This window comes from Balaenoptera ricei, chromosome 9, assembly GCF_028023285.1.
Source record: "Balaenoptera ricei isolate mBalRic1 chromosome 9, mBalRic1.hap2, whole genome shotgun sequence".
Lineage (NCBI taxonomy): Eukaryota > Metazoa > Chordata > Mammalia > Artiodactyla > Balaenopteridae > Balaenoptera > Balaenoptera ricei.
This window is the reverse complement of record NC_082647.1, coordinates 28,243,332-29,396,764: the sequence shown is the minus strand read 5'-3', so window position 1 is coordinate 29,396,764 and position 1,153,433 is coordinate 28,243,332. Positions and strand designations below refer to the sequence as shown.

At 37.9% G+C, this 1,153,433-nt stretch overlaps 8 protein-coding genes, 2 non-coding genes and 1 pseudogene across 25 annotated transcripts; 5 read left to right on the top strand and 6 right to left on the bottom strand.

Moving 5' to 3' along the window:
* Nucleotides 1-37,504: 37,504 nt before the first annotated feature.
* LOC132371272 (glutathione peroxidase 7-like) lies at nucleotides 37,505-50,937 on the top strand (annotated as a pseudogene).
* Nucleotides 50,938-66,477: 15,540 nt separating this feature from the next.
* Nucleotides 66,478-66,549, top strand: TRNAK-UUU (transfer RNA lysine (anticodon UUU)). Its single transcript has one exon. It is a non-coding gene; the product is annotated as a tRNA-Lys (tRNA).
* A 36,854-nt stretch (nucleotides 66,550-103,403) lies between these two features.
* Nucleotides 103,404-267,289, top strand: PTPRZ1 (protein tyrosine phosphatase receptor type Z1). The gene is made up of 30 exons (XM_059932670.1): nucleotides 103,404-103,767; nucleotides 156,432-156,497; nucleotides 191,146-191,325; nucleotides 193,470-193,621; nucleotides 196,904-196,999; nucleotides 197,477-197,543; nucleotides 204,364-204,521; nucleotides 204,689-204,839; nucleotides 213,928-214,112; nucleotides 215,333-215,459; nucleotides 221,740-221,786; nucleotides 225,969-226,968; nucleotides 234,445-234,589; nucleotides 240,960-241,051; nucleotides 244,055-244,140; nucleotides 246,643-246,663; nucleotides 246,832-246,928; nucleotides 249,423-249,505; nucleotides 250,838-250,972; nucleotides 251,527-251,661; nucleotides 252,486-252,649; nucleotides 254,263-254,398; nucleotides 255,819-255,965; nucleotides 258,959-259,052; nucleotides 259,376-259,449; nucleotides 261,541-261,669; nucleotides 262,119-262,265; nucleotides 263,874-264,016; nucleotides 264,816-264,951; nucleotides 266,542-267,289. The coding sequence occupies exons 1-30, from the start codon at nucleotides 103,710-103,712 to the stop codon at nucleotides 266,680-266,682; spliced, it is 4,392 nt and encodes a 1,463-aa protein (XP_059788653.1). The 5' UTR covers nucleotides 103,404-103,709; the 3' UTR covers nucleotides 266,683-267,289.
* A 6,584-nt stretch (nucleotides 267,290-273,873) lies between these two features.
* Nucleotides 273,874-341,270, bottom strand: AASS (aminoadipate-semialdehyde synthase). Of its 5 annotated transcripts, none has more exons than XM_059933513.1 (24): nucleotides 341,188-341,270; nucleotides 331,502-331,716; nucleotides 328,219-328,395; nucleotides 325,386-325,470; nucleotides 322,588-322,655; nucleotides 322,331-322,477; nucleotides 321,335-321,413; nucleotides 321,077-321,204; nucleotides 319,516-319,664; nucleotides 316,802-316,924; nucleotides 316,302-316,413; nucleotides 304,051-304,110; nucleotides 303,798-303,865; nucleotides 301,228-301,349; nucleotides 300,914-301,040; nucleotides 297,106-297,216; nucleotides 296,903-297,011; nucleotides 294,628-294,768; nucleotides 288,630-288,797; nucleotides 281,040-281,135; nucleotides 279,319-279,434; nucleotides 278,567-278,655; nucleotides 277,880-278,056; nucleotides 273,874-276,407 (listed from the first exon to the last, which is right to left on the bottom strand). In XM_059933513.1, exons 2-24 carry the CDS (start codon nucleotides 331,706-331,708, stop codon nucleotides 276,289-276,291), a joined length of 2,778 nt encoding a protein of 925 aa, XP_059789496.1. In that variant the 5' UTR covers nucleotides 331,709-331,716; nucleotides 341,188-341,270; the 3' UTR covers nucleotides 273,874-276,288. The 5 variants fall into 5 exon arrangements, with proteins under 5 accessions (XP_059789496.1, XP_059789494.1, XP_059789493.1 ...); XM_059933511.1 differs by having other exon boundaries at nucleotides 331,502-331,723; nucleotides 341,188-341,269; XM_059933510.1 differs by lacking the exon at nucleotides 341,188-341,270 and adding an exon at nucleotides 340,392-340,413 and having other exon boundaries at nucleotides 331,502-331,723.
* A 93,498-nt stretch (nucleotides 341,271-434,768) lies between these two features.
* Nucleotides 434,769-437,205, bottom strand: FEZF1 (FEZ family zinc finger 1). The gene is made up of 4 exons (XM_059932668.1): nucleotides 436,405-437,205; nucleotides 435,939-436,073; nucleotides 435,555-435,687; nucleotides 434,769-435,115 (listed from the first exon to the last, which is right to left on the bottom strand). The coding sequence occupies exons 1-4, from the start codon at nucleotides 437,203-437,205 to the stop codon at nucleotides 434,769-434,771; spliced, it is 1,416 nt and encodes a 471-aa protein (XP_059788651.1).
* A 15,030-nt stretch (nucleotides 437,206-452,235) lies between these two features.
* CADPS2 (calcium dependent secretion activator 2) lies at nucleotides 452,236-1,008,131 on the bottom strand. Of its 12 annotated transcripts, XM_059933509.1 has the most exons (30): nucleotides 1,007,667-1,008,131; nucleotides 867,994-868,107; nucleotides 809,923-810,255; nucleotides 785,082-785,162; nucleotides 778,959-779,195; nucleotides 773,972-774,093; nucleotides 720,640-720,751; nucleotides 695,821-695,960; nucleotides 654,423-654,489; nucleotides 627,755-627,863; nucleotides 626,470-626,670; nucleotides 614,568-614,704; nucleotides 612,080-612,267; nucleotides 590,575-590,676; nucleotides 582,390-582,453; nucleotides 579,082-579,205; nucleotides 576,990-577,010; nucleotides 554,791-554,894; nucleotides 540,530-540,686; nucleotides 525,885-526,026; nucleotides 525,640-525,759; nucleotides 521,055-521,210; nucleotides 519,525-519,672; nucleotides 518,390-518,404; nucleotides 511,409-511,483; nucleotides 494,271-494,354; nucleotides 494,132-494,164; nucleotides 477,873-477,980; nucleotides 458,738-458,842; nucleotides 452,236-453,202 (listed from the first exon to the last, which is right to left on the bottom strand). In XM_059933509.1, exons 1-30 carry the CDS (start codon nucleotides 1,008,009-1,008,011, stop codon nucleotides 453,029-453,031), a joined length of 3,918 nt encoding a protein of 1,305 aa, XP_059789492.1. In that variant the 5' UTR covers nucleotides 1,008,012-1,008,131; the 3' UTR covers nucleotides 452,236-453,028. The 12 variants fall into 12 exon arrangements, with proteins under 12 accessions (XP_059789492.1, XP_059789481.1, XP_059789480.1 ...); XM_059933498.1 differs by lacking the exon at nucleotides 525,640-525,759 and having other exon boundaries at nucleotides 511,409-511,480; nucleotides 1,007,667-1,008,129; XM_059933497.1 differs by lacking the exon at nucleotides 525,640-525,759 and having other exon boundaries at nucleotides 1,007,667-1,008,128.
* Nucleotides 831,541-832,674, bottom strand: RNF133 (ring finger protein 133). Its single transcript, XM_059932667.1, has one exon. The coding sequence runs from the start codon at nucleotides 832,672-832,674 to the stop codon at nucleotides 831,541-831,543; it is 1,134 nt and encodes a 377-aa protein (XP_059788650.1).
* RNF148 (ring finger protein 148) lies at nucleotides 835,846-836,760 on the bottom strand. The gene has a single exon (XM_059932666.1). It carries the CDS (start codon nucleotides 836,755-836,757, stop codon nucleotides 835,846-835,848), a length of 912 nt encoding a protein of 303 aa, XP_059788649.1. The 5' UTR covers nucleotides 836,758-836,760.
* LOC132371420 (large ribosomal subunit protein eL39) lies at nucleotides 988,960-989,325 on the top strand. The gene has a single exon (XM_059932665.1). It carries the CDS (start codon nucleotides 989,015-989,017, stop codon nucleotides 989,168-989,170), a length of 156 nt encoding a protein of 51 aa, XP_059788648.1. The 5' UTR covers nucleotides 988,960-989,014; the 3' UTR covers nucleotides 989,171-989,325.
* A 44,202-nt stretch (nucleotides 1,008,132-1,052,333) lies between the features above and the next one.
* Nucleotides 1,052,334-1,052,440, top strand: LOC132372284 (U6 spliceosomal RNA). The gene has a single exon (XR_009505152.1). It is a non-coding gene; the product is annotated as a U6 spliceosomal RNA (small nuclear RNA).
* A 15,940-nt stretch (nucleotides 1,052,441-1,068,380) lies between these two features.
* TAS2R16 (taste 2 receptor member 16) lies at nucleotides 1,068,381-1,096,103 on the bottom strand. The gene is given in 3 exon segments (XM_059932512.1): nucleotides 1,068,381-1,068,506; nucleotides 1,095,233-1,095,464; nucleotides 1,095,466-1,096,103. Coding segments are annotated over 3 exon segments (996 nt in total).
* Nucleotides 1,096,104-1,153,433: the final 57,330 nt, after the last annotated feature.

Sequence of the window (1,153,433 nt, the reverse complement as noted above, 5' to 3'; positions counted from 1 at the left end):
AGAACAAAGAAATTTAGTTAGCGTGACAGAATGAAGGGAGAGGGATGAGAGACAGAAGGAGACAAATAAAAAGTTAAAAATCATGGACTACAAATAAAACACACAGAAGAAAATAAGAACTCATGAATCATTAAGCAGAAACTGAAATAATAATATGACTTACTTTAAGAATTAAACCAATTTTCAAAATTAGTTTATCTACAGCATAGGTTGCTGGAATTATTGATGGACTTTAATTCATTTTTTCTTAAATCATCACTATCATTACTATGTTGATTACCCCCAAATCACTGAAGACTGAACACTCTCCTGAACACCACACCCAGGTTTTCTACTCTCAGATGTCTTCACCAAAAAATCCCATGAGTATTTTTTAAGCTTAACATGGCTAAAGCTGACATGGTATCACCAGATACGCCAAACCTCCTTTGTCCCTTTCTTAGTAACGGCATCGTTATTTCAGGCATATAAGGCTAGAAAACCAGGGTGATCTTTATCTCCTTCTCTTTTATCTTCACATCCAATTAGTTATGAAGCCCTACTACTTCTCCCTCTACAAAGTTCCCCTTACCTGCCCCCGCCTCTACATTCCCACTGCTGCCATGAGCATATTATTCCTGCCCTCATCCTTTCACATCTGGACTTGACCGACCAGTCTCGAGATATGTCCCAATCTTTGGAAGTTTATCACATTCCTACCTCATGATTCAGGGTCAAATGCGTAATGTTTATTTCCTGCAGGTGCTATGCAGATTTATGTGTCAATGACTTTGCTTTCATCTTTTCCTCTGCCTGAAATGTTCTTCCTGAACCAAAATTCTACTAATATCTGACGTTTTTACATATTCTAACAGTATAATCTATATCTCATTTATTTTCTTGAACATTTTGATCTATGTTTCTCTTAAAGCATTTTCCCCACTCTGCTTTATACTAAAATTGCTTGTTAATATACCTATCTCTGCCAATAAATTCTAAGTGGTTTAAGGGAAGTGATGGTGTTTTTTATGTTTAAATCTCCCAAAAAGACTTAGAAAGTACGTGATTCATAGAAGGCATTCAAAATACATTGATTACTTCTACTTTTAACACCAAGTGATTTACAACTAAAGACAATAGGAAATATAGTTTCAAATTGAAAAGTATATCATATTTGGCAAAAGTAAAACATTCTAATAATGATTATAAAAATAGAATTATTTGCACTGACATTTATGATGTCTTAAAAACACAGAATTATCCTATCCAAGACATGAGATTTTATGTAAAAGTTACTTGTCTTCAATAATCATAATGGCTGACATTTATGAAATATTTACTATGTACAGTAAATTATTTGATCTTCAAAACCACCTCATTCAACAGATAAGGAAACTAAGATGTGGAGAAATTAATAATTTTCTTAATGTCCTAAAGATAGTAAGAGTCAATGCAAGGGTCTGAGTAAAAGAAGGAATAACATATAATGTAGAAAAATCATGTCATATTTTATTGATTTTTTTCCACTGAATTTATTAAAGTAACTAAGAAACCTACTGTGATGAGAAACCTACCATCGATTTCCATTGCCAATGTGTTCAATGGATTCTTGCTCTTTTAAAAATAAAAACTTCTAAATCATAAGCTGCACTGAATGTGTATTTAAGGAATACTGCTGCATAGTCCATTTCAAAGTAAAAGTAAGTTTAAAATTTTTTAAAACATTATAATAATATAGCTGCTTAAGGAAATGTTTGATTCTGAATATAATTTCCTACTATTGCATGAATTTCCTAGAGGTCAAAACATTACATTTTGGGGCCATTTATTTGCATTTCTACCACTGCTCCTTCAGAGTCAAGTGTTATTGCTGGGATAAAATAATCCCAAGCATTAAAGTAAAATGAGAATTATATTAAGTGATTCCTTATCTCGTAAAAGCAATGCTCACCACTAGCCCACATGTAATTCTACATAAGTTCTATGTTTGACTCAAGGCAAACATTTGTCGAACATTAGCCACAGCATTTTTCAGAGAAGACCCAGGGAGCTTCAACTCTTCCATCAGGCAATAATGGAAGCATGAATTGTGTCCCAGATTTTTCAGCAAGGAAACAGGAATGAAGAAATAGTGGCTTAATCCAGTCCTGAAGTACAGTAGTAGTTTCAGCAAAATTTAATATTTAAGCCCTGGGAGAGAAGTGGGAGGGGAAAATTACATACACTTGCATGAGACTGTGATCCCTGACATAATGATTCCCATCAAGTGTGAACCCCAGGCAGCCTATCACCTTCCAGGGACAGGACTCAGTTAAAGAGGCAACGGAACAGAATCATAGTATCACCATGTCCACATCCTCATTCTCAGCTTTCCCCTTTTTTAACAAATTCCATTCTTTTTCTCATTGCTCATGACTCCACCAACAAAAATAGTTCCTTGTTTGAAAGGAGAAATTTTTTCTAGAATGGAAATGGCTAAAATCTGCTAAAATATAATAACCAGAAATTTTTATACAGGCTTCACTTTAAGTTTTTATTGCACATCCTAGTAATAGAATAATGGATCCATAGACATTGTTTTTTTGTGTGTGTAGAACTGCCTCTTTGAGCAGAAGGAATCGAAGGACATCTAGGAACCAGCCCACCAGAATACTCCTTGTATTTGTACAGTGTTTTCTCATTTATCAAATTCTTTCATGCATATTTAACTTTAGCTTCCTAACAACCCTGTGAGTAAGAAGACAACAGTACCATCACTTTATGCTAAATAGGTGCAGAAATTGAGGCTTAAGACATTGTTTCCTTCGGTCTCATAGTTGTACATCTATGAGGCAAGATTCAAGGATTGTTATACAAGTCACACAAAAAAGCATGAACTCTAGAGAGAGCAGGATGTGTAATCAACAAAGCAGGTTCAGGCCAGGGAAACATTAAGAAATGTAGAGCTCAGGACTAGATTCAGTAGATTCTGCTGACCTCTGTTGTTGAGTAAAGAGGGACTGAAATCCAAATCCTTGTCCCAGGAGACTGCAGGACCATGACAAGGGTATCTGTAGTAAAGGATTGAAATGGAGAATAGGCAAATCATAATGAGCAGGACTGAGAAGAGGTATTCAGAAAGGATTCCAGAGGCCATCAGATGCAACAGGAGCACGTTTGAGACATACATGAATAGACAAGGAGCAATTAATGTCATAAACCTGCCTGGTTAACAAACCTAAACTCCCTCAGTTTTTAATAAGGATTAGTTGCACACTTGAAGAAACTATGAGTGTACTGTTTAGTGGATACTGTGTTACAGGAAGAGGTGTGATAAGAGGAACACCAGCAGCAAAGGCATTGATAACAAGAGGTAGTCTCCCATGGGTTTTGCCCCAAGGTTCTTTACAACCCTGCTATGGTGGCTAAGGCCTTGGAAATTGAGCTGGGGATACATTTTCCTGACAACAGCCTTGAGAAGGCCTAATTCCTCCCAAGGAATCATGATTTTTGTACATTCTTGGGTAGGGCTTATCCCAGGGAGAATGAAGTAGGTATGTTTTGTCAATCCCACCTGCACATCCACATCTCCACATTCTGAGGCTCCTTCTCTCTGTGTCCTTATACTTAGTGCCTCATGTCCTCCCCAGAATGGGCTTTCTAGAACCTGCAAAGAGGGCAAGAGGAAAGGGGCATTTTGAATTCCTGAAGGACGTTGTTCATGTTATTACTTGTAATACATCTCACTGATAGAGAGATGCTGACATTAATAAAACCTTGTCATTCCTTTGCAATTGGCAGCAATTGATAGTCACAAGTGTCATGATTTGCATGTATGGGCTGAACAATAAACAGCCACATTTTGACTGTGGTAGTAATTATGCTTCTTCATTAATTCATCAACCGTATGGATCTTTGAAGTGTTCCAGTTTAGTGATGCCATCTCATGTCATTTTCAATGGGGAAGAAAATCCTGATTGATTTGTTTTACTTTCTCACAGTTAACCAGCAGAATCAACTTTAATGTAAGCTACTAAACTTCAGACAATAAAGTATGGTAGAAAGGAAAACTGGAGCAAAAAGGATAAGTTTTTACAGACTATTGTTGTTATTTTGATGACATCTTTTTCCTCCCATGGGTTGCTGTATCAAGGGGCTCTATCAGGGTTCTCAAAGCAATGTCTCACCTTATAGATTCCTCTTAAATTTACCTATCTTTTTTTAAATTTTTTTTAATTTACCTATCTTAATCCCATTCCTGTAAGGCCAAGTGAGTTTATATGTATAGTGGGTGGATTATATAATTATATATGTAGATGAACATATTAATATGTATATTATATATACCACATGTGACAGGAGAATTATTTAAAACTTTTTAATACTTCCAGATCTCCCAAAGGGAGTGGAATCCAAGAACAAACCTTTGTCAAATTTGGTAATGAGCATGAAAATAAAACTTATAGAAGCCAAAAGAAAGCCAAATTTCACTTCATAAGTAAAGTCACATGCCAAGAGAGGAGATGTGGAGGAGAGGCTTGCAAAAGAAAAACGACGGAGCTTGTATGGCTAGAGAAATTAACAGAAGAGGGTAAAAGTGATTGATATTGGGATAGAATTCTGGGGAAAGACAAGAGGTTTCTCAGAAACATGCCTGAAAGATCTCATGCCATCACCCCAAGCTGCTTATCAAAATATTTCTTCCAATATACAGAACTCTTAAGAGTTCTGACAAATAAGCCTTTAAGACAGATATTTAAGAAAAACTGACACAGACATAAATGCACTTTCATTACAAGGAAAATGGGAATATGAATTTGTGACTGTTAATTTTATGTGTTTACTTGAATGGGCTAACGGATGCCGAGATAGTAAACATTATTTCTGGGTGCATCCATGAGGGTGTTTCCAAAAAAGATTAGAATTTGAATTGGTAGACTGAGTAAAGATCATTCTCACCAATGCCAGTGGGCATCATCCAATCTGTTGTGGGCCTGAATAGAACAAAAAGGTACAGGAAGGGTGAATTTGCTCTCTGCTTGAGCTGGACATCCATTTTCTCCTGCCTTTGGACATCAATGCTCATGGACTTAGACTAAATTACACTACTGGCTTTCCTGTTTCTCCAGCCTTAAACAGCAGATTGTGGGACTTCTCAGCCTCTATCATAGCATGACCCAGTTCCTACAATAAATCTCTCTCCCTCTTTCTTCTCTCTCCATACACACTCACACATATCTATATATTTCATAGATATGTATCTATCTGTATCTATATCTGTATCTATACCTCTGTAGGTTCATACTGGTTCTCTGGAGAACCCTGATAAAACAGATGTGATAAAAATTATTGATATTAGAAATAATTCACTGAACATTTACTATTTACCAGACACTCTGCTAGATAGTAAACATCTTTTTGAGCTCGATAATACAAGCTCTATTTTACAGATAAGTAACTGAGGCTTAGAAATGTTAACTAACATGCACAGTATTATGTAGATAGTAAGAGTAGGAGTTAAAATTGAACCCAGGTCTGATTCCAGAACTAATGTTCTTAAACATTATCTCTGGTAAACTGCGTTGTGTGCGGTCTCGTCTCCTATACTTGAGTCTGTCTGACTCTATTCACCTGAATTATATAAAATTCTGGCAAAATAAAAGCTATTAGCCATTTGGACTTTGAGTAAATTTCCTTACTGGGGATGAAAGGAAATCTAACTTCATAGACATTTATCAAATTGCTGAGCTTTCTTTTTTTTTTTTTTTTCAGATTTGGAAACATAATTTATTTAGTGCCTATTCCTTAGAGCCTCTGTTCATACTACCATCCCCCAACCCACTCAAAAGTATATTTCGTCTTTAGCTAGGTATATGCAGGAATATATAGGTATATCTAAATTGAGTGCAGTTAAGGATTTGATCATTCAAATGTCTAGCCCTTTATGCTTGAAATAACAACAAAATAACCTTTTGAAATCATGACTTCAGAAGTATGTAAGGTAAAGCATCACCAGTATTTGTGAATGTCAAAATTAATTCCATTCAGGGGTTCTGTTTCTCAAATCACAGAACCAAGCTCTAATGCTCTGTGAATATGACAGCAAAATAATAGATTCTCTATCCACAATTGACTCATCCTGCCATATCAGTGGATTAAAGAGAAGGAAATCTATCTGGCATTTATTATAACTGTCAATCATTGAGATTATTGCTACCTTTCCTGTATTAAACCATCTCCACTTCCCTTCTATTTCAATGGTCTCTAACTTGAATGCTAAAATATTAACCTGCAGATTCCCAGGCACACTCTCCAAATATTCTGATTACAGGTCTGGCATAGTGCCTGATAACCTTTTTAAAATAGAAAACTATGATGATTCTTGTACAGATTATCTCTGCCTCACACTTGGAAAAATAGTGCCTTGTTTTAATTATTAGAATATTTTTCCCTTATTTTGATGGATGAAAAATAAGTTTTTTACTTATAAAAATTAAATATTTAGTGAGAATTTGACAATATAGAAGAAGAAAGGAAAAAGAAACAATATTTATTACCTATTGATAATCTATTAACTCCTTGGTAAATATCCTCCTGGAGTTTTCTTTTACTAATATATGATATGACTATTTGTATATTCTACATTTTTAGTATATTCTGTGTTCTATTTGCATATTCTTTGGGATTATTTCCAGTTTTATGTGCCAGCTGTTTTTTTTTAACTTTGTTTTTTAAATTGAATAATATCTATTGATCTCTTTCAAGTTCATTAACCCTTTCTTCCATTTTTACCACTAGTGCTTATATAGCATTGCTGAATACAATGTTCTATATCCATCCCTTAGTTTATTTGCTAATTCTATTGCTCAAATCAGAAGATTTAAGCACAAGAATTCTTTACTGATTTTTTCTTTACTTGTCTTTAATCACTGAGAAATTCATTCTAAACTACCTTATTGTGATTGTGGATTTGTCGATTTCTTTTTGTATTGTTGTTCATTATTTGTTTTCTGTAGTTTGAGGCTACTGTATTTAGATGCTTACAAATTACAAATTGTGATATCTTACTGAAATGCAACTTTGATCATTATTAATTGATCGTCTTTATCTCTGCTAATGCTTTCTGTTTTTCATTCTATTTTGTCTGATATTAACATAGATAAATCAACTTTATTTTGGTTAGTGTTTGCACAGGTATTTTTTCCATTTCTTTAGCTTCAATGTTTCTCTATCCTAATGTTTTATATTTGTCTCTTCCAAATAACATTATTAGCTTGAATCATATGAAATTACAATGCCTGTGGTCAAAAACTATTCATTATTGGCAATTTAATATGATTTAACTTAATATTTGTATTTTTTTAAATATACAGTCAGACAGCATTAATCTTTTAACTGGAGCATTCAGTCTTCTTCCATTTAATGTGGTGTATATTGTGTGACTTGAAGTCTACTCACTTATTTTGTGTTTTCCATTTATCGCAGTTTTTTCAATTTGTTTTTCTCATGTTTACATATTCTTTTAAAATAAATTTTTAATATTTAAATGTATTCTCTTTTTGGAATTTATATATGCAATTCCTGTTCTTTTAGTTAACAGTCTAAAAATTCATATATGCATTCCTAACTTATAAAATAGCTTAACATTAATCAATACTTTTACAAATTCCTTGGACAAATTCCTTACAGCAATTCCCTTTTATTCCCCTCTCAACTTACTATTTTTAAATTTATTTTAGTTCTATTTTAAGAACCTTCAGATCATCATTATTTTTACATACAGTTAATCTTCAGTTATATATGTAATGTATTTACCATTACTGTTGTTTTCTTTCCTTCTTAGACTTCTGACTTCCATCTGGGATAAGTTTTCCTCTGCCCAAAGTAGATTTTTAGAACTTCTCTTGAAATTGTCTTTTTCATGCCTCCATTTTGGAGGATATTTTTTCTCAGTATGGAACTCAAACTTGGAAATTACCTAATGTCAGCACATTGAGTTTTTTATTCTTTCTTTATTGGAACTATATTGAAAATTGGTTCTATAAATCCTTACCATCTTGTTAATGTTTTCATACTTTTAAGCTCTTTAAAAAAATTTTTTGTCAGCTTCATAGATGCCTCTAGTGGGAGGGTTGGCCATAACTATCTAGAACACAATTACTGGAAATAGCAATCTAGACCTTTAAATTTTGACTCTATTTATATGCCATTTAAACACTTACATGGAAATTATTCATGTGTTAATTACATACATTAAAAAATACCAAAATTACCTATAATATACTTTTTAATGGCTGAATTCTATTGTGTATATATATATATATATATATATATATATATATACTTATATACACATATTTTTGATACATTTATTAATCTGTTACTTGTTTCTTACCATAATTTTTTCTTATAAGTAATAAATACAGAACATCTTGTAGGAGAATCTCTAAGTTCATGCTTAATTATTTCCTTAAGATAAATTTCTAGAATTTGATTGTTATGCAAAAGATTTGCACCATTTTAAAGCTTTTGTTATACATCGTTCAAATCCTCTAATTTATATTCCCAACAGTGTGCAAATTTCCCCACATTTTCTGCAACATTGAATTTTATAAATGTCCTATACCTGTGTAGTTTTTATAATTTAAATAGTTTAGGTCTTTCACAGGAAGGGAAAATATATTCTAAAGAAAATTAATAATTATGTTTTTTTTTTAAAGAGTGGAAATGTATATGAGTTTGCTTTAGACCAAATTGTAATTTAGCAAATTCCATGAGTTTGCCCAAATTATCTTATTGTGCTGGAATATCATTGTACAGAATGCTACTTGAAATAATAGGAAATCAAGCAGATCAGAAAATACAAAAAGTTTGTTTTTTGGCTTAAGTAGTGTTTGTTATAAAGGAAATGAAATAATCTTTTTTCAGAGATACTTTTTACAGGTACCCTGCAGCTTGTATGTTTGTCTCCTTGAAGAGAATTCTTGATAGTAATTGCTAACATTTATAGAGTGACTACTGTGTACCATGCACTTTGAATAACTTTTTCCCCCTTATTATAAAGGAATATGTCTTACATAGATAACAGTTGTCACCATGACCCACGTGATTTAGTACAACGTAGCCCAAACACAAACTCCAATCATTACTTGCATATTTTAAAAACATTTATGCCATGCAGCATGGAGTTTGTGGCAATGCTAATTAGAATCCTCTTTTTTTTAACACCTTGAAACGCCTAGATTTCTCTCACACCCTTAGCACAAAAGAATCCACTCTTTTCTATGATCTATTTCCCTAGATCATTTCTCTCCTCTTCACCCTGAGCCTCTCGCATGCTATGCTCCCAGCACATCACATTTCCCTCTACCTGCTCATCCCTCTGGAGGAATGCAATTAGCCATTCTCTACAACAGCTTTACTCAAGAGAATGCACTTGCACTCTCTTTTTAGAGGGCAGGAGAGGGAGACAAGATGAGCTGGCAATACCCATATGTTCTTTCCCAGATGGAAGAAGGGAAGGCTGTTAACTACTGCCCCTCCAAAACACACACACACACACACACACATGCGTGCACATACACACACCCCACTACCACTTTTGCCCAGGCATATATGTCAAAGGAGAAACTCCTTATCAGAGCTTTTTAACACCCTTAAATTTAATGATCATGCAAGCGTTCCCTTGTTTTAAGCAAAAAGCAATGTATAAAATATGCACTTATTCAAAATTAAATTATATATTATTATTCACTTTACACAAGGGTACTTCACATATTTCTTTCAAGTAGGCAGCTTTCCTGGTACAATTATAATTTAATTCCAGATACAGAATAAATATATCTGTGATTTTAGAAACACTGGTAATAACAAAACTGAGCTGCAACTCCAAGAGATTAATTTATAAATATACGTATCATACAGTCACATCATACTCTTGACCCATATAAATGGAGCTTTAAAGAATTCCTACAGTTAAAGGATCACCTTCTCTTCTGGAATTAAAACATTTCCAAACACTGAAATTTCATCACATATTTGAATGTATAAGAATACAGATGGTTATAGGTCACGTATTTGAATATAGAACCCCTGATATCAGTGGTTATAATGTATGCTTAGAGTCTTATTGCAGTGGCACAGTAATATTTGAGGATTTTTAAAAGTTTATTATTAGTAGTAGTATTATTATCATTTCAGATCTTGGCATATCACCAAACTTATCAGGTGACTATGTAGAAACTGTATTTTCCCCTGTATTTGTGCAGAGCTAGGATCCTTTATGAAATGTTGAATAGGAAAAACAGAAGCCTCCACTTTGGTGTTGACTCTAAAGCACTATTTTAGTTAGTTAATGGCCTTGTCAGGCATTAGGCCAAAATCTATTAAAAGAAAAACAAATATTCATTTTTACTAGATATCAAAATTTTTCAGTAATTTTGAAATTTAATACTTTCTTTTCATCCCCACAAAAACGATGCAAATAGTTTTGAGGAACTGTTTTTCAATGCAAGATTTCTTTTTAAGACAATTTTCAGCTAAAATTACTGATTTATAAAAGCTGTCTACTCTGCAGTGTCATTTCCTCCCTCAAATAGGAAAAAAAGGCTCCTTCTGGCATTTTCATTAAATACTTTATTAATCTCAGTTACAGAATTTATTTAGTTCTTATTGGCATTGACATTTTACTCCCTCTTAACTCACCGAGGTCAGGACTATATCTTCTTTATTCTGTTATCTCCCCACAGGGGTACTTAGCATAGTGCTTTTCCCATCATCGGAGTCTTAACACACTTTTCTTAACTGTATTGAATTAGTGATTTGGGGAATATTAAATATATTATTTATAAATTTATATGTCAAAAATATTTTAATTGAACCATAGAACTAGAAGTAACACCTCAAAGAGTTAAAGAGTTAAATTATTGTCCAAGGTCAATAGCCAGTCAATGGCAGATCCAAATCCCAAACTTCCTAATGCTCGGTACAATATTCTTCTTTAATCAAAGTTTTTTGAAATAAAATACATTCAAATATTAATGACAAATTTACTATTTGAAATTTACTTTAAAATTTTTATATTAAGCGGACTCAATACAATTGTTGTATGTTCACTTATTAATAGTGGCATTTTAAGAGTATTCTACACTGGATTGTTTTGATACTTTTTTCCTCACTTTTGTTGCTCTCATATATAAAATAATTCCCAGGCAATTTCAATTTTTTAAAACATATTGCTTTGCTAAATTTCATTACTAGAGGGTGAAAACTGGATATCTGTGATGACACTGATATTACAGTAAGAGAATCAAATGAAGGACACTAGAAAGAGCCAGTTATACTTTCTCCAGTCTGGTCTTCCTCATTCCACACAAAGAAGGATGTTTTCATGGCTTCAAGATTTTCTCCTATATCAGATTAAGAATTACATTAACTTGTATTTATAAAACATTTTACAGTATAGAAAGAACTTAGGGCCTGACATCAAGTAGATATGGAATATTTATTTATTTATTTTTTTAAAGTCTTCATTGAATTTGTTACAATATTGCTTCTGTTTTATGTTTTGGTTTTTTGGTCGCGAGGCATGTGGGTTCTTAGCTCCCTGACCAAGGATCGAACCTGCACCCACTGCATTGGAAGGCGAAGTCTTAACCACTGGACCACCAGGGAAGTCCCTGAATGAATATTTATTGAATACGACCTACACGGGTGGGTGATTCCTTTATCTCATTGAATTTTCACCTTTATGAATCTTCACAACACTTCATGAAGTAGGTATGTATATATTTACTTTACAAATGAGTTTATGTATGTCAGAGCTGAGATTTTAATTCAAATTAGCATATTCCAAAGTTCTCTGTCTCTCTCTCTAGTTGTATTTGGATATTAATAGCTCATAAGATAATATGTGTAACTCACATTTTCACCTTAAAATATTTATGGTATGCAGTTGTAGAGATTGTGTTTATCATTCATTTCAGTCAGAATCATGACAGGACACACAAGGCGTATTCTAATCGGTTATTTTATTTTTATATATAAATTTATTTACTTTTGGCTGTGTTGGGTCTTCGTTGCTGCGCCTGGGCTTTCTCTAGTTGTGGCGAGCGGGGGCTACTCTTTGTTGTGGTGCGCGGGCTTCTCATTGCAGTGACTTCTCTTGTGGAGCACGGGCTCACGGCACACGGGCTACAGTAGTTGTGGCTCGCAGGTTCCAGAGCACAGGCTCAGTAGTTGTAGTGCATGGGCTTAGTTGCTCTGTGGCATGTGGGCTCTTCCCAGACCAGGGCTCGAACCCGTGTCCCCTGCATTGGCAGGCGGATTCTTAACCACTGTGCCACCAGGGAAGCCCTCTAATAGGTTACTGAAGAGAGATTAATAAAAGAACATTGTACAAGGATGTGGACAGTTAATAAAGAGAAGCCAACAGGTGATGATTAAGGATCTAGGGAGCTAGCTACAGTGGGTGGGGAGCTATTGCCATCAATTGCCTGAAAGGCAAAAGGGAAAAGATGATTCCATCCCTTCAGCCACCACAAGCCAAGTGAAGAGAATCCTTTTGAATTAGGGGTTATCTGCAAAAAGGAGAAACTGCATATAATTTCCCTTGGGCAACAGGATTGGGGATATGCCTTCTGTGTCTATTTGGTTAAAACAATTGAATTGGTGAAAGACAGTAGTAAAGAAGCTCTATTGGAGCAGTCTGCACTCCCACTATTTATCCAGATAGAAACTGCAGGCAGGATATCCAGGCTTGAGTTGCGTTACTAATATCATGGACAGCAAGACTATACCAACAAGAGAATATGGGAGGTATCCTAGAGTAGGAATCTGAGTAGAACTCTTTTAATAATTCATGCTCTCATCCCAGGTAAGAAAGCCAGCTTTGGAACGCAGGTGTAAACATTTGGCCTATCTCATATTTCTCTTCCCATGCTCCTCTGTAAGAGGAGAAAGGTAAACCCAGAAAAGGAGGGGACAGAATTAGAAAGGGAGAAGAAATGAAAGAACAGGACCCACACACATAACTCCACAGTGCAATCTCCTTAGACCTTTAAACAAGCACAAGACACAGAGAGGAAGTGTGCTAATCTAGCATGTAGCTGAACTTATGTCATTCTAGAATGGAATCAATTTTTTAATGTCTTGGAATGGATGAAAGGTTATGGAAACAATCTAAGATAATTTTAAGAGTACTGGAAACAGTGATTTAACAGAGCATGGTTGAAAGTAGCAATTGGAAAAAAATAAAATTATTTCATAATTAATACCCAACCAGGATGAACCTGCCTAATAAACCAGTTACCTATATAAGCATTGAGCACCATCGCATACATATTTGACAATAGTACTGCAAAGAATTAACTGCAAATAACTTTCAGCCTTGTTAGCCTTACATTATCAATAAGCTTGGGTAGGAAAACTGACCACATATAGTCAGTTTAATAGGAACTCATGTTTTACCATGTATCACAAAAATGTACTTAAATATAATTTACTGTTTGTTATCAAATACATATAGACCTTTATCTTTTAAAACAGAAGTCCATTTTTGTTTTACTTCCTTTGTAAATATCACAGTCACAGAGCCAGGAGTGCAAGTCTCAATTTCCTTCTAACTTCAACTTTTGACTTGTTTTCACATTTCTCACATATTTTGAGTGAGCTTAGGAATAAGCATTTTTTTAATGTTTTCCACAAGGTTAAATTCTTTACTACTTTCTATTTCCAGTGCTTTGAAAACTAAGCAAGAGAACAGAAACATATCCACGAGCCTCTGTATCAAGTCACTAAGAACAGTCCAGCAAAGAACTCTTAAAAAATGACTCATTCACCCTAAAGTTAAAAGTATATCTAGGGACTTCCCAGGTGGCGCAGTGGTTAAGAATCCGCCTGCTAATGCTGGGGACACAGGTTCAAGCCCTGGTCCAGGAAGATCCCACATGCTGCGGAGCAACTAAGCCCGTGTGCCATAACTACTGAGCCTGCGCCCTAGAGCCCGTGAGGCACAACTACTGAAGCCTGCTAATCTAGAGCCTGTGCTCCACAAGAGAAGCCACTGCAATGAGAAGCCTGTGCACCGCAACGAAGAGTAGACCCCACTCGCTGCAACTAGAGAAAGCCCTCACGCAGCAACAAAAGACCCAACACGGCCAAAAATAAATAAATAAAATAAATAAGTTTAAAAAATAAAATAAAAGCAATCTCTCTTTTAAAAAAAAAGTATATCTAATTCTTCCATTTAGGAGTTGGTTTTAACTGCTTATCTTCAGCAGTGAGGATTAAAAATCATCTAGTTTTTTCACTTCATAGCTTTCAGCAGCAATATTTTTTTATCAGTTTTTTTTTTAAATTCTTTAGAAACTTCTGTTTTACTATCTAGTAAGGAAAGCTTCCAATTACTCTCTTTTTTTATTATTTTTTAAATAAATTTATTTATTTATTTATTTATATTTTTGGCTGCATTGGGTCTTCGTTGCTGCACACAGGCTTTCTCTTCTTGCAGTGAGTAGGGGCTACTCTTCGTTGCGGTGCGTGGGCTTCTCATTGTCGTGGCTTCTCTTGTTGCAGAGTACTGGCTCTAGGTGCACAGGTTTCAGTAGTTGTGGCACGTGGGCTCAGTAGTTGTGGCTCTCGGGCTCTAGAGCGCAGGCTCAGTAGTTGCGGCGCACAGGGTTAGTTGCTCCGCAGCATGTGGGATCTTTCCGGACCAGGGATTGAACCCATATCCCTGGCATTGACAGGCGGATTCTTAACCACTGTGTGACCAGGGAAGTCCTCAGCAGCAATACTGAATCAAGTCTGTACATCACTGTATAACCCTTTATATTAAAATTTGTATTAATCTTTTTGAAAACATTGGTAATACAACGTCCATCCTCATATTTTTCAGGGTAATTATGAAAAAGTTCTTTTTAAAAGAAGGAAAATAATTTCTTTCTCCCTCCTCTGCCCTCAGATGAATTAATTTCCTCCCTAAGCTTTCACATCTCCAAATGTGTTTTCAGTCTACTTGACTACAGTTGGTCCAACTGGTCACTGTTTCCTTGAAATCTTCCTTCTTCTCTTAAGACATGATATTCCTATTTCCTTGGCTACAGTTTCCCTCTTGCCCATCTCCTTCCCTATTCTTGACTCACACTGCTTACTTTGATATTTTGTTCTCTTCTTTCTGTATATTTTCTATGTTTATCCATTCTTGCAGTTTCATCCACCATATTTAGGTTGGTAATTCCTAAAGTTTACAACTTATATCTCAGTGTTTCATCCTTTTTCCATCATCTATGCAGAGGGCATGTCTCATGAAGTCTACAACATCTGAAATGTAAATAAGTCTTAAACCCAGACAAATGACCCTACTATTTAACTGGCACCCTGAGTCAATCAAACACTAGTCTCCCCCTAGTCAACCAAACACTGTCCCTGCCCCACTTTGTGCATCTGTATTTTCCTCTTCCTTTCTCTGGAAACCTCCCAAGAGCAGAACTTTATCTTCTTACCGGGATTACTGTGAAGCCCCCAGTTATCTGCTAGATCTCTAGCCTCCAAGCCTATCATTCTATCCTGCACACTGCTGCCAGAATTATCTTCCTCAAACACTACCTTTATGATGCCAGTCTCTTAGAATCACTTTCTCTTGCCTTTGACCTCTCATCGAAATTCCTGAGGCTGGCATCTAAGGCCCTTCATCAATGGGGCCCACAATCCCCATATTTTCTAAACAAACATCTCATTACTCTTCAACATACCATTGTTTTAGCTTCATCAAGTAAACCATAACTTCCCACATATATCTTAATTATCCCCTTTATGTGTTTTTTTCACAACCTCACATTTCTTCCTTTGTCCTTTTTACTGGCCCATGATTATTACTGGCCCTCCTTACTATCTTTGGCCATATAATTACTGCAGGGTTGCCAGTCTAAGACTACAAAATTTTCCTACTTCTCATCTAACCTATTTTTGGATTATCCTTGAGGGTCTCATGCATAGTAGTCATCAGCGATAGCTTCCATATATTGCTGACAATCCCATATCATTTTTCAAATAAATTGTCAACCTAAATGTATACAAACTACGTATAATTTCAGATGAATGAACTAACCCTAAATATGTCCAGTTCATTCATGAATTCAACAAACATTTATTGAGCATCTACCACATGTCAGCAACTATGCCAGTAGCTAGCAATGAAAAGATATATATTTTAAAATAAAAATACACTCAGTAATTTGAAAAGCTCCTCAAAAACTATTTTCCCATCCATAAACAAGCACTTTTTGAAGTTTGATGATCACTGGGTCATTTAAATATATACCCTTTATATCTAGGAGTCATTATCTGAGAGTTGAAAGAATTCCTTCATTCAACAAATGTGAGTACCTACTAGGTGCTGAAAGCTTGAATAAATGAACTCCGCAAGTAGGGGAATTTTTTGTTATCCTATTGTATGTATCCTCTGTTAGAGAAAATACATTTTATATTATTAAAAATGTTGCCAAACAAAAGGACATGAACTTCTTGCTTTCAGAAGCATTAAAAATTACTCTCCATATTTAATAATAATGTACTACATGTGTCAATGACCCAAATGGCTCCAGCTGCTGCCTGTTACGTGGTGTCTCATTTTTCATACATAATATATATGATGACCAGGTTTTTTCATCTCTTAATGGCTATGTATTAGAAGAAGACTAAATAACAGCATTTGTGCAACCAAAACTGTTAGAAGGCAGTCTCATGTTAGAGATCCTCTCCTCGGTTCGTGACCTTGTCTCTGAGATGGGTCTTTTTAAGGAGATCACTCAGACGAGTAGCAAACACTACAGATGTTTCATAAATCATCTGTTCACAGGATACATGTTTCTAAAGTGTCAAGAAAGAGTCCAGCTGCCTGTTTGAAGTTGTATACAAACTACAAAATCAAGGGCTGATCCAGATTTTGTTGGACCTGAAGCTTATACAATATTGGGAGGCACTTCATAAAGAAACACAGAAGCAAAGACAGCATGAGGTACAAAAGTGATGATTTATTTAGAATAAGAAAATCAACCACCAAAATTACTGCAGATTGAAGGTCCTTTTCTCCAGAGATTTCTTGAGCCATTTACCAGAGATACCAACAGAGAAATGCTTCCTGATAGCAACCTGGATTCTCCCCTCCATTTAAAACTCACAGTAACTCCCAGAAATCTCGCACTCACCAGGGGAGGTACCCTGAAGCTTTAATTCATAAGCTGCATGGGAAATTTACTTCTGTAGAGTTAAAACAAACAAATGAACAAAAAAAACCTTTAATACTCTTTTACATGGTTTCTTCTATCCTAGTCTTGGCCTTCTCTAATTAAGCTTCTGGCCTTTTCTGGGTTTCCTATGATGTGATCATCATCTTTATTAAACAAGACAATATTTAGGATGCAGAACATGGTGCCCAGGGACTATTGGATACATATCTCTACAAAGCTATCACCATTCTCTCTTATCCCCCATCATGCAGAGATCAGCATGACAACTATGCAGCCCTCATTTTTGTTCTCCCAGTTTCAGTCTGTATCATCCAGACTAACATCCAAGGGTTTCAACCTTTTGTCTGCCTTCTTTGTTTTCTTGAGTTTCTCCATGTTCAACATCAGCATGACATTCAGAGCCACATCCTCTCCAGAGTGCTAAGTTCTTGGACAGACCCTCAGGCTCTGGGGGCACCTGTGGTACAGCGGACAAGCCAAGCCAACAACTGAAGCCAAAAGAAAAACCTTTCCAAAAGATATTTCAGATAGTAAAGCAAAACAAAACGTTTTCCTACATCCTCTATCTAGAAAACCATAGAGCAGCTTATAAAATACCTCAGTCTCACAAAAAAAACTACATTGCCTTTGCATCTACAAATTTACAAAATGTTTTAGAACATAAGTTTATTTTCTGGTCATAAATAGAACTTTTAAACACACTATTAACTGGGAGATCTTGAATTCTCAGTGAACTACAAATAGCAATTCTGGCTACTATTGGGGATTATCTCCTAAGGATAATGAAAATAAATTTTGCTTTGATATTTTATATCAGGTTTTTTTGTTTGTTTTTTAAAATATTTATTTATTTATTTATTTATTTATTTATTTATTTATTTATTTATTTATTTATTTTTGGCTGTGTTGGGTCTTTGTTTCTGTGCGAGGGCTTTCTCCAGTTGCGGCAAGTGGGGGCCACTCTTCATCGCGGTGCGCAGGCCTCTCACTATCGTGGCCTCTCTTGTTGCGGAGCACAGGCTCCAGATGCGCAGGCTCAGTAGTTGTGGCTCATGGGCCTAGTTGCTCTGCGGCATGTGGGATCTTCCCAGACCAGGGCTCGAATCCGTGTCCCCTGCATTGGCAGGCAGATTCTCAACCACTGCGCCACCAGGGAAGCCCTATATCAGGTTTAAGAACACTAACTGGTGCAGAGACTCAGACTGGGAGTTTGGCCTCTATGGGTTTATTGCTAGTTCCTGCAAGTATCTTTGACAGTTCACTTCAGACAACTTTATTGAAGCTCATTAAGAAACTACTGGGTACTTTTGTTATAGTTTATTCTAATACGTTTTCTTTTAAGCAAAAATTTAGTTTGGCTCAATTTTAATAATTCTAAAGAAAATTTAAAACAATACCCCACTGTCTTTGTTAGAGGTCAAGCTGTAGAACTTGCAGCACTGTTAAGGAAATTGTTTAATGAGGTAAAAAATTTCTCTTATGCAAATATATTGCTAATCATTTAGCAACTAAACATGCTAGAAAAACTAGCCTCCCAAGAGAATAATGCACACTTTAGCAGGTACATTGTGGTTTGTTTCTGAATGAATCAACCCCTTACTATCTGTTAGATAGTAGGAACCTATACATAATAACTGATAATACACTTATTATTATTTTCTTTGTACCACTTTTGGAATAAACCCCCTAAATATATAAAAGCATGTCATTCTTTGTAGTACATATAGGATACAAATAGCTAACACCTTCTAAACATATATTGTTATTAGACAACTTAGGACATTTTTTTCCAAGGTAAGCATTTTGGGATTCTACTTTATTAATATATAGATATGGAAATCATATCAATAAATCTGCTCTTTGAGAAAATATCCCAGTGGTTTTCCTTTTGGGAACCAATGCTTGGATCAGTGATATTCAAAGTGTGATCCAAGGACTACTATGAAGGTCTTCCTCACTATACAGAAACCTATTAAGTGAGCTATAAAAGGTCATTAATAGTTGCTGTTTATAAACCAAAGTGACTGTTAGAAGAATTTTCTAAGGGCTTTAATGTAGCATTCTGTTATGAAGTCTGGCTGCCATGCTATGCTTCACAATGTTGTAAAGCCCTACTGGGCACATCCCTTCAGATAGTTGAAATTCCTGAAATTTTCTAGTAGAATTGTACACTATTATTAGTGTACTTCAGTGTAACTTTTAGTAAATTACAGGATTCATTTGCTGCTATTCTTTCTTTGTCTTTAATTCTATATTACTGTTGATTTTAATCATCATTATAACTATTTGTTATAAATTGTTAGGGCTTTCTCTTATAATTTGCATTGATACATGTTTTCATAAGTACATGAAAAGGGTCTCAATATCAATAGTTGTCAGAAAAGTGCAAATTAAAATCAAAGTGAGATAACATAAAGCCCACTAATACAGCTAAAAAAAAAAGAATGTATAGATGTAAACATAAATATAGATCTCCTGTGGATACCATAAAGTTTGAATGTATTCTTACCATAGTAGAGGAGAACACAGGGACTCACTGGTTGTCCAGTGGCTGAGACTCTGCGCTCCGAATACAGGGTGCCCGGGTTCGATCCCTGGTCAGGGAACTAGATCCCACATGCGCAGCTAAGACCCGGCGCAGCCAAATAAATAAATAAAATAAAAAAAAAAAAAGAGAGAATACAAGCTTGAGGGAGTTTTAATAGCATCTCAGAAAGAAATGACAAAATCAAGGTATTTGTGAAGATTGGGAGTCTGGTTTAAGGTGTATATTCAATGCAGGGCTTGATTGAGATTGGTATAGATCATTATAATTTAGGACTGATGGACACAGCAAGGTGAGGATTTAGAAGCATGAGTTTCAAAGAGTTTAGGGAACTAAACAGTTGTTTGATGCTCTCTACTGAACGGTTGAACAGTTTGGTGTTTACTTAAATGGGTTTTTAAGAAAGTCCATGGAACAAACAAAATTATTTTCATCTTCTCTTTTTCTAGACAAGAGTTTCCTAGAATGTTAAATTCATATGGATGAAGAGCAATAAAGTGATATTAATGAAGACGGCCAAATAATAAAAGTCATGCTTATACAGACCATAAGCAGAACGCACGTAGAGGGTTTCAGTTCTCACTGTCCTGCCATGTGGTAATTCTTCAGCCTGGGCTGTGAGAGGTCCATTAACATCTGGTGATGTGATCAATCCAAATTGTCATCACATGAGTTGTCATGATAGTGTATCATGTATCCAGAAATGGTTGTTTTAACCTCCGCAAGTGTCAGGTTTTCCTATTCCTTTTGTTGGATAGTCATTTGTTGGATCATTCAGTGCCCCAGTGGCTACTTAGCAATGTTCAAAAATCTGGAGATCACATATCTGAACACTGCAACCAGACAAATACTGAGGGAAGAATTATGATTAGAGTTTGCAATTCACTTGTCAGCCAGGAATCAAGGTGTCCAAATTAGTCAGAATAGATCTCATCCTCAAACCAAAGAGCCAACATACCAAACAGAGGTTTATTAGCCAAACTGATCATCTTATGGCTTGTTCCCTCCCAAATCTTTTTGGTAATATTAAAGATACAAAAGAAGTCTGCAAGAATGTACACACAATTCTTCCCCTGAAACAGCACATACTCCTTTTAAGCAGCCAATATTATATCTAAAGAGGCTCTGTTCTGAACCAGCACCTGTCCAATTTCATGAATTTCTCAAATGTCACTTCTCTAGCAGGCACTTTCTAGCTCTTTTGTTAGTTTGTGAACCGTGGCATGTAGGTTTCTTCCTACTCCCCAGGCCTATTCTAATGCACATGGTGAACTTTTTCTAAAAGGAAAAACGGATGGGCCAAAATGGTCCCTGGGTGATGCAGACTATCTTGAAGATAGGAATCAGATTACCAATATAACAAGTCCCCGTCCAGTTGGCATGTAGAAGTCAGTGGTCCTTTGTACACAAATCCAATACCAGTCATTGGAAGCCAGTCAGTAATCTGTTTTTGGACAATCTACCCTAATGGACTGTCAAATAGTGTTGTAAAGTTTGGCACCACTGGTCAAGAAAGGTTCAGTACCAGGCAATGAAGTTTGCAGTATCAAGATCCTTAAGCAGATCTAAGTCAGAAGAAAAACTGTTTCTTTCTTAGATCTTTGAAAGTTAGTTGGCCTTCAAATATATACCATTTGTACAATGATCTTCTTCTCAGTTCTATTTTTGTGTAAGCTCAGTTTCAGAAGTGAGGCCCAACAAAAGATCACTGAATGTTGTTTCAGTGGAGACAGGAACCTCCTTTTCTAAGTACAATATGATATGGGGTTTCAGATTTCCCATTGCCTGGTCTGTTGTGGGGTTCTCTATATACAATGTTAGTTAACAGTCAAATACAATTACCCAGGAAACCAATGGATTTAGTATAAGGAATTGGTACCAAGGGAAGCTGGGGGGCTCCCAAAGGAACATGTACTTTCTGTTACGTTAGTTGCATGCTTTAGTTTGCTAGTAAATTGAAGTCATTCATGAGACCCATACAATGGAGTGACTAAGGAAGCAAACATTAAAATTAGGAATAGGGTTCTTAAAAAACATAGTTAAAGACAGTCCAGCAAAAGAATAAATAAAATGTCTAGAAAAATAAAGAACAAAATAATGAGATTAAAGCATTACAATCCACAGTCTTATTCTGTGGATGTTTGGTGGAAGCTGTCTATAGATACAGAGATAGATGTAGATACATCAATTAGTCATCTGCTCAGTCCAAAGATCTTGAGATGAAACAATCTCCTTCAGAATACTGTCTGCTTCTGGAGAGATCCAGAGAATTCTCATCTTGAGATCTCGGCTAAGGACCATCTTCCAGTGATTCAAGAATATTTTGTACCTCTTTATTTGAAAGATATGAATCCAAGTATCAACCCCTTGGAATTTTACAGCTGTTCTAGTTGTGAACGATGCCTGAAGGATTCTTTCTAGAAGACCTGGTCTCAGATTTTAGGTCATTCAAGGGTTGTTTAGAAAGAATATGAGAACAGGCTGAACAAACTTCTTGATATAATATATTATTCCCCTAATTACCTGCAATATTTGACCATATCTGCTTAGAGTCCAGAGTCTAAGCAGTCTGCTAAGAGTCTGGACTCTTAGATGTAGTCCAGAATTGCATGTGATATTTAGAAATATATATATGGGTCACCCTGTTATTAAAGATAGGGGGAGAATCATTGAATCCCAGGAGTTGATTTCAATCGTAGTACCTTAAGCCTTAGAAGTTTGAGAGTCTCTTAAAGTTTTGCTAATTTGAATTCTAGTGTCCTTAACATGCTTCAAATTTCTCTGAACTTCTTTCTGTGTTATATCTCTTCTGCTTCCATCCAGAGAAAGTTCTGTTTCTCAAATTTTCTGTAATTATATCAAGCCCACCCAGATAATCCAGAATAACTTCCACATCTCAAAGTCCTTACCCCATAATCTCCAAAATCCTTATTTGCCATGTAACATAAAATGACAGAGGACCAAAGTATGAACATCTTGGTGGGAATATTACTCCAGCTACCATAAGCCTATATCAATCAAAAAATTTTAAGACTGTTCTTCAATATGTAAAGAAATTTCTCCTTGTAAAAGTAAAGGAAATTAAGTGCATGATTGCTCCTCAGAGTACCTTCATTGATCACTTGATTCATTTTTGCCTTTAATTTCTTAGCTATAACCAGAAAATTCTTTTTACAACATCTTTTCTGTTTGCTGTATCTATCTGTTTAAATATCTTTATCACAAGACTCTCTCCTCCGGTGTTTATGACTGAGGTAGGAGCCTCTGACTATTTATCTGTAAGGTCATCAATTTATTTTAATTCTTATTCTGCTTTTGTTCAAAGCCTTTTTCAAAATGTCCAGCAAAGTGCTGGAGAGCTGACAATGGGGTTATTTCCCACTCTATTTTTTGCTTATATGCTAAATCCTTTATTTCTGGCTTAAGGGCACTTCTAAAAATTGAAGAGAGGACCAAGGTTACTCCTGTTTCAGGAGCTAATCTTGAATGCTGTCTAAGGGTGTGTAAGAGCCTTTCCCTAAAGTCTCTGAACTCACCAGGACTTCCCTGGTGGCACAGTGGTTAAGAATCCACCTGCCAATGCAGGGGACACGGGTTTGATCCCTGGTCCAGGAAGATCCCACATGCCGCGGAGCAACTAAGCTTGTGCGCCACAACTACTGAGCCTGCGTGTCACAGCTACTGAATCCCACACCTAGAGCCTGTGCTCCGCAACAAGAGAAGCCACCACAATGAGAAGCCCATGCACCACAATGAAAAGTAACCCCCGCTGCTGCAACTAGAGAGAGCCCATGTGCAGCAACAAAGACCCAACGCAGCCAGAAATAGATTAATTAATTTTTTTTAAAGTTATATTTTAAAAAAAAAAGGTGATTGAGAAAAAAAAATAGTCTCTGAACTCATCCTTCCTTTGCTTACAGGTCTGGAATAGAATCCATTCATTTTCACAGAAAAGATTTTTGGGGAACCTTCAAAAGACCTTGTCTAACATCTATAGCTTTTCTAAATCTCTCTGATTTCTTATGAAATTTGGGCCCTTTTAAGTCACTGTCAGACTCTTTCCATTTTGCCTCTTCCATCTAATGTTCCCACTAGTATATGAACTAATTGGTATAGATCTGGAGCCCCTGAATTATAAATTCCTAAAACAATTCTAAATGTCTCTATAAGGTGTTTTTTGTTTTATTTTGTTTTGTTTTTGTCCTATATGGGCTTTGGAAAGTCTTTGGCAATGGCTCTCAACTCAGAGGAAGACTGGAGCTTAAAACCAACCTCAAGGAATTCTTCTATTCTGAGGGCGGTTTAACTGTAAGAAGTAATTGAGTTTGGGAAGGTTTCTGGCTGAACAGAAGGGAAGGAGAACAGACTAGAGGAACAAATAGGGTGAGAGGGAGATTGAGGAGAATAGGATGGAGGAAGAGGAATAGTAGGATAAAGACCTTGAGGTGTGTGTTTTGATTTAAAGGGAAATAAATGAGAGATAGTTTTAAGTTTTTCCCAGTCCTCTTTTGCTTTGACCAATTAATCTCTTAAGGAAGCAATTTTGGAAACTTAATTTCTTTTGGGTGAATTTGTATATCAATAAAAAATGCAGACAATTTGATACTTGGAATTTTGTTCCCTTTTCATTCTAAGATGTTTCTCAAATGAACAGTTTTATCACATCGAAATTTCCTTTTACATATATCTGTCGATCCTTTGTATGTCTTCTTTAGAGGAATCTCTATTCAAGTCTTTTGGTCATTTTTAAATTGAATTCTTTGTTTTTTTGCTATTGCGTTGTAGGAGTTTCTTATATATTTTGGATATCAACTCCTTATCAGATATATGGGTTGCAAATATTTTCTCCATTCTGTAATTGCCTTTTCACATTGTTGATTATTTCTTTTGCTGTGAAGAAGCTTTGTATTTGGATATAATCCCACTTGTCAATTTTTGCTTTTTTTGCCTTTGCTTTTAGTGTTCTATCCAAGAAATTATTGCCAAAACGAATGTCAAAAGGCTTTTTCCATAAGTTTTCTTCTAGGAGTTTTACAGCTTCAGGTCTTATGTCTACGTCTTTGATCTATTTTGAGTTATTTTTGTGTATGGTGCAAGGTAAGAATCCAGTTTAATTCTTCTGCATATAGATATCCAGTTTTTCCAACATTATTTTTTTATTATAAGGATATTACAAAGGATATTAAAGGATATAAATCACAACCAGATGAAGAGATACATAAGGTGAGGTACCAAACAAAGGAGCTTCTGTCCTCATAGAGTTTGGGGTCCAGTACTGTGGCACTTGGAAGCATTCCGGCTCCCCAGCTTGGAAGCTCTCCAAACCCCTTCATTTGGGGTTTTTATGAAGACTTCATTACATAGACATGACTGATTATATCACTAGCCATTGGTGATTGATTCAACTTCTAACCCCCTCTCCCCTCACTGGAAATCAGGAGGGTGTGCGACTTAAATTTCCAACCCCCTATTCTTGATTGGTTCCCCTGGGTCAGTCCCCACACTTAGGTGCTTTTCAAAAGTCACCTCATTAACATAAACCCAGTTATGGTGGAAAGGCACTTGTTATGAATGACAAGACACTTATTTCACCTTTATGGCTCTGAGGTGTTTTCAGGAACTGAGGACAAGAGAACAGATATTATAACAGATGCTCCCATTGCTCATAGCTCAGAAAATTCCAAGGGTTTGGGGAGCTGTGAGCCAGAAACTGTGGATAAAGACCAAATATATATATAAGAAATACATCTGAATTTTAAATCAACTATACTCTAATATAAAATAAAAATTAAATTAAGACAAGCAATATATCTGAATAACCAAATATATATTTCTTATATATCACAATATATCACAATATCACAGTAATAAGGCAGATTTCCAGCAAGAACAGGAGGTTTACAAATCTAATTAGATAACCAAAGATTTCCTTTAAAAGGCTTATTATTCCTAGAAGACAAATAAAGTCAGTATTTGGGGAGCCACAGGAAAAGAAAAAGAAATAGGAGGTTGGACCCAAAGCAATACCCCTGAGTTGAAAGCTCAAGGACTTTCAGAGAAGTGCTCTATTTCCAGATGGGTGGTCTTGGGCTGCAGAAGTGTGAGATCTTGATCAGATCTCAACGGGCCTCCAAGATGCTTTGTAACTGGGAAGAGCTAAATCGGACTGCACAGTCGGATCTGTTTCTTTGACTTTAACCTTTGCTTTTCGTTGCTTTTGTTATTATAATCATACATAATGGCCTGCCTCGGGGAACCCTGCCCCTCTGCTGTTCAGCTCACAGAGGGACAATCTGACCCTACCTTCCTGTGGATGGCTGCAAGAAAGACGAAACTGACACATGTCCTCACTGAGGCTGCTCATTCCAGGAGATGTTTTGCAAGACCGATGGCCCTTTTACTTTACTTCCTCACCGCCTCTCCCTCTCTATTCTGCCTTTTTACTTTACTTGCTCACTGCCTCTCTCCCTCTGATTCTATAAAAGAAACTGGCGTCCCGACCCTGATTAGATGGTTTTTCAGAGTCACTAGTCGCCATCTTCTCGGTCTGCCAGCTTTCCAAATAAAGTCGTCTTCCTTGCCTCAACACCTCGTCTCCGAGCGAGCTTGGACTCGGTAACAGCTTCACTACAAATATCACCAAATTAAACTATTGATGAGGCAAAGCTGAATTTATTCCTCATGAGATAAAGGAGAATACTACTTTGGCAGCCTTTCTAAGGAGGGAGATTTATGAGATTCTGAGACTTGTTTAAGACAGTCTTCCAATGCAGAGAACTTTATTGAGATTGTGTGAGGATCGTGATATGATAGATTAGAATTGATGAACATGGCAAGGTGAGGTTTTCTAGAGGAAGGTTTCAGTCTTAAAGAGTAAGAAAGTTAACAGTCTGATGTGCATTCTACTTTTTTTTCTGGTAGCTCCTGGAGCAAATAATAAACTTATTTGCAATTTCTATCTTTCTGGGCAAGAGTTTCCTGAAATAATAAAGTCATGTTGATAAAAATAGTGTAATAGTAAAATTGTGTTAGAGAAAACAGCTGAATAATAAAGACACGCTAATGTAGATGGTAAACTGTGTGGGTATAGAAGCTTTCAGTTCTCTCTTCTGCTCTCCTCCCAAAGAAGAATGTTTTCTAGAATCTCCAAGGGCTTTCAACAGTGTGAGCGTATTTTGTTTATCAGTAACTAATGTTTATCAGTAACTAATCAGGAACCCATAGCAATGACCATTTCTTGTCTAAAACTCTACAACAGCCTCTTAACTGGGCTCCCAGCTTTCATTCTTATTCTACTCCAGGCTACTCTCCACACAGCAAGCAGAGTGAGACTTTGAAAATGCAAATTGAAACACTTCAGTGTCTTCCCAGCTTTGTTACATTAAGAGCCAAATCCTTACCAAGACCTACAAAGCCAGCTGGTACCCTTCTTAGAACCCAGGCTGGAGCAAATACTTTTCAGGGCCCAGTTTTCACCTCTCCCCAGCTGCACCACCAGCTGCCCCCACTCACCTGCCACCAGATGAGGCGTCTGCAAGTCACTGAAATATGCACAACTGGAGTATACAGCCCACTTATAGAACATGCCCTGGTTCTCCAGAGGCCCAGAATTTCCTGCCCAGAGGTCTGCAAGCCTGCTTCCAGGGCTGCAATCTATTCTTCCATATGAAGAATCTCTCTAAGGACAGGCTTTGCTGCAGCTGTGCACACCCTAGACCCAAGAGGTAACCAAGAGGCAGGTGTTGGCAGGGGTGAATGCGGAGCTTGGACAAAATGGTTTGGGATGTCCATATATATGTATAATCTCTAACAATATAGAATGGAGCTGAAGGTGGAAAGCAAAGGGGGCAGACCAGGGACCAGAGGCCCTGATTATTCACCAACCTGGAATCATGAGTCCGAGAATTTCACATTTAAACCTGGCCTCCTGGATGTTATAAAGGTTAAAGAATGGAGAGAGAACATTTTTTATTTAAGAGTATGTTAGCTTGATTTGTAACTTTTAAATATTCAGACATTGAATCATAGTGGGCCTCCGTTTGCTTTTGCACCTTGTCCCATGCTAGGTGCGAGCTGCCTCCTAGTTTAGTTAATGCATCTCCTACCACTCCCTCCCTCCTCTACTTGCTCCTGTGGGCTGCCTTTCTGTTACTCAACCACAACTGGCATGCTTCTGCCTTATAGGTCCTTCTTTCTGGAATGCTCTTCCCCAGATAGCTAAAAGTCTTGGCCCCAGACTTTACTGAAGTATTTTCTCGTGTGGCCTCATCAGAGAGGCCATCCTCCTTCACCACATCTAACGCTTCCGGTCTATTGTCCTCTGTGCCCTTACACTCCTTCAGTTTTCTTCATAGCACTTTTCTAAAATAGCACTACCTAGCCTTTTATCAAATAGCTTTCCCACTGTTAGAATTAAGCTCCACAAAGGCAGGCACCTTTATCTGTTTTATTTACTGCTGTACACCCAGGTTCTAGACACTTCTTGACAAGTACTAGATACTCTCTCTTCCTCTCTCACACACAAACATATCACACAGATAACATAGAAGTGAATGAACGAATGAATCTGCAACTTGCTCAAGATGTCAATTTAGGTAAGCAGAATGAGTAAATTGCCTCAAGCTTTAACATTTTAAAAGTGTTTCCTCTTTCAGTAATTAAAAGGTGTACTACTTAGTTGATTTCAAAGAGTATTTGTTGGCAATGATAGAAAGAATCTCACATTTTTATAGTGATGTTTATTTTTGGTCCACTTAAAATCCTTCAAACAACTGACAGGGCAGCTTCTGCAGAAATGTAATGAGAGTGGTGAGTGAGGGAGGAAAAGCCATTTGCGTGCCTTAAGTACTTGCTATCACTTAATATATAGTATGTGGGTGGAATAAAGGCATACAAGTTAAAGAGGAGAAACAGTCTCTACCTGATATAATACATCATACAAAATGTATATCATTATATATATATATATATATATATATATATATATATATATATATATATATATAATGGTTTTATGTAGTTATATATGGAAACAATGGTTTTTCAAGTAACATCATACAAAAGCATCCTTTTCTTTTTTAACATTTAATCCTTAGTGCTTAGTCAATAGTAGGCAGTTAAATATTTATTGAATAAATAGCTAAAGTTAAATTGACTAGACTGATCTGGATACAAAAAAAGAGACATACAGAAAAAGAGCAAAGAGAAAAATTGCAGTAGAAATTATACAAATGACTGGTTTATTTACTAAAACAGTAGAAAAAGATGAAGAAAGTACATATACTCAGGAGCTAGAATCCAAGATTATATACATTCTAAGTCATGTTTCCTTGACTTAAAATTTACACTACTCAATTAGGTAATATGTTTCCCTATGAGGTGGCTATGTTTAATTCATGTAGATTATGACTTTTGCAAGTCTTATAACTTAGAACCATTTTATCACACCTTCTCTATCACTGTCTTGTTCCATAGTTCAGCCATTATCTTTCCTTCTTTCATAAGAAAAACACCCTTTAACCAAGTCCCAACTTGCTTCAAGAGTGCAGACAAATCCTTTATGTGTTGTAGTATATCAAGTACTGAGATATGTGCCTTGAGGATTTATTTTCCAACCTGAGATAAGTTTAGACTTGTATCAGGGATTCCAAGGTAGAATTCACCTCCGTTTTTTTACAGTTGACACTCTGATTCTATCTCCTCTGAACTGTGACTCATCAGTCACTGAAAAACAGAAACAGTTGCTCAGGAGTGCTGGGCAAGTAATTCGGAAGACACATCCTTATCCATCATGAATTTCTGCCCAAAATACAGTCATGCTAAATGCAAGGTTGTTTGCAACAACAAGGTATAGGTCTGATGCCTTATGAGGATGAGCCCTCCGAGTCAGGCAAATTTCAGGATGAATCCAACATTATTTCAGCATTATTCTTTCAAAATATCAGTAAGTTTTGCCCTACCCACACAGTTCTAAATGCACAGAAATCCTTTCTGAAAAATGAACAAATCATCACATGACTAGAAATTATAAAGCATGGTGTTTCTCCTTTCTCTTTTCTAGCTAGTATGTTCCAGGAGAGCAAGGATCACGTCTGCCTAATTTACAATGTACCTGGTACAAAGTAAGCACTCCATAAATATTTCTTGTTTGAAACAATTAAAAAGAAGAATGAAAAAAGTCTTTGGTAGCAGTTCTTATATAACGACAAAAAACATATCACGCTTAAATATGGCAATAATATGTTTTCTGGAATCTTTTATTGGTAGCCATGAATTGTGAAGGAATGACATGGTACCTGCTAGGTTTCCATGTACTTACGCAGCACCAGCTTCTCTTTTGAATTTCATTATGGCTCTTTTTCTATGCCATAAAGCCTGGGAAGTGAGAGTCATACAACCAATAGACATCTCCTAAGGCTCTACCTGTAAAAAGACAGCATTTGGAGGGAAAAAAGGTATAGTGCTCTTTCATTTCACACTGTAATCGATTTCTGAATAGCTAGTTTTAGATAACATCTGACTATAAATATTTGATATACTCATATTAAAACAAATGTCTGGGACTTCCCTAGTGGCGCAGTGGTTAAGACTCCGCCTGCCAATGCAGGGGACACGGGTTCGGGCCCTGGTCCAGGAAGATCCCACATGCCGCAGAGCAACCAAGCCCGTGTGCCACAACTACTGAGCCTGCTCTCTACAGCCCGCAAGCCACAACTACTGAGCCCACATGCCACAACTACTGAAGCCCTCGCGCCTAGAGCCCATGCTCCTCAACAAGAGAAGCCACCACAATGAGAAGCCCGTGCACCACAATGAAGAGTAGCCCCCGCTCGCCACAACTAGAGAAAGCCCTCGTGCAGCAACGAAGATCCAACGCAGCCAAAAATGAAAATTAATTAATTAATTAAAATAATAAAAAAATAAAAATAAAAAAATAAAACAAAGTCGGAAGTGCCTCTTGCAAACTTCATCCAGGATAGCCTAAGCTTTGGAAGGCTTTGGTTGTTAATCATCCCATTGGATTTGGTCAGCATTTCCCCCAAAGTGAGATCTTTAAAGTACTAGTTTAAGCAGATGTTCCTGTGTGGACTAGGGTCCGGGGGAAGGCATTTTTCTTAGAAAATGACGACGTGCATTAGCATATTTAAGATTCTAAGTCTTACAGTTAAAAGAAGTTTCATTTTGTTAAGACCAGAATTCTCCACTAAAATTTTTTTAATCTGGAAATTTTCTTTTAAATCCAAATATGTATAGGACTATCCTAGAACACTTTTAAGGAAGCAGCACTAGCATAGATTGCTCTACACAGCTGCATGTCTGCAAACTCTATCTGTTAAACCTCATGACAAGTAGGGTTATGCTGATGTTTTTGAAAAACCTTGCTTCAGGAGTCTAAGACTATTTTGTTTATTCTGAATGTTTGCCATATGTCCTAGAAGTCTTAAGCCATCTCCCTGTGGGCCAACGGGAGATCTTAACAGTGCTCTAGCTATAGGGGTAGACAAAAGTTCAGTACCTGGAAACACACTGTGAGATTATAATTTAATGTGATCCCAAACACATGAAAACACCATCAAATGAAGGATAAGAATTCCTGGGAATTTCCTGGGAAACCCAAGGAAATGCAAATGAGCTTCACTTCCTCCTCAAAACAAATGACGTGAATATCCAATCAAAGTGTGTCTGGAGATAAAGGAAAATGTGGAGGAGGCCTTGGGCTGTATATGTGAATGCAACCAATGAGCTGCCTTTATTTCATGTCTCCCAGTGAATGAATCTATGTTTCAGGCTCCTTAGGAAAACCACTCTATAAACCAGTTTATGATTTTCTTTCTCCGATCATTGCAGCTGGTCATTACGGAAAACGATGATCTCAGAGTCGGCTGTTCCTGCCAGAGAGCTTGCACACAGAGAGATGCCTTTGTGAAGCCAGCCATAGAAACCTGCAGAAAATTGGCCTTCTTTCCTTAATAGAACCATGCGAACAAAGATGAGTTTGTTGCTGACTCAGAGCTGAAAGCTTTGTTTTGTAAAGCTCTCTGAATATACTGCACTCTGCCAAAGGAGAAGGGCTCCTTCTTAAAAAAAAAAAAAAAAAATGAGGAAGAACAGTCAGCGGAAACCAGACAACAAATCAAAGTGCACACCCTTGGGGTGGATATTTGTGACCAAAGTGGACTGAAACTTTTTTTTTTTTGGGTGAATACTGGTCACATTTCACAAGCTGAATAAAAATGAAAGGAAGAGGAACTTTAATTGATGGGATGCCTTTTGATTTGCAGAGCAAAACTGCCAGAGCAGATGTACCAGCAAAGAGGATTAGATTATCCCTGCTATGATGCAGTGCAATTTTCTTTTTTCCCCTGTAGTAACCCCATTGAAGAGAGGCTGTCTTTAGTGTCTAAGATTCAGCACTGCAAAGAAACTGTTGTCTTTGGGCACAATGGGCCACTCTCGCAAAGCCAGACAGAATATGTGAGGAGAGAACTAATATCCCTTTAAATCTTGGCAAGACAGTTTCAGTTTTACTATTTTTAAAAGGCAAAAATAAAAGAGAAATTTGTGGATGCATTCAAAGCTGATAAAATATTCATTCGAGTGAACCTTAAAACATTCATGACTACTGTTCATCATTTTGAAAACTCAGATTGAAACAAGAAGGACTCACTGCTCGTTTTCTTTTTTAATTTAATCAGTCCAGGGTGTTTGGAGGGTTTGTGTGTTTGTTTGTTTTGATTTGTTTTTTGGTTATTGTTGAGATTCTCATCTAAAAAGATAGCGCTGTCATTAGAAAGGAATAATTACCAGAATGTTAATTTTAATTGCCATCCAAGAAACCAAAGCGATCTGTAAATCATGCTGATGGTAAATGGTGTGCTTCAGTGAGTCTCAAGTGAGGGGAGAAGTAATGCGTCGTTATTGTTATTATCCTTAATACGCTTGTGAGAGAAAAACAAGAATTGGAGAAGTGTATTTGTTTTTAATGTCTAGTGCCAGATCGTTTTGTATTTTTCACTTCTGGGAAAAAAGTAAAAGGGCAAAATGCTACTCAGCTGGGGTCTGATTCTACTGAAAATAGCTGTGGTTCTCTGTACAACTCGGGTTGTGGAAAAGCATGAATGCTGGCACCACCACAGACTCACTTATTCAAGGGAAAAGTGAGGTCAACCTACTGAGGAAGTGAAAGAAATAATCCTCTCTCCCTCTCCTCATCCTCCGCACTACAGCTCCTTAGTGATGAGCTGCAGATCTAACCCAGGGAAGGGAAAAGTATTTATGCAAATGATTTCCTTCTGCACTGGCTAGCTCTGGGGTCAGTCTGTCTCTTTTGCAGCTATGAGACTTTGTCTTCTGACAACAACAAATAAATATGCAGTTCACGCACACACACAAACATGCAACCACACAAATAAGCCTGGATCCCCCTCTGTTTTAACAGCAGTTATCACTTCTTAAGACAGAATTAATACTCATGTGAAAAATAACTTTCCCATTATGGTCTAAGTGATTTTTCCAGGAATGTCTAGTTCTATGGGTACCAGTGCAGGCTGACTGAACAGCTAAGGAAGAGTGACCACATCTGCTTCCCCACTCTCCTTCTCATTCTGATAGGAAGAGAAAGTTCTCAGGGTTCTTTCATCACATCCTGGATAATTGTGTGATACTCCATTGGATTTCTCTTTTCCTCATCTAAATCAGCGCCAACATAAAGTATCATCAGGACAGAGTACCTCCACCCCGGGGCCCAGCCTCCTCATGGCCATATTAGACACATTTACACATAGAGCACATATCCTTGAGAGACTGGTGGGACCCTGCACATAAAACAGGCCAGGTAATGGCACTCAGAGAGAGCCTTGAAGGGCGATATCAACACGCACTAGTGTTTAAAGGAATTTCAGGCACATGGACAATGTCCCAGACATTGACCAGTCTGTATGTTCACATACAAGCCTAATAAAATCCTAAGAGTAGATTAGGCCAGTAGAGTCTCATTGCTTACTTTGTTTCTACAGTTACACAAAAACATTGTGGACAAAGAAAAGACCCTGATGTTAAGTAATATGTGAAAGAAAATCAGACAAACTATATATTGTGTTCCTCTTGGTTTTATCCTCAGCAGAGCCAGAAGACAGCAGCTGGGAATCTTCCTTTGCTTAGCTATTAATGTACATGATTAAAGCCTCTTATTACTCCCTTAAATTTTCTCCCTGCCATGCTAACCCATCCCAGTTCCTCTGACCTTTTCTCAAAGATCCTATTTTCCAGACCTCTAATCTCCTTGTACATGAACACTAGACCTCTCCCAAATTCTTTATTCTTCCCAACTCTTGCCATCATTTCTAGGAGCATGTTTCATAAATGCAACTGTACTTCTCTTCCAGGCTATCAAGACCTCTTATTCGTATCTTCATTTCTTCAGTTGAGCAAATAAGTACTTACTGTGAAACTACTGACTACACTGTGGAAGGTGCTGTTGGGGGAAATAGAGTCTTGAAAGAACAAATCCAGTGTCCAGGAAGTTCACAATTCCTTACCAGATACAGATATGCATCCAACATCCCTTGGCTTAAGGCAGGATGAAATAAGTGCTCTTACAGAGGTTTAAGAGATATGCATGGGCGAGCAAAGGGATGAGTAATGTTATCAGACTAAGGGGCAGTGGGATAGAGTTCAGGAAACACTGTCCATGGATAGGTGACATTTTAGCCCATATTGGAAAAGGAGTAAGGTTTAAGTTAGGTAATGAGTGATCCCTAAAGGAAGGCTTGGTGGGTAAAGGTCAACCTTCTAACTTTACAAGGTGTTATGCAACACCTTTTTTGTGATCATAATTTCTCAGCAGGTTGACCGGTGGAAGCTTGCACTTTCCCTGGGTACAAACGCCCCACTGATCTTCTCAGTCTACTAGTGATGAAGCCTCCCTGGGTCCTACAGGCTAGGAAGGTGCCCATATTGATGTTCATCTTGACCTCCCTCCTTTCTCATCAACGTCAGGAGGTTTAGTGGATGAACCTATTCAGAAATTTTAGCAAGGTGACGTGAAAACGAGCTGAATGTTCGGAGAGCTTAGATGTTCCGGGGTGAATAGTGTAGACTCATTGAAAAATTGAACATAGCGATTAAAATCATGCTATCTGTTCACTTCATTTCAGGCACCCTATTCTTTGTCCACATTTCCCAAGTGGGCATTAGGAAAGTATGGCTGAAATGTATTTCCATGGTTCTTCCCTCTCTGGTTTCCATATACTGTTTCCTCACTGTGAAAGCCCTCTTGCCTTTTGCCAACTCCTCAACTGAGCTTTTTCTTTAACCTGTTGAACTCGTTTAAGATCTGGAGGCAAATGACATGTTCTCTAGGGTGTCTATCTCAGACCAAATCCAAGCAGAAATATTCAGTAGCTCCACTCTGCTCTCCAAGCACTTTGTACATAGGGTAAAGGTCTTCTAGCCAATCTTTACTGAACAAATGCAGCAGCATGCTGAATTCACCATCACCCTTCCCACTCCCCATGAAAGCACATGGACCGTTGTCCATGCCTGCTCAAAGCTCCTGACAGGTAATATCTCTCCAGTGCGCTGTGCCCGTCTCCCCCTGCCAGTGAGCTCTATGTTTACCAAGGAGCAGTTGATTTGTTCCACCTTCTATGTCATTTGTATTTAATACTTTCATTATTTATTTAATATGTAAGCCAACACAATATGAATGAAATGAAAACCAAGTTACCTTGTGGGCACGCCTCTAAGCAAAATGTCTATTGAGTGAGATATGGGTTAGACAATAATAAAAGATTAAGGGGAAAAAATCGTAAAAAAATAACAGATTCTATAAATGTCTTATAAGTTTGTTTTCCAAGTGACTTTTTTAAAAAATTTATTTAATTTATTCATTTATTTTTGGCTGGGTTGGGTCTTTGTTACTGTGCACGGGCTTTCTCTAGTTGTGGCGAGCAGGGGCTACTCTTCCTTGCGGTGCACAGGCTTCTCATTGCAGTGGCTTCTCTTGTTGTGGAGCATGGGCTCTAGGTGCACAGGCTTCAGTAGTTGTGGCTTGCAGGCTCTAGAGCACAGGCTCAGTAGTTATGGCGCACGGGCTTAGTTGCTCCATGGCATGTGGGATCTTCCCGAACCAGGGCTTGAACCCGTGTCCCCTGCATTGGCAGGTGGATTCTTAACCACTGCACCATTAGGGAAGTCCCCAAGTGACTTTAAGCTCTCATTCTGCTTTAAGAAAACTGTAATTACTGGGTATTATACAGACTGTCATATAGGTATGGTTTATGGAAGAAAGTGAAGTCACAATTTCAATCAGTAGACCCCTACTCAAAGGAATTATGTGGAATATTAAAAGATTTATCAATATATGTATATTTATATGGGTATATTAAAGTTATATGTGTATCACTCATATGATATTCTACTTAAATTCACTTTTTTGATAACCAATCCTCTATCAGTTCGAACCTAATGGGTAAATGGGTTTCTGTTGTATCTTCATATAGTACTTATTATGATGAGCAGCCATTATTTATTTGTCTGACTCCTGGCTGAGGGAGGGGACTATACTTTATTCATTGTTGTACTCTCAGTGCTCAGTAGATTATCTGACACACCTTGTTCCATAAAAGGTCATATATTATCTTAGTTGATTTTCATAACAATTGGTAAAGTAGCTAATGTAAATATCACATTCATTTTACAGCTGAGGAAACCAAGTCTCAGAGGTTGAGTGATTGCCCAGGGGCAAGAGCTTGAGATGAAAAGAACCTAGCCTCCTAGCTCCTGGCTGGAACTCTAAAGAGCGTGTGGCACCAGTAGGATTTTTTTGGTTTTTTGTTTTGTTTTGTTTTGTTTTGTTTTAATGGGGTTTTCCAATTTTTAAAAAAAAATTTTATTTTATTTTATTTTTATTTACTTATTTTTGGTTGCATTGGGTCTTCATTGCTGCACGTGGGCTTTCTCTAGTTGTGGCGAGCAGGGGCTACTCTTTGTTGTGGTGTGTGGGTTTCTCATTGCGGTGGCTTCTCTTGTCATGGAGCATGGGCTCTAGGTGCGTGAGCTTCAGTGGTTGTGGCACGCGGGCTCAGTAGTTGTGGCTCGCAGGCTCTAGAGCGCAGGCTCAGTAGTTGTGGCGCATGGGCTTAGTTGCTCTGCGGCATGTGGGATCTTCCCAGACCAGGGCTCGAACCCGTGTCCCCTGCACTGGCAGGTGGATTCTTAACTACTGTGCCACCAGGGAAGTCCCGAACCAGTAGGTTTGATGAAGGAGGTCTGCTTTGGTGATTTTCCAGAGGAAATTGGATCTTGTCTGTCATAGGAAATGAGACTGTTTTTCCTTCTCTAATCAGAGTGTTATGAATGGCATATGTTTGTTAACACTTTTGGTCACAAAGTCTACATAAGGGGAGCCCATTGGGCATCAACGTCATAGTTACAGAAAGGTTAGAGCCCATGGATAAATGTTGTTGCCCCAAGTCTGCAAAAGCCTAAAGGAAAATCAAATCCCCTATTGATATCTCACAAATCATAGGAGAGATTGTTCAAGCATTTGCTTTCCTTATTCTACAGTGTCTTCACTTGAGAAAATAAGTAGCACGGAGAGAAATGGTAATAGCGATGAGGAAATTGAAGTGTCTCCTGACATTAGAAGTAAATTGGAGTCTTCATTTGGCAAGCATCTGAGGAAATGTTAGCATTCAGGAAATCTAGAGTTTACTGAGTCAGTGGACAGGGCCCTCAGTGACTGAAGAACATGAGGCTAAGTCAAAAGGAAAGGGAAATAAAGTCTGTCAGACTGACGCAAGAAGAAATCAGCATTGCTTTTATTGCTGCACACCTGTCTCCTGTAAGTTACCTGGCATTTTGGTGTTCTCTTCTCCGTATTGAAGACTGATTTGATATTAATCATTTACATTTTGGTGTGAATAGTTCAGAATTAGAAATGATAAAGAGAAAACCACCTGGGCTTCTTTTTAAAAGATCTTGGGTCTGCAAGAGCACACGTGGCAGCAATGTTTCTGGTTCTCATAACAATTACATAGAATTTGAGGAACAACATCATAAAGAGGTTATTATTAGGTTTATAATAATCATTTATTCAATCTGTTTTTTTCTCTGTAATGAAAGCTGCTATTTTTTCAGCACCTTCTAAGTGCTGAGTGTTCTACATACAATATTTTATTTAATTCTCATAATCAACTGCCACTCTTCATTCTCATGTCCGATACCTGAGCTCTCCTGATTAAAGAAACGTAATGAAATATTGATCGGGTGACTAACCCCTGTAATGTGTCAGGTAGGTAATTTGTAACTCTAGTGTTTAGAGAAAAAAAAAATCTTTATTTATTTAGGAGATGTGTGTCTCTAGAAGATGACTATGGTAGGAATTTTAAATCAAGTAAATATGAATAAAATTTGTATTCAGGCTAGCCTTTTGAGGGCCCTCACATTAAACAAAATAGCTGCCTTGTCTGTTTCTTTACAGAACCAGCCCTGTTGAAAATGTGCTCGGAGAGCAGACAGCTTCAGTAACCTTGGTAATGACATGGGAGTCCATAGACTCTCCGTGACTCATCAGGAAGTGCCATTTGGACAATTTTAGTTGAAGAAAGCAACCAGCTCCCAGCCCAACACTTGTACACCCTTTTCTCTGTCAATAGCTCTAGAACCGGATTTAGAAGACACGTGCCTCTAAATATTATGTAACTGGATATAGCAGCTCTTTATAAATGGTGGTAGAAACCTTAAACCCTTAAACACTAGGAGCAGCTATGGAGCTTGACATAGAAACTCACGCAGTCTCCCTTCCAAGCCTCCTCTGACCCCATTTATAGCAAGGCATCTGCTACAAGGAGGTAGTAAGAGGAATAATTATAGAGATATATCTGAGGAAGAGGCACAGTTCATAGAAGAAACACATTTGAAGAAGAAACATAGTTCACAAAAGATTTGAAAGCGCTGGATCTTGAAGCCATAAATCTTTGTTTTGGAGAACTGGTACTTTCTAGGAGCTGACTTGAGCTGTATAGACAGACCAGAAATAACACAGGGTACTGACAAAATTTTAAGAAGAAATAGAAAGTTGGAAGAGGATTTAGAGCAAGTAAGGAGGTGGGGGGCATCATATTTAAAGAGGGTGGCCGGGGAAGTCCTCGAAGATGTGACACGTAGGCAGAGTCTGGAATAAAACGAGAGAGCGAGTCTTCCCGAGAGCACACTCTCTCAAAGTGATGCCTTTTTAACAGCACTAGTTAAGACCACAGTGAAAATTATTAGAGTGAGCAGTGTAAAATACACAATTGAAGGAACGGTGGTCACATGGTAAGACAAAATAAAAAGGTAGTGAGATAGACATGGTGATACGTGATGACACCCTCTCCAGTCTATAGCAGTCTGCCCCTCTCCCAGCATTAGGACATGGCTAGGGCTTGGATCCAGGTGAGGCTTCTGTGTCATTCTGATGTTGCTGACACCCTGGTTTTCAAGTACTTTCTCCAAGAGCTGATCTATCTGAGCACTAGTCCTTCTTCACCAGACCTAGTCTTAGGACTACCTGAATGGTGGGAAGAGGGCACCATTTTTCTCTTTGTGGGTGTAGGAGTGGCAGTCAGGACCTCAGTGCACCTGTTGTATCTGCCTAAGGCTGGTTCCAATTAGACTCCTCCCAATGGAAACAAGCAAAAGTTAGTTAATATTGTTGGTATTTTCCTTTTTAGTGGTTCAGCAATTATTCATCTCATGCTAGGCCATTGAATAAGAGTCCTCCGAGAGATACCAGGCATGGCTCTGATGTCATGGGATTTATGTTTAAGGATACTTTTTCCATGGTATAACCTCTTGACTTGCATGACATTATATACTCTTTGTCTCTTTCAGTGAGTCCTGTTTTACTAGCATCTAAAGTAACAGTCTCTTCCAATACAGAAGAAATTGTTATTATGAATAAATAGACTATTTTCCTGAAATTGCAACCTTTAGAAAAGCATCCAGGAATGGATTTAGATGAGTGACCTGTAAGTGATTCTTACCAGGTGACTCCTGCATGGTCAAGCAGAAAATTTCAAAGGAAGAACCTATATTTGTTTCCGGAAATCTTCAGGATTCACTGAGTCTGAAACACATTGGTTTGCTTCTCTGCCATCTTCAGCTTACCAAACCTAGGTACAGAATTTTATCACCTTTAATAAATGTATATCCTTACATGACATAAACTTTGAAGTTTGGTGTGATCCTTTTCCCCACAGCATACATTTTCTTCCTATTCATTTAATAATACTTAAGAATATCTATGGTTTATTTTAGTGCTTGGTCAAGTACTATAGAAAATAGTTTGGTACAAAGAATTACAAGAGCGAACATGTATTTAGTGTGTTATATGCTGAGTGCTCTACATGAATATTTTATTTCATCCTTACTCTATTAGGTAGGTATGATTATCATTGCTCCTGTTATATAGTTAATAAAACTGAAGCTTAGTGAGGTTATATTAATCTGAATTTTCACAGCTGGGAAATGTGGTCACTGGTTTTCTAGCCCAAGCAGTATAGCACCACACTCCCACACATAACTATCATGCCATGCAGTCCCCCTTTACCTAGTCCCCTAATTAAATTCTGAATCTCTAAAACTTTAACATAAATACAGTGTGTGATGTCCGGCACTTTAACCTCTTCATTTTGTCACACTCTCTCCTATGCCAGCAGGTGCTTGACAACTAGGTGGGCTCTGACGCATACCAGGCATGTTCATCCAATTATATATCACCTCTACCATTGTAACCTGATTTTTTTCCTAGAGCTTCTACCCTCATAGCATTTATGGAGAAGAAACTCTTCCCTCTTCAATACTGCTGATAAGGTCATTGTTGAAGTCTTAATATCCAGATCCGTGGATAACTCGTGTCAGAGATAGTTTCTAAAGGATTTTTTACATAAGTACTATTCAAAATGCAGTCTGTAGACCAGCTTCCTGAATGTGAACTGTTCTGTCACCAGTATGTAATGCAACAAGGAGCTTGTGTCAGAATGTAAACCATCAATGTCACTGTCTTAATCCACTTGGGGACGAAGGGGAGCAAAATTCTCCCACCCCAAAATGTCTCTTTGGCATGCAAATTATTTTGTGCTGAAAACAATCAAGGCCCCAAAGACTCAGGAATCAACGTGGATCTTCCTCCTAATTGCCTGAAGAGTGCAGACAGAGGGCCTGTTCCAGGACAGGAGCTGTCCTGTGTGGACAGGAAGAAGCCTAGCAAAATCTGTTCAAATTCCTCTGTGTCCCTGTCTCTGCATAGCCTAGCAAACATCTGTTTCCCAAACATTTGCTTTTCCTTCTCTAGGTCAGTTGACTTCCTCCCCTTTGAGATCCCAAACTACTACCCTCCACATCTTTTGTCTATAGCTGAAGATGGTATGTTAAGGCAAAGGTTTCAGCCATTTTGGTGAGTTACTCAGCTTTCCTGGGTCTCTCCCATGTATATGTATTATTAAACATTTGTTTGATTTTTCTCCTGTGAAGCTGTTTCATGCCAATTTAATTTTTAGGCCAGCCAGAAGAACCTAGAAGGGTACAAGAAAATTTCTTCCTCCCTGACAGCTGCTATAGCAAAATACCATAGACTGGGTAGCTCATAAACAATAGAAATTTATTTCTCACAATTCTAGAGGTTGAAAGTTGAAGATCAAGATGTGGGAGATTCAGTGCCTGGTGAGAGCCCACTTCTAGACAGTTGTCTTCTTGCTGTAACCTCACATGACTAAAGAGGCAAAGGAGTTTTCTTGGGTCTCTTTTATAAGAGCACCAATTCTACTCATGAGGGCTCTTCCCTCATGACGTCACCCCAAAGGCCCCACCTCCTAATACCATCACCTTGGGAGTTAGGATTTCAACATATGAATTTTGGGAGAACATAAGCATTCAGTCTGTTGCCATTGCTAAGCACACTATCTAGTTCCTCTGACGTTTTTTTTCCACATTAAGACTTTCTCAGTAAAGGATCTAGTGAGTTGATTTGCATTCCCATGCAAGCTTTCTACTTCATCATGGACTGGCACTTTACAGAGTGTGGCCCTACGCTATGGCCTGTGATTGGGTAACACTATGTTTTGCGCCTATCCCATTTAAACAGACTTCAGGTGAGATTATATCAGGCATATGATGTCTTCTCTGGATTTAGTCTCCTTCTTTTTGTCATCAGTATATTCCCAAACACAATCAGATGTTTTGAGCAGGCCAAGAATCTTCAGGCTGTTCATATAGCGTTTTATATGAGCAACTAGAAAGTGACCAACTGGTGACCCAGAAACATTTTGACATACACATTTAAACTGGTAAAAGCCAGCAGGAAATAAGGGTGATCTTATCCTTGTCTACCTCACACACTGGTAAAGTTCAATCCTGAGACTCAAAAATTCTGTACCCGGTATTCAAGAATTATCTTAAATTCACAGAATAATGGAGCAATTTCCTTTAACTTTTCAATTCAAAATACAGTTACTTATCTACATTCTAATGATTTCTTGTCTTCTTTTGTGTCAGCCACTACTGGGTGATACAAAAGGGCTTCACGGTTCATAATAATTCTATTAATTAGGAATTAACTCAAGCGCTTATTCTGATGCTCTAATTCTGAAAGAACAATTCTCAGATTTATTCCAGGAAAGGTCAAAACTTCTTTTGAAATGAAAGCTTTCACAGAATCCCCATATATAAAACATATAAAGGTATAGCCTCCTAATTAGAGTAAAATCAGCGGGACTGAAACCCTTTCTACCCCCAACCATCACAACCAGGAAGCACCTCAGATGCCTTCTCAGAGCCCTAAGGTTCTCTGCAACACAGTTTGACAATCACTGTTACAGTCACCAATTTCTGGAGTATCATTTACAGACTATAGTTATCTGCAGTCATTTTCGTCCTTCTTTTGAACTATAGTTAGCAATGTGCCATGAAATTGCTCATCTTTCTCCATGATTCCAACTTTAGGGTCCAGTTGCCAGAAGTTCTCACACATGGTGATAAAAGGCTTATCAATGTTTAAAACATAAAACTACATGACTCAAGCTCCCCAAGCATTCCCAACAAGCATTGCCACTTCTCAATTCTGCAATATTCTCCAGCCAGAGTTCAAGAGTTTTTTCTCCTAATGTGATAACAAACAACCTCTAAAAACAAAACATAGCTTTTAGCAGTGCCTTAAGTCAAGCAATACCACTTACTCATCCTAAATATGTTCCAGAGTTTGGGCCCAAAAATATATTCTGGGGACTTCCCTGGCAGTCCAGTGGTTAAGACTCCACGCTTCCACTGCAGGGGGCACAGGTTTGATCCCTAGTCGGGGAACTAAGATCCCACATGCTGCATAGCAAGGCCAAAAAAAAAAATATTCCAAGCTTGTAGCCTACCTTAGCAATTTTGTCACAGATTTCTCTTTTTTCTACAGAAAGAAGTTTTTTCTTAAAAGTTACAATATTGAAGTTAGGTGTTGTTTTTCTATGTACTTTGTCCAAGATATTTCTCTCCCTGGGTCTCAAAGGTCATGGAAGATGCACAGGTCAACATTTGAACTGACTTTCTCTCCTAAACATCTTACCCACTGCATAATAGCCTCTATATCAGTCTGCAGAAACCTTTGATATTTGCCAGCTATCATCATGGTTCATTGATATTCCCGATAGTCCAAAGTTTTTCCTCTCAAAACACATAAAAATTACAATAGCTTCGACTTTCTCTACTACGCATGCTATTCACTGTCTAAATGAAACTGTTGCAAAAGTGTTTGTTTGATGTTTGCTTGCATGTTGTTTTTGTTTTGCAGAAAGCATCCAAGAAGTGTGTGTGTGTGTGTGTGTGTGTGTGTGTGTTGTTTGTAGTAAGGCTGAAAAGAAGACATAAATCTTATCTGACACTTTTTCTAGAGTCCTGATCAAGAATTTGTACTGAAATCTGAATTTTCAAAAATGTTGGTAAGTTAGACATGTCTCATCTCATCAAATAGACTATAAACTCCTTGCGTTTCTTTGGAGTTGCTGACGGTACTCAGAATAGTGCCCCTTGAGAGTACTTTTGGAATCAAATAAAATCAACCTAGAGGGTTAAATTAAGCCATAGAGCAGTTCCTACACTGTTCTTAAATCTTGTAAGTGTCCTTCTGTAATTCATTAAGTTTAGACTTGACATATAACTTACTATATGGTGTTATAATTGAATGACAAAAATGGCACTGAATGACAAAAGCCATCACTGCCTACGCAGTTTTTCCACTTCTTTGGTGGACTACTGACATAAGAATTTAAAAAGCGTGACTATTGGGTATAAGGTAGGCTCAAGGATGTATTTATACTACACGGGAATATAGCCAATATTTTATAATAACTGTAAATGGAAAGTAACCTTTAAAATTGTATAAAAAACATTTAAAATTTTTTAAAAATAAAAAGCATTTAAGGAAAATGTGGCTAGCAGTGACATATCCTCAAACAGCTGAATGGGTTAGACTTAACATTGTTCACAAGGGCAGAAATTGCAGAACTTAAAAATGAAATTGTACAGTACACAATTAGGTTTGAGATGATTAGGTGGTATCTGCGGTATTAAGTAAAATCACAAGTGTCAATAGTAGGCAACTATTTTTGCATAAACACTAATCTACAAAAGAAATTAAAATGTTAAGATGATTAATTTCTTTTCATTTATCCAAAATGCATATACCCTTACAGCACTCCACAAGGAGACAATATGCATTTTTTACAATTTAGATTACTTACTTCCAAAAGAATGAAAGATCATCAGTGAGAACGTTGTCATCGTGTTTAGTGATGAATGTTAATCGATGAGCATATTTGCAAAGTAGCAACACGGAGACAGTAGCCTAAATATTCACCTTGAAATTCAATCAATGGCTGTCTCTTTGCACAGGGCGGCTATGGATTGCTCATCACTGACTTATGTAGAAGGCCACATAAACACTTGTCTTATATTTTAAACGGTAAATTTGGTTGTTTTAGATATTTATGTTACCAATTTCTCTGCATCTCTCCTTGACTTACTTATGTTGTTGCTACAAGCTGCTTTTATTAAAGAGGAAACACTTTATCTTACTTTCAAAAGCTAAAATACAGGCAAAAACTAATGTCCATCAGGATTCTATGTATCTATAGCTATTCAGTCATTGTTGCTTAGCAACATAATGACTCTTCCTATAGAGAGGTGCAAAATATACATATATATACACACATATATAAGCATGTATAGACTCTTGTAAAAATGAATACCATTTAATAAACTACCTTATAGTTTCCAAACACAAAATATCTCTTTACATACTGATATTAACATTGTAGCATAGTATTTATTAATATTTTAGAAAAACATTTAGAAAGAAGTAGTACATTAAAAATATACTCTAGCAAAAAAGTCTAAGAAAGAAAAAAGGCAAGAAACTGGAAATCTAAAACCCAATACTATGATCTTTACTTTCACCATCAATGCTAATAAAAACCACTCAGGAGAGGCAGAGAGTGAAGAGAAAATAAACTTGTTAGAAAACAGTATAAAATGATTAAGACCTTTAGGACAATCAGTCCTGGACTTTATCCTAAATAGCTGAAAAATGATACAAGTATTATCTTTACGTGAGAGTTACCATATACATAAGAGCTATTTATTAGAATGCAAGATAATTTGGAACTGTAAAACTCTGCCAAAATAGTCTAACATGTTTTTGATGTCTCAAAAGATATTTCAGGGCTTCCCTGGTGGTGCAGTGGTTGAGAGTCCGCCTGCCAATGAAGAGGACACAGGTTCGCGCCCTGGTCCACGAAGATCCCACATGCCACAGAGCAACTAAGCCCGTGCACCACAACTACTGAGCCTGCGCTCTAGAGCCCGTGAGCCACAACTACTGAAGCCCACGTGCCACAACTACTGAAGCCCATGCACCTAGAGCCCTTGCTCCGCAACAAGAGAAGCCACTGCAATAAGAAGCCCGCGCACCACAACAAAGAGTAGCCCCTGCTCGCCACAACTAGAGAAAAGCCCGTCCATGGCAACAAAGACCTGACGCAGCCAAAAACAAGTAAATAAATAAATTAAATAAACATGTATTTAAAAAAAAGATATTTCGGCTTATTTTAGGTATCTTAGGGTCTCATTATAAACAATTCTTATTGCACAATACAGTGAAAGTTATCTTAGTTTTCTTATTTTTTCTAATTCTGAATGAAAGAGATGATTATACAGCCAATACCTGACTTAAAAACAGTTGATGCTTCAAAATTGATCCCTAGTCAGTTGTTTGAAATTGTTAATATATTTTCCCTTTTTAAAAAGTTATAGACTTCTGCTTCCACCCAAGATGGAGAAACAGGGACAAGATCTATCCTCCTACCTGAAACAACAAAAAACTGAAAATATACGAGACAATGACTTGCAAGCCACTGACATCAGGCAACAAAGGACAGTGATCACTAAGAGATGGGAAACAAAGAGACAAGCCCTATGACTGTCATGAGAGAGTTTGCAGAGCGTAGTGCAGGAAGGAAGAAACCAGGTGGAGATTGGAGACTCCCTGAGCTGAGAAGATGGAACTGACACTCCAAAAAGACAAAAGCATCTGGAGTTCTCAGGAAAGAGTAGCAAAAGGAGAAATTGCACACAGAGAGAATATCATAATACTTGAAGATCTGTAAGTCACCCCTGTAAGTATTCACCTGTGTACTGAACCATGCATGCACTGAGGAAACTACATGAGGCTTGGGAAAGAACCACCCAAAATAATTAAGGGTAACAATGCCCAATGCTCACACAAGGCAGGAAATAGTGCCTGTTGCCAGCACCCAAACTGAATAACTCTCAAAAACTGAGGGACAGTAGTAGAATACACACAAGTTTTTTTTACCTCAGTAATGGAAAATGATTAGCTTAAAAATAAGCACTGCTCTGGTACCTAACAAATCTTCAAAGTAACACCTGAAATAATCAATTTCTTAAGAAATGTAACTACATCACAGAACAAAGCTCAATAATATTTATAAAAATAGACATAAACTGTACCCAACAGAGTAAAATTCACAATGCCTGGTGAAATTCACAATGTCATTCAAAAATTATCAGACATGCAAAGAAGCAAGAAAATATGACTCGTAAAGAAGAAGTAATTCAATTGAGTAGGACCAACCCAGAACCAATACATATGTTAGAATTATCAAACAGGAACACTAAAACAATTAAACTGTAGTCCATGTATTCAAAAACGTATGTAGAGATATGGAAGGTATTTTAAAAGTTTAAAGACCTTAATAAAAATTCTAGAGACTAAAATAAAAACACTAGATGGAATAAATGGCAAAAAGAAAAATTAATATACTGAAAACATGGCAACAGAATCTGTCAGAAATGAAATACATAGAGCAAAGGGAATCAAAAAAGAAGTGGAAAAGCATCAGTGAGCTGTGGGGCAGTTTTAAGCAGCCTAATACACATGTAATTGGAGTCACAGAAGGAGAGGAGTTGGAGGATGGGACTGAATAATTTTTGAAGACATAATGCTTAAAAACATCCAAATTTGATGAAAATTATAATTGCATATCATACCTCAATAAATCTGAGGTATGATATGCATGAAGAAAACTACCTCAAGTCACATTGTAATTAAATGGCTCAAAACCTGTGAGAAACAAACAAACAAAAAAACTTAAAAGCAGTCAAAGAAAAAATGGCACACTATGTAAGAGGAACAAAGATAAGGACTACATCAAATTTGTCACCAGAAACAATGCAAGAGAAAAGATAGTAGAGCAATATCTTTATTACACTGAAAGAAAAAACTTAGAACGTATCTTTCAAGAACAAAGGCAAAATAAAGACTTTCAGATATACAGAGGTTGAAAGAATTCATCACACACCTGCACTCCAAGACATGTTAAAGAAAGACCTTCAGGCTGAACAAAATGATGCCAGAAGGAAATCTGATCCACACAAGGAATGAAGACCACCAGAAAATATGTAACTACATGGGTAAAACATGAAGGAGCTTTGTGCTATTATGTAAAGCTCTTTAAAAGATACTAATCGTTGGGGGCTTCCCTGGTGGCACAGTGGTTGAGAATCTGCCTGCCAATGCAGGGGACATGGGTTCGAGCCCTGGTTTGGGAAGATCCCACATGCCGTGGAGCAACTGGGCCCGTGAGCAACAACTACTGAGCCTGTGCGTCTGGAGCCTGTGCCCTGCAACAAGAGAGGCCGCGACAGTGAGAGGCCCGCGCACTGCGATGAAGAGTGGCCCCCGCTCGCCACAACTAGAGAAAGCCCTCGCACAGAAACGAAGACCCAACACAGCCCAAAATAAATAAATAAATAAATAAATAAATAAATAAATAAAAGATACTAATTGTTTAGGGAGAAAATATTTGCAAATGAATCAATGGACAAAGGATTAATCTCCAAAATATACAAACAGTTCATGCAGCTCAATATTAAAAAAACAAGCAACCCAATCAAAAAATGGGCAGAAGACCTAAATAGACATTTCTCCAAAGAAGACATACAGGTGGCCGAGAAGCACATGAAAAGCTGCTCAACGTCACTAATTATTAGAGAAATGCAAATCAAAACTACAGTGAGGTATCCCCTCACACCAGTTAGAATGGGCATCATCAGAAAATCTACAAACAAAAAATGCTGGAGAGGGTGTGGAGAAAAGGGAACACTCCTGCACTGTTGGTGGGAATGTAAATTGATACAGCCACTATGGAGAACAGTATGGAGGTTCCTTAAAAAACTAAAAATAGAATTACCATATGACCCAGCAATCCCACTACTGGGCGTATACCCAGAGAAAACCATAATTCAAAAAGACACATGCACCCCCATGTTCATTGCAGCACTATTTACAATAGCCAGGTCATGGAAGCAACCTAAATGCCCATCAACAGACGAATGGATAAAGAAGATGTGGTACATATATACAATGGAATATTACTCAGCCATAAAAAGGAACAAAATTGGGTCATTTGTAGAGACGTGGATGGATCTAGAGACTGTCATACAGAGTGAAGTAAGTCAGAAAGAGAAAAACAAATATCATATATTAACACATATATGTGGAACCTAGAAAAATGGTACAGATGAACCAATTTGCAAGGCAGAAATAGAGACACAGATGTAGAGAACAAATGTATGGAAACCAAGGGGGGAAAGTGGCGGGGGTGGTGGTGTTGGGATGAATTGGGAGATTTGGATTGATATATATACACTAATATGTATAAAATAGATAACTAATAAGAGACTGCTGTATAAAAAAAAATAAAATAAAATTCAAAAATTCAAAAAAAAAAAAGATACTAATTGTTTAAACAAAAGTAGAAACCATGTATCATGGGGTTTATAATAAATGTAAAAGTAAAATGTATGTCCATGTTAGTTCAAAGGCTGGCACAGAAGAAATGGAAGCACACTATAAAGTTAGTATACTATTGATTAAATGGTATAACATCATTTGAAGGGAGAGTGTAATGAGCTAAAGATGTATACTATAATCTTTAAAGCATCCACTAAAATAGCAGAACAAAGATTTACAGCCATTCAGCCAACAAATGAATTAAAATTAAATCACTAAAAGTGTTCAGTTAATCCCAAAGAAGCCAAAAAATTTTGGAAAAGGGAGTAAAGAACTGGTGGGAGAAATAGAAATTAAGCAGCAAAATGATAGATTTAAACCAAACCATAGGAACAAACACAAAATATGTAAATGGTCTAAACACCCCAATTAATAGGCAGAGGTTTTCCAGCTGGATAAATAAACAAGACACAACAATATGCTGCCCATAAGAAATTCACTTCAAATATAAAGACACAAATAGGTTACAGGTATGAGGATGGTAAAAGATACACCATGTTAACAGCAATCAAAAGAGAGCTGAAATCTTTATATCAATTATCAGAAAAAGTAGATTTCAGAACAAAGAATACTATCAGATATAAAGAAGGTCATTTCCTAATGATAAATAGGGCAATTCATCAAGAGGACATAATAATCCTAGACATTTATACACATAATAAGAGAACTCAAACTACATGAAATGAAAACTGACAAAACTACAATGAGAAATAGACAAAGCCACAACAGTAGAAGAGTTCAATATCTTTCAATATTTGATAGAACAAGTAGAGAAAAGATCAATAAGGATATAGAAAATTTGAACATCATTATTAACCAACTGGCATAATTCACATTTATAGAACATTATACCCAGCAACAGAATACAAAATTCTTATCTTCATGCACACATTACACTTCCAAGGTAGACCATATTCCAAGTCATACTAAATATTTCAATAAATTCAAGAAATTCAAATCATACAAGTATGTTTTCTGACCACAGTAGCAGGAAGTAAGTATTCCATAACAGAAATATTTGGGAAAAAATCTCCAAATATTTGGAAAGTAAATAACACACCTCGATATAACCTATGGGTCACAGGAAATCAAAAGAGAAATTAGAAATTTTGATCTGATTAAAACAAAAATACAACATACAAAAATCTGCGAGCCGCGCCCTGCCTTTGCCCTTGCCACGCTGCCTGCTCGGGAGCGAGTCAGGTGGCGGCACTGGCTGCGGCGTGGCTGCTCCGGGCGGCTGCCGCCTGCGCGCAGCGGGACCAGGACTTCTACGACTTCAAGGCGGTCAGCATCCGGCGCAAGACGGTGTCGCTGGAGAAGCACCGCGGCTCTGTGTCCCTGGTGGTGAACATGGCTAGCGAGTGAGGCTTTACAGACCAGCGCCACCGGGCCCTGCAGCAGCTACAGCGGGACCTGCGGTCCCATCACTTCAACGTGCTTGCGTTCCTCTGCAACCAGTTTGGCCAATGTGGCCAACAGGCGCCTGACAGCAAAAGGAGACGGAGAGCTTTGCCCGCCGCACCTACAGTGTCTCTTTCCCCATGTTTAGCAAGATCGCAGTCACCGGCACTGGTGCCCACCCTGCCTTCAAGTACCTGACCCAGACTTCTGGGAAGGAGCCCACCGGGAACTTCTGTAAGTACCTAGTGGCCCCAGTTGGAAAGGTGGTAGGGTGCTTGGGACCCAACCCTGTCGGTGGAGGAGATCGGGTCCCAGATTACAGCGCTTGTGAGGAAGCTCATCCTGAAGAAGCGAGAAGACTTATAATCACTTTCCCTCCTCTCCCACTGTCCCCTCCCCCCGCTGTGCACACGTGACCAAAGGAAACTCAAATGGTGCTACAAAGGGAGAGACTACTGACTCTAATTCCTCCACTCTTATCCCACCGACCCCATCACTCCTGTCGCAGGAAAATTCTAGTAGTTTGATTCTTTGAATCTTAGAGCAACCTATAGGAACCCCTGACCAGTGAGAGCTCTTGACCAAATGACTCAATAAGAACCTCTAGTCCATGAAAACATGTGGCAAATGGAAGTATCTGAAGCAATAATCTCCTACCTGTTATGAACTCTGTAAAATGGGGCCAATTCCGACCTCACAGGGCTGTTGTGAGGATGAGGATGAAAGGCCTATGAAAGTGTCTAGGGCAGTGACAGCTAACTAGGAGGCATTCAAAAGTTATTTTCTGCAGATGAACGAAAAAATAAGTTGTGATCAATAAAAACTTGAAGGCCCCCCCAAAAAAATAATTTGTGGGCTTCCTCTAAAGCAGAACTTAGAAGAAAATGTATAGTACTAACTGTCTATATCAGAAAAGTGAAAAGGTCTTAAAGACCTCAGCTTCCAATTTAAAAAACTAGAACAGAGGAGCAAGTTAAACAGAGTGAGCCAAAGGAAGGAAATAATAAATGTCAGTGTATATGTTAATAAAATCGGGAAAAAAGTAATAGAGAATATCAGTGATATCAAGAGCTGGTTTTTTGAGAACTTTAATAAACTTGATAAACTTCTAGCCAGACTTATAAGGGAAAAACGTGAGATAACATGAATTATCAACATTGGGAAGGAGCGAAACGACATCACTGCAGATTCTAAAGATATTAAAAGGATAGTAAGGATAGACAAGTTTATACCAATAAGTTAAACAACTTGGATAAAGTGGAGAGATAACTTGAAAGACACAAACTAACAAAGATCACTCGAAAATAAGCTTGGATATTCTGAGTAGCCTCTCTACGGCTATCAAAGAAATTGAGTTTGTTGTTACAAACCTTCCCACAAAGAAAACTCCGGCACAGATGGCTTCACTGGTGAATTTTCCCAAACATTGAAGGAAGAATTACCATTCTACATAAACTCTTCCAGAAAATTGATAATGAGTGAATGCTTCCCAACACTTCTAAATGAGGCCAGCATTACTCTGATACCAAAACCAGACAAAAACATAACAGAAGAGAAATCACAGAAGGTATCCCTCATGAACATAGCTGAAAAAATCCTCAGCAAAGTAATAAAAAATCAGATAAAACAAAAACTAAGGATAATACGTGATGACCAAGTGGAGTTTATTCCAGAAATGCAAGGTTGATTTAACGTTCAAAAATTCATCAACATTATTCCCCATATCAACAACCAAAAGAGAAAGTAATATGATCATCTCGATAGGACTCAGAAAAAGCATTCGAAAAAAGGCACTATCCATTCCTGATTTTTAAAGAAATCTCTTAACAAAGCAGGAATAGAAGAAAATTTCTACATGTTATACATGGTGGTTAAGTTTACAGGGTAACCCACAAATCTATTTAGTTCTTATATAAATTGTTATATCTATGCAATTGTCAAGAATTGGAGGCAACACTCTTGAAATCTATAGCCTGGGATTTCAGTTACTCATATTCCTTCAGCACCAGGATCCCTTGGGAGTAAGCTGGCTGCTGGCTCAGCAAACCTGGGCTTATCTATAGAACTTGGTCACACTAAAGTGTATATAATCAGTCTCAACTCTGTTAAAGGGCTGAAGACAGAAGACCACAGAGCATCTAGAGGAGATGGAAGAGGCTGTGGAATTTCTTACCTTTTTTAATCCTATAGGACTCTTATTGTCCATCTCTGTCCCAGAATAAAGACACGATTTTAATAGATGTTAATAAACCCATGGGAGAAGAGAACATAGAGGAGGAGGACTTTTCCAGGCTACACCAAACTTAAATGGGCTAAGATCTATAGACATCATGGATCTGAAAGAGGGGAGAGGGTTCTACCACAGGATTTTCAGCCCATTAACCAAACCAATTCGTGTACTCACTGTAGCCTGAAGCCAAAGCTGATTTCTCAAGGCCTGTGCTTTCCTGCAGAATCAATCTCGTTGTCTCGTAGTTCAGAAACCTAAAGGGAAGGAATCATACTATTTAGCTCTCAATAAAGGCTACCACAGTCCTTCAGACTCCACAGATTTAGCCCAAAATGATAGAGGAAAAAACTATGAACGTACATTTCCTGTTCATTTCTCTCAGGGAAGTACCTGTATGGGAGTATGTGATCTACACCCTTACCCCACGCACACATGCAAGACTATTTCTCCTTCAGCTCTGGAATCCCACTCTGTCTAACCGTATCACTCCTCCCCCGGAATCCCCTCTCCACCCCTCCTCGCTCCTCTGCTGGCCTGGGTGATGAGAAATTGGTGCATCATTTATATACATCAGGCAGGTAGATTTCTGGATCCTGCAGAGGAGATGAGAGGAAGGAAGGATGAGGTGCAGGACAATAGATCCCATGTAAAAGAGCAAGAAATTCATCTGCTTCATATCCTGACTGAGGGCCAGTTCTACTGACAGCCCTCAACTGCAAACAGATCATTAAACACTGTCCACAGAGGTACTTAAGAAATTTCATTGCTAGAGAAGCAATTAGCTCTCAGGGGATGGAGGCTACTTGCCATCCCACACTTCCCTTCTTTCCTTCCTTCCATAATTACTGAGTATCTTTTCTATGTCAAGTACTGTGCTAGGTTCTAGGGATACAATGACAAGTGTAGCATACCTTGAAGAACTTGAAGTCTAAACAGAGGCAAATGGATATGCTGGCATGTACAGGCAATAAACACTTAGTAATATAATAACTGAATATACTATAAGAAATAATTAGGCCAAGAGGCCAGACCAAAAAAAAAAATGGAGTTTATACTGAAATGATTCTCCAGATATATATAATTCTTAAAAGTGTAAATTAATCTTTAACAACAGAAAGTAGATCAGTGATTGCTTGGGGATGGGGCCAAATGGAGGAGGTAGAGCAATAGGGAGAGATCACAAAAGGGCACAAGGAAATTTTAGGTGTGATGAATATACTCATTATCCTGATTCTGGTGTTGATTTCATGGGTACACATATATATCAAAACTTATTAAAATGGGCACTTTAAATATGTGCAGTTTATTGTATGTCAATTAAACTTCAGTAAAGCTGTTAAAAATATATTACAGGGTACAGTGTGGGCACAAAGGAAAGAATGTTGTTTTTTTTTTTTTTTTCCTGCAGAGGATGAGACACTCTGCAGAAGCCTCTTAAACAGATATTGCTACAAGCAACCACATTCTTTGTATTAGACAGGGTCCTCACAAGGAACAGGGCACAATCAAACTGTGTAACATGGGAAGAGATCAATAAAAGAACTGGAGACAAAGGTGTGAGAAAGATGTGGAAAAATCTGAGGGATAGTGCAGCACCCCAGGGCTAGTAGCTCAGGACACAGGCACTCCTTCTAGACTGGAAGTAGAGAGGAAGAGAGTGTTTCCTGGAACCTGCAAAGAGAGATGTTTGAAAAGGACCCGAAACCTTAGAGTCAACATCCTACCTACATGGACCTTTTAGGGAGGGAGCAGATGAAGAAAGACCCTAACTGGACTTTCCTCCTTCCCTTTCATTCCCTACTGGTGCTCCCAGTTGACCAACCCCAACCAAAACCAGAGAATAAGGAGGAATCCATTCAGACCAGCCTCCTCGGTCTCAGAGCAGTATGGAAAATAAATCTGGAAAAACAAATAGATGATAGGCAACATAATCCCCATTATAGTCCGCTTTTTCCTGTTTTGGTCCAAGATCGAAAGATGCAAAATTATATAGAAACTAACGGAGAATTATGTTTTTCCTCTGAAAAACAGTGATTATTTCAAACTTTTACTTCATACTGGTAGAAACACTAGTTTTTACTCTGATTGGATAATCTCAGTTCCTACATCTGGAAGGATGCTGGAGAGCATGAATTTGATAGCCAGAGCCCTAGGCAGGAGCTGACAAGCCAAACTATGGCTCGTGGGCCAAATCTGGCCCACCATCTGTTTTTGTACAGCCCGCAAGGTGGAGATGGTTTCTACATTTTTAAATGGTTGAAAAAAATATCAAAAGAAGAAAAATATTTTGTTATAAATGCAAATTACATGAAATTCAAATTTCAGTGTCCACAAATGAAGCTTTTCTGGAACCAGGTATGCCTACAATTTACATTTATTATCTGTGGCTGCTTTTGCACTCAGTGGCAGAGCTGAGTAGCTGTCCACAAAACTTTAAATCTTTACTCCCTGGCCTTTTACAGAAAAAATTTGATAACCCTTACCCTATGCTAAAGAAGCTGGAGATTTGGAGACAGATTCACCTGAGACCACACCCTGATTCTACCAGTACCTGGATGTGTCATCCTGACACGTTACTCAATTTCTATGAGCCTTAGTTTTTTCAAGAAAAAAAGAGAGATAATCATGTCTACTATATAGAGTGACTGTTGAAGATTAAGTCACAGAACAAAAGTAAAGTACCCAGCACATAGACTAATATACAGAGAAAATTATTCCTCTCCTTAAACGAATAATAGAAGTGAAAAACCATGCAACATTAAGTAACACAGTTTTTTTGCCTTTCTTTTTATATACCGTTTTTACTTTACCATATACTAAACATATTTCTATCTTCACATCATTCCAGCTAGTGTCAGAGGAGATTTACCTCTTATCTAAAGCTGATCTCTTGCCAGTAAACACTAAATTCCATCCCTTTTCCATGTGCTTAGATAATAGTTCTTAATCTTTAGCGTGCTTAGAAATCACCAGGTATTAAGATACAGATCCCTGAGCTTACTGAAGAATCTGAATTTTAAAATTACTTTAAGAAACACTGATATAAGATTCTCCCCTTTCTCTCTCTCTCTCTCTCTCTCTCTCTCTCTCTCTCCAAACACACACAGAAATACTTCCTTTCTAACATTTTCAGTCTCTTTCATGGACTCTTTCTTTCAATATCCTTTATCTTAAAAAAATGATTAGGGACTTCCCTGGCGGTCCAGTAGTTAAGTCTTCACCTTCCAATGCAGGGGATGCAGGTTCAATCCCTGGTCAGGGAGCTAAGATCCCACATGCCTTGCGGCCAAAAAACCAAAACATAAAACAGAAGCAATATTGTAACAAATTCAATAAAGACTTTAAAAATGGTCCACATCAAAAAAAAAAATCTTAAAAAAAAAAAAGATTACAGCGTTTATCGTCCTAATAGCCTTTCTGCCTACCTTTTGATCTCTCTTATTTTTACCATCAAAATCACCACATGCACAATATATAACACATCTGAAGCTATTTGGGGAACTTGTGTGATTTCTATATCTGTAAATTCCTGTATCATCTCTCACTTTCCATCTATATCTTCTTTTTCTATTTCTTTTGCTAGCTTCTTTTCCTCTACTCTCCATCAAACAGAACTTTCCTCATTTTACTGCCACACGGTCCCTCAGAGCTATCTTTAAGGAACTTCGTAGTGGGAGGCTAACATGGCAGGCATTGGAGTTGTATTCAATGTTTCCAGACATGGTTCCCAGGATTTGGGTTTGGTGGAACTCAAGCATTAACATCCATTTTTCCCTGCCTGAACTAACAGAGAGAAGAGCTAGACAGACAACACAAATAGAAAGGGAAAAATATATAGACACACCATCTTTATTACCAATAAATCAGATTGTGGAGAATGTGTGTTATGTCAGCAGCCGGGGGGATTTGCAATACTGAACTGCGGACTTAGACAGACTTACACACCCCATCACAGGCATTGCTGGGAAACACTGGACATGGAAAAGAATCCTCCAGACAACTGTAGTCCACTCAGAGGAAGAAAGACTCTCTACCTAATCTTAATCATCACTGAAGGAAAAATTGACAATGTGGAAATGGCAACAATTTGGGTAGAAGCTACAGTGCTACACAAGACTTGGTAACAGCAATTACTACAAAGTAACAGTAAGGTGTGGGAATGGAAGGTTCTACTTAAGCTTTAGAAAAGATATTTTAAAAGCTTAGGGCAAAAACATGCCGTTTTAAAGGGATGGGCTTTGTGATAATAGGGGCAAGCTGGAATTGTCTGGAGGGAAAGAATCTTAACTAAGTAATCATTGAAAATGCTCTAAAATTGTAAGGAAGGAGGCAACTAAAGACACCTTCTAAAAGGGACTAGGACAAGCTGTGGAATGTGGGGACATGACCAAGACTAAGCCAGAAGATTAACGTGAACTTGTATGAGTAGTATCAGGAAGACTAAAGCCCTTACTGAACAAGATGAGGCTCAAAAATTCTATACACAATATAAAGAACTTTAAAGATGTGTTCCAAATAAAAAGAAAGAGAAATAGTCTCAGGCTGTATGATGTAATGTTCACAGATGACAAAGAAAAGGCAACTGACTCAACATTACTCTTTGGCAAGTCATTTTATTTCTCCATGACACAGTTTCCTGCCTCCTCAAGTGAAAAGGTGTTGGGCACCAAGATCCCAACCAATTAATTTTCTTTCCAATGTTCACAAGGGAAAATGATCTTCAAGCTACGAAGGGGAGTATATATACTTTCCTTAGCACAGTGAGAAAATATAGGTTGAATTAATAAATGGAACACTAAAAAACAAGGCATGTCACACTGACTTCATTTCTGCTAATGGGTTAAGAGGAAAATGTCACTGATATAATTTTCTTGATTTCAGTGATGTGTGTAATGAATCCTCCAATGATATAATTTTGGATAAAACAATTGGCAAGTAGGGAGGAAAAAGAGAGTGGAATTAAATATGAACAACAATAACAGTATGTATCTTTATCATTCTACCTGTGTGACCTTGTAAACATTAGTAAATTTCTTTGGGTCTGTTTCCTAACTGGTTAAAAAAAAATAAGCACTTGAGCTATTTTATTCTGGGCTGATTTCTTACTCTAAATTCAAAGATTCTAAAGTTCTAGTAATTTGATGTCGACATGTAAGGAGACTTTAGTAGACTGCAACAAGACCTTGGCTTTGCACAGTTCAGACTTTTTACCAGAGACTTGGATGAAGATATTGAAGGCCTACTTATGTAATTTACAGATAACACAAACCTGGATTGGACATAGTGCAGAAACAGGATTTGAAATAAAGTCTTAAGAAATTGAGGCTTATAGATTGCTTTTGTACTCAAATGAGAATACTTAATTTAGCAGCAGTTTATATGTGTGAAAAAGCAATAGTGATCTCAAATTTAGTATGAACTAACAGTGTAATATGAATATGTGTGTGCGTGCATGTATGTGTGTGTATGAGAGAGAGAGAGAGAGACAGAGAGAGAATAACACCACATTATCAATATGTAACAAGAGCCTTAAAAAATTGTATACCCTAGTCACAAATTTCCACTTCTAGTAGTTCATTTTGAGGAGGCAATAAAGAATATGTTCCTAAGTATCAGCTACACAAATATTTATTGCTGAGCTATTTATAATTACTTAAAATTAGAAGAAAACAACTGTTCAACAATAAGGAAAGGGTACAGTTGAATAAATGGTGACAATCTTTTCAACAGATTCTTATAAAACCAAAAAAGTGTTTATATATAATTATATATATATATATATATACATATGAAAAGATGGTCATGATATACCCCTTAAATAAAACAATAAAAACCGTTTTACAAGACAGTACCTAGTATGAGCTCATCATTGATAAATAAAAATGCATCTATTACAGGTTGTCTCAGGATTCCAGGTGTATATACATGGGGCACCTTTCCAGGTATAGACTGACAATATCCCACTCCATGGTATTTTCACCAGTATGCCACGGAACAATGGCAGGTAGAAGTTGTGGTAGATATGTGTTTGATTTGAGCAATTAAGCATCCATTTCTCATTTTTTTTGGCAAAAGTGACCTAGTTTCTTCTGGGGCCACCCCTATCCCCAGCTCTAGGAGTTGGCATGTGACCCAGCCTACATTTATCAGTAACTTTCATTCCCCTACAATAATGATCAATTCAGGAATTGTCAAAGGAGTGATTTGAGCCTAATATTAACTTTCTGATGGAAGCTAGGAGGGCTTCTTTTTCCTTGAATTTGAGGCTGGGAGGGTGTTGGTTCAACCTATACAGTAGCCATGTTTCCACTGGTATGAGAGAGTGTCTGAAGGTGGAAACGATAGGAAACAGAGCTCAGATGTTCGGAGAGAATCCAGGTCCTGAAGCTATCATTTGAGTCCTTGTACACAGCTCTACCTGGGATCAGTTTCTCTGGCTTTCCAGAATGTTCAGCTTTTTTACCTGATAATTCCTATCTGAATGGGGTTTTCAGGTTCTTATGTCTCTGAGTATTGTGATGATATGGTGGAGTGAACTGACAATAAATCTAGAGTTTACTATAGTTCTGAGCTCACTATCAAGGATGCTGATGTGCCCTGTGACTGGCCCCACCCACCAGTAAGGGAGAGAGAGTCACCTGGACCTCCAATGAGGTGGACATTCTCCAATAAGGGAGACAGAAATATCAAGGTGGTCATCAGAGCCCACGCCTCTAGCAGCTTTCCTGGGAGTGCAGGCAAAGTGTAATCGGAAGACCCTGAGGCAAGAAAGTGATCAGAGGAAAAACCCAAGGTCAGTGTCTCCCAGAAGGTGATTTAGGTTTCAGTTGGCATTAATTAGAAATGACAAATGGAGTCATGTATCAGGCACCGAGGTTTCCTGTGTAATGGCAATGAGTACAGCCAGTTTCCATTAAGAACATTTTCTCATGGCTTGGGCATCACCATATGACCCTGAGAGCCATGTGGGTAGCATGTGATGTATACAAGAAATCCACTGAAATTCTAGAGAAGAGTGGCAGCAGTGCCAAACTCTGATGAAGACAGAGCAACTGCCATGGGACCCTAGGAAAGGGTTGTAGGCAGTTTCTTCAATGCAGGGAAATGACCCTGCAACATCAGTGAGCTCTAAGCAGTAGGTCAGTGCCCACAGGGCAGCAGCCTAGATCTGAGAGGAGGGGTCAGATCTAAGACCTGGGGCAAAGTGAAAAGAAAGGCACAGTCGCAGCTCATGGACTAAGAAGGCACAGTAGGAGGAGCCACCCAGGAATCTCAGAAAGGAGTGGAAACAGTCCTGCAGTCATGTAGCTGCTGGACATAGAAGTTAACAAATAACTGAGTTAAATGGAGAAGTGACCATTCCATGTGGAAAAACTGGAATTTGGGAGTGTGGAATTCCTTTTTATCTTTTCCTTCTTTTCTTCCACTTATCTCTAATTCCTAATTTTTCTACAATGAATATAAATTGCTTATATAATAAAATGTTATATTATTTTCATAAAATGGCAAAAAAAAAAGAGCAGTCTTTGCTTTTGCATTAATAGAAAGATAACACCCTGATCCAGGGAATTCTACCATTGTGAAATAATGGCCACACTCCAACTTTTGCAGATCAGCTTACCTCTGTGCACAGTTCTTCTGATAGCACACTTTAAGGGCAATGTTGATAAATTAAAGGGAGAATAGGAGCAGGAAAAAGGGTTTGCCAGCATGTTTTTAAAAGTAGTAGAAAGAACTGAAATATCTAGCCTGGACGAGAGACTTCTGAGTGGAGAGAAGAGTAGCTATACCTAGTACAACATAGGGGCTTACTTCACACTTGTGAATAATTAGTAATTAAATAAATGACATCTTGCTGGCTAAGTTATAAACCTCTTATGAAAGGAAGTTATGAATTATACTTCTTTCTATCCCTTCAGAGCCTATGACCATGCTTGGCACATAGTGAAGGCTCAGTTAAGTATTTAGTGGTATTATATTTCATTCGTAGTCCCCATCATAGTTCTAGATAAACAGCTAGAAGCAGATCCCAGGAGCTGGGAAACAAGTAATTCTCTTGTATCTGTCTTCTCTTCTGGCTCATCCTTTACCCCCAGACTACCTGCCACTAAAGAACCTCACCTTTTTACCTCCGATGACCCAATGACCTTCACCTCCAATCCGCTTAATCCATCCACTGCTCCTCATGTTGGTATTCTCCATTATCCTGCACTGCTCTACCACTAAGATTTTAAACTCTGAAGTTCCAGTTGCATTGTCAAACTTTCTAAACATGGCCAATCAGTGCCTCTAACCTAACATGATTAGGACTAAATTCATCTTGTCATCCAAACTTTTTCATCGTTTGTTTTTTCATATTTTTGGTAACAGTGCCATGACTGGCTTGTTAACTGATGTTGATAACCTCCAAGTTATCACTCTCCCAAGTTCAAGTGCTCCTCCTTCACCACTTTGTAGACAATAATGATAGCATTCTAATGCGACTCCTTAGTTCCTTCTTCACACTGCAAACAAATCATTCCTATTGCTCTCAGATTAGTCTTCCATGTGGGGCAGGAACCTTCCACTCTGGTCATGGTACTCGCTGAAAAGCCTCGCTGACACCCTTTCTGACTAAATGGAAACTAAATCCTCCAGTTTGTTACACAAACTGATCCTAATCTGTCTTTTCCAGCATGATTTCCAACAACTCCCATAAATCAGCCCTCTGCTTCAGTCTGTTCTACCCAAATATCTTTGATGCTTCTCAGCCCCTCAAACTTTCCATTGCTCTTCTGTTTTCAAGTCCTACTTCAAACACCATCCTTGCCTTGTAACCTGCTCTAATCTCTCCTGAGTCAAAAAAGTAACTGCCCCCCCCAAACTTCTATATCACATCCTATCTTGTTACTCTTACCTCTTCCTTGTATTTTCATAGGAATGTATACATTTGGCTGATTTTTCATAACAAAGTACATAATATAGTGAGACCCTACATTATACATCTTTATATTAGTTATTCATCCAATGATTTAAAATGTTTATTGAACACCTCATATGTGTAGGTGATGGGTATAAGTAATGACCAAGATGGATTTGTCCCTATTCTCCTGAGGCTTAGTTTAGCATGTAAGACTGTCAATAAACAAATGACTAATAAGTAGCTGATCAATTAGAATTATGATAAATACTAAAAAGTACATAATGCAGTACCAATATATAGAAAGTAAACATGTAAGATGATACTGTTTTTATAATCCAAAACACCCTTTCAAAATGGAGCCATATTCAGTCTAGCTTAAAAGTATTTGCTAGTTTAGAAGACACTATTTTTCTTTATTTACAGCATGATCTGGTCATTATGAGTAAAGACTATAATAGCTGAGGGACAAAATAGGAAATTAAATTCCCATTCTTGGGCAAGCATAACTGACTAGCTTAGCTGCAAACCTCAGGCAGAATTATAGTACGGCCTTTTTCTTCCTGTTGTTTTACTCTAGAGCAGCTATTTTCTGCTTTTATCAGTTGCGTGGAGCCATCAATCATGGCCAGTAATCTCCAACAAAATAAGAAGAGCATAAATATCAAGAGGCAAGTGATTCATCACGAAGCCTGACGCCAGCTATAAGGGAAAAAGCCCTTTCTGGCCTGGAGCTAGCAGGCACAATAGCACATTATTCCCGAAGGAGCTATGACTTGAAATTTCTGAATGGGCTTACCACCAGTCTCAGCCTACTGTGCATGCACAGGCATGTAAACTCTTCAAATATACCTTTTTTTACAGTATGGAGACAGTTCCTGGTATTTCTATATTCATCAAAAGACAAGGTTAGATATTCTTTTTTGTTTTCTCCCACTGAATTCATGCTTCTAACTGTGAGAGTATAAAATTCCCTCCAACTCTCTTAAGCAAGGGCTTTCTTTTTCTCAAACACAAGGTACCCTATACTTTGGCACCTCTGATTGTCAGTACATGAGTACTAAGAATAACAAATTACAGGCAACTAATAGTCACATAAATGGAAGCAAGAGGGCCACCATCACAGCCACTTTTATAACGTGGTCTGTGGGTGAAAGAAGGGGACACTAGGACAGAAGGCAACATTCTAGGTAGAGACTGCCCCACTGGGAATGAGATGGACTAAAAGAAGTACCCATACAAAAGGTTACTAGTGAGGACTAGCTATTGTATGGCCCTGAATTAAAAGGAAAATGCAGTGAACTAATAAAAGCCACTGTTGTTGTGTCCTCTAATTAACTGTCCTTTACATGTCCTTAAGGACGATGAAGAACACACAGGGCATATAGGAAATTTTCCACAATGAACCATGAATGTTGTTGCCTCTGCAACAAAGGGTAAATGGGGAATGAAAAAATCCAATATGCTTTTCCATGCCTTGCCCCCTTTCTCTTAGGGGAAAAAAAATTCGTGGCAAGCATATTGGAGATATTGTAGAAGAACAGTTCCTCTTCCCATAAAGGTTATCTCTGTAAAGCTGCCAAGGTCAGTGCCCCAGTGGCTCATCTGCCAAGTAAGTGCCAGTTGTGGAATCTATACTGTGGCAGGCCTGGCTCTCCCACCCTCCTTATGAATCACTGTTCTTTGCTCCTTTGTGCCAGACTTGCCACTTTTCCCACTCCCTGCCCTCCCTTCTCATTGGAGATGTCTCTTTCCCCACATATAAGCTGAATGTTCTGTTGTTTGCCAGGAAGCCAGGCTTACTGAATGATGACTTCATGGAAGTCACACAAGAGAGGCAAACAGTAATCTTCCGAGTAATCTGCATGAAAAGTGACCTTACAAGACATGAAGTGCCCAGCTTGGCTGGTGATGCATCATTTATGCCACTTTAAAGGAGAGGAGGTATTATGTATTATATATATGTATATATAATACATGCATAGATTTTTCCTTTAATATATACACATATACATATATGGCTTTGTTTCCATTTTTAGTTGAGTGTTTTAAATGGCTTTGTATTTTTTATCCAATGACTTATGTTTTCTCTTTTGTAAAGAACCGCAAGAAAAGTGCAACTTTAAACTAGTTGTTCCATTTTTTAAATCACTAGTATATTCTAGAGTGTGTGTGTGTGTGTACGTGTGTATATATATATGTGTGTATGTATATATATGCCACTTAATATCCAATTTCTGGGGTCTGATATGGTAGAAAGGTATATTTCATTTCTTTTATTTTGACATATAAGATGAAAGGGACTATTCAAAAGAAGCATATAAGTGCTCAATGAAAGATATTCTCCTAATATAAAAGACATCTCCATAGTCATTACTTTTTGCAGTCCTCAAAAGTAAAAATTTTTAGTATATGTCATCTCAAACTACGCACCTCTGGCATTTATTCAAGCTACTTTTATGCTGCGACTTTATAGGAAGTAAAAGGAGATTAGGTAATCACTTGTAGTAAACTGTATATTTTTTACTCTAAACAGCTTTATAAAGTGCACTGTCACTCCTTTAGGTCAACTATCATTAGGTATATGTGGCTTGATAAACTCACAGGGCAAACACTGCTTGACAGTAATGATTTGGTTTTTATAAAGCAGAGCAGAGGATATCATGGTTATATTTTGAATAATACATGGTCATAGATACAATTCTTCAAAACTCTGGAAAACACAGAGATTGCTTATAATAAAAACTATCCCCTAGTATATCTTAATAGCAATTAATTGTCTCTATTGTGCTGACACACAAACTGTTCAATTTTTCTCTCTCTGATATCACACATCTTCATATTGATGAAGAAATAAAACTACCATATGTTATATGTTTCCATATTTATGTTGATGTTGAAGACAATTACAAAAAAAAAAAAAAAAAGAAGTAGAGTAAGCTAATTTCACAAAAGAGAGACATGTATTTATTGAACAATTCAATACCCAGCTGACAGGGTGTTGCAAATTGTGCCCAGGACAGCTATTAAGGAATGAAATATCCATGTTAGTAATGTGATTCCACTGTAGACTTTTTTCATATGTTATTATTCATTTTTCCCACTGTTTTCACTAATAAAACCAATAGAAGCCATCAAAATTAAATCTGATAGGAAGTCAGATCACTCAGAATCAGTAATGGGAAATAAAGATTCAGTGTAAGCCTGCTTGCTCAGCTCAGCCCCGATCTGCAAGCAACTAAGGGCTGTTTGGCACTCTGTTAGCAATCTTGGCAGAAATTCGAAAGACTGAATGGAGATGAATTCTTAATGACTTCCTAACATTTAGGTGGGGGGCTCTTTCTAGAAGGAGGCTGAGACACAAGACTTATAATTGCAGAATGAGGGAATTGGGTACATTGAAGCTTCTCCTCAGGATGGAAATATAGGAAGCCAGTTCTCAGCAGAAATGAGATTCTGCCGTCAGATTCAAATGACAACAGAGGAGTTCTCAATATACATTTAAAATATTAGTTTCCTTTGAACAAAGAGCATTTATTCATGTCGGTTGTCTTCTGAGACTCCTTCAGATATTGAAAGACAGCTATGCGCCTTTCTTGAGTCTTCTCAGGTCTAGGATATGAATTTTCCTTTTTGATCAATTTCAATTGGAAATTACATTGATATTTGACCTTTGGTCCTAATGCTATGGATCTCTAGGTTGTCATATTTTGAATCTTAAAGAGGTGAAATATTGTGTGCTAGATTACTCATTCCTTATTGTGTGCTAGATTACATATTCCTTAAATAACTGAATCGCTTTGCTGTACACATGAAACACTGTAAATCAACTATACCTCAATGAAAAATAAAATAAAAATTTAATCATGAATTCTAGAATGAGAATATCTTTCCCTGTGTAACCACATTTTTCCTTAAGTCAGATTAATCACATGCCCTTCTACTGTCCAATATGGTAGGCACAAGCCACAAGAGACCAATCAGCAGCTGAACTGTGGCTGTTCTGAGCTGACTTGCAATATGAATATAAAATACACACCTGAGTTTGAAGATGTCATATGAAAAAAGAATTAATATATCTCACTAAGGTATTTATATATGTTACATGTTGAAATGATATTTTAGATATGTTGTATTAAATAAAATACACTATTAAAATGAATTTTACTTGTTTATTTTTACTTTTAAAATATGTGGCTACTAGAAAATTTGAAATTCTATATGTGCCTCACATTGTGTATCTATTAGATAGTGCTGGTCTATATAGCTATAGCTAATAGTCAATATAGCTGCAAATTCTGAGCAAATCACTTTTCTTTCTTTTGCCTGGCCCAGTTTGTATGTTTTATGGGGCCTACGAGACATTTCTGCTGGGAGAATATATAAGGATCATATTAGGCAGAGTCATTGGTCACCCAAAATATGACCCTCAACATAGGCAGTACTGCTATAATCCTCAGGAAAGAAGGGTCCTTAATAACTGAGGTGATGGACATGATCATCGACTTTCCCAGACCCCCAAATCTGGGATTTGGGGGCCTGGGATCACAAGTACATCTCAAAACAGGAATAGAATTCATTGTATGGAAACATTCCCTTTAACCCCATGGTTAGTATAAAGACAATTTAAGCTGAAGAAATACTTGAGATTCAACAGATGCAGGAAACAAGCCTTCTTGGAGTGCCCCTTGTCTGAATAAAAGCAGAAACTTTTGAGAAACAACCACGGCTGTCAACTCCCTCTTCAGGGTGGCTTCTATTCCAGGAGAGAGACCAAGAGTAACCCTACCAGGGAATTCCCTGGCAGTCCAGTGGTTAGGACTCAGCGCTTTTACTGTTGTGGCCCAGGTTCAATCCCTGGTCAGGGAACCCTGCAAAGCCCTGCAGCATGGCCAAAAAAAAAAAAAAAAGTAACACACAAAACTATAAAATTATCTGAACGTTGGACTCATGCTTTCTTAATCTCATTAGAGAGCTTTCTGGATTCTATTTCTGGATTCTACAGTTTAAATGGAGTCGGAGTGGCAACAGTGGCAGATGAGGGCTGGCAGGATCTCTATGAGTTCCAGGAGCCTGCCCAGAGCCTCCAGAACCAGGAGAACTGTCCTGAGGCTGGGGCAGGGCCTAAAATTTTAGATAGATAGATAGATAGATAGGCAGACAAAATGGATGATTGCATGGCCTTTGTATTGATTTGGTGTCCACATCATCAAATATTTGGTATATTAAGTAAATTTTTCAAAGTATTTTTCTTTCTTGGTTGAAACATCTCTATATTTCCTCAGGCCTTTTATTGTCTCCAAAATCAAACTGACATCCCCCTTCTTTGTGTCCCACAACACTTGCTCCTCTAATCATCACTGTATGAGCTGCTACCAGTTCATAAAAGATATTAGACTAGGGAAAAAATTCTCTTTTCGAAAGGACGGATTTTGTTTAATGATTACATTTTCTTCATACATAGGTAAAAATTTAGCCAATTACTCGTGACTGTTCAATTCTAAAAGATGTATGTAGTGTTTTTAAGCCAACAACTTTCTATACTTATGTCATTTTATCTATATCACAGCTCCGTAGGTATGGTTGTCTTCACTTTATAGATGAGGAAACTGAAAACCAGAGATGGTAAATAATTAGTCCATAATCACACAGCCTAGGACAAAAGAAGGTCTCTCTGGATTCAAATTGGTTCCTTTCAGTCATGTAACTACACTGCCTTTCACTGTGTGAATTATGTACACCAAAGCCAGATGGTGCATATGTTCTAAATTTGCAAAACATTTCATCCAACTAGCGAAAAGTGTGAACAAGAGAAGAAGGACGTAATTAGTCATCCTTTAATACAAAAGTGTTAGGTTGCACTAGGGGGGCCTTTTTCCTCAAACATAGAACAAGAACCTTGAGAAAAATATGCAGCTCAACAAATATGTTTTTTTTTAACAGAATATCAAACCTAAGAACAAAGAGAATATGATGCAGTTAAAAAGCATGGAACTATAGATAAGTTATAAATTTAAAAATTGTCTTTCCCTACTATTATCAAGTGTTTTGTAAAGTATTTACAGGTATTCCCCATTTTTCAAAAGTTCACTTTATTCCATTTCGTTTTTATGAAAGACCTACATTAGTGCTTGTTTTAGCTAACAAAAAGAAATCCAAGGAGGATTTTCATTTTTATGAAAAATGGAGAAAAATGAAAATAGCATTAGTATTTGTTTTGCAATCAAGCTCTTATAGAGGCAGCGCACCCCAAGCAGTGAGAGTGGCCTCGCCAAGCTCCTTCCCCAGGACCTACACTCGGCAGCATCTCAGCGCCAAGGAGCCATAAGCTTTGAACTCTGCCTGTGAGCATCTGTGATTTATTTTGTGCATCTGTTAGCAAGGTGTGTCCTGAGGTAATTGCTTCTTCACTTTATACCTTTTCAGCTTATGAAAGTTTTCATAGGAACGTACTACTTAGGTGTAGCGAGGGAAACCTGTATTTCTATCTACATACTTTAAAAATATTTATGTCTGGCCTCCAGAGAATAATGTATAAATTGCATATGATCTTGCCTTCAAATACTCCTTTTTATGCCTTTTTTTTCTTTGAGAATTTCTACTAAACTTTCCTTTAGAATGCATGAATTTTTCCTTTCAGCCATGGAGTCCATCTGTTGTCCTATGCAAAGCCAGGGGCAATTAACAGAAAGCACTAGGATGGAATTTTATTGGAAGGAATAGGGAATATTTCTGATCATTTTTAAGATAATTTGTTCTTTTTATATAAATATACCTGGTTTAATATAAATTAACAGTTGGTCAGAGTATGACACAATAAAATAATAAGTTCCACCTACAAACTAAGAGATTGCATTTTAGGTACTGGAAAAAGGAAGTCAAATTTACTAATTAATTTTTTTAATCTAAGAAAAAAATTTTAGCGTATTCTGTAAAGACTGTATTAAATGTGTTTTTAAAGTAAATAAATTAAAAATGATGTATAAATTCTAATGCATGTGCATTTTAATCTAAATGGAAGAGTAAGTTCCTTCTGGATTCTAAATTGTTGTCAATAGTTTCATGTTTGTTGTCTCCATTCTCTAACTATCCCGTCCTCTGCCATTAATTTATATGTTCCTTTAATATACAAGGCATACCTTCTTTTATTTATTTTTTAACTATATTTGATGTAATAAGAAATATATATTTGGTCTTTGCCTCTTGTTCCTGGCACAGAGCTCCTAAAACCCTTGGACTTTCCTGAGTGATAAGGGTGAGAGAGGCATCTTTTGTTATTTATAATAAGCCCCTCTAGATCCACCCCTATTTATGCTAATGAGGTGACTCCTGGAGCTGGGAGACTAGCTGCCAGAGGAACCAACAACGTGATTAAAGAGCTGGAACTTCCAGCCCCAACTCCTTACCTCTAGGGAAAGGAAAGGGCCTGGAGATTGACTTAATCACCAGTGGGCAATGATTTGATCAAATCATTCCTTTGTAATGGAAACTCCATAAAAATCCTAAATGAAGGGGTTCAATGAGCTTCTGGGTTGGTGAACACATGGGACAGTGGCTCGCTGGGGAGGGGACACAGAGCTCCTGCCCCCTCCCCATACCTTGCTCTGTGCACCCCTTCCGTGTGCTTGCTCCTGAGTTGCATCCCTTAATAAATGGGTAATAGTAAGTAAAGTACTTTTCAGAGTTCTGTGAACTGTTCTAGCAAATTATCAAACCCAAAGGGGGCATTGTGGAAACCCTTGATTTATAGCCAGAAGAAAGTCAGAAATACTGGAGGCCTGGACTTTTGATTGTCACCCGAAGTTGGGGCCAATTTGTGAGACTGAGCCCTTAACCTGTGGGGTCTGCACTAACTCAAAGTGGTTAGGGTTGTAAGTGTTGTGAGGAGAGAAATAGTTGTTTTTTCTCTTACTATCCCTACTCCATGAGAGTAAAAATACTCTCTGCAAATGTCTGAATAAATGTGTACACAGAAAAATGACTAAAACAGACAACATAAATAATAAGGAAAACCAGTGTAAACCCAACAAATGAAAAAAAAATTAAAACTATGCTAAACATTTTTGCATAAAAATCAAAGAATACAATATATAAAATTAAACATTATAATCATTTTCTTTAATTTTTTCCTTCAGTCCTTTGACAGTAAAGTCTATTGATTTCTAAGTCCTCACACAAATATAATTTTTATAATCTAGCATATAAAATAATGTCAAGCTATATTAATGTACCTATTTACCTACTTTTTAAAATTCTATATCTTAGTATTTTTACTTGTTTTTAGAAACCTGACCCAACCTCAGTAAAAGAGTGTCATAAAATGCCCTAGCTGTCCTACTCTATGAGGTGGAGGTAAACAATCAAACTTGTTATCCAATGTTGATCGTTATTTAGTCTTCTATGCTTTACTTTTTTTTTCAGATAATAGTGGCTTCATTAAAGGTCTGTATTTTTAAATATTGGATCTTTGACTATATTTTATCCTTGGGGTTTAGGGGTGGGGGCAAAGAGAGTGTATATGTGACCAGTAGCTACAATGGGCAGATCTGGAGGTTCCATTTACCATGAGTGAACAGAGACCTTTTGGTATTTTTTATTAGTATCTTATTATTTAAGTTATCTATTTACTCAGGGAAAATGAGCATCTCTATGAATTGTATCTTTATAGTCTAGAACATAGTAGAACATTTCCATTTGTTCAAATATTCTAGACATTCTGGATATGTAAGTCTCTGAAGAGTTTTTATAATTCTTCAGATAAATTGTGCACATTTTAAATATATTCCCACCTCCATTAACTTTTGTCTGTTATTGAAAAATCTTTATTTTCATTTTGTTTGTAGTTGCCTAGTTTTTCTTTACGCATCCTTTCAATTTTAATTTCTTAAATCACTTTATATATTTATACATATATATGTGTATATATATGTACATATATGTATAAAATAGAGTTGGGGCTTTCTATGTGATCAAAAGAGCAATTATTTTTATTTTAATAGGTGAATTAAAACAATTTACATTTATCAATATGACAGATATGAATAGTCTTAGTCTTATTAAATTATTTGATATCTTCTGTTTGTATATCTTAAAAAATTATTCACTTTGTTTTCTTTGTTTTTGATGTATGTTTCTTCTGAAAATTGAGAAGGGTTATATTCTGTACTACTGGTTACCTTTATAATTATAACTTATATATTAAATTTATCTTTTTTATTTTTGGTCAATACATTTCTAAATTTCCTTCTAAAAATACTAATCCATTTTATCTGAACTCATTTCTTTCTCTACCTGATTTTAGTTACCTCTAATATCTAATATCTTTCTTATTTCCATTTGTGCTGAAAAATATAGTTATACCTATACTAATTGATTTTACAGTCTTATATTTTTATCTTCAGCTAGTAAAAATAAGGAAATTGCTGCATTTACACCATCTCCCATTTTCTCTCTCCTTTGCCTCCTAATTTTTTTGTTATATCATCTCCTTCCCTGCCTTCTAAGTTTTCATTTGGTTGTGTGTGGTTATAAATACTGGCTGCCCATTCAATGATCTGTGAAGATTTTAAAACATACCATTGAGCAGGCTCCAGCCCAGAACAATTAAAGAAAAATCTATGGGCACAGGTTTGGGGCACTGGTATGACTTAAGAGTTCCACAGGTGGTTCTAATATATGTCCACGCTTGAGAACCACTGATTCACATGGTGTCTTATTTTACTGTTTTCATGCATTCTGCCAATTCAGTTCTCATCATCTGATGTCTCATTTCTTTCAGTACTCTTCTGCAAAGAGGCAAATGCTTCAGTAAGTTCTCTCTCTTTTTTTTTTAATGTTTTCTATTTTTCATGGTGAAAGTTTGACAATTTCCCAGTGTTTCATGGCAACGTTTTCTGGTGTTTTGCTTTTGTGAATTTGTTTTCCTCTTCCCTTCTATTTTCTTGTAGTATCTCCAATTAAACCCTCTTCTGATTCTTCCTTATTTCATATTTTAAGGAGGCAAGTTTTTTCTGGGAAAGAGAATTCCATTGAAACAGGCTTCGTGGACACACACCCTGTGCACTTGTACAGGTCCTTTGCAGAGGGCTCCTTGCTTAATTTAATGCTCTGCTGTCACCATCTTAAAATTTTTAATAATTTCTAAACAAAAGACCTCACATTTTTGAGGGAAGGGAAGGGAAGTGTTTCAGGTTAGCAAGAATTTTCTTTATGACCCCCAATGGACATGGACAACAATGTAGGATTTTTATAATACTGGCTTTCCCACTGCAGCTAGAGAGGCCACTCTGCTTCCTAGAGAAGAGGCTTCTTCATTATGTGGTTCCTGATTTAGCCTTGACTCCACCATCTTGGAAGAAAATCAAATCAAAGAAAGGTCATAAAATAGTTCGTGTAGCACATTTCAATTGCTGCAGACAAGGGATTTAGAACAGGATGTGTTCTTTACCACTTTCTGAGCTTGGCAGATGTGAGGTCCTGCTTTCTACTCTTCTGGCTACTGTTTGGCCAGTACTCTCACCACTCTGGGGGTTTAAGATTTTCGTTACTGCCAAATTTTACAAAAAATACTCTGGCATTTGTATTTTTAGCTTTTATTCTCTTTATTGCTTTTGAATGGTTTGTAGGAGAAAAAAAAGGAAAATATCTGAATTTACATGGTCATCTTGAAAAGTATATTCAACTTTCTGTCTTTATGCTTTATATGTATCTTCTGTAGGCAACCTACGACCCAGCAGTCTCTATCTTTCAGCTCTGTGTGTAGGAGTGAAGCGAAGGTTAATCCATTTACATGTATTTGTACTGATATATTCAACCTTCATTTCTTTCCTGTTTCTTTGCCTTCTAGTGGCATTTTTTAATTGCATTTTTTGCCTACATTACTAACTTGAATGTTACATACTCTATTTTTACTCTGAATTGGTATTCTAAAAAAAAAATGCACGTTTAATTTACAAAGTCAAAAATAATCAGTGCCTACCTTCTTCTTAACATACACTTAACATATAGAGCTTCAATGACTATACACAATTCCTTTCTAGTGTAACACTTTGTCCAGAAACATGTTTTATCTAGTTGTTTATTAACCCCACAAATTAGACATTATTGTGGTCGATAACTTGTGGATAACCCACGTGTTTTTAAATTTCTAATCTTTTTATTCCTATTTGTATCTCTGACTTAGTTTGAGATAGATTTTTTAAATCTTTTTTCTGTAACATTTCATCTTAAGTGTGTGTAGTTGTAATAAATCTGTTTTTGTTTGAAGAATTCTTTCTCATCTTGAGAGATAATTTGCCAAGTATATAATTCTAAGTTGATAGTTCTTTTCTCCAAGCCTTATTAAGATAGTACTTTATTATCTTCTGGTTTTAATTGTTGCTTCTGAGACACCTGCAGTGAATCTAACTGACATTGCATTATAGGTAAGTTACCTTTCCTCTCTAGGTTTTTTTTTTTTTTTTAATCTCTTATCTTTGGAGTTTCAAAGTCAGCTAATACATCTTGAATTGGAATTTTTAATTGGATTTATTTTTATTTATTGTTCTGGGATCTGAAATGCTTTCTGAACCTTAGAATTCATGTTTTTCCTCAATTTTGGGAATTCTCAACTGCTATCTCTTCAAATATTACTTCTTCCCATTCTTGCATTTTTATCCTTTCAGAACTCTGATTAGGTGTATGCTACTCTTTCTCATTCTAGCCTTCCTATATCCTAACTTGTCTTTTCTTTTTTCCTTCTCTTTGTGTCTCTTTGCTGAATTCTTATAATCTCTTTAGATCTATCTTTCAGTTTCAGTGAATTTTTTTGAATTTCTGATTTACTTTGTTCTTCAGATTTACTTTGGTATTTTAAATCTTATTGTTTGCTTATTTTGGTGGCTTTATATTTTAATTTCCTTAAACTTTTATTCATAAGTTATTTTATAATCCATTTCTGATTGTTACTATATCTAGGTCCCTGAGGGTCTAGATTTGCTGTTTGTTTTTTCTACTGATTCTTGTTCATAGTAGCTTATTCCCTCTTCTGTTTTTTTCCAGTTTTATTGAGATATAATTGACATACATCACTGTATGAGTTTCAGGGGTACAGCATAAAGGTTTGACTCATCGTGAAATGATTGACACAATAAATTTAGTTAACTCCTCCTTGTTTGAAAATGTTGATTCATTTCATTTTTTTCTTCTGAACTGCAGCTTAAAAATTGTATAGTGGTGAATTCTATCAAACTGTGCTTAAAAATCTTCCAACAAACACAAGCCCAGGACCAGATGGCTTCACAGGGGAATTCTATCAAACATTTAGAGAAGACCTAACACCTATCCTTCTCAAACTCTTCCAAAATATAGCAGAGGGAGGAACACTCCCAAACTCATTCTACGAGGCCACCATCACCCTGATACCAAAACCAGACAAAGATGTCACAAAGAAAGAAAACTACAGGCCAATATCACTGATGAACATAGATGCAAAATCCTCAACAAAATACTAGCAAACAGAATCCAACAGCACATTGAAAGGATCATACACCATGATCAAGTGGGATTTATCCCAGGAATGCAAGGATTCTTCAATATACACAAATCAATCAATGTGATAAACCATATTAACAAATTGAAGGAGAAAAACCATATGATCATCTCACTAGATGCAGAAAAAGCTTTTGACAAAATTCAGCACCCATTTATGATAAAAACTCTCCAGAAAGTAAGCATAGAGGGAACCTACCTCAACATAATAAAGGCCGTATATGACAAATCCACAGCCAACATTGTTCTCAGTGGTGAAAAACAGAAACCATTTCCTCTAAGATCAGGAACAAGACAAAGTTGTCCACTCTCACCACTATTATTCAACATAGTTTTGGAAGTTTTAGCCACAGCAATCAGAGAAGAAAAAGAAATAAAAGGAATCCAAATCAGAAAAGAAGAACTAAAGCTGTCACTGTTTGCAGATGACATGATACTATACATAGAGAATCCTAAAGATGCTACCAGAAAACTACTAGAGCTAATCAATGAATTTGGTAAAGCAGCAGGATACAAAATTAATGCACAGAAATCTCTTGCATTCCTATACACTAATGATGAAAAATCTGAAAGAGAAATTAAGGAAACACTCCCATTTACCATTGCAACAAAAAGAATAAAATACCTAGGAATAAACCTACCTAAGGAGACAAAAGACCTGTATGCAGAAAACTATAAGACACTGATGAAAGAAATAAAATATGATACAAACAGATGAAGAGATATACCATGTTCTTGGATTGGAAGAATCAACATTGTGAAAATGACTATACTACCCAAAGCAATCTACAGATTCAATGCAATCTCTATCAAATTACCAATGGCATTTTTCACAGAACTAGAACAAAAAATTGCATAATTTGTATGGAACCACAAAAGACCCTGAATAGCCAAAGCAACCCTGAGAAAGAAAAACGGAGCTGGAGGAATCAGGCTCCCTGACTTCAGACTATACTACAAAGCTACAGTCATCAAGACAGTATGGTACTGACACAAAAACAGAAATATAGATCAATGGAACAGGATAGAAAGCCCAGAGATAAACCCACGCACATACGGTCACCTTATCTTTGATAAAGGAGGCAAGAATATACAGTGGAGAAAAGACAGCCTCTTCAATAAGTGGTGCTGGGAAAACTGGACAGCTACATGCAAAAGAATGAAATTAGAACACTTCCTAACACCATACACAAAAATAAACTCAAGATGGATTAGAGACCTAAATGTAAGGCCAGACACTATCAAACCTTTAGAGGAAAACATAGGCAGAACACTCTGTGACATAAATCACAGCAAGATCCTTTTTGACCCACCTCCTAGAGAAATGGAAATAAAACAAAAATAAACAAATGGGACCTAATGAAACTTAAAAGCTTTTGCACAGCAAAGGAAAACATAAACAAAACAAAAATACAACCCTCAGAATGGGAGGAAATATTTGCAAATCAAGCAACTGATAAAAGATTAATCTCCAAAATTTACAAGCAGCTCATGAAGCTCAATATCAAAAAAACAAACAACCCAATCCAAAAATGGGCAGAAGACCTAAATAGACATTTCTCCAAAGAAGATATACAGACTGCCAACAAACACATAAAAGAATGCTCAACGTCACTAATCATTAGAGAAATGCAAATCAAAATTGCAATGAGGTATCACCTCACACCAGTCAGAATGGCCATCATCAAAAAATCTACAAACAATAAATGCTGGAGAGGGTGTGGAGAAAAGGGAACCCTCTTGCACTGTTAGTGGGAATGTAAATTGATACAGCCACTATGGAGAACAGTATGGAGGTTCCTTTAAAAACTAAAAATAGAACTACCATACGACCCAGCAATCCCACTACTGGGCATATACCCTGAGAAAACCATAATTCAAAAAGAGTCATGTACCACAGTGTTCATTGCACCTCTATTAACAATAGCCAGGACATGGAAGCAACCTAAGGGTCTATCGACAGATGAATCGATAAAGAAGATGTGGCACATATATACAATGGAATATTACTCAGCCATAAAAAGAAACGAAATTGAGTTATTTGAGGTGGATGGACCTAGAGTCTGTCATACAGAGTGAAGTAAGTCAGAAAGAGAAAAACAAATACTGTATGCTAACACATATATATGGAATCTAAAAAAGAAAAAAAAAGGTTCTGAAGAACCTAGGGGCAGGACAGGAATAAAGACGCGGACATAGAGAATGGACTTGAGGACACAGGGACGGGGAAGGGTAAGCTGGTACGAAGTGAAAGAGTGGCATGGACTTATATATACTACCAAATGTAAAATAGATAGCTAGTGGGAAGCAGCCGCATAGTACAGGGAGATCAGCTTGGTGCTTTGTGACCACCTAGAGGGGTGGGATAGGGAGGGTGGGAGGCAGACAGAAGAGGGAGGAGATATGGGGATATATGTATATGTATAGCTGATTCACTTTGTTATAAAGCAGAAACTAATACACCATTGTAAAGCAATTATACTCCAATAAAAATGTTAAAAAAACTTGTACTCTAGATGAGCATGCATCATTTCCAAGAAAATCTGTAACCTATCTTCATCTTAGCCTATCTTTCATATTTTTTCATCCTTTTAGTTCTGTGTTAATTTCTCAGAAATTTCCTCAGATATATTTTCCAGTAGAAATTCATTGCTATATTTCAAATATTTCTGTTCTATTTTCATACTGCCTAGGTCCTTCATTTCGTTTCTATTATTGTTTTTCCCTCTATTTCACTTTTAATAAAATATTAGTATATATTTATTTTATATATAAATTCATACACTAGAACATACTCCTGAAATGTTGCTGTCTTTGTTGGTGTGGTGAATTCTACCCTATAATTATTTAAGAAATTATGGGGAAGAAGAATTAAATAATAACTAAGGAAATGCCTCTTATATGCCTATACTTTTATCATTTAGGGTTTTGACAGGACTTACAGCAGAAAACCGAATTACTTTATAATAATGCTTCATTCTTTCACCAGCCAGACAACATCCAAATTTTTTCACCTGGATTTCTTGGCCAATTTCTAATTGTAGGACAATGATATACTTAAACTATGATTGGCCAGGCTGGATAGTGTGAAGTAATACAACAATCATGCATGGATACAGCTTTATCATTACTCTGGTGTTTTCGATGTCAGTTACTGTGTTAATGTAAATTCCTTCAGATAATTGCAGCCCCTAATTATCTTTAAAGATATTAGGAATGAAGTCTCTCACTTCATGCAAATAAAGAAAATGTCTCTTCACTAGACTGATGAATAGTTACTCCCTTTTTTACCTGAGGTTTTAAAAATTATATATTTTTTCCTGTCCAAGGAAGTCACATCATCCTTGATAATAGAATCTGTACAGTTTCTCCAAGAGGTCTGTTTTATTTTCTAGATGCTCAAGGCTTTGAATTGTTTGTTCATTACCTGCTATATCTTCTTTACTATTGAGGCTTGTTGAATAGCTTCCATTAAAATTTTACTGGTGTCCCTGGAAATTTAATGTTGGGATGCATTACAGCTATTCCATTATTGAAATCAACTAATTGAAGATTAAAATCACCATTTTAATCTTCAATTCCCATTAATTCTATCAACAGTTTACCCTTCTTACCATTGTTTTGTGATTAATTAATCACATTGCCACACCTGCAAGAGCAGATGAAGTTGGAACCCCTGCATTCACTAATTCTTTATGTCCAGTATAGGTCAATGCTGTGGACTTGCACTGTCCTATAATGTAGTCATTAGTCACATGTGGCCATTTAAATTCAGATTTAAACATAAATAAATTAAATTAAAACATCAGTTTCTCGGATATGCTAGCCACATTTCAAGAGCTCAGGAGCCACATATGGCTGGTAGTTACCATACTGGACAAAACAGATATAGAATATTTTAGTCATCACAGAGAGTTCTACTGGAGAGCACTTCTATAGATGATAACCCATTTGATTCAAGGAACTCAAGTGTGATTCTTCATTGAAAACAAAATCTTTGTGAATAATTGTATATAAAGTTTTATCTGTCAGAGCACCATGTCCAAGTTGTCCTCTATTTATATGAATGACTTAGTCATTTTCATTAGTTGTGTAAGTAGGAACCCCATAGCGCAACATAAAACTTGTACCTCTTATCACCATTTATAGCTATTGTAATAAAATCAGACTTCACAGAGAATTCTAATGAATAAAATGTGACCATTCAAGTGCCAGCAACCGTTGTCTTTAAAATAGTACTGATCCATGAACAGTTTTAAACATATCAATCTTACAATTTATATACCTAAGTGCAGTCATATCTCAGCCACCATACCTTTAGTAGTTGTTCAAAATAATACACTGAAAACCTCTTGTAAAATGGTATTGAAGGATTCTGTTCATGTGTAATGACATATAGAAATTTTTCTTTTAGTTGTCTTCAGTATCTAATATTATCTTGCTGATAGCTTTATCTCTGGAAATTTTTAAATGTTCAAAATTGAAATGAAATTATCTTTCCAAGGTGATTGTATGACTGTATTTCACAATCAGAAAGCAGTAAATAATGTCTGGCTTATCTGACAATATTTCCTTTACTCATTGCTATATGGCCTGGACTATTTTGTTGGGTGAACTTCATTACCACTTTACTGTTACGGGAGGAATCCTGATGTACTACATTGTTTGCAGACACTTCCAACTTTAACAATCCAACTTTTTGGTGCTTCAGCATCCAGCAAATGTAAAGTATGAGAAGACATTTTTGGGGTGTATATATTATGTTAATGCATTCTCCATCAATTACTTCTAATGATATGACTTCAACAATACTCATCCCAAGAAATATCATGTAACAAGAGAACTACAAAAGCTCCACTGTTTGCTACAACACCAGGTTGCTACAACATCCTCTACTGCAAAATATTACAAAGCAAATGTGTTTCATAAAACTAGTCAGCTGGAAAGAAATGTTTAATTGACCAATCTATTATTCACTTGTAACCATTTCTTTTTTTCCTATAGTACAATATTTTTGTCCATATCGTTATACTGATCCTTATGGCTTATTTGCTACTTGCTACAAGTTCGTGCCCTTAAACACCTTCACTCTTGTCCCCCACCTCCTTCCTCTAGTAACCACCACTTTACTCTGTTTTTTATAGCTTTCACTTTTGTAGGTTCCACATGTAAGTGATATCATACAGTACTTGTCTTTTTCTACCTGACTTATCTCACTTACCATAATGTGCTCAAGGTCCATCCATGTTGTCACAAATGGAAAGATGTCTTCTTTTCTCATGGCTAAATAATATTACACTGTGTATATGTACCACACTTCTTATCCATTCATCCATTGATGGGCATTTGTATAGTTTACATATCTTGTCCATTATGAATAATGCTTCAATAAACATAATTGTGTATATATCTCATTGACATCCTGTTTTTATTTCCTTTGGGTATATACCCAGAAGTGGAAATTCTAGGTCATATGGTAGATCTATTTCTAATGTTTTGAGGAACCTCCATATCATGTTCTGTAGTGGTTGGACTAATTTACATTCCCACCAACAGTGTATAAATATTCCCTTTTTACTATGTCCTCACCAGCACCTATTTTCTCTTGTCTTCTTGATGGTAGCCATTCTAACAAATGTGTGGGGATATATCCTGGTTTTGATTTTAATTACCCTGATGATTAGTTTGTAACCATTTCTTTTTCAGAGGAACCAACATCTCTTCTAAGAGTATGTGAGAATTCCACGTGCTGCAGTAGCTGTTTGTCTATTGTCAACCACCAAAGGCATGAAGAGAGAGTGTGAAGATTTTGTTTCACTGATCATTGTGACCATCACTGCAGTGTCATATGACTGTAGCACAATAGAACTATCCAAAAGTCTAGCCAGTTTTCCAGAGAATACTCCCATTTTGCTCTGGCCTATGTTTATAGATATATCTCTAGACCGTGCCCCCCTCGCCCCTCCCCCCCCCCATCCTTAAGCCTCCATCAGTGGTTATGGTATATATAGGATCCTACTCTGCTGGGCAGACAGAGGGTTTTCTTACTGAGTGGAGTCACAGAAACCTCCCTATAATGCATAGTACTATAATCTATAGTAGTTTGTTTTCTTCTGTTGTGTGTAGTTTTTAACTGTAAGAATAAAAAGTGTGTGTGTGTGTGTGTGTGTGTGAGAGAGAGAGAGAGAGACAGAGAGACAGAGAGAGGGAGAGGGAGAGAGAGAGAGAATCTCAAAGAACCTGAGTTATGGAAATGTCCATATACCAGGGTTTTCTTAAGTCGTGTTTTCAATATTAATTTCCTTCTGATTTCTAATCTTCTACTGGGGTCACTCCTGCTGTACCTTAAGTTGCTAAATATATAACATCGCTATCTTCACCTTTGACTTTAATCATTAATTATGTTCAAGCTTGTGCCACACAGGAATTAAGTTTGGGTTATAATCCTCAACCAGGGATATGTACTATTCTGAAAAAGAAGGAAAGAATGAAAAAATGGAAGGCAGGATGGATGGATGGAAGGAAGGAAGGAAGGAAGGGAAGGAGGAAGGGTGGGAGGGAGGAAGAGAAGGAAGAAGGAAGAAAGCACTTCATCATTTTTTTCATGGGGTAAATATGGCCTTACATTGAGATCTACCCTTGCTGTGAAGACCATATAATTGAACTACTTTCCTCTCCTCTGGAAAGAAAATATTTATTTAATATTTGTCACTGCTTTATCTTACATAATACAATGAATAATCACTCTAATAGGTACTAGGTTCCTCCTGGATACAGGGTTGAGATAGTAGGGGCTGTGTTCAGAGACTGTGGGCTTTAGAGAATAATTAATTCTCACTCCCTGCTCACCTTCTTCCCAGCCCTCTTTTCCCCACGTGATCATTAAAACTCTAGCCTTTTGCATTCTAAATCCCACAAGCCATGTTGCTATCAGCACCTGTTTATTGCTTTGCTTTGATTTCTCTCCCTTTTTGGCTGAGGATGGGGGCGGGAGCCTGAAATTTACCTGTCTTTCCTGAGTTCAACTCTGTACTTTTTTAGTTTTCAAAATTTTACTCATACTGTTTCTAAAATGGTTCATTACTTACCATATGATGATTTTTGTGTGTGTGAAAATCTAGCACTGATTATGGATTTATTGACAGAGAACAAAGTTTTTAAGTTTCAAAATGTTAATATTAGGGAAAAGGTAAAATCAGTTAACAAAAAATAAAATCAAGCACTGAAAACATTATTATTTATAATTCAATTAAATCTTGTTTGTTTACAATAGGGCATTTTTCTTCAATGGGTAATAAAAGTATGCACCATATCAAACATTTTAGAACTTGACGCATCCAAGGTTTCATTGGATCTGATCTGGATTGCAGTTACTTTCAAATAACCCTCACTGATTACACTGCGATTCTGTCTTATTTTAAGTGCATTTCCAGGATTTCCACTTTTTTTCATTATTTCTCATGTTTCTTTATCATGTTGCCTTTTTTAACGGATCTTGTCAGCCTTTTATGACTACAATTCAATTTTAAGTGGGCCTAATAGTTCTTATTGTGCTTTTGCTAACTCTATATTTTAACGCTGATCAACTGTCTTACACCAGAAATTCAGAAAGTAAAGGGCTGGTTTGAGAAATGTGGTAGCAAGAAGTAATCAAACCTGTCCTCTGGATGCATACACACACCCACGTGTGCACACACGTGCACCCACTAACAAACAGCAGAATGAAAAAGAGGCTTGCTCAGCTCAACTCTGGTTCCCCATCCATTTCACTCCAAGACAAGAAAAAAAAATAATAAAAGCAATAAAAAGTTAAAACAAATCCACTACCACAGATAACTATAAGTCATCAAATATCCACCTCTCATGTGTCTCCTGAGCCTATTTTTCCATCAGAAAAATCAATAATACAACTGAAGAATAAATGGGATCCATAAGACTTCTTTAAACTGACTCCGGAGTTATGAAATCACATGTGGAAAGTTGTAGCAATTATCTTTATAAGACTTCTGCTAAAGAAGAGGAGGAACCCTCTCACAGGGATAGAGGGGGATGGTTTTAATAATCTGGAAAATATTTCCTGAGGGACCAAACATTTGACTTCACTAACTTTCTGAAATTGAAGACTGATTTCCTTGTTTTCTCACTTATTTCTCCCTTATTTCATTGTTGGTTATTGGGGGGAGGAGTAGTGACGGGGTTGTCTTTTAGAATTTTTTTTTAATCTTACATAGTTTCTATTTTCCCAAACGGCATCATTTTGGTTGACTCCTCCCAGAGCCTTTAAAACTTCATTTACTTATAAAACCTGGCCTCCTAAGCTGGGCAAATGCTAAGGGCTTGAGCCATATTGAAGATTCTCATCCATTTCTCAAATATTCAGGCCTTCCCCTGGATAGGGGATGCAGGGGGCTGGGGAGACAGGCTTGGAAACAGTCACAGGGATAAAGGGGAAAGAGGGGAACTCATGGGGAGGGGGTGCTGTGGGAACACAGCAGGAGCACTTATTTAGTTGTATCTCTTTAGGTTAAAGCATGGATTTGCTAATCTCTAAATTATAATGGGAGCTTTAAAGTTATAGCATCTTCATCTTTATCTAAAACTCAAAGGTTTTTCTATTCCTCTCCTCCAGATTCTTGTTTTATTAATTATCCATTCTTTTCAGAAATTTCTCCAGTGACTCCTTCTGTTCAATCTGCAAAAATGCTTAATTATTCCTGTCCTAAAAAAATTAAAAACCCCAAACCTTCTAGTAACCATGCCTCCCTCTTGTCTCCCGCTCTTTCCTTCCTTCCTGATGTTTCTGAAACTGTTGACAGTCATCCACACCCCTGCCACCGCCTCTGTAACTCTGCTACACTCATCAGCACACTGGAATCCTGCTCTACTCCCCAGCGCTCCATCCAAACTTTTTTTTTTATAAATTTATTTTATTTATTTTTATTTTTGGCTGTGTTGGGTCTTCGTTGCTGCACGTGGGCTTTCTCTAGTTGCAGCGAGGGAGGCTACCCTTCATTGTGGTGCAGGGGCTTATCATTGTCATGGCTTCTCTTGTTGCAGAGCCTGGGCTCTAGGCGCACAGGCTTCAATAGACGTGGCGTGCGGGCTCAGTAGTTGTGGCTCGCGGGCTTAGCTGCTCTGCGGCATGTTGGATCTTCCTGAACCAGGGCTCAAACCCGTGTCCCCTGCATTGGCAGGCGGATTCTTAACCACTGCGCCACCAGGGAAGCCCATCCAAACTTTTGGGTCAAAGGTCAACAGTGACATCCTAAATGAATGCCCAGTGGCCTCGCCTCAACCCTCACTATGCTTGATCTAGGGCAGAATTTGATTCCATCCAAACGATTTTTCCCTTGGCTTCTGGCCCACAACTCCGGTCCACTGGGCCACTTGGGCTTTAGAGCTTGGACTAAACCTGTTTACATCCTTTGCCCAATATTCTATTGAGTTCTTAGTTTTTTCTTATTGATTTAAATAAGGTCTGTATATATTTTAAAAATAACTCTTAGAATGTTACATGAGTTGTGAATATTTCTCCCATCTTGTTTTTCTGATACTTATTAACCATAACAATTAACTAACAATATTAATATGAAATGTACTTAGCCTCACTGGGTAGATTCTAGGTTTTTGGATCGTGATTTTCAAAATCACAAAATAATTATATTATCATTTCATCTAATACTTCTATGCTGTAACTTTTTTGCTTGTAAACAATAGTCAACCAAGAATTACATTTCTTTTTCGTTTGTTTGTAGGTTGGTTTTAAAGAAATTATTTTCTGTCAACCTTATTTCCATTTTGTGTTTAGAGTCTGTGAGAGAACAGCTTAAGACCACTCAGTTGTTGTTCCTACCCGTTCCGAGGCCAGAGCGATGGGGTCTCCAGCTGTGTCCATGGCGGCCGGGCTGAAGCTCCGTCTTCAGGAGGGAACGGCTGGGTGGGCACAGAGGGCACGTGCACCTTCAGACGTGACCCCGGGGGTGGAGTAGCAGGAGGTCTGGGAGCTGGAGCACCCTGAAATTCCTCCTTGGTCACAGCCTTTCCAGCAGCGCCCTGCTCTTCCTTTTCTGACTCGTCAGCGTCTCAGCGGAAGTAGAGATCCGGCTGACGGTCTCGGGAGACGGTGCCGGGCATGCGCCGAACTTCCCCGGGCAGCGTCTGCCACGGCGGACCCGCGAGTGAGCTCCCTTGTTGTTGTTCCGGGATGATGGCGATGTCCGCATGACGCAGAGAGGCTGTGTCACACGACAAGCTGCCAGAAGCCTCTCCTCCGTTCTCTTGAGATTTATGAGGTAGATGCCATCGCTTTTCCTTTTGTAGATGATTGTTCCATGTGGAAATCAAAGTTGGTGCCACCTAAGTGGGTTCCTGCTGCGAGAAATTTGAGGACATCCTGCTCCTTTATTTGCAGGGCATCAAGGGCTCAGGGCTTTGTGAAAGTTCCCCTTTAAGTTATTACGGGAATCCAGAACAATGCCTTTTGTTCTCCTTTCTGGGTAACGTGGAAAGGTTTGGTGGCATTTATCTTGAGAGGCTTGCTTGTGGCAGTTATTTTGTTCTTCAGTATTCACTTTTCTTCTACTTCTGGAGCAGAAGAGGATTGTATTTATATAGCCTCTTAGTGTTAGATGTGACCTGCTGGTCTTGGAGAGTCTCCTGGAGAGGCGGGCGAGGGGTGGGGGCGACTGAGGCTTACCCTGGGGACATGGACACTGGCAGCAGCCATCCCTGGGGGCTGCCCCCGCCACTTGGACATTGGTGCTAGTGGTTGCCACTGCCAAGAATTTAACTTCTTATACTGGATAACTAACCACTGATTAGAAATGCCATTTTTATTATGTGTTGAATTCCCATATGTATTTAGTCTATTTCTGAATTTCTAATTCCATTCCATTGATCTATCTATTCTTATGTCAGTACCAAAATTATTGAATTAATGTAGCTTTATAGTACATTTAATTGTAAACTGGTAAGGTTAACTGGTAAGGTTAATTCATTTTCATTCTTCTTCTTTTTCAGATTTTTTTTTTTTTTGGTTATTCCTAAACAACTTTTTTTTTCATATGAATGTTAGAATTTGGCTTGTCTAGTTTCCAAACACAGTTCTTTTTTTTTGTCTCATAACAATTTATGATATTCTGGGGAAATAAGACATCTTTACAATATTGTTTTCAATCTATCCCAAAAGAGTGTTTGCCTTTTCACATATTCCAGTCCCTTTCAGACACCTCAAACTCAAATCTCCAAAACGGACATGGTTACTTCTTTGCCACCATCATCTACCCTGTTCACATAATTTTACAGTTGGGGAAAATAAAATGGTAAGAAACATGCCAGAAGTGTTGAACTTAAAATTGGCTGTGTACATTGTAAAGCATAAGTCCCACTTCTTTTGTTCTGTGACATTGACAAACTGTAATATTTTCTGTTAGAGAAAATATTTTGAAGAGAGAAAACCTGTAACCTCTTTCTTGGTACTCCCTGATGATGACTTATCAGTGCCAACATGCAATTTCTACTTAATGACTTTCTATCATTTTCATCTTAAATATTTAGTTCATGTGACCAAATTAAGAAAGATCACTCTTTGTGCCAAAATTTATTGTCCTTCATTTATTTGATATTCCAGTCACAATTAATTTTCTCTTAATTATTATTATTATTTAAAAATTATGAAACATAGTGAGAGCCTATTTTTTTCCTTCTTAACATTTCCTCCATGTCTAAGCTGCTCCCACAGCCTTTGTGCTTTCTTCCCTCTTTCTTCCATATCCCCTTTGTCCTGTCTCTCTCTCTTCCTTTGTCTCATTCATGATTCCTGGGAGAAGTTGTCTGGAGTCACTAGCACCCAAAGAGTAAGAGAAGCAACTAGGGCACAGTATGAAATAATAAACTCCATAATATTGTTTCTGAGACCTTAAATTCTGTAGCCATTGCCAGTCTCCCTAGTGTCAGTATGGATCACCTTCCCATCACTCCCCATGTTCTAGACATGCTGTCCTTTCTGTTCTTAAATTCACCTGAGTCCTCTTTGCCTCCAAGCCTTTGCATGTGCTGGAATGTCCAGTTCTCCTCCTACCTCTTCAACTTGCTAACTCTAACTCAGTATTTAAATTTCAGCTTAAATCATGTCCCAGGAAAGCCTTTCTAGTCCCCTCAAATGAGGTTAGGCAGCCTTGTTATATACTCACATTACACATTGCACTTTCCATTAGTGAGATTTGTTTCTTACTTCACTAGAGTGAGTTTAGAGCAGCATTTATTTGGGGGATAGGTTAACATTACTAGTAAAATATGACTTTTGGAGTCTCTACTGAATACTACAAATATTCAAGGTATCTCAGCTCTGTATCATTGAACTTGAATGTCTCCCAGCCATGGGGAAGCTCTGGAAGTTTTCAGCTTATAGCTCTCTCATTCTTTTTGCCCAGGCTCATTGGTTCTAACCCACAGATTCGAGTAAACTCTTATTCAGATTTCTAGAGCTCTTTCTCTTAAGTGCTCCCCTCTCTCCTATAATTTTCCCCCAAGATTCTGGCCACTCAGCCTCGTAAAACTGTGATCTCCAACTCAACAGGATCACCATGCTCCTCTCCTACACTGTGGTCCAGGATATGTTTCTAGACACAAAACCAGGATTACGGTAGGCCTAACCTGGTTTGTTGTCCTTATGTCAGGGGTCACAGTATTGTGTTATGTATTGTTCAATATCTAAAAACAATTGCTTCCTATATTTTGACTAGTATGCATTTATGGCAAGAGAGTAAGTCTGGTTCCAGTTTTTCTATCATAATTGAAAGTAGAAGGCTTCCACAATCTTATTTAAATCTTAGTTTTCAGAGAATCATTTAAGGAGGAAAATAATGAATGTGGAAAGCAAGTAAAAAGCTATTGTAGCAGTCAGTGAGAAATTACTTAGCATGGTATTAATAGAGACGGTTAGAATACATTTAACATATATTGGGGGTAGGTTAATGGGAGTTAGGGGCTAAGGAGGAGAGAAGTCTCAAAAAAGACTCTCGGTCTTTTGGAATGAGCAACTAGGTAGATGGTAGATCCATATACTTAAATGAGGAATAACGGAGGAGGAGAGGGTATAGGGAATAAGATCAGAAGCTCAGTGTGACGTATCTATGGGACACCCAGACGGGTAGTTAAAACAGGCTTTTGGAAGGCAGAGATGTCAGGATAGAGATACAAATTTATAATTTGTCATTCAAAACATGTCAGAAAGAGCATCTGGTGGAAGAAACAAAAAAGCTAGATGAGAAATGATGTGTGTGATCATTGATGTGTGTGTGACCCTTGACTGAGGATGTGATCCATGTGCACGTAGCAGCATTAGTCTTTGATGGAAACAGGGCAGTGCATTTCCTTCACTAAGTGAAGAGAGATGGAAGCCAGAATGGGTGTAACTAGAATTATGTTTGGAAATGTAGTGGAGGGAAGTTGAGGCAGCTCCAGATGGTGGCATCTATTTCCTCTTTGGAACTTTTCTGCTGAGAGTTGAAGGTGTTAAGGTGGAGATGGACCAGATACTTAAGGAAAGTGGAAGAGAAATGAATCATTGTGGTATATAGTGGAAAAACAAGCTGACTTGGAAAATGAGATCAGGTTTCTGACATACGTGGGATACATTTGAGTTTGATGATTAAAATTTATAGTGAAACCCGTTTACCCTGCTTTGAATTTTCTTGCAGTGCTCTAGCTGTCACCTAAAGGCATAAAGAAATCAGATAATAAGATAACTTCCTAGCTGGAAGTTTTGCAAAGCAAGGGGAAGTGAATCTGGGATATTGGCAACAGGAAACTTAAAATGATGGATTGTAGAGACTAAGAGGATGGGGAGGGGAGACAAGACAGGAGAAGTCTGACAGATGTGAATAAAGTATGGGGATAAGTGGACTAAAAGTCTTAATAGCGTTGAAACACAATCCTAATACAATTAGTTAAATAAGGAAGTTGGGACTATCAATTGTGATTAAATAATGGATTATTTGGGACTTCCCTGGTGGTCCAGTGGTTGGGACTTCGCCTTCCAGTGCCGGGGGTATGGGTTCAATCCTTGGTTGGGGAGCTAAGATCCCATATGCCTCATGGCCAGAAAACCAAAACATAAAAACAGAAGCAATATTGTAATAAATTCAATAAAGACTTTAAAAATGGTCCACATGAAAAAAATAATAAAAATAAAATAAAATATTATTTAAATTAGTTCTTTTGGAAGGGAGGAGGCTTTAGATAAAGAAAAATTCCATGGTCTGCATGGAGTGGGTAGTAAGGTGGAATGTAAATGAAGATTATCAGAGAAGAGGAAGTATATTATTAGTTAGTGTGGTAATGTTCCCTACACACATGAAGTCAAACAAGCACCAGAACCATGTTGGGGAAATACGAGGTACTGTGGGAGCCTGTGATGCAGCCTATGGCCTTCCTTAACATAGCTTTAATCACTCTAAATATCTGGTACTTCTTTGTCTCTGTGAGTAGGAACTATGTCTATTTTGGTTGCTGTATCTTCAGGATCTAACAGTTTCTGGCACATAACAGGGGCTTAATGAATGTTTACAAATGAATGAATGTGTAAACAAATTACTGAACAAAGGATGGTGTGGTAGCCACTTTCCAAGATGACTCCCAATGAGTTTTAGCTCCTAGTATTCACATGCATGTGTAGTCACATCCCACATTACACCAGAGCTGGTCTGTGTGACCAGTAGACTACAGTGGAAGTGAAGGTGTGCCCCTCTGAGGGTAGTTTATAAAACCCTGCAGCCTCCATCCTGGATCACTTGCACTGGATGTCATGAGCAGCGCATGGTGAAAAACTGAAGCTTCCTGCCAACCGCTGTGTGAATGAGCTTGGAAACAGATCCCCTAGACTCACTCAAGTCTTCAGAGACTGGAGCGCCAGCCAACAGCTTGACTGTGATCTCATGTGTGACCCTGAGCCAGAAACACCCAGTAAAGCTGCACCTGGATTCTTAATCCTAAGAAATTGTGTGAGATAATTATGTTACTTGCCTTAAGCTGTTAAGCTTTGGGTTAAATTGTTATGCAGCAATAGATAGCTAATACAGACAGTAAGCTATTTTTACAGAACATTTCAGAACTTGATCTCTTCTTTCACAAAACATTTCAGAAATTTTTCTCCACTTTAACTCCATTCAAAAGGAGAGTTCCCCAAATTTCCACCACCTCTCCTGCCCCTAATTTCAATTGTTGTCACTCAATGAAGAGGAATTTTCAGCCTGTAGGTCTATGAAGAAATCATGACAAAACAATTGCTCCTAGTCTCAGGGGATAATTTACATTTCCTTTGGTCTGTGTATAAAATCATAAACAATGTCTCTTCTCTTCACTCTATATTATAATAATTTTAAGAGTCTGTTATTTTTACTTTAGTAATAAAACTATCACGTAAGTACAAATTTTGTTTTTAAAGGCATGAAATACCACTAAATTATGGCATAATGACTTATTTTCTCATTTTGTGAGATACTGTGTAGGCTGATACAGAAGGTGTAAAAACTTTTGAAAATGCAGTGATTGCCCACAATAAATCTGCACTTATTTATTGCCATCTTTGGCATGTTCTTCAGTTTTTCTCAAAAGCGAAAGTAAGCCAGTATAATAAATCATAATTGACACAAGCCACAAAATGCACATTCAGCATAGGATAATTCCACTAAAGCTTAGTTTTGTTCATTTCATTCTAATTCTAAGTAATTAAAGCCTCAATAATAACAAATACAAAAATAAATTGGAAACTTTACTTTAGGGATAATTAATTTTGGATGCAATGCAATTTCTGCTCAAGTCAAGTATTGTTTTTAATTCATATCATTGCTTAAAAAATGAATCATTACATGATAAACCTATTATATTAAGGATAGCTTAAAAGCACTTTATATTTGTCGGAAAAAACAGTACAATGAATTAAAGGAATACTATTATTTACCAGATGGGCCTATTTTCAGTGGACAGTTTAGACAATTCTAAAATTAAAAATTTTAATAAATAGCAGATTGGCACAGTTAATTGATAATTTCCCATATAAATTTTTGTTAAACAAAATAACAGTTGTTTTATAAAAATAATCTTACCATATGAGATTTCTCGCTTTATCTGTATTAAATATACTGACATGCATAAAAACCAAATTTTAAACAATATCATTGTTTCCTCCACATATATGATGAAAGTGCATAACATTTATTTTATATCTCACGTAAGGAAAATATATTTTAAAAACATGGACCTATCTTCACTTATAAGATTAAATGAATATTTAATTCATTTGATATTACAAGATTATTACATATTTTGCCAAATTTCCCATATTTATGAAAGATAATGATATGATAATCATTTATGTTTTATATAACATAGTCTAACTTATATATTTGTGTTATATAACATAGTCTAACTTATCCAAAAGATGTGTATACTTATTTTATGCAATATTGCCCTATGTCATAGTACTATATTGTGATCTAGTTTACATTTGTTTTATATAATAACTGGATGACATTCAATTTTTTTGGTTAGATTTGACTCACAAGAGAGATTGCTTTGAAGTACAGTATTGCCCTATGTCATAGTACTATATTGTGATCTAGTTTACATTTGTTTTATATAATAACTGGATGACATTCAATTTTTTTGGTTAGATTTGACTCACAAGAGAGGTTGCTTTGAAGTACAGTATTGCCCTATGTCATAGTACTATATTGTGATCTAGTTTACATTTGTTTTATATAATAACTGGATGACATTCAATTTTTTTGGTTAGATTTGACTCACAAGAGAGATTGCTTTGAAGTACAATTAACATTGTGAAATTTGCCCCAAAATCATTTCAACACACATTTAAGTTTGTTCTTGTTCACCCACAATGAGTTGCCTCATTGTACTTTTCAACTCACCCATCCTGAATGACAGCTTGAAAAATCAACACATCAGACAGGATAGTAGAGGGCCCATGACTCTTTTTTCTTTTTTCTTTTTTTGTAATAAATTTATTTATTTTATTTATTTTATTTTTGACTGCACTGTGTCTTTGTAGCTGCGCGGTCTTTCTCTAGTTGCGGCGAGCGGGGGCTACTCTTCGTTGCGGTGGGCGGTCTTCTCATTGCAGTGGCTTCTCTTGTTGCAGAGCATGTGCTCTAGGCATGTGGGCTTCACTAGTTGTGGCATGTGGGCTCAGTAGTTGTGGCTCGCTGGCTCCAGAGCTCAGGCTCAGTAGTTGTGGCACACAGGCTTAGTTGCTCCGTGGCATGTGGGATCTTCCCGGACCAGGGCTCGGACCCCTGTCCCCTGCATTGGCAGGAGAATTCTTAACCACTGTGCCACCAGGGAAGCCCAGGGCCCATAATCCTTCATCAAAAATCATTTCCATAATAAAGAGTACATTCTTGGGTATATCCAACAGTCACTTCTAAAAAATATATTACACAAGAGCATTATAAGAATTATAGCTTAAGAGGAGACTCGGTTGCTTGTATGTGTGCATGTTTGCACTAAAGACTTCATTTTTCTACTATATTTACAGAGAACAAAATGTAACGTGTATACATATATATGTTTCACCTAATGTCCGACTATCTAGTATCAACCAGTATTCATTAAATTGAATCCTGACAGTTTCTCAAGATCAGGGACAGACATTTCTCATGCTTCTTGGTACCTACGAACACCCCGCATCCCCATGGTGTCAATGTACAAAGCAGGTGGTTAATAAGTACTTTTAACTGAGTTGACAGTGCCTATGGAAACATTTCTTTCTCAATCTGATAGGTTTTTATCCACTGCTAGGCCTTCTTGTGTTAACTGGGTTAGAGATATATATTATGATTGTGTTTACTTATGTTCCCAATGCTAAATATTATTTTAGACATTTTTGTTCTGCCAAGAACAAAATGAAGACAGACATAAAATAACTCAACCATTCAGTTAAGAACACTGGTGTGAACAAAGAAAGAAAATATTGTTAACTGATTTTAAGTCCTATTGGGTATACCACTTAGACACCATCGTGGTCTTTGGCTGTTCATATAAGAGAGCTTTCCATCTCCAGACACATCTTGACCGCGGCATTAGAACCCAGGCTCACACATAAGAAGGGCCCAGCCAGCTCACCTCACTAAGCAGCCCACAATAAGTTGTGCTCCTCCCACGGGGTTCTGATGAATAACATAGTCACTTGCTTCCTTCCTCTCTTGTGCTCCCAATCATAAATGCATCCTTACTAATTATTTTACTGAAAATTACTAAGGAAAATTGATAAAGTTGAACAATTTAAAACAAGGGGAAATTTCTCATTTTTATAGTTCTATAAAGGTTATCCAGTAACTATGTTTGTATATCCTAATTTCCCTTCTTGGGGGCTGCATAGAAGCCAGGCTGAAGTTCTATTCTTCACTTTTACTCCATCCAAAGAGAGGGTTCCCCAAACTTCTGCTATCCTTCCTGCACCTACTTTTGATTGGCATGATTCCATAAAGAGGAATCTTCTCAGCCTGTAGGTCTGCAGAGGAAATCAGGACAAAACGATTGCTCCCTGGACTCAGAGGATGACTTAACAATTCTCCCAGTTTGTTCATACATCCATTTTTCTGCCCTCTGTCCAGAAAAGGCCCTTTTCCAGGCATATCTTCATAATAAGATCGTATGAAAGTGAGTATGACTTTCAACTCATAATCTCATTTCTATTTATCCTTAGGAGAAAAAAAATTTAAAGGACACAACTTTATGCATTCGGACTTCCACTGCAATATTATTTATAATAGTAAAACTTGGAAGCCATCAATAAAAAATCCGTAATAGGAAAAACGTTCAATAAGGTTATGATTTGGATATTAAATGGAATAGCATGCAAATACTACATGATAATTATGACAATTAGATTGTAAAGTACAAAAATATGCTGTCTCTGATTCAATAAGCAATCTGTAGAATGAGGAACTTCCAAAACAGCTGCCAGCCCCAGAATTAGGCCACCTCTACTGCTATTTGCACCAGTGGAAAAAGGGGGTTCCCCATGCCTAACTGCACTTACTTCCAAATAGGTCTCCCCTACGTCATCTGATGGGTGGAATTCTAGCTTCAAATGAGTCTGAGAAATGTAGTTTTTTTAGCTTTCCAGTCTCTGCATGCTAAAAGGGATTGGAATACATGTTGAGGGAGATAATCCATAGGATCTGTTACTACTGTTAGGAAATCAACAGTTGATCTTATCTAGCATAATTTTAACAATTAGATAGGTGGAGAGGAGACAAGGAGGCACAAGGTATAAGATCAGTGGATATTTTAAGGAAGCATAATTTCTAGAAATAACGTGTTCTGGAGAAAATATTTATTATTATTTTAATAATAGAATGTTTGCCAATGACCACTATATTCTAAAGTCCTATCAAACAAAGAAATCGTAAATAATAGAATTAGCTGCCTGGTGTTGTAGAAAGAGGACTAAGTATCAATATATTTGAGTTTTAGTTCTGGTTTTCTTACTAACTAGATAGATTACTTAGTAATTTAGTCATTTAAGTAAATAAATGCTTATATTGGATCTCTGAGTAATCTCAGTTTTAGTGAAATATAAAAGAATTTCTAAATTTCTTTCCTATTCTGAAAAAGTGTTAAACGTCACCATTATTATTATCATGATCACCTAAGCTGTTGATTTCTCATGTAAATTTTAGCTTATTTAGTCTTATTTTTGGGGAAAGGAGAAACTACTTGTGCCGTATATCCCATAGAGCATAGTTGCTATGAGATCTCTCTACAATGAGAATCCTTAGAAAATTAGATTATATGGACTTTAGAATATTCCATGTCATTATCTCTCCCCCCCCGCCCCAATGTTAATGTTGTACTGAAATCTCTATGGTGTTGTTCATTACTGATTGGACATTTATTTTTCTTCCTTGGGTAGAGAAAGGAACTTTTAGTCTCTGAAGAGTGTAAAATAGATGGTAAAATGCAGCATTCATGGAATAAGAACAAGATACTGCTCTTAAAGTACATTTAGTGACCAAAAAGAGCTCTTGAAAATTAAAAATATGGTAAGAGAAACAATAAACTCAATAGATGTGTTGGAAGAGTTGCGAAAAGTCTTCCAGGAAGCAAAGACAAAAAGGTAGGAGAGAAAATAAAAATTAGAAGGTTCTGTAGTCTGTTCAAATGGCCATAACAGAAATACCATAGAGTGGGTGGCTTATGAACAACCGAAATTTACTTCCTCTGGAGGCTGATAGGCAACCTTAATTTTCTCTGCAACTTTAATTCCCCTTTGCCATGTAACATGACACAGTCCAGGACTGGATCATGCACATCAGAAAACTCTGTAGTGGAGAAGCTCCAAACCATCCATATATTTGCCCAAAGATCAAGAGTTAGTCTTTGAATACCCTCCGAAAGGCACTGACAGCCAATCAATGATAGTCAGAGAAGTGGTAAGAAAAATAAGAAGAGGATTGTGTCATCATACTGATAAGTGAGGGGATATTTGCCACTTTTCTCTGATAGCTCTATCCCAAGCCCTGAGGAGTCAGAGCTCTTAGAGGATTTAGGAGTGAAAATCCTGTAAGAAGAATGCACCACCACCAAGCTGCTTGAGTCTATCTATCCCTGGAGAAGAAGAAGAGCTTTGAATCCATACAATATTGATGTTGTAGACTTGAGTGTTGAGTTTGTGGGGTTTTTTAGAATTTTTATTTATTTTATTTATTTATTTTTGGCTGCGTTGGGTCTTCATTGCTGCGCGCGGGCTGTTTTGTAGTTGCAGAGAGTGAGGGCTACTCTTTGTTGCGGTGCGCAGGCTTCTCATTGCGGTGGCTTCTTTTGTTGCGGAGCACAGGCTCTAGGCGTGCGGGCTTCAGTAGTTGTGGCACTTGGGCTCAGTAATTGTGGCTCACTGGCTGTAGAGCGCAGGCTCAGTAGTTGTGGTGCACAGGCTTAGCTGCTCCGCGGTATGCGGGATCTTCCCAGACCAGGGCACGAACCTATGTCCCCTGCATTAGCAGGCAGATTCTTAACTACTGCACCACCAGGGAAGCCCCGAGTATAGAGTTTTAATAGACAAAAGTGCCTGAAAAATGAATAGACTCTAACCAAGATGCAATAAGAGATGGGAAAAGCAGTTTACAGCATAGTAATTATTAAGGACAGTTAGTGAAAAAAAAATGTAAACTCATATTTTTACCTCTAGAGTCTATATTATTCAATAACCTGTTACAGGTATGTGAAAATCTGGAAAGCCCATTCGATTTGTATGTAACAGATTACATTAGCTCTGAGGGGTATAACAGACAGGAACACGATGTCCCTCAGTTGAGCTGAAGGACCATGTTCTTTCCTCCAGCCTTTTACTTATTTCCAGCAATAGTTCTTTTAAAAACTATATTCTTACTGTAAAATGAAGGAAATATGGCTCAAGTTAAAAGTGGTAAAATCATTTTTCATTTTCTAAGCAGTGCTGGAATGACTAGTGCTATTATAAACACAAGAAATGAGTTCATGCCTTCATGATCTTAAAGTATATAAATGTAATCAACATTTTTCCTTTCAAAGGTAAAAAAAAAAAAAGGTAGGAAAGATTCAGAGAAGTGATTTTCTTTTGTAATACAAGCTATTTGCCTTGCTGTCATAGTCAGCCACTTCATTCTTATCCATCCACCGTCTTCAACCTTCTACAGAAGCTTTCTGGGTTGGGGCAACACCCCAAAGATTGATGGAGGGTGTGGGTTAACAATTCTGTGAGCTGCTCCAACTCTGACAGTGGAGATTTACGTAGGTATTTTTCTCTGAAAGACTTTAGAATAATTTTTAACATTCAGAACCTAAGAAAGATAGCAAAACAATTATCAGACCATTATGCAGTCATGAAACAGTGTGCCCTATTGATTTTGAGTTTCTTTATATCCTTTTATTTTATACTCTCCTTCTCTCTCTCTCTCTCGTTTTCACTCTGTGCAGAAGACATATCTATTATTTACCCATATTCATTTCTCTATTCATCTATTTATCTCCTTCTCTCTCTCTTTCGTTTTCACTCTGTGTAGAAGACATATCTATTATTTACCCATATTCACTTCTCTATTCATCTATTTATCTCCTTCTCTCTCTCTCTCTCTCGTTTTCACTCTGTATAGAAGACATATCTATTATTTACCAATATTCATTTCTCTATTTCATCTATTATTTACCCAATTCATTACTTCTAGGCGCTTTGGAAAACCAGTGGGTTGGAAGAGAAGTGATATATGTCATATCTGTGGAAATATTTCCGTTGACAGTGCAAGACCCCCAAGCACTCTCTTTCCTTGAAATTGTGAAAACGCATGTTGAGAAGGAGGTGCCAAAAGCTCAAAGCAGCCTGGATTCCTGAACAACCATATTCAAGGCAGCTAAACTGGCTTCCAGTGATCAAGAAATAAACTTTTTGTCTGGCCAAGTCCCAGATATTTTAATTTTCTTTGTTAACTGCAGTATACCCTAGCCCATCCTGATATACTCACTTTTCATTGTGTATTTCCCCATTTTGGTTTTTGTTATTTTAATTTACCCATATCATTAGGCATTTCTTCATGTTACTAAACATGCTTCATTGGCCTTCAAATTTTAATTTGTCAAGTGTACATATACAAAGATAGACAGGCATAAATGCTATGAAGAACCAGTTTCATTGGAATATAAAGCAAGCAGGAATCTTGTCAATTCAGTTTGAACTGTGGTGCTCACTAGGGGATATGGTAAGTACCAAGCTACTGCTGCTTGAGAAGGATGCCTTCCTCTGGCTGACTAAATTCAAGGTATGTTTATGGGAAGAGCATACACACTGAAATCAGAGAAACTTGGTTTTTAATTCCAATTCTACCGACACAAGTTCTTTGACCCTGAGTAATGCTATTTCAGCCTTGGGAAACATCTGCGAAATGGAGAAATGATATATCTAATTTGGAGTTTGGGAGTGATTAAAGAAAACAGATGCAAAAATATTTGGCATAGAGTTGATAGTCAAGTCAAGAAAGGATAAATATTACTACTGTCATATGCTGTTTTCTGGATAAGATTTTTGGAAATTCACCAGGTGCTGGAGGATTCAGGGAAGAAAACAAGGGTCTTAATGGCATCCCTCTGTTCTCCATCTTGATGTCAACTTCTGCTCAACTATACTGATTTCCCAAAACCTGCCAGGGGTTTGTTTGTTCCAAAATATATCTACTTAGGTAACTGAAGAGAAACACAAGCCAGTATTATTCTCAGGATAATAATAATCTTATTTGGGTAGGCAGCACATTTGAATTCCTGGGTTGGTATTTATTTCTCACTTCACACACTGTTCATGCTACTGACATTTGACATGGGATAAGTTTGTAAAGTGTACTATGCATCAGGAAAGCAAAGTAGGAACACATTTCCAACTATGCAAGGCACCTGGACTGAGTTTGGTTAGGGATTAATTGGTATACAATCTCTTAAGTGTCTTCAGGGAGAGGCAGTGTACATTATAATTAGATATATGGGTTCACACCCAAAGTCTGTCATTTACAATCTGTGTGACTGGGCAAATCATTTTGCCTCAGTTTTCCCATGAGACTGAGAAGATGGTAAAGCTATGCACATCATAGATTTGCTGGAGGATTAGACAATTATATACTACATCTTTAGAACAATGCTTGGTACCTAATAGTTGCCATGTACATGTGTCTACAATCACTATTATGATGAGAGATACAGTAAAGCGATGATCATTAATTAGTTTTCTAGAACTTTGATTTATATCAGCTTCTCAATTATATTATCTGTATGAGTCATATTATTTCTCATGAAATTAATGAGAGAATCCTCCAAGGCTTTGGGCCTCCTCAGCTTTTATTCCTACTTTAGGGAACAGGAGAAGCTGTCTAGATATAATGTAAGTAAAAGAAGAGACTTAGAGAGAATGGCCAATGGCAAATGTCAAGGTTTTGTAACAGCCCAGAAATACAGATGTTTCTTAACTCTCAAAATTTTAAATTAACTAATGGCCAAATACTGCCGCTGGAAACAATAGGGAAAGTTTGAAGTTCTCAGGCCCAGCCTGTTCTCTGCTTGAATGGAATCAGTGGAGGAGTGGTTAATTGTGCAGGAAGGGGAGAGAAGATCATAGCAGGCTGGGAATTCACGGGAGGGGTTCTAGACCTGCTAGCCGTGCTGTCAGCTGAAGAACAAAAACCACCAAGTAAGTTCTACGTTAAGGCAAATATGTCAGGAGCTGTCTACGTCTGTAATCAAAAAAGCCAGCCAGTAAGTCAAGAGAGATGGGATACCTCCTGAGTCTGAGGATCTAAATTAGTATCTAGGAACTGACAGGGAAACATCACAGAGCTCTCTGGAACCTTGTTATAAGCAGGCAAGAGAAGTAGCTGGTAGTACTGGTCTGACAGCAGCCCTTTTTCGATAAATTAGTTCATATATTTAAACATTAATTAAGTACAGAATATATGCCAGGCCCATTGATTATGTAAAGAAATCATGGTAGAGACAGGATGGAATTTAAGAGGAAGCTGTAGGACTTGGTGACTGATTAGATGGGGGTGGTGAAGAAGGAGAGGTCAAGGAAACTTCTAAAGTTTTGTGGACTCTAGAAAGTGCTAGCTTAGGAAGAATGATGAGTTTTTAGTTTCGGGTACTATGCACTTGCAAGACCATTAGAATGTGATTTTTACACCGTTTAAAGACCTCTATAAATGGAATAAGGAAGGCAGAAACCTAGTGTTAGTGGTTTGAGAGAAATGGGAGGTAAGGAAGTGGAGATAATGATTATAGTCTATTCTTACAAGAAGATTATGAAGGAAGACACACCCGGTACTATAATTATAATGAGACATGTGGTCAAGAAAAGATTTTTTTAATGGAAAAATATTTTAATAGCCTAGTGAGAAGAATAAATCAGGAGGGAGAGATTCAAAGAAATGATGGACCATTGGCTCCAGAAGAGTCAGGGGGTTCAAATCAAGCTTGGAAGAATGAGCATTTAGCCAGAAAAGGGAAACCTCATTATCTGGGATTAGAGAAAAGCAGTTCTTTCTACAAGGGATGAGATTTGTTCTGGTCCTAAAATCAAATGGATGGCAGTTATAGAGAGAGAATATTTTGGCTAAAAATAAAGGTGAACATAATGATTTTTAATATTGTCAAAAGTATAATGGATCATCTAGAGTGGCTGTATGTTATTTTTGACTGGAGATAGGCAAGAAACAGCCAAGTGACCATTTATCAGGAATGTTTATGCATTTGAGATAGAATAGCTCATTCCAATGACCCAGTCCAATGCTGATTCTCTGGTTTGTAGAATTTGTTTTACACACTTGCTTTCTAGTCTAACACTATCCTGGACATTTTTCAAAGTCCTAGAGAGCAGGTAAATATTGATTTTAAATTAAGCTTGTAGGAACACTTTAAATCCCATGCTTGTCTCTGAAAGAACAGGGAGAAATGCGTTTTCACCTTTAAATGGCGAGGAAATGAAAGTAGCAATAAACCTAAATTTGGCCATGTGGATCTCTTTAATGCCATACAAATTTGAGGATACATTCCTTTGGAACTTTTTGAATAATGGAGTTCAGATCACGGTTGTCAGGGGAAGAGAAAAATATGATTATTCTATTATGTTTTATAATAGAGATGGTCTTGGGGTGGGGAAAAGGGATCGGCATGTGTAGCTGTTGAAATATCAGTCATTAGCTTATAACCAGCACAATGTAGAAGAAGAATCGCCTCTTCCATTCTAGAGAACACATTTGTCTTAGTACAACTAACAATTATCGTAATACTACTGACAACTAATAAGTATTTTACTTCTAAAAAAATAACAGTTTTTCAAAGTGTAAATATTTAATTGATCCAACCTAATGATTTCTGCTCAAATACATTTGTCAGTGACAATGGATAAAAATAAGCAATAATGTATGTGAGCCAAACGGGAACAACGTATTACTGTGATAGTATAAGAAGTACAGATATTTTACTTCCCCTTTAATTCCATGTTTTATTCAGTGACTCTACAATATTCTGTAGTTTCCTAGCCCTTCCACTGAATTTACGAGTCAAACAGATTCTGCAGATAAAACACCCCCCTTCCACCATCTGCCTCTATCTTTATTCATGTTAGGAACACTTTGGAAATAATTTGCCGAGTAAGGACACATGGGAAACCATGGACATTTCACAACCACAAATGACTAGCCCTGACATCAGACAATTCCCAGACACACAAAAGGGAGATGGTCAGATTTAGCAAATAAAAATACAGGACATCCAGTTAAATTTGAGTTTCAGGTAAACAATGAACTTTTAAAAATAGAAGTAAGTCCCAAACATTGCATGGGAGTACATTAAAAGTTACTTTGTACTAAAAAAAATTATTTACTATATTAAAAATTATTCATTAATTAATTCATTTTAATTCATTAAATTTAGTATTATAATGCACTAACATTATTTTGTACTAAAAATTATTCACCGTTTAATCTAAAATTCAAATTTAACTTGGGCATCCTGTATTTTATATGGCAATCCTCTACAATGGCATTTTGTAGTGGTTATGTCTTCCTCTCCTATCTGATACTGAATTCCTTTATGGTAGGAATAGAGTAATTCATACTTGGATGGTCATCACCTAAAGCAATGCATGATACATAATGGATACGCAATAGAAATGTGTTGAATGAATGAGTGAATGTCAAGGATGAATTTTAAAGAACCAATAGAAATAGAGATAGATGAACCTCCTAAGCCTCCTATTCCATTGCCCTCCTCAGGACTATTAGATCCACTGATTTGGTCTTGCAAATCAGTTTTCCTTTGCTATCACTCAGTCATGTAGAATTGGTTTCCATCCTGCTCCCCATACAAACCTCAGCAGCAACTTGACTACTCTGTCAAGGTGGCTTTTGTACCTTCCCAGGTAAATGACAGTACTTTTAACTGTGAGAATGGGATTAGCAGAAACCACAAGATCTACCTGCCCTTTTTATCAGAGTAACTTTTATTTCAACAGTGCCATTGTTTCAGGATCTAACTCAAAAAAGTGACTAGTGGTGTGTGACTTTGGGGCCAAGTAAGAGGGGAGTTAGGGTAAATTTTGTTACTGTTGGGTTATTCTGGCAGTCTAGTGAGGTAGATTTGATAATCGAGACCTCCTAGAACACCATACATGCCCCTGAGCAAATCTACCTAGCTTCTAAACAGATAAAGTTCTTGGAAGCGTCTTTTGTGGTTACCTCTTGCTTAGTATTTCAGGTATAAGCTCCTCCACTAGGAAATCAAAGTTCCCAGGGTCTGACCCCACTCAATCTGCTCAAATTTAATTCATGTAGTTTTTTTTTTTTAAGTTTATTTACTTATTTATCTATTTTTGGCTGTGTTGGGTCTTCGTTTCTGTGCGAGGGCCCCCTCCAGTTGCGGCGAGCGGGGGCCACTCCTCATCGCGGCGCGTGGGCCTCTCACTATCGCGGCCTCTCTTGTTGCGGAGCACAGGCTCCAGACGCACAGGCTCAGTAGTTGTGGCTCATGGGCCCAGTCGCTCCGCGGCATGTGGGATCCTCCCAGACCAGGGCTCGAACCCGCGTCCCCCGCACTGGCAGGCGGACTCTCAACCACTGCACCACCAGGGAAGCCCTCATGTAGTTTTTATAGCACGAAACATCTGCTTCTTTCATTCTTGTCTCCACCCCCTGACATCAATTGTTTTCCAGCCAGTCCTTCTGGATTAACTACACATCTCTAGGAAAACTTCTCTGCCTACTCTAGTCCGTATTAAACACTTTCTCTGACCTTTCAGTGCATTTCTAGTTTATATATACACTTCTTGCTATGCAAGCAAAATTTTTCTTCTGAAGTGGAAACTCACATGAGCAATCATCAATCTTATAAAGATCATAATTCTTATAAAAATTGCAGCATTTCTGTTTTTATTCACAGGAAGAATAAGATCCAGGGTCACTTTCTTAATATTTATATGTATTCCTGAATAAACATTCTATATAGATTTGAAATTTATTACACGACTGTAATCAATTTCTGAAGCAACAGCAAGCAAATTGCATCATTAGCTCTGCATATTTAACTTAGTGTTCAGAGGCTGTGGATATTAGGGAGAACTGGTAGTAACACTCAAAATACATTCAGAACCCAATTTTGTATGTGATAAGCTTTCTTTAAAAATTTAAAGCTAAAATACTATTTTTGAGACAAGTACAGGACACAGGAGTACACACTGTACAGATAACCTACATCAAATGATTGCTGAGAATACAGGGATAATTCCAGAACTTGACTTTCTGTGCCTTAGAGTGGACTCCTGAAAGGCGACAAACGGGGTCTTATATAAGTATACAAATAGAAAGCACATAGAAACAAGCACGTACAACGTGACATTTCCAGCTCTGAGGCAGCACAAGGCATGTGTTATATCTCTTTTGTATATCCTGCAATCGAGCGATTAAAAAACCTTCCCTTGCGACTCTGTGCAAGGAGGCACTTGGGTAGGTTCGGTGCGTCCGGAAGGACCACGGCAGAGTTGAAAGTTCTTCCCGGCAGCTGTGCACAGCAGGACTATTTGATTGGAGTCTGGGGCAGGGGCAGGGTCTGACGGGTCACAATCAGGGCCAGAGATTATTGGCAGTCAACTGCCCTGAAGGAAATGTGGTCTGGAACTACTCTGGTGCTTTGGAAAATGGAAAGAAAGTGGAAAGGGGAACCCAGGTTACCCAGGCGACTCCACCACTTCCTGATTGTACCCACTTAGCATATGCGGGCAGGGAAACAATCAAATGAAAAACATTTCCAGGGGTGAACCCCAAAGGTCAGTCTCTGGCTGTGCGGAACAATGGGGGTCGGGCCTCCTCTTCCAAAGGGATGAAGGAGTCTTAATGAAGAGACGTTTTCTCCACGAAGATTCTAAACCCCAGCGGGTTCCACAAACTCTGGGGCAGCGAAGCTACTAGCAGGGGCCAGGGGGGAGGGGGTGTCGCTCTGTGAATCGCTACCCCGGGACCCGGCCCCCGAACGGCAGCCGCGCCCCTCCACCCCCCGCGCGCGGCGCCGGCGCCGCCCGGCGCCCCCGCCCGCGCCCCCGCCGCACCGCGGCGCGCACGGCCCGGCCCGAGCGCGCACCCGGCACACAGGCGCCGTGGCGCTCCGAGAGCTCAGACTGCGACCGCCGCCGGTCTGGGAAACCGAGTCCCGCCCGCCCGACATGCGCCTCGGCTAGCGGCTCCCGGGCCCGCGAGCACCACGCGTCCTCCCCTAGGTTATTTCTGTCCTTCTCTCTCTCTCTCTCTCACACACACACACACACACGCTCGCGCGCGCTCGCGCGCACACGCACACACACACACACACACACACGGCCTCGCACCAGTCTATACACTGGAGGAGAGAACATTTCCTTCGCGTCCCCTCCCTCTCCATCCAGACACGCCGCGCGGTGGGAGCCCCCGGACCGTCTGGAAATGCGAATCCTAAAGCGCTTTCTCGCCTGTATTCAGCTCCTCTGTGTTTGCCGCCTGGGTGAGTGTTAAGACCTCGGCGGGGTTTCCCCTGTGGGATCGTTTGGGACACGGGAGGGGGGATTTCAGAGCTTTCGGTACTTGCTGCCGCGCCGCCATCTAGCAAGGAGGCAAGAGGGACGGCGGACTGGGGAGCCCACCGTGTCGCGGCGGCACGACGAGAACGCGCCCCCTCCCCACCTCGCACCTCCGCCACAGTTCACCTGCCCGGGGGGACGCTGCTCCCGCGGCCAGGAGAGGGGGGCTTGCCCGTCACGCCTCTTGTCCTCGCAGCTCTTCTCCTCCTCTTTGCAAAGTGTGGAAAAGAGCCTTTTAGATACCCATAAAAAGATAAATACACCCTTGGTGCGGGGCTACGTATTGTATCGCATTCTTGCTGTTTAGTTCATGCTACGGATATTTATGGGCTTGAATGAGGAACACACGTGTCTGATGCGAATTAAACACACACACACACACACACACACACGCACACACACGCCCGAAAGGTAGTAACAGGAACAGGCACCAACCTGACTTTTCAGTGTTTTCAGTACTTTTAATTTAGTCACATTCAAGTCTGGGCAGTTACTTAAAAAAAAAAGTTTCAATCAAAATTTCTGTCAACATTCTGCCCCTGCTGCCAAAGTCAGAGGAGAGCTGCAGCTTGATATAGGTATTCAAGGATTCATCTTTTACCCACCACCTTCCAGGTTACACATTTAATACTGAAACTGTCTTCTGAAAGAGCCAGTTAGAATCTTTACCTGGGATGCAGATTCAAGTGTTCCGGGCATTTCCTGGAAGGATTGTAAGACTGGATTTTTGTATTCCATTAAAGAAATGTCTTTTTTTCCTTCATGAAAATGTTCTATTACGATGGCATACAATAGGTTTGGAGCCATTAACCCGAAAGTTAGAAAATGTACCTCCGTTTGTGAGCACACATATTTTATACTCTTTACAGTTAGAGGATCCTAATAGATTGTTCATAATAAAGTAGATATTAACTTATATTTTTATCCAGTAGATGGTGCTGCTTTTGGCACAGTAACCTTTACAAAAAGAAATCATTTCTGTGTTGTAACTAATGGGCATTGCATTGCTATATGGTGATAATTGCCAGTAGCCTGCCAGATATATGCACATAACTTAAATTCTAAAAGCTTTATGAAAGTGCTCAGGGGTGGTGTGATGCACACGGTTGACATTTACGACTTGCGAGGAATCTGGTCCTGGTTTTCTCTAAAACCATACAATTGATTCTGGAGAGGGGAAGACATTTTTTAAAAGTACTGTGGTCATCAAATACATACCTGTTGAATTTATGTTTCTGTTATAGATCTGTTTTAATAACAAAGCCAGGTCCTCTTGGTACTTAGATTATTATTTAAAGAAAATCTCACTGTAGTATAAAAATAAACCAGAGGATACTGATTTGCATGCCACCTAAACCACATTCCCTGAGTATATTGTGAAGTTTTAAAATTAAGATATAATTTGCATGGCATACAATTCATCTTTTTAAATTGTTCAGTTCGGTGAGTTTTAGTATAGTCACAAAGTTGTGCAACCATCACCACTATCTAATGATAGGACATTTTAATCACCCCCAAAAGAAACTCCATGAACAGTCATTCCTCATTCTCTCTGACCCTAGCCCTGGCAATCACTAGTCTACTTTCTTTTTCTATAGATGTGTCTATTCTGAGCATTTATATAAATAGAATTGTATGATACGTAGCCTCTGGTGTCTGGCTTCATTCACGTAGCATAATGTTTTCAAGATTCATCCATGTTGTAGCATGTATCAGTACTTCATTCCTTTTGGGCGGAATGCTATTCCATTTCAATACACCACGTTTTGCAAAGGCTTTTCTCAATAAAGCATTGTTAGTAGCCTGTTGCTTGGGGTTTATAGATTTCAGTTTATTGGACATTTTCTTTAATGTTTTGATGATGTAACATTTAACTGGAAAGGATTAAATGAATTGTTTGAGAGTATCGCAAGTTTATGTGATGATATTGAATGTGAGCTTGTATTAGAACTCAGAATGTGGGTTTTTTGAGACTGGCAGGTGAATACTTTTGTATCCCTTCCCATTTTAACACAGTTGGCCTTTTACTTTGTTGCCTACAGACTGACCTAGGGGCCTTGACTATCTCAGATGGAATGAATACCTGATCTCAGATAGGACATTTTGAAAAACTGAGGCACATTATCTACCAATGAAAAATTCAGTCTCCACTTCAATTATTTTACTCTCAACATCTACTGTTGTATTTGTGAATGTGTTTACTACTCATTCTCAGTGTCTTTGGAGCCAGTGAGTTGAGCTGGCACATATAATGGATGCTCAGGAAAGGTCCGCCCACTGAGACTTAGTGTGCAGGGTGACAGCTCTGATACAATTTGAATGTTAGGCTGCCATCCTTACCATTATCCAGAAACAAGGTGTAGAATTCACTAAGGTGTTCATCGTTAGCAATGTCATAATGACCTTATCACTTTTTGTGTCCAAAATGTCCTGATGATTTTGAACTGGACATAGGGACCAATTGCTTCTTTCAAGTAACTCTCCAAACACAAAAATCCTCATTCGATTATTTGGAGTGAAACAAATTCTTCCTTTCCACATTACTGCTAGGGATCACTAGAAACTAAAGAGGAACATTATGGGTTTTTTGGGGGAGGGGGTTAAATCTACCTGTGAGTTCATCCATTTGGATCATCATATCAAGATTAGCCTGAGGCCTCAAATGTTTTTGCCAGAATTAGCTAGATCACAGTTCTTAAACTTTAGGATACATCAGAGGCACCAGGAAGGCTTGTTAAAGCACAGATTGTGGGGTCCACCCTGAAGAGTTTTGATTCAGTAGTTCTGGGGTGGGGCTGAGGATCTCAGTGTCTAACAAATTCCCAGGATATGCAGATGATGCTGGTCTAGGCCCACATTTTGACAACTGCTGAGCTAGTTTGGCATTTAAATGTCAATAAAGTTTCTGGATTATTAACAAGTTTTTACCATGGACTTGATTTCTGATACCTGACTTAATATTAATTTTAAAAATCACATGAGGAACACAACATTTAATGTTATTCAGCTGAAGGAGATTCTTAATCAGAGAGGCAGAAAATAAAGATGACTCCAGGAGAATTTGAACCTTCTCTAAAATAATTGAGAGGTTTTCTACCAGGTGGAGAACTAATGTAATGACTGTATAACTCTAGTTATTATTTAATTGTGACCCACTGAACAGGTAATGGGAAAATCTGCAGTGGCTTCCTGTAAGGAGGCTGAACTATGAGTCATAGAGGAGAGGTAGGTGTTTTAAGAGCTTTTAAGGAGGAATAGTTTCTTTCAACTAATGAGAATTCAAGATCTTTTTTTTTTTTTTTGAATTTTTGAATTTTATTTTATTTACTTTTTTATAAGCAGGTTCTTATTAGTTATCCATTTTATACATATTAGTGTATATGTCAATTTCACAATCTTTGAATTGAGTTACAGTCATGCAAGGTACGCTGAACTAATATGTTTAAATATTACTGTTAAATTTGTAATGAATCAAATTCTGAACTTTTAAGTCATGTATTATTGCTTTAAAGGACACATTAACTACAAATTATACCCAATTCCTCTGCAAGAATTAATTGCTTAATTTATCTTGAGTACGGAATCAGTAGAATCCAGTATGTTGTGACTCTCAGCTTGGTCTGTTTACCTTCCAAAGACAAATTGTAACCAGGAATAGAAAATATTCATGCCTTTTTCCCCCAAATAATAACTAGTCTCCATTCAGAAAATTAATTACTTTTGATTTGCAGAATAGGAATTTTCTTTATTTCATCTCTCTCTCCTTTTTATGTAGACTATAGCTGCTCCCACTCAGGGAAGTTTGCCAGGATAAATCATTTCATTGATGAATTCATTTATGCTGTCATGTCTGCATGAGACATTTGGGAACTTGCTGAAATTTTCTTGTGGGAATTTTGCTTCTGGCAAAAATTCAGGTTTTTCTGGAAGCATGCTCTGCATTTCCTCATTCCCCTGACTCCAAGGAGATTTGAGTTTTGTCTAACCCGGTAGTGTTGCTTGACCACTCACTTGCCAACTGTTTAGACTGTAGTATGGAAATGGAACCCCCTCATTCAGGACCAGAGGACCTCAGAGGAAGGCCTTGATTAAGAAGATTAGCTTGTGTTTTGTTTCCATTTACCATCTACTCAGTGCTTGCCAGGTGCAGACCCACTGCTGGACATTTTATGTACATTTTCTCATTTCATTCTCCCCAAAACTGTTTCAGATAGGTGTTCCATTTTACACATGTTTCAGCGAGGGAACTGAGGCACAGAGAAGTTAGATGACTTACCTAACATCGCACAGCCTGTTTCAGTCTATATGTTCCTTCTGACTCTCAAGCCTGAGCCTTTTCCTCCTTTCATTCCTGGGAGATGAATTTGCTGTTTGGAATATACTAGCTCGTTTCACATGAGATGTGATGCTGCATTTCACGTTCCCATTTGCTTTCTTGCAGATATCCATTCATGATTTTTCCCATGTGCTCCCATATTACTTTTTTCCCCCTTTTCTTTTTTAAAAAAATTAAGGCATAATTTATCTTTTCTAGTGTACCATCTGGAAAGTTTTGACAAATACATATAGTCAGGTAACAACCACCAAGATCCAGATACAGAATGTTCCCATCCGTACTATTTTAACTACTCTTCCATTACAGGTTTCCTAAGTGCCCAGCATCTGCTAGGCACTAATAATTAAGCAGTGCATCAACATACAGAGTCCTAATACTCATGATACCTACATTCCAGCTGATCTGAATCAATCCCCACATTGAAACCTCCTTTAAATCTCACTTTGAAGATGTTTTCCTCTTTTAGAACTAGTTGAAAATAACAGTCTTTCCCAAATATCTCTTAATGTGTTAAATATCTTAACTTTTAAATATTTTTAAATGTTTCCCACTTCATCAAGAAGGCCATTGGTAAAAGTCAGAACCAATTTAAACATGACATATGTACGTTTTGATTGTGCTTTAACTTTTAGTGTCTTGTTGGGAGTAATTCCTGGCAGCAACCACAGGTTACAGAAGGAAACCAGTTTTTATCTGTGTTTTTAATTCTTCAGAGGCATGTATAACATATGTATAGGAATTAAGAGAAAAATTATTTGATCATATGGCACAGTCTTAAAACACTTATATTTTAGAACTGTGCTGTGCAGTGCCACGGCCACTAGGCATATGTGGCTAGTTAATTTCAGATTTATTTAATACATTGATTCAGTTCCTCATTCACACCAGCCATATTTCAAGTGCTCAGTCGGCACATGTGACTAGTGGCTGCTGCATGGGGCAATGCACACATAAAACATTTATATCACTGCAGAAAGTCTATTAAAAAGTGCTGTTTTAGAATCAAAAGCTGATAAAGTATTGATCGATAGTATTGATGAGAAGTCAACTCAACTGAAAAGACTCCTAGAGTCATTAAAATTATTTGAAGTATCGATGTATGTTGGTTATTTTTGGCCTGTGTTGTGTCAGCCATGCAGAGATCACAGAGACGTCCTGGTGGCCTGAGGTAGAGCAGCAATAGATGAAGAAAGTTAAATGGCCACTTCGTGGCCTTTAGAGACTGGGGTTGAATGGATGAGATTAGCTGCTGGTCCAGGAGTGAGAGCTCCCACAACTCATTTTCTGTACCTGTTCTAGCATTCACTATGTCGCTTTGCAATGTCTCTGTCTCTCTCCCCAGTTAGACGAGCTCCTTGAGGGCAAAGACTGTATGTATTTCATTCAACCTTGGACTTAGCATTCTTGGACTTAGCACCTATAGTAGGTGATTAATAAATCTTTAATACAGTACTGTGAAACTTCTTAGATAGCAGTAGGTTTTTGCTGTTGCGATCAGCCAGTTTATTCTGGCCTTTCCTTCTTTTGATTCTAATCTCAATTCGAGAGTTAGGTCACCATTGACCTCTAGCCATCCATCTTTAATGCCACTTCTGGCACCAGACCTTTGCTTTCTTTGATTCTCCCAGAAATGCACCTAAGCATCACCTAGATCCTATCTGTGCATGAAAATTATAGTCCCCATGATAGCTACTACATGTGTAGTGGCAGGAGCAGTTTTGAGTGAACATTTCATTCTAGATAAGTTGGCAGCCATGAAGCTTGGATATGTCCCGGGGACAGGGCATTAAGCCAGTGTGTATGTGTGTATATAAGTGCACGTGCACATGCAAGCATGCTTCCCTGTTAGGGAGAAGAGGGCAGTGGGCATGGGGGATGGTCAGTAATGATAAATGAAGTATCTTGATACCACAAAGGCAGTATTTTTAGTCAATCAAAAGCCATCATGTTGGATTAAGTGCTCTGTAGTCAAGCTGGCCATAAGAGGTAGTGGCCCAAGTCAGTTCTGGAAAGCAGATAAATGACAGGAAGTGCAGTTACATTATGTGGATATTCATGCTTTTGGAATTTGCCTGAAGTTTTATCATTAATCTCAGAGATGAGGTACTGCATGTGGCTCAGCCCTGCACATAGCGGATGTTCGGCAAATATTTGAATTTAGTTAAATTCAGATGGAACAGGGCAGGGGATGAGTTAGAAATTTTCACAGGAGTTAAAAACAGAAACAAGATTTGCTCTTCGATTAGGATCTTTGCTTTATTTTCTTCTCACTCACCCTCCTTTCTTTTATTGGTTTCTATTTCCTTTTCACCTCACTTCCTTTAATCACGAGTTTAAGATTTAAAAAAAATTCAAAATTGCTCAGCATTGTGATGAAGATTATGATAGGAAGAAGATTGTGATGAAGATTATGATAGGAAGAAGATTGACACTATTTGATACCATTATTTTAAAATATTTTTGATGTGTTAATATAATTTGGGGAGCTTTGTAGTTAACATAATTTTAAAAGTATGTGTTAACATATCTTTCTGCCTAAAAATTCTAATGTGTTAAAATGGGCAGATTATCTTTTTTTTTGCTTCTGATACTTATGCAGATATTAGAGTAAATGTGATTATTCAGAGTCCTGGTTAATGTGAACTTCCTGGTTTCATTCAATAAGCATGCATTAATTTATGTACACATTGACAAAAGATAAATTTTTTACAGATTCCTTGGAAATACAGTCTTCATACATTTGGAAAGAATAATTTATTAATTAGTAAGAAAGAAGGATTTTCTGTTAAAATATTCATAACAATGTCCACAGGTACCTTTCTATTCTTGGAGCATCATTCTATCCTTCTTTTTCTCTGCCTTCCCCATCTACTCCATAATTTTTCTGTTCTTTCACTGTCACTGACTAACTGCTTATTTCTTGATGTCTAGAGCTCTAACATATTTACTTAAAGATGGGTCTTGATACTAGACCTTTCCTCTGAACTGGTTAACTCAGTACCTTGCGTAGGAATAAAAGAAAATGTTGCTGTTTAAAATGACCTCTTTTTGCAGAGATCCTGGTCACCACCAGAGTCCTGCTTGTGTGCTTGGAATAACAAAATGCTGGCCAGATATAAGGAACTTTCTGGATTTTCTCAAAGTTTTCAGTCACCTGGTCATCAGATTAAAAATATTTCTATAATGACGTTTTTGCCCTTGCATTCTGACACATTTTCTTGAATAGGGTAATAAGGATGGCATCTCACCTGGCACACAGAATTGTGCAGAATCTTGGTCTGCCCACTGGTGTGTTTTGCACACGTGATACCCTTGTCATGTTTGTTTCAGTGTGAAATTAGGTTGATAACCATTGATCTCGGTCAGTGGTTCTCAATCCTGGCTGCACTTTGAAATTATCTAGTGTTGTAGGTTGAATGTATCCCCCCAACATTCCTATGTTGAAGTCCTAACCCCCAATGTGATGGTACTTAGAGGTGGGACCTTGGGGAGGTAATTAGTTTTAGATGAAATCATGAAAGTGGAATCCCCTTGATGGGATTAATGTCCTTAGAAGAAGAGAAAGAGAGACCAGAACTCTATTTCTTTCTTTTCTGATGTGAAAACACAGAGAGAAGGCAGATGTCTGTAAACCAGGAAGAGCGCTTTCTCCAGGAACCAAATCTGCTAGCCCCTGGATCTTGGACTTCTCAGTCTCTAAAACTGTGAGAATAAATGTTTAAGCCAACCAGTCTATGGTATTGCTTTTATAGCAGCCTGAGCTGACTATATAACAGGGGAACTTTTAAAACATACCGATGTCTGGGCCCTACCCTGGATCAAGTACATGTGTGGGTGTGGGCCCCAGACGTGAACATTTTCTTAAAACTCCCCAGGTGATTACAGAGTACAGCCAGCATTTAAAACGACAGATCTAGGTCAACCTTGTGATACTACTAATCTTAGTTCATTTTTCTTAAGGTAGATATATTGGCAAGTTTCATGCCATTCTAAAACAAAGCTAGTACCACAGGACAAAGGCCCTGGAAAATGTCCCATCCCTCTCTCCTCTTCTTAAGGCAGTTTCAGTTTCAGAGTAACCCTAGAAGGAGGAGTATGGACTATAATGGTTGACCTCATAGTCTTTGAAAGCCAGAGGAACTTCAGGAGGCCAGACAGTCTTGGAGTTGGTCCAAAGATTCAGGTCTATCAGCAGATGGGAGGATTACTGAACCACTCTGAGATGGGAGACACAAGTGCATTTATCAGGACATGGGCACATAATATCTTTTGTTTTGTCAACGATACATATTCTTACTGTTCCCTTGTCTTGTTTATTTTCTTTCTCCATGCATAATTTGTTCTAGTCATAGTTATTATTTTCTGTTATGTAGTAGATACAAGATTTAGCTGTATTTTTTCATTTCAGCAATTTATTTTGTGTGTGTGTTTTTAAAATTACATTTTCATTATTGACCAGGTGTCAGCTATTTGTTTTTACTGTATTTGAAAAGCACTAATAGCTCCGCTTAAAAGTTAACAAAGAACTTTTTTAGATGGCCCAAACAACTATTTTAATATTCTTAATCATTAAATGGTGAGAACACAAGCACACAAGTCACTGACTCTTTATTTTTTTTTTTTTTTTTTTTTTTTTTTTTCTACCACGGGCTTTATTTTTTTTTTTTTTTTTTCACACACACACACACACTGTATTTTATTTTTACAAGAGATAAATCGACTGACACCAAGCATTGTACATGGATGACCACAACAAAAGCAACAATGATTGCAATTACCAAACATGAAACACACTCATACTATGTCATAGTATTGACATTCAGTCCAGTAATCCTCCACTGTAACAGCTCCTTTACTTTGCAGTGAAAATTGATTTGTATATTCTTTGCCTCTGAGTCCTTGTGGAATTTTTTTTTTTTTTTTTTTAAATTCAGACAGAAAGTCACAAAAATTATACTCATCCTCATCAGTTCACTCAGTCCCATGTAATTAATTTTTTTTTTTTTTTTTTCATCTTGATCTTTTGTTAGCACTTTTATGAGTTCATCAGTTTTTCATTAGAGTTCTGAAAATGCTTATTCATTCAGTTCACTGACTCTTTATTGAGCACCTTGTTTGTGATAAATATTCTCCTAGAGAGAATATTCCTCTAGTGGTCTGCTAAGGCTTTGCAAGAGAGAAAGAACCATATATAAGTAGCTCTCATACATGGCAGAGTTTGCAGAATATGAAAGCATGAGTTGTGAGTAGGCTAAATTCATCTCTGGGAACATTTCTAAGAGGAGATGGGTTGGATGGAGACCCTGGATGGAGGAGGGCAGGTCTTCAAGGGCCACTGTTGAGGGGAAGGATATTAGGGGCAAAAAAGATGGCATACACAGAAGCAAGGAATAAGATTGAAAATGTGGTGTTTAGAGGGAGGAAAAAAATTAGGAGGGGGTTTGTATTAGTGGAAAAGTTTCAAATAGTAGGTAGGATTTCCAATGGCTAATTGAAGGGTTTGGAGTTTGGAATTTATCCAGTATATTATGGGGAGCTAGTGGAGGGTTTTGAGCGGTGGAATGACTCTAGTAGATCTCTTTACTTTAAGAAGGTAACTCCAGTATATCAGAGTGTAGGATGGATTGGAGAAGAGTGAGACTGGGAATCAGGAAGCTCAGTTAAAAGGCTATTACACTGTGTCAAAGTGGAAATTTGATAGATCATTTGGAGGTATAATAATACCATCCTCTTTAAATAGTACTTTAATATTTAAAAGTATTTTCAAATACATTGCCTCATATGATATAAGTGTAATTGGTATAATTGCTAGGACTTGGTGCCATTCTCTGGAGAGTGAGTCATTGGTGGTCCTCAAGGGAACGTCCTCCCTCAGAAGGTGAAGATGTAGCAAGGACCGTATAGAGTCAGAGAAATATCCAGGAAGGAAAAGTGGAGGCAGCAAATACATACAGAATTTGATAATTAGAAGGGAAGAAAAGAAGAGAGAGAAATAGAGGAAGGTAGCATGAAGACTGCTTATGTATTGAATGGTAGAACTCCAAATTTGTTACCTCAAGACATAGGAATTGACAGTAAACATTTCCTCTGAACTGATTAACTCAGTGCCTTGAGAAGTAATAAGAAGAAATGGTGCTGCTTAAAATGATCTATCTTTATCGATTTTAGTAGAGATCATAGTCACAACTCTTAAAAAAAGCTTTTTTGTTTTCTTAAGGATAGGAAGGATTTGAGTATATTCACAGTGTCAGGTTAATTTTATCAAGTCTTATCAAAACTCTTTACTTCATTCACCTTGAAAACCCTTATATTTGTCCTTTTTAAAATGAGCACAGGTATATTGGACATTTCAGTCAGCTGTCTGCCAATAAGTAGGCTTTCTTAATATCCATGATTTCAGATTGCTTGAAGGCTATCATATTCCTACCACATAAGCTAATATCTTTGTATATTGCTTGCAGCTTGTGTTTTACATAAAAACAGTGCAATGGAAGATGATCCAAAGAATAGGCTTCCCAGAATTTGTTTTAAAATTGATTTTAGCAAGCTTTTTCTTTTAATTCATGAAAAATACAATAGGATTTTATCTGTTTGTCTCTTACGATATATTAAGGATGCACAAAGTTGTAAATTAATGAATCATTAAGTTTCAGAAAGGGATAAAGTGGCAGCTGTCAAGGGTAGAAATGTAAGCATATTTTCTTGTGTAATGAAGAAACATAGCTATATTATGCTATATGAGTTGGATGCAAGACTTTCGTATTTAAGAAGTATGACTGAATGAATTCTTCATGAGTAATACTTGGTTATGGTCAAGTTTCCTTCGATGGTTTTCAGAGTGGGAAAATAACATGTAATATGCATATATAGAAAATATATTTATATAAGTACTTTATATATAAATATATGTAATATGCATATATTATATATTGTATAGATATGCATATATATACACAATAAATAAATAAGTATACATATATATATATATTCATGTATTCCTGCTTCTCAAAACTGATATTGCCTTATTTTGAGCATTAAAAGATTACATCCTATGGGAAAATCATTAAGTTTAATTATGGGAATTGTCCTGGATATTTTCAGCCTGACTTTTCCTGCCTCCAGCATAAAGAAAGGAGAGGAAGAAGGTCTGCCTTTTCCTGTGACCTGAATACAGTGCTGTTCTTCGCCAAAGGGGTTGAGTCCGGTTGAGATCAATGGAACTCATTTCACCAGGTCCTCATTGAACAGCCACTGTGTGCTTATCACTGTGCTTGACTTTAATAGTTTTTCTCTTTGAGGAGTTAATCTCGTTACAGATATAAAATGAGCCCTGGTGGGAGCATACCAGAATAGAGAATAATGAAATACATGTTAGGGGCTTCCCTGGTGGCGCAGTGGTTGAGAGTCTGCCTGCTAATGCAGGGGACACGGGTTCGAGCCCTGGTCTGGGAAGATCCCACATGCCGCGGAGCAACTGGGCCCGTGAGCCACAATTGCTGAGCCTGCGCGTCTGGAGCCTGTGCTCCGCAACGAGAGGCCGCGACAGTGAGAGGCCCGCGCACCGCGATGAAGAGTGGCCCCCGCTCGCCGCAACTAGAGAAAGCCCTCGCACAGAAACGAAGACCCAACACAGCCAAAAATAAATAAATAAATAAATAAAGTAGCTATTAATTTAAAAAAAAAAAAAAAAAAAAAGAAATACATGTTAGATTGTATAAATCAGATTTTAAGTCTGTGGAAAGTCATAAAAAAAGAGACAAAATAAAGATGTGAATTCATTTAAAAAATGTCTCTGTGAGCATATGAGCAGCAGTTCTTCTTTTTGAACATGGAGTGTTCACTGTTTCATTCAGTAATTTAAGCATCGTTTGTGTCCCCTTCAATATTCTACCCTACCACATTCAAAATGATAGTGTAAGTAGCAAAATATATGGACAAAATGTGCAGGTTAAAACACTCTTCTTGTATGTTCTGTTTAACACGTACTTACTGCTGAGAAAATGTCACATAATTTCCATAGTTAAGTCTGTCCCAATTTGAGGCTAAATTTTTGGTGGTGGCAGCTGCTATTTTGTGACAAAGGTAAACTCTTGGTGCTAAAATTTCAAAGAATGAGTTGATATGCATATGATTCTTGGCTAAAAGTCTATCAGAATGGGGCAAGAATTTTGGACATAGATAGCAATGCTATCTGCAAAACGGATTCCTGGAAAGAAGCACAAAGAATGAAGTCATTTTTAATTAGCCAGTATGGCTAGTACATATTGCCCTTAAATCCTTTACAGTACAGCACAATCTGGGCATCATCCGTCTCACAAGAGAATATCCCATAATGCTTCTCTCTTGCCTGTGATTGCAACTTATTTTCTTCCTAACTTTTCATTATATTTTAGCTATTTAGTATTCTTGGCAGAAGTCAAGAACACACAAGACGCTTCTTTGTTCCTCAATAATGTATTCAGAATTTTACACCAACCCCTCCACCCGCTTCCAAAACAGTTAAACATCCGTATGAAAGTATTCCCGTTCTCTACTGGTGGGAGCTTTTCAAGGTGGCTGGTTTCTCCTCTCCCCCCTCTCCTCGCACCCCACATCTCCACATTTTAAAATTAGAATTTTACAGTGTCTATTTGAAAAAATAAAACAACTGTTAGTTTTTACAAACATGATGAGAGATTAAGTTATATTAGACACAATGGCATTCAGGCAAGTGAAGATAAGAAAACATTCAGCCAAATAATCTCTCTGCTAATGATAACGGCATATAAACCCTTTCACTGTGAGATGGGTTGGGTCTTCTCTGAATACTGGCAGAGAACATGTACTTCCACGTAGTGAGTTTTCCCTTTTAAATACATGGGGAGTGCTGACTTTTTTCAATGTGAGGCTTTGACACTGTAGTACACAGTCTGCTGGAGATTTGTTTGGGTGATTGCATTACTGGAGAAAACTCACTGAAAGTAGGTCATCAAGAAAAGATTGATATAGACTTTTCTGTGTGGAAGTAATTATGCTTGTTTATTGCATTCTGCTACATTCTGCTACATATGCCAGACTATGCAAGTGCCAATGAGAAAATATGTTCACATAATCTCACTTAGGACTTGTAGCCTGGAGTTTAAGTTGCCACTGATTAAACTTCTCAAGATTCTTATATGGTATTCAATAATAAAGAATGAAAAGTTTTTTGCATATTGCATATGTTCTTGCTCCATCACTTATGAATCCCAAACACATATTAGTTGATCAAAACACATCTGGAAAGTTCCACTATATTAAATCTCTCTCTCTCAGGCACGCGCACACACACACACACACGAGCCATGAAAATAGCAACAAATGCATCTCCTATTAATTTAGGAGATCCTCACCAACCTGCTCTCTTGCCAAAATGTATACAGTTCAATAAGCACACTATAGTCATTACTTACTTGACATAAATCATTGCTTTGTTGAAGGCCAATGTTAAAAAGGCCTTTTGCAAGTTTGTAGAATGGATACTGGCATGCTTGTAGGGACTTGCATCTTAGGAGAAAGATTTTCCTTTGAATAGACTGTGTTTCTGTAATTCTCAGAAAGAAATTCTCCTGAATCTGACTTCAGTGATGAAACACAATACAAGAATGAGGGTCTCCATCACTGGAAACCATTGAGGAAATAATAGATCAAATTTTGAGTCGCTCCTACTCCTTTTTGGGAAGGACGCATAGGTTCATGTAACTCCTGATGTCATGTGATGTCCTTACCAGGGCATGCAAGGTGCTTCAAAACCTGAACTCAGGCTCCCTGTCCAGCTTGTCCTGAACTTCCTCACCTGTTCTCCTTCATTTTGGCTCATGTTTTTCCTTTTTCTTTGGTGACTTGTGCCCCCTTGCATTCCTAGTTATCTTTCATCTCCGCTGTGAAGCCTTCTCTGACACATTACTGTTCTCAGCCAGACAGGGGGACACATCACTCATACTGTATTACAGTTGTTTCCATAGCTCCCTCCCTTGAAGGAGTCTGGTCTCAAGACTCTAAAGACCCCTGGCCCGTATAGTAGGTGCTCAGTAAATACTTGCGGCATAAGTCATTGAGTGAAATTCCTTCCAAAGCAGTCACTCTAAAAACAGAAAATACAACAGAATCTGTCTAGTCAAATGGAAATATTGCCACCACCTCAACTCATTCAGTGCACTCCTCGGCAGGGTAAGAAACTTGGGATCACATTCCCAGCATTCAGAATTAGAATTCAATTCACTCTCAAATTCACTCAATCCCTCTTATTTAAAAAAAAAAAAACTAAACTAAAAGTAGGTCAATCAAATCACATTCTCGTTTTAACAGGTCCAAGAGTCTATATAGATTTTGAACTGAATTGGCAAACGATCATGGACAACTTCCTAAGGGCTTTTTACTCTTGGCATTCAGACTTTTAAGAAAGAAAATTAGGTGATTGGAATAGAGTACAATAGTGAATGCAGAAAAAGGGAAGAAAGATGACTGTGGCCAGAAACAGGACAGAAAGAGAACTATAAGTTTCTTTATTCTAAGTAGCGGTGGGAGAATATACTTGTTGGCCTGCACAGCGGATGCACCATTTCTATGGCTAAGTTTTCCCTGTATTTCCTGTCAAGCTAGGGTTTTCATGAAACAAAAAGATACCGGATCCCTCTTGCTAACACCTTCTCATCCCTCCAACACCCCAGGCAGTTTCAGCCAAAAGCATTTCCCTCAGTTCTTTTTATCTCTTTTTTTTTAAACCAAGAACAAGATCTGAGATATGTGAGATCCTGTTTGATTCAAGCATGGAGAAAACACTGTATATTTTACAGCCACTGGTTACCTGTTGCTGTCAATAGCTGTATTGTCAACATTTTATCATGGCTCCAGTGCTTTAAAATTTTTGAGCAGCCTAAGTTTTAGATTTGTAGAGTTAAAGCTATTTTTCTTGGAAAAGAAAAACCAGTATTCTTGATACCTGAAAGTCTTTAAAAATGTGAGAATAGCAGAATTATGCCTGGCCCTGCTCGAGGGGCTATGAGGGACATTCTAAAACTACATTTTGTGACAAGAATCAGAGTATCTTTTCTTTGGGCTGCTGACCTTGTTTACGACATAGCTGGAGAGTCCGCAAGAAGACATGGAAACACAAAGAGATTATGAAAAAAAACAGATTGCTAAAAACAAAAGTCTGTCGAGATGGGGCAAATGTTTAGTGAAATACTATAGAAGTTAGTGTTCTGCTCAATAAAAATAGTTTAAATATGTATGAGGCTAACAGGCACATAGAAATTATTTGCAGAGTTCTTTAACTTCCCCATTGCAAACAGCAATGATAAGAAAATCTAATTCAGGAAAACTTATCCTGGTTAGAGTAGGACAAAGGACCCACTAAGATACATAATCACTTATACTGAAAAACAGTTAGTTTTAACTTAGGGTGAATTGTACTAACATTGAATAATAGATGATTTAAGAGATTATTTCAAAATGTATGTTTTACTGTGTCCAGGATAAAATGTAATCATTAAAATTTAAGAAATACAAAATTAAGAGAAAACAATGTCTGAGGAAAATAATTACAATATTCAGATGTTTAATTAAAAGACACTGAAAAAAAACAGAGGACTTGTTTAAATAAATAGTGATGCTTGATAGAATATTAACTAGGTTATTAGAAGTTTAAAAAACTATTATTATATAATAGCTGGAAGCAGCAGTATTTGATCTGATGAAGAACTGACAAATAGCTGTAAGCAATGATTAAGGCTCCTGTGAGACTTACTTTGGAAAAATCAGGTTTTAAAACACAATTATATAAGTAGTGAATTAATTTGTTGAATTTTTAAAATTCTGAGCACAGAGAAGAATTGTGTGGATTTAACATTAATTTTTAAGGGATGCACTATTTCCATCCTGTTGTTTAAAGAGGCTTTAATTATTTTAGTTATTTAAAATGAGACCTGAGTTAAACGTTCGGTATGAGAATCCTCGCACAAAATTCAGCCATTTTGGTTATGGTTCTTTGGAGGCAATATTAGTCATAAAGAGTAGTCTGTGTTTTTGGAAAAGCTTACTGTGACTTCAGAAGCTTTTGATAAGAAGTTATCTTCTGTGCAAAAGCAGAAGGGGCAATATGATATTAGAAAATGTAGATAAGAGTTCTCTGAGTGATTTGGAAGAACTTCCATCCTGAAGCAAGGCTCTGTGCAAATGCTTACAGCTAAAGGTCACATTTTTAGCAGCAGAATTTTGTTTCTGGCATTCTATCCATTCATAATTAAATCATTGGTGTTTTCTTTCAAATTGTTAGCTTCACATATGATAATACAAATTAATCAGTAAATGTGGTTCAAATGATGGGTGTTTCTTAGCATGCTGTTAGCTCTGCCATTAAAAAAATGTCTCTTGGCTTCTGTCCCACTTCTTCCTTCCAGCTAAACCTTTGTAAAGTGTTTCCATCTCCATTTGCTCTCCTCCCGTTTACTCCTGAATCCACTCTAAACAGGATTCCGTTTCCACCACTCAAAACAAAACTGTCCTCATCAATTATACTAGCACCCTCAACATTGCTACCTCTAATAGTCAGTGGTCTTGGCCCTCATTTTGTTGGCCTCCAAGCAGCTTTTGACAGTTACCACTTCGTCTTTCTGGCGAAGCTTTGTTCACTTGACTTCTGTAACACCACGCTTGGATATCTCATTGACCACCTACTTCACTGGTGATCTCAATCACATTTGATGGTTCGTTTACATCTCCAACCTCTAAAAACTGGAGTCTTCAAGACTCATTCCTTGGGATGCTTCTTTTTTCTGGCTACGCTACTTGCCTATCTCATCCCTATATTCTCTACCCGGGTGACTCCCAAATTTATAGGTCTAAACCAGAACTCTTACCTGAACTCCAGAGTTGTATACCCAACTGCCCACTTATATATTTAATACATCTCTCCAACTTGATGTATCCCACTCTTGCTCCCACTTCAGTTCCTAACTTGCACTTTCTTCATCTCAGTAAATGACAACTTCACCCCTCCAGTTGCTCAGGCCAAAAATCTTGAAGTCATCTTTGATTCTTCCTTCTCTCTCACAACCTGCATTCGACTTCTCAGCAAACTTCTCCTGGATTATCTTCTCTTATCATCTCCAACCACTGCCACCATCCATTCAAGCCTTCATCATCTCTTACTTGGATTATTGCACCAGCTTCCCAACTCATTTGTGCAAATACAAGTCAGGTCATGTCATTCCCCCAATTTCCTGTTTCTCGCAGAATGAAAAGCAAAATCACTACAGTTATCCTCAAGCCCTGAATGATCTGGCCTCCTATTACTTCTCTAATTGCCTCCTGTGGCCCTCACTTCCCCTGTTCCTTCTGTTCTAGCCTCACTGACCTCGGTGCGCTGCTGTTCCTCGCACATTCTCCTCCACGCTGTGTTCTTGCCATTCCCTCTGTTTGAAATGCCCTTCTTTTATAACTCTTTATGACCCACCACCTTACCTCCTTTGGTTTTGCTTAGTGTTACCTTTTTATTGAGGACTTTCCTGGACACACCATTGTGAAATTGTAACCACCTCCCACCCCCAAATGCCCTTCATCTCCCAATTTTCTCATTATGCTTATCACTTACATGTGCTTTTAAATTATGTGATTTCTGACTCTCCCCATTAGAAATAAGCCCTATGTGGGTTTGTGTGCATGTTCACCCTCTAGCCTAGTCCCCAGCACACTGATTGACACATAGTTGGTGCTCAGTAAATATTTCTTGAATGAATGAATAAATAAAACAACCCCTTTTTTGCATTTTTAGTTTGATTTTCTTTGAATTCTAGTTTATGTCTTTCCTTAGTTTGCACTGCCGTGACTATCTTAAGCTGTCCTTTTAATTTTGACGTTTCATGTAACTCTTCATTAAATGATCCTTGAAACATTGTATAGTCAATTTTTGCCATCTGAAATCAGCGTATTTTTTCAACATCTTTCCTTCATCTTGTTTTATGATTTCATAAATATGCATCCTAGTTGTTTTACATACTCTCTGGTTTTTGCTTTATGCACTGTCTAGTCTTTGCATTTATTTATTTTTTGGCCATGTTTCTGATTTTTCTTATCATTAACTAATAGAATGTGTTTTTTTTTAAATTTTTTTTTTTATAGGTTTACTTATTTATTTATTTATTTATTTATTTATTTACTTTTGGCTGTGTTGGGTCTTCGTTTCTGTGCGAGGGCTTTCTCTATTTGCGGCAAGTGGGGGCCATTCTTCATCACGGTGCGCGGGCCTCTCATTATCGCAGCCTCTCTTGTTGAGGAGCACAGGCTCCAGACGCGCAGGCTCAGTAATTGTGGCTCACGGGCCCAGTTGCTCCGCGGCATGTGGGATCTTCCCAGACCAAGGATCGAACCCGTGTCCCCTGCATTGGCAGGCAGATTCTTAACCACTGCACCACCAGGGAAGCCCTAGAATGTTTTAAAGCTTTCTTTTCTCTCTAATTGTTGAGAAGGAAGCTGTGTCTTTGAGTCCTTCACTACAGCAGACATGAAATGCATTACCGTCCACCAACCAGCTTCCTCCAGCTTCTCCAGTTACTTGGTATTGCAAATACAGATTGGTTATTTTTTTTTTTCTTCCAGTTGTATTGAGAGATAATTGAGATGCAGCACTGCATAAGTTTAAGGTGTACAGCACAGTGATTTGACTCACATACATCATGAAATTATGACCACAGTAAGTTTACTGAGCATCCGTCATCTCATATAAGATGTAGAATTAAAGAAACAGATAAACATATTTTTCCCTTGTGATGAGAACTCTCAGGATTTACCCTCTTAACAACTTTCATAAATACAGTACAGCAGCGTAAATTCAATTTATCATGTTGTACATTACATCCCTAGTGCTTATTTGTCTTATAACTGGAAGTTTGTACCTTTTGACTGCCTTCCTCCAATTCCCTGTCCCTCCAACTACCCCCTTCCGGTAACCACAAATCTGACCTCTTTTTCTGTGAGTTCATTTGTTTGGTTGTTTATGAAATATAATTGACAGTATGTTAATTTCTGGTATATAACACAGTGATTCGATACTTCTCTATCAAAATGATCATCATAATAAATCTAGTTACTATCTGTCACTATACAAAGATATTACATAATTATTGAAAATATTCCCCATGCTGTACATTTCATGCCTCTGACTCATTTATTTTGTAATTGGAAGTTTGTACCGCTTAATCTTCCTCACCTATTTCCCTCCTCCCCTCGCGCCAAGATTTGTTATTTTAAATAGAGAACATTGTTATTGTTATTATTTTTTACATTTTTCTTTGGAGATTCATAATTAGTTCAGCAACCAGCTGTTTAAGATATATATGGATAACTTTTTATGCTTTAGAGTTTATAGTATGTTGTGTTATACCAGAATTTTATCATTCTTGGCTGGGTTACTCCTTGAAGTAATTGCTTAAAGCATACTTAAGTGACCCATTTTCTGTATCAAGACAAATTAAAAGTCTTTTTCTTCTTCACATGGGAAAGACAACCTGGATGGACATAAAATTATTTGGTCACAACGTTTTTTCTTACAAAATACATGGGCTCTGCTTTTTAATATTACGGCATTGAGTGTTACTGAGAAAAGAGTGGAACATTTCACCCAAGGCAACTTTTTTCGGCCAGAATTGACATATTTAATGGCTAGAAAAAAAAAAGGCAGGGGTGCTGGGAGTGGAGCAACATCTTGGTTTCTTCAAAATGCAGCGCCTGCCTGGTAAAAGAAAAGGACACAGACTTCTCATTGGTTGAGACATTAGACCTACAGAATGTATCAGTTTTCTCTCCATAGTCAAAATAATTAAATACATTAAAACCATGTATTTGTAACCGTAGTACTTAACATGATTCTTTCACAAGTTTTAAATTTGGCTTTTCTATTTCACCATTTAAAGGGCAACTCATTCTGCCTGATATATTTCAGAATTCTCCAAGCATTTCTCATGTGTATGTGTGTCTATATCTATAAATACAAATAGATATAGATATAAATTTCGTGCAGTGACTTTTAAGAAAACAATCCAATCTTTCTGATAAGGCATTTGGGATTTGTCCCAAAATAAAGATGGTAATAATTCAAGGTCCAGGATCACCTTTCTCTTTGCAAATTTAGCCTGTGGCAAACTTTTCCCTAATCCTTAATCCCTTCCCCTTGCCCTTGAGCACATTCTCACTATGAGCCTCCTGAGTGGTTTACAATCTGATTTTATCAGCCTCTATTTGGTTTCTTAAACTACTATACTCCTTCATTACTTAAAGGACATGACAATTTTGGTTTCATTTTTTCCCTTTAGGAGCCATCTGCTAGCTTGGTTTTCTGAACAATAACATGGGGAGGAAGATGGCATTATCCTCAAACTTTTTTTTTTTTTTAACATCTTTATTGGAGTATAATTGCTTTACAATGGTGTGTTAGTTTCTGCTTTATAACAAAGTAAATCAGCTGTAGTATACATATATCCCCATAACTCCTCCCTCTTGCATCTCCCTCCCTCCCACCCTCCCTATCCCACCCCTCTAGGTGGTCATAGGGCACCAAGCTGATGTCCCTGTGCTATGTGGCTACTTCCCACTAGCTATCTATTTTACATTTGGTAGTGTATATATGTCCATGCCACTCTCTCACTTCGTCCCAGCTTACCCTTCCCCCTCCCCGTGTCCTCAAGTCCATTCTCTATGTCTGTGTCTTTATTCCTGTACTGCCCTTAGGTTCTTCAGAACCATTTCTTTTTGTTTTTTAGATTCCAAATATATATGTTAGCATACAGTATTTGTTTTTCTCTTTCTGACTTACTTCACTCTGTATGACAGTCTCTAGGTCCATCCACCTCCCTACAAATAACTCAATTTCATTTCTTTTTATGGCTGAGTAATATTCCATTGTATATATGTGCCACATCTTCTTTATCCCATTCATCTATTGATGGACACTTAGGTTGCTTCCATGTCCTGGCTATTGTAAATAGAGCTGCAGTGAGCATTGTGGTACATGACTCTTTTTGAATTATGGTTTCCTCAGGGTATATGCCCAGTAGTGGGATTGCTGGGTCATATGGTAGTTCCATTTTTAGTTTTTTAAGGAACCTCCATACTGTTCTCCATAGTGGCTGTATCAATTTACATTCCCATCAACAGTGCAAGAGGGTTCCCTTTCACCAGCTGGAAAGTCTTCTTCACTTTCCCCACTAAGAAGGAGACCTGAGCCATGGTCTTCCTGTGCACAGCAACTTTCTGTGCGTCTCTCCCAAAGCAGCATGCAGTGGATACATTTACTCTCCGTAGGCAAAGAGAGCAGGTGATCAAGAAACACTAAGTGATTGTGGTAGCCAGAAATACCAAGGAGCATGATGGTATATAATGCAGTTATCTGTTTCCTGTATTCATTCTCATTCAGTCGTTTAACTAGGGTTTTTGAGCACTCATTATTTTCTCTAAAAACTGATGATGTCATAGTGGTCTATTGGCTGACCTAATTTAAGTAAAGAAGATGGCAAAGAGGAGGAGGAAGTGGTGGAGGAGGAAAGAGAAGAAGAAGAGGAATTTTTCCCAGTAAAGTAGGGTAGTCACATCCATTGGTGGTATAGTTCAAGCTGTCGTAGCAGAAAGTGATAACCTGAAAATGTATAGTGAGAGGTATGACCCCTTCTGGTGCTGAAACAATAAACCATATAAGCCTTTGAAGATATCCAAGAATATGTGCAGCCTTCGTAAATCTCACCACACTCACTGAATTCTCTTCCGGGAAGATCTCTTCTAACCATGGAAGAATTGGATGGTCAGGGCTTCCCTGGTGGCGCAGTGGTTAAGAATCCACCTGCCAGTGCAGGGCACATGGGTTCGAGCCCTGGTCTGGGAAGATCCCACATGCCAGGGAGCAACTAAACCCATGAGCCACAACTCCTGAGCCTGTGCTCTAGAGCCCACGAGTCACAACTACTGAGCCCGTGTGCCACAACTACTGAAGCCCACGTGCCTAGAGCCCGTGCTCCACAACAAGAGAAGTCACCGCAATGAGAAGGCTGTGCACCACAACGAAGAGTAGCCCCCGCTCGCTGCAACTAGAGAAAGCCCATGCAACAAAGAACCAACGCAGCCAAAAATAAATAAATGGAAAAAAAAAAATTGGATGGTCTTTCTCATGTTCTATGTATGGTGGCAGTATAAAAGAATCCAAAAGAAGTAGGACATAGATATTTCCCCAGTCCAAAAACAGTGTTGTAGCATGCAATTCAGAAGGTGTCTCTGCTATTAAAAGAATTTCTTGGAAGTCTTTCATCTGCTGTTTTGGGTAACTATAGTATAAACATAATAGGTATCATCTGTTATATTCAAATAGTACTTCTAGAGCATGAGAAGCTGAAGTTGGCTGTCAACCCCTACTGATTTACAAAAAAACAAACAGTGCTGTTGTTTCCTGCAAGGATAGTGGAAAATTCATTTATATTACTACACTTTGAATAGATGAAGGAATAATCTTGAATGTGAGTAAACTGAGAATTCTGCCCAAGAAGTGCTGCTGAATGCTTTGCTGATTTAGACACCAGAACAAGGTGGATGCCACCCTAACAATAAGTACATCTTGCTACAAAGAGAAGTTTTTCCTATACTTGTTAGCTACCAAAGAGTGCAGGGGAGCTCTTAGTAAGCAGTTCAGGTTGATTAACTTAAGGGGAAAACTAACACAGAGTGTGTTTGTGAGAAGTAAAAGAAGGCATAAAACGGAATAGTTAATGATGGGAGTGCATGAGGAATTGATATGAGGTGACACTACACAGAGAACCCAGGAAATTCTATCTAATGCTTCTGTTTATTTATTATCATGAAGACTCAGATTATTGCTATATTTAAAACTCTCCTAAATTAAAAACCTACCATCGTTTTCTTCTCTCTCTCTCTCTCTGTCTCAGCTTGTCTTAGCATTAAAGTCCCAGGATATTAAAAATTTCTTAGCTCCAAAAGTACTAACAGCTCATACTGGACGGAAACAAAAGTTACGGGAGCCTGTCTCTATTTACTTCCTCTTCTTTGCCAATCCCACTAGGCATTGCCGTTCACGTCCCAATTCAAATCGATTAATTTATTTTCAGCCATGACTCAAAATGTCTCTAACTTCTAATCCTTGGAGATGTATTCATATATGATTTCCAGATCTCTCAAATACATTTTCTGCATCTTTCTCCCTTCATTATATTCTTAATATTTTTTCATGTAACACTCTGAATATATGAAAGATAAATTCTGCCATCTGTACAAGTTCATATCTTGTTTTTTTATGTTATCAGAAGTTTTTTTTTTTTTTTTTTATCTTTAAAGTTACTGAAAGCTCAGATTTCATTTAACAGAATGATCATTTAGGAATTTTACCTAGTTTCTTTCAGACTCTCTCCCTCCTGAGAAAGCGTGGATCCTGGACCTCTTGAAAGTTAGAGCTGAGGCTCGGACAGGGTGGGTGGCTGTGGACAGGAGACCAGACCTCAGGCCTGCGCCAGGACCAGATCTGATTGGAAGGCTCTACAGCCTGTGCAGGCCAGGCTGGGACTTTGGGGCAGCTTTCAGCTGGAGCTTGCTAGGTCCCCTGAGGCAGGATTGCATGGAGTGTACAGACTGAGGGTGCCTTTATAGATTGTTGAAGACCAAGCTTGGGGTCTCGGATAGCAGAGAGTTTTTAAAGTACAGGCAAATTCTGGAATTATCATTTGTAACTCAGGATCTAGTTGGGTAGCAGAAGCGATAACTGTGTTCTCAGTGGGCAAGTGTTGGGGCCTTCGTTGCTCTTGGAAGAGACCCAGATCCATTTCCTGAAGAATATTCTGACCCAGTCAGTAGATACTCTCATGACCAAAGTCTGAGCAGAGTTGAGTCAGCCGTTGACTGAGGCAGAACAGGACACAGAGCAGGTATTGAAACCTGAGATACAGGTGTCAAGAATCATTTTTGGTTTTCAGGATGGAGAGGTCAAGTTTGGGAGCTGGAAAGAAGTAAGAAACATGACCACAGAGGGGCTAAATAGAAAGGGTGAACTGAAACTAGATGCCAAGGACATAGTTATAACTATGAGCCAAGGTCAAAGCCCTGGCAACTTAGGACTCCCGTCAACCCAGGAGAGGCCTCTCACCCTTCAGGACAGAATACAAGCATCACCTTATCTCTGATGCCTTTCTTACTGCTCCAGAGGGCCACTCTCTCTTCCATGAAACCAGATTGTTCTGGTGTCTCTGTCATTGCCTGCATCCATTGTATGGTAATTGTTTATACATTTCTTCTCCCATTCTAGTCTGTGACCTCTTTGATGCCAAAGACTAGCTTACCATAGATCATATAAGTGTTGTTGAATTGGCAAAAAGATCTTGAGGGCCTGTATCTCTTTGTAGAAAAAAAACAACCAAATAACCTTGCTGTATTGGTTCATTCTGGGATATAAATTAGAGTAAGTCACATTGCCCCAATTCACTCAAATACCTCTCTCTGTCTGCTTTAAATCTTTACATTTGTCGAAGACGTAGGATGTACCTGGAGCCAGAAGTTGTTTGTGTAAGTTTTGATAGGCACTGTGATCGGTGTTTGGGTACAAAATGAAGATGGTGAAATCCCTACCTGTAAAGTCTGTATGGGGCATGATGACCACTGTTTCTTGTACATGACCTGTGTCCTAAGCACTGATAAGTGTTGTCTCTTTTTCATGTAATTTAGCTCTAACAACAACCCCATAAGGTTTGTTAATCCACTTTACAAATGAAATGGAGTATGGAGAGGTCAAAAAATTTGCCCAATGTCATATACTTGGTAAGTAGAATAACTTGCATTAAAGTGTCTGAGCCCAAAGAAAAGGGAGGATCTCAGTAGTATTTGCCCCTATGTGTGTACCCAAGTCTCTGTTTCTGGTATTTACCACCGTGAATGCCCTTAGATTCTGATTAATGGTGTCTCTTTCTTGAGAATGAAAGTAGTAGCAGAGAGCAATATTTTAAGAAGTCCCTTCCATAATTCAGGCAAAGACATGTGTGCCAGTAATCTCATTTTCATATTCACAACCTACTCAAAGTGAGAAAATAAAACTAAAAATAGGACTCAGGCAATGTAATATAAAGTTCCTGAGTAATGTAATAAAAGTTAAATTTAGGTAAATATTATTGCAAAAAAGATGTGTTTTGTTAAAATGGTTAGTTGGGGAAACAGAACAATGAGGCCTTAAAATTTTTTCTGTATATTTATTCCAGGATATAAGAAAAAACATAGATCACTTTAAAAAAAAGATTCAGTGAATATTATGGAATTATATAGTTACCAAAAAATGATTTTATAGGTTAGTATATTCTAAAATTTGATGAAGGGAATATTTCACAAGTCAAACCAGAATTTAATTATTATTAGCCTTTGACATTTTATTGCAGGAGAATGTTCTTAGAAAATTTTGATTATTTAGCCTTTGACTCTATTTACTGAAGTGATTTTAGGAGTTATTCCATAAATGCATACCAGAGCACAAAAGATTCTTTAGTTCCAGTATTTGTTATCCAGAATTTTCTTTTACCTATTATAATCCAGTATCATAAAAAGGTTATTATTAATTTCTTTATCTCGTTCACTTCTGAAGGTTTATTTGTAATATTCTTCTTTTATGCCCACATGAAGCAAAAACCTTAGAATATTGTTTTCTGTATTTCCTCAGGATTCTGTAGCTATGTAGAAAAATGTAGAAAATCAGCAAACTTCCTTATTAACGTAGGAGAAAGAAAAACCAGAGGTGACAGCTGCCTACCACAAATTCCATATCTTGAATGCTCTAACATTCACTCAATACAGAGCACTTATTTTGTGCCAGGTGCTGGCTGAGTTGTGGCAACACAGAGGAGAACAAGCCTGTCCCGTCCCTTGCCCCCATAGGATACTGCTGTTGTACAGGCTTGGTGCTAATGCAGTGCTAATTACTATAGCATCCCGTAGTTAACATCAGGCAACTGCTCTTTGTGGCTAAGTATCATATACTGTATTGTATGTTGATTGCAAAAATTAATTTATTTAATTTGATAAAAATGCATATTTTTCCTGCTAGGTATGAATTCACTGGGAATTCTCTAGTTGCAACTTATCAATAACAATATAATTTATTTATTTAAAAAGCTACTGTCATGTTCATTTCTTAACAATGATAAATGGTAGAGTCTAATTTTATTATAGACTTCTGTTGTTAAAGCACTTGATTTCTCTGCTTCTCATAGTTAAAGATTACTAGATTTTAAGGCAAGTGAAAGAAAAACAAGGGTCCTGTTGTTCATTTTTGAGTAAAATTACAACTATTGAGGAGCACTGACTCAGTCAGTGTCCAATCAGGTGATGTCAAATTCCACTTTTTCATCATGGAATGGCATCCTTGGCAGATTCTGCAACTTTTTGGTCGCTCTTGGTTTTTAAAAGTCCAGTTCTGTTTAAAAAATCAATCTCAGACAATTTAGACCTCATCTTTTACCCATCCATTAGCTCAGGCCTTAGGAGCTTGCAGTGTAGAAACTTAGTCTGCCATTTGGCTCCTTCCCTCCTCCCTCTTAAACACTCCTCTCATTTGAGAGTCATGCAGGAAAGTAAAAGAAGAGCTTACTCTGGTCATTGCTCACCCTCTGATAATACCCTCCGTGGGAGGGTCCAAAAGCTCAGTCTCTTTGGGGGCACATGGTTGTTCTCTTTGCGTGAGCCCCAGACACATTCCCCAAGGCACAGATCCCTGACGAGGGAGACCTGGCTCCAGACTGTCGTCTTCTGCCCATCTCAGACCTCGCCACCACCAGAGATCCACCCCACAATCTCTTCCTTCTGGGTGGGGTGTCTTCAACAGGCTATCAGCCTCTTGAGTGGGATACCTGAAAAACAGCTTACCCTCCCTTGGCCCTCCAATCCCCTTGTCCCCTACTCCGGAAGGAAGTGGAAGATCAGCACACATTCTTGCTAAACACCTGCCCAACCACAATGGGAAAGTATTTGGAGATCTGTCAGTGAAAGCTCCAAGGCATACTTATTTAGCAGAATAATACAGAAAAAAGTATTTTATATTCAAAGGAGGTCTTTCCCTTGAATTTCATTTTTTTTTTCTTTTTTCAAACTCTTAAGGTGCAAACACCTACTGTTTTTTTGTGATTTAGACACAGTCCTATATATATTCAGATTAACTTTTAGCAAATCCTTGGATTTAATTTCTTCTGCTTATTTCATTTATCATATATTCATTCATTTTTTTAACTGATATTTAGAGAACATCAGCTGTGTATCGTATTTTTCTTCATGTGCTGATTTCATGTTCTTAGATGACCATAATTGATATAATAATTATTTTGAGTTTTAACATTTTGATTATTCCATTTTGACACAATAAATAGTCTTAGCTCTGTGTCACCATTCCCATGAAGCAGGAAATGTATTTTAATTCTTTATTAATAAAATTTGAATGGGCCTATAATCAGCAGACACTCAGATAATTTTGTACAATAAGTTTGAAAGGATAGTTTCCAGAGTTTCTAGAATTTGAAAGAATAACTTCTGTAGTTTCCAGAATTTATGGTTTGGTTTCTAAAAATAATGAGAATTTGACTCTGGATAGAAATATAACTTTTATGTCAGTGATACTTTAATAAATGCAAGCGCAATTTTGCTCAATTACCTGGAAAAGTAACTACATACATAATCTATCATAGTTCAGTTTTTATATGGACCTAATAATTATAGGTGATTTCTTACTTTGACTTTGACAGATTCAAAAAATGTTCATTTTTGCTATTTACTAAAGTTATTCAGTGTATTTAAAGATTTTTAATGAACTATATTTATGTAGATCTATCTCTACCTTTAAAACTCTTAATGTTCTTTTACTGATTTGAACCTCAGGATATGCTTTACGTGTTAATTTAACCAAAGAAATTATAGATAATTTAATTCTGCAATATGATGATGAGGAGGACTTTTCCTTTTGCCTTGGAATTGCTGATATTTGTCTTGGGATGAAAACCAAAGTACCTAAGAGTTCCATGTTCTATGGAAAACCTCCGACAATTGGAGGCAGCACCCTCCCCAGGACTTACGAAGAGAACAAATTCTACCACAGTCAGCCATCACCCCGGCATCCCTCACAGTACTTCCTAGCCTTTGTGAGGAGAGTCCTGGATGAGAGAGACGAGACGTAGGGTGACTTATCAAGGACATCTGCCCCATACAGTGCCCTATGGTAAGGGTGCTTCTCCCCACTCCCTGACTTAAGCCTACAACAAAGTCATGTAAATATGGGATTAAGCCATAATAATCATTCAGGAAGGTCTGGGCTTTCTGCAAGAAGTGGAAATTGGATTTCCCTGGTGGTGCAGTGGTTAAGAATCTGCCTGCCAATGCAGGGGACACGGGTTTGAGCCCTGGTTCAGGAAGATCCCACATGCCGTGGAGCAACTAAGCCCGTGCGCCACAACTACTGAGCCTGCGCTCTAGAGCCGGAGAGCCACAACTACTGAGCCTGTGTGCCACAACTACGGAAGCCCGCACGCCTAGAGCCCGTGATCTGCAACAATAGAAGCCACTGCAATGAGAAGCCCGCACACCGCAACAAAGAGTAGCCCCCGCTCGCTGCAACTAGGGAAAGCCTGCAAGCAGCAACAAAGACCCAATGCAGCCAAAAATAAATAAAATTTTAAAAAAAAGAAGTGAAAATTGACAGCCATAAGATTTAAATCTAAGGTTTTGCTGAGAGTTGCAAATAAATATATTCAATGTATGCGGCGATTTCTTTGTTCTAGTCTTTATACACACACACACACACACACAAAGTGTGAAGAAAAACAAGGATCTGTGATATGAATTCACATTAAGACCTGTTTTGAAAATACATTAGCTTTTCTATGTGGTCCTACCACAAGTAAATCTGCATTATTTTTCTGGTAGTTCTCCTAATTATTTTATCACTACCTCTCCCTTTTATTCTTTTTCCATCACCCTGTTGTATCCCTCTCCTAGATTTTTAGCCAGATTTACAAGAGGTGCTGATCATAGTGTAAGTGGTTTCCTTCCTATTTCAATTGCCTCTGCTACACAAAGGGCACAAGGACCTTGGCTACATAAGACACCACAAAAAAAAGTTATGGTTATCTGTCTATATGATAATACTCTTATCCTCACTGTAATGTTTCAGTGGTACACTTTTTTAGTAAACATCTATTGATGAATCTCTGGTCTTAGAAGTTAGCCTGGTAATAGCAGTTTAAACAAGGCTCTTCCTCTATTTAAAGGAAGCAGTTATTCTAAAAGCACAGGGTCTGTGATTGACTAAGTACTATATCAGAGCTTGAAAGATTACATCTGGAATGTTTTCTGTCTTGTGAACCTTTGGATTCAAAACATAAATTTCAGATTTAAGGCAGCATGTGGATGAGTATTAATCATTCCCTGATGATGTACAACATGGTTATTTTTATACTTAATAGCAGTTTACTTATAAAATTAAGTGGATTGTCTTCTTACTAATGCACTGGAGGGTAAATAAAAGGAATTTTATTTTTTTATTAAACTGTTGTCCATTTTGTTCAATCCAGTCTCTATCTCAGCAGTCTGAAATTTAGTTCAATATTTTAGGTACAGTGTCATGAGGTGGGCTTCCATAGTTCAAATTAAGCTTCTTGGCTTACAAAGAATTATAATTCAGTTGAACATTGTTATTGTTTGTTGGATGCCTGACTTAGTATCGAGTTTTCAAAAAATGAGTTTGCTTTGAAGCTGTTTTAGGTGGTTGGCTTTTTCCCTCCGTTTCAAGGGGAGGTGTTGGGTGGGGCATGGGAAGTAGCAGAGGGTTTTGACTGCACTTGTCAAAGCACATCAAAGACATTCACTGGCTGGACATCATTGAGAGAGTAGCTTGCATTTTCTTCATTTCCTGATATCAATAAAAGTAGTGAATTTGCAGGTTTTACTCACTATTAAAAAATGAAGTATATAATCCATACTTTTGGAAGTTAAACTTGAGTTATATGTAGTATGCATAGAGAATATTGTTTCCACATTTTTAGGATGACAATTTGATGTAATGGCATACTTCTGTATTATGTTTGCAGAGAGATTTTCCCCAAAATGATTTCCCAGTTTTATTTTATTTGTCTTTTAAAATTAATTTTTATTGGAGTATAGTTGATTTACAATGTTGCGTTAGTTTCTGCTGCACAGCAAAGTGAACCAGTTATACATATACATATATCCACTCTTTTTTAGATTCTTTTCCCCTATAGGTCATTACAGAGTATTGAGTAGAGTTCCCTGTGCTATACAGTAGGTTCTTATTAGTTATCTATTTTATATATAGTAGTGTTATATGTCAATCCCAATCTTCCAATTTATCCCTCCCCCCTTCCCCCTTGGTAACCATAAGTTTGTTTTCTACATCTGTGACTCTATTTCTATTAATGATTTCCCAATTTTAATGCTGTAGTGCAGATATTAGAATTTAAAACTTAAATAAGTCTCTTATTTGTGAATATTTTATCTAAATATTACCTAAATAAACACTATTCACAGGGGTTCAATTTCACTGATAATTAATAATGTGACTATTCAATAAAAGGATGAAAGTAAGAATAAAACAGGTTATACAATTTTATTTACAAATATCACATCAATAAAAACTGGAATGATACTGTTTTGCCATTATTAAATGTACAGTGACAGGTCTAAAAATAATTTTTAAACAGAGTGGCATGTTTCTTAAAAATCTTGTACTAAAGAACTTCACGTCATAAGAAACAGCTTACATGTATTCAAAATGAATTAAATGTGGAAAATAACTCCAAGGCATTTATTTTCCATTATTATATCTGGCTGGACAACTAAGAACAGATACTTTATGAATGAAAACTTGAAGTCTCCCATAATTTTATTAGGAGGCATGTAGATGCTGAATGTTTTTACATTTTGTTGGTGATGGCCCAGGACCATACATTAAAGAGGGATCTCAATATCTGTCTAACTTTTCACGTGCTTTTTTTTTTTTTTAATCATAGGTTTAAGAGAGTATTTAAGTGATTAGAATATAGCCTCAATTCTCTCATGATTTTGAATGTTTATACATTAAAATCTGTGGAAAGGCCTGAGGTCAAGCTGTTTTAAAAATATATCAATTAGCACATTGTCACAATCTAATTTATCTCAAATATATTAACTTTTCAACCTATAAACTTCACAAGATTAAAGGTAATTAAATGTCATGTACTTTTCTTTTTCAAATATGTAATGAAATAAAACTGAGTCATCATTTGAAGATTATATGTTCTTAGTTTAAATGGATTCATCTACTCATGTGTCTGCCCAATCACAAAATGATAACCAAATTTGGATATTCAATCTTCAAGTACAGAACAGGGAGACATTAATAGCTGATGTGAGAATTGAACCAATGACTTTGCTCTTGGTCACGTCAAGCTCTAACCAAATGTGTCAACTGTTGTCAAGTAAGTGTAGAGGAAGAGGACAGACACCACGTTTTAAATTAGGAATGGTTAATCATTTGCCTATAAAACAATTATGAGTAATTTCTCTTCAGCGTTTTGGTAAAATGTATTGTTGGTTAGCTAGTTATTATCTGACAATGTAATCACAACCTTATATGTTTAGCCCCCTGATATTCAACTGCATGTCTATCTAGTTCAACTACTTCAACAGCTGAATTTGTGCATCAGAAATAGCAAATTTTATCAAATGTGTGCTTCAGTTGTGTTAGAAAAGAATATCAACTGCACAACATCTGTATTTCTTAGTTAGTGTTCTGTTTTTTATCTTCCTTTTAAGAATGCTGATGCATCCATCATTTATGTTTCTTTTTGTCTGTGTTGTATTTTAGTTTCTGCATCATATTTATTTTTTACCCAGCCTTCCTGTGGGGCTTCAGATGTTGGTACTCTCCAGTCTTACAGCTCCTGTGCTCTGGAATGGATCTTATACCTCTGTAATGATTTTCTCTGTATCCCTACTCTCCTTTACTTACAAGTAACCACACTTTAGGTATCCTCCTCTTAAAAATTAGAAACTTGAATGAATTGTGGTTTTAAAATAGGTCACCAAATAACCATTTAGAACCTAAAAATGTTCCCAGTAAGCAGTTTTCAGGCTAGAATAACATCATGTATGACACTGCAGTGGTAGCGCTACTAATCTTTTTGAAATAAATGTCAGATATCTTGGATAAGAATTGGCAAACTGCAAATACAGAGAGAATTATTTTTGTACATGGAAAAAAAAATCTATAGTGTTAAATTTTTCATAGAATATTCATTGGTGCCTGAGGATTTCATGGAAACTTATTTAGGATTTGCTGGGTATCTGCAGACATGTTTAGGCTTTAGTATTGTTGTGACGTATCTGATTGTTCTATGTATATATTGTGTATGTGTGCTAAGGTTATTTTTGAATCAATTTGCTTGCTCTTCTATTTTCAAATTAAACTTTCATCTTGTCCTTTACATCTTGCCTTAGAGACCCAGGCATAGCAGAGATAAGGATGAATCGTGGGGGTAAAAATAGAGGAATTAACAGACAGTCTGAGTGTCAGATGTGAGGCCTTCAGGTGCATTCCTGTGTCCTGGTCCCAGAATGCCAAAAGCATGTAGAAAACAGATCTGAGTATTTGGAACTCTACAATGAAAAATTTATCTTATTATCACCCTATAGTGAAACACATCATTTGACACACTCCACTCACTAAATACATCTGCTCTGTATTTTTGTGTGTTACTCATAAATAAGAAGGGTCAGTTGAGGATGACCAGATATTAAAGCAAAGTCTCCAGCATGACAGTGATCAAAACAAATAAATAAGCATAAAAAAGAAACTTGGAAGAAACTGAGAGAAAGCAGAAAGTTGAGTGAAATTTTATTAAATATGTAATTAATATATTTAGAGAGATAATAGAAGATTTTACATTCATAGTATGAAAACAAGATTCTTTTAAAATGGCATTTCTCTCCACTTACCTTGTCTCCACCCAGACTCAAACCATCACTGTCTTGTCCATGAAATATTCTAATTTAAGAATTAAGAATTTAATTTAAATTCATTAAAGTTCTATTCAGGAGTTGTTCATAAAAGTCGAGTTGTTATGAAAAAGGAAACATCAGCTTCCATGTTGTATTCAAAATAGAAAATTATGATGAAATATTTTCCAGTAGTATGAAAACTCAGATTCTTTTACCCATAAAGGGCTAATGTATAATTAAAAATCTAGTAATTGATAGAAGTATTAGATTTTTTAAAAAGCCATTCAGGAGAGAGTTTGAAATATATTTCATATATTTATTTTGAGCTGTATCCATCTTATATGAAAATAATGACAAGGCAAAGTTTGCATTTCATTATCAATATTGTTTCCATATCCACTGTTGTTTTAGAGCAGTCAAGTATGGAAAACCAAAACAAGAGATTTTTATAAAGTTGATAATGTGTTTAGCACTGTCTTGTATCACCCTGTATTTATTGACCCTTTTTATTCATTTTTGTGTTAAATATGTATTGAGCACTTATTCTGTGCCTTGTACTAGAGAGGATCTAAGGATTTACTGGTTTCTGCTCTTAAAATGAACCCTGGGACAGCTACATGTAAAAGAATGAAATTAGAATACTCCCTAACACCATACACAAAAATAAACTCAAAATAGATTAAAGACCTAAATGTAAGGCCAGACACTATAAAGCTCTTAGAAGAAAACATAGGCAGAACACTCTATGACATAAATCACAGCAAGATCCTTTTTGACCCACCTCCTAGAGAAATGGAAATAAAAACAAAAATAGACAAATGGGACCTAATGAAACTTAAAAGCTTTTGCACAGCAAAGGAAACCATAAATGAGACGAAAAGACAACCCTCAGAATGGGAGAAAATATTTGCAAATGAAGCAACTGACAAAGGATTAATCTCCAAAATTTACAAGCAACTCATGCAGCTCAATATCAAAAAAACAAACAACCCAATCCAAAAATGGGCAGAAGACCTAAATAGACATTTCTCCAAAGAAGATATACAGATTGCCAACAAACACATGAAAGAATGCTCAACATCACTAATCATTAGAGAAATGCAAATCAAAACTACAATGAGGTATCACCTCACACCAGTCAGAATGGCCATCATCAAAAAGTCTACAAACAATAAATGCTGGAGAGGGTGTGGAGAAAAGGGAACCCTCTTGCACTGTTGGTGGGAATGTAAATTGATACAGCCACTATGGAGAACAGTATGGAGGTTCCTTAAAAAACTAAAAATAGAACTACCATACGACCCAGCAATCCCACTACTGGGCATATGCCCTGAGAAAACCATAATTCAAAAAGAGTCATGTACCACAGTGTTCATTGCAGCTCTGTTTACAATAGCCAGGACATGGAAGCAACCTAAGTGTCCATCAACAGATGAATGGGTAAAGAAGATGTGGCACATATATACAATGGCATATTACTCAGCCATAAAAAGAAATGAAATAGAGTTATTTGTAGTGAGGTGGATGGACCTAGAGACTGTCATACAGAGTGAAGTAAGTCAGAAAGAGAAAAACAAATACTATATGCTAACACATATATATGGAATCTAAAAAAAAAAAAAAAAATGGTTCTGAAGAACCTTGGGGCAGGGCAGGATCAAAGATGCAGACATAGAGAATGGACTTGAGGACACGGGGAGGGGGAAGGGTAAGCTGGTACGAAGTGAGAGAGTGGCATTGACATATATACACTACCAAATGTAAAATAGATAGCTAGTGGGAAGCAGCCACATAGCACAGGGAGAGCAGCTTGGTGCTTTGTGACCACCTAGAGGGGCGGGATAGGGAGACGCAAGAGGGAGGAGATATGGAGATATATGTATATGTATAGCTGATTCACTTTGTTATAAAGCAGAAACTAACACACCACTGTAAAGGAATTACACTCCAATAAAGATGTTAAAAAAGAATAAAAAATAAAAATGAAGATAAAATGAACCCCGGACAGAAGGGAGTCAGACAAGCCTATATTCACTGAAGGAGAATGACAGCTGCCATACGTAGAAGAATGTATGGATGCAGAAATGCTTAGTGCATTTGGTAAAGATGGGTCAAAGAAAGGGGAAGTTTTAGATTAGCAGGCTTGAGTGAGTTACAAGAGCCTAAGAACACAATCCAGTGTAGAGAGAGAAATTGAACCCCAAGAAATCCTGGAGGAGGTCAGAGGAGCGGAACATGTGGAAACACTTTCTGTATGAGACACAAGGGTTGAAAGAGGTCTATGAGTGAAGATAAAAGGTGATTAAAAGGTGGAGCGGAGGGGACTTGCAAATCTTCCTGTGCAGTGGCTTCTGTTTTCTCGGCAGTGGCAGAATGTTGAGTCAGCTCCTAACAATAAATGCAGAGATTTAGCACAATCACCGGTCTGGAAAATGTTGATTACCAGAGAAGGATAAATAAATTGAACGTGGCAGGGAAGAGTCCTCTGAGATTTTAAATCCTAAATTTGTAGTTTATTCACTCAGTGAATATTCATTGAATACCTACTGTGTGCCTAGGTTAGTGCTGAGCACACAGCAGAACAAGATAGACACATTTCCAATTCTCAAGGAGTTCGGAGCCTCGCGTAGTAAACAAATATCAAAAAATTATTACACAACTTAATACTCAGTTATACTTGTGAGAAAGAATATGTAAGAGTCATAATGGAAAGGACTTCTTTGAAGAAGTGGTGTTAGGATATCACATGAAGGATGAGAAGGACTGAGCGTGGTAAGGAGGCAGAGAAGGGAATGAAGAGAGATATCCAGGCAGGGAAATGCTGAGCAAAGGCTCTAGGGAGGGAGTTGCTGGAGGGTGGCAGGGCGGGGCTTCCCACCCTTCGTGCTGTGGTGCCTCTAGTGGGTGACAGGTGTGTCCGATATTCATCTGCTCAGCTCTTATGTGGTACCCCAAATTTGGCATATCTCTAGATGTTTTTACATTTCACGTTTACAATCTTTGAATTAATTCGTTTATTTAGCAAGTATGTATTTGATAAAATGATGCTACATTTAACCTGTGCTAATTTTATAAATATCATCAACCAACCAACCGATAGTGTGTAAAATGAAAGTTTACCTTGGGGTTGCTTACAAAGAGATTGGGACGATTCTCTTATCTTAGACGACTGATATGGGAGAAGGTTTTCTCTCATTTCTTTTTAATTGAGTACTGTCAGTACAATAGAATAAGATTGAGAGGAATTTCAAATTATTTAATATTCAACCAAAAGAATTCCTAATGTACTTACACAGACAGATTAAATAAACAATTCAGGAAATCATTCATAAAGTTCAGGCAAAAATAATCCAACTTAGTTTCTGGGGAAAACTGGAACTGTTGCCTGGAATTATCCAACTCCACTGACTATATTTTTTAAATTGCATACTTATCCTCTTTACCTCTATATACGGCACCTATTTACAGAGAAGCAAAAACCTGGCATTGCTTTTCTTAGCTGTGGTTTGTTACACCTCTGTGAAAGCATATGTGTTTACCACTGTCTTAAATCATCGGTTTGTGGTTGCTTGATGTTATCTGAATTTTTAAAGCATGACTTTTTTTATTTGTGTAGAAAATTTTTTAGCATACTATAAATTTCTGGTAGTGATTTGTATCATCACTTACATAAGAAGTGCATATTGTTTCAGGTCCTAAGTAAGCTTCATGCATAGAAAATATCCCACTGCTCGCTCTTCTTGTACCCAAATGTAAACTCCTGGCGACTAGAGAGTGTGAAAGGCATCAAATGTGTGTCCATGGCAATCTGCTGGCTGTGTGCAGGAAGTTACAGTGGCATTAAGCCATGAAAAGGATCAATTGTTTTTGTGAAAAATCCTCAAGATGTGCCTTGAATGCGAAGAATCAAGTTCATTAAAATTGTAAATCATCTATTAATCTTTTTTTTCTGAAATGTCCTTAGTGGTCACTGGTATTTTAAAGAACAAAATGAAAAATACGATTAAAATCAGAACATAAAAGACTGTTGAAGACCATGGAATAAAATCCTCAGTGCTTTTTCTTCTTGAAGAGTTTTTAGTGGATACTTGCTATACCTCTCCTGAGTATGGAGCGGAACACAGTATGAGGTTTATATCTTTCATTCATTTATTCACTCATGTGCCAGGCTGGTTTTACAGATGAAAACGTTCCAGGGTTTTCTGGTTATATCCAAAAGCACTGCTAGGTTTCCCATAAATAATGTGGTGGACTGGGAATTAAGGATGGCATTGTACAAGAGGCTGATTAAACTACATTAATTCTTGTTGGACGTGCCAGGGAAATGGGGGTGGGCTTTCTCCCTCTGAGGAGCGATAGATAAGCAAGGCTCACTAGGGCATCTCAATATACTGCACGCATGCTCTTGCTGACTGACAGGGGCTCTGTGTGAGATGGGAAAGCCATGGCAGGGCATGGCATTACCACCTACTCCCCGGGCGTGGAACACCACCCCAAATCAGCAGGCTGTCCCTGCTCAGGGGGGAACAGTGCGTCCCCCAGCTACTGTACTGCCTAGGGGTGTTCAGGTAGAAAGTGAGTGCAGAGCCTTAAGGTTCTAGCTGGGATCTTCTTGGGAAAAGTCTAGCAATGCTCCTCACTCTGACACCAGAGAGGATTCTGGGAATTCTACCCTCACAAGAAACATTTCTTTCATTTAAAGATTACATGAAGCAAAACATCTCAGTTAGTTGGAGGTACATAGATATCAGTTAAAATTAAAAGGGTTGTCAGTTTCTGTAAGATATTTTTCCTGGGGTTAAAAAAAAGGTAGTTTAAAATAATGTGTATTTCAGTAGTTAGTATGTTCTTAGCTTGCCAGTGACCTTGAATGACATGTTAAAGCACTTGAGGCATTATGCTTCTAGTTTGTGACCTCCTTGAAGAGGCCCTGTTTTACATTGTGCATCCCTAGTGCATGGAGTTTAATGTGAAGCCACTGACTGTTAAATGAATTCTACTCGAACATTCCATTTGGCACCATTGTGATGCAAGGGCATTCCGCAGAACTGAATTCTTTAAGTAACTAAAATACATCCTTTGAAGCACAAATTATTTATTTTAAAATCTCCCCAGTATTTTGATGAAATCTAAAAAATATAAATGGGTTTTTCTACCTTACTGAAAATATCTTTCATATAATTTAGCTTTTTAAATGTTATATCAGTATTCTTATCAGAAATAATTTTTTAAAACACTATTGAAGAATGAGAGCCATTTTTCACATCATTAATAGTTCATTACTATTTTTGAGGTTGTCTTTCTGATTTTTAACGGTGGTTTGGTCAACTTCCTCAACTATCTACTGAAACTTTTTGATGGTATTTGAATTTCTTGCCTCAGATTTTCTTCTTTACATTAGACCCAGTTGTCTATATTAGGTCCATTACTGTGACATAGTTTTTGTGACTTACTTTCATCTGGATTCATGATAGTTTCATGTATGTTGAAGATGCCAAAATCTGAACTTTGGATATTGCTAATGTAATATAAGGGAATTCTATGTACTCATTGGCTTTGAAGCTATTTCTGTAGCTATTCAGCTTTTTAAATGAATCAATTTCAGTTAAATTAAATTAAAATTTGTATATTATTGATAGCCTAGTTCTCCTCTGGATCTTTTCAATTAGATTAAGTATGTTATTGAGTAAAACTGACTATAAAATATAGGTAGAAAATGTGTACTTCTCCTTGTATTGAAATGCAGTGGATGTATTTCTGAAAATACCTTCATGTAAAATGACTTGCCACTCCCCATTTGTTGGCAAATTAAGTTGTTTTGCAAAGAAGATAAAGAATCAGTGAAATTGCTGAAGTTTGAAAAAAAACAATAGCAGGATGAAACTCTAAATGTGATATATATATTTATAGACTAATAGCTATGTGTGCTTTATCCTAAGCATGTGTTGATAGTCATTGTTATACCCACTCTGTAGATATGGGAATTGAAACTTAGAAAGAAACATTGACTCGCCCAGAGAGCTAGTAAGCAATCCAACAGGCATTTTAAGCAATGTTAATTGGGTAATGTCTCACATGGAACATAACAGAATGGATAGAGAAAGTTCCTGTCCTACACAATGCATTAAATAACCACTGTTCATTCTATAAAAGAATGTGTAAATCAGCTTCAGTTTTCTTCCCAGATGAAAGCATAATTGCTTGTGTTTATAAACACATTCAAATGAATTAATTCATTGGACCCCAAATCCCCTCACCAGTATAGGAGGGACTTATTTTTCAAATAGAGGAACTGAGGCTCTGAGGGGGCAAAGGAGTCTCCTAAAGGTCTACAACTGGAAGTTTAAAAGCCAGGATTTACATTCCTAGCTCTTCTGTCTCCGTCATCTCCGTCTCTAGTTCCAGTCTCTTCCCATTATGATACACAGCCTTTCAAAGTATCACAAATCAAAATTAGCTTTCCTTTTTTTGTGAGCAGCACCCTTGACTGGAGAAGTTGAGCCACTGTAGGAGGCAAGTAGCTGTGAACCATATAACATGAATATGAACTCTTTTAGTGAAATCTTAGTGCTAAATATAAAGACATAACATCTCTAAGCATCTAGCCCTTGCCTTTTCGTCCTATAATCTCTGTTCAGTCAGTATGACCATTTAAAGAATAAATATGGGAAAAGAGAAGAGCATCATTTTTAATCTAAAGTTCACTATTTTTATATTTAATAGTATACTTGGAGGGCTGATTTTAGCATTTCTTTTAATCATAGATCTGTTCAGTCACTCCTTTGTTCTTTTACTGTAGAACTCAAAACATCAATAAAATAGCATTTATTTGAGCACCAAATGGGTATTATGAGATTGTATTTCCAAGGTTAAATCAACATGGTTTTGGCTAGACGTATGATAGATTATCAGTTAAACATTTTCCACCAAAAATATTTGCCATTAATGAAATCAGTGGGAAAAGCATAAACTTCAGAAAAGTGTGAAGTCACTTAGACGTTTAAAAAGATATTAAAGAAAACATAAGTTCTATCTCAATATCTTATGTCTTCATGATATATTATATATAAAGCGCAAGGCCTAAATCCTTTCATAAAAAAACACCTTTTCTTTTCCCTTGAGTTTCAAAGATGCTACCCTTGGTCTGCTGTAAGGTGCTCTTTTTCATTTAACCATCACCACTGTCATATTAGACACTGCAGGAATATGTTAATTACCTTGAGGTGTCCCAGTGGCCCAGTAACTCAAGGGGAAAATGCCAGCAGAATCCTGGTTGCAATCCAGGTTGAAAACACTGCATTAACTTGTTCAGTCTCTTGACATCCTCGCAAACAGAACGATAAACCTGGAGAGAAAACATATTTGTTCCAACTGAGTTAACTATTCCAAAATAAATATATCCAACCCCTGGCCAACCGTTTGTGATTGTGTGTAAAAAGTAACTAATGAGCACTATTCTCTAAGGCTATTAATTATGTACTGAACAGGAATGCTTTTTAGGTACTCTTCCTCTGAGTGCAATAAACCTGGCTTATTTAGGCAACCTAATGAGCATCTTTGAGCATCTGCCACTGCAGAGAGCTTTCAAGTTTCAGGCAGAAGTTAGGAAAAACTTTTGCAACAGTGGGCCAGTAAGACCCACTGCTGTCTTTGGTCAGGATCAGACACCAATGCAAGACTGGAAGATAAGTGTGTTGTGATTGATGATCGAACTGACGTGGGTTCACAGAATGAGCATTATGGAGCCACCAAGTTCCATGGAGAATGTTATGCATCTACAGTAGAAAGATAAGAGAGTACAACTGGGGTGCTTTGCAAAGAGTAGAGGCATTGTGGGGGGAATAGAGCTGGGGAGACGGGATGCATAAAGGTATCAGGCAGAAGAAATCAAATAAAATGATTCTGCTAGCCAGATGGAGCATCTCTGGACTGTTCCAATCAATTGAGCCAATAAGGTTTGAGCAGTTTCCACTTACTTCAAATACATTTTATAACAGAGCAAGATAAGATGATGAATGATAATTATCTCTTGGTAGCCCCGGTGGCAATGAAACATCTGTACCAATAAAGCAATATATGTCATCATTTTTATACAATTAAGAGCAAAATCAGTGACTAATATTGGTTGGTGCTTGTTAACAATTGAAAGCCAACTAATTAAGGATGTCATCAAAGCATTTAATTCTTTAAAATTGCTAGTGGGGAAAGTGGCTCTAAAATGAGGAACTTCTTTAAAATGTAAACAATGGGAACTTTTAAATAAATAATGATCTTAAACCCCCTTAAGTCCTTCTGAAACAAAGAAAGCATGAATGTTCTAAAAATCCTGCTTTTTAAAATATATTCATTTCGGAATATAGCTAGGAAATTAGATAAGGATAGCCCCTTTAAGTTTAATTAAAATTAAATATTATGTTTTTCAGTGTTCACATTGTTCTTGTGGGACTCAGTTCAACATGTGAATACAGGGTTTTGTATTTTCCATCTGCACTGTGTCCATACTTATCTTTAAGACTAAAGAATACTTTAGGCTAAAAATCAAACAGCAACAGTAAACAAATGAATAATTTTATGACTGAACAAGCACATGCTATCATGCTGTGCTCATGATATATCACTTTTTTTTTTTTTTTTTTGCTTCACTATTGAAAGGAAAAACTAAATACTTGAAAAATAAATTCAGGAAATGATGTGAGTTGAAAACACATTTTTTACAAAGAACTCAAAATGGTTTAATATATGCCGTATCTTTTGTTGTAGCATCCTTGTTAATAAACAGGAGATACCTTTTTCTATTTTACAATTGTAGAAATACAAGCAAAGACATGTGACTCTTCCAAGGTCAGGACTCAAAGGGAAAGCCTATATTTCTAACCCTAAGAATTAGTGAAAAGAGGCACAAAATATTGATATATGTTTATAGTTTAAATTAGGTAGGTCTACAGTGTGCTCACTGTGGTTTCTTTTTGAAATATTGCCCAAGCCTAAGCAGACTTAATGTGACTTACTAAGTTTATAAAATATATTGACAAAAATATTTTAAATCATTATAATATCAAAAATATTTTAAATATCAAAAATATTTTCAATCATTAAAAATCCATTGAAAATATTTGTCTTTTATTATAATGAATATGCTTCTCATGAATAAAAGCTTTCCATTTTTCTAGGAAAAAGTAAAAAATGAAAAACATGACAAAAATGACTTTTTAGTCAATATTCTGGAAAGAAGTCAAGAAAATCTTTCTGCCTTGCCCAGACATAACTACATGGTGAATCAGTCAACACACTGGCAGCAGTTTTAACATATGATCCACACCTATTTCTGAAGAGGTTGCCATCTCCAAGTTGCCAGATTTTCCCACTTAATGGATAGATTCTTATGTTTGGACATAATTTTATCTAAGCGAAAGGTATTATTAGAAGTAAGACACAAATTAAAATAAGGCTGTTTCAAGGTCTACCCAAAAATAAATGATCCAGTCAACGTGATCATTATGGCCAATAAGATGATCTGTGAGTTACTGCATTGCTATTTTGCTATGGCTCTTGGTTTTAGTTTTCTTGGTAGCTGAAGTGCTCAGATTGCTTGCCATGTGTAGACTTGGCTATGATTTCCTAAACTTAACTTAAACATGCGGTTAACGCTAGCTAATGCATGCAGGCTCTTGTGAGTAAGGAGAAGATTTTATTGTAAAATCCAAAATAAGCAGTGAAAAATGGGTTTCAAGCTTTTTTTTACCCAGTCTTCAAAGCATAGTTATATATTTGTCTCTAACCTATTTGGCTGTAGAATCAGAGATACTGTTTCAGAAGTGCATATACGCTTTAAATTTTTAAAATAGTCACTCATACAAACTCATAAAATACATTGAAAGCATAAGAACATATAAAAAAGTAAAAATCACTCCCAATGGCAACACATGAGGAAATTTACATTTCTCAATATTATGTGATATTCTCAAAATTGCATCATAACTTGATAATGTTTTATACCATGTACATTTCTTCACATCAATAAATTTTTTTGAAACTTAATTTTAATGGATTCACATCATTTCACATTATGAACATTTAAATTTCCCCCACTTTTTGAACATTAACATATTTTCCAATTGTTCACTGTTAGTTTCAGTGCTGTAAACATCTTGGTACATGGCACTTTGTTCTCATCTCTGTTAATCTTTGAAAATATATTCCTTGGAATGGAATTACTGTCTCAAAGAATATGAAGTATTTTAAGAATCTTGTTAACTCTTGCCAGCTTACTTTCCATGAAGTTTATACTAGTTCATACTTCCACCTGTACATAAAAGAATATCTTAAGATATTTTGGGCATCATTGAATATTTAAAAAATTAAAATAATATACCTTTGACAATTTTATAGCTGGAAAAATGATATCTCGGTGTTATTTTAATTTCTGTTTCTTTTATACCTACTGAAGTCTAATAGTTCTTTATAGCTTTATTATTTTTGCATTTTAAAAACTTCTCTGTTCATATATTTGCCTTTATTGATTTGTAAGAATTCTATATGTTTGAAATATATCATTATATTTGTTCAATGTGTTTTAGCAGTTACCAATAGCTTAATATTTGTAATTTGCATTTCACTAAACATTTTTCTGTGCAAGTTTTGAATGTTATATAATCAAAGCTGTGACTATTTCTTTATGATTTATTTTTTCCTGCGTAGAAAGGCCTTCCCCATCTTATAATAAACTAAATATTCACTTACTTTTTTTTATAGTTTTTATATAACCTTTTTAAATCATTCTTTAATCCACTTGAAATGTATTTTGGTCTATGTGTGAAGTGTGATTCAACTTCTTTTTCCAAAAAGCCAGTGTTCCCAATATGGGTTGAACTTTCATACTTTTCTTATCTGATGTTTCTTTATCATGAATTAAACTTGTATCTATACTGAGTCCAATTTTAGTGCCATATGCTTTGTTCTATTGATCAGCCTGTCAATTTATCTTTTAGTAACTGGTTAACCAAGCCCCCATTATTTCTCCCTTTTTCTTATCAATTATTATTTTCCCTTTATATTTCTAAATGAACTTTAGAATAATTTGTCAGTTAAAAATACCCCATTGAGACCTGAACTGTTTATAAATATGGAAACAGCTGATAATTTACCCAAATTCAATGTTCCCATTTAACAACGTAGTAGGTCTCTTAATTTATTCACATTTTTTATATTAATAATAGTTCATCTCTTTATGCAATTTTTGGTGTTTTATGCTTTCCATGGTAGATGTGAATGGAATCCCATTGTATTCTCTACTTGGCTATTTTAAGATGTCAATTGTCCAGAATTTCCCGACCAATCCTAATCCTAAGGCAACATAGCAGGCGTTCTTGCTCTACACCTGATTTCAGTAAGAGCGCACGGGCATAAGACTTCACAACAGAACCATTATTTAGATTGTTGAATAATAACACATTATTATTGTACAGATAATAATATGAAAGTATATAATGGCATAATAATAATACATAACACAAGTATAATAAACACATTATATTTTGTAATTTGATGAATTCCATGCTTTCTTCCCACTTTCATATGCTTTTCTTATACAGATTTGGTTCTTTTCCCACTTTTAATATTATTTTTAGCTTCTTCTATTAGTTATTTTTACACATGTTATTTCTATCTCTGCTCCCATTATCACTGTTCCATCAACAATTGAGTTTTTCTCTTAAGGCAGAATAAATTCACTGTTATGGAAACAAGGTAGCTATAATGTTTGTAGCACTGTACACTAACAATGAGTTTCTTCCATTTTAGTGTTTTCTTGGTGTTGTAGAAGAAGATTGACAGGGGAAAAAAAGTGGCAGTTAATTTCCTACAGATTTTATTTTATACAGATAGTTCAAAGTAGCTTAATTTCATCACTCATGTCATTTAAGCCCAAGGAATAAATTTTCCAAAGCTAAAACAACTTTTTATTTTAATATCCATAAAGTAGAAGAATGCTTCAGGTGAACTATTACGGTGCTATAAAACCATATTTATTACTTGGGAAGTGATTTATTATTATGTAGAAAAAGCAAGTCACCAAATAATGAAATAGTGTAATTCAATTAATGTAAAGTATAAAATTATTATATTGCATAGTATAATGCCTAGAAAAACATACATGCACGGAATTGTAAATACTAGTTTCTGTAGGAGATGGGATTATAGGTGATTTTTTAAATTATTTTTGCTTATCTTTATTTTTTTAAGCTATCTGAAACAGGTATTATTACTTATGTGGTAAAGATAAAATTATGAACATGTTTTCAACAGTAAATACCTCAACTTTATAAATGTAGATAAATCACATTAGATTAAACGCGTTTATCTAAGTGTAAGAAAATACTCTGGTGACTTTCCAAGACAAGCCTGTGAATATTTTGAGCTTTCATTGAATAGATTTGGTAGACATATTGCCAAGGTACAAACTCTCTCTGGGAAAGCATACACAGTCCTCAGTGTCTAAGGAACAATAAGATCTAATTGCTCACCTCCAAACTCTTCCTTAAGTCCTATGAGAAATATGTATTTCATTGGATGTTTGACCTCCAAAACAAGCATATGAAAGAAATGGCTCCCTCTGTTCTTTACCTTTTCCATTATGTTCAATCTTTCCATCTCCTTTTACAGTTTTACCATTCGATTTTTTTTAGTATAGTGCCTCAAGGATCTACTTTTTCATCTCTCTAACCTTATCATTAAATAAAGCGGTCACCTGTACTCTAATAACTCATTTTTCCAGAATTCCTATCTTTAACTGTACGAATTCACGTGCCCTCCTATTTGGTGATAAGTTGCAATTTAAGTTTTGAAATTGTAAAAAGTACTTGCATTTTTAAACCTCTGCAGAGAGGAGAAAACTAATGGTATTCTTTTTTTCTAACCCTGGAAAGCAGTTGAAATTGGAAGACAAATGGTTTGGGGGAAAATAATATATGTGTGTTTTTTAAAGTTACATCTGAAGTGATTAACAGTAAGTACAGTGTTTGAACTATAAATATATCCTAAACAAGCCTATTATCTGAATTACCATAATTAACTAAATTATGTTTCACAAATGTCTTTGCATATATACTGGATACAAGTTTATATTCCAGATAGGTAAAGATAGGGTATGTGCTAACACAATTTGACAGCAAACACTGAATGACAGGAAAATGCACAGATAAAACCTGCCATGTATGATACTATGATATGATAGACTCTATACTATACTCATAGGCAGATTTCATTTTACTTGGAAAGTTTGCCTCAGTTGGCTAATCAAGGTTTTGGTTTAGATCACTTGGGTCATAAACTCAGCTTTCTTATCAAACAAAGATATTTACAATAGAGTATCTGAAGAAATAAAGGACTTCTGTAGCCAGATGATGTGTTCACAGGTGTTCATTAATCAAAAGCTGATTCTCTCCTTAAAGGAACTCATTTCTGATTTTATTTTTTTCTTCTCTGAGAGGGGACTGCTATTATTTTGTTTTCAGTAATTGATAGTTATGACTACTGTAACCATCAACCTTTTTTATCACTGCCACTTCAGCCTTATGCATGTCTGACTGTCAAATGATTTAGGGGATGGTAATAATCACTCTGATAATACTAGTCTGTTTCCAGGGTTTTCCAGGTTCTTCTCTAAGTGGTCACCAGCCACTTACCTTTCTTCTCTCACTCCCCGCCACCTCTTTCACTTCAATTAGAAATATTTGTTTGTTTGTGGGTTTATTTATTTACTATTTTTCTTTAAAATATGCTCAGTATACAAAATGTATTCAACAATTTTTCAGTCAGCTCAGCAGATTATCTCTTTTCCGCTTTTAAAAGAAATCTAGATAAGAGGAGAGAATAGGATGAAAACAAAAAGTGAAAATTGATGTGACCCTTGTATCATGGAGAGCCATAACCAAGTCCCTAGTAAATCCCTAGTGACCTACACAGACCCTATAGGAGAGCCCAACTGGCTTCCCAATTCTTTGGTTCCATGATTTGCCCAATGCCCTTCCTCTACCTGAGACATTTTAGACCTTCTCCCCAAGTCTTCCCTCAATCAAAGTCTATACTCAAAGACTTTAAAGATTCATCTATAATTCTATTCCTTCTTCTCTGCCTTTCCAGATTTCTTCCATCAACTGACTTCCTTTTCCCCTCCTCTGAATTTCCTTAGTGATATTTTTAAAGGATGTGAAATATGCAAGTATCATTTATCTTGGAAAAGTCTACTTTGAGAAATCTAGTTTTAGGATCCCAGTCTTCTAATTTTTAACTGTGGCTATTTTCTACCTGAAGTTTCTTTTTCTGAGGACCACTCTATTTCTTCTCTGTCATATATTTGGCCTCTTAATAGCATTAAAATATGTGTGTGTGTGTGTGTGTGTGTGTGTGTGTGTGTATTTTGTCAGAGCACTGCTGCTAGATTATATGGTAGAATACAGGTGATGAATTGTTGATCAACATAAAGCAGAGACTTTCTTTAGGCATTTAGGGCAAAATCAGAGGCATTTGTATAATTCAAAATATTTATAATGATATTTTTAGTGGAAAATGAGCAACATGATTTTTTTTTTTTTGGTTTAAAAAGCATGAGCAAAAAATGCTAAATTTATCTACATCATCCATGTGGTGGTTATCAAAACTTTGGTTTCCATTTGAGTGTAAAGAAAAATAAAGGAATATGTGGCATATACATGTTTGCAAATAAGTAGGTGCTCAAGGTAAGTACAGGATGGAATAGATTGAAACAGAGACATTTAAGGTTACCTAAAATAGTATAAACCAAATTTCTCTCAACTTTGGTAGCCACTTCATGAAGAATAATTTTTCAGGACAAATTTTAGAGTTACCTTTTAAAAAGGTATACTGATGTATATGTTCTTATTGTGTATCATGTGTACAATTCATTCCTGAAATTTATTTCTTAGTTTTATCCCTACAAAACACTCACACCAAAGCAGACCTGGAAGATACTTTTGAACAGAGAGAAACAAAATATAAAAACTAAAGAAACTAAAATACACAGAAACAAAAAAATTCTATATTTCATTATTTTAATTGATTTTAAAATGTGTAAGCACTTTGATAGATTCTACTTTATATAGGATTTACTGGTTTTCAAAGTATATAATGCAACAAAAAAAGCGAACCTAGATTCTTTTTTTCTTGTTCATTGGAGCTATCACATCTCATCTATCAGATCTCTAAGTAGAATTTTAAAAGTGGGGTACTCTCTCACGCCCAAGGACTATGAAATTAGCATATGAATGTGTAACGGATTATTTGAAGTAATAATTAAGGGAACAATACAAAAAGGAACTGAAGAGAGCTACCAACACCTGGGAATCTTGTATTGAAAAAAGCTTTCTTAACGTAAGTAATTAAAAACCAAGCACAAATGCTGATTGTGTAACAATAAAGCCCTACAAGGAGAGCTAAATCTGCTGATATTTTGCTGTCATCCTTTAGCCTGAATCATTAAAACAAGAGCTTACTGTTTTATCTGTTTCAACAGAATACTTGTTCAATGTAAGTTTTGTGTGGTATTTGATCTTCTGAAATCATCAAAATGCACTTATGTGACAAAAATGTCTTTACATTTTAAAAATATTTATATTCAAAACATAAAAGATGACAAAAAATCTTTTCCCTGTGGTCAGTGCAAAGTTTCAGAGGAAAATTCCAACTGATGTTCAGGTCAGATTAGGTATACAGTCAATTCTCTATAATTTTTTTTTTTTTTTGATGTGGACCATTTTTAAAATCTGTGTTGAATTTGTTACACTATTCCTTCCGTTTTTCTTATGTTTTGGTTTTTTGGCCCCATGGCATGTGGGATATTAGCTCTCCGACCAGAGATCGAACCCTCACCCCCTGCATTGGAAAGTGAAATCTTAATCACTAGACCCCAGGGAAGTCCCAATTCTCTATAATTTATTTGTCTAAGTAATTCCTGCTGGTAAAGTTCAACCCCAGTGTATTGTTTTGTTTTATTTTGTTTCTCTTGAAGAGGTTCCTACTCAGGCAGAGCACTTAAGAGAGTAACCAATAGCTCAGGATTGTTAGGAATCCTTGATATTGTGGAAGACTTAGTGAGTACGAGGCAGAAACCATGGATTATTGATTCCGTTTTTGTCACTTTCTGCCTGTACAAACCACTTACATTTCCTTGGGAAAAATTACCTTATCTCTAAAACAAGAATTGTTTTTTTGTAGTCTGTTAAAGTCTGGATCAAATGACCTTTGAGGCCCTAATTGTATATATTCCTTGATCATGAAAAAACACTTGTCCCCAGAATTTAACCTTAAATGACTACCATTTTATGGTACAACTCTATTTAAAAAATAAATTATGAATGACTACCATTTTATGGTACAACTCTATTTAAAAAATAAATTATGAATGACTACCATTTTATGGTACAACTCTATTTAAAAAATAAATTATGAATGACTACCATTTTATGGTACAACTCTATTTAAAAAATAAATTATGAACCTAATGATTATTTTTTAAGTAGAAAAGCAAATATATGCATGAATATTCAAAGCAGCATTATTCATGATAGCCCCAAAGAGGATACAACCCAACTATCCCTCAGTTGATGAATGGTTAAAAGAAATGTGGCATAGCCAGCGTCAAAACAAAAATTACAGCATACAAAATTAAACAGGCAAGGAAAACTTTCTTCATGGCTATTGCAGTAGGGGAGAGAAGGCAGAATCAAGTCTGAGCTCAACTCTGATGAGGCAGAGGGGGTAAGGTTTTTTACGAGCTAGGTTGAACCCCAGTGTAAAAGTAATGCAGGACATGAGAGGAAGTCATAGGCCATCTGCATTTGCTAATTGTCTCTATTCAAAGGAAAAATAAGCTCATATCATTATGACAGGAGGTAGTTTTTGCAACTTGGAGCAAGACGCCTCTCTGGAAGTTAGGCTCCTACCCTCCCACAGAAAATGGGAGATAAGGGTGCTTATTTCCTTCAATGGTTACATTTCAGAGAGACAATTCCCATATTCTTGAGAAGTACAGTCCTAGTTGTAAAATTGGCATGTGGCTAATAAAAAAGATTTACATCTTAAAGGAATAGAGAGAAAATTTATAAGTTTTCTAAACTGAATGCTGGAAGAAAAGGGAGGTCAAGAGCCTAGAGCTAGGAAGTAGTCTGTCTAAAGTTTAGTCAAGCTGAGGGGAACTTTAAGGCCATCTTGGTCACCGTACAATAGAGTACTATTAGACAATAAAAAGGAATGAAGTACTGATATATCCTACAACATGGAAACGTTAATTATGCAAAGTTAAAGAAGCCAGTCACAAAAGGCCATGTATTGTGTGATCCTGTTTTTAAAAATATCTAGAATATCCAAATCTATAAAGTAGTTTAGTGAAGGTAGTGATGAGGTAGGGGGTGGCAGCTAAAGGGTATGGGGTTTCTTTTTGGGATAATGAAGATGTTCTAAAATTGTTTGTAGTGATGATTGCACAACTCTGTGACTATACTAAATGCCATTAAATTTCATGGGTGAATTGTAAGATGTGTAAATCACATTTCAGTAAAGCTATTATAAAAACAAATATTTGTTGAAATGTGCTCCACGGCCAGTAGAATATTTACCTATATTTATGGGTAATGAAATTTTTAAAACAATTTTTTTTGTTTTCTCCAAGCTAGGTTTTGGTTTTGAATAATCTGTGGATTCAGAATGTGTATTTCTGGAAGCTGGCCTGCTTTTAAGTTTTTATAAAATATTTTAGTATGTATTACCATGTTCTACTAATCAGATTGTATATAACATGGGAGAGAAAAATAATTTCTGAAATGTCCTTGAGGTATTTGCCTCCTTGAAATTGGGAGCTGTCAATAAAGAAAAACACACCTGTGTAGAGGGAATAAGAGGAAATAGAGTCTGTCTTCCCAGCTGATGAGAAAGATCTATCTATCTATCTATCTATCTATCTATCTATCTATCTATCTATATAATATGTATATATGTATATGGTATAGTATGGTATAAATACATCCTCACATTCAAATGAGAGCTATATTGACAGAACCCCAATTTATGAATAAGTAATGTTCTACACGCTCATTTGTAAACTAGCTATTTGTAGCCTTTTCTTCTCTTTCTTTTTTCTTTTTTTTTTTGGCCACGTCATGCAGCTTGCAGGATCTCAGTTCCCAAGCAGGCACTGAACTCGGGCCACAGCAGTGAAAGCCGGGATTTCTAACCACTAGGAAACCAGGGAACTCCTGTAGCCTTTTCTACAGAAATAGTTTTGTCAACACTGATCAGGTTCCAAACCTAGTTCACAAAGATTTATTTTGCCCACAGTGTAGCTGAAATGGGGTACGAGGGTTAACACAGGCTGGGATAAAGGGGACAATAGCACGATGGCACGGGAAGGAGGAGGACGAATCATAACATACCTGCTTCTTGGGTACAGGAATGACCCCAGCCAAAATTTTGAATTGTGTGGAGTGAGACTTTGCCTTCCATCCATTTTCTTTTCTGTACCCCTTGTCCCATGTTCAAGATGTAGAGCCTCTATCTCTAGGTCATGAGGCATCCACTGCTTTTATGGTACTCCAAGCTTCCCACTGTATTACCTCATCAGGCATCTCTGTTCCTCCAAGACACAAATTCACCTACACCGTCTAACACAACCTTTCTCCCAGCCAACATACACACACACATTTAAATTTCCATTTCTTCAAGGCAGCTAATTTTGTTTTGCATTGTAGGGAAGTAAATTTTGAAAACGTGGTAACCTCTGGATCTCCTAGAAGCATTTACAGATAAAACTTGGGTTGTAACCTTAAAAGATCTCTAATCTATAGGATTTCAAGTATTCAACTTAGGGAATGGTAAGAAAAGTTCGAAGATAGGACAAGCTGTCCTTTCTGACCCCAGTCTCACTTTGGAATGAAAACCTCTGGGTTGCTCCTGCTTTTCACAGAATATTTTCTTCGTCTCTGTCTGAACTTTAGCAGTTTTTAAATGTGCCCTGCTAAAACTCACACTAATTACCAGAGCATGGACAGTGGAGTCTATAATGGTGGCAGTTGGAATTGGGAGGAGACACTGGGAAGGTGACATAGAAGAGAGTAATCAAGGACCATTTATGGTATGAATGATGCTTTGGGCATCTTATATTTTTTTAAGTTTGCACACATATATTTTTCTATGCATTGATCAATTGGTTTTTCTTGGTTGTAGATTGGGTTTATGGATACTACAGACAACAGAGAAAACTTGTTGAAGAGATTGGCTGGTCCTATACAGGTAAATATATTAGAATATAATGAAATTCAGTGGAAAATTTTATTGTTTTTGTATCTGTTTTTATATGTAAAAGAAAACTTTGTAGCTCCACACATCATTTTAACTAAGCTACATGGGTATGCAATTAATCACTAAAAATATATCATATGCAAAGTGATTTCTAGTGATTTTCCATTAGCAAGTTGGTAGTGTAGAGTATATTGATCTCAGACAGAGCTAGATTTGAATCTCAGATCCACACTAGCTATGTCTCCTAGGGAAAAATGCATAACCTAATTGAGGTTCAGTTTTTTCATCTGAGAAATGGAGGGTTTTTCTGAGCATTAAATGAGATAAATGGAGTTGGCACAGAGACTCCTTGTAAATAGAAAATTCTCAATAAATGTTATGATCACAGTTGTTGTTATGATCAATATTAACAAATATTGACGGGAATCTTGCTTTCAAAAGTGGTTTCCTTTTGAATTACTGTGCTGAGTTAATTGGAATCAGGGTCTAACGTGATTTTGTATGATTACCAGACGTGGCTTTGAGCATCATGTGTAGCTGAAGTTGGCTTAAAATAGTTACATCCAGAAATCCTGATCAGAAACGTTAGGAAAGAAGAGAAGCTCTAGGCCTGATCAGATGAGCCTGGATGGAACCTAGAGGGAACATGACATGCCTCATGACCATCTGAGATAAAGCTGAGTAGTAGAGTTGGGTACTCATTAGAAATAAGATTGGGTTGATAAGTCGGGATCAAATTAAAAGGGCTTCAACAAGAGCCTAGCCAATTTGGACTTTATTTTATAGATGAAGGGCAGAAGCATGATGAATTTTGTAGCAAGGCATGCATTTTCTTTCTTTCTTTTTTTTTTTTTTTTTTAAATTATTATTTATTTATTTATTTATGGCTGTGTTGGGTCTTCGTTTCTGTGCAAGGGCTTTCCTTAGTTGCGGCAAGCGGGGGCCACTCCTCATCGCGGTGCATGGGCCTCTCACTATCGCAGCCTCTCTTGTTGCAGAGCACAGGCTCCAGACGCGCAGGCTCAGTTGTTGTGGCTCACGGGCCCAGTCGCTCCGCGGCATGTGGGATCCTCCCAGACCAGGGCTCGAACCCGTGTCCCCTGCATTGGCAGGCAGACCCTCAACCAGTGCGCCACCAAGGAGGCCCTTTCTTTCTTTTTTTATCCTTACTTTAGAAGTAGAAACTTAAAAAAAAAAAAATTCAAACACAAAGAAGAACATAAAAATCACTTTTTACTCCCACCAGTTACATCCACTAGAAAATTTGGTATATTCTTTTCAGGCCAGTTTTTATTATATTATGTTTATATATTTTTTACATAGAGTTTTGCATCCAGTTTATTCTGGAAATTAGTTTTGAGCAGTGACAATTCCTGTTGATCCTGGTACTTAATAGTCCATTGAATAAATGTTTCATTTTTAATCATCCAATTCAAGCTATTCACTGTTTAAAGAAATGGTGGCAAATAGATGAATAGATATGTCTATATTTTTATCATTTTTTATTAGAGAATCCTTGATATACCATTATTGAGTAGAAGAAAATAAATGCTTTCAAAATTATTGATACACATGACCTAATTGCTTTCTAGAGAACATATATATGCTTACATATAGTATAAGTAAGTGACTACCCCGCTGAATAAACCAGGATTTAATGACTGTCATTTTGAAAATCTTCACCAATTTGACATGTTTAAAAAATGACATTTTGTTTTAATTTGTTCTGTTTGATTACTGTTGAAGTCAGGATTTTAATTTTTATTAGTCATTTGTATCACCTTTTCTATGAAATAAGTTAAATTAGAACATGGAAAATCATCAAGATATCCATCAAAGCAGGAAAAATTGAACAAATTAAGGCATATCTAGCCTGTGGATTACTGTGCAGATGGACATGTGGTTGTTCTGTATGATATTGTATAGAAAGACTTGCTCTTAATTTACCCATTTATAATTATGACCTATATATCTAACGAATTCTGCCTTATTATTTTTAATTTTTTTAATCTTGAGAAATATATAAAAACAAAGATTCTCCATAACTCTAGTCCATTTTTAATTATTTAAAGTAATTATTCTTTTTTAAAAATTTTGTTTATGTTTTGCTCTTATGTACTTAATGTAATGAACATCCTCAAATTCTATTTACTTGAGCAATTTTTTTTCAGAAAAAAATGGACTTTAACAAAAAGAGAGTTGTTGGATCAAAGTGCCTACTGTTTTTAATATTAATATATATGGTCAAATAAATATGGTCAAATTTTAGAAAATTGTGTTAATTTATCCATTTCCCCACATTTTTACTCACACTAATTTTAAAAATCTGATCAACTTGTTTGACAAAAAGTAAAATTCCATTTTTAATTTGCTTTTATCTAATTACTTAATTTCTTAAATTACCCCAAATAACAGGGTTTAGGTTAGGATTTTGGGAGGACGTATGGTAAATAAGTACTACCTGAAGTAATGGTTAAGTGAATAAGAATGGTACACCTGAGTAAGGACTATAAAAAAATGAACAATCCATTTATTTACCCTAAACAATTTCACTTTTGTTTTCAGTAAAAGTGTGTGTTACATTCTACTTGAATAAATTTGTGTCTTAGTTTCTCTGGATTTAATTCCAGGTGCTGGACCAATTTTTCTCTATTATATACATAACTCATACAACGTAAGGATTTTAAACTAAGTTATTTTGAGTAAAAGGTATCTTTTAAGTATTTTTATATTATATTTAAGGTATTTTTTAAGTATTTAAGGATGTAAACATAAGAGAAAAAATACTTTCCTTTAGTCTGACCTTATTAAAATAATACTAGAGCTATAAATATTAACAATAAAACAATCCTTAAACAAGAACAAAGAAATAATATATAACTGTTGTAGAAAACTTAATACATAAAGATGTTCATAGAATAAAAATCACCTGGTTTAGTTTTGTTAACATCTACCTTCCTAGTTTGAGGCGGAACTAAAAGCAGGTTATTTTACTTTAAACTGATGAACTTTTAAACAGAGAACTCATATATTTACAAATGAAAAACAAGCTTTAATTCATCCTCCATTCTCCCTAAACCTAGAATCAGAAAATGGAGGACCTGTAGCCTAGGGAGAGAGAGGGTTACATTTCTCATCACCCCAAGCAAGGGCAGGTGTATGAGGGGTAATGCTGCCTGTTTCCAGCAGCCTGAGGTCCTTGAGGTTCCTGAAGGTGCCTCCTCAGGGCAGGAGAAGACAAGAAGATGGCAGTTTTACCAGTAGCTTCTGGCAAATACCACCATGCATATATTGTTATCTTAGGAGGCAGCCACAGAGCTCTTCCTTTTAATGGGCTAATTGCATGTAGACTTGGCACCTGAAGAGTGGCCAGGCTTTCATGAATGGATCTATGCATAAACAATGCACAGTTCTTTGTTTTATAATCCAGTTGCATCATCCTGGTCATAACTTAAGGCCTATTGGCTTTAGCTCCTTTAAGAGACAGTCTGGTGATCAAAGGGATAGATTCATTAAAAAGTGTCATTTGCTATGGGAGGAGGGGTGGTAGGTCTCAAAAGGGAATGTTCCAGAGTTGAGGTTGAGGGTGGAAGCTTACCAGAGGATCCTAGGAAGAGATTAGAAAGAGTTTCAGCTGAGGACATTTTATAGCTGCTTAGCTCAAGCTGAGTGTGGATTGATTATTTTGTCTGAATTCCTAGAGCGTCAAAAAGAAAACAAACTAAAGCCTTTATCTAAATAAACATATCTCTCCCAAGCAAATCACACCAAAGCCAAGCATTTTAAATGTGGATTATTCACTATTAAGTATATTACCTCAAATGTAGATAAAGGTTGGTAGTCTTTTCAATTTCTATGATTATTATTCCACCTGGAAAATGAAAAACTATATGTGCTAACTGTGTAAAATTTCAGGATAAATTAATTTTAAGATTCTTAAATTTAAGTAATTGATGAATGGCTGAAGTAAATTGGTTTTGACCACACATAGTCCTAGTTTTGTTCACAGCAGCTTATCTTGTTGAGCTACTTGTCAGATTAGCTGCAATCTCAGAAGAAAAGACCTACCCTTGAATGTTTGTATATATAGAATTCTATTCATAAAAATTACTAAGAACATCATAACATCTGTCTGTAAGAGAGCTCATTGCTTCACCATAAGCCATTTAAAAATATCATATGGCACATCAAACATGATTTAAATGGAATCATTTAAGCTAAGGTTGTTTAAGAAAGATTACACAATTGTAATATGTGAAGAAACAATAAAAATCCCTGTTGGCTACCAAATGGATGGAGAAATAGAGGGTGGAAGGGGAGGAGAAGGTATTACTCTTTCAGCTGTGTTTTTTTTTAACATAGGTCATAAACAACTTTTCTATTCAGGATATATTCTATAATTATGTTGAGAAATGGCAGGGTTGGTAAATATAGTCACCAGTCCCATTTTTAAAGTTATTACAAGAAGGTGAGCAAAGTTCGTTTGTCACTCTGCAATGAAAGAATGAATTGTAAATCTGGGAATGTCAGCACTAAAATCCAGTTCTTTCCTTAGTAACTTCATTTCATGTAAGGGTTTCATAAAGGTTTCTTCTGAAGGTTTCACATGTTTCTTTCTGCTAACCTTAAATTTTTTATAACAATGCCTGAACAAAGAAAATTCAATGAAAAAAAAAAAAAACTAAGTCATTTGGTCTTTTTTTTTTTTTTTTAATATCATGAACACATAGCCCATAATGATCACATGAGATTAAGATCTTCCTTCTGTTTGAGTTGTTAGACCTTTTCACCTTCAAGCAATGATGAGATCATCAGAAATGAATGGACTTTCACTGCTCCGTTCCTAGAAGTAGTCACTATTGAAATGTAGTCTTTATTTCCTGGAAATTAAAAAAAAATATTCTGTTGGTTCTTTTTCACCATACCTTAAGACAACTTGAAATTGAAAATTTTGTATTGATATATTCTCAAGTGTTCTTAAACCCAGACACCTTTAAAATTTTAGTTAAAGGGTTGCATTGGGTACAAGTTAGGCCACACGGGAGTCACAATTAGACACTTGACTGAATACCTCGGAAGGAGGAAGTCTCTGAATGCTGAATTGATTTCTGCTTCCTTAAATAGAGTATCCTTCCTGTCTAAACAGTATTTCCAACACATATATAGACTAGAAGATGCTACTTATGGAAAACAAAAGAACCATAATATAAGGTTGTGTATTGTCTGGTTTGATGTTTGGCATTTATTTTTGGACCATAGTTAGGTTTAGTAATTTTACTTCTCTTAACCTAGGAGAAAGTAGGCCAAAGGTAACTCAGAAAGAAAATTTAAATCTACCTTGAATAATGACTGATTTCTGGCTCATCCAGCCCTCTCTTTACATCTAGAATCTGAAAACATTTTTAACATATTATGTTTTCCTCTGAATCATCACTCCTTATCTTAAACAGACTGTTCATTTCTCATTTCCAACTTGAGTGAAAAGGCAAGTTCTAGAACTCCATGTATAGAATTACCTCATTTTTGTAAAATATTATATGTTTATATGGGCATAGAAGAGAGGCCTGGAAAGATACACACCACCCTGTTGTCAGTGGTTACCCCTGAAGAACGGGACTATGGAGGGCCATAGGAGGCAGGAGACTATCACGTCTTATTGTATGCTATTCGTATTTCGCTAGTTTTTTAAACACCTATATTGAAACAAAAGGTTTTCAACTTGCTTCTCTTAGTTTTAGCTAAGAAGGACAAGGTAGTTGGAAAAGGACCACAGCTTTGCATTTTCACCAGTCAGAATGTAGGGTCCCTGCTAAGCTGCAGTGAGAGGATGCCACAGACATCTAATCAGAGCACGAGGGCATGTAGAGTCAGGCTGTCTGGTCATCACTAACATTCAGACTGACCAGGCTGTTTAACTGCTCTGTATTTCAGTTTTCTTTCAGTAAATAGTTTTTAACAATGCCCTACCTGATTGTGCATGAATCAAATCAGTGTTCCACATTGTTGTAGGAAATCTCTTTGAGCAGTTATGCTACAAATCCAAGTGATTATTATGACAGTGTCTTAACTTGAGCCCAAACAGATTAAACAAGTCGGGGTGTATCTGATAATCTCACAAGAGGATTAGAAGGGTTTGTTTAAATGCATATTATAGACAGGTATTTCCTGTCATTGTACATTTTTAAAAGTTTAGCTAAAATGTATGACTGAGCAGACTTTCCCTATGTTAAATGTGATGAGTAGAGCATGCCTCATTGTAAAGGCTGAATAGGTTCAGTTAAATAATCTAAAACTTAGAATTTATTTTTCTGCAACTATCACTTTAGTATAGAACTGAAAAAATAAAGGTGTGGCTACAGATTAGCATTACAATTAAATAATCATTGCTGAATGTATCTAAGAGTAAAACAATATGCCTGTAGTATTCCCCTGTGAGTAAAGTTAAAATTGCACAGATTCTCTAGGCCAGCCTCATAACCACCCCTGCTGACTATACTTGGTAGTCTTGAATGGATTGGACAAGTCCCTTAGCAGCTCAAGATGAGAACATCTGGCTGTTTCTCCTTCTGTTTGTGCTCAAATGTCTGGGCTTAGTGGCTGGGTGTACTGTTCTCCCTCCCTTTTCTGGACCTCCTTTATCTCACTTTCTGTGTTTACTCTGAAGTGCCCTGGTTCATAAAATTCATCTTTCAGCAAAAAAAAAAAAAAAAAAAAAAAAAAAAGCACCGAGAGAGAATATTACATGATTAATTAAAAAAAAAAAATCTAAGATCAGACTACAGTTTGTGTAATCACACAGAATTCATGTAAATATTTTCAACATTTAGGCAAAATACCATTGCAATTATTTTAAGTTGACCTATGTCACCTTCTTATTTTATGAATCAGTAAAGGCTGAGTGCAAGGCTTATTTACCTAGTTTCCTGTTTTCTGTGTGGTAACTCTGACTCTTTAAACCGAGGATTTTCAAAGAGCAAAAAGATGAAGAATATGTAAATGACTCATTTCTTCTATTCAGAAAGATTTCTTATTAACTGAAGCAGAGAATTATTGATACAAAAAATTATTTTGAAATAAATTCAGATATGTTTAGGACTGATTTTCTTCCCCTTTATCCATTGAATGTATATTGAATGTATATGGCTATCTCTCTATCCTGCTACCTATGAGTACAGGTCTCTGTTATAACCATGTAGTATGTTTTGTTCAGGTAAGAGATGCTTTGGGCCAGAGCTAGGACTTTTCTTGGCTGGAATGCAGAGGATCTTAGAGGTTCTTTGTGGCTTCTGGCAAACCAGCCTCCAAAATGTTATAGACTGTGCAGGGACCATCTTAACTATCGCAGAATATTCTGGGACACTTAACAGCTGCCCAGATTCATTCCTCAAACTGTATATGCCTAGGGTTCCATGGGGAGGGAAGCGAACTTCAACCCTATTTAGAGGTAGATTCAGAGTAGTATCTAATAACCTAGGGAGGTGGGCTTGAAGAAAGCCAGGACTGAGAGAGGCAGTCGGGAGCCCCTGAGAAATAATTAGCGTGACTGAGGAAGAAACCTGGCAGCAGAGGTTGAGTGCAGAGTGGAGCCTGGCGTCAGTGGGACCAGCTTCCAGGTTCCCTGTGATGCTCCCGCCTGTTGGCGGGGCTGCTCCCCACCCAGAGGCCCCCTCACTCTTAAATGCCTGTATGCCCTGTCCTGGAAACAAAGAGCTCAAGCAACTCCACTGTGGGCTCCTTCTCAAAGAGCCCGAAATGAGAAGACCACCCTGGGGGTTCCCAGGCAGAGTCACAGGCAAGCCAGCCCAAGTGCAGGCGTCCAGTCCCATCCAGCAGCTGCCCATAGCCAGGGAGGTGATTGACAGTCTCTAGGAAGGAGCGGCAACCTTGAACTTAAAATCAGATTCTTGTCTACCTAGGCTAAACTTTAGTCCCTTAGAAGACGCTCTCCAGCTCTAATTTAACAGATTAATTTTATTTTTTTTATTTTTTTTAATTTTTGGCTGTGTTGGGTCTCCGTTTCTGTGCGAGGGCTTTCTCTAGTTGCGCCGAGCGGGGGCCACTCTTCATCGCGGTGCGCGGGCCTCTCACCATCGCGGCCTCTCTTGTTGCGGAGCACAGGCTCCAGACGCGCAGGCTCAGTAGTTGTGGCTCATGGGCCTAGTTGCTCTGCGGCATGTGGGATCCTCCCAGACCAGGGATGGAACCCGTGTCCCCTGCATTGGCAGGCAGATTCTCAACCACTGCGCCACGAGGGAAGCCCCAGATTAATTTTTGATGACAACTTTTTGAGAAAGAGGAGACCGTACCCGGGCTGAGGAGACCATGTGATAAGACTGTAGATGCCTTTCTGATCATTTCTCTGCTCCTGTCATTTCTCCCAGTGACAAAGTCAGTGAGCCATTATCTTGATGAGTATCAAGAGTAACGATCTTGATACTTGGTATATGTTTTCCCCCAAAATGAAAATCACTTATTTCTCATTATAAAAATAACACACGTTCATTTAAGAAAACTCATATATATATGATTTATATGTAAGTGCAGATTTATTTATGTATAAATATATAAATGTATTGATGTTTATGAATATAAGTATGTATAAGCACAATATAAATATAATATAAATGTATTGTATTTATAAATATTTACCTATAAATATATTTACATAAATATCTTAAATATATATGTAAAATTTAAATAAATTTATATAGAAATGTATATGATAGCTGGAATTCATAGAAAATAGCTATAAATCTTAAAGAATTGCAGAACAAGAAAAGCTGTATTTTATAGCCCTTTGCCACCTGGAAATTGAAACAATAGCAGAGCCACCCAGAATCAGCGTCAAAGCACATTCAAAAGTTGGCACATGCCGAACTGGATTATCTCTAAGCTACTAACGGCTAATCTAGCTTTTTTACATGTGTGTTTCCTTTCATAATTCATGAGTATCTCTATGAAGTAAGAGCTGCTTGCAGCACTTTTTTCATAAATAACATAGAGTTTTCTTTTCTAAAACCCCCAAAGTTGCACCCATGCCTATAGCGCCCCATATATCCTTGAGGAGATTCTGAGGTTCAGTTAATCTGTGTTAGAATGTGAAGGAGTTGACTTCTTATCACTTCTTGACTTGCCTTCTACCTGGATGTTATTATATACTCCTCGACAAAGTGAAATTTAAAGTTTTGAGATCATTAGTTTAATGAACCAGTACTTACTGGATGTATAACATGAGCCAGACACTTTCCCAGGTTCCGGGGATGCAGAAGCAATCACATGCCAACGACAGATTACAAAATGTGACAAATGCCCCAGTAGTAGACTGTGGTGACACAGGTCTGTGGCCCCTACGTAGCTTAAGGGGTTCAGGGGAGGCTCCCGAGAGCGAGAGAAAGGGACTTTAAATGGAGATAAAGCATAAGTAGGAGCTAACTAAGCCAACATGGGTGAAAGATTGTTCCAGGCAAAGAGAGTGGCCATGCTAAGCTGTGGGTGAAAGAGAAATCGAAATTGCTATGCCCCAGCCTCTCTAGTACTCTTCCTCTCTGGACAGAAAACTAGGAATGTGATGAGAACATTCTTAGGGCCCCATGAATTAATTCTGGTTTAACTGCTATCCTATCCAAAATTCTAGATAATAAAATTTATAGCATACTTGATTGATTGGCAATAACTTAAATTTTTAGTTATTGACCTATTTGTACTAAGGGATGTTAGGCATGATTTTTCATCACTGTTTTAGTTAGTAAACTAAGGGAACTGGAACTAGTGAAAGACACCAAAAGAGGGGGATGTTAGGAAGGCAGGGGGAGGGAGAGGGTTTTACAGAATCCAAACGAGAGAGGGTGTCAAGGAGACGGGACTAACCATGTCGCATGACTTCACAGGGAGTGCAAGCTGAGATAAAGATGATGAACTTCATCATAGTCTAAGGAAGCAGGTTTTAGTGGGGTTTCCTTTGCTATTTTGTCTGATAAGTAACAGGGTCTGGGGTCAGACTATCTAACTGCCTAGCTTCAGCGTGGGCTTCATAGGCTCTGCCTCTTTTATTTCCTCATCTGTCAAAAGAGCTAATAATGGTACCTACCTCAAAGGGCGCAGCAATGATTAAATGAGTCAGTATATTCATAGCACTTAGAACAGTGCCCAGTACATATAAAGTGCTCAATAAAGGTATTAAAGTCAGATCCATTTTCCGTAATACTCAGGACTTGTTTTGTACCAGGTTAATATCCATCACACTGTTCTCTTTCCAAAGTACAGATGTGATTATATTATTCTCCTGTTTGAATCCCTTCAGTTGCTCCCCATCACTTACAAAATGAAAAATGGACTCTTTAGTGTGGCATAGAGTGACTTTCGTGATTCGTTTCAGCCCACCTATCCTGTTCCGCCCCCCATAATTATCTTTCCCCCTGCCTTCTGCTGTGCCAGCATTTTCAAAAGCAGGTCTCTCTGATCCTAATCATTCTTCACTGTTTTGCCAGAATTCCAAACCTCTGCGCCTCCTTTAAGAAGTGAGGCCTTCCTGATTCCTGCTGCCCCCAGGCCAGTGCAGATCCCTCACATTCCTCCCGTGTCCCTGTGCCCTCCTCTTTGTTGCACATAACACAAGGACGTGGCAGGTCCCGTGTTTTATTCATCTTTCCTTTCGCATAGTGTGGCACATGGTATGTACCCTGCAAGTATTTATGCCATGAATGAATAAAGCTGAGACATGATAGTGTTTTCATTTTACAAATGGAGAAAGAGAGATGAAGTCACTTGCCCAGAGTCACAAGCTGAGCAGCAGACTGGAAACTTGAACCTGGGTCTTGACTCCCAGGGCTCTTCCTGAGACTCCTTATGGCCACATCTCAGTCATTTGTTTCAGTGATGTGGGTTACAACACAAAGCTGTTAGATTTTTTAATTATCGTGTAGATATAAAAAATGCTGGTTCCAAAGCCATCGTGTTTGGTATGGTCTTTTTGCTTTATGCATGTGTCTTTTTATTGAAAAGTGGAATTGTGGGTGCCTTTTATTTTCATCTCTGCTTGTCCATATCTTCTAGCTTGTCTACACTAGATATATATTTGTTTTATAACCAAACGGGGCTTAAACATCTATTTAATATAATATAAATTTATTTAAATTAATTTTTATTCTATGTGTGATTAACGAGTTGTTTTGCGTCACAGAAAGTCTTCTGCTTCTGCGTATTTCCTCACTTCATATAATCTAATGGTTTATATATCTGAGGGCCTTGTATCTGGGTCTCTTCCTACTTGGCTGTAGCAGGTGAACTTCTTTACTGATCAATAAAGTTGAAAATACTATAGTAGTCATCTATATCCTTAAAGAGTAGGTACTAAATTGTAATTAGTGTGGAAATGGATATTGTTCTCTTAGAAAGATGGCCATAACATGATACACTTGCATTTCACCCAGACTCGATCTAGCCAGGATTCCATTGAGCGCACTTAAAGTCTCACACAACTTGATTTTGTTCTCTCTTGTAGTGCAGTATGTTCCCTCTGCATTCGTTTCACAATCGGGATCGTTATCCTAGCTCAGTGAGAATCAATTTCCCATAGTTGACTGTCTGAATCACTGCCAGCTCAGTCACATTTTCTACATCATTTACCAGAAAGTATAGTTTTTTAAAAAGTCAGAACAATTATGCAGGGAACCTGTAGCCTTGATATGCTCTCAGAATGTGCTTCAGAGAAGTCACCCTACTGGAGCTCACATTCTTTTGCACATTGATCGACAGTGTTGCTGACCTGTAGATCAAAGGATCCCCCATTCCAATTCCCCATTTTCTAAGTGAGCCTCTATTGACATGAAAGAGTTCATTCTCTTTTGAAAGGAGAACAGTTCATCTTCAGAGTGCAGCGTCTATGGTTTCCTTTTAGCAGAATAGTTACATCTTTAATTTCTGTGGAGATAGTGAGGAAAGCCAGTTCGGGATATGTTTATGTGGCTTCAGAGTAGATTTGGGGAGATTCTGTGACTTTTAATTATGATCCTTTACCCCCCAAAGTACACGTTTTGGTAAATTATAATAACTGTTCTATGCCTTTCATTTATGGTGATTGAGATTACTTTTTTATGCTTCTTCAGCACAAGGAAGAAAGTTTGATTTAAAGTCCAAGTCTTATTGACTTTTTTAATCCCATCAACATTTTTAAAAGTAAATTGAGTAGAAAATTAAGTTCGGGCTTATGTTGCAAATTCCTCTAATGTGTCTGACCTTTGTTTAATCATTTATGGGTTATCACTGCAAGATGTTTATATAGATTAGATACCACAGAGATCTAAGGAACTATATTTATCTGATGCTAATTAATATTTGGCATTAAATAGTCTCGTCACCTTCCAATTTCCTAATGTTAAGCAATTCAACAGCAAGCAGCTATTGGTGAGATAACTATTAAACTTTGTCAATTATATATATATAATGTGTGTGTGTGTGTATATATACACACACACACACACACACACACAAACACAAGTTTTTCACCATATTTGGACTATGTTAGAATAGATTACAAGACGTTGAAATTCACACATCTTGGGAGGGTTGTATGTTATAGGTTATCACTGAAAAGTTATTATATGTTTAATAATGTTAAGGTTCATGCTGAATTATCACAGTTGATTAGTGTATTTTTGGTCACAGTATGTGATGATCCATCAACTAAAAATAACTTTTGTGACTGTATGAAATTCCTTCGCATTTAAATAACATTAAAAAGTAATAAAATACTGGATTAGTATGGAATTCCATTTTCTTTTTTTTTTTTTTACTTTTATTTATTTATTTTATTTATTTATGGCTGTGTTGGGTCTTCGTTTCTGTGCGAGGGCTTTCTCTAGTTGTGGCAAGCGGGGGCCACTCCTCATCGCGGTGCGCGGGCCTCTCACTATCGCGGCCTCTCATGTTACGGAGCGCAGGCTCAGTAATTGTGGCTCACGGGCCTAGTTGCTCCGCGGCATGTGGGATCTTCCCAGACCAGGGCTCGAACCCATGTCCCCTGCATTGGCAGGCAGATTCTCAACCACTGCGCCACCAGGGAAGCCCAAGAATTCCATTTTCTTAATTGGATTTTTCCTAAGCTTTTATATTTTGCTCCTTATTTGAAAATGAATTTGCCAAAGGAGCAAGTATAATGATAAAGCTTAACAAGAGCATTAAATAGAGAGCTTATAATCTAAATCAGTGTTTCCTAAACTTTAGCGTGCATCAGAATTACCTAAATATTACTAAATAAATCTTACTAAAGTAGGATTGCTGGGTCTGACTTCCAGAATTTCTGATTCAGTAAATCTGAGGTGGAGGCCGTAAATTTAATACCTAACACTTTTCAGGTGATTCTGCTGCTGTTAGTCTGGGGAACCTCATCTTGCAGTGTCCAGAATCTAGATCAGTCTCTACTTACATTGCCTTAATTTGGGGAATGAATGAATGATAGAGTAAAAAAGAGAAAGCATATGTGTGAATACATTTACCCACATGGAAGTGCTTTAGTTCTCTGGATGTAGTATATTGACATGAAAAAATATTATTATTGCTTCTATTTAACATATAATAACATTGTAAATGTTATTTTCAAAACCTGCTATCTGCATCAGTAAAGAGAGAAGGTAAACTTTTGAACAGTTTTTAACACAACTTCCATTAATTTGTTGATTTAAGTATTAGGTAGGGCATCATTACATACATCAGGAAGTTCTTGGCCTGGGTGAGTCCAGTGGGAATCCCTCACTAGTGAGTCTGGCTGCAAGCTATCTTTACCTTGAATTACTGTAGACACGTTTATCTCTAGCAATTGCCAAGGAAAGTTCTTTTTCATAACCTTTCAAGAATCATTTTTTATTGACCTGGTTCCAAAAGAGCCTGTGTTCTAATGCTATCCAAATGGTATTATTAGTTCCTTGATTCTTTTTTCTTTTCTTTTTAGTTTCCAAATTCCAGTCTTGCAGTTCTCCTAAACTATTACTGTTAATAACAATTTCCTCCTAAATTTTTTGGCTGTTGGTAATGTAATTTAGTGCTACCTTCACAAGTTGAAAAATAGGATTGAAATTTTTCCGGATTTTTTTTTTTAAGTAAACATTGTTATTCATTCCTTTCTTCAGTAGCTGTTTGGAGTTAAGTAACTCATGTATTTGTCACTTTTCAAGTCACTAATGTCAACTCCACAGGATAAATTATTTTACTACTACACATACAAATCATATTTTCCATCACTGGGCTGCATTTTGCTTGGAATTTAGTCTCTCACCCTGGGAGATATTTTTGAAAGTTTTAATAGCTGTATGTAGAAACTGAGAAAAAAAGCATCTGTCAGATCTCATTATTCTAGTAGAAAACTTATTTGAAAATCTTACAGTGGATGATAGAGCCTGAACTTGTTGGATAATCACTTCATTCACTTATTCATTCATTCAACACCTTTTAAATGAGCACTTCTTATCTGGCAGCAGAAAACAAACATCTGTAGGTAAAGGAAATGACTCCTAGTGACCTGTTAAGTTATGCTGCATAAGTATGGTCATGAACACTGAGTACAGTCATTTTAGTTTATTATCCTCTGGAGACTTTCCAAAATTATAGGGATTATATTTATTCAAGTAAATAAATAACTACAAAATTTGTAAGGCCAAGACATTGTCTTATTTTAAGTAAATATTAATTTTTGATAAATTTTTTAAATTGAAAGTTTGGGGAAACATTTTTTTAAATTTCCTTTTGACTCAGTTTTGCCCTTTGGCTTGGGAGGATTCACAGTATACCTCCAGGTGATATGAAAAGTCCCAATTAAGCCCTGCCTAGTAACGACATGGTCAATGTTGGGAACTCCTAAAAAACTACTGAACACAACCTAGTTCTTACTGATATCTGCAACCAGCCATATCTACTCCTCCTTTGCGTTCTGGACCTCCCTTCATCCACACCCTGGTGGCAGTGTGTCAAGCATAACATCTCAATCCATGTCCATTGCAGGGAGAAGAAATTCTCTCTCCCTTGTTAGCCATGGAATATCCCTCCGAGGTTAAAGACACCTTCTTCTCCAGAACCCTGAGAAGAATGTTAGACTTAGTGACAGGGTCATTTTCTCAAAAGTTTGGATGAAGCAGCTTGTCATTTTGGTCAAATTCTTATCATTAAGCCTAGTCAAGTACCTTCAGAATAGAATTCAGTAGGGACCATGCCCTGATTATGACATCTCCTTCACTCATTAAAAGTTCTGCATCCCACCCACCGTGCATGTACTATTAGATGTTGATCAGGAATCTAGGTCATTAGTGACAGAGAAGCCTGAGGAACACTCGGACTGCAGTCTGATTATGAGTGGGCAGTGCTTGTTGAAGGTCCTGAATTTGCAATAAGACTTTTCATCCCAGTCACAGAAATGGGGAAAGGACCTAGTGTCTACCTACAAAAACCCAAGGAACTATTCAACAGTAAAGAGCCACTGTTCAGCAATGTGAGGATGTTTTCAATCCCCAACCCCCATATTCCTGTGTGTAGTGATGGCCCCTGTCATAGTAGTTCTAATGGAACTTCTTCTGGATTCTAAGGCCTATAGCCCAAAGGACATGATGAGAGAGAATATGGGTCTGACAGGGAATTCAAAGCCTCCCTCCTGGGAGCCTGTGGAATGTAGGCGCTGTTTCTACACTAATTAGTGTTCTACACTAATCCTAAAATCAGCTGCCATGGCTCGCAATCATTTCTTGGAAAAGAGACTGAACATAACAAGGTACAGAAAAGTTCCACAGAGTCTCCTTTAGAAATGGTGCTGTCCCCAAGTTTTAAGGGTATTCTCTTAGTAGAGTTGGGATATAGTAAAATGGTTACACACTGAAAGACCACCTTAACCCAGCAGAGTAAAATGGGGATTAACCCTGAGTGGTAGTCTGTAGGACTCAGGTTCTTCAAGACAAAAGAGTCCCCAGGTCCTAGTAGATAACTCAGTATTTCCCATCTAGAACTCCTAGGACCTCTGAGAAATGGGAGAATCAGGTTTATCTTTACAAGCCAAATCAACTTTGGGGGATAAGGGGCCACTGAAAGACTAAAGGGACCTAGTGAGACAGATGGCATTATTCTTGAAGGGTTCCCAGACCTTCAGCCTGCAGTCTCAGCCCTCAGCATCAGCACAGCCAGGCCCATCTTGCATACCTCACTTACCACTTACCAGCGCTCTGGATACATATACTGGCTTGGCCTTCTACTCCTTTAAGAGGCTGTTGCCAGCCTGCCAAGGAAATATGATCCCCTTACTTTGATTGTGAAGAGCCTAGTCTAACCTGCTTAAACCTCATTCCGTTTTTTAGATGTTCATCATTGCTAACCCTAGTCTCCTTGTATGTCTGCCTCAATCCCTATAATCTGACACACAGGTCAGCTTCTTGCCTCTTACCTGCCTGTGTCTTGCTAACTTTGTTACTTACTGATTCTCACCCCACCCCTCATTAGCTGATGGAATTTAGAGTAAAACGATGCTTTTATTTTTGCCCTACAACTGTGATAGCCTGGTTGCCTTGGTTAAGTCATTCTTAAAGGGTGTTGGATTTTATAAGAGCACATAATGATTAATATTTTTCTGTACAATTTTTCTTGTAAAAAGAAGAGATAAAATTGAAGTAAAATTATTTTTCAAGCATGGAGATGTCTCTACTTTTAAACATATTTAGAGTTACTTAACAGAATTGCCTTGCCAAGGGCATAATTTCATCTAATTAAAAATCGTATTACTTTCAGATCTCAACAGAATGATATCACAGCACTCATTAAATATTACTTAACACAACTGCTTATATATCATATATATATATATGATGTATGACATCTGCTTGTATATTATATAATGTATATGATATGATGTATGACATATTCTTATATATTATATTGGGATTAACACCCTAATGTTTCTAAAATGACTTATGACTGCACTGCACTAACAAAACTGATAATGTGAAGTTTTCATTCAAGTAACATTACTGAAGAATACCAGATTATAATTATATTTTATCCATGGTTAGTCAACTATATTTATTCTCTTTGATTTCATAATTTCTTATTTTTATATAACAAAGCTGTTAAAATAGAAGAATGATCATTTAAAAAATAAACCAGTTATGGTTAACCAATGAAAGCAAAGTGCAACTTTTGTATATGTATAACTGATTCGCTTTGCTGTGCAGCAGAAACTAACACAACATTATAGAGCAACTATACTCCAATAAAATTTTTTTTAAATGTATTTCTCATTCTCAAATAAATAAATAAAATTTCAAACTTGTGATTTTTCTCCATTCCCTAAGAGACTATGGAGCAGGTGTGCTTTGACTCAAAGTGGGTCTCTGAAACTGCTCCTTGGGCATGATTTCTCCCAAGCAGCCCTGGTTCTCAGCCATCGCCCACGTAACTCCAACCACTACCCTGAGCGCCATCTTTTTTTTTCTCAACAGGACCTGCCTTTCAGGTAGCGCCCCATTCTTAGGAATTTTCCAGTCATTTTCTCTTCTATTTATCAACCTTTCATCTGAAGTCTAACGTGTAGCTGTCTGTCCTTGACAACTTCATCTCTAAGTACTTGTTCTCAAATATTGTTTTCCTGATCTAATGAACTGCACTGCGAGACAGTAATAGGAATAAATGAGTTCACAGGAGCCCTCTCAGGGACCATGTTTACCTATCACACTGCCTTTATAGGTTGTATCCTCAAAAGAATAATTTCATGAGAACTGCAGGCACTGTGTCAGTTTGTAAGGGAGATAATTTTGGTCAGCAAGCCTTTTTATGTCCTTCAAATCACAGCAGATAAAAGAATAGTTTCATTTTCATTAGAAAAGAACATTTTGCTTGTTATTTCATGCTTTAACAGCTTTCTAGAAGCCATAAATCAAAGAAGTTATGACTGCATTATAGTTTCTTTAAAATTTGTCACTCTGTTTTAATAGGATGAGATTTCTATAGTGAGATTAAGAACATAGGTGTACAAATATGTTAATTGAAGCTTTGGTTGTAATAAAGAAAATTGGAATCAACCTTATTGTCCAGGAATAGGAGAGTGAATAGCTATACGTGTGTGTGTGTGCATGCAAGTATGTGTGTGTGTAAATAAGTTATAGTACATCCATGCTGTGGAATATCATCCAGCCACTTTTTAAAATGTGGCAGAATTAGATACATTGATATTGAATGACCTCCAAGACATTATTGTTTAGAGACAACAAGAAAGTCATACCCACATGTGTAACATGATTCTCATTTATGTAGAAAGATAAGAAGAAAAATGATTCCAGATATATGCACATACGTACAAATGCAAATGCATAGACAAAGAACTGGAGCACTTCCTCTCTTCTTCCTCTTCCCTTCATTTCCCTTTCATTTCATTTCTTCCTGAATGTTTCAGTCTTAAAGCCATTAGGAGAGGCCAAGCAAAATAAATGTTTGTGCCAGTGGAATGGTCAACCAAAGGCGGACTTACCAAGGCAGAGTGTCAGGTGTTAATTGAGATGAAGAAGGCATCCACTCAGATGATGGCCTGGCACAGGGAATCAGAGACCTATCGATACAAGGAGAATGTCACATATGAATGTTGGATTCAACCAACCATAGATTGAAAATATTCAGAAAACAAATTCCAGAAAGTTCCAAAAAGCAAAACTTGGATTTGCCCAGGTGCTGGCAACTATTTACATAGCATTTACATTGTACTAACAACTGTTTACATGACATTTACATTGTATTCAGTATCATGAGTAATCTAGATACGATTTTAAATGTATGGGAAGATGTGCATTGGTTATATGCAAATATTGCATCATTTTATGTAAGGGACTTAAGTATCCATCAGTTTCAGTATTCCAGGAGGTCCTGGAATCAATCCCCCATGGATACTGGGGGATAACTGTATACACCAACTAGTTAACAAGACTTAACTTTTTCAAAGAGGAATAAAAGGTGAAGAAGCTTAATATGGAGTCTTTTACTATTTTACTCTATAGCTGTATGTGTTGCTCTTTACATTGAGAATACATGGAAATTTTAATTGTTTAATAGAAAAAAAGGGAAAGATAATATCACAGAGCCCACACATATACGCCTACCAGAGCAGAAATGTGATTACACTAGTTTCAACTACTGAATTACCTCTAGTTTTAACTGAAAATTCAATTGGTAATTCTACATCGAGTTTAACGATTTTTGTATAGAAATAATTTGGGTTAGAAAATAATACAGGGCCCTCAGAAATACATCATTTCATGTGAGCGTCCCTTTGTTCAAGTCTGCCAGGAATTCTAACTGAAATAAATGAAAGTAGGATGTTGCAGTGAAAATTTGTTTTGTAACTCTTTAAGATTCTGTTACTTAGCCTCTATTAGAATTTTGTTTGCGAGGCGAAATCCAGACTAAACTAAATAGATCTGTCATGGTAACATTACCATTCTGGGTCCTAAATAAGTGTTTCCTTTTAATACACATATTGAAATTTCCTAATATGACAAACTGGGGCACATGAAATGGAGTTTCATGCTCCACTGAACTGAATTCTCTGCAGCTGCTTAGAAATGTTTGGAGAGTTTTAGTGGATTTATTAATTTTAGTGGCCCTGTTTCCCCTTACATTTGTGAAATACATATTGCTATACATTTTAGTTATTCCAGAAATGTGAATTCATTGATCTACCTGCTTCAGAGAGCACTCATGAGAACCAAGAGAAATGATAAATGCTAATAAATACAATAACAAGAATAATTGTATGTGATACTCATTAATTTATTTATTCACTACTAGTCTCTGTAAATATAACAGTTGACAGACCAGATAAGGTACTTGCTCTGATTAAGCTTCCATTCTATTAGGGAAAGAAAAACAAATAACTAAACAAGATAATGGCAGAGTGTGAGAAGTATTGTCAAAAGAATAAACAGAGTGATGTGATAGGCAATAGTTTAGCAGAAGTGGGAGGGCCTTTCTAAGAGGGGGACATTTCAGCTGAGATATGAAGGAAGAGAAGACAGCCAGTGAAGAGGAGGCGGGTCAGCTTTTCAAGCAAGGGCACAGTAAGTGCAAAGGCACTGAGACAAAAAAAAGAGTAGTGTGATTGAGAGAAAGAGTGAAGTGTAGTAATAAAATGAAGAGAGTACGTAACCCGTTATTTTGTGTTAAACACTGTGCTGATGGTTTTCCCTGTACTAGCTCATTTACTCCTCATAGTACTTAATTCTGTGAGGCTCATCCTAATATGAACCATATTTTCAAGTGGTAATAGTGAGGAACAGAGAGGTGAAGAGTCCTACCTGTAAAATTAGTCATCTGATAGTGGTGAGGACACGATTTTCACCCAGGAAGTCTGACTTCAGAACCCATGCTTCCAACATTATTCTCATGCTATTTCCCAAAGAAAGCACCATACAAATGTAAATTACTGTTGTTATTATCATGATAAAGTTTTAGTTATCTTTTACAGCTTAGAAAACTCATCTATATTTCCATATTTCATTGCTTAAAGAATGTTGTGCCCTGCTATAGATGCCAGGCTTTACAAAGAATGTAGACAAAGTAGAGACTCTGGAAGAAGACCCTCTGGTTGGTAAAGAGTCTTGATATATGTGAAGCAAGTGTGACCCTATCATGAAAAAGGTAAGGCTCAGGAGACTACAGTATCAGTGTTAATATATTTAGAGGGACATCCTGAGGAAAAATAACTACACATTTCATATGACCCCAAGTAGATAAAATTTGGAGAGAAATTACTTTTGGAGAGGAACTTATTTTGAAAGAGGAAATGACTTTCTAACATTGAAAACAATCCAAAATTGGAATAAGCTATGCTTATAGGTGAAAAAGCAAAGTAAGATCCCAGACAGCAGGGTTGCAATTAAATACCAAAACCCCATTTTCTTCTCTAGTTTCAAGGGAACTAGTAATCTGGCTTAGGCTAGAAAGCAGGAGTAATCCTGTCTTAGTGAACAGGTACTCAGCTTTCTACATTTCAAAACCAATCATATCACCCCAGGGAATTGACCATGTAAACATGTCTTTATTAAATTACCTTTAATTCTCATTGCACTGATTTGTTTATCCATATGTCTTCTCCTTCTGGACCCTAGACTCACTGAAGAAAAACTTATACTTGTGTTTTCAGATCTAGAAGTGTTGCCAAAAAAAAAAATATATAGTAACGGAGACAACCAGTAGTAGACCCCTACAAGTCCAGAGAATAGATCAGAAAGTCGAAGTTGGATTTAGAAACATAACATGTTTGTGGCCAGCGTTCACTTTCCAGTTACCCATCCAGGTCATTGACATGTGCTCTTTGAACATGAAATCAGAAGACTAATTCATAAAATATATTTGTGACTTAGAAGATTATAAAATCCAAGCGATTATGGTGAAAACCATAATGAGTTATGATGGAATTACATCTTAGATTTGGAACATTTTCTCCATTTGTTGTTCTAGAGATCTACCAAACAGAATCACAGTGAATGCGTTGAAAATAAATATTTTGTGCTAAGCCAATATGTCGATCTTTACAGAGATATGGTCTAGGGTCAGCTTCTTTGAAACTCCCAACATTTGGGATAGATTTCTTAAACAAAAGATAACACTGACTTCTTGGAGTTGAGATGATTACAACCTCAGCTATCTACCAATGAAGAAAAAAAATACTTTGTTTGCAATACCTTTTGGTATTATTAGCATAATTTTTTAAAGTTTGTTCAGGGGCAGTGAAAATGAGTGACTTATTTGAAGCGTTTTCCTAATTTGACTGTCTTGAACACCTTTTAGAAATGTGGTGTTTATTATTTGTTAATGGTGTATGCAAAGGCATGGATACCACATTAACTAAACCAGAGCAAACAGAGGAATTTGCTCTTCTGCACATGCATTGTTGACTTTTACCTTGTTCTTAATTTTGGCATTCTTCAGTATTAATTAGTTGAAGATGCCTAAAACAGATGTCAGCTGGGGCCTCCCAACTTTTCAAAGATCCAGCTATGTTGGCTTAAAAGCCAGCCTTGCTGCTTCATCCCCTCAAGTTCTGCCACCTGTGGAAGCCCTAAGCTCTCTCCAAGCTTTCTGTAACTACTCAAGGGGTCTCCCTTCTCTGCCTGCTTCGCTTCCTTTGCCCCAGCTTCCTGTCACACCATCTTTGTTTAATCATGCAGGGGCAGGGAACCTGCTCGTCCAAAAAGAGAACTTACTTATATCTATAGTTACTGAAAAGACTGTTACAGAAACTTTCACTGATCTGGACACAAGGTAGACACAAGTTAAGATACCTTTGAATCCATGCAAATGTATCCTTATTTTGCATACATGATAAAGCCTTGAAGAATTGATTTATTAAAGATCAAATATAATTGACTTGCATGACAATTTTAATATTTTTTCTTTATTTGGGATTGATAGTCCTTTGGCAGAGGCTTGTAACATTTGAGTTTAAAGCCTCTAGCCATTTTAGCTTAAAGCCTTTAGCCTTTTATGTATATTCATAAAGAGTAGAGGCACTTGCTAGTTTAATGGACTATTGCACTAAATCTCTTTGTAGTGTAAATTGATTACCACTTCATTTTATCTGATTTATAAATTGTCACATACTGGAATTACTCATGTTCAAAAACTCTTACATTTAAACATCACTAAAAAATAAACTAGAAAAAAAATGAAAGAACCAGTGTTCAGACTTGTCTGTTTTCAAGAGTTTCCTGACTTGAGACTAATTAAAAAATAAGTGGAGATTCAGAAAGCAGAAAGCCTAGAGACACAGCAATAGACTATGTGGTTCTCACAAGCTGTTTATTGCAACATTAAAACAATTTATTATAATTCATGAGTCAACTTTAAGATTTTTTAAACCAAGCATTAAATTTACTATCTTTTAGTAGAAATTTGGTTTCATTATCACTTAAACACTTTTTATTTTCTCATTTTAGGCTTTAAATTTGGGTAATAATATTTCATCATCTATTTCTTTTATATTTCATAGGTTCTGTTAGCTTTCATTGGACAGTTTATTTCAAACTGTTCGTGAAAAAATAAATTTTCGTTATCATTATTTCCCTCAAGTAATAACCATATGAGTGTCTGTCTATAGAACATTTACCTTGTTTGGAAGGACCGTGATATAACAGCAAGACTGAGCAAAGGTAGATTTATGCAAAAGGCAAACAGACCTTCAATTCTTTGGGGGATTTTTTTTTTCAATTCTAACCCTTTCTATTATTTTAAGAAACATTTCTGGTTGTATTTTGTTATAAAGAGCAATCAGAATGATCACTGATGTCACATAATGTTTATTATTATTCAGCAATATACATGTTTAAAGAATCTGCTACCATTAAATTATTCTTTATGTTGCTCTTGGTGAGACCAATGTTTTATTGGCACTTTGCAAACAAAGGGAGTAAGGTGAAGATAAATTTCTCATGTATGGAATCATCAGTCTAAAATTTTTTTTTTTTTTGGCTGAGTTGGGTCTTCGTTGCTTTGCACGGGCTTTCTCTAGTTGCGGCGAGCGGGGGCTACTCTTCGTTGCGGTGCACGGGCTTCTCATTGCGGTGGCTTCTCTTGTTGTAGAGCACCAGCTCTAGGCGTGCGGGCTCAGCAGTTGTGGCATGTGGGCTCAGTAGTTGTGGCTCACGGGCCTAGGTGCTCCGCGGCATGTGGGATCTTCCCGGACCAGGGCTCGAACCCATGTCCCCTGCATTGGCAGGTGGATTCCCAACCACTGCGCCACCAGGGAAGCCCAGTCTAAAATTTTTATGTGATTTTAGTTCCCTGAAACCAGCCACCATGCTCTGTGTGGGCCTGGAATCAATGGTGTCACTTTAGTGACATCCATGGCAGAGCTCTGACCCACAGAAGAGTTCAGTTAGGCCATCTTCATGCTATTCCCCGGGATTATCAAGTCTGTAGTGTAGACCATAGAAAACTGTGGCTCTCCCTCCCCTGAAACTAATGCCCGGTTGCACAGTGGCCATGGCGGATGCCATGGGAGAGAATGACTTGGCAAGCAGTCCCCCAGGGGAATAGAAACTCTTGCCTCTTGACTGCTAGCACTGCCATCCTCAGCCACCCAAGCCAGAGTCATTAAAGCAACCGTTCACTACCCCTTCTTGCTAACTCCTACTGCTAATCAACTCCCTGGCCCTGAGTTTTTTCCTTTTTCTCAAATCCCTCTCTCCCTCTTTCTCCCTGCTTCTCTCTCCCCTAGTTTCGATCCTTACTATTCTTCAGCTAAACTGTTGCTCAAACTTTTAACTGACCTAAAATCAGTTTTGTCCTCCTCAACTCAGTAACCGTAGTTACCTGCATGAAACTTAAATATGACTCTGCCACCTGCAACTTAAATCCCTTCAATAGCCTCCCAGAAAAGTTCAAACCCTTTGTCGTGGCATTCAGAGCCTCAGCGTCCGCTCACCCCTACCCATTCCTCTCTCCTCTCTGCCTTGCCTTTTACGTATCAGCACGTAAAACTTCCGGCTGTTCTTCTCAGATAACCATTCTTTCTCTCTTCTGTGCTCATGCCTTTCTCTCTTCTTGGGTACTTTCAGCCCTAGATATCTTCCCCACCTTTAATTTGGTAATACTTGCCCATCATTGCAGACCTATCTCAGGCATCTTGTCATTCAGGAAGCCTTCTTTATCTCTTGTCCCATCTGGGTTAGATACAACTCTTTTATGTCCCTGAAATATTCCATGCATATCTCTGCTTTTATCCTTAGTAGACTGTATTATAATTAACAGTTGCTATGTCTTGGGGTCCTCACTAGAGCCTGCGTTCCTTGATGAGGGATGCTGTTTTATTTGTCTTTGAATCGTTTTTTTTTTTAACATCTTTATTGGAGTATAATTGCTTTACAATGGTGTGTTAGTTTCTGCTTTATAACAAAGTGAATCAGTTGTACATATACATATGTCCCCATATCTCTTCCCTCTTGCATCTCCCTCCCTCCCACCCTCCCTATCCCACCCCTCTAGGTGGTCACAGAGCCCCGAGCTGATCTCCCTGTGCTATGTGGCTGCTTCCCACTAGCTATCTATTTTACATTTGGTAGTGTATATATGTCCATGCCACTCTCTCACTTTGTCCCAGCTTACACTTCCCCCTCCCCGTGTCCTCAAGTCCATTCTCTATGTCTGCGTCTTTGATCCTGCCCTACCCCAAGGTTCTTCAGAACCATTTTTTTTTTTTTTAGATTCCATATATATGTGTTAGCATACGGTATTTGTTTTTCTCTTTCTGACTTACTTCACTCTGTGTGACCGTCTCTAGGTCCTTTTGTACTAGACTTTTATTTTGATTCACACTAGGCACTCCATAAATATTTGATGAAGGAATGAATAAATGAACAGGTAAAAGCTGTATTTAATGGAATTAAGTTTTGATGGGATCTGAAGATAATATAAAACTTAGTATTCTTAGCTGCAGCAATGGATTTGTGATACTCACTCACAGCTTCCTTGTTAGTCCTTGCATGTGGCCAGTAGAATGCATCTAGGTGATCTGATTTTACAATATTTTGTGATAAGCGTATCAAGAAAGGAGGAACTGATAGTTCTATTTAGGAATTAAACCAGAAACTTTGGTCTTATAGGCAGCGTGTTCTTTAACCGAAACAATAAACAACACTGTAGGAAAATTATCAGAAGTCCTATTACCAATAGAAAGATCTCAGTTATATCTGTGTCTCAGTCTTCAACTCTGAATCCCTGGTCCTCCCAGCAAAGGTAGGAAACAGAGCCTCTGTTATGCCTCATACTGATAATAAGTATGTGGGCTATAAGCTTTGGGTGCAGATATAATGGTGGTGTCACTATCACCACCACTGTCACTGTTCTCTGTTGCACTGCAAATTGAACCTCCATGGAAATCTCAGTCTGTAGGTTCAAAGCCAGATGCAAAGTCTTTCTTTCTATCCATTCTCTCTATCAACGTAACAGTTACCATGATACTCCCAGGTATACTCCAGTCAGGATCTTGGGAGTCATCCTTTGCCTATATCCCTTTCTCACTTTCAAATAAAAATCATTTGAACAGTCCTAAATCCTTTGAAATGACGTTCTACTTTTAGTCTTCAATTCTATTGTGTTAGTTTGTACCCCCAAAATTCCCTGCCTTGATTCAATTCTTCTATACTTCTCTATAGGATTCATTTCATTTTCTGATTAAAGCACTGGTTAATTGTGAACCATTAGGAGTACCAGTCTACTTGTTCTGCTCATTGATTTCATTTGTACCCACCGCATATTATCAGGTTGTAATTACTTATCTTCAGAGTAATAGTTTTTTACTATGTCGGTGTCCTTAGATCTTCATCTTGTGTTTTTATTTTTGTTTTCCCCGTGGTCTGTAAAAACTTAAGTTGTTTATTGCATTATAGAGCAGTAATTTTTATTGTTATTGTTTTTCTAAGGTTTTTATTTGTTTACCTTGGATTTTTCCAACTTGAAAAAGTCATAAATTTTTTTTTAACTTTTTTTAAAAAATTTATTTAATTAATTTATTTTTTTTTGGCTGCGTTGGGTCTTCGCCGCTGCACACAGGCCCTCTCCAGCTGCAGCAAGTGGGGGGCCTCTCCCTGCTGTGGTGCGTGGACCTCTCACCGCGGCGGCCCCCCTTGCTGTGGAGCACAGGCTCCAGGCGAGCTGGCTTCAGCAGTTGTGGCTCGCGGGCTCTAGAGCGCAGGCTCAGTAGTTGTGGCGCACGGGCCCAGTTGCTCTGCGGCGTGAGGGATCTTCCCGGACCAGGGCTCGAACCCACGTCCCCTGCACTGGCAGGCGGACTCCCAACTACTGCGCCACCAGGGAAGCCCCAAGTCATAAAATTTTAAACAGGAACTTTGAAGTAAGTGTCTGATCGCTCTCTCTATATATTAATACTGAACTTCAATTAATAATATTCTTCAATATCATAGTGCTTGAGGAAGTTCTGTGCTAGTATTTTCCTGAATCAATTGATAACTACCTTCCCTGACATTTGTAACCCTCTGTCAATTGGATATATCTACCAGGCTTGCAAAGATTTTCTGCTGCCCTGATGTGAGTGTCCCATTAGGACAGATAATAAAGGAAAATGCAGTCTTGACTAAACAGCTTCTCGTGCTGGAATTGTTTGCATTTGATCTACTTTCAGCGCAGTTTTAATAGCAGCCATTATCTATATTCGCCAACTGCTTTGCTCTCTCTAGCTCCTAAAACCTCTGTTCAACCAAAACCATAAGCAGGCACACTGATTTGTGCGTGTAAAAATACATCCTCATTCTTGTTCTCAACCTAGAAAGTTACGTCAGACATCTGTCTTCCTTTGCTTTCAGATTATGTGATGACACTTACTGGTGTGACATAAAATCACTCAATGACTGTTATTCAGTACTTCAGGGGTTTATTTTCTAATCTTTGAGGAAGCTCCCTTTCTCAAGCAGCTGATTGCCTTATCTGAAAAGTGTATACTTAAGTATATATATACAGTTTGCTGGAGTACTAAGTTATATGCTATACTTTTATTGAAAATAACACTGATTTGTTTCATTTTTGTATTTGAATAAACTGAAATTTGAATCCAAGACATTTCACTGCTGATAGCTTTATGCTATTTCAGTGACTTATAAATTTTGGCTTTTGGTATATTTGTTAGCACATATAAAGCAAGTCCAGAGTAATTTATAAAGCTTTGATTTATGGTATATGGAATCTTGAGCGGAGTTTATTCAAAGCAATTACTTGCAATTAATGCCACAATCATTACTACAGTCTACATTCCAGTATTACATTTATTTTTGCCTCTTAATAATAATAATATTTTTATATGTAAATGTGTAGAGACACAAACATTTTCTTACATCAAAACCTGGACTAGACAAGAAATTCATTAAGATTAAAAGCAGTATGTATTTTTCTTAACGATATCTTGGTCTTTAAAGAATCAGTTCTAAGTCTACTGTTATTCAAAGCTTGTTAGATATCAGTAACTTATGATAACCTTGAAAAGAAATAAATATTGGGATTTTAAAATCATATTTAAATGAATTTTCAGTGGATGTCTGCTGAATACCTTATACTGTATTATAATTATTTTATCCATTTTTCTGATATTGGAAGGTAAGACTCAACAGGAATCATGCAAAGAAGAGAGAGGAAGAATGATTTTTTTCTTTGACTTTCATTTTCATCATTTTCTCAATTTTTTCTTCAAATATTAAAAATCTTCATTGGTATTTTTTTTTTTACGCATTCCTTCTTTATTTTAAACTTTAGTTTTCCTCAGTTGATATCTTTATGTTAGAGACTGGTGGAGTAATAAATACTTCCCTACACAGAATGTTTTTTAGAATGTGTTCCTATTTAGAAGGTGTGTAGTACAAAGATATTGAAGTGTAGGTAACTGTAGATATTTTATTGAAGTATTTATTCATTCAGGAAATGTTTATTTAATCCTTAAGTGCCAGGTTCTAAGAAAGGTTCTGGAATTACGATACAAATAAGAAACAGACATATTGGAGTTCAAATAAATACAAGGTACCTTAGCCATTCAGGCTGCTATAACAAAATACCATAGACTAGTGGCTTATAAACAACGGAAGTTTATTTCTCACAGTTCTGAAGACTGGAAGTCCAAGATCAAGGCACCAGCAGATTTTGTATCTAGTGAGGGCTGCTTCCTAGACCATTATTTTTTCACTGTAACCTCACATTTCAGAAGGGGCGAGGGATCTCTCTGGCATCTCTTTCATAAAGGCATTAATCCTTTGTGTTAGTCAGAGCCCTTATGACCTAATCACCTCCTAAAGGCCCCACCACCAAATGGCATCACATTGGGGATTAGGATTCTAACATACGAATTTTGGAGGGACATAAACATTCAGTCCATTGCACAGGGATTATGTACAAATCAGATGAAGACGAATAGAAGATGCCAAGGGAAATGTCCACTAATTATGCAACCTCCCTCTCCCTGCTCATCCTGCATTCCTGCCAGCTCAACCTCTCTGATAAGGCAGCAGTAAACTCCTTAGCCTTCCAAAGCCTCAGTGCCTCCCACTGGCCTCCCCACGTATGTCTGATCACGGTCTGCCTTTCCATCTCCCTCTGTAGAAGTCCGCTCACAGGGCCGAGCTGGACTGCTCGCTTCTCTCTGAGCATTGCCCGCACTTTTCTGCCGCCATGAGTTTGCTCAGGCTCATCGCTCAACCAGACATGCTCTCAGTTCCCCTCTGCCTGTCAAGATTCTACCCATCCCTCAAGGCCTGCATTGTGTGCTTTCATATCCACGTTTACCTTCTTTCATCCCGTGTACTCCTTTAGGCATTTGTCTACTTTTTCTTGAACGTGCCCCCAACCTTCTGGGATGCAAGAATAAACAAGCAAGCAAACAAACTTGAACTCATGCACATCTCCTACAGAGCCTACAATCACTTTCCATTCTGCTTGGAATCGAGAGTGCACAGGATGTAAATATTGAATACATTCACTTGGTGTTCAAAGCCTATTTTCCAAAGATTTAATTTGTTTCTACTATGTGCCAGACTCAGAGTTTGGCAGTAAGATACAGATGCGATAACTAAGTTGACAAACAGCATACAGTCTGTGAAGTGCTCCAATACAGGTGAGCACAGGAAAATTTATAGGAGTGGTACTAGTTCAGGTGAGTCAATAAATGGATGAAAGAATGAATGAATACGTGAATGAATAATTTATTTTAATTCTCTAGAGCTGACGTTTAGTACTCTGCAGTCCTCCTGATGAGTAAATCACCCTGATAATCTTCTGCTGCAACTACAATGCATATCCTAATTTCTTCCTTCACAACATTTGTTAATAACACTCAAGTGATACAATATAGTTCTAATGAATTCTGTACACCTGCTTTCTTGGGTATGTCATCCTGGTTTTTATTACGACATGGACTGAGGTCTCCAACTGCAAAATTAAAAACATTAACTTGGGAATTTTAAAAATAATGTTTAAGCGTAAGGTTAACCTAATGGTTCATTATTAAAAACAGCTAAAGTATATTTAATGCTTCTTTGATTTATGTTTCATCCTTGTGTGCAATCTTAACACTTTATTAATTTACTTTCCCTGGGTCTCTACTTATGATGATTTGAAACATCCTGTTTTCAGAGTTCACTACAAAAAGAACATTGGTCTTATTTTTTTGGACTTCTTCTGTTTTACAGCCTTTTCACTAAACAATTTCCTTTTGCCTATTCTGGTTCTTCTATTTTGTCTGTTAATCACAGAAATTAAGGAGGCTTCCTGAACCTATACCATACTTGACATCATGATCTAGTAGGTATTTTAAACTGAGTCTACACTCATACACTTCAGAGATCCAGTGACTCAGGATCATTGTGTTGTACAAGGTCAGACAACATACAATTTGGACACGAGATCTTTCTTTATATCCTTCAGCAGAAGTTTAGTGGGGACTACTCAACAAAATTGCCATATAACAAACAGTCAGATGTCATCTGCAGTTGAGTTTAGAAATGTTTCTTTAGTCGGTCAGTTTTCCTTCTTTCTTTTTTCTTGTTTTCATCCTGTTAGACCCCTGTGAGCTCAGACTCATAAAATGAAAGACATCATCGTTTTTTGTCTGTTTCAGTCATTCAACAAATGTTTATTGAATACCTACTATGTGCCAGGCTTTTTTTCTAGACACTGGAGTGTGGAAACAATAAACAAATAAACATAAGTAGTATCTTAGGAGGAGAAAAATAAAGTAAGGAGAGGTGATTGAGAATGACTGAGGGAGGGACGTGTATTTTATACAGATTGTTCAGAGAAAGCCTCTCTCCAATGAGATGCATTTGAGCAGAGACCTGATTGGAGCAAACCTTGCAGACAATTGGGGCAGAAGATTCCAGAAAGAGTAGCAGCAAGTGGAAGTGGTAAGCTTCAAGGCTTTGCATGCTTAAGGAACAGAAAAGAAGCCAGTGTGGCTAGAATAGAGTGATCACCACAGAGTGGTAGGAAGTGAGATCAGAGTGGATGTGAGTGGTGACATCATATAGGATCTGTCAGCCCTGGGAAATAGTCTATATTTTATTCTAAGATGAAACGGTATTGGAAGGACCTGAGCCAAGGGGTTGCATGCAATCTGATAGGTGCTTTAAAAGATGACTTTAACTACAGATTGCATCCGTTTTCTTATGGCACACAACAAATTTCTACAGATTTAGTGGCTTAAAACAACCCATGTTTCTTATCTCACATTAGACATGGGTTATGAGTCAGAGAGGAGGGCCTACTTAGCCAGGCTCTCTGCTCAGGGTCTCACACATCTAACATCAAGGTGCCAGCTGGGCTGTGTTCTCATTTGCAGCCCAGGGTCCCGTTCCAAGCTTGTGCAGGTTGTTGGCAGAATTCACTTCCTTGTGGTTCCAAGATTGAGGTCCAGGTCCCCAGTTTTTTGTTTGTTTGTTTGTTTTTAGCACCTTAACCATTTTTTCTATTGTGATAAAAAAAAAAAACTCATCACATAAAATTTTTCATCTTAACTCTTTTTACGTGTACAGTTCAGTAGGGTTAAGTATACTCACATCGTTGTGAAACAGATCTCCAGAAATTTCTCATCTTGCAAATCAGAAATCCTATACCCATGGACCAACTCCCCTTTCCCTCCTCCCCTCATCTCCCGGCAACCACCATTCTGCTATCTCTCTCCCTATGCATTTGACTACTTCAGCTAACTCATCTAAATGGAATCATACAGTATTTGCCTCTTTGTGATTGGTTTATTCTTTGATTTTGCTGGCCATCAGCCTGCCGGGGTGGGGCTGGGGAAGCCCTCTCAGATGCTAGGGGCCGCTCTCAGTTCCTAGCCGTGCACCCCTCGCACAGCCTGGCAGCTTACTTCTTCAAAGGCAGCAGGAGAATCTCTCACACTTTGAATCTCTCTCTCTCTTCTTCCAATTTGCCGAGACAGAGCCTTCTATAACATGACATAATCACCCCCATCACCTTTGTTGTCCAGTGTCACCTAATCAACGAAATGACTATCCCATCATATTCAGAGGTCCTGCCCACCCTCAAGTGGAGGAGATTGTACAGGGTGTGTACAACTGGGTGTGGGAATTTGGGGGGTCATCTCAGAATCCTGCCTACCAGGTAAGTGGGGAACAAAATTGTGAAAGGGGCAAGAGAAGAAGCTGGAGACTAATTAGAAGGCGCTGGAGATGTCTAAGCCGTTGCTTCTCAAAATTTAACATGTGTGTGAATCTCCTGGGGATTGGGTTAAATTGTAGATTCTGACTTGGTAAGGCTACAGTGGAGGCCTGACTCTCCTGACAATCTCCTAGGTGATGGTGTTGCTGCATGTGGAACAGCAAGACTTACAGGCCAGCGATGACGGTGGCTTGGGCTAAGGGTGCTAACAGTGGAGATGAGAAATGATCTGATTAAGGACATATTTTGAAGGTAGACGCAAAAGGACTTGCTGAGGAGGAAACAGAGGCACCAAGATGACTTCTGTGTTTAGGGGATGGCAGTGATCATAGGAGGCACTTGTAGGGCTGAAATCCAGTGTTCAGTTGTGGATACGCTAAGTTAGAATCCAAGTAGAGATGAGCACTAAATGCTGTGGACAAAACAGGTTATAAATCATATTCAGTGCTCTAGAGACTTAAAACTTTGTGTTTCTATGCACCACAACTATGAGACTCTTCCTAAGTGTGCTCAGAATTTATTGTACTGTTTGAAAAAATGTAAGCAATAAAAAGAGCTTTATTGATTCGTACTGCAATTTCTTTCTCTGCTTCTCTTGCACTGACACTAGTAAAACAAGCAGTGTTTTCTTGTCCCCACACCAGTGTTCTTTACAGTGAAATTAATGTATTATTACTCAAATTGTTAAAGCTGTTCCCAGAAGCAAAAATGTGCATCACTCTGCATATTTCAAGCATATTGCATTCAAGTGCTCTCTAAAAAGAGAGCTAGATTTTAAAATAAAATAAGTTTTCAGCACCTATTATTGATTCTGGTGGATGCCTCACTAGGAGATGAATTACCAAATTTTCCCTGGCTATATAGGCAGTTTCATGGTGCGACTAATTATTATTTCTTTCCTGGGTTCAATTATGCAAAATTAGCTCTATCACATCATGAGAGCTTGCATGTAAGTCGATCCTCACTGATTCCCTTATCACAAAAAGAAGATGGCATAGACTAGAGTTGTACGGAGTGTATGTTTTCTTATAATTTCTCTGAACATCAACCATGTGAAATCTTGGCCTTACCCATACTCATGTTCTGAAAGAAAAGCATTTGAAAGGATAGAAGCTGAAAATGGTGCGGCTACCTGCTCTTTCATGGAATGGCGGCAGAAATGCTAGAGTTTAGCCAGAGAAAAGGTTGAGACTTGGACCCACAACATTGCATATATTTTAATAGATGAACATTAAATAAAACATACCCATTGTTAGCACTGCTTGGGTGCTTAGCTAAGTTAATGTCCAGTGAAATAAGTTATGAGAGATGGTTTGTGGTTTCAGGTAGTGGTGAAATAAAGGCAACATAGGGCAATTTGTGTTTAGAGGACTATTCATTCTGTGGAACAGATGAAAATTCACTTCACTGTAAGCAAAAATCTTTAGAGAAAGCCCTGTTTTATTTTTTCTATTGTTAAACCATAAAATCAGTTAGGTTTTATAACCAGGAAAAAAAAGGGGGAGAGGGGAAGGAAGGAGATATTTCAAGGAGAGCCTGGTGATTACATTTTTATAAATAAGCCCTGAGCAGATGGAAATTAAACCAAATCGTTCAACGCAGGGATAAGAGAAAGTCTAAAGGGGCCTCCCCCCACCCCATCCCCGTGGAGAGTACTAAGGAAGTCAGAACTTAACTCCTCTCATCTGGACATGCTTCAATCTGGAACCCTGAGCTAAGACTAACCATCTGATAGGACAAGTAGGTTTTCTGTTGATTTGGAAGCGCGTGATGGCTAAACAAGGCCATTGTTGAACCCTGCACTTGTTCTATAAGCATCTTCTTATAATGTATCATATTAAAACCCAGAATCTAAATCTAGGCATACAGTTGTTTCTCAGTATTGGAGAAGGATTGGTTCCAGGATTCCCTCGGATACCAAAATCTGTGATGCTCAAGTCCTTTATATAAAATGGTGTAGTATTTGCATATAACCTACAAACATCCTCCCATATTCTTCAAATTATCTCTAGATTATTTATAATACCTAATACAATGTAAATGCTATGTAAATAGTTGTATATACAATGTAAATGCTATGTAGATAGTTGTATATGCAATGTAAATTCTATGTAAATAGTTGTATATACAACGTAAATGCTACGTAAATAGTTGCCAGCGCTTGGCAAATTCAAGTTTCCTTTATGGAACATTCTGGAATTATTTTTCCCAAATGCTTTTGCTCTGAGATTGGTTGAATCTGCAGAAGTGAAGCCTGTGAATACAGAGGGCCAACTGTAATTATTTTAAGAATTGGTTTTAAAAAAAAAAAAAAAAAAGAATTGGTTTAAAGATGTCCCAATTTTCCCTACTATTGTGTCTATTTTTATGTAACATATTAACTACTTTATAAATATAAAATTTAGCTTTTGCATAGTAATTTAAAAACTAACTTCTTACATTTTTTTCCCCCTAGGAGCATTGAATCAAAAAAATTGGGGCAAGAAATATCCAACATGTAATAGCCCCAAACAATCTCCTATCAATATTGATGAAGATCTTACACAAGTAAATGTGAATCTTAAGAAACTTAAATTTCAGGGTTGGGATAAAACATCTTTGGAAAACACATTCATTCATAACACTGGGAAAACAGGTAAAATATTTGCATTTTGTTTCTGACGTTAATATGTTTATCAGACCTAGAGTATGTTTAGGTTATTTTCCTTTTATTTTCCTTTCAATGATGTATTCTGAACTGGATAGAAACTATAAGTAGAAGAAGTCAAATAGAAAATTGGAAGTTTAGACCTTCTGAAAATGTGTACAAAAAGTTAAATGACCAAAGTCATAATATCATGTTCTCCAGTAATATAACAATAAAGATGCCTCCACTGGAAGAGCTGATAAAGATAACATAATATATAGCTATTGTAATTTAATAACTCTGTCACTGGTTAATCACTTAGTCAATCAGGATTTCTTTTTCTTGGGCATTTTATTTGATCTTGTCTGCTCAGCCTTGTGCTATATTCAATATTTGGATGTGAAAAAAGCAATGTACTCTAACTGAATTTTAAGAAATTACTAGCCCTTCTATTAGAAAGTTTAAAATTATGTACCATCCTTAGGAAGCACTCTCTAAGTTTTTTTTCTTAGTATGCAAAATATAATACCATAAAAAATTCCAGTAAACAACAGATAGACAAAATAGTTTATAAAAGTGAACAGTATTGTTATTCTGATCTTATATGTTAAATGAAATCGTATGTATATCAGGAAGTTATGTAAAAACAAATATAGGAAAAAGATTAGAAAAAATATTCACTATAATAGTAGCTATGTTGGGGTGGTTTTATCATTTGTGGTATTTTTCTCTATTTTCCATATTTTGGTAATACAATTATTTGAATGTGGTAATTTAAGTCCCGTGAGGGTAGGAATTTTCAACATCAGTGCCTGATAAATAATAAGCACTCAGTAAGTATTTGCTGAATGAATAATTTGAAAAATTATTACATGTTATAATATATTATTAATTTAATACATAATAGTATATTGTCCCAAATCTTGACATTTTAATTACCAGTTTTAAAGGATGTTACAAAGCAGTGAAGCATGTAATCTCTGCTTTATTCTTCTTAGGAGAATGTGGTAAAGCACTTGATCTTTAGAGCCACACTTTTTAGGTTCACTACTGGCCATTTAAAGCACAGTGTGGAACCTTGAGCAAGTTACTTCACCTCTCTGTGACTCAATTTCCTTATCTGTTAAATAGGGATTGTAATGGTATCTTCTTCCTAGGGTTGTTTGAGGATCAGATATTTAATACATGTAAAGTAGTGTAATGCATGGCATGTCGTAAGTGATAAATGTTGACCATTATTGTTATTGTGTTTGTTGCTATTGTTATTATTCATGAAAGTTTATATCTCTAGCTGGCTGGTGTCCACTGAAAAAAAAAGCACAGCCTAAAAGTTAAGAATTATGTTTTATTTGGCAGACTTTATACTGGCCAATGTGTTGGATTCTGTTCCTAATGCCAACAGTGGTTTCTGCATGATAGAACAAAGACTATTTAAATCTGATTGAGAGACATTGAAATCTTGCATTAGGGTCTCTAGAGAATCATTAATCTCCAGCTGACTCCTAAAATACAGTCAGATAGTATCTGCTACGGAACTGAAATAGGAGAGTTTAAGATTCTGAGACTTGCAACCGAGGGTTCAAACATGAGATGGCTTAAACCCCTTCAATAGGAATGGGTCTCCCGCCTTCCTTGCCACAGTCTAGGACAGAAATTCTGAAGCTTGATGAAGCCTGGAGTGATGCCTGGAGGCATAAGGAGATGGGACAAAAGCAGCAGCCTGTTAAAGAGTAGAAACAGGCTGACCTTGAGAAGGTTGGGGGTACCCCCAGGAAAAGACTTCCTCTTTCCATACCTCTGTTCCTTCTCCCTTTAACTGTCCCCTCACTACCATCTGATGCATTAGGGGAGCAGGGCTTTGGACACCAAACAAACAAATCTTGGAACACCAAACGGACAGGGCAGATGGACTGCCTGTCTCCTGCTTTTAGTGCTGTATAGCAGTTAAGGTCTTAGGTTTATTTTACGTTTGTGGCAATAGGATACATTAAGTATACTATGCAGAGTTACAAAGTTCAGCTGCCAAAATGGTAACTTTTAAAAAATTTATCAAATAAATGATTTTATTAATGCACTTTAATAGATGAAAATTTAGTTAAATTTGCAATTTTGATTCTCAGAAACTTAGATGCAATTTTATTGTTTTTTTCAAGTGGAAATTAATCTCACTAATGACTACCATCTCAGTGGAGGAGTTTCAGAAACGGTGTTCAAAGCAAGCAAGATAACTTTTCACTGGGGAAAATGCAATATGTCATCTGATGGATCAGAACATAGTTTAGAAGGACAAAAATTTCCACTGGAGGTAAGTCAATAGTTCCACTAGTTACTATTTCATTTTCTAAATCATTGGGATTTTATTTAGCATATAATTTGATTCATTTGTAATCAACTTTATAATTTATACAGCTATATTTTGTTTACTTGGTTAATATCTGCCTTCCTCACTAGCCTAAGCTCAATAAGACCCATATTTGATTTTCCACGTCCTGGTAATGCAGAGTGTCACATTATAGATGATCAATAAATACTGATGAGTGAATGAATGAAATTCTTTCCATAGCCCAGTAGGAATAAAAAGGGAAAATTTTATCAACATACTGGAGAATCAAAAAGCTTCAAATTAAAATGAGAAAATGTTCAGATTTAAAATTGGTAAAATAAATATAATTATAATAAATAGTGTGTGTGCAGTGAAATATGTAAACACTTTCATACATGTCTGGAGAAAGTATAAATTGGTAGACTTTCTGGGAAGCAGTTCACTTTTTTTTATCAAGAACTTTAAATGTTTTATTCTCAACATTCACATTTCAATTTGTAGCAATTTAGCCTGAAGAATAATTAAGGACATACTCAAAAATTTATGTGCAAAAACTTATTTACAATAATAAAAATTGAAACAAAAGGAAATGATTAAATACATTATGATAGATTATTATAGATCTTGTAAAAATCATGTTTTTCAACGATTTATTTACACAAAAAAAGTTCATCATAAGTGCTTTTAAAGAGTGGAATGTAAAATAGTATACACAGTATTTTTTTTTAATTAATTAATCATTTATTTATTTTTGGCTGGGTTGGGTCTTGCTTGCTGCGCGCGGGCCTTCTCTAGTTGCGGTGAGCGGGGGCTACTCTTCATTGCGGTGCACGGGCTTCTCATTGTGGTGGCTTCTCTTATTGTGGAGCACAGGCTCTAGGCGCGAGGGCTTCAGTAGTTGTGGCTCGCGGGCTCTAGAGCGCAGGCTCAGTAATTGTGGCGCATGGGCTTAGTAGTTCCGCGGCATGTGGGATCTTCCCAGACCAGGACTTGAACCCATATACACAGTATTATTATTCCAAATTTTGTAAAACATGAAACTAATTAGTGGCTGAGAGTACAGTCTGAGTCAAATGGACAAGGCTTGAATACTGGCTTCACCATCTAGTTAGTAGCTATATGACATGACATTGTAAAAATTATTTAATTTCCCTAAGCTTCTGTTTCTGGTCCGTGAAATTGACATAATAGTAGTAGCACATCTCTGTAAAGTTATTATGAGGATTAAATGAAAGATTGAATTATTGCTATTGTAAAAATAATTGAAGGAAACCAAGAAAATATTAATAGTGATTTTCTCTGGGTGATGGGATTATAGGTGCCTTTTCTTTTCTCCTTTAAAGTTGCCATATTTTCAATATTACCTGTAATAAATCTGTATTACTTTTATAATCCAAAATAGTTATTGAGAATAAAAATAAGATAAATTAGTTATTTCATAAAGGATTAAAAATATTTTAATGTGGATAAGCACATTCAAGTTTATGACATAATTTTTTAAATATCCTTAAAGAAAAGCATATTTATCAAATTTGGTTTGTTAAAAACACGAAAGTCAACTCATTAAACACATAACATTCTCACTTCTGAGAGTTTAGCTCTCTCACAGTACTACTTAGAACAAAGGTGAAAATCAAGAAAAACTCTAACAATAACAAAAGCTGTGATTCAGCAAAATAAATTATATAGAATCTGTGTACTAAACCTCATGTATTTTTCTTATTTAAAAGCCCCTCAAGTTGTCTCTCAGAGATGTCATTTGTTTGTTGTTTGCTTTTTATTTTTATTTTTTTAAACATTCGTGGTTTTTATTTTATTTATTTATTTTATTTATTTTTATTTTTTTGGCCGCGCCACGTGGCTTAGCGGGATCTTGGTTCCCTGACCAGGGATTGAACCTGGGCCCACGGCAGTGAAAGCCCGGAATCCTAACCATTGGACCACCAGGGAATTCCATCTTGTTTGTTTTTCAAAACACTCTTCACGTAATTGTGCAAGCAGGGAAACTGGGGGGTATGCTTGACCTGCTCTTTCTTTCTGGCCTCTCACATCCTATAATCGGCTCCTTAGTTCTGCCCCTAAATGATGTGGGAGGTCAGAAAAAGGTTCAAACCACCTTTGTCTCTTGAGTATCTAAGTCCCTGCAGCTAGTTTCTCTCCAGTCTTAATCCCTTCTCTCTCCCCCCTTCTCCCCAGCCCTGCCCCCTTCCCATCAAGGACTTCTATTGCCCTCCAGCCCAAACTGCTGGGACTGCCTGTGTGTCCCCTGCCCACTTCTCCAGCCTCATATCTCTCTTCTCCTCTCACGTGTGCTCAACTGAACTTCTAACAAACTACTTTCCATTTCCCACACTTCTCATACTTTCTTGCCCGTAGGCCTTTTCCTAGCCGGTCCCTCTGACCTGAACACACATTCATCTCTTCTGCTTTTTCATCTGTCAGCTTTAAAGCCACACATGCTTCCGGGGTCAACTTGGAAATCCTCTCTCTGAAAAGGTTTTGGTGACGACCCAAGGCAGGAGCTACTGCCTTCCTCTGCTTCACACCTGCTATTTCTCTGATCCATAGCCCTAACCACACATTAATCTTTTCAGACTTTCTGCTCTTCCCTTAATCATATGTCTAAACTACCTGAGTTACCAAATTTCCAAGCCCACGACACTAGGAGCACCAGCTTATAAGTGAGAGTGGAGGCTGTTATAGATAGATGTGTGGACTGAAGTAGAAAAGAACAAGGGATAGCCTCGCACCAGGGGGGAGAGACTTAAAATACGGAATTTATGACTCCTTTGGTATTTTTAAGGTAGAAGCAGAGAGTTCTTGAGAGTTTCACTATTAGTAGAGCACAATACAATAATGTCCAAAACTGGTAGCTCAGACCATCAAGAGAGGCATGTCCATTCAGGAAAGAATGAAACCATATTTGAAAGAATTCCATCAAAATAGTGAAAATAACATTTGATAATTTATTACATTTGATAATTGCTCTAGTAAATTATTCAGTGTCCCCTGGTAATCACAAAGTGGTAATTTCAGAGCTAGATCTGTCCAACTTTGTATTTCTTTCTTCATTGAAGGATAAGTGATAGTTGTGTATACATGTAATTGACAAAATATTTTGAAAATTCACAAAATATAGAATTACATAGTTTATAGAATTTTTCAAATAGAATTTAATGAACTGATAAATTATTTTATAGTCCTTTTGCTGACTTTTTTGTGAAGTCTTTGTATGTAATAAAGCCATCTTTGTTACATTTATAGATGCAAATCTACTGCTTTGATGCGGACCGATTTTCAAGTTTTGAGGAAGCCGTTAAAGGAAAAGGGAAGTTAAGAGCTTTATCCATTTTATTTGAGGTAATCATTATACAGAGATTTAGCACTAACTTTTCAATCATGGGGAATATCAAAACACACTTTTTAACAAATAGAAGGGCTCATAAGTGGAATGATAACTGGTGCTCATTTTCAAAGAGAACAACCTCTTGGCTGGTATGTTTAAAAGGGGACTCTTGTATTTGTCAATTGGATATGTCACTTCCAGCTGGAGCAAATCTGTGCACTCATACACTACAAGATTTGCTTATTTGCAAAGCATCAGCATGATACAGCAGTAACTGTGAATTGTAACATTTTAAAATGTCCTTTTCTTAATGGAAAATTTGAAAATTATCTGGTTTTTGTTTGGTTTATTCTTAACTTTCTGTGAAAAAAAAAGTGCATTTAGGACATCACTTTTGAATACTTAAAATAGAATTTACTAATCTTTACATTTTATTGAATAATTAGTCAAATATTTTATGCAATTTTTAGAGCATCATTCTTCTTTCACAGGTTGGAATAGAAGAAAATTTGGATTACAAAGCAATTATTGATGGAGTTGAGAGTGTTAGTCGTTTCGGTAAGCTATTTGGAGAAATGTCTTTCTTCCAGATTTACTTTGGATGCATATGAATTTTTACAATGTTATAAAAATCACTTGTTCTAAGGAAGAAGGGCAGACATTTGTAAAGAGGAGCAATCTCTCACATCTTACACTTGACAATTTATACGTTTCTCACTAAAGAACAATTTATCAGAAATTTTTGTCGCATAAAATCATAAAACGTTAATGTAAGTAGGAAGTTGGAAGTTTTCTAATTCTTTTATTGAAAATAATCTAATCACATTATGCATTTAAACGTATTTTTAGTCTGTCTCTGCATTGTACATCTGTAAAAGACTCTATAATCTGAAACCAGTTAATTTTATAAAAATTTTATTTTAAAGTGAAAAGGGAATTGTTACTCAAGTTCAAATGTACTCCCTGGTGGTTTCCTTGATAAGTCCTTTGCTTTACCAATATGATGAGATAAGATTTTTGGAAGGTGAATGCTTACATAGAACAAGGTTCACTATACTTTTATATTGTTCTGCCTGCTATCTCACGGATCTTGTAATTTGTCACAGCAAATGCTTTTGACAACATTGGCAAGAGACAGCAAACCTGTTGTTATTATTGTTTTATTTTTATTAAGCAGAGTATTAATGTTGTCCTGAGTTATCAATAAAGGAGGATTATTCCTCTCCGGGAAGCTGCAAAATTTGAAATCAGAAACACAACTCACATAGATCCTTTTCTTGAAAGCAGAAATCTGGCCTAGGGTTGATTCATCTTTGTCAGTTATCTGTGAGAACTTGAATTGACCAAACTTTTCAGAAGTCAGGCATATGTGAGCTCCTGCAGTGCAGCTTTCTTTTTTTTTTTTTTTTGAAAGGTGCAATCAAACGGCATAAAGCTGTTAGTTATCTCCCTCCATCCACCTAGATTGCAGAATTCAACATTGAATGCCACAAGCCACACTTAATTTTTCCCTCATTTAGTCAGAAAGTGGAGTCTATGCAGACTGCAAGAAGGCAGCTAGTTTGAATTCCTAAACTTAAAATGATGTAAAATATGAACCTGAATGTTCCCAGGCCTTGCACCAGCCTGTGGCGACCACAAAAGTGATACTAACACTGGTTGTTAGTCCTGATTTGTGCAACTGTGGCACTTTGGCCAATCTCTTGAGGCCTCTTCAGTTGTTTCTGGGGGTCTCTAGGAAGGTGTAGTATGATCTTAAGAACCAATTTGCTTATGTTCTTGGACTAAAGTTTCTTTTTAATATCTACTGTCTATAAGCCATTGAGCGGGATGCTTCATCAGAGCCTGCTGTCACCTAGTACCCTCCCTGGGGATATGGGTTCCCTAACAGCATTCTGCCTCTGTCCTGACTCTTAGTTCAGAAGCAGAACAAATGGTCTCCTGGGCTGGCTGGAAACACATACTAGTCTGCCCTCTATCTATCTTCTCTCTCTCTCTACCCATGCACCAACTTCTTCTCTCCTCTTTTACCAAAAAAAAAAAAATCCTCCATGCCTATCAGCCCATCTACTAGATACTTAATATTTCCATGTACTCAGCAAGGACACCTAAGCCCATACAGTTGGTAAGTGGTAGAGCCAAGATTTAGAACGTGTCTGTCCAAAAAGTTTGTTCTAATATATTGTAGAGATTTATATTAGTTACATGTTTCAGAGCACATATGAAACACCTATCAATTTGATTTGAATGGTTGTGAGATGTGATCTGTCCAAACTAAATAAGTTAAGTCCTTCCAAAGTTAAATGTTTGAGAGTTCTTGGATTAAATTTAGTCCTATTTCAGAGTCTAGAAAAATCCCCTGGTGCCCCATAAATGATAGGCTTCCCAACATTGGCTGCCAGCCATTGCTGCTGGGAACTTGAAGGCAGTGCTCGTCTTTAGACAGTGACTCAGGAACTGCAGCTAAACTCACATTATATGGAGAACATGCAGCTAAAATCCTGCCACATATTCTCCATATAATGTGAGTGACACAAAAAATCAACACTGTTCAACCATCATTCAGATTATAAAGTCTGCCTTGTTACAGTGTGGGCTGGTCGCTCATTTCCTATATTTCTCTCTAAGAGACAAACCCATTTCTCTTTCCTTCCCTCTTTCTTACCTTTTTTTCTTTTCCTTCCTTCCATCACACCTACTCTATGTTAGACCTTGCTCTCACGTGGAGTGGTGAGAGAGGGGGTGCGGTTGCAGCAATCAGAGATAATGCATTAATATTCCCCAGGCAGAGCCCACAAAAGGAAAAACTGTTAGTCGAAATCCTTCAAGTTGCAAGAAGGAGACACACCCCAGGTAAATCATCAGTGATTCTCAAATGGGAGTTCTCATCACAATGATTTGTGGTGCTTTCCTAATCACAAATGCAGGCCAGGAATTTGTATATTGAAAAATCCTTTTTTTTTTTTTTACTGTGAAGCTCTTTTTTTTTTTTTAACATCTTTATTGGAGTATAATTGCTTTACAATGGTGTGTTAGTTTCTGCTTTATAACAAAGTGAATCAGTTATACATATACATATGTTCCCATATCTCTTCCCTCTTGCATCTCCCTCCCTCCCACCCTCCCCATCCCACCCCTCCAGGTGGTCACAAAGCACCGAGCTGATCTCCCTGTGCTATGCGGTTGCTTCCCACTAGCTATCTATTTTACGTTTGGTAGTGTATATATGTCCATGCCACTCTCTAACTTTGTCCCAGCTTACCCTTCCCCCTCCCCATATCCTCAAGTCCATTCTCTAGTAGGTCTGTGTCTTTATTCCCGTCTTGCCACTAGGTTCTTCATGACCTTTTTTTTTTTTTTTTTCCTTAGATTCCATATATATGTGTTAGCATACAGTATTTGTTTTTCTCTTTCTGACTTACTTCACTCTGTATGACAGACTCTAACTCCATCCACCTCATTACAAATAACTCAATTTCATTTCTTTTTATGGCTGAGTAATATTCCATTGTATATATGGCAGTGTTGATGTGGCCCCATCCTAAGTCTCATTGTCCTAAGTGATAGGAGTTGGTTTTAAGTATTTAATGGTTCTTTCCTTGCACTGGGCCTGACCATGGTCTTTGTCTTTATCTCCTTGTCTCTCACCCTCCTCATCTTTCCACCTCCTACTATCAGCCTCCCACAAAGGAGGATCTGATTGGTTTGTTAACCATTAATTCATGTTCAAAGGAAGAGGATCACTGAGTGAATGACTGATCACAAATAGAGCAGTGTTGGCTCAGGTGTGATTCTCTCTTATGTTAGCAATAGTGAGGTTATTCAGATGAGGTGCATGTTTCTGCAAGCCACAAAAAACCCACTGTAGTCCATTTTCTCATAAGATGATGGTGCAATCGGAAAATACTACTGTAATTGTAAAGTCTTGTGATAGCAGAAAGAAACTTAGGACATGTACGCAAGTAACAAAAAATATAAGGTACAAAATAGTTAACGTGTCCATAACAGAGACTAGATAAGTGGTATTGTAGTGCAGAGGAAGGAAGAATGGATTCTATACTGGGATGAGGGAAGGAGGAATTGAAAACTTTCTTCTGATTCTTTCCCTTGCTCTTAATTATTTCCCCTTTAATTCCTTCTCCAATTTCACGAAAATTATCTATTTCACCATCCCTATTCAAATCTTCTGTTTTTCCTTTTCTGGCTTCTAGGTCTCCTGGTGTTGTTTAATTTCCCACCTAATTTAGCAGTGAGTCAATTTCTGGCTCCTTACTTAATCAGTATTCTCTAGGTCCACATTTCCACGGAACATTTGTAAGATAAGTTTTTTCATCAGAAAAAGGAAGAATTGTAGTCCATTGGTGATTAAAAAAGAGGTTATTTAATCACAGATTTTCTAGATATCAAAAACATAAATCTGAAAATGGAAAAATATTCACGTATTCAAAATAGTTTCCTTAGTTTCTGAGAACTTGAATCTGAGTCTGAATTCTAAATAATCTTGTCTTGACATTGGAGGAGAGGAAGACATACTTTTAGAAGTTACCAATTAACCCATTAAACCTAATGTAACTTGAATTTTCTAATGGATTAAAACGATTTAGCTTGTATCTACATGACACTATCAATTCTGTCAATAGGTTTTTACTTCTAAGATATAGTCTTAAATGCAGACAGGAAGCAGTTATCTATAACTTTATTAGCAGGCTTCTTTCTTCCTGAAGAAGTTTCTGTATTGCAGAAAAAAGTAACATTCAATAACTAACTTTTAAATGGAAATAATTTTTTTCCTTGAGGTTTTCTGGATATGTCCAATCTTCATTTCATTTAGAGCTGTAATACACTATTAAGATCATCTGGTCCAAAATGTAAAATAGATAGCTAGTGGGAAGCAGCCGCATAGCACAGGGAGATCAGCTCCGTGCTTTGTGACCACCTAGAGGGGTGGGATAGGGAGGGTGGGAGGGAGACGCAAGAGGGAGGGGATATGGGGATATATGTATATGTATAGCTGATGCACTTTGTTATACAGCAGAAACTAACACAACATTGTAAAGCAATTATTCTCCAGTAAAGATGTTAAAAAAAAAAATCATCCGGTCCAGTTATTTCATTTTGTAATGAGGAATATGGGGTTCAAGAAGACTAAAATCTTGCAAAGGCTTTACTCTACTTAAGGTTTTCAACTCTGGCTGCATGTTTGAATCACCTGGGGACGGTTTTTTTTAAAAATGTAGACGCACCTAAAATTATAGCCTAAAAATAAATATAGATGCTCAGGTCCCACTACTAGAGATTTAAATTAAAACAGCTTAGGGTGGGGTCTGGGACATTGATTTTTTTTTTTTAGTGCTCCCCAGATAATTCGTATACTGCTACTCTGTACTGTACCATCTCACTTAGGCTAGATTAAATTGGCGTCAGGGACTATTTCTTAATGACCTAAATCTACAAGACAGAGCAGAGGACATGTACTGGACTGGGTAGTTAAATACAGATAAGTTAAAATAAGTTAAACACAGATCTCACTGGTAAGCAGATTGCTGCCCATATGAGTGAGGACTGGTACACAAAGAACAAAATGGCCAAGGCAGTGCCATTGGTAAGTGCTGTTGGAAAGATGCAAGATCAAAAATGGGACTCTTCAAGGAGACAGATTTAGCTGGGTTGTTTCAAGGTTCTAAGGCTAGATGGAACACTTAGGAAAGGTCTACCAATTTTTTGTAGGAATTCTGTATTCTCGATACAAGTTATATATCTTTGTACATATAGCAGGAATAAATCAATATTTTTATTATATATATAAAATCTGAAATATATTTTCTACTCTTTGTCCTGCCTTTTTACTCTCTTAATGGTGACTATTGATAAATAGATCTTGAGTATCATGTACATCATTTTTCCCTTTGTGAATAGCGCTTTTTGCATGCTATTTAAGCAATCTCAACCTACCCTAACGTTATGGAGATAATTTTCTATGTTTTCCTCTAAAAGCCTTATTAGTCTGTTCACATCTAGATCCACACTCTATTTAGAACTGATTCGTGCTCATGGTGTGAAGTAGGGAATAAAGATTCATGTTTTTCCATAAGGATATCCAATTGACACAGCAGTGCGTATTGAAAAGGTTAATCATTCATTACATAGTAATTTTTCTGTCATAAATCAAGTAACCATATATGTGTGTGTCTGGACTCTTTATTTTCTTCCATAGTTCTCCATCTTTGCATAAATATCTCTCTATCATGATTCCTATGGCCTTATATAGTAGGTCTTCCTACTTGGTATCCCTACCTTTGTTATTGCTCAAGATTGTCTTAACTTTTTTTTGCGGTTCCATTTAAATTTTAAAAATAGAATGTCAATTAATACACACACAAACACACACACACACACCCCAACACCAACCCATCTGGAATTTTGATTAAGATGTCATTGACTCCATAAAACAACTTGGGGAAAATTAACATCTTCACAATACTGAATCTTCCCATTAACGTGATATTTCCCACCATTTTAAGGTTTTATCTAATTCTCTCAAAGTTTTTAAATTTTCAGTGTAGATGTTCTACACATCACTTGTTAGATTTACTTGTATTTGATATTTGTTGCTATCATGTTATATTGTTTGAAATTTCATTTTCTATTGTTTGTTACCAGTAAATAGAAGTACAATTAAGTTTTATATATTGGTGTTGCATGCAGTGACTTTGCTAAACACACTTATTAGTTCTAATAGTTTGTAAATTATTTTCAATATCTCACATGCTCAATTAGGTTATTTGAAAATTATGATGACATCATTTTTTCCTGCCCAATCTTCATGACTCTTTTTTTCTTTTTCTTACATTATTGTAAATAAATGAAGTAAATAAATGGTCCCAGTCCTCCAGTTCAATGTTAGATAAAAATGGTGGTATTGTAGAAGGATTCCTTGTCTCATTCTTTATCACTAAGGGAAAAACTTTCAATAAGTCATTTTTAAATATGATGTTTATTATAGATTTTTGAAGATAATCTTCATCAGAATAAGGTTTTGTTTTTCTTTTCCACAAATTGGTATTAAATCCTATCAAATGGTTTTACTGTATCTATTCAGATGGCCATATGATTTCTGAATATCTTTCATATGTAAAAATAATCTCTCCAGCATCTTGCCCATGTAATGATAAAGCACCTAGGACTATGTAGGGATATATGCAAGAAAATTCAGAGTATGCCAGTTTTATCACCATTTTTGAAATAAATCTAAAATGTTCTTAAAATTTCAGTTCTGATTAAATACATACCAAAACATATGTCTTTGTTTCATAGGGACTTTGAGCAGCTAAGTTCCACTGTTGGGATTTCAGCTGAGATGTGTGTGATTCCTTTGTAGGGAAACAGGCTGCGTTGGATCCGTTCACATTGCTGAACCTTCTGCCAAACTCAACTGACAAGTATTACACTTACAATGGCTCCCTGACATCTCCTCCCTGCACAGACACCGTTGATTGGGTTGTTTTTAAAGATACAGTTAGCATCTCTGAAAGCCAGGTAATCTTGGAAATTCAAACAAATGAAGTAATTTGAAGCAATTTTGAAAGAATTATTTTCTAAGCTTTACTAGAGAATATCTGTTTTAAAGCATTTGCCGATATGCCTTTGAAGCAGATACACAGTTAAATTATGTGTTATTATATGTTAAATTATCTTCTTTCCAGCTGGCTGTTTTTTGTGAAGTTCTTACAATGCAGCAGTCTGGTTATGTCATGCTGATGGACTACTTACAAAATAATTTTCGAGAACAACAGTACAAGTTCTCCAGGCAGGTGTTTTCCTCATATACTGGAAAGGAAGAGATTCATGAAGCAGGTGTGTATTGAAATATAATTTTGTAGGAGGTAATTGTGGTATAGTGGAAAATATACAAGGCTTTGATTTTTGGAAATGTTTTGCTTATAGCCTTGTAGCTTTAGGTAAGCACTTTAACTTCTCTGAATCTCAGTTGCCATTTTTATAAAATGGCAATTAAAAATATCTGTTCTTTCCAACCTGAATAACCCCATTTTGCAGACAAGAGACACTGAGATTCAGTAAGGAAAGTAATTTTTCTAAAATACATAGTAATAGGTGGCAAAGTCACATACACACCTCCACATTCTTTGTATCATTTGCCTGAGCTAACAGCTGTAAGAGAGGGATGAATAAGGCGTGAGGTGTTCAGAGCTTGGGGAGATCACTTCTGGTTGCGATGACTAGGGAATCTCCGTGGGAGAACCGCATTTGACCTGAGTCTTGATGTGTGATTTGGGTTTTAAATAAGTACTCATCCTTGTGTTGGCAGCTCCCAGAGAAGCCTAGTACCTAGTAAGGATTGAAACCAAAGGCACTGAATTATTAATGAATAAAAAGGGAGTCTTTCCCCCAGTTTCTTTCTTTGAACGAAAAGAAGTTTGTCCTTGTCAAGCCCAGGCGATGGAGAGGAGGGAAGGTCTCTGGAGTCTTTTGAAGCTGACACAGCAGTCAGAAGCCTTTGAAAGTGTCCAGAGGACACAATCAGTTGCATCTACGGACTTGTTCTTTTCAGTTCACGCTGAGGGTGCACTGGTTCATGAAAGAAAGAATTGAAGTGGCCTTTGCTTTGGGGACTGAAAACCTTTCCAAGTACATGGTCTTCTTTGATCCCCGTCCTGCAATGAATTTTTGGCCGTGTATAATATTAATTCAATAATCGTCTGCTTTTGAAGGTTGGGCGTTAAAACAGCATGCTTTTATTGTTTCAATGTGGTATTTGTGGGAATTGTTTATCCTTTAACAACAACAATAACAACAGAGCACAAGACAACAGTGATGAATAGCTGCATTTAATGTGACATTGTTTCAAATTAAATTGCCCCAAAGTGAGGAAATTTAATTATGTTTCTACCAAAAATAGTAAATACTAAAACTTCCTGTCTGGTAAATAATACACAGTTGATTAGAAAAAAGAAACAGATTTACCCATCTCCTTTACCGAAATGCAAATGACCAAATCACAAAGTAAATAAATACGATTTTTTGGTCATGTACTTTTATTAATTATATTTTATTAAAACCCTTCAGTGGCTCCCATTGCTTTTAGAATAAAATCCAAACAGTTTGTCATTACATGGTAGGTCCTATTCAGCACTTACTGGCCTTAGTGCTTACCCCTCCCTGGCCAGCTTCCTTCCCTCATCCTGACCTGTGTGAGGTCCCTGAAGAGGGCAGACCACACTCTCCCAGGTTGCATGCTCTTCCCTGCTGGTCTCCTCCTTGTTCTTCAAGACTCAGGTAGACCCTTGCCTCCACTGGGGAGCCAACTCTGACTCTACCTCCACCCCTACCAAGCCTGGCTCTGGCCCGGGGGCACAGGACTGTGCCCTCGTGAAGGTGCCGTGCCCATAGGGTACAAGATGAATGATGCTCGTCTGAAGGTGTGCAGTGTGCCCAGGAGCTCCTATGTGCTGGGCGACCACACTTCCTAGCAGTTGCCATTTATGATATTGTCTGTTTACTTATCTGTCCCCCACCACCATCTGAGCTCCAAGAAGGAAGTAACTAAGTCTTTTATCACTTTACCTCCTTTGCTGGGCTAAAGTAAAGCTCTCATTCATCAAATAGTCACCAAATGACTGAAAAAATCCATTTGCATATATAATAAAAATATGGCAGGTTGTGCTCAGTGGGTGCCTCTTGCATCGTTTAACGTGTAAACCCTTAGGTAGTTCCGTTTTAATGTAGATCATTGTTGTTTTTCACAGTTAAGTGATGAAGGCTAAAAATAATAATAACAAAAACAGTAATAGACCAGTGTATTCAACCAAGCATTGGCCGTATTTTCCTCATTTTATAGTTTGGGAAGCTGATATTAAGTGGCTCACCCAAGTTCATGGAACTGTAAAAGGCTGGAGTCAGTATTTGAACCCAGGTCTTCCTAATTCTAAAGACTTTCGAAGCTCTCTCCACTATGCTTTATAAGGAACATAATTTATGCTTACATAATTTTATAATAAAAGCTGATGACTTTAATGACATGAAACTTTTTTAAAAATAGTATTGGCTCTTTTCAAAAACTAGAACAATTGAATTCTTGCATTTTCCATTATGAGTATTTGCATTCACCAAGCACGTATTTTCCATGTGCATATTCCTGTGATTTTTTTTTCCCTTAATGGATACACTATCGCCCTTCTACTTTCTCGAACTGAATTTGAAAATAAGAATTGAGGATTGCATTTATTTTCAGGATTTAATCTTTATTAAATTTAATCTGAAAATGTTTTTATTACATGAGCATTGTAAAAAAGGAGAAAATATAGATAAGCACACAGAAGAAAATAAAAAAGCCTTATACTGTCATTACCCAGAGATAACTGCTATGAGGATTTTGAGGAATATCCTTCTAGGTCTATCTCTTAAATTAAAACTATATTATTATATCTCACAAAAATCAGGCTGTACCACACTTATCTGTTTATTGATTTTGCTTTACTTAATGGTGTAAATATATCATTAATCACATTCTTAGTTTTATGTACTCTTCCATTGTATAGTCATAGCAACTTATTAAATCAGTTTCTCAGTTTGGGACATTCAGATTATATTTATATATTTTGCTATTATAAATATCGAACATCCTCATTTTGACCAAGAGAAAAGTAAGAGGTGGCATGAAAAGTGTTAGAATTCTGCTCTTGGTAAATGCATTGTAGGAAAACATATTTTGCAAAATATCAATACATTACAAGTAATTGCAAAAACCATGAGACGTCTGCATATCCATGCAAACTTCTTGAGGGTAGAAATCAAGCCTTATTCATTTTTGCATTCATAGGAAAACGCACTCAATGTTTGTGAGTGAATCCATATTTTACCAGAACTTCAGTCCTCTGTTTTTGCATTTTTACGTAGCGTTGCCATTTATTAAAAGGCATTTATTTTTGGCTTCATGGAATGGGCGGTGGCTCTTCTAAGAATCACAGAATTTAATGGAACCATCTGATCTTGAAGGAGTTAGTAAAAGCTGTCTCTTAGTTAATGAGAAATATGTGTCGGTAACCGTACAAGCATCACGTGCGTGCAGAGGAGGTGAAGTCCAGCTTTGTCCCCTGCCTTGCAGGCAACAGATACCTCCCTGCTGCCCTCTTATCCCACTAGCAAGGCTCTCCACCTAGAAGCAGGGCCCTCCTGAAGCACAGTAGGAAAGAGCTGGGGCTTTCAAAGCCCAGTCGACCTCTGGTTTCAAACCGCAGTGCAAATACTTATTCGTTATATAAAAATTGTCAAGTTATTTAATTTCTCTGAGCTCAGTTTCTTCACCTATAAAATGTGAGTTCAAAATGGCCACCTTGTAGGGTTGTTGTGAGGTCTCAATAAACTAAAGTTTGCAAAGCAGTCCATTCCCTTGAACATAATATGCTCCAGACCCATAGCTCCTATTACTATAGTGTATGTGTTTGTGTGTATGTATACACTCATGTATATATGTGTGTGTATGCATTTATATATTTGTATATATAGAAGGGGGCAAGCTCTCACAAGTACGGCGTGCTATTCCAGTTTTCCATGTTTAAGGCTTTTGTTTGTTAAGTAGAATTATAAATGCACTTTAAATCTCATTTGCTAGCATTGTAATATTATTTAATGCAAACTTTTTTAAAAAAAACCATAAAATATAAAATGCTTTTCAAGGCAGGGTAGCATGAAAAGAGTGCCTTCATAGCTTAATGTTGTATTTGAGCTATGAGAAGTTTTCTGTAATTTCCTGAAAAATGTCATGATGCATTATGCATCAGTAGACCTACCTTCTTGAAGGTCAGTAGTTGTAAATAGCATTCATTAAGGTCACATGTACATTAACTCTGTGCTCTAACTATCTGCAGAAAAGTGACATGGAGATTATTTACTTCTTGGAAGATTATATGTTACAAATTGAACTGTTGACGAAGTTGCTGTGTGTTCCTAGAGAAGATTGACTGAATTAGGTAGAATTCGAAAAATTTCTTTTGGTTATTTATCTAAAGGGAATGGCATATAATCATTGAGAAGTGCAAAGCAGTGATAGATCATTTCTAGTTATTTTTCACATTTGTGGCGATCTTTACATTCGTTTTATTAAGATCTGCTACTCCGTGAGGGGAAATCACAACCTTAATATTGATTGTCTTCTGAGTCTGTCAGTCTTCAAGTTCCTCACGTGGTAGTCATCAAACTACCTGTCTCAATACTTTTTAAAATGAGGCTCATAAGCCTCAAGCAAGGATGTGGTGGATTTATCAGTGTGCATTCACAGAAGTACTTTTGCCATGGGCTGTGTTAAACTGTACCAAACCTCAATAATGGGAAATACTGGGTAAAAACCTAGTGACATTTTCTCTGCCACTCCCCAAGAATCACCACGCTGTCTTTTCACTTCCATCTACATTTTTACTCATAATCCGTGGAGGTGAGACTGGGCCTTCTCCCTTAGGGCATGTGTCCCTTCACCCAGTGTGGGCATATAGAACAGCAAAGGCAGAAGGAAACTCGTATCTCCTCCCCTCAACCATCGGCACTGACTTTCGTGATCATGTTCTCCTCCTTTGTGCTTTTCCTTCCTTTATTTCCTTTTCTTTTCCCACTTTTTTTCCTTTTTCCTCATGACACTCAGCGCTTTGCCTATTAATCTTTTGCAACTTGCTCTGCAAGGCGTCCGCGTTCCTATGTAGGAGGTATTCACTCTCCATAGCCATTCATTTAAGTGATGAGAAGGTAAAGGACTTCGTGTGAGCTAAATTCGTGAAGCTTTTACAACTTTTAGTGATAAAAACGTGTACTTTTGAAAAGCACAACCTAATTTGGTCTAAATGGCAGAATTTTTAAGTTTATTTTGCATTCCTCTGTAAATGGAGTCTAGGATTTGGAAACTAAAAGCACCCATTACATTTAATACCTTACTAAATTTAAGGGTTAGAGGAATGAGTTTCCTATAGGCAGGGATGGCACCGTTTTTATTTGTATGTCCAAGAGTACCTGGAACCAAGTAGATGAGAAGTGAATGTTAAAAATAAGTTTTTGGGGCTTCCCTGGTGGAGCAGTGGTTGAGAATCTGCCTGCCAATGCAGGGGACACGGGTTCGAGCCCTGCTCTGGGAAGATCCCACATGCCGCGGAGCAACTAGGCCCGTGAGCCACAATTACTGAGCCTGCGCGTCTGGAGCCTGTGCTCCGCAACAAGAGAGGCCACGATAGTGAGAGGCCCGCGCACCGCGATGAAGAGTGGCCCCCACTTGCCACAACTAGAGAAAGCCCTCGCACAGAAACGAAGACCCAACACAGCCATAAGTAAATAAATAAATAAATAAATAAATAAATAAATAAATAAATAAAATATAAAAATAAATAAAATAAAATTTAAAAAAAATAAGTTTTAAAAAAAAAAAATAAGTTTTTAAGTAAGAGCACTTACCAATCCCTTAAAATGGAGACCACATTCTCATTCTTTATATGTGAGGATCCCCTGCATGTGAACTGAAGCGCTTACTTGTATTCTGTGTGACTCGACGTGGACTCCAGATTTGTCACAGCCTGGCTCACAGCCACAAGCTTGCAGAAACCCGATTCTCCTTCTTGGCCAGTGTTCCTTAAAGGATCAGTCACTGTGATCCAGATCACATGGAGCTTGTAGAAAGGAACCAGGGCATGCGATTCATTCCTAAGGAAGGAAATGGGACCTCAACATATTGTAGTTCTGAACTCCCCATAATCAAGGAAATTATATTTTTGTTACTATTTTTTTACATTTATTGGTAGCTTGTATTTGGTGTCTGAATATATGTTGATCTGGAAGACACTTCTTGATTTTCAATCCAGATAATGCGCTTTATGGAGTGTATGTCCTTCTAATAAGATAAACTATTTTCAATACGAAATATAATGAAAACTTAGAAAATTTAGTGCCAATTAATCACTTATTCCATAGTCATTACACAGCTTTATGTCTGAACACCAAGTAGTGTATATAAAATTAACTAGATTGTTATTTAAAAGATCCCGTCCTACCTTATAGAAGGGCAACCCTTTGGCAAGGTCATAGACTATATACAGAAGTACTGGTCCTTCTCTTGAATACATTCTAAAGTATATATCTTTTTTTCCATAAAATTCTGTATTTCAGCATCTAAAGATAAGATTCAGTGGCAGCTTTATAACATATTACTAAGCTATGATTATTGATAAGCAAAAGGAGTGTTTTAAAAATAAATTTCTAATTACAATGTAAATTTAAACAAACAAATGACTAATAAGCTTTTACAGAAATATAAAGAAGAAAGCAAAGGAATAAAAGCCTGGTGGCAAGGAAATGTGAATTTCTTTTCAGAGTCCTACTTTATATTAATGCTGATGAAGTACCCACTGATTTCTACTATTAAGGCAAAATAAACATAGACGTCTGACCAAAATTGCTTGCACTATTTAGGAAGTAGTCCTTTGGGTATTTTGCAGCTAATAATTTTATGTTTTTCTCAGTTTCTCAGAGTTTTATGTTTTGTGTACATGCATAAAACTGATGCATTTTAAGATAGTTTCATCTTTGAGGAAGAGATAGTTCACTTTAAACCATTCTCACTCTATGCAAAGTGGGAGTGATTTTTGAACAAAATCTGCAAATGATATTGTCCAGAATCACTTTCCGTCTTTTAAAAACAGACTTGGGATTCATCAGAATCTAGGCTGAGGCAATCCTGTTCCTCCACCTGTATAGGTTATGTTAGCAGCTCACTTCTGAGATGATTTGGTGGTCTTCTGCCATCTGGCGGACACTAATAGAATTGTCACTAGATAGAGTAACAATGATGGAGTCTAGACCTGAATTAGAATACATTTTCTTATTCTGAATTCGTGTTTTTTGATAACGGAGGAATTGTCCTCTTATTCCCAAAGGAACACCCCACCCTACATCCTCGATAAACAAAAAATAGTATATAGTTTTAACAGTGAAAACTTCTGTCTCTAACTCATATAAAGTTATTCATATATTGATTTAAAGAGTATATGTGTATATATATTTATGTTTATGTTTATATATATTTATGTTTCTCTGAATCATTCATATACCATTGCTAGCATAGCATACATATGCCAAAATATCTATTATTAAGTACTGTAATAAAATTTGTTTCAATTTATAAGGTCAGTTTTTAGTTTTGGGTGCCCTCCCGTGTTCACGAGAAAAACTACAGACGGATAGAGACAAAAAGGCTTTTTGGTCATATTCTGATGCTGCTGCTTGCATGTTTTCTTTGGGTCCTGGAAATAGTTTTGGTAGCAGTGATGCTTGGTTGACTTAAGTAAACCGCGTGGTCTCGTCTAGTAGTGTGTAACTTCTGGTATCCCTTTAAAGCAAAGCCTGGATTCTGTGAGCATAATATGTGAGCATAATATGCTCTGCGAGCATAATCTTTGGCCTTAGAGACCTTTCTCTCCCTCTCTTTTGCAAATCTCTCTGGCCTATGAAGAGATTATATTCATTACTTTGCTTTATCAGCACAGTATCATGAATTTTGTAATTTTTATCCTCACAGTTAGTCCAAATTATCACATTATGAATGTATTTCAGAAAGTATCAGAGTATTCTTTCTGATGGGACTACATTTTTGGCATGATTCCCAGCATGGGCTTCAATTCATTTTAAGAAGTCCCTGAATGAGTTTCAATATATTTTTTCAGCTGAGACAAACAAATCTTCTAATTCCCTGAAATTAATTGCTTAATCTATTTATGATGCCAAAGTGGGATTTTTGTCAGCAGGTCTGAAAGATATTGAAATAATAGTTTTAGTTGTCCTTCTATGGTTTTCTGTGATAGGGAATTTTTAATTATTTTAAGGATTTTCAAACAATAAAATGTCTGATAATAAAACATCTTTTATCATTGAAATTCTCCTCATCCAGAGCTAAGCATATTTGTCAGGTACTCAACAAGTGTAATAAAGACACCATAAACTTGAAGATATCCTTTGTTCTTTTATTTTTGAAAATGAATCAGTATGCCAGATATATTCAAGACAGTGTTCTGGGCAATACAGAAATATGAAGCTCTGATTCTTATGTTTATAATCTACTAAAGGAGTTAAGACCCATTTGGAAAAAATATATATAATAGAAGAGGCAATTATGCAATGAAATAATAGTGGTAAAACAAAACAGACAATTGAAAATGACAAAGATCACTTCAACAGAGATCAAAGCGTGCATAACAGAGAAGGTTGCGCTTGATCAAGACATTTCCTGAGTGGGAAGATCAGACGTCAACAGATAGAGATAGGAGGTGTCGACTGAAAAAAAAATGCACAACCTAAAAGTTGAGCATTATGTTTTATTCGGCAGACATTCTGAGCACTTCAAGCCCAGGAGACAGGTCTCTCAGATCACTCTGAGGGACTGCTCTGAAGAGGCAAAGGGGGAGCCAGGATATATAGGAGTTTTTGCAACAAGGACCAGGTAGTCAGAACATCAAAAGATTACCTACCGTTAATTAAAGACAACCAGCTATCTCAAGTTAAGGAATTTAACATTTTTCTATGTATCGGAAGATGCACGAGTCTGGGCTCACTGAAATCATTCCTTTGATATGCACCTCAGCTATCTGGGGTCAGTTTCCTGTACATCGTCATCCTGAGTTTCCTCAGGGTGCACTGTTGGGGCAGCTGTAATGTGATGGCTTGATGGCTGCAACATCATTTGTTTACTGATACAGCAGGCAATATTTTTCATTCACAGAAGGAAGGAAGAAGTATCTCAGATACAGGAAATGGCATGAACAAAAGTGCCACAGTAGGAAAGTGTAACTTTTTACCCTTTATTAAAATACAACAAAAATGTTCATAGAATATGTTTCACTTGTTGAAATCCTAGAGGGTGACAGTTGTATCAATAACTGTACTTTTTTTTTCTCTGAAGTTTGTAGTTCAGAACCAGAAAATGTTCAAGCTGACCCAGAGAATTATACCAGCCTTCTTGTTACGTGGGAGAGACCTCGAGTAGTTTATGATACCATGATTGAGAAGTTCGCAGTTCTGTACCAGCAGTTAGAGGGAGAAGACCAAACCAAGCATGAGTTTTTGACAGATGGCTATCAAGACTTGGTAACTATAAAATCAGTTGTTTCGTGTATTGTAGTTTAATTTTTAGGGTAAGAACTTAAAATGATTGTATATTGTTGCCTTTTGTGACTTTAGACTTTGTATGAAGCTCTCTAGTGGGGTGAAGGGGGCACAGAAGTTATTTTAACTATGTCACAACTTACAGTGGTTGACACTAGGTTCTTACTAATGTTTTGAATTACATGGTGACCACAACTTTGCCAACAGCAACATTGTAGAGTAGACACTTATGGAAGACTTAGAACTGGAGATCATCTAGTGCAGCCTCTCCTTACAAAGAAAAGGGCTCAAAGAACAGTTAAATACTTTATGCTCTCACCGTTGGGGAAAGAATTGGGCCTGGAATGTCAGTGCTCCGATACCGTCATATGTTGTTTCCCCATTATACTGAAGCAGCACAAGGGAAATAGAGTAGGGAATAGAGTAGGCGTCTTGAAAGTCCTTTTCTTTGCATCAAATTTCCAAGTAACAGATGTGAAGTCAATTGAGATAGAACTTCTGGGACATGAGGCAGGTAATCCTTAGGAAAGGATCCACGTCCTCTTGCTCCCCACCCATGCACAAGAATTAAAGAAAATAAAGTACAGATTCCTTCTGTGACCTGAACATCTCAGTATTAAACTTTGCTCTGGTAGGGAGGCATTGGGGTATAGCTGAGAAAACCCCTCAAGAAAGCCCCCAGTATAGGTCCAAGACATTGAACTCTGAATACAGACACTCACTGGGGTGTCACTCAAGCCCTAGGAACCTGCATTTAAACAAAAGCTGGTGTTGAATATCATATAAACAAAATAATGAGATTTGTAACAACTTTTTAATTCAGATGTTTAGAACAAAGACACTATGAATTGAGAAAGTTGTGGAATTTATGAGAATATACTATTTTTCACTTCATAATGATGTGAAGAAGATAATAATTCTATTTACATAGAAATTTTAAATAAATATTTAAAATATGAAATTTTCTAATACTAGATCTGATTTGTAAAAAGAAAAAAAAAGTGTAGTTTTCCAGTATCTCCCTAATTCACAAATATCACAAGTTCAACTTAACAGCATTGCGTAGAATTTTTTCTCAGGTTAATAAAATATAAATTTTTCTATTGACAAATGAGAAAATCTTTTCTAAGGACCGATGTCTAGTATGTTAGTACTCCTATGAGAATAATACATTTGTATAATTACTGCCACCTTTCTTCTAGGGTGCTATTCTTAATAATTTACTACCCAATATGAGTTATGTTCTTCAAATAGTAGCCATATGCACTAATGGCTTATATGGAAAATACAGCGACCAGCTGATTGTGGACATGCCTTCCGATGACCCTGGTAAGTGACCCCCTGATATGCCTTATCTAAATAAACGAGGCTCGTTTAATTTCTGAATGCATTGGTGCTTTCTCTCTGACTTTATATTCTTTTGGCCAAAAGGCAAAATGATTTCCTTTTTAGTCTGGATCATCAGGTAATTTTGTAAAGCATGGAACCCATTTTTCATTCAGCAGATATGGTGCAGCACAATAAGTAAATTTATTCTTAATACTGAAGTTTTCTATTTGTAAAATAAGAACAGCAAAACCTATGGTAATGTCTGTACTGGCCACCAAATGAAAATAGCTAAGTAAATATAAAGACTTTGATTTTGGAAAATAAAGAGTTTGTTTCATTTGTGTTTATTTCCTCTTTCAGCCCCCAAAGCATTTTGTAGTAAGTATATACGTGATTCAAGGATCATGTGAGGTACTTTGAAATATCTATACAAAGCATCTCAAAAGTTTATCTTAGATATTTTAATCCACTTTTTATAATTCGGTGGGGGAGGGGGAGCTTTCCTCTTAGATTTGCCAGTATTATTCCATAAAAGCAAACAAAAAAGTTGTTTCTAATTGTATTTCATTTGCATGCATCTTCTCTAAGTATTACAGGAAAATCTTTGATCTCAAGGCATATGCAATAATTGAATGAAGTGCTGACCATCATAATTTGACAATTTACAAATTTACATAACTAAATTAAAGCCTTCCTTTTGTTAGTATAAGCATTTTTAAAGTGATAGAATCGAATTATATATGACATATATGTGTATGCATATATATATACACATACACATCATGCACATGCATGTTCATAAATATATGCAAACATACATACATACATAAATGTAAATATTCTTTGGTCATCCCTATCATGAGGCTACTCACTGAAATTTTCACAAGTTTTTAATGGTGATGGTTACAAGTGATATTAATTGTAGCATATTTCACTTTTACGTATGGAAGGAAAACTGATGTCTGTTGATTTGCGTTTGTGGTCTATATGCCATAGCAGGGCTTTAATCTATTACAAGCTCATTCATTGATTACCTCATCATAGTTGTTCTCATTAGTTGAACTTTTAAGTTAAAGAATATATGTCAGAGCATTCGATGTTAGATTATGGATCCTTCCAAACCACAGGCTACAAAACTTGCCAAGATATTTCCCAAGTTAGAGCATTGATGGCTAATGAATATTACTACTTTCATGATGGCAAAATCATTATTTAATAATATTTCTGATGATCTGCCTCATGTCCTGGGTATAACCGTCTTTCCTATTGCTTTTATTTAGCATTATTTTTCAAAATCGGGTTTTTTTTTAATGGAATGTGAGCTCTAAGTCTTATTGAAAGGTGAGTATGAAATTAACTGACCGTGGTTTCACTGTACCATATCATGCCCCTCCATTGAATGTCATCCTTCACCAAAGTTCCCCATATTGATCCATGCCCAAAATGACATCTGTAGCAGTGCACCATTGACCATGTTGGCCAACATCATATGTGAATTGTTTAAATGTGGTATATAAAAATCTCCTCTAATACTATTGTGTATTTTAGGATATGAATTATATTGAATACATTCACTTAACTTTACTATCTTGGTTTGATTATACCACTCTAATTTCTGAACATAAAACAATTTCCCAGGAGTTTACAAAAAATAATTTTAGCTATTTATGTTGTACACTTTCTTACTCTAGCCACTATGCTAAAAGTTTAGACTTTCTGAATTTTTTTGTTTTTTATTTTTGAGAGAGAAGCTTATTGCATATGGAAAAACAGATCAAATGTCTATTTTCTACAGAAGTGATTTCTGAGTGATCCTTTTAGACTGAGTCTATACTGGCACAAAGTATAACGTACTTGTATCATTTGTAGCACTTACACCATTTGTACAAAATAATACATATTATAACTTAATTTCTATTTGTTCAAAGGATCGGGACACCATTGAACTAATGAGGTGCTAGCTTGGACACATCATTTAATCTCCATGGATATCCCAGTCCCTTAGAGCATTTTGTACATGTTTTGTTAAAGATGGTATTTGATTTGATATTTTACTATGATATTACTCTTAAAAGCCAAGGGTTAAAAACTTAGTTTATTCTTTAGTTATTTCTACCAAAAAGTCCTTTGTCAAAAACCAATTTACCCAAAGTTTGGGCTCTTTCTATTTTTATAAAGAAAATATTAGTACTTTCTTAGAACTCATTCTTTCTGATTGTGAAGACTACAATGGCATTTCAGCCCATATATTTTCAGTTCATTATTGAAATTACATTACCTTAAAGATTGTTTCTATGGTAAATATATCACAGTAAAAGTCTTGACAGCAGTACTATCCTGTGGTTTAGTGTGATAGTACCTACAAGATTTGTAAATTTTATGTTTTATGCGGCTAATATAGATGTAAGTGGCTTTTGAGTTTGCTGCTTATTTCATGGTTTTTATTAGTACCATTTCATCCTGTTAATCATGTTGTTTCATTACCTTAGTAACATTGTAATGTACGCTATTGAATTATTCTATTATTTTGGATAAGCTGTTTCCTAAATACTGTACTGTTTGTTGCTTTTGTTTAAAAGGAATGAAGGAGATCACTTATAATTGCCCTCATTCCTTCAGTCACAGATTTTAAATATTCTAATCAATATCTGTGAAGGAAAACTCAATCTTCCAAATTGTGCATTTAACTTTGGCTAATTTGATTAATTTATCACTTGTGCATTTTAATTACATTTGTTGTTATGTACAACAGTATCACCATAAATTAGTGTCCATTAAATTTATTACAAATCGCTATTTTAAGATAAATGCGTAAACTCATGTTCAGAAACAATTTAAATTGTCGAGGAAAGCTTTTTAAGGTTAAACAAAATGGATATTCTTTTTAAAAACTTTTTTAGAAATTTTTCTTTTTTTTTTGGTTGTAACTAAAATAATTATGCTCGTTTCTATAATGTAGATCTAATTATGATATAGTTATAGAGGACATTATTTAAGTACATGTTTTAGGGCCTTGATAATTATATGTGTTAAATTTAAGTGCATGGTGAATTAGATCAACACATTTTCCTGTTTTGTGTGCTTTTCATTTGTATAACAATTGTCTTTGTTAAATCACTATATATTGTCCTTATTCAGCCTGTACCATACTACACTACAGGAGTTATTATATAATGATATTTTAAAATCACACTTTAAAGAGATTGCAGTTTACATTGCTTTTGCCTTTTTGCACTGTGAAACTTGGCTTACAACCTTCAAACAATTAAATAAGCCTTGCTTGCCAACCTACATCAGTGTTGCTTTTTTGTGTTATGGCATGTTAATGTGTGACTAACATGCTCTTTTAGAAGATCTAACATTGCATGTGCCTCAAAACAAAACCAGAACGAACCAATAGGTTTTGTTCTATTATCACATAAATGTGAATTTTAAGTGTTCAGTCAAAAAAATATATTGACAATCTTCACTACTGGACTTTTTGTATCCTTCATGGAGTCTCTTTTGATGAAGTGAAAAGATTCTGTAAACCAATATAATTTTTGAACTGTTTAATATATGTGCCTGAGTCAGTGCCTGAGTCAGACCAGTGGCCACTAAAACATTAGTGATTATTTGCAAGAAAACAGCAGGCCAAAGTGTACCCATTCTGAGACCTTGTGCCAATCAGCAGCACTAGACCTTGAGTGCTATGAGCTCTCAGACCTAGGAGTATAGCTCGGATTCTCCAGGGAGATAGAAACAACCTTTCAAAATTATTTTATTTCAAAATTGTTCTGAAGAGGCTCAGCAAAAGACTTCTAGATTATTTTGGGCAGGGCTATTAACGTGTTCCTGGGCAACCCCAGAATTTCGGTCAATTCAAATGATCTGAGTCTAGTAGGAAACCAAAATGAAAATCCTTCAAAGTGGGTTTTTACGTACCAACACGAAGGCACCCATACTTGGGTATTCACCCATGAGTGTGCCATGAAATAAAGAAGGATCAAAGGGCTGCTTGGACCCATAGGTTCTGCCCCTAGGGCCTGAAGGGGCCCAAAGGAAACTTCTTACTTCTTATTGCGGTAAACAGCAAAGCCAGTTAGAGTAGAACTCACTGATCCTGATACTCGTTAGAGGGTATGATTGAGTAGAATTATGTATTTTAACTTAATAGGAAACATAATCTATACAGTTAAGTTATGCTCTGGTCAAACGATAAAAATTAATCAAATGCAATACACACAGAGAGTACTGAAAGAAAAGAAAATCAGTCCTCAATGTAATAATTATATACACCCCACCCCAACCCTGACAATAAATAAGAGAATTACCTTTGCTCATTAAAAGTATAAAGTTAGGTGAAGTTAGACCAGTTTTTAAAAACACTTCTGTAAGAACGTTGAAGAGAATGGACTCTCGCTGAAATGTTTTTCGGTAGCCTCTTAACAGAGAAAAATCTACTGTATAATGTACATATCACTTAACAAGCATTTGATTATGATTTGCCCTTATTAATGTTAAAGTATTTTAAAAGTACATGAAAGGAGTGACTCCATATAAAAATATTTTCAATAAAATTATGTATTGTTCACATGCTGAAATGGGAGATTTTTACATGCATGAACTTCTCTAATTGTAGTTTTTAGAAAATCATATTAAAGGTTGTTTTTATTTCTCTCTCACAGTTTAGTTGCAACCGATTTTAAAATTCACATATCTTGGTTTCCTTGGAGGTTATAGAGACACAGTTTCAGACTATTGAAATCACTTTAATTTAAAAATATAAAGAATAAAGAGCATGAAAAACAGGGTGGGAAAGGGTTTCACAGAGACAAAAATAGAAAAAGGAGAACACTCACGATCCAAATGAAAGTTTTCAAATTCCTTCTTTTAACAAGAAAAAAATAATAATTGAGAGTTAAGATTTAAGACTATGATTGTTTCCCATGAATATTTTCATTTTTATAGCATCGAAAATTATTCAGGGTAAGTAACTTTAAAATAAATAGTCAAGAGTATTTATTTTATCTAAATCTTCATGGGGCCTGGGCTTGCTTACTTCTATGTTTTACCTGAGTTCTCGTCTAAATAGAATTCAGGCACATAACTATATTTTATAGTTTTACATTTCTTAATACCTAGAAATTTTATCATAAAAATAAACTCAAGAAAGTCTATATTGTAAAACAGACCTGGATTTGATAAATATTTAATGTTAGTTCAGTTATGCCTTTGAAAATTCTGTAGACTATGCATTTCCTTTGAGGATCTATAGAGGCATAAAAAATAGAATATAAGCAGCTTTAGGATAGTGAAGAGCATAAACTTTGGAGATGGAATGAGATTCTCTAAAATAATAGGCATAAGAAGGGCATCTTTGTAATAATGCTCAAGCCCTCCCAGTTACCCTGTCTCCCATCTTCCTGATGCAGCTTGGATGAAGAGTGAGGAAAAGTGGTCCTCGAGCTCCTCAGTAATTTGGCAGTGGGGCTACATTCCTTGTTGGAGAGAGGGAACCAGCTCCTTATCTTTCCTAACATTTACTGATGGGTCTTGTTTTAGGATTGAGATAGCCAAGGACTAGAAATACGCTGATTCTAGCCAGTTGGGAAAATCAGACTTAAATGATCCTGGTCATTATATTCCTCGCATAGATGGCATTAGTTGAGTATGCCTGGGAAGAAGGTGTGGGGCTAACCCCGGTCAGTCCTTCCTGCTGCCAATCCAGGCTGGACCTGCTGGAAAACATTCTTCCTTTTACCTGGTGCAGTACCCTGTGTACAAATACGTATGAGCCCAAATCTGAAGAATAAAAAAGACCTACTTGATCTTCAGTCAGAAGTGGACCTTGAGGAATAAGTAGTTGAATAAGAAAATAAATCCGTCAATTCTCCCCTGGCATTTTCCCAACTATGCTTTTATCAGCTATGCTAAGAATGAAAGTCTACACTGATGAAAAATTACTTGGGTTTCTTTACACCCAGTAATATCAGCCTCACTGTCCCCTTCTCCCTTCTTAGCTTCAATCACAGTTAGGGTGAGAATAGGGAAGGGAGTTGGAGTTGGAGGATAGAGATGAAGGTTTTGAGTGCAGTTTCCTGTACGTTTATGTAGTGTTGTGTTATGTAACATTCAGTAGTCTTGAAAACTGAAATTCAAAATTTTTATTTTGGGCAATTCTGTATTTTCCAAACTAACAGTCTTTTTTTCCCCTTTTCCCTCTTTCCATCCAACGGTTGACCCATAAGGCTGAAATAGTTGAATAAAAATGTTAATAATTTTGTTTTTAATTTTGTAGAACTTGACCTCTTTCCTGAATTAATTGGAACTGAAGAAATAATTAAGGTATCATAGCTACTTTTTATTCAAGTGCTTTAAAATTAAAAAGTCTGGTTTGAATTACCGGTTAGGTTTCAGACGTTGCATTAATAAAAAGTTCATGTTGCATTATTCATTGTTTGTGGGATTAGTTGCTGAGCTTTGTAGATAGACATGTAATTAATATACATGATTTTTTTATGAAGAAGTTGGAAGACACTTTAATTGGTATAATTTTTAAAAGGAGATAGAAAAGGTTTGTTGATAATTAGAAAAACAGTGAACTTTAAAAATAATGATAGCTGTGAACTATAGCCACAAATTGGAATTTTTTCATGTTCAAATGTTTCTAAAAGACTAAAATAATATTTAAGCAATCCTTAATATTGGTACAGCTTATTTTTAACTAACTTAACCAATGATTGACAGATTGATAATAAATATGAGTCAAAGTATAAATTGTATATATTCTTTTGCCCATTTAATTTGATTATTTTTGTTTGGACTACTTATATTATAAATGTCTGTTGTTAACACAACGTTCTTTAAGTAAATGGGCATCTAAGGATATTTATAAACTTTAACATTGTCTTAATTTTTGAAATAGAGAGAAAATGACTGTTTGTGCTTATATTCAATATTTCATCCTAAGCCCAAATGTGCTATTCATTATAACTGAGACTAGATGTTAAAGCCAGGTTCTATTGTTAATGATAGTATGAATTTGTCCATAAGTGCATATGTATGTATGAGCTGGTAACTTGTGAAAACTAATTCTACTGTCTCGTAATAAATAGCAATTAAGTTGTGTTTTCACAGATATAATTACCTCAATAATTTATTTATCTTATGGCAGTTCTCTCTTACAAAGGACTATTTTACCAAAATGACCAGTCCGCATTTCATCAAGAGTTCACAGAACTCAGCTAAGGATACCTCTGTGTGTCTGTGTGTGTTTGCATGTGCACATGCATGTGGATATAAATATACCTAGAAATGATTACCAGAATCAAGTCAAAGGCAAGAAAAAGAAATTATCTTTACAATCATTGGTTTGTGTCTTAGTCAGTTTGGGCTGCTATAACAAAATACCATGAACTAAGTGGCTTATAAACAGCAAACATTTATTTCTCACAGTTCTGGAACCTGGGAGTCTGAGATCAGGGCACCAGCACTGCCGGGTTCTGATGAGAGCCCCTTCTGGATTGTTGACTACAGACTTCTTGTTGTGTCTTCACATGGTGGAGAGCAGAGCAGAAGAAGCAATCCTTCATGACTCTTAATATAAGGGCACTAATCCCATTCATGAGGGTTCCACCTTATGACCTCATCTAATACTAATGACCTCCCAAAGGCCCCACCTCCTAAGACCATCACTTTTGGGGTGTAGGGTTTCAACATGTGAATTTAGGGGGGACACAAACACAGTTCATAACACTATTCACTTTCATCGATTCATGCAGGAATGAATGATAGAGGTTGGCAAACATCTGGAATGTATCGATGATGGTTCTAAGCTTGAATATGGAATTGAATAGTTTGGGAGATGTTCCTCAAATTCTCTTCCAATAGGAATGCATGACTTTGAAAGACAAAGTATCTCCAGCACAATCAAGTCTTTACAATAAAAAAATTTTAATAGAAGTTGTGAAGGATAACAGGTGTGATCCAGATCAAAACCATAGTGAAAGAGAGATTCACAATAACTCCATAAGAAGTTATAGGAAACAGTGTCCATTAAAATATTTGTGGTTTCAGATATGTATAAAGTAATCATAGAACATGAATCATATATTCTTCTTGAAATGTTGACATGAGATAATATGACCTCATAGAGATGTACAAGACTTAGTTGGGTGGGATTAATGAAAGGTCCATTACTTTCATCAGATTCTAAGAGGTATCTGAACCTCACAGTCTAAAATCTGCTAGAAAAGAAAGCAATGAAAGGAATATGCGTGTTTAATGTGTGTATAGTTTTTTTTCCAAAAGATCGAATAGAAGAAAAGGTGAGTGGCATTATGTTTTAAGAACAGTTTTATAGACATCTACATAGCTTGTGATAGGAGGATGATAAAGGAGGTTTGTGTGGGAATCTAAGAAAAGAGGAAGAGAAGCAATGTTATTGTGAGATTTGATAGAAATTGTCAGATCATATAGAGAAGATAGATGACATGTGTTTTGGGAACTTTACTGTGAAGAGAAGGGGAGAGGTAAAATGAATACTAGACGTTGAATTAGAGATTTTTCTTTATGTTCCTTTTAAATAGAGATCTGAGTTTAAGCTGATGAGAATGATCCATTCAAGAAAGCAAAAAATTTAAAATACAAAATAGAGGGAAATAGTTGTATTCAGTTCCCGAGAAGATGATAGAGAATGGATTAGAACACAAATGTAGGAAATAGAAAGGAAGGGGAACATCTCTTCAGTTACAACAGGATGAGAGGGGCAGGGATGGATTTCGTTGGTCCCGATTTTTGATGTTTTAACATTAGGAAGAGGTATGTTTTTGTCTAGTGGCTTCTACTTTCTCTATAACCAGGAAAGCCATCTGCTGAGAATGAGGAGAGAAGGAAATGGAGATTGGAATAGAGCAGAAAAAAAGTTTGAATGTCTTGATAAAGGGTAAGAGTGTGGAGTGATACCAGAAAACTAGGCAAATATCCAGATTTGCAAAAATGAGGAAGAGTTCAGAAACTCCATATTGCTAAGTTTAACACTGATCCTCAGAGAAACTCTGGATCAGATTATAAAACAAATGTTTGTGAGAACTTCTAAGGAAAGAAGAGTATCTTTCACCAAGAGCGAGTCAAGGCAAACTATTCTTATTTCCTTTTACATGAAGTTTTTGGGCTTGAAGATTAGGGGAATATTTATTCAGGAAATTATTTGGTAAAATCTCCTGGTTGTCCTTGTGAACAAGGCATCAAACAGAATGCAAAATTTTATCAGGAAATACCACTAGTGAGGAAATGTATCTGGGGAATCTAAGAGAATATCCATTTTTAATGACTCACTTCTCAGGGTTGTCACATGTGCCTTAAAATTTAAAAAAATACTTAAAACCAACTAAATAATTAAGCTCTGGATAATGATGCAGACATTAAGCTTGAAAGCTTGTGTTTCATACAGTGCCTCTTTCTGTGTGTATGAGACAAAAGCTCATGAGCACACGTGGTTAAAGGTTCAGATTCTTTCTACTGATATTGGTCACGTTCTCAGTGACTAATTTGTACTCGGTAGCTTTTTTCTTTTTTTAAGGCACATGGTCTTAAGAGGTCTAATAGATGGCAGTGCTAACAAACTTACAAAATCATGTCCCATGTGGACAAAAAATATCATATCTTGATACGTTTGGCAATTTAGTTTTCTAAACATATGATTAGATGTTTTATAAAATGCAAAGTTTAAAAAAGAAAAGAAAGCACGGGTTTTGGTTGACCTCTAGCCAGATAACTCCTGGGCCATTATAGTGATTAAGTTTTCATGAAAGACTGGGTCACCTGAATAGTGTTTCTAAAGGAAACACGAAATTTAATGAGCAGTACTAGAACCATATTTTGACAAGTTGTCTTTAAAATGTCTGCCTCCGTCTAAGATGAAATTCTCAGGGAAAAGTATTTAAAACAAAATAATAAACAAAACAAAAAATCTCTTCCAGTCCCAAACCTTCCTCTTATGATGGCTTAAAAATTGTGATTTATCCTAAATATATACAATGAAATATTCTGAATATACAGCTACTTTTGTCTTTGAAGTAAGTTGTTTCATTGCCATTTCACAATACAAGAAGCTAATTGCTATTTAGCTTGTTGCCAGATGAACTGAACAGAGAAATATAAACACAAGAAAATAAATACTGTGTTAAATAACACTCTCAGTAAGTAAATACCACTACAATGTGTCTTCTTTTCAAAGCTGTGGTATTTATTAATTTATTTCCTTTCATCAAATAAAATAAAATAAAATAAAAATAAAATAAAGTAGCCATAAATAAGATGTTTTCATTAAGTTTAGTTACTCTCCCTCAAGGGTGGATAATAATGGTTATAGGATAGAGTCATGGCTTCTACGGGGTGGTGCTTTATGAGAAGTTCCCAAAATCCCACAAGTGAAGATTCACAACATAATGCAGTATAAGATATTATTAAGATTTCATTTTTCTCTTATTTCCTTATATCCCATTAAATCTTATTTGTTTTTCAAAGGAGGAAGAAGAGGGAAAGAACACTGAAGAAGACACTGTTGTGAATCCTGGTAGAGACGGTACCACAAACCAAATCAGGAGAAAGGAACCCCAGATTCCTACCACAACAAACTACAACCAAGTAGCGACGAAATACAATGAGGCCAAGACTAACCAGTCCCCAGCAAGAGGAAGCGAATTCTCTGGAAAGGGTGATATTCCCAACACACCCTTAGATTCCACTTCCCAACCAGTCACTGAATTAGACCCAGAAAAAGATGTTCCTTTGACTTCACAGACTGTGACCCAGCTACCATCTCTCACTCTGGCAGGCACTTCAGCCTCTTTAAGTGATGGCTCTAAAACTGTTCTCAGATTTCCACAGATGAACTTGTCTGGGACTGTGGAATATTCAAATACAATTTCTGTAACGGAATCTCAAGAGGTATCTACTGATATCAGTGGGGAAGAGAGTTTATTGACCAATTTCAAGCTCAGTACGGAAGCCGATGATTCTTCAGGCTCCAGTCCTGCAACTTCCGCTGTGCCATTCGTTTCTGAGAGCATATCCCATGGCTATGTGTTTTCTTCAGAAATCCCAGAGGCAGTCACATACGATGTCTTTATACCAGAATCTACGAGAAATGCTTCAGAAGATTCAGCCTCCTCAGGTTCGGAAGAATCTCTAAAGGATCCTTCCGTTGATGGAAATGTGTGGTTTCCTAGTACTACAGATGTGACAACACTGCCCGATGCTGGATCAGGTAGAGGGAGCTTTCTCCAGACTAATTACACCGAGATGGATATTGACGAATCTGAGAAGACAACTGAGTCCTCTCCTCCAGGCCCACTGGTGTCACAGGGTCCCTTGGTCACAGATGTGGAAATGCCACATCATTCTACCTTTGCTTACTTCCCAACTGAGGTAACACCTCATGCTTTTACTCCATCCTCTGGACAACATGATTCGGTCCCCACCGTCAACCTGGTACACCCGCAGACAACTCAACCAGTATACAATGGTGAGACACCTCTCCAACCTTCCTACAGTAGTGAAGTCTTTCCTCTAGTCACCCCTTTGTTGCTTGACAATCAGATCCTCAACACTACCCCTGCTGCTTCAAGTAGTGATTCGGCCTTGCATGCTACGCCTGTATTTCCCAGTGTCGGTGTGTCATTTGAATCCATCCTGTCTTCCTATGATGATGCGCCTTTGCTTCCATTTTCCTCTGCTTCCTTCGGTAGTGAATTGTTTCACCATGCTTCTCAAATCCTTCCACAAGTTACTTCAGCTCTTGAGAGTGATAAGGTGTCCCTGCATGCTTCTCTGCCAGTGGCTGGGGGTGATTTGCTATTAGAGCCCAGCCTTGCTCCATATTCTGATGTGGTGTCACATCAGACCACTACTCATGCTGCCTCAGAGACCTTGGAATTCGGTGGTAGTGAACCTGGTGTGCTTTATAAAACGCTTATGTTTTCTCAAGCTGAACCGTCCAGCAGTGATGTCATGATGCATGCACGTTCTTCAGGGCCTGAACCTTCTTATGCCTTAACTAATGATGAGGGCTCCCAATACCTCTTCAGTGTTTCTTACAGTTCTGCAGTACCTGTGCATGAGTCTGTTCAGGGTTCCTTACTTGGCAGCCCTAACCACGTACCGATGCCTGAGTCTCCCTTAGTAACCCCAAGTGCACCGTTGCTGCAGCCTACTCATGGCCTCTCTGGTGATGGGGAGTGGTCTGGAGCCTCCTCTGATAGTGAATTTCTTTTATCTGACACAGATGGTCTGACAGCCCTTAACGTGTCTTCACCTGTTTCTGTAGCTGAATTTACATCTATGTTTGGGGATAATAACAAGCTGCTTTCTAAAAGTGACATAATAAATGGAAATGAGACGGAACCACACATTTCTTCTTTCAGTGAGCTGATTTACCCTTCTGAAAGCACAGTCATGCCCGACCTGTATGATAATGTAAATAAATTGAATGCGTCTTTACAAGAATCCCCTGTTTGCACTTCTAGCACAAAGGGCATCCTCCCAGGGCTTCTTGCTTTTACTGCTACTAAGGTTTTTGCTCATGAGATTAGTCAAGTTCCAGAAAATAACTTTCCAGTTCAGTCTTCACTCGCTGTATCTCAAGCATTTGGTGATACTTCGCTTAAACCTGTGCTTAGTGCAAACTCAGAGCCAGCATCCTCTGACCCTGCTTCTAGTGAAATGTTATCTCCTTCAACTCAGCTCTTATTTCATGAGCACTCAGCTTCTTTTAATACTGAAGTATTGCTGCAACCTTCCTTTCAGGCTTCTGATGTTGACACGTTGCTTAAAACTGCTCTCCCAGCTGTGCCTAGTGATCCAATATTGGTTGAAACCCCCAAGGTTGATCACATTAGTTCTACAATATTGCATCTCATGGCATCAAATTCCACTTCAAGGGAAAACACGCTGCACGCTACATCTGTACCAGTCTCTGATGTATCGCCTACTTCTAATATGCACGCTGCTTCACTTCAAGGTTTAACCATTTCTTACGCAAGTGAGAAATATTTTGAACCAGTTTTGCTTAAAAGCGAAAGTTCCCAGCAAGCGGTACCTTCATTGTACAGTAATGATGAGTCATTCCAAACTGCCAACTTGGAGCTTAACCAGGCCGCCCCCCCAGAAGGAAGGCATGCATTTGCTACTCCTGTTTTATCAGTTGATGCACCACCAGATACGCTTATAAATAAGCTTGTTTACTCTGATGAAGTCTTCACCTCTGCCAAGGGTTCTATGTCTGATGAGGTATTGGCTGGTATCCCAACAGTTGTTTCTGATACAGTTGTAACTGCTGATCATTCTGTCCCTTTAGGAAACGCGTATGTTTCCATTTCAGTTATTTCTCCCAACAAAGATCGCTCTGTAACCACAACCAAGTTGCTGTTTCCTTCTAGAACAACTTCTGAGCTGACTCAAAGTGCCAGATCTGATGCTGATTTAGTGGGTGGTGGTGATGGTGGTGATACTGATGATTACGATGGTGATGATTATGATGGCAGAGATAGAGATGGCTTAGCCATAAATAAGTGTATGTCGTGCTCCTCCTATAGAGAATCACAGGAAAAGGTAATGAATGATTCAGACACCCAGGAAAACAGTCTTGTGGATCAGAATAACCCAGTCTCATACTCACTGTCTGAGAATTCTGAAGAAGGAAATAAAGTCACAGGTGTAATATCAGACAGTCAGACTGATATGGACAGAAGTCCTGATAAATCACCACCAACACATGTGCCACCCCACAAGCGCAATGATGGAAAACAGGAAAATGACATTCAGACTGGTAATGCCCTGCTTCCTTTCAGCCCAGAATCTAAAGCTTGGGCAGTTCCAACAAGTGATGAAGAGAGTGGATCAGGGCAAGGTACCTCAGATAGCCTTAATGATAACGAGACTTCCACAGATTTCAGTTTTCCAGATATTAATGAAAAAGATGGCGATGGGGTCCTGGAAGCAGGTGACTCAGAAATAACTCCTGGATCCCCACAGTCCTCGACACCGCCTGTTACTAGCAGGCACTCAGAAGTATTCAACATTTCAGAGGCAGGTTAGTTATGGATCCAAGGGATAGATTGAGGTGTGGTGGCCTTCTGCCTCAAAAAATAGGAAAATCATGGGAAGAGAAATTTGGTAAAATGGCCATCATTTTTTAAAATCAAGATATTCACAAATCAATTTACAGTTTTTAAAGTATGATTTTATTCATTATTTCAAATGCATACTCAACGTGTTTTGATCCTTAAGTTAACACTCTCCAAAATAGATAAGGTGATTTTATTTATTGTCAATTTTTCGTATTCTGCAAGATACCTATTACATGTGAGACCAATTATTGTGTGCATAATACATTTTCAGTACACTGCTTTTTAAATGATAGATTGGAGTGTGTTTTAGATGATTTTAATTTTAATGTTTACTCATATTCTAAAATAAGTTGTCAACCAATTCTGTTGAATTATAAAACGAATTATAAACTCATAATAATACGATATATGTACCACCTCTCTCTGACCCACCCAGTGGAAAGGAATTAGATAATTGCACATCCACATCGGCTTGGGGGCTCTAAAAAATGTTCTATTGCTAAGTTTTGAGAGTTAATGGTAAGATTTTTTTTTAAGATTTTAATTTCTAAAAATTGTCTTTGTTTCATTACCTTAATGTTGCCTAAAGAGGGCAGTGTGAACTAACAAAATACATTCTACTTTATACTTGCTGTTATACACCTTTCTAAGAAGTTAAATAATGGCCATTAATATGCATAGTATGTATAGGTATTGTATGACAAGATGTACAACACTAGAACATTTTCTGTAGAAATGCATTTCATTTGTTAATGTATTTTATGCAAATTAATTTATCAGCCAGATGTTTCTTCTAGCAGATTACTTGCAGCATATAAAATACAGGTGTTTGCTTTAGATGCCTCTGGGGGAGAAAAGGGGAAATTCAAAACCATTAAGAATATGAAATACTAGATAATTTCATTGCATTGATCATAAGTGTTTTATAATTTGCTTTTATTACATTTTAAGGCATTTTTAAAATCAACAATGAAAATATTTAAATCTCAACAGTAGGTCAAAAGATAGGCTAAAGTAAATCTTGCACTCTTATTGCATAAAAGTAGATATTTAAAATCCAGAACATAGACAGCAATCTCATTAGTATAGTTTTCCTCTTTGTTATTTCCGTCCCTTGAATTAGTTATCTGCTTTTCCTTCAGTGCAGCAGTAATTAAAAGTTTGTACACTTTGATAGAGAAGTTTTTCTACATTCTGACTTGATACCTGTTTAACACTTTGTTCCAGTTTAAACACTTACATTCTGTTATGTGAAAATGAGTAAGGAATTCATGAATCACCATATTTCATTAGTGTTGCCATGTATATGAATTGTTATCTGGCTTCAAATATAGTTCTTGTGTTTTTTTAATTTGTATTAGATTTATTTAGAAAAAAAATCAGGAATCCATCCATTTTTCTTTCTTTTTAGGTAGTGACATCATCTGTATGTTCTTGCTAGATTATGCTGTTATGGAAAGACTATATGTACTGTAAAATGCCAAACCTTAAATTATTGACTAAAACTTAGCAATTTCTCTTCAATGCACTAACTAGATTTATTTAATTTGAGTATGTTCTCCCACTGATGAGGAGAAAATACAAATATAACATCTAACAGCAGCAAGTAACATAATTAATGAAGTAAATAAGATCATACAGGATTAGGGGAAAATTCTTGCCTATTTTTAAAACATATCTGTAAAAAAATCATATGTAGTCTGTCTTATCCAATAATTGAATATGCCTCTTTATCAAATGCATATAGACTAATTCTGAAACTTATCATTTTATTACCTACTTCTAGAATGTAGAATAATTTACAAGACATGCTTATCAAAGTAATATAGATAAGGCAGATATTAGTATCTGCAATTTATGATTGCATAAACTGAGTCCCAAAGATACTAGATTGCTTGATCTAGGTCACATAGGGAGTTAATAAAAAACTGAGACTGGAAACATGTGTCATTGGTGTCTGTCTCTTAGGGACTACGTTTTCATGATTGAGAACAATAAGATATATATAATGCTTAATTTGTAATACCAAAATTCTACTGTTTTATTCTCAAAGTGAATTTTAAAATATTAATCTTAGTTCTTTTTTTCTAATTGTCTATTAGCGCATTTTTGTCATATCATTTAGGTAACTCATATACACTGCGGAGCCATATCCAAAAAGATATTTAGTGTCAACTAATGAATATAAAAATCAGTATAACTAGTTGTTCCTCATTATAGTATATACAAAGCAGCCAGTGGATTGTCTGCTTTCATGTGGTATCTGATCTTATATAAAATATCTAAGTTTCATTGTATGTAATTACCATGGATTTATCATTCTAACTCCCTAATTAAAAGGTTTGTTTTAAAATCAGACATCCCAGAGAACTTATGAGAAAAGTCTATATACAGGACTCTGTGTGTGTGCATGTGTGTGTATAATGCATGTATATAGAGTGTATGATATATATGTGGTAATTTGTTATATATTTTATGTGTTATATATCTTACATATGTATCACATATTTGATCAGACATATCTCATATATATGTATGCACATACATCAATATAAATGAGATGTGGATGTATCTAGATACATATATATATACACATACACCTATATACATACTGCAGTGAATATTTGTGGTCATTGAAGACCAGTATAATTATATAACCTCACTTTGTATGTAAGTTAATGTACATCATTGGTTCTCAAACTTTAATGTGGATCAGAATCACCCAGAGGACTTGTTAAAACACAGATTGCTGGGTCTTACCCACAGAGTTTCTGATTCAGTAGATTTGGGATGGTTGGAGAGGGGCCGAAAACGTGCATTTCTAACAAGTTCCAGGTGATGCCGATGCCACTATTCTGGGGGACACACTTCAAGTATGACTGAAATAGACAATAATACTAACCTCCATTTGTAATTTCTAGGTACCAGGGACTTTGCTAAGTGGCTTATTTCCTTTGTTAACCACAAACTTTCTACTTAGGTAACAATAATTACAATAGAAACAATGTAAAGACAGTTGTGTATAAAGCAAGATGCTTTCCTAAATTTCTTTTAAAAATACCGGTACATTCACCGTCAGGTTATTTAGGCTTCTAGATGAGTCTCCCTACAATATGTAATGACCAGAGCATATGATTAACATAATAAAAGGTAAAGTTCAGCCTTCTCTCACAAGAACGTTAACCACAGCTCAGGGATCAGTTGACTTACAATATTCCCACTTTTTATACAGCTTTATTATTTCTAGTCACAACTTTGAATTCTGCTTTTTTCTAGCAAATCCTTCCATAGTTATAAAAACAAACATCTTGGGACATTTGGTTGTCACTTATAGATGCATTTCCTATATGAGTGGATTAAATTCTTGACCCTTTCTGCATCATCTCTCCTTACAGAAGGAAGCTGTCATTTTAACTCTTAAGTTCTCTCCAGTTAGATATATTTCAATGCTATATTTATGAATTTGTGACTCTCAAATTTATTCTCAAATATTTTCAACTAAATTGATAATATTTTCAATTAAATAGATTGTTGTTGTCTCATATCACTAAGAGTAAGATACTTGATATAAAAGCACCAAACATACCAAATGTGTAGGAGGCGATGTAGACTCTGATGAGGAGCTTAAACTTAGTTATTCCAGAAGTTCTACAGGTAGACAGGATAAGGGCTGTTACTTTGTAGCAGTGTCAGCCTATCATCCTGGTAGAATGGTTCTAATGTTCAATCATCTTGGTTTCACACTGCACACACCTCAAAGTAAAAGGGAAGAATTGTGACTGGCCACTGACACCCTGCAGTTCTGAAGATTTTTTTTAACAACTTAGAATGATAGCTTCAGTTGCAGTGATTTTGAAAATGCTAGAATAATAATGTACCTGACTGGTCACAAAAATAGTTATTTGCCATCTTTTAAAATTAACCAAAGGACAGAATTTAGACTTTTTCATAACTTACACTTGCATATTTAAAAAGAATTTCTTAGAACTGTGCATTCCTTCAATTTACATGCAATAGTATTTTTATTTTTGATAAAGAAAAACAGTTGGTAAGAAGGGCATTCAAAATAACATCTTAAAAGCAACCTACGTTTAAATGTTAAATAGTTTGCTGGATTGAAGGGTTATCCTAATGTAAGGAGGGCTATCCTAAGAGTCTCTCTTCATGAAATTATTAGTTGCTCCTAATTATTTACCTAACTGTGGGATTAAAAATATTTCCATTACAATTAATTTTGGGAAATCAAGATTATATGTGGTGATTCAGTAAGTAGCACTGTTTTTCTTGATCATTTTATTTAAAAACTGAATAGTTTTCTTATTTTAATATTTTCATTTCCCTTTTAATAAGCTTTTCAAGGCAATATTGTACTTCTTGCCATGGCACCTCTTCCAGGGTGCCAGTCTTTGTTGGGATATTATAGTTCTTCAGCTCTAATAGGCTGACTTACTTTATTTTTCTCTTTTTTTGTGAGTTTATTAGTTTGTTTTTGAAGTATAATTGATCTATAACACTATGTTAGTCCCTGTTACACAACATAGTGATTTGATATTTCTGTACATTTCAAATTGATCACCACAATAAGTCTACTTACGATCTGTCACCATACAAAGATATTACATAGTTATTGACTGAATTCCCCACACTGTATATTTCATTCCCATGACTCACTTATTTTGCAACTGGATAGCCTGCCTTACTTTTTAAGCTTTGTGTTACTTAAATTAGCTTATGATCATAGACATTGGTTGTCTCATAGAGTCGAAATTTTAAAGGTAAGCAAACAGCAATGAAGATTGCAGTTATTCGGTTGAAAAATGTTGTGCTTTTCCTTAAGCTTAAATATCAACTTTCTCAATTTTCTCCGACTACAGAGGCCAGTAATAGTAGCCATGAGTCTCGTATTGGTCTAGCTGAGGGGTTGGAATCCGAGAAGAAGGCAGTTATACCCCTTGTGATCGTGTCAGCCCTGACTTTTATCTGTCTAGTGGTTCTTGTGGGTATTCTCATCTACTGGAGGTAAGTTGAGCGTTTATTTTGGATATGCATTTCATAAAGCTCAGATTTTGCCTGTGTTTTACCTGAATGCTTTTCAAAGCATATGCAAAATTCCCTTTACTTGAGAGCTACCATTAATTTATCCAGGTAACTATGAGTAAGGTGAATTTGTGAATCCAAAGACATAAAAATAAAAGATTTGACTGTTCTTCATACTTCTGTCAAACAATTAAAGGCGAAATGGAGGAACTTTGGCTTCAGTTAATATTTAATACAGTATTTTGACAGTTGCACTTTCGTATTAATCTAATTAGCATTCAAACATTATCATAGCATTTAATATAAATCTAAGCTTCTCAGTTAAATGCTCCAGCTGTTATAACTTTAAAAGTTATTATTTTAGAAAACATAGTTTTTGATATAGTGAAATATACTTTTATAGCAGCAGATTTTGTACAAGATACATATCAATTGCATACTAATACAAAAAATGGTAACCCATACACAAAAATAAAAATTAAGCATTAAAATCTAAATATAATTTGAAAATAAAGTAAATGACTATATTAAGATGGATGGGATTTTTAAATTCATTATAATTTGCCTTGAGGATGAGATATAGCTTCATTCTTATCAATAATCTGTTGAAACCTTTAAAGGACAAGGAAAATTGTACCCACTGTAAGCTTCCCATCCTACAGCAAGCAGAACACACTACAAAGTAATAAGTTTACTAGGGACACAATGTAAATCAGTATAACTGTTATAACTGTGTCTGTTGGAAAACAAGGACTTTATGATGATATAAGGAATCATATCTGTAAACTAAGAAAGGCTATAGCTTAGTACTTTATACTTTTGTTTTAAAAGAGAATTTTGTTCAGAAGATTTATAATCAATTTCTTTTTTTTTTTAGCAACCTCTGTCTGTAAGTTCATATCACCACTCTTTGCGTTATTCCAAAATATATTCTCTCAGTTTATTCAAAAATATTTAGTATGTTTATTGACTGTTTCCCATGTGCCTAGTACTCTGTGAACTACTATGGGAAAGTATAAGAGAAGGAATGAATGAATGAATGAGAATCACCACTGTCAAGAAATTTATGCTTATTGAGGAGAAAGAATTTTCCATGCAAAATTTATAAAAAATTACACAAAAGTGTATGCATGGCAGCTGAAATCTCTGATGCTAAGAGAGGTCAGAGAAAAAGGGATCTTGATAAGCCAGAATGGGCGGGGTAAATGTAAAGTGTCAGGCTTGAGCTGAACAGGATTCAGAAAGAGGAGCTGAAGGAGAAGGGCATTCCAGGCAGGGTTTTATGTAACTTGAGTACAGAGTGTTAGTTTAAAATATGAGCACTCTTAGGGTTTTATGTATATATTTTATATCTAACTATCAAATGTCCTGATAAGATTTGTTACTCTTACCTACCCATTTACAAATTTCACATATCTGTCCAACTCACAACCATTTGAAGTTGATTCACTTCCAAATACAACTGTTTAGATCAGTAACATGAATACACCAGGGGTATTATTTGCTGAATTATAAAATGACAATGTTAGTGCATTCTTCAAGGTTTGCGTGAATTATTCAAATTCCAGTGTAGCTGCATTTGTGAGCAGTATGATTTCACTATCCAACATGGAAACATTTTCGACCTTTGTGGAAACTACAGCCTGTAGAAAGGTTTAAAAATCTAATGGCGTACCAACAAGAGTCCGAATAGGTGTATGGTCCTTATATGTTTTTCCAGTTTATATATTAAAACACTTTTCTGACCTAATTCTTTACGAGAAAAAATAATCGCAAAGTGGTATAATAAATCCTCTCTTTTGTCTAATTTATCTAACTCGGTCTCTCATGTTTTGTGTAAACCTTGAGACGAAGCATGTCGTAGCAGAAAGAAAGAAAAAATCAGAGGTGATAAATCTGGATCCCTTTCCCAGTTCTTCCTGACATTTGCTATATGGCCTTGGGCAAGTCACTTACCCATCTAGGAATGAAACTTTCCTCTTTTTACCATTTGGGGGGAAAGATCATCTTTAAGATTGCAGTCAGACTTTCTTTAGGGTCTCTGTGATGAATACAGCATGATGAATGCTGTTTCATATTTGTATAAGGATCCAAAAAAAATGGAATCATAATTACACATTTCTAGCTTTTAATTCTAAATACTGTGATGAAAAGGTGTAAACTAAATAATCAGATTATTTATTGATTGATAGGACCTATGTCCATAAGTTTAAAACAGTCATCACTTTTTTCCTCATGGCTGAGTGATAATTAGCAGGAGACATAGTTATCAACACTTAGCACATAGATGTGAAGACATTCACTGCTGATACAGAACAGATGGACCATAGATATTGAGTCTTGTCATACATTAAATAATATGCCTTGAAATTATTTTCCAGATGTTTTAAGGTATAATTTATGTGAGCCAAATCATAAGTTTTAAAATGCAAAATTACTTCCATAAGGAATATTTTCAAAAAGTTCTTTTTAAAGACAACAAAGGGTAAATTTTGGAGAGCTTTTTTAATAGTTAGAATCTGAAAAATACCAAGGCTATATTCAACAAAACAGCACTCCATCAAAAGCTATATAGAACAGAACTCTCCACAGACACACTTGTTCTGGCTGGGGAGAGTGGGAAGAGAAGCAATATGAATTCTCTCTTGATCTTAAATTTAAATTTGTGGGTCACTAGTAGCTACCAACCCAGAACGGAGGCCTCCCAGTACCATGCTGCCTTTTAAGTGGAATGTCACTTCCTAGGTAAGACTGTACTATACAGTGTACCTAAGCCATGTACGGATGATCTTCATCCAGAATGTATCCTGTACTATTTTAATTTTAATTTTTCCCACTTTTAAGATTGTTGGTATGATTTATAAGATTCTTTTGTTACTTATTAATGCAAGTAACATTACAAGACCACTTATTTTCTAAAACCAACAAATGTTTGATTACATAGCTCAAAAGTATAGAGCTGGTATATACCCAGATACTACGATGAATATTAGCAACATGTTAAACCACTATACTAATATGTTTTAATTTACCTTTTCCTATTCTAAGAGATGTTACCTTCTTCCCATTCTCTCAGACACATCCTCTATCCATCCATCCATCCGTCTATCCATTCATTTTTCTCTAGCTATGTATTCCACCTCTCCCTCCCAAATGTTTTGAAATTTTAGGTTAATCTCATTTGAGGCTCAGGTAGGCAAGAGAGTCTAGGGTGCAGCCGAATACTTTATGGTTGGTGGAATTTACTTACTACTGGAAATCCATCTAATCATTCAACACTTAATACCTATTGTACTCCTGACATTGTATTAAAAATTGAGTCTACATACATCAAAAGATATGGCCCCATCTTTAAAAAAAAAACATAATGAGGATAAAAGCACAAAACAAATATACTGCAAAATACTATAACCACCAATTAATTAAAATATTTAAAATAAAATAATGGAGAATAATGTCCAGGAAGTGAAGGTCATCCTTGGATTAATTAAGCATAGTTTTCAAAGCAGTCCTAAGGTGAGTGTGAATGGAGATTTGCGTTGGGTACAGTAGAAACAGAAACTGGAGTGCAAGAGTCTGCTTAGGAAATGAGAGGCTGTTTCACAAAGAAGAAACCACTGAGTTGTCTTTAAAAAGGAAGTGTTTGCATGGCACATTAGTGACTGAGGCATTTTGGTCAGAAGGAGAACCATGTTTAAAGCAGGGAGGAGAAATACTGAGTTAGAGCAGGAAAAGACATGTTCAATGATCTACAACATGTTTGTGTTATTGGATATAAACTTCAAGGAGAAAAGTCAAAAAAGGTTTGGACCACAGATAGGTAGGGTTTAGGTATTAAAAGATTTGGGGTACTATAATCTAAAATTCTGTAAGGCACAGAACGAGAGCCAATACGTCAAAGTAACAGGGAGATAGATTTGGGGCTCGATACAAAAAAAATATCAGCAGTAGGAGGCATAACATTGGAACAGCAGGGTCTCCTCTTTGGGTACCATTTGGAGATACTTACAAGGGAATGAGTTTTGAGTTAGTACAAGAAATGTCTAGTAACTAAAGATGGTTCATAAAGAAGTAAGCTCCTTGTCACTGAAGGTATTCAAACTGGGTCTTTTTAATATGTCAGAGATGCTAGGGAAGGGACTCTTGTGTCAGCTGTGATATTGCACTAGGTCCCTTAAGGTGTTTTACAACTTTAAGATTCATTGAAAAATAAATAGAAACCCTTTCAACCGGCTTGTGTAACCATATTTTAGAGGAATCAAGGAGGTTTTCATTCAGTGATCTTAAAAGCAGGTGTATCAAATCCAGTGTTTTCATATCAGTGTGTCAGAAAATACTGCATCTGTGGTTACACAGGTAAGCCACGCTTTCCCTGTAGTTCCTGCTCCAGTCTGGTGTCAATTCTGCTCAAATGTGGACTTTCAGTAGGACAGTTTCTTTATCATGAGACCTGTGACCTCATCTTTCCCATTTCTCATTAGTCTGCCATGCTCTTTCCACTTTCCAGGATATGAACCTCGCTCAGGGTCCCTTTGACCCCACATTGCAGTTGATTCTACATCCACTCGTCTTCCTCCTACATCACCTCTTCTCTGTTGAAGACATTCCTGTGTTCTGTCAGTTATCTATGGTCTCACAAGCTTGATTATTAAAGGTTATACCATCACAGCAGAGGGCTAGTTTTTTGCTATGAATATCGTCACCTTTGAATTTTTTTTTTTTTTTTGGTTTGTGACATTATATAATTTTGTACTATTCATAATTATAGCAGTGAATTCACTGAGCAAATATTTCAGGGCACCTACAGCATGCCAGACATTATTCTTAGCACTGAGGACTAACAATGCCTTAAGACAAAGTACCTTGCCCTTTGGGGGCTTACATTCTGGTGAGGGAGGACCAACTAAAATTATGAAACATGAATAAACAAATATATAAATAAAGTATTTCAGATAGTGATAAGTGCCATAAAGCAAACAAAAGGGGGAAGAATAGTGACTTGGCTGGCAGGGCTGGTACTTTTAGCTCAGGTGGTCAGAGAAGGACTCTCAGAGGATGTGGCATTTTAGCCAATGCATAAATGATGGGAAAGAGGCAAGTGGCCAGAGGGGACATCCAGAACCAGGGCCCTGAGATGATCCTGGTAGGGTTTCTTAGAGGGAGAAAGAAAGGACCGGTGGGCTAGAGCCTAGTGGGTGCAGGAAGGAGTTGTAGGAGGTGAAACTGCTGGGGTGCGAGGGGACCAGGTGGCAGAGGGTCTTATAGCCCTTGCTGAAATAATGGAATATCATTCTAATTCCAGTGGGAAGCCACTGAAGAATTCTATGCAGGAAAATGATTATTGAAAAAAAATCACAAGTTGAAGTGTGTCATGTAAGAACAAATGTTATGTTAAAGCTCATTAGGATAAATATCCTGTTGCTTGGATCTTTTAAATGGAAAATGAGATGGCATTTTCACTCAAACAGATCTTTCCATTTAAACTTAACCACTCATGAGTAATGCTTCAAATAAATTAAATGACCCACATCAAAGAGTGTCATTAGCAGTATTAATTTTAAAAAAATTTAAATTAAGGATAGTTTGCATTAGTTTACAGCAGCAGTTGGTTCTTTGCTCTTCTCAATTGTTTGTAGTGAGAGATGTTACTCTTATTATCTGAATGAAAATAGATTCAGGTGACATTTTAGGTCATGGTTGTCATTGATTCCAAATATATTCATTCTCAAAACTCTCATCAAGGCTAGCATCTGTTGGCGAGAAAATCACCCCTGTTTTTGGTTATATGCTCACTATTTCCTCACTTCGTTTTGTTATTACTTCATTATCATACTTATAATATAAAGCTGCCTTCTTTTTTCATCAAAATGTTACCACAGTAGAATTTCATTTCTACATGGTCACAGCTTGCTGCCTTTTGCTAGCAGCTGAATATCCTCAGAACGGCATGGTCCCTTAAATACTGAGTGAAAATAGCTTTGGACAGGCTTTCTTTTCCACTCTGGTCCTGTCCAAGATGGCAGGACATCCTGGTATACGGCAACAGTGGAAGAGTAACTAGGGCATGGAGGTGTCCTACTCCTTGGCACCAACTGCCAAGTTCAAGTGTCATCTCTGCTTATACCATGTCTGATATCTGCTCACTCTTCTTCATCTGGTACAGGTACAGCTGAGATAAATTTGGAGGCTATAAAATTCTCTAATAACTGTGTTTTGTAAAAGTAGGTGATAAGTAGATGATTTCCACTTATGTTTTAATTCTGGAGATCTCTGTCATAATCTTTAAGCATCTCGGAAGTTGTCTTGCTGACCATGCCAGCTAGTAGTATAAATTGCTTTCTTTTCTTTTCAGGAAATGTTTCCAGACTGCACACTTTTACTTAGAGGACAGTACATCCCCTCGAGTAATATCCACACCTCCAACACCTATCTTTCCAATTTCAGGTAATAGCTTAAAGTGTGACCCTGAGTAGCTGGTAGATGTTAAATGAAAAGCGTGATGTTGGAAGGTTTTTCCTTATTGGAGTACTTTGCAAATGCCTATAATGTAGATTAGTAAATGTTTGTGTTGCCCAAAATATTATGTATCAGGCATCAGGTTTATAAGTTGTTCTTGTTAATTTTGAACATTCTTGGGACTTCCCTGGTGGCGCAATGGTTAAGAATCCGCCTGCCAATGCAGGGGACACGGGTTCGAGCCCTGGTCCAGGAAGATCCCACATGCCTCGGAGCAACTAAGCCCGTGCACCACAATTGCTGAGCCTGCGCTCTAGAGCCCGTGAGCCACAACTACTGAGCCCACGTGCCACAACTACTGAAGCCTGCGTGCCTAGAACCCATGCTGCACAAGAGAAGCCACCGCAATGAGAAGCCCACGCACCTCAATGAAGAGTAGCCCCAGCTCACCACAACTAGAGAAAGCCCGTGCACAGCAACGAAGACCCAACGCAGCCAATAAATAAATTAGTTAATTAATTTTTTTAAAGTAATTAATTAATAAAAAGAATGTTTTGAACAGTCTTAACCATACAGGTGATGTGGCAAAATAATTTATAGTTGTTCAGATGTTATATGTTAAAGAACATAAATATTTATAGCAATAAAATATCAGTAAGGAATAATGCTGACTTTCAGTCATTTGCATTCCTTCAATGGAAACCTAAACAACAAAAGTCAGACTAAATCATTGCAGTAAGGATGGACAGGACAAAAACCACAGAAATAAGGATAAAGTTTAGTTCCCTTCTGATTATCTGAGTGTATGTGTGAAAAGGTTTCTTAACTACATTACGGGAAAAAAAAGAAATTTTAAAGTGGTGAGGGTACAAGAAAAACATGAGCACAAAGAATGTGTGGTTGCCGGAAATACTTTAAGTAAAAATGTCAGTTGTATCCCTGGGAAAACATCAACTGTTTTAGCAGAACTTACCTAGTTAACAATATTCAAGAATTAACCAGGGTCATTTTAAGACCCTTACTGACCCTAGAGTTCACACTGTAACTAAGGTCACAGACACTTACTGAATTAACATCTTATAACATTTCAAAATGAAAAGTGGTAACAATAAAAAAAAAAAAGTTTTCTAGAAATGTGCGAATTAAGGAAGCAGAACTGGAGGACAGAGGACGAGACAAGGACATGGAGAGTCACCAAACCAGGGAAAGCAAATGGAAACATTCCACTCTACATCTTTGTACAGAAGCCTCTTTTTAAATTGTCTGAGATGCCATATGTTATTGCTTGAGGCTCAAATTCTACATGAAGTTATCTTCTGAAGTCTCATGATTTAAAAAACAAAAAGAAGGGAAGCATTTTCCTTGTAATTTGCAACAGGCATAGGAATAAGAAGTGTTTTGCTCTTTTACCTCTTTTATCAACTCTATCAGTTCTGTGTCTTTAACCACCACTGTTTTGTTTTTCTAGTTTATATTAAAATTCTTTCTTTTAGCACAGCACAATTTCTCATTAACATATTTCGAATTTTGAGACCAATTGATCTTGGTTATCTGTTGTGTTTAGTTCCCTTCACTTTCAAACATACCTCTTCTACATATCCTGTCAGTGTGGGTATGCAAATTAACTATACCATTATCCAAAGTCCAACACAGTTTATTATTAACAATAAATAAAATAATCCAAAATCAGGTTGTCCAGGAAATCCAGAATTCCCTGTTTTACTTCTTAGAAGAATGGTGATCAAGAGCATCTCCTCCTTTTACTTGCAGACCAATTCGTAAAAGAATTACCAAAAGACATGATGGCAAATGAGAAGTAGTCAGTTTGCTTGTGGAAAGAGGTTAGCTGTGCAGGATAATATCCGTGGTTTTGACGAAGCTTTACTAGGAGAACTAACGATTTAAATGTGACAAATTATTTCTGTTTTCTTGTCTAATTATAAAAGCTACTTCTAGGCAAGATCCTTCTGTAGGTGTGAAGGTGGAATTACACCTTTGTCTAGTGTTTCTTAAGGTTAACTCGCTAATTCAATTTTAGTATTCAGGTATACTCATCTAAAAGAGAACAGATGGATTCTAATTTTTTTTAAATCAACAAATTCTTGGTAACTGAAGCTTAAAAATATTAAATGGCCTAGATGCTGAACATCTGTTGATGTAAATAACTGGTTCTAGTGAAATGTGTTTGATGTTTCCTTGTCAGAGGAAGGAAATTGTGAAATTGCACGCTGTGAACTAGTAATATGTTTAATCTAAGAAAGTCTTTCCAGGAAAAAAAAAGAAAAAAACAGAACCAGGTAAAATAATTTGGCCCCTTCACAATTAGTTAACAGATCCAATGACTTTGTTTACATAGCATATTTTCAAGTTAGAATTCTTGAAATTTTACAGATTAAAAGTCCCAAAGGTTTTTGACATTATCCTTAATGAATAGTCTGCATATAAATGTTTTGTGTTATTTATAGAAAGAAGGAAAAAATGTTTTCAAATGTAAACATCTGACTCTTTAACGGAGAGGCATTAAACTGTACAATTTTATAAAACTGAAATTGCACTATATATTATGTTTAGTCCAGGGTAAAATTGAAAATATATTATTTCTGCATTTTTTCCCCAGAATTTGCAGGCAACTCCCACTCATGTTAAAGAAAGTTATCCATAAAGAGATGCATTCCGTTGATAAGAAGTGAGGCTGTGGTATTATTTATAACTTAACATTGAAAATTAAGTTTCTCTTTAGAGTATGAAAGGAAAAGAGATTCCTGATCAAATCAGAATTCTAAAATGCAGGTTATGATTGAAAGTAAATATAGAGAAAATTGGTAATTGTTGCTGAATATTTCTTTGAACATAGATTCAGTCGGGATTATAGGAATAAGTGAACTTTGAAGTTGTTTTAGAAGAAGCCTCTTTATAAATCTCTATAAATGAGAGGCACATTTATTTCTGTTGAATTATCCTTTCCAACCTGATTTTTTTTTATTCACTTAGATGATGTTGGAGCAATTCCAGTAAAGCACTTTCCAAAGCATGTTGCAGACTTACATGCAAGTAGTGGGTTTACTGAAGAATTTGAGGTATGATTTTAATATGTCTATTTTAAATAATATGGAAAATAGTAAATTTTTAAAATTCAGCAATAGGCTATTTCTTGACATTGAAACCATTTTCACTTCTAGCAAGATTATTAGTTCCATAATCAATTATGTGTTTAGGATATGTGTTATGGTTATCATACAATTTAGAAAATTGGTTTTCCATTTTAAAATTCAAGTTGTAATAGTGGAAAAAACAAAAACATTGTTAATTCTCTCCCATAAAATCAGAGCTCTAGTATTCTTTTTTTAATCTGAATTAGTAACACTGATTCCTTTTAATTTCCTAAATTATAGTAAACTAGTAAATTTCATAATTTTCAGCCAAAGTACATACAAGCTCTTAATTGTAAGGATTACAACAGTGTAAATGCAGAAGCACTTATTGTACAAGACATAATAAATATTATACAAGGTAAAACCCCATCTTCTGAAGAAAATATGCATTTCTAAAAAACATTTGAACTTCACAATCAGTGAAAATTTTTCTAGTATTATTCTGTAAAACACTCTTAGATGGTAGGGGCAGAGAAATTTACTGCAAATTTATCATGGCCCACTGAACTGTCAGTTAAGGAGCTTTTTCAAAATAGGGTGCCAGAAACCAACAGTTAACAATAATAACCACAAAACACAAAGTTACTCTTATTGAGCACTCCCTAATATGCCGATCATTGTACTAGATGCTTCTACATTCAACCTTCACCCAACTCTGGAAGTTATTTGTTTTTATTTCTATTCATATTGCTGATGAAATCAACTTCCACAGAAGTTAATTAGCAACTAATAAATAGCAGGGTTGCGATTCAAACCTAACACTCATGTCCTTTCCATTCTAGAAATCGAGGGATCCCCACCCCTTCCCCAGCCTCTCCCCTTCAGGAAGCATCACATTGCTTTTGCCTCCTCACCTCAGCCCCAAGTGCTCAGTTGACCTCCCTCTTTGAAGCCCTTTGAGGTCTGATCCTGATCAGAGGATATACCACCGTCCCTAATATACGCAGAAACTGCTCCCCACGAATCAGATCAACAAGAACGTATTTACGGAAGCAAAATGCCAGAGATCAGAAAGCTTTAAGAAACCAAAGGAAAGAGAAATGAAATATACGTTTTCACTAAATTAAAAACAGTAGGAATCAGCTAATTTAATCTTAAAAGAAGTCTAAGTCATAGCTACATTGAATAAGAAAGCAGTGTGAAGTGACTACTAAGTAAAGTGGAATAATATGAAGAATTATATTTTTAAAACATCAAATTATTTTTTCCTACCATAATAGAGGTTACTGGGTGGTGCAGTATTAACTTGTAGAAACTATCAGGCATCCATCAAACAAAATCATAGTTGCAAAAGGGAGAAAATGCTAAGGGTGTGTCTAATCTTCCAGATGTTAAAAGCCATAAGGAAAAATAGACACTTTATTGTAAAAGTTGCTGATAAGCATATATACAAAGGCAGATTCACAGTTTTCACAGCTATAAAGTCATTTTGAATATTATTAAGCAGTTCATAATGATTAAATTAATAAAATAACCTCACATTTTTACTCAAAAAGTATTTTCTTAATTCCATTGCTTTTAACTCACAGTCTGATTGAAGAAAACTTTTCATTAACTTAGTAGTTAGCTTAATAACTAATAATGCTACACCTTTTCAGTGGTTCATATATTAAATTGTTTTTAAATCTAGAGTCAGAATGACTTGCTCCAGAAGAGGCCTTAAAAGCTTGTTTAGTGAAAGGCTGAGCCATTTTGCTGATGAATCAGATTTATATTTAAGTTATATACTTTCTCAAAAATTATAAAGCTTTCATGTTATTATCTTAATATGTACTAAATAATTGTAAATTCCAAACTAATATATTTAGATAGAAGACATCCCTGGGAAGGATTTTAATTCATTTTAAAAGAGAAATGGAGAGGTCTACTAATTAAATATGTAGAAAGTAGTACTATCTAAATTTTGTTTCAAAAGACATAGTATATATGATAAAAAAAAATTTCAGGAGATTTCTAATGTTTTGACAGCTCTACAGACCACCTAATAGGAAACTGTTTACTCTTTAAAATTACTCAAAATAAACAAACAAAAAAAATGTACTACTAATTCAGTTTTAAATAGTTCTATCATGATCAAATACAATTATATTTGAATATTAGTAAATCTGACTAGTATGTTAAAATGTGTCATCAAGTATGTGGTTTTTCTCATCAGCATTTTTAAAATTCATCATATTATTATACCACTGTCCCCTTTTAAAAGTGTTATTTTTTTCCTTTTACATAATGTTAAGGTTCCAAACTGTTAGAAGTTTTGATTTGCATGCAACTGTTTGAAACATTCTGTTTTGTTAGTATTTGACAAATGTATTTATTGCATGATCATGGTTTTCCATTGTAAACCTAATATGAACACTTTCTTTTCTCATTTGTCGTGTGCTGTGGAATTTGATTTCTTTACTTTTTTGGCATTCATTCCCTCATTAGACACTGAAAGAGTTTTACCAGGTAAGGCATTATTTCACTGCATTTTCTTTTAGCCAAGAAATAGTTGTAACATATAAAAAATAATTTTTGGATAGATTGTTTTGTTTGTTTTGTCTTCTGTAGTATATTTTAAGGCACTTTGTTTGAAAGGATGTGTGTTAAAACGTTATGCGTACAATTTCTTTACAGGAGGTGCAGAGCTGTACTGTTGATTTAGGTATCACAGCAGACAGCTCCAATCACCCTGACAATAAGCACAAGAACCGATACATAAATATTGTTGCCTGTAAGTATATCCTTCACTCAACTCTGACTTGTTGTCATTGTCGTTGCGGTGCTTTTAGTTCAATGTCCTGAAGTCCTCTGACAGCCGACATCGGTGTAGCTGTTTCAGGACCTTTGCATCAGGGGATGAGACTTGCGTTAGATAATACGGAGTGTTTTACCACTCCAGTTTAAATACATTCTGCAATTAATGACATCTGTTTCTTTTTTTTTTTTTTTTAATTTATTTTATTTATTTATTTATTTATTGGCTGTGTTGGGTCTTCGTTTCTGTGCGAGGGCTTTCTCTAGTTGCGGCAAGCGGGGGCCACTCTTCATCGCGGTGCGCGGGCCTCTCACTGTCGCGGCCTCTCTTGTTGCGGAGCACAGGCTCCAGACGCGCAGGCTCAGTAATTGTGGCTCACGGGCCTAGTTGCTCCGTGGCATGTGGGATCTTCCCAGACCAGGGCTCGAACCCGTGTCCGCTGCATTAGCAGGCAGATTCTCAACCACTGCGCCACCAGGGAAGCCCTAAACTCATATTTTAATCCAGTCCTTTCTTCAGACCCCATGGCCTGTAAATCTGTTCTTATGGTTTTCTGTCATTATTTATATTCCATAGTCCTATTTTCACTTGAGATCCCCCTACTTGATGTGAATTTACCAATGAAATGGGATTTTCTTTAGACTCTATTTTTTCCTTCTACCCTTTTCCCTCCTCTCTTGCCATTCTCCCCTGGGGTCTGATAAAGGGTTAATTGGATTCATTCTTTTTATTTCTTCTCTCCCTTTACTACCTTAGCTGACCTCTCTTTTTCTCCTCCATGAGCAGCTTTCTGGCTTTTTTCTTTAGGACAAGTTTACCTATTTTTTTGTATGAAATTAGCATGTTTCTTCCGTCTTATTGCAGCACCTCTTATTTACATCTGTTCCCTTTTATTTTCCTTTATAGCCCCCTCCATTTCTTGAAGTTCATCTTCATTCTTCCCCAAAACTTCAACTTATATCCTTTCTTATATATTCAGTGGGCCTTCCTAGATTCACGTGAACATGGTATTACCAGCTTGGTTATTTAAATTCTGGTTCCATTCTAGTTTCTGGAATGGGAATTTTTACGATCACAGTTCTAAGTAGTTTGCATGGATGCTGTCTTTTTTTCCCACAAGGTCTACACCAGTCTTTCCATTTTGATAGAAAGTTCTGCTTCATGTTTGTCTTTCTCAACAGAAGCAGCTATCCTGCTGCACATAAAAACTCAGTTGCTTCTTGGACAGGGTGAAGTGGTTGTTAGACCATTCTCTCTACAAGCTAAATAGAAAATACCCACCAGCTAATTAAGAAGCAGATAGAGGTTGACATTTGTTGAACACCTACTATGTGCCTGGCACTGTGAATTCGTCATTTCATTCCATCCCTGAAATAACCTGGCAAGACAGAGGTAATAACAGTCCTACTTTGAGATGAAGAAAAGCAACCCGGAAAACTTACCCAGTAATACCCTTCTGAAAATCCGAAAACCAAAATGCAAAAGTAGCCTGGCATCCAAGCCCATCTTTCCATGGCCACACATCTATTTCTGCCTACATTTCCTGCATCTTTGCGAGCTGCTGATGTCACCAAAGTATTATTATCCCAGAACGTCTCTTTAACTTGTCATAGTTTGGTCTGTGTTCATTTCTTCATCCTTGAAAAAACAATAGTCTGCCCAGTGAAATCACCAAGTGTCCTTCTAGTGACACTTTCCTTATTATGCAGTTCCTCCAAATATAGTTTCTCTGTAGAACTGAATTTAATCCCAAATGCCTCATTTCAACACTTTTAATTATGACCGTGCACCATGTATAAGTTACCACGGTTTTCATCCCCTCTTCACCGACAGTACAGGATCCGTGTCCTCCGTTCTGGGGCAGTCGTTGCCCTGCCTCCCTTTGCAATAGTTCCTCTTTGAGGTCTTCCCTTGAAAGAGCTGTTTGCTCTAACCATTCACGGAAACTTTCTAGACCCCTTCTGCTTCCTTCTCTACTTCTTCTTCTGCCATCAGCCTCCTGTTCAGAACATGCATGCTGCCATCCTTCCTGAGCTTTCCGACACCCCCGTCACTCTTCTCTCCCCTTCACTGGCTCTGCAGTGTTCACAGCCCCAGTATCCGCCTTTAGAAACCCATCTAAGATGCCAACTTCAGGATTCAACCTCTATGAAAAGGTTTATTTTCATCCCAAACCAATACAGTTTCTGTCTTCGTGTCCCTCTAGGACTCTGCACCTCTCTCTTGACACCGGAACATTCCTCTCTGTGTATATGTCCATTCTCACCTTCCACATTGGAAACCTTGAAAGAGGATTTTGTTGTGTTTATCTTTATTTTTGTCATCTCTGTATCCTCCAAAAGCTGACTAAAGTAAATGATGTTTGCACTGATTTTAATTGTATTTGATAAATTATTATGTAAATATAAATGAACTTTATGCTGAAAAGCAGTTCATGCTATAGTGAAATATTTTCTTTTTTTTATTACAGATGATCATAGTAGGGTTAAGCTTGCACAACTTGCTGAAAAGGATGGCAAACTGACTGATTACATCAATGCCAATTATGTTGATGTAAGCATGTTTCAACTGAAATTTTATGAAAATTATGTTAAACTATGAATTTATTACACCATGGTATTGTACATAGAATAGTAATAAGTATTGCATGAAAGATAATAAAAAATACAAATTAGTAGTAAGAGATCCCGTAGCTAAAGGTTTTCAGATTGAAGGGCATTCAAGCTATTGTACTTGGTTTATCTCCTGGGTGAGAGAGGGAATTCAGGCTGAGGAATTACATTCAAGGTAGGATGTATATATTCTGATAGTTTTATAGCTCCTTAAATAAGAGGGATAGGATCAGCGCTTATTTGGAATGTCCCATAGCTCCTAGCACATTACTATGTAGATAGCAGCTGATAGATAAATTTTGACTGAAAAATTCTCAGGGTAGTACTGGCTAAAAGGCAAACACATGATTTCTAAACCAGTTACCAGCCTTTATAATCTTGGGCCCTTCTCAGGATACCCAGCTTTGTGAAACTTACTGGAGATCTCCAGGGACTGTAGACCACTGACTAACTTACTGGGTTTTTTCCTGTGGTCAGTTGAATGCCAATGGAACTCAGTTATTTTCCTGACACTGACCTTGCAGTCTAGCTGCCTTCAGGTTTATGCTGTTTGGAACAGTTAATTCAAAGAAGTGAGTACCAAATATAAGTATACAGTAGGTTTGTTGTAGGCAACCACTTCAGGCTTCCATAGCAGGAAGTGTGTATGTCAGATTGAATATGAGCTTTGGAGTTAGAACTGGTTTTGAATCCCAGCTCTGCCATTGGCTAACTGTGAAAGCTTGGAAAGCCACTTAACTCCTCTGAACTTCAGTTTCCTATCTCCAAATCAGGGATGATGCTTCCATTTTGCATATAAATTAAGGGTTAAGGTTAATGTTTGTAAACTATCTTGGCCAACGGTGGGTAATAAGTGAAGGATAGCTATTAATGATTAGCATTGCTCAGTGCCACCAAGGAGAGGGTAAGGAGAAAACGCCAAAGGTTTCCTGACTATTATAGACAACTGAGCCCTAATGCCTCAAACATATTTCAAAGCAGCACAATTAAGCACCAGATGTTAAGCATAGTAAACAGACTTGGATTAAATGCACTTAGACTAGAGGTGCAGAGAATAGTGGTTGTGTCAGTGCAAAAAGAACTCTTTTTTTGACAAAAATTATAACTAAAGAAGAGTTGCTGTCTTTGCTAGTACTAGTAAGTTTCTCTAGCTTTGGAAGTTTTTTTTTTATGGTTTTCTTTTATAGCAAAAATCTCCTGATCTTAGGAACTGAACAGCTAAAAATGGCATACAAATTTGTTAGTAAGAAACATTTGTCATTTGTTTCTGCAGGGCTACAACAGACCAAAAGCTTACATTGCTGCCCAAGGCCCACTGAAATCTACAGCTGAAGATTTCTGGAGAATGATATGGGAGCATAATGTGGAAGTTATTGTCATGATAACAAACCTTGTGGAGAAAGGAAGGGTATGAAGGTCATCTATTATGCCATCCCCGAGATAGTGATTAGAAATGCTTTAAGTTGCTTTTGATAGAGTCAGCATTAGGAAGCAGCAGAAGTCAGGGAAGCTAATCAGGATTCCTTTCAAGTAAGTATGACAGCTAAAGGGAAACTATTAAAGGTCAAAAAGTTTCACTGTAACTCAAGCTACCTGCTATTTAAATGCATTCTTCAATCCGTAAGAAAAAGCAAATGAGGTTCATTGAAAAGCGATGCAGAGTGAAGTAGATTTTAACTCATGGGAGCTGGATTCTAGTCCTGGCTTTATAGCAACTCAGTACATCTGGCCTCACTTCCCTCATCTGAAAGGGGCGAGTTTGAATCTGATCGTCTCAAGTCTCTTTCAGCCCTGTAATTCTCTCTCTGCTCTCCTCTACAACAAATCTGCAATCACTTAGAATGGAAAGAACATGTTTAGAAGAATGAGGGAGTCACGGTATCAAATCTTTACTGATTTCAGGGATGACTTACACTAAGCATCTGAAATATGAAAAGAGCATCTTGACTTTCTCTTTTGCAGAGAAAATGTGACCAATACTGGCCTGCTGATGGGAATGAAGAGTATGGGAACTTTCTGGTCACTCAAAAGAGCGTTCAAATGCTTGCATATTACACTGTGAGGACTTTTACTCTAAGAAACACAAAGATCAAAAAGGTGAGTCCACAAATGATGGCTATCATCAATTGAGCAATACATCTCGATCCTTTTTTAAGAAAACAGGTGGTATAACCAAAAAAGGGTAAAAATACAAATAATTAAAGGCATTAAGAGTTCTTATCACAGCTACACCTCAATCCCAAAAGTTTCTTCCAAGTCTCTTAATGCCAGATGTGGCTTTAGCACCACATTGGTCATGGTGCCAATGGTGGCAGTGACACAGGAACAAAAGTCCCTGCCCCATGTGATAACTGCACATCCAACTGAAAATAGTGGAGACTGAAAAAGGGGAGGAAAAGAAAAAGAGCAAGTTATAAGTCAGGGTTCCTTAGAAAAACATATATCTGTATGTAGATATATATGTATGTGTGTGTATATATATATATATATATATATATTTAAAGAGAGAGAGAGGGTGTTTTAAGAACTGACTCCAGGCTGGAAATTCAGGCAAGATTTCTACGTTGCAGTCTTTAGGAGAATACCTTCTTCTTCAGGAAACCTCAGTCTTTGCTCTTAAGGCCTTCAACTGACATTATGGAGCATAATCCAGCTTACTGGAAGTCTTACTGATTTAAATGTCAATCACATCTAAAAAATACCTTGACAGTAACATCTGGTGTGACAGGTGTTTGACCAAACTACTGGCCACCCTAGCCTAGCCAAGTTGACACATAAAATTAACCATCACAAATGACAGTGTACTTTTTTAGCTTCGTTATGAACCACCAACATCAAGCTATGAATCCAGAGATGATGTTTAAGGACCCCGTGGGTGCGTGTTCCTATACTTAGCTGATTAGCTGTCTGGTCTCTTCCAGGGTTCCCAGAAAGGAAGACCCAGTGGGCGCGTGGTCACCCAGTACCACTACACTCAGTGGCCTGACATGGGAGTGCCAGAGTACTCGCTGCCCGTACTGACCTTTGTGAGAAAGGCATCCCGTGCCAAGCGCCACGCAGTAGGGCCTGTTGTTGTCCATTGCAGGTGAGTCTCAGCGCCGGGTTTCCACACCCATAGTACTGCTTACGCTAACAAAAAAGGAATCAGTGGAACAAAGGCTTTGCCAAAGTGGGAATGATTTCACAAGCTGAGGGGCATGAAACGTTGGTTACTGGGAAGTGAGTATGCCAGACTCAGAATTGGATTGCTGAATATTTCAAAGCACCAGGTATTTCTATGATGTATAATATTCTATTTGATTGGTTAACTGGATTTCAGCTTATTAACTGCGTGAAGCAGGCAGAACAACGTTTTGTCATTAAACAAGCATTTATTACAACATAATGTCGTGGGACAAAAATGCTTAAGACACAACCCCTGTTCCTAGGAGTTAATAGTCTATTGTAGACTTAATACGCCAGGTTTACATTAGAAAAACCAAAGTGCACAACGTATGGGGAATTTTGCAAAATATTTTAAGTTGTTTTTAAACAGTTTGGGGTCAAAACCCCGTTCTCATTTTCCTGAGTTCTGTCTAATATATCCTATTGAACGTGTAATCAATTCATCGTTGCCCAGGTACGTTAATTTCCAAGAAATTGGGTGAGTGAATAGAAATAATGATATTTCAGAGAAAGAGAAAAATGTGTTAGAGGCTTTAATTTAATATTTTTCAGTTAAAACAAAAATAGCAGTTACTGTTTACTGCGTGCTGACTTCTGTGCCAAGCTGTATGACCACAAAAGTCAAATTCATTTCCACGTGGAGTATTTTTGTCAAAGCAGCGTCTGTGTTTTTACAGAAACAACTGTTTTCTTTTGATATGCAGAGTATCTCACACATTCTAATTACCTATCTCAGGAGTTATCCTCAAAGTTTGAGAAACCTATCTTGAGTTTTTTATCTGTGAGCCTGACGATAAGCTGAGGGAAACAGGAAGATGCAGGAAAAATAGCTGTGAAGGTCAGGGATTGTTTCCTAGCGAATGGAAAAGGCCCAGAGCCTTGTGCAGAGCGGGTGCTAATTCTTCACTGTAGTACTTCCTACTCGTCAGAGCATTTGAAAAGAATCCCTGTCTCTGAATTCTGTCCCTCCAGTAGAGGCTTTGAAGAAGTCGTTAGATAATGGCCCTTTAGAAATGACTGAAGTTATTCTTTATTCCTCACCATCTCACTGAAATGATATTTTCAGCTGAAAGCCTTCGCAAACTCTTTTTTTCCATTAACGCGGAAACCTTTACAAACATGTTTACCTGACAATACAGACCCAGAGACCTTGTCTTTTCAGAGTCTGGTGAGGCCGATGCTTTCATTCTTCTCAAATTAAATGTCTATTTGCTATACTCTGATACATAATATTTCCACTGTATAATGTATAACGAATGATAACTGTAATTGAAAATAAAAAATCTCCAGCAGGAATAATCAGATTGCTTTGGAGTTTGACCTGTAAGCAAGAAAGAAAAAAGAAAACTTTGTTTGTTATTTGAAGCATTACGCTTAACTCCTAAGCTGCTTACTGTCTTGGACTGCTGAATTACTTACTAAGTGGCTCATTTGCTTGGAGAAGGATATTAGTTTACAAGACAGCCGGGAGTGACCAATCGTCAAATGTATTTTATGTTGACATTGAAGTCTCTTTCTCTGTGTGCTCTTCAGTGCTGGCGTTGGAAGAACAGGCACATATATCGTGCTCGACAGTATGCTGCAGCAAATTCAACATGAAGGAACCGTCAACATATTCGGCTTTTTAAAACACATTCGTTCACAAAGAAATTACTTGGTGCAAACCGAGGTATGATAAAAAGGATAATTTCCTTTATCTAAGGGTTGGAAATGTCCCTAAAATGCTGGATACACCAGAGTTTGTATTACCAGGTGCGTTAGTCCCATGGGGCTCCCTGTAATAAAGTGCTACAAACCGGGTGGCTTAAAACAACAGAAACGTGTTGTCCCCTACTTCTGGAGGATAGAAGTGCAAAATCAAGGGGTAGGCAGGGCCATGCTCCCTCCGAATCCTCTAGGGAAGGATCCTTCCCTGTCTCTTCAAGCTTCTGATAGCCTCATATTTCCCTGGATTTGGCAGCCTAACTGCCTCCTTCTTCACATGGCTGTCTTCCCTCTGTGTCCGTGTCTGTGTCCAAATTTCCCTCTTCTTATAAGGACACCAGTCCCTACCTCATCTTAACTAACTACATCTGCATCGACTCTGTTTACAAATAAGGTCACATTCTGAGGTACTGGAAGGTTAGGGTTTCAGCATATCTTCTGCGGGGGCGGGAGGCGTGCACAATTCAAACTATAACACCAGGTACTTGCACATAAGTCGTGGATGGACCAGCTAAATTTTGCCTATTTTATGACCAAATGGGGAATATCTTTAAAATGACACTGGTCACAGGCAAGATTCAGAAAAAGAGTAAGTGGATCAGTCAACCCTTATCTCCTCTTGCAGAATCCTCAAGCTTTTCCTGCATGTAATGAATGAATGGATTCATTCTCATATTTAAATAGTATGAATTATGCTCAAATTATTCCCTTTTTTAAGCCCAGATCATTTACCCATATATGACACAGGACAAACTCTGCATACCTGTATTTTATTTTCACTATTTCTAAATAAAGATGGATTTAAATTGAAAACTATGTATGGCAGCTTGAAAGCAATAAGAAACATATGACTGAGTGGGCTTCCACACCAAACCAACCAAACTTCATTCCATCAAGGAAATGACATTCTAGTCAGATAAGACGAGGGAAGAGTCCCATACATGAAATAGAAGATAACTATTAAAAACTGTATAGATAATTGTGCTAAATTATATATGACCGGCTAAAAGGAGAATTGGAATGGGCAGAAGGGGAAGACCCATCAGAAGTAGAGAAGTCAGTGCAAAATGTGGAAGAGGGTCTCAGGTTTGAAGGATGAGCAGAGAGGGCATTGCTTTGCCTCCCCAAATCTTCCAGCGATCTCCTTCCCTAAATGCCAATGCACAAGAAATAAAGAGGTGAGAGATGGAAAGAGTTGTATTGTTTCTGGATGACCACCTTTTCCTCCATCTAACTTCCTGCCAGGGCTGGTAAGCAATCTCTGTGGGTCCTCCCTTCCATTTTGTAAAACGCTTTTTGTCCATCAGTGGAAGATACTACTTTTGTACCTCAATACATATAAGGAAAACCTGAGGTGATATCCCTGTTTGTCATTGCTTTGCCAGGAACAGTATGTCTTCATTCATGACGCGCTGGTCGAGGCGATACTTAGTAAAGAAACTGAGGTCCCGGACAGCCACACCCACGCCTATGTTAACGGTCTCCTCATTCCTGGACCAACAGGCAAAACAAAGCTAGACAAACAATTCAAGGTAAGTTCTCTCGGAAGCCCCTCTCTTGGGTGTCACCACAGGTTGGAATGTTCCTGCATCTCCTCATTTGAGTGGACAAAGCCGTGTGGACAGGCTGAGTGCCCTGTTGGCCCAGTGGCTTTGTTGTGTCCTTTACAACAGGCAACAAAGCCACTTGGCAAAGTTCAAGAACCTTAATTTTGAGTAGCGAGAGGGAAAGTTCTCAGAAACCCTAGAAATGCAGACGTGGTCCAGGAAAGGAGGGCACAGAACAGAACAGGAGGAACAGGCAGAACTTCTAACACAGACGGTGTAAGTGCTCTTCTCGCTTTGAGAAAACCAGACCACTTAACCACGAGTGCCGTGGCTCAGGCTGTTTGTGCTGCTTTTTGGAAGAGTCGGTCTCACTTGAAGCCCCCAGACTAGAATAGGCCACCCCACAAGAATAGCTTCTTCAACCCCAGTTTCCCCCACCGACCCTGTCACGAGGCAGTCAGCTAGACAGGGGAGCATGCTTTGTTCAGTGTTCTACCTCTCACAGCTTAGCTCTCTGACTTCCAGAAACCACTCAGCAAAGAATTCAGAAAGCAGTTGTTACCAGACCTGCCTGCGGAGATAGGGGGATTTGCAGAGCTGTCATCTTCCAGAGGAATGGAGGCTATGTTATTTTGTTCCCCATTATTTCTATACTAACCTCTTACTTCTCAGGGTTGCTAGAGAAACAGGGCCAATTTCTGAAGAAGGAATGTCTAGGAAGAATTCAGAAGGCCCTGGAAAAACCCAGGAGAGTTAACAAACCTCCAGATTGAAGTTTTTTCTCTTTCTTTTCTGCAGCTTACAACATAGAAGATGTAGTCATGAGTTCCCTCTGACTTTTTACCTTCTCGTTCAGCACCTTTTGTGCTTTGGGAGGAGTAAGAGACAGATGAGGGGTGGAAGCTGAACTTAGAACTTGCAGACAGGAAAGCATAAATGTTTTATTCAGCCAAGCTTACGTGAGTCATAAAGGAACACTTTAAGGAAGAAAAAGTGCACAGTACAGCTTCCAGAAACAGATAATAAATGTAAAGCATTAACATGATGTTGCTAGGATGGCTTTTTTCTAAGTTAAAAATATACATCTATTACCCATTTTCTTATTTAAATATGATTTACCCCCTACACAATTAAATTAATAAAAGAATTGATATTGCTTATACTGGATAATTCAGGATCAAAATGGAAATATCAGTTATGAGATCAGAATCTAATTAAAAACAGAGACATTTGACTCTGTTTCCTGTTAACATCCTAACTAGGGAAATTTGGAAGGGGGGTGTATATACTGTCCTATAAGAAAAGGTATTTATTCAAGTTTACCCATAGAAAAATGTCCTTGAAATGAATTGCATGTCTATTTATTCAACAAATATTTATCAGAAACCCACCTCAACATTGAAAAGTAAAGAATCAGGACTTTCCTGGTGGCGCAGTGGTTAAGAATCCACCTGCCAATGCAGGGGACACAGGTTTGAGCCCTGGTCCGGGAAGATCCCACATGCCGCGGAGCAACTAAGCCTGTGGGCCACAACTACTGAGCCTGCGCTCTACAGCCCGCGAGCCACAACTACTGAGCCCGAGTGCCACAACTACTGAAGCCCATGCGCCTAGAGCCCATGCTCTGCAACAAGAGAAGCCACTGCAATGAGAAGCCCGTGCACCGGAACGAAGACCCAATGCAGCCAAAAATAAATAAATAAAAATTTATTTTAAAAAAAAAGTAAAGAATTGAAAACACTAAAACAATACTGAAAAATAAAGAATAGAAATTTGTTGTACTGTATATGAAAGACTTTTTATGCAAATATAATTAATATTGAAAAACAGACAAATGAACCAGAGGAACCATGTGCGTATGGAAATTGTTATATGACAGATATGACATTAAAAATTGGTGAGGAAAGATGGATTAATCAATGAATGATATTAGGACAATCTCCATGTAGAAACAAGTACTGTTAGGTCCCTACCACACCTCAAACACTGAAATTATTCAAGATGGATTAAATATCTAAAGATGAAAACAAATTTTTATAACTATTATAGGAAAATATTGGAAAATATATCTTGAGAACTTCAGGGTAGAGAAGGACTTCTTAAATTAAAATGTTAAATTACAGAAATCTTAAGGAAAAACTGAATTGGCTGTAAATGTCTGTGTGATTAAAGAGAACAGAGACATTTGCAACTTTCTTAGCAGACTGTAGATTTACATTTAATAGTCAAAACCCCCTACAAATTAGTAAATGGCAATGAAGTAGAAATATGAAAAGGCAATCATCAAAGAAGAAGTAACTAAAATCAACAATTTCACAATAAGTAAGGAAATGCAAATCAAAACCGGGATATACTTTTTTCATCTGTTAGCCTGTCAAAAATTAAACACCAGTGACGCCTAATTCTTTATAGAAACCCTCACCTGTGCACATTAAGAAATATACAAAGGATATTCATTGCTACAAAGTTTGACATAGCAAAACGTTGGAAATAACCCAAACATTCACTAACTGGGGAATAGATAAATAGCAAGTAGATAATTCGTGTGACTGAGTACTAAAATAATGCATAAAATCCAACTATATGCATATATATGTACACACACACATACATACACAATCACATGCAATTTATCTCCCAGCTGCAGTGTGAGATTTAAGTAGAGAAAATGGAGGGCCCACACCATAGAGGAAGCCTCCTAATGCTGAAAGTCAAACTAGACATCAAGTGTTCTCTGCTTATTCCAACCCTCCTGGTATAGAATATAGAACATAGATGTACCAGGGAGTCCCCCAGAACAAGTTTAATTCAAGGAATTCTTGGAAAATAAGTCAGATATATTTATATTCAGTATCTTTGTTGAGTCTTCTGTGTATCTGAGTGTGTGTGTGTGTGTGTGTGTGTGTGTGTGTGTGTGTGTGTTTATTTGAGGGGCTTAAATGAAATAATCTGTATTTTTCCTTGACACCCTTTCTCAGCTCCTGAGTCAATCAAATATACAACAGAGTGACTATTCTACAGCCCTAAAGCAATGCAACAGAGAAAAGAACAGAACGTCTTCCATCATCCCTGGTAAGCTATGTTGAATTTTGGAAGAAAAAAACCCCCAACTTTTTAAATAATAGAAGCCTTGTAGATAATTTGACAATATTTGTACATCTTGGAACAAAAACAATACACTCATATTTTTCTAATCATGCCAGATAATATAACTTAACAAAGACTCTTAAACCTTGAAGTCTTCGTCTAGAAGTGCAAAATACATAGAAAACCTAGCTTAAAAGTCAAACACACTCAACTTGCAAAATGCAGCTATGTTTTGGCATTTGCAGGGGCGGGGAGGAGATACAGTGCTAAGAGCTTACTTGTTTTTGATGAATGTTCTGTATTCCCAGTGGAAAGATCCAGGGTTCGCATTTCATCCCTGAGTGGGGAAGGCACAGACTACATCAATGCCTCCTACATCATGGTAAGTCAGAGAGCCCCTGGGGAGACTGCTGCAGCTTGTGTTATCAGAATCAAAACCAGAGTGGGCTGCCCAAAGCAGTGACTGGCAGATACGGGAGGCACCACAGGTGGGCGTGAGTCGTATCTGATGACTGCAGGCTCACAGCCCACAGCAGCAATAGAATCACAGCATTCCTTGATGTTTTTATGTGTGCTGGGACTGGAGAACCCTTAATCAAGACAACGAGTAGATGTGGGAACCAAACTCACCACGAGTAGATACAAAACATCCACTCGCCCATCTAAGCAGCTCCATTTCATTCACCAAAGCAGATTCCCTGCAGACCCGGGATACACCAGCTTTAGCGAAGTCCAGTCTCGTTCACATTACCACTCCAGGTTTGCAGCGTGGTTCTCACCCTGCAAACCGGGCTCACGTGGGGACTTGGATTTCTAAAGGTACAATACTTTCTTTCTGCATTTAGATCTACTATCAGAGGGATGAGTGCTTTAGTAGCTGTTGTGTGACCTTCATTTCCATTTTAGGTCAATCAATCACAGAGTTTGCCTTCAGATGAAAGGGTCCTAATCCCTGTGCCAAAATCACTGTTCTGTTTATCTAGAAAATACTAAGGTATATCCATGCAAGAAACAGGGAGATGTGTGGAGGTGGCATCTAAAAGCATGCCACACTTAAAATAGGGGCATCTTAATACCCCTATTTTAAAATATCAATTTTACTCCTATCCCAGGAAGCCAATGGCTGAGAGACGCCTCGCTGGTTAGCACCTGAAAATTCAGGTTCTAAAACACTGACTCATTCACACAAAGTGTTCTTAGTGTAGAATGCAACAGCAGATGCTTGTGATCGTGCACACATTTTCCGCCTTCAACAGGAGCTCCCAGAGAAGCGGAAAAAAACCCCAAAAACTATTCTGTGTTAATCCTGTCCATGAGAAGCAGATAATCCACCCTGGCTGAGCAGAGAGGGCATTTTATCCAATAGATCTTTCCAAGTTTCAGGAAGCAGATATTTTTACTCAAAAATCGAGAATGGGTTAAGAGAACAAATATAAATATTGCATTGTGTGCTGGTTAGATAGAAGACAGACTATTCTTGTCAAGAAAATAATTAAATGCTGGAAAATATTACCTACAAAGCTTGCCACATTACGTCTGAAGATTTACAAAATAGGATGAATTTTTATCTACCTGGAATGACTTTAGTGGGATATTGACTGAAGTTGCAGGATAAACTAGAGGCCCTTTCAAGGTCTCTTCCCATCCAAAGAATCTACAATTAACCAGAAAAACATTTAATTATGTACAACCTGTTCATTCAAATCCGAATATATGAACTTAAAAGTTTTCTGCTTCTCAAACAAGATTATAACCAAAACAAAGTCAATTGAGTAGAATTCTACTTGATGAATAAATGAAGATAAAGCTTAAAAAATAAAAAATGAAAATATTCCATACTTCAAATGAGCCCGTGGGAGATAAGAATGCGATCTGAGAGATTCCATTGCAGAAGGGGCTAACTGAGCCATGATTTTGGTAAGCAGTAACATGGAAATCATGATTAATTCAATGGCACCAGCTTTCAGGTTTCTGCAGCAACATTTGCAAGGTGCCCCCCGGCTCCTCTCCTGTAGTGGCAGCCAGGGTGTAAAGGTATCCGGTTGCCAGTAGGTGTGAAATTTAGCGCTCTGCCATTGGGACTTGTGAAAAGTAAGAAATATAAAATCTCTAGATTTCTGTTCTATCTAGTGTAAGAGACATAGTCCAGAAGCCATTTTTGTTGTCTCCTCCTAGAGGTGATAGCTGGGTAAGCTTGGGCACAGCACTTAATTTCTTAAGCTTCAGTTTGATCGCCTATAAAATGAAGATCACATTCCCTTTCTCATAGTACTACTGTGAGGAATAAAGGAAGAAAATGTTTAGTGCTCTGCCTGGCATATAGGAGGTGTCTGTAACATTGGCTATAATAATCACATTATTATTTATAGACACAATCTACAAATAAAAAGACAGTACCATTAACCTATAAATGTTTTTTGAATGTTTAAAGTCATATGCTAAGGCTCTTTTTATCTTCTCTTTGGTTTTGTAGGGTTATTATCAGAGCAATGAATTCATCATCACCCAGCATCCCCTTCTCCATACCATCAAGGATTTCTGGAGGATGATATGGGACCATAACGCCCAGCTGGTCGTTATGCTTCCAGATGGTCAAAACATGGTAAGTCCCTCAGGTCATTCTTGGCATGTTCTTTACAGGGTAGGTATCAAGACACAACCACCAGAAGTCCAGCATACAAAGAATGTATTTTTTTCAACCAATAAACTAATATTGAAGTTGCACCTTGTCTGTTATTGGACCTTGTTTGGATGCAATATCCAGGTCTGAAATTGTTGAATGACAGTTTTAAATAAAAGTAGGTTGAAATTAACTTAAGTATTTATTACGCTGCTTAAGGAAATTAGAATTGTAATCGTGAAGGAAGTCAGTCCACATGTTTCTATTTACATTTTTTTAACAAAACTTGTTAGGATATCATAAGAGTAAATTTTGAGATTCAAAGAAAAATTTGAGTTGAATTGTCTATGGCAACCAGTTAATTTCGTTTCACAGTCTGACTTAAACATTTTATTAAAATCTAGAATCTTCTTTGGTTTTTAATCCTCCAGGCAGAAGATGAATTTGTTTACTGGCCAAATAAGGATGAGCCTATAAATTGTGAGAGTTTTAAGGTCACTCTTATGGCTGAAGAACACAAATGTCTGTCTAACGAAGAAAAACTTATAATGCAAGATTTTATCTTAGAAGCTACCCAGGTATGGACTTAGTTTAAATGACAAGCTTTTCATCTTAAGCACATGTTAAATATATGCCAATTTAAGAATCTCTCCTAGAAATAAAAAGAAGGAATCTGATTTCTTACAAATTGAGACAGATTACCCAAATAATAAATTTTACCTCACTTGTCATTTTCATTTTCAAAATCTTATAGAATCATTAAACAATTAGCCATCACTAAACTCTACCATCCCTGACTTCTACACACACAGGAAGTCAAAGATTTCTCTTTTACTCCAAAGCAGTTACTGATGGAAGTTAAGTTGAAAATAAAGAGAGTAAAAAATAATTTCATTAATCCTAATTCTCATGTTTTAAGGCAAGTCCTTACCTTGTATTCTCCTAAGTAAAGTGGGAAAAATATTACCTACCAAAAAAAGCTTACTGCTCTCTACTGATGTACAGAGGGTTGTTAAGTGAAGAACTGCTTTGAAAACATGCAGTGCAATGAACTAGGGTTGTTTTACTAGACTCCTGATTATCTACAAGGCACCAATTTGAATTCTTTGTCAATAACTATTTCTGTGATTACAGCACAGTTCATAAATTATTGCACAGCTCCTGTGAAAGACTGAAAGATGCTAATAATGATGAGTAAAGCATGCGAAATTCAGAGGACTTTCTCAATCAGAAAAAAAATAAATCATGTTTTAGATGGTTTAAATGTTTCACTTTACCCTAATTCTGAAACTGGTAAAACATATAGGGTACATAAGAAGATTGAGTATTCGCTAGAATATTTGACCAAAACTTATAAAATTGATAATGCAAATACATTGTTTTCTAAATGTTTTATACTTCTACCTGAAACTGATGTTTTATATTTTGTGAGTCAAGGGTCCAATTTTATTATTTTTGTGCGAATAACCATTGTTCCAGCATCATTTATAGATCAACAATACCAGTTCAGTCATAAATCAAATTTCTATATATGTATAAGCCACTTTGGGAAACTGGGGATCAGAGGTTTAAGAGATTTAAAGTCACATGACCTGGTTTGGTCACTTAATAAGCAAAGATCAGAACTGGGACTGCAGTGGAAACCATGTCTTCATCCTCCGTATTTCCCACACCGTGTCAAGCAATCTTATTCTTCCCTTAGTTAAACCCGAGTAATGCTGGTATTTGAAGAAGTCTATGCTATTTTTTTCTTTTTTCTTTTTTTTAAATTTAAGTATAGTTGATGTACAATATTATATAAGTTACAGGTGTACGATATAGTGATTCACAATTTTTAAAGGAAGAAGTCTATGCTATTTTTAAAACGAATTTTAAAACTGAAGATTTCTTTTTGTAAGTTTAAATTTATCGGCACAGATACATCTTTGTTCATGATTTGATTGGCAAGATAAGCCCACCGACAAGGTTTATTTCTGAATAAAAAAGAGATCACCTCTGTACATGGCAAATGTGGTGTCGCGGCAGTTTCTCCCTTCCATGATGGAGGACAGGCTGCAACTACTGCTGCTCACTCAGCGTGTTTTTTGGTTTTATTGCCTTCCTATAATTCCTGATTTTCCTCAATTCCTCTACACACCAACCAGTATGACACTTTCTAAAACAGTAATTTTTATCTCTTCTTATAGGATGATTATGTACTTGAAGTGCGGCATTTTCAGTGTCCCAAATGGCCAAATCCAGACAGCCCCATTAGTAAAACTTTTGAACTTATAAGTATTATCAAAGAAGAAGCTGCCACCAGGGATGGGCCCATGATTGTTCATGATGAGTAAGTTCCACACTTTAAATCAATTCACACCTGACATTCTCTGTGTGTATGTATATTTCTGCTGTCTTTGTACTAACCTAATGCTTAGCACCAATCGTGAATTGTTCAGCCAGGGTGGATTATCTGCTTCTCATGGACAGGGTTAACACAGAATAGTTTTGGGGTTTTTTTCCGCTTCTCTGGGAGCTCCTGTTGAAGGCGGAAAATGTGTGCACGATCACAAGCATCTGCTGTTGCATTCTACACTAAGAACACTTTGTGTGAATGAGTCAGTGTTTTAGAACCTGAATTTTCAGGTGCTAACCAGCGAGGCGTCTCTCAGCCATTGGCTTCCTGGGATAGGAGTAAAATTGATATATTTTTTATTTACCAGAAACAGGAATTTTTATCCAATAGATCTTTCCAAGTTTCAGTTGTGAACAAATAAAAAATGCATATGCTGGAATCATGTTATATATCAATACATATTATATATGATGCATATGATAATATTACATAATATATATTATAACCTCAGTCAGATCATTTTGATTTACTGCCAACCCCTTCCATAGTATAAAAATAAGAAATGTATCACCAAATATTGAACTTCTATAAAGTGTCTCATTACTAATATCATGAACACTCCCCAGTGATTAGAAGTAAACCACAGTTCCATGCACTATAAAGTAATGAGACAATTTATTAAAAATTTCAGTGTTCTTACTGCAGAATTATCAAGGCCATGTGCTCTGTGAGTTCCACATGTGAACATTTGATGCATCTGAATGGAGTCTTTGTCCCTTCCATTTGTTTCCAGGCATGGAGGAGTGACAGCAGGAACTTTCTGTGCTCTGACAACCCTCATGCACCAACTAGAAAAAGAAAATTCAGTGGATGTTTACCAGGTAGCCAAGATGATCAATTTGATGAGGCCAGGAGTCTTTGCTGACATTGTAAGTAATAAAGCAGCGAACCAAACTTTTCTCATTAGAGCACAAGTTACTTTCTAGAGGCTACCAAAATTGTTTTGTCCTGTATCAAAAAAGATCACATTGATAGTATTAGCATGTAGTTTTCAAGCTGAATTATGTTCAGTTTGCAATCCATAGAACTGGAACAATAAACATTTAAAGTTTATTTTCCAGAAAATTGTTGGATCAAAAATTTTAAATATCATTGTGTGCCTTTTTGGAAGGCTTATTGTAATTCTGAAAAATATCCTCAGTAGAAGCACCAACTAATCTGATTTATCCAACAAAATAAATAGTTATTTTCCCGGGGTTAGGGGTCTACATAGCCTCAAAGAAGAGTCAGAAGATAGACTTCAGCTGTTCACCTTTTTCTCAAGCCAAATTCATTTTCTGAACTTAAGAAGTAGCTAATTCTGGGGGTAGTTTTAAAAAGAGAGAGAGACACTCGTACAATCAAGAAAGAGCATAGCACATCTGGAAAGGTAAGTCTCAACTCTGAGAATAATTTGGAAGTTTTTTTATTATAGAAACAAGGGCTAGAAAGACAATAGGGAACTTTGTGCAAATGCCCCAGTGGGAGAAGCTTAGGTGGATGCAGAAGTCATAGGCTCACCTCCAGCTTCCTGGTCTGGATATGTGTAAGGGCCTTATAAAGAGTCCATCTTCAAAGCTCTAGCCCAGACCAGCTGGCCAGAGAGTAAGGTAACCCTTGTGCACATGCACTTCAGAAGAGCCCTTATTGAAAGTCTCATTCAGGAGAGTTGAGTTGTATCAAGCTTGTCTTGTATGAAATTGCTTTCGGCGGACTAAACTTATACCCAAGTTTCACAAATGCATTTAATGAGGCGTGTGGGCCTAATGATTTTCTACTACGGAACCAGCCACTTGCTCGTGTTCTTTGCAACTACCTTCCCCCACCTCACCATCCCCAAGTTGGCATCTGTAAGAGAACAACTACTTTATTCTTCTGTGTGTCTCTACCGTGAGACCACAGCAGGGTACACAGGCACACACTGTCCTTCTCACCAGGCAGGACATAAGACCCGTCGGGCTGGTAGAGTGTGAAGCATACTTGGTAAACAGTGGGTCTTGTGAAAGGCCTGCATTCCTCATGAGCTCCTGGGCTGACAATGCAGTCCTGAGACCTCTTCATAAGTAGACAAACCCAACAGATTTTGTAACAAAAGGAGAAAGGAAAATGAGTAACGTAGTGGGTTACAGGAGCCTAGTGCCAAAGGGTTTACACACAAGTTGATAAATCAGTATCAGAACCTTATCACATCACCTTCTGATTCCATGAAGTAAATGAATAAGCATGGAGTGTTTACCATTGGCAAATGTAGTGGGCCAGTGTTCTAGGTCAATGAATGTTGGCTAATTATAGAGCCACTTTAAATTTAATCAGAAGGAGACATTAATATGGATGGTGTACCTCTGCTGATTATAACAGAGCCCTTAACACAATGCCTTTCTATGACAGTGGCAAAGGGTGACAAAAAACCTTGCTTCTTTTTACAAACGTATGTCCTCAGTGAGCTTCCTGTTTCTGACCTCCCATTCTCTGTTCTGCAGGAGCAGTATCAATTTCTCTACAAAGCAGTCCTCAGCCTTGTGAGCACGAGACAGGAAGAGAATCCGTCCACCTCTCTGGACAGTAATGGCGCAGCGTTGCCTGATGGAAATATAGCCGAGAGCTTAGAGTCTTTAGTTTAACATGGAAAAGGGTGAGAAGAGTCCACATCTGGGCATTGCTTTCCTCTTTCTAAAATTAGACAGGAAAATTAGTCCAGTTCTTCTGTTATCTGTTTACTTCACATCACCTGACAGTAACTATCATGACATAGGATTCTGCTGCCAAGTTTACATCATTAACAATGTGTGCCTTTTTGCAAAACTTCTTGTGATTCACTTACTGTGTTTAAACTAAAATGATTGAAATTTACCGTATTTCTAAGAATGGAATTGTGGTATCTTTTTTTCATATTGATTTTAACAGAGAATTTCAATTTATAGATATTAGGAATTCCCAACTACAGAAAACATGTTTGTTTTTAGTGTCAAATTTTTAGCTGTATTTGTAGCAATCATCAGGTTTGCTAGAAATATAACTTTTAATATAGTATACTGTAAATAAAACACTCTGTTCCCTATGATATTCAACATTTTACAACCACAGTATTCACCTAAAGTAGAAATAATCTGATACTTACTGTAAATACTGCTCTAGCATCTCCATGGACCAAATTTATATTTATAATTGTAGATTTTTATATTTTACTACTGAGTCAGTTTTCTGGTTCTGTGTAATTGTTTAGTTTAATGTTGCAACTCATCATCTGGTCTTACTCTGTGAGTCTTCTGATATTGTTTTGTGTTGTGATTAACTCTGTTTTAGCATGTAATTTTAACTTTTATGGAAAATAAAAATACATTTGTTTTGAAAGAAGATGTTTTTATGAGAATAACACCTTACCCGACATTGTTTAAATGGTTTTTATCCAAGACATTGCAAAAATAAATATAAATATTGCCATCAATTTGTGTTTGCTTGTGGAGTGCTGAGGCATGTGTAGCAGAAAATTGTGGACATGTTCCCTCTGAGATTATGGACGTGAAAGAAGGTTGATGGGATGGGACAGTGTATAGAGCTGATTCCCAAACTGTGCCTTAAGGCACACAGGAAACTCACAAAATTGAACATTTTTGAGGACAACACAGCAATGTGCACTGACACTACACAATTACTACTATTAAATTATTTGGCTCTAACTACTTAATAAACAGAACCATTATGTATTTCCTTTGGTTTAGGGGAGCTATGAAAATGTTACTCAGAAGCTGAGGGCATGATGTACCAAGAAATGTTGGGAAACTGGTTTAGAACCAAGCTGGGAGTTAGAAACGGGCAGATTTGCCAGCCAGGGAGAAGCTAAGCTGGTTTGGGAGCCAAGTGGGTGAATGGACAAGGACCAGGAGGTCCTAACTCCCAGAGTGGAAGAAGGTAAGATGTCCTAGGTGACAACCCTATTGTCAGTATTTAAGAGCTATGTGGAGGTGAAGGGCAGGAAAACAGGGAATCATGGGTAACAAGCCTGCTCTGATACTGGAAGCAGTCCCCTGCCTCAGCCAGGAGTGTTTTAGAACACTGCCCGGAAAGGAGGCACCAGTCCCCAAGAACGCCCAGGTCAGTGCCTAAAGCGAGAGGCCAGGAAAAGTTTTGTTGAAACCAGTGGTTCTCAGAGTATGGTTCCCAGACCAGCAGCATCAGAAAAACCCAGGAACTTGTCAGAAATGCAAATCCTGGATTTCCATCCCAGATCTAAAATATCAGAAACTCTGAGGCTGGAACTCAGCAATCTAATGCAAGTTAAAATTTGAGAACCACTGGTCCTTAGCAACAACAATTCAGAGAGCCTCTAGTTTCCTCAAGCAATATCAGGAAAATTTCACCAAATCCTTAAAATAGAATCAAAATTTATGTTTCTACTTCTTTAGCTTTGCTTTTAAAGCAATAGTCATGAAGAGTTACGAAATAGAAAAAGATTCCAACAAATAGTGTCACAAATCACAAAATATTGGGGCTTCCCTGGTGGCACAGTGCTTGAGAATCTGCCTGCCGATGCAGGGGACACGGGTTCGAGCCCTGGTCTGGGAAGATCCCACATGCCGCGGAGCAACTGGGCCCGTGAGCCACAATTACTGAGCCTGCGCGTCTGGAGCCTGTGCTCCGCAACAAGAGAGGCCGCGATAGTGAGAGGCCCGCGCACCGCGATGAAGAGTGGCCCCCGCTCGCCACAACCGGAGAAAGCCTTCGCACAGAAACGCAGACCCAACACAGCCATAAATAAAATAAATAAAATTAGAAAAAAGAAAAATGCTCCCTATTTTAAAAAAAAAAAATCACAAAATATTGATAAGTACTGACCTACAGGGTATAAAAAAATTAACATGCTTCTTTCTCACCCTCCCAGGGAGGAAGGCCAGAAGGTTAATTTTGATTCCTTGGTTGCTTTTCTAGCCTTGTCTCCTAGTCCTCTTGTTTTACAGTTTTGTTTCCCCATAACTCACAAAGTCTAATCTGAACAAGGAGTCCATGTCACAATTATTTTTTCTATTTTTCCATTTGCCTTTGTCCCAGGAACAAATGGCCTTTGAAGGGATAGAAAATTTTTTTTCCTTCATGGTTTTTTTATTAGTGAGGTATCTTGTAGAGTCTCTTCCAAGAGACAGTAATGTTGCAAGTGCAGGTATGATAATCAAGTATTTTATAGACAAATTCTAATAAAAATACCCTGAAACCAATAAAAAAGACAATCCTGTCGGATATAGCAATCTTTCCTCATCTTATGAAGCTTAACTCTGAGACAATAATCAATTATGAGAAGTGAAAATAAATGAAGCCTCGTAAGTCTTACCCAATTATTTACATCCTTTACCAAAATTTCATATAGTTTTACTGCATTCACAGCTTTTATCCACACATTGTTTTATTACATAATTGTGGCCTTGTTATGAATATATTTTTATGCTGCCTTTCATGTTGTTACATAGGCATTTTTATTACACATAATTTATAAACCTATCATTGTTACTGTATAATATTCTATCTTGTATAGTGGTTTTCAAACAGGGATAGTATTGCGCCCCAGGGGACATTTGGCAGTGTCTGGAGACATTTTTGGTTTTCGCATCTGAAGGGGATGTGCTGCTGGCACTTACTGGGCAGAAGCTAGAAATGCTGCTAAACGTTCCGAAATGCACAGGACAGCCCTCGCAACGAAGAATCATACAGCACAGCATGTCGGTGGTACCAGGGTGGAGGAACCTGCCCTCATGATGTACCGGGGCTCTTGTGATCATTTTCGTGATGTCAGCTGTTTAGGCTCTTTTCAGATTCTTCCTAAACTACAAAACTATGGTAAACATTTCTTTATGTAAAAGCCTTTTACCATATTTAGGATGTTTCCTTAGTACCAATTCCTGTAAGTGCCAGTTGGCGAGAAGATTGTATGAATATTTTTATGTGTCTTAATACCCTTTGGCTTTCCAAGAATTGTACACCTCCCGTCTCCTTACCCTGCTTTTTCTCTGGAGCGCATTTTGCTTCCTGACATATTTTTATTTGTTGTCTGTTCCCCCCCACCCCCCCATTAATATCTAAGCTCCATGAGGAGAGGAACTTTGGCTCTTGTAAACCTCTGTATTTCCACACCTAGAACAGGACTGGGCACATTAAAAACACTCACTACATTTTAGATAAATGAATGAATAAGGAGTGAATTAATGAATGAATTGGGGCTGTTTTGTTTTGTTTTACCTAGGACAAAAATGCTCTTTAATGATCCTGGGAAACCTGACACTCTGTAGGTAGTGTTCCTCAACATACAATAAACGTATCAATTTTGACCCACTTTCTTTTTCTGTAGCACCTTTGTAAATTAGCCCAATTGAAAAATGGTGTTCTATACAGACTTTATCGCCAATGTTAAATCACGTAGAGCGGTTCTGCAATCTGCAGAGAGGTATTAAAGACGAGCATGATCCATCTATTTAGCTAAATGCACCGGAACTATATATAATCCATCGTGGTTCTCAGTCTGATACTACCTGAGAATTTATGGCAGCTGCTTCTTCATATCAAATTAATACAAATATTTAATATGTGCACGTTCTACTCAATATTACACCATAGGACTCTTACTTAATTTTCACATTTCTCATCTGAAAGCCCCTAATTTGTTAGCGTCTAAAATGACTTTAATAGACAAAACTTAGAAAATAAGAAACCTTTATAAGCAGATACATTTTAGTTTCTTAGAATTGAATTCCATTCATAAATAGCACATAGAATCAGAAATACTAAGTATTTATTGAATTAAAATGAACTTTTTAGGGAAAGTGGGAAAAATATACACATTTGTCAAGATAAACAAAAACACTTTTATTATTATAAATCATGATTAATTATCATCCACTCACTGGCTAACTGCAAAATATTCTTGTATGTTAGAGGGTTCCTCCTCATTAGTACAATATTGGTGTGTTAGAGTAGGTGGTATTAAATGTTAAGGCATATAAATGAAACACACTACACTGGTTTTAAAAATCCAAACATCCGGGACTTCCCTAGTGGCGCAGTGGTTAAGAATCCGCCTGCCAACACAGGGGACACGGGTTCGAGCCCTGGTCCGGGAAGATCCCACATGCCGCGAAGCAACTAAGCCTGTGGACCACAACTACTGAGCCCACGTGCTACAACTACTGAGCCCGCGCACCTAGAGCCTGTGCTCTGCAACAAGAGAAGCCCCCACAATGAGAAGCCCAGGCACTGCAAGGAAGAGTGGCCCCTGCTCGCCGCAACTAGAGAAAGCCCGCGTGCAGCAACGAAGACCCAACGCAGCCAAAAATTTAAAAAATAAATAAATAAATTTATATATATATAAAAAATCTGGCATTAAAGTTAACAAGTTTTTTAAGGTAATCATTTTTAAAAAGAAAAAATAAGATTTAGAAGTGGGAGTAAGAAAAACTGTGTGTGAGATTGAAACTTCTTGTTATGTACACAATAACAAACTCCTAATCAGCCTGTCACCTGGGACGCATTCTAAGCAGCTCAAGACACACAGCCTGACCTTTGAAAAACTTCCCGAATATGCTAATTTGTAATCCTTTCCTCTGAAGCTTTGGACATGACTTTCTCAGATTCCTATTATCTTGCTTCAATCCTAGCGGAGTTGCTTTAGTTCTGAATTATCCACATGGAGAAATGAACCGATGCAAGTAATTTTTTCCTTGCTGCTAACTTGTTTAATGAAGGTGTGTATTGAAAACTATAGCATTAAGGTTCCTAATGAAAACTATTAGAGAAGTCTCTTATAGCACCTTTACTTCAGGTAAGTGTTTTAAAGGACTCGGGAAGTTAAAAGCACATTTCTTGGGCTTTTTAGAGAGTAAATGAAAAACATTCCACATTTTGTTTATACAGTATGTCTAGTTCTAATCTCACAGGATACATAAAAATGTTCAAAGAACCACCTGGAGAAAAAAAATGAAATAGTTAGAAAATAACTAAGGCCAATGAGGAAAAATTGATAACTGGGGTCATTTACTGTATATTCACAGAATCCACCTACATGCCACTCTCCTTCTGGGGTGCCTTCCTGTGGCAGATTGTATTTTCCAAAAATAGCTCAACAACAGCTTTCAGCCCACATGTGACTCGTTGAAACTCATCCCAGTGAGAGGTGGATCTATGGTCCCTTGCCTTGAATCTGGATGGACTTGTGACTACAATGAGTGATGCTACGTGATTTCTGAGGTTAAGTCATAAAAGGCAACACAGCATCTGCCTGATTCCCTTGGATGTTCACTCTTAGAAGAGCACCACTATCCTTTGACAAACCCACGCATGGAAGATACATGTGGAAAGAAACCAAGGTCCTGGTCCACTGCCCCACCTGAGCTAGAACCAACTTGCAAGCATGGGAACAAGCTGTGTTTAAGTGGATCCCCCATCTCCCAGCCAAGTGAGACTGTGGGGGACACAGACAAGCTGTTCTCACTGAGCCATGCCCAAATTGCAGCTTGGCAAATAGATAACTGTTGTTTTAAGCCATTACATTTTGAGGTAGCTGGTTCCACCGTGAGAGTAACCAGAACACTTCTTATTCACTTCATTTAACTTTGTGAGGCATATTTTCTCTTCTGTAAAGTCAGAAGCCTGGCCAGATGATAATTTTGGCCCTTTCTTCCCTACAATCACTTTACAATTCTCCTTATGGAGCAGATATCTCAATGGCTTCTTTGAGAAACATGGATCCTGAGGAGTCTTCCAAGTGTATCCAAAAGATTGAAAAAACCTCAAAGGTAAAATTGCATTATCTTTAACATAAACTTCAAACAAAAATGTTATTGCGAAAGAGTTATTGCAGAAAAAAAACCTAGTGTTTTTGAACATGTACTAGGTATCAGGCTTTTCTCTTACATTCTCTCAGAAACTTTATAACCATGCTGTGAATTACTGTTGTCCTCAGTTTATGGAAAAGGAAACAGCTAATATGTTGTAGAACCAATCACACTGCTTCTCAGAGAAACTTCTAAGTGTCTCATGAGTCTAGGATGAGGAAAGCTGGAAATATAAATATCAGTATTATCTGGAGGAAGCCAAAAAAAGGCAGAAAGACCTGGAAGATGTGTGAATTAAGTCTACCAAAATGGTTAGACCAGGGATTCACAAACTGTGGCTCAGGGGCCACATGCTTCTAAGTACAGTATAATCTACCCATCCATACCCAGATCCTACCACCACCACCACCTTTCCTATTGAAATTTCTGGTAGAAAACTTGTTACTGAGAGCCAATGCAGTGTTTCACTCTCTATATCTTTACTCAAGCTTACTGACATTTCCTTTTCTAGCACTAACGTTAGACACCCCCCCTTCAATCATACCCCCTTTATCACTCAGTTAAAGCCCAAACTAGTTATTATCTCAGTGGGTTCCTCCTCCCACCCAAGGTGCTAGTTCCCTAGTTCCCATGCCATCTGGGTGCTCATCCAGACCGGGGGTGGAATCAATGCGACACAAGTGTTATTTCCTAATTGATTATGTTAAAATCAATGTTGTAGTTAAAAACAAAAAACAAAAAACTGCCATAACAGTTATGTCTTTACTTGTTAATAGATTATTGATCTCCATTATTGATATTTTTGGCAGGCGGGACCAGGTCGTAATCAACTTTGATCCTTTTCCAATAGCATAGATGCTTTCTCAACTGCCATATGTCCCACATATAATACCTGCTTATTTCGATGGCAGAATTAGTTTCCTATGCCAGAATATGAGCACAGCCCCTCAGAAATTTTAAGTTATATCCCTAAACAGAAACATTTCTTTCCTCCAAGGAGAAAAAAAGTTTTATTTGTACATCTTGATACATAATTCACACAGCATGCAATTCACACAAAGTGCACAATTCAGTGATTTTTAGTATATTCACAGAGTTGCACCTCCTACCACAATCAACTCTACAACATTTTCACCTCCCCCCAAAAACCCCCAAACTCATTAGCAGTCACTCCCACTTGCCCCCAAACCCCCCAGCCCTAGGCAACCACTAATCTACTTTCTCCATATAGAGATTTGACTATTCTGGACATTTCAAACAAATGAAATCATACAATATGTGGCTTTTCATGCCTGGCTTCTTTCACTTAATGTTTATCCATGTTGTAGCATGTATCTGTACTTAATCTCTTTTTAATTGCCAAATAATATTCCATTGTATGGATATGCCACATTTTGTTTATTCATTTATTATTTGATGGGCAGAAATAGAGATAGTTTTACATCTTGTTTTGATTTCTGGCTGTTATGAATAATGCTGCTATGAACATCTGTTTACAAGTTGTTGTGTGGACATATTTTCATTTCTCTAATACCAAAGAGTGGAATTACTGGAGATCATATGGTAACTCTATGTTTAACCATTTGAGGAACTGCCAAACTGTTTTTCCAAGCAGTTGTACCATTTTATATTTCCACCTGCAGTTTATGAGGGTTCCAATTTCTCCACATCTTCACCAGCACTTGTTATTATTTTTTCACAGTAGCTATCCTGGTGACTTTGAAGTGGTATCTCATTGTAGGTTTGATTTGTATTTCCCTGATAGCTAATGTATGTTAAGCATCTTTTCATGTGCTTATTGGCCTTTTGTATATCTTCTTTGGAGAACTGTTAATTCCCATCCTTTGTCCGTTTTTTTTTAACTGGGCTCTTTGACTTTTTCTTGAATATAGTAGTTCTTTACCTATTCTAAGTACAAGTTCTTCTCTCACTTGGTATATGATTTGCAAACATTTTCTCTCATTCTGTGGGTTGTCTTTTGCCTTCTTGAGGTATTCTTGGAAGCACAGAAGTTTTTAATCATGATGATACCCAATTTATCTATTTTTTTTCTTTCACTGCTTGTGCTTTTGTTGTCATTTATTTAAGAAAGCACTGCCTAATCCAAGGTCATAAAGATTTACACCTATGATTTCATCTAAAAGTTTTATAGTGTTTGCGCTCATATTTAGGTATTTGGTCCATTTTGAGATAATTTTTATATGTGCTGTGAGGTAGGGAGTCCAACTTTATTCTTTTGTATGTGGATATCCAGTTGTTTCAGCACAATTTGATGAAAAGATTATTTTCCTCAATTGAATTGTCCTAGCACCTTTTTCAAAAGTCAATTGACTGTAAATATGAGAGTTATTTCTGGACTCTCAATCTATTCCTATTTTACACTTTTTCTTAGAATTGTTTTCTTAATATTACTTTTGCTTCATTCATTGATATTGTATACAAATACAATCAATTGTTGAATATTAATCCTGTATCATGCAACTTCACTGAACTCATGTATTAGTTCTAATGTTTTCTTAGAGTATTCTTTTGAATTTTCTTTGTATAACATTAGAGATAGTTTTACATCTTCCTTTCTAATCTGGATGTCTTTTATTTCATTTTCTTGCCTAATTGCCCCAGCTATACCCTCCAGTACAAGGTGAATAGAAATGGCAAGAGTATACATCCTTGTCTTGTTTCTGATTTTAGGGGGGAATCCTTCAGTCTTTCATCATTAACTATGATACTAGCTATGGGTTTTTCATAGATGCCCTTTATCAGGTTGAAGAATTCCCTTCTATTCCTAGTTTGTTGAGTGTTTTTATCATAAAAGCGTGTTGGATTTGTTGAATGCTTTTCCTGTGCCTAATGAGGTGATCATGTGGATTTTGATTTAGTCTTACCTATTTCCTTTTCCAAACATTAAAAGAAAGCTATAAGAAATGTCACTTTCTAAATGAATCATAATTTTACAAAAAGGCATAAAATAGTATTATTGCAAAGCTTTGGTAATCTAAAAGCATCCAACTGAATCAGTTTGAAAAATAAAAGCAAAAGAAAAATAAAGCTGCATGAAGAAATTTTTTTCTTACTAAAAAGATAAAACTTCATCTGCTAATTATCAGAAAATATATTCTTGTAAGAAAAAAGCTGCATAATAAATTAACAAGTAGTACAATCATTATCACTTTTACATACACATGAAAAAATACATGATAGAATTATTAAAGTTCCCTGGTAATTACCGGCATCTCTTGTTCCAAATGTTTTCATATTAAAATAGAGATTTATATTTCAAAAACACCATTGTATTGACTTAATCAAAACATATCATGCTTTATGTTTTAAAATATCACATTAGCAAGCATGTTTGTTGCATAAAAGTTCAGAGCTGTGTTGGCTGGGAAGATAAAAACAAAATATAATTCTCAATTATGGTGTGATTGTGCTCTGTGTAGTATACATAATGCCTTCTGCTTTAATTCGCTCCAATATTGGTCCATAGATCTCCTTTGAAAAGGGCCCCATCAGGCCTTTAGCTTGAATTTCACCTAGAAGAAAATAAATTTGTAGTTACCATTTTAAAGGTGGTATGAAAGGTTAACTTCTACAGCAAGAGTCTCCATACAGCAGTAAACTTTGAGTCAACAAATTGTTGGAGACCTATGGATTTTTCAAAATAGCAGCTTAAATGTCCCCTACTAAATTATTACTTTGGGACTTCCCTGGTGGTCCAGTGGGTAAGACTCCGCGTTCTCCATTCAGGGGACCTGGGTTCGATCCCTGGTCAGGGAGCTAGATCCCACATGCATGCTGCAACTAGTAGTTCGCATGCTGCAACTAAGAAGTCCACATGCCACAACTAAGAGCCCACATGCTGCAGTGAAGATCCCATGTGCCGCAACTAAGACCTGGCGCAGCCAAAATAAATACATAAATAAATATTTTTTAAAAATTATTACTTAATCAACACTGTAAGAAAAAGCGGTTAATTGAAAGCACAGCTGGACTTAGGGACAGAGTCTGAATTTATACACTTAACTTCATTAACTACCAAATCAGAGAATAAAGTCTAGTAAGAAAGTAAAGTCAACCTAACTGGTCTGCTTTATTTGCTGATGTCATTTTTTAAAAAGCATAACACCAACAGAATGAAATTAAAACCAGTCTGGTTATTTGGGCACTGGCATCTGTTAGGGTGGCTGAAAGAGTAAGTCTGGGCACTTTCCTTAAAGACTATGATGCCCTCATCCCTCATCACTTCTTCACTCTGGTTCCTCAATAACTAAGTAGTTGGTTTAATTTGATATTAGCTAATATGATACTGTAGATTTTTTCCCCATTATTTCCCATTTATATGTTTTGGTGTTTTTTACTCCCCTCACACCTTCACAGGGGCCAAATGGGGTGTTACATTCAGAGATAATGCTTATTGAATGCAAACATCATCTTAAGGGGAGAGTGGAGGGTTGAAATTTGAATTCATTTAGTTCAAAATATATATTGACTATTGATAATATGTTGAGACATGAGGATTAATAAAACGTGGCCTATATTTTTGAAGATCTGGAAATGAATACCCTCTGCTATTTCAGTGTTACCCCCAAAATACAAAAAATAAGGAAAGAAAAGAAGGCAGTTAACATTCCCTGGGGACCCTTCTATGTGGTAGGAGCTTTATGTATTATTTCACTTTAGTGTCACAACAACCCTATGAATTAGTCATGACAATCCCCACTTTAAAGGTGAAGGAACTCTGACTCAGAGATGCTAAGTAACTTGCACCCCATCACTCAGTCATCTTGCGACTGAGCTGGGACAGAAATCAGGTCTTACTCCAAAGCCAAGGTTTTTTTACTCATCACAAGGTGATCTCCCAGTCAGCCAGTCCTTAGATCTTCTGAACTGGCTCACTTTTAGTGAAAGCCAATGTCATACTCAAGACTAATTATTTGATATCCAGGCCCTGAATGACTTGGAGATAATATGGAGACCGACTTGGTCCCCCAATGAAAGAACTTACCATCAAGTAACATCTTGGCTGCCATAGCAGTGGGTAACCCCACAGTTTTAGCCATAGCTGAAAAACCATTGACATCCCCGTAAACCACAAGATCAATAGTTTTATTTTCTAAATGTCCAGAAGGATGTCTGATTCCAAAGTTGTCTCTCATCACAATCATATCTTTCTCTCCAGGGCCTTAAAATAAATAAACATACAGTTTAAAATGTCGCTATCATTACAACTCCAGTATCGTATTTCATTCCCCTGCTCCTGCCCTTCTGTGCTCATTTCCCTTCCCATTATGTATATCCTTAAACAATTATGTATACTGCTTTTTAGCACAAAGACCAAATTAAAAATTCAAGGAAATGATAACTCTAACCAGGTTCATCTGTCCAGGTGGGAATCACTATAACCCGGTTACAGACACGAGGGTACTGCCGTAGAGGCCATCCCTGCTTCTCCCCAAAACGCTCCTTCAGCATTTCCTGAATGTGTCAAAAACTAAAAGTAAAACTAATGATTTTTTCCTTTGCCATATTACCCAAGTTCACTCTTACTTAATAGTTCTCTTATTCTCCCCTCTGGAAAAAGAGTCCAAGTGTTCTTTCCCCATTCCCACTGTGTGGCTCCTGCCCTTCAGTCTAATTCACTGGTTCTTATGATTCCTCTGCTGGGATGTTTAGCCAATAGCCCACGGCCTACCATAGGAAAGCTTCATGGCCAAATGCTTGGAGAGTGCATCCACGAGAGACTCTGCCCGAGGGACTTGTTCATCCCCAAGTAAGCCCAACCTGAGAAGCACGAGAGACGGCTGCATTAGTTCAAGTCCTATACATATGCTCAGTTGGGAAGCAGAAGGGAACGCTCACTGGATTTTGTCTTGAAAGGGCAGAATCACAAGATGACAGTTCAAGTTATTGGACTCTCAAGTTATTGTAAAACAGTAATAATGAGAGTAATGTTTTAACCTTTAGAATCATCTCCAGACTCTCCCAGGAGTGTTGCCTGGAGCTAGACCTGATGCATTGTAAGTACACACTGTTGCAAAGCTTTTCATGAGATTAATTTACAGGTTAGTTCTCCCACATGAAGGATACCAGCAGAATGGGCCACAGCCACATGAATAAGTGTTTTAAAGTAGTTAAAGGAAGACTGGGAGAATGTCCTACAGGAGAGAAAAAATATCCCACCTTTCTCAGGAACTGAATAGTGAAGCTGCTCAAAAATAAGTATTTCCCAAGTTATAATTGCCATTGAATTTCTCACTTTATCTACTTTTTATCCCCACATGAACATGGTATGTGGTAATCTCTCTACAACAGGCCAACATTAGAGCAGCAAATTATCAAAGACAATGTAAAATGTTTGCTTCTATCTTGACTTTTCTTTGACTGGAAAGCACTAAGTAATCATTGATCCAGTATTTTGCTCTAGGTTGACTGGTGGGTACCTACCATTCAACAGCCTCCAGCTGGGTATTGTCTCCTTCTAGTTTCTTAAAGACAGCTTCCTTAAGCACATCACACTTGGAGGAGGATGAAATTCCCACTAGATCACAGAGGAGCTCTTTCTGGTTAGAAAAACAAAGATACAAATTCTAGGTTCCAAATAAAATAAAAAATGAGCTGAGATATTATCCTATTAAGACATTGGACCTCAAAAGAACCTCAAATTTTAAATTAGAAATAATTAGAAATAGTAGATTGTGGCACACACATGTGCATACACACATCTGCACACCCACACATCAATAAATGCATGGTATTTCAGAATGATATTTCAGCAATAAAAGAGTCATAACACCAAATCAATACCAAAAAGGTGATACCATATTTACCATCACATTACCTACCTTTGCAGGTCCTCTCCATCACCTTATCCCTCATTATCCCTCACCGTCCAGAAGTCAATTTTGGACAGTATAGAGTGGAAGGGGCTTATTGCTGTGGTTGCTAGTAGCAACCAGAGTTCTTTTGTAGGTTCAAGAAATGAGGAAGATTGTGCAGATAATAAAATCTCAAAGGAAGAGCACTTAAACCGTGGTCATAGGTTTTTCTAATTTCTAAACAAGACTTTTTCCAGGCTCCCAAGGAAAAAGTTATGTTCTAGATTAAGGATCAACAAACTAGTTCGCAGGCCAAATTGAGCTCACCACCTGGTTTTGTAAATAAAAAGTTTTATTGGAACATAGCCATGCTCATTTGTTTATGAGCTGTCTGAACTGAGTAGCCTGACAGAGACCACATGACCCATAAAAGCCTAAAAAATTTACAATCTGGTCTTTTACCAAAAAAAAGTTTGCCAGTCCCTGTTCTAGACTGTAGCTACCAAGACAAGGGGACCAGCCCCAAGAATGCCTGCACCAACCTTCCCAATCAAACTGCCTCAATATCAGATTCACTATGGATATTTATTCACTCCTGTCCAACAAGTAAATTTATGAAATCTGAAACTTAGATTGAAAAGACTCTCAGATACACAAAAGAACTGAATTTAAAAGCAACTGGCTAACCAGAATACCCAAGTTTCTTTGGGACACTTAATGGGATTAGCAGTATTGATTCTTTTCTCTTTGTGATAAATTTCTAGCATTTCTAGCATTGGAATATGGGCACATTAATTTAAGTTGAATGACCAGCTGGTAACAAGTTAATTCCTGGCAGTTAGTGGAAGCTCTAGATTTTAATACAACACAGACATGGGCATAAACTCAGTAATTAAAAACTCAGATTACTCATGGTTACAAATGGTCAAATAAAAGAACTAATGGGATTCGGGCGCTGGGAATCTAGTTCTGCGATACCACCGGGAGCTCTCCTGCTTTCTCAGTTTCAGGAGCCCCAAGCTTAACTCCTGTCATGGGTCCACCACTTAGACAAGCGGCAGAGCCCAGAGCACAGTGCAGAGAGCGAGCCTGTCTCTGCTCAGGGCTGAGGGAGAGATCAAGTGGTAGAAGTTGCTGCAGGAAACAGGCCCCGAGAGTCAGCGTCTGTGTCCTCTCCATCCTCCCCAAACAATGAAGTTTGGAAAGGGGGGCTTTGGGGCTAGGACTTAACTTCCTGCACATAAGCCACAGAATGGGTTCTTTGCTGGTCCAAACCCACGTTCAAACCTGACCATTTCAGAAGGCATTTCTGAAGGGCAGCAGACAATGTATAATTCCGGAGTCACTCACCCAGCTGAGCGGATTGGCATCAGGTCGAAGGGCAGGAAATGCATCTCTGTTTATAAGACCCAATTTTACAAATCCATTCAAGGCTTTGGCATATCCCTGTAACAAGAGTTATTAAGCAATATATAAACATTTGCCTTCAAAGAAAAAAATTTTTTTAAATTTTTTGAAAATAAGGATCAATTTTTGTAATTCATTTAGAAAAGAGGCTGAAAATAGCCATTTGTATTGCTAGTATTGATGCAGCCACCCTCGGGTTCAAACTGAAATCAGTAGTATCACAACAGTTCCACTGGTTTACACAAGAGCCCTTGCAAAACTTGGGTCTTTACTTTTGTTTCTGGGTAATGTGCGAGTGGTATTTTCTGACAGCATGAGGGAAAATTGCATCTTGTGTTACATGCTCAGGTCAGCAGAATTGTATTTAATAGAATAGTTGTTCTCTCTCTTATAATGGAAGGAGTTTGTAAGAATATCTCCCAACGAAGATAATCCATTCTACTGATTAAGAGCCATTATCCTAACATATATAAGGAGCAAGGGAAAAAGGTAGGCGTTAGAGAGGTATTTCTAAAATGCCATCACTCTGATAAAAATTCCTCACATGTCCTTCATTCTCTACAGGACAGGCCGAGGTTCTGGGCACGTTATGTAGAACCCATCACAATATACCCCTCCAGCCTGACTCACTAATCATCTTCTCCACCACTCACTATCCTCCAAACAAGCTGCTGTGCTCTTCCAGAGCCCTGGGGCTTGGTGCACGCTGCTCCCATGCTTGGAACATGGTAACCCCTCTTTCTCATCTATGAAATGTTTACTTTTCTCTTAAGACCCAGCTCAGCACACATACTGAGCCCCCTAGGTGAGTGGGCACTCTCTTCTTCTCTGTATTCCTGTAGCATTTTGTACATACCTCTACGATGGCACTTAACACAAACTGTAATTAATTGTCTATTCAGCTGCTGAACTGCAGGCATAGAAAGTATGTGTATGTGTGTCCTTCATCCCCATGTCCTCACCCCATTATCCATCATTCCAATATGCTGAAAGAGAACAAATGACTGGATGAATAGATTCTGAATGAAGATGAAGTGAAGGAAGATCATAATGTCTGTTCTCCTGTGAGCAAATCCCGTTGGGGGCAGGGAGGGAGGGGGGAATGGGAAAGCCCAAATAAGGAGCTTTATAGCCACTGCAATTGAGAGACAGCAGGTGGGGGGAGGAGGAAGAAGAAGAAGAAGAAGAGAAGAAGAAGGGCAGGAAATTATTTCAGGAAGCAGTAAAATTATTAAGATATAAAATAGTTCCTGTTGCCACTGGATATTTCACAGTTTAATGTGTGAATTCTCACATGTCTGAACGGCTGTATTATTCAAACTGTTCAAAGTTACTAATTAAAGTTCAAAGTTACTAATTAAAGTTACTAATTAAATTTGCTCTAACCCAATGTAAATATACTTCAAAGAGGAGAAGCAAAAAAGCAATACCCCGAGCCTGCTTCTAGGATCTGATGAATGCTGGGGATCCCTTCTTCCAACATCTCAAATACTGAGACATTTCTCAGCTATTTCTTCATCTCAGAAATAATTTTATGGTGACCTCTAGAAATGAATTTATTATGTGTACTCATTTATCAGTAAGTACTTAGCAAACTGCTGCCATGTGTGAGACTTGTGCTAGGGGCTGAGCCCATGGAGACGAAAAATGCAGTCCCTACCCATGAAGAAACTACAGTCCAGGAGAAGGGTCAGATAAGTCCAACAAATAAGGCCTGGCACATAGTGAGCAAAACCACGACCACTGAGGACCACGATACACTGGGCTATCATAGGTGCTACGACAGAGGTAAACGCCGAGCTATGGGAGCACGAGGAGGGGAACTCACGTAGATGTCGGGGAGGGGAGTCAAGGAGAGGAAATAAGAAAGATCCTGTAAGGTGATACAAGCTGGGTCTGGAAGGACTCAGGTGACAGGGAGGTGCAGGAGAGAAGTCAAGGTCTCCCTGTCATACTTGGGTGACAGGGTCTCATCTCTAACGCTGGAAAGAATATTCAGGTTACTGAAGGGTTGCTGACACTGCTCAGGACATGAACTCTGTGACATCTTCCATCCTCTGGGGTTCTGTGGGGATGGCTCTCGTCCGTGCACATCCTTGAGAGCTTTAGTTAATTCTTAAATCTCTTAAAATCCTCTATTTCTGGGTCTATATGTTTGGCAGGAGCCTAAATCTATTGGAAAATCCTAACTCCTAAAACCCCTGGGGGAAAAAAAAAACCAGAATCAAGAATCTGCCAGATCTGGGGACAGTATGGCTGCAATTCACACGAGAATTTCTGCTGGGCTTGAAGGCTTGTGAAGCATCCATGGTTCCTCGATCTCCTTAGGACGTTATCACTGACAATTCATTTAATTCCTAGACAATGAGGACATCACATTTATGAGAGCACAGGTACCACGGAATCTCACAGGGCATCGAGATCTGAAATCAGGTCTCTAGTTTTTAGAGATCTATGTATTTTAGGTACACTGGTTGTAGTGGGTTGAGTAGTGTATCCCTCATAACTCATGGCCACTCAGAACCTCAGAGTATGACCTTATGTGGATCTTTGCAAATACAATTAGTTAAGGATCTCAGTATGAAGCGACCTATATTTAGGGTCCTAAATCCAGTGACTGGTGTCCTGATAAGAAGAGGAGAGGACACAGTGATATAAAGAGATGGTGGTATGAGGATGGAGACAAAGAGATGGGACCAGTATGTCTACAAGTTAAAGAACATCAACAATTGCCAGCAACCACCAGAAGTGAGGCGAGAGTGGCAAGGGACAGTTTCTCCCTCGACGCCTCCAGAAGGCTTGCCCTGCCCACACTTTGATTTCAGACTGTGACCTCCTGGATGGTGAGAGGATAAATTTCTGTTGTTTTCAGTTTGTAGTAATTTATTATAACCACCCTAGGAAACAATTACACTGATTGCCTTAATCTGGTCACACTTGTAACTACTCTTTTGTGATTACAAAACGTGTGCTGGAATCTCTGCAACAGCGGCGCTTCCTGGGTCCCGGGGCGGCTTCCCTGGTGAGTCAGGCGTGGCTGGCCGCTGGGCAAAAATCAGAGCCGCCTCCGCCCCATCACCCACGATGGAAACCCTCCAAGAAAAAGTGGTCCCAGACGCGTGTGCCTGAGGATTCCGCACAAAAGAGGTGCCCAACATGAAGACCCTGGCGCGCCCGGGGGGCTGGCAGTGTGTTTTGCGCTCACCAGCACGTGCACCAGCTTGTCGCTCGTGTACAGCAGCCTCGGCGGCCAGAAGGAGCGGCCCCCGCAGCGGCAGCGGGCAGCGGCGACCGGCAGCGCGCGGCGGTCCGCGGGGAGCAGCCCCCTGCCGCGCCCCGAGGCCCCCCGCGCGACCGCGGCCACTGCACGGATACCTTGGCGTGGCGGACCACAAGGAAGATCTCCAACACTTGCCTCAGCACTGGCTGGTTCCCAAGGACGATTGCCCTGGAGCTCTGCGACAGGACCAACGTTTATGGCATGGGGACCCAAGACTCACTGCAGGGATCCCAATCACCCTTGAGTACCTTATCACTATTACGAACCTTCTGGACCGGATGAGTGTGCAATGTACCTCTCCCGTGAGCGAGGACGGAAGGGGAGTCATCACCGCTTTATCACAGGGAAACGAGCCTTTAAGAACTGGGCACAGACATTCCATTTTCACTTTTTTCAACCAGACCGGAAACCAGAATCGCTTGCTAGAAGTCATCCTGAGAATAAACCTGTGTTCTGAGGAAGGTGTGTGGCCAGACTGAAATCCCAAGTACCCTCTGTATCAGACATCGGGGCCCTGAACTTCCTGAACCACCAGACACGGAAGAGGAACAGAACTGGTCGCAGGGAGAGCGTCACTCCTCAAGCAGTGCCATGTACAGATGCCCCGGAGGCCTGACTACAAAGCAGTGCAGTTGGTTTACAAGGGGAAAATTCCAGAACTAATACACCCTAATGAGTGTTGTCCCTTTCAAGAGGGGTTACCTTAGGACCTGAACACTCATTGCAATGACGCTGCCATGGCTAAAAACATCTTGGATCTCTTTAAGTATTGCCTTTGAAACTGAGACATGAGCAACTCCACATTAGTGGTATTCCTTTGTAGAAATATCACGTTAAGAGTCATTTTTCTATCAAATTGTATCCTGACCTGAACCTTTGTCATCTGTTGGACTCTGTGTGGTTTGTAAAAAGCAGCCTTGAAAGTATGGACATGATTTCTGAAGAGTACATCTTTACTAAAACTAAAAATAGAATTACCATACGACCCAGCAATCCCACTCCTGGGCATATACCCAGAGAAAAGACATATGCACCCCAATGTTTATTGCAGCACTATTTACGATAGCCAGGTCATGGAAGCAACCTAAATGCCCACTGACAGACGAATGGATAAAGAAGATGTGGTACATATATACAATGGAATATTACTCAGCCATAAAAAGGACTGAAATTGGGTCATTTGTAGAGATGTGGATGGACCTAGAGACTGTCATACAGAGTGAAGTAAGTCAGAAAGGGAAAAACAAATATCGTGTATTAACGCATATATGTGGAATCTAGAAAAATTGTACAGGTGAACCGGTTTGCAAGGCAGAAATTGAGACACAGATGTAGAGAACAAACGTATGGACACCAAGGGGGGAAAGTGGGGGGTTAGGGGGGATGAACTGAGAGATTGAGATTGACATATATACACTAATATGTATAAAATAGATAACTAATAGGAACCTGCTGTATAAAAATAAATAAATAAATAAAAAATTTTTTAAAAAGTACATCTTTACTGACTTTCATAAGCAACTGCCCAATATTTATTTATTGAGAGTTTTTTAGTGTGCTCTAGGCCAGTATTTTTATAGATTATAATTATGTGGTAATTTATCCTTCCTAGTTCTTTAATCCTGAATGATGGTTGGAAAAGGCCCGGAACAGGGAGGTGAGTTGCCATGTTCACAGTGCTCATTGTTAGTATGTGATGGTATTTGGCTTGGAAATGTTGCGTTGCATTTTTTGAACCCTCAGGCTTCAAGGACAGCTATGACATTTTCCAAAGTGCAGAAATGCTCCAAATGACAGAATTGAAAACCAAAAACTTTGTCGTTCAAACAAAAAAGATACCAACAAGAGAAACTTAAAAGACAATTTGCTTTAGTAATAATTGATGTAAGTCACTTCACTTAAGCCCTAGTTTCCTCTTCTGCAGAATGATATCACTGTACCAGAGGACCTCTTAAGTTTCATTCCAGATCTGAAATTCTCTCAACAAGCTTCTCGTTGACTCATGTAAAGACTTTGCACTTGGAATGATGGAGCTCCCACAGTAGCAAGAGCCCTATTTTAGGGGGTCTTTTATATCTCCCTGCTACCTATCCCCCTCTTGTGCTTAAAAGCATACTTCCTCCCCAGACCCCATCAGCAGAAATCCATCCCCTGCTTCTCTGGTGCTTCTTGCACCAAAAAGAGTTGGCGGGGGAGAGAATTTTCATGCTTTTCCTTGGCGACAAGAACAAGGAACTGCACTTCTATGCGTTTTTGAGGAGAAGAGAATATAAGGAGATTCCCCATTATACTACTCATTTATCCTATGAACTATTCAGATTCACTCACTGCAAATCTTACATTATGTTCACTGCCGTTCCCTGGTGTTCAGGAGTATAAAGGACTTATTTTATTTAGAACCAAGATCAACTAGTATGAAAGATTTTCATTTACACAAGTAATATTGTTCAAAAATAGGCTTTAAAAAATATACCCATGTTTTCTTTACACATGGCTTAGGAGGCGTTAATTTCTCTAATGCCAAATTTGAAGGCACCAGCAAATATTATGTATGGGGACTGACATTGTTTTACAAAACATGACCTGGTTTGTGGTTAAAGAAGGTTTCTCACATTAAAAAGTAAAAAATAAAAAAATTTTTAAAAATGTGTACTGGAGGGCTTCCCTGGTGGCGCAGTGGTTGAGAATCTGCCAACTAATGCAGGGGACACGGGTTCGAGCCCTGGTCTGGGAAGATCCCACATGCCGCGGAGCAACTAGGCCCGTGCACCGCGATGAAGAGAGGCCCCCGCTTGCCGCAGCTAGAGGAAGCCCTTGCACAGAAATGAAGACCCAACACAGCCAAATAAATAAATAAATAATTAATTAATTAAAAAAAAAAAAATGTGTACTGGACATTCGTATTTATGGTCCTAGTAGCGACACCCCATTTTGTGGTAAAAACATTTCAGATTCACTTTGGGGAAAGTGACACTGACTACATCGTCAGCACTGGCGACATAAAACAGGGGCCAAAGCCGATTGCCACCTTTTATTGCACTGACCTCAGGGGCTAATGAGACAAAAACTCTACTTCTGGCTGTGAAGAAGTACTTTTTCTTTCTCACTGGATTTGAACCTAAGAGGATGCCACCATCTTGCCATCCCTGTGAAACAGGGGACGCAGCCAATGCTTGAAGGAAGAGCTGAGAGGTGAAGAGAAACTACTATGTGCCAGTGAGGTCACAACCCTCAAACCTCAGTACACCTGAAGCTGACCCTTCACCTGCCCCCCCTTCTCATGAGTCAAAAATTCCCTTTTTGCCCCAGCCACTTTGAGTTGTCTCCTGAAACAGTCAATCAAAAGAGCCCTAAGGGGAGAGCAGCTCGGGGCTCTGTGACCACCTAGAGCAGTGGGATAGCGAGGGTGGGAGGGAGACGCAAGAGGGAGGGGATATGGGGATGTATGTATATGTATAGCTGATTCACTTTGTTATACAGCAGAAACTAACACGCCATTGTAAAGCAATTATACTCCAATAAAGATGTTAAAAAAAAACTCCCAATTTTTAAGTAAAATATTTACATATAGAGTAAAAAAAAAGAAAGAAAGAAAAGAGCCCTGAGAAAACAGATGCCAATCTGGTTTGGTTTTTTTTGTTTTTTATACATTACAAAATGATCACCATGATAAGTCAATTACCATCTGTCACCATACAACGATACTACATTATTATTGACTACGTTTCATACCTGTGACTCATTCATTTTGTAACTGGAAATTTGTACCTCTTAATAGCCCTCACCTATTTCCCCTTCCCTCTGGAAGCTACCTGGTTATTCTGTGTATCTGTGACTTTTTTTTTTTTTTTTAACATTTGTTCATTTATTTTGTTTTTAAATTCCACATATAAGTGAAATCATATGGTATTTGTCTTTCTCTGACTTATTTCATTTAGCGTAACACCCTCCAGGTCCATCCATGTTGTTGCAAATGACAAGAGTTCATTCTTTTTTACAACTGAGTGATATTCCACTGCGCGTGTGTGTGTGTGTGTGTGTGTGTGTGTGTGTGTGTACACCACATCTTCTTTATCCATTCGTCTATTGATGGGCACTTAGCTTGCTTCCTTATCTTGGTTATTGTAAATAGTAAGCATAGGGGTGCCAGTCTGGTTTATCATCTTAATTATTTCAATTATGAAGAAAAATTAAGTGTTCACATCACTTATATCAAAACAGGCAACATGATCATCTCAAATAGAGCCACTTACCTTGTACCTCAGCGTCCCCCGTAATAAAGTGTGAGCAGACGGAATGCCATAAATCTCAGCATATTTGGTACTGTCTCTGTTAGGATAACTTTCCAAATTTAATCCAGGGAAATAATCCATAGGAGTAACCGAATCCAGAAAGGAGACACCCCCTACCACATTCACAACCTGAGGAACATTGAAAAGGCACACATGGGGTTAAGACAGTGTGTATTCCTCTTTGGATTTACCTGCATTATTTTCATAAGAAAGAAATCCAGGTTTTACAAGAAAGCAATAGGGGATTTGAAAAAAAAAAATTAATGAAACTACGCTAATCAACATCCCATATTCAAGCTGTTCTACTAATATCATAATTCACAAGGCCATTGTTCTCCCAAGCTTTAAAATCTGACTTAAAGCATTTCGTTTTTTACTCAGATCTTGTTTCTGATTTTTCCTTGCCCCTGGATGAGATGGCACTGGATTATGTCTCACTAGAGTTTTGCTTTGTTTTTAAATAAACAATACGCTATAAGCAACAGATACTCAAAGTGGCTTCTGTGCTCAAACAGCAATGGCCATATTCTCACTCTGTTCTTTCTCTTCACTCCCATCCCCCTTCTTGAATGCTAGCTACATCAGGCACCAGTCTTGCACATCCATTCACACAGCTAGCATTTACGGACCACCTGCTATGTGTGTGCCAGGATCACACCTGGGAATAAGGACAGTGATGAATAAGATTCAACTCCTGCCTCCGTGCAATCCTTTGTTCACTGAACAAGCCTTTACTTAATGTCTACCAAGACCCAGGAGCTGCAGTAGAGCAACAACAAAGCGCTCACAGCCTGGACTAGTCAACCGACGTGTGCATGTTGGGAAATGGAGTGGGGGAGATGCCCTCTCACAAGAAGGGCAATGCAATGAACATACAGTGAAACTCAAAAAACAAATGCTACCTCCTGATCTTACTGCCTCTGAGAAGGTATGTCACCGATTCCCAAGCTCTTCTGATTTCTCAGTAATCCTCGTTCCTACATCTCTACCCCCATCACACACAATCAAAATGCAGTGAAGCATTTTTTTCCGTTAATTTTGATTAAAGGGCTAAATTTTTCTTTCAGTTTGTGAGGTTGATGATCATCCTTGAGATCATGGAAAACATTCTGGAGTAATGAAATCAGGGCTGAGAACCCTGGTGGAACTAGACTTTGTCCTGCTTGCACCACTGGAAACAATCTCTGACCACATCTAAAAGCTGCACGAAACAACACTGCACAAGGGAGCTGGTGACGTACCTTCTGGTGGAGTCGTGAGTAATTTGCTCAAAGGAGTCTTCGGCTAAACTTAATGATTCACAGGGTTTATTTGTAGGGAAGTTCTGCGTATGTCATGGTATGAAAGGGAAAATGGAAAGGTATGTGTGTGTATAGCTGAAGCCCCAGAAGGAAACGGCCAGTGCTGACCACAGAGTCACGCCTGGAGGGGCCTCCGCAGTCAAAGGCTCACTTTGAAGAGCACCAAGGACCATCAAAAATCCCAAGAGTGAGAATCAGAAGGAAGTGAGGAATGCTTTTCACTTAAGTTTCTTGTCAAACTCTTCTGAACTTCACAATAAACATTTCCTGAAGAGCCATTTCTGTACTTTTTCTTTAAAACAAATTTCTTCCATCAGGATTTAAAATTTTTTTTAAAAGTCTAATAAAAAGGCAAATGTTTACTTTTAGGGTCTTCCCATCTATCTCTCTTCTACAACCTATGGCAATTCTAAAGTTTGCTTTACTTGTTTGCAGGTTAGGGATTTTTAAAGAAAAATTCAATAAAGACCACTATATTCCAGCACTGTACTAATCAGAAATAAACCAGCTGGTTCCTAAGTCTATCATGAGATCCTTGTAAAGAAAACAGGGAAGTATAAGCTGAACGGTAATGATCCATTTAGAGACTGACGGCTGCTGAAGCAACTTGACCCCCAAATTACTGGGTCATTTGATATCAATTCAGAGTTGTATTTCTAGTGTCCTATCACAGGATTCATTAATAAGCCCTGTCCTATATGACTTAGATAAGAAAGAGAGACATATTTATCCATTTGGCAGAGAATATGCATTTTTTTCTGACTCAACAATGATTATATCCAAGACCCACTCCCAGCAGAAACAGTAGCTCATTACTCGCTGCTGGTGCAGACTGCTCTAAGTGTGACTCTTCCCCACACGTGCGCCCACACCCACACGTCCCCCGACCACTGAGAACCACTGACAATAAGCTGGATTACTAAACCAACAAGACATTTAACACAGGCAATATACAGACAAGCATTTATGCGGGCCCACTGTGTGCCAGGTGCCTTCTATACATTACCTTTAATCCACGCAATGACCCACTTTTCAGAGGTGAAAACTGAGGCTGAGAGAGTCACCCAGGGGCAGATTTAAACCCAGGTCTATTTGACTCCAATGTCCGTGTTCTTTCTACTATACCATACCGTCCCCTTAACTGTGCTCATCTGTGGATCAGTAGTTTGAAAAGGATATTAATTGACTGGGTACAGCATTCCTGATCATGCCACCAGTGATGCACCTGAAAACTGAGTTAAGAATGGCTGCAGGCGGGCTTCCCTGGTGGTGCAGTGGTTAAGAATCCGCCTGCCAATGCAGGGGACACTGGTTCGAGCCCTGGTCCAGGAAGATCCCACATGCCGCGGAGCAACTAAGCCTGTGTGCCACAACTACTGAGCCTGTGCTCTATAGCCCACGAGCCACAACTACTGAAGCCCGTGAGCCACAACTACTGAGCCCGTGAGCCACAACTACTGAAGCCCGCGCACCTAGAGCCCATGCTCCGCAACAAGAGAAGCCACTGCAATGAGAAGCCCGTGCACTGCAACAAAGAGTAGCCCCCGCTTGCCACAACTAGAGAAAGCCCGCGTGCAGCAACGAAGACCCAACACAGCCAAAAATAATAAATAAAATAAATTAATTAAAAAAAAAAAAAAAGAATGGCTGCAGGCAATAGAGAGCAGCAGCTACAAAGGGAAGGCTGGGTGCTGCAGTCAAGGGAGGGGCAGGCAATAGGAAGGGAGCCAGAAAACCTATCTCAAAGCTGTGTTTGCAGAGCAAGCACGATCCTTACTTAGTGTATTTGTTTAGCTTGGGAGTGGCTTGGGATAGGAGGCTGAAGGCGATGATGGCGAAGGTCTGCCACGTCACCCCCAGGTGTCACCAATGTCCCACCACCCATGGAGGGAACAGAACTCAGAGAAGACACAGTCACTGGCTCCAAACATGTGGAAGGAAATCAGATGCATTAGAAACAGGATTAGAAGTTAGAAGTTAGCAATAGTACCAGAGGTAGATCTCATTGTCCTACATCCTTGCAGTTATTTCCAATGAGATACATCCTAATTCCTAGGCCACTGCCTGAGTTGCTGGAAAAGTTTAAGATTTCAACTTAAAGCAGAAGCCAGAGAAGTCACCTGGCTCCCCCGTGATGCTTCTGTGTATTACATAAGGCCTGCTCCATGGTGGAGGGTGATGGTGACAGAGGCGATGGAGGGACAAGAGAGGTTTTGAGATGTTTAACAATCTGGGTTAGGAGACAGACTGACACACTTGAATTACTGAGTGAATAATACAGCATCCGGAAAAAATGTTAGACACAGACAACCGAAGTGTGGGAGTTCAGACAAAAGAATAGTGAACAGGGGCTGGAGTGGTCAGGAAGAGCTGCAACCACAAGAGGAGACCTTGAAAAAAGTATGATTTTAGCAAAGAAAAGAAAAGCATCGTGTTTTCTCTTGGTGTCCTCCACAGTGTCAGGGAGATGCAAAAAGCACTCCTCTTTTACAAAAGGAGTTCAGGATAAAAGCGAAAAACTTCAAATTCAACAAATACAACTTTTGCTGCCTGAAAATAACCTCTTGCTTTTCCTGAGCTCCTACCACCATTAATTTCTTTATGCAGCTAATAGTTGCTAGGGACTTAGGACATGCCTGATGATCTGCTGTTTAGCAGATTGTAATCTATATGACCTCACTGAGCCCTACTGCAAGAACCCTGCAAGGCTGGTGTGATTATGCTTATCTTCAGGCAAGGAGCCCAAAGCTCAGAGAGATGAAATGATTGTTCTAGTGCCACCCAGCCAGCAATGGCAGAGCTAGAGGACCAAGCCAGACACACTGGTACCAGGTTCCGTGCTCTTTCTGTTGCACACATTGCACTCCACTGACCTTCTCCTTGTTATCTTCTTTATCTTTTATACGGCCTCCTGAGAATAAGCATTTTGCCCAACTGAAGCAAGAATTCTTCCTGCATTCACATGTGAGTTTATACCAAACATAGGCCAGTCTCTGTTCCATGACTGCAGAAGGTAGGAGGGGCAGTTGAAGAGGAGATCGGCAGTGCCATAGAAAAGGATGTGTGCCTGGTAGAACCTGAGACTGAGACCCAAACCTTCATGATTCTTAGAATTGGAGAACTAGATTGCCTGGCCTTTGGTGACACTGAGGGATGTCAGCACTTGGACCGGAACTCAAGGGTCCTGTTTCACATCCTGAAACGTGTGAATGTGCCTTTCCAGAATCAAGGTCAAGTGTCTTGCTTGTCCAGTAGTGTTTTCAGTGCAGCTGTGGTCCTCTGGTCACTAAATCAGTCTATCTCAAATTCAGCTGCACATTAGAACCATTTGGGAAGTTTTTAAAGATCCCCAAGCCCAAGCAAATCAGAATCTCTGGGGATGAGGCCCAGACATCAGGATTTTTTTAAGTGCCTTGGTGATTCCAGTGTTCAGCCAAGGCTGTGAGCCGCGCTTACAGGTACAGAAGTCAATGGCTGACAATGACATTCACCTTAAGAAATTCTTTCAATTGGCTCCTGTTTCTACACGAAATACATTTAGATCACAGATACACTGAGAACTTATAATACTGCTGCCAGAATTATCTTTTTAAGACCCACATCTGATCAAGTAATTCATCACTCCCTGCAGAGCTGGGACTATGGTGAGGTGAGTAAGGTGCTTAGGGCACAAAATATAAAGAGGAACCCTTGGTCTAGTTATGTTTGTTCCTAAATGTGAGTCTTCCCTTACAGTCAAGAGCATAAACTGTGAAAGCAGACAGATGTGATTTGGACACTGCCCAGCACAGTCATGAGCGGCAGTGACTCTGCCAGGCTGGCACCTTCTTATCCCTCGAGGCTGAGCACATCTTCTCTTCCCTGTTCATTTTCCTCTCCCTGACCTCCTCACCAAGGTCAAGTCAAAAGTCAATTGACCTCTCTTCTGCATCACTGTGGCACTTTAGCATACTTTGGAACTTCTCTCATTGAATTATACCTATTTATTCTACTGTCTGCCTTTCCTGCCATGAAGCGATCTGGTAAAAGGGGAAAAAAAGGCTTTAGAGTTAGTTAGATCTGGGTTTGAATCCCAGCTGCATGACTGTGAACATTCTCTTTGCGCCACAGTTTCCTTAGAGTAAAATGATGAAAATAGTACTAAACTCAGAGCGCTCTTACGTTCTGCCACACAGCAGCTGGGAAGAAATCTGAGTTTCCTTCCTTGACCCATCACACCCTCCATTCCGAGAGCCACCCCCATTCTAGTTGTGAGTACTCTGAGATCAGAAACTTCATTCAGCATGACAACCTTTAGTGCCTTGGCCCAAGTCTAGCACATAGTAGGGACTCAGTAAATGTTTGTCAGGCTGAAATAAATTGCAAGATGACCAGTAGTTACGCATGCAGAGAAGTTAAGAAGTGAGTGTTTCAACGGCAGAAACAACTTGCGAGAGGGCGAAGAGGAAAGAATGAGGCTGGGCTTTGCTGGGAACCGTGAGGAGACCACACGGAATGGAACAGAAAACACACACTGGGAAACAGTGCAGGAGGAGAGAACGGAGGGCAAGCGGCACAGCCAGCATTAAAGGGCCTTGGTATCGGGGAGAAAGTGTGTGGACTTTCTTAGGCAGTTATTGCAGGTTTGTATCTCTAAAGCTTTGATGATGGGCCTTCACCTTTCCATTGAGCAGGTAGGTGGCGGGCTGCATTATGTTCATCAAAACTCCCACTGGACTCCAGCTAAATTTGTATCTCAAAGGATTGTCTGAATGTTCAGGGGCTGGAAGGCCACCGCAGTAGGAAACATAAGATTCAATCTGTAAAATAAAGTATCAATAAATTAGGGAAATTAACAATTAGTTACGGAGAATAATCTATCCTAATCTATCCGAGTAATTAATTGAGTACAATGACACAAATAAGGTAAACCTGTTACAGTTTCTCCTTTCTTAAAGTTACAGAGGCTTTCAAAAATACATCCTTAAAGCCAAACACCATTTGATTAAGTCAGTTATACTTTTATATATATATATGTGTGTTTATATATGTATATATATTTTTTAATCATCTAGAGATTGTGGCTAACATTTTGCTCTGTTAAAAATCCAACTATTAGTTCAATTCTGCTTGGTCAGTGCCTCCTGACTTTTAATTCAAATTATATACTTCATTATAATTTGATTATATATGTATAATTATTAGTATTAATTAATATGTGATTAATATAAAATATTATTACTTGATATGATATATAATTTAATTAATTTGATTCTATATTTGATTATATATATTACATATGTGTATATATATATATATATATATAAAACCTGTTTTAGGTTATATATATATTATGTTAGGTTAGGTTTAATCTGAGTCATCACATTTTCATGTACAATAGTTCTTTCTTATGTGTAAAAGATACTTTATATACCAACAGGTTGATAATATTACAAAGAATTTTTCCCACTTTTAAAAGTCAAACCTTATTATAGAATCTCCAAAGCAGTCTAAAATCTTTTATCAAACCAAAATACATATTATAGCAGCATCTATTTCTCTAAAAATCTATTGTTAAGGCTTGGACTTTTTTTTTACCATACAAATATTTCTGCAGTTTCAAAATTTTACTTGAAATTTCTAGTCAAAGTATGAGTTAGAATATAGCAGTTTCTTCTCAAAATAGACAAAAGACCCTAACTGTAACACCAGAAACCATGAAACTCCTAAAGGAAAACATAGGCAGAACACTCTTTGACACAAATTGCAGCAATGTTTTTTTGGATCTGTCTCCCAAAGCAAAGGAAATAAAAGCAAAAATAAATAAATGGGACCTAATTAAACTTAAAAGCTTTTGCACAGCAAAGGAAACCATCCACAAAGCAAAAAGACAATCTACTGAATGGGAGAAAATATTTGCAAATGATATGACTGATAAGGGGTTAATATTCAAAATATAAAAATAGCTCATATAACTTAACATCAAAAAAACAAACAACCTGATTAAAGAATGGGCAGAAGACCTGAATAGACATTTTTCCAGAGAAGAAATGCAGATGGCCAACAGGCACATGAAAAGATGCTCAACATTGTTAATCATTAGGGAAATGCAAATCAAAACCACAGTGAGATATCACCTCACACATGTCAGAGTGGCTGTCATCGATAAGAACACAAATAACAAATGTTGGTGAGGATGTGGAGAAAAGGGAACCTTCATACACTATTGGTGGGAATGTAAATTGGTGCATTCACTTTGAAAAACAGCACGGAGGTTTCTCAAAAAACTAAAAATAGAACTACCACATGACCCAGCAATCCCACTCCCGGGTATATATCTGAAAAAAACAAAAACACTAATTTGAAAAGATACATGCACCCCAATGTTCATAGCAGCATTATTTACAATTGCCAAGATATGGAAGCAACCTAAATGCCCATTAACAGATGAATGGATAAAGAAGATGTGGTACATATATACAATGGAATACTATTCAGCCATGAAAAAGAATGAAATTTTTCCATTTGCAACAACATGGATGGACTTGTAGGGTACTATGCTAAGTGAAATAAGCAGACAGAGAAAGGCAAATACTGTATGATATCACTTATATGTGGAATCTAAAAAATACAACAAACTAGTAAATACAACAAAAAAGAAGCAGACTCACAGATATAGAGAACAAACTGGTGGTTACCAGTGGGGAGAGGGAAGGGAGGAGGGGTAGAGGATTAAGAGGTACAAACTATTATGCATAAAATAAGCTACAAGGAATATATCCAACACAGGGAATATAGCCAACATTTTAAAATAATTTTAAATGGAGTATAACCTTTAAAAAAAGAATACAGTAGTTTCTTTAACCAGAATTATAGAAAGATTATTTCTGTACACAAAAATCTGGACCTCTTAATATTTTCCTAAATGGACCTTTGGGTGTCAGTTGGGCTCACCGTGGCTCCCACTTCTTTGGCCTTATCTATCGTTTCCATTGCCAACATATGATCAAGACCAGGGTCCAATCCCAATTCTCCAATGATTGTGATGCCAGCATCTTCCACACTGAAAGAGGTGGAAAGAGAAGGAAGGAAAATTTGGATAGAAAAATAAAAACAATTCCATGGAGCTACTTTGTTGAAAACCTACTGAAACTTACCTCTTTTCTAATTCTTTTAGCACCGGGGTGATGTAGCTTGCAGTGATCATGTTGACCTTGCTTGCAATGCATGCCTTGGCCACAAGAGGATGCAATACATAAGGCAACAAGCTTAAAAACAGGAGAAACTAGTCAGAAACTTTCTTTTCCAACCGTCCCTCCAATGTACCTTGAACTGCACTAAAGTGAAGACATCACACTGATTATTCTCTCAGAGATGATCAATGACTCCTTGAAGACTACAGAATAAATTCATCCTGTTATCATATTTAAAACTCTCCACAATATGACCTTCACTTAACCTTTCTATTTTTCCTCCTTGCATCTCCTTCATAAACCATATATGGGGACCACAGAAGCTATTGTAATTCTCTACTCACAGTCTTTACTCTTCCATTTGTGAACCTTTACTCTCACCGTGTCTTCCACTTGAAATAGTCCCTCACCCACCCACCCCCATCCAGATCATACCTTCCTTAAAGAAATGTCTGAAAAGGTAACTCCTCCAAGAAGCTTTCCCAGATTCCCCCAAATCCAGATCTTCCTCTATATGCACTCAGCTATCCCTCTGTAACATTTAGTGGACTTTATTCTACTCATCTTTATATTTCTATGATTTTCTGTCTTGGGTCCCCTAGTAAAAGGTAAGGTTGCTATTCTTTTTACGTCCACATCTCCCAAATGGCTATCGTTAAACTAAGTCAAAGTGACCCATATGTTACATTAAAGAGTAGAGTCTAGGAAAGGCCAGGGGAAGAAATAAGTTTCAATGGTATTGTTAGGTGTAAAAGCTATCGAAACAGCTAAATGTCTATATGGTGAGCAAAAACTGAAACTGTACTCAAAACTCAACTTTGGGTCTTCTAAGAATCTGGCTCTGGTGTTTTACTTTGGTGCTAGGACTACACGATCACAAAAAAATGAATTTCCATAAATTTACATATAAATGAGTATATTCAGATTCTATCCAAGAAATAACAAGCATCCTGTCAATCACACAGTAATATTTAAGTTCTACTAGCTTATTGCCTATTTGGCAAAGCAATCTACACAGTACCAATGAAAATATAAATACAAACTTATAAACATTATTACAGTATATCACTGTACTTGTTAAATTCCTCCTGTTTATTTCATATTTTCTCTATTTCACATAAAACTAAACAATAAAACCACTTCTCAGGCACTTATTCCTCCTCAGGTTAATAGAACAGAGTATTGTTAGTTAGATTTATTATCATGCAGAATAAAATTGGGTACATATTTTGCCAGTAAAAATATGAAAGCCCTTGATCTCTGTTTTTTGGCTTTTTAATCAAAAATAATTATTACTAAATATGGTAGCTCTTTAAAAGCCAATGAACGAAATACTTGCAAAACTCTTAGTTGGAAAAGTATTAATAGAAAATGTTCAGTGGCATCATCTTAAAGGTTAGTAGGGATTTTTTGTCACATTCTCCACTTTGAAAACCTGCCTGATAAAAATTTTATCCGGATCTAATAATATTTTTAAATTTGGGCATTATCAGCACTAACCTAATAATATGCTGAGAACTAGAATAATAGAACTTTGATTGATGGTGCCTATTTTGGACAAAGGGATTAGAGTTCATAATTCATTGTGTATGTAATATAGCAACTACTCAAGAGGATGTAATTAATCCAAATAGTTGGAAATGCCACTTGTGAAAACATACACAAAATACACAACTAATTTTCAAAGTAACTTATCAAACTCAATTCCTACTTTGCATTAAATCATTAAAAACCAGAACTGCAAATTAAAACCATGAGAATTTGACATATTATAAAATTTTTGTGAAACATATTCTTCACTCATTTTACTTTGATAGTCCCTAACATTGTGTTTACATCAAAACATTCTTTCTCCAACTTAAAAAATGAAAAGCTATTTAAGAAACACTACAGGAATGTTTAACAGCATTTCCACTATTCACCACAGAAACTCAACCAACTGAGAAAAGTGAAATATAAAACAGATTTTGCTCATGCTAAATCTTATTGAAGGTCACCAAGTCACGGAATTCTAAATTTTACACCTGTTAATAGATTATTATCGTGTCCATTATCTTGTCATATTTTGCTTCTGATTTTGTTCAAAATGTGTTTTGTTATGTTCTTTTCTTTTTTTAATCAAAAAACAATGTTATGTTTAGGTACCTATGTGTGGCAAAACAAATTCTCTTTGTTTTATTCAGTAGGCTAGAATTTTCAGTTTTGAATAAGGACTTACTTTCATAATTATAACCTGACAGACAAGATCTATTGGTTATTGATAAATTTTTGCTGAAAAATAATTAATGCACATTAAATTTTTATAAATTGAATAATGTTTTTAAGTGCCCAAAGTGAGTCTATATTAAGAGATAATGCAAAAGTTCCCACTTAGAATTACCTTTCTTTGTGTCTGTTTTCCAACCCCCCCTTTTTTTTTTTTAAAGATTGATTGACTGATTGATTGATTGATTGCTATGTTGGGTCTTCGTTTCTGTGCTAGGGCTCTCTCTAGTTGCGGCGAGCAGGGGCCACTCTTCATCGCGGTGCGCGGGCCTCTCACAAGGCCTCTCTTGTTGCGGGGCACAGGCTCCAGACACGCAGGCTCAGTAGTTGTGACTCACGCGCCTAGTTGCTCCGCAGCATGTGGGATCTTCCCAGACCAGGGTTCGAACCCATGTCCCCTGCATTAGCAGGCAGATTCTTAACCACTGCGCCACCAGAGAAACCCCCCCCCCCTTTTTTACGGAGGAAATCACAGAACTTCCTCCAGAGATATCATTTGAATCTGATCTAACTATGAAAGTCATCTAATTATGAAAGCTGGTTAACTTTCTTCCTTCCATCTTGGAAAAATTATATTCTAAGAATAAATGGCTTATTCTTATCACTTTGGTATTTTCAAAAGGAAGTATCTAGCCTTCATTTTGTAGCCCTGTATCTAGAAGTTAGATCTGCATTTGTATTAGATAGTAATGAATGATATATTTCAAGATATGTTCCTCTGCTAAGGCTAAAAATGGTCATAGGGCTAGAGAATCTACTCACTTTCATTTAAGCTTTATAAGTCTAAAGGAAAAAATAGCCACCAAAATATAAGTCATTAGTGCCTCATGACCCAGCAATTCCACTTCTAGGTAAATACCCAACAGAAATGTGTGTATATGGTAACCAAAAGACAAATACTAAATTGTTCATGGCAGCACTATTCATAATAGCCAAATTCTGGAAACAACCTAGACATTCATCAGCAGTCAAATGGATAATAATAGTATATTCGCATAATGGAGTATTACACAGTAAAGAGCATAAACTACAATTACAGACAACAACACAAATGACTCTCACAATCACAATGCTGAAGAAAGAAGGCAGCCACAAATGAGGACATACTGAAAGATTCCGACTGTACAAATTGAAAACTAGCAGAAACTAATCTCTGTGTTAGAAGCCAGGACAGTGTTTACCCTTGAAGGATGGGACTGGTAGTAAAAAGGGGCACAAGCAGCACTTCTTGGATACTATTATATTCTGTTTCTGATGTGGATGATGGTTACACCATGTGTTCACTTTGTGAAAATTCTTTGAACTACAAACTTACGATTTGTGCACTTTCCTGGATGCACACGTGAGTTTAAAAGTTTACTGAGAGAAGAGAAGAGGAGAGAAGGGGGAAGGGAGGACAGGGGAGAGGAGGGGAGAAGAGAAGAGTGGAGAGGAGAAAAAATAAGGAAAGAGAAGTAACAGCAACAACAACAAAATGTATGGCAATCATTTCTTACTATTTACTAACCTGATGACAAGATCCTGCGTTGCCACCAAGGAGCTCAACTTCACTTCTTGTTTACCAACGTACAGGCTAACAGGATTAATATTATATTTCTTGCCTAACTGTTCGATTTGATTCTTCATGTCAGAACCTATTCAAGAATTAAAAAGTCCAATCTTTAGATTTCCTTTCACTAGTTAGAGAGTAAAACACATTTTAACATCTCCAAAAATAATTTTTCAAAGTTTAGAAACAAGATAGTCATCTAAAATTCACAGAGTAGCCATGTTTTGAAATCAATTTTACTTCCTCTTCTTTAAAAATTGGGGCTTATTTACCTACTGTTATTTCTATATTGTCATCCCTCAACAGGTATTCCAACACCGGCTCAGATACGTAACCAGATCCAAGAACCAAGACCTTTTTCTTGGTGCCCACTGAAAGTGACTGAACACGTTCCCTATAAATAAAAGGGGGGGGGGGGGATTTTAACCAAAAAAACGTTTCAAATAACAAAATGTTGCTGTCCCCAAACCAAACTAAAACTTAGACTGTGAAGCGATATTTTTTTCCCACACTTCTTACAGTAAGAACCTCAACAGGAGTTCCCAATACCAACATTTTTCATTATTTTAGATCTTGTATGATGAACAACAGACCCTGAGATCTTTGAGGTGTATGAGTTCCCTATACCACTAGTGAGATGCAGATGCTGGACCAGCGCCTGGCTACCCATAACTGAGTAACTTGGTGTCACACTTTATCCTTCTGGGGGACATGATTCAAAATCATGCTGGGGGCCTTACATCAGAACCTTATTTACTCCTCACAACAATCCAAGAAGACAACGATCTGAGGAGGAGATTATTATCATATCAGACACTGTCTTGTGACTTATCTTCAGGGTCACTTGAAAACAGTTAAAACCATAATTCTGAAATCACAAATGCCATGGGTTAAATGTAGAAACCTACATAAGATGAGTCACTAGGCAGAACTTTAATTCTTGAATTTTTCTGTTGTTGGAATTTGTGCCTTCCTGACAGCTAACTCTTTGTCTTTCCTGCAAACTCTGACCTCCAAGACAGTGACTGAGTCTTAGCTGTCTTTATAAACCCACTATTGCTCACTGCGTTTTGCCTTAAAGATGGAAGATCCTCATTAAAAGTCTTTTGAATCAGATTCCCAGATAACATTATAAAACCATGGAAATGGCTTGGTGACAGGGACTTAAGCAGAAAGCTCTGTTGCTGGAATCTTTTAGGCCAGGATGTCTCTCAAACTTTAACCTTTATTTAACTTCACTTCATTTCATTAATTATAAGTGAATAAAAATAAATTTAAATATAGAATGTTCCTGCCCCCTCTTCACCCCCAGCACTCATATTACTGATGAAGGGAGGACTCCTTTAACTTCCACCCCCATCCCATTTCACCTCCCAGAAAGAAACACTATTACAGATCCTCTCTAACAGCACTTTCTGTACTTTGTGTAATTGAAACACATTATTTTGATGTCCAAAAAATAAACTGTTCAAAATACATTTTTAAGAACTCGCTCCTAGATTTTAATACCGTCCACGCCATCAGCAACCCCAAAGCGCTCCAGGTTAATAATCATTGTGCTAAGGAACGAAGAGAACAAAAGAACAAGGCAGGGATTCAAGATAACTCCAATTTCCTTCCAAAATGCAGTCTTCATTTTCAGTCTCTTGGCACAAGGTTCTACCTGGGAAGGAGGGCAGGAAGTCCTAGCGGTTGGGGCCAGCAGACCTGCCGCTACGTGAAATATGGTGTGTAAAGAGCGACTGGTCATGGTAGACACATCATTGGGATTAGTAATGTAAGAAAGGGATCATCTGATGATGAAAAATCAAAGATACACAGAACTATGAAAAACAAATATATGCAGTTTCCCCTACAAGACACTCTCCTATGGAGTTATAGAACTAGTTGCTTTTTTAAAAAACAAATTATACACTCTTGTATCATGCCAGAATATTTCACTGACACACAAAAAATTACTGTAAGCTAACAAACACATTTGGAGAAGGCATAACAGTAGTACTTGATCTGGTCATATCTCTTATTTACTTCTTATAGGTGGAAAAACTGAGAAAGAAGATCAGGCAGTTTGTTTGTTTGTTTTTAATTTTCCCACTCTGGCTTCTCCTGAGAATTCAGTGCATGGGTTATTTTTTTTAATGTGAATAGACCAGTGGAGCAGATATAAACACGGATCAAGTGCAATCAGTTGGAGACCAGAACATTCCAAAGAAATGTCAATGTTTCCAAACTTTGAGTAGTAAAACCAATTATAGAAACCAGGGCCTTAGCTAAGTATCTTCCTAAGAGAACTGTTCTCTCCAGTAGATTTGCCACATTACTTCCTGACACTTTCCTCCTAGTAAGAATCCCCAGGGAAAACTGACCTCTCACGATTTTCTTTCTTCACTACTTTTCTTAATTTCTAACCAAAAGCCCACTTTGCCAAGTATTATCCTAAACAAAAGAGAGTCCAAATCCTCAACTACAAATCAGCCTGAAAGCACCACAGAAAGGGTTAGCAAGCTCATTTTCCCTTGAGAGAATAGCTGAGACATTACAATATGCAAAATGCTCGAGAAAGAACAAAGACAGAGCTTTTGGAGTTTTGCTTACTTACACCCAAGTCTACATGGATAACAGAAAGCCAGAAAGATGCTACAATACTGTTCAAGGGAAAATAATTCACACTGGTTCCAGGCAGTCGCTTTGTTTGAATTTCCTATTATTTACAGACATTTTTTAAAATTACATACTGCATAATCCTAGCATCACGAACTCACATAGAAGCATTAAAAAAAGTACTCATGAGATCCAAGATAAGAATAAATGTATTAAACAAGAGGATGTGAATGATGCTTACCTGCTCTCCCGGAGTTTCTGGATATATTTATACTTATTAGACAATGTGCCGTTGGATGTAATCACTGCCTGAATATATACGATACAAGACATTTCTTTAGTCACCACATTTAGTCCCACAAACATGGGCTCATGACTAATAGAGAAAAGAGAGAGTAACAGAGAAAGGCAGGAAGAGAAAAAGGAAAGGGGCAAGGAGCAAGGATAGTGGAGGAAAAAGACATTCATGAAAAGAAATTCTTTTCATAACTTACATCTCGCACCACAGGAGAAAAATTCTGACTTTCAAGAGGCTGTGTCGCGTCTGATAATATCTGAAAAGGAAATGAGATTGGAAAAAGAGAAATGATATTGCAAAGAAGGCTTCTTGCTATTTTATCCATATTAAAATATTAGTCAAAGGAAAAAAAATTAGTTTAGAAAACAGTTTTTTGGAAAATCACTGAATTGTATAAATAATTGGTAAAAGAAGTTTTCTATAAGCAATGAATTCTGCCCCCCCTAAAACATGTTATTTCAGTACAATTTCCAACTCTAAAACCAACATTTAATCATGTTTGCTTACTGGAAGCACAAAAAACTTATGCTTCCCCACCAGTTAAATGTGTCATGTTGAGCATGCTGGTAAATATCATCACACGCTTTATAACCATAGTCCTCACTCTGAGGAACTCTACCCCTTGCCAAAGGTTCAGGCTGTTTTATTAGAAGTAGAGAACGGGTCTTCCAGACAAAAGAGCCACCAACCCTACAACAGAGAGTCTACCTCAGGTCAGTATTAGTTCTATGTATAGGCATATCAGCATTTCAAATGTGTCAAGGAAAATGACTTGACCTAGTAGACTCAAAAAGTCATTCACACTCTTCCCATTATCTGGCAAGAATGAGTCAGATGGCCAACAACAAAAGCCACATCTCTCATGTTAATATCCCAGCATCCCAGTCCTCCTCTTTTCTTCCAAGGTATAGAGTCCTTGAATAGACTGCCAAAGGGTAAAGGTCATATAAGTCAGTATGATTGCTTCTGATGGCCAATGAGACAATCATTCCTTCTTTATCCATAGGTTAAGGTCCAGAGCACTCATCCAACTAAGAAAGTGTAAAATGTACCTACCAGATGCTGGCAGGACAGTATTTGTTTACTGTATTAAAATACATGTAAAACTACTTCCATGTATCTAAAACATAAGACACCTAGGCTCTCTATTGCTGGGATAATGGCAAAGCCAGGGCATTCTTTGGGAAACTGATGAAATGGACACACCTGGGGTCTCCCCACTGCTTGTTTCTCCCAGGCACCTTTGGAATATTTCCTTCTCAAGCTGACTTCTCCACCTACCAACCCTGTCTACAAGCCAGGAGCCATTAGTAAGTAGACAATGAAATGAGTTCGCACCTCACTCGGTATATGGTTAAACGGCTGAACTCTTGTGTATCTTTTCACTCTCTCTCTGCTCTTTATCTCTAATTCCACAGCATTATTTAGGCCTTACTGGGACCATGGGAACTACTTCCCACCTCTCTTTCCTCCATTTATCTCCAATCTACAGCACAAATCTGATTATTTCTCCTGTGCCTATTTAAAATAATCCAGTAGCTTTCCGTTGCCTTCAAGTTAGTCTCAGGCTCCTCTACAGTCTGGCTCTGCCTCTCTTGTCTCAACCCTCCCATTGGCCTCACACCCAGCACTTCAGTCCTGATAACAGCGTGGGGCTGCGTATCTGCATCACGCCCTCACCTGCCTCTGTGCCACACCATGTCGATGCCTCACATGCTATTCCTCTACCTGGAACTCCTCCTCTTTGGCCTCCAAGAGGCAGCTGAAGAATTGCCTCCTCTGTAAAGCCTTTACCAAAAGCTGCCCCCAAGCAGACCTGGAAAGTAGGAACTGCATTTGGCATCTTGCTGTATGCCTACTACATTATAAAATGGTAAATATTCAATAAATACCTTAGTGGATACATGCAATAATTACTTAAAGTTCAATGGATTTTTTTCTCCCAAGGAAACTAATAATCGTCCTGAACTGCAGTCCTCAGAGATGTCAATCCTCATTTCGTTTTGTTTTTTTTTTTTTGGCCATGCTACATGGCATGCGGGATCTTAGTTCCCCAACCAGGGATAGAACCTGTGCCCCCTGTAGTGGAAGTGCAGAACTTAACCACTGGACCACCAGGGAAGTCCCTAATAATTGTCTTGAGTCCACCTAAAGAAAGGCAAACATAAAAGACAACAAAAGGCTGTTTGATTACTGCATTTAACTGTCTCCCTTGCTAGAATTCAACCACTACAAAACTGCAAGCACAAGCCTCCTGGAACATGTGGTATGTCTTGTCACTTTCACATATAACATCTTTGAGGCTCATCGCTCTTTTTTTTTTTTTAAATAAATTTATTTTATTTACTTATTTATTTTTGGCTGTGTTGGGTCTTCGTTGCTGCCCTCGGGCTTTCTCTAGTTGCAGCGAGCGGGGGCTACGTGGGTTTCTCATTGCGGTGGCTTCTCTTGCTGCGGAGCACGGGCTCTAGGTGTGCAGGCTTCAGTAGTTGTGGTAGGCGGGCTCAGTAGTTGTGGCTCACAGGCTCTAGAGCGCAGGCTCAGTAGTTGTGGCCCACAGGATTAGTTGCTCCGTGGCATGTGGGATCTTCCCGGACGGGGGCTGGAACTTGTGTCCCCTTCACTGGCAGGCGGATTCCTAACCACTACGCCACCAGGGAAGTCCCTCATCAGTCTTTTCTAAATTAACTTCAAGCTATTTATCCTGGTGTTAAGACCCTTTTAACATGGAACCAACATATTTACCTTAAGTCCACCAGACCAGACAACGCACAGAAAGCTTATGTTAAATTACTTCCACCTTTGCTCCCGTCTCCATCACACAGGATGCCTCCCACACCTACGCAAATGAACAGATCCTATACATCTACCAAGAGCCAGCTCAAGTGTCACCTTCCCTGGCTTTCCCAACAGGGCAGATCGTCTCCCTCCACAACATCATTAGCATCTCTCTGATGGCTGCCACATTCCATCTTACGGCAGAGCTGCACACTCCTCTTATCCCCTTCCTGGACCTCACGCTCCTACAGGTCAGAAACTGTGTTTTAATTCTCTTCACTTATATGTGTGCCTTGTTCCAACAGACAAGAAATATCTATTGAATTCAACTGAAACAAAACTTCCATATTGGTTCAAAATGATATCCTGTGCCCTGCAATGCTACAGGGTCCATAGGGACCTCAAGTCAAAAAGGAAAATCTGTGGGAAATAGGACAGTGCATATACAGGCATACCTTGTTCTATTGTGTTCAGTTTACTGTGGTTTACAGATACTGATTTTTCTTTTTTAATTTTATTTTTTGCAAATTGAAGGTTTGTGGCAACCCTGTGTCGGGCAAGTCTATCAGTACCATTATTCCAAAAGCATTTGCTCACTTCATGTCTCTGTGTCACATTTTGGTAACTCTCCCAATATTTCAAAATTTTTCATTATTATTCTTTTTGTTAAGCTGATCTGTGATCAGTGATCTTTAATATTACTATTGCAAAAAGATAATGACACACTGAAGGCTCAGATGATGGTTAACATATTTTAGCAATAAAATATTTTTTTAATTGAAGTAGAGTTGATATACAATATTGTATTTCTTAATTAAGGTATGTACATTTTCCTTAGACTTAATGCTATTGCACACTTAATAGACTACAGCATAGTTTAAACATAACTTGTATATGCACTGGGAAATCAAAAAAGTTGTGTGACTCACTTTATTGTGATATTCACTTTATTGCAGTGGTCCGAAACTAAATCCACGATATCTCCGAGGTACTTTAAGTATAGCTCCCATACCGTTATCAGAAAAGAATACAGAAAATATACTTAATTTTTTAGTGGTAAGCAGATACACATATGATTAAAACTACATAGAGACACTCATCAGTTTTCAAAAATGTCCAGTGCTCAAAGATACGCTGAGAGAGATGTCTCCAAGACAATCCCACCACACTGTTTGGAAGACCTTAGTGACATATAAAAGGAAGAAGCTGTGACAATTTAGGGAAGTTGGCTTTGTCAACAGACATCTAAGCACATTTCTTAGATGTAGTCACCAATGTGGAAGCAATGGCTGGGATGTTAAGCAGAGAGAAACTGAGAAGAGCTTTTGGCTGACCTTAAACAATAGGGTGACAAAAACTGGAGTTTAAGTTCTGTTGAAAGGGATCCAAATAAAGGCCAGATTTTCATTTGGGATCCTGAAAGACTATATTCTAAATAAATGGTAAATTGAAAAACATCGGTTTTCCAAAGGACCGAAGCCCACCTTTGAATCATGAATTGAGGTGATTTTTTTCCTAGCCTATCCCCCTGCCAGAAACAAAGGAAATCTTCTCTGAAAAAAATACATAACGTCCAGAGCCTCAAATCATCTCTAAAATTTTATATACACAATATCCAACATTCAATCAAAACTAAACAGGCATATTAAGTGATAAGAATTGACTGAAAACCAAGAAAAAGTAAAACGAAGAACATAAACAGACCCAAAAGTTCATTGTAATTATCAGAAGTGAGTTTAAACTCTGATTAATATGTTCAAAAAATAAAATTTTCCCCCAAAAGGCAAAACTAATCCATAGTTTTTAGTCAAGGTAGTAGGTACCTTTCAGAAGGAGAGTGGGAACGGTGCTGGGAGAGGCACAAGGGGGTTTCTGGGATGTTAACCTTGTTCTCTTTTTTACCTATGTAGTGTTCACATGGGTGTCTTTGTGATAATTTATCATGCTGTATACTTACATATCACTTATCTGTGATACTTTAATATTTTATACTATTATATAATGTAAAAATATTATATTTTCTTCTTTAAGAAAAATTTTATTTAAATTTTACTTATCCCTCATCAGTTACATGGGCTAACCCTCAAACACACTTTACTAAGGATTTCATTGAATTGGCTTGCTTTTCTCCTAACATCTGTATGCGATCAACTGTACTGAATGAATGGCAATTTTGATTAAGGACAAATTGGAATGAAAAACTGTGTTCTAAAGTCTAAAAGAAATAAACTTGTAGGGCTTCCCTGGTGGCACAGTGGTTAAGAATCCGCCTGCCAATGCAGGGGACACAGGTTCAAGCCCTGGTCCAGGAAGATCCCACATGCTGTGGAGTAACTAAGCCCATGGGCCGCAACTACTGAGCCTGCACTCTAGAGCCCGTGAGCCACAACTACTGAGCCCACGTGCCACAACTACTGAAGCCCACACGTCTAGACCCCGCGCTCCACAACAAGAGAAGCCACCGCAATGAGAAGCCCGTGCACCACAACGAAGAGTAGCCCCCACTAACCGCAACTAGAGAAAGCCCGTGCGCAGCAACAAAAGACCCAACTAAGCCAAAAATAAATAAATAGATTAATTAATTAATTAAAAGAAAGAAACTTGTTATTGAAATTTTGAAACATAATAATTTGTGACTTGAAAATGGCTAGTAACAGCTTCTTAGAATGGTAAATGATTTTAGAGCAACCAAACAAAAAGACATTTCAAGAAATAACAGTCAAATCCATTCACAAAGGCAAACTAGCATGCAACATTTTCCATATTTTGGCCTAATAAGGTAAGAGTTGCACAGAAATGCATACTTGTAAGATTCAAAAGATGAATTAAAGCCAGAGGCTCACCGATAGCTCTTCTAGCTATTCCAAAGCTCTGCTGGAGTCAAGCTGATTTAATTAATGTATTATGACTGGGGAGTTCTCTTTTAGGTAGGGACTAAGTTCTAACAGACCATCCCTCCTACACATAACAACTATAAACTCTGGACAAAATACAAACAAAAGTAACTATGTGAGGGCTTCAGAGAATGAAGAATAGCAGGCGGTTTGGGAAGAGAGTCAAAACTCCGAAGAAATAACCAGTGCCATAGCTGAGCTTGCTGTTCTTTTGGCATTGCCCTGAGGAGGGGCCACGTGGTGTGAGGAGCTAAAAACCTGCAGCAAGCTCACTGACTTTCTGATCTGAGGAAACAGGGTTGAAACCCACAGCACCACAGCCTCTGGAGTGTGAGTGGAAAATGCCAGAAAGGACAGATTCAGATAAAGTGAAGCCCAACTTCCATGTAAGCTCTGGTCCAAGTCTGGAAGGACTGAGCATGTGCAGGTCAAATTACAAGCAATCCAGATAAAGATGAAAGAGCTGAACAATTTTACTTGAGCTACCTGTCTCAGGTGAGACAGAGTTTTCAGTTTAAGTCTAGCCAAGTTAATTGCCTGCTAAAAAAAGCCAAATAAACCAAACAAAAGCAACACTTTTCAGAGAAATGTAACAATCCAGAATCTCCACAGCATGACTCTTCACCTCATCCAGGATGTTCTCCAAAATTATTCAGCTTAAGAAAACGAGAAAGCTATGACATGATCCATTCTCAAGGGAAAAGACAATCAATATATTTCAAGCCCAAGTTTACCCAGAATTTTGGAAATATGAGGTAGACTGTAAAGTGGCTTTTACAACTGTGCTCCATGTGATAAAGGAAACTACACTCATAATAAATAAAAAGATAGAAATTCTCAGGACAGAAAGAGAAAAAAAAAAAAAACCAAATGGAAATTTTAGAACTGAAAAGAGAATATCCGAAATAAAAATTCAAGTAAAGGGCTAAAGGAAGTTATTGATTCTTCAGGGAAATGATACCAGAGGGAAATGAATGAACATCACTGAAGATAGTAAACATCTAGGTAAATTTATTATTACTTTTTTAATATACACATGCTTTTCACCACTTAAACATTTACAATTACAGAACGTTAGAACTAGAGGGACCATTAAGATTATATATTAAAACCACCTTACTTTACAGGTGAAACATCTGAGGCTCAGAAAGGAAGTGAGTGCCCGGCTCAAGGCCATAAAGCAAGTGATGTCTCCAGTAAAACCTGGCATTTATACTCTCTTTCTCAGGCTACTTTAATCCCTCAGCACCAATTCCAGACACACTGCAGATCCAGTACTGCATCAGCAAGCTTTCTCAGCCTTAACTTATTTGTGTCTCAGTTTTCTAATCAGTACAATGGGTTGATAATGGTACCTACCTGAAAGGGTGGTCGCAAGTATTTAAAAATTAAAATATCTAAAGTAATTTGAACACTGTCTGGAACATACTAAGTGCTATATAATATTGTTTCCAACCATGATAATGCCTGCCACCAGCATTTTCTAAAGCCTGTTACATCTCGCTGCTAACATATTCCAGGAGGAAAAACAAAGGGTCAAAATAGAATAGTTTGTGAAAGAAAAGAAGAAAATGGGCTGGAAGTTGCACTTATTCATACCACACTACCTATTGCCCCATTTTAGTACGAGAGCTCCTGAGTGAAACCATGGATGAAAAGGACAAGAGCCACTCTTCATACCTTTGGAACCACTGCCTGAGGCAGACAGCCATTAGCAGTAGAAATAAAGCAGGATGGGTATGAATGCTTAGGATAAATAATGAAGTAAGAAAGCTTTTCTCTGACAAAGAAAATAGAATTTAGATAACACAGTATTTCAGCAGTCAATCGCTGATCACAGTAAATAATACATGACCAGGGGACCTTCAAGATAAGAGGAGTAAGACGTGGAGATCACCTTCCTCCCCACAAATACATAAAAAATACATCTACATGTGGAACAACTCCTACAGAACACCTACTGAATGCTGGCAGAAGACCTCAGACTTCCCAAAAGGCAAGAAACTTCCCATGTACCTGGGTAGGGCAAAAGAAAAAAGGAAAAACAGAGACAAAAGAATAGGGACGGGACCTGAACCTCGGGGAGGAAGCTGTGAAGGAGGAAAAGTTTCCACACACTAGGAAGCCCCTTCACTGGTGGAGACAAGGGGGTGGGCAGGGGAGAAGCTTCAGAGCCACGGAGGAGAGCGCAGCAACAGGGCTGCAGAGGGCAAAGCGGAGAGATTCCCACACAGAGGATCCGTGCCGACCAGCACTCACCAGCCCGAGAGGCTTGTCTGCTCACACGCCAGGGCAGGCGGGGACTGGGAGCTGAGGCTCGGGCTTTGGAGGTCAGATCCCAGGGAGAGGACTGGGGTTGGCAGCGTGAACACAGCCTGAAGGGGGCTAGTGCGCCACAGCTAATCAGGAGGGAGTCCGGGAAAAAGTCTGGAACTGCCTAAGAGGCAAAAGACCATTGTTTTGGGATGCACAAGGAGAGGGGATTCAGAGCAAAGCCTAAACGAGCTGCAGAGATGGATGCAAGCCATGGCTATCAGCGCAGACACCAGAGACGGGCATGAAAGGCTAAGGCTGCCGCTGCAACCACCAAGAAGCCTGTGTGCAAGCACAGGTCACTACTCACACCGCCCCTCCTGGGAGCGTGTGCAGCCCACCACTGCCAGGGTCCCGTGATCCAGGGACAACTTGCCCAGGAGAACAGACGGCATGCCTCAGGCTGTTGCAACGTCACGCTGGCCTCTGCCACCACAGGCTCACCCCTCATTCCATACCCCTCCCTCCCCAAGCCTTGGTAAATTTAAGAAAATTGAAGTCGTATCAAGTATGTTTTCTGACCACAATGCTATGAGACTAGATATCAATTACAGGAAAAAACCTGTAAGAAATACAAACACACGGAGGTTAAACAACACACTACTTAATAACCAAGAGATCACTGAAGAAATCAAAGAGGAAATGGACAAATACCTAGAAACAAATGACAATGAAAACACAATGACCCAAAACCTATGGGATGCAGCAAAAGCAGTTCTAAGAGGGAAGTTTATAGCAATACCATCCTACCTCAAGAAACAAGAAACATCTCAAATAAACAACCTAACCTTATACCTAAAGCAATTAGAAAAAGAAGAACAAAAAAACCCCAAAGTTAGCAGAAGGAAACTCATAAAGATCAGATTAGAAATAAATGAAAAAGAAATGAAGGAAACGATAGCAAAGATCAATAAAACTAAAAGTTGGTTCTTTGAGAAGATAAACAAAATTGATAAACCATTAGCCAGACTCATCAACAAAACAAGGGAGAAGACTCAAATCAACAGAATTAGAAATGAAAAAGGAGAAGTAACACCTGACACTGCAGAAATACAAAGGATCATGAGAGATTACTACAAACAACTATATGCCAATAAAATGGACAACCTGGAAGAAATGGACAAATTCTTAGAAAAGCACAACCTTCCAAGACTGAACCAGGAAGAAATAGAAAATATAAACAGACCAATCACAAGTACTGAAATTAAGACTGTGATTAAAAATCTTCCAACAAACAAAAGCCCAGGACCAGATGGCTTCACAGGCCAACTCTATCAAACAGTTTGAGAAGAGCTAACACCTCTCCTTCTCAAACTCTTCCAAAATATAGCAGAGGGAGGGACACTCCCAGACTCATTCTACGAGGCCACCATCACCCTGATACCAAAACCAAAGATGTCACAAAGAAAGAAAACTACAGGCCAATATCACTGATGAACGTAGATGCAAAAATCCTCAACAAAATACTAGCAAACAGAATCCACCAGCACATTAAAAGGATCATACACCATGATCAAGTGGGATTTATCCCAGAAATGGAAGGATTCTTCAATATAAGCAAATCAATCAATGTGATACACCATATTAACAAATTGAAGAAGAAAAACCATATGATCAGTACATGCAGAAAAAGCTTTTGACAAAATTCAGCACCCATTTATGATAAAAACTCTCCAGAAAGTAGGCATAGAGGGAACTTACCTCAACATAATAAAGGCTATATATGACAAACCCACAGCCAACATGGTTCTCAATGGTGAAAAACTGAAACCATTTCCTCTAAGATCAGGAGCAAGAAAAGGTTGTCCACTCTCACCACTATTATTCAACATAGTTTTGGAAGTATTAGCCACAGCAATCAGAGAAGAAAAAGAAATAAAAGGAATCCAAATTGGAAAAGAAAAGTAAAACTGTCAGTGTTTGCAGATGACATGATACTATACATAGAGAATCCTAAAGATGCCACCAGAAAACTACTAGAGCTAATCAATGAATTTGGTAAAGTAGCACGATACAAAATTAATGCACAGAAATCTCTTGCATTCCTATACACTAATGATGAAAAATCAGAAAGAGAAATTAAGGAAACACTCCCATTTACCATTGCAACAAAAAGAATAAAATACCTAGGAATAAACCTATGTAAGGAGACAAAAGACCTGTATGCAGAAAACCATAAGACACTGATGAAAGAAATTAAAGATGATACAAACAGATGGAGAGATATACCATGCTCTTGGATTGGAAGAATCAAACATTGTGAAAATGACTCTACTACCCAAAGCAATCTACAGATTCAATGCAATCCCTATCAAACTACCACTGGCATTGTTCACAGAACTAGAACAAAAAATATCACAATTTATATGGAAACACAAAAGACCCCGAATAGCCAAAGCAATCTTGAGAAAGAAAAACGGAGCTGGAGGAATCAGGCTCCCCGACTTCAGACTATACTACAAAGCTACAGTAATCAAGACAGTATGATACTGGCACAAAAACAGAAACATAGATCAATGGAACAGGATAGAAAGCCCAGAAATAAACCCATGCACATATGGTCACCTTATCTTTGATAAAGTAGGCAAGAATATACAATGGAGAAAAGACAACTTCTTCAATAAATGATGCTGGGAAAACTGGACAGCTACATGTAAAAGACTGAAATTAGAACACTCCCTAACACCACACACAAAAATAAACTCAAAATGGATTAAAGACCTAAATGTAAGGCCAGACACTATAAAACTCTTAGAGGAAAACATAGGTAGAACACTCAATGACATAAATCACTGCAAGATCCTTTTTGACCCACCTCCTAGAGAAATAAAACAAAAATAAACAAATGGGATCTAATGAAACTTAAAAGTTTTTGCACAGCAACAGAAACCATAAACAAGGCGAAAAGACAACCCTCGGAATGGGAGAAAATATTTGCAAATAAAGCAACTGACAAAGGATTAATCTCCAGAATTTACAAGCAGCTCATGCAGCTCAATATGAAAAAAACAAACAACCCAATCCAAAAATGGGCAGAAGACCTAAATAGACATTTCTTCAAAGAAGATATACAGATTGCCAACAAACACATGAAAGGATGCTCAACATCACTAATCATCAGAGAAATGCAAATCAAAACTACAATGAGGTATCACCTCACACCAGTCAGAATGGCCATCATCAAAAAATCTACAAACAATAAATGCTGGAGAGGGTGTGGAGAAAAGGGAACCCTCCTTCTTGCACTGTTGGTGGGAGTGTAAATTGATACAGCCACTATAGAGAACAGTATGTGGAGGTTCCCTAAAAAACTAAAAATAGAACTACCATACAATCCAGCAATCCCGCTACTGGGTATATACCCTGAGAAAACCATAATTCAAAAAGAGCCATGTACCACAATGTTCACTGCAGCTCTATTTACAATAGCCAGGACATGGAAGCAACCTAAGTGTCCATCGACAGAGGAATGGATAAAGAAGATGTGGCACATATATACAATGGAATGTTACTCAGCCATAAAAAGAAACGAAATTGAGTTATTTGTAGTGAGGTGGATGGACATAGAGTGTGTCATACAGAGCGAAGTAAGTCAGAAAGAGAAAAGCAAATATCGTATGCTAACACATATGTGTGGAATCTAAAAAAAAAAAAAAAAATGTTTCTGAAGAACCTAGGGCCAGGATGGGAATAAAGACGCAGACGTAGGGAATGGACTTGAGCACACGCGGAGGGGGAAAGGTAAGCTGGGACGAAGTGAGAGAGTGGCATGGACATATATACACTACCAAAAGTAAAATAGATAGCTAGTGGGAAGCAGCCACATAGCACAGGGAGATCAGCTCGGTACTTTGTGTCCACCTAGAGGGGTGGGATAGGGAGGGTGGAAGGGAGACCCAAGACGGAGGAGATATGGGGATATATGTATATGTATAACTGATTCACTTTGTTAGACAGCAGAAACTAACAACCATTGTAAAGCAATTATACTCCAATAAAGATATTAAAAAATAATAATAATAATAATAATAATACATGACCAGAACATAGGCTGTCATTTAACCAAGCATGAGTGCCTAAAATCCAACAAAATTTTCTGTATTTCTGATTTTTCCAATCTATTAATCACAGTATACTAAGAATGCCCCAAAATATGAATTGACCTAGAAAGCAGAAAAAAAGTAAAAATAAAGTAAATCTTATCTCACATGTCATGAACATTCTTAATAAAGTATGCATAATGAGAGGCAAATGCAATTGTAATGAAGCATGAAGGCAGTTACATATTTCCCATGAAACAATTATGCAGAATATGTAAGATAAGAGTGTCAGGAAGTACTTCGGGGAAGCGCTGGCATTTCATTTTACAACAGATTTCTTAGATACAGGAGACCAGAACATTCATCAGATCACTCCAAAGTCCTATTTAAAGCCACAGAGGTGTTGCTACCAGTCTGCTTACCATTTCTTCTACATAAGGGTAAAGCATGTCTCCAAAGTATTCGGTAGATTCAATTGGAAGCTGTGCCGGCAAATTGTCAATGGAGCACATCAGAATCCCAGAGCCTTCAACACTAGGAGAAGCAACATGCTTTATTCGAATGGACAAAATTTATGTGTAAGCTCTAACTTTCCCAGATGTCTACTCCGTTATTTACACTTCATAATCATTTGTAATCTTCTACCACCGTATATAGAAAAATAAACAAGACTTTTCAAATAAAACTTTTCCCTTCTTCACAACCCATTGAAATGTAGTATGTGTGTGTGTGTGTATTTAAGTGCTCAAATCTGAATGTGGTTTTTCTACCAAATTTTTTAATATGCTTGAGCATATCTCTGGAAATTTGCATAGCCTTCATAAAGCTGTGAAATATTGAGTATTTTAGAGTAGTATATCAAAGGAAGTAAATGATGCATTATTATGTATCTCTCCCCATCTAACAGCTTTAGCAAACTCACCTGTCATGAATAATATGCTGATCTGCATCATACATGCAGAAGGGATGCTCTATTGTCGTACACTCAGTCATAAACTCAATAGATCCTCCGGTGTCGGCTGAAATGTCACATATTGCCACAAGTCTGTAAATAACATCAATACCTAGATGTGAACATGGATCTCTGAAGTCTCCAACAGAATTAAAAATGAGTAAAAATGAAAGGTGCTTGGACAATTTTCAATGTAGATGCCAAATATTTCCTAGGCTCCTTAGCTCTTTTTCTTACAGCTCACCTGTTCAGGAAACTGTTCTTTTGGGATACAGAGAATCTTCCTAATAGGAGTTTTAGTCTCCACAAGCAAAAAGAAAAAGAGGAAGAGGAAGAGGAGGATGAGGATGAGGGAAGACAAGAAAGGAAAAGAGATAAAAGTAAAAAAAAAAAACCCTCCTTATACATACTACTATATATAAAATAGATAACTAATAAGGTCTATTGTATAGCAGAGGGGACTCTACTCAATACTCTGTAATGGCCTCTATGGGAAAAGAATCTAAAAAAGAGTGGATAGGGAAGTCCCTGGTGGCTCAGTGGGTAAGACTCCACACTCCCAATGCAGGGGGCCCAGCATCGATCCCTGGTCGGGGAACTAGATCCGCATGCATGCCACAACTAAGAAGTCCACATGCCGCAACTAAGACCCAGTGCAGCCTAAATAAATAAATATTAAAAATAAAAAAGAGTGGATATATATATATGTATAACTGGTTCACTTTGCTGTACAGCAGAAACAACACAACATTGTAAATCAACTATACTCCAATAAAAAAGAAAAAAAAAATCCTTCCCTAGAGAAATCATTGACAACAGCCTAAAGTTAAGCTAGTTAGCCAACTTTAAATAACTTAGGAAGTTTGACTACACTACCTCCACCCTGCTTAGTAATACATAATTTTATGTGTTATTACATAGAAATCTCTGGAATTATGAACAAAAGTCTCAGCCCAGGATTCGAAATCCTTTTGAGGTTGACCACAATTTTCCTGCCCAATCTGTAATTTCCACTTGCTCATATAAACCCTATACTAGGGCTGCACTGTCCCACTCACTGTCTTAAACTGTGCTTCGGTGGCTCCATATTTATCAAGCACCAGTCCTATCACTTGAAATCCTTGTTCTCCTCGCTCCTCCCTAGAGACTTTGCCGAGCCCATGCTCCCACTTTCTTCTAAACTCTTGCGATATTGATTGCTCCTAGCATTCCTTTGGAATTTAATTGATGCCAGCTACATGCCTGAGGGTAGCAACCACATTTTTTCTTTATCTCTCAGCTTAGCAGAGTGCCAGGCAGACCAGGTGTTCCATAAATATTTATTTATTAACGAATTCATTCAACATTTAGTAATTATTTGAATGAACATTATATGTCAAACAACGTACTGGGTATCTGTGGCCAAAACAAATAGGGCCCCTATCCTTAAGGAGATTAAGTTCTAGTAAGTTCTAGTAAGGCAGGAAAAATCATAAACGCAGGAAAATAAAAATCATAAACACATGAATTTCAGGGAAAAATATAGTAACAGACTGAAGAGTGATGGGAATGGGGAAACAAGAGAAGACCTCTCTAAGGAGCTTACTTTTTAGCTATGTGGGGAGTCACATAAGAGAAGAGAATTTCAAGAAGGAGGGAAGGAAATAGACTCACAAACACAGAAAACAAACATATGGTTACCAAAGCACAAAGGGGGGGAGGGAGGGATAAATGAGGAGCTTGAGATTGACAGATATACACTACTATATATAAAATAGATAAAAAATGAGGACCTAATGTATAGCACAGGGAACTATATTCAATATCTTATAATAACCTATAATGGAAAAGAATCTGAAAAAGGAAAATATGTATGTATATATATATATATATATATATATATATATATATATATATAACTAAATCACTGTGCTGTACACCTGAAACTAACACGACATTGTAAATCAACTATACTTCAATAAAAAAAATAAACTTGCTCCCTAGAGCAAACAAAAAAAAAAAAAAAGAAAAAGAAACCTTGCAATCTCAGCTATCCCGAACATGTTATCACCGAGTCCAGCTGATCACTTAACACAGTTAAGCCCAGAACACTTTTTCTAACTTTCGGGATGTCACCTTATGCATATATATATATAACTGAATCACTTTGCTGTACACCTGAAACTAACAACATTGTAAATCAACTATACTTTGATTAAAAGAAAAAAAAAGGAGGGAAGGTTAACTGTCAAATATTTCCAAGTGGGCTTCCCTGGTGGCGCAGTGGTTGAGAATCTGCCTGCCAATGCAGGGCACACGGGTTCGAGCCCTGGTCTGGGAGGATCCCACATGCCGCGGAGCAACTAGGCCCGTGAGCCACAATTGCTGAGCCTGCACGTCTGGAGCCTGTGCTCCGCAACAAGAGAGGCCGCGATAGTGAGAGGCCCGCGCACCGCGATGAAGAGTGGCCCCCGCTCGCCACAACTAGAGAAAGCCCTCGCGCAGAAACGAAGACCCAACACAGCCAAAAATAAATAAATAAATAAATAAAATTAAAAAAAAAAAAAATTTCCAAGAGATTAAATAAGATAAGGCAGACAACCGGTTATTAATAGTCAAGTCCTGTGCTATGTGGGTCCCCTATGTGTGATACCCTCACAGTGGGCCTTGCTGCTGAAAACTGCCATCATTGCTGACGTCCTTACTTGTGCGGCAGTGCTGGGCAGCCTTCAACACCAGCAGCTGAGGGCTGGCCTGGGGCCAGGAGACTCTGAGCATCTTGGCGGGTTAGTAGGCGGGGGGTGTTTTGTTCCCAGTAGATTCCATTAATTAAACAAGTTGTATAGGGTGCAATCTGTAAAGCAAATTCCAAGGTGAGCGAGATAGGAAATAGCCTTTTTCAAAGCAGTGTGCTGAAAGAGAGCTATCAGTAAAGTTCATGAGAAATAATTTAACGTTATTTCTAATTGACTTTGTTATTTGCCAAGCCAGTGGTCACCTTTCGAAGCAAAGACAATAAATACCCACCCAGATTTCAGTGGAGAATTACCTCATTATAGAAAAATATATGAATATAAATACATGAATATTTGTGTTCTATAATGCCTTGCATAGCCAAGAAAAAGGAAATAACAGAAGTTCAAGTGACCAAGTGCTCTATTTCCAGCTCAGCCTCTAGTAGCATGTGATCTAAAGCACGCTACCTTAACTTCTCTGGGCTCTGTTTTCCTTACCTGCCAGATGGGGATAATGCATACCCCATTCCTCAAAGGAATGCTGTGAAGATTAAATCAGATAACATCTGTAAGCTCCACGGGCAAATGTGCTACATGCATGCATACATGGTAACTAGGTCATTATAAGTTTTGGGATGCATCCAATCACCAATATTTCTGTGATTGGGGAAGAGAAGGGATGGAAACGTACTAGATTCAAAATTTTTCAATTTGAAACTAATTTTATGATTCCTGTTTCTCAAGCATCTCAAGCATTCTCAAGCCACAGGTAAAGAGTTCTTCTTCTATAATACGCTCTACATGCTATAACACTAAATTTCATACCAGAATCTTAAAATGTTATATTGTTCAAATACATTTAAAATTATTGAAAACATTCCTTTTCACAATTAGATGCATGCATTTTTTTGTTGGTTTATTTTGAGGTGGACTGTTGCATGACCAATGACTACAAAACACACAAATATATTATCCTTCTTATAAGATGAGATCAGTGTGTCCCCAGCAGAAGGATTTGAATTGGAAGTAACTTTTGTACAGTGGAGATGGGTCTTCTCTAGCCATACTGTTTCACTCTTGTCCCCTGTAATCAATGGCATGTATTCCAAGATGGCTGGCTGAGGTTGATTGCAATTTGTGGCCATAGAAGGGATAGAACTATGTTGAGATCAACTCTCATAGACACTGTGGTTTCTCAACAGTACTAACTAATTCAGGGTAAATACAGAAAACAGTAACCCACAGGAAATGGTTTAGAGCAATTGGGCACATGCAGACCTGAAGGAGAAACAGAGTCAGTGAAGCAATGGGCATACCCATAGAAACCACCAAAGCCACGAAGCAAAGACCACTCCAAACACCAAGAAAAGCCAACAACACCTAAGGACAACTCATAATACCCAAAGGACTCACAGCAAGTCAATACGGAGAACTGAAAACCAATGTACACAATCACAATCTCTCTCCTTAAAAACAGCCTAACTATAGTGTATCATGAGCAACCAACTCAAAAGCTAGGTATGATACTCACATCAGTATTAAAGCGGCTTATGTAGCGCTCAGGATATTTGTCATACTCTACAGGATCATATATACCATCTGTTTTCCTGACGAGATGATGATGGCGACTTAACACTGTCCCGTACACTTTTCTCAGGTCTTGCAGAGGAGAAAGAAATTAGTAAAGTGGGTCACAAATGATAAAGGTTTATGGTGATAAAATATTATAACACTGAAACTGTTAAAAACAGTAAGAGATACATACACTCGCCCTCCCCGCCCTCCCTACCTCCATTTTGGGAAACTTCTTTTAATTCATGCGGCTCCACATATTCACAAGGTAATTCATTGAAGATTTCTTGGGCTCCCTATAAATAATGCATGAGTGAAAATCTAAAAATCAATCAGAAAAGAACCAATACGTTTTCCTGCAAAGGTTCCAACTCATTTTCCCCACAATTTTATAGCTCAACTTGCCCTGCCCTGCAACTGGGACCACAACACGGAAGCACAGATGAGCCTCTTGTATGCAGCCTGCAAACCAACTTTTATTCCCATTTAAACACCACTCATTGGATGGGGCTTTAATTTTTTTACTTAAAGTTATTCAGCATAGAAGCAAGGAGGTTTAGAACTGACAGTATGATAAAAATATTTCTATTTAATTTTTGCTCGATTGCAGAAATTATTTCAAGTGGGGAAACTATATTTCCTACTTATATCAGATGGCTATCTCACAGTATAATATAAATAGTGATATCTTGTTTGTAAAATATTTTCGCTGAAGAAAGATCTATTTTGCAATTACAAGTTTCTCTAGGGGATCAAAAACACATTCTCGAAACTACCGCAGAAGGAAGAAAGTAACAATAGTAGTCTTGAATTAAGCTTCTTAACCTCTTTTGGCAAAACTCCAAATCTTGTAAAATTTACATCCTGGGGTCACTTCCAAATTTGGGGATATCTCAGTGATGGAGGTAAAACAGAGCACCCTAAGAATAGACCTTTACGCAACAAGGAGTTATCCCTCTAAAAAGAAAAAAAGAAAAGAAGAAAAACCATTCAAAGCCTCTGACAGCTTGGAATCAACTCAAAGCAAAGACACTAAGTTTGGACCAGTACTGCACTTTACTATGGGAAAAGTACATAGGTAAGAAAAGTACCAAGAACAGAATGCCCAGTCATGGAAAAGAAGGGCTCTGAAATGCACACAAAATGCCCACATCCTTTGGGTTAGTGTCAGAGTTTCAGACTGCTTTACAGAAAGAAGACAGTTGGAACTTACCTTAGATACATTACCAGTCCCCGTGAACACAAATGTTAAGGGCCCTATCGACTTCGGCATCAAACCCAGAGATATTTCGTAGCCAGCGTCTCGGACAGCTTGCACAGCCTGACTGCTGTTCCTGTAGTTGTGAGCCATGCCAATGTGCTGCAAGCAAGCACACATGGGCCACATTAGTCGACCACCTGAGACGTGTTTCTATTCTTAAAATGTGACACGTGTTTACAAAAAAAAAATAGACACAAAAAACATCTCACCATAAAAGGTGTGTGATGTCCCAAAGCAAGGAGCCTTAAACCCATTCCGTGTAAAATGTTGATCATCCCTGTTGCAGAATCAGACCAACAGAAAGACCATTAGTTGGAAGGAGTTGAAGCTGTTCTCTCTACCTGTTCTCCAACCTGCTCCGTGCTCTGAGGAAGCACCGACCACAGCATCTCAGATTTGGAAGGGGCCCCAGTAGTCATCTTCTCCACCCCCTCAACTTTCTGCCATTGAAAGTGTTAAGCCAGCTGCACCCCGAACTGCCCCCTCCACATCCAATCCTGCTGAAACGGAAAGAGCGCCCCTCTTTTTCTCTAAGGTTCATCTCTCCACCTTTGCTCCAGATCCCATCCCTTCCTGTCTCTCTCAGGAATTTACTCTTGAATTATGTCCTCTCTCTATCCCTCTCTATTGGTTCATCCTTATCAATGTTTAAACACGCCTCCATTTCTCTCATACCAAAAACAAATGAATAAGCAAAAACGAAGTCACCATTGACCCTATGACCCCTCCCCCCCATCATTTCAGTGACCTACACAGCTAAACTCGGTGGACGCTTTTCAGATCTTGACTTACTTGTCAGAGGTATCTGGCAATGTAGAGCCTCTCTTTGTTGGGACTCTCTTCCCTCAGCTTGCCTGGCTTGAACATTTTCACCCTACATTTCTGTAGGCTCCTCTTCCCATGCCCATTCCTTTTATATTAGTGCCCCTTGCCCTTTGCTTAATATTGGTCACCCTCAGGATTCTGTCCCAGGCTCTATTCTCTTCAATCTCTACATTTTTCCCTTAGCTAATCTCATACATTCCTAAATTTCAAGTACTCTCTGTATGATGATGACTCCAAGTCTGTATCTCTGAGGCAGGTATTTTATTTCAAGACCCAACCAACCACCTTACGGATTTCTCAATCTGGATGTCCTTCACAGAGCAGAAACTTAGCATGCCTGGAACGAAGACCTCAGCATCCATTCTCCCCTTCTTTTCCGGAAGGGAACTTTCCCTCTCCATATCCCTGACCAATTTTCTTTGACCTTTTTTCTGATGTCAACTTTTAAAGGAATAATTTATATACAACAAATCACACCAAGTTAAAGTCTATAGTTTGATAACTGTTAGCAAATGCACACACCCATATTACCACCAACATAATCAAAATACAGAATATTCCCATCACTCCAGTCAATCCTCCCCAAACTTTGGCCCCAAACAACTACTGATTTTATTTCTGTCTGTATAGATTAGGTTCTTCTACAGTTGCATACAAATAAAATTTTAAGTATTTACTCTTCTTTGTGTGTCTGCTTTTACTCAGGAAAATGTTTTTGAGATTCATGCATACTTTGTGTGTATAAGTAGTTTGCTTCTTTTTATTGCTGAGGAGTGTTCCATTCTATGGATGTACCACAGTTTATTTATCCATTCCTCTGCTGATTGTCTGGGCTATTATGAATGAAGCCACTATAAATAATTCTTTACAAAAAATAATTTGTTTCTCTTGATAAATGCCTATGAGTGGAATTTATTTTGTACATTGATATGCAAGTGTTTTATTTCTTCTTGAGATGCGTCTTTCAAGGATTTGCCTATTTTATCAACGTTGTCAAATTTATTGGCTTATTCATAATATTCCCTTATCATTTTTAATATCTGTGACATATATAGTGACGATTCCTCTTGTATTCCTAATATTGGTAAAAGTGGCTTTTCTCTTTTTTTAAAAATCAATCTAACTGGAGGTTTATCCATTGTATTGATTATTTTTTTTAAAAAAGAACTGGCTTTTGATTTTTATTTTATTATTTTTTTAAAAAAAGAACTGGCTCTATTATTTTCCTGTTTTAATTTAATTGATGCTCCCTCTTATCAATATTATTTCCTTCCTTCTATTTGCTTTGGGTTAATTTATTCTTCATTTTCTAGCTTCTTCTGATGGAAGTTTAGATTACTAATTTAAGAACTTTCTTCTTTTCTAATAAAAGCATTAAATGCTATAAATTTCCTTCTAAGCACCACTTTACCTGCATTCCACAGATTTTGGTGTGCTGTGTTTTAAATTTTCATTCCATTCAAAATATTTTCTAATTTTTCCCGTGGTGTCTTCTGGACTCATGGGTTATTCAAAAATACATTGTTTATCTTCCAAATATTTGGAAATTTTTTATATATCTTTGTATTATAATTCCAAAATCAATTTTATTATAGTCAGAGCGCATACTCTATGATTTCAGACCTTTTAAATTTATTACAAATCATTTTGTGACCTAGCATATGGACCACCTGGATGAACGTTCCACATGAAAGGAATGTGTATTCTATTCTGCAAGTTGCTGGGTGGAGTGCTGGGTGCTCAAGAACTTTCACTGATGTCAGCGTGGTTGATTGTGTTTTGCGTCCTCTATCCCTACAAATTTTGTCTACTTATTCTGACAATTACACACCTTCAAGTAGTCTAATCTGATATAGAGTTATAACGTGTGGTGTTTCTCAACTAAAGATGGTTCAAAGTACTAACTGGGACAAAAATCAAGTGCTGTTTTTTCCCAGACTCCAGCTTGTACCCTTGCTAGACTGTCCTTCTCCCTGCTCTCTTTTTCTTAATTTTTGTAATAAGTATAGTTTAATGATTTCATTTTATTCCCCTGATATCCATCACCCTTAGTCACACCCCCATGTTTATTTTTATTGGTGGAAATGAACACTCCCAACCCCTTGCCACAGAAAAGAGAAAACACAGTTACTCCCCAGGCAAGTTTAGAAAATGGGTGATGTAACAGCCCTGGCACACCTACCTGCCACACCTGCCCACTGTCCAAACGCCACTACCCGTATTCCTCTATGATCCACCATTTTCTCATAATCAATAAGTCGGATTTCCTGAAGAAACGATAAAAAATTTCTCAACCAGACCCATCCAGCTTAATTTGAATGAGTACAACACATATACGAGCAAGTGATTATTTCCCAGTATTCCCTCATAAAATATATCTTGACTTGCTAGGTGCACCATGAAATATTTAGAAAATGCTGGGTCACAAACCAAGGGTAGGTTTGTGATGAGAGATGAAAGAATGGTCCTAGCAGGGTGCTAACACCCCTTGATGGTAGGCAATAAAATAACAAAGGCATGATTTCTTTTCACTTTTAGCCCAGCACCATTGACAAATATATCCACATACTGCCCCCACTCATCCTCACATCCTTCCCTCTAGTCTCAAAAAAAACAAGTCTTTCCTGAGACTAATCCCTGTGAGCTAGTTGCCAGCTTTATTCTATGTCCTCCAAGACCTCTCAAACTTTTTCTTTCTTTTCTTTCTTCCTTCTTTAGTGTTCCTTCCCCTCAGCCATTCTAAATACACCCAGGTCTCTCTTCTACTGTAAAAATAACAACTATACTCCCTCTCAAGTCCATACACACAAATCTATCTCATTCTCTCTCTCTCTCTCTCTTTCTCTCTCTCCTTCTGTCTCTCTTAGTACCTCTCTGTTTCTCTGTCTCTCCTTTTTCTCTCTCCAGCCTTTCACAAGCAAACTTTATTTTAAAAGTAGCACAAGCTGCCTGTTCTTCACTTCCTCACCTTCACTAAAATCTTGTCCTTCCTCTTTCCTTGGGACTCTTCCCTCTCTCTTGGAAATGTCCTATTAATTCATGCTTCAAAACTGCTGACACATTGGAATTACAGAATGTTTTAAATAGTCTATTTCCTCAAAGATGATATAATTTTTGCCATGTGCTTGGATTTAAGAATATTTAATATTAATCCAACTCCAAGTAATTTGTTACAAAATGTTGCCCCAAAGCAGCCCTGCTGGGTCTGTTTTCATTAATTTTCTCGAAATGAACGAAACTTCATATAACCAAAAAGAAAAATGTTTCTAAAGTACTTTTTGAGGAGTTCTATCTGCTTAAAGTGAAACATTCTTCTTATGATATTATTTCCTTGAATTACTTTTTGAATTGGTTCTTATGAAACACTGTAAATTAACTACAGTGTCTGTTGAGTGAATCTGAAATTAGTAAGAATGGATTCTATACGCTTATGTAAAATACATTTTCCTCCATTACTTTTACTGTTTGTGAAACTCTCCTGTCCTCTACCTATGGTCAGATTCAAGTCTAGTTTCTAATGCTCTAACATCCTTACCCCAGGACTTAGACCTTGGACTTCTCCATCTACACTCACTCCTTACCCTCATCCAGTCTCACGGCTTTAGATACCATCTAGTCTCTGACAACTGAAAAATGTGTATTTGGAGAAGCTGCCCTCCTGAGCTACAGACTCACATCCAATGGCCCACTCAGCATCTCCCCTTACACGTCTAATGGGCAAATTAAACTCGACAGGCCCTAAGCTCAAATCTTGATCCTCCCATCCAAGCCTTCTCCTCGTGCAGTAGCATTATGTCAATCTAAGGCAACTCCTTTAAGTTACTCAAACCAAAATCTTGGAGTCATCTCTGACTCCTCTCTTTCCCTCATAGTCCACATTCATTTCATCCATGGATCCTGTAGGATCAGACCTCTAAAATACATCCAAGATCTGTCCACGTGTCACGACCTCCACTCCCGCCGCCCTCAACATCATTTGTAGCCTAGCATCTGGACTAGTCTAGACTAACGATCTTTTTATCAGTTTTGCTCTCCTTCTCCCACCTCCAACTTTTATTTACAGAGCAGGCAGAATAAGCATTTTAGAATATGATTAACTCGAGTCCTCCATTCAAAAAGACTGTCTGTCTGTCAGGCTTTTGCACTACTATTCTCTCAGGTTGGAAGGCTTTTCCCAGATGGATATGGCTTGATCCTTTGCCTCTTTCAAATTTTTGCTCAATGCCAATATTGCAATGAGGCACTCCCTGATCATCCTATTTCAAGTAGCGTTATCACCTCCTCCAGCGCCCAGCACTCCTTTTTTTCTTCTGTATTACATTTATCTCCATTACACATATCGCCAAGCGACATATGAGGTGTTGTTTATTTATTCTAGTGTCTCCTTGCACTGGAATGTAAGCTATGTTCATTGCAGTGATCAGTGTCAGACACATTGTAGGCACTTGGTAAATATTTGTTGAGTGAATACTCTGTATTTTAAATAGACGATAGTTTTTCCACAGTATTTATATCTCAAAAAAAGTTTCTTTTCCTAATGAATGTTAATAAATATAAAAATAGTTTCCAGTACAGTTCTGGTACTACAGAGCTGTGCAGCCTCAGTCAAGTCACTTCACCTCTCTGGGCTCCATTTGAAAAATTAGGGTGGTAAGTTATATGATCCCTGAGGTTCCTTTTAGCTCTAAACTTCTACTTGCTAATATTTGAACTATTAACCTTATAACTTAATAATCATTTGGAGCAAATGCTTCTATCATTCTTCCCATTTCAGAATACAAAGGAATGAAATGTGTTTTGTTCCTCTTATCACAAACTCCAAACTTGCCCAGCAGAGCAGCCCGAAGAGCAGGAGAACTATTCAAGCACTAACAGCAGATCACCTCTCCTACTGAGGTGAATACGTGATGTATTTTCCAGATGCTGAAAGAAAACTGAAACTCCACTTGACAGTTAAAAGTTAAAAAAACTACATGCTTCTATGTTAACATTTATGAATATTGGCCACTAATTACCTGTTTTAGGATCTCATCCAACAAACCCATATTGGCCTCCTGAGCCTTTATGGTGTGGGAGAAGAATGCATAGGTCTTCTTAGGCATTAATCTTTCCTCTGGGGGTCTTTTAACTCCCAAAATTAAACAAGCTTCAGAAATATCCTCCTGAAGAATGCCACCAGCTTTGACATATTCCTGGGAATGTAATATTGATTAAAAGTTATTCTCCTGATTTGTTGTATTCATATTTTCTTTAATAAATAAATGTAGCAGTTAAAGTCACAACCTTTTGAAGGAAAAAAATATAAGGAACAAATAATAGAAAAACTACTTCTAATATTCTTACTTGTTGGCTAAAGATCAATCTAACATGTTTGACTTTTGTACCAAAAACAAAAAATTAGAAAATTCAGCACATACTTTAATCTAAGAACAGTTAATAGTTTGACCATAACCACTAGCACATGTGATTTAAATATACATGTGAAATGTATATTTTGTACCAACAATGCCCTGAAACATTAAATGCTAAATAGTAATTTATTACTCAGGTATACTTTTAAAGGAAAGACGTATCTGCAATATTTTCTTTTCTTTTTTTTTTTTTGTTGTTCAGTTAGTATTTATTACTTCCCTACTCTGTTCCATGGACTGTGCTAGAGATGGGATAGGACACAAAGAAACAGAGACAAGATCTCTCCTGTAAAGGAGCTCACAAAATATTGCAAAAAGAAGTCAGAGGCACAGTGCATGAGGCTGAATTCAAAAGAACATTATGAGTAGCATGTTCTAAGTGATATATTAATTTAATGGATATTGAGATAACTCCCAGGTGAGATGGTCAAGGAAATGTGGAAATTTAAATTAATCTAAAAGGCTGGGTAGGATTTGGAGGGATGGAGATGGGAAATACAAGGTGGTAATATCAGTAAGAGGTATTGAAGGAATATATACAAATATGGAGAAGGGAAAATAAGGAAATGTTTAGGGCATAATAAGTGAATCAATTTAGAAAAATAGACTGAATATTATCATGGTGAATATGAGCTTTATTGGATAAAAATAAAAATAATCATTGATATTTATTAATAAATTACTATGTGCTTTGCTAAGCTCTTTGGGTGAATTATCTCATTTAATTCTCAAAACTCCCATGAGGTAGGTACTATTATTATCCCTATTTTATCAATGGGAAACCTGAGTCTTACACATTAAACTGAGATTTCAGAGCTAGTACATGGAGGCAATAGACAATCACTTCAGATTTTTAAATAAAGGGGTAGCATGATCCAGGCAGAATTTTTAAAGCATCTTAGGTGGCAGTTGAATAAAATGAAGATAGGGCTTCCCTGGTGTTGCGGTGGTTAAGAATCCGCCTGCCAATGCAGTGGGCACAGGTTTGAGCCCTGGTCCAGGAAGATGCCACATGCCGCAGAGCAACGAAGCCCATGAGCCACAACTACTGAGCCTGCGCTCTAGAGCCCGTGAGCCACAGCTGCTGAGCCCACATGCCACAACTACTAAGCCTACGGTCTAGAGCTCACACTCCACAACAAGAGAAGCCATGGCAATGAGAAGCCCACGCACCGCAACAAAGAGTAGCCCCCACTCGCTGCAACTAGAGAAAGCCAGCACGCAGCAACGAAGACCCAATGCAGCCAAAAATAAATAAATTTAAGAAAAAAAAAATGAAGATAAATCTAGTTAGGAATCTACTTCAAAGGAAAGTACAAATGAATAGGAAAGAAAGTAAAAGAATGAACATATGGTTCATACCTGGTTTCTCTGAACAATCTATTTGCCCAGTTATAGTAGACTGGTTAAATAAATCGTGATAAATAATGGAGTAATTATAGCAGCCATTAAATAGAATGAAACTGATCTCTATGAACTGACATGAAGTGATTTCCAGGATATACCGTAGAACAAAGCAAGGTGCAAAAGAGTATATACAGTATACAACGTTCTGTATAAGATTGAAGGGAAAATAAGAAAACAGATACATACACACACATACACATATGCTTATTTTTGCAAGAAGTAGCATAGGAATGATAGATCAGAAATAATAATGAAAACAGTAACCTATAGGGTGGGTGGGAATGGGATGTAAGGGATTAAGATGAGAGCAAGACTTCTCTGTGTTGCATCTTTTTATACAGTTTTAATCTTTGAAGCTTGTAAATGTTTAACTTATTTGAAAAATAAAATTAAATCAAAAAGGATTTAAAGCAAATATTAAAATGTAATAGAAACAAAAATAAATCCAACTGGATATCACATTGCCATGTAACCACAGAGAAAAACTAATTCAGATATCTTTGAACACAGCACTCTGAATATTCTTTGTGGGATGTATTCCAAAGGCCAAAAAAAAAATTCTTCTAAGAAATATTAAATTCCATTCAATATTCTCTTATTGAGGTATAATTAACATTATATTAGTTTCAGGTGTACACCTAAATGATTCGACACTTGTACATAGTGCAAAATGATCACCACAATAAGCCTAGTTAACAACAAGCCCCGTACTGTTCTAGATTAAAAGAACTAAAGATACATAATAATGAATACAATGAACCTTAATTAAGCCTTGATTAAAATAAAAACCATAAAAGACATTTGAGACAATGGGGAATTTGAAATGTGAGATGTGAGATGATATTGTGGAATTATTAATTTCTTAGGTGTGAAAATGATACAGTGGTTACGTAGGAAGATGATTTATTCCTAGGAAATGTATACTGAAGCATTTAGAAATAAAGTGGCATTGTCTGCAGCATATTTTCAAATGGCTCAGGAAAGAAAAAACACGTGCATGTATCTAAAATAAAAATAAAAGTCAAACCTGTGTCATGAGATTATTGTGAAGAATGAACAGAATGATGAATAGGAGGGGCTTCACCTGGCGGCTGGCAAGGTAAACACTCATGAACAAACTCTACTCAGTGAAGCATTTCCTGCAGACATTTGTCTTCCCAGTCCTAGAACCAGGGTCACACATGAAGGAGAGAATGACTGAAGGATGTCATCTCCTAAAAGCAATCCTTTTATCCCTCAGCTGGAAGAAGGCATGGGATGGGGCGAAAATAACACTTATTGGCTAAATTCTGGGCTCAAGAAAGGATTCTAACTAGAAATCTCATAACTATATAATCTCATTATAACCGAAGTCAAGAAATGTTGTCACGTGGTCTTTAAGCGACACTAGCGGACATTTTATTTTCACTCAGATGCTCCCTATTTTTCATACGCAGGGTCATTTCAGTCCCACCTATTTTTAAACATTGGAACTCTTTACCTTATCGTGAATGGCCCGCCGATTGGAAGGCTGTATTAAGACCTTGTACCCCAGATTGGTGATCCCTTTGATGTGTCGGGGAGCCAGGGGAGCCCGTCTCTCCCAGGCGTTCACATCCTCCCGCCTCAACGCCATCACCGCCTTGTAGTGAAGCCTGGAGAGGTTGACGCCCAGCCTGCCCAGCTTAGTCCTAGGTACTCGCAGCATCTTGAAACCTGGTGACTGGAAAGAAATTGTTAGAGCAGGACAACGAAAGGCAAGAAGGCTCACAGGTCAGTTCTGGTCTCCTGAGAAATCTGCTGTAAAATCCAACCAACTCAGGTGATAACAGAGTCAAGATGAAGAAGGGAGAGGGAAAACCTGGATGATACGATGATAATTTGCTGGTCCTTTGGATGCTGTTCCTTTACCCAAACAAACCCAAACTTCTACAAACGAAGTTACTTCCAAAAAAAAAAAAAAAAAAAAAAAATGTCCCAAGCAACTTATGGGACACTAATCAATATCTGCTAAGCTGAAATCATTTTTTTTTAATGTATGTTTTATCAAACACACATTCAGCACAAAAGTCTTAAGCAAGTTAATCTACAATGCAAATACAGGAAGATAATTTATGCCAATTTTGATGATATAAAGTTTAGAATCCTTTCATAATGTACAAGATCCTTGACAATCTAGCTCCAACCTCTTTCGAGTTTCATCTCTGACCATTCCCTAAACTAGTTCTACTCAAAGTGTGTTTTACAGCCTGTTGTCAGTCAGTGAACTGCTTTGTACTGGTCCACAATGAGATATGTACAGAAATAGAAAGTAAGCACTTAGAAACCTTTATATGACAGGATCATTTTTCTAGTAACTCATTGGTATCGAATTTTATAAAAGCATTGGTCCTGGCAGATTGGAAATTTAAGAAAACAAAACAAACAAACAAACATGTTTTTCACCACAGGTGTTAGAAGCTGAAGAAGCACCTGACAACCCCAGCCTCGCTTCACTGACCCTGTTGTTGCTCTAAACATTCTCTTTCCAGGCTTCCCTGGTGGCGCAGTGGTTAAGAATCCGCCTGCCAATGCAGGGGACACGGGTTCGTGCCCTGGTCCAGGAAGATCCCACATGTCGCGGAGCAACTAGGCCCATGCGCCACAACTACTGAGCCTGCACTCTAGAGCCCGTGAGCCACAACTACTGAGCCCGCGTACTACAACTACTGAAGCCCACGCGTCTAGAGCCCGTGCTCCGCAACAAGAGAAGCCACCTCAATGAGAAGCCCGTGCACCGCAACAGAGTAGCCCCTGCTCACAGCAACTAGAGGAAGCCCGCGCACAGCAACGAAGACCCAACGCAGCCAAAAAAAAAAAAAAAAAAACCATGCTCTTCCCCTTTCCAGAGTTTCCTCTACCAGACCACCTCCCCCTGCTATTATATTAAACCCAGACCTGTCTCAGTTTTCTAACTGCTATTCCAGATTGTGTAACTCTATTCATTAATTCAATTAAGAAATATTTACAAGAGGCTTACTATGTGTCAGCACAGAATAAATTTTACAGAAAATTTTAAAGCATAAGTATCAAACAGTATTCTGTGCCTCTTCAAATGGTTACATAAATTTAGTAGTCAGAAGTCATTTCAGACGATAATTTGCTGGTCATTTGGATGCTGAACCTTAGTTTTCTATGTTTAAGGTTGGCATCAAAATATAGAGACTAAATGATTTTACATCTTCTAGAAATTCCCTAGCATATAGCACAATTCTTATGGAACACATTTCTGTTACATCAGACTACAATCTCTAAATCAGACCCACCTTATAGACAGGGAAGTTTTGTCCAACAATGGAATGTACAAGTACTATTTCCTGGGGGCAAACTACTTATCACCCTAGATAGAAAACTTGTAGGATAACTCACAACACAGACTAAAAGAATAAAGCAAACAGCAAAGAGTCCGGCTAAGAAGGCTTTAGGAAGAAAAGGGGCAGGGAGAGAAAACACTGCACACAGCAAATGAACATGCCGATCATGAGTTCAGGCTAACTCTTACTCAGGCCAAAATACGGATGATCGACATTTCAGTAAAAGTCTGTTATATACTTCATCTAACTTTTTGGTTTACTTATAGAGTTTCATTTTTAAAAGAGACTATGCTAAGTCCAAATCCAAGCCCAAGCCCATAACATTTATTCTCCTCCAAGCCAAAGGAAAATCTGCAACGTCCCATAGAACTTGAATCCCTATGTTTGTAAATGAAATCAATTCCAAAGACAAATGAGTCTTCTAAACACACTGAGAAGCCCAGAAATGGTCCCATCTTCCCAGCAGGGGCTGCATCTCACATACCATAGTTGACCAAGTGACCCTAATCCTCTATACTTAGTAGCAGTTCTTGGCACAAAGATTAGGAAACATGTCCAAATAATTCAGTCTCCCTCCTCAGCCCAAGCTTGATTTATAACCACAGCTTCCCCTTTCTCAGCAACACTCCCTCCTCCTCCTCTTCCTCCTTCTCCTCCTCCACACCTCCTTTGCCTGGAGTCGGGGGTACAGCGTGGGAGGAGAGACATAAACACACACACTCATGTAATACACACATACACGTTTGCAGAGGCAGACCTTCCTCAGGACCTAGGAAAGGAAAGTAGCAGAGGCTGGCCTTCTGCGTTTTATTTGGGAAGCTACTTTCACTTTCACTTTTTGTAGGGAATTCTTGAATCACAATTCCTGACACTTTGTTTTTAAAGAAATAGAACAATAGTTACCATTGATTTAACATTATATGCCAAACACTATGCTGAGCGCTTTACAGACATTATTTCATTTCCTCCTTGAGAAAATCTTATTAAGTAGATACTATTATTAGCCCCATTTTACAGATGAAGAAACTGAAGTGAAATCCAACTAGAGCTGTTGCTTTTAAGCAGAAGCAGAATCCCTAGGTTAATATTCAACACTCAGGATTTTCTCTTCTTTGCCGAAGACTGCAGATCCACACCTCCGACATCTGACACATGTTAGTCCTGCCAGCTCAATTCAGAAATAAATCAGATCCATATGGCATATGATTAGTTCTCCCACAGCATGGGGTGCCTCCATCAACCCCTTTCTATGTGTCACCAAAAATCCTTCCTGAGTCCCTGCCAAGGTAAATTCTAAGTTTCTGGATGCTTAGAAAAAAGATGATTATAGCAGGTCTGATTATGTTAGTAATTGCTTGAACCTTGAAACTTGGTCTCAGCATAGAACTTTCTGGGACCACCATTCATTTCATTCTCAGGTAATCAAGAAATATGTAACAGTGAGAATTTCTGAATTACTCTGAGGTATGGCACTGCAGGTGTCTGACATTTCATGGAAATGCCCAGGTGGCTTATTCTGGACTTCCCTGTCCTGTATTTTATGGGCTTTTCCAAGAATATCGGGACGTAAATGTCATGTATATTTCTGGCAATGCCTTCAAGTGGAAGCAAGGCAGTAAGACTCCGGACTTATTCACTGGCTCAAGTGAGGTTACTTAACAGGGCTGTGTGCTGTTAACAGCCTCTGGCATGAGCAAAGAGAATGTGGAAAAGCAAGAGAAGGAAAGGAGAAGGAAAGGAAAGAGGAAAAATAAGGAGGAGGAAGAGGAGGTGAGAAATAAGGGGAGAAAGAGAAGTGTCACACAGTCAGGGTTGGAGAACAAGACCCTTTCCCTGACAATTTCTAAGCAGTCTTCCCTTCAACACATGAAGGGCCAATGTTTCAAATGGCATTAAAATAAAATTTTAAAAGATTCTTCTCTATGTTTTTGTAAAACAAGAATAGCACTATGGTATACCTTTTCACATACCTAGGATTGATTAGGAATTTGAAATGTCCCTAAAAGTCATAGGAATATTGCAGTGAATTGCACAGATGCACTGAGATAGGCGGACAATTAGTGGATGGAGTCCAACAATAGGAGAACATACTATATGATATCACCTTACCTCTTTCCCATTTTTTAATGGGGGGAAGACTTAAGAATTTATTTTAATTTACCTATTGTGCAGATTACCTACCTTTTAATGCACACATGAGAATTGGGGTGGGAGGAGGAATATGCTTAATTGTTCTTGGTATTTTCTAACGTTTTCAAGAGAAATGAGGGAAAAAAATGGTCACTAGAGAAAAAGATAGAAGATAGATAGATAGATAGATAGATAGACAGAGAGACAGACAGAGCTTGGCACTCCCTACATAACCCACTGTTTTCTTTCAGTGACCATGAAATAAACCACGGTCACTGTGTACATCATCACCCTAAATAACATGAAGGAACAAAAGATTTTGTGAGGTGAATTTATGAAAGATTATATTTGAGGAAAAGCCACCTTCAATGGTAGAGGACCTCTTATGTAGTTAGGAAGGTCCTTTTAAATGACAAACAGACTGGTTTTTCTGTACAATTACATAGATTAATATAGTAGTAGCTAGTCATTTGTTTCTAGAATGAATATTTTTCTAATATTTTAATAAAAATATAATAAAAGCCAGACATTTCCTTGATGAGCTATAATTTGCCCATTGATTATGGGAGAAGTGTTTTGATTTTCTTTCTTTAATTAAAAATAAATTTGGGGTTACTTAAGGTATGCATAGCATGATGTTAGGTTCTTGTGAAGAAGCAGCAAGCCAGTCCCCCGTTCATTTTCATGAGATCCAACAGGAGCAGGATGAAACAATTTTATCTGATTAAATGACCTCAATCAGTATCTGTTGGTGACTTATCCATCACTAATTATAGCTGAATATTAGAGTCAGAATGGATGGGACAAAAGATAATCTAAAACCAGATAATACAAATGAAGGTAGCGTGCCCCATATAAATATGGGATTTCCCATGTTTCATAAACAGCATTTTCCAAGCATCTATGGATGAATCATAATAAAACAGTCTGCTCTTTGGTTGGTATAACTTTTCAATGTAACTGGATTAGGTTACATTTATCTGTTATTGTTCAGGTAGTACTTATGCCAGAAAACAGTGTACTTGATTTGTGCTGGTTTTCACGGGTTAGTGTGGTAGGTGGATGAAGAAAGTTGAGATGTACAGAGAGCTTTTTATCCTTCCATCAAATGTTCAAAAATCCTTTAAGTCTCTTCAATCCTTTCCATACTATCAACCTAAACAGAAAACTTTTTAAACCTACAAACCACCTACCAAAGCCAGAACAATGTGCAAGCAAATACAAGAGCTTAAGTACGAAAAAGAGTTAGGCTTGGCCCCTTCTCATTTCTGTTGCTTCCACTGAGACATGTAAAAAGGATTACGAATTCATTATTAAAGAAATTTTAAGGCCAAATCATCTATCTTCAGCCCCCAAAGTCAGAGATGTGCTCTTCGTCCTTATATTTTAGATCTTTGAAATAAATCCACTAGAACATAATTCAGTGACTCACACTAAAACCATCCAATCACCTGGGGAGATTTCTCAATGCCAAGTTATTTGCAAATAATCAGGCATACATCTTGGTTAAATATTGAGACACTAAGGATGGAGCAGCCTTGAGTTGACTAAAATAAATAATGAGTGAGAAATGCAAATGATTTATATCCACACTTCCAGTTTATTCAAAAAATGCAAGTGTATTTAAAAAGCCATGGTTTCCCAGGAAGTCCTGGTACTATAATTAAGGGTAGGCAGCTGCACGGCCATGAGTCTTGGCCTACACTACATATTTGGCATCCAGACCGTAATAATCCTGGAGAGGTCCAAAACAGTTCCAGATTAATAGAACAGCCAGTGATGGCCTGGAACTAATCCAAATACCTCCCAGCTCCAAGGTTTGCTAAAACTGGGCTTGGGCATGCCGCAACACTGTCGTCCATACTTTTATTTCCTGTTGCACAGCTATATTCTTTTAATATTAAACTCCTTACAAAATAGTTAGCTAGAAGTAAAAACAAGTAGACTTGGGGAGTGTTTATTAGTGCTAAGTAATCTGGTCTAAGAATATTCATATGTTCTCAAGCCTGTAAGCTACTCAGTCATCCAAAGACATAAGACCTCTGAGTCTCCTGGTCTCTAGCCCACAAATGTAGCTTCACTGAGATGGAATGCAAAGTTAGTTCTGAATTGGAGTCTGATCCAAAATGTTTATCTGCTTATTTGTCTGTCTCTTTGTTAAACTCTAAATTCTTGGAAGAAATGAATCGTGTTTTCCTCATCTCTGTATTCCCAGTGACTGCCCCACAGGAGAACTCAAATGTTTTGCGAAAGAATGAAGAAATAAATGAGCAAATTTAAATGAATGTCATAAAGACCAATGTAGCAGAGAAAACAAAATAGACTGATGAATAAGAACAGGGACTCATATCTCCCATCCCCCCAACAATGCCCCACAAAAGATCTAATCTCTTGCTGAGATCTCATAGACCAATGAATATTTTGAAATGCAAATAAAAATGGTAGCAAAATCCAGACCTGGTTGCTGAGACATATAACTAGATATGGGGCTCCTTACCTGACTTCAGTTTCCTAACCCAGACTGGAATATAATACTGAAGTCCTTTTCAGCTCTAATATACTGATTCTATTAAGGATAGTAGCGACCAGGCACTGTGGATTACAAAAGCATTAGAATTTTAGAACATAAATAGGCACTCTGACTCATGAAGATACAGCTAAAGTACAGTAAGCAGGGAAACAAAAATACTAAAAACACTATGGAGGAAGACAGGATATTCACTTAAGTTACCTGGATTAACTGCAGTGACCAGGAGCCCAGAGTTTAAAACAGGAGGGTGTACCTCAAAGGAATTCTGACTCCTCTCCTCCTGGGTTCCTCAGCTTCCCACTTACTCTATGACCTCAGTGAGTAACTTAACCTGTCTGTGCCTCATCGGCAAAATGGGAATCATACTAATATCTACCTTTTAGGGCTATTGTGAAGTTTATTTGCGCTAATAGGCATAAAGTGCTGAGCACTGCCTTGCATGCCATAAACACTCAGTAAATGTTAAGAAAAAGGTTACAAGCCTGCCCACTCCTCAAAGGTGAGCACAGGGGCTTCCCTAGTGGCGCAGTGGTTGAGAATCCGCCTGCCAGTGCAGGAGATACAGGTTCAAGCCCTGGTCCGGGAAGGTCCCACATACCGTGGAGCAACTAAGCCCGTGCACCACAACTACTGAGCCTGCGTGCCACAACTACTGAAGTCCAAGTGCCTTAGAGCCCATGCTCTGCAACAAGAGAAGCCACCACAATGAGAAGCCTGTACATCACAACAAAGAGTAGCCCCTGCTCGCCGCAACTAGAGAAAGCCCGCGTGCAGCAACGAAGACCCAATGCAGCCAAAAATAAAGTAATAAATAAATTTATTTTAAAAAAAGGTGAGGGACTTCCCTGGTGGCGTAGTGGTTAAGAAGCCATCTGCCAGTGCAGGTGACACAGGTTTGAGCCCTGGTCCGGGAAGATCCCACATGCCACGGAGCAACTAAGCCCATGTGCCACAACTATTGAGGCTGCGCTCTAGAGCCCGTGAGCCACAACTACTGAAGCCCATGTGCCACAACTACAGAAGCTCAAGTGCCTAGAGCCCGTGCTCCACAACAAGAGAAGCCACCGCCATGAGAAGCCCGTGCACCGCAACAAAGAGTAGCCTTTGCTCGCCACAACTAGAGAAAGCCTGCACACAGCAACGAAGACCCAACACGGCCAAAGATAAATAAATAAATACATTAAAAAAAAAAAAAAAAAAAGGTGAGCACAACCATCACCACTGACAGAAGACACCACTTTCACATACTCTGGGTCACACTGTGGGAAGGCCTTCACAATGGCTCCATATTAATCCCTCCCCCTTCTTATTTTTTTAGAAGCCCAGTAAGCCTTCTCTTTACCTTCACCCTTTAGGCATGAGTGTTCAAGAAAAATAAGTTATCATTTTAATACTGTATTTCATCACATTTAAAACATGTTTTTTCACATTTTAGCATCCCCGAAATGGGGATGCATCTTATAATTGGTTGCATCTTAATTCTATGAACACGGTAATAATGTTGTTGGTTATTTCCCATTCCAAATGTACAGCATTTCTGTGATTCCATGAATTCCATAGAATTTTTTTGTGGCCTCATCAAAGAAAATTGCCACTGTTTGTAATGTTATCTCTATGAGAAAATTAGAAAAAGAATATTTGGAAAAATGAAAACTTTTTTGTTAAATTGGTGTTGGTTACACACCAACGATCATTTCCAAAATCCTGAACCAAAGTCTGCTGATGATTAAATAGAGGATTAGTTAGTAAAGGGGGAAATTTTTCAATTACAAATAAATCAAAATTCTGATGACGCTGTCACCACTAACAAGTGAGACTGATAACAAATATGATTTTCTGGAGAGTGGGAAAGTCACTTGGGGACATCGGCTTAACCTTTGTCGTCCTAGCTCATTTTGCAGAACGGCCACTAGGTTACATGGCTAGAAGGTAGTGTGGCCCTAGGTTCACTCATCTTTATAGCAAAAAAAAAAAAAAAGGGGGGGGGGAGCTCAAGTTACAAAACACACACACACAGAAACATCCACACCAAGTGCCATGGGTTTCTTGGTTTTTTTTTTTCTTCCAATATAAAGTATATGAAAGCCACGTGTCAAAGTCAGTGATGGCTCGGTCCTGTGCACAGCTAGGTCGACGTAATCACAGCTACGTCTTTTCCGCATTCCGATAGCTGACGACCCACAATATCAAAAAATGTTCATCTTTGTTCGAGTGACTAAACACACTCTCTCCCTCTCACCACACCCACTCCCGCTCTCCTAAAATCAGTGCCTAAAAAGCATATTTCTTCCAGAAGTAGTCGGGCCATTTAGCCCCACTGAATTAAACAGGGTAGGTAACTGCTTCTAACCGCGCCCCCTCCCCGCGCAAACGCTCACATTGGCCCGCACAGCCCCTGCGGGGTCTCCGCAGTTCAGATGACGCTGACATCCAAGGCATCCAACTTCCTCACTTCTCCCGCCTCTGTTGGAGGACGGACTGGGAGCCGCAGCTTCCGGGGGCGGAGGGGGGGGGTCTCCATCTCAGAGAGAACGGCCTGCCCCACACGGGCAGGGTGGGGAAGTTTGTGATCCGAATTTGGTGAAGCAGGCCAGGGCTGAAAAGGTCAACCAGTAACTGCGCCGAAAGAAATCGGGGAGGGGGGACGGGGGGGACGGGGGGGACCGGGGGGGGGGGGGTCCCGGTGGGCCCCCCCTCCGTCAACCACCTCCCACAGCTGCCTATCTAAATAAGCACACAGTCCAAGAATTAACAGAGGGTTTGCTCTACAGCTTCAATACCAACGCTTTACTCCCCAGCAACCGCTCCCCAGCTCAGCCCTCGCCAAAAAAGAAATCCGAATTGCCATCCCATCCCTTCTCCCTCCTATACAGAAGCTCCGGAGCCGCGCCCGCTGCGCCCCACCTCCCAGTCCTCGAGTGCAGAGAAACGCTAGGCGGGGAGGCCTGGCGAGGAGGCCCAAACGCTCGCCACCCTCTTCCGTACGCTCGTCCCGGCAAAGGCCGGAGTCCGCAGAGCTCCCGGGTCCCCAGCGGCGCGGGGAGGAGGAGGCAGAGCTCGCCCGCACCGCCCGGCGGACTGGCAGAGCCCCGCCGGCGATCTGCAAATTCTTCTCACAGGCGGAGCCCACCGCCCATCTGCTCAGCCCCCTCCGGGCACCCTCCCCCCGCTCACCTCGTCCGGTCCCCGCCGCCTCTGCGCTCCCGGGTCCGGGCAGAGAAGGATCCGAATTCCCAGCAGAAATTGGGATGGGGCCCTTGAGGAGGAGGTGTTTGCTCAACTTCTTCGGAAGTCATGCCTCTTTCTCCGCAGCCAATCAGCGCCCGCCCTGAGGGAACAACCTTCTCCTCCACCAATCGGCGGCGCTGCCAGGTGCTAGGTCATGCCCTGCCCCTGCTCCTCCCCGAAAATCCTTCTGCCTTTTAGATCTCTGACCTACGTCCTTAGCTGGGGGCGTCACGTCCTTCCAGGACTGTTATTGACCAAGTTTGTAACTGTCCATAGCGGGAGACAGGCGGAGACGGAGAAGGACGAAAATAGTCCGGACATTACACGCTCAACAGATGCGTGTACCTCCTGGGAAAAAAGTTTCCGTTTCATGTATATCACGCTTGCTTAGCGATATACACTTCTCAAAGCATTTTCACAGCCTCATAACAAGACTGTGAAGCCAGATGACAGTTCTTAAGGCCATTTGAGAGTCCAGCAAACTGAGACTGAGAAATTAAGTGTGGTGTATCCACATCCAATGAATATTAATTTTCATTAATGAATTTACTAATTTGAATAATGAATTTTCATTTTTATGAATAGTGTGTAGCCCCAGAGGCTTTTTGCTCAAGTCAATGAGATGATCAGAGTCGTGCGCTTAAGGGAATATGGTCTAGATAGTGTATAGAAGCGGGCTGAGTAAAAGTGATAGTAAAGGGATTTAAAAGGACAGAGTCAACACCACCGGTAAGGCTAACAGGCTAGAGGAAGAACTGAAACAAATTTGGTGTTTCAGGCTTGGCTAAGTGGTGATTAGGAAGTTGGTGATATCAAGAACAGTGCAGTAAAACATAGCAAGGAGGGAAGGCTTTAGAGGAGTGATTAGGAATATGATTTGGGATGTGTAAAGCTAAAGATACAGAGGAAAACCCCAGCTTCCAGAGAAGCTTCTAATTTTCTCTGTAATTGGAGATATGAGTGGAGTTTATAAAAATGTTCTAGGTTCAAGATCGTTGACATGAGCATTTAATAGTTAAACATATCTGTGGCAGTATGAGAAAAGTATGTGTTGGAGAAAGTTACAAAAACAGAAGAGAATATTACCCTCTGGCCATTGATTCCCTAGGAAGACCACAGATGGACTTCAAGCGTTTTTTCAGCTTCTAGTGCTGAGGCTAGTCTTCACAAAATGCATTTCCCCCTGACCCTCTAGGGCCATTTAGCCAGGACTTTTAAAGAACATTGGACTTTGTCACATATGCATGGATTCTTAATAGTCATTGGATGTGGATACAGTACATTTACATCTCAGTCTCAGTTTGCTGGACTCTAAAACTGTTCTAAGAACTGTTATCTGGCTTCACAGGCTTGTTATGAGGCTCTGAAAACACTTTGAAAAGTGCATATCGCTAAACAAGTGTGATGGTCGTGAACTCAAAACTTTTTTCCAGGAGATACACATATCTGTTTAGCGTGTCATGCCTAGACTATTTAGCCCAAAGTCTTTCACACAATGTGTGAGTTCCTTCAAGATATGGCCAAAATCAGCCATCTCAGCTTTATTTCAACAGCAGCACCAGCCTGAAAAGAACAGTGAACCACAGTCTGTGCTTTGTTATCTCCTAAGGATTAAGAGCCTGGATCAGAATCCTTACTTTTCCCCCTCAAGGTAGAAATCGTGGACAAGTTACTCAGTTTTCAAAAAGGTCTTGGTTTCCTTACCTGCTAATAGGAAAATAATAGGAACTACTTCATGGGGTCATTATGAGGATAAAGCAAGATGATGGCCAAAGTGCTCTGCCAAGTGTTTAGCTAAAGAAACAGGCAATTATTCTTCATTTTCCCAAAATCTCATGCTGTTTACTTATCTGTGGTTCTCTGTAATTCCAACGGGGTAAATTACGAGACATTAAGAGAGTGGGTACAGGGATAAAGGAGGGCAACAAAAGATGGTGACGCACCCCAGGATTAGCAATAGTGAGAATACCTGTAGGCCTTGATAGGGCCAGGGGAAGAGTCAGTTACCAGAACTCAGGAAGAGCTCTAGCTCTGGTGTAGCTGAAGCCATAGGAGAGCCACTTGACAGTGGTGGCTTTTGACAGGCATGGAGTTGCCTAAGGAATCAATAACCCTGCCCAGAGAGGGAGTTACCTAAGGCAGAGGTCAATAAACTTTATTCTGTAAAGGACAGAAAATTAATATTTTAGACTTTGCAGACCATTACGTCTGTGTCACAGTTACTCAACTCTGACATTTGGAGAGTAAAAGCAGCCATAGACAATACTTAAATGGATGGGCATGGCTGTGTGCCAATAACACTTTATTTATAGAAATAAATGGCAGGCTAGATTTGGATCGAGGGTCACAGTTTGCAGACGCCCCGCCTATGGAATGAATAACCCTACTTCCCTCTCTTGCCCTCCCCTCTCCTGCTAGTGCCTTCTACAAATTGAACCCAAGGAAAGCCTGAGGGTTGGGACAGTCCATATAGGTCAGTCCCTCAAGGACAGAGCAAGTACAGAAAGGGGCAGAAATTCTACAAGGTTCAAAGGAACGTATTCAGCACAAAAGGTATTCAGCAAATGCTTGTTTAAATGAATGATTGGTCACTGTGAATTACTCTGCAAATGGTTGAACACTCATAGGAAAACTATCAAAATTACATCCTTTAATGGGCAAAGCCAGGAAAGGGTCCTGGATTATGGTGACTCCACCAAGAGACTGTGATGCTCTGTTAGCTTCTCTCTTGCTTTATTTTGAAATCCCATGCACTTCTGACCTGCCAATGAAACATTAACCTGGCAAAAAGAATCCTTCCTTTGAATTCCAAACTACCGCTCAAATGCTTATGGTGTTCAAGAATTTTGCAAAATATGCACAAGAGAAAACCTGTTCCTTAAAATGGGGAATTCAAATGTTATTCATCGTAGTGACAGTTGTTGTAATAAGCGTGACAGTTCTCAGAAATGTCTTCACAATGAAAAGAGACAACAGATGCAAGAAAAACAAGTCTTGGATACACCCCAAGTGCTTCCACAGTCAACTTTGGCAGTCAACCCCTCAGACTCCTTCAATATAGGAGAATTCTTCTTCCACCTCTGTGGGGTGCTGAGTCAATACTCCTGAAATTGGAAAGTTGATTCTAGGTCACTCAAGCTGCCTCTCTTTCTCCCACATTCTCTGGCTTTCTCTCTTCCCTCGTTTTCCTTACTTTGGTTTTGTTCTTCCTGAGAGGCCATGAGGGTAGTAGTCAGGCATGTGAGCATTGGAGTGAGCCAGACCTAGACTTAATCCCTCCTTTGCCAACTCCCTAGTAAGTCATTTTCCCCCACCAGCACATTGGCAAACATCATAATGTTCTCAAGAAGATTAAGTGACGAACATTCTCAGTATACGTGAGCTATTATTGGGGTTTACTGTTCTACTCTGTCTCCTCCTCCCCTCCCCTTTCTTTGTATGCAGAACCCATTTTTAATCTTAAGTGAACTTTGCCATAAAGAGAAAAGAGGTGGACATTTGTTCTATTTTTTAAACTAAATAATTAATTAATTAATTATTTTAATTTTTGGCTGCGTTGGGTCTTCGTTGCTGTGTGCAGGCTTTCTCTAGTTGCGGCGAGCGGGGGCTACTCTTTGTTGTGGTGCTCTGGCTTCTCATTGCGGTGGCTTCTCTTGCTGCGGAGCACGGGCTCTAGGCGCACGGGCTTCAGTAGTGGCAGCACGTGGGCTCAATAGTTGTGGCTCGTGGGATCTAGAGCGCAGGCTCAGGAGTTGTGGCTCATGGGCTTACTTGCTCCGCAGCATGTGGGATCTTCCTGGACCAGGGATCGAACCTGTGTCCCCTGTGTTGGCAGGCGGATTCTTAACCACTGCACCACCAGGGAAGTCCCAAGAGGTGGACATTTGTTCTCTTGATCTCTCAAGACTTTATATCTCTCACATGAACAGCAAATTTCACAATATCACCTATATCAGCCCACCCTAATAAAATATTTGATTATTATAAATAGAACTTTCTTACAGACAGGAAGTACAAAGTCATATGTTGTATAACATAAGAAGTAGTTTAGGAAAGAAAAGTTTCTAAATGACAATTACTATTGTTGCCTAACTCCTAAATTATCTTGGGAATGAAACATACCTTCTTTACCATCAAGGAATTTAAAAATCTGATTAGGTAAGATAAGAGCAGGAACCACCCACAGAAAAATCACAATTCCTGCAAACAGTTTCTGGGTGGAGACAGTGATGTCCTGGGGGATTGTATTTTTCCCCCCATCCTTAGAAGAAAGAAGCAGAGAAAACTAATTTTTAGTTCACCTCCTCTACCATTACCAGTCCTTAGGGAGCCTTCCTGAAAAAAATTTTAAGAAAATCCCAAGCCCCCTGGCATTTCCAGGGTCAACATTTGTTGGTTTCACAAAGTCCCCAAGCGTCCATGGCCTCCCTCGAGAGTTACTTATGCAAGCATAACTCACTGGACAGGTTTGCTGTCCATCATCACCTGCTTAGTAACTGTTATTGTAAGTCTACCAGGACTTCTAAATTTTCAGTTACCCATCTCTGCATTTTATAGATTGAGTGACAATTATATGCCATGATAATACAAGCAAATCTGGGGGGTGCAAATTGTGGAATATATCTCCCTGACCAATAATGGATCTAATATATTCAGATCGAGGAAGAAAATCCAGCGTTCCTCCTCTCAGCCTCATTTGAATGAAAATCTCAAAAGAGAAGATGTCTTAAAGGACTGAGAAAAGATTGGAGAAAGGAGGGAGGAAGTATTTAAAGCAAAAATAAAGTACAAGTGTAGTTTTTCTGGAGTAATTGCAAGTGTAATTGAGCTGGAGACAGCCAGCAGGCCAGGATGAGGAGGTAGGAGAGTCAGGACTTTCTCACTTTAGTTCTAGTCTGGGTTAGGGACTGAATGAAACCAATCTTTTACTGTTGTCATCTCACTATAGAGATAGGAAGGAGAAAAGAATATAAAAATTGTTTTTTGCAGTGTAAGAAGTAGCAGCTAGGAAAAATAATCTCAGCATAGACAAGGTCACATCAGGAAGCAGGAAGTCAAGTAGAGAAAGTATCCCTGACATTCAACTGACTCTCATGATCACTGCCATCTGTATAGCTCCTCGGAAACAAACGTAATAAAATTGGAAAGGAAGAGAGAAAGAACATCAAAGGAAGATGTTCTCATTGAATGGTGTAATAATATGGACATTGCCCATGACAGGCACAGGCTTGTCTGGCATTATTATTTATCACTATTGAACGACACCCAACCCCCTAAAACAAAACAAAGGCAAAAGCCTGAAAGACAAGAATTTACTCAGTAAAGAGAGTACTGCCTGGGCCTATATACACAGGTTAACTCCAAATATTTGTTAGCTATTTTATAAACACAGTTTAAATCAACACTTTCCCTACCCTAAGAAGCTAAATGCCTACAATGCCAAAGATGTGTTGAGACAAACACCACAGCAATGAATAAACTCTTAGGAGTCCAAGACTTGTGCTCTGTCTTTGGAATCTCAGGTGTCCCCTGCCCGCCCTACGCCCACTAGGCCCTGAGGGATCTGTGCAATTTTGTGAAAGTAATAGATTTAGACCATGGATGAAACAGGCAACTGAAAGAAAGAATAAAATGAAGAAGAGTGGAGGAAACAAGGATAAAGAATGAAGTGAGTGGAAGGTGAGAGGCCAGCAGGAGAAGGATTACAGCAAAGTTTACTCAGTGCACGCAAGTCTCATGAGAAGGAGACAGGAGGATGAGTGCCACAGAGGACACAAAAGGGTTTCAGAAAGGACAAATATGTCAAAGGTTTGGGGAATAACACCCACATCTTAGAACACCTCTGTTGAATTTTAAGAAGGAATTAAGTTCAAGAAATCTTTTCCTGCTAGAAACCACTTCTGCTTCTTCCCCTCTCTTTCTTGGGCACAGGCTGCCTTGTCTGCTTACATCCTCGGCTTCTTCTCAGCGTCCTGGTTGCCATGGCTGGAGGAAGCCTGGCCGTGCCATCTGCTGAGCCCACAACAGCGAAATACCATCTCCCTTGTCAGGAAAGGAACTGTGTTCCTACCACCTAATGGAATTCAGTGGCCTTTGTAATGGGTTGAATGATGTCCCCCCAGAATTCATGTCCACCCAGAACCTTGAAATGTGACCTTATTTGGAGGTAGAGTCTTTGCAGATATAACGAAGGAAAGAATCAAGTTGAGATCATATTTGTTTCAGGTGGGATTAAACTCATTGTTAAGTGTCTTTAAAAGAAAAGGACACGTGAAAGGAAGAAGCCCAAGACAGAAGCAAAGATGGAGTTATGCTGCCACAAGCCAAGGAATCCCAGAAGCCACCAGGAACTTGAAGAAGCAAGGAAGGATTCTCCCCGTAACACCTACGGAGGGACCATGGCCCTGCCAACACATTGATATCGGACTTCTGGCCTCCAGAACTATGAAACAATACATTTCTGTTGTTCTAAGCCCCCCAGTCATTGGCACTTTGTTATGGAAGCCCTTAGGAACAGCCTTAATTCACCAAAGAGCTAGATTGTCCCCCAATGTTGTGGTGATTGCTCATGTATCACTGTCTTAGGACACAAAACAAAATAAAATCACTCAATGAATAAAGAAGGTAGAAATATGCCATAACTGCATAGGCAGGAATTTAAAGTCAAGATCACTTCTTTAGATTGATCTCCCAAAGACTGTTTGTTCTAAAGGTCTAGAGAAAATGAAGCTGAGCTACAGCTTCACTGTGAGCTCTAAAATCAATTTGAAATACAGGTACAACTGAAGCTGGTTGATTCTACTTTTAAAAGACCTATGCCTATGGATTTTGGAGAAACACCCTTATACCTGCAGTTTCTTCAGACTCATTTAGCAAGAGTATTTCATTTACAAAAATGCCTATATGAAAAGAGAATGGTGGAAACAAACATTTTTAATCACTTCATCTCTGACAAGTCTTCTGTAACCCATGCTTCTTCATTAGGTAGACTGATAAAAAGCATATCAGAGAATTGGTGAATACTATCTTGCAAATGGTATTATTGTTATTATTATACATGGTACACTGGGCACACTAATCTGACAATGTGAGAAAAAAGTCAGAAAAGTATCACCCTCAGGTGAAACAGATGACCAGCACCAAAATGGAGAGAAGAGAGGCCAGCTTTAGAAATTGTTTTTAAATGAATCGCTGACGGTACTAAGGAATTTTCCAGGTCTCTTTCAGGAGATCCTGTTGTCCTCTCAAGATCTCTATGGGATACAATAATGTAGACAAACTGTAACTTAATTGCTTGTTTTCTGCCTGAAGCAATGATATGGTAACCCCAGAGCTGTGAGATGCATGGAATCTAAAAAAAAGGTGAAAAGAGTCTTACCCATGAAGGAGAATCCTCTGCTCAGGCCAGCGGTGTCCATATCCCTGTGTTAGAGACACAGGAGAAGATCCAGATTTGGGGGAGCCCGAGATATCATCTGTTGGACTTCCTTCAATAAAAAAGACAAAATTATAAATTCAAAATTAAGTACAAGAATAAATTCTTATTTATACTAAGAAAAGAATTCATGATGGATTATTAGAGGCTTGAAAATTCAGGTCCCATTCTTCTGAGATCTCTTCAGGCAATTTACTAAAAATGTTTACATAGAAATACTTCTTGGTTGCAATTCTGGCTTCCCCTCTCTACCTAGAATACTCTACAGTTCCCAGTCACACCCAGCACTCACAGGACTCAGGTAAGGGAGGGGTCGAAGCTGAAAACTGTTTATGCTACATCCAATTCTGCAGAGAGGGTTGTGTCCAGCTGTAACAGAGATTTCCCTGCCCAGGACAGAATGTACTGTCAAGCAGTGACATGAATTTCTTATCAAATATTAATAATAAATTGACATTTTGGCTTTTGAGTTCAACCTGCATGAATCAGTCTCTAAGAACCCAAAGTGCTGATAACAGTGAGGGAGCTTGAATGTGGAGACTCTAGCAAATAACGTCCTCCTGAGAATCATTGGCTGAACAACTAGTCACACTGTGTCTTTGACATCTCCAACAAGGACCACCAGCTCCATAAATACACTTAGCAAGAAATACTGGACTCTTCCCCTTCCTGGACACACACAAACACACACACACACACCCCACGAGATACAGCTCACTCCGTTCTTTAAGGATCAATTTTGATGTCAGTTTAAGATGAATTTGTATCTACTGCAGCAGTGCTCAACCTTGGCTGTTCATCAGATTTACAAGTAAGAAAATGCTCTAGTAAGAATGTATACAGGGCTTCCCTTCCCTGGTGGTGCAGTGCAGGGGACACAGGTTCGAGCCCTGGGCCAGGAAGATCCCACATGCTGCAGAGGAGCTAAGCCCATGCGCCACAACTACTGAGCCTGCGCTCTAGAGCCCGCAAGCCACAACTACTGAGCCTGCATGCCACAACTACTGAAGCCCTCGTGCCACAACTACTGAAGCTCACGCACCTAGAGCCCGTGCTCCACAACAAGAGAAGCCACTGCAATGAGAAGCCTGCACACCACAAAGAGGAGTAGCCCCTGCTTGCTGCAACTAGAGAAAACTCGCGCACAGCAATGAAGACCCAATGCAGCCAAAATAAATTAAATAAATAAATAAATTTATAAAAAGAAAAAAAGTATGTATACAAAACAAATTAAAAAAAAAAGAATGATCAACTCTAATGGATCAAGGGATAAATGAATGCCTTAATTAAAAAGAGCCACATCATGTTTCCCTGAGACAAGGTGGTAGCAATGCTGGTCGTGAAATGCGGAGTGGAGGAGTGTTGTGCTTTTTAGAAGATAATGAGTAAAGTTTCATGCATATTTGGTGTGAGGCACCTGCAGCATATACCGAGGTAAAGATGTTTAGTAACCATGTACTACAATTACGTTCACACATGTCTTCAGCTCCTAGTAAGTTGTGATCCCCATGAAGTCAGATAATAGATCTTATTCACATTTATATCCTTGGTATCCAACTCAGGACCTACAGTATAAAAGGACTTCAATACACATTTGGTGAGTGGATGAACAAACAAACTACTATATGAAGTAAATGAACCAGTGTTTGATAATCTGTTCAGGAACTGAGTCATCGAGACTGAAGCTTTTCTGTACACTTGCCAAGTCCCAAAGAGATGAAAATTCTGGTGTCTGAAACCCTGACACCTGCAAATCCTGATTCCCTTATTTTGTCCACTTGGCTAGCAGGTTCTCCCAAAGACTACCTTCTCTTGGATTCTTGGCTCCCTTACCCTTCATTCCTATCAATTCACACCACTACTCCTTGCTATGACTCTGTAATGCTGATTGCTCATCTAGAATACCGTTATCTGTGCCCATATTCTCTGTACTCCCTGCTCTGCCTTCTTAGCTGCATTTTCTCCACTACTTGTAGCTGCATCCCACTGCCAACGGCTGTCCTTACCTAGTCCCTCTCAATGTGTCCTTCCTTCCATGGTGTATCAATGTACTAGCAGGAAAGAAATGGCAAACACAAAAGCTGTAACTGAGAGAGTTCCATGAAAGCGGCATGGGCAAGTCTTGGTGAAACACTCAGAGATCAGCAAGAGTGGGAAATCATTGCTACCTCACAACTGAAGGCACAAGAATGGGAAATAGTGTTTCCAGAGCCTAGAAGAAGTTTGGAGCCATAGAAGAGGAACTGAAGGACAGAAGCTCTAACTATAGAACACAGCCACTGCCAAAACCGTGGCCAAGCAAATGTAAGGGTGCAGAGGGAATAAATAACCCAACATGCTTCTGCTTCCATCTGCCAATACTCTGCCGCTGTCTCCCTTTGGCCAAACCCAGCTGGAAGCCAAAGGGCAAGGGCAGTCTGGTAATGTAATCCATAGAGGTCAGTGTCTGACGCACAGAAGGTAAAGGGCATGGTATGGATCAAGGTATGAGGTGAGGGTATGCAAACAGAGAATAACCTATACAGTCCATTCCTTTTACTACTCAGCTTTTACTCTTGACCTTTGCCTAGATGAGGAACTTGTGACCCCCATACAGGAGAAACACAAAATATCATCAGTCATAGTGCCATTGTTGAGTGATGTCAGTTCTGTCATACTTCCCACCACTGGAATCTAAACTGTGATGTTAGCCACCATTAGCACTCTTCATAAAATGTAAGAAGGAAAGGGGGGAAACAATTAATTTAAAACTGCTGCAAAGCTTTCTTTCGTTGGTTACAAGATCTAAACGGATAACAGTAGCTTCCATGTTTTAGCACTCATTCCCTTACTCTCTACCAGCATCTTGGCTGAACGGAATTCTTTATCTAGTGGGGTTACCTAAACATTCTTGCCTGCAAAATCTGAGTCCTTGGTGTTTCCGATTTATTGAGCTATTGGAGTTTTCCATTGACTAGTGTGTTGAACTGGAAATTCTAGGCTTTAGGTTTATCTTTTATGTACACTCTCCAGAGTAGACAGAGTGTCCAGTCCATTCCTCAATCCACCCCATGGTTGCCATAGCAACTAAGTGAAAGACTATTTGATCCCTCACTACTTTGTTCTCTCCCTCTAACTCCATCACATGCCACCTTTAATGATAATCTGAGTAATGTGATATTATTACATCTCATTTCCTCCCAACAAGGAGGGTATCTATGCATTCAAATACGTGAGCATCACAACTTAAGCATCCCATTTTGAGGATCACTTCTGAGACCAATATCAGCCAGGGTCACAGCAGGAAAAAAGATAGCTCACTCAGAGTCCCTTGGCATATTTTTCTTCCCATACTCCAAACTTTGGCCAGAGTATCTCATCAACCCAACTCAACAGGAAATCTTAGGGCAAACCCTAGGGTTGCAATCCATAGAAGTCAGCCTCCTGGGTGTGGCACAGAACAAGTTAGAGACCTGGAGGGTGGATGTGATGTAGCACTCAGATAATAATCAGCATACCTGGTCACACTGACATCTTTTAAAAAACAACTTGTTTTTTAAGTTATAACTCCTGAATTATAACATTTAAGGTTGAGAAGGTTTTTAAATCTTCTTTACAGAGCAAACATATCAATATTTATCCCTCTAAATCAATTAACATAAAAGACTAAATGAACATGTGTATGTAAGACTCTCTGTTCCAGAGGCCTGGGACACCACTATCTAAATCTACTTCTCAATGGAAAGATTACTCGGCAAATGCCAACATGCCTTATAATTATTTTACTTTGATTATATTTTCCTTCTGAGGTTTAATGAGTTTGAACAACTTGCTGATGCAATTTTGTTACAATGGAATTGATCAGTTTTAGAAATAATTTATTATAAATTATATTTGATATAATTATAACTAGATATATTCTTCAATAATACTCTACATGTTTGCTAATGTCATTTGGAGCAAACAAAATTACCAGAGCATATCTGGACTTTTTTTTTAATCTCCTGGCACTAACGAATACTCAGCTCTTAGCCTTATAATAGTAACGGTCCTTGGAACTGACATTCTTCTCTTTGTTGAATTTTTGTGACCTATTATGATGGCTTGTAAAACTGGGAATGATAGGTGTGGGTTATCCAAGTAAATAATGTTAAAATACAGTGTAATGTAAACACTAAGGAATATTTACGGATGCTAATGTGTTTCAGTTGGAGAACTTATAGAACTCTGCTACTGATGGATGGAAATTCAGTTTAACAGCACTGATTATACTTAGCCTTGAAATGGAGTGGAGAAGTGGGAAGTAGAGAGCTTGGGAAGAGTAATGTTTGGAAAGGAGAAGGATAAGTGATTGGAGGAGCTAAAGAATCACCAAGATAAGATCTTACTGAGACTCAGCATCCTGGCTGAAGAACCACCATTTCCACTGAGAAGATTTTATCTGGATAATCAAATGTGGACTTTGATTAACCACAGGACCTGCTTCTCCAGACTCAGATGTAATGGAGAATATGTAGATTTGTAGAAATATCCCAATATAAACTTCTAGGGACTTGGGTTCTTTTACTTTAGCTCTTGGCATAGTATTCCTAACAATATTTTGATGATTGGCTTACGTTACTTTCATTCCATGGAGAACACTGATTCTTGTGACGATGTATTTAAAGCAGGAATGTAGGAAAGCTATTTATATAAACACAAATATTGGATTCTTACAGGAAATCAATGAGTTCTTAAATGTTTTTTATAGGGTATCAGTGAAAAATATGCTGCAAAGATCCTAAAATACATGAAAACCATAACCTTAAAGGTTTCCATGAAAAAAAGAAGTATGAACAACAGAGAGTGGTGCAATAAAAGTGGTGAAAGTATAGGTCAGAATCTAAGAATATAATGTATATTTTAGAAAGTCTTAAGAGAGAAATAAAATTCGTATTTTATGGCAAGACAAGAAAAATTTAAACATAAAAAATTTTCTCTGTCCTTTGGCCTCCTCTCTCCCCTCTGCTGTGCACTGTGTATCTGCATTATGCATCAACCAAACCTCCCCCATGGGCAGAAATACCTGCTCAACCATAAAGAACAACCTTCTTCTAGCATCAACAAGACAACTCCTTAAAAGATAACATTCTTTCTTGATCTTGTAAAGGGTCACAACGACCCACCACTTTGTACTTACAGACCTGGGATTGTGTAAACTGTCAAAAATACATCATTTAAAGTTCAGCTCTCTGTCTCAAAAAAATTTATATAACTGTGCCTTGACTTCTAATGGACAGGACAGTTCTCAGAGCTTTCTGAGAGGTTGTTCCCAGGATATAATCCTCAATTCGGCTCGAATAAAATTTTCCTCTTCTTTCTTAGATTGACCAATTGATGTTTTTGTTGACACAAGAAAGAAATTTAAAAGTATAAATGTATACAGGGATAAAATACAAACAATGAGGTAATTATATGGTAATAAAATGATAATAAGAAAAGTACCATGTTTGAACACCTATATGCCAGATACTGTGAAAAATGCTAAACCTATAATATCTCATGCAGGCCATGCAGTATCACATGGGGTAGATATTAATAGTAGTTGCAATCTATTTGAGAAAACTGAGGCTCAGAAAAGTTAAGTGAAGACACTCAGATCCCTGCTGAGGAGCTAAACTTAGGTCAATTCCCTGGTGGATTCCAAAGCACATGCTCTTAACCACTATGCTATGATTCTTCTCAGAAAAAAATAATTTGTGAATTTGAACCGGGACTAGTGGGGTTTTTGTTTTGTTTTGTTTTGTTTTGTTTTAGTAAGGTGACTTCTTTTCTATACAATTTCATGTCATAGAACTTGCCTGCTACAAATGTCCCTGAAGCATGAAAGCGTTTATCTTCTATGGGTGGTAGCCTCTCTGATTCTGGGTACCTTGTTTCTCTCATCTTCAAAATCAATAGAAAATATAGTCCATCTATACAAGATGATCTATTTATTTCCAAGGCTGTAGACTTCATGCTGTCTGAAGTGAAAGAAATGGGTAGATCCAGGGTCAGGGGTGGAGAAGAAGCTGTGTTTGGAACATCCTGAAGGAATTATTTATAGATGGACAAATAGAAATATTATTAGTTGTCAACAAGGACCTTTGGAGAAAAATGTGGGAAAAGAGCAGAGGTGTTTGAAGATTACCAGTAGTACACAAATGAAAGTAAAATTAAAGTTCTAAGAGGCAAAAGGGAGGGGGGTGGATGGAAAAAGCTCAGATGAAGTAACAGTTTGGGTCATACTTAGGGCATATCAAATATAAAATTGTGAAGAGATGAAATGTTTGGGAAGAAGGAGATTGGGGACCAGCAAAGTGGTTGGAGAAAGTGGGTAAAAGCAAACCAACTCTTTTATTTTGCCTAAATGAACATAATCAAGATGAGATGTGTGTAAAATAGAATAAAGATACTCACTGCTCATGGGACTTTTCCCTAGTCCTTCACCCCCACCAAATCTGACATCCCCACCAGAAGGAATATCTGCAGCTCTTGTCAAAATAGAAGGAGGAGTGGGGAGGGGGAGGAGGAGAAGGAGAAGAAACATCACTGGATTAAAATTCAGAGGTCTGATTGTGATAGTTCAGAAATAAAAGATGGGACAAGCCATCCCAAGATATGTTTTAGCTCTTGGCTGCCAGCTTCTCACACAGCTGACTTTAAAGCTTTAATAACCATGTTAAGGGATTGCAGAGGATTCCCATCACCCAGCCAGGATGGATTTATTCCCACCCATTCATATCCATCTCACAGAGCCAAAGAAAAATTTGAGGAAGAGTGGGCAAAAAGCTTCATCTCCTGCATCTCTCTTACAGCCTCTCACCAGCAACACCTACTACTGTTCCCCACAACTGTCCATTGTAAGTGAGGGAGAGGAAGCAGGAAAGAGGTGGCTTGTGTTCAGGCTACTGCTGCTGCTACAAAGATAAACAGATTTATTCCAATATATGTATATTTAAAACAACAGTAGCATGACCTAACTATTATGTGTATTATTAGCTCAATAAATGGGGAAAAAAGAGATGAAAGTGGAGAAAAGGAATTTCCTTTTTTCCTCTATTCATTATGATTATCAAATTTGTCCAGGGTTTACTGTTTCACTTGGAGCCTCATCTTAGTATTATACTAGTTTACAGCTTGCACAATGAATGCATTCCACTGCCTTTATTGATGTTGTACTAGTTTGCTAGGGCTTCCAAAACAAAATACCACAGACTGGATATATTAAGCAGAAATTAATTTTCTAGGGGCTGCAGATCCAAGGTCAAAATGTCAGCAGGTTTGGTTTCTCCTGAGGCCTCTTTCCTTGGCTTGCAGATGGCCAACTTCTCGCTGTGTCCTCAGGTAGCCTTTCCTCTGTGCAAGCACATCCTTGGTATCTTTCTGTATGTCCTAATCTCCTCTTTCTTTTTTTTTTTTAAAGATTTATTTATTTATTTGTTTTTGGCTGCGTTGGATCTTCGTTGCTGCACAGGGGCTCTCTCTAGTTGCGGCGAGCGGGGGCTGCTCTTCTTTGCAGTGCCCGGGCTTCTCATTGCGATGGCTTCTCTTGTTGCGGAGCACGGGCTCTAGGCCCACGGGCTTCAGTAGTTGGGGCACTCAGGCTCAGTAGTTGTGGCTCGTGGGCTTTAGAGCACAGGCTCAGTAGTTGTGGTGCACGGGCTTAGTTGCTCCGCAGCATGTGGGATCTTTCTGGACCAGGAATCGAACCCGTGTCCCCTGCAGGTGGATTCTTAACCACTGCTCCACCAGAGAAATCCTAATCTCCTCTTTTTATAAGGACACCAGTTAAACTGGATTAGGGCCCACATCACAAGCTCATTTTAACTTAATTACCTCTTTGAAGTCCCTATCTTTAAATTCAGTCACATCTGAGGTACTAGGGGTTAAGGGCCTCAACTCATGAATTTTGAGGGGAACACAATTCAATCCCTAGCAGATGGTATGTTTATACTGCAACATCAACTGTTACCAAATGCAAGTTCGTTTGTCCAACAGAGTGAGGCCAAACAAACCTAAACGTCAGAGTTTGGAGCAGAGAAAGCTTTACTGCAGGGCCAAGCAAGGAGAATGGGCAGCTCATGCTCAAAATACCCCAAACTCTCCACTGGTTTTTGGAGAGGTGTTTTTATAGGCAAAATTGGGGGTGAGGGCTGCTTTGTCTACACTACTGTTTCTTGACTCTTCCTCCTTTGTTTCTGCATTTCCTCCCTTTCCTAATTAGTAACTCTACCCTTTCGAAATCAGGGAAGGTCTGGGAGGCTGAAGCCTTTTTCCTACAAACTAGAAACGGGGGACACGGAAAGACTTTTTTACCTGGGAGGGTCCCACAGAGTTCAGCTTGGTTTCAATCCCCCTTTTCTTTGATAATCCTCAGTCTTGAGGGGAACAGGTGTTCAGATGTTAGGCAAGAAAGGGAATAACATTTGGATAGAGACGTTAATAATAAACTCGGCAAAGGAACTCGGTTTTAGGAGGACTCGGTTTCAATGCCAGGCTACTAGTTACACCTCCTTTCCTTCCCCTCCTTGGTGAATGTTCAGAGTTAACTGACAGAACTTTTATTGTTAAAGCATGTGATGAAGTAACCTAGTGACAATAAATAATTTTCTGGAACTATTTTGGGGTATGTTGATACCTATCATAAATCACCTAGTTATAAAATTATGGGCATGGGACTAGAGTCTGACTGTGTAGATGGTAGAAAACCCTGGGGAGCACATGTTGGAGTAGTAGAGAAGAAAAAAGGGACAGAGTATGATCTGAAACCAGTAGGATCCAATACAAGAGAAAGTTTGAAGTAAGAAAAATAAGAGCAGGCCTGAAGAAGTTTCCAAATTAAAGCATAGACAGTTGAAGAGATGTTTTTTCAGTTCTCATGACTACCAGCATGGGTGTAGTCATGAGACTACCTGGAGCACTTCAGAAGCAGAAGAAAAGTACATAGACATGAAAAGGAAGACCTATCTTGATGAGAAAAATAGTACAGAGGTAGAATCAATAGAACATTGAAGATGCCTGGAAAATGGAGGAGAGAGAAATGGCAGAACTGGAAACAGGAGAATGGCAGAATAGTGACTAATATAGTAGTAAGCAGAGTTGAGGTGTTGGGTTAGATCAATTGAATACAATGTTCTGGCAAGATATCTAAATGACAATGTATAGTAGCAATCTAGGAATTAATGACTAGAGTTAGAAAAGTTAAGGTTGTACATAGGATTTGGTATCTGTAGGCATAGACAGCAAAAAAAGAGAGGACACAGCCTTGTAAAAGCCTACATGGAAGGGGAAGACGAGAGCAAGGCATGAGAAGAGAGTGCGCCAGGAGAGTGTGACACAGGGGACTTTGAGAGAAGAAGGAGCTTCAAGGAGAATGTGGATGTGGGTAGATGGTTTTAAACCTGTTTTATGTTGCATGAAAATTTGATAATTTGTAAACTTTTGGAAATGTGATACAGTGAAATGTCATGTTGATACTAAGCAACACAACAAACTCTGTTTGAAAGATGGCCCCTGGACTGAGAGTTCTAGGTATGAATATACACACCTGGTGAGAAGCCATAATTTTGGCCTTCAGTGAGTGCAGTGACTTGCAAGGACACTGGAAGAGATGGCTAAGAAGTTGTTAGAAGAGATGGGCTCATGTGGAACATGGGGTTTCTAAGCCAGGGCTGCTCCCACCCTGGCTCAACATGGATCTTGTCAACTTGCATGAACTGTCATGGGGGAACCAGGGCCAAAGAGCATAACCCCCAGACAGGTGAAGAGACTGGTGGGTTAATGGCTGCCACGAATACCAATGAAGTACCGAAACAAACCAACAAAACTATCAGAATACAATTATATACTCAGCCCACCCCTGCCAATAAAATCATTCAAAGACAAAGGTAAAATAAAACCATTTTCAGGCAAACAAAAACTAAGGGAATTTGTCACCAGCAGTTCTGCCTTATGAGAAATATTAAAAGAAGTTCTAAATAAATGAAGAAAACCGAAAATGGCAAATGTGAGGGTAAATATAAAAATTTTTTTCTAGGGCTTCCCTGGTGGCGCAGTGGTTAAGAATCCGCTTGTCAAGGCAGGGGACACGGGTTCGAGCCCTTGTCTGGGAAGATCTCACGAGCCACGGAGCAACTAAGGCCATGCGCCACAACTACTGAGCCTGCACTCTAGAGCCTGTGAGCCACAACTACTGAGCCCACGTGCCGCAGCTACTGAAGACTGAACACCTAGAGCCCATACTCCGCAACAAGAGAAGCCATCTCAGTGAGAAGCCTGCACACCTCAACAAAAGTTAGCCTCCCATTCGCTACAACTAGAGAAAGCCCCTGTGCAGCAATGAAGACCCAATGCAGCCAAAAATAAATAAATAAAATAGGTTAAAAAAATAAATAAAATAAAAATGTTTTTAACTTTCTTTAGAAGGTAAGTGACTGTTTAAAGCAAAAAGAATAGCAATGTATTATAAAATTTATAATAAATGTGGACATAAAATATATGACAACAATTGTGAAAATATGAGGAGGGATGGAAATATACTATTATAGGATTTTTACATTTATTACATTGTATGTGAAGTAGCATAATATTATTTGAAGGAAAACTGTGTTAAGTTGAAAATGTATGTGGTAAACTCTAGAGCACTAAAATAATAGTGCTACCACTAAGCCACTAAAAAAAATAACAATATAATAAAGAGATAATTAATAAAACAAAGGGAGGGAAAAAACAAATTGTGGGAAAAAATAATCTAAAAGGACAACAAGAAATTTTTTGAGTTGATGGAAATGTTTTATGTCTTGATTTTCGTTGTGGTTATATGATTGTATACATTTGTAAAAACTCATTGAGATGTATACTTAAAATCAACAAGTTTTATCATTTGTAAATTAAACTTCAATAAAGATGATTTCCAAAAAAATGGTCAGAGCTATTCCCAAATTGTGGTCCAAAGAAAACCAGCATTATAGGCTAAATGTTTGTGTCCCCACCAAAATTCATATATTGAAGCCCAAGCCCCCAGTATGATAATATTTGGGAGTGTGGTTTTTGAGAGGTAATTATACTTAGATTAGGTCATGAGGGTAGGACCCCTTCCCCCATGAAATTAGTGCCCTTAGGAAAAGAGGAAGAAAGAGAGAGATTTCTTTCTCTCTCCAGGAGAACATATCAAGGAAATGCCAAGTGAGGACACAGCAAGAAGGAGGTTTTGTACACTGCAGGAATCTCACCAGGAATTGAGTCTGCTGGAATCTTGATCTTGGACTTCTCAGCCTCCAGATCTATGAAGAATAAATTTCTGTTTTTTAAGTCACCCAGTCTACGGTATTTTGTTATAGCGACCCAAACTGACTAAGATAACTGGAATCTTAGTGAGATGTTAATCAGTACTTCAAGAACAATAGATCTTCTAGTCCTAGAAGCTTGGGTAATGTTGTGCCATAAGTTATTCTCTCAGAACTTCACAATAAACAATAGCACATTAAAGAATCTAGGAAATACCTTGTTATAACAAAAAAGGAAAAAAACCTATTTGAGTTGGGAAAGTTTTTTTCCCATCAAAACTATTAATTTCTCCTGGAACTGTTTCCCTGAATAAACTAGTATGAGAAGTTCTGGTGTCCAACATTCTTTTGAGAAATTTGTTAGCAAGTAAAATGAGATCACTGGGTCTTTCATCTGACTGAAAAGGAAAAAATAAAAATAAGAACATATAATCATGACTTGATTTTTAAATAAACATACAGTAAAAGTTACCTTTTTTAATACAGTTCTATGAATTTTAACCCATGTACAGATTCATGTAACCACCACCACAATTAAATTACAGGACAGTTATATCATCCCTAAAACTCCCTCATGTTGATAACATCCTTTGTAGTAACATCCTGTTCCCATGTCTAACCCCAGGCAATCACTGATTTGTTCTCGGTTGCTATAGTTCTGTCTTTTCAAGAATGACATAAAAGTGTAATCATACTGTCTATAATGTTGAGATTAGCTTCTTCCACTCAGCATAATGTCTTCAGAAACCATCTATGTTGTAGTGTGTATCAATAGTTCATTCCTTCTTATCGTTGCATAATATTCCACAGTGTCAATGTACCACAGTTCATCCATTCACTCACTAAAGGACATTTGGGTTGTTTCGACTCTTGGCAATTATGAATAGAGCTGTAAATATCTGTGTACAGGTTGCTGTGTTTTCATTTTACTACCTAAGAGTGGGATTACTAGGTTTTAGGAAGTTTAACTTTATAAGAAACTGGCAATCGGGACTTCCCTGGCAGTCCAGTGGTCAAGACTCAGCACTTCCAAAGTAGGGGACACAGGTTTGATCCCTGGTCAGGGAGCTAAGATCCTACATGCCGTGTGACGTGGCCAAAAAAAAAAGAAAAGAAAAGAAACTGACAATCTGTTTTCCAGAGTGGCTCTACCATGTTTTACTACCACCAGGAGTCCAAAAGAGTTCCAGTTATTCTGCATCATCATCAGGACTTGGTATGTTTACTTATCTTAATTTTAGATATTCTGATAGATACACAGTCGTGGTATTAAAAATGTGGCATTAATTTGTGTTTTCCTAGTGGCTAATGATGTTGGATAACTTTTCATGTGACTATTTGCTTATTTGTTGTCCACATAACCTGTGTTAGCGAAGTGTCTTTTCAAGTATTCCCACATTTTTAATTGGATTGTTTTCTTTCTCTTGAGTTTTGAGATATCGTATATATTCTGGATATAAGTCCTTTGTAGAACATCTGGAGTGCAAATATTTTCTTTCAATCTGTAAATTCTCTTTTTTATTCTCTGAAAAGTGTCTACCACAGAGGAAAAGGTTTTAATTTTTATGAAGTCTAATGTATTAATATTTTTCTTTTGTGGACTGTGCTTTTGATGCCTTGTCCAGAACTCTTTGTTTAACCCCAGGTCCTAAAGAGTTTTCCTAGGTTTACTTCTAAAAATTTGTATGATTTTAAGTTTTACATTTAGATTTATGATCCATTTAAATTAATTTTTGCATAGGTGTGAAGTTATGTCAAGGTTCTTTTTTTTTTTTTTTGCTTATGGTTGTCTAATTGTTCCAGCATGGTTTGTTGAAAGGTTCCCCTTTCAACATTAAATTCCCTTTGTATCTTTGTCAAAAATAAATCAACTGAGCTTCCCTGGTGGCGCAGTGGTTAAGAATCCACTTGCCAATGCAGGGGACACGGGTTTGAGCCCTGGTGCAGGAAGATAGCACACGCCGCGGAGCAACTAAGCCCATGCGCCACAACTACTGAGCCTGCACTCTAGAGCCCGAGAGCCACAACTACTGAGCTCACGTGCCACAATTACTGAAGCTCGTTCACCTAGGGCCCATGCTGTGCAACAAGAGAAGCCACCGCAATGAGAAGACTGCGCACTGCAACGAAGAGTAGCACCCACTCACTGCAACTAGAGAAAGCGGGCCCTCAGCAACGAAGACCCAATGCAGCCAAAAATAAAAATAAATAAGTTTATAAAAAAATGTGGGCTTCCCTGGTGGCGCAGTGGTTGGGAATCTGCCTGCCAATGCCGGGGGCACGGGTTTGGGTCTTGGTCCGGGAAGATCCCACATGCCGCAGAGCAGCTGGGACCATGCGCCACAACCGATGAGCCTGTGCTCTGGAGCCCGTGAGCCACAACTACTGAAGCCCGAGCGCCTGGAGCCCGTGCTCCGCAACGAGAGAGGCCACCTCAATGAGAAGCCCACGCACCACAACAAAGAGTAGCCCCCGCAACCAGAGAAAAGCCCGCGTGCAGCAACGAAGACCCAACGCAGCCGAAAAATAAATAAATAAAAAATAATAAAATAAATTTTAAAAATATGTTATATGTCAATTATATATCAATAAAAAATGTTTTAAATCTGTAAGGTGGAATCAAAGATTTTAAAGATAACTCTTGCATATTAAAAAATAATAATAAAAATAAAAGTGAAATCTTATCATTAAAAAAAGAAGAATAAAATACTTGGGAATAAACTTAACCAAGGAGGAAAAAGACTTGTATACTGAAAACTACAAAGCACTCTGAAAAAAAATTTTAAAGCACAAATGAATGGAAAGACACCCTGTGTTCATGGACCAGTTTCACTTTTTTTTTTTTTTAATTTATTTTATTTATTTAGTTTTTGGCTGCATTGGGTCTTAGTTGCTGCACGTGGGCCTTCTATAGTTGCGGCGGGCGGGGGCTACTCTTCGTCATGGTGTGCAGGCTTCTCATTGTGGTGGCTTCTCTTGCTGCGGAGCTCAGGCTCTAGGCATGCGGGCTTCAGTAGTTGTGGCGTGCAGGCTTAGTGGTCGTGGCTCGCAGACTCTAGAGCGCAGGCTCAGTAGTTGCAGTGTGCAGGCTTAGTTGCTCCGCGGCATGTGGGATCTTCCCGGACCAGGGCCCAGACCTGTGTCCCCTGCATTGGCAGGCAGATTCTTAACCATTGCGCCACCAGGGAAGCCCCCAGTTTCACTCTAAAGCAGAGTGCCATTCACACGTGTGTCCTTATCCCTCTTTTCTCCTAACTTAGCATATTATTCCACAATATCAACTTTTTACCCACCTCTTGCACCCATGATTCCTCCCTGTGCCCTAGTTTGAAAATCATTAACAATTGGAATTGCTGTTTAAAGCTAAGGGGTTGCAAACTGCTGCTGGAGGTGGTCAGAGGGAATAATAATCATAACTTAATACTCCTTTTTCCTTATCCTGTGATATAAAGGGTGAAAATGGTCTCCACTTGGGGTACTGTAAAATATAACTGTGCTTTCATCAGACAAAAGTTGGGATTTGGTTGAGAAGGGAGATAAAGGGATTGTTTGGAGTATTTCTGAGTTTGTTGACAACAGAATATCAGTTGAAAGGAAGGGGAGAGGTGTTGTCAGGAGGAAGTTTCAAGGAGATACAGGCCTGAGCAGGAGGCACAAGAACAATTAGACTGAACTAGATAGGGAGGAAAAAGTGGTGAAAGGTAAACTGGAGGGTTCTCAGTGACATTTTAGTTCCTGTAACTTGCCTCTCCTCCCTTCTGGGACTGCCTGATGAGAGATTATATTATCAAAAATCAAATAGATAAGCAAGAATTTATTCCCAGTTTTATTAACACCAGGGCAAGTACCCTATATCTCAATGGTAAAAGATGGATAAGAAGATACAGTTTAGTTTTAAGTTAAAGGGAGATCTCTTACTCTGGAGATCTTACGGGAGGGAAGGGCAGGTAGAGGGTGGGATACTGCGCTGGAGCACACATCTAATCACTAACCCAACCAGCAACAAAGATTAGAAGGGGCAGGCCTACTGCATCTACCCAGTCTTCTGCTTGTTGTGAAGACACTGTCCAATTTATCTAACTTTTGTTTAAATCCAACAGCGTGTCAGAAAGCCAAGAGACTGTGCCACCAAACGGCATTGATTTAGCACAGTGACTTCGACTCCACTGAGTCAGGCTTGCAACTCTCCCTCCTACGGAGAGGAATGAGTATGGGGTGGAAAAAAAGGAAGGCCAGAAGGACTCACTTCAAACCTCCTGGGAAGTATGGAGTGGAGATAAGACCTAAGATTTGTAGTGAGATTGGTATTTCGAGCCAAGGACCAGGAGTCGATGACGAGATAACAGCCGGTTAGTTAGAAGGCAAGAACGAGATGCTGTCTGAATTGTTTAGGAGACAGTCACTAAATGAGAGCCACCAGGCTTTCATTTATGACGTGTTTCATTTGTTGCCTCGATCCAAAGGACATAGAAAATGACCAAAACTGGGGCTTAGACATTCACTTGAATTTCCTAAAGACCCAATGGCTGAGCTCTAGTCATATCAACAGTGCCCCGCTAAACACCCAAACCTTTCACCTTTTTTGTTTCTCTGCCTCCCCACTCCCTAGGCTGAAACCCTGCGTGAGCATTAACAGGCAGTAGGGTCCTGGTTTAGCTCCCCCAAACTTTGCTTAAGGGACTCCCTCAGCTACCTCCCCATATTCTCACAGATCCGTTTCAGACGATCTATTGAGAAAGGTTAGGAAAGAGACTTGTTCTAGCTTCAGTGGAGGGGGTCACAAGTTCATATCCGTTTATGCCTCCAATAATTCTATTTGTTGCCTTTGCATTGTGTTCCAAGATAATGAATGCCTCCATAGTAACAAAAGTCTGAAAATAAACTGTTACCTTGATTTTCACATTTTCAAAGAAAAATCCCTCAAAGGCAACCAAACCAGAAGCCTCAGCAGTGAATATGCAATAACGGCTACAAGGTGAACAGTGCTTTTTATTCCATTTTCTAAGCAACACCACTGATTGATTCTCTTGGAAAGGAATTTAGATTGGATTAGGTGATCTTTTTTTTTTTCTTCAGTTGTATAGCTTGTTATTAGCAAATAGAACATGCAGTTGCTTTTGAACAATGCAGGTGATAAGTGACTTTAAAGGAGATTTATTATATTGTGATACAAATGCTTTATAAACGCAATTTTATTTTAAAACTTCCACCTTTTCCTTTTCTCTGGTTACAACTGTCAAAGTATTCTGAAAGCAGAAAGAGCGTGCATACCTGGAAAAAAATATAACAAAATATTCCAGATATAATAAACACTTTACAGGCTGAATTCAAAGGACTGCTGTTGCTGTACTTTTTTTTTTTTTTAACCAATCACCTTTTCACTGTGCACAACATACTTCAGGGACAACCCCACTTACACTGTGTGAAACCAGAAAACTTTAGCAATGAAATAAAATTAGGAAAGACTATATCTATCAATCATGAGGAAATTGAGTTCTGGCAACTGGAACTTAAGTTCTGGCAACCTTGGGGGTTCAAGATTCCTAGTGTTCAGCAGTGATATCTTCGTAAGGGTCCAACTGGACCCCCATATAGAACACAGGTATGTGCAAACAGAGTCCTGTAAACTCAGAACTTCAATGAGCTCAGCTTAAGTCCTGAAAGGACAGCTCCCTAAACATCTATACTGGCTTGATTGGGTATAATTTTTAAAATGAAATATTTTTATTTCAATTTTCTGGACTCTGTGATTGTGGTTTTAGAGAGCCAATAAATAGCACTCCGCTCTTCCATACCCCAATAGATGCAGGAATCTGACAGAGATCAAAGCATAATCTTTATTATTGATAAAAGGTAGAAGGAAGATGTGGTTTAAATGTTCAGCCTCAATAGACTTCCTAACACTTTGTCACTGTATTAAACTTTGACCCTCTAATTGGTCAAAGGATGGAAACTGTCAATAACAAATTAATCAGTCAATCTAAGAAAGAAATGAGAAATTTTATTCAAGCCAAATTGGTGATTATAACCCAGAAACAGCTCTCAGAAAACTCTGAGAACTGTCCCACTCATTAGAAGTCAAGGCACAGTTATTTAAGTTTTTTGAGACAGAGAGCTGAACTTTAAATGATGTATTTTTGACAGTTTACACAATCTCAGATCTGTAAGTACAAAGTGGTGGGTCATCATGACTCCTTTCAAGATCAAGAAGGAATGTTATCTTTTAAGGAGTTGTCTTGTTGATGCTAGAAGAAGGTTGTTCTTTATGGTTGAGCAGGTATTTCTGCCAATGGGGGATGTTTGGTCGATGCATAATGCAGATACACAATGCACAGTAGAGGGGAGAGAGGAGGCCAAAAGGCAGAGACATTTTTTTTTGTTTAAATTTTTCTTGTCTTGCCATAAATTGTGAATTTCATTTCACAAAACTAAATTTTTCATGGTGAGAATACTGTAGTGTGTACAGAAGTAGCAATACAATGTTGAACACATGAAACTTATATAATGTTATAAACCAATGCTATCCCAATAAAAAATAAATAAATAAACTTACTCTCTATGGGCACAACAATGGATCCATGGTACTGGGAGCAGGCAGAAGAAGCAATGACTGTACTGCTAGGGGTTGATTCATCCTGAGTGAAAAGGGGGAAATTGAGGTTGCAAGTACATAATGAGAGGAACGATCCCTGGGACACCTCTTATTACTGTTATATCCCGTGAGTAAAGTCCATGGAAAATGGCAACAATTAATTCAAGCAGAACTTCTAATGGCTCAGACCCCTCAGGAATGAAGCTTAGGGTCACTTCACCAGGCAAAGGGTCATGACCAGTTGAGGTAAATCCTCGGGGCAAAGGAAATATAGAAGGGGTAGTGAAAGGATGTCATTATAAATATTAGCTATGACCATATGACCTGTTGCAGATATGAGGAATGCAATACTTATGAGCGGTTTTACTTATTTTTATATGAACATTTTTTTCTTACCTCTTTCATCCTTTATTATCTAATATAGGTTGTATTAATAGTAGATAACTAAGTATTTATCGGGTTATCAAAAAGAGAGCGTAAATCAGATGGGAGAAGGATGAATACCCAAAGACAAAAAAGAGATGTAACCTCTCCTGGGGAAAGGCTTAGATGGTTTTTCAGCTATATGTGATAGAGTTGCAGCAAGTGAGATGGAAGTATGACTTTCTTACTGTCATAATTTGAGACTAACTTTGTTTTAAGAAATGTGAATGCATGCCAAGTAAACAGCGATTGGACTGTGGTGGCTTGTCAATTTGGCTAGGTTGAACAATATTTTTTTTTAATGAATTTATTTATTTTTGGCTGCATTGGGTCTTCGTTGGTGCACGTGGGCTTTCTCTAGTTGTGGCGAGGGAGAGCTACTCTTTGTTGCGATGTGCGGACTTTTCATTGTGGTGGCTTCTCTTGCTGTGGAGCACAGGCTCTAGGTGCACAGGCTTCAGTAGTTGTGGCACACGGACTCAGTAGTTGTGGCTCTAGAGCGCAGGCTCAGTAGTTGTGGTGCATGGGCTTAGTTGCTCTGCAGCATGTGGGATCTTCCCAGACCAGGGCTCGAACCCATGTCTCCTGCATTGGCAGGTGGATTCTTAACCACCGCGCTACCAGGGAAGCCCTTGAACAACATTTTTCAGAATTCTTTTTTGTGTAAGTTTTTGATTAGTGAGAGTCCGAATAGAGTCTTGTGAAAGATATGAGAGCAGAAGGGTATACATATATATCCATCTGTATATAGATATAGACACCTATAAATATATCCATAACTATGTATATAGTTATTTATAAATAAATCTATATATCAATATAGATGTAGATTTTCCCATCCTGACTGCCTGAGCTGTGGACTTCAAGATCCAGTATCAAATATGATGACAGTGACTTCATAGAAACAGCTTAACCAGCTCCACAATTGTTCTATAAGGACAAATCCCTGCAACAAATCCTTTTTAGATATAGATATAGATCTTGTAGGGTTCTGCTTCTCTAACTGAATCCTGATACAATACATTTCAACAATAAAACCAACAGAATTTTCTGACATACTGAACTTAGTGTACAAGAGAAAGAGAGGGATCAAGAATGATTCCAAAGTTTTGGCCTCAGAAATTTAGAAGAATGGAGCTGCCAATTACTATGAAGGAGAAGGCTGAGATTGAACAGATCTAAGGGAGAGAGTCAAGAATATGTTTATAATGATGTTATTTTGAAATGCCTACTAGACATCTAGATGGAGGTGTCAGGTGAGGACCTGGATTTACAAGTCTAAGATGGTGAGAAGCCCCCAGGTGGGAGGGTTTGACTGAAGATAAAAATCTGGAAGTCATCCCAAATTTAAGTACTTAATATTTAAGTACTGTAGATAACTTAAGCCATGGAAATGGATAAAATCACCTAGGGAGTGAATGTAGAAGGAGAAGAAAAGCAATCTGGCAATGGGAAAATGATAGAGGAAAAAGAGTTGGAAAAATGAAGAGGATCCATCAAAGGAAACTAAGAAGACGCAACCAGTAACGTAGAGAAAGTAGTGGTAAATGCTTCTGATAGATGGAGATAGATGAGGACTTAAATATACCACTGGATTTAGGAATAAGAGAGGTCATTTCTGACTTTGAGTGGAACAACTTTAAGTAGAGTGATGGGGATAAACGCCTGACTTGAGCAGATTCATGAGAAAATGGGAGGAGGGGAAGTGCAGACTGAAAAGGCTGTTAAAGGCAAGTTCATGTGCCTGATACACAGTGAGGCCAAACAAACCGCACGTCAGAATTTGGAGCAGAGAAAGGTCTATTGAAGGGCCATGCAAGGAGAATGGGCAGCTCATGCTCCAGAAACATGAATTCTCCAATGGTTTTCAGGAAATTGTTTTTATAGGCAAAATCTGAGGCGAGGGCTGCAGGGTGTGTGACTTTCTTCTGATTGCTTGGTGGTGAGGTAACAGGGCGGTGCTCCAGGAATCTTGTGCTCAGCATGAAGTTACCATCCTCCACCTGGGTGGGGGCCTTAGTTTCTGCAAAGGAACTCAAAGATATATTGTTAAGGTATATCCCCTGAGGAGGAACCAGGACCCTGCTTTGTCTCTGCACTATTGTTTCTTGACTGTTCCTCCTTTTTTTCTGCATTCCCTCTCTTCTCTAATTAGTAGCTGTTTGAACCTGACCTTTGGAACTCAGGGAAGGTCTAGAAGGCTGAAGCCTTTTCCTACAAACAAGAAATGGAGGGCACAGGAAGGCTTTGGTACTCAGGAGGGACCCAGAGGGTCCTGCTCAGTTTCACTACCTTTCTGAAAAATTTTGCTGTCAAGGGGAGCAGAGAAATGGTGGAAGCAGGTGGGAGATATGGGATCCAGGGAAACTTTTTTAGATGAGAAATATTATAGCATGTTATATGCTAATGTGAATAATTAAGTAGAACCATACAGATTAATTATCAAGAGAGAAGGGGAGAATTGCTAGAGCAATACCCTTGGGAAGGTGAGAAAGAAATGGAATCCAGGACACAAGAGGAGAGATTGGCCTCAGATGGGAACATAGGCTGTTCATCTCCTTCAAGGGGTAGAAGACAGTCACACGGGTTTAGGTACGATGCTTTAGTAGATTAGGTAGTGGGGTCCTGTGGAAATCTGTTGGTAATTACTTCTATTTTCTCAGCAAAGAAAGAAGCAGGATCATCAGCTGATAATGTGGTTTGGGGAGGGAAGGGTTGGAAGTTTGATAAGAAAAGAGAAGAATGAAGTATTAATCAACAAGAGTAGGAGTGTGACAGGACTAGAAAAATGTGGTAGAATCACTGGAGCTTAAGCAGACATAAGTGAAGGACAGAGTCTGTTTCAGTATGCTGCCCTGTGGACAGAGGACCTGGACCCAACTCCTTTTTGCACAAGCAGATCTGAAAAGGAGAGAATGTGAAGGGGCAGAGCCAAACATATTCAACTCCAAATTGGATGACGCATATTCTTCGTTAAAAGCCACTGGTCAGGTAAGTCAATCCTCTTCTCAGAGGAAGAAGAGAGCAAAGGTCCCTCTTGAACCTTTTCCTCCTTGGGAGTGAGAAGGAAATGCCCTTCCTTCTAAGAAAACATGAGGAGTGGGGGTAGGTGTTCCCCTAACATGCAGCATCATTTTATAGCACCCCAGTGGGATACACATCCTGCACACTGTATTAAGGGATTCCTTTGAGACACTTCTTAAAGAATCTGTCCAATTTTATGCAAATATTCAATAATTCTCCCTGCTGGGATTCATTTTAATTACTATAACAGAAGAAAAATAACTTTTGGCTCCAAAAGTAGAAATCTGAGATACAAAGAAAGTATAGGCTCTAGCAGGTGTTTTTTAAAGATATTACTAAATTCCTATTTTTTAACTCACTAAGAGGACTCCTGGACTCATAGGTCACCAGCAGTGACTCTTCACCAGCCCCCCTTCAGTTTTCAGAGACCTACCCTCACCCATTTTATCAGTCACCTTTCTCTATGTGAGGTTATTGCCCAGAGCTAGAGCTAGAGTTACGGAACTTGGACAGGCAGGCCTATGGTTGAGGGCCCCCAGATTGAAAATGTTCTAAGTAATCCACGAGTCAGCTTGCTTGTAAAATTGGGAAGCACGACCCTGTAAGTAAATCCTACATGGAGCACAAAGGTGACATTGAGACAACTTCATGGTCAAACTGGATTTCATCAAGATTCTGAGGTTCCCAATACAACTGGCTTTGCAACAGTCCAGGGTACCTGGTATACAAGAATGTGTAAAGAGGAAAGGTGAGTGGTGAAAAGAATCCCTTTAGGAGGATATAGAACTTCCAGACACCCCAGAATATCCTAGGTGTTGGCCATAGTAGAGAAGGTTATGGTTTCTGAAGAGTCTCTCCAACAATAAAATGACCTCTGCCTGAGATCTTCAAATGATAAAAACAAAGTTTTAGCCATTTAAATGTAATCGAGTTATTTAAAGATAGCTAACAATTGAAAATGTTAGGATGTATGTAAAAACAAATGTGTAAAATGGTAGTTCATGTTATTGGTGTATGTTCCATTCATAGAAGAGTATATTGATATTATTTTTGTACCAGATATTCCATCAGGAACAGAACTTTCCATAGAAAAGGGACTCTGCAACAGAGTAAGACTTGAAACATAAAACTAGTCCTGAGAATTCTCTACCCATTTGCCTCGTTTGCCATCAGAGATTATGAGATGGAACCTGCATGTTCAAGGCCACAGATAGAAGGAGTCAGGGTCCTGGATGATTGTAGAACTATAGATACACAGTTCTAAATTGCCTACTCAGACTTTAACATGAGAGAGATCTGTATCTCTATCTTATTCAAACCACTGTTATTACTGAATGTCTTTCAACAGCTGAACCTATAATACAAGTCCTAACCAGGTCGTCTCATTCAAAAAAAGTGTTTTTAATACATATGGCTGTTCCTCAACCTGGATAACCAAGAACTTCCTGGTACTTGAACAAAATGCATTTGTCAGCAGGCAGAGAGTTTCCTACACAGTGAGGATTTTCACTCTTCATTTTGGCCCCTGGAGAGATGGGTCTCATATTTTTCCTGTGAACAACTGAAAATTTCAGACTTTTGCAAGGCTCTTGTAACTTGAACAAAACATTAAAAAATTTTTTCCAAATACACAAATATAAAGATTTCATTTAACATAGTGTAATATAAAAATCTTATTTGTCTAATGCAGTTGATGCCAAAGTATAATATGTATTTGCAATTTAGATCTTTAAAAAATATACGTTTTCCAGCTCTCAGACATAATGTAGGCAACATAGTCCCATTTTATAAATGAAGCAACTTCAGAACATTTGTCTCCCTTCTCTTAATTCAATATTTTTTCTATATTACATCATGTTGTAGTTAAATGTAATTCCAAACTTAACGCCATTTTTCTTTTATAGTTATTGGTGTCTCTGTGAATTGTAGGGTATAATAAGGAACTAGTTTACAGTTTCAACATGAAATTCTCCTCACAATTGCTCTTATGCAGCAATTCACAATTTCACCACTGGACGGCACCAGATTTTATCTTTTAAAGTTGATTTTCCAATTGAAATTGAGACTAGTGCACAGCAGTAAAGTAAATATTTAAGTTACAGGAGTTAATCAAGAACAAAATACTTCAGTCAGGTAAAATCACATCCTAATCCTCAAGTCAATGCTAAAAACTAACATTTCTGCACCAAATGTTTGTAAGTGAAGAAACAAAATATGTGTATAAATGAGCATTACAATTCAAAAGTGCTGACTCAAAGTAAATTGTGTGTAACAACACCAATGAATGTTTAACCTTGAAATTAGATTAATCCAAAGGAAAACTGTTCAAATACATAAGTCACAATAAACTTTAACAAACTCGCAGTACAAAGACAGAAAGTAATGCAAATATGCTCCAGCCACATGAATTCAAGTTGGAGCCTATCCAAAGCTTATGATAACCACCTATTTTCCTGAACTATCTGCTCTAAGAGTTCACTCCAGTGTTTCATTCCCTTGGTGGGTTTTCTCAGTCTTGCTGTGGTCTATGAAGTCATCCTTTGATTTCCCTATCAAAGTGACTTTCTCTTAAAGGGAGTGAACCTTCAAGATGTTCTTGTCTGGTGCTTCTTCTTTCCTCTTCCCTCTGATGGTAATTTACACATCTGATCCAAAATTGTACTTTAATCATGTTGCAATATATACATATATCAAATCACGTTTTACACCTTAAACTTCCACAGTGTTACACGTCAATTGTATCTCAAGAAACCCAGGGGAAAAAATGTACTTTATATACTGACTGGTTGGGCATCGTAACCAGAAGCCCACATACTACCAAGAAAAAAATATGCACAGGAGAAAGAGGAAAACCAGAAAAAGATAGTGCATGGAAGGCAAGAGAAAACTCTCGTGGGACAATTCCTTCCGTCCAGTTGCTCAGACCAGAAATACTTGGAATTATCCTTGACGCCTCTGTTTTTCTCACACTGCAGATTCAATTCATTACCAAACTCTATTTTCTCTACCTTCAAAACATATACAGGTCTGTTATGGTCTGAATGTTTGTGTCCCCCTAAAATTCTTATGTTGAAATCCTAACAGCCATTGTGACGATATTAGGAGGTGGGGCCTTATGGATGTGCTTAAGTCATGAAGATGGAGCCCTCATGAATGGGATCAGTGCTTTTACAAAACAATCAAAAAACTCCACAGAGCTCCCTAACCCCTTCTGCCACGTGAGGATACAGTGAGAAGTGTGCATCCCAGAGAGGGCCTTTGCCAGAACCCTACCAGACTGGCACTATGATCTTGGACTTCCAGTCTCCAGAACCATGAGCAATAAATTTCTGTGGTTTATACGCCACCCAGTGTGCGGTAGTTTATTATAGCAGCCTGAACAGACCAAGATAAAGACCCACTCACTTCACCCTACTCCTTCTCCTGTAAACCTGGTTCCAAGCCACTACCATTTCTTGCCTCAATTATTTCTATAAACTCACGACTGGTCATGCTGTCACTGTCTTCCCTCCTACAGTCTACTGTCAACACAATGATCCTTTTAAATGTGAAATATTACTTTGCTGCTTAAAATTCTCCAATGGCTTTTTCTTCTTCATTGATTGGAAAGGTTGCAATTTTAAGGTGAATCTTTGTATTTCCTTATATCAAAAATTATACATGTCCAATGTGATAAAGTCCATCATTTCTAAGATGAGTATTATAGACAGTGAAATTCCCGAGTAACCTTCTCTTCCTAGTAAAAACTACTATTGACAGTTTGATGGGTATTTTTTAATACAGATGGGATCATAATATAATATTTTTTTTGCAAATTACTTTATTGGCCTAACCTTATGTTCTTGGACAATTTTCCATGTCAATATATCTAGACCTACCTCACTCTTTTAAATAGCTGTACCACAATTCAATAGTATATTGAATGGCTCTGCCATGATTTATTTAACAATACTTGATATAGGAACATTGGGGTCATTTCCAAAACAATTTTTTTTACTAATACATCAGTGTTCATCATTGTGCAGGCATTTTTGCATGCATGTGAGTGTATGTCTGTAGGTAAAGTCCTAGAAGTGGAATTACTGGGTCATAGGGTATAAGAGACATACATTGGTGTCAAAGCCTTGATTCTCCTAGTTGCCACTCCCCTAGTCTACCCTTTCCTGTGAGGAAAAGCGCCTCCTACCCCCAGTTCTCCTAGGGTTCTACATTGAGATCGCAGTGTCTTGATATGACACTCACCTCCCCTGGCCACAGCACAGATGATCATCTCCACCTTGCAGATGAGACAAATGAGTTCAAAGAGCCGTGATAAGACCTCACATGTTTAGTAAGTGCATAAAATAAAGTCAAACCCAAGTCTGCATGACTCCAAACCTGTGTTCATTTTCCTATGCTGCACTTTGATACAAATATAAAGAATTCTGTTGAAAACCATCTGAATATAGAAGCTAAGTGGATTCTCTGGGACTCAGGGTCTGGACCCTGGTTGGGTTTGTGCTGTTTTCTAAGCAACAAGAGAGGGGAAATCTCCACCCTGGCATCTAAATATTCTGACTCCACAGGACCACACGTCAATGCTTCCAGGTCTCCTGATATTTGGGTTTTGTTAATAAACCATGGACTGGATGTTTTATATTTTGTCTGGGTGTTTGGGGACTATAGAGACCCACAGAGTGTGATTAAGCACATACAGTGTTCACAGTGAGATGCTCTGTTAATTGCAGCATCTGTGATTCAAGGAAAGAGGAAAACTGCTAGCGATAGAGACATTCATTTATTCGGACCTGATAAAACACTCAGATATTGTTGATATTTATAATCCAGTATGTGCTTATAGTGATAAGGAAAAAAGAATAAGGCTGCTAATTCCCTTGTATTGTATGGAACTCTTTTCGATAGCAGACATTTGTTCCCCTGTGGTAGGATTCTCTCTTCTAATTCTTCTAGAATTACTGAGGTCCAGAGCATACATAGCTTTTACGTTCCTTACCCAGCCCCCATCAGGTCTCCAGTGGACAGTGTTGCTCTAACAGAACATACTTGCCTGAAGCAAACCTGGGAAGTGAGTCGTGCTGCTTTCCTTAAAGCACCTATCTTTCCTATTGTAATAAAACTAATCAACAACAATGGTGATGAAGATGACATGATAACAGCTAACATACATTGAACATCAATGCATACGCTCATGCTCCGTGGTCTGTGGCCCATACCTTATCAAATGTTCTTAACATCATTTGAGGTAGGTATTTTTATTACCCCCCTTAAGGAGGAGGATACTGAGCGCCTAGGAACTGCCAAGGTAAGCAATAGGGCCACAGCTCAAGCCTAGATCAGCCAGGTTCTTGATGCCCTTGTTCTCGCACACCTCTTGCGTAGTCCCAGGAAGCCAGATGCTGCCATGACTGGTCCTCCTCCATATTCCACGTTCCATCGCCCCTTCTATGGTACTTTACTTGGATTAGAGGCCAGTTCTGTGCCTTACTTCTTGGCTGGAAAGTTTTATTAACTGATCTCAAGGACAAAACTGCCCTTGGTTTATGGATTCTAGTGTCCATTTTAAGCACAATTATAGGGACTTCCCTGGCGGTCCAGTGGTTAAGACTGCACACTTCCACTGCAGGGGGCCTGAGTTTGATCCCTTGTCAAGGAACTAAGATCCCACATGATGTGCAGTACGACCAAATAAAATAAAATAAAATAAAATAAAATAAAATAAAATGTCATGGCCATAATATAAAAAATAAAATAAAAAGTAAACACAATTATATGTTTTAATGTAATTGTCTTAATGTAAAGATGTCGTTTCTTGAAGCAAGAGTTGCTGAGCTCTGTGGCAGGAGATCTGTTGGGCAGGCAGAGATTTCTGGATTTGCCCCAAAGATATTCCCAGTGAAAGGGAGGAAGCAACAGGAGCATCAGAAGAAAGCTCCTTCTGTAGGCCAGTCCTACTCCAGGACGCTTCCTGCCATACGTTACCCAACTAAGTCTCAGTCCTTACACCTAAATGAATTGTCTCTCTCCCTATTTTTGTTAAGTCCGTTTCAGTACTTCTCCCACAAGGAAATATGCTGAAACTGTAGGATACATGATACAAGCTAGTCATAAGAAATAAAATTCCTCTACATTGAACCTTGAGTTCCATTATCATTGAGAGTCAATGGAACCTCAATTTCTAAGGATACTTTTAAAAATTGTACCAATGCCTATGATCTCCTCCCCAAACTCCTCCCTAGTTTGATGAACCAAACTTGAAACAGTTATGCCTAGAAAGAGAAATGGAGTTTCAGATTTCCCAAGAAAATGATTGATAGTTTATTTTGCTTTGTAAGCTTCCTTGCATGTTTTTCATATCTGTATTTTACTCCTATATGGTCACAACTCTTGCAATTAATAAAAACAAAGCTTAAACTAGCATAAACCAAAAAGGTAACTAGGAAGTTCAAGGGATGAACACACAGACAAAGCTGAATTCAGAGGCTCCAATGATAGTATCAACCTTGGTCTCTTCCTTTCGTGTCTCAATTTTGCTACCTTCTACACTGGCTTTCTTCTCAGGCATTTTTTGTTGTTTGTTTTTTGTGAGATGACCCATGGGCAGCTTCAGGCTTAAATTTTGCTAGCATAACTATTCATTCAAAGATTTTCTTTTGCAATAGCTCTAGCAAAAATCTCAGAATTCAGTTAACTGACTTGGGTCCGAAACCCAGATTTGAAGCAATCACAGTAGTTGGAAAGTGAAACTCTCCAAAAGGCCGGGCCTGGGACATATATGCCTGCTTCTAGGTAAACCCCAATCCAACACATGAATTGAGAGTGGGGTGGTCAAGTCCTCACAGAGTAAGAAGAGGTGTTGGATGGGAAGAAAAAAGGTCTTTACTCTACAGTGTCTGTGTCCTAATCAGACTGTAAGCTTATCAAGAACAAGGACTACATCTGATAATTATTTGTATTCCCCAGATAGTATTCAAAACAGTGCAATACATGAGAGCCCGTAAATAAATTTTTATTTACAAAGTTTCTAGCTGCCTGAATACAATGGGTTAAAAGGGGCCTTTATCAAAAGATGGTGACATCACCGTGTCCACCAAAACAAAAAAATGTGAAATTCAAACAATAAAAAGTATTTTCTCTTTTTTTTGCTAAAAAAAGGTGGGGGGACTCTATATAGATCAAAAGATACAATATTTCCCTCCCTAAATAAGTTACTGTTTAAATTCCATTAATATTTATTGAGCAAAGATCATTTACAAGGCACTATATATAGTATTTTATGCATATTATTGCATGTAATAATTAGTCCAACCCTGTGGGGAAGTATTGTTATTTCTTTTACAGAATGAGGAAATTGAACTTCTGAGAGATTAAGTAATTTGCTCATAGTCTTAAAGTTAATACATGGTGAAGCTTGGAGAGATTTTTGATTCTACCGCATTCTCTGCACCAGACCAAAAGTGGACATTTAGAGGCCACAGATGTGTTTGGACAGAAAGTTATGTTAAAAAATTTAAATGGATGTTAAAAAATTAAAATGGAATGCTTTTAGGAGAGACATTAATCACCTGTTTATTGTATAAACCAATTTTTATTGACTTACCGCTGACTTCATCACACAGTTGTGATACCTGTATGGTCTCCAGAAGCACGTGGGTTAGGGAACTGCACAGGACCATGATGGACTTAAGCCATTCATGTTCCGTAGGCTCCCATCAGTAGCATTTCCTTGTTAAAGTATGATACTTATACTGGCTATACATTTGGGGGGAAAATTAAATTAGATTCTGTTCACACTATACAAAAAGTAAATTCGAAAAAAAATACCAAAAGAAAACATTAAAAGATAACATAGGCAGGACACTCTTTGACATAAATTGTAGCAAAATCCTTTTTGACCCACCTCCCACAGTAATGAGAATAAAAACAAAAATAAACAAATGGGACTTAATGAAATTTAAAAGCTTTTGCACAGCAAGGGAAACCATAAACAAAATGAAAAGACAACCCTCAGAATGGGAGAAAATATTTGCAAATGAAGTGACTGACAAAGGATTAATCTCCAAAATATACAAACAGCTCATGCAGTTCAATATCAAAAAAACAACCCAGTCAAAAAATGGACAGAAGACCTAAATAGATATTTCTCCAAAGAAGACATTCAGATGGCCAACAAACACATGGAAAGATGCTCAACATCACTAATTATTAAAGAAATGCAAATCAAAACTACAATGAGGTATCACCTCACACCAATCAGAATGGCCATCATCAAAAAATCTACAAACAGTAAATGCTGGAGAGGGTGTGGAGAAAAGGGAACCCTCATGCATTGTTGGTGGGAATGTAAATTGATAACAGCCACTATGGAGAACAGTATGGAGGTTCCTTAAAAAACTAAAAATAGAACTATCATATGACCCAGCAATCACACTGCTGGGCATATACCCTGAGAAAACCATAATTCAAAAAGACACATTCATCCCTATATTCACTGCAGTGCTATTTACAATAGCCAGGGCATGGAAGCAACCTAAATGTCCATCAACAGAGGAATGGATAAAGAAGATGTGGTACATATATAGAATGGAATATTATAAAGGAACGAAATTGGGTCATTTGTAGAGACACGGATGGACCTGGAGACTGTCATACAGAGTGAAGTAAGTCAGAAAGAGAAAAACAAATATCGTATATTAACACATATATGTGGAATCTGAAAAAATGGGAATAGACTATCTTATTTACAAAGCAGAAATACAGACACAGACGTAGAGAACAAAAGTATGGATACCAAGGGGGAAAGGGGGCAGGGTGGGATGAATTGGGAGATTGGGATTGACATATATACACTATTGATACTATGTATAAAATAGATAACTAATGAGAACCTACTATATAGCACAGGGAACTCTGCTCTGTGGTGACTTAAATGAGAAGGAAATCCAAAAAAGAGGGGATATATGTATATGTATAACTGATTCAGTTTGCTGTACAGTGTAAACTAACACAAATTGTAAAGCAACTATATACTCCAGTAAAAATTTTCTAAAAATAAAATATTAAAAGATATTTTCATAATTTATTGGTGGAGAAAGTCTTTGTAAGCAAGTCATAAAAGTAAGAGCTACTTTAAAAAAAGGCTGAAATATTTAACTAGACAAAATTGAGGACTTCCATTTAATGGAAGGCATCACAAACTTATAAAAAACTATGGTGAACAAAGAGTGCTTAAAAAACTGATGGAATCAGAATAGGCCATGTGGAAAGTACCAATGTCAATTTCCTGGTTTGGACAGTGCACTACAGTTACACAAGATGCTACCACTGGCAGAGGCTGGGTGAAGAGTGTAACCACCTCCCTATGTACTTGGTGTGTGTGTGGTGGGTGGAGTGGCAAATTGCTGTGTATCTCTATAAAATGGTTAATTTTATGTGTTAAATTGACTGGGACCCAGAATGCCTAGATTAAACATGATTTCTGGGTGTGTCTGTGGGTTGTTTCTGAATGCGATTAGCATTTGAAGCAGTGGACTTAGTAGATTGTCCTTCCCAGTGTGTGGGCATCATCCACTTCACTGAGGGTCTCAATAGAACAAAAAAGCAGAGAAGGGGGCAATTCACTCTCTCTGCCTGACTACTTGAGCTGGGATACCAGTAGTCCCCTGTCCTCACTGGGACTTACACTATGGGCCCTCTGGTTCTCAGATGATATCACTGACTTTCCTGGGTCTCCAGCTTGCAGACAGCAGGTTGGAGGACTTCTCACCCTCCATAATCACATTAGCCATTTTTTTTTTTTATAAGAAATCAGAGAGAGAGAGATACATATGTAAATTTATACGTATATCCATATACAGCTGACCCTTGAACATGACAGGTTTGAACTGCATAGGTCCACTCATAAGGAGATTTTTTTCAATAAATATGTACTCCAGCACTATATGATCTGTGTTTGGGTGAATCCTTAGAAGCAGAACCGCAGATATGGAGGGCTGACTATAAAGTTATACACGGGTTTTTTACTGCATGGGGGCATTGGTGTCCCTAACCCCACATTGTTCTAGATATATATATATATATGTCCTGGAGATATATATACATATATCTCCAATTTGTTCTGTTTCTCTGGAGGACCCTAATACACTATAATGATTTCAAAATAATACATTAAAAAATAAATGTGTGCATACTGAACAAGTTTTTTTTTTTTACTTGTGTTTCATGGGAAGTAATAAACATAAGGGTATCTAGAGAGAAAAAAAGCAAATAAATTAAGGTTTCCATGGAACCGCACTGTCAGTACTGTCCAGGCTCTGAAGCCAACAAAACTGCCCTGAAGCCCTTGCACTAGGCAGGTCCCGGCAAGTTCCTTAACCCATAAGCCTCAGTTTCCCATCTGTAAAATGGACCTTATAATAGTTATTGCTTTGGGGATACCGTGAGAATTAAATGAGCTAACTCCTGTAAGGCACTCAGTCCTGTGCCTGCCAAATAGTAAGCACTCAATACATTTAGTTATAATTAAAATTCTATTCATTCATATTTAAGTATATTATGTATCAATGCCCACATAATTTTGGATTTTTGTCATAGTTTTAAACCTGGTACAAGTATAAAAAATGTTATGAGAGCTATTTTCAACCTCATTTTTGTACTAGAAAATAATTTATGAAATCTTTCATGGGAAACCTTTGGAGATTTAATTTTCTTCACTCTCCGTTTCTCAGCGTGCTGGAAAGTGTATTATGCCATTGGCTATTTAGTCTTGGAATTTTGTTCACACTGTTCTCAGAAAGTGTTGCCAAGGAGCACAGATGAAAATCAGAATTGTGAATCTTTCTTATCCAAATCTCACTGCTAACTCCATTTCTGATGGCTGATCATATTAAAGACTAAAGTAAATCGTTATAATGTGACCTTCAACTTGCGTGATCTTTTTATTAAAAAAGCATTATTTACTCAAATGGCAGCTGGGAGCCCAGAGCCCATGGCTACTTAAAGCATTTTCTAATACAGGCAATTTTCTGCCCTAGAGACAAAACATGAATGGACCAGCTATTGGGATGACCAATGGCAGTGAGGGGATGGGGAAGGGATGACAGAAAACTAGATAAAGGATAAAGACATAATTAAATGTCACTGACCAGTCTCATTATCATTAGGACATCAGATTTTCTGGTAGCTTGGTTTACATAATCAACTACCGAAAGCTGATTGGATGAAGATGATCACCACTGGGTAAAATTGGACAGAAAGAAAATTCAGGAGGTTTAAAATTCTTCATGTAAGTCAATCAGCTCATCAGTTCAAACTGTTTTATGACTAAATTTTTTAAAACTAGAGTTAGAATTTATATTTTTGTTTAAAGCTTCAGGTAATAAATGCAAAATATTAATGAGATTTAAAATTAAGTAGCTGTGAAACAGTATGTTCTAGTTAATTGAGGCAGAATTTTAAAGCTTCTGTCAGGAACACCAAGGGACTCTAATGAAAATGATGAATTCTCTGATCAAAGAGGACAATTTGCCTTGAGAGGGGAGGTCTGCAGCAAGAGCAGGGGTGCTGGGAAGAGGTTGCAACGTCTTAGCTCTACTATCAACTATCCTATCATCCAGGCATTTGAGATTTATCGACTCTGACTTGTAAAAGTTGTTAGAAACACCCCCAAAATTTGATTTGCCCCAACTGACCAGAGTGTTATGGTTTTATTAAGGACCCAACTCTGGCCTCAGCTCAATTTCACAAAGTTCTTACGGTTAAGCTGCCCTGGGCGCTGCTCCCAGAGCCCACTGAACAACGTCTCTGGACATGGAAGACTCCAATTATTTCTAATATTAGTCAGGACTCTTCTGAATGTGAGTGACAGAGCTCTTACTCCAACCAGCTTAAGGAATAGAAAGGAAATATATGGGATCATAGAACCATTAGAAACTAATGTTCACTTTACTACTGGACCCACTTTCCCATTCTTTCCCCCTTTAACATATACAATGTCGTAATCTACTTCATTATTATTTACCAGAATTTTCTATAAACATGTGGACTAATTACTTATCATTATGGCATATATTAAGTAAACTTAGTAATGATAAAAGCTATAGTAAGCAACTACTATATTGATAAGGAGAAATAAAAAAGATCTCGAGTAACTGACTCAACTCAGTCCCTTGCCCAGCCTAGGCTAATCACGGTGACTGGGGTTCAGACATTCTGATTGGCTGTGTTCAAATCACGTGCTCCAATCATGTGCCTCCCAGATGAAGGGGGAGGGGGCTGCTAAACAGACCTAAAGGTGTTCAACTTTAAATGTGGGTATTTTAAATGTGCTAGGCATTATAATTGAAATGAAAATAATTACTATAATTATACTTATATATACTTATATAAATATGAAATATAATAATAAATACATTATATAAAATGTAACATATATATTAATCATTAAATATATTTATAATGGTATATATTATATTATATTATATTATATTATATAACATAATTATACTTATATAAATATTATAATTAATAAGCATTGTAGTTATAGGATTGCTTCTCATCCTTACATCCCCCCCTAAGAATTAGGTGTTATTCTTACTTCATGGGCAAAAACACTGAGGATTCAAGAGGTTAAGTAGTTTCCCAGTCTCACTGGTAGTGAGCGGAGGTATGGGGGCTTGAACCCCCGGAGTCCAAGTCCCTCTTAACTGTTACACTGTTCTGCTGGCAGCAGAGTCACAGCCCCTTTTCTTTTTTCTGCTGTTTCTTTATCTAGTAAACATCTGCAACCCCTCTGGTCTTCAAATATTTGGTCTTCACATTTTCTTAATGAAAGACTGAAGTGATTTTAGTAGTCTGATCTATTATTATTCAGGATATCAGGGCAAGGACAGAAGGACTTAATTTACACGAGTGAGGAAACCAAAACACTAAGATGTCTAGTAAAGACTGGACTCTTCTGTCCTCTCAGCAAGGAGCAACACAGAGTTGAGAGCTCACAGGGGCATGAAGAGGGCAAGAAAGAAGAGGCCTCCCAACAGCAAGTCCGCCTTAGGGGTGCAACAGTCGACGGTAAGATGGCGGAGTGGTTCTCACTTTCTGATATAATTATTTGCCCAGCACATCCATTCTAGAGCTAAGCTATCCATACTTATACCCTAGTTCATGATGACGTCAATAATATAGCTCAGATTCTGTAAGGCAAATCAGATTTAGTCTTCTTTTTGTTACGTGAGCTCCCCAAACTCATGACTACTGAAAATGGAGTCAGCATACTGGTAACTTGCATTATGTGAATCAAAGAATTGATGCTCAGGGCGTCATAAATAGCACAAGAAGTGGATAAATACAACCAGAACTTCCTTGTTATCAGTCTTTGATCATAACACTATTGTCCCTAAGGTATGTGAAGGGGTTATACTCAATTCTTATCGAAATTTTCCTTCAATTGTTGTCTTTATTAACCGATTCTGAATTGGTGGTCCAGAGATAGAAGTATATTTTATTAAATGCTTATATAGAAGTATAAATATTATTCAAGGTATATGCATAGTAAGGTGATAAATGACTTCCCTAGAAGTGTATGCAAATTAAATTAACATTGGGAGTGAAGTCTTCATTTTCAAGAGAATCCCACACAATCTACTGCTTTCACTCCTGCTGAGAGTGTTAATTTATTTTTTCTTAACTAGAAAACCATAAGAAGATCTCTTTTAGGACTGGGTTTTCTATTTATTAATTTCTTTCATTGATTCTAAGATACTTTAACGACAACCTTGCATCAATGGTTATGGTATTTTCAAACTATTTAATGTAATGTCAGACAATATGTTTCATAGTAGTATCCCTTTGGAGTGTTAGGCAGTTTGCCTCCCTGTATAAGCTATCAAAAGACGAACAGTAGCAAGTATTTATCACAGCCTCAGATGTCCAGTGATTGGTTGGAATTCTTTGGTCAATAACAGATACAGAGAGATGAATGTTAATTTTCCAAGCATTTTATTTAGAAAGCAATTCAGGTGAACATGTTCAAAGGAAATATTTAGTATTAATAGTGGTTGTTTATGACTTTTCCCTCTATTCACAGGAACTCAAAAACTCAGGAAAAAAGATAGTGGCACTGCTCTGCTTGTCGAAGGTAATTTATACTATAGCTAGTAAGTAAAGACACCTAGGTTAAATGATTTAACTATGTCTTCCATGCTTAAGACTCCAATTTGGAAACACTTTCTGCTCTAAAATTAACTTGTAGCTTTAAATATTGTCAGGGTAGGAGAGTATAGCTATACTACTAGTTGTGTGATCTTGGGCAAAAAACTTAGTTTCTCTGAGTTTAATTCTTCATATACCTAAGGGACGTAATTTCTAACTTACAGGATTATTGAGGAGATTTAATAAGATAGTGAATGCAAAATATTTAGTACACTTCTTAACAAACACTTGATGTTATATGGAATATACCCCACAAAGGTCAATTTGAGTCATTTTAAAAATTGAAAAAAAATTATGTAAGTTAGCATCTAACTCTAGAATAGAGAACATACAGGTTGTTTTTACAAGTAAATTTTTTACTGAAGATGAATGAATACATATAGTAAAGTCCACAAGTAATAAGTACATTGCTCAATAATTTTTTAAATTAACTTTTATTGGAGTATAGTTGCTTTACAATGTTGTGTTAGTTTCTACTGTACAGCAAAATGAATCAGCTATATGTATACATATATCCCCCCTTTTTTGGATTTCCTTTGCATTAGGTCACCACAGAGCACTGGGTAGAGTTCCCTGTGCTATACATTAGGTTCTCATTAGTTATCTATTTCATACATAGTATCAATAGTGTATATATGTAAATCCAAATCTCCCAATTCATCCCATCCCCCCTTTCCCTTTGGTATCCACGTGTTTGATCTCTATGTCTGTGTCTCTATTTCTGCTTTGCAAATAAGATCATCTATACCATTTTTCTAGATTCTACATATATGCGTTTTAATATATGACATTTGTTTTTCTCTTTCTGACTTGCTTCACTCTGTATGACAGTCTCTAGGTCCACCCACATATCTGCAAATGACCCAATTTCATTCCTTTTTATGGCTGAGTAATATTCCATTGTATATATGTACCACATAAACACACAAGGTAACCAAATCAAGAAATAGAACATTACCAGTATTTCAAAAACCTATTCCTCTGTTCTTTCTCCCAGTCTCTACTCCCTTTTCAAAGTTAATCAGTGTTCTGACTTCTAACACCATAGATTAGTTTTGCCCATTCTTCAACTTTATATAAATGGAATATACCACATGTATTCTTGTGTCTGGCTTCTTGCCTTTCAACATTATTGAGATTAATCCATGTTGTTGTATGTGTCACAGTACTTCATTTTCATTGCCCTGGTGTATGGATGTACCACAGTTTACTTTTCCATTCTAATGTTGATGGATTCTTGGAACTATTATATTGAGTTAATGCTATTATGAAGATTCCTAACATAATGATAGTATAGGATAATGCTATAATACAATGAAGATTCTCTGTACATGCTTTTTAGTGCATATATGTACACATATCTTTTTCTTTTTTTAAATTTTTTTAACATCTTTATTAGAGTATAATTGCTTTACAATTGTGTGTTAGTTTCTACTTTATAACAAAGTGAATCAGCTGTACATATACATATATCCCCATATCTCCTCCCTCTTGTGTCTCCCTCCCACCCTCCCTATCCCACCCCTCTAGGTGGTCACAAAGCACTGAGCTGATCTCCCTGTGCTATGCGGCTGCTTCCCACTAGCTATCTATTTCACATTTGGTAGTATATAAGTCCATGTTGGGTGTAATTTCTGTTGGGAGTGGAATTTCTGGGTCATAGCGCATGCACAAGTTTATTTTCAGTAGATACTGCCAAATTTTTCCAAAGAGGTTGCATCAATTTACACTCTCAGCAGCCATGTATGGGAATACCACATGCTTGCTAACACTTGGTACTACCTGTCTTTTTTATTTTAGCCATGTGTCAGGTGTGTAATGATATTTAATTTTAATTTTAATTTCCCTGAATTGTAATGATGTTAAACACCTTATTATAGGCTTATTGACCATTTGGAACCTCTCTCTTTTTTGCCCCTTTACTTCTTTAATGTTTTTCATAGGCATGGAAATTTATTGAAAAGTGACCCAAAACCAAACAAAAAGCCAAACCTGCTGCCTGGAAATCATCAGGTAAGAGAAAAGAGAAACACCGTATCATAGGTATTACAATAGTTACTCTTTCATTTTTTCATAACATCCAGACAATAAAAAGCACTTGCAAGTAAATTATAGTGAATGGTAACTCATAAAGAGAAATGGAATTTCCATAAGAATTTTATGGAAGTGGAAATTGAGAGAGAAAAGAGCTAACATTCAATTTTAAGTGATTGACATTCTTGATATGAGTGATAAGGAAAATAATATTCCAAGGTTGATATATCTGTGGAAGTATAAATTGATGGTGTGTATGGTGAGGTGGCATTCAACTTTCTTTTTTTTTTTTTTAATTTAAGTATAGTTGATTTACAATGTTGTGTTAGTTTCAGGTGTACAGCAAAGTGATTCAGATATATATATATATTCTTTTTCAGATTCTTTTCCATTATAGGTTATTATAAGATATTGAATATAGTTCTCTGTGCTATACAGTAGGTCCTTGTTGTTTATCTATTTTGTATATAGTAGTGGAAACTCTCTTTTGTGAAGTACCTGTTCAAGTTCTGTGCCCAATTATCTAATGGTTTGTCATTATCTTTTTGATTTGTAGGTGGCTGATTTTTTTATACTCTGGATATATCTTGAATCAGACACATGAATGCAAAAAACTTCCTTCCCGCAGAGCCTCCCATCAAGCCTCTTAGATAGCCTCAACCACCAGAGGGCAGACAACAGAAGCAAGAAAAACTACAATCCTGCAGCCTGTGGACCAAAAACCACAGTTACAGAAAGATAGAGAAGATGAAAAGGCAGAGGGCTATGTACCAGATGAAGGAACAAGAAAAAACCCCAGAAAAACAACTAAATGAAGTGGAGATAGGCAACCTTCCAGAAAAAGAATTCAGAATAATGATAGTGAAGATGATCCAGGACCTCGGAATAAGAATGGAGGCAAAGATTGAGAAGATGCAAGAAATGATTAACAAAGACCTAGAAGAATTAAAGAACAAACAAACAGAGATGACCAATACAATAACTGAAATGAAAACTACACTAGAAGGAATCAATAGCAGAATAACTGAGGCAGAAGAACGGATAAGTGACCTGGAAGACAGAATGGTGGAATTCACTGCTGCGGAACAGACTAAAGAAAAAAGAATGAAAAGAAATGAAGACAGCCTAAGAGACTTCTGGGACAACATTAAACGCAACAACATTCACATTATAGGGGTCCCAGAAGGAGAAGAGAGAAAGAAAGGACCAGAGAAAATATTTGAAGAGATTATAGTCGAAAACTTCCCTAACGTGGGAAAGGAAATAGCCACCCAAGTCCAGGAAGCGCAGAGAGTCCCATACAGAATAAACCCAAGGAGAAACACGCCGAGACACATAGTAATCAAAGTGGCAAAAATTAAAGACAAAGAAAAATTATTGAAAGCAGCAAGGGAAAAACGACAAATAACATACAAGGGAACTCCCATAAGGTTAACAGCTGATTTCTCAGCAGAAACTCTGCAAGCCAGAAGGGAGTGGCATGATATACTTAAAGTGATGAAAGGGAAGAACCTACAACGAAGATTACTCTACCCGGCAAGGATCTCATTTAGATTTGATGGAGAAATCAAAAGCTTTACAGACAAGCAAAAGCTAAGAGAATTCAGCACCACCAAACCAGCTCTACAACAAATGCTAAAGGAACTTCTCTAAGTGGGAAACACAAGAGAAGAAAAGGACCTACAAAAACAAACCCAAAACAATTAAGAAAATGGTCATAGGAACATACATATCGATAATTACCTTAAACGTGAATGGATTAAAGGCCCCAACCAAAAGACATAGACTGGCTGAATGGATACAACAACAAGACCCATATATATGCTGTCTACAAGAGACCCACTTTAGACCTAGGGACACACACAGACTGAAAGTGAGGGGATGGAAAAAGATATTCCATGCAAATGGAAATCAAAAGAAAGCTGGAGTAGCTATACTCATATCAGATAAAATAGACTTTAAAATAAAGAATGTTACAAGAGACAAGGAAGGACACTACATAATGATCCAGGGATCAATCCAAGAAGAAGATATAACAATTATAAATATATATGCACCCAACATAGGAGCACCTCAATACATAAGGCAACTGCTAACAGCTATAAAAGAGGAAATCGACAGTAACACAATAATAGTGGGGGACTTTAACACTTCACTTACACCAATGGACAGATCATCCAAAATGAAAATAAATAAGGAAACAGAAGCTTTAAATGACACAATAGACCAGTTAGATTTAATTGATATATATAGGACATTCCATCCAAAAACAGCAGATTACACGTTCTTCTCAAGTGCGCACGGAACATTCTCCAGGATAGATCACATCTTGGGTCACAAATCAAGCCTCAGTAAATTTAAGAAAATTGAAATCATATCAAGCATCTTTTCTGACCACAACGCTATGAGATTAGAAATGAATTACAGGGAAAAAAACGTAAAAAAGACAAACACATGGAGGCTAAACAATACGTTACTAAATAACCAAGAGATCACTGAAGAAATCAAACAGGAAATAAAAAAATACCTAGAGACAAATGACAATGAAAACACGACGACCCAAAACCTATGGGATGCAGCAAAAGCAGTTCTAAGAGGGAAGTTTATAGCTATACAAGCCTACCTAAAGAAACAAGAAAAAGCTCAAGTAAACAATCTAACCTTACACCTAAAGAAACTAGAGAAAGAAGAACAAACAAAACCCAAAGTTAGCAGAAGGAAAGAAATCATAAAGATCAGAGCAGAAATAAATGAAATAGAAACAAAGAAAACAATAGCAAAGATCAATAAAACTAAAAGTTGGTTCTTTGAGAAGATAAACAAAATTGATAAGCCATTAGCCAGACTCATCAAGAAAAAGAGGGAGAGGACTCAAATCAATAAAATCATAAATGAAAAAGGAGAAGTTACAACAGACACCGCAGAAATACAAAGCATCCTAAGAGACTACTACAAGCAACTTTATGCCAATAAAATGGACAACCTGGAAGAAATGGACAAATTCTTAGAAAGGTATAACCTTCCAAGACTGAATCAGGAAGAAACAGAAAATATGAACAGACCAATCACAAGTAATGAAATTGAAACTGTGATTAAAAATCTTCCAACAAACAAAAGTCCAGGACCAGATGGCTTCACAGGTGAATTCTATCAAACATTTAGAGAAGACCTAACACCCATCCTTCTCAAACTCTTCCAAAAAATTGCAGAGGAAGGAACACTCCCAAACTCATTCTATGAGGCCACCATCACCCTGATACCAAAACCAGACAAAGACACTACAAAAAAAGAAAATTACAGACCAATATCACTGATGAATATAGATGCAAAAATCCTCAACAAAATACTAGCAAACAGAATCCAACAACACATTAAAAGGATCATACACCACGATCAAGTGGGATTTATCCCGGGGATGCAAGGATTCTTCAATATACGCAAATCAATCAATGTGATACACCATATTAACAAATTGAAGAATAAAAACCATATGATCATCTCAATAGATGCAGAAAAAGCTTTTGACAAAATTCAACACCCATTTCTGATAAAAACTCTCCAGAAAGTGGGCATAGAGGGAACCTACCTCAACATAATAAAGGCCATATATGACAAACCCACAGCCAACATTGTCCTCAATGGTGAAAAACTGAAAGCATTTCCTCTAAGATCAGGAACGAGACAAGGATGTCCACTCTCACCACTATTATTCAACATAGTTCTGGAAGTCCTAGCCACGGCAATCAGAGAAGAAAAAGAAATAAAAGGAATACAAATTGGAAAAGAAGAAGTAAAACTGTCACTGTTTGCGGATGACATGATACTATACATAGAGAATCCTAAAACTGCCACCAGAAAACTGCTAGAGCTAATTAATGAATATGGTAAAGTTGCAGGATACAAAATTAATGCACAGAAATCTCTTGCATTCCTATACACTAATGATGAAAAATCTGAAAGAGAAATTTTGGAAACACTCCCATTTACCATTGCAACAAAAAGAATAAAATACCTAGGAATAAACCTACCTAGGGAGACAAAAGACCTGTATGCAGAAAACTATAAGACACTGATGAAAGAAATTAAAGATGATACCAACAGATGGAGAGATATACCATGTTCTTGGATTGGAAGAATCAACATTGTGAAAATGACTATACTACCCAAAGCAATCTACAGATTCAATGCAATCCCTATCAAATTACCAATGGCATTTTTTACGGAGCTAGAACGAATCATCTTAAAATTTGTATGGAGACACAAAAGACCCCGAATAGCCAAAGCAGTCTTGAGGCAAAAAAATGGAGCTGGAGGAATCAGACTCCCTGACTTCAGACTATACTACAAAGCTACAGTAATCAAGACAATATGGTACTGGCACAAAAACAGAAACATAGATCAATGGAACAAGATAGAAAGCCCAGAGATTAACCCACGCACCTATGGTCAACTAATCTATGACAAAGGAGGCAAAGATATACAATGGAGAAAAGACAGTCTCTTCAATAAGTGGTGCTGGGAAAACTGGACAGCTACATGTAAAAGAATGAAATTAGAATACTCCCTAACACCATACACAAAAATAAACTCAAAATGGATTAGAGACCTAAATATAAGACTGGACACTATAAAACTCTTAGAGGAAAACATAGGAAGAACACTCTTTGACATAAATCACAGCAAGATCTTTTTTGATCCACCTCCTAGAGTAATGGAAATAAAAACAAAAATAAACAAGTGGGACCTAATGAAACTTCAAAGCTTTTGCACAGCAAAGGAAACCATAAACAAGACGAAAAGACAACCCTCAGAATGGGAGAGAATATTTGCAAATGAATCAACGGACAAAGGATTAATCTCCAAAATATATAAACAGCTCATTCAGCTCAATATCAAAGAAACAAACACCCCAATCCAAAAATGGGCAGAAGACCTAAATAGACATTTCTCCAAAGAAGACATACAGACGGCCACGAAGCACATGAAAAGATGCTCAACATCACTAATTATTAGAGAAATGCAAATCAAAACTACAATGAGGTATCACCTCACTCCTGTTAGAATGGGCATCATCAGAAAATCTACAAACAACAAATGCTGGAGAGGGTGTGGAGAAAAGGGAACCCTCTTGCACTGTTGGTGGGAATGTAAATTGATACAGCCACTATGGAGAACAATATGGAGGTTCCTTAAAAAACTAAAAATAGAATTACCATATGACCCAGCAATCCCACTACTGGGCATATACCCAGAGAAAACCGTAATTCAAAAAGACACATGCACCCGAATGTTCATTGCAGCACTATTTACAATAGCCAGGTCATGGAAGCAACCTAAATGCCCATCGACAGACGAATGGATAAAGAAGATGTGGTACATATATACAATGGAATATTACTCAGCCATAAAAAGGAACGAAATTGAGTCATTTGTTGAGACGTGGATGGATCTAGAGACTGTCATACAGAGTGAAGTAAGTCAGAAAGAGAGAAACAAATATCGTATATTAATGCATGTATGTGGAACCTAAAAAAATGGTACAGATGAGCCAGTTTGCAGGGCAGAAGTTGAGACACAGATGTAGAGAATGGACATATGGACACCAAGGGGGGAAAACTGCGGTGAGGTGGGGATGGTGGTGTGCTGAATTGGGCGATTGGGATTGACATGTATACACTGATGTGTATAAAATTGATGCCTAATAAGAATCTGCAGTATAAAAAAAAAAAAAAAAAAAAAACTTCCTTCCCTCTAAATCTTTACTTTTAATTTCTTGATGACTTTTTTAATAAATAAAATTATTGATTTTAATGTGGTCTGATTTATCAGTCTTTTTTCTTTTAGTTATAAGTCATATGAGTAACAAATAGCATTAAAAACAACAGATTCAGAAGACTGGGGCTTTAAATGTTGAAATTAAGATACATAATATAAAATTACTAGATAGAAAACACTTAAGAGTAAAAAATAGAATTTTTTGAATTAGGAAAAACTATTTAAAGCTTCTGAGATGATTTGAAAAATTTTTTTTATTTGTATTGGAAATATGGTGCACAGAATTTATTTAATCATAACCCTTTAATCATGGCACATTAGAATCATTTGCCCAAGAATGGCCTTTTTTACTTTATTTCATTTTAAAAACATAATGAACATTTGGAAATTCACCACCTAATGCAAGAATTAGAATATTAACAGTAACTTACATTTACTACTACCAGTAATACCACCTCAGTGGATAGGTTAACAGCTTGTTAAATGCAGTTGAAAGCAAATTGAAGAACCAAAACAGAGAGCTTAAAAATTACCCTTATGCCAAAGACCTACTGTATAGCACAGGGAACTATACTATATGCAATATCTTGTAATAATCTATAAGGGAAAAGAATCTAAAAAAACATGTATATATATAAATATATATAAAACTGAATCACTTTGCTGTATACCTGAAACTAACACAACACTGTAAACCAATTATGCTTCAATAAAAAAAGAAAAAACTTACAATAGTGCAACACAAAGAGACAGGAATATGGAAAATAGGAAAAGAAATTTAAGAGATGAGAAAGTTCAATAAGATGGTCTAATTGGAGTCTAAGAAAGAGACAATAGGGAGAATGGAGAAAAGTCAAAATATGAAGAGGTAATGCCTAACAATTTTCCAGACCTGATAAAAGATATCATCTCATTTTCAAAAAACATTAAAACCAAAGCATAATATATAAAAATTCACTTACAGAAATATTGTAATGAAATTGGAGAACAAAAAGATTGAAGCAAACATTTTTCAATTTAAAACTTTACATTTGTAAAACAGCTGAAGAGAAAGGACTAATAGATCAAAAGCAACTATGCTAGTGTCCATTGTTGCTAGAGAACAGTAAAATAATATATTTAGAGGTCACTGAAAAAAAAAAAAACAACTAACAACTAGAATTATAAAGTCATCAAAACTATCTTTAAAGAACAAAAATTTTCTTTAATATATGTTTGGGCCTGGTGTTGTCTTTGTGGGAAGATAAAGAAAAACTGAGCACATAACAATAGAGCCCCACTAAGAAACTTCTTAAGATGTACTTCAGGCAGAGCAAAGCAAGTCCAGAAAGAAGGTGTGAATGCAAAAAGAAATGAAGAGAAAAATTGTGATCGTACATAAATCTAAGGCAGCATTGATCTGAATTAAGATGTGCCAAGATCTTTGTCTGGATTGGGGATTAACAATTAATTTTGAATTTTATTAAATATAATAAAAACCACTTTCCCAAAGAGATCTGTATGTCCATATTCACTGGCAGCATTAATCACAATAGTCAAGGAATGGAAATAATCTGTGTCCATTAATGAATGAATGGATCAAGAAAATATGGCATGTATTTACAATGAAATATATTCAGTCATAAAAAATAAATATTTTCATTTGCGACAACATGGTGTGATGTGATTTATAAGAAATATTTATTTGGGAACTTCCCTGGCAGTCCAGTGGTTGGGACTCTGTGCTCCCAATGCAGGGGGCATGGGTTCAATCCCTGGTTGGGGAAATAAGATCTGCATGCCTTGCGGCAAAAAAAAAGTATATATATATATATATATATATATATATATATATATATATATATATATATAAAGTGTATATATATGTATAAAAAAAGTGTATATATATATATATAAAGTGTATATATATGTATAAAAAAGTGTATATATATATATAAAGTGTATATATATGTATAAAAAAAGTATATATATATATATAAAGTGTATATATGTATAAAAAAGTGTATATATATATATAAAGTGTATATATATATGTATAAAAAAAGTGTATATATATATATATAAAGTGTATATATATGTATAAAAAAGTATATATATATATATAAAGTGTATATATATGTATAAAAAAGTATATATATATATACAAAGTGTATATATATGTATAAAAGAAGTGTATATATATATATATATAAAGTGTATATATATGTATAAAAAAGTATATATATATATAAAGTGTATATATATGTATAAAAAAAGTGTATATATATATATATATATATATATATATATATATATATATATGGTCTTTATCCCCATTCCAAGCACAGAGCTCCTAAAACCCCCGGAGGTTCCTGAGATGAGAGCAATATAAGTGTCTTTTGTTATATTAATGAGGTGGCTTTTGGAAAGCTGGTTGCCAGGGGAGCCAGCCACGTGATTGGAGAGTTAGGGCTTTGAGTCCCACATCCATGATCTTTGGGAGGGGAGAGGATGAAGGTTGAATTAATCACCAATGTCTCTGTAATGAGGTTTCCATAAAAACCCAAAAGGACAGGGTTTGGAGAGCTTTCCGGTTGGTGAATCTGTGGGGATTTGGAGAGAGTGATACACTCAGAGAGCACATGGAAGCTCCAGATCCTTTCCCCCTTCCTTGCCCTAAGCATCTCTTCTATATGGCTGATCCTGAGTTATATCCTTTTGTACAAAACAGGTAATCTAGTAAGCAAAATGTTTCTCTGAGCTGTGTGAGCCACTCTAGCAGATTAATGGAACCTGAGCCGTGGGTCATTGGAACTTCTAATCTATAGTCAGTCAATCAGAAACACAGGTGACAACTTGGACTTGCAGTTGGCATCTTAAGTGGTTGGAGGTTGTGGGGGGGGGAGTGGGTGCAGCCTTCTAGGAGTGAGCCCTAAAGCTATGGAATTTGATGCTACCTCCAGGTAGCTATTGTTAGAATTTAGTTGAATACTAGGACACCTGACTGATGTCTGAGAACTGCTTTGTGTGGGAAAAAACGCCGCACATTGGAACTGGATGCATAATTGGACGTGGATGAACCAGAAGGGCCTTATGCTAAGTGAAATAAGCCAGGAAGAGAAAGGCAAACACTGTGTGTTATTGCTTATTTGTGAAATCTAAAAAAAAAGAAAGAAAGAAAGAAAAAAAAAAAGTCAAATTCAGAGAAATAAAGAATAGAAAAGTAGTTGCTAGGGGTTGGGGGGTGGGGGAACTAGGGATAAGATGGTAAAAAGGGTGCCAACTTTCAGCAGTACAATGAATGAGGATCCAATGTATAACATAGTGATATACTTGATTACACTGTATTATATAACTGAAATTTGCTAAGAGAGTAGAACTTAAATGTTTTCACCCAAAAAATCCCAGAAGGTAACTATGTGAGGCAGTGGATGTGTTAATTAACTCAATGGGGAGAATCCTTTCACAATGTATACATATATCAAGTTATCATGTTGTATACTTTCAATATATTACACTTTTGCCAATCCAGCCTCAGTAAAGCTGAAAAAATAAATATCTGTTTTGCATAAATAATAATTACAGTTCACATTTGCTGAGTGTTAGATCAGGAAAGTATGTAACATAAATAGCACATTCAATCCTAAAAACAACCTCTGAGGCTTATTAGCCCCATTTTACAGATGAAGGAACTGAAGCATGAAGAGATTAAATAACTTATTCAAAGTCACAGAACTAGTCATCAGAGGAGACAGGATTCCACGCCAGTTTTCTGGCTCTAGAGCCTGGTTGCCTAGTAGCCCTATGCTGTCTTAACTACCGTCCAAAAAAAGAAGTTTTAAAGCATGTATTTTTATATGCGTAGAACATTTTCCGGGAAAAATAAAGTAGAAATTATCAAAATAGTAGTTCCCTTTAAGGCAAGTGCCTTGGGAGGGAAGAGATTTTTTTCTTCCTTTCAATCTTTCTATTTTTGTTGTTGTTAATTTATTTGGAGGGAGGGTTAAAAATCATCATGCATCCGAAAGGATAAATGAAACATATGTTATGAAGCATATATTTTGAAGCATAACAATGAAATGAATCCCTGTGAATCACGATCTTAAAAACACAAACATTACCAATGCTATTACATTTAGACCTCTGTTTACATTGCTTTTTTTTTTTTTTTTACATTACATTACATTTAGACCTTTGATTACATTTAGACCTCTGTTGCAACTTCCTAATCATGTGAATGTGGTACTTTAATTTTTTTAATTAAAAAGTTCAACTAGAAGTATTTTGATGGTGCAACTATACCATTTTTCTCACTGGCAAAGCCCATTAACAATTCCCAGGAAATAAAAATAGAATCTGGATAATAAAATGAAGTCTAACCTTGTTTTGCTCTTTTCCTTTGTGCTTAGTCTCGTTTCACTTGCTCAGAGGGTGTCTGCGGCATGCACAGGCCTCCAACCCGGTGCTTCAGACCAGAGTTCCTAGTGCGAAACACCTTAGCTGGGCAGGCTATGCGCTGAAGCATTGCACACAACGCTGCAATTCAGGACGGTGGGCAGCGGGCCAGGTGCAGAGGTGCTGCACCCGGCACTGCGATCTGGATCCCTGAACAACATGCTGCACCTGCCCCCCACCGGCGAGAACTCGGCCCCATCTCCCTCCCCGCGGATGTGAACCCTCAAACCAGCCCCGCCCATGAGCTACAAGAGCCGGACAGCGTGCGCTCCAGCTGAGCTCGCCCTTCTCCATTCTTTGATCAAAGAATAAAGCTTTGCTTCGCTCCTGAACCAACTTTGGTCTCCTATTGGAGAGAGAGGCACCGGGCAGGAGGACCCTTGTTGGGTACTGACTTGGGAGGGTCAGTAACATTTTTGTCTTCTCTATACGTTTCTAAATATTTTTTTGAGAAAGCAAAGAGTAAAGCGGGGAGGTGAATCAGAATGTTACATTTTCAAAAACGTAGTGGCTGTGAGTCCAGTCACACCCAGGGATGTGACAGCACATTAACCCTCCCAACGCCCTTGATTAAACCCATGTGGATCTCACGTGAGGCAATGTGAAACACTATTGAAATATCCATTGTAAGTTTATATAACAGGTTATTTTACAACCTCTGAAAGGGAAGTGAATTCCAAAGGGGGGGAAAAAAGCGATTTTATGCAAGTACTTCGCTTAAAAATAATAAGTGTATGAAAAAACTACCCACAGCTAGAGACTCTTAACACTATGAAGGATAGTATGAGAACTCATCTCTGCTGTTACCAGTAGCTTTTGTCACTGTACTCTTTGTCTTTGCCAACATCACTTTTGGTTTAAAAAAAAGAAAAGAAAAAAAGCACCTGAAAACCTTGAAACCCAACAATCTTTCCCACATGATTCTGGGACAAACAAACAAGTATTGTTCAACTGCTCCATAATAAGGTTAAGGACCTTTAACAATAATGTCAGCATATTGACAATATTGTCAAAAGCTTTTTTATAATTCTGAACACACAGGCAGAATAAGTCGTGTCATTGGTGCTTTTAGGTGGTCTTTCAAAAACCTTTAAAACCTGGTGCCATGTGAAATCCTTAGCACTTAATGGAGAAGTTTCAATTCTTGAGAACGCTACTTACATGGAATAATGTTTTTCATAAGCAAATTGAGCGCCAACAAAAATTTTTAAATAAATTCAAGTTTCTTAGATATACATTCTGTATAATACATTCTTTTTAAATGAAGTTTACTTCTTTCATTGCAAACTGTTGAAAGGAAATTTCAGGAAATTGGATGTGAAGGTGCTATTTGAAGCACTACACACACAAACTTTTATCCTTCAATATAATCTTAGCACTGCTGGCACAGGGATGCCTTGAACAGAAGGATCTGAAAAGTATGAGCCAACAGAAGCCATGTTTCTAGAATAATCTATACATTAGATAGATAGATAATCTGACACATCCCCCATTGTCCTCCTCCTAGTATATATCCACTGCCTTAGCCCTCTCACCCCACAGCTGCACCTTGCTGCTTTGTAGCATGTAGTTCAGTGGCTAAGAGCCTGGACTTGGAAACCAGACTTTCCTGGCATCTAATCCTGACTCTGCAAATTTACCACACTTAGCTCTGTGGTGATGGATGAGTTAGGTAACCTCTCTGTGCCTGTTTTGTCATATGGAAAACAGACATTATAGTGCTGTTACAAATATTAAATGTTACTATATGTAAAACACTTAGAACAGCACCTGCCAGATAAGTGCTTAGTAAACGTTGGCAATTATTACCTCATACACACTCTGTCTTCTGTATCCTGGGCCTCTAATCTTTTCCATAACGCCTATCTGCTTTTTTCACTTTTCTTTTTCCCCCAACAAACACCCACTCATGACCTTAACCAAAGTTAAGTGCTGCTTTGAGTGGGTGTGAGTGTGGAAAGGAGACCCACAATATAATCAAGACTGTTCCCTGTTACTCTTCCATCTGGACAATTTCCCCTGTTGCATCTTATAAGTAATAAAAGTAAAAACAGTTTTCAAAGGCCTATTTCTTGAACTAAACCATGTCATGATGCTGGTAAAATAGCACATTCTGTGAGAGAATTAGTGATGAAAAACACATGAAGCTCTCTCTATCTGCCAAAGTCACCTTTTCACTCATAGTGCTGGTGATGACACTTCTCCTGTGGCTTATGGGACCCGAAACCTATAACAACCACACAAATGTGGTCTGCAAGCCCCCAAAGTAATTAGCTTTGTGGGATGATTACTTTGCTAGCCTTTAAAAACCTTTTTCTATCTCCACCTTTACCCTGCCATCCCAGAAATATCTAAAGTATGGGATAGAAAGAGCTTGCCCGATTTTCCTACTATCGTTACGATCACAAGTCATTAGGAACACAAAAGGTTTCATTCAGAGAAAATACAAATAACAACACTTAGTTATTGCCATCAGAAACTAAAACTCCCCCTGTTCCAGTATCTCCCTCTCATGGATGTTCCTTCATATCCGTCCTGGTCATGGGTCAGCCTCTCAGCCTTTCACATGTATTTCCTCAAACAAGTACAGTACCATTTCTTTCAAGCCTCAGCTGGGTGCTTTGGATTACTTTAAACCCACCACTTATCCTCCAGAGCCTTTAAAGTTTCTTTCATTGCTGTGATCCCTTAGGCCCTGTCCTATGCCTACAATATCGTCCCTTCTAGATGATATTTGGGTGAGGGGGCAATAAGGGCCAGAGAGGGTTGCTAGGCAATCGCCAACCATCTTGGGCAATAATTTTGATGTCTTCTTCCAATCAATTCACAGATTGCACACCACCACCCCCATACTCAACAGTTTTTTTTTCCAATTCATACCATATTCTCTACCGGTGACATGCCACAGCTGAACCTGTTGGTTACAACTTGTGAATTACAACACGGCCTACTTCTACTTCTAATCCTAATCAGCCCCTGGCTTGGTGACCAGGTCATCTCCCTCTACTCTCTCAGTAGAGAGAGTGACTCAAGGGAAGAGGCTGAAAGAACTTTTTATTCCAGTTCACCGTGGTTCATTAAGACAACCTTAGGAGAGATGGGATTGACCTTTCTGATTACCTATAAATTCTAGGCCTATAGAGAACTAAAGTAAACCAGATTTTTGGATGGTACCTGATTCCATGAAGCATAGACAATCCCTTTTCACAGGGGATTCTGCTTTTTCTGAGACCTGTTGTAGATTATCTTGAAACAATTTAAGTGAAGTTTCCAATAAAAATCCAACAGTACTGTTCCTAATTTTAATTGACACTTCTAAGTATTTAAAAGACTTTTAACTACTGTTTTAACTAGTTTTAACTACTACTATTAAGTAGTTAATTAATTCACACTCCAAAAGGCCAGCTTTAGTAACACTGTAATAACAGGAAAACCTAGTAGACCACAAATGTCTCCCAATTAGGAAATGTGTGATATGGGGAAAAATTGGATATCGTGTGTGTGTGTGTGTGTGTGTGTGTGTGTATGTATTCAGTAGGAGAGCCCATAGAGTTCATTTTATGTTAATTGTGAAGATGAACACAAAATCTGGGATGGAATGAAGCACAAAACCCCAAATATTAGGTTCTTTAGGTTCCAGCAAATGCTTCATGTACCCGTACTCTTTTTTTTTTTTTTTTGGCTGCATTGGGTCTTTGTTGCTGCGCATGGGCTTTCTCTAGTTGCAGCGAGCGGGGGCTACTCTTCGTTGCAGTGCGCAGGCTTCTCATTGCAGTGGCTTCTCTTGTTGCAGAGCACAGGCTCTAAGCACACGGGCTTTAGTAGTTGCGGCACTCGGGCTCAGTAGTTGTGGTGCATGGGCTTAGCTGCTCCGCGGCATGTGGGATCTTCCCAGACCAGGGCTCAAACCTGTTTCCCCTGCATTGGCAGGCAGATTCTTAACCACTGCGCCACCAGGGAAGCCCACAACCTGTACTCTTTTTCTTTTGATAATTCCTATTAAACAGGATGAAAGGGGAACTATTTAAATGTGTAATAAAACTTGAACTGTTGTATATATATATATATATTTTTTAAACTGATGGGAGAAAGTAAAGTCAAAGCAATGTAGTTTTTTTTTTAAACTGAGACTTTTCAAGATATCAAGGCAAATACCAGAACATTTTAATTATAAGCTTTTATGACAGCGCGAGGACAAATAGCTGGTTTGGCTGAATATTTCCTTAATGGACTTGCTTGATCAAGTAAATAGCTTGGTTTGCTACAAAGTAGATATATCTTAGACTTTCTGAATTTTTCTGATTTTTACAAGACCTATTTTTTAACACCTTTCCAGTTGCCTGTTTGTTATTTTCCTCACCGTGGTACACAGCATAGGGGGGCAATATAATGCCTGGTCTCTAGCCACGATTTTTTCATGCAGTGTAAAAACTGGCATCTTAAACAAGTACTTGCTCTCCTGAGTATAATGACAGCTTTACTTCTGTAGTTCAATTAGATAAGTCATGGCATCTGATATAAATTCTCCTGCTAGATCTAATTGGTAACGATTAAATTTCACCAGTAGGTCTATTCCATATTACTTTAGAGTGTACCATCCCAACTTAACCACAGGTAATAGATGCTGTTCTGGAAAGGACTCTCAAAGAGAAGCCTACTTTGCAATTACAGGACAGCGTGAAACTTGCATCTGTCTGCCCTTCTGTGTTCAGTAATCGCAGCCTTTGGGTTTCAGCCAGCTAACAAAAGACAATATATTGCCATCCTTCTTATTAGATTATGCAGTTGACAGCATCATGATCCATGTGCATGAGCAAGGCTGAAAGGAAGATGAGGGAGCAGAAGTTTCTCTCTTCACAGCAAGCCTGTGAAGAAAGTCATTTGAATTTTGGCAAATGACACTGCCCTGAGAGCGTCCCTAGGTGTAGTTCGGCGTCTGCACTCGTCAGATTGTATCCTCAAAACATTTGCTTTATTTGTTTGCGCTTTGCCCCCAGCCCCACCCCATGTTGTCAGCTTCTTGGAAGCAGGAAATCCAGTGTGTATTCCTCTGTGATCCCTAGGGAACCGGCGATCTTCTCTGAACAGTGGGTAATCAATAAGGACTCGTTAGGCTAATTTGTTTGCCACTCCTGTTTGCAAACAGCTCACAGCTACACTGCATTGCTTGATACAGTGCTTCAGTGAATCCCTTATGAGTCCTTCTAACAGTGTCACATAATGGAAAAAGGAAGGAACAGAGGATTCTAATACCTGGATTTTGGTCCCAATTTGCTGCTAACTTAGGTGTTGTGGGAGATGCTCAGAAAAATTCCCTTCTTTGGGCTTTCAGATTCTTTGATATCCTCCCACAGAGAACCTTTAATGTCACCTTTTTAAAGAGGCCTCTCCTAACTTAGTTAAAATTACAACCACTACCAACTCCAACCCAGAAACCCTCTCCCTCATCCTTCCTTTATTTTTCTCCATAAGACTTAACACCATTTCACACATTAACTTATTTTTTTTACTATCTCTTCTCACTAGAATGTAATCTCCATGAAATCAGGGACTTTTGTCTCTTTTAACAGAAGTATTTCCAACATTTGGAACAATGCATGGTGATTGTAGGCACTCAATGAATATTTGTTAGTAAGCAATATATAACTACATTCTACTCACGGAATGAGGAGATGGAATTAATAGATTGGGACTGGACTAGGGTCCATTGCTCTCTGTGGGCTCTTTTCCCAGAAGATAGGACATATATTGCAACAAGGGAAGAGAACATATAATATTTGCAAATTTCTTATTACAAGTCCCTCTTTGTTTAGAAATTATGCAAACCTACTCTTTGTGTTTCTTCTGGACAATAGGGAGAAACTTTCCCTCTAGCATTCTGTTTAATAGAAATTATCAAGAAAAAATGAGTGATGACTAGATTCCAGGTTACATAAAGCATTTGCTGGAATTTGGCATCCCAGAGAAAGTTAACAAAAGGGGGTCATAATCACTCCTTCAGGAGATAGCACTTCAACACATCAGAGACTAAGTTGGAAGTTTCAAGAACCTCTTGTAGTCCATCCCCAATCCTGAGAAGATAACGTCATCTCATGGGCCAGAATCTTTCAATAATTGCAGAATCCCACCTTTAGGCAAAAAACCGGAAGGAGCAGTGAAACATCTCAGTATTGCTTAGTATTCTATTTGACAGGAAATAAATGGATTGAAAAGCTCTTTAGTATGTTCTGTGTCTTGGTGTCCTGCAATTTTCCATTTTATTGTCATTTTAAAGAGTTAGAGAATAATGTAGCCCAGAGAGAGAAGTGCTGTGAGAAAGAGGCTTGCAAATTCTGGCAAGTATACTTCATAATAATTCTTCCAATCCTTCCCCAAAGGGTCCTATAGTTAGTTACTTGGGTAATTGCTTACTGGGGAGAGGGAATGCACAGTTTGGTTTGATGTTTTGTTGTTTTGTTTTTTCTAGGACTCTTGGACAAATGGTCTGGGTTGAAATTGATATTCAGGGACTCGAAGTGCCATTAAAGCCCAATTGCTAGAGTGGAAACATATGGGAACCAAATAATAAATGGTGTTCTGGCCTAGATTTGACTCATGGTAGGTCCACTGGACCCACTTCAATCAAGGACTTACCCAGTGCCTCAATGTACATATTGAATACTTAGCACTTGGGCAGAATTAACACAACAATTCCTTGACATGTGGGATAAGAGCACCTGCAGTGAAGAAGACCAGGTGGAAACTTCTGAATCTTCCCTTACTCTCGCTGAGATAGCGAACAAAAAGCAAGGGACTTCCACTTGCAGTTAGAATACAGAAAGTAACAAGAGACTATTGTTCCAACCCTATTGTCAACAAGCTGAAAAAGCTAACCTCCCCGCAAAAAAATAAACATTAAATCATGGCTTTATTTAACAACCAGAGAGCTGAGGACACAAAGAAACCAAAGTAAACTGAAAAACATAAAGTGACAAGAGGCTTCCATCTCTTGCAAGGCAGTGGGAAGACGAGGAATGCACCCTTGGTAGTGGTAAGGGGAAACCAACTGACCTTTAACAAGCTTCTGGAAGCAGCAATTGGGGATTGGAACCCTGAGAAGCCCAAGCCAAGAGAGAGTCTGTGCCTACTCAAACTTTCCTACAGGTTTTCACGGAGTGCTGAGGGGAAGACACACAAAAGACTGGTTAAGGTGCGGGAGAGTCAAGAGAAATACCCCCTGAAGTGCTCTCCACCAACCCAACAAACTGGTAACTAGGCTTTGGAGCACAAAGATCTCCGGATCTCTGGCAAATTTGGGCACAGCTCAAAAACCAAGCACTACTGAAGAAAAGTCCTGATGTTTCCCCCAAAATATTTAAACCAGAGGTGAATCAAATTTAACTAAAGCTGCAACAAAGTTGGGACTCAGTTCAATTATAGATTAGATTACCTTAGTGTCCCATACCAGTAGCCTGCCAGAAAAAAAAGGATCATCATATTATTTACTTCAATCTCTATTATTCTCTTACATGTAATGTCTAGCCATACAATCAAACTGTGTAAGACACAGAAAGAAGCAAGAAAAAACCATCTGCAGCCAAGAGAGGAAAACCATGAATAGAAGCAGATTAAGAGATATCGCAGAAAATACCCCATCATTATAAGATAGTGATTTTAAAGTAATTATGATAAATGTTAAAAAGAGGTAGTGTAAAAGATGGACAACACGTATACATGTATAAATAGATGGAGAATTTTAGAAGAGAGATGGAAACTGTAAATAGAAGTTAAATAAAATTGCTAGAAATGAAAAATATGAAATCAAAATTAAGAATTCAAGAAATGTTCATCAACTATGCTTCAATAAAAATAAATTTAATTAAAATTTTTAAAAAATAATTCAAGCGATAGCCTTAACAGTACACTGGGTACTGCAGAGGAAAAATAAGTAAACTTGAAGATAAGTCAATAAAAATTATTCGCATTGAAATGCAAAGAGAAAAAAAGGTGAAAAATGAAACAGAACATCTTACATGTCTGGAACAATACCCAGGAGTCTAATATACATATAAATGGAGTGCCAGAAAGAGAGTAAGAAAATGGAACGGAAGAAATGTTCAGAGATAATTTTTCCCCAAATCATAAAATATATCAATTCAGGGACGCAAGCAGCTCAGTGAACCACAAGCAGAGTAGAGCACACACACACACACACACACACACACACACACACACGTGTAACACAGTCAAACTGCTGAAAAACAGAGACAAAGAGAAGATCTGAAAAAGCAGCCAGAAAAAAAAACCACATCATATACAGAGGAAAACCAGTATGGATTATGGCTCACTTCTCCTCAGAAACAACAAAAAAGCCAGTGGAATAGGCAAAAAGACAATGAAAAAAAATACTTTAAAATGCTGTAAGAAAAAAATTCCTAAGCTAGAATCCCTTTTCCAGCAAAATTGTCCTTCAAAAATGAAGATGGGGACTTCCCTCGTGGCGCAGTGGTTGGGAGTCCGCCTGCCAATTAAGGGGACACGGGTTCGGGCCCTGGTCTGGGAGGATCCCGCATGCCACGGAGCATCTAGGCCCGTGCGCCACACTGCTGAGCCTGCGCTCTAGAGCCTGAGAGCCACAACTGCTGAGCCCGTGCTCGGCGACGAGAGAAGCCACCGCAATAAGTCCACGCACTGCAACGAAGAGTATCCCCTGCTCGCTGCAGCTGGAGAAAGCCTGCACGCAGCAACAAATACCCAATGCAGCCAAAAATAAATAAATTTATTTTTTTAAAAACATGAAGATGAAATAAGGATATTCTCATTAGTGACAACCTGAGGGATTTTGTCTCCAGAAGACCTTCAGAAACACTAAAAGAAGTTTCTCAGGCTGAAGAAAAAGACTGTCAAATGGAACATTGGATATGAGGAAGGGAAAAAAAAACTTATATATATATATATATATATATATATATATATATATGTATATAATTTATTTAAAAGACTATTGATTATGATAAACAAAAACAATAACATTGATAATGTAGGGGTTATAGAATATACAGAAGTAAAATATAAGAGAATAAGAGAACGGGTGTCAGGAGAAGGAATAAAAGCACTTGTTTTAAGATTATTACACTTTTTCATGAGATAATAGAATATTATTTGAAGGCACATTGTGATGAGATAAAACAAACAGAGATATAGCTTAAAACATAATCTAGGAGATAAAATAGGATACTTAAGACGTTCTCACTTCATCAACCATAAGGCAGCAAAGCAGGTGGGAATAAAATACACATAGTAAAATGAGGGGGGAAAAGTAGACAAATCCACATTGTTAGTTAGAGATTTTAACAGGCTTTTCTCAATATTTGGTAGAAAAGGTAACCCCACCCAATCACTAAAGATATAGAACGTTTGAATGACATTATCAACCAATTTTAATTAACATTGAGAGAAAAACCACAAAGTTTCATAACTTTGTGCATAAGAACAATTGCCAAGATAAATGACATACTGGACCATAAAACAAGTCAATAATTTAAAATGATAAAAATAAAGCAAAGTATGTTCTCTAACCGTGATGGTTTTAGATTAGTAAAAACAAGGCATCTAGAAAATCCCTAATATTTGGAAATATAGCAACACACTTCTAAATAACCCATGAGTCGAATGAGAAAAAATTACCAAAAAATTGGAAAATATTTGTACTGAAAGATCATGAAAAGATAATGAAATATTAGCATATCAAAATTTGTGAGATAGAGCCAAAAAAGTAGTGTCTTGAGAAAAATGTACTGGTCTAAATGCCTATATTAGAAAAGAAAGTGTAAAATAAATTATTTAAGCTTCCACCATAAGAAGTTATTTTTTAAGTAGAGCAAATAAAATCCAAAAGAATGGAAGAAAAGAAACAATAAAAAGAATGGAAATCAATATAACAGCAAATAGGCAAACAATAGAGAAAAATCAACAAAATTTTTCAAAAGTTGAAAAGTTCAATTGAGTTTATAATCCTCTAGCAAGACTAATCAAAAAAACAGAAGAGACAAATTACTAATATCAATGTAGAAGGGGACCACACTACAGATGCTACAAATATTAAAACAATAATACATGAATGTTATGAACAACTTCAATGCCAACAAATTTGGCAAATAAAGGAAAAGAACAAAAACCTTGAAAAATACAACTTTCCAAAATGGACAGAAGAGAAATCAAAAAATCAAGTATCCTTCTATCTATTAAGGAAAGTGTATTTGTAACCAAAATATTGTAACAAACAACTGCAGGTCCAGATAGCTTCACCAGTGAATTCTATTAAACATGTAAGGAAAAAATAATTCTAATCTCACACAAACTATTGATATTTCAGAAAATAGAAGAGAAGGGAACACTTCTTAAATCAGTTTAACAGGTTAGACCTGAAAGGACATTAACAAGGTATAAAAGCTACAGGATAATATCCTTTGGGAACATGGGCAAAAAATAATCTTAACAAATTTTTAGCAAATCAAATTCAGCAGTGCATATATAGGATAATACCACATGATCATGTGGGATTTAACTCAAAAATTTAAGATTGGCTTAACATTTTTCTATCAATCTATGTAATTCACCTTATTAACAACATAAAGGAGAAAATCATATTATCATCTTAATAGACGGAGAGAAAGTATTTGACATCTTAGTAGATGGAAAAAATGTGTTAATGATTAAAACTATTAAGCACACTATAAAAAGAAGGAAATTTCCTTTTGATAAAGGACATCCATGAAATACTATATCTAACGTTATACATAATGTGAAACACTAAACTCTTTTTCACTAATATTGGGAACATTGCAAGGAAGTCCGGTCTCACTTCTTCCAGTCAACTTTGTAATATAAGTCCTAGCCAATGTTACAAAGCAAGAGAAAGAAATATAAAAGACTTATTAGAAAGGAAGAAGCATAATCATCACTACTCTCAAACAACATGCAAATACACATAGAAAACATAATTAAATCTCTCCCAAAGTACTAATAAAACCACTAATAAAATAAAATACTAATAAATAATACTACTAATAAAAATACTAGTACTAATGAATTTATTAATTTGGTTGAATACAAAGTCGGTATACAAAAATCAGTTGTAATCCAAAACACTGTAAAAATTTGTAAGTCCATCATAAACACCGTATAACTAGGAATAAATCCAACAAATGATACATAGTACATCAACATTGGAAACTACAAAGCATTGCTGAAAGAAACTAAAGAAAACATATACAAATGAAAAGACATACCACATTCATGGATTAAAAGATTCAATATCATAAATATTTCCCATCTCTCCAAATGCAGTGCAATCCCAGTAAAAATTCCAGGAAGGATTTTTACAGAAATGTACAAGCTGATTCTAAAATGTATATGAAAATAAAAAGGACCTAGAATATCCAAAGCAATATTGAAAAAGAAGGACAAAGTAAAGGACTTTCTCTGCCTGACTTAAAGTCTTTATAGCTACAAAAATAAGACATTTATTAAACATTGAATTGGCCTAAGCATCAATGAATAGATCAATGAAACAGAATAGAGAGTCCAGAAATAGATCAACACACCTATGGTCAATTCAATGGGAAAAGGAAAGTCTTCTTAACAAATGACTCCAGAACTGGGAAAACATATGGAAAAAAACCAGACCTCTACCCTTGTGCAACCATACACAAAAATTAATTCGAGCTAGACCATAGACCTAAATGTAAAAGCTAGATCCATAACGTTTTAGCAGAAAATATAGGCATATATCTTCATGACTTTGTGGTAGGAAAAGTTTTTTTTACATTACAAAAAACATTAATCATGTAAGAAAAAAAGATAATTTAGATTTTATTAAAAGAAAAAGTTCTGCTCATCAAAGGCACCTTTAGAAATGAATAGGGCTTCCCTGGTGGCACAGTAGTTGAGAATCTGCCTGCCCATGCAGGGGACACGGGTTCAAGCCCTGGTCTGGGAAGATCCCACATGCCACAGAGCAACTAGGCCCATGAGCCACAATTGCTGAACCTGTGCATCTGGAGCCTGTGCTCCGCAGCAACAGAGGCCGCGATAGTGAAAGGCCCGCGCACCGTGATGAAGAGTGGCCCCTGCTCGCCGCAACTAGAGAAAGCCCTCGCACAGAAACGAAGACCCAACACAGCCAAAAATAAATAAATAAATAAATAAAATTTAAAAAAAAAAAAACTGCTTTGTTTTTTTTTTTTAAAAAAAGAAATGAATAGTCAGCCCACAGATTGGGGAAAATATTCACAGTATATGCTTAAAAAAGAACTCATGGCTGCAATATATTTTTTAATAACTACTACAAAACAACAATAAAAGGAAAAACAACCCTATTTTTTAATGGGCAAAAGACTTGAACAGGCACTTAATGAGAGAAAATATAGGTATAGCTGATATCATATGTAAAGATGCTCAAAATCATTAATCATTAGGAAAATGCAAATTAAAACCACAATGGGGTACCATTTCACACCTGTTAGAGTGGCTAAAAGTCAAAAAGTATGCCAGTACCAAATAAGGATGTGGAGCAATTGATCCTCCCATTTGGTGCCAGTGGGAGTGAAAAATTGGTATAACCTCCTTGGAGAATTGTTTGCAAAGTTTCCTAAAAGAGGTATAGACCATCTGGACATCCCTTGTGACATAACATTGGCCGCGATACCAGTGTTATTGTGCTAATTGAAACAGATGAGCAAAAGAAGCTAGTATGTTGAAGCCTTTGGTAAAGTACCTGTGTTCCAGAGGGTTTAAAATAAACCTGATGAAGACTCAGAAGTCAACCACATCAGTAAAAAACTTTTCAGAATTTTAATGGTCTGAGGTATGCCAGGATTATCACATATTAGGTTCTGGAGACAGCACATTTCACACTTGCAAATACTGCTCCAACCCACTTACTGAGTGACATGGAAGGTTGACAGATTTTAATGAGATCCAGAGAAGTAAAGGGCTCTGGGGCAGGATTAGGCTGTGGGGCAAGCAGCCCTGTCACTTGGGCTGTGTAAACCAGCAGACCCTATGATATTAAAGGAATCTGTGTTGCAAAAGATGTTGCGTGGATTTATGGCAAGTTCCTGTAGGAGAATCATAACATTAGACAAGTAAGGTTCTGGAGTAAGACCATGGCATCTGCAGCAGAGAATTAGCCATAATAAGATGGAAGTGGTACATTGGAGATCGGTCCTGAGCAAGACAAAGAGGCACAGTAAGCTGCATGAGCCCAGACTCCAGTGACATACGTTAGTATTGCAATGATGCCTCCTGCTCAGCTCACACCCGAAGGGAGTGCTACCTTGGGTCCAGAGGACAGAGGTGAAAAAAGGCCAAGCTGCATTCACAGGTGAGTTGGCTCAGTATATATATATGTGCAAGACAAAAATTGGCTGCAGTTTCACTCTTTCCTCACTCAGAGGGAGAGGAGGTGTCTGAAAGATAATAGTGACAGGAAAATCCTCCCCAAAGGCAGTCTTGGATGTGGGCTGCCCCTGGGGAAGGGGTGTTCAAAGGCTTAGCCCCCTCGCCTCGGGACATGTCTGAAGAACTATCCCAGCTTCATAGCACACTGTGCGGTCGGGTCAGGCTTCTCTGAGACTGCACTACTGCCCAACTTCTCCCTCTGCCCAGTCCTGCTTCCCTCAAGTCTTTATAGAGGTTATGCCCAAAAACACATCTCAATTATCTCCAATTCAGCCTGTTTCCCAGGAAACCCAACTTGCAAACAATGAATAAAAAGAACCAGTGAAATAAATCAGGATTAACATCTCTACATTTAGAAAGTTTGTGGGAGGCAGGAGGGATGTTATTTCTGCTTGGAAATTCAAGTTATCAATTTTGATACTTGTTTTTTTAGTTCTCTTATTTCTGATGGTGGAGACATACACCTTGGCTAGAGCTATACCAGAATATAGACTTGGACTGCCACACCACTACCTGAAAGCAGAGGGCGCTTTTGCCTGGAACATGTGAGAACAAATTAGTTTCTCGCTACTTTTCTGCAGCAAGGGGAGTGTAGCTCCCAACAGGCTAATGCTTGCTGGTGGAATCGAGAGTTCTCTAGAGCTCTATCTATCTATATATAAATATATATAAAGGCAAGGTGGGTAATTAATGTCCAGTACTGGGGAAAAAGACACATACTACAGTATAGGAACAGCCATGTTTGGAGTATGTTACTCAAAGGGCAAAATATGTATCTCTTTCCTCCTTTCCTTTGTCACATTTTTTTTTATTGGACATCAGGTGCACAGAACTGCACTAACCATAATCCTAAATTCAGAACAGGCTTCCATCATCTATATATAAAAGGCTCTCTTTTATTTGTTTGTTGTTCATTTGTTGGTTTGAATAACATAATAAACAATTGTGAAATCACCATCCAAGAGAAAATTTAAACGATGACAATATGATCCTCCTTGGGATCCAAACAGTCCTCCTTGGGTGAGGATGTCATGTGACAATAACATTCACGTGAGAGCCTCACCCACCCTATCCCCCTGCCTCTCACCTTGGAACTTGAGTTCATGTTGTCTTGCTTTCCTTTTGATATAATTGTATTACACTTAACTCTATTTCTTAATAGCATATACTTTTGTTTGGTCGTTTTTAAATTTATAAAAAAGGGTCTCTTAATCCAATTTTACTGTATTATATTTCACAATGAAAAGGATTATTTAAAGGTATCATGCAAGATGTAATCTCTGGAGACTTTTCATTTAAAATTATATTCCTAAAATTTGCCCATATTATCATATGTAGCTATGTTCATTCATTTTGTTTACTGAATTTTTTCTATCTTAAAGATCCATTTCTGGAAATTCATCTATAGACATCACCTTTTTTTCTTATCTTTTCCTTAAAAAAACATTAAAACATTTTTTTCTTTATTTCCTCTCTCCTCTTCCACAACATCCTCATTTACTTTACTGTGTATCTCATACATGCCTTGCTTCTTCTTTTTCCAACATAGTTTCAAGGAACCCTGGCATCTCTTGTTTAGTTTCAGGAAGAGGGGTGTTTGTTTTCCTAGAAAACCAGAACAGAGAAGTTCAAAATGCCTTTAATATAATGCCACATTTGAATACCCCCTGTGCCTACACATCAACCTTGTTCTTGTGGGTCCCTTAAGCCTACCTGAGGCCTTACACCAGTTGAGCTGTTTGTAAAGACTCATTTGGTTGGGCATAAAGAAATCTCCTGCGGTATTGAAAAAACATCCCTCATAGAATAAAGGACCAAGCTGTTGGGCATAATGAAAATCAAGTATTAAACCTAAGCCATACAGGCACTTCACACACCTGGAACAACAGCCTGATGGTTTGGAGAGACAATGGCAGAAAAAGAATCTCACGTGTATTCCAGATGGTTCTGAAGGCTCACAGACAAAAAGCGTTCATTCTACCCCCTTTTCAGAGCAACTCCAATGAAAATGTCCTCCTACTCTCAGCTAAATTTGAAAAGTTAAGTGGTTAAATAAATGCCTGAGATGTGACAGGTTATCCTTATCCTCCCAACTTGCATGTGAACGTGAAGTCGTCTTGCAAGAAGAAATGACAAACACCCAAACGACTGTGATCACACTGCCTTCTTCCTAGTGGACATGGTGACCAACAGAACGTACAGATCACCGCACTGAGATGACTACAGATGAGAGTTTAACACATGCTGAGACCCACAGCGCGGGACAGGCCAGGGTGGGGACAGAGATCCCTCATCCCTCGCTCCGAGGAGCAGCAGCAGTGAATGGTGCAGCCACATTGCTGCAGAGACAGAAAGAACGCAGTTCCACCATTCACAACAGCTTTTAAAAGAGCAAATATTTTCTATTCATTCTAAAGAAAATTATGTTTGTGAGACTAGAAAATTGTGTGGATGCACATTCTCCAACCTGGTAATTATCTCCGATCCATTTCAATAAGCAAAGGTTTGGGGGAATTATTCACATCTGAATCATTTTCACTGCTTTTTATTTGCAGAATAGATTGGAACTCTATGAATACGAGACCTTCAACTCCTATTAACATTTTTGCGTACAACTGAGGCTCTCCGGAAATGAAAAGACAAACACCAGTAAATCAATAAAAGAAAACATTATTTTATTTCACCTTGGGCTCAGCCATCCACTGCCTAGCTTCTCTCCATCCTTGGAAATTTTTTTTTTGAGCTGACCCAGCTGGAATGCAGACAGGCGGTGAGGAGGTGGGAGTGGGCATTGCAGCTGAAGGGAGCTGCTTGAACAAAGGTGAGACTTCATGCAAAGGGAGAAGATGAAGTGACTCCTTTGGTTGGATTGAAGGGCTCACGTGGGAAAGTGGTTGTAGAGGAGGCACTTTGTGGAGGAATTTTAATGTCTGGATAATTGGAAGCCGCAGAGGCCACTGGGGTGAGTGTGTGTGTGTGTGGGGTGGGAGGGTGTAGGGAATGGGTGCTATCCAAGGACTTCGGCTAATAAGGGATAGCCATAAGTGGCAATAGACCATTAGAGCACCGTAATGAAGACGGAAGGACTTGTGTCAGACCTACCACAGCTAAAATATTGGCTTGGCTACTTCCTAACTCTGCCACCTTGGGCAAGTTACTTATCTGAGGCCAAGGTACCGCCTCTCCAAAAGGGGTGTGATATTAACAATTCCTAATTCATGTGGTGGTTGAGAGGGTTAAACAGAATCATCTCTATAAAGTACTGGACACATTGTAAGATGAAGTATAAATATTAGACATTATCATTGTTATCATCTTCAGTATTATCATTATTATTTCAGGAAAATTAATTCTCTATATGAGATGAGTAGAAATATCCATCCACTACTGCGCATGGCTCTGACAGAAAGAACCCCATTTTCAGCAATACTATAAAGCAACTAAGATAGAGGCTGTTTTCATTTTGAACAGCCTTTAAAAATCTACATTTCTTGGAACAAGCCGTTATAAATTCCTTACTTAAAATATCCTCAGGGCAAAGTGAATTTTACCTCTTTAAATTGCAAAGAATAAACAAAGGTGGACTTCAACTTAACTTTCTCCGTAAATTTTTGTGGGAAAAACTTGGCCCAAGTCTAGCAAAAAGAAATAACTTACATGTTAAAGGCAAGTCCATGCAGAGAACATACAGGAATGGCTGCATCAGCCAGGGAATCACCTCCCTCAGGGAGGAGCAGGGGAGCTACAGATTGTAACAGACGGGGATTATGTTTTCTTTGTTTGGCTTTAAGGGTGTGAGGCACAAGAACACGATGGAGTTACTCAATTGCAGAATTAGGCAATTCCATACCCACCTACTGCCTCCAGTTTTCTTTTTATTAAAGGAATGAGGAAATTCAAAGGAACAGCCATGATTATTTTCTAAATAGGCGACTTAAAAGTCAAGATTTTTGTTACCTATTTAAGTGGGTGGCTGTGTGAGGTAGAGGAAAGCTTACTGACATAAGGATGGGGTAAGTGAGATCAGATTCCACCTCCTAATTTAGGGACACTATGCACTACCTCATTTATAAGAAAAGGAAAGGGTTTGAATTAGATGGTCCAAAGGTTTCTCCCAGCTCTCAAATTCTGATTCTACATTAGCCACGTTTTACATAGCAGCGTCTCCTAACTCCTCCAGACCAGATATGACCTTTCCCTGCCTTAAAAACCTGTAAGATTTCCCCCTCTTTTAGAATACTTGCTGTGCTCCACCTTGGATTATAGTTAAGGGTGTACCTGTTTATTTCCTCCTAATTGACTATAACATCCTTTAAGGCAGGAGACATTTTTATTCGTATTTGCATAATCCAAAAATGGATAGAAAGAATTATACACCACAGCCAAGAGGGACTTATTCCGAGTATCTAAGGCTAATTGAACATTCAAAAATCAATTAATGGGGCTTCCCTGGTGGTGCAGTGGTTAAGAATTCACCTGCCAATGCAGGGGACACAGGTTCGAGCCCTGGTCCGGGAAGATCCCACATGCCGCGGAGCAACTAAGCCCGTGCGCCACAACTACTGAACCTGGGCTCTAGAGCCCGCGAGTCACAACTACTGAAGCCCGCGCGCCAAGAGCCCGTGCTCCACAAAAGAAGCCACTGCAATGAGAAGCCTGTGCACCACAACAAAGAGCAGCCCCTGCCTGCCGCAACTAGAGAAAGCCCACGTGCAGCAATGAAGACCCAACGCAGTCAAAACTAAAATAAATTTTAAAATAAATAAATAAAATTTAAAAAATCAATTAATGTAATCCACCATATCAATAGCCTAAAAGAGAAAAATCGTATGATCATAACAATTAATGCAGAAGGAGCATTTGACAGTATCCAACTCTCATCAGTGATAAAAACTCTCAGCAAACTAGGAACAAAGGAGAGCTTCCTAAACCTGACAAGTACTATCTTCAATAAATCTATAGCTAACATCAAGCTTAACGGTGAGCAACTGCATGCTTTACCCATAAAATTGGGATCAAGGCAAGGATGTTCTGTTTTACCACATTGTTCTTCAACATTGTTCTAGAAGTTCTAGCTAATGCACGAAGACAAGAAAAAGAAATAAAAAGGCATACAGATTGGGACTTCCCTGGTGTCGCAGTGGTAAGAATCTGCCTGCCAATGCAGGGGACACAGGTTCCAGCCTTGGTCCAGGAAGATCCCACATTCCACGGAGCAACTAAGCCCGTGTGCCACAGCTACTGAAGCCTGCGTGCCTAGACCCCATGCTCCGCAACAAGAGAAGCCACCACAATGAGAAGCCTGTGTACTGCAACGAAGAGTAGCCCCTGCTCGCCACAACTAGAGAAAGCCCGTGCACAGCAATGAAGACCCAACGCAGCCAAAAATAAATAAAATAAAATAAAATTTTTTTAAAGGCATACAGATCAGAAAAGAAGACATAACACTACCTTTAGTGACAGATGGCATGATTTTTTAAATATAGAATTCACCCGAAAATCTACAAAGAACTTCTGGAACTAAAAGGCTGATATAGCAAGGTGGCAGGATACAAGGTCAATGAGCAAAAGGAAAAAAATTTTTATATACCAGTAATGAACAATTGTAACCTGAATTTTTTTTTTTTTTTTGTGGCCGCACCATGCAGCCTGCATGGTCTTAGTCCCCCGACCAGGGATCGAACCTACAGTGGAAGTGTGGAGTCTTAACCACTGGACCGCCAGGGAAGTCCCCTGTAATCTGAATTTTTTTAATGTTATTTACAATAACACCAAAATATATACTTTGGCATATATCTAGCATAATTTATACAGAATATATGTGGAAAACTATAAAACATTGATGAAAGAAATCTAAATAAGTGGAGAGATAGTTTGTGTCCAAAGCCTGAAAACCAATAAATGTTTGCCAGGGGCTCAAGGGAAAAGGGGGTTGCATACATGAGGCACAGGAGATTCTGGGGGGTAGTGAAATAATTCTGCATGGTACTATAATGGTGGATATATGATACCATGCATTTGTCAAAACCATGTAAGTTTATAGCACAAGGAGTAAACCTTAATGTGTGCAAATTTTAAAATGTCACTCAGAAGATCTTGGAATCCCAGGAAGGAAAGCAGACTGTCAGGAGGATCTAACTGTATTACAAATATATGATACAACATCAACCTCACTGAATGGGGTGGGATGGGATACAAAATGCTAACTTAAGTAATGTTGGAAATAAGTGGACATGGTATGACACAAGAACTGTACACAGGCACTGTACTCCAGCTGATGAAACCTTTTCCCATGAGTGTACAGGTTACCAATTCAGAACCCACTATACATGAACAAATAAATAAATGGAAAGTGGATGGTGGGAACCAGATTTCTCACTGTTGGAGTGAGAAATTATAGATAAGAAAGAAGGGAGGGCTAGAAAGATCCATGCTGATTTTGACTCAAATTAGAGACATCAATATGAACTCATGTTTAGCTTAATATAAATACTTATAGAAATATTTATAAGTACATATATATACACCAGTTAGTATACACACACCTATCCCTGCTCTGACAGCTTAGAGGGCCTAGAAGCAATGACAGCTTAGTAGCAAAGAGCACATCTAGTGCCTAGATCTTGATTTCTTTTTTTTAAATTTCTTTTGATGTGGACCATTTTTAAAGTCTTGACTGAATTTGTTACAATATTGCTTCTGGTTTATGTTTTGGTTTTTTGGCCGCGAGGCATGTGGGGTCTTAACTCCCTGACCAGGGATCAAACCCACACACCGGGCACTGGAAGGCGAAGTCTTAACCACTGGACCACCAGGTAAGCCCCCTAGATCTTGATTTCTTATAGCATTCTCCAAAAAAAAGAATGAGAGATCCTTAGGAAAATGGTTGATTCCAGGACTAGGGCAAGAAATGTATAGGGTGAGCCTAGAACATCTTGCAGTGCCAGCATGTGAGGAAGTACTCAAACACTCACATATACACGTACACACACACACACACACACACACTGACAATGCTGGGATTATGTGCCAAAGGGACACAGGAGCCAACTGAAAGAGCTCTCAATGGCCAAAGCTGGAACAATTTGAGCAAAACAATAAAGTAGTATTTTATTATAACTCAAAGTATAAAATAAACATCCATCAGTCCATACTGATATACATAAATGATTAAATAAATAAACGAATGGGGAAAAAAATCTCTCGTGCAGAAAAATTCCAAATAATTTATGTAGACACTTTGCCTTAAGGGAGGTAGAACTCCCCCGCTGAGATGGAAACCAGGCGTATATAGTGGCATAAATCCACTCAGTTTTGTGGTTTTCTCCAGCAGCACTTTAGCGAACTGTGTAATAAGAGAGAAAACAGGTATATGAATTGATTCAAGGTTGAGGCTTGAAGCCAGGGCTCAGTAGAAATAGAAGGAGACTAGGAAGCTGGAAATGCATGCAAGCGGGTGGTTGACGTCATGCACGGTAAAGTGCAGTCTAACTAGGGAGGGCGGCGAGGCTGTGAGAATGGCAATGACCTGGATGAAAAAGAAGGAGGTCTCCGAGAAACATATTGAAGAGCAGCTGGCGATGGAATTGAGGAATGGCTTGAAAGATGACGATGACTTTGTGTAAGTGCAAAATTGACCAGGGAGACTTGCATTTTGACTATGGCAGGGGGTGAGGCGTGACAGGACAGCAGGATTGAATGGTCTTAAGGCTAAGATTTTAAGCAGACATGAAGGAAGCCTTGAGGGGTGTCACCCTCTGTACTCCCCCTATCCTGGACCCCCACAAAGCACGTTGTGTCTGTTGTTTAGTGTCACAAATAAACGGATGGTGAGAGACTACTTGGCTGCTTTTGAAAGGTTGAAATTGGAAACTTCCTATTGTTCGTCCACCTCTGAGGAACCGGCTCTTTCTCAAAAGCATTGGCGATGTCCTTCATTGACTATGAGTCTGAGCTTCTTTTTCCCCCAGCTTTTTTGAGGTATGATTGACAAATAAAATTATATACATTTAGGCTGTACAACGTGATGTTTTGATAAACGTATACATCATGAAATGATCACCACAATCAAGCTAATCCACATATCCATCACCTTATGTAGTTACTGTTTTTGTGTGTGGTGAGAACACTTGAGATCTACTCACTTAGCAAATTTCAAGCATGTGATACATTATTATTAGCTATAATCATCATGCTATACGTTATGTCTGCAGAACTTATTCATCTCATAACTGAAAGTTTGTACCCTTTGACCAACATTTCCCTTTTCCACCCACTTTATAGCCCTTGGTAACCACCATTCTCCTCTCTGTTACTATGAGTTCAACTTTTTTTTTAGATTCCACATATAAATGATACTATACAGTATTTGTCGTTCCTTGACTGTCTTATTTCACTTAGCATATTGTCCTCCAGTTTCATCCATGCTGTTGCAAATGACAGAATTTCCTTCTTTTAGGGCTGAGTAATATTGCATTCTGTGATATAAATATATATATATAAAATCTTCCTAATCCATTCATTCATTGATGGACACTTAGATTGTTTCCATATCTTGGCTATTGTGAATAATGTGGCAATGAACATAGGAGTGCAAATATTTTTTTGAGATAGTAATTGCATTTCCTTTAGATATATACCCAGAAGTGGGATTGCTGGATCATATGGTAGTTCTGTTTTTAATTTTTTGAGTAACCCCTGTACTGGTGTGTTATCATGTTTGTCTTCGTGTTGAAGACGCTTAGAGAACACCAGTGTGGAGATTATGGAGTCAATGAAAGAGAATGCGGTGGACGTTTTAGGTGTAATTATTTCACCTTTGACCCGTTGGAGAAAGATCTTAAGAATGACAAAAAAAAAATTGTTTGAATCTTCTAGAATGTGGGGGTAAGGAGTTCAGAAGTCCCGCTCCGCAGCAAAACGACAGTTTAACTGGTAAAATAAGGATTTGTTTTCCCTCCCTCATACGGTAATAATTGTTACAATTTGCAAGAACAGCCTCTCCACCCCCACCCCCACCCCCGCCGCCCAAACTAACAGTATAATCAATTTTCTGTCCTGCTTGGCTATATATTTACAACCAGTTTATCTTGGAAATTTCATCAATGAGTAAAGTTACATGGCTCAACGTTATATGTTACAGGATAGCTTGAGATTTTTTTTTTTTTTTTTTTTTTTTGAGATGAGTATTTGGTTACAACTGCCTTAAAATTTCTGCAGGCTAAATTCATTGCAGGCCTGTCCTATAACATAGAAAATTCGATTTGACGATTCACTGCAGGTAAGAGCAGAGTCGATATTAATGTCTTACAGGACTCCTGGCCCTATATAAAGGTATCCCTTGGGCCTCGTCTATGGTATTGTGGTGTAGCAATCTATTCCAGCACATTACCTAGCCTAATTCCTCAATTTTCATAATAGGATTTTCTAAATTTTATTTATTTTATTTATTTTTATTTTTGGCTGTGTTGGGTCTTCACTGCTGCGCGCAGGAATTTCTCCAGTTCTGGTGAGCGTGGACCACTCCTTGCTGCAGTACGCGGGCCTCTCATTGCAGTGGCCTCTCCTGTTGTGGAGCACGGGCTCTAGGCGCGCGGGCTTCAGCAGTTGTGGCATGCGGGCCCAGTAGCTATGGCCCATGGGCTCTAGAGCGCAGGCTCAGCAGCTGTGGCGCATGGGCCTAGTCGCTCCATGGCATGTGGGATCTTCCTGGACCAGGGCTCGAACCCGTGTCCCCTGCATTGACAGGCAGACTCCCAACCACTGCGCCACCAGGGAGGCCCCATAATAGGATTTTAATCCTATCTTCCGTCTCTATTGATTTTTAAAACATTGTTCATTGATTTAGTTAGCAATATACATTACAGGTTCTATTACCTTAATTCACTGATGCTCAAAGTTTTTAAAATCTCCATTAGGGGAAACACAACATTCATGAAACAGTACCTGAAATACAGTCTAACTATACCTGCAGAATCTCTATGTTTAGAAAAAACTGGAGAATTACATTCCTGAGTCAAACTGCTAGGCCCCTCAGTTGTACTTGGACATTTTGCCAATAGCCCAGGCTGAGCAAAGCTATACAAAACAATTTTCAAGAGTTTAGTGCTTACTATAAAGACATTTTTGAGGATGAAATTCACTGCATCCTCTCAATATCTTCTCTCTAGGAAGACCTACCTGTGGAAATTGCTACCGTGTCTCACTACCAGCATAGTTATATTTCTTCCCAGCAAATCTTTTTATAGGTACAGTCAATCACACCACTGATGATTTCTCCCTTTTCATGCTTGCTTTTTGAAAGCGTAAAACAAAATTGGTGTCTCAGTGCCAGTAAACCAACAAGATCCGGCAGCACCGTTCCATGCACTAAACCTAATCCAGGCTTGATTTTATCTTTCCTGCCTTCTCATTTGTTAATTTAAACTTTATTTTCTTATTATATGTATGTATTTCAGTAATCTGTTTTAAATTCTTCCTGGAACAAAGAGAGTAATTTCTAATGTCCCTAAAGAAACCTTTCTTGGAATGTGCTTCCTGCTAAATTAAATGAAAATTCAGGGCATTTCAGGTAGCCAAGTAGAAAAAAACATTGTGTTTCATCACAAGGGTCCTCCTTTAAATGCTACTCTTCAACCTACTTTACCAGCCCGTATAGAATGTCGTTGTGAGGGAAGAAAGAAAAGATCTTTTGTAACTCATTTTTGAAGGCTTTTTGATGAGCCTTGAATCCCTAATCTGGGGGAGCTCAGGCGGATGAGTGGAGTAAACATCCAAACACCATTCTCTGAGAGGCCAACGTGGTATTTCTGGCCACGGACTCATTGTTCTGAGCTATCAGCACTAGGACCCATGGCTGTGACGGAGTCACGTGTCCAGTGCAGTGGTGCTTGTGGCAGCATCCTAGGCAGGACCTTGGCTATGCCTTGCCTCCCTTTGCTTCTGAGTTCAGCTCAAATCTCTGTAATCCAAATTGTGAGCAATTGGGTCTGTGAGCCAAATAATTCCCACTCAATAAATTCCTTTTCTTTTCAGATCCACAGATCCAGTTTTGTGGGTTGTTTCTACAAATCTTGAAGAGTACATAGGACCGCTCTCATTTTCTTTTTCTTTTTAAAATATTTTTTTGGAGTACAGTTGATTTACAATGTTGTGTTAGTTTCAGGTATACAGCAAAGTGAATCAGTTATACATATACATATTTATATCGACACTTTTTTAGATTCTTTTCCATATAGGCCATTATAGAGTATTGAGTAGACTTTCCTGTGCTTTACACATATACCATAGATCCTTATTAGTTATCTATTTTATATATAGTAGTGTGTATACACTCAATACACCCAATCTCTCAATTTATCCCTCCTCCACCTTACCTCCTGGTAACCATTAAGTTTGTTTTCTACATCTGTGCCTCCTGTTTTGTAATTAAGTTCACCTGTACCCGTTTTTTAGATTCCACATATAAGCAATATCATACAATATTTGTCTTTCTCTGTCTGACTTACTTCACTCAGTATGACGATCTCTAGGTCCATCCATGTTGCTGCAAATGGCATTATTTTGTTCTTTTTTATGGCTAAGTAATATTCCATTGTATATATGTACCACATCTTCTTTATCCATTCCTCTGTTGCACTCTCAATTTCTTAAGGAGAGAGGTTGACACTCTGGAATTCTGGGAGGTCCCACTTTCTAATTCAGAAAATAAATATGGGGCTTCCCTGGTGGCGCAGTGGTTAAGAATCTGCCTGCCAATGCAGAGGACACGGGTTCGAGCCCTGGTCTGGGAAGATCCCACATGCCGCGGAGCAACTAAGCCCGTGAGCCACAACTACTGAGCTTGCGCGTCTGGAGCTTGTGCTCTGCAACGGGAGAGGCCACGACAGTGAGAGGCCCGCGCACCGCGATGAAGAGAGGCCCCCGCTCGCCGCAACTGGAGAAAGCCCTCGCACAGAAACGAAGACCCAACACAGCCCTAAATAAATAAATAAATAAATAAATAAATAAATAAATTTATAAAAAAAAAAAGAAAATAAATATGATAATGCTGTCAGGCAGGTGGTCCCAGACTTGAGATAAGCTCTGACAAAGGAGGGAAAAACAAAGGGCAGAATTTATTTTGTCTTAGAAGATGCTGAAGAACACAAATGCCATATCTTCTTTTTTATTTTTTAGGATGTTCTTAGCTCCAAATAACAGAAATCATGACTCAAAATGGCTTAAACAATGGGAGTATCTTGGGCAGATTCAGGCATTATGAGACCTGAAGTCTAATACAATCTTTGAGGCTCTCTTCATGCAAAAGAATGCAAAATTACAAATTTAATACTGCTCTCCAGGTCTTAGAAAGTCCTATGCAGGAGAAACACCCTGATTTTTAAGCTTTGTGTTAAAATGATTTATACCTCCCATCACTAGAAGTCTAGAAGTAAATTTGTAATAGGTAATTAATTCAGCAGTTTGATGATATCACTAAAGATGTAGGTTCCTTACAGATTTATGCTGTACCATCTTCAGCATATCCTTTTCAAGTTATCTCTCCTCGTGGTTACAAGGTGGTTACTAAAGTTCTAGGCAACAAATAAAAACACTAAGATATCCAAAAGATGATGATGGTCATTGTAATAAGGCAAGGGAAAAGAAATAAAAGTCATAAGGATGGAAAGGAAGAAGAAAAACTGTTTTTATTTGCAGATAACATGATTATTTACTTAGAAAATTAAGGAATCTACTAAACAACTACACAAACTAATAAATTTAGCAAGGTCACAGCATATGAGGTGAATGTACTTCACTGTGTTTTTATAAACTAGAAGTAAACGATTAGAAAATTAAATTTAAATATAATTCAATCTACAGTAGGATCAAAAAATATTTAGGAATAAATTCAACAAAATATGTGTTAGACCTCTACACAGAAAACTATAAAACGTGTCTCAGAGAAATTAAAGAATGTCTAAATAAATGAAGAGATAAATCATATTCATGGAGTAGAAGACGATATTGCTACTGTGTCAATTCTCACTAAGTTTATTCAGCACAATTATAATCATAATTCCAGGAGGATTTTGTATCAAACATGACAAGCTGATTCTCAAATATGTATAGAAATCCAAACTGTCTAAAACATTGAAAGCAATCTTTGAAAAGTAATAATAAAGATGTACTATAAAGCTATAGTAATCAAGATACTATTAGATACTATTAGAATAAAGATAGACATATAAACTAATGAAACAGCATACCAACTCCAGAAATAGATCCTCAGTTATACGGCTATTATATTCTCAACAAAGGCACCAAAGAAATCCAATGAGAAAAATAATAGTATTTTGACGAATAGTTATGGGAAAACTGGATATGTATATGGAAAAGAAATGATTCTCAACCCTTACTTCATATCATAGTCCAAAATTAAATCAAAATAGATTATGGACCTAAACACAATAGCTAAAACAATAATAATTTTAAAGGAAAACAGGAGAAATTCTTAGTGACTTTGGAGTAATAGTAAGTTTCCTACAGAGAATGAATAAAAGAAAAAGATTAATAAATTAAATTTCATCAAAATTAAAACTGCTTATCCAAAGTCACTATTAAGAAAATGTGTATGGAAGCTGCAGACTGGGAGAAAATATTTGCAAAATATATTTCTGATAAAGAGCTGGTATGTAGGTTGTGTAAATAATTCCTACAAATTAATAATATAAAGAAGAGCACCTCAATTAAATAAATAGGTAAAATATTTCAATAAATACTTCACAAAAAGAATGTATGAAATGCTAATATAAACACATGAAAAAGTGCTCAACATTATTAGTCATCAAGGAAATGAAATACCACTGTATACCCACCACAATGCCAAATTTGGAGTAACAGAGACTTGCATATATTTTTTTGTAGAGAGTAATATATTACAATCACCCAGGAAAACTTTCTTATAAAATTAAACATACACTTTCCCTCTAACCCAACAATCCTACCTCTAGGTGGTTACTCAAGAGAAATAAAGACAAGTTTCCACAAAAAGATTTGTATAAAATGTTCATAGCAGCTTTACTAAAAATAGTCAAAAACTGGAAAAATCTCAGATGTCCATTCATAGATGAATGCACAGCTCTGATATATTCGTATAATGAAATACTATCACGTAATTAAAAAGGAAGAAACTACTGATGCATGCAAGGACATGAATGAATCTCAAAAACCCTATGCTGAATGCAAAGAGTCTTACACAAAGGAGTACACAGATGTATGATTCTATTTATATAAAAGTCTAGAATAGGTAAAATTAATCTATGATAGAAAAAAAAACCAGAACAGTTGTAGCCTCTTGGGGGAAGAGGTAGTGTTGACTCAGATGGGGAATGAGGGAAATTTCTGGAATGATGGCAATGTATGTTGATAGGGATTTGGGTTACACGAGTGTATGCATTTATCACTTAAGATTTTTACACCTCTTTTGAAAATTTTACTTCAAAAGAAAAAATTATAAACATATAATGACCTCTAGTTAATATTACATGTCTGAATTATAGTGAGAAGGGTAGGGATGTCTATAATTTACTTTGAAGTGCATTAAGAAATAAGATGGATTGATGGAATTATAGATGGATAGATATGTGATAAACCAAATACAGCAAAATATTAGTAGTGGAAACTTGGTGATACACATATGTGTTTACTGCAAAAATCCTTTATCTTTGCTAAACATTGTCTCATAATAAAAAGCTGGTGGAAGAGGCCCAGAAAAAAAAATTGTTTTATTCTTCTGAGTCTCTTTTTATGAGCAATGAAGCCTTTCCCCAAATAATACTCAGAAGAATTTCCCTCATTTCTCATTGGCAGGAAGAGTGGTATGTTAGAGCTGGCTCATTGTGGCTTGCAAGAGTCAATTGTTAAATTTTCAGGAATTTTGTGAACCAGTTGATGTCACGTTGGAGCTTGAATTCACAAGAGAGGGAGTATTCACACCAGAGAAATTGTTGAATGCTCCAAATCAGGACTTTTTTTAAAAAAGAGCCAGTTGTTAGATATTTACCAATACACCACTGCCCACTCTCAACAAACCTCTGACATAGAAAACAAAACACAATGATAGGCATAAATTAAGGAAAATACATCTGAGTTACAAGTCAGAATGCGAACACCTGAACCAAATTAGGTCTCTTCCAACATGGAAGAAAGGAAAATGACTAATAGATAGGCTAGTAACAGTCTGGAACACAATTACAGGGACTCACAATTCAAAAGAGTATATAGTACTGTTTTGGTTCAAAAGGATACACAGTAAAATCTCTCCTCCCCCATCCCTCCATTTTCCCACCCTTCCAGTCAGCCAGTTCTCTGACTGGGTAACCAAAATTACCTGTTTCTTGCACATCCTGCCAGGAAGATTACATGCATATACAAGCAGAAGGCATATTTCTTCTCACAGTGATAGTACACTGCTACACTGCTTTAAAACCTTGTTGTTGTTGTTGTTTTTTAACTTTGTAAAATTCTACCCACGTTCTAAAACCCTTTCTCATTTTTTGGTGGTTGCATGGTTTCTATTATATGAATATAATGCAATGAATTTAACCTAGCCCTAGACATGGATATATAGGTTGTTTCCAGTCTTTATTATTACAAATTATGCTGAAATAAATTATAGAGTAAGTATTTCCCACATATGAGATCAATTCCTAGGAGTAGAATTGTGGTGTCAAAGGGGATTTGCAACCCGTAATTTGAATGATATTGCTAAATTGCCCTCCACTGATATTGTATCAATTTAAAACACCACCAGCAATGACTGAGTGCCTGTTCCCGCAAAACCTCACCATCAAAATGTGCTAAATCTTTGCTAATCAGATAGGTGAAAATTGCTTCATTGAAGTTTCGATCTACAATTCTCTTAACACGAGTGAGGTTGAACATCTTCTGATGTTTAACAAACATTTGTACTTTCTTTTTTAAGAACTATTTCTATAAACATTTGTAAGGTGCATCCTTTTCATAACAAATGTGTAAGGAACTCTTCTCATACAGTAAGGATATTTGCACTATGTTTTTTAAGTTGCAAATATTTTCCCCAGTTTGTCATTTTTCTTTTGACTTTGCTTAGTTTTTTTTAGATATGCATGATTTTTTTCATTTTTATGAGGTTGGTTTATCGACATCTATTTAATGTATTCTAGTTTTGTTGCCATACTTAGAAGGTTATCCTTATTATGTGAGTATTAAAAAATATGCCATAATTTCTTCTATGACTTTTATGGTTACACACTTTTCATCTAAATTTTTGTCCTTTTGCAATTTTCGTTGGTTAAGGTAGGCAGTATGAACCATATTTGTTTTTCTCAATGACTACTCAGCTGCCCCAGTTCTGTTTAATACTATGATTTATCATTTTTCTAAGAAAACAGCATGGTCTAATTTATTAGTTATCTTTTTTTCTGTTACTTAATTTTTTAATGATCAATTTTATCATTTCTATATTTCCTTCTGCTTCCCTAAATATTTTTTGTTCTTTTTCTAACTTCATGAGTTAAGTGCTTAATACATTTCTCTTCATTCTTTCCAGATTATTACTATAAATATTTAAGGACATGAATTTTCCTCTGATTTAGATGTATCCTAAAGGTTCTAAAATGTAGTGGTCTAATTTTTTTTTTATTAAATTTAATCAGATAAAAAATAATAGTTATAAATTCTATTAGGAATAATCACACAACAAACATCTGTATACACACAGGCTAGTTTAATAAAAAGACTACCACTATTAACATCAAATCCTCCTGTGTCCCCTTCAATCTCATTGGCTTATTTCCTGCTTATAGGTAACCACTATTCTAAAATTTTTTCTTCATTTATTGGCCTTATTGATATATTTTTAACTTTTTAATGGAGTCACATAGTGTGCATTCTTCAATGACCCGCATTTTTACTCAAATTATGTTCCTGAGATTTATCTATGATTTTGCATATAACAGTAATCCATTTATATTCACTGCTATATACTATTACATTGTATAAGTATACCACAATTTATTATTTTCCTGCTAATAGACATTTGAGTTTTTCCCAGGTTTTTATAATTATAACAGTGTTATTATGAAATCTTGTACCCCGGTACCTATATGTCTCTGGTAACTGTGTGTGAAAGACTCTCTAAGTTATGTAGCTAATAGAGGGATTTCTAGCTGATAGAAATAGTGTATGTATAGACAAATCACTAGCTAATGCCAAAATGTTTTCTAAAGTGATTTCTAAAGTTATTACAGATTCCTTTGCTATCAAGAGGGTATAGACGTCTTGGATGCTTTATGTATTCACCACCTTTGCTATTGTAAGAATTTTAATTTGTCCAATTGGTTGGGTATGAAAGTGGATCTCACTGTGGTGATATTTTGTATTTTGATGATTACTAAGAAGGTTAAGCATCTTTTTACATGTATATGGGCAGTTTGATTTCCTTCTCTGTAATTCCTTATCAAGTTTTTACCTGTTTTTCAATTAGTTTTGTTTTGTCATTTCTTTTTGTTTTATAAATTTCTTTATATATATTGGATGTATGTGGGATAACACAAATTATATGTGTTGAATGTTTTAGCTATTCTAGGCATTGTAAATACCTTCTGTATACTCACTGTATACTTAGTAGCTCCATTTTCTTACTGTAAAATTTCTTAGTCTGAAAAATTCATGTAGTATGAAAGTAAATGAGGAATTTAGAGAATCCATAGACGCAAGTGCTGGCAAAAACACTGTGTACAAGAAAGACAAATCGATACAGATTAAGTGCCCTACATACGAACGAGTTCCGATCTGAGAGCATGTTTGTAAGTCCAATTTGTTCATAAATCCAACAAAGTTAGCCTAGGTACCCAACTAACACAATCAGCTATATATACCACTGCTTTTATGCTTGCTTCCGGACATCCTGGGCTTGAAATATAGATACTGTACTACTGTACCCTATACAGTACTGTACAGTAAAGTACACAAAAGCACAACCACTTGTAGAGGATGCACACACGTGACAATGTACGTGACAATGTACAGCCAGACACGTGAACTAACTTATGTGATTGGACATGCGAACGCACGTTTGCAACTTTGAAAGTTTGAAACGTGAAGGTTCGTATGTAGGGGACTTACTGTACAGAATATATATCTCTTCCAGCAAAAACAACATGATGTCCTCCATGCGGAAGGAGTCCAATGTAATCAGCGTATCACCAGCTGGTCACCTTGTCCCATAGTACCATGCCAGAGGCTCTGCATTAGATTCTAGTATTGGCTAGGAGGTCATTCATCCATGAAAACCACATCAGTCTTAGTGAAAGGGAAATCTATTGATCCCATGCATAACACTCTGATTTCCATGACAGAATGATAGAATGTGAATTCCAGGAAGATAAAAAAATGTGGGTGTTAATTCCTATTGCATACCCTGCACCTAAGCTGGCGCCTTGCACTTTGAATGAATCAATGAAATAATGAATGAATACTGAGTTTTAGTTCTGGTTTTCTTGGGACTTGGAGTGACTATACAATGATGAGGTAATCTCTCCCTTTTAAGTATTGCCTTTCAATTAACCCGTGCATATATATGTTTCTTCTCACTATCTGAAATGTCCTAACCAATATAAATTTTCAATTGTCTTTTATCCTCAACATTTTGCTTCTCAAGAGAGTAACAGGTTCACTGATTCTCTTCCTTTACATTCTTTTACATAAACTGAAAATTATTTAATTGTTTCATTGTAGAATTATTTAATTCTACAAAAGGTTTAAAGCTCTATATTGTAATGGGATTAGTCCTGGAATCAAACTAAAAAGAACAGTATAAACAATGCAATTAATGCTTTATGGTGATAGGATTATGAATGTTTAGGGGGGAAATGTTTTCTGATATGACACAACTTACTGTAAAATATTTTTAAGTGAAAATTTAAATTGAATCCAAGTATTCAGAATGTATAATATAATCTTGTTTACCATCACCCAGTTTCAACAATGATTAATTCATGGCCAATTTTATTGATCTGTACTTACACCCCTTCCCTTCTCCTGTATTATTTTTAAGCAAATTCCAGGTATCTTATAACTTCACCCTTAAATAGTTGAATACATAGCTCTAAAAGAGCTATTTTTTAACAAAATCACAATGCTTTTTTCATATCTTAAAAAGTAAACATAATTCCTTAATTTTATTAAACACCTAGTCAGTGTTCAAATTTCCAGTAGTCTCAGATGTCATAAATGACTTTCATTTTTATAGTTTATTTTATTGACTTGGGATTGAAATAAGATTTACATGTAGCAATTGATTATTAATGGCAACTGTTTTTAGCAACTGTTAAAATAAATAGCTGTGTTAAAAACATAGCAACTGTCTTTAAAATCTCTTTTAACTGGTAGGTTTTCTTGTTCTGCTGTCCTGGTCCCCTTCCTCCTCTCTTTCCCTCCCCCTGCCCACTGCCCCTCCACTCTCTTCTCTTTTTCTAGCTCTCCCTCTGCCACTCTCCCTTACTACTGTTTGTTGAAGAAACTGGGTTGTTTGTTCCACAGAGGTTTGTTCCAAACTTTGGTTTTAGCTGAAATTTTTAAAAATGCAAATCTTATTCAGAAATTTGTGTAAACAATTTACAGGTGTAGAATGTTTCACCAACTCCAGATTTGGTTCACATTTAACTGAAAAATTACCTTTCTATGGTGAGCTATCAAAAGACATTACTATATTTGTTACTATGATTCAAGGGCTCCGCATTGGTCTGAACTTTTAGATTTCTCACACGTAAAAAGTGTATACTATTGTTATCAAGAAGAAGAGAGTTAAATCAAACTGAAGATCTGTTCTTCATGTGAGTATAGATTTCTAGCTCCAGTTAGGAACTGGTACGTGATGCTTTCTCTCCCCACTCCCACACCTTTGTACCCATGAGCAACATTTGTTTGACAGCAAAATATTAGCCCTGGAGACTTGTACTGACAGAATTTTATTTCATCTTTATTTAGTAACTTGATCTCCATACGACCAATAGCAACATGACTTCATGTGACACCAATATCACCTCGAACTTGAACAGAAAATGTACACAGTTATTTGTGATAACTTTGTACCCATTCAAGTGCATGATGGATTTTGACTTTTCTTCAAAGTTCATTATGGGCAACATGTCACAATACAAGCAGAAATAATATAATAGCAGAGGTAGATTTTCCTATCAGGGTCATTTAAACACCAAGCTTCCTCTTCTCTATTGCCTGGAGTGAGTAACCTATCCTGGTTTGAACTGCCAATTGCTTCAACACCAAGAGAATACAAATGACCAGTGTGTAGATTAATATAGCTTTGTTTTTAGTTAGTCTGCCTGGAGCTGGAATGGACATATGCACTGACTTCTAGAAACAATGAAATTTATAATAAGGTATCTTATTATACTTATAAATATGATTTATTTTTTGGTTTTTAATTAACCTAATGGAAACATATAATTTCTTGTGTGAAAGTAATATGTGTTTTTGGCAAAAACATAGCAAAAAGGCAATGTTTTTCAGGGCCAGGCAACAACTTCATATTCTTACCCACTGAGATTTAGGTTTGTCTTTAATTTTTATACTTTTAAAAATGTACTGTTTGGTAACAGTAAGTCATGATCATGATCGCTTAAAATCATAAACTTTATGTGTAATAAAGGTTCTACCCATTAAAAGTGTTTATAAAGTGACCAAAAAAATTTCTGTAAGAAATAAACCCTAATTTTGAATTTGAGATCATTTGTATTTTATATTGTATATTTGGGGGTGAATATTTTGCAAAGACAAAACATCCCATTACAGTCATAATTTAACCACTGCTTTGAGCTGTCACCAAATCTAACAAAATTATGATGCCTGACATTGTTACCTGCCACTAACATGAGGGGCATCTATCAAACAGTGTGCACAGTTCTGGGACTCATGATTCCATTGCACCTTGTGGGTTCATTTTTTCCACATTTGGAAAGGAGCAAAGTTCTATGAGAGGCTCACTAAGCTTCAGACTTCATGAACAAGTAACTGCTTTGATGAGGCCCCTAAAAATGCTTTCATTTACTATTGAAAAATTGACACTTCACTCCTAATCTTGCATGATAATAACTTGTTCTCAAACTAAATTTTTTTAAAGTCGAACATATTATATCCTTTGGGAAGAGACTATTAGAAATCAGAATTTGGGATCTGGGTTAAAATAAAATCAGTAGGAATTAACTACTTACGTTATTAATTCCATTCTATATTCTGATTTCCAAAACTGAACAAAACACAAGGGCCCAGGGCAATAACTTTCTAAAACTGGTTCCTGCAGTCTGATAGGCCGCCTTCCTCTGTACCAAAAGTTAACTCCAACAGACAGCTGGAGATAAAACATTTCCCTCTGCAGATGATCTGAACACTGGCCACTCTTCCTTCCTAAACATGAGAGAATTTGCTGGCTAACTTCAAGAAAAGAGAAGGTGTATGGGGATGAGCCAATTTGCTATTCATACCATTGGGGTGCCTATTTCATGAATGAACATAAACATTTATGTAAGCACACACAAATACAAGCATACAGGTTAGATAGTGAAGGGGCACCTTTTCACATTTGTTGGAGGTGGGAGAATTGTAAGGTCTTCCACTGACTATTAGCTAAGTATCCCTCTTCATCAATTTTTAACACCCCCCTCCCAGTCACCACCGCTCCAACTAATCTCTAAGCTCATCCTATCTTTAAGGAGATTCTCCTTGATGTTTAGTGAGCTCTAACAGCTTTGTCATAAGTCAAAGTTCATCGATAATTCACCTCCTGACAAGTAGTTCTCCTGAGTGCTTATTTTAGAGGATTTCCTTTTGGCTTCTCCTACTTAATCACCACTACTTCAGGCTACTCAAACCTGTGACCAGACAGACAACTGTTTCCTTTGCTTGCCTTCTCTGGAACTGTTGCCCCATCCCAAATCAGACCTGCGCAAAGTCAGTCCAGATTACAATAACGGGTCCCCTATATGCTCCCACCTCCCCCAACAGGCCAATTCTATCCTTCCATAGCAGACTTCTTGTTCAATATGTCAAAGCACACTGGCAGGGGCTAAAAGGTGGGAGTACCACATATAAGTACTTCCTAACTGTAAGTATTTTATGGCTTAGTAATTTTCCTCAACAATGTTCATTTTCTTTTCCACCAGTGAAATTGTGTCACCTTGAAAGTCTGGGAGAATTACATCCTGGGGTTTTGAGAATAAGTTCAAATACTTATGGAGAATAAATTCAAGAGACAAAAGCCATTTTCTGCCCTTTATAGTTACCCCTGACCTCATTCTGTTTACTCAAAGAGAACAAACGCTTTCAAGATCCGACTAAGTCACCTCGAAAAGGTGGCCACCCATAAGCTACCAGCCATTTCCGCCAGGCTCCCTGGGGCACAGGCAGCTGTGAGGGAATTCGACAAGCACCTGGAACCGGATTTGTCCACTTGGCTGTGATATTCAGGAGAAATGGCACTTCTGCCAGCCTCGAAGATTCAGAATTCACCCAACTATGGAATTTCAAAACTATCTCTTTCTGAAGTCAAATCTAACACGGATCTAGTCTCAGCAAAGGATAAGGTGGGGTATGGGGAAGTTAGGAAAAGAGAAAGGTAGGGATTCGATCTACTGATTGCTGGATTGGGACTTAAAAGTCCCAGTGCTCGAGGGCTTGCGTCCTGGGGCAAGAGCTGGGAAGTCTGGACCCGACGCCTGCGCGTGGAATCAGGAATTCCCTGTTCTCGGGACCCCTCCGGTCCAGCTCCGTGCCCAGGATCTTGGAGTCCCCCAACCCGAGAGTGGCCGCAGTGGAACTTGGCTCGGATGTCCCGTGGGGCCCGCTCACCCGCTCGTCCGCGGTCGCCTCACCCAGGGTGTCTATCACCTCTCGGACTCGGGCCGCCGAGGAGGCCCTCGGGTCGTCGGCTCTCGGCGCCCGGAGCGGTCAATCCTTCCCCCACCTGGAAATGCGGGCTCTGGTTGCCAAGGAAATCGCCGCCTCGCCCCGGCGGTGCCCCCTACCCATCCCATCTCCCCTTCGTCCCGCCTGTCGCCTCCTGTCTCCGCATTTCCTTGAGCGCCCCCCCCCCAAGACGTACAAAAGTGAGGCAGGAGAGCAAATTTAAACGCGTTCCCCACGCCTCTCCTGCGACCGTCGAGGCGCTCGGAGAGCCGGCGAGGCCGCCCCGGGGTGGGGGGCGGGGAGGGGACCCTGCGGCCGCGGTGCGGATCCGCGGTGGATTCTCCGCAGCGGCCAGGCCCGGCGGGAGCTCGAGGCCGAGGGAGGGGCCGAGACGCACCCCCGAGGCAGGCGGGGCTGCGGGGACCCCTGCGGCCCACTCCCCCCAGTCTCTCTCCCCGGATGTGGCCCCGCTGCAGCAGGGTGGCTGGGCTGGGCTGGGAGCTTGTCTGGCAGCTTCTACTGAACAGCTAATAGTATAACAACCCGGCTTTGATAAATCTGAACTAATTACCCCTCTTAATTAAAGTCTTTAGCAGTTGTTTCACTGTTTTGGCAAGAAAACAGGAGAGACTTGCAGTTAGAAAACACCAGAGCCCGAGCTCACAGCGGAGTTGCTGATTAACACTTGAAGCATTTCAAGGACCTGGCACCCGCCACGGTTTGGTTTTCATCCATTTTTCCTCCTTGAATGGAAGTATATTCGTCTATAAACATATACACACACATAAAAACATGCAGACTCCCTTTGCCAGCTATGTACAAGTCAGTATGTGCCTTCAGGATGCGAACAGTAAGACCCCCGTCTACATGATATCATTGTAACGTGTGTGTGGGGACGTAGATTACACACAGCTCCTATAGATATGTTGTTCCCACTTAACTTTGCACTCCAAATATATCAGATGGTCCAGGACAAAGACGTGCTTCTCTTAGAAAGCTCCACATCTTCTGTCTCTGAACTTATCGAATTTCATTACTTTACCAAAGTTGTAACTATTTGGAGAGACTATTATTTGCTCTTGGTGAATTTTTCAGATGAAACATTGGGTGATACTAACCCAGGGTTGAACTTTTTAAAAAGGAAGAAAGAAGGCTGAGGGGGTCAGAATCAGTGATCCCTAGCTGAATAATATGAACAGAGCCCTGAAGGTTGTTGATTAAATAAGCATGTTCCAAGGATTTATTTCCAACAGTCAATGAATCAATTTTTACGTGCAAGAATCAAAACCAAAATTCAAATTTATCCATAATGAACCATCCTTATCTAATGTGTATGTGTTTGTATGTGAGTGTGTGCTGATGAATGTGGAATGTGCCTTTACAGGCACACATATCTATGCGTGTATATATAACATACACACAGAATTGGGGTTTTTTGTTTTTGTTTTTTTTAACCTCAGGGAAAGAGGAAATGGTAATAAACAATCGGCAGGCATCTTGAGACCACAGAATCAACACAATGGAAATATATACAATAATAAAATTAAAATGGTGCAGCATTCCCGGGTAGGATAATACAGATCTCAATAAATACAGCAGATATTTGTTTTTAAAAAACAAAACAAAACAAACACGATCTCTCCACCCGAGATGAAAAGTCTTTGCAAATTAAAAAAAAAATCAGAAAACAAACTCCCAAATTTTCTCATAATTGTTAGTGCCTACATAGAATATAATACACAAAACCATTTAGCAGGTGCATGCAAGAGGCGAAAGGCCGGGGAATGCAGAGGCTTCTGGTTGGCGCTAATGTGTAAGGACCAACATGCCCTGGGTTCTACAGGTGAGCTTGGGTAGAGAGGTCCAGCTCTATCCCGCCGCTGTCTCAGTAGTGGGGACCCCGGCTGGGGCTAGGAAGGGACTTCGGCCTTGATCACTGGTGGCCCGGGGGGAACCCAGGCTGCAGGGGCTCAGGGGGCGGCAGCGGCGGCAGCGGCGCGGGCGACGGCTGCTGCAGAGGGGGGGACGGGTCCGCTCCCGGCTCCACAGCAGAGGTGCGGGGCAGCCCCAGGCCGCTGTCGTGCAGCTTGCGGACGTGCTTCTTGAGGTCAAAGTTCCTGCAGAAGCCCTTGCCGCACGTGGGGCAGGTGAAGGGCTTCTTGTCATTGTGGGTGTGCATGTGGAAGGTGAGGTTGTAAATCTGGTGGAAAGCCTTGTTGCAGATATTGCACTTGAACTGCTTCTCCCCGCTGTGGGTCAACTTGTGGTTTTTGTAATTCCCTGAAACAGACAAATGACAGGGACGTGGATCTGAAAAGAGAGGTTTGAACGGGAGGAGCAGACGATTGAAGGACAACGAGTCGAGAGAATAGGGGCCACAGCTCGGAGGGCCGGTGCAGTTCTATGCTGCCCCCCTGCACTTCGCTCCCCAAATTTATTTTTAAACATCAACAGTGAGGTCGTTCCCTCCACGTTTTAATACAACAGTTATTAATCCAATTCTATAAAAACGAGAACAAGCGGTTAAAGAGAGATGCCCCCTCTGTATATGAGCCATACCTTTCTCTAGTACTCATCGCACTTGAGGGTAGGAGGTTGGAATGGCAACACATGTGCTGGTAACTAGCTGCACTTAACAAATCGTTTTCTGAACTACCCCCCAGAGTTGAGGGCTTTCGGTAAGACTACTGTGAAAGACAACACCTCCTGGGTTCTATACCTTTTTGATGAAATCCTTTGCCACAGAATTCACACACAAATGGTTTGTAGCCTGCGTGTATTCGGGTATGCGTGTTTAAAGTAGAACTTCTATTAAATGCTTTGCCACACTGGTTACATTTATGAGGTTTTTCCTAAGCGGAAAGGAGAAAAAGCAGAGAAGTTATTTTGCTATTCAGTGGAGTCTTAAAAACTCAAAAACACTGTAATGCTCTCCCTCATGCTTTTAAGCAGAACAAAGGCAAACAATACCTGGCATTTCCCCCTCTTCCAGATGGCACATTTTAAACAAACCTTACGCTACAGAGTAAGAGTTTATCGGCCATTTAAAAAAAAACAAACCGTTCGGAGATAAACCAGGTGAAATTGAGACAGCCGAACACACCTGGGTGTGAATGATCTTGTGCCTGCACAGGGTGCTGGCTTGCCGGAAGCCCTTTCCACAAACTTTGCAAACGAAGGGTCTGGCTCCTGTGTGCACTGGCATGTGACGGGTTAAGTTATAGTGTGCGTTAAAGACCTTAAACACAAGTACAACAGGTTAGCTCAACAAGCACTTGGAGATCAAACCAGGCAGAGGGAGGGGAGGGAGGTGATAACGTTATAACAAGTGTATACAAATAATTACAAAATAAAATCAAATGTGGAAAGAAGGAAGGGAGGAAGGGAGGGAGGAAGGGAGGAAGGAAGGAAGGAAGGGAGGAAGGAAGGAAGGGAGGAAGGGAGGAAGGGAGGAAGGGAGGGAGGGAGGAAGGAAGGGAGGAAGGAAGAGAGGAAGGGAGGAAGGGAGGAAGGAAGGGAGGCAGGAAGGAAGGAAGGCAGGCCACCCCCCACCCTTACACAGTACTTGCCTTTCCACACACTTCGCAAGTGAAAACTTTGGGCTTGGTATGAGGAGCGCCTCGGCTGAAGTCAGAGGTTTTGAACGCTATTTTTTCCGACAGGAGCTGGGCGCTTTCTTTCATGTAATGCTGCAGCTGAGCCTGGGATAAGTCTTTGAAAGCTACTCCCGAGGGGTACTTCTCCACCGCCGGGACCACCAGTTTATTCCTCTCGGCTAAATACGTTTTTGGCTGCGGGTGCAAAGGGGAACTGAGGAAGTAGGAGGCCACCGGGTGGATGTTAACGCCGGCCGCCGGGTGGCACGGGCCGTCGCCTCGATTCAGGTAGCACAGGGCTCCCATGGCGTGGAAGGAAGAATGGTTGACCACCCGCGGCCTTACCAGCTTGTACTGCTGCAGCGGGAGCGCGTCGCGGGCCAGGTCGCCCTTGAGACTCAGCGCGCAGTTGAGCAGGTCGCTGCAGCTGAACGCGGGCGCCGCGGGCGCTTCCGCAGGCGCAGCCGGAGCCTCCAGACTCGCCTTCCGCGGCTCCGAGCCCGTCATTCCCGCCTTGGGGCTCGTGTCGTACGCCACGGGCACGAAGGGGATCATGCAGGGGATCGACGAGTTAAGATGCAGAGAGTGCTTGGGGTCCCCCTTGGGCACGGCTCCCTGCAGGAAGTGGGGGACGGGCAGGGCTTTGGGCTCGGGGGTGCGTGCCATGATTCTTTCGATGGAGAAAGCCAAGGGTTTGGAGGTGTTCATCATGCTGCCCCGGGCCGGAGCGGTCGCTAACATTTTGGCAGTCGCGTCGTGGCAGCTACTGTCCATGTCTGAGTCTCCAGCGTCCGTCAGCCGGGGCCGGGCTGCGCCGTCGTTGCCTTGTTCCCTGCTTGTCACAGACCTGCGGAGAGGGGGACGGGCACCATCACCACCGGCAGCCTCCTCCTCCTCCTCCCCAGAATCACCAGCCGAACCTGCCTGCCCAGCCCAATGGACTCCTGCCAGCACATCGCAGAGTTCTTGGCGCACCAATGACTCGGGGACAATCACTACTTATTTCTATCAATAGAAAGTGTTGTGTCAATAACGCAGCCAAGATCTCGCCAATCGTTAACTTCCAAGAGGAGAAGGTAAACTAGATAATTGCTCAATTCGCTTCCAACACTCAACAGGAAAACTTTTTTTTTTTTTTCCTCTGCAGTCAGTGACTACTTTTCATTGGTGAGTGAGGTTCCCCCGCCCAGAAGAGGCGGGGGCGCTCTCCGAGGCGCGGCGGACCGTCGCCTCCGCGCACACACTCGCCGGTGGACACTTTGCTACCCTCCGCGCGCCCCCCGCCTTTTGCTTTTTCCTGTCTTTTTAACTCTCAATCTGCTTAACCGGGCTTTAGAGGCCAAGCAAATCTGAGATCAATTTTCTCGTTTAGCTCTAAATGACATCATCTAAAATCATTGTACAAGGGCTAAATAAGGAAACAGACTCGAATTCAGGGGCAAACACCAGGCTATATTTATCAAACGCCAGGCTCTAGAAAGCCGCGGCCAGGAAGCCTCCGGCGGGAGAAATCCGAGCCTTCCCGGCATGGTTCCGCCGGGCCCGAGGTGGGCCCGGGTCGGAGCCCCGCTGCCTCCTCCGCAGTCCTCTTTCTTCCTCTAGGGCCTGGGGCTGAGGGCTCCTGGAATCCCGGAGTCTCCGTGGCCTGAACCGAGTCTGGACCATTTGGAAGACGCCAGCAGGTAACTGGCCTCCCCGCAAAGCCCCTGAGAATTAAAGGCCTTGGGAGGCTTGTTTTGTGTTTGTGGTTTTGTAAGCGCGATGCCGTGACCTAAGCTTGGGAAAGACACGCTCCATCCACAAAGTTGAGGAGGAATTGCAAGGAATAAGCGGGTGTCACACCAAAAGAAACCTCGGCTAGGGCTAGACACCCTCCCCCACACAAACCAAACACACACGCGCGCTTTTTGGCGTTTCCATTGAGAGCCCGGAAAGAGAGTCTTTCTTTCAGTACTTCCGCTCAGCTAGAGCTCTCTCGGAGCATTTAAAATCCTGAATGTTGGGCAGAGAAAGGAAGCAACCTACTGATTCCCTCCCCCAACCTCCCGACTGCTGGTGTCCGCACGCCTCCTCAAAGCAGCGCGGGCGGCAGCCAGGGTGTGTGCGCGCTCGGGGGCGACGAGCACCGCGAGCTGCCTGCACGCCTGTCGCGGCCTCAGCCGCGCTTTCGCCTCCCAGAGAGCGCGCGGAGACTAGGACCCGCAATGCCCCCCATCAAGGCGCCCTCCGGGTCTGGCGCCTGGGCCAAAACTCCCGGGGAGGAGCTGTAGAGAGAAAGGAATGTTCCCGGAAGGCTCCGGTGGCAGCGACTCCGGCAGCGCGGGTTCGCATAGCTTAGGCGGGCGCCGCCCGGAGCACGCCGCGAGCAGCAGCGCGCACCGTCCTCGTCGCTCCCCTTGGCAAGCCTGCAATCGTGCGGAGCTTAGCCCTGGGGCCAGGTGTGCTAGCGCCGGGCGTGCCCTAGCCGCTACACCGGGAGGACGCGGTAGCCGGGAGACCGCGCCAGGAGGCAGAGGAAGAGCATAGAGATGCCAGCTCCGGGCCTTGCGGCCTGCCCGCCCCTGTGAGTGGCCGCCCGCAGCAGCCCAGGGTGCCATCTACCTGGTGAGTTACCCCGAGTGGGTGCTTGTAGAACGGGTGGTGACGCGCGCCAGACATCGGGCCAAGCGGGTGTGGGCGTCCTCTTCCAGCAGGAGCGGTGGAAACAGTCGGCAGTGGGAGGCTGGATGCAACCGGACTAGAAACCCTGGGATTGTTGAGCCGCTGACCAAATTACACACCAGATGCAAAGCTGGACCCCAAACGGAGGAAATCGACCTCAAAATAGTCCCTCTTCCCTACCCCATTGCCCAGCACAGGCCAGGGACCACTCTCTCTGGCTTTTCCTGGGGGGTCTGCCCCGCCCCCGCCCGGCGGGCCAAGAAGGGTGGAAACCGAGAGAGTCTGGGCTGGGAGCGCGCCCGATGCCCAACCGCGAAGCAGAGCAGCCGGATGGGTGGCGAGGAAACCCAGTTGCTGGGGAAATGGGGGAGGAGGCGCGAGTCCGCTTGGAAGTTGAAGGCAGCCAAAGGGCCAGATGGGGGAAAGGTCCGGTTGCGACCGGCCTTAGCAACCAAGCCTGCAAGTGCCTGGTTGCAGGTCTCGAGGTGGCGTCGGGCTTGGAGGACAGATGCAGCGGTAGAGAAGTGCAGAATGAGGCGAGCGCAGAGCGCGGGGCCCGGGTCCAGGAAGAGGCGCCACACCCCCAGCGGCGCTTTGGGGCGGTTTGAGGCCCAGGAGCAGTCGCCCAGGGTGCTCCCAGGCTGGAAATTTTCTTTCCGTTTGCTGCTGGGGCCGCAGAACCTGTCTCCTCTTCTCCCCTACTCAGACAAAGAGCGCCGGACAGCTTTGCTAGGGGAAAGTGGGGGCGGGTCCCGCCACAGATGGGTCGCGGTTAAGACTTTAATTGCTGCCTTTTGGGGGCGGATCAGGTTTCCTTTCCTACCTGCCGCTTCCCAGCATCGAAGAATCCCCCTCCTGCTGCCCTCCTCCGAGGCAGGGCCAGGTTTAAAGGAAAAAGCAAAGAAGCACGAAACTGCCCGACTCTGGAAAGCTTTGCAGCGCCCAGCTGACATGTACGACTCACCCGCTTCCGGAGCGTTACCTGCCTTCTTGACTGCCACCAGTTTGTTTTACGTTCGTCGCGTGTCCCTCCCTCCTCTTCCCCTCCCCCACTTCCTCCTCCTTAAAGGCAAAAGAGCCTTGGTTTGACCTCGGTAAATTTCTCCTTCGTTGGACAGTGAACTAAAAAGGAAAATTATTGGCTAAGGGGTATACGTGTTTTGTATGGCTAATATTTCAGTAGTTTGCTTTCCACTGGTCTTTTTGGGATTTGCCTTTTTGACAAGTGTTGTTTGAAAGTATAGTGTCATTTGAGTAACACAAATATCGCAAAGTAGCAATTATACCCTTCCTTTACTAGTGCAGAGCTTCCTAATCCTAAAGACTGAAGAGGTTCTTTACAAATCCAGGTCTTGTTATTCCAACATTTGTTGATGAGTGTTTTCCATTTAAAACCTAACCTATATGTTAATTTTTAAAAATCTCTATTAAGTAAGGATTGTCTTAAACAAAATGCACAATGTATTCAGCAAAGTCTTCCATTTTATTAACAAATCTATCCAGTTACTTTGGGTTTTTTTCCAAATACATTTGAAAAATAACAACAACAAAAATACCACCAATGAAAGCAGAGCTTATCTGACAAATTTAGAAGCTTCTAAAACAGTTCAACACTTTAAAATTATTTATTAAAAGAATGCAAAGGAGACTTGTTTGTTTTGTTAATGGCAAAATAGAAACTCAGTTATAGTTTCTTTGGATTTTCTTGGAGAATCCTATAATCCCCCCTTTTTCTCATCAGAGCTGATGATTAAGTTCCCTCCCCTTCCCAGCCTTGGAAAGCCAGTATTCATTTGCTCTACTACTTTAAATCCTTGGGGAAGGTGAGTTTTAATGTTTGGTTTATCCTGCATGAGATGTCCTAAGGGAAGCAGAAAAACCTTTGGTACAAAGAGATCAGGAAACAAACTCTGAGTTAAGACTTTCTGAGAAAATAAGAAAGAAGTTCTACTCCGCTAAAGTAATTTAAAGTTCTCTTTTTCCTGGGGAACCTGATTTTGATCTCAATGCTTCCTAAACTATGTTCTTGATATTTTTCAAGAACTTGCATAATTTTCACATGCTTTTGATTTACATCCCTGTCATAAGGAAGTGAAGTTTCTGGTCATGATTATTGCAGTCTGCAATAAAAGACAATATAATAGAACCATCAATTGCCAAATAATCCACAATTTTTAATCTCTTCTCTTTAATGTCATCAAATACTGTTGACTATTTTAAAAATAAAAAATAGACTGGGAATTATTCAGCCTTCTGCCAAGTGCACTAATTCATCCCTGGTCACGCTTTTAAGGTTTTCAGGCCTTTCCAACAACATCTACCACCCCGGCCTCTTTTTCAAAAGCAACAATCCAGCTTTCCTTTTGCTTCTTATTAACTACTGCAAGTTAAAAAAAGGGGGAGAAGATTATTATTATGATGACCCCCCTTTCCCAGGCATTCAGATTCATCCACACTTTTTCCTATTTAATAAATAGCACCAAGGGCAACGTACCTTCCTTCTAGAGGAGGAAAAACATTCCTAAATTCTTCTACAGTTTTGCTCAGTCTTTATCTCCGACTGGTCTTTTGTTATTTCTTGTGTGTGATGGAGGCGGGTAATGGACTAGGACACAAATAGGAAGGGTCTGCAAGGTTCAAGGAAAGAGTCTTGTTGAGTTCCTCTGATTAATTACTGAATACACAGTGAGAGCTAACTTTCCAGTACATTAACAAATACATGGGCCACAAGTTCATATTTAAGGCTACTGCTTTTGCTTTTAGTTAGTTAGCAAATAAAGAATTCTTGCTAATTTCATATAGCGCGTGAAAGGCAGTAAGTATCACAGGCTAGGACTATAGGAGGCATCAGTTAACTCGCAGAGCCCTCTTTTCTTTGGGGGTAGGAGAGGTGGGAATATGGCTTGTTTATCTCTAGGTCTTTGTTGTTACTATTTCTTTCATACTAGGATTTCTCTTAAACCTAGTGAAATTATTCTCCTCAAAACAGCATTTGCATATTAAGTCAGTTTGTGAAAGTAAATGAAGAGCCCCAAAGGTGAGAGCTGGTAATGAGCCGGCAGGCATTACAGACTCCGATCACCTGCCCTGGGTTTGTTTCTGCCCCTCCACTAATGCTGGGCTTTTTCTCACCCGTTCCCACAGGCCTGTGAGATGTTTTCCCTCCAGACTGCCAGGCTCCGACTCAGGGCTGGATTTGACGGAAAAAGAAGTCTATAAACAAGCAACCCAATTTCTCCAAGTTATTCGAGGAGCTGCCCAGAAGTGAAGCGACAAAACCCAGCAAAGTTTTGGTTGCAATTTCAATAACGGTGTTATTGAAGCCCGGGAAGTAGACAGTTAGAAGAGGATGCCCCAAGTATGCTCTCTTGCCCTACACTGATAGCTCGTTATGCAATTGGCCAATTAGCATTTTGCCGCAGTCCCCAGGTAGTTTTTTCAAAATCATTTTGTGGTCAAAATAAAAACTATATTTAACACAGCGCTGCTCTTTCCTTGATACTACCCACGAGATTTAGAGCGGTTTTAATGTTATTTTCAAACTTTCTTATCTCTCACACGAAATAAAAGTCGACAGTGGCCATTCAAATAACACAGAGCAAAGAATGAGCTTAGAGAAATGGAGAAGCAATCGAGGTAAATCAAAATCTTGGGGCGAGAAATCTCTGACAGCCGTTTATAAATTCAGTTACCTCCCGGACCCCGGCCGTCGCAGCGCCCCGCGCCGACCCTCTGCCTTGGCCGCCTGGGTCTCCATCACAGCGGCGGCCTCGGCGCCCCCTGCCCTGGCCTCCGAGGGAGACTGCGTCCGGCCGTCGGCGTGGGAGCTGGGGCGCCCTCCTCACTCCCGAAGCGCTGGCCCGCGCTGAGCCAGGTGACAGAAGCCCGAAGGGAAACAGAAAAGCTGACCCACTCTCCCCGGCCGGGCTCTCTACTCATTGGCTCTTGCTCCCGAGTCCCAAACAGGAAAAATGACGTTGGCAAGGCCTAGGGCGACCAGGCTCCGTGCGGTGGCCTTGGAGGGGCCCGGGGGGCGATGGCTCCTGGCGCCTGGAGGGGACTGGGACCTGGGGCGCCCCTCGGCTAGCCCGACCTTCCCTTCCCGCCCGCCGCGCGGTGCGGTGCGCGTCCAGCTGGGCTCCGGGCCCCGGCGAGGTCGCCGGGGTGCCGGGTCCGCCAGCATCGCGCGGTCGCCGACCCGGTCCCTCTGACCTCGGGCCTCGGGGACCGCCACCGACCCCGCGGGCTCCGCGGCCCCTTCGGGGCTCGATCGCGCTCCTCCCCCTCCACGCGCACCCCCGCGGCTCCCTCTCCCGCCCCTCCCCTAGGCTGCGAGAATGGGGGGAGTCTCCAAAATCTCCAAAGAGTTTCGGGAGGGGGGAGGGGCTGCCGGATCGGGTTTAAAGACCCAGTAACAGATGGCAGAGAACTTCTGTTTGAAAAGTTTTTGAACAGCACATTCGCTAATAGACTTGCTTTGACGACTCAGAGCGTAACTGAAGGGTCATTTAATCTAGATGTCAGGTGAAAGAAAACAGGCCTGACGCTGTGGCACGCCCAAGAAGGAACTAGAGCATCTTTTTGACTAGTTTTGCCTGTCATTTTGAGGTTCCCAGCAAACACTTTCTTAAGCCAATTTTAAATGGGGGCGAAGGGGGTGCAGCCCTGTGTTCTCCCCAAACCTGTCACGTCCATTCCCGTACCGTATGTTCGTGCCCACTCCTCACCCCCCAACCCCGCGAATCCTCCTTTCAGAGCCGTTTCGCTTGTCCTTACAATTAGTTGGTGTCTTCTGAAAGTCCTGGGGAATGAGAGAGAGTTTTCTAACTAGATTCTCCTGTTTTAAGACATTTTCCTTCTACCTTCGCCTCTCGGCCCATCCTCCGATTTGTCCTTTTATTCGGGTTCCTGAGCTCTCCCTGTCAATCCCTTTTTTCCCCCCTTCAAAGGAGGAGATGGGACGGCTGTCCCCAGAGCACAATGCCCCCGCGGCCACCTCCAGCAGGCCTCCCCAGTCCCGAAGGGGAGGAATCGCTCAGCCACTGGCCGGCCCCTTTTTCTCAGGGGGGCTGGACGCTCTTCTGCGATTCCCCCCCCCCCCCGCCTCCCTCCCTAAGGCCTCTCTCGGACCAGATCCTACAGGCGTTGACCCTGTTTCAAGAGTTGAGCTGTAACATCCACGCCGAGGAGATCCCAAGATGAGGCTTGATCCGTCGTTAAGGAATCTGACTTTTACAGTGTTAGGTTAAATCATTGCCTTCTTTGTTTGAAGTAATTGGGAAGTCATTTTTCTTTTTCTCTTCCCACCGTCTCCTCCTTAAGTTCAGTTGATTCTTTGAATTTCACCAGCAGTGGGTCTGCTGCCCTCAGAGTTTCCCATCAGTCTCACAGAGGAAGAGAGTGCTGGAAACACCGCGAAGCTAAGCGGCCCGAGTCCGTGTGAACGCTGACTACAGGGGAACAGCGTCTGGCGGCCCGCGGTGACCTCCAGGGCCGGCCGCCTGATGTCACGAACGCTGCCCCCGCCGCGGCTCCCGGGGCCCGGGTTGGCGGCTCTGTTTCCCTGCCGACCCGCGGGGTGGAGGGTGGGAAGGAAAGCTGGGTCCGGGGAAAAAAGCGCGAGGAAGAAACGAGGCTGTGAATCATTCAAAGACTGAATGGGGTCGGTTCCAGTTGCAAGTGGAGGAGGGGGGGACCCTCCTCGATCTAACCCTGTGATTCACAGCTTTTCAGAAATTTACATAATACAAGGGCGTGGATGTAAACCTAAAGGACAAAAATATGAATTCGACAGCACATGTTCCATTATTCGCACCATGGGCCTGGATATGTTCCCGGCGTTGGCATAGTAGCTGATTCCCCGAGCTTTTTACTCATGACGGAGAGTAACTGAACTTTCACAACAGTGTTGAAAGGAGAGGCAGAGAGGGAGGAAAAAAAGGGAGAGAGACAGAGAAATTGGCTTTAGTGACTCTGATTTAGATTTCTTACTGACGGCAAAAGAGTTTTAAAAATTGAGAGCATATGCTGTGTTCAAAAGGCAGTGGGCATGATGGTAATTGGGGTCCCTCACTTTCCAAAGGATCTGTTCCCCTTTGATTTGGCTAACATGGACCTTTTATTTGAAAAGCAAATTCATTACCCTTTAATATTAATAGGACATTCCAATTCATTATTTCCCTAGATAAGTGAAGGCCACAACATCTACTGAGAGGCCCTGCTGTCAACTGGGCTCCAGCTGGCCAACTCAAATGTAAGATCAAAAAGTAAGACGTGGCAGCTACAAAATACACGTGATTGCTGTCTTGCCTTTTGGACTAGTATTTTTGTTTTGTTTTGTTCCTTCTGCATTTGAACTCAGATACCACTAATAAATGCAAATTCTGGAGCCCTGCTGGAGGCATTTTCTTAATGATTCCCTGTGGAACACCGGGCATGGGGAAATCCAAGGGCAAGGTTTGTGGGAGCCCAGCGTCCCCTTATTTTAGCGGGAAGGCTGCAGCAGTGCAGGTGCCCTTGGTCTCGTGCTGTGCCTCGGCCAAGTGCATCTGGCATCCGGTCCATCTGCGGGTGAGCAGTGGAGCCCTCCCCTCTTGCTTAGTGGCGGACGTGGTGGTCACTGGAGATCGGAAAGAGGAAACGCCTTTCTTCTCCCATCTCTGCCTTTCTGCATCTTACTGCTATTCCAGCCTCCCTCTTCTCTCCAAAACCTATGTGCAAAATTGGCCATATTCTCTCTCATTCAGTCCAACCCATCAGTAGTTTGCAGTTATTTTAACTTAATTTCTAGAGCTTTTCGTTAAACCTGTATGGGCAGGAACTTAAGAGGAGAAATCATCTACTTTTTCAAGTATGCAGTGAATTCTGCCTTCACTAACCACTCCCCCCCTGCAATTGCTGCCCCATAAAGGGTAAATAATAATCCTCTTTTCTCCTCTTTGTCCCCTTCTATCCTTTTAAAACTTGTTTCTTCAATTATCCATTGAAGTTGAGAACGTTTCCTCAGTTCTAAGAAACTTCTTTTTCATTAAGTACTCCTACCACCGATGTTTCCCAGGAATTTTGAGGGCTGAAATAAATGATGCCAGTTTCCTGTCCTGCTTTAGCCTTCTAGCCAGGGAGTGCCAGCCTGGGGAGGGCCACCCAGCCAGTGGACTCCTTGTTAACCCGAACGGATGGTGGCAGTTCCCCTTTGCCTTGTTTTTCTGTAAAATGGGACTAAATCAAAGCCCACTTCATTCTTGGGAGGCTTTGAGATTGAAAGGAGATTTAAAAATAAAACTACTTTACATGTGAAAAGCTATCCATCACCTTGTTAAAAACTTAAGCTATAAAATTTTCCCAAATATTTTTCAGACAACTGTATTTAAAAACAACGCTTCTGCTCAGTGATTTGCTTTCTGGTTATATACATGGAAATGTTAAAATACAGATTAAAAAATCACATTTGCTAAATTATTTTTCACAACCTTGAGGACTTCCCTTATCCTTGGGGGCCTGCTCTCCCACGTCCAGTCTTGAGTTCCCCAGGGGACAATTTCTTCTGTAGATTTGTGAATTACCCTTTCACAAAAGCCTTTCAAAAATCCCAATTTGATTAAAGCTTCTCTTTCGAAGCTGTTATTTCTAAAATTAATCAACTTCCTGATAGACTATCATGATTATATGAAAGAACACACCAAGCAATCACCCAATGTAACAAAAAACTGGGCAGTTTGAATGAGTGACAGTGAATGAGCGTCTTCAATATAGCAACTTTGTGGTGTGTTTAAAAAAATTATTACCCAGCTTTGGGGTATGTGTGTAGGTCAGGGACACCTAACAAAAGCCCTCCCCTGACACAATCTGCTGCTATCCTGGCATTTCCATATTTCACTTTCTACGTTTTGAAATCCAGTCCTATTGGGTTCTGACCTTTTACTAATGTAACCCTCTTTAATGAAACTTTTTCTACCTCCCTAGCAAAATCTCCTTCCAAGGTTACAATTAGTTTTGCTTCCTTGGCATTTTAAGGAAGTACCCTAAACAACAAACTTCAGCATTTAAAGTTTTCTTTCTGTCAATCACACCCAAGAGAGGTGTTACCAGTTGGGTGTCAGGAAGGAGGCAGTGTTAAAAGGCAAACCAGAATTGACTTAAAGTAGAAAAAGAAATAATTTGACACACCACTTTCAGTTTTTGCAAAGGTACATATTATGTGTAGGAGCTCCATAAACAAGCCTGTGCCAGGGGCCAGGAAAGAGTATCTACTCTGCCTGATGGTTCTTGTTTGAAATCAACTCTTCACTTCCTCTCAGACCAGAGAACCACTGATCCTAGGGATGGACCACGTGAAAGGAGATTTCAGACAACTCTAGACTATGCTTATTGGCTGAGTTATTTATTTATTAAAAATAAATTTATTTATTTTGGCTGCCTTGGGTCTTCGTTGTTGCGCGCGGGCTTTCTCTAGTTGCGGTGAGCGGGGGCTACTCTTCGTTGTGGTGCGCGGGCTTCTCATTGCAGTGGCTTCTCTTGCTGCCGGAGCACGGGCTCTAGGCACGTGGGCCTCAGAAGTTGTGGCACACGGGCTTCAGTAGTTGTGGCTCGCGGGCTCTAGAGCGCAGGCTCAGTAGTTGTGGCCCACGGGCTTAGTTGCTCCCCGTGTCCCCTGCATTGGCAGGCGGATTCTTAACCACTGCACCACCAGGGAAGCCTGATTTATTTTTTTTAATCGCACTGCAAATAAGCACACAAATACAGCCACCCGCAGTGTAAAGTTGCAAAGTAGGGGAGATTAAAGGCAACGTGGCATTCCGGAGTGGGAGGGTGGGCGTGGGGCATGAAATCCTGTTTCTTAGGTCTGGAACTCAGGAAGCTGCAAGCAGGCTATCTTAAATGAATGATGGGGATGGGGAACATCTCTCCAGTTAAAAAAAGCAGCTCTAGTCCTGGCACAAAGCAGGGCGCGATATCTTTCCCTTTGGTGAGTGATCAGTCTCTCCCTCCTCCAGGCCACCGCGTGCCTGGCCCCGGCACCACCTGGGCTCGCACCTCCCTCGCCACGGACATCCTGGCTTGTGACCCTGGGCGCGCCCTCGGCCCCGCGCTGGGTCTCTACGCTATTGGCGTTTCCCTGACGGCTTCGAAGGGCGGTCAGTTCAACACTCCGGAGCACGGAGCGTGCTAGCTGTCGTCCTCAGAGCCTGCCGTTTTTTACTCTGTTGCCACGGCTGAGGTCACCTTGGGGCGCGCCGGGGCGGCCTTCGGTCTCCTCTGCCTCACTCCCGGGGCTGCTTCGCATTTTCCCGTGCCGTGTGCGCATCTCTGGGCTGAGACGCAGGACGCCATTTAAGGCCTCCTTAAATCTGGGAAAACACTAATGAACACCAGTTTGCCCTTGAAATTCTCTTGAACTCAACCTATTGGGCACAGGCAGAGGCCTGGGATTCCTCGCTTGTGGTCCGACACCCCCCCCCCCATCATAACCTTCCGGTTTCGGAGGCCCTGACCGACGAACAATATCCTCATGTGGACCCAAAGACACGTCTCCAGCCGCCTCCCCTCCTAACTGCAGCTCCAGGGGCTGCTCTCGGAATACTGGCCCTTTTGGGAGACCGTCGACTTGCCCCTCCCGGTCTCCTCTCCTCCCACTAGGCTGGCTGTATAAATAACCCTGAAACTGGACAGTTCTAGCCAGTCCACGGACACCCCAGGGACGGAGCCGAAGATCTGCCGAGATGACTGTGACCCTGTGCCAACCCGGCGAGAACTGGTTGGTGCGAGTGGTGGTGTATGTTGGCAGGGGCAGGCCTCCCACAATTTCTTTCGAATCCACCCCTACATGAAGAAAGAGTCAACAATGGCCACAACTTAATACGCATCACCTTCGTTAGTGAGCGCCCGCTTCACAGAGAGGTTACCTAACTTGCCCAAGGACGCAGAGCTCGGAGGCGGGGAAGACGGGTAGCCGTTGGTCCTCAAACCCAGGCTTTCCTGGCTCTAAGGCCCTGGCCCCTTACGGTTTCCCAAGCTGTGTCACGTGCACACGTTTCTGGGTAGATCTTTAAATCGGGGTCTTTTTCAACTTGGGAAACACATCGAATTCTTGTCTTACTTCCTTTCTCTCGGCTGTACACACTCACAGTCTAGTGCCTCCTTCTCCCTTAAAACGATCACGTACTGCGCCTGGATAGAGGCTGTGGCTGACCGTCACCGTGACTTCTAGAACCCAGGCTCAGAGCTTTGCGCTCACAGCCTGCACTCGCCTCTGGCCCCTTAAAGTATCAAACTTCAGCGTTACAGAGAAGGGCAGCTGAAGGCACATCTGCCCCGCATCTACCAGCCCACGCGGCGGGAGGCGGAGAGGCGTGGGGAGGAAGCCTCGCCCTGGGCTCCCGGGGTTGGGGTGAAGCGCTCCGGAGCCGTCGCTGCTGCGGGGTCGCAACTGCTCTTTGCCTCTGGCCTGCTGCCCAGGTCCCTGGGCTTGACTCCATCTGCAGCTAAATTCCGGGGCCAAACGAGCCGCCGGCCTTTCCCTAAGGTTCCTGCGGGTCCAGCGATCTGGACTTAAAGGGAAAAGGAGACCCACGCCCACGGCGTCTCCCTGCACAGTACCGGGGAGGGGATGGGGACTCAGTGTAAAGGCGGGATGAGCCCCATCCTCCCGAATCCCCCCAAACCAGGCCCCGGAATTCCGCACAAACCCCGCGGGGCTGGGACGGGTGGAGGGCTGCGGGCGGGGCCGGGGTTGCGGTGAAGGGCGAGCGCGGAGCGCGCGGGGCCCGACTCGGTCGCTCTCCGGCCGCGTAGCTGCCCCGCCAGCGGCGCGTGAACAACTCTCGGGGAACATCGATTTGTCACCTCCCTTTAGGGACCCGGACCGGGAAATTTCCGTTTTCTGTGTTGGGAGTAAGAAATGAAAGCGATCGAGCTCTTGCTCTAATTTCTTCCATCGGTCCTTCTACCAAAGGCGTGGCGGGAGGGGCTCGGAAGACCCCGGGCTTTCGCGGGGTGGCTCGGGGCGCGCCCCTCTCGGGAGGCCGCCGCGCGGCAGTGGGGAGGGGTTTCGCGGTCCAGGAATGGCGATGGCGGAGGGGCCGCTTTTCCACCAAGGGCACCTTCCCGGAGCTCACGGACCCCCTCACCCACGATCGCCGCGGGACCAGGCCGGCTGTGACCCTGGGGGCGCGGGGGGAGCCCCGAGACACTTTGCATGGGCGCTTACTGCAAAAGTAGCAGGAAATCCTTTCTCCAGAGCGAGGGACAATGAACAAGAACTAAGGGGAATTCAAGTGGAAAAATCCGTGAATACAAGAACGACCCACAGCTGGAGCTGAGAGGTTTACGTTAAGCTCAGTGTGGTTCTTTCCCTTTACGGGAAAAAGGCATTATTATTATTTTTCTCCAACAAGAGCTTGGAGAAACCTTCCCTCTAGGTGTGTTCTTTAACAAACTGATTCCGGCTGGACATTAGACTGTATTAGTTATTTTCTCCTGCAACATTCACCAAACTGGCCAAAGAATGCATTTTTTTTTTTTTTGTCTTTCCCCTTCCCCAAGACCGTTTAGGAGAGTAGAGCTATTTCTTTGAAGTTAAAAATGATTTTCCTTTCAAAAATTGTACATTTGTTAGGTTTTCAATTACATTTTTTTAAAAAAGTTTTTGTTTTGTTTTGTCTTGTTTTAAAGAACACTTGGTGTCCTTTAATAGACAGATGCTTGGGCATTCACTCTCACAGCTATACATACCGATGAACAATTATGAAGTCATTTCAAGCAATCTGCAGTTATGTTGAAGAGCATTTCTGGGCAAAAGCCCCAAACTAACTTTTCATTCTTTTTCAGGGTGACTTTATAAATTTCTCTCCATACACCCCTCTGTGGCTCAAAGGTTAGTCCACACTGTCCTAAAAAAGCTGTGAGCATCTCCACTACCTGCCCTTGATTGCTACTGTCCTCTCCCTGCAAGCCAGTGGAGGCTGGAGTGGGGGTGGAAGGTTTTAGAAATCTGGGTGTCCAAGGCAAGCAGCAGAGAATACCCAAATCTGGAGAGAAGCTACAAGAGGCTGACCAGCAAAGAGGGCCAGTGGGCAGGTTAAATAGGTCAGGTCAGCAGGGAGACCCTGCTGGCCCCAAGTACTTTCCCCTGTAACACACACTTTCCCCTTTATTTCCAAATTCTATCAGCTAGATATTTCCTTTTAAAAAAAAATATATAGATGGCTAAGGGTTATATATGGCTAATCAGTTATTCATACCTTAGGACAAGATGGGCCAGTTACTCTGAGATAAGCTGTATCAAAGAAATAGACATTCGGTATAAAGGAAAAGAAGGGTGGGTAAGTTCCAAGTAGAGAGCAATTTGAGCTGTGCAGAGCCCGCTTGGGGAGGGTACCATTGGGGATTTGAGGGTAGCCTGACTAGACACCTGAGGGCTTGAGAAAGGATAGTATTGGCATGAGGGTGGAGAAGAAAGGGAAGGACAAGCATTCCAAGACAAACTGCCTTTCAACAATACTGAGCTGGTAGAGTGGGTCTCTAATCCAGGAAAGGAGAAGAAATTTCCATTCATGTTTATCTTGTAGCACAGGGTCTCTTACCCCTAGGACCCAGAATTGAGCCCAAACAATATTATATAATAACTGTGGATTAAATAGGTTTTTGTGGGCTAGTCTAGGTCAGGCACCAGAATAAATTTGGAGGGCCAAGAAGTTGTTTCACTTCCAAAGCTTCAGAACTTATGTTTACACAAATTCAGGGGTACCTTCACTTATTCTGCATTAACTCACTTCATTTAAAAACTACTTATGAATGAATGCTGGCATATTTTTGAAAAAAATACAAGACTTAAAATTCAAAGATAAATTACAATTTAAAATTGTAGCCAGAAAATACTTTGGGGGAAGAAAAACTGTTAATATGTCAATTGCTAGTTAACATTACTAGCATTTCTAGTATTACTCATTATTAACACTAATTGCTAATGTTAACTAATAATACACAATCTATGAGTATGTAGTCAACATCAGCTTTGCTATGGAAATATGCTCTCATATTTAACTAGTTCTTTTAACAAGTGTGAGTGCCTACTAGATGGAAAGTAGTGTTAATATCTTTTACTCATTTGACTGTAAACAAACACAATAAAAACACAGAGCCAAATTGTTGAGATGGTTATAATGCTGCAAACATATTTTACTGTATTTAATTTATACAAGTCTAATAAGTACATAAGTGGTTAGGACCAAGTGGACTTTTATTGCCTGCAAGCTGTTACACTTAGTAGTAGGAGAATATGGTATTTTGACGACAGCACACTTACTACCCCACACTTTGGGATTTTTTATACTTGAAGGAAAAAATGTTCAGAATGGAACAAGACACAAGCCCATTGGATAATCTAGTCTATATTTGGGTTTGGCGATCCTTTAAGCCCAGGAAGACCAATTCAGAGTACTAAGAACCAACGTTAAAGTTTTAACACACATCACAACAATGATAAATTAACTAGGAAACAAACCTTGCACGTAAATGATAAACTGTCAAGTACACACCATTTTAACAAGGGTATGTACAATAGAGCCGGCACAATGATGAAAAGTGGCTTATTCTCACAATGTTGTATCATGAGAAATACATATTTCACTTCACACAAGCGACATGACTTTGATGTAATTACAGAAAAAAAAGTCGAATCTTCTTTAAAAAAAAAAAAAAGTTCATGTTCCAATCACAGTGCCAAAGATCATTTTAGATCAAGCTACACAAAAAAGGCTGATCTTCTTCAAAAAAATACTTGGCATTTTCTCTTTTAACTCTGCTTCAGGTTAACTTTTTAAAATGTAGAGTGAAATACAAGCATTTATATTTGGTCCAAACAATCAATGTCATTACAAGGACAGGTACAAAATAAACAATGTCAAGGTCCTCCTTCCTTCTGCAGAGCTGCATTTTATTAGCCTTCTTCTTCTTCATCACTGTCTTTCATCGTGATGCCCTGAAGTCCTCCTCCTTCCGAAACAGAAGCTGTAGCCTCCTCTACTGTTAAACGTCTGTGCAGGGTGTCATAGGTCTTACTGTTCAGGGTGACTTCCAACACACCCTGCAATCGGAAGTCCCTATAGGTTTTCTAGAGGAAGGAGAGAGAATCTGCTTAGATCCCTTACGGATTATATGTCTGGATGTATTTGTGTATGTCTAAATGTATATATACTCAGTTGGCATTTCAGAAATGATCTTGGACAATTCACTAATGGATTCGGATTGTAGCTGCCCAGGCCAGTCATCCTGTTGGTGTAGGTTCTGGGGAGCAAATGAAATGAGAGACTTTTGATAGTGCTATTCAAACTAGAATCACTCTGAGTAGATCAAAATGTTGTGACTGTCAGATGACAAATGAGCTTTTTTTCCCCCAAATATTACTAATTGCACAGAATTTACTATTTGAATAACCTGTAACAAAGGTAAAATGATATGTACTTATGTACATTTTCAATATGAAGGAATTCTTAGTTTTTCAATTGAGGAGCCTTTATTTTAGTATTGAAAAATACGTTGCATTTTATAAAATGCATTAAGTTTTTGGGGGAGGTGTGCGGAGGGAAGAGGATTAATCCTATTAACACTAAAACAAGTTTGCATTTTCAGCGTTTGTGAATTATAAAGTTTATTTATATGCACACTGGGTAAAAATTTGTGTACACCTAAATGTCTGTATGAATTTTGCCCTTCTGAAATTGCCTTGGAATGTGAAGTGTTAAATTCTGGCGTTAAACTTCCATTGATGGGCTAATAAATCATATTTACTTTTTTTGGTGTGAAACAGTAAATTATTATTTGGTGTATTATGTGTCAAAAATAGAGCAAATATCATGTTATTGTTTATATAGTGATTCTTAAAAACAACAAGAATAACAACAAAACTCTGATTTCTGTGGCTCTTAAGATATGTAACCTATAAAACTTTCCTTATTTTATTTTTCTCCTGAAATGAGACTTTCTTCACACATGAGTTTTTGATGACTAAACAAGGCTGGTATTTTATTATTGATTTTTAAAGTTGTAGAAAAAGTCTAGAGTTAGTTCAATGGGGAAACAAAGCACAAATGAAGATAGCTCATTCTGTAGAGGCACTTCTAAGGCCATTAAAATGCTAAACATCTTTAAAGATTTTTTTTTTAACTGTCCTATGTTAGATTTAGAATACTAAACAGCCAGATGTCAATGGACTGGCCCAAAGTATCAATACATATCAATGTGCTGCTTTTTTGTTCTAAATGATTGCTAACAGTCACTTTTTTGGGGGTTTGCACTTAACAGATGAAAAAAGTCTAATAAAAAAAGGAATGTTGTACTTCCCAGCCCAAAATTACAACTCCAATAGCTGAAAATTAACATTAAGGGATGCCTGATTTCACTCAACACAGTTAGAAGGAAAATATAATATTCAAACAGCTCAGCTGAAGGTGCTTATTCACCTGAGGTAGGAAGTGCTGATGGATGGCATCTTAATCCCCTGGATATACACACCTGGTCTACAAACAGACTTCTGGGAAGGAACAGAACCATTACAAGGTAGTGGTGCCATTGGTGTTTTCACATTTTATCTTCCTGTCTTATATCATCTGACTTATGCCCTATGGTACCATTCAAGTTTCAGAAGTGATATTCACTTGTTATAAATAAAATGCATAAATAAAGTCCACCTCATGTCCAAAAAATAAACTGAATGGTGAGGAACACTATACTGTATCTGAGGTCAGTATCTCAACAGCAAGAAAAATTTAGTGTTTTTTTTCTTAAATGACCCAAACTATTTAAATTTGATTATTTATTTATTTATTTATTTATTTATTTATTTATCTATTTATGGCTGCGTTGGGTCTTGGTGCTACGTGTGGGCTTTCTCTAGTTACGGTGAACGGGGGCTACTCTTTGTTGCAGTGTACGGGCTTCTCGTTGCAGTGGCGTCTCTCGTTGTGGAGCACAGGCTCTAGGCACACAGGCTTCTGTAGTTGTGGCACGTGGGCTCAGTAGTTGTGGCGCATGGGCTTAGTTGCTCCGCGGCATGTGAGATCTTCCCGGACCAGGGCTTGAACCCGTGTCCCGTGCACTGGCAGGCGGATTCTTAACCACTGTGTCACCAGGGTAGTCCTTTTAATTTGATTTTAATATTTTGTATTAAGACACATAAATCCCACCATCCTCATATTCTCTTTCTAAACCATTAAAGCTTATTATTACTAAGGTGATACTTTCACACCAAAACATACGGTAACTTGCATCAGAACCCATGAAGTAACTCTGTAAGGTAAATTTTGTGTGGAAAAATCTGGTAACTAGTATGCATGGTATTACTACCATAGAGGTTTCTGTTCAAGCCTCTAACACTCTGACAGTTAGATTAAAAATATATCAAGCACACAAAATATTCATCTACAGATAATACATCTGAAATAAAGTATTAGTGTTCCACTGACAATTATATACCAAGTTTGTGAGTCTCACTTTCTTATTTTATTGGAATGACTTTCCTTAGACTTAGCTTAAGTATCAGTAAGTTGGCCAGGACAGAGTTGTATTGTGGATTTGCAGCCTTAAAGGCTTTCTAATTTGTATAAACTTAAGACTCTGCTTCCTTACTTTATTAGTAAGCGATAAGCAGTTAGGGGCACTGCAGGGCAGGTACCCCTGCAATCTCTCTCTTTCTCTCTTTTTAGAATTCATAACATGTTACTGACACTTAGAGATCCTCTGTGGCTGCCAAGAAGGTCTGCTGGGCTCTTACTTAAGACAAGTGCCTGCCGCAGGGTGCTGCTCACTTGTCGTCTTTTCTCCTAGTAAAAGAGGCAGCTCATTTATGTCAACCGCTTTTAAATGTCAAACGGCCTCTGGGGAGAACAGAAATCCATCAGCCATTTTGATTATTTGAGGATTCTATTTTTCCCTTCCCCAAATAAACCATTCTGATGTTTAAACTTTGTTAATTTCTTAGTCCTAAATCTTGTGTGAAAATCTTACTGCAATTTGTCTCTTCTTAGTGAGCAACGTCAATGAACCAACTGGCGTCTGAGTGTCTCTGTGGGGCAAAGTTGGCTATCGAATCCATCTTGATGGCACCTGGGTCTCCGTGGGCACAGAAGAATGACAATGCTTCGAAGGACTAGGCCGGGGTCCAGTGGCTCTCGGCTCGTCTCCCGAGTAGAATGCGCTACTCTGCTGTGACAGGCAGGTCCAGTCTAAGTGATGTGGGTGGAAGGAAAGCCTACTCGGGGCCTGCGCAATTCTATACATGTGCTGTTTAACAGCTGCTTAAATTCACTGGAAAATGAACATTATAAGCATAGCCATATAGGCTCTGAAGAGTGATGAATCTATGTGTGAAATTGGTTAAAGTCTGTTTATATTCAAAGTAGAAAAAAACCAATCAGAACACTGAAATTAATTCATCCTAATTTTCATCGTGAAAATAATCACTTTTAATTATTAAGTAAAGCCCTATGAGTTGATTAAATGTACCAGCCCAAGAAAGTATTGGCTGAGTTTGGGGACCTGCTTGCGACAAACAAAACATGGAAAGTCAAACATATACACGAAATTTAATTTCCTATTTATCAGTCTTGACTGTTGGTAGCCATAATGAAGACTATATTAAAATAAGATAAACTGACTGGCTTAGAATACAATGGAAATGTCACCCTATAATTAACAAAATTATTAATCATTTTTTCTGCTAAAATAGTCACTGGTGCTTGAACTGTTATGACTGTGAATACGAGAAGAGGCATAACTTTGAAATAAACAGATGATGGGCTAATAAAAAATGGAGATTCGTATTCTAAAAACAAAGAAAGAGCTTACCAATCTATCAGCTAATACCAATCAGCCGAGTATGTAATTTCTGACATCCTGAACACAGTAGACATTAGCTTGAAAATATGGCTGATCCTAAGGGGAACAAGCTAATCCCAATATCAGTCACAGTATAGACTGCAATCTTAACATGTACACATATTTAGAAGGTAAACACAGATTATTCTGATTCTCTTTTACGAAAAACAAACTTCAGTTGAAAGCTCTCCAAGTGACATTTATAGAAACAAGGAAGAAACCATGGAGGAACTAAAGCAAACATGAACGTATCATAATGTGTTTTCAGTTTCTTTGTAAAATAAATAACACCTGGTAAAAAGTGTTCTAGATCAAAGGTAGTCTGTCGATTGAAATGTAATGTTTTAGTGTGTTAAAATTAGTGGGTGACTAATTTTACTTGTTATTTATGACTAATCATGATTGCTATTACTGTGACATTATAGGTCTGGTTCTATGTTCCAGTAGATTTGCCGATTTCTGACTTTAGAACAGAACTTTCCTCTTGGTGGATCTTTCTATAACCTATGTGTCTGTGGCACAAAAGAATTTATATTCTAACGAGACTGCAGGAACCAAGAGAATGGTGGAAAATATTTTAATGTGGATAAAACTTTTAATGATGTGACACAGTGGTTCTTCTCAACCTTTATCTCTACCAGAATCCTCTGGGGGGCTTGTTCACGTACAGATGGCCAGGCCCCACTCTCAGACGCTCTGACTTAGTGAGTCTGGTGTGGAGCCGAAGAATTTGCATGTCTAACAAGTTCCCAGGTGATGCTGATAATGTTATATCAGGAATGACATTGTGAGAACCACTGTGTATGTGTGTGTGTGAGTACATATACACACATACCCACAAATACACACATATACATATATATGTACGTGCAAATATACATGTATAGGCACACACACATATATATAAATACATAAATGGTATACATATACCATTTGATAAATGGTACTAGAATGGAAGTAAAAGTCACTTATTTAAAGGAACAGCTGATTCACAAGAGCTTAGAGTTATGTTTTTTGCCATAATGTAGAATTTGTCTCAATTTTAAGAAAAAGTTATACCTGTGGTAAATTTTGTATTTCCACTGGAGTTTATAAGGTGTGAAAAATCATGTTGAATAATATAATACTTTAAAGCCCCTACTCACTCAATATAACATGCACGTGATTACATTTTCTCTTGAAAAGCAGAAGTCAAAGTGGCCTCACTGAACTGATATAACATCTGTTAGTGGTTATGGATGGTCCCCGACACTCATACTGATCAGCTCTTACATATAAGAAGGGGCATGCTTCCAAAAGAATTCAGGCGGTGACAATGTTTTACTTTCATATCAGGATATAACAAAATAAAGGAGACTCTCCTTATCCTAGGGGCAAATATAATTCAAAAGCCCTCATAATAATATATGAATAAATATGAAGGAAATATATTAGGAGAAAACATTTCTATACCTCAGACAATTAATACAAAATTACTGTGGACCTACTACATTCAGGTAAATGTGCTAGGGGCTTTATGTATATATTATATTCAAATATGATTACTTGATAACAAAATACTTTTAATTTATTAATGCAAAAATGATAAATTTATGTTTATTTAGAAATCTAACTGAAAATGGAATAAACAGCAGCACATCATTGCTGAAAGTGATGTTTTTAAAGTACTTACATCCACTCAGGTATATGAAATACGATTTTCTTATATGTCAATATCTTGCCATTATTCTTTATAGCTTGCTGGGCAATTCACATCTAAACACATTTTGTTTACCTTCACAATCTTGATTAGTGTCTTCAGTTGGTAAATATGAAGCTGAAGGTCTAATCTATCAGCCAACCACACACAAATGACTTTCATGGAACTGCTGTACCATTGCTGGAAAGAAGGATGGGGGCGGGGGGGAGGAAAACAGAAAAGAAAACAACCTCTGCAGTATTCATGTAACAGATTCGGTAATGAGGGGGTAATGAAACACTCTGAAATGACCATAGATCAGCACTTGAAGTCAATAATGCTATAATTTCCTGTTAACAGAATTGTATGTTTTGCTAGAAAATCTGCTAAGTTGACCTAGGCTGTTCTTTACACGAATTAACGTTACAGTCTTTTAGCTGTAACATATTCATGGGAAACAGTGTTTTTGCACTTGCAGCCTAGCGGCCTGCTTTGTAATTTGTAGGTAACAGTGGGTACTAAATACATGTTATGGAACTGAATGCACTGCCAAGCAGCAGGAAAAAAACAGGTAAATTATTTTCAAAGGGAAATTTCCCATTAGCCTGTACGTTATGTAAAAATCAGAGTAGATGCCATCATGCACGTAGGCAATACCCAGAAATAGCATTTTAAAGGAGGGATGGCAAAAAACATCCACAGCTTACTAACCTCTAATCCCCAGTCACACCTTTATCTGCTATCGGTTGTTAAGTATTTGCCAAGATGGTCTAAAACCACCTAAAATACAGATTTCAGATCTTAGGAAGGAACATTATCAGGATGAAATTCTTGTGTCTTATAAGAATCACAAAAACAGATGTCAGTTGACCAAATTATAAAAGAAAACAATCTGTTTCATTTTGCAAGTGCTTTTGGAAGGTTCATATTTTCTCTCTGTTTATTACAACTTTCTTGGTGGGAAAATTGAAATTCTTCTCTAATGTACTTTCCTGCTCCTATATAATGCCTGTGAGTATAGTAAAAGAAGAAATTTTGTTCCTATTTTCAAAAAAGGGCAATCTGCCATTAGTGATGGCATTTTAAGGGATTCAGTACTTACACGCCAGAGCCAGGTTTAGGTAATACTGTAAGAAAATAATGTAATAATGCTACTCATTCAGATAACTGTGAGAAATATCAATGTCCACGCAGCATTTAGGAAATGACAAAAGAGTTTTTGAAAGAGAAGGTATTTTGTGCCTTGCTTGTGTACACACAGTGACACTACAGATCACATATGTATGTGCATATGTTCTTAGGCATTCAAACACAGAAAAAAATCTTAAAAGATATTTTTCTTCCATAATAAAGCAGTAAATACAAATTTCTAAAAGAAATCTCAAGTGATTCAAGTAAGTCTGAAATTCACCTGGACTTGTATTTACTAACATTGTTCTAATAAAATTTAGTATAAGGAATGGTAGTTTAAGCATCATATAAAAATGAATTAGTTTAACATTTCATCAGACTTATTTCTATTAATTTGTTGGCCTATTGGACACACAGGCATAAAATGAGATAAGCTAATGAAAATGAATAACTGATTTACTGAATACTGTGATACTGAATGGATGAATGAACATTCAAGTTTTTAAAATGTGAGATGGGCTATGGTTGTTTAAAAAAAATATTATTCATGTACCCAGTTTTTCTTTTTCCTAATGATTACTTTCCTAATTTTCAGGACATGTAAAAGTATCAGAAATAAGTTTTATAAAATGAGATACTCCTAAATTCTTAAAAAAATAAACTGCTAAAAAATTCAGTACTTCAGCTGACATATTAAATCTTAATAGATTAGTATCTGATATTTAAATTCTATACTTCCTTATTTCAAGTTATAGCCTCAACTACTTGAGTTCTATTTTAACGCAGGTAAATACTCATAGGTATTGGTGATATTGAATATGAGTATACTGAATTAACACCCTCACTCCCAGCCCACCCTCCAAGTAACTTGAAAACTAAAATGTAGTCATAATGGTTATGACTCTTAAATTATAGTGCTTCTTCAAGGAATAATTTTTTTTTTAGTTGGGGGGACAAAATACGATATATTGTACAAAGTTTATAACATACAAGTTAATCGGGCTGTTAGACTGTAAAGTTACTAAATATATGGTAAGTTGCATGAATCTGAGGTAAATGAAAATACTTTCTTAAAATTACTCCATATGCATCTTATGTTCTTAAAAAATCCTTAGGTAATTTAAAATTAATGTAACTTCATTTTTCCATTACATATGAGTGATACTTATGATTAAGTGATAATTGAAAGGACATCTAACATAACACAGAAATTTATTATTAATATAATTTCTTTAACACAATGCCAAAATTATAATTTTAAAGAAGAATAATTTGGGAATAAAATGATCTAAAGTTAACTATAGAAACAGAGAAAAAGAACTAATGTTAATAAAGTGCTTAAGCTACTTCATCATCATCTTACTTTAAAGGCAAACAAATTATTCTACAAGGAACATTCTATAAGAAAAATTATTCCATCTGCTAATCATGCATATTTTTTGGTTCCAAAGTCAAAGCATTTTGAAGAATTTCAGCTAAATCAAGCAAATGATGAAGAGAAATCAATAGCTTAGCTTAGAGTTTATGTTGCTATGAAGAATAAGCTAACAAACAAAAAACCTTACTAGGACTGCTTCTTTCTTATATATGGTGACACACACACACACACACACACACACACACCAAACAGACAAAACCACCAAACAGAAATCACTAGCATTTTCCTATTTCTAGTGCCGGAATGGATATGTTCTTCTTCTGGGTGGAGGACCATAGATTCCATTTTTTTCATCTTGAGAAAAAAGTCAAAGGTAAGTTAGCGTCATTCCCCCCACCCCACCAAACCAAAGCAAACCAAACCACCCTCCAAAGCAAAGAAAAAAAAATGTGAAAGGGGTGAATGTGCAGTGAAGTGTGACTGTTAGAAAATGTGCTTTCATTTTGGAAAAGTTAATTTTATAAAGCAACTTGTTTGACTATTCACTTTTCCTTTCAGGGGATGAAAACGAAGGGGCGCTGGAGCTTGCACTCAAGTCGTGGGTATGGCACTACTGCTTTATTCCCTGCTTGGTCTACTTAAGAATAAAGCAGTTAGTGTATATTCTACACTTTTTCTCTCCATCAATCCATGCCAGCAGCCTACCACTTTAACAAAATATATGTGTTTTTTTTTTTCTTTTTTGTGGTTCATTCAACTCCTGTAAGGGCATGCCTTACTCACTTCATTTTCTTGAGATATCTCTTTTAAAGCAAAAAGAAAAGAAAAGGAAAGGCTAGGGTTGACTCTGTGAGACCCCTGTATTTATTCACACTTATTGTGCATGACTGTAGACTGGTAAATCATATTAGCAGCCCGTCTCCCCATCAAGCTGCTACTTGCTTTCCAGCCCTGGGAAGGTTCAACAAATCAACAGGAGCACGGAAAACAGAACATCAGTCTAATCTAGTGTTTAAGGTGAAGTTTTCAAACCCAATCTAAGAAGATCTTTAGAGCAAGCAACAAGCTGAAGGGCTCAGAAGGTGGTATTGACAATGAAAGAGTGTTGAAATATTGAGAAGCGCAGCACTTGTGCATTTTTAATAACAAGAGGGTCAACAAGGACACAGCTCCCTCAGTGCCAGGAGTTGCCACTGACTATGGAAATTGCCACACCAGGGCTATAAACGCTTGCAGTTCATCAGCTTTCTTAAACAGTTCATCAGCTTTCTTAAACACCCTGAACCCCCTCAGTGGACCTTTAGTCTTGAATTAACAAACGAAAGCAATGAAAGAGGGTGCATTCTGAATGGCTGGCATTGATCCCCAACTGTGTCGGCACTGCTACAGGCCCTGAAAAACTCTCTCCATTGTCAATAGAAATTGACAAACCTCCTCTCCTAAATAGTGCAGCTGAGCCGGGCGGGATCCACGCAGCTGTAAAGGGCTCTGCTCTCGGGGCCTGGGAGCACTAACAATGGAACAAGCATGAGCTCTTTGTCAGGCCCAGACTCGGCAATTTTCTAACAAGGATTAAAGTTGTTTCTCGGCAGTGCTGGTGAAAAGAGATTTAGCAACATACCGTGCTTTCTTCATGCAAGTTAAAGAGAAGTAGTTAAGGAATTTCATTATTCTGTTGACTAGTGGAAATACAAAACAAATATATTAAATAATGCACGGCTCCCTTTGCTGCCTAATTTATAACATTTTGAGGAGGATTCAGTTAAATATAACACTCATTGCCTGGAAACAGGCGCTTCGCCTTTATTTTGGAAGTTTTATTTTTTAAAAAGTCCAGCTGCTTGCCACCTGGAATGAGGTCTCAATACATACTAATGCACAATGTCTTTCAGACCTTCTGGGGCTGATATTCCTAAATCTGAATCACAGGACCACATAGGGTTCATATATTGCGGCTGCTTCAAGCAAATGATTTCTGTCAGAATGTGGCTTCTGATGATGATGGCAGGGTAAAAATAGTTGCTTTGCTGGGGAACAAATCTGTGATATATTTTCTGCTTAAGTGTTCAGCTTTTTATTGATTATGAACTTGGTACAACTAGCTGATATATTTTCATTCTTCTCCAGCTACGCTCATCTCAATGGGTGAACAATGAGAAAAAAAAAAACAACAACAAAACAAACCCAACACTTTTTAGTGCCCCCAGATATGAAATGGCTACGTTTCCACAGTATGTGTGCATTTCTTCATTTATTTCAAGAGAAGCTGATAGTTTTACCAGAGTCAAGTCACCGTGTTGAAATGAAATACCATCTAGAAAAATCTCATCTTAGGAAATATGTGCCTTTTAAATGTTAAGTTGAATTGGATAAAAGAATAATAGTTTTGAAAAGCTTGATAAATATAGAGAATCCTTTAGGATCATTTCGTGGCTTTAGAGGGCAACAAATTATTTAGAAATGTTAATGCCCTACAGTTTCACCAGTACATTAAAAAGTAAATAGAAATGTTTCTTTATACATGGAGTGTTCCTTTTGTCAATAGTACATCTGTTTAATATAACTAAATTCGTGGTCACTTCCCATTTCTAGGCATTAAAATGCAGATCTATATTAACAGTACATTTGATATAATAATACCAACATTTCCACCCTCTATTCAAGGTAACCCACTGAAATGATTATATTTGGTTCCACAAAACAGACGCTCAAAACACAAGCATTTTGAAAGTTTTAAGTGTGAATTTTGTGTTGGCTTGGAATAGGATTAAAGGCTATATTTAAGGAAAACTGAAACCAGTCTATTAGGTTAAGAATACAGGAAGTGTTCAACCCAACCTACATCTATCAACCAGCTAGCCCCGGAGGCACGCAGGAAGAGGGAAACAGAGACTTGCATCTGGACATGGAGGCTGAGGGCTGGCCGTGAACACAGCAGAGAATAACATCGACACAGAAGCTGCAGGGGCCGCAGTGCCGACCCCTGTGATGCGACTATTTGCTTGACTGAGCCTGTCACTTGCTTTCTCTATGCCTCAGTTTTCTCATCTGTGATATGAAGGACAGATTATATGAACTAGCTTTAAAATAAGATTTTTATGCTCTCCAGAAATACTATGAGATTAGATTTGACTGTCAAAGGAAGGGGCATGATTAGAAGCAATATAGCTTGTGATTCTCCTAAAAGAAGGGAAAAGCCAAATTGTTTTTTTTTTAATGCTACTTAAATATAGCTTTTTTCATCCAAATATTCAAGTCTAGGATTCCAGAAGTTTCTATTACCTGTTATTTTGTTTTAAATTGATTCATTTTGGCCTTTAAATGAAGTACAGACATATTATAAAAATGAAACAATAAAGTATAATGAGGAATAAATGAAACGTATTAAGAACTGTGAAGTATTCTTATGATTTTATAACAGTTATATACAATATATTATATTATATATTATATAATAATAATACTCTGATTATAAAGGCATCTGATGTTTTTAAAAAATCCTCCATGGGAAGTTCAAGTGCATCAGTTAAATTTTCATTTGATTCTTAAAACAACCTTGATGAAGTGGTTATTATTCCTATTTTGCATGGAAACTGAGCTCACGTAGGTAGAAAACTGAGTTTAGATTAAGCAATTTACTTAAGTTTATATAAGTGGCAAGGTTAAGATTCATCTTATATCTATGCTCCAGAGTCCGTGCTCATGACGACTAGGTTATTCCATCTCCTTCTATGAAACAGTCTGTTCCATCAATGAAGTCTCTGATTTTTTAAGAGTAGTTTGATGCTTGTAGCAAACAACTAAGAAAACAACTCTACCATTCCTGGTGGTTCCTGATAGTTATCATAACACAGGAGTGTGAAGTAATACAGGAGATGCTTGTTGTTTCAAAGAAGTCCATCATATTTTCTTGCAAGTTACTGTAATCTGCATTTCCAAAGGTATTTGTACACCTGATAATGTAATTACATAATGTAATCAATTTTTGGAAGAACCACACTGTTAGGGTAACCGACCAAACGGTTCTTGTGCTATGCATTTCCCATGTGTTTCCTTCTTAAGTTGTTTTAAAGTGCCATACACCCTAATGCTTAGGAATACTGGGAAGAATTTTTTTTCACTGCAACAAAACAAAGCAATGTGGAAAGAAGATCCTTAGTTCATTCATGAGGGGACTCGATCTATATGTGCAGTTTTCCTCATCTTCTTTTTTTAAAATACAAAACAAAGAATAACTTGATTCATGGCTTTTTCCCTCCATATTCAATAAACTCACATTCAGGGAGATTTTCATTTCTTATCTCTATGAGGAAGTCTGCAAAGGAGAGTTCATGAGCACCATGATGTCTGTTAAGAAAGGGAAAATGTAAAAAGTACTAACATGGGAGGTTTGGCATATAGTAGGTACCTAATAAATGCTTGTTGAATGCTGAAAAATCTTTCCTGCTCTTGAAGTTCAGTACTTTTTTTTCCCCATTGCTTTTCTTTTAAAAAATGCATGAATATAATAACCAAGACACTTCCAAGATGCATTCAATCCTCTTCAGGTATAAAATAGGATAAGTTACATAACAGGGTAAGTTCCACAAATTGGGGGTTGCAAAAGCTCTTTTCCACTCACTACTATTTCATTAACCCCAAATTTCCTTCCTTCCAAAATATCCTGAAAGTAATATTATTAAACTAGCTTACCTATTCTCACACTAGACAAAGAATATTAAAATCAATACTATTCTTCATATTCATTATCATCAAGTAGGCAAGTGCCTTTGTAAATTTACTCTGTGGTTCTTTCCCTGGTGCTAAAAAGATTAGTGATTACAAAGTGAAAATTTCAGATCATCAGTTGTTCCCCCTTTCGCCTACTTATTGACAAATGATGGAACGCATACTGGTTTGGCTAATCTTTTGACTAATCAATGGTTTGGTTGAACTCAGTGGTCAACCCAGTTATAATGGTGTGTGCACCAGTTTGGGGTGCAGACATAGACTATGAATGATTTATTTGGGCATATGACCTGTTCATCTGGTTGAATGACTCATCTTAAGTACTATATATAAAAGTTTGGTCGATATTGCATTTAAATCAATAATGTAGGATCTGGATAAAAATAAATTAGACTATTAAATGGTACAAGTTTGAGATAAAACCTAGGTCTGAGAATTAATAGTTAGCAAGTCTTTCTGCTTCAGTTTCCTCATAAAAAATAGGGAACAATTATTCCGAAGTCCCTTTTCCAGAGTGTTGTAAGTAGTGGGATAAATAGCTACCTTCCGGTCTCTGACTCATGGTGCACTCCCACAGGACCTGAATGACCTGCTGATCTGCTAGATGTTGGGTTTCTCTATATCTATGGTTTTTGGGCATGCCAATCCCTCTGTCTGGACTTTTATTCCCATGTACGTTTCATTGCCCAGATTCACGTTGACCTTTAAGACTTAGTTCAACTATCATTTCTGCTATGAAGCCAACACTATCTCTTACCAGGTAGACTTAGATGCTCCTGTACTTCCTGCTCCTAGAACTCTGTACAGGTGTCTATAAAAATACTGCACAATGTGCCCTATGTCTGCCTCACCAGGCTGTGAGTATCCATAAGGCAGAAACCAAGTCTTTTTATTGATATCTTCAGCCCTTAGCAGAATGTCTGGCACATGACATGCATTACATATTTGTTGAAGGACTGAATGCTTTTAAATATTTGGAAATATAAACTGTTACGTATATAATAGTGGCAGGGCAGCTTTTCAACAGGAAAAAGATAAAAGAATATCAGAGCCAGAGGAACTGTTGACTTGAATTACATGTTTCATTAATAGCAAAATAATTTAATGCATGCTAAAGTTGTAGACATCATCAAAAAGTAAACAACTGCATCTGGCTAAAGAAATTTAACATAGAACTGAAAATGTGACAGTCTAACTTCGTTTTAAGTGATGAATTAAGTAAAGGAGAAAGTACTGTAAACTAACAAACCCCCATGTCTATGTACATATGTGAGTGTCCACATATATACTCTTATACACAAAGATATGATAACATTATGTGCTCAGAGGTTGATGTGCTCAGCTCCTGGATTGGCCCTCAAGAGTCTGTCACGCATGCAGTGAGCTGCCCCTCCAGCATATGCTCAGGGGTGTTGGTAGCTATTCCTGGGGGGTATCTGAGGCTGTGGGGCATCTCTGGTGTAGGGCTGGCAGCGCTGCCTGTGCATTTACGCCAAGAAGTGACATGTCCTGGGTGCTTTCAATGCTTGTTGGTTTTGTGAGAGGTGTTAAAAAAAAAAAGGGAGAAACATCATTGGTGTGGCACTATTGACTTGAGTCTGAGGCACCATGAGAGCTCTCCTGGGAGCTGGTATAAGCCCGGCTTTTGAGCAAAGAACCCATGAAGGGTAGAGAGGGAGAGCGTGCCCTTGTTGTACTGTCACGGCATTTGATATTGCAGGCACTAGAGCTAGGTACAACCCTTGCATTGGCCCTACATTCTGGCAAGTTTCCAATCATCCACTTGCAACAGAGAGAAATAAATAAACGTCATATTTAGATAATCACTATCATCTATTTTGAAAGGGTACTAAATTTTAATTCTCCATAGTACATGCATTTGGAAAAAATCTATTAATGTCTATTCAATAGATGAAAATATGAAACATTTTAATGTAGAAATTAACAACTTTTTCAGAAGACCCACTTGGCCGTAAGAATGTAAGCTCCCTTAGGGCAGGAACTTGGTGTATCTTATCTAACATTGTGTTCTCAGCCTCTAGCAGTGTGTGGCCTCTAGAAAATAAATACTGGTTGTATGAATAAATAATAAGAGGGGTTTTGATTTCCTATTTTAATTAAAATCCTACCGAGTCATTGTGACAGAGATACCCAACTATGTGGGAGAAAACTAATGCCTAATCTTTTTTTTTCTTTTTTTGGCTGCACAGCATGTGGGATCTTAGTTTCCCAACTAGGGATTGAACCAGTGCCCCCTGCAGTGGAAGTGCAGAGTCTTAACCACTGGACCATCAGGGAAGTCCCAATGCCTAACCTTTTAATCCCAACATTCACCACCATTCCTTGCACATCCTATTTGAAGGATGAATTGGATTTGTTTTCTAGATCTTATGCATCCAAAACGTCAAATGAATGACCATCCTACATCAATAAACATATACATTTTTATCTGTATAATATAGGCAGTAAGAGGAAAGTCAACAAGAAATATGGGGAGTATATGGGACCAAATTTATAAGGATCAGTAGAGCAAAAGTATGGGAAAGTTATCCATGAGAATGCATAAATAGGAATATGCCTTGAAAAAAATCTTGTTCAGCCACATTCAAATACTGCATCCTATTCCTGACTCTAAACCCTAAGCATGACCGAGAACATTTTGAGAAGTTTCAAAGGACAGCCACAAAGATGATTAAAGGGCTAGAAAAGGGGCCTATGAAGAGAAGTTTAGCAAATAGGGATTATTTATCCTGGAGTAGACAAGTATGACAGGCGCCTTAATAACAGTCTTTATATATAGGAAGGATTATTCCCTAGAGATGCTGGCTACCTGCTTTTTGTTCTCCACTGAGAGGAAAAAGGGAAATGGGTTTAAAAAACAGCATGAAGAATTTTGGTGACATAGGGGTTAGAACTTGCTTCATTTCAAACAAAACATTTTGCCCATATTAAGAGAGCAAAATTTAGATGGTCTCTTAATTAGGGCTGGGCTGCGATCAAGAAATTGAGGGCTCTCTGGAGTTTAGGTATTTATAAGTACCTGTGAAAATTGTTCTTTTATAGAGATTCCTTTCAATGCATTCAATAAACACATGGTTTTGCCACAATGATGTTGGTTTACTACAATAGTCGTTTCCTTACATGGATTTTTTTTTTTTTTTTTTTTTTTTTTGGTTGGACGTAGTCAATAGTGGCAATCTGGCTGCCACTGCTGTGCCCACTTGTGAGTGGCACTGACCATGTAGATGGGGCTGCATGGAAAGGTTGCAGAGGGAGTGTCTGACGGAGGAGGAGTTCAAAAGGCTACCACAGAAAATGCTTTAAAGCCATGTGTCATTTGCTTATGAAGTTAGGTTTGAAGAGAAGAACGGTAGCTATCATTTCCATGAAAACATCACACTGGTCAACTGAAAGAGATGCTGGTCTCAGGGGAGTCCTGGGTATTTTCATTAATAAGTCACTGGTTGCCAGATGCAGTCAGTGCAAGCATGCAAACCACCGAGGAAAAGCCAGGCTCTGTGTGGAGAAGTCAGAGTTTTCAGACCCTATTACATGTGAAGGCAGCATGAAATCAATACTAAATAACTTTTGAAATGCTCAACATGTTGCTTGTAATTATTTCAACTATCTCTGATAAAATCAGGAGGGAGAATATTCTAATTTCTTCCATGACTATTAAGTCACTGTTACCGGCTTGGGTGAATGAAAGCAAATGCATATTTATGCGTTCGGTGTTAAGAAAAATTTCTCGATGAAAATGCAAGTTTTGACATTTTCCATTCATCAGAGAGAGTTTTACCATTGCTAAGAGATTTTAGGTGATCAACCACAATTTTTTTTTTTCCTATTCAAACAAAACCCTCAGATCAGTTCACATGTGAGTTTTTTTTTTTTGTTTTTTTTTAAATTCTGAGCACAATTAAAGGTGAGTTAAGGCTCTGGTGGAAATCTAAAGAGCATCAGCAAATCTGAGCACTGCTCAGCTTTTGAATTGCTTTTCTACTTCTCAGTTCTTTTAAATGGTTTTCTATGGCAGGAACATTTTTCTTAATTAGTCACGGCTAATTAGTGTTAGGGCGTAGACAAGTAATCAGAAATGTCAGAGCTGCAAGGCTACATCTCCCTAATCCTTTGATAATAATTTAGCCTCCTGGGAGGGCCCCAAGCTGCGGTAAGTAGTGACTGACAATAAGGCAAAATTAGGTGGGCAGCAGACCATTAGGATAGAAAAATAAAAAGCACTACCCGGTCCCGCTGAGCACCATCAGGCAACTAACTGCACTGCCAGATGAGGTGCCTGTTTAAGCCTGTGTTGTTAATTAGCTGATTCTACCAGACCTGCCACATATGTCCAGGTGCCTCACGCAAAGACGTGTATTTCTGGGCAAGTGCCAAATGACAATTGCGTCCGGTGATCACATTTCAAGAATCTAAGGAAGAAGTCCACATATTTCTGGAAGATCCTTTTGAATTATTAAAGAAATAAGATCAACAAGCTACAATACATTTTCTTGTTGAGTTTCTTTTAGGCAATTAGGCATGCATATCTCAAGTTTCTCAGGTCTTAATTCACCAACAGCTTAGATTCAAATGAGGGCCTTTGGCCGCAGAGCCGTGCCTGGACTTGCCAAAGGTATTTTGGCACACACCATACATCAAAAGTAGATCCTTTCATAAATCCTTACACCTACAAATGATAACATGAAAATAAGGATTATTAACCAAAATGAACGAGACAGCTGTAATTTGAGAGCAGAGGTTTTGAAGAGAAACAAACTTTGAGGGGGAAAAAAGAAAACAGCTAAGGAGCAAGCTCTGTATGGCATTTATTAAGGCAGACATGACCATATACAGAACAAGTCTGACTACAACTGTCTTAAAAGACGTCAAACAACTTCAATGGGAGTCCGAATACTGTGGGTAAAACAAAGCAGGAATATACATAATGAAAATAAAAAACACCACCTGGAAAACAATGTGTTAAAGCAGCTAAATAAGACATTGTTCAAATGTAGGAGATGTGAGATGCTGGTCCTATAACACAAGTAAGAAACAGATAGTTAAACTTCTTATCTACCTTTAGTGCATGGTGTGGCCCAGGGTACACGATCTAACAGTGGGTAGAAATAAATGATCTCAAATAGTCTCAAGTACATCACTGAGCTTCTATCATCCATCTTTTCTAGTGATGGAAAAGGAAAATAATGGAATGACATGAGAGTGATGGTAACATTTAATTTTGAGTGTTGATAGGGAAATCATGATTGGGCATAATGTGCCAAAGTTAATGCTTTATATTTGACTTCTTTTTACATAGGGACAAAACCAAAAAGAAAATACTCTGTAACGGGAATCTATACTAATTTAGGCAGGTATATAACAACTTGCTCGTCATTTGAAAGTGAAAGATCATTGAAAAGAGGAAAAGTGCTATTTTTAAATTGACATTCACATATAAGAGAATATATCTATAATATCATGGAATGATAAGAAATGCAAGAAGGCAAAGAAGTCTTCTTAACGGATCTTAACGGGTTCCAGACTGCATTTCTAATAATGAGGTTGATGACATACACAAAGAAATTCATCCAAGGAATATGACTGAAAAAGCAGATTGTCAGTTCTAAATATATCCTACTATCTAGCAGCCATTCTTACCCATGTCCTATTGATGTCATGTATTCTTGGGAAACCAACATGGTAAATTTAATTTTTAAATAAGTTAAGAATAGTAGTGTCAATCTTACTGAGGATGAATAAATTCTCAAATCAAAAATTTGGGCATTGGTGTGAAACGGTAAACTCAAAAATTCTGAGCATTTCCCCCCTTTTTCTTATTTGGGAGTCCAGAGACAAACAAGAGCATAGAAGTGCAAAATTAGTTTTATTTTGAAAAGCATATTCACTTGCAATAGTTTCATTTTTTTTTCTTACCATATCTTAAAATGGCTACTGAACTCACTGACATAGTTTAGGTCGATTTTACTTAAAATGTTTAATTTAGAGTTTCTTTACTGAAAAGAATTCTTTTCAAGGAAAGTCCTAAGAAATTAATCCTTCATAAAACACTATTCAGATGAATATCACTGATTAATTACCATTTAAAGAATTACTTTTAATTTTAGAAGACATCACAACACGATTTAAAAAAAATCTCATTGAGATGAAACTCCTCAACAATTAGATATTTAATCAGTTTATAACACAAGAGAATGTTTAATCTGCATGATTTACCAATTAAATACTGCACCCTGATGTGTCTTCAGCAACACGAGAGCTAAATCGAAATTGTTTCAAAGGGACACAAGACGGGCAATGCCCTATAAATGCACAAAGGTTTAGAGAGGTAGGTAGGTTGAGTGTCTCTCCTGGACAGCAGGATGCACTTCAGTCAACCCCTACGGGCCTCAGCACTGTAATATTCTTGGACATTAGGAAGTGACCACAGAGGATGCTCTCGTGGCGATTACCGTGGTGTCAGTTTTGATTTCTGAAACAACACCACTTTCCGACCCAGAGATCCAAAGCTCTCAGGGAAGTTGCCCAGCCTCTCTCCTGACCCATGGGCACTTGGGGCTCTCACTGTGTTTGCTGAAACTTGAGAGCGTGGGAAGAAACATCATAGTAGGCATTAAAAATAGAACTTAAGAATTAGAAAATCATTGCCATGCTTTTATATTGGGATCAGACAAGTTGTAGGTGGTTTTGATTTGATAAAATTTTTTAAACAGCTACTGACAATGATGTTTTATACACTGGGGTAAGGGAGATGGCCTGCAAAGCAGAACACCTTCTTTTGGTGAATCCATATTCTCTTCTGCTACAGAACTTCCTTTAGATTTCTCTTACCCAGATAAGACACATTTTTTTTTAAATTGAAAAAGTAGATTTAACATGTATATTTTTTTCCTTTGGCTAAATTCAAAACATAATGGTAAATAAGTGTGTATAATTTTTTCTTTTTTTAAATTTAAGTATAGTTGCTATACAATATTATATAAGTTACAGATATACAATATAGTGATTCACAATATTTAAAGGTTATACTCCACTTATAGTTATAAAATATTGGCTATATTCCCCATGTTGTACAATATAAGCTACAAGAATATGTTGTGCAACGCAGGGACTATTTATATTAACATATAGATTTTAAACAGCTTGTGTACCACCAATGACCACTTGATAGGCAAAGACAGCCTCTGTTTAAGATATTCTGGTCACTCAGAAAGACTTAACATGAATACAGAATATATGAGTTCCAACCATTTTTCTAAATGTAGGGTTCAGAACCATGGTGGTAGCTGTACAGAATGTCAAATGACAGTCTTTATATAGAATCTATTTTCTACTTATCTACTGTAATTGCTACTGCTTATTGCTTTCACCTGGCCATCACAAAAAAACTTAAGAATTGATTGCTACTCCGGGGTGCAAGACTCCGCATGCAACCAACCCAGTAACTTTTGGCGCCACTGCTAAAATTAAAACTAATTTAATTTGTTGGTTTATAATCTGGAAGGGATTTCAGAAACCATCTGGAGTTTTAGACTAGCTTCTTCAGTTTATATGTACTACCTATACTGAGTCTCAAACAGGTGACATAACTTCTTGAAGCTCACTCATCCAGTTAATGGCAGAACAGTGGCTGGAACTGAGGTTTCTGGATTCCTGGTCTAGTCCTCTTCCTACAAACACTGTTTTACCACTTCAAATTTTGTAAGTCTGAAGTATGGTAGACGTAACGTGGACTTTGAAACTAGAGAGACACAATTTCAAAGTCCGATTTAGCACTTAACAAGTCCTTTATTGTCTCTGGGTGGGAGATTCCTTAACCTGAAAATAAGGCTGAAATGGGGGTGATGGCATCTACCCAGAAGGTTGGAAATGATATAGGTCAAGTATCTAGCACATTTCCTGGTACATGGAGGTGCCCTGAGAATAGTAGCGGTGACAGGTAAGGCTATTATAATTATTTTGACACTTTGAAAAGATTAGGGATGTACCTTAATCAAACTTAGTACCTTCCATTAAACAGGGGATTGGCCATCATTTACTTACACTTTTTTGAAATTATTTCTGTTTTAAGCAGAAAGTGTTTTATAAGTTTAACCACTTATGGAGTAAAGCAGAATGTCTTGATATTTATCCTAATATTAACTGTTTTGATCTTCAAATGATACTTTTAGTTTTAATATTTCAAGATTTGATGTAAACATCTAAGATTATCCTACCTATGGTCTTTCAGATAATACAGATTTTAGTCATCCCCCTCTTTAACACACTGAAGAAATAAAAAAACTTCCATAGGGGCTAGAACAATAATCATAGCAGTGAAGAATGCTCAGGAAGCAGAGTCATGGTGTATGGCTGGGTGGGGTGCTGCACATGGACAACAGTAGAAGGTACCATTCTCCTTTGCAGGTGCATCCCCAAAACAATGGACGCAAATCCAGGGCATTGGTCATTTTTTTGACCTTAGTCCCTGGTACAATTATTTAAACAGAACCCTAAGGTATTTAACCACAAACATCAGGAACTAGTAAGATGCGTAATTGATCAAAAAGTTTCTGAGGCCAGGAACACCACAAGTAATTAATTACTACTCTCAGGGCCAGTTTCACAGAATTTTCAGCAGTCTTTTTCACGCGTGAGGCATCATGCGGGAAAAAATTCTTTAGTAAAACACATGCGCTCTTTTTTAAAGTGTTGGTGTTGGTGGCAGGATGGGTGTTTTGCAGAATAATTGTTTCATATGGAAATACTGCTATGTGTTCTAGAACGAATCGAACTTCATCTGGATAAAAAGCGTATCTTTTGTAAGGAGTTAAGCTCTCATAATTCATGACCAGAAACTGCAGGCCCTGTACTCTCGTCTGGGTGGGTTAAAACCACTAAGTATTGACTCACTGCAGTGAGTGTGCACGCGTCTGCACGCAGGCGTGTGAGTGTGTGTGTACACATTTTCTTCTGCATCTGAAGGTGGGAGGCTCCATTTCCTTACTTACTGAGGAAGCGAACTGGAAGAGCAAAAGTTTGTCATGATGCCTGAATAAAACTGTTCAGGGCTTCCCTGGTGGCGCAGTGGTTAAGAATCCGCCTGCCAATGCAGGGGACACGGGTTCAAGCCCTGGTCCGGGAAGATCCCACATGCCGCGGAGCAACTAAGCCCGTGCGCCACAACTCCTGAGACTGCGCTCTAGAGCCCACGAGCCACAACTACTGAGCCCGCGTGCAACAACTACTGAAGCTCGTGTGCCTAGAGCCCGTGCTCCACAACGACAGAAGCCACCGCAATGAGAAGCCCGCGCACCGCAACGAAGAGTAGCCCCCTCTCGCCACAACTAGAAAAAGCCCGCGCGCAGCAACGGAGACCCAATACAGCCAAAAATATATAAATAAAATAAATAAATTTATATAAAAAAAAAAAACTGTTCAGTCTTTTATCTGTAATAGACTAAGGTTGCTAACAGGATTTATAGGGTCATTACTTTCAACTGTTTCTGACACCTAACAATATTATTTTAAGCTCCAGCCAAGTGGATTTCCAATAATTATATAACGTCTCTCAGTAATGATCTGTTGCTTAAGATACACATTCTACTTTACCTTTCAACACATACTTGATAACCTCTCATTTATTAACTGTAATTGAGGCAAATTCAGTCTTGGCTAATTAGGGGCTCTCGGTACCCCTTCATATGTTATTCTTGGTGACATATCAATAGAATTACAGTTTACTTTTTATTTTTAATTACAGTAATAAAAATGTGCAACTTAAAAATATTAGAATGTTTAAGGACATTATAACTATTTTACAAATAACAAGTCCAATGTTCTACTGGGGATACACAGAATGACAAAACCTTCACAACCAAAACAGAATGGTTGCTTGTCAAGGGTTCCTTTTAGAAGCAAACTCACAGCCATGTCTGATGCTTAGGCGTTGAAAGTATATACCTATCACCAGGACAATCAAACTACCACATCATTTTAATGTTGGCCTCCTGGCATCCACTTTAGTTAGCTCCGTTTGTTATTGCTGCCATACAAAAAGTCTTCAAAAGAAGTTTGGTGAATGAAGGGAAGTTTAAGTAGGAAATATCTTTATGAAGAAAGAAATTCTGGGACTTCCTTGGTGGTGCAGTGGTTAAGAATCCGCCTGCCAATGCAGGGGACACGGGTTCGAGCCCTGGTCCAGGAAGATCCCACATGCCGCGGAGCAACTAAGCCCGTGCACCACAACTACTGAGCCTGCGCTCTAGAGCCCGCAAGCCACAACTACTGAGCTCGCGTGCAACAACTACTGAAGCCCGTGCGCCTAGAGCTCGTGCTCCGCAACAAAGGCCACCGCAATGAGAAGCCTGCGCACTGCCATGAAGAGTAGCCCCAGGTCACCGCAACTAGAGAAAGCCCGTGCACAGCAACGAAGACCCAACACAGACAAAAATAAATAAATAAGTAAATAAATTTATAAAAAAGAAAAGAAATTCTAACTCTGTTACAATCGGATGGCAAGCTTTGTAGTAAATAGGTCGCCCAGACAAAAAATTGAAGATGTTAAGAAACACACACACACACACACACACACACACACACACATACACACGGTGGCCTATTTCCAGAATGACTCTACCATTTTTTCACCACAGAAGATGTGCTTTAGCTATACCAAGAAGAAACATAATGGGAATAACATCAACTCAACTTTTCTTTTCTGTTCAACATTTTTGAAAATTACCACATAAGCAAAAAAAGTAAAAGAGAATTTGGAAGTGAAACATATGCTTGTAAATTCAGAGCAATACCAAGTGGAAGCAGAAGTTGCTAATATGGTTTCAGTATTTTGTAAAGGAGCCAGCTGGATGGATGATAATTTTTCTACCCCTGCAGGGCATCAAAGCTTTTAGGAAATCATTCTTTTCACACATATTAACACTTAGCTTATTAAAACAGATGATACTTTTATTGTAAAACAGCCTGGGTAGAGGCTAGAAACATAAAATATGAAAGATAAGGCTCATTTTGACCACCCAATCTGACAAACAGCAAACACTGACATGACAGACCATGGTGGAGATGATGACGTAGCAGGACCTTCTGTAACTGCCACAGCTGAAGTGTCACCATGAAGCCCGTGAATTGCTGTTATGAAAACATTTGCAGTAACTTGCATAATTAAATGAAACTGCCAGAAAAGTATTTCTAAAATGCAGAGAAGATGTACATAAATAAATACAGTTCAAAGCAAATATTACATTTCAGAATCAGCACTGGTAGTGAATTATGCAAAGTTATGTCACAATCAAAGTACCATTTCCTTTGAACTGACTGCTGAATAATTACAAATGAGTGACAACATTGTTGTTGAAATGGACTGCTCTCTTAGTCTCTTTTACAGGTACTCGGTGAATGAAACTTGCGGATCAGGGCATCTAAAACCACAACCTCCCTGTTCTAGGAGCTGCCATGCCTCAGTGAAGACCTTCATGAGACCACAGCAGTATTCTATCTGTTAGCAAACATCAGTACTGGAAAGCAAGATGAAAATGCACACTAACAGTACAGTGGCAGATATCTGCCTTTATTGCAGCTTATTTCTTTGTTTAAATGAAGAATATTATATTGACTTAAGAAAAACTTTTATAGTAGGGGCCAAATCCATTACAGTCTGATTCTGTTTATGGACTGCTGCAAAGGCAAGTGACGTAAACTACACACAACGGTAAACCGGATATCATCTTGCTTGCTAAAATTAACCTTAAAAGGATTTTAAGACTCTTACTCTAATAGTGACAGTTTTCAAGTATAGAAAAAAGCCAGTTAAGGCTTCTGTCAGCAGTCGAAGAAATAAAATGATCAACTATATTAGCTGCGTAGAAGAAAAAGAAATAAAAAAAGAGAGTCTGCTTTGCAGACATACCATCAAAGTGTAACTTTTTCCTTCACAGTACATCTACAAAGCCAGCATGATTTGCAAGGGTAGTTACTTACATCAAACAACTTCTCTATATACATTTCCTCATTGACCTTTTCTCGAAGAATATCCTGGTTTTGCCGAACAAACATAATATAGGTGTCTGCCAGATCCATTCCTGGTTTCTGTTGTGAGGAAAAAGCACAGGGAATAAAACAATATCAGGCCTTGATTGTGAGAATGTTATTTAATCACCATCCTAGAGAATCATTCCTTCTGTCATTTCAAAAGTTACAGTAGAAAAATATGCTTAAGATCAAATCAACAATGGACACCTTCAAATTCCATAATTAAAGTAAATAAAAGTTTATTATTGAGGTCTATAACTTGAGGTCGTAGTTACTCATCATTATTAAGATGATTAGAAATATGTGGTTGTAAGCTAGTAGATACTCTTTTTTTTTTTTAAATGGCTACCTTGCTAGGTCAATATGCCAAGCAGTATAAATGAATACATTTTTCAAAAAAATTCCCACATGCAATAATCATTTCCTAATTGTAAGTTCAATTTCCTTTTCATCATTTCTGGCTGGTTTATCCATATATATATTTTAAAATGTTAGCTTTCCTTGGTTTGCCTTCCTCAACTACTACGGGTGGTCAAGGAATAAAAAATAAATTTTCTTATTAGGAAGATATTGAATAAAAAACATTTAATGCATCACAAAGTGAAATGCAAATCAAAATTTTGTGGGTTATCCATTGCTTCTACTCATCCATATTTATCAGTACTACCTCAAGGATTTATATTATTTTAGAAATGCAATAAGAATATTGATGAACTAGTCTCCTATGAAGAGCCAAAGGTGTGGATTAGATAACTTTCCAAAGTTACTCAACATTTGGTGTCTTCTAATATTAGACAAGATAAGGCAGTTAATAGAATTCCTCCTTGCTACAGAGTCTACAGAATCAGCACCAGGGAGGGACAAAAACCTGAATGGCTCCTAAAGAGTTTTCTTTCTAAATTTATCTTTAGTTCTCCTTTTAGTTTCACATAGCTGGAGTAGATGATCTGTATACTCTATACCTGGGGTTGATTCATAGTCTGTACTGAGTAATTCATTTAATTAGAATAGGACAACAATAACGATGAAATGGTAGAACTGATGCCCGAATAAGTCAATGCCAGTCATGCATAATTTCGTATCTATAGGATGCACTTATAAACACCATCAATGGATTCTTTGTAAAAGTAAATAATGTAAGGAAACCAGGTGAAAGAGGATATGAATCATTTAACTATTACTACTGCAGGAAAGACAAGATATACATCTGAGAGATGCTAGGACAGTAGTAGTGCCTTTTCCTTAAATGAAGGACAAAGTTCTTATCACTTCTTTTTTCGGGAGGGGATTATATTTTATGTATTGATACAATGATAAAACTGCCCATCTCTTAACAAGTGCACAGTATAGACATTGGGCATATCTCATTAATAAAAATTAATTTGATTTTTTGGTAACAAAGTCATTTCTGGGCAATGAAAATCACAGAAAGTTCTTATATATTTATCTCTTATATTTAGCCTAAAGGGAAATTTATACCACATGGACTGAAGGATCCTTTCAAACATAACCTTGATATAACAAAATTCGTGACTAGCTATAATCCGAAACAACTATTTATATAAATGTCTTCACTGATCTTTCCTTCCAAAGCATCCATACACAATGTAGGAAATATATTCCAAACTTAATGGAGACAACTTACCAAATTCATGCCGTCACTATTTTTCTACATAATTCTCATAAGCAATGATTGAAAGTTTAAATAATTACAAGGATACTCAAGAGAAGCCTAGGTTATTTTCTTTTTTGGGGGCGAGGGGTGTTATACGTAAGTTTTTCCAGTGAAAAGGCAGGGTAATTTGTACAAGATTACTAACTACTATTAACAGTTGAAGACAACTAGCCCATGAGATAAGGATTTCTCTCCGTGCCTCTCAAATTTGTCAAGACACTGAAAGTGAGAACATTCAGAAAGGATACTGCCGCAGAATGAAAATGACAGGAGAACGACTTTCTATACATGATAACAAGTCAGCTCCACATCTGAGTTTCAGTCAGGTGCCTAGAAACAAAATGCTGTGACATATATAATACCAAGGCAGCTGGGCACCGCCCAGAGGAACTGAGAGTTAAGAATCAACACATGAGAGGCTTGCCTCCTCCACCATTTTTCCCCACAGCTACCCCATTTTTATTTCTGCCTTTCAAAAGAAGAGTATGCTTAGAAGTTTAAACTAATCAATCACTTGACCCATCAGACTCACTGGAAACTGAGTTACAGCCAGGAGAAATGGAGAATGATGGCTTTAAACACTTGCCACAGACCCGAAGGTAATTTTTTTTCCGTTTCCTTGATCACTTTTAAGATAACATTAGACATCATGAAACACTGTCCAGGAAGAATTTATCTTTTGCCATCTAAAACTAACAAATACTTTACAGTTTAAGCCTAAAAGAAAACTCAGTGCTATTCCCTTTGGCAGACCCAAAGGATATAATACTGAAATCTGTAAGCTGAGACAGTTCTATGGCTCTCTAAGAAAATCACAACCCTGGTTGAGGGTGTGAAGTAAAGCTCAATTAAAAGTTTATTTCAACAAATTAAGTGTTGTCTTTTTTTGTTTTTTTCTTTTTGAAATTACATTTTCTCCCCTTTGGCAAATTAAGATCCACTTGCCTAGAAAACAAAACCTACAATTCTTACATTCCTCATTAGCATTATTTCTTCCTTTATCTTTGAGCTGTTTACATATTCTTGAAACTGTGACATACGGGAATTTCACACCTAGTGAATATATTTTCATGTAGCTTGTGGCATGAGACTATAATCATTAAAAGAATATACACAAGTAAGAATAACTGCAACAGCTGGTGACATTTACCAATTAGAACTATAGTTCTTTAAAACACTTTATCCTTCCTTTGGTGTATGAAGGGTAATTATCTCTGATAAATTGCTGAAAAAGATGTAATTTTCCTTTTAAACAGTTTCTACTTACAGTACAAATGTGTTTGGATAGAAGACATTATCGCTGGTTCAGTGCTCCTTTGTGCAAAGACTGTTTTATGGCAGTAAAATCTACATATTTTGGAAGTCACTGCATCTCATTCCATTATTACATGTTATCTTATTAGGAAATAAAATTTAGTTAAAAAAGCAAAAAACTGAACACACTCAGTTAAGTTTTTGTTTGCTGGTGTGTAAATGAAAAGCATGCATGTGACTGCATCTCCAGGTAGAATATTGCTACACATTCTGGTGCAAGTGGGTGTCTCCAACCTTATCAGAGGAGCAGCCTGTTAAACTTCAACAACTGTATAGATCTGGGTGAATTTTTATCAAGGATATTTTGTTCTGGAGAGCTACATTTAGAAATCTTTTCTATATTTGTAATTACAGTTTTCTTAATGAACGAGAAAATAACAATTAAAAACCACATAGCGAGCACATTATATATTGAATACCACTAAGAGAGAGTAAATGTTGTTCTTCATTCTCCCATTTTTTTTTTTTTTTTTAATTATTGTTTTGAGACATGGTCCCAGGTCTTTTTTTTTTTTTTTTTTTTAAGAAATTCACGTTCTTTTATTTATTTATTTATGGCTGTGCTGGGTCTTCGTTTCTGTGCGAGGGCTTTCTCTAGTCTTGGCAAGTGGGGACCACTCCTCATCGCGGTGCGCGGGCCTCTCACCATCGCGGCCTCTCTTGTTGCAGAGCACAGGCTCCAGACGCGCAGGCTCAGTAATTGTGGCTCACGGGCCCAGTTGCTCCGTGGCATGTGGGATCTTCCCAGACCAGGGCTCGAACCCGTGTCCCCTGCATTGGCAGGCAGATTCTCAACCACTGCGCCACCAGGGAAGCCCCATTCTCCCATTTAAAACTTTGAGATCATGCAGACGTAGAGAATGGGATTGAGGACATGGGGTGGGGGGAAGGGGAAGCTGGGACGAAGTGAGAGAGTGGCATGGACATATATACACTACCAAATGTAAAACAGGTAGCTAGTGGGAAGCAGCCACATAGCATAGGGAGATCAGCTCGATGCTTTGTGACCACCTAGAGGGGTGGGATAGGGAGGGTGGGAGGGAGACACGAGAGGGAGGGGATATGGGGATATATGTATACGTATAGCTGATTCACTTTGTTATACAGCAGAAACTAACACACCATTGTGAAGCAGTTATACTCCAATAAAGATGTTAAAAAAAAAAACAACTTTGAGATCCTCAGTTCACCAAAGCACTAACTTCTCCATCTTGTTTCTTAGGGTAGTAATCTCTATATCAAAATAAGGCTTCCTGGATTACTTCTAATTCGATTCAGAAAAGAACAGAATTTGGCTAACGAAGTTATAGTAAAAGGATACAAATATCTAAAAACATTCCCCCATGAGCATAAAGAAATCAATAAATATGGATGAGAATGGAGTATGGTAAGGTGAGTTCCTCTGACTTTGGCTGCATAATAGAATACACCAGCGAGGGAATGAGTTTAAGTAAGGATGCAGACTCCAGCAAATTTTTTTCGAGCGCTAATCACTGGTTAACCCAGTGAGATGAAAATGCCGTTTAAAAAAAAAAAGAAAAAAATTCCCTGTTAATTATACGCTGCAAATGCTCTTACTTCCTGCTGCTACACCTAATCCCACAGGTGCAAGTCTTCACTTTCCCCATTCATGGGTGGGTGGGTGCAATGCTGCAGACATTTTTCACAGCTACAGATTTAGATACAGAAGAAGCCGTTTAACCTTCCACAGGAGGTTAACAATACACTATGCAAACACTGTCATGGTGTCTATTTAACAAGGAGACAAATTTTTAAATATACTATTCCAGTCTCAAAGATTAATAGAAGCTACAGTTTAATTGACTTAATTTGAAAGCGCACTTCTCATAACCTAGAAAATCTTGCTTTGAAGAAACAATCAGGAGTGGAACTGTGATATCATTATTTATGACAATCTGCATGCTTCGTAAATGAAATACCTGCACCTGGTCATTATTACCATTTGAAAAAAATGGATCTTGTAAGATTTAAAACACTAGTATGTCTCTTCAATCTGAAATTGTGATAGGAACAGTACTAATTTCAACTCTGGCGTTTCAGATTCAGGAACAGTCTATGATTGATCATCAGGGAACACAGGACAAAATTCTACAAACACACAACTTTCCAGGTACTGTTACCAACAACATATTTTTTCTTTTATTGTTTAATATATTCCTTATTATTTTGGCATTTATGCAGCAATTTCTATATTTTTTATCTGAGTGAAAATGTTCTTAAAATTAAGCTCAAAAGCATTTGGAGCAGTTTAAGTAAGACATAAGTTCTCAAGTATTTAAGATAGAAGAAGGTTTTGAGTACAGCTATGATGATTATGTTGTAAAAAATATATACCTTATATACCTATTTATTTACTAAATTTCCTACAAAGTAGAATATTTATATTGTATCCACATAGAAAAGCAAAAGTTAATGAACAGAACTAAAGACTTCAAATTAGATTTATTCTAACTTAAGTATTATATAAGTCCAGGAAGAGGACTAATTCATAAAAAGGGGAAAGGGGGGAAGAAATTTAAACAATGAAAAAGTCACAAGAATATAAAAATTTCAAGATTTTCTAATAATGGTTTATCTAACAATGGTTTATCATTGTTTTAAAACAGTGAACAAAAAAAAATTCTCATTGTTCTTTAGAAAAACTCCCAACTATTATTGCAAGGCAGTGGCCACAGTCACCTTTCCCTTTGTTAAATGTAGCACTATTCAAAATTCCATTAATTTACACTGTTATGCATTTTGACTCCAAATTAGGATGCAGAAAATTCTGAATGAAAGATAATGGCATCCACATCCATTTGAAAAATATCTTTCAGACTTGGAGCACGTAACATATGTGTTTTAAGTATGTAATTTCGCTCAGTCCCACATTCTAAGGGAGAAGGTTCTATGACTCCAGAGTTCTTACCCTGGATACTTCTGTCTGCTCCCTGTAAGCACAGTCAGTAAAAAGCATATTCCTACCACAATGCTATCAGAATATCTTATATCAGAATCTGCTATAATTAATGCTCCTATAATTTATGTAGTCATTTTGTTTTCATTCTTAAAATTCACACAAATGCTTCATACTATTCCTTCTAAATAGTGACATAATGTGTTCATCGATTTAAGCATCAGTATGTTCAAACATTTTTGTTGTATCACTGGGGAAAACCTTCCAAAGAGGAGGTTATTTTAAATATTAAAAGGGACACTGAATAATAGTTTAAAATAATAGCCTGAAATACTCAAGGAAAAGAGGCAGGTTGATTTTCAACTGAGATTTATGGGCCTGATTTTCATCTTACTACGGCTTTCCCATTTGAGACCATGAGCATATAGTATCTCTCTTGCTATTTCTGATCTATAAAAATCACTAACGTCTCAGAGTTTTGAGGAATAGCTGCTGATACAGGAGCATCAGACAAGGAAAGTGCTAACATGAATGTCACACACTAGCTTTATACTGTTATTTTCAGGACTAATAATTATGATGATGATGAAGGTATTAAATCTCCCAGTTTACAATACTGTTCAGTAACCTTTCCCTCATCTATCTACAGTTGCTACAATGTTAACTATAGAAACTACACTGAGGACTTGAAGAAGTGAAATTAAAATGCTGTGGGTATGATTTCATTTAGCTTTTAAAATTTAGATTGACTGGGATTGAGTTACTCAGTCCCAATTTGGAACCTTTCAGATTTTGGCTTAAAGGAGACCTGAGGATGTTAGAAGGTCAGGGTCCAGAGGCAGTTCATGGATTTACCTTCTATGAGAAGACCCAGACAGACAAAAACCCAAAGAAATAAAGATGAGAGAAGCAAAGTACTCTTCTAGGAAGCACAAAAGGCAACCTCCCCTGCTCCTGTAATGGTGAGACTCTCAATCTGGTCCTGGTGTGAATATGTCCCAGTGGGCAGGCACTCCGTTCCCCACATTCTGCCTGGCTCTCATTCTGACGTAAAGCACTGAGTATTCAGGTGGCCTCATCTAAGTAATAAACAATATCAAAACAAAGGAAGGAGGGAAAACACCACTGTTACTGAACTGACTGGCTGTACTTTTAAAAGTCACCATTGACATACGCAAGGTGCTTGATATTCTAAAATAAAAGGAAAATAAATGAAAAGCAATCTAATATTTTTTACACTGTGGAAAACAAATGGTTTTTCTTTTGGAAAATGGTCACGTTCTGAAGCAGGGGGTGGAAACTGCAGAGCAATGATGGGGGCAGGGAGCAATTCCAGGGAGAAGCAATAACAATCCCATTCATATTAATAGTGCTTTACATTTACAAAGCACTTTCATGTTAATATGCTCATGGAATCCTCATAAGAACCTAGTGAAGGAGACAGCACAGTGATTACACCATTATCCTCATTGCATAGGTGGGAAAAGGGAAGCCCATGGGTCAGATTGCCAGTAGGGGGCAAAGGTGGGACTTGAACTGAGATCCTGGACTGTACACCAAGCCTGCACAGTATAGAGCTAAATTCAAGCCACACTGTGGGGAGCTGGAAGGTTAGAAACTTGTGCAAGTGTCATAACAAAGAGAGAACATTTGAGAGAATTAGTAATGAAGGCAAGAGAAAGATAAGCCCTCTCCATTTTCTCAGGGCAGACAACCAGGATCAGACACCAGCACAAAGCAGCCAATCAGTGGGGAGTTTCCGTGTTCTTCGTCACAGTAGCCCTTATTGTGTCCTCCAGGTCTCTTTAGCTGTGTCCCCTCACTGTCTAGCACAGAGATCACATGCAATGTGTGTAATAATGTTAACAGGACAACTTTCAATAGGCATTGTACACATACACACCCACAGCAAAATGCCCTGTAACTTATATGAGCTATAGAACAAAATTTCAGAATCAGGGTTGGAAAGTGCTTTTAAATGTCCTTTTAAATGGTAAATGTCATGTGGTCTTATTTCCTACGTAATGCAGAATCTCCAGTACCACCTCTGGCAAACAGTGGAGTAACTACTACTAGGGCATATCACCCTTGTAAAGAATTTTAATTTCTTTTGTTTTTTTCTTAATACCCTGATTTCAGTTGTCTCCCACTAGTTTTTAGTCACTGATCCTAGTTCTATCCTCTTGACTGATACAGACTGAGGCTTCTTTAAATGGGAACTCCATGTATTAAACAGGACTCTCTTGTCTCTTAGGGTTTTCCTCTCTCAAGGATAATATTCCAATTTCCCTTTTTTTCTTTATAAGCCATTATTTCCAGATCCCCTTAACTATGCTGGCTGCTCTCTTCAAAAGGAGGTAAAGTAAAAAGTATATGTCGTTTTTAAAAGACTACAGATGGATTTTCCCACAACAACACAGAGGTGAACAAGATAGTATAGAGCAGAATGATTATTTTTTAGAATCTGGACACTAGATTTATTATAATCAGTAATAATGTATGATGACAACTAACATTTATTGATCACTAATTTCATTCCAGGAATCCCGAAAAGTGCTTAACATATTTACAACAAGCCTAGAAGTGGTATAATTCTATTTCCATTTGATAAAGTAATTGATGTCCACACGGGTATATGCCTATGTCCAAACTCATCTAATTATGGACATTAAATATGTGCAGTTTTAAATATACCAATTTTACCTCAATAAAGCTATAAAAAAAAAAAAAGAAAAAAGAAAAAGAAACTGATGCCCAAGGTCATACAGATACTGAGTAAAAGTGATGGAGCAAGGGTTCAAACCCAAGCAGTCTGGCTCCTGAGTTTGGGTTTGTAACTTCTCTGTTGTGCTACCTCGTGTTTGTTTTTGTTTGTTTGTTTGTTTTTTTAAGCAGCTACTTTACATTATGGTCTCACTTAATTTTTCATACAACTTTTTAACATACATTGCTACATCTACATCCTCTGTACCTTATACGGAGGCAATATTTTTGGGGGGTGGTTAGTTTTAATATTCTACTTTAAATCTACTGAATTTTTGGTTTGGGCCTAGTGCTCACGTCTGTAAAGCTAAAGTGAATGTTTTCATGCTGGTCCTACATCTACTATAGCCCTTCTCCCTTCCCCTCTCTCAGGTCTGAGTTCCCTTCACCTAAGTTACTGTTGAGCAGGGGGAACAGATTCACCCCCTCGAGGTCTTGCTTTTCTTGTATGTCTAAGGGTTTTGCCGCCATGAACATTCCAAGGTTCTATGATGGAGCCTTGAACCGTGCAACTACAACAGCAACTCCTCTGCAGAATAGGGTTGTTTAACCAAGAAAAAAATCTACCAAACCATCCGAAGGTCACAGTTTATCACCTTGATTAGAAAGATATCACAGGGTTGGGGAGAGGGCGGCTGCTAGCTTCTTTGCTAAGAAGCAGGAGATAATGAAATTCACTTCTGTTCAGGAATATACTGATGATTTTTCTCTTATGTATGATATTTTTTCTTTCATAAAGAAGTGTCAAAAAAGTACAGATTACAAAGATACAGAAGACTATGTTCATAATATGTTATATTTAAATGACTTGATTTGAATCATTTTCTGTTATTGACTCTTTTTTTAAACATCTTTATTGGAGCATAATTGCTTTACAATGGTGTGTTAGTTTCTGCTGTATAACAAAGTGAATCAATTATACATATACATATATCCCTATATTCCCTCCCTCTTGCGTATCCCTCCCACCCTCCCTATCCCACCCCTCTAGATGGACACAAAGCACCGAGCTGATCTCCCTGTGCTATGCAGCTGCTTCCCACTAGCTATCTATTTTACATTTGGTAGTGTATATACGTCCATGCCACTCTCTCACTTCGTCCCAGCTTACCCTTCCCCCTCCCCGTGTCCTCAAATCCATTCTCTATGTCTGCGTCTTTATTCCTGTCCTGCCCCTAGGTTCTTCAGAACCATTTTTTTGTTTTTTAGACTCCATACATATGTGTTAGCATACGGTATTTGCTTTTCTCTTTCTGACTTACTTCACTCTGTATGACGGACTCTAGGTCCATCCACCTCACTACAAATAACTCAATTTCATTTCTTTTTATGGCTGAGTCATATTCCATTGTATATATGTGCCACATCTTCTTTATCCATTCATCTGTCGATGGACACTTAGGTTGCTTCCATGTCCTGGCTATTGTAAATAGTGCTGCAATGAACATTGTGGTACATGACTCTTCTTGAATTATGGTTTTCTCAGGGTATATGCCCAGTAGTAGGATTGCTGGGTCGTATGGTAGCTCTATTTTTAGCTTTTTAAGGAACCTCCGTACTGTTCTGCATAGTGGCTGTATCAATTTACATTCCCATCAACAGTGCAAGCGGGTTCCCTTTTCTCCACACCCTCTCCAGCATTTATTGTTTGTAGATTTTTTGATGATAGCCATTCTGACCGGTGTGAGGTGATACCTCATTGTGGTTTTGATTTGCATTTCTCTAATGATTAGTGATGTTGAGCATCCTTTCGTGTGTTTGTTGGCAATCTGTATATCTTCTTTGGAGAAATGTCTGTTTAGGTCTTCAGCCCATTTTTGGATTGGGTTGTTTGTTTTTTTGATATTGAGCTGCATGAGCTGCTTGTATATTTTGGAGATTAATCCTTTGTCGGTTGCTTCATTTGCAAATATTTTCTCCCATTTGTCATTGACTCTTATACATCTTCAGCTGTGCTATAATTATATGGAATATCTGACAATCCAGTATGTACTAGGATCATGAATTCCTCCTTCTCTTTTGTGTTAGGAATGCCACTTGATATCATAGATAATTTTATATTTCTAACACTTCATTTCATAAAATGTATTTTTTATTTTTTGCTTTTTCAAAATTTCAAAAATGAGATTATTTGCTAGATGATATTGTTTGTTTCTCTAAAGAATTTTTTTCTAGCTCTTTACCTTACTATCATCTTCTAAGTGACATTTATGGGTTCTGTTGTTTCTTGGATGGAATAGGACAGAGATCTAGAATTCACAGAATGATAGAATATCACAGTTAGAGGGACTAATGCAGTTTATATAACTTATTCATCCACTTTATAGATAACTAAACTGAGGCCACTGCAGTGAAGTAATGCTCAGGGTCACACAGTTAATCCAAGGGCATAGAGCAGCATAAGAGGAATTAAACCTCAGGTATTAAATCCTAGTCCACTGCCTTTTAATTTTTTTAAATTTTAGAATAATTTAAGATTTACAGAAAAATTGTGAAGATTGTATGGAGAATTCCCATTTACTCCCTACCAAATTTCCCCTATTATTAATATCTTATATTACTATGGTATATTTGTTACAATTAATGAACAAATAATGATACATTATGAACTAAAGTCTATACTTTATTCATATTTCTTTAGTTTTTACCTAATGTCCTTCTTATGTTCCATGATCCTGTCCAGAAGACCTCATTACATTTAATTAGTCATTATGTCTCCTTAACCTCCTCCTGTCAATTTCTAAGACTTTCCTTCTTTTTGATGATCTTGACAATTTGAGTACCGGTCAGATATTCTGTAGACTGTCCCTTTACTGGGATGTGTCTGTTGTTTTTCCCCTGATTAGACTGGAGTTATAGGCTTCTGGAAGGAGACCACAGAATATTTATCAAGAGTAAATATTATCTATATAATTTATCACTGTTGATGTTGACCTCAATAAACTCGCTGAGGTAATATTGTCAGGTTTCTCCCCAATAAATCCATTCTCCTCACCCTCCTTTTCATACTGTGCTCTTTGGAAGGTAGTTGCTATGCACAGCCTTAAGGAGTAGGGAGTTACACTGTCTCCTTGGAAGTAAAGTATCTACATTACTTATTTGGAATTCTTCTGCTTGGGAGATCTATCTTTTCCATTTCTTTTTTTTCTGGCAGTGCCGCATGTAGGATCTTAGTTCCCTGACTAGGGATCGAAACTGCCGCCTGCATTGGAAGCACCGAGTCTTAACCACTGGACCACCAGGGAAGGCCTTCCCCCATTTATTTATTCAGTCAATCATTTACCTATGTCAGTATGGACTAACAGATATATATTTTATACTTTGTGTTATAAGCTAATACTACCTAATTTATTTGGTAGTAAGTTGTTCAACTTACTCTAGCTCAGGCCATTGGGAGCTCTCTCAGGGGTCTCCTGGGTCCCTTTAACATATCTCCTATCATTGTGGGTTTTTCTTTCTAAACACTTCCTTACTTTCTCTCACACATATATAAGATGCTCCAGGCTCATCTTGTGTTTCCTGCCCCAGTCCTAGTGTCAGCCATTTCTTCAAGGAATCTTGGTTCATTTTACTGGAGATGACAGACCACAATCTGGGCACTAGGTGTGCATGTAGCTACTGGGATATCACTGCTTCTAGGCTCTCTCAGCTAACAAACCAAGGAAATATATGTGTATATACTAACCCACGCATATACATATACCTAAAACTATTTCTATATGCAACCAGCTCTATCTATATTAAGCTAGAGACAAGTTCACATTGATGGCTCCAACTCCAATCCATTACCACAGGGATAATTCTAGCCTCTTCCTCTTGTTTGTCTTCAACATCTCACTCCATGAGAAACTTGGCTCCCACCAACCACCATCCTTCACTTAATTGTTCAATTCCATTATACATGTAGAGTGGTTTCTGAATTGTACAACAAGAGTACAATGCTTATGTACAGTTCCTTTTCCTTTATTTTTACAGATGCCACTCATTTCAAAAGTGACTCAGATCAGCACTTTTTTCCTTCATCTTTTTTTAGTGAGGTTATTCCATACATTTGCAATAGAGTTTAGATTATTTTATCACAGTCTCCATCCTAGGATCCCACGATATCCTAATTGATTAAAATTTTTTTTTCATATATTCAGGTTCAATTTTTGTGCTATAAAGTTAGGACTTGAAAAAGCATAATGTTTTATATCTATCATTACAGTATTACATGGAATAGTCTCACTGCTCCAAAACGTTCCCTTGGCTTCACCTATTCAAGTCTCCCTGACCTTGAACTTATGGTAACCATTCATCTGTTCGTAATCTTTATACAGTTTATTTATAGTTTATGTGTCGTTTTCCCTTTTAGAATGTGATATAAATGATATCATACAGTATGTAGCCTTCTCAGACTGGCTTCTTTCACTCAGCAATACGGCTTTAAGATTCATCTATGTCTTCGTGTCGCCCGATAGCTAATTTTTCTTCTTCTTCTTCTTTTTTTTTTTTTTTTTTGCTGACTAGTACTCCAATTGTATGGATATACCACAGCTTGTTTATGCATTCACTGACTGAAAGACATTTTGGTTGCTTCCAATTCTTGAATATGAATAAAGTTGCTATGAACACTTGTGTGCAGGTTTCGGTTGTGGACATATGTTTTCAAATCAGTTGGATAAATACCTAGGAGTGCAATTGGTGGGTTGCTAAAGACTATATTTAGCTTTGTAAGAAACTGCGAAATGGTCTTCTAAAATGGCTGTACCGTTTTGTATTTCCACCGGCAATGAATGAGAGTCCCTACTGCTCCGCATCCTTGTCAACGTTTTGCTACTGTCAGTTTTTCAATTTTAGCCATGCTAATAGGTGTGTACTAGTATCTTATTGTTTTAATTTTCATTTCTCTAATGACAAATGATGTTGAGCATCTTTTCATTTGCCTATTTGATACCTGTATGTCTTCACTGCAGTGTCTGTTCTGATCTTTGGCCCATTTTTTAATTGGGCTGTTTGTTTTCTTATTGTTGAGTATTAAGAGTTCTTCGTACATTTTAGATACAAGTCCTTGATCAAATATATGTCTGTGGCTTGTCTTTTCATTCCCTTAACAGTGCAGAGCAGTCCATTATTAAGTCCAACTTACAGTGCTTTTCTTTCATGGATGTTTTTGGTGTTGTATCTAAAAACTTATCACCAAACTTAAGGGCATAAATATTTTCTCTATGTTTTCTTCTAGAAGTTTTATATTGTAGTTTGCATTTTACAGGTAGGTTTTTGATCAGTTTTGAGTTAATTTCTGTGAAAGGTGAGCCAGTGTTGTTGTTTTTTTTTCTCATCAGTTTCTCCTTAAAAGACTGCTTCAAAGAGGTAACTTGCTGGAGTTTTAGCATAAAAAAACAAACAGACAAAAAAAACTAGTAAAAGCCAACAGCACCTCATAGCTTTTGAAGTTAATGTTTACAGACATCAATAATAGAGGTGTAATGTCTGGATCTAAGGGAGAAACTCTTCCTATAGCAATCTGCCATGGCCAGACCATATCTATGGTTTAGTATGCTCTGCTCTGGGTGGCAACTTGATTTAATAGTGAAATTGGTAAGCTGGAATTCATCTAGAGAGTGATTGGTATGATAAAGAGTCTGGGTACAATTGTTACAGCTGTTTTCATGATATATTTCCCTATCTCTTTTATTCCTAGACACTGAACAGCCTGTGGGCAGGACATATATATTTTCATCATACATGCCCAGAGTCTAGCACTTAGTATGTGCTAAATAAGTATTTAATTAGTGAATTCAGTGAATAAGTTAAGGTTGTTTAATATAGAAAATAAGAATTCCTCAGACAATCTATCCCTTTGAATAGCCACCATATCTCTTGGGAAGAGGATGTATGATAATTATCAACAAATATTTGAAGGGCTATCATGCAGAAAAGGGATTAGAACCAAGACAGAATTCACAGAGGTGCAGAATTTCAACTCATTATACATAAGAGGAGGCTGTCTTATGGTGAGCCTGCAATCACTGAAAAAATTAAAAGAGCTTTACTGAATCTTTGTGAGGGATATCAGGAGAGGGGGCTTCTGCATTGAGAAGGAGAGTGAATGAACCACCTTCTGTGTCTTTCAATGCTGAAGCTCTATGGGCTCTAACAGATCTAGTACACAGTCAAATTAAGAATTTCAAAAGCTCTAAGAACAGAAATAATTATGGTGTCCTATTCAAAATTAAAAACAAAAATTTGTAATTCAAAATTAAAAACAAAAATCTATATTATAAAGTACTTGTTAGGAATTCCAATAAAGTTCATGTGTTCCCATGATTACTTGTCTTTTTCTTTTTTATACAGCAAGTATAAACTATTCCCCCTTAATTCTCCCTTTCTCTCTTTCATGCTGTTCCTTTGCAGGACCATACACATGTGATTATTTCTGCTTATTGCCCAGTACTGACTTTCTGATTCTAGGTACAAGACAAGGAGTATGCCAAGACTTCTTTTGGAATCATCTGTAAAACTAAAAACAAACAAACAAACAAAAAACTACTCTGAAGAAACCCCAGGCAAAGGCAGGAAAGTCCACAGCCTTTTCATTTAAAATGTTCATTTATAATAACTATAGCAGCAATAAATCTGGAGACTGTCTAGTCCATAGTATAAAATGCAGTTATGCATTTCAAAAATAAGAGCCACCTACAACTGATATACAAAGCTTGTCAGCTCTCAAACCACTAACGTTCATAATGATGATCTAGAGATGGTGATGCTATTCAAGTACAGCCTTAATCAAAGATGAGATGACATATTCCATTTAGTTTTAAATTTTAAGTTTTCTCCCATTGTGCTCTAATTCTTTGAAAATTGATACACGTGCCAAAACACATGATTAAACAGAACATCTTAGGCCTTGATCATATATACGTGATAACAGAATTTAAAGCAAAAGCTAATTTGTTAATGACTACCAACTTACAAATGCTGTACTAACTTGTTGATTATATTTATCACATGAATTTTTTTCATTGTAGCTAAGTAAGTTTCATACTTTCCTCTCATGGTATCTTAATTGTTGGACAACTTTACAGGTCATGCATTATTTCCCAATAATTCTGTGAAAAACCAAATGTTTAACTAAGTGAATATTGATTTATTTATAACACTTTTGTATTCAGAAAACTAGTTCTTTGATTCAACTGGTTCATCTTCACTGTTACTTTAACTCCTATAAGAAACCTGTTAGAGCTTTCATGGAAAGGGAAGGAGAGTGAACCTTTTCCTATAAGTAATGTGAGTCATTTTCTCCCCCATCCTACAGCTGCCACTGAGCTGATATGTTCTCATGATGAATTGACCTCCCCAAGTTACAACGGAAAAGGTACACGAAATAACCTTGCCAGGCCTTGTTATGAGGGTTAGTGCTTGCTTAAGAAAAATAAACTACTCCCTGAGGGAATGATACTGGATTAAAGATTTGAAATAAACCCGTGGTGAACCATAATTATTTTTTTTAAAGACTTATTTATAATTTTACAAAGCAGATAAAAAAATACTTACTGGAACATCAACATATTTTGCGGCTGCTTTCACCTTAAGTGGAAAAGAGATAATTATGAGAATTATTTTCTTAACTGTTTGATAAGTACTGTGACAGCAGTCAAAAGACAGCAGAGGAGAACTCATTCAAAATACTCACAGTGAATGACAGAATGGATGAAAAGAAAGTGCCTTCGTCATATCTTGACAGCTTAGACAACACCCCTTCCAACACTGAAACAAACTAGAATACAGTTTATAGTGAGTATTTAGGATAGTACTGGGCATACAAACAAATAACGGGGCAAACAATTCTTGGACCAACTTCTCCCATGGCACAAAAATCTGAAATGTATAAACTGACACAATGACAAAATCTCATTTTGAAGATGAACTCTAAGGTCCTTTTACATTGCTGGAAAAAATACGCACATTTTTTTAAGATAAAAGAACAATGTGTAATAGGAGTCTGGTTACTACGTGTGAGATAACTTAAACCACTAGTAAATAACTTTAAATCCCTGTGACTCTTCCTTAATATAATTTTCAACTCCAATATAGATGTTTATAAGTCCTCATCACAAGAAAAAATGTTGTAACTATATATGGGGATGGACTTATTTTGATGATCATTTTGCAATTTATACAGATATCAAATCATTATGTTGTATACCTGCAACTAACATAATGTTGTATGTCAATGACACCTCAATAAAAAAAATATAGAGATGTTTCGAGGCAACCATGGTCAAGCTTCATCAAATTCCTTTCTATCATATATCACTCGACCATTCCCCAACTTTTTCTATCTACAGAAGAGGTTGAATGACAAAGAACAGATAATGAAAAGGTGTAACATTTGGGGCCCTTGTAACATTGAAATGAAATATGATACATCAGCTAACGAGTATTCACCAAGCAGTTCCAATTGGGACATGTAAGGATCATCCCTGCTTTCAGAAGCTTACAACGTAGTTGGGGAGCTCGAACAGGTACACACACTGCAGAGTACAATGAAAAGAGCACCAGATTGAGAATATAAATCCTGATTCTGTCACTGACTGACTGCTATGTGGTCTCCAGCCAACCAAGTGCACCGGTTCCCCCATCAGTCAATGGTGTGTTTGTGTTGGTGGGACAGGTATGGAATTAAAATTGTCTTAAGAGTTTTACATTTCTAAAATTTTATATTTCTATGAAATGAGAGTTAAGACATATATACTGTAATGTAATTAAAAATGTGGAGAATTTTATTTCATTGAGCAGAAACATTAAGATCTGGCATGAAGATAAATAAGAGATATTAATAAGGATCTACTGCCCTACATCTTTCCTCTTTCCTACATCTTTCCTCTTTAGAAGCAAAATAATATGCACTATTGACAAATTATACCTTCCCAAAGGGAAAATACTGACAAGGTTTTTTAAATACAAAAAGGGAAATTAATGAAGGCTGGTTTTTGTTCACATAGCAGCTTCTTCAACAAAGTGATAATAGTTCTAGGGACACAGCTTATTGGTCTCTGGTGAGCAGAGAACTCACTGAGAGTGCACAGGAGATAATCTTTTCTCTATGGCTGGTCAATTACTGCAAAAAAGTTTATGCAAAAGAAACAAAAACTTCCCTACAGGTTTTTCCATCACATCATTTGCGACATGATGTAAGAACACAGAAACAAATTCATGTGAACTGCTGACTAAAATTTTATTTTTAAAGAATGAGAACTATGTATGGTTGGTTAGTTATCCTAGGGGATACAAACAGCAAAAAACATACAATTACAAATTGCTCACAACTAAAAGTCAATTTAGCACTTTCCTCCTGCCCTTTAAGATTTCTTACCAATCACAGCTGGCTAACTCAACTTGTTGTGGTTGGCAAAGACCCAGAAGACCTATACTCCAGGGCTATGACCAGGGGAAGGGAATTCCAAACTTAATGGCCCTCTGCGGAAAATGCCTCATCTCTTGTAACTCAAATCTTGAAAGCCAGTGTGTGATGGGTGATTTCATTTGCCACGAGGAGAGCGACAATTGCTATGGTTACCAGACAACGTGAACCACTGAAGGCTCTAGCATAGCACCTGGTTCTTGGTGCCTTCAAGTGAGTACTTGTTTACACATGTGAGTGATGCTGAGGGACTAGGCAAAGTAGAAGCAGACCCTGTGGATGGATTTAGAAGATCTTAGCTCGAGTTGAAGCTCTGCCACTCTCTGGCTGTGAGACAACAGTCTGGACATTCAGCTTCTCTAGCTTCAGTGTACTCATCAGTAAAACGGGGAAAGTGTCACTGCCCTGCCCACAATAAGGATGGTGTGAAAATCAGCAGAGATGATTTAGGTGAAGGGACTGTGAAAATGGCAACACACTAAGAGATGTAAAGAATGAATATTATTGGTATGATGAGCTGAATCACTAGCCATTATATGTCTAAAAACCTACACATGTTAAGTCACAAGTTAACGGGGGTAGCCTTGGGATTGTTCAGTGATAAGGGGAAATAATGAATTTGGTTACCAGCGAATGGGTCTAATTCAATGAAGTGATATCTATGGAGGCAGGATAGAGTTGATGCTGTAAGTCAGAAGACCCATGTCGGAATCCCATCTGTTTCAAGGTCATGCGGCTGACAGTAGAGGAGGGAGGCTTTGGACACAGGTGGTCTGGCTCCAAAGCCCGTGTTCTTTGCCATCACACTACAGAGTTGTAAGCATTAAATGATATGACATAACTAATGTGCCTGGCATATAATAAGTGCTCAATAAATGCCATTTTCTTCTTCTTATTGAGCACCTAATATGGGAAATACAAAAAAAAAAATATGAGTCTTAGACCCTTCCCTCCAGGAATGCACAAACTAGTAGGAGAGACAGACATGTACACAGTTGGTCACGACACAAGGCAGGAAGTGATGAGGGACAAACAGTGTAACTGAAACTGACTTCCGTTGGAGGATGCGGGGTAAGCCTCGTTTGCATAGTGGCACAGGAGCTGAGCAGCAGGAGAGCAGAAACAGAGTGGCTAAAGCAACACGTGGGGAAGCCCGTTAGCCAATGACCTTAGGGCAGAAGTTTCCCCACTGTGGCATCTGACAGCCTGTCTGGCTCGTCTTGTCTTTAGAGTGTGAAGCAGCACCAGGTTACATCCCGCTACGTCCAGTGTGTGCACCGCTGGTCTGCTGCATGCATGTCACAGCATTCTTGGCCTCCATTTTAACAACAGTGCAGAGCCTCTCCCTGGGATCCTCCCTACCCCAAATGGTCCCTGGGGAGGCCCAATACAGCAGCGACTCTAAGTGCTTACATGGCAGTGAGCAGCGACTGCATCTCTGGGACCAACCACGTGAGCTATACAGTTCCCGCAGGAAGGTTTTCTTTGTAAGGTTTCTGTCAAGGCACACGTGGTGGAAGAGCTACCTTAAAACCCAAAATCTATTAACAAGATTGACTAATAATGATGTAGTTTCCATCTGGCTTTTAATTGTATAAAAGAGCAAGATTCCAAAGAAATCCAGCGAAATGCTGGGTTTAGTTGCTGTGTCTTTAACTGCTTCCTGTGAACTTTCTCTGTACAGCTCAGGGAGTATATAAATACTTACAGGCTTGCCTTTGCCTCTCTGTTCTCCTGAGGGTGTCAGGTTGGAATGAAACCCTGTAATTTTTTTGTTTCCCTGCTTTTTATTGCAGATGTCATTTACTGGGTTTGTTTGAATAATATTTAGTGCCCAAAGTCTGTCTGGGTCATTACCAACTTTGCCTCATTATGTACACTCTCAGGGAAATGAAAGATGAAGGTACATTGAAATGACTGGTAGAATGAAACATGAAGTATGCCACAAGTCATGTTGATTTAAATTTTCTGCTGGATTTTAACAGGGTATAGGATTCATTTTCCTACATGTATGGAAAGTAGAACGACAAATTCTGAGAAGTGATGGGAACGATTCAGCTGTAGATTGGTGGGTTCAAAACACGCAGTTCTTACTTTTTTTCAACTGTGAAATTTCAGGAAGTAAACAAGGAATATTTGCATCATTTACACTGCAAGTTATTAAATCTTCCACAGAAAAAAGATACATCCATAAACAAGACTAATCATGAAAAACTAGGTGTATTTTGGAGGGGGGGGGGAATAAATAGGGCTGGAGATATCTATCAGATGTTTTATTTTTGTTTGGTACAATCAGGACTGACTAGTACTGTTAAAAATCCACCTGGAACCAGAATGTCATGGATTGGAAGAAAGCAGGTTTCCTTCCCTGAACTGGAATGTTAATGTTATGATACAACGGAATATAATCCTTGTTTCTCCCACTGTGAATCCACGTCCTCTTTGAACCTTTGTTCCAAATGACTCCGAAAAGGTCCTTCCAGATTATCCACATCGGTATTGAGGATGGACAGGATCTGACAGCATGTATTTATACAGCATGCCTTGTTCTGCAAAGTTTCTCAGACAACTTCCGAAATAGCACACCTAGCCCGGATGTTGGTGAAGTCTCCACATTTCTCTCATTGCTCCTTTCTCCCTTGTCTCCCAAACAGACTGAACTATGTTAGTTTGTATTTCTTTTCTTCTAATGACTCCTAACAACGGTGCATGTTATTCCTTTCAAGCACATTCTTGGGTTTGAACACTTGTCTTCTGAATACATTGTCTTGATCCAAACAAGTAAATTTAACCAAGTTAACTTAATCAGACTGAATTGGTGGTGGTGGAGGAGATATTTTCATTGCATCATCTAGACAGTCAGGTCAGATTTGTCCTCTGTCCCTCTTAAGAGAAATTCAGGGGAAAATATTCTAGGTTATTAAAAAGAATAGGTGTTGTGTGTATGTGTATGTATTTACACCTACATACCTATATATCTATATATGTACTTAGTGAAAAAGTATATACTCTTTCCTAAATCCCTTTGTGCAATAATTGAGAATTCAGGAAGTTGAATATACTGCTATGGTCTTTTAATTCATACCCAGAATTTACTGAGCCCCTGTTACTGGAGTGCACCGTGAGAGTGATCACTTTCTCACTCTTTGCTCTGTTGACCATTTCCTCCAACCAGTTCTTTCCCACAGCCTTCCCAGTGTTTCTTTAGCATCCTTATGTTACACACAATGAATTCCACTCTCATCTACCTGACTCACAGCTGTCCCACACGATTGCCTGCCCAAGCTGGTCCCACAGTGTGTATGCCTGCATGTAACAAATATCGAAGGAAATATCCACAGAGCCTGGACATATAAAGGGGACATGAGAAGACTGGGCAGTGAAGCTCCCATTCTTTTCCTCTCTGACCTTGCTGAGTTCTGTGTGCTGCTGTGCAAAGATGACAGGCTTAGGGCTACAGGGTCAAGTCCTGGCCCCTCCGCCAGCCACTGTAAAACCGTGGGCCTTTGTTTCCTCATCTGTGAACAAGGAGAGTGGACTCTGGGTGGATCAGGCCTGCCTTGGGAGATGGGGCTACACAGGTAGGCTCTGGCCTGCTTCCCCTCCTCAATCAGAACAGCTTTGCTTCCACCAGTGTTGTATCTGGGGTGCTACCTAAGATATATTTGAAGACATTAAGTATATCTCATAAACATCATAAAAGTATATAGAAATATGTCTTATAAACATTACAGAAATGTTTGAAAAGTCTCTGTTAGACAATCTCAGGGTTCTCTTCCAACTCTAGCATCGTGTGTGCTATGGGACTTCAGAGCCTGGGGAGAAAAGATGCGGGTCCCTGGAAGCCTCCATACACAAACATATATAAGGATCTTTCCTTTATTTATTTATTTTTTGATGTGGACCATTTTTAAAGTCCTTATTGAATTTGTTACAATATTGCTTCTGTTTCATATTTTGGTTTTTTGGCCACAAGGCATGTGGGATCTTAGTTCCCCGACCAGGGATCGAACCCAAACCCCCTTCACTGGAAGGCGAAGTCTTAACCACTGGACCTCCAGGGAAGTCCTCAGAATCTTTGCTTTAGACTGAGAAAAGGCTGTAGGTTTTCTTCTCATCCAGTATGCCCGCTTTTTTTAATGCGGAAACTGAGTCATGCAAGGAGACCCAGCTGGTAACATGAAGAAACAGGAATGGAGTCCAGTTCTCCTGAACCTCCCCCAGTTTATCTGACTGAATTAATTCTAATATAAGGCAGCAATAAATATAGCATTTCTTGTATCCTTTCCTTGGCAAGAGTTAATGTTCTTGCCTTCATTTTTTTTTCTTGGTAAAAATTATCTGAGTCCTTTTCTGGCTAGAAGCTTCTTTTTTGTTTTTGTTTTTGCTTTCTTTAAAATGGTTTTTATTTCTTCCATTTCATTTCTCCATGTCTTCCACAGGAGTTCCACTTATAACATACATGCCTGAGAACAACAGCCACTGATAGAATCATTTTCAATGGCTGAAATCTTATAATCCCATTGGTATTTTGATCCCATATCCTTCCTGTGAACTCCAGCCCCAAATACCTAAATATCTGAATGTCCCCTTGTTATCTCCTCCTTCAGGTATCTCAGAGGCAGCTCAATTCCCCCATGTCCAATACTGACATGGGTCGTTCCCTCCAAATCTGTCCCTCTTCCAGGGCACCCTGCATCACTGAATGGCACAACATCCATCTCCTGCTGCAGGCTATAAACCTAGAAGTAACTGTCAACGTTTTCCCTTCTCTCCCCATTACTAACCCCTTGTCTTAGTCTGCTCAGGCTGCTATAACAGAATGCCATAGACTGGGTGGCTTATAAACCACAGTAACTTCTCATACTCTGGAGGCTGAGAAGGCCATAGTCAAGGTGCTGGCAGATTTAATGTCTGGTGAGGACCCAACTGCTGGTTCATAGATGATATCTTCTGGCTGTATTTTCACATGGCAGAAGGGACTAGGGAGCTCTGTGGGGTGTTATTTATAACAAAGTGAATCAGCTATATGTATACATATATCCTCATACCCCTTCCCTCTTGTGTCTCCCTCCCACCCTCCCTATCCCACCTCTCTAGGTGATCACAAAGCACTGAGCTGATCTCCCTGTGCTATGGAACTGCTTCCCAATGGCTATCTATTTTACATTTGGTAGTGTATATATGTCCATGACACTCTCTCACTTTGTCCCAGATTACCCTTCCTCTTCCCCGTGTCCTCAAGTCCTTTCTCTACGTCTGCATCTTTATTCCGGTCCTGTCCCTAGGTTCTTCAGAACGTTTTTTTTTTTTTTTTAGATTCCATATATATGTGTTAGCATACGGTATTTGCTTTTCTCTTTCTAACTTACTTCACTCTGTATGACAGACTCTAGGTCCATCCACCTCACTACAAATAACTTAATTTCATTTCTTTTCATGGCTGAGTAATTTTCCATTGTATATATGTGCCACATCTCCTTTATCCATTCATCTGTTGATGGACACTTAGGTTGCTTCCATGTCCTAGCTATTGTAAATAGTGCTCCATTGAACATTGTGGTACATGACTCTTTTTGAATTATGATTTTCTCAGGGGATATGCCCAATAGTGGGATTGCTGAGTTGTCTGGTAGTTCTATTTTTAGTTTTTTAAGGAACCTCCATACTGTTCTCCATAGTGGCTGTATCAATTTACATTCCCACCAACAATGCATGAGGGTTCCCTTTTCTCCACACCCTCTCCAGCATTTATTGTTTGTAGATTTTTTGATGATGGCCATTCTGACTGGTGTGAGGTGATACCTCATTGTAGTTTTGATTTGCATTTCTCTAATGATTAGTGATGTTGAGTGTCCTTTCATGTGTTTGTTGGTAATCTGTATATCTTCTTTGGAGAAATGTCTATTTAGGTCTTCTGCCCATTTTTGGATTGGGTTTTTTTTTTTTTTTTGATGTTGAACTGCATGAGCTGTTTGTATGTTTTGGAGATTAATCCTTTGTCAGTTGCTTCGTTTGAAAATATTTTCTCCCACTCTGAGGGTTGTCTTTTCATCTTCTTTAGGGTTTCCTTTGCTGTGCAAAAGCTTTTAAGTTTCATTAGATTCCATTTGTTTATTTTTGTTTTTATTTTCATTTCTGTAGGAGGTGGGTCAAAAAGGATCTTGCTGTGATTTATGTCATAGATGTTCTTCCTATGTTTTCCTCTAAGAGTTTTATACTTTCTGGCCTTACGTTTAGGTCTTTAATCCATTTTGAGTTTATTTTTGTATATGGTGTTAGGGAGTGTTCTAATTTCATTCTTTTACATGTAGCTGTCCAGTTTTCCCAGCACCACTTATTGAAGAGGCTGTCTTTTCTCCACTGTATATTCTTGCCTCCTTTATCAAAGATAAGGTGACCATATGTATGTGGGTTTATCTCTGGGCTTTCTATCCTGTTCCATTGATCTATATTTCTGTTTTTGTGCCAGTACCATACTGTCTTGATTACTGTAGCTTTGTAGTATAGTCTGAAGTCAGGGAGCCTGATTCCTCCAGCTCCGTTTTTCTTTCTCAAGATTGCTTTGGCTATTCGGGGTCTTTTGTGTTTCCATACAAATTGTGAAATTTTTTGTTCTAGTTCTGTGAAAAATGCCAGTGGTAGTTTGATAGGGATTGCATTGACTCTGTAGATTGCTTTGGGTAGTAGAGTCATTTTCACAATGTTGATTCTTCTGATCCAAGAACATGGTATATCTCTCCATCTGTTTGTATCATCTTTAATTTCTTTCATCAGTGTCTTATAGTTTTCTGCATACAGGTCTTTTGTCTCCTTAGGTAGGTTTATTTCTAGGTATTTTGTTCTTTGAGTTGCAATGGTAAATGGGGGTGTTTCCATAATTTCTCTTTCAGATTTTTCATCATTAGTGTATAGGAATGCAAGAGATTTCTGGGCATTAATTTTGCATCCTGCTACTGTATCAAATTCATTGATTAGCTCTAGGAGTTTTCTGGTAGCATCTTTAGGATTCTCTATGTATAGTATCATGTCATCTGCAAACAGTGACAGTTTTACTTCTTCTTTTCTGATTTGGATTCCTTTTATTTCTTTTTCTTCTCTGATTGCTGTGGCTAAAACTTCCAACACTATGTTGAATAATAGCGGTAAGAGTGGGCAACCTTGTCTTGTTCCTGATCTTAGTGGAGATGGTTTCAGTTTCTCACCATTGAGAATGATGTTGGCTGTGGGTTTGTCATATATGGCCTTTATTATGTTGAGGTAAGTTCCCTCTATGCCTACTTTCTTGATGGTTTTTATCATAAATTGGTGTTGAATTTTGTTGAAAGCTTTTTCTGCATCTGTTGAGATGATCATATGGATTTTATCCTTCAGTTTGTTAATATGGTGTATCACATTGATTGATTTGCGTATATTGAAGAATCCTTGCATTCCTGGGATAAACCTCACTTGATCATGGTGTATGGTCCTTTTAACGTGCTTTTGGATTCTGTTTGCTAGTATTTTGTTGAGGATTTTTGCATCTAAGTTCATCCGTGATATTGGCCTGTAGTTTTCTTTTCTTGTGACATCTTTGTCTGGTTTTGGTATCAGGGTGATGGTGGCCTCGTAGAATGAGTTTGGGAGTGTTCCTCCCTCTGCTATATTTTGGAAGAGTTTGAGAAGGATAGGTGTAAGCTCTTCTCTAAATGTTTGATAGAATTCGCCTGGGAAGCCATCTGGTCCTGGGCTTTGGTTTGTTGGAAGATTTTTAATCGCAGTTTCAATTTTGGTACTTGTGATCAGTCTGCTTATATTTTCTATTTCTTCCTGGTTCAGTCTCGGAAGGTTGTGTTTTTCTAAGAATTGTCCATTTCTTCCAGGTTGTCCATTTTATTGGCATATAGTTGCTTGTTATAATCTCTCATGATCCTTTGTATTTCTGCAGTGTCAGTTGTTACTTCTCCTTTTTCATTTCTAATTCTGGTGATTTGTATCTTCTCCCTTTTTTTTCTTGATGAGTCTGGCTAATGGTTTATCAATTTTGTTTATCTTCTCAAAGAACCAGCTTTTAGTTTTATTGATCTTTGCTATTGTTTCCTTCATTTCTTTTTCATTTATTTCTGATCTGCTCTTTATGATTTCTTTCCTTCTGCTAACTTTGGGTTTTTTTGTTCTTCTTTCTCTAATTGCTTTAGGTGTAAGGTTAGGTTGTTTGTTTGACATTTTTCTTTTTTCTTGAGGTAGGATTGTTTTGCTATAAACTTCCCTCCTAGAACTGCTTTTGCTGCATCCCATAGGTTCTGGGTCGTCGTATTTTCATTGTCATTTGTTTTTAGGTACTTCTTGATTTCCTCTTTGATTTCTTCAGTGATCTCTTGGTTATTTTGTAGCATATTGTTTAGCCTCCATGTATTTGTATTTTTCCAGTTTTTTTTTCTGTAATTGATATCTAGTCTCATAGCATTGTGGTGGGAAAAGATACTTGATACGATTTCAATTTTCTTAAATTTACCAAGGCTTGATTTGTGACCCAAGATATGATCTATCCTGGAGAATGTTCCATGAGCACTTGAGACGAAAGTGTATTCTGTTGTTTTTGGAAGGAATGCCCTATAAATATCAATTAAGTCCATCTGGTTTAATGTGTCATTTAAAGCTTGTGTTTCCTGGGCTTCCCTGGTGGTGCAGTGGTTGAGAACCTGCCTGCCAATGCAGGGGACACGGGTTCAAGCCCTGGTCTGGGAAGATCCCACATGCCACGGAGCAACTGGGCCCGTGAGCCACAATTACTGAGCCTGCGTGTCTGGAGCCTGTGCTCCTGCAACAAGAGAGGCCGCGATAGTGAGAGGCCCGCGCACTGCGATGAAGAGTGGCCCCCACTTGCCGCAATTAGAGAAAGCCCTCGCACAGAAATGAAGACCCAACACAGCCATAAATAAATAAATAAAATAAAGCTTGTGTTTCCTTATTTACTTTCATTTTGGATGATCTGTCCATTGGTGAAAGTGGGGTGTTAAAGTCCCCTACTATGATTGTGTTACTGTCAATTTCCCCTTTTACGGCTGTTATCATTTGCCTTATGTATTGAGGTGCTCCTATGTTGGGTGCATAAATATTTACAATTGCTATATCTTCTTCTTGGATTGATCCCTTGATCATTATGTAGTGTCCGTCTTTGTCTCTTGTAATAGTCTTTATTTTAAAGTCTATTTTGTCTGATATGAGAATTGCTACTCCAGCTTTCTTTTGATTTCCATTTGCATGGAATATCTTTTTCCATCCCCTCACTTTCAGTCTGTATGTGTCCCTAGGTCTGAAGTGGGTCTCCTGTAGACAGCATATATATGGGTCTTGTTTTGGTATCCATTCAGCCAGTCTATGTCTTTTCGTTGGAGCATTTAATCCATTTGTATTTAAGGTAATTATTGACATGTATGTTCCTATTACCATTTTCTTAATTGTTTTGGATTTGTTTTAGTAGGTCTTTTCCTTCTCTTGTGTTTCCTGCCTAGAGAAGATCCTTTAGCTTTTGTTGTAAAGCTGGTTTGGTGGTGCTGAATTCTCTTAGCTTTTGCTTGTCTGTAGAGGTTTTAATTTCTCCATCAAATCTGAATGAGATCCTTGCTGGGTAGAGTGATCTTGGTTATAGGCTCTTCCTTTTCATCACTTCAAATATATCCTGCCACTCCCTTCTGGCTTGCAGAGTTTCTGCTGAATGATTAGCTGTTAACCTTATGGGATTCCCTTGTATGTTATTTGTTTTTCCCTTGCTGCTTTTAATATTTTCTTTGTATTTAATTTTTGATAGTTTGATTAATATGTGTCTTGGCATGTTTCTCCTTGGATTTATCCTGTATGGGACTCTCTGTGCTTCCTGGACTTGACTGACTATTTCCTTTCCCATATTAGGGAAGTCTTCAACTATAATCTCTTCAAATATTTTCTCAGTCCCTTTCTTTTTCTCTTCTTCTTCTGGGACCCCTATAATTCGAATGTTGGTGCGTTTAATGTTGTCCCAGAGGTCTTTGAGACTGTCCTCAATTCTTTTCATTCTTTATTCTTTAGTCTGCTCTGCGGTAGTTATTTCCACTATTTTATCTTCCAGGTCACTTATCCGTTCTTCTGTCTCAGTTATTCTGCTACTGATTCCTTGTAGAGAATTTTTAATTTCATTTTTTTGTGTTGTTCATCATTGTTTGTTTGCTTTTTAGTTCTTCTAGGTCCTTGTTAAATATTTCTTGTATTTTCTCCATTCTATTTCCAAGATTTTGGATCATCTTTACTATCACTACTCTGAATTCTTTTTCAGGTAGACCGCCTATTTTCTCTTCATTTGTTTGGTCTGGTGGGTTTTTACCTTGCTCCTTCATCTACTGCATATTTCTCTGTCTTCTCATTTTGCTTAACTTACTGTGTTTGGGGTCTCCTTTTCGCAGGCTGCAGGTTCATAATTCCCATTGCTTTTGGTGTCTGTCCCCAGTGCGTAAGGTTGGTTCAGTGGGTTGTGTAGGCTTCGTGGTGGAGGGGACTGATGCCTGTGTTCTGGTGGATGAAGTTGGATCTTGTCTTTCTGGTGGGCAGGACCACATCTGGTGGTGTGTTTTGGGGTATCTGTGAACTTATTATGATTTTAGGCAGTCTCTCTGCTAATCGGTGGGATTGTGTTCCTGTCTTGCTAGTTGTTTGGCATGGGGTGTCCAGCACTGGAGCTTGCTGGTCGTTGAGTGGAGCTGGGTCTTAGCGTTGAGACGGAGATCTCTGGGAGTGCTCTTGCTGATTGATATTATGTGGGGCCGGGAGGTCTCTGGTGGTCCAATGTCCTGAACTCGGCTCTCCCACCTCAGAGGCTCAGGCCTGACACCTGGCTGGAGCACGAAGACCCTGTCAGCCACACAGCTCCTGTTGCTTGAGGATCCACATTTCTTCTGGAAAGGACATAAATCTGGCACTCTCACTTCAGGCCTAGCCCATCCACCTTTTTTCTCTTTGTGCTTAGTCTGTTTCACTTGATCATAATGGGCCCCATGCAAAGGCCTTGCCCCTGGCCTTCAGACCAGAGCTCCAGGTGAAACGGCTGAGCCAACACCTCAGCTCGGGATGTGCACTGAAGCTCCTCACAGGACACTCAACTCCTGTGGGGTGTTTTTTTGTAAGGCCACTAATCCCATTTATGATGGCTCTAACCTCATGACCTTATCACCTCCCAAAGGTCCCACCACCAAATACCATCACATTAGGGATTAGGTTTCAACATATGAATTTTGGGGGGACACAAACATTCAGTCTATGGCACCCTGCCCATTGTATTATCTTAAATGTCTTTGGACTAGTCCAACAGAGACCAATGTTACAGCCTCCTTACTACTCCCTCTCAATCTGTTTGCTGTGGGCAATCAAATGAATTGTCTTACAATGCAAATATGATTAACTCTATACCCCTACTCCTTGCCTCTCCAACCCTTCAGTGACTTCTCATTGCTCTAATGATGAAGACATTAAACTCCTCAGGCCTGTAGTTGGGCTTTTAACCATGATTCCATACTACCTCTCAGGTACAGAGTTCAAAATCATCAGCATATAGTTAAACCAGAAGTGTGAAAGTCACAGATATATATGGAATGAGTTCAAAAAAGACTAAAGATGGAAACCCAAGAATCCCACCATTTAGCTGCTAGGTGGAGAGAGAACATAAAGTTGGAAAGCCAAGATCTTTTCTAGGCATGGGAAATGTGTGTGCAGATGGGACACATCCTGTTGAGTGTTACATGTGATTAAGAGCCCTGGATCATTCTCAAAATATTTGTGAAGACATGTGGATAAAAGGAGGATGCAGAAGTAGAACTGAAGAGAAGAGATGAAAAGAATGTAGCAAACATATTTCTCAATATGCACAGAAGAATTAAAATATGGGCAGAAACATTTGGGATACAATACAAGGAATTCACTATTTTATGCATCTACTTTATGTTGAATTAATTAATATGCTATAAAAATGTCTAGGACACAGCTCTTAGAATTTGCCAGAATAAAGACAGTTAATGTAGAAGTTACATATTTTAATTTTTAGTCTTTTGCTTTTTACTGATTTCCTGGAGATCTGGAATCAGCAAGTGCATTGGATTAGGAATCTGAAACTCAAAGGTTTGAATCCCAACTCTTGCACTTATTAGGAGTGTGACTCTGATCAGTTTACTATACTACTTTGAAGATTACATTCCTCTCTGTGAAATAGGGTAACTCCACCCATTCCATAGGTGCTATGTAGTTTGAATTAAGTAACATATGTACAGTGGCTGCTTCATAGTAGGTACTCCATAAATACCTCCTTTAAAAAAATCATTTCTTCTTTGGTGAAGACAAATGGGAACATACTATCTAAGGGGTTGTCTTGTTTTTAAATATACTGAAGTTTTAAGGTAGTTTGCATGTCCATCTAAGTGGAGGGTCATCAGAGCAGTGGTTCTCCAAGTCTGGCGCAGGAACTCCTACATCAAAATCCCCATGGTGACTGGTTAAACACGCACATTCCTGCCCTTCTTCCAAAACTTCTGGAAAGCAGGGCTAAGGCATCTGTATTTTAAAAAGCTCTCAGGCAATTTTTTGGCGTGCTAACATTTAAGGATTGTATTACAGAATCCTATTCATCTTTGCTTAATGAAATAAAATGCACCATTTATTGTCATCTTCGATGGAAGCTTAAGACGGTTGTCAAAACTATCAAATTGGGGCTTCCCTGGTGGCGCAGTGGTTGAGGGTCTGCCTGCCAATGCAGGGGACACGGGTTCGAGCCCTGGTCTGGGAGGATCCCGCATGCCGCGGAGCGACTGGGCCTGTGAGCCACAATTGCTGAGCCTGCGCATCTGGAGCCTGTGCTCCGCAGCGGGAGAGACGGCGATAGTGAGAGGCCCGCACACCGCGATGAAGAGTGGCCCCCGCTTGCTGCAGCTGGAGAAAGCCCTCGCACAGAAACGAGAACCCAACACAGCCATAAATAAATAAATAAAAATTTAAAAAAAACTATCAAATTAATTTATTTTATACTTTTCAACTAAAGATAATTAAAAAGTGCCATTTGACTGCAGGAGAAAGGATCCAGAGAGAAAAACTATTATCTAGACCTGATTTCTAAATATAATAGCTAGTTACATTAGGCTATATAAGTTAAAATTAATTATAATTAAGTAAAATCAAAATTTCAATTCCTCAGTTGCACTAGCCACATCTCAAGTGTTCCACAACCACATGTGGCTACTAGTTACCATACTGGATGGTGAAGGATAGACATTTCTATCATCACAGAGAGTTCTATTTCATAGTGCTGATCTCTAGGACACCACTTCCCAGCTTGACTCAAATATACTATTTTTTCAATTAACCAGATGCATTTGATATAGAAGAATTTAAGTTTTTTACTTTGCCAGAAACAAATGCAGAAATGATGTATAGACCTTCCTGCCTTTTCTGCAACCCTTCCTCCCCTTCGCCCCAAACCAAAACTAGTTGTAGCCTTTTTGCCTTGTTGCCTATTTAACCCTTTATCAACTGCATGCTTGCAATTTAGTGGCTCTCTTTATGCACCCTTCTTACAAAAGACAACTTCCACAGGAGAGCTGTGCTGATGGGGAGGCTCTACCCGGATAAAATTTCCCTGGATGGCTCGCCGACAATAAAGGTGCAGGGTTAACTATGTCTGTTCTGCGGGCTGTAAGCTGCTGGGCTGGGCTCCTGGGAGGGCGGGAATCTCATGGTTCTTCCTGTAGGAGCTTCATTCTCCAGTGATCCACCTCTTTCTCCACCTCCCAGATGGTTTTCCTGTTAACCCTTCCCCTTTCCCCCTGCTGGTGAATTTGTGTTGTAAGTGTAGGTGTTCAGTGCTGGGGTAGAAGCTGGGGGGCAAGAACAAACTGGGGAGGTGGTGCAGTTCTAAAATCCCCTTTCTCTGTGACTTTTTTTCTACCTCAAGACCTGCTACCAGAGAATTAGGAAGCACAAAACAATTTGAACCCCACCACCCCCGAATCAACTATAATCCCACCACCCAGATAAAAGCTCTGTTGGTACTGTGGTGTTTATCTGTCTTTTCTCTATGTGATGACAATTCAGATCATAGTTTACATTTCTAAATAGTCAGCTTTTTTCCCACTTACCACTATATTATGAAATTTTCCTTTAACGTTATAGTCTTTGAAAGCAAACTTTCTTAATATAGATGTCCCATAATTTACTTTACCATTGCCCTCATGTTAAAGTTGATTCCAATATTTTTCATTAGAAATAATGTGACATCTATCAATGTATATAAATTTTGTGCATCTCTCTGAGTAGTAAGAAAAAAAAAACGCAGAAAGAATTTTAGGTGAATGGGTATTAATGTACTTGATATAGTTCCAAACTATCTTCTAGAAAGGTTGTAGCCATTTATACTCCCATAAATAGAAAATGTGAGTGTCCCACTTCACCTTTTCTAAAACTGGGTGATAGCTTAAAAACATCTATGCTAATTTGCTATAAAAATATTATATAAATTTTAGTTTTATTGGTATTCCTTAAACTATTGAGGCTTAACAGTTTTCATGCTTATTGGGCATCTGTTTTTTTCTTTTCTAAACAACATGTCCTTTGTCTGTTTATTGAATTGAGGGTGGCTTTTCCTTTGCTTTTTGTACATTCTTCCAATTGTTTTATGAAGCCTGGTCTAGGGCTCTTTGATCCAGCATCCGCTCTTATGAAAGTGCCTCTTTGGGAGAAATCCATCCTCTCTCCTTACCCTCTTTCATCTCCCCGTGCTCTCTGGTTGTTCATCTCTTTTCCTATCAGACTCTGATCTCAAATGTTATCTATGGCAGTGTGTTCCACCTTAATGGGATTTTAAATCACCTAATCATTCAATGGAACACTCACTTATACCTCATCTCTACTTATACAGCTAAAGGCCATAGCTTTTGTCAAAGATATCTGAAGCCTCAAATAGGAAATCGTGGGAGACCTCTGGGAGTGGAGAACCTCAGACACCACTCTGCCAGCCTTCTCTGTCCGCCTGTGAGACCAGTCCTAGAGTCCCAGGGCTGTCACCACAAAAAAATAGGCTAAATTCAAGAACTGATGATGACTCAACTCATCCCTGGAGGCAAACAATAAGAGAACACGAATGAGAAAGAATAAGGTATTACTGGAAGATAGAGTTATTTTTAGAAGGACAACAATTGCAAGAAAAGCCAAAATTAATTATAAATGAAAAACCAAAAGTTACTGACCAGGTGTTCATAATTTGCTCATAACTTTTCTTAAAATTTGAACTTTTCTTGCATCTGTCTTTAAAGCTATTTCTCAATTAGGTATTTAGAAACCTAAGACAGATATTTCTAAAAATTCGCAGTTGAAAATTATTTAATTTGATTTAAAAAGGTAAATAAAAAATACCTTACCTTTGAAACTAGAAGTGAAATGATTTCTTTTACAGTGTTGTCAATCAAATCATCTATTTTCGAATGGTACTGCTGCTAGATATTAAAAGACAATGATGCATTAGTTGATGTGGACACAAAACTTTTGTCATAAGTCATAAATGTTTTAAAGCTACTAGTTATGACATATCAGATTTATACAAAATGACCATTTTGCACATTAGAAGAACAAAACCTTGAAAATGATCCACCCAATCAACAGTTTTTACATTGTGGGGTTTGAAAATTTTCCCATGTGCTCTGTTGAGTTAAGCAGCTAATGGGGTTATTGTATAGATGAATTGAGTTCTTATTCTTATTCAGGCGGAGGAATGTGAAGGATACTTTTTGTCTTCTCCTCTATAATTAAGGTGGCCGTGTATTTTTCTAAAGGGTTGGTTTAGCTGGAGAAGCAAAAAGACTGGAAAAAGATTTAATTAATACAGCATTTCATGTCTGACAACTCTCATTCATAAGTTATTTTAAATGTGCTCTAGAAATAAAATGAGCTCCCAGTTGTTCACACTGAAAGGACCTTTTTGTCAGCACAGGGAGCCGCAGTTTATACAATTCTTACAATATGCTCAAGCAAGGGCAAAATTAAAATTTCATCAACAAAGGTGATAGATGGTAAGAAATTAATAGGCCATAAAAGGTATAATGAAACGGCACTCACTCCCCATAGTTTTATTACTGCTTCCTCTGAAAAAGACGTCTTTAAGTAAATGCAAAAAAGATGTATTTAAAATAAACCTGAAAGACTCTTTTTTTGCTTTCTTTAGAGAATACTAGAGAGTTCCCTTCTTAAGCTAGCAGGAGCTTCGAGCTTTGACAGCGTGTGAAGGCACACTTCACAGAGAATGTGACTTGTAAAGACTAACCCTATCTTGATAGTTCAAGGCTTCTTGGAACAGCTAACATAATGCATAGAGTAAAAGTACTCAGGTCAGTATAAACATTAGACCAACTTAACAGCTGCTGGGTGAATGGTTTCCAAAGATGTAAGTTTTTGAAAGCTGTTTTTTCTTCTGAAAACATGTCTCAAAGTTTCCACACAGAACAAAACATCAACTTAGGTCTGCGTTGGAATACGCAGGAATGAGGTCTCCCCACAGGCTCTGACAGTTACAAGCCATCATTTACCTGCACAAATAATGAAGAAAGGAAGCCTAATTTTGGAGCATGTGAATTATTTTCTTTTCCTGCTTGTGTGTGTGTATGCATGTGTGTGTATGCATGCGTGTGTTGACAAGTGGTCTAAAATTAAGCACACATATATGAACAAGGAAATTTCTAGGCATGTATTCCACTCAGTGAAACAAAATACTAAGCGCCCATCTCACGTAAAGCCTTACTGATCCTCAAATTTGCGCTCCCCAAAGGACAAACAGAACGGAAACCTAGATGGGGGCCTTCTACTGCTGTAGTACTGACACTTTTGCTTTCAGAACAGCTTGAAGAGAAGGAAAAGGGAAGAAAACAAAGAAAAGCAAGGTAGAAGAGGAAGAGCCTGAAAAACCTGGCTGGTAGCTGAGATGTCCAGGAAGCCCCCCCACCCCCACCCCAGATACAGGTACAAAATCATCACTCCCCCTGGCCCCCACCAGCCGAAACTGTTCCAATGACTCGGCAGTGGAGGAGCTTATGCAAATGAGCTCAGCAGCTCTCCCTCCGTGCACACTCTCTTTTCAAATCCTTCTCTCTCCAAATTCGTGTCTGTGTAGCAGGAGGAGCTAAAATAGCAGACTGAGGCTCCTCTTTGGGGTAGAATAAGAAAGGGATACAGGAGATGGGCTTCAAGCTTCTTTCATCCCTCTTACATGGAAAGGGCTACAGAACATTCAGGGTTTGAGGCGCCCGAACCTCCAAACAGTTCCATCTTCTTAAATATGCCTTCTCCTCCATGTTTATCTCCCTTTGCCATAAACTTTATTTTTAACTCAAAAATAATGAAATGCCATCAGAAGGCTATTGGATATAAAATAGTAGAGCTTATGCATGTTAAACTTTTGGATTGGACCGATTTTGGCAATTCTTAAAGTCAAGAGTTGAGCCACTAAAGAGGCCATTTATATCCTTTTTATCGAAAGGCAGGGAAAGCCACAGACTCTAGGAGCCATCAAATTCTCCTATAATACACACCTTTTGACTGCTGTTTTCTTTCATATCTAATGTAGCCAAAAGCAGAGATGGAGGGAAGGAGAGAGAGAGAGAGAGAGAGAAAGTCAAAAAGGAAGAAAGAAAATATACTGTACATCTTAAATGTGTTACCCAGGGGGCAAACCCAAATAGTATAAGGGTTGCTAGATCTTTTTAATATGAGATTTTGCTACTGTAAATTTATCTGATTAGCTCTGACTTACACTAATTTTAAATCTGAAAGCTGTTGGGAACTTCCAGAGTCTGCTCTAGCTGCACAGTTGGTAGAGGTGGTCTAGGAGCACTGTGGGTGGAACTGGGGAGGTGGCCTGAGAATTCATAGTTTACATACATATTCTGCAAAGAGAATAGTCCAGAAATGCCACATATAGATAATAGATAATTAGCTAGAAAAAGTTATTCATTAGGAGATCCAGATAGCTTCCAAAGACAAATACAAACACATACAAAGACATCAAAACAGGTAAGAACAGGATTTATCTGGAGACATTTACATTTCCTAAGCTAAAATTGATAGGTTTTTCATTTAGATTAGCAGACCAAATTTTTGTTGAAAACTTGCAAACTTTTTCTCGGCAACCATAAAAGCCTATAAATAAAATTCCTAACAGGATATTTCAAGTTGGATCAATGATTCTACAGACCAGGGTTTTGGTAATTTCCAGACCATTCTTAGACTAATTCTCCCCACATCTGCCCTCAAAAGTAAACCGTTGGTGCCTTGCTTCTCCAGTAGATGACTCCGAACTTAGATTAAGATGACCGTTGAGGAATTTTTACTTCATGGAGCCCAGGGAATTCAGATCAGGTACAGGTCTGAAATCCTTGCCCCCCTATATGTGGGTAAATATTCTCATTTCACCTGACTGTTCTCATGAGGAAACACGCAAGAAACGAAGACTAATCAAATGCCAGTGCAATCCAGCATTCTTAAAAGATTTTGGTCCTTCTGTTGTATTGGATTGTTCTGGCAACGGAAGTATTTTACTGCAATTGAGAACAAATCCCACATAAGTAGGGGCCCCTGAGTAGCTCCATTAATGTGCTTTCATCTTCAATGGATGGACCATGAGGTACAGTGGTTCTGAGAGCATATGACTGCCTAAGGCCCACGCAGTCATCTGCTTTTCTGCAGGAATGGATAACGAGGATTTCTAAACACTGGTGGTTTTCTGATCCCCACATCTGTCCCTGAGGGCCTGGCCTGAGACTGCTGACTCATTACACACAGCTGTCACAAGACCAGATCATTCACTCACTAATCACTCCATTAAATGCTGTTCTGGGCTGTGGCCCAGAGTGCTTGCATCATTGTGTGCCACGTAAGAAAACAGGATCATAATTTAGGAGCCCAGAAGAGGCTTCACTGTGGGTAAGGAGTTGGGAAGGTTTTATCCCAGCAATGATGATATAACAAATTTACTAGAGACTGTGGAGAGGTAATTCCCTTAAATTTAGAAAAAAAAAAAAATCTGCTAGGTTTACCAGTGTGGTATATATTTTTATAAGGTTCCAAATTGTGTAATAATCTAGTTTTTTCAAAAACTTTATTTGTTGCTTGCTATACAATGGGGTCCATTGGCTCACCTCTGTATGTAATGTATTCACCACTTTGCAGTAATTCCAAAACTTGTCTCAAACACGTACAGGGAGGAAAAGCCTGTGCAATTATGTGCATATTATTTCCTGGAGATTAAAAGCAAAGTATAAAATACTTCTTTTGCATTGAAATTCTTGTTTACCACTTTTCAGGGTTGCTAATGAGTTTTACACCTGCACATTTTGAACTATATTAATTGTGTGAAAGTTGTGGGAAACTAATCGTCTCTGGTGAGAAGGTACAGGTGCAGACGTAATGCACAATAGCAGATTACTCTTCAAAACCATCCACCTATTAATGTAAAGAATCATTTGACAATGCAACAATGTTTTGTCATTTGTGCCTGTTTTTCTTTCAGAGTCCTAGAGTGAGTTGTTTCTTACAGAGGAGGATTTTTTTTTTTTTTAAATGGGGGTAATATTTTTAAAGCAGTGACAAAAAAAATCAGTCTGCTCATTCAACAAATATTTATTACGTGCCTATCAGTATCAGGTACTGCAGTGTATGTAAAAATAAGAACAAAAGGATAAATTCAGTATTAATGGAAGAGGCAAGATGATTCTATCAACCTGATGAGAAATGGATGTGTGTATAAAGAGACCTAAGGCAATATTCCCAAGCAGACAATCAAAGGCTTACATCTGGCTATAGAAAACCAAGAGAAGGTGGTTATGAGCCATTGATAGCCAAGCCAGCTGCCTACTCATTCAGGTAATTAGAGATAATAAATCACATCATAAGAGATCAGAGAATAATTACTGAACACTCTATAACACATATCAGCTACTTAATGTGTCTGTATGGTTGTATGCTGTGGTATTAGAAACACATCTTTTCCCCCTGAATTGCTCAAAGAATGCAAGATGTGTACACACACACAAGTTATGGCCAAATAGCTAATGTTTATCTCTGGGTTAAAAAGTATGAAATTCACAAATAGTGGGCCTTCTCATACTCTTAGCAGTTACTTAAACCTTTCTGCTTGGATGAGAATTGTTAGCCCAGTGAAGAATTGGTTCTCAATTTGATTCCCAGGTGTCAACTGTAAGATGTGTAAGATTTAACATATTTGTAGAGCACAAAAGCATTTGACCTATTAAAAAATATTTATTTATTTATTTAGTCAATCCTGTAGGTATAAAGGGTTTTCTTTTTTTTGAAAATTTTAGATTTTATTGTCTCATTAGATGTAATTTTTTGATAAGAACATGATTAAGATATAGTTCTTTTTTTTTTTTTTTTTTAAAGATGACTGGTTTGATCAAGAAACAAAGTGGTTCAGCAACTTGTGTTCACTGAATACCTGAACACTACAGAACAATGAACTTTGGGTGCATTAAAAATCAGTGAGAAATCCATAATCCGTGAATCCTTCTGGAGAAGGATTTTTTTTAAAATTTTTATTGGAGTATAGCTGCTTTACAATACTGTGTCAGTTTATACTGTATAGCAAAGTGCATCAGCTATATGTATACATACATCCCCGCTTTTTTGGATTTCCTTCTCATTTAAGTCATTAGTTATCTATTTTCCTTCTCATTTAGGTCATTAGTTACCTATTTTATACATAGTATCAATAGTGTATATACATCAATCCCAATCTCCCAATTCATCCCACCACCACTACCCCCTGCTTCCCCCTTGGTATCCATACGTTTGTTCCCTACGTCTGTGTCTCTATTTCTGCTTTGTAAATAAGATTGTCTATAACCATTTTTTCAGATTCCACATAGATGTGTTAATATATGATATTTGTTTTTCTCTTTCTGACTTACTTCACTCTGTATGACTGTCTCTAGGTCCATCCATGTCTCTACAAATGACCCAATTTTGTTCCTTTTTATGGCTGAGTAATATTCCATTGTATATATGTACCACATCTTCTTTATCCATTCCTCTGTTGATGGACATTTAGGTTGCTTCCATGTCCTGGCTACTGTAAACAGTGCTGCAATGAACACTGGGGTACATGACTCTTTTTGAATTATGGTTTTCTCAGGGTATATGCCCAGTAGTGGGATTGCTGGGTCATATGGTAGTTCTATTTTTAGTTTTTTAAGGAACCTCCATACTGTTCTCCATAGTGGCTGTATCAATTTACATTCCCACCAACAGTGCAAGAGGGTTCCCTTTTCTCCACACCCTCTCCAGCATTTATTGTTTGTAGATTTTTTGATGATGGCCATTCTGACTGGTGTGAGGTGATACCTCATTGTAGTTTTGATTTGCATTTCTCTAATGACTAGTGATGTTGAGCATTTTTTCATATGTTTGTTGGCAATCTGTATGTCTTCTTTGGAGAAATGTCTATTTAGGTCTTCTGCCCATATTTTGATTGGGTTGTTTGTTTTTTAGATATTGAGCTGCATGAGCTGTTTGTATATTTTGGAGAGTAATCCTTTGTCAGTTGCTTCATTTGCAAATATTTTCTCCCATACTGAGGGTTGTCTTTTCATCTTGTTTATGGTTTCCTTTGCTGTGCAAAAGCTTTTAAGTTTCATTAGGTCTCATTTGTTTATTTCTAAAAGGTTTTCAAACTGTGTTCCTCCTGAGGTTCTGGGTACTACCTCAAGAAAACCTCGTGTCAGGGAGGAAGAAGGCTCCTGACACAGGCCTGCCTCTTCCCTGCCTCTGATGATGGTTACATCCCACACCATGAGTGGGAGGAAAGGCTGTTATCATGGTGGGCATGTCCCTCACTGAAATCCACATCTGGGTTCTTCTGTATGAAGTGACCTTAAGAGTTGCCTCCTGGCCCTCAAATTTAGAGGTTACCCTCATATATGCTATATGTCATCTAAAGCCCCAAACTCTAAATTCTTCTAGTATTAATGAAAGTATATACTACAGATATATGCATCTTGAAAATGTTAACAAACACTCTGCTTCTGAATTTATTTAGAATTTAAAGGAGGGTGAATTCATTTGGTTTTAAATAATCTTATCTTTAAAAGTTTAAAAGTAGTTTGTTGATTCTGCAGCTTAACAGGGAAGAGACATTCCCCTTGACACTATTTAAGGTATAAGTATCTACATGTGTTTTACTGAGTCATTGGGTATTGCTATGTAGTGTTATACACAGAAACCAAAAACCTGAAAGTGGAATTAATTATATTATTTTAATTTGAAAAGATGAAAATAAAAAATGTACACGTACAAAAATAATAATGAAAATGTGCTTTTTTTAAAAAAAAGAAACTTACCCACTGACTACCAAACTGGATCATGCCATGGGGGGAAAAGAAAAGACGATGAAGGAGAACATAAGGGAAAAATAAAGAAATGATGAAAAAGTAATTACCATGGGAAAAGATGCAATAAAACGTCAACTTAAACAGATAATCTAAGAAAAAGAGATCCATTTCACCCAGTCACCACTCTCAACAAAAATAAATCATGGGGTAAAATAAACTGTATTTCTGAGTATAGAATCAAACAACATAGAAATCAAATTGAAACAATGGGGTATTTATTGAAAAAAGCAAAGCCTAATCCTTAAGTACAGAAAAGAAATGGAAACTTTTGTGTAAATAAAATATTTCATGCGCTATTTTCTGTGGCCTGTTTTTTTGTAAGCAAACTCTGGATACTCTATATTTGTATAAACAAAGTAAGTAGCTTTCTAGCTTTCTCATTTGCTTGTGAAAAGCAAGGTTTATGTAAATACACAACACCTAAGCCGTTAAAAGGTATATCTGAAATTCAATGGCCACTTGTAAAATTTTGGGCAGTCTTTATATTAAAAAGAAGAAATTGACAAGAGCAAAGGATAAAGGGGCATTCCATTATTATAGTAAAGATCAGGGACTTCCCTGGTGGCACAGTGGTTAACAGTCTGCCTGCTGATGCAGGGGACACGGGTTCGAGCCCTGGCCCAGGAAGATCCCACATGCCGCGGATCAACTAAGCCCGTGTGCCACAGCTGCTGAGCCTGCACTCTAGAGCCCGCGAGCCACAACTACTGAGCCCGTGAGCCACAACTACTGAGCCCATGTGCCACAACTACTGAGCCCACGTGCCACAACTACTGAAGCCCACGTGCCTAGAGCCCGTGCTCCGCAGCAGGAGAAGCCACCACAATGGGAAGCCCATGCACCACAATGAAGAGTAGTCTCTGCTCGCCGCAACTAGAGAAAGCCCGCGCGCAGCAACGAAAACCCAATGCAGCCAAAAAAATAAATTAAATAAAAAATAAATAAATTTAAAAAAAGATCAAACACTTGTATGGGGGAACTTGGTCTTTTTAATCTAGTCAAGTGAGAGACTTCTGGAAACAGCATCCTCCTCCACCAGGGCACCCAGTGCTGCATTTCCACACGGGACATTCAGTCCACTTACCTCCTGTCCTCCATCCAGGGCACAGAGTTTGGTGCTTTGCTTTTTGGCATCAACTAATACATTAAACATTGTACACACAGAGGCTGGGATGCGCAAGTCAGTTGTTTTGCTTGCCTTTTGCAGCTTGAGTTCGAATGCAGTTCTTGTTCTATTCATTAAAACAAGAATTTAGAGTAAAAAATTCTGACATATGTCCCACCTGTTTTGTAAAAGTGAAATCAAAACTACAAGATGCTAATTTAAAACATGCAAATATGGGGTGTGGCATTGCCTGGGAGCTAGGAGGTAGGATGCTCTTCTTTTCAGGTGTCTTGTATGAAAGATCAGACTGTGGTATTTTATATTAAACATAGCTTTTGCAGTTGCTCAGACAATATTTCTACCCAGATGAAGCTATTTGTTACATCTAGTGTGTACTTTTAATGGAAAAACTTCATAGTTGCGCTTAACTGTCTGAATGAATATCCAAGTAGAAAAATCACCTGCTTCTCTATGTTAAAGCAGAACAAATCTTCCGTGTGAGTGTTTACCACATCAAAAAAAGGACAAGTCTAGAAAACACTAAAACACCATAATCAGTGTGCAATGGAGAATGTGTAATTCTTTTATGTCATTTAGTTTCTCTTTCAAATACCTGAAGTTGCATTTAGGTTTTTTAAAGAAACTGCATAACAGGTAGTCTGGAAATGGTTTTGCTGAAGTATCCAAAGAATATCCATAGATTTGATACATCAGAATCACAGATGACGAACATGATTTTTTTTAAACATTAAATAATCTAATTCATGGCCTTGCTTTATACAGCCATTAAACATTATTCTAAAGACAGGATTTTTCTCGCTTTAAAGAATTCAGGATTATTCAATTGCTCCAACCGGAAGTTGTTATTCCCGTATGCTGCCCTCACTGTTCTCGCACATATTGTGAACAAGGGCAATGGGGAAAACAATGCTAATTAGGATGCAATGCTGATTTTGTAAAAAGTGTTAAAGAAAAGGAAAGCACATGTGGAAGAATCCAAAGCCTCATAACTTATTTCTGGTTAAGTTCTGAAAGAATGTAAATAGATACTTGGAACTCATCCGATGTGGATAGAGAATACCAGAAAGACAGAACAATTGATGGCAATGATCGTCCACGGAGTTTGCCATGTCATTTCACAGCACACAGACACAGTAAGTAATGCATAAAGTACTTAACAGATCTCCTCCACATGTCTCAGGAAGTATTGCTTTGCGAATTTAAAGCACAGTATTCCCAGAGAGATAATAAGTACAACAGAAAGGATTAATACGGTATGGGTGCTACTGATGAGGGTAATGGTTAGGAGACCCGAGAAAAAGTAGCAGGCCAATTTTATCAATTACATGGGTCCCCAGAATTCAGGTCAAAGGACCTAATGTCCTTGAAATTTTGGAAAAGTGGTACATGTTGAAACCTTCCTTGTGACAATTATACAGCAGATACTTGGTGAAAAGTGGTATTTTGGGAGTTGGCAGAGTAAGCAGCAACTTGAAAATACATGTCTACCTTTTGACACAGGCCTCTATCATATCACTGGCCATTAGTTTAAGTCTTTGCTCTAAGTGATGGGCAAATTCTTGTTCTGGCCAGTGAAGATCAAACACAAACATTTGCAGTGCGTCAAGTTTCCAAAAAAGGTCTTCTGATGTTGCTGAGCCATTGCTAGAAGAAAAAGGAAAAATGAAGAACATTGTGAACTTCCACTGTTAGCTGCGTGGGTCACCAATACATTGTTTCCTCTTTTCTGTATCACTTGCCATCAATACATTGTTTCTTCTTTTCTGTATCACTTGCCATCAATACATTGTTTCTTCTTTTCTGTATCACTTGCCATCAGTGAAAAAATACTATGTAAGACCCCTAGTGATCAATATTTTCTTTGTTCAACCTTCGAATTTTCCCCTTTCACTTCTTAATGAATAAGGCAAGGCAAGGAGAACAAAATAGAAATATAGTAGTAGGGTTTCATTAAAAAGGGGTAAAATGAATAATGATTCTTTACTAAGGAAATCAAATTATATACATAGGAACAAACATGTTAAATTGTTCTTTACCAATCTCTAGGATAAAGATAAAATACACCTTTCCCCCTAGAAATTCAGAAAAGTATGTTTTATGCAAGAAAATTCATATGACAGCAACTAGCAGCTTTATTTAACTCATGCATATGCGTCTCTGTCATCATGATGGCTTCTGTGTATCTATAGGTATGTAGCCTTCAGGGCCTTAAATTTCTCAGTTACAGGTAAAGGTGAAACAGGTACTGGGAATGAAGTAAGAGGTTGGGTAGGGAAGCAAATCTTACTTTTACTTTGAAATGCTTTGTGCCTTTTCCCGTTCATAATCAAACCTAACTTAGTACCAGGTACGGTCTAACAGAGAAAAGATATTCAAGGTGCTCTCAAGTGGGAGCACCGTCATGTATTTCAGGTCCTTCCATCTATCTCACCATGGAGCCGAGGTCTGTTATGCATTCACTACTATGGTAACGTTACTCTAGGGACCATATTTTCACACCATGCGAGAAGGTAATTTGTGTCAGAGTATATCATATTTGAGTAAAGGATAATATTATTACTTTTCATTAAGCAAGTATACAGCCCAATAGGAAAATAGATGATTTGAAAATAAAATATTCCTATGTATACTGAAACTTAATTGTAAAAGAGAACAAAAGAAGAAGAAAAAAACAAAAGCTGCTGTATGACTCATTTCTGCTTAGCTTTCCAACGTTTTAACATATACTAACCTAAAATTTATATTTTAGGTTTGTAAAAGAAAAATATTAAAATGAAATAAACTAACTTATCACAAGGGCATGGTGGAAAAATTTTATAAAAAAGAAAATTCTCTTAAATAACCACATTGTTTAGCTAAATATATCTTAATTAGCCAGCATAAAAACAATCACCTCCTGCTCTGGCTAATTAAAAGCTTATTTCTGCCCCGCAGCGCCCAGCATCTTCGCTCCATCACCAATCTACTGTGCTTTCCTCCTCCCGTTTTGCCAGTAATTCCTCATGATCTCCTCGTCTAGCCAAAATGTCCTCAGAGTTAAATTCTCAAGGGAATGATCACAGCAAAGCAGTGAACATTACCCATAGCACTTCCCTCGTTTAATATCTCCAAACCTTAATATTCAGTGCCCCAAATGTATCATTAAACAAAAGAACCAGACATACCATGCTGACATTGCTGTAAAAAATGTTTGAGAAAACACTATAGTCAATTCTCCATTTTGCCATTTATATAATAAAAAGTAAGAGAAAAAAATCCTGAAGCAAAATCCTCCTGTACATCTGTAGTGTACAATTTAGTAGATAGAGGAACTATGTTTTAAGAGTAATTGAATATAATTGTCAAAGAAGCAAATCTACTTCTTATAATTTTTTACAACAAAACAACAGCAACAAAAGCCACCATTAAAACAAACCCCCAAATAGTAAAGGTAGAATTCTATTAAAAATGGACTTTCTCATCATATGTGACAATTAGATCTTTATAGAGAATATGGATATATGTTTTTTCTGTTCTTTGATGTTATGGTAAGATTCTGAATGATACATGTGCTTAATTGGGAATGTAATTAAGATAACAAGAGTTTGTTATAATTAAATAGATGAAAAAATGTAAATAGGTTTTCTCTCAAGCTGGCATGTATAACCTGCAATTTATTCAGAGCTTTTTCATTTTAAGATTATTTCTAATCAGTGACCTATCCCTAAAAGTATTAGTAACAGATTAAAGAATTCAAATGTGAAAAATGGAGTCTGAGATAATTTTCTCATAATGCCAGCAGTAAACTCACCTGACTGGCATTCACTTCTAGAGTGAAAAAAACCCAGAATGAAGATTTTATATACAGCAAGAGATTTGGAGGAGCACCTCTTAAGGTGATTTATACATTAGTATGTAGAGATGTATCTTCAGACTCATGGATAGTTTAGTATTATTTCTCTTTACTTTATCAGTAGTTGTATTTTTAACTCCTTATATATGTGAAATGGGATTTTTTTCTTGCTATTTAATGCTTTATAAGAAAAGTTAAAAAAAACTTTGCAATGACATCAGAACATTATCAGTAATTCTGGCCACCCTGACACAAAGCCTAGTGTTGATAACCTTCGCAGGTAAAGATAATGGTAACTAACTTGTAAAACATATTTTTTTATTTGCCCAGAATGATGAAAGTAGAAGCACTTTATTTACAAAGTCACAATTTTTTATAAAGACAGGACATTCCTGTCCTGAGACAGGTTATTTTTAAAAAGGGGCTCCTAATAATGAGATTTAGGGCTCACATATATCTCAAAGCTAATAGAGTAATTACAAAAAAAACCCCACTAAATTTCACAAGGCAGTGCCCAAAATACTGTTCTTCATTAAAATCAAGGATGTTAAACAGATGGGAAATGAGGAAGAAGAGGAGTTAAATTAGAAAACCATGTAAAGAAGTACAAAAAAAATCATAAACTTAGAAAGGTTCACTACACTTCCTAGATAACTGAGGACACACAGACACCACTTGTAAAGCCCAAACCATTTGCTTCTAAGAAAAAGATTCACATGTAACCTAATATCTTAATAATTATTATGAGTATAGTGTTGATGTTTAATTTGGAGAAAAACTGCCAAACTATTTTGCAAGTTATCATTCTCTTCCTTGGTCTTTGTTTCTCTCTTTTTTTTGATTACATGCAGATGAGACTGGGAATAGATTTGACACGTGGTGATGGGATAGGTTTTGGATGTTGGACAAGTTTTTAAACAGTATATTCTCTTGAAGCAAAATATATTAATAATCGGAGTGAGAGCTTTGGAGTCAAGCAAACCTGGGTTCAAATCTTGTCTTTGTCATTTGCTTACTGTGAGACACTGGTAAGTTTTGCCTTTTGACTTCTTTGTGACTTAGTTTCCTTAACTGTAAAATACGGAAAGTGACATTTACCTCACAGGGTTGTTACAAAGCTTAACCGAGATAAAGAATTTGGCACTTTATACAACAAATTCTCTATAAATGGTAGGTAATTTTCTTCTTATAATTATTATTCTTTCTAGCTGACTTCATGAGAGACCTTGTGCAAAGCATGGGCTGTTATTGAGTTCATCTGATTGCTGTGAGGCTCATACTTTTGAAAACCATACAGTTATGAGTAATAATGATGACTGAGGATAATGTAATAATAATTATAGTAATAACAATCATAATGTAGAATAGGAGTGGTTATCACCTATCGAGACCCTACGCTGTGCCAGGCACATTTCACAGTTTTTTAAAAAATCCTCACAAAAAACGTCTTTAAGTTAGGTGTCATAACCATTTTAGAGTTAAGGAAACTGAGGCAAAGGAAGACTTAACGATGAATAAGCTAGGATCTAAATGTGGGGCTGATCGATTTCAAAGCCCATGTCCTTTTCACTTGAATGACTCTCGGTTACTGAATCTGCAATAGGTAGGCTCATCACAATGTGGAGTTAATAAATATGGTTTGTAATGATATAAAGATTACTTAAAAATAACAAGGTGCATCAAATGATATATGAAAGGACAAAAGAAGAACTTGTTGGTACTGAGAAACAAAGGACAACCCGTTCTCTGCGACCTGCATTATTGTTTCTTTAAAGGTGAGACTAAGATTAAAGCAGAAAAAGATTATGTTCTTGAAACTGTTCTTACAAAGGTTTTTCTACATATACAAGATAAATCAAGTGGCAGTAACAAAGCTGGAGCCAACTAAGGATTCTGGACATACATACCTACCGTTACCCACACTGCTTGTCTGAATATGGAGAACTCTGGTCATACCACTTAGACTAGAGTCTACAACCTGGGTCACAAAATGACCCTTGTCCCACAGATTACATATGAATGACATCAAACCAGTGAGTTTTTAAAAAAATCTATATTATTTATCATTGATATGCTAAGCTTAGCTTAATAGCTTCAAAAACTCAAAACAAATAAAACCAAACATAGTATTCCTCAACCAATGATGATAAATGCCATGCAATCTAAACACATCTGCACAGAATACAGCCCAGGCCATGCACCAGCTAACACACCACCAGGAAATAAGTGAGGGATACACACGTGGACTCATATAAAGAAGCCATCCACGAAGGAGTAGAAAAGCTAGGAATCTGTGGAAGATTAAGAGGCAGACTTGGAACTTTTGGAAGAGCTACATTGGGAAGACTGTTGGCGATATTCCTGTAAAGAAACAAACAACGTGGGAAGGGACCACCATAAGCAATAACTACAGATGGCCACGTGTAAAGTCATAAGGTCAGGACAGAAGAGACAGGGGCTCTGTGGACACTAGGCAAGATACCTACTTGACAGGCTGCCATGTCTCTTGCTCAAAACCTCTGTGAATTGACTGGGCGATGGAGGACTCCATGAGATCCACGTAGCGGACAACCAAGGGCACAAAGATTTCTTGCAAGTGTTTATGAAATTTTCCATTACATAGAAGTGCTGAAATAGTCAAGCAGAAACAGTGTTTGTCAGAGGGATAATATCAGGCATTTGGAAAATATGGACGAAAAACTTTTCTGGCAAGACTCTGACACAGAACCAATAAAATACAGAGGTCTGGCTCCTCATATTGGATATCGTGCCATGAAAATTGATCAAGAATTACAATTGACCTCCTATATATGGCTGTCAAAACCACAGATAGATTATATCTCTATAAAATGTTCCTGCCAGGTGGTATGGTTTTATTTTCTAAGAGATTTAGCACACGAGGCATTTGACCACTTGCTGGAGATTCAAGGGAGCTGCCGAATCCTCTGAAGGTCTTGACACGTGTAAATACAGCAATTAAACAGAGTTAGAATACCTGTGGTACGCTGTGTATCACAGAAGAGCTAAACCTGTTCAATTCTAAGAGATAAGTTTGATTGCTTCTAAGAGATACACTAGTTTAATTCAGCAGGAGGGTGACTGTGGCCTTGGGAATGTCTATTCTGCTTCATGAACTTTTTAGTTATTTGTGGATTTTCTTCTTAGGCATTTACTTTTTCACATGGGTATTTAAAAAGTCAGCATATCGCATGCATTTTTTAGTTGCCCATTAGTCTTCACTGAATTGTGATATAGGACATCCAAGCTGAAGCCGTTGCAGAAGTCTAAGAATTTGCACTACTAGGACAGCACTGCTGGACAAGATGCACTTACCTCCACTAAAAGATGGCTGCTTTCTATGCACAGGTCATAGTTTTATTAGAACACAGGTCAGTGCTGTAGACTGAATGTGTCTCTCCCAAATTCATATGTTGAAATCCTAACTCCCAGTATGATGGTATTAGGAGATGGGATCTTTGGGAGGTGATCAAGTCTAGGGCAGAGCCCTCAAGAACAGGATTAGGATCCTTATCAAAGAGACCCCAGAGACATTCCCTTGACCCTTTCACCCTGTGAAGATACAGTGAGAAGACGGTTGTCTGTGACCCAGGAAATCTAGCTCTCCCCAGACACTGAATCTGCTAGTGCTTTGATCTTAGACTTCCCAGCCTCCAGAACTCTAAGAAATAAATTTCTGTTATTTATAAGCCACACAGTCTATGGTATTCTATTGTTGTAGCCCGAACTAACACAGTATGTGTCTAAGTTGCACCATGAAAGGATAGAGAATCTTTAGGAAAATACTAAGTAATGCTAAGTAATTGTCAACAAAGAATTCGTAATTTTTTAGATGATGGTACATATTTCTCAAGCGAACATCCTAAACCCAGTTGTGATTTCTTCTAATAACCTTCAAAGTGAAAACGTGTTCATTTAAAAATATAGTCTGTGGTTAGGAAAGGTATTTCTTAAGAGATGGTATTTTAATTGAGCCGAAATGATAGGGGAGTCCTCTGTGGAAGATTTAGAGGGAAGGTTTCCAGGCATAGGGGACGGCTAGCACCAACGTTTTAAGAAAGGAATGAGTTGGTGTGTTTCTAGAAAAACGAGAAAGCCAATGTGGCAGAAGTTGAGTGAGGGAGGGGGAAGAATAGTCCAAGGTGATGTCTAGATGGTAGGACATTGTGAAAAGGATGGATTTTACTGGGGCAATGGGACACATTATTATTTTTATTATTACTAAGAGAGGAGTGACTTGATATGGTCTCTCTGGCTACTGTGTGGAAATAGAGTACGTGGTGAAGGGTGAAAGCAGAGAAGGAGGGTAGTACTCAGTTCTTTTCTGCAACAGACCGGCTAAAAGATGATGATGATGATGGTGGTGGTGGTGGTGGTGGCCTGGATGAGAACGGCCGAGGTGGGAGATGGGGAAAAGCCTCTCAGTAATCCCATTCACTTTTCCTTTTTCCCAGCATGATGAATATGGTTAACAATAGCATACTACATACTTGAACATGGTCAAGAGATTAGATCTCAAATGTTCTTACCACTGCCCCCCAAAAATAATTGTAGGCATGTGAAGGATCTGTCAACTAACCTTATTGCATTAAACTTTGATATATGTAAGTATATCAAATCACTACAGTGCACACCTTGAACTTACACAATATTATATGTCAATTATATCTCAACACTTCTATGGATTTGAATAGCTGTATATGCTCATAGTTACTAAATTTAATTACCAGCACACTTTAATAGTACTGTCTTCATAAAATATTCAGCTAAGTATGCCAATTTCCACATAATCTTCCTCAAAACCTAAATAGTGTTTTAAAACTTGGGCAAAGAATGTGACACTCATCATGGTGGCACGAATATGAAAATGCTCACTATATATTACTTTAATTTAGTGGTTCTAAAATTTGTCAGAGGCTGGAAAACTACAGACACATGAAAGTGGAGTAGGGAGTTATTCTAAGTACGGAAGGAAATACAATACTTTTTTTTTCTATCTCTGATATATTTTAGCATTTTTTTGTAGTAAAATAATCTTTTCTGGCTTATCTATATGCTAAAAGATTTCCCATTAAAGTGAGAATGATAATCATATTTAAGGATAAATGTCTTATTGAGGAGACTAATATTATCTTAATGATGTTTTCATTAGCACGAAAGGAGCTTTATTTATTCCTAGAGATTCAGTCATAAAGCTAGAAGGTACTACAGATCATGTAATTCAGTTCCTTTTACCAAATGTCACTTAAATAGGGATACTAAACATTAAGGATGAAGTACTTTTACTCATCTAAATCATTGTGGTACCCAAACTGAATTTATTGGATCTCTACTTCAGAACCTTCCTCCATCTCCTCCTCCTCATCATGAGCATTTTTGGAGTGTCAAACATTGTACTAAGTCCTTTATATGCATTCGCATTTAATCATCAGAAAAACCCTGTGAGGGAAGCACTATTATTTTTTTCAATCTTATCAACAAGGAAATTGAGGCACAGATAAGTTAGGACACTTGGCCAAGTCATTTAGTCATTAGACAGTAGAACAAGGATTTGATACCAGAGCCCCCTCTTAACTTCCATAGATTATAATACTATCCTCCTTCAATTTTAGTTACTGTAAGCTATTATCTGTCTATCTATTCATTCATACATCTGTTCCACCTACCATCATCACATTAGCAACTTTTAAGACGTAGACTTTTAAGATGTAGAAATGTAGCAAACTCTTCTAGATTAAAAAAAAAAAAAGTCTTGCAAATGACAAACACACTACACCATATCTTAGATGAATTATATGTTTTTGGAATTAGAATTTTTAAAAACTCAGTTACAACATGAAAAAGTGAAAAGGTTACCAAAACGATTCTATTCAATGAACTGAAAAGTAAACTAAACTCAGGGAACATGATTCCTCCAGCTCTGCTCTTTCTCAAGATTATTTTGGATATTTGGGGTCTTTCAGCAATTTCACTCCTGTGTATACATCCAAAAAAACAAGAACACTAATTCAAAAAGATACATGCACCCCAATGTTCATAGCAGCATTATTTACAATTGCCAAGATACGGAAGCAACCTAAGTGTCCATCAACAGATGAATGGAGAAAGAAGATGTGGTATACGTATACAATGGAATACTACTCAGCCATTAAAAAAAGAAAGAAAAGAAATTTTACCATCTGCAGTAACATGGATGGACTTGGAAGGCATTATGCTAAGGGAGATAAGTCAGACAGAGAAAGACAAATACTGTATAATATCACTTATATGTGGAATATAAAAAATATAATAAACCAGTGAATAAAACAAAAAAGAGCCAGTGGGAAGGGAGAAGGGGACTAAGGGGTATAAACTATTAGGTATAAAATAAGCTCCAAGGATATACTGTACAACACAAGGAATATAGCCAATATTTTACAATAACTATAAATGGAGTATAACCTTTACAAATTGTGAATCACTATATTGTACACCTGTAACTTATATAATATTATACATCAACTATATTTCAATAAAAAAGCGAACACTGTGAAAATATTCAATGTGCTTATAATACGCATTGAAAGCTGGATAATTTTACATTGCTATACAGCTAGACTGTGTGCCTAAGCCTTAATTTATACGGCTTACTAATAAAAAGTATAAAGAACCTTAGGCTCTGCATCTTGATAGGTACTGTTAAATACTGTCATTATTTTTAAGTACACCAAAGCCAAAACACATGCTAATGTTAACAAATCATTACCCCTGCAAATGAGCATTCTACCTGAGCAGTTCAAATGCTACTTTATTATACATTTAGAGATTAGGTATGTTGGCTATTAAGCCGTACTTACTTTCTTAAGATGAAGAAGCACATAAGGAGAATCACACTCAGTTATTATTAAATGTTATAATGATTCTAAGACTAAGTAGCAGTTGACTCAAATGTATTTCTAGCAAGAGCTCTCTTTTTTGATATCCTTGATAAGCACCGAATTCATTATCTTGTTAAATAAGCCTACTTCTCTTCTCCTATTCTCATCCTAGGAGTGAAAATAGGGATTGTCCACCTGATCATTATACCAGCAACCTGGAAGTTGTGCCAGAGGTCTTTCCTTCACTTCCTACCTCCAATCAGTAGTCAAAACCTGCATATTTTATATCCTTATTATCTTTCTAACACTTCTCATCCCTCTCTTCATCACCACTGCTGTTGTCCTAGTTCCAGCCTTCTCGTCTCCTGCCTTGGCTAATGCAATAATCTCCTAACTGGTCTTAGGCTCCTAATTTTCCTTCTGCCCATTCATCTTCTTAAAATCTCAAGCAGAGGGTCTTGCTAAAATGTAAAACAAATAATGTACCTCCTAAAGATTATAATTCTTTAATGGAGCCTCAAGAAAAACTTCAAAAGCCTTAGCATGGAATGAAAGCCATCTATGAGATGTCTTTTTTTTTTTTTTTTAAAGATTTATTATTTATTTATTTATTTATTTTTGGCTGTGTCAGGTCAGTTGCGGCATACGGGATCTTCATTGAGGCATGCAGGATCTTTCGTTGCGGCGTGCAGGTTTTCTCTTCTCTAGTTGTGGCGCACAGGCTCCAGGGCGCGTGGGCTCTGTAGTTGTGGCGTGTGGGTTCCAGAGCGTGTGGGCTCTGTAGTTTGCAGCACGCAGGCTCTGGCTGAGGCGCGCGAGCTCAGTAGTTGTGGCTTGCGGGCTTAGTTGCCCCGTAGCATGTGGGATCTTAGTTCCCTGACCAGGGATCAAACCCATGTCCCCTGCATCGTAAGGTGGATTCTTTACCACTGGACCACCAGGGAAGTCCCTATGAGGTGTCTTAATATGACCTCTCTGGCTCATTTCGTTTGCCTGACCCCCCTACTTCCTGTGGTCCAGCCATAATGATTTTCATGGTTCAGTTCAAGTATACACTTTCCCCTCCAAGTCTTCCTTGAAATGCTTCATTCTGCTGTCCCTTTCCCTAATTACTGGTTTCCCATGTTTATTCTCCACCCTGCACAGGTTTCTACTGTAGTCCATGTTATACTTCTGTACTCGTTGACATATCTCTTTCTTCCTATGAGGGTGCAAGGTCCTTGGAGAAGGGACTATGTCTGTATTCTTAGTATCCAACAAAGTCCCTGGCTCAGAGCAAGTGTTCAAACGTTTGTTGAATGAATGACTGCCTGTATACACTATTAAGATTACTACATAGTTACTACATTATTATTCTGTATAAGAACGTTTGAGGCCTGTGTATCTCTTCATATTTTACATAAAATATATAGTACTAAATATTTTTATGAGAAATCCTATTTTTAGACCCATATGTCCAAGATCATAATGCTGAAAATTCTACTGGATATGAATGTTGTCTATTTTATGTCTCTTATTTTATTATTATTATTCTTCTTTCAGCCATGCCGGGTTTCGTGGCTTGTGGGATCTTAGTTCCCTGACCAGGGATCAAATCAGGGTCCCGTCAGTGAAAGCCCGGAATCCTAACCACTGGATCACCAGGGATGTCTCTTATTTTAATGAATGTACCAAAGGGAGGATTTTCTCTGTTCAGTCATGACTTGATAGCAAACTGTTACATCCTCCAGAAATAGGAGAAAATGGAGATTTCCTGTATTTCCTAAGAATGGTCACCAATGTTGAATTCTGGCCAAAAGTTTGCTTACGTTTCAGCAGAGTTTTCCTTTTCATTACAATAAACCAAATTATAAACCCATGTTCAAAAGTTTTAGAAAATTGGCAATTGGTAGTATTTCTTTGGTAATCAGATTCAGGAAAGGCGAGGAAGGATGGAGGGAGAGATGGGATGGAGGGGAGAAAGAGGAAGAGGAAAAATGAGAAGAAATGAAGAGAAAATACACACAGAAAGGGAAAGAAAGAAAAGAGAGAATCTGGTTTCAAAAGGCAAGACTCCTGGAATACAGACGACACTATACTTGTGTATGTAAATGTATGCTCCTTTTCTCAGTTGCCCATATGCCAGTTTGCATCCCATTCCTATCAGACACTGTCAAAAGCCATCTTAATATGTAGCCCCAGGCATCAGAATGAGTGCTTCTATCTTCTCCATATGGTTTAATAAGGATAGATTAGGATTTGGGGCTGCCACCTGTCCAAATCAAGCCTTTACAAGGCTCCCATTGCAACAGCTCATTGGAAGAGGCAAGTTCTCAATGTGGCCTCATCCAAGAACGCTTCTGACATTATACCAGAGGTGTGGAAGTAGAAAGAACTGCTCAGGAGGAGTCTCAAGTAGTGGTTACGAGAACATAAGTGGAGGACTAGCATCTACTTGGTTGATAAAAATATTTTTTTCCAAAAGATTCTATTCTATGTCTCCAAATATCACCTTGTCAGAAAATAGTGAAGCATCAATGACATCAAGCCCAACAGTACAATTAGAAATGGCAAAAAGAAAGCAAGAGGCTTAAATAAAAGGTAAACTAGGGGTGCAGATGTACCCAGTTATTTTGAGCATCCCAATAATTAATAAATTAGTGTTGATTATTTACAGACCCAAAAGAGTCTTACATTTACAAAAGTACTTGTCATAGGCTTTTAAAAGTAAGATTTCAACACAGAATTTAAACTACAATCCAATTAATAACGATTACTGAGACAATAACCACTGGATAAATTAAGGATAAGCAGATAAAAGAGTTCACATACTGTGTTTAGGGTAAAAATACACTGTTGACTCCTGAGACCATATAATCCAATTTTATATCGTGCCTTCCTCCTTCTAATTAGTCAGCATTAGTGGATTACTAGGAAGAATGAATTTCCCCCCTAAAATTCTAATTAGGCATTTCAGAAGGGAATGAGTAATTTATGACCAGCAAAAAAACACAAAAAATACGCAAACACAAGAACCACAATAAAAACAATAGATTTTGCCACAAAACAACAATTATTCAAGGGACTACAAACTGTATCAATCCTTAACAATGCAAGCACCATGGACTAAGATATAAAATTAACAGATCACTCTCTATGTTGACAAATACATATAATGGGATCCCCAGCACAGGAAATACGACTACGGGCTTCAGGAGAAAAGCCCGGAGGACTGCAGCCTAGAACAGCGTTATGTAAAAAGAAAACACACACACACACAAACCAAACCAAACTTCCTCCCCACTCAGATCTAGGAATAGCGCCCAGCCAAGAATCTGGCACATTAAGCAGGCACTCAATAAATATCTGTTTATTGAATAAATCCACCCCCTGAAGGAAACTCTGAAAGCATCCTGCTGAGGTTTAAGTAAAATAGAAGACTCTTCAGGTTTTATTCTCCTTTTAACTAAAAATTTGATAAGCAATTTTACATAGTTTGGTAATATTTAATTTATACTATACTGGAATGATAACCTCCTAAAACCACACCCAACTCTTCCTTTCCTCTCAGGGCACTTGTTAAAAAATACCTATCTATCTATCTATCTATCTATCTATCTATCTATCTACCTACCTACCTACCTATCTATCTATCTATCTACCTATCTATCTATCTAGAGATAGGAGGTAACAAGGAATGAGAGCACTGATGTTATAATGTTTATTATTTGGGGGGCAACAAATCCAAATCAAACAAAACCAAGTTTAAAACTATAATTAAAAATGTCATAGCACACAGTACACATAACTGAATTACAGTTTTACAATCTGTTGCATTACAGTTAGTACTGCATATATGCCCATATCCTCCACTAGATTATATGCTTTTCAAGGGCAGGAATTGTTTTTTACCCATGTATCTGTAAGGTGACTGGGATTTGGTAAATTGTAGGCATTCAGCCCCCATTTCTTGCAGAATTAATTCAGGAAAAAATCAATATAAACATTAAGCAAGGCTTAGGGCAAAAATAAGCGAAGTCTCGTGGTCTAGCAATTCTCATGCTGGATTTTATGAGACTAGTATTAAAGCCAAATGGAAAAGTCTGTAATTTTACTCCAGTTAATACAACCTTCTGATCTTTGGGGTTATGTCCCACAATACCGTCCCGGTAATGGAAACAATGGAGTACGGCTGTAACATGATCAATAGCCCTCAAGTGCGGGGTTCCTGATGTTCGTGGCCTTCAGGAGTTAAAGAAGTTTCTGCAAATCTACAGTGAAGAACACTGTTAGAGCATTTTAGATTATTTTCTCTAAGGCACTAATTTCTAAGAAAATATACAGATTAAAATTTTAAAATGTCTACATGTAGTAAAAAGATACTAGAGCAGTACTGCAGCATTCAATTTAAAAAAAAGCTAGTGACTCCTTGATTTTTCATTTCTTTTACTATATTAGTCGGTAAAACAAGTTCTGACACACAATTTTGAATTCAATCAGCTCTTGGGATTGGAGTTAAATACATTTTCGAGTTTTAGTGGTCATTTCATCATTTGTAAAAGAGCTATAAAGCTAACCTGGCACACAGCTCTGCTATAATCTAGAAGTCATAAACCTTTCTGCATTATTCCTAGTAGATGTATATACAGATATAACTGTAAACACCAATTTGTGAATTTCAGATGTACAGCTCATTTAAGCTCTTGCGGTAGAATGACACACAGGTGCCAGCCCTCCATATTTCAAAGCCTGAAAATTAACCTAATATACAATATGGTGACCTAACAGTTCTTCATTTGAAAGAAATCTGAAAAGTAATCTCTGATACAGCCGAAGTGTGAGAATAACCCAGCAGGATTTCCACCTCTTCATTTCTTAATGAGTTTTTTGATAATGAGAGGTGACTTTGCCAGTCACTCTGGGCTCTATTATGGCTAATTTGACTCCACTTCACTCTCCTTGTTAATTATTAACACTAGCCTTTTTATCCTCATGAGACCACATTCCAATTTTTCTTTTTTCGATTTTTATGAGCCCATCTTTATGAAGGTGAAAGTCTTGGAGAATAGGTTTTCACTTAGTGTAGAGCCTGAACATTTATTATTCGTTTAGGTAGAGACGCTGTGACATTGATTATATAAGCACGGGTGTTCTTCAGGATGGCTTTAATGTGCTAGCAATGTGAAAAGGCTGTTAATTAAAGAAGAAGCACCGTGGTATTTTTCAGCTGGGAATCAGTTCCCAACAGAATGGTCATTTGCCACTTGCTAGCATATCCACAGATTAAAAGGTGACTAGCTCCAAGAGTTTGCCTTTCGGTAGTACTGAAAGAGATGATTTGTGCCATTTGCAGATGGCTTTCATTTGTCAGAAGCAGTCACTTGCCATACGGATTATTGACAGGACAGGACAATTGTGGAAAATAGCACGCAAGGGTAGAATCTATTTGTACCAGCTTCATAGTCATTCAGGATCATTCAACTACCATGCTAATTGCTTCATTATGAAAACATTTATTTTCCCTAATTTTAATACATCTGTTTTTCAAAACTGTTTCCTGAGATACCATTTAAAGTGATTACCCATCTAATTAAGACTTGAGTTGTGGGGAGTGGATCAGGATGTATGGAGGAAGGGTGGAGAGGTAAGCGGGAGTTCAGTCTTTTTTGGACAGAAATGAGGGAGCCGGAGTTTGTTTTCTTCATCAGTCCTTCTCTGGGAGTCAATGGGTGAGCCTGTGAGGGGCGGGAGACTGGGGACAGTTGCTAAAATTGTGGTGCAGCTGGTACTCTTCCCTCGAGGAAAACCACATTTCATCTCCAAGGATCCTTAAGGCTAAGACTTTCCCTAATCACGCCCAACTGTAAGGAAACACACCTACCCCAGACACAGTTCTTTTTTCCCTCCTTAAAATAGCAACCGAATTCACTGTCTTGAATCTCTTTCCTCCTCTAATTAGTTCAGTCCCTGGAAATCTCGTCATGGATGTTTTTTAAGGTACATGCTAAGACAATACTTTATCTGGTCCTTTCTGCACCCTTTAACCAACCTGCTTCCTTTGCCCCCATAATTCAAGGCCCTTATAAACATTTCATGAGGTAAAAATAAAAGTTCAAGGAATCTCCTATCTTCTTTAAAAATATTATCTTACTTTATAAATGCTCCCAGAATCTGCATTTGTGACTGTAGACTGAGGTGGGCTGGAGACCAAGTGTTCAGGCTCCAACTTGCCGCTGCCTTGGTTTCCTGCCAGCAAGCCCCAGCCCAGGCACCTCGCCTCCTAGGGGTTTAGTTTATTCAGCTGGAAAATGAAGACGTTTGTCTAAGATCCTCTCCGCTCCCCTAAAGATAAACACTTATTTTTAAATATCAAAGCATAAATATTTTAACAAAATAAAGATGGTAAACATCCAGCAGGAACATCTAAATTGTTCATTAAAAAAAAAACCCCAAAACAACTCAGCTATAAAGTTTTCAAGGCACAAATAAAGCACAAATTCTAACTAATATTTCTGTTACAGACGTGTTAGTAATTTTTATTTTGGAAAAGCAGACATAAATATGTGACATTATTAGTAATAAATCACAACCATTTAAAATCTCTATATAAGTAGTGGTATGCCACGTGTGGGGTAAGAGTAAGCACTGTTATCCAGCAAATTATCTCCCTTAACAAGACTGGACATTTTGGAGCAATCTGTTCCTATTTTACCCCTGGCTAGTTAAGGTTTAAATTAATTAGAATTTGGACTATACCTCTAGTTGGGTCAATACGGTAAAAACTGTCAGGCCATGGCAGTGATGTAAGAATCTTTCTTTGGGAGGTGGTGGTAAAAGGACAGAAGTTTTATGGTTTCCTATAAACTTTCCAAAAGGACAATTTGGGGGCAGCTATAGGTTGACATTTAACATTTGAATTGAATTCACTAAATCACCATCTGAATATTTCAGGAATTTAATGAAATAAACATAATTATTAACAATATTCTGGGGCTTCCCTGGTGGCGCAGTGGTTGAGAATCTGCCTGCCAATGCAGGGCACACGGGTTCGAGCCCTGGTCTGGGAAGATCCCACATGCCGCGGAGCAACTAGGCCCGTGAGCCACAACTACTGAGCCTGCGTGACTGGAGCCTGTGCTCCGCAACAAGAGAGGCCGCGATAGTGAGAGACCCGCGCACCGCGATGAAGAGAGTGGCCCCCGCTTGCCACAACTAGAGAAAGCCCTCGCACAGAAACGAAGACCCAACACAGCCAATAAATAAATAAATAAATAAATAATAAAAGTGTTTTTAAAAAAAAAAAAAACAATATTCTTCATTATTATCAAGGGTGATATTAATAGCAAAAAAAAATTATGTCTTACCAACTACTGAGATATTACTAAGTGGTCTTGGCTTTGGATAGTAACTTGTGAGTTTGAGTTGAAAGTTACTGCATTCTATTTCAATTCCCCAGACCACACCGTTCTCCCAGTACTAAAAGGAAATTACGGCACTGGAGAACTTTTCTATTTACCTCACTACATAGGGGAGCTGTTTTTCTCTGAAATAATTGATGTTTTCTAAAATATGTTAATCACTGCAAAATCAAAGCCTAGATCTAGACTTACTCCCCCAAATTGATAACATTCAAAAGAAATCATTAATCAATGCTTCTGTGTGATTGAGTAATGTATACCAAAATGACATAACACAATACTTTATGCATTTAATAGTAGCCAATTTTATAAAAATGGTTTAAAACAGGAGAGGAATGTGATATTCTTTTGAATTAAATATTTGGCTAAAAATCACATTTCTGTTATTCTCTTTTTAGTGTTCTTTTTGATATGACTCATAAAATTACACTTGAATGTAAGAGATCTTCTTAAAAATAAATTTTAAAAGATGTTAATTCATTGGCATTATAGTAGAGGTTCCCCAAGAAAATTTCTAAGAAATCTACAGCATATTTATTTTCTTTATAAATAAATTCTAATATATTGAATAAGTTAAATGATTCATCATCTTTACTATTTCACTGAGAATATTAATAAATACCTTCATCTTTGAACAAACCCCCAAATAAATCTAAATATGGTCAATTCTGGAGTTTTCATGCAAGTGGAGAAGAGCAATGTTAGAAATAATCCTATGTTTATTTATTCTCATTTAGGGACTAAATGTATAATATTGTACATGTATTTATTTTTGGCAGTAAGTTTATTGATATATATTTGTCATAAGAAAATATTAAACCTCATTTGTAATTTCTTAGCAGAAAAAAAAATGATGATAAGAGACTGGGAAAGAAGAAGGTCATTTGAGGTCTGCTAGCTGGCAGGAGGGAACCAAACTGGAATGTAAAAGCTGTCTGAGGACAATTTGCAGAATAAACGATTCACATACGGATAACTGTGGGTATAGCAACTCCTGAGAGCAGACATTGTTGTTGAACCTGAACTAGGAATTGTAGCTTAGTTCTTTGGCTTTTTAATAAGACCTTTTGGAAATGAAATTGGATAAGAGAATGAATAAGATGGCTAAAAAAATCAAGACTGAAATTGTAACTGATTAATATCTATAATATTTATTTAGCATTCATTATACATGAGCTATTACCTTCTTTAATCCTCATGACCAATACACTGTAGGTACTATTATTTCTTTCTTTTATAGATGAAGAACCTAAAGTTTACCGAGGTTAAGCTATTGTCAAAGGTCAAGTAGTGAGCAGCAGAGACAGATGTGAATCTGTCTGGCACCAAAGCCCATGTTATTAATTAGTATAATATGATGCCTCTCTCTCTTACATACTTAGTATAACATGTTATTAATTAGTATAACAAAGGTTCTTACCCTGGTGTCCCAAATCCAGATGTCCATGGGGAGTCCAATATTACACACAATTTCATATCTATGTAGCTGTTTTTTCCCAGTAAAACAGTTATAGTTTTATCATAGACTCAAAGGGATGAATAACCAAAGGAACGTAAGAAATGATGGACTAGGGTGATGAACAAAATCAAGAGAGTAATTTTTAAAAAAACAAAGACAAATGTCAAAAAAAAAAAGATTTAAATTTAAACCTGGAAACACAGAGTAGTGATATCCCGCAAAGAGAGAAGCAAAGAGATCTGGAGTTTTAAAAGACAGCAAGTGTGAACGGTATCACCAGTGTGACTAAGCTCCTGGGAGAGAGGACAGCTGTGGGCTGCAGGAAGACAGGGCAGAAGGCAGGCAGCTCTCCTTGGGGCCTGGGTTACCCAGGTAACATTGTGGGCACTGTGTACTTCTTAGCACCACACTCCAGAGCAATACTGAAAACTGGAGTGAGACCTTCTTAGAGGAAGGTGATAAAAATGGTGATGGGCATGAAAACGCTATCACATGAGAAAGAGTTAAATGACTGGGAATAATGGCTGGGAGAAGAACTTATGCAACAAAAGAAAGCCATTCCATGGATCAGGCAGAACAAGTCAGAACCAGAGGTCAGAAAGAGGCAGAGTTCAACCTGGTTTATATTGAGAGTAGTGTAATACAATAGGGAATTAGTGACCCCAAGACCACTGCAAGTGTTGAAGCAAAAGGCTGTCAGTAGAAACCAAACCTGAGTTGAAGGGAAACTTCAAAAAGAATCATCAAAGGAAAGGCCCACAGGAATCTGTATGCTAAGAAATGCCTCCAAAAATCCTGACGAAAAACTAGGTTTATACTGGCTGCTAGAAGACCATGTACCACAATAATTATAAAAGTTATTACTGCATTGGAAAAAAAAATCTCAACAGAGAACCTTTACATTCTCTTCAATTTCTAAATACTGAGAGAGCAAGCAATACCGCAGGGCAATATTCCTATCATCTGTAGAACCGAATCTCTTCAGGCAAACACTATTAGCACAGTGTGTATTAGTAGAAGCCTTAACATGGCATGATGTCTAGAATAATAAGTTTCTAAGGTGTCTTTCAGAGATCTTAAATTCTCAGGTACTTTAGAAATGTTAACCTTTGAAGATTTTCTGATTCACAGGTACACTGAGAAGGTGCCTATGTAGTCAGTGCCTGATGAAGCAGGAGGGTAGGAATGAGAGCAACTTTAGAGGCCAGTGGAGCAATGTGAGAGTGTTGCTGGTCTCGCCCAGACCCGGGTGGGATATACCTGGGGAGACTGAGCAAATGTTAATGTTACCCATGTTGATTCTTGTGGGGTGACTGCTAGAGCTCCGTAAATCCAGACTCACACACACAAAGTTCTCCCCTCCTCCCCATTTCTACACTAAAGAAAATGCAAGTGCTTACCGTCATTTCTGAGGAAATTATTAAGCAGTTGGAAAAGAGGAAAACTGTCCCAGGAGTCTTGTGGTTGTGCTTCCAGTGCGGTATCCATATCCACTGTGAATAAAGCCCAGAATTTCTCTGCATGCTCTGCCAATAAATCAGGCCACCAGGCAAACGCCTGTAAACAAATAAAGAAATAATGTAAACATACATTACCTGTTAGAAACATACACAAATACTGTAAAAATATGTCATTAAAAGTGAAATTGTAGGACATGATTGTAGAGTATGATACCAAGTGTTTTAATATTTCTAGTCACAGAAAAAAGAATTGGAAATAAATACGCCAAAACATTCATAGTAGTTATGTATAAATTATGAGATACAAGGAATTTTTGTTTTGTTTTATGTATTTTTCAAATGTTCTAAATCAAAAATGTGTTTTAAAAAATAAAGCAATGTCATTTTACATTTTAATTCTACATTAGATTTCATATTTTATTTATCAATGCCAAATTTGTTTACTATTTAAATACACATAACTACACAATTATTTCCCATTTAAAAAAGATTACATTTTATTTGTAGTACTTTTTTATGAATCTAAGGTCTAAAGCTAAAACACACTTTCATAGAGAGGGATTTCCTGACCCTCCAGTGTAAATTATGTCCTCTAGATAGTCTCTCTGCTACCAAGTATTTTCATTTCACAGGACTTAGTACTGTGTATATGACCACACATACAAATATTTTAATGTCCGCCTCTTAAATTAGACTGTAAACCCCACAGGGGCAAGGCTATGTATGTCCTGTTTATTACTTTATATTCAGCTAGGCATTTTTTAATGCCATTTAGTTAGTAACAATAATCACTTAAAAAAATCTCTGCTGTTTAGATGGGTGAAAAGAGTATTTACTTTTTAGGAGGTTCTCAAAAATAATGTGGCCTGCCATGTAACCTGGCAGCAGGCCCACCAGCCAGCCCGCCTATGGATCCTACCAACCAGACCACCTGGAATATCTGGCTGGGCTGACTGGTGAAGGCTTTCCCTGCTGAAGTCAGTCTGTAAAGAAAGGAAGAAGAGACAGTTTCTTCAAATGCACAACACCAATGTAAGATTACCAGATCGTGAAGAATCTAGAAATAGGACACCAAACAAAAGAACAAAATAAAGCTCCCACAGACAATCCCAAAGAAATGGAGATCTATAAATTGCCTAAAAACATTCAAAAATTCTTTTAAAGAAGTTCAGTGAGCTACAAGAGAACAAAGACAGACAACTAAATGAAATCAGGAAAATAATATATGAAAAAAATGAGAAGTTCAACAAACAGAACCATAAAATGAACCAAATAAATATTCTGGAGCTGAAGAACACAATAACCAAAAAATTTAAAGGACAGCTTCAACAGTAGACTTGATCAAGTGGAAGAAAGAATCAATGAACTTGAAAAGAAGTAATTTGAAATTATCTAGTCAGAGGAACAAAAAGAAAGAATGAAAAGGAGTGAAGAAAGCCTATGAGATTTGTGGTACATCTTCAAGTGAACCAATTTGATATGTATTATCAAATATATATTTCTGGAGTTCCAGAAAGAGAAGAGAAAGAGAAAGGGCCAGGAAATTTATTTAAAGAAATAATGGCTGAAAACTTCCCAAATCTGAAAGAAATGGACATACAGATTGATGAAGCCCAAAATATCCCAAATGGGTTGACCAAAAGAGGTCTACTCTGAGACACATTATAACTAAAATGTCAAAAATTAAAGAGAGAGGATTTTGAAAGCAGCAAGAGAAGAGTGACTCATCATATACAAGAATAAGGCTATTTGCAAATTTCTCAGTAGAAACCTTAGAGGGTTGGAGGGAGTGGTAAGATATATTCAAAGAGCTAAAGAAAAAACTGCCAACCAAGAATACTATACACAGCAAAACTGTCCTTTAAAAATGAAGACAAGATAAAGACTTTCCCGGACAAACTAAAAGTGAGGAAGTTTGTCACCACTAGACCTGCCTTACAAAAAGTGTGAAAGAAAATTCAAGTTGAAACAAAAGGATGCTAAATGCAACACAAATGTATACGAAAATATAAATCTCACTGGTAAAGGTAAATATGTAGACAAATAATACTGTAATGCTATAATGGTGGTGCATAAATAACTTTTAATGCTAGTATAATATCTAAAAGAGAAAAGTAGTAATAATAACTTTAACCACAAAAATTTGTTACTGGATATATAGTACAGAAGAGGTAAAATTTGACATGAATAACATAAAGTATGTGTAGGAAGTCCAAGTGCAGGGTTTTGTATGTGATTGGAGTTATAAGTTTAAAATAGATGGTTAAAAGCTCTGAAGTCCAGTTGAGAGGTCAGCTTTACCTATCAGTAATTAATTTAAATGTAAATGGATTAAAATCTTCAATCAAAAGACACAGAGTGGCTGAATGGGTAAAACAACAAGATACAACTATATGCTTGCTATCTATGAGAAACTCATTTTAGATTTAAGGATACACATAGGCTGAAAGTGAAGGGGTAGAAAAAGATATTCCATGCAAATGATAACCAAAAGTGAGCAGGGGTGTCTATACTTATATCAAACAAACTACAGTATATGTTAAAAACTGCCAAAAGAAATAAAGAAGGTTATTACATAATGGGAAAGGGTCAATTCACCAGGAAGCTAGGACAATTAAAAATATATAAGCATCCAAACATCAGAGCACCTAAACATGTAATCCAAACATTGACTCTGTAGGGAGAAATAGATGGCAACACAATTACAATAGGAGACTTCAATACTGTACTTTGAATAATGGAGAGAGCACCCAGACAGGAAATTGGGAAACAGCAGACTTGAACAACACCAAATGGGCCAAACAGACACATACAGATCATTCCATACAACAGCAGTAGACTATACATTCTTCTCAAGTACTCATGAAACATTCTCTTGGAAAGATCACATGCTACGTCACAAAAACAGTTTTACAAATTTAAGAAGATTGAAATCATCCCTAGTATCTTTTCCAACAACAGTAGAAAAAAGCTTGAAATGAATTACAAAAGAAAAAGAGAAAAAAATCACAAAAACATGGAGACTAAACAAGATACTCTTGAACAAACATCGGATCAAAGATGAAAGCAAAAAGAAAGTAGAAAATATCTTGAGACAAACAAAAAACATAACGTACCAAAAGTTATGGGATGCAGTGAAAGCAGTACTAAGAAGGAAGTTTATAGCAATGAACACCTACATTAAAAAAGAAAAAAAAATCTCAAATAAACAATATAACATTACACCTCAAAGAACCAGAAAAAGAAGAACTAAGCTCAAAGTTAGAAAAAGAAAGGCAATAATAAAGGTTAGAGTATAAATAAGTGAAACAGAAAGTAGAAAAACAATAGAAAAAATCAAGGAAACTAAGAGCTGTTTTTTAGAAAAGATGACAAAACTTTAGTTAGATTAAAAAGAAAAAAAACAAAGAAGACTCAAATAAATAAAATCATTTAAATGGAAGGGAGACATTTCAACTGATGCCACAGGAAAGAAAAAAGAATCGTAAGAGGGGCTTCCCTGGTGGCGCAGTGGTTGAGAATCTGCCTGCCAATGCAGGGGACACGGGTTCGGGCCCTGGTCTGGGAAGATCCCACATGCCACGGAGCAACTAGGCCTGTGAGCCACAACTACTGAGCCTGCGCGTCTGGAGCCTGGGCTCCGCAGCAAGAGAGGCCGCGATAGTGAGAGGCCAGCGCACCGCGATGAAGAGTGGCCCCCGCTTGCCGCAACTGGAGAAAGCCCTCGCACAGAAACGAAGACCCAACACACAGCCAAAAAAATAATAATAAATAAATAAATTTAAAAAAAAAAGAATCATAAGAGACTATAATGAACAATTATACATCAACAAATTAGACAACCTAGAAGAAAAGGATAAATTCCTAGAAACATATAATCTATCAAGACTGAATCAAGAAGAAACAGAAAACTTGAACAAACCAAAAACAAGTAAGGAATTTGAATCAGTAATCAACAACCTCCAAAGAAGAAAAGCCTAGGAACAGATAGCATTACAGGTTAATTCTACCAAACGTTTAAAGAAGAATTAAAACCAAGTCTTCTTAAACTCTTTCAAATAATAGAAGGGGGAACATTTCTAAACTCATTTTATGAGGAGAGTATCACCCTGATATCTAAGGCAGAAAAAGACACCATACGCAAAGAAAAATATAGGCCAATATCCTTGATAAACATGGATGTGAAAATTATCAACAAAATACTAGCACATCAATTTCAACAGCATATTAAAAGGACCACACACTGTGACCAAGTGGGATTTATCCCTGGGATGTAAAGTTGGTTCAACACACACAAATCAGTCAATGGGATACACCAAATTAACAGAGAGAAGGATAAAAATCACATGATCGATCATCTCAGTAGATGCAGAAAAAAATTTGACAAAATTCAACATCCTTTTATGATAAATATTCTTACAAATTAGGTATAGAAGGAACTTACCTCAACACAACAAAGGCCATATGTGAGAAGCCCACAGCTAACATCATATTCAGTGCTGAAAAACTGAAAACTTTCCCTTTAAAATCCAGAATATAGCGAGGATGCCCCCTCTCATCACTTTTTTTTCAACACGGTAATGGAAATCCTCGCCAGAGCAATCAGGCAAGAAAAGGAAATAAATGGTATGCAAAGCGGAAGGGTAAAATTATCTTTGCAGATAATATGATCTTGTACGTAGAAAAACCTAAGTACTCTATAAAAATTGTTGGAACTAATGGACAAATTCAGCAGAGATGCAGGATATAAAATCAACATACAAAAATCAGTTGCATTTCTATACACAAACAATCTGAAAAAGAAACAATCTCATTTACAGTAGTATTAAAAAGAGTAAAAATTCTTAGAAGTAAACTTAACCAAACAGCTGAAAGACTTGTAAACTGTAAATATAAAACACTGATGAAAGAAATTAAAGTAGTCACAAATAAATGGAAAGATATCCGGTGTCATGGATTGGAAGAATTCATATTGTTAAAATGTCCATACTACCCAAAACAATCTTACAGATTCAACACAAATCCTATCAAAATTCCATTGAACTTTTTTTTATAGGAATAGAAAAAACAATCCTAAAACTCATATGGAACCACGAAAGATCCCAGATAGCTAAAGTAATCTTAAGAAGAACAAAGCTGAAGGCATCACACTTTCTGATATCAAAATATGTATATTCTAAGCTGTGGTAATTAAATTAATCTGGCACTGGCATCAAAACAGACACCTAGACTAATGAAACAGAATAGTGATCCCAGAAATAAACCCACACATATATGGTCAACTAATCTTCAACAAGGGTGACAAGAATATACAACGAGGAAAGGACAGTCCCTTCAATAAATGGTGCTGGGAAAACTGGATATCCATAAGCAAAAGAATTAAACTGGACCCTTGTTTTACACCATATACAAAAATCAACTCAAAACGCATTAAATATTTAAACTTAAGACATGAAACTGTGAAACTCCTGGGAGAAAATACAGAGAGAAAGCTTCTTAACTTTGCCTTGGCAACGATTTCTTAGATATGACACCAAAAGCACAGACAACATAAGCAAAAACAGGCAAATCATCAAACTAAAAAGCTAATGCACAGTAAAGAAAACAATCAACAAAGGAATGGGAGAAAATATTTGTAAGCCATATACTGGATAAAGGGTTAGTATCCAAAATATATAATACACTCCTAAAACTCAAAGCAAAAAAAGAAATAACCTGATTAAAAGATGGACATGTGACCAAACAGACATTTCTCCAAAGAAGACTAACAAATGGCCAACAGGTATATGAAAAGGCCCTCAACATCACTAATCATCATTTGATTTTCAAATGCAAGTCAAAACCACAATGAGATATCACCTCACATCTGTCAGAATGGCTATTATTAAAAAAAAAAAACAAAATGTAAGTTTTGTTGAGGATGTAGAGGAGAGAACCCTTGTACACTGTTGGTAGGAACGTAAATTGGTGCAGTCACTATGGAAAACAGTTGAAGGTTCCTCAAAAAATTAAAAATAGAACTATCATATGACCCATCAATCCCACTTCTGGGTATATATCTAAAGGAATTGAAATAAGGATCTCAAAGAGATACATATTCTACCATGGTCAATGCAGTATTAGTCACAATAGCTAAGACACAGAAGCAACCTAAATGTCTACAAATGAGTGAATGGAAAATAAAATATGATATTTATATACAATGGGATATTTTTCAGCCTGAAAAAAGAAGGGGATCATGCCATTTGTGGCAACATGGTTGAACCTGGAGGATATTATGTTAAGTATAATAAGCCAGACACAGAAGGACAAATACTGTATGATCCCACTTATATGAGGAATCTAAAATAGTCAATTTCATAGAAGCAGAGAGTAGAATGGCTGGGGAAAGAGGGAAAAAGGGAGGTATTAGTGAAAGGGTACAAAGATTCAGTTATAGAAGATGAACACATCCTAGAGGTCCACATACACTGCAGTGCCTATGGTTAACAACACTGTATTGTATGCTTAACATTTTGCTTAGAGGGTGTATCTTATGTTAAGTGTTCTTATCACACTCAAAAAAATAATGTGGACTTCTCTGGCTATTGTATCTCAGTTTTGTTTTAATTTGCATTTGTCTAATTTTGAATGAGTTTAACATTTTACATATGTTTTAGGGCTCTCTTTATACTGTTTTTAGTGAAATGTCTCTCAGGTTTTTTCCCCCTTATTTTCATTTAACTTTTGATAAGTGTTATAATTTTGTAACCAAATAACTACAAAGCACACACATTTCTGTGATACAGATGTTTTTGTTATTCTTCCAATTAAAAGTAACTTTTAATAAATGTTTAATCATACTATATACTCAGAGAAGTCCATATTTACTTTCAAGAACTTTCTAAGAACATGTGAGATTTGTGGTTGCAAAACTCCATTCAATTCCCTCCAGTGTAAATTAGATTATAACAAAAAGAGTCAAACCACAAACCAAAAAAAGGTGGATTATAAAATATTGACATATTGAATATTTTCTTAAAAACTTCTGTCACAATAATAATGTTCAATATGTTTATAAAAAACATTACCGTGTAACTAATTAGCAGATGGAAACTGAAGAAAATACTGGCTAAAAAAAAAGAGTGGTCTAGTACAAATCACAGACTACAGAGGTAGGAACATTTTTAATGGTTGGCTCAAAGCATATAACTTCGACTTTGCTGTATAAACATCTGAATGTGAAAACCTGCTGGAAGTGGTATGTTCTATGTAAACCAAGCTATTGCTCTTTGAAAATATTATATTTGAATACTTTTTGCTTAAATTTCTACTAGAATGGGTATATGACAATAATATAAAAGGAAAAAAATAAAATAGCATACGCAATTTCATTGCATATACCTTGCTCCTGTCTTTTAGAGCTGGGTTGGTGACATAGATAAGAAGAATCCGAGATTCCTCCCTCTGAGTAGAGCAGGATAGAAATGCTACTGAAAATGCAGCACCGCAAAGAGAGACATTTTCAAAGTCTCACTTCCAGTTCACAACCAATACCTTTGCGAAAGGTTAAAATTAAGACAGTAACAGCCACGTTAGGTCAAGATTGTATCAAGACTCTGAGAAAAATTTCCAAAGCTCTTTTTAAGAGTCGCAGTAGGGGAATGGAACACGATGGAAGATAATTTTCTTTAAAAAAAAACAGCTTCAGGTTGGCGAGACTTTGCTATCAACTGGAAATTTTCGTTATGTTTTGCAGAAGTATATATTTGTTTCAAATTGTATCTCTGATGATGTTATTCCTAATGAACGTAAGCCAACCTGTGACGAATGCTTATTGTTCTAATGATGACCAGAGAAAGCTTTAAGGAACCACTGTCTTTGAAAACGAAAAGCAAGGGTTGCAGGTTGTTACCTTGAGAACACAGGGTCAGTTCTCTCACCTGTCCCCTCCTGCTTTTTGCCATCCCTCTGGGTGGCAGTCCTCCCACCCCGGATTGGTAGTAAGAGGAGAGGCTATATAATTTCCTTCCTGGAGCGCCACTTCCTGGGAGGCGCTCCACGGCATGAGGGGCTCCACCAGGGAGGAGAAAACCCTTCTCAGAAACACACCCATCTGTAGGGCACCAATCAAAAGTCACGATTATCTAGGTTAGAGTGATCTTGGCTCTAAAGCTAAGCCACTAATTAGCGTAAATGAGACAGCACAGGCAGAAGGCAATGTTTAACTTGATTAAGAGGGAAATACAAAACAAAACTTGATTGTAATCCTTTAGCCATACTATTTCTATCAAAGTTCTAACAATACATAAATCTTGTACAGTGAGAACAATATTTGTGGCAGGCTGACAATACTTTGAAAGCCGTGTCTGTTTACTCAGAGTAGTTGAAAATAGAAGCAAGTAAGACTATCCCTGAAACTGGAAGCAGAGTACTGAGCTTTTGAACTTGGTGAGATTTAAGTGATCGTGGGCAAATCAGTTCCCTGGGCGGATTTCCATTTCCTCATCTGCAAATTGGTAATAACAATACTTGTACCAGCCTCCTCCAGGGCTGTTTGGAAAAGTCAAAGAATATGAAAATCTCTTGCTGTACAAAAGTAAAAAAATGAATCATTATCAGTAACATAAAAATGAGTCAAAATTCACACAAATCTTATAATGTGACTTTAGATATTTTAAAAATAATGATATCCAACATGAATGGAATAGTTTCTATGTGCCAAGTACAGTAAGTCTCCTACATACAAATGAGTTCCGTTGCAAGAGTGCGTTCATAAGTCCAATTTGTTTGCTAAGTCCAACAAAGTTAGCCTAGGTACCAAACTAACACAATCGGCTATATAGTACTGTACTGTAATAGGTTTATAATACTTTTCACACAAATAATACATAAAAAACAAATAAACAAAAAATAAACATTTTTAATCTTACAGTACAGTACCTTGAAAAGCACAGTAGTACAGTACAACAGCTGGCATACAGGAGCTGGCATCAAGTGAACAGGCAAGCAGAGTTAGTGACTGGAGGAGGGAGAGGAGATGGGAGATGGCAGAGCTGAAGGGTCATCAGCAATAGGAGACGGAGAGCAACCTGCAATTTCACTCACCCCTGACGCTGATGGCACAGGTTCTGGTTCCTTGCTGGATCCAATTCTATCTACCCTCTTGAAAAAAAGATCCAGTGATGTCTGGGTAGTAGCTCGCTTTTTCTCGTCATAGATGACATGGTAGCACTGGATTGCATTCTGAACGGCTGCTGCAACCTTCGTGTACTGTTCTACATTCAGGTCCCATGCCTCAAAAACTAACAGTGCCTCCTCAAATAAAGAAAATGCCCTTGCCATTTCCTGCATCGTGAATCTCTTCATTCTTGAGTTACTTCTTCCTCTTGTCTCTCTTCGTCCTTTCTCTGGGCCTCCAATTCCATCAGGTCTTTATTAGTAAGCTCCTTGTGCTGCACAGCAAGGAGGTCGGTGAAGTTGTCCTCTTGTAGATCTAGCTTGAAATAAAGATACTGTACTACTGTACTCTATACAGTTGTGTACAGTAAAGTACACAAAAGCACAACCACCTGTAGAGGATGCACGCACGTGACAATGTACACCAGACAGGTGAACTAACTTAGGTGATTGGACATGAGAACGTATGTTTGCATCTTTGAAAGTTAGCAACTTGAAGGTTCATATGTAGGGGGTTTACTGTACTATTCGAGAGGCTTTTTATACATTATCTTACCTATTCCTTTCAGGTAGATGGTATAATTATCCTTATCTTATAGGTTAGCAAACTCAGAGATTAAAGAACTTGCCCAAAGTCATAAAGTTGGTAGGTAACAGAGCAATAACTTGAATCCAGGTCAGCTGGAGTGTAGAGACCAAGCTCTTATACATACAGCCTCTTCTTAATTAACTACACATGGCACAGGGCCTGTCTGTCTGTCGGTCTAGTTTTGCAGATCAGACCAATGTTAATGTCCTCTGATTTTTTTCTTGCCAGAGCATCTTTTAATGGTCTGATTTCTTTATATCTCTTTGAATTTCTTTGAGGTCTTAGGCTTCTGATTACTTTTACCCTCAAAATATAGCAAACATTTCATAATTTAAAACACCACAAAAAATATGGCTGCATAAATGAGCAAAAATAGCGCGTCTGATTTTGGAATGTATTACGTGCTTTTTTCCCCCCAAGAAAAGATCAGCTTGCAATCCTGTATTTTGTAGATGATCCTAAAAGCCCTGGAGACTGTCCAGTGTCTAGGGTATCACCACAACCCCCAGCATACACATAGAGCAACATAATGCTAAGGGGTCATATTCTAGAAATATTTAAGTGCTTTTGAGGAGCCAGCAGAACGGACTAAACTAAACTGGGTGACACCTAAACTACTGCCAAACGAATCATAAGTTTTCTGCACTCTTGATTCACGAAAATCTTTCCCAATTGTGTTCATAGATGAATATAAATATTGAAATAACCAAGTGAGATGAAGAACTGAAAATGCTTCAGAACATGTTGGGGTAAAGTGCTACTCTTAATATTATACATTTATAAGTCAGTGAGTGACTAACAAACATTTCTGGTAGGATATTTTTGCCGATGCAGTTTCGTTTGAGAGTCACTGCTGCAAATTGAATTCTGCCCCTGTAGCTTAGTTGTATGAAAGCCACTTACCGGTCATCTTCTTCCAAAAAGAGGAACATTTGTTGGACCACAGGCTAACCTAACCCTAAACCCGTCCTAAAAAAAAAAATGTCGATTTATCTCACTGGCTATCCAGATATAAATACTATGCAATTAAGATGAACTCAACTGTTGAGATGAGTGCAATTTAGTTAGTAGTAGACAGTAAACAGATCTTGTCTATGATCAAGTTTTGTATAACTACACTTTAAGATGGTCCTTAGATGTGCATGGTAGTAGAGAGGAATAAGGATATGAGGAAGTAAACACAATGGAAAAAAATTAAAAAATCAAACATCCATTCTCTTTATGTTAGAACCCATCCAGATGCATGATCTGGTCCACACACCGATGTTCATGTGAATGACCACACGCACAAATATGTGTGTCCATACTGAACTCCTGGGTCCTGGCCCGGGACCCAGCCAGCTGCAGGGCAGGATGCATCAACCATTTACAGTGAACCGAGAGCTAAGTTGCAAATACCGAATTACCGCCAGACATCCCCCTGGCCTACGGTGTCACTGATACGGTGGACAATATCATATTTAAAATATCTTAGGGACCTTCAATTAAGATTCTGCTGCAACAATAAATCACAAAGTAACAACCTGAGCTGTGCTCATATCGATCATGTTGCCTCTCTCTCTGCCCCTTCACTGAGGGATATTTCCAGCCCTCCATCCCCAGAGCAGAGTCCCAAGATATGCCAGGAGAAGAGCCTGACAGAACAGAAGGGACATCTCCAGGCTTGCACCCTCATCCTCCTCTCTGCACTTATATCCCTGCTACGATGCTCAGTGTCAAACCTGCCGGCAGAACTAGGACAAGGCACCCATACCTGCCATTCTACTGAAACCAAGCAATAACAATGTGGTTCCCTGGAAAGTGTGGAGTCTGGAGTTGGCCTGCGTCTTCACGCCGTCACTGACCAGCTGTGCACCTGGCAAGTTTTCTTAGCAGAAAAGCGGTGCGTGTGTCTGGAGGGGGTGCGCTGGTGAGAGCCTAAGGCTTTCTGGTTGGCATCTGGGACTTGCCGCCTTTGTCAGAGTGAGCGGCCTTGGATGGACAGTTGTCGGATCAGTTTGTCTAAATTTCTGGTCAGACACAGTCTCATCACGGGAATGTGGAAGATGTCCTTCAAGATTTTCTGGAAAGGAGCTTAAACTGTCTTTCTCAAAAGAAAACACAGAAATTCAGAAGAGAAGCCTGAGGGGAGAGGTGGAGAGGCCTTCAGAGAGAAGGGAGGACTGTCTTATAAGCAAGTTACTGTCAAAGATCTGAAGGACGTGAAGCCTGCTTAACTGAGAAACTGCTGAAGGACAGAAACAACCTCTTGGCCTTGTGAAGTGAACCGCCCCTGCGGAGGGAAGGAGAAGGGAAACGAGAGGTGCTGACACACGGCCACTTGAAGGTCTCTGAGGCAGACGCATTAACCTTCACCAAGGGAGCCGGGCCGGGTCCTCTTTTGTGCAGTCAAGTCTAGCCTGGACATTCAGCAAAATCAAGATCAGTGTACAATGCAGTCCATCAGTTCACTGTGGAAACGACTTTGGAATCAGATCAATTCACCCCCCAATATTGTTCAAAGGAAAAGCTGGATCTCCTGGTTAAAAAAAGAAAAAGGCCAAAAAAACACTAGAAGATAAAACCAAAACCAAACTGACAAAATCCTCTCAGCTGGCCTGTACTTAGATGGCCAGCAATAATTATGCATGCAATTACTAATAAGACACATTCACGGAAACAGTACAACAAAGATTTGCCCATTTAAAGAAATACAGTCTTTAATTCCAAGGAGAGGGACAAAGGTGGCTTTAAAAGTGTAACCAGAGTGTGTTTCTATCTTATCTTCACATAAAAGAGTTATTCCATGCTAGAAAAATGGTGAAAACAATTTTACTCACCTCTCTTCCCTGAAGAATCCCAAGAATTTGGAAGCATTGTGGAATGAAGACATGTCATAGTGTTACAAAGCATTTTAAAAAGAGGTCATTATAACACTTCTATATTTTGGCATATAGTTGAGTTACATTTATGAGTTTTTGATTATCCCTGTTCAAAAAAGTCAACTGTATTTTTGTGGATTAGAAAATAAGTAATATTTACATTTTAATTGTGTTTGGATACACTGTACTTTAACAAGCATGTGGTGGTTGCAGGGAGTATATAATGCTAATTACATTTAAAAGACAGGAGAGTTATTATTTTCCTTATTAGTGCAGGAAAATTAAATGTAATTTTTGGGAAATGTATAGGAATATTAGATGTACCTGTTTAGATGAAATTGGATACCCAATCAGAAATTTTTTTTTAATTCAAAAAGGTCTAATACTCTGATGATAATGCCTTTTAACAAAAGACAAAGACAACACACACATACATTTTATCATATAATCATTTTCATTGTAACATAGCGGTAGTATTAGCCTAGAAAAGCTCCTCCTGGGAATTCACTTCAAATTATTGAAGCAGCTGTTTCTTCAGTTTAAAATAAAATATCCATAACAAGTTCACACATGACAGATGCAAGGTAAAAGCTAGATTCCACAGTCTGAGCTAAAAGCAGATGTTTTGAATGATCATATTTATAACCAGATACAATAAATCTTAGTTATCTATAGCAAGGTTTCATGAATATTCTTTTCTGAGAATTTGCTTAAAACGTACTTCCTGTAGTTTCTTATATTTTTGAGAACAAGGCTTCATTAAATATAAATATTCTATAAATTCTTCTGTATCTGGTCTTTTTCATACTTACTCATTTCACGTGCTTCCTCAAGAATAAAAGCACTGTTAGGGCACTGAAATTTATTACATTTATTTAATCCTACACATTTTCCCTACCTGATTCAGTCAGAAAACTCTTGTTTTTTAAAATAAACTCATGGCTATTAGAAAGAATGACACTTTTAAGTCTCAGAATAAGCAGTTTGCCTGATGAAATACCATTCTATATTTTTAGTGAATGTCAGTATATAATTAGCACTAGAACTTTAAAAAATCTATTAAAAATGAAGGTTTAGTGAAAATTTAAAGAAAAGTTTGACGGTAAAAGTGAAAGACTGGAGTTATCAATCATACAGTTCTGAACGTCTTCTATTCAATTTTGGTGTCCTATAGTTTATCACTACGTTTCCTTTTGAGCATTGATTAACTTACATTTCTAAACTAAAGCAATCAGGGCACAGGGGAAAAGCAAGTGATCTGGCATCACAAGATGGGGGTTCGTGTTCCAGCTCTGCTTCTTAACTAGTTGTACACCTTAGGCAGATCCCATAAGTTCTCCCATGTTCCTCACAGGAAGACAGTTGTCAGGAACAGATACTAAATTATATACATATACAATTCCTTTGTAACATATAGGAGTTATATTTCCAGGAGATGCACACATGTTCTCAGTTTTCTGTAGATAAATGGACAGATGTGTATCAAAAGCCACTTCTTCAGTGCTGCTCCCACTATGGTAAAGCATAATGTGACGCTTTATGTGACAGTTAAAACAAGCCAAAAACAAAAAACAAAAAAAACAAGCCATCACCTCTGCATGATGCTCTTCATTCTGCTGTAAGACTTCTATGCAGAGCTCTGCTAGATGAAGAACCTCTTCCAGCTTCCTAGCAGGAGTCGCCTGGTTCATGGTCTCTGCATTAAAAACAAATCATAATAATGTTACCTTGAAAATAAAAAGCCAAGCAGATTCTAAGATGTTAATGATGAGACCAGGGTGTTGAAATAGAATGAGAAAGCATATTTTTGAGAAATAAGAGAGACAAGAAATACAAATGAATACAGTCTTTAAAAAAAAATCAGTTCACCAGATTGCAGAAAATATTTCACCCACAAAGCAATCATGGGAAACTGCAAGTGCTTTGCCATTTAACATATTAGAACTAACAGGTGCATCAGCACATGAGATGCTCAACTTCTGCAACAAACAAGTTATAATTCTCCTCAAGGTCAGAAATACAAAGAAAGGCAGATACCACAGTCTTTTCCTTCTCTCTGTATTGTATTATCAATACAATACCATTCTCACCAGATGAGTCATTCCTGGCATTAGCAAAACGCAGGCTTTTCTGTTGCTATTTAAATTTCCAGCCTGAAATGTCTAAGGTTCATGTTGATCTTAAATGGAAGAAGTACAAAGTCACCTAAAACAACTCTGACAGGCTGCAATTAACTGATTTCCTCCCCTCCAACTGGGGAGGGGTGAAGAGCCATTCTTTGAAGCTGAAGGTTCTCTCAGCATTACAGCAAACTGGTATAAAAAGGCCAGGCCACAATGAGATTAAGTGCAGCTGAAATCCAGCAACAGAGAAGACAAAGCAGTTGATTTCAGGGATAAAACAAACTGGCAAAAATTAGAGGTGCCCTGTGTAATGAAACTGTTTCAAAAATGTGAGGAATAGAGTTTCCAGTAAGGATACTAAAGATAAACATTTCTGGACTCTCTCTTTGCCCCTGTATGGAGATCGTAAGGAAGAGAAATAAAATGTTTAGATAAAGAGCTTTTTCTGTGGAACCTAAGGAGTTTTTTTTTTTTTTGGCAGGGGCGGGGCAAGAGATCTAGTCCCTCTACATCTCCTTATAACTTCAGCCTTAACTTTGGAAGACTTCCATTTGCTCTTAATTTGTTCCCAAGGGACATACAATGATTCAGTGAAACAGCCTATGATTGGTGCTTGTTCATTAAACACTTTTTATAAGCTCACTATGGGTCACAGTGTGATGCACGTGGGGTTTCCCATCCTCCAACCCTGATACACATCCTCCCAAACTCCCCTGCAGGATTAAAGCCACTGCTCATCTGTCACGGATCAAAGAGTAGGATGATTCTTCAGGAAAACAGTCCGCTAAACACAACAGAGTTGAGTGTGCCTACAATAATCTTAGCTGTGGGAAGTAGGAGGAAGTAGAAGACATGTCCCTGCTCTTACACCACTCAGACTCCAAAAATCACTACTGCTGGGATCCTTAGACATCCACTATCCAACCTCCCCTCTGTTTCATGATCACTTCAACATCCTCAAACGAGGGTGAAGTCAAGGAGGCTTGTGACTTTGCACGACAGTCTGCTCCACTTGGGGGCAGCTCTCGCTATTGCAGTGAGGAAACTTCAAAGTTTGGAAACAGTGTAAAGCAAACAGAGGGGAGGCAGGGGATGTTAGGAGAGACTGCTGAGAGCAGGTGTATTTAGGGGGGGATATCAGTGGGAAGATAAGCAGAACCTGAAGCAGGTCCTAAAGGAGAAGCAAATGACCTGGGTAAGAGGAGGAAGGGTTTCTAGAAATGCTTGCATGTCAGAGATGTGGTGCATTTCAGAGGAAGGTGGCTACAAATGTCACCATTTATTGAGAGCCAATTACGTGTCAGACCCGGCACCAGGCACTTCCCATGTGTCATCACACTAATTTTCCTAACAGCTTTAAGACGTTTGGTTATTTATTCATATAAGTCGTAGATGAGGAAACAAGCTTGGAGAGATGAAATGCAACAGCTAACACGTGGTAAAGATGAGACCTGACTTGGTGTGGGCTCTTAGCATCTCTACCCTGCACTTGCCTGGCTGGAGTAAAAAAGTTCTGGGAAATGATGGGTGAGGAGCCTGAGGTTGGATCGTGGCAGGCTTTAAGTAAGAAAATAAATAGACTCAGTAACTATATCCTATCTGGTAACCTGGAGCAAACGTTTCTCTGCCAAGCTTCAGAATAAATTAATTTTGGGAAAACGTATTTGTGGTTGTGTACTACAAGGAAGGACTGGTGGGGACCAGGTCTAGTGTATGGAGAACTATGGGAAGACGGTAATGGGAACAGAAAAGAAGAGAAAGGTAGAAGGGACGCTTTGAAGAAAGGATTTGCAAGCCTTTGTGAGTGACTAGAAATTGCAGGTCAGAGAGGACAATGACCTTAAGGTTTGGAGATTGCATGGCTCAGAGAATGAAGATGTGTGGTTGATGAAACTACCAAATGGGTCTTCGATGGGCCACCCCACCTAATTACCATGTACATAAAATTTAAAGTAAGCAAATTATTCTAAACTAAAAGGAAAGTGGCGCATTGTAAAATCTGCATGCACAGGGAGTTAGGATATCTGGAGCCTTTGCCTGGAAAACTCCTACTCATCATTCAAGACACAGCTTTAATGCTACCTTAAATGTAGGACCTTCTCCAAGTTCTGGGGCTGGGTGAGTCGCTCCTCCCTCTGGGTTCCCCTATTACCAGCTCATGAGCTGTTACTAGACTAGGCGCAGATCAGTCAGAAACTGGGTCTCATGATCTTGTGCTCTCACTATCTTGAATAGGCTTTGGACCATGACAGGTACTTCATGAATGTTTACTGAGAATGAGGTAGTATAATCTTTGGGAAAGGGCATGTTAAAAATAGAATCAATACCCAAATTATTTCATTTCACTTTGTGTGGGATTGCAAATAGCTCTTCTGTCACTCACAAACCAAGGGTGGACGAGACAGCAAGTCCACCAATGAAATGCAGCTGTAGTCCAAGGACACTGCTCAAATAATTGATGAAAGCTGTGTTCTTAAATTATTAGAGATTTTTGGGGAAGAGTTTTCAAAATAATTTTTAATTCTCAAGAGTGTATCACTTATATTCTTTAATTTTTCCATCTTTAGATTTTTTTGTTTTTGTTTTTTTTGGCTGCATTGGGTCTTTGTTGCTGCGCATGGGCTTTCTCTAGTTGTGGCGAGCGGGGGCTACTCTTCATTGCGGTGGCTTCTCTTGTTGCAGAGCACGGGCTCTAGGAGCAGGGGCTTCAGTAGTTGTGGCACACAGGCTTAGTAGTTGCGGCTCGTGGGCTCTAGAGTGCGACTCAGTAGTTGTGGAGCACGAACTTAGTTGCTCTGTGGCATGTGGGATCTTCCCAGACCAGGGCTCGAACCCGTGTCCCCTGCATTGGCAGGCGGATTGTTAACCACTGTGCCACCAGGGAAGTCCCTCCATCTTTAGATTGAGGGTGTTGAATTAAGTTGAGGATTCTTAACCCTAGGGGTTAGGAATAGGTTTTAGGGAGTCCTTGAACCCCTTATAATTATAGGCTAATTTTTGTGTATAGAGGCATTTTTTGGGGAGTGAAGGATCATAACTTTCAGATTCTCAAAGTAGTCCATGAGCCAAACAAATGGTAAGAATCACTGAACCATATAGGCTCTAAGATTCCTTCTAGCTAAGAGAGTCTATGCTTCCTATAAATTTTGGGCTTTACCTATATTGGATTATATCATTTCAACTTCATGAGGAAAGGGAAAGGCAACAAAATGTAATTGTTTTGATCACAGAAGAGAAACTTATTTTTCCTACATACTTTAGTACATTATTTACTGTACCCCTAAAACCATTCTGAAAGTTAGGGAATCAGGAGCCCCATTTCCAGGTTAGGGAAAAGTGTCTTGGAGAGGTTAAAACAGTGATAATACAGTGACTTGAATTCTTTTCCATTTTCAAATTCTCTGAATAGGATTAACATACACACACATACGCACACTCAACTGAATATATATGTTCAATGTAAACTTCTGAAATAGCTGAAAGTTTGAGTTTATAAAGTCACCATATCCTTAGCCACAAGTAGGCAATAATGGGAAAGAATCAAGGAAGCAACCTGAAAACTTACTTCTGTTTATGTGTGAATATATCAAGTCCAGCTTTTACATTTGACACTCTTAAGGAAAAACTCACAGAGTACCCTGTGCTCTACTGAAACTTAAAAACAGTCTGAAACACTTTATTCTTTCTAGATTAAATTTACTGAGAGGATCAAAACTTTGTACTTGAACATAATGACCACTCTAATACTTTAAATAAACAGCATTTTTATCAAGTACACTATGTATGCCATCTCTGGCTGCCACTCATTTGACTACAGCCAAGAAGTTTAATGCATTTTGTAGCTAGAACTCTACTAGATAACAAGGTTATCAATAGCTCCATTAAAATTCTGAGCACTGTGAATATTTGAGAATTCTCCCTTAAAATGTCCACTTTCCCTCTTTTTGCAACATTTCTACAGCGTTACAGATGCCTCTATATTCTTCAAGCTTCATGCCAAGTTGCTGATAGTTGGTAACACATTTCAAATAGTGGCATTTAAAACAAATATACCCAAAGTAGCAAGGTTTCTTGATGAATTTCAATGTATTGCTCTTGGCTACGATATTTCTTCATTCTGGAACACTTTTACTTTTCTATGGCAACACTTCTTGGCTCCTCAAAGCAATTCCTTTTAATTATGCTCATCTGTACATTTAAGAAGAGATCTCACTGGAAAAAAAAGTCGGAGGTGGGGAGATGTAAGAAGACAGCCTGACCATTGTGTGTTAGCAGGCTTTAACTCTGCTCCCCTGCTTCAAAGAGGGTGCATACTCTCAGCATTCTCTCCTTGGCTGCCTCCTTTCCTGCCACTGCCTGTCACATTGGATACAAAATGATGCTCATTGTGAAGGTTGTAAGGGGATATGGGGAGAAGACCAGTAAAATCATTTCAGTCCATTTTTCTCCATATAAGATACATATAAATTTGAAATGTATTTGACCTTAACTTTTAACAGACTGATTGTATCTGTACTCGCAGCTAAACAAGGACTAGAATTCAAGATGATGTTGGATTGAAGGGCTATGGCAATAATCCCACTGCAGTACTGCCTTGTCTACTCTCCTCTGCAGCTAGGTCATGATAACAGCTAGAGTGCACCAACATATAATTCCTATATATGCGCTAAGATTTCCTTTTTTTTTTAAACATCTTTATTGGAGTATAATTGCTTTACAATGGTGTGTTAGTTTCTGCTTTATAACAAAGTGTATCAGCTATACATATACATACATCCCCATATCTCCTCCCTTGCGCTAAGATTTCTTGCTGGTTCTTCAACATCCCCAGATTTTGGGGCCCTGAATTTGATTCAACAAACATATATTACATGTAAGATATTGTACTAATAACTGAGGGGATAAAATGATGAACAAAACAGTATTTCTGCCTTCAAACAATTTATGTATCTCTTTCCCTAACCAGTTTATAAAGTAGAGGATAGAGCTGCATCCCATGCATTTTTGGTCAATATGAGGAAGTTCTATAATAAAGCTCTGATAAAGAGTGAATTAAATGCATTCAATATGCAAGAAAAGAGTTACTAGCTTGCAAGAAATAGGATCAAAGATATATCAAAAAGAGGGCTTTAAATTGCTCATGTGTAATATATGGAGTTCTTCAGAATCAAATTATCCTTTTAGTGGGTGGGTGTTTGAGTTCAGGAACATTAGATCAGAGAAAGCAGCAGTCTGACATTGAAGTCTCCCATCTTTTTCCTCCTCCCATCTGAAGACAAAGAACTCCCTCCCTCTAAAGGACAAAAATCAGATGAATGGGGAGAAAGCCCTGACATTCAGGAGGTAACTGAGGTGAGAAACTTGTATGCCTGAAGAAAAGACTCTGGGGAGATCTACAGGTCCTGGGGAAAAAAAGAAAAATAAAGAAGACGAAAGAGGGGGAGAAAATGGGGAAATGACTACTTTCTAGAGAAAGGAGTTAAAGGAAGGCCTACAGTTTGGAAGGAGTAAGGAGACCAGCAACATGGAAGCATCTACACGGGACACTGTGGAGACCCAAGTAGTGAGGCTTTGCCTTGTGAGGTTTAACTAAATAAGGAAGTTGGGCCAAGGGTACAACACCTGAGTTCTTCTACCTGAAACCCTAAAGGTCATTCAGTAGCAAGGACCGTCAGCACCCTCTCTGTGGACTGCTGGTCAGAAAAACTTATCTACCCACAGACCCCGATGAGAAATGGTGGAATGGACCCCTCTATTTCCTTGTGCCCCTTCTCCACCAAAATAGATGGTGACTGCTCCCACCATCCACCTCACCCTCTTACAAAAACATAGGGCAATACCACATTACGCACACACCTTGCACACTACTATGGGCACATACATGATCTGTACCAATTAGAGAGATCAGAAATGGTTCCATCTGAGCTGCCACCTCCATCTTAAATGCCTTTTTCCATTCATACACCCCCTTAGGCCAGCCCAGCTGGCTCAGGGAATTTCTACTGACTCCCTAGTCTGTCCTAATTTAAACCTTAATTCTTGTCTGGGATCAGTGTTCTCCCTCTTCCCATGACCCAGACTGAGGACTCAGTTGGAAAGTGTAAATTCTATTGAGATTTTTCTGACCCATCCTTTAGCTCCAGGCATAGCAACCTGTGGTGAGTGATACAGTACCAGAGTCTAGTACAGCTAGGTCCTTGGGAGTCCTACCCCTGCCAGATCTCAATACTCATGGGCCTTTTCATCCCAAGAGGGAAGGAGGGCAGGAGATCAAACACTTTCCCATTAAACAAAACAACCCCTCTCCCTCCCACCTGTCTGCCACTTTTAGAGCTTGTGACTAGATTAGATGATTCCGGGTGGGGGGGGGGCGGGGGGGAATCTCCCTCGACGTAGTCCCCTAGAGGGAATGGTATATAACTTGCTGGCTAAGAAGACCACCTCAGAATCCAGGAGAGAGGCGGTATCTAAATCTAAACCCCACTTCTCCAACCTGACCTATACTTGCCCAGTATCTGACACCCCAAGACTTGGTACTGTCAACTGATGCAAAAGGATGGTGTATCACTGACTCTCTCTTGGCTTGTCTGACTGCAGCCTATTACGGTTCTATGAGTGCCAGGCATAATACATCACTCTAATCAATGAATGGGGTATTTTCAGTATAGGTCTGTAGTTTGCAACTTCATCATGCACCAGAATCACATGGAGGGCTTGTTAAAACACAGATTGACAGCACTACCCCTAGAGTTTTTAGATTCAGAAGGTCTCGCGTGGGGTCAAAGAATTCGCAGTTCCCAGGAGATGCTGATGGCGCTGGTTTGGGCAATGCACTTTGAGAACTACTAGTGTTTATGAAAAACAAAGATGACCTGTTTAACCTTCAGATTATTTCCTCCTTTACCTACCCAAAATCAAGCTATATCTTTACATAAACTTCATTTGAGGGAAAAGGTGACTTTTGTGTAGAATCGGAACACATCTTCAGTAATGTTATCCCAGATAGGATGAGGTACATATTTGGACAGTTCTTAGATGAATGAAAATAATCTACGATGTTACGGCCTGCCTACGGATGTTTAAAATCCATGAGAATACCAATGGCCACAGATGTTTGAAAACAATAGGTCTGTGGCCTCCTAATTCCAAGGCTCCCTTTGGGGCCAACTTGTTTAATGACCCTGTCATTTAAACCAACAGTTGCAGTTAATATCTCCTTGGAATTAACCATGCTAATGATACAGTGCTTTCGAATAACTGTCCTGCAGTCACAGTCACATTAGCTGCTTTACCTGGATTATCTTTCACATCAGTAAGTTCGTTTTTAAGGAAATGGTCAGCTACAGAGCAAAGGAGAATTGGACACTGGACCAGAGGCAATGGCAATGGCAGTCAAACTGGATGCAAACTGAGCAATCTCCATAAGCCAACAGCCCATGGTGATCCACGAGTGACAGGCCATACGAAGTCAGATACCGCTGGAGGTAAATGGCAGTGACATTTTGTGAACCTTCCTTGAGGAGGAATAGGGAGGCATCGTCTCCTCTTAAGATCTTAAAGGCATGATGGTGATGGAATTACAGAGAGAGGATTATTAGGATACACACACACAATTTAATATTATTTGGTTTAACATTTGTCACAGGCTTTTATAATTATGTGACTTATAGGAGTGGAGAAATAGGGGGGTTCCCTGGTGGCCTTATGGTTAGGATTCTGCGCTTTCACTGCCATGGCCCGGGTTCAATCCCTGGTCGGGGAACTGAGATGTCGTGCAGGGTGGCCAAAAAAGAAAAAAAAAAAAAAAGATTGGAAAAACAGACACCTTTGTTTGAGTTTTATTAAAGTTTTAATTTAGTCCTTTTAGCTGTTGAGATTCTAGCTCTCCTTAAATCTGTGAAACCAGAAGATCTAAGATCTAAGATCTCACAGGAAGAAAATATCTGCATCTGACTGCAGAGCCTATGAAGGCTTGAAAGAGAAAAAATTTTTTACATGCATATTTACTTTGCTCTGGTTAGCTCTGGCTAGAACTATGTGGTAGGATTCTAATGACAGCAGAAATTTTCTTCCACTGGCAGTCTTCTCAGCTAGTTGCATAACAGGGGCTTTTCTAAAGACTGGTCTTTAGCCATGATAGCTGTATCTGTATTTCACATACACAGATTACATTCAGCAGCTGAAACTGAGAAATGGTCCCTTCCCTGGTTTATTGCTCTTCATATATATATACACCATATTTACTTCTCCCCAATATAATTCAGATTCAGAAATTGAAAACCATCAGAATAATCTCAATTATGTTATGCCAATACTAAATTATCATATAATTAAAGCCTATAGCATCTTAAATTTCATGCCTAGACCTTCTTGTCTTCTAATTACATTTACCTGAAACAAGCAGCCTTTCCATGGTCGTTTGTTACATTCCCACATAAAGGGAATACCTTCACACCTCCACACTTATACTTCTGCCCCTTATACTCTTTTCTCCATTCTCAGGGAGAAAGTTCGCCTGTGAACAGTGTGGGTTAGGCAAGCAGGATCCAGTGAGGCAATGGGGGTGAAGACGGTTTGTTCAGGAGTGAGCAATGGTTAAGGTGAAAGGCACTCCAGAGGTTTGCCAGCTAGGAAGCAAGCTGAAGGAGAAGAAATGAGAAGTTTCCCAGACACAGCAATCACAATATGAAAGAGATAATTTGAAGATTTGTAGCCTTGGGTGCTAAGAAATTAGTCAAAAGATCTTGACGTCTGTACGTATGTCTTTGTTTCCTTTGACACATAATCAAGATCTGTTAGGGCAGCCAGCTCATGCATTAATGGTGATAAAGTATTTGATGCCAAGATTTGGAGAAAGTCTCCTAGCTGGACAAGTGTAAAGACCAAGTGTAGAGAGTAGGGTTGGGCTTGGTGACATCCTGAGTATTTCTGTGGTTGGTTTTAACATCGTGGGTCTGCCTGCCACCGTGAATGTGTGTGTATGCACGGATGATGCCTCAGGGATATTTTATAGGTTTCCCTTTTGAAAAAAATCCGGCATTACAAATTCTTCAATTAGGTCTTTATATTGAGTGCTTGAAGCTCTACGTCCACTTCGCTGTGGTCTACAAGAAATCTCCCTAATTTCCCAAACTAGTCATCTGTCTAGGCTTTGAGTACTTACAAACTCTGTTGAGAAATAAAGAGGTGAAATCTGTCAGTTTGCATTACTCTCGTTTTGTCCAAGTGAAAAGACTTTTTAATACATCTAAACTACTCGGATTAACAAGGTGCTGCAGGAGCCACACTGCTGCATGTCACTTGGTTACCTGTTGACATGTGTTAGTAAATAAATAAGAGGGTCATCAATCAGTTGGTTTCAAACCCTGGATTTAGAGAATGATAAATTCTACAGAATTGCTCATGAAAGGAGGAAAGCTTGCTATTTCAAGGCTGCATTTATCTGTAAATCACATTCCATATAAAAGTAAAAATAAAACAAAAACACAAAAAATACATGACACACTGTCAAGTGAGCTGAATAACCTGACATCATTTCTGAGACCTTTTAGGGAACAGGTGTTGAACACTTGTAATGAGATTTCCATGCATCTTCAGAGGAAGGAGATAAGATTCTAGCAAGAGCTGTTCAGAGTGTTACAGATCATGGCCGAGGGAATAGTTCTCAGTAAGGAACAAACTGAAAGAGATATTACATAAACGTTTGGTTTTCTCAGGAGGTGCTTATGTTCTAAGAATTTTTACAGAAGGCAAGTGTTCACCCAAGAGAAGCTTTTGGAAGAATATAATTTTTCCAGATCCTGAGGAATCTGGGATATACTTAATTAAGTACTCCTGATACATTATCTTGTGCGTTTACCTCATTATTTTACATCTTCTTCTGAAACTTTGAGAGTCAATGTGGTTCATGGAGCTTTCATTTCAGAGTGTGAAGTATTTTTTTCAAGCATAGATGGTTGGTTGACAATTCTATGTAGAAAATGAAGTAAGTAAATTGGAAACTTAGAAAACTGAGGATGTGAAAAGGTAAAAATATTAGTTTAAGATAGTTACAATAAGAGTAATGATGCATTTATAGTGATAGATGTTTTCTTCAATACTTTAAGGTCTCTCTGGAGACCACGTTTTTATCAGAGAGGGCTTCAGTTTATTTTAATCCATTTAGTGAGCCCTTCTTTCTAACATTTCTGAAACAGCCCATTCTTCCATACTGATTTGTGGTCCCACTTTATTCTCGATGAAGCATATCAGTCTCCCATTTATACATGACTCTGTCTCTACATTCCTCTTCTGAGTATCGGCCTGATCCTGGGCTTTGGTGATGGTTTTGTAATTTGTCTTAGTATCTGGCAAGGCAAGTCTCCATACTGTTTTATTTTTTCCTTAAGGTGATACAGTTTTCCAGTATCCTTTATTCTTTTACTTAAATTTTGAAATAACTTTATCAAATTAAAAAAAAAAACCCTGGAATTCTGATGGACATTGCAGTGATTTTATAGATTAATTTGGGGGGAGAGTTTATATATTATTAAGTCATCCCTCTTAAGGGCATGAACTGTCTCTACATCTATTTACATCACTCTCTGTGATCTTTATTTGAATTTCAAAATTTTTTTTATAGAGGTCTAGGAAGTTTTGTATAATCTGGCTAAGTTAACTCCTGGATGCCTTATAATTTGGTGGTTACTATGAAAGGTACCTTATCTATTTATCTATCTATCTATCTATCTATCTATCTAGTTGAATGATGGTGCAGAATAGTGTTTCTGAGTGTGGTCCATGGACCACTGTGGATCCCTAAGACCTTTTGGGGGCCTGCATAGTCAAAAGTACTTTCATAATAAAATGTTTTGCCTTTTAAATTCTGTTGACATTTACAGTAATGATGCAAAAGCAATAGTGAGTAAAACTGTTACCTCAGCATGAATCAAGGTTATGGTGCTAAATTATACTCATCATGTATTCTTTATCACCATTCACTCAAGAAAAACAGCTAGTTTTACATAAGAATGTCCTTGAGGAAAGAGTATAAAATTATTAATTTCATTGAATCTCTACGCTTGAGTATACATTTAAAAAAGTATCATCTGTGACAAAATGAGAAGTTTGCATAAAGCACTTTTGTGTACTGAAATACAATGACTATCTCGAGGAAAATTGTTTGTGTGATTGTTTGAGTCCAGGGCTGAGCTAATTGCTTTTTGTTTTCTTTCACAGAGAACCATTCGACTACTGACAAGTATGGTTATTCAGACTTGGAAATTTGGTAGACACTTTCTGAAAAATGAAGTAAACCTCTCACTTTAAGGAAACAATAGATAGTATTTGTTGCCAATGATAAAATGGGAGCTTTTAAGGAAAAGTAGAATTTTAGAAAACTTGTATCTGTCAGGAGCTTGACAGCTTCCTAATACTTTAAGACTCTTTTGATGAGTCGGGGTGATATTCACAAGGGTGATTTTTTGATATTACATAATATTTGTTAACATTAAGAAGATCGCAATTCACTGCATATTTTTCAAATAATCAATACATAATGTTAAAAATTATGCATGGTGAAAGATCTATTCAAAATACATGATAAACCAGTGGAATTTAATGTAATAGCAGGAACAGTTCATTGATGTGCTTTCAGACTTCACATTTCAATTAAACTGTAACAAACTTCCACTTGCTGAGTTTTGGTGTAATATCAAAGAAGAAAACCCACAATTATCTGAAAAGTTTTCTAAAATATTCCTCCCTTTTCAACTACATATAAGCCCAGATTTGTTTTTCGTGTCTTAACCAAAATAATATATTGCAATAGACTGAATGCAGAAGCAGGTATGAGAATCTAGCTGTTTTCTATTAGGGAAGCCATTAAAGAGATGTACGAAAAGGTAAAACACTGTATACTTCTCACTACATAGTTTTTTGTTTGTTTTGGAAATTTTTTCTTTTCATAAAAATGTTTTATGTTGACAAGTAATGGGTTTATATTTATTTTTAAACAATAACATTTTATAAATTTATTTCTAGTATGGTAAATATTGGTAGATATAACCTACATAAACAAAAGCTCTTTGGGATCTGTGTTAATTTTTAAGAGTGTGATGGGTCCTGAAACTAAAAAGTTTGAGGACCTCTGGTGTAGAGAAAGGCTATTGATTTTAACAGGTTGACTTTACAACCTTGCTGAACTTTTGTATCTAATAGGCTCTATCTAGATCCTGTAGAATATTCTAGGGAGATGATCATTTCATCTGCAAACAATGATAGTTTTATCTCCTCTCTTTCCATTCTTTTGATTCACCTTTTTTTCATTCCTTTTATGTAGAGTCTGAGACTCTCAGTACTGTGAAAAATGAAAGTGTATGTACTTGTCTTGTTCCTAATCCTAGAGAATGCCTTTAAACTTTCTTCATTAAATATTCACTGTAGGTCTTTTCCTATATGGATTTTATAAAGCTAAGGAAGTCTATCTAGGCTAACAGTCTTTTTTTTTTTTTTATGGCTAAGTGTTAAACTGTTTCACCCTTTTAAAAATATCTATTGAGATCATGTGATCTTTAAGTTTTTTAGTTTTTTGATGTTGAATCACTTTTATATTCTTGGAACAAACCCCACCGATTTTGATATATTATTTTACAAATACACTGTTGGATTTTGTGAGCTAATATCATATCTAGGAATTTTGCATATATGCTTAAATGAAATGGACCTATAATAATTCTTTTTTAAAAAATTTATTTATTTTTGGCTGCGTTGGGTCTTCGTTGCTGCACGCGGGCTTTCTCTAGTTGCGGCGAGTGGGGGCTATGCTTCGCTGCGGCACACAGGCTTTTCACTGCCGTGGCTTCTCTTGTTGCAGAGCACGGGCTCTAGGCGCGTGGGCTTCAGTAGTGTGGCACACAGGCTCAGTAGTTGTGGCTTGCGGGATTAGTTGCTCTGTGGCATGTGGGATTTTCCCGGACCAGGGCTTGAACCCATGTCCCCTGCATTGGCAGGTGGATTCTTAACCACTGTGCCACCACGGAAGCCCTATTTCTCTCTTATTCTATTGTCTTTATCAGGTTTGGGAATCAAGATTATACTTGCTTCATGAAATGAACTCCCCTCACTTCCCATTTTATTGAACCTATTTTGGATAGGAATTATTTGTTCCTTAAAACTTTGGTAGAATTTACCTCCTAAAACAACTGGGTTTAGGAATTTGGGGATGGGAGATCTTTGACAACTATTTCAATTTCTTTAAAATTTATTGGCCTATTTGAGTTTTGTTTTTTGTGCTGACTTTACCAATACACAGTTTTTTGAGACTTTCAATTTTGTATTGGTTCACAATACTCTTCTACTATTTTGTTTTGTGTCTCTAGTTACTTTTTCTCTTTCATGCTATATTTATCTGCATCTTTTTCTTAACCAGTTTGATGGAAGTCTGTCTTACTCTATTTCTATTCTCCATATCACTTAGCTTTCCTTTTGTATTGTCTACTTATTTCTCCTTTCCTGAAGCCCCCATTCTGATCTCCTAGGTCACTAACAAGTTCTTCAGCTATATTCATCCTGTATCCTGTTTTTCTTACAACCATATTATTTTCATACCCAATATTTCCACTTGGTTTTTCATAACTTCTTGTCCCTGCATCAAGAAGGGACAAGCTAGCATCTTCCTGTATCACCTTGAGAGTATTATGCTCAATTTAAATTCTTGCTCCATCAGTTCCAGGTGGTACATACCACCTATCGTCTTTACTAAGAGCTGCACTCCTTAGGAGTCTAGTAATTTTAGTTTGAGAGCTCAAGATCATTTGGAGGTACAGAGAATGGGATGATGGGCAGGCTTGTGTCCTTTGCAGGGACTTTGAAAAGACAGAAGCTTAAGCTTTGGAGCAGAGAGTTCCAGGCAACACAGAACCAACACTGATAATTTCCGTTTCCTACTAAGTCATTAGGCAACTCCTGTGGACAGGGATTCACCATTAATTTGTTAGATTCAAAGCAACAGCACTTGGTCAACAGTCCTGTAATTGACCAGGCTACAGGGTTTGGATGTAGAGGAGTGAAGGGATTAGCGGGAGTGGCTCAGCCCTTTCCTGTTTTCATCAACATCTCACTGCAGCACAGGTGAGGCCCTGTTTTGATAATACCACAGACACTGACCACCTGACCTACTGCTACCAATTCCAATGACAAAAGATAAGGAGTTGGACATCTCAAGGCAATGTAGTGGGCAGGCAGGAGAAGAATTTAAAAGTTTTCCTCCCTTCCGCTCTCCTTCTGACCAGCCATGCTCCAGGCTAGTGTAACTAACTCCCCACCAGACAGACTGGTGAGATTGGAAGCCAAACTTCTTTGGGCAAAGTGGAGTGAAGGTGAGTAAAACGAAGGTGAGAGTATAGCCTGCTTTTTGGATGGCAGCTGAAAGGAGGCGTACAGCTCAGGATAAGGCATTATTTAGGGAGATATCATGATTATAAATGGAAGGGAAATATGTAAAAGAAGACAGAGGTACAAGCCACAGGAGAAAGAGGAGATATATGATGGAGTAAAATACATCTGGAAAAGGTAAGTGGAATTGGGGTCAATATGATAGGTGCACAAGTTGGCCTTGAAGGGGAAGATACCTCATCCCCTGATGATGCAGAAGAGAAGACACAGGTGAGTATAGATAACAGGAAGTTTGCAAGTACAGAGCTGGAAAGCTGAGGTTTACTATGCACTTTACAAGATCGAAAGGAAGTGTCTGCCCTTAAATAACCTTTAACTTAGGTGTCATTTAAACTTAAGATCAAGTTCCTATTATAGCCTGATCCGGAAAGAGAACATTGTTCAAGATTGAATCAAGTTTTCATTTTTTTATATGTGGAATTAGCTACGACTGTCTCTGATTGAGCTTGTCCTTAACTATTGTAATTCACACTCAAAATAGAATGAAATAAAAATGGAGAGAAAGGATGGATGACTCATTGACAAAGAGACTGTGGATCAAGGAAAAGTTCTGCTCATTTGGGTCACAAAAGACCTCATGGCATTACAAATCATTAGGCACTGGTAATATTAACCGCAATATAAGGGACAGAAGGCCAAAAGCAGAGGGCAGCAGCACAGAAGGCCAACAGTTGTTTTAGACAGAGTAACATATACTAACGCTTTCCAGAATTAAATGAAGATCAGTTAGGAAGGATGTTAGAGGAATGCAGATCCAGAACTAATTTTAGAGGAGAGAGAACTAAGTGTCCTTGAATGTCTCCATGCTTTGGAGTTGACAGAACCCTTGTCCTTTGGTCACTAAAGCTGTGGGTAAACAGTGGGTGCAGAGGTCCCAGGAGTGTTGAAAGCACTGCCATTGGGTTGCCACTGGTGTACAAGGGTGCACCTCGTCTTTTCATTTGACTTTTCACTTAGTTGGTTAGTGACCTGAGTTATGCCGAGAGCTACTGAGCAACTGCACCACACTCTTGTCCTCTGTCCTAAGCTGACAGAAGGTACACACAGAGCTTGAAAGCTCTGCCAGACATAAGCAAATCATGCCTTTACTTGCCTCTTCTAATAATAATCCCTGCAACTCCTGCTTGTTATGTTTCCAAACCAGCTTTGGATATATGGGGATGAAGCTGTCAACATTGTCATGAGCTGACTAATTGACATGAACACAAATTATATAGTGCGGGGTTCTTATCTTGAGGGGCTAGCGAGTTGGTGGGAGAGAAGTTGGGGCAAACGTACTAGAAATCCTCATCCAGATCAGATGTGGAAATAGCCAAAGTGAATTCGTATTACTTACGTAGTACTTAAAAGAGAATATGGTTTTAATATTTTCTGGCACATACATTATACAGAATAAGGCTAATGGTGTGGCAAGGAGATGTGAAAGACATCTTATTCAATATATTGACAAGAACATGCTGATAAAAATAGTTTAAAATTAGCATTTCAATTGTATCATACTCGGTGATAGAATCAAAGTAATTTATGGTTATCAGAAAACAATGATCTTCTTAGGTAATTTAAATAGTTCATTGACCATCTGAAAAATGCTCACAGCTTTTCTCTCTATATAGTGCAAAAATAAATTTTAATTTGATCCTATCCAGGTAATCACAGATGCTAAATCAGGGTAGCTCAAGCAATGAGTTTTTACTGTATATACACATATTGCCTTACAAACTAAAAAAAAAAAAAAACTTTACAGATTTATATGATTTTCTCAAATATTTTAAATAAAAAGACAATAGGTCCTTCTCTTTGTTTTAGAGCCGGAAATCGTATCTATCAATTTGTCTCTAAATCATCAGGTGAAATCATCAGAAGCAGAAATGGTCACAGAGGTTTTACTTTCAGGCCTAAGTCCCAGAGTCCAAGCCACACTGTCCAAATAGGCTGGACAGAAATTCTTCAATTCTTTAATTTTGTTTTATCATTTTTAAGGTGAGGGCCCTGTTTCCTTTAGTATACAAATTACCTCCTGCAAAGTGTTGTCAGTGCTTATGGGAGTGCAAAATTTCAGGTCTATTACTTAGCTATTGTAGCCTGAATTCATGGTAACGTATAATACTCAAAAAATTTAAGAATCAAATTTATAAGGAAACTCAAAAAACTTTTATGAGAGTACACTGCTAAGTTATCCTAGAAATATTAATATGAAATTATTCATTAACAAGAAGAATTTTCATCAACTGTGCAGTTTATATACTTATTTCTGTGCACACACATGTCCTTCAGTAGAACAGATTTCACTTATTTATTATTTATCGCTACACTCTGACAATGAAGTGCTAAATTAAAATGCCACCCAGATGGCAAACACATCCTAATGACGTAAGGATGGCCACAGTGCAACTTCTCCACTCAAAGAAAGCAAGCAGCGCGGCCCTCTGGGAAAGCACCTCTGTCCTGTTCAACTGAGACTTTGAAAATGAAAGCACTGGGGGTTAGACCTGGGAACCTGGCAACCAGAGGGCCCAGACAGATCATCACTGCACAAAGCCTCTGCCTGTTCATTCCATGCTACCCTTTGTTTAGGGCACCTCCATGTTTTGAGATTCACAAGAAGCTTAGGTACCAGATTTACGTAAAAGATCTCAGGTCAAGGCAAGCTCTAAGGAGTGGTCTCCCTCCTCTTTTATCGTAAGTCACAATATGTTGTGTAGTCTTCAGGAGAAGACAGGGACTGTTATTTGATGTTTTATAGTTGTTCTTGTCCATAAAAAATTTCGTGAATTAAAGAATGGATTCTTCTTTAAAAGTAACAGCTAATTTGCATCAACAAGGTATGTGATTTAAGAAAAACACAATGAGAAAAATAAAGTTGCAGTATCATTTTGAACCTTGGATTATAAATAAAAATGATCTTGGGGCTTCCCTGGTGGCACAGTGGTTGAGAATCTGCCTGCCGATGCAGGGGACCACACCGTGATGAAGAGTGGCCCCCGCTCGCCGCAACTAGAGAAAGCCCTCGCACAGAAAGGAAGACCCAACACAGCTAAAAATAATAAAAAATAAATAAATAAATTTATTAAAAAAAAATAATAATAGATTAAATCTTAAAAAAAAAAAATGATCTTACTATTACATAAAAAGTTACGGATAAAATTAAACCAAAGAAGAAAACTAGCTGATTTCACAGCAGTGTAAATTTCAAACTTTTCTTAAAATTAAAAAAAACAATCGCTTTCTAGAAGTTTCAAGTTCTTAAAATGGACTATCTGTTCTCATAAAACACATGCGAATAATTCCCAAGAAGGAAAGAAGGCATTTAGAGAGAGGTCATCTGTTTCATTTCATCTATTACAGAGCTGTAACATTCCTTTATTCTGCAAATTTGTGCTGCCAATGGAGAATCTGAAGAATTCCCAAGGAGGGACAAGAACTTTGAGTCAAACTGAGCAACGCGCTGCATTATAGAAACAACTGAAACAGGTTAGATTATTAACTATTATCAATACAGCTGCTGTCTGTAACTTCTGGATTCTGTGATCCAGAGTTAGTGCCTCCTCACTCCCACCCTACACCATTATAAAGGGCATGAAATTCTGGTTTAATTTTTCCAACCTTGTTATTTTTTAGCGGTTAGTTTTTGCTCTATATTGTTAATTGTTCAGTGATTGGTTTGAATGATCTATTGCAAGCCAGCCTGCCAGCTTACAGATGTTCTCTCTGCTGTAAACAGCCTGATCACTCTTTGGGCCATTAACTCAATCGTTTATTCAATAAAGTATTTACCGAGTAACACCACACCAGGCACTTTTCTTGGCACTGGAGATACAGCAGTTTTGAAATACATAAGCCCTGCCCTTGTGGGGCTACCATTCTAGGACAATAGTTGGATGAAAGAACTATCTTGTGTGTTAGATCAAATGGGCAATGGAGAAAAATAAAGCAGGGAAAGGGAAGAGACATGCGGGGTGGGGGAGGCTGCACATTTTAATCACGTTCAACACCCGACACTTAACATGTGTCCGGGAAAATAAAGAGCGTCAGTTTCTGGAGTTCAGCTCTTAGCCTTCCAACCAGACACCTGTGTTGTCCAATTCAGCAGCCACTAGCCACATGTGGTGGATAAGTACTTGAAACGGGGCTACTTCTAATGGAGATGTGCTGGGAGAGGGAGATGCCCACTGGATTTCAAAGACATAGGAAAAAAATAATGTAAAACATCTCAGTAGTTGTGTATACTGAATACATTTTAAAATGATGATATTTTGGGTATATTGGGTTAAGTAAGCTATATGCATAAAATTAATTTCACCTATTTCTTTTTACCTCTTTAATGTGACTACAAATTTTTTTTAAGTTACATATATGGCTTTCATCATATTTCTATGTGCAGCACTGTTCCAGACTCCTTTTTAAATGTCCGTGAATTTTAACTGAGTACAAATTGAACTATGCAAGCTTGCCAAGAATGGGGAGGAAGGAACACCTAGGAAAATAAGAAGATATCTTAATGGGTAGACAGTGGGTTCTCATCTCCCACTTACTAGCTATGTGACCAGAGACTGGCTGGTAGATAATAACCTCTCTGCTTCGGGTTACTAAAAAAGGAATAATAATAGTAGTATTCAGTGTAAAGGCTTGTTGTAAAGAATAAATAGATACATGTAAAGTGCTTAGAATAGTGCCTGGCATGTAAGTGTTTGCTCCTATTATTAAATAAATATTATTTTTGGAAAAAGAGACCCTACCAATATTAACCCTTGGCTTTTGTGATGTGTGTGAGGGGTTTATCAGAAAATGCCATGACTTTGGATCAGACAGCCTTGGAGGCAGGGCAGCCAGGGGGAGAGCATGGAGACCCCTCTTGTGTCTGAGGAACATGGGTGCGAATCTCAGGTCTGTTGAATTTTAATAGCAGCACAACCTTGTGCCAGTTACCGCCTTTTTCTGAAGTCTTAGTTACCTCTTCTGTAAAATATCTGTTTTTTGTTTTATTTTTATTTTATTTTATTTTATTTTTTAACATCTTTATTGGAGTATAATTGCTTTACAATGGTGTGTTAGTTTCTGCTTTATAACAAAGTGAATCAGTTATACATATACATATGTTCCCATATCTCTTCCCTGTTGCATCTCCCTCCCTCCCACCCTCCCTATCCCCCACCTCTAGGTGGTCACAAAGCACCGAGCTGATCTCCCTGTGCTATGCAGTTGCTTCCCACTGGCTATCTATTTTACGTTTGGTAGTGTATATATGTCCATGCCACTCTCTCACTTTGTCACATCTTATCCTTCCCCCTTCCCATATCCTCAAGTCCATTCTCTAGTAGGTCTGTGTCTTTGAAGAGTTGTTTAAGGAACTACTGAAGCAGTGTAAATGAAAAACCTCTGGAGCAACAGGCAGGTCAATAGACAACAACATGATGACAAACCTTGAGCCAAATTTTACTCTTCTTTATGTGGAACAAACTAACTGAGGATATTGATTATAATGCTCAAGAGAGTACTGTTTCAAAGTCTTATCAAGCATTTAAGCTCTTACACATGCAACTGATACTCTCATTTTTACTCACTTTTAAAAGCACCTCCAAGAACATTTACTAGGTAACCCTGTTAACTGGCAACCAAATACAACTAAAGGAATATAACTACCTCTCTTCTGTTACTTCAGAACAGTCTTCAATGGAGGGTAGCTTTCCCTTCGATTCGCTTAAATTACTGAGGCTATACTGATTTTTTTCTCTTTTCTATACAAGCATTTGACTTTTAAAAAGTATCTTTCCCAGAGTCTGCAGCCTAGACAGTTGAGCAATGGTACGGTGTTAAACACAAGTGAAGGGAAGACTTTCGTCTGGTTGGAAGTGCTGTACACAGCAGACAGCAACTGTCACAAGCAGGGCAACTGCCTCCACTCCATCCTCGTCATGGGCGTGGTGACCCCTTCCTATTTCACAGGGGCAGGAGCGTCGTCTCTGTAGGCTGGGGATCAGGACACCTGACTCCAGTCCCAGCTGGCTGACTTATTTACTCTATGGCAAGTGGGAAAACCACTAACAACCCTAGACTTCTTGTCTGAAAATTATATAAAAACTATTTTTACCACAGAAATGTGGGAGATAAGATGCTATACGAGGTTTTGAAAAAGTCTGTTAAAGATCATGGGACTGCTGCTATCACAGCGGGCTGTCATAAGAAGGGATGGTAATATTTTTTTCTAATTCATCTTTTCTAAAGTGCACTTCAGCGATCATTGTAGGTGTGTTCTTTCCCCTTTTCCTGGCTCTGAGTGTTTTGTTCCTGACACATTCTGAGGTCAAACACTGGAAAAGAAGTGAAGGTCGGAAAAAAGAAATAGCATCCTTAATGGAAGACTTCAGTTAAAAACAACCCAAGCAAACTTGTCTATAAGACTGCATGCAAAATTTGACTAAGATGAGAAAACTCGGATTAGAAAGGTTCATCACTTGTCTCTCACGCCACTGATTTCAAATGGAACTTAACTAATGGACCTCTTGTCTCTCTCCAACTACTAAGTACCTACTTTGTGTCATGGGCACAGTGCTGGGTGCTGGAGATACAACAGTGAACAAGTTCAGTAGAGACCCTGCCTGCAAGAGGCTGAAGCAGAGATGGACAGGATGAATACATAATGGCCCATTAATTAAATTAATTACAACTGTGAGAAGTGGCGTGCGCGTGCACACACACAAAAGTAACAAAATCTTTAAAAACTCAAGAGACCCAGAGAAGAACTCTTTCCTAGCAATTTCTTGAGAATGGGATTTTATAACCTCTGCTCATTCCTATGATTAACAACTTTCAAAGTTAAGAGCTGCTTACTTTTTACTTAATAGCATTTATGCATTTTTACTCTCAGGTTATCTTCCAAGAGTGATAAAAGAAAGATGGTCCTCTTTTCTAGTTGTAAGAGTCCTTCAAATATTGGCAACAGCTTCCGAATAAGATTAGTGTACGTGGTTAAAACCTAATGCATAACATTAATACAGCCTCAGGTGTTTTGCTTTGAATTCATATCAAAAAAACATTGCTGAACTTTTGCAGAGATAAATGGCCTATATTTTCCCTACAAAGCATTAGCAACAGTTCCAATAAAATCAAAGTCTTTTCAGTATCTTAGTCAAAGTGATCTAACGGAGCCCTGAAAAGGAAAGAGCTATTCATCCATATCAAAACACAACACCGCCACATTAGAAATAATGGCACATGCATGCACAAACATTAATTACCTGTTTCCTTTTCTGCTGGGCCTAAAACATAAGAGAAGAGAATTTAGGAGAAAAACAAACTACCCGTGTTGCTCACTCACGTAACGTAAAAGACTAATCAAACAAAGAAAAGTAGCCCATTTCCTATTTCTAACTTAAAGTCGACTTTGTTCTTGGTCTGAGCCCGAGCATAAAACAAAGCGCTTTATTTTTTAAGATACAAAAAAGGGGGAGAAGGGAGAAAATGAAAAGGATAAAAGTTTTTCTTATCTAATAAGTATGCATTTTATTTTTTTTTGAAAAGAGACTGCTCAGCAGTCCTACCTGACTAGATTTCTAGTATCCTTTTTCTAGAATGTTCTCACACTGGACTCGAGATAAGAGAGGGGGTGACTCCAGAAAGGAAGAGGTGGGAGAGTTCCCTGCTCACTCTCCATTGGGTCCTCTTTTAGGCTTTTCTCTAACACAGACTTGTTTTTGTGTGTGATCCAGAAGAATAACTATTCCTTTCTGATCACTACTGTTAACGTTGTTTATCTAGCTGACTAATGAGAGGAGCCCATGGCTGTGTACAAGTAAAAGAAAGTTCTTCATTTGTCCATATTAAAATGGATTCTACAACTAGAAAATAAATACAGAGATAAAACAAAAAATATACTGCATATCTTTTCAGTATTGTTCGATAGGTAATGGTCAAAAATAACTAAAATAGTTAAGACCAAAAGGATTCTCATAGTTTTTTGGACAGCATTCATAATATTTAGATAAAACAATATTGTGTTTGCTCAGGTTGTCTACAATTTTTTTCTCTTTGCCAGATTTGGAAGGTTTTAATATGTCTATTTTTATATCAATTCTTTCAATCCGTGTTCACAATACCCAATATTCCCAAAACATGAAAATTGTTTGAAGGAGTATTCAAAATGTGAAAACCAATCTGTTTATCTTCCACTTTCCCCTAATGACCTAATATTCATTGCTTCTGCTTTAACACAACATGATATCATAATTAATGATGTTAAACTGGTATCTAAGGAGGTTTCATGTTGTTACTCTCGTGATATAATATTGGTTGCTATAGTGATGGGATGGCTTTTTTGTTAATCACTCAGGAGGCTGGTTATCACGTGCTTGTTAGAAAGCTTGATCAGATTTGGAGAGAAAAAAGGATATAACACAGCCAATTATAATCATCTTTTTCAATGTCCCAATTTTGATGAATCTATCATAGTATCAACTAATTAATAAATTTATAATTCATTAAATACAATTTTATATTAAAAATTACTAAATTTTTTCTAACAGATGATTTACTTTTTATTTTTAGAGATAAGTATTAACACTATAAACTTTTTTCCTCCCTAAGTTAATGCTACATGTATTACACAAGCTAGTTTTATGATAATTAAAGAACCTGAGGTCATTTCTATTACTTTTAATTATATCAGTCAAAGGATTGTCAGATAAAAGCTGATTGTGTGACTTTGCCACAAATTTCAATCTATGTATTTCTAAGTTATCTTAAACCTTAAATGAATAAAATGAATAATTATCCTTAATGAATAAAACCTGAAGAAAGAGAAAAAATGCACAGTCCTCTCAAGAGATCTAATCTTACAAATGCATCAATATATTGTAAGCAATTAAAAGTTGCAGGAAATTCTATCAGTTTATTTCAGCCCTCACGATAATCAACAAGTTTCCTCTTTCTCTGAGAGATGCTACAGAACCAAAAATAAAATTAAATAATACTACACTGTTACTGATCAGGAGAGAATACACTGCCCATAGTTTAAATGTTAGACATACTTACTGTAATGTCAAAAAATACAACCCATGAAAACACGTTTTGGTTTCTTCAAAACTCAAAATAAGAACAAAGGACAACTTATGCATGAATCCTGGGTCTTTCATTCAAGCAGAGTCCCAGGAGGCATATTAAGGCAATGAATAGGAAAAAGCTCTTCAGTTCACCAGCTGAGATTTTAATGAGACATTTCCCTTTGCCATGGCACAGGTTTGTTCAAGAAAGGAAAGGACTTCTCACAGAAAATGCAGTTAATAGGCACTGTTGGCTCTCACTGCCATTTCGGCAATTGCTCACTGCACTGACCTTCTATCTTGGCATATTCTGTGAGTCTCGTGTAATTGATCAAGGCAGCTTTCTCAAGACATTTTCTGACCACTTTTTTCACCTCTTCTGCTGGTATGGGAGTGGCAATATCTTTCATTAAAACCTAGAGAGAGAAAGAGAGAGAGAGAGAGACGGCATAACATACTAAAAAACAAGTACACAAATTGCCCTAGACCTATTGGTAGGAAGGGGTCCTAGGTAACACTGGGGGAGGTGATGAGTCAGCACTTCACAGCCGGGAAGTAATCTCTCCCAGTCTTGGCTCCACCTGTCTAAGCCTCATTTATGCACATCAAAACCTCCCTTGCCCAAGCCACCATTCAGTGTGACTGTCACTTTTCCTCCAGGGACCCACAACGCCACTAGAGCAGCTGTTTCAAAGGAGGATTACAGTCCTTGGGATACTTTGTAATAAAGTTTACCTTGCATATCCCTGATTTAAAAGCTTTAAATCTTTTGAGCAATATATATGAAAACATAAATTCCATTAAAATAAGCATCATTTACGGGCTTTATAAAAATCAAGACCCCTACTCTCACTAATTACACTTTAGTTATTTTGATCTGCTGGGGATGGGGGGAGCTTCTTTGTCTTAGTGAAATGAATGGAGTATCAAATGTTAAAACACAAGGAAAACTTTCTGAAATTAAAAAAAAAAAAACTGATTATTTTCTGTTGGGTTCCTAAATTGTTTTTGGATTTTTCATTTAAAAGTATTAATACTGGCAAATGGAAAATACAATTGTATCCAGAATTCAAAATATAATGTACTTAAGTACTTTTATAGTGACTCATTGATAATTTTCCTTAAAACTTTCCTAGTGATAAAACTGCTCACAGTAAGTTTTGATTATACAATTAGTCAAACGCTATTTTCCATATAATTAATGTGGCTTTCCGTGCTTTGCTTACATTCAAATTCTACAATATACAGGTATAGCAAAATCTTAACATAAAGAAGACAATACTTTTGTAAGTGTTCTGACTATCCTATTAGTCTTTTACTTTGAAAGAAATACTGAAAGAACATGAAGACATCCATTTCATGGTTCGTTATTTCATTCTATTTCTATCAGCCTCGGCACTATGGATTTTATAATCTCAAATTCATACAATCATTCTAGCATTGGTGATCCTTGACGACATATTTTCATTTTGTCAGACAAGGTTTCCTTCAGAAAACAGCAAACTTTATCACTTAAAGATTTCCTCCCCTATCAAATTAAATTTTTCTTCATATTTTCACATTAAAAATCTTTAACACACTGATGTATATTTGGCACTTTAATTAGAACTGCACATTAGACTCTTTATTGCCAGAAAAATCCTTCTGTTTAGAGTAAAAAAATATAAGCATTAACAGGCACTATTATTTTTAAGGTGATTATTACTAAAATTTAAATTTAAGATTAATTTTACTATTAAGCTTTCCCATGGTGCCAAACTTTCAAATAATAGAAATAGCTGTTAAAATTAGAATGTCTATATCTATTACAGAGGTGAGTCTAGGGTTGAAATCATGCAATATTTCACAGTATCTAGGAGCTGGACACTTCATTTGAAGTGTGTGTGGGGAAACTAAATCCCCTTTCCTGGAGAAGCGCAGATAAAGGGCTAGCAAGTGCAAAAAGGGAGACACACAATTTGTGTTTCATGCTTCCGCCCCAAGTTCTTCCAAGACACCGTTTGTATCAAGAATTCACATGTAGATTTTATTTTTCTAAGATTTCAGTAAGTACAGAGACATGAAAATGAAGAAATAGCCCTTATCATTTCTCTTTCAATTCAGCAAGAGATATGATTAGTTACTGTAACTGGAATAAAGGTCACTGTTCATCCTGCCACCTGTCAGTACAGGGCACGAGGGCATCTCTTCTGTTACTAACTCTTCCCTGCTGGGGGGAGGATGGGAGCTCTGCCATGGAAACCAGCACACAGAGAGGCTGTACTAGGTACCCAGGATGGGATGCCGTTCCAAAAAGCAAAGCTGCCTTTGAGGAGTTTTATCTCATTGATGATACCTTAATGGATAGGATGAAATGAAAACTCTGAAAAGCCTGAGTTACATGCAGCTTTTAATATTATAAAAAATGCTAATGAAACAGAGAATTATGACCATAATATTTCTATCACACAATTCACAGTAATCAAGGATAAGACAGGGATATATAGATAAAACCAATCTATAATCCAAAGACCTCACTTTAGTCATCAGTTCTAGCCCTCCTCTCCCAAATCCTTAAATCACTGAACAATGTCTCCCCTTTTTGCTTTTCAGAGGTGCGAATAAATAATATATTATCTGGAATTCCTTGGGCAGAAAAATCAACAAGAGCAAGTGCTTAAAGTCAACAAATCAGGACCGGAATAATCAAATCAAGAGATAGAGATGATCCCTAGATATTCTTTTTAATACAGATAAGGAATAAAACTTGTTCACATTACTTAAGCTGTTAGCTTCCAACTAGCACATGAATAGTTTTATAGACAGGTGAAAGGATACTTCCCTCTTTTTTTTATTGGGGTATAGTTTGGGGTACAGTTGCTTTACAATGTCGTATTAGTTTCTGCTGTACAACGACGTGAAACAGCTATATGTATACATATATCCCCTCCCTCTTGGACCTCCCTCCCACCCCCCTCCCTTTACACCTAATCTGCCACAAAAACAGCAGTGGAGAATAGACTTTCATTAATAAATGATTTTTAGCGTGGGTATAACACCTTATTTGCTATTTACTTTTTGTATATTTCTATAATTTCATGACTTCTATTAATCATCAATTTCTGTAATTCATGAATTCTTTCAAAGTAACACAAATTGAACTGAAATAAATTGAGATAAACTTAGAATGAAAGAAATGATATGTTTGTGAATATTAAATGTTAAACTCTTATAGGTATGAGGGATATGACAGACAGAAGTACAAATAAGTCGGGGGGATAATAAAAGACAATTGTAAAGTCTGAAAAACAGATAACTGTACTTATCTGAAATAAGGAGGGGAAAAAAAGAGGTGGGAAAAATGGATACTACCAAAAAGAAGATAACTTTAACCCTAACTCAGAATAGGATGGCAGTGGTAGGCTTCAGAAAGGCTTTGGAGAGGAAAAGCAGGATATAGAAGAATTTGAATGTAGCAAGAAAAAGTGAGAGACTGATGAAATGCAACAGACCCAGGTGATATCACACTCATGAGGAATGGGACCATCTGCCTAGTTCAACACTAAAATACACAGCCACTGAGAATGCAAATAGTACTTACAAAGTAATGTTCAAACATACCCTTTCAAGTAGTGAAAGTGTAGCTTTCAGTGCACCTTCAGGTCGTCCAAAGGGAAAACAGTATCTTTAAAAAAGAAAAAAAGAAAAAAAAAAAAAAGGAGGAACAAAAAAGTCAAACATTTAATATCCAAGACTGCTAAATAATTCCCTCTTCTATAACTTGGTGTTATTGGAGAACATTTGTAAAAAGTGGTTAAAAGGGCATCGACCCATGCAGGAAAGTTTTAAATGCTGAAATTTACCTAGTCCCATGATTTAAATGTCTTAAACAGTAAAGGTATAAACTGTGATGAAAAAGGCTCTCAAGTTTCGATGATACATGTACAAAAATACAGTAATCAAAAAGGAATCTCTAGGGTCCTATACATAAAGAGAAACTTAAAATGCATTTCCTACTAATTTCTTGTTTAAGGTGTTGTTATTCAAGCTCTATGATAAAATGAAATGACTCCCCCCATTTCCTCCTTTATTTATGTGTGATTTAAGATGGAAACACACACTGCATACATAACTTCTAGGAGAAACAAGGTTCCGGCTCCCCCCTTGTCCTTACATTTGCCTGTCTCTGCTGGTGTCTAGCTCTCCAACCTCCCCATCCCCCCACATAAACCTTCTGCAGCTCTATTGCCCGCAGTCATTTATCCAAAGTATTTCTAGTCCCATGTATTCCTAACACACACCAACAACTGGAGGGCAGGTATTCTGAAATCAGGGTCAGAGCTGGGAGGATGAGTGGGCCCCTCACAAGTTAGCTGCCACATGGTGGTGACAGGTTTACTGCTCTTCACAAGAGGGTCCCTCTTCAGGTCACTTTCCACTTAGAGAGTACAGAATGTCGGGGCCACTTCATCCTGCGGGTGCACCTCGCTTGTTCAACCAGGTTCAGCAAAGCCTCCCTGACCGCTGCCTCAGCCCCAAGATCAAGTGCTACACAGGCAGCTGGGCCATCGTGGACTGCCATTTTGCTCTTAGACACCTTCAAACTAATAACTTGAAAAGTTTACTTATTTCCATGTCTTTTGCCATTATCCAAGGACTAAGTAGACATATTTTCTAAGACATAATTACAAAGAAATTCTTTTTTTCCGCACTGTAATTTGAAGAGGTCTCCCTCAAAAGCACATATAGTTTAAGCTCAAGTTCTTTTATAGGACCAAATTTTAAAGAGAAACTTTACTGGACCTGATTTTAAAGAGAAAGAGGAAGATTGATTCCTCACAAAGCAGTAGTTGAATTTATATTCGGTTTAGCTTTTAGTTTCGTGAAACTTCCATTCACGTCAGATAAATGCAAATAAGTGTCATATAAATCTAGCCACTCACGTGTTTCTTCAGAGTACTGTTTACCATTTCATTTACTGTTAAAATTTTCCTTCACTTAATCTTGCCTCTATGCCTCCTCCCCCCTACTACCTCCCCCGCCCATACATAAAAAACCATGACCAATTTATTTTGATAAGAGTTTTTCCTGCACAGTGGTGCTTTTTAGAGCATTAGCAAATTAGTAAAGTAGCTTTAGTCATTCTGTATACCATAAACCTTAATCCACGTTTAAATAAAACACAAATTGGGTTCTTGTAGTCCCCTCCTCCTGCTTAAATCTTTTCAGTGTTTCTGCATAATCCACCCATTGTCTTTCCTATTGTTTATTTCCATTAACCTATGGGTGACACATTTTATGAATGGAATGTTACTGATCCCCAGATTACATTTAGCATTTCAGGGCTCTGAGGTCCCACTGGGTATGCTCTGAATTAGCATTAGCTGCCCGTGATGTGTAAATAATTCAACACATTTACAGAATACAATCCTGAATCAATAAAATACAGAAAATAACTACACAGAAGCTTAATTAATCTTCACAAAACAAGTTTTAAAAGAAGGGAATCATTTTGTTCTGCCTTGCAAGATAAATATTTTGGGTTTTTACCACTTTGATAGCTCTGTAATAGCTAAGCAAAGTGAAAAACACTCAATTAACAAATAAAATTCAACCAAGTTTAACACCTAATCTGAATAAATCAAAGTCAGGCTGATTTTCACTTTAGTCAACTAATTACACAGATAAATGAGCCTGCATAGACCTGTCCAATGATTAAACTGGTTTTCTTTGAATTTTAAATTAAAATTTGAAATACAGTATCTGTTTTTATCAAAGTTATATATGCACATAGCCTGAAAGGAAACTTTTCCTAAGGGGATTTTTATGAAAAACGTAAATCCTTTATGTCAGTTCTACCCCCATTTCCCAAGTAATTTCTCGAGAAAAAAATGTTTTTAACTTTTAGCTGATTCTTTTGGTATTTAAATGTCATATCCCTAACCTACATGGTAATACTTCAAATTCTTAGTTTTCCAGTTTTAGATATTATCCTACTAACTTCCCACTATGGAAGAGAAGTTCTTAGCTTTTTTAAAAAAATAGATTTAGAGGTGTAAGTGGCATACAGTGAACTACACATATTTAAAGTATACAATTTGATAAGTTTTGACATATGTATACACCTGTGAAACCATCACTACAATCAAGGCAATATATATATTCATGCCCCTCAAATGATTCCTCCCGACTCGTGGGGCCCAGGCAACTACTGATTTACTGTCATTTAGATTAGTTTGTATTTTCTATAATTTCATGTAAGAGGAATCATACAGTATTGAACTATTTTGGGTCTGATTTCTCTCAGCATAGCTGTTTTGATATTCTTTCATGCTATTGCAATGTATCCCTTTTCGTTTCTCAGAAGTATTCTAATACATTTTTTATCCATTCCTGTTGATGGTCATCTGACTTGTCTTCATATTTGGGCTATTATGAATAATGCTGGTATAAATATTCATAGTAAAGTCTTTGTGTGGATATATGCTTCCATTTCTCTTGGGGAAATACCTAAGAGTGGAACAGTTGGGTCATACGTTAGGTGTTTAAATTTTTAAAAACTGCAAACTATTTTACAAAATGAGTTGTACCATTTTCCATTCCTATCAATCACTGTGGCTTTAGTTTATATTTCCCTAAAGAGTAATGATGTTGAGCATCTTTTCATATGCCTTTTCACCATCACATATCTTTAGTGAAATATCTGTCAAAACAACTTTTTATTGGGCTGTTTTATTTCTTATTGTTTTAAGAGTTATTTATAGGGAGTTCCCTGGTGGCCTATTGGTTAGGATTCTGGGCTTTAACTGCTGCGGCGGCCCAGGTTCAATCCCTGGTCAGGGACCTGAGATCCTGCAAGTTATGCAGTGTGGCCAAAAAATTAATAAATAAATTTATATATTCTAGATAGAAGTCTTTTGTGGGATATGTATGGTGAAAATATTTTCTCCCATTCTGAGATTCCCTTATAATGTCTTTGGAAGATCAAAAGTTCTTAATGTTGATGAAGTTCGAGGTAATATTTTTCCATTTATGAATCACGATTTTGGTGTTTTATTTAAGTATCTGTGCTTAGTCCAAGGACACAGAGATTTTCTGTTTTCTATGTCTATCCATCTTGAGTCAAATTTTGGATCAGGCGTGAGGTATGGATCCAGGTTTTTATTTTACATTTGGATATCCAATAGTTCCAGCACTACTTGTTGAATAAAGTATATTTTGCAAATTACCTGTACATTTGTTGAAAATTAATTGACCATATGTATGTTAGTCTATTACTGGACTCTCTATACTACACTACTTTGATTATTGATTTTTGAGAAGATAGCCTTGCCTTGTTTTTGACTGTAGGTGGAAAATATTCAGTCTTTCCTACTTTTTTACTATTAAGTATGATGTTAGTTGTAGGTTTTCCATGATGTCCTTAACAGGTTAAACATATGACATGTGGTAATAATAATTATTTTGATACTATTGTTTACTAATTCTATCTTCCCTGTCATTTTCACTTTTGCTTGTTTTTATTCTTTTCATTGGTCGTATTTTACTACTTCTTTGTATGCCTAGAAATTTTTGACTGGATGCTAGACATTGTTATTTTACCTTCTTGGAGGCTGAACACTTTTGTATTTCTTTAAATATTCTTGAGTTTGTTCTGGAATGCAGTTAAATTACTTGAAAATAGTTTGATTCATATGAATCTTGGTTTTAAGCCTCATTAGGAGGGACCATGACAGTGTTTATTCTAGGGCTAATTTTTCTCCACTACTGAGGCAAAACCTTCTGTATTCTACCTGATGCTCATGAATTAGGTTTCTACTCTAGATATTGAAAACTGGAATTACTCTTAGCCCTGTGTAAAGAAACCCCTGTAATCCTTTCACATAGTTCTTTGCCCAACTTTGAATAGTTTCCTCACATCCATGCACAGATCAATACTTACCTGAAGACTCCAGGAGGACCCTCAGCAAATATTACTTGTAGGTCTCTTTGCTCTCTCCTTTAGAACTTTGAGTTGAAAACTCTGGCTGCCTTACCCTCCATGGACTCTCAGCTCTGTCTCCTCAAGTCAGGGTGTCCACGGGGATCCACCCAGATTCCTCCTCCCTGGACCATGATCTAGAAACACTGTGCTGTCAGTAAGCTGGGGCAATTAAAGGGCTTATCCATTGTTTTCCATCTCTCAGGAAATACTGTTATTGTCTTATGTTTAATATCTTGAAAAGCATTTTTTTCCCACATATTTTGTCTTTAAAAAATTGTTTCAGGTGGGAGGGTAAATATCATCCCATTACTCCATCTTGGACATAAGTTGCTTTTTTTTTTAAGACCACTTTCCACCACCCTAGACATAATTTCTGTTCCTCCTACCCTTAATGCAGTTACATCACTTTTGTGGGTTAGACCAAAATTCAGTATCTACATTAGTTACATAAACGTCCTAGATAAATGAAATGTATCTAATATGATTACTTTCTAGTGTCACTATTTTGTTTATAATACTTTGCTATATTTGTCTTTGTTTTAATTTCTTTTTTTTTATTATGTACTTAATCTAATACAATTCCAAGCTCTAACACAACTAATACAATTCCAAACTCTATTCCAAGTGGGTAAAACTTCTCTCAATATGTTAAAATCTCAGTGTTTTGTCAATTTGATCTACTTGAAGAATTTTCGGTGGGAGTCTTTCTTTTCCACAGCTTTAGGTCTTTTCTCTTGGGCTAGTCAGAGCCCAGGGGGAAGGTACTTACAATATGTATGGAAAGTGTAAGCCTGCCTGCCTGCCCGCCTGCCAGCATTTTCGGTGTCAAGTGTGTGAGTTGGAAGGAGAAGGCTGTGATTCTCAGATTTCAGAATAACCATTTATCTAATCCCCATGTTTCTATGTAATCCCGAACTCCAACTGTGCCTGATGTTTCCTCCCCTCCTCTACCACAGCCCAGGTACTCTGTAATTTTACCCTCTCCAGGGAATAAACCAGCAGTGCTCTTCCAGGGAAGGGGAGGGGCAGCGGGCTGGCTGATGAGGTGGAAAGGAGATCTGGGGATCTAAGTGTGTCTTAAGCAGATTTACAACAAATCATCCTTTACTCTTAATTTCCAGGAGGGCTTACAACTGGCAATTCCAAACGTTTTGGTGATTGTATGACATAAATCAGATTGCTTCTCTGTATTCCCCATTGCCCGTTTATGATCCAGTTCTTCCTGGGTGACTAAATTAGATACCATCCATCCATCTGACTTCCACATTTTTAACTTATTTTTTCCATTTTTTTCCCTCTTACTCTTGCTGTCCTTGTGGGTTTATGTCTTCTGAAAAATACTGTTCTGTTGTTTTGGTTAGGTTCTGTGAGGAAACTGAGACAGACATGCATTTAATCTGCTGTCTTTAACCAGAAGTTCCTCATTTATGTTTAATTTAGTTTGCCTTATTATTTTACCTGTATCTTTGAAATCCATTTCTGAAATACAGTTGGGCCTGAATAAATAAATTTCTATACAAGAGTTATTAATAGTACTCTGGTTACTTCTTTAGTGTGAGTTGATAAGTAATTTACGTTCTTTCTAAATTTTAATGTAAGTGCCTAAGGAAGATCATTTGGTAGAATCCTTAGGAAGATCTTCATGGACAATTTAAACATTTTCCTAAATTTGCCTATATGGATACCTAAAATTTCCTCTGTTTTATTTTAATCCCATTTCCTCTTATCCAGTTTTCTATGGACTCAGGAAAAATAAAACTGGTAAAATTTATACAAACTCTACAAATATCAAAAGGGAATATAAAAGTCAGCCTAAAATGTCTAGACCAGTTTAGTTTAGTTCTTTATAGTACATCAAAGAAATAAAAACGAAAAAGAATTCTAGCGTACATCTTTACAGACATTATTAAGAGAAACAGAGAAACAAAACTGTAAGAGAGAGAATACTAATATAATAAATGATGTGGACAACTGTCATTCCCTGCCTCGACTGTGTAGTTGTAAGCACTGTGGGGGACAGGACCCGCTGGTGGGCTGGCTCTCATCAAGCTAACTCGATCATGGCGGTCCCATGGCTTGTCAGTGACGGAGGATCTAGTACGTGGGCTTCCTCTGGCCCCTGGGTTTGGTTCAGGACTGGGCCTATGACCTATCTAGGGCAAATGAGATATGAGGGCTGGTTTGCTAGGATCTTCTAAGGAAACTTTTCATCTTAAGAGAGAATCACAGAAAGAGACAGCCTCTACTACCTTCCCTTTCAACTCTGGCATGTATGGATGTGAGGCCAAGGAATTCTGTGGTCTTGTTACCCATCTGGGGATAAAGCCATCCCATGAAGGAGAATAGCCGTGTGAGAATTACAAAGAAATGGAGCTACAGCTACTAAATTCAGCCTGTCTTAAAGTCCAGCCTATCTGAGACCTGCATGTAAGTGAACATATCCATTTATTTGTTTAAACCAGTTTGAGGTAGGATTTGTTACTTGCACATGAAAGCACTACTACAAATAACCATAGAGACTTATAGTTACTGATGTATATAGTCAACTGAATGATCAGCTCTGTCTCAATAATGTCAAAAACAGGAAAATTATATATTGATTTTCATTAAATGACAGACACAATAAATATAAGGGTCTCTACACAACCTAAAAGACAATACTCTTAACAGCAAATGCAGAAACATCCTCTGAAAATGTGTTCCCTAGTATGAATTTATTGGCCTTTTGGGAAGAACAGTTCTCCAATGTGAGACTGTTCCATGCATAGCATTTCTAAATCCAGCACTAAATGACTGCCCCTATGCCCAATTATCATGACAAAGAAAATCCTCCCTCATTCACTTACCTTCAGGTGGTGGTACCAGCCCCAGATGAAAACACCAATGCAGAGAAACAGATGGATAGTATATACTATGATAATTTTTTCCTTCAGTATCATTTTAAAATCAGAGTCTAAGCTTTTCATATTACAAATAAGGAAACTGAGGCCCAGAGCAGCCATACTCTATTCACATGGTTAAACAACAGTGTTTTCAAACTGTTGAGGGGGAATATTAACTGAATTTATTTTTCAGTGAGTTCACATGAAATGACATACCTGCAACATGACAAATATGCTATAAGATGCAATACACTGACATGGCAACATTTTATAGGATCTAATGAGACTGACAGAAAAAGGTATATTTCTGTTTTTAACCATTAGGTTCTATTAAGCTAACTATAATCAGGGGAAAATAATATTATCAAGATATTTATCCTTCACCCTTCAAATGCTTCTTAGTATCAATACTTAATTTTTTTGGCAAAGAAACTGTGCTAGACGCACTGTGGTCCTTGTTCTCACAGAATGTAAATAAAAGGATAACCAAGGACTATATGATAGGTGACTAGGGCATAGTACAGATGATGAATGCTAAAAAGACTTCAGCTTTTCTACTCTCTGCTGGAATAAATGAAAAAGTCTCCCCTGTGAAGGTGGGGCTTGAGAATCTCCTTGCCTGGCTATGCAGTGAGAGGGAGGAAAAGCCCCCAGAGCTGGGGGAAGAGGCTATGCAAGGCTGAGAACTGCACAGGGCTAGCAAGAGAGCCAGTGGAAAGGATACTGCAGGGGGCGGGGCCTGCTGAATGAGTAGTGCAAACTGAAGGCAGGCTGAGAAGCAGAACACAGACCCAGGGACGTGGATCATACCTTGCAGGCAATGGAGGAGAAGCTACCGATGGTGCTTGCGCAGTAGCAGAAAGACATAATAAACATTTGTAGGGGATTAGAAGGTTGAGTGAATTAAAGAAACACACACTTGTACTAATGGAGTATATACCTGAAATGGCTTATCTGATTCTCTAAAAGGGAAGACAGTCTTTCCTTTATCTCCTCAAACTTCTCTTTTTCTTCCATTGAAATAGTTCCGATTCCATCAGGCCTGGAAAAAACAAAGGAGAGTCAGTAATTTATTGTGATAGAACATTTACCTTTTTTTAAAAGTATTTATTTATTTATTATTTATTTTGGCTGCACTGGGTCTTATTTGCGGCACACGGGATCTTTGTTGTGGTGTGCAGGATCTTTAGTTGAGGCATGCATGCGGAATCTAGTTCCCCAACTGGGGATCGAACCCAGGCGCCCTGCACTGGGAGCGTGGAGTCTTATCCACTGGACCAACAGGGAAGTCCCTTGAACATTTACTTTTATAAATTTTATATCTTTCTATTTCCCTGAAAAATCCAAATAATTAAGGAAAATGCATATTGGTTCACAGTATACATACTACTTGTGTCTACAGTGGAAATTTATTGGAGATATTTATAGCCATTTGCTTCATATTTCGACCTGGAATGAATGGAACAGAATTATTCTCTTTTAGACAGCCTTCAAGGTAAAGGATTACAATAAACATTTTTCAGATCTACAGAAAACAATGACTAGTCCTTGAGAATGGCAGTGAAAAGTGTTTTATAGTGATACCAAACATTTGACCAATTAAATATCTTGAATGGAATTATTATAAAAAATATACTGAATGTAAGCTAAAATGTCTTAACTCCTTCTCTTCCAAATAAAAATTAAGCTAATGTGAAACTGGAGATTTAATTTTAATGGTTGTAAGGAACAGACATTTTGGATCCATGCAGTGGTTTACTGCTCTATTTTTTTGTTTAAATATAAATGAAACATGAATACTTGAATAAAAACATACAGAGAAGAAAGACCACCTATGTTTCAAGATTTTTGTGCTTAACCTAATATGCCTATGAAATAAAGTATCAACTTTATAAATAAAGTAGTACCTTTAAAAGTAGCAACAGGGACTTCCCTGGTGGTGAAATGGTTAAGAATCCGCCTGCCAATGCAGGGGACACGGGTTCGATCCCTGGTCCAGGATGATCCCACATGCCACAGAGCAACTAAGCCTGTGCACCACAACTACTGAGCCTGCGCTCAAGAGCCTGCAAGCCGCAACTACTGAAGCCCACGTGCTCTAGGGCCCACAAGTCGCAACTACTGAGCCCGTGTGCTGCAGTTACTGAAGCCTGTGTGCCTAGAGCCCCTGCTCCGCAACAAGAGAAGCCACCGCAACGAGAAGCCCGCGCACCGCGACAAAGAGGAGCCTCTGCTCGCCGCAACTAGAGAAAGTCCATGTGCAGCAACGAAGACCCAACACAGCCAAAAAAAAAAAAAAAAAAAAAAGTAGCAACAAAGACTGAACAGAAGTCTTCTTTTACTAAGATTAGGATTGAAAACATAAAATATATCTAATAGGGATTCAGAATTTATTCTATATCCATTTAAGTATCTGGTAGTATAGCAGTCATCTCAAATTTTGAATGTTTGAATTTCACTGTCAAAACAGAGAAAAAGATACATTAATTTTACATTCACTTTAAATATTTATATATTTCAACAAAATGAATCTTTTGCATTTCTTAACAGCAATCATATCTTCTCAAATTAACTTATTTTTCTAAAGATTGTTTTAATTTCCAAAGATTTATCATTTGAACTTACTAATTTTTAATGTTTATGTATAAAATAGGTACAAGTGAGGATTATGAAAAAAATGGGTATTTAAAATAACTTTCCCAACAAGATTTTTATTTGCTGTTCCCACTGTTTTTTACCTAGACATCTATACATGTGTGTGTGTGCATTTTTGATGCTTGTAAACTAGTCAGTTAGGATAAAAGCAGTTAATTCTAAAGTTATACCTGAATCATACTGGCTTAAAGACCTTTTATTCATATCAAAGCATCATTTTTCCCAGAAAAAAGAAAGCATCATTTAAATCTGAGAATTTTTTTCTAAAACAGAGTAATAATTTGTTATTTCAGAAACTTGCATCCTGCTTGAATTTATGCCTTGAAAATATTACTTACAATTACATTTCATTCTGATCCATCAAAATGCAGTTTGAATGTTAACTGCAGAAAAACTAAGGGCAAAACATTTGGTCTTTCAAAATGTTTACGAAGGAAAAAAGAAAGTCTGATTTTAAATTCTAGAGCAATGAACTATGAACTAACCCCAATGTTTCAGAATAATTTAACAATGGATTTTTTTTCACGTATTACTTCAGAGTCAATTCCTACCAAGCAAATAATAGCACAAAACCCAGACTGTAACCTAAGCATAACTATTGCCAATGATCACAAAAGTTCAATTGGATAGTTCTATATAAATCATTACTTTGGGAATTTGGGCAGACAAAAACTATAACTACATTATGCTATTACATAGACAGCAAGACATCCCATACCACAAAGTTGCAAGTGGTCAATTCACTAAATACACCTATGCAAACTTGATGAAAAAGAGCAAAGAACTTCTCTTTATTGTTCTGAAGATTGACATGGCCCTTTGGCCTTGCACTCTGACAGATGCCACACAATTATATTTGAGTGAATTTTACTGTTTGTTTCAACTGTCAAAGGAGATTGTAATCCACAGTGACAGAGTACATTGGTGGGTCATATGAAACTTCACTGGGGCACATTGCCTACCTGACTGAATGAGGCCAGGGGTTCAGTCGATGAAGAGCGAGAAAAGTCAGTCGGGGGGAATGTCACTCATGTCACTTTCACTGAGATAAAGACTTATACATAGTGAAGGGCTGTCACTTCACTGAGCTTATTACTAAATTACATATACATCTAACAGGTTAAATACATTTTATATTTTGGACTTGCCCTTATTCACATATCCTTATTTTAATGTGTATACCAGACTATATTAGGTATATGAAGTGGCCTTCTATATCTAAATTATTGAGGCTAAATGGCAACTTTGCTGCAGTCAAGCCTAAAAGTAACAGCTCCTTCTAAAATTATTCTACCTAGTAAATGCAAATACTTCCGTGTCATCAATATCTTCTTGTCATGGTTGCTATTAAAACAAACACAGCAATTATCAATGTGCCTCGTACTGTTCTGTTTTATATGTATAACAACATAGGATGCCCACAGCAATCTTTTCTCTAGTCCCCAAGAGAGGAGGCTGTTGACCCTCAGGGAGGTTAGGTGACTTCCCCAAGGTCACACAGCTTCTAAGGACAGAAGCCTGGACTTGAATCTAGGTCTCTCGCATTCCAAGTCAGAGGCTCTCAGTGCCCATGCCTTATTGTCTTTCCTCTGTGTTTTAACAGAAAATCAAGAACAATACGAAAAATCCCTAATAAAAAATGGAAGCTATATTTGAGAAGCAACAATGGTGGAATGATTTTAAATACACTTCCTCACATCACACATTGTCTATGTTACTTGTATAAGGCAGAGAGCTTAAATACCAATACAGTTTAAAATACCTACCACTGAATCAGTGATTCAGTTAAAAAAGACCTTAACAAAGGAAATCCTAAAATTTGCTCTTTCGTGCATTACGACATAGGTACTTGCAGAATCCTTGAGAGATATTTCAACCAGTTACATTTGATGCACATTTGCCTAGTAGACTCAGGGTAACAGAGATTCAAAGTATAATAGTTTTATAAGCTCAGTTTATAAATTAATTTGTCAGCTATACGTTCAAAAGCTATTCAGAACTTGACCACCCTTGACCACGTCTGCTGCTCCCCTGGTTCCGGTCATCCTCAGCTCTTCCCCGAGTACGGCTGTAGCCTCCTTGGTCTCTCTCTCCTCCAGTCTTTTCTTTGTCAGAGTGTTGGCTACACGCTATTGTGAGCCATTTTCAAGTGTGAGTCATATCCCTGTAGTGGTAACACTCATTGTAAAAGCCAAAGCCCACTCTGATTTCCTCTGCCTCCTCATGGCAAGTCCTCCACTCTAGCCATGCTGGTCTCCTAGCTAGTCTTCAAACATAGGAAGCATGCTCTGCCTCAGGGCCTTTGCATGTGCAGCTTCCACTGCCCAGGAGCCTTTCCCTATGCACACACATGGCTTGCTCACTCACGTCCTTCTTATCTCTACCGACATGACTCAGGATTAGCGAGGTTATCTCTAACCATCTGGTGTAAGAGTGTAATCTCCCATTTCCACAGGCCTCTTTATTACTTGCCATTGTATATATTGCCATCGTCTGACATGTGATATATTTATTTGTTTATTGTCTGTCTCTTTGTGCTGTACTCCTAGTGCATAGAACAGTAGCTGGCATATAGTTAATATTCAATATATAAATGCTAAAGAAATGAATTAGTGTTATATAGAATAAAAAGTATCAGTTATATACGATTATAAGAATTCATGAATTAGTAATATCACATAATATTATTACTTATTAGTATTAATATGGCATGAATTGTTTGGAATATTTTTATTATATAACGGTAGGTAAAATAGAAAATTTTTTGAAAAGCAAGCTAGAACAGGAATTACAGTTAAGAATTCTGGGTATCTCTAACAAAAAATTAGCATGTATTTACACTTAGCAGAAAACTTTTAGTGTTTACCTGCCATTTTAATTATTAATGAAATGAATTGGTTTAAATCTCAAGAATAGAATTGTTTTCCTGAGATAATAAAAGCAAAAATAATAATGCCTCTTTGACATTGATAAAAAGATAATGTTAAAATGTGGTTATTTAAAATTCTAACAAAGAAGACCAGCTTTCTGATTTGAATGTTAACTGGGGTTTAACTCTATGCCTATATTATTATATTATTACATTAAAGTGGTTCCAATGGGAAGGAAGTGTATGTTCATGTACCAAGAGTTAACATTTTCATTTTTTCCTGAGGCCTGTAGTTATAGAAGTTACATGATTTTAATAAAAATAGAGTGTTCTGTGAAATAAGTTTAAGATATGAACAAGTTATAAAGCAGGTACACTTCTTTTAATTATACATACTGTCAAACGAGCTATGACACAGAACTTCCTTCCGGTATTACATAATAAGCAATTGAACACCACATGCAGTTGTGTCTATGTTAATTATACTTGAAAGATTCTTAAAAAACAGGATCATACAACACAACTTTCTGCCACTGATTCATACTTGATAGACTGATCTTACATCTGCCTATGGGTCCTATTCTGTTTTCACAGAAACCATCACATGTGTGCACATGCGCACAATCACGCACACAGAGAACACTTTTTTTTTTTTTTAATTTTATTTATTTTTGGCTGCGTTGGGTCTTCGTTGCTGCTTGCAGGCTTTCTCTAGTTGTGGTGAGAGGGGGTTACTCTTCGTTGCGGTGCACGGGCTTCTTGCAGTGGCTTCTCTTGTTGTGGAGCGCGGGCTTCAGTAGTTGCAGCACGTGGGCTCAGTAGTTGTGGCTTGCGGGATCTAGAGCAAAGGCTCTGTAGTTGTGGTGCACGGGCTTAGTTGCTCCACAGCATGTGGGATCTTCCTGGACCAGGGATCGAACTCGAGTCCTCTGCATTGGCAGGCGGATTCTTAACCACCGTGCCACCAGGGAAGTCCCAGAACACCTTTTTTGAAAGGCGGATTCCTCCAAAAAATAGTTCCTATACATATTAAGGCCTGTACAAATTAATCTTACTCAATTCCTCCATGAACTAAGGGATTTTATAGTTTGTGCTATTCATCAATCTGGCATATTAGGCATTTTAAAGCAAACAGAATCCTTTCTGTATAGGTGACATCTTGCCATGATTACCAGTTCCTTCTGTAATGAGTACAACATAAGCTCTAAAGTGAGGGAGATGCTCTGAAAAGACAACTCCGGAACAAGAGGGATGCACAGTATTACCCATCCATTTCCTGTGATCTCTGATGGCTTTGGGGGTAGTTCAGAGAATAGTTTCCATGAAAGGAAATGATGATTCCACTGTATTTCAAGAAAGATCTGAGGAGAAGAGTACACAACTGGGTTGCAGAGTTGGGTATTTGAGCAGAAGAGAAAATATCAAGGAGGGGATCTGCCTAAATGTTCTGATGTGGACAAACCCAGTAACTTCACTTCCCTTGGCTCGACAGTAGACAGTTCATGTGTTTTTCAGTATCATACAACATTTCAGAGGCCCATAAGGCTAATACAGACTAATTCTGGCATGTTTAACATCCATTTCATCTGGGTGAATTTAGGTAAAGACGATTTACTGGCTGCCAACATATTTTAAGGAGTAATGGTTCTGTGACACACTCCAACAAAAAGGGTGAAACACCCCCTGTATTTTTTTTTTTTGAACACCACGAACCATGAGACCTTGTTGGAGGTTCTTAGTGCAACAGTGAGGTCTGAGAAGGCTGGCAGTAAAGAAATGGGTTTAATTTGTTTTAATAGCACATCCGAGAATTATTTAGTCATGGTATCTCCCTACAATTCCCACTTAAAAAGCACTATTTAGTGCTGATGAGCATTTGTTCTATTACTCAATGAAAACTATAACATCTTCTATGGTTATTTTCTTAATCACTTTTATCAGTGGGACAGCTGCTAGATACCCGAAGGATAAATGTGCCCTTCGCTTTATAATCTCTAGGAGTGGACATACCACCTGGAACAGAGTGCTTGGGAAGTTTGTGGGTTGAATAAATACACCAGGAGTTAACATATAGAAAAGTCCTGTAAATTGACGAGATTTCCTTTACCTTCCCACCTCACACTCCCTCCCTCCCCAAACTCCTCAGGTAGGTTTGCTTGTCCTGGCAGTTTGGTGGTTTGTGGTAAAAGATATTTTGCAAGCAATGAGTGGGCAAATGACAAAGTTCATGGTGCTTTTGAGTTTCTTATAGGCTTCTTTTCACCTGCCCTCTCTGATGAGGAATGTATGACATCTTAGCTTCCTCCAGAGAGAGTGAGAAGGGGAGAGACACCTAGAGGGTGGTATTTCTGAATTGTCAATTCTGCCTACAGCACAGCAGGTAAAAGTCACTTTGCACTTCGTGTATTTCCCACCAATATCCATTTGTGAACAGAATAAAAAAAAAAAAAAAAAGAGGAAGATATAGCACACAAGAAAATAAGAAATGGTGGAAGGTAAGGGAGAAAACAATAATCTCTCATTTTTGTTCTCAAATCTATAACACCTCCTATTGTTTCAAGCAAAATGATGTATCATTTGGATGGTCATATAATATATAATCAGTGTCCTTTTACTTCCCCCGAAATTTTCAAATATCCAGAAGAAGAAATTAATTCTACCCCTATACATTCATTGAAATAGAAGAAACAGATTTTCTAGGAGAAAATATCTCGGAAATGAAATTTAAAAATCATATTCTCTTTTTCCAAACCCTCCTCCCTCCAGATCCTTTCCATATTTGAATTTCTGACTGTATTCTATTTTCTTTGGAGGTTTTAGATACTTCCACAAAAAAAAAAAAAAAAAAGGCAGGAATCTGACACTATGAAGATACGTGATCTTGTGACTTAGTTTTTGTGGTGAAGTAATGATGGACAGACAGGTCAAGGACAGGTATCGAGGTGTCTCATAACTGTCCTCTCCTGGAACCAACTAAAATCAATACTGCACAAAATTCTAGAACTCAAGAAAAATAAAATATCAAGAGGATTTTAAAAATAAAGAGAATTAAGGTTGATAAGTGTTCTCTGATATAAGTATCATCTCTGCCTAATACCTAATATTATTTTTAAAAATAACTTTTTTAAAAAATTAAAGAACTATATACACATCATAATTTGGGAGGAGAATTCAGAAAAATACAAAGACAAAAGTTTTCTTAAATGCCCCAATCAGAAATAACTGGTAATACCATTTTGTAAATATAATCCAGCCTTCTTTCTATAAAGCTATACATTTATTGCACATTCTAATGTATAATTTGATTCTTTTAATGAAGTATAAACATTTTCTCACATCATTTAAATATTCTAATATATGCTTTTTAATGGAAGAATGATTTTTCATTGTATGGATGTACCATGTATTTTTTTAAAAATTTATACTGGAGTATAGCTGCTTTACAATGTTATGTTAGTTTCTGCTGTACAGCAAAGTGAGTCAGTATACAGTATGTATACGTATACATATATCCCCTCTTTTTTGGATTTCCTTCCCATTTAGGTCACCACAGAGCACTGAGTAGAGTTCCTTGTGCTATACAGTAGGTTCTCATTAGTTAACTATTTTATACATAGTAGTGTATATATGTCAATCCCAATCTCCCAGTTCATCCCACCCCCACTTCCCCCCTTGGTATCCATATGTTTGTTCTCTACATCTGTGTCTCTATTTCTGCTTTGCAAATAAGTTCATCTGTACCACTTTTCTAGATTCCACATATAAGCGATATTATACAATATCATATAGAGTGACTCTGTGACTAACTTCACTCTGTATGACAGTCTTTAGCACCATAATATATTATTAATCCAATATTCTATTAGTAGAAATTTAGACTTTTTCCATTTTTTTTCCTACCATAAACACTGTTGCGATAACCAATCTTACACTAAATATTTTTAACCCATCTCTGATTGTTTCCTTGGGATAAATTCCTGAAAGTACATTGTTAGGTTAAAAGGTACTATGGATCAAACTGTATTTCCCTGAAAGTTCATATGTTGAAGTTCCAACCCCCAATATTACTGTGTCTGGAGACAGGGCTTTTAGGAAGTACTTAAGGTGGAATGGGGTCATAGGGCTAGGACACCAATCTGATAGGATTGGTGGCTTTGTTAGAAGAGGAAGAGTGAGATCTTCTTCTCTCTCTTCTGTAAGAACACAGAGAGAAGGGAGTCATCTACAAGCTAGGAAAAGAGTCCTCCTCAAAGCCTAACCACACTAGCGCCCAGACTTCTAGTCCCCAGAACTGTTAGAAAATAAATTTCTGTTGTTTAACCCACCTAGTCTATGGTATTTTGTTATGGTAGCCTGAGCTAAGACAAATGAGATGACATTTTCAGGCATTTGATACATATCACAAAACTGCTTCTTAAGAAAGCACTTACCAGCTTATACTCCGACCCACAGTGTGTGAAATTATTAATTTCCCTCTATCCTCATCAACTGTGGTCTTTATCATTTGTTATAATCATTTTCAACTTTATATATAAAAAGGGTATTTCATTGTTTCAATTTATTAATTTCTATGTTGTAAAATGGCACACTCTTGCTGGTTACATGGGGTCTTTCCACGGGCCATAAAACTCACTGCATTTAATTCATGAAGAACATGTAATTGTGAGATCTATTTATGAAGTGCCCCAACATGTCACCTATAAAATTTGTAAACATATGGTCCAACGTCATTCATTTACTTACTCAACAAATATTTATCGAGTACTGGCCAGGTCCTGGGGATACAATATAAGCACAACAGAAATGACTCCTTCCCTAATAGAATTTATAATAGGGAAAGGCATAAAAAAGAAAAATTAAGACAGTAAGTGTACATCACATTTAAGAAGGGCGGAAGTACAAAGCTCTGATGTAGTTTGAATCTCAGGTAAGGATTCAGTTTGGGAATATTAAAGCTGAGATGCAATGGATGAGCAGCAGTTAACCAGGGGCCACGTGAAGCAGAGGGGTTAGGGAGAGAGTCCCAGGAGGTTCTCCTTTGAGATGTCCAAATGTTTTTCTCAAAATGCAAGTTTTATCATGTGATTTCTGCTCCTATTATATTAGATGGATGTGATACTCCAAAAGTCCCTCTTCACTACAAAACTCCTAAACACTGAATAAATTATAGCAAATACACTGTTAAATGTTATGTTGTACTTATAAGAAAGTTAAAAAGTTCTCCCAAGAGCAAGAAAATAAAAATGAACTAGGAGCTGAAATCAAAGTAGGGGTGAATGTGAACACCAGGGCTGCCTTAGGGGCAAATGTCGATTCCAAGGAGGTTCTGTAGCTGTGTTGTTCAAGGGAATGCACCACAGGCTCAGAGACCTAATCTGCATGGGCTGCTAAACCTGAGATGCCTGCAGAAAATGGGACACTTGAATGGGCTATACTATCAGTGAAAGGATGGGCTAGAAAATCAATATCCTTGCAAAGGAGAACAAACAAGGAAATCTGTCTGTTTGTACAACATCTATAGACTGAGTGAAAAGAGTCTTTCTTGAGAATATGCACCACTTGCCTGACCTCATTAAACTGGGTACCACCTGTGCAATCGAGGAATCTCCAAGATGGAAAATAAAACAGCTCCAGTAGCACCTCCTATCACCAAGTAAAAGCAAGAGCAAATCCTTTTGGGAAGCAAGCATTCTTAACCCTGGCCTTGTAGAATTTCCACAGATTAATCCAAGTATACGTGCTTACTACAAAAACTGCTAGCAGAATAAGCAAACGGTTGACCATGGCAAAAACATCAGCAGAAACAATGGATTTATATAAACACCTATAAATTTTAGTTATTGCAATGATCAGAATACAAAATAACTAATTATAAAAGGTCTAAGGAAACAAAAGCCAAGAAAGGAATGAGAGCTACTCAGAAATGACCAAATGGATTTAAAAAAGAACCTAAGAGAATTTCTAGAACTAAAAAAATTAATAATTGAAATTAACAATTCAATGAGTAGGTTAAAAAGCAGGTGTCATAGCTGAAGAGAGAAATGTGGAAGTAGAGCAACGGCCAGTAAATGATAGTCCACCACCACCTGCCTCTGTGAATCAAATTGTATTAGAACACAAGCTACACTCATTCATTTGCATACTGCCCATTTGGCTGCCTTTGCTCCACATTAAGAGTCAAGTAGTTGTGACAGACCATATAGCCCACAAAGTCCAAGATATTTATTATGTTTACTATCTGGCCCTTTACAGAAAAAGTCTGCTGAGTCCTGAAGTAGAAGACAGAACTAAAAATATTATATAGAATGCAGTTGGAGAAATAAGTAGATAGAATATATATTAGAGACATTAAGAGATACAGAAGATAAAATGCCTAATATATGGGTGATTGGAGTTTAAGGGAGAGCAAGATTGGAGGAGAGACAATATTTAAAGAGATTACAATATTCCAGAACTGATGACAAACATGGATCTTCATATCCCAATCAAGGTAAATTCAAAGAAATTTGAACTTACCCAATATCAGCGCACATGGATCAGAAAGCCACAAAATTCCCAAACAGAATTCTTTAAAAAGAAATCCACATATTACTGAACAGTGAACCCACAAAACACAAAGGAACAAAATAATCCTAAAACTATTAAATCAAATCTCCCTCAAAAGAATGGCAATGAAGCCTTCTTAACCCAGGAAGTCAGAAGAAAATGGAGTACTATCTTCAAAGTTCTGAGAGAAAATAACGGTCAGCGTAGAATGTATAACAAGCAAAATTTTCTTTCAAAAATGTGAATGAAACAAAGAAATTCCAAAATTCGTTATCTATAGGTATTCCATTGTATGGAATTCCAAAGAATATACTTTAGGAAAAAAGTAATTTCTAAATTGAAGCAAGTATTGAATATAAAATAATAAAAATAATGTCTAATGTGTAAGATTAGAAAACAAATAAGGATACAGTTAAAATACCAGATAACATAAGCATGTAAGCCAGGAAGGGGGTGACTGGAGGGAAATGTTCTAAGGTCTCTGCACTTTTCAGAAGGAAGGGAAAATTTGCTGATTAGCATAAGATTTAAAATTTTAGTCACATACATGGTAAAATCTCAAAAGGTGAAAAATGTAAATGAGGAGCAAAAAAGAAAATAAACTGGGTGAAACAAAAAGGAGGCAAGAAAGAAACAAAAAGCTTAGAGACATGAGCCAAAAAGTGCCCAAAATAAAATGGTAGAAATGAATTTACTTATATCAATACACATGATAATTGTAAATGGACTAAACTAATTAAAAAACAGAAATTGTTATATTGGATAATTAAATCAGAATCTAGTGTGCTATTTATAAGACACAAGAATACAGAAAGACTAAAAGTAAGAATAAACATATATCAGACAAATGCCAAAAGAAGGTTACGTTAATAACCATCTAAATAAACTTTAATGTAAAATGCATTATTAATTATGAAAAGGGTCAGTAAATCATAATAATAATTTCCATTCGCCAAGAATATTTAATAATTTTTAAACTTGAATACACCTAATAAACAGTCTCAAAATACAAAGCAAAAATTTGCAGAAGTAGAGGAAGAAACCACCACTGCAGTGGCAGCTTTCCACTCACCTTGGTCATAACCCCACAGATCAAGCAGACAAAAAACCAGTAAGAGTTTAGAAGATTTGAACCACAAAATTCCTGCTTGCCCTACTAAGCTACAGAATATACATATTTTTTCAAATGACATGAAACATTTACAATATTTAACACATAACTGGACATAAAGAAGTCTCAAGTTATGAAGAATCAATATCATACAGATTACATTCTCTGAACACAAAGAAATTAAGTTAGAAATCAATCTTCAAGAATATAACCAAAAAAAAAAATTCACTTTCCTAGAAATTCTAAAATATACTTATAAACAACTCTGTGTCTAAGGAGAAATTATAATGGAAAGTTAGAATTACTTAGAGTGAATTTGAATCAAATACATTATCAAAATGCATATATGTAGCAAAAGCAGTACTTAGTGGAAATTTAACCTTAAATACTTATTTTAGGAAAGAAGAAAAGATGACTAGTAATGAGTTAAACAGCCAATTTAGGAAGGTAGAAAAAATAATCCAAGAAAGTAGAAGGATGGAATAATAAAGTCAAAGACAAAATATAATGAAATGGTTGACTACAAAAGGGGGCACACAGGGGAACTTTTAAGGTGATAGAACCAGCAATAGGGTGGTGAATATATGACTCTTTGCATTTGTCAAAACCCACAGAACTATAAGAACTGTATAGCAAAAAGAGTGAACTTTACTGTATACAAGCTTAAAGAAAAAAAAAAAAATTCTATATCAACCAGGACGCTGAGGGATCCCAGGATGGAATGCATATTGTGCAAGTGACTCTAACTGTATTGTATGACATAACCTCACTAAATAGAGTGGGGGAAAAAAGAAGGTGTCATATTGAACTTTGGAAAACATTTTTGATTGGAAATTCTAAGGCCAATAACTAAAGGCCCTGTACACAGCGTACTCTAGTTGGCAAATTCTGAAACTGCTTTACATATATACTGGGGTTGAACAAATAAGTAAATGGATGGGATGGTAGAAGCCAGATTTCTCACTGTTGAAGAGAGAAGTTACGAATAAGCAAGAGAGGGTGGCTGATACGATCTTTGTGGTATTGGACTAGAGGCGGAGACATCAGTATGAACTCATGGGTTAGTATATATACATACATACATATCACCTAGCTGTGTCCACTCAGAGGGCCTGGAAGCAATGGCATCCCAATAGCAATGAGCATATCCATCATCCTGATCTTGGTTTCTATATACCGTTCTCTAAGAAAAGGTATCAGGGATCTTTGGAGAAATGACTGATTCTAGGGCTGAGGCAGGGAAAAAAACAATATGAACTACAAGCATGTTTTAATACCAGAGAGTAAGAAAGTGCTCAAAAAAACACATCAAAGGGAGTCTGTCTGAAAGAGCTCTCAACGGCTAAAGCTGGAACGATTTGAGCAACAAAACAAAGTAGTATTGGATTACAACCCAAAGTATAAAGTAACTATACATGAATCCATATTGATATAAACAAGTGGTTGACTAAATACACAGGGGACAAGAGACAAATCTTCATTGCAGAAGAATTCCAATTTACTATATGTAGCTAGTCCTCCCTCCAAGAATTAGGGTTTAACTCCCCTCTCTTCTTGAGTATGAGTTGGACTTAGTGACCTACATCCAAAAAATAGCACATGGAGACAGCAAAATAATATCTTTACAGTGGAAAAAGCTGGCAAACACTACCTTAACTAAGTGATCAAGGTTAACATGACCAGTTATGTCTTGTAGATATCATGTGCTCCCAGGAAGAATGAGATGAGAGGGTATTTCATTTCTTCAAAAACCTGTAGCCCCAGTCTAATCGTGAAAACGTCAGAGAAACCCAAATTGAGGGACCTTTGACAAAATATTTGGCCAGTACTCCTCTAAACTGTCAAGGTCATGAAAAACAAGGAGGAGAGACTGAGAAACTGCCACAGATCAGAAGAGACTTGAGGACTGAATGTAATGTGGTATCCTGAGTTGGATCTTGGAAAAGAAAAAAGGACATTTAAAAAAAAAGAAACAACAACAACAAAAAACCCCAATGGACTGGTGAAATCCAAATAAGGCCTCGTGGTTAGTTAAGAGTAATGTGCCAATATTGGTCTTCTAGTTTTGACAAATGTGCTGTAGGAACGTATGACATTATTATGTATGTAACATTAGACTAAGCTGAAATACCAAAATTCTCTGTACCATCTTTGCAATTTTTCTGTATATCTAAAATTATTCTAAAATAAAAAAGTTTATTTTTTCAAAAAATTAATGAAATGGAAAACACAGAAGCAACAGAGTTCAACAAAGCCAAAAATTGCTTCTTTGGAAAGACCAATAAATTTCGCAAACTTCTCATAAGATGGATTGAGGGGGAAAGAGAGAGAGAAGGTAAAAATAAACACTATTAGAATGTAAAGGGAAGATATTTATAGGCAGGAAAAAAAGTATAAAAAGAACAATTTGAATAACTTAATATCAATGCATTTGAAAAATTAGATGAAATGCACTATTTCCCAGAAAATCATAACCTGACAAAATTCACTCAGGAAATAAATGGAAAACCTGATAGTTCTTTAACTATAAAATAAACTGATGCAGTGGTGAAAAGTCTTTTCACAAATAGGTCCCTAAGGCCAGATGGTTTTGTTTTCCTATTTTTTGATGTAACTTTTATTTTTTGGAATAGGAAAAATATTTCTTTCTTTATTTATATTGATGTATAGTTGATTTATAATATTATACTAGTTCCAGGTGTACAATATAGTGATTTGATGTTTTTATGGATAATACTCCATTTAAAGTTATTATAAAATATTGGCTATATTCTTGCTGTTATACGTTATATACTTATATCCTGTTTATTTTATACCTAATGGTTTGTACCTCTCCCAGATGATTTTAAAAATGGGTTACCGATAAACCTTTCGAATCTCAAACAGAACAAGTGGGAAAGCTCCCCAACCCATTTTATATGGCTACAATACCTTGGATACCAAATCCTGACAAAAACAGTATGAGAAAGAAAAATAATAGGCCAATCTTGTGCCTGTTTAGATCAACACAGATCTAAAAGTACCAAACTGACTGGCAACAGTAATGGTAAATGGTTCAGATGTATATATATATAGCTTTTGGGTTTTGTTTGATTGTTTTTATGCCAAAGCATCACATACTATGTTCTTTAAAAATTTTAGTATGTTGGAAAACTACATGGAGATCCAATGCAAGACCCCAAACTCCTTTCCACACTTTAGATGCTAAGAGGCTTTAAAGGTCCCAAGCTTAAGAAAAGCTACACCAGAAAAGTAGCTCTTGCTTCTGTTCATTGTTAACTTGATCTATATTCAAAGTCATACTGAAAAATCCCTTTGCTTTATCTCTTCCTCAGTGATTTACCTTCAGTAGGCTCTTTTGTGCATTGTTTCAGAAAAAAACAGTTGTTTGCTGTGCATGAATGGTGTGGAGGGAAAAGAGAGAAAATTGATTAGGTGACCTTAGTAACCGTTCCCCCCAGCTTGCAGCCTGGCAACTTACTTACTCTGGATGATGGGATACTTGGCTCCTGCTTCCGGCTGTGTCTATGCTGCTGCCGTTAGGCCCACAATGCTTTCCAGCGACACGAGGGGCTGGCATGGAAGGGGGGTGATCCCAGAACCTCCCCATGGCTCCTTCTAATGCTTATGGGTGGTAGTTGAAGTGAGGCACCTATTCAATGCTTTTCCAGTCTCATCTTCCTGCTTGAGACTTGAGTAAATTGTGCTGCAATAACACCACTATCAAGTTCACCTTTGCACTGTCTTTTACAGAGCAATTCCCCAAAGCTTATTTAACTACCATACCATATGTATGGTATGGTATATTTACATGATATTTTCATCATTTACAAAGTGCTTACATAATCGTATTTGACCTATTCAGGAACCTCATCAGGTAGGCAGCATCGATGATATTACTCACAAGGAACAGGTTGGGAAACTGAGGCTCAGGACCAACTGCTCCAAATGAAATAGCTCAAAAGTGGGGGAACCTCGGCAGGAAGACAGTTGTGCTCCTAGCTCCGTGCTATTTCCAACTTAGTAAGTCTCTACCCACATTGCTCACTTTCTGTTTTTTGCCTTATTTTAAAGAGCATAATTATCTTTAGTATCGAATTCCAGCTTGAGCAGGGGTAGATATTTCTGTTCGAAAGTTTGATTGAGGCGGATTTGGGTTGTACTATGGTTTCTGATAGAATCAAAAACGGTTCCTCAGTGTAAATTTAAAAGGCCCTCATTGGTAACTTACCTCTTCCACCTCTGCGCACATATCACCTGGGATAAAATCTGTCAGGTTAGCCATGTAAATTTCAGCCATGTAAATTTCACCTTGCAATGACATTTTATCTGGTTGCTCCCCTGTCCCAGAAGTGAGTCTCTAGATTCACAATGGGTGTGATACCTAGACTTAATTTCTCTAAGTCATATATCAAAGACTAGAATTAAGAACTGGTAATGAAAATTCTTGATGAGCCTATTTGATGCAGTCTTCTATGATGGGACTCAAAATATGCATCCTTGTCTCCAAAATGAGAGGCAGGAAGTTGAGGCATGATTTCTGAAGTGATAGGTAAGAGGAAATGTTATGATCTCTGAAGACGGAGGTACTGTGATATGATGATTTGACTGATTCCCGTGAAGGTTGCCTATTACTCTGTGATATGATCTGGAATCCACAGAAAGTAGGGATTACTTTCCATACAAACTATAGTCACGCTGTACTCCCTGTACCCTGTACTCGAAAGCTCGCACAGCTGAGCTGGCCTCTGCCGGGTGTGTAGCAGCTCTGAGACGGCCCCGCCAGACCGCGCAAGAGTCAGAGACCCTACTGCATCCCTTACATTAAACAGGGACATAAAAGCCGTTTTGTGCTGCGGCTTTAGTTTCTCCACCCTCAGCCTGACTCACAAAACCAAGATGTCTAACCACGCACATCAACCTGGAACCTTGCCCTACAGGCATCGTCTCGGAAAGCCTCTTTTCTCCTCGCTGACGGTGCTCCGCGGCGCTAACGCCGAGCGCGGGCTGCGTTCTTCACGGCCGTACGGGGCTAGCATCCTGCACGAGTGGGTCGGTTTCTGTCCTTGGCTCACTTTTCTCTTTCTTCCTCGGTCCTAGTACCAGCCAGACCTTTTCTGTTTAACTCTATTCTTTTACTCCTGAAACACTCGGAGTGCTATTCAGAGACGCTGTGTCTGCACGGAAGGCACACGCCTAAGCGCGCTCAGAGCCATGTGACACGATGGGCTCCTGGAAACGGTTCACATCCAGACAGCACTGCTGTCCTTCGCGTCCATCCACAACAAAAGGCAGTCTTCTTTTCTTTTGAATTTTTGACAGAGGCGGTTCAGGTAATGAGCAAAACGACTCTTTGAGTGTGTGTCTTGACAGATGGAAAGATGATCTTAACAAGAGAATACGGCAAACGCTGTAGAAAAGTCAGACTTGACATTGACAGTATTTTTAACGGAAGTCTGTATAAATATCAGATGCCACAGACAGGGATGAGAGAAGCTTATTTTCACAAGGGGAGGTTGCTAAAACCCAGAATATTCTATTAGCAAAGAAATTAAGAATATAATTACTTACACGCTGAAATATTTCCACTGAGCAACTACCTATTTTTCACGTTTTTCCTCCTCTTACAGTTTACATGCTTGCGGCTGGCTGACAAAGGGAAACATACCAGAATAATGACTAATCAATACTGATAGAGTATTTTATAATTATCCAGGACCTTCATCTTAATATTTCCCCTTTTCCATATGAGAATGCCCATTTCAGAAATGTTAAGTAATTTGCCCAACATGGGGCAGCTTGCAAATTTCAGAGCCAAGATGCAAGGAGAGATCTTTTGCCTCTTTTAATTCTTTCATTGAGACAGCACGACATCTCTGAATGACATCTGTTAGACTCTAAACATTATAGGAAACATTATGCCTTTTGGGTTATCTTGGAATATTTCTACCCTAACTGAGGTTCAAATTTCCCTAAAACCTATACTCCTTCCTTTCTTTTTTTCTTAAGTTACATATGACCTAAATGCTGAATCAGAGACGGACTCAAATTTCTATTCTAAAGCACCACCCAGAGATACCTTCATAGGTATACATTTTAACCTGGAAAATGAATTTAATGTGTAATATTAAGTATAATATATGCACGAACGTATAAACATACCTTACATTATATTTTACAGTGTACCATCATAAGGAAAACAATAGTTTACAGAATAGAAGTAACTATGGCAACCCACAGGTTCAAATCAGGCTGCCTCCCAGGTGGTGGCAGCAGCTCCCAGTGGCCTCAGTAACTTTCCATTAAAATGTGTCTCAAACACATACATTTTGGGGGCACATAAGCTGAATTTCCCACTTCAATTTAATTTTAAATTAAATTCTCAATTTAATTTTACCTTTCTGTGTTAATGACTGAAATAATCTGATCATACAGGGCTCTCTGGGTTTGCCTGTTCCACTGTAACCTTTTCATCCTCTTGCATTTCAGAGTGCTGCCTAACACTGGGGGGCCGAGCTTTTGATATCCATTGGTCAGGAGGAATTAAGACAGTGCCCAGAGAGATACGAGACAGTGTCTACTACTGTACAACAGCCCCTCACTTCGACTATCAAAGGTTACCCATCTGGTTATCCTCACGGTCCCCCGCTTGCCCTGCCACCTCACCCAACACCCCCCGCCACCCCGCCAAAGTTTGCTGAGTGTGGAGGGTTTAGCTTGGGGTAATAGGAAAAGTGACTAAACTCTGTAACATTCCCCTAATTTCCAAGGAAGGCTGAGTTCCATCATGAGGTGAAAGTCTGAAGAGATTCTGAGATTAGGATCAGTCTTATTTTATCGTAGGATGAGAAAAGGCAGTAGTGGGGACTTCAGCAAGTACTTATTCTACACCCACAATATGCAAGGCACTGTGTTAAGGTTTACAGAGAGTAATAGGGGAATGAGAAGTAGTTTTTGCTTTTAAAATATGATCTAGTGCAGTAGAAGCAGGCGTGCACGTGTGCGAGTGTATGTGTGCATACAAGTATACATGATAAAGTTTATAACTACAGGTACAAGGTTTGTAGTGTTTGCTTGAGTTAACAGAAGTCTTCTCAGAGGAATTTTGTGATATCTGACTGTTTAAAAACTTGAAAAAAGAAACCTTACAGGGAGGATAAACAGGTTGTCTCGGGTAAAGATTATGGAGCGCAGAATACCGGGACTTCAAACGAGGTAGATAGAACATGATGATATTGGAAAAACCCGATACGTGTAATTTATTTTTAATTTATTAATGAAATGAGAGTCACCGAAGGCTTTTGCAAAGGAGTATGGTAAAAGTTAGCCTGTAACTTTGAAGGTGATTGCTAGACTAATGTGGGGAGGAAAAAGCAGTAGACAGATGAATAAAGGTAGATAAGCAAGAAAAAATAAAGGCCAGAATTAGGGTAGACACAACGGAAACGCTAAAAGACAAATCTGAGGAGTACTGTAAAGACAATATTGACATTGGCAACAAAATGGGGCTAGGAGGTAAAAGGAAAAGATAAATGAAAGATGAATGGCCATTACTGGAAGTGATATTAATACAAATAACAAAGTCATTCATTCATTCATCAAGTATTTACTGAACACTTACTTTGTGCCTGAGTGTTACTTCTTGTCAGGCACTCTGCTAGGAGCTCAGAGAGGTACAGGAGCTGGTTTCATGAGATGATGGATTTAGTTTTAAATGTGGAGAGTTTAAGGCATCAGTAGAAGATTCAAGCTGCCAGTTGTAGATAGAGATCTGTAGCTTAGGAGAATAATTGGGTTGGAATTATCTGTATGAAGAGAGGTCATAGTTGAAGCTGTGGAAAGTGGCAAGATCACCAACACAGAATTTTTCACTGAAGTAGAAAAAAATTCTCAGAAAGAAGAGAGCAAGTTCAAGAACAGACGTGAGAAAATGCCACACTTGGGGTCTGGAGAAACACAAACTATTAGCAAAGAGACGGCCAAAAAAAAAATGAAGATAATAGAATAAAATAAAAAGAGGAGCGCTGAGATAGCTGCATCAGGGAAAATGAGCAGCATTTACAGAAGCACGGGGTCTTGGATATTCCACAGCGCCAACTTTCCCATGAGAGTAAGGAGGGTGGAGCTGGAGAAGGCAATCCATTTCAAGCAGCCTCACCGGCAAGTGAGGAGCTGGGGGCCAAACAGGGGAAATGGTGAGAGGAGTTTGGTGGGGAAGAGAAAGAGAACAATGGAAAGGTAGCTTGACGGGATAATAATACTTAAGACAATGTAAACTATCCCTTAACAATTTTTTGACCACTCGCAAGCCAGGCACTGTTCTAAGTGCTTGATATACACGAATGCGTTTAATCCCTATCACAACTTATGATCTCTGAGAGAGATACTATCTTATGTCTTTCTTACAGATGGGGAAATAGAGACAGAACTCGATGAAGAAACTTGCCCTACCTCACCTAGTTAGCAAGTATTACCGCTCTGTTATGTTGTGAGGCTAGATGAAGCTCAGGCTTGTGGGAAGAAAGGAAATATAAAGAGGGGGAGACAGAATAACGGGTGAGGCAAGGTACAAAGGGGATGAGATAAAGGGTATCTCCTTTATGGGAGGAGCCCCACCTAGCGAAGGTTCCCTGGAACAAGATTGGGAGGAGAGAGGGAGCAAGGTGGAGAGATTTTTAAGGTCAGAGATGCACAGTAGCGGGGGGCCTGCATTAGGTGATATTTTGCCCTTTTGGTAAAACAAGAGGTGAGGTCACTGGCTCAAGAGTGCTAAAAGGGGATACTTGTTCCTCAAGTATGGATTAGGGAAGGGGCTGGGAGGAGACTCTACATAAACCCCATTATTTATCTCGCTTTATCCATGAACACTTGTTCCACAGTGGAAAAGCAAGAATCATTAGGTATGCACAAACCTGTCGCCAAACCCTACCCAGACATCCACATGCATTACAACAGAAATACAGATGACACTTAAGCTGGGCAGACCCTAATACTAGGTGGTACATAAGAACTAAAAGGCGACTTCTAATCTCATAGCCTCTCTCCCTCTCTGTTTCAAGTGGCTTTAATGGCAAAAAGAAACATAAAGTGCAGCCCACCTAAATCACCGGCATATTGATGTACATTTTTCCTTTGTGGGTTTTTTTTTTTTCCTCTTGTAAGAAGCGTTTGCTATTTAAAATCTGTTACTAGGTGATAATAGCATTTTTCTCTCTTCCCAAGTCACCCCTCCACATTTCACTGTGTGTTTGCAAGTAAAAATACCTGTTGCCATGCACATGAGAGGCGCAGAACGCAAAGCTGTAATGAAGCAGGGTTGGGTCAATGACAGCACCGTTTTCTGAATGCTCCATCAGTTCTGTAAGGTAGCAGAGGTGTCTGTAACAGCCTCTCACGCCATAACGGGCACAGTACTCATCCAGCACAAAGACTTGGCCAGGGCTAAACCACCCCTGCAAAAGGAAGAACAGAAATATATATATATATATATATTTTTTTTTTTTTTTTTTTCTTTTTCTGTACCAGGATTTGCTTTTCTGTAGGCACTGTTAGGCATTATAAGCAGAAGCTGCGTTACAGTGTCTTTTGACAATATTTTTTAAATTAGTAGTATGTTTCCTATTGTTTTCCAAAGAGCGAATGTCATCGATTTTGGAACTGATCTGGGCCACTGACAACGTGAAACCATCCTGTCCTTATTGCCACAGTGAGGCATGGGCAACCTGTTCTCCTCCACTGTCACTCACAATTACTCAAATTTATTCACAGCATCTAAACTGTCAGTCACAAAGAATGACATTACAAAAAACTTCAATCTCTATATGAATCAATTAAAAAGAGAATGGTAAAGCAGACATGATAACTGAAATTGCCTAGTTTCCAAAAGCATTTTTATAAAGTGAACTAAGAGAATTTCAGTAAGTCTAGCAGTGGTAAACATGTACTATTTGGGTGTTTAAATATTTGGGATATTGTTCTCATTCTACTGTCTTTCTATGACCAATACAACAAAGTTAATGTTTTACAGCAGTAGTTCCTGGTTCTCTTGAAATGAGATGTTAGGATGGGTGTGTATGTTGGCTAAAAAGAGACGGCCAGGTTAGGTAGAGCTGGTTTATAAAATATTTCAGTGGATTATATGGATTAATTTAATATAAAAAAGAGAAAGAAGGTGGAATGGAGAGTTTTCAAAGGGGGCAGCATAATTGTGCAAGAGAGGAAAAGAATAGTGAGAAATACAGAGAAAGATGAGACTGCAATAAAAAATAACTAAAAAGGAAGAGGAGAAAAAAGAAAACCAGAATACTACTTACTGTGGTGATAGTATAGGCACTGTACCAGACATACTATGTATATATTTAATATTTAGAACCATCATGCATAGTAATTACTATGACTCCATGTTACAGATACAGAAGCTAAAGTTCAGAGGTAATCAGTGAATTGCTCAAGATGACAGTGCAAATCCGCTGCTGACCATGATTTACATCCAGGGTCATCTTGCGCTCAAACTTCTCTTTCTAATCACACCTACCCTCTAGGTGCAGTTGAAGACACACTGTAGTGTTCTTCTCACACTTCATATGGCACATGAGGTCATCCACATAATGAAAACGACTTTTGACAGTTCAGGAACTAACCCCACAGAGTGGAATCCAAGAGGAAAGTGTTCCTATTGATGATCAGTCTATGTGTGCTTGTCCACAGAAAGATACATGAGGGTTTTGTGATGACTTGTTTTACTCTCCATGTAATTGTAAAGTTTGGGCTGGATCGGGTTTAAGCTACACAATTACATGTTGAATAATAGGTACTTAAAAAAGAGTCTATAAGTGAATTAATGAACCATCAGCGTGATCATGGCAATAAATTGTTTCATTTCTTCCTATCTACTGAAACACCTCTGATGAACTGAGAGCACATCCTGTCTAAAATCTTATTTTAAAGAGAGTGTAACTTTACTGCATGCAGCTACCATGTTCAGTAGCCAACAGACTAAGTGGTGATAGAAATAGGGATGTTCCAGCTGGAGAAATTCCAGAGGAACTGCCATGAACAAAAATCCTTGGATTTAAAGGTACATAACGATTTTTAGGCTATAGTTTAATGCCCACATTCTAAGGAGTCAAGCATTCCTTCTAAATGTAAATTATACTTTGTATCTCGAATTTTGGCTGGTTTAAACACAAAGTAGCAGTTTAGCTACTTGATTTAATGTCTTTTTTTTTTTTTTTTAAGGAAATTCAAATTATCTTTGGAGGGTTAGATGAAACTAAAGCTTTCCTCTGTTACATACAGCCCCTGTCATCGTATTATTTATTGCACTGTTTCTTTTCCCTGTCACTTAGATTGTCTTTCTAGGAACAAAAGGGAGACATGAATAGTACCACCATTAGGTAAGCAGAATTTAAACCTTAAAATGTCTGTACAGGTGTTAGTAAATCCTATCACAGAGGTTTTTTATCTTTAGTAAAGCCTTCTATTTTCATTCCACCTTCTCCGGAGGGGCTGAGAAACCACAGTTCAGAATCTGCTCGAGTCCATTCTCCTGTCTATTGAGTGGCACAGCAGTGGTCTTCAAGTGTATAATTTTCAAATTGGGAAGCAATCGATTGGAATCCTTTATCCCTAACTCCAACTATAGTTATTAAATGAGTCAGGGATAAAAGGCCGCTTCATAACAAGTATTTCTCACTTTTAAAAATCTTTCACTCTAACCTATAGGGGACGAGATAGACAGATTTGTACTAACCAAGCAAGAATAGGAATCGTTCAGTCTGTGATCCAAAGTCTGCCTCTGGAGTATTCTAAAAAGGAAGGCGTGGTCGAGCTTGCAGGGATTCGCAGAAATAAACTCATCCATACCATGTTTCTGAAAACGGTCTGCATCTGTAAATTCAGAAAGGCATGTACAATACATTTATTTTTCTGGTTTAATAATAGGCAAACGTGGTTTTTGAACAACACAAAATGCATGTCTCATGATAACAGATGACTACTTTCCATTACATAAAATATGATGCCACGAATTCAGCATATAACCATAAAATGCAACATTTTTTGGAGCCTAAATAAAAATGACAGGGAAAAATCTGCCAATCATTTGGAATGAAGGAAATTCTATTCACATTCAAAGCTACTTCAAATATCCATCATAGAAATAATCTTTTTTCCCCCAATTTAAGAAAAGTTGATGCATTTGAAGTATACATTTACTGCAGGAACTGCCTGGAAAAGAACCCGGGCCTATTTATAAAAAAAAAACTGACAACGATGGCTAGAAGCCTGCTTTCCAAATGGCAAACTAGGGCAGAAATGAACATACTAGCTTCAGCTGGATCACTTCCAGTCTTTTTTTGTAGGGAGCTTTTAATGGGACCAACTTTAATGTAGAAATGGCAATGAATGCTCTCAGGCTTCAAGTTTAAGAGACATGAAAAAGGGAGCATCATGTTTGTGCAAATATGCAGACAAAGCACAACGTCCCAAATGGCACTTCAATCAAAGACCCAAATTTATTGTTCTTTACAGATTGCATCTTTCAACGCCTATAGACCCTGCGGGTTTATCAAAAGGCAAGCTTTTATGATTGCTTTCATTAATGGTATGTTTTGTCAACGTCTTCAATGTGAGTTATTTACTAAGGAGAGAGAAAGAGAGCCACACAGCACCCGAAAGGAGTGCTGGGCGTTACTACATTAGCTCTGTTAGAGATGTCGCGCATATTGGGCAAACAATCAGTTATCAAGATAAAAGTGGGCTCTCCTCACAGTGGTAGAGCTGAGACTCCATTGTTCCTTAAAATTCACGGATAGATCTCATTACTGCTCATCACAAGAAGCAGAGTCCTAAATGTAAGCTAAATGTAGTTTTTAAAAACCTATATGGTCCAACCCTAAAACTGCAAAGGAAAGGAGACAAAAGCTTATTGATTAAACCCAATTATAGAGTCAGGCTCATAATAAAACTCAATATTGATCTGTGGACATGATGCTAACATAATCAGTCACATTTAGATATTTAGCCCAGATCATATTGATCCATGTCAAGTTCAACTTTCAACCATATTTGTAGACGGAAGAACTATATAATTCAAGCTGAAGGGTCTTCAGAATCACATGTAAAAAGAAAAGATACACAAACTAATTTATACCTCACGTCAGTGACAGATATCAAGAGGTGAATGCAGCAAGCAAGCAATGAATGGCCATTCATCAATGATGTAAGGTATACAGTTATGGTTCATGGAGAAAGTAGCATATGTATTCTTCTGCATTTAGTAATTACTTATCTGAATGATTAAATACATTACATGTGGTAATTAGTGTTAGTTGCATGAACACTAAACTGCTTTTCCTGAACTGAGAAATGAGATAATTCAACTTCTCCTGTATTTTATTCTTATGTCTGATAGTCTTTTAACATAAAGTATATGATAATGTGAAATAATATCAAATGTGGAGGAAGAATATTGACAAATGCAAGGCATACATATGATAAAATCAGAAGATTTTGTATTTTAAAGAATTTATCTTAGAATCTTCATCTCTCCATTTATTTGAGTAAAAAAAATCTTTTAGTATCACCTTTATGAAATTAAATTACTAGTTTTATAAAACATCTGCCGAATTTTATTATTTCTTTCACCAGAGAAGGTTATAACAAGAAGTTAAAAATAACACCCATTAATGGTTTATGTGTTGACAAGAGGATATATAATAAACTTCAGAGAAAAAAATCCATAATTCTCCTTTTACTATAAAGGTTTGTAGAAGCAAATTCTTATTTTAAAATAATGGGTATACAGTCTTTAAATAAGATACACAAGTTTCTGAAAAAAACTGAGTCTATAGTTCATTTCCATAATTAAATCATATTTTCAAAAATAAAGGTACCTTACGAATTATCTTCCTTATGAAATATAACTCAAAACCATATATTATTTAATGTGAGAAACCTTTCCAAATCACACACATAAGTGGAAAAGTACTTTTCTAGCAAATACTATTACTGATAAAAATAATATTTATGATAGCAATTTAAGTCACAAACATAGAATGTATACTGACGGTGAAAGAACATACAGGCAAACAAACCCACTAAAATTTTTATTAAAAACAACAACAACAACCTACAATCTCTTCAGGGCTGTAAATTCTATGAAAGTGAAATGTACTTTCTATGTCATCTGATCAGCACAATTCAAAATATTTTATGTAAATAAACTTCACCATGCACTATTTTACCATTAGTTTCCATGAATTTATGAATAAATTAGAAAGGCAACAGTTTTGATCTCCCTGTGTGGGAAACCTTTCATTTTAAAATTCTCTCATGGAACAAACATATGGACACCAAGCGGGGGAAAGGGGGGGGGGGTGGGGGTTGGTGGTGGTGGGATGAATTGGGAGATTGGGATTGACATATACACACTAATATGTATATAACAGATAACTAATAAGAACCTGCTGTATAAAAAATAAAATTCAAAAAAATAAAAAAATAAAATAGAATTCTCTCATGAACTAAAGTAAAATAGGAAAATAATTATCATTAAAATAGCTAGTATCTTATTTTTATAAAAGAATATTTTCATATAGTTTTCTCTTGGCATAACATGTCTTTATTAACTGTGAGGGTAACACAGAGTTATCATCTGGGTCAAATGGAAAACATGCTTTCAATCAATTACATAACCAAATCCAAGGCTTGGAGACTTGCTTTAAAACTGAGTTATACTCGATCATCTTCAATTCATGTTCATCATAACACAAAATTATGGTGACGAGTCTTAAACGGAAAATTATTCATGGCACTAATCAAATGTTCAATGACAACTTAGTTCAGTTCAGTTTGTCTGCTGAAACAATATAAGGAAATCATCGAAAGAAACCAACAAGATAAGAGCTAAAACAATGTACTGTAAAACTGTCATATATTGTGATGATTAACCTGTGGACTAAGTACAGATGTTGGACATGATAAATGAGGGTACTGGTGGAGAGTTTCTATGGTAACAGTTGGATACATGCTCCAGCATCTTTAAGTAGTACTGTCACCAGGTGTGGTAAAAGTGGATGGAATAAAACCCAAATTGAGAAGGATTACTATTTGCTATAGATTTAAGAAATTATAGAGGCTTTACTCAAATGGGACCTGAAAATTTAAGTTTTTCATTAGGGTAATAGCTATTGGAATTCAAGAGAAAAGAATAATAAGCAGGTTCACGGTATCAATTTAAACAGTTAACAATGACTTGCAAATAGCTAGCAGAGAAAACCATGTGAGGTCTACTAGCAAGCTGGCAGGTCCCACTGTGGTGGGAGGGCTATTTGGTGGGCACAGCCAGCTCCTATGTGCTCAGGAACCCAAATCCCAGGAAGGGCACCTAAGTCAGAAATCAGAATGTGAGAAGGGTAAAAATTAACTGAAATGTTTCTCTTCCTTTGCAACTAATTCTAAGGATACTGCGTGCTTTTCTTTTTCTTTTCTTTCCTTTCCTTTTTTTTCCTTCCCTTCCCTTCCCTCCCCTTCCTTCCTTTTTTTTTTTTTTTCTTTCTTGCTGTTCCTGGTAGTGTGAGAGATTAGGGATATAAAAGGGAAAGGGGAAGAAAAAGAGAGTTGGAGGAAGGGGCAAGAACAGGACGGCACTGTAGAAGAGGAGGCCATTTATCAGCCTTCTGAGACCACTCAGGTGCTTGGTCCCAGGCCTTGGACTCCAGTACCGAAAGGACTAAGAAGACGGTGCTGCTAGCTAAGAGCCTGTCTTCTCTGCAAAACCTTGAGCTAAACTAAGCAGCATATGAACCTCTGAAATACAGTAACTTGTTTTAAAATTATCCTGTTTAGGAGTTTGCCTGTAGCTGCATTTACCACTACCCACCCCAATTAGACTTTCCTTTTAGCACCAACTCTCACTGAGCTTGAAAATTTACAGCAAGTTAAAAGTGGCACAGAGAAGTACCACTTCTCTTTTTAGAGCACCCATACAGCCTTCAATAGGAAAAGTTTAATGTTTTAAAATTTTATGCAGATTATCTTGTTGGTATGTTCACGTACATACGGTTTATGCTGAAGACCTAACAGAAAAGGTTGGTAGATATATTCATGAGGGGTCTGTTCATGCCTCCATTATTGACCCAAATAATTTCTTGGCTTGTTTTGGTTAATTGATTAAAAATGAATATATGGATTTACACATCTTACTTTCTGCAGCAAATAACAAATAAATAATACTTTTATATGATGACAATTTTAACAAACACATACAGACCTATAATCATAGGCAAAGTACACAGATATTCAACATTTATTTGAAATAATATATTCAATATAAAGTGGGACATACTTTACTGATGAAGGGTGAAATTTAACTTACTAGATCAATGAGGAGAATTAGCTTATAAAGTTAAATAAGTTTACAGTCTGATTTAAGAATTTTTTAAAAGTTTGGCTAAAATTGAAGAGAAGGTAAGTACTCTGGTTCATTTTTGACATTGATTTATTACTGAAAGTCAACTAGTACTGTGTTGTATTATATTATGTAACATACACATTATATGTGTGAGAGGAAAATGAAAAAAAAAAAAAAGGTGCCTGCACAGTATTTTGTTTGGGGACAGCAAAGAAGGACAGTTTAACTAAACAACGTCTATCCATCTGGCAAGAGGCATACTGAAGCAGAAAAACTCAACAGTACTCCCCCAACCTCACTCCAATTCACCCTTTTGCTTAGAATTTCTGTAGATCTTGAAAGTCAAAGAAATATGGATGTAGAACAGATACACTTATTGGATAAATCTATAAATACACACCATTATATATACTTTTTAAAAGATAATAAGGTTGTCTCCTAATAAGTTAGATTTCATAAATTTATAATTTTGTTCTGACTATCCCTAACCACTTGGTATGCTTTAAAAATGAGCTTTTCTTTTTAAAGTTATAACATAGATACTTTGTAGAAATTCAGGCAAGAGAGGCAATGAATTAGCAACCAATCCCTCCAATTAAACGCATCCACTGTAAATATTTTAGGTATCATTCTACATATATTTAAAAATCTTTTTTAATAGAGTGAAAATAGCATCACATATATAATTTAGCATTTTTCTATACTAAACATTACAGAGAATTTTTTGCATGCTGTTGTTAACACCTTCATAGCCATTTCCTTTATGCCCACATGAATGAAAGATATTAGTTTGTTTCTACTTTCCTGTTGTGGCAAAAATAAACATTTCTGTTTCATAAATGGTAAAGTTAATGTAAATATTCCAGGTTTGCCTAGAAAGCAGTATCATGACACTGTAAACAAGATCATGATATTACTTTAAAAAATCCTATCATTATATGACAAACCCACAGCCAACATCATTCTCAATGGTGAAAACCTGAAACGATTTCCTCTAAAATCAGGAACAAGACAAGGATGCGCACTCTCACCACTATTATTCAACATAGTTTTGGAAGTTTTAGCCACAGCAATCAGAGAAGAAAAAAAAATAAAAGGAATACAAATCAGAAAAGAAGAAGTAAAACTGTCACTGTTTGCAGATGACATGATACTATACATAAAGAATCCTAAAGATGCTACCAGAAAACTACTAGAGCTAATCAATGAATTTGGTAAAGTTACGGGATACAAAATTAATGCACAGAAATCTCTTGCATTCCTATACACTAATGATGAAAAATCTGAAAGGGAAATTAAGGAAACACTCCCATTTACCACTGCAACAAAAAGAATAAAATACCTAGGAATAAACCTAAGGAGACAAAAGACCTGTATGCAGAAAACTATAAGACACTGATGAAAGAAATTAAAGACAATACAAACAGATAGAGATATATATATACCATGTTATTGGACTGGAAGAATCAACACTGTGAAAATGACTCTACTACCCAAAGCAATCTACAGAGTCAATGCAATCCCTATCAAACTACCAATGGCATTTTTCACAAAACTAGAACAAAAAATTTCACAATTTGTATGGAAACACAAAAGACCCCAAAGAGCCAAAGCAATCTTGAGAAAGAAAAACAGAGCTGGAGGAATCAGGCTCCCTGACTTCAGACTATACTACAAAGCTACAGTAATCAAGACAGTATGGTACTGGCACAAAAACAGAAATATAAATCAATGGAACAGGATAGAAAGCCCAGAGATAAACCCACGCACATATGGTCACCTTATCTTTGATAAAGGAGGCGAGAATATACAATGGAGAAAAGACGGCCTCTTCAATAAGTGGTGCTGGGGGCTTCCCTGGTGGCACAGTGGTTGAGAATCTGCCTGCCGATGCAGGGGACACAGGTTCGAGCCCTGGTCTGGGAAGATCCCACATGCCGCGGAGCAACTAGGCCCGTGAGCCACAATTACTGAGCCTGCGCGTGTGGAGCCTGTGCTCCGCAACAAGAGAGGCCGGACAGTGAGAGGCCCGCACACCGTGATGAAGAGTGGCCCCCGCTCGCCGCAGCTAGAGATAGCCCTTGCACAGAAACGAAGACCCAACACAGCCAAAAATAAATAAATAAATAAATTTATTAAAAAAAAAAAAAGTGGTGCTGGGAAAACTGGACAGCTACATGTAAAAGAATGAAATTAGAACACTCCCTAACACTATATAAAAAAATAAACTCAGAATGGATTAAAGACCTAGAAGTAAGGCCAGACACTATAAAACTCTTAGAGGAAAACATAGGCAGAACACTCTATGAAATAAATCACAGCAAGATCCTTTTTGACCCACCTCCTAGAGAAATGGAAATAAAAACAAAAATAAACAAATGGGACCTCATAAAACTTAAAAGCTTTTGCATAGCAAAGGAAACCATAAACAAGACGAAAAGACAACCCTCAGAATGGGGGAAAATATTTGCAAATGAAGCAACCGACAAAGGATTAATCTCCAAAATATACAAGCAGCTCATGCAGCTCAATACCAAAAAAACAAACAACTCAATCCAAAAATGGGCAGAAGACCTAAATAGACATTTCTCCAAAGAAGATATACAGATTGACAACAAACACATGAAAGGATGTTCAACATCACTAATCATCAGAGAAATGCAAATCAAAACTACAATGAGGTATCACCTCACACTGGTCAGAATGGCCATCATCAAAAAATCTACAAACAACAAATGCTGGAGAGGGTATGGAGAAAAGGGAACCCTCTTGCACTGTTGGTGGGAATGTAAATTGATATAGCTGCTCCAGAGAACAGTATGAAGGTTCCTGAAAAACTAAAAATAGAACTACCATATGACCCAGCAATCCCACTACTGGGCATATAACCTGAGAAAACCATAATTCAAAAAGAGTCATGTACCACAATGTTCACTGCAGCACTATTTACAATAGCCAGGACATGGAAGCAACCTAAGTGTCCATCGACAGATGAATGGATAAAGAAGATGTAGCACATATATACAATGGAATATTCCTCCGCCATAAAAAGCAACAAAACTGAGTTATTTGTAGTGAGATGGATGGACCTAGAGTCTGTCATACAAAGTGAAGTAAGTCAGAAAGAGAAAAACAAATACTGTATGCTAACACATATATATGTGTTCTCATATATAAGGTTCTCATGAACCTAGGGCCAGGACAGGAATAAAAACACAGACATAGAGAATGGACTTGAGGACACAGGGTGGGGGAAGGGTAAGCTGGGATGAAGTGAGAGAGTGGCATGGACATATATACACTACCAAATGTAAAATCGGTAGCTAGTGGGAAGCAGCCACATAGCACAGGGAGATCAGCTCGGTGCTTTGTGACCACCTAGAGGGGTGGGATAGGGAGGGTGGGAAGGAGACACAAGAGGGAGGAGATATGGGGATATATGTATACATATAGGTGATTCACTTTGTTATACAGCAGAAACTAACACAACATTGTAAAGCAGTTATAACCTAATAAAGATGTTAAAAAAAAATCCTATCATTACAAAAAATTTAATACAGTGAAGCAAAAAAGTATCATAAAAATACTTACCCTTACCAGCTATATAGGTCAGCAAAGAAATGAAAAACATATTTAAACATTTAAATAAATGTTTAGAAACATTTATTTCTAGTCATTTTAATTTTATGTTATTTTCTCAGTTTCCACTAATGACTCTAAAAGTTGTTCTTCCAAGAGATGATCAAGAAAGGGAAAAAGAAAGAATACAGAAGTCAAGGAAGGGAGGAAAATACGAAAGGCAAAACTAGTGTCTGGAGCAGTCCAGTGGCATCTCTGATAGAGGTCATGGTCAGTAGCTCATTTGGATGAGGTAGAAACACATTTTTCTTTCTTTGTTTTTTTTTTTTTTTTCTTTTTTAAAGAAAGGTAAAACAGTAGGGTCTGCTCTGACAGAAAACTTTACTAACAGCCTGGAATACAAGAAAGCTCTTAACGTGACTGGAACAGTTTGGCTTTTTAGAACAAATTTAGCTTTTTTAAAACAAGTTTATCAAGGGGCTAGAAAATTTAGTTCCACTTAGCCTGATCAACACTGCTTTGACAACACATTGTTATCTAATAGAAAGGTTTTGCTAGAAAGAAATTATATGGCTATCTGAATAAACTGATTATTAGATCCTTTACTCATTAATTCTGTATCATGTAGTCATGATTTTAATGTTCTAGACCAGTGGTTCCCATCCACTTTTCTTGCCATTGTGTGTAAGATGGTTGATATCCTTTATGATATCAGCACACTCCTTGGGTATTCCTTGCACACAAGATGTAAAGAAAAAATACTGAAACACAAGTGAATGAGGGAAACATTTTCACAAAAATAATTTTCATGTCACCGTAACTCAGCAGTTCTCAAATGGGGGTAAAGCTTCCCCACCTCTTCCCCTGTCCCCTGGAACATTTGACAATGTCTAGAGATATTTTTGGTCGTCAGACCTGGGGTGGGGGGGTGGGGCAGTGCAGTCGGGTGCTACCGGCATCTAGTGAGTAGGAGACAGGGATGATGGTAAACATCCTATAATACACAGGACAGCCCTCCCCTCAACCCCTGAAACAAAGAATTATCTGGCCCAAAATGATAGTCTTGCTGAGATTGAGAAACACTGCTCTAACAAAGAAAACAATCACGCTGCTTCTGATTAAGACAGTGTCATTATAAACAGATTAAACTTCCTCCCTGAAACAACTAAAAATTCATGTAAAAAATATTTTTAAAAATGTTCTCGGGCTTCCCTGGTGGCGCAGTGGTTGAGAATCTGCCTGCCAATGCAGGGAACACGGGTTCGAGCCCTGGTCTGGGAAGATCCCACATGTCGCGGAGCAACTAGGCCCGTGAGCCACGGCTGCTGAGCCTGTGTGTCTGGAGCCTGTGCTCCGCAACAGGAGAGGCCGCGATAGTGAGAGGCCCGCGCACCGCGATGAAGAGTGGCCCCCGCTCGCCGCAGCTAGAGAAAGCCCTCGCACAGAAACGAAGACCCAACACAGGCATAAATAAATAAATAAATAAAAATTGACAACCAGTGGGTAGCATTTAAAAAAAAAAAAAATGTTCTCAAAATTTTGGACATCGTGCAACATAGGAGAGTGATTCCTAAGAGGCGGGGAAACAAATGAGATGAGCCTTTTAGTTGCCCCAGGTTAATGCCAGGAGAAACTTTCAAAGCTGTGGCTCAGGGAGGGAGAACCCAGGGAGAGCCAGTGGTCTCCCTGAGTTGAGAAGGTGGAGCTGACAGTTCAGGAAGGCCAAGGCTGCTGGAGTTTGCAGGAAAGACTACTGTTCCCTCTCGCTGCCCCATTTCGTATTCAAATGAATACTGACCACCTCACACAAGGGAGGCAACAACATGAGGATGGGGAAAGAACCACCCTAAAGGATTAGAGGGGACAATGTCCCAGACTCACACAGAGCCTGGAGCAGTGCTTGTTCCCAAAAGCCAGAAAATAAAACCTCAAATTTCACTGGTCATCAGTTGGGGTCTTTAAGAATAGTCGTGGTCCAGAACTGGGGACAACTCATCCTAGACTAGATGCTATGTGGTCCCACCCAACAAATCTTAAAAGCAAAACCTGAAAGACTCACACTTCTTTCAAGTAATTTAACCGTGTCTTAGAATAAAGCTCAAGAATATTTTTGTGAAGAAAACTACACCAAGGCACATTATAATCAAATTGCTCAAAACCAGTGATTAAGAGAAAATCTTTAAAGCAGCTTGAGAAAAAAAACCACATTATATACAGAGGAAGAAACAAAAATGATAGCACATTTCTCATCAGGAGAAAAAAAAGCAAGTTAGCAGAGAGTGGAGAAAAGTCTTTAAAGTACTGAAAGAAAAGCATCTTTCCAAATGAAGGTAAAATAATGACATTTTCATATAGAAAAAAGCTAAAAGCTGAAAACACTATAGACAAGTCAAAGGAAGTCCTTTCAGAAGTGAAATATCTCTATAAGAGAATAAAGAGTGCTAGGAATGGTAACTACACGGTTGAGTATACAACATTTTCTCTTATTATTTAAATTTCTTTAAAAGGTAATTGACTGTTTAAGGTATAATAATAATATCAATGTATTGTGGGATTTACAACATTTGTAGAAGTAAAATGGATGACCAGAATTGTGCAGGGGCCAGGAAGGGAGATATGGAAGTATACAATTGTGAGATGCATATACTACGTATGAAGTGCCATCATCACCTGAAGATGGATCGGGATAAGTTTAAAGGTGTAAAATCTGAAGCCTAAAGCACACAGGAATCTGGAGTCGAGCTCATATTCCATCTTTATTTGGCCTAAAGTGCCTTTAAGATGTCTAAATGTAATACTAACGGGTGTCTAAAAAGAACAGAAAACAGTTATTTGCTGAATGAAAAGTATGAGAAGAGAGAAGAAAATAATGAGAGAAGAAAATAATGAATGTCAAAATGCTGCTCCCCTGGAGAAGAATCTTGAGAGTAGAAGGGTGTTGAATGAAAAGTTCCAATTTGAGCTTACAGTTAAAGACCAACTGATTTATTATATTACAGAAGGAACCAGAGAAGTTTTAAAAAAGAGTATAACAAGTTAAAACATTTGGTTTAATGATTATTAAAGCTACGTTTGAAAATGTTTCTATCATTATTACATAATTTGTTATTAATTACTTGTAAATTAAAATGAAAAATTTAGTTCTTAATGATTTATATTAGCATTGAGAAAATGACATGAATATAAAGGTATCTAGAAAAAGAAAGTTGCCTTGATGACTTTTTTTTTTCCGACCTACAACAGAAAATAGGCCTATTATCCTTTTGGTTTGTTAGAAACAACTCTAGAAAGTTATGGTCCATCATTTTGGTATTCTGGAATCTTAATGCCAGTTTTATTTTGCAATACTTTTCCCATTTCAACAGAACACGTAAGTTAAAATTACAGTAAGTTAAAATCAATTTTCTTTTATGCTCTTGAGATTCCCAGAGAAATCCCAGTGCTTGGCAAATTCATGACTGGAAATCATAGGCACCATTTATTCCAGGTTTGCCTGAAAAATTAGATAACTGATTCTATGACTACTAAAATGAACTATTCTTATTCAATTAGGAATCAGTTAATGATGTAAACTATAATACTGAACAAATTTGACTCAGGCAATTTTATATCTTATTAAGGTTATTAATTGATAATCAAATTATTTTTCAACAAAACTTACAAAGCTGAGCGTCTGCATGGAGAGTTCCTCCTTTAGGATTCAGCTTCTGGGCTTGAACTGCGGGAATGGGTTTATACGATTGACCTGTGGCCCTATACATGGCTTGAACCCACAATATTCTATCCTGTTCATCATCACTTGCAAACATTACAGTGTCTCCTTCTTTAACAGCATTGAAGAACATCTGACCACCCTGAAGGCCTGTGGAGGAAAAAAAAGACATTGTTAAAAACGTATACAATTGGCACAATTTTAACCTCATTCATTAAATGGTCTCAGGGAAAAGAACGGATTTGCTGTTTGAGCTCAATGCCTTGAATCATTTTTAGTTGAGGATCAAATCCACAATCCAAGAATTGAAGGAAAACAATAAGGAGAAGCTATACACTTCCATATCACTTTGGAAATTAAAATTAGCTTAGGGAACAGTTCATAACAAAGCAGCATTCTGCAAGACATGCAAACCTACCCCAAAGGAATGCATAGCAAAGTCTGATATTTCATGCCAGAGAAGAAAGTCATTATCTGCCGGCACATTCCTCATTCTATATGCAGGAGATATATATGACCAGTTGAGCAGTAAAAAAATACAGGTAAGATAAAAATGATACTTACATTGCATGGTATTTTACTTTTGCAAAATTCTTTCATAGAGAAGATATTTTGCATTTTAAGTGATTGATCAGTGAATGTGATCACTGACTTCTATTTTTAATCTATAATAATTTCTTTATCCATTCATTAGTATCTATATATTTCTTAACCTCACTTTATTAACTTCATTAATCTCCATATATTCATTCATTCATTCACTTATTCACTCACTAATCTCAAACACTGAGTGTCCAGTACTATACACAGCATTAATATATTAGGAGGGAGGGAGAGAAGTACAAGAATGTGATGTAGGGGAGAAAATTAGTAGAATATAATATACAGTCATTCATTAGCTATTTCTTTCCCTATTTCTGTCTCTTGTACCTTTTGCTTTTCAGTAAAGAAGTTTCTGAAAGCACTGCTGATATTTCTCATATAATAATTTCCCCGTAACAGTAACTTTCACATATTTCATCCTTGTACTGAGATAACAGAGATGATGACTTATGGCTAAAACTAAGTAGCCTCATAAAGATATAAGTCAAATCCCATCAAATCTTGTCTAGGTATATAAATGGAATATGTACCATTCACTGAATGGAGTTTGAAGTGGAGAATAGACACAGGATATTTATGACAATTTCATGAATACATGAGAGGCAGGGAAAGTGATTCAACTAAGAATTACCTGGGTGGGGATCTGTGTAATCCACAGTGTATCCTTCAAGCTGCATTAATTCTTGTGGTTCAGACTTTTTTTCTCTATAACTGCACATAGCAAAGGTGTATTGGCTAACCTGCATGAGAAAAAAAGTTTACATATTGGTTACATTAAATTTATCTTCTAGTTTTTCCTTTATCAGAAGACTCTTTGACCAAAATTTAAAAAAATAACATATGAGTTGCATATAAATTATTAAATGTCCACATTTTTTAAAACCTTGCTCAGAGATTAAGCACCTTTCATTTATCAGCTTGCGGTTAGGCCTTTCATGCCTATGACCCAGCATTTCCCAGTTTGATGACCAGCTGGTCAAGATTCTATGAGCTATTTATTAATAGAAGAGCCATAAAAAAAAATAGTTGTGTTAAAAATAAGTTTGGGACCATAAAACTTCTAGAGGGAGACATAAGCAGAACACTCTGACATAAATTGCAGCGATATTTTTTTTTTTAACATCTTTATTGAAGTATAATTGCTTTACAATGGTGTGTTAGTTTCTGCTTTATAACAAAGTGAATCAGTTATACATATACATATGTTCCCATATCTCTTCCCTCTTGCATCTCCCTCCCTCCCACCCTCCCTATCCCACCCCTCTAGGTGGTCACAAAGCACCGAGCTGATCTCCCTGTGCTATGCGGCTGCTTCCCACTAGTTATCTATTTTACATTTGGTAGGAGTGCGATGTGACAGGGTGAGAGAGTGTCATGCAGCGATATTTTTTTGGATCTGTTTCCTAAAGCAAAGGAAATAAAAGCAAAAATAAACAAATGGGACCTAATTAAACTTATAAGCTTTTGCACAGTAAAGGAAACCATCTACAAAATGAAAAGACAACCTACTGAATAGGAGAAAACATTTGCAAATGATATGACCGATAAGGGATTAATATCCAACATATAAACAGCTCATACAACTGAATATCAAGAAAACCAAACCACCTGATTAAAAAAATGGGCAGAACACTTGAATAGACATTTTTCCAAAGAGGACATGCAGATAGCCAACAGGCACATGAAAAGATGCTCAACATCGCTAATCATTAGGGAACTGCAAGTCAAAACCTCAGTGAGATATCACTTCACACCTGTCAGAATGGCTATCTTCAAAATGACCACAAACAAAAATGTTGGAGAGGATGCGGAGAAAAGGGAACCCTTGTGCACTGTTGGTGGGAATGTAAATTGGTGCAGCCACTGTGGAGAACAGTATGGAGGTTCCTCAAAAAACTAAAAATAGAATGACCATATGACCCAGCAATTCTACTCCTGGGTATATATCTGAAAAAAAATACACACACACACAAAAACACTAATTCAAAAAGATACATGCACCCCAATGCTCCTAGCATTATTCACAATTGCCAAGGTATGGAAGCAACCTAAGTGTCCAACAACAGATGAACAGACAAAGAAGATGTGGTTTATATACACAATAGAATACTACTCAGCCATAAAAAAGAATGAAAATTTGCCATTTGCAGCAATATGGATGGACTTGGAGGGCATTACATTAAGTGAAATAAGGCAGAGAAAGACAAACACTGTATGATATCATTTACATGTGAAATCTAAAAAATACAACAAACTAACGAATATAACAAAAAAAGAAGCAGTCTCACAGATACAGAGAACAAACTAGTGGTTACCAGTGAGGAGAGAGAAGGGGGGAGGGGTAGGGGATTAAGAGGTACAAACTACTATGCCTAAATTAAGCTACAAGGTTATATTGTATAACACAGGAAGATAGTCAATATTTTATAATAACTAGAAATGGAGTATAACCTTTAAAAACTGTAAATCACTATATTGTACACCTGTAACTTACATAATATTGTACATCAACTATACTTCAATTTAAAAAAAGTTTGGGAATCATCAGGTTAAATAAAGACAAACAGGCTTCTTTTACTGCAGGTTCTTTACGGCCTTTAATATGCTCATACACATTGTGACTCTCCAAGAATGAGACACATTATGAGCAATCTCAAACATACAATCATGGAACCGCATTTTCAAGCACACATATTTCAAGACTTACCCAAAGTAAAAAAGATCTTAATAAATGTTGGAAATTTATTGGGCCACATAACCAACCCCACAGGAAGGTCCAGGGTGGAGTTAAGGTTTTAGGCAGCCAGGGACTCAACATGGCCAAGATCTGCTGTCTCTCTGCTCTGCTTCTTTTGAGGAACTAACTGGCTTCACGTTCTTATCCTGAAGTCTCACTGGGCTAGAGCCATAGCTGCCAACAGCTCTGCTGCCACCTCTCTGATTGCCTCAGCTTAGGTGTAAGGCCGTATGTGGACCATTCCCTGTGGCCAAGGGCAAAAGTACCACCGTTAGCCCAGTCTGGGTCAAGAGCTCACATCTGTGGCAAAGACTATTGAATGCTACAATGGGCAGGCTCTTAGAAGTTCCCCCAAAACAGTGAGGGGGAGGTGCTGCTCCGAGCAGGAGAAAAAGATGTCTGGTGGATTGATATCTAATTGCAAAATTTCCTACAACACAGGATTCCAGGGAAAACACTTTGCTTAATGAGAGTTCCCTTTCCCACTTTTGAACAGAAATTAAAACTAAGGAAACGTAAGCACATCTTTCAGTAGATGAAGATTACTTAAAGAGGACTCAAAAAGGAACTAATTAGGAAAGAAAAAAATAGATTACATGAACTAACACTAAAATTAAGAACGTCTCCTCATTGGGGCTTCCCTGGTGGCGCAGTGGTTGAGAATCTGCCTGCTGATGCAGGGGACACGGGTTCGTGCCCTGGTCTGGGAAGATCCCACATGCCGCAGAGCAACTAGGCCCGTGAGCCACAACTACTGAGCCTGCGCGTCTGGAGCCTGTGCTCTGCAACGAGAGGCCTGGGCACCGCGATGAAGAGCGGCCCCCGCTTGCCACAACCAGAGAAAGCCCTCGCACAGAAACGAAGACCCAACACAGCCAAAAATAAATAAATAAGTTAATTAATTAATTAAATCCATATTAAAAAAGAAGACCGTCTCCTCATTAAAGGATACCATAAAGAAAGTAAAAAGGTGTATGCAAAATATATATTCAACAAAGAACTAATATCAATGTGGGGTGATTTGTAGATAAGAGCAAAGACTGAGGTTACTTGGAGAAGAGGGAATTCTGCCTCAAGACAGCAGCGTTAACTCTTGCCTGAGTTTCTAGCCTGCTGGCCTTTCTGGAGAACCCTGACTGATACCAAAAGACTTATTACGGATTATGAACACTTGATCCAGCCAATTTCCTTCCAGGAACTTACCCAAGGAAACAAATAGACAAATACTCAAAGATGCACGTGCAGTGTGTTCACGGCAGCATTGCATATGAGAAAAAACTGGAAAAACCAACAGCGGTTTGATTAAATACATTATGGTATAACCACACAGTAGTATAATGCCATACAGCCACTGAACGAAATATGACGTTTTTTTTTTTTCTGGACATGAAACTATTTCTAAGATATAACATGAAGAGCGGATTTAAAAAATGTAGAGTGTGCTTTTTTTTGGTAAACACTCTATATACATATGAATAGAAGGATGTATACTGAAACTATAAATAGTGATTATTATTGGATAGTACAATTATAGGTCATTTAAAGTTATTTTTTTCAGTGTTTAAAGTTTTTCTTCAAAGAGTATTAATTACTTTATAATGAGACTTTTTCTATTTTGGAAAAAAACCCAAAGCTTTGTTTGGGAACAGCGAGTCCAATAACTTGAGACACTTGCGGTTCTTGCTACTCTTAGATTTCCTTTTCTTTTTGCTTTCCGTATCTTATAGATGGCCAATGAATTTACTTTCTCACCTGCATATGCCTAAGGCTTACAGATGAAACCCACTGGCTCCCATCGGAGCTTCAGTTTCTTTGTGTAAAAAGGTATGATTGTGGGTGTTTTTTTAGGGGGTGTTGGTAAGTGGTAAACAGTAACATTATACTTCCATTATTTATTCTGAAAAGCAACTCATTCTCTTACTTAACTTAGTCCAAAATCCCACCATTCTTCCATAAAGTGATTTAACATAGTGTTATCTTAAAAATATTATGAAATATTTCAAGCATAAAAAACATGATAATATATTAACATGTATATACCCCCATCCAGCTTTGTTCAATCATAACTTCTTGTGTGTGTATATACATATATATATATATGTATATACACACACACATATGCATATATATATATATATGCTTTAAGTCCCCACCCCCAACCCCGGCTCCTCCGGACAGAAAAAGTTAATCCCTACATATTACACCTACTCAAACACATTTCCTTTTCTCTCTCCCCAGAGGTAATCATTATGCTGAATTTTGTGTTTATTATTTCCACTCATGCTTTAAAACTTTTATTTTACACATAAGTTCTTTTAGGTTCCTGGACCTAGTTCCAACCTGTGTGTGGGGAGAGGGGGAGGGGTGGTTTCTACACCACCACCAAACAATGCTCAGGACACCAGCTGGTTTCCCTACAATTTAACTCAATTGTGATACTATCTGTCAGGAGATAGCACCAGATTCCACAGGTGAAGGGTTCAGTCTGAAAAGCTTGCCCTCCCACTCCCCCTACTTGAGATGCCAGTTGCAAGCCTAGGTTGTTTACCTGTGCTCTGGTCAACTGGTTACAGACTGGAGGTTCCCATGACCCCCTCCTGTACTTCAGAGGCCAGTTGCAAGTCCAAGTTGTTACCTGTACTTCTGACCAACAGGCTATAGATCAGAGGTTCCCAGTATTCCCCCGCACATCCCCTCGGGTTCAATTAATTTGCTAGAGAGACTCATAAAACTCAAGACATCCATTTACTCACTAGATCACAGGCTTACTATAAAAGAATATAACTCAGGAAATGCCAGATGGAAGAGATGCATGGGGCGAGGTATGGAGAAAGAGTGAGGAGTGTCCTAGCTCTCTCCCAGCACTCCATTCTCCCCAGATCTCCACGTGTTCACCAACCTGGAAGCTCTCTTGAACCCCCTCCTTCTGGGTTTTTGAAGCTTCATTACATCGACATGATTGATTAAATCACTGATCATTGGAGATTTATTCAACCACCAACCCCTCTCCCTGCCCCAGAGGTCAGGGTGGGTGGGACTGAAAATTCCAGCCCTCTACTCCTGTGGTTGTTTCTCCCGACAACCAGCCTAAGGTGCTTCCCAAAGTCACTGCATCAACATAACACCTTTATCACTCTCATTACTTAGGAAATTCTCAGGGTTTTAGAAGCTCTGTGTTAGAATGGGGATGATGGCCAAATATATATTTCTTTTGCTTTTAACTCATCTCCTACTAAGTGTAGAAAACTGAGTGCTTTGCTTCTATCACCAGCTCCCATCTTATAAATCAGTGCTCATTATACGCTAATTCTACCTTATTTTAGTAATATTGCTAAATATTACTGTACTAATACTATTATTAATATACTAATATTAACATTTAGTCAGAAAATATTCTTTATCAAATATGTTATCTTATCTAGTCAATATTTATTTGCCCTTGTCCTTTTTTTCTTAATTTTTATTTATTTATTTTTGGCGGCCTTGGGTCTTCGTTGCTGTCCGTGGGCTTTCTCTAGTTGCGGCGAGCGGGGGTTACTCTTCGTTGTGGTGCTGGGCTTCTCATTGCGGTGGCTACTCTTGTTGCGGAGCACGGGCTCTAGGCACGTGGGCTTCAGTAGTGGTGGCTCACGGGCTTAGTTGCTCCACGGCGTGTGGGATCTTCCCGGACCAGGGAAGGAATCTGTGTCCCCTGCATTGGCAGGAAGATTCTTATCCACTGCTCCACGAGGGAGGCCCTTGCCCTTGTCTTTACCCATTTTTTTTTGTGACCATTATTTCTTGAATTACACTCCATCATTCTGAGTTCAATTTCCTTCTTCCTTCCTTTTACCAAAAGCTGAGTCAGTTTTTCTTTTTATTTTAAAATGTCTTTAATTCTCCCTTACTTATTAATGATGGTTTAGTTGGTTATATATAGTATTTTAGGCTAGTAATCTTTCAGCACTTTGAAGATACTACCCCATTGTCAGAAGGCTTATATATCTAAGTTGAAAAGTCTGATGGAAATCCACTTGTGGTTCCCTTGTAGTTAATTTGCCTTTTCTCTCTGGTTTCTCTTACATGTTCTCTTTATCTTTGCTGTCCTGCAGTTGCACTGCAAAATTTCTACTTTTATATTTATCGTAGTTAGTATTTGTTGTATTTCTTATATCTGATAATGCATGGCTTGTATCAATTTTAGAATCTTGTTCAGTATTTTTTCAAAGGTTGAGTCTGTCCCATTTTTCCTGTATACTGCCTTTTCTTCCAATTCTATCAGAAGTATCTTGAAACTGTAGATTCTTTCCTCCACATCTTTTAACCTCTTTACATGTTTCATGTTTCTGCATTTCTGTATGCTGAATTCTGAGTTATTTCTTCAGATTATAACTAATACCCTATCATTAATTACATCACTAACTTTCTCTTCAGATGTGTCTAACCTACTGTTTAATATGTCCAATAAGGGTGTAATTTCAACGACTGCTTTACATTTTTAGTTAGTAGTTGTGCATAGTCCCTTTGCAAACCTGCTTGTTCATTATTTCATAGTGTTACGTTCTTTTCTGTTGTTGTTTTGTTCTTTTCTTATACTTTTGAACCCACTTATAAATTTCAATGCCTTAAATACAATTATCTTATAGTTTATATATGTGATATTCCTATTACTGAAATTCTTGGGGGTGCAAATAGTTTATTATTCTATAATTTTAAATTACGAGCCCATATTCAGCACAGTTTTATCTGTAGATCTCTTATAAAGCCTAGGTTAAGGGATCATTTCTCCAAAAAAAATTTTTTTTTTAATGCCAGATGCCTCAGATGTATCACCAATCCAGAAGTATTTTTTTATGTTAATTTCTTAACTTGGGTGTTTCCCTTATATTTGGAGAAATAAATTAGAACTTCAACACTTTCTGAGTCAAGGCTAACAGTTACATTCTCAGGCATCTATTTTACTCCACATTGCAAACTTAAGGCCAAACAGAAATTTACCAGAAAAAGGGCAGGCTTTTTCTAGTCTACCATTTCCCTGAAATCTAACTCTTTTAAGTTCTTTATGAGAAAGTCTCTGTTCCAAATTCCCACTTTGAGAATGCCTCAGGGTATGTCTTCTTTCTTGGAGTGAACAGTAAAATCCTTAGCCCCTGACAGACCAACATCAATATCCCTTGTCCCATACCCCAGCCCCAGGGCAGTCACAATGTCAACTCACAAGCTTCACTCTTTGGTCCCTGAGGTTTTCCTTTCTTCTTACAGTTATGTATGTAAAAAGATGTGTATTATATCATATCATTTCTAGATGTTTGCCATAAAAGAATTCTTAGCATTATTTTTACAACTAGCCAACACCACCAATTTAAACCCTTTGGCTAACTAACTCTCGATTCTAATTTTGTTTTATGGAGTTTCTGAATAGTAGGTCTAAGTTTTATATGCATGAGAGAGACTATACATGTCCTTTTCACCACATTCCAGGAAAAAAAATCCATGATGGTTAGTATATAAAACCAAACATATGTTCAAATTTGTCTTATAATTAAAACATAATTGTTAGACACCAGTGACTATTCCAAAGTCATCATTTTGTGATCAATTATTAACAAAATAGAAATATTTATTAAGCAAATCATTCATGTTTTCCATTTCATTCTTTTGGAGAGTCTTCAAAACCTGACTAAAAGTCTCCTGACAAATCACCACAGGAATGATCTGGAACCCACTGGGAGAGAGAAGGAAAGCACAGGAAGGTCTGCCTTCCTTGCAAGGGTTAGCAACAATCTCCAGCAATTACTAGGCTGGAGTACAAGCCACCACTGCATCTGCTACTCCAGACAGACTATCCGGCAAGACTCGCCCACTTCTATGCATTTCTTCACCTGAACTCCCAAGCAGGAAAATATCACCTTCGCCTTTAAAATCCCACTTTCCATCTATTTCTTTATCTAGTAAAACCCTACTCCCCCTTCCAAGACCCTGACAAACTTGTTCCCTTTACCTTTCTAACTGCATTTCCTGTGTGTTGTCCCCTGTTTTTGCCTCACTGGCTCCTACACTGTCTGGCATATAGTCTCTGCCTTTTAATTTCTCCACGAAATCCAACTTATTTCAATTAGATAAATATTCTATTAAGCTACATTTGAAACTGTATTCTATTTGAAAGTACAAATCACATACTTATCTTGTTAAAAAAAAATAACACTAATAATCCAGCAGCCCAAATTACCCAACGTGTACTCTTAAATGGATCCTCCACTACTTGGCATACAAATAATATTTGATTTTTTAAATGTCGAACACTCCACTTAAAATGTTCAGGAAATAATAAACATGAGGCCAAATTCATTCCTTCATCTAAATAGGCTGTCTCGAGCACCCATTATGGGATGGGCACACCTGTGAGGGCCACGGGGACCCAGATCTTACTCCTTCAGGATACACAGCTGTGATGTGACCACAGTCATAAAGCCATCAAAATGCTAAGAAAATGCAGGAAAAACAAAGCAAAACAACAGACAATATAGCAAAAATAATATGGGAAAGAACTAGTTAGGGAGTGACTATTCATATTAAAAAGAAATTCTTAACCTTCTCAAAAATATCTGGTTGATAAAAGTAAAGAGATCTTTCTATATTTTATGTATTTCTACTTAGAGAAAAAAACAAGGCCAAAATAATGGAATGTACTGTAAACTGAAAACTGATCAGAAAAAAACAGTAAGCAGTTTTAAAATTGTAATGGAACATAATAAAATGTATAATTTCATTCAAAATCCCAGATCTTACTCACATGTATCAGATACATATTATAAAATAATACATGGGATTGTACTTCTCAACATTATAGACTTACTTTTTTTAAAAAAAATTAATTAATTAATTAATTTTTTGGATGAGTTGGGTCTTCATTGCTGTGCGTGGGCTTCAGAAGTTGTGGCATGCAGGCTCAGTAGTCGTGGCGCATGGGCTTAGTTGCTCTGCAGCATGTGGGATCTTCCCGGACCAGGGCTCAAACCCGTGACCCCTGCATTGGCAGGCGGATTCTTAACCACTGCACCACCAGGGAAGTCCCTAGGTTTACTTTTTGATAGTATTGTCCTAACATTCTACAAGGTATTTACTTAATTAGTAAAAATTCACCAATGGAATAAAATATTGTTACATTTGCTAGAATTACAGATTTCAATCATGTGGTGAGGATTTTTAATACTTTGGAAACTAGAGGCTGTGATACCTAGAGGACTCAAGTCTCACTAAGTGACAAATAGTTACTCTCAGAGCTAAGCTTCACTGAAAAGAAAACATATGATTATCCTCTGAAACATACTGGTATTGAGGGATGAGGGTTATGGACCCCTGGGGTTGTGATCTCAACTCCAGAGTTCACGGATGTGGAAACTGACTTTCCTGAGGTCACCCAGAAGGAGATGGTCATCCTGAGAGTAGAACACAAGTCTCAATCCAGTAAGTACTCCTTCCGATATACCACGTTCTAATTCACATTGTGAAACTTAAAAACTGTATTCCCAAATAACAAGCCAATTGCCTCTTAATTTCTAGCAAAGTTACTATTTAAGAGAGCTATAAGATATTTAGTTAGGTATCTGTAAGAATCTATAATCAAAGACTACTAAGGGTAGCGGGGAGAGAGAAAAGTGAGTTGAACAGCAAGCAAGTTGAGGCATTATCTGTTTATTATTTATCTTCTCTCAGGTACATATTCAATAAATCACCATCATTTGTTTTACAGTAATGTTGACTATATCTTTAACCAATATAAAATTATAATCCTTTCATATATTTAATACTTCTCTTAAATTTTACTTGGTCTGAATTTAATACTGTCATCCTACTTTCTCTGTGTTTTGGCCTTTTGTTTGTGGTATAGCTCACATACGGATTTTTATTTTATTTAATTTTTATTTATTTATTTTTTAACATCTTTATTGGAGTATAATTGCTTTACAATGGTGTGTTAGTTTCTGCTTTATAACAAAGTGAATCAGTTATACATATACATATGTTTCCATATCTCTTCCCTCTTGCGTCTCCCTCCCTCCCACCCTCCCAGCCGCATAGCACAGGGAGATCAGCTCGGTGCTTTGTGACCACCTAGAGGGGTGGGATAGGGAGGGCGGATTTTGATTTTTATCCCACTCTGAGAATCAGTTACTAGGTCCATTTAACTCATTTATACTAAAAATTCATATATATACGTATATATCGCTGTCTTCTGTAATATGGCTACTACAATTTCCTTGGCATCCTATTTTTAATCTGTACTAGTTACTTTAAAAGTTTTCAAAGACATCACTGACCCCATCTTTTCTCTATTTACTGAAAGACAAATCATTTTTTACTGTGTCTTATAGAACTTGAAAAACGTAGCTTATTTTTATCTCTCCATTCATTAACTTTCATAAAATCTGGAGTTTAGTTTTCACATATTGTTATAATTACTTAATTACTTCATATACCTATAACGTATTTTAGGAATCATCTTTCACGTTTTTCTTTGAGTCAAAATATTTTAACAGTAATTTAGATTTAGCTATATCTTATCATTATGCTCTTTAATTCTTTTATATTTTAAGTTTGATATTTCTGAGATACTACACTCATTCACCTTTCAAATATCAGGAACTCCACTTTAAATATTTTCAGGAAGGTGAACTGTATCTTTTCTGAATCTCCACCCATACTATAATATTTTCTAGTGCTTTTATTCATGAACAACTTCTTGGATGTATACTACTTCTCAAGTCACACAATTTCCCATCAATTTTCTGTAGATATACTCTATTAAGTTCAGTAGTTGAGTGTTAAGGAAATACGAGGCAACACACACATCTTTAACTGAAAAAATATTTTGAAAGAAATGTTTAGATGAAAATCTCTTCTCACTACATTTCCTGAAATGTGGGAAGCCTGTTTATCTGCAGACTAATTTCTTTTATTTTTTATTTTTTTTAACATCCTTATTGGAGTATAATTGCTTTACAACGGTTTGTTAGTTTCTGCTGTATAACAAAGTGAATCAGCTATACATATACATATATCCCCATATTCCCTCCCTCTTGCGTCTCCCTCCCACCCTCCCTTTCCCACCCCTCTAGGTGGTCACAAAGCACAGAGCTGATCTCCCTGTGCTATGCGGTTGCTTCCCACTAGCTATCTATTTTACATTTGGTAGTGTATATATGTCCATGCCACTCTCTCACTTTGTCCCAGCTTACCCTTCCCCCTCCCCATGTCCTCAAGTCCATTCTCTACACCTGCATCTTTATTCCTGTCCTGCCCCTAGGTTCTTCAGAACTACTTTTAGATTCCATACATATGTGTTAGCATACGGTATTTGTTTTTCTCTGACTTACTTCACTCTGTATGACAGACTCTAGGTCCATCCACCTCACTACAAAAGCTCAATTTTGTTTCTCTCTATGGCTGAGTAATATTCCACTGTATATATGCGCCACATCTTCTTTATCCATTCATCTGTCGACGGACACTTCGGTGGCTTCCATGTCCTGGCTATTGTAATTAGTGCTTCAGTGAACACTGTGGTACATGACTCTTTTTGAATAATGGTTTTCTCAGGGTATGTGCCCAGTAGTGGGATTGCTGGGCTGTATGGTAGTTCTATTTTTAGTTTAAGGAAGCTCCATACTCTTCTCCATAGTGGCTGTATCAATTTACATTCCCACCAACAGTGCAAGAGGGTTCCCTTTTCTCCAGACCCTCTCCAGCATTTACTGTTTGTAGATTTTTTGATGATGGCCATTCTGACTGGTGTGAGGTGATACCTCATTGTAGTTTTGATTTGCATTTCTCTAATGATTAGTGATGTTGAGCATCCTTTCATGTGTTTGTTGGCAATCTGTATATCTTCTCTGAAGAAATGTCTATTTAGGTCTTCTGTCCATTTTTGGATTGGGTTGTTTGTTTTATTGATATTGAGCTGCATGAGCTGCTTGTATATTTTGGAGATTAATCCTTTGTCAGTTGCTTCGTTTGCAAATATTTTCCCCTACTCTGAGGGTTGTCTTTTCGTCTTGTTTTTGGTTTCCTTTGCTGTGCAAAAGCTTTTAAGTTTCATTAGATCCCATGTGTTTATTTTTGTTTTTATTTCTATTACTCAAGGAGGTGGGTCAAAAAGGATCTTGCTATGATTTATGTCATAGAGTGTTCTTTCTAGGTTTTCCTCTAAGAGTTTTATAGTGTCTGGCCTTACATTTAGGTCTTTAATCCATTCTGAGTTTATTTTTGTGTATGGTGTTAGGAAGTGTTCTAATTTCATTCTTTTACATGTAGCTGTCCAGTTTTCCCAGCACCACTTATTGAAGAGGGTGTCTTTTCTCCATTGTATATTCATGCCTCCTTTATCAAAGATAAGGTGACCATAGTGCATGGGTTTATCTCTGGGCTTTCTATCCTGTTCCATTGATCTGTATTTGTTTTTGTGCCAGTACCATAGTGTCTTGATGACTGTAGCTTTGTATATAGTCTGAAGTCAGGAAGCCTGATTCCTCCAGCTCCGTTTTTCTTTCTCAAGATTGCTTTGGCTATTCAGGGTCTTCTGTGCTTCCATTCAAATTGTGATATTTTTTGTTCTAGTTCTGTGAAAAATGCCATTGGTAGCTTGATAGGGAGTGCACTGACTCTGTAGATTGCTTTGGGTAGTAGAGTCATTTTCACAATGTTGATTCTTCCAATCCAAGAACATGGTATATCTCTCCATCTGTCTGTATCATCTTCACTTTCTTTCATCAGTGTCTTATAATTTTCTGCATAAAATTATATGCAGGAGGTCTTTTGTCTCCTTAGGTAGGTTTATTCCTAGGTATTTAATTTCTTTTAAATATCAGAAAATGTTTCCTCTTTTATAGTATTTCTTACTTTTATTGGTATTTTTGCTCTGTTTAGTCCTCTTCTCTTTACACTTAGAAAAACAGATTTTTGTTATATTGGATATTTGCTTTCTTTCCTTAATATCTGCCATTGTGAGTAGTTTTCATTTCAGACTTTCAGAGCTTCTCCATTGTCTTCTATAGAACTGACTTCGTTTTATGCAGTGTTCATTCTGTACATCACTGCCTAAAACGTGGACATCAATTAGCTGCTGTTTTTAGTTTTAATGTCTTCTGATTTCTACCAGATCTCTTTTATTAATCTCAGCCAACTCATCTCATTTTTACAAACTTTTCAATAGAGTCCATGTTTCTCAAAATTTAAAACATAAAATCAACATATTTGAATTCAATACTATAGAATCTCTTCATAGGTCTCCATTAGCCCCTCCTCCACCCCTTTTAAAAAATCTATCACTGAACAAAGAGAGATTTTCCAGGTCTGCTATTTGCCAAATGATAGGAAATCCTCATTAATTCCTTGCATTCTCCCACTGGAGTACTGTCAGAATCCACCTCTTCAATCTCTAGCTTGAGAGCAAGTGGAAACAAACAGCTCTCTCCAACCCAATTTCCATCCTCTAGCAGGCATTTATGTAGTGAGGTTTTGATAGAAATTCTTCCTGTTGCAACTGTATGGTTCTTTGCACTCAGAGGCAAAACAAAGTATTTTGAAAGTTCGATGGTTTTCATATATTTTTGCTTACAGCAAAATTGTGGAAGGCCTTAATTCAGTTATAAAATGACCAAATATTAAAAGTAACTTAAGATATATCACTATATGTTTGGGGCATCTAACTCAGGAATTAAAAAAAAATTTTTGAGACACTGAGTAATACTACTGTGACAAAGGTTCTGTTTCCATCTACTTATTTAGGTGAGCCAGGCTTCCCCATGCCTGCATCTTGCAAAAGTTATATAAACAAAAAAGGAATGAACATGAAACCCTTTCTCATTATAAATAGCCATTCACAGATAAATTGGGAAGACAGCCATGTCCAGCTCATTAAGATAGGCATTTCCAATCAAATTTAACTTTAATAATTGTTTTTCAAAATCTGTCACGTAAGTTTTTATAAGCTGTGTGCTACTTATAATTGCAATTATACTTCAATACAAAATAAATTTTTAATACTTAAAGCCTTTTGGTTACAGGAGTTTTTATTTGTTCTTCCTTTTGACTGTTTTATTTTTCTTCAGGTGAGGTAGTTTGACTGACTTGGTTTGTTCAAACAGAGGGACATGGGGAAATAAATCTGGGTGTTTAGGATAAAAAGAGCTAATGACAAAGATTTTTTAGGGAAAGGGGTTTTTTGGCCTTCCTGTGTTATTCTTTATGTCTTCTATCTCTGTTCTATGGATCTTATTTTTATTTTATTTGGCTTAAACAACAGAAATTTATTGTCTTGCAGTGCTGGAGGCTATAAGTTTAACATTAAGGTGTTGGCAGGGTTGGTTCCTTCTGAGGGCTGTGAGGGTAATCTGCTCCTTGTCTCTCTCCACACTTCTCATGGGTTGCTGGCAATTTTTGGCATTCCTTGGCTTGTGGAAGCATCATCTCCATCTCTGCCTTCATCTTCACTTGGCATTCTCCTTGTGTGCATATCTGCTCCCAAACTCCCTCTTTTTAATAAGGACGCCAGTCATACTGGATTAGGGGCACACCCTTCTCTGGTATGACCTCATCTTAATTACACAGAAAAACACTATTTTCAAATAAGGTCACATTCTGAGGTACCGGGGGTTAGGACTTCAACATAGGATTTTTTAAGTTCCAATTTTGTAGACATTTTTAATGGCAGAGAAGTGTGATAGAGTGATCAAAAAATTTTGCTGCATAATACTTATTTCCTAAGAATAAAATTCTGTTGGGGAACAGCCATGGAAGTAAGAATTCAAGGAGAAAAAGCTAATAATATACAATTTGCAATGGTTAGAGGTACATATAAAATCACAACAGTATGTAAATTCTATTGAGCATGTTTACGATTCATTTAATGTTTATTTTAGAATCTGCATCCATTGCAACTATTTAAATTTATGATAAAAAGTTTACAGTGATCTATAGTTGTAAAAAAATTAATTTAGGGCTTCCCTGGTGGTGCAGTGGTTGAGAATCTGCCTGCCAATGCAGGGGACACGAGTTCAAGCCCTGGTCTGGGAAGAACCCACATGCCGCGGAGCAACTAGGCCCGTGAGCCACAATTACTGAGCCTGCGCGTCTGGAGCTTGTGCTCCGCAACAAGAGAGGCTGCGACAGTGAGAGGCCCGCGCACCGCGGTGAAGAGTGGCCCCCACTTGCCGCAACTAGAGAAAGCCCTCGCACAGAAACGAAGACCCAACACAGCCATGAATAAATAAATAAATAAATAAATAAATTTTTTTAAAAAATTAATTTAAGGGACATACTAGGAAAACAGTTCGAAGACTGATGTGACTGCTCCTGTCTAACTGGTCTTTTTTTAGGAAGACACATCTGGTCCTTCCTTGATACCTTTTAGAAATGCGAGAATTAGTCTTTCATTGCTTACTAGTCAGAATGGTAAGTAACTGACTGTAGTTTCATGTACATCTACAATTTTTATTATCTTCTTCCATGTTCTTATGGGTCATTTTTCCCCTGTTATTCATTCATTCAACAAATACTTATTGAATATCTACAGTGTATTTTTCTAGGCCTTGAGCATACAACAATGTCCCCAGCACCAGAATCAGAAAAAAAAAATTAGAAAAATAAAATCAATCTCACATAGTGAGGTGGAGAAGACTGAATTACAAATAAACAAGGAGATACCTACAACAATTTTGGGTGGTGAATTGCTTTCAAGAAAAATAAAGCAGAGTAAAGAGTATGCCATTGAAGGGAGTCTATTTTTGATAATGTGGCCAGAAAAGGGCTCTCTGAAGACAATCATATTTCAATATTGGAAGCATTTCAATCGGAAGTGAAGGGGGATAAGCCAGGTTTAACAAATGAGTCTGCCATTTCATATCCAAGTCCCAGTTTCATATCCCCCTCAATTGCTTAACCTTATTCTTTCCAACTTAACTTTGACAAGACTCTGGACAAATTACTTCAAGCCCTGTATAGTTCAGTTTGATTTTCTGTAAAACAGAGACAACAATGACTCATGTTATACAGGGCTTTGAGAGAACTGGAGATACTGACGTAGAGCACCTAGCACAGTGCCTGCCTGTTATGCAGTGGTCTCCCAATAAATCAAATCCAACTGTCAGGGAACCATCAACCTTCTCTCTATGCTTTTGTGTCTTCCTAGAGTCATTTCACTGTGGGTTAGAGATGCAGTTTGTTCTGTAACAGGTGTGAAGGCACCTGACTGACTTGGGGATTGACCCGATTTGGGGGCTGTATGCTTCCATGCTGGGAATGACTAAGGACTGTTGACTTTCACGCCTCAGCCTTCTGCTTTCCAGACTCACTTGGTTCTCTCCCCCTTTATCTTTCTATTTCTCCCCAGTCTCATGCGTTGTTTCTTTCCATTAAGAAGACAGTGACTGGGCTTCCCTGGTGGCACAGTGGTTGAGAGTCTGCCTGCCAATGCAGGGGAAACGGGTTCGTGCCCTGGTCTGGGAAGATCCCACATGCCGCGGAGCGGCTAGGCCCGTGAGCCACAACTACTGAGCCTGTGCGTCTGGAGCCTGTGCTCCGCAACAAGAGAGGCCGCGATAGTGAGAGGCCCGCGCACCGCGATGAAGAGTGGCCCCCGCTTGCCGCAGCTGGAGGAAGCCCTCGCACAGAAGCGAAGACCCAACACAGCCAAAAATAAATAAATAAATAATTCCCAAAAGAACTGAATGTTAATAAAAAAAAAAAAAGAAGACAGTGACTATGTTACTGAAGATACCTGTTGAATGGATACGTAAATGAACAAGAAACTGAGGGAGAAGAAAAATTGGAGATGCTTTTAAATGTAGTTTTAGATATTAGTCCCTCCATTTCTAATGGACATTATCTTGAATATATATTTCAATGTATATTTAAAAAAATTATTGTCTTAAAACAACAATAAAGATTAATCTCTAAAGCTCTTTATATAAATCATGTTCATGTTGTCACACATTAAACAATCCAGACTTGATATGCATAACGCACCTAAAATGCTAAAAATGTGCTTGCTATTTAAGATCTAGCCTTAAAAACTACCCGTCAAAAGGCTACTTGTTTTTTACAGTCAGTGTAAAACGCTTACATCAATGTTGCTTTTTTCTTTATATAACTTGAAGTACAGGTTCAGTTGCTGTTTTATGCTTTAAGTATTGTATTTCTAGCTACCTTTAAATAATACAATTATCTCTTAACATGATGGGTATGTTTAAGTACCAATTTCAAAATCTTTAGAGATACCAAGAAAAAAACCCAAGGCCAAAAACCCTCCAGCTTTAGAGAGATCGCCTACTTTTGAAAGTCATGGTAATTTAAATGGTATTAAATATGTATTATTTTGTACTTCTTTTAATATTTTGTTTACTCTAATATCTCAAAAGTCACCTAACAGTCCTGGAGTCTATCACAGATAATTGGGCCCAGAGTTTTAATGAAGAGTACAGATGGAAGAGTAACAAAATACCAACGACCAACAAAGCTGTCACTGACAATTAGGAAATCGGACCCAGGAGACAACTGAAAAAAGTGCAATTTGGCTTTCGAATACTCTGGCTCAGGAAGCAACTAACTACGAACACTATCCTTTTGACTCACTGGCTCCTGGTTCCACTTCCATAAAATGATGCTGTGTTTTATGCTTTTGATTCCTCTAATGTCCCCAAGCGCCTTCACTTTTGCCCATCTCTTTTGCAAGGTCATGCTAAATCACATTCCAGAGGCAAACCCTACAATGAACCTGTAGTATAAATTCAAGTGAATCCTTCCGAATAGTGTCAACACCTTGTAGCTACTGGTTTGCTAGCCAGTATCCAGAGTGAGGGTAAACTGGGGGAGTTGCACTCTGAACAAAAAGAACTGTCAGTATCAGTTGGCACTAATAGTTAATGTACGCTGCTGAAGGATAAGCTACAGGGGCCAGGACTTTGCCATGCTCCCCATGCTTCCAGCTGAAGGCAGTCTTGCAGCCTCCGCTCTGCCCCATCTTCACATACCAGGAAGTTAGATAGAAACAGGTGGTCTGACCTATTCTGATCTAGCATTTGTTTTCATGCCTAAGCTTACTTATAAGCTTATATACTATAATTGCAATTGAAAATCCATTCAGTGGAAAGACAGAGCAATGATAAACATTCAATATCCTTAACCCAATCCACTCTTAATAACTCCATAAAGAATGGATTTGTTGAGAATTGGGGGATATAAACAGACTTTAATCTGAGGACAGCGCTAAATCAGGTTTTGGCATCATTACCTCTGATGGGGCACCTGAGTTGCTGAGGTCCCACGAGGTACCTGCAACTGGCCTGGGAAACCTCCCATTTTATTTTCAATTGCCAACCTGTTTAACACCTGTCTGTGTCCACACGTGTAACTGCTAATGGTGAGTTCTTAGACACCACAGCATTCAGGTTTGTGTGTTGTATTCCTACCGCAGGGATCATGTTAACAGCTGGCAGCTTAGCAACTGCCACCATCTAATTTCAGTAAAGATTAAGGCTTAAAAATCCTTAGCTGGAAATGTTCTTGGCAGAGGCCAAAGGTGCTGCTAGAGTTACTTAAAAAAAAAAAAAAAAAAAAATCCCAGAGCTTAATTTAAATCAAGGAAAATGAATATATCTTCAAGATCATGATGGATTTGAAGGAAATATATATTTACTGTCTTGACCAAATGGCATAAAAAAGATTTAGCAATCCGTGTACAAATTAGAAAGAGGAAAGGCAGTCTTTTTAAAACAATGCTCAGACTGATTCACATATACTCTTTTATTGAACAAATATTTCGGCAGTTTCTACTCACAGTAGATTATAAGAAAGACAAGGTCCTTATTTTCATGGAGCATATATTCTAGAAGGGGTAAAGAGATAATTAAAAAATAGATATATAAGGATGACAACTTTGATTAGAGAAAAATGCTCTGAAAAATATAAAACAGGGTAATGTGACAGGGAGTCACTGTAGATTGGGTGGGTAAAAAAGACCTATTTAAGGTGACATTTGACCTGATACCTAAGTGGGTAGGTAGAATAAGCCAGTCACAGGGAAAATAGAAGCAGTAGAATAAATGTTCAGAATTTCTTTAGATGCATTTAGGGGTAGCCAAGAAACAACTGAGTGGAAGAAAGGTAGGGAGACTTAATTCAAAGGCATATTTGCATAGAAATCACACTTTAGAAATAAACTCGTATTATCATATATTTGAGAGAGGGGGCTGGTGACTTGGAGGTGCTAAACTCCAGTTCTTGGCACTGCGATTAATCTGGGCGCAGGGCATTACAAGTCAACGTGCTGCTCAGTGACAGGCAGAGCCTCGTCAAAGAGGAAGCCTGAGGCCACAATATGTACAATATATAGGACCTTCTCTAGGTTAGAGTCAGAGGTTATTCTAAGTGTAATGGGAAGTCATGGAGGGATTTAGACAGAAAATTGGCAAAATCTGAGTTATGCTTCAAATAGATTATTCTGGCAATGTGAAGAATGGATTGTAAAGAGAATGGTAGAAAGTAGAAGCAGAGAGAACAGCTGGGATTCTATTGTGAAAATCCATGTGAAGATAACAGTGGTTTCAACTAGAACAGTAGCAGAGAAGATGGAAAGAATTGAATGCAAGCAGGATACTGTTCTGGCTATAGATAAAACAGTATTTTCTGATTGACATGGGGGCAATGAAAAAAGAGTCATCAAAGACGACACCACCATTTTGGTTCAAGTATGCTCAAATATAAGTCAATTTTATGTTCCATATGGAGGTTTGAGAAGGAACCCAAATTAAAGGTGAGATATTAATTTATCTTACATTTACCAAGTCTTAATTATGTGGCAGGAACACTACACATGTATGTGTAAAGATATATATGCATATGAATGCATGCATACACATAAAGATATACACATACAGCATTTTAAAGTTGAGTCTTATAAAACAAAAAAATTAAGCCCATTAAAATTTAATTCAGATAAAGGATATTGTCACAATATTGTACATTCCTCATTCATAGGGCCTTTGCTCTTTCATATAGGTATGAGCTAGCAAAGAAGAGAAATAGACATTTCTTTGCAATCTAAACATGAAAATAACAACACAAATTTTAAGGGAACACAGGGTATATGCAAAAGAGGAATTTTTGCATTGTGATCATATCCTGATCTGTATGAGATACTCCTTACCAAATTCAGCCCTACTCCCACTCTACTTTCTTTTATAGTTTTAGCTCTTGAGACATAGGTAAATGATACTTTAGAACCATTTTGAAGAGTAAATGCATTAGTTCGTTAATGCCCAAAGGCAAATTGTATAAATTAATATGGCCATTTTCTTGTTTTTGGTTCTGTTTTTTGGCTATGGAAAACTCAATTATCACAAAGCAAAAGTTATCTTAAAAATGAAACTTAAAAAAATTCTTTTCCTCTGAGATTTTGTTCCAAATAAGCTCCACAACCAAAAGAATTTTCAAGTTTCTTTCATACGTGCATTTTGAAAGATAATACACGCAACTTGACACATAATGACCATTAACTATAAAAAAAGACAAATTAAAAAAAAAAAGTTTTGGTGAGTATTTAAGCATTCATGAGTCAGCTAGAGCTTTATAAATCTTACTTCACATTATAGGTATCTATGCCTTTGGCCCAGCAATTTCATTTCTATAGGAATACTCCCACATACACCCAAAGATTATGCATGTATATTGATTCCAGCATTATCTGTTGATTAAAAAAAAGGAACTTAAATGTCTCAAAAAGGGGAATTGTTACATAAATTATCTTAATCTACACTATGGGATCCAATTGTCCATTAAAAAGAATAAAACAGATTTTTAAATACTGACATGGTAACTTTATGATATATTTTAAAAGAAGATGTGGTACATATATACAATGGAATATTACGCAGCCATAAAAAGGAATGAAATTTGGTCATTTGTAGAGATGTGGATGGACATAGAGTCTGTCATACAGAGTGAAGTAAGTCAGAAAGAGAAAAACAAATATCATATACTAACACATATATGTGGAATCTAGAAAAATGGTACAGATGAACCTATTTGCAGGGCAGCAATAGAGAAGATGCAGATGTAGAGAACAGATGTGTGGACACAGGGGGTGGAGGGGAGGGTGGGATGAATTGGGAGATTAGGTTTGACATAAATACACTACTTTGTGTAAAACAGACAGCTAGTGGGAACTTGCAGTATAGCACAGGAAGCTCAGCTCAGTGCTCTGTGATGACCTAGGTGGGTGGGATAGGGCGTGGGGTGGGAGGGAGGGGATATAAGTATATGTATAACTGATTCACTTCGTTGTACAGCAGAAACTAACACAATATTGTAAAGCAATTATACTCCAGTAAACAAATAAGAGGATCAAAACAATTCACAAAACAAATGTATCAATATATGGAATGATTCCATTAGGGTTGGATTAGACTGAAACAAGTTTAAAAGGTCTATGTGGCTATTTGGGGGGAAGACTGGAATAAGGTGGCCATGCTGGTAGGGGTGCTGAAGAGGGCCTTTCATTTGCTGCCATAAATACTTGTGTATGGTTTGATTTTATCCTATACTGAGCATGTCTTGGGTCTGTAAATTTTAAATCAGTTTAAAACATAAAGCCACAGAGCCACTACCCTATGACCTTCTTGATTTGACAGCAGCATATTTATTCACTTTGCATTACTATAAGCAAACATCAGCTTACGTCCTAAGACTAAACCTAGACCATATAATTTCCTGCAGTAGTGGCATTCTCAGAACTGTGACAGTAGCCTGCTGCAGTGCTTCTCCAGGTGTGCTGAATATTTCAGATATCAATAGGCTGGGGCAGCCACTTCTTTAAGTTTAGAGCAGATTTTGATGGCATCTCACTAACAGAGTGGTTCTCGTATGTTTGCAGCATGTAGTGATCACTCAGTGGCATGGCTGACTGTTTATATCCTGTGCCAGTTCAGCTGATATGTAATTAACATTATGTCTTGATAGCCTGCTGTTGTTTGCAGCAACTTCAAGTCATGATTCTGACACATCGACAACAAGCAGTGAACACTTTGATACAGGGCCAAAACAACATAGATGTCTATCTTCTTCAGTTTCCAGTAATGTCATACGGTAAGTGGCCTTCATGAGCATGGGACTCTTTATGCCATCAGTCACTGGCCATTTCTTTAATGTAGTGACACTGTTTTGTACTTCGTGAAATGAATGATCCACAGTGATTATTCATTTATCTGTTTGTCTTCAGATCAATTGTAGTTGTGTGCATTAATTTGATCATGGCACCGTGACAGAGGAAATAAGAGCTTAGCCTCTAGAGACTGACAGAACTGGATTAATCACTTGACTCTACCACTTACTAACAGTATAATTCTGGGCAAATTATATAACCTCTTTGTACATCAATTTAATCTGTACAGTGGGGATAATACCTACCCTCAAATAAACCTTATTCTGAAGAGTAAAAGAGATAATGTAGCAAAAGTGTTTCCCGTAAATGCCTGCCACATTTGCATAATAAATATTAGATTAAATATAGCAATAATTGTATTAATAGGTGAGTGCTTCAGGAATTTTTATATTACCACAGAATATGCAATATCTGGGGGCATACAGTTTTTTGAATAGGCATTAGCTGAATACAGAATTATGAAATAATTCAGTTTGGTTAAATCATAAATACAAGTATAGAATTTTAAAGCTACTGAATGGTTTATTATAATGAACTAAAACATATTAGTGTCATAAGTACTTTACGCCAGTGATATCCTCCAAATGTAATACTAAAACACTGAATAAGCATAACAAACACATATAAGTTTAATACAAACACATGTAAGTTTTGGTAAGAGTTCAAACATATTCCTCAAAATCACTGTTCTTTCAGTTTGGCTTGAACCAAAATTTACCTTCATGAAAAACAAATGCAGCCTCTTAAATACGTGAAAGATCTATTTAATACTGTAACTATACTGGCTTCAGAATCTAAATGGGGTCCAAAACTAATCTTACTTAGAAGCTAAATAAACACCGCACATTGATAAGTAATTCATTTTCCCATTTTCAACTCTGATTTAAATGTTTATGTAAGAGTCTTTGAAAAGTCTCTTCACCTCAGCAGCTCTGCAAGTGTTCACTTTGAACAATGACTTTGCAGCTGACCAAACCCGACTCTCAATCAATTTTTATGAGTACAAATTCTTGGGCTGATGGCTAGATCTCCAGCTATATCACTCATATAATACACACTCACAAGTGGTGATGAGATTCACATTATCACCAGAGCACCACTGTGACGATGGCGGCAGCAGACACAGCAGGGGTATACTGGCCTCTCCGAAAATGACTCCTTCACCTTTTAATAGTGCAGCCTGCAGGTATAGATCTACGAACTATTTGCCAATAGAATGAGAGCTATCTTTAAAAATACTGATAAAATTACCTGGTTCTTCCCAATGAGTCCTTCTTGCTCAATCTCCATACATACCCATCTTGATTTTGAAGTGGGTACATTCAATTTGTCTTCCCATTACATTTGGAATTGAAAGGAAGATTCAATTGTATTTAAAACTTCAAAAAGTTGCCAGACTACTGGCATGTAAATCGCAAAACACTTGGGCATGGGATTCTTTGTGTGAGTACACGTACATACATATATTTGTGTAAAGATACAATGCTTAAATATGACTTCAAATTTTAAGATGATACCTCAGGTAGAATAAATCTGAATTCATGATAGTTTGGTGGTGTTTTTCCTAAATTTTAATTATGGGGTATAGAGGTTTACCTCGTTTGGTTTAAACTGAATTTTGCCTTTAAAATGTTAAACATATTTTTGTTACGTGGAGAACTTTCTAGCTCTCCAAAGACATGGTTAATGTTCCTAAAAGACATACCAATTAATGATCTCAAAAGTATTCAACTTCCTTCTTTCATTTCTAAACTCTCTTATGGGGTGATAAAGTATACGTGGTTGTTTTATAACTTGATTCTTGTGATCATATGCAAGAAAATAAGGTAAGGAGCAAAGGATTACCTTGAACTTTACCTGGCCAGAAGCATGAGGTGTCCATTTGACCTCTCAAAACTGATCTACTAAGGCCTAGCTTTTCATATTAAGACAATCAGTATATAAGAAACTCTTTTAGCCTACTGTCACTTCACTGGATCTCTACACAACAAACATTCTCTGATTCATTCTTTAAAAAATAACGAATATGAGCCAGCAATCACACTCCTTGGCATTTACCCAAAGGAGCTGGAAAGTTATGTCTACACAAAAACCTGCACACAAACGTGTATAGCAGCTCAATTCATAACTGCCAAAATTTGGAAGCAACCAAGATGTCCTTCAGCAGATGAATAAATGAACTGTGATTCATCCAGACAATGGAATATTATTTAGTGCTAAAAAGAAATGAGCTTTCGAGCTATGAAAAAACATGGAAAAGTCTTAAATTCGTAAGTGAAAGAAGCTAATCTGAAAAGGCTACATACTGCATGATTCCAACTCTATGACTTTCTGGAAACAGCAAAACTATGGTAAAAAGATCAAGGGTTGCCAAAGGTGGGGGGGAAGATGAATAGGCAGAACACAGAGGATTTTCAAGGCAGTGAAAATGCTTTGTATGATGTTACAATAATGAATAGTATGTTTGTCCAAATACACAGAGGTACAACACCAAATGTGAACCCTAATAAAAACTACGGACTTTTGATGCAGATGATGTGTCAACGTAGGTTCATCCTTGGTAACAAATGTACCGCTCTGGTGAGTGATGTTGACAGTGGAGGAGGCTATGTCTGGGGACAGAGGATATATAGGAAATCTCTGTACCTTCCCTTAAATATTGTTGTGAACCTAAAACTGCTCTAAAAAAACCATAATGACTAAAAGGTATGACATGTTGAACATCTGTGGTTACTGGGTGACATTCTCATGTGCTCTCATACATATTTCCACCAGTTAAACTCTATGCTTGCTAAGAGTCAGTAGGGTTTGCTTAGGCCAATAACATTAGCTATTGAACTTATGGGATGGGAACTTATGAGATTCTATGTAAATGAATGACATATGACTATGAAAAAGAAGCTGCACTTCCTACAAAAAAATCAGCTGAATGCTTGGAAAGCTTTGACAAAGACAAGTCACTAACACAAACTTGTCAAATTAGATGTGGGTGAGACATCTATAAGTAGAGAAAGATCTGCACTCAAACTGCCTGGTAAATGCATTTCAATTCTTGTGCCAACGTCAAGAAATTAAACCTGGAAACCAAAGAAGATGGCTTACAGGTGTGGTTTTTGGAGGAAGATCACTGAGAACTCCCAACAGGGAGCCCTTTCTCAAAGCAAACGCTTGGGGTTTATATCAAAAGATTGTCAGTGTGTGTGCGCACATGTGTGCATCTTTTATTAAACTGGTTGACCAAATATTGGTTCTATTTACATAAGAAAAAGTCACACTTTACCTAGGGGAAAAAAAGCACTTTTGATGAAAAGGTTATACTTTTCATGAAGTTACCATGCTATTATGGCACATCAATAAAATAATTTTATCTAGCAGTTGATAGACGGCTTTATTTCTGGAAGACAGCAAATAATTTTCCTTCCTTGGAATTTCACCATGTTAATCTGATCTGGGCTATTTAAACTACTTAATGTGTGAATAGGAATCGATGAGATTTTACAGACTGTTTTGTGTTAAGGATCCCAAGAGAGCTTCTCTTTTCATAAATATTCACTGGGAACAAAACAGCTTGCATTTATCATGAAATGGAATGACTATTACTCAAAGTTATTCTTTAATGTAACTTTAACTAAATGAGTATATTCCATGAGCAAAGGTCATCCATGATTCAAAAACCAAACCAAAACAGAAAAGAGTCAACTGAAGTGTACATTCCAATAACCTGTCTACATTCAGAATCCTATCACAAACAAATCTACCAGTCAAGGTAATTTAAAGACCTGTACATGTGAATACGTGATATATATGGTACATTTTTATAAAAATGCATGTTTCTATGTACTAAGTTTTATCCATGAACTATCAGAACAATGCAGTGACTCTCGAGGTATGCTCTTGGGATCCTGGAGCTCTTCAAGATCCTTTCAGGGACTTGTGAAGTCAAAACCATTTTTCTAACAATATTCAAACATCTTTGCCTGTTTCACACTTACTCTCTCAAGAGCATATAGTGGAGTTTTCCAGAGGCTAAATTTCACCTGAGATTGCAACAGATTGAAGGCAGAAGCTGATGTGAAAATGCAGCTGCATTCTATTTTATTAAGCCAGAACATTAAAGAGGGGTACAAAAGCATAAAATAATGCCACTCATATCACTAAAATGTTTGGCCTGAAAAATAGTTATTTTAAATAAAAAGGTTATTTGCGTTGGCATATAATGGACTTACCACTTTTATTTTAAAATGAATTAAAATATTTTTTAAATTTCTCAGTTTTAATTTCTGATACAGTGAATATTGATAGATACAACCCACAAAAAATTTGAGAATGGCTTAGAGTGATTATGTAACAGGAAAAAAATCTACTTACCTGAACAAGAACAAAGTAACGTTTTTTCCATCTTTTCCAGACCTTCTGTCCAAGGGCATACAGATATCTGGTAAGAAAAACAAGTAAAAGAATACTTTACATGAATAATGGTGTGGTTCCACATAATCGTATTTCTTCCATAGGTATTTATTCTTGCGACAAGCCTGCTAAAGGCAAAGTTTAGTTCATTTGGAATCTGTGACAGCACACAGCTTCTGTGTTACAAAATGACTGACCCTGTTCTAAGGCTTTTTGAAAGGGAAATGATTTATGTGGATTATCAATTGTCAGTTCTTCCCACAAATTGAGCGAAGTTGGAGTTAGAAAGGATAATCAAAGAAGCAGTAGGAATTTTATTCTTACACATATTTCTTAGGAGAGACAAAGGCTACAGATTGAGGCTATAGTACCAAATGTTTCAGCTCTCAGGTGACTGGGGCTCAGGAGTGTGGCCTGGCAGGGAGCTGGCTGCAGAGTCCAGAACCCATGGTGAAGGGTCGCTGCCCAGCTGAGTGTTCCCGAGACGTGCCTGCACCAATCTCAGTTTCCATTTCCTCAACTATCAAATGAAAGGACTGGATGTGATGATTTCTGAGGTCCCTGCCAGCTCCATAATTCGGAGATTTGCCTGACTTATGCAAGCTTCTTACTGCAAATTTTCCTAACTATGAAATTTAGATAATAATGAAGACGACACTGTATAATGTAACACAGTTTCAACCAAGGCTTTTGTTTAACTTCGCACTGCTGTTAGTAACCTGAATTGAAATGATTCAAGTAGTCAATCATTGGAGAAGAGAACTTTTGTTCTTACTGAATATACAGATGTAAGCTTCAGTATCAAGGAGGAAAGAGAAGAAATTAAAAATTAATCAAGTATGAGTGTGTCATGGAGAGCTATTTAAAATTCTACCACATACCTCCTACAAAAGTGGAAAACATTGTTAGAAGTTTAAAATATGACAAATAGAGAGCTAATTTTTAAATTAAAGTAAGACTTTTCAATATTTTATCACAATCCCTTTTGCTAATGTGGAGGTTTAACACTGCAGAGGCTATTCAAACTAACTTAATTTATAAACAATTCTGAGTGATTTAAAAAAAAGGACTATAGCTAATAGTTTGTTTAGGGGCTTAAAGTCTTCAGACTTTCTCTCAATTTTAAAAACTGAAACCTTAGCTTGAATTTTTAGTTTCTGTCTTATGAAAGTAATTCTCTTTTGTAAAACAAAACAAACATACTCTTTGCCCCCTTTTGAAAAAAATATGGGATATTAGCTAAGGTGTGCTGAAATGATGGGATTTCTTATTCACTGCTAGTGGAGTGTAACATAAGACCACCTTCCTGTAGGATAACATGGCAGTATATAGAAACGGTCTCCACCTCTTCATCATGGAATTAGGGAAATAATTAGATACACACACAAAGATGTATGCTACATGGATACTTAGAACAGCGTTATTTACATTATGAAAAAGGTAACAACTTAAACGTCCAACAGTAGGTGAATGTTTAATAAATGCTGGAAAATGCATAGAAATACTATGCCACTGAAAAAATATTTTTGATAAAATAACATAAAGAAAATCTCATTGCATAATGTTATGGGAAAAGAGCAGATTCAAAACTATTGATACATAAATACTTAGTGATTGGAAATTTGTAAAAAAAAATACGAAATAGATAATCCAAAATTTTAGTAATAGTGCCTTTGAGTGGTGGGATTATGGAAGATTTGAGTTGCCTTCTTTATTCCTTGTATTTCTAAATTTTCTGAATAAAAACATACAAACAAACATGGGGTTACTAAAAGTCAACATAAATCCTAGGCTCTTGCCTGGAAAGCATCACCCAAAACTGCCCAAATTAATTATATATTTTCTTTCTCTCAGACACATCAGCTAGCTGAAGGGTTTGGCGAACTTCTATTTGGTTCTCAGAATACCCTTGATGACCTATCGTCTGCGCTTGTGGATGTAATGCGAATGCATTTAGAGTCTATCAGAAATATCTACCGCTACTGTTCTCACCTGTTCACTATCTCCTCCTGAGGGCCCCTTGAAACCCTTTGCCCCATCTTTACTCTAGCCTCTAATTTCTCTTCTATGGTCCCAGTGATAGGTGTTCAGTTGCTCTCTTTCTGTCTTCCCTATGTAATTTTCCTCTGCTGAAAGGCACACACCCAAGCTCCTATTACAGGGTTAACAGCAATGACCTCAGGAGCTATACACTGTGGACACGACAGATGCTCTCTGTACAAGTTCACTAGCAAGGTGTGCACCAAATAGCTGCCAAGGAGCCAAGAGGGCATCTGGAATAACCGCTGCCTGTGACCACAGGCTGGTTCTTCAACGTGTCTCACTTAGCATGCTGCTGGGCTACTAGATCAGACATAAGTGAAAGTGAATAGGGGTACACAAACCATCAACACCACAAGCAAGTGTAAGTCTTGCAGACAGTGAAGGTTCTGCATAAGGGATAATACTGTCATCTGCAACCTCATTAAAAATGATGCCTCACTACATTTGGAATGAAAAGGTATGGTTTCTGTGAAGACAGAAAGCAGAGGGGTGGGTGGATTTACACGTGTATACTGAAAGATATTATTAGAATAAAAAACAATTCAAGACTGGAACCAAGGTAAGCATTTGAATGTTGGGCCTTGAGGTATTATGCACTATTGCACTAGAATTCAACAGTATACAGAAGAAGTCACAATTGATCAAACATTTCTAGAAAGAAATTGCTCATAAGAGTTTTAGTCTCTAGATAAGAAAAAAGTTACATTCAACAAAAGTAAACATTTCTGCATAAAGGAAATGTTACAAATGCTATGTAGGAAAAATATGATAGTTCCTGCCCTTTAGTTTCCATATTAGCCAGACAAAAATTTTACATACGAAATTTCTGAACATAAATAAAAGATATCAGAAAAGATAACTATACCAAATAAGAACACATGAAACTTCAACAAATCTGAGATTTTTCACTATAAGCATGAGTTCTGGAATCAGGCATCAATATCACCATCTAGCTGCTTTTTCACTGTATAAAAGCAGATTCCTGGCATAAAAGACACATTTAAAATTGAGGGGAGAATGAAGAAAAAAGATGTTCATCAATGTTGTTTAAGAGCAAAAACTCAAAAACCATCTAAGAATCAAGCAGTTAAAATGATTAGGTTGCCATTAAGAGTGATGCCAAAAACAAAAGCCCAGGGCCAGATGGCTTCACAGGCGAATTCTATCAAACATTTAGAGAAGAGCTAACACCTATCCTTCTCAAACTCCTCCAAAATATAGCAGAGGGAGGAACACCCCCAAACTCATTCTACGAGGCCACCATCAGCCTGATACCAAAACCAGACAAAGATGTCACAAAGAAAGAAAACTACAGGCCAATATCACTGATGAACATAGATGCAAAAATCCTCAACAAAATACTAGCAAACAGAATCCAGCAGCACATTAAAATGATCATACATCATGATCAACTGGAGTTTATCCCAGGAATGCAAGGATTCTTCAATATATGCAAATCAATCAACGTGATACACCATATTAACAAATTGAAGGAGAAGAACCATATGATCATCTCAATAGATGCAGAGAAAGCTTCTGACAAAATTCAACACCCATTTATGATAAAAAAACCCTCCAGAAAGTAGGCATAGAGGGAACTTACCTCAACATAATAAAGGCCATATATGACAAACCCATAGCCAACATTGTTCTCACTGGTGAAAAACTGAAACCATTTCCACTAAGATCAGGAACAAGACAAGGTTGCCCACTCTCACCACTATTATTCAACATAGTTTTGGAAGTTTTAGCCACAGCAATCAGAGAAGAAAAAGAAATAAAAGGAATCCAAGTCGGAAAAGAAGAAGTAAAGCTGTCACTGTTTCCAGATGATATGATACTGTACATAGAGAATCCTAAAGATGCTACCAGAAAACTACCAGAGCTAATCAATGAATTTGGTAAAGCAGCAGGATACAAAATTAATGCACAGAAATCTCTTGCATTCCTATACACTAATGATGAAAAATCTGAAAAAGAAATTAAGAAAACACTCCCATTTACCACTGCAACAAAAAGAATAAAATATCTAGGAATAAACCTACCTAAGGAGACAAAAGACCTGTATGCAGAAAATTATAAGACACTGACGAAAGAAGCTAAAGATGATACAAATAGAAGGAGAGATATACCATGTTCTTGGATTGGAAGAATCAACATTGTGAAAATGACTCTACTACCCAAAGCAATCTACAGATTCAGTGCAATCCCTATCAAACTACCACTGGCATTTTTCACAGAACTAGAACAAAAAATATCACAATTTATATGGAAACACAAAAGACCCCGAATAGCCAAAGCAATCTTGAGAAAGAAAAATGGAGCTGGAGGAATCAGGCTCCCAGACTTCAGACTATACTACAAAACTACAGTAATCAAGACAGTATGGTACTGGCACAAAAACAGAAATATGGATCAATGGAACAGGATAGCAAGCCCAGAGATAAACCCACGCACATATGGTCACCTTATCTTTGATAAAGGAGGCAAGAATATACAGTGGAGAAAAGACAGCCTCTTCAATAAGTGGTGCTGGGAAATCTGGACAGCTACATGTAAAAGAATGAAATTAGAACACTCCCTAACATCATACACAAAAATAAACTCAAAATGGATTAAAGACCTAAATGTAAGGCCAGACACTATCAAACTCTTAGAGGAATACATAGGCAGAACACTCTACGACATAAATCACCGCAAGATCCTTTTTGACCCACCTCCTAGAGAAATGGAAATAAAAACAAAAATAAACACATGGGACCTAATGAAACTTAAAAGCTTTTGCACAGCAAAGGCAACCATAAACAAGACCAAAAGACAACCCTCAGAATGGGAGAAAATATTTGCAAATGAAGCAACTGACAAAGGATTAATCTCCAAAATATACAAGCAGCTCATGCAGCTCAATATCAAAAAAACAAACAACCCAATCCAAAAATGGGCAGAAGACCTAAATAGACATTTCTCCAAAGAAGATATACAGATTGACAACAAACACATGAAAGGATGCTCAACATCACTAATCATTGAGAAATGCAAATCAAAACTACAATGAGGTATCACCTCACACCAGTCAGAATGGCCATCATCAAAAAATCTACAAACAGTAAATGCTGGAGAGGGTGTGGAGAAAAGGGAACCCTCTTGCACTGTTGGTGGGAATGTAAATTGATACAGCCACTATGGAGAACAGTATGGAGGTTCCTTAAAAAACTAAAAATAGAACTATCATACGACCCATATCCCACTACTGGGCATATAACCTGAGAAAACCATAATTCAAGAAGAGTCATGGACCAAGATGTTCATTGCAGCTCTATTTACAATAGCCAGGACATGGAAGCAACCTACGTGTCCACCAACAGATGAATGGAAAAAGAAGATGTGGCACATATATACAATGGAATATTACTCAGCCATAAAAAGAAACAAAACTGAGTTATTTGTAGTGAGGTGGATGGACCTAGAGTCTGTCATACAGAGTGAAGTAAGTCAGAGGAAAACAAATACCGTATGCTAACACACATATATGGATTAAAAAAAAAAAAGTTTTGAAGAATCTAGGGGCAAGACGGGAATAAAGACACAGACCTACTAGAGAATGGACTTGAGGACACAGGGAGGGGGAAGGGTAAGCTGGGACAAAGTGAGAGAGTGGCATGGACACATATACACTACCAAACGTAAAATAGCTAGCTAGTGGGAAGCAGCCGCATAGCACAGGGAGATCAGCTCGGTGCTTTGTGACCACCTAGAGCGGTGGGATAGGGAAGGTGGGAGGGAGGGAAACGCAAGAGGGAAGAGATATGGGGACATATGTATATGTATAACTGATTCACTCTGTTATAAAGCAGAAACTAACACACCATTGTAAAGCAATTATACTCCAATAAAGATGTTTTTTTAAAAAAAATAAAGTGAGGCCAAAAAGAATGATATGGAAAATTATAATAATATTGTTTTAAAAAAGCTGTCACATGAACTTATACTGTATGCATGGGGATAAAAATCCAGAAAGATGTATCAAAATGGGAAACCTGAAGTGAGTATCTGTCTGGTGAGATTAAAGATAAATTTTATTTTCTTCTTCATGCCTTTCTCCATTTTCACAATTTCTATCTTGAGCATGTCTTCCATTTTTTTGTTGTTGTTGTCATTTAAGTAAGGTTTACTGGTAGATTACCTAAAGTAAAATTCACCCATTTTAGGTGTATAATTGGATGAAAGTTGAAATAGGAGGAATGTAACCACCACCACAATGAATTTATAGAACACTTCCACCCCCAACCCAAAGGCTCCTTCATGCCTTTTTATGATCCATCTCCTCCTCACATCCGCAGCTTTGCAACCACTGATCTGATTTCCTTATAGTTTTTTGTTTTCCAGGATGTCATATAAGTGGAATTATACAGTATGTAGCCTTTGGTGTCTGGCATCTTTCACTCAGTATAAAGTTTTTGAGATTCAGCTTTTGTCTGTATCAGGAGTTCATTCCTTTTTATTTCAATGTATGACTTCAATGTGTTTATCCTTTTACCAGTTGGTGGACATTTGAGTTGTTTCCACCTTTTTGGCTATCGTAAATAAAGCTGCTATAGCCATTCACATGTAAGTCTTTGTGTGGGCACATGTTTGCATTTCTCCTAGGTAATTATCTAGGATTGGGATTACTGAGTTACACTGAAAGTGTGTTTAACTTTATAAGAAACTGCCAAATTGTTTTCCATGGCTGTACAATTTTGCATTGTCATTAACAATGTATGAGAACTCATCTTTTATCATTAGAAAAAAATCACTTTTATTAAGGATTTGAAGGATGTGGGCATTACAGCTCCATAAACAATATTTCTGACATGACTAAGTTGAATATCTATAGACCAAAGATGAGGATCTTTGTCACTTTATCTTGAGTACAGTGGCAAATTCCTATAAACTTTAATGGTTAAATGGGTTTTCCAGTTTTCAAAGCTATTCTTAAGTTCTGATATTTAGAGCAGTCTAAATTCTTTGTAGGTGGGTGGTCTTATCAGGGGACGATTAAAGTGTAAAGAAAGTAAGGAAAAAGGATCCAAAATCATTTGAATATTTGGTTACAATCAGATAATCCATTTATTAGAAAGCATCTGTAAAAACCAAGATGCATTCTTTTGTTTTTTAATTTATTTATTTTATTTATTTTTATTTTTGACTGAGTTGGATTTTTTTTTAATTAGTCATCAATTTTATACACATCACTGTATACATGTCAATCCCAATCGCCCAATTCATCACTCAAGATGCATTCTCTCCTAACTCATCTTTATGCCTAGCACTGCTGTTGAATTCAGAGTTCCATTTTTTGTTGTTGTTGTTTTTAATGTTGAGTGTTAGGTTATAAATTATCTCTTTTATGGATAAAAATCCAATAAGTTTTTTTCAATTTCAGAAAAATACACTAAAGTTACATTTAACATATTACGTTATACTAGGCAATAGATTCATTTCATTATACTTACACAGCAATGATTACTGAAAAATGAGTTATTCTACATAGAGAGACTGTATATTCATCTATAATGAATTTTTAAAGAATTTGTATACAATAGGTTGACTTCAAATAGTCATAAAATATAATTTGATCATTCTTTAATGATTTAGAAAAGGACCCTATAAACATCTTGGGGTCATTACCATGAACATCAATTATAACTGCATAGTCCTGTAAAAGGAGAAGGTACGCCTGGTAGGACCAAATCTATTTGACATACAATGACAATAGTGATGATTAAACAAATCCTTGAGAGTCATTTACTTGTCACTTATTTCTGTTTTATAAAAATAGTTTAGAATTTAAGAAATCTATTATTAATATTATTTTCCTGCTGTCTGAACTCTGGAAAAATTCATTTTTTTAAAGCTTTATGAAATCTGATTCTACCCCATAAAGGTGTAGAGAACATCATCCAAGAAGTGCATTTGTCATCTGGGACAGACAGAGTACCTTGGCTCCTATAGTAATGCTGTTAAGGGGGTGCGGTCTGCTATGCAACTGTATTCTCCCTGAATATTTAGTAACCTGCTGAGTCATTACTAGCTTCCTCTCAATTGTAGGATTATCTCAAATTTAAAAAGTTTTTTTTAAGAGTATGTAAATTAGACCTGCCAAATACCAGGCTAACTGGGAAAACACATTTAACTGGGTTTTGTGTGACAATTTATAATGTTACCCAATAAAATAAATATTTATCACACAGCATGAGACCAACATTCTCTAATGAGTGAATTTTTGTCACCTTATTTAAAGAGGTTTTAAAGAGCAAACCAAAAGCAAGTCTTTTGTTTTAGTTTTGGTGGGGCTTTCAACATGATTCATTTTCATCAACCTACAGAATCTGATTTTAAACAAAACATGTTTTCTCACCCTTGTTAAATTATCTCAGTTACTAAGAAATGGATAGAGGGAATTCCCTGCTGGTCCAGTGGTTAGGACTCTGAGCTTCCACTGCAGGGGGCCCAGGTTCGATCGCTGGTCCGGGAACTAAGATGCAACAAGCCGGGTGGCATGGCCAAAAAAAAAAACCAACAAAGAAATGGATGGAAAAGGAACGCATACCAGTAGTTTTCACAGTCGTAGTCATATTACATTCTCCAGTACTCTATATTAGAGTACGACCCTAGGAAAAAAATTCCCTAATCGGAGTTAAATTTGATTCAACATGATTTAAATGGGGACAGAAGATATATTCTATTGTATGTAACACAGTTCAAAAGCACATATTTCCAATGCTAAACTGATACTCAATATAACACTTTTTCCATCGAAATATTTCCAATACATCACAATACTCATGTAACTATAGAGTATTTGGGGTTATTTAAAAATAACTGCTCAGATACTATTTTAAAGTGTTTGCTTTCATCAATACACCCAACTTAAGTAAGGTATTAAGAAGCTGTTCCCTTTGAACAAAAAATTGCCTGCTTAACTTTAAAATCTTCTCTTCTTACATGGGATTAGGTAACAAAGAAATTAGCAGCCCTGACACAAAGCTCGGATTTAACACATAAGAGTAAAGCCTTGAAGCATTTTGTTTTATAAATCAGTATAAATACAGCAATAATCTTAAAGTATTAATCCCTCTTCTAGGGCTGTTTCTAATGGAGAGTACTATTTCACCCAAAGAAACATAGGAATCAGCTAGGAAACAAGGCACAAAACAAACTAACGTGTTATCAATGCTCCACTCACCTACGACTTTTTTTTTGGTATTATTTCTAACTATTCTTAGGTCATGCTCTATCCTCAAATATCAAAGCTAAGAGACAATGAACTTTATGAATTTTTGCTTGTATATTTAAAATATGGTATGGACATAGTTTATGTACCAGGCTGTTAGGAAAAATGTCAAGAAAAGAGAAAAAAAAAAAAAAGAGAAAATAAAAGTTTTGGTATAGCCAAACCTCAAGTCAATACAGTTACTATCAACAAGGCAAACGGGTCATTATTTTTCATCTACTACATCACATTTATATATGGTCATTAGAGAATCTCAATACTTAACATTAAAAATTATACGACCTCTATGGTCTCAACGTGATCCTTAAAAGAGTTATCTGTTAACTTAAGATGCCAACTGGAACACATACCACAGTTGCTTCTAAAAGTTTTCATTTGTGGACAAACAAAAGCAGAATCTTAATGAAATCCATCAGAATGTTCTGTGACAACAGGAATAAAAACTTTTCTGTAGAGATATGTTGATCATTAACAACATACATTACTCTATTACCAAAAAAATGGTCTCAATATATTTATTGAGTAAAATGAAGCTTGGTAAAAATAATCTTCAAGCAAAACAATAATCAGTAAAATATGAAGCTTATTTTTGCTGAATTTTCAAGTAGATATTTACATTTCATCACATGTTCACATTGCAATGCTTGTAAAATAAAATTACTTTAAATGCTTGTCTTTTATTCAGTACCCCTTTGAGTATTTTTTTTTTAAAAAACAGATTCCCATATAACATTCTGTGATTTGCCTTCCTTTAAGCCAAAAAACCTCTGAAATTAGTTTTACTAATAAATTAAGCCATTTTCTATAAATGCTATATATTATTTGCTAATATATATAGTCACAAAAGTTAATGAAATTTCAAGAGCTCATTTTGATTAGTTTTAAAAACTGAGATTTAACTCATCTTCATAACACAGTATGTCTAAACTACAATATACCCTATATTTTTCTAGTATAGTAAAGAAACAGCTAATATTTTCTATGCCATATTTGCAATAGAAAATGGTAATATGAAATAAAGAACTCATCTATCCAAACGCTTTAAAAGCACCTTATTAAAACCTTTCTAACTTGAAGATTGTTCAAAGAACACATCAACATACACAAATTCTCCAGACATATTACTAAATATTGTAGTTTAGTTTCAATTAGAGTGGTGGCATACAGTTCTAATAGGAGAATATGATGATTTATTTGCACGGAGTCCATGGTGTGGGAGTTCATGGTTTTACTTTATGGTGAAAAATCATCACTAATGAATATTTGAAAAACATAATTGTATACAGAAACTGGGAATTATTCGGTGCTTGAAAAAAAAAGACTATTACTTTTGGCAGATCACTTATGACTCTAGCTTTTTATTCAAAGAAATGGAACAATCAATCTACATGTTGAATGATAAAGCCTATTCTTCTATAAGCCTTCATTTTTCAAGGAAAAATACAGAAAGAAAAAAAATCAATATATAGAGTAGTTTAGTCCTGGAAAGGGCTTTCTTAAAGAAAAACCTCAGTCAAGGTTGAAAGAGCAATTAATGCAGGCTCAAAAATCTGGGCCATTCTGATAGAGTTCGGTTAACATGTGGCAGAAGTAATCATCCACTTGTGAAAATGATTTTCGGTTCATTCTCAAACACCTTTCAGACACTCATGATCCCATTTAACTGACAACAATACAGGCTATCCGTGGGCACCACTGCATTTGATGTGAAAACCAATAGGGACCAAATGCCCTCAGGCACTTTCAGTCATTCCCCGCACAGTCTGTGCTCACAGCTTCCCCGCATAAAAGGAATCTTCCTTCTTTCACTACATTCTTTCCTTTATTTAACCCCACAAGATTAAGCCTTTTTTTTTTTTTTTTTTCATTTTTTGGTTTTGTTTTCAGCTATGGATGAGAAAAAGAAACTGATTCAAAACAGCAGTGTGACCTGGGCATTAAGAAACCTAGAAGTAAATACTTCCCAGTTGGCTTTTATATACTTCCTGAATTCTTACGGGAAAGAGAACAAGAGGTGAGGATGCAAGGAGAGGATCATCACCAAACAAAATCACAGAACATTTTGAAAGAAATGATGAATGAAAATGAAAAATCAGAAACTCCTATTGTTGAGTAAGAAGTTAAAATGCGTGTGCTATGTCAGCAGGAGACCTGTAACAGCAAAGGAATAAAATGTAGTTCTTCATTTTGTGTATCACATTTTGTAGAATCAGTAACATGTACTGCCTCCCCCCACCCTTTTTCTGAGAAGTCTCATCTTCTGCTAGTTTAATCTCAGCTAGATGGGAGTTAAACTTGAGCTCATATCAGCATTTTCAGATTAAGTCTAACAGTCTAAGGTATAAATGCTATCCTTTAAAAACTGGCTTGCTGGGACTTCCCCGGTGGCGCAGTGGTTAAGACTCTGCACTCCCAATGTAGGGGGCCCGGGTTCAATCCCTGGTCAGGGAACTAGGTCCCACATGCATGCTGCAACTAAGAGTTCACATGCTGCAGCTAAGGAGCCCTCGAGCCTCAACTAAGACCCAGCGCAACCAAATAAATAAATAAATATTAAAAAAAATTGGCTTGCTATTCACAAACTAGAATATGAATATAAACAAACTGCCAAGATGAGAAGACCATAAAGCCCTATTCCACCCTCAGATTGAGACATCAAGATCTACAAGTGACCACTCTTAAAGGAGGTGTTCTAATATAAATGGCAATGCACTACCACCTAGAAACAAAACTGATCTGGGTCAATTACACTATAAGCAGTTCTACAAAAAGTAGTTTTAAACAGCTAAACACAAGCCAAACCGTGGAACTAAATCAAACTGTACAGAGAAATCTTTTGTTATAAAGGCAGTTTTTCCTATATTTTTTGATAACTGATCATCAGTACCCTTTTATATCTCAATTAGCAGAAAAAGTGCCCCAATACATATTTTTTAATGGTTCATGATCTTACCAATGCTGATATTTAGAAAGTTATACAAATATGTTAGGGTCTCATTCTAATATACTCTACTAGAGAGTGCATATTTTGTAGGCATGGTTTCATGTTTTTCCTCAGTTTAAATGTCCTTCGAAATATAATATTACTTTTCTGCATGTGCAGAAACTTTACTGCCTTGTTAAAAGTTAAAATTAGTGAGTTTTCCAAGTTGATTACAAAATGTCTCAGAAGAGGATAAGAGGGAAAAAAACGTCACAAGACTGTACTGAGTAACCTACCCCAACCAGGCAAACTTGCTTAGACTCAAGCCTATGCCTCCATCTCCTGGGAGAAGGGTGGAGGGTAGACGCTATGAAGATGTGACTCTCTAGGGGCTATGACACATTCCAAAGGGAAGGAGCTCCGCACCATTTAGCAAAAAACCTCTGGCACACGTGGTGATGAAAATGAAATAATTTACTTAGGCGCTCCTAGATATTTTTGTGATACAATCCATTAAGCTTTCTTCTCCCTGAAAACGCAAACGGTTTGGAAATAAGGAAACAAAAGTTTTAGCAAAGGCTTTTATGCATGTATCATAGTACATATTATTTATAAGGTATTGGAAGGTATTGGAAATACCTTCCCTTTTGGGGCACAAAATTCCTAAAGCAATGCAAAATGGTCACACACTTTTAAACTATATATACAGTATAGGTAATCCTGAGTTAACACAGATATTGTAGGCCTCAGTTTCCTCTTCTGTAAGTGGATATATCTGTTCTACCTGCTTCATATTTAGGCTAAATTCAAGCGAAATACGTACATGAAATGCCCATTTTATAAACTGCGCACACTCTAAAAAGAAAATCATCGAGAAGATAATTTGGGATTCAGTGTTTTCCACTGTGTGTCTCAGGACATCTGGATAGAAAGAAGTAGTACACAAAGACAGAACGGGTTTGGCAGGCAAATAAATGTGAGAGATACCGAGCTAAACAAAGCTAAGTGTTCTGTGTGTGAGGACTAGTAAGAGCCTGTAATAGACCTGGGAAATGAGACGCTGAGGAGTGAGGACAGGAGGGGGGAGAACAGTGCAGGCAGCGCCTCCAAAATTCCAGACTCTCTCTCACAGAAGACCATGTAGGAGTCACGCTCTCCAGCACACACTCTGGGAAGTTAGCTGGACTAGATGACTGCTAATGAGTCTTTAAGCACTACAACCGTATAACTTGGTTTTTGCATTCTGTTCAGAATTAACTAATATCCTAATCATGATTAAAAATATCCTCTTCAAGGACTTCCCTGGTGGTCCAGTGGGTAAGACTCCGCGCTTCTGATGCAGGGGCCCTGGGTTCGATCCCTGGTCAGGGAACTAGATCCCGCATGCATGCTGCAACTAAAAAAAAAAAAAAAATCCCGCATGTTGCAACTAAGACCCAGCGCAGCCAAAATAAATAAGCAAACAAATAAATATTTTTTAAAAGTCCTCTTCACTTCTGACATTGCTTTACTTAGAAGCTATAAACATTATATTTGAAAACAAAAAGTTTTCTGTAAAATTTGGATCGTCATCGCCATGGATTATGTTTGATTCCAGAAAGGTCTCTTTTTCTATAACGTTATTCTCTGATCCTAGTTAATGAGGACATTTTTGGAGGGCTCTGAAAATTTAGAAAACAAACTGTCTACGTCCATCTTTAACTTATCTTCATGTGAGTTATTTGTAAAGGTATTTGAATTCCTCCTGACACTCAGCATTCTGCAACAGCCTTGTTTTACCTGAACGGTATCACTTGAACTTCACTTTTGTGCTTTGTGACCAATCTTAGCTGCCATCAAGGAGGACTCTGAGTTCTGGGTCAAGATTTGGACTGAGCAGTGAGATCCCCTTGCTGTGCTGCCAGCTCCGACCTTGTGCCTTGGCCTCAGCGTCTCAGTCCCTGTTCCTCTGAGCTTAAGTGGTTGTTTTGAGAAGCTGCCCAATACTCCAGGCTGAGGACGCAGCTTTGCTCTTGTCCTGGCTAATCTTTCTCTGACACCCTGCTCTTGAATTCTAGACTTATTAGTTGGTCACAGACATTTCCAAGACAGCTCATATCTGGAATATTCCTGTGCTGAGATCCTTTGATACTTTTCTTGGCTTTTTTTTTTTTTTTTTTTGACACCAAGTACTCCTTTGTACCAATACTCTGAGTTCTTGCTGCTCCCCTGGTTGTTTGTGTGTTGGCTGTCTTACCCCATCAGTCCCACATATCTTACAGTTCCATCCATTTCCAACAATTTAAATTCATTTAGTTCTCGCCTCTCATGTTTCCAATTTCTTCCCATCCCTCAGAGTTCAACTATCACTTTCTCAGAGAAGCCCTCCCTGACATCCCTAATGAGGTCATACGCCCTTATTACATGTGTTTGGTGAGATGTGGACATTCCTTCCACAGCCCTGCCATGGTGTATGGCATGGCACATTGCATGAATGTCTATTTCCAACACAACACAGTAAGGTCCGTGAGGGTAAGGACCACATCAGTCACCACTCACCACCCTGTCTCAGCACTGTGACTTTATACAGCAGATATTCCGTAAGCGTTTTTGGAATGACTAAATGACTATTTCTAGTCTTGTCATTAGGAATGATTATAAGAACATAATGAAGAAAGTAAATCTTCAGCAAAAATTTACATAAAACATACATATGTAAAAGAAAAAGCCTTAGACTTTGGATTTTCCATAAAGTTGGTATTTTCATATTTATCTAATCAAGAGTATCCTAAGTTTTAGCAGCAGAATTTTATCCTGATATTTAACTTAATATAGAAGCTCAGAACACAGAGGAAAGATGAAGTGGCTGTTGGGAAAGGAGGAACCGAGGTGCAGGAGTCCAGTTTGCCTACAAGCCCATCAGTCACGAAAGGGACTCCCAGGGTTTCTGGCAAGACAGTTTGAACCACAGTTGAAAATGGCCCCAAGGTCACAGTATCACAGGGGCCTTTAAGTTAAAATGCAATAGAATATATTCTATGTCTAAAGATTTCTAACTCCCGCTAATATATATATATATGTATATATATAATGTATGTATATGTATATATATATTTTAACTTTCATGATATACAAACATGGTTTGAGTTTTTGAGAAGGCCCAATAATTTAGTACCTCTTTTCTTTGCCTGAGTTCCGAGCAAACTGGCTAAAGACAAAGAGTTGTTAACAAGAGTTAAAAGATCACCTTATTAGGGATAACAATAATACTGAAGAATGTGGCTTATTTCTGTAAGAAGTGGGCTCCCTTATGAGGTTCAGTATTATTATCAGACATACTTTCCCCACTCCAGGGACAGACAGCGCTGGTCAGGCCACACCTGCCCGCGTGGAGATCCCGCCCCTGACAAACTCACGCAGGGAGCAGCGGCAAGCAGTTGCTTGAACAGGTGTTCCAGGGACAAATGGAGTGGAAAGGGCTGATCTCTGCATGCCCAGCCCCTGCTCTCAAGCTAACTAATCAGATGCGTCAAAAAAAAAGAAAAAAAAAGGGGGTAGAGAGAAGCCAGGAGTATTACTGTCACGGATATTCCTCCACATGGAAGCAAATATTGGGGCACAGAATAAGAGCTTTTTCCAAATAGAGATGAAAGAGTGAAAATATGAGAGACAGAGACAGAGAGAAGAATGACAGAGAAAGAGAGAGTGAGAGGGAAAACGAATGAATGATTTTAAGTCTCTTTAACTTTTAACTGCTATGTGCCTGGTGTGACTTTCACTATTTTTCACCTGTAAAATAGAAATAGCAATATTTGTTCTGATTATAACAGATAGTGTCATTACAAAAATCTAGTTAAATGATGTGTGTAAAGGAGCCTTTGAAATTATAAAGCACAATGTAAATGAAGGCATCATCATTATCATCAGCTTTATGATAGTAGTAGTAGTAGTATATACTGAAAACTATTTCAATCTAACTTTTTAAAGGACTCTTTGGAAAAGGTTGGGGAGAGTGGCAATGAATTTTTCAACTTTTCCCATTTACGAAAAAAAGACTTTTGAAGAGTGGCACAAAAATTTAAGTATACATTTTCCTACAATGAAGTATAACTATAATATCACACAAGTTACAACAAAACACCTAGTTCTTTTCATTCATCAGATAAAAGCAATATTTCTATAGAGTACATTATTATCTTTCCCAGCTACTGAATTCCTTAGGTTCTTAAGAAATTGCTACTTATTAACCTACTAAAAAACTCTAGACTGCTATGAAAAAGTACACTCCAATGTTCAGTTTCTCTCTCACATGCATCTATTTATTTGGAGGAGAATGAATAACAAAATAAAGGTAACAGTAATAAGAGGGCTATGTACAATCAGGTTGGGATTCATTGGGCTACACTTGTAAAATGTTTCTTTTTCTCCTTTAACTTAAAGCTTAAGAATTCCACTTATTTACTTACTTGCTTATTAAACTATAGACAGTGCTTCTGCCTATGAATGCAGGATACAAAGAAAAATGAAATCAAGATAGTCAATAGAAAAAAAAACCTTTGACATTTAACAAAACATATTCAGAATTTCAAGTCTCAGATATTTTTGGTTAAAACTAACATTGGTAACATCTTTGATTATTCATATAGTGCTAAACATTAAAGTTTTTCTGTATTAATGTGATAAAATGTCTTGACAAGTTTGATATGTCCAAAATGAACTACCACTTCACCTTCTAACATTTTCTTACATTTTTAAAAAAAAGAAAACGTCTTGAAGATTACTTAATACTACCTAAATAATGCCACCTTTATTATCAAGTTCTCCATTCAGTAGATAAAAACACTTCGTGTTTTGGGGGGGGGGGATGCTTGCACCATCTACTGGAGAAATATATTACTACTTTTGTCAAAGGACAACTTTAACACCATTTCCAAAGATTCTTGTGAGGTACTTCCCTCTAAAATGCAACACTGGAACAAAATCTGGTCCTTTTCTTTCTTGCATGTGTCAGTACAGGAAATCAGCATGTTTTTCCGCAAAACAACACAAATATACGTTAGTTCAAGTAAGTCAATATTCCCATCTTAATTCGACAGTTATTAATCTACCAGCAAAAGTAATAGATGTGGAAGAGAGAGAAACACAGATGGAGGAAAGGAGATTATACAACCATTTTACTATTTATTTAAAAAGTATACAAACACCTAATTTTAAAATGAATATAAGCAGAGGCTCTCTCCCATTTAGTCATACAGCTAGGGACAAAGACTAGAATTGTCCGATGAATTTGTATAATGTCAAGATTACTTCACAGAAAAGAACTGAAACCATTCTGAAGGTATCTCTGGATTTTTCTTAATAAATAACCACAACCATAATAATATGGAGTGTAAAAAAATCAGTACACAGATGACAATGATCTCTAAGTAGCTTTTTTCCCCTCTCTCCATATGAGGGCACCACCTAAAGCAGAAGAATTTAAGATCTGTTCATTTTCAATTAAGAAGGCAGGCTATTTTTTTTCCTAGCAAAAGAAATGAGAATCTTGTTTGAAGGTCCATATCATAATTGCATCTCTGGGTGTGGGATGTGATTCAGTTGCAGGCACATATACATCTGCTTTTTAGTGGGATGCACGGATTATTAGAAAGTTAACATAAATTACACTGTAATTGTAATTGTTAAGAATCCAAATAATTTTCAATTTATGAGAGGCCCTACCCCTTCCTCTCTCTATAATTAGAGGAAATAGACAAAAAAAAAAAACCCTCACTGCAGAGACTATACGACATATCCTGGAGTTGCTGCTCCTTAGTGATAATTGATTTATATTTACTTTGTGCATTTTAGGACGGAAGATATGCTCACCATAAACATTAACAAAAGGTAGAAAATACGATGAATAGTGAAGATAAACTACCATGGGAGTACCTATAAGTCAGAGAGAATCAGACAGATGACCAGAGGTGAATAAATGATCCTTAATCATCAAATAAAATTAAAATGTATTTATGAACTCTAAAGAGAAATACAGAATTCTAGTAAACATCAAGGCAATTTTAAACAATGAAGTCTGAAATTTAAAAAGGTTTAAATAAGTTAGACTTATTTTGCTAGCATTCAAGTTAACCTTTTGAATCAATCTGAAATTTAAAAAAATCAAAAACAAAAACCAAAAAAAGTGAGTAAAATGACAGACTATAATATTACATCAGAATATATCCTGTCATAGCACACATCCTATGTTGATATTCTTCGTATCAGGTAACTATTCACAATGCATTTCATCATTGTTTTCTTTATAACAGGTTACATTTCATTTTTTGAGATTTACTGAATTCCAGGCATTGTACTTTGTATTTTACATATATTATCTTGATTAATACTCATTAACGATCCTATTAGGTAGGTATAGTCATTGCTACAAACTACAGGAAACATACAGTTTATAACCAACTTCCGATACTTTCAACACTATAGAAACTATATATTAAGGACCACCTTTAAGTTTTAATTAGCAACACTCACTGAACATACTTTCTGACTTTGCTACAAGATTCACTTCATAGTTGTAGTTAACTGTGAGGGAACAGGTCCCAGCTTCTACTGATATATACATAAAATGCTTCTCTTCACCTAAGGTTTGACCTCTCATATATGGAGAAGGTGGTCTTGAGCTCAGAACAGGAATATCAAGACCACTCCTTGTACACTGGGCGAGGTACATCCTGTCCTAGTTGCTGGACTGGTTGTGAATGGGAGGGGTTTACTTACTTAAACAGGAGGCCGCTCCCTGATGCTGGGCGTTAATGTAGGAGTTTTCATTTGGAGAAAAGACTAAGAGCAAAATAGCAGGGGACCCGCATGAAATGCCATCTAACTCAGGCCAGCTTTTTGGATAGACCCCCTAGTATCCCAGGACAGTAGATAAACAGGTCAGAATCTACAGAATAATGGCAAGCTTTACTGGTAGTTTCTTATATTCTCTGTGATTACTTTCTTATTTGTTCTCCCTTAGCATGAAGACTTTCAAAAGCTCTACCTTATTCTAGCTGACCAAAGAGAAATAGGAAGGGAAGTCTATCATGGGAGAGAAAGAGAATGAGATGCAGGTAGGGCATGTCTGAGGTCTAGCACAGGACGGAGGAAGGATGTGAGAGAATATCTCCAGGAAGGGAAAACTCGGTCCCACCCTCACAGTCCAGTCACCGTATTTCCAGAAGATTCTCCTACCTGACTCAAATCGTTGGAGGTTTGGAGTTGTTCTTTTAAGGGCAGAGGCATTCTCTCCCAGTAGTTTCCACTAACTCTCAGAGACAGAGGAACACACTTAGATAAGAATTCTGAAACTGTTCTCAGTTGAGCCTCAGTTTTTCTTAACTGTAAATAGAGCTAATGATTGGTTCTTAATTGCCTTAAAAGGTTAATCATTAGGATCAAATGACCCAATATATATATTATATTTATATAATAAATATAAAGATACTATTAAGATGTAATACTGTTAGCAGCATTATGTTAAAATCTAGGTCATGTCTTGTTACTATCACAAGGAGTTAAATTTGAGAAATTCCATTAATTGGCTTATTTATTTACATAATATAAAACAGATGATTAAAACTGGTTTCTTTTTTGAGAGGGGGGATGAAAGTGACTAATCAACTAACTGTTGTGATTCATATGGACCCAGCTGTACAATCACGAACAAAAAAATAAATTTAGACTCATTTATTGTTAATGTAGGGGAGAAAACTTCCCTGAGAAACACATTTTCACAACATTTCAAGCACATCTGAGAAGTTAATTTTTAACCTAATGATTTTTAACAGTTAGAAATTTTTAAAGTATGTCGACATTCACTTATTCTAATCCAGTGCTTCTCAAGTGTTATTAGCAAGCAACGAAATCATGCACAGAGAGCTTGTGAAAACACATTGTTGGGTCCCATGCCCTGAGTAGCTGATCCACTGCAGCTGGCCTGAGAATCTGTATTTCTAACAAGTTCTCAGGTGAGGCTGATACTCCTGGTCCAGACAATGCACGTTAACCACTGGTTAATCTACACCTATTCTGAAGCTTGAACAAAAACTTCAGCCACCTCGAGTATATATTTAAAAGGTATTTTACCTAAAAGTATATAATTAGTTAAGGTTTCCTTATAGTAGTATTAGGAACAATTTTTCTAACTGAAATAAACCTAACAACATAACATTTTTCCCTTTTCTTCTTAAATTTGATCATAGTGCCCCCAAGTGCATGAAAATGTTACTAACAGGAAAGGAAAACAATTCTCACTGGGAGGGAGTTGGGTAAAGTTATCTTTGTATTTGCCAGGATACACTCAGGACAGGTTAACGGAATAAACACCCACACATACTTTGGAAAGGCTTACCACTCTTTCCCTCAGTGTTTTATCTATAAAACTCTAATGTTGGGTCAAGTAATCCCCAAATCTCTTTTAGTGCTTAAATTCTATGCTGGCGTGAAGTAAGCACAAAAACCTATTTAGAATCGAGTAGAATATAAAGAAATAACAGAGAAACCAGTATTATTCTATTCTCTTTATTTCTCACCATCACATAGCTCCTCAAAGTTGTGATGGGATTGCAACAAGCATTCATTTAGGGTTTAGAAAGAAAATATCTGTACTTAAATGATTGAATATAATGCAAGGTGGTTAAATGGGCTCTGGCTAAACACTTGCCTCCCCAATGCGGCTATTTGTGCCACAACCCTGGAGGAATTGTTAAGGAAGAAAATCAATCCTTCTTCCTAGGTGTAATTAATAGTATCTTTACAATACACTCCACAGCAATTTGTATATCATTTTGTAGCACTCTAATTCATTTAAAAACTTATCAGCTGAATTATATATATATTTTTACTTCAACGGGCATATACGGAATCAATAAATTAAAGGACCTTAGTCAATGCCACGAAAGGGATACTGCAGATGGGTTAAAATTATTTCTAACATAAAACACTGGTGAAGAGGCTTGGGGTTAAAGGCTTGATACTGACTAAATCCTTTTCTTAATTTTCTTACATGCATGTATCTCTCTGCCTACCTTCCTCCCACCTATTAGCATTTATTTATATACATGTGTATCTCCATCTCTTCTTCACTTTTCATCATTCTCAATTTCAGAAAAGTGACGTCTATTTCAAATGTGTATCCACAGTCTCACATTTTCGTAAACTGCTCACATAAACTCATTCTGCCTAATGGAAGGACAGAAATTCAAAGGGTTCCAAGGAACACAGGCTTCGGTGGCAATGGTACATGCTGTAAGGCATTAGCATTAGCTAATGCATACATTTACCTCTTCGCATTTCCCCTGGCTTCCTTAGGCCCGTGTATTTCTCGTACAAAATACCCTGAAAAGTCTCATGTTATTTCATGCCAATTAACAAACTGCTAACATGTCATGTTAATAAAAAAAGCAATTGACCTAAGTAGAAGGGCTAATTAAATGGAGTAAGATAATTAAACGATTCTCAATATGTAATCAAAAATTATGGCTGGAAGTGTTTCACAATGTTGTCTTTTTGTTTTCAAGTCTCTGCCTATCTGCAAAATTCTAATCATTGTATCCATATGCAGAAAAGATCCAGTGCAGATGTTAATTTGTTGCATGATAGAAATCAGGTGTTCAATTACAAGTAATGGGGTGTATGAGAGAACGTCCAAGATTTCCATTTAGCTGAACACACGCATCTCAACCGGCAAGTGATTGCAAAGCATTCATATTGGAATTAGCTACTAACATGCACCCAAGGCACATCACATTCAACTCCTTTATTATCTTCATTATATAATATTCACATCGCCAGCCCTGTGTGTTACTTAATTTGCTACTGATTTAGGAGTTTGAATATTTGGTGATCTCAATTCTATGTATTGTACCTGAATTCTTTTAAAGGGATGTTTTTGACTTTTATCTAAACTCTAGAACACTTTAACAAGAGCAATTTTGTTTCCTAATATTACATTTTAAACAATCAAAACCATCTGCTTTTGGGGCTTCCCTGGTGGCGCAGTGGTTGAGAGTCTGCCTGCTAATGCAGGGGACACGGGTTCGAGCCCTGGTCTGGGAAGATCCCACATGCCGCGGAGCAACTAGGCCCGTGGGCCACAATTACTGAGCCTGCGTCTGGAGCCTGTGCTCTGCGACAAGAGAGGCCGCGATAGTGAGAGGCCCGTGCACCGCGATGAAGAATGGCCTCCGCTTGCCACAACTAGAGAGAGCCCTCGCACAGAAACGAAGACCCAACACAACCATAAATAAATTAATTAAAAAAAAAAAAAAGTAAGTGTTAAAAAAAAAAAAAAACCATCTGCTTTTGTACTAAGGTAAGTTCCTTGAACTAGCAATATTCGAAGTTTTTAACACGTAAAGCCTATTTCAACAAAGCCTTCTCAACATGGTATCTAAATGTATTTTAGCAAAGTAACCACAGAGAGGGGCCAAATATATTCACTTGGCTAAAAGATTTGCTTTTTTGAATATAATTTACAACAAAGACACAGGCTTAAAATTTACTTATTAAGATATTCACCATGCCAAGCTTATAGAGTGACACAATTCTGAGAGTATGAATAAATACCAGACTGATGCTGAATTATGTCCTAAATCAAGACCCTAATACTGAGAGTTTGCAAATTAGTTATTCAATAACTAGCAGGGCCATACCTCTAAAACCTTAATGTCAGATAATCACAGAGGAGACAATGAAAAAGATCATCTGATTAGATGGCAGAATAATAGCAGTGTACATCAATGGGGACTTCATTATTTTAAAAGAACATATGAAGGAGGTTTAAAAAAAGAAAAGTGCATTAATTTTTAATTCCTTTCATTCTCTTAAAATCACTTTCAAAATATGTGACTGTCTAAGGTTCCTTACTCATTAAGAAAATAAATAAATGCTATTTCTAAGTATGTGGCAACTAGCAAAGCCTCAACAATTATTCAAAGGTAAGAATAGTGAGGGATAATTCCTGTAACCAAGAGAGGCAACACGGTGACCTGATGGGCCAAATGGGGCTGCAGATATGCTCTGAAAGCCCAGCAACACAAAAAGCGATTCTGAATTTCTTTTTGTAGCGCATATTATCTTGACTCCGCTAACCCTGACTATTCTCCTCTTTCTGACCTTAAAACTTAATCATTTCACACTTTTGTTTGGCTTGCCTGGCCTATGGTGGCATTTGAGTTTTGTGAACGCCTGGTGATCACTTGAGAAAGGTATTGTGTATTCTTAAGCAATGTTGTCTGACGGTTTAGAGAACAAGCTCTGGAATGAGACAAAATTGGGTTTAAATCATGGTCACTTACTAGTTATAAGACTTTGGTCAAATTCCTTAACCTCTTTATGCCTCAGTAATCTCTGTAAATTGATATAATAGTGATATCAATCATATTATACAAATGATATATAAATATATAAGTTATATAAACATATCACAGAGTTGCAAGAAATAAGAATATATCATAAAAATATAATCAACTAAGATATTTATATTCAAATAAGGTTTTTTTAATTTAATTTTTTAAGAAGAGTTTTAGGCTCACAGAAAAAATTAAAAGGTAGGTATGGAAATTTCCTTAGACTCTCTGCCTCGATACAAGCAAATTCTCCCCAATATTGACATTTTACACCAGAGTGGTATATTTGTTACAACTGATGACCCTATATTGACATATCACAATCACCCAAAGTCCATAGTTTAGGACATGGTTCACTCTTGGTATTGTTCATTATAAGTATTTGGACAAATGTGTAATGATACATATATACTAATCATTATGGCATCATGCAGAGTATTTTCACTGCCCTAAAAATCCTCTGTGTTCTGCCTATTTGTGCATTCCCTACCTCCACCTCTTGGCAACCACTGATCTTTTTATTGTCTCCATAATATTGTCTTTCCACAATGTCATATAGTTGGAATCATACAGCATGTAGCCTTTTCAGATTGACTTCTTTCACTTAAGTTTATTTAAGGTTCCTCCATGTCTTGATATTTCTTTTTAGCACAGAATAATATTCTGTTGCTGGATGTACCACTATTTATCCACTCACCTACTGAAGGACATATTGGTTGCCTCCAAGTTTTGGTAATTATGAATAAAGCTGCTATAAACATCCATGTCCAGCTTTTGTGTAGACATAGTTTTCAACTTCTTTGGGTAAATACCAAGGGGCATGACTGCTGGATCAGATGGTATGAATGTTTATTTTTGTGAGAAATTGCTAAACTGTGTTCCAAAGTAACTGTACGATTTTGCATGCCCAACAGTAATGAATCAGAGTCCCTATTGCTCCACATCCTTCCAGCATTTGGTGTTGCCAGTGTTCCAGAATTTGGCCATTCTAGTTGGTATGTTGTAAGATAAGTTTTTAACAAACTTCCAGTGACAGAAAATCCCTCTTATACAAGTTATTTTAATAAAAAGGACAAAGAAAAAAAGAAAAAATTGAGAAAAAAACTGCCCAAGAGGTTTAATGAGATTAAGATAACTTTGATTCCCCAAATTAAAACTAAATGAAAACATTAAAAGAAAAAAATTGTAGGCCAATTTCACCTATAAACAGAGATGAGAAATTTGGCAATGGAGATGAATATATGAATTACAGAAGAGAAGCCCAACTAGTTAAAAAGCAAATGGAAATTTACTCAAACTCATTAGCAGTCAGATAAACTGATGAAAATATTTAAATTTCATTTAATTTTAAATAGTTTCAATAATAAAACATTGTGTTCCATGAACATAAGGATGGTTGAACATCAGAAAACCTACCAAAGAAAATCACTATACTGATTACTTAATGGAGAAACATAATATTACCACCTTAATAGACACACAGAAAGCATTTGATAAAGGTGAACAATTTATGGTTTGATAAACAATTTAGTAAAGCTGTATATCAAGAACATAAAGCAATCATTGTGCTTAATAAAAGAAATTTTAGATATTGCAATGGTTAATTTATGCCAATTTGACTGGGCCATGGGGTGCCTAGATATTTGGTCAAACATTATTTTAGGTGTTTCTGTGAGGATATTTTTGGATGAGAGTAACATTTAAATCAGTAGACTGAATAAAGTAGACTGCCCTCCCTAATGTGGGTGGACCTCATCCAATTAGTTGCAGACCTGGCTAGAACAAAAAGCTGACCCTCCCCTGAGTAAGAGAGAATTCTCTTGTCTGACAGCCTTCAACCTGGAACACTGGCAATTCCTATCTGAAACCTTCCAAACTGGGACATTGGCTCTTCCTGGCTCTACAGCAGCTTCTAGCCTTTGGACTAGAACCGGACCACTGGCTCTGTAGGTCTTGGAATTGCCAGCTTCCATAATCACAACAGCCACTCCTTATGATAAGTCTCTTAGTGCACACACACATGCATGTGTGTGTGTGCGTCCTATTGGTTCTTTTTCTCTGGAGAACCCTAATACAGATTTAGTTATTCTAAAACTGGGAAAAGGCAAGCTTGCCTGCTGTCATTTCTAAATAACATAGCATTCAAGGCCTAGGCCCATTGTATAAGACAAGAAAAAGAGAGAGTAAAGACAGCAAATTAAGAGAAAAAAACTGCCATTATTTGCAGGTGACACAATCACCTACAGAAAAAATAGAACAAAACAAATTGTTAGAATAAGAGAATTGATCAAGTCAGCTTACTACAATCAGTACTATGCTTCTGTCCCACAAAAGTAAAGGTGGAAGGATGCGTTGCCTTCCACACATTAGTGTGGGAAAACTGACTTGTTGAATAAACAAAGTTAGAGGCCCTTCTTATTACACCATTCCAAAAGGAAGCTCTATGTGGGTTAAAGACATAAAAGTATAAGATAAATCTTTAAACCTAAAAGAAGAAAATGAAGGGGATTATTTCTGTGACTTAGGGGTAAAAGATACTTTTAAAATGACTCCAAAAGCACAAATACACAGAAAGAAAATTGATGAATTTGACTCCCAAGCATTTCTGTTCAACAAGGTTATCCGTCAGATAACAGATCAAGAGGGTATCTGTAACAGCTAAAACCAACAAAAGTATGTGTATATCGGATTCTTGGTTATATATGGTGGAGAAATTCTGACATAGGCCTACAAGTGGACATGAACAAGGACAATCAAGGGGGCACTGTGTATGGTGATGGACAGGAGACAGTTCGGGTGGGTGGTCATCATAACAGGACTGCATAGGTAAAATGTGATAAATACTATGGAATGCACAAAATATCAAGAAGCAATGACCTAGAATAATATAATTATGTACATAGGTCTTAAATACTTAATGTTTAATGAAAACATAAGAAGTTGAATATCTTTAGCACAAAATATATAAACTTAAAAGACATACGCATACAAAACATATTCTATAAGGTTACCTAACATTCAAAGATACACTGTCCAATACAGGATGGACACCTATGCAGGTAGGAGCAGAGTAAGAGATGGGACCAGGGATGAAAGGGCTAAAAAGTAAAACAGAGGAAGAGCTGGTGACAGTGTGCCGTGAAATAAGGAATATGAGTATGTGAATTTCTGTGCCTCAAATTCTAGAGAAACATGTAATTGTTTAAACTCTTCTCAAGTACATGTCCTTTTAGGTGAATTTATTTTAACCAGAAGTTTTTGAGATGTAATCTAGAATTTTAAGAGTCCATTGAATATGACTACATTTATAAGTTGCCATGGAGTGTTAAAAGAACATGTAATTCATATAATATTGACATCATTATTTATTAAAGAAGATTTTTCCCAAATGGTGAAAAATGCTGAAACAAAAAAATGAAAAAAACATCAATGCTCAAGAAAGCTGAAAACAATTTAGGAACTCAGTGTTATAACAATTTAAAAAACATACTAAGTTTTAAAGTATTATAAACTCTATCTGTTCAAGTTCCATAATCAATCCAATAAAAAATTAACTTGTACCAAATTAAAGTAACATTTAAAATTTTATGACTGTTAACCTTTCCCAACCACAGATCACTTTAACAAAGTCTGCTGTGGGTATCCTCTTGAATTTGGAACTAAATTTATATCTCAGTTCTTACAGATATTCAAACTAATTATTTCAGAATGAATGTAGAATGACACTTTAATTAGTAATGCGTCTCCTGGCAATTTAGATTCTCTTGCTTCTCTCGGCAATTAAAATGGCAAGGCATATTATTAAGGTCCCACGATTCTTCATACCTCTTCCTGACAATTACCACAAGAAACATTAAAGGCAAGATCGCAGCTATAATCCATTCACTGAATATTCGGTAGCAGGATAAACACTTTCTCCTCCTTGCCTAGTAATTTTTCATTTCACTCATTACCCTTCAATCATTAATGCAACTTGTGCTCTGTCTCACAAAGTTCAACTTTTCATTTTACATAACCTATTAAAACCAACTGATTTTGTAGGAATGCAAGTAGTAGGGATAATTTTAATTAAGAAATAATATTTAACACATTTATTCATGATATGACTCTAACAGTCAGAACATTAAATACATAGAGTGGTTGATGGTGGCAGAAAATATCAGTGGTGGAATATGAGACATCAAAAATTGCTGTAGGGACTTCCCTGGTGGTCCAGTGGTAAAGAATCCGCCTTCCACTGCAGGGGACGCGGGTTCCATCCCTGGTCGGGGAACTAAGATCCCACATGCTGCGGGGCAACTAAGCCCGCGTGCCGCAAACTACAGACCCCGCGCCACAACAAGAGAAGAGAAAACCCGTACGCCACAACTAGAGAGAAGCCCGCGTACCACAGCGAAGAGCCCGTGCGCTGCAAAGAGCGCCGTTAACGAAGATCCCGCGTGCTGCAATGAAGATCCCGCGTGCCGCAGCGAAGACCCGATGCAGCCAAATAAATAAATATTAAAATAAATTACTGTAAATTGAATATATTAACATAACAAAGATGCATGCACAAAATTGCTGATACGGCTGGTGGGGTCAGAAAATAAAGAGAAGCACTTTTATTTTTAACTTTTAAATACTTAAGATTCTTTTTCTCTCTCCAGTTCCTTTTTTTTTTTTTTTAATTTATCTATTTTTGGCTGTGTTGAGTCTTCGTTGCTGTGTAGGGGCTTTCTCTAGTTGTGGCGAGCGGGGGCTACTCTTCATTTTGTTGCACGGGCTTCTCATTGCAGTGGCTTCTCTTGTTGCGGAGCACGGGCTCTAGACACAAAGACTTCAGTAGCTGTGGCACGTGGCCTTCAGCAGTCGTGGCTCGTGGGCTCTAGAGCGCAGGCCCAGTAGTTATGGCGCACGGGCTTAGTTGCTCCGTGGCATGTGGGATCTTCCCGGACCAGGGCTCTAACCCGTGTCCCCTGCATTGGCAGGCGGATTCTTAACCACTGCACCACCATGGAAGCCCCTCCTTTATTTTTTAAAAAAATTTTATTGAAGTATGGTTGATTTACAATGCTGTGTTTATACCTAAGATTTTTTTTTAAAGTTGTTATTATGAGGTGACTTCTATGTTGATTCTCTTATAATTCCAGTTTTTTATATTAAATATATATTATTACTGTAATAGGAAAATCTCAGTCACAGGAATTATTTTTTTTTATATAATACTATATCATAAAATTAAAACACGGCATTCACATGTGTGAAACTTCTGAAAATTGTAAAGCCCTATAAAATTTAAAGAATCTTCCATTAGGAACAAACATGGCACTTATTTGTAAATCATAGTTTGAATTAGTTATTGTTTACGGAGAACAGCTAAAATGTACTGAACATTTATGTGCCAAGCACTTTAGTGATACTAACTCATTTAACCCTCTCAGCAACCCTGTGAAACAGGTGATTACTATTCCACTTTACAAGTGAAGAACTGAGGTACAAGGCGGTTAAGAAATTTACACCAGGAGTGCACAGTGATGGGGCTACAGCCCGGTTGTACACTCCAGCCACTGCAACAAAGCTGCACTGCTATGGTATTACGTTGTCCTTTAGTAGTTTTCATTATGCCTTAAAACATTTCATCAATTATTCACATCTTTCACTACAAACACACCTAACACTATCACTCTCTCAGATATACTTAGTCAATCTGATGGTTAAACCTTTCTATAAATGTATTCATTTTATCCAAATGGACATGAGTGATTTCCAGCAGTTCCCTCAAAACCAGGGGCATGGAGATGAAGTGATGAGGGTTAGCTGAGTTTCTGCTCAAGAGGAAGTTAGATTAACAAACTACCTTTCTTGGTACATCTGTACTAGTGTGAGCAAATGTGTAACCTAGTATCAGACTGGCAGGGTTTGTTAATTAAAAAGTGGAAATAATAGGGTTGTGTTAGGAAAAGCATGTTCAGTGTATACAAACCGATCGATTTAGTTGAAGCTGGGGGTTTGTGTTGGGTATGGAAAGGAGAAAAAGTTGTAAAGACCAGATGGGGACAGGTTTTTGAAGAATTTGAATGCTAGGCTAAAAATGTAAATCTAATCCTACAGGCAATGGGGAGGCACTAGAAGATTTTTTAGTAGAGATATTAAATAGTATTCCTAAATTCCTGACTGCGTTGGAAAACAGGTGAAACAGGAAAATCAGTACAAAAGTCACTGAACAGTTTTTTGGGTTTTGTTGTTGTTGTTGCTGTTAGAATAGAGATTGAATTGGGGTTGGCAGAATGAATGGATTTATCTGTGGGAAAGACTATAGAGAGAGAGGTATTAACTACAATGGGTGAAGAGGAAGTGGTTAAAGACAAATGTAAAGATCAATTTATTTTTAGTTTTTTAAGGAAACTGGCAGAAAGGATAAGGCTCCCAATTTCACAAAGCTGGAAAGAGCTGATATTCAAATTTTCTCTGACTTTTGTTCTATTGCTATGCCCTTCTAATCTACTGTCAAAAGAAATTTAAAAATATTTTTTTCATAAGTTCTGATGTATGAAATAAACAAAAACACTAAAAGATACTCATAGTTTTATAAAGGCAATAAACATTCCTTTTTTAAAATTATGCAAGTAAGATGTGCTTTTCCTCTGATTTAATACTAGCGTACTATCCCTTAAGGATATAAACGATTCCAGGATGAATGATTAGAAATGTTAATACTTGCAAAACCCTTTGCTCTCCATTCATGTCATCAACACTGGTACTAATGAACATTTAAATTGTGGTGATGATTCTTTTTATAATCAGAACACACGTCTATCTGACTAAAACAAGTTCATTTGCTATCTTCCCCATGATCATGGACTTACAATGATTTTCAGGCATTTCAAACACAGTCTCGATGGGGAACTGTGGCTGTGATGTTAGCTCCTGTCACCAATACCCAATCGTGCTAAACTCCAGCTCTGATCATAAAGAGAAGATTAGGAAATCTTCCTTATGATCATGTGTTATTTACAGAAAGAATTACAGAATTAAGTACACTACTAGACACGTTGGGACTACTTCTGAAGAGATCCTTTTTAATCAATTCTGTATTTCCAGACACTACCCTATCCATCACTACTTCCCACCAACAACTCATTTTTGTCCCTTTGGACCTCTCTTGTATGCCCCTAAGCTATTTTACTCCTCCTTTTGTTTGGGGCTTCCAAATGAGGCCCGCTTTGCTGCAACATACGTTGGTCAAATTCTTTTAGTGCTGTTGCCCTTCACTGATGCCATGCTTCATTCTTTCTAATTTATGTAATCTTCAGGTGCCTACATTTCTTGATGATTTGGGCCATGTTTGGACCCTTTGAAATCTCTACAAATCTTGGTAGAAATCAGCCCATTCTTTTGCTTGTCCCCTCGACTCCTCTCCCATGTAATGTATCCAAGACCCTTCCTATCTGACTGATGACCAAAGTGCTGGCTCCTTTTTGGTTTCTCTTCATTCTTCTTTGGCAGTTGTCGGGAATAATATTTTCATGAAGTATTTTTGAGCTTATGTAAATGGAGTAAAAGTGTTCACCAAACAGAATTGACAGAACAACTTCTCTAATAAATGGGACTACTTCAAATCAGGAGGTGCTGTAGGAGAAAGAAAGCGAATAACTTATTGATTCCACAAAGATAGTATGAACAAAGCTCAAGCCTAGTTCTTTTCTGCCCTTAATAAGTATGAGTTACGTGATACGCCATTCTTATATACGAACCCTGAGGTATAATGCTACCCACACAAAATGCTGCTAAAGCCTCCTCCTACATTCCAACCACATATCACAGGAACAGTCTAAATATAAATGTTTGCAGATAATAGATATTAGAAATTTACTTCCTCCATCATAGTTTAGACAAAAAGCCATTTAAAAAAAAAGCATCGCTATAGAGAATAACAAAGTTTTTAGACAAGAATACATTTTTTTTTCATAATACAACCTTTAGATTTCATATAGAAATCTGTGGACTAATGAAGTTTCCTGCACTTCTTCGGGGACAATAATGTTTTGAAGCACACTCCAATAAACTTATATTACAGTGGTACCAATCAGACAGCATTATAACTTGAAGTTTATAACCAATATATCCAAACAACCAATCCAAAACTTTGAATATAAAAGATTTGTGAAATTAAGTTCTGCATTCTCCTCTTTCCTTGGAAAAGAAAACATTCATTCATTCAACAAATGTTTATTTAGCTTCTGATAAGTGGTAGGCAATTTTCTAAAAACTGGGTTTAAAAATAGCAGTGAATAAGGCAAGGTACTTATCTTAAAGAAATTAGATTTGGTTGGGGAGCTAGTTAACAGCAAATCACCCAAATGGAGATAACATTCTAGATGGTGAGACAGTCTATAAGCAATAGTCACTACCTATAATATCAGGTAATAAGGGTTTAAGGAATGAAGCAGGTTAAGAGAGCTGGCAGCAAGGAAAGAAGAGCGCTGTTCTATACAGGGTGGTCAAGATGAGCCTCACTGCAGAGATGGTATCTGATCTGAAAACTGGCAGAAGTGAGGCGGGGGTGGATGGGGAGTAAGAGTATTCTGTAATAACATCAGCAACTGCTACAGCCCTCTACCAGGAGCCAGCTAAGAATGCCCACGATGCAGCTTTAGAACTCTAATCTCAAAGACACCAATCACTCCCAGTGATTATTTTCATAAAATATCAGCATATATAATTGACTTCTCAATTACCTGAATGTCTTGGGTACTATGCTAACTTCAAAATAAAAGTCTTTTACTCAATAAGTATTGCATAAGCTATTCAGGCTTACCAATGCCTCCTTAAACAAAGCACATATACAACAATAATTTAAAAAAACAAAAAAAAAATACCTGAGATGGAATTAAAACTAACTTATTTGATATATACAAATTGAGATCAACAACTTATTGAAAAGAGAACAAATTTTAATACCACAAATAGCAAGATCTGATAGACTGTTTAGACCTATGTAGGTCAAGTAATACTTGTCTAATGATTTAAGAAAATTAAAACTAGCAATTGCACTAAACATACAAAAGGCACCACACTAGTTATTTAAAATAACACACTTTGAGAGCACATGCCATTTTTAAAAGAAGTTAGACTGCACTGGACTAAAATAAAGAGAGAAATTCTATCAGATTCTTCTCACTTGCTATTGGAGAAATGATCTCCAGGTGTTCTTTCTTAGAACTTGAGCTTATTTCTTAGATAAATCATTCAAGTCAGTTGCTCAGACACAGTTGTAAGCTCTTAGGCAATACAGTTGACCCTTGAACAACGTGGAGATTGGGGTGCTGAACCTCCACTCAGTCCAAAATCCTCCTATAACTTTGGCTCTCCGTATACACGGCTCCTCTGCATCCTTGGATTCAACCAACCGCTGATGGTGTAGTACTGCAGTATTTACTACTGAAAAACATCCCAGTATAAGTGGCCATGTACAGTTCAAATCCGTGTTGTTCAAGAATCAACTGTATTTTCCTTTTTCTTCCTTTGGACATAGAGTAGACAAAATAAAGTGAGCAGCCAAACACACACACACAAAGAGAAACAAACCACCACCACCACCTACAGCCATAACAGCTGTCAAATAAAAATGTAAATTAAAGCCTAACAATTAAGCAGAAGGCCCTAATGGGGGATATAACTTTTATACTCTCAAGGAATCAGTGAGGATTTGTGCACTGCTATTTTCCCATCTGCCTTTGAGCATTTTCTTCCAAATAAAGTCAAATGATGTGATTAAAACTAGAAGAAGGTTGTATTATAGTTTAAGGAATTATAATTTTTTTAAATGTTTATTTTAATGATTGTTACTAGTTAACTGAGAATTTACTATGGAACAGGCACTGTGTTACATGCTTTATCAGTATATCTCATTTCATGCTCAGGACAATCCAACTTCATGGTGGAGAGAAGTGAGGCTATGAGAAGTTAAGACCTGAACAAGTTTGCATAAAAAATGACAGGACTAGAATTTGAACCCAGGTCTTAACTTCAAAGTCTGTGTTCTGTGTCACTCTGCACGTTGCTTCCTGTCTATGGAAATGTCCTCAACGAGAATAATGTGGATTGAAAATCACTTAACTGTTTCCACCTTGCCCAGGAATAGAAACACTTCCATCTTTCTTTCCTTAAGGGAATCCTAATTTTAGACTTAAAGAATTAAAAGATTTCAGAGCGGGAAGAAACTTAAAGATCATTTAATGAGTTCAATATGTTGTTTAAAGATGAAGAAACCAAGGAGGCACGCGACTGTGGACCCAGTGCTACCTGAAAGCAGAGCTGGCTGGAGCCCAGATCTCCCAGTCCAGGCCCCCTGCTGCCCAGCTGCAGCCCTCCTGAGTGCTTGAGAGGAGTAGAGCAGGGGGTCAGAAGCGGGGGGTGACATGGAAATCATGTCTTATTTCTTAAAGTGTTTTGGTCTGCTTCATATTTTAAATATTTAATATTTTTCCTTCTTTTACTAGGATCTCATCTCACAGATGTGCCTGCCTTAGGGTTTTATTAATAGCTAAATATATTATTACTGTGAGCTAGCCAGCCACTCCTGTAAGCACATTATACACATTAAAACATTGCTCCTCCAGACAATTCTATGAGGTAGGTTCTACCAACATTTTAATTTTGCAGATGAGGAAACTGAGGCAAAGTTATGAAAGTTTTATAACTTGCCAAAGATCTCCTAGCTACTAAGGGATGGAGCCAGAATTTGAAGGCAAGCAGTCTGGCTCCAGAGTTTACACTCCTAAACGACACTGTCCCCTTAAATATTGGAAGGGCAGGACACCTCCCAGGCTCTCCTGAAGGCATCCTCTCAAATGTCTCCCTAACAATCAGATTTCTGATAAAACAAATTTAACTGTTTTTAGTGAAAAGGAAACCTATTTCCTTTTTTTTTTCAGTTCAATAAACTGCATTCTTTCATCATAAAAGAAGTATAATGACATCACAGAAAATTTGGAAAACAAAAACAATTTCACCCATAGTTGTATTCTATTTAGTATGTCTAGTATATATCCTTTCTGAATTTTCATATGTGTTTGTTTAACACCATCAGAGTATAAACAATTCTATATTGTGTATTTTTCAAATTAATCTTATACAACAGAAACCTGATGTTTCTAGTCGGTTATGATACTTCCTTTCCTTGCCTTGAGAGGATTCAAATAAACCCCCAAATCTGCCATATCCCTCCATGTTGCCCTTGCTTTTACCACTTCTATTCTTTCTGAACTCTTACACCCTCTCTCTGATGACATACTATGGAATGAGTAAAATATGCACCTGGCGAGGTCAGGGAGGAAATGATTCACTGAGTTATAATTTTCCAGGGGTCTAAGGAGCCATTCAAATTTTCTAGCCCACTGTCTCCTGCAGTAATTGATGAAACTGAGGCCAAAACAGATGCAGTGACTTACCCAAAGTCAGCGACAGAACTGGGGCCAAAATACAAGCGTCTTGGCTCTTAAACTAGTGCTTACTCTTCAAACTATTATAGTACTGTCCTCCATCTATGCCACAATTCAGCTACAAGTATCAGAGACATGAACTAAAGATAAATATCTTCAAATAATGTCCAAATTTATCTTGACCTTCCACAATGCTCAGGCCTTTAACCAGCCCAAGATTTTTGCTTTATTAACACAGTCAGTGTTACTATTTCCAAACTTCTGGATATGCACAAATGAATAAAAAGTACCACTGTGTCAAGTGTATAGTACAAAAATTTTACGGCAAGGCATCAATTAAGAAGAGGAAACCATTCCATTATAATTATGTGCATTAACTGTTCATAAAATTTTGTAGTATTCCTAAATAGTTTTCACGATACTTTTTTTGAAAAGTGCTCCAAATTAATTAAGATAACCAAAGAATATGGTCTGTGGTTTCTGAAAGAAAATAAAGAAAAAAGGAACTCATCTGCCACCCTTAATTATCTGACCTAAAGTACCTTTGTTTAAGACGCCCAAATGTGATACTGAAGGGTGTCTAAAAGCAAGAGAATAGTTATTTGATGCATAAAAAGTAGAAGAAAATAACATATGTTAAGATGTTAGCCTCCTAGAGAAAAATCCTGTGTTGAACAGAAAGCCACAGTTTGAGCTTAAAGTTACAGACAAACTAATCTGTCACAGGAGAAATCAGAGAAGTTTTGCAAAGAAGTATAACAAGTTAAAACATTTAGTTTAATAATTACTAAAGCTATGTTTGAAAATGTTTCTAACATTATAATATAATTTATTAATCACTAGTTAATTAAAATGAAAACCATAACTCTTAATGATTTATATTAGTATATATAAAATGACATGAGTATTAAGGTATTTGGAAAATTTTTATCATTCTACAATGACTAAATCAATGTTTATAAAGTACCACAGACAGACTTCTCTCCTGAAAACTGTATTCAGAAAAAGAATCAATCATTTATTAAGAAACTAGCAAACACTTTGTCAGAAGTTTTGGCAAGGCTACAAGGAGTGGGATTTCTATGAAACTGGGGTAAGTCAGAATGAGGTAATAAATTGGGAATGCAGAGATGTCAAAACATGGTTATTTTAGATAAGGACATGCAGAAAAGTCATGCTAAAAGGTCGATTTAAAATGAGGAATCAATTTTCCTTGGGAAAAAAAACAGACTTGTTTTTTTTTTTTTTTGGCAGGTCCAGACCCTCTAAGTAAGTGCCACTTTGACAAAAATAAGATTTTCCTCCTTTTGGTCTTCAGACTGTCCCCTAAACTACTTGAAGATAATAAACCCTAAGTCATAAACAAAATAATGCAACTTTATTAGAGTGCAGTCATTTCACTTTAGGAGCAAATGCCACACTTGAACATGAAGAGAATGACTGACAGTTTCCGCAGGCATCACACAGCAGACAGCAGACCCTGGATGCCTGGCCGGTCCTCTCTACAGGGAAGCGCACGAAACTAATAATGCAGCCAGCTTGGGGCTTATCCTGTTCTTCCTGCTGGAAGCTCACATGCTGTCTTGCCCCTGCAGCAAGCAACGGGCACAGGGCCTTTTCTACCTTTATGATGTAAATTAAGGAGTTTTATATATGATACTCTCAAAGTATTTCAAAACATCTATTCATTCAATAAATGTTCAAGGGGGCTTCCCTGGTGGCGCGGTGGTTGAGAGTCTGCCTGCCAATGCAGGGAACACGGGTTCGAGCCCTGGTCTGGGAGGATCCCACGTGCCGCGGAGCAACTGGGCCCGTGAGCCACAACTACTGAGCCTGCGCGTCTGGAGCCTGTGCTCCGCAACAGGAGAGGCTGCGACAGTGAGAGGCCCGCGCACCGCGATGAAGAGTGGCCCCCGCTTGCTGCAACTAGGGAGAGCTCTCGCACAGAAACGAAGACCCAACACAGCCAAAAAAAATAAATAAATAAATAAATAAACTCCAAAAAAAAAAATTGGGAGGCTGCAAGAGGCCAAAGTGAGAGCAGCCCTGTTTTCAAAAAAAAAAAAAAAAAAAAAAAAAAAAAAATAAATGTTCAAACTGCCAAGCATGACTTTACACACAGAGAATTACGAGATTTATATGGTAGTGATTTGGCTAAAATTTTATCTTACTGATTTTAACTGTGAAATAATTCTTCTATAGTTATATACTCATGAAGTTTTCTTTTTCTTTCTTTCTTTTAACTATAAAAGTAATCAGCTTCATGCAGACTAGGTAGATCCCGGTCACAACGCTTCTACATATTTGTGACAATTGAATTTTCTTCTTTCTCCTTTTCAGTTGTAGATTTGTCATAATAGTCATTTGCTTTATTAGCCCCATTTTATTTTGCCTTTCTTTTGGCTGAGAAAATAACATTTGAATTAGGAAAACATGATTTAATAAAATCGACGATAGTAGTTCTGAGATTTAAGTTAATACTGCCTCTCAGCCACTAGGCTATGCTAAAGGATAGTCCATTTGTTCACGAACACTTCTGTCTTCCAGTCACCCAGAAAAGAAGGAAAATAAATTCTAAAGCTGAATGTGAATTATTTAACCACTCAAAACCTAGCTGGAAATTCATTTAACAGATTTATATAAGAGTTTATGTAATTAGTTTATATGACATACCCCCAAAGAACAAATGAACCCAAATTTTTACTAGCTAGATGCCACACAGTAATGTTTAGTTTGGCTTTGAATGAATGAGTCGTCATTATGCTTATGTTATCCAAATTAAATATCTATTTTCATTTGCATGTAGTCAGTCCTATTAAAAATCTATAACGTATAGTCATGGACTGATTAATTACCAGAAGTATGAGCTTTAGATTGGTTATATTTTTCCTTCTGGTTCAAAAAAAGGTCATTTTAAAATGCAACAATTGAGGTTCAAACACCATTTACTTCATTTATTTTAGGTATTTTTTTACATTAAATTATACCCTATCCCCTATAAATCGCTCTAAACCTTTAAGGTTCTTCAACTTAGGAATGCATGTTACTGTCATTACTTTTTCCTTAAAACTCTAAGGAGCACACTATTATCAATTTCGTCTTTATTTATATTAATATCTATCCTTGTTTACACATGGCGGGAGGTACTAGGGGTTCAAACAGGTCTAAGAAACTTACGGTGTAATCAGGAACACACAAAAATACAGATAACATTAATAAAAATATTTACTTAGAGATAATATAGGGGCCATATACACATAATAAATGAATAAAGGAGAATACATGTTAAAATAGTTCACATAAGAGAGATATACTTGTTGCCCACATTATTAAAACAGAGAATAGGTTTTTTTTATGACTAAAGTCCCGAAGGATTTCTAGCTCTGAAAAGTGCTCTGAGGACAAAAATCCATAACCCTCCAATTTATTGTTTAATCCATTTGACAACTCTACCCATAAAAGGAGTTTGCCATATTTTAAAGGTAAATTAATTTTTTAACTGTCTCTTTTTCAATTATTCATTATTCATCTGTTAATCATTCATTATAGGATGAATTATTAACAAAATATAATCCAGCCTGAAAGCAAAATGCTATTAATCTACTAATTCCATTATATCACTGCTTTGGCATATGACAGAGCACTTGGAAGAAAAAGGTTAGTTGACCTTCTCTTCTTAAACGTAATTAAGTTCAGTAAAATCCATCTATGAAGCACCACAGAAAATGATGTATAAGGTTAGGATAGTCATGTGTGTGTCAAGTCATGTTTTCCCATATACATCTAAACACAGGGGTGATATTCAAAATATTTAAAACTGTTACCACACAGGCACTGAGAAACCTAGACAGGTGCTTGTGGTCCCTGCCCAAAGTGATAAATTGCTATTATAGCAATGTTGAAATTCTGGTTGATCATTATTATTACACTCAGTAATGGTCTTACATAGCTTTTTCTGAATAACTATTAGGAAATATGATATTCTTAATTATGCTCCATAACACACCAACCAGCAGAACAACATCACAGGTATTTTCAACTCTAGAATTTCTTCCTTTTACATACCATAAACTGCAGTTACCCAAATGTCTGGCAATGCCTGCTAGTATTTTCATAAAGGCAGGTCACGATAGTTCTTGAGCTTTACAGATTAAATTCAGAGACTATGATATATTCTCTTTAGTCATCTCCTTCACCCATAGTCTTGGGCAGAAGTCAACTCCAGAACCATTCTGGGGGTCCTAATTTAGTCAAAGGTCTCCGAGATGAGATACAAACCAATTCTCCTTCGTTGTAAAGGAGTGATTAAAAAAAGCAAAAAAAAAAAATCAAGTCTTAGAAAGCAGCTGGATTGTACCACTTGCCCTGGAGCATTTTAGAGCAAGAAAATGCCAAGGATTAGAGCAGAGCTTTCTTTCCACGGGAGCTGAAGGTTTCAGAACTTGCTATGTGCCCAACTCCATATTCAATCCCGGTTCTTGGGTCAATCTGAAGGCTCTAAGGGTATTCATCACAGCGCTGCCCACGTGCAAATCAGGGGCCATCTTGGCATTACAGTGCATAGGTTCCCATTTCTTGCTGTGCTATTCATCAAGAGACTGAGTTCAAAAGAGTGGGGAAATAACTACAATGTTTGGAACATAACGTGTTCCTTTTTATCTCCCTGTAGTTTCTACTAGTCTCTAAGCACTTTAGAGCAGTAGTACTCTCTCTAGTCTTAAAGCACTCTCCAGCTATACCAAAATCGTCATGGTTGGCTAACAGTCCTTCCAGATCTCCTGCCTATGTGTACGCCGTGCCATGTGGCTGGTGGCTGGACTGCCCTTCCTCCCCACTGCCCACCTGCTGGATTCATCCCTCAAGCTTCATCTCAAAAGTCAGTTGTCTTGTGAGACTTTCTTTGACTCCAGCTAGAATCAGGTGTTATTTCCACCCGTTCCCATTCCTCTCTTGTAGCGCTTATCACCCTGTATTATCATTATTTGTATACAAGCCTGAATCCCCGGCTAGCCAGTTCCTTCAGGCCTGGGATGGTATCTCACTGAGGCTTGCTCTGGTTGGCACAGAGGAAGTGCTCAATCCATGTCTGCTGCATAAGTCAACAGTGAGGAGGTAGATGGAGGGGGGAAGAAAGAACTCTAAGTACTAAATCCCGGGAACTCGATCTGCATCATGAGTCACAGTTAGACTCTGCATTATTACATTAAAGATGTCATACTGTGGGATACCTACATTATTGTTCCCTTTCTAAGAGCCCACCCGCTGAGGTCTTCTTCCCCCGAGTGAGACTAGTTCTGACACTGCATACACACTGCCCACCCAAACCAAGGAAGCAATGTGGTCCTCAGAGTCACATCCCAGCTGTAGGAGATACATCTGGGCTGCCTCCTGTTCAGAGCCTAACTTTGTTTTCCCTAACAGTCATCTAGAGAATCCTTATCTTGTGGACTTACCGGTTAACTCTGCCACAGTGCTAGTGACTCAGCTCCAAAGCCAGCAGAGACGCCCCTCTGTACAGGAATGTGCACAGACTGTTAGATTTGCTGCTAAACTTGGGATGAGACACTTTAGCAACTGCTTCTCTCCTTAGTAGGAAAAGTCTTCACATTCTTTCCTAGTGGCTAACATCCCTATGCTAGAATTTGGCTGTAGCAAGTCCTAAGGTATTAATCTGAGAAAGACCTGGGTTTTAAAAAACTCACTGAATTGGATTCAAGCGTTCAGACCTGTTTCCTCATCAGCTACAAGGGAGAAAGAATCTTGGAGATGGAAGTTGACTCCGACCCACAGCAATCCCCAGGGGCCAGTCCCTGAAATTCTGGTTATCCACCAACATCAGTTTCCTCCGGTATTGATCTAGTTTCTCACTCACATATTGGAATGAACACTCACGCCCCTCCCGTCAAAACTTGTACAGCCTCCTGGGTTATATCTGAACCACCATTAAACTTTAATGTAGTCTATGTAGGTTTAACTATTTCTGGGGATCTGAATTCTAGGCTTGTTTCAACTATTACTGTACTTTGAAATATATCTTACACGTTATCTCCATACATCACTGTTCTTTATCAATATAAGTGATGTGCAATACCAACACAATCAAGTACCAATAGTGTGTTAGCATGCAATCAGTTATATTAACTAAATACCCATGTATTCAGCTATAAAGATGTCTACAGATTTAAAAAATTAAGTTAACCTATTAATGTAATTTGGCAGGAAAAACTCCATGTGAATGTCTGATATATTGGCTCTCAGTAAAATGACAAAAGTGATACAGTGAAATCCAATAATTCAGGAGAAAAACATCTTCAAGTACACTCACCCACTATGTTTCATATGTGGTGGTTTATCCATTCGCACTGCCAATTTGATTTTTAAGTCAGAGTCCTGGCTATTTTTTGGAACGATCATTCGGTGCAACTCAGCTGACTTGGAGCTATTAGAAGTTGGGTATAATATCACCTGTAAGGGACAAAAATAACACATTTAGGTGCATAATACAGAATGTCTAAGGAGTAGAACTGAAATCTTTTCTATACATTTTCCTGTTTGAAAAGGTGGTGTCATGCCCAAATGTGTCTAATAAACCATTTCACTCCCACCACAGCAGATGGGTTTTCAATACAGACTGGTTTATTTATTTATTTTTTGACAAATATGTGTTTTCATATGATCACATAACGAGTTTTCTTCCTGTGTCACTTCATAATGAATTAATAACACGGTGGCTACAGTTGAATTGACAGTTGAAAAATACTTAATAGACACCTATAATTTCAAGATCACTCTAAACTCCTCAGAGCAAAGAAGTTCAGAAAGAAATATTCTTTGAAATTACAAATAGCATGCTCAAAAAGCAAAACCAATTATTTGAAGCAGCAAAATTATACCTCATGTTTTAATATTTTCATTGCAAAGCAGTGTTAAAGGAAATCAACTCAATTAGAGATGGAAAAGACTGATCGTCGCACATTTTCTGCTCTAGATCAATATCAGAGAAGGATTTTTTTCCTGACTACATGTTTCCAAAACTATAAAGATGATATTATGATGACTGAAATAAAGTAATTATTTTTAATAAAACTGCTAAATTATCAAGTCGTTATTTCACAATCTCACATTCCACAGAGCCAACCCAGGAAAGAAAAGCTTACTCTTCAGATGTTACGTACCATGTAGATTTAAAAAAAAAAAGTATTTTCCCCTTTTAGTCAGTCATGACACTACTTAGACACAGCCTATATTCAAGCCTTAATGAATATTTTTAAATGGGAGCACTATATTCTGAAGGATAAAATGAAGATATGAAATGCAGTACATCATATTTTAAGCCATTTCTTATTTTAAAGCAACGTGAAAAGTAAAAAAGTTTTAAGTTTCTAAGAAAATGAAAGAACTATAAACATGCTCAGGTATGATTAAACGTTTTCAAAGCACATCATGGCAACTGAATTTGACATGCTCCGTCAAAAAAAAAAAAATCTTCATTTCCATGTATAAGTGAAAATATGCACGAAGAAATCTTCAGGCAAGGCTCTTTCTCTCTCTAGGAAAAACAACATAGTCATAGGCTCAACTTCCAAGTTGTTAAATATATCTACTATTTAGAGACTTTTCTCAAACCTATCCATAGCCAGGTTCAGTCCAGCATATCTACACACTTAAGCATATAAAGGCTCAGCCAAGAGCAGATTAAACGGCATTTGTGATATTTTCAAAAATTATGATCAGATTCTAGAAAGTTCTTTTTGACTGCGGAAATAGCCAATGGAATATTTTACAGATTCTTTCTTAAACAATAGTAAAGGAAAATAAGTTAGTAATTTCTGGCTCAAACCAGCAGACAAAGGTATATCATTTTCAACTCAGAAGGTGATTCCACAAGAAGAGTCAAAGACTAAGACAGAGCTATACATCCTCTGTAGCTCTTACTGCTATTTCCCAGCAAGTCTGAAATGCTTTTTCTATTTCTCCCTACCCCATCCTTTTTAAAAAAATTTGGCACGAACCACCTACAGACTTTATTCCTTTTTAATTCTTCTTTCTATGTTCATATGAAAATTGGTATTGTTCCAAACTCTAAATGTCATATACAGTAAGAGAATATTTAAATTAAAACTTTCGACAATTTCTCATTCTCTAAATGCCAATAATGGGTTACTGAAAAAGGTCCCAAAATAACTAATTGCAGTTTATCCCCAATTAAGGATCATCTCAGTACTGAACACCATCATTTCTGCCACATTTTAATTTTCTGATGGGTACCTCTAACTGAAGTCGGTGGAAGGATTTACTGCTTATCTCTGTTCAATTAAACATTTGAGTGCTTACTATGTGGGGACACAGAAAGATGAAAGAATATGGATGACTCCATAAGGAGCTGATAGTTTCTTCTTATCAAAGCTAAAAACTCAGATAATATCTGGTAATATCACTTCTTTCTCTTGCCCTTCTATCCCTAGGGTGTGCAGCAGTTTTCCAATATTGTTAGTCTCTGGCTTTATTCACCATCGTTTGTTTGGCTTCTCTGTTCTATCACATATGTAGCTAACTCCCCGTGCTAAATTTCCTCCATTTGAATGACCTGGAATTTTCTGTTTTTCTGGACAGACTCTAATAAAGGCGTAAACACTGCCACATGTAACAAATGAAGGCCCAGAGATATGAAATCTATTACTTCTAAAAATGGTACTGGTGAAGAAACTCTGTTAAATTGTTACCAGCTTCCCAAATTGTACAAGCAGAAAGTGATCACACCCCTTTCCATGATTCAGCCATGGATGGTAACAGACAAGGAAGAAGCACCCAAATGTGTAGAGCCCAAAGGGCCAGGGAGAATAAAGGACAAAACAATTCTTTTCAGATGCATAATAAGGGTCTAATCAAGAGACCCTGAACACTGTCAGGCAGGGTGCCTTCACAGTGCCTGCCACGCCAGCATCTCACTGTTCTCACCGGACACGTATTGCTCTGTATTTCCCACTTCACCTTTTTTCGAATGGGAAGCTTAATTGTAGCTTTCCTGCCCCCTGCTCCACTGCTATATATTGGACTTGTGCTTGAGCAGGATGGGGAGGGGAGATGGAACAGCAGGCGGTTAGCACAAACCCTAGTTCATTGGGCACCAGGCTTCAAAGAGCCACAGCTGGACCTGATTGAGATGCTGGACTTTGAACTGGAAGTAAGGACAGGATGAAGCTTTGGGTTGTTTCCCTTGAAGTAAATGCATTCTATGGGTAGTTGGAAGGGTAAGAGAATTGTTGTTACCTTGGCTATAGGGATGAGCTATGGCAGATCATCTAACTGTTCACCAGGATTCATGCTTTCCCTAGTATAGAACTGGTGCCAAGAAGCAGCTAGCCAGCCATATTTTCTAGCTCCCCTGGCATCTAAGTAGGGGCATATGAAAGTTGTAGCTAATGGAATATGAAGAAGAGTGGTAAATCGTTTTGGGGAATGATGATTAAGATACAGAAGTGAAGAAGGTATGTCTTCTTCACTCATCTGCTAGCCAAATGGAGAGGACTCCAATGATCTAGAAAATGAGAGAGCCATAAGAGGGAAGAAACCAGAGCCCTGAATCACCACACGGAGGAAATCTACCCATCTATCAGGAACACCCATAATAAACTGTTATACAGGCACTATCGTTTTAAATTACTGAAATGTTGTCATTTGTTACAGCATTTAGTAGTATACCAACTAGTACATGAACACAGGGTTTTGCTGCATAAGACTTGCACAGGTAGTAAGTGCTTGAAGACTTTTCTTTCACAATAAGCAGATAAACAGTTCTACTTCAACAGGACTTAGTTCACGTTCAGAGAGGGATGTATGATGTTGATGGTACAATAATTAGAATACTTAAGAGACATAACTTGCTAAGGATTCTTCTTGTATTTTAGGTTCAAACATAAGTTAAATCATAGCTCTGCACAAAATAGTTAGCTTCTTACAGAATTTAGCAAAGTAGCTTGTTCTTTGCTATTCATTTCTTAACTTTTCTACACGTATTTCTGCTTCTTCTAGTCTTTTAGTTTATTTTGGTCACCAACACTTTAAATGCCTTGTCATTTAGCATAACACAACACATTTTATGATTTATCTTAAATATAAAGCCAATGTATCTTCTTCATAATAAAATGTCAACATTACTTTCCATCTTTGCTAAAGTGTAATGGAAAACACAAAATGTTTTTTTCAGGCTTTGTTTAAAATTCTGTCAGATTTAATACAGAGGAAGAAAAAACTTAAAATGAAGTGTAAAAATACATATGTACATAATATCTAGAGTAATATGGGGTTCAGAAGGATCGTTCTCTTAAAATATACTTGTACAAACTGACACCCTTACATTATTTTTCTTCTATTAATATACATTAATTAAAGCCAAGCCATGTGCATCTGTACATATACTACATTATTTGAACTTTGTGGCCTATGAATTCACGACTTTCTAAATTTCTAAACTGTTTCAAAACTAAAAACCTAAAAACTGGAACAATCTAGAAGAACTGAGAGGGAGCTAGGTAGGCTCTGGGGTGAGGTAAAGAATTCACTGCCTTGTCCCATAAATCTCTCTTAGTCCAGAGGAAGAAAAAAAAAGACCACATGACTGCAGCAATTGCACTATCGTCTTTGAGTAAAATAATAGAGCTACATTTTTGGTATGAATCTAGCTCAAACATAGGTGCAATCAACAATTCTTAAAGGAATCAGGACAGACTTCATAGAGGAATCACTGCTTCATTTTGGAGTCTAAAAGAACACATAAGATTTATAAGATATTATAAGATACAATATACAAGACACAATAAAAAACACAGGGAAGGGACTGATAAAGACATGAGGCCATTGGAACTGACCCACCCTTAGAAAGTAGGCACACAATCCCGATGCTGACATTCTTACCACTACCTTTGCTTCTCAAGCCCTTCCCCAAGGGTGACTGGTCAGCTCTTTGTTCCCAGGGACCTATCCTCAGTCAGTTTCCACTGCTTGCCACCAAAGGAACTTCAACCAATACAAATGTTCATGACATTTTCTGCCATGTCAATTCTCTACCTTATCAAAAGGTAAGGGGAGAGCCCTGTGGAACAGTAACTTTTAAGGGTTAAGAAAAGGAAGAGAACTCTATAATCAAGACCAGAGGCCAAGGAGACAGAAGAAAAACGAGAAGGATGGGATGCACTACATTCAAGGCAGAGAGTATTTCGGGGACTAGGAAGTGGCCGTCAGTGCCAAATGACACTCAAGAGGTCAAGCACGGTAAGGAAGGAAAGGCTACTGTTTGGTTTAACAACAGAGAGGTCACTAGAGATCTCAGCAAGAGAAAGTTTAGGTGAGGCCAGACTATAATGGCTTGAGGGATAAAGTCTGTGAGAGGAATGGGGGAAGACATCACTTAATTCTTAAGTGAACAAGATGGGGCGAGATAAGCAAGATCGTTTTGGCTGGAAGGGAGATTGTGTACAAAGGCGGGGGTGGGGTGGGTGGTAAGGATATGGCCACGTAGACTGAAGAGGGTAAGGAAATGGGAAGGTTGTGCTGATAGGTGAGATCAGAAAGGAAGAATGGGGATAGATTGTAAAAGCATAGGTTTTGCTAAGGAGTTTGTATGTTATCCCATAACGTGTAATCGAAAGATGCTTCTAAACCAGAGAATGACATAATCAAAACGTCATACTCTTGTGTAAAGGATAATCCCTGTCTATCCAGCTCTATACATTCTGGAGAGGAGTCATGTGTAGTCAAGTGTCTTAACATCCAATTAAGAAATGAAATGGCCTTAGAAATACATCTTTAAAACAGAGTAAGAAGGGACTGAAAATGCTTTTAGCTGGAATGTTTCAATTTGTGACTTAAAAAAAAATTTTTTTTTTTTTTTGGTTAACAATCAGATGTCCTTGAGGCATAGGGTATTTTAAGGAAATGTCCAAGGGATCATCACTCCAGATAACTAGAGCTATCTCTATGAGAAACCTTGACTTTTGGGGTTCAGTTGACATTTTTCGATCTTTCTCTTTCAACTGACAAATTTTACAGTTTAGCAAAGATTCATGACAACTATGCCTTGTGAACCTTTTAAGTACCTTCTTGAGAGCTTAGAACCTTGAGAAAGTATGTACAGTGAAAGGAGCAACTGAATTTACTTCATTTCAATAAATTTTTATTTAGCACATGTTAATAACTAGCATGTATTTTCTCCAATGTCAGAGCCCTGTATTTTCACTGTATGGAGAAGACGAACTGGATGACTTTTCTGAGAGAAATCTACAATACATCCTTCTTAGTAACATTTTCCAGTGTTTTAATACACCTGAGGTTTCTTAGCCTAAATTATTTCTCCTTTAATGTCATTGCTTCCTGTCCTACTTGGTTGAAACAAAGAACACCTGCTCACTTTCACCAACACAAGGCTCTCCTGTATACTGAAAGATTAGCATTAAGTCTTCTGTGAACCTTATTGTCTGTAGGCTAAATCCAGTTCCCTTTATTTTCAAAGCTGGAAAGAATCCTAGAATTTACAATACAGAACTGATCAAACTCCCAACCCCTTAAAAATGTGCCGATGGCCTGACAGAAAATTACACATTTCCTTCCTTCTGTATAGTACTTTTTTTTGTTTTTTTAAATAAGAAAAGCCTTTAAAAAAATGAGTAAAAGAAGAAAAAGGAAAGTATTATCTGATATCTATATATTTTTTCTTGGCATTAGCTTGTTAAAAAAAATAGAGGTAATAAGCTTTGTTATTTGCATGATGGGGGATGGAGAGAGCATGAAAAACAAACATCAAGGTGTATAAATTCTTCCTAAATCTTTTCTTGCATCACTACTTAATAATGAACCACGGTATGAAGGGGCTCATGGAATGCATTTAGCAGAGTATGCTCCTTGAGGGCAAGGGCTCATAGTGATACTTAGAGTAATTCACCTGTGGCTGCTACTGTAATTTAAGCCAGTATCTAATTAAGCCATTCTTTTGTTTTTGAAATTGAAGTATAGTTGATTTACAATATTGTGTTAGGTTCAGATGTACAGCATAGTGATTCAGTATTTTTGCAGATTATATTCTATTATAGGTTATTATAAGATAATGGCTATAATTCCCTGTGCTATACAGTATATCCTTGTTGCTTATCTATTTTATATATAATAGTTGTATCTTAATCCCATACCCGTAATTTGTCCCTCCCTCCTCCCCTCTCCCCTTTGGCAAACACTGGTTTGTTTTCTACATCTGTAAGCCAGTTTCTGTTTTGCATATACATTAATTTGCATTATTCTTTTAGATTCCACATACAAGTGATATCATATAGTATTTTTCTTTTTCTGTCTGACTTATTTCACTAAGCATAATATGGTCTAGGTCCATACATGTTGCTTCACATCCTAAACTAGACACTTACCAAGTGTTTGTTGGATAGATGGGTGGATGCTTAGAGAAATTAGAAATAAAAATGCAAACCGAAAATTGATAACTTCATTGAGGTGAAAAGAGAAAAAGGCTTGCCAACTAAAGTACCGCCAAAACTTGCTAACAGAAAATGACAGTAGCAAAGGCCAGAATTGGTACGCCATTTACTTGCCAGTCTCTAAAAATTTCTGAAACTCTCATCTTTCCACTTCTGGACTGTAACGGGTGGAATAATTAGTCTCCCAAAAATGCCAAGTCCGAATCCCCAGAACCTGTGACTATGTTACTTACCTGGCAAAGGGGAACTAAGGTAGCTGATGGAATTAAGGTCACTAATTAGTGGGCCTTAAGAAAGGGAGATTATCCAGGTGGGCCCAGTGCAATCACAAGGGTTCTCGGAGGTGGAAGAGGAAGGCAGAGGAGTGACGAAGCAAAGTGATGTGAGAAACACTGGACCAGCCATTGCTGGCTTTGGAAATGGAAGAGGACCATGCATGAGCCAAACACAGGCAGCCTCCAGAAGCTGGAAAAGGTAAAAAAAAACAACCTGCATTCTCCCTTTTAGGTCTTCTGGAAAGGAACACAACCCTGCCAACACCTTAATTTGAGCCCACCAAGATTCGCTGTGGACTTCTGACCGGCACAACTGTAAGATAATAACTTTGTGTTGTTTTGAGCCACTAAGTTTTCGGTAATTTGTTAAAGTTGCAATAGGAAACCAATACACAGCCAATAAAAGCTGCGATTTGATTACAAAAACACTAAATTTACCTTTTAAAAAATTTCTTCTGCTACCTGTGTGATTCAAAGATTTTTACAGACAGATTTCTATCATTATCTCTGATTACTTTAAGATGTTTTTGGGTGTGATTATTTCTGTCACTTTCCTGAGGTATTCTGCTTGTATGAAATCTTTTGAAAAAACTCTCTCACCTAGTGTTAGTTAACTTAAAGTTTTCATTTTCCTTACCATAAAACAAAAGAAAAAATTGAAAAGGATTCATAATGAGACAGATTATTTTGGTTACTAGAATGAAGACCATCATGCATATATTTCTAACAAATTTCAAGTTCCATATACCCAAATGATCAAGGATTACATCTTCTATTTCAGTCTTCAAGAAAGACTTTGAAAGACATAGTCAAATTTGTCAAGATATTTTTCATGGCTCAATTAAAGATACTGGCCTTTACTAATCTTCATATATCACTTTTATTGCTTGTAAGTTCTCGATTTCATACTTCTCCTTGAGTGGAGCAATATATTCCATCACAGCTACATCTGTGTCTTTAAGACTTATCTAGACAGGAAAGCATTATTATTCTTGATCTATTCCCCTCAGCCATAAATTATGAATAGCAGTAACCTTTATATTTCCTTACCAATAAAGTTTCTATTAGAGGACACTGCATGAGTAGCTTTATCGTGTTTCTTTTTACTAGTCTGGTTATAATAATGCCTGGCATTTATAAAGGACTTTTCAACTCAGTGCCTCAAAGTGCTTTGTGAAATTTAAACTAATTCTCACATCACCCTTAATAGATAGGCACTGCTCTTGTTGTGTAAATAACTTGACACTGAAGTTAAATGAATACCTAAGGGAAATTACTTCAAGATAACAATAGACACTTTCAATTTTACATACCCTCCACAACACATTCCCTTCATAATTTCACATACATTATAATAACTAATTTAGCTTTGTTCTCACTCTTTGGTTATTAAGTACTATAAGAACTCTTAGAGCCAAATCAATTTTATTTCTGTCAATCCATACATAGGATGGTAGGATGGAAAGGAGGAAGTTATGTTAATGCCTAAACTTGGATTACTTCAGCTGCAATCCTTAAACTGAAGACAATTATAGCAAAGTGTTTGGGAATTGACTAATTTACAGATAAGTGTTGGTATTTTTATTAAAAACCAACTGCCACCCTGAAGAGTGAACGTGAATTATTATTCTTCATTTGAATAAGAAATCAAAGCAAGGTCTAATAATTACAATCTAACCATTTGCCAAAATGATAAGATTCATGAAAACCTTCCCAATTTGTCATTCTGTATGTATACAAACTAGTCAGAAGTCCTTTAAAGAATAGAAAAGGAAGATAGGAGAGTAGGAGGTTAAGAATTCCTGGTGTTACATTTTCACATGCTCCAAAGAACTGAATGAATTTAGAGAAATATGATAAGATGGAAGTAGTGGGGAATAAAGGTCAAGGGAGAGAGGTTCAGTGACTTGTTCATGCCCTCTTGGCTATTACGGCAGAGCCAAGACCAGAATCAACGTCTTATGGAAGCAGGTTTCAAACTTTTCAGTTTGTGATGCTCAACAACCAACTAATCTGAATGTTGGACCTTTGACCTAAAGAATTTATTTTTGACTCATACAATACATAAAATAAAAACTAGCAGGGAATAAAGGTACTTAGCTTTTCAGTATCAGTGCTAGAGACAATAAAGGTGGATATTCCTAAGAGGCTTTGTATAGCTCCCAGATGCACAGGGACTTCTTAATGCAGTAACTAAAAGAAGAAGTTAGTAATGGATGTCAGGATGTTCCAACCTGCTTCTTCTATATATTATAACTAGGAGATGGGCTGAACATCCTAGAACCTCATTCTTGCTATAGGATCCAAACCATGTATCATTCCACAATTGCTGTTTCAGCTTATCACTTGGTTAGGGAGCTCAGGTGTTCAAACAAAAGTGACTCATTCTACTGTCTACTATAACTCTGCAAAGGAGAAATGAAACTGAAACTTCAGGAGATTGTTCATTTGTTCATTCATCCTTCCAACAATAACTGGACATGTATTGCATGTCAGAAACTCTTAGACAGGTGCTATTGCTGAAATAATATGTCCTATGCCTTACCTTCAATGGGAAATGGAGATATGATATTGTAAGGCTCATAAACTACACATGAAGTGTTATAATATCATTTGAAGTTAGACTAAACATAAGCAACACTTAAAATAACAGTTACCAATAATAAGCAAACAAAGAAGAAAAAATGGAACCATAAAAAATATTCAATTAGTCTAAAAGAGGAAAAAAATGGAGGAAAAAGGAAATAAAGAACATATAAGACAGAAAAAACAGCTAAATGACATATTTAATCATATCAATAATCATATTAAAATACAGTTTAAATACTGGTTGAAAGGCAGAGATTGTCAGATTGAATAAAAAAATAAAGACCCAATCATATGCTGCTTCAATCAACATATTTTAAATGTAATGAAACAAATAGATTACAGGATGTAAAAAGATATACTACGCTAACACTAGTTAAAAGAAAGCTGGGATAGCTAAGACAAAGAAGATTTTAAACCAAAGTATATTACCAGGGGTAAGGAAGTTATTTCATAGTGACAAAGTGGTCAATTAATGAAGAGGAAATAGGAATCCTAAATATTTGTGCACCTAATAACATAACTTCAAAATACAAGCAGCAAAAAATGATAGAATAGATCCATTATTATACTCAGGTTAATACCAGTCTCTCAAAAATTGCTTTTTAGAAAGTAGATACAAAAATCAGTAAGGATATGGAAATAACAGTAACTTGAACTATCTGACATGTATAAAACTCTACTGAATGAAAGAATATGCAGTCTTTTAAACTGTGAATGTGGAACATTCACAGGATAGACCCTATTATAGGCTATAAACTAAGCCTCAATAAATTTAAAAAGGATCCAAGTCATATAAAGTATATTCTCTAAGCCCAATAGACTGCAATTAGAAATTCATAACATAGAGAACTCCAAAAAAGCTCTCACATATGTGGAAACTAACACAATTTTAATAACCCATGGGTCAAAGAAATCAAAATAAAACTTAGAGAGTATTTTGAACAGGATGAAAATGAGAAAAAAATATAAAAAATCTGTGGGATGCCACTAAGGCAATATTTAGGGAGGGTGGCACTTAGAGCACTAAATGTCTATATTAGAAAAAACAGATTTTTCTCAAATCATTGGCTTCAGCTTTAATAGAAAAAGTATCATGAATTAAACTCAAAGTAAATAGAAGAAACAATAAAGATTAGAGCCAAAATAGATTAAATAAAAATCAGCAGAAGGAACTTTATCAATTTGATGAAGGGGATCTACCAAAAACCTACAACTAATGTTATACTTAATTTTCAAAGACAATGTTTCTTCCTTAAGATCAAGAATAAGACTAGGATGTCCACTTTCATCTATTCAACACTGTATTGGACATTCTAATAAGTACAATAAGACAACCAAAATAAATAAATAAAAACATCTAGATTGGAAAGAAGAAGTAAAATTGTCTTTATTTGTAGACAACAATATTGTCTATGGAAAAACAATCTACCAAGATACCAGTAGAACTAGTAAGTGAGTTTATCAAGGTTGCAGGATGTTAAATCAATATAGAAAAGTCAATTTACATTTCAATATACTAACAATATCTAAATTAAAAAAATTAAAACTAACAAAATGATGCCATTTAAAATAGCAACAAAAATATGAAATACTCAGTGATATCTGGCAAAAGAAATGCCAGACCTGATCACTGAAAACTATTAAGACATCACTATGGGGAATGAAATAAGACCTAAATAAATGGAGGGATATACTGTGTTCATGGATCGGAAAACTCAACTTTGTTGATCAACTCCCAAACTGATCTACATATTCAATGCAGATTTCTTACATATGGCACCAAAAGTACAAGCCATAAAAGAAAAAAAATTGGACTTCATCAAAATTAAAAACTTCTGCTCTTTGAAACACACTGTTAACAGAATGAAAAGACAAGCCAAATTCTGGGAGAAAAATATTTACAAATCATAAACCTGATAAAAGATGTGTAAACAATATATTATGGTCTTTCCAAACTTAAGAATAAGAAAACAAGTAACCCAATTAAAAACTGGAAAAATTTCTGAACAGATTCTTCATCAGAGAAGAGGTACAAATGAAAAGTAAGCATGCAAAAAGATGTTAACATGATTAGTACTAGCTGTTACGGAAGTATAAATTAAAACCATAATGAAGTAACACTACACACCTATTACAAATAAGGAATTGGTACAGTGTGTACATTGAATAATCGTTCTATCTGGGACCGAGGCAGCCCTCTGTTTTTCTGAGGAAACTGAAATGTCAACTTCTGCTACTATAATCACCCACATGGACCCATCATGGAGGATGCCTATTTATAACTTGCTCTTTTAGTGGTGAGAATGTAAGAAAATGCTTTCCTCTACCTCTACAGTGAGGATGCCAGCCAACTCCTCCGAGAAGGTCTGAGGGAGACTCACTGAGGAACAAGTAATGCACGTTATCAAAGTCTCCTTTTCAAGTCAGACTCAGGATGGTAAGTCCTCTCTTCTAACACTTCACGGCATGTAATTAATGACCCAGACGTAATCAACTGCTGCTAGAAAATATATCTAGAAAGACTTTGCACCATATAGGAATGATCTCTGGCCCTTCACCTGTCTGCGGTCCCTTTCTTGTCACTGGAATGGCTTCTGAGATATGACAACAAAGGCTTGTGACAAATGGCTACATGACAGGACTAAAGGAGGAAGGAGAGCTTTTCTGTGATTTTTAGTTTCAGAAAAGGTATACCACTTGTGAGAACTACAAAAATAAAAGTCTACTCTGTTTGAGGAGGTGAATTAGACATATATGAAATGCAAATGAATTTCCATTCCATTTTGCAGCAAATGATATTAATTTGCTGGCTAAAATAGCAGTCATTGAGTACCGGCTCTTTCAATGAAATTGGACATTAAATTTTGCTTTCAAATTGAAGTAAAATGCCTATGATTATGATTTCACTAGCAGTTTCTCTAATGCTTTTTTGATTCATATGTAGATGAATCAAATTTATATAACGCTGGAAAGTTTAATCCTCAAATATAAATTTTGTCTGAGTGAAGGGAAGGCCTAAAGTGATTTGTAGGCATTTAACTATATAATTATTTGTGAAAAGTCAGAATTGTTAGTCAATAAAACATCTGTAGTCTATTCCTGATCTATTACTCTGTATGTTGAAATAAGTTCTGTGATGACTGCCTGTAAACCAGGCAATTAGAGACATGTTTTAAACTCTATAGGTCCTAACCAAGATGCTTGAAAGATAATAGTACATTTTAATGGAATCATCTATTGAGCAAGGTTAATTTATCTTAGTATTGAAAATGCACCTGAAATTTCCATATAATATCAATATTTACATTTGTAAAACATGCATAATGATTGTCACTCTGAATTATTAGCTATGAACATCTCCATATTAAGAAATGTTTACTAGAAGTACAGATATTGAAATATTATTTAATCAAATGAGAAAAAAGGATAACGTTCTAGCTCCACTGCACCATAAAGGAAAATAGATTCTGATTTATACACTTCTCCAACCTCAGGGAGGCCGAAGAACCAGCACCCTCCTGTGTAGACTGATGGTGTAGTACCAAGGCCACAAACTTAGAGTGTATGAATAGACAATAGGTTCTTTTTCTAACAACTGTCAGAAAGAATGTCTTTACAGCAACACTCTAAAACTAAAAAGTTATTTGGGTAGAAACTTCAAAAATCCATTTTGGGGACTTCCCTGGTGGCACAGTGGTTAAGACTCTGCCTGCCAGTGTAGGGGACACGGGTTCGAGCCCTGGTCCAGGAAGATCCCACACGCCACGAAGCAACTAAGCCCATGCACCACAACTACTGAACCTGAGCTCTAGAGCCCACAAGCCACAACTACTGAGCCCGCGTGCCACAACTACTGAAGCCTGCGCTCCTAGAGCCCGTGCTCTGCAACAAGAGAAGCCACCGCAATGAGGAGCTGGCGCATCACAACGAAGAGTAGCCCCCGCTCGCCGCAACTAGAGAAATCCTGCACGCAGCAACGAAGACCCAATGCAGAGAAAAAAAAAAAATCCATTTTGGACTCAAGAACACCATTTGGCAGGTTAAATAGTACCCAGGAGTACATTAATTCATCCTGAAAGACTCAATGGAAACTGCATTGCTCACAAATAGATGTCTTGTGGGATCATTTAGATTCTTATATGGCTATGTTACAAAAGCCCTGCTTTTAAATTTTTGCGGGGACAATTGATTATGATGATCTGTATAAGTTTGGGTGCTTAACTGGTCTACTATTTACCTGCTAGGACATACCCATAATAAGAAAAATTCCCTGTTCTGTCTCGAGGTATTCCCTTAGCACCCAGTGGAGGGCTGGCCACCAACTTGGATGAAAAATCTCCATATGCCACCCCCGTTTCCCTAAATAGGTATTTGCATCTGCCATCTACAAACAAAATCTGCATGCCAAGCATTTGCCAAAGAACATAACCTTTAACTGCCTAATGCCTATTTAAATTTGAGCTATCATTTCACAAAACTATGTGCTACAATAGATTTTTTTTTTATGTGTTACTAGTTCTCAACCCTGGCTGCACCTTAGTATCAGCGATACTATTTGTGCCAGTGCCTCTCAGCCCTGTATGCACATTATCAGCTCCTGAGAAGTGCTTGAAATTCTCTTTCCTGGGCTCACCCTAAACCAACTAAAAGTGTGAGCCCAGACCTTGAGTCTTTTCAAACACTCCCCGAAGTAGTTCTTATGTGAACATCCAGTTGAGACGCACCATCACAAATGAAAGTAATAAAAGCAGCCAGACAGTACCCTAATAAGATTCAAATCACTGTATAAAAATGATATAAAATGACTATGCATGAATTGGCTTTAGCTTAAATAATATTCAGCTCCTGCTTTAAGTCATGAAATTAAATTGGTCCACACCAACACCATGATTTGTAAAACAGTCACATTACCTCATCCTATGAAACGTAGTATTTAATGATTGTTTTAGGGCATAGACTTTGGGGTCAGAAAACTGAAGTTCAGATCAGGACTCTCGCAGTTGCTAACTGAGTGGTCTTAACCTCTGCTTCTCACTCTTTAACGAAATACGGACTGTTACTGTCACCTTCAAAGAGGATTAAATGGGATATGTGAATAGTAAGCAGTAAAGCAACCAGTAAATCAATATGATGATAGAAAAGGAGAACTAGAAATGACAACACAGTTTGTATTTCAGACAAGGGGTCAGAGATCCAGAGAGTAAATGCCTCCAGATCACGCTTAATAAAAAGTCAGTGGAGTTAACCTTACTTAGTATGGCAAAACTGATCTAATAAATCCTTCAGTGAGCTGCTTGGATGAGAATTATTATGACAGACCTGTTGAAGGAAATCTCCATAATGAATGAACCTGTAGTATCTTCAGTGATTTTTACCAGTTAGAATATAAATAAGAAGCTTTATCTTCTATTGTACTAGGTTACTTTTAAATGAAGTAATCACACATACATCCTTACTGAGATACATTCTAAGGACAAAAAGAACTACAAAGAAATACTGACCATTACTTGGTAAGTTCTTTGTTGGTTATGGTACTGGTACAGTATTTCTGGAACAATTTTGTATGTATTACAAGACAGAAAATAAGTAAACATATTGATGCTGCAGGGAACCTGTAAACTCATGATTTTTAAAAAGTATATATTCCTTAACCATAAGTGATGATACACAGAATGTTGATTTCTAAATTCCATTATCACTAAAAAGAACCAGTGCTGATTACAGGCCTGGGATAGGGAGAGCACAAGCTGAGTCAATCAACATCTCCAGCTCCAGAAAACAAAGACTGATGGTATCAAGCTTAATTAACTTCACTAATACCAGGAAAATCTACTACTATATGACTCCCAATACGATGCTACGGGAATCACAAAACATCACCTATGTAGGGTTCTTCCCAAAAATGTTTAGCTGAATCCAATCATGAAAAAACAGTAAGACAAACCCAGAAGGGAAAACATTCTACAAAATTAAACTCGTTAAAAATGTCATCATCATAGACAACCCCCCCAACCCCGCCCACCCAATATATGATCCTGAATTGTATTCTGGATTGGGAGATGGGGAAGTCCAGCTTTTACAGACATGCTAGGATAACTATGGGACTCTGAATGTTGACTATATATCACATACTAATATTCATCAATATTAAATTTCCTAGGTGCAATAATGGAATTCAGGTAAGAAAATGTTTGTCTCTTAGAAAATATAAGCTGAAGCATTTTGAAAAAAAAATGCTGAAAAGCCTTCTTTATTACAAATCTTTTTAAAACTAAGCTTTACATTCTGGAATAATTTTAAAAATTTACAGAAAAGTTACAAAAATATTATTGAAAGTTCCTGTATACCTCTCAGAGTTTCCCCCATGATTAACATATGATACCATGGTACTTCTGCGAAAACCATGAAACATACATTGTTACATTACTCTTAACTAAACCTCAGACTCTATTTGGATTCCATGGGTTTTTCCATCAATGTTCTTTTTCTATTCCAAGACCCAATCCAAGACACCACATCGCATTTAGTTGTCATATCTCCTTAGTCTCTTCTGATCTGTGTGTGACAGTTTCTCAGTCTTGTTTTTATACCTAGACAGACTAGAAAAATACTAGCCAATTATCCTGTACAGTGTCCCCCAGTCTGGTTTTGTCTGATATTTTCATCATAATTAAACTGGCTTTAAGTTGGGGTTTTCAGAAAGAGTATCACAGAGGTGAAATGTGCCGTTCTCATAACATCGTATCAGGAGTACATGATAGCTATGTGGCATCAATGGCAGTGTTCATCTTCATTACTTGGTTAAGGTAGTGTTTGCAGGTTACTGTTTTTCTCTTATATTGCTTAGGTGTACATTTCTCACCACTCCTTTCAGTGCAGTTATGTTGTACCTTGTAATACAACTAAGTTCATCTGTGTTAATCTGCATACATTAAAGTACACGCTTTATGATGTACAGTTCTTTTTGTTTATTGAAGTATGGTTGATTTACAATATTAAATTAGTTTCAAGTGTACAGCATAGTGGTTCAGTATTTTTACAGGTTATACTCCATTAAGTTATTACAAGAAAATAGCTAAAATTCCCTGTGCTATATAATATATCCTTCTTATCTATTTTATATCAATACATAGTAATTTGTATCTCTTAATCCCATACCCCTATCTTGCCCCTCCCCACTTCCCTCTCATTGCTGGTAACCACTGGTTTGTTTCCTATGAGTTTGTTTCTGTTTTGCTATACCCATTTGTTTTATTTTTTAGATTTCACATATGATTTCTTCTTTGAGTTCTTCATTGACCTTTTTTTTTTTTTTTTGGCTGCATTGGGTCTTTGTTGATGTGTGCAGGCTTTCTCTAGTTGCGGTGAGCAGGGGCTACTGTTTGTTGTGGTGCGCAGGCTTCTCACTGCAGTGGCTTCTCTTGTTGCTGAGCACAGGCTCTAGGCGCGTGGGCTTCAACAGTTGCAGCACGCAGGCTTAGTAGTTGCAGCACGCAGGCTCTAGAGTGCAGGCTCAGTAGTTTGGCACACAGGCTTAGTTGCTTCACAGCATGTGGGATCTTCCCGGACCAGGGATCAAACCCATGTCCCCTGCACTGGCAGGTGGATTCTTAACCACTGCACCACCGGGGAAGTCCAATCCATTGTTTTTTAATAACATGTTGTTTAAGTCTGCACGTCTTTGTTCTTTTCTCATTTGTTTTCTATAATTGACTTCTGGTTTCATACCATTGTGGTTCAAAAAAGTGCTTGATATAATTTCCATCCTCTCAAATTTGTTTAGACTTGTTTTGTGGCCTAGCATATGATCTATCCTGGAGAATGTTCCATGTGCATTTGAAAAGAATGTGTACTCTGTTTTTGGATGTAATGTCCTGTAAATATCTACTATATCCAACTGGTTTATTGTGTCATTTAAAACCACTGTTGCCTTATTTTCTGTCTGGATGATCTGTCCATTGATGTCAGTGGGGTGTTAAAATCCCTTATCACTATTGTATTACTGTCAATGTCTCCCTTTATGTGTTAGTATTTGCTTTGTATGTTTAGGTGCTCCTGTATTGGGTGCATATATGTTAATGAGAGTAATATTCTCCTCGTGTCGATCACTTTATCATTATATAATGCCCTTCTTTGTGGTTTGTTAAAGACTTTGTTTTAAAGTCTATTTTGTCTGATATGACTATTGCTACCCCCATTTTGTTTCCATTTGCATGAAATATCTCTTTCTGTTCCCTCACTTTCTGTCTGCGTGTCTTCAGCTCTGAAGTGAGTCTCTTGTATTATCCAAAGAGCCACCCTATGTCTTTTGATTGGAGTACTTAGTCCACTGACATTTAAAATAGCTATTGAGGGCTTCCCTGGTGGCGCAGTGGTTGAGAATCTGCCTGCCAATGCAGGGGACACGGGTTCAAGCCCTGGTCTGGGAAGATCCCACATGCCGCGGAGCAGCTGGGCCCGTGAGCCACAATTACTGAGCCTGCATGTCTGCAGCCTGTGCTCCGCAACAAGAGAGGCCGCGACAGTGAGAGGCCCGCACACCGCGATGAAGAGTGGTCCCCACTTGCCGCAACTAGAGAAAGCCCTCGCACAGAAACGAAGACCCAACACAGCCATAAATAAATAAATAAATAAATAAAAATTTTAAAAATGAAACAATTTAAAAAAAAATAAAAAAAATTAAAATAGCTATTGATAGGTACCTACTTATTGCCTTTTATTATTTGTTTTTCTGTTGTTTTTATAGCTCTTCCCTGTTCATTTCTTCTTGTTTCTTCCATTGTGGTTTGATTTTCCTTAGTAGTATGATTGTGTTCCTTTTTCTTAGTTGGTAGGTTTTTAATTTGTGGTTACTATGAGGTTCATATATCTACTTGTTTTAAACTAGTAGTCATTTTAAGTTCAAACACACTCTAAAAGAGCCACATTTTTTACTCCCCTCCTCCGCACCATTTTTAATGTCATATTTTACATTTTCACACGTATCCCTTTACAGTTTATTGTAGTTATAGTTGCTTTTACAATTTTTGTCTTTTAATCTTTGTACTGGCTTATGTAAGTGGTTGATCCTCAGTCTTTACTATATATTTGCCTTTCCTAGTGGGATTTTCCTTCTCCTATAGATTCCTATCTTTCCATTTAAAGACACTTTAACATTTTTTAGGATAGGTTTAGTACTGATGAACTCTTAGCTTCTGCTTGCCTGAGAAGTTCCTTTTCTATTCTAAATGATAATCTTGCTGGGTAGAGTATCCTAGGTTACAAGTTTTTCCCTTTCAGCATATTGAATATATAATGTCACTCCCTTTTGGCCTGCAAAGTTTCTGCAGAGAAGTCAGCTGATAGCCTTATGGGGATTCCCTTGTATTTGACTCTTTTTCTCTTGCTGCATTTATAATTCTTTATCTTTTGCCATTCTAATTATGATATATCTTGGTGTGGGTCTGTTTGAGGTCATCATGTTTGGAATCCTCTGTGTTTCTAATACCTGGATATTTAGTTTCCTTGCTCCGGTTTGGAAAGTTTTCAGCCATAGTTTCCTCAAATACATTTTCAATCCCCTTCTCTCTTCTCCATTCTGGGACCCCTATAATGCAAGTATTGGTGGGCTTAATATTATCCCAGAGGTCTCTTATTTTTATTTTTTAAAATTTGTTTTTCTTTTTGCTGCTCTGATTGGGTGATTTCCATTATTCTGTCTTCCAGATCACTTACTCATTCTTCTGTATCACTCAGTGTGCTATTCATACCTTCTTGTGTTGTTTTTTGTTTTTTTTTAATTTCAGGTATTGAATTCATTTCTGATTGGGTCTTTCTTTCTATTTTTTAACTTGTTAAAATTTTCACTGTGTATATCTATTCTTTTCCCTAATTTAGTTAACATTTTTATTACCAATATTTTGAATTCTTTATCTGGCAAATTGTTTGTTTCAACTGCAAAGTGTTGAGGCTTTTCTCTTGCTCTTTCAATTGAGAGCAATCCCTCTACCTTCTCTGCCTCTATGAATTTAGGTGAAACAGTTACCTATTGTGGTCTTGAAGGAGTATTCTTATGTGGGAGAGTCCCCATATGGACTGTGTCCAATGTCTTTGGTAGGAGAGCTGGATTTGATGAGGATGCAAGTCATATCTTTCCTCAGGGTGTTCTGGCAGCTATGACCTTGGTAGGGGGTGGGGCTGGAGATGGAGGGGCTAGAGCCAGGTGTGAGGCAGGACCTCCCCTCTGCTCAGTGGCCAGCAACACACTACTGGGGGGAGTGGTCTGATCCCAAGTTGCTGGAGCAGACTCCCTGAGGGTCAGGCCTGAGCTGGCTCTATTCCCTTTAAGTATGTGTTTATCCCTCTCCCTGCACTGGGGACCCTTGCCCCAGAGGGGGTAGTGCTGAAGCAAACGGGGCCCTTGGGGGCTCTCTGCTCCTGTCTGCCTCAGACAGAAGTCTAAGCTTTCTCTGCCATTCTGCCTGTGCAGGCACCCACAATAGTTTCCCTCGCTCTGCTCAGACACAGCCTCAGGTGCAAATCCCTCTGTCCCTCACAGCTGATCACTCTCCCCAGCCTCTGCCACCCTTGCCCAGTGGTGGAGCAATACTGCAGGGCAGGGGGAACCCACATGGACTCTGGGCATGTATGGGGGTGGTGAGCTGCGGTGGAGTGGCTGCCATAGAGATCTGGGCTGCTTTTGATGGGCTGCTTAAGTAAGTGCCAACAATGGCTGCCACCACCTCACCCAGGCTCTGCCCCAGTACCTGGTAGCCTCCGTGTCCCACAGTTGAGTCCTCTCCCCAGTCACGGCTGCCCAAGATCCGGTGTCTTGGGAAACCTGGCAGCTGCTAGAGCAGACCTCTCTTCACCCTGCCTTGGGGGGCAAGCCAGTGTGCTCATGCTGCCCACAAGCCGAGTCCAGTGTTCCCAGAGTCCTCCTGTTAGCCCTCCTGTTCCCAGAGCCTCCAACCAGCCAAGGGGGTTCATCTCCCCTGTTCAGGACCCCAGGACTGGGGTGTCCAATCTGTGGCTCTCACTGCTCATTCCCCAGGGCAGGTGTCCAGCCGCGTATTCTCCCTTTTCCTCTAAGTTCCCTTCCAGGGGCACAGGTCCCAACCTGATCGTTTTTCTTCCCTTCCTACTTGATTATATATGTATCTTTCTTACAGCCTTGGTTGTATAGGAGTCCTTCTGCCAGTTTCCAGTTAGTTTTCATTGAGAACTGTTCCACATGTAGGTGTATTTCTGATGTGTTTATCAAACACATGTGAGTTCCACATTCTCTTACTCCTCCATCTTGATTGATCTCCTCCTGGGATGTACAGTTCTATGTGTTTAGGCAAATACATACATTCATACATCCAATACCCAGTATCACACAGAAAAATTCCTTCACCTTGAAAGATCCCTGTACACCCCTTTTCAGCCAACCACTTCCCCCCTGGGTCAATCCATGGCAAACACTCATCTGTTTTCTGTTTCTATAATGTTGCCTTTTTTAGAACAAATCATATATTATGTAGTCTTTTTGGTCTGACTTCTTTCACTTGCATTTAAGTTTCATCTATGTTGTTGCATGAATTAGTAGTTCATTTCTTTTTATTGCTGAATAGTATTCCACTCTATAGATGTACCACAATTTATCCTTTACTCTGTTGAAGGACATGTTACTGCTTCCAGTTTTCTGCGATTATGAATAAAGGTGTTACAAACATTCACACGCAGGTTTTGTGTGGACATGAACTGTATATACCCTTGGGTAAATACCTAGAAGGGCAGCTGCTGGGCTATATGGTAAGTCTAAGTTTAACTTTATAAGAAACTGGCAAGTTGTATTCCACAGTGGCTGTACAACTTTTCATTTCCACCAGCAAAGATTAAGTTTGTTGATTTGAATCCTTGTCAGCTTTTGTTATTGTCAGTTTTCTTGTGTTATATCCATTTAGTGTATCTTCTTGTGCTATACATCTATTTTAAAGGCTGTGTGACTTATCTTTCAAATACCACACAAAATTTTAATTAAAAAACTTCACTAAACTAAGATCCCCAGATACAAGAGTTATATCATTTTAGACTACAGAGCTCACATGATGTAAGGCCTTTTTCTTCAAATTAAAATGTTGTTACCGTTTCTAAGTATAAATGTAGGTAAATATACAGAAAACATTACCAGTAGCTCTACCCTCCAGCGATGACCACCATTCTCTTCTAATTTTCTTCTAATTGCGTACATGTGGTCAGATTATAACACATCTAAAAACCCAAAGTGTAAACCAAGAATGAGTCTGATATGTTTGAGGAACAGAAAGAAAGCCAAACCTGAAGGAAGAATGATAGTAAGCAAGGAGGGTGTAATAGGAGATGAATTTGGAGAGAGATCAGTTCATGCAGAGCAGAGTTCTTCCCTGTTGGTGTGTGTCCAAATTATGAGGCGGCCTTGTTAGAACAGATGGCAGCACCCCACTCCCAAGTTTCTGTTCCAACAGATGGAGAGTTGGGCCTGAGAACCTGCATTCCTAACAATTTTCCAGGTGTTGCTTGTCCAGGGTCCCACCCTGACAACCCTTCTTGGGCGTACGACACTATGATGAGGAGTCTGATTCTTTGTTCCAAATAACTGAGAAGACAATGGATGATCTTAAGGACAGAATGATGTGATTCTGTTTTGAATTTTAAATAGATCATAGTGGCTGAGGTGTGAAAGCTGGATCAGAAGGGACGAGATGACAAATGAGAAAGCCGTAAGCTGACTATTACTAGTGAGAAATAATGATGTCTTGAATTATGGTCGAGGAAATGTTAAAGTGTGAACATACTCAGTGTAAATTTAGGAAAAAGCTGACAGAACTTGCAAATAGATTGGGTATTAGAGTCAAAGAAGAAGAAGAAAAGGGCATGCTGAGGTCACTGGCTTGACAATGGCCCCTATGGAAGACTTGATGGGGTTGCTAATCAAAAGTTCTTACTTCAAAAATATTTAGTGTGAGATATCTGTTAATACACAATTAGAAATACCAAGTAGGCAAGTTGGATATACAAATCTGAAGCTCCAAGGAAGCAAACTAATTTAAAAATTGGAAGTCATTAACCCAAAAAAACATTTATAATCATGAAACCTACTGAGGTCATTAGCATAGATCAATGGATCTCAAGCAGAGGTGCTCCCAGGGGACACTTGGCAATGTCTGGAGACATTTCTTATCATCTTTACTTAAGAGGGGACGAGACTACTGGCACATATTGACTGGTCAGGAATGCTACCAAATATCATAAAATGCACAGAAGTGCTCCTAACAACGAAGAATTATCCTGCTCAGAACATCAACAGTGCTGAGGTTGAGAAACTCTTATACAGATAGAAAAATTGTCTTTCGTGTATCACAGGAACAAGGGAGCATGAGGTCTTTCTCAGATATACAACTGATTGGAAAATATACCACTCATGTACATAATTTAAAAATTGCTTTTATATATATATAGATATCTGTATCTATCTAGAGAGCTGAAAAATAAATTTAAAATACCTTAAATTACGTTATAGCATTAGACTTAAAATGGTTGCTATTACACAGTAAAAAATAGTTACAATAAGGAAACACGGTAAATGAATGTAATAATAATTTAAATGAGAAACCCTGATTCACAAATCCATCAGACCATATGCAGTCTCCAGGGTTCTTCTCTTAGATTATGCCACCTGTATACCTTTGTTGAATGAATAAATGCACAAATATGTAAGCACATGAATGAACGAACATTATGGTTTAGCTCTCTTAGGTATTAAGAAATACACATAACAGGGAAGCAGAAGAGGAAATCTAGCATATGAATGCAGACTCACAATTTCTGGAGTGTGGGTATCGATTCACGAAATCCCTAGAAATGAAAGAACTTCAAAGGTGTAAAGGATACAGAAAAGGAGGAAGATTTGAAATGAATAGAAATCCCAACTTTAGGGGGAAAAAAATCCAACATACACACGAATCCTAGCATCCTTTGACACCCAGTATCACACCAGCTAGCCACCATTACCAGAAATTTTCAAGTAAGACTTCTTAAGCCTTTATTTTCTGGAAAATATATATGAAAGCAGTGCTCAGGTCTGGGTAAAATAGATCCACATTACAGAAGATAACTTTATAGTCTACTCACTGGAACATATCTACCTCGTAAACAAAACCGCAGATAATCATTCACACAGAGAGGTGTTAAGATCACAAATCTACCGTAATGTCAGAAGAAGCTGAGTATAGGTGAGAGATACTGGATTAGAGGATAAATATATTATAGGGATGAGGAGGTGACTATAGGAAAAAAACAATTCTAGGTTAAAAGGTGTGTGGCGAAGGTCTTCTCACAGGGAAAATGAGAGAGGTACAAGAGATAAATACACTTAAGAGATATTCTGTAATCAATCTAATCACAACGAACAGAAAGAGCAGATGACTTCAAATATAAAGCGGATGCTTGTAACCCATGGACAGAAATGTTTGAATCAGGGTTACCTTTTACCAAGAAAGACAAGTTGGCCTATACCATTCACTCACTGGCCACTGGAGTACGTGTGACAAGAATGACTCAGTCAGTGACTATGACCTTATGTGTTCCCCTTAAACACCCAAGGCCTATCACAATACTTTCTCCATTATAGCAATTATGTTTAGTAAATCAGAGCTGTAAGCTGGGCTCATGGGAAACTACAAATAAATTATTAACGTACGAACAGAAGGTTTACACACTGCATACTGTTCCACCTTAACTCTAAATCAAGAGAAGTTAAAATTGTGCTCCCTAGGAAACACGGGGCTGACCATAACTCACCCTTCCCAGTTCTTTATCTTCAAGGGCCAGGACCCCAGTGCTTTCCGTGAAGAGTTTTACTTTGACCACAGGCCGTGGATGAGTAGTGGTAAAATCTCCTTGGGTTCCCCACCTGCAATGAAGTAACAAAGATTCTCTTTCAAATGCAGCATTAATTTTGTTTTCCATGTAGATGTGTTTCCTTAGAAGGCACATGAAGCAATGGAGAATCTTTCATGGCTCACTGAGATTTTTATCTTTGCTTTTGTTTCTGACAGATGGCACAGTCAAGAAAGAAAATAACAATAAGCTTTACAGCTTGTAATAATTATTCAGCTATTCTAAAAATTAGCACATTAGAGTACAAAACACAGTGTGCCATAAGAATTTAGGTTAAGGTAAAGCATTAAAGAATATATATATATAACTGAATCACTGTGCTGTACACCTGAAACTAACACAACACTGTAAATCAACTATACTTCAATTTAAAAAGAAAGGTAAAGCATTATAGATATAGCTATTGGAACCTATTTTATTAATTCAAACACAAATTACAACACGATTTTTATGGATGGCTAGGGAAAACTGTTAACGGTTTGAGTGTGTAAGAGGTAGTTTCTCAGAAATTATTTTTGCATGCTGAAGATTTCATACCATCTCTTCTTACAAAGTCTTCACTAGATATTTTATTTATATTTTTAAAAGTGGAGGTAATCATCTCATCCCTTACTTTATATGATTTTTTAAAGCTCCTGTCAAAAGGAAAGAAATAAGCACCATAAAAATAGGAGTGTTTTGCCATTAATTTCCCAGTACACTCTCCTAAGAATGAAGTAAGTCTGTCGATATCTGGCTTTTCAAATCATAACAAAATAACATGTTTCCTTGGCTTATCTTTTAATTAATAGCATCTCATCTTTACCACATACCAACTCATTCTTGTCTATTTACAAACTTAGATGGCACACACCTGATACTAAAAAATCTTATCAATGTTTCTCATAATTCTGAGATCAGACTTGATATTCAGCACAGCGTAAAGAAAATACCACTGAGAAAAACAGACATAACAGGAAGAAAAAGAGAGATTTAATGAGATAAGATTCCTGTTAAAAATCAATAACCAAATAAAAATACCAATTTCTTATTTAAAAAAAACAGTTTACCACATTCATGGCACTGTCTAAACTTTATTTTATAAACTTATTCAGAAAGCTGAAATACAGAAAACTGAGGTAAGTATACCAAAAACTAAATAATCATGATGTCTTCTCCTATCACAGCAGTTTTAATTTTTAACATTGTGATACATGTACAGTAAAAGCACAGGCCATTTCAATGACTGAAGAAACCTGCATCAAGATGGTTTGTTCTTTTGAAATTAAAGTCATACTTCAGAGGGAAGGGAAAGATTCATTCAGGATGGAAAGCAACTTAATTTCTATTTTAGATTTCTAGAAACTGATTAGCAAAGAATCTCTTTGCCATTTCATAGAATTAAGATAGTCTGAGATAAAGTAGAGCTAAAATAGGAATAAAAATAAAAATAGATTCAGAACCAATATAAGGAAGGAGAGAACAATTCTTAATTTAGAGTGTGGAATCTTAAGCCTTGAATACAGTCAGGCGATCTGGATAACAACTCCGGAGTTGACGCCCATGACATACCCTTCTCTTTATTTAGTAACATGTGGTTAAATTTGGAAAAGTAACTTTTGGAGACATTTTCTTATAACTGAAATCAATGATTTTTAGTAGTCATGTAGACACAGCCTAATAGTTTTCCACAGAATTTGCTGATCTTTTAAACTAAATTCTCTTCATAAAAATTCTTTTGTGTATTAAATCAATGATATTTTGTCTCCTCTGTCAAAAATCCTTTGAAACTATTACAGTTTTATATGATTATTTGTAATTCCTAATCTACTCCAATATGCAGTTCTCCAAAGAGAAAAATATTGACTGACCCTATTAACCATCACTGAGGGACTTGGTGAGTTTTGTCTTTTACCCTCATCCTCCTGTCATTTTACCTGAAGGAAGGGAAATGTGTTACCAATTCCACTTTGTTGGATACAATAAGACAAATAACATCATACATGTAAAGAGCTGTGCTCACCCACGATCGCATGAACTTCCGGAAAACTGCCTACTCACTCAGATCCTTGACAAACAAGCATCTTCAACAACTGTTCTTCGGTCTTTATTCACTGTGGTACGTCTCTCATTTACTCATTAAAACCATTTTATCGTGAACATCCTACATAAGTTGTCTAAAAGTGAGATACAATGTAAATAATAAAAAGAAAATCGACATTCCCACAGCTCAGGTTAAGATGAAAAACGTACCAGGACATTAGAAGAGCTCTGTTCAGGTCTGCAGTGGTCACATCTTCCTCTCGCCCCTACTCCACACTACCACCAAAGTAGTTAGGATTTTGGATTTTATGTTAATAATTCCCTAGAATTTCTTCTTAAAGGGAATATTTTCAGCATTTTACCTCTGACTGTGACCACTGCTCTAGGTTTCTTGTAACTGGTTTTTAATGGGTAAAGAAAATTCTGTTTTCCTAGTTCATTATATACACACGTGTAAATACATCAGAACTTATGTGTGTAACATACATATATATTATTATATATGACATCACCAGTAGACCACAGATATGTCATATATATATATATAACATCCCCTGCTCCTATATATCATGTATATAATCCACTTTTGGACTTTGTCATTGCTACATCATAAATATGTTACATGGAGGGTCATAGATATATCACAGATAACGCTATATATCAAGGACATAGATAAATCCTAGATAGATTCTATCATCCAGAAATGGATAATCTAACATTTTATTAAATGTTTTCCTCCATCTATTGAGATGATTAGTCATTGCAGATTATATTAATCCATTTTCTTTTCAGAGATAATCCTAATTTCTTCTCTTTAAAAAAAAATTTAAAAGCACAGGGAATTCCCTGGCAGTTCAATGGTTAGGACTCTGCGCTCTCACTGCCCAGGGTGTGGATTCAATCCCTGGTTGGGGAACTAAGACCCCACAAGCTGAGTGGCATGTCCAAAAAAAAAAAAAAGAAAAAAAAATTAGATTTAGTACGCTAATATTATGTATCAAAATTCACGATTGAGACTGGCTTGTAGATTTACATTCTTGTATTTCCCTTGTCTGTTTTTGTTATGCTAACTTTATTTGAATGAGTTGAAAAGTGCTACAGTTCTCTGAAAGAGTTTGTAAAAAATGGGAATTATCTATTCTTGGAACTCACCTATTAAGCTGTTTGGGCCCAGTATTTCTTTGTGGAAAGATATTTACTAATGATTCTATTTCTTCACTGGTCATAGTTACAAAACTACTCAGGGTTTTCTCTTCGAGCCAATTTTGATAACTACTATTTTTCTGGAATATATTGATTTCATCTAAGTTTTTCAAAAGTATTTGTACAGAGTTGTAAAAATTCCCTTATCTTTTGAATCTACAGCATCTGTAGTTATGTCTCCTTTTCATTCCTAATATTTTTCTTTCATTTTTAACCTTGAGAGAGGTTGTCTCTTTTATTATTCTTTTCAATTTACCATTGTTTGACTTCGATCGATGACCCTCTCTATTGCATGTTGGTTTTCTATTTCATTAAACCCTGCTCTGTTATTCCATTCTAATTTATCTTGTGTTAATTCTGCTGTTCTTTTAAAATTTTAACTTGAATGCATGGCATTAATTTTAAGCCTTTCTTTTGTTCTAGTTAAGCATATAAGGCTATAAATTTCCCTTAACCACTTTAAGTACAACATCCTATAAATTAACAATATTTTTATTAATCAGCTGTTTATAGGTGTTTTTAAATTTTTAAATGAAGTTCTTTTTCTTAAGCTCTACTTTTAGTGCATCATATTAGAGAATAAAACTTGCATGACAGTAATCTTTTGAAATAATTAAAACTAGCTTTATATTCTAAAATATGTATGTATGCATGTCTATGTGTGAGTTTAACTTTTCCATGAGTACTTGAAAAGTATTCTCTATTGTGGGCACAGTGCTGTATATATGGCTATAAGCTCAAGGTTGTTACTGTGTTATTTTTTTATTTTTTAACATCTTTATTGGAGTATAATTGCTTTGCAATGTTGTGTTAGTTTCCACTGCATAACAGAGTGAATCAGGTGTATGTATACATACATCCTCATATCCCCTCCCTCTTGCATCTCCCTCCTACCCTCCCTATCGCACCCCTCTAGGTGGTCACAAAGCACCAAGCTGATCTCCCCATGCAATGCAGCTGCTTCCCACTAGCTATTTGGTAGTGTATACATGTCAATGCTACTCTCTCATTTCATCCCAACTTACCCTTCCGCCTCCCTGTGTCCTCAAGTCCATTCTCTACATCTGCGTCTTTATTCCTGTCCTGCCCCTAGGTTCATCAGAACCTTTTTTGTTTTTGTTTTTTAGATTCCATATACATGTGATAGCATACAGTATTTTTCTGTTTCTGACTTACTTCACTCTGTATGACAGACTCTAGGTCCATCCACCTCATTACAAATAACTCAATTTCGTTTCTTTATATGGCAGAGCAATATTCCATTCTATATATGTGCCACATCTTCTTTATCCATTCATCTGTCGATGGACACTTAGGTTGCTTCCGTGTCCTGGCTATTGTAAATAGTGCTGCAATGAACATTGTGGTATATGACTTTTTGAATTATGGTTTTCTCAGGGTATATGCCCACTAGTGGGACTGCTGGGTCATATGGTAGTTCTATTTTTAGTTTTTTAAGGAACCCCCATACTATTCTCCATAGTGACTGTATCAATTTACATTCCCACCAACAGTGCAAGAGGGTTCCCTTATCTCCACACCCTCTCCAGCATTTATTGTTTGTAGATTTTTTGATGATGGCCATTCTGACCAGTGTGAGGTGATACCTCACTGTAGTTTTGATTTGCATTTCTCTAATGATTAGTGATGTTGAGAATCCTTTCATGTGTTTGTTGGCAATGTGTACATCTTCTTTGGAGAAATGTCTTTTTAGATCTTCTGCCCATTTTTGGATTGGGTTGTTTGTTTTTTTGATATTGAGCTGCAATGAGCTGCTTGTATATTTTTGAGATTAATCTTTTGTCAGTTGCTTCGTTTGCAAATATTTTCTCCCATTCTGAGGGTTGTCTTTTCGTCTTGTTTATGGTTTCCTTTGCTGTGCAAAAGCTTTTAAGTTTCATTAGGAACCATTTGTTTATTTTTATTTCCATTTTTCTAGGAGGTGGGTCAAAACGGATCTTGCTGTGACTTATGTCATAGAGTGTTCTGCCTATGTTTTCCTCTAAGAGTTTGATAGTGTCTGGCCTTACATTTAGGTCTTTAATCCATTTTGAGCTTATTTTTGTGTATGGTGTTAGGGAGTGTTCTAATTTCATTCTTTTAAATGCAGCTGTCCACTTTTCCCAGCACCACTTACTGAAGAGGCTGTCTTTTCTCCATTGTATGTTCTTGTCTCCTTTATCAAAGATAAGGTGGCCATATGTGTGTGGGTTTATCTCTGGGCTTTCTATCCTGTTCCATTGATCTATATTTCTGTTTTTGTGCCAGTACCATACTGTCTTGATTACTGTAGTATTTTAGTATAGTCTAAAGTCTGGTAGGCTGATTCCTACAGCTCCATTTTTCTTTCTCAAGATTGTTTTGGCTATTCGGGGACTTTTGTGTTTCCATACAAATGGCGAAATTTTTTATTCTAGTTCTGTGAAAAATGCCATTGGTAGTTTGATAGCGATTGCCTTGAATCTGTAGATTGCTTTGGGTAGTACAGTCATTTTCACAATGTTGATTCTTCCAATCCAAGAACATGGTATCCCTCTCCATCTGTTTCTATCATTTTTAATTTCTTTCAGCAGTGTCTTATAGTTTTCTGCATACAGCTCTTTTGTCTCCCTAGTTAGGTATTTTAGGTCCTAGGTATTTTATTCCTTTTGTTGCAATGGTAAATAGGAGTGTTTCCTTAATTTTGCTTTAAAATTTTTCATCATTAGTGTATAGGAATGCAAGAGATTTCTGTGCATTAGTTTTGTACCCTGTTACTTTACCAAATTCATTGATTAGCTCTAGAAGTTTTCTGGTAGCATCTTTAGGATTCCCTATGTACAGTATCATGTCACCTGCAAACAGTGACAGTTTTACTTCTTTTCAGATTTGGATTTCTTTTATTTGTTTTTCTTCTCTGATTGCTGTGGCTAAAACTTCCAAAACTATTGAATAATAGTGGTGAGAGTGGGCATCCTTGTCTTGTTCCTGATTTTAGAGGAAATGGTTTCAGTTTTTTACCACTGAGGACAATGTTGGCCTGAGGTTTGTTATATATGGCCTTTATTATATTGAGGTAAGTTTCCTCTATGCCTACTTTCTGGAGAGTTTTTATCATAAATGGGTGTTGAATTTTGCCAAAAGCTTTTTCTGCATTTACTGAGATGATCATATGGTTTTTATCCTTCAGTTTGTTAATATGGTGTATCACACTGAATGATTTGCGTATATTGAAGAATCCTTGCATTCCTGGAATAAACCCCACTTGATCATGGTGTATGATCCTTTAAATGTGCTGTTGGATTTTGTTTGCTAGTATTTTGTTGAGGATTTTTGCAACTATGTTCATGAGTGATATTGGTCTGTAGCTTTCTTTTCTTGTGAAATCTTTGTCTGGTTTTGGTATCAGGGTGATGGTGGCCTCATAGAATGAGTTTGGGAGTGTTGCTCCCTCTACTATATTTTGGAAGAGTTTGAGAAGGATAGGTGTTAGCTCTTCTCTAAATGTTTGATAGAATTTGCCTGTGAAGCCATCTGGTCCTGGCCTTTTGTATGTTGGAAGACTTTTAATTACAGTTTCAATTTCAGTGCTTGTGATTGATCTGTTCATATTTTCTATTCCTGGCTCAGTCTAGGAAGGTTGTGCTTTTCTAAGAATTTGTCCATTTCTTCCAGGTTGTCCATTTTATTGGCATATACTTGCTTGTAGTAATCCCTCATGATCCTTTGTATTTCTGCAGTGTCAGTTGTTACTTCTCCTTTTCCATTTCTAATTCTGTTGATTTGAGTCTTCTCCCTTCTTTTCTTGATGAGTCTGGATAGTGGTTTATCAATTTTGTTTACCTTCTCAAGAACCAGCTTTTAGTTTTATTGACTTTTGCTATTGTTTCCTTCATTTCTTTTTCATTTATTTCTGATCTGATCTTTATGAATTCTTTCTTTCTGCTAACTTTGGGGTTTTTTTGTTCTTCTTTCTCTAATTGCTTTAAGTGTAAGGTTAGGTTGTTTGAGATGTTTCTCGTTTCTTGAGGTAGGACTGTATTGCTATAAACTTCCCTCTTAGAAGTGCTTTTGCTGCATTCCATAGGTTTTGGGTCATCATGTTTTCACTGTCATTTGCTTCTAGGTATTTTTTGATTTCCTCTTTGATTTCTTCAGTGATCTCTTGGTTATATAGTAGCATATTGTTTAGCCTCCATGTGTTTGTATTTTTTACAGTTTTCTTCCTGTAATTGATATCTAGTCTCACAGCATTGTGGTCGGAAAAGATACTTGATACGATTTCAATTTTCTTAAATTTACCAAGGCTTGATTTGTGACCCAAGATATAATCTATCCTGGAGAATATTCCATGAGCACTTGAGAAGAAAGTGTATTCTGTTGTTTTTGGATGGAATGTGCTATAAATATCAATTAACTCCATCTTGTCTAATGTGTCATTTAAAGCTTGTATTTCCTTATTTATTCTCATTTTGGATGATCTGTCCATGTGAAAGTGTGGTGTTAAAGTCCCCTACTATGATTGTGTTACTGTTGATTTCCCCTTTTCTGGCTGTTAGCATTTGCCTTATGTATTGTATGTGCTTCTATGTTGGGTGCATAATTATTTACAATTATTACATCTTTATGTATTGTATGTGCTTCTATGTTGGGTACATAATTATTTAAAATTTACAATTACAATTACAATAACATAATTATTTACAATTATTACATCTTCTTGGATTGATCCCTTGATCATTATGTAGTGTCCTTCTTTGTCTCTTGTAATAGTCTTTATTTTAAAGTCTATTTTGTCTGATGTGAGAATTGCTCCTCCAGCTTTCTTTTGATTTCCATTTGCATGGAATATCTTTTCCATCCCCTCATTTTCAGTCTGTATGTGTCCCTAGGTCTGAAATGGGTCTCTTGTAGACAGCATATATACAGTTCTTATCTTCGTATCCATTCAGCCAGTCTAGGTCTTTTGGTTGGAGCACTTAATCCATTTACATTTAAGGTAATTCTTGATATGTATGTTCCTATTACCATTTTCTGAATTGCTTTGGGTTTGTTTTTGGAGGTCTTTTCCTTCTCTTGTGTTTCCTGCCTAGAGAAATTCCTTTAGCATTTGTTGTAAAGCTGGTTTGGTGGTGCTGAACTCTCTCAGCCTTTGCTTGTTTGTAAAGGTTTTAATTTCTCTGTCAAATCTGAATGAGATCCTTGCTGGGTAGAGTAACCTTGGTTGCAGGTTTTTCCCTTTCATCACTTTAAATATGCCTGCCACTCCCTTCTGGCTTGCAGAGTTTCTGCTGAAAGATCAGCTGTTAACCTTATGGGGATTCCCCTGCATGTTATTTGTTGCTTTTCCCTTGCTTCTTTTAATATGTTTTCTTTGTGTTTAATTTTTGATAGTTTGGTTAATATGTGTCTTGGCATGTTTCCCCTTGTATTTTTCCTATATGGGACTCTCTGCACTTCCTGGACTTGACTATTTCCTTTCCCATATTAGGGAAGTTTTTAACTATAATCTCTTCAAATATTTTCTCAGTCCCTTTCTTTTCCTCTTCTTCTTCTGGGACCCCTATAATTCGAATGTTGATGCATTTTTATGTTGTCCCAGAGGTCTCTAAGACTGTCCTCAATTCTTTTCATTCTTTTTTGTTTATCCTGCTCTGCGGTAGTTATTTCCACTATTTTATCTTCCAGGTCACTTACCCTTTCTTCTGCCTCAGTTATTCTGCTATTGATTCCTTCTAGAGAATTTTTAATTTCATTTATGGTGCTGTTCATCACTGTTTGTTTACTCTTTAGTTCTGCTAAGTCCCTGTTAAACATTTCTTGTACTTTTTCCATTTTATTTCCAAGATTTTGGATCATCTTTACTATCATTACTTTGAATTCTTTTTCAGGTAGACTGCCTATTTCCTCTTCATTTGGTTTGTCTGGTGGGTTTTTACCTTGCTCCTTCACCTGCTGCATATTTCTCTGTCTTCTCATTTTGCTTAACTTATTGTGTTTGGGGTCTCCTTTTCGCAGGCTGCAGGTTCATAGTTCCCATTGTTTTTGGTGTCTGCCCCCAGTGGGTAAGTTTGGTTCAGTGGCTTGTGTAGGCTTCCTGGTGGATGGGACTGGTGCCTGTGTTCTGGTGGGCAGGGCTGTGTCTAGTGGTATGTTTTGGGGTGTCTGTGATCTTAGAATGATTTTAGGCAGCCTCTCTGCTAATGGGTGGGGTTGTGTTCCTGTCCTGCTAGTTGTTTGGCATGGGGTGTCCAGCAATGGAGCTTGCTGGCCATTGGATGGAGCTGCGTCTTAGTGTTGAGATGGAGATCTCTGAGACAGCTCTTGCCGACTGATATTATGTGGGGCCGGGAGGTCTCTGGTGGACCAGTGTCCTGAACTCAGCTCTTCCACCTCAGAGGCTCAGGCCTGACACAAGGCCGGAGCACCAAGACCTAGTTAGCCACACGGCTCAGAACAAAAGGGAGAAAAATGAAAGAAAATAATAATAATAATAAAAGAATGAAATAGAATGAAAGTATTAAAAAATAAAAAATAATAAAAGAAAAAGAGAGCAAGCAAACCAACAAACAAATCCACCAATGATAACAAGCGCTAAAAACTATACTAAGATGAACATAAAAATCAGAAACAAGTCAGTCGCAGGCAGCAATCCCCAGGTCTGCAGTTGCTCCCAAAGTCCACCTCCTCAATTTGAGATGATTCGTTGTCTATTCAGGTATTCCACAGATGCAGGGTAAATCAAGTTGACTGTGGAGATTTAATCCGCTGCTCCTGAGGCTGCTGGGAGAGGGTTCCCTTTCTCTTCTGTGTTCGCACAGCTCCTGGGGTTCAGCTTTGGTTTTGGCCCCTCCTCTGCGTGTAGGTCGCCCTCAGGCTTCTGTTCCTGCCCAGACAGGACAGGGTTAAAGCAGCGGCTGATTAGGGGCCTCTGGCTCACTCAGGCCAGGGGAGGGAGGGGTAGTTATAATTGGAATGTGGGGAGAGCCTGCAGCAGCAGAGGCTGGCATGACGTTCCAACAGCCTGAGGCGCGCCGTGTGTTCTCCCAGGGAAGTTGTCCCTGGATCAGGGGACCCTGGCAGTGGCGGGCTACACAGGCTCCCAGGGGGGTGTGGATAGTGACCTGTGCTTGCACACAGGCTTCTTGGTGGCTTCATCAGCAGCGTCAGCGTTCCATGCCCATCTCTGGGGTCCAAGTTGATAGCCGTGGCTCGCGGCCATCTCTGGAACTCGTTTAGGCGGTGTTCTGCCTTCTGTGGGCAGACAGGGAAGGAATCCCCTCTCCTCACATACCCGTGAAACAATGGTCTCTTGCCTCTTAGGCAGGTCCAGAGTTTTTCCCGGACTCCCTCCCGGCTAGCTGTGGCGCATTAGCCCCCTTCAGGCTGTGTTCACGCAGCCAACCCCGGTCCTCTCCCTGGGATCTGACCTCGGAAGCCGGAGCCTCAGCTCCCAGCCCCCGCCCGCCCCGGCGGGTGAGCAGACAAGCCTCTCGGGCTGGTGAGCGCTGGTCGGCACCGATCCTCTGTGCGGGAATCTCTCCACTTTGCCCTCTGCACCCCTGTTGCTGCGCTCTCCTCCGTGGCTCCGAAGCTCCCCGCCTCCGCCACCCGCAGTCTCCACCGGCAAAGGGGCTTCCTAGTGTGTGGAAACTTTTCCTCCTTCACAGCTCCTCCCAGAGGTACAGGTCCCGTCCCTATTCTTTTGTCTCTGTTATTTCTTTTTTCTTTTGCCCTACCCAGATACGTGGGGAGTTTCTTGCCTTTTGGGAAATCTGAGGTCTTCTGCCAGCGTTCAGTAGGTGTTCTGTGGGAGTTGTTCCACATATAGATGTATTTTTGATGTATTTGTGGGGATAAATGTGATCTCCATGTCTTACTCCTCTGCCATCTTGAAGGTCCCTCCTCTACTGTGCTATTTAAATCTATTTTATCCTTGATGATTTTTGGTATCCCTTATATAACAAGGTATAAGTATCGAGGTCTCCAAACAAAATTGAAATTTTTGTCAATTTCCCTTTGTGTTTTTGTCAACTTTTGGTGTCCTTTTTGGTGATGTAAAGTGTTCAGTAGTAACCATGCCCTTTAAGTATGAACAGTTTATTATTTTTTCACAATCCCAAGGTCATGATTACTTTTCAACCATCAGACTTTTGTAAAATTAGAGAACTAAAGCTATGCTAGGAATGGTGATAAGGTACAGACAAGCTTAGAGAAGTCAGACAAGGAATCTAATCAATATATTCCAAGTAGAGACAGTAATTTATTAGAAAACAAAGAGTGAAAATTTATGGGAAATCATTAGTAATCTATAACTTGGAAGGGAATCCAGGATACCCTTTCTCAAAACCAGTATGCCAATGAAGGCAGGAAATAGATGAATATCATAGGTCTGATAGGCAATCCACAAGAGTACATTTCCCTACAAACAAGGTCCAGGAACTCTGTAGAGTATGGATTGCTAATGGCCAACTCCTGTGAAATAAGGAAAGCTTAAACAACATGCTTTCAGGCAGGGAGAAGCTGAGGCACAGGGATACTGGCAGATCCTAACTAACAGCTAGAGGTCTAAGCTTTTACAGACATTTGACAAAAATGTGCAATTTTAAAGGGTGCATGAATATAAATATGGTGACACTTAACAGTCCTTATATATTCCAAAATTCTAGGATACAAGCAAACTGGCATCACCTTGATAATTTCTCCTCTGAAAAATAAGTTAAAAAGATATGTACAGTTAAAAAATATTTATGAATTCTGTAACGAATGAATTAAAAACCAAAGTCTGGGGTTCCCTGGTGGCGCAGTGGTTGAGAATCTGCCTGCAAATGCAGGGGACATGGGTTCGAGCCCTGGTCTGGGATGATCCCACATGCTGTGGAGCAGCTGGGCCCGTGAGCCACAACTACTGAGCCTGCGCGTCTGAAACCTGTGCTCCGCAACAAGAGAGGCCGCGACAGTGAGAGGCCCGTGCACCACGATGAAGAGTGGCCCCCGCTCGCCGCAACTAGAGAAAGCCCTCGCACAGAAACGAAGACCCAACACAGCCAAAAATAAATAAATAAATAAATAAAATAAAATAAAGCAAATGCCCCTAGGAGAGAGAAGACCACTAAGAGCTCAAGGTCTTAGTGTTCAAACTTCTTTAAAAAAAAAAAAAAAACAAAAAAAACAAAAACCAAAGTCTCCCTCCCCCTCCACCAAAAAAGTCAGGGAAGAAAGGAAAAAGATAATAGGCCTATCTTCAATATTCACCATGATATTTCCTTGTTTTCTACTTAATTGGCATGTTTAAACACTTTAAGGAATTAATACCAGTTATCATACTATTTTCTCTGTATTATGTGATGAAAGAATACACTACTCTTGCTGTCAATTTGCTTTGACTCAAAATGCATTGCCTTTTTCTACATCTATGAATGTATTATTTATGAGGATTAAGACTTCCAGTGCAAATCTTCCAATGAATAAAATATCTACAAAGCACCTGCAGGACTTCGTGGCTATGAAAACAGGGTAGTTCATATACAACTGAAATAACTGACATTAATTATGTATTTGCTAATAAATAAAGTATGCTGGAAATTTGTATCAGGAGCCAAAATACATGTTCAATTTATTCATCCAGTAAGGCTATTTCTAGGAATTTATCCTAACAAAATGATCATGTGCAATAAAAAGTATAAGCAGGAACATATTCCCTATAGCATTAGGTATAATAGCAAAAGCAAGCAACTTAAATATCTAATATTAGGGAAAGGATTATATAAATTATATGGCACACAATGGAATATTTTGCTGCTACCTATGACAGTTATGAAGGTGATGTACAACCATGCATGATGTATTAAAAAAAGAAAAAAAAAGAGGGGACACAAAACTGAATCAGGGCCTTTTATTCATTCAAAAAAAATTGATGAGTACCTTGTGTGTGCCAGACATATTCTAGTGTCAGCAACCAAAGTCTAGCCTCTTGAAACATATTCTAACAGAAGATTATAGACAATAAACATTTTTATTATTATATTCTGTAACATATCTCTCTCCACCCTTGCCCTGTATTCTTAACAGCTAGATACCTGCCATGGCCTCAGAGAAGTTAGAAAACTACATTTATATTGTGATTGGAAAGAATTCTCAGAAGTTAATAGCATATTTGTTTTAAAGTATGTTGAAAACCATAAGCAGTAAAACAGTTATGTCAAAAACCATTCAAATCCCTTAACTCAAAATTCTTATTCATTGTGACCACATAATGCAGCATAATTACAGAAGCTAAGAACTTAAAAGCAGTCTCAATCTATATTCCTCATTACAACCAGCAGTAACGAATTAAAGATATATGTAACTCAAAGAATTATTTCATCCATCATCTATCTCTTCATTGTTTTATCTAACCAACTATGTGACTGGTATTGGGAAAGGTAGTGGGCATTCAAAAACAATCAAGACAACAGATCCTGTACTAAGTGAACTCAGAGTAGTAGGGGAGACAGACATATAAACTCAAATATAAACAATAAACCAAATCATACAGAACTGAACAGGGCTCTAAATTGTACTTTTAAATTACTTTTGAGGTCTAGCACTTTCTTTTTATTAGTCATCTGCATTTCTGACTTGTCTTTTTATTACCATTGTCCATTTCTCTCTTAGTAGGCTTTCTATCAATTGGCGATTTTTAAAAACTCTTTGTAAGATAGACATTAACTGTTTCCATACATATGGCAAATATTGTCACACTTGGTTATTTTCTATTTAACTCATATATGACTTTTTGAAATTGGGATTCACATATATACACTACTATATATAAAACACATAATAAGGACCTACTGTATAGCACAGGGAACGCTACTCAATACTCTGTAATGGCCTATATGGGAAAAGAATCTAAAAAAGAGTGGCTATACATATATATGTATAACTTATTCACTTTGCTGTACACCTGAAACTAACACAACATTGTAAATCAACTATACTCCAATAAAAATTTTAAAAAAATAAAAAATAAATTTAAAAAATGTATAGTTTAAAAGTATTAGGTAGCTAATTCTATCAATTTGATTTATAGTCTCTGATGTTGACATCCGACTTTAAAAGTTTCTTCTTAACCAAAGATTATATGAATATCAACCTATATTTCTTTCACACATTTCCACTGTTTAAATCTTCAAGTTGTCTGAAATTTAGTAGTGATATTAAATTTCAGTTTCACTTTTCCTTTTATCCCAATCTCATTTGGTTTAGAAGTCAAATATATTTACTATTATATAAACTTGAGTTTGGTTTTGAATTTTCTGTCCTAAATATCTATCTCCTGAGCTGTGCTATTCTGTTTTAATTATTACAGCTTCATAAGATATCTGTTAGGACAAAAAAAAATAGACATTTTCAAATTATATTTCTATTCAAGAAAAAGGGAGGTTTCCATTAACTAAAATCTGTCCTGGTATTTCTTGGTGAAGACTTTTTTTTCTTCTTCTATGTAGGTCTCACGCATTCCTTGTTGAACTCATTTCATAGTACTGTTGACCCTTGAACAATATGGGGGTTTAATCCCCATATAAATTATAGTTGACCTCTGTATCCGCAACTCCTCTCCATCTGCAGATTCAACCAACCACTTACTGTGCAGTACTGTAGGATTTACTGTTGAAAAATATCCACATGTAAGTGGACCTATGCAGTTCAAACCCATGTTGTTCAAGGGTCAATTGTATTTCTTCTTTTGCAATTCTAAGGAATCTATTTCCTTTATACTGTCTGACTATTGCTGTTATATAGGAAATTTACAAACCCTTTTTTTCAAATGATAGTTTTGTCTTATTTCCAATCTAGTGACTGCTTTTTAAAATAAAGTCTGGGGTAGGAGAGAAGATGGCGGAAGAGTAAGACGCGGAGATCACCTTCCTTCCCACAGATACAGTAGAAATACATCTACACGTGGAACTGCTCCTACAGAACACCCACTGAACGCTGGCAGAAAACGTCAGACCTCCCAAAAGGCAAGAAACTCCCCCCGTATACTTGGGTAGGGCAAAAGAAAAAAGAAATAACAGAGACAAAATAGGGACGGCACCTTCACCAGTGGGAGGGAGCTGTGAAGGAGGAAAGATTTCCACGCACTAGGAAGCCCCTTCGCGGGCAGAGACTGTGGGTGGCAGAGGGGGGAAGCTTCGGAGCCACGGAGGAGAGCGCAGCCACAGGGGTGTGGAGGGCAAAGCGGAGAGATTCCCGCACTTCCCGCACGGAGGCTCGGCGCTGACCAGCACTCACCAGCCCGAGAGGCTTGTCTGCTCAGCCGCCGGGGCGGGCGGGGCTGGGAGCTGAGGCTCAGGCTTCGGTTGGATCGCAGGGAGAGGACTGGGGTTGGCGGCGAGAACACAGCCTGAAGGGGTTAGCGCACCACAGCTAGCCGGGAGGGAGTCCGGGAAAAAGTCTGCAGCTGCCGAAGAGGCAAGAGACTTTTTCTTCCCTGTTTCCTGGTGCGCGAGGAGAGGGGATTCAGAGCGCCGCCTAAACGAACTTCAGAGACGGGCTCGAGCTGCGGCTAACAGCGCGGATCCCACAGCAACAGGGGCGCAGAGGGAAAAACGGAGAGACTCCCGCACAGAGGCTCGGCGCCGAGCAGCGCTCACCAGCCCGAGAGGCTTGTCTGCTCCCCCGCCGGGGCGGGCGGGGCTGGGAGCGGAGGCTCCGGCTTGGCTTCGGTAGGATCGCAGGGAGAGGACTGGGGTTGGCGGTGTGAACACAGCCTGAAGGGGTTAGCGCACCACAGCTGGCTGGGAGGGAGACCAGGAAAAACTCTGCAGCTGCCGAAGAGGCAAGAGACTTTTTCTTGCCTCTTTGTTTCGCGGCGCGCAAGGAGAGGGGATTCAGAGCGAGCGCCGCCTAAACGAACGCCAGAGACTGGCGCGAGCCGCGGCGATCAGCGCGGACCCCAGAGACGGGCGTGAGATGCTGGGGCTGCTGCTGCCGCCTCCAAAAAGCCTGTGTGCGAGCACAGGTCACTCTCCACACCGCCCCTCCCGGGAGCCCGTGCAGCCCGCCACTGCCAGCGTCCCGTGATCCAGGGACAACTTCCCCGGGAGAACGCACTGCGCGCCTCAGGCTGCTGCAACGTCACGCTGGCCTCTGCCGCCACAGGCTCGCCCCGCCTCCTCCGTACCCCTCCCTCCCCGCGGCCTGGGTGAGCCAGAGCCCCCGAAGCAGCTGCTCCTTTAACCCCGTCCTGTCTGGGCGGGGAACAGACGCCCTCAGGCGACCTACATGAAGAGGCGGGTCCAAATCCAAAGCTGATCCCCAGGAGCTGTGGCGAACAGAGACGAGAAGGGGAAATCTGTCCCAGCAGCCTCAGAAGAAGCGGATTAAAACTCCACAAACAACTTGATGTGCCTGCATCTGTTGAATACCTGAATAGACAACGAATCATCCCAAATTCAGGAGGTGGACTTTGGGGGCAGGATATATTAATTTTTCCGCTTTTCCTTTTTTTTTGTGAGTGTATATGTATATGCTTCTGGGGGAGATTTTGTCTGTATAGCTTTGCTTTACAATAGCTTTATTTTACTTCACTATATTATAGCCTCTTTCTTTCTTTCTATTTTTTCTCCCTTTTACTCTGAGCCGTGTGGACAAAAGGCTCTTGGTGCTTCAGCCAGGCATCAGGGCCGTACCTCGGAGGTGGGAGAGCCAACTTCAGGACACTGGTCCACAAGAGACCTCCCAGCTCCACGTAATACCAAACGGCAAAAATCTCTCAGAGATCTCCATCTCAACATCAAGACCCAGCATCACTCAATGACCAGCAAGCTACAGTGCTGAACACCCTATGCCAAACAACTAGCAAGACAGGAACACAGCCCCATCCATTAGCAGAGAGGCTGCCTAAAATCATAATAAGGCCATAGACACCCCAAAATACACCACCAGACGTGGACGTGCCCACCAGAAAGACAAGATCCAGCCTCATCCACCAGAGCTCAGGCACTAGTTCCCTCCACCAGGAAACCTACACAACCCACTGAACCAACCTTAGCCACTGGGGACAGATACCAAAAACAACGGGAACTACGAACCTGCAACCTGTGATAAGGAGACCCCAAACACAGTAAGATAAGCAAAATGAGACGACAGAAAAACACACAGCAGATGAAGGAGCAGGGTCAAAACACACTAGACTTAACAAATGAAGAGGAAATAGGTAGTCTACCTGAAAAAGAATTCAGAATAATGATAGTAAGGATGATCCAAAATCTTGGAAATAGAATAGACAAAATGCAAGAAACATTTAACAAGGACGTAGAAGAACTAAAGAGGAACCAAGCAATGATGAAAAACATAATAAATGAAATTAAAAATACTCTAGATGGGATCAATAGCAGAATAACTGAGGCAGAAGAAAGGATAAGTGACCTGGAAGATAAAATGGTGGAAATAACTACTGCAGAGCAGGATAAAGAAAAAAGAATGAAAAGAACTGAGGACAGTCTCAGAGACCTCTGGGACAACATTAAACGCACCAACATTCGAATTATAGGGGTCCCAGAAGAAGAAGAGAAAAAGAAAGGGACTGAGAAAATATTTGAAGAGATTATAGTTGAAAACTTCCCTAATATGGGAAAGGAAATAGTTAATCAAGTCCAGGAAGCACAGAGAGTCCCATACAGGATAAACCCAAGGAGAAACACGCCAAGACACATATTAATCAAACTGTCAAAAATTAAATATAAGGAAAACATATTAAAGGCAGCAAGGGAAAAAAAACAAATAACACACAAGGGAATCCCCATAAGGTTAACATCTGATCTTTCAGCAGAAACTCTGCAAGCCAGAAGGGAGTGGCAGGATATACTTAAAGTAATGAAGGAGAAAAACCTACAACCAAGATTACTCTACCCAGCAAGGATCTCATTCAGATGTGATGGAGAAATTAAAACCTTTACAGACAAGCAAAAGCTGAGAGAGTTCAGCACCACCAAACCAGCTTTACAACAAATGCTAAAGGAACTTCTCTAGGCAAGAAACACAAGAGAAGGAAAACACCTACAATAACAAACCCAAAACATTTAAGAAAATGGGAATAGGAACATACATATCGATAATTACCTTGAATGTAAATGGATTAAATGCTCCCACCAAAAGACACAGGCTGGCTGAATGGATACAAAAACAAGACCCATATATATGCTGTCTACAAGAGACCCACTTCAGACCTAGAGACACATACAGACTGAAAGTGAGGGGATGGAAAAAGATATTCCATGCAAATGGAAATCAAAAGAAAGCTGGAGTAGCAATTCTCATATCAGACAAAATAGACTTTAAAATAAAGACTATTACAAGAGACAAAGAAGGCCACTATATAATGATCAAGGGATCGATCCAAGAGGAAGGTATAACAATTGTCAATATTTATGCACCCAACATAGGAGCACCTCAATACATAAGGCAAATACTAACAGCCATAAAAGGGGAAATCGACAGCAACACAATCATAGTAGGGGACTTTAACACCCCACTTTCACCAATGGACAGATCATCCAAAATGAAAATAAATAAGGAAACACAAGCTTTAAATGATACATTAAACAAGATGGACTTAATTGATATTTATAGGACATTCCACCCAAAAACAACAGAATACACATTTTTCTCAAGTGCTCATGGAACATTCTCCAGGATAGATCATATCTTGTGTCACAAATGAAGCCTTGGTAAATTTATGAAAATTGAAATAGTATCAAGTATCTTTTCCGACCACAACTCTATGAGACTAGATATCAATTACAGGAAAAGATCTGTAAAAAATACAAACACATGGAGGCTACACAATACACTACTTAATAACGAAGTGATCACTGAAGAAATCAAAGGGGAAATCAAAAAATACCTAGAAACAAATGACAATGGAGATACGACGACCCAAAACCTATGGGACGCAGCAAAAGCAGTGCTAAGAGGGAAGATTATAGCAATACAAGCCTACCTCAAGAAACACGAAACATCTCGAATAAACAACCTAACCTTGCACCTAAAGCAATTAGAGAAAGAAGAACAAAAAAACCCCAAAGCTAGCAGAAGGAAAGAAAGTATAAAGATCAGGTCAGAAATAAATGAAAAAGAAATGAAGGAAACAATAGCAAAAATCAATGAAACTAAAAGCTGGTTCTTTGAGAAGATAAACAAAATTGATAAACCATTAGCCAGACTCATCAAGAGAAAAAGGGAGAAGACTCAAATCAATAGAATTAGAAATGAAAAAGGAGAAGTAACCACTGACACTACAGAAATACAAACGATCATGAGAGATTACTACAGGCAACTCTATGCCAATAAAATGGACAACCTGGAAGAAATGGACAGATTCTTAGAAATGCACAAACTGCCGAGACTGAACCAGGAAGAAATAGAAAATATGAACAGACCAATCACAAGCACTGAAATTGAAACTGTGATTAAAAGTCTTCCAACAAACAAAAGCCCAGGACCAAATGGCTTCACAGGTGAATTCTATCAAACATTTAGAGAGAAGAGCTAACACCTATCCTTCTCAAACTCTTCCAAAATATTGCAGAGGGAGGAACACTCCCAAACTCATTCTACGAGGCCACCATCACCCTGATACCAAAACCAGACAAAGATGTCACAAAGAAAGAAAACTACAGGCCAATATCATTGATGAACATAGATGCAAAAATCCTCAACAAAATACTAGCAAACAGAATCCAACAGCACATTAAAAGGATCATACACCATGATCAAGTGGGGTTTATCCCAGGAATGCAAGGATTCTTCAATATACGCAAATCAATGTGATACACCATATTAACAAATTAAAGGAGAAAAACCATATGATCATCTCAATAGATGCAGAGAAAGCTTTCGACAAAATTCAACACCCATTTATGATAAAAGCCCTGCAGAAAGTAGGCATAGAGGGAACTTTCCTCAACATAATAAAGGCCATATATGACAAACCCACAGCCAACATTGTCCTCAATGGTGAAACACTGAAACCATTTCCACTAAGATCAGGAACAAGACAAGGTTGCCCACTCTCACCACTATTATTCAACATAGTTTTGGAAGTGTTAGCCACAGCAATCAGAGAAGACAAAGAAATAAAAGGAATCCAAATCGGAAAAGAAGAAGTAAAGCTGTCACTGTTTGCAGATGACATGATACTATACATAGAGAATCCTAAAGATGCTACCAGAAAACTCCTAGAGCTAATCAATGAATTTGGTAAAGTAGCAGGATACAAAATTAATGCACAGAAATCTCTTGCATTTCTATATACTAATGACGAAAAATCTGAAAGTGAAATTAAGAAAACACTTCCGTTTACCATTGCAACAAAAAGAATAAAATATCTAGGAATAAACCTACCTAAGGAGACAAAAGACCTGTATGCAGAAAATTATAAGACACTGATGAAAGAAATTAAAGATGATACAAATAGATGGAGAGATATACCATGTTCCTGGATTGGAAGAATCAACATTGTGAAAATGACTCTACTACCCAAAGCAATCTACAGATTCAATGCAATCCCTATCAAACTACCACTGGCATTTTTCACAGAACTAGAACAAAAAATTTCACAATTTGTATGGAAACACAAAAGACCCCGAATAGCCAAAGCAATCTTGAGAACGAAAAATGGAGCTGGGGGAATCAGGCTCCCTGACTTCAGACTATATTACAAAGCTTCAGTAATCAAGACAGTTTGGTACTGGCACAAAAACAGACATATAGATCAATGGAACAGGATAGAAAGCCCAGAGATAAACCCACACACATATGGTCACCTTATCTTTGATAAAGGAGGCAAGCATATACAGTGGAGAAAAGACAGCCTCTTCAATAAGTGGTGCTGGGAAAATTGGACAGATACATGTAAAAGTATGAAATTAGAACACTCCCTGACACCATGCACAAAAATAAACTCAAAATGGATTAAAGACCTAAGTGTAAGGGCAGACACTATCAAACTCTTAGAGGAAAACATAGGCAGAACACTCTATGACATACATCACAGCAAGATTCTTTTTGACCCAGCTCCCAGAGAAATGAAAATAAGAACACAAATAAACAAATGGGACCTAATGAAACTTAAAAGCTTTTGCACAGCAAAGGAAACCATAAACAAGACCAAAAGACAACCATCAGAATGGGAGAAAATATTTGCAAATGAAGCAACTGACAAAGGATTAATCTCCAAGATTTACAAGCAGCTCATGCAGCTCAATAACAAAAAAACGAACAACCCAATCCAAAAATGGGCAGAAGACCTAAATAGACATTTCTCCAAAGAAGATATACAGATGGCCTACAGACACATGAAAGAATGCTCAACATCATTAATCATTAGAGAAATGCAAATCAAAACTACAATGAGATATCATCTCACACCGGTCAGAATGGCCATCATCAAAAAATCTAGAAACAATAAATGCTGGAGAGGGTGTGGAGGAAAGGGAACACTCTTGCACTGTTGGTGGGAATGTAAATTGATACAGCCACTATGGAGAACAGTATGGAGGTTCCTTAAAAAACTACAAATTGAACTACCATACGACCCAGCAATCCCACTACTGGGCATATACCCTGAGAAAACCATAGGTCAAAAAGAGTCATGTACCAAAATGTTCATTGCAGCTCTATTTACAATAGCCAGGACATGGAAGCAACCTAAATGTCCATCGACAGATGAATGGATAAAGAAGATGTGGCACATATATACAATGGAATATTACTCAGCCATAAAAAGAAATGAAATGGAGGTATTTGTAATGAGGTGGATGGAGTTAGAGTCTGTCATACAGAGTGAAGTAAGTCAGAAAGAGAAAAACAAATACAGTATGCTAACACATATATACGGAATCTAAGGGGAAAAAAAAAGGCCATGAAGAACCTAGTGGCAAGACGGGAATAAAGACACAGACCTACTAGAGAATGGACTTGAGGATATGGGGAGGGGGTGGGGTGAGATGTGACAGGGTGAGAGACTGTCATGGACATATATACACTACCAAATGTAAAATAGATAGCTAGTGGGAAGCAGCCGCATAGCACAGGGAGATCAGCTCGGTGCTTTGTGACCACCTAGAGGGGTGGGATGGGGAGGGTGGGAGGGAGGAAGATGCAAGAGGGAAGAGAAATGGGAACATATTGTATATGTATAACTGATTCACTTTGTTATAAAGCAGAAGCTAACACACCATTGTAAGGCAATTATACTTCAATAAAGATGTTTTAAAAAAAATAAAAAATAAAATAAAGTCTTCACCAAATTACCTTTAATTCTATTACAAAAGTTGAGTTATTAAAATGAACAAAAATTAATGACATAATTCAAATATATCACTAATTTTATAATAAAAACGTTAAGTAAGGATCTAACTACAGAAGTAGAGATCAGTCTTTAAAGAATCACATATAATTCTTAAGATCTTCCATGCTGCAATTACTTAACCAAACAATCCAACTACAGATAAGTTATCATTTTCATAATTTAGGCATTTTAAGATTAAAATGATGCAACATTCATCCAACAATCTTTGCCTAAATAAAAGTTTCGGTTGATAAACATCCAAACAACAGATATTTGGTAGCACCGACTTAGATACTCTCTTGGAAGGCAGAAAACATTTCCAAGTTTTCTGCAATTGATTTCAAATAGGTCTGAGGTCTCTTTCTGTTGTCCTATAGGGAATTTGCCCAAGAAACTAGATTTGGATTCACCCAATTCATGATGAACAGTCAGGATTGTTTTGAGTTATTTTCAATGACTCATATTTGGTGACAAGGTAGTTGGGCCTTCTTCACAAGCTCCAAGGACCAAGAAGGAATAAGATGCTTGAGAATGGGATGCAATGAGTTCATGAGGAAGGCCTGATGGTATGTATCCACAAGAGTTTCAAACAGTTATCATCTACAGACATGTGCCTTCTTGGGGACTGGATGCCAGGGAAATTTGCCTGGTTGACTGAGGGCAAACAGCTGTGTCTCTGCTTGTGCAGCTGTCTTTATGCAGGTGAGCTCTAGCATGCTTTACTTACATAAAGAAACCTATACCCCTTGCCTGAATCTGTTGGTATATTTCTATCAGCCATTGTCCCACTCATCATGGCCATGAGTATTCTAAAATCACTCTGAAATAGATGTGTGTGTAAAATAGGTACATTAATATGACGTATAAAATATACCAAGCAGATACAAGACCTCGCTGTTACAAATACACAGGACTATATTTTTAATTGAATTATTTAAAATGGGGATTAATTTAAAAAGCATTACAAATAGGCTGATTATTAATTACACGAATATAAATTAAATAAGAAAACACTGAAAGCATTTTAAAAATTGTTAAGCACTGTATAAATGCTTTAAAATATAGCATTTGATTAATATGAGCAAGTAATAAGACAGTTTCATGGAAAGCTCTTTTTAAACAGAAGACATTTTTGGAAGAACAGATCTTCAAATTTAAAAAGTTCAACATTTCTAAGTCATTTCCCAGGGCCCAAGTGTTTCAGAGTTTTATCCAAAACTGATGGACTTAAGCCAAAGATTAATGGAAGAATGGTGAAGATAACTACATTTTCATGGGAATTTGGATGACTGGTGATGTCATTTACCATGGTCAAAACTATGAGAGGGACTTATTTGAAAATTTTAACTGATTGCAATTGGCTGCTGGAAACTCAGGTCTGGACTTTTGCTAAAAAGCTGCAAATGAAGATACGGATTTGAGAATTATTAACATAGAGATGGTAGAAGCTATGACAATGAATGAGCTTGTGAAAGGTGCCCATTAAAACTCCATATAATGGGGACCTGTATCTTACAAGCCTAGGTCCATATATGTATCCATATGCTTGTGTGTGTACCTAAGTGCATACTTATTTCTAACTTATTTCTAACAATTTAAATTGTTCCATAACTTGTACTTTCATATAACACTACGTATTCTTTATGCATCAGTACATGGATTTACACAATTTTTAAGACTTGTAAAGCATTCCCCTTGTATAGCTATGTCATCATTTATTCAACCACTCTTCTGTGAATGGATCCTAAGGTTGCTTCCAATTTTAACTATTACAAGAAATACTACAAAAAAGTCTTTCTATATATTCAATTGTTTTTACAACAATATTAAAAACAAAAGATCAAGGACAGAATTCCAAGACATCCTTTGTGTTCTTAAATATTAAAGGTTTCCTAAGTAATTAAAAAGGTTGATTCATAAGAAATTTATCTATGTATTACATAAAATTTGTCACAAATAGCTTTGTAATTACAACTCCAGATTTGAAAATAATGCACTGTAATACAAAACCCAAGATTACTGGATAGAATTTCAAACTTTTATTACAAACACCCCTCCCCTTCAATTTTAATAGTTAATCTGTAGAGCAGATTTAAATTTCTTCCCTTAAAAATATACTGAGTATATTTTAAAACAATTTTCTATATATTTAATGGAATTAGTTTAAGTTAGGTGATCAATAATGTTTATAAAAGTTGCCTTACTTATTGTCATAACAGTTGACATACTTCAAAAGTATTTGAAATTTCGATTTGAGATATCTAAATTGAAATGCAGAAGTTAATAACATGCCCAAGGCAATACTGTGGTAATGAATAAAATTATGATATAACTTCCTAGGCCATGAGGATAACATTTATTCAACAAACCACATTTCCATTTAAGACATCATAGTATACTACTCTCTCCTTTCAACAAAACCAAAGGAATTATTCTGCATAGCTATCTGTGAAATACAACAACCTTAATGAAATTAATGACAAGTATCACAACATTGTTCTAAAGAGTTTCATATAAAGATGGGGGGGTGGGGAAAAACAGACTGACTAAAAAAAAAAAATCCGAACCAGTATCTGAGCCCTTGCCTCAATGGAGTAACAGTGGTAGTGAGACAGGGCTAAAGAGCGCAGGTCCCAGAGACAGTTTGTGGGCTCAAACACCAATTCCAATGTGCAAAGGGACTCCAGGAAAGCAACTTTGTCATAACTAAGTAACACTTCCCGCATAAAACTCCTGAGGTATAAATGAAGACAATTCATATTAATACTCATAGTGGCACAGCACCTGTCTCACAGAAAGTGCATATAGAACGCTAACTATTACTATTATGATCCACAGTAGTATTCCTTTAGTTTTACTAAGCAAAATGATACCTACCTGGAAAAAACTGATAGATTTGAACATTAAGATTTTAATCAGTTTCATAAAAAGGCAACATTAAAATCCAGACAATATCAGAAACTAGAGAGAGATATCAACTAATAGCAAAACACGACAAAGGAGAAAAAAAGAAACAGGAAGAGAAAGAGCTGGGGGAGAAAGAAAGTAGGGGTGAAAAAGAGAAGAACAATGGAGAAAGAGGGTAGAGGGGGGAGAAAAGAAAGGAGGATTAATAAAAGACCAATCTGGAAAGGAGAGACAGTAGTCTGGATCTTAACCCATTTTTGCACATTATGTTTAATCTTTCTTTTAAAGACAATTTACAGTCTAAATGCTGACATGATGCAAATCTTAATAGAAGAAATAAAAAATACCCTTTAAAGTAACTAAGTTTTATCACTCTAAGCTTTGGGAGGAGCTTTCAAAAACACCACACTAAAACATTTTTATTATGATGAAAAGACAATACAAAGTTATCTGTTTCTTCAACATGACAATGAAGAAATCCTGGGATGGTATCTTGCAATTTAAGGTAGAACAATATTTGGGGGTGGCTTGGGGTGGGTAATGATCACTTTCATAATGAAAGAAAAACGCTATGGGCTTCACCTTCATTCTGGCTCTTACCCTCTACTGGATGTTTCCCTTTGCCTTCAAAGAGACAGCTCCATTTTGTTGCTCTCAAGATTGGTAAAGCCTCAAGAATAATGGGACAAAATTCTCCTCTAAAGTCTGCATTTCATTTATGAAGTTATTCAATGCCATTAAACTTCCATATCCAGAGTACAGAAATCATTATATTTGAACCATTTTCTTCTGAACAAGTCTAACAAGCATGTTAGCTCAAAATCGGGTTTCAGAAAAGGCAGAAGATATAATCTCTCATACGCATTTTTCTTTTTCTCCCTCAGAGCAAGGTAGTTCAGAGACATTAGCTTGAAGTATCTAATTTTAAAGAGAACCATTTGTCACGTCTTGCATTACAATTTTACTTGGTCAAGAAAGCACCAAAAAGTAACTTTTTATAAGCTGGAAATCAAGATTTTTAAGAACTTACATTTAGAAAAACAGGCTAAATAACTGATATAGAAGATAAATTAATTTAACTTTAAAGCATAAAGTCCACTATACACATATAAATCCCTAGAAAAGGGTTTAAATAATAAAATGCAATGGTGTAAAAATGAGAACATACTGCATAAACCACTACAGAAATTTACCAATGTATGTTCATACTGTTCTCATACCCGTAACATTGAGGCTTATGTGAGAGCATCAGTCTGATTTTTTCCTGTTTTTCTTGACATGAAAATAAAAGGTGGATGTGTTATATGAACTGGAATTTAAAAAAAAAAAACTTTCAAATGTCATAGAATTAATGTATTATCCTTTAAAGATAAAAAGAAATTTAAACTATACGGTTTCCAAATACTAGGTTATAATTATCACTAATCAGTACAGCATATTGTTATTAGTAAGTTGGAGTGTCCATCAGTTACTAGTACAGTTGACCCTTGAACACAGGGGTTGGGGTGCTGACCCTCTGCATAGTCGAAAATCCAAGTATAACTTATAGTCAGCCTTCCCTATACATGCATCTGTGGATTCAACCAACTCAGATGGCATAGTACTGTAGTATTTACCAGTGAAAAAAATTCACGTATAAGTGGACCCATGCAGTTCAAAACCCATGTTGTTCAAGGGTCAGCTGGTGCTTGCTTTACCAGACCTTCCAATGATTACTCTTTAATTTGATAGAATTTCAAGCAGGGGTTAATGTTCTTTGGGGCTAGACAATATGGGCAAGAAAATATTTTGCTTTATATATTTTTTAATGTGAAGGCCTTGGAATTGCTAAAGTAATATAATGTTAGTGCATCCCATTCTTAATGACTTAACATTTGACAGCAAATGCTCCTCAGCTGCTTCTAGCTGCTCCAAAGGTAAAAGACTCTTGGTTGTGTCTTCAAGCCGTAACATCGGGTGGGGGGCAGGGGGGTTGAAAGGGAAACAGCAGACTGAATCATCTACACAGGCTGTTTTCTCCTAGAAAAATCCCTCCTGGGGTCTCCCTGCAGATAAAACTACTTTTCTTTTCATTCCTAAATGACTATTTATGTGAAATAAAAAGATTTTCCAAGTGCAGAGTAGTTTGGGAACAATAGGAGAAGTCTCTGAATTATACCAAGATCTCAGATTCCAGAGAGGGTAGGAGTCACCTAGGACCATTCCTGAGGGGGTTAAGAAGACAGCCAAAAGCAGCAAGCACTCAACAAGAGCATGATGTATGGAGCTGAAACAAGCAGATCTAAAGCACGCAAAACATAGCAGGGCCCAAACCAGCCCCAAGAGCATCAGTAGAGTACTTGTACACCAGTCCACGGCCCGGAGGACATCACAGCAGGACTCAGGAGGAATCTGGTCAAGGAGCCGGATCTGGTAATTTTCATAGTACACAGTCACTGCTGGCACTTGGTGCTTCTAGATCCTATGAGACCTACCCTGTGTTACTCAGGAAAAGAAATCCCCATTTGCTGGGGATTTCTGATGGCCGGTGACTACTTAATTTTGTGATACTTTAGAACATAAATACAACGTCGACATGCTTTTAAAAATTAAGGACATTTAAATTGATTTTTTTGAAAAAACGTTTGATACTTATGAGACAACGGGAACTCTGTTACGGTTTTAAAGGAGCGAAAGTGATTTATGTTTCTCCATAGCTTACCAAATTGGCACTTGAGGAAGCATTTTAATAACGACAGTTTAATTCTTGCCTCATTTGTGCAACCTCTAGAATGATATTTAATAAGCACCTAGTATGTGACCATTGTAGGGATGAATGTTTAAAATACAAAGATGAAAGAAAACAGACTACGGCATCCAGGGACTTAGCTTGTGGGAAAGGGAGAAGCGTGAAACAAACAAATACTATATAGTACAGATTAAAGGTACATAGTGGCCTCCACATTAAGACCTAAGTCTCCCACCTACTGCATTATCCTTCTACGTTTATGATTTGTCTCAGCAACAACGGCTAGAACCCTCACTGCAACCACCACTGTGCTCTGTACATAACAAGCACACATTACATATTCAAGAGAGAAGATGATGATGTGTAAAAAAAAAAAAAAAAAAAAAAAATACAAAATTTGTAGCCTAAGAGGACTGTGCTTGAAAAGCTGAGTTAAATCATGTATGTCAAACTTTTTGAGGATACTTTCTCCTACCTAGAAAATAGGAATAATAGTAAGTCCTCCCTGACAAGGATTCAGAAGAATAAATGAAATCAATAAGAAAACACCTATCATAATGTCTTGAAGATTAGAAGGGCATACTAAATAAATGACTGTTCTCAATTCACCGGAGCACCCTATTCTCCTGATGTCAGGATAGAGGTCCAAGTGACCAATTCCTGACTGCTTCCTCATACCCGTTTCTCTGAAGGGAAAGCAGCCCTGAGAGTGATCGTACATTCTGTTTTCAGGCGAAAGCAGCAGCAAATACATCAAGTAGGACAGAAGACAGGTCCTGAAACACCACAGGTTTTATCCATATTAGGTGGGGATGCAGTGTTTGCTGATAGCTCTTTGACTTCTGGGAAGTCCATCAGTGCTGCATTAGCTCCAGAAAATACGGCTGATGCATGTTTTGGCTTTCTGTGCCCCTTAGTCTGTGAGAGTAAGGCACAGTTATTTTCACACAGTCATGGTACCCAATTTCGAGGTAGGAAGCACTTTGGGGAATGTTGTATCCAAGTCTAAGATACAGATATTTGGAATTCCTAGAATCCTTATTAAATCTTTACAGATTCCACTTGGAGGAAATTCTGAAACAAAATAAAATGAAAATTCCAGTCCTTATAGTACTTTGTAACAGTACAAAGCTGGTGCTTATCTTGGTCAGGCTAAGAACCTGATAGTCTAGGTGGAGCTTTTGTCATCAACATATCAGTGGGAAATCTAGCCTAGAGAAGAATTTCTTAAGATTCAAAACCAGCTGGCAGGTCTCTCCCCCGTTTTGGTTGGCACGTGCAGAGGGAGGCTTGGGATTTTTTTGTCTTCATTTTTTGGGTGATTGTACTCCCAATTGTACTCACAATCTCTTTGGGTGATTGTGTTTTTTCCTTCATTCATTCTGTCCTTGAGCTACTATGGTTACCAACAGAGTCTTACCTTCAAATGGTGGAGATAATGGTAAAATGTAAAGAATGGCTACAGAGATGAGCTGGCCAGAATGACAGAGTCAAAAAACAGGCCAAATCAAGTAGTAGGGATGTGGTGGTACACACAGAGCACCACATGGCACTGGAAGGAATGGGCAGATGATGCAGATCTGGTGCAACCCAGAAGAGGCAACTATGCATGGGAAAATCAGAAAACGATAAACCAGGAAAAAGAGTACAGGAGAACAGGGCTAAGGTAACCTGAGAAGCATGATTAGAAAATCTGTGGTGGTCTTTATCCAGCTACAGAGCTGGAGTAACTACTCGTGAACGATTAACTAGCTTCCGGCAATGATGAGAGAAGAAGATACTGCTGTTTTACATGTGAGCTATCCTTACAAATGGTTCTTTCCCACCAAACTCCAGAATATGAAAGCAGTTCCTTTTTATTTTCCCTAGAAAAATCCTACCACTCTGAGAAGTACTAAGTAAGCAAGTCTATGTTTAAGAACAGAAGCAAAAACTCTGAAGTACACTGAGGTTTCTATCGTAGAAGATGGGAAAGGGTAAAATAAAAAATTTAAGGTAAGGAAACAAAGACACCAGAATGAAGATTAATATCCTTACCATGGCTCTCAAGGTTGGGCATACCCGGCCCTTAGCTATGCCTCAGGCCTCATGTCAACCATTGTAACCCCAGTCTATGCCCATCCAGAAGGTTCCCGCCATAGGGCAGCTGAACTTGCCTGTTCCTTCATTAGTATAGACTCCTAGTTGTCCCATGATCCTCTGCCACCATCCGATTAACTACTACTTGTCCTTCTGTTGAGAGCTCAAGGGTTACATTCTCAAAAAGACTTCCCTAACCAACTCCATTTGAAGCACTGGACAATCCCCCAAGTAAGTAACATTACTGTGTCACATATATTTGCTAGGATCAGATTCCTTTTCTTCAAAGCAGTTAACTCAGTTTGTAATTATGTGTTCCTGTACACATAACAGGGTGTCTCCCTGCTTTAGACTTCAATCACCATTGGCAATAGCCATTTCTTTTATTTTTAATTTTTATTTTATTTTTATTTACTAGCCATTTCTGATTTTAGTCATCACTTCAAACCCAGTACCTGTGTGTCACTTAGCACAGAGCAACTCAATAACTATTTGTTGAATGAATGAATGACACCATATACTTTATTCTAACCAGTCCTCAAAGGACTATGAAGTGATTCACAGCAGTTGAATGACCAAGTTTGGTTGATAGTATATTTTACTGAGCTATATAGTTGTCTCTTGGTATCTGCAAGAGATTGGTTCCAGTATCCCCCTCAGATACCAAAATCCATGCATGCTCAAGCCTCTCATATAAAATGTCATAGGTACAGTCGCCCTGGGTATCTGGCGGGTTCCACATCCGCCGATTCTACCAAATGAGAACCGAGTGCCGCTGGTTGAAGCTGCAGATGTGGAACCCTCAGATGTGCAGGGCCAACTTACATGGAAGGAGAACTGAGATCAGGAGCTGAGTTTCTTTAATTACTGCCACATCGGACAACTGCTCAAGTTGCATGCACCAGAGCTTTAGATCAGACTTCCATTAATATATACAAAAAATACAGAAAACATTTCATGTTTACAAACACACAGTTGTATGGATAACGCAACCAACTCAAGGTGGGGGGATGCTGTTAAATAAGAGCAATCCTCTGAATCTGAAAGCCACTTTTGTATTTTAAAATATAACATTACGTTTAACTAAAATAATATTGCCAGTAATTTTAATATATTTATAGTGGTTCAGAAAGATTCTCAAATAAGTGAATTTCTACGTATCAGAACTGTCACGGCTGATAAACAACACACGTACGTTTTTTAAGTGTTTACCTGAGACTACTGTCCGTTTCTTACCCAATCTCTGTCTTAGCCAACTGTGAAGATGTGGAACTTTCTTTAGGCAAAATTTGCTAATGAGTAACATGTGTGTTTTAGTAATTTATTCAATAAACATTTCACTTAGTTTTTAAGAGCTTAAATTTATTTAAGCTCTTTTTGGTGCTTGAACGAAATGATTTTGTGGTATTTTTCCACTTGTCTTTTTGGGTACACATTTCTTATCCTATCATCACTGCACCTGTGCCCTGCTTAAGTAGAGAATTAGTATAGAATATGTCACAAGAATTAAATGCTACCTGACTGCTTAAGTAGTAATCATAATTTTCTCTATGAGGTGAATCTGATAGAGCATTTATTCACTAAAGTCTTCCCCTGAAATAAAAATGAAATACTGAGGCAGAGTCTATTTGTACATATTATAAAACCAAACACTAGGGGCTTCCCTGGTGGCGCAGTGGTTGAGAATCTGCCTGCCAATGCAGGGGACACGGGTTCGAGCCTTGGTCTGGGAAGATCCCACATGCCGCGGAGCAACTGGGCCCGTGAGCCACAACTACTGAGCCTGCGCGTCTGGAGCCTGTGCTCCGCAACAAGAGAGGCCGCGATAGTGAGAGGCCCACGCACCGCGATGAAGAGTGGTCCCCACTTGCCACAACTAGAGAAAGCCCTCGCACAGAAACGAAGACCCAACACAGTAATCAATCAATCAATCAATCAATAAGAACGTGAATTTCTAAAAATAAAAAATAAAAAATAAATTAAAAAAAAACAAAACCAAACACTAAAGATTAGAAAAGACTTTGTCTCCAATTTTCCTTTGAATACCTCAAAAACACTAACTTAACCAATCACATCCTATGTCTGATATGTTTATAACTTAAGAAGAATCACAAAACTGTGGATCATATTCCAATTTAACCAAGTAAAATACATCTGTCACGGTTTCAGTGGAAGCACACAGAACTTGTGTGTAAAGCCAGGTTTGGCTTATTCTTAACACTTTTAAAGGGAATAATATGATTTTAGAAGATGAAATATCTGGGTCCTCTGATCACCAAAATCATATGTATTTACAAACCAGGTGGAATTTAGTTGCCTGGTTAGATATTTAATTATTTTGGAACTGCAACTTCCTTTTTCTTAATTACCTATATGCATATATTTTTAGCTGCTGCTTTGTTAATCCGTATTTACATATGCAAAAGTTAGAAGTAAACAATGTGGGTGGAAAATTTTTAAGTGAAAACAAGCACAGTTGTGTATCTGGTTAAATAAAAATATTCTACCTTTGGTACAAAGATGTCTTTTTGAAAAGTACCCATATATGCTTTAAAAAATTAGAATACTATAATAGCTTTAAAGTACTTTACAATTCCAGCTTAAATTTAAGGAGCATATTCTCCGAGAAATTCCATTTGATTTACAGAGGAGATTTTATTTATATATAACATTTTTGTCACTGCACCAACGTTCTGGATATGCAAGATGGGACAGCAGTGTTGTGTTAGTTGTAATTTGTGAAGATCTGGGCCACAGAAAGTGATTTGTACACTGTCACTCAGGAGATTGTATTTTACTGTGTAGTGGGTGGAAATTAAGGTGACAACTGGCTCCCAGTTGCTCTTAAGTCCATTCAGGCTCAGGTTTAACTTTCTCAGGCATGAATACTAGAAGGCTGTCAGTTTTATTTGCATGTCTTATTTTTGTTAAAAGTATCCTTCTTATGGATGAATTACTCTCACTGATGCTTAATAGAGTCAAGAGAATTTTGTTGTCAATTATTTGAGGTCAAATGCTTCATCAGATAGAGGTCAGTCACTGAGCCGGATACTGGGAACACAAGGCTGAACAAGACCTGGCCTCTGCCTTTAGGGGGCTCACAGTTTTGGGGGAGCAGCTTACAGAGGCAATTACAACACAGAGTTCCAGACTATACATAGGTGTTAAGGAAGCTGCCTTAGGCAAATGGGGGACAGGGGTTCAGGACAGCTTCACAGAGCAGAGCACCCTAAGCTGAGCCTTTAAGGAAGAAAAGTAGAAGATAGGCAGCTAGGTGCAGAATGAAAGGTAGGCAGGCCATGGGTGAGGACAGACAGTGGCTCTCCCCAGGGATGGTACCTCCCCCTGTTAGGGGCATTTTAAAATGCATATGGGCAGAAGCTATGGAAGCTAACTAATCCGTGATAGAAGGGATAGTTCCACTGATGAAAACTGCTCCCGTAAAAATGCAACAGCGCTCCTGCTTGGAAACACTGTGGCTGGCAAGACGTAAGAGGTGGGGTGGAGTGGTAAGTGGCAGTCAGGTAAATGTAGAGTCTTTCAGGCCGGACTTCATCCTGAGGGCAAAGGAAAATTACTAAAAAATGTTGAGGGAAAGGACATAATCAGATTTGCGTTTTAGAAATTGGACTGAAATAAAGGAAAGAACAGAGGTAGGGAGACCAAATAGAGGCTTCTGAAATAATGTTAGCAACAGCCCAAACAGAGGTGTTGGCAATGGAAGATGTGGGAAGAGAGTGAGATTTGCTGGACATTACAGAAGCAGAATCAATAGGATTTAGATGTGGGGATCAGAAAGAAAGAAATGATTAATGCCCACATTTCTGCTTTGGCCACCGCTATAATATAAAGGTACCACAAACTGAGACGGTAAACAGAAAGCAGGAGTCTGTTAAAGGTGAAAAAGAATTGTTTCTATTCTGAACATGTTGAATTTCAGAGTCTGCAAGATACCCAACTGAAGATATCCAGACAAGAGAAGGATATGCTGTCCAGTATTAATCTGGATAACTAAAAAGAAGACTCTAGATTGTAGAATTACTTTTAGTAACAGCTTTCTCAACTTGGAAGTTTTTTTCTTTGTATTCTACCACAGGCGTTGGCCCATTATAAAAGTTTCTTTCAGAATGAACAATACTACACACAATATGAATTACTCACCTATTAAAGTAAGAGAGAATAAACTGTATCTGTTGCCTATCTAATAAAAGAGAGTGATTATATTCTACTGTGAAATTCTTGCTCATCCATGCCATATGGATAAATATTCCCACATCAAATTAATTATCCTCCTTGTAATATATCTTACTTTACATAAGTGGTGCTATAAAACTGTGAACAATTTTGATCACTTTATAAGAATGTGCTGTTGGAGTATTACATCTTTGGATTGCTTTTAAGAAAAGGATCATTATAAAACGGACGTACACTTTTTGTCCAGGCCATCACAAGCTACATGATGGAAAGAAAACAAAGCAAAACAACACATGCAGTAGCTAAATAAAGGAATTAGCCTCTTTGTGCGCAGAAAGAGCAGCCCTGTGGAGTCAAAGCAACAAAGCCATGCTCAGCTTGGTGTAAACAAGCTTTCTCTTTCTAAAGATGCCACCAACTGAGGGAAAATAGCAAAGGTCACTGGCTAGGTTGGGGACCTTCTCTGAAAAACTAAGCCGTGAAACGTTCACAGATATGCCCAAGAAAATATTAATCATGAAAATTTAACGTAATCACTAATCTGTCTGATGATGAGGGAAACAGGTCCAGCTGTCAGTAGGTCTCATCACAAAAGTGACTAATCATATTAAGTTCATAAACCTGCTCTGAGCCTTCCAGAAATAGTTACTTCTGCAATTTTAATGGGTTTGCAGCAGAAATCAAGACCCTTACTCTAAGCCATTTACCATTCTAGTCCCACTATAAGTAGGATGTACACTTAAGCAAGGGGCTCAAATAAATACTGAGGTCCACCAAGTTCCTGCTATGACCTGAATTTGCTTGAAGCCAAACTTAGAAAAACATGTCTGTTTTGGTCCTAACTTGCCAAGGGTCTTATTTTCTAAAGAACTAACGAGTCTCTCCCCTAGAAGTTCATTCTGGAGCTTTCACCTAGAATGGAGTATTTGCAGAGAAATAACATGAGAAGGAGGTAACCTGAAACACTGCCCCTCTGTAAAATAAGTAATTGGATGAGAACATTTTGAATTTTTAGAGGGAACGTACAGGAAAAGGTGTTTGACCCTGATAGAAATGTTGACTTTCAGCTACCCGTATTATTTTAATAAAAACACAAGTTGTTACTTTAGGAACACAGTTTTTAAATACGGAAGATAAAAGGTTATGTTTCTACAACTCTAAGATTATATTCATAGTAAATAGTTTAACTTTTTTTTCCTAGACATCAATCCTATTTAACTGTAATACAGGGTACGAAAAGAAGAAAAATGCCTAAGAATTTGTCTTTGCCACTCTGGCAGAGCTATGTAAAAATTGTGATTTTTTTTTCCACATGCAAATATTAAAATTTTTAAAGATTCTTATGAGAATTTGCCAATTTCAGTATGATCCAAATGTTGCCATCTGCCAGCAAAGCTATATTATGGCAAGAAGAGGAAAATTAAACATTAGAACACAGTGAGAATTTCACAAAGTTGCTTCAGGTAAAATTTTGCTATTTTATAAGCCAAAGATATAAAATCTTTGCCAACCAAATTCATCTTGCATTTTATGTAATAAGGAAATTTGTGCCAAGATAACAAAAGTGTTACTTGTCTAAAAATTGACTGATTCTTCACTTACATTTCTTTTGCCAAACTTACTGTCACTGTGGTTTCTTTGGTCATCTTAAGTCAATGAAGTCTTTTCTGAGAACAAGAGAAATTCTAGAATAGGCTTCTTTTCCCATCTTTCAAAACTCTCTTTAAATGATGTGATGTCAATATCTTTGATGCCATATTTCCAGAGCTGATAGTTTTAATTGGGAAGATGGAAAGTGCAAAACAAACAAACAAAAACGCCCTGAAATTTACATAAGACTTATTCTTTCTTTAAAACAAAAGAAAAACTCTCACATCTTCTAGATCATAGGGTTCCCATGCATAAAGAGTTGTCTTCAAATTTCAGAAAGAAGAAAAAATACCGTGAACAATGGGTCTCATTCAGCAAAAGTTACCTGATAATTGCCAATACTTTAGATTTATTTAAGTGTCCACTTCCTTCTAAACAGAAGGGCTTAGAAATTATGATTTTTAAAAATACATTAATTTTAAAATAATCAGCTTGTAATTAATCTTACTAAATAAATTGGTGACAAAATATCTCATAAGTAAAATTTAATAAGGAGAGTCACTGTCATGAATAAAAGTGCCTTAGCAGGGGAAAAAAATGTCATGTAGGTGGTTTAAGCAGAGATTTCTTAAGTTGACGAATCTTTAGTTAGACTATGTAGGATAAAGAGAGACTCAAAATTAGAAATGAAAGAGGGGACATTACAACTGATGTCACAGGAATAAAAAGAATCATATGAAACTACCATGAACAATTATATAGCAACAAATTGGATAACCAGAAGAAATGGATAAATTCCTAGAAACATACAACTTACCAAGACCAATACATAAAGAAAAAGAAAATCTGATCAGACTTATAACTGGCAAGGAGATTGAATGAGTAATCAAAAACCTCCCAACAAAGAAAAGCCCAGAATCAGATGGATTCACTGGTGAATTATACCACAATTTTAAAGAAGAACTAATGCTAATCACTTCTCAAACTCTTCCAAAAAATTAAAGAGAACACTTTGAAGCTCATTTTAAAAGCCCAGCATTATCCAGATACCAAAGTCAGACAAAGACACTACAAGAAAAGAAACTACAGGTAAATATCCCTGATGTACACAGATACAAAAGTCCTCACAACATACCAGAAAAACAAATTCAACAGGATGTTAGAAGGATCATGCACCATGACCAAGTGTGATTTATTCCTAGGATGCAATAATGGTTTGACATATACAAATCAATGTGACACAGCATATTAATAGAACAAAGGATAAAAATCACATAATCATTGCAGCAGAGGAAGAAAAAACGTTTGACAAAATTCAACATCCTTTTATGATAAAAGATTGACTAAGTACAAAAGGAATTTACTCAATATAATAAAGACCATATATGACAAGCAGACAGCTAATACCATACTCAATGGTGAAAAATAGAAAACTTTTCCTTTAAGATCAGAAACAAGGCAAGGCTGTCCACTCTTACCACTTTTATACAACATAGTAATGAAAATTCTAGCCAGAGCAATTAGGAAAAAAAAAATTTTTAAAGCATACAAATTGGAAGGGAAGAAGTAAAATGATCCAGGTGACATTATCTTATATGTAGAAAACACTAAAGAGTACACAAAAAACTGTTATAACTAATAAATTCAATAAATCTGCAGAATACATTATCAACATACACAAAAACCAATTGCATTTCTGTACACTAACAACTACCCACAGAAGAAATTAAGAAAACAATCCCATTCACAATAGTGTCAAGAAGAACAAAATATTTAGGAATAAACTTAACCAAGGATGTGAAAGACTTACAGAATGATAATGATATAAAACTGATGAAAGAATTTAAAGACAGCACAAATAAATGGGAAGATATCCCATGGTCACGGGTTGGAGGAATCAATATTGTTAAAATGTTCATACTACCCAAAGCAATCTACAAATTCAATGCAATCCCTATCAAAATTCCAGTGGCATTTTTCTGAACAGAAATAGAAAAAAATCCTAAAATTCAAATGGAACCACAAAAGACCTTGAATAGCCAAAGCAATCTTGAGAAAGAAGAAAAAAGCTGGAGGCATCACATCTTGATTTCAAAACACATAACAAAGCTACAGTAATTAAAACAGTATGGTACTGGCATAAAAACAGAAATATAGACCACTGGAACAGAATGGCAAGAACAAAAATAAACCCATACATATACTGTATGATCAACTGATCTTCCACAAGGGGGTCAAGAATATGTAATGCAGAAAAGGTAGTCTCTTCAACAAATAGTGCTGGGGAAACTGGATCACATGCAAAAGAATAAAACTGGACCCTTATCTTACACTACACACAAAAATCAAGTGAAAATGGATTAAGGACTTAAATGTAAGGTCTGAATTTAAACAGCTCCTAGAAGAAAACATAGGAAGAAGTTTCATGACATTAGTCTATGTAATGATTTATTGGATATGAGACTAAAAGTATAAGCAACAAAGCAAAAAGAGCCAACTAGGACTACATCAAACTGAAAAAGCTCCTATAAAGCAAAGGAAACAATCAACAGAGTGAAAAGGCAACCTATGGAATGGAAGAAAATATTTGCAGACAGTATATCCAATAATGCGTTAATACCCAAAACATATAAGGAACTCATACAACTCAGTAGGAAAGAAACGAAGTAACTTGATTATAAAATGGGCAAAGGACATAAACAGCCATTTCTTGAAGGAATGTATACAAGTGGCCAACAGGTATATAAAAATTTGCTCAACATCAGTAATCATCAGGGAAATACAAATCAAAACCACAATGAGACATCACCTCACACCTGTTAGGATGGTTATCCTCTAAAAAAAACCAAAAGATAACAAGTGCTGGCAAGGATGTGGAGAAATTGGAGCCCTTGGAACACTGCTGGTGGGAATAAAAAATGGTGCAGTTGCTATGGAAAACAGTATGGAAGTTCCTAAAAAAATTAAAAACAGAATTACTATATGACCCAACACAATCCCACTTCTGGGTGTGTGTGTGTGTGTGTATGTGTATGTGTGTGTGTGTGTGTGTGTGTGTGTGTGTGTGTGTGTATGTGTGTGTGTGTGTGTGTGTGTGTGTGTGTATGTATATATGTGTATATATATATATATATATATATATATATATATATATATATATATATATATATGAAAGAACCGAAATCAGGATTTCAAAGAGATATACTCCCATGTTCACTGCAGCATTATTCACAATAGTTAAGATATGGAACAACCTAAATGTATATCAATGGATGAATGGATAAAGATGTTTTATGTATGTACAATGGATTATTATTCCACCTTAAAAAAGAATGAAATCCTGCCATATGTGGCAATATGGATGAACCTTGAAGGCATTATAAGTAAAATTAGCTAAGTCACAGAAGGATATATAGTGCATGATTCCACTTATACGAGTTATCTAACATGGTCAAATACATAGAAATGGGGAGTAGAATGGTAGTTGCCAGGGACTGGAGGGAAGGGAAAAAGGAGTTGCTGTTCAACAGGTATACATTTTCAGTTCAGCATAAATTCTACAGATCAGCTGTATGACATTTTGCCTATAGTCAACAGTACTGTATTGGGCCCTCAAAAATTTATTAAGGGGAGAGATCTCATGTTTTTTTGTGTGTGTATTCTTACAATAACAAATAATTTTTACTTGCAAAGAATGTCAGTCTTGATTGATCTCATTACAACTACTGCAATTATATTTCATACAGTTACCTAACTTAAAAAAACTCTATATAATAATGTATACGTACATAAACATACATATTATGGATATTACCCCAAAATGAGTTTTCCTATGAAGGAATATATAACCAGCCATTAGGATGAATGTAAAAAATAAAATACGTTACTATATGTGGTATTATGTTTATATATTTATACTATGTTTATGTATTATATTATACTATGTTTAAGTAAAAAGTGCTCGTAAAAAGAGAGTGTGCTGGGCTTCCCTCGTGGCGCAGTGGTTGAGAATCTGCCTGCCAATGCAGGGGACACGGGTTCGAACCCTGGTCTGGGAAGATCCCACATGCCATGGAGCAACTAGCCCGTGAGCCACAATTACTGAGCCTGCGCATCTGGAGCCTGTGCTCCGCAACAGGAGATGCCGCGATAGTGAGAGGCCCGCGCACCGCGATGAAGAGTGGACCCCGCTTGCCGCAACTAGAGAAAGCCCTCGCACAGAAACGAAGACCCAACACAGCCAAAAATAAATAAATAAATAAATAAATTAATAAAAATTAAAAAAAAAAAAAAAAGAGAGTGTGCTGAGATCAACCTGGGTGCAAAACCTGCACCAAGTTGAACTGGTCTTAGAACATTATTCACATTTCTTGGGCAGAGAAAGGCAAGGGGAAGCACCCTGCTCTCACGTACAGAGGCATGACCATACCGCATTTTTGACCCTGACTCTGCGTGCATCTCCCAGTCACCAAGGCCATTTGAATACTCTGATTTGCAGAAACTACCTACTGTATTCCCTTCATTCCAGGGAGGGCCTGCAAAGGGTTGCAGGATATTTTTACCAACTGTTCTAGATTTCCCTATATCTGAAACAATCCCAGTTATATAAGTTGCATTGAATTTAGGATTATCCTTTCTTTTACTGATGCACACGTCAGTTGTAATGGGAGTCCCCAGCTGCGTTTCTATTCCACAGCTCTAGTACGGGTCACGGTTGAGTGCCCTGCACATAATGTATTAACACGGTGCCAACATGGGAGACGCGGCTGCAAAGTTACTGTCAACAATGGCAAAACACTCTGCTGCTCAGAGCTAGTGATCCTTTGACAGCTGCATTTTACCAGAGCAGATATAAATCTTCAATGACATCAACTGAGAAACAAAACCAATGTTGATAGTAAATAGATGACAACCGAAGAATGCTGTCCCTTCAAACTGACACTGGAGCATTATTCATGTTGAAAACGACCTCCTTTTGATTGAAACTAACTCTCAAATCTTAAAAAAAATGGTCATGGGGTTCTTACCAAATAAATATTTCATGACAACGAAAACACCCAAGCCAAAAATCTCAGACGGGACTCAGGAGACAAAAGCAAATTTCGCTCCATAAAATGTTCTTTCATGTTGTCAGCAGCATTGAATCTTTCTTCAACTATGAGCCCCCTCCTGAAAATTCTCAACTTTAAAGCAGGGTGCTACAAGAAAAGGTTTAAAGAAAGTAGAAAATGAACACAAGATTAAAAAAACTGAAAACAAGCACAGCACACAAAGCAAAGGCTAAAACAAAAATTAGTGAGTATATGGGGAGAGGTAAAAGCAGAAGAACATGGTCGAGTGTTCCTGCATACATTATGTCAAATAATTCACAATATAATCCTTGATATAGGCACTACTGTCCCCATTTTACCAATGAGGAAACACACACATGACAACATGGGTAATCTGGGGTGAAGTTGAGATTTACCCTCTGATTTGTCTCATTCTTTGGCTTCGAGCCATGTTACATATCCACTATCATCACCCTGAAATTAACATTTTAAAATCTTGAAATCTGAATTTTAAAATATCTTACTTCCTTTCCAACTTATTTCATTTCTAATGTATTTCTTTCTATTTTTAAATATTATAAATTCTGCTTATATTCTGAAAATATGAACTTATTTTACCAACTCACACCAAATGCTATACAGATTTCATAAAATGTCTTTCCTACTTATTAATATTATCATTCTTCTCATTCCTTGACTGTTCTGAGGATCCTGGAAAATCCTTTACATGTACGACTCCCACTCTCTCTTCACAGCAATGCTCTAAGTAGTGATTACTGTGCACGTGTCTCAAGAGAACATAGGTCCTTCGTTGCCCCCCACCAGGTGCTGACCTGGTCTGGGTGAAGATGTGCACTAGTGGGGGTGAGCCCCAAAGATATCTCTTTGGCTGCTGGTCGGTACTCTAGGTTTAAGGACAGGAGCAGCTAAGAATAAAGGCGTTTCTTCTGACTGTCTGGGCTAAGCAGTCTGCATCTGAAACACAGCAACGGTAAAGTCTTTTGACCACAGGACTTGGTCTGGCACCAAAACACTACATGTCCTAGAAAAGCGGCCTTCAACCTTTTTCTCATAAACTTCCTAAAATAATTTTGAAAAATTATGTACCCTCTTCACACATTTTTTAAATTGACATCTAGAAATTTTAAATATAAATTTAAAGAGTTGCAAAGGGTATAATTTCTGGTGTGCTGGAAACACTGACATTTAATTTGAAACAGTGATATCATTCTTAAGTGGATCCAAGGGAATTTATCATAGCAAAATGATTCCACCATCAACCATTTAAAAAAAAAAACACCTGTACAACTCCTCTTTAACAGAAATTTGACACTATTTTTTGCCCTGAACTTATACTTTGATTCTACTTACCCCTCACAAATTTAGAATTTTAGCCTACTATATTTTAATGCCTGACCATGTTTTTTATATATTTTTAAAATCTGATCGTAAGGCTCAACATGGGGGGTTGAGAGTAAGAAAGAGAGAGAGAGGGAATACATATATTTCCTTCTGGAATATACCTCAACATTATAATAGTCGTATATGACAAGCCCACAGGTATCATACTCAGCAGCAAAAAACTGAAAGATTTCCTCTAAGTTCAGGAATTAGACAAAGGTGCCAAACTTACCACTTTTATCCAACATAATAATGGAAGTCCTGGCCAAAACAACTAGGCAAGAAGAATAAAAAGCATCCAAACCCAAAGGAAAAAGTAAAATTGTCTGTTGGCACATGACATGATCTCGTCAATAAATGGTGCTGGGAAAACTGGATATCCATATGCAGATGGTGTATCTTACACCACACACAAAAATCAACTAAAATGGATTAAAGACTTAAACATAAGACATAAAACCATAAAACTCCTAAAAGAAAATATAGTGGCAAATCTCCTTGACATTTGTGTAGGCAATGATTTTTTGGATATGACACTAAAAGCACAAGCTACAAAAGCAAAAATATCCAAGCAGGACTACATCAAATTACAAAGTGTCCGCACAGCAAAGGTAACAATCAACAGAGTGAAAAGGCAACCTATGCAATGGGAGAAAATATTTGCAAGCTGTATCTCTGATAATGAGTTTATATCCAAAATATATAAGGAACTCATACAACTCAATAGCAAACAAACAAACAAACAAAAAACCCAATTAGAAAATAGGCAAAGGACATAGAGATTTCTCCAAAGAAGATATACAAATGGCCAACAGATATATGAAAAGATACTCAACATCAGTAATTATCAGAGAAATGTAAATCAAAACCACAATGAGATGTCACATCACACACGTAAGGATGGCTATTATCTAAATAATAAAAGATAACAAGTGCTGGTAAGGATTTGGAAAAATTGGAACCCTGGTAACACTGTTGGTAGGAATATAAAATGGTGCAGTTGCCATGGAGAACAGTACTCAGGTTTGTCAAAAAATTAAAAGTAGATCTACCAAACCATCCAGCAATCCCCGTTCTGGGTATACACTCAGGGACATAAAATCCTCATCTGGAAGAGACATCTGTACTCCTATGTTCATTGCAGTATTATTCGCAGTAGTCAGCATAGGGAAACAAATTAAATATCCATCTGTAGAAAGGAAATGTATATGCATACAATATAATATTACACAGCCTTACAAAAGAAGGAAGTCCTGTCATTTGCAATAGCATGGAAGTACTTGGAAGACATTACATTAAGTGAAATAAGCCAGACACAGAAAGACAAATATTGCATGATCTCACTTATATGTGGAATCTAAAACAAAAAAGTCAAACTCATAATAACACAGTAGAATGGTGGTTACCAGAGCCTTGGGGGTGGAGGGAAAGGAAAGATACTGATCAAAGGGTACAAACTTTCCGTTAAAAAAGGCTTAAGCCTACACATATCCACGGGTGACCATAGCTTAATTCTATTGATAACATTGAGACAGTTCAGCATCAATTTTAACCCAGAATTTCATTCTTTCTGTTGTTAAGCTCTAAGAAAATAAGTAGATGGGACATTATTATAGCAATGTCTATCAATTTGTTTCCTTCCTATTTGATTGTCCCAAAATAATACAGTGATTGATAAGCAAAATCTATTTTTCCATCATTCAGCAGTTGAAAACTTGAATAAATCCTTCACCAACTTTGTTGAAAGCAGAGAAATAGAAGCCATCTAATTTACAGGAGGATTTATTACATCATTGGTAAATTGCTTTCTCAAAACTAACAGGAACATTAAAATTTTTCCTTTTGAAAGGTGATGTGGAGGTTTTTTCCACTCCAGAACGAACACAGCGTGGTTAAGACTCAAGCTGGGTTAGAGGTGTACCTTTTTTTGTAAAGTCAAGGAAGGGAGACTGAAAGTGGCTTGAGAGAGAACTTGCATTTAGCAGGTTCTTTCCTAGAAAGACGGGCTTTAGGGGAGAGTACTTATGAACTGGAGGAATCATATATCAATTCTATTAAAACTGAACTTGTGGGGCTTCCCTGGTGGCGCAGTGGTTGGGAATCTGCCTGCCAATGCAGGGGACACGGGTTCGAGCCCTGGTCTGGGAGGATCCCACATGCCGCGGAGCAGCTGGGCCCGTGAGCCACAATTACTGAGCCTGCGCGTCTGGAGCCTGTGCTCCGCAACAAGAGAGGCCGCGATAGTGAGAGGCCCGCGCACCGCGATGAAGAGTGGTCCCCACTTGCCGCAAATAGAGAAAGCCCTCGCACAGAAACGAAGACCCAACACAGCCATAAATAAAAATAAATAAATAAATAAATAAATATGCTTGTACTTTAAAAAAAAAAAAACTGAACTTGTGCCTGTCCATCTCTTAGCAAGTCTTGTTTACGCAGGTGGTCCCCCATCTCAGGGCAGTCAGCATAGCAAGGATCTGGAAGAGATCCTGAATCCCAGCCTCAAGTCACCACACAGAAGCAGAAGAAATGGCCCTTTAAAGTGAATATGCTTTCCAAGGAATTTCTAGAAAAATGGGAGCTTGGGGTGTGAGAATGAGAACTAAACATCCTGTTAGTCAGGGTAGGTACTGGCTCAAGTGTCACAGCCTGACACCTACTGAGAGACTGTATTTTTTAATACTCTAAATAGTAGAGAAAAGAATTTTAATTATAGACCACCAGTGAGCCATATTACTTGTGGCTGGTGCTAGACAGGAACCAGGAGGTATAATATAGAGCCTTTGTCTTTAAGGAGCTTCCAATTTACTTGAGCCATCTGCTAAGAAAGTTAAATTCAAGCAGGAAGAGGATATGTGGGTGATAGTATTAAAGCAGTAGCTCAGGGGAAGCAGAAGGAAGGCAGCTACAGGATGCATCGTTCTAGGACGGAAGGGTGTGATGTCAGAAGTTCCGGGCAGCACGAGGTGTGTCTCCAAGGAAGTGCACCAGAGAAAAGTTAAATGTGTACATTCCCCATGACAGAAGGCATTTGCTAACCAAGAGAGGCCTACAAAGAGTACCTACATACAAAGATATTTTGCCCCTTCACCTCTTCCCCTCATCCCCACCTCCACCCTACCCAAAAGTGATAGAAAGAGCATATGAGCAGGCAAAACAAGAAGCATGTGAGGAACAGACAGCAGTACCCTTTCCCCTGGGCAGGTTTCTGGGAAAGCTGGGAGGAAGGAAAGGAAAACCCTACCCTTTTGAAATGGGTAGGTTCTGACTTAAAGTGGTCTGAAATTTTAATACCTGAACATGTTATTTAATACCTGAAAATGGGCAGCAAAGCTATGGTTTCTGCCAAGATCTCTCCCAAGGGCAGGGGAGGGTGATCCTGGAGCACGTCTGAGAGCAGTATCAGAAGAGAAGTTAAGTTTTTTGCTACTTACACTTGGCCAAATTTATCCCGTGCCGTAAATTGGCTACACAGATCAAATAAAATAATGATGAAAGCAACTCCAAAACACTGCTCTGGAAAAAAGTCACGGATTATAAGGGGAAGTTATTTACAAGCTGTAAATCCATCCTCGAGATGTTGATAATCATAGTTATATACATTTTCTCCCAAGCTCTCTCACTGCTGTTTTCCATTAGTGCTCTTCAGCAAGCATCTGGAATCTTAATCGATCATATTTTCCCCTCTAATTCAGATGCCACGAATTATGAGGATCCACACATTAGCTTCCTTTACTTGCAAACAAACTCTCAATGAAGGTAGTTTCTGTATTTGGCCAGTGTTTGTCTCTTTAGGCCTCATTTTCTTCTGCACCAGTAGTATGAGTTTTAGAGAAATCTTATTTCTGGTGAATTTATGTAAGAGGAAGGAATCTCATATTTTTAAAGATGGAAATGATAAAAGATGAAACTTGTGTGCTGTTTGAGTGTTTTCCTTTTGATTCATTAAAAACAGGAATATTTTTTGATAGATCATTTAAAAATGTAGTGTATTCTCTCATCAGCAAGAGTAGCTGGCTAATGAATTACACTTCAAAACTAATTCTGGCATTAGCAAATTAAAATGAAAACTACTATGTTTTTAAAAAGCACGGTTACCTTTCTATTGGTTTATTTGCAATCTGTATTTAATCTCTCTTAAACACTTGTCCTAGTAGCTTGTCATTCTGATAAGCTTTCCATTTATAGCGGCAATATTCTTTCAATAGTTTGACAGATTATTACAATTATGGTTCAGAATTTAAAGTTTCCAGAAACGGGTACTGAAGCCTGTGTTTCCCGTCATTTTCATGAGGTAGAAGAATGTTCTATCCTAAAAACCATAAATATATTTCTCTAATGATGCAACTCATCAGTTTTTCTTACTGCTCCTTGCCTTTCTGTTTTATTACTTTGAAGGGGGGGGCGTGGGGACAGAGACCAATTAACCTTCAAAGGTCTTTAATAAGACAGCATTATGGGATGAACGAGATAGAGGGTATAGCAAAACACAGTGCTGCTTCCCAGGATCTTTTTGTGTGTGTGGCAAGAACATTTAACATGCGATCTACCCTCTTCAAGAATTTTTAAGAGTATGATGCAGCATTGTTAACTATAGGTGTGATGTTGCACAGCAGCTCTCTAGAATTTAGTCATCTTGCCTGACTGAAACTTTAAGCTCCTCAAATAGCAACTCCCCATTCCCTGCTCCCCCAAGTTCCTGATTTGTTTTTAACAACGAATTTCCTTCCTTCTACTTCCCCAGAAGCAAGGTCTATCTTGGCCCTCCATAGGGTATTATTATTATGCTTTTAGGCACTCAAAGGATGCACATCATCTGCAGGGAAAGTGCTTTAAGATCACTACGTATCAGGAGATTGGTGACCACTACATGACCATGACAAATCACTCCCTACCCCTTTCAGCTTCAGCTGTCGTCTCTCTGACTACCCCTCCACTTCCTTTCAGCTGGTATCGTTAAGGGTATGGGCTAAAACTGAAATAATGAAACGTCTGGAAATGGTAGAAAGCTATAAAAGTGGAGCAACAATGCTTCTGTACCTCATTCATAGAGAACAAAACTTTCCCTGGTTGACTGAGAGACTATGAAACGATGACTTACAAATTCATAAGTAATAGAATTTTCTCCACTGAAAATACCACTTGTCTACATTCCCTTCCCTATATTAAAAAATCAAAATTAAAAACAAAACTTTAATAGATGACCTCACTACCACTCTTCACAAATCAAACTTGTCTCTAAACACCACTTTTATTAGATCCCAGGTTCCATATTCTAAGTCATGTACCAACCTCACATGCTGTTTTCCACCTAATTGCCGGCAGGAAATCTGAATTACAAGAATGAAATAGGCAATGGCTAGAAATCTTGATTACATTTATTGGAAATATGGACTAAATAAGGCACTTTAATTAGTATCAGACAGAAGAATGAATTGATCTCCAATAAAGCACAAACTGTTGAAGCAATAAGATTTAGAAAACGTGTCCAAGGCATAATTCACTATGATGACGGAGGAGATGAATCTCTTTCCTGTTGTGCAAGATGAGTTCAAGATAAAAGTGACCACACTGCTGAAAAGCTGCAGTTGGTCAGCATTCAGGAGATACATTTTTAAGGAAATCTGCCCCTGGGATACAATGATAAACACAAATCTTTTAATTCTTTTTAAAAGTTAACTCAATCTTCATGAAGAAACAGGTAAGATATTTTAGCCAAATTTCCTTGTGAAAAGAGTAATCAAAAGTGTATTGGAGGCTTAACTGTAATATTTTCTCTCTAACTCATAAGTATTTTAATTCATTTAAATTATCCATGTATATGTTCCCTATTATAGCATCTCTTTATGAATACATTCTGAGTTTATTAGAAATAAAATGAGACATATTCTGTGAAAACTTTTGCTATTTTTGGAAAAAATTATTGTTAAAATAACTATTTATATAAAAATTAACTCATTTGATTGACCAAATATTTAAGTATCAATTAAGTAAAAGACTTTGTAGAGATTATGCTAAACGAAAAAAAAGCCGGATACAAAAGACTACATTTTGCATATCATTTATATGAAATGTTCAGAAAAAAAATTACAGAGCTAGAAGGCATACGAGTGTTTTCCTGGAACTAAGTAAGATTGCAAATGGGAATGAGGCAACTTTGTGAAATAATGTGTTTTGAAACTGAATTGTGATGATAGTGCACAAGTGTATAAATTTATTAAAAATCATCTAAATTTCAATAAAAGAATTTTATGCTATATAAACTATACCTCAGTAAAACTTTAAGAAAAGATTCTGTAAAAACATCATGGCATTGAGATTCTAAGGGCATTTGCACTCCCTCGAGAACTCACGGAGTACTAGAGTACGGTAGTGTTTGTGACCCCCCCCCCCAAATTAATATGTTGAGGCCCTAATCCCCAATGTGATGGTATTTGGAGGTGGGGCCTTTGGGAGGTAAGTGGGCTCAGATGAGGTCATGGGACTGGAGACCCATGAGAATATGGTGTCCTTATTATGGGATGAAGAGAAATGAGATCTGTCTCTTTACCATGTGAGGACACAGCAAGAAGGCAGCCATCTGTAGGGCAGGAAGAGGGCTCTCACCAAGAACCCAACCTAGCAGGGTTATTATGGTTCACTATGTAATTAGGATTAGTAACCAGAAAATACCCACAAAGAAAAATCCATCCCCAGATGGTTCCACTGGTAATTCTACCAAACACATAACAAGTAATTAATACCAATTCTTCATACCCTTCCAAAAAGTAGAATAATTTTATGAGGCCAATATAAAAATCAGACAGATGCCAACAAAAAAAGGATATTACAGACCAATCTCTTATGAATATAGATTCTAAAAATCCTCAACAAAATACTAGAGAAAGTAATCCAGTAACAAAAATAATTATATACATCACGGTCAAGTGGCAATTATGCCAGGAATGCAAGGTTGATTTAACACCCCTCCCCCAAAAAGCATATAATGTAATGTACCATATTGATAGAACAAAAGGCAAATACCATACGGTCATCTCAATTGATGCAGAGAAAACATTTGACAAAATCCAACACCCTTTCATGAAAAAAAACCCACTCAAACCAGGAATAGAGAGGAATTTCCTCAAACTGATAAGGGGCATCTATGAAAAAGGCACAGCTAACATCATGCTTAACAATGAAAGCCTATACTTTTCCTCTAAAATCAGGAATACAAGGATGTCTTTTCTTGCCACTTCTATTTCACATTGTACTGGAGGAGCTAGTCAGGGCAATTAGGCAAAAAATGAAATAAAAAGCATTCAGATTGGACAGTAAGAAATAAAACGATCACTATTTGCAAATGACATATTATATAGAAAGAAGTCTAAGAAATCCAGTAAAAAAAAGTACTATTAGAATAAACAAGTTCAGCAAGGGTGCAGCATGTGGAATTAATATACAAAAAATCAACTGTATTTCTATAAACTGGCAATGAACGATCCAAACGTGAATTTAAAAGAACAATTCCATTAATAATAGCATCAAAAAGAATACTAGAAATAAACTTAACCAAAGAAGTAAAAAACATACTTTGAGAACTACAAAACATTGTTGAAAGAAATTAAAGATTTAGATACATGGAAAGATATCCCACGTTCCTGGGTAGGAAGACTTAATATTGTTAAGTTGGCAATACTCTCCAAACTGACCCCAGATTCAATACAATTCCTATCAGAATCCAAGCTGGTGATATTTACAAAATTTTTGCAGAAATTGACACCGTTATAAGGCAAATTGATCCTAAAATTCATACGGAAAACCAGAATAGCCAAAATAATCTTGAAAAAGAACATATTTGGAAGACTCACACACCTGATCTTAAAACGCAATACAAAGCAATGGTAGTTAAGATAATGAGGTACTAGCATAAGGATAGACATATAGATATATCAATGAAATGAAATTGACAGTCCATAAATAAACCCATGTATCTATCGTCAAATGATTTTCAAAAGAGTACCAGGAACATTTAATGGACAAGGAGTAGTTTCTTCAATAAATGGTGTTGGGACAACCGGACTGTCATACACAAAGAAGGAAGTTGCACCCTACATCATACCATGTACAAAAATTAAAATGGGTCAATCACCTAAACGTAAGAGCTGAAATTATGACAGTGTTAGGAGAAAACACGGGGGTAAATCTTTGTGACCTTGGATTTGGCACTGGATTCTTAGATATGACACCAAAAGCACAGCAACAAACAAAAACTAGGTAAACTGGACTTAAAGTTGTAAGACTTTTGTGCTTCAAAAGACAGTATCAATAAAGTGAAAAGATAATACACAGAATGGAAGAAAACATTTGCAAATCATATATATGATAAGGGTCTAGTATCTAGAATATATAAATAGTTCTTTCAACTTAACAACCAAAAGGCAAACAACTCAAATAAAAAATAGGCAGAAAACTTGAATAGACATTTCTTTCTCTAAAGAAGATATATGAATGGCTTCTACAGCATATGAAAAGATGATCAACATCATTAGTCATTAGAGAAGAACAAATCAAAACCACAAGATATCACTTTACTCTTACTAGGATGGCTATATATTTATATATATTTTTAAAAGTCAAACAACAAGCATTGATGAGAATATGAAGAAATTTAACTCTCATACATTGCTGGTGGGAAAGTAAAATGGTGCATTGTGAAAAAGCATTTTGATGGATTATCAAAAAGCTGAACATAGAATGACCGTATCATTCAGCAATTTCACTCCTAGCTATATACCCAAAACAACTGAAAACAGGTACTCAGATGGGTATTTGTATACCAGCCTTAACTGCAGCATCATTCACAGTAGCCAAAAGGTAGAAACAACCCAAGTCTCATTAGCCTAGATGAATAAACAAAACGTGGTATATACATACAATGGAATATCATTCAGTCATAAAAAGGAATGAAGTCCTGACACATGCCACAAGATGGATGAACCTTGAAAATATGCTAAGTGAAAGAAGCCAGTCACAAAAGAGCACATACTATTGATATATATGATTCCTTTTATATGAAATGTCCCAAACAGGCAAATCCATAGAGACAGAAAGTCAATTAGTAGTTGCTTAGGGCTGAGGTGATTTGAGGCTGATACGTAAAAGGTAAAGAGTTTCTCTCTGAGGTGACAGGTATGTTCTAAAATCGATGATGGTTGCATAACACCGTGAATATACTAAAACAGCTAATGTTTAAAACCGACACCAAACCCCTCCCTTGACTCCATGTGCCTTGCTAGAAACGGTCCCAGTTTCTCTGTCTCCTCTCAAGCCTCCTCTTGAGAGGTTTTAACCTCTGAAAGAGCTGTTTATCCTCATTATTTTCACTTCACCGTGAATTAGTAAATTCTGACTGAGTACCTACTAGGTGCTAAGATATAAGATCAACAGGACAAGAGCTCTATTCAGAAGGACAGAGGAAGGGAAACAGTACAAGATACACAGATGAGGAACCCATTCATCTAAAAGTTATAAAGTGATGAGCCAGAAAATATCTGCTTAGCATTGGGTTGTCTAAAGGAAGGGGTTGTTCTCAGCAAGCGATGTTTAAGTTTCTCAATACTAAGGATCCAGCTATAAAAAGGTAAGAGGCAGAGCAACTGCAGGCAGAGGGAAAAGCAAGTGCAATGATGAGAGAAGGCTGATAGAACTTCATGAGGTCCAGGGAGGCGGAATAGTAACTGACCAGGGGAACAGAGAGACAAGGTGAGGTCCCAGAGGTAATGAGAGGCTGGTCAGGGGCAGACCTGTAGGGCTTTGTAAGGCAGGGTGAGAAGTTTCAGTTTGCTTCTTCTCAATCCCATAATACTCTGTGCACATCTGTCCCGTTACACTTAATTCTCTGTATACCTCCTTAGACTTTGTCTGCCCTAAAGAAAATCAAAGTTTCTCGTTCATCTCTATCTAGCCAGTGCTCAGCCAGAATCTCAGAGATGGAGGTTTCCTGAATGAAGAATCCACATATTGACACCGTTATAAGGCAAAAATCCTAAGGCCTGTAAGAAATTCTAAATAAAGTTTAAATGGAAGAAAAAATGTTATCGAAAGGCAGTGTGCAAATGAAGGCCAGGCAATTTTCATTTAAATTCCCCTGGCCCACCTGGTTATTTCTACCAGAGACTGTGATGTTTCCCAAGTTTGAATCCGTTAAAAAGAACATCTTCCAGACTTAATTAAACTCAATCTCAGAATATGAAACATAAAACTGCCAGCAAAGAACAGTTTTAGCACCTCCAGTTACTGCACAGTAGTCATTGACTGGTTCTCTAACTCAAGCCTACTCACTAAAGTATCCCAAGACATTGTCTAATATATCTACCTCAGCACCACCGCAGAGCTATAATACACAGAAACGGAAAAGCTACAGATTACATTTCTAGTAACTGAAATAGGATCAAGCACTGCCTTTTAAATAACACATGATAACAACACATGCATTCCTTACAAATGACTTACAAACATTTAATTGCCCAATAATTAGCTTCACATTTGCATGTTGGATTTTCTGTTTGTGCTACACAGGGATTCTGCATAGCTCTAATTATAGCCTCATTACCCAGAAAGGCACACACTGATTCTAACGCAGTTGAGACAAAGCTAGCCAAATAACAGTTTCAGAGTGTAAAACCATACGATTCTTCAAAGAGATAAAGCACATGTCTTCAAGAGGGAAGAAAAACACATTTTTTTCTACTGGCTTACTGTGGCCTTGAGGCTTCGGCCTGATCTGTCTGCAGTTTTTCTCCTCCTTCCACTTCCATTGTACAGTAAACAATTCGATTGGGAGCGACTGACTTCAAACCTTGCACTTCCATTATGACAATCTAAAGATAAGAAAAACGTTTCACTGATTCGTCAAGCTGACAACACTTAGCAATAGAGACAGCGGTATGAACTACATACAATTAGGAAGACCAATTGATAAAATTATCTGGCAATATCATGGTATTTTATCTTCTTTATAATCCACCTTTATTTATGGAAGGTAAATAACATTTTGAGAAAGTCTGGTATCTGAAGACGCATCTCCTGCCAGCTGTGAAAGATTAAAGTCTCTAAATATGAGCCATAATGAAGTAAGTCAGATATAAACTCAGAGCCTTAAAAAAAATTATGGCAGGTCTGCATGAGGCAAAGCAGAATTATTAATGAAAATTCAGTGAATGTGTTAAAAGGATACAGGTTGAATTCCACATAAAGCGACTGGTAGACACTGTCACCATCACACCAATTCACTGACATCAATACATGACATCAGAAAATTTCTATATTCACTTACTTTATGTGACTACTAGCATTTAGAAAAGAATTTTCTTCAGAGCCACTGTTTACCTTATGAAAATATGGAAAATATAACTTGGCAATGAATATCTTACTATTAACTTGACAAGGAAAACAATTTTCCCCATCCATTAAAGGTATATACCAATTTGATGCAGTCTACTGGAAAAGGGTAGAAAGACTGATATTACCTTATATATTTGTAACTCCTGGGGGAAAGGGAAACACAGTTTTCAAGTGTGCTTTTTATGTCTGTATAAAAGACTGCCAATCTTAAAATATTGTAACCTAACATTCTTACTGGATGTACACATAAAATATGACTACTACTGAATATCATTTATAATAGTTTTTTTAAATCAAAACTTGCATCATGAAGGTTCCTAAATTCTCAAAATTAATAAAATATATTCAATGACCTTTTTATACATGCACATGTATCGATCTCCTGTTGTATATGTATAAACAAGATTAATAGCATCATTCATGCCATGTAGCTACCAAAATATCCACTAAAAAGATATGTGTCATTTATTGATCTTTTAATACATTATGAAAATCATTACACTCTTCATAGAGTTCTGATATGAAAGTTAAGGCAAAAAGTCTCAAAGGAACAAACCATCTTAAAAGAACTTTTCTTCCTTTCAGTTCTGGTACAACAGCTTTTTTTGTAAATACAAATGCCTACTATTTTTGTTGCATTTTTTCATAAAAACATATGGGAAACTGATCACCAAAAAATACGGGTCAAACTCAGAACCATTTTCCTCCCTCAATCAAGGCTTTTGTCATTTTGTCACACTGAAATGCATACCAACATATGAATAAAAATGAAGACAACTGACAACAGACTATGAGAATTAATAGATAATAGTAACAGTTTTCACAGTTGCTCTAATACTCAAGGAAGTTTAGGTGAAGTACTAAACATGAAACAGAATTGAGTACACAAGATAAACCTAGAAATCTTGATGGCACTGGTTCCTATATGGGAATATGACTGTTTGTCCTGCATCTCTTTCTGTAGAGTGTTTAATAGCCAAAGTGCAAGAGAGAAGAAAGGAAGCATCTGCTTAACACTATTTCTGTCACCTCTACTACAAGCTACTATAAACAGGACCTCCTAAAACATACGAGTTGTGAAACAGTTTTCTGTCCCTCAAAACAATGCTCCCATCTGTGCCAGGAATGTTCTATCCTGCAGAATTGCCACTTTCAAAAGATGTAACTTCTGTTATGAATCCATACATATAAGTAAATAAAACACAGTTCTACAGATCTGACTTCCAAAAAGAATCTGAAAAGCGCAACTAGTCTCAATCATTAATGATAAAGGTGGCTAAGAATTCCATGGACCATCAACTAGCCTAAGTTATCTTAGGTAACTGTTTCAACTAATTGCCAGCAAAACTTGATAATGAAACTACAGAAAATAAAACTGATCTGTGTTCTGTCTTTTCTTCCCAGATCTCTGGATAACTGATGTAATCAGGATAAAATAGACGAAGTTATTCTAGAAGCATAAAGAAGGGAGGCATGTACAAAATATGAAACTAGATAACACGCTTCTGAATAATGCATTGCCCGCCCACAGAGTTACATGGCACTCAGGCATGTGCGGGTTGTGGGAAAAGGCAGCTGAGCAGTATGGTGAATAGGGGGACCACACACATACCTCCAAACACAGAGGAGGTCACAGGGTCTGCCGGCCTAAAACACTCAGTGTGAACATCAACTACATTCATGCCACTGACACCATTCCCCTTACAACAGACTCATAACTTCATGGATGAATGTTTTCCTAACCTTACTTGAATATTAAATTTTAACATACCATTGTTTGGCTTAGTGTTTTGTGAGTTAGCTTGTCTCTTGCTTTATAATTCTCTCTGAAGGCTTCATAAATGAAGAGACATAAGAGTAATCTTGTGAGACTAACTGCTGCGTTTTGATACCATCAAAGTTCCTAATTCAATAAACAATTATCGAGTCTACTGTTTTAGGCTGTTGGCACTGTTTTAGGCTCCTGGGATACCTCAGTAAACAAAAGAGAAAAAAAAAAGACTTTAACTTCCTAAAGCTTACATTCTAGTAAAGAAAGCCAGATAATGAATAATAAATATAATAAATAACTGATTTATATATTAGGTGGTGTGGTGCAAGAAGGGAGGAGTGGGTAGAAATTTTAAAGAAATTATAAAATGTTAGCAGTGTTTCAAATGTGCACTTATTCATTTGACTCAGACTTCAGTTCCTAGAAAAACTCCTTCTCCACTGGACCAGCTCTAAGCCTGACGATGAAATGTGAAACCTTAAAATGGATTAACTGCTTGCCCTTCAGAGTTTTCTTAGGCTGAAATCTGGTGTCTGATGAGCGAGGCTGGGATAATGGGCGAGAGATAATTATTCAGTTTAGCTAGACTGAGGTCAGAGGCCTTGGGGCTGGAGGAGGTACCTGGTCCATTCCCTCAGGTGTCGCATAGACAAGCACTGTGTAGTCTGTCCTGAAAGAGACTTCATTTTGTTGTGAGACACAACTCCTCTTTAAAATACTGTAGGCAACACGGAACAGATCTGTACTATGCCATGATAGGAAAATATCTGCCTTATATAGACCTAGTAACAGAGGATGTCAAAACAATTGTAAAAATATGGAAGCTTCTCAGACCATGGCAAAATGAAGTTTTAACTCATTTCATTCCTCCTAACACCCTTTTATTGCTAACTGAACAACCCTGTTTAAACATACTGGCAATGAAGCACAGAATAACAATTCATAGTTTCACAGAAAAACTAACTCATGAGCATAATTTTGTTTTCAAAAGGGAAAGAGAATTCATAAAAGCTAATTACTTAACAATGGTGTAAGATTTTTAAACAATAGAGAAAAGAGAAAGTGTTTTGAACTGTTTTCAGTTCTTCATGCTTATAGAGATAATGGTAAGTTTAAACATTACACAAATCATTTGCTTCCCAAATTATTTTTTATTATTAATGAATTTAAATGCCAAACTCTTGCTAGAAAAAGTTAGACTGTAATTAAATAATTGATTTTGTTTTGTACAAAACCTTAAGAAAAAAAGAGTTGGCACTTTTCATTTTAGTTGGCAGGAAACCTGATGCAGGAATGATTGGGAAATTCTACACCTGAGATACTATGTAGTTTCAAATTAAACATCCTGAGGTTATGAGGTTAAAGAGATTGAGAAGAAACCCAGGAACAAAGCCACTTGGCAAAGTTATTAGCTAATCCCTGAACTGGGTATGGAGTCAGAAGAAAATCTCCTATTTCTACCCTGACACTGAATTGAATCTATTAACCTACAAAGAAAATGTTAGCCTGGAAGGGAAGAAAGAGAGGCAGTTGTCTTATCCTCAAGCTTGAATTTCTCTTAGAGTTGAATAAGTGGAGGAAAGAACAGAAGCAGACATTTGCTTTTTCTGCCATAAACGAAGCAAGCCAAGTTTAAGAGGTATCAACAAAAAAATCTAAAGCTGTACCTCCTAAGACTCCACATATTTTGCTTTGTCAACGAGCAAACTCAAACAGCAGTACTGGGACCTAGCAGAGAGAGTACATAACAATGCAAGAAAGGAGTTACAAGCTTTAGTTTTTGAGAGGCTAAAAATTTAAGCTGGATATTGCGAGCATATGTGTGGGTGTTGGGTATAAACCCATATACATATACATGGATCAGCCCATATACAGAGTTTAGCAGTGAGGAAATGCCATCATGAAAAATATCCACAGGGAGCAGTAGTAGGGGTCAGTGATCAATGTCTTTGGTTTCCAGTGATTTGTATAAAAGGGATGAAACTCTGAAGTCTTGGGGAACACAATTTTAAATGCACAACATTTATTCTCGTTTCTTTTTAATGATATTTACTGTACCTGTAATGAAACGGCAAGTCCTAGAAAGGAAGAAGTCTTTACTTCTCATCATCTATAGTACCCAATACTGTACATTACAGCTGGTTTATGCGATTTGATTCTACAAAGATGATCCCGTAGTTAAAGCAGATTAAAAACAAGAATAACCAAAAGCTTGAAAGGAGTTTCCAAATTACAGAGAATTCAGTTATGTGTTTAAATCCTATTTCCACTCAAGCGTGTTTCAGTGCTTACTCTACCAATAAATTTCCACCAGCCTAGGTGGCGCCAAGAACACTTGCCTCAAAACTTGTATTATTTTATTATTTAACCCTAACACCACTGTTATGTTTAAAGGACAATTTGCGTTAATTTGCATTCACACTCTGATTGTCTAGCAAATGAAGAATAATTTAACTTCTTCAAAATATATTACACTGCTTTAAATTTGAACTGTTACCACCAAAGTCAGCGGAAATGACCCTGTAGCCTCATTTACGCTGCCAGAAGCAAACACGGGATAAAGCCACTTACCTCTAAGGTGAATGACAGCACCACGTCGGACTTTGACAGCTGAATCTCATTCTCATCTCCTATGTCCAAAAAGGCAGAATTCTGTGAACGTTTTAATTTTTGTAATTTAAATTCTGGACCACCTTTCGAAACTGGAAGACTCTCCAAATTGGCCATTAGCAAATTCACTGAAGACCGCAACTCTTCTATATACATATTCTCCATCTCTTTTGCTATAAATCTGGGGAATTTTCTTTCCTTGAAAATAATTTTTAAAATAATAATGTTACACAAGTCATATTTCAATTTTATCGTAAAAGATTACATGATGTATATATACTTGACTGTCTTAGGAATTGTGATGCTCAGTATAATGCATTTACCTGATACTTCAGTCTCTACGCTTTAAAAGCCTCAGGCTTTGGCAATTTTGATTATATTTAACTGTACCTTATCTACCTTACGGAGGATCATTATCATAAAAAATGAATAACATGATATACATTTTCAGATTAACTTTATTTTTGAGATGGTATTTATTTAAGGGAAAAACCAACTCTAAAAAACATACATGTAAAAAGTTTTAGTGTATAGATGAATCTTAATTAGCCACTGATATCTTTGAAATACTTGGAATAACTGGTCTATAAGAAGAATGTTCAGTATATACTGCTCTGACTGTTAAGAAACAAACGTTTTAACAGTATCTCTCTTTCATACCACAGATGTGTTAGGCATTCAAATTGAAAAACCTTTACTATTACATAGCAGTATGGCCATACTTCTAAAATTAGTTAACTTTCATGTCATACAAATGTATCAAGATCCCTTATTGCCATAAATTCAGTTTTTTAGTAAAGGTTTAGAAAAACTTAAGTTTAAAGACTAAGGTAAATTTATGATAAAAGCTGTACATGAAAAAGTAATAATATCAATTTAGGAGATTCAATTTTCTTCCCAAATTACATGAGTGTTGCCATTCAGTCCTCAGATCTCTGCAATCAGACTTCTGTTTCTTTCACCCAGTTAAAAGGACATTCCAAGTACTGATACTTAGATAGATATTAACAGCTATTGCCAAACTACCCTTAGAGAAGGTTATACCCATTTACATTCCCACAAATAGCAAGTGAGGTTTCCTCACACTCTTGGCTCTTTCTTTAATCTCTGACAGCCTGGCACTTAGGTCTTCTCTCTGAAAGGTAGAGGGCATACAGCTTTATGATGGGAAATGCGATGTAATGTAATGACAGCTGTATAAAACTGGCTGGGGGATGACAGCCTAAAGCTGCCATCATTCAAATGAATGACTGCCTAAGTCTTGGACCACCTGTTTTTCTTTTCCCTCAATATAATCTTGACATATTCTTTTAAAATAATTTACATATAATCAATATTAAAATTGCATATTTATATCACAGAGTGATTAAATATCTACATCCATAATTAACTTTCCCAAGGAAGGTTCTTAAGTATCCTTTTAATATTCCCCTATAGCTTGAAGCAACATTCCCACACAGTAAGTTTGCATCCTCAGAAAAAAACACATAAGTACTCATTTATATAATAACTTGGTTTCCTTTGGGGATGGAGGGAATAATGTTTTGGATAGTTTTTCAATACATGCAAAAAAGGAAAAAGATAAAATAAAGCATAAAAACATTTTTACATTTGTGGACTAATTTTAAAAGCTGTCATAAAAAGCATCCAAAACTCAGATATAAGGCAAAAAGGTGAGGGAATAGGTCCTTCCAACATCATATGTGAGCAAAGGCCATCCAAGGATCATGTGGGGGAAATGTACCTAGTTCAATTTACTGTTTACATTGATTAAAGATCCTGTTTACAAGTGAAGTCACACGTTACTTTGTAGAATTTTGTCTGGTAAAGATATAAATAATGTGTGTCTGGTGACTAAGATAATCCAATGGTTATAGTTTAAATCCCTGTTGGAAATTAACCACTGTTTTTTTTTTTTTAACCACTTTTATATCTAATACTTGAATCTTATTTTAACTTTGCCTAAAAACACCTACTTTTCAAATGCCCCTTAGACTAGTTTTAACATCTAACTAGTTTGCTCATTAATTATACACTGAGTACAATCATTATTGTTTGTTCATTTTATATTCGTGTAACAGTCACAGTTTTGCCTTTTAGAAATATTTTAGCAAAGCAAAAGGCAAATATATCCCATGTTTGAAAGTCTGCATGTACCAGTTATTTTCTCCAAATTTTTAAGGTGTTTTTTAATGGAAAACTTAGCATTAGCACATGAAAAAAAAATCTATTCTTACTTAGCTTTCATTAAAAACACTTCAGTCATTATCATTTTTCAAGGAGGAGACTGGCAGGAATCACCCAAATTGACTGTTTCATCAGCATTTTCAAACTTTTCAGGAAATAGACTACACTAGATTTTCTTTTTCTCTCTGGGGAAAAAAACCCCAACAGCTCTCTTTTAAAGCTCTGAGGTTTGTCGATAGTATTTCATAAATTTTATTTAGCCTGCTTATGTTGCCTCTTTCTTGGAAACAAAACCAACTGTACAACGAATGTACATATTAAATTTGATCTTTTAAATTAGAAGAGCATCAGAAATAGGGTTATTCTGTAGTTTACCTGTGAGATGTTCCTATAAACCACAGTTTCAACGTTCTAATTTAGTCCTCTGTACAGCCTAGCCCATTAGCAGCCCTAACACACTATATACATTGAAAAAAATTTGCTCCATAAAATTTCCATTATTCAAATTTAGTCACTGTAAGAGTTCTTAACTTTCCAGTAGATGAAGCATGGACCAGAGTGGTAGGATGAATATGGTGACAACTGTCAGATCGTGGAAATACTTTGAAGATAGATAGAAATGGATTTCCTGATAAATGTGGCATGAGGAAAAAAGGAGTCAAAGGTGACTCCAAGTTTCTGAGCCTGATGTCCTAGAAAGACAGTATTGCCAAGAACTGGCCTACCCTGACCACTTGACTGGAAATTGTCAACACTCTCCTTCCCTCCCACATTCCTGATTCCACCTTCTCTGCTTTATTTTCTAAGTAGCAAATGATCACCTTCCATAATTCAGTTACATAGCAAGTTTATTCCTTATTGTAAGTCTCTCCCAAATAAAATGTAAGCTCCCTGAGGGCATGGCAGGAATATTTTTGTCTGGTTTTATCCTAAGAGAACTACATTTGGCTGGATGTATCCCAAGTGCCTAAAATAGGGCCTGGTAATCTTAATAGGTGCTCAAGAAATATTTATTCATTGAATTTATGAATAGAAAAATGCAGGCTCCAAAAAGTTAAATAAGTTGCCTATATCGAGGAAACAGCAATCATGGATCTGGCCCACAGGTCTTTCTGGCCCAGTCCACTCACATTTTTTTCTACTACTACTTCCTAACTATGCCTTGGCTAAAATATTAAAGTCAATGTTTACATCCCTTGAAACAGACTTCGGCCCTGTGGTTTCAGTGTTATTACACTGTGTTGTGAAGCATGACAGGTGTTACTAATAGTTGACTGCCAACTGTAAACTATGAATAAACCACACTTCTGGATTTATGAGATTGTAGAGGTATCAGGGCCTAAGAGAGCAAACCTAAGCTCTGGAGTCCAAAGACCAGCGTTTGAGGTCTTTTGATTTGTTAAGTAATCTTCCCTAAATCCCAGTCTCCTTGTCTATAAAATAAATTCATTATATCATCTGCCCTTGTGGGTTCATAGGATTTTTGTAGAGATCTAAGACAACAAGGTCAGTAAGTTACAATTAGCCTTATATTTTATGAAGGTGGCTTAAATTTGGTGAAACTGAAGTAGAAGGCAATTAAACATGCTCTATCTGCTATGTCAATATATTTACCGAAAGGCATTATATTTTGGGGTGGTTTTTTTGCTGCTGGTGTTGTTCCAATCCCAACAACTTCAATTCCTTCCTTCTCCATGTTTTTTCTTTTTTTCTTTTTTCACACACACACACACTGTATTTTATTTTTACAAGAGATAAATAAACTGACACCAAGCATTGTAAATGGATGACCACAACAAAAGCAACAATGATTGCAATTACCAAACATGAAACACACTCATACTATGTCATAATATTGACATTCAGTCCAGTAATCCTCCACTGTAATAGCTCCTTTACTTTGCAGTGAAAATTGATTTGTATATTTTTTGCCTCTGAGAGTCCTTGTGGGATTTTGTTTTCTTTTTTAAATTCAAACAGAAAGTCACAAAAATTATAATCATCCTCATCAGTCACTCAGTCCCATGTAATTAAATTTTTTTTCATCTTGATCTTTTGTTAGCACTTTTATGAGTTCATCAGTTTTCCATTAGAGTTGTGAAAATGCTTATTCATTCAGTTCAGCAGTATAGTCAGTTACCAGAAACCTGTATCCACGCTTCTTCTACTTTATCAACACTTCTGATGAAATCATCAAGGTCCCGTCAAAGAGAAGCTGCTGTTTGTGCAGCACTGACCCTGCTCCTCTCACTCAGTCCAGAGGTTACACACACACCACACATTCTCCTCCACAGACATGAACTCGGGAACACACCCAAGGCTTTCCATCCTATTCTGCAACCCTCTAGAAATTCATCTCAACTATCACATATTCAGCCAGGCCCTTGAAGAAGTTCAACTTATGACAGTGTGTACAGCTCAGGTACAATCTAAATACAAGTAGGCAACTGAGAAATGCTGATCACAGGTCCAGAGTCCTGCCCACAGTGCCGGGCACATCTCTCTGGATTCTCTCTTAGCCTCAGGGCTTCAAGAAAAGCAGTGCCTTTCCAGACACAGACAGCTTCCAACTCAGGTTAGGATTCTGGGGAATGCATTTCTCTCTCTAAAGCTTCCAAAAGCCTCAAGCTAATACTCGATTCCTAGCCTGCGAATTCCACATCTGAATCTCTAGAATGATGTAGTACCTCTCCAGAGGGTGGTAACAAGGTGTGTTGTCTTTTCACCCTCTGCCCTTGGCTTGGTTCTCACAACTTACGGTCATCTCTGTTACCCAATTTCTCTCAATTTTCTATGTATTTCTATTTATCTCCATTTCTCAACAACTTTGCTACTTTTAAATTTAATACACATTTAGATAAACACAGTACTAGTCTTAAAACCAACATATTCATAAATACATTTTTCTTTGAAAAACACATAACTTCAACAGTCAAATGCAGTGTGGGATATATCTCCTTAAAGTGCTGGAAAAGTTCACTGTCTTGATTTGGGTGATGGTTAATACAGGGTGTATACATGTTCATCAAGCTGTAAACTTAAGATCTGTGCACTTTGCTATATACATGTTATGCCTAAAGTTTTTAAAATGAAGAAAAATCCCCAATAGAGAGGATTCTTCAGAGACAGGGACAGAGACAGAGACAGACACAGAGGGAGGGAGGGAGAAAAGGAGAGGGAGAGTCTATCAAATACTCAAATTTTTCATTTAGCAAAAGGAAAAAAATCTTATTCTCAGATCAACAGCATTATAACCTCAAGTCTATTTTAAGAGACTAAAATTTTATTTTTACCACTGAAGTAAATTAATGCATCAATTTACTAGAGAATGATTTAGACAAAGAGTCCTCAGAATTAAAAAGAAACTCATGGCTTTTGTTCGAAATCTATTTCTGTTCACACAATGATTGTATAAATAAAAGTAAATAAAATATTGTATTCAATATGCCCTACGAGACTCTGTACTAGAAACTGCAAACTATATTTTTCATCCATTCAAATATTAGTTGACACCACTGTGTGCCAAGCACTGTGTTAGATACTTCGGAATATACTGTATGATTTTGCAGGCACGATGGTTTTCTCTCTGATTATATTATACTTAGTGCAATATTAAAATTCTTCTAAGTCTGGCAGTTTGAGAAATTCAGGCATTGCTTTAAGAATAATCTACAAAAGTTATCACTGAATTTAAACATCTTATATAAGGATGGATATGTAAAATAGATAATATGCTCCATTTTAGATAATATGCATTCAGGTACCTGGGCTTAAGAGGCATGCATGGAGATGAGAAAGTAAAATTATTCTGGCTTTAACTATACAAAACTCTTTCAGCTCACAGAAATCTAAGTACAGAAAGAAATGCGGTACAGTATATCAAAGTTAACAATTTACCTTTGCCATTTTCTCTGCCAATTGCAAACGACCATCAAGTTCCCTTCTGATCTGGGCTGCTTGTTCATCTGCATTATCCAACTTAAAAATAAAACAGAAATCACACATACATGATTACTTAATGGCAGTGACCTACAGATTAAAGCAAAGACAAAATGACTCCAAAAAAACTTTATAAATTCTCTCAACTACCTACTGAGAACACAGAAAGTTGTTTAATTAGATTGATAGTCTAATTAAATTTCTTGGGCACTTTTCATTGTGGTTTGCTCACAAAAAAGGTAATAAGTCTCTAAGGTTAATAGCTCAGCTTACCAAAAAATCTAATTATAATAATTCTTTGCCCAAACTGTCCACAACAAAGCTAAACCAAGAAGTCCTTGTTTCCTTGAGGATGCCTGAAGCTGTCATTAAGTTTATTCAGGCCACCCTTCCGCCTTCATTAAGGTCAGTCCTAAATAGTTCAAAATAGATAAATCTCTTGTTTTGTTCTTTCAGATTCCCAAAATGCATTTCTGGAGAGTGAGATACTGAGTAATGCTTCATTTTTTTCCTTGCTCTTTCAAAAAATGTTTCCTTCATTTATATAAGAAGTTTTTATTTGTGCTAAACTATCAAAGCACTATTTGATTGATTGCTATAACTTTTTACCATGTAAGTCTTCATATGCCCCTCATTCTAGTACCAACAGGCTCATACTGCCAAGAAATCCCTTCACAGACCGGCACCACGTTAGAGTTCCATTCTCTTGTTCTAAATTTGATTGAAAGCTTAGCATGCTATCCTCATTTTTAAAGATATTTCCATCTACATGGAATATTACTTTAACTTCTCCACTGACATAATCCTTAACTTTTTCTATAACTTCTTTTAACTTTTCCTCATGAGTCCTTCTATCTCCCTGTATTAGTTCATTAAGACCTCTTAAATCGAGGCAGTTCTATGAGCCATGCACAGTGTGGGCTGTACTGGGTGGGTTACAGATGTGAACAAGGCCAATGTTTCTCTTTAATTCCTTCCCCTCTCCCACTTCCCTCATTAAGAAGCCTAGACCACACAATACAACCATACTTTAGTAAAAGTCCATCTAAAAATTGGATTAGTACTGAGTACAACATTAAACACCTAGGAGAATACAGATTAACTTGTCCATTTGCTGAAGAACTACAAATTTACCATGTTACATTAAAAAAGATAGACTTAATAAGAAAAATTCTGAAAAAGATGAGTAGGGGCAAAGCAGGTCAGTAGGATGGTGGTGTCAGAATGTATACGAAGGGTCAAGAAGAAAGGTAGATGCTCCAGTAAGAGGGCACCAAACGTCTGGAGGTGAGAGCAGACAGTGGTTTGGGGAATGGAATGGGGGGAGAGGGGGGAGAAGGGAAGGTTCATGAGAGATGGGGCTGGAGAGAGAGGTGGGGCTACCTTATAAGCCTACTCTTCACAGGCAAATTAGGGAGCTTGGAATTGCTTCCTACAGCACTGGGATTTCACCAAGAGGTTTTAAGCAGGACTTTGGAAAGGTCACTGTGTCTGTCTCCATCACAAACAGGTTAAGAGGGACATAAGGAAGTCTACCTGTCCATCTATATCAATCCATCTATCTGTTTGTTTGACAGATCTAAGGTCACCTTTCCAAAAAATATGTTTCCAAATTTATTTTAAAACATCAAGTTTATTTAAAAACAAGTTTTTAAATAGGAAAGATTTTCTTAAACTAAATCCTTGTTGTAAAGGAGTTGCTATGTCATCTCAAAAAAAATTACATTTTAATTGATTCATATTCAAAATCAAACAGAAACAAGTCTCTCTTCACTGAGTCTGAAGTCAAAATGACTTACATTAAAAACTAACAAAATTATTAAGGAAAAAAATAGGTGATAAATGCCTATTCCAGGTAACTGAAATCAAGGTCCTAAAAACAAAAATTATGTGTAAGAACACTAACTACAATACCTCAAATACAGTAAACGTAATATAGGATATCTTCTCATTTTGCTTAAATGCTGATAAATATTTTTCCACAAAAAATAAAAATAAAATGGTTACCTGCAGTGAAGAGTTACAGTTCCACCAACAAATACCATTTAACATCTTAAAACCTTAAAAATTCTCCTTCATATTTCACCACAAAATATTATTTAACATCTTTAACTATTTGTATCTTCATATTAAAAGTTCTTATTTAGTTTTAAATGGAATTGAGTCACTTCTGCGGTCTGCAAGTGTTTTCTTTCTCAGAGTTTTCTACTACTTTTAAAAAATATTAATGCCTTAACTGCATTTGTCTGAAAAAATACAGACAAAGAAAAGCAGAGCATTACTGTACTAAACTGTCTGTTAATAGCAATCAGAGACTGGAATGTTATCGACGACTACAGTGTCATTTTTGTGAAACTAGAAAAGCATACTTCCAAACATGTTTACAAAAAAAAGAGGAAAAGCTAATATAATAAAGACAAACAATAAAACATTTATTGGTTGTCTTTGCTTTATGTAATGCTAGACAGAATTCAAGGAGGTAAATCAGCTGATTAACTATAAGTAAGAATTTTAGTTTACCATTCCATGTTCCATATGTTTTGTTTTCTTTTGAGTATTACCAAACTCAAACACAGTTGAAAGTTTATATAATTTTTATGAATGCTTTTTTTTTTTAACATCTTTACTGGAGTATAATTGCTTTACAATGGTGTGTTAGTTTCTGCTTTATAACAAAGTGAATCAGCTATACATATACATACAGCCCCATATCTCCTCCCTCTTGGGTCTCACTCCCTCTCACCCTCCTTATCCCACCCCTCTAGGTGGTCACAAAGCACCGAGCTGATCTCCCTGTGCTATGCGGCTGCTTCCCACTAGCTATCTATTTTATATTTGGTAGTGTATATATGTCCATGCCACTCTCCCACTTTATCCCAGCTTACCCTTCCCCCACCCCATATCCTCAAGTCCATTCTCTAGTAGGTTTGTGTCTTTATTCCGTCTTGCCCCTAGGTTCTTCATAACCTTTTTTTTTTTTTTAGATTCCATATATATGTGTTAGCATACAGTATTTGTTTTTCTCTTTCTGACTTACTTCACTTTGTATGACAGATTCTAGGTCCATCTACCTCACTACAAATAACTCAATTTCGTTTCCTTTTATGGCTGAGTAACAGTCCATTGTATATATGTGCCACATCTTCTTTATCCATTCATCTGTTGATGGACACTTAGGTTGCTTCCATGTCCTGGCTATTGTAAATAGAGCTGCAATGAACATTTTGGTACATGACTCTTCTTGAATTATGGTTTTCTCAGGGTATATGCCCAGTAGTGGGATTGCTGGGTCATATGGTAGCTCTATTTTTAGTTTTTTAAGGAACCGCCATACTGTTCTCCATAGTGGCTGTATCCATTTACATTCCCACCAACAGTGCAAGAGGGTTCCCTTTTCTCCACACCCTCTCCAGCATTTACTGTTTGTAGATTTTTTGACGATGGCCATTCTCACTGCTGTGAGATGATATCTCATTGTAGTTTTGATTTGTATTTCTCTAATGATTAATGATGTTCAGCATTCTTTCATGTGTTTGTTGGCAATCTGTATATCTTCTTTGGAGAAATGTCTATTTAGGTCTTCTGCCCATTTTTGGATTGGGTTGTTTGTTTTTTTGATATTGAGCTGCATGAGCTGCTTGTAAATTTTAGAGATTAACCCTTTGTCAGTTGCTTCATTTGCAAATATTTTCCCCCATTCTGAGGGTTGTCTTTTTGTCTTGTTTATGGTTTCCTTTGCTGTGCAAAAGCTTTTAAGTTTCATCAGGTCCCATTTGTTTATTTTTGTTTTTATTTCCATTTCTGTAAGAGGTGGGTCAAAAAGGATCTTGCTGTGATTTATGTCATAGAGTGTTTTGCCTATGTTTTCCTCTAAGAGTTTTATAGTGTCTGGTCTTACATGTAGGTCTCGATTCCATTTTGAGTTTATTTTTGTGTATGGTGTTAGGGAGTGTTCTAATTTCATTCTTTTACATGTAGCTGTCCAGTTTTCCCAGCATCACTTATTGAAGGGGCTGTCTTTTCTCCACTGTATATTCTTGCCTCCTTTATCGAAGATAAGGTGACCATATGTGCGTGGGTTTATCTCTGGGCTTTCTATCCTGTTCCATTTATCTGTATTTCTGTTTTTGTGCCAGTACCATACTGTCTTGATGACTGTAGCTTTGTAGTATAGTCTGAAGTCAGGGAGCCTGATTCCTCCAGCTCTGTTTTTCTTTCTCAAGATTGCTTTGGCTATTCGGGGTCTTTTGTGTTTCCATACAAATTGTGAATTTTTTGTTCTAGTTCTGTGAAAAATGCCACTGGTAGTTTGATAGGGATTGCATTGAATCTGTAGATTGCTTTGGGTAGTAGAGTCATTTTCACAATGTGCATTATTCCAGTCCAAGAACATGGTATATCTCTCCATCTGTTTGTATCATCTTTAATTTCTTTCATCAGTGTCTTATAGTTTTCTGCATACAGGTCTTTTGTCTCCTTAGTTAGGTTTATTCCTAGATATTTTATTCTTTTTGTTGCAATGGGAAATGGGAGTGTTTTCTTAATTTCACTTTCAGATTTTTCATCATTAGTGTATAGGAATGCAAGAGATTTCTGTGCATTAATTTTGTATCCTGCTACTTTCCCAAATTCATTGATTAGCTCTAGTAGTTTTCTGGTAGCATCTTTAGGATTATGAATGCTTTCTTAAAGGTTGACTTCTCAGTTGAGATAATTGCAGTTTCACATGCAGTTGTAAGAAATAATTGAGAGATAACCATTGTACACTGCCCAGTTTCCCTCAGTGGTAACATCTTACAAAACTAGACCATCATGTACAAGCAGAATACTGATTGATACAGTCATCCATCTTATTCCAATTTCCTTAGTTTTATGCACACTCATTTGTATGGATTTCTATACAATTTATTATCTGTCTAGGTTCCTTCAGTCACCACAGTCAAGACACTGAACAGTTTTAACACCATATGTTGCCCTTTTATCACCACACCCACTTCCTCCACCCAATCCCCAGCTGGTTAGTTTTATACAATATACCTCATTTTCAGAATGTTTAAAAATAAATTTAATAAGGAAAATAGATTTTCTTTTAATTTCCATTATTAAATTGGAGATGTGCTCCCATGCATGAGAGATTAACATTTATAAACACTGGCTTGGGGCCACAGACCTCTTTAATCTACACATTCACTGCCTAGGTGCTTTCCTCAAAGCCCGTGGCCATAAAGAGCATCTATTCACTGATAACTCCCAAGTAAGTATTTATAGCTCCAACCTCTCACCAGAGAGCCAGTCTGTTATTTTCAGCTGCCTACCTACCATTTCAACCTGCATGAAGACAAGGCACATTGCATTTAACATGCACCAAATGGAATTTTGATTTCCATCTCCCCACCTCAATCACTCCTTCCGTGAGTAATGCCATGTCATATAAATGGCACACCTATTTACCATCTGTTCAAGCCCAAAGCCTAGGTCTCATCTTTGACCTCTCTCTTTCTTTCACAGCCCACAACCAATCCAATTAGAGTTATGCAGTGAAACCCAGAATCACATAGTTGAAGGCAGACCAAATCCAGGTACTCTGAGTCCTTGGCCAAGACTCTTTTTTTGCATGGTGTAGTGTATCTCTAGCCACTTGAAGTGCATTTCATTTTGCCAATACAGTTGTATACATCATTATGGTGAAAATAATTTTTTCTTTTCTGAAAACTCGGTTTTGCACACTACCTCCTCTCCTTCCCCTCAAAAAAAAAAAAAAAAAAGTAGAAAAAAGCCCAAATGGATGGTTTAATAGATGTGGGACATCAGACTTTAAAATGTTGGTGATGTATCCATTTCTAGTGCCTGATTTGGGCTGTGAGATAAAGACAATGGGGATAATTTGGGGACCGTGGAGTTGGTGGTAGAGGCCAGAGACAAGTCCTCACTCCACAAGGACATCTTTTAATTTCATTTTCTTTTACTTTAAATTCCTGATTACAACACTTTATATGACAATAGATTACTTATACCTCACAGATATCCTTTCCTGGAACAGAATATTTTCCAGGTCTTTTAAAGAGGGTCATTCAACCCTGACCATAACAGATGCCCAAACGTATCTTTATTCTCTGCAATGCCTTGAGTATCTATTATACAGAACATTTTATCACTTTAATTATCAAAATATTTCAATGTCTTGACAAATAGTCAGTACTTTTATTTTCCTCCTGTTCATTACACAGGGATTGCTGTTTCCAAATTCAGAATTCTCTTGGCTATGAAGTTCTTAACCTGGACCTTCAGGAGTCTGAACCATTCAAGTTGGGAGCAAAATTTGGAGAGATATACACTTTTCTCCTTGAGGAATTGTTTGAATTTCATAGCTTACCCAAAGGGGTGGTTAACTCAAAACAGGTAAAGAACCATGGCTCTAGGAGAATCTTCTTTATAGAAGTCTCTTACTCATTTCTTCTAGAAGAGGCTGTCTGGCTTTTCAAACATAAGCAATGGCAAATGGCCACCTCAGGCCTACACATCATCAACCTTACCCTTTCGAAAATTTGTTAAATTCTTCATAAAAGGACACTAAGACATAGGCTCTGAACAATGCTGACTGAATGGCCCACAATTACTTTACTAACTCTATGTTTTTTCTACACCTACTGTACAGCAAGCACTACTGAAAGCTCTTCGGTAGCTGCAGAAGTAGTGGCCTTCCAGGAGTTCACATTTCATACAGAAAACAGTAAAAACAGTATTTAGAACAGAATTGCCACCAGAAAGCTACTGATCAAGGAGTGTGGGAAATCAGTGATGGAAGAGATGTTGTTCCTGGTTGATAATATCAGGATGAATTTGCTAAAATGGAAATATTAAAAAATGGACTTTGAGGAATAGAGAAAATACTGATCTGATGCCGCATCTATTAGTCTTGACTTGCAAATCTCAAACCCTGGGCTCTCTGGGCCCCAGTCCTCTCAAGTTCTGTGGAAACAGTTCTGAGAAGAGAAGGTCTCAGAAATCTCCCTTTGCAGAAGTCCTTGGGAAGACCCAAAGACTTCACTGATGGCCAACTATCTTACAGGTAAGAAAATTTTAAACAGCATAAGAACAACTTTACCAAGTTTTATCCAACAGCTTCATTTTATAGCATCTGATATCATTCTTCTAATGCTTTAAAAACTACAAACATCAAATATTCAAATTCATTAAATTTGCTCATATCTTCAAGAAAAAAAAAAGTCTTCTAAAAAGCACTTTTCATAGCACTGTTTAGCATCATTGCCCTCTATGATTAATCTATTTTCTAGAACCAGGATAACTGTCTTCACATTAATATTGTCAATCACTAAAAATGGGAATTAATAGCTGTGTTTTTCCATAATGATGCCTTTGTTTGCGCTAACCCTAGTCAATTGTGCCCTTCTTCCACTGAAAAAAAATTAGTTCTTTTCTGAGTCCCCAGTCCAATTATCTCTTTTCAAACAAATTATATTCTGTTACTTTCTTATAACATTCACCTTTATCTTTTAGTATGAAATATACAAGTAGACTAGGATTTGCACTGTTACATAAATAGTGTTTTCCCTGAGACTAATTCATTTGCTGGTTATTCTGTTTATATCATCTATAAATCTGGTGATCTAGAGATAATACATCATGAGAAGGAATTTGCACAAACCTAACCCCAATTCCAAAAGAACACTCCACCCAACATTATAATTTTCTCATAGCCCAGTGTTTGACTCGACAGTGCCAAATATGCATGGATTTTGCAACATAGCCTAAAAATCCTAATCAAAAGCTGTATTATTAGCAAATTCATTTACTTCATCAATAAATTTGTTAATTTTCTACCATCACTTGAATCAAATTATTTATCGTGAAGATAGAGTGCAACTCTACCCTACTGATTGTTCCTGCTCTGTTTTCTGTGCCAACCCCCCTCATTCTCTCAGCCCATAAGCACACACAGTTGGTCCTTGGCTGTTCTAGACAGTGTCTGCTGTTGTATATGATGTCATAACATACAGTACAATGTCATAACTCAGCACATAGCTCTGGCCTCTCTCCTGAGTCCCAGTTCTCTATCTCCAGTTGAAGGCAAGGTCTTTCCTTTCAGGCATCCAACAATGGCCTCAGCTAAGACTGAAGTGTCCGTTTTTACAATCCACTCTTCTTCATGGCTGCCCTGTTTCTACACATGATTCTCACTACCCTTGATCAGGCTAACATCTTAGAAGAGGAGGAGGAGTAAAGGGCAGGGGGATGGAAGGATGGGTGGAAGTGAATGAAAATAAGTGGATATGAATGAGAAAGAATGATACCCAAACATCTCAGCTTAGTTTTCAGGTCCACCCTATTTCGTACCAATCTCACTTTTTAACCTCTTGGATATTTTCATTATTTATACAAATTAGTTTGCTCATTATATACAAAACATATTACATTTCCCCCATCATATATCTTGTTTGTGTTTCTCCTGCCTGGGATGCTCTTCTTACCTACCTTCATTGTCCAGATCAATCTCCAAATCTTCTGAGAAGACTACCTGCCTATCTATTGGGTAACAAAGCAGGTACTATCTGATGACATATCTTTCATAGTAGTCTTCTCATTATTCAACTTCTCAGATATTTATGACCCCTACCTCACACCGCAACATATGACCCTTGTTAGCTCACCCTACCACCCTAACAAGAGGCCTAAACCAATCCATCTCCAATGGTGGGATTCCCGTAACCAGTCCCAGTTTTAATGTAAATGCAAGGAATAATTCCACCTGTATTTGAAAGGTTTTTGGACCCTAACATCCCTCCAGACTGACCCATCTTCCATGAGGCAACCTCCCTCAAAAACAGAAACAGAAAAGTCCTTCCTCCCCGCTATCTGATCATTGACAATTAGCCAGCAACTCCAAGGTAACTAAAACTCTTTTTGCAATTTCGTCAACACAAAGAGCACAAGGGAGTGAAGTGATTCCCGTATTCTCAAGGGCGACGCATTGCTTGGATGCCATTATGTCTGAGTCAGGGAGCGCTCGGCTGCTAAAGGCAGAGCGTGTAAAGATCACTCTCACATCTACTTGCTAAACTGTGCATAAGAAACCTGGCTCGGAAAGAGCAGTTCTGCCGCAGCTTCTCGGAGAACAGTTCTGAGAGTCTTAAAATTGCATTTCCCAAACCACACTTCCCTTTGAATACTACTTAAAAGTAGGAAAAAATGAACGAGTTAATGAGATATAAAATTAGCCTATGTGGGGGCTTCCCTGGTGGCGCAGTGGTTGAGAGTCTGCCTGCCGATGCAGGGGACACGGGTTCGAGCCCAGGTCTGGGAAGATCCCACATGCCGCGGAGCAACTAAGTCCGTACGCCACAACTACTGAGCCTGCGCGTCTGGAGCCTGTGCTCCGCAACGAGAGGTCGCGACAGTGAGAGGCCCGCGCACCGCGATGAAGAGTGGCCCCCTCTCGCCACAACTGGAGGAAACCCTCGCACAGAAACGAAGACCCAACACAGCCAAAAATAAATAAATAAATAAATTTTTTAAAAAAATTAACCTATGTGAACTGAACTAAACTATATTAAGTAATGGATCAAAATGTTCAAAAGTAAGAACGTAAGAACTTTAACCTCAAATATAAAAACCAGGGGACTTCGATAGCTTGGAGACTATGCATACATATTGCCTAAAGCGGTAGGCATAACTTTGCAAATTTTTGCACATCATGAAATTTTCTTTAGGATTCCATTTGGTATTAACATTTTATCTTCTAGACAGAAGTCATGAGCTAACATTTTCAAGCAATTATTTACTAACTATACTTCCCTCAATAAAATAATTGAATATACATTCACATTAATAACGATGAAACGGAGAGATTTTAGCACTAAGTAAAATAACACAGACACTATCAGCGACTTTAGAGGACTCTGTCAGAGCAGATTAGAACTTTAGCCTCATCAGGACTAGTAAGAGGTAAACTTATACAGCACTGTATGTCAGGAACCATTCTAAGTGTTCGTAAACATTATTACATTTAAACCTCAGAGCAACCATATGGAAGAGTTCTTACCATCATCCCAGGTTAGTAATGAAAAATCTAAAGCACAGACAGGTTTAAACATTTTTCCAGGGTCAAGGTCACACAGTTCATACTCGGCAGGGCCAGGGTCTGAATCCTATAGTTTGACCCCAGGGTTCAACGTAACCACACCTCCCTCTCCTTCATGACACCTCACCCTCAGTTTTCATCCTGTCAGTCACTTGCCATGAGTGCCCACAACAGGAAACACGTTAAATATTACTGGACAATTTACGGTAAAAGGATTTAAATATTTATCCTATGTTCAAGTTGTTACAATGCAATAAGAGAGGCATGTATGACTATCTATAATACAAAGTAGAATATCACAAGCTTTTGGGTATGCTAGGGAATTATACATTCCTCAGGGATTTCCCCCTCTCCCACAATATTTAAGAAAAATGAGTGAAGGCAGGAGCGGAGCAGAGCAGGCTTTGTGGAGGAGGAATTTCTCTTGATTCTTTAAGAATAGAGAAGGGGGATTCCAAGTTAAGAGAATAAAGTGAGACAAAATTAAAATTCAAGAAAATACAGGGTGTAGATGAGGAACAGGGAGTGCTTCGGCTCACCTGGCACAGAGGGGTGTGTAAAGAATCGTCACATGGGGAAGAATATGGGAAAGAACATAGAAAGGCAGGTGGGGGCCAAGCTGAATGCCACAGGTGTTGAAAGCCTAGCCAAGGGCTATGAACTTCATTCTGTTGACAGAGGAGCCATATTTTTTTTCCCTGTTCAAAGCTGGGTCATGATGAGAACAGGATGGTGCTTCAATAATATTAATCTGGCAATAAAAACATGTAGGATTAGAAGGGAGGAAGCAGGTGAGAGGTTACTCTCATGCTCCATATGAGAGGTACCGAAGTTTCCAGCTACGTGGATGGTTGTGGAAGATAAGGGCAGACACTGCAATATAATGGAGAAAGTAGCAGTACCAGATTACTGTTTGGACTGGGAAGGCAATAAACACGAATGGCTCCTGGTGATGAGTCAGAAAGCTGAACACACATAAATAGAAGCAGGTTTGAGATGAGAAAAAATAGCACTTTGAACCTGTTGAGTTTGAGAAGTTTCAGATTCAGCAGTTTGCCATGGATGTAGAGTGGAAAGAAGAGCCGACCTACGTGAGAAGGCTGAAAGACAGGGAAACTCAAAATAAGCATAGTGAATCTGTGTTTTTATCACTGCAGTATTTTTCAGTGCAACAATCCTAATAGCATCTGATTTCTCAAACAAAACAGGGCAGCAAACCTATCTATATTTTTCAAATACTATTCCTCTTGGTACCATACCATGTACATAGCGAGTGCACAAACTTCTGATGAGGCTTCGTAAAACAAGATGTCAGCCTCGTTCACCTGGAGACCTTCACGTAAGAATCATGAAAACACTTTGCAAACAGGAAATGACATCATTTAAAAACATTTAACAAGAGAGGCCTTTCTACCAGTTTGTAACAAATAACTAGAATCATCACTGCCACCCATTACACAAGTAAAATCTTACTAAGACAATGATCAATTGGCCCTGCTCTATCTAAGGTAATTAGGGAAAATGGAAAAAAGAAATATTTTTTTCTGGTCTTAAACAAAGAGGGTTCAGGATATTATAACCCCAATAATCATCTAAAAGTGTCAAATTCACAGGATACTCTTCGTAAGCATACAGTCCTTTTTCTTCAGCCCTTTCAAACTGCTTTTTTAAAAAAGTGCTTTGTAAAAAGTTGTTCTGACCACCTACCAGAAGAAATCGGGATTTTGTGGGCCATACATTTCTAAAAGTCCAAAAGCAATAAACAATTAAGAACCAAGTCTGATACTGTGAGCCTGACACATAGTAAGGTAAGGGCTCAGTAATTTTTTTTTAAATAAAATGATTCAATATACTAAATAGAAGGAATTTCTTGACTATATAATATTTTTCATATTAGCTGATTCCCTAAAGTTTTCCTATTAACACCACTTTCTTACTTTCTTGGTTCTTCTCTTAACCCACTCCAATCAGGTTCACTCCCAACCACTCCAAAAAGTCTTCCCTTGTCAAAGCCAACAGTGGCTTCCACTTGACAAATTCAAGGGTCACTTCGTTGTTGTGTGGCACAGGTAAACTCTCTCCTTGCAATGTCTTCCCATGGCTTTCCTGACACCACACTTTCTGGTTTCCTCCCTCCTCGCTGGCTCTCTTGCCTTTGTGCAGCCTCTAAATCCTGGCATCCCCAGGCCTCTCTGTCGTGGCCCCTTTTTCTTCTTGAGCCCCAGACTCCCCCAGTATGATTTCATAATGTCTCATGACTTAAATTAAAATACTAACTTTATCAAAATGATTTCCAAATCTTTATCTCCAACTCTGACCTCTCACTGGAATTTCAGACTTGTATATTCAACTACCACCTGCCATCACATGGACATCTAACATTCTTATTTCATCAAGTACACAACAGAACTTTTGATTCCCCCCGCCCCCTGCCACATATGCCCCTGCCCCAAAATACTGCTCCATGAGAAGAGAGACCACAATATATGGAGAGCCTTGATCAGTGGCTGACCAGAGTAGGTGCTATATTGAAAGAGAACCCTCATCAGAGATGCCCCATCAGACCACAATTAACAGAAATGCTGCATCAGATAAATGCTGGAAATGTAAATGGGAGATAGCCATCAAAGGATACTATCTTTTCTATAAAACGTGAGTGAGAGGAATGGGTGGATGTTACTCATAGTTCTAGAGAATGGTATGTCTTAAACTACAGACTCCAGCTGATCCCTTTTTCTGCTTGAATTCCTGGGCTTTCATCATGTCCCTTTTAAGGCAAGTAGGTGGTCTAGTGTTCTGACTCAGGCCAAAGCTCCCAAGCGCGGGAGCACAGAGGAATTCCGAAGCACAGTACAGGGCACGGATCCAAGAGGATGTGAAGAGACACCCAGGTGAAATCCAGTAGTCTAGGAACTTCACAGGCAACACAGGAAAACAGGACCACAGTAGGGCAAGGAGCAGAGCCTCATGACTACTCAAAACATTAACATGCAGGTCCTGTTCCACTTCTTTTTTAATAATGCTGGGCCATGCCCACAGGTGGGGTGAGGCAGGGGATGGGCCACATGCAATCCATTCTTTACCACCGAGAGTGATCTTTCCAGAACCCCAACTTGTTCCTGTCATTCCTTGTCTCACAGACCAACAGTGTTCCCTCTCTCGTGAGAGTTCCAAGCTCTTCCAGCTAGCATGTGAGGCCCTTAACATTCAAGTCCTTTCCTAACTCTGTAGCCTCATCTGCTACTCCACCAAAACACACAATGAATCTCCCGTAGATTCCAAGCCATTTCATTCTCCTCGTGCCTTTGTAAGTGTTGTTTTCCTCCAGTCCGCTGAACTTCTACGCATCTTCCAAAATTCAGGAATTGTCCTTGTTAGAACCTTCATTAAAGTTCCAACAGAGGATTGAGTCTCCAGACTTCCAAATCATTGCTTCTTCTGGGCACAGAGCTAGACTGTTTCCCAGCCTCCTCTATACTTAGATATGACCATGGCATGAAGACCTCAGATGAACTGTCAGGCCAGGGGTCCTTAAGCCTCAGCATCACATAGGAAGCTTTTAAAAAACAGACACTGGGCCCCACATCCACAGACTGTTTCACTTAGTCTGAGGTGGGGCCCAGGTACCCAGTGGTTTTTAAAGCTCCTCAGGTCATTCTAATGTGGAGCCAGTGTGGAGCACTAAAGAAATCCACGCAAACTATCCAGTATCAAATTAAGAGACTGTCATCCACGTGCTTACATTATGCCCTATACACACCCTCAGAGACACACTGATTAATTATACCATTCATCACATTTTATTTACATACCTGTCTCCTGACCACATGCAAACACCTTGAGGGAAAGAATAAAATCTTGTCATTTTTGTATTTTCATTGCTTCACCCAGTAACTGATATTTTTAGAAGGTATTCAATAAGCATTTTTCAATGTATAAAATATATTCACCACGTATATTTCATTTTAATTTTGATAGAATATTTTCATTAACAACCATGAAAAACTAAGAACAATATTCATATTATTATAGTTGGAACAGTAGATTCATATAATCTTTTATTCATTAATAGATGAAAACACGTCATAAAGTGCATTGGCAAAAACACTTTTCCCTTCCATTACTATTACAAAAATGCCTGATCTCTGAAGATTTGTGTTCTCTTATCATTAAAAAAAAAAAAAAAAAAAATGTGGACATACCGGGATAAAACCCTAATTTCTATAGGCTAGATCTAAGTAAAGAAGAAAAGTCTAAAAATAAATGCATGGAATATCTGACTGTAGCCTATATTTTTATCTGATGAGATTCGGGAGAAAGCAGAAATAAGTTAAAACATCTTTAGAAGAAACCTTACTTAGAAATATTTTTATGTAGTTCCTCTACATGTAGGCCAAAGGTAAAAAAAAAAAAAAATAACGCAGAGTCAAATGAAGCAACACTGATAAAAGTTATAACTTGATTTAAGAATATAATACAGCTATATTCACAATTATACAAACAATTTTTATGGATTAAAGACCTAAATGTAAGGCTAGACACTATAAAACTCTTAGAGGAAAACACAGGGAGAACACTCTATGACATAAATCACAGCAAGATCCTTTTTGACCCACCTCCTACAGAAATGGAAATAAAAACAAAAATAAACAAATGGGACCTAATGAAACTTAAAAGTTTTTGCACAGCAAAGGAAACCATAAACAACACGAAAATACAACCCTCAGAATGGGAGAAAATATTTACAAATGAAGGATTTGTACTGACAAAGGATTCATCTCCAAAATATACAAGCTGACAAAGGATTCATCTGACAAAGGATTCATCTGACAAAGGATTCATCTCCAAAATATACAAGCAGCTCATGCAGCTCAATATCAAAAAAACAAACACCCAATCCAAAAATGGGCAGAAGACTTAAATAGACATTTCTCCAAAGAAGACATACAGATGGCCAACAAATACATGAAAGAATGCTCAACATCACTAATCACTAGAGAAATGCAAATCAAAACTACAATGAGGTATCACTTCACACCAGTCAGAATGGCCATCATCAAAAAGTCTACAAACAATAAATGCTGGAGAGGGTGTGGAGAAAAGGGAACCCTCCTTCTTGCACTGTTGGTGGGAGTGTAAATTGATACAGCCACTATAGAGAACAGTATGGAGGTTCCTCAAAAAACTAAAAATAGAACTACCATACGACCTAGCAATCCCACTACGGGGCATATACCCTGAGAAAACCATAATTCAAAGAGAGACATGTACCACAATGTTCACTGCAGCACTATTTACAATAGCCAGGACATGGAAGCAACCTAAGTGTCCATCGACAGATGAATGGATAAAGAAGATGTGGCACATATATACAATGGACTATTACTCAGCCATTAAAATAAACAAAATTGAGTTATTTGTAGTGAGGTGGATGGACCTAGAGTCTGTCATACAGAGTGAAGTAAGTCAGAAAGAGAAAAACAAATACGGTACGCTAACACTTATATATGGAATCTAAAAAAAAAAAAAAAGGTTCTGAAGAACCTAGGGGTGGGACAGGAATAAAGACACAGACATAGAGAATGGACTTGAGGACACGGGGAGGAGGAAGGGTAAGCTGGGATGAAGTGAGAGAGTGGCATGGACATATATACACTACCAAATGTAAAATAGACAGCTAGTGGGAAGCAGCTGCATAGCACAGGGAGAGCAGCTTTGTGACCACCTAGAGGGGTGGGATAGGGAGGGTGGGATAGGGAGGGTGAGAGGGAGGGGATATGGGGATATATGTATACGTATAGCTGATTCACTTTGTTATACAGCAGAAACACACCAATGTACAGTAATTATACTCCAATAAAGATATTTTTAAAAAATAAAAACAATTTTTAGAGAGGAAACTGATTCAATATTACTAATCAGATTCAAATTTATTTAACTGAAATCAGATTCATCAATTATATATCATGATACATTTATTTTAAAAAATAGAAGTGAATATGTATATAAATACTATAGCTAATCATTAACTCCAGAATTTCAAAAGTCAGGTATTATACGATCCAATCAGTCTTAAGGTCTTCAGTTTCTCCTTGCTGTTTCCTAAAACATTACAATTGCCATTTAATGACATTCACTTGAATACTTTCCTCAAACATTTTGAGATTTAAAATTACACTCACAGGAAAGATATACCTTGCTAACAATCATTTCCTCAGCTTTATTTTCCTGATTTGCAAGTGATTTTTGTTATCAAATGTAACTGTCTCTGTAGAATGGGCTTTTATATTTCTGCCAAAGTAGACAAATTATGTTAAAATGTATTATCAATCACATGATACTAGTTGAGAAAAAAGATGACAGCAGTGAAAGGCAGATACCAATTTCCTCTGAGGGATTCACATGTCTCTCCCTATTTTCCCTTTACACACCGTGAAAGGGGGTCTTCAGAACATAATGCCTCATGGTTCCTGCACTTCCGGGGGAAGACTTTCACAGTGAGAGGGGCAAGAAGCACAGCAACTGCCTCTGTTGATTTTTTAAAAATTCCTAGACCTCAAGTGCTTAATCTCCAAAGCTTGAGATTTCTAGGGGAAGGGAATCATAAACCTGAACACTATACTTTTTAACCATTCATAAATATTCCTGCTTATTCCTTACAAACACACAACCAGTTCTGTAATATTACTTAACACAGTTCTTACAGTCTTCAGAATATAAGGAATTTGGTGAGGGCAGGGGGAGCGGTATTTAGAGAGGAAGGTTCCAGGTAACTTTGCTTTGACTCTTGGGTAAACATGGGTGAAACTTTCTTCAGTTAATGGAAGGAGACTATGAAAGATTAATGAAGATTGCTTTCGGCAGAAAAGATCAGGATCTAGATGGCTGTAAAATTCAGTTAATCAGTCCTCTTAAAAGGTAGAAGGAGGAGAATGACAGTATATACGGTACTATGTATTCCACTACTCAGACTCTGGTCATTTAGGATTGTGTGTCTCTGCAATCTACAAGAGCCACACCCACATGTGCTAATGTCGCCTCAAACCACAGCCCCAACCCAGCCCTCCTTATACTAGCAGCTCCCCCCAGATGCCAGGGGCTGCCTCACATCTCCATATCAGCACATGCTCACCCCTTCCCCCCCACAGAATACTTAGCATCTTCTCATCCTGGTAACCCTCTTCACGACACACCTGAATATTACACAATTCTCCCCAATACTGCATTCATCTCAACCTCAAGAAGGTAGAGCCAGGGACTTACCACGCCACTATGGCATTTACAAGAGTGCTTCCTTTGAAAAAAATTAAAGCTAGCAAATAACTAGATCTCCTTTCTATGTTACCATCTGTATTCTCTACATGATTACAGAGAATGGGCTAACGAACTGATTTAAACATAGTGTACCACGCTTTGTCATATTTTAAAATAATCTTTAAAAAACATTTCATTTCTGTTCAAGGAAAGCTGATTCATTACTGGTACCACTTAAGTAACAATATTTTAATTCAAAAATATGTGAAATAAAAATTATTCTTAAGACTATAAAACACATAGCTTTAATATCAACTAACTTCATTTCTCTAAAAGTATGATTGTATATATTTGAAATTCACTGCATTTCCTTCAAGTTATTCTGAAATTAAACTCTCTTCTGACAGACTGGGCTTCTTTCACCCCTGTTAATTTAATATCCTGATTCAAATAAATGATGGCTAACAATTTCAGATTCTGGTATTGTTATGTTACTCATTGTAGAATGTACAGTTTGCCTCTTTTTTTCATTTTTTCTCAGTATTTTGTTCTATGAATGTGCACCTATGCAAACACAATATTCTCAAAGCAAAGAATCCAAAATCTGACAGGCAGTTTCAATAGCACAAGAACTAATCCATGACATATGTGGGTTGTTCTTATGTTTTTCTGATAACATGTAAATAATTTTTCTTTCAATTATCCCTGGTTTCATAACTTAATTGTTATACATGCTATCTTCTAAATTAGTGCTTTTAAGAGTTTCCTAAAGGAAACTCTTAAATGCCTTAATTTTGAAATTAATAAGTTCTTGGCTCTGACTGGAAGTAATATAAACACCTATGCTTCTTCAGAAGACGGCTTCCTGTTTTTCCATTCTGGATGCTAAACCTACAGCTCTGGGACAAGGGCTACAAAACCACGTGAGGCTCCTGCCAGCTTCGGGTGGCAGCCCTGGCACTGCTCCCTCCTCATTCACGTCCTTTCCTTTCCGAGTCCCCAAGGGCTGTCTGTCCGTTGCCAACCTGCACATCTCAGCAGAGCAGCTTCCTATCCTGAGCTTCTGACCCTGAAGCGACAAAACATCTTTGAGATTTCCTAGGAGAACACTGTTGGCAAAAACAAGGGACCAGACAGGGTAAATAAATACAGAAGCAAGAATTTTACAGTGAGCAAGAGCCTCAAAGCCTTTCCTGAGACACAGGGAAAGTGGAGTAAATTCCACCAACACGTACCTGGAGCCAAGTGCCTGCAGCTTGGCTAGCTTTAGACCAAGCTGCTTCCCTGAGCCCTGCTCTACTAATTCCTCTCCTCACACCATTCCTTCCCTATAAAGGGCAGGCTATCTTCTGTGATTTCTATAGCCTTTTCTTTTTTAAACTCTGTTGAAAGACAACAAAAGAACAAACAAGATAGACAGGTCCTCGAGGGGAAAAAAAGAACCTCAGCTATTTTTCTCAACAATCCATTTTCTTAATTTCTGTAAAATGATTCTTATTCCAAAGGAAAGCTCTTCCCTTACTTATGAGTATTTTTGTAATTTCTTTAAGTTAATCAAAAAATCTTTAAGCTTTTCTTTCAAATCTCAGAGCTGAAGAGAACTCTAGTTTCAGCTCAGATACGTAAAGAGCTTAGGAGAAGTCATGCCTCCTGTCTTCACAATAAACAGCTGGACAAGCTGAAAATCAATGACTTTTCTTCATTTATCAGAGAACTGAGCTTTCAGGGCAAACCACTAACCCAATATCTGGAGACACAGGAAAAACAGAGAGTTACTACATTTAAAGCAGAAATCAGTGGGTGCCAGAAAAATAGAACCACTTATTTGACTAGTAATTTGGACAAACTACTGGAAGCTGAGGGCAGAGAGTGAGAAACTCCTGGTGTTGTATCATAAAGGGGCTTCCACACTTTCCTGGGCTTTCTTTCAGTAACCCCACCAAGTTCTCATGGTAAGGATCCAAGAAGGTTCCCCATGTGAACCTGGCAGGAAGAGGGGAAGAAGAGCCACTGTTATACCTCCCAGAGTCTTTTCCCTAACAAAGGGGAAAAGACTTTGTTAGAAGAAAACGCTGAAAACTTATTCCAGCTGGAGGAGGAGAAGGCTGCCCTCTGCAGTCCTTTGCACCCTTCCTGTCTTGTCTATTTGAAAAATAATAATAATAACAAAAAACCCAGCATGAACAGGAGACAAGGCTTCAAGGAAACAAATGGGGGATGCTTTAGCCAGGGAAGGAAATAAGAGATGTGGGTGAGAAGGAAAACAATACTCGGGGACAAAGGTTAGAAACACTTGTGCAAGTTACAGCCCTGAGACACAGGCCCACGGAAAGACTGAGACTTTACCAAATGGTAGAATGAACACTCCCTTCTCCCCGGCACCCTACCACAACACCAGCATCGCTCCAGAAGAACAGCCGATCGCGGTTAAAGAGCCGCAGATACAGACTCTCTGAAGAGGAATACTTAGGGAAGCCCAAAGTCAAGACAGGAGAAAAAGACAAGGACACTAGAAGAATGTGAAGCTTCTTGTGCCTGTGGCTACAACAAACATTAAACACAGCCAACCTCCCATTCAGATTAACGTAAATCCTCACACTAAAGGCAAATATACCGAAGTTTCTCTTACCTGATACAACATGCCTGGCTCTCAACAAAAAGTTACAAAGCATGCCAAAAGGCAAAAAAAGAAAAAGGAACACAGTCTGTGGAGACAAATCATGCATCCAAAGCAGATTAAGATGTCACACAGACATAGTTAACTAACAAGGAATTTAAGTAACCATAAATAATATATTAAGGGCTGTAATGGAAAAGTTGAAAACAGGCAAGAACAGATGGATAATATAAACAGGGAGGTGGAAACTCTAAGAAAGAATCAAAGGAAATGCTAGAAATCAAAAACACTAACAGACAGGAACAATGCCTTCGATGGGCTTATCAGCAGACTTGCTGATTCTGAGGAAAGAATCAGGACACCTGAAGGTCAGCCAAAACTTCCCTCTCTGAAATGCAAAGAGAAAGAGAACTAAAAAGCAAACAAAAAACCGAAAAGAACATCCCAGAACTGTGGCGAGTAACATAACTAGACATAACAAATATAACTAAAATACTGGCAGGAGAAGGTGAGAATAGGATATAAGGAACGTTTGAATTAATAATGGCTGAGAATTTTCCAAATGTAATGACACACACCAACCCCTAAATTCAGGAAGCTCAGAAAATACCGAGCAGGAGAAATATCAAAAAACTCATACCCAGGCATATCATATTTGAACTGCAGAAAACTAAGCCAAGGAGAAATTATTAAAGGAAGCCAGAGGACAAAAAACCAAACAAAACACCTTACAGAGAATCGAGGATAAGAACTTGATCGGACTACTCATCAGAAACCACACAAGCAAGAAAATGGAGTGAAATCTTTAGAATGTTAAAAGAGAAAAAAAAGCTAATTCTATATCTAATGAAATTATCCTTCAAAGATAAAGAAGAAACAGAGAATTTATCAGATATACAATAACTGGGGGAGTTCATTATCAGTAGTCCTGCCTTTCAAAAAATGTTCAAAGAAGTTTTTCAGATAAGGAAAATAATGTAGGTCAGAAACTTGGATCTACATGAAGAAAGAAAAGTGTCAGAGAAAGAATAAATGAAGGTGAAATTATATATATATATATATACACACACACACACATATATATCTTTTATTTTTCTTATTAATTTATCTAAAAATTATCTGTTTAAAGCAAGAGTAGTAACAATATGTTTGGTGAATAGAGCATATTATAGGTGAAATGAATGACAGAAATTTCACAAGGGATGGAAGGAATTGAGAATTCTCTATTATGGGAGAGCTGTACTACACTTGAAGCCTTATAGTGTTATTTGAAGGTAAGCTTAGATTATTTTAAAATACATATTGTAAGCCCTAGGGCAATTACTAAACACACTTTTTAAAAAGATAAGTAGTAAATCAAAAGAGAATACAAAATGGAATCATATAAATGTTCAATTAAAATTAAAGAAGGCAGAAAAAGGAGGGGAGACAAAGAACAAATGCAAAAAAGAGTCAACACTTAAAAAGACTGCAGAATGTGATCCAACTACATCACTTTATATACAAATGGTCTAAACACACCCATTAAAAGACAGAAATTGTCAGACTGGATTAAAAACAAAAACAAAAACAAAAACCAGAGGTAATATGTGCTGTCTACGAGAAACCCACTTTAAACAAAGAATCAGACAGGTTAAAAATAAACAGATGGAGAAAGATACACCATGCTAACCCTAATCAAAAGAAAGCTGAAGTAGCCATATTAGTTTGAGACAAAGTAGACTTCAAAAAAAAAAAAAAAAAAGATTATCAGGGACAAAGAGGGACTTTATATAAAGGGGTTAATTCCACAAAAAGACATAACAATGCTAAATGCTAAATGTGTATGAACCTAACAAAGCATCAAGAAACATGAGGCAAATACTGATAGAACTGAAGGTAAAAATAAAACCATTATTACAGATAGAGATTTGAACTAGAAGTATTGGGTTGGCCAAAAGGTTCTTTTGGTTTTTAAGTAAAAATAAAAGATATGTTTTTCATTTTCACCAAGAACTTTATTGAACAACATATTCACTGTTTTTGTTCCACTACCTTCTGCCATTTTTCAGGCAACTTCATAATTCTATCTTCCCAAAACCTTTTATCTTTTTGAGCAAAGAACTGTACCAGATGCCTTTTACAATCTTCCAGGGAATCGAAATTTTTTCCATTAAGAGAATCCTGTAAAGACCGAAATAAATGGAAATCCAAAGGTGCAATGTCTGGTGAATACGGTGGATGAATCAGAACATCCCAGCCAAGGGACTTCCCTCATGGTTCAGTGGTTAAGACTCCGCCTTCCAATGCAGAGGGTGTGGGTTCGATCCCTGGTCAGGGAGCTAAGATCCCACACGCCTTGAAGCCAAAAAACCAAAACATAAAACAGAAGTAATATTGTAACAAATTCAATAAAGACTTTAGAAATGGTCCACATCAAAAAAATCTAAAAAAAAAAAAAAAGAATTTCCCAGCCAAGCTGTAACAGTTTTTGCCTGGTCATCAAAGAAACATGTGGTCTTGCATTATCCTGATGGAAGATTATGTGTTTTCTGTTGACTATTTCTGGATGCTTTTCATCGAGTGCCGCTTTCAGTTGGTCTAATTGGGAGCAGTACTTGTTGAGAATTAATCGTTTGGTTTGCTGGAAGGAGCTCATAATAGAGAACTCCCTTCCAATCCCACCATATACACAGAAGACCAGCCTTTGGTGTGGTTGGTGGTGGTTCACTTCGCTTGCCCCACGATCCCTTCCGTTCCACATTATTGTACAGTATCCACTTTTCATCATCCGTCACAATTTGTTTTAAAAACAAAATGTTTTTGTTACGTTTAAGTAGAGACTCGCATGCGGGCATATGGTCAAGAAGGTTTTTTTCGCTTATGTGGAACCCAAACGTCAAAGCAATGAACATACCCAAGCAGGTGTAAATGATTTTCAACGCTTGATTTGGATATTTTGAGTATGTCGGCTACCTCCCATGTGGTATAACATTGATTGTTCTCAATTAATGTCCTGATTTGATCGCTATCAACTTCAACTGATCTACCTGACTGTGGAGCAACGTCCAGCGAGAAATCCCCAGCAAAAAACTTTGCAAACCACTTTTGACACATTCAATCACAGCACCTTCTCCATACACTCCACAAATCTTTTTTTGCGTTTTAGTTGCTTTTTTACCTTTCTTGAAATAATAAAGCATAATATGCCGAAAATGTGTTTTGCTTCCATCTTCAATATTAAAATGGCTACACAAAAATTCACCAATTTTGATAAGTTTTTTTTTAAATGCATGCTGCTATGACAGCTGTCACAATACAATCTAACAAAACTGTTTTGAATGAAGTTAAAGACAACTAAGCACTACTAGAGCCATCTGACAGAAAACATCGAATGAACCTTTTGGCCAACCCAGTATGTTCCAAATCACAGAGGACAGAAACCAGGAGGTCAAAACCCTTGCTGTAGAAGTGATCTTTAAAAGTAAACAAAAGATTAATTTTAGTACATTTTGAGTAAATAAACTCGTAGGTCCACAGGAATTTATGTTATGACCCTGTAGCATTCAGGATAAATTCTACTGCATCTGTAATAACTTATTTTAGAGGTCTACCTGCTCTATTAAGACTTCAGCACATAGAGAACAAATATTTTATTTAGTTAAGGTTGGTTTCCCCAACACCTAGCAAAGTTTTTGGCTTGAATACTCGGTAAACATCTACTCAATGTCTGAATCTGAATTTTACTAATAAATTATGTTCATCAATATTTAACTATACAAGTGAGCTACTGCTGCATTAAAAATACAAAGTCCCAGTTGTGTTTCTTTTACAATGGAAGATTTTGGCTGTACAGTGATCCTCCAATATTATCAAAACCACCACCTGGTTTAATAATACACTAAAAACAATCATAGTGAAAGCATGAATTGTTCACAGGGTTAAGGTTCCACACTGCTTTTCCATTAATTAACTCTGCTAATTTATTCATTGGAAATGATTCACAAATTAGTAATGCAAAGTAAATGATACACATAGAATACAGAAATTGAGAAGTAGATTTGCAAAAAGATTTAAAATAAATGTAAACATATGTACATTATAGAAGTGTGACTCTTAATGAACACAGGAATTTTAAAATGCCAGAATTTTGTCAATTTAAATTGTATATTAGGGCATAGTTAAATAATTTATAGCTCTAAAATAAGCAAACAAAATACAACTAAGGAAGGAATGCATTTAGACAAATCATAGGATTTAAAGATGAAAGACATGGAACAAACATGATATTTTACTCAGTTTTTCATATGTATGATTAAAATAACAACTGAAGAGAAAATAGATTATTTACTCTGTCACCTCTAAATTACCTAGTTTAGCAGTCTTCTTCAATTCATTTCTATCTGGCTGAGTTAAAGAAAAAAATTTTGAAATTTCAGTCACTTCCATAAAATTCTGAAGATGAGTATCATACCTTTATGAAAAATTATTCTGCAGTGAGGAATACCTGTTTATTATAAATTGCCAAGCTTCTTCAGATAACAGACGATTTTCACTTTACTATTCAGGGCATGCCCCATACACATACACCCAATAGGTACAAATCTGATGTCCTAAAATAGGGCACATGGAACAATTACTTACTGAATAAAATGCACAGATATTCTTCTCCTATCAAATAATTCTTTCAAAGCTTCTTCCAAATGTCATTATTTGACATATTAAAATTCGATTTCACTCACCTTTTCAAACAAAGTGATTAGAGAAAGTAAAGTACATCTTCATAGGCTTGTAAAGACTTGGTGTTCATTCTGTGAGTCAGGGGAATAGGAAATATCATGATCACTTACCTGACACGCATTATAAAGAAGCTGGTGTTCTAGTTTTTTAATCCCCAAAATCTGCTGAAACATTTCATAGAGTTGTTCCTTGCTCAGAATAAGTTCAGAAACAGCGCTTAGGGCCATTCTGTTTGGCTGTTTACACAAGTCCTCTTCACCCCTGCAAATGGCATCATATTTGGCTATCCAGGAGCTCAGCACTGTCTCTTTGCTCAAGCCATCAATTTCTGGCAAACTCCGCACACGTTTTTCTATGTTTTTCTTAAACACCTCTCTGAAGTCATTAGCAGAACACCCTCCACTCTGAACCATTCTGGCCACTCGATCACTCTTCAGAAAAACCTGAAAACAAAACAAAAACAAAAGAGAACAAAAACCCACTTACAATTAGGCATGGACACTAACACCAACTGCTTTTAGGAATCCAAGAGTTATCACACCAAACATTCCACAACGGTTCAAATGTTTCATAATACGCACTAACTAATGACAAACTGGAGGCTCCAAATCATCTCTCTTAAAATGTTGAAATGTTTAGGAGAGAAAATAATGAGTCTTGAGGAACTTGTAAGATGATCCAACCTTGACCTACACGCTCCCCACCTGAAGGTCATGGGGATCTCTACAACTGAAACCCTTAAGAGTTGATTGAAAAGGTAATTGGAGATATGAACCCAACTTCCCAATGTGTACTTGGGAGTTCTGGTTAGTTCTTCAGCAAGGAGAAGGTCCCTTATTGTTTGAAAATCTGAAGGCCAAAAGTGTGGTAAGTCTAGTATCCAAGTCAATACCCTCTGGGTATAACTGTTAATCAAAACTACTCCACAGCTGGGGGGTACACACCTGTCCCTACTCCTGACTTCACTAGCTCCCCAACTCCTCACACACTTCTCATAGCTGGGAAAAATCGATGATGAGAAAGCAAACTCTAAAACTTTTAGCTGTCCACTAATATCAAGTAAGAAATAAAACACAAACGATGACAACCAGGGAGAGAGACAGTTTTGAAATGGGTAGGAAGAGATGGGTAATAAGTAATAAGGTCATACTGTGCAAGGGACATCAGACTTGGCCTCGAATCTCTCCTTTCTTCTAAGTCACAGACCCAAATATCAACAAGTATCAGCCGAGATTCATGAAACATCTATTCTGTCATCAATATTCCTAAGAATCCTCTATGGGTCATATGAGACTGATTTTATTCCTGTTTTCTTCCTATAATAACAAAAACTTCTTCCAAAGAACCTGTAGGACTATTTAATGCAGCCCCCATGAGTTATATCTGTTGTTATGGCTTATGGAACAAAAATTCATGTCAATCTTTTCCCTAAGAACTGACTCATGATACTGAGGTACTCCCAAATTATGACCCCACTATTTGCTCTAATGCTACTACCACGTCTGTCTGCATGTGGGCAAACAACATGTGTGGTCTGTGCAAAGCAGCCTCATTTGTCCCAGTGACTGGCATCTCAGCTACCAGGTCCCAAACCTTTTCCCCACTTAATTTCTCCTCTTTTCAGACCATTCGTACAAAATATTGTTTTCTATCTTTGCTCAATGGCCAGAGGGGATTTCTGACTCTTGAATATTTTGGTTAACTAACGTACTGAATTAGGAGTGGTGAATTTTACACTAGCAAACATGCATGACACACACACACAGTGCTTCCTCTCTTTTTACTAGCTGTGGCTCAATTACAGTCAAAGAGACTCTTATTTTTTATGTTTCTAAGCCAAAACTAATTCTTAAGCCCCAAGTATAAGAATAGTGTCTTTAATTTATTTAGATGAAGGAAAATAAAATTTAGATATTTAATATTTTATCTAAAAATGCCATTTAACTACCTCTAAACACACAGGGGTCTCTCCATCTTCTTTCTCATCCTCATCTAATTGAACTACTCTCGTTGGGCACTGGACTTCAAGATAAATGTTATACGGACATAATTTTTCTAATTTCCGTTACAGCTGTATCTTGTTAAATGGGAACGTACGGAGGCCCCGTAGTCAGAGGGGGCGGGCTGCGCCAGTCGTCAATCCACTGCTTTCCAGGGCTGTCTTCCTGTGGCCTTGGCACTGGTACAGTTTTAGAGGGTGCTGGAGGGACACTGGAGGAGGAAGGGCCCTGGTTCCCGGTTCTCTTCTTATACCTGGAGGCACGTGGCACCAATCCCCGGGGCAGGCAGCTTCTCTGCAGACCCCAAGGAGGGCTTCGCAGGGCGCGCCCACACCGGCAGATTCCCGGGCAGTTGTGCAGTGCAGCACTGCAGAAGGCAGGCTCCCGTGAGTCCTACCAGTGCGGCACTGCAGTGAACTGGCCTGCCATCCGGTAGGATACGCCCCATCTTCTCCAATGAGGTCTGGACCCCAGCCTTTTCCAGGTTTGCTCCTTCCTTGGGTACTCTGCTCCCTGTACCTGCTACTCCTATATTCTTTAGTTTCCCCTGCCCATTGTAGCCAACCCCTCATTGTTTATAACAAATTTTCCCTGATCAATTATCGTGTGGTTTCTGTCTCCAGATTGCACCGTGATACAGAAATACTGAAATGCTGCATGGGACATTATATCTAAGAGAAAATATTTGAAATTGAAACAACTTTTAAAAATTTGGTAATTGTATAAAGCTGGAACGGCAAAATATTTTTAAAGCACAACATAAATGCCTTACAATTGGCTTCAGAAAACCTTTTAATTGCTTGATATCTAATACTCTAAGTTAGGAGGCATTTCATTTTTTTCAACCTCTTCTGTCTGTCAGTGCTAAATTCTACCAAGTAACCAAACAGTGTTTTTGAAGCAAGGGCGCTGATGAACTTAGGTTTTTGGAGTCTTAATTTCCTCTGTAAAACCATACCTAAAGCCATACTAACTCAGTCCAATTGCATGCTATTTAATCAACATTTACAAAGTGGTAACAACATGTCAGGCATTCTGCTAGGTGTTGGGGACATAAAGACAAATGAGCCAAAGACCCTGCCCTCAAACAGCTCACACCGCCTGAGAGAGACAGGATACACAGTAAAACAGAGGGCAGGAGCAATCACAGAGACCTATGCAAAGGTGGGGGGAAAGAAAAGGAAATTATTAACTCTGTTATCTGGGGGGCACGGTTGGGGAGGAGAGGGGAACAGGACAAAGGACCTGTGATTTGAATGACCTGTGGGTTGAGTAAGGGGAAAAGGGAGAAGAAAATATGTTTCAGGAAAATAAAAGAGGGAAAAAGCAAGAAGCATAAAATTGCATGACCTTTTGAAGGAAACATAAGAATTTTTATACTTCAGGAGCATCAAATATAAGGGTGAATGGAACACAAGTTGTGCCAATCAGACCAACAGAGACCAGATGGCCAAATGCAGTGTGTGCCAAGCAAGGAAATCTGAGCTCTGCCGGTGGGTCAGGAGTCGATGATGGCTAGGTAACCTCGGTGCTGAAATACTGAGAAGCACGATTTAGACAAATAACTGGGGGCAGCATCAAGGGTAGATGACAACTGACCAGAAAAGAGATTGGGATCAGTTATCTGGAGACCAGGTGAAAAGCACTAAGGGCCTGATCTAGGGCAACTCATGGGCTAAAGAGAGAGAGGCAGAGGAGAGACAGCTGGGAGACAATCAACATATCCTGGTGAGTTACAGAATGTGTAAAGGCAGGGAAAATATGATTCACAGTTTTTACTGGGGTGTCTGGATTCCACTAGCTAAAAATAATTAAAGAATACAGGTGGAACAACGTGTGTGTGTGTGTGTGTGTGTGTGTGTTGTTTGTAAATGGTGGTGGGTATATGGGGGGCATGGTCCTGGATTACTAGTTTAGTTTTGGTAGAGGTCAGCTTTGAAGACCAAGTATAGTAAAAACAGAGTGAGGAACAGAACTCCATGAAATACCTACATTTACAAAGCTGGCAGAAAAACTGGATCCAGGGGAGGCTGGTAATGTCAGAAGTAGAAGGAAAAATATGACACATTAGCAATCAAGAGGGGGAGAGTCCTGAGAGAAAGAGAATCAAGTACCACAAGGGAAATCAGCTCAAATCAGCAGAAATTTGATTGTCTCTACCACCATCTGGTCACCTTTGGCAGAGAAGATAGTAGAGTGGTAAAGAGTAGGAACTGATCTGCAGAAGGAGAAAAGGACAAGTTGTAATAAAGTTAAGACGGCAAACATTGGGTTGGCCAAAAAGTTCGTTCGGGTTTTCCCATAAGACGTTACATAAGATGTTCCGTAACGTCTCACGGAAAAACCCAAATGAATGGCCAACCCAATACAAACTGTCCTTCTAGAAAGCTTGGATGAAAAGGGAAATGAGAGGAAGGCAAAAAGCTGAACTGGGAAACGACATGTAGGCAATGAGGGAGACAAGTCAGGAAAGAGAGGCAGCTTAAGGTATGGATAACAGAAAATAGTGATGGTACGTCACTTCTGAGATTAGTTTGTGGAAGCCTGCAGTGCGCTCTCCCATCACATGCCCGGGGGGTGCAAGCCGCTGTGACGCAAGGTACTGAAGCCCTCGGTCTAACAGCCCTCAATGAACTGAGGTCAGCCCAGAACCACGGGAGTGGACTGGAAAGCAAATTCATGACTAATTGAGCCACGAGTGCGATCTCAGCAGACAGCTTGACTGCAACTTCACGACAGACCCAGAGCAGAAACATCCAGCTAAGCCTCTCTCAGATTCCTAATCCTGAGAAACGCATGTGAGATAACATGCATTTACTGTTTTAAACTGGTATGTTTAGGGATAAATTGTTACCAGCAATAGAGAATACATGGTTTACACTGTATTCTATCATATTCATGTTATATATCCACATGGTTTACGCCCTTACTTCACGTGGGTGTCAGTACCATCATTTCCTCAGAGGAAGCCCCACCTCTTCCCCCTATTCATTATCACACCCTTTTATCTTGCTCTGTTTTTCTTTTTAGCACACAGCACTACCAGATATGTATTTACTGTATGTCACCCCAAAATATAAGAGCCACCAGAGCAGTGACTTTGTCTTGTTTTCTAGTGAACCCAGTGCCTAACACAGTGCCCGCCTAGAGTAAGGGATCAATAAAGGTTTGTTGAAAAAAGTGATGATTATCTATAGACACTGAATCCTCTAAGGCTAAAGAAGAGAATTTAGATAGGCACCTGGATCACAGGTTTCCTAAGATACGGATGCCCATGGGAGAGGAACCAGGAGATGGATAAACACCGAAAAACTGAAAGTGTAGTAAGTGGTAATAGTGAACAGGAATGCACTCCAGAAGGCAAAAGAGATTTCGCCTGAGGGAGGAAGAGCAATGATCTGAAAGCAGGAATGAGGAACAGCCCTCCTGGCCCTAGATGTGGAGGAGAAAGGAAGACCTACCATCATCAGAAGGCTGTTCCTCCCTGTGTCCTCGCTAAGGTTCCATCCCATCCATCGTTAGGTCTGAGGTGCTCCACTTTGCACATGTTCCCAATCCCAACACCATCACAAAGGGTGATCCACCAACCCCTCCTCATCTCACTTCAGCTTCAGACTTGCATCTCCAATACCACCCATCTGCTCTCCTGACACGTCCCCCTGACACCCTAAACTTAACAAATTTCAAATGGGATTCATGAGTTCTCCCATTATTTGCTCGACCTCCTGCTTACCTGCTTCAATGAGTATCAATACCTATTTCCCTCCTGGAGAGACCTGGAAACCATTCTCAACTCCACCATCTCCTCCATGTTTATTTCCCAACATACAACTTGTCACTAAACCTTGTCACTAAGCTGATCCTGCTCACCCTGGAATTCCTCTGAAATCCTTCCTCACTTCTTCACACCCCACGGAAGCTGTTCCTGCCCCTCACTGTGACTCAACTGGCTAAGAACAACAGCCTCTCAAGTGGTCTTCCTGCCTTAGAAATTTTCCTGATAGCCACTCTACTCTCATTTTCCCCAACTTATCCTCTTCACTGGTATCAAGTTAATCGTTTTTTTTTGTTTTTTTTTTTTAAATCTGGCCGTTTAAATTCTTCTCCAGCTTAAAAATTCTTTGCTGACTTTCCACCAAAAGTCATCAGCAAGGCCTCTGAGGCCCTACACTTCAACTGGCTCCTAACTACCTAACACTCTGGCTTCATCACAAATCTCTCTCTCACTCAATGTCCATGCCCCGACCTCCACCATCCTTCCTTCAAAAATTTCACACTGTCCATCTCACCACCACCAACTTACCTCCTAGCAACTATTCAGATCCCTGCTCAGTTGACCCTCAGTGATTCCCTGAATCACCTTGAATCAGCCATATCCTATGTTGTTTGTATGCAATCCTAGCACCCTTTCTTTTTCCTTTAAAGTCACTTTGTAACTGTAATACTTAACTGAAAATTCTATTACCGTCTTACTTTTCTTTTTTTTAATTAATTTATTTATTTATATTTATTTTTGGCTGTGTTGGGTCTTCGTTTCTGTGCGAGGGCTTTCTCTAGTTGCAGCAAGCGGGGTCCACTCTTCATCGCGGTGCGCGGGCCTCTCACTGTTGCGGCCTCTCTTGCTGTGGAGCACAGGCTCCAGATGCGCAGGCTCAGTAGTTGTGGTGCACGGGCCTAGTTGCTCCGCGGCACGTGGGACCTTCCCAGACCAGGGCTCGAACCCGTGTGCCCTGCATTGGCAGGCAGATTCTCAACCACTGCACCACCAGGGAAGCCCCAACCGTCTTACTTTTTACTCACTAGACAGTAAGCTCCATGAAGCCAAAGACTGTTTCATTCACCACTGTATCTCCACCTCCATGCAACTGCATACTGTAAACAATTAACCAGTATGGTTTACTGAGTTTCAGCTACATGCTTACAGAAGAAAGTATAGGACACAAACCTTGTCCATATGAACAGGAGAGGGAAAGATATCTCAGAGGGAAGGAGGCACAATGAGTGATGCCACAGAGAACTAGTTTTGTGAGAAAAATAAGATGTTTATTGTCCAAAAACATAATATTGTCTAATTCTCCATCTGTGCTGTTCTTGCAGAAATGACAGTTTTAAATTTTTCAGATGTTATCAGTTATGAAACTGTAACAATGATGGATTTAGTCTCATTAGATATCAACTGTCTTAATCCTGTGTCCTTTCATAAGAACAGTTATCAAGTTAAAGGCAGGTAAAGTGTGACCACGTGCAAAGGCTAGTCCTAGATGCTGCTCTCCAAGCCGAGCGTGCACATACGCCAGCTTTCTGCTCTAGGCCCCAGGATCCTCAATGAACTTCTGCCCAGGGAACACATAACAGGGGCCATCCTGGCACAGAAGTGGCCATGGGAACTTAGTGTATCCACACACCCGCCAATGAGCAGATATTCTGTCTCCCTAGAGCTCTTCATATATTATCTCCTTTCATCCTCCTCATCACCCTGTCTCTTTCTCCATTGTCATTCTCTTTTTTTTTTTTTTTTTGTTTCCTTATTTATTTTCATTTTGGATGATCGGTCCATTGGTGTAAGTGAGGTGTTAAAGTACCCCACTATTATTGTGTTACTGTCAATTTCCTCTTTTATAGCTGTTAGCAGTTGCCTTATGTATTGAGGTGCTCCTATATTGGGTGCATATATATTTATAATTGTTATATCCTTCTTGGATTGATCCCTTGATCATCACGTAGTATCCTTCCTTGTCTCTTGTAACATTCTTTATTTTAAAGTCTATTTTATCTGATATGAGTATTGCTACTCCAGCTTTCTTTTGATTTCCATTTGCATGGAAAATCTTTTCCATCCCCTCACTTTCAGTCTGTATGTTTCCCTAGGTCTGAAGTGGGTCTCTTGTAGACAGCATATAGATGGGTCTTGTTTTTGTATCCATTCAGCAAGCCTGTGTCTTTTGGTTGGAGCATTTAATCCATTCACGTTTAAGGCAATTATTGATATGTATGTTCCTATGACCATTTTCTTAATTGTTTTGGGTTTGTTTTTGTAGATCCTTTTCTTCTCTTGTGTCTCCCACTTAGAGAAGTTCCTTTAGCATTTGTTGTAGAGCTGGTTTGGTGGTGCTGAATTCTCTTAGCTTTTGCTTGTCTGTAAAGCTTTTGATTTCTCCATCGAATCTGAATGAGATCTTGCTGGGTAGAGTAATCTTGGTTGTAGGTTCTTCCCTTTCATCACTTTAAGTATATCATGCCACTCCCTTCTGGCTTGCAGAGTTTCTACTGAGAACTCAGCTGTTCACCTTATGGGAGTTCCCTTGTATGTTATTTTTCATTTTTCCCTTGTTGCTTTCAATAATTTTTCTTTGTCTTTAATTTTTGCCACTTTGATTACTATGTGTCTCGGCGTGTTTCTCCTTGGGTTTATCCTGTATGGGACTCTCTGCGCTTCCTGGACTTGGGTGGCTATTTCCTTTCCCATGTTAGGGAAGTTTTTGACTATAATCTCTTCAAATATTTTCTCTGGTCCTTTCTCTCTCTCTTCTCCTTCTGGGACCCCTATAATGTGAATGTTGTTGCGTTTAATGTTGTCCCAGAGATCTCTTAGGCTGTCTTCATTTCTTTTCATTCTTTTTTCTTTATTCTGTTCCACAGCAGTGAATTCCACCATTCTGTCTTCCAGGTCACTTATCCGTTCTTCTGCCTCAGTTATTCTGCTATTGATTCCTTCTAGTGTAGTTTTCATTTCAGTTATTGTATTGTTCATCTCTGTTTGTTTGTTCTTTAATTCTTCTAGGTCTTTGTTAAACATTTCTTGCATCTTCTTGATCTTTGCCTCCATTTTTTCCCTGAGGTCCTGGATCATCTTCACTATCATTATTCTGAATTGTTTTTCTGGAAAGTTGCCTATCTCCACTTCATTTAGTTGTTTTTCTGGGGTTTTATCTTATTCCTTCATCTGGTACATAGCCCTCTGCCTTTTCATCTTGTCTATCTTTCTGTGAATGTGGTTTTTGTTCCACAGGCTGCAGGATTGTAGTTCTTCTTGCTTCTGCTGTCTGCCTTCTGGTGGATGAGGCTATCTAACGTCATTCTCTTTTACAGATGAAGTGGTCAGGCTGAGAAGTGACCAGCCCAAGATCACAAAGTTATTGGGAGAACAGAGACTGAATCCCTGCCTTTAGAATCCAAAAGCAACATTTCTTTATTCTTCTTACCCACTCTTCCACCACACTATACCCCACTCCTACCAAGGGTTCACCCCTGCACACCATATATTTTGCTGGGTGCTGGCCAACACATGTGGAATTACCAATCAGTGACCTCCCTGTGAAAAGGCCACTGAATACACAACCAATTGAATACACAACTGGCGTGGCAGGGTGAGGGTGGGGTGTTACGATCCGGACATCAGAAAAATAATATACCACATATGCTACCTTTCTCCACATTTTACTGGGTTTTAACTTGTACGTGGGCCCTCTGAGAACCACCAACTGCCACCCTTCCCATTCACCTGCTCAGCTTAGAGACCAAAGAAGTTACTGAATATCTTAAAGTCATGGTGAACTAATAACAAAATTGAAATGTGGTGATACCACAACAAGCAGCTGTGTCTGCAAAGGGTAAGTCTGCTCAGCTGTCCAAATAAAACCTCAAATACACTTTTCTAAAAAAGTACTTATTGTTCACATATTGCTTTTGATCTGAAACATGCATTGCTTCTTTGACTTAAAAGGATTGTATAACGATGAGAAAAACATTATCTGCTTGCCAAATCATTGTGGTCATCTATGAGATGGTTCCTGGGAAGGCTGCCAACGTGTGTTCAGCCAGGAAAACGCTGAGAAAGTACAAGAGCCCCACTTCAAAGAGGTGCCATTTTCTCCTTAATAATGACAAATAAAATATTGTCTAATAATTCTAATAATCTATGTGGCCCATGGAGAAACAGTTTCTTAAACTATTTTTCAGGTGTTATCAATTCATGATCAATTTTTTTGTAACACTGATGAATTTGATTTTACTAGATATCAAATAATTCCCAGTTTTCTGGCATAAATACCAGTATTTCCTATTGGTCACTTCTTACGCCTAAAGCCAGTCAGTGGATTATTCCCTGTTGGCACCCTGTTGTGCCAGTCTCTTCACCCATCCAAGTCTCCCTCAACCTACCTTTCCAGCCTTCTCTTCCACTGTTCCTGGGAACATATTTTCTCTTCCAATAAAGGGAACCACTTGTTTAGCCTTTGACATTCTCTACAAGCTTCCTCCCCCTTACCGTACCTCATCCACTTGTTCCATAAATATTTATCAAAACATACTCCCTGCTGGGCAATGTGCTCAGTGCTGGGGATTTACTGGTGAGCAAAATGACATGGGTTTGCTGCCTTCACAGAACTTATAGTGGAAGAAACAAACTACACGAACTAAAATGACTGCAGCTTGATGTATACTACTGAGCATTTCTGGCACCATAAGAGTCTGTAGCAAGACTTTGAATCTATTTGAGGAGGTCACAGAGGCTTCCCTGAGGAGGTGAATGGAGGTATGAAGACCAAGAGGAATCAGTTGGGAAATGAGGGGAGACCAAGGGACCATGGGGTAGGGTGGGACACAGCTGGTCTCAGCGGGCTTCAGTGAAGGGAATGAGGTTACAGTGGTATGAGAAGAGATTGGAGAGAAGGGACAGGCTTTATAAGCCTTGGAAAGGTATCTGGTCTTTATCCCCAGAGCAGGGAATGCCATCCAAATATTAGTCAGGGAGTCACATGATCAAGACTGCATTTTGAAAACAGCTAAAATTTACTCTAGAGGCTTTATATATATTAACCCTCAAACACATAAGGTAGGTGCTAGTATCTGTTTTAAAGGTAAGAAACAAAAGCATAGAGAGGTAAAGACACTTGTCCGAGGTCACATAGCCAGATTGTAAAGGAGTGAAAATCTAAGCCCAGACCATGCAATCCAGTGTGGTGATTGATCAACTTATGGCTCATTAAACTGAGAGGGATAGAGCAAGGAGCCGATAGAATGAAGAGAACGAGGAGGTAGAATGTACTCCTGGTATCCTCTGCTCCTTTGTGACGTTTTCCCCAGCTTATGCCAGGTCTTCATCCTGTGCCTTCTTAGCACTTCCCGTCCTCTCTGAAGGTATGAAATATACCTGTCCTCAAGCAAGCAAATTCTGTACAGCATCAATGCATCTCTCCCCTGCTTAGACCATGAACTGCATTAGAACTGCACCTTTAAAGCCTCTGCAGGGTCTGGTATCATTCGATATTCAAATTTTACGGAAAATAATGAGGTCCTTATAGTCATAATGGATTTTGGAAAGTTATTAAATCCGAAAGGGGGGGAGTTTTGACCAGTGTGGAATGAGGTTTTCACTGATTCAATGTAAAGAAATGAACATAAAGATTACAAAGTAATTCTAATAAAGCTAAATTTCCTCCATATTTTAACAGTAGAAATCATAAGTACAAGTCACTTCTATGCAATACAATGTTATTAACAATAGATTGTGGGTTAGTTTTTTTGTTGTAGTGGTTAATGATCTTTCTTGGCAAAAAAATAAGAGGCTATATTTGACATTGGTGTTTTTTTTTTTTTATCCATGAATTCCCAAGGTTTAGAAACCACTGAGTTAACCAATCCCATTCCCTTTTCAAATGTTAAGAAATCATACCTTAAAACTGATAGCAATCTTTTAAAAAAACATATAGGTAAGTGATATGTCTAGACCTTTATCTGTAAACTAGGAAGCAGGTGCTCACAAAAGACCCTGCCTTATAACTTATCTAAATCCCTTATATCAACTCTAAAGCCCTTAAAGCAAATCTAAACCCCCTAAACTACCAAAGGCTTCTCGCACTGTCTGCAGGTAGGAATTGAGGCGAGTTTACATCCAAATGAACATAAATGTGATTTGAGAAGTATAAGACTATTTTTTTGGGAAAAAAAATACACATGCTCTTCCCATCATCAATATTACAAGGTTTTTATAAAACTTTTTTCTTCTAATATTAGCTCATAGCAGATCCTTTAGTCTTCCTTTATAGATATCTTCCAACTCAATGATTAGCTTAAATCTCCCTAAGCCGATGGCAAATTCTCCTTAACCCTGTAACTACAGAGCCAGAAAGTGAAGAATTTACCAAACCACTCACTCCGAGCACAAATATAAACAGAGAAGCATGATCACTGAGCACTAGCTGGGCTTCCAATCTGCACAGACTGAAAGTCTTAACGGGAAAAATGATCATGTTCACAGTGGAAAAGGGAGCATGATAAATGTAAATTTGTGAAGTCAATTTCTATATGCATACATAAAGTGAAAGAAGGCATCACCCCCTCCTAATCCATCCCCCCTCACCCTTCCCCTATTTCATTCGATGTTTCATGGTATTATAGAAAATTTTAGAAAACTCTGAAAGCTCCTGGGTTGGGCTGCCTTGTTCTGCCTATTCTATGAAGAGGTTTTTTGTTTGTCTGTTTTGGGGGGGGGCGGTTTGCCCTCATTATAATGATATAGAAAGTAAATTTTTTAAATGTATATTACATTTACAGTCTTATACTACCTAATGTTCAGTAAATCCCTAAAATCATTTATCTTTATTGTATAGAAGAAAATGGGCTGTTGCCACCTTTACAATATTCCAACCCCGGTTGCGTAATGCAGTTCACCTCACCCTCACGTCTGCTGCACTGCTCTCCTCTCGACGAGGAAAGAATGTACCAAAACCTGGAAGGAAATCAGACCTGAGTGTTCAAGGTGTGACACAAGCTGAGAGACTCAACTGTTCTCGGTCAGTTTCGCCACTGATGGAATAGGAAATTTATATCCCTTTTTTCAAACAGTGTTTTGAGTATTATATGAAATAATACAGTAAAATAAGCTTTTAATCAGTTATGCGAAGTGTGATCCGTGGACCAATGCCATGGATTGTTACCTGTCCCCCGACAAGTACAGAGAGTATGTCTGTAGAAACTTGCAGTGACGTGGCATTGCCATGACATCCCAATACATGATTTTGTACCAACATTTTGTTATGAAAATGTCCAAACATACAGAAAAGCTGAAAAAAGTCTGTAGTGGTTTGAAAATCACTGACTTAACTGATCCTATTCCTTTATCAAATGTGAAGAAATCATTAAGCTAAAACCCACAGCAAACGATCTCTTTTGTTCCGACATTTACCTTCCATCTAGATTCCACAAATAACATTTTACTCAAGTTCTTCTTTCACATAACTATCCGTCCCCTCCCTCAGTCCAAATTATTTTCATTATACATTTCAGAATGAGTGAAATGCATGATCTTGTGTTTTTACAAAATAATCCACAATGGATTGAAAATAATACAGGTCCTTTGCTGCCGATACATCATCTCAAACTTTTTTTTTTTTTTTTTGAGAAGATGGATGATGTCCTCACGTTGACAGAGAAATTGGGAGAAGATATTTCTAAAAACCAAATTATACTTTCCACAACACTATCAGCATACCAGAGAATGAGCTACTGTCCTTTCAGAGATGGAAGGTTTATAAAACATGAATCTTGAGAATTGCGAGTGATTTGCTCCTTATAAGCCAAGAGCCTACAAGCAGACAAAGTTCCAAAATGAAAAAAGAATTTTTGGAAAGTAAATCAATCTTAAAAGCAAACATTCTGTTAAGTCAAAGAAAAATGAACCCCAAACCTTTTGAACTACATTTCCCTGGCATATAATGACTCTCGCTAAATATCTGTTGAACGATACCTTGCAGTTATTTGTTTTTCCACCAGATGGCAACTATGGGTGGAATAACAATGATTTTAATCTCAACATGTGATTTTCAGGATTGTGCAAGACTTCAAAGGTATAAATCCAGTCACCCTTCCAGAGCTTGAATTCCCTCACCACCGCCGCTGCCACCACCATCAAAACGACATCCAAACCACCAAACTCCTCTAGGGAAGAGAAACTCTCGGCTCTCGGAGGCAATGGCCTGTCTATGGGCAGGACCCACTACCTGAAAGTTCTTTGTTTACAGGGGCCAACACTCTCCTTTTAGCTGTCACTCTCTTACCTACTTGTAACCCCTGTAAGAGAAGAGACAATCTAAATTCTCCCCAGGCCATTCTTCAGGTGTTCAAGTCAGCTAACACTGTCTTCAACCTTCCAGGTTAAACACTCCTCAGATGACAGGGCCCCCTCACCAACCAGAAGAGTGAGGGCTCTCCTGGCACATGCCCCAGTTTTTCTCTGTGTTCTAGCACAGGGCCCTTGCTCCTTTCAGGCCTTTGTCCAGTTGTTCATCTTCTTGACAAAGCCTTCTCTATTTAAAACTGCAACTCCGGGCTTCCCTGGTGGCGCAGTGGTTGAGAGTCTGCCTGCCAATGCAGGGGACACGGGTTCGAGCCCTGGTCAGGGAAGATCCCACATGCCACGGAGCAACTGGGCCCGTGAGCCACAATTACTGAGCCTGTGCATCTGGAGCCGGTGCTCCGCAACGAGAGAGGCCGCGATAATGAGAGGCCCGCGCACCGCGATGAAGAGTGGCCCCCGCTTGCCACAACTAGAGAAAGCCCTCGCACAGAAACGAAGACCCAACACAGCCATAAATAAATAAATTAAAAAAACAAACAAACAAACAAAAAAACTGCAACTCTGCCTCTGACAAATTCCCATCCTGTTTTGTTTTTCTACACAGCACTTATAACTATTCAATAAATTAAATTTTTTTTTTTATAATTTCTTTCCACTAGAAAGTAGAAAGTAAGCTCCATGAGGGCACTGGGTTTATCCACCCCTGTATTTCCAGGGCAAACCAATATTTAATGAATGAATGCATGAAATGATTCATCAGTGAATTTGGCACATAAGTAAAATCTCACCATTAATGTGAAGAAAAGGACAGCAATTCCAGTTACAGAAGCAACACTGCTATTAATGCAGTAGGAAAGGCCACACACCTTAAGATGGCCTGCTTAGATGCTCAATGGTGCTCCTCTTGCACTTACTTTCAGCTACAATGTTAAAGATACTAAACTGAGTCTCCCTCCAGTGTTTGTGAAGCTGGTTTTATGGATCCAAACCGAGGAATTTACATGATTCCTTTTTGAATTTCATCTACAGCCCACTGTTTTAGTATGTTATTTTCAGACCTTTAGTGAACAGGTGGTATTAAACACTATCCTTTTCCAGTGCGGACTACTCAGTCCAGTGCATGGATTGCCCTAAGCTGTTTCTGCTTCTCAGGTTTTTTTTCTATCTTTCTACTTTGAAATTCATAAACCGTCTAAAATCTATTCATTTCCTCACAACTCCCTTGGCAATGTGATAGTGGTGGCAGAGAAACCAGAACTGGGAGAGAAAAGGAGCAAGCATTAATGCACAAGCCATGCATAAATCAGAGCAGCTGGATACCTGAAATACGCCTAAATGTGTCTCTAGAAAACTTAACAGCAACTATTATTTGTGTCATGCTTTAAAATTCACAATTATTTTCATTTACGCTATTTCTGATTACAACTGTATGATGCATCCTTCTGTGAAAGTGAACTGACCCTCTGCGACAGAAGAGGTTCTTAAACTGGAAGGTCCAGCAGAATCAGCTAGAAGACTTGTTAAAACAGACTTTTGGGTCCTCCAGAGTTCCTGACTCCACAGGTCTGCGGTGGGGTCTAAGAATGTGCAGTTCCAGCAAGTCCAGGTGATGCTGACGCTGCCGGTCTGGGGACCACTGTTCCGAGATGCTCTGCCCCGGGGCAAGGATATGAATGTGCAGGCCACCTGATGTAAAGGCTTGGTGTTCTTTTCAATAGGCAACTGTGCTTCCTAGGCCTGAACTTTTAAAACAAACTGACATTATTAAGAGAATTATAAAAATTACTTTTTGCCCCTTTCCAACTTCAGAGGAAAGGAAGGCTCTATAAAACCCCTCTGACTAAAGTTTTTACACAAGAGAACTACCAATTCCAGAATCAGTACCTCCTAAATGGAAGCATCCTTTCCTAGAGCCTAAGTGTCCTTCTTCACTCAGTCAGACATACCCTACCCACACCCTCACCTGCCCACACTCCTCTTTCCTAATTATTTATTTTGAGATCTCACGAGTTATCACTTTAACCACCCTGCTGCTAGCACTCTCAACGCCTCTAGCTGGGATTTTTCTTCCAAGGCCCCATCCTTGAAGTCCTCAACACTAGACTTACCTAAACACTTTCTCCTTTACTTAAAAAGTAGCTTTTCAAGCTACCTGTAGTCTAGTGGTTAAGACCAGGAGCTGTGGAACCAGACCAAGTTCAGATACAGGCTTTGCCACATACTGGCTGTTTAACTTTGGGCAAGTTACTTAGCCTGGCTGGGTCTCAGTTTCCTCATCTGAAGAAGGGGGTACTAATAACATCTACCTCAGAGTTACTGTTAGGATTAAGTGGCTTTCTACCTGTTAAGTGCGTGTAACGGTACCCTGGTATACTGTAGCTGCTATTTTCACAACTACCTCATCGCCACTTTCACAGCCATCAGCCTCACTCAGGCTGCTACACATTTGAGAGAAAAAGCCATACAACTTTGTAATTGGAGATACAGGTCCAAAATAGTAACATTAAATTTCACATAATAGTAAATTACAATTAACGTGAATTGTCTTGTTAATAAATTACAACAACTAAGTACTGCCTTTTGCTATATTGTTCCAAGTACCTCATTTAATTAGCACAGACCTATACTTTCAGCTGTGTAATGAACAGCACCTATAAGTTCTTTGGGTTCCTCAAATTCGGCATACTAAAAATTTGAACTCCCCTTCCACCCTAAACTTACTTCATCTAACTGTATTTTCTACCTCAATGAATGACATCATCACCTCCTACTGGCCCAGGTCAGAAACCAAGGAGTCATCCTTGACTCTTTTTCTCAACTCCTTCTGACCCATACCCTTCTCTTCTGTATCCACTATGTGTTGCTAAACTGAAGATGAAAGCTACAGGTATAGGCAAGTTTTGAAACCACTGTGACTGTGGTCAGTAAGAAATGAAGTAGAAAATTCCCATCAGAAAATGAGATCAAAGAACATTATCCTGGACATGACCCACCTTCTATTCATCTCACCCAATTCACCTGCCACTGTTTTCATTCATATTTTCATCTTATCAACTCCTGGATTATTGCAACTACCCGCAAAATTCCCGGTCTTCATTTTCCTAAACCGAAATTCTACATGACACTCAAAACTTCTTTAAAAAAACACTGTTATTCACTGTTCCCTCCATGAGAATGCCCTCCGTCCCAACCCAGTAGTTCCATTTCAAATGTTATTTTCTTATTTAAGTGTTCCTTGCTTTTCCAGTTGAAATCCACTCCTTCATACTCCCAGAAGCCTTTAACAATTCCTCTCCATGAAATGTAACCCTTTATAACTTGATATTTAGATTTTTACCTATATTTTTCAGGAAAGTGAAAACAAGTAAATCTGAAGGAAACAGAGGATAAAACTAGAACCTGACTAATGTAAAGACTCTTTGGAAGAGCCCTATGGCAGTGGTTCTCAATCTGGTCTGCACATTGGAAACACCTGGGTACCAGGTACCTGGGCCCCACCCCAGAAGTCTTGGGTGCAGCAAGGGCATTGAGCATTTTCAAAGCCCTTCAGGTAGATTCTGACATGCAGCCAACGCTGAGAAGTACTGCTCTATGGGGAATATAAAAAAGAGTTGAGATTTATAAAGGATTCTTAAATAGAAGTAAAGATCTGGTGGAAATCAGTAGAGATGACTCAGGGTAGGCAAATGGTACTGCAGAAAAGAAGTCTTGAAGTCAAGGAATTCAGTAGCACTTCGTAGATAGAGCAGTACTAAAACGGCTTACAACTGGCTGTAGGCTGAAGTTGGAGAAGATGAGATGGGCTTGGAAAGGATGGTTAAGGGAAACTAGGCTTGGAATGAGAACCAAGAGCAAGTGGTGGAAATGAGGTCAAGTGAATTCAGAGGAGGAATTCTGAAAGAGGCGCTGTAAGTTGGGAGGTTTTCAAAGATGACAGAACTTCTGTGGCAGCAACGAATGTTACAGATGTAGGGAAGTTTCCAAATCAGGGTTACCCTGCTTATCAACAGTGATGAGGAAAATTCCTATCAGCAGCTGAAATCAAAGAACACATATCTTGGAGGTCTGACAAAGATGACAGCATAGTTGCAGAGGGAGGTGTTATAAACTGTGGTGTAGCTATTTTAAAAAGGGACGTTTTTTGGAGAAATTGTGGTGGAATAACTCTAACACCTGTGCCCAGGGACCAGATCATCTCTCTAACTTAAAGTACATTACCCAACCCCCCCAAAAACAGTTCTTACAGTTTAGGAAACCAGGTATGTATCTTAAGATATTTCTGTATCAGTAATTGTCATAACCCATAATCCTTATTTTTCATTACTAAGCACTAAACATTTTTTTAAATGAAGTACAAAACCAAATAAATTCTAAAAAAACAAACCCAGGGCTCCCAGTAAATGATGGAGCGGGAACATGGAGTTGCCATTAAATGGACTCCTTCGCAGTATCAACGTGTGAAGGCTTCCTCTGTACTTCAATGCATCTTCAAATTCTGATCCTTTCTCCCACTTGATTCCTGCATGCTGCTCCAAAAACCAGTGAGTTTTGCAGAAGGAGAAAACACTTTAACTGTATATACTAAGCTTAAATACCATCAGAAATGCCAGATCCTGGCTCACTAAATCCTTTGAAATACATTATTGTAAATATTATGGCTGACCAACATCTCTACAGGACAACTGCGTTATAACAATTCTATAGCAAGAGACAGGGATACGATCAGTGTAGTGTCACATAATACGAGGAACTATATAGGTAAATTCACCTACGGCATCGCCCAATCAGTGGTCAAGTGCTTTAGAATCATTTTCACTTCAGTAGATAATAAATCCAATTTATCCCAGTTATAAGGAAAAAAGTTTAATTCTTATAAGGAGTATCAAACCCCTACCTAGCGAGGTGAGCAGGGGGAATCAATTACCAGAGAAATGCAAAAATATATACAAAGGAGAAATGCAAGGGAAATCCATTACGACACTGGTACTGGGGGCAAAATAATTCATATTATAGCCCCACGCCATTATGGCAAAATACATTTGCATCACTAGGTACAAGAGAAAATGGTGCAGACCACAAAATAAGTAAAAATCTATTACAATGAATAATACCTAACATTTGACATAGCAGTGCTATTTCCAGGTTCTAGTTATTAAACCCAGAGTGAAAGTGGTTTACTGATCTGTTTACCGCATTCTAAAGACAAGGATTAAAACTGCTGTTTTGTTCTGACATAAGAACACAGCTATGGAAAGAATTTAGTCCACTGCCTGCTACATGGTAGGCACTCAGCAATAACAGTTCCCAAGTTCACTGATGTGACCTTTCCTTCCCCATTTCAAACACAGATTCTAACTATCCTTTAAAGAACATCTGTTGAAAATTCTCAAATCAAGACCACAAGCACACTGTGTTAAATGTTTGATGTTCACATTAACGAGAGACTTTACATGCGAATTTTTTACACATGAGGGTAAGTCAGGTCTAAGATTGACAATGATGAACAAAGTGGAGGAAAAGGAGGGAAAGAAAAGAAAGGAGAAAGCAATGAGAGTGCAGAGGAAGGATGGAAAGAACAATGTTGGCATCAGTGTGAAGAGCAAATAACAAATTCCTCAAGTGTTAGGTCTATCTCGGAACACGTACCCCACATGAATTTGCTGAAAGTACACAGAACTATAATAACCTGAGAACCCTGGGCTTGGGGACTGCCAGCATTACCAGATGCATTCATTTCCAGTGCTCCAATGATTCCAGCAGGTAACCAGAGAAAGTCAGTCTAGCCACCCCTATAAGCTGCCAGCCCCTCATGGCAGAGATGCCAACAGTGGCCAGTCTGAGAATGACAGCTTATTCTGGCTCAGGAATCCTACCAGATGTGGCTCCCACGGGGTCCTCAGTGTCCTGTCTCTTCAGTGTGATCTGTGGACCTTCAGGAAAGGACTCTACTCTGAAGATAAACTCAGAAAGACACGTGAAACAGTATTCCTGCTAAATCCTTCAGCAGCCTTGGTGCTATGCAAGTCCTTCAAAGAGCAGCTCTTGGGATTCATTTCATCAAAACACCTCTCCATGGTTGGGTATAAAAAAAAAAGCCTGTATGTACCAAGCAAGGCATCACCCCCATCTGGCCATCTGCCTAGTTTGTGCTGTGTCTCAGTTCTCCCTGGCCTTCGAGGAATGTCCTTCCTCCTTTAAATAGTCTTCTTTGGCATTGCAGTTAGAATCAACTACTGCCCTCCTGCCGGTCTCTGGATTCCAGTATTGTTAGCACTGAGCAACTCACGAAATTCCTCTTAATAAAGCTCTCTCTAGGGTTGCACAAGAAATCAAATCCCTGTGTCAGCCCTGAAGAGTTCAAAGCCCTTTGTTAAAATTACACATGCTAAATTGTAATACTGAATTCTGGGCTAAAAATTGTAATTTTCTATTTTCTCAAAGCAATCTGGGATGAAAATTTTCAGGATTATGTTCCCATTATTTTGTATGACTGGGATAAAACTGTCCAGTTTTTCAGATTAACACATAATAGTTACATTATTTAAAAGATAATAGTTATTCATTTACTCAAATATTTGAGGGTCTGGCACTGTGCTACATCCTGGGAATACAGTGAACAAAACAAACAATCCCAATATGTCATAATAACTTCTACATTGTGGTACTTAACTAAAAAATAATATGACATAGTTAAAGTGTCTTATTTAATTGCAAAAAATAAACTAGGGAGTAGGGTGGGACACATGGGAAATAAATACACTATTACTAAATATAGGAATTCTTCATTTAAGTCTTTCTATACATTATGAAAATGTAACAATTATGATAAGCAATACTGGGCACTGAAATATCTCCTATTCACTTAAGGAGTGCTAGTATTTTACCTTTAAAATTTCTATCATTATATATACGCAGATCACATAGGATGTACTAATGGCTGAACAGAACTATTTGTCAAAACACTAAAATTCTACGCAGCAAAATTTTCATGCCAAGAATGAAGAAAACACAGCACAATGACTTCAAAATTAGTATACTGTACTATAAATATCAAAAGATAAATTTTATTCTTCCTAGTATATAAAAGGTAATTTGTTTTTCAAACTTCATTGATAGTTTCTGTAATATAAGGAATGTGTAAATATGTTAACAATTTTCTTACCAAAATAAAGCCCAATATATATATATAATATATATATATATATATACAAAAAAATTTAGGGAATAAAGTTTGTCCTTGGTTGGGAATTCCCTGACGGTCCAGAGGTTAAGACCTGGCACTTTCACTGCGGGGGCCTGGGTTCGATCCCTGGTCAGGGAACTAAGATCCCATAAGCTGCACGCTGAGGCCAAAAAAATAAAAAGCAAAGTTCGCCCTTGGTTTAACATTCATGTGCATACAGAAATAAACATATATACTCACAGGAGTAACACACACTGACAAAAAGTTACATTTAGCAAAGGTGAAAAATGGGAAAAAATAATCCTGCTAGTACTTTTTTTCTGTCTCCGAGACTTGACAAAGAATGTAGAAAACTACCGAAGTAACAAAAAAAAAAGACACAAAAACCACACTTCAGACAAACTGCTTGTTAGTACTTAGGACCTGATTTCACAGACAGGTTTAATCCACTTCCTCAAAGGTCATGCTGTCAAGGTAGAGGATGAACGTCTGCTGCTACTGAATTAGACGGGCCTTCGTTCTGAGAAGTAGGGTGCTTCTCCTCCTCCACGTGGGTCACTTTATTTGACCTTCCTGCAGGAGGAGGTTCATTATTTGTGCCCTCTTCACGAGGTGAGAGGGTACCAGGCAATTCATTCAACATTAGAACTTGCAAAGATTCTGGTCCATCTTCAACATCCACCTGAATCCCCAAAGCTTTAAGAATGTCACATTTGCACATGGGGCATGTCCCATGGGCTAGAATCCAGGGGTCAATGCAGTTCTGGTGGAAAAAATGTTTACAAGTCAGAATACGAACTGTATCATTAGGCTTATAGAGTTCAAAGCAAACTACACAGCTATCTCCATTTGGACATACTTCTGTGTCCCCCTCTTTAAGTACCCGAAGTTGAAGCTGGCCACATGCTTTCCTGAGATCAGTTGTTAACCGCTGCCATCTCCTGTTCTGAATCCTTGCTACCCAAAGTCTTCTAATATGATAAAAGATGAAATACGCTAGTGTAGCGGTTGTGACGATCACAAAAGAGACAAAATAGTGATTCATCCAGATGATGTGTTTTCTTCCCACCTCAATCATGACTGTAACGTGAACTCCCTTCTGAATTAAATGCAAAACCTCCATGCCTTTCAAGTTACCAATCATCACCACAACGATGTCTTCAAACGCCTGATGAGACATGGGAAAAACCTGATTGCCAGTTCCTGGAAAGTTATAGATGATCACTCCGCCGGCTCCCTTCTCCACGGCCACCTTGATCTTCTGCGTGAAGGTACAGCCTCCCCGTTCAACAAGCGCGAGCCATGTCTCCGAGTTCTTCGATCTGCTGAAACTGGTACTGGGTTTACATGCATTTTGCATTTTTCCCTCTGGAGGCACGATAACTCCTGCCACTCTCTTCAGAGCAGAGCTTCTTCCAAACACTCCAGTCTCCCCCAACTCTGACAACATGCGATTCCCAACGTGAAATGATATGTTCATGTAAGCAGTCCAAACGGCGCTGGCTCTGCAACAGTGCTGGCTAAGCAGCCAAAGGAAACTGAATTTCATGAGCCAGGAAGAGGCAGTGTGGTTTCTCCGAGTGCCAATCTTGAGTAGACGCATCTCTCTCTTAGTGACTGAAGGACTAACCCAACAAAAAGATGTGGCTTCCACATCTGCTGACAGTCAACAGAAAATATTAAAATGAAAAAAATCTTCTGGGTGAAAACAAGTTCCACTGTCTTCCAGCATGTTTCTGTAAGAAATTCTTCAAGATGTCTTATGAGTTTCAGATGTTTTTTTTTGAGAGAAAGAGAAAAACTTTAGATTGAAAAAAAAAAAAATCCCAGTCTCACTACTGTAACTCTACATACTGCTTACTGTTGGGTGGCATGATTATGACATAAAAGACAACACAGCCAATTAGGTAAGAGCTTAGAGCATGCTGTACATTTATTGGCTTGACTGTTTCAAATGTTGTTATGGGTAATCTCAGTGTTGTTACAGGATGGATTCAATCCTTGAGCTACTACATGTAATGTTACCTGGTATCACGTTAAGCTGAAGAATATTAAAAATTATATAATGCAGGCATTTTAAAACCTGAAAGCATATGCAAGAAAGGCCATACGATTAACACTTTCCTTCACAGTGAAGTAAATATCTGTATCAAAATGGCAAGTTTTAAAACCATGAATGATAATTAAAAATTAGCACTATGACCAGATATGGGATAAAAGTGGTAAGTAACACTGTTTTTAACTCACATTTGGTCACAGTGCAAATTTTTTATCTATCACGTAAATATTTGAACTGAATTTATTTAATAAAGCTTGCTCAGAAATTTGTTGGACAGGTTTGGTTTTGATTTAACTTTTAAAAGTAGGGGGCTTCCCTGGTGGTGCAGGGGTTGAGACTCTGCCTGCCAATGCAGGGGACACGGGTTCGAGCCCTGGTCTGGGAAGATCCCACATGCCGCGGAGCAACTAGGCCCGTGAGCCACAATTACTGAGCCTGCGCGTCTGGAGCCTGTGCCCCGCAATGGGAGAGGCCGCGATAGTGAGAGGCCCGCGCACTGCGATGAAGAGTGGCCCCCGCTTGCCACAACTAGAGAAAGCCCTCGCACGAAACGAAGACCCAACACAGCTAAAAATAAATAAATAAATAAATAAAGTAGCTATTAAAAAAAAAAGTAGGGCATCCCGTTAAACTACTTCAGCCTCACTACCCTCACTTTTTTCTTTTTAATTAATTAATTATTTATTTATTTATGGCTGTGTTGGGTCTTCGTTTCTGTGCGAGGGCTTTTTCTAGTTGCGGCAAGCGGGGGCCACTCTTCATCGCGGTGCGCGGGCCTTTCACTATTGCGGCCTCTCTTGTTGTGGAGCGCAGGCTCAGTAATTGTGGCTCACGGGCCCAGTTGCTCTGTGGCATGTGGGATCTTCCCAGACCGGGGCTCGAACCCATGTCCCCTGCACTGGCAGGTAGATTCTCAACCACTGCGCCACCAGGGAAGCCCACTACCCTCACTCTTACATTGATTATATGTAGGGATGACAGCAGTAAAGACAGAAAAGACTAATCTCATTTCTCTGCAGACCTTGACATCTGTTAGTAATCTCGCAATATTTTGAGGGAAGAGGACGGGTGTAGGGGGAAAGATTATATATAGCAATATTAGTTTAGCACAGTTTACTTTGAACAAAAATGTAGCTATAGATTTTAAAAAGAAAAACTTCAAGGTCCTCACTTAAATTTAACCACTGACAACAGTGATGGTTAAAGGTCATAGATGCTTTTAACAAAATGCTTGCCAAAATCAACAAACATCGTTGGTGGAAGACCCCGCATACACTGTCAGTTCTGCCTATATGCTTGCTACACTTCGGCCAATGGCACAATATGACTTCAAAGCCAAAGAATGACATGTGAACTAACAAATACGGGCAGTCACTGGCACTGCCATACACTTTCTCAGGGGTATCTCTCAGTGGTTCTTATTCACCAGCTAGGAAACCAAAGCCAAGGATTTTGACCTTGGACATAAATGTCTCTGACCTCTATGCATAGGGTACTAAGAGACACTTTAGGTTGGGTCTCACCAGGACTACGGGAGCTAGTGTATTCTTATGAAATATCAGTCAACAACGTGACAGCTCAAAGTAGAAAAGAGGAAGGAGAAATGGTCCCTAAAGGCCCAACAAAAAGTGGCATTAAAAGAAAAGAACATTGATGTGACACCTTCGGGGCTCACAGTGGTCGATTTTCTTTCCCAAAGACCATTAATCTGATTTCCACACACCCACTCTTTAAAAAAGACAGTGAGGCACACAGTGTGTTGACTCACAAATTGCCATTTGAGTTGGACATCAATGCTTTAGCATATTATCCAGAGAGATTTTCATCAAAACAACAAAACCCACATCTTCAGGCCTCTCACTGTTATACAGGTGTTTATCTACCAGAAAAAAGGAAGAGGCAAAATAAGGCAAGAGATACAATTTGGAAAGGCAAATGAACAAAATTGCAGTTCTGCTCTAGGTCTATATTATCAAAATGTCCCAAATAGAGACATACCACCATCTTAAGAGGAGCATTTACTAGAGTCAATTCTAGAAGGAAAATTTGCAATCATAGCTGATTCACTATGCTAGGATTTAAAGGGCTCTAGCAAACAAAGGTGATTTGTTTTTTTTTTTATAATGCTGCCCTAAATTAGACCTATAGTAATTTAAAATATTTTTAGATACATAACCAGAAGTGCTACCATCTAAAATAATTATTTGGAACAGATTACCTACCCAGTCAATAGCTTTGGCAACCAGATTTTCTGGGTATTAATAAAATTAACCACGGAAAATTAAATCAAGATCTAAACCTATAATGAAGTTTACTGAACAGAAGTATTATTAGATATCAAAAATTAAACATATGGAAGCAAAGTATAAAAATTAGTATAAAGAAACTTTAAAATATTATGACTAATTCTGTGGCATCAATGTCACAATCACTGTAATTTGAAAATCAAGACTAATTTGCTTTTAATGTATACTAACGTCCTTATTTAGATAAAGGCAAAAATGTATAACAAAACACTAGAAAAACAGCAAGTTCAAATAGATGCACATGATATGGAGTTTTATTTTTAAAGCACACACATTTCACCCACTTTAGTACTTGCATAGACAAGCTGCAGTTGAATTTTCTCTCTACATAAAGTGCTAAAAGAGAATTCATCTTAACTGTAATCTTTGGTAAGACGCAGTTACATCTTCAGGAGATTCTCCGGGTTTCTTAAGTTTTCAGAATGTCACACTTGCACATGGGGCATGTCCTATGGGCTAAAAGCCAGGGGTCGATGCATGCCTTATGGAAAAAATGTTTGCAAGTTAAAATACGTACTACATCTTGAGGCTTGTATATGTCAAAGCAAACAACACAATTGTTTTCATCTGGATCTAGTTCCTTATCCCCTTCTTTGAGCACTTGCAGTTGAAGCTGCCCAATAGCTTTCTTCACATCTGCCTTTATCTGTCTTCGCCTCCTGGTGGAAGAATTGGGCACTCGAGGTCTCCAGGCACAGTACAGGAACAGGTAGGCCACTGTGGCAGCCAGAAAGGTAAACAGAGACATGACATAATGGCTCAGCCAGGGCATGTGCATTCTCCCCACTTCAATGATGATCGTCACATAGAATCCTTTCTGAATCAAGTGCAAAAGTTCCATGCCTTTCAGGTTGCCTATCATCACTGCGACCATATTTTCCGTTCCCTGGTGAGACATGGGAAATACTTTGTTGCCCGTACCTGGATAGTTATAAATGATCACCCCATTTGCCCCCTTCTCTGCTGCCACGTTGATTTTGTGTGTGAAAGTACAGCCTCCCCGTTCAATGAGGGCCAGCCAAGAGTCTGCTCGCTCAGGCCTGCTGAAATTGGTCATAGGATTACAAGCGTTCTGATTCCATCCTTCAGGAAGTACCACCACACCAGACACTCTTTCCAGAGGAGAATGATTCCCGAACACTCCACTCTCTCCTAATTCTGATATAATCTGATTTCCCACCTGAAACGTTATATTCAGGTGGGCTGTCCAAATGGCTTTTCCTTTTGAGTCAGGAAGGCTAAGTAGTAGAAAGATGCTAAGCCTCAACAGTCGAGATGAAACAGAACTGTGAATTGAAGGAGTAATTCTAAGTAGGCTCATTCCTCCATTTGCCTATTAACTGACAAACATGAAGAAAAAAAAACCAACCGTTGTAAAATAAAGAAGCTATCTTCAAGTGTTGGCAGTAGATAATTAAAGCACGTAAATGGAAAAGGTCTGCGTGGATCAAAGATATCTTGCTCCTTCCAGCATTTTTATTTTTGGTAGATTATCTTTCTCATAATGAAACAGAATAACAAGATTTGTTATTAGTACAATGTTATTTCAAGAAAATTGTGACTTCCTAATGGGGAAATTGTGACATCAGAGGTAGTTAAGCCAATCCAAGAGTTTATACTAGTGCAGTGCATACTGAAATCCTATTGGCCAAAAAGCTAGGCAGCAATGACTCATGATATGTACTAATCTGAATAAACTCTAAAGCAAAAAATAAATAATTTTTTAAAATACTTTGAGTTTCTTTTCTACTTCTGGATAGGCTGAAAAGCTGCCTAAACACTTTTTGCTCCTTGTTTTCCTATCTATAAGGCAAAGGAGAAATCATTCATGTATGAGTGTATGTCCCTGTCCGGTCACCAGTTCTCAGTTATGGTTCTGTGCTACCCAATATGCCATTCTATGCGAAGCAGGAACAAATCATTCCCTCTCTCTTCCAACATTAAATGCTTACCCCAGGCCTAAAGATTCAACATGAGGGTAATGTAATATAAACTTATACTGTTAGTCTGATATATTGCCATCTTGCAAGGCGAATTCAACTTTGTTCACTAAAATCACTACCAAGAACCTATACTATGTGCTGGGCAAGTACTAAGTATGGGTCATATATTGGAGAAAACACATACACCTACTTTGTGGAGATTATCTGGTGAGGGCAGATTTTAAACAAAAACACAAATGTGTAACTGCAAGTTGTGATAAGAGCTCTGAAAGGAAAACAGAGTATCAAAAGAAAGAACAAATGTAAAGGGGACCCAAACTTTGATTCGAGGCCAGAGGCCCAGAGCATTGCTCTCTAAGAAAGTGACAGTCAGTCTGAGGCTGGAAAGATACATCAGCATTATCCAAGGAAAGTATGAGCTGAGAAGATTCCGGGCAGAGGAATCAGCAGTTTCAAGACCCTAAGATAGTAAGGAACATGGCAAGTTACAGGATCTGAAGGAACATGAGTTTGGCAAAGCAAGAGAGGCAAAAGTTAAGGTGATGAGGGAAGGCAAGGCCAACAGCAGTCAGAGGTTCAGGATCATGAACCATAGACTAAGGATTTTGGATTATGTCCCAAGGACCAGAGAAACACACTGAAGGGTTTCAACCTGGGGAGGTGACTTAAGTGTTTCAAAATGTTCACTTTTTTAAAAGTGCACTTTGGCTTCCTGAAGTGGAAAATGGATTGGAAGAAGAGGAGAATAAATTGATGAGTGTCTTCTTTTAGGCAAAAGAAGACAGTGGCTGGGACTCCTGAAATAGCAGTAAGGATGTAGAGACAGACAAATCAAGTTACTGTAAAGGTTGAATTAACATACGTGGTAACCGGAAGGGTAGTAGTGGGCAGAGCAAAGGATGACCACAGCAGCTATCACAAGTCACTACATTACTTAGTTGATGCAAACTGTAGAATCTTTACTGCTTTAAAGTTGCTTTAATGCTTGTTTGCGTTTATTTTATATCTTCACCTGACTTCACTCAAGGAGTCAACAGATTGGCAACACTCATTCAAACATTATTTACTATACACAGGGCACATGCTATGCATGTACCAGGCATACTATAAAGCCCTGGGGATGCAGAAAGAAAAGACAGACTCCGTTTGCTTGTGTGTGAAATAGACAGCAACATTTAAATCAGAGGCATGTTAAGAATGCTGTCATTTTTACAAAAGGAATTACTGTACTCCCTGGTCTGTAATACTTTAGTTAACATTTGCCGTTAAAAATAAAATTGGAACCAATCAACTTGCCCCATGCACAGAATTTTATGCAGGCAACATTTCAGCTCACATCTGAACTGTCTTTACATGTAGACTTTTCCCAAGTTCAAACAGAATGTGAAATCCTGGCTTATTTATTAGCAAAGTGAAGCCTTTCCACAAAGACAGTTATCATCATATCAGAGGCTGTTTGTTAAATACACGATTATTTAACATTTGAAGATAGAATTACATTAGTTTTTAAATCCTAACTTTGCTCTTTTAGTTTGCTGATTTTCAAGGTTGAAGGAGTTTAAGCAGTAACTATATGTTAGCTCAAAACATCTCAAATCTAAAGGTTCTTCATATGGTTGAAAATACCAGTTTGAAAAACTTAGTAATTCATTGTATTTTCTCACCGTACGAGGAAGCGGTTAAGGCAATGGCAGTTAGAACTTCCCCCCTCTCATCTGCCTGAGTCTTAGGACAAACGCACCTATAAAAAACAATCCTTTATCTCTAACGTAGTGGTTCTCAAGTGGGGGATATTTTTGCCTCCCAAGAAATAGTTGGCTATTTCTGGAGACATTTTTTATTGTCACAATGGGGGAGTACTACTGGTATCTAGTGGGTAGAGGTAAGGGATACTGATAAATATTCTATAATGCATGAAACAGCCCTGTGCAATAAGTAATTTTCTGACCCAAAATGTCAATAATAGCTTTGGGAGGGAGGAACCATCCCAAAACTCACTTGTCCCTGAGAAATGAGGCCTGAGCTCCTATCACAAAGTTTATAACTGGCAATACATCCATCAAGGAGGATTCCTCAACCAGTCTCCGCTTCCTGTTTTCTTTGAAATAGAAACAGTGGACACCAGCACAAGTGCCTATTAGTCCATGAAGCCTGATTAAAAATTGCATCCATTTGATCAGGACCAGATCCAAGAGTCTTCTGTGCTGGGGCCAGGATGTCTGAACAGGAAAGGAGGGAAGTGGGCAGTGGGGGTGGGAGGAGGAGTGGAAAATGGATAACTGATGTTACTCTAATCTGTGACTTTTAGATCATTTATTCAATATATAGACTTTCTATCTTTTTAACAGCCAAGTATTAAAGAGGTTTTCATTAGCCTACCTGCCAGGTTCAACCAAAGGAGACTGAAATATACTAAGGTTGGCTGATCACATTCAAAAACCCCTGCCTGTTCCACCTTGCCACTCTGCCTCTTTAAGGACAGTATGTTGATTTTTCTCTTATATAGGCTCATTTCATTATCCCCCAAGGTGGCTACTGCTGTTCCAGGCAGACCCCATTCAGAAGCACAAAGAGACTTTTCTTCTCCCATCTCTCTATATAAGAGCAAGGCAATTTTCTTTTCCAGAAACCTACTAGACTTCCTTCAATGTCTCTCTGGCTAGCAGTGCTTTAGAGACCCATGCTTAATGGAACCCCTGGAAATCAGAGTAGAATTATCATGATCAGCTAAGGTTAACCACGATTTATCCTGCTATGGAAAACCGCTTCCCTGACTGAGCACATGGCCGGAGGGAACATGAAGGTAATCAGTGCCCTGCCCCCAAAGGGAAAAGGTATGAACTGGAAGGTGAGTGGGTAAACAAAGTTCCTGAGGTTTACCCAAAGGAATGATACTTAAATAACCATCAGCCACACCAAACACATAATATTCACTACACACAAGGTACTGATATGAGCCGGAGACTGTGTTACCAGGGACACAGCACGGCCCTGCTCTCAGGGGTCATCATCTAGGTAGAAGAAGAGAGTTATACACCAATTAGGTACATGCATATATATATATATCTTAACTTCTAGGTTCTAATTAAAATTCAAGAAGGTTATCATTTTCATTAACTTGGCGGGTGGGGGGAGGAATCAGCTGCTCTCTATCCCTCCGCTGTTCATCAACGTCTGTTAAGAATGCTCAAACGTCCAGAAATCTCTACTTTGAGAAGAAAAATAGCCAAAAACTATCTGGGCAATGCTTTGTAATTGTATCTCTAAATGCAGGGAATACTGAAGAGACTTCAATAAATTACCTCGCAAGTCACCGTATCCAGGGCTATAATATTATTAGAGATCTCTAGAAATCCACAAAACACACTGGATTTGCATTTAATCTTGAGAAAACAACTGTATAGGGTTTCTGTGAGTAATTAAATGCATCATAATGGGATTTGACAGGAAAAGAATACTGACTCTAAGTAGTTTACTGAGAACAACAAAATAGCAAGTAATGCTAATGATAAATATTCTCTGAAAGAGATACCTTTATTTCTAAAGATTTTTAAAGGCAAAACTTACTTTAAAACGTTATTATCTTCGATTGCAAATTGGTGAATCCTTATAAAAATTTCTTCTCAATTTCTCCCGTAAATTAGTCTCTACTACCACATATTCTCCCAGACATATGCAATAAAAAATTATTCTCCACATACAAATATACTTTTTTCCACTCAACACCCAGGAAAGTGTTCTGAATATGCTAAAATGAAATACAGGAAATTAAAAAACTAATATATGAATCTTTGAATTACTTTCACAGTCACATACTATACTAGAGGCAGGTACAGATGTGTAAAAGTCACAAAATTTACTCAGGCTCCTATTCATTATTCTTTATATTAACCAATAAAATAACTTTCAATATCACTAAAATCTCTGGTAACTAAGTATACTAGAAAGAAAAAATAGCCAAGACAGACATTTTAAATCACCATATCACTAGCCACGATTTCTTCGCTAGGTAAGTCAGGATTACTATTCGTCTCTATTTATCAGCACGCCTAACAGTGGGATGCATGAGGAAAGGGTAACTTGTGTAAGAGCTCCAGAAGTCCAAAGCTCCAAGAAGCCTTTGCAACATTAAAGAAGGGGAATTCTCACTGACGGTTCTCAAACACCTAACACAGCACCTGGCTCAAAGGAGTCTGTCTGAATGAATGATTAACATGGTCAGGTTTACCACACTTGAATACTTTCCACTGCTTTAGTCTGGCCTTCATGATCTTTACACAATCTAGAGTTTTGCAACAGCATCTAATCTTCCATCAGTGTTTCGCTCACCTTTAATTCACTGTTGCCAGAGCAACCTACAGAAAAAAAATGAAATTTACAATGGCATTCCTGTTTGCCTAAAACTTTAGATGCCTCCCTCTATCCAAAGGGTAACACCCAAGCTTCTAGAAATGCAAATATAAGCCTCTCCAACCTGGTCCTCTTTCCTTCAATCCAGTCTCATTTTCTACTGTTATCAGTCCTGAAATGTATGCTTCTTCAATTCAAAGGGCTTATAGTTTCCTGTGCTCCTATTGCAGCAGTCACTATATAAGACCTTAGACAGGCTTTGTTCCTTTTACAAAACTCTGTCCCTACGGTAGGAACACTAATTACAAAATGGCCCAATTACTTCTCTCCCAGTGATGCCCTTTGCAATGTGACTTAGCAGGTCCTTCCATCAGGAGGTGGGATTTACCTCTATACCCCTTGAATTCGGATGGCCTGATAACTCAAGCTGGTGAACAGACTGGCACGGACGTGATGATGTGCGAGTTCCGAGCCTAAGCCTCAGGAGGCCTTGCACTCCTCCCCTCACTCTTGGGACCCCACCGTCCTCTAACAAATAAGGCCAGCCTGACAGAGAAGGACGCAGGTGCCCCAGCTGAGGCTACCCTAGGCCAACCTACAGATGGGCAAACATATGCAAGCACCCAAGATGAGCAGAGATGTCTCCATAATCCTAAGGTGACCACACATTCATGACTCAGTACGGCTGAGACCTCAGTTGCTTAGCCACTCCTGAGCAGTGACAGATACTGACCTTTTAAAAAGTAGTTTATAAAAGAATACTGCCCTTATATACAGTGAGTTTTTATACAGCAGCTGATATAGTTCCCTCTACAAAATGATCTACTCTATTAATCTCCAGGTCTGGGACTAAATCTTATTCTCATTCTTTCAATACTCAGTTTCCAGCACATCGTAAGTTCTCAATGAAGGATAATTAAATTGATAGCGTCTTATCCTCCAAATTCTAACCTGTAATATTACTCATGCAATAATGCATCTATTTAATTTTATCTTCATAAGGGTGATCATTTTAGTTAGAGCAATAGTTAAATATACATAATAAGTTTAACCTTTAATTCTTCCACAGATTTAATACTCATAAAACTGAATTTCTTACAGCTGTACTTGAATGCTAAGATAAATGAGCACTTAGAATATGACCAAATTCTCTTAAACTTTAATGGGTATAAATCAAACTACATAAATTACACTCTCTTCCACATTCTGAATTCAAGTCAAGGTCTACAAAACTTTAACACTAAATTGAAAACAACTTTTTCTTCTCATTCAATCTGCCAAGTTAGAAGACAGAACGGCAATCAACAGAGTAGAAACACATTACTAGTAGTCTGGAAGGTAATGGGGGAAAAACCTCACACCACAGCCTGTGCATTAAGAGGACAGAAAGTAGCTGAACATTCTTCAGCAAACACAAGATTAAAGATTAAGGACGGTAACTGATGGTATTGTTATGTTTCTTTGAGCCCAGGACAAAATACATCTTAATATTAACTCAATCATTTAGACTGGATTTTTGTTCGAAAGGGCGGAGAAAAGGCAATATACTCAAAAAAGGAAAAAATAAATAAATAAAAGCAGAATCTTTTGAATAACCACCAGAACTTGCCCTGTTCTCTGAACAGACCATTTTGCTCCTGTAGTTAAGAACCACCGAGGATGCGGAGTCTACTTTTGGAGCTCTGTCATTTCAAAGTTGCCCTAAAACCCTTAGATTCTAGACCTTCTTAAGCCACAATCGGGGTCACTGAAGGTTTTTATAAGCTTTGTCTTCCTAACACCAGTCCCCTGGAGTGTGGTTAACTCTCAGTGAGCTCTTAGCAGTCAGAAATAGCAGGGCAGTGGCGATGAAGATTTTCCCACTTAGATCCCTTACTTTTTTTTTCCGATTCACAGGTCAAAAAACCTTACTCATTTACTAGGTAATTTAATCCCTCCTGGGAGGCAGCAGAGAAGAAAAAAACAGGAATATGGAGTCATCACGCTAGCAGAAACTGTACTGAAGCACAAAGCTATGCGCGACAGACCTGCCATGAAACCCAGTCTCTGCCACGTGCTAGCTGTGTGCAGTAAATCACACTGAGCCTCAGTTTTCTCATTTGTAAGGTGGGGAAGTAATGCCTGCCTCCCCGGTACACGGTGAGTATCAGATGACCTATTTCACATCTCTTTGTAACTCACTAAGCACACGGCTAGCAGGGCAGGGGCTCAGTAAAGGGGCCCTTTCCCCCTTCCAATTTTATGAAGGCTCTTTCCTGTTTTCCACCTAATAATATTTTCTCATCCTTCAAGGTGGATCCCATTCTTCCTTTTGCAATCATCCCAGTCAAAACAACGTGCTATTTTTTTGTATCTATTTGACAGTCATTTAATTTTGCCATATATTATATAGTATAGTTAGACGCTTATATGTCTGGCTATACTTTTGTTTGATTTAGAATGTCTTGGAAGGAGCAGTGTCATCTTATTTCTGTAAAATGAAGAATAGTGTCTTTTTTCTTAAAAATGTACATAGTACTTGATTTATTTTTATTTTAAAATGTATATATATGATATATACTGTTTTTACTCTAAAGTATAAGGACAAGTTTTTTTAATGATAAAAAATTAGAGACAGTTCATAGTAGAAACAACATGATTTGTACCTGGTTAGTCAGATGGTTTCTAGGGGTTGCAGGATTTGAGTGTGTCTTGGGTTGGGAATAGAAGGCCTCATGGGTTGTTGAGAAAGTTAGTTGCTTTAACTATTACTGCTCATATGATGATAGGGCTTTCTTTGAGGCACTGAAATGAACAAAATTATTCTGATACTTTTCTCTGGATGATGACTATTTGGTTTATGACTTGATACATATCTATATAGGTGTGTGTGTGTATATATATATGTATATAAATATCTTGATATATAAAAGATAATTAAAGGAGCATTTTAAATTTTGTAGACTCTAGTTGCTTATATATTAGAAATAGTTGTTAGTTTATGGCTGTATGTTACTCAATTTTTATATCATTTTTCAGATACAAAGATGTGGATGGAATTACTGACTTTTAGAGAGAAAATGTGAGACACATGGCCTCTGATCCTGTGATATTAAATAAGCCTTTTTCTGGACAACTGTTGTCAAAGTAATTCTTAGCTGAGGGAAGACATGTCAAATCATTGCCTGTTCTATTTTTTTTAAATGGATGACTGTATAATGCAGAGGTTGCCAAAAGCTGCTGATATGTTTTGATATTTTGAAGAATAAGTGCTTGAATAAAATAAATCAAGTACTATGTACATTTTTAAGAAAAAAGACACTATTCTTCATTTTTCCACATCCTTTCTTAGGAAATTATATACCACCTGGTGATAGTTTTCCGCAGGTGTTGAAACAACGTTAATTTACTTTTCATTCTAATAAAGGCTTTTTTGATTCTCAATTATAAGTTCTTGGGGGGTAGGATTTTGTTATATTCCTTTGTCTTCCTACAGAGCCTAGTACACTGATTTGTGTAAAATCAATTACTTATTTGATTTTTCATAATAAAAGTGATTCTCTGACACAAAGAACTTGGCATGTCCTATTTTTCACATACGCTCCAGGAGGACAATCCAAGAACCACCTACTCAATACCTACACTATTCTCTCACTCATTCATGCAAATATTTATCAAGAACCTACTATGTGCACAGTTCTCAGTGCTGAGGCTAGAGCAGTGGTCAAAAAACCAATTTTCTATATTCATGAATCAATCTTTCTGTGTACCTGGGGATTCAAAGATGAGGTCAAGGTTGTATCTCACCCAAGAACTCTGATGTGATAAATAAGTAATGCAAAGTAAATGGCAGAGCAGTAGGAAAGGATAAATCCTGACCTAAGATGGAGCAGTTAATTCACACACAGTCCGGATACCCTAAGCTAAGGTACCACAGTCACTGGTATGTTTCATGCAGTTTACAATAAAGCAGGCCAAACAGCACATCTGATCACAAAGTTTCCTTGACTCAGGTTCATGAAGCTCATGGAGCTGTTAAATTTCTATATTTAAAAACAAATCTTTGTTTCATATCATGTTTCACATAGTAGGTCTCATTAGTTTTAACAGGAATAGGAATTACTTAAATTTCACAGGTTTAATTAATTCTGCCTGGGTTTGAATCCTGTATTCACACTAGCTCTGCAACCTTGGGCAGCTTACTTGAACTTACATGCCCTGGCTTCTTTACCTGTAAAATGGGGAAATTAGCAGTACCAAACTTTTAGAACTCTTATGAGGATTAAGCAAAAAAACGTATGGTATCTAAAGCATTTAGAACACTGTTTGGCTCATACACAGACCGATATGTGTTACCACCACTATCATCATCTTTATAATCTTATTCACTTATTTTACTAGATAAGAGTGATGTCAGGGTCTTTAAGGGACTTTCTCAATCCTTTAATTCTAAGGAAGTCTCTATATTGACAGAAAACATTTAGTATCACTTTTCCATATATAACATACATAACTACTGATCTACTGCATAGATGCCTGTTAACATCTGCAGCTAAACAGTAAGTGATTGCCCATTAGATAAAGTATTTCATGATTCATAAAGGATGCATGATAATACAGCTTGCTTATTATGAATATTATCCTCTTAATGTATATGCCAACTTCAAAAAACAGGTCCTTTTTGTTCCTTCACACCCACAGACCTCCCATGAAAACAAGAGCAAAACAAAGTAAAGCTTTTGATTAGCTCTCCTGGCATGATATTTTTCAATACATTGAAAAAGAGCCTTGTTTCACAAAGTAATTGTTACATTAGTAATCCATGTCAAACTGCAAGAAGAACATTCATGTCACCAATGACTCAAGGTTTAATTTGAGACTTAAGACAAAAAGGTTATCATGTGAGAAAGCAAAAGTGTTTGTAATATCCACTAGGTTCTGGGCAAGACCTAGAACTCAATTACTGTTGTCCTAATGTCCATTTGATCGAGATTACACTAACAAAGATTATGCAGGTGGGAAAACTAAATGACCGATAGTCTACATAAATCAGGAGGAAAAGTCATACAGTTAACCCAAAAATACATGCGACAGTCTCAACCTACAAAGTATATAGTATATATACTTTGTATACAAAGTATATAAACCTACAAAGTATATAAAGTGGACATGGAATTTACTGTTCCCACCCTCTCTACAACTTTTGAATTGTTTCGAGACTAGATGTCTTAAATGCTTAACTTGATTTTCTACATGTCACTTTAATTTCTTTGGTAAATTTTTTTAATACTTTTCTCTCATCAAAAATTTAATCAAATCAAACATTCATTCATAGGACCATAGGTGACACAATTACAGAAAGAATCCATAGTAAACTGGAGAGACTGAACTACACAAAATTTGGTTTATGTTTATGTCTCAACAAAAATACATATATGCAAAATGGACTACTAGGTGTGGGGCGCAGATTGGGAGCAAACTAGAACAAAACCCACTGCCATACACAAGAGTAAAACCACTCCCAAGGTGATTAGTGCAGTGTCCTTACAAACTACCCTAGCTGATATTTCAAGTGTAGTACTTTTATAATTTGAATTATAGTAACTTACAATGCTATTGCTATTGACAATGCAAGCTTCAATCTGAGTCTTTACTGAATGCTTGGTGTTTAGCACTTTATGTACTAGCTCATTTGATAACCACAATAATGCAATGAAGTAGACACTATGAGAATCTCTGTTTTACAAATTAAAAAACTGAAGCTAAGCAAGTAACCTATTAAGTAGCTGAACCAGGATATTACCCCAATGTCTGATGTCTCATAGCCCAATTACCTTTTTTTGTTTTTTGTTTTTATAACTAGGTCCAGACATACCTATTTTCCATACTGGATACTGGACAAGAGCAGCTCTTTCAATGCTGAGTTAGTCCCCCACTCTAACTTAAGACCATTAACTGACCCTAGGAAACATACTGTTCGGGTTTTGTAACAGGTATCATCTCTGATTCCATCTGTAATATACAGAGCACTCCTCATTTTGCCAATTACTCACACATCTATTTTACTCTTTAACTCCATCAGAAAGGTTAATTACAAAAATTCAGATTCGTGTGGGTTTGTTTGCTCTTAAATATTTTCAAGACACAATATAAATAAGAAAAATACAGAGAATACTGTAACACGCCGGTACTCATCACCCAACTTAAAATCTGAATATTCTCGATATGTATTCGGTTCCTAGGGCTGTTGTAACAAACAAACCGGACGACTTGAAACGACAGGGATTCCCCATCCCACCCCTCCCCACAGTTCCAGAGACAAGAAATGGAAAATTCAAGATGCGGGCAGCGTTGGATCCTACCACAGGCTCAGGGAATCTGTTCCATGCTTCTCCACTACATTCTGGGGGTTCCCAGAAATCCTCGGCGTCCCTTGGCTTGCAGATGAGTCACTCCACATCTGCCTCCATCTTCATCTTCACAGGGTGTTCTCCCCTGTGTCTCAGTCGCCTCTATATGAGGATACTCATCCGATTAGATTAGATACTCACCCTCACCTTAGCTTAACTAATTACATCTGCAACAATCTTATTTCCAAATAAAGTCACATTCTAAGGTTCTGGGGAGGATTTTTTTTTTTTTTTTTAAGGAAAATTACAGATATAGTTGAAGGTCCTTATACACCAATCCCCAAACCAGTAATCCTTCCAGAATCCCCAGAGATAAACCCTATCCAGGATACGGTATTAATTCCATTAAAGTTCCATGTGCATGTATTCATAACCAATATAGAAAATTTACGTTGCATGTTATAAAACTCTATATAAATAGAACTGTGCTACACCATTCTGCAACTTTTCTCTCTTGCTCATTGTTTTTGAGATTCACTCGTTTATAGCATTCTATCTTATGAATATGTCACACTGTATTCACTCATCTGTTGATGGATATTTGAGCTGTTTTCACTTTTTTCGTATTTTGAACAATGCTTCACTGGACATTCCTGAATAGGTTTCCTTGTGCTAGAATTTCTCTAGAGTATACTCCTGGAAGTTCACTTCCTAGGTCACAAGGTGGAGGCGCTAGGCATCTTGAAGCTAAACAGATAGCACCAAAGTACTGTCCAAAGTGTTTGCGAAGATTTACACTTTGGCCAGAAGCACGGAAGTACTTACCCCTCTATACCCTTATTCAAGGTTAATGTTTCCAAACTTGTAAAACTGAAAGAAGACAAATGGTATTTCAGGATTTGAATCTGAATATCCTTGATCACAAGGGATGTTAACCATCTCTTTACACTGTACCAAGTTCAGGGATGAATCCCCAGAATACATGTCCATGTCAAATTCCTAGAGCCTGTGCATGTTATTTGGAAAAAGTCTTTGCAGGTGAAATTAAGGATCTTGACATGAAAAGATCATCCTAGATTATCAGCTGGGTCCAAATCCAAGGACAAATGTCCTGATAAGAGACACAGGGAAGATCTGGCAGGCAGAAGAGAAGGAGGCAATGTAAAGACAAAGGCAGGCACCAGAGTGATGTGGTCCTAAGGCAAGGAAGTCAAAGAATGCCAACAGCCAAACCTGCAAGAGGCTTCAAAGGATCCTCCCCTAGCGCCTTCAGAGGGAGTGCAGCCCTGCTTACACCTTGATTTCAGATGCTTGGCCTCACAAACTGTGAGAGAATAGGTTTGTTTTAAGCCACCCAGTTTGCTGAAATTTGTTACAGCAGCTACATGAAACTAACAGTTGGCCATTCAGGTTTCCTATTCTTTGAATTATTTATCCTTTATTTGTTCAAGAATTGTTTGCCTTTTCACACAGTTATATAGGAGCTCTGTATACGTTTTAGATATCAAGCCTATGTTAACTATAGGCATTGTGATATCATCTCAGTCTTATTCTCACTTTGTTTTGCTTATCATGAAATATTTCAGCTTTAGGAGAATTTTTCAATCTTTCATATCATTTGTATTTTCTTTGGCTTTAAAAAAAAATCCTGTTCTATTCTTTACATGTTCTCATGTTTTCTTCTAAATTTTTGCTTTTCCCATTTCTGTATTTAATATATTTAGAATATATTTGTGCACAATGCGAAGAGAGACTCCAGTATTATCTTTAATTCCATATGGATAGCCAATTATCCTAGCAACGTTTATTCATCAGTCTATTGATACTTTCCGAAAAACGTATAATGCCACCTGTAAAGCATATCAAGTTTATATCCATGTGTGGGTTTATTTCTGACCTGCCCCTCTACTAATACCAGTCTATCTCAATTACAATAACTTGGAACGCTGGTAGGGCAAATCGCCCCTTGTCACTCCTCCTCCTTTTCTATATAGTTTTGGCTATTGCTGACCCTTTGCCTTCCCATATAAATTTCAGTATCATCTTATCAAGTGACGTAAAGCAAAACTCTGTTAAGGGGTTGTAATTGTAATGACTTATTGACAAAATTGAGGATAAATGCTATCTTTATGAAATTGACTCTTCCCGTTCAAAAACATGATATATTTCTTTTATGTTCTTCAGTAATATTTCATAATATTTCTCCCCAGGGGCCTTGCAGTATTAGGGTGGGATTTGTATTTAAGAGGTACTTTATGTGTTGATGCTTTTGAGAATGAATTATTTTTTCCTACTGCCATTTTCTAGTAAGTTATTGTTATTTAATAAAAGTGCTACAGATTTCCAATATCAAAAAAACAAACAACCCAATCCAAAAATGGGCAGAAGACCTAAATAGACATTTCTCCAAAGAAGATATACAGATTGCCAACAAACACATGAAAGAATGCTCAACGTCATTAATCATTAGAGAAATGCAAATCAAAACCACAATGAGGTATCACCTCACACCAGTCAGAAGGGCCATCATCAAAAAATTTACAAACAACAAATGCTGGAGAGGGTGTGGAGAAAAGGCAACCCTCTTGCACTGTTGGTGGGAATGTAAATTGATACAGCCACTATGGAGAACAGTATGGAGATTCCTTAAAAAGCTAAAAATAGAACTATCATACGACCCAGCAATCCCACTACTGGGCATACACCCTGAGAAAACCATAATTCAAAAAGAGTCATGTACCACAATGTTCATTGCAGCTCTATTTCAATAGCCAGGACACGCAAGCAACCTAAGTGTCCATCGACAGATGAATGGATAAAGAAGATGTGGCACATATATACAATGGAATATTCCTCAGCCATAAAAAGAAACGAAACTGAGTTATTTGTAGTGAGGTGGATGGACATAGAGACTGTCATACAGAGTGAAGTAAGTCAGAAAGAGAAAAACAAATACCATATGCTAACCCATATATATGGAATCTAAAAACAAAAACAAAAACAAAAACGGTTCTGAAGAACCTAGGGGCGGGACAGGAATAAAGACGCAGACGTAGAGAATGGACTTGAGGACACGAGGAGGGGGAAGGGTAAGCTGGGACGAAGTGAGAGAGTGGCATGGACATATATACACTACCAAATGTGAAATAAATAGCTAGTGGAAAGCAGCTGCATAGCACAGGAAGATCAGCTCGGTGCTTTGTGTCCACCTAAAGGGGTGGGATAGGGAGGGTGGGAGGGAGATGCAAGAGGGAGGGGATATGGGGATATATGTATACGTATAGCTGATTCACTCTGTTATACAGCAGAAACTAACACACCATTGTAAAGCAATTATACTCCAATAAAGATGTTTAAAAAAAAAACTTCAAAAAGTTTTTTTTTGAACCAGAAATTCTACCTCTCTGATCTAGCTTAAGGAATTAAAAAGGGTTGTTTATAGATGCTGATTTCAATGTTATTTATAATAATGAAAATGGAAATAATCTAATTAGCCCAAAATATGTGAACAGTTAAGTAAATTATGACGTATTTTCAAAATAAAATAATCTCTCTATAAAATTAAATTTATAAAGTGTATCTACCGACCTAAGAAAATTCTCTTGGTAAGTGAAAAAGCAAGATAAACTTTATTTTCAGTATTGTAATTTTGTTTTAAAAACATATATTTTATTTGTTAAAAAAATAAAAGTGCTACCGATTTCTGTATGTCTGCTGGGTAAAAACTAGATGATCTTCCTGAAGTCATTACTTGTTCTAGTTTCTCTATAGGTCCCCTTAAAATTGTCTACATAGAAAATAAACTCTCCATATTTGCAGATGGTATAACTTTACCATTACAAGTTTAACGATGCTCTTTTTCTTACTCCATTACAGTACAGGCATACCTTGGAGATACTGTGGGTTTGGTCCCAGACCACTGCAATAAAGCGAGTCATACAAATTTTGGAGGGTTTCCCAATGCATACAGGTTATGGTTACAGTATACTGTAGCCTAGTAAGTGTGCAGTAGCATTATGTCAGAAAATGTATGTACCTTCATTTAAAAATATTTTATTGCTAAAAAATGTTAACCATCGGCTGAGCCTTCAGCGAGTTACAATCTTTTTGCTGATGGAGGGTCCTCCTCAATGTGTTTTCTTTTGCTGCTGACTGATCAGGGTGTTTGTCGCTGACAACTGAGGTCGCTGTGGCCAGTTCTTAAATGAAGTCTGCCACATCAATTGACTCTTTCTCTCAAACGATTTCTCTGGCGCATGCAGTGCTGTTTGATAGCATTCTACTCACAATAGAACTTCTTTCAAAGTTGCAGTCAGTCCTCTCAAACCTTCCCACTGCTTCCTCAATGAAGTTTATGTAACATTCTAAATTCTTTGTTGTCACTTCAAAAATCTTCACAGCTGCTTCGGCAGGAGTAGATTCCATTTCAAGAAACACTTTCTTTGCTCATCCATAAGAAGCAACTCCTCACCAATTAAAGTTTGATCGTGAGACTGCAGCAATTCAATCACATCTTCAGGCTCTACTTCTAATTCTAGTTCTCTTGCTACTTCTACCATATCTGAGTTACTTCCTCCTCTGAAATTCTGAACCTTTCCAAATCATCCATGAGAGTTGGAATCAACTTCTTCCAAACTCCTGAAATAACTGTAAGTCAATTATACTCCAAAAAAAACAAAAACAAAAAGAACAATTCCAGTTAATGTTGATATTTTGACCTCTTCCCATGAATCACGAATGTCCTTACTGGCATCTAGAATGGTGAATCCTTTCCAGAAGATTTCTAATTGGCTTTGCCCCAACCTCTCAGAAGAACCACTATCTATGGCAGCTATAGCCTTATGAAATGTTTTTATTAAATAGTAAGACTTGAAAGTCAAACTTACTCCTTGATCCATGGGCTGAAGAATGGATGTTGTGTTAGCAAGCATGAAAACATTCTGTAGTACATCTTCAGAGCTCTTGGGTGATCAGGTACATTGTCAGTGAGCAGTAATATTTTGAAAGGAATTTTCTGAGCAGTAGTTCTCAACAGTGGGCTTGAAATATTCAGGAAACCACGTTGTAAACAGATGTGCTGTCATCCAGGCTTTGTTGTTCCATTTGTGGAGCACAGGCAGAGTAGATGTAGCATCATTCTCAACGACCCAGGATTTTCAGAACGGTAAATGAACATTAGCTTCAACTGAAAGTCACCAGCTGCGTTAGCCCCTAACAAGACAGCCAGCCTGTTCTCTGAAGCCAGGCATTGACTTCTCCCCTCTGCAGCTATGCAAGTCCTAGACTGCATCATCTTCCGATTTAAGGCTGTTTTGTCTATATTGAAAATCTGTTGTTTACTGTAGCCACCTTCATTATCTTAGCGAGATCCTCTGTATCTAGGTAGGATAATGAATGAATCTGCTGTAGCTGCTACATCCGCACTTGCTGCTTTCAGCTTGCACTGTTATGTTACGGAGATGGCTTCTTTCCTTTAACCTCACGAACCAACCTCTGCTAGCTTCAAACTTTTCTTCTGCAACTTCCTCACCTCTTCATTGAATTGAAGAGAGTTAGGGCCTTGTTCTGGATTAGGTTTTGGCTTAAGGGGATGTTGTGGGTAGTTTGATCTTCTATCCATACCACTCAAACTTTCTCCTTATCAGCAGCAAGCCTATTTTGCTTTCTTATCATTCACAAGAAGGAGTGATTCACTGTAGTAGCACTTTTTATTTCCTTCAAGAACTTTTTCTTTGAATTCACAACTTAGCTAACTGTTTGGTGCAAGAAGCCCAGCTTTTGGCCTCCCGTGGCTTTCAACCTGCCTTCCTCACTAAGCTTAATCACACCTAGCTTTTGATTTAAAGTGAGAGATGCACAACTCTTCCTTTCACTTGACTATTTAGAGACCACTGCATGGTTACTAATTGGCCTAATTTCAATATTGGTGTGTCCCAGAGAACAGGGAGGCCCAAGGAGAGGAAAAAAATACCAGGAACAGCCAGTAGGTGAAACGGTGAGAACACACACACCATCTTATACAGTCATGACTTGTGGCACCCAAGACAATTACAATTGTAACAAAGATCACTGATCACAGACCACCATAACAAATGTAATAATGAAAGTTTGAGATATTACAAGAATTACAAAACTGTGACAGAGACACGAAATGAGCAACAGATGTTGGAAAAACGGCACTAAAAGACTTGCTCCAAACAGGATTGCCACAAACCTTCAGTTTATAAAAATGTAAATATCTGTAAAGAGCAATAAAGTGAAGCACAATAAAAGGAGGTATGCCTGTGTGTAATAGTAAGTGATGACAGCCGTCCTTGTCTTACTCCTGATTTTTCAAAAACTTCAAAATCTTCACTCCCCATTAAGTGATATTTCCTGTACGTTTCTGATGTTTAAGAAGTTTCTAGAAGTGCTCTTTTATCTTGAATAGATTTGTTCATCCTGAAAAGATACTGAATTTTATTAAATGCCATTTCTGTTACATTAATGTAATCACATGATTTTTCTCTTTCACCTCTTAATGTGGTAGGTGATATTAATAGTTTTTCTAATATTGAATCATTCACATATTCATAGGATAAGACATACTTCATCTTGATGTATATCACTGAAATTTAATATTTTACTAAGGGTTTCTGCATCCATGTAAAATGAGACTGGTCCTTAGTTTTCTATTCTTACATTTTCCCAATTTGGTTATTTGCAAAGATATACTAGCCTCAAACAAGCTTTCTCTTTCTAACTTCTGAGACAGTTCTTAGAAATTATCTTTCCTTAAAGGTTTGGTAAAACTATTTGAGCTTAGTCTCTTTTGGTAGAATAGTCTGGATTATCACTTCACTGTCCTAATGGACAACAGTTCAGGTTTTCTATTTCTTCTTGGGTCAATCTTGTTTTTCAACAAAAGTATCACTTCATTTAAGTTTCATAATCTAATGGCATAACACTGTTCAAAGTAATTTTACGATGTTTAAATTATTCTATCTGTATTTAAATTTCATTTTTATATTCCTAATTGCATTTATTTGTGCATGTTTTCATCAATCTTGGTAGCATTTGTCTCATTAAGTCTTCTCATGTAACTAATTCTTTAAGTAATTGTATCTTTATTATTTTAAAATTTCTATGTTATCTTTGTTTTTAGCATGTTTATTTCTTTCCACTTCTCATAAGTTTGTGAATTCCCAGGCTCAGACAGCAATAGTTCAGTTATCTCAGACAACAGTATATTCAGCAAACACTACAGCAAGGACTGAAGAGTATAAGTTTAAAAAGGTAAACAACCTTGCTTTTAGCTTTGCCAAGATGCTAGTCAGACCACAGGATTGTTCTGAATCCATGACCTATGAACCTAAACACTCCCATCAAGAGGCTAATTTTGGCACTATGAATTTACCAAGTCTGGGTGGTGGAAGAACCCACCGATACACACAATCTCCTCTGAAATGGCATGAGACTGCGCTTCCTTCCTTACAAGGATGACTGCCCCTGTTTTCAGGTTTTATGTGAGGTTCTTGATCTCTTCCACCATATACCAAACCTCTTAACCTTACATCTCTGCAGTACTGAACGGCATGGGAGTTCTCTCTAGTGACAGGACACTACTCTTAAGTGAGTGAACGTTATTGGACTGCCCACTGCTTCTAGTTAGGATTGGTCAGTGTTCACAACCCTTCCTCCTGGAGAAGGTTTCTCCTTCCTGAGCCAAACTGGTGGGGAGCGATTTGAGCCTCTGGACAAGCCACATGAATCCAAGTTTGGCTCCTCTATAAGCCACACAGGATTTCTGTTCCTTACAATTTCAAAGCAACAGATATGGTTCCGCCTACACCTAAAGGATATGAAAAGATTCTCTTCCATACACCTAGTCCTAGGAAAATACCAGTGTCATTCCAGGCCTGTGTACCAAGGCTAACTGCATGGCCCACCTGCAGTCCAAACTGAGTTCATGCTCCTTTGAGTAAGGTCTGGAGTGTAGTACTGGTCCTACATTTTAAAAAAGGGCTGCTTTCCCATGGACAAAACCAGCTATAATCATCTGCCATGGTCAAAATTCTCCAGCATATAAGGCTTAAAAATGAACATAATCTGTGAGAGAAAGAAAGCAAGTTGTACAAGTATAAAAACGAACCACAGTGCAAAGCTCTAAAGTCAAGTCCCACATGTTCTGCTCTTAAGTAAGGTACCATCAAAGCTTCAAGTCTGCCCTGGTCCTAACAGAAACACTGACAAAAACATAAGATTGTGTTCCCCTAGATTTTACTAAGGGCCATAGTCTTTTACACACAATTCAACATGAAAACCCCTAAAAATTTTTTTTTTTTCCATAAGTTTGCAGCAAACTCATTTGGGGGCAAAAACCTGACTTGAAGTAGTGTGAGTCTATTTATAGTCACTTAGTGCTCAAAGGAAGTAAAATGGAGTTTAGTCTTTACTTGGAATATGAACATACCTCTCACTGTACTACAACAGAAAATAACACTTCAAATGTTGACAATCTCTGTAACACATGTATCATATCTGATTTTCAATATGCCAACAAAATTTGCAGCTTAAGGAAACTTTATAACTAACTAAAAGGCAAAACAAAGACTCACTTCGTAGTATAAATAATCTTTCCCAATATTATCTACTCTGTATATTCATACTTTTGAATTCAGGATATGACTGATCCTACCTTATTCTCATATTTGGCATTACCTATCACTTTTTACCATTTTACGTTAATTTCCCAAATAGGCTTGTCAGAACCCAATTACAAAGTTTTCTCCTCTTCTCAGTTTGGTCCCACCAAACAAGCAAGAATGACAGATATGTAGCAGAATGCCTGAATAGCCTGGCAACTTCAAAAATGTGTAAATTGAAGGTATGAAGGCATAAAAAAACAGACCATAAATAGTTCTTGTTGACAAGATTTTTTTAAATTTTGAATAAACAATATATTAAATGGAGAAGACCATGTAAAAATTTTTTACAAAAATAAGGTACATTAACATTAAAAAAGCAGAACCTTTTTTCACCCAATAAATATTGGCTACAAACAGCTTACAGATAATACTGCTTAGATTTTCCACTTGGACGATATCTTGGAAGTGAAAAGGTAATAACTTTCACACCCAAAAGTTAATAGTAATAAAGAAGTGGCTTAAGATTAGGGAGAGGAAACAACACTCTACTGGAGAAAATCTTACACAACATTTAGCAGCTGCTATCTTTCCAACCCTTCCATCTTTTGGCTTAATAGGCCTTAAATTTAAGAATGTACCCTGGAGAGGGCATAATCATTTTCCCCACATAGTAAAATTACCAGGCAGAAAATACTACTTAATTATCTCAGCACAACATAGTATATCCTGCCTTCCTTACTTTAAAAAAAAGACATGTTTAGAGTTTGCTAAGTAGAAACTTTGTATGTGTAGTTTATGTGACTGTCATTAAGCAGTTCAACCACTACCTTTTAATCTGACTACTCAAAGCATTTTATATCAACATTCTCCATTATATTCCTACATAGCTAGACATTTTTTGACACGGAAAAATCATGGGAGGGAGTAAGGGGAGAAGGAAAGGAGGGGAGGGAGGGGAAAAGAAGGAAGGAGGAGGGAGGGGGGTGTAGAAGGAGAGAGGAGGGTGGGGGAAGAGGGAGGGAGAGGAGGAGAGAGGAGGCTGGGGGACCAGGGAAAGCTACCTAGAGATGTAACCGGGGATCTCAGTCTTTCAGGACAGAGAGAGTTCTCTGAGTAGATAAGGGTGGCAGGAGCCTTTTAAACAGGTCACAGGGTAATGAAAAGCAAGATGTGTACATTATAATCACATTTGCTCCCCATCACTCACCAGTCAAGTATGCATGAGGAAGTTCAGTGAAATCAGGTGCTATAATATGTTTGTGTACTTCCAGAATTCATAGGCTGACATGCTAACCCCCAATGTGAGAGATCAGAAGGTGAAGTCTTCGGGAGGTGCTTAAGTCATGAGAGTAGAGCCCTCACAAATGGAGTCAGAAAGAGACTCCACGGAGCTCCAGAGCCCTTCTGCCGTGTCAGGACACGCTGGGACAGTACCTTCTATGAACCAGGAAGTAGGTCCTTGCCAGCCACCACACTGACTCTGCCAGAACCATGATCTTGAACTTCCCAGAATCCAGAACTGAGAAATTTCTGTGTCTTATAAGTCACCCAGTCCGATGGTTTGTTAAAGCAGCCTGAATGGACTCAGACATAAAGGTGTAAGAGCTGGCAAGGAACGGACACAATACAACACTTAAGGAGACAACGCTGTAGAGCAGAGAAGCTGACACAGTGACCGCGGACTACTTCTCAGAGACACTGTGGGAAGCCAAGAACTCTGTCAGCTGGTCTGGTGTAACAGGGAACGGAAGCAATGAAATGAACCTGTTTCTCAACCACAGGGTAACAATCTAAGGTCACGGCGGACTCTATCCTGCTTTCCCCAATGCTGCTGCATTTCCGTTATGCTCACTGGCCACTTACTATTTCAATAATAAAACTTTTAGGGACTGCTACCTTATGCCATTATAAATGTACACAATTCGGAAGAGCCATGTAAAGGAAACGGCAAAATATAAATCTCTCAAAGTTATATAGACTCAACTCCCTTTGTATTCTTGCTAGCCATGGGCAAGTCAGGATTCAAGTGTGCGAGGAGACAACCTCCAACCACCTGTCACTTCACAGGGCCCTGAGGGGCCAGCCTGACTTGCAGAGAGCTCTGCAAAGAGAGGGAGAAGGATGAGGGGAAAGGAGGAAAGGGAAGCAGACGCAAGAGAAGGGACAAGGGACTGGGAGCGAGAAGGGGCCAGCCTGACTCGTGTGTGGAGTTCTGCATGGAGGGGAGCAAGCTGCAAGTCCCCTAACGCAGCCCTCCTCTCTGCTCCCTAGCTTGCTAGAACCATCTACCTTCTCTGGCTATCCTGCTAAGGAAAGAAGAAGGCCAGGTGCACATCACGCCTATCATCTGTGAGTGCACTACAGAATGAAACGGAGCCAGTTTAAAAAACAAAGGCTACCGGCACAGGAAGAAAGAGGGAAGGCTGGTCTCCTTTCCTCACAACACGCATGGAACAAACGTTAAGTATATTTAATATCTTACCTTTTGAAGGACCCTTCATAACCACTTGTAATCACTAGCTTAACACCTTCTGTCCATGCTACACTATAGATGTGCACATGATTTTGTAAGAAATGAAGGTAAGCTAAGAAGGAAATTAAATTCCTCTATGTGACAGAAACTTTTAGATCACAGAATTTAGCAGTCAAGCTAAAATCTCAATCTCAGCAGTATATAAAGGATTAAATATATTCCAGTGGGACAAAAACATCACAAAAGCAGAAAATCATCACTTACTGCTTCATCAAAACATGTAGAGATTAAAGGCCACTAGAGAAAGAAAAATTTCCTCTCTACAATTGTTTGTTGTAATTTTAAAAATAGAAGCATGTACAAACCATGTCAAAGTGGAAAGAACGGTAGTTCCATTTTTAGTTTTTTAAGGAACCTCCATACTGGTCTCCATAGTGGCTGTATCAATCTACATTCCCACCAACAGTGCAAGAGAGTTCCCTTTTCTCCACACCCTCTCCAGCATTTATTGTTTGTAGATTTTTTGATGATGGTCATTCTGACTGTTGTGAGGTGATACCTCATTGTAGTTTTGATTTGCATTTCTCTAATAATTAGTGATGTTGAGCATCCTTTCATGTGCTTGTTGGCAATCTGTATATCTTCTTGGAAGAAATGTCTATGTAGGTCATCTGCCCATTTTTGGATTGGGTTGTTTGTTTTTTTGATATTGGAAATCTGTAGCACTTTTATCTTCGAATACTTAATTTAAAATGACATACTTAGAATTTAAGAAAATGTGATGTGAAATAAAATGGCTAATATCAAAAATAACAAATACAATGTGATCTGCAGAGCTCAATGAAAACTTAAAACCTCACTTCTCATTACTGGTTACTGGATTTCATCTATGAATATGCTGACATTTTTCATACCCTCCTGACACAGGATGCCAATCCTGGTTTACTTAGCGATCATCAATTCACTATGAAAAAATAGGCCTTTTCCATGGTATTATTTCAAAGTTTAAGAGATTTTGACAGGTCAAACATCCCTTGGAATACGAACAGTAAATCTTTCCATCCCAAAGTAAAGTGCTATCAAGAAACTGACATCAAAATATTTAAATGCAGATCTGCCAGGCCTTCTCCCTCTAGCTTGCACGCGCACACACACACACACACACACACACAAAACACTTGGGTGGTGCCTTTTAATTCTAAAAAAGGTAATTTTATAAAACAAATCAAAAAAGCCTTAAAAGTCTCTCAGTTTTCACAAATCTACCATTAAACAACTGCACTTATTTTTAAAATAAATATTAAAGGTCAGGATATAATGTCAGGGAAAGAAAGTAGGTAAAAGAAAAGGAATGATACCAAACTGATTGCTGGCAGTGGGAAGCCGAGGCAGACATTCCCAATTTCCCTGGAAGAAACTGACAGCTAAAGTCAAGTTTCCTGATGCTCTGGACTAGGAAGATATATAGATTATTTCCAACATAAATGTGTATAAAAATTCAAACACCATGGCCTGGAGATTAGTCCTAGAGCTATAGTATCAAGCCATGCTTTTTTTTATTCTTTACATTTTGGAGACGTGAGAGCATGTAGGGCAAGGAAAAGAAGAAACAGCAATATAAAGAATCAAATTAACTCTCAGAGGCTTGCACAAAGGGAGGGAGCTTTAGAAATCCTCTTCCCCTTTCAATGGGTGGGGAAACAGGCCCACAGCAAACACCTGAGTTACACCAACATACTCTACTCAGAGAGCTACTAATTCAAAAAGGGTCGTAGCTGGAATGAGGAGAGGAGGGAAAGGTATGATGCAAACCACTGGCACGAATAACTTATGAACAAGAAAAGAAAATTCAAAGGAAATAAAACGTGGTGCAGTCTCTACTTGGAATGAGAATATGTCTTTCATTCTATCAGAACAGGAAATAAATGAGTATCAGAGGTAAGGAAACTTAAAGTTGCAAAATGAAAAAAAAACAAAAAACAAAAAAAAACCCTGAAAATAACTGCAGCATAAAAAGGGGTTAATAGTCATCTTAGTGTATAAAGAACACTTATAAATCAGTATTTAAACGATGAACATCCAAAATCCAAATGGAAAAATGGACAAAGGGCATGAACAGGTAATTCAGAAAGAAAGAAATATGAATGGCCAGTATGGAAATGTTGAACTTCGCTAACAGTAAAATAAAAACAAGTGAACCTATCAGTTGGCGTTTATTTTATGATAATACCAAGTGTGAAGGGAAAAAAAATAACACTCTCATATACTGTTATGGTAGCATAAATTTTAGTACTTTTGAGGACAATTTGGTAATCTGGATTATAAGAGCTTAAACGATGTTTATCTTCTATCATACACTAATACCACTTGCAGAAATTTAAAGATGAACCTATTTAAGAATATAAATGATCATCTCAGCACTTACTTTAACAGTTAAGAATGGAGAAAATTTAAGCGTCTGAAAATAAGGAAACTGAATAAAATTTAGATACAGGCAGACAATGGTCTATTACACAGCTATTTAAAACCACACTCTTGAAAAATATTTAAGAATCCTCATGACATATGTAAAAAAATTAAAATAATTCCAGTTCATATACACAAAAGAGAAACACCAAACTGTTACAGTTGTCTATAGGCGTTGGAATTATAGGGGATATTTAACTTCCTCTTTAATAATTAATATTTTATTTTTAGAGTTTTCAGATTGCAGAAACTTTTCCTCTTTAATATTTTAAAAATTCTCTAACAGTCATATTATACTTCTATTAAAGTGTTCTTAAAGTAATATCAAAGCAGAAAACTTCTGAATCCCAGAATAATGCACTTTAAATAAAAGTATGCAATAAAAGGGCCAAAACTGGAGCTCAATACTTTGAGATGAAAATGAGTAATTTTTCCTTTAGTATGAAATCTGTAAATTCACACTGAAGGCAGTTTTTCTTTATTGAAGGAATTCCCATTTGTATCATTATACAAGCAGAAAATCTGAAAAGCAAGTGGTTTTGGTGGTGATGGTGGGGGACAAGATTTATTTTAGTCCTTCTTTGATAATTTTTAAAGATTAAAAACTTCTAACTCTCATCTCAACCATTCTCAGGAACCAGAAGAGAACATAAACAAATGGAGGTAATAAGAAAAATACACATCCTTTCTGAAAAGTTGTGAACAAAGCCAACCCACCAAAAAGGGGAAGAAAGACTCCAACATCCATTTTTTTGCACAATAACAGAACCTGAATGTTTGTTACCTGAAAGCAGCTAGTAAGCAATTATATACCATCTTTTGGAAATCTCCAAAGAAAGGCCATTTTCTTTTCCACTTATCTGTTATAAATCACACTGTCATTGGTTGTATTTGGATGAAGTCCACCTGAACTTTGTGAACAGAAGCCAATATCGGATGGGAAGGACAACTTGGAAAGTAACATACTACAATAAACTTATGTTTACCCATCCACAGAATCAGCTGAAGTCTCCTAAATTGAAAAACAGAACAAGCAAAAAAGATATGGCTAGAAAGAAATAGCAGATACTTGTAGGACTACTGTCCATTTTATGTCTTCCTCCAGACAGTGAGTTACTTTGGGGGGCAGGGGGAGCGTGAAGGGGAAGAAGAAAACTTCAATGAAAGAAAAACAAAGATGAAGGTACTGCAAAATCTAACAGCAATTAGCAACCATAAAATTATCAAGATTGCAACTGCTAACTTTTATTAAGTATCAATAGCTGTGTATGCTATCTACCATTTCTTTCTTCTTTTCCTGTTCTGGTTCTTCTGTACCATCAAGTCTGCCTAGTTAGGTGGTTTAGCACTTGGGTCCATTCTTTTTCCCCTAATTATGCTAACTTCATGAGGAAAAAGACTGATGTAATTTCAAAAACAGATTTCTTGTTTATTATTATTATTTTATAGGCCAATATTTAAACCAAAGTTATCTTGTAAAAATGGATGATAGAAGTAGCATTGTCATATAAAAATTATCTTCACAGTATATGCTTCTACAATATATAACATATTGAATAATATTCACAGTAAATATTTAATACTGACATAGATATAGATATACAAAGACATATGAACACACACCCAAGAAGGCACCACATTTTAAAAACTCAGAAAGATTCAATCCTGTCATGATCTAGTTGAAAAAAATTATTTACTTTTTAAAATAATGAACGTACTTTGAAGAAATGCTTTTGGTCAAATACTGTGGAGAAAAAGAAATATCTTGAGTAGCACACCAAGATCCCAGGTATTAAAGAGAGGTGAAGTAAACCAAATATCCAAAGGTACAACCAGTTTAAGAAGAGACAGATAGGGACTTCCCTGGTGGTCCAGTGGTTAAGATTCCAAGCTTTCAATGCAGGGGGTGCGGGTTCGATCTCTGGTCAGGGAACTAAGATCCCACATGCCACATGGCCAACAAATAATAATAATAATAAAGTTTAGCTTAAAAAAAAGACAGATAATTCTTAATTGTCTATATAAAACAGACATACAACCAAGATGGAAAAGACTATTCATAAAATCACTGAAGGAGTACCATTTATGAAGCTAAAAAAATTAATAGCAAACAGACTTTGGAGAACTTGTAAGCCCTAAGTATAAAGATATATTTTCAATTTAATTGGTGATACACGTTTACTAGGGTTTTTCACATATATGGATGTATTCACACACACATACATATATCGCCATGGTTAGAAATGTCCATCACAGCTAAAGGCTACCAAAAATCTAATATATTAGAAAATCACTACTGATGGATTAATTGTTGAAAACAGCTGTACACAGGAAACAACATGTAACATCCCTGAAAAGGTAGACCTTGAAATACATAAGCCAAAAAAGATCATAAAATCATAGAATACTAGGTTAGAAAGAACATAAAGCCCAACCATGCTTCTGAAGCACCTGCCATCTTTGAGGAAGCACAAAGCCATGAAATGGAGATCATAATCGAAAGAAATTCCAGGGCACTATTGAAGTGATACTTTAATTTAAAAATTATGGAGAAAAAACCCAAAATATACAATTTTACACAGAACAATAAGTGCTCCAATACTCATCCACTTAGTCAACAAGCTTTTGTTGAAAGCATTTGTGTACCACAAAATACTTGCTACATTTGTGGAATAAGATGATAACCAGGGCAGAAATGGTTCCTTCATGGAACATACATTGAAGAAGTCATTAAGATCTAGGTCGACATGTTTCTCAAAATATAGACTGAACCAAAGTCATCCAGGTGCAAGTTCAAAATTCAGATGCTCCATCCCAAGGAATTATGATTCAATAGGTATTGGGTAGAACCCAAGATCTGTTTTTAATAAGCTTTAGTGGAAAGAGTGAGGTTTTGGCTCTGCTATTAATTAGCTATGCGGCTTTGGGCACTAAGTCACTTAACTTTGTCTCTAAGATGGGAATAATTCTGTTTAAAAGGTTTATTCTGAAGAATAAAAACATTTTTGAAGTGTTTTGCACAGTATATGGCACAGGTGTCTTCAAAATGGCGCCATGAAAGTCAGAAAATCTGGATTCACACTGAACTCAGATGCTTACCAAACATACAACAGTGGACAAGTCACTGAAACCTCTGTGAGCTTCAGTTTCTATTTATGTCATGTGTGGGTAGTAATATTTTCACTGTTTACCACAAAGATACTGGAAGAAGAAAAAACAGATATTTTTGGTAAGCTGTAAGAAATACCAGAGAGGTAATTATAGTAGAGGCTACCAGCAGGTTTTTTAAATTTTACTGAAGTATAGTTGATTTACAATGTTTTGTTTAATTTCTGCAGTATAGCAAAGTGACTCAGTTATACATACAGTCTTTTCATATTCTTTCCCATTATGGTCCATCACAGGATATTGAATATAGCTCCCTGTGCTATACTGTAGGACCTTGTTGTTTAGCCATTCTATATATAATGGTTTGCATCTGCTAACCCCAGACTCCCAGTCCTTCCCTCCAACCCACCTCCCCCTTAGCAATGACAAGTCTGTTCTCTATGTCTGTGAGTCTGTTTTTGTTTCGTAGTTATGTTCATTTGTGTCATAGTTTAGATTCCACATATAAGTGATTATCATATGGTATTTGTCTTTCTCTTTCTTACTTACTTCACTTGAGACTACCAGCATTGTTAGTCATAGCAAAGTGGACAAAAATATAACCCTTAAAAAAGAGGGTAAAGACTTTTGTAGGAAAAATTGAGAAGCAATTTTTTTACCTTATTTTTCCAACAAAATTTACTTATCTATTCAAGAGTTTGAGTACTGAATGTGTGCCACCTGGGAAATGGTAACTCCCCAGATGTAAATCAGGAATACAGACTCCATAGACATTAATATAAATCTTAACCCCTTTGAGAACTTCACAAAGACAAGTTAGCTACAGTCTCACAAGCCAACAATTGCTGGAAATACTACCCAAAGAATAGAAAACCCTGGATCACCTAGCCCAATACTTAAACATTACTACCCACAAATTACATAAATAGAAACACTGAAGCTCACAGAGGTTCAATGACTTGTCTGTTATGTATTTGGTAAGCATCTGAGTTTAATGTGAAGCCACATTTCCTGACTTTCTAATAGGCCACAGTCGTTTCCCAGCTGCTATTTTGAACACTCTTCAGTACTTACATCTCTTTCTGTAACAATCCCAGCAAGCAATCATCTAATTCCATTGGTTGGCGATCTACCAGTTGTAAGCGAATCACCTGGAAAGCTTTTAAAAATATAGATTCTGAAATTCTGATTCAGTAAGGCCAGGGCAGAGCTCTGGGACCCCTCTGTGCAAAATGCTTCCCAAGCGATTGTGAAGCGAGCGGGAATCTGGCCGCCAGGGATGCTGCACTCTCCAGCCCACTCTGTCTCTGGGCAGCGCAACCAAACTCCAGTAGCATTAGGGTGAAATCTTCCCCACTGCAGTTTCCATGTTAATTCTAGTTTTACCCTTGGGGCCACACACAACACAAGCCTAATGTGTCTTTAGGCCCTTCAAGCGATCTATATTATGATATGTTTCAAACCTGTTATCACTAAACTTATCCACATCTTTTCATTTATAGTTTGTACCCAGAAGAGCACACCATCCTCCTTTAGAAACCAGTGGTGTTACTCCTTTATTACAGGAACAATATTCTCATTAACACAGCTTAAGTGTGCCTTTTACTAAACTGACAACAACATATTATGCTTACTTCTTCGTAATACCCTTATGAAAAACACCTACTTTGGAATATATTTATTTTGGAGTAATTTTAAGTTTACACAAAAGTGGCACGTGTAGTACAAAAGAGCCCCAATGCCCCCCTCACCCGGTTTCTTTTCCTAATGTTAACATGTACAATACCATAGTACTGAACCAAAAATGAGTTTGCTTAATTACATCTTTTTACACAAATTACTTAACCCATTTCTTTCCTCCTGAACACAGACGTTTGGCTTTTCTTTTATTACATGATGCAAGTATAGGCCCTTACATTTCATCTATTAAGATTCAGGGCAAGATTTCAAGCTTTGAGTTTTACAAGATGAAATGTAATACCCTATACTTGTTAAGATAGTCTGAGTCGGGCTTCCCTGGTGGCGCAGTGGTTAAGAATCCGCCTGCCAATGCAGGGGACACAGGTTCGAGCCCGGATCCAGGAAGATCCCACATGTTGCAGAGCAAGTAAGCCCACAAGCCACAACTACTGAAGCCCACGCGCCTAGGGCCCGTGCTCCGCAACAAGTGAAGCCACCGCAATGAGAAGCCCGCGCACCACAACGAAGAGTAGCCCCCGCTCGCCGCACCTAGAGAAAGCCCACGCACAGCAAAGACCCAACGCAGCCAAAAATAAATAAATTAATTAAAAAAAAAAAAGATATTCTGAGTCAAGGTTCAGTTAGTCAGCATCCACTATTGCCACTAGATTCTTGCCACACACACATCTGGTGAGTAAGACTTCTATACTTTCATCTTGTTTGACAGGCCTAGGCTCGGGGTAACACACACCTCCCTCGGGTTGCATTAAGTCACTTCTGATGCATACACACCATCAATTAATTACTAATCCAACCAAGTATCTGTACATCCAGTTACTTTGTTGCTCTTGCAAAGATATTTCCCTGCCTCAGAAAACTTCAGACACACTGCATCTCTACATTTTTAATTTGTACTAGTCTAATACACCTTTGTATGTTGTTCTTCAGCTGAGAGACGTAGAGTATCTTCACAGTGGAAGGAATCCATGCACCAAATGACTCTAAAAGTCCTCAAGAAAAAAGAGAACTCTCTTTACATCTACTGGCTACTCACTGAAGCAGTTAATGACCCTGTGTGAAAACTGGTGCCCACACGAAGTCCACAGAGAATTCCTGATGACTCACAAACTCAAATCAGAAGAAAGAGAAAGGTGGTATTGTAGTATTATCTCCCCGGGAAGAAAAGAATTCAATTTTCCTCATGAAATTAGTTACTGGCCTTAATTATTATAAAGTTTAGTGAACAGAATGGTACAAGATAGCAATTTACTATTGAAATCCTATTAAAAAGGATAAATTAGACATGTGGACCCACAGATAGCTACACTCATCTATATCAATCACTGCCAGATGATTTTTCTAAACAGCTTACTTTCTCCCTCAAAAGATGTGAACAATTTCCAATTCTGTTTATCTCTCAAAACCAGGCTGTGGAATCAGTTTTTAAATTGCAAAACAGAATTGACAATGCTTTCAAGGAAGGTGGCAAACTCACAGCCATCCTATCATACCAGTAAGTTTCTTAAAATGGGAAAGCCATTAAAAATGTCTTTTAAATGGCATCAGACTCTTCAAACTTACCTCATAGTAACTCCGAACTGCATTGCAAAATGCTTCATCAGCTACAATCTGGGTTTCCCCATTGAGGAAGGCCTGGAACCGTTCTTTCAGTAACTGCAATTGCTGCTTGTTAAGCTGCAAGAAAAAGAGGGAATCAGATCAAAAACTAGCCAATCCATGAAACACAATGACTTTTAAAAGTTACATTTGCTACTTGTGTCTAAGATTTGATACCTAGAATTAACTTATGGGTCATTTTAAAAATGTAAGTCACTGCCCCACATACTCTGCGATACCTGCTATTGCAATGGAATCCAAATTTCTGCCCCAAACAGAATTCCCGTGATTACTACACTCTGATCCCTTTGTAGAGACAGGAAAAAAAAAAAAAATCTAAAATTCGAATGAGAAACTAACTGTCAGCTGTCCTGAATAGAGAGAGCAGGAGGAACAAGCACTCTTGGAGGTGAGTGGACAACCATCAGCCCTGGACAAAAGGTGACACGAAAGACAGAGGGACCCAGAGAAAGAATCCTCTGGAAAAGACATCTGTTGTATGCCAAAAGCTTGGATTCCATGAATAAACACACCTCAGTGCCTGAGCTGAGACAAAGGAACGATTAAGGAGGAGAAGAGAGAGGCGATGGGGGGCAGTGAGCGCATCTGCAGGCAGGCTAGGGGAAGGCCGTGACTCAGGGAGTGGAGTGGAAGTTCACAACCAGGTTTGTTCACCCTGGGTCTACCCATCACAGTTACGCAGGGTGGGTTAGACACGAACCACGTCCTCTAGTTATCAGCTACAAGAAGAGGCAGCTACTTCATTTGCAGGGCTCACTACAAAACGAGAACGAGGAGCTCCTCGTTGAAAAAATTAATTTCAATACAGCAGCAAAAGAGCATTAAACCAAGCACGGGCCCCTTCTAAGCAGGAGCCCCACGTGGCTGCACAGGTTCACCCCGCACAAAGCCAGCACCGACTACGGAAGCATCCACTTCACTAGAGGCACGGTGCATCAGGTCAAGCAGAAGCATATTTGTTTAACGCTTAACTGGAGACAGAGCGTAGTCTTGCAGATAAAACAACAAATCCTGAGATATATAAGGAACAGGAAGGAGTGATCTTTCCATTTCAGTCATCCTCATCAGACTGTTAAAGAACTCAGCCCAGTTCTGGATTCTACAGAGAGATGTGAGGCATGTGGAAACATGCGGAGGATAAAATGATTAAAGGATTAGAAAGACTAAACAAACTGGTATGATTTGGCTTCCAATAGAAGGCTGATGTGAAGTAAGTTTAAAACTGTTCAAAAGGCTTACTAAAATGCCATTCAAGTATGAGACAAGCTCTTTCAAAACACAGGCTTTATTTAGGAGTCTAATAAACAAGACAGCCTGTAAAGAAACTGCTGCTGGTAGTAACAGACTGATAAAGAAGTGTCCTATCGTGCTGCAGTGTAAAAAACCCTTGACCTGAGCAGTGGAGAGAGAAGACCATTCCATTTCTTTAGTAAGGTTATCTTCTTCATTTTAGGGAAAGCAAAACCAAGCTGAAAAGCAGGAATGTCACCACTATATTACACTCTCCATTTCTATAATATGAAGAGAATGAAAGCAGGAACCTTTTGTGTATGTGTACTAGCAAGGCAAATTAAGCCCATGCCTTTAGCTCTCTAAACTTGGTTCACAAAAGGGACCAGATGGAAGTAGGACAGCAATTGCTGAGAATGAAATGGCTGAGAGCACTCTAGTTGCCAAGCCCTGGGAACCGCCAAGAAGGGCTTCAACTTGCAAGCCAACTGTCCAGGTAAAATAATGTAAATGGAAATGTACACGGGGGAATGACAATGACCTGGAGGGGACCTTAATGATCATCTGTCCCAACTCCCTCATTCGATAAATAAAATAAATATTGTTCAAAAACTAGAACCTAGGGATATCTTCCTTCAATTTTCTTCTTTCAGAGGCATTTTGTTCTTTAAGAACTCCTCTAAATCTTTGCAATTTCTAGTTTGCCAGTGTTTAAGTTTAGCCATTGTGGCAGTGAGTTATGTTTTGGTGATTATGGTGTGGAAAATTCATGCATATGAATCAAGAGAAGGAGATGTGCACAAACCATCTTCTTGGAAACTCTAACAATGGTGGTGTAGTTCACAAAACATGCCAGAGACACCTGGCTAAGTATCAGGCTTCAACTTTTTTATGAATAAAAATTACTGCAGTTACATTTAAGACATAAAATGACAGCCATATCATAACGATATACAAACAGTCAATAAGTGGATACTCTTATTAGTACAGAGAAAAGGTCTACAATTCCACATAAAAGAGATAGGAAGGAAAAAAGGCAATTTAAAATCTAGCAGTGGGAAAGCAGTCAGAAAGAATTTCCTAAAAGCTACTGGCATTATCAAAATAAACTATGCTATACATCAACAGATAGAGACCAATGTAATAGACCCAAAAAATAGATCCAAATACAACCAGAAGTGTACTATAAAATACCTTTATTGCACCTCAAATCAGTAGTAAAAGATGGTTTCTTCAATCGATCTTAGAATAACTGGGTAGCCATGGAGAAAAATATTAAATTGGACCATAACACATGGTTACAGCCCAAATGAATTAAAACTTCTCATGTAAAAAAGACCAAACCATAAAGGTATTAGAAGAAATGGGAGAATTCCTTTAAACACGGGCATGAGAAAGATCTTTTTAAGCATGAATCAACATCTACAGGTCATAAATTTAGCTGCCTAAACATTAAAAATAAATTTGGTATTGTAGTAATCATTTTGCAATATATGTGTATCAAATCATCACATTATACTCCTTAAACTTATACAATGTTATGTCAATTATATCTTTTTTTTTAAAATAAATAAATTTAGCATGGCAAAACATACCATAAATAAAATCATTGGAAAAAAAGACGTACCAGAAAAAAAAAAAAAAAACTTGCAACTCATACCCTAAAGAGCTAGTTTTCAAACATATAGATCCTAGAAATTGACAAGAGTCTAACCTATAAGCCAACAGAAAGACAGACAACATGGATGCACTCAGAGAAATGACTCAAGCTATGAAAGCATGCCTAACTTACTGTACATTTTTCTTTTCCGAATGAAGTCTATCTGAGAGCGGAAGGATCCTGGGAAGATGGTGGAGCAGGAAACACCAGAAATCTGTCTCCCACCCTAGACAACAACTGCATCGGCAGTATGTGTCTGATGTAAATATTTTGGAACTCTGGAGTATATTTAAAGGCTTGCAACATGAAAGGGAAGGCTTGACTGGAAACTGCAGTTAACTCTAATCAATTTCACCTCTGCACAGTAGCACTTCCCACCCCTCAAGCCCCACATTAGCAAAAAACAAAACAAAACCAAAAAATGCCGACCACCTTAACTTTTCATAAATAAAGGAGTAAATAATATTACATCCGAACAGTGGTAATACTATTAGCTTTACAAAATAGTATGACAAAGTTCTCTTATGTACTGATGTAAAAATGTCCTCAAAATATCTCGGGGAAGGAAACAGTATAGAACAGTATTTAAAATAAGCCACCACTTCCACAGAAAAGGGACAAAAATCAGAACATGTATTTGCTTCCATACACAGACAAACTATGCAAGAAGGATGGCCTTGGACACTGGACAGATGGAAAAGATCTTTCAACCTATATCACTTTATTCATTTCAAGTTTTAAATCACAGGACCCTTCTTACATACTCAAATTTTAATTTACATTTAAATTAAGCTTTAATAGCCACTTTACACATTTTTAAACGCAGAACAATTATGACTCATTGCAGACAGTTTAAATCTGATCATCCTGCAGAAAGACTGAACAAACCAACTGACTTTTTTTTATTTCTCCTTTCAGGTATAAGATTTGAACTTGACTGTATATCCACACACACACCCTTTTTTTTTTTTTTTTTTTTTTTTAACATTTCAAGGTTGAGGATTTCAAAGAAACAGAAAGAGTCAGAAAAGAACCATAATAATCATGCTATTCAACATTCTAATCAATGCATTAATCTTCACAAAATCCATACCAAGTGGTCTCTCGGTCTCCATTTGAGCCTATTAAAACTAAAATACACACAGACATACACACCCTACCTTTATACCTTGCAATGAAGCCTACTTTAATTTTAGACAACTATGAAGGATTGAAACCTGCTTCCTTATGCCTTCCATAAATCCTAGTTCTATACTACCTAAGACCAAACAAACTAAACGTTACTTTGCTTCTTCAACATAGCAATTCAGGAAGTTGGAGAGAAGTACTAGATTATTTGAGTCTTCTCTTTTCTAGAATAAACTTTACCAGTTCCCCCAGCATCCTAAGAGTACTCTCCAGTTTGCCCATAAATAAAGCATTACACAGTTAAATAAAACTTATTTACATAAAACTAAATATAAGAAAGTACTTTGAAAGCTATAACATCATGAAACTCATTACAACAGCCATGTCCCTTCCAAAATATACTCAACAGACTGAAGATGATTCTCCTAGGATCATGTGGCCAACACAGAGACAAGTGGGAGGGCCACTTCTCACATTCTAAGTACTCTATGTCTATTAATTCAAACTAAAAACAAATTAACTCTTCTTGGCAGTCACATCAACTGACTCACATCGTGCTTATGATCAACAAAAATTCTAAAACATTCTTACATGTGCTTCACTGAGCCATGTTTCCATCCTGGCTAGATTTATTTGGTCCACTGTTCCAGGTGATTCACTTTTTTCTTAAGAATTCTGATTCCTTCACCCTATGACCAAAGAACCCTCCTAGTTTTGTTATACCACTAACATAATAATGCGCTATCCATATTCTTCATCCAGATCATTATAAAAATATTCATCAATTCAGGATTAAGCAAGAGGGAAACCTGTCATATGCATACCTCCTGTCTGACACAACCAATTAACATTTTGGAGGGCAGCTGGTTTTATTAGTCAGCCTATATTGTAGTTTTGCCCATATACTGTCTTCACCCTAGTATATTTACTACTGAATAAAATATTTTTCAAAAGTAAAAAAAGGGACCACCAGAAATTATCTAATGGGAATTTTAAGAAGAGCTTTTTATATGAAACCAAATTGCAAAAACTTAACTAGAACATAAATGTCCTTGCAAACATCTAAATACAACCAAGAGATTGACCTTATAAAAAGAACATTTCAAATACTGACAGTAAAAGCTAAGTTTCATAAATCTTGGCTGGCAGTGATAATTTACCCATAATAATAGTGGCCTCAGAAAAAATGCTTAATTTCTTGAGTTCAGAGATGTCTTATGCAATCTAGAGTGTTTTCTGTTTTTGGAGGGGTTTTTTTGTCCCTGTTCAAGTTATATCCTAGCCTTTTCATTCTAAGTCATGATCAGCCGAAGCCTTATGCCTGGATCTCGACTGCAGCAGGAGACCCACCCATTATGCTACTCAGGAACCTGGCAACCACTGCTGTGCAGAGCCTGCCTTGCCCTGCAGCCCCATCATGAGTCGGAACACTCATGGTGGGGCTGCATTACCTCCTGGTAAGCGAAGGAGGCCAAGGTCAGACTCTATAGCACAGTGGCAGGTGACCAGTGGGTACGTACCTCCTCCGGGAGGGTGGGTGTCGGTGTGCGCACATACTTTAAATAGAAAGACAAGCACTTCTCAAGGACGTAAAAGGATTTATTCCAGGCACAGATGGTCTCTGAAATGCACAAAGGCATAGCTTTGACACCCGTTAATGAGATATAGCAACAGACATTAGCAGGAAAAGACTATAGGATAGGTACTGTTTTCTTTTTCCCTTCCTATGGACACTCTACCAGAAAGATCTGCATAAAACCACTGGGGCAAAATCATCAGAGCCTTTCTGAAACAGACCTCCCCAAACTGCATGTCGGAACAGAACAACAAAGAGCCTCTGGCCCATTTCACACGTTATAATACCCTGTGGGAGTCACTGCTATTAACAATTTCCTATCCAAATAATTTCTCACTCTCTTCTACAGGTGCAGATACTTGGGACAGTGAATATGCCCATCTAAGACTACAAATACCAGCCTCACTTGACAGTGGACATGGTCAAGTGACTAAGTTAAAGCCAACAAGATGTAGGCAAAAGTATATGTGACTTGCAGGAAACCATAAACAATAGCTAAAGCAAGCACTTTTTGCCTCTTTCTCTTTCTTCTTTTGCCACTGGCTGGAATTTGATGTGCTAGCTGGGAATATCAGCTTGGCCCATGAAGATGGTGAAGCAACAAAATGAGAGCCTGAGACTCTCCCAAATGTGAAGCAGCCATTACAACCCCGGACTGCCACCTCCCTCCCAACTTCCTTTATGTGAGAGAGAGATAAGCATCTACAGGTACAGATCACTCTTGGGCGGGAGGAGGGGGCTTGGGCTCACTGGTCATATGTGACGGAACCAAATCCTAACTGATAGAAATCCCAATGAGATACCCCGTCAGGGCGAAAATGCCACAGCACTACCATCTCTGGCTAGTAGGTTTATCTCAATTTACTCTAAAACAAAATCATCTTTCCATATGTTATCGTATATGAAAAAACTCTTTATCCAGTGAACATGCCCCAGTGAACAGTGAATACCAGATTCTAAGTGCCTGAGGTAGACTAAAAATAAAGTTAGTTTGACAGAGTTCTATTGTCCCACAGTACTGAAAAGGGGAAATTTTAGAAAGCCCCAAATTTGCAAATACTGCTTTAACATATTTTATAATAAAAGGTATACTAAATGATGAGTACAGAGCAGAAAAATCCCATTGCACTGTGTACAAATGGCTCCCAGGCTAGGCTTGCCCAGCTGCTAAGTATGACTTCTATCCACACTCTCACTGACCTCCTAGTTGAATTCAAGCCTCAGCAAAATTACAAGTCATTACAGGGGACTGGCTTGGGGGAGGGGAGCTGCTGGTGAACACTGAAACTAGGGAAGTTAAATCCATGATTCTATGAATTTCCTTGCTGCATTGTACTGAGCACATTTCACGCATGTCTCATTAAATCTCCCTAAATCTTCTAGAAAGTTCATCCTCATTTCACAAATGAGCAAGTTAAGCATCTCACCTAACATCACATCTAGGAAGTGACAAGGGCAGAACCTCAAGCAGTATCCTGATCTAAAGCCTATATTCTTTCCAACCTCCATATTATTCTGTTTCCCTCACAGCCACACTTTTTTTTTTTTCCAATAAGAGGTGTGTAATTCCTGCATGTATTTGCTTATTTAAGTCCCCCCACTACAATAAAACTAACTTTAGGATAAGAACTTGATTGTACCTCACAGCACTAATCCCATACTAAAATAGTGCCTCAAACCACTACAATGGACGAGAAAACAGCCTATCATAGATACCTTTACTCATTTCATTATTTAACAAGGTTATATATGACTAACAGGGCATTAGAGTGAGTAAGAGCACAGGCTCTGGTTTAAGACTACTCTCTGTATCCAGGATCCCCCCCCCCCCAATTTGTAGGGTCTTCCACGGGTCACTTAACCTCAAGTTGTTCACCTAGACAACAAGGAGACTAATAATGCACATTTAGTAGGGTTGTTGTTAGAAACATGTGGCGGGGACTTTCCTGACGGTACAATGGTTGAGATTTCACCTTGCAATGCAGGGGGTGAGGGTCTGATGCTTGGTTGGGGAGCTAAGACCCCACATGCCTCGTGGCCAAAAAAACAAAACACAGAAGCAATAGTGTAACAAATTCAACAGACTTTAAAAATGGTCCACATCAAAAAAAGTCTTAAAAAGAAGCACACAGTGATGTTATTTCAACAACTAAAGAAGCAGCAGACAATGCTGAATCTTAACATGGATGCAGGCACAAGCCTCTCAGATAGCCTCATCCACCAGAGGGCAGAGAGCAGAAGCAAGAAGAACTACAATGCTGCAGCCTGTGGAACAAAAACCACATTCACAGAAACACAGACAAAATGAAAAGGCAAAGGACTATGTACCAGATGAAGGAACAAGATAACACCCCAGAAAAACAACTAAATGAAATGGAAATAGCCAACCTTCCAGAAAAAGAATTCAGAATAATGATAGTGAAGATGATCCAGAAGCTTGGAAAAAGAATGGAGTCAAAGATCAAGAAGATGCAAGAAATGCTTAACTAAGACCTAGAAGAATTAAAGAACAAACACCTAGAAGAATTAAAGAACAAAGATGAACAACACAATAACTAAAATGAAAAATACACTAGAAGGAATCAACAGCAGAAAAACTGAGGCAGAAGAACGGATAAGTGACCTGGAAGAAAGAATGGTGGAATTCACTGTTGTGGAACAGAATAAAGAAAAAAGTAAGAAAAGAAATGAAGACAGCCTAAGAGACCTCTGGGACAACATTAAACACAACAACATTTGCATTATAGAAGTCCCAGAAGGAGAAGAGAGAGAGAAAGTACCCGAGAAAATATTTGAATAGATCATAGCCGAAAAATTCCCTAACATGGGAAATGAAATAGCCACCCAACCCCAGGAAGCAGAGAGAGTCCCAGGCAGGATAAATCCAAGGAGAAACACACCGAGACACACAGTAATCAAAGTGACAAAAACTAAAGACAAAGAAGAATTCCTGAAACCAACAAGGGAAAAATGACAAATAACATACAAGGGAACTCCCATAAGGTTAAAAGCTGATTTCTCAGCAGAAACTCTACAAGCCAGACGGGAGGGGCAGGATATATTTAAACTGATGAAAGGGAAGAACCTACAACCAAGATTACTCTACCTGGCAAATATCTCATTCAGATTCAACAGAGAAATCAAAAGCTTTACAGACAAGCAAAAGTTAAGAGAATTCAGCACCTCCAAACCAGCTCTACAACAAATGCTAAAGGAACTTCGCTAAGTGGGAAACAAAAGAGAAGGAAACAACCTACAAAAACAAACCCAAAACAATTAAGAAAATGGTAACAGAAACATACATATCAATAATTACCTTAAATGTGAATGGGTTAAATGCTCCAACAAAAGACACAGGCTCACTGAATGGATACAAAAACAAGACCCATATATAAATGCTGTCTACCAGAGACCCACTTCAGACCTAGGGACACAGACAGGCTGAAAGTGAGGGGATGGAAAAAGATATTCCATGCAAATGGAAATCAAAAGAAAGCTGGAGTAGCAATACTCATATCAGATAAAATGGACTTTAAAATAAAGAATGTTACAAGAGACAAGGAAGGACACTACATAATGATCAAGGGATCGCTCCAAGAAGAAGATATAACAATTATAAATATATATGCACCCAACACAGGAGCACCTCAATACATAAGGCAACTGCTAACAGCTATAAAAGAGGAAATCGACAGTAACACAATAATAGTGGGGGACTTTAACACCTCACTTACACCAATGGACAGATCATCCAAACAGAAGTTAATAAGGAAACACAAGCTTTAAATGACACAATAGACCAGATAGATTTAATTGAAATTTATAGGACATTCCATCCAAAAGCAGCAGATTACACTTTCTTCTCAAGTGTACACGGAATATTCTGCAGGATAGATCACATCTTGGGTCACAAGTCAAGCCTCAGTAAATTTAAGAAAATTGAAATCATATCAAGCATCTTTTCTGACTGCAACACTATGAGATTAGACACCAATTACACGGGGAAAAAATGTAAAAAGAACAGACACATGGAGGCTAAACAATACGTTACTAAATAACCAAGATATCACTGAAGAACTCAAAGAGGAAATCAAAAAATACCTACAGACAAATGACAACAAAAACACAACAATCCAAAACCTATGAGATGCAGCAAAAGCAGTTCTAAGAGGGAATTTTATAGCAATACAATCCTACCTCAAGAAACAAGACAAATCTCAAATAAACAATCTAACTTTACACCTAAAGGAACTAGAGAAAGAAGAACAAACAAAACCCAAAGTTAGTAGAAGAAAAGAAACCATAAAGATCAGAGCAGAAATAAGTGAAATGGAAACAAAGAAAACAATAGCAAAGATCAATAAAACTAAAAGCTGTTTTTTTGAGAAAATAAACAAAATTGATAAACCTTTAGCCAGACTCATCAAGAAAAGAGGGAGAGGACTCAAATCAATAAAATTAGAAAGGAAAAAGGAGAAGTAACAACATACACCACAGAAATGTAAAGCATCATAAGAAACTACTACAAGCAACTCTATGCCAATAAAATGGACAACCTGGAAGAATAGACAAATTCTTAGAAAGGTATAACCTTCCAAGACTGAACCAGGAAGAAACAGAAAATATGAGCAGACCAATCACAAGTAATGAAATTGAAACTGTGATTAAAAATCTTACAACAAACAAAATTCCAGGGCCAGATGGCTTCACAGGTGAATTCTATCAAAAATTTAGAGAAGAGGTAACGCCCATCCTTCTCAAACTCTTCCAAAAAATTTCAGAAGAACACTCCCAAACTCATTCTATGAGGCCACCATCACCCTCATACCAAAACCAGAGAGAGATACTACAAAAAAAAAAAAAGAAAATTACAAACCAATATCACTGATGAATATAGATGCAAAAATCCTCAAAAAAGACTAGCAAAGAGAATCCAACAACACATTAAAAGGATCATACACCAGGATCAAGTGGGGTTTATCCAGGTATGCAGGGATTCTTCCATATATGCAAATCAATGTGATACACCATATTAACAAATTGAAGGAGAAAAACCATATGATCATCTCAATAGATGCAGAAAAAGCGTTTGACAAAATTCAACACCCATTTATAATAAAAACTCTCCAGAAAGTGAGCACAGAGGGAAACTACCTCAACATAATAAAGGCCATATATGACAAACCCACAGCAAACATCATTCTCAATGGTGAAAAACTCAAAGCATTTCCTCTAAGATCAGGAACAAGACAAGGATGTCCACTCTCACCACTATTATTCAACATAGGTTTGGAAGTCCTAGCCACAGCAATAAGAGAAGAAACAGAAATAAAAGGAATACAAATTGGAAAAGCAGAAGTAAAACTGTCACTGACTGAAGATGACATGATACTATACATAGATAAGATGCCACCAGAAAACTACTAGAGCTAATCAATGAATTTGGTAAAGTTGCAGGATACAAAATTAATGCACAGAAATCTCTTGCATTCCTATACACTAACACTGAAAGATCAGAAAGAGAAATTAAGGAAACAATCCCATTCCATTCACCACTGCAACAAAAAGAACAAAATACCTAGGAATAAACCTACCTTAGGATGTAAAAGACCTGTACTCAGAAAACTATAAGATACTGATGAAAGAAATCAAAGATGACACAAACAGATGAGAGATATACCATGGTCTTGGATTGGAAGAATCAATACTGTGAAAATGACTATACCACCCAAAGCAATCTACAGATTCAATGCAATCCCTATCAAGTTACCAGCAGCATTTTTGCAGAACTAGAACAAAAAATCTTAAAATTTGGAGACACAGAAGACCCCGAATAGCCAAAGCAGTCTTGAGGGGAAAAAAATGGAGCTGGAGGAATCAGACTTCCTTTCTCAGACTATACTACAAAGCTACAGTAATCAAGACAATCTGGTACTGGCACAAAAACAGAAATATAGATCAATGGAACAGGATAGAAAGCCCAGAGATAAACCCACACACCTATGGTCAACTAATCTATGACAAAGGAGGCAAGGATATACAATGGAGAAAAGACAGTCTCTTCAATAAATGGTGCTGGGAAAACTGGACAGCTACATGTAAAAGAAGGAAATTAGAATGTTCCCTAACACTATACACAAATATAAACTCAGAATGGATTAAAGACCAAAATGTAAGACTGGACACTATAAAACTCTGAGGAAAACATAGGAAGAACACTCTGCCATAAGTCACAGCAAGATCTTTTTTGATCCACCTCCTAGAGTAATGGAAATAAAAACAAAAATAACAAATGGGACCTAATGAAACTTCAAAGCTTTTGCACAGCAAAGGAAACTACAAAGAAGATGAAAAGACAGAATGGGAGAAAATATTTGCAAATGAATCAACAGACAAAGGATTAATCTCCAAAATATACATAACAGCTCATGCAGTTCAATATTAAAAAAACAAACAACCCAATCCAGAAATGGGCAGAAGACCTAAATAGACATTTCTCCAAAGAAGACATACAGATGGCCAAGAAGCACATGAAAAGCTGCTCAGCATCACTAATTATTAGAGAAATGCAAATCAAAACTACAATGAGGTATCACCTCACACCAGTTAGAATGGGCATCATCAGAAAATCTACAAACAACAAATGCTGGAGAGGGTGTGGAGAAAAGGGAACCCTCTTGCACTGTTGGTGACAATGTAAATTGATATAGCCACTATGGAGACCAGTACGGAGGTTCCTTAAAAAACTAAAAACAGAATTGCCGTATGACCGAGCAATCCCACTGCTGGGCATATACCCAGAGAAAACCATAATTCAAAAAGACTCATGCACCCCAATGTCATTGCAGCACTATTTACAACAGCCAGGTCATGGAAGCAACCTAAATGCCCATCAACAGACGAATGGATAAAGAAGATGTGGTACATATACACAGTGGAATATTACTCAGCCATAAAAGGGAACGAAATTGGGTCATTTGTAGAGACGTGGATGGGTCTAGAGACTGTCATAGAGAGTGAAGTAAGTCAGAAAAAGAAAAACAAATGTCGTATATTAACACATATATGTGGAATCTAGAAAAATGGTACAGATGAACCGGTTTGCAAGGCAGAAATAGAGACACAGATGTAGAGAACAAATGTATGCACACCAAGGGGGGTAAGTCATGGGGTGGGTGGATGGTGGTGGGATGAATTGGGATATTGGGATTGACATATATACACTAATATGTATAACATAGATAACTAATAAGAACCTGCTGTCTAAAAAATAAATAAATTTAATTTAATTTAAAAAAAAAAAGATGGATGCAGATGAACAATCAACAATAGACTGTCCGGAGCTGGGTTGTCCCATCTAGGAGCCACTAACCACACGTGGCTAATGAGCACTTGAAATGTTGCTAGCCCAAGTCAACATATGCTCTATGTCGAAACACATACTGGATTCAAATACTCTACACAAGAAAAAGAAGATTATGAAACATCTCACTAACACTTGCATAGTGGTTACATGTTGAAAAAATGTTTCGGATACATGGGGTAAAATAAATTATTAACATGACCTTTATCATTTTAATAATGTTTTAATATTACTACTAGAAAAATCTGAAGTACCTATGTGGTTCTCTCTATATTTCAATTGAACAGCACCAGTATAGAGAAATGTGCGAGATGGTGAAATGCCCCTTGAAGACACAAGTGAACGAGGCCTCGCTGCACCATGAAAAACATGGGTGGCCTCACTCACAGCAGCAGGACCCACAGTATAAAGCTTGTGACGAAGTCTGTGGTATAAGTGATTGAAGAGAAACTGAACAAAGGCCAAAATGCAAAACCTAGGTATTTGCCTAGCATTTTTCACTGTCAGAGAGTGAAGTAGGTGTTATGAGTCCCATGTTATGGATAAGAAAACAGAGAGGTTAAGATACAATATCAGTTAGCTCATAGAACTAGGACCCTAACCTAGGTCTCTCCTGAATCCAAGCCCACATTTTTTACCCAACCCTGCGTGCCCCCATCCCATTGGCATGTCCTTATATGACTGAGTCTTCATTCAGCCTAGTCTTACAAAACACAATCAAGCTAAGTGCTGAGGAGTTATTCAACAGGACTGTCTCATATTCCTGAACATGGCGATAGGTAGGTAAGAGAGAAAACTGGCAAGTCTTGTTGCTGATTATCCTCCCCAAACCTGCTTTTTCATTAGCATCTGTTTCACCCACCAGAGTGAAACAGATCTCTGACAATAACTTCTAATCGTCCCCATTAATAACATAACCTCATCAAAAGCAAAACCAATTGTGATGGTTAATTTTATGTGTCAACTTGACTGAACAGGGGATACCCAGAAAGCTGGTAAAAAGCTATTTCTGAGCGTGTCTATCATGGTGTTTCTAGAAGAGATTAGCATTTGATTCAGTAAACCGAGTAAAGAGATCCACCCTCACCAACGTGGGCAGGCATCACATAATTCATTGACAGCTGAATACAACAAAAAAGGTTAAAGAAGGGCAAATTCTCCCTCTTTCCTTGAGCTGTGAGGTCAATCTTTTCTGGCCCGGGGACATCAGAGCTCCTGCTTCTTGGGGCCTTTCGACTCAGACTGAAGTATATCACAAGCTTTCCTGGCTTCTCCAGCTTGCAGAGGGCAGACTGTGGGACTTTTTGGCCTCCATACTGCATGAGCCAATTCCTATATGATGTTTATATATATAATCTCCTATTGGGCTTCTATCTCTAGAGAACCCTGACTAATACACCAATCACCAAAAATAATAACAGCCTTAGCAATCTAGCAATTCAGAGATAACTGGGGGCTCGGAGTGGGGGGCAGGGTAGAAGTTTCGAAGAGAAACAAACCTTAGGAGCTACTCAGAACTTCTTACTACAATCAAAAGTCACTCCTTCCCCCATTAAAGTCTGACAAAAATCAATAAGCCTTCCTCAACCAAGTAGTCTGGGAAGTTTACTATGGAAAAAAGGCAGGAATATGAGATAGTTCAGGACAAGCTTTGCTACCTTATAGTCCTACAAAGTCAGAAGAGTCTGTCGCCTTGAGCCATCTTTCAAACTCTAGTCAATGGTTTCCTACAAATAACACCAGTGAATTATGTCAAGGTACATCATGAGGGAACTGCCCTTTTGAGACAATATAATTTCCCCTTGACTAAACTTAATGTGTAATTTAATACCCAGTAGCTTATACTAATACCCAATAGGTTATACTAATTGACAACTTACTACATAAGAAGCACATTTCTAACCTCATTACAAGTATTATTTCAAACTTCCTATAAGGTGGATTTTTTGTTTCAAATAGGAGGAAGCGAAGACCCAGAGAAATTAATAAAGTGGTCCAGTTCATGCGATTTGGGGGCAGGGACAGGTACACCTACCAGCATGCTCTTAGCCACTGGCTACCCTTGGGGTTTCTTCTGGAACTCCCCAAATCACATCTCCATACCCAGGTAAAGACACGGGGCTACCAGAGCCTAGGAAAGCGGGACATGGGATTTGATCAGACTGAAGAGGCAAGTAAAAGCTCCCCTTCTTCCCATTTACCTCCAAAACATCATCTCATTCTCATCCACATTACTGAGCCTTTGCAAACACTTCCCCCTGCCTGGAATATCCTTTCATCCTTTAGGAACATAACTCAGATGAAACCTCCTAGAAATCATCTTCCTTCAGCTCCCCCCAAATTAAGTCATCCCAACCTCTCTGTCACTTCTGCACCTCATACATTCATCTATCATTTGCTGAATGTGGCTTTCTCCTTACTAGGGTACAGACTCCTTAAACAGCAATGCCAGTCATCTCTGTATCCCCCTTCCCCACTCAGTACAATGTTTGTTGATTATGAATTTATCTATTGGTGAAGAAAATCCAGAGTGGAAGACAATATCACCATTCACTACTGCTTTTCTGGGAATGTATCCTGTCACAGCCATTGACAAAAGACACTAGCAGTGATATAATTGAGTGAGGAATAGGGAACAAACAGTCTTAGAAAAGAATTCCAAGATAGCTTATGTGTTGTCCAAATAATAAGTTCCTGGCCAGACTCGGTGAGGCCTGCAGAAAAAGCAAAGGATTTCTCAGTTGAGTTGCAGTGTGAGTGGCTCTGTTATGCAGATGATATTGTTCTCAGGCAGGAAGAACTTTGTGCCTCAGAACCATCTGGTATTTCATGACAAAGTTCCGTATGCTGAAAACATATTTGCAAGAAACAGTGATTTTATATTCATTATAAGGAATTCAGACAGGCTCAGCAGTAGACACATGCTGGCCTAAAAGCTCAGACACACTGACCAGCTCCAAGCCACACAACGGCCTTTTCCAGTAGATAGTAAGCAGTTCGAAATAGTTCCTTTTGAAAGAAGAAAACATGATATAAATTTGCTTTCCAAAGAAGTGTTTGAAGTTTTTACTTTCTTTCTAAAGTAGGTATGTCATGGAGGAGAAATGTCTCGCTATAAAGGAAAAACAGAAGAATAGGAAGGAAGGTAAGGAACTTTCAGCTTGCCATCTTTGTGGACCCATCCTTCTGACACACACAGTGGTAGAATCTAATAAGAAAAGCATTAAGTCTACCTTACTCCTTTAATTTAGTGAGGGTGCATTTGACTGAAAGTTGCAGAAGCCCCAACTCAAAATAGCCTGTTAAACAATAAAAAGGCTGATTATCACATTTCTCAACAAGTCCAAAGGTAAGAGGGTTCCAGAGTCAGTTAACTTGGTCACTCAATGAAGTCACCAAGGACCCAAGCCTTATCAGTAAGTCTATATCCTCCATATGTTGGCTTGTTCTCAGATTTACTGTCTCCAAAGTCGTCCATATTAACTCTATGCAAAGCATCCTCACAACAATAACCAAGGATTGAAGAAAATATTTTCATTCTGAAAAATGGAAAGAGGGAGGAGAAAACTATCCCAGAAACAGCACACCCTCCAGCAGATCTTCCCCCACAGGTCACTGCCAGAAATGATTCATGCATCCATTCCTAAAGAAACCACTGAGGGAAAGTAAAGGAAATATCATGACTGACCAATGAAAAGTCACCCAGAGACAAGAAGAATCCAGCCACTCCTGTATAAAAATAGGGACTATATATCTGAATAAGACCAAAGGCCTGTTAAGGAAGAAGAGTAGCTAGAGGATGGCTACTGTGTGGGCAACGCACTGCTGTTCTGTCCTGACCTGTCCAATAAGGAGGCCTGAACTGGAAAACCACACTCAAAATATCAAGACTAATATCTCCTTACGTCTAACACAAATTCCCTAAGAAATAACAAAATTCTACCTCTACCTAGAACAGAAATCTTAGCTGCAACAACTTTAAAAATTTCAAAATAAGTTAAATCATATTGATTACTGCATTTATATCTACATACTTAGGGACAAAAATGCCAGGGTCACGTTGCTCCCTTAACAATGAAAATTATTTCATATTTATTTCCTTCTTTAACTTTACAAAATTTATCCAGCAAAAAAATGCTATACTACCTCTAAGACATCATATGTGTTGGCAAACTCAAGGATTTGTGAAGATTAAACAGACAAAAATCCTCTTCAAGAGTAACATTAAAAGAACTGAACACCTAGACTAGCATGATATAATATTTGCTTTAGACTTTTGGATTCTAAAACCAATTCTGAATTCAAGTACAGAAGACTGCTGATAAACAAAGGCAAATGCTTAGTACATTTGTTCACCAAGTGAGGTCAAATAAGGAGAATATATAATGATTTCCTGATTAAGAGAGAAAAACAAAATGAGGGTCTATTCTACCACTTATGAAGCTAGTTTTCAAGTGATAAACAAGAAAGAAAAAAAAAAAACAGGTAGAGGGAGTTTCAAGGATGGCAGAGTAGAAGGACCCTGAGCTCACCTCCTCTCACAGGCACACCAAAATTACAACCATTTACAGAACAACTAGAGGGCGGCCCCACCTACCAGTGGTCCGACACCAGCTCTGGGACATCTGGGCCCTGCAGCCAGACCCCAGGACATTGCTCTGCTCACTAGTGGGCAGGTACCAACCTCAGGATCACCTGGACCCCAACTCCGCCCTCCAGTGAGCCAGCACTAGCCCCAGGAACTCCGAGGGTTCCCCAGCCAGCCGCCTCATGAACCAGCCCACCAATCAGCAGTTGGCAGCCTCAAAAGAAGGCAGGACCTGGCAGCCAACCAAACCAGGAGCTGGCCATGCCTACCAGACCACCCATAGTAGTCAGCCTGTCACAACCAAAGGATCCACACAGCCCACTTGGAGGGCAATCCTAGAGCGTATAGCTCTAGTGACTAGAGGGGAATGCACTGCTAGGATACATAGGATGTCTCCTACAAACCGTTACTTCTCCAAGGTTGGGAAATGTAACTAACTTACCAGATACATAGAAATAAAAAACAATAAGTTAGGCAAAATGAGGCAAGAGAGGAACAAGTTCCAAATGAAGGAACAAGAACTAAGTGAGGTGGAGATAGGCAATCTACCCAAGAAAGAGTTCAAGGTAATGCGGTAAAGATGATCGAAGATGACAGGAGAAGAAGACTGGATGAGCAGGGCGAGAAAGTTAGAATTTTTTTTTTAACAAAGGAAAAATATAAAGGACAACCAAACAGATGAAGAATATAATAAGTGACATGGAAAATACACTAGATGGAATTAACAGTAAACTAAGTGACACAGAGGAATAGATCACTGAGCTGCAGGACAGTCATGGAAATCACTGAAGCTGAACAGAATAAAAGAAAAAAGAAAAAAGAAAAAGAAATGAGGGCAGGACTTCCCTGGCAGTCCAGTGGTTGAGACTCCGTGCTTCCAATACAGGGGGCATGAGTTCGATCCCTGGTCAGGGAACTAAGATCCCACATGCCATGTGGTGCAGCCAAAAAAAAAAAAAAAAAACTAGGAAAAAAAAAAAGACAAAGGCAGTTGGAGACCTCCAGGACAACATCAAATGTTCCAACATTCAGGTTATAGGGGTTCTAGAAGGAGAAGCAAGAGAGAAAGGGGCAGAGAACATATTTAAAGACATAATAGCTGAAAATTTCCCTAACTTGGGAAAGGAAACAAAGCACAGAGTCCCAAACAGGATCAACCCAAAGAGGGCCACACCAAAATGCACTGCAATTAACACAGCAAATATTAAAGAAAAAGAAAATATTAAAAGTAGCAAGGGGAAAACAACATTAGATTTAAAAAAGAAACCCCCCCGTAAGGCTATCAACTGACTTTTCAGCAAAAACTCTGCATGCCAGAAGGGATCGACACTAAATATTTAAAGTGATGAAAAGGAAAAACCTACAACCAAGATTACTCTACCCAGCAAGGCCCTCATTCAGATTTGATTGAGAGATCAAAAGTATACAGCCAAGCAAAAGCTAAAAGAGTTCAGCACCACCTAAACTGCTTCACAAGGAATGTTAAAAGGATTTCTGTAGGTGAAAAAGAAAAGGCCAGAACTAGAAACATAAAAGTTACAAAAGGGAAAGTCTCATCAGTAAAGGCAAATATGCAGTAAAGGTAGTAAGTCAACTATGTACAATACTAACACAGGAAAGTTTTTTTAAAAAGTAATAAAATCACTATATCCATAATAAGCAATCAAGGCATACACAAAACAGATGTAAACAAAAATAGTAATTGTGAAAGGAAGAGAATTTAAAATGGAGGGTTGTTAAAATACATTTGAAATTAAGAGATACATATCTATAGATTGCTATATATAAACCTCATGGTAACCAAAATTCTGTCATAGATACACAAAAAAGAGAAAGGATCCAAACACTAAAGATGGTCATCAAATCACAAGGGAAGAGAACAGAAGGAGAAGAACAAAAAAGAACTACAAAAACAACCCCAAAACAATTAACCAAATGCCAGTAAGTACATACATATCAATAATCATTTCAAATGTAAATGGATTAAATACTCCAGTCAAAAGAGAGTGGCTGAATCAATACAAAAGCAAGACACATATGCTGCTAACAAGAGATTCACTTCAGATCTAAGGACACATGCAGAATGAAGGTGAGGGGGTGGAAAAAGGGATTCCATACAAATGGAAATCAGAAGAAAGCCAGGGTAGCAATACTTATATCAAACAAAATAGACTTTAAAACAAAGACTGTTACAAGAGACAAAGAAGGACATTACATAATGATTAAGGGATCAATCCAAGAAGAAAATATAATAATTATAAATATATATGCACCCAACATAGGACCACCTAAATATATAAAGAAAATATTAACAGACAAAAGGGAGAAATCCACAGTAACACAATAATACTAGGGGACTTTAACACCCCACTGACATCAATGGACTGATCATCCAGACAGAAAGTCATTAAGGCAACACTGGCCTTACACTAACAATGAAAGATCAGAAAGAGAAATTAAAGAAACAATCCCATTTACCATCACATAAGAAAGAATAAACTACCTAGAAATAAACCTACCTAAGGAGGCAAAAGACCTGTACTCAGAAAACTATAAGATGCTGATGAAAGAAATCAAAGATGACACAATCAGATGGAAAGATATACGATATTGTTTTGGAAGAATCAATATTGTGAAAATGACTGTGCTACCCAAGGCAATCTACAGATTCAATGCACTCCCTATCAAATTACCAATGGCATTTTTCACAGAACTAGAACAAAAAATCTTAAAATTTGTATGGAGACACAAAAGACCCCAAATAGCCAAAGCGATTTTGAGAAAGAAAAACAGAGCTGGAGGACCCTGACTTCAGATTATACTACAAATCTACAGTCATCAAAACAGTAAGGTACTGGAACAAAAACAGAAATATAAGTTAATGGAACAGGATAGAAAGCCCAGAAATAAACTCACACACCTATGGTCAATTAATCTACAACAAAGGAGGCAAGTCTATACAATGGAGAAAAGACAGTCTCTTCAATAAATGGTGCTGGAAAAACTGGACAGCCACATGTAAAAAAAAAAAAAAAATTAGAACATTCTTTAACACCATACACAAAAATAAACTCAAAATGGATTAAAGACCTAAATGTAAAACCAGATGGATACTATAAAACTCCTGGAGGAAAACATAGGCAAAACACTGACATAAATCGCAGCAATATCTTTTTGGATCGGTCTCCTAGAGTAATGGAAATAAGAAAAAAGATTTTTTTAAATGGGACCTAATTAAACTCAAAAGGTTTTGCACAGCAAAGGAAACCATGAACAAAAAGACAACCCTCAGAATGGGAGAAAATATTTGCAAACGATGCAACCCACAAGGGATTAATCTCCAAAATTTATAAACAGCTCATGCTGCTCAATATCAAAAAAAAAAAAAAAAAAACACAACCCAATCAAAAGACAGACAGAAGACCTAAATAGACATTTCTCCAAAGAAGACATACAGATGGCCAAGAGACACATGAAAAGGTGCTCAACATCACTAACTATTATAGAAATGCAAATCAAAACTACAATGAGATATCATCTCACATCAGTCAGAATAGCCAACATCAAAAAGTTTATAAATAATAAATGCTAGAGAGGGTGTGGAGAAAAGGGAACACTCCTACTCTGTTGGAAGGAATGTAAATTGGTACAGCCACTATAGAGAACAGTATGGAGGTTCCTTAAGAAACTAAAATTAGAGCTACCATATAATCCAGCAAATCCACTCCCAGGCATATATATGGAAAAAAACATGGCTCAAAAGGATGCATGCACCCCAGTGTTCACTGCAGCGCTGTTTACAACAGCTAAGACATGGAAGCAACCTAAATGTCCACTGACAGAGGAATGGATAAAGAAGATGTGGTGCATATATACAATGGAATACTACTCAGCCATAAAAATGAAATTTTGCCATTTGCAACAACATGGGCGGGCCTAGAGAGTATTATGCTTAGTGAAATAAGTCAGACAAATACTGTATGTTATCACTTATATGTGGAATCTAAAAAACAAAACTAATGAATATAACAAAAAAGAAACAGACTTACAGATATAGAGAAAAAACTAGTGGTTACCAGTGGGAGAGGGAAGTGGAGAGGGGCAGGATGGGTAGGGGACTAAGAGGTACAAACTACTATTTGTAAAATAAGCTTCAATGAAATATATTATACAGCTCAGGGAATATAGCCAATTTCTGGAGTATAAAGTCTAAAACCTTAGAATCACTGCATTGCACACCTGAATATATTATAAATTAAGTATACTTCAATAAAAATGTAGCATTTTCATTTTAGATTAAAAAACAGGTATTTTAAAATAAAGCCTGCTTCTGGGGCTAGTTAAGTTGAAAGGCTGTTTTGTGGTACACTGACGCATCTAAGCGGTATGCCATATCCTCCTTCCACACTAATGGACTTCCAAAGTAGGGCTGCCAAATTAAATACTGGATGTCCCATTAAATTTCAATTTCAGATAAATAGGTAATGATAAAATATTTACATTAAAAATTTGAGATAATTTTTACTCTAAGTGTATTTCATGAAATATTTGGGACATACTTGTAGTAAATTATCCATTATTTACCTAAAATTAAAATGTAACTCGTCATCCTATATTTCATTTGTATTATAGCTTTCGACCTTCAGGCTAAGTCTTTGATAACATCATTCTTTCATTCATCGCACTGTCTGTTTCTGCCTAGTTTATCTTTGCCTCTTCAGACTTGATACTGTCTCAGAGTCCCAGTCACATCCAACTCCTTAATCTTTTCAGTGCTGCCTGAAAAGGAAGCTCAAAGGAAATTTCCACAGCAGAGCTCAACCTGCTGTGTAAGACTAAATCCAGGCAAACAGATGAGATGCCACGAAGAGGAAAGTCTGATCATTTTTCTATAATAAAAAACCAACAAGTTTCCCAAATCTGGCTAATCACAAACTCTGAAAAGCTTTTTCAAAAATGTACATACCGAATACCTTACCTATACCTACTACTTCTGAATTCTGAATAGAGTGGTCCGGAAAGCTATTCAATTTTTAAGTTCCTGGGGATCTGATGTTCAGCTAGGTTAGGGGATTTGCTGGATCTGGTATTCGTTAGTTAAAAGAAATCCACCCAACTAAATCAAAGGGTAGGGAGGTATCAATGAATTGATTTAGATTTTCACACCATAATACTTGGCTGTAACTCCAGAATTTTAATTTTTGACCAACCTAAAGTGAAATGACAGATACACATGATACACAGGATAGGACTAAAACCAATTATTAAATTAGGCTTTTACTCATGACAAAGAAATAAGAGCAGATTCATCTTCTGCTTAGTATAATTATAAAACATATTTTAAGACGTAAGTACTTCTTACATGTTACATCCTGTCTGCTAGGAAAACCTAGAAATGCTTACATCTGAAGCAAATTTCTAATTAGGAACAACCTAACCTTAACTTGTCTGGATCTTACAAAAAGTGGTGAGTCTACACTAAACCCACAAGCTTTTTTCTTATTTTAACTTTTTTATTATTATTTTTTTAAATACCCTAATATCCTGGCCATACCCTAAGAAATTAAAGCAATTCAAATAAACATGGAAAGCCTCTGGCTACACAAACAGAATAAACCTCCAAATACAACAAAGGTGGAGAAGGACCACTGCACAGTGCCACTCATTGTTGACCAGATGTCCCACGTGTAGCGCTGGTCTAGAGAGGAAACCTACGCTATACTAAATATGCATAAATAAAGGCTCGTAAAACAGTGAAATGCTGTGTAATTCTGGCCATGGCATATGCATTTTGGTCCTAAAACCCTGTCTACTGGTGCAAGGGGTGCCTTTGGTTCAACTCCACCTGCTGCCCACCTAGTGGGAGACACTGAGCCAAACCAGCTTGAAAGGAGGGTCGCTACTTAATTCATTAATATTTAGAAATACTATCAGATCCATTTTGTAGGAGAAAACTTAAATTCACAAAACAGATATCCAAAAAAACTCAAAAGGGATTCAAGATGCCAAAAACTGAAAGATATTCTAGGATGTGAATATTCAGAACAGAAAACTTAAATATTTTGTGCTACAGCAGATCTGAAAATTTTTCATACTAAAGACATTATTCTAGTGTTAGTTTCTTTTCAGTTAATTTCTCTCACAAAAATTCTGTTAACAAACCCCACTTATCCTATATCTATTTACATTGCTAAGTTACAGAACAACCCCCAGTTTTTTTTGTAGCAAAGAACAGCACATCCTATACTTTCTGGACAAGTTTTCCGAAGTCCTGAGTATTGCAAATTCCTGAAATGTACCTGGATATCATGGAGAAATTTGGCTACAAGGGGAGGTGAATAATTATAACATCAATATAGGGATCAATATAGAGTAATATGTTAACAATCACGAATATAATTTAGCACCAAAATCATTAGTATATCACAAGGAATTACATGAGGTAAAGTGAAAAAAACAATGTGTAAATTTTACAAATTCAAAAGCTTCCACGTGACAGTTTTGTGATTTATTTTCCAAATGTTAGTCACACACTCTACCTTTGTCATTATAGAATGCCAGACATTTTGGTAGGCAAACTCTTTGGGGTACTGTACTCTTTCCAGGACCCCTTCCTTGTTAAGATTCCTGCGGTAGGTTAGTATGCAAACCCATCAGTCCTTTACAACACAAAAGCAGCTTAACATTAGTTGACTAAGCTGACACAACCTGTTCCTAAAAGGGTATGGCACATCAAATAAAAAATTTCCCTGCTGATTGGGAATCGAGGGAGGTAGAGGAAAAGGAAGAGGAGGAAGAAGAGAAGGGATGGCTGGCGGAAGGAAGGAAGCAAGAGGAGGAGGGAAGATGAATGGGAGTGCCTGGTATGCTGAGACTGGCACTTCCACTCTCGGAAGAGCGACATTTGGAGAAAGTACCCAGTGGATAGTCCTGTAGTACAGCAAGTTCTCAGTAGTCCTCAGGTAAGAGATTACTTGTCACTAAACTCAATTAGTATCTATAAGTTAGAGTCTTATTAATACATCTTATAAGCATGTTTTTGAAATAAAATTTGGTAGGGTATAATTAAGTCGAAGAACTTTTCCAGGAAAAAGATGCACTTTATGCTACATACTTATGAAGCACTCACTGTCTCAACTTTTATTCAGAAAGGCTATGTTGCTTTTAACGTTTCTTCAAATATTCAGCAAATGAGCAATTCAACAAGTATTTATTGAGAGCCTACTACACTGCAAGTACTGTGATAGGGATGGGAAAGACAAAGAAATTAAGCCTACCTTCAAATAAAAGTTTAGTCATATTTTGGGGGAAAATATCCTAATTTTCGAATACTTTGTAAAATAACCTGATACTTTGAATGGAGTGTTCAAATACAGTTATGATTGAAGACAGCAAAATTTTTCCTTCCTATGATCTTGGTTTATAGTACAGTACACGTTAGCCAACAGCAATGGCTGTCAAAAATAATATGAGTAATTTAAAGCACACTCAGTTGTGTATATACACACACGCAAATGCTTGCATGTACTTGCGGGCATATATACTCCCCTACCCACCTACTGGGGGTAATATTTTACAGGGAGGAGCTTTCCAACCAATGTCTGCAGGTCGTGAACAAAAAAAAATTTGTTTAATTCTTAACCACTATGCAAAAATTTAAAACCATTGAATAACATTTAAATATTATTTAAGTAGCTCCCCCCATGAACTTTCTTAATGAGGTAATTGTCATTTTGGCAAATAAAACTTGATGTAGATCAGTGCCCCCACCAAGTGAGGTGCAGGGCTACACAAATCTCATCTCTCCCTGACCTCTGGCCAAATCTGTCAGTAGGAAAGGTTTTGTCACAATTCCTTTATAATCAAAACTTTTTTTTAGCATACACATGTGAAGTACTTAGTTCTCATTCCATTTAATTTGCTTCCGCTTTTCACAATTCTTCCTTCTAACATAGAAAGAAGTTACCATTACTACTATCACTATTATTATTTTGTTATTGTCATTACCTTCTTATATTAGTATTTGTAAGTTGAATAGGATTGTGTGAATTTTATCAACTATTAATTTATCTACAATTGGTTAATAAAACAAAAACAAAGTGACTCCAAGGAATTTGATAACTTGGAAAAATGTTTGCTTCTAAAATAATTAATGCAATTTAATTAAAAGGATTAAGTAAAGGGTCTTTAGAATTTTGAAATATATATTTCAATTTTTTAATCTCATGATTGTAATATCTATATCATGTGAATTTCTAAATTTTAACTATTGAATTAGATCAAATTCATATCTCAGTATTTCCTAATGCTATTTTTAATTTTTTGAAGTCTCTATTTACACATTCTTAAGAAAACAAGTTTAATTTTTTTAAATCAGGTTTCTAAATTCCTAAAAGCTCAGTCTCCTTCAGAAGTTTTTATCTAAACCGATTTAATTTTTACAGATCTCTTTCCACTAAAATGCACAACTTTTCTTTTTAATCCAGAATGTCCTCTGACGACAGTCACAAATAAAGTTTTGCCTCTAATTAGGCAATATGATGAGGACGATACAAAATCTAGATTTGTGTATTCCAACAACTTTCTGCAAACAAAATGTCTCATTTCATGTAAACATTATCAAGTTGAGCAAAAGTACCAAGCAAACTAGGCTGATACCTTCCTATAATACATCCATCTTAAATATTAAAAAACTATGAATTTAAATAGCTTGACAATTGTTTCAGGAGTTAGGTTACAAGAGTATCATACTGAACTCAAGAACTCAAGGTCATGCAAGTAAGAGCTAAAACCAAAATCTCTCTCATACACTGCAAAGTCACTTACTTTATCAGCTTACGTGATATTATGGACATTGTATTGCACATGGGACCAACGAAGCAAAGGATACTGGAAAGGCGTCAGTTGTCAAAATTTTTAGTAAAGACAAAGATGTCAGATGACAGAGACAACACTAATTCAAGCTATTAAATCAAAAGAATTTCCATTACATATTAACGAATCCCCAAGCTGTTAAAAATATTTTATTCAAAAAAAAATTAAATCACTGGAAAGTAATGCTTGGAATAACGTTACTTGTTTTGTAGGGAAATGTCCAAACTACTGGGGATGAAATAGCCCGTGTGGTAGAAGAAAACCAGGAAACCAATAAGACATTATACAAACAGGGCCTATGTTTATGTTCTGCACTGACAGGAATATGTAAAGGCTTTGACACCAAGAGTTTATTCTGAAAACATTGCAATTAACACATCGTTTTCTTCCAAAGAAGGCTTCCTATAGAAGTTTGCCTGAATTCCACACTAAGTTATGTTAACAAAATAGTGAGTATAATATAATCCAAGCTGCTACTGTCCCATCTGTTTTCAGCTTTTATGTGAAGAAACAGGATCAGAGCATCATTTATTGTTTCCTACCACGGCATACTGATGGTACAAAAAAGTTTAATAAAGAGTTTATAAGCTAAAGGTTTTTTTTAAGAAAATTGTTAATGCTTTATTTCCACCTTGCAGATCTGCTGTTGGATTATTACTGGCTTCAAAAGGTGGCTAACTTAATTGACACGACAGCACCAGAATGAACAAACTGAAAATTACGAAGACTCCATAAATATATATTAACACATACTGACACAGCTAAGGGATTCAAAATAAAAATTCAAAGTCAGAAAGGGAGATTAAAACAAGTCAGTAAGCCCTGTCCAGCTGCTGTTATCATTTGTATCCTAACATTGTAAAACAGCACCTATGTATGCTTATAGAGTCATTTTGAAATCGATATGAGAAAGTTCATTCATATTACAAAAGAAATCTGCACATTTGTTAACAAAAGATTAGGTTTCAAAATATTTATACCTTTAATATGTAATTGAATTTCCAAACACACGGATATTTTCCCATGTCATAATCATATATTATCAAGTCATGAATTCTTTCCTCAAACCCAATTCCGGTGTCGCAATCCCCTATACTTTGTGCCTCATAGTGCAGTACAGACAGTATCGCCATATTCCAAACCTCCGGGGAGCATCCTTTGTATGGAATAAATGTGAATGGTACTTCCTGGAATTGTGCTGCAAAGCAGCCCTCCCCCTCCCCCTTTCTCCCTCTCTCTCTATATTTATATATATGTATGTATTATAAATGTCCCTTTTCAGTGTGTTCCAGCACACTGGTGGGAAAGTTCTGAAACACAGCCAAGGGGCAATGTTTTGAAACACTGCTGTTCAGCTTCTGTTAACATAAGTTAAACAATTATTTTTCAAAGTGCTCTCTGGACTACCATATGGCATCCCTGACCTCTATGTGGCAACACAGGAAGGGGATGGTAATGCCTCTGGTTGTGGCCCACCTGTCCAAACTCAGAATTCCTGTTCCTGGTCTAGATGCTTTGTAGTAATTTCTGTTACAATTCTAGACATTCTTGACATACCTGTCACCAAAAATTGGCTGAAATTTGAAAGTACTGAACAATCATCTTATAGTAACACTCTTCTTTGGATTCAATCTCTAGTTGAATGTTTTAAAAACAAGTAGCAACTATAAAATACTTGCAGATTAGGAGAAAAAGAAATTATAATTAACTGAAGTAAAAAAAAAAAAAAAACTCACAGTAGCCATTACCCACATGATACTGTTTACACAGAACAGAAATACATTTTAAAAGTTATGAAAAGGCTCATGGAGAGATTGGCTCAAGATGGCGGAGTAGAAGGACGTGCTCTCACTCCCTCTCGCGAGAGCACCAGAATCACAACTAACTGCTGAACAATCATCGACAGGAAGACAGTGGAACTCACAAAAAAGATACCCCAGATCCAAAGACAAAAGAGAAGCCACAGTGAGAGGGTAGGAGGGGAGCAACCACAATAAAATCAAATCCCATAACCGCTGGGTGGGTGACTCACAAACTGGAGAACAGTAATACCACAGAAGTCCACCGACTGGAGTGAAGGTTCTGAGCCCCACTACAGGCTTCCCAACCTGGGGGTCCAGCAACAGGAGGAGGAATTCCCAGAGAATCAGAATTTGAAGGCTAGTGAGATTTGATTGCAGGACTTCGACAGGGCTGGGGGAAACAGAGACTCCACTCTTGCAGGGCACACACAAAGTAGTGTGTGCATCAGGACCCACGGGGAAGGAGCAGTGAGCCCACAGAAGATTGAACCAGACCTACCTGCTAGTGTTGGAGGGTCTCCTGCAGAGGTGGGGGGTGGTTGTGGCTCACCACAGGGACAAGGACACTGGCAGCAGAAGTTCCAGGAAGTACTCCTTGGCATGACTCTTCCTGGAGTCCACCATTAGCCTCACCAAAGAGCCTGGAGCATTCAGTGCTGGGTCACCTCAGGCCAAACAACCAACAGGGAGGGAATACAGCCCCACTCATCAACAGTCAAGCGGATTAAAGTTTTACTGAGCTCTGCTCACCAGAACAACACCCAGCTCTATTCACCACCAGTCCCTCCCATCAGGAAGCTTGCACAAGCCTCTTAAATAGCCTCATTCACCAGAGGGCAGACAGCAGAAGCAAGAAGAACTACAATTCTGCAGCCTGTGGAACGAAAACCACATTCACAGAAAGATAGACAAAATGAAAAGGCAGAGGGCTATGTACCAGATGAAGGAACAGGATAAAACCCCAGAAAAACAACTAAATGAAGTGGAGATAGGCAACCTTCCGGAAAAAGAATTCAGAATGATGATAGTGAAGATGATCCAGGACCTCAGAAAAAGAATGGAGGCAAAGATCGAGAACATGCAAGAAATGTTTAACAAAGACTTACAAGAATGAAAGAACAAACACCTAGAAGAATTAAAGAACAAACAAAAAGAGATGAACAATACAATAACTGAAATGAAAAATACACTAGAAGGAATCAATAGCAGAATAACTGAGGCAGAACCGATAAGTAACTGGAAGACAGACTGGTGGAAACTACTGCCGTGGAACAGAATAAAGAAAAAAGAATGGAAAGAAATGAGGACAGTCTAAGAGTCCTCTGGGACAACATGAAACACAACAACATTCACATTATAGGGGTCTCAGAAGGAGAAGAGAGAAAGGACCAAAGAAAATATTTGAAGAGATTATAGTCAAAAACTTCCCTAACATGGGAAATGAAATAGCCATCCAACTCCAGGAAGCACAGAAAGTCCCAGGCAGGATAAATCCAAGGAGGAACACACCGAGACACACAGTAATAAAACTGACAAAAAATAAAGACAAAGAAAAATTATTGACAGCAACAAGGGAAAAACAACAAATAACATACAAGGGAACTCCCATAAGGTTAAAGCTGATTTTCAGCAGACACTCTGCAAGCCAGAAGGGAGTGGCAGGACATATTTAAACTGATGACAGGGAAGAACCTACAACCAAGATTACTCTACCTGGCAAGGATCTCATTCAGATTTGACAGAGAAATCAAAAGCTTTACAGACAAGCAAAAGCCAAGAGAATTCAGCACCACCAAACCAGCTCTACAACAAATGCTAAAGGAACTTCGCTAAGTGGGAAACAAAAGAGAAGGAAACAACCTACAAAAACAAACCCAAAACAATAAAGAAAATGGTAACAGAAACATACATATCAATAATTACCTTAAATGTGAATGGGTTAAATGCTCCAGCCAAAAGATACAGGCTTGCTGAATGGATACAAAAACAAGACCCATATATATATGCTGTCTACAAGAGACCCACTTCAGACCTAGGGACACAGACAAGCTGAAAGTGAGGGGATGGAAAAAGATATTCCATGCAAATGGAAATCAAAAGAAAGCTGGAGTAGCAATACTCATATCAGATAAAATAGACTTTAAAATAAAGAATGTTACAAGAGACAAGGAAGGACACTACATAATGATCAAGGGATCAATCCAAGAAGAAGATATAAAAATTATAAATATACATGCACCCAACACAGGATCACCTCAATACATAAGGCAACTGCTAACAGCTATAAAAGAGGAAATCGACAGTAACACAGTAATAGTGGGGGACTTTAACACCTCACTTACACCAATGGACAGATCATCCAAACAGAAGTTAATAAGGAAACACAAGCTTTAAATGACACAATAGACCAGATAGATTTAATTGAAATTTATAGGACACTCCATCCAAAAGCAGCAGATTACACTTTCTTCTCAAGTGCACACGGAATATTCTACAGGATAGATCACATCTTGGGTCACAAATCAAGCCTCGGAAAATTTAAAGAAAACTGAAATCATATCAAGCATCTTTTCTGACCACAACACTATGAGATTAGAAATAAATTTCAGGGGGAAAAAAACATAAAAAACACAAACACATGGAGGCTAAACAATATGTTACTAAATAACCAAGAGATCACTGAAGAAATCAAAGAGGAAATCAAAAAATATACCTAGAGACAAATTACAATGAAAATTCGATGATACAAAACCTATGGGATGCAGCAAAAGCAGTTCTAAGAGGGAAGTTTATAGCAATACAAGCCTACCTCAAGAAACAAGAAAAATCTCAAATAAACAATTGAACCTTACACCTAAAGGAACCAGAGAAAGAAAAACAAACAAACCCAAAGTTAGTAGAAGGAAAGAAACCATAAAGATCAGAGCAGAAATCAATTAAATAGAAACAAAGAAAACAATAGCAAAGATCAGTAAAACTAAAAGCTGGTTCTTTGAAAAGATAAACAAAATTGATAAACCATTAGCCAGACTCATCAAGAAAAACAGGGAGAGGACTCAAATCAATAAAGTTAGAAACGAAAAAGGAGAAGTTACAACAGACAACGCAGAAATACAAAGCATCCTAAGAGACTACTACAAGCAACTCTACGCCAATAAAATGGACAACCTGGAAGAAATGGACAACTTCTTAGAAAGGCATAACCTTCCAAGACTGAACCAGGAAGAAACAGAAAATATGAAGAGACCAATCAAAAGTAATGAAATTGAAACTGTGTTTAAAAATCTTCCAACAAACAAAATCCAGGACCAAATGGCTTCACAGGTGAATTCTGCCAAACATTTAGAGAAAAGATAACACACATCCTTCTCATACTCTTCCAAAAAATTGCAGAGGAAGGAACACTCCCAAACTCATTCTATGAGGTCACCATCATCCTGATACCAAAAGCAGACAAAGATACTACAAAAAAAGAAAATTACAGACCAATATCACTGATGAATATAGATGTAAAAATCCTCAACAAAATCCTAGCAATCAGAATCCAACAACACATTAAAAGGATCATACACCAGGATCAAGTGGGATTTACCCCAGGGATGCAAGGATTCTTCAATATATGCAAATCAATCAATGTGATACACCATATTAACAAATTGAAGAATAAAAACGATATGATCATCTCAATAGATGCAGAAAAAGTTTTGACAAAATTCAACCATTTATGATAAAAACTCTCCAGAAAGTGGGCATAGAGGCAACCTACCTCAACATAATAAAGGCCATATATGACAAACCCACAGCAAACATCATTCTCAATGGTGAAAAACTGAAAGCATTTCCTCTAAGATCAGGAACAAAACAAGGATGTCCACTCTCACCACTACTGTTCAACATAGTTTTGGAAGTCCTAGCCACGGCAATCAGAGAAGAAAAAGAAATAAAAGGAATACAAATTGGAAAAGCAGAAGTAAAACTGTCACTGCTTGCACATGACATGATACTATACATAGATAAGATGCCACCAGAAAACTACTAGAGCTAATCCATGAATTTGGTAAAGTTGCAGGATACAAAATTAATGCCCAGAAATCTCTGGCATTCCTATACACTAATGATGAAAAATCTGAAAGAGAAATTAAGGAAACACTCCCATTTACCACTGCAACAAAAAGAATAAAATACCTAGGAATAAACCTACCTCGGGAGACAAAAGACCTGTATGCAGAAAACTAAGACACTGATGACAGAAATTAAAGATGATACAAACAGATGGAGAGATAGACCATGTTCTTGGATTGGAAGAATCAATACTGTGAAAATGACTATACCACCCAAAGCAATCTACAGATTCAATGCAATCCCCATTCAAATTACCAATGGCATTTTCTACAGAACTGGAAAGAAAAAATCTTAAAATTTGTATGGAGACACAGAAGACCCCGAATAGCCAAAGCAGTCTTGAGGGGAAAAAACAGAGCTGGAGGAATCAGACTCCCTGACTTCAGACTATACTACAAAGCTACAGTAATGAAGACAATATGGTACTGGCACAAAAACAGAAACATAGATGAATGGAACAAGATAGAAAGCCCAGAGATAAACCCACGCACCTATGGTCAACTAATCTATGACAAAGGAGGCAAAGATATACAATGGAGAAAAGACAGTCTCTTCAATAAGTGGTGCTGGGAAAACTGGACAGCTACTTGTAAAAGAATGAAATTAGAACACTCCCTAACACCATACACAAAAATAAACTCAAAATGGAATCGAGACCTAAATGTAAGACCAGACACTATAAAACTCTTAGAGGAAAACATAGGAAGAACACTCTTTGACATAAATCACAGCAAGATCTTTTTTGATCCACCTCCTAGAGTAATGGAAATAAAAACAAAAATAAACAAATGGGACCTAATGAAACTTCAAAGCTTTTGCACAGTAAGGGAAACCATAAACAACAAGAAAAGACAACCCTCAGAATGGGAGAAAATATTTGCAAACGAACCAACGGACAAAGGATTAATCTCCAAAATATATAAACAGCTCATGCAGCTCAATATTAAAAAAACAAACAACCCAATCCAAAAATGGGCAGAAGACCTAAATAGACATTTCTCCAGAGAAGACATACAGATGGCTAAGAAGCACATGAAAAGCTGCTCAGCATCACTAATTATTAGAGAAATGCAAATCAAAACTACAATGAGGTATCACCTCACACCAGTTAGAATGGGCATCATCAGAAAACCTACAAGCAACAAATTCTGGAGATGGTGTGGAGAAAAGGGAACCCTCTTGCACTGTTGGTGGGAATGTAAATTGATACAGCCACTATGGAGAACAGTATGGAGGTTCTTTAAAAAACTAAAAATAGAATTACCATATGACCCAGCAATCCCACTACTGGGCATATACCCTGAGAAAACCATAATTCAAAAAGAGTCATGTACCCCAGTGTTCATTGCAGCACTATTTACAATAGCCAGGTGTTGGGAGCAACCTAAATGCCCATCGACAGACGAATGGATAAAGAAGATGTGGCACATATATACAATGGAATATTACTCAGCCATAAAATGGAACGAAATTGGGTCATTTGTAGAGACGTGGATGGACCTAGAGACTCTCATACAGAGTGAAGTAAGTCAGAAAGAGAAAAACAAGTATCATATATTAACACGTATATGTGGAATCTAGAAAAATGGTACCGACGAACTGTTTTGCAGGGCAGAAATAGAGACACAGATGTAGAGAACAAACGTATGGACACCAAGGGGGGAAGCAGGGGGTGGCGGGGGTGGGATGAATTGGGAGATTGGGATTGACATACATACACTAATATGTATAAAACAGATAACTAATAAGAACCTGCTGTATAAAAATAAATAAAATTCAAAAAAAGAAAAAGTTAAGAAAGGGCTTATCTAGGCCAGATCCCGTTACCCTGCCCATTTTCCTGAGTATATTCACATAATTCAGAGAAAAAATTAGATCGACAGAAGTATGAGATAACCACACAAATATAGCCACGATTTCCCAAAATAATTGTTTCTCCTACCTAAAATGCTAAATTTAAAGTTTAAAAAAAACCATGGCATGAGGACACTCACAACCGAATATTTTCCTAACAGAGAAGCATAAACTCTATTATTACAAGCAAATGGGACCCAAAAAAGATAAGCTTGCTTCCCTTTATACTTTGTTAACAACTTCCTTGTAGTGTTTATACACTTGGATTATAATCTTAGTCATTTAGGTGCACATATAACCACCCCACATCCATGCAATTAGGAGTTGCTTTTGTTTGAAAACAACCAGGGCTTATTCATTTTTATAGTGTTTGTCAGCTCTCAAATTAATGAATTTCTCACTCCTTCTGGAGTTATACACCCAACCTCAGAAGGAAAGGGTCAGGCTGCAAATGAAGCAAATTTTTTAGAGGATGAAGTAAAATATAATAAAAATCTTTCTGAGCATTCACATTAAGACTCATAAACATTTTCATACATACTTTAATGACCACAGAGGTGAAACAGTAAATGCCATCTCACATCCGATTTTGAAAGCCTCTTCTACTGGATGTAAAGCACAAGGGCTGTAAAATAATATTTTTGTGATGTATCCGAAGTACTAAAATTAAGAGCCTGATTTGACTACAGATGATATGAATTTTAGTGCCTATGTCTCTTAAAAAGATTTCCTACTCAAAATATAGTAAGTTATACCACTTTTTTAAAAGGCACATTGTATCAAATCATCTCTATCATTCTTAAAACAGCGTATGAAATCAGACACGCAGGGACGTGGGGCAAAAACTTCTTAAATTCAAAGGAAGGTGGGATTTGCATATGTTGACTGACCTTTTGCTAAGCAGTCTTCACAGCTGATGCTAAGCCACCTTTCAGAATTAGAAAGGAGTTCAATTATTTCTTTTTCTACCATGAAAGCCTTTGGGATTAAAAAAAGTGATAGCTACTAACCATCAATGTTTCTTAAGCCAATCTTTATCAACAGAGTTGGGGTGGGGGAATGGTCAGAAAAAAAAAAAAAAAGGCACTAAGGTTAATACATTTAAAGAGTGCTTTTGTTTAGAAGGGAAATTTTTACTTAACAAACTAAGAATAGTTTCTAAGGACTGATCTCAGGGGGAAAAAAAAATCCAGGAGACTTTAAAGGAAAAATAGGAGGCTGAGGAATCCAGGAATCCAGAGGAGGAAACCATACTTCCATGAAGACAAAAAATTCACTATTTTCCCACCCTAAGGATTATCACAGTCTATAGTCTCCGGAGGCACTGCCAAAACCAATGTGGAGCTTGTCTTATTTAGGTTTGGTTACTGTCTGAAAATAAAGATCTAATGATATAATTAATTAGGGTTCTTATTGAGTAAGTTATTTTATTGAAAAGGCATACACTCTAAGTGATAAAGCAGATGTCAGTGGACAAAAAGCAGAATTAAAACACAAGACAAAGGATGGATCGAAATGCAAAAGTTAGAAAAGAAAATGAAATACCATTTTAATAAAGTTACATTTCTAATTTTTCAAAAGTACAAACAGAAAAGAATTATTACCTTGGTACATTTCATTAAGCAAATCACATTGTAAATTAAAGGAAAATGATAGGGGTATTGCTTCTGAATTCTCAGAAATTTGGGGTTTCATTGCAAAAAGGCTTTTGAAACTTCTGAATTCTGTAGAAGAGATTAATTTCATTAGACTACACAGCCATTAAACTGATTTATAGAGGACTTTAATGATTTTAATGGATTAACTGATTATTCAGAAATGAGACTGAAGAAATGCAAAATTCCTTCTTGCCTAGACCTTTGCTATTAATCCAATTGTCACCATTTCTGAAGAAAGCTACTTATCTTTGTGATCTGATTTTAGTATAACTTTGTCTAATTCTATTCAAATTATATGGCAAACGTTTAAAGCTAGTAGCAAATGAAAAATCAAAATCTAAATACCATTAATTCCTTAAGTGAGCATATAAAACAGAAGATAGCTCATATGAATCTTTAACCAACTAATTCAGAATTTCAGTCACAAGTTTAATTTGTGTGTGTATATATGTATACATTTGGCAAATATATGAATATAGGTACATATGTACAGTGACTAAATTCATACAGAGAATATAATAGAATCAGTATGTATATGCATACTGTATATGTAGGTATTTACAGGTATATATATATGCTGTATAATTATGAAACTGTATAATTAACTAATCAACAGTATATATCAAGGTATTATTAAGTACTGTATACTTAAGCAAACAAGTCATCATTAGCTTCGGGAAAAAGGAAATATAATTATTGCACAACAATTCTCAGTTGTGAATATCTGTAAATGCATATATATATTTGGATAATATATAATTACATATACTCAACCAAGGAATGCCAGAGAGGTGAGAAAAGCCTCTAATATAAAAGAAAATAAAAACAAATAGAAAAAGGCAATTTGGAAGAAACAGACTATGCAGAAAGACCGTAACAAATCTATCCCTAATACTATCTAAAAAATAAAAGATACAACATGAAAGAACATAAAGCTATGAAAAATATTCAACAAACAAAAAATGCTCTTGAAAAATATGACAGCAGAAATGAAGTACTCCATAGTGAGGTTGGAAGATAAAGTTCAAGAAATCCCCCAGAAAGCAGAGAAAAAAAAAAAGAGTACAGAATACAAAAGTGAAAACAAACTGGAGGATGAGCTAGGCAATCAGGCTAATTGGAAATCCAAAAAAGGAACAGAGCAAATTGAAAAGCAAATCATTAACAGATCATTTTTAATTCAAGAAAATCTCCCAGAAAGCAAACTTGTGCATTTCCAGATTAACGCTGAGTTCCCAGCACAAAGGGTAAAATAAACATGAATCCAGCACATCACTGTAATAAACAGATGAAGAATTAGAATGGCTTCAGACTCTTCACTGGCAACTAAGACAACTGAGCAATGGCTTCAAAAATTGGGGGGGGACACTGATTTGTACTTAAAATTCTTTACCCAGTCATCCTATCAACTGAGTGGGTGAGTAAAAGGGACATTTTTCAATGCTCAAGAATTTTAAAAATATTCCTCCCATGCAATACCATCTCTGGGGAAGCTTTTGGAGGATGTGCTTCAACAATATGAGATACTCTCCCAAGAAAGAGAAGGACAAGGTCGTTATAACAGAAGTTTCAACTAAGAAGATGGGGAAATCTTAGGATGAGAGATATGCACCAGCCCCAGAGGGCTACCCTGCCCAGACTGAAGCACTGAGAGTCAAAAGGCAGATCTGTTAAGGGTTGTCACCACAGTGCACTTTGCTGTCATACCTTCTTTTTAATCTGATGAAGCCATGAGAGAATGTGTCCCTCCCTAACAAAGGAAAGACGAAGAAAAAGGTAGGAAATCTAGGTAACAGGAAAAATAACTCAGAGAAGAGGCAAAGTGAGTATCTAGAATAGCAGCAAAGGAAAAGTTTTAGGAAGGAAGACCTAGGAGGCTGCCTACAGAGCAACCAGTACAGCTAGTTACATGGAGGTCTCCAGAGAGATGAAACCACAAAAACTGAATTAAAAGATGTGTTCCTGAACATGGACCAACCTTGCAGAGGGCTGTGTTGAGAGGCTTTCGGATCATGGGGGGAAATCTGCAATTGGTACAGTGAAAACTAAGCAAACAAGTCGCCGTTAGCTTCAGGAGAACGAAAAGGAAATATAATCATACCACACAATTCCCAGTTGAATAGTATTTGCATATACATGATGATATAGTGATTTGAGAAAAAATTTAACACAACTCTATGGGAAGAAGGAAGGGAAGCAAAGGCAACCGTGGGATAACAACACTAAATCCTAAACCATGATAATAGGAAATCAGCAGATGATGGCTAAAACTGATCAATACACCAGTACATGGGCATTATTTAGAAATACGGGCATGAGTAATTGTCAGAAGAGGAAAAGAACAAAAATCGTTCTTAATGTTATGCAAGTAGATGGAGATAACACTGTAACACCATATCCATATTCGAAAAGCACTGTATCGCCAAGATGCAAAATGTAAACTCCATCCTTGAGAATAAGGGGTTTTGTCCATTTTTATTCACTGTGCCTGGTATAAAGCAGTTGCTCTATAATGCTTATTACTCAATGAATACACAAATGGCCCTAGCAAGGTAAATATGACAAGCTCTGGCGAACTTTGTTAGAAAACACCAAAGGGGTTCTATTTATGACAATACTGACATGGAAACTACACATTAAAGGTATAAATGATAATTATTAAAGCAGGATTTTCAATATACTGCTTTATATGATATGGGATTTAGTGTAGCCAAGTAAGTACTGAGTATATATTTATTTCATCAGTATATCTAAAAATTTATATTTTCAATTCGGCTGAAAAACTTTAAGATCCACTCCTTCAGGCACATAACTCCTAAAATGTTCTGAGCTCTCCTTCTCCTGACATTTCCATTCAGAATTCCCTCTGCCTGGTTTGGCTCCCCTATTACCCTTCCCACACGTTTGCTTCATTCAAGCTGCTTCTCCTCAGCTGCTTCTAAGACTCAGTAAGTTTTCACACCTTTCCAGGATACCTTCTCTGATCCCTAAGGCAGGAGACCCTATCCTAGGTGTTCCCACAGAACCCTGTTCACATCCCTACCACAGAATAGAACACACTAAGTTTTCCTGCTTTTGACTCTCTTCCACTAGAAAATAAGATCTTGATCAGAGTAACTGTATCCTACCTATAATCGTATCCTCGGCAACCAGCATAACACTTGGTAATCACATAAACGTCTGATTAACAAATACGTTTGTTCACTAATTTAAGTAATATTTACTTAGCACCTACTATGTGTCAGGCATTTTCTAGGCATTGTGAATAAAATTGTAAAAAGAACAAATCATCTGCCATTATGGAGCTTACATTCTAAATAGAGAGACAGGAACGACACAAATACAGTGGTTCCTTGGTACCTGTGGAGGACTGGTTCCAGGAACCCCACAGATACCAAAATCTGCAGATGCTCAAGTTCCTTATTTAAAATGGTATATAGTTCAGACAGCCCTCTATATCCTTGGATTCAGGGGGCTGGCTGTATATATGTATAATATTTGTATAAAACACAATGGAAGATGGTGCTGAGTGTTATAAAACAGGGTCAAAGGATACAGAGGGATAGGAAAGAGTACTATTTTAGAATGGTGACAGAAGGAAGAACTCTTTAAGGATTAAGCTAGAGAGCTAAGTGAGAGAGGAAGTCACTCAAATCAACGGGAAGACTATTCCAGGTAGAGGAAACCGCCAAACACCAAGGCCCAGAAAAGGCAATGTACCTGATGCATTCAAGGCAGGCAGGCATGCCGCTCACTGGTTAAATAGTTTGCATGGAATAATTTCACCCCTCTAAGCCTTATCTCCCCCATCTACACAATCTGGAGTCTATTAAACTAAAAGCACCACTCGCAGCCTAGGCATCCTACGACCTGGCTTCACTGCTTCTGCACCTCCTACCAGCGCTCAGCTTAGGGCAGATGGGTGGCCAAGTGCGCTGGCTTTCTGAGACTTACAGGGTCACTCCCTGACTCTTTCTCTCATGAAGTTAATCCAAATGGAGGGGTTCATCTGACACTGATGGATTACACCAACTGAAGGCTACATGTTCTGGCACGTGACAGAGTTCGTACGCTCCAAAGAGTGCACTGGCCAGGTCAGGATTTAGAAGGCTCACAGGTGGATTCCACTCCAGCGAGAAGTCAGGGCTCAAGTTTGAATGGTATCAAGTAACCTCAATATCTCTAAATCAAGGATTTTTAAGGTCAAGGCTAAAAGTCTACACAATTCTTCCTCCTTATGGAAGACAACCAATTAATATGGCCAAAGAATTCTGGTCATCTTACACTGCTTACTTCTGACCTGTGTGAAAAATAAACAAACCCTGGCAGCGAAGGGCGGGCAGCACCCAGCACAGTGCACGGAAGATGTAAGAATCTAAGTATCTGATAAGCGCAGATGAGTGACTGACCAATTACTCACTGGGAGAGGGCAGCAGCCGTTAGGAAGCCATGGATCGCTAGTGACCAGACGATCTTCCTACAGCACTCACTTCAACGTCTATTCAAAAATAAAGCTGTCTATAATATCCCTAAAACTAAGGGCAAATACTCTTTGTTTGGGATATAACGTGTCCTCTCTGTAAAGAAAGGTATCAAATAACAAAAACTCTCATAGTGGAAGGAGCAGCTGTCAATCGAGAACACAAAATGTGCTCTGCTAGCTGAAATGCAAACCCACTAGCTCAGCCAAACCAACCTATAGGGTAACCCTTATTATGTCTTACAGCTGAGAAAGACATACTCCAGGCAGATGATGTCTCCAAGGGTAACCACAGAGCTGGACGATGGTGGAGCTAATCCCAGGTGTTTGTTTTCTGGGCGCCTATTTACCTCTTGCGAAAGATAAACAATATGAAGATTTTTAAAAATTACTTGAACCACTGTCATGTGAATACAAAAAGAGTGGTTAGCCAGCTGTAATTTAGAAATATCTTACACTGATATAAGAATATTCTTGTAACTGATTTTACCAATATGCCATTTGGTTCACTCTCCTCAAACAAAGCCAAAGCCAATAATTACTGTTACATGTCCCGAAGACCATGCTCATTGGACCACAGGGTAGGGAAACAAGGCGAACTATTCATTCCTTTCCCTTTCAGTATACAGACAGATTCAGCTAAGAAAAACATGTCCCTTAACACCAGGATAATTTTGAAAAGCTATCTTGCTAACACCCAAGAAAAAGTGTTAGCAAGGGTACATGCCAGTGCAAGAGACAATAAATCTCAAGCAAGTAAGGGCAATTTAAAAGCTTTTAAAATGGCTTTTCAGAACACAGAAATGTGGCAGAAGGTGAGTCAGCAGATGATATCCTAGCTTACAAGATAAGGAGTGACAGGGAACAACTCAGGCCCTATTGATGGAGCTGAAGTTAAATCCCAGCTCCACCATTTGCTAGCTACCGGGAAAGTAACTCATTCTCATATGCTCTACAGCTCCCTTTCGTATCTGGAAAGTGGAGATAATAATAGCACCTACTTCACAGGACTGACATAATAATGAAGTAAACTAATACATGTAAAGTAAAAAAGCCAAATATAAAAGACAAATGTATAGTACTTATTAACTACTTAATTAAAAATCATTATTCCCTAGGCAATGTAAGAAGAGAGTCAGGAAAAGGGTGCCTACCAAAGCAGATTTTCAGTGCTTATCAAACATAGACTGTTTTCAAGCAGACACTTTTAGAAATTTTATTTAGTGAGTTTAAATATGCACTTAATGTCATTTTAACTTTTTTGCTAGAAAGTTAAGACATCTTCCTGGATTGAATGTTTCCTAGGTCTCCACACTAAACATTTTTCTCATCTAATCTTCATGACTCTTGTGAGGAAGATGTTATAACCCCCATTTTACAGACAAGAAAATGTGGACTCAGAAGTGAAGGCAACTGCCATGCAGACAGATGATAGAGCCGGGATTCCAAACTCAGGTCTGTTTGATTACGAAGTCTATGTTTTTAAATGTTTTGCTACCCTAACCCTCTATTTCCTCAGAGCCCATGGCTGTGCCACCCATGGCGCTTTTCAAGAAAGTTTAGCTTCCCAGTTGGAGAGGGATTACTGTATGGTTATTTCTAAAAGGAAAAGTCAATAGTTGAGAGACACATTCAAAGGCATGCAGTTAGACCAACAAAGGCTTAAATTCTACACAGCTGGCACACCCCTTGTGCCTTTTTCTTATTCCTTCTGCCTCACCCCTAGACAGTGTGGTGTGTCAACAATTCTAGTAACTGTAAATTAGTCACTTACTGACGTTCCAAATAATCTAACTCCAAGTACCTTTAGGACAATATGACAGTGGAAGCTATCACTGATTGGAAGAACCCCCAGGTTTTCAGTCTATTCATGAGACTATAGTTGAAAAGGGTGAAGCAAGTATTTCATAATGGAACTTAGATAATCTATACTGCAAAGTTAAGCTTCTGGAATTCTGATAGCTGTACTGTAACTGACCTGTTGCCTCTCATTTTGTTATTTCACTACGGAGACAATAAGCTCGCATACCTTTTTATTCACACATCTAGAAAATAGGTAAAGATTGGGTGGAAGAGATAGCTAAAATGAGTTTCTGGCCTTATATACAGCTTTTATTATAGTCTGCAGCCAGCTGTCAATCACAAATTAGCAAAGGGAAATGTGATAATTAAAGCCAAACTTGTCCCTTAATAAAGAAGGGCTTAAAGCAGGCACCTTCCAGTGTCTGTAATTGCCAACTTGGCTGAGTGAGACAAGCATCTGACATATTAGTCATAGAAAACAGTTTATATTGGCAAGCCCAAATCCAGGGTTATGACCTTCATTTGCTCTTTATGGCTCTAGTGTGCTTGAGTAGTGAGGGTGAAGGTAACATGAGCCATTTAGTTGCCCATATCTGAAACATACAACAAAGTCATTATAAATCTAAGACAGACCATACTGTCAGGAAAACAGGAATTTTTTCTTTTAATTCCTACTTTGTTGCCATAATTATTTAAAATATTTTAAAAGCAAATATAGGAGCTCAATAGATGGTTACTTAATCCTAAGGTCAAATAAAAGAGGAACCTGAAAGGTTTCAGAAGTGTCACATTAGCTAACCCACTGGACATTCACTAGTGATCTTTAAAACTATATCAGTCACAAAGAATTGCGATTGCTTGAGCTGAAAACAAAATGCCTAAAAAGGACAAAATAATGTTTTCAGTTTTGCAAGAAGAAAATGTACGCTATTTTTAAAGTTTCTGCTTAGATATGAAGAAAATCATATTGTGGATAATTATATAAGTAATAACAGTTCCTTTGGAAGCCATATGTTTATACTTATAAGCAAATATTTTCCCTTTTATGTCTTGTATTTCAGTACTGAATAGCCCAAAGATCTCGTGCATATAAAGTCACAAGAGCATAGAAGATATATTTTATTCAACAAAGAAAACCCAAATGAGGAATAACAACCAAGTTGCAAAACACAGAGCTTATGATGGAAAAATGTAGATAACCTGAAAGACAGCATATGCTGCTAAGTGCCAATATCAAAAAAAAAAAAAAGTCACAGCTGCCATAAGTATATATTTCCAGATCACAGCAAGGCTGCCATTCAAACTGTACTGTCAAGGTGAGTCTACATTTAATGAGATACATACCACAAGAGCTGGAGACCTCAGTAAGTAACTGAGTGAGACATTAATGTGACTTTCTGCTTTTTGATTAGCACTGCCCTCCAGACAATTCAGCTTAGTTACATGATTACTGGATAGACGGCACTTAGCTCTATTCTTCTGCCAACACGTGGTTTTAAAATTCATAGCTATCAACTATAGAGTCCAAATCTCATCCTCTCCCTTTGACAGGGCTTTGGCAGCATTTCTGTTGCCTCCAAATTCATAACACGGCAGAGCTCTCCATGCCTTGGGAAAGTAGCCCTTGGATCCACAGCTTGCAAGGGCAAAATTCTGAGGATTCCTTCACATCTCCAGGCCACAGCGTCTGTGCGATTCCTTGGCTCCATCACTTTGTTCATTCAAAATCCTTCATACCTCACCATTGCCAATTCTCTGCCCTACAAAAGCCCCTTCCTCATCTAACTTATTTTATACATGGAGCCTATTTTTCTTGAAATGCTATCAATCCCTCTGCCAGAAGTCAATATCCTCAATGGTCTCTTAGAAAATAAAGACTTCAAAATAGCAATGGTTTCAATACCCTCATCTCTTTTCAGGGACAGTATGGTATAACATAAAAGGTGTGGGCTTCAGAGTGAGACAGATGTGGATCCGAATCTTACAGTTGTTAACTGGGTAACCTGGAACAAGTGATTTAACATCAGAGGCTGTTTAATTCCTCTTCTAAAATAGGGATGGCAACAGAAATCTCAAATGGCTGTTTTGCGGGTGAAATTATTATAATTGTCCTAACTATTGTTAGAGCTAACATTTATTAAGCACGTCTATATGTCAGGTATTCTAAGCACTTACATAATTAACTCTCTTAACCCACAAGACTACCCAGGAAATGGAAACTAGTATCCGTTTTAGAAATCAGAAAACTGAGGCATAGAATTGATGAGTCAAGAAGTGGAACTCGGGCTTCCCTGGTGGCGCAGTGGTTGAGAGTCTGCCTGCCAATGCAGGGGACACGGGTTCGAGCCCTGGTCTGGGAAGATCCCACATGCCGCAGAGCGGCTGGGCCCGTGAGCCACAATTACTGAGCCTGCGCGTCTGGAGCCTGTGCTCCGCAACAAGAGAGGCCGCGACAGTGAGAGGCCCGCGCATCGCGATGAAGAGTGGCCCCCGCTTGCCACAACTAGAGAAAGCCCTCGCACAGAAATGAAGACCCAACACAGCCATAAATAAATAAATAAATAAATAAAAATTTAAAAAAAAAATTAAAAGGGCATTTAAAAAAAATATATATTAAAAAAAAAAAAAAAAAAAGAAGTGGAACTCAGGTTTGTCTGCATAACTCTGAACCCACAGAGCGCCTTGCCTCACTTACTGAGAACGCCACGGGTAACAAGTCCGTTCATACGATGCCAGCCACACAAAGAGATGCTCATTTCTTTTCCTTCTTTCCTATCCCATCTCTAACTTACCTTACATCATGCAGATCATGCAATGAATTTAATAACTTAAGTGGGAAAAGAAATTACTGTTATAGAAAAAGGTTTACTTAAAATATGAGAAACTAAGAGGACCCCCTACATTTTTTTTTTTTTTAAAAAAGCTCACCCTAAAGGAAGAGAATCAGGCGAATCATTTTGGCAAGTGACAAAGCAACCCCCTCAGAGGCGAATCCTCACACACACAGTATCTAACCCACAGGGCCACTGGTCCCATGCTATGGACTGAATGTGGCAGAGGCTGGAAATTCTGAAGTTGTGGGCAGGGCAAATATTCTTTCTGCACATTAGAATTAGGGAGCTTTTGAAAATATCTGTGCTGAGGCCCAACCCCAGGAATTAATGTAATTGGTCTGGGGCAGAGCCCACACATCAGATTGATTCTTCAAAGCTCCCCAGGAGATCCTTACCTGCACCAGGAGTTGAGAACCACAGCCTTGGATGGTTAAAGTCTGGTGAAACACTGCCTCAAGTACTTTAGCATGTGGGTGTTGTTAAATCCTTTAATGAAAGAATTTACTTTTCTGTTGTAAAAGAAATAGACTTATCTTTTAGAAAGGACACTCTGGTAGCAGGAAGAAATGACCAGGGCCTGCTACAGTCTAGGCTATGGGGAGACTGCATCCATCCACCCATTCACCCAGTAAATACCTGAGCCTCTATTACTTAGCAGGCACAACAAATAAGATGAATAAGACTCACCAACTCTTGCTCTCAAGAAGTTCCCAGTAGAGAAAGAGGCAAGAAAATTAAAATATTGTGCATTAAGTAGAATACAAATGCGAAGGATACAACAGGAGAAGAGAGGAGGGACGTCTAAATGTACTGTGAATAGCTGAGGTATCATAAAAAACTTCCAAGGTGAAGCGGATTCCAGGCCTCGGTGGGAAGCTGCAGGAGTCGCCAGGCAAGCAAGGCAGTAGATCATTCTAGGCTGTGAGAACCTCATACCAGTCTTCTGTAGAATTAAGTGATGCAGTGAGGCTGGAAAAAGGGCAACTGTGGGAACCTGAAGGTCGTCAAAGTTAGAAATGGCCCAGCTAAAGAGTTTTAGCTTCACAGTGAAGGCAGTGGGACACGACCAGCTGGCTTTACAAATTGAGCTGACGTGATCAGATGTGTGTTTCAGGGGGAAAATGCAGTCTGACAGCAAGGAAAAGATGGAAGAAAGGCAGGTAGGAAGACCAGTCAGGAGGCCATTCCAATAAACCAGGTGAAGATCAGTGAGGACCAGCAGAGCTCTGGGAGGAGGGGTCGGGCAGGGTGGGGGGGAATTCTGCTTATTTAGGGGTAGAACTGGTACTGAGCTGATCCACTTGATATGGAGGATTGAAAGAAACAAGAGTTTAGACTTAAGTTAGAGTGACAGCATGAAACCACTTGGAAAGATGATAACAGAAAAACAAGCAGAATGTGGAACATGAGTAGTCCATGAAAATGCCAGAAAAAGATGCCTGTACTCTATATTCTGGAAAATAAAAGTGAATCAATTTCAAAGATACAGTAAAATAGTTATCCATGAATATTAGGTCATACTTCTTCAAGAATGGTTTAAGATACAAATTTTATTAATATGTCACTTCAATAGGTAAAACTTCTGGAAACCATAAAGTGATCTTAACACATGCTAAGAAGGTACTGTCAAATTCAATACGGATTCTTGATTTTTGTAATTAAACAAATAAATCTTAGGAGTCACATTACAACCTTTCTCTCAAACCAAAGTGTATTCCTTTTGTGAAAAATTGAGACTACCCATTAAAAGTCATAACAAAAAAATATGGGCTTCCCTGGTGGCGCAGTGGTTGAGAATCTGCCTGACAATGCAGGGGCACGGGTTCGAGCCCTGGTCTGGGAAGATCCCACATGCCGCGGAGCAACTGGGCCCGTGAGCCACAACTACTGAGCCTGCGTGTCTGGAGCCTGTGCTCCGCAACAAGAGAGGCCGCGACAGTGAGAGGCCCACGCACCGCGATGAAGAGTGGCCCCCGCTCACCGCAACTGGAGAAAGCCCTCGTACAGAAACGAAGACCCAATACAGACAAAAATAAATATAAATAAATAAATAAAAATTTTTAAAATATATATATATATCACTCATAACATAAGAATATACTTTGATATTACTTTCCATCTAGAAAACCTGAATTAATTGAATAGCTAAATTAAATAGTAAATAAGGGAGTTCAGGAAATCCAATGGATGGAAGTGAAACTTGCCAAAAAATAAAAAAAAAAAAGAGCTTCCTGAATAGCAAAAGTAATTTTTTAATGTAATAGAAAATTCCACTGGAAAATTTAATCAAACTAAAATAGGAAAAAAAAAATGCAAGGTTCAAAGATCTATATAGAGAACCCAAGTTTTTACTAAGAGATTTAAAGGAAAGCTTAAATAATTGGAGAAACATACCATATGTTTCTGGATGGGAAGCTGGATGTCAGTTCTTCACAAATCCGCATGCATAGTTAATAGAAATCCAGTAACTACACTGGACTCTCTAGACAAGATACTCACACCATAAAAGGTATAAGAAAGTAAACATAAAAATCAAGGTTCTTGATAGGGAAGAACTTGCCAAGCAAAGGAAATAAGAATCAATGCTTTTAAATGTACAAAATTTTCTATGTCAAAACAGATCCCAAGGAAAACTAAAAAGCAAACAAACTGGAAGAAAACTGCACCATATGAAATGGGCAAAAGTTAACTTTTAGAATTAGCACTGAACAAAAGACATGAACAATTCATATGAATGAAAACTTTTAAATGTTCAACTGCTCTAGTATGAAAAGCACACTAAACAATAAGATTTTATTGATTAGATTAACAACTTCAAAATTGTGTTGTTCAATGCTGGAAAGGACCTGGTGGAATGGGAACTTTCAAACGTTTTTCATGAGCATGAAAACTGGCAGAGCATTTCTGAAAAGCTAGTTGGCCTAGGCTCACAGGTTTATTCTACTTATGCAACTTCTCTTCTGTAATAAATCAGTCCCAATAATTCAAAAATCAATGCTCATTTACTGAGTGATATTAGTGACAGCACTAAGTCACTAATATTAAAAAAAAAAAAAAAAAAGAAGACTGCTTAAACTTTAAGGCTATCTATGTTAATAGGAAAAGATAAACGCAGAACTTTATTACTGTGCATTAAACCATGAAAGAAGAATGAAGAGGGTGCCTTGGACACAAAAAGAACAAACAGAATCCAGACAAAAAGTTTGGGAAAGGCTTCTGCTAGGAAAACATTTTTATATGTTTAGACACATGCTAAATGCTATACAGTGAACAAGTATTACTTTTACTGGCATTGCTTTAATGTCAGCAAAAGACTGGCAAACAAAACATTTAACAGTCTTTTCTACTTGTAGCAAACCAAACTATTTTTCTATGACTGCACTTCAAATTCTCATCCCACTTTTCTTATGAAGCTTTCCTTAAATTACTTTTTACATTTTAAAGCAATGAAGACAGCTAGATCTCACCAGTTTTGCTCTGATGTTTAGCGTTCACATTTTCTGAAACCCTGTTTGCTCTGCATGCTATATAGATTATAAACTTATGTCTGCTTAGTTTTCTGTCTTGTGTAAACTTTGCATATTATAGGTCAATTTTTTATTAGTTAATAGGCTGTAAAAAAGCAGAAACAGCCAGAAAAAATCAATGTAGTTCACAGATACTGAATTAAAGTCTTGTTAGCATTTTAAGATTTTAAAGGAGAAAAACATAACTTTTCAATTTCATTTAATTTCAACCACTGCATATCGACATAAGTATTCATCCCTAACAGTAGGTTTGAGTTACTGAAAGTTGTTTTTTGAACATAAGAAATTAACCTGCTAAATTTTTTTTTGGAAAAAAAATACACATTGGAAACATACTTACTGACAAAAAAGTCATCTCAAGCCAATTTATTTCCTTCAAAGTGAAAGAGCTATATTTTCTTCTTTTCCAAAAATGGAACAATGTGTTAGCACAGGCTTATATTTAGCAATAAGAACCAGAACCATTTCCAAGGAAAAGTTAGTGCAGACTCCCTGGTTTCTAGACCTGAATTCACTTATTTTCAGGTCATTTTGTTTAATAAAAGCATAGGTTATATCCATTCATCTGTCGATGGACATTTAGGTTGCTTCCATGTCCTGGCTATTGTAAATAGTGCTGCAATGAACACTGTAGTACATGTCTCCTTTTGAATTATGGTTTTCTCAGGGTATATGCCCAGTAGTGGGATTGCTGAGTCATATGTTAATTCTATTTTTAGTTTTTTAAGGAACCTCCATACTGTTCTCCATAGTGGTTGTATCAGTTAACATTCCCACTAACAGTGCAGGAGGGTTCCCTTTGCACCACTCTCTTTCCAGCATTTATTGTTTCTAGATATTTTTATAATGGCCATTCTGACTGGTGTGAGGTGATACCTCACCGTAGAGATCTTCTACCAACTATAGTTCATCCACTTACCATAACCTTTGCTACAGAGCATGTCTCTTATCATTCCCACAGTCTAACTTCATGTTTGATATCCTCGTTGATCCCCAAGTGATTCAGAAGAATGTTTAATTTCTGTTAGAATTTTTATTTGTTTCAAATTCCTAATTTAAATGGATTTAGGCAAGCAAAAAAAGACTGAATTGTTTCTACTCTTTTATTGAAATTTTCTTTGAAACCAACTATATTTAATATTTTAAACTGTTTCACGGGCACTTAATTTACATTACTTTTTAAATACAGTGCAGACGTATCCATAAATATTCAATATATATATTTTCACTCAAGCTTTTTGAGGGCAATAGGCAAATATAAATTTTGGGAGATTTGACTAGTTGTTAAATTTTGAAAGAACTGGTTGAAGTCTCTCAACTATGACTTAAAATACAAACTAACCTTACTTCTAGAAGTTTCAGTTTTATGTATTTCAGTTACTGCGTTGTTTGGCATTGTAAAAGTTTTAGGACAATTATTCTTGCTCTCGGTATACTGTACCTTTTATCCAGGCGTGATATGAAAAAAATTTAACAAACAGTACGGCATGATGTCTGTGAAGAGTGAGACTTCACTTAATTGCAAGCTAACAAATTAGCCTGCCACTGCTTTACAGATACTGGAGCAAGACATGAGACTCCTGGATCAAAGATAAAGGACATTATTAGGCACAACACAGACGGCCGCGTTAGCTTCATGTTCTCGTGGCTTCTCCTTGGCCCCGAGCCCCAAAGGGTGACGCAGAGTGGCTCAGTGGGATGCTGCACACACAGTAGGTTTGCGTTACAGCTGAAGAACAGTGGCGTTGAGGGAATGCCACTCTTTCTTTGTTTTTAAAGGTGCTACTAAGCACATCTACCCAAACTTTGTCCCAGAGGGAGGCAACCTATTACCCCAGTTAGGAAACAAACCTGCCCTCTGTGCCAGAAAGAGATACTGTATCTTTTTTTAAAATACTGTATGTCTTTCTCACAAGTGGTTTCCTTTAATTTAGCATATTTGAACCCACATTTGCTTATCACCATCAAGAATTAAACACTATAGGGTTTCCCTGGTGGCACAGTGGTTCAGAAGCTGCCTGCCAATGCAGGGGACATGGGTTCGAGTCCTGGTCCAGGAAGATCCCACATGCCGCAGAGCAACTAAGCCTGTGCACCACAACTACTGAGCCTGAGCTCTAGAGCCTGCAAGCCACAACTACTGAGCCCGCGTGCCACGACTACTGAAGCCCGTGCACCTAGAGCCCGTGCTCTGAAATGAGAGGCCACCGCAATGAGAGCCCTACAGACTGCAACAAAGAGTAGCCCCCCATCGCCGCAACTAGAGAAAGCCCGCGCGCAGCAACGAAGACCCTACGCAGCCAAAAATATAAATTAAAAAGTAAATAAATTTATTTAAAAAAAAGAATTAAACACCACATATGATGTTTTCCCCTAATAAAACACAACAGTAAACAAACTTTTAATCTCTCTTCCAGGCCAACATCAACTTTACTGACATTAAATTCCCGATGTTCTTCCCAATAGGACAGCCCATGCATTTTGAAACTCTTTTCCTAACTGCATTAAGATTCACAACCTTCTTATGGTTATTTAAACTTAATCATGTTTTACTAGTTTCAGTGTTCACTGCTACTTTTTCCATTCCACTTCTTTCCTGTTCCTCATTACGATTCTTTTTTTTTTTTTTTTTTTAATAAATTTATTTATTTATTTATTTTTGGCTGTGTTGGGTCTTCGTTTCTGTGCAAGGGCTTTCTCCAGTTGCGGCGAGTGGGGGCCACTCTTCATCGCGGTGCGCGGGCCTCTCACTGTCGCGGCCTCTCCCGTTGCGGAGCACAGGCTCCAGACGCGCAGGCTCAGTAGTTGTGGCTCACGGGCCTAGCCGCTCCGCGGCACGTGGGATCTTCCCGGACCAGGGCACGAACCCGTGTCCCCTGCATTGGCAGGCGGATTCCTAACCACTGCGCCACCAGGGAAGCCCTGATTCTTTTTTTCACTTGGGTACTTTTACAAGTTCAAAATTTTTTTTCCTACTGAAGTTAGATGAGCATATATTGATAGTTCCTAGGCCTGTAAAACAACAGTAATTTCCCCCTGTTGGAACTGTCTCATTCAGCTACTGCTATGTGACAACCAGCCATAGACGCAGTGCACACAATAAGCATTTATTCTTACGCTCACTCGTCTTCAGCTGGAGCAGCTCAGCTCAGGCTGCAGGTAGACCAGGGTGACTGTTCCACTGGGTCTCATTCTGGGACCAGGTTCAAGGAGCAGAAGATACAGTCTTCCCATGGTGGAGGTCAGCAGCTCGCAGGGGGCCAACCCCAGCTCGACAGCACATTTCAAGCCTCTGCTCACATTATACCCACACATACTCCATGGGCTAAAACACGTCAAAAGGCCCAGCTTAAGTGAAGGGGTAGGACTACACTCTGCCCAAAGTGAGCATTTGCTGGACAACCTAAATGACACTCATCTACAACATACAACCGAGTATAGACTCCTTGGTCAAGTCTTCCCCCTTCCCCTCCCCTGGCTCCAGTAACTAGTCCTTCAAGGTCTTCAAGATTCGAGGGTCAAGGAAAGCAAAGCCCACTGCAGCAAATCTCCCATTTATTTTGTCAACAGTCTTCAGTAAGCAAAGTCAGGAGTCACATGCGCAGAATTTGTTGATACATGTCCAAAGCCTTCATTTTGTCACCCTATGCACTACCTCATCCCCTTCCCATGATGCTCCAATACCCCGCTACTCTGAAACTACAGACTGACTAAAGCCTTTGGGGTGAAACCCATCCATTTACTGGTTACTTGCTAGGCAGTCCCATCTGTTCCATGTGTTGACTCAAGGGCCAGTCAGCATTTCTCTCTATCTGATCCCGTCTGCTGCAGAACTGCTACAAATTCCTCAACTTCTCAGGCTACTTGGTGGCATTCTTCCATGTTTTCTAGCACTACTGCCAAGTTTTTTAATTTTTATGTATTTGTTGGTCCTTTCAACAATTTTAGGAGGGAAGTGTGTAGGCTCAACTTATCTTGACATCAGAAGTCCAAAAGAGAGACTATGATAATTTTAATCTATTTCTTCATACATTACATAATTTTACATAAATACATGAATATCACAATCATTTTTATTTTTCTTTTCTGCCTAATTCCACACTACTGCTTCACCAGACTTCTCTTTATATACTGAGTCTTATAAACAACCTCTGAACACCATCTGCATGCTACCCCACCCCCAAGTGAGAACAACTGATAAAACTTTGACTATTTTTCCCTACACTCATCATACTACAGATACAAATATGCACACAACTACATGAAATGCACACAGAGGTATTTTAAATCATGGTTATTGTTTTGGTTTTACAAAAATGGGAAATTGTATAGTTTTTAGTAGGCTGCATTTCTCATTCAACTGTACCTCCAGGGAAACCTCCCCTCCTCCAAGTAATCTGGTTTAGCTCTGAGCCATTTTTTAGGGGCTCCATAACAGTCCACAATATACGGCTGCACCACAATTCATACCCTCATTCCCCCTCTGACAGCATTTACATTCTTTTCGGCTTTATGACATTATAAATAATACACCAAAAACCATTCTTATGCATATACCCTTACTTAACAGTGCTTTTACTCTACCGGGTAGACTCCCATATGTGGGAATGCTGAGTTAAAAGGTACGTTTAATTTTAATAGATTTTGACAGATCACTCTAAAAAGTTTTATATATAAGACTACCCTTGGGGCTTCCCTGGTGGCGCAGTGGTTGAGAGTCTGCCTGCCGATGCGGGGGACACGGGTTCGAGCCCTGGTCTGGGAGGATCCCACGTGCCGCGGAGCGGCTAGGCCCGTGAGCCACAATTACTGAGCCTGCGCTCCGCAACAGGAGAGGCCGCGATGGTGAGAGGCCCGCGCACCGCGATGAAGAGTGGCCCCCACTTGCTGCAACTGGAGAGAGCCCTCGCACAGAAACGAAGACCCAACACAGCCAAAAATAAATAAATAAATAAATAAATAAATAAATGACTTGTGGTAAAGAAGTTTGTCAAATAATTAAAAAAAAAAAAAAAAAAGACTACCCTTCCTTCCACATCCATGAGAGACAAAAACAAAGCAGTGATAGAAAGCAACATGTTTGCCACTTTAATTTGCATCTTTTCATAAATGTGTTCATTTTAATTTGGTCTTCTCTGAAGTGTCTATTCATTTCTTTACCCATTATCCTGTTGTCTTCCTTGTCTTTTAGTAAGAAGTTTCTCCATAGAATTGCTATAGATACTTTATCATCTATACCATATTTGCCGGGGTGGGGAGACTTTTGACGTTGTTTATGGTATCCTCTGCTAATCAAAAGAGATTTCATGAAGTCAAATGTTCTTTTATAGTTTCTGTATTTCTTTTCTTGGTTAAGGAGGTCTCCTCTACTTCTAGGCTTTTATTTTTTATATTATATCTTATCCCCTTTGTGCTTTATTTTATTCTAATACACAAGAGAATTCACATTTCCTTCAACTACGCCTGTACCATTCAATAATCTATCCTCTCCTGTTTTTGTAATGAACTATCACTATCATATGTTGAATTCGCTAAAATATATTTCTAGATTTCACTTTGTTCCACTGACTTAACTATTCTTAATACCATATTGATTATAATGAATTTATAGTATTGGATTTAGAGAATATTTCAACTTGAGTAGCCAGTTTCCTCCTCAATAAGTTGTCTATTCTCAAGCCCTTATTCTTCTCTATAAACTTTATAATTATTCCATCCAATTAAAAAAACCAGGATAGGATCTGAAATGAAAAGTCTTTAACTCTGTGTATTTCGAATGACTTGATATTTACAAGCTACTGAACCTTTCATCTAAGGACAAGAAATGTCCATCTACTTGTTCGGATTTGATTTTATGTCAGAAAAATTGTAGTTTTCTTCTCACATGTCTTAGGTTTATCTTGTTGACTTTACTACTAAATTTAGTTTTGTCATTCTTCTAAATTAAATTTGTATTTCTAGATGTTTAGTGTAAAGAAAAGCTATTGATTTTGGTGCATTTACCTTATATCTAGCAACCTTATCGAATTGTCTTTTTTTTTTTTTTTTAACTAGACTCTTGGGTTTTCCAGGTAAAAAATAACATCTATTAGTATTAGGGATAATCTTCTCTTTCAATGCCTTTGCAGGCTATTTTACTACTAACATTTACTAAAATCTTCAAGAACATGTTAAATATAGCATGACTAGATAACTTGGTTGGTATTGAAACAACACTACCAGCAACTATTTATTCTAAATTTTGAAGATTGGTTTTAAGTTTCTTTCTATTCCTATTTTACTTAGTTTTCATCGGAAATGACTGATGAAGTTACCACCCATCAATAGATGCTTTTCATATTACCTTTTGTATTTGGTCATCTGCACCAAATGTGCTAATGTAATCAATTATGTGTATGAGTTTTCTGTTCTGTTCACATCTTTATTTTTTTTGTTTTATGTTTTAACTGATTTTTTTTGGTGCATTTACATTTTTAATTTATCTTCAAGATAAACTTACATTTTCACTCTATATCTCTTCGTCCTAGAGACTCCTTCTTTAATATTAATACTGCTCTACTGACATATTTTGCATTTCCTAGTATCATTTTAATGCATCTCTGTATTTCAAACATTCTTATAAACATACTAACAGCAAAGCAATGAACACAGCATATAGCTGGGTTTACTTTTCTAACCCAGTTTCATACCTGGCTTTTGATTTTATAATTTAATCTGTTCATGCTTAATATAATGACTGGTATTTTAGTCATTTTATTCCTTCCATCTTACTTTGTGTTTTAGTAATTTTGTATTGCTATTTTTGTTCCATTTCATTATTTTTGAGGGGCTGATCAAGTTATTTCCCCCCTCATTAGTTTAGAAATTCTGCTACACTCTTCCATTCCATTAGTAGCCATCTTCCTTTTCCCTGTTCTCATAATCAGATGACTATTCTCTGAAAACAAGAATACAACTACTCTGCTTAAGAAACTGAGTTTTCCAACTATGACCCTCTATTTACCCTCTTGTATACCCTAGTAAGCTCACTCTTCTATAATTATTTTAATTTCTCCTCTCACTCTCTTCCCTAAAATCTTTTTAGAATGTTTCTTCTCTGCTTACCACTTCCAACAGTTAGGCTGTCTGATAAAGTTTACTTTTAACATTTTTAGGGAGGCTTACTGTGTCCTTATTTTGCACTTAAATTACAAATCCCCAGACAGCTATCTCCATCCATTTAGGTTTAATGTCTAAATAGCTATGAACCAATAATGTTAAGGTTCACTGTGAATACTTCTTTATCTTTTCCCATCTTGAAGTCTGTTCTAGTTCATTTACTATTTGGTTAGCATCTGTCCATAGATGGGGTATGTGGGTGATGCTCTGAATTCCTGCATAGCCTCAAATATGTTTCTTTCAACCTAGGCAGGTAAATGATGTAGGCTGGAAGTAAAAATCTTGGATTGAGGTCCATTTCTGTATATAATGTGTGGATACCCCCATCTCATCTCTTTCTGACTTACTGGCAGATGAGAAAACCAAGGCCAGCCGGATCCCACCTCCCACCATTTTCTTAAAATTAATTTTTTTTTTCTTCTTGGATCTATATGGTTAGAGAATGAAGAATTTTGCCAGAATATATCTAGACTGTGGAGCTTTCTCATCAGGTGAGCCTAGACCTTACTGAGCCCTTTCAATTTGCAGGCCCAGTTCTTTCTTTAGCTCAGGTCAGAAAGATTGTCTCCTATTGTATAATTATCACCTTTCCTATTTATGTCCTTTACTCACATCACTAACTCCAGTTATTTTCATTTCAGGTCTCAAATCTGCTCTCCAACTCACATTTTTCTCATGATTTCTATCTTATCTTTTCATATTTTTGCTCTATGATATATTTTTTGCACTTAATCTTCCAGGACACTAAATCAGGTCTCAACAATGACCAACCTTCCTCCCCTTTATACAGAAACTTTTTAATTGGGAATTCATGCTTAAGATTTTTTAGGTGCCACAATTAAATCTTCATAGGCACACTTTTTTCTCCCTAGTGTTTAACATGTCTCCTCCAACGTTTCTGCCTCACTTCATTTGCTTTGATTTTCCTCTCTCCAGCTACAGGTTTTATGTAGACTGCTATCTTGGCTCCAGTCTGATGTTGCACATTAGATTCACCTGGGTAGTGGGACGTTTAAAACTCCTAATGCCTAGGGCCTATAAAACGAGAATTGAAGAAAGTACTCAGGCATCAGTACTTATGTAAATTCCCCAGGTAAGTCAAGCTAAGAGACTAAAGCCCTAATGCTGTTCTGAATCTCACCCATTCCAGCCTGTTGCTGTCTCTGCAAAGGGAAGCCTCTTTGTTCTCAGGTCTACCTGTCCTCTCTTGGGCTCAGGAGCATAGGTGATTCAGTCTAGCCATTCAGCTTCCTCTTGGATTTTCAGAGAGTCAAATATCCAGCACCCTTTTTTTTTTAATTTAAGTATAGATGATTTACAGTGTTGTGTTAGTTTCAGGTGCACAGCAAAGTGATTCTGTTATACATTTTATATATATATATATATACACGGTTTTATATATATATACACACACTATATATGTATATACTTTTTCAGACTCTTTTCCCATATAGGTTATTACAAAATCTTGAGTATAGTTCCCTGTGCTATACAGTAGGTCCTTGCTGTTTATCTATTATATATAGTAGTGTGTATATTTTACCCCCAAATTCCTAATTTATCCCTCCCCCCGACCTTTCCCCTTGGGTAACCATAAGTTTATTTTCTACGTCTGTGAGTCTGTTCCTGTGTTGTAAACAAGTTCATTTGTATGTTTTTTTAGATTCCACATATAAGCGATAATCATGTATTTGTCTTTCTCTGTCTGACTTATGATCATCTCTAGGTCCATCCATGTTGCTGCAAATGGCATTATTTCATTCTTTTTTATGGATGAGTAGTATTCCATTGTGTGTGTATATACATATATATGTATGTGTGTGTGTGTGTGTGTATATAGAAATAACACACCTTCTTTATCCATTCATCTGTCGATGGACATTTAGGTGGCTTCCATGTCTTGGCTATTGTAAATAGTGGTGCAATGAACATTGCGGTGCATGTATCTTTTCGAATTATGATTTTCTCTGGATATGTGCCCAAGATTGGGATTGCAGGATCATACAGTAGCTCTATTTTTAGTTTTTTTAAGGAACCTCCATACTGTTCTCCATAGTGGCTGTACCAATTTACATTCCCACCAACAGTGTAGGAGGGTTCCCTTTTCTCCACATCCTCCACAGGAAAGAAAGCCCAGAAATAAACACACGCATCTATGGTCAATTAATCTATGACAAAGGATGCAAGGACATAAAACGGAGAAAAGACAGTCTCTTCAATAAGTGGTGCTGGGAAAACTGGACAGCTACATGTAAAAGAATGAAATTAGAATGCTCCCTAACACCATACACAAAAATAAACTCAAAATGGATTAAAGACCTAAATGTAAGACCGGATACTATAAAACTCCTAGAGAAAAACATAGGCAGGACACTCTTTGACATAAATCACAGCACTATCTTTTTAGATCTGTCACTAGAGTAATGGAAATAAAAACAAAAATAAACAAATGGGACCTAATTAAACTTAAAAGCTTTTACACAGCAAAGGAAACCATAAGCAAAATGAAAAGACAACCCAAAGAATAGGAGAAGATATTTGCAACCGACAAGGGATTAATCTCCAAAGTAAACAAACAGCTCATACAGCTCAATATCAACAAAAAAAAACGACCCAATCATAAAATGGGCAGAAGATCTACAATACATAGACATTTCTCCAAAGACGACATACAGATGTCCAAAAGGCTCATGAAAAGATGCTTGACATCGCTAATTATCAGAGAAATGCAAATCAAAACTACAACGAGGTTTCACCTCACACCAGTCAGAATGGCCATCATCAAAAAGTCTACAAATAATAAATCCAGCACACCTTCATACCCCTACTGCCAGGATGTCTGAGACCAGGTTGTTTTCCCCAGGATCTGCCTCTTTAAAGCTCTTTATCCTGGGGTTCCAACACTGTTCTTCCAGCGAGGTTCATACCATTTAGAGCAAGCCCCCCACCCCCAAACACATGAACTATTTCCCTTCCTTGAAGTCCCCACCTGGCACAAGGTCTCGCTTAACCCAGTTGCCTCTAGATCCTCCTGGGTTGGTCAGAAGAGCCAAGCAACAAGGTTCTAGAAGAAATAAACCATACACATATCTTCAAACTATACCTCTTAGAAGGGATCAGATCGACTTTGATCTTTTATGTTTCCATGTCTATAGTCAACATCTAAATACAGTTTTTGTTGCTGTACACAGCAAATTAGCATCACTGGGTGGTGGGTGAGAGGGAAAATGGTAAGTCAGCTAATAATGAGCATTAGAATGCCAACAGCAAATTTCAAAAGGGAGGGAGGAGGATTAAGCAGTCAAGAGACTGGGAGAAAGGACTGATAACGCCTGAAGCAAAGTCAACATGATACACAGATCTAGACAAATAGATAAGCAGCACATTTATAGATTAGGTTTATACGACAAAGATGTTCAGCCAGAGGTGAGTGAACTGGGAGTGACACTCTTGTATCTCTTCTATTATTTGTCAATCTTGGGAAATTCTGCTTATAAGAATTTATCAAGAACTTTTGATATTCATAGATTTAACAGTGAGTGCATGGTACCCACTAGGTAAGAAATACATAGCACAACTTTTGTGAATAATGTTGCCTTCCAATTTTCAGATGTGAGCGGTTTTACTAATGTCGTGAGTCCCATATTCAAGACAGGATTGCAAATACTACTTTCAGAGCTCTCTCCATTGTAAGAAAAGTAAAGGGCAATAAAGCATCATCAGATTCCATTCTTTCCTTCTATAAAAGTGGTTTTCAAACTTGTTTTGCCCACCATTTTTTTTCCCAAAGGGGTTTAAATAAAAGCTCACACTGGCAAACAGAAGCCTGCTTACGACCCAATGCTCCCAGCCCTAAGCATCTCCCCACTAGAAACCAAGCTCCATGGTAATGAAGTCTTTGTTTCTCAAAGCTACATCCCCATTGCTAGAGAAAGTAGGCCCTGTCTAATATTTAAGAACTAAACCCCCTAAGAATATGAAGGACTATTTGGAAACCATCATTCCTGACTCTTTTGTGTAAGTAGTCTCTGGGTAAGCCATTCCACAAAGAATAAAACTTTAAGCACAAGGAAAAGGTCACGCTCTTCCCAGCCGAGTGATTTGAGACAAGATATCTCACCTCCCTGCATTTCATGAGGGTTTTACAAGGTGCCTCCACCCTCAAAAAAGATCTGAAAGTTTGGTCACCTGTGTTTCATGCCATGTGACAGCATCTGACAGTAGAATAAAGTATCATGAACTTGTACATACACTTCCTTGGGGCACAGCAGAAAGGACTATAAAAACCAGAGGCCTATCAGCTCTTTACTTGTTATTACACAACTTTCTGAACAGCGCACACACTCTGTAAATTGACAGTAACTCTCGTCTTTGAGCCCAGATACATTCCAATGTGAAGCCCAAATTCCAGATGACTGAAGATTAAAGTTCGAATGGACATTTGGAAATGGGCAATTAATCACCACCAGCTTTGTGTCCCCAGTACAGGTGGTTCATCTTTGATACTAACCACAGTACACTGCAACAATCTGCTTCCATATCCATCTCCCCCAGTAGAGACCGGCTCCTCGAAGAAGAGAATCAACATTGTATTCACATTAGTAATTAATTTAAGCGCCTAGTACACTGCACAGCTCATTGCAGGCTCCCAGTTATGTGTCTGGGAAGTAAATACAAACCTAGCGAAGTAACTGCACTCCAGGAAATCTTCTGGCACTAGCAGGTAGGGCAACCTTCCACAGTATCTTTAATCACAGGCAAAAACTCATGTTGCTCAGGGAATGAGGCAAAGTATTACCAAACATCTGATCCCCTACCCTCAACAAGACACCTCCCAAGGTCCAACACCAGCTTAAACTGGAGAGATATTTGTGCAGTACTTAAATGATCAAATTAGAGAAAAGGGTCCCTGACAAATAGTACAAGACTAGATAACATAAATAAATGTCCCCAACAGGACACAGCATGCTACAGGAGACTGAGAAGTAAATATTAACTCAAAGGAAAAATCTGCCCAGCCATTCATCAGGCTGGAATAACCAGACGCAGACAGAACCAGCGTCAAACAGGAAGCTATATTCTTCTCAAGGACATTCTGCTACTGTGAAGTGCCATAATAACCCCTTTGAGTGTCTACTGTTTTGTTACTCATGGAGAAATTTAGTTCTCTAAATTCAAACAATCAGAAACTTTGTTGTTTCTCCAAAATCCTGTAACAACTCTGTATTTTCCTTTCATTGGTGAGAAGTCCAATGAACGGTTCCTCTGGTGTATGGTCACCCTCACTGCAATGAGTCAATAAACGTGATCTTGTTGGACTACAGCTTTGTCCCAGATGATCTTAGGCTGATTGGGCTACAGCAAGACTTTTAAGAAGTCGTCTGGTAACCACCCTTTCCATGATTCAAGATGAGTTTAGACTCAAGCAAAGCCTTATGCAATAAAACCAGTCTCCTGAGATGACAGGGCTCTACTTTGTCACCTGTGTTCAATCAGGCTTAAGTGGCCTTGTCCTCCCCAGGACATAGGTCCTCAGCCAGTCGCTAGGATTGAGTAATTATCTGCTTCAGCAGTAGAAACAGTTCAGTACTTCCCTTTCACTAACCCTTATTGGTTTCAACACTCAGAACACCCTGGCTCCTATCAGACATTGACCACAAAGGAGGAAACAGTACTTGCCCTCTCCAACTCTTGATCCCAGAAGCTCAGAATCCATATGTCCTCAGAGATGGAAAGTGTCAGATGGCAGAGGCAATGATAATGGTTTCTCTTGGTCCTCAGCTTGGCTGCACTGGATCCCGTGTGAGGGAGAAGGATGAGGAGGTGGAGGAGGAGTAGATTTCATGATTATTAGTGTATCATTCAGACTGGAAGAAATGCCAACTATAGCAGCACCAGAGTGTATTCAGGGCTTAGTGTTTTTATAACCCCTTTCTTACCTGTCAGAAAGGAAGGCTTATTGCTCTACTACCCAACTTCCCCAAGGCCCAAACATTTCAAGGAAGGTTTAGCCTCTCATTGGTTCGCTGACTCCAAAGCCCCAGTAATTAGCAGCGAGAGCTCCCATTTAATTGCCTCAGCCACTTTATCTTGACTTCGGAAAACACTCAAAAGGAAAAGGGTCTTTCAGGGCATACCTGCTAAGGAATACAAAAAGCTCAGCCACTTACTAGAAGCATTACATCCTAACCTCAAAACATCTTTTTTTTTTTTTTTTAAACATCTTTATTGGAGTATAATTGCTTTACAATGGTGTGTTAGTTTCTGCTTTATAACAAGGTGAATCAGTTATACATATACATATGTTCCCATATCTCTTCCCTCTTGCATCTCCCTCCCTCCCACCCTCCCTATCCCACCCCTCTAGGTGGTCACAAAGCACAGAGCTGATCTCCCTGTGCTGTGCGGTTGCTTCCCACTAGCTATCTATTTTACATTTGGTAGTGTATATATGTCCATGACACTCTCTCACCCTGTCACATCTCACCCCACCCCCTCCCCATATCCTCAAGTCCATTCTCTAGTAGGTCTGCGTCTTTATTCCCGTCTTGCCACTAGGCTCTTCATGACCTTTTTTTTTTTTTTTCCTTAGATTCCATATATATGTGTTAGCATACGGTATTTGTTTTTCTCTTTCTGACTTACTTCACTCTGTATGACAGACTCTAACTCCATCCACCTCACTACAAATAACTCAATTTCGTCAAAACATCTTTAGTCCTCAAACCCAGAGGATATCAATACAAATCCTTCCCCTCCCACGGCAACAAAACTGTCATAACTACATGCTTTAAGAAGTTAGCTTACGGCTAAAAATATCTAGAGATAAATGTGTACATTCAACAAATGCCTTTAAAAGTTATTTGCACATAAAACCCAGAGGCCAAAAGGAAAACATGGATAATTTGACTACATAAAACTTTAAAACTTGTGTATGAAGACAAAAACAAAAATACCACTTAAAAAGGCAAAAATGTGTGGGGAAATATCTGCAGTGCTAGAAAGGAAGTAAATAAGTATTTTCCTTAACATAGAGCAGTTCACAGGAAAGGAAACAGAAATGGCACTTATCCATTTTCTTGGAAAAATAAACTACAGTTGAAGGTAGAGTGCTGAAGGAAGACAAATTCTACATGTTCGCGTAGTGGGCCGGTTAGAGGAGAGAAACACAGGTCACTGTATCTAAATTTGCAATGATAAAGTTGTGGATTAAAAACAGAAAAACCACTGCCACCGGGGGTGAGTTCCCTCTCAAATCAGACTTTATTAAAGTTCTTAAAACCCAAGAAAATACTAACCCCCTCTTTGTCCAACTTAACTTCTGCAAATGAAGACTTTGTATAGAAATAAATTCAAAACAGGAACTATAAGACTTTAAAATACCAAGGCATATAAAGATCAAACTAGCTCTTATGAATAAAACATCCAACTTAATCCATCGGAAATTGTTTTTTAAAATAAGTATCTAAATCTAGTACTCACATCCCTCAGTCATTCTTCAAATTATAGCTCATGAACACCACCCAGGTCTGAAATTTGTTTCAAGATGGCTCTTACAGGTACTCAAATGCACGACTAGTTCTGCCTAATTGATCCAATACTTGAAAATTCACAGGCATATAATCCAAGCCTTTAGTGGAGCCAAGCTCTTCCAAGAGTCCGTCTTTATAATGTTTCCTTGCCATCAAGTCTTAACACTAAAAAATTTAGGAATATTAACTATGAGTAAGTACATAAGGAAACAGTAGCACCTAAAATAAGAAAGCAAGCAATTTAATTCAGAGTTCAATATGCAGTGTGCCCACAGTGTATATACAGGTACATCAATTCTCCCAGATGTCTGAATTACTTTTCTTAAACACTGTAGACCATGCTGACCAGAGCAAAATACAAAGCTGTATGAGACTGTGCCGATGGGGAAAGAAAGAATACAAATGACCAATCCGTAATGTATGAGGTTCAGATGCTAAACTTCTTAACTTGTCTTATACAAGAAATTCTCTCTCAAGCAGCAAATACTGTCTAACTTTTAGACTTTATACTACAGAAAGAAACACTGGGGAAATCAGAGACGAGATGAGGCTCTTTTTGGAGATACACACACACACACACACACACACACACACACACACACACATCAATTCTTAAACCTTAACTATTCTTGGTTCTTCTTTCAAACATTCTAGTCTTCCTTGGGTCATTTCCTTTGACTCTGAATGTGAACTAAAACTTGAGATTGTTCTGAACTGGGCAAAGGCTGAACTGAGCACATAGCGAAATGCAGCAGCATAGCAATTGATAGCAGCTGCTAGATTAACAGCAGCTTTTCAAACTATCTGAAGACTACACAGGATGCCATTAACAAATAAATTGTGATTTACTGACTTAAACATTTTTATTTCATTATTATTTAATTTTTCTAAGATAGCAAGACAGGATGAAAGAATTTTTATAAAAAAAAACAGTCTATCTTGGAAGTTTTTCAATTTCAGAGTAAATTTAAAAATATTTTTAAATATACTCAATCTAATTATAATCCAAATGTACTTGATCTAATTATAATCCTAAAATGTTTGTTCAAAGTTAAAGGCATGAGTATTAAGATTACCAAATAGGTTGATTAAATGACAAATGCATCTTTATCTCAACTGTCATTAAATTAAATGATTTATATGCATCTAATTGTCTCAAAATCATCACTGGGAAAGAAAATACATTTTATATTAATGTTGATGCCTTAAAGGTAACTAAATCAAATGGCTAAGTCAGTCTGTAAACAATGGACCAATTCCCACATATCACATTAGCTTTCTGTGTTGAATACTAAAAAGGAAGAAACCTAAAACAAAAGGCAGACTCAGTGCCTGCCAATCAAACCAACATACTATACCAAGCAAAATGTACTTTTCAAGCACACCCTCTGGTGAACAGAGATGATTATTCTGGTAACATACTACGATTGGGAAAAGAAAAAAAAAAGCTAGTGTATAAAAATATACCATTTTAAACTAACTTCATTAAAAATGCAAGTCTTTAAAAGAAGCACCTTAAGATTCTCAAAAGTATTTAACAGCATGGCATTTTGAATTTTAAGTGAATTAGATTTGATGATCTTTCAAACAGTCTATTCTCTTTACAAAGCAAAGCAAAGAAAGCGAACCAGCTACAAGATGTTCTGTTTTAAACACGAACAGAGTGAACAAATAAAGGTAAACGGCTCATTCCAGGCTAGGAAACAACTAACAGCAAAGCATCTGGTTTCTCAAGATCAACTGTTTACCTAACAGCACCATGCTTACGTTAACTTCTAGTCCAATACATCACGGAGAGGATTGTGCAGTTCTAATATAATTCATGTAGAAACTATTATATTCCTATTGGATTGTTTTTCAAAGAATACTGAGTGCAAATGAAGAAATATAAAAAGCTGTACCTTTCAGCCATACTGTTACATGCGCTAAAATCCTCCCTTTAAAAAAAAAAAAAGCCCTCAAGGCCTTTATGATTTCACAAATTTTCCCTCATTTCCACTTCCATTGATTAAAACTCCTCAGTCCATCCCTCCAACCCCCGCCCTTTGAACATTATTCTTTGAAGTTCAAACACAGAATTCTCATTTTCACAATCCCTTCTTCAAGTATGTCTATAAAACCACTCTAACACCATGGAGAAGCTCTAACCAAAGAGTTCTCTTTCCTTCCCCAATTACTTATTTCAATTACCAAGGAAAAAAAAAAGATGCTGCGGAACTCCCCAAACACATTGTCTTCCTACTTGACCCAACCATCACTGCCTGCCCAGGGCTACAGCTCACCCAGGCCCTGGGTCACCGTAAAAACGCTACCCTCCTTGATGAAAAGCCAAAATAAGCATATCAACTTCCCCATAGACTAACTAGGTTATCTAAGGTGTGAAGTATTAGTTGAAACAATGATAAATTTTTTTATTTAAACTGGAAACACAGCTATCAGTAGTTAGAGGATATTTGCTTATAGCTTCTTTGTCTACATCAACCCATATACATGTCCTCTATTATCCCAAATAATGCAAAGCCAACCAAAGATTAGTCTTCACAAAGCCTGATTTTATTTTAGTCTCAATGTTTAATAATACAGAAGAATCTTTGACTAAAAACTTCACGAAGATCTTACTGAAATCACTACAGGAAACCTTACCATTGCTTCCATCACAGACCTTTTGTGTAAACTCGATTATAGAGAGACTTCTGTTTTATTATAAACTCTACTTCATGCAGTGCTGTCCCAGGAGGAAAATAAAAGCACTATACTATGGGTGGAATGTTTGAGGCTTCCTGGGCTCATAGAAGATTATTTATGCAAATTTGCCTGATCCACTCAATTTTTCCAAGACAGGTAGTGCGGAGGGGGAGAAATCTCCCTTTGCAGAAGGCATTTGTTAACAGTTACTGTGGACAGCTAGGTGTGATCCAGTCAAAAGACAGCCTCTATGCATGGCAAGGAGGACAGATGCATCACCTGTCCAGGTGTACCTCACATTTAGAAAGTGGTCTTCCAGGCTTCCCTGGTGGTGCAGTGGTTAAGAATCCGCCTGCCAATGCAGAGGACACAGGTTCGAGCCCTGGTCCGGGAAGATCCCACAGGCCGCAGAGCAACTAAGCCCGTGCGCCACAACTACTGAGCCTGCGCTCTAGAGCCCGCAAGCCACAACTACTGAGCCCGCATGCTACAACTACTGAAGCCCGAGCGCCTAGAGCCCGTGCTCCGCAACGAGAAGCCACCACAATGAGAAGCCTGTGCACCACAATGAAGAGTAGCCCCCGCTCGCCACAACTAGAGAAAGCCCGTGTGCAGCAACAAAGACCCAATGCAGCCAAAAATAAATAAATAAATTTATTAAAAGAAAAGTGGTCTTCCACTGTGAAAATGCTATTCACATGTTCACACAGTCACAGGGTACATAAATTATAAATGGCTTTATATACAAAATCTTAGATTCACATTTGTTATATTCTTACCATTCAAGAATACTGCACTTTCCCTTTAAATGCCAGCTTTGAGATGTTTTACCTGTAAAATGTGGTGACTAAATAATGCAAGAAACAAAACACAAAACAATATTCTTTTTTTAGATTAAGAGAGAAGCATGTTATAAATGAGTGCAGCTCATTAATATACAATATATAATTAACCTGAAGAATTAAAAATGGAACCAAATTGTAGGACAAAATCTATGTAAGTGCCAAAAAGAGTCTGGACAAGGAGATGAAGATGTTAACACTGACCATCCAATTAGTGAATATATACTAACAACTGAAACTTGAATAGTCAGCTGTTCACTTTCTCCTATGGAGGATTTGGTTCAAAGCCTGACCGTAATCATACCTCTTTCAGTCAACACATTTGCTGATGTAGGAGAAAAGTTACTGGACCACAAAATCAGGAGGAGAGTTGACATCTTGGTTGTGTCATTTAGAAGCTTTAGGAAGACTTCAGAAAGGCTGCATCTAGCTCCTCATCAGAAGAAGTGTAAGCCCTGTCAGTCAGTTATCCCGGGAGGTATACACATATGCAAATGGTGCTCCAGAAATGGCATTTACACGGAAGGTTTTTATCTACTGTCAAGGTCAGTAACTAGGAAATATTATGCATTCAATAAATGAATAAGCGAACACATCGAGTCCTAGTACTAGTTTTATTCCTACTAGATATTTGGTTCACAATATATTATTTATGAGAAAAATTTTGATAAATGTAGTCATGCTGGAAATTTTAACACATCTCAGGAGTATCAAAATAAAGAGCCCAGTGTTCAACCTAACAACTTGTCAAAATAAATTAGAGAGAAAATTTTACCTCACAGATAATGTTTTTTTTCCCCCCAAACACCCATGTAACCTTTACAAACACCGATCAAGTTCCAGAGCAGTGATTCTTGAACTTGAACATTCATAGGACTCATCTGGGAGTCATTCAGATTCTGCTTCAGTAGACACAGATGGGACCTGAGAGTCTGCACTTCTAATAAGCTCCCAGATGATAATGATGCTGCCTAAATCCACTAAGGTTTATGCCAGGAATGCATAGGTGGTCCAACATGGAAAAGATGTCCTAATAATCTGTTACATTAGCAGATTAAAGGACAAAAGCCATGTGATAATATTAATGCCTGAAAAGATTTGATCCAGATATTTCATCACCCTCTGCTAACAAAAAATACTAGCAAGCAAGGAACAGTATTCAAGGTAGGTTCTTCATTTAGTAAAGTGTGTCAAAGTATATATCTAGCATAAAACCCCACACATAATAGTTAATAGTAAAATATTAGATATACTCTCATTAGATCAGGAAAAAGACAAGGACATCTATTATCACTGCTGCTATTAAGACACATACTAGACACTAAGTAAATGCAATAAAGTGAAAATGCTATTCAAAAAATATACATAGGAAAGGAAGAAAAATTTTAGTTGTCTTTACTGGAAACTGTATAACTGTCTACATGTAAAAGCTAACAGAATCAATTTTTTTTAAACTACTATAATTAATAAGACTTCAGTAAGTATTCAAATATAAAACATACAATTAACTAAAAATATTTTAAATCTCTAGAAAAAATCTTTAAAAGTCTAAAAATTATCACAACATGGGAAAAATCCATCTTTTAAAGAAATTCTTGAAGGACATAATAATAACCTGAACATATGGAGTGAAAAGTTGTGTTTCTATTACGGAAGAATCTATACTGTGAATATGTCAGATATCTCCCAAATTACCCTATAAATGCAACAACAAAAAAAAAAAACCCAGCTTTTTAAGACTGACACTGAATCTACAATTCATGTTCAAAGAGGAAAAAAATAGAGACGATAAAAGATCTTTCCCTTTCTCCAACAAGCTGAGTATGCTCCTGCCTCAGTCTTTGCACATCCCACTCCCTTCGTCTCAAATGTTGTACCTCAAGTCTTCTCACTCATTGGACCTCAGCTCAAAAACGCCTTCTGATTTTGTCTAATGTAGATACGCACACGTGCCCACAGGAACCCCCAGTGTAGGTCTATCCCATTATGTATCTCAAACCATAACCATGTCATCCCATCCACCTGCCTACTGTTTGGCACTCCCATTAGAACATAAGCTCCATCAGCACAGCAATCGTGTCTCTCCTGTCGTCTCCAGGGACAGGCATAATACCTGACATTCACGCTTATTGTTCTTTAAAAAAAAATTTGAGCATGTTCCTCAAAACACAGTGTCTCATTTTGCACTATTATCAACTATCACAATGTCTAAGTGGTTGGTTAAATAATTCCACATGTGTACAATGGAATAATATACAACCATTAAAATGATGTTGGTGAATAAGGATGACTGTTAGTGAAAGTATATAAAACAGAATGTAGAACAAAATCCCATTTTTGTAATCAAATTCATGTGAACAAGGATGCACACAGTTCTTACAACAACTAACCTCAGGTTAGTAACATTAAGCGGTTTTTTGTATTTTTAATTTTAATGTTTTTTTATGTTTTCTAAAGTAACCATGATTTTTAACAAGAAAAAGCTAATATAGGTGTGTTACTGTATGCGTAAATATGTATGTTTAAGAAACAGACCTCTTTACTTCCCAACTCCCTTATTACCCTTGTCCCAATGTATGTAACTAAGAAAAAATCTTAAAGAAAATTACACCAGCTTAATTATACCACAGAGCTCGGTGCTGTTTACAGAAATCCACTTAATCCTCCTGTACCTTGCTGCTTTAAAAAACTTCAAGTTGTAAGTGAAAAAAAGTAAATATTGCCAGTATTTGTTCTGTAAAGGGTAATCACAATTCAGGAAGATACAGTTCTTCCCTTTCAAGGTAGGAACAAGAACAAAACCTCTGAATTCCCGCCCTGGTCATGTACAAAGAAGAGCAGGGGAGAAAGGGTTTTGTTGTTACGGAATCTCTCATTTTTGGATCTAGAAGAACGTTAGATTGCTACCACTGTAACACAAAGTTTGTCATTTTCCACAGTGTTTCCTATTGGAAACGTACAAAAATCTGACACAAACCCTAATTCACAGTAGCCTTTCACCACTAGATGGTGATCTTGTGTCTTGGTCTCTCTTGCCTCTGACATCATCAACCAAAGAGAAAAATTAGACACTCAATTCATCTTAAAACTTTAATGAGGGCTTCCCTGGTGGCGCAGTGGTTAAGAATCCACCTGCCAATGCAGGAGACAAGGGTTCGCGCCCTGGTCCGGGAAGATCCCACATGCCACGGAGCAACCAAGCCCGTGCGCTACAACTACTGAGCCTGCGCTCTGGACCCCGCGAGCCACAGCTACTGAAGCCCACGAGCCACAGCTACTGAAGCCCGTGCGCCTACAGCCCGTGTTCCGCAACAAGAGAAGCCACCGCAATGAGAAGCCCGCGCACCGCAACGAAGACCCAACGCAGCCAAAAATAAATACATAAATGAATTTCAATAAATAAGTAAATAAATAAATAAAAACTTTAATGGTTTAATTAGTTAACAAGTAATTTGCAACTGAGCATTATACAGTTCAAACTCAGCTATCAAAACACTCTTTAGAACAGGGGTCCCCAGTCCCCAGGCCGCGAACCGGTACTGGTCCGTGGCCTGTTAGGAACCGCGCGGCACAGCAGGAGGTGAGCGGCAAGTTAGCAAAGCTTCGTCTGCCGTGCCCCCCACCCCGCCCCTGCCACCTGTCCTTAGAAAAATTGTCTTCCACGAAACAGGTCCCTGGTGCCAAAAAAGGCTGGGGACCGCTGCTTTAGAATAACCAAAATGACACGCTGAAGCCCTGGTTTTTCTAGTATACACTTATACTCACATTTAAGCGGGGCTGGAGGATGGATTACTTAAAGTGAGAATTCTTATACTTAGGCTTTCTAGTTTTGACTTCCCACCTGTACTGGTGTTTTTTTAACCCATCTTAAATGGAAGGAACCACCGCCAGGCTTGCACTGAGGCTTACTGCTTCAAGTAACTGAGAGCCACACTTGGGTCAATGCCTGGGAACGGTAATCCACTGTGGTCGTTCATTCCCAGCCATCAATTCTCCTGCCTCTGTGGTCCCTGACAGAAGAGGGGACTGGACCTCAACTCTGGTTTGTTTGGACAAGTTTAGGGCAAAGCTTTAATCCTGACCCCTGCAGTTTCCTTTCCCCACATCAGTGCCAGGCCATCGGCATAATCAGTGTTCCTCAAAGAAGGGAAAACTGGTGAGCTTGTTTTTAAGTGACTTCTTAGAAGCCAAAACAAGACCTATCTATATAAATTGTGATTTGGATATAAGTATTCACAATCATGGAAGACTATCATGTTGCATTTTCACAACCACAGGTATAAACTATGTACTAGTTACCTTTACTCTTTTAGGAAAACAGTTTTGAAAAAATAAAACATCTAGTGTCTCTGAAATACTGTGCAAGTGAATGACAATTTTAGAATCACTGAGAGTTGTGTTTAAAGACAAAAGATCATTTAGTTTACTATTTTCATAGAATATTCTCTTCGATGGCATTCTAAGGAAATGCCAAGGAATTTGGTATAACCAGAGTATATGGTACCAAGGCAATGAAGCAGAAAATACTTAACCCTTTCTTAAACTTCTTAATTATTATGAATGGCAATTATTACTCTAAATCATTATAGAGATGCCCTCAGGACACAATATACCATAAAGGGTCTGTTTCCCTAGAGTTCCTGCATTGTTCCCTAGATTTTCTAGATTGACACATTTTTAAGTTCTCTAGGTCCTGCCTTGAAGTCAACCATCATTTTTCATTCTAATCACTACTGCTGCCTATAGAATCTCTTATCCTCACCTATTTGCTATTATTAATATCATACACTGAAAAACTAGGTAAGTGAGTTTGTTAGAACCCTATGTGAAACAATGAATAAACTTCGGGGATTAGAAAGGAGCATTCTTATCCGTCACAAGCTGTGTTACACCTACTGTTAGCAATAGGTTAGCCATTTAATATTAGCTGTGTCTTATCTTCCATTATTAACTACAAGTTCCTTGAGGGCAAAAGCCACACAAGTACCTCCTTGTATTCCCAAAGCTACCACCCAGCAGAGTGCTTTGCTTAACAATGAAAGAATTCTCATACTTGTTTACTTCCTTTATATTTTAGATAGTTTAGGTCCAGATGAGTCAACAGTGGAAGCAAAGATCAAAACCCTCCATATTTACTAGCTTGCAAGGTAAGTGGTAGTGCTTCTATTTACCCTGACATGTCACATAAACATCTTTTCCGGTTATAATTCCAGCAATTAGATTGGTAACCAGGAAAGGAATCAGGAGAAGCCACAACTGAGGTTCTCAGAACCATGAAGGGCTGGTGAGAGGCCAAGAGTAACAGTGATAACATTACAACACACAGCAGTTACCAGGAAATGTGCGCCCTGTAACTCAAAGAAACCCCTCCGCCAACAACAGAGGAAAAGGGAGAAAACGTGCACAGACACTACTAATTTCCTACCAGTGCTTAAACTTCAAAAGGGTGATAAAAGGAGGCACACTGACCTATGACGCTAGCTCCTGATGGATGTTTTATATAGTTTTTAAAGTGACTTCTCCAACAAAACAGTACTTTCTCACTGAAGTAGGAGTCATGCCTTTTTGACTATATTAATATTTATATTAGTGCTCTGGAAATGCAAAGCTTTGCTGCATGATCACTTCTAAAAGTAGCAATAAAAGGTACTAACCTTAGCATCTTCAGGTTTTTGGATATTTTTGCTGTGGCAGAGCCACCAGATCTGAGACTTGTGCTGTCAGAAGCTATTCATAATGTAGGTAAATTTACAAAATTATATTAAAACTGTAAAAATTGATTCTACATTAAGTGTTTTTTTATTTCTGAGGCTGTAGAATATTAGTGTTCTCTCTTGAATGAATAAATCATTTTTGTGGTGGTCTCAGGTCTACACTGAAACAAAGTTGTTTAGAACTGGCAATAAAAAATAGTTTGACCTGTTATTTTTTCCCTTCTCCTGCACCCAAACTAAAAAAGGACACATCTAACAATGTTCTGACTGGGAAATAAAGGCCAGGATCTAGAATTTATGGCCCAATTAATTCCTTCTCTAGTAACTTCACTACACTGGCAAGGACAGTTAGTGGATTTATAAATGCTACTTTAACACTGACTTAAATAACTTAATGTGTCTAGATAAACAAATTGATCATCCAGAGTCTTGTCATTAGACTCTCATCATTAGCGACCCTAATGATTTTATCTTTCTCCCACAGTTTACCATAAAGTAGCCTGAAATACTCTAATATGGCTATCTCAGTGAACATAATAATGATCGAACCATGAGTTACCTAGATTAGTGCTAAGAATTTTTGCCAAACCTACCACCTACGTAATCCTTCCCTCTGTGGTATTCATAATTGTATTCAAGTCTAGAAATCTGTTAGCTTAGCCTATGATCTGAAGATGGGGAATATTAGAACCAAAGTAAGTCAGCTGGAAGTTTTGGGTTTTTTTTTTAATGATTCCCAAAGAATTTTACAGACTGTTAGTTTATAGGAAACAGGGAGAATTTAACCTAGGTGGCTTGAACAACAAATTCATTTTCTCAGTTCCAGAAGCTAGAAGTTCACAGATCAAGGTGTCAGAAAGTTCAGTTTCTTCTCAGGCCTCCCTCCTTGCCTTATAGATGGTCACCCTCATGCCGTGTCCTCACACGGTTTTTCCCCTGTGTGTACACATCCCTGGCTCTATGTTCTCATCTCCTTTTGTCAGGACACTGGTCACATTGGATCTGAGCCCACCCTAACAGCCTCATTCTAACTTAATCACCTCTTTAAAGATCTTGTCTCCAAGTAGTCACATTCTGAGGTCCTTCGGATGAAGATTTCCACATATGAACTTAGGAAAGTACAGACACAATGAGGCCCGTAACTCTCAGGTACTCTCACTCATCCAGTGAAGACACTGTTTCAAGTTCTTTTTACCCCTTTGTGGGTAATCCCGTTATAGTTGCCTTCTTATTAAATTTTTCTTCAAATTACTTTGTGGTTTCTGCCTTCTGATACACAGTGATGGTGCAGTTGTGTCGTTTGAACTGGGAACTCCCTCACGTTCTAAGTTCACATTTTTGTAACTTTGGCTTTCCTGTAGTTTTGTACCTTTATTGGATTTAGAATTAAAGTAAAATGTAGTTTCGCAGAATTATAGTACAATTCTGTTGAATTCTCTGCACTTAATTACTCTTAACCACCATGACAACTTTACTGATCAAGACCATGAGGTCCTGTGGTACAACACTAAGAAACTGGGTAAAAGCCGCTTAAAGTACCACTAAACTGACAAGATACCTGTAACCACTTCCTTGATATTAGAGAAGACCCATGCAGATGTGTTAAGTGTCGCTTTAAGGCATACTAAGACTGAGATGTCAAACTAACTTTTTAGATCCAAACTGAAGTTTTTATCGTAAAGATAAAGCAAGCCAAATTCAGATAGCTCTGAACAGAGGCAAACTATCCACCTGACACTCTGAAGCTCCAGCATTTGCCACAATAATGTTCTACATGTCAGTAACATTAAGATATTGGATGAGTTTATGGAAAGCAGTATTTCAAGACCTCAGTCCTGGCACTAGGCATACTCACTATTACTAGGTTATTGTTTCTATGCACTTTCAGTAGAAAGAGGAAAAATAGAAAATATGGGCTTATTTACCTTTAATTTCATATAGACAGATATATAGGTATGTATATGTGTACATATATATGGAAGTTCATACTGATAATTCCAATTTAAGTTTAGGACTACAGTTGCTTATCTTCTTAGTAGGAGAGGACACTGGCTGGTTTCTGGGTACCTGGCAAGGCCCCATCACCTTGTCACCAAAACACTTGCTTTTAATAACTCATTAAGCTCTATATTTGTTTCATGCGGTTTTCTGTATGTATATTAAATATGTTGTTTCATATCATTAAAAAGTGTTTTTAAATAACTAAAATTGCAACATTAAAAGGATAGCATATTTTGAGATAAAAATATGCTCCTTCACATCCTAGCATAAAACAGCTTTGTAATATGGTATTTTAAAATATCCACATATGAACTGTCAAGCCATAAAAAGACATGGAGAAACCTTAAATGTGTATTACTAAGTGGCTTTTTACACAGCAAGATAATTTTTTCTAAGAACATTTTATTACGTTACACTGTGCTAATAAGCAGGACTAACTACTGATTAGAGAGATAATGTGCTAAACTCATCTTTTATTTATCTACTCAGTCATTTAAATCACATGCTGTTACTTTTCCTCTCCTAAGATTCCAGTATTCTTGGTCCCCAGTTAATTGGAGAGTTCACTGATTTCTTTCCCTCCTGTATACTTCCTTTCAAGGAACTTAGAAACCGAAGTCCCAAAAGACTACATATTCTGCTTGTAACAGTATCTTGCTCAGTGGTTTCTTAAGCAAATCAATTCTTCATCTATAAGATGGAAATGATATATGCATGGAGGTTATATGTGTTGAAAAAGCATTACTCTGAAGGATTTTCATGGCATTGATACAAAATAGAACTTCAAAAAACATAAGTAGTATTTACTTCTAGTTAGCTATAGATGTAAAACTTAGAACAGATGCTAAAAGCAAGAAGTCTGTTAGGTGATAAATGTTGTAGAAAACAAAAAAGAAAACTAGTATAAAAGAACTTTCTAACATGGGAATTACAAGTTAAAATACTGTATGGGTTGGGGTGAGGAGTTATTTTTATAATAAGGCATTGGCCCTACCTTCAGAATCTCTCCACAGCACCCAGCACATAGTATTTATTCATTCAGTAAGTATTTCAGTCTTTACTATCTTCCAGGTATTACAGTAAATTAGATGCTAAAAATAAAACCTAGTTCTATTACTATAGTCATTTTTTAAGTATTGATATAGTGCCTAACTATGAAGTTACAGAGGCAATGCTATTGCTTGCTAATGCACACTGAAAACCTATTTTCAGTTGGCTCTCAACGTACTGTTTGTCATAAAGCTAGGATTCAAATTCTTCGGGAGGTTATATACAATGTGGAATGGAGCAGGAAAATATATGGTAAAAGGACCAAGGGGCAAGGACCTACCACTGCCCATTCTTCTTTGTCCACATAGATTTCAAAGCAACATAGGCCAGAAAAGACTTTAAAAGTCAACGTTATTTACTATCTTAGAGAAACATGCAAGCTAATTATGTCTTTATCTGTACCAAGTCCCTTTTGCCCCTTCCTGCAAGATGTAAGTCAGTACCTGCATTTATGTATTTTTATATTCTTCCCACTCCCAATTTAAAGACACACTTAAAGCAAAATCATGAAACACTTTCATTTTCTATACAAGTCCAATTTTTAGACTTAATTATATAACGCCTATAAGAATTATAATGCTTAATTATGCTAATTTGTAATGATTACATTTAAGTCTTTTTGCCAGTATTATTGTGAAATTATATAACTCATCATTTCAATTTATTAAACATAAATGGAGTGTTTATAGTTCTCTAGTCAAAAAACAGTTTGAAGCACCATCACTTGTAAATTACCTTGCTTACTTACACCTTATCAAGGTGCAGAAATTCTCTTAAAAACTGAATTTTATCAAAAAGCTGGACTTAAGTAAATGCCTGGAAATGCATGGAGGCCTCAAAGGGGCATTCTGACAATATCACTGCACTAAAACCATACAATTCGATTTGCATTTCTCTAATGATCAGTGATGCTGAGCATTCTTTCATGTGTTTGTTGACAATCTGTATATCTTCTTTGGAGAAATGTCTCTTTAGGTCTTCTGCCCATTTTTGGATTGGGTTGTTTTTTGGATATTGAGCTGCATGAGCTGCTTGTAAATTTTGGAGATTAATCCTTTGTCAGTTGCTTCATTTGCAAATATCTTCTCCCATTCTGAGGGTTGTCTTTTCATCTTGTTTATGTTTTCCTTTGCTATGCAAAAGCTTTTAAGTTTCATTAGGTCCCACTTGTTTATTTTTGTTTTTATTTACATTTCTCTAGGAGGTGGGTCAAAAAAGGATCTTGCTGTGAAACTACAATGAGGTAGTTTCAGAATGGCCATCATCAAAAAATCTACAAACACTAAATGCTGGAGAGGGTGTGGAGAAAAGGGAACCCTCCTGCACTGTTGGTGGGAATGTAAATTGATGCAGCCACTACGGAGAACAGTAAGGAGGTTCCTTAAAAAACTAAAAACAGAACTACCATACGACCCAGCAATCCCACTACTGGGCATATACCTTGAGAAAACCATAATTTAAAAAGAGTCGTGTACCACAATGTTCACTGCAGCTCTATTTACAATAGCCAGGACATGGAAGCAACTTAAGTGTCCACTGACAGATGAATGGATAAAGAAGATGTGGCACGTATATACAATGGAATATTACTCAGCCATAAAAAGAAAAGAAATTGAGTTATTTGTAGTGAGATGGATGGACCTAGAGTTTGTCATACAGAGTGAAGTAAGTCAGAAAGAGAAAAACAAATAACGTGTGCTAACACATAAATATGGAATCTAAACAAAAAAAAGAAAAATGGTTCTAAAGAACATAGGGGCAGGACAGGAATAAAGATGCAGACATCAGGAGGGAGACGCAAGAGGGAAGAGATATGGGGACATATGTATATGTATAACTGATTCACTTTGTTATAAAGCAGAAACTAACACACCATTGTAAAGCAATTATACTCCAATAAAGATGGTTAAAAAAAAAAAAGAAGAGAAAAAAAAAGACGCAGACGTAAAGAATGGACTTGAGGACATGGGGAGGGGGAAGGGTAAGCTGGGACGAAGTGAGAGAGTGGCATGGACATATATATACACTACCAAATGTAAAATAGATAGCTAGTGGGAAGCAGCTGCATAGTACAGGGAGATCAGCTCAGGGCTTTGTGTCCACCTGGAGGGGTGGGATAGGGAGGGTAGGAGGGAGACACAAGAGGGAGGAGATATGGGGATATATGTATATGTATAGCTGATTCACTTTGTTAGAAAGCAGAAACTAACGCACCCTTGTAAAGCAATTATACTCCAATAAATATGTTAAAAAAATAAAAATTAAAAAACGATACAACTCTGAAGAACATCCTTGTTTCAATTACTTTTTCATGCTTTAACTTGTAACACCATTTTTAGTATAGCACAAAAAAGAGAGTGGGTATTAGGAAATACTTAAGGAATAGTGTTTCAAATACTTAAGGAATTAACTTTCCTTTTTTTTTTTTAAAGATATTCCCTTAAATTAATGCTGAAAATGAATATGACCCATAAAAATGGGAGCTAGTGAGAATGAGATCTGACTCAAAGTTTTAAAGGTAGTATTTCCTATCCATGCTAGCTTTTATTTTAATTAATATTTTTAGAGCAGTTTTAGATTCACAAGATTGAGGGGAAGGTACAGAGATCTTCCATATACTCCAGTCCCAATATATGTACAGCACCAGTATCAACATCCTCCAGAGCAGTAACATTTGTTACAAATGATAAACCTATACTGCCACATCATAATCACCCAAAGTCCAGGGTGATTATTACCTTAGGGTTCACTCCTGGTGTTGTCTCTGGGTTTGGACGAATGTGTAATGACATGTATCATTATGATATCATAGAGATTTTTCACTGCCCTAAAAATCCCCTGCTCTCTGCCTACTTATTTTTCTCCCCTCCCCTCACCCCTGACAACCACTGACCCTTTTACTTTCTCCATAGTTTTGCCTTTTACAGAATGTCATGGTTGGAATCATACAGAAGCCTTTTCAGATAGGCTTCTTTCACTTAGTAATATGCATTTAAGGTTCCATCTTGTCTTCTCATAGCTTGATATTTCATTTTTTTAGCACTGAATAATATTCCATTGTCTGGATGTACCAGAGTTTATTTACCCATTCACCTACTAAGGCCATCTTGCTTGCTTCCAAGTTTTGGAAATTATGAATACAGCTGCCAGAAACATCCATATGCAAGTTTCTGTGTGAACTTAAGTTTCAACCACTTTGGGTAAATATCAAGGAGAACAACTGCTCAACTGTATGGTAAGAGTATGTTTAGTTTTGTAAGAAACTGCCAAACTGTCTTCCAAAGTGGCTGTACCATTATATATTCCCACTAGCAACGAATGAGAGTTCCCGCTGCTCCACATCCTCTACAAGCATCTGGCGTTGTCAAGTGTTCTAAATTTTAGCTATTCTAATAGGTGTGTAAAGGGATTCCATGGTTGTTTTAATTTGCATTTCCCCCAGCTTGTTTGTTCATAAAATCACATTAATATAATTAATGTGTGTATAGAGACATGGGGGTGAAGCTGGTCATGTTATTACCGTTGTAAAGCTGAATAAGATGAGGCTGAGGAGACACAGACCTACTAGAGAATGGACTTGAGGATATGGGGAGGGGGAAGGGTAAGCTGGGACAAAGTGAGAGAGTGGCATGGACATATACACACTACCAAACGTGAAATAGATAGCTAGTGGGAAGCAGCCACATAGCAGAGGGAGATCAGCTTGGTGCTTTGTGACCACCTAGAGGGGTGGGATAGGGAGGGAGGGAGACGCAAGAGGGAAGAGATATGGGAACATACATATATGTATAACTGATTCACTTTGTTATAAAGCAGAAACTAACACACCATTATAAAGCAATTATACTCCAATACAGATGTTAAAAAAAAAAGATGAGGCTGAGGAAAAGTTAAGTAAATGGGAAAAAACCACACAGCTAGCATATGGAATCTGACTTCAATGTCTAACTACACCAAGCTACTCTGCCTCCCAACTGATATCTTTCTAATATTTTGGGGGAAAAAAATCTAGCAGAGAATATTTGGGGTGGTAGTAACATGATTAGCAAAATCCTAAACAGAAATAAGGAGACATATACTAAGCAGATAATATAAGCAAAATAACATGAAACCTTCTCAACATAGTGAAGCCCAAAACAAACGTAGACTTTTTGAAATGAATACTCTAATAACCATCTTAATTGCATAACTATAACTGTAACAGTGTCAGTAAAAATCAAAAAATCTGTAATATGGGGGTTGGCAAACATTTTTCATGTCCTGTGAGTTAAGAATGATATTCTCACATATAAATGGTTAAAAATCAGAAGTATATTATTCATGATATGTCAGAATTATGTGAAATTAAAATTTTAGTCTAAACAGCTTTATTGAACACTGCCATGCCCATTCTTTCATGCACTATGAATGTTTTTGCACAAGAGTCGTTGATACAGAGACACCACGGCCCACAAAGCCTGAAATATTTACTATGTACACATACTAATACAAATTGAATCTATTATTTTATTGTATGGTTTTGAAAATTGCCAACATTTTGTTTTGTTTTGAACATCTTTATTGGAGTATAATTGCTTTACAATGGTGTGTTAGTTTCTCCTGTATAACAAAGTGAATCAGCTATACATATACATATATCCCCATATCTCCTCCCTCTTGCGTCTCCCTCCCACCCTCTCTATCCCACCCCTCTAGGTGGACACAAAGCACCGAGCTGATCTCCCTCTGCTATGTGGCTGCTTCCCACTAGCTATCTACTTTACATTTGGTAGTGTATATATGTCCATGCCACTCCCTCACTTCGTCCCAGCTTACCCCTCCCCATGTCCTCAAGTCCATTCTCTACATCTAAGTCTTTATTTCTGTCCTGCCCCTAGGTTATTCAGAATCCTCTTGCACTGTTGGTGGGAATGTAAAGTGATACAGCTACTATGGAGAACAGTATGGAGGTTCCTTAAAAAACTAAAAATAGAGCTACCATATGACCCAGCAATCCCACTACTGGGCATATACCCTGAGAAAACCATAATTCAAAAAGAGTCATGTACCACAATGTTCACTGCAGCTCTATTTACAATAACCAGGACATGGAAGCAACCTAAGTGTCCATCGACAGATGAATGGATAAAGAAGATGTGGCACATATATACAATGGAATATTACTCAGCCATAAAAAGAAACAAAATTGAGTTATTTGCAGTGAGGTGGATGGACCTAGACTGTCATACAGGGTGAAGTAAGTCAGGAAGAGAAAAACAAATACCGTATGCTAACACATATATACGGAATCTAAAATAAAAACACATTTTTATAGTAAAAGAAATTACTGTGAATCAAGAAACTATGTCAACCATCAAATAGAACTGTCGTTTTACTAAGTTTGTCATATTTTGGTTAACCAAAAACCTCCTTCAGACACTTTCGTTTCAAGGTCTGCGTACTGTAAAAGGCTGGGTGCAAATTCTTCCTAGGTCAGTCCCACAGAGCATTTACTCAAAGCTCAAAACTCAAATTGTAAAGCACGAAGGGAAAAAAAAATTGAAGCAGTTTTATAGGCAAAAGCCAAGACGCAGTTAAGACATAAAGGAGGCTAAATATAGAGCCTGTTCTGCACAGACTTTGCGACACAACTACAATAAAGAAAGTGGTTTGAGTATGTTACTCCTGCAACTCATTAAGTTATCCTACACAGAACATATGGTTTGCTTTCCCTAATCAAAACTGTAATTGCATCAATCTGCAAAAGCTTACCTACTGCAGATGCTCTCCTAACTAACCCAAAATGCTAGCTAATTCCCTTCTAGCAAGAAATGTGCTCAAGGTCCCGAGTAATGCCCAAACTAATAAAGGTGTTCAAATGATTATGCTTTGACCTCACATCCGGAAAAACTGTTAATAGCTAATTTCACAAAGCTGTACCCCAGAAAACTGCAATTTGTAACAAAAGATCAAAACATTAACCCTCATTTAGAAGTCAATGAAAATATGCAATTCTAAAAGTTACTCCCTGTCTTGGGCTCAAGCAAGAAGTGGTATAGGAGGGTGGAAATGTGGAGAAATACAACAAATAAACCTGAAGAAAAAAAACAGGCATGGCTAATAATGAAGATTACCCAAAATTTCATGGTTTGTTCCAGAGGATCCTTAGACCTTGATGAGGTTAATACAAAATAAGCTTGTATGAGTTCCCACATGATTATAAAACTTTCAGTTATTACCTCTAAACTAGTAGCCATTGATAGAAAATGTTTCCTTTTAACTCTCAAAGCAGCTCCAATTGAAATTATTTTGCTTAGAAATTAATTGAGTTATTGTTAGCAGAAAGAAAAGATGAAGTTCTACTTTCACAAAGGTTACAATTTAAATTTAAGAAATTTCATGTCAAGGAGTGTGCGCCCCCAAAATTCAATTCTTATGAAGTAGAGAAACATGATGCTCGTCTCGTCTCAAATTTCTTATTTGCACAATGCCATTCCATTTTAGGGGGAAAAAAAACTCCTTACCTCAGTTTCCCCCCTCCACAAAATGGGTAGACTAGAACCTAACTCCTAAGTTTGAAGTATTAAATGACAATGTGTATACAGTATTTAACACAACCTTAGCATATTATATGATTAATAGATCATTTCTGATACACCAGTGTCTCAATACTGAGAATGAAAAGGTAGCCAAGTCATGTAATAAAAATTTAAATTAGGTATAGAGTTTCTGATAGCTTTACTGTAGAAGTATCCATTAGACAGTGCTTCTGACGCTGATATGCATATAAATCTTCTGGAGATCTTGCTAAAATGTTGATTCTAATTCAGGAGGCTTGTGGTGGGGCTAGCAATTCTGAATTTCTAACAAGCTTGGATGATACTGGTCCTGCATGTCCATGGTCTTTAAGTAGCAGGGCTCTGTAACTGACTATGGATGGAGATTGCCTGCAATTAGAAGGGCTATTTTGGTTGCAAGGAACAGAGACTCCGCCGAGTCCACTCCAGAAACTTAAAGCATAACCTGGAAGAGACCTAACTCTGGAGCTGGGCCTCTAGGAAAGTCTCTTTCCCATTATGCACCTGGGTCCACTCTCTTCTTTCTCCTCTTCTACCCAGGTCCCTCGCCACCTACTCCAGTAGGTGAGTATCAGGCTAAGGGTGGAGGTGGTGGTGCCTGTATGTTTTTCAAAAGCTCTCTGGGAGTTCTGCTGGACCTCCCTCAGCAGAGCACGTAACATGCTCAGGCAAAAGGCACTGGCTTGCAATTACCGAATCTCAACCTCAAAGTACCCTCTTGCCCCCTGTTCTTCAGCTAAATGAATTACTCTTAACTTTCCTGGTCCCTTAAATGATTAATACCCATTGTTTAACCTAAAAGTTAGGAAACAGGGATAAAAACTGAGTGTTTCCATGTATCATTTAACTCTCACAGCAACCACCCAAGATAAATATTTTTACCATCCCCACTTCATTGACAAGAAGACTAACACTTAGGGAGGATAAGAAGTTTGTGCACGGTCACAGAGCTGAGGCCTATCTAGCTACGATCCCCGTGCTCTTCACCGCACCCCGAAACAACTCTTGCCCAGGACTGGTGAATTTGAACTCACAGGCAATGTCTTTGAGTACTGTCTTTCTCAAAGCTTTGCCAGCAAAGAAATGTTAAACTTTTGAATTTTGCTCCTCTGATAGTGAAGAAATGACCCTTCTAATTAAGGATGACATATACTTGCAACTGTTTAAAGACCATTTGCACTTTTCTCTTTTGTCTTTTTTTTTCTAATGGCTTTTATTCCCTTTCTTTTCAGTTAGTAGCTCTTTAAAAATCAAGATTAGTCCTTATTCTGTGTGTGACACGTAGCAAAAATTCTTAGTTTGAGTATTTTGACTTTGCTTATGATGTCTTTGGTCATGTAAATGTATTAATGTCTTCTTTTAACCATTTCTGGGGTTTGAATCTTGTATTGGAACGTTTTCACCACTCCTAAGTGCTTGTACTATTTCATTTTCAGTATTTAGAAGTTATTCTGAATTTGGAATTTATTCTTGTGCATTATGTGAGGAACAAATCTAATTTTATATTTCCATATGGCTATCCAGTTGTTCCAACACTATTTATTAAAGTCTATCTCTTCCTCACTGATTTGATATGCCATCTTTTTCAAATACTAAATTTTGACAAATAAAACAAAATAATGTAGACGCAATCCAATAGCCAAAAACTAAACAGTCAAGATGCCCTTTAACGGTTGATTTAAAAGTTCAAGGTGGAAAAATAAATAGCAAGAATAGCCAGAAAAAGCACAGTAATTGCATAAAGAGGAAGGCAGTCCAGCCATAGCAGATATTAAATGTTTTATAACCTCTCTAGAATTAATTCTGGCAAAATTACAAATATGTTCACACTTAATCCAAAAATCCTGTCTCTACTGTATTCCAAAATACACTGGCAAGAATACAAAATAACTCAAGCACAAGGATATTGTCTCATTACTTGTAAGAGCAAACAAACTATGGTTCATCCATGCAATGCACTGATGAAGATCTGAGCTCCCTACAGAGACTAGTCTATATAAGAGAGTGATCTCAACAAAAACCACTAAGTGAAAAGCATGGTGCAGAATAATGTTTCATCATTCTTCATGAGGGGGCACCCGGGGGGGGGGGTTGCAAAATTAATAGAAAATGTTTCCCAAAGAAACAACAGAAGGATAAAACAAACTATTAATATGGTTACCTACAGAGAGAGAGAGGGCACAGGGTTGGAAACAAGATTTCTGTGACTATGCCTTACTATGTAGTTTAAGCTTTGGAAACAAAATTTCTATTTTAAATCATTAACTTATTTTTAATTAAAATTTTTGCCGAGGTAAGTGCAGAATCACACAGTTGTAAGAAACAATACAGAGAGATCTAACGTTCACTGTGCCAGTTTGCTTCAGTGGAAACATTTTGCAAAACTAGAGTATGATATCACAACCAGGGTTGTAACAGACAATCCGTCTACCTTATTTAGTTTTGCCAGCGTTATCTGTATTTCTTGTGTGTGCATAGTAAGTTGCATATAATTTTATCACCTGTTAAGGTTCCTATATCCACTTTACAGACACAAAATCCATAAGGATTTTTCAAGTTGCCCTTTTATATATCACCCATATCCTTCCTGCCACCCCTCACCTGGTCCCTAACCTCCTTACAAACACTAATCTGTCCTTGATTTCTAAAATTGTGTCATTTCAAAAATGCTATACAGTACTTTTGCTTCTGGGAAGACTGACTAGACATACTTTTCACTACTCGCGTCGTTAAGTACACTGAAAACATTGGATATCATGTAAAACAAGCATAAGACTGGCAAAGAGAAAAAAGGTAGACAGGCTAGAAGCTGTGGGAACCAAGGAAGGACATGGTGGTTGTATCTGCCACCTCATATAATCCCTGACTTGGAGATGAAGGTGTAGGAAATCTAGAAACACCAACAGGCCCAAGCCAAAATAAAAAGGAAAAAAGCCCCGATAAAAGGCTTCTCTATGTTGCCAAAGGACCAGGAAACGGGCAACCTAACAAAAAAGAAAACATTTAGGCAACAGCCACTCTATTCCACCAGTCACCACAGAAAGCCTTTACCACTATCCCACCTCATGCCAGCAAAGGACAAAGGCAATCCTAGAATTCTACCCTCTTGAGACTAACAAGGCTCCTAGTACCCCTGCCTGGACGGTGCCCGAGAAGGCCAAGTAGGGAGTGGAGATTGTTATGCCCACTGGGCAGCAATGGCATGCCCTCCTTGTATGTCAGTGGAGACAATGTGGGGGGCCTGCACTTCAGCCCCCAAACAGCAAGGCGGCCCCCTCCCCCTCAGAGGTGGAGGCAGAGGAGGCCTAGTGGAGACTACAGACTTTTACCATCATCCAGTGGGAACACCATGGGTCCGTGGTGAGGGAGAAGGAGGGCAGAAATCCCACCACACCCAGCAGTGATTAAGATCCCCCTCCTCCGTGTCAACTGCGGCTGAGTGAGGAACCTGGACTTCTATCTCCACCAGCAGGAATGAGGCAGTATCCCTCTCTCCTGCCAGAACAGCATCAGAAACAGCCAGTTAAAACAAAATTTAAACAACATAAAGAGTCTCTCATAACATGATACAAAAATATCTAAGTCTCAATAGAAAAATCACTCATCATAAACAAAAACCAGGACGATCTCAAACTAAAAAGGGACAATCAGCAGACACCAATACTGAAATGACATGTTAGATTTATCTAACAAAGATTTTTAAAGCAGCCATCATAAAAGTACTTCAAGGAACATTTATGAATATATTTAAAACCCATGGAAAAAAATAGAAAGCCTCGGGCTTCCCTGGTGGCGCAGTGGTTGAGAATCTGCCTGCCAGTGCAGGGAACACAGGTTCGAGCCCTGGTCTGGGAAGATCCCACATGCCGCACAGCGACAAGGCCCGTGAGTCACAACTACTGAGCCTGCGCATCTGGAGCCTGTGCTCCGCAACGAGAGGCTGCGATGGTGAGAGGCCCGCGCACCGCGATGAGGAGTGGCCCCCACTTGCCACAACTGGAGAGAGCCCTTGCACAGAAACGAAGACCAAACGCAGCCAAAAATAAATCAATTAATTAAAAAAAAAAAAAAAAGAGGATGACCATAAAAAAAAAAAAAAAAATAGAAAGCCTCAAAAAAATGGGAAGTTTCAGCACAGAAATAGGAGATATAAAGGAAAAACAAACAAATTTTAGAAATGAAATATATAATAACCAAAGTTTAAAACTCAATGTATGGGCTCAATGGCAGAATGGAGTGGACAGAGAAAGAATCTGTGAGCTGGGAAACAGACTAGAAAACCAACAAAAGAAATACTGAAAAAAAAAAAAAAAATGAACACAGCCTCAGCGACCTGTGGGATGGTAACAATCTAACTTTCATGTCATTGGAGTCACAGGAGGAAGAGAAACAAGGGTGAGTCTGAAAAAATACTGAAAAAAATAATGGCTAAAAACTCTCCAAATTTTCCATGAGACAAATCTACAGATTCAAGAAGCTGAGAAGACCCCAAACAGAATAACCCCAGAGAAACCCATGCCAAGACACAACATAATTAGAATTCTGAAATCTAACATTAAGAAAATAATCTTTAAAGCAGCTGAGAAAAATGGCACCTTACCTATAGAAAAAAATTGATTTCTTACCAGAAAACAAGGAAGCCAGAAGTGGCACAATGTTATTCAAGTGTTGAAACAAAGAAACTGTCAGCCTACAATCCCACAGCCAGCACAATAGCCTTAGGAAATAAAGGGTGAAATCAAGGCACTCTCAAAGAAAAGCTAGAAAAATTTTTCACAAGCAAACCTACTCTAAGATGATGGCTTAAGTGTTTTCTAAACAGAAAAGAACACCCCTCCCACCCCCCGTGAAAAAAACCCGTGGAACATCAGGAAGCAAGAAAGAATAAACTAAAATATGGGTAAATACAGTAAGCTTTCTTTCGTATGTTTTCTAAACTATGTTTGAAGTCTAAAGCAAAAATTTTAACATTGTCCCACGTGCTTCTAAATGTCTCATGTGGTTTAAATGAAATATCTAAAACAATATTTTAAAGAGAGTATTAACACCTAAAGGAAGATAAGATTTCTATTCTTCAAATGAACTGGTAAAGGGATGATACCAGTAGATTGTGATAATTTATGTGTATTTAGGTGATACCTAGAACAACCTCAAAAAAAAAAAAAGCTATACAAAGATATATTCACTATAGATAAATCACAACTCTGAAAAACATTAAAGGCAAGACAAAGAAAACAAATGAAATGAGATGACAAAAAACAAAACATGGCAAACTTAAGCCTTAACAGATAAATGGTTATATTGAATGTAAGTGGTTTAAATATATCAATGAAAGACAGACTGGCAAAGTAGATTAAAAATATGATCCAACTGTATGCTGCTTACAATAAACTCAATTCAAATATAATTATATAGGCAATTGAAAGTAAATGTAAGGAAAAAGACCAGGCAAATATTAAAGGAAATCAGGAGTGATATCAATATCAGAGCAAAGAAAATTACTAGAGACAGAGAGGGACATTATATAATAATAAAGAGTCAATCCACTATGACAACATAGCCAACCCAAATGTGTATGCACCAAAAAAACAGAGCTGCAAAATATGTAAAGCAAAACTCATAAAACTAAATAATATACAAATCTACAGTTGGAGACTTCAACACTCCTCTCTCAACAGTTACTACAGCAAAAACACAAAATAGGCAAGGATATAAAAGAATAACATCAACAACTAACAGGATCTGTGAACACCCTACCCAACAGCAGAATACCCATTCATTTCAAGAGTCATGAGAGCACACATTAAGATAGAACACATCGTAGGCCACAAAACAAACATCAAGAACTTTAAAAGAATTGATATCATACAGAATATGTTCTCTGACCATAAAGAATCAAACTACAAATAAGTAACAAAGGTGACAGGAAAATCTCCAGACATCTGAAAACTATGCAACACACTTTAAAAAAACATCTAACTGAATTAAAACATACAATATATCTAGATTTGAGGGACATAGTTAAACCATTGCTGAGAGAAGCTATAGAACTAAATGTATAGATTTTTAAAATCTTAAGTTCTCACTTCGAGAGCCTAGAAAAAAGTCAACTCAATGTAAGAAGGAAATGAAAATTAAAAAAAAAACAATAAAATTGAAAATAGGAAATCTACAGAGAAAGAAAGTCAATGAAAAAAGCTAATTCTTGGGAGAAAAATAAAATTGATAAACTTCTAGCAATAATAAAGTGAAAAAAGACAAATTACCAATGTCAAGAATGAAACAGAAGATATCAGTAGAGATTCTGCGGCCATTAAAAATATGAGGGAATACTATGAAAAACTTTGTAAGTTTGACAGCTTACCAAAAATAAAGCACCAATTCCTCAAAAAACACAACCTGCCACAAGTCACCCAACATGAAATGGATCATCTTAATAGCCCTATGACTATCAAGGAAATTGAATTTGTATTTAAGAACAGGTTTAAAAAAAAAAAGAAAAAAAAGCAGTCTCCCAGCCTAGATGGTTTCACCGGAGAATTCTAGCAAATGTTTAGAGAAGAATTAACCACAGTTCTATACAATCTCTTCCAGAAAATAAGAGAATGTTTCCCATTTTAAAATGAAGCTGGCATTACCTTGATGCCAATATCAAAGAACAAAAAATATTTATACTACAGGTACAAAAATCTGTAAAATATTACATAGCATTCAGAAATACATAGAAAGTATGTACTATGATCAGGTGGGGTAAATTTCAAGGATGCAAACAGTTCAACATTCAATGGTGGATTGTGTTGTTCAGATCTTCTATAATCGTGTTGATTTCTGTTTAGTAGTTCTACCAATGGCTGAGAGTGGGGTGTTTACATTCCCAAATGAAATTGTAGATTTCTTTCTCCTTTCAGTTCTACCAATTTTTGCTTTATTGTGAGACACTGTTGTTTGGTATGTACACATTTGGTATGTACACATTTAGACACTGTTGTTTGGTATGTACACACTGTGAGACACTTGTTTGGTATGTACACACTGTTTGGTAATGTACACATGATATATTTCTGGTGGACTTACCCTCTTATCACTAATAACTTTCTTCCATTCTGGAATCTAACTCATCAGGTACTGATATAGCCATTTCTATTATTTTTTATTAATGTTAGCAGGGTATAATTTTTCCATCCTTCTACTTTCAACTTACCCACTGGTACTGAATTTGAAGTGAGTTTTGCATAAGCAGAATATAATTTTTTTTTTTTCTTTTTTTATCCACTATGCCAATCTCTGCAAATGGTCGGTGCATTTAGAACTTAATTTTAAAGTAATTGATATGTTAGTGCTTAAGTCTACCATGTTATTCATGTTATTATTTGTTTTCTATTTGTTTTCTTCGTTCCTCTGGATCTCATCCCATTTCTCTTCCTTCAGGTTACTTGAATTTTTTTTTTTTTTTTTTTTTTTTTTTTTAGAACTCCTTGATCTCTTTAGTGTTTCAGTGTATCTCTCTGTATAGTTTTGTAATAGATGCTGTGGGTATTATATATATGAATTATAACAATTTACTGATTCCATTTTAACACCTCAAGTGCAGAGAACTCACTTTCATTTAGATCCTTTTACCTCCCCCACTTATAAATATCATTGTTTTGCATATTGATATTATGATTTGTTTCAATCAAGTATTATTTATTAAAGTCATGAGGACAAGCTTAGTCTCTTGTACACGCTCATTTATGCTGTTTCTTCTTCCTGATGCATCAAGATTTCTGCTTACATTATTTCCTTTCTGTTTGAAGAACTTTAGCCAATCTTTGAGCAAAAGTCTGTTAAGCAACTAGTTCTTTGTTTTCCTTCATCTGAAAAGGTTTTTATTGCCCTTTCTTTCCTGAAGGATAGTTTCCCTGAACACAAAACTTGTAGTTGATAGTTCTGTTCTACTAGCACTTGAAAATATTCCAGGCTGCAAGTCAAGAAATGCTAAGTGTGGGTGGTCTTCTGTTGGGTGCCGGGGACACAAGACACCCTGCCACTGTGCTGTTCCAATCTTGCTCACCTTATCACAGTTTAGAGTTCTCCTTTGGTTGTCTCCTACACCATTTTTTCTGGAACTAAAATGTATAAAAGTTTTAAATAGTTGTTAAGTGTCCATCTCCAAACCACCATTTTAAAAGCAAAAATATGGTAATGGTGTTATTGTGTCCTTCCTCAAGAAATAACAGGGCCATTACGACCTTGAGGGCTCAGCCTGAGGTCAGCGTAGTAACACCTAGGTATTCTCTTGGTCAAAGAGCACTGTCCTCCACTCTCTCCAACCTGATTGATTTTACCCACAGTTTAAGGTTATGTATGCAATTTATACTACTTGCACTAATCAATTTTAACGTGTTTTATTTTTCTTCAACACAAGCGTGAAGCAGGAAATCCAAAAGCAAAGCTTAAATCTTCCTTCCACATTTTAAAGGAAGAGATACTACATCAAATTTGTTGACAAATGTTTTTCAAGACAAGAGAAATCTTGTGAACAGCATTACGAAATGAGCCTCCCAGATTCCTACCCCTGCATGCAAAAGCCACACTGAAAACAACTTTTTAAACTATCCTATGGAATGAAGAATGATTGTCAAACTGGTAGACAGAATAAGCTATTTTTTATATCTTATGTGAAGAAGACATTATGTAAATTTTGAAGGAAAAGCTTATAAATTTGTTCAGTTATTTAAATGGTCTACTTCACTAATAAATAACCTTAAGCCATCAGCTTTTTTTATATATAAATTTATTTATTTTATTTATTTATTTTTGGCTGCATTGGGTCTTCGTTGCTGTGTGCGGGCTTCTCATTGCAGTGGCTTCTCTTGTTGCGGAGCACGAGCTTCAGTAGTTTTGGCTTGAGGGCTCTACAGCGCAGGCTCAGTAATTGTGGAGCATGAGCTTAGCTGCTCTGCTGCATGTGGGATCTTCCCGAACCAGGGCTCGAACCCGTGTCCCCTGAATTGGCAGGCAGATTCTTAACCAGTGCACCACCAGGGAAGCCCAAGCCATCAGCTTTTATCATTTCACGTATTAAATGTATTTTAGAACCACTTTAAAAATATAACTTGAGGGGCTTCCCTGGTGGCGCAGTGGTTGAGAATCTGCCTGCTAATGCAGGGGACACGGGTTCGAGCCCTGGTCTGGGAAGATCCCACATGCCGCAGAGCAACTGGGCCCGTGAGCCACAACTGCTGAGCCTGCGCGTCTGGAGCCTGTGCTCCGCAACAAGAGAGGCCGCGATAGTGAGAGGCCCGCGCACCGCGATGAAGAGTGGCCCCCGCTTGCCACAACTAGAGAAAGCCCTCGCACAGAAACGAAGACCTAACACAGCCAAAAATAAATAAATAAATAAATCTTTTTTAAAAAAAAGGAAAAAAAATATATATATATAACTTGAAAGTCTTAAAACAATGAGCCCAGCAGAAAAGATAAAGCTTATGTTTATAAAAATCTTCAACAACAGAAATCGTCTACGGGGCCTCAAAGATGGCTTTATAATTCAGAAGTTGCCAATAAAATAATTATAATTCATTTAGGCCAAGCTCACTCAAAATAGCACAAGAACAGCCACCTTTTCAAATGTGTGAAAACTGTGACACAGAGTAAAGAATACTTATGAATTTATAAAACAAGGCATACTATATAACTATCCATTATACTTCATAGCAGTGATCACAATAGCATAAAATAGTACAGATAGGAACTATTATCCCCATTTCAAAGTGAGAATACTTTAGACACAGAAAGTTTAACTAGCTTGCTCAAGGCCACACAGCTAGTAAGAGGCAGATGACCATTCAAATCCAGGCGGTCTGTCTTCAGAGTCCCTGGCTCCTAACCTAACACTACGCTGCAGAGACACTCCAGTCCTGGGAAATTACCAAAGGAGTATGTCTATTGCAAGATTAAAAAGGTAAAGTAGGGGCTTCCCTGGTGGCGCAGTGGTTGAGAATCTGCCTGCCAATGCAGGGGACATGGGTTCAAGCCCTGGTCTGGGGGGATCCCACATGCCGCGGAGCAACTAGGCCCGTGAGCCACAACTACTGAGCCTGCGCGTCAGGAGCCTGTGCTCCGCAACAAGAGAGGCCACGATAGTGAGAGGCCCGCGCACCGCGATGAAGAGTGGCCCCCGCTTGCTGCAACTAGAGAAAGCCCTCGCACAGAAACGAAGACTCAACACAGCCATAAATAAATAAATAAATAAATAATTTTTTAAAAAAAGGTAAAGTAAATATAAAGTCTGTAAGATTCTATTCTATTTTAAGTGAAATAAGGATAAATAGCATTCCATTTACCAACAGTGCTACAGAAATAGCATGAAATCAGTTAAACTTTCTTATTCTGATGCTGCTAAAATCAAAGGACGCAAATCCCACTGATTTCAAAAGGCCTGAAAAGATAACAATCCAGAATAATATGCAACTATTTAAAAATAAGTAAGCAGTAAGTACCAAAATAAACTAAAAACGAATATAACTGCTCCCATATACAGTGCATTAGCAGAGGACAAACAGAAAAAACAGGCTTAATAGATATTTTTTTCAATAAGTTGACTTTTCAATTTGTAATAACTGCAAAAAATTTTGCATCTGGACACTGGGGAATCTTCCATTTTTATTTAATAGGTTATTCAGAAAAAAGAACAAGAAAAGCTAAAAGATCACAAGGCAAACAATTTGTAGACAGCAAAAGTAGAAGGTTAAAGATAGTTCCAAGTTCAATAACTAAATATCCCCCCTTCAGCTATAAAATAACTTCAATCTACTGTATTTAATTTTAAAAAGTCATTTGATGTTTACCATTTATAAATTCCAGCTATAAAACCATGAAACTCAAAAGAAGGTGGTTCTAAAATGTCATCATTAAAAGAAAGCAATCTGGACTTTCCCTGAACAGTATTCAAAAAAAAGGAAAAAACCAGAAGATTTAAGTGGAAACAGGAAGAAAAATCCAACATCAAAAAGTTTTTAGAAAGTTTTTTTTTAATGGAGAAATTAAACATTCGAGGGCCATTCTATTAATCTACTCCACGAGAAATTTAGAAGCTGGAGGAAGTACCAGGCAAAACTCAATGTCCTAATAAGAAGTAGAAAGTAGGCTTCCTCCCTCTCCTTCCCCCCCCTCTTGAGTAGGATCAATTGGGGCTGTTATTCGGCTCCTCTCCTGACTGCAAAAGGGAAACCAAGTTCAATATTACACCATTAAGTAAGATTTAAACAACTCAGACCTATATTACATCATCACCTCAAGCAAAAAAATATGATGATGCCTTACTGGTGTGATTTTGGGTCCCCCAGCCCGGTAAAACAGAAATGTAACTATGTCATTCATACCTGAAAAACAAACATTCCAGTCTTCAAAAGCATCAGTATCTTAAGTTTTGATGAAAATCTGTAACTGAAGATCACATTTGTATTTCAGTGGGATATATACAAATAAAGCTCCTTTTTCAAAGGACTTCAGATCTGGGAGTTATATTCCCAAATGGGGAAGTATCAGTACCTCAACAATTCCTGCTGTGGTGTGGATGGGAACGGTTGTTGTTTTACATTAAGTCCCTGGAATTGCTGCCAGTAAAATTTCAATCACAAACTTCACTCCGAACTTTCCATCTCAGCACAGGCCAAAGCCTGAACTTGTGAAGAAACTCACTGTCACACTAAAGCAACTTTGCCAAACATTGGAGATCCCTTTTTACTGAGTGCTGCACAAAGATGTTGATAAGAGGACACCATAGAGAAGAAAAGCATACACTAGGATTACCACTTTAGCTCTCAAATATAAAATAGACTGAAGTTTGTAATAAATGATAACCTTTCCCTTTCAAAACTAATGAAATGTGTCTAGAAAAAGGGAAATGCTATCAGAGTATAAGCTGTATTTCATCACTCCAAAGATAAGAGAATGGTTCCATTCTGGTTAGAGACTATGAATGCAACAAACTATGCTATAAAATACTTTCACTGTAAGTGTATAGGGTTGTTTATGTACATGTGTATCTCATTCACTCTGAAGTCATTCAAAAATAAGTACTTACACTATGTGCCAAGCACTGTTAAAATATATACATGAAATGTCGGTTCTGTCTTTCATGGAATTCTAGTCTAGTCCAGTGGAGGACGACATGTAAACAAATAATGTAATTCCCTCAAAAACATCAGCAAGTCACTTTCTTAAAAATCTCTGGCAAAGCCACCATTTGCAAAATCATGGTCGTAAGTACAACAGTTCGATAAACTAATATAAAAAGAGTGTAAAAAAATCACATAAGTATGCATACACGCAATACTAAAGAAAAGTGTAAACTTGCAAAAGAATCCTGAATCACTAGCATATGGAAATCTGGTCTTGTAGGTGGCCCTTTGCTTGTACCACTTGCTCAAGAAAAATGTGACATACAGATTGTCAAAGCCTGTTTACCCATAAGTTAATCTTATCCTACCACGAATGTAACGAAGTCATTTGGAGATGTAAGTGCGTATTTCCCTGAGTCTAGTCTTCCATCTGCATTAAGGGGTGATGGAACATAAATAGACCTCTTCTGCCTGTGTTACTAGAAATCTACCAGCATATCCATGGGAGTGGACAGCAGTATTATTGTCTGGTTCCAGCTGCCATTTAAAGACAAGTGAGGGAATCACCACATATGTAAAAGAACAGATGTTAAAAAGCTGCTATATATATATAGTAAGAGTAATTCAAAACCACGGCTGGCTAAACTGTAGAAGAAATCGCAGTACAGTATGGAAACTGCCATAATATAGTTGAGACCATAAAGCACCAAAGTCCCCTTTGCCATGAAACTAAGCATTTTTGATAATGAGGATGACTGCTGGATTTTTAAAAAGACAATTTGGGCAATGAAGATACTCAGTGTGATACGGTAATGGTGGATATGTCACTACACATTTGTCTAAACCCATAGAATGTACAATACCAAGAGGGAACCCTATGGTAAATTATGGGCTTGAGATGATTATGTGTCAATGTAGGTTCACAGTTAACAAACGTACCACTCTAATGGTGAGGCATATGTGTGGGCAGAGGGTATTCAGGAAATCTCTCTACCTTCCCCTCACCTCAGTTTTGCTGTGAACCTAACACTACTCTAAAAAAAAAAAAAAAAAATGAAGTCTTTATCTAAAAATAAAACAAAACAGTTTAATGATAGTGAAATAATGCATTTCTCTTTACTTTTGTTTCCCTTAGCTTATGTGAATACATTGCTCCTCTTTAACTACAGAATGGCAGTATGGTACTTGACATCTATTTCCTACCAAAAACTTGGGGAAACAATCTAGGGAAGGAAAAAGAGCCTCACTGCCCATGCACAACTACTAGTCACATTTTCATTTATTTCCTTCCGGCCTTTTGTTCTGTCCATGACACTTTTATTTTACCTACTTGTGATCATGAGATACTACTTTAAAAGCAAAATGACAGGCCATTACAGGATTCAAAATCTTTGCTAATTTAACAGATGAAAATGTCATCTGGTTTTTGCATTGTGTTAACTCCTACTGAAATTGACCATTTTCCACCATACTAAAATTAAATTATTGTGAATTCAAGGAACAATTGATATGTATCATGCTTTATGTTTAAATACTAAAATTTTAAAAAATGGTTTTAAGTAACAAAATATTAAAAGTATTTCCACTTCTCAATATTTAACTTGTATCTGAAGACATTTCCCTTAAAAAATTTACTTCAGTAGCAATAAGGATTTTTTTTTTAAAGAATAGTTCAAGTTAACAATAAGTCCTTGATTAATTCATGGACTTAAATTTACATGATTTAAGAATTGCTGTAAGAATTCAAGAAATAGCGGGTTAGAGTGCTCTGGGAAGATTTCAGATGGGAAACAGATTTAAGCTGGTTCTTAAAGAACAGGTAAGGTTTAAACCAGCTGGAAAAAAAAAAAAAGACATCCAGGAAGCAGAGAATAACCTGACGAACAGGTTTGGCTAAAAAACACTTATAAACTATTCAGGAAAGTGTGCCCTTGAAGATAACAGCCAAGATAGGCCTAGAAGAGCAGAGATGACAGCAATATGATAGGAAGAGGTGAGATATTTGACATAAAAATACTGAACAGATAACTGAAAAATCAAGGTCTAACCCTTGGGAAATTACCCTAAAGAGCTGAAGAATCCAAAGTGCTAAAAAAGAAAAACAGAAGAGCCATCGAAGCATTAAGAACGGAAGTTAGGGTAGTGTGGAATTACCTAGATTTAGTGAGGAGACAGTTTTAAGAAGCCACAAAGGGGCAGGAAAACACCAACTGAGAAGATGCCAATGGATTTCGTGGTAAAGACATTCAAGAATTCAGTGTCCACAGGAAGGGCAAGCTGAGATACCTTGCAGATTTTGCAGTTTACCTTTTCCAAAGGAGACAAGCACAAACCCAAGTTTCCCTATTAGCTAACTTGATAATGTACAGGGAAATTGGGGGAAAAAAAAAAAATCAACAAATCCATTTTGCAAAGAATGGTCAGGTTGGTCTCAGAGAAAAGGTCACACCTGAGCCAGACCTTGAAGGAGGTTACGAAGTGAGCCAGGCATATATCTGGAGAAGAGCATTTCAGGCACTGACACGTGTGAGGCAGTACAAAGAGGCCCGTGGTGGGTGGAAATGTATCTCTGCCTCTTTCCTTTGCTCTTCCCAGAAAAGGAAAGAGGCAGAGATACCTAAGACATGAGGTCAAAGGGCCAACAGGGCACATCTCGTAGGTTTGTAATAAGCAAAATTAGGTACCATTATTGTAATGTAAGAAGTAACTCAAATGAAGAATGCATGTTCCTTTATGAAAAAGCTAAATATTCCAAAGTGTCAATTATTTCAGTTAATTCTTGTATTTTCTGGAGTATTAATCAACTATCAATAAAAATTAATGAATCAAAACTTAATTTGAAAGAATAAACATTGCCTAATACTCTAAAAGGGAAACATGGAAGAGACAAGGCAGTTTAGCCCTACTTGATACATTTATTACAAAGTAACAATCATTAAAACCCAAGTTTATTACCATAAAATTAGAAAAGCAGATCTAATTATATGAAATTTAATATAAATTTGATATCAAACTAAAGGGTTGGGAAGAATTATTTGATTAACTAGATATCACCATAGAAAACTTCCCATTTAAATCTACACCTTATAGCATAAAACATGCTATAGTTACCATAAGTAGAGGTAGAAATGTAGAGGTAGAAAGTAGAGGTAGAAATGAAAATTGAGTATTTATTAAGTTTCTGTAGGGATATTAATTTCCTTCAAGCTTTGCTGCAAGCAGCTGGAGAAAACACTCACAATAGAGAAGATCCAAAGATCTGATTGTGAAAAAAAAAAAAAAAAAAAACCACACTAACCTCTGCACACCATAAACGAGCCAAAGAAAAACTGACTTGGATTCCCACCTATTCCTTCTAAAACCATCCTAAGGAAGAACTGAAGCTCTTCAGCCAGAGTCAGCTAAACCCAAATTTAAAGAGCCTAATTCCTATTAAGTATGGTACCCAGAATTTTCTTCCACTCAAGCAAACTATCCAGCATGACCAATATATCAGTCAAGGCCAAGAGGAAAGAGATAGGACACTCAGAATGAGATAATATGAGGAGGGTTTATTTCCAAAAGGGCGACTTATAAGGAGTGGGTATAAGGGCACCAAGGGATGGTACCTTGGCCTGCACGAGCAACAGCTGAGCTGTCACCTCTCCTAGGCTGAGAAGGGAGAGGTGAAGGAGCAGTTACTGCAACCCAAGAAACAGTCGTACAGTTGGTTACTTTGTGGGGACCAGTGAGTTCTCGCTAAGGAATACAACCTCCTCCAGGTGACCTTAAAAGTGGAGACGGAATCAATACTTTGACTTCTTTCCTTCCTCTACCTTCTGCCAGGTTCCCATGGGCCAAACTCAACCAGAAGCTAAAGGACAAGAGTCCACACAGGTCAGCCCCTGGGGCATAGAGCAGGGTGGAGAAGAGTGGAAGGTGGGTCTGGAGGAGCAAACGAAAGAAATCTGGTGCGACCTCCAGGAAGTTCCTTATTTAACTATTTTTTAACCATATGATCCAGTAATCCCACTCCTGGGCATATATCTGGAGAAAACCATAATTCGTAAAGATACATGCACCCCCAATGTTTATTGCAGCACTATTTACAATAGCCAGGACATGGAAGCAACCTAAATGTCCATCGACAGAGTAATGGATAAAGAAGGTGTGGTACATATATACAATGGAATATTACACAGCCTTAAAAATGAAATAATGCTATTTACAGCAACATAGATGGACCCAGAGTATCATATATACTAAGTGAAGTAAGTCGGAGAAAGACAAATACCAAAGGCTATCACTTATAGGTGGAATCTAAAAAAAAAAAAAAAAAAAAAAAGATACAAATGAACTTATTTATGAAACAAACACACTCTCAGACTTAAACGTATGGTTACCAAGGGGAAAGGTGGTGGGGAAGGATAAATTACGAGTTTGGGATTGCCATATACACACTACTATATATAAAATAGATAAGCAAGGACCTACTGTATAGCAAGGGAACTCTACTCAATATTCTGTAATAACCTAAATGGGAAAAGAATCTCTGAAAAGGAATAGATATGTGTATTTGTATAACTGAATCACTTTGCTGTACACCCAAAACTAATACAGCATTGTAAATCAACTATACTCCAACATAAAATAAAAATTTTTTAAAAACCTCTGCTTACAACACTATTACCTTCTGACCCTTCCTAGGGGCTTAGTCTGAATCAGCCTAGACCTCAAGAGCCGGTGAGTCCCATCAAAGTGCCTGGATGACAGTCATTTAAACTCAACCCTAACACTTCTGCATTCCCAATCTTGAGGAAATCCACCACCATCCACCGCCACTCAATTCAAAAGGTGGACGTCATCATAAATCCCTACCTTTTCCTCACACTCATCCAATCCATGATCAAATGCCACTGATCCTGTCAACACAGTACCTCTTTACCTAATCAGCTACTACCTTAGTTCAGGCTGTCATGTTTTTGCCAGGACTTTCCCAGATACTCACCTTGCCTTCCTCTAACCTATCCTCTCCTTAGGCTTGCCCAGAAGAGTCTTTCTAAAAGCACTCACCTGATCCTACTACACTTCCCTCTATAAAACCCTTCACTAGATCTCATTTTACAGAAAAAAAGCCCAAAGTCCTGCAAAAGGCTCTGCACATCTAGTTCCCACCTATCTGCCAAGTTTTATCTCTTGTACTTGCTTAACAAATGAATAAAACCTTTTTCTCCATAAAATCAGCACATTTTAGGTACATAGATTAGTCACAAATCTTACCAGAATGTAAAAGACTGGACAATGGGCCAGCCTAGAACTGGAACAAGAAGGGGATAGAGAAGCTATCCCTCATTGTGACCGACATTAGAATCATATAGAGAGCTTGGAAAAGAAAATCAATACCCAGGCCAAGCTCCAGAGTTCTGATTCGTTTGGTCTGGATGGGGCTTATCTTAAAGGCTTATCAAACGACTCTAAAGTGCAACCATGGTTGTGAACCATGGGGCCAGTGAAAAAGCCCATCTCCTTCTCCAGCCCTGTCCTTGAGTGGGAGATGAAGGAAGCCACATCCATTTCTCACACTGACTACATCTCAGCATTTGAACCACACCTTCTAACTTAAACTGAAGGGCTGAGAGCTACTAAATAGAAGGGTATTTTGCAGCCCTTCTTGCCAGAAGTACTTCAGATACCATTCTTCCTGGTTCAGCTACCAGAATCTTGCCACCTGCAGTCATGGGTGTTCTACAGGACCACTAAGACAGGTTGCAACAGTGTAGGTATCCAAGGAGAGTTCTATTGTTTACCATCAGGTATAAACAAAGGCTGAGAGAAGATATTGAGAAAACATTCTCTTCACCCACAAGCCCTACAGATTCCATTGCTAACTTTGGCCTCGTAAATTGAGGGCAGGAGAGGCAAAAATCAGCCTATTCAGAAGAAAAATGCAACGTACATGGGGTGTCTGTCCTATTCATCAGAGGTCCTTGTGAGAATTTCTTTGTCCCAGCCAGAGGCAACCCCGTGTGTACACGTGAACCTACTACCACTTCTCAGCACACTTGCCCTAAGCTAGGTCAGAGTTTCGCTCTCTCCTAGAGATCCATAACCACTCTTTCTAGGAAGTCTTTTGGTAGCTAGTGTAAGAACATGTCAAGTCCAAGGCTGTATAATCGTCACACACATGAAAAACTGAGTTTACAAGACTGCAGTGCCAAGAATGAGACCAGAGACAAATGGGGAGAGATCGTACAGCCCCAGACAGAAAAATAAAGTCTGGCTGTCTTTGTTTCTAAGAGTTTCCAGTTCCCAAGTCAAGGCCTTCAAGGGGCCTGGCTGATTACCGTGCCCTTGAGTACTACGAGACACTTGCCTTCTAATGACATCAACCACCGCTTTGTTTCTTAGCTCCCTCAAGTAGGTTTTATTACTCACAGCTAAAAGAATCTTGACCAGGGAACTTGTAGTCCAACTTGATCTCCTGAATATAGTACTGGGCAGAATCAAAGAGATGATGAATGGCCACAAGCCTGGCATAAATCAGGAAGGACCCTGCTCAAAATTACAAATTTCATCTATGAATCTGGAGCTGCAAGTTAAGGGGAGACAGAAGCAGAGAAAGGCCTGCGTTGTTAAACACAGTAACATTCTGGAAATGAAGAGAATAAAGCCAACAGTTGAAATAGAAAATAATCTACACGTGAAAAGCGCTGAAGATGCAGATTTTGAAGAGGTCAGAGAAACTTCTTACGGTCACAACTAATAGTTAGCCAGAGTTTATACTCCAGTATTCTGCTTCAAGTTTAATATTCATTCCACTATGACATTTGTCTCATAGTAACGCCCCACTGTGAAGTTACACGTGTGATTATGGTGGTCACATAGTGAGCTGTAACAAAGTCTGTAGTGCAGTTGTCATGCTTGGCCAGATAGCTCTAAACAGAGCCTATTGTCTATGGGAACTGAAAGCAGCAACAGACTATAAAGATGTTACTAAAAGTATCACATATAGCAAGAGAAGGAAAGGAACTGTAAGATTTTATACCTCAAGGGACAGGGATTAGGGAGATGGCCATAGTTATGGCAACTAAGAAGACTGGGTATAGAAGGGGAGTCAGAACTAAGCTTCTATTGTAAACAGACATGTATCGATGAACTTTTACTGTGTTACAAGTTGCCTCAAAACAGTAGCTAAAAAACAATCCTGTAACAGCTCACAATTCTGTGGACTGACAATATGGGCAGCTGGATGGTTCTGCTGTTCGTGCCTGGATTGATTCAGGTACTAGTCAGCTCTGGTTGTGTTATAAATTGCTCTAAAACTTAAGGGCTTTAAACAAGAAATATTATTTCTCATGATTTTATGGATCAACTGGGCAGTTTTTCTGGTCTGGATCAACTCAAGCTGTGACTGGATTGTTTGGTAAAATCCTATCAGTCAAAGCCAGCGTGCGCTGGAGAAGGAACTTCCCCAGTGCATGGGTGCCGTAAGTGTGATTGTGTGTGTTTAAAAGAAAAAAGGGAAAAAAAGAACGAAAACGGCCTCAATCTACAGTGGACATCTAGGTGTAAGTCAATCCATGCATAAGAATGAAGAGTGGGCTTCCCTGGTGGCGCAGTGGTTGAGAATCTGCCTGCTAATGCAGGGGACACGGGTTCGCACCCTGGTCTGGGAAGATCCCACATGCCGCGGAGCAACTGGGCCCGTGAGCCACAATTACTGAGCCTGCGCGTCTGGAGCCTGTGCTCCGCAACAAGAGAGGCCACGATAGTGAGAGGCCAGCGCACCGCGATGAAGAGTGGCCCCCGCTTGCCGCAACTAGAGAAAGCCCTCGCACAGAAACGAAGACCCAACATAGCAATCAATCAATCAATCAATAAAAAAAATAAATCTTTAAAAAAAAAAAAAAAAAAGAATGAAGAGTTACACACATGTGCCCTGTCCTGGAAACGCTAGCCTCTTCCTCCTTTCTAGGAGTCACTGCCTCACCCTCACTAGAAGTGAGTGCTTCTAATGCAAGAAATAACCTAGCTTATCCAGATTTTAGCTCAAATGTCAACGACTGAAGGTCGAGTTTACACTTCTACAACAGAACTCTCTATGGGAGAAAAAAAGAGTGTACCATTTCCAAGAACACAATGCTTACTTGAGAGAAGCGGACAAGTGTGAGTGACAGGCCCTCGGAGTCATCTGGCTTCAGGGAAGCTCTCTTTGGGGGGGGGGGGGGGAATCACAGGGGTCATCCTCACCCACCTCTTTGCTGCCCCAAGGCAGCTCCGCCACAGGTGAGCACCACCAGCCAAAAGACATAAGTAGAGGGTCTCTAAGGTGGCCATGACCCACCCTCACTGAGAGTCATTTTGAAAATCTATGGGGCTGTTTGTGGTTGTCCAAATGACCAGGGGCAAAGTTGGCATCATATGAGCAGGAGCTAGTGATACTAGATGATCTGCTACATGAAGGACAGTCCTGGGGCTTTAAACATCCTCCAGGAAATCCACATAAATAGAAAACCCACATGTAGTTTGAGACTAACACTAAGTCGAGTTTATATAAATAATGTATTTTTGCATGGTTTTAATACACAGTTTAGAAATACAACCACTATACAAACCCAGGAAAGACAGTATTCTGTTTTACTAGAGAATTTATCAATGGTTGTTTGCTAGTTTGGAAAATCATGTTGCTGGCCATGGTGTTGGAATCAAAAGGCGCACATACTTCTATCAGTCTGCACTGGTGATTGCCACACTCAGTGATTTTATTTAAATATGAGTGTGTGCATTTTAAATGATATCTTCAGTGTAGTTGTGCCCAAGTAATTAAATTTTGGTAGGTATTACTTTACTGAAGTTATTTTTACTTCCTTATGCTATAGATAGGGCATCACACTGATTACATAATTATATTTTACACTTAAAAAGGGAGCTCTGGTCCTGAAGGACTTTGTAAGTGATTTCGTGTCCTCATTTTGATTTTAAGTGCATGTTTTTTAAAAAATAGATAAGTGTGCATACTAGTTCTCCAACATTACTTTTTAGTTACTTTCCTTGGAGATTTAGGTTTTGGTCATTCACATATTTGAAAGTTATTTCCTTCTACTCTCATGGCTCAAGAAGAATTCTCATCATTTCCCTATATCCCAGGGCCCCTAAGCCTCCAAACAGCAATTACAATAGCCCCATGGCAAATAAAGTCACTTCTCAGTCACAGGAGAAGAAAGCTATCATGAGAATCGGGTCATAGCTTCTGTAGCTAGAGATGCTTCCTGGGAGGCAAAAGACAAAAGGATAGGGAATGAAGATGATCAGCTTACGCACCACCCCACGTTAATGGGTTTTGCTTTAGCACCAAATAACCAAAAGTAATTTCCAAAAACTTCAGTTGTTTTTTTTTTGTTTTTTTTTTTGAAAGATTCTTCCTAGAGAGGGCTACATGAATCAAGGATTAGCGGGGGCTGGGACACATGGTCTTAGTTTCATCTCTGGCTTTCAAATGTGTCCTTGGCTAAACTCTTAGAAGAGCCTTAAGTTCTTCAGCTACAGACCTGGTATATATATACATACCTTGGTCTAAAATCATGAGACAAGTTGTCTCCAGATAATAAATAATAAGACAAGTTGTCTTCCTTTTGGAGAGGGAAACACTGAAGGAGACAAAGTTGGTGCTTATACAAAGGATAGTATTTTTAGATGCACAGCAAACAAAGCATGAGTTATATCCCTAACAGAGAATTAACTTCCTTGAGGAATTATGCTATCATGCCAGATAATGACATCTGACAAAGGAAGAGTAATTTCGCCATAAAATTAAGCAATCTGACATGACAGACTATGGAAGGCTTCACTTGAAATTCCACACGGATCAGAATACAAGAGAAAGAAAAAAGGGTCAGTTAATGAAGAGAGAGTAAAAAGGACCTAGGTCTAACAGCAGATCTGAAGTGGGAAGATGAGTTTACAGCATGAAAGGGCAGGTGTGGGGGAGGCGGACCATTCAAAAGCCAGAAGTTGAAAGTGAAAACAGGATCCAGGTGGAAAGCATGTTGGAAGGTATGAGCCAAGAGGTCTTACCAAAAGGCGAACAAGGAATTCAAGGTGAGTACGTTGTCTCTGAAAGGAAACTGGGATACCCAGCAGAGAAGTGATCACAGATGAGTAAGGCAGGAACCCAGTTTCCAGGCAACTGGGGCACCAAGATGAGAACAGGACTGAACACAAGCCCAACCCAAAGCTGAGTCTACGGCTTTCTGCTTCCAGCTCCTTATACGGAGGCCCCACTAGGGACAGAAATAGCCCTGCTTGAGGGGCAAGGCTGAACCTTCAAGTTGGGGTTAAGTATCACAAATACAAGAGAACTAGTTGAGTAGAAACACAATCCAGACATAACTTGCATTTCACATTCATGTTAGAATTCATCTAAAATCAGTGGTAAACTTTCATAGCTTTAAAGCTAGAAAAAATACCCTGCTTGCCCTTTACTCGAAAAGGGATACTCAAAGATAAAGGAAACTAATTTCAACCTAACAAATCCCTGATTTCTAATAGATAAAGTGAAGGAATGTCTTTGGGTGATTTATTTCTAAGAGTTCCCATCTCAAAGAACATGCCATAATAATGCAGATACAATCAAAGCATGCTCAATATGAATAAGAAGAATTTTAAAATATTCTTGGATATCCTGTATTAATGCATAGGAAGCATGTTAGAAGACTGGCACTCAAATACTAGGATGGAAGGTAATAAATTAAGTAGAAAATACCTCTTTTGTATACATCTATAGTGATGTATCCTAAGTTACATAGTTTGTGGCCAGGGGCTCAGGTATAATGCATACAATCAAAGGTTTATCCAAAGTCACAAATAAAAGATTTCCGGGAAATCTGATGTGGTTAGAAAGGTCAATATTTGAGTTTAAGAGACAAAAGGGGGGAGATTCACATATGGCAGTTTTAAGAGACTGAGCAAAGCTTGGATATAAAGATAGACGTGGCCTAAAGCAACAGCATCTAAATCAAGAGATGTTAACAAAATCATTTTAATTCTAAGGCTTGTTTGTTGCCAAGTCTATATATATGCATGTCTGTGTGTGTGTGTGTGTGTGTGTGTGTGTGTGTATATATATATATATATATATATATATATATATATATGTATGTATGTATGTATTTTTTTCTAGCTTATTATCCCATAAGCTCATACCAGGCACAAGATCAAAGTAATGCTGAGAGATCTGAACTTCAAGATAAGGCTTTTCACTGTTTCCCCACTGATATGATAACTATCTTCCATTCACCACAAATCTCAGGAATGAGGAAGAAGAGTTACATTGCCAGTCAAACTTGAGTTGATCACTGGAACCCGTATCACGTATCTTCAAAGACTGTGCTCCATCTCAGCCCTCTCGACAGTTGTAAAGCAGTGCACGTCACACCTAAGCATTATCTTCATAAAGTCCCGACTTCTTTGCATGGCACTCGGGGACATCCACAGTTTGACCTTTCCAACTTTACTTTATCCCCCCTCTCCAACGCCCCCCCACACATACAATGTCTGTTATGCTGCAAATCTCACCAGATTGGACAAAGTCCTCCCAACCTACCTGCCACCACTCCCACTCCTTTGAACTCGTCCCTTTTGTTCAAGTCTTATTTATGAACTAGTTCAAATGCCACTGATCCCCTTGGTGCCTTTTCGAAGGACCCCAATTGAAATTAGCCCTCTTGCACAGGTGTCCCATGCTTTATTCCACCCCCCTCCCCTTTTTTGTTTAAATAACAGAAGAGTCCTCATGTTTTATTTATAAGTTAGTCTCCCCTTTGGGAGTCAGACATCAGGCCAGCCGGCCGGGGAGGGAAGCAGCCGATGGCACCAGCCACCCTACTGCTGGCTTCAGCCTGAAGCAGGTCCTCACGGAGAGGGGAGAATCTTCAACTTTAAACGAAGCTTGGGGTTTTGATTATGACACAGGAATAAACATTAATTGCTGAAATGAACTTTATGGGACTAAAGCCCACAGGAGGATCTGATATATTACACAAGTTATTATTCAGGAAAAGTCATGGTACTCAGGAGTCTATTCAAGGAGAAAGGCAAAAAAATTCAAATGTTTGAAGAGACAGAAGGAAACAAAGTTGAGTATTGGACATCAACACCATGGTTAAAATACCAAAGGAGAAAACTCGAGCATATACCTATTCTAAAAAAGTCAGGAGTAAGGAAATATGGTGAGTTCTGTTTATCTGCAGGAATTTCATGATTAAGTTTTTGGGACATTTATTGTAATGCAAGGTAATAAATGGTAAGCACTGCATCTTACATATTCCATTTAGTCATATTAAAGCTCTGAGGATGTTCAAATATTAAGTGATAAAAGTCCTATAAAATCTAGTAAGCAAAGTTTATTCATCCCTACTCTAAGGAATAAAAAGATATAAAATTGAGTTAACAACCCTGTGGAAGAAAAATTGCTTCCTATGCTAAAAAGATTGTTTACTAAATTGTAGGCCAAAGCAAAAGGTATAAACCTCTTAAATACCAAGAAAATTACAGTAAATATTTTATAAATTTGAGAATCCTGATGAGTATGCTTTGTAAATCTCAAAAGTAAACTGAGTTTAGTTACATGCAAAAGGGGTCTAACAGGAAATCGAAATCAGGGGTTTGAAATGCCACCTGAAATTTTTAAGTGAACTATGTCTATTCAGAAATTCAGCATGAGTATTATAGAAATAAAGGAATTGTGACATAAGTTATGAAACAGGTTATGTTGGTAACCCTCTGAATATAGAGCCAAAAATTTAAAGGAAGAGGCAGACCAGTGACGACTTACATCTTGGTAAGGAACAAGCAAGATCACATAGGCTGAACACAGTCAAAAATGAGCTTCCAGGAAACAAAACATAAAAAATACTAAAGCTGATGTGATGGTTAATTTTACGTGTCAACTTGACTGGGCCAAGGAAGACTATTTCTGGGTGTGTCTGTGAGGGTGTTTCCCAAAGAGATGAGCATTTGAATCAGGAAACTGGGCAAAGACTGTCCTCACCAATGCTGGTGGGCATCATCCAATCCACTGAGGACCCAAAGAGAATAAAGAAGGTGCAGAAAGCAAATCTGCTTTTTGCTTGTGCTGGGATATCCATCCTTTTCCTGCCTTTGGACATAAGAGCTCTTGATTCTTGAACTTTCAGACTCAGACTCACACCATTATTAGGCCCTCAATTCTCAGGCCTTTGGACTCAGACTGAATTACATCCCCAGCTTTGCCTGGCTCTCCAGGTTTCACACGGCAAACTGTGGGACTTCTGGCCTCAATCATGTCAGCCAGTCACTTCCTGTAATTAATCTTTTCTCTTCCCTCTCAATCTCTCTATATTTATATAGAGAGAGCAAGAGAGATACCCACATGCACATACGACAACCAATTGGTTCTACCTCTCTGGGGAATCCTAATGCAGCTGATTGTGCGACAAAGTCAACCAAAGCTCTCTCCCACTTCAGGGGTGACCCTCAAAGTTGGCATCCACTCCCATCTAGCAGTATGCCAGGCTATGCATGACCTCACAGCAACCCCCTACCACAAGTAGCTTAGTGGGCCCAGTAGCCATAACTGGGGTGCTTGTTAAAATGAAAGTTCCTGTGCCCCATCCCACATCTGCTGACCCACAATGCCTGGAGTAGGCCCAGGAATGTGCATTTTAAAGGACTCTTCAGGTGTGTAATGCATGCTACAGTTTGAGAACCACTGTTCTCAAAACCAGAATTTAAGTCCCTCTTCTCCGTTATTCCTCATATTCATCTCTTCTAATCTAGTTCACTCACCTCCTACCAGAAAGCTTCTGTGATAAACTCCTTTCAAACTCTGATGGGTCTTTCACTTTCTTCAATAATTATGTGTACAGCTCTATCTTTTCCCATTTTATTGTATTTACTGTTCTTACAACATTCCACTTGTTTGTTGAAAAACAACCAACACATACTAAGCCCTTGCTGTATCTACTTAACTCAGATTTTTTTCTTCTCCATTTAATCATTAACAACAGCCTTATAGGAAAGATACTATTCTTATTATGCCCATTTGACACATGGGAAAACATTTTCGAAAGTAATTTTGCTTCAGCTCACACTGCTAGAAATTAGTAAAGTTACTATTCAAACCCAGACAGCCTTATCAGTTATTGCTCTTAGATATTACTTACTTAAACTTTAATCTCCTTGAAGCAAAGTTTGCTTCCCAATATAGAAAGGAAGCAAAGAAAGTGTTCGTGGCACGGAACAGGAGTAGTTGCAGTGAGTGGTAAAGCTATTAAAGTGCTGGTTAATGCCAATGATTGAAAGGTGCCTAGATGACAGAAGTACTAGGTGGGAACAGAAGGTACCTACTGTTGTACAGCAGCTACAGGGTAATTTGCCATGAGATGATCTCATCAGTACACTCAGTATTTGCCTATTGCTAAGCTCTTGTTTTTACAGACACGCCTGATAAGAGCCTTTACCCTCCAGCGCAGTAGCTAGCATGACTAAGACAGAAGTCCCCACTGAGGTTGAGTTCCAGGAGGACAAGCCCCTTCTTAGACAGAGCCCACAGATGCCAAGCCACTGCCAGGACAGAGAGGACAAGGGAATCTGAAATCTCTCCTCAATTTACACGGAAAGAGGCAAAAGGAAAAAAGTCTCCCCTCGAGCTGGTAAACACCTGTGCAACCTCAGAGAGAGGAGACCCTGTGTCTACAGGCTACCATGCGCCAGGTCTATGCTGTGTTTTCCTCGGAGGAGGAGCCAAGGCTCACGATCAGATGCAAGAATGAATCTCTGCCACTTCCAACAGACACCAATGCCGCTAGTGCCCTTTATTCCCCCACCGCATTTTGTTTCACTCTGAGGTCACTGTGCTGCAGAGAAGAACGTGGGGTGCGAGAGGATGGTCACGTCCCAGGTCTCAGGTGAGTCTCTGGGACGGCCACCAAGTGTGGGTTCTTGGCTTCGTGCAGGAAAAAACTCAAGAGCGAGCCAGAGTAAAGAAGGTTTACTCAGGGAGATACACTCCGCAGACAGAGTGTGAGCCATCTCGCAAGGCGAGAGGTGCCAGCCTACGGGGTTGTCAGTTTTTGTAGGGGTGGATAATTTCACAGGCTAATGAGTGGGAGGATTATTCTAACTATGTTGGGGAAGGGTTGGGGATTTCCAGGAATTAACCGCCCACTTTCTGACCTTCTATGGTCAGCCTTGGAACCGTCATGGCACCTGTGGGTACGTCATTTAGCTTGCTGATGTATTACAATGAGAATATACTGAGGCTCAGGGTCCAGGGGCAGTCAATCGTCTGCCATCTTGGACGTAGTTGGTTCTGACCAGTTCATGTCGTGTCTTCTTCAATGGCTGTCATTCTTTTAAAGGCTGTGCCCTGCCCCCTTCCTGTCTCAACCACAAGTTAAAATATTTCCAAGTTAGTGGGTCATCTTGATACTTTGCTTTGGTGTGTAAAATGCGATGCTCTGACTTTTCCCTCACGAGTTTCAGACACCAAGGCAACGAGCAGCTTCAAGCAACTCACACCAAACAAACTCAGAAGCAGTGGATGGTGGCAAAGAAAACAGATCTAGGAAACCTGGAGATTTACACACACAAGTTATTGAGGGGGAGAATATATCACCCCAAGATATGCTTCTTTGGCATAAGGATTATCTTGAGCTGATTTTTTTAAGAAATAGCAGAGATAGCAGAATCTCTGAAAACCAAGTAGAAGTTACCCTTCGGAAAGACATTTACCTTTACAAGGGAAATCTCCATTTGCAAGGGTGTCTCCCTCTCTGTTCCAGGAAGAAGGAGGGGACCAAGTTTCTAGAAACTCTTACCAATGGATAAGGCAGCTGACTTAAATCTGTGTAACAACCATCCCCTTGTTTACTGTGCTTTGCCTAAAAACCTCCCATAACTGGCTTCCCTCCCACTGAACATCTTTTGTCTTTAGCTGGAAATGGTATTTATGATGGCAGCTTGGGCCATTTCAGGGAGTTACTCAGGGAGTTTTCTGGGGTCTCTCCCATGTATATAGGAAGTATATATGATACTAAAACTTCTATTTGTTTTTCTCCTGTTAATTTGTCCTTTATTACAGACAGATGTCTGCAATGTCTCAGCCAAGAACCTAGAAAGGTAGAAGGAAAATTATTTTTCCTCCCCTACACTATCTTTCTGAGGACTTCACAAGGAAAAAAGATGCTTCTGCTGAAGCATCTTGGAACAGCTTTTCATGCTCTATTAAAAGTTTCAATGCAAGAGCATGGAGTCTGCTTCCCAAAGTCCCAGGCAGGTTAACGAATTATTATTACAACTTTCAGCCTTCTGCATCTAGTTTTCATTTGAAGGCTAAGAAAGAAATTCAGTCTAAACTTAGTCTCCCTTACTAAGCTATCTAGAGACAATGCAGAAATTCACATTTCTATCAGTGATTAATAAGTGTGTTAGCTGCCCACTATTTGTCATTAGCACAAAATCTAGCTTGTGTTTATCAAAATTTTGAAAAGCTCTATTTACAAAGTACATTAGTGCATTCTGAGATTCTCCTCAATCTGTAAAATATCTGGGGAAAACTTGTTTTCACTACATTTAATCTGCTTAGTCAAAAATCATCTAAAACAGTTTAAGTTTGCATTTTACCAAGCCTCTTTTAAAGCATATTTACAGCATAGATGAATTCTTACAGCTTGACTATTTGTATTCAAGACAGCAGAAATGCCATTGCTATAGATTTCCAGGGAAGTTCCCTGATAAAAGTCTCAGATTTCATAAACTCCAGAGCTCATCAAGCTCTGCCTGCCCTCCCCAGCTGCCAGCAGCATCTTTATTCCCTACTCACATCCCAGGCAAAGTGAAAACAGTCTGTTGATTAAGGAATGTCTATTCAATTTACCAAGTTTTTATAAAGCATTTTATGTTTACTGCTAGAGGTAGCTGCTGTGGCTGGTGTAAAAGCAGCATTTGACTGAGTCTTTGCCTTCAAGGAGCTTTCAATTCAGAAAGCTAATAATGTCAGATGCTTCAACAATAGCCAGTGAAGACACTTACTAGATGCTCTCCATTCACCTTGGCAACATTCTTAGCCACAGGGCATATCGTAGCTAGCTGGCTTCTCACTGGCCACTCAAGCACTTCTGCTCTCACTAGGACTACCTGTTTGTCTACAATAAGATAGTTGTGTTTATTTCTCCATTCAATCATGTCAGTTTTACTTATTGTTGTAATTGTTTTTGTTATTTAAATATTATGTGCATTAGTTTGGGTTCACCAAGAAGAAGACACTAAAATAAGGTCAGACAGGCAAAAGACACATCAGGGTAATGTCTCAATACCTTCAGGCTGCTATAAACATAAGTACCGTAGACTCGGTGACAAACCACAAACATTTATTTCTCATAGTTCTGGAGGCTGGGAAGTCTAAGATCAAGGCACAAGTAGATTCAGTGTGATGAGAGCCTATTTCCAGGTTCACAGATGGCCATCTTGCTGTGTCCTCACATGGCAAAAAGCAGTGAGAACTCTCTGGGGTCCCTTTTATAAGGGCACTAATCCCACTCATGAGGGCTCCACCCTCATGACCTAATCACCTCCTAAAGGTCCCACTTCCTAATGCCATCACCTTGAGGGTTAAGATTTCAACTTATGAATTTTGGGGAGATACAAACATTTAGTCCATAACAAGTAGGGAGCAGGAGGAGAAAGGGAGCATCCTCATACAAGATACAGGTGTGATACCTATGGAAGGGGGAAGGACAGAGGACTGAACTTATAACAAGGGTCCAAGAAAGACTCAACCAGGCCAATGGGGAGTCCTCGAGCAAAAGTCACCCACTAGCACAGTCCCACAACGCAGAAGAATGTACCTGCCTTACTATCCCTTCTGTGCCCAGTCATTGGCTAGAAGAGGCCCGCAGAAAACACGACTTCACGGTGAGGGTGGAAGCAAAGGGGCAGCAGCTGGGCTATCAACCAGTATGCTCCACAGGAGGAGATCTGAGGGGTCCATTTTCCTGGTCATATCAGCATGTAAACCAGACTTAACGATAGTTAAGATTGAGTGAGCATCAATTCTGTAGACTAAAGAGTTTTTTACGCCTTAGTACTTACAACCATGTGGTACGGTACTATCATCATCTCTATACAGACAAGGAAGCTGAGGCACAAGTCACTGTCCAAGATCAAACAACCAGTTAAGCATCAGGACTGCAATTTGAATCCAGAAGTCCTTACTCCCTCCAAAATGTGACTGAAATGGCGGTTATTTTTTTCTTTTAAATTAAGTTAAACACTTTGGAGAAACTCATTAAAATGTTGGTAAACTACTGTCACATTAAGTGTAATTAACATAACTGAAAAAGATGAAAGGAAAAATCTAGGAAGGCTCTAGCTATTCATTCAATGACAGCATATGTGCCAGGCATTCTATGAACAAAACTGACAAGAACAGTCCCTGCCCTCACAGAGCTTACACTACAGAGAAAGGGGTGGATAATGAATATGTTATATATTAGGAGGTGATCAGTGCAACAGGGAAAAGTAAAACAGGGAAGGAAAGTAGGAAACTTGTGAATAAGTAGAAAGAAGGGGCGATTTTAAACAGGGAAGTCAAGAAAAGCCTTGCTGAGTTGATGATTAAGCAAGAGTGAAGGAGAGGAGGGAAGGATAGCTGGAGGAAGAGCATTCAAGGTTCAGGGAACAGGAAGAACACAGGGGCAGAGGCAGCAACATGCGAACATGCTCCACGAACAGCAAGGAGGTGAGTTTAGCTAGTGGGGAAAGTGCCGGGGGGAGGAGCAGGAGATGAGGTGGGCAGACCACGCAGGGCCTCGAGGGCCCCTGGAAAGACTCTCACCTGTACTGGGAATGCATGGAACCCACTGCGGGTCTTGAACAGAGAAACAATCTGACCTGTGTTGTAACGGAGTCTCTGACTGTTTGGAAAGAGTTGGGGGTGGTAAGGCCGGAAGCTGGAAAACAAGTTTAGAAGGCTACTGCAGAACCCTGCATGCAGACTGCTCTGCAATCTCCACTCCAAAAAGCCCAATAAGAAATTAGGGGGCTTCCCTGGTGACGCAGTGGTTGAGAATCTGCCTGCCAATGCAGGGGACACGGGTTCGAGCCCTGGTCCGGGAAGATCCCTCATGCTGCAGAGCAACTAAGCCCGTGCACCACAACTACTGAGCCCACGTGCCACAACTACTGAAGCCCGCATGCCTGGAGCCTGTGCTCCACAACAAGAGAAGCCACCGCAATGAGAAGCCTGCGCACCCCAACGAAGAGTAGCCCCTGCTCGCCTCAACTAGAGAAAGCCCATGCGCAGCAACAAAGAGCCGATGCAGCCAAAAATAAATGAATAAATAAATTTATTTATTTTTAAAAAAAGAAATTAAAGAAATCCCACAAATTAAGTTTCGTGAATTAAAGAATCTAAAATGGAAACGATGGAAGGTGCATTAGGGATGTGCCTTATGCTAGAAAAATAAGGCATGACAACGGTCATTGCAACCACACCTAAGGAAAAGGCCGTGGCCTTTGTGCCAGTCCTCTGACTGTTTGCTCTCCCATAGACTCCCCAGCTTTCCCCTTCACATGACTGAACCCCACGAACTTCAGCACTCAGGCTTCCTTGACAGATTCGCTGTTGGTGTCTTAGGCTGGTGAGAGCCTAGCAGGAGAATGGACATCATAAGGGGGAGAAGTTCAGGGTATTTCTCCCCCTACCTCCTCTACTTCAGGTGGCATCTCCAGCGGTCACCACATCTCCTTCATTATTCCAGCTCCTGTGTGGGCAGCCCTACGTCCTGGGTTCTGCTCTCACCAGGCAGCTCCCCTCCCTGGCTGTGACAACACCCATTCCTTCCTGTATCCCTTTAGCCCAAGGGATGATAGCAGCTTCCTGAAGTTGGGAACCTCTGCACTGCATGACAGATCCACACTTGCTCTCTGGCTCTCCAATACCTTCATAATTAGTTCCCTATATTCAATTCCCTCTATTAAACCACTTTGTGATAGTTGCTTTTCTGACTAGATCCTGACTAATAAACTCCTACATCGAAAGATACATGAATGTTCCTACTGTGTTATAACCTTGACAATAGCATATATCATCCTGTATGATCCACACTATTCATATCAAATCCTTCCCAGGGAAATCAGGTTGGAGGGATGGCAGGGGAGAAGGAAGAAAAGGGAGAGGCGGGAGACAAGGGGACATGGGGTGGGGGGAGGAGGGGAGGAGAAGAGGTGGAGGGCATGCACTGTGTGCCAGCTGCAGTGCTTTGCAAACATTTTCTCTGCAGCCCAAGGCAAAAGCCCCAGAGGTGCCTCCTGGCATACAACTCCGGTAGAAAACCCCATCCCCGTCCTTCTGGAGAGCCTGCTACTAGCAGTCAACACAACCAGGCTGCAGGCACTCCTAAGCAATGTCCTAGGAACTGCCAGAAACGAGGGTCTTTTGCTTTCACCAGCTCCGTACTTGCACGCAGCATATAATAATTAGAAAGTCAAAAGAGGACACGTATCCACAGAAAAGTCAGTGGAGAGAAGTTCAAGCCATTAAGGCGTCAAGACAAAGATGCCACTCACGTTTGCTATAGAACATCGCCAAACAAGACGCCCCACACCACCACTGTGCTTAGCTGTGCTGGAACAAGGCGTGCTCCACACATGCAAGGGCTGAGAACTCCCATGAGCAACCTCAGGGCGAACGCTGGTTATCACTGCGATAAACGTTATGCATCAGCAACGGCAGAAAATCTGGCTTCGAGTATGTGCAGAGAGCAACAAGTTCTACAGAAAGACACTTAAGATTATATTGTGTTGCATAACTGTTTGGTATGAGGGGATGCTGAATTGAACCCGGGGAAGACCCTCAGTGAACAGAGAAAATGGCTTCGGCACTACAGCTGTTAGTCACCACTTGGTTTAATTCAGAAGGGAATCATGTCCTTGAAAATCATAGTATAAAAGGGACATCACTATATTTACATAAGATCTAAAAAAATTAGATAATGTTTATTGACTTGTTATATATGAAAATATAACCCATAAAACCTTTGAATTACTTAAAAGCCTTTCTCCCTGGAGGGGATGTAGTTTGTGGTGGAGTCTGAAAGCTTTTTAAAATGTGACTTTGATCCCCATCTGCAAGAGAGGAAGACTGATGGGAAAACAAGCATGATGCTAGAAAAAGGGGTTGCTAATTTCATGGAGGGATCACTTCCTTATTGGCATTACTAGTATTCCTTAGCAGTATTCTGCCTTGACACTAGTCCTCTTTTCAAAATTGTGGAGGGGGAGACAGGAAGGGAACAATCATGGGAAGTGACTGTGAGTTAGTAGATACATTTATTTAGTCCTAACAATCCATTTCTTCAGATAAGAAAAGGTATATAGAGAGGGGTTGAAAAATGTGGTTATTGTCATATCTGATAAATTACAGACTGGAATTCAAATTCCAAACATGGACAAAGGACTCCACCATTGACACTATAAGCACACCCAAGAGAATTCTGAGGGCAACTGATGAAATAACAGTAAATGGAACCAAAATGATGGGATGTCATGGGGAGTCTGGCCTTGTAGCTGGAAGGTACAGGGTGTGGTCCTCAGGAAGAAAAAACCTAGAAACAGGAATTTGAAGTCCTTCAGTTACAAGACTGAATATGAAGCAAATGTAGACTGTATCTAGATCTGTCCTCAAATCCCGAGAACTTCTGAAATCTACATTCTATTTTCCACTGCATAAAAGCTTCTTCTACAAACATGGCCAAAATTTATATTTATATTCTGCCCTCTTGTTACCAAATTGTCAGTGGCTTAACTAACTCTCATTCCAAATCCCTTTCTCCTTTGCTTTCCTCCAGCACAGAGACCAGTAAGAAAAAACTACTATCCTAGCCTTATTTACAGCTATAGTTTGGCAATAAGGTACAGAAAGAAGTCAAGGTGGGGAGGGACACTCCATTCCAGAATAAAGTCTCTCCACAGCTCCTTCTCCTTTCCTTCTACCTGGAACAAATACCTGACCTGCAGGTAGCTGCAACCATGAAAGCAAAAGCTGCATGCCAGGGATGGAACAGCTGCAAACCGGAGAAGGCTGCATTACGATGGCATCACTGAGCCACAATCCCAGCCAATGCGTCTTGTAAAGTGAGATAAATAAAGCCCAGTGGTTTAAGCTATTAGGCTTTCTGTTCAGAGCCCACATAATCCTCACTGGAATATACCCAAATCTTTCTCATGTTTCCCATCTTGGTAATGGTTCCTCATCCCACACGTGGCACCAGCAAGATCCTAAGAATAATCTTTACATCCTCCTCATTCAATCAGCCCCTGTTTGCTTCTCATTCTATTTCTTACACATCTCTTACAGCCCTTGTCTTGTTTCTCCATCATCTCTACATTCACCACCTTCATTCATGCTCTCCTACACTACTGAAATGCCACCAAACTCCTCTCCCTGTCACCAAGCCGCCAATCTTCTTAGACACACAAAGCTCTACTTACAGGCTTTTCAGACACACCAACACGAGTTCTTGGCTCCTAGCCTGCTTCAAGAGCCTTCACAGTATGGGGTTCAAAGATAGCTAAAAAACACGCGAGAAGTTAGCATTTTAACTAAAGTTAGCATTTTAAAAAGTAAAACAACATACCATGTGTGTCAAATATACAAAGCTGTCTAGCTATGGAGCAATAGTAAGGACCAGATGTCTGTTAAAAAATAAAAAACCAACTTAAAGACAATGTTCAAAGTTAGCAAGGACACAGTGAGATAAGTATATTTGTTACAAACTATTCATAGGCATATGTATGTACATTTGTTCAAGAATTATTCAATACATATTACAAATCTCAATATGTACACATTCTTTATACTCAGCCTAGAAATGTGAAATCCATCCCTCATCCCATAAGACATACTCAGATGCTCATCAGAGCATAAATGTTATGATATGTATATATAAGGAAAGAGTATACAACCATTAAAAAGTATCAGGAAGAGTGTTTTGAATAGGAAAATTTTCAAGATACAGTGCTAAGTGGGGGAAAAAAAAAAGGCAAGATACCAAATTGTGTTTATAGCATAATCACCAGGGAAAGATAGAAATGGAAACGAGAAGGAAGAATTGTTCGGCACTCACCACCGTTACCCTCTGGTTAGAGCATAAGTACTTCCCTCCAATTTCTCTATGTTTCTGGACTTTATTATAAGCACATATTATTTCTATATTCAGAATATAAAGAATTCTGGAGATTGATGAGTAATAGAGAAAAAGATAGTAAAAACTGAAATAGTAAAAGAGAAAATTGGGTTGAACTATTTTAAATGACAACTTTCCCTAGCCAGATCCAGAATGAGAAGCCCTGAGCATAGATGCCCCAAGAGCAGGCACCTGGGATCAAGATCAATAACCTCCTTAGGGGCTTCCCTGGTGGCGCAGTGGTTGAGAATCTGCCTGCCAATGCAGGGGACACGGGTTCGAGCCTTGGTCTGGGAAGATCCCACATGCCGCGGAGCAACTAGGCCCGTGAGCCACAACTACTGAGCCTGTGCGTCTGGAGCCTGTGCTCCGCAACAAGAGAGGCCGCGATAGTGAGAGGCCCACGCACCGCGATGAAGAGTGGCCCCCGCTTGCCGCAACTAGAGAAAGCCCTCGCACAGAAACGAAGACCCAACACAGCCAAAAATAATAAATTAATTAATTTTAAAAATAAATAAATAAATAACCTCCTTAGCAGTTTGACAGACTCTTTTACAGTTTGAGAATTCAGAATTCCAATTATGAGGTCCTGACATTTTAAGATTTCCTATTCAGACAGTTTCCCATACAATCCCAACTAACTCCCTTTATAAAGCCACTGCTGAAGACCACAAAAATACTCAAGTTACCTTCTGTCAGGCTTTAATTGTAGGTAGTAATGCTTTAGGGGCACGTGATTTGTCCTGCAATATACCCACATACTCCTGACTTCAGTATAATCTAATAAAACAATTTTAAATAAGAGCTCTTATACCAGAAACAAAGTAGTTCTGATCTTGCAAGAAAAAAAAAAAAAAGACACCTCGGGAAGCACCTGAATTAAAGATCCAAGGGTTTGGAGGCACAGAGATCTGAGTTAGAACTCAAACGCCATCATTTACAAACTGAATGACCTTAAGCAGATTGCTTACATTCTCTGAGCAAATACAGAAATAGAAATAAGATAAGCTCAAACTTCAAAGACTTAAAAATGTCATTTAATCCTTCTCACTTCTTTTAAAAGCCATCGTGCATTTTATCCCTCTTTAACCTTCATGCTCTGAAGAACATCTCAGAACCTGGTAAACATTAATATTTCAGGCACATTATGTATAGTTGACATTTTAGACTATATATTTTTGTGAAGGTACAGACTATTCTGTTGTGAGGCCTCTGAACAGCAATACGTAATTCTGAAATTAATGAAAACATTGGGGGCCTAGGAAGGTCCCCAGTGAGAAAAAACCCAAGTCAAAAGTGCAGTATTTAAGCAAATACTGCTGAAGAGAACAGTCTTTAATGAGAATAAAAGAAGTTGCTTTGTAAAAAGTTAAAATGTTCTCATTGTCAGGCACTTGACTCTTGGTGGGGGAAAGACACAGAGGGTACTACCTACTGAAGCCATTATCTATTGATATGGTCAGGGAGCAGGGCCTGAGGGCCTTGCACTATAAAAAGAATCAAGTAACTTTTGCCAAAGAGTTACTAATGGAATTCAGGTCTCTCTCTGACCTTAACACATACCTCACAAATTGATTCCCCTCATTACTCCCTTATTTGTTTCCTCCTAAAACTGCTTAAAATATTCAACTTACCTGGGTTTTATTTAATTGAAAGTTTACACTATTCTACATTAAAGAAAATAGCCCAACAGACTCATAAAATTTCATAGACATAGGAGTCATACATACACACATACACACACACACAGACTGAAAAGAGCTGGATAACTAATTAGATGAGAACCTTTAATTTTATTCTTACCTTTATCATTACTGGTTAATGCCTAGAGGCAAAAATGCTGAACAAGCACATTTCTTTTGAAATTCCTTTCTCCAGCCAGATGTTTATATTCCATCATATCAAGGTCATTTTAGGATCTATGGGTCTTATTCCTGTTAATAGCTTCATTAATGCACAGGGGAGTCAAACATAAAACTAAGTCATAGAAAATTATAACATAATAGGGAATATGCACATAATATGAATACACTGTTATATCCTTTGATTCTCCTGAATTTTACATTACTCTGTGTTCCTAAAGTAAAGTCAAGAGGCAGATGAAAGGAAAACACTTGTTTGTTAATGACAATCACCCTGAAGATTATGATTAGAAAATTCATCCAAATAGAACATTCCAAGATCTTTAAATGTTCCAATAAAGACAGTAGGATGATTTCAAGAAGCTGTCTCACCCTAAAGAAAAGCAAATACCACCCTTTACTGCCCAGCCTCCTTCCATTTCAAGTTCACAAAAATACAAGAATTTCCAAGAGCTGAAAGACACACTCCTAAAGCCATATTGAGTGTAAGTAAGTGCCTAGCACAACAAAAATTGTTTTGGCTCTTAAAATTTTTTAAAAGCCAAAAGGATTGTTGTAACATTTTAGAACCCTCTAAAAATAAAGAACAGTAAAAGCATATGAGACAGGAAAAAAATGGGTCATATAAAAATGACACCAGACTTCAAACTTTTCACTAGCAACACTTGTGAAGCAATGCCTTCAAAGGTCTGAGGGAAAATGATTTCAACCCAGACTTCTATGGCCAGCCCATTCTCTACCAAAATAAAGATAACTACACACTTGCACGGATTTGGGAAATTTATCACACTCTTTCTTACAAAGGTGCATGTGCAAAGGTTCAAACAAGAAGAAAAAAAAAAGTGTTGCCAACTCAAAAGAACTAAGAAGGGAGAATGACAACTCAGCCTGCTGTCCAAACACCAGTTCAGGTTAGCGTTACGCCTGAGCAAGGCTACACGAGGGGAGAAAGGTAGAGAGAGAGATGAATGCCATCCTTTGGAATAGTGACTCTCAACCCTAATCAGACACGACATCCCCTGTGCTGGCTATTCCCCTTTGCCCTCCAGATCTACTTTTCCCCTGTTGTCTACCCTGTTCTGTGCCTTGGGGGACTAATGACTTAGAACAGCAAGCACTTCTGCTCTCCAGCTTCTCTCTGGGTTTCCCTTCTGGTGAAGGGCCAGCACCAGAGGAATCGGAGGGAAGGAAGACAAAGCCAGCAGAGTCACGCCCTTCGCTCCCTCCCTGCCACGCACAGTCTCAGTGACTAGACTCTCCACGGCCTCTGTCAGGCAGCCTTTCTCCCGCCCAGTTCAGACCACAGCTCCCTCCTCCCGCTCTTGGAGGCCCAGGGGTAGTAAGGGTTTCCCTCTGTAGCCAACTCTTGAACGCTTCACCATCCCGTCACTGGTTCCCTTAAACCTGCCTGACCCTCTCATTTGCGAACTGTCCCTTGGAGTGTAACAGGCTATCTCCTACTGGGCCCTAACTGATAAACCCCCTATAATTGCAAAAAAACAGAACAATAACCCTTTTGCTATGCAGCAATGACATTTATCCCTAGGTATATTATCTGCACAGACGTTTTCAAAAATATAACATCCTAATGGGAACAGAAACAAAGTAACTGAAATAACATGTATATTAGTATGTAAATGCTTAGGCGTAGCTGGTCTACAAGATAGTGGATGAAAAAACACGTCCTTCCGCTCGATTCCTCCTCTTTTTCTCTTGTCCGCCATCCTATGTGCGGTTGGATTTGCTCCTCGTCATGTCTTCTCACAAGACTTTCAGGATCAAACGATTCCTGGCCAAGAAACAAAAGCAGAATCGTCCCATTCCCCAGTGGATTCGAATGAAAACTGGTAATAAAATCAGGTACAACTCTAAGAGAAGACATTGGAGAAGAACCAAGCTGGGTCTATAAGGAGCCTCACATATGAAGTGGCACACATAATCAGAACATCACTAGTGTCTGGGACAGCTGCCTGTGTTTGATGCTCTCTCCTCTTTTCTTGATCTTTCCTCACCACTGCTCACTGTGTAGCTCAGTAATAAACATGTGAACCTTTTGTTGGAAAAAAAAAAAATAAAAAAAAAAAAAAAAAAAAAAAAAAAAGATAGTGGATGTATGCATCTAGTCTTATATAATGAAGAAGTCAGAACTTAAGGGAAGTTAGGCGATATTTAACTGAAAGTTGTCAAAAACAGAGTGCTGACATTTTGAAATAAGGGCTAAGAAGTTTTTATACATGTGTCCAAAAAATCAAGGAGAATGTGACAACTGAAAATGAAGGCTGACACAAGCAACTTGTATTGGTAACACAGTATCAGAAGCATCACTGGTGCTGTTGGTGACATTTTTCAAAATAGTGAGCAATTCTCAGGAAAGTTCAATCTTCCTTCAATTTACCCAGAAGTTGTCGTTCTAGAAAAATAACTTAGTAAACCCATGCAAAAAAAACTTTGCATTTTGTAGATGAAGAGTTATGCTCTAGACTCAAATAATTATAAACCGGCTTTAACTACAGAAATGTCCAACAGGGCATTCAAATGCCATGGGTGACGGACAATACAGCATGCATTCCAGGATTTCTAGAATCCCTGGATCCCACCCACTAAATACCAGTGGCAAGCCCCCAATCAACCGAGAAAACCAAAAACACCCCATACTTTTTTAAATGTCTGCTAGGGGTTATTACCATCCCCGTTGATAGGCACCGGTTTATAATTTTGAACAACTTAAGGAAGCAATGAAGGGAGACAAGATGGGTAGAGAAGAAAAAAAAAAGACCCCAAGAAAAATAAAATTTTAAGAAATGCAACCAAGTACATTATGTGGTTTTGCAGTGAAAAATAGTCTTGATGTAAACTCCATTAAATAGTCTTGAATTTCTAGAAGCAACTACTCAAAGAGCAGAGAACTTAACGATTCTTACCATAAGAATCATTCTTACTTAATGATTCTTAAACATAAAGTAGATTAGCAACCTTGGGAGGGTATTTTCCTCACAAAAATGTCTGGATGCAGGTGCGACTGGCGATGGTTTCAGAATTAAGTGTGTCTGACCCAGCACCTCTAATTCCCTTAGTATATATATCTTCCTCAGTCACAAGATGACTGTCTCCTGTCTCATACACCAGAACGTACGTCACATGCCCCCCATAGCTGCCAGGGAAGCTAGAGCTGGAAACTTAGTAAAGAGGAGGACGGGAAATCAGCATCAGGTAATTAACACTAATAGCGGAAACAGTACAACTATAAGGTCTATAGAGGAAAAACTGAGAAATAAAAGGGGTGAGTATATTACGTAAATTAAAAAGCTAAATGTAGGTATGACGTGGATATAACAGATTATAATTAAAATCACTTAAAATTAGCATAAACATGACAGAAGTTCATTTCTCTGAGATCTGAGCACGTGGCAGCTCTCCCCTGCAAGGCTATCAGGGCCCCGGGCTCCTTCAGACATGTTGTTCTGCACTCCTCAACAGATAGCAACCTGTCCTCATCCAAATGGCTGCTCTAATGACTGACATGGGGATTCCAGCCCGTGGGAAAAGGGAGGATGTGCCCCTCTTTTCAAGGAATGGCCCATAAGGTTTGCACAGGGCACTTCCATTCATACCCCACTTGCCTGAACTTAAGTCTTTTAGCTCTATCCAGCCACAAGAAGCTGGAAAAGACAACAGACCCCAATTGTTACATATTGTTAATAGCCATCAGGAGAACAATTTGGGGCAACAGTTTGTCTGCCACATACTTGCTCCTAGTCTGGCAAGACTCACTTTCTGCTCTTCTCAGCAAAATCTCAGCCACCTGTAGCCTGTCTTCTTGAATTCTTTAAGAACAGAGACATTGCCTGTGCAATTCGTCGTGAGAACAGACCCAGTCCCGTTCTCATGTGCGAGAAATAAAGTCGACGTCCCCCTGGGCTGTGCTCTTGACCCACATTCTCTGCAGACAAGCATACCCAGTCCCACGGTTAACAAAAAAAAAGGGGAGAAGATGAGAAAAGGTAGCCATGCTCCCAACTAAAAAGTCTGTTGCTTGTAAGGAGGGGAGAACATATTGGGGTCAACTAGCAGACTAATAATGGTAAATAACCACATTCCAAGTAGAAGAAAGGAGCCAGATGCTTGTAAGTGAGCTTGATCTCCCCACCCTGCCCCTTCTACAGGAAGTAATGGCTGGAGTCTGAGGAGGACCGAGGACGAAAAGTGGTTTGTGCATCTTATTTCAATTTACAAAGGATTCGCTGGAAGAATTAAAAACATAGTGAAGAGTGAAAAGGGCTCCCTCAGGAAATGTAACTGGGGTTGGGGAGAAACGGGGCAGGAGACAGCTTTTTATTCCAAGTTCTGCAAGGCTTCGATTTTTAACCACATGAATATGTTTTACGTAATAGCATAAATAGATTTAGCACATTATCATCTTCAAAATAACACTATTACCATATGGTCCATTATAATATATTCACGAACTTAAACGGTGAGAAAATACTACCTATATCCTATACTACCCCTGAGGCTACCACCCTCTTCAGACCGGAACCACTGCCACAATCTCCCAATTGGTCTTCCGGCTTCCACTCTTGCCTTGACAATCTATTCTCAAGGCTGGACGATGCTTGAGGCGTTGCCCTAAATTCCACGTAAATGGTGGCCCCTGGAGTTGTGCCACGTAGTGGCACTGGATCTTCTCAGGTACAGACTGTTTTAGCATCTTAATCAGATCACTTTTTGAACCTGCTCAATACTCAATAGCTCCCCACCCCGCTTAAAGTCTGACCTTCCCATGGCCTAAAGAACTTACCTAAGCTAGCCCGTGCCTACCTCTCCAGACTCATCACTTCCTGCTCGCCCCTCTCTCAACCCCACGCTAGCCACCCTAGACCTCACTGCTGTTCTTCATAAGACAAGCTTGTTTTATTCCACCACAAGGCTCTTTGCACTTGCAGTTAATGCCATCGGGGATGCCCTTCCCCCTCACCCCACCATCAAGTGGCTCAGTCCTTCACTTAATTCAAGTTTTGCTCAACCACTACTGGCTGCTCAGAGAGGCTTTCCCGGACTACCCTACCTGAAATAGCTGCCGAGGCCAACCCCCCTCCCCACAGTCGCTAACCCTTAATATGTATGTGCATGTATGTTAACTATCCGTCTCCTCTACTAGAATACAAGCCTCAGTGGGGGCTGTCCTGTCCACACGTATACTCTCGATGCCTAAAGTACTGCCCAGCACACAATATCTGTTCAAATATTGCCTCAATATGTGACAACTAAATGCAATATGCGTTTTGGAATGAAAGTTCCTTCCTGCATGAAAATCACGAGAAAATAAAGGAAACTCTCGATCTACTTACTCCATGCCAGGCACTGTGCTAGTTACTTTTCAGAAATTTTACATAATCTTCACAGCATCTTACTAAAGCAAGTATGAGTCATTTTACAGATGAGGAGACAGCAATTTAGAAAGGGCAAGGAAGGGCTGAACCCTATTCTTCTCGGATAGGGTTCCCATAAACATGACAGAACACCGGAAGTGGGAAAGTGAAACAAACAGCAAGGGGACAGTGGAGGAGAGATACATTACCATCAAGCTAAAAATATTACCAACCTGGTTTCATCCCACTTTGATTTTGATTTATGTATCCCAGCATTTGCACAAGTTCTTTGAGATTGTTTTGTTCAAAATGGAAATGAACAGTTTAACTTAATAAGTACCCAATTAATGTCAGATCTGCTAGTTGTAGCATACCTCGTGATCTATGTCTCAACTGCACCCTATTTGAAATCTAGGTTTATCGCTAATAATTTTTATTTCACTTTTATAAAACAAAAGCACAAATACATATGCATGTATATATATACATTTATATCTATACAGTGTCCCCCTCAAAACAGTCTATACAAAGCTGCACTAAAGCTTACCGGTTGGGTGGCAAAGTCACCGTGTTATAACTCAAGCTGTTCAGGTGTTAAGAAAAGCTGAATTCAGCATACCACATGCAGTTGAGATATCAACAATTGAAAAAGTGGGCTGTGAAATTCAACTTATGAGTTGCAAGGTTGCAGTTATCTCCATATTGATAAATCCAATTAACATTTTCAATCCTTATCTTACTTGACCTCTCAGCACCTGACATCATTTTCTACCTCTTTCTATTGAAATGGCTCTTCTTTTAGTTTCTGCGACAAAGGCCATGCTAACTTCCTTCTTAAAGACCTGGCTGTTCCTTCTCCATTTCCTTTGCCAGTTCAGTCTTCCCTCTTGTCTTTTAAATCCTCAAGTTCTTTAATACTAAGTCTTTAAAACCTCCTCTTTGCTGGATTCTATTTCCACCACAGTCACGCCCATGGCTTTGATTACAATCCACATGACAATTCTCAAATTTACCGCTTGTACCCAAATCTCTCCCCTGAGCTCCAGACAACTGTCCTTTGATCTCTACTTATTTGAAGGACCACAAATTCAACATCTCACCTATTAGATTTGTGCTGGATTAAATTGTATATCTCCTACATCACTTATCTCAAATATCTGTAAGGGAATAAAAAGGAAAAATAAAGTCTAAAGCCTAGGATTCTAGGATGTGGTAATCAAACTCTGGAAATTCTTATGGGATTTTACACTCGAATCACATTAATTTTTCATAATTAGACAGTTCATCCTCCCCTTCTGTCATTTTAGATATGTTGTTCTAACATGTATTGGGTTGGCCAAAAAGTTCGTTTGGTTGATGAATACGTCGTTCAATAAAGTTCTTGGTGAAAATGAAAAATGTATTTTACTTTAAACTGAACAAACTTTTTGGCTAACCCAATAAAAGCAGAGTGGCCCTAGCTGAAGCAGAGATCGGAGAATAAGAACGTGCTCTATCTCAGTCTCCCTACTTAACCACTGCTCGAGGACACATACAATCCTTCTGGTTAAGAAAACCAGAGCTTCACAAATGTAGGCTAGAGTCATCTTGTTATATTTCAGAATTGCTCCTGATGATATTCAGCATTTTGTAAGCCTTTTGACTATAGCAGCATTTGGGGTTTTAGATATTTTTCTAGAAAACCAAATTAAAATAAGATTCTCATCTCAAATAAGATTTGGAATATATTTCCCTAAATTTGTTAAAATAGTAAGAATACAGGTTTCATGGCAGAATTTAATTTTTCTCTTCTTCCAATAAAACATGCTCATACAGATGCATAAAAATTTTAAACACTGCAGAATAAAGGTAAAACGAAAGCCTACTTTCCAGAGCAATGTCCACTGACTTCAAAAATCCATGAAAAAAATTGGAGACACAGCATCTTAAAGCAAGTGTGCTCTGCCCAGTGAATCAAAACAGTAAGCACAACCATGAGGAAGGCAAAGGAAGATTTATATCATGTCACTCTACCTGTCCCTGGCTCCAGAATGGGAGAGCAGAAATGCCATACAGCAAAGACAAAACAAAAAGCAAAGGAAACAAAACACTGAAAATGAAAAATAAGATTAATCATATCAGCGATGACTAAAAACGTTTCAAACTCTTAGAAAAGCAAAGATTAGGCAAAAACTGTTGTAATAATTTTCAATACAAAATAACCCCAAAATGTGTGCATACACACATACATATGCAGACAGTGTATATATACTTACACGTTTATAAGTGTATATAGGTGAACATACGAGCATAGATGTAGATGTATTACAGATACCTATCAATATATCTGATAAACTCCCCCAAAGAAAGTATTTTCAGCGTTAAAATTGGACAAAGTAGAATCATCATTCAACACACTATGAGTTAAAGGGAGTTATTTTTCACCGATAATAGTATAAAGACTCATAAATATATATTTATAAAGAACCTGGAATCAAAATTCATGAATACTTCTAGAAATGCAAGATAAATTAAAAATACAGTCGACTCTTGAACAATGCTGGGGTTAGGGGCATTGACCCTTGGCGCAGTTGAAAATCCATATATAACTTACAGCTGGCACTCCAACTACCCGGTTCCTCCATATCTGAGGTTCTGCATAGGCCAACCATAAGTCAGGTAGTACTGCAGTACTTACTATTGAAAAAGATGTGCGGACAGGTGGGCCGAGCACAGTTCAAACCCATGCTGTTCAAGGGTCAACTATTCATATAAGTATAGCTGGATAATTTAGTCACTATAAGGATGACAAGATAGGAATGATTACTACAATAATGCTGATTTAGATATAACACCTTTAATCCTAAAGTCAGAACATGTATATACTAATTTGTGATGTAAAAATACTAGTTACATACAATGAAATAGTTCAGTGAACCACACTCTGACAGCATAAAATTAGAAATCTACTACTAAGAAGAAAACAAAACTTCAACACTTGAAATTTTTACATACTCTTCTAAGTACTGGCTCAAGGAAAAACTAAGATCTGAAATAACAGATTTGGCAAAAAATAAAATTTCATTATGTAACAAACTGATCCCAAATTGTTCCCAAACTGTATCTAGAGATAAATTCATAGCTTTGTATACTTTAATTCTTACTGCAAAGCAGAAAGTAATCCTAATTAAGAAGCCAAATGAAAGTACTCCCTTATGCCTCCCAGCCCGCTTAAGAAACTTTAAAACAAATTAATGATTTATAAAAATAGAATTTATAAAGTGTATATTTGTAAAAACAAGAATAATTGGGGATATGAATTTTTTTTAACATCTTTATTGGAGTATAATTGCTTTACAATGGTGTGTTAGTTCCTGCTTTATAAAAAAGTGAATCAGATATACATATACATATATCCCCATATCTCCTCCCTCTTGCATCTCCCTCCCACCCTCCTTATCCCACCCCTCTAGGTGGTCACAAAGCACCGACCTTTAGGTCTGAAGTGGGTCTCCTGTAGACAGCATATATATGGGTCTTGTTTTTATATCCATTCAGCCAGTCTATGTCTTTTGGTTGGAGCATTTAACCCATTTACATTTAAGGTAATTATTGATATGTATGTTGCTGTTACCATTTTCTTAATTGTTTTGGGTTTGTTACTGTAGGTCTTTTCCTTCTCTTGTGTTTCCTACCTAGAGAAGTTCCTTTCGCATTTGTTGTAAAACTGGTTTGGTGGTGCTGAATTCTCTTAGCTTTTGCTTGTCTGTAGAGGTTTTAATTTCTCCATCAAATCTGAATGAGATCCTTGCTGGATAGAGTGATCTTGGTTGTAGGTTTTTCCTTTTTATCACTTTAAATATGTCCTGCCACTCCCTTCTGGCTTGCAGAGTTTCTGCTGAAAGATCAGCTGTTAACCTTATGGGATTCCCTTGTATGTTATTTGTTTTTCCCTTGCTGCTTTTAATATTTTTTCTTTGTATTTAATTTTTGATAGTTTGATTAATGTGTCTTGGCATGTTTCTCCTTGGATTTATCCTGTATGGGACTCTCTGTGCTTCCTAGACTTGATTGACTATTTCCTTTCCCATATTAGGGAAGTTTTCAACTATAATCTCCTCCAATATTTTCTCAGTCCCTATCTTTTTCTCTTCTTCTGGGACCCCTATAATCCGAATGTTGGTACATTTAATGTCTTCCCAGAGGTCTGAGAATGTCCTCAATTCTTTTCATTCTTTTTTCTTTATTCTGCTCTGCAGTAGTTATGTCCACTATTTTATCTTCCAGGTCACTTATCCGTTCTTCTGCTTCAGTTATTCTGCTATTGATTCCTTCTGGAGAATTTTGAGTTTCATGTATTGTGTTGTTCATCATTGTTTGTTTGCTCTTTACTTCTTCTAGGTCCTTGTTAAACGTTTCTTGTATTTTCTTCATTCTATTTCCAAGATTTTGGATCATCTTTACTATCATTACTCTGAATTCTTTTTCAGGTAGACTGCCTATTTCCTCTTCATTTGTTTGGTCTGGTGGGTTCTTACCTTGCTCCTTCATCTGCTGTGTGTTTCTCTGTCTTCTCATTTTTCTTTAACTTACTGTGTTTGGGGTCTCCTTTTCACAGGCTGCAGGTTCGTAGTTCCTGTTGTTTTTGGTGTCTGCCTCCAGTGGCTAAGGTTGGTTCAGTGGCTTGTGTAGGCTTCCTGGTGGAGGGGACTAGTGCCTGTGTTCTGGTGGATGAGGCTGGATCTTGTCTTTCTGGTGGGCAGGTCCACATTCAGTGGTGTGTTCTGGGGTGTCTGTGACCTTATTATGATTTTAGGTAGCCTCTCGGCTAATGGGTGGGGTTGTGTTCCTGTCTTGCTAGTTGTTTGGCATAGGGTGTCCAGCACTGTAGCTTGCTGGTCGTGGAGCTGGGTCTTAGCACTGAGATGGAGAGCTCTGGGAGAGCTCTAGCCATTTGATATTATGTGGAGCTGAGAGGTCTCTGGTGGACCAATGTCCTAAACTCAGTTCTCCCACCTCAGAGACACAGGCCTGACACCCGGCCGGAGCACCAAGACCCTGTCAGTCACCCTGTCAGCCCTGTCAAGCTCAGAAGAAAAGGGAGAAAAAAAGAAAGAAAAAATAAAATAATGTTATTAAAATTTTAAAAAATAAAAATTTAAAAAATTTAAAAGTAATAAAAGAAAGAAAGAAGAGAGCAACCAAACCAAAAAAACAAATCCACCAATGATAACCAGCACTAAATACTATACTAAAAAAAAAAAAAAAAAGGACAGACAGAACTCTAGGACAAATGGTAAAAGTAAAGCTATACAGACAGAATCACACAAAGAAGCATACACATACACACAAGAGAAAAAAGGAAAAAATATATAATCTATATATAAAAAAAAGGAAGAGAGCAACCAAATCAATAAACAAATCTACCAATGATAATAAACTCTAGATACTAAACTAAAATAAACAAAAACCAAAAACAAATTAGATGCAGAAAGCAATCCCCAAGTCTACAGTTGCTCCCAAAGTCCACTGCCTCAATTTTGGGATGATTCGTTGTCTATCCAGGTATTCCACAGATGCAGGCACATCAAGTTGATTGTGGAGATTTAATCCACTGCTCCTGAGGCTGCTGGGAGAGATTTCCCTTTCTCTTCCTTGTTCGCACAGCTCCCGGGCTTCAGCTTTGGATTTGGCTCCACCTCCGCATGTAGGTCGCCTGAGGGCATCTGTTCTTCGCTCAGACAGGACGGGGTTAAAGGAGCAGCTGATTCGGGGGCTCTGGCTCACTCAGGCCGGGGGCAGGGAGGGATACCATGCGGGGTGAGCCTGTGGCGGCAGAGGCGCCCTGTGCATTCTCCTGGGAAAGTTGTCCCTGGATCACGGGACCCTGGCTGTGGCGGGCTGCACTGGCTCCCGGGAGGGGCGGTGTGGAGAGTGACCTGGGCTTGCACACAGGATTCTTGGTGGCGGCAGCAGCAGCCTTAGCGTCTCATGCCTGTCTCTGGGGTCCGTGCTGCTAGCTGCGGCTCGCGCCTGTCTCTGGAGCTTGTTTAGGCGGTATTCTGAATCCCCTCTCCTCACGCACCCAAAACAATGGCCTCTTGCCTCTTAGGCAAGTCCAGACATTTTCCCGGACTCCCTCCCGGCTAGCCGTGGCGCACTAGCCCCCTTCAGGCTGTGTTCACGCCGCCAACCCCAGTCCTCTCCTGGGGATCTGACCTCCAAAGCCCGAGCCTCAGCTCCCAGCCCCCGCCCGCCCCGGCGGGTGAGCAGACAAGCCTCTCGGGCTGGCGAGAGCTGGTCGGCACCGATCCTCTGTGCGGGAATCTCTCCACTTTGCCCTCTGCACCCGTTGCTGCGCTCTCCTCCGCGGCTCCAAAGGTTCCCCCCAACCCCGACCCCCAGTCTCCACCAGTGAAGGGGCTTCCTAGTGTGTGGAAACTTTTCCTCCTTCACAGCTCCCTCCCAGAGGTGCAGGTCCCATCCCTATTCTATTGTCTCTGTTTTTTCTTTTTTCTTTTGCCCTACCCAGGTACGTGGGGAGTTTCTTGCCTTTTGGGAGGTCTGCGGTCTTCTGCCAGCGTTCAGTAGGTGTTCTGTAGGAGTTGTTCCACATATAGATGTATTTCTGATGTATTTGTGGGGAGGAAGGTGATCTCCATGTCTTACTCCTCCACCATCTTGAAGGTCTTCCCATGAATTTTTTTTTTTTAAGGGAGGCTAAAATCTGAAGACTTAAAACTAACATTAAAGATTAAGAAAATAAGTGAGAAATATGCCCAACTCTATGTTAATATACATGAAAATCTAGAAATGGCCAATTTTCTGAAATTATGCAATCATCACAATTGAATCTGGAATAAGAAGAAAAATCTAATAGGCTAAGGAAAGGAAAAAATCAAAAATAGGTTCTGGATGTAGTTCATTTCATAAGTCAATTGTTTCAAAAGTTCAAGTATAATAGGGGTTCCCCTAGCAAAGCAAATATGGTTTAATAAGAACCTAGAAATCTGTCACATCAGTAAAGTAAAACTAGTCAAGCACCTCAATTGATGCGGAAAAGAAATCTGCTAACATTCAGAGTCCATTCCTGACATTTTATCCTCTTAATGTAAAAAAAACAGAATTATCCTAAAACACTAACCAACACTATATTCACTGGTGGAATACCAAAAGCATTCCCAGGAAAGCCTGGACCAAGCCTAAGGTATTGGCAACAAGTACACATACTCTTCTGGACATTGTATTAGGACAGTTGCCCTGTGAAACAGAAGAGGCACAGCTACTGGACCAGACAAAAGTTATAACTATCAGCAGATGATTCAACCACCTACTTAGAAAATCTAGAAGAATAAAGTTCTAATTACTCAGTCAGCAGTGTACTGTAATATAACCAGCTGTAACAAAAATTAGAGTTTTACATTTATCCATAATAAAACAGGGAAGGATGTCACAGTAAAAACAAAAATTATAAAATGCTTAAAAATAACCTTAATTATAAATGCAAAGGTTCTATATAATGAAAATGCAAAACATCACAAAGACATAAGAAGCTTAACTAAAGAGAGATGCTATGTTCCTAGAAGACTGAATGTAATAAAATATTGTTTCCTAAACAAGATTAAATTAAAAATGATAGCACCTAATTTGGAACACATCCATGCAGTAGGCACTATACTAAGCACTTTATATGCATCACTTCATTTCATCAGAACAGGAATTCTATGAGGTCATTATATCCGCATTTTACAAATGAAAAACCCAGGGCCCAGAGACATGAAATGCCTTGCTCACACAGTGAATGAATAGAAAATAATGAAGCCCAGGCCCTCTGAAGCCAAAGAGTGATTTCCATCAGATATTAAAATATGATAAGATCATAATTATGGTATTAGCAGTAGGAAAAAGTAGTAGATTAATGAATCAGAATAGGTAGCCTAGAAACAGATATAAAGAGAAATACATACAAATAATCTATACATCATTGAACATTATCCCATGAGAAATTTTCTGCTTGTTTTATTCTCTAGTCTCAGAACATTTTGTGGTTAAACTCACATACTAGGGGCTCAATAAATATTTGATCAATGAATTAATGAAGGAAAGAATATAAATGATTTGGTCTAACACCTTACTAATGAAAGTAGAGCTTAATCAAAAGTTAGGCTTCAAGAATTGCTTAGCTATTTGGGGGAAAAAAGTCAACTCCTTGATTCATATTTTAATTCAAGATGGGAAACTGATTATCCAAGAATATAAATAAGAAATAAGTTTTTAAGATCAACTGAATTATATTTAAAAAACCAAACGAAAGGCAGAAAGGCAGACTATACAAACACCCTCCACAAAGGAATGCTACCTTCAGCATAGCGAGGAAGGGGACACATTAATAAGTGACACCTAAATCTCAATAGAGAAGTAGGAATAGGATATTACATCATATACATTCATCCTCCCAAGCAATCAGAAATGAGCAAATTAAATACCACCTCAGCTATCAGACTGAGAAGGATAGCCTTTTAATTATTCATACCCTTTGCCCCAGTAACATTTTCATCACAAAAATTCATTACTAACTCGAAGGTTATAAAATGAAAATATTCAAACCATAAAGTTTACAAAGCGATGTGATAAAATTTCAAGAAGCAAAGCAAAGCATCAATGATACTCTACAAAGTAGAAGGCTCCCAAATACAAACCAAGGACTTAACCCATTATGCAATCTGAGGAAAACAGAGGCTTTCCTTACTGCTTAACCTAACATTAGTGTTTTGGAAATAGCATAAAAACAACGACACTCTTAGATAAGTCCTTAGTTTTTAATTAATTCACTTAAAACAATTGCTTGAGAATGACTTCTAAGGTTTACTTTTTGAAAAACCCAGATGCATTCCTACTGCACACACTGAAAAAACATTCCACCGGCTAATGATCTTGTAAAGACCAGACCACTGTGAAATTCACTCTTCAGTTAGGCATTACTCAGGGTCAACTCCAACTTTGAGATTTCACTAGATTCTCCTTTCCAGTTCATTTTGTAATGGTAAACACTCAGGCTTACCCTCCTATATTTCCCATTGCGAACATTGTGATCTATCCGTGGTTTTGTAATGAATAAATTACACAATTGATAATGTAGTTCAATAGCCTCCAGCATATCACCAAATTAAAGACCTTTTAAAAGTCTAAATACGCACTGTCCTCCCACTGTATTGGTTCAATAGAGTCTAAAATATTTAGATGTTTTTTGTTCCTTGCCTAGAGCACCCCTATTACCTTTTCCTCAATATGTAATACGGGTTTGATTACTCAGTAATCTCACTCATTATTGCAAATATTATACTTTCACCTTGCCTAGGTGAAACTAAGCCATAAACTGTAAGTCATTTTCCTGTAGTTTCCCTTTAAAACAGGATTTATCAAGTCTGATGTACACTGGTATCACCTGGGAAGCTTTACGACTCTAACCCCAGAGATTGGTTTAATTAGTCTGGGATACAACCTGGATAATGGGATTTTTTTTTTGAATTTTTGAATTTTATTTGATTTTTTATACAGCAGGTTCTTATTAACCATTTTATACATATTAGTGTATATATATCAATCCCAATCTCCCAATTCATCCCACCACCACCACCCCCACTTTCCCCCCCTTGGTGTCCATACGTTTGTTCTCTACAACTGTGTCTCTATTTCTGCCTTGCAAACCGGTTCATCTGTACCATTTTTCTAGGTTCCACACATATGCGTTAATACACGATATTTGTTTTTCTCTTTCTGACTTACTTCACTCTGATTTTTAAAAGCTCTCCAGGTGATTCTAATGTGCAGTTAAGGATCAGAATCCCAGGGTTTTTTTTTTTTTTCCCCCTTTTTTTTTTTTTTTTTAAAAAGAAAATCATATCAAAATCCTTAGGCAACTTAAACACTGGTCCTAAGGTGACATGTTACAGATTTGGGACCGTTCCATGATTAGATTCTTGACTACTCTTAAAGCTTTGGAACAATGTCATTTGTTCCAATGATATTCTATTTACAATCATTAGAGTTTTTTTCCTGGCCTAAAAACTGAACCGGCAATAACCCACGACTATGCAACCCACCCTCTTTCCCAAAGAAAGGTCTAATTTGAAATGCATAAAAAGTAGCACAATAACTCAAAAGAGGCCTGCCTCACTAGAAAACAATAACTGGTAGAATTTTCCATTCAGAATTCCCATACTTAACAGCCTGACAATTGGGTTTCTTAATTTTGTTTTGAAGGTCTTTAATGACTTTACAAACTATGCCATTTATCTTGTGAGGGTAGAAATGAAGGGAACTGCTTCCATTTAAAAGAGGGAACACACAGAATTACAATATTTTATTTCACTTTATAAGCAGTCAATGTATACCAAAATTACAGCTGATTTCATTTTTGAAAGGAGCGAACTCCAATATCGCTTAATCCATTTGAGTTCTCATTAGCACAACTCATTCCACCAAATTAAGTGCCGCGGTCTCAAGACACCCTGCGGAGGGATAGATGAATCAGTTGAAACAAGCAGCATTTTTTTCTCTGAGATAAAGTCCAGTCTGAGGTTTCACTCTAATGTGTGGTTTCCAACTCACTCCCCACAGGACAGTGTACTCCCTATTAAAAGCAGCAAACAACATAACCTATCCCTTCTGCACCATAAAGTACCAAAGCACAAGGAGCAAAGCATGAATTATCCTAACTCCCTGAGAGGGTGGGCTTTTTAGACTATCACCACAGCTCCTGGAAACCTGCAAGCAAGAGAGCAAGGCATGCTGTGGGGCTTCTACACTGCTTGTCTCTCGGATTTGGTTGTGGCATTGGGAAAAGTCTTCCCTTCGAAGTCATTAGTTCTATACCAACAGGTATTACCATTTTTATGGCTTTCTTTACAGAGGGTGGGGTGAGTCCTGGTGGTCTCAAAACATGTTTAGGAACATTAATTTCCACGGAAGAGAGGTTGACTCTTTGCCTTTATATTCTTTCCTCCACCCTATACCTCACTAATTCTTCGAGACAGGGACTAAATCTGACACTTCCTATCCAACAAGCATTTACTAGGTTCTTATACATCATGCACTACACTGAGAATACATCAGGCCACAGTCTTATCTTAGGCCCCAAAGATGGCACAACATAGCACTAAGGAACAATGACCCCTAGCATAAGGTAAGTGATTCCTGGTCTTCGTAAATCTAGCTCATTTTTTCATAAAATTGTCTTTTTCTGAGCCCAGGGATCACCTAAGCAGTGAAAAGATTTTTTTTTTTTAAGCTACAGAAAGTACTGCCATTTCCAAAGAGAGATAAAAGTGGCCACTTTATTGCAGTATAAACACTCAGATGCGCCAAGTGTAGAACCCACTGTGTATTATTTCACCCAATACTATTTCCCCACAGTGCTCTCTTCCTGATCGGTTTTAGCAAAGGAGATTACTTCCCCACCATCTGCAATTTCACATTATTTGTATACATTTCTCAAACTTAATTAGTGTGGAAAATTATGCAAAGTGGTGGGAGTGCTTATATAAGCAGGTTTAAGGCAGTTTAGTGAGATTACAGTGACACATAAAAATGCAAAGAACAAGGGTAGATGAATCACATGTTAAGTTATTAGATACCATTTTAGTCTTTTTGATTCCCTCTTCATTATTTCTAGTTTAAGATAGTTGGCTTCAACATCTGACTTACTAAATTTAATAAAACAAATAATGAACAAAGCAACTAACTGACTAGACACCTAGAGACTGGCCAACCAAAACTGTTAGCACTTCAAGTCATGCACACCTGAAACAGTTATAAACTGAGACCTGCAATCTGTAAACCCACATCTATGGAACATACTTAACCTCTTCTATGGTAGTCATTACGTTTCTCAGATTCTCCCTACCTTCTAACCACCATGGACTTTATTTTTCCTTTAGCGTCTCAATGTTTTCCAAAGGTTCGACAGACAAATTGCCTTTATTAAGCAACAACTGATTAGCTTTATCTGCATCATTGTTGTTTCCTAGTTTCAACGCTGATCCCACCTTTAACCAATGACCTAGAATCATCCAAGGTTCATCATTATCACTGTTAACTGATGGTGCAAAGGTAATCAATGTAAATAAGCATCAGAGGCTTAAGCATTATTCACAACTGAAGTCATTTTTGCCATTGGCCGTTTGTTACTCCACATTGGTAGCATGTGTGAACCATTTAGGTGGTGTGACCACACGGTACAAGGCTTTGTCAGTGTCTGCTCTACACTCCTCCCAGAGTTTTCTGTAAAGCCTTAAGTTATCAGACTGGCATAAGCTAACCACCATTATTCTTCTAAGCTGAAATTTTCCAGCCAAAAGCAAAGACAGACATGTTTTAGTCAACTGAGTTTAATGCTATTAAGCTTTTTCTACTCATGGATACAACCTCCTACTAGCTTTGTGGGCCATCTTAGCCAAGTGGGAAAACAGTGCAGCTCAGTTGTTTCACAGAAACCCACCAACCCTAATAGTGAGAGGGCTTTGACTGCCAGAATAAGGCTTTTATCTTCCTGTGATTAATTTTCTTCATTTATAAGATGAGGACCCTTTCAAATCTCAATTTCTGAGTTTCTAAATTCTTAAAGTTAGAAGTGAGTAAGCAGCAATATGCATTTCAATTACAATTTAAGCTATTAAATCCTTTTACTAGATGTCTGACTACTTGAAAATACAGAAAATATACAATGGATTAGTGATTTTGCAATTATCCTGTTACTTCTTTTATATAACCCAACTGTATAATTCAAGACAAAGTTTTTGTCATTAATTATTGGCTTGTGCATCAAATTTGGAGGAATATAGTTAAATTCCCATTTCATTTTGTCCTGGGAGGAAACCCGACTGCCAAGAATTGCTCCAGCTCCCTTTAACAAGCAACTTGTTAAAAAAAAGAAAAAAAAGAAAAAGAAAGAAAGTGGGGGGCCTTTTGAATAAGTTTGAATAAGGGAAACACTTAAGTTGTTTGGGGGCCTCCCCCTTAAAATATAAGAATAATTCACAAAACTTCATCTCACAGCATTTAATGCTCTCAATATTCAGAAAATAGAAATTTCCAAGCAGTCTAAGTATTTTTGCACAGAACATACGCACTGTTTTGCTTCTTTTTTGCAGTTTGGAATTATTTTGGGTGATGTCTGAAGGAGGTTATAACAGTGGTCTCCTCAGTGGTATTGTGAATGCACCTGTGTGCCTATTCAAATAATTTCTGGAGAAACATTCTATTTAAACAACAGGAGTCAGAGAAATCTGCACTATTTGAACAAGCGAGAGTTTGTTTCATTAACAAAATGCAACAAGTATGCACAGTAAGAATCAGCTACCAGTCAGCGACTCTTTGCAAAAGCACCTTCAGTGATCATATTCCAGACAGGAATCGCCTCTTAGTTTCACCAAACGTTATTTTTATACTTTAACACACCGAAAGTAAACTTAAATGCAATATGAATATTAAAACTGGAGACTGGATGATATTCATAAACTTATATGACTACATACAACATACACACAAAATTACTTAGTTTAAGAGTGACTACTGAAGATGAAAGTCTTGACCTACAGAGTTAAGAGGCACTGGGTGACTGCAATCCAACCGAATGCAAGCAAAGGATGACACAGCGTGGTACTCACCTAGGAACAGAAGGCTCACAAAAACTCAACAGGGCACTCGAAACTGACCTCACAAATGGTGGCTTCAATCATACCAATTGGTTAGGGAATGGAAAATGTTACTCAGAAATCCTCTCCTCCAAAATGAAGGGCCTGCCTGGATCCCAAGGTCTTTTCCAGCTCTAGCATTCTGGGACTGCGTTACCTAGCGGGTTAGGCATTTGAAGGCTCTGTGTAATTAGCCACCAGCTGTAGGGAATCATCCCGTAAGTACGCCCAGGGAGCAATTCAAAACAGCTGCTTGGTTTAGGCCTGTTTTAAGAGGTTGGGTAATTGGGGGTGGGAGGGTGATGGGAAGACTGCCTTTACTCTGAAATACCAGCTTCTCACAAGTCAATTCAGAAGTGCTCCAAATTTCTAAGAAATGCCTCACATTCTGAAGTTAATGGTTCAGAAAACTAACAAACATCTGTGCAACTAGGTATGCTTTGGACAAATTACAATACAATCTCTCTGGGTCTCCACATCCTGTCCCAAACTAAGGGGGCTAGTGCAGATTTCTGGTGAATCGTCTAGGTTCAACATTCTATTAAGAAGATTTCTTAGTTTCTATTGAAAACGTTCACCCAATTCGGGCAATTTTGAGTCATCACTTTTGTCTGCTACAGACTATTAGACCCTGGGGTCTTGTTTTAAAACTAAAGTTGGCAGACATTTCACCTGAAAGTCTTTAGCTCTTTGGGGATGGGGACAAAAGCGCTTTCGTGATGAAGTGGTTACGAACCAATCCTTTTCATCAATAGCGTGTTTCCTTAGGCCTGCCGAGACCGGTAATTACTAACCCACAGCAACTCACCAAAGCTGCACACCTTCCCTCCTTAGGATCTGATGTCCTAGTTACACAGCAGTACAGAAAAACTTGTCCAGTTAGCTTTGTTTCGTGGAACATTTCTACACCTGCTCCCCAGAAAAGACTTCTCTCTAGCTAGCAGAAGTGTTCAGATTCCACACTCATTCAGACCCACGGTAAAGCCCAGCTCCAGGAGGGCCAAGCGGACAGGAATGCACCACTACCCTTGGAAATTAAAGTTGATGGGAGCTGCGTTCTAACCCGGCCGGGGCCGAGCCTGCCCGGTGTAACCGCCGCACCGCCGGGCTGTCGGGTCGGTCTCGGTCCCGACCAGGCTGATAGCTTCTGCCAGCCGCGGGGGAGAAGATGCGTTCTTTGCAACCTGATACCCAGCGGGCTAAAGCACCGTCCTCCCTCCAAAGATTCCCTTGCCCTCCAAGACTAACAAAAATACAGTGTCCTGCAGGAGGACAGCGGGCAGGCGCCTCAGAGCTCTCCCGGGAGAAAAGCCCAGGGCGGAAGAAGTGGGGCTGGAGACGCCCGGTCCTGCCGGCAACTCACCTTCTGCTGCCTCCGGGCCATGTCGGTGGGCTGCTTGGCGTTGAAGGGGTACGCGATGCATCTCACCACGAAGACGTAGAGCTGCAGGCGGATCCTCCGCTCCTGCTCCTCGTCCAGCGGCCGTTCGGGCTCGTCTCGCCCCTCGCTGAGCACCGAGGGGCTCGGGCTCACGGGTCTGGCTGCGCCGCCGCCGCCGCCGCCCGCGCACCCCGCCGCGTCCCGCCGCCCTTCCCGAGCCGGGGCCGGCGGCGCTCGCTGCGAGCCGCCGGCCGCCACTAGCACATCACGGCTCTCCTCTTCGAGCCCCTCGTCCGACTCCTCTTCGCTGGAAGACGGGTCCAGCATAGTGCTCGGGGCACCCCGCCGCTCGGCCCGCGGCCCCCAGGCGCCTCACCCCCTGCCGCTGCGCCCGCGGGTCTGCGGGAGCCGCGCGGCTGACAGCAGCGGCCGCAGAACGAAAGGGAAACTGGCCGAGGCTTTCCGGACACGTCGAGTTAGACCCAGGAGTGTTTCCTACCACCAGGGCGAAAGGGGCGGGCGGGAGCCAAGAGGAGGACTAGGAGCGGGGCGGGGGGAGGAAGCCGCCGGGATTAAATAGGCGGAGTTAGCGTCGGGGGTGAGCCCGAGCGCCTGGTGAACTGCTCGGCTGGCCCGGGCCCCGCCAGCCCCGTAGTCCTCCGACGTCCGCCGGCCGAGGCGGAGCCGCCCGAGCGCCCGGGCGCAGGTGGGGAACCTGTGGCGCCTACAACAAGCAGCACGTGGAATGGAAGGTTGAGGAGCGGGCGCGGGGTCGCGGAGTGCGCGTGCGCGCGCCGCCGCCGCCGCGACCCTGGCCGAGCGCCCGGGTGTCAGGCGCGTAGTTTGCAAAGATGCGGAGCGCTGAGCGCAGTGGCTCTGTGTTCGCCCACCCGGGATGCTTGGACTGCCGTGACACCACCACCACCACCACCACCACCACCACCACCTATCCCCTTTTCTCCCGCAAGCTTCCTGAGGCACAGGCGAACGGGGGGCAGGAGAGCTGGTCCCCTCCACCTCCCCGGGTGAGCGGAACAGCCAGAACGTGCGTCTCCGACCCGAATTTGATACCCAGGGTTGAACCCCAGCACGGAAAAGTGGGGCCAGAGCCGTTTACCGCCAAATAAGGTGGAAAAGAGACTTTAAAAAGTCTCTCGCTCTGCTCTGCTGCTGTTTGACGCTATGCTGCAGTCCAAATTGTAAAAGTCAGAGGAACATTCTTGAAAAGAAAACCAAAAACAAAACAAAATACACGAGGCTTTCTTTTTAAACTGTCTTTATTCCTGTAGATGCATGAGTAAGACCGGTTTTCTATCTGCGAAATGGCACTCTGTTTCAGCTCACACATAGCTTGATTATGTTCTGGGTTGGGATGCGGTTGACTCAAAACAGGTTGTGCAGTGTAGACATGCAGCAAATTTTTGAGCACACGCCCGGTGTCCAGCACTGTTAGCATTTGGACGAGCCCGCAGCGCCCTGGGACACACACTTGGTCACTATTGGTTCCGGCCTCAAGTGGGCGTCTCGTAGCTGCATCCGAAGCCTGTCTTATCTGCGCAGATTTCTCAGTCCCAAAGCCAGAACCACCTAGGAGTTTCTTTCTGTGTTTTTTTCCGGTATTCTTAATCTGGACAGAGGAGGAAATAGGGAAAATAGTGCATTCAACAGAAGGTGCAGTGTGCAGTGGCCAAACTGGCAGGGAGGCGATGGAAGCTCAGTGCAAATATCACCCGGCAGGTAAAACTACCGGCTCTGAGCTCGTCTACCCCGTGGCCAAATAGCAGCTGCAGCTTTTTCAAGCCACTTCCGCAGTCAGGTACACATGAGGGAGGCTTTCCTTCTGCATTTACTCATAGTCTCCCTAGATGTAGAAAGACGAAGAAGCATTTACTCCTGGGGAAACTTGCCTATTTATCAATCCTTAACGGTGCCCACAGTGATAAAAGGTGTTCACTGAGGGCGTGACTGCTGGCTGATCTCCAACTGCCAAGGAACACAAATCTCAAAAACTGATGTGTTTAAAGGCAATATTTTTCAATTTTTTGGCAAGGTAAACCATAAATAACAAGCTTATTCATTTAAGTTACAGTATCTAATGCTATATACATAGCACGCTACATTTTGCAAAGTTTTGTAAATGTGTTTGTCGAATAATGTCACCAAAGTAACCTTTTGAGACAGGTAGTGATGATGATGATAATGATGATGATTACCATTTACATGCTTTCTACCCGGTACTGCACTAAGCCCTTTACATACATTATCCCATTTATTTTTAGTTCCATTGTACAGATAAGGAACCTGAGACTTAGGGAATCCTCTTTCCTACAGAAGGAACAACTAATAGAACAAGGACGCAACACACTGAATCCTCTCTAGTTCCAAATAGTAGCTTTTACTATTACAATTTGTTTGATTATAAATCAGTATATTAAATGTATGATGTTTATTAAACTGATACCTAAAATAAGAATTTAATTCCTAGGCACATAAAAGTATAATTTATATACAGCAGCTTTATTGCCCTTCCTTTTCTTGCCAAGGAAAGGTATCTTTTCAGCTTCCTTTATTAATTAGTTAAAATTGCTTGATGTGATAGCTTATTATTCTCTTCCTATTAAAAAATGGCTATCAAAGATTCTCCAAGCCTTGGGAATCCCACTGGAAAACATCTAATAATTTGTAGAATAACATATACAGTGTTTTGTCTATGAAGATGAAAATGGTTAAGGGGCATAAATTAAAGAAGTATCCAAAACAACAAAGAGAATGTTTAAGGATTTCATTAGTTAAACATACATTGGTTAAGAAACTAACATTGTTAAAACTATGCAGGGTGTATTTAGAAGAACAAGATATAGTCTCTGACCTTTAGGAGATTACAGGTTAAAGAATGAAAGATGAGAAAAACACTTATTAAAAACAAACAGAAAATAAATATTGGTATTGCAATCTGATGATCGGTCTAATAACCTGGGAGATAATGGTTATTCAGAGAAAAAGTAGCTTATTCAAGATAGAGTAAGAGAAGGCTTCCAGGATGCTTGACATATGTTTTGAAGAATGATTCATAGCTGTTTGGGTGAGGGCACTATAGGCCAGAGGAACCACATTTGCAAAGGTATGAAATTGTTTGCCATATTTGGAGAACTGCAAGTAAACTTGGCATGCCTGAAATAAAGGCTACATATGAAGATGGGGAAGATGAGGCTAGAGAACAGAGTCAAATTCAGCCTTGAGCAGAAGGGCAGTGGGCAGGTGTCCATGGCCTTGTATGCCATGCTTTGGAATTCAAACTATGTCCTGAAGAAAATGGGGATACACATTAAAAGTTTAAGTAAGGTACAACATAAGGTGACCTATAACTCTGAAGAGTCAATCTGGAGCAATGTAAGGGCAGTGAAACCAGATGCAAGATACCAATGAGATTACTAAGGAAATCTGGGAGAGAAACAATGAGGGCTTGAATTTAAGATGGGGACAAGGGGTGGGAGTGGGGGGAAGAAAGCTTAAGAGGTGGACAAAGGAATTAATAGAACATGTACGAGGAGCTGAAGAAGAGGGTCAAGGGTAGAATATGATTCCCAGGACAGGGTAACTTGACTGAGAACAGATGAAATATGAACTTCTAGAGGACATGTAGCTATAGAGAAGCATCATGTTTTGAGGAGCTTATCAGAGTGCTCCTAGACCCATTTGGAAATGCAAACCTGTTAACTCACATCTGGGTAAAGGAATCATCAGCATATTGGTGGTAGTTGAAGCTACAGACAGATATGGATAATGAGGTCCATAAAACATGTTTCAGACTGAGAAGAGGGCCAATGATGTGTCTCTGAGGAACCCTCCCTTCCTCTCCTCCAAAAAAAGATGGTTTGAAGAAAAGGAATCTGAAAGGAAAACCCGATCATTAAACATTAACTGTGCCCTAATAATTATTAATTAACATTTTCAACTTTGTGCTCATACTAATGTTCTTGCCAAATTTCTACCTTAAATATTACCTTTTCAGGTAATTATAACTGCAGCTGATGCTCTGGGATAATTGAGTAAATGATGCCCAACATAAGACTATGATTGGTTTGTACCATTTCAAAAATACATAAAATACACTTGAATTTATTCAGTGATTCATTTTTATTTTCGTCAAGGTGAGCATAAAAACAAATTGAAGTTATACTGCTTTTTAATGAAACACCTCTAATGCTAGGGAAAGATGGATGCACAATAATAAAATCGAATATAAAATGTGTTTTGGCAATGATATTTAAGGAAACAGGTGTGTGACCTGAATAGCTATAGGTGGTCTGTTTTCTGGTTGAGAATTGATTTGCGCATTTCACCGGAAAGGAAGGTATTAACTCTTTCAAGTCACAGATGAAATCATTCTTTCATTGAACAGACATTTTTTGGGGCACCCACTCTAGGCTATGCACTATTCTGAGTAGATAGAAACAGTAGAATTTAGTCGCTGAGGGGACGTATATGAAACAAACATGAGCAAAATAAGAAGTTATGGTAATATATGCTCTTGTGGTCATAGAGAAAAACATTCACAAAATATCCCTTAAGTGTTTGGGGAGTCTATTATTTTTTGTAGTTATAGCTAAAATTATATAACAACAGAGAGAGGAATCTTTTTCAGGTCAAATGGAAGGACCAGTTTTGCAAATATGTATGAGAAAAATGTCAACTCACAAGCCCAGCTAATAAAAGGGTATGCATTTGCAAAAGTAAGATAAAAACCAATTTTTTGAAACTTTAAGATGAGTATTTATATCTTATGAGGCAATAATCCTCCTGGCAACCTTATTTAAATCCCTCTCCTTACTTTGCTCAGCTTTTTCTTTTTCGCCTCTCAAGTTAGAATTTGAATCCTAGAAAGAATCATTCTGTGACCCCACCTTTTACAGATAAAGGGTAAAAATATATGCAGATGAACAGCACAAATTGACCAGAAAAATGAGTAATCCACACTGATACCCACACAAGATACAGTCAAAGATTTATTGTGAAGATTAAATAAAATACTGCATTCAAGTACTAAAAGATTGTCTGGTATAGAGTAAATTCTCAGTAAATGCCAAGTATTTTATTGTTATTGTAATTGTTTTATTATGTAGCTCACTTTTAACTGTAGAACTATAGAAATAAATTGTAGATAAACTAGTAAATGGTTCAATGCATTTATTTATTGATTTTTACATAGCTTATAATTTGTATTTCTAAATTATTTTCCTTGAAACAGCCAGCCTGAAAGAACTCCCAAATATGTTAAGGTGTTTTATTAAAACCTTAAAGATTTCATAATTTTTATAAGATGGTTTGAGCCCACAATAAGAAGCTACTTTCCTTCTGTTCCTATTCAATCTGTCAGCATTCATAAATGATTGATTACAGTTCCATTTTTTAATTTCCATTTTGTAAGAAATTTGGAGAAGGTAACGGAAATGAGTTTGTTGTAAAGTACAGGGAGTAAAGAAAGGTAAAAGCATACTGTGACCTCTGAGCCTAAAATTTCATGAGAAAAGTGCCTTGCCTTAATTCAAGATGTACAATATACGAGATGATAATTATGGTCTCCTAGAGAAGAAGGTACTTAACCTACAAGAACCTGTTTGTGTTTTAAATGGTAATAGAGACACAAACTGCACTTTTTGTTTGTGTTTTAAATGGCAATAGAGACACAAACAGTGCTTTTTGTGGGAATGGATTAAAATCTACTAATTATGCTCATAAATGGATAAAGCAGTAAATGGAGTTTTTTCCCTCTAGCTTTCACAGTTGTTTTGCACTTTTATTGACTTTGCTGTTTAACACATGTTCTGCCAGTCAACAACATTTATTGAGTGCCTAGTCTATATTAAGAACTATACTAGGACACTGTAAAGAGAGCATTGCATTGATTGACCAGGAATTCAACCAATGTCTCAAGAGATGAGAATTCTACTCCTATTAAAAAAAAAAAAAAAAAAAACCTAGACCATTTCAACAATAATGCTCAAGAAAATTAAACTGAAATAGAAAAGTAAACTGAAATTAAATTGAAATAGAGTTTTTATCAGAGAAAATTATAAGGGATAGTCAAATGATATTAAGTGGGGAAAATGAAGATATGTCTTTATTAATTATTTACTATTACCCTGGTCTGTAGCAGTGATTAACACACTTGTTCTCAGGGCCTATTTACCCTCTTAAAATTTATTAAGGACCCCAAAGTTCTCTTGGTTATGTGGGTTTTACAAATTAGCATTTCTAATATTAGAAAGATAAAACTAAGGAAATTTAGAAATGACTATTAATTCATTTAATAATAATAATAACCTACTATATAACATGTTATATATGTTTATTAAAAAAACCCTGTATTTCCAAAAGAAAAAGTTGAGTGGGAAGAGTTGTACTATTTTACACTATACAAATCTCTTTAATGTCTGGCTTAGTAGAATTCATGTGCTTCTACATTCTCATATCTGCTTCTACTTCAGTCTGTTGCAATACATTGTTTTGTTTGATAACAGATGAAGAAAATCCAACTTTATATAGACATGTGGTTGAAAAAGGAAGGAGTATTTTAATAGCCTTTCACATAATTATGGATATTCTTCTTTGATATTAAACCAAAACTCAATGAGTGGTAGTTTCTTTAAGGTTAGTTGCAATGTGGAATCTATAACCACATCAGTAAATTTTTCTTACTCTGTGATTTTAAAAAATCCATTAGTCTATCTTGAACTTTGAATGGATCTTTTACTGATTCATGATTTCATAATGTCATTCATTGGTCATTTGGAAAACACTGGTTCATTGGGTAATGTAGATTGTCCAAAAGTTGACACATTTTATTTTATTATATAGTTTCCAACAAATTACATTTGTCAATAATTTCATCAAAAAATCATTAAGTACTGGAAAACTATCGTTTACTTTGGCAGATAACGTTTTACAAAATTCTAATTTTCACCTGAAAGCTTGAATTTATCACTGGCACAACAAAACTGTCAGTTGTTTTCCTTAAAGTGACAAACTCACTTCACTCATGTTTGAGAAAATGTCTGCCAAATATCTAAGTATGAGTAACTATAATTTGTTTGTCGAGTTGCTCTCTCAAGTAAAAATGGTGTTCTATGAAAAAGCAGATAGTTCAGCTTGCAACTCAGACAGTTCTCCAGACAATCATTGTACTTCGTTATGCAGCAGAAGTGTTTTATGTATACTTCCCATTTCACTTCACATTATTTTTTAAATGTGTACCCAAGGGTTGAGATTTTTAAAAATAAATATTTTTTACTGCTTAATCAGAAATATTCATAAGTGAATCTGGCTTATTTTTTTCTGTGAGTATGTGCCTGTGAACACAATGATTACTAGTGATTTTGGTGCCATTGCCTTGATTCATGCTAAAGCTCCAGCATGAATCCACCATTGTTACTGCACCATCTACGCAATATCAACACAGTGAAGAAGACAAAGATCTTAGTATTCCTATAAAAATAGTTTCAACCTCACAGACCTCCCTGATAGGGTTTCAGGGAACCCCCCCAACCAGGGGTTTGAGGACCATATTTTGAGAATCCCTAGTTTTCAAGGTTAGGTCTCTAATTTTACCATTGCATCACTAATTCTTTTTTTTTTTTTTTTTCACTTGTTAACTTGTTTATGTCTCTCTGGGCGTCACTCCTGGCACGTGGGGCTCTGCTCTCTGGAACCTTCACTGGCCATCCTTTCCTCGTTTCCCCCCTGGGCACCAGAACCGCGTAGGTAGATACATCCATCCGTCCCCCGCATCTGTAGACGCCTCCTGCCTCTTGTGCTATTTGGCCAAACTCTGAAGCTCCCCCAGCGACTTCCTCCCTGGGGTAGTAGTGCAGGGGATTGGGCCATAGGCCCTCGCCGACGATCTCAGCAATCCTGTTAGACCCTGGGCAGTTGTGGTCAGACAACCAGTTGAGGAAGTTAAGGCTGGTGGTGTCCTGCCTGCGGCTGGGGGCACCTTGTTCATAATCCCAGAACCACTGAACTGGAGTGGAACGAGACGCCCTATATCCAGCGATGCTAAGGTGATACTCCTTAATGATCATGTCGTTCCAGAAGTAGGAGTTGTTCCGAAAGAAAAACATCAACTTGCAGCGGTGCCTGGGATGGCCCAGTGTCTGCACCTCCAAACTGATCATGTAGCTAAGCATGTCTTCATCTTGGTCACTGATCACGGCCGACATCTGGGGTTGGTTCATGATGGCTCTGGCCCAGAAGCCAGGGATGCCCCAGATGATGGCCCTTCTTCCATCCAAGTGAGGCTTCCGCCTTTGATCGATCATGCGCTTGAGCCAAGTGTAGGCCCTGCTGGCTTGGGCATTCAGAGTGCTCAGCTCTAACTGCAGGGCCGCCAGTGCCTCCAGCAGGGGCCGGGCGGTCGTGGGTCCCGGGTCCCCGCCCTGGCTCTTCCTGCCCCTGCTGCTGGGGCTTTTCCTCCCGCTCCTCCGCCTGCACCGCCTCCTGCTCCTCCTCCACCCCCGCCTCCACCACTTGCATGATGTCTTCCACCAGCAGCCCCAATTCCTCCCCGATCCCCGCCACCTCTCCCTTCTCCAGGGCCGCGCCTTGCCGCACGACCCTCACCCTGAAGATGGTGGCCTCCTCGCCCGACCCACCAGCTAGTGCCCGCACGGCACTCACCTCCCCCACCGCACCTGGGGACCCGCAGGCCCCTGCTTCCTGAGGACCCCCTCCCACATGCAGGATGACCCGGGGTCCCTGGGCGGTGCCACGTGGCCCTGGCCCTGAGCTGGGGCAGCTGCGAAGGAGCGGGAGGTGGGAGCACAGCACGTGGTCCGCAGAGCAGCCCAGCGACTAGAGCCCCCCTGCGCCTCCTCGGACTTCGGGGTGGGGGCGGGGTGCCGATTGGGACGGGGCTAATTCATTGTTTTACTTTCCTCCCAATTTAAGGACAAAGTAAGTATTACACTACGTAGAGCAGATATATCCATCCCGTGGATCGTATTACAGTTAAAGGTATAGGTGGTGGAAATATTTTCATTACCGTTTTAAATGATCAGATATCTAAAGTTTTCATGAATTTTTATGGAATCTGCTCTTACAACTTAAAGCATTTTATTAAATTAGCAAGAGTGTTCTAGAGTATCAATAAAATAATTTTTACATTATGATAATTCTGCATTTGATAACACGAAAAATTAAGTTAACATCTAATATAGTGTCTTGGATCTGCATTTAAATATAATGCTACTATTATAAAGCTATTAAATTTCCCTGGATTTCTTATTAAGCTATAAAATACCTATCCACATCTCAGAAGTAAACATAAAAACATGTATATGGTATGCTTAGAATTTTTCAACTTTATGTTGTATTTTTTCTATTAATATGGACATCTAGGAATAACTTAATTTTATTAAATCAGTTACAAGTTTACATTTGAAACAAAATTTAGAAATTTAGAGTCAAGTCTACATGATATAGAAAACTATTCATAATAGGACATTGTTAGAACCTGTAGTATTCTGTGAGGATAAAGCCAAAAATTCTATATTGTTTGTAGTCAATGTCATATTTTTACATCTCACTGTAAATAACATGAAAATTAAATCTGTATAAAAATAAACTAATAAGAACCCCTTTATTTACACTGGTCTTTTAATATAATTTAGTTGTGGGAGAACATGAGTTAAAGCCAAATAGGAGTGTGTGTGTGTGTGTGTGTGTGTGTGTGTAAAAACTATGGATCGCTTCTACCACAAGAAGACCTTGCATTTTTGTGATAAAGCTCCTGGCTTTTACTTGTCAATATCACATCCTAAGGAAATAAATGTTAAAATAAGGAGAATACTATTTAAAATCATAGAGCATGGATGAGCTCCAGGGAGTCCAGAAGCCCCTAAAATTATGTGCAAAATGTATTGTATCTATGGACTTTTTTTAAAAGAGAGGTTCCAAAGCTTTTATCATGGAGTTCAAGACACTAAAAAGTTAAGAAGTACTGAATCTGTGCTTTGGTTAGAAGTGGGATAATTTTACACCATATAAACTGGGTAAATCATGTAGAGCTTCAGGTCTATATATGATAACTAAAGTGAGCTAAGCATGAAGGATATGAACCACACCCATGTAACGACACCTTAATAATTAATTGTGGAGTTTTGTTCATCAATTTTTCTATAATCTCCTTAAATTGGCTATGTGTTTTATATTAAAATAATAAGAAGGATTATTAAGAAGTGTTTATTCAAAAATATCTGTACCTAAAATCAGAACAAAATAATGGGCATAAACCACTTATGAAAACATTTAAATGCTAGATAAATATAAGGAGACTTGATTACCAGTTCTATAGTATCAGCAGATAGTTAAATAGGTTTATTATCATACCTAAATTTCTCATCACTCTCTAGAAAGTGTGGTTCATGTCTTATAAGAACACTTCTTTGCCAGGTGATAATCGGTGATGTCCCAGAGTCATTTAGAGACTGACAGTATTCTGAGCTACATGTCTTATTTCACAAAGTTATGAATTTGTATTGTAATAACTTTTGTTTATTTGTCTTCTTCAAATTCTTAATTTTGAAGGGAAAAAATTACAAATCTCTTTATTTACCTTGCCATCACACACACATTCATACATGCATGCACACATACACATTCAAGTTATTCAATATTGCAACATTTTTCCTTGTTACAGTAAAATATTCTCCTCCTACATTTTTTTTTTTTACTGATAAAGCTTTTCTATTCCCAAACTCAAAAAGATTTTTATATTTATAAATTTTACAGATATAGAAATATCCATAAGATGGTGCTGTATCTTTAATTTAATTTGGTCAGATACTTGAACGTTAAAATATATCTATTACACATGTGGTTAAAAGACTAGGTTAGAGTTTAATCTCTAAAAAGTCTTATGCTGTAAAGATGTCAGTATAAGTATAATCAGAATCTTTGCATAACTTATTTTTTATATATCACAGATTATTAAAGCATCTTTGCCCCAGATTTAGTTGCCAACTATAGGTGAAAAAAATAATTGAAATTCTCATTTCAACTGACATTTTCTGAATAATAGCCACTTTGCACATACCACATATGACAAATGAAGCAGTTGAATTATATACAGTATCAATTTCTACCAAGGTCAATAATAGTCTTTAAAAGTCCTTTGAAACATCCAATTTGATGGAAATTAGAAATGACATTGCATTTAAGCACTTCCTTTCAAATGCTAAAGAACTGTAGAGGAATTAACTCAATAATTTTCTCTAGTAAGTTTATTTACCTAGTGAGGGAAAAGTAATTTAAGACATGCTAATTATATAATGTATTTCTGATTCAGGGAGATGCAGTTAGGAGAAGTAATATTTCATATCCCATTTAATTATCACTTATAAACAGATTTAATAGAGTGCTTAAAATTGGTGATAGGATCTTTTATTTTTAAGATGAACAATCTTATGCCAAAGGAATAGAAGCCATTGCAGTGGAGGTGACAAGGTGACATGGGAAAATGTGTTCATGAAAGGAAATATATGGAGTCATGAAGGTTGATAATACCAACATATGGGTGTACCCAAGACAGGAACCAAGTCCTCATCACATAACCACATGAAAATCTCAAATAAAAAATTTACTGCTATGATTTGGGGACATATTTAATTTTATAGATTTGCTTTCCTAGCAATTGCTCATAATTTTCTCTTCCTTTGAACAGTGTAATCTTCTGAATTACACCATCATTACATCTCTCTCTTTTAAAATATTTATTTATTTATTTATTTATTTGGTTGTGCCGGGTCTTAGTTGAGGTTCATGGGCTCCTTAGTTGCGGCTTGCGGGCTCCTTAGATGCAACTTGACGGCTCCTTAGTTGTGGTATGCAAACTCTTAGTTGCGGCATGCATGTGGGATCTAGTTCCATGACCAGGGATCAAGCCTGGGTCCCCTGCACTGGGAGCGCGGAGTCTTAACCACTGTGCCACCAGGAAAGTCCCAATCATTACATCTCTTAATCCAAGCTGATGCTGTAATTTTGCAGAAAACTTTGACTAGATTAGTAGTCATTATGAAGTAGTGATAAACAGAATCCTATATAACATTATATTGCAAAATAGCAAAACCTAGTGACGAGTTATTAAGAACTTATACATTTAGGCTAAAATTTTCTGTCAACAAAATATCAAAATATACTGCTATCTTAAAAAGTTATAAAATAACTCTAAGAAATATGTGATACCAGATTTGTGGGGACATTTTCACCTTCTCAAAAATTTCCCAGAATTTAACTTTCTTAATTTTTCTTAATATATATTTTTTTCTCATACTGAAATAGAAACTCTAAATAATATTGGCGTTTATGTAAATAAAATACAGCCAAACTTATATCTGTGTGATTTAAAATTAAAAATTAAAATTAAGAAACTAAAATCAAGTAATGCTGTTGAAAACCATTTTCATTAAGATAATCTATCAGCCTTTCAATGAAATATTTTTCCATTCACTTGACCATAGTGTTGGTTATACAGCAATACATAATAAACGTTTATGTTGATGGCACCTTCCCACAGACTGCTTTCTATGACAATGTTGTTTTGTATTTAGTGGGGAGAAAATAGTATTATGATGTAAAAGAAATAGCTAATGATTATTAAAAACATCGAGAAGATAAATATTAATTATAAGTTTTGCCTGCACATTCATTTTGAAAATAGGACCAACTGCACCTGTTGGTAAAATAATACTTGATCAAGTGCTTCAGAAGAAATCAAAGAGAGGATAGAAGTCTCTATTTGGAGAGACTAAAGGTACCACAGGGCAGGGGCTATATGCAGGAAATCTTCTGATATTAAAAGACCACGAAGAATGCTAAGAAGGCAGCAATGGGCAGGGTTCTATTAAGAAAATCCCCACAGCTTAATTAATGGGTATTTATTAAGAATTCACTCTGAGCCAGGCACTCTGATAAGTAGAGGAGGTAGAATAATGAGCAAAAAAGACACCATTTCTCCCTCACGGGACATGAAGTATAGGATGAAGATAGACACTAATACAAAAACCATACACATAAATATATAATTACATACTGAAATGATTTCTTAAAGTAGAAGCGCTGGGTACAATGAGACCATATGACCAGGCAGTATGACCTAGATGGCAGAGGGATGGGGGAAACAGGTGGCACTTGAGCAGAGATCTTGAGGGTAAGTGTGAGTTAGAAAGAGTCTTTCATTACATGCCTGGGATTTGCTTCAAAGTTATCTGGGGTGGAGGTAAGGTGGGTGGTGCCATAGACGAAATATGATTAGACATGTAATATTATTATGGATATGTTTGATAATTTCAATAAGAAATACTTTATATATTTATAGGTAAGAAATATATATATTTATTATATAGTATTTCAGGCAGAAGGAGGAACATATTTGAAGACCCTGAGGCAAGAAGGAATTTGGTTTGTTCTAAAGCCTGGAAAGAAGGCCAGGGTGGCCGGAATGCAGAGGACTGAAGCCAGACAGAAAAGAGCTCTGTAGACCATCCTAAAGGTGCTGGCCTTTATCCTAAGAGCCATGATGGGTGTTAGGCACCAGAGTTATAGTCACATATTTTATTTTTTACAATAAAAATCATCCAGGTTGAGATTCGAAAATGACAAAATAGTTGAGGGTGATGGAAATGTTAGAAAGGAAGTGATTGGAAAGAAATATAGGAGATACAACTGAAATAACTTGAACAAATAGATATTAGGCAAAAATGAGAGGAAGATGTTAAGAAGGTCTCCCAAATTTTGTAGTTTGTGCAACACTGAGCTTAAGAAATTCTTTTAATTGAATTTTTTTTTTGAATTTTAGATTTCAAAAATAACATTTTTGTCTTGGTATCATTCTTATACCATGAAATCTTGACCATTTCAATCCCTTTTGTCTCTTTTAAAAGATTTAAGACCCTACTAGAGTGCTAAATTCTTCCTATTTAATTTCTATTTCATCTGGAGTGTGGGGACGATAAAGTTAGATAAACTTTTGTGAGTAGGGTAAAACCAGCTTTAATACCCTGGATCCTGTCAAGGAATCTAGGATACCAGTTATATTTGTATTTCTGATGTTTATTTCCCTACTTTATCTTCCGGCATTTCCAAGTCAAGAATTGCAAACATATGGTCTTTGCACAGATACAATAGATTTACAATAAATAAAACAAAGAAATCATTATGATGAAAATCTGCAGCAAAAATAATGAGAAGATTGATCTTTTCCTTCCTTTCTTTCAATACTAGGGTTAGTCTATAACTCTTAATATAACAATGACACTGATAGATTTAATTACATTCCTAACACATGTGAACAGGAGGCCAGAACTGGTTCAGGATTAGGAGTAGCTATTAAAAGACTTTAGCTGGGACAGAAAGTCTTCACCCAAAATCCTCACTGGAGAATATCTGTCACAGGATGAAGCACTCACTACAATGAAATATACTTAAGTAAAATTTACTGCTTCCAGACTGTTAGTCAGTTTCACATTGGTGATGCAATACTGTTCAAATGTTCCCATTTAATATTTTAACAGGAAAGTTTAGAGCTGATGTAATCCTTATCTACACCACCAAAATTTTTTTCAGGATATCATGGGAGAAGTTTTGGGATAAAAAGGCAACCTGTGTTATAATAAAAAGTAGAACAACCTATATAACACCTCTAATCCTTTAATGTCTCTGTGATTTGATGTGAGGAACAAACTTGCCCCCTAACCTGAACCCAAACTAACCATAACCTTGGCCAGAATCCTAAATGAATTAAATGCAAAATGTATTAAAAGGGAGACATCTTATTTGGCTATATCTTGCTTTATGGTAAACAGAGAAGGAAAAAGGACAAATGAACATTTTCTTCCTACCATAGTGACCTAACTTTGGAATTCACAAGCTCATTTGGTTGTTTTCTGAATTATCTGTATTTTATAAATAAAACTTAATTTTTTAAACTGCAGAACAAATATTAAATTCAAATATTTTCCCACTAACAAAACACTCTTTGGGGCAGAAAATATCCTGTTAGAAGACTGCAGCAACATTCTCATTAGTGTTAGGATTTGCAGAACATCAGTCTGGGTACCATTAGTTGGGTAGTAGAGATAAGAAACGAGCATCCTCCGTATATTCCATACCAGTCTACTGCTGTAAGAGGAAGGGGCTTCCTTGACATTTTTTCCTACTCTTGTCAAGAACAGAAATTAATTACTTTCCTAATGATAAATATGCTTTGTGTTTTTGTTATTTATGAACTAAGAATACTGTTTGAAAATAATTCACTTCAATTTATTTTAACAAATATGTACTTAGTACGTATGACACACCGGGCACTGAGATACAGCAGGAAACAAAATAGACTTAAAGGAAAAACTAGAATTTCCATAACACTTTTAACATTTTAAAGAGCTTTGACAGCTAGTACTTTATTTTTCACAATAGTCTTTTAAGGAAAGTACAGAGAGATTAAACGATTTGCCAAGGTTTATTCTTTAATTGATGAAATATTCTCTTAATTTCAAACCCATTACTTTCTCCTGAGTTATAGACCTTTGCTTCATCCTTCAACTGATTATCTTTACCTAGACATTTGAAAAGAACTCATTATTTCCTGTACAAGTAGCAGTATGATACAGACTCTGTACCCATATTGTCAGTGTTCAAATTCTTTCTGCCACTTAATTAGGTGGCTGAATAACAAACCACCATAAAACTCAGTGGAATAAACAACAATCAACTATTCTCTCACACCATCTGTGGGTTGCCTGATCCAGGCTGGGCTGTGCTCCAAATTACAGGTTGGTTCCAAGTCCATTCCACCTGTCTTTCATCCTCTTTGGACCAGTAGGCTATCCTAGGGCATGTTCGTCTCATAATGATGGCAGAGGCATAAGAGGAGAAGCCCTCCACACATGCATATTTCAAGCCTTTGCTGGTGTTATATCTGTTAGCATCCCATTGGCTAAAGAAAATCACATGGCCAGCCCCAAAGTCTAAGTAAAGGGACAAGGAAGTACACTCTGTCCACCATGAGACCAAAGGCAGTCACATAACCAAACCAAGGATCAGTAAGATGGGGAAGTGATGGTAAGGGAGGGTGAATACTTTTGAACAATAATCTACCACGGAGACCTTAACATTTCTTGCCTTAATTTCTCTCTTTGTAAATCTTTCCTAAGGTTGCTGTGAGAATTCAGTAAAGCACTTAGGATGCTTAGCAAAGGGTGAGTGCTAGGGAACATAGACACTGCTATTTCTATATGGCTCTTTTCATTTAATGGAATCCCATCTCCAGGCCTCTTACAGCTATCCCATTTCCTCTCGCATCCATTCCTTTTCTTCAGGGAAGCACATTTGTTTAGCCCAAGGCAAACAGTTTGCACTTAGGTGCAGCTAGCTTTAGTAACCATATCAATAAATGACTCCTCTATAGGGAAGATCTCTATACAGGTTTCCCTTCTTTATTTAAGGCACACCTCATCTCTGAGCTTTCTGATCCAGATGAGACTGCTAACATCCAAAATCCAGATTAATGAGGTAAATATCCTTATTTATATTTTCTAAATTTTCTGTGATGAATGTTTCTTTTTCAAAAGAAGGCGAAAGGAATTATAATAAAGATAACCTAATTCAAGCTATACCACCTCTGTGAAGTTTTCTCTAACTTCTCCTCTTTCCTCTGGGATTGTCAATATTTTTTTCTTAACCTTTATTACAGCAGTGACTGGATCCTATGTGACATGCTTTTATTCCTAGTTCCCAAAATGAAGTCTTCTAGAAAATGGTTTCTTATTCTTGTCTCTTTCCTAATGCAGTACATGACACAGGTAAATGATCCATAATTTTCACTAGATAGAATTAGGGAGAAGCCAGCAATGGAACCTAGCAAAAGATCACTGATTTCACTTCTGACCCACTTTCAAAAGTGATATTCACTAAAAGATACAGTCTGCTGTTTGTAAACTATACCTCAGTAAAGTTGATTTTTGAAAAAAAGATTCCCAAAAGACAAAGGATAAATGCCCTATGGAGTATCAACCATTTACTGGCAGATAATGATACTTATTATAAAATGGGTATAAAATAATATTGCTGAATACTTTAAAAAATGAGCTTTGGCTAGTACTAGAAAATCAGCATTGGACAGAATAGGAAAGGTAGCACAAAAATAATCTTTTCAACAAATGGTGCTAGAATAACTGGATACCCATACAAAAAATAAATATCAACCATCATCTCCTGTCATACACAAACATTAACTCACATTGATGGTAGACCTAAGAGAGAAGCTAAATCTATAAATCTCTAGAAGGAAAAATAGGAGAAAATCTTTCTGACCTTGAGTTATGCAAAGATTTCTTAGATTAGATGCAAAAAAAAAGTAAATCATAAAAGAAAAAAATGATAAATAGGTTTTTACTAAAATTAAAACCATTTTTTTCCATAAAAAGACACTATTAAGAAAGTGAGAAGGCAAGCTTCAGACTGGAAAAATATTTAGCAAAAACATACGTATCTGGCAAAGGACTTGTTCCCAGAGTATATAATGAACTTGCACAACTCATTAATAAGAAGTCAAATAACCCAACATAAAGATAGGCAAGAGATTTGAACAGGTACTTCACAGAAGAAGATATACAAATGGCAAGTGAGCACATGAAAAGATGCTCTACATCATTAGCCATTAAGGAAAATGCAGATTAAAACCCCAGTGAGATAGTATTATATACCCATTTGAATTAAAGTTAAAAAGACTAACAATGCCAGTGCTTGGTGAGGATGTGGAACTCATGGAGCTTACACTTCATTGGAATGTAAAATGGTGTAACCACTTTGAAAAATTATTTGGCAGTTTCTAATACAGTTAGACATATAATTACCATATGACCCAGCAATTCCACTCCTAAGTATTTTGTTACCCTAGAAGAATGAGAACCTATGTCCACCCAAAGATTTGTATATGAATGCTCAGATCAGCATTATTCACAAAGTTAAAACCTGGAAGCTATCCAACTGTTCATCAGCAGGTGAATGGATTTTTTAAAAAGTGGTAAATTGATATAATTGAATACTCCTTAGTCATAAAAAGGAATGAACTACTGATACATGCAAAATGGATCAACCTCAAAAATATCATGATGAGTGAAAGAAGCCAGACACAAAAAGTACACATCATTCTATTTCATTAAAATTTTAGAAATTGCAAACTGATCTATCAGTACAAAAGACAGATCAATGGTTGCCTAGAGCCAGGAGCAGAGAGCGAAATGAATTGTATGGGGCCATGGGGAATATTTGGAGGGTTATGAAAGCAGTCCATATCTTGATTTGTAGCAGTAGTTTCTCAGGTGTACATATATATATATATATATATATATATGTCAAAACTCAAAAATTTTATAGTTAGTAGGTAGTTCATTGTTTGTAAATTATATCTCCATAAAGTTGATTTTAAAAATAAAAGTTTTCCAAAAGGCATGGGATGAAATGACCTATAGAGAATTAACATTTTATTGGCAGATAATTTATCACAAAATAGAAAAAAAGTAATACTGCTGAACACTTGAAAAAAATTCTTTAGTGCTTAAAAAATCAACATTGCACAGAAGATGGAGGGTCACAGAATCAAATATAAAATTTTTTTTATCCTACTTTCTGAGTCTATGAATTCTTCCTCCTGCCTCATCTCTACGCCCCACTTTTAGCTGAACAGATGGACATTGCTTTCCCTTCTTCTTTCCCTCTCTCTCCTTATCCCCCTCTTCTTCCCATGCTGAAAAAAGATCTATTATTTTAGGCAATGCTAATTACACAAAAGTGTTAATTTGGGGGAGGAGTGAGAATTTTCGAGTGTAAAAATAAAATACTAGCGGTAGTACATGTACTCCCATTAAAGCAATTGGAAGGACTGACAAAAAGAAAATGAATTAAGTATTTCATATGCAGGCTCCAGAACTCAGGGAAAGTACTCCCAAGTCAGGGTACAGTATAAGTGCTTACCAAAGCTCATGAAATTCAGACCTAATTTAGTGCATCTCTGAGGAGACAGTTGCTGGTTTTTAGCTGCTATCCCCTCACGATTGGCGCACTTGAATCTGCAAGTTGGTCTTACATTTGCTTTTTCTTTCCTAAATATGACATTTACAAAGAACAGAGTAGAGTTTATGGGTCCATTTCCAAAGTAAACTCAATTTTTCTGTAGTCCAACCAAAAGTCCCAGTTAAGCTTCTTTTTTAACAGGACAGTCTCTATAAGTTCCAACTAATTTAATTTTTTCAACTTGATTTCAGAGGTCTAATGCTAAAGAGCTATAAACATAGTCAAGTGAGATTCTTTGGAATTCTAATGAGATCTGCATATCTGGGGATTTTCTTTTTACCTAGAAGCATTGCAATTTATATAAATACATTTTCCTCTGGCAAACATACACCTACACATATTTCCATCACACTCACAAATTTTCAAGAGCTGGAACTGGGAAGAAAAAATTAAAGTTAGTGGGACAATACTACATAATCAGCATTTTTTGTTAAAGATCAATTTTCTAAATCTTTCACAATCCTGACTTATCCACAATGATATATCATGCATGGAAATATGGGGAAGTTTGCAGTATTTTGAATATACAGCAAAATACTATGAACGTTTTTTCCCTATCACTGCCAACTGTTTATTTGAATTTTAGAGTTTGTGTAATCATATAACCACTTGCTAATACCCTGAAAATAGACACCAGGGAATTCAAATGATGGGTTGAAGACCAACTGGAAATATAAAACTTGCTTTCCTGCAAACAGACGGCCTATGAACAATAAAAGTACAATCCTGGCATGAATGCTTCTTGTTGATACTGTTAATTTTCAGCTGTAAAATGACCTGGAATATTTCCAAAGCTAACAAGTCCATAGCCTTCCTTCTCATAACAAAATTCCATTATTATTGGAAATGTAATATCTAATCACACTAGAAGTAAAAAATTTAAGAGGCTAATAATAACAACAGTAATAATAACAGCTGAAGTCACACCCAGAAGCATTGCCATCTACATAAAGGTGAAAATGTGTTATAAGCCAGCATTTTGCTAAGACCTTGATATAAATTTTCTCACTGAATTTGTACAAACCCCCATGAAGTAGTTTCTCTTATTATATCAACATTGCAGCTGCAGAAATTGAGACTTGGAGATGTTAAGTAACTTCTTCAAGGTTGTTCAGCTAGTAAACAGCTGAGCTGGATTTTGAATGTAGATAGTCTACTCCAGAACACAGTCTCTTAGCCACTATGAACTGCAAATAGTTGCAATTTACAGAGGAGGTGAAAGGTAACTGTCTCTAATCTTTAAGTAGAATGACAGAAACTAGGTACATTCCTTAGAAGACATAAATGTAATCAGGGGTACAAGAAACATATTGATTGCACCTGTGGCAGCTTTCGTGGCAGGCAATGAGGTCCAAAATTCTATAAGGCTGGGAGTCTACTGTCAAAGATAGCACAGATTAGTGAAGGAGACAGCTATATAAAAAATTAAATAAAAGAAAATTGGTAAATGCAATGTCAATAGAGGTATGAAGAGAGCACTAGGGGAGCACAGAGGAGGGGAAGGCTGAGTGGCGTTAGGGAAATCCATACAGCCTTCCCAGAAGAGGTAATATCTGAACTCAGCATTCATCAGTGAATGATTTTCGTGGCAAATAATATTTAAGATGTGAACAGACACCCGTGAAACAAGAAATAAAACAGAGGCAAAAGATTACTAGTAAGCAGAGCCTTTGGTTCTAATACCAAACCCATGGTTCAGTGGCACAGCAACTAAGTAAATTCTTAGTAGTCTGGAATTTGTTAATGTTTCCCCCTAAAGCTTATTTCTGGAGAGTAAATTAACTAAGTACTGGTGAACAAATAATAAGAAAAAAATCCCACTAAAGTAAAAGAAAAGGAGTATAGTCATTCTTTGGTATCTGTGGGGGATTAGTTCAAGGACAACCAATGATACCAAAATCCATACATGCTCAAGTCCCTTACATAAAATGGTGTAGTATTTGCATGTAACCTATGTATACTTTAAATCATCTCTAGGTTACTTGTAATAGCTACTACAATGTAAGTGCTATGTAAATAACTATAAATACTACTTAAATGCTATGGAAACAGTTGCTGAGGGTGGCAAATTCAAATTTTGATTTTTGGAATTTTCTGGAATATTTTCCCCCAAATATTTTCAATGCACATTTGGTTGAATTCACAGATGTGAAGCCCACGATACGAAGGCTAACTGTAGTATTTACAAGGATTGGAAATCAAATACATTTTGAAAGGATAGTGATTTGAAGATCAAAGACAAACAAAAAAATGATGAGTCTGACTTGAAAATACACATTAATTCTGAATTATTTTTCTTATAGTATACATTAATTTCAAATATTATTTTGTATTATTCAAATGGTAAGAATTTCAGAATATTTAACATGACGTACAACGTGTACCATCTCTATTCATTTAAAAAGTAATATAAATTTCGTAATGTATTCATTTTAATTTAATTTTTATTTGTCATATTTTTAAATTTAGATAAAACTGTCTTAGGTCAGAATCATCTGTTTTATCTCTCTCAGCCCCTTGCTTCCTATGAATGACAGTTCTGAATGGAAATTCTATGTTAGCCATACACAAATCTAAAAGATGAAGGACTTGTGAAAATCACTGGGTACATCTCTTGGCGTTGTACCACATTCAAGCTTTACCTACACTAGCAAAAGAAAGCATGAGAAATAAATCTAATGTTTTCAGTAGTTAATCTGGAAAAAAAGAAAAAGGACAAATTAGTGCAAACAAGTGGAAGATTTTCCTAAGAGAATGGTCTTTAAGAAGTTTTGAATCTTTCGGTACAGTCTCCAACCCCGCTACGGTAGGACTGTGATTGAACAGGAGATCCCTCAAGATTTTATGGCTAAAAGTCTTTCTGGCTAAAATACAGTATTTTATTAAGCTAACCAAACTGGATCAAGGGCACTCTGATAGGAGAATGAACAAAAGCTCTTTGGATATGTATACTCAATTAACACACAAGTATCTCAAAATTCAGTTCAAACTGGCTTAAACAGTAAGAAAATGTATAGGTTTATGTGACTGCGAGTCCAGAGGCCAACAGACTTTAGGTCTGTTTAATTCAGTAATGCTAGTTCTGTTTCTTCAGCTTCCTGTCTTGTGCCTTCCTCTGAGTATTGGGGTTTTCCTTAGGCTGCTCCCCGCAAGGTAGCAAAAATGCTATAGCACATCACCTCTCTCCATACCATGGAAAGGTAGAAAGGATTCAGGGGGACATCTTAAAATATCAAAGACCTCTTTTCCCCAGAAGCCTTCAGCAAATCTCTCCCAATTAGCCAGAATTTGTTTACATACCCATTTGTGACTGAATCTTGTAGCCAGAGACATGCCATGTTCTGATTGGCTTAGGCCTGGATCCCTGAACCAATCACTGGAATTCATCTTTATTGTTTTCTTTTACTGAAGTATAATTGACTTATAATATTATATTAGTTTCAGGTGTACAACATAGTGATTAGATGTTTTTATACATTACAATTCACCTGCATTCTTAGACCAGTCAGGCCAACTCTTGGAGCTGGGGGAAAAGTCAGCTTCTCCTGAGGTACCTGAGCTGTGATCAAAGATGAACTTCTATTAGGAAGGGAGAAAAAGGGCCGCATGGTAGGGACAAGCAACCATCATCAACTACAAAACCATCAATATAACAAACTAAATATTTAGTGACATTTTGAGGAAATTGGTGGAAACACTAGCTCCCAAGAAGGGAAAGTGTAGGTATAGTCAACAGAGAGCTCTGAACGGCTCCCTCTCTGCACAGTATAGCAATGAAAAGGAATCATAATTAATAATATTATTAATAGTGTGGTAAGAAGGATGTTCTGTTTCTTCTGTATCTAGGAACTTGCAGGCTCAAATTAAAATTCTTTTGACCACTATAACTGGTTGCCACATTTAAATTTTCTCCCATTGGTTTTTTCCACAATAATACACTATATATAAAAACTCTCTCTCTCTCTCTCAACATATATACATTCATGATGGATGGATGGACATACTGTACATTATTATGACAAAAACCATAATAATCACACATATACATATTTAATCCTTAGAGAGATTACTACCTTGCCCAAGGTCACATAGCTAGTTGAATAGCAGAGCTGGGATAAAATCCAAGCCATTAGGCTTTGGAGATGGTATTCTTATTCTAGATTATACCTACTGCCTCATGGAATATTTTCCTCCTCACTTTGAGGGCTACTCTTTTTTCTTTCTGCCCACTCTTTCCTTTCCTCTTACTTCTGGGTTTATTCTGATGCCTTTACTACTCTCCTCTTGCTGTGAGCTCCCTGAAGATCTCCTGACCATGGGACAGTTTTCCACTAGTTTTCTGTCACCCAAGGTCTCTTCCCCATCTATTTGATTCTATTACAAGCTCCTATAATTGTTCTTCCATATTAATTTTTTTTTAATTTTTATTTATTTATTTATTTATTTATTTATTTATTTATTTATTTATTTATGGCTGTTTTGGGTCTTCGTTTCTGTGCGAGGGCTTTCTCTAGTTGTGGCAAGTGGGGGCCACTCTTCATCGCGGTGCACGGGCCTCTCACTATCGCGGCCTCTCTTGTTGCGGAGCACAGGCTCCAGACGCGCAGGCTCAGTAATTGCGGCTCACGGGCCCAGCTGCTCCGCGGCATGTGGGATCCTCCCAGACCAGGGCTCGAACCCGTGTCCCCTGCATTGGCAGGCAGATTCTCAACCACTGTGCCACCAGGGAAGCCCTCATATTAATTTTTGATCTCCTATTTTGGGGAGTTTATTACAAGTGTTATTTCCTTGTATTTTCTAAACCAGAGCATAAGAGTTAATGCATGGAATTACTTTCCCTCTTAGCTTTATATTAACATATTGCTTTCAAGATCATGCTATTTGCTACATTATTATTTTTAATAACATTTAATAGGCAACTACTTCCTTCTCTGTAATAGTCTTAAGTATTTTAATGTACCATTATTTTTCTCATTATAATTTTGTTTTCATTTTCTTTCTTATATTATTTTTAAATATGTAGTTCATTAACATTTTCCCAATATATTTCCTAATTATATTCCACTTCAAATCATGATGTCCAAAGTTCTTAGGCATTTTTCAAATGAAATAAACTAGAACTATTGACCACAACAGGGAGGAACCAATAATATGTTCATTAGACTTCTATTTATATTTATACCATAAAAGCTAATCATTTTTATTATTTTATTTCAGAATAGGGTATCCTCATTAAAGTCCCTAGTTTTCCTAAGGAAATATTACATTTGAATTTCCACATATTTTCACAAAGGATACAGGTTTGGTCAAAGCTGTAATGTAATCAGATAGAGATTCTGGCTTATCGTGTTACCACTTTTCAGTGTGTATTTAGTCAGAGACTAGCCTTGCCGCAGCCTGAATGGTGTTTCTATTCATATTAGGAGAAAACCTTCTCTTCCTCGAGACAAGTACAGCCACCCGACAGACAACTATGGTGATAAACACACAAGTCCAGAGCAATTATGAATGTGAATGACACTCCCTGGCGCTGGGCATGACCAACCAGAGGCCCGGCCCCGAGAGAGACACCATCAGTGCTCCTGTTTATTTCAGTGAACTTTTTCTGACTATACTCGGCCAGCCTGGAAAAGAACTGAGGTAATCAGACATGATTATCTGAATTCTTTGTGACTGAGAATCAGGTTTACTAAGACAAGAGAAGAAAATAATTTGATATTTTAGTTTTCATGGCACGTCAGGTTCTATTGAGTGCTAGTGAACCTTGCTATTTGTCAGAATCTTGCTGTTTATCGGTTTAAATCCAAATTTCTCCTCCTGTCTTGATGTTTGAATATAGCATTTCAACACCCTCTAAAACAATATGAAATGAAATGACATTTTAACTGCTAAATATAATTACCTATTTAAATCATAAAATTTTATTATACTTTTTTTTTGAAGAAATCATGTTTCTTATGATGTAATAATGTAAATATCTTATTTTACCGGAAAGAATGATGTTCTCTGTATATAATTTGCTTGATTAGCACTGAAAAGGGTAAGACAAAATAGATGATTAAGGCCATTATTACAAGTTCTTACACTTGAAGAATAACTAAAAATTGGTTGGGCTTGTTTGGAAGTGGAGGTGGGGATATGAAATTTTATAGTGAAGCAAAAAGCTGGCTTAGTAACCAACTATGTGTAACATAGGATGAAATAGGACATTTTTGAACAAGTGAAAAACAATATTAGTACAGCTTTAAAAAAAAAACTGTAGGTAGAAAACTTCAGATATTGATCTCAATCCTAAGAGGAGTACAAAATATTATGGGGAATTCAGAAAATTAATGATAAATCATATTGTGTGTATACACATGTATATGTCTATATATGTGTGCATGTGATATATGTATTGATAGTTAGGTTCAGAAGTGCTGTTTAAGTTGTATCTTGAAATATATAATTGAGTTCTTAATATTTATTTTCCTTCATTCTCTCTGCCTGATTTCCATTAAAAAATATTTGGAAGATTTTGAAAAAAATCTATGAATTAATTATTCTTGTCATTATCAAATGCCCATTTTTTTCTACATTTGTTGTTCTTCACTTTTGATGAGTATGACAGACAATGATTATATGTTTTACACACTTTGAGACTGAAGTTAGAATAAGGCTTTCAGATTAGTATCCTACTCATCTAATACTCTTTTTCTTACAAAACATGGGAACTAGGGATGAGATTAAAATGTAACCAGCTGCTATGTTCATAAATATTTTTAGTTTTTGGATGAGATTGAGGTGAATAATTGAATATTCATCTTTTGAATAATAAAATTTAGTCAAGGGCATACCACCAAAATGTATCATAATCAAAATTCAAGCTAACCTCAAAATCAGGGACTCAAAAACTAAAAGGTTTCTTAGAAAACAAACAATGACTGAAAAACTGGAGAGTAAGGTTATCTAGAATCAAAATTAAGTACCTCAAACTTCAAGTGAACATAAATCTCAGTGATTATATATCTTAAGCAATTTACAGATGTCCGGCCTGGGTATAGTCTGGTGAAATATATCCATAGTGTTAGGTTATACGTAGCCCAGAGAAAAGCTGATATACTGAAGATGAACTGCTCTGAGAAAATGTGCTGGCATATTAAGAGGCTGGATGACAAAATGAGCATGGGAAGAGTAGACAGAAATGAGAGATTGTTATTAGAACTTCAAGCAAAGGAACAGGGATCCAGATATGCTATCTAGGTAAAAGGTCAACTCCAGATAATCAGTGGTAATTTGAAATTTCCCAGAAAATTGTTTCTATTTCAATGTTCCTAAGAATATAAATATTCAACAATAATTTTCAAGAACTAAAAAAATTTCCAGATATACCTACAATATAATCTCTATAAATCAGAGTATCAGGTTCTCCAAATGGTGGAGTTGTTGACTTAAAGAACAAAAATGAAATCTCTACACTGTTGTATATGGGAAGCAGTGAACCCTCATGCTAAGGTCAAAATAAAGAGGGCTGCTTGGTGTCCTCCATGAGCTAGACAGCTGTATGTGAGAGATGTTAGGATAGGGACACTGTAACATAATGTTGTCGTTGTTTTCTTAATTCCTGAATTGAATACCTGTTTCTTTCTGCTTTGATGAATTCAATTGGCTATCACAGAAACAAATTTGAAGCCTTCCTAATAGGTACCTCTTTTAAGTCAAGAGCAAGACCTGAACAGACAACATTTATTTTAACATTTAGCAATTTTTGCTAGGGAGACAATTTTTTCCAATCTAATATCTGCTTCTTTCTGAAGAAATTTTGCATGTCTAAAGGAATTCACTAGGGAAGGCCTGTTGGCTGTTTGTTAAGAGTCCTCACAGAATAGCATTAATCTTGGCAATTCATCAGGAATTTGAGGTTGGGTCTCAGATTTACAAATCTAAAATCTTGATAGCATATTAAGAATGGACTCTTCTTTGAGAGAGTGCTGACAATAATCAAACTCATAGAGACTGATGTGTATAATCAAATGCTTATTATTTTATAATGAGAAGAATAACCTTGCAAATCAACATTCTTGCACCTATTTAAGGCATTAAACTCAGACTTTTTAGGGAAAACCATTTATAATCAAGAATTTGGAATGAGCATGGAATCAGAGCAAAGGGATTTGTGTCAGAAAAATATAATTAGAAACAAAATCCTCCCGACTCAGTAAACCTCACCACAAAGGTAGAAGAGAAAGAAAACAATTTTACTATTGAATAAGCATTAATCAACAATGTGATGCACATCACAGACAATCTGCTAAAGAGAATGCAAATACAAAAAACAACAACAAAACTCACTGTTTTATATAGCCAAGCAGGTAAAATCCATTACATACTTGTTCTCAAGATGTACAGTGACAAGTTCTTAAGAAGTAAAATAACTTAGCACCATTTGTCACACATAGTTCACCCTCAGTTCACCTGGTAATTGGGGTGACCGGCAGTGTTAGCTAATTGGCCTTATCCAAAAGAAAAATAAACTTATGTCTTCTTACATCTTTATGTCAGGAGGTAGTTATGCAACTTGGAGTGGGGCTCCCACTGAAGTTAGGCCACGATTCTCCCACAGAAACTGGGAGATAGGGTGATGTCTTCCTTGATTAGTACATTTCCAAGAGATCGTCCCCAAGTCCTTGAGAAAGACATTCTTGGGTCTTTAAGCTGGTAAGAGGCTAATTTAACTTCTGAAAAGACTTACGTAGGGGGTGGGGGGCGTGGCCAAGATGGCGAAGCAAGAAGACCCTGAGCTCACCTCTTCCCATGGGTACACCAAAATTGCAACCATTTACAGAGCAACTATCCATGATAGCAATCTGAAGACTAGCAGAAAGGATCTTCCACAGCTAAAGATATAAAGAAGGGACCACCACGAGATGGAGTAGGAGGGGTGAAGACATAGTACAGTCAAGACCCATACCACCAGGTAGCTGATCTATAAACAGGAGAATAATTACAATTATAGAGGTTCTCCCCAAGGAATAAAGGAATCCAAGCCCCACATTGGGTTCTGCAGCAGGAATTTGAGCCCCCAGAGCATTTGGCTTTGAAAGCCAGTGGGACTTACTTTCAGGGGAGCAAGAGGGTGGTGGGAAATGGAGACCCTACTCTTAAAGGGCACACACAAAATCTCACACACTCTGAGACCCATGGCAGAAGCCATGAAAGGAACTTTGAAAGGAACATGGATCAGACCCACTTGTTGATCTTGGAGAGCCTCCAGGAGAGGCAGGAGGCAATTGAAACTCACCCTGGGGATGCAGACTCTGGCAATAGCTAGTTTGGAGAGCTCATCCCACCACAAGGACACTGGAGCTGGTAAGCACCATTTTGAAATCCTTTCTCTAGCTTATTAGTGCCAGGATTGGCCCTGCCTACCAGCATGTGGGCACCAGTCCTGGGATGCCCTAAGCCAGGCAGCTAGCTAGGCAGGGACACAGCCTCACCCACCAGCAGGCCAGCTGCCCTAGGACCCCCTGAGCCCATAGCTTCCTGGGGACCTGGCCCCACCCACCAAAAGGTCCAGCACCCAGCACCACCCAAAAGTGGGCTGGCATTAACCCCAGGACTCCTGGGGCTGCCTGCAGCTAGCCGTTGGACCCAGTTCTGCCCAACAAGGGGCCAGCACTAGCCCTTGGATCCCCTGGATCTTGGCTTCACCCACCTGCTAGCTGATATCAAAACTAGGACCCCCCCAGGGCCCCATAGCCAGAGACCCTGGGACCAGTTGCCCATCAGTGGGCCAACACTAGGCTTGGGTCCCCCTGAGCCCCAAAACTGCTGACAAGTGGGCTGACACCAGCTCTGGAACCCCTCCCCTTGCAGCCAGAAACCCCAGGATCTGGTCTTCCCATCAGTGGACTGGCACTAGCCCCAGGACATGGTCTCATTCACTGGTAGGTGGGAACCGCTCCAGGACGCCCTGGGCCCTGGCCCCACCCAACAGCAGGCCAGCACCAGCGCTGGGACACCCTGGGCCCCTCAGCCAGCCATTTCAGGATCTGGCCCCACCACCAGTGGTATATCACCAGCTCTGGGTCACCCCGGACACCATAGCCAGCCACCCCAGGAAAGAGTTCTGCCCACAAGCGGGCCAGCAGTAGCCCCAGAAAACCCTGGGGCTATATACTAGTCACCTCATTACCTGGCCCCACTCACCTGAGGGCTGGCACCAGGACTCAGACTCCCCTGGCCATGCAGCCAGATGTGCCAGGACACAACTCTGCCCACCAGTGGCTGGCAGCCTTCACACAAGGCAGTGCATGACGACAAACCAGACCAGGGGCCAACAACACTTACCAGATCTCACACAGTAGTCAGACCACCACAACAGAAGGGCCCACGCAGCCCACAGAGAGGACACCACTAAAGTGTGTAGTTCTGGTGACCTGTACTGGGAAAACTATAAGACATTGATGAAAGAAATTGTAGATGACACAAACAAATGGAAAGATTCACCGTGTTCATAGACTGGAAGAATTTATATTGTTAAAATGACCATACTACCCAATGAAATCTACAGATTCAGTGCAATCCCTATCACAATACCAATAGCATTTTTCACAGAACCAGAACACATAATTTTAAAATCTGTATGGAAACACAGAAGACCCCAAATAACCAAAACGATCTTAAGGGGGAAGAACGAAACAGGAGGTATCATGCTCCCTGATTTCAAACCATACTACAAAGCTACAATAATCAAAGCAATATGGTACTGGCACAGAAACAGACACACAGATCAACAGAACAGATCAGAGAGCCTAGAAATGAACTCACACTTATACAGGCAATTAATCTATGACAAAGGAGACAAGAATATACAATGAGGAAAACACAGCCTCTTCAATAAATGATATTGGGGAAACTAGACAGCTACATGCAAAAGAATCAAACTGGATTATTTTCTCAAATCATATACAAAAATAAACTCAAAATGAATTAAAGACTTACATGTAAGACCTGAAACCATAAAACGTCTAGGAGAAAACATAGGCAGTATGCTCTTTGATATTGATATTAGCAATATTTTTTTGGATATGTCTCCTCAGGTAAGGGAAGCAAAAGCAAAAGTAAACAAATGGGACTACATCAAACTAAAAAGCTTTTTGCACAGCAAAGGGAACTGTCAATAAAATGAAAAAGGCTCCTACTGAATGGGAGAAGATATTTGGAAACAATATATCTGACAAGTGTTTATATCGAAATTATGCAAAGAACTCATACAATCCAACATCAAAGAAAACAAACAACCTAATTAAAAAATGGGCAGAGAACCCGAATAGACATTTTTCCAAAGAAGACATACAGATGGGCAACAGGTACATGAAAAGATGCTCAACATCTCTAATCATCAGGAAAATGCAAACCAAAATCACAATGTGATATCACCTCACACCTGTCAGAATGGCTATTATCAAAAAGACAACAAATAAAAAGTGTTGCTGAGGATGTGGAGAAAAGGGAACCCATGTACACTGTTGGTGGGAATGTAAATTGGTGCAGCCATTATGAAAAAAAGTGTGGAGAGTCCTCAAGAAACTAAAACTAGAACTACCATATGATCCAGCCATTCCCCTCCTGGGTATTTATCCAACAAAAATAAAAACATTAATTCAAAAAGATATATGTACACCTATGTTCATTGAGCATTACTTACAGTAGCCAAAATACGGAAGCAACCTAAGTGCCCATCAATAGATGAATGGTGCGTATCATACAGATGAATGCATGTGTGTGTGTGTGTCTACACAGAGTGGAATACTATTCAGCCATAGAAAGAATGAAATTTTGCCATTTATGACAACATGGATGGAGCTAGAGGGTATTATGCTAGGTGAAATAAGTCAGACAGACAAAGATAAATACTGTATGATTTCACTTATATGTAGAATCTAAAAAACAAATGAACAAACATAACCAAACAGAAACAGAGTAATAGACACAGAGAACAAACAGATGGTTACCAGAGGGGAGGGGGTGGAGGGAGGAGAGAAATAGGTGAGGGAGATTAAGAGGTACAAACTTTCAGTTACAAAATAAATGATTCACAGGGAAAAAGTGTACAGTGTTGGAAATACAGCCAATAATTATATAATATCTTGGTATGATGACAGAAGACAACTAGACTTTACCATAGTGACCATGATCATACCTGTCAAAATGTAGAGAAATATCGAATCACTATGCTGTGTAATAGGAACTAACATAGTGCTGTAGGTCAATTATACCTCAAAAACAAAAAAACATAGAAAAAGAGATCAGATTTGTGGCTACCAGAGCTGGGGCTGGGTGGGTGGGAATGTGGGGGGAAGGGGAATTAGATGAAGGCAGTCAAAAGATACAAACTTCCAGTTAAAAGATAAATAAGTACTAGGGAGTAATGTATAATATGATAAAGATAATTAACACTGCTGTACATTGTAAATGAAAATTATTAAGAGAGTATATCTTAAGAGTTCTCACCACAAGGAAATAAAAATTTTTGTATTGCTTTAATGTATCTATGTGAGATGAGAGATGTTCACTAAACCTATTGTGGTAATTATTTCATAATGTATGTATAAGTCAAACCATTATGCTGTATGCCTTAAACTTATAGAGTGCTGTATGTAATTATATCTCAATAAAACTCGGGAAAAAAGACATGTATTTTGTAACTATGAACGGTGATGGATGTTACCTAGACTTACTGTGGTGATAATTTTGCAATACAGTCGTCCTTGGGTATCCTGGGGACTGGTTCCAGGAACTCTGTGGATTGCAAAATCCAGGAATGTTCAAATCCCTTACATAAAATGGCATAGTATTTGCATATAACCTACACACATCTTCCTGTATACTTTAAATCACCTATAGATTACTTATAATACATAATACAATGTAAATGCTCTATAAATAATTGAAAATACATAAATTGTTGGCAGAGTGTGGCAAATTTAAGTTTTGCTTTTTGGAAATTTCTAGAATGTTTTTTCAAATATTTTCATTACTCAGAAATGTGGAACCCGTGGATATGGACGGTAGACTGTATATGCAAATATCAAACAATTATGCTATACACCTGAAACTACTATAATATGTCAATTATATCTAAGTTTTTTAAAAATTAGAAAAATGAAAAGACATACATTTTGAAGAGGAGAGAAAGAACTTACAGACTTTGTAAATACCCTAAGAAAAAGGAAGGAAGAAAGCAGTTCTCTTATTTACAACAGGAAGAATGAGGCCTCTTATTTTTAATTTGTATTTGTCCTTAGAGGTACAATATTCCAAGGTTTAATTTGCATCAGACTTGTTTTGGCCAGATTCCTTTTCCTCTAGATACTTGGATTTTCACTTCCTAACTTTGCTTCCTCCACCTCCCTGCCAGCAAACTCATTTCTCCATTCATTAATACATTCTTCCTTTAAATACCTTGCTATGTCATTCAACCAGGTTACAAGTAGCCAGGGGAGCCATTTGCCTCTTTGAGACAAATTTGCTGATTGCTGCTTAATACATTGATTTCAAAGTTTGGCTCTTAAAGCAAACTCATTTCCCCTTCTTCCAAGTTTTTGAGAGGCACTCGTTGTAGCTCTACATAGAAAATGTAACAATCAGAGTTTACCTGGAGTAGTATTCCCGGAGCAGGCGCTCAGCAACTATTGCTGATTGATTGAGAAACCTCATTAACTGAAAGGCTGGCATTGCTTTCATTCCAGTTCAACTGGTTTCTGTATTAAGCTGGGGACTAGCAATTACAGGAATGGTTTCCATTTCCCTTTGCTGTTAAAGAAACCGGCAGAATTAAGCAATCAGTGACATTATCAAAACAATGACCATATCTAAAATGGAAACATTCCAATTGGCTTGTGAATCATTTATTCAACCTCTTGAGATTTACCTGTGCTTCTATAATCACTTTGTTGTGAAAATCCAGAATAGAAAAAAATCTTGAGGTTGAACTAGGACTAGTGACTTATTCGTCTTTTCTTTTCCAATTTGTACATCCAGCTACTTTATTAACATGTTCATTGCTGTGGGTTCTGTTATTGCCTTTGGCACTGCGAGGCATACTCAGATTAACATGAAACCTTTGCCTTAGTTCCCTTAGGGTTTGATTCGTCCAAAATTACCTTTGGAGGCAGCTCTGCTGATTCGTGTCCATTGATTTAATAAGGAACAATCACCATTCTTAAGAGTAAGAAACTTTCAGCTGCCGAGTTAGTCGTGCTTCTTGCTTCTGAGGCATCTTCCTCCAAATAAGATCATTTATTTTGGATACCATGGAAAACAAAGAGAAATTGAACTGCTATCCTTAAACAGCTCCAAAATTAGTAACCAAATGTCATATTTCTGCTAGATATTCTAGTAAGGCAGCTTCTACAAGACCACTATCAACTGCACTTATGGATTTAGAAATGAGAGCCAGTTCGCTCTTTTTTTATGTCAAGATTTCATATGCTCCACCAGATAATAAATAACAATTCTTAAAAAGCCACAACCCCTCAATATTATTTCTGCATTTTTATAAACTTTCCCTCATTTGGTGTATATTTGCTGAGATTCAAATGTGGCAGAGATGTTTCACAGGGAACATAGCGTTCCCTTTTTGGAGATTACAAAAGGTCATGGTCTCAAAGTGGAAAAGACAAGGGTCTCATAAAATTCGAGAGACCTGAGAATGGATCCATGTCTGCCAATTATCAGATCTGTGAGTTTACGTATGTTATTAATCTCTTTGAGCCCTAATCTCATCATTTCCTCATACATATATTTTACCTGGTGATCACTACATACAACACTTCAATATGGTTTATAATAGAGTGTTACAGAAAACATACAAAACAGCTGTCACATAGCAGATGTTCAATAAAGGATAGTGATTATTATCTTTCTATCCAGGATTCTATAGCATCCTGTTTAGGGTTCACTGAAAAAATGACAATTATAATTTGTTTGGCACTATTCTCCTGGACTCAAATGCATGATTTCTGTACCTTGTGTTAGTGCAACACGTTTTAATGATGAGCTCTAATCTATTCCTAACACACCATCCTTTTCTTGCAAAAGCATCCAAATCATGTGTTAGTCAGATCAGAGAAACAATCCCAACAAAATATGTAACCAGACTTCCATAAAAAAATTTTCGTTATATATTTGTCATTAGATAGTGCAGCTCTGTTTTCACTCAAACCCTAATACCAGACAATAAGATTATTCCCATGGCATATCTGAATAATAATTGGGAAGCATGACATACTAAAAATACCAATTTCTTAAACAGAAAAAGGAAAAATGAGGTTTTTCCAATCAAGAATCTTGAGAGATCAAGAAACATAGAATTTTGGTAGTGATAGAGCTTTTGATACTTTAGAGCTCATCTTATTCAATTCTTTCTCTCCCTGACCTTCCCCCACATTTTTAGAACAAGAAAACTCATGTCCATAGATATTAAATAATTTTATTTTATTTTTTTTTTAATTTTTGGCTGTGTTGGGTCTTTGTTGTTATGCGCAGGCTTTCTCTAGTTGCGGTGAGCGGGGGCTACTCTTCTTTGCAGTGCACGGACTTCTCATTGCGGTGGCTTCTCTTGTTGCGGAGCATGGGCTCTAGGCGCGTGGGCTTCAGTAGTTGTGGCACGTGGGCTCAGTAGTTGTGGCACACAGGCTTAGTTGCTTTGCGGCATGCGGGATCTTCCGGGACCAGGGATCGAACCCGTGTCTCCTGCATTGCAGGCAGATTCTTAACCACTGTGCCACCAGGAAAGTCCCGATATTAAATAATTTTGTTGTGATATTGCAAGACCAAATCTAAGATTTTTGACACTTTATTATATCATGGTGGTCATTTTCTTCATTGTATTTGCATACAGAGCTTCAAGTGGAAGAGATAAGAATTAGCAAATTTTCAAAACTTCGATTCTCATTCCCATTTTTCCATGCTTATATAGATTTTTGAAAATAAAACGTGTGGTGACTATTTGCTGCTTTTCCCTGCTCAAAAGGTATGACCTTTCTTCTGGTAACAGAATAAATTTTTCCTGGGGGCATCCATTCCACCCCTACTCTTGGTTCATGCGATGAGATGGACCGAATCCCCTCAATAAAAGTTAAATGTGTGAAATAATGAAATAAACTGTACTTTATTAATCAGCAATGCATCTACACATTATAAAAATAGCAATACAGAGATGGAGAAGGCATATTATTTATGCTGTCTAAAGATAATTTGGGGTGTGTATATGTATTTTCGGCCTCAAGTTTCCCAAAGATTCCCAGCTGCAGTGCCAAACAAATGGTAGTTATTCTCAAGATACTAAAAAGCAGCAGAAGGCATTTTGCACAAAAGTAAACAATAAGGACTGGAAGGAGTAAGATGGAACCTTGGGATCCCCTAGTGTCCTCTTGTACTATCGTGTTCATTAGAATTAATGGAACACTACAGCATATCCATCCAGGCAGGATCATCACACGTTCACTTCTCTAATGAATGAAGTTTGGTTCTCCTTGCCAGTCAAAAAGTGTTAATGAGCTGAGGTGGCTGAGGACAAAGGAAATACTGAATGAATAGTGTGGAAGGATGTAAGGAAGTCATTTACACCAACTATGGTCTAGTGATTATTTGTAGAAATGAAAATGGTATTTAAAGTATTAATCAAGTTTTATTTCCCCCACTTCGTCTAGTATTTTATATAGGGTTTGTGGCTGGTGGTTATCTTTAGAATTTAGCTGATAAATTATAGAATATCAAATCAGCATTGTAACTATGCCTGGTGATGAATACTAGCTAGACTTATTGTGTTGTTCATTATGCAATATATACAAATATAAATTATGTTGTATACCTGAAACTAATATAATGTTATACGTTAGTTATATCTTAATTTAAAAAAATTTAAGAAACAAAACCAGCATTGTGAGTAATCCAGGGGAGGAGAGCATGTGACCTAGGAATATAGAAATTGGAGTTGGATGCAGTAACTGATGAAATTTATGGATCATTCCTTTTTAGGGAGTGTAGGGGAGAAAGAATTTTCCTCTACCCTTAAAAGATTCTTTTGACTGGTCTAATAATCAATTGACATGAAACAGATTAACAGGAAAAAAAAATTATTTTATTTCAAGACAGAAGAGTTAAATGAGGGATGTATGCTATTCTGAGCCAAGGAATGGGAAAAGGGCCTAGGGTTTCAAAGGGGAGGAAGGCAATTCACAGGACAATAAGAAGAGCAGATGTATAGTAATCTGATGTTTGCCCTGAAATACAGATGGGTCACTCAGATAAAATTTATCTCTGGTAATAATTCTCATTCTGGGAAAGATCCCCAATTTAAATTCTTCTAGGTAGTTAGGGGAGGAACAGAAGTTTTGCTTGAGCCCATGGGGTCTCAGTTGCCTTTAGCTCAAAATATTCCACATGCCAATGTGGAATGCCAATGTGGCACTTTATGGGGAGGCTCATTCTGAACCCCTTTAGGGAGCAAATGAACGTATTTTATTTTGCTTTGCCTTTATTGAAGCAGCATTCTTCTGCTGGGGTGAGAGAATTAATATTTGGATGCTTAGCATGCTGTTGGTGGACAATCAAAGGATGGGATTTAGAGGATATTCATCAGATGGAGCTGTCCAACATCTTTGAACATTCTTACTTTTTGGTAATTTTCAACATTGTAAATTAAGCCCTCCCAAGAAGCAAGTAAATTCACATATCCAGATTTACTTTCATCTAGGGTACAGGCATGCGGTATACAAGTCTAGATTGAAGATATTTTCCACGGTTTTCTGGCCTCCAGGATAATTGTCATTCCTTTTTTAGATCATTTTTCTTTCTCTTGCTGCTTAAATTTTGAGTATATGTGTATGTGTGGTGTGTTGGTATTTTGTGTTTCACTACACTTTAGTGTGTATTGGTTTTTATTTATCCTCATTTGGATTTCTTGTGATTCTTCAAACTGAATATTCTAGTTTTTCATCAGTTTTAGTAAATGATTAACTGTTACCTTTTCCAATATTAGTTCTCCCTGATTCTCTCCATTCTATCCTTCTGGAATACTATTTTTTATATATTAGCACGTGTCATTCTACCTCCTGCATCTTTTAATCCCTCCTGTTTTTCTTCTGATTTTATCAACATTTCTTTGGCTCTGTCTTCCAGTTATCACATTATTCCTCATTTCTGTTTAATTAGCTACTTAGTCCTTCCATTCAGGTTTGCTAATGTAAATATGATTGGATTATAACATACATTTTAAAAATACACAAATCATAAGAGTGGCTTAATGTGTTTTCACAAAGTGAACACACCCACTTACCCTGCACATTACCAGCACCTCAGGAGGCCTCTTTATGCCCCATCCAGCCCCTCTTCCCATTCTAAGGGCAACCAATATCCTGACTTAATAGAATTGGTTAGTTTTGTCTGTTGTTTGACTTTCTATGAATAGGATCTTAGCATATATTCTCTTTTGGTTATGGCTTCTTTCTTTCAACAGTATATTTGTGCTGTTGCATGAAATTGTAGTTTGATCATTGTCATTGCTCTGTAGTGTTCCTTTTAAAAAAATATACAATTTATTTATCAATTTTACTGCAAATAGACATTTATATTTATCCAGTTTAGGGCTATTAAAACAGCATTGCTATGAATGTTCTTGCATATGTTCTTCATATTAACATTTAAAACATTGTGGGAACATATCTAGGAATAGAAGCTTGACAACGTGTGTGTAAATTCCACGTTAGTAGTTATTGCCAAACAATTTTTCAAAGTGATAATATCAATGTAAATGTCTACTGCAGTGTATGACAGTTCCAATTGTTCCACATCCTTGTCATCTTTGTCTGTTCTTTTCATGTTGACATTTTCATGGTGTTGGTAGTGCAATAAAATTGAACACATTTTTATACATTTATTAGCCATTTCGATTTCCTCTTTTTGTAATGCCTGTTTCAGTTTATGGCTCAATATTTTCTTGGGTTGTCTGTCTTTTTTTTTTTATGGATTTGTTTGAGTTCTTAAATATCTTGGATACAAGCCCCTGACAGTTATATAAACTGCAAATATCATTTCCCAGTAATGTTTTCATATCCTATAATGGTGTCTTCTGATGATCGCAAGTTCTTAATTTTAAAGCAGTCCAACAAATCCATTTTTAATTGCTACTGCTCCTTGTGTCCTGTGTAAGAAATAGTTGCCTATCCCAAAATATTTACTAAAGATACTGTCTATTTTTTTCTATTTGCTTTATTTATTTACCTTTCACATTTGCCCTTGACAAATCTCAATTTAATTTTTGTATAGTGTATGAAGTAGGGAGTCAAGGTCCTTTAAAAAAGTTATACAGATATCCAATTACTGCAGAACCATTTCCTGAAAAGCTATTCATTTCCCACTGAATTGCTGTGGTGCCTTGGCTATTTGATTCCCTTGTTCCATTTATTTGTCCTTGCACCAATGCCAGAGTTTTAATTATTGTGGCATGATAATAAATGTTAAAATATTATAGTCTAAGTCCTCCAAATTTGTTTTTCTTCAAGTTTGTCTTGTCTATTCAAGTTTCTTTGAATTTTTATATAATTCTTAGGAGCATCTTGCCAGTTTACACTCTGACAAACACTCACACACCTTTCTGGATTTTTGGTCAGGATTGCATTGAAACCATGGTTGATTTGGGGATAACTGATGTCCTAAAAATATTAAGGCTCCCAAACTATAAATGTGGTGAATGCTATATTTAATTACTTGATTTTTCTTAATAAAGTTTTGAAATTTTCATTGTAGAGAATTTTTGTATTTTCTATTAGATTTAATTTTAGGTATTTGATACTGTTGCAAATGATGTTCATTTAATATTTTACTTTCTACTGATTTATTGCCAGTATACAGAAAAAACTTGATTTTTGTGTATTAACCTTGTTAATCCTGCAATTTTGCCAAACCCATTTATTAGTTCTAATAGTTTTCCTGTATATTTTTTCTGGATTAAAAAAACATACACACACATGTCATGTGCAAATAAAGTTTTGCTTCCTCTTTTTTGACCTTTGTACCTTTTATTTCTTTTACTTGTCTTATTACACATGCCAGGACCTCTAGTACAATGTTGAATAGACGTGGTGAGAGCGGGCATTTGAATCTTATTCCTGGCTTCAGGGTGAAAGCATTTACTCTTTCATCATCAAGTACAATGTTAGCTATGGGTTTTTCAGAGACAACCATTATAAGATTAAGAACATTCCTTTCTAGTCCCAGTATGCTAAGAGCTTTTTAAAATCATGAGTAGGTATTGAATTTTATCAGATACCTTTTTGACACCTCTTAAAATGATCATCTTTTCTCTTTCATTCTATTAATGTAGAAAATTACACTGATTAATTTTTAATGTTTACCCAACTTTGCACTCCTGGGATAAACCCCAGTTAGTTATGATGCCTTATTCTTCTAATATATGCCTATATTTGATTTAACAATTTTTAAAAGGATTTTTGCATCTATATTTGCAAGAGAGTGGTCTGTAATTTCTCTTTCTTGTAATATCTATGTTGGCATAAAGTGAAATGGGAAGTATTTACTCTTCTTCTACTCTTTTAAAGAGTTTATCTAAAATTGGTGACTTCCCTGGCAGTCCAGTGGTTAAGAATCCATGCTTCCACTGCAGGGGGCATGGGTTCGATCCCTGGTTGGGGAACTAAGATCCTGCATACCGCAGTGTGGCCGCCTGCCCCTCCCCCCCCAAAAAAGCATAAAAAGCTCTTAGAATAAAATTGGCATTATTTCTTACCTAAATGTATGGAAATTTTCTCTGGTGAAGCTTTTGAAGAATGTGCTTTTCTTTGTTTTATAAAAATAATTAAATAATTGATTCAATTTCTTCAATAGATTTAGGAGTATTTAATTTTTTCTGTTTTTTTTTAACAAATAATTGCATGTATTTAAGGAATACAATGGATGTTTTGATATACGCATACATTGTGAAATGATTACCACAATCAAGCCAATTAACATATCCATCACCTCACGTAGTTACCATTTATTTTTGACTTTCTGGTCTTATATTTCATTTTGGTACTGTTGAAATTCAATGTGTTTGAACAAAAATGTTACCAACTTAATTTTTCATTTTTGTTCAACTGAAACATACAAAATTGCTTCTAAATTCACAAACTAAATTATATTTAGGGCTAAACAAAGCTAATTAAAAAACTTTTTAGTAGGACACAGGCTGCCAAAATAGCAAATTTCCCCTGAATTTGTTCATTTATCTACTGAGTGGTTCCTATGATTTCTCTATAGTGCTTTCATTCATTTTGAAAGTATTTTTAGACTGTGTATTTGGCATAAACATAAAATTTAGAAGTAACATAAAATTTGCTTTTACCATATTTACTTGTTATTAAGCCATTTTCTTTCTGTTTCAAACCGACTCTTTTATATTCTGCCTTGTCTTACTAGGGCTGGGACTCTGCAAATCACGTTTCTGTTTTGCCAGCTGTCTCCCTGTTAGACTTTGACAATAGAGAATTCTAAAGAAAGACTGGAGGCCTGGAGAAGGAAAAAGGGACATGTTCTTTCCTGTTTTGCGTCCTGTGACTGTCAACATCATCTGAGCAATGATTTTTCACCTGGGCAGTAGGTACAGTAGCAGTTGGTTCTAGTTTCCACTTCTCCTCCCAAAATTTAAAAAACCTGTCTCATTTTGTCTTCTCAGAGAGACCAGCACCAGTTGGCTGGTATCCTTTCCTCACATATCTGAGTCCCAGCTCCCTGACACCTATCCTCTAGGATTTTGAGTTACAAGCCCCAGCCAGGCAATCTGTCCTCAAACTACTATTTCTTCTAGTATTCCCACTCTCTTCTCTTTATTATCCCAGCCCTAGGGGTGGTAGCTTCCTCTACCGTACTTCAGTGTTCTCTCTTTTGTCTTTTCAGCTCTCCAGGGTCTAAATCAACTCTTTTCTATTACATTCTCTTGTTAAAATAGTTGGTGTGATTTCTATTTTTTCTTAAGTGATAGACCATTTCTTAATCTATGCTTTTTCTTTGCAAATAACAGAAACTTACTTAAACTGGTTAAGAACAAAACAGACCATATAGGTTTCTCCTGGAATCCTGGGACAGGAAGTACAATCAGGCCTGGTCAGCTTTAGAAAACAGCCTGAAACTAAGATTAGTCCTTTTTGTCTTTCTGGTACTCTATGGTCTCCCATCTTCTCTACTCTTTCTTCACCTTCTTTCTAGCTCTCTTGGTAAACCTATTTTCTCTACCTTTGGCTCTGGGATCAGTATGAATTCCAGTTCCAGAAGAGGAAGAGACCCTGAGTGGCTTTGTTTGCACAAATGTACGTACTTCGTAGCACCAGCATTAGCCATTATAAATACAGCTATGGGCTCTACCACTGGGGTGAAGAAAAATATTTGTCGGAGATGAGGACATTGTGCTGAGTGTATGGCTCGAAGAGTTTCTGATACATTTTCTGATTTTCCTTCATTAGAAAGGATCACTGCTTAAGGAGATTTTCTTTTTTTGGATGATATACTTACGGCATATTCCATTTGTATATAATAATTATTAGATTACTTAAAAAAACTTTAAGTACATATTCACTGAACAAAATTATAAATATAGATGAACCAATGTAAAAAATATAGATATTACACAAATTCCCACCACATAGGTATGTAATTTGGGGAATATATTTACATGCATTGATATTTACATTCTTTTCAAAAAATGGGTTTTCACATAAGCAATAATTTTAAATAATTTTACGTCAATAAACATGTTTCTAGAACATAATTTTAAAAGGTTAGCCAATAATTTAAGAAACACAGTTACTTCCTTCACTCAGATTATTGGACACTTACAGCCTTTAATTATACAGCTAAATTTTTGCAGATACATTATTTTCTCAGAACAACTTTTTAGCAGAGGTATTTCTGACTTGATAAACATGTATTTCAAGATATTTGGTATGTATCTTTTAATTGCCAGAAAGTTTGTGTACCTCTCATCCAATTGGCAAGAAGGCTGTATCAATTAACGTTGCCTCCATCAATGTAAGGGATTACCTGTTTTTTTCTCGGTACAATCATTGTTATCAACTTTTAAAGTATGACAAATTGAGAGGTAAAAACGTCTGATATCACATTATTATTTTAATGTACACTTTAGTTTTAAATATTTATTGGAAGATTTTTAACATTTGTTGGTCATGTGTGTGTGTGAGTCGTTTCCTTTCTATAGAGTTGTTCTTTAATTTGTAACAGTTGAAAAGAGTTTATTAAACTTCCATTTTAGGTTTTAGTGTTTGATTCTTGGACCTATAAACTTCTTAAGTTCATATTACACTTATATTGTAAGTACCACTGAAGTTTAAGCTAATATCTCTGCCTCCTCACCTCAATCTCTTATTTTACTAAAAAAAAAAAGTCTATCACTGAAATAAGTATTCATTAACCTATCAGGAATTGTATATTAAACTGCTCTAATTTGGTCAAAAGTTAAAATACAGTTTTTAAATAGATAGCACTAAAAATAATAAATCCACGAAAAGAGTAATAGAATTATTTATAAAACTTATCTACTTAAGATTCAATGAACTATGTATATTTACTAAGTTGATTACAAGATGTGTTAGTGAATGATAATGACTTAAAACATTATTTATTCCAAGTATCACATCTGAATTTTAATAGGAGATTAATGGACATGAAATGTTTTAATTTTAAAAGAGTGGAAAGTTCAGTAAGTAAGGAATATTTGGGGCGCTTATATATTGTCCACAGTTTAAATGATATCAGCAGTTATTCACCAACCTCACCTGCAGATGACAATTCAGTAAGGAACTGCCTAAACTATAAACATAGAAGATGAAAACAAACATGAGCAAAAGCAAAGTAAAATTCTATAGAACATGAAATAACAGATTAACCTTACAGTTCAAAGAATTCAAGGGGCTTCCCTCGTGGCGCAGCGGTTGAGAATCTGTCTGCCAATGCAGGGCACACGGGTTCAAGCCCTGGTCTGGGAAGATCCCACATGCTGCGGAGCAACTAGGCCCGTGAGCCACAACTACTGAGCCTGCGCGTCTGGAGCCTGTGCTCTGCAACAAGAGAGGTGGCAATAGTGAGAGGTCCGCGCACCGCGATGAAGAGTGGCCCCCGCTTGCCGCAACTAGAGAAAGCCCTCGCACAGAAACGAAGACCCAACACAGCCAAAAATAAAAATAAATAAATAAATAAATAAGCTCATTTAAAAAAAAAAAAAAAAGAATTCAAAATGCAAGGGAAACATTTAATCTCATACAATTACTGGAAGAGTATTGCAAAGTTATAGTTCACAGTTTGTACTCATTGGATTCTAATATTTAGATTCACATCACATGATCTCCTGTAATTTGCAGCACTTTTACCATTTCCCAAGTACATATGGGCGAGAAGACATGAATGATAAAAATTTTTTTTTAAATATTCTAGACTTCTTAGGAAAAAAATCACCCTGAAACATTCTGATTCTCTTTTGTTATATATCTTTCAATTCTGTGTTGTGGGAAACAGCAGAAGAATTACACATATTAATGTTTAATATGTAAAACTTATCCTGATACTACTTGAAAGGAAGAACTCTGGGTCTGTAGTGTCAAAGGCTCTGATTTATTTCTTACAGGGATTTGAGTAGTCTAATGAAACGACCTCAGAACTCAATGACAATGAAAAGAAGTCTGGGAAGGCCTGAGGCTGGTATTGATTCCAGGGAGGCAGGTGATGTGACAATATAACACAGGGAACAAAGCACATTGCTCCATTAGGGAGGAATCTGTATGAGTTAAGTATATGTTCAAGGGTGACCTCAGCGTCATCGCTAATAAGACGTCCTTTGTCGTATCCCCCATCCTAACAACAACAACTTGACATCAATCCACAGGCAAAAGTGCCTTTGTCTACGGACTCAGCAGTGGCCTGTGAACTGGCTCCAGCCTCTCTTGGCTGCAGCTTGGGAGTCCTGGGAGAACAGTGTCTTAGACAATCACCCGTGGATGAGAGAGCCTTTCTTTTCCAGGTTTCCAGTGGAGAAGTTCAGCACACCACTGGAGCCAAACAATACAAGTCAGGATACATTATAGAGGTTAAGAGGAACTTTATCTGTGTCACCCCCCCCCCCAAAAAAAGGGGCACAGCTTAGTGCCAAGTGGGAACTTTCTGGCCTGTGATTTCTCCCATGAGGGAAAGTGAGTGCATGAGTCAGAACTTAGCTTTCCCCCTGTGTGGGATGTTGCCAAAGAGGCACATTTCTCTCTCGTCCCCTACAGAGTACTGAGTCAGGAGCTGCAGGACTAGAGGGAAGAGGGAGGCGAAGAGAGAGGACTCGAAGAGGGCAGTAAAGGGACTCGGGTCCTACTAAATGCATCACGGACTCCACCAAGAACCCCACCCATGAGGCACTGGGAAGCCTCGCCCACGGATCCCCCAACTGGCCCATGAGCACTCTCAGTGCCTATTAAAGAAAATGTGGCGCTCACTTTGGCAGCACATATACTAAAACTGGAACGATACAGAGAAGATTAGCATGGCCCCTGCGCAAGGATGACACACAAATTCGTGAAGCGTTCCATATTTTAGGCTCAAGAGGGAGGGGATATGGGGATATATGTATACGTATAGCTGATTCACTTTGTTATACAGCAGAAACTAACATAACAATGTAAAGCAATTATACTCCAATAAAGATGTTAAAAAAAAATGTGGTTTACATTTTATTTACTATCTGTCTGCATGGTTTGAAGAAACATATTTATGGGACATTTATATTACTGTGTGATGTTCACCAGTTGCCATTATTTTCAATAAACAGCTCAGAAATAATTAAGTTAGTTCCTAAATTTCTAATTTGACTACTATGGACTCATAGAGGACTGATGTTTAATGAACACTTATAATAGGTAGAAGATTTCCTGGGTTTGTGAGAATCTAAATATGTGTAAGTGTTGTCCTCTGCCTTCAAGTTGTTACTTAAAATAGAAGACTAAAACCAAGATTAGAAAAAACTAAAATCATGTATTATAAAATCCAAGATTCAAAACAAATACTCTGATATCTTAATACGGAAACAGACCCTAAATTATTTTGATTTAAAAGATTAGACCTTTCCCCACGTTTAATTTTAGCTCAACATATAGTAAAAAATATAGCTGTAAGAACACCTTTCTTACACATCTTTTGCACATCAGTGATTCTCTCTCCATGCTTTACTGGCCTAAAGATGGATTAAAAGAGTTTCCCTAAAGTGCATTGATTTGGAGTAACCTCATTGATTGTTTCCTTCCTGACACTACTTTGTGAAATTAGATTGGGACACACTTTTCCCTGAAGAGCTCTACATCCACAAATGTTTCTGATTACATGAAATCATTCAGAGTGTGAAGGGTCATCATGCAGAGAAAAGTGTCCGGCTAGCCCCTATTGCCATAATGACAGAATAAGAGAATATGAGTTTAAACTGAAAGAGAAGAAGGGATCTGGCTTGCTTATGGGGACGGTTTTATTATTTAAACCCTCTGTCTTAGAGTAGCATGGATCTCCTGTTAATAATAAGAGCCAAGAGCTACTTGAAACTTACTATGTGTCAGGCACTGTCCGAAGTCCTTTACCTGTGTTAACTCACTGACGATTTGCAGCAGTCCTGTGAAACAGATATTGTTATTATCCCTGCTTAACAGATAGAGAAGAGTTAGTTAGGATTATAAACTTGGGGGGAAAAAAAGAGAGAGAGAGAAATATGACCTATGCTCTCAACCACTGTTTTTGGGTCCTTTGTGCTGTCTTAGCTCTTAACCGACCCTAGCTTCTTTCATGCTTAGCCTTTCTGATCTGTTTTCCAGAGCCCATCTTCCCATTCTTGCTGACAGACACTGCTTCTCCAAATCCTATATGCTGAATCATGTAGTTTTAATTAAATCTTCCATAATATTTTAGAAGTATTACCCATTTAATCTTTTCAGGAGTTACATGTAGAGGAGAGATCACCTCTATTGCTTCCTAACAAATGATTCATAAGTTTTACATTGCTACCTAGCAGCAAAATTTCCCACTGATACTTTATAAACACTTACCTATTAAACCTAGAAGTAATCAATTAAAAAGTATTTCAAAGAAAGCTTGGTAATGGAAATATCTAACAATCAATATAAGAAGACAAATGATTATGTTTAAGTTCTCTATTAAAGAAATGGTCTATTCTTGTTTGGCAACGTTTTTTTTCCTAAAATCTCACACAACCTAATACTGAGGGCTTAGACAAGCTTAGTTAAATGAACTTAATTTCTCATTAGTTAAAGATTATGGTGTGCTACCTCTCAATATGCACGCTCATTTCCAGCTATCATTGAGTTGTGTTTTGCATTATTTTCCCTGCTACCATCTGTCACTGGGCTACAATCTCATCAAGTTTCCAAGTCCAGCTGGGTGGAGTCTTCTAATGGCCCCCATTCTAACGGTGTCTAACAGTGTAGAGGTGCTGATGATTGTGAATTATGGCCACTTTGCACAGAATCATTTCTGACACAGATTTTTTTCTAATTTTGATGTGATAGGTAACATCTAAAACCCTTTTTTTTTTCCTCTTGGGAGCTCTCTTCTCATTCTATGGGTATCTTGGCCCTATTCTGAAATGTCACACTTTAAAGAAACTTAATGCAAGATTATATGACCAGATTAAACTCTGAATAACTTCAAGTGACTCTGGACAAAGCAAAGTACACTGAGAAAACATCAATTCCTGGGTTTTCTCTATATGGAATTCCTCAAAGTGTGATCCTATACTATCTTCATCAGAAACACTGAAGGTGTTTTATAAAAATGGACGTACTGGTCTCCCTCTAGATCTATCCAGTCAAAACATCTAGGCACTGTGGATTGACATCTACACTTTAAATAAACATCACAGGTTAATATTACAAACTCATGTTTGAGAACCAACGTTTTGTTATTCAGATAGCACCTACCTCCAGAAGCAGTGATACCAGACAGGAATAGTAGACAAGAACAGCTTTCAGACCCTTTGTAAGGAAATGAGCATCTAAGACACCATGGTTTATTCCAGGTGCATAAAATGAAATAGATACAGCACCCAGGGATCCAGCCATGGTTAGGTGCCCTGCATAATGTAAATTTATATGGTATGGACATAACGGTATGTCATCTGCTACTGAGATAGCTCGGTGCAAAATCCAGCCCAATTGGGGTGTTCCATATTGGATAGTCTCACTAATGGGTGGCTGCCCCAATAGGAGGTGGGTTTCTAGGCCTCGGTCTGAAATATACTGGGTGAAAATGGGCCTTTGTTCTGGTTCTTCATGGACCTCAATGTCATGATGCACTTCTGAATAAATATAGCTGCTGTGATGGGTTTCCATGCTTCTTTATTTTCTAGGGTATCTTTATAATAACCTAACATCATCTAACTTGGCTTGTCTTTTCCTTGCAACCTCAGAGAGCTTAGTAAAGAATTAGTATGCTGCTGCTCCAAGGCCTGGGCCCGGCCACTGGGCGGCCGTGGCGAGGGCTCTGGAGCCCTGCGGGACACAGCCCTTAGCCTGTCCCTGGACCCTCCAGCTCACCTGCCGGCCCGAGCACTGAGGGCCTGGAGGGCCCCGGGGAGAAGGCAGCCACCTGCCTCTCTCCACACTCTCTGCCCCGAGGAACACTGTGAGTTAATTGTTCGCTAATGGTCTGCAGGTCTGCAGGTCTCGCGGTCTCGCGGTCTCGCGGGGTCTCGCGGTCTCGCGCTAATGATCACGCGCTAATAGTCTCGCGATAACGGTCTCGAGAGGAAGGCCTCCCACGAACAGCCGCGAGCTAATGGCTGCGTTCCCGCCCCGGCCTTGCCTATTACAGTAAGGGACACGAGTCATATTGCATTGGCGTCCAACCTAATGACCATAACTTACTTCTAGAAAGACCCTATCTCCAAAGGAGGTCACATTCTGAGGTACCAGTCATTAGGACTCTAACATGGATTCGGGGAGGGCAGGGGGAACAGAATTCAATACTTGCCATTCATATTAAACGATGTTTAAGTGTGATGGCAAATCAAAACCATTCTGCCTCCTGTGTGACCAATATTTTCTTATCGCTGGCCTAGGCTGTTCTTGAGGAAGGCTGATTCCAGCACAGTCATGGCCGCAGCTAGAAGGACTCCTGGACCAAGCCACCGTGGTATAGCAGCATTCTTTGAAAAGCAACGACTGAGCCAGTGAGTAAGTACAATCTTTGGTTGTAATTCTTTAGTGGTAAGCTTGTGGACCCAAGCTTCCTTTAGGAATAATAACACTGTTCTGAGAGCTGGACAACATATGCTTCACCACAGTGGTGGGCAAGGATGTGTTAACCATGCAAGATGAGTTTTTTTCAACAGCAATAGTGTAAACATATTAACAGAAGCAATGGCAGCAGAAAACTAATATGTGTAGAGGAAATAAGGAACTAATTAGCTCCTCTAGCACTTTCTCTGTTTTTTGGCACTTGGACACAGGAATGGGCCCTATATGTTTTTCTATTTCTGTGTAACAAATCACCACAAATATAGAGGTTTAAGCCATATCCATTTATTAGCTCACTGTACTATAGGTCAGAAGTCTGAGTGCAGCATGCGTGGATTCTCTGCTCAGAGTCTCAGAGACAGAAATCTAGGTGTTGACCAGGCTGGGCTCTCATCTGGAGGTTCTGGGGAAGAATCTGCTTCCAGCCTCATTAGAGTTGCTGGCAGAATTCAGTGCCTTGCGGCTGTAGGACTGAGTTCATGTTTCTTTGCTAGCTATTGACCAGGGGGCCTCTTTCAACTCCTTAATTCACCCTTTTTCTCATGTGGCCCCCCCATCTTCATACCAGTAATGGCATGTCAAGTCTTTCTCATGCTTCCCATCTCTTTGCCTTCCTCTTCTGCTTTTAAAGGGCTGATGTAATTACATTAGGCCCAGCTGGGTAATCCAGAACACTCTCTCTGTCTTGAGGTCAATTAACTAATTAACAACCTAAGGTCAACTAATTAGTAGCCTTAATTACATTGGCAAAGTCCCTTTTGCCATGCAGCATGATGTATTCATGGGCCTGATATTTTATCATACTCACATTCCCTGGCATTAGGGTAAGAAATCTCGGGGGGACATTTTTATAATTCTTTCTACTACAGCCCCTTTGGAATGAGCAAGCCTCTTGGATTCTTGGATAATTCAAGGAATGCAGGCCCAAAGAGAGACACAAGGGACTTGTCTCTCTGGGCATGTGGGTGCTCGATTGATTGTTTTCAGTATTAAAAAGAGATACCTTAATTCATTAATTAAAAAGTATTTATTGATTACCTATTTGGGGCCAGTCCTCTTCTAGGTACTGGAGACTGAGTAAGGAGGAAAATATTAGGCAAACAGGTAGCTAATTCGTATAGGACCTAGTTGGCCATTATTAGGACTTTGGGTTTTACTCTAGATATTAAGGGAGGTTATTGGAGAGTTGAATGCATTGAGTGTTACGATCAGACCTAAAATTTAAAAGACACAAACGGCACTTCCTCTTCCAGGAAGATGGAGCAGATGTGCTTTTTTTCTATGCCTTCTGCTGATAACTAAAAATTCCTGACCTTTATATGTAAAATAAACATAGGAAGACTCTGAAAGGTGGAGAGAAAGCCAACTAACTGTCCAGGGACCTTGGTACTCAAGGAATAACATGGTGGTGAATTCTCTGGGTTTTATATTTGCCCCAGGTATCCCAAACTTAAAGAATCCACAACCTGGAAATGCCAACAGGCACAGACAATAATAGCTCCAACAAAAGCCTGTTCCTTCTAGTTAAAGGACCAGGAAAGGGGTATGCTAGCAAGACAGAAAAGTTTTAGACAATAACTGTTCTACTCTGACTAAACACCACAGAAAAAAAAGCTATGGTTTCATCCCCCCCACTCTCACAACAGCAAAGGCCTAGAATTCTACCATTGCCAGGCTGTAAGGAGGCATTCCAATGCCCTTGCTGGGATAGTGTTAGAGAAGGCGAAGCAGGGAGCCAGGACCTTTATTCCCACTGGGAGTAATGAGACCTCCCACCCCAAGGTGTCAGTGAAGACCTCATGGGGAAAATAGATTCCATACCACCCAGCAGTAAAGAGGCATCTCTTCCTGGGATAGTGTTAGAGGAGGCCTAGTGGACAGTAATGACTTTCACCACTGCTCGTTGCTATTGAGGTTACCCCTCCTGTGGTGTCAGTGGAGGCCATGTGAGAGACTCCAACTCTTCCCAGGCAGAAATGTGGACCATCCGGACATCCTATAAAAGAGCACATTGATCTGTTACATTGATGACATCATGCTGGTTGGACAGAATGAGCAAGAAGGGGCTAGCTTGCCAGGAGCATTAATAAGACACATACCCTCCAGAGTGTAGGAGATAAGTCCTATGAAGATTAAGGAACTTGACACACTGTAAAGTTTTTGGGGGGTCCAGTTGTCTCCTGTTGGCATAGGAGTTGAATAATATGAACACATAGGTCTAGAAACCAAGAGATAGAGGCAGGATCGGCTGCACTTACTAACACAGTGACCTGCTGGGAGACTTTCTGCCTCCCATCCCAACTCTGGGCTCTACAAGGTCAGAAGTCCTGGTCCCCAAAGGATGCTCACTGTTTCTATGAGACAAAACAAAGGTCTCATTGAGCTATAACCGTGGCTACCACTTGATCACTTTGGATTCCTTGTGTGTATGGACAAGTAGAGAAGAGTTGCTAACATCTTAGCACAGATAACTGACCCTGATCAGAAGAAGGAGGAAGGAGGACTGCAGTTACACAGTGGGGGCAGGTAGGAATAATTATGTAATTTAGGTGTTCCACTTGGATGTCTCCTGCCATTTGGATTGCAGATGGGCAAATGACGCAATCTATGCCTGAAAAGCATATGCGAACAGGGGCCCAAAAGTCTTAGGAAGGAGGTATAGGTCATATTACCAGGTAGTAAGAGAACTGTCCAGGTGATGGCTAAGAGTGAAAAGAATTTAGAATACACAGTGGGGACAGAAGATATTGAGTACCAGCTGCAGACCCAAGGCCAACTTCAGTGATGGGCGCTACAGTTCATCCCTCTAATAAATTTCCTCTCAAGGGGAGAGGCTCACCAGAACCACAGAAGATCTCCTCTTGAATGTGTATGAAGAAATGAGTGTGCACAGTATAATGGGTGGACTGTTTCAGTTATAGGGGTGCACCACTCTGATCTCCTTCAAAAGACAACCTGCCAAAAGGAGTGCAGCGAGCTGACAGTGGTGGCACCTTCAGGATCTGCTACAGCATTCAGACTGAGGTCATGCTCTTTCAGGGAACGCCCAGCCAATAACTGAGCATCCTGCGGGTACTAGGGCCTGACTATTTGGCCTAATAAGGGACTTCTCTATGGGAAACCTTTGGCTCAAGATCCTTATGGGACTAACCAGGACTTTTTCAAGCTGTCTCACAGTCAGAGGCTTGATTTACCAGTCTCTGCTCACAGATATCAGATCTGAATTATGGTCTGAAGGCTTTCCTTGCCTATTCCTGCTTCCTTTCTCCTTAAGTTTTCTCAAGGAATACCCTCTTTAATTCTTTTGCATTTCTAACTGTATTAGTATATGCTTTCCCAATGATTGAAACTGACCCATACCCTAAAGATCTCCTGCATCCTTACCTGTTGCGTTGTATAAAAAACAAACAAACAAACAAAAAAACTCCCAAATTGTCCTCGACAGGTAGGATTAATAACTCCAGATGGAGCTGTAACCTTTGTTGGCTGTTGGTTCAGCTGTATAAGTAGTCTAACACGGTCAGGTGGCACTCTTACCTTCCAATTTAATGGAACAATTGTTGTGTCTCCTTGTGGAAGCACTCATATTTTGTGAACTAAGACCACCAAACTATCAGACTACAAAGTTGTGGTGATGAAAAGCAAAACTTTTTCTGAGGATCATTAAGGGTAATAGTGAGAGGAACCATTCTCATTTCCACATAGTGATTCCTGGACCCAGGAATCCTTGCTATAAGAAAATCATCACCATATATTGATTGCCGTTTAGAGCATTACCTCATGCTGGTGGATATTAGCCATGCGCACAATGTTTTGTCCCCTAGGTGGCACTGTAACTAACTGAGTCTTCAGAAGGCCATTGCATTGTAGTATGAGGCCAACTCAGTGGATTCCATTAGCGTAAGCCATTGATGAAATTGTTTGCTCTACAATGAGTTCCTTGGTCAGGAGCAATGCTGTGCGGAATACCACAGTGATGAATAAGTTTTCCGTAAATCTTTGTTATTTTATTTGTTTATTTTCTTTATTTTTTTTGGCTGCGTCAGGTCTTAGTTGCGGCCCGGGGGATCTTCGTTGAGGCATGCGGGATCTTTTTGGTGCAGCACATGGGCTCTTCGTGGTGGCACCGAGGCTTCTCTCTAGTTGTGGCGCATGGGCTCCAGGGCACGTGGGCTCTGTAGTTTGTGACACGAGGGCTCTGTGGTTGAGGCGCGTGAGCTCAGTAGTTGTGATGTTTGGGCTTAGTGGCCCCGCAGCATGTGGGATCTTAGTTCCCAGACCAGGGATTGAACCCATGTCTCCTGCATTGGAAGGCGGATTCTTTACAATTGGACCACCAGGGAAGTCCCTGTAAATCTTTGGATGGTGTTTTGATCCAAACATTGCATGTAGGGAAGGCAAATGCATATCCAGAATAGGTGTCTATTCCAGTGAGAACAAAATGCTTCCTTTTTCATAAGGGAGTGGTGCCACTTATCTCCCAGGGAATTATGCTATTTCAGGGAATCAGTCTTGGTTTCTGCTGTTGGCAGGCTGGGAACTCAGAAGTAGTATAGACAGATTGGCTTTGGTGATTGCAAGTCCATGATACTGAGTGAAAGCATAACCTCTATTCCTGCTGTCATGACCTCTTTATGCGTGAACACATTGCCAAGGATGGAGTGGTTTTCAAAAGAGGCTGACTGACACCTGCATAATGAATTATCTGCTCCATTTGATCATTAAGTTCCTTTTCAGCTGAAGTTACTCATTCGCGTGTATTTACATGTGATATAAATATCCTTACACTCTGTGCTCATTCAGAGAGGTCACTATCTCATCCCCAGACCTTCTTGTCATCAATTTTCTAATTATGTTTCTTCCAAATTTTTGACAGCTAGCCAAACCATTATCATTGCCTATAAATCAATGTAGACACACACATTAAAACATTTCTTTTTCCAGGCAAAAAAAAAATCAGAAGTACTGTTCTAAATTCTGCCAACAGGGAGAACTTCCTTTCACCATTGTCCTTCAGGGCTACCCATGGAATGGGACTGCAGTGCTACAACTCTTCAGATGGGTGGTGCCAGAATATTGTGCAAAATCGTCTGAATATTGTCTTCATCATTTAACTGGTCATTGTGAATTTCCCATGAGATATTGGTGCAGGATGAGAGAAAAAAGAAGATGTAGCTCCAGTAGGACTTATGGGAATCTGAGCCATTTGCTGTTGTGTCTTGGGACCTACCTAATTCTCATCTCACTTATACTACTTTTCCTGATGAAGGTTGTTGCTGTCAACATTCAACTTTCTGGCTCGGGGTCAGACAACTCCCCCTTCATCATGGGCAGCTTAGAAAATATGGCAACTTGAGGGCCAATGATCAAGCATTCAGTCTCCATTTACCCTCACTGGTAGGTCATAAGATGTTTTTCAAAAGGAAAATAGTTATCAGCAGATGATAACTTAGCTTTGCCCTAAAATCTGAAAGGTCTGTGATGTATTTTACCTATAGGGTCTGGCCAAAGACTCCATACAGCACTCCTATCTGCTACAGACATTTCAAACATATCTGGATCTGGTGGGTTGTATGACCCAAGTGGCAGAGCAACTTGCACAGCAGCCTGAAACTATTATTGGTGAGCTATCTTTTGCTTTGGGCCCACCTAAAACTTGCAACCTTTCTGGTTTCTCCGTAGATGACTTGGAGCAGTACACTCCAATAAAGTATATGATGCCTCCAAATTACGGAGAAGCCAATAAGCCCCTTTCTTAGTAGCTGAAGAGGACTTTTAACCATGGAGCGCTATTTCAACATGCCCCAGACTATTGGACTCCTATAAATTTCACTGAGGTGTCAGACCCCTGAATTTTCCTGGGGGATATTTCCTACCCTCTGATCCTCATGTGACATACAAAGGTTTCTACTTCCTGTTTACCAGAAAGGTCCAATCAATGTGATAATATTGCATTAGATCAGCATTATATGCTATGGGATAGATAGGGTATCAAAGTTCCTGCAAACTAAGTATAACAGTGATGGAGAGCTGAAAGCAAGCTATTCTTGATGTTTTCTATCAAGTATAGAGAAAAAAGACAGTCACCTGTTCAACACTTGTATACCACACTGAATGCAGAGAATCTATTTTAATAGCAGCATTTGCCACTCTGTTACTCCTGGCCTCCAGAGAATAGCTGTTACAGAGGCCTTCAGGATGCTGGTGCTCCCAGCCCCTACTGTGCTTCTCAAAGCCTTTATAAAAGAGGTATCCTCCAGAGCTTCCCTAGGGACATAATCAGAAGAAAGATGATTATAAAGTCACTAAAACATTCCAATTTCCTTAAACATTTGATACCCTAACGCTAGGTTAGCTCTGATTTTTCAACCCCGGTTAGCATAAACCATATATGATTCCAAATTTTAGCCAAGCAATCAAACCAGCCAATTCAAGTTACTTTAGTTAATGCATTAAATTCAAAATTTATGCTTAATCCTCCTGCATCAATATATTTGGCTTCATCCAATATTACATTCCTTCTACCAGATTCCAGCCCCTTAGAATGCATTATGATAAATATTCCCCAGCTTTTAGTTAATGTATATTGGCAAAGTCTTGCAATATTGTGTATGCCACATTCTCCCAGGTCATACTTGGTGCCTGATAATCCTGGATTTTAATATAATTATAGGTCTGGAGTAACAAGAAGAAGAAGATTAAAATTTTCTCTCTTGGAAAGATCATTACTGGTTCTTTAGGCAAGGAGAGTCGAACCTCCTTAGACAGCAAGAATGGGCTGCTTCCACTGGCAAATGTGGCAAAGCAGAATTTGGAGGTTCATGGTCCCCAGCTTCTCTAGAATCTAGCCAGTTGCTCCCATTCCCATTTTCATGGTTCTCACTCTTTTCCAATTAATGCTTCAACTTTAACATAAGAGAATCTATGGTTGTGAATTCCATGCATATTATCATTTAGCTGCCTGCAGGACTGGACTTTGGGTTTGTTTTCAGAAATATCAACCATTTAGCTATAGGACCTAAGGAAGCTTTCTGGTTCATTCCTTTGACGTTGAGCTGGGAATTTAAAGCTCTAAGCTCATCATTTTCCTTTTTCAAGTTTTTAAAGAAGCAATCAACCAACCCCACAGTCGTTACACTATTTATTTTCACTAAAAACCTGGCTTCTGTAGACACTGGATTCCAGATGACAAGAGGTGATCTCATGGCTCACCCCTAGAGCTGGGGATGGGGTTATCCAACCCAAACTGCATGACCAGGAATGAGTGGGAGTTAATTCTTCCATGGGAAACCAGGGTACTGTTGATGGGAGAGGGTAGGGATGGAAGCATAAACAAATATCTGGCCACCCTGTCCATAGTTGGTCTTTTCTCTCCAAAGTTGAATATAAAATGTAATGTACTATTGCCATTATTTAGAAGATCCTTCTCAGAGCAAAACTAGAATGGAGCAGGTCAGAGGCTGGGAAGGGGTAGAGTAGACAAGAATGTAAGAAGACCAGGAACTTGAAAGATTAGCAGAAGAGACCAGCAAGAAGAGGAAATTGCAGAACGGCTAGGCTGGAAGTGAAGACGGAGGCTCTGCTTGCTCTGCAGTTATGTTCAGAGCTATACCTAATACCAGTTAAACTATTATTTTTTTAAAACTTTATTGGAGTATAGTTGACTTACAATGTTGTGTTAGTTACAGGTGTACCTCAAAGTGATTCAGTTATACATATATTCATTCTTTTTCTGATTCTTTTGCAATATAGGCTATTACAGAATATTGAGTAGAGTTCCCTGTGCCATACAGCAGGTCCTTGTTGGTTGTCTATTTTATATATAGTAGGGTGTGTATGTTAATCCCAAGCTCCTAATTTATCCCTCCCCACCACGTTTCCCCTTTGGTAACCAGAAGTTTGTTTTTGAAATCTGTGAGTCTGTTTCTGTTTTGTAAATAAGTTCATTTGTACCCATATTTTAGATTCCACATGTAAGTGATAGCATATGGTATTTGTCTTTCTCTGTCTGACTAACTTCACTTAGTATGATAATCTCTAGGTCCATCTATGTTGCTGCAAATGGCATTATTTTGCTCTTTTTTATGACTGAGTAATATTCCATTGTGTATATGTACCACATCTTCTTTTCAGCATTACTTTTAAGTATGGACAGACACAATTCTTTACATTTGAAAGATAAATGGTGTTAAGTCACATACATTTGAATGAGAACATGTTCTGTCCTAATATATAAGTGAATTCTTTTTTTCCCCAGTTTTACTGAGAAATAATTGATATATATCACAGTATAAGTTTAAGGTCTACAACATGATGGTTTGATTTACATATATTGTGAAATGGTTACCACATAGGTTCAGCTAACCTCCATCTTCTCATATAGATACAATGAAAAGGAAGGAAAGAAAACAAGAAAAGGAAAAAGAAATTCTCCTTGTGATGAGATCTCTTAGAATTTACTCTCTTAGCAGCTTTCCTATATATCAGACAGCAGTGTTAGCTATAGTCATCAAGTTGTACATTACATTCCTAGTACTTAGTTATCTTTTAAGTATAGTTGATTTACAATATTCTTTTAGTTTCAGGTGTACAACATAGTGATTTGAAATTTTTATACATTACAAAATGATCACCACAATAATTCTGGTTACTGTCTGTCATCACACAAAGTTATTACAATATTATTGACTATATTCCCTGTGTTGTACATTACATGCCTGTGACTTATTTATTTTGTAACTTGAAGTCTGTACTTCTTAATCTCCCTCACCTATTTTACTCATCTCTCCATCCCTCTCCCCTATAGCAACCAACAGTTGGTTCTCTGTATCTATGAGTCTATTTCTGTTTTGTTATGTTTGTTCATTTGTTTTGTTTTTTAGATTCTACACATAAGTGAAATCTTATTTGTCTTTCTCTATTTGACTTATTTCATTTAGCATAATACCCTCTAGATCCATCCATGTTGTTACAAATGGCAAGATATTACTCCTTTTTTCTGGCTGAGTAATATTCCATTGAAATATATGCACTACATCTTCTTTATCTGTTGGTTTATTGATGGGAATTTGGGTTGCTTCCATATCTTGGCTATTGTAAATAATGCTCAATGAACATAGGGGTGCATATATCTTTTTGAATTAGTGTTCTTGTTTTTTTTTTTTTTTTGGAAAAATACCCAGAAATGGAATTGCTGGGTCATATTGTAGTTCTATTTTTAATATTTTGAGGCACCTCCTTACTGTTTTCCATAGTGACTATACCAATTTTATGTGCATTCTTATATTCAGATACCATTTGAGCAATGAGAAATAATGTAACTCTATTTTATTAAACATTGTTTCCATGCTATGTTCATTTTTATATTGAAATGAAAGCTATGCTGCTCTTTGGAGAATTTGGCTAACCTTTCTGCTTATCACACGTCACAATTATTTCCAGGATATTGAGAGTTTGGAAGTTATTTTCCCAATGGTGGTATCATGATAATGAATATTATTTAATTCTTATCTCTAGGACAGATTTTAGGGGTTTTCCATAAATTAAGTTATATGATTTTGGGGCCTCATACAAAATTCCCCAGTGTTGGCAAATGCTGACCAAGCCTCCTGCTGCTCCCCAGACCTTGAGCAATTGCTATGAGGTCTCAGAATCGAGCTTTTTAGAGTCTCATGTAGACTTAAATTGGATGAGCTGGGTAACAGAAGCATCTGGCTTTAACTTCTGTTTTTCTGAAGTTTTACTAGAGGGAGTTTTATAAAGATTCTGTTTAACCTCATTTTCATTTGTCAATGTCAGCCTCTTCTGTGGGAGTCTTAAGTTTACCTTCTGTGACCTGCTGGTCGTTTAGCAGTGCTAAAAATATAAAAATACCTTTCCAGGCTTTAGTGTCAGTTACTATCTTTAAGAAATAAATCCTATATACGTGCTGTTAAATGCTCAAATTCCCATCTTGCTTAACTATCAGATTCACCCAGATAAAGTCAGTCACATTGTATAGTTTTTTAAAAAGAAGCAGCTCTAACTTATTGCCATTTCAAACAGTTTTTGCAGCCTAATGCCATATTTTTATATTGTAGACAACTGTGAAGTGTCTTGAACTTTAGGCCAAGGAGTTTCTATGTAATTTGGTATGAAATGGAACAGTAAAATACTATAAAATGCTGCATTGATAAAATAGTACTGAATGTAATTTCATCTTTTCTGTCCTGAGAAATCCCTTGGATCTTTAAACGGACTATTTGTCCATCAACATCTTCTTCTTCTTCTTCTATCTGAATGGAATTTTCAGTGAACCATATGGCCAACCAACTAGCTTCCTTTATATTTAAATGTGGCCATTATGAGTTAGTCTCTACAATGATATAGAACTTAAAGAAAAGGAGCTTTCCCTCTTTTGGTCTCTTCCTTCATCCTGCTACATGGGACGTAGACAGGGTGGTGAGGCATCTTTGCACCTGTAGCTGCTCCAGGGATGCAAGAGGAACAAAAAGAAACATGGGAACCTCCTGGACTACTTGCAATATGACTGTTAGAGGAGAAAGAAAGAAACTCTACCCTATCTGAGCCACTTTTAATATGGTGACCAGTAATAGCAGCTGAATTTATATCATAGATAATTCAACCTGGTTTTACATGTGTAAATAACTATTCCTTAGCAATGAATGTCCCCTGTGAAGAACAATACAAAGTATAAATATAATAGCTTTAGTACAAAAAAAGTGACCTCTGATGGTATTGCCTCTTTTTGCGTGTTATTAATGGCAGTGACAGCCATAGGTACGGTTGAATGTATGTTGCATAATTTCCCCATACACTGTTTCCCAAAGTTCATTCATTCTTGTACCACCTTCATAATACTTGCCATATTCATGTCCACTTTTAATATTAATTATTTAACATTTTGTTTAAATTGACTTTTTATAACTGATATAAATGGAAATTGGTGTGACTTAGAGTCAGTAGAGGGTAATTACAAAAATAACTGCATTAAAAAAATTATAGCAAAATATTATTACCTACCAAAGGCCCTGGACCTGAGACCTGATCCTTATTTATTAAAAGAGATCAGTTAGATTTAGAGGTATGTTTAAGACACACTAGCAAGAACTTGAAACTTTCTGTTTGGTATAATTAATTGAAAGAGAATTGAAAAGGGAAAATCTTTATGTAACTAAATTTTATAGAATGCTGCATGAAACAAAATCATTCAAGAGTACAATCAAGTGCAATCATTCTTGCACTTCAGAAAATGCTCTCTGATTCTGTTTCTTATCAATAAATAAAATATAGCAATGATCAGACAAAACGTTGGGTGGTGGGGTATCAGGTATATTCCAGTATGTAATATACTTTCTCTCTGTTTCTATGTCAGTCTCTTTGCTCTGAAAGTAAATAAGAAGACAGCCAACTACTCAAAGACTCAAAGTCCTTGCTACTTGTTATATCATCTCATGTTTTTGCTTTTGAGCTAGGCATTAGATACTTGTAAAAAATTATTATATTATTTATTTTTGGCTGCGTTGGGTCTTCATTGCTGTGTGTGGGCTTTTCTCTAGTTGTGGTGAGCGGGGGCTACTCTTCATTGTTGTGTGCAGGCTTCTCATTGCGGTGGCTTCTCTTGTTGCAGAGCACGGGCTCTAGGCGCGCGGGCCTCAATAGTAGTTGTGGCTCACAGGCTCTAGAGCACAGGCTCAGTAGTTGTGGCGCACGGGCTTTGTTGCTCCGCGGCATGTTGGATCTTCCCGGACCAGGGCTCGAACCCGTGTCCCCTGCATTGGCAGGTGGATTCTTAACCACTGCGCCACCAGGGAAGCCCCAGCATTAAATACTTTTAAAAAGTAACTTCAGTTTACTAATAATGTGATCCCAAGAGTGAAATCATGACCTCACTGAGGTCCAGATCTGAAATGAACATCAGGAGCAAACTGTTTAGGCCCGAATGGACATTTAACCTTGGACATGAAAATAATAAGCTTCACTAAAGAACAAGATGAAAAGGGAGTGGGTCATTTTATAAGCAAAGATAGATTTGTTTAATTTAAATGGCTTCTGATTACAGAGCAATCTTTGAGGTTCTTGTTTGAAAACCGTGAGCGCACAATGATGCATTTCTGATGAAATGGTGTGTAAATGTGCTGCCTACAGAAGTGGCAGCTTAAGAGTGCTGCCTATGAAAGCAAAGTGCAGTGTGGGCAGACGCTATAGGAGCTTCCCAACAGGAATTCTCTTATGCGCTGGGTCATGGAGAAAGGGTTGATAATTTTACTGGCATAAATTTGCCATTAACAGGAACTTTAGCATGTTCTGAAGCATTTTCATCATCCATAATACAGCTTACGAACGTTTCTAGTTGTAATTCAAACCTCTACATTCACACAAAAAAGTCTTTTTTTCATAGTGCTTATCAAACAAGTAGAGTCTCATTTGTTCAGGTTGTCATTTAGCACTTGATATTAGGTATCCCTTAGGCAGGAAACTAGAAAAAAATTATTGTCTTTTCATACTAAAATACAGCTGGATGAATTCATCTGGATTTGCATAACACCATGGTGCATCCCTGCTTCAAAGATTAGCCAGCTGTGTCAGACAGCTGTGTATTCACCATAATCGATTTCCGTTTTCTTCTGGCCTCACAGATAGATCTTATTTCCAGTTCTTAAGTGTAGTGGATACAATGGAGTTCTAGCCAATGGAATGCAGAAGGGTTATATGCCATTTTCAGACTAGTGCAGAAGGGGCTATTGTGTGATTTTTCCCTGTTTTCTCTCTTTCCTTCTGTCAGCCAAATGGCTTTGGAGAACTCAGTGGAGGTGTATGAGTTCCTAGCAGATGGTGGGAGTATAGTATGTAAAGAGCCTATGTTCCTGAATGACTTCATGGAGCAAATTAGCCCCTGCCCCCAGGCCCTGCTGATTGGACTTACTGTGAGTAAGAAATATACTTTTATTGTGTTAATCCACTGATTTTTTGAAGTAATCCCTAAATGAATGCAGCTTGATATGATCAAAAGTACCAGATAACAGATGATAGTTTTAAAGCTGAAACAGACCTAGTGACCTAGTGACCTAGTGACCTAGTGACCCAGTGACCCAGGCACCTACTCGACAGATGCTCTCGTGGCCCAGGCAACACACAGTCCCCTTGCTGCTCCAGATGGGCAGGAAGGAGAGCAGTGCCCACTCCACACACTGCGCCAGGACTTCAGCAACAGCATCCCTCCAGGCAACAATCTTAAGATTTCCAGAGAAAAGACTCAATTAAAATAGCCCAACATTCTTCTTTTATAGGTGAAAAAAATTGAGACTTGGAGTGTTTAAGTGATTTGCTCAAAATTACTTAATTATTAAATGAGGACTATAAACTAGGTCCCCTAACTCATGGTTGAGGTAATTCATATTTATAGGTCATTAAAAGCAGTTTTATTCTGAAATGCATGAAGATAATTACGAGCTATAAAGTTCAAGGAACTAGTTCTGGACTTTAGGCAAGTCAGTATCTGTAGATTAAAATAAAAGTAGATGAAGAATGGTCTCAAATTCTTAGCTACTCCTCCATTGAGAAGTAGAGTCTAAGTCTCCTCCTCTTGAGTTGGGCTGGCCTTTTCAAGTTGTTTGACCGAGAGAATATAGCAGAGGGGATTTCTAAGATTAGGTTATAAAAATCCTTGAAGTTTCCACTAGGTTCTTTTGGAACACTCTCTTTGAGTTTTCACTTAAGTAGTTTGACTACCCTCAGCCTGCCGGCTCTAATGGTCGCGTGTAGGGCCTCCAAGCCAACGGCTCCAGCTGAGCTCAGCTTTCCCACCACCCCTGTGAGTGCCAGACCTGTGAGTAAAGCCAGCTTGGACTCCTCAGATCAGCTCATTTGTCAGCTGAAAACCACAAATTGAGAGAATTCCCCAGCTGAGCCCCACTTGGATTTGTGACCCACGAAATCATGAGATATGACAGAAAATGATGGTTGTTTTAAGCAGCTAAATTTTGCCGTAATTTGTTTCACAGCAGTAGATAAATAGGATGCCCAGTGAATGAAGTATTCTCTTTAGTATGTAGTGTAAATGTTAAAAATGTGGAATGAGGCCAGTCTTCCTGCGTTCAAATCTGGGCTCCACCATTAACTAATTGTATGATCTTTTGTGTGTCTCAGTTGCCCAATCTGTAAAATTTGGATAAAAATAATGCTTACCTTACAGTGGAAATTAAGTGAATTAATATTAATATTCTTAGAACGTTACCTGGCACATAATAAATAAAACATAAAAATTGGCCCCATTCCTTGCTTATTAGTTTCTCACTATAATCCTCATAACACATTCTCTCTCTGGTTGGCTCAGCAGGCTGCGAATGTGTTGGTGTGCCAACCACATCAGCCTGGTAAAGTTGGAACAGTTTTTCCCAGAATCCCCTTTCCTCTCGTTTCGGGTTAGAGCCAGACAAAAGAGGAACTTCTGCAGGGTTTGGAAGGCGAAAATGAAGCAGCAGTCATTTCTCTCTGTATTATTTTCTTGGGGCTGCTTAACGAATGACCACAAATTTGGTGGCTTAAAAGACCAAAAATGTATTCTCTCAGAGTTCTGGAGGCCAGAGGTCTGAAATGAGTTTCACTGAACTGAAATCAGGGTGTCAGCAGGGCTGTCCTCCTTCTGGAGGCTCCTGGGAGAATCTTTCCCTTGCCTCTTCTAGCTTCTGGCGGCCGCGAGCGTTCCCTCACCCCTGGCAGCATCACTTCAGCCTCTGCCTCCTTCCTCCTTTTCCCTCCTCCTCTACTGTGTGTGTCAAATCTCCCTCTCCCTTTCTCTTATATGGACATTTATGAGTAGATTTAGGGCCCAATGGACGAACCAGGAAAATCTCCCCACGTCAAGATCCTTAATCACAACGGCAAAGACCCTTTTTCCTTCTCAGGTAATATTTGCAGGTTCCAAGGATTTAGACCTGATATCCTTGGGTGGCCATTATTCGGCCTTCTGTACTCTCTCACTGTAGTGTTCATTATTTCCTCTGATTGACTCAGTAGGCTACTCACGAGGTGGTTTACAAACCATATCAACTTGGTTAAGTGGGAACTACTTTTCCCAGAATCTCCATTCACTGTACGGGTTCAATGGTTAGAGTTGGGCAAAGGATGAACCTGTACAAGGTTTGAGAGGCAAAAGTGAAGCAGTGGTCATTTCTCTCTGAAGATCACGGTGGTTATGCAGTGACAGCGAGATGCTGATGGATTCTAGGCTGTCCCCTCTTTGCAGCATTAGCTGAAAATGAAGGAACAGTGTGATTTGACAACCTCAAAATGGTAGGTCATTCTAGGCCACATTATTAGAAGTATAGGGCCTGGAGTGATGTAGATAATAATTACATATCATTGATCAGATCTCAGGTGGGATCTTTATTTGAAGATACATGCTAATTTAAAACTATTCAAGGAATACAGAGAAGTACAAAGAAAAAAGCAAAAAATTATCTTTACTCACAACTCAGAAGTCACCATTTTAACTTTAGGTGAATATCACTCCAAACAGTACACAGGTAACTAGGAAAAAAAGATGACTTCAGGATTAAAGGATTTATGAAAGGATAGATTCATAGAAAATTATGTGGAAAAAATTTCATATACCTGAAGGCAGTTAAGCTGAGCATAAAATTTGTGATTATATATGTCTTATTTCAGAACTTTGTAGAACTTCACTGACTTGTTACTGAATAATTTTTTTCCCTTTATGGTGACTTTGAGTGTGTGTGTGTGTGTGTGTGTGTGTGTGTGTGTAGTAACTGAAGAACTCGTTTTTTAAGACTTTATTTTTTTTAGAGCAGTTTTAGATTTGTAGCAAAATTAAAAAGAAGGTAAAGAGATCTCCCATATACTTCCTGCCACCATGCATACATAAAGAAATCTCTATTTTTGAAGTATAGCAATTTAAGTAGGACATATTTATATAGATAATCCTACATTCATTTTTCTTAGATTACAACATACCCATTTGATCTATGTATTTGCATTTTCATTTCAGGGAAATTATTCTTCAGGTTTTTATTTTTACTAATGTAATATATGTATTATGTTTTAGCTAATTATTTTAATCCGTTTTGTATCTTCTGCATTTATTGGGATTACCTCAAGCCTTTCCTCTGCATAATTAATAGATTTTCAGCCATGTCAATTTTGTTCCTTGCTGATTCCAAGTTAGTGATTAGTTCGGAAATAATGTTGTTTCTCAAGCTGTTTATATAGTTGCTTTATCATCTTCTTTTTGAGTTTATGTTTTATTGAATTACTGTTCAGGTTTTATTTTTCTATGGTTCAAAACACTTTTGGGGACTTTTCTTTACCTTGGATAATGTTTTCTTCCATATAGGGTTCTTCATCTGTCTTTACATGCTTTGTTCTCATCCTCTCTTCCTCCTCATTCTCTCCCTAATATCTTTGCTTGTTTTTTCTTTGTGGTTGTTTTTTGCCTCTTTTCCTCAGCTTACTCATATTTAATGTGGGCAGTTTTATCCAGATTCTCAGTGTTTTTGTGTAAAGTGGTTGGATTCTTTTTGGCAGCCTTAACACTTTACCTAAGACTGATTTATCCTCTGCTTGAAAACTGGGAACTGTATTTTATCTCCTTTCTGAAACTTGAAATATATCTGAGAACTGGAGCCTTCTTCACAGGACTTGAGAGCTGAGTTCTTGTTTAGTATTTTGTTCATCACCCACTCCTGTCTTTGTAGAGTGTACATTATCTAGTCCAAGGTATGTTATATTTTCAAGAGACGGTGGTTTCAGGCTTTAGATTGTTCCCTTGTTTTGGAATTAACCCCTAGACAGTATGCTCCTTAACAATATTTTCTGCCTCTCCTGAGCTTCTGAGAGCCTGATGTCAATTATAGTGGCTTCCACTTTCAAAACTTTCTTCTGTTGCCACTCACTTTATAGTACATCTCTCTCCACATTAAACGTATTAGTGAGAATTCTTAGGATTTCATCAATTTACTTTTTCTGGAACAAACTCAGTAATACTTCTTGGGAGTTAGGAGATACATACAAAACCCCCAGAATTTTCTATTTTTTCTTTAATTGTAATATATTTGTCATTTTTGATTATTGTTTAACTTGCATTTGGGAGCAGGAGATCTTGCAATCCAGTTTTTCTTTGTCACCATTAAAAAGACTTTTGACAACACTTTTGAAATAGTATTATCAATCTAGAACTTATGTAGAAGAAAACAAGGGAGATAATAAAGTGATTCAAAACTTTGACAGTTAAGAAACACTTTAAAAATGTCATTTAAAAAGGAACAGAAGGTCTTTACTTACAGAAGACTCAGACACAATCAGTAATTATTAAAAGCTTTCTGTTAGCACAATGAATAGTTTTAATGTGTGTGACCCCAGAGACAGGAGAAATACCAGTGGGTTGAAATCACAGGGGGACTGATTTCAACTTGATACAGTGAAGAAGCTTCAAAAGTAAAAGCATGCCTACCTCTGGGTCTTAGCTCTTGTTTTTCACCTTCTTGAAACTTCCTAATCCTGTGATATCTGCTGGAGGTGCTGCATTATTCTCATTAATCCATAGGATTTTCCAGATCCTCCGCCTATTATTCTCATCTCTCCTACATCTTTTCTCCCAGTGTACTGTTGAACTACATAAAAGCAAATGTGGTTTTATAATTATTTGTATTTTTGTTTCTCACGTAAAATATTTGGTCTACCTTAGTGCCTAATACAGGGTCTTGAACAAACAGTAGATGATCAGCAATTTTGACTGAATTAAATTAGATAATATATATTTAAAACACATTTACTCTTTACAAATTATTGAATTAGTTCACGCTAACATAGTTGTCCTATTAATAAAAATTAAATTTACTGCTAACCTCTCTATGTATCCTAAAGTATGTTTTATTTAATGAAAAAAGTTTACCCGGTTATATTACCACTTATCTGAAAATTTATTCTTTAAAAATTTCACAAGATAATTGGACATATAACAATCACACAATCTGTTGGGTATAATCATCAAATTTAAAAAAAGATAAAGTCTTACAGTATGGTATTATATTGAGTACAAATAAATATTTAGCAGTATTACAGCCCTTAGTTTTTGGTGTTCTAACAGGCTGCAAATCTCAGTTTTGCTTAAACTTAGAGGATTTTAACATCCCCTATAAGAACATATCGTAGAAAGAAACCAATCTGAATGCCTTTCTATCCCACCACTAACCTTCATAATTAATGAGGTCTTTCATTATTTAAATAAATATGCTGAAACCATTTGTCTGAACTAGCAGCTACATATTAAACTGAGTTATTCATAGTTTTGAGTGGGCAGTATTAAGAATTTATATATGCTGTACATTTAAGTGTTACTAATATATTTTTAAAGCAACGTACTTAGCCACAGTTTCACTTCATAATTGGTATGCCATTTGATACTATTAGAACAAAAGCCTTTATAATGGATTATCATATTTGCTTTAACCACTCGAAGCATTGAATATATATTTTAACAATCCAATTTACACATTTTCCTGTTTGTATTCACCACTAATCCTAATCTCTGCCCTCTTCATTGGCACCCTCTCTTATTTTTCTCTGTTAATCTCCCACGTTGTGTCTTCATCACTTTTTAGTGCTTCAAGCTTGGGTCCAATTGCCCCCAAAGGTCACTGGATATTTTCTGTGGAAGTTCCCTTCTCCTTCTCCTCCTCCTTCCTCTCCCTTCCTATTCTTCCCTCTCCACTTCCTCTTCCTCCTCCTCCTCATCTTCCTTCACCTCCTTCCCCACTTTTTTCTTCTTTGTCCTGCTTTTGCAGAGGAGAGGAGAAGCAGAATTGAACTAACCTCCCAAATGTTCTGTATGTGTCTGTAAATTTTTCCATCATCATTAAAAATGGTCCTTCCATTGTTTTGTACATCACATATTTCTGGTGATTAGGGGAAGAAAAATAGGAACTGGAGGAAGAAAGACAAGATAAGGGAGAAAAGAAGTGAAGAGAATCAAGAAGCGTGGAGGGATAGATATGGAAAGTTGGAGGGAAGGGAAGGAAAATTTGGAATGGGGCTACAGGAGAACATAAAGTTTGTGTTTAAAGTGAGATCCAAAGTTCTGATAAAATATAGGCAGAAGAGTTGGAATGGAAGCTGGTAAGCAACGCATCTTTCCCATCTCCATTCTTTGTAGATTTTCTTTTAGTATTTTAGTTTCTATCACATTCATTTTTCTATCTCTCTGACTTCTTTTTCTTTATTTTATAAAATTAAAAAACTTCAGTATACCCTAAGAAAACACACACACACACAACCCCAACAAAAAAACAGATTGTCCTCTTTCAAAAGCTCTCTAAAATCAAGTATGCTGTGACTGGTGCCCATCTACTCCAGTGCCCCCTACTACTCCATGCACAGCAGGCTGTGTCCACAGACGCAGGGAGATATAATATAAACTTAATTTTCTTTTCAGTCTTTTTATTTTCTGTAGTACCTTTAAACAAAGTCTCAATTACAGATTGTTATTGCTCACAGTTTCATAAGACAGAACTTAATATTCTCTTTTTGATGTGACCAGACATCTTATCTTTGCTTTCCCCCACTCTCTAAATAGTAAGCTAAAAATGTTTTTCTTAATCTAAGCTGTGGCTTCGAGTTGGTTAATCCAGTTTAAACAAGTAGGGTTCCTTTCTTCTTCCCTCCTTTCCTTCCCTCCCTCCCTCCCTTCCTTCCTTCCTTCCCCTTGGATGATTTCTCCCTGACACAGTAAAGAGCTTCCTAGGCCCTCAGCACAAAGGAAGTAGGTATTATTACCTACTAGGTATTATTACCTATACCTAGTAGGTATTAACACAACTTCTAGTGTTTATATACCGAGGCATTACATTGCATATAAGTACAAGCTGTACTCCATGTAAACACAAGGACCTTTTCGTGCTCTTAGAGTTGTTTATTCAAAATGACTGAAATATATATTTTTAGATGGGTGAATACTTTATTCATGGTCCTGCCTTTAGTTTATAATCATTTTCTCCAATCCCACCCCTCCCCCATGTAGATGGGGAAAGAGGACTAGGGAGACTTCTTTCCACTCAGAATACAAATATTGAACATAATTTATAAAGCACATATCTGAAGTATTAATAATGACTTCTGTGTGTAATCTGAAGCACAGTCTAAAGAGGTGAGCCACGAAGTTGAGTGCAGCACAGTGACAATGTTAGGAAATGCTGTTGTATTATAATCTTCCTGCTACACTTTGAAAAAACACATTTTAGCCGGAGAATAAAATCCAAACACCAGAGCGAAAGTTAATCTCAGTTTTCACATATAAAATATTTATGTTTTAGTGAATGGTAAATTCTTATCTGTGCTTTCCTCCTGGCTTCCCCTGTCTCCACGATGTTTTAGCTGTGAAATTAGCTTTTCCTCTAAGAACGAAAGAATGAGCACTCTACAAAAACCCTTCTTATATGGTTTGTCTCCTGAAATGATCAGCTCTGCAGGATCCTTCCATTCATGGAGATTATATGTGTCTCATGCAAATCAACCGGTAACCTGGGCAACAGTGCAGACAGCCTGGGCTGTGCTATTATAAGGTGACCGACAGAAGACATTCAGTGTCACAGCTCCCCTTGGAAAGAGCTCACAGGGAGTGGAACCAGAGACCATGAAACTTCTGTTACTCCTCTGGCCAACACTGGATCAGATTGTGAGGAGAATAGACTGGGAAAATGGATTGTAATTCAACACAGATATGTTGAATCAGTGTTTAAACTGCTAATCAGATCATTGATATGAGGATCAGAGTTTGTATCTCCGGATGGGGGAGGGGAGGATAGAATGGGTAGACAGAACCAGTAGTCTTAGGGGGTAGGATAGGGTAGAGACAAAAAGTTATGGAGAAGAAGACATACAGATGACCAATAGGTACATGAAAAGATGCTTAACATCACTAATTATTAGAGAAATGCAAATCAAAACTACAGTGAGGTATCACTTCTCACAGGTCAGAATGGCCATCATTAAAAAGTCTACAAGTAACAAATACTGGAGAGGGTGTGGAGAAAAGGGAACCCTCCTACACTGTTGGTGGGAATGTAAATTGGTGCAGCATATGGAAAACAGCATGCAGGTTCCTTAAAAAACTAAAAATAGAGTTGTGATATGATCCAGCAATCCCACTCCTGGGCATATATTTGGAGAAAACTATAATTTGAAAAGATACATGCACCCCAGTGTTCATAGCAGCACTATTTACAATAGCCAAGATATGGAAGCCACCTAAATGTCCATCAACAGATGAATGGTAAAGAAGTTGTGGTATATATACGTACTATGGAATACTACTCAGCCATAAAAAAGAATGGAATAATGCCATTTGCAGCAAAATGGATGGACCTAGAGATTATCCTACTAAGTGAAGTAAGTCAGAAAGAGAAAGACAAATATTGTATAATATCACTTATATGTGGAATCTAAAATAATGATACAAATGAACTTATTTACAAAACAGACACAGACTCACAGACATAGAAAACAAATTTATGGTTACCAAAGGGGATGCAGGGTGGGGGAGGGATAAATTAGGAGTTTGGGATTATCAGATACAAGCTACTATATATAAAATAGATAAACAACAAGGTCCTACTGTATAGCACAGGGAACTATATTCAATATCCTGTAATAAACCATAATGGAAAAGAATATGAAAATATGAAAAAGAATATATATATATATATATATATATATATATATATATAATAGGTATAAAACTGAATCACTTTGCTGTATACCAGAAACTAACACAACATTGTAAGTCGACTATTCTTTTTTTTTGTTTTAATATGACTGGTGTCTTTTTATTTATTTATTTATTTATTTATTTATTTATTTATTTATTTTTGGCTGTGTTGGGTCTTCGTTTCTGTGCGAGGGCTTTCTCTAGTTGTGGCAAGCAGGGGCCACTCTTCATCGCGGTGCGCGGGCCTCTCAGTATCGCGGCCTCTCTTGTTGCAGAGCACAGGCTCCAGACGCGCAGGCTCAGTAATTGTGGCTCACGGGCCTAGTTGCTCCGCGGCATGTGGGATCTTCCCAGACCAGGGCTTGAACCCGTGTCCCCTGCATTGGCAGGCAGACTCTCAACCACTGCGCCACCAGGGAAGCCCCGACTGTTCTTCAATAAAAAATTTAAATGATAAATAAATAAGCCATCTAAAGAAATGTTATGGGGAAATGCAGAGGATTGTTAGAAATCAAAGAAAGCTAAAATATACATGCCAGTTTATTTTTCAGAGAAGCTTTGTGTTCAGGAGGAACCGAGGACCTAGAATGAGTTGAACTGGTCTAGAAGAGCTGATTGTGTTTTCTCATCATGTATGAGAGCAGGAAAGAGATGGAAACCATTCAGTGAACTGAAAGAGAATAAGAAGGGCTATGGGGCATGGGACAGTCTGGGGATGAAACATGGTCATCTCCATGTTTTCTTTATTATTTTTTTTCTGTCTCTCCAAGTTCTTTTTTTCTTTCTGATTATGTAAGCAATATGTACTCATTTTTGAATATTTGGAAAATAGATATATAGCATGAAGAATAAAAATCACTTGCAATCTACCATTCAGACAACCAATAACATCATGAATATTTTGGTGCATTTTCTTCCTAATCTTTTTTCTTTGGCTTTTATATTTTGAAATATAGTTTCAGTTTTTATCTAAGTTATGCATGCATAAGGCTTTAAGAGAACAAGTGTTCTGCAAAGCTTTTTGGGAAAAGCAGAATTTTCAAGTTTTAATGGATTTTTTTGATACTAACCTTCATTTCTAAGTAACATGCTATTTTGCCATTCTTTTTCTTTTCCAGTTTTAGGCATTATCTCTTGCCTTGAGAAAGGTGAGGAGAGGACCTGGCTGTTGCTAAAGTATACTTTTTAAAAAGGTAATGCCATGAATCTCATGCAGTCTTAAAGTGAGCACGTCAGACTTAGTGGTTTAAAAAAACAATTCCATACACTGTTTTTCATGATTCCCTGGGTAGGTTGGGCAGTTCCTGAGTTCTAAGAAGACAAGAGCAGAGGCTTCTAGGCTTCCTAAACATACTCTCACCCCACTGTTGGCCTATTGGTCAAAGCACATCACAAGCCAGCCCAGATTCAAGGGGGTGGAGAAATGAACTTTAACACTGATGTGAGAATGAGCAATACATCCTTGCAAAGAGCATGGCCACGAAGAGCTGTGATTTATTAGGGGTGTGTTCACCACAAAGTCATTTTTAATTTTGGTTCCCACCAAGTTACTGTTCCCTGTGTTCTTGTTTCTCTGATTATCCTATTAGAAGCTTTCTTCAGATATTTAGAGATCTTTCAAATATCTGGAGATGCTATTCAATCGTATGAAAGGACATGGCACTAAAACACTGACGGGAAGCTCTGCGCACAGGATTGGGGTGTGTTGAATGGGGGGTTCGCTACTTGGTGATCTAGCTGGGCCATTTGTTTGGGGAACCCCTCATCATCAAATTCCCCAGGAAAATGTGTCTAATCTCCTGCCTGGAAGGTATAAACTTGGCTCCTGCGGTTCTCTATCCTGGGTCCTGATACAAGGCTGCTTTTAGTATCTCGGCTATGCCAGTGGCCCCTGTTTCAGGTACCCCCTGTTTGATCCTCTTTAGAGAATAAACTTACAGGCTTTGCCAGGGCCGGCAGAGGAACTGTGGATTCCATTGCTCTCTTCAATAGACTTTAGCAGACTCTCTTGTTCTTACCCCACTTTCACTCCCGTTTCCAAGGTGACTGGTGCCTTAATTTCTTTCATGGGTTATGTGGTGTAAATTGGTTTGCTTCTTGGCTTTCCATATTACCAGTTTAGGATTCAACTTTCCCAGTAATGCTGAGTCACTTACCAAACATCTGCTTTCCAGCTTCCAAAATCTTTCTGTTCTCTCCTCTCCCTTTCTCTTTGTCTGTATAGATTTATTCCCTGCTGTCACCCCCACCCCTCCTCCTTCATCATCATCCTTAATGTGTTTCAGGAGTTACTACTGTGTACACGCAGGTTCAACCAGAAATCTCACTGCTTTATGCATGTTACACACGTATACTGTTTATTAATTCATTTTGCATGTTTATTTTTTCAAAGTTTGGGTTTCAGCACAGACTGGGTCACGTGAAGTGTTTGCAGTACCACAGCCCTTCTGGAAACCATAGTGCTGCTATACCTATGGCCTTAGTGAGGAATCTTTTTTAAAAAATAAATTTATTTATTTATTTATTTTTGGCTGCGTTGGGTCTTCGTTGCTGCACGTGGACTTTCTCTAGTGCGGCGAGAGGGAGCTACTCTCCGTTGCGGTGCGCGGGCTTCTCATTGCAGTGGCTTCTCTTGCCGCGGAGCACGGGCTCTAGGCACACGGGCTTCAGTAGTTTTGGCATGTGGGCTCAGTAGTTGTGGCACGTGGACTTAGTTGCTCTGCGGCATGTGGGATCTTCCCAGAGCAGGGCTTGAACTCGTGTCCCCTGCATTGGCAGGTGGATTCTTCACCACCACGGCCAGAGCTGATTGAAGTAGGGATGAGCTTCGGATCCAAAGTAACCAAATCTTTGGGTTAAGTTGTGACCTTTGAAATGGCCACACACAAGTGCTCTATCTTATATGTGTTTTCCATATTGAATGATGACTGCCATTTTTCTAAGGTATTTGTGTTAGTCACACACACAGAAAAAGGAATCTATTACTAGTAAAAACAAGAGCATCAAATATAGAGATTAACTGAGCCAACATCATATCAGAACACTGGAGTAGGGAACAAGGGATGTCTGCTGCTGGTTGAAAATGAAAAAATTGCTTTGTACTAACATTCCAGTGCTCTGTGAAGCCTCTTTATGGGATAGTTGATACCGTTTACTATTTAATTTGCTTCCTTTATATCTGTCCAATAAACCCAGATTCAACAGCATAAGCTAATCCTAGTTCTGTTCCTTGTGCAATTTGTAAAGAACTAGGTCCTTATAATCCTGAGCAGTGGGGAATACCCTGCCACTATTACTGTGATGAGAACGATCCTGAAAGAGAGAGTTTGAAAATGTCATTCTTGCCTTACGTGGTTAAGGTGAGTATGTTCTGTTCAGAAGGTATGAATAGAAAAGAATAGCATCTCAGTTGAAAACCTGGAAGATACAGTTTCTAATTCTAGGCTCCTTACCAACTACTTAAATTCCTGAGGCAAGTCACCTACTGTCTACTCCTATTTATTTATTTTTTTCTTCATCTGCTGACTAAGGGCTTTGTACTAGAGGACTCAAAGTTCTCTTCTAGCGCTCCAATTCTGTATCAGCTGATACCTGTTGTCAGATTATTTCAAGATCATGAAGACAGAGATATATATGCAGCTCCCTTTTTTTTCAGGCAGTTACTTCATTTCATTGCTACCCCCAAACAACATTTTCTCCATTCCTTTTCATTCTCCTTCTATTTCTCTGTTATCATCAGTCACATTTTCTCCTATGCAAGCATTCTGTTGGGAAATAGGCAAAACAACAGTGTTTAGGTGTTTGTAGCAAAAGGGAGGATGTACAGCGCGTCAGTGTGAGCGTGTGTTTGAGCATGTGTACGTACACGTGGTGGATATGGGGATTAGGGTGTGGGAATAGTGAAGGCAGGAAGAAAACAGATGATGGCTGGGAACCTGCCGTATCCAGGAATACCTTTGGCAGGGAAGTTTATCTTTGAAAAGAACTTTATGCCTTTTGGACATAGTGAGTTTTCACTATGAAATAAAAATAAAGCTGATGCTAAAGTTTGATATTGGATCTAGAAAATTGTAGAAATTTGGTATGAAATAAATTTTGTAAACATCAAAGTACATTAATCTGTCTCTCATTTAACAATGTTAAAAGAATAAGGTGAAAAGACATTAAGCCAAAAAGTTATTGGTGAAGATTTCAATGGGGGGAATTATACGTTGCCCCCAGAACTACAAAAGTCATAGTCATTTTCTAAATAAGCTAAAAAGAAAAAGAGGCACTTAATTATGCCTAGCATTTCTGAGTTTTCTTATTAAAAATGCAATTAGTTATTAAGATTTTTTTTTTAAATAGACAACACAAAGACATTCTGAATAAAAGTATAGTTTGGTTTATCCCTCTAGCTAAATGCATTCTAAAACTATATTGTCTCCACAAAAAATTAAAAAATAGAACTACTATATGATCCAGCAATCCCACTTCTGGATATTTATACAAAAGAATTGAAATTAGGATCTTGAAGAGATATCTGCACTCCCATGTTCATTATTCACAATAGCCAAGATATGGAAACAACCTAAGTGTCTGTCTGCAGATGAATGGATAAACGAAATGTGTTATATACTTACAATAAAATATTATTCAGTCTTAAAAAAAAAAAAGGAAAGCCTGACATTTGTGATAACATGGACAGACCTCGGGGACATTATGCTAAGTGAAATAAGCCAGACACAGAAAGACAAATACTATATGGTCTCATTTACATGTGAAATCTAAAATAACCAAACTCAGGAAGCAGAAAATAGAAAGGTGGTTGCCAGGAGCTGAGGGGAGAGGAAAATGGGGGAGGTGATGGTCAAAGGTACAAAGTTTCAGTTAAGCAAGATAAATAAGATGTGCCTAAAGCTGTCAATACTGTTTTATACACAGAATTTGCTGTGAGGATCGATCTTATGTTGTGTTCTTATCACACACCCAAAAACAATGATAATAATAATAAAGGTGATGGGGGAAACTTTGGGAGGTTGAATGTGGATATGTTTATGTCCTTGATGGTAGTGATGATTTCAGGGGTGTATACTTACCCTCAAACTAACCGAGCTGTATACATTAAATATGTACCACTTTTTAAAAAAAATTTTATTTATTTATTTATTTATATTTATTTTTGGCTGTGTTGGGTCTTTGTTTCTGTGCAAGGGCTTTCTCTAGTTGCGGCAAGTGGGGACCACTCTTCCTCGTGGTGCGCGGGCCTCTCACTATCGCGGCCTCTCTTGTTGCGGAGCACAAGCTCCAGACGCGCAGGCTCAGTAGTTGTGGCTCACGGGCCTAGTTGCTCCGCGGCATGTGGGATTTTCCCAGACCAGGGCTCGAACCCGTGTGCCCTGCATTGGCAGGCAGATTCTCAACCACTGCGCCACCAGGGAAGCCCATGTACCACTTTTTACATGTCAATCGCACCTCAAAAAAAGTGGTTTAAAAAGAAAATAAAATAGTTAGTATTTGGTTTTTTTCCAGAAAAGATTTGCTGACCTCTGCTTCAGGGCACTAATTTTCCAACCTCAATGTTCTTCTAAATCATTTGGAATACTTTTTTAAAAATGTAGCTTCCTGGGTTCCATCCTTGAAATGTTAATTCAGTAAATCTGCAGAGGCCTAGGAATTAGCATTTTAAACACTTTCATCAAATAGTTCTGACTCAGATAGTCTTGAGCCAAACATTAAGTAACACTGCCTAAGGGTCACCGATAAAAGCTCAAGAGGTAGTTTGCAGGAAAATTCAAAGAGCTCTCTGCAGTCTTTTCATCCCTTTCCCCCAAATTAAAACCAAGCCTCAATGCTTTTTGTCTTTCCTACAAAAGACAAAGTTGTCCTCATTAGAAACTCTCCCTTTTGTGTAAAACAAATACATTTCCACTGAAATATACAGCCCTGGATATTTCACAAAGAGACTCTCAAAGTAGGTTTAGTCTGAGATGTACTCTCAAGAGGTTTGCAGCGATGATTCTACCCTGTGTCAGTCATGTGTTCATGAATAAATTTTGATTTGTTCCTGCTCATATAATTTTACATTCATTGGAATAATTCATTTAAAAATGAAAAGGTTATTTTAAATTAAAATTTAAAAAGGTTATCTCTTATCCTTGAATAATTTTCTAAAGGAAATTATCCAGGCAAAAAATAAATAAAATACTTGTTTGCTGCCAGCTTCTCGCTAAAATTTACTATAAGGTGGATTCAATATTGAGTTTCTTCTGTTCATACCTCCAGAAAGGAAATTATAATTTAACAAGCACACAAGCGCTCCTAGTATTTAATATTTTAGTGTTAAGCATGAGGATTATCACGCCTTGATCATCAGAAGTGATTAGCTAGTAATACAAAAATGCTGTTTAGGGTAAGAAATTGTGAAGAGAGTATATTCTAACACCGTTTCCCTAATAATTCTGATCTGAGGAATCCCATGAACTTTGGTTAAAAGTGCACATTCTGAGGCGCCTCTCCTAGAGATTCTGATTTGTTAATCTGGAATTGTTCCCAGAAATCTTTATTTTTAATAAGAAGCCAGGTCATTTTTTAGATCAAGAAAGGTTAGAGGACATTGCTACAAGGTTAGATTTTCCTGATCAATTGTCAACATTACAGGCTTTTTTCTTTAATATTTAGGAATTACAGAAAAAGAAGAGGTGCTGTGTTCTTTAGGCATCACATTGTGGATGCTTCTGATTTATTCTTCTCATAGATTTCTGCCTCTGGTAAAAGAATAGAGATGCTTGGTTTGAATCTGTTCCATCACCTCAGTTCTTTGGCTGTTCGGTGCTTAACCACGTTTGGCTTAGATGCGCTGAGTCCTTAGATGGGGCAGCCCAGTTTTATACAGCCCATCTTTTAACTTCCTTGCAAAAAAGGATAGCCCTGACCTCCCCCACTCTGCCCATTTTATAGATCCCCATCCTTGTGTCTACTATACCGATGTGTCAGTATAAAGAATTTGATGTATAATATACTTCTTTCTCTAGGCACATATACAGAAGAAAAATATTTGTTTGGTGAGTGTTTGGTACAGTAAAATATTTTCAAACCGAGGAGGAGGAAGATTCCATATGGTGTTCTTAACCAGAATCAGGAAAGGGGTACACAATTTGAAAACATTCTCAATATTAGAATATAATTTTTATTTGTAAAATAAAAAAAATTATTTCTATGCTTTTCATATCAGCTGAAAAAATTGCAACAGGTATTTTTTGACTGATGGAGATATGCAGAAGACATAGTAATTTTTAACTAGAAGCAATCTCCTCCTGGAGGAAATATGAGAAGTGAAAATTTAATTTTAACAAAAGAAGACATGATTCAAAAGATTTTAAAACTAGGGTGGATGCCTTCTAATACATTCCTTCCAATGTTAAAGTCTGTGATTTTTCAAACATTCAGAATCTCTTGCCTTAAAAAATATTATTCTGATCACTTTGCTCAATTTCATTCCTCCTACATGCATGTTTGATTGTAGTGTACACAGACTTAAGGAGGAAAAACCCTGGAGTTCTGTTTACTCCTAGGATGTAGAAAGCTGAAAAACAAACAAACAAAAAACCAAAAAACATGCTCCCATCTATCAATGAGAAAAAGCTGGATAAATGACAAAATTACAACTTTCCCTGAATCCATCAGAGAACTAACGACGCAAGGGAACGGAATAATCTAAATTGATGGAGGGACAACCTCCTCCAAGAAGAGAAGGAACGTGTGGAATGGATCAGCTATGTAGAGCAAGGCAGGAAGAGATGCCAGCCACCATACTTACACCCTGACAGAAGAAATGGCATGCCAGTCTTTAGACACAAATATTATTTACCTCAGCTTCTACAAGTCTATGCAAAATACGTGGCATTCAATAAAAAATTACAAAACACACAAGAATAATGAAATCATTCTCAAGAGACAAAGAAATGACCCAAAATGTTATAAGTATTAGACAGGGAATTTTAATTGCTCTTTAACAATAAACTTTGATTTAAAAATACTTTTAGATTTACAAAAGAGTTGCAAAGATGGAACAAAGAGTGCTAATACCTGGTTTCCCTGATTGTTAATTAGGATACATAGGGAACATGTGTGCACTTGTCAGAATTAAGGATCTAACATTGATGATACATTACTATTAACTAACTTCTGAAGTTTATTCAGATTTCACTAGATTTTCCTTAATGTCCTTTTTCTGTTCCAGGATCTTACCCACAAAGTCATGTTGCATTTAGTCATTATGCTGCCTTAGCCGCCTCTGGTCTGTGACAGTTTCTCCAACTTTTTGATAAACTGGACAGTTTTCAGGAGTACTGGTTGGATATTTTATAGACTGTCCCTGGATTTGGGCTTGTCTATCTGATGTTTTTCTCATGGTTAAACTAGATTTTTAGGAGGAAGACCACAGAGTTAAAGTGCTGTTCTCATTACTTCATACCAAGCTCCCATGCTATCAACATGACTTATCATTGATGAGGTTAGCCTTGATCATCTGGCCTAGGTAATATTTGCCAGGGTTCAGTTTAGCTGTTTAGCTTTTTACTTGCTGTTGGGACAGAGTGGCAACTTTCAAGCTCCTTATATATGGAAGAGAAAACTAGTAGTCCCTGTTGTATTATTCTAGGAAATGATTTATTTCACCTATATTTTAAAACTGCTTAGAATTTTGCAAAATAGTCCCATGATTTTTTTTAAAAAGTCCTTCTGTTTTAGTGGTTATTTCTTTTTTGCCATTTATAATTTTGTATAATTTTGCTTTTCCCTTTTGTTTCTAGATTAAGTTAGCTAGTGATCTGTCTACTGTGTTAAAATTTTCAACTGACACTTTTCGATTTTATTAGTTTAACTCTTTCTCTTTTTGAATCCATTAATTTTTGCTTTTATACTTGTCAATTTCCTCTGGCTTTCCTTTGTTTTCCTTTTATAGCTTTGTAAGTTGGGTGCTTAATTAATTTTCCTTTTGTATTTGTATTTCTATCGGCACTTAACACTAAAACTGCTTTAGTTGTATCACATAGATTTGATATGTTATATTTTCATGGTTGTTAATAAATTTTTGAAATCTTGATTTGTGTTTTCTGTTGACCCAAGAGTTGTTTTATTAGCATGTTTTTCAATTTTTATGTAAAAAGATCCTTAAAAAAATTTTTTTTAAAATTTTTATTTATTTATTTATTTATGGCTGTGTTGGGTCTTCGTTTCTGTGCAAGGGCTTCCCCCAGCTGTGGCAAGCGGGGGCCACTCTTCATCGCGGTGTTCAGGCCTCTCACTATCGCGGCCTCTCTTGTTGTGGAGCACAGGCTCCAGACGTGCAGGCCCAGTAATTGTGGCTCACGGGCCTAGTTGCTCCGTGGCATGTGGGATCTTCCCAGACCAGGGCTCGAACCCGTGTCCCCTGCATTGGCAGGCAGACTCTCAACCACTGCGCCACCAGGGAAGCCCTAAAAATTTTTTATTATTAATTTCTAGGTTTATTACATTGTGTCAAATAATGCTGTTAGTATTATTTCCATTTTGGTATTTATGGACTTTTTCTTTTTTTGGTTTTATATGTAGTCAATTTTCATAACATGTTACATGTACAGTTAAGAAAATATATTCTCTAATGTTAGAGTTTGACATATATCTACCATATTTTTGTACTGTTTATGTGTCATATATTTCTCTTTACTAATTCGTTGTTTGTCATTTTTTTTCTTCACCATTTTCTAGTTTTTTCTATAACAATATTGAAATTAGCTAGTTTCTTAGTTCATATTCATTCCCTGGATACAAAACTTGAGCAGCTTCTTGTTCAAGTGATGTATTGAAGGAATGTTTTGAGGAGAAAACAAGTGACGGGTGCTGGATAGGGCAAGGGGGGGAAAGCTTCAACCAGGTAAGGATGTGGGAGCCCAGGGGGAGTTTTGAACATGAATTATGCCATAGAGTGAGTCTGGCCCAAGGGGCTTGGACTTTCATGCTCCATATCACTTAGTAATTAGCTGTAGGCTGCAATCTGTGGGCTGGAAATAGTCTTCTGAGTGAGGCTGTTTCTGTTGCTTGTTGGCAATTCTCTCCGGAAGGGAGCACCTGTGAGCTGTTAGCAGTCCACACTGACAACAGCTAGGAGATAAGTCACTGTCTTGGTAAAGTGGATCAGGGAAGGAAATAAAGACCATCTACTACAGCTAATAATCTCTTCTTCCCCTTTTCTGCCATTAAGTTTAAGATGTTTTTCTTCCCCCATTGAAATAGAATGCAAACCACATGGAGAGGGGGTAAGTATGTATTGCCAAGCTTACCATTGTCTTACACGTATTTCACATATGTGTGCTACCAGCCCTGACATTTTGGGACCCTTGATTTTAACAAATGCCAAGGTAGCCATATTTAATTATCCTTCTTTATTATTGATATATTTTTCTGGCATCAATTGCTTGAAAACTTTCTATCCATTCCAGGTATGAAAACATTTTTGGTGATACTTACCTAATTTTTTATTAGTGAAAAATGGCGATAGATGTGTGAGGCCTGTAAATTACAGATTGTAGGTATTTGCGTGAGAAAGTTGTGAAGAGACTACTTTGTCTCACTCTGCTCCCCCTCTAGTTCCCTTCCTGTGAGCCTTCAGTGAAGGCTGGAAACTGAATTTGACCTTTTCCAGACTGTTTGTAGCCAGGGCTCTCTGTGTGATCCAGGTTCAGTCAAGCGGAGGCACCCACCAGAGTCACACAGGGAGAAAGCGGGAGAGGGATAAATTGGGGGACTGGGATTGACATATACATACTGCCATATGTAAAATAGATAACTGATAAGGACCTGCTGTACAGCACAGGGAACTCCACTCATTACTCTGTAATGATACGTATAACTGATTCACTTGGCTGTACAACAGAAACTAACACAACATTGTAAATCAACTCTACTCCAATAAAAATTAAAAAAAAAAAAAAGATTTAATCTTGGGTCAGAGGTGTCCAAGCCTCTTGGGCAACTGTAACACAAGTTCTGTTGCCTGTTCCCTAACGTCCTGGATGCCAATTGGCACATGCTGCTGCAGGAAAAACCCCGTAGTATGGTTGGGCATTTCTTCTGGTTGCATGGTTTCTATTTTTGAAGTGCTCCCTGAAACTATATCCTGCCTAAAAACTTGCAGTAAATCCCTCCCTCCTCAAACTATCTAGAGTGGATTTCATTGCCTGCAACTAAGAACAGTGACCCAGTCAGTGACAGTAATAAATCTAAGTATGGCAGGATTATTCTCAAAATAATATCTCAGTGAGGTTACCACATTCTAGGTTCTGCTCCTTAACTTTGTGGGTCCAGAGACCCATCCCTGTCAGTTCTCTGAGGTAGTCAGTTTCAGAAATGGACTCATACTGTTACCATATGATCCTGCAATCCCACTTCTGGGCGTATATCTGGAGAAAACTGTAATTTGAAAAGATACATGCACCCCAGTGTTCATAGCAGCACTATTTACAAGACATGGAAGCAACCTAAATGTCCATTGACAGATGAGTGGATAAAGAAGTTGTGGTACATATATACAATGGAATATTGCTCAGGCATTAAAAAGAATGAAATAATGCTATTTGCAACAACATGGATGGACCTAGAGATTATCATACTAAGTGAAGTAAGCCAGACAGAGAAAGGCAGATGTCATATGATACCCACATATGATTATGTGGAATCTTAAAAAAAAAAAAAAAAAGATATAATTGAACTTATTTACAGAACAGACAGAGACAGACATAGAAAACAAACTTACGGTTAACAAAGGGGAAAGGGGGGGAACGATAAATTAGGAGGTTGGGCTTAACATATACACACTACAATATATAAAATAGATAACCAACAAAGACCTACTGTACAGAACAGGGAACTACACTCAATATGTATGTGTGTGTGTGTGTGTGTGTGTGTATATATATATGACACTGTGCTGTACACCTGAAACTAATACAACATTGTAAATCAACTATACTTCAATTAAAAAAAAAAAAGAAAAACAGACTCATACTACTGAAACTGATATGAAGACAAATGATACTGAGGTGGGCATAAGCATGCATGGTAATTAAACAGTCAAGATGTCAGGGAAATTTCTGCCTAAACACAAGCTATAATATATGATCTTAAGTATGGGTAAAGAAAACTGGGACTGAGTAAGAAGATGGCAGAAATGAACCTCACAGAAACCAATATGTTAATATTTATCAAGTATCAAAAACATGATGATAACATCAGCTGCACAATAGCTTTGCAGAGTCTCTCTTCTGTTTCTCAGGGGATGCTCTCAGGGTGGTGGCAAAGGTGGCAGAGCAGTCAGTGTGGGGTATCAGACACTTGTCCTAATATCCAGGAACTGTCCTGAAGTCTTGCCATGCTATACTTATGTATGTCATGGATTCTCCTCTTACTTGTACCCACATTTTAGGACCTAGGAATTTTCCTTTTATGTCCACTTAGAGGCATGGTCATAGACTATCAACATGAAATGCCAAATCATAACGAGTGAGTGAGAGAATATAGAGCAAAAACTGGAGGGATTTATATGACCTTGTGACAAACCTCTCAGATAATAGCTTGAAGGGCTTGTCAATAGGACTAGAAAGCTTCAAGTTGGTTGACCAAACATCCCCCTACCATGGGCAGACCTGGATGAACATCATGAAATTCAAATTTCTTACCTTTTTGTGTGTGTGTTTATTAGTTTATTTTAAGACATGTTTTACCTCTCTTTCTGTATAATATGTTACAGTCTGGAGTCTGTCTAGACATACATCTTGAGATTTGATTGGAGTACATTCTACCCACCCTTTTTCTGATTAATTCTTAGGTTACTACATTTAGAGCAGAGGTAGGGAGAAAAGTTGATTTCTTGATTTACCCTTCAGAAGACAGTCTTATTTCCAAATTCTTGGAGTGGGTCTCATTCAAACCATCAAATACTGACAACACCAGTCTGCCAATATTCTCAAGAAATATCTACCTACACAGTCTATCTTTAGACTTTAAGAATGAAGGCTTGTGAAACTTATCTTCCCTCTAATTTTAAACTTAAATTTTAAGATCTATTTTTTCCTGCAAATGCAAGTGATTATTCCCAGTCATTTTGACTGTATCTTGGCTGTGTTTCAGTTGCTTACATCTAGCATATTTTAATAAAAGTTAATTTTTAAAAATCTAGTATTTAGTTTAAAATTTAAAGAAAAACTTCAGTCATGATATAGGATTTATCTCTAACCAGTGTGACCTGTCATTTTTGATATATTCTATCTAAAAAAATTATTTGAAGAAACTTGGCATGGCAATATAGTTAATACAACTGTATGTTTGCCACCAAAACTAGCAAAAAGTCAATTCACACTTAGGATCAATTTTGTAAGTTTTATTAAATATAGAACATCATCTTAAAGAAATCTCTGGGGAGTTTGAGACATGGCTAAAAGATGGTGAATGAGTCTCAAGGATTCTATTAAAAACTCTGTCTAGAAAAATCAAAGAAGATGCCTTTCCCCCTCTTATTAGGAAGCATTTTGACATTATGAATAGTCACAGGAATAAGTTATTTTATACTGATTGTAAAATATACTGTAGATGCTCCTCTAGGCTTTATAAGAAAGAGTTCCCCAAAATCTCTCCTTTAATATGCATTTCTGGAATTAAAGTAAGTCTGGATAATTTTTTTAAAAGGTTTACAATTGCAGGTGTGTTATGATTGCTTTTTTGCTACAATACTACTCATACTATTATCCTTGGTAGCCTTTCTCTCTCTTTTGGCTCTTTATCTTTAGCAAGACCAATTTTGGAAAGAACTTGCCATAGTTTACAATACAAATACAAGAACAATGTGAGCCATTAACACAAGAACAGTAACACCATTAACAAAATATAAACAAAAACACCAAAACAGGAAAAAGAGCAGAACTCAGTGTTCTGCTCAAGATTTACCAGGCACTGGAAGTTATTGTGATCAAGTCCAAACTTTAAGGCTACTCTATCTGGATTCAAGTAGAGGGAATTGTGAAGTTTGTGGTGGCAGGAAGACTAAGGATCATCAGAGGTTAAACCTTTACCTTGGCCTTTGGTTTGGTTCCTTCTGGGAAAGGAATTTATCTCAGGGTCTATTTATAAGGAGAATGTAATGCACAGTACCTGACAAGCAATCTCAGAGAAAATGTAGGCACATTTAACATCTTATTGACTTTTACATCTCCTGTAAAAATTTTATTGAATAGACTGAGCTCCAAAGAAACAAGTTTTTCTCCAACTTCTGCCTTCAAACATGTTCTAGAGATCATCATTTCCCACCTCTTGTGGGTATTATAGATTCCACAGGTTTCTACGAATAGTTCCCTTTTGATTTATAGTATGAAACTATAAATAAACAAGAGGAAAGCTGGAAAATTTAGAAGCATGAGGGAACTAAACAACATACTCCTGAACAACCAATGGGTCAAAGAAGGGATCGAAAGAGAAGTTTAAATATATCTCAAAATAAATGAAAATGAAAACACAATAACCAAAACCTATGGGATGCTGCAACAGCAGTTCGTAAAGGGAAGTTCATAGTGATAAATGTATATGTTAAGAGAAAGATGTCAAATAAACAACATAACTTTACACTTCAAAGAACTAGAAACAAAAGAACAAACTAAGCTCAAAGTAAGCAGAAAGAAGATCATAACAAAGATCAGCATGGAAATAAATGAAATAGAGACTAGAAAGATAAAAGATCAGTGAAACTATTAGCTGCTTTTTAAAAGATAAAGTTGACAAACCTGAGGAAAAAAGAAGACACAAATAAAATCAGAAATGAAAGAGGAGACATAACTGACACCACAGAAACACATAGATCATAAGAGACTACTATGAACAATTACATGCCGAAAATTAGGTAACCTAGAAGAAGTGGATAAATTCCTAGAAACATAAAAGTATCTAAGACTGAATCATGAAGAAATAGAAAATATAAACAGATCAACAATGATTAAGAAGATTGAATCAGTGATCAAAAACCTCTTAACAAAAAAAGCCCAAGACCAGATGATTTTACTAGTGAATTTTACCAAACATTTAAAGAAGAATTAACAATAATCCTTCTTGAACTCTTCCAAAAATTGAAGAGGAGGGAACACTTTCAAATTACTTTTATGAAACCAGCTTATCCTGATACCAAAGCTAGACAAGAATACTGATAAACATAGATGTTAAAATCCTCAACAAAATACAAGCAAATCAAGTTCATCAGTACATTAAATGACTCATACACCACGATCAAGAGGACTTTATCCCTGGGATGCAAGGATGATTCAACATACACAAATCAATAAATGTGATACACCACATGAATAGAATGAAAGATAAAATTCAAATGATCATCTCAATAAATGCTATGAATAATGAGAGTTATATAGGGTAGACTGCTTACAAGTTGGACAATACAGGTATATAGGCCCTTGGTGCCTGAATCTCATATCTACCTAACTCAAGCTCTCAAAAGAATTTCCTTGTTCTTAGCCCAAACATCTCTGTTATTCTTTCTAAAGTATCTTCCTTTTAAATCCTAACCAAATTTAATTTAATCCAAATTAAAACTTTTCACTTCTAATCTTAGAACATTTTTATTTTATGGAATAGATTTTAATCTATTTACTACTTTTAATGTCAACTTTCCATGGCATGTCCATTAGCTGAATATTCAATAATAGATGATCAGGGGTTTCTTCAAAACTTGTATAGGAGGAAATTGCACATAGTACCCAAGATTTGGGGAATGCAGAAAATTTTCAGACCATGAATGTTTCCATTTTTTTCTAATGGAATGTGAGAGTTTATTTTATTCTGAAGGACTTTAAAGGAAGGGATACATGATAAAAAGCCTATAAAAGGTGAAATATGTGATGTTTAAAGTCTCATGGTAGACTTTTTATATATATTTTTAAAAAACACTCATCTAGATGAGGTGCTTTGAGCAGTTCTGAAAAATGTAGTTCCAGAAAGCAACTGCTTTGATTCCTAAGGAAGAAATTCTAAATAGTGCAAGCTTTTTTATAAGCATCTGGGTTTTTGATAATTCTGTCTACCTACAACAAACTTGTGAGTGCATAACCACTATTTTAATAATTATTTTCCCTACACTAGTGTGTAATACCATATTTGACTTTGCTTATGCAGGCCATAAGTTCCAAAAGGCAATTTCCTGGGCCACAAAGGCATCCATTTGAAAACACTTGAGATTGAATCAACATACTTTAATAAAAAAAGATGTATAATCTAAAAAAAAAAAAAACCAAAAAAAGGAAAAGAGTATGAGAGAAACCTGTGGGATTGGGAGGTTGAAAGGACTTCTAAAGAACAGGAAAGTCCTGTACGTGATTTTAATTCGATTCCTGTGTGGTTCCTGTATTCTTATCCATTTGGGAAGGACTTTGGATTGTCAGAGAGCACAGAATAGAAAATTATAGAAAACTTAAGCCAGTGTCACTCAGATTTTACAAAGAAGAGTTCCCAGCTCACATCTGGGTTATGTATGGAAGAAAGTGAGCTAAGCCTCAATCTGGGACTATTTCTAGAAAGTCCATTCCAACCTGTGCTACAATGAAGAGGCAAGAATCCAGCCAGTGGAAACTGTGTGCAGTTGGTCAAATTAAATTGCCAATATTTGAAGAGGTTCCAGGATGACCCTAGATTGAGTAAGTCATCTGCTTTTCTGGGGAAAGTAATGTTTTGGCAAGAAAAAGAAGAGTTAAAATTTGACTTGAATATTAAAAGCATAAAGGCACAGTATTTGGAAGAGACACAAATAAGGAAAATCATATTACTGAATAAAAGTACAGAAGCAATGGAGAGAGAGATACAAGATCTTTTCTTGACTAAAATATGGAAAGTAAATCAAGGGCTTAGCATGGAGAACATTCAGGATGTGGGCAATAAATTCTTGTGGGGAAGGGATTCATATTAGTATGAAGAATTGGCAGTCATGGAATGGGTCAAATAAAAACAAAATGCAGACACCGTGACTTTGGGTCTCTTGTGTTGAATATACTGGGAGAAAGATTTCAGAGGTAGAGAGGACTAAGGAGAGATGGAGATGTCATGAGAAAGTTGGGGCCAGCCTGGGGAGAGTGGAAAGGAAAAGAAAGGAGTGGCATAGATTAGAGAAGGGATTGCTTGTTTGGAGATAGATGGCTGTAGGGAAAGAGAGTGAGGCTTGCATTTATGGTGCGTCACTATCACACGGGATTGTCAAGAGTCCTGCCGGTTAGGTTATTGATATTAGTTGTATCAGTGCAAACACCCATTTGCCCAGGGGTCTTCTTGTCCCCTGTGCCTCAGGCAGCCTCTAGGCCCCAATACCTTACCTTTAAAACCCTTTTCAATTTAGGGCTGCTCAGCATCAGTGAAGTCAAATGAATAGAGACTAGAGCATAGATGATAGCTTCCCAGGCCCAGAACCAGGACCCCTTATTAAAAAGGACACCCCAGATGGAGATTAGTAGGGTCAGAAAATAAGAGGTGAAGAAAATGAGGAAGACGGCAAGAGACCTCAGGGCAGTAGAGTGAGCTTCCGGGCTGGAGTTGGAGTGGCTGGTGATGATCTTTCATCTGCCTCAGGTGTTGGAATAATAAGTCCATGAGCAAGACGGTGGAGGCCAGGAACAGGAGGAAAGGAATAATCAACACAACCACTTGCTGGCACATGGAAAAATCCCACAGGAATATCTCAAGTCTCTCAGTCGTGGTGCTGTTTCTAGGGAAATGCCTCTTGGAGATTAATTGAATCTTGCTGTAATGCCCAACAGCTGCAAAGATGATAGACACACAAGAAATCAGCAGAGAACCCAGCAACAGCCGAGGAACCAACCTCACAATTCTCCACTTCAGCCAGAAGGTGGGGTGGCTGAAGGAGGAGACTTTGACACAGTAGAAGACAGCAAGCAAGCTGGTCAACCAGAATGAAAGAATGTTAGTAAATTCCCAGACGATCCTGAAGTACCAAAATTCATAACTAGGGTGGAAGTGGGAGCAAAAGTTGTACAGCATCGATGACCACAGTTGACAGAAGCAGCAGACACCCAGGCTGGTGAGAATCATTTCCACTGGTGACAGCCTTTGGAAACTCACCCACTCTGTGCCCAGCACTACAGCAGTTAAGCTGCTCTGCGCAGTTATTGTCAAGAACTTGAGCATATAGATGATCATGAAGAAGACGGAGAGTTGGATGGTTATCATCCTTCTATTCCAAAGAAACTTTCTGGGCACAGACTCAGAATCTCTGCAACAATTTCCAGGTAGGGACCAGATTCCTGGCCCCACTAGTGTTTCACACAAGAAAATATCTCCCTCTGGATGCACATTTTTCTGGGCTTATTTTTGACTTTCCCATTTTCCTATCTGCAGGATTTGCTTATGCTTTGCTTGCTGGTTTGTTATCAGGCCTGGATGCAGGGAAATGTTGTTTGAATGTGGATTCTTGCTCCTGAGGTGATTTGATTATTCCCATAAAAAGCATCCCTATTTCATAACCATGCTGTTTATTTCTTCTTTATCTGCCTGAGGTGTCTTTAGCTTATTTCCCCATCTTTTTAATAGAATATCCTCAGTCTTTCAACCTAAAATTTGAACCACAGGATAGATAAATCCTTCACTGTCCATTCACATCCTGGGTAACATTTCTGCTCACTGAGTGCTGTAACAATGTCAACTTCAGAAACCCGTGTCCCCAGCTTCTACAGCAGCTGGGCGTGGATGCTACAATCAAAGTTTGAGTACATAGAAAAAACAGTAAAGAAAATCTTTGCTCTGAGATTCCACCCACGAAATTGCTGGAAGCTGAGACCTTCAAGTATCCCCATCCAAGACGGGCCACTTTCTTTACTGCCCATTGAATTCCTCAGAGAAATCGCTGCACGGTGCCCCCAGTGCTCTCCCTACAATTGAGGTGTGGCCTCCTTGGCTATTGTTCTGCCGACTCCTGTGCCTTGAACTCCTGCTTTATATATGTTTGGGAAATGTTCTTGTTCCATTATCATCACCATTTTTTTTTCCGCCTTATATGGCGAGGCTCTGTTTGTCACTGCTCCCATTGCTCAAGATGAATTGAAAGAGGGCCCTCTTACCACGAGTAAAACCATTTTGAAACATGGGGTCTACTGAATAGAGAAGTGTAGAAGCCTTGCTCTCTTTGTTTGTTTATGTATTATTGTCTTCGAGCTTTCCCTTCTCTAACCAGCCTGTGGAGACAAAGGTAATCGCTGTTCATGGTAACTTCGATGTCCCTGGCCCTGCTGTAATCTGGCTCTGTAAAATTGTAGCCCTCTGTAAAGTCCCCACTAGGTATTTCTGGAAGTGTCTCATGAGGGCTCACAAGCAAGTCTGACCCCAGTGGATGTGGAATGGGCTGGTCCGTCAGGCGCCTGCTGAGGATGGGCGCTTGGCAGCTGCTTCCCTGTCCAGCTGTGTAGCCTGGCCTGGGCTGCACCATCCCCTGTCTGTGCTCCTGCTGCTCTGAGCTCCACCCCATGGGCCCTGAGGCTGAGCTGAGCAGCCACATGTCTGTGGGGAAGCAGCCCAGTATTCACACTCTGAGCTGTTTGAGGAAACTTGGAAGCTTAATCCTTAGTCCTTCTATTCTTTGTAATCTCACTAGAGGCAAATTTGATGTGCAGTTGCCCAAACAACTACAATAGCACCCTCTTGAAGTAAGCCCTTTTTCTATCTCGATTCTGGGACCACAGTTCCAAGTATCCAGTGTCGCTGGTGTGGAAGTGAATGCGTGGTGGTATGTGGTACCTTGGAATATGAAGATGGTAATTGAAAGCCTCAGAGACAAAAAGATCCCTATAAGCAGGATGCTTGTGATTTTGTAGACTTTCAATGCTGTTTTAGACAAGGGACAAACTACACATTACTTCTAAATATCTCAGTATTTAGGAATCCAGAGCTATATATGCAGACCAGAAAATGAATTCAGGAAATTAGTTCTGGAAAACGATACCAGATAGACACCAAATATTTAATTAGTGCCTTCAAAATTGAGAGGATAATTCTGATAATTACTAGTTGATGAGGGAGACAAAGTGAAAGTCATAGAATCCTTGAAAGTAAAACAAGAAACCACTGAACTCACGGTGCAAAGGTAAACCACACTTAAAAATTACACTAGGAAACAATATTAGAAAGCATCTGATCTGCATTCTAAACAAAATGCAAGAATCAGGAAATTTTAAAAGGGAGATGGCACCTTTTAGTTTTCAATTAAAAGGTGAATTGGTTGAGATGTATCCAGGTATAAGAAGGGAGAAAGATAAGAAATGATGTGACGTGAAATATGCAATAATAGCATTAACACCTGCCTTTTGTCCTGGATACACTAGGCATGTTGCCTCCTGTATTCACTGCCTCATTCTGAGAACCCTCAAGGCCTGGCTCTACTGCACTCCACAGGGGCACTCTCCATAATGATAGTGACCAATCAAATAACCCAGATTCTCTTTGTGAAAGTTTGAATGTGAGACATACAAAGTGAGTCCCTAACTGGTGGTTGATGTTCCCTGGGGTTAGGAGTTCAAAGGCTGGCTCTTTTCTTGTGTGGGCATGTGAATCCTGCAGAGCAATCTCTGGGGTCCCTTGATGCAGCAGCTAGAACACAACAGCCCCTAGTAGGTACTTAGAAAATAGCTGTTGAATGAATGATGAGTACAAGGAGAGCATACCATGTGTCCTACTATATCACAAGTGTAAGGGCCTTGAAAATCATAAAACTAGCCTCCTAGCATAATAGAGAAATGCACACATGTGATTATACTCTGATGTCATTCAAATAATTGAAATTGACAAAGATGCTAAAATATAAGTGTGCCCAAATTGACAATTTTTTAGGGAAAAACTTGTGGCTTGGGCATTTAATCTGAACAAATGCTTCAAAATTGAATGAGGCAAATGGTGATTATAAGTTCTTATACATCATATGTGACATTGTGGAGAGTGGTTCCCATGATCTGCACTGCTGTGAATGTGCATTTATTGATCAGTGTTTGGACCAGTGGGGCTGGCAAATGGACCCCAAGTTAGTATAATATGAACTCAACAATGTGACTTCAACAATTGTTAATGTAATGTGGTAGTTTATTTACATCGTTAATGTCCCCCTTCCAGAATATTGACATCCTAATGCCCTAAACCTGTGACTATGTTACCGTATGTGGCAAAAGGGACTGTGCAGTTGTGATTAAGGACCTTCAGTGGGGAGATTATCCTGGGAAACCTGGGTGGGCCCAATGTAATTACAAAGGTCTTTATAAGAGGAGGCAGGAGGGTGAGAATCAGAGAAGGAGATGATACAATGGAACAGATCAGAGTCATGAGCCAAGTAATCCACAGGAAGCTTCTTTTCAGTCTGTGCTTAGTCTAATTTTTTCAGGATATATTTGTTCTGTGGAGGAAAATGGCATTCATCCTTGAAGGTTGTGGGAAAAATGATTTCATCCTCACCTTAAAATGAAGAACACACTTTGTTTACCTGCCTTCCCCTTTATAATTCCCTTTCCTGAAAAATAGAACTCTTTTTCCCACAGGCTTGTCGTGGAGTTTTGCCTTTGACCCTTGTTAAAGCAATCCCAAATTTGACCAAGAAATAGTGGAATCAGATGTTTCCCAATTAGCCAAACACATTTTCTTCCTTGTGTTACTGGAATTCTGTAACAGTCAGAATCGATCTTTTTCATGTGGCAATGGCTCCCAAAGGGTCAGCATTTGAAAAGAATATCTAATAGTAACTAATGTGGTCCAAGCACACGATCCAAACTCATTCTCTCTTCTATTTTTAATTCTGCCATCAACCTGTGCAGCCTGAAGCAAGTTCATTTTTTTCTTGCTTTTTATCTCATTGTTTAAATAAGAATCATAGCATTAATTTGTTTAGTCTCCAATTTATTGAATGTACGCATCACTGAAACCCTGGGAGCATGTACCCAGTCAATTGGCAAATTGCAAATTGTAGAAAATACAAGAACTATAATTTAATACTAAAATGATGCTATCCAAAGGCCATAGGCAAAATTCTGGCCAAAAGGAGTTAAAGACCATCCCCACCATCAACAGCAAAACAACTGTGATTCAGGTGACAGACAGAACTCCGTTCAGCACTGCCTCTGTTTTCATCACTCTTCCCAGGCACTGGCCCTGCTGCCTTAGAACGTTTCAACACTCAAGGTGCAGAGCCTCTGGTGATCTGAGGTAACATGGAGGAGAACAACACTCCCGCTCTCCTGTTATATTCAATTAGAGGGGGGGGAAAATAAAGCCACAAACATACTCCAGAGCCTCAGAGATGTTTACTTTGTGTCTCTCCCTAGGACATAGCACAAGTCCATGAGGTTGGGTGGAGTTAAGGCAATTGAATGATAAACACCACCCTCAGAGACACTCCTCTCTTGCAGTGTCTAAAGCTGTGATTCCTATGGATTAACAGCATCACCATCTCCTGGAGAATAGTTAGAAATGCAAATTCTTGAGCCCTACCCACACCTACTGAATCCGAGATTCTGGGAGTGAGACCCAACAATCTGAATTTTAACCAGGTTTCTAGGTGATTTTGATGCTTGATTCAGTTTGAAAATCGTTGATTGAAACACGTCATATCTGGTTCCTTCTAGCCTGGGGAGGACTCAGGTCCTTGTACATACAGGCTACCCTGTGGCCACTCCTCAGGAAGCTCCAGTTTAAATAGATGTATCAGTCTCCAATGGAAGGCCAAACTTTGGCCCAAGCTGAGACTTTCTCAACATATAAAAGAAGTGAGATCTTTGGTTTTGTTTTTAATAAATGATGTCCTACTATGAAAATTTCTTTGTTCTAGTTTTGGGGCAGAATAAAATTTTCAGATGTTGAAAAGAGGGATTTTGGAATAAATCTTTACTAAAAATATGTGGTGATGGGGAGTGAGAGGTTGGCTATGGAAGAGCTGTGCGAAATCTTCGCTTGGTTACCTTCTGTATGTTTCTCAACTACAAGGTCACTAACTCATCAGCCAGTGCTGGGTGCACACAGTGGTGCCCACTCTGTGCATCCAAGGGATGACTTGGATACCTCTGTACCACCAAAGCATTTGCATAGGAAAAAAACAGAACAGGGAAAGTGCAAACAGCAGGATAGAAAGATGATGAAGAAAAAAGTAAGAATTGAAGAGAAAGAGGACAAGCATTCTCAAACCTCCTGGTCTTTGTCCCATCTCAGAATTTGGAGTTGTTCATGGGCTGCCTAAACCCTCTTTGTAGAGGCAAGAAAGGCTCTTCAGGGACTATGTCCCTGGAGTTTGAAAACAATCATTTCTCAAGGATAAACCACATGTGACTATCCTGCTAGTCTAGGTCCAGCCACCTTTCCCCAAACCTTCATACCCATAAATACATACATTTTTAAAAGATAAGTAACAGCATGTTTTTGTATGGTACAAATGATCTAGTAGAGGAGGGGAAACTGATGATACAGGAGAGAGAGAGAGGGAGGAAACTAACTTCCGGGAGCGTTGTCTTTAGTAAGCAAGAGGTGATAGGACTCAGTCAGGTAGAGGAGTTGGCCTTTGCTGCATGCAAGGATTTTTTTCCCCTAGTAGCAGGAGGAAAAGAAGCATACACGTGGTGATAACATATAGAAGTTCCTTTCTTACGCGTGTTTTTTTAGTGAGGTGGGAAACAAGGTTCCATGAGTTGAGAATGAGGAAACGATGGGAATATTGGAATTTAAAGACGGGTGAGTTTGCGCAGTAGATATTTAGGAGACAAAGATGTCTCGGGGTTGTGCTTCGCAGAACTCTAGAGGGCAGTATTTGCATAGACTAGTCAGCAAGGAGCTGTGTCGGCTATGGCTATGAAAATGTGCTGCTCAGATTGCCTGCTGCTGGGAATGTAACTGGTGAGCCAAGCTTCTGGATCCACAAGCACATTTGCAATAAGAGCCATGCTTCCCATGGGCTGGGCTCACCTAGTGACTGAGCATGGCAGAGGTAGAAGGAGGAATAATGCTGATTCATTCCTGTGAGATGGGGGACTCGTCAACTGTGACTTTGACTCAAGGACACTCTTCATTCAGGCCAGGACTTTCTTAAAACTGCACTGCAGTTCAGGAATCTTCCTACCTGACCCTCTTGCTTCCCTCCACCACCTCGTAGAGGTCAAGTCTCATCTCAGTCTGGATTCTATCTTTGTCTTCTCCAGCTTCATCCTCTTTTTTTTTCACAGACCTTTCTCCAATAAATCTCTTCCATATCTAGTACTATTTTGGTGTCTGCTTTTTGGAAGTCTGAACAAACATAAGTGATACCAGGAGTGGTCTGAGAAACAGGTGATCAGGTGGGGTTTGGACTGACAAACTCATATCCCAGCAGGCAAAGAGGACCTCAATACGAGGGTTGTTTAGGGCGCAGATTGTCCCTGGCACAGTATGGTAGCCTGGTTGCTAAAGATTTCACTAGTGGTGAAATAGTCAGAGCAAGACAAATACGGTATAACAAATGTGAAATCTAAAAAAGCCAAATTCATAGAAATAAGGATAAAATGGTGGTTGCCAGGGATTGAGGGGTGAGGAAAATGGGGTTATGTTGGTCATAGGAGATAAAATTCCAGCTATAGGATGGATAAGTTCTGGGAATCTAACATACTTGAAAGTTGTTAAGAGAGTAGATCTTAAATGTTATCACCACAGAAAGAATGGTAATTATGTGAGGGGATGGAGGTGTTAACTAACCTTATTGTGGTAATCATCTTGCAGTATATACATGTATCAAATCATCATGTTGTACACCTTAAACTTAAGTATATGTTTATAATATCTCAGTAAGGCTGGAAAAAATAACAGACTAGACTCTGCAGATGAAAAGATCAGTGAACTTGAAGAAATAACAATAGAATGTATATGAAACCAAACTCAGAGAGAAAAAAAGCTAAGCCAGGGAGAGGGAGAGGGCGAGAGAGATAGAGAGAGAGAGAGGAAGAGAGAGAGAGAACACTGCTATAGAACAGCTTCAAGTAGCCTAATATATATGCAACTGGAGTCCCTGAAGGAGATGAGATGGGGAGAAGGGAAGGAACAGAGAAACATTTGAAGATATGTTTCAAAAAAATAAGGTAGTCTCTGTAGAAAAATAGAAAAATAAAGCATAATACATCCAAACAATGAAATATTATTCACTGCTAAAAATAAATGAGCTATAAAGTCATGAAATAAATCGAGGAACCTTCAATGAATATTACTAAGTGAAAGAAATTAATTTGAAAAACCTACATAGTCTATAATTCCAATTGTATGATATTCTGAAAAAGGCAGAATTATGGAAGATCAGTGGTTATCAGGAGTTGGGGGAGTATGGAGGATTTTTAGGACAATGAAACTATTCCGTATGATACTGTAATGGTAGATACATGTCATTGTACATTTGGCAAAACCCAGGGAATATACATCACCAGAAGTCAACCTTGATGTAACCTATGGACTTTGGGTGGTGGCAATAACGTGTCAATGTAGATTCACCGATTGTAACAAATGTATTACTCTGGAGCAGGATGTTGATGGGGTTGGGGGGGGGAAGCTGTGTGTGGGGGGATGGGGGGGAGTGACAGGAGGTATGTGGGAACTCTTTGTGCTCTCTGTTCAATTTTGCTGTGAAACCTAAAAGTCCTCTAAAAGAAAAATCTATTTAAAAAAAGAATGGTCGGAAAAGTTTCCAAATTCATGAAAATTATAAACTTACGGATCCAAGAATCTCGATAAACTCCAAACACAAGAAACATGAAGAAAATTATGCCAAAGCATATAATAACAAAATTACTTGAAACCAACGCTAATGAGAAAATCTTATAAGTAGCCAGAGAACAAAGATGCATTAGATACAGAAGAAAAATAAGTATGATAGAAGACTTCTTGTAGGAAACAATGAAAGCCAGAAGGTAGTGGGGCAAAATTTTAGTACACTGAAAGAAAAATTTTAAACTTTCAACCTTAAATTCTATAACCACAAAAATATCTTTCAGAAATTCAGGTAGGATAAATACTTTTTCAGGCATATGAAAGCTGAAAGATTTCATCTTTAGCTGACTGACCAGATCCAGTGCTGGCAACGACATGGAGAAATTGGAGCTCGTCTGTATTATTGGTGGAAATGTGAAATGCTGGGACACTTGGAAAACAGTTCGGTGGTTTCTTTAAAAGTTAAACATACACCTACCATATGATATGGCTATTTCATTCCTAGGTATTTATTTACCCAAGAGAAAGAAAACATATGTTTGCACAACAACAAAAAGCCCCAACATTTTGGGTAACCCTAAGTATCTGAAATTTTTTCTTATTTTTGTTATGGTAGTATCCTTGCTCATTTTAGACCTTCATAATTGAAAGTTTAAAAAAATGGAAAGTTAAAAGCTCTAACATGCAACTTATCTAGAGAATACTCATTTGTTGACATACCACAAATTACTGTTTTATGAAATGAGATTTACTTGTAACAAATGAACTTTCTTTTTTTGTTTTTATTTTTGTTTTGGGGCATGTAATTCCTTGGTCTTGTTTTAACCATGTGGGGAATGAGCTTAAGAGATAGAAGGCTTTTATGTTTTTCCTGGGATCCTCTAGATATTTAAAAATTCTTTTTACTGTTAAGAAGAAATCATGCTTAAGAGGCCACATAAGTTTTTTAACTTGCTCACCTCAAGAAAAAGTATTTTGTTTGTCTCTTCCCTCCCCTTCCTGGGACATTCTCATTTGATGGATTTAGGAATTTATCTTGTGTGTATATTGTGTATATTTTACACAGTATTGCTATACAATACAATTTCTGTATATTATGATGTTTTGACATCTTGAAAAACTTTTCTGGTTGGGGAGAGACTGGCCCTACCAGAGCTAGCCAATTCTTACAGTTAGCAAAGGGCCCAGCCAGGAGCATGCTAGTGATATGCAAACTAGCCTTTCAACCTCTATCTGGTTAGTAAAAGAAAGACTTATACAATGTCTAATAAAATTTTGAGGGCAAAATTTCCCAACTGTAATTTACAATCTTTGGTTTGCTTGTAAATCCTATAATATTTCTATTAACAAAGAGAAAACGAAGCAAGTAGAACATAAGTCAGTGGAGAATGTATCCAATAAATAACATATTCTGACGATTAGTCTGTCGCTTACATTTTCACTTATTTGTATTCTCTCTCATTTTCACATATATGTATATTTTCAACTTAGTCTCTTAGATCTTCCTTTAATCTCCTTCCAGAGAAAGATAGTGGGCACAGAAAGACTCACATGAATTCAAATATTATCATGTATATGTAAGATAGTCACATTATGTTAAAACATACAGCATGCCAGTTTCAATATCCCTTCCCAGTTTTTCACGATGTAATTTATTATTTTGGATATGATGCATCAGCTTATTTCTTTCCTTTGAATCTAGGTAAACACGAGAAAGTGCCTTTCTGGACATATGAGGAATAAAAATGTGTGACATAGGTCAACTAGCTGGTCATTTAGTAATTTATAAACAAAAAATTATTCTCATGGTAGCATACAAAGGGTTTATTCTCATGGTAGCATACACAGGGTTTCTGAGGAATCAAAATCCAGATCAGAGTCTTCAGGCTTTTGCTTGACCCAACAATTCTCCCTTATAATACTCTGCAATTGGAGTAAAGGTGAGAAAAAAGGAAACAACAGAGAGAGTGAACATGAAGGCTGAGATTTTTTTTTTTTTTATATTTAAAATTTTGCTTTGCCTCAGAAAATGGGGAAATATAAAACTGGAAAAAAAATAAAGATATTTATGGTAGTAATATAGTATCTGAGATAAAGAAAAGTTGATAACACCTTTTACACAGCAACAAATGTTTTGAGAATCATTTAACTTTGCTTCATTAAGTATGAGAATTTAGTTGATCCAGTAAAAAAAGTTATCCATAATGATTGGATTTTTCTTGGGAATCAATAAACAAATTAGAAGTGAGCCCCTGCTACAGATGGAACACCCTTGGATGGAAGATGATGGTGAACGGGCCCGGCATGGTGCAGATTCTTACTCCTGAGGTTGAGGCAGGAGAAAAAAAAGATCATAAGAAACCCTGAGTCCTACTCGAAGACCTGTGCATCATCCTTGTTTCAATAAAAATTTAAGCGCCAGTTCCAAGTTTTGGTTATTACCCATCCGCTGTTGCTATGAAAATGTTGCTGAACTTCACCATTAATCAAACCCCATGGCAAGAGGAGCAATTAGCCTTATAGCCATTGCTCCCCCCACCCCCCTATCTCCCAGCCTGAGGGAGGATGCCCTGGGTGAGAGAGGAACCTCTCACAAGTGACAGGTACCGGGAGATACGGTACTGGTGCCTCTCCCTCCTACTTTGCTCTTTGGAGCAAAATGAATTGGCCTTTGCTTCAAGAGTCTGGGTTTGATGACTGTTCAGTTTAACTGGACTGCGATAAACGATCCTCAACCCCCTCCTCATTCCTCTAGCCAATCCAGCCATCTGGAAGAATTAATGGCATTTCTTACGTTCCAGTTTATCATCTTTGAACCTCCTAGATCCAACAGCCATAGAGAAGCAACAAGCCTGCTCCTCCTACAGTCACCTCCATGGCTCCAAATGACAATGCCAGCTTTTCAGTTGCTCATGATGAAAATATTGGAGTCGCTGCTGACTCCTTTCTTTCATATCCCAAATCCCATCCATTAACAAATACAGGTTTTCAAAACCTATCACTTCTTATTACCTCTGCTACTAATATCCTGGAGTGAGCTGCCATCGTTCCTGACCTCGAGAATATTGCAGTAGCCTTTCTACCATCTGTCGGACTCCACTGTTGCCATCCACTATTTATTCTCAACACAGTGTCCAGAGATACACTACCAAATGTAAAATAGACAGCTAGTGGGGAGCAGCTGCATAGCACAGGGAGATCAGCACAGGGAGATCAGTGCTTTGTGACCACTTAGAGGGGTGGGATAGGGAGGGTGGGAGGGAGGGAGACGCAAGAGGGAGGGGATGTGGGGATATATGTATACGTATAGCTGATTCACTATGTTATAAAGCAGAAACTAACACACCATTGTAAAGCAATTATCCTCCAATAAAGATGTTAAAAAAAAATAAACATAAAAGTGTAAGCCCTACCGTGTTACTCCTCCGCATGAAATCCTCCAATAGCTTCTCATATTATAATGGTCTACCAGACCGTACAAGATCTTCCTTTCTCCAACCCCATCATTTCTCTGACTATGCAGGCTCCAACTGCAGAGTCTCTTGGGGTCTTTTCATTATCATTCCCAGTCTCACTTAACTTCTTCTCCCAGATATCTAGTTTATTGTCTCAACCCCTTCTGGTCTTTGCTCAAATACACCTTCACAAGGAGACTTTCTTTTATCCTTTATTTAAGATTGCATTTTCTCCTTCCCTAGCCCTATGTCACTGGTCTTATCCTCTCCTCCTCCCTTTTTTCTCATGGCATTTCTTCCCAACTGATATACCATGTACTAAATTATTTGTTTAGAATCTGCTCTCTGCACCAGAATGTAAGCGTCATGATTGCAAAAACTTTGTTTTGAGCACTGCTGTATCCCCAGTGCCCACAACAGTGGCGGGACCAAAATAAGCCCAGTGAATATTTTCTTGAAAGATTTTTTGAATTTTGCTAATGCTACTCTAAACTTTTCTAAAGCTATTCCTAACTTCTTGAGAATATTTTGCTCATTATAACAAAGAGGACCAGATGAAGGAATGTGGATTGGAAGTACATCTCATGTTGGTATTGAAACCATAGGGGTCTCTTCATGGAGAAATCTAGCATCTGCATTTACACAGCTAAAAGTTGCCACTGGTGGCAGTTTGGCCTTGTGTCTGGAGAATGTACTATTTCATTAATTATTTCATGGAGCAATAGTCCAAGATTTTATTTCACCAAAGGGATAAATTTGTAAACAGTATCAGAAGTCAAGTGGAGAGGTGGTGAGGAAAATAAAAGGAGTACTTGAGAAAAATGTCAGTTGGGTACAGTAGCTCTGTGATTATGAAATATGATAATAAACAATATGCTGTTGCTTTGAATATCCTCAAAGATTAGATATGTACAGGATGTTCTTTTCCTTTTCTGTTGTCATGTGCTAAAATAGCACATTTTTTAAAATTACCTTGGAATGCAATGACCTGACTAGAGAATGTTTATCAGAGGAAAAGTCTACTTATCTCTCACCTCCCCGACATACCTCAGTCTTTTCCTCCAGATACCCTGCCCCAGTTGGGGTTGGTTTTCAGTACCCTTTATTTTCATCCATTTCACTTGCTCCTTTTTCCCTGGTGACTTCTTCATCAGCCCTTCAGTATTGCTCTTGCCACTATCCTGACTTGCCCATCTGTAGTAATGTTCTTTGACGATTTTTCTGTGCCTAAGCTCCCATGTCTAGGTCTTGGGTCACTTCATGGCTCAACACCAACATTTTCCCTCCTTCCTATTTAATTTCCCCTCCTACTCTCGATTCCTCAACTGACAATAGCGCTTAACCAAGTCTTGGTAAAGGAGATTTTTCATTGATCCTATGTCTCTATCCTTCAGGGAAATGGATTTTTCTCTCCTTGCTGGGACTCTGCTCCTCACATTACCCCTTCATCTCATCCTGTCCCACTTCCTTTGGAGTTATTTTCACATTTTGTCCTCTCCCTTACCAATACTATCTTTCTGTCTCCTCAGGCTTTTTATACCCTCAAACATTCTCAATATTCCCAGGTGACAAAATCAAAACAAACAAAATCTAAACAATCAGAATCAAAATTGTGCAAAATCCTGCTAATCCTCATAGCCTTTTTTCAACCCCTAATGTTTTAGAGCAAAACTCCAGGGTGTAGACTTGCCCAATTTCTGTTTTCTATTTCTGTTCACACTTTATGATCTATTTCTTTCTGCACCATTTGCCTGAAACCACTCACAAGTATATCATCCATTACTTTGTATTACTCTGCCCCTAATTATTTAGTGTCTCCTTCTTTCTGCAAGGGACTGTATTAGGCAGTATGGAGGCTGGATTAGACAGTGAACACACTAACTCACCCCAGATTGCTTCTAAGCAGAAAGTTTAGGTTATTTACTGAATGTTGGTTAGAAAATGAGCAGGAAAAGGTAATTGGATGTAAAAAGCAGAAGGTAAGGGAAATAAGAATTGTAAATAGAAGTAGCAAAAGAGACAAATGATAACTAACAGTAAGTGAAGAATGCCATAGTGTAATGAGAACAGAATTCCCTGGTCAGATTGACTGGGTTAAAGTCTTGGCTTCCCCACTTAATAGTTCTGTGACTTTGGCCAAATTACATACCTCCTTAAATTTGTTTTCTATAAAATGGGAAGACAGTTATAGCCACATCAAAAGGTTGGCTTGAGGGTTTAAAAAAAGCCCATGTGAAGAATTTAGTTCATTGCCTAGTACTTAGTAAATGCTCAGTAAATATCAATTATCTTTACTGTCAATGGTCTACTAAGGATACCGTGACACTGTGAGAGACGAGAAGGGGAAAAAGTTTTAAATTTAATTTTTCAAATATTCTTTTGTTTTAAGGAATTTGCAATCGTTTGTGTGTGTGTGGTGCTACAGAGCTTATGTTAATATGATTTATGTCAGTAGTGCCTACTGTCCACTGTATTCTTTATGTTTTTAACGCTGTATTATTTGGAATTTGTGGTAAAGACTGCTAGTTGCTCTCAGTATCCATTTCCCTCTTCCTCTGTAGTAACAGAATCTTGATTTTTAGCTGGTTACCTTGTAGTCCAGAGGTCCCCAACCTCTGGGCTGCGGACCAGTACCGGTCCTCAGCCTGTTAGGAACCAGGACGCACAGCAGGAGGTGAGTGGCGGGCGAGCAAGCGAAGCTTCATCTGCTGCTCCCCATTGCTGCTCATCGCTCGCATTACCGCCTGAATCATCCGCCACCTCACCCCCATCCGTGGAAAAATTGTCTTCTACCAAACTGGTCCCTGGTGCCAAAAAGGTTGGGGACCACTGTTTCTATTTGAAAGACTACATTTCCCAGACTCCTTTGCAACTACATGTAACCAGGTAACTAAGTTCTGGCCAAAGCGTTGTAAGCCCACATGATGTGTGGAGTATCAAGGAGTCCTCCCCTTTCCCCATCTTGTTGCTTGGAATGTGGATATGAGAGCTGGAGCTCCAGCAACCACACTGGATCATAAATCAGCCCACTAAGGCTTCTGAGGCAGCAAGGTAAAAGAAGCCTAAGTCTCTGATGGCCGTGGAGCTGCTATCATTTCCAGGGACTGCCTACTTTTAGAATCCTTTTGTGAGCAACATAAACTTCTATTTTCCTTAAGATGATATTTTTCTTCTTATTTTTGTTAACGACTGCTGTATGCAACTGTGCCTAATTCTGACACAGACTGCTTTTCAATTACCTTCCTTTGATAATCTACTTCAATTTTCTCTATTTTACTTATATTTCTGATCTAAGATTTTCTAAAACATACTCACAAAAGATGGCAGGCACTCCAAATGAGTCGAATTATCAATACATTTTTATTTTTAAATTTTTCTATTAGTGTTGTAATATTCTACTAATTTGGTAGCACGATCTCATTGTTTTCTGTTTTACGTTAATCCATTCATTACCCTGGTAAACAAACAAACAAACAGTTTTGCTAAGTGAGAAAGTAGAACAATGGGTGGTTAATCATCCATTGGAGAAAATAGGGAAGGAATAACATCGTTAAAAGAGATTTTTAAAAATGTTGCTTTCCTCAGAGAGTAACTTGAAAAGGGGCCAGTTATTTTAGTGTGGATTTTGTCATGAGAGGTGAGAAATATTGAAAAAGCATTGTTTGTGTTCAGGTGCTTCAATCACAATGTGGGAAGACTGCCTCCTTTAAAAGCAATTGTAGTGTATAAGTAAGAGGCCGACACAGAGAACATAGTAATCAAGATTTAATAAGCATGGGTCACAAAGGCAATGTAAGTCATTGAGGCTGAATTCGGAAGATGAACAACACAGACCCGTAACCATGGAAACACAGTGGGCCAAGGATAATTCTAAACCTCTGATCAGTTTTTGTTTAGTATTAAATGCCACTTGGAAAAGAAGGAAAATGAAGTGCTGAGGATACCCAGACATACACTTCATAAACTTTTTAAAGCCAAATAAGCAGAGAGATACTGAATGTTTGCTGTGACTAAAGGCAGGTTCATATGCCAATACTTGTCTAATCAGACACAGGAATGGGTCCTCACAGAGGAAGTGCCAGGACTAGCACAGTTTTCATTCTTCTGTTGGTATAAAAGGTAGAAAATCAAAGTTACTAAAGGCACATGACCAGATATATGAAGTGATTGATAGAAATAAAACAATGTGGACATTTATAGACCATTTAGTCTCTAACACTCTTACACTGAAAGAAGGGGCGTAATGTTACTGAATTTCAGCTTAATCCATTTCATTCAATTAATGACCATTTATTGGCATCTTTTATGTACACAGGACTGCAGTTAGCAACTGCAACCTGCCTGAGACTCAGTTCTGATGGGGAAATAGTGCAGTCAGGAGGCATGTGAAGATGGCCTTTGGAAAGTAACATGCTTCTCATTGAAGTCTTGGAATGCAAGCTGAACACTCCATAAGGAAAATCTCCCAGACTCTCATCACAGTATATTTATTCTTATTTTATACAGTATTGGGTTAAATTTGAATCTCTGGTTACCAAGCACCTAGCAGATTAGAAGCAAAATCTAAGAAGAAGGAACAAAGGCCCTACAATGGTCACATTGTCACTGGCGGGGATGCCAAATATGACTCCTGAGTACATGAGTGACGAATAACAACAAGAGATTGAAAAACATTTTTAAAAGGGATGATTAAAACCTTGAGGGTAATAATTTGTAGTGCCTAGCTTTGAATTTGATGACCCTACTTAACTCATCAGGCATCAAAGTATATTATATTACATATTATATAATAGAGAATAATAATTGTTGATAACTAACATTTGTTGAGTTCTTACTAAGTGCTAGGTACTGGGTAGGCATTTTGAATACATTTATTATCTCATTTAATCCTTGTAACAACCATGTGCTATAGATATTACTATCACCCTTATTTTACAGATGAGGAAGGTCTCAGACATTTTACTGCAATGTGTCGGTAAGCTTTGAGGGGCTGAAATGTGATTCAAACTCTGGTCTCTAGGATTGTAAGGCTCATTTTTTTTTCCTAATTAATTAATTAATTAATTATTTTGGCTGTGTTGGGTCTTCGTTTGTGTGCGAGGGCTTTCTCTAGTTGCGGCGAGCGGGGGCTACTCTTCATCGCGGTGCGCGGGTCTCTCATTATCGCGGCCTCTCTTGTTGCGGAGCACAGGCTCCAGACGTGCAGGCTCAGTAGTTGTGGCTCACGGGCCCAGTTGCCCTGCGGCATGTGGGATCTTCCCAGACCAGGGCCCGAACCCGTGTCCCCTGCATTGGCAGGCAGGTTCTCAACCACTGCGCCACCAGGGAAGCCCAAGGCTCATGTTTTTAAAATACCTTTATGTCACTTTTCACTATCCTATGCTGCATCTCAAAAGAGAAATACTATTTTGAACCCATTTTCTTTTTACCTAGAAGTGAGCTAATCAAGCTATAGTGGCAATAGCTGTATCATTGAAAGTTTAGCATATGCCAAACACTGAATTGTAGTCATTATTTCATTTACTAGCACAGCTCTAGCAGGGGAACACTCTTAGTATTCCTGTTCAACTGCCAAAGAAACTAAGTTTTAGAGAAGCGTCACTTGTTCACAGTCACACAACTTTTAATTAGCGGAGTGGAGTTAGCGGGATCTAGATTAGTGGGATCTAGAACCAGATATTCCTATTTCCAGAGTGGGGGGAGGTATCTGGCAGGCTGGAGAAAAGTGGGTTCTCTCCTTCACCTGAAGTCAGACTTCCACCTTAGTTTCTCCCAGACTTTTCCAACTCCCTCTCTATTTTTTCACATAGGCACTTATTTCTTATATTACATTCTGTGTACATTTAATCCCACCTTGATATCTACTTCTCAGAGAACCTAGACTAACATAGTTACTTGGTGTTTGCTCAAAGATTTGAGACAGGCAGATGGTGGAATGGTATCCTGAATTGCCTTAGTAGGTACTGAAAAGTATAAGTTGACAAATCCCTTTAATGGAACTCCATTCCCTGGTATTCAAAAGCTTCCATCTCATTGTTTATTTTTAAAAATCAGTTATGGCTGAGTAATATTCCATTGTATATATGTGCCACATCTATACAATGGAATATTACTTAGCCATAGTTGATCTAGAGTCTCATATAGAGTGAAGTAAGTCAGAAAGAAAAACAAATACCATATGCTAACACATATATATGGAATCTAAAAACAAAAACAAAAACATGGTTCTGAAGAACCTAGGGACAGGACAGAAGTAAAGACGCAGACATAGAGAATGGACTTGAGGACACGGGGAGGGGGAAGGCTAAGCTGGGACGAAGTGACAGAGTGGCATGGACATGTATACACTACCAAATGTAAAATAGATAGCTAGTGGGAAGCAGCCGCTTAGCACAGGGAGATCAGCTTGGTGCTTTGTGACCACCTAGAGGGGTGGGATAGGGAGGGAGGGAGGGAGACACAAGAGGGAGGGGATATGGGGATGTATGTATATGCATAGCTGATTCACTTTGTTATACAGCAGAAACTAGCACAGCATTGTAAAGCAATTATACTCCAATAAAGATGTTTAAAAAAATCAATTAAATTGGGCCTATCTAAAGTGAGGTGTCATTCCCATTTTGGCAAAGTCTTAAAAGAGGTTGGTGCAGGGCATTGCAAGGTACTGATTGATTCCAAAGCAGCATCAGCTCTGCAGAGGAGTTGATTCAGGTGTACTTGTCTGGGCCCTACACTCAGTATCTGTGAAATAGAGGCTGGACACTGTAGGAGGCACGGTCCCCATGTCCTTTCTGTTTCACAAGGAAAGCCTGAAAAGTACTGGTTTTTTCTTCCCCCAGTCAGTTATTTAGTGTGACTCTATCCTAGGTTCTGGCCAGTTTTCCCACCTGTCCTAGCGTTGGGAGATGCTTAGATGCAGTTTTTCTGTTTTCATGTCTATTATAGCAGGCAATTATGATTCTGCTAGCTAAAACCCATTTTAATGTCACTATGATTTGGATTAAAGTTAAAGGAAATGAAACTTTCACCTAAATGTGCATCACTTCAAAAGCTTGAAGTAGTCCTTATTAAAAAAAAAAGGTTTAGTTTTTGTGGGACTATATAGGCTTTAAATTCCCTTGGAGAGCTAATGGTCTTTGAGTCTCTGTGTCTCCAAATATGTAAGGAAAATCTATTTCTTTTATTGATGTAAGACCTATGATTTTATTCCCTTGGGTAGTAACCACAGATGGCCTCAGACTCTTGTCAAGCATTTTGCATGTTCATGAATGTAGAAGTGAAAAAAACAAATGTTATTTGTAGTTTTAAAGAGTTAGGTTATATATTTCTTGGTTTGGGCAACTCAAAAATCAGAAAATATAAATAATATGTGATAATTTAATAATAACTACAATTAATGAAAGCAGCCATATTAGTTTCTGTTGTTGTTTTAACAAACCACTAATTTAGTGGTTTAAAACAACACAAATTTATTTTCTTACAGTTCTTGAGGTCAGAAGGCTAACATGAGTCTGCAGGGTGGTGTTCCTTCTGACAGTTCCCAGGGAGAATTCACTTCCTTGCCTTTTGAGATTTTCGGAGGCTGCCTGCCTTTTTTGTCGTGTAGACTGTTTGTCTTCAAGGTCAAGAGCGTGGAGTCCTCAAATCTCTCTCTCCCCTCTGCTTCAGTCACCACGTCTTCTTTTCTGCCTCTGTTGTTACATTGCCTTCTCTGACTCCTCCTGCCTCCATTTATAAGGACCCTTGTGATTTACATTGGGCCCACTAGGATAATCCAGGGTAATCTCCCCACCTCAAGATGCTTAACTTAATCACATCTGCAAGATCCCTTTTGCCATGTAAGGTAACATACTCACAAGTTTTGGAGATTAGGACAAGGACATCTTTGGGGAACCATTACCCTGCCTATCACAGTAGTCTTACCAGTAATAACAGATAACAAGCTAAAACAATGAGAGTTTAAAAAAATACACTCATTCCAATAGAACTACCATATGGCCCAGCAATCTGACTACTGGGCATATACCCTAAGAAAACCATAATTCAAAAAGAGTCATGTACCACAATGTTCATTGCAGCACTATTTACAATAGCCAGGACATGGAAGCAACCTAAGTGTCCATCGACAGATGAATGGATAAAGAAGATGTGGCACATATATACAATGGAATATTGCTCAGCCATAAAAAGAAACGAAACTGAGTTATTTGTAGTGAGGTGGATGGACCTAGAGTCTGTCATACAGAGTGAAGTAAGTCAGAAAGAGAAAAACAAATACCGTATGCTAACACATATATATGGAAGCTAAAAAACAAACAAAAAAAATGGTCATGAAGAACCTAGGGGCAGGACGGGAATAAAGACGAAGATGTAGAGAATGGACTTGAGGACATGGGGAGGGTGAAGGGTAAGCTGGGACGAAGTGAGAGAGTGGCATGGACATATATACACTACCAAATGTAAAATAGATAGCTAGTGGGAAGCAACCGCATAGCACAGGGAGATCAGCTCGGTGCTTTGTGACCATCTAGAGGGGTGGGATAGGGAGTGTGGGAGGGAGACGCAAGAGGGAGGGAATATAGGGATATATGTATATGTATAACTGATTCACTTTGTTATAAAGCAGAAACTAACACACCGTTGTACAGCAATTATACTCCAATAAAGATGTTAAAAAAAAAATACACACATTCCATACTTGTCTGGGAGGGTAAATCCTTAAATTCTGTAAGGCATTTTAGTAATATTCACCGAAGAGCTTCAGAATAGCTATATCCATTTGACCTCCTCAAAAGGATTGTATCATATGTGTATACAATATATATCATGTATCACATGTGTATCGTGTGTATACGTGACATTGTATACGCACATGATATTTATCAGAAAGGAATTTAATTACATAAATGAAATAAACTTAATGCATCCTAGGGGAATTAAACATATTTTGATATATCCATAATAATATACCAACAGTATCTTTAGTAAAATCATTTTTGAAGGATTCTCAAAAATATTGAAAAGCCTTTAACTTATTTTCATAAGTGAAAAAAAGTTACACTCTATTATATACTGTATGACCCTAAAATTTCAAATTTACATATTGTAATATTTACTTATAGGCATATATAAAGGAAGAATGGATATATAGCAAAAATTTTACTGTTCACATTTGAGTAATGGAGTCTGAGTAAAACTTTGTGGATGTGCATCTCTACATTTCCCAGTTTTCTAAGTTGAATCTGTATTATTGCCATGATACAAAGGAAAGTAAGTATGTTCTTAGAAATTTCAGTGGTCTTGGCCCATTGGGGATAAAGAATTTTTAGAAGTGAATTTTAATTATGTAAGCATACCAATAGCTTCTAAGATGATAAAGCAGGGATTGATGGATGAACTATAGCATTTTAATTGTGACCATCACAAATACCTGTCTCTGTTATTTCTCAGAAACACCTCAGACTTCTTACTTTTCTGATTACTTTTTTGCTATTATTATTATTAATTCCTTAAGCTTTCTATTTATTTAAAATTTAGAGGATTTATTTTTACTGTGTACCTACTTAATTAAACTCCCTTTAAAATGTATTAATATTGTTATTGGTTATCTTGCTGTCAGGTTTGAGTTTATAGAATTACCATATTTCTAAAAACACATTGTTTAAAAATAAAACCATACAATTATACACACATAAAAGAAAATTTCTGTGGCAAAACCTTATGCAACCTTATTACATAAGGAGATGAATGCTCAATTAGCCAAAAAGCTTGAAGAGTAATCAAAGCAACCTATTCCTCAATTATATCAGTTAATAAATGTTTGTGTATTTAATACTTCTTTGTACCAAGATCTTAGAAATACAGTACAAATATATAATACTCTTCGTTACAATACCTTTGATAGCCTAATTTTAGCCGAAGACATTTCCTTTAGTCATTCCATAGGTCAGCAGCAGAAATTCAACAGTAGTCTTGCAAGTAATTTTCCCTGGAAGTAGAATGCATTCTTTTGGTGATTGTTTTGACATTCTAGTGACTTTTCAGTATTTCATATTTGCAGATCTAAGAAGGGAGAATCATTAGTCTCTTGATAATAATAGAATAGTGTCTCCTAGAGGCCGTGTAGGAATCCTGTGCCGTGACCTTTGTGTTTGTAGACAAATCACTTAGTTTTCTGGGCTTCAGTTTTCTCATCCCTCAGTGGAGGGCAAGAGAAGGTGGTGGAGGCGTCACACGTCTAAGTTACTCCTCTAATGTCCTAGAGGGAAGAGAGCTGGGATTTCAACAAGATGCTCTTTTGACAATTAGGAAATGTCCAAAAAGAGATGCCGAGGCTAGAGAGGAACCAGATAACTGTCTAATATGAGGATTTGGAGAAATTTATTTGAAGGAAATGACAACAGAAAAGAAACATTTAACGATATTTGCAGAGCCATCATAGTCTACCCAGTGGGCTAGGGTAAGAGAGTCTGGAAAACATAACCAAATGCCGGCAGATTGCCCTACATAGAGAGGGCAAACGCTATAGATGCTTTGAAGCTGAAGGGAAGAAAATATTGACTCCGTAGAAGATAGGACAGCTCAAACTAACCCTGGACCAGTCTGCCATAAACAAGATGGAATGCTCTCTGGCATTGGTATTTAAGAAGAATCCAGAGGATCTGATACGTTGTGGAAAAGATTTATGGATAGGGTGAGAGACTGTGCTGTTAGAGTTTTCTAATTTTTAGAGTTTATTTCTCAATGATCAGAACAATAGCATTTTATGAATGAAGAGATATAGACTTAGTTAAATATTATTTTATTTCATTTTTATTTTAAATGCATAGAAAAGACAGTTTGGGGAGTGGAATCAGATGACTGTTTTAGTCAATGTTTGTTCTTCTTAAGTCATGACCTTGATGAAGTTATTTGAAGTCTCTAAGTTTCCTCATCTGTGGGATCTACTAGCTATCTACTTCCTAGGTCAAGTTAGAAAAAAATATATATATATATGAAAACTGCACGTGAAACCCCTTTGCATTGCTGAAACTGCTGGACAATCATTGGCTTCCTGTTATTATTATTCTTAATATAACCTCTTTTATTGATCATGTTATAGGACCTTTTTCTACTCTCACAACCACTCTAAAAGGATTATTCAGCCCTATTTTATAATTTAAAAATGAGATTAGATGCAGGTTAAATTATTAGTTATATCTAAACCCAGAATAGGACGCAGACTTTCTTCCCAGCATAAAAATGAATATGCTCTTCTCAAGTAAAGGAGACATTTCTATGAGCTTTTTCATTTCAACTAACTGTGCTTGAAATTGGTGTTCAAGGTTACTGGTGTCTGATGTGTAATTTGATCCGCAAATGGGTGAAAGCTGAAAAATGACAGAAGTAATGGGGCTGAAACTAAGGGGTAATTCACAGGGGAAAAGGAGAGAGTATTTGTAAATTGTAGAAGATATGCGGGCTCCTGAGTAATCCTGACTGAGTTCAACCACTTGATGAGCACTTATAGGGTGGGGGGTCACTTAATTTGTCATAGATTTTATCAGACTTTAAGCTGTCTCTCGAAAGGTCATATTTTCAATTTCCCCTATGGGTGAAGGAAAAATTGCCTTTCATTAACTTCAGACATTTTTCTCTTCACTTTTTGTGAAGGACTGAATGTTCGAGAATGAAAGTAAAAGACATATTCTATATTTCCTGGCTGTCAGAAGTAGGAGATGAAAATAGAAGGCAGAAGGAACAGATAAACCCAAAAAAAGATGATACAAGTTCTGCCAAAAGTACATACAAAAAAACCCACAAAAACCAAAACCCCAAAAAGGTTACCTGAGCTGCCAAGAATATTTACCACTTAAAAAATGCAGTCGTCATTATTAAGGAACTACAGAAAGCCATAGGGTGTGAAGCACCCAACTGACCATTGAGATGTGGTCAGCTCAGAGAAGTCTGAACATGATATCTCTGAGCTGAGAGAATACACACAAATATAAGGAATGGCTCCATTTCCTAAACTACTGTAATTCTTGGTTGATAAATCTGCCTTTCACAAGAAATGAAAACCACTCTCACAATGGAGGTAAATGGAAAACAAAATTCTTAAAGGTTTTGTGTGGGATTATTTTCATAACATTGTCATAGCACTTACATTTTTCGCTAAGTATTTAAAAGGTAAATAGGATGGTAATTGAAAAGGAAACTTATGAGTCACCGAAGGAAAAATGTTGAAGGGAGTAGGGTGATTGGTGGATATGATGTTTTTAAAGCAGAAGTGTCAAAAGTTGGTCTGTTTATATAATAATCATGACCATAATAAGTGATTTTTATTTAATGGGCAATTGCTTAGACAAAGAATATGAAAAGGTTTTGTGGAAGGATATGCAACATTCAGCAAATTTTGTCATTGTACTTAATAACATTTGGCAGTGGGAACACCAGAGTACAAACTAAGAAAATTGATTTATAAGGCATGTTTACCAGCAAACAAACATTGCAAGTGGACACAAGCAAAGAAAGTGTCACTGGGAAAAAGACTGCCCCTAAGTGAAGTCACCTTTATTTTTTTTCTTCTTTCTGGAATTAAAAGGTTCCCAAGCGATACTTCTTTATTCTATTTCTCTTAACTTTCTCTGACCTTCTATAAATGTTGGCAAGCTTCTGAAAAATTCCAGAGAAAATATCTGAGCTCTAATCTGATCAAGACAGTGGAGATTGTTCTAGTTTTATTTCTCATCTTGTGACCTTCTTATGTTGTCATGTGTTCAAGTCCTAATTTTTTTGAAGATCTATCCCGTCTATACCAGGATGTTTAGATTAATTGTCAGCTGGAAAGGACCTCTAATCTCAGAGGTAGCAAAATAATTTGATAGAAAACAAATCCATTACAAGTTGATTCAGATGCAAATGAAGGCCCACAGGTGGGTAAAACTTAACTTTTTATACCAAGTTGTCTTTCTGTACATGCTAAGCCTGCCTCCTGTGGGGATACCTTCTTTCTCCAGTCTCTTGCCCTTCTTTTCCTACAGAGTCTCCCCTGACTTCTCTAGACTTCTGTCACCCTTACAGGGTCCACCTTTATTCTAGAGGCAAGTTTCATCGTCTCTGGGGGTAAGGGTGACTGACAGTTCCCACGGCCAGATTGTGATGGGTTCTCGTCATCCTCTCAAAGCAAGAGGCTTCTTTTTTCCAGTCTCTTCAGAATGGACCATCTACAATATACACATTCAGTTGTGTCTCATGGTAACATTTTATTAAACGAACAAAGTCTCTGCATTACCGAAGCCCCTCCCTGTCACAGTAAGAAGCATATAAGAATAAAGGCAAGAGAGGGAACAAACAATCGTCAGTTCTCCTGATGGCTCCTTACCCCAACTCATACTTGATTAGCGTCCATTTGAAGGGACTTTGTGATGCCGTCCTAGGGTTGGCCCTTGAATTGTTTAGGCGAATTGTAGACTCTTTTTTTCCAAGTTGATGTCAACTTGAAAATAAACTGCTGTAATATCCTGCACCTTCTGAAAGATGGAGAGAGACACTGAGACTACCTGATATTAAAGATGTCCTGTCAATTCAGTTAAAAACCAGTCAGTCTTGTTCCTTTTTCCCATGGCAGAAATCCTAATCTTACAAAATTTGGCTTCTTGTTTTATTTTCACTGCTTACTAGCTCTGGTTTTTCTGTTGCTTCTTTAAAATAACTGAGAAAGCATTACTTCCCACCTATTTCACTGGGTGGTTGTGAGGGTCACATGTGATAATGTATGAGAAAGTGCTTTGCAAAGTGCAAAAAAAAACCCCAAAAAACCCTTATGTCATTGTGGAGTAGCATGTTTTCAAAATAAGCATTCAAATGATTTTTTCCTCTTTTTAATCTATGTAGGCTGAGTGCCAGGAACTACTAGTAATGCAGCCAGTATTTAATCTCCCCTTTTTCCTTTCTGACTGAACTTAGATTTATTTGGGATAGTAACGTGCACAGCTAAAAAATCACATTCCCAGGCTCCCTTGCATATAAAGTCAGCCACGTGTCACAGTTTTTTTGTCCTTTTTTTTTTTTTTTTAACATGTCACAGCTTTCATCACCCAGATATGGGTAGAAGTTATTGGATAGGATCTATGGGAAATCTTAAAAGAGTGACTAGACTCAGCTGACTTGTGCCCTTATCCTCTCCTCTTGCTCTTCTTCCTTCATGGATGGTGAATGTTTTGGTTAGAAATACAGTGGTCATTGTATGACATTAACTTATGATTTTAAGGCCGGAAACCTTCAGAAGGCATAGTACAGTGGAAAAGCCCAGGATGCCTGGGTCATTGCTTATACCCTGGAGCTGAGGCACCCAGCCCTGGAATATCCAACTCCAGATCGGTCATGCTACCTACGAAAAAAATCTCTTATCTTGTTGAATCCATGTTTTCACATATTTGGTTATTCACGATCAACGCAGATTTTAACAGGAGCAGGATAATCATATCTATAGTTTCTATTACTTGGTTTTAAGTACACATATATCCAATAGTAATATTTGATATTTCTTTTGACCTTGCAAATATATCTTATATGTCCCACTGGCATTTGACATGCGAGGACTCTAACGTTCAACTCATCCTTCTCACAAAAGCCCTTTCTTATCTTTTATTGTTCAACTCAGTGAAAGGCCTCATTATTCTCTTAGTCAGTGAAGCCAAAATGTGGTGCATCCTTTGCCTCCTTGGAGATATTAATGGTACCTTCTCGTTAGCAATTCTCAACTCTGTACTTGGTCTTTAAATCTTCTTTATCTTTTATGTAGCTGCTAGTGAGCCTTCTAAACTGTATGTAATTTACTAGTTTAAAAGTCTAGATAAACAACAAGGTCCTACTGTATAGCACAGAGAACTATATTCAATATCTTACGATAAACGATAGTGGAAAAGAATATAAAAAAGAATGTATATATACGTATAAGTGAATCACTTTACTGTACAGCAGAAATTAACACAATGTTGTATATCAACTATACTTCAATAAAAAAATTTTGAAAAAATAAGTCTTAAATAGCTCTTTACTATCTAGATAAGTATGCTTGTTTTTCCCTTTTCATCACACATAGAAAATGATGGTATCTTGGGGTAAATGGATGAGAGTACTTGTCCAGAGTGATTTTATTGCACCCTCAGACACTCCAGAACTGAGTTGTTCATGGAATGGGTACCTGTAGCAGAATCAGCCTATGAATTGGATGTTGTTTGGGAAACTCTGACTTAGAAGAAACAAAGTCAAGATATCTGAACCTTAGAAGAAACAAAGTCAAGATATCTGAACGTGTCATACAAAGCTCTCCCAGTCTTTACTTCCCTTCCAACCTTATCTCAAGCTGCATTCCTTTTCTGCTCTTACCCTTCCTAATACATGGTTTTATATATATATATATATATATATATATATATATATATATATATACATACATACATACACACACACACACACACACACAGGATGTATTACACATATATCACATATCATAGATATATGATGTATTATATATGTGTATATATACATACTAATATATGTTTGTGTGTTTCTATATCTCTGTCTATCTCTATCTCATCTCTATATCTCTTTCTCTCTGGCTATTCTGAATTTTCTTCATGGAATATGCCAGATGTTTTCATCCTCCTGACCTCTACTTCTCGCGTTATCCCCATCTCCAATGGGCGTGTTGAGTATCAACTCATCCTTTCAAACTCAGTTCAAGTGTTGTCTCCTTTGTGAAGTCTTTCCTTCTCTCTCCTATGTAATTGATCTTTTCCTCTGTATATCCATTGATCCTTGTTAACACTTCTGTAACTCTTCACTGCCTTTTTCTTAACATATTGTTCTCCCTGTACAAGGATATAGACAAATAGAAGTCAGAGGCCATGAAATATTCATTGTTGTACCCGGTATCTATTTACAACAGTGCCCGACTCATGACTAAATAGATATTTGTCAAATATTGCTTGTTGACTTAAAAAATACTTTGCAAAAATGTTCAGAAAAATTATTAGACCATATTTATAGATCCTACTGACAAAAAATTTCCCATTTTACCCTGCTTAAGATCTTAGTGCTAGTTAAAAATAAAAGCCAAAAAATTTGTCCTCAAAATTTGTCCCTTGACAATTATACTTTACGGACTGTGGCTAATTTTAAAGACAAATGCTACATTTAAAATGTCTTGAATAATTTTGGCTTTATCACTCTGGCTATAGATGTAACCTGAAAATGTAAGGCTTCAAACCACCCGGCTCTTGCATAAGAAAACAGATGTTCAGCTTGCTTGAAGATCTACATGTCCCTGGTATTTCTTGACCGTCATGAGCTTTTCTGTTGACACTCTGCAAAAATCATTTGGCAGTGCTTTAAAGTCTAAAGCGTATCCCAGGAATGATGATAACTCTAGAGTCAGAGTAAAAGCAAGAAGAGTTTGATGATCCACAGAAACATCTGCACATTGAGTTAATTAATTTTTATAGAATAGATGGGAGCAAGTAACTCTTTTCCCCTCCCCCTCCATAGTTTTTAGAAAATAAATTTTCAACAAATTTACTACATCCTAAGTGCTACTTCTCATTAAGACAAGGATGTTTACATCCGTGAAGAACAAGAGGGTTCATTATGTCAAGGTAGAGATACCGTCTATGGATTTGCTATTCTTATAACTGATTTGCCGTTAACGACATTTATTGCTGGAGAGAAATTGACTGCATGTATCAAAATTTAAAATGCACCTCCATTTAATCCAGCAATTCCACTTCATGTGTGAAATGTATGTACAAGGATATTCATGAAAGCATTGCTTATACCAGCAAGAGTTGTAAAATAACTAAACGTCCTTCAGTGGGGGCTGATTAAGTGCATTATGGCATATTCACTTTTACATGAACTGATATGGAAATATCATACAATCATAATAACTCTAAGTTATGATATTTAGTGAATAAACCAGGTACAAATGAGTGTGTATAGTATGCTGCTATTTATATCTAAAATCAGAGTAAGTATGTATAGTTTTCAAAGGCATAACACAAGAAAGATACACAAGAAACTGGTAAAAGTATTAGCTCAGAGAAGGGGGACCTGGTAACTATGGAAGAGAAAAGAAATTGAGATTTATCCTTCACTGTTTATATATTTTACCTTTTGAATATCCTACCAAGTGCATCAATTACCTATCAAACAAACAAACAGACAGCAGGAATGTATTTCAAAGAAAACATGTTCTTATTTCAAAAAGAATAATGTATCATTCTTATATATAATATATCAAGCACAAGATCTCAACATAGAGATTTTTATGGCAAAAGATTAAGACCACAGAATTTATCTCTGAACAGTTAGTAATCAAGGGTCTATGCTCTTATATAGGCAGGTTGTGCCCATATTTTTAAAAAACTTGAAATTTCCATAGCTTTATCAATTCTACAGACTTGGAATATAGCATATGGTCTTATATTTATTTATTTATATATATATGGTTTTCTTCCCAAACTAGATATTATATTCAAGTCAGTGACTTTATTTTTATTTTTTAATGCATCAAAATACCTAACAGAGTTTCTTACATATGGCAGGAGGTCAAAAATGTATTTATTGATTGTGCAGTAAAGAGATGAGTAATGGGGCTTAGCATCTTTAGTAATCCTTACCTCTAGCTGTGTGAAATCAAAATGTAGTAATTTATTTCAGTGCCTGCAAATAAAAACTTAGCATGTGCCACCTTCTTTAGCAACTGAGCGATCTTAGAGAGTTATTAGCTATTAACCAGATTTATGGAGTGTACTCCTCAAATAGGCCTCTAGATATATTCATAAAACTATGAAATAAAGATGGAATTGTTGCTGTTAAGGTTTATAATGAAGTCATCTAGAGGGAATTCATAAAAGCAGGTATTGGATATAACCACACATGGACACCCTACTGCTACTAATCTAGTTTAAGAAGAGGAATGAGCATAACTCCTCGTACTTTAGTGTGCTTATCTTTCCTAACATCCTGCCATTACTCTTCATCTTATACAGTTTTTTTTTTTTTTAACTGATGCACTGAAAATTTTGAAAAGTTTCAATAAAGGCTTGTTGAAGAAATGAATATGTACCAGCTACTCTACCTGTGACTTAGAAGTTCAACAAGACCTTTTGGGCAGACCCTAAAGGAACTGATCTGGGTGAGCTGTCTTGCATGCAGCCTTCTGTTTATGACGTTAGAGGAAGAAGTGCTGGAAGGGCCCAGGCAGGAAGGAAAAGAAAAGGAGGAGAGGAGAAGGGATGTGCACGAGAGAAGAATGACCCATTTTCAGGAAGAACACATGAAATGGCCGAGCCATGGCGCTGTGAGAACATGACCCCACTGGTCCTTCCTAGAGAAGGCTTCAAGGGGAAGAAAGGTGGTGGAGCAGGAGTGATGTCTTACAGAATGAGAATTGTTTGAGGACACCTGTGATTCATGGAAATCCAAAAAGCAATTAATGGGAATCTACGTGGCTAAGTTTTAGTTGATGGGACAACAAGAATGAAATGAGCTATTACCATTACTTTGTCTCTATCGAAATCATAGGTCTGGCTTTTATAAAAATAATGTAGATAAGTCATACTCAAACTTACATGAGTGAATTTGGTAAAGAAATACCACCATGGGCATATATTCATAACATGTGAACTAACTTTTTTCTGAACTAAAAAATATTAACCTGTTATTTTGGTATGAGATCAGGATAAGCTTTCTGTTGTTTGATCACGTGTTAAAGCTCATGATGAACTAATATCATCTTTGTAACTAAACTTCATGGTGTTTTCCTACTAAGAATGTTTTTGTGTTCAAAGGAACAGATGTAGTGATAAGAGATCTTGAGTTCTTCTAGGTTCTTCTATTAAAAGATACTAACCCTACCCAACTCCCTAGCACACTAGGAAAGGGTGGAATTCAAAGGTTTGGGCTTTAGTTAAGACAGTGGAATTCTTGACTTAAAATCCAACAGTGACCATATTAGCATAACACATTTTTATAATTTTACAATAGTTGGTTGCTCAGTTCCTCAATAAAGACAAAAGCTTTAAAAAATACTATACACACACATATATATTTAACGTGTGTGTGTATTCCTTCATTTACAAATTGGGAGTATGTAACATTTATGATCTCTGCTGAGTTCTTGGGGAGACTCCTCTTTACAATGTGAAAGAGGTTGCTTTCAAAGCAATGCTGTATTTTTTGTATTTTTCTTATTTAACCTTCAGGCATTCAATGTTTGCTTGAATCATCAAAAAATTTATTTCAGACGGCAACTGACATTTCCTCATATTAAAAAAATAAATCCTTGAGTTGACAGACATCCAACAGTAGGAGGGAAGGCTTGAGCTGACAGTTGCTTCCTTGCACAGGCTTTTAATTACAGAGTCAGCATGCAAGCTTCAGAAGCCCCCAGGAGTTGGTAGCTAACACTGACTGGTGTTCCAATCCATTGCTAGAACAGTAACAGGGAGAAGTGTGGCAATTACTATGTCTCAGTGGGAACATGAAGAGTATATATCTGCTCTGGGATCAGGAGTCTTCATTTCATATAGAAAAAGAAAAAAAGACTATCATTTCATCTATTTAGCTTTATCAGAAAATGAGTTTCCCATAATTAAAATTTTTAAATAGTTGAGGCTTAGAATTTATTCACTGTAATGTTTAAGCTGTTTAGATATTTAAGTCACATCTTCTTAATGTACATTAGATATTTTCCTGTCTTCTTAAACACAGTATTCTAAACAAAATATAAACTTCTCTTATGCAACTCAAGGATAGATTTCAATTGTTTCAGTTTTACTGTGAACACAATGAGACACTATTTTTCTAGCTCTGGGTCTTATATCAGCTATTTTTTCTCAGCGTCAGCTTCTAGCACAACAGTCTGGTCATTCTTTCCAAAAGATTTTTTTCTGTAATCTAGGGACACAGATGATCAAGTTTGTTAAATCAAAAAAATTTATTTCCTCATCATTGTAAACCAGTGGGCTTTTATCTGAGGCTCAGAAGAGGACTTCTTTTCCTGTGGATTCAAGGATTTTATTATTGCCATTTTTTCTAATCAATTCCCCAAATATTTACAGAGCATCTGTTACGTGCCAGGCATTGGGTAGGTTGCCAGAAATGTGTTCTTTGGCTGAGCAAATGCCACCAAACTCAAATACTTTGGAAAACAGGGAGTATGGGTTCTTATATTTCTGCCCAGGCCTTCCACACCTCCAGGCATGATTAAGATCTCCTGATTCTTAAGATCTTCTATCTTCTTCTGCATCAGCAGAGGATCAGACGTGACCTCTCCAGACTTTCCATTTTAGAATCAGAAGCATAGCGTATTCTGTGGCTTGTCACCCTTTACAAGGCCTTAAACCCTACTGGGTAAAGTCCTAAGCTGACCGTATAAAGAGCTCTGGTCCAGATCTCCACATAAGGAAGCTTGTCTGTGAGTTTCACATCTAAAGTAAGATGGCTCATTCTGAGTTTCTCTGTTAAGTTTGCTGTCTCCATGTGCTCGGTCAAAAACAAAGGCCCTACATGAATTCAGGTAGATCAAATTTAAGAAAATATGTAGGAATATATAGGATATAGGAATAACAAACATATGAAAGGAAAGAAGGGATTTTTGCACCATTGGTTAGCCTTAAATCCTTTATGGAATAAAAAGATATAAACTAATGTACAAACAGACTCCTGGTCCTACAGTTTCTCCTGACTCTTTAATGTTCCCTTTTAGGGAAAATCAGTGGTCAATTCATCAATTCTTGGTTCTTTTTAGGAGGCCTACTCTTGTCCAATTAAATTAAAATCTTTAGGTTCCTCCACTATTAATACAAGAAAAAAAAAAAAAGAAAAAACCTTCCCAGGTGACTCTAATTAATGTATGGCACTGAGTTTGATTGATTTAAAAGGCACAGTGAATAGACATTGCTTTTGCGAAGTCCCGTACCAGACAGGCATCTGATATTTTAGTTAATCTAATTTCTGAGACAATGTCACTTAAGCAGAAAGTTGGAACAAATATGATTTAAAGTAATCTTTGGAAAATCTGTAATTCAAAGACAACATATTAGGGATGTACTTTTCCTCCAAATGGGCTAATCACAGACATAAGATGTGAAAAGAGTATGTCATATTTTGACATTTCAACAATGGCTATTAATCACAGCCTTATATTTTACTATTAAAATTGCCATTTAAATACCATTTGTTAATGATAATTTTTTGAAAGTCTATCCATATGTAATCTAACAGTGAAAATAGTTCATAGCCTATCTTGAATTATACATCAAATTTGAAAAACCTTTTGCTAAAAATAATCTAGAATAGAGAAGATATTGTGCAAGACGCTAAAAATGTATGCTTTGGAAAGGAAAGTAGGTGAGCTAGTTTCTACGTATTTTGATTTATTTTTTCTTTACAAAGTTTTCATGTAATAAAAAGGATAATTTACCAAAAAAAAATCTCAGGAAATAAGAAAGTTACATTAGTTCCTTCTGACTAATATGGAAACTTTAAGTGAAAGCATTATAACTTCCTCTCCAGGGTGCCTAGAATTCCTTAGAGAATAAAATTTTAAAACCATTGGAATTGAGAGAAAGTCACTTTCAAAACCACTGGAATTGAGAGAAGGTCACTTTCTAGTTCTTTAGAGAAATGTATAATGTATCCTTAAATTTAAAAATAAATCCTATTATGAAGCATCAGAATTATTTTCAGGATAGTTCATTTACTTTCTGATCAATTTTTGGAACTGTTCTCGGTAAAATTAAAGTGGTTTCATACATTAAAAAAAATAATCTAGAGTCTGAGTGCATTCCAGATTTTTTCATATGAACAATAGTGTCTTAGAATCCTTACAAGGAAGAGATGTGGTCGGGTTAACTTAGCAATGAGGTCTTATCTACAGACAAATTGGGAAGAGTGGTACCTCAGGATATCATCACAGGCAGCTGAGCAGTTATTCTGATGTCAGTGTGTCCAACTGACCATCATCTCTTGTATGGAAATAAGGCACAGAGCACTGGCTAAATAACCTCCAGGGAGCATGGAGCTGGGAGTCTCAGAACCTGCCTTCGTAACCACTGAGCTACACTGCCTCTCCGCCAAGTCTCAGGGAACCAGAATCAGATAACAGGAAAGCCTACAGGGAGCCTAGAAAGCCCAAGTCTAGAACTGAACTTTGAAATCCACTCAGGAGCCAGGACCAACTGTAAAACTTTAGAATTTAGTTTTGTATCTTTGCACTTATCTTGTGCATTTATCCAATTTCCTGAAAGCATTAATTTTGCAACAAATATAAAAGAAGAGAATTACTTCCTGAAAGCACTAATTTTGCAAAAGATAAAAAAGAAGAGCATTACTTTACAAATATGCTGTTATAAGGCCCAGTTGAATGAGGAGAAAATATTCCCAGTCAGGACCATCTTGGGTGGCCTCCAGATGAGGAGTGATTGGGTTTCTCCATATTGCCCGAAAGGTCAGTAAGAAGAGTCTTTACACTTGGCTCAAGATGGCCAAAATCTAAACTCTGCTTAACACATTCAAGCCGGGGCATTCCAAAGAGGCTGCTTTTGTCCCCTCCCTCCCTCCCTCCCTTTTTCCTTCCTTCCTTCCTTCCTTCCTTCCTTTCTTTCTTTCTTTCTTTCTTTCTTTCTTTCTAGCCCAAGTGGGAGAGAGTTTCTCCTCCGAAGGCAAGAACTTGTTGAAGGAGGATGGCCTACAGGTTGGCCAGGTCTCTGAGGAGGAGTCCTGAAAAGAAAGAAAGCAAATGAGAGAGGAAGATCAGGCCTTAAAAAGGATTATGTGGAAAGAGAATAGGATCAATTTTTTTTTTTACATGTCTCTTTTTTTTATTGAGATATAGTTGACATAGCATTGTATGCGTTTAAGGTGTACAACATACTGATTTTTTTTTAATCAGTCATCAATTTTATACACATCAGTGTATACATGTCAATCAGGATCAATTTTTGACCAGCTGTATCCAAGAGTAGAAATTTAAGGAGAAGGAGAAATATCTAGACAGACCTCTGTGGTGTGTATGTGTGTGTTTTTCTGATGCATCATGACGTTGCGTCCCCAAGGGACCAAGTTTTATTATGGTCATATTAAAATGTAAGATCTATTATTTGCTTTGCCTCCCTACAACTCTGATAGAATCGGTAGCCTCTAACATCACATTTTCCAGGCTGCTTGATTTGTGGTTTTAAAAGAATAGAAGGCAACCACCTTAGAATAAGAGGAAGATTATGAAAGCCAGTCTAGAATAGGAATTACGACCACTGTGACAATGCAATATCTGGAATTTGATGTATTAGACAGAACTGAAGAGGAAATCAACCCTCTTTTCATCAACAGAACTTTGTCACACTTTCTAAACTTAAAAATTGCAATGAAAAATATCCTGAATGGTTTATTCCCTTGAATCATCATCAAAACCTTTTTATAGACCTCATCTTTGGTCTTCTGATTTTCCTGGCTCCCTTTCTTTTCAAATACATACCTGAATCTCTTTTGAAATATAATGGCCTTATGAAGTTTGTTCTCTTTTCATTAAAGGCTCATCTTCCACTGTGGATCCTAAAGCAATTCCTGAGGATGTATGTGGGGGAATCTTGGGTTGAACTGTACACTGATATGTCAAGAAATGAGACTTGGCAGTCCCTGGTCTCTGGTTGATGATCTCCTCATTTTTTCCTAAATAAACATAAAAGCCGTATTTCAAAGTTTCTGGTCCATTTTTCCCACACACAGCTGAATTACGTTTAGGCAGTGTTATGTGAGATACCCAGAGTGAAAGAGTATAAGAAACTCTGCTTCAAACTTGTAGGCTGGAAACATGTTTATCTTTCCTCCCTCATACACACAATTTATTTAGGAATTCGAGTCTTTCCTGGAAATGGAACCGAGGTCTCTGACACTCATTATTACACTGGGACCTTGTCAGTAGCTGAGACCATCCTATGGAGACTCAGCTGTCATGGTTTGGGTAACACAGCTATAAGTTGTTTGCCATGTTACCCAAACTCAGGGATTTCACAGGTATCACTGTATCAGGTCTGAGGCAAGAGGGCATTCTTTCATGCTTAGAAAATGTATTGAATTGTAACAGGGTCTGCAGACTTTGGGGGCTAAGCAGAGACTTAGCTTAATAGGATAGTCTGCAGGAACAGGCATTAGTAAATAATTAATGTCCACTTCGATTTTTGTAGCAGAATGCTCATCAATCACAGAGGATGAAGCAAGGAGTGTAGTTCCTGTGTTCACATGTTGAAATCATACCTGAGTGTCTACAGAAGGGTCAGAATGTGTCCAACCTATGTGTTTAGGCTTAGGAGAAATTTGACAGGGGTCCAGTCAACCAGGTGTTGTGAAGTGCAGTTTAGTGAAACTGAAAGATCTGCATTAAGCCAGCGCGGGTCTCAAAGATGGCCAGGAGTTCCTACCAAACTTAGATATTCCTCAAAACCTCCAAATTCTTGCTACAAGTGAAGTTACCAATGAAGTATAAACATAAAAGCAATGCCTCAGACTAAACAGAGCCATTACGACCAGAGCTTTGGTGTAAACTTGAGGGCAGAGAGGTGAGGCAGGCACAAGCTGGGCTGCTGAAGCCAGACCCCTAGCCAGCAAGTGCTGGGTGAGCAGAGAGGTAGACCTTCCCCTGGGTCACCACCCCCTCATTTTTCAGCATCTGGGTCATACCAGGTACCCCTAAATTTGCTTTCCTAATAGCAAGATGTTTTCCAAATCAGATTGTTGATAACACTTCAGCAAGAGTTCCTTGGGACTTCTCAGACCTCTTTGTGATTGAGACATTCAGAAGTAAATACAGAAACACCAAGACTCCAGAGAGGAAATATCTCTTCATCCCGTGCCCAATTTGTTCAAGCTGCAGTAAGAAAGGAAAACTGATGGCAGAGTGAAGTCATAAGGATAAAAAAAAGGCAAATACCCTGTCATTCTCCCTCGGAAGAAGCTGGACCCATGGGGCAGTGGGAAGAGAGAATTCAATTCTGATGTTGCTGTGTTGGTTTTGGGATAGTTACCAGTGTTCCAGTTTCAATGTAGGCTCATTTTCATGCTGGTTCTAAACACACAAGTACACACACACTCAAATATAGACTGTCTATACCTGTATTCATACCTATGTGTGTTGTGCATCTGCACTGTAATAAACATTTGTATACTTTGCTATATATAATAATATATAATATATATCTAAACTGGATAATTTTCAAGGTAATAGAAGATAATTTATTCATTTTTTTCAACAAATGTTCACTGAACACTCACAATGATTCAGATACTGTGTTGGGTGCCAGGAATATAAGTCAGACAAGGTCCTTCCTCACATGGAATCTATTTTTCAAGTTTGGGGAGGCACAAAATAAATAACAATACAAATTAATTCCAAGTAATAATAATTGCTATGAAGAAATTAAAACAGAGCAGTATAATTGGGAATGTCTGGAGTGAACTGAGCAGGTTAGGCAAGACCTTGCACAGCAAACTTTTATTGAAATCTGAATAGTAAGAGTCCAACCATACAAGTGTCTGGAGGAGACAGATGTGCAAAAAGTCTGAGGCAGCATTGAGCTTGGCCTTTTTCAGGAACTGAGGGAAGCCTCTGGAGAGGAAGAAATTAGTGAGAAAGTTGAGGAGTTGAGGTTAAAGAGGTAGGAAAAGTCAAGCCACTCACATTTTGCAGACAGTTATAAGGAGGAAGGATTCTATTTTCACAGCCATTAGAAGCTACTGGAGAGTTTGAAGCAGGGGAGTGATACATTCTTATTTATGTTTTAACAAGTAAGTCCTTCTAGGTGTTGCCCAGATAGGGTAGAAAGAGTGGAATCAGGGAGATAGCCTTTGGAGTTTGACCCACCAAATTAGAGGGGCTTGGGAAATATTTTGAGCATTCTATATATACACCAAACAAAGCATAAGAGCAAGCCTTTTCAAGTTCAAGGTGATCATCCTATAATTGAACTGTCTATTCACAGGAAGATAACAGAATCCAGAGTCTCTACAGTCTATCATCCTCAAAGACCAGTACATAATAAAAAATTATTAAGCATGCAAAGAAAAACAGGAAGCCATGACTCATAGTCAAGGGAAAAAAGTCATTAATACCACCACCCACACCCCCCGCCAACAGCCCACATATTGGATTTATCAGACACATAAAGTAAGATTACCAAAAAAAAAAAAAAATGGAAATTATGTTCAGATAACTAAAGAAAAATATTTTTTTCATAAGGGAACAAATAAGAAATCTCAGCAGAGAAATGGAATCTATAAAATATTGCAAATTCTAGAACTGAAAAGTCGTAGGGTAACTATCAATACAATGGAAAATTCACTGACTGGGCTTAACAGAAGATTTAGGGGGGGGGGAAGAATGAGTTAGTGATCTTGAAGATAATAAACATTTTCCAGTCAGAAGAATACAGAGAAAAAGATTGGAGAAAAATAAACTGTGCTTCAGAGATATGTGGGACAATAGCCAACAGTCTGAATGTTACTGAAGTCCCAGGATAAGAAAATGAGAATAGGTAGGAGAAAATATTTGAAGACAATGACCAAAAGTTCTCAAAGTTGATGAAAACCTAAAAATGGATCAAGCCCAGTGATGTAAAGCAAGATATTCTTCCAGCTGCTGATTCAACAGTATTTATTGAGTGCTTATTCATTTACTATTTATCGAGTAGTTGCTGTGTTGGGCAAGAGGGAATATACATCTAAATATGGCACACTGTCTGCCATAGGTCTATAATACCCAGTTCCCTAACCACTAGTCACCTGTGACTACTGAGCACATACTTGAAATGTGATAGGAGGATAGTATAACGTGATGAAATGACAATGTTTTCAATTAAATAATATATAGAAATTAATTTCATCTGTTTCTTTCTATTTCTTTAAACTGTCTTAATAGAAAATTAAAAATTACACGTGTAGCTTGCACTATATTTGTATTAGAACTGATCCAGGCAATCATAACCTAGTTGGTAAAGTAGGGGTCATACATATAAATACAAAGTAGCTAAGTCTCAACTCAGATACATTGGGACTAGATACTTTTTGTTAGTATTTGTTATTTTATTAGTATCATTTTGATTAGTATAGTTTTGTTTCCTTTTGAACTTGTTAATTTGTATTTCTGGAGAGGAAGCAGAAACATAGTAGGTATCAGAAAATATCTGTCATTAATCATTAACAACAGATTATTCTGAACTCACTATAAGACACTTGGGGTTTTAAGGTTATCAGTTTGGACAACTTCAGCTCTTTATCTCATGAGCCACATCAGTAAAAGGAGGTATGACTTGGTCTGCTTAGTACGTATTTCACATGGTTCTCTCAAATATAAAATGAGGAACATTAAAAATGTTTTAAAAACTCAAGTGTTATGTACAATAGAACTTAATATACAATTTGAAATAGACTTCATTTTTATGTTATACTCTTTGACATCCTTTTTTACTTTTATTTGGTAGACATTAAATTAAGGGAAAACATTTTACCTCTAGTCATTAAAAACTGTCCAATAAAACATTTGAGTTAGGTTTCATAGGTATTATTACACTATTAAAGAGGAACTATTAAAGAGAAAATATTGAAGTGATTGATTCATTCATTTGAGCATGTGCTGTATGCCAAATAGTACATTAGACACTGGGACACCACAGTGACACAATCTGTGTGAGTCTTCCCCTGAAGGAACTAATAGTCCTGGGCATGGTTATTTCCTTTGCAGAGTTAGGTTTTCTCCTCCTCAAATGCTGTGCTAAAGTTTGGTCTTTGATCTTATAGATTTCAACTTTTAAAAAGTGAGTAGCATGAAGTTCTCTCTTTGGGAGCTTCCTCTTTTGCCCCATCAAATATGACTCTCTCTCCCCAGATGCAGCTGTGGGTTTGCAAGTTAGAGCGCCCAAAGGGCAGTGGGGCTGGGGAAGCTAGCAGGTGGTGAGATGGCTCAGAGAAAGAGGGTTCCTAAAATCGATCAGAATTAGCAGAGGCTCAAAGGTTCATGCTGACAGTTTGCGTAATGACTAAGATTTCCTCGTAGTTTGCCAAACTGTGAGATATTCAGGAAACCACCACTGCAGGTCTTGCTGTCCCTGGTAAGATAACAAGGTCATACTTTCACTAATATACCTTTGCTGGGGATATTTTGTTCAAACAGACTTTCTCTTTCCAGCTCCGCAGCATGCTTTGGCCCAAACAGTGTCTATTTCCAGCAATACACATATTTAAAGGACATTGCAAATCTGCTGCTGTAGTACCCAGAACTATCAAATGTGTTCCAACAGGTGCACAAAGGTAGGAAAAATCTATAAGGAAAGTATCTAAATAGGATTAGAATTTGAGTTGCTCTAGGAATCAAAGTGTTATATATAAGACATTCCTGTAAATTTGGGTGGAAAAAATAAGCAAAGGCATCTTTCTCTTACATTCCTAAATTTCCCTCAAAAATACCAAGGGGATGTAAAATAGTATTAAAGCCAATAACTGTTAGAAACTAAGAAGAGATATCATCTGTGTGACAGAAACATCCAAGGAATTCTGCTTGGTATAAATGCTACATCTACGCGGTTATTCTGAGAAACAGTGGCATCAATGGAAAGAAATAAAGGAGACTCTGTAAGGAAACACCCACACTCCCTGAGGAGCAGACACTATATGGACCCTAATTAGCCAGTATTCAACACTGATATTTGAAAACAAAAGGCACTGAAGGCCCAAGTTTAATTATTCCAAGCAGGAAGTTTGGGTATTGGTAACATCAAGCAGAGAGTTAGTGTGGGCTAAGGGATCGCAAAATAACTGAAGAAAAAGCCTGTTGTGTATCCATACAATGGAATATTATTCAGCAACAAAAGGGGATGAATTACTGATACATGACACAACATGGATGGAAAGCAAAAACATTGTCTGAAGTGAAAGAAGCCAAAGGCAAGACACTACATATTGTATGATTCCATTTATATGAAATGTCCAGAAAAGTCAAATCTACAGAGACAGAAAGCAGATGAATGGCTGCCTCGAGTGGCATTTGAGATGAAGATTGGCTGGAAACCTGCAAAAGTGATCTTTTTGGGGTGATGGAAATGTTTAAAAGCTGGATTGTGATTATGGTTGTACAGTTCTGTAAACTAACTAAAAATCATTTAGTCGTACAGTTAAAACAGGTGAACTTTATGATCTATGTAATATATCTCAATAAAGCTGTATTGGAACAGCTTTTTAAAATGGAATGCAAATGTCAAAAATTATCACTAATAATATGCATGGTTTAAAAATTCAAATAAGTATCAACTGGCTCTGAATTAGTAGAGTTTAGGTGGATAACGGAGGGTAAGAGATGCTGACACATGTGTAGATTTCCTCATTTTACACTGAATGATAGAATAATCCTGTTTTTATTGTTAGATTTTAAAAAATAGGTAACAGCTGTTAACGTTTAAACATTGTTTTAATTATATAAGTAGTATTTGAAATCAGTCTGTTTGTCAACATAATTATGCTTTACACATGAGGCTAATGTGCCCTGTGCCCACCGCTCCAATCCTTGTCCCCTTTGCTACTGTCACCACTTTGCTGTGTATTTTTCTAAGAACTTTTTTACATTTACGAATGTAACCATATAATATATAATTTGTCTGTTTTCTTTTTATGTTACTATAAAATGTGTGTATCGAGATAATGTTGGATTCATTAAATGAGTTGAAAAACCTTCCCTCCTTTTCAAGTCTGTGGAATGATTTATAAGATATGGAAAATAACCATTCCTGAAAAGCACAAAGTCACCCAAGATACTCTTCTTGCCTAAGGATTTAAAAATATCACCTATCTATTATTTTTTTTCCTAATTCTTCCCTCTATTTATGTTCTCCCCTTCATCATCAATCAACCATGAATGCTGAGAGGGTAGACTAGGGCAGGAGGCCAGAGTTTTGCCATGTCATACTGCGGGAACTGCAAAGCTTGCACCTAAGGGAAGGGAATGGACTGGGGCTTCCCAGTCATGGCCTTGAAACTCCACGGGGCTTCTCTGTGGTACTGCTTTATCCTAGAGCACTGGCTCTAGGTGTGATGGGCAATAGGGGCTGTGCATCTGCTACTGATGACCCCTGTCTGGGCTAGTTTTCTCCAATAAGTGCTGTACTGGGTCTGGTACATATACTGCTGGGTCATAGTACTTGTTTTTTATTTAAATGCATAGTAAGTTTTATTTATGAATGTTTATTGCAGAAGTTTTTTAATAAAAAAATAAATATTATAAATGTCCAACAGTTGAATATGATTAAATGAGTTACTTATACATAGGATAAAATATGACAAAATGAATATAAATCATGTTTTTCTGAGGGAAAAAACTGCATTTTACTAATTCTATAACTCATGTACCTTTTGATCCTTCTTTCCTTCCTTCCTTCTTTCTGACCAATTTTGTTATTAACATTCAGTAAGTTATTTTTCCCATGAAGTATGTGTCATGTTACTTTAAGGAATTGATAATAATATCTAATCTTATTAAAGTGACTCTATTTCATGATTTTGCACCGTATCTAAAACCTTCAGTGGTCTCTCTCACTTAAGATTTTGATCTCGTAGACTGAATAAGACTGCGAATGATTTGGTATTAACCGAAACAGCCCCAGACATCTGTTCTGCAGGGGTGAAGTTGAAGTATTTCCTTCTGAATAGATGGCCATTATCCTAATTATTCTGGAAATGTTAAGACTTGAGTTAAGAGTAAATGTGGGCAATCAGAGTTTTTAAAACGTTGCAGTCTGGGTTCACCTAACTCAATTGAGTAACCAAACATGTGCCAAAGGAATAGAATCTCCTCTCAAGAAAATACATGGGGTGTGGGGGAAATAGGGAGACATCAGTCAGTCAAAGGGTACAAACTTGCAGTTGTAAGATGAGTTCTGGTGATCTAAGGTGCAGCATGATGACTGCGGTTAACAATACTGTATTGTGTACTCAAAAGTTGAGAGAGGAAATCTTAAATGTTCTCAACACACACACACACACACACACACACACACACACACACACACACACACAAAGGTAACTATATGACGTGATGGAGATGTTAACTAATATTATGTGGTAATCATTTCACAATATATACATATATCAAATCATCACCTTGGATACCTTAAAGTTACACAATGTTACATGTCAAGTGTATCTCAATAAAGCTGGGAAAAGAAAAAAGAAAACACATAGGAATTCTAAGAAACCACACCCCTTAGAAAAAAGCAGTTCTGTGAGTGCTTGGCTCTGAGCAATCCCTGGAGAAGTAGCAATTACAGCAATATTCTAGCCTTGAGATTGGGTTGTTTTTGATGGCGGCTGATAGTAGCAGAAATATTACAGGGCACAATTTGTGCAGGTATGGGTGATTAATCCGAGCAGCGGCCTTGTGGGTGAGTGTTAGGAAATCAAGATCCGACTATTGGAGAGTGAGCTTCATTCTAACTTATACTTTGCTTGTATGATGATAAGTATGATTAGAAATACACAGAGAGATTTATATACAGAAAATTATTCTTTTATTTGTTGGGACTGATGTTCCAATTGCAGGGATGAGAGTTGATTTCCATTCATAAGCAATTCATTTCAGTTTCCATTAACCAGCCTAGAGCCTGGTTCAAAATGCGGTTAATTTTATTTATGTGATGCTTTCTGGCTTCCAGGTGCCTAAAGAAACATAACTTAAATCATGTTTAAGAGCAAGATGTTAAATAAACTTCTCAACTTCAAAAAAAATGCCAGGGGTGTGAGTTGGGAATGAAAACAAAAGTCCTTAATTTTTATAAGAAAGTTGATTCTGTGGTGTATTCTGTGGGGAGAAACTAAGAGCTTCATCATTGCACATCATTAAAAAGAAGAACAGGGTCTAAGGATTTCTCCTCTATGTTTGAGCATATAGCAAGTGCCCAGAAACTAGCTACTATTTCTTCAGGTCACTTAAGCCATATGGTGACTTGACTTTTTGAAATGAGTTTTGTGCTTTAATCGCAATAGTCAGGAAGGCTCTGGAAAACCATGCTGACATCATGTAGTTTTCAACAGTTGCTTGGGTGGAGATCTGACTTACAGGAGAAACTTCCCTCAGTGAGGTCATTCTTTGGCCAAACCTTCTTTTTTAAAATTAATTAATTAATTAATTTTTATTTTATTTTATTTTTTTAACATCTTTATTGGAGTATAATTGCTTTACAATGGTGTGTTAGTTTCTGCTGTATAACAAAGTGAATCAGCTATATGTATACATATATCCCCATATCTCCTCCCTCTTGCGTCTCTCTCCCATCCTCCCTATCCCAACCCTGGCCAAACCCTCTTGTATGGAGTTAAAAGAAGTCCATTTTCCACCAAATTTTGTTTTGTCAAAAATCATACTGTGGAGGCACTCTAGTTCAGCAGTACCTAAAATATCTTTAACATTCCCCTAAACTGGCCTGACTTTAGACAGGCTTCTTCCTAACTCCAGGGTTCTCACCTCCTTTTTGCTTTAGAAAACATGTAAATTCTTTTTCTGCTCCTTTGAGATATAAAACTTTTAGAAGCTTCTTGCCAGTTTTACAACCCAGGGATGCCTTTCTCCAGGACCTGGGAGTCATCCCTTTGAAATGCAATCATCACGGAGATCAAGCCCCTATCTCTCATTTTCTGTTGGAGAGTGGGAGCCTGACTTCTAACATCTATGGGTGCCTGATGGTGGCATCATCACAGAGAAAAACATATATTTGCAAACTGAGGAATAACTCAATGGCTTCAGACATCACGTTAACCATCCTTCTCCTTGGTTAATTGGGGACCTTCCCCCAATGTCCTCCAGTACTCTTCCACAAGTTCACCCCATTGCTTAAAAACTCTCCTGCCTTTTGCTTCAGTAGTGATGAATTCAAACCCAGTTCTGGCCTTGCTCCCCTGTTTCAATAGCTCGGAATAAAATCGTCCTTACTTGTTTAACTTTGGTGGGATTTTTGCTTTGACACCCAAATGTGAATGTCTGTGGTGGGCATGAAAGCCTCTGATGTCCCTATAAGCTGCCTCACAGAACGAGTGTGGTTAACAGGTTTTTTGGTGGAGGATGGGGAACAGGCTGAGTTAAGGGAAAAATTTATTTGCATGTAGTGATTGGTTTCTACCACTTCTTCATCTATTCAGTGTTACTGAAAATAACAATAAAACCATGGATTACATTTGTGTAGCTGTCTTATCACAAGTAGTTTGACAGTTTCTGGTATGAGTAATTTATTCTGTTTTGTTTTAGTTTCTTTCAGGAATATTATTGTCTGGAGCCTAGAAGAGTGTTTGTACCCCCATATCCTATTTATTGTTGGAGAGAGATTGAAAGAGAGAGCGAGCAAGCTGTGTTGGTGCACCCTCATTCTTGCATGCTTAAAAGAAATCAGGCCAGACTCATGGGGAACCCTGAAAGCAAAAATCAGGGACCAGAGCAAAGAAAGTTGCAAACCAGGGGGCACTTCCTGCCCTTGTGTTAATGCTGACTTAAGGTAGTGACCCTAGGGAGTGTTATTTTTGGAAAACATCTTTGGACTTAGAGAAGATCGTCGTACACATTTGTAGGTATCTGGTAGCTGTCCATTATGAATTCAGCTCCTTGAAATTTTTAAAACTCTAAATTAAAGATGTTAAAAGTGTTAAATACATCAATAATTGAACTTTCTGTTTTGAGATTTTAAAGTATTGTTTATCTTACAAACCATCCCCTGTCGAACGTGCTTATACCAAAGAAAAAGGAGTTTGGTTGTGGCGATAGAGGCACTGGTGTTAGGAGAGGAGTGGAGTGTAGAATAATACAAAGACAAAAAATGGTATAACTATAATCCCCAGTCATTGCCTAATTAGGCCGTCCTACTCTCTTGGAAATGATGATAGCACGGTTTAATAACTTTATTTGAATGTCGAAGATCCATTTCACAGATAACTAGGAAATTGCCTACATCTCTACTGTTCTAAGTAAAGCTCCTGAGTTAAAGCCAGTTTTTCTTGGTGATGAAATACTTTCAGACTTCTGTAAAGAACAGAGGGAGGCTATAAAGTGGGTTTGGGGGGGAATAAGATACCAGAGACTCTTGTTTATGACAAAAGCAAACTTTGACCCCCCCCCAAACTAAACTGTTTTCCCTAAATCAATAGCAAAGCAGAATCAGATGCACATTGATCTTTTGCAGAACTCATAGATGTCAGAGCTGTAACTGTTTTGAAGGACTTCAGCTTAAACTCAGTCAGAGGCTTTCTCTGAAGATCTGGTTTGAAGCAGTTGCTTCCCCTTTTGGAGGTTCCTGTGATTTCAAGACCCTAAACTGTATCACAGATTAAACCTAATCCCTGGCACATCTTCAAGGTCAAAAGTCTTTCACACGTATTCATTGTCTTGGAGAAAGGTCTCCAGGAGCCCCACAGGACTGGGAATTTTCAAGGTAACGTAGCTTCTCTGAGAGGTGAGTGTAGAAGGTTGAGGTTTACAGGCATCCTTCCTCTGGTCCCACTCAAACTTCTTTTGATTCATTATTTTTAAAAAGACCAACCTTTATCTTCCTAGTGCAGACACCCCAACTCCATTGTGAAGTTCAAACATGTTGTGAACGTGCATCGCCAGGGATAGGTGTGGGTGGGACCTGGGAGCCCCTGTTGCTCAGGTTGCTACAGAAGGGAATTCCCCAACTTCTGAGCAGATTCACTAAATGCTTATAGGATTCGTTAAGAATTCTTCTACATTGTTAACCCATCTGTTTTTAGACTCATATCCAACAAGTGTTAAAAATATTGTTTTCAAAACACTTTATTTACTGATAATACCTTATATCTCTACAGCACTTAATCACTTAGAAAATATTTTATACAAACATTATTTCAACCTTATTTCACAACCACCACCCACCCATGCATTTTTGTATTTTTTCAATCAATATATAATTTTGAGTAATTATTAAGGGCCAGATGAAACCATATAACTACATATTTATAAATGTATTTTGGGATTGAGGAAATTGAAGGTGAGGGAGATTAAATGACTAGTTCAGCATCACAAAAGAATAATTTTTAGATCCAAGGCTTGCACCCAGAGAGTAAGATGAATCCAGCACCCTTCTCATTACTCTTCAGTTTGGGAAGGTGGTTTATTCCGGCAGTGCAAATGACTAAGACCTTTTGTTGCTAGGTTAGGTTTCAGCTTTACAGTGTGTTTCCGCCCCGCCCCCCGCCCTGAGAAGTAAATCTTCCTTCCATGTAGGTGGCAAGGCTAGCTCAGGAACTAGAGAAATATTGTGATATCTGTGTTTTATTATTTCTAGAAGGAGAGGAAGTAGAAGAAAGATAAGTCAGATATGTAATGTCAATTTGTGTCACCTTGTGGTACATTTATGGGTCTAAAATATGTAACCACTACTTCTTTATTTGTATGTGCCCTGGAAGATCAGCCTCAAATAAAACTTGTGATGTTATTTGCTAAGTACTTTCTTTTGAGAAGCTTACACTGTTCAAAAACTTATCTTCCTAATTTTTACACCACTGTGGTAAGAAAATAGTGGCACAGGGAATTAAAATTACTTGGACAATGTCAGAAAAAGTGTGAAACAGAAGAGTTGTGTCTGTACTCAAAAACTGATTTAAATACATTTGAATTCAGTCAAAGCATCAAATAACAGTGGTAATATTAATATTAGAACTTTATTATATTATTTATTATATTAATTCTGTATTCAACTTACTGTTCTTTTAGAGAATCCAACCATGTTTCATTAGGATATAGTTGCAATCAACTTTCCTTGCAGTATTTATATAATGCCAGCAAGGAAGCACTGGCATATATATTAGTCAGGATAAACTAGGTTATGCTGTGGTAAAACATTAGCCATGAATTCTGGTGGTTTAATACAATAAAGGTTTATTCTGTATCAAGTTATATGTTCAAAGCTGGACAGAGGCAGGATCTGCTCCACTGAGTCACTCAAAAACTCTGATTAAGGGCGGCATTGACAGTTCAACATGAGGTTTCAGGGTTTGCTGCAGTAGAGGAAGGGGGAGACTGGAGAATTGCACAGGGAGGTTTTCACTCCCTCACCCTGGAAGTGACATAGTCCTTTCCATTCGCATTTCTTCGTCCAAGACTTAGTCACACTGGCCTGCCTAACTGCAAGAACTCCTAGGAAGTTTAGTTTCCCATGTGTCCGGGAAGGAAGGAGAGCTGAATATGTAGTATTTATCTCAGCATGTTTGTGATACTCACAGCACATATTTGGGATCTGAGAGTAGTGAAGATGAAAAAGTGTGTAAAATAATAGTCTGAATAAAAGAGAACACAACTGGCTACTCAACACTGTGTATAATTCTGCTTAGATCAAGGTATATGTTTATCAATCCATCTTTCTACATATTGTTGATATATCATATATCATTTCTTTACATGCTGTATTATTCAGGGTTCTCCAGAGGAATGGAACCAATAGGATGTGTGAATGTAATTTAGAAAGAAATTTATTATAAAGAATTGGCTCATGTGATTATTGAGGTTGGCAAATCCGAAATCTGTGGGGTGGGCTGGCAGGCTAGAGACCCAGAGAAGAGTCGATTTTGCAGTTCTAATGCACAGATCATCTGCTGTAGAATTCCCTCTTGCTCAAAAGAGGTCAGTCTTTTGTTCTATTCAGGACATTACCTGATTGGACAAGGCCCACCCACATAATGGAAGGCAATCTTCTTTATTCAGAGTTCCAGTTTAAATGTTACTCTCATCCAAAAGCACCTTATAGACATATCCAGAAAAATATTTGTCCACTTATCTGGACACTATGGCCCAGCCAAGTTGACATATAAAATTAACCATGACACATTCTCAAGTAGAACTCCACCCACCAGCTATGAGAGAAAGGATGATGGACTTGCCCTTATGACCAATAACCTCAGCATGAAATATTCTTTAATAGCCACATCCAGATATATGATTCCTTGAGAATCATCAAATGCTTTCATAATAATCCCTTCAGAATTACTGCACAATGTTTTGCTTTCAAACATTAAGCTTAGAAATGAAGTCTAGTGAAGTCTAAAGCCTAATGGCATTGTTTTATCCTGATTAGTTTAGTGATTCCTTTACAGCATCAGTTTTTTTTGGAGGATTCTAAATTACTAAACCACTACAGTTTTTTTAATAAAAGTTTTCCTTAGAGTTTCATTAAAGCATGAACATATTTCTACCTGCCCAAATAAAATTTTAAAATGTGTATTAAAACTAGATTCCTTTCTGTTGCTAAAAATTAGGTACTTAGAATTCAATAGCATGTTAAAAAGAAGGAAGAGTATTTTTGCCTGAAAAAAAAGTCCAACTTTTATAAGCAGAAGAAAGGAAGAAATGATCAACTACCCCAAAATAGCTGAAACACAGAACTTCATGAAAATATGTTTTTCACTACTTTTTCTTTTGTAATGAACACTGATAAAACACATAATCTATCTCTGAATTAAAAAAACAAGCATAATCAAGTTGTCACCTATTTCTAGAGCATTGGATCAGGATTAACAAGATAATATTGGGGGAGATTTGGATTGATATATATACACTAATATGTATAAAATAGATAACTAATAAGAACCTGCTGTATAAAAAAATAAAATAAAATTCAAAATTTGGATAGAGTCACCCTTTAAAAAAAACCAAGATAATGTTGGTAAATTGTTTTGAGATTCTCAGATAAAGGTCATTGAGTAAGAAAGTAGCTAGCTAAGTACTGATTATAATACATTCATACGCACAAACACATGCATACATTTGTGTGTGTGTGTGTGTGTCATAATGGGCGCTACATGTCCCTGTGTTATGTGGAGCAAAGATTCACAGCCTGGGCACTACTGACATTTTGGGTCAAACTGACTGTTGTGGAGGGCTGTTCTGTGCACTGTGGAATGTCTACCGGCATCCCTGGCCTGTATCCAATAGACGCTAGCGACACCCCTCACTCTAGCTGTGATAGCCAAAAGTGTCTCCAGACATTGCCAGATGTCCCCTGGAGGGCAGAATCGCCTCTGATCTAAAACCACTGACTTACAGGTTATGACAGAACTAAAGTGAGGGAGTTTGAATATGATAAAATTCATAAATTTGGCTAAAAGGAAGCTTTCACATTTAAAAGAATAAAAGTTATTTTTTAAGGTGATAGCTTAAAGGAGACTTTTTTTTGAACTTTACAAGCTGACCCCCAAATTCATATTGGTGAACAAAAAGACAAGAATAAGATAATTTTGAACAAAATTGGTAGAGGAATCGCTCTTTTGACTAGTTGTTATTTTGATTAAGGCAGTGTGCTGTTGGAATAAGAACAGACAAATAGACCAATGAAACATGATAGAAAGCCTAGAAACACACACAAGACACACCTAACATTTGTGGGACCTAGGACAAGGGTGCAAATGGAGGTCCATATATCATATGTTTAAATATTTAATCAAGCTAGCAAACAATTAAAGAAAAAATGTTCTATATTTTTACCTTGACATGTAAACCTTCATAATGACCTGAAAGGCAAGTTTAAATTTATGGTTCTTGGATCCCTGGAGTTCTCTGAAAGAAGGTGATGGCGCAGGAAAAGCAGGCCTCAGACTCCAGCTCCTAAGCCTTTGCCCAGCCCTGTTCTCTTCCCATTCCCAAAGGTCTCATGCACTTATCTGTGTGGACAGCAAGGCCTTAGCCTGTACATCCAAGATCTTTCCACAAATCCTTCAAGACAGCTTCCACTTGGCCAGCCTCATGCTTGGTGGTATGGTCTGCCTTTGAGGGAAGCAGACTGTGCAGGCCCCATAAGCAGGCTCAGAATTGTTGGGCAGAAAATTCTGGGATCCAAAATATCTACCACTAGATAGGCTTAAACTTGGAACATGGGCTCTGGGTGAGCAGATCCTTTGCCTGGCCACCTCCTCGCACCATAGACAGGGATATGGCTGGATGGGAACCAGAAAAGACCCTTTGAAACATGGATCCTAAGCTAGAGGCAATTCTTCTTGGAGTCCGTGGGTGGTATTGCACCAGTGTATATGGAAATATTTTTATATGACAGAGTTTCAAACCAGTGGGGAAAGACAGGAACATTCAATATTGGATTGAATTAATTGGTTATCCATATAGAAAAAAAATAAAATATCTTTTCCTTACAGCAGCACAAGATAAATTCAAGCTACACTGAATACCAAGATACTAAAAGCAAAGCTGTGATCTCAGGGAGAGTATCATGTTAGACCATAGGGGAAAGCCAGACAGGTAAAACACAAAAACTATCAGCACAGGCTCATAATTGATATCCTGTTGAGAAATTTGAAGGAATATTAAGTTATTCTGTAAACATTCACTGGAGTGCAGTTTAGAACCTCAATTCAAAGTCTAAATTTGTTTTAATGAACAATATAATTGTGGTGACCACCCCACTGAGGCAGGATTAATTCTTTCCTCACCCCTTTCCCTCCCAAATCTGGTTCAGATGTCTGGCTGATAATCCACAGAAGCCTCAATGGGGTATGAAAAGTTGTATTACTCACACAGTGAAGCTTTCTGGGGAGAGTAAGACAGGCAGCCAAGTAGATAAAAAAGTCTGTGGAGCCCCAGTCTAATCATGAGAAAAACATTAGACAAATCTCAGTAGAGTTACATTCTGCCAAATACCTGACCAATACTCCTCAAAACTGTCACGATCATTAAAACAAAGAAAATCTGAGAAACTGTTAACTAGAGGAGCCTAAGGAGAGATGACAACTTAATGTAATGTGGTCCTCCCTATGGGATCCTGGAACAGAAAAGGGACATTAAATAAAAACTAAGGAAATCTGACTAAAGAATGAACTTCAGTAAATAATGTATCAATATTCATTCATTAATTGTAACAAATGTATCATACTAATGAAGGTGTTAATAACAAGAAATTATGTGCAGACCATATGGGAACTCTATATACTATTTTTGCGTTTTCTGAAATCTAAAACTATTCTAAAAATAAAGCTTATTTAAACCTTTATTAAAGCTTTATTTTAAACAACTAGGACCAATGGATCAATGAAAGAGAATACAGTCCCCACACAGGGATTATTCTCATAACGGAATTTGGCATGTGAAAAAGGTAGCTTTACCAATCACTGGGGGAAATGTTAGACCTTTTAAGTAATATTCCTGGGGCAACAGGTTTACACATACTGAAATGTTAAAAATAGATTCCTAGTCTCAGTATTTACAATTTCATAATAAAATGTTGGGGGGAAATTCTAAATATTTATGTCGTCAATTTTTCTCAAGTCTTGGAAGAAAGACCATCCATACCTAAGATAAATGATTCCAGAGAATAGAAAAAGTGGAAAAGATGTTCAACTCACATAATCAGGCTAATATAACCTTAGTAATAAGATTGGACAAATGCAAAAATAAGAAAAAAATTTATAAACTAATTTTATGTATGAGCATTGCTGCAAAACGTAAGAGAATAGCTTTATGACATTGTGGGCAGGGACATGCTTCTTAAGTAAGTTGCATAGAGTATATCCATAAGGGGCAAAAAAGGCAAAAAGCACAAATGCTGAAGGAAAAAACACATTTTACTATATTAAAATTAACAATTGATTCAAAGATAATACGTCATGAAAAGATTAAAAATAAAAACAATCTGCCAACCAGAAGAAGGATTATTATCTAAAGAATTACTATAAATAAATACTAAAAAGAAATAGAAGAAAATTAGGGAAAATATATTTACAGACAATTAAAAGAATATGAAATTCCAAGGGCTAATAAATATATGAAAAGATGCTCAGCCTCACAACACATTAGGGAAATGTTAAAGTAATATCAAGATAAAATTTCTATGGGAATAGCAAGCACTGAAATGTCTAACAATATATGTTGACATTGGATGTGGACAAATGGAAACTTTCATACATTGCTGTCAGGAGTATAAATGACTGCAGCCACTACTGAAAGCAGCTAGGCGATATCTAGTAAAATTGGACGTGTCTGTACTCTAGAACTGAGCAATATCAATTACAATCATCTCCTCTAGAAAAACTCATCCATGTGCACAACAAGCCATGTACAAGGTTATTACTAGGAAAAAATATATTGTCCATCATTAGGAGAATTGATGATGTTGTCCTTTAAAATAAAACCTAATGCTTTAGAGAAATTAAAATGAATAAACTAGATCTACATATATTAATACAGGTACTAAGAAAAATATATTGTAAAAATATACCCAGAGAATAATAATTTTATAAAACTTTTTTTAAAATTTATGCTTTCATTTTATTTTTTTATACAGCAGGTTCTTATTAGTCATCAATTTTATACACATCAATGTATACATGTCAATCCAATCGCCCAATTAATCACACGACCACAACCCACCCCACCGCCGCTTTCCCCCCTTGGTGTCCATACGTTTGTTCTCTACATCTGTGTCTCAATTTCTGCCCTGCAAACCGGTTCATCTGTACCATTTTTCTAGGTTCCACATATATGCGTTAATATACAATATTTGTTTTTATCTTTCTGACTTACTTCACTCTGTATGACAGTCTCTAGATCCATCCACGTCTCAACAAATGACCCAATTTCGTTCCTTTTTATGGCTGAGTAATATTCCATTGTATATATGTGCCACATCTTCTTTATTCATTCATCTGTCGATGGGCATTTAGGTTGCTTCCGTGACCTGGCTATTGTAAATAGTGCTGCAATGAACATTGGGGTACATGTGCCTTTTTGAATTATGTTTTTCTCTGGGTATATGCCCAGTAGTGTGATTGTTGGGTCATATGGTAATTCTATTTTAAGTTTCTTAAGGAACCTCCATACTGTTCTCCATAGTGGCTGTATCAATTTACATTCCTACCAACAGTGCAAGACGGTTCCCTTTTCTCCACACCCTCTCCAGCATTTGTTGTTTGTAGATTTTCTGATAATGCCCATTCTAACTGGTGTGAGGTGATACCTCATTGTAGTTTTGATTTGCATTTCTCTAATAATTAGTGATGTTGAGCAGCTTTTCATGTGCTTCTTGGCCATCTGTATGTCTTCTTTGGAGAAATGTCTATTTAGGTCTTCTGCCCATTTTTGGATTGGGTTGTTTGTTTTTTTAGTATTGAGCTGCATGAGTTGTTTATATATTTTGGAGATTAATCCTTTGTCTGCTGATTCGTTTGCAAATATTTTCTCCCATTCTGAAGGTTGTCTTTTCATCTTGTTTATGGTTTCCTTTGCTGTGCAAAAGCTATGAACTTTCATTAGGTCCCATTTGTTTATTTGTGTTTTTATTTCCATTACTCTAGGAGGTGGATCAAAAAAGATCTTGCTGTGATTTATGTCCAAGAGTGTTCTTCCTATGTTTTCCTCTAAGAGTTTTATAGTGTCCGGTCTTACATTTAGTTCTCTAATCCATTTTGAGTTTACTTTTGTGTATGGTGTTAGGGAGTGTCCTAATTTCATTCTTTTACATGTAGCTGTCCAGTTTTCCTAGCACCACTTATTGAAGAGACTGTCTTTTCTCCATTGTATATCCTTGCCTCCTTTGTCATAGATTAGTTGACCATAGGTGCATGGGTTTATCTCTGGGCTTTCTATCTTGTTCCATTGATCTATATTTCTGTTTTTGTGCCAGTACCATATTTTCTTGATTACTGTAGCTTTGTAGTATAGCCTGAAGTCAGGGAGTCTGATTCCTCCAGCTCCGTTTTTTTCCCTCAAGACTGCTTTGGCTATTCGGAGTCTTTTGTCTCTAAATACAAATTTTAAGATTTTTTGTTCTAGTTCTGTAAAAAATGCCATTGGTAATTTGATAGGGATTGCATTGAATCTGTAGATTGCTTTGGGTAATATAGTCATTTTCACAATATTGATTCTTCCAATCCAAGAATATGGTATATCTCTCCATCTGTTGGTATCATCTTTAATTTCTTTCATCAGTGTCTTATAATTTTCTGCATACAGGTCTTTTGTCTCCCTAGGCAGGTTTATTCCTAGCTATTCTTTTTGTTGCAATGATAAATGGGAGTGTTTCCTTAATTTCTCTTTCAGATTTTTTATCATTAGTGTATAGGAATGCAAGAGATTTCTGTGCATTAATTTTGTATACTGCAACTTTACCAAATTCATTGATTAGCTCTAGTACTTTTCGGGTGGCATTTTTAGGATTCTCTATGTATAGTATCATGTCATCTGCAGACAGTGACAGTTTTACTTCTTCTTTTCCAATTTGTATTCCTTTTATTTCTTTTTCTTCTCTGATTGCCGTGGCTAGGACTTCCAAAACTATGTTGAATAATAGTGGTAAGAGTGGACATCCTTGTCTTGTTCCTGATCTTAGAGGAAGTGCTTTCAGTTTTTTTCCATTGAGAATGATGTTTGCTGTGGGTTTGTCGTATATGGCCTACATTATGTTGAGGTAGGTTCCCTCTATGCCCACTTTCTGGAGACTTTTTATCATAAATGGGTGTTGAATTTTGTCAAAAGCTTTTTCTGCATCTATTGAGATGATCATATGGTTTTTCTTCTTCAATTTGTTAATATGGTGTATCACATTGATTGATTTACGTATATTGAAGAATCCTTGCATCCCTGGGATAAATCCCACTTGATCATGGTGTATGATCCTTTTAATGAGTTGTTGGATTCTGTTTGCTAGTATTTTGTTGAGGATTTTTGTATGTATATTCATCAGTGATATTGGTCTGTAATTTTCTTTTTTTGTAGTATCTTTGTCTGGTTTTGGTATCAGGGTGATGGTGGCCTCATAGAATGAGTTTGGGAGTGTTCCTTCCTCTGCAGTTTTTTGGAAGAGTTTGACAAGGATGGGTGTTAGCTCTTCTCTAAATATTTGATGGAATTCACCTGTGAAGCCATCTGGTCCTGGACTTTTGTTTGTTGTAAGATAATTACTTCTGATTAGTCTGTTCATATTTTCTGTTTCTTCCTGGTTCAGTCTTGGGAGGTTATACCTTTCTAAGAATTTGTCCATTTCTTCCAGGTTGTCCAATTTATTGGCATAGAGTTGCTTGTAGTAGTCTCTTAGGATGCTTTGTATTTCTGCGGTGTCTGTTGTAACTTCTCCTTTTTCATTTCTAATTTTATTGATTTGAGTCCTCTTCCTATTTTTCTTGATGAATCTGGCTAATAGTTTATCAATTTTGTTTATCTTCTCAAAGAACCAGCTTTTAGTTTTATTGATCTTTGCTATTGTTTTCTTTGTTTCTATTTCATTTATTTCTGATCTGATCTTTATGATTTCTTTCCTTCTGCTAACTTTGGGTTTTGTTTGTTCTTCTTTCTCTAGTTCCTTTAGGTGTAAAGTTAGATTGTTTATTTGTGATTTTTCTTGTTTCTTGAGGTAGACTTGTATTGCTATAAACTTCCCTCTTAGAACTTCTTTTGCTGCATCCCATAGGTTTTGGATCATCGTGTTTTCATTGTCATTTGTCTCTAGGTATTTTTTGATTTCCTCTTTGATTTCTTCAGTGATCTCTTGGTTATTTAGTAACGTATAGTATAGCCTCCATGTGTTTGTGTTTTGACATTTTTTTCCTTGTAATTGATTTCTAATCTCATAGCGTTGTGGTCAGAAAAGATGCTTGATATGATTTCAATTTTCTTAAATTTACTGAGGCTTGATTTGTGACCCAAGATGTGATCTATCCTGGAGACTCTTCTGTGCGCACTTGAGAAGAAAGTGTAATCTGCTGTTTTTGGATGGAATGTCCTATAAATATCAATTAAATCTACCTGGTCTATTGTGTCATTTAAAGCTTCTGTTTCCTTATTTATTTTCATTTTGGATGATCTGTCCATTGGTGTAAGTGAGGTGTTAAAGCCCCCCAGTATTATTGTATTACTGTCGATTTCCTCTTTTATAGCTGCTAGCAGTTGCCTTATGTATTGAGGTGATCCTATGTTGGGTGCATATATATTTATAATTGTTATATCTTCTTCTTGGATTGATCCCTTGATCATTATGTAGTGTCTTTCCTTGTCTCTCGTTAACATTCTTTATTTTCAAGTCTATTTTATCTGATATGAGTATTGCTACTGCAGCTGTCCTTTGATTTCCATTTGCATGGAATATCTTTTTCCATCCCCTCACTTTCATTCTGTATGTGTCCCTAGGTCTGAAGTGGGTCTCTTGTAGACAGCATATATATGGGTCTTGTTTTTGTATCCATTCAGCAAGCCTGTGTCTTTTGGTTGGAACATTTAATCCATTCACGTTTAAGGTAATTATCGATATGTGTGTTCCTATGACCATTTTCTTAATTGTTTTGGGTTTGTTTTTGTAGGTCCTTTTCTTCTCTTGTGTTTCCCACTTAGAGAAGTTCCTTTAGCATTTGTTTCAGAGCTGGTTTCGTGATGTTGAATTCTCTTAGCTTTTGCTTGTCTGTAAAGCTTTTGATTTCTCCATCGAATCTGAATGAGATCCTTGCCGGGTAGAGTAATCTTGGTTGTAGATTCTTCCCTTTCATCACTTTAAGTATATCATGCCACTCCCTTCTGGCTTGTAGAGTTTCTGCTGAGAAATCAGCTGTTAACCTTATGGGAGTTCCCTTGTATGTTATTTGTCATTTTTCCCTTGCTGCTTTCAATAATTTTTCTTTGTCTTTAATTTTTGCCAATTTGATTACTGTGTGTCTCGGCATGTTTCTCCTCGGGTTTATCCTGCCTGGGACTCTCTGTACTTCCTGGACTTGGGTGGCTATTTCCTTTCCCATGTTAGGGAAGTTTTCGACTATAATCTCTTCAAATATTTTCTCTGGTCCTTTCTCTCTCTCTTCTCCTTCTGGGACCCCTATAATGTGAATGTTGTTGCATTTAATGTTGTTCCAGAGGTCTCTTAGACTGTCTTCATTTCTTTTCATTCTTTTTTCTTTATTCTGTTCCGCAGCAGTGAATTCCACCATTCTGTCTTCCAGATCACTTATCCGTTCTTCTGCCTCAGTTATTCTGCTATTGATTCCTTCTAGTGTAGTTTTCATTTCAGTTATTGTATTGTTCATCTCTTTTTGTTTTTTTTTTTAATTCTTCTAGGTCTTTGTTAAATATTTCTTGCATCTTCTCGATCTTTGCCTCCATTTTTTTTCCGAGGTCCTGGATCATCTTCACTATCATTATTCTGAATTTTTTTTCTGGAAGGTTGCCTATCTCCACTTCATTTAATTGTTTTTCTGGGGTTTTATCTTGTTCCTTCATCTGGTACATAGCCTGTTCATCTTTTCTGTCTTTCTGTCAATGTGGTTTTTGTTCCACAGGCTGAAGGATTGTATTTCTTCTTGCTTC

Bases quoted from the DNA above. Each gene is read 5' to 3' on its own strand.
- PTPRZ1 (XM_059932670.1), top strand. From the start codon at position 103,710: ATGCGAATCCTAAAGCGCTTTCTCGCCTGTATTCAGCTCCTCTGTGTT. The intron at 251,662-252,485 runs GTGAGTCCACAA...GGTCTCTTCCAG, and splicing joins GAAACACAAAGATCAAAAAG to GGTTCCCAGAAAGGAAGACC. The intron at 264,017-264,815 runs GTAAGTTCCACA...ATTTGTTTCCAG, and splicing joins CCCATGATTGTTCATGATGA to GCATGGAGGAGTGACAGCAG.
- AASS (XM_059933513.1), bottom strand. From the start codon at position 331,708: ATGCTGCGAGTACCTAGGACTAAGCTGGGCAGGCTGGGCGTCAACCTC. The intron at 325,471-328,218 runs GTAATTAGTGGC...TCGTTTCTTCAG, and splicing joins TGGATGAGATCCTAAAACAG to GAAATCCGACTTATTGATTA. The intron at 316,414-316,801 runs GTGAGTTTGCTA...TGCTTCTCCTAG, and splicing joins CAGCATATTATTCATGACAG to TGTTGAAGGCTCTGGGATTC.
- FEZF1 (XM_059932668.1), bottom strand. From the start codon at position 437,205: ATGGACAGTAGCTGCCACGACGCGACTGCCAAAATGTTAGCGACCGCT. The intron at 436,074-436,404 runs GCAAGTACTGTG...CTTGTGTTTAAG, and splicing joins CTTGCGAAGTGTGTGGAAAG to GTCTTTAACGCACACTATAA. The intron at 435,688-435,938 runs GTGTGTTCGGCT...CTTTCCGCTTAG, and splicing joins ACAAGATCATTCACACCCAG to GAAAAACCTCATAAATGTAA.
- RNF133 (XM_059932667.1), bottom strand. From the start codon at position 832,674: ATGCGTCTACTCAAGATTGGCACTCGGAGAAACCACACTGCCTCTTCC.
- RNF148 (XM_059932666.1), bottom strand. From the start codon at position 836,757: ATGAGCCTACTTAGAATTACTCCTTCAATTCACAGTTCTGTTTCATCT.
- LOC132371420 (XM_059932665.1), top strand. From the start codon at position 989,015: ATGTCTTCTCACAAGACTTTCAGGATCAAACGATTCCTGGCCAAGAAA.
- CADPS2 (XM_059933509.1), bottom strand. From the start codon at position 1,008,011: ATGCTGGACCCGTCTTCCAGCGAAGAGGAGTCGGACGAGGGGCTCGAA. The intron at 612,268-614,567 runs GTTAGTACAAAT...TTCCTTTTGCAG, and splicing joins ACGATTCCTATTCTTGCTTG to GGGTGGTTTAGCCCTGGCCA. The intron at 494,165-494,270 runs GTGAGTATTTTG...TTTCCACTTAAG, and splicing joins CATCCATTCTGTCATTCACT to GTGAAAGCAGCCGCAAAATA.